The following is a 1,153,433-nucleotide window of genomic DNA, read 5'->3' on the forward strand; positions in this document are numbered from 1 at the left end:
GGTTTCATATCTGTTATCTAAATGTTTGTTATACACTATGACTTAAGGTTTGGAAAATGAAGAACCTCTTGTGAAAGGATAAATTCAACACCCTCTCAATTTTTTTCAGCACAGGGGTCACATCAGTCAACTTTACTGTCATTTCTCCCACTTAATGCCACAGGATAGAAGTTTTCCTTCATGCTTGGATTGGTAAAACTGGTCCACTTTGTAATAATGTCTTTCTGGGCCACAGCCAAACACACGAAGGTATCAGTGTCCTTTGATGGTGGTCAATATCTCTCCTTGCTAAGGTGCACTAACAGTATGTCATTTCCAGTCTCTCCAGGCTGCAGCGATCGAGACTTATCCCCCTATTCTCATTGCTCTGGACACCAAGCAAGCCAAAGAGTAAACATAGAACCCAGTTTGCTGCACAGCTTTCCAAAGACCCTAAAGTCACTGTTCTTCCCTCCACCCTCCCTGCCTAGTTTATTCATGAGTGTGGAAATTAACCAGCATTTCCTTCTCAAAATTCTAAATATGAAGTATTTTATTAAACCCTGTCTTTACCAAATGGGCTACTTGTCTTACTCTCTTCTAAACTAGAATTCTTCAATATTTTGGGGGATTATCAAAATAACTTTTTCTGAAGCAGAACAACAACAAAAAAAACCCGCCACAAATCAAATCTTTAGCTGAGCAATCGGTTGCATTATATTCATATTCTTTCTGTACCATTTTACTCATTCACTAATTTTCTTAAATTAATCTTTGGATTTCTATTTCTGCCTGAAATACAAAAAGCTGGGAAGAGTGTCACTTCCACACCAAAACTGAGAAGAAGTCAGATAAACTACAAAATCATAACTTTTATTGAGCCAATGAGAGAGCTGAGTTTGTAGGTCAACCAAATAGCTAAATGACCAGGAGGAACAGGAGTCTTAAGCAGAGATTATATCTGCAGACTGGTTCACCTGTGGCAGAATGTGGAAGGCAAGTGGGTAACAGGAAATTGTTATACATTTAACAAATTTTTAGAAGCCAGGTGTGGGCTGGCTTATCAATCTTTAACAGCTGGTGCCCCCATATGCAGGGTAGTCCATCCTCACTGTACGCTCTTTTCCACAGGTTTTCTTTTTTTTTTTTTTTTTTTGAGACGGAGTCTCACTCTGTCGCCCGGGCTGGAGTGCAGTGGCCAGATCTGAGCTCACTGCAAGCTCCGCCTCCCGGGTTCACGCCATTCTCCTGCCTCGGGCTCCGAGTAGCTGGGACTACAGGCGCCCGCCACCTCGCCCGGCTAGTTTTTTGTATTTTTTAGTAGAGATGGACTTTCACAGTGTTAGCCAGGATGGTCTCGATCTCCTGACCTCGTGATCCGCCCATCTCGGCCTCCCAAAGTGCTGGGATTACAGGGTTGAGCCACCGCGCCCGGCCTTTCCACAGGGTTTCAACAGGTGCTCATCAAAAAGATTTTGATTAGGGTGGAAGACTGGAAACAGCCCTCCTCAGCAGGGTAAATGCACAGAAGTGGATTGGTGGTTGCTACAGGAAACACACAAATACGTAACTTCTACCTGAGACCTTCTCTCCTACGGAGAAAAAGTACTAAACCCTTGGGAGAAGACAGAAAGCATTATCCTCAGAATAAAGCTAAAGGAAAATTTATTGCAGCTTGGGAAAGGGTGGAAGAGAAACTCATTAGCTCCCCAGGGAAGGAACAAGAAACCATACTGGATTTAGAATGCATACAGATGGAAAGAGTGTTGCTCACACGCTAAAATGAGAAGAAGCTATGTAAACTACAAAACCATTATTTTTTTTTACAACCTACCAATACCATTATAGGTCTGTTCCCATTTGGGGAGGGGCAGAAAACTGCCACTCAAGGCTAACTGCAAATATAAGGCAGAGTTAGTCTGTTATGGGGAGAAGCAGAAAATGGACAAAAATGCCAAGAAAGCTCCACCCCACAGCCAGGCAAACAGGGCCTTCCTAAGACTGAGACTGGACTAGGACATCAGAGAATCTCCCTGCCTGTGTGTGTCTGCGTGTGTATTTGTGTTAAGAAGGTCTACTCTTCCTCATGGTCATTACCACATTCTTGTACAATTTCTTTAATTGTCCTTTATAGAGATGTTGATGTTTAGAAGTTCAATCCATCTTGATTCTATTTGGGAGAAGGACAGCGAGATGGGATATATTATTTTTTTCAGATGGATAGTTTTCTCAATTGTCTCAAATGATTTTATTAAATATCTTGTCCTACTTTCCTAATTCAAGATGCTACCTTTACCATTTAATATATTATGATTGAGTTTTTATTATTCCTCAGAGACCATAGCAAAGTGGGGTGGCTGACGAGTGGTATGGAGATAGATAAAACATGCTGGAGAGTCTTACACTCCAGAAGCTTTTCTGTGCATTTAAGGGATATGACCATTCTTTTTAACTTCCTATTTTCAATTTTACTTAGCTTGTTTATAGTAATGCTGATGCTATGTTCCGTACACTTTCCTAAATACTTTCCATGAATTCTCTTAATTAGCCTCACTACATCTTTATAAGTTAAGGATTACTATCAACCCCTTTTCCGAGGTTAAATTTAGCAGGGTTGAATAACTTGCCAAGGTCACATAGTTGGAAACTGGCAGAACTAATGAAACCAGGTTTCTTTCACTCCAAAGCTCTTAGTAACTCAGTAAAGCCTTGTTAGTCAATGCAGATATATCCCATCTGATCTAATATGGGTCTTGATCTGCCTCAAGTCTGGACCCACCAAAGAAGAAAACAGTTGCTTCTGGTCCCTTACCTGGGTTTTCGTGAACTGAACTCCTATCACAGGAAGACTGAAGTCTGTCCACACACTTGGATAGACTTTCTTCACAAACCATTGTCTGATTTGTGGGCCCAGACTTTTTCCCAGGCCATTATATGTTCTCTAAGCCCATTGAATTCTCTAGAAAACATTTATTATCCTCCTAAAATTATGTACATCTCCCCTTTTTCCTTTCCCCTAAGAGGAAGAGTATATAAGCATCTGTACTCCACTGGGTTGGGGGTTAATCTCTCTGACATGTATGTCTTTTTTCCTATTAACCTGCCTTTTGTCAGTTAATTTTCAGCAAATCTTCAGAGGGTGAAGGAAAAGTTTTCCCTTTGCCCTTCAGTTTTGATGCTGTGAGCAGGCTGCCAAAGCCTCTCTGTTCTTCCGGAAGCTGCAGACAAGGGAGCCCCGTGTCTGAAAGTCTGGCAGAATGGCAAGCATTTCTTACCAGGCAGGCTTCCGGTCTCCGTGGAATTCCATTGAGCAGACAGTAAAAACCTCAACTTGTTACCTTTTCCTCTCCAAACTGTTGACTGATGGCATAAAAACGTTTGTATGACTAGTCTTAGGTGTAGTGACTCTCGTGTACTTTCGACATATTGATATTGTTCAATCCTTTTCCTTCCAAAAACAGTTCTTTCCTTTTTCTTTGTCTTCCTGTGTCATTTTATTCATAAGGGGGGTACCGTAGGGTACAACATGGGTCTAAAACCCTGAGAAATCCATTATTCGAACTAGCTCTGCAGACTAGTGAGTTCTGCAGTTTTGACCAGACAAGTGTCTATTTAGGAAAACTTTGCAATGGGTCCCCGAAATAAGAAACTGAATGACGTTTTCCTCTCACCTTATATCCTTGAGAGCTTAACTTAAAAAAAAAGCCTGGGAATCCAAGACATGCCAAATTTTAAGCAGCACATTCTGTTCTGAACATGGCAAGCTCTCGGGGGGTGGTTGTCTTAACAAGTTCCATCCATAAAGGGCTTATCATTTCAACTCTCGTTTCCTGGTTAGTCCTAGAAAAATCCAATCACAACGGGGTCTTCCCAGTGTCACAGATTAACAGGTCGGATACTGGCAGCATTCTACAAATTTGCGGGATACGGGATACGGGAGTACACACAGACACCCATCCTTAACTGTCTGAGGCAGCCAGAATCTTTTGCTTTCTTAGCCTGTTCCTGGCAGGGAAAGATTTTTGGCATCACTGCGACTGCCTCTTCTATGCCCTCTCCAGAAACACTTCTTGCTTGTATGGTAAAACTTACTCTAAACCTGGAAAATTACCTCCTGGGCTTTCCATGAAGAGGCTTATTGGATTGAGTCACTACTGGAACAAGGGCATCCTTGGAAACTCTAACTGTCAGGGGCCAAGAGATGAATCCTTTAAATTAGAAAGATCCCTAAATTAAAAAATGAAAGATGTGTAGAGGGCTTCCTCAACAATTACCTCATTTGTATTTATGGAAAGAGTAAATCAAAAGAAAGACACATGTTTATGTCATGGCTAGCCTTAGAAATTAACCCACTGACTAAATTAAAGAGCAAAAAGTCTGACCTGAAGCAAAGTCAAAATCCTTTAAATGCTCAAATACTGGCTTTGGATCCTCTGTGGGGTTTACTGCAAAGGCATTTGATCCTACAGCCTGGTGATTAGGATTCTTTGCTTTTACTGCCATGACCTGGGTTCAATACCCAGTCAGGAAATCAATCCCTTGGAGGTGTAAATCCTTTAACTCAAAAGAAGAATTGCTTTGATATTTGTGTGGCTCTTGCCTTTTTGGAGTACCCATTTGTTATTTATCCTTTCACCTTCCACGGACAGTTTTTGATTTCCTGTCTCACCGACTGTCTCTTTTAATCTTCTACCAATAGGGCACGATGGAAGGTCAGCTTCTGTGTGCAGTCAGCTGGGAAGAATGTGGCTTCTGGAAAATATGGCCAGACAAAAATGTGGGTTGTGCCCCACTGGTGGTGAGTGAAACTTTCCTTTCTCTGAGCTGTCTTTGGGGTGGCTTTGGATCTGGAGGGGAGTGCCTCGCATCTCTTTGGAGATACCTTACATGTTCTTGATTTAGTTGGCTCTGAGTCACTCAGAAGGTTCAAAAGTCAGGGATACTGGTTGTTTGTCCTATTTAAATCCTGGTAATAAGATATTTGAAAAAAAGACTTTTTAAAGAGCTCTACGATCAGAAATCAGCTTAATTAAAAGCTGATATTCAGGCTACATATATATATATTTTGTACAAAAAGTCTTTCTGCTTTTTCCTCTTTTGGATCCTGTAACTCCTCTGGAAATTTTTTTCAGGTGAATGAAACCCTCTTTTAATTATACGTTTGATCCTTCTGTTCACTTCCTTTCTTGTTGGCATGATTTGTGCTGAGAAAAAAAAAAATGTAAGATTTCATTGGTCTTTTGGAAAACTTAAAATCCTTCCAAATTGGTTCCGCCTAAGACCTATTCTTCCATTTCCTTTCACTTCTCCTCCTCCTTTCTTTATTGCCGTCTTTGATATCACATGGAGGAATCGAAAAGTGACCTCTAGAGACTCTGACTCCTCTTGAGGAACACAGTCAAGGTACCACCGACCACTTTTTGGGTCTTGTGTTTTCCTCACAGACACCCAAGGGTCATGAATGGGTTTCTTTCAGGTCTCGAACCTCTAGTCTCTTTCGCATTGAGTTCCCTGATCTCTTGGGCTTTTGAGGGTGCCAGGAATTACTTTTTGCTGTGAGACAGCACTGTCCTTTTGGTGTGCAATGGCTGACAAATCACTGGTGAGGGCTGCAGTTTTGGAGGTAGCTGACAGTGGTTAGAGTGAATGGTTATTACTGCAGGGGGGCTACTAGTTTCTTTGTATGTCTAGATTTAAAAGGTGCTGTTTGGATAATTGGAGGCTGTGGGAATACTTGGCATTAAGAGATTAGACTCCCATGGGGGATGGGCTGATCACAGAGTAGGCTGATTAACCTTGCACTGACCTTGAAGCAAGGTACACGGTGGAAGTCCTCCATCATCCCGCCCCATTACATTTCCCTCTTGGGCTTTTGCCTTAGCCCTGGACAAAGGAGTCAGTGTACACTCCTCAGTCTGTACGTAGGAGTCAGTGTAAAAACGGATCCTTGATTTCTGGGGATCCAGGTGCTCTGCCTTCCAGCTTTACCTGCTTTTCATATATGTAAGTGTTAGTCCCAGAAAAATGCAAGTGCTTTGCTGTCCCTATTCCTTGATGAACTCCACCCTGAGATTAGTGGTCTTGTTTAAAAATGAAGAGTAAACTGGAAACCACCTATGTAAATAAAATTAATCTCCTTATAAACTCCCATGGTGAATTACCATGATTTCATGCTACCTTAGCATCCACTTTTTAATCTTTCTCTAGCACACCAAAACCCCTTATGGAGGATTCTAGGCAAGAGATTCTCAAGGGTGGGAACCAGTACCCATCATTAATGCAGGGCTTGGAGGCCAAGGGAAGCACTGCATCTGTACTTCCTCCAGGCAGGAACTTCAGATACATTATACCAGTGTTTTACAAGCTTGGATGTGCATACAGATCAGCTGTAGAACTTGTTAAAATGCAGATTCTGATTCCTTAGATCTTAGATGAGGCCTGAAAGTCAATGCTTCTGGTCCACAGATGACACAGTTAAACACGAGACATTACGGCATATGTGGTGCAAGGTATATTAAAACAGCAAATTAAAAGAACCAAAAGGGAACTCCTAAAGTCAGACATAACAAAGACTACTAAAAATTCAAAACAAACACAACAGAGGCCCAAGGGACCACCAACACAGCTTTGCATCAATAGCTTCACTTCATTACAATTTTTATGTATTTGGTCACGATAATTTGCCTTTGCAAGATCACTGGAATACAACAGGAAAAGGAGAGTCACCCCCATTCTTCTACATGCACAAAAATAGCAGTAAAATGGAGAAGATGAGCTGATTGATTATACTCCAGAATAAGTCAGTTCCAAACAGCATCATCTAATACCATTCCCAGCTGCCCAAGACAACCATTTATGAAAACAGCACTTCAACCATTGCCCCTGTCTAGTTCTGAATTAGATGCAGGGAGTGCTAACATAGAAAATACTCTGGTCACCCTACCACCTACAAGAGAACAAATGGAAATGCTTTCTGTTCCGTCATTCATTAAGAACTGAAGCTCCAGGTTGTGTTCCCTGGGTTGTGGCTGAATTGGTCCTTTTTCTTTTCTTCAATGTACCACCCCCACTGTGCTTAGTCATATTTCCTTGTGCAAAATCAACTAATTCCTACGTTCTACATAAAATTGTTCTCCAAAAATCTTGCCTCTGTTTGACTTGTCACTTTTGCTTGCACCATTCTCTGTATATGAAATACTCATTGCCACCACCAGCATCTCACCTGTGTCCAGGTGTCCTAACAACCTAGCATTCCACGTCTGGGTTCAAGTGGAGTCTAGGAAGACACAATTCTTTAAAGCCACTGTAAATCTCATCATAGAAACGACTCCTCCCACTTTCGAACACTTGTAACCTTTTTCGTATATGTTAACTGCTCAGGGGATTTTTATTTTCAGTCTTTTAGTATTATATGCTCATGCCTTATCTTTCCAACTAGATGGACCATTCCCTAAGGCCAAGAATAAGAGTTTGTATTTACTTCTCGGTATCCCCTATGGTACCTGTTCATTGCGGAATCACTATCAATAAGTGCTATTTACTGTCTAATTGCATAGCTCAGGGACTGAGTGCCTTGTGAAACCTTTTCTCCAAAATGTAAGGCTTCTTCTCTGTCCCAGCTGGAACTCCAGCTCCCTGTAATGTCACTCCATCTTCTTCACTTAATTTTCACTCATTCTTCAAGCCTTGCTTCCATTCTCATTTCTCCAAAGCCTTCCCAGCCCATCCTAGCCATCACTTTGTTTTCAATTCCTTCCTCCATTTAAAGTTGTCTGCTTAATTTCTGTGGCACGTGAAACGCACTGCTGTACAGTTTGCCCAACTTTTCCTTCATCTTACATCTGACCAGCATCAACCAGTGCTATCACAGTACCCACAGAATGATGGGTGTGGTCCAGGGCTAACCCAAAAATCCAATACTGAAAAAGCAGAAACTCTGGCTCGGCAATTATGATACTTCAGTGAGTAGCAAGAAGTAGTGTTTCTTTCATTTTCCAGCTATTCTTCTATTGGTGGGTGTCTTAGTTCCTAAAATGAGGGCTAAAAATATAAAAGTTGGGGTTTTTTGGTCATCAAATGAAGGAAAGCTGTAAATTGAGGGTGGAAATATTAGTCTTACTTTAGTCTTCTCTGGTCAACATTCTTAGTTTATGAATGTTAATTTCTCTGCTTGTAAGTAATATTATATAGTAACTTCTCAATTTATTCTAGGAAGATGAGGAATTTCTCTTTTAAAATGAACCTATCCAATTCTAAGGGAAAGGGGCCCAAATCACGGCTTCTCCTTATAATAGGATTAGACTCTGGGGGGAATTAAGAGTAAATTTTGCATTTGGGAAGGATGCTGAACATTAGGCACCATAGGTTGGACTGCAGTAAGCAGACTTTTAAAATGTATTCCAGTGATCCCCACCTCTTGGTATCAATGCCGTTGTACAATCACCTCCTCTTGAATGTGGGATGGACCTGGTCTATTTCTTGTAATGAATAGAATACTAGCAAAAGTGATGTCGTTTCCAAGGTTAGATGATAAAAGACTGTGACTCTTCTGTTCTCTCACTTGCTCATGTTGATGAAGTCAGCTGTGATGTTGTAAGTTTCCCGATGCAGAGGCCTATATGGCAAGGAACTGAGGGAAGCTTCCCAACAAAGGCTGGAAACTGATTCCCTCTGTCCAATAACCTGTGAGGAATTCAGTTCTGCCAGTGACCACGCATGTGAGATTGGGAGGGGATCCTTCCGCAGTTGAGCCATGAGATAACTAGAGCCCCAGCCGGCCCTTTGGCTGCAGCTTGTAAGAGACTATGATGCAGGAGCTCCAGCTAAGCCACACCTGAATACCTGACTTACAGAAATTGCAAGGTAATAAATGTTATTTTAAGCCATTGAGTTATGGAGTAATTTGCTATGCTACAGAATATATCTAATATAACCACGAAGGAACCTTTCTTTTCATGCACAGGAATTCAGTAAGAAGCCTCTATTTTGCCATAACCTAATATTTTCACTTTAATCTTAAATAGTCTTACAAGTAAAATACATGATTTAGACACATTTTGAGGACGTTTTCCATAATCCCCTCTGAACTGCGCCTCAGGAAGGACCACAGCTCCCTCCCTGAACTCCTTGATGAAATAGTGTAAGGAAAGTCCATTTGCAGGATGACCAACGTTGCCTATGGTTTGACTTGAAAAGATAATTTTGATGTATTATGTTTTTAGCCTAAAAATTTGGGATTGTTAAACAGAAAAAAACAGGGTCAATTATATGTAGAAACTAACGTGAAGAGATCATGTGTGTATATGTATACATGTGTAGTGTAGTGTGTGTGAGACAGAAAAGAGAGTGAGAGAGAGAGGCTGTCAAACATCCATGTGCTTGCTAATGAGGAGACAATGAAATCTAAATGTAAGCAAAAGAAACTAGCTGGTACATACAGAGAGAAAAGAATGCAGGTGATAAACAAAAACAAGCATATGGTCCAAGAGATAGAAAGAGAGATGAAATAAACTGATACGCTCTCTTGGTTCCCGATGGCTATCCATAAGACTGGCTCTATAGTAGTTCCTGTCATTCATAATCTCACTTCTAAGCTTGCTTTAGTCAGTCTCTGTTGTTTGTGACTTGTAGAATATAAGCTCATAGTGTTAGGGATTTAGGATAAAGTATTGTGTTATTCAAAAGATCCTGGTTTAGGATCAAGTAGTATTCCTAAATGGCCCAAGGAATTATTTCCTCCCACTCACCCCTAGCTTCTCTGGTAAAGCCCTGAGGAAACTCTATGTAAGGAGTAACAGCCAAATGGGAACCAAGTATATTAACAGTTAGACAAAGGTTTGATATCGCAACAGTTTTCTAGCAAAAGTTGAATGAAAACACATAGTTAGGCTGAAGGTCTAGTAGAGATATTCTTCCCCTGAAGAATATGAATCATGGAATGAACTTAAAACAAGTAGATTGTTGGAAAGGAGGACGAAGGGGAGAAGGATAAATGGTCAGGCCCCCAAATAATCTGAGTTTTTTACTAAACTACTCATAGTGAAGATGAAGAAATGATCCACTTGCTCAAGGAAGTAGGTCTGGCCTGGGTGTACTGTGAGAGTAAGCTGGTGGGCAGTCATGAGTGAGCGGAATTAACTAGCAGGGCACAGCAGAATGATGGCCTGTTAAGGTCCCAAAACTGACCGCTTTGGTTCAACTGCCAGCTCTGCCACTTAATTGATTTCAGGCAAATTATCCAGCCCTTCTGAGCCTCCTTTCCCTAATCTGAAAATGGAGCAAATAATAGAGTGTCATTAGGAATGTTGTGAGGCTTAAATGAGTTAATACATGTACAATTCTTAAAGCAGTAATTGAGTAAATGCTTGTTAAATTGTAGCTGCTGTTAGAGGAGAGCACTTGAGTCACAGCTTGCACATTTTAATACAAAGAGACTCCCATTTGCCAGCAAAATCCCACGAATCTTACCAATCATAAAGGAAGTTTTTCCCTAAGAAAATTTGAGGGAGTTGAGAAAACACAGACAGATCTAGGCCTGGCAGGTGGGAGAGCCACGACCTCCATTGGCTAACACAGTGTGATATTTTGGGCTCTGAAGGCACTGAGTTGCAGGTGGAGTTAAGGTGAAGAAGATGAAGTTACAATACAGGATTCTACGGGAAATTTAAAATGTAGTATTTCCCTGTCCAGGACTCTGACTATCTTCACAATATCACCAAGAAATCAGGGTCCCTTTATAGTAGGTGAACAGGAAAAGGGACTGCTGGAAACTCAGATAAACATTCTAAAGCATAAATAACATTTTAGGAATTTCAGACAAATCTTGCCTCTCAAGAGAGCTTCCTTTATAAATAACAATTGTCCTTTCCAAGGCATCATTTCCATTGAAATAGCCTGCACATTAAAGAGAACACAATCTTCCCAAGTAAAAATACGCCTCTTCTCCCCACATTTCTCTTATTTGGGAGTGAGTGGGCAGCTCTGTTCTGAAAGAAAAACTAAAAAGGAAAACATACCCACTTCCCTTCTCAAACATCTTCTACCAAAACAGGCACAATTCCAATAGCCCCAATTTTACTACACTCTCGTGACTTGGTGCAAGTGTTAATCAAGAATTAGACAAGAGAAAAAGAAAGAAAGAAAGAAAGAAACCCAATCCCCTATAACACAAAAATTTGGCATAGTGACATTGGCTATGATGAAATTTCTAAGTCGAGGAACCAACAGCTTACTTTAACATTCTCCCTTTAAATGGCCACGATTCTTAATTATGTTTCACTAAGCAGAGTTTCAACCATGAGAGGTGTGTGTGTGTGTGTGTGTGTGTGTGTGTGTGTGTTCTTTCAGCTGAATCTACCTCTTCCTTTGAAAATCACAGCCTGGACTGCCACAGAGCCATCCTGCTATTGATTTTTTACAAGAATTGGGGATGTGGTATGGTGCAGACCAGTCTTTCCTAATAAACTGACACTGGAACATGTTTGCTTTTATTTTGATTATTTGTCATTGGTTCCCAAATTGAGTTGGATTAAGGTTCAGACCAAACAGCCAGTCCCATAAAGTCTCAATCTAATCTATAAGGTATACATTTTTAAATCACAAGAAATGTATTAGAAAGGAAGAAAACTACATTTCCCCAAACTCCTCTGAGGGAGAGTAGTATGTGCTTAGAAGGGATAACTTGATAATCTAGAAGCTGGTAGAGGGTAAATGATGAAAGCCCCGGAGGGAAAACCTTTTCTAAAAGTGAGGTGTGGGCAATTTAAAGGCAGAGCAGCTGCTTAGAGCAGAAACTGAGCCTTTCTCACCTTTCCCCATTTATCTTCAATATTAATTAAATATCTGAAGAAATTCCAAATTATCAACCTGCCCAAACACCTACGCCTCAACCTGTTCTGAAACTTCTCCATTGATCTCAAGTACTGCACTAAAATCCAAAAATTCAGCTTAAATTTACTAATTTAAGCATAAACGTTGTATGTGGGGTTTTTTTTTTGTTTTGTTTTTTATAGCACTTTTGGTAAAGAGGAGACGATCGTGGAATTCAACAAACAGTATCTGTCCTCAGGTAAGTGGGCTGGAGAATGCATCAGCCTTATTAAACTTTAACAACTGAAAGACCTATTTGCCTCCAACAAATCTGTTTAGTGAAGCATTTGGATTTCTCTTTCAATCAACAGTGACAAAGTGACATCAGCCAGCTGGTAGAATAGGACTACTGAGTGCTGCCCACATGTGAAACCACCTTCATAGAAAATAAGAAATCTAGGGTAGAGATCGCAGCACCTGGATGTAACCCAGGAACAAGAAAACACAGGTTGAAGAGGACAGGAAGAGCAGTTTCACATTAAACATGTCACCCCTCCCTCAGGCCTAAGCACGATCAGAACTCTCAACAAAATAGGTTAGGAGTAATATATTTTAACAAAGTAGGCTATACATGACATGTGTATAGTTGTCTTCGTAGTCAGTACTAAAGGCCAAAAGCCTTCCTCTAAGATCAGGAACAAGACAAGCATGCCCATTTTCAGTAGTCCTATTCAATGTAGTACTGCTCCAGACAGAACTATTAGGCAAGGAACAGAAATAAAAGGCAACCAAATTGGAAAGAAGAAGTAAAATTATCTTTGTTTGCACATGATGTGATATTATACATAGAAAATCCTAAAGACACCACCAAAAACTATCCAAACTAATAAATAAATTCCATAAAGTTGCAGAATAGAAAATCAACATATAAAGATCAGTTGCATTAAAAAAACGCAATGCATTAAAACTTTGCAGCATTGAGTTATATCAGAATTTAGTATTGGAAAATACATGAGGTCCTATTGTTAGAGGCACAGGCCCTTCAGTGACTATTTTATAAAATGTCAACTTATGTTTTACACTGGAAGTGAACCTGATTATCATTAACTTTCCATACATCTGACCAAAGCAATCCAGTCAATTCAGTTAGAGTTGCCAAATTCTATAGATTCTGTAACACCTTATTTAACTGTTTTATAACTTGCCCAGTGAAACAGGTACTTCCATTGCTGGATGTTTCTCCAGGAATGTCCCATGAGAAACACATGTTTCCTAATAATCTTTTAGCTGCTGTTGTATCAGCCCTCTTACATGGGAAAGCTTTTATGCAAACAGAAAACATGCATTGAAAATGACGAATGAAATCCTGCTGTAAATGTTTAAATGTCCCAACAGGTAGCAAAAATGTGCCTGAACTTTTTATTGTCTTCCCAGGAATAAGTGTTTGACAAATCAAACATTGGTCATAAACCATTTTAGCAATTCAGAACAGTTACCATACCAATATATATTTTTAATTTGGGTCACTTTATCTCTTCTATGACGACTTGTAGAATGCAGAGCTTTTAACAACCAGAGCTTTAAGGACTCAGGAAGAATGAGGCGGCCAGCCAGGTTCTTCATGAGTCCAGGCTTACCATTGAACTTATGTCCTCTTAAATATCTCTTAAAATTTTTGTTTCTCCAATTTAGATGCATAGCACTGATAACTGATGGGTTATCACAGGTAATTTGACTTCGACCCTGGAGTTTATTCAATTGCATATCTGAACAATTTAAATACTGACTGATTAAGTGTGAAAATCTGGTGAAGTATTTTCTTGCTATTCAACTAACTTTTGTTCTGCTTGGGTTAGCAGTATTATAAACCAACCAGTCTCTTCATTACAGTTCCAGGAATTCTTACCCAGTCCAAATGACATTATCCTACAGTTATCAGAAACCTGTATCTAAGAATGCTTGTCAGGGTCTTTTCCATCCATTTCATGAACCTCCTTAAAGACTCAATATTCTAGAATTTTGCATGCTTGTGAAGTTTTCAGAAACTGCATCAGAATAAAGAAATATACTGTGAAAATGACCTAAAATAGTCATGAAGACACAATTGTTAAGGAAATTTGGTTATTTCTGCAGCCTACAATTTACCATAGTAGCCATTATGTTATTATGTTGGTTGTTATATCAGTCGTAATTATGACTGACAACATATACCCGGATATATTAGAATTTTAGAAATCCCATACAATTTTGGAACCTATATTAATAACATATTCATTAAAATATAACTTGAAGGTTAAACCTTTCTCATTTGACAATACTTCCTATATAATTTAACATATCAAATAATCCTGTTTATCTCTCTTTTGGATGCTTTAGGCACCCTCTGTAGCATCCCAAAGTTAGAAGTCAAAAAAGACTTCTGAAGCTGAATTTTGATTTTGGGAAGCCTATCAAATATGTCAAAGGTTTAAAACACTTGACCCAAATAGGATCACAGGTTACCATAAAATATTAGTCATTCATTTAGCCAAAGGAGAGATGTTGGTCAAAGGATAAAAAGTTTTCATTAGACTAGAGGAATAATTTCTGGCAATCTATTGTATATCACTGTGACTATGGCTAATAGTAAGATACTGTAAACTTGAAACTTGCTAATAGATGTTAAATGTTCACCATAAAATAAAGGTAAGTTGAGGTGATGGATATATTAACTGGCTTGGTTTAATCGTTTCACTCTTTATAAATATATCAAATCATCACATTGTATGCCATAAATAAATTTGATTTTCATTCATCAATTATACTTTCATAATGCTGAGATGATAAAAAATACACAAAAATTTTTACTCCCACACACACACAAAAATCAACAGCATAGAATGTCAACTTTTCAAGCAGACACCCTTCAGAGAACTCAGCCATGCATGCATTGATGTTTAGCCAGCTCCTGCTAAAGCTCACTTGAGACATCTGATATTTTAGAGAGGCATTAGCAGATCTGTTAACCACCTATTTCTAAATGCTAACCTTTTCATTTGTTGTCAAAATATCACAAAGCAGCACATTGGACCACATTTTCTCAAACTCCTGTAGAAATGTCCTTAATGTGTTAAAGTTTAACATTTTTCTCTTACTCTCTTATTCCTTTTGTCCCCCTAAGGTTACATGGCAACATTTTTTTTTTTTTTTCCTAACAATAACATCCACTTCAGCTGTATTTTCTTTTTCCCTAGCCTTTAGTTTCTTCATTATAATTAATCCCATGTGAATGCTTCTCTATCTTCCACAAACTGGAGCTGAGAACATTACCTGATATGTTACTCAATGGCCTTTTTAGATAGGTCTTCATTCTAGATTCATCCCTGCAATCAATTACAAAAATAATTGTCTATAAATAATATTATTTTAGTTTAAAAGATGGAAACTATGTAATTCATTTAATTTTTGTCTTACCTATCAGGGCAATGAGAGCTAAATTCAGTGCATATTTTCTGAAATGACTCATTTCATATTGTGCTGAGAAAGATCATAGATTGGCTCCACTCCAAGCTCCACGAGACTTCCACATTGCCTGGCAACCCAACTATTTCCCTAATTTGCTCTCCCCAGTTCATAAAAATTGAATCAATTTCTTCAGTCTGCCTAGCTCAACATCATCTACCTGCTTGCCATAAGCCAAAAGTAAAATCCTAAGTCCCCCACCCCTGACCAACTGAATAGATTCCGTCTCGGCCAAGGGAACACCAGATAAACCTGAAAAACTGAATTCCCAGCCATTGTCAAGAGACGTGTGAACCAGCGCAACTCCATCTTGAATAGGAGCTGGGTAAAATGAGGCTGGGACCTACTGGGCTGCATTCCCAGAAAGTTAAGGCATTCTAAGTCACAGGAGGTCGGCACAAGATACAGGTCATAAAGACGTTACTGATAAAACAGGTTGCAGGCAAGAAGCCGACCAAAACCCACCAAAGCCAAGATGGCCATGGGAGTGATCTCTGGTTGTCCTTACTTGCTACACTCCCACTGTTACCGGAAGGTCTTTGTTCTTATAGCTCCCAAGATGGGGCAGGCCGCTCCCAAGATGGCAGCAAACCTTTTGCTCTCTGACCTGGGGTTCTTGGCCTCACGGATTCTAAGGAATGCAGTGAGTGTTACAGCTTTATTAGAAGGTGTGAGTCACGGAAGAGAACCGTGGGACGCAGCAACTAGTGTTCAGCTCGATTAGGACGAACCTGAGCACTTAGCCGTGCAGGAACAATGGCGAGCCTTTAGCCTGATCAGAAGCGGCAATGGGTGCCTCACTTGATCAGGAGGGCAGTGGACACCCTGCCAGATCCAGAGGGGTGGAAGTCAAGGGCAGTCTGGGATAGCAGCAAAAAGCAGTGGTGGATGGCGAGCAAAAGCTCAGTTCGAGCCATAAGAAACATGGACCGTGAGAGTGTGCAGTTGTAAGATGTAATAGAGTGAAAACTGAGCTCCCATATAATGGGAGGGGACCCAAAGGGGGTTGCCTCCACCAGCTTGAATGCCCTGGTTTCATATCCTAATCCTTGTCCCTCCCCCTGTGCTCTCAGGCAATATATGATTTGACTATTTCTTTACCTCCCGCTTTTAGCCTAATTTGTATTTTAGTGAGCCCTCTTTACTACTTGATTGGTCGGGTGTGAGCTGAGTTACAAGCCCTGTGTTTAAAGGTAGGTGCAGTCACCTTTCCCAGCTAGGTTTAGCAGTTCTTAGCCTAGGAAATCCAGCTAGTCCTGTCTCACCTCTAGCACCATGACAGTTGACAAATGCCATGGCAATGTCAGGAAGTTACCCTATTTCGTCCAAAAAGGGGAGGCATGAATAATCCACCCCTTGTTTAGCATGTAATCAAGAAATAACCATAAAAATGGGCAACCAGCAGCCCTTGATGCTGCTATGTCTATGGAGTAGCCATTCTTTTATTCCTTTATTAATGAACTTGCTTTTGCTTTGCACTGTGGACTTGCCCCGAATTCTTTCTCGCATGAGATCCAAGAAGCCTCTCTTAGGGTCTGAATTGGGACCCTTTCCAGTAAAATCTTCAATCATTAACATTTTTTAGTAGTGATTAAACATGCTCATATCTTCCATCCTAAAAAGTATCTTACATTCTAGAAAGTACACTAAATATCATCTTTACAACTTTCGTCCTTCTCGGGAAAGACAATCGTGTTGGAAAAGTCCTTTCCATTCAGCTCTACTTTCCGACATTCTGTTCGCTGCTCAAACTAACCTAATATGCTTTCTACTCTTACTACTCCACTGAAATAGTTTAAGTCAAAGATGGATAAATCTATCTTTAAATCCAGTGGGTATTTTTTCAAGTCTTATCTCACTTGATTTCTCTAGAGCATCTGACATTTTTCTTCACACATCTTGAAATCCTCTCCCTCTTCTAAGCTCCTCTGAGTGTCAGAGGTCTGCTAGCTCCCCTGGATCCACTCTCCACCCATCTCTACCCTGCTGTTGGCTCAGGAAGGTGTGCTGTATGGACTTCATTAACATGTTTCCTTGCCCTCTGTTTCGTTAGATTCAGTCGATCAGGAATCTAGCAAGAGATTAGAAGGAAGGAGAGCAAGGTAGTATGTGTTCTACTGTAGACTCTTGGAAAGACAAATAAAAACTAAAAATAAGGAACATATTTCTTCCTGATGAAAATAAGGAAGAAGAGCCAGTACACTCAGCCCTAGTAGCCTTTATTTTCTAAGGAATACAAAGGAGGAGCTCACTGAAATGCTGGAAAAGCTTATTCCCAAATGTATGTAAAGAAGTGCAATTGAGTGGTGCAAGGGGTGAGCTCTGGTGGACTGGGCATGTGCCAACGGATTCCACTTGAAGGAAGGACTTGTTGCCCAGCTCCTGGAAGCACTGTTAGCGGACAGCTTTTAAAGGTGGGTGCGGTGGCTCTTCTTCCCTTTCCTTGGAGCATTTACTTTAGAACACATGTAATGGTAAGTTCTTTTTGTGTATCTTTGAAATGTGTGCACATCTTTTTAGAAGCTAAATAAGCTGCTTGCCAGCTTTGTGACTCAAGAACATCTTTTTCAAGGACCCAGGAGCCATGTCTTTGAAACGTAAACATCAAGAAAAATATCACCCTTATTTTCCAGTGTCAGTGAGAGGGAGGAGCTAAACTTCAGTGATTGCTTTGTTCTAAGTTGCAAAAGATCTATCTTTTGTCATAAAGATATGAAGAATCTGTTGTTCCTCTGGATAAATCCAATTAGTGAACAAGATGGTTGCCTTATCAGGTGAATCTAGGATGAACTACGTGTGGTAAGTGGTGCTCTGAAGCCCTCTTACTGAAGGACCAGTTGTTTCTCTTGAAAACATATACTAGATTGCATGTTCTAGGCCTTATAAAAGGATGAGATTTCTACCTTTGTAATTTATTATCTGGGATGTACACTATATTCTGGCCGCATGCTTATTCAACAATAAAACTGTTTTCTTTTTCTATTACCCTTCTGGAGAGGTTTTCTATGTTGGGAGAAAATTTTGTTTTCAATACTGTTTCCCTAATACTCTTTGCAGAGTTATTTGCGTCTGGTTGAATCCCTCCACCTGGAAGCCCACTCCTCTTGAGCCTTAGTTCCATGCAACTCTCTTCTTCTGGGTTCCTGTATCCTCTTCTTCCTTTACGCCCTATAAGCCAAGGAGTAATAACAGTTCCTGTTAATATCCCTGGGCTAATGCGCTATCCCTTGTGTCTGCCTTTCATATTGTCTACACTTGGTAAAGAGTCCCTTTATTAAACCCTCCTCAAATTAGCCTAATTTGAATGTACATTGCAGATTTGGCTCTCTGGAAGCAGATGATGAGAAAGAGTTTGGTGTGTAGGATATTTTTAAGCATTCACACCTATAGAAGTGATGAGGCAGAAGTAGGATTAAAGAGAAGGAATGTAAAGCTTTGCTGCTCGTCTTAAAAAGCCTCGGACATTCGCAGAGGAGCATACGTGGCCCATCAGAATTGTCTTGCTGTGAAACTAAATGTCTGGACTTTTCTATACCTGCTATAGTGGGTCACTGACCCAAGAAGTGTTCTTGAATGATGAGACTCTTTGCTACCACGGCAAACCCTGAAGGAGCTCTCAGCTAAAAGCTGTCCACTAACAGTGCTTCCAGGAGCTGGGCAACAAGTCCTTCCTTCAAGTGGAATCTCTTGGCACATGCCCAGTCCACCAGAGCTCACCCCTTGCACCACTCAATTCCACTTCTTTACATATACTTGGGAATAAGCTTTTCCAGCATTTCAGTGAATTCCTCCTTTGTATCCCTCAGAAAATATAGGCTACTAGGGCCGGGTGTGGTGGTTCATGCTTGTAATCCCAGCACTTTGGGAGGTTGAGGTGGGTGGGTCACCTGAGGTCAGGAGTTCGAGACCAGCCTGGACAATACTGGGAAACCCCATCTCTACTAAAAATAGAAAAATTAGCTGGGCATGGTGGCGGGTGCCTGTAATCCCAGCTACTCAGGAGGCTGAGGCAGGAGAATCACCTGAACCCAGGAGGCGGAGGTTGCCGTGATCACACCACAGCATTCCAGCCTGGATGACAGAGTGAGACTCTGTCAAAAAAGAGAAAGAGAAAGAGAGAGACAAAGAGAGAGAGAAAGAGAGAGAAAGAAAGAGACAAAGAGAGAGAAAGAAAGAAAGAGAGAAAGAAAGAGAAAGAGAAAGAGAGAAAGAGAGTGAGAAAGAGAGAGAGAAGGAGAGAGAGAAGGAGAGGAGAAGGAGAGAAGGAGAGAGAGAGAGAGAGAAAGAGGGAAAGAGAGAAAGAGAAAGAAAGAGAAAGAAAAAAGAAAAGAAAGAAAGAAAAAAATTAATAAATAAAGGCTACTAGGACAAACTCCAGCTCCCACTGCAGCTGATCTTGGGGCCAGGAAACCTCTTGGTGATGCTAATCCTTTCACTCTTCACTATGCATTCTACAGTCCCTTCCTCTATAACTATCTCCTCTGCTGGTCAGAGCATCTTACTCAACAGCATGATCCAGTTTATCATCCCAAAGCGATCTAAGCCCTCATCACTATGCCCTTTTCAGAATTCCCTGGATTCACTTGTCTACTGACAATCATAGCTGGGCATGGGAACATGAATAAAGATGAAGGTGGAGGATTTGGGTGCCACATATACCCTGCCTGCCCCACTGTTAAACAGCAGGCCTACCTCTTTCTTAGGATTAGCCTCAAAAATACATGTGGTTTGCTGACAGTGTTTGTAGTTCAGTTAATTACTTGGCACCTGACAATTTAGAAAGGCCCATGTTTGAATTAGCCTTTTTGTTTTGTTTTTTGAGACGGAGTCTTGCTCTGTTGTCCAGGCTGGAGTATACAGTGATGTAATCTCAGCTCACTGCAACCTCTGCCCCTCGGGTTCAAGCAATTCTCCTGCCTCAGCTTCCCGAGTAGCTGGGACTACAGGTGCACATCACCACACCCAGCTACTTTTTCTATTTTTAGTACAGACAGGGTTTTGCCACGTTGGCCACTCTGGTCTCGAACTTCTGACCTCAGGTGATCCACCTGCCTTGGCCTCCCAAAGTGCTGGAAATACAGGCATGAGTGACTGCATGTGGCCTTCAAACCGTTTTTTTAAAAAATTAGATCTTAGGCAGCGTAACATTGAGAATGTCTCTGTTGTCAACGGCTTTTAGGAGCTTCCTGTCTTCATGTATTTTACAGAATGAAAAGTTTTAGCGAATATAAGATTTTTTCCCAGCTGTGTCTGCTTACACAAGGGCAGGACAACAGTTTTGTTTTCTGAAACTCTCTACTTAGTAGCCTAAGGCAAGGATTTAACCAATCAAGTTTGTTTAGCAATTTTCTTGCATGATATTATTTTAATGTAGACTAATACATAATGACATTCTTGCTGTATGGCTAACTAAAATAATACAATACTAAGGCTACAGAATTAATTTCTGTCTTGGGACCTAGTAATACCCCTAAGGTCATTTTTTTTTTTTATATCTTCAATCTTCCATAAATATTTTCATTGCTTTTCTCAGCTTGTGTGAATCCATGACCATCCAATTCACTTCTACCAGGTTTAAACTTCAATATCTAACTGTACAGGAATCCCTCTTTCTTCAAGATCTCCAGAGTTTGACAGTGTTCCTGGCCTATCAGGCTAGGATTTAATAAGCCATAGTTCACATATTAGGCCACATTTCTAGAATTTTGAGGCGGAATGTCCATATAGGAAGCATAATTCCTGTTCTTTGAAAGTGGGCAGTTCTTCATTAAGAAAAACCTTTAAATGTGACCTTTCTATCATGGTCTTGATTATCAATTTGGTTTATCAAATTACAGTCACGTGTCACTTAATGATGGGGATACATTCTGAGAAGTGCATCATAAGGCAATTTTGTCACTGTGCAAACATCACAGTATACTTACACAAACCTAGATGATATAGGCTACTACACACCTAGGCTATATGAGACAGCCTATTGCTCCCAGGCTACAAACCTGTACAGCACATTACTGTACTGAATACTGCAGGCTACTGTAACACAATAGTAAGTACACTTCTAAACATAGAAAAAGTACAGTAATAATACAGAATTATAATCTTACAGAACCACTGTCACATATGTGGTCCACCACATACAGCACATGACTGTATGTCCTAGTGATGAAGAACGATTCCTATTGAATCTTTGCAAATACTTACATGCCATTGAATTCAAGAGATTTTGTAAAGGCATCTTGTACAATGTTTTATTATAAGCAGTTTTGCAGATTTAGATAATCCAAATAGGTCATATATACCACTAAATCATCCTATTTTACACCAGCGGTACTATCTCCAAAAGGCTTATTTACCTATGAATAGTCGGTGAATAAGTAAAATTTAGCTTCATGACTGTCGACAAGAAGTAGCGGTAATTTTTCAAAGCCTTATCCATTTTAAAATCATTTTTCTGAATTTCATTACTAGAGTCATCATTGTTCAGTGATTTGCTTACAACCTATAGTTAGATTTATTATAGAATATTTTATCTGAATTCCAAGCATTCAGTTGAAATAAGATACTAAACAGTTCTATTCCAGTTTGCATAAGTATCGCTTGCTAAATTGAACGTTGGTATCAGTAAGAAGAAAGGCAAAGTGTTTCTTTGCCTAAGAGAAAACAGAATTATGTTTTTAAAATAAGTAACTACAATTCTTGTACTCTTGTTCCACTGACCTTAGAACGCAGTCGACTTTGCTTATTCAATTGCCTTGGGTGACTAAAGCAGTTCTGCGTATCTCGTCCCACAGGTACTTTAATGCAGTTTGTCAAGTGTCCGTTCACAGTGTCAGTCATCTTAGCTAATACTTGAAAGCCTGTGCCCATGAGTCTATTTCCTACAGTGTCAAAACTCAAGAATATCTGCTTCTCTCCTTTCATTAAGCATCTGAGATTATTCTTCTTTTGCTTTCTTCTAGAAGTTTCCATTTCTATTACATAGCTTATTGCAGGCACCTTTGAGTAGGTGTGAGGGAAGATTAGAAATCTGTTCATGACAAGACTGAAACTGGTTTTAGTTACGATTTTTATTAGATGACTAAGCAACAATATCAAATAGAAGAAAGCAGGCTACTCTAATAGGTTATAATTTTCACAAGTAGTTTAAGCCACTCAAATAGAGGCTGAAGCCTTCTTTTCAGCTAACGCACATCACAAAGCCCCTGAAGGCCAGATAACTGCCAGAGTCAAACAGGATTGGAATTTTATAGGGTGAGGAGAGAGGAGAAGTTAAGTGTCCTTGTAGTTTCGTTCAGGTTTTTGTCTGTAATTGCTATGAAACTTGTAGTTGGAACAGCTGGAAAATGTTCTAGTTTTTCATGCCTCTTACACTGGCACAGTCTCATTCCAATAGCTATTAGAACAGCGTTTTTCAACGGCTGTTTTTTCAAAGTCTTGTGGCTTGTTGATGTTGCAGGCAGAATTCTAAAACGGTCCATGACAATCCCACCCATAGGTGTGCACAGTCCTTTTTGAGGGTAAGATGGTGAATATGGTAGATGTCACTCCTGTGACTAGGTTATGTGATGTGGCAAAGGTGAAGGGATTTTGAAAATGTAATGAAAGCTCCTAATCTAGTCACTTTAATTTAATCGAAAGGAAATCATTCTGGGTGGGCTGGCCTCATCACATAAGCCCTTTAAAAGAGACTCAAAGCAGGAGTGATTGTCCTGGGGACTTGAAAAGCAAACTGATGTGTTGTGAAGGGAACAATGGAGGTAGCCATGTGGCAAGGATCTGAGCATGGCTTCTATGAGTTGTGAGCAGAACTCAGATGACAGCTAGCCAGAAAATGGGGACCTCAAAGACATGGTCTCAAGGAACCGAATTCTGCCAATAACCTTCATGAGCTTGGAAGTACAATCTCCCAGCCAAGCCTTCATCTGGCACTGCAGCCTCTCTGGCATTTTAACTGTAGCCTCATGAAACCCTAAGCAGATGACTCACTGAAGCTGTATCTTTCCTCCTGACCCAGGGACTATGACATAATAAGTGGGTGCTGTTTTAAGATGCTGAATTTGTAGTAATTTGTTATGGAGCAATAGAGAATTAATGTACTTGGTAAATCAAGATTTAAGGTGGAAGAGAGAGAAATGGGGAGGGAGAAAGAGGTAAAGGAAGTAAATGTCAAAGGGGAGGGTAACTGGAGATATCCTGTCATTGTGGTTCTAATCCTTTGGCGTAACTATTTCGTAAGAATTTGATCCAATATTACCCTGAGGGCAAGAACTTACTTGGATTAGTGAGGGCATTGACAAATTCCTGGAATGCTCTAATTCAGGGATATCCTATCTTTTGGCTTCCCTGGGTCACATGGAAAAAGAAGGATTCTCCTGGGCCACACATAAAATACATGAAACACAAGTGACAGCCAATGAGAAAACAAAACAACAACAAAAACAAAAAACTCAGTGTTTTAAGAAGCTTTACAAATTTGTGTTGGGTCACAATCAAAGCAATCCTGGGCCACATGCAGCTCACGGGCCTCAGGTTGCACAATCCTGCTCTAATTTATCTGTAAAGTATTTCTCACAATTGCCCCTAGCTGACAAAGGTATTTGAAATGTGGAAGCTAATATTCTTGGAAATCAACCTTTTGGCAGTCATTCTGTTAGTATTTCTCCACAAAAATGATGATGCATCTCCTATTCTAAAAGGTTAAAAGAGCTGAAATATATCCTTATTAATAATATTTAGGTATGTAATATTATCCAAGAATAGGTTGAGTTTTTCTGTTAGATTAAATGCATTCCCACTCTACAGGCTTGATATCTGGGTAATTTAAACACTACAGTCAGAGCTTATAAAAAACAAGGAACATAATAGACATGTCTATTTATTTATGGCATCTCTACTAGATTTTAAGTACCAAACCATCAAGACTTATAAGGTGACAGTATAAACCTTTGGTGCTATCCAAAAGTCTTCTGGAAAACATTTGTATAAAAGACACTTTAACATTATTCTAAGTTTGGTAACTGATCTCAGAGCAGGTAAATGTCTAAAAAATTTTCAGGTAAGAATACAAAAGGATCAGAAACAGTCATGGCCTTGGATGTGTTATTAACTAGAAGCACAATACCTTATAAAAAGCACCCATTAGAAATTTTACCTTCTCCAGAAGCTAATAATATTTGTGTGCTTATCACTGTCTACATTAGTTGTTGAAATTCACAAAAACATGAAAGATAGTTCCTTTTGGGAGTATATAGTTGAGTCACTTGAGGAAAGTAACTGTCTTTTTTTGGCAATATATGTGGAAAGTAAACAATAACTTTTCATTGTCTCACTTGAAAATAGATCGTTTTTCCTTTGAACTCGTTTCTTATCTCTAACATTCATGAACTGCTTGCTTTAATAATTTTAATGTGTATTTATACATGTGTTTGCATCCACTATGTAGTGTGTTGGTGCAGTAGATGGGGCTTGGCATTTCCAGCCTATAGTGAAGGGGGATCTCGGGAACACAGGTTTAGAGGAAGAGGACCTAAGATCCAAGTAGCATACAATTCTAAGCCATCTTATGAAACACGAGTTACCTCAAGAGCCAGTCCAGAGTAGACTTCATAAAATTTAAAATTATGTTAAGTAACTTCTACTTCTGTTCAAGATGGAGTAATAGGATTTGCCTTCCCACCTGAAAAGATACAAAATTGACCAAAAATGTAGAATAGTAGTTTTTAGGACATTGGCTATCAGACAACAAAGAAGAGAGATCCATGAAAGACATTTAAAAAATTAGGTGGTATCTACTAATGCCTTGCTTAATGCCTTGAAAGAGATTCCAGTGTGAAATGCAGGAATGGAAAACCCACGTGAAGACCAGAAGACTCACTGAGTTTAGGATACAAGATGGAGAGTGTGGGGAGATCAGAGTGGCCCAAGTTTTCAGACAAAGTACTAGAGAGATCTGCAAGAGGGTTGCCTTCAACTATTCAGCTAAGTACTAATCAGTGGGCACATGTGAGGAAAATATCTAAGGCTGAGGAAAGCATAACCCAGAAGGATTAGGAGAAACAATACTAATACCTCACACTGGCTGAGAGTAATGCTTATTTCCAACAACAAGGCTGGAAAAAGGAAATCTGTGTATCTGGCACCTTCCATAGTTTCTTTGGGTGTGTTAGGAGCACCTAAAATGTGTTCAACAACACAGCGGAATAGGAGGTCCTAGGCTTTACTACTGTATTAGTCTATTCTCACACTGCTATGAAGAACTACCTGAGACTGGGTCACTTATAAGGAAAAGAGATTTAATTGGCTCACAGTTCTGTGGGCTATATAGGCTTCTGCTTCCGGGGAGGCCTCAGGACACTTACAATTGTGGCAGAAGGTGAAGAAGAAGCGGGGACATCTTCACATGGCTGAGAGGAGAGAGAGAGTGCAAAGTGAGAGGTGCTACACGTCTTCAAACAACCAGATCTCATGAGAACTCAATCACAAGAACAGCAAGGGGGAAGTCGGCCCCCATGATTCAATCACTTCCCACCAGGCCCCTCCTCCAACACTGGGGATTACAATTAGACATGAGATTTGGGTGGGGACATAGAGCCAAACCATATCAACTACCCTACACAGAAAGTTCAACTAGCAACTAACCACAGAGAAAAACATGTTGGTGAAAATCCCGAAGTATGGGAAGAGGCTTGCGACACCTATGTAGATGAGAAAACCTGAATAAAGGTAGCATTGAAAAGGTAGAAGGAACTGTCTCACTTCGACCACATAACCCCTCCCCATGCACTAAGTCAGCACAACACTACACAAAGAAGATTCCGCAGGGCCCTTAGTTTCTGCAGTGGAAAGAGAGAGCTGGAGGTGGACATCAGCTTCCCTTACATTCTGAGACATTTCCCTGGAAGCCCACTTTGCGCTCAGCTCATGGGGAATTCTGGGGATAATGGCATGGCTAGTCCACCTGAGTTAAAGGAGAAACAAGCAAGGAGGCAGACCCTGCAGCAACCAAAATGCAAATATTGGTGGTAGCTTTATCTTCCTGCCAGCCATGGTGCCGAGTCAGAGGCATTAGCAAACAGCATAGGTCACCTGCAAAGTCAAACTGATCTCTCCCACCCAGAAGTGGTGGGAAATCCTACCTGGTTTGCCTCAGACCTCACCCAAATCCCCATCCAGGGAAATAGACACTCACCACTGTGCATTTTGGCGAAGAGCAGCGGATAGTTTTGCCACACTCAGTTTAAACAGTACTCAGTATGGCCTCAAAAGCCCACCCTAAACCTCCCCACTCAGGGAGGGAGATGACCACCATAGCACATCTCAGCACAGAGCAGAGGCTCATTCTATCACACCTGGAAGTTTAAACAGCACTCAGCCTCAAAGCCTATGACAAGGACTTACCTAGGCAGAGAGGAAAACCCCAACTGTGCATTTTTATTAAGCAAAACAGACAATCTCATCCAGCCCAAGCAGCTACTTGTCTTAACCTCAGGGTCCCTACAGTGATCCTGTTCAATTGCAGAACCCAAACAGCGTTATGCCCTGGCTGGGGACTATGTCCTGTTGCCCAGCCCAGTCAGAAGCCATTGCAGTGTCCATCTATCAGTTCTGCCTGATTGCAGCAGAGCCCAGCCAGCCGCCCCACTTGAACTCACATACCTTTCCATCTCTGTTATCCACGGCTTTCTTCCAACCATTCACCACGCCAGTCAGCGTGGTTCCTTTGCTCCAGCACTACTTTTTCTGGTCTGTTTGCTTCCTAAGAACTGCTACGTGCACCTGCCATGCCTCCCACCTTTCCCACGTGGAAAATCAACTCCTTCAAGGCTCTCTCATTGCAACTCTCATTTGAAATACCACCCGTGAAATCACGCCCGGTTGACTCAGGCCTCAAAGATTGTTGGCGGCTGTGAGGTGCCAGAGCTCTCACTTAGCACATGTCTTTGCTGCTTAAAGTGTGGCCAGCTGGAGCAGGCGCATCAACATCAGCTGGGAGCTGGTTAGAAAATCAATCTGAATTGTTAGTCAATCAAGCTGAATTCTAACAAAATACAGGTGATTTACATGCACATCTGCATTTGGGAAGCCCTGATCAGTGCCCCTTGCTTTTTTGATTATCTTTTCCAGGGAGGTGCTGTTTTAACCAAATTAGCTATGACTCTGTATATCTGAACAACCCACCATGATTATCTGCACTTGGGAGGGTTTGAAATAATTTTTACTGATACTAATGAAGTCTCATAAACACCAATGAAACTGACATCTTCCTAATGACGTTATTCTGACTTTGTTCTTGTCATCCCTCTGTCAGCAAAGGAATACGCCACGTTCCAGATTTCTGATATCAAGAGCACAATGAACAGCCTCTTCCTTCCAAGATCTAAGCCATTGAATCATCTTCCGTTCAACCTAAACAACCAATAGATAACACAACCTCATAGCTTGATAAAATAAATATGGGGTAGAGTTTGCAGTCATTTTCTAAGGATCCCCAAACAATGTACCACAGGCTGTGTGGCTTAAACCACAGAAACCTATTTTCTCACAGTTCTGGAGGCTAGAAGTCAGATTAAAGTGTTGTCAACTGTGCCATTCCTCTCCATACCTTCTGGTGACTTCGTGGCAATCTTTGGCACTCGTGGACTTGCAGAAGCATCGCTCTGATCTCTGCCTTCATCTTTACGTGACATTCTTCCTGTGGGCATGTCTATCTGCAAATTTCTCCTTTTTATAATATTGGATCAGGGTCTACCTAAGGACTTTGTTTTAACTTAATTACCTCTGTAAATATTCTGTTTTCAAGTAAAGTCATTCTGAAGGGTTGGGGATTAGGACTTCAACATTCTAAATGGGGGAAGAGAGCGTGCTTTAACCCATAACAGAGTCTAAAATCTTTCTGAACGTAGACTGTGTGTGTGTGTGTGTGTTTGTGTGTGTGTGTGTGTGTGTCTCGTGTGTTATATCTCTCAGGGTTTTTCAGAAGCTGGTGTAGAACACAGAGCAGCTGGTTTAAAATACTGGTTAGACAATACAGGGCAAAGCTAAGACATGATTCTAAAGACTTGAAGCAGCGAGAAATCTCAACACCTCTAGCCACATTAGCCTAAAAATATCCTTGGTCAAAGTTGACCACTGTCTAGAGCTTTGGCTTCTTTCACCTATAGGGAAGCTCAACCCTGTTCTTTCTGGACACTACCACCTGTTTTAATGGCCTGTCATTTACTTTAACTGGACTGCATGTTCGCAGCAGTGTAGATTGCCAGGGATGAATTGGGGAGTTCATAGTAAGATTCCAGATCCCCAAAGCCTCAATAGCTGCTCACTGTTATTATCTTCCCCCAAGGGTTACACCAACAGTGGCCTCAGTCATAGAATAAGGATGGAGGGTGAGGAAGCCAGGCTTTTTCATGCTGTCCTGATTGAATATACATTGAGTACTGATATGCCCACATTTAACTGGCACTACATTTGAGATGATATCTAGCTAATGGCCAGTTGTCACATAGAAAAAGACTGAGGAGAGGCTTATAATGAAAGGGACATGGGCAAAATCTGAAAAGACCGTATGCATCTTATTTTTGTATGATTGAAAAGGTAGATTGAACCCTATCAAATATGTCCTATGAAAAATAATGTTGTAAGCATGCTTTAGGAAGAAAAAGGATGGTGATCAGGAAAGAATTTTCAGAAATTACTTGGTTTTCTCCCAAGATTTATAAATACTAGAGCCCTGGAGGAAGAGAATGTTCAAGTAGTTTTTATTTCATTACTTTATTTTAAAATTTTATTTATTTATTTTTAAGATGGAGTCTCACTCTGTCACTCAGACTGGAGTTCAGTGGCATGACCTTGGCTCACTGCAACCTCCACCTCCCAGGTTTAATCGATTCTCCTGCCTCAGCCTCCAGAGCAGCTAGGATTACAAGTAAGTGCCACCATGCCCAGCTAATTTTTTTATTTTTAGTAGAGACGGGGTTTTACCATGTTGGCCAGGCTGGTCTCATATTCCTGACCTCAGGCGATCCACCGGCCTCAGCCTCCCAAAGTGCTGGGATTACAGGCATAAGCCACCGCGCCCAGCCCATTTCATCACTTGAAAGGTAGAGTTTCTCCCCTCTAGTTTAGGATTTTTTTAATTGTCGTTATTCTTTGGTAAAGATGTTGTGAGACAGTCTGCAGCCTTTCAAGTCACAGAAACAACTGTTCAGGATATTTTGTTGCATTTAGTATTGGCTAAGCTTCTTTTATTATGAAATTCCTTTTCCAATCCTTAAAAAAAAGACCTTAGGTCTCTTTCCCATCTGCTTCTGTGAAAGGAGGCAGAGTTTTAATGAGCACGTTGGCTGACTGCAGCTCAAGTGGAAGAAATTAAATGTTCCACGTTTCATTTGCTTTTGCAAGAGCAAAACTGTACATAGCAACCTGTGTTCAGTGCTGTGCTCCAGGATTCCACAGGAAAGAGTGGAATTACAGCAACCATTTAGTGCTTCGTAGAGTCAGAGGCACTCATAATCCAGATAAGACAAGATGACTGGACCTGCTGCTGGCCAATCTCGGGCTGCCACATTCCAACAGAAAAAGCAGTTCAACAAGATTTGTAAAATCAAATAGGAGAATTTTAGATTTATAAAGCGTGTGAGTTTCCTAGAATAATTCCGAAATGAAACTCTGTGGTTTCATTTCCTTTGTGAGTAAACAGGGAGAGTGTTACCTCCTAAATATCCACTTACAGATTAACTGCTTTCGGCATCATTCACACTGATCATTCCAGGAATTGTTTCCCAAGTGATCCTCCACAGACCACCTACATCAACATCTCCTGGGTGCTGATTAAAAGGGAAGATTTGGCAGAGCGCGGTGGCTCACACCTGTAATCCCGGCACTTTGGGAGGCTGAGGTGGGTGGATCACCTGAGGTCAGGAGTTCGCAGACCAGCCTGACCAACATGGTGAAACCTGATCTCTACTAAAAGTACAAAAATTAGCCAGGCATGGGGTCGCGTGCCTGTAATCCCAGATACCTGAGAGGCTGAGGCAGGAGAATCACTTGAACCAGGGAGGCAGAGGGTGCAGTGAGCCGAGTTCACACTACTGCACTCTAGCCTGGGCAATAGAGCAAGACTCCATCTCAAAAAATAAATAAATAAATAAATAAATTTTAAAACAAGGAAGATTTGGGGGTCCTCTTCCTACACTGTGGAATCAGGATTTCAGGGGGTGGGGCTTGGATATCTGGGGTTTTAACAGGAACTCCTATAGTTCTTATACACACTGAAGTTTGCAAACCACTGAGCCAGGGTCTCCCCTCTCACTGTCCAAGTCCTAGGATGAGATTTATTACTGAATCGCTTAAGGAAGGCTAAAGAAAGAGGACACTGCTGCTGCCGACCCTGGACCCAGGGCACACTAGCATCACTGCTACTACTTCCCTTGGAAAAAGGATGTCTCTGTTAAAATCTCAACCAGTAGCAGAGAGGGGTGGCTGGCTCCATTGCCCATGCTTCTTTGCCTAACCACCCCAGGCAGGGATATCTGATGGGCTGACCCTAGAGCAAATGGCATAGACCTGGGAAAATAAATGCTTAAGGTCTTCAGCATCCTAGAGCAAGAGGGAGATTCATATAATAAAGAATTGTCTAAACATAGGAAAAGAATTGTCAGAGTTTTTTTTTTTTTTTTTTTTTGAGACGGAGTCTCGCTCTGTCGCCCAGGCTGGAGTGCAGTGGCCGGATCTCAGCTCACTGCAAGCTCCACCTCCTGGGTTCACGCCATTCTCCTGCCTCAGCCTCCCGAGTAGCTGGGACTACAGGCGCCCGCCACCTCGCCCGGCTAGTTTTTTTGTTTTTTTGTTTTTTTTTTTGTATTTTTTAGTAGAGACGGGGTTTCACCATGTTAGCCACGATGGTCTCGATCTCCTGACCTCGTGATCTGCCCGTCTCGGCCTCCCAAAGTGCTGGGATTACAGGCTTGAGCCACCGCGCCTGGCCCAGAGTTTTAAAAATAATAACAAGAGGATAGAGAGCCTTAAATGAGAGGTTAGCCACACATGCTACAACCTTTGCAGCAGAAAATAAAGCCTGAGAGTTGGAGCTCTGAAACCAGAGAATCGTTCTTGGTGAATGCCGAGGGCTGGTTAGAAAATCCCTCCATAGAGGCTCACAGAACTCTTCCTTGCTAATCTGCCTTCAAAAAGCCACTACTTATATCATCTTTGTTCTCATGATTAAGTCCAAATCCTTGATGCTTTCAATGTATTAGTGGCCTTCTGTCTCCAGTCCTTTAACTTCTCATTCTAGGAGGAGTTTTAGGCTTCGTAGGTTATCTTTCTCCCCTGGGTTCTTTCTTCACTTTCTGTGATTCTTGTATAATTGAATATGGCCATGCTATTCACAAGTGAAGAGGAGCTCAGAAATGGTGCATAAAAATGAAGGTCATGTAGCTAACGATGACACAGGTGAAGGTAGGAGTGAGTCCTAGATGTTTTAGACTCCTATAAGCCCAGGGAGAAAACTTTCTTTTCTAGGCTTTTGACATCCTCAGTCATTTTTATACACCATCTCCACCCATCTGTATTTTGCATGCCCCATTATGCTTAGCTGGATTGATGACAGTCTTCCTAGAAGCTGTAACCCTTTCCACATTGATTACACTCTTTCTGTATCATTTCTCCCATGTAGAGTCAAGCTGGACATTCCCCCTAATAATTTCGATTCAGTGTTTTGTTCTAGGCATTTAACAACTTGTTATCACTTAATCTTATAAAGAAGAAAATCAAGATTCAGAGAAACAAGGTAAATTATCTAAGGCTACATATTTAATTAAATGACACAACAAAAATCCAACCAGGGTCTAACGTCTGTGATTTTCTGCTCCATCACACGGCTTCCTACACTATATTGGAATGAAAATATAACGGAATTTCTAATGACAGATAAAGATGAAAATGTTATAGACAAAGAGATCCCTAAAACAATACCATGATGGTGGTGATCTAGTCTGCATCTAGGAAATACAGCCTTACACACACACACACACACACACACACATCATCCCCTTTTTTGTCCCTCCAAGTCTTGGTGATTCCTCTACCTTTTCAACTGCAATAGGAATTAGGTATTACTGTTTATTAGGAGCTGGGATAGGCAGTTACATATATTATCTCTAATTTTTACAATAACCCTACAAGTTATCTTATCCCTACTTAAGAGAATTAAGCTGAACCACATGGAAATTGGCAGAGCTCCCAGTTTACCTGGTCTGACTCCCACATTCGGCTTCCTCTGCTCCTTGAGGCCATATTGTTTCACTCAAATAATTCATTGACATCACTCACGGAGGAAATGAAAAGTTAAAAAATAAATGTATTGGCCAGGTGCGGTGGCTCACACCTGTAATCCCAGTGCTTTGGGAGGACAAGGCTGGTGAATCACTTGAGGCCAGGAGTTTGAGACCAGCCTGGTCAACATGGAAAACTCCGTCCCTACAAAAAACACAAAATTTAGCTGGGTATAATGGTGTATGCCTATAATCCCAGCTACTCGGGAGGCCGAGGCACGAGAAGTGCTTGAACCCAGGAGACAGTGAGCAGAGATCGTGCCACTGCACTCCAGCTAGGGCACTGAAGTGAGACTCTGTCTCAACAATAAGAAAATAAATAAATAGATGTATTGTCCACCCCATTTGGTCCACCTGCGTTGTAAATGCTTGTTTGATCGTCACACTGTTCCTAACTCCCTCACATTTCATTCTATAGTGTCTAACTCTTAAGAAATGGTGGAGTTGGTGAACATAATTATGAACCAAGTTTAAAGATAGAAATCATCACAGCATTATTCTAGGAATGATGATCCACTGGTTGTTCAGAGGACTAGTTAATATATTAACTAGTAATATAAATATATGTATGTGTATGTGTACATAATATATACACATGTGTATACAATAGATACACATGTGTATCTATTATATACACATATGTGATTTGGATACCACAGGGCATGTGTATCTATTATATATACACATATGTATCTATTATATACATACACATATGTATCTATTATATACGCACATGTGTATATAATAGACACACATATGTACATATACATATATAATATATGTTATATAAATATAACAGTGAATATAAATATATGTATGTGTACATAATATATACACACATATATGTATATTATAGATGTATGTGTATATAATACATGCACATATATACACATATAATATATGCACATATGTATAGACATATATATAATATACGCATACAAGTATATATTATATATACATATGTATATAATTGTTGAGAGTATATACATATATATGTATATATACAAAGTTCAGGAACAACAGAAATCTGTTAGTGCAATGAATTTCATACAAATATTCGTATATATTCTTCATTTTACTTGTTTTTTTAAAGGAAAATTGCTTTTCAATGTGTACAAAGTAGAAACTTGATCCCAGTTGGGCGATCCAGTTGAATCAGAACTGAAACTTCCAGTGCAGAATAGTCAGTGCCTCCTGTTTGATCTGGAGTAGAACACTCAATGAGTGCTCACTCACTGCGAAGGCTGGTTTGTGAGGAATTTTCCTTCTTTTCTTTGGCAAACTGTTAAATGCAATGGTTTTCATTTGCTCAGCCTTTAAAAAAAAAAAAAAAAATCTTTACCTCTTACGATTTTTTTCCAATGTGTAATGTTGCAAATTTACTGGATTTTTTTGCTTACCATAACTTACTTCTCAGAAATTTATGTTAAAACTCCTATCAATGGCTAAGCAGCCAGCTGTTGAAGACAAGACAAAGATTCCTATACAAGCTGCTAACCAGCACTTAGCACATTTCTCAGAGGTTTTCTGCAATGATTCAACAGTCGGGGCACTCATGGCAAAGTTACTCAGTGTTTCAAACTCTTGGTAACCCTTCGAAGGCCACTGCCAAAGCTTATGCAGAGAGGAGAATATGATGTGGCAGTTGGTGTGACTGCCTATGATGAAGAAAGGCCTTAATGGGCACTGAAGCCAACTCTTGGAATACACTTTTAAAATATTCTTTATAAATCATGACAGCTAATATCAAGACTATTTATCAGCACTCTCAGTGTCCACTTATTTATATTTCCCCGAAGTCTTAGAAGGAAATAAAGATGTGGGTTGCTCTACAGTAATTCATGCTTTTGAGTACATTGTTCTACCAAAGTGTACACTTTTCTCTCGAGTCAGTTGTGAGCAACTCAAGGTCAAGGGCGGCATCAGTTTCCTGGGTGTCTTCACTAATACAGTAGAGAGTCCCTGGGAAAGCTGTTGACTACATAAAGAGAGCACGAAGGCGGGCTGGGACCAAGTACACTCTGTGATACAGTAAAACAGAAGGTTTTGGCATGGGAAATGCCTGCCTCTCCACAGGAACAAAACCAGTGGTGCACAGCAGATATTTTGATTTTCTCAGATAGACCTGACTAAGAAATGTCTATGTGGCATAAAGACACATTTAACATCTTTCCAAAACATTTGGGTTTTCTCCATGCAGAGTATCCGTGAAGTCTGGGGGACATGGCTTTAACTTCCTACACCCTCAGATTTGCCCTGTGGCATCCAAATCACATTATACTAACCTGCCTCATCAGGAAGCTGGGAGGGAGAGCTCAAGAAGGACTTTGGGCCAGGCACGGTGGTTCATACCTATAATCCTGGCTCTTTGGGAGGCCAAGGAAGGAGGATCACTTGAGCCCAGAAGTTGGAGACCACTCTGGGCAACACAGCGAGGCCTCCATTTCTATAAAAATAAAAAATAAAAATAAATGAGCCAGGCATGGTGGGCACCTATAGTCTCAGACACTCAGGAGGCTGAGGCAAGAGGGTTGCTTGAACCCAGGAGTTTGAGGTTACAGGGAGCTATGATCATGTCACTGCATTCCAGCCTGAGTGACAGAGCAAGACCCTATCTCTGAAAAAAACAAAAAAGTACTTTGAAGGTATAAATTCCAAATTCTTGACAGAGCCACGGAAAATTTATCACATTGAAATTGTGAATTGATTTACTCTCTTATTTTGGGCTAGTGATGGAATTAAGATCTCCCAGGCACAGCATGATGAATTTCCTCTGAGCAAGAAACATGTGCACAGTTCCTCCGAGAACTTGGCCAGGGCAGTGATTATTTTTGCTTTATTCTTCTATTGTGCCCTGGTTCACAGAATCCATTCTCCTTCTTGGTGTTAGAGTGTCATCAAACACATAACACCGTAATGTCTTAATTGCTATGGGATGGTTTCTCTCCTTTATTATTCATCACATGGGATCTGGTCAACCCTTGGGAATACAGAGAAATTGGCAAAGCTGTCTTTACAGTGTGGAGCCTTCCTATTTTCTTCCTTCAGTGAAGATAATATTAACTCATAAAGTAATCCAGGTTGCTCAGACATACCTGCCTTAGACTGAGTACCAAGAAAGGACCCAGTTCATTAATTTTACAGTAATTTTTACAGAGGGGCAAGTAAGCAGCTAGTGGAGATGGAAAAATCTTTGCTTGAGTCAGGAGGCCTATGTCTAAACCAACTCTGCACTTGTGAGCTGTGTCATTTGGGATACGTTACTAAGCTCTTTGAGCAAACTTGGAATGGGCTTCAATGTGAATCAATTCAGATGACAAATTATGATGCAGAAGAAAATGCATCAGACTTTAACTTTACATGACCTCTGTAGGTTCCGTGTATTGAACCTGGAAACATGTGTCGTGCTATGTGAAAAACATGTTACAGAATAACATGCGTAGTGCTATTCATTCTGTATAAAGAAAGAAGGAAGGAGGGACGAAAGAGGCAAATCAGGGCAGAATGAAACTTCAATGTTCTATTCTGTTTTTTAAAACATCCTAATAATACAGAAGTGTATAGATAGCATTATATTATTTTGTTTTCTAAATTACTGTATTAGTCTGTTCCACGTTGCCAATAAAGACATAACTGAGACTGGGTAATTTATAAAGAGAAAGAGGTTTAACGGACTCTCAGTTCCACATGGCTGGGGAGGCCTCACAATGATGGCAGAAGGTGAAGGAGGGGCAAAGGCACATCTTACATGGCAGCGGGCAAGACAGCATGTGTAGGGGAACGGCCCTTTGTAAAACTATCAGCTCTTGTGAGACTTACTCACTATCACAAGAACAGGATGGGAAAAACCCACTCTCATGATTCAGTTACCTCCCACAGCGCCTCTCCCATGACATGTGGGGACTATGGGAACCACTATTCAAGATGAGATTCGGGTGGGGACACAGCCAGATCATACCAATTACCAAACAATGATAAACTATTTCTTCCAGTTATGGGTCCCACTTTACACAGTGAATTGAACAGTGATCAGTATCTGTTTGATCCGAATACCTTTTTATTTACATGGCCATCACAAATATCGCTGCAGAGATGACATTCCCAGACCAACTATAGTTCTAGTACCATGTTGTTTTGTGCAAGAGTCTACGGCAGTTTCCTAACTTAATTTCTTGAGTCTAGTATTCCAGGCATTCAATCCACTACACTCTACATCTATCTAGCCTCAACTTTACCCTGTGGTTTCAGGGAAGATGGTCTTTGTTTTGCCGCACTATCCTGCTTCAGGAATAACCCCTTCTCAGGAAGAATCTCCTGCCACCTCTTCCAATCACACCTTTTTTTTCCTACTTCCTCATACATTTATATTATTCTTAAACATTAATTATAAAGGTAAAATATATTTATTGAGCAAATCCAGAAAGTAAAATCTAAAGAACAAAATTAAAATAACCTGTCACCACTTTCCACTAACATTTTAGTATATGGCCATCTAATCATTTTTCCATTTCTCTCATACTTTTTCATTAGCAAACTTTAGTAGATTGTAAGCTTTACAAACATTCTCTAACTTGGTTTAAAAGTTAAGATAACTTGGGAATTTTCCCAAGTCATTTTGTTTTCTCCAAATTATGATTCCATGAATGTATCTTAATTTATTTAACTGCCCTCTAAATCAGGATGCTTAATCTGTTGCAAGCGTTTTATTGTCATAAGTGCTACAGTAAACATCCTTGAAAATGTCTCTAATTATGTAATGAATCAAATTCTGAGAAATGAAATTACTAGATTATGAGAAAGAAATGTGTTCAAAGATTTTTCAACCATACTGACAAATGATTACCTAGAAATTCTGTAGAATAAAATTTCCACCAGCAGCCAATACATGTTGTTTCTATGCATTTTCATCAATGCTACTCCAACATTTCTTTTAGGACTGGGTCAAGGCTCATTGCCTTATAAATGATTAAACTTTCTAGTTTGAATGCAATCATCTCCTGCTCTCTCACATCTTTCCACCATCCCCAGTGTTGATATAAATTCTAGAATATTGTTTATTTGTTTGATTGTCTTGCAAGTTACTTGATTCTCTGCAATCATCCCACAAGTCTTTTAAAGGAGAACATTTTCTTTTTTGGGGGGAGGACATTTTCAATATCTTTTGTATACTACATAATTCTAGATGATTCCATTTCCCTCTAAACTCTACCAATAGTTTATCATGGATTACAGAATTATTCTCCCGGAGACTATATCTCAGTGCATAATTGTTTTTCACTATCTGACAAAATGTCTAGAAAAATTCATCCAAAGACATAATTCACTATCACTGGACGTCACATGATGAGATAAATCCAGGAGAAACTGTAGCCTTCTTTCTGATTTATACACCAGTTGTATGAATCATAAAATAGCTCCTCTTTTCACACAACCATATATAATTTTCAGTTGCATCTAAAAGGTCATTTCACCTTCAGCGTATCTCTCAGCGTATCTCTCAATCTCAATAGAGCTGAAACTGAACACAAGGAAATGTGAAGAACTCTAAATTGATGTGTAACATTTTCCAAATAGAAAAAAATCTTCATCTGTACCAACTGCCCAAAACCTTTTCTCCTCTTTCTTATTATCAAATTACTAACAGTCTTAAGCCAACCTTGTCTGCCGAATGTTGAGAAACATGTAACTAGTGCCTCAGTGTTCTTGGCTTGATAAGGATCTCCAGGAGCAACGACAAAATAAAGCTACTGTCGAAGGTAGCCAGGAAATACAAAGGTAGAATACAAACAAAACCACCCTAGGATTGATTCAATTTACTGGTAGAAATGTTATATGATTTTTTTAAAACCTTAAGTACAATAAAACCCAGTGGGAAACCATGGACTTGGCTGTTGAGATTATTAATGACAGCAGATTTGGGAACAAGCTGCTCTCAGCATGATTCTGACTTGAAATGTGACTGTGGCAAAGATTGCTCTTGATGTATGTGAGGGCAGATTTTCTACAATCTGTGGTCCTAGATCCCCTGCTTCTGAATTTGAACAACCTGTAGCTTACCTCAGCTAGAACTTGATAGGATCTCTGTCCACAACTATCTTGATTGTCACCTTAAGTTATATAAGACTAAGCTAAAGCCCTCTTGCCACCAGAATTTTCAAGTAAAATTCTCACTCTGGTAAATCTCAATTTTCACCAAATTATTAACTTCAATTTGACACTTTTAATATGATGCCCCATTGAAATGTTTAAAGAGTAGTCTACTCCCACCCCTTTTTAAGAGACATGGCCTACACCATTCAAATTATAATGCCATCGGTTTGCTGGATATTGCCCCAAAATGTGATGCCAAGTTCTTCTTTCAGCTGAAGATCTGGAGATCTCAACAGAGCACAGGCTGAAAGGATAGAGTGGGCTTAAAGCTGTTTTCTGCTGAAAATCCTGGATTCAAACACAGACCCTCTCAAGGCATACTGGTTAGACTCCTTAATTTTCTTATGTGTGTGTGTGGGGTGGGGGGTGTTTTTATAGAAATCATTTTATTTTTGATATTCAATGTGGGGGTACATGTGCAGGTTTGTTACATGGGTATATTGCATGATGCTAAAGTTTGGGGTATGGATGATTCCATCACCCAGAAGTGAGTATGCTACCCGATAGGCAGTTTTTCAGCCCACACTCCCCACTCCCTTGCCACTACTCTTCCCCAGTATCTACTGTTCCCATCTTTATGTTCATGTACACTCGGTGTTTAGTTCCTACTTATAAGTGAGAACATGTAGTGTTTGCTTTTCTGTTCCTGCGTTAATTCACAGAATAATGACCCCCAGCTGTGTCCATGTTGCTCAAAGGACACGATTTCATTCTTTGAATGGCTGCATAGTATTCCATGGTGTACAAGTAACACATTTTCTTTATCTAGTCCACCACTGATAGGTAACTAGGTTGCCACTAGGCTAATGCCAGGTCTCTGCTATTGTGAAGAGTGCTGTGACAAGCATATGAGTGTGCGCATCTTTTTGGTAGAACAATTTATTTTCCTTCGGATATATACCCAGTAATAGGACTGCTAGAACGAATGGTAGTTCTAAGTTCTTCAAGAAATCTCCAAGTGCTTTCCAGAGTGGCTGAACTAATTTGCATTCCACCAACACTATATATGCTATTTTCTCTGCAATCTCGCTAGCATCTGTCATTTTTTGACTCTTTAATAATTGCCATTCTGACTTATGTGAGATGGTATCTCACTGTGGTTTTGACTTGCATTTCTCTGATGATTAGTGATGATGAGCAGTTTTTCATGTGTGTTGGCTGCTTGTATGTCTTCTTTTGAGAGGTGCCTGTTCGTGTCCTTTGCCCACTTTTAAATTGGATTATTTATGTTTTGCTTGTTGATTTAAGTTCTCTATAGATTCTGGATATTAGACCTTTGTCAGATGGGTAGTTTGGGAATATTTTCTCTCTTTCTGTAGGTTGTTTAGTAATTTCTTTTGCTGTGCACACACCCTTTAGTTTAATTAGGTCCCACTTGTCAATTTTTGGTTTTGTTGCCATTGCTTTTGGGGGCTTAGCCATGAGTTCTTTGCCAAAGTCAATATCTAGAAGGGTATTTCCTAGGTTTTCTTGAGGATATTTATGGTCTGACTTCTTATAGTTAAATCTTTAGTCCATTTTGAGTTAATTTTTATACATGGTGATAGGTAGGGGCCCAGTTTCATTCTTCTGCATATGGCTAGCCAGTTATCTCAGCAACACTTATTGAATACGAAGTCCGTTCCCCACTGCTTATTTTTCTTAATCTTAACAAACATGAGATGGCTGTAGGTGTGCAGATTTCTAGGTTCTCTATTCTGTTGTATTGGTCTATGTGTGTGTTTTTGTATCAGTTCCATGCTGTTTTGGTTAGTGTAGCTGTATAGTATAGCTTGAAGGTGGGTAATGTGATACCCCCAGCTCTATGCTTTTTGCTTAGAGTTGCTTTGGCTATTGAGGATCTTTTTTGGTTTGTATGGATTTTAGAATAGTTTGTTTATTTCTGTGAAAAATGATGTTATTTGATAGGAGTAGCATTGAATCTGTAAATTGCTTTGAGCAGTATCATTTTAATGATATTGATTCTTCCAGTCCATGATCATGGAATATTTTTCCATTTGTTTGTGATGTCTCTGATTTCTTTCTGCAGTGTTTTGAAGTTCTCTTTGTAGAGGTCTTTCATCTCTTTGGTTAGATGTATTCCTAGGTATTTCATTTTTCTTGTGGCTATAATAAATGAGGTTATGTTCTTGATCTGGCTCTCAGCTATAAAGTTACTGATGTATAGAAATGGTACTGATTTTTGTGCTGATTTTGTACATCTATTTTGTACTCCTTAACTTGACTGAAGTTGTTTATCAGTTCTAGGAGTCTTTTGGTGAGACTTCTTAATTTTCACAACAAAACACTAACTTTGTCATCCGTTCCCTGGAACTAAAGTTAAGGAACTGACTTTAATCAGCAAAATAAGTTATCTACATGTCAAGCCTTCACCAAAGAGTAGAGACTCAAAACTTGGTTCTACAATGCACACCAAAGAGGCACAAGTGAGGAAATTTATCATTAAGGATATTACCATAAATAAATGCTATCTATTTTCTCTACACATATTCTTAGTTCCATTTAGGGGTAAGCTGCTAAAATATAAAAAGCTACACTCTAGAAGTAGATTGCATTTGAGCTTGGAAATTAGTCTTTATTGAATTATGTTTTAATGCTATACCTTCAAATTTTAAAACTAATCCCAACAAATGACAACTTCATAAGCCCCAGATCTTGAATTTGCTGGTAAATTGGGTTTGGGTTATTGTACTCTACATAGCCAAATATGCCATCTACACTGCATGGGTTGAAATGGACATAGCAGGTATAATTATGTCCATATTACAGATAATTACTCATCCCAGATTCACACAGCCAGAAAAAAAACAGGGTTGTATTCAAGATCTGAACCCCCCTCCAGTGGCATTCTATAATGCCATAATGCTTCTTCCTCTCTTATCCATTGGGCAGGCTCCTTCCCCTACTTTGTTCAATCCTGTCTGAGGACCAATTTAATATTTCACAAAATTTCTTGTGCTTTCTGTACAAATAAGAGATAATAGTCTCAGTTTCAGTTTAATTGAGGATGCTCTCATAGAATCACTTTATACAAATGTACACTTCCTATAATACTCTATACAGTTAACAAATCATTCCTTTATACAGTTAATTTACAAATCATTCCTTCTTGCTTCTCTCCATTCCCTTACCTGTCTTTCTAAACCTCATACATTAAGCTTGGTGAGGAGTCAACAAATGTTGCAACTGTTTATCGGAAGCTTTTTTCTGTTTGCTCACATAATCCCAGCAAAGAGTTGCAGGATCTGATCAGAGTTCTGGCTAACTCCCTTGGATAAAGCACAGTCTGTCAATGGCATGTCAGTCAGTAGCCAAGCAGATCTGGAGCACTGCAGCAGCTGTGGAGCATGCGTGGAGGGCCCTGCAACCCTAGCAAACATCATCACGTTACCAGCTCTGACTTCCCATTGTTTTTAATCAGCGTCTGACCCCCAAAGCAACAATTTACACAGCACGTGGGTGTATTCTCTTTCCCAGGTGAAACTGGGAAGCTGCTATTTTGTCAGTAAGTGCTGTTTCTCTGGATTGCAGCAACAAGCCATCACTAGAAGATGAAAGCAGAAGTGAGGCAGCAGACCTGTGGAAAACGTTCTTGCCTGTAGCCAGGCAGAGTATGCATGCCAGGATGAATGAGAACTGCATTAAAGAAATTCAGACACTTTTCAGGTAGTTAAATATTGCAAACATGTGTATATAATTTCATTTTTCTCTTTGAATAGTCTCTTCTTTGCAGAATCTGTTGTACAGTTGATTCTTGCTAAGAGATACAATAGAATCAGTTAAGTAATGTTTTAGAAGCATAAACTGAATTAGCATTGAATTACATGTTCTTTATGGTGCTTTTGATTCATGTAACAGAAAACTTCAATTCAACTGACTTAAATGATAAGGGAAATGTTTTATACAACAGGAAGTCCAAAGGTAAGCTTGCCTCAGGGTTGCTTAATTCAGTAAGACAACAAAGTCGGGAACCGATTTTCATTTTTTTGTTCTGCCTTCCTTGACAGGTTTGACCTAAACTTGCAGGCTAGGTTTGTCCTCAGGTGGTCCCTTTCATGGGACCACAAGATGATGTCACGGTTCCACATATCATAGCCAGCAAAACAGCAAGGGATTTCTTTCTCTTTTCCTTCCTTCCTTCCTTCCTTCCTTCCTTCCTTCCTTCCTTCCTTCCTTCCCTCCCTCCCTCCCTCCTCCCTCCTTTCCTTCCTTCCTCTTTTCTTTTTTTCTTTCTTTCTTTCTTTCTTTCTTTCAGACGGAGTCTGGCTCTGTCGCCAGGCTCGAGTGCAGTGGCGCGATCTCAGCTCACCGCAATCTTCACCTCCTGGGTTCAAGCGATTCTCCTACCTCAGCTTCCCAAGTAGCTGGGACTACAGGTGCACACCACCACGCCCGGCTAATTTTTTGTCCTTTAGTAGAGACGGGGTTTCACCATGTTGGCTAGGACGGTCTCCATCTCCTGATCTCGTGATCCGCCTACCTCGGCCTCTCAAAGTGCTGGGATAACAGGCGTGAGCCATCATGCCTGGCCGGGATTTCTTTATATGTGTGTATGTGCCTCTCCTTTTTGTATTTGTTCAATTTTTTTCTCAATATATAATTGTACATACTTATGGTGTACATGTGATATTTTGATACATGCACACAATGTGTAATGATCAAATCAGAGATTTCTTTATATGTGTGTCTCTCCTTTTTGTGTTTATATTTTTTCAATTTTTTATTGCTATATAATGGTACATATTTATAGTGTACATGATATTTTGATACATACACAGTATTTAGGACATCATCACTTCAAACACTTACTTCTTTGTGCTGGAAACATTCCAAATCTCTTTTAGCTATTTTGAAATATAAAATCAATTATAGTTTTTTTAATGCTTTTTAAAAATTTATTTTATAATCAACGCAGTAATTGTACATATTTATGGGGTACATAGTAATGTTTTGGTGTATATAATGTATAGTGATCAGACCAGGGTAACTAGTGCATTCATCTCAAACACTGATTTTTTTTTTTTTGTATTAGGAACATTCGGTATCCTAACTATTTGAAACTATATATTATTGTTAACTATAGTCACTCTAGTGTGCTATCAAAACTAGAACTTATTCTATCTAACTGTATTTTTGTACTCACCAGTCAACCTCTCTTCTCTGTTCACCTCTACCCATTCCAGCCTCTGGTAACCATCAGTCTACTTCCTACCTCCATGAAATCAACTTCTTAGCTCCCACATGTGAGTGAGAACATGAGATATCTGTCTTTCTATATCTGGTTTGTTTCACTTAATGTATGTCCTCCAGTTCCATCCATGTTACAGCAGATGACAGAATTTTATTGTTTTTATGGCTGCATAATATTCCATTGAGCATATATATATCACATTTTCTTTATCCATTTATCTGTTGATGGACACTTAGGTTGATTCTATATGCTAGCTGCTGTGAATAGCGCTGAAATAACAATGCAAGGTACAGATATCTCTTTGATATACTGATTTCTTTCTTCTTCTTTTTTTTTTCTTCCGACAATTTCCTTTCTTCTGGATATATACCCAGCAGAGGGATTGCTGGATCATATGGTAGATCTATTTTCAGTTTTTTGAGGAACCTCCCATGTGTTTTCCATAGTGACTGTATTAATTTACATTTCCACCAGCCATGTACTAAGATTTCTCTGTCTTCGCATTCTCACCAGAGTTTTTGTCTTTTAGATAATAGCCATTTTAACTGAGATGCAATGATATGTCCTTGTGGTTGTGATTTGTTATTTCCCTGATTATTAGTGTGATCTTCGGCATTTTTTCATATACCTGAATACCATCTTTTGACAAATGTCTATTCAGATCATTTGCCCATTTTAAGTAAATACTATTTTTGCTATTGTTTGAGTTCCTTTGTCCTTAATCCTTTGTTAAATGGATGATTTGCAAATAGTGTCCCCATTCTGAAGGTTGTCTCTTCACTTTGTTGACTGGCTTCTTTGCTGTGCAGAAGCTTTTTATCTTGATTTAATCCTATTTGTCTATTTTTGCTTTTGCTGCCTGTGCTTTTGAGGTCTTACTCAAACGTCTTTGCCGAGACTAAAGACTTGAAGCAGTCCCTCAATATTTTCTTCTAACAGTTTCATAGTTTCAGTTCTTACATTTAAATCTTTATTTTGATTTGATTTTTTATGGTGAGAGATAGAGGTGTAGTTTCATTCTTCTGCATATGAATATTCAGTTTGCCCAGCACCATTCATCTGTCCTTTCCCCAATGTACGCTTTTGGGGCTTTTGTCAAAAATTGATTGGCTGTAAATGTGCAAATTTATATCTGGGTTTGTATTCTGTTATATTGGTCTATGTGTCTGATTTTATGCCAGAATCATGCTGATTTGGTCACAATGACTTTGTAGTATATTTTGAAGTCAGGTAGTGTGATACTGCCACATTTGTTCTCTTTGCTCAGGATTGCTTTGGCTAGTTGGGGACTTCTGTATTTCTATAAAAGTAAAATTTTAGTAATGTTTTTACTATTTCTGTGAAGAGTGCAACTGGTATTTTGATGGAGATTTCATTGAATCTGTGGATCTCTTTGAGTACTATGAATATTTTAACAATAATACTTCTTCCAATCTATGACCATGGGCTATTTTTCTGTTTTTGTGTGTCCTCTTCAATTTCTTTCATCAGTGCTTCGTAGTTTTCTTTCACATTTTAATGGTATGTATGTGTGTATATATATATACATATATATATAAAATATTCTGTATTCTTACAATAAAGTAAGCTAGAGAAAAGAAAATGTTATTAAGAAATTCGTAAGCAAGAGAAAATATATTTACTCTTTATTAAGTGGATGTGGATCATCATCAAGTTCTTCATCCTTGTCGTCTTCATATTGAATATAGGCTAAGGAGGAGGAGGAGGAAAAGGAGGGGTTGGTCTTGCCTTCTAAGGAGTGGCAGAGGTGAAAGAAAATCTGCGTATAAGTGGATTCACGTGGGTCAAAGCCATGTTGTTCAAAAGGTCAACTGTACTTACTTTTACCAATGAGCTGCTGGGCAGGGAGACGGAGGAATGTGGAAAGGGGGACGTTGATGAAAGAGTACAGTTTCAGTTAGACTAGAGAAATGTATTTTTTGCCTGTTTATTGTTTATTATTTAAATTTTTCCTTCAATTTTTATTTTAGCATCAGGGGAACACGTGCAGGTTTGTTACAAAGGTATATTGTGTGATGCTGAGGTTTGGAATATGATTGAACCCATCACCGAGGTATTGAGTATAGTAACTAATAGGCAGTTTTTCACCCTTCTGCCACCCTCTCTCTCCCCGCTATAGTAGTCCCCAGGGTCTACTGTTTCCATCTTTATGTCCAAGCGTGCTCCATGTTTAGCTCCCAGTTATAAATGAGAATATGAAGTATTTGGTTTTCTGTTTCTACATTAATTCACTTAGGATAATGGCCTTCAGCTGCATTCATGTTGCTGCAAAGGACATTTCATTATTTTTTTATGGCTGTGTGGAAATAACCTTTTTGATATTGGTCTTGATGAATAATTTATAGCTAAGTCCTCAAACACAATGGCAACAAAAACAAAAATTGGTAAGTAGGACCTAATTAAACTCAACAGCTATTTCACAGCAAGAGGAACTGTCAAGGGAGTAAATAGACAACCTACAGAATGGGAAAAATATTCTCAAACTGTGCATCCAATAAAGGTCTAATATCCAGAATCTATAAAAAACTAAATTCAACTAGCAAAAAACAAACAACGCCATTAAAAAGTGGGCAGAAGACTGCACAGACACTTCTCAAAAGAAGACATACACGTGGCCAAGAAACATGTGAAAACAAATGCTCAGCATCCCTGATTATCAGAGTGATGAAGATCAAAACCACTATGAGATACCATCTTACACTAGTCAGAGTGGTTTTTATAAAAAAGTCAAAAAAATAACAGATATTGGTGATACTACAGAGAAAAGGAAACACTTACACACTGATGGTAGGAATACAAATTGTTCTGGCCACTGTGGAGAGATGTTTGGAGATTCCTCAAAGATATAAGAGTATTCGACCCAGCGATTCCATTACTGGGTATATGCCGAAGGAAAATAAATAGTTCTACCAAAAGGACGCATGCACCTGCATATTCATTGCAGTGCTATTCATAACACCAAAAACATGGAATCAACCCAGGTGCCCACCAGTGGTGGACTGGATAAAGAAAATTTGGAGAAAGAAGTGTAAAGTGATCTACTATACCGCATGGTGACCACAGTTAATAATAATGTATTACATATTTCAAAAATTGCTAAAATAATAGATTTTTTTTTTAACATTCTCACCACAGAAAAGATGGATATGTTAATTAGCTTGATCGCACCTTTTTACAACGTATGTATAACTCAAAATGTCACATTGTACCCCGTAAATATACACAATTATTATTTGTCAATGAGTATACATTAATATTTTAAAGAATTCTGCTTGAATCAAGTTTTAACTTGAATAATTTACAAACTGACTTTGTATTCCAAGTTAGCACATAAATTTCAGGTTTTTCTTAGAGACAGGGTGTCGCTTTGTCAACCAGGCTGGAGGGCAGTGGTACGATCACAACTCACTATAACCTCAAACTCCTGCACTGGGTACTCCAGCCTCAGCCTAAGCTGAGCTGCATTTTTGCTTTGGACATCAAAATCTTTCTTTACAGATAGGTTAAGTAAATGATATAAAATTATATTAAAAATTTAAATACAACAAATTATATTAATTAAATTATATAAAATCTTTCTTTACAGATAGGTTAAGTAAATGATATAAAAATGGTATTGAAACAAATAACTTATAAGAAACACAAAGAATGCTTAAGCAGCCTTAAGTAAATTAAATCCATTCATTTACATTAAATCATACTTATCTTTTATTAAAGTAGATTAGATTTCCTGAAGATAATTCAATCAACTACATTATCAGATGGACTTGATATTGGATTATAAATTTTTACTGAGCTTTATTTTGATTAGTCTAAAATAATGAAGCTTAGTGTTTTTCAATTCTGAAAAAATCCTCCTGCTGGCTATGAACCAAGAATTACATTTGGCATTTTCTCATATTTATTCTGAAGACTCAAATCTAGTTATTTTTTGAAGACATAATTCTAATAATTAAATTCAATTTGTGCTTTTACAGAATAATTCCCTCTGCTAGTGTAAAAAGAGTTACATATTCTGTGTTCCTGAAAATAAATGTATGTCTCTTAGAAATAGTAGAGTTTCTGGAAATGGAAATGTTCTGAAAAGTTGATTTACAAAACATCAGGAAAAAATTACTAAGAGAAATGCTGCCAAGCAAATGAAATGACAAGAAATCACTCCATAGCATGACAAAGTATGAGTTGGCAAATTAAAACCTATGGCCAAATCTGACTGGCCACTTGTTTTGGTACAACCTGCAAGCTGAGAACGGTTTTCACATTTTTAGATAGTTAAAAAAAATAAAGAATAATATTTCATGGCATAAGAAAATTATATAGGCCAGGCACGGTGGCTCATGCCTGTAATCTCAGCACTTTAGGAGGCCAAGGCAGGCGGATCACGAGGTCAGGAGATCGAGACCATCCTGGCTAACACGGTGAAACCCCATCTTTACTAAAAATACACAAAATTATCTGGGTGTGGTGGCATGCACCTGTAGTCCTAGCTATTCAGGAGGCTGAGGCAGGAGAATCTCTTGAACTCAGGAGGTGGAGCTTGTAGTGAGCTGAGTTTGCGCCACTGTACTCCAGCCTGGGCGACAGAGCAAGACTCCATCTCAAAAAAAAAAAAAAAAAAAAAAAAAAAAAAAAAGAAAATTATATAAAATTCAAATTTCAATGTTTGTAAATTATTACTGGAAGACAACGGTGCTCACTCACTTTTGGTTTGTCTACGGCTGTTTTTATTCTACAATAGCAGAATTAAGTTTTGTTGGCCATGTGCCTTCATGTGGCCAGCAAAACCTAAAGTGTTTACTATGTGGTCCTTTACAGAAAAGTTTGTCAATTCCTGTCATAGAACATAATGAGAAGGAAAATTTCTATTATATAATCCTACCACTAGCATAAGAACAGCTATGTAATCCAAAACTGCGTGATTTTAATGTGACATCTCTTTTAATAGTTTCTGACCCTCCAAAGTTAGTGAACACACTTTATGGCACTGAGGCAGGAAAATAAACACTTACAAAGATATTCTTCAAAATAAAATGTTAGAGGAAATGCTATGGCAATACATGTTTGTTGATATATATTTCCTTTATTATAAATATTAAAATGAAAATGCCGCATATAGGGTCAATACCTCGAGGAAAAAGGAAATGAAATTCTAGCTTTAAAAAGATCACTGGCAAAACTCTGTGCATTCTGGAAAAAAATATAGAGAAACTCAGATGTTCTGAAATTCTTCTTGCTCTTCTCTTTTAAATAATAAATAAATAAATGTATTTATTTATTTCCTTATCTCCATATTTATGAATCTCCTTTATACGTTTGTACTCTCCTCATGCAGTTGTCATAATTTGTTCTTTATCATACTCTTATAACCTCGTTTAAAAGAGGGGATGGCACGCTGTTCATTTTACTCTGTAACAGTCACTTCTACATTCTTGTTTTCGTGTTCTTTTTTAGTGTAAGTACTATCTACCCATTTCCATATTCCCTGGTGAGTTTCTCTTCCTTCACTTAGACTTCCTGCTTCCCAGGCTTTCCACTTATTCTCTTACACCCCTCTCCAGTGCCATCCCACCACCACAATTTCATTTTCTCTTGTGAATTTCCTTCTCCATGACTCAGTCCAATTTCCCATCTTTTCCTTTAGCTCTGCATCTCACCGGCACCTGCCTATCTAATTTCCAGTTTCCACCCTCAGATCCAGGCACCTATCCAAATGCAAATTCTTCTCCCACACCCAAACACACCTGCCAACTACTCAGCACCACTTCTCACAATCAGTACGCCTCTCTCCTGTCCCTTATCCAATTAAGTTCCCATCATGTCTGTGAGCATATGGCTTCTACACTGTGCCCTATCCCTGCTTCCGGGAAGAAATGTCCCGCCAGGAAAGGCTCACACATGAACACTTCTACTACATTTCCTTCCATGCAAACTACAGGTATTCGAGGTCATTGAAAGGGGTCCTTTTGCTTCTGATTTGATTTCAGTTTGCTCTAGAGCAGACAAACCTTTGCAAGGAAACCAGGCTAGTTATTGAGGACGGAAAGCAAAGAAAAAAAAGCAAGAAAGAGAATAAAAGAAAAAGTATACATATATGTATGTGTATATATGTATATATTATATACATATATATTATATTGTATATATTACACACGCACACACCTGTGTTTTATTAAGATTTCATTTAGTCTCATCATATATTTGGCACAGGCATCCTTCAGTAGTTACCTAAATCTCACTATTCTTAACTATACCTATCCATCTTCACTTCACAAAAATCAATTAAAAAGTGTGGTTGGTGTGTACTTCCAGTAGAACCAATATTATTCCATGCACATGTGATTATCATTTTATACTTTTCAAGGTTCTTTCATAGAAATAATCTCCTTTAGTTATATGCAGTACAGGGCCTGCCTCATCCAGTTCTTGTAGCCCCTTGGGAGCTGTCACCAAAATACACTTTTAAGTTGGAGATAAATCTGACATGCAAGATCTTAGGCAAATTCACTGAACTTGAAAAGTTTGTCAGAATTAGAGGAGAAAGGAGTGAGCCAAGTTCAAGGATATCAACCATTTCAAAGGTTATAGAGGCTAAACACTGTGCAAAAATTAACTCAAAATGGATCTAAATGTAAGACCTAAACTTAAAACCTAAAGCTGTAAAACTCTGAGAAGAGAAGTGGGGAAGCTTCATGACCCTGGATTTGGCACTGATTTCTTGGATGACACCAAAAGCACAGACAACGAAAGCAAAAATAGATAAATCAGACACCAAGATTTAAAACTTCTGTGCATCAAAGGGCAGAATCAAGAGAGTGAAAAGGCAACCTATGAAATGGGAGAAAGTATTTATAAGAGGTTAATATCCACAATATAAAATAACTCCTACAACTTAGCAACAACAACAAAACAAATAACTCAATTTTAAAATGGTCAAAGGACTTCAATAGACATTTCTCCAAAGATGATATGCATATGGCCAATAAGCACATGAAAAGATGTTCAAAATTGCCAATCACTAGGGAAATGCAAATCAAAACCATAATATCACCTCACACTCATTAGGATGACTACTACCAAAAACAAACAACAACAACAAGAAAATAACAAGCATTGGCAAGAATGTGGAGAAACTGGAACCCTTGTGCATTCTTGATGGGAATGCAAAATGGTACAGTCACTATGGAAAACAGTAAGATGGTTTCTCAAAAAATTAAAAATAGGATTTCCCTATGATCCAGTAATTCTATTTCTGAGTAAATACTTAAGAGAATCGAAAGCAGGGTCATGAGGAGATATTTGCACCCTCATATTTATAGCCACACTATTCTGAGAGTCTATCAATGGATGAATGGATAAACAAAATGTAGTATATCACACAATTAAATATTATTCAACTTTAAAAAGAAATGAAATTCTCATCCTACAACATGGGTGAACCTTGAGGACATTGTGCTAAATGGAATAACAGAATAAGGGAGTCAAAGAAAGACAAATACTATATGATTCCACTTATATGTCATACCTATAGTAGTCAAATCTATAGAGACAGAAGCCAGAATGGCAGGGCTAGGGGAGAAGGGAATGGAGAGCAGTTATTTTGCTTTTGCAAGATGGAAAGGTGCTGGAAGTGGTTGTGCAAAAATGTGAATATATGTAACACTACTGAACTGTACACTTAAAAATCATTAAGATGATAAATTTTGTTATATGTATTTTACTTGAATTTTTAAAAAAGTGTATAAAGGCTAAAACTGTCTCTTTTTTTTTTCTTTCTGTTTTTTTTTTTTTTTTGAGACAGCATCACTCTATCACTCAGGCTGGTGTGCAGTGGTGTGATCTTGGCTCACTGCAACCTCCACCTCCTGGGTTCAGGCAATCGTCCTACCTCAGTCTCCCAAGTAGCTGGAATTACAGGTGTCCACCACTACATCTGGCTAATTTTTGTATTTTTAGTAGAGATTTGATGTCACCATGTTGGCCAAGCTAGTCTCAAACTCCTGACCTCAAATTATCCACCTCCCTTGGCCTCCCAAAGTGCTGGGATTACAGGTGTGAGCCACTGTGCCCGGACCCCTCATTTTTTTTTTAATAACAAGTGGAGAACAATTTTCAGGAAAAAGAATATAGTTAGCATTGACATTTGCCTGTGATGAGCTTAGCCGGTGACCTCTTAGACCCTTATCTTGATGACGTATGCTGCAAGATCCACTTTTGATTGCTAACAGCCATAGAGTTCCCAAATACCATGATTACAAAAATCCTTTATGAGCATATTTGAAGAAGGTGTAATGGCCCAGTTCTAATTATATCCCCATGACAAAGGAAAACTGTGAAACATTCACAAGTTCAATCCAGAATACAGGCTGATAGCTGGTAGAGTATTAACATCCCCAAAGCACTGCACATCAGTGGAAAAGACTCGACAAGGAGGAGTAAATGCCATGTCTACTGCAAGACTTCTGCTCATAGAATTGCAAACTTTATACAAGCCCCACAATTCTGTCTGAGGATATCCAACCCTACCACAGTCTCTTTTAGTTATCGCAGCAGATAGCACTGAATCCAAAGTCATCTGTTTTCTGACAATGCCAGGACTTAAACCTGGGTCTTCTGACTTAGGAAGCATGAGTGACATCACTCTGTGGGCCTTAAATCAATTCCTTTAAGTTACTGCTCCAAGAAACAATGTGCAGTAGACTACCTGTCATCGGAAGCTACACAAGGGAATACGACATGAATTGTCCTCAGAGGAAAGCCTTGGTAGACAAGAGAACTGATACTTTGGATAAGGAAACCATACAGAATCAACATTCACTTTGAAGAATCAGGTTCTGACCATAACAACTATATTGGCTGCTGCAATGAACGTGCTAGAAACTGAACTCACATGTGGAGAAACTCCAGAGAGTCACTAGGAGGTATAAATAGAAGTGGGTCAAAGAGACAAAGAAACAAATTTTCTGAAGCCCCTATGCCTAACATTCCTACTCTGGAATAACTAATCATCCTTACATTTGGGAGAAAGTTTAATGTTGATTTTTTTTTGGTTTGATTTGTGGGGCAGGAGGTTTAATTGTTTTAGTTTTGTTTTGTTCGCACAGACCAAAACCTGGGGTTACATAGCAATACTGAAAACCAAAAACTTGGGATGGTATCTCAAAAATACCTGAGACCTTAGAATATATAAGTTGGTCTGAACTAACTGCAACCTACTTAATGAGGGAGTCAACCTATATATCAAGCATTACGGCAAATGGGAAATTTTGGTCAAACACACGGTTCAGTCACGGCCAAGAAGGGCTGTGAGAAATCTTGCCCCAGAGCACAGTGACTGTGAAAATTTCCAGGTATTTGTGCTAAATTTTAATCTAGTCAAATCACATCGCAGCAGGGAGTTCCTCGTCCAGGGATTCTGTAGAGATAAAGACAAGCTTGAACCCTGGCTTGGATAATGGTGGATGAACCATGAGCTTGGATGTACAGAGGCCTCTTAAGACTTCTCCACCTTCTCATAGTACCCTCGAGTCTTGCAGCAGAATGCAAAGAGCAAAGCTAGATGTTTGACCAAATAAAATACTTTCTCCACTCCTCTAGAGAAGTGATTCTCAATTCTGGCAGCACATTAAGACATTTGGGGATCTTTGAAATAATATTAATAGAACCTGAAAACAAAATGTTGGTAGCAGAGGCATCATTTTTTAATCTCCCTGAATCGCCTCACCCCGTGACCCAAAGAAAGAAAACCAGAAGCAGCAGCTAGAATATATTAGAATACACACACATGCGTGTGCTCACAAACACACACACCCATGTAGCACATCTTTAACAAAGTGACAAGATACCCAAATAATCCAAACTATGGCTAGGTAAGATGAAACCACTGACAGCAGCAATATCCACATTTTATAAGCAACTGTGCAGGAGGAATAAAAGAAACAGTAAAGGGGATTTAGATGACCCCGAGAATCTGGAAAACAATAAATTGCTAATAAGCAGTTACCCCTAAAAGAAGAGGTCAAACTCAGAGTATAAGCTTGGCAGCCCAATCTTATACAATAGCCAAAACTGGAAGGGAACCTAACAGGCTTGAATTATAAGGGACTGTAGGAAGGTTGGATGGAGTGGAAAACATCATTCTCTGGGAAGATCAGCCAGTCACCTAGTGGCTGATTGATTACACAGAACTACTTCCATCATACAAGAGGCAGCACTTTATTCTCACTGGAATAGACGTTGGGAGTACAGATTTGCCTTCCTCACCTGCAAAACCTCTGCAAAAATCATCATCCCTGACTGCCTTATTTACCTTTGTGCTAGCACAAAATTACTTCTCACCAGGAAACTCATTTTACAGTGAAGTAAGTGAGGCTATCGACTCATGCTTACAGAGTTCACTAGTCATCTCATACTGCTGTCTGTTGTTCTCTGTCATGTTGACCTGACAGATTTGTAGAACAGACCTTTGAAAATTACAATGTCACCTGAAGGAAGCTTGTGAGGCTGAAGTAATATCTTCTAGAATATGGTATATCCTCTAAATCGACAGTCAACAATTAGCGCTATTTCTTCCACCACCAGGATTTGTGAGTTCAAGAACCAAGGGGTGGCGCCCAAAAGATTGGCTCCCCTGAATACCACCTCTACATCTTTCCAATATCCATGACTTTGTGTTAAGCAAGTCTACAAGCCTTGGTTCACAAGGAAGACATGCTTTCAACAGGGGACACAGCAATGGTAGTTGAGACTATCACCTGAATACTTAAGGTTCCATATTCCCATGTATCCACAGACAAAGAAGGGATTAGTGTACTCACAGGATGATTAGTACTCTCAGGGGGAAAGTGGGCTGCCACTACTCAATGGTGGCAAGTAGGACTATATGGAATGTGGGAGATCCCCGAGAGTACCTTTGAGTACTATCATGTCCTGTGATTAAAGTCAGGGTCAGATTAAAACCAATACAGGCAGAACTGCTAATGGCCCAGACCCTTCATGAATCACGTTTGGGTCAAACTACCGGACAGGGAACCATGACCAGCTAATGTGTTTGCTGAAGGCAAAGGGAATACAGAATGGATCATGGAAGAGAAGAGTTATACATACCAGTGACAGGCACATGAACAGCTGCACAAAAAGGACTACAGCAATGATGAGTATTTTATACTTATTTTCATATGAATACATTTGTGTACATGCTAGCCAAATTTCTTTTCTTTTCTCCCATTTTCCTGCCACCTAATGCCAAATGTGTTAATACTCATTACCCTTATATTTCATAATTTAAATTCAGGATATTAAGTGGGAGAATGTGAGTTGACTAGATTTCTTTTAATCATCTTTTTGGGAGACAGTTATCATGCTTTTAGTTGTCTAAGGAATAGTTGCATCACGTTAGACAAATAAAAGATTTTGCTGTTGTCTTTATTTGGAAACAAAGTTTGGATAAAAAGGGTACATTTGGATGCCAAGTTTACAGTATCCATTCTCCTCTTCCTTACTAATGGGATACCTGGTTTTTAGCTGGGCACAAAGCTGTTCAGAGTATGGATTATTTTTCTCAGCTTCCCTTGTAGCTAAGCATGGCCATATTACTATGTTCTACCCATATTGAAAGTATCGTATATCGTTTAAAAAGTATTGTATTAGTCACTTCAAGCTGCTATAACAAAATACCATTGACTGGGTGGCTTAAACAACAGAAATTTATTACTCAGAGTTCTGAGGCCTGGGAAGTAAAATATCAAAGTGCCAGCAAGGTAGTTGCATTCTGAGGGCTCTTCTCTTGGCCTATAGGCAGCTGTCATCTCACTCTCATTTGTGTTCACATCACTTCTTCTTTGTGCACTTGAGGCTGGGGACACAGGGGAGAGAGGGGGAGAAAGAAAGAGGTGGGGGAGAGAGAGAGAGCACACATGTGAATAAGCCCTCTTGTGTCTCTTGTAAGGGTACTAACCATATCATGAGGGCCTCACCTTTATGACCTCATATAGCCTTATTACTTTCCAAATACCTCATCTCTAAATACCACATTGAGGATAAAGGCTTCAACATATGAATTCCGGGGGAAAACAATTTGATACATAGCAAATATCCTTAAAAAAAGAGTCATTCCTATCTTTAGCTTTGATATGGTTTGGTGGTTTTCCTATCCACCTCTCATGTTGAATTCTAGTTCCCATAATCCCTACATGTCGTGGGAAGGACCCGGTGAGAGGTAATTGAATCATGGGGGCGGTTACCTCCACGCTGTTCTCATGATAGTTACATCTCCCAAGAACTCAGGAGATCTGATGGTTTTACAAGGGGTTTTGCCCTGTCTTTGCTCTGCACTTCTCCTTGCTGCCAACATGTGAAGAAGGACATGTTTGTTTCCCCTTCCACCATGACTGTAAGTTTCCTGAGGCCTCCCAGTCACGCGGAAGTGTGAGTCAATAAAACCTCTTTCCTTTGTAAATTACCCAGTCTCAGGTATTTCTTCATAGCAGCATGAAAACTGACTAATACAAGGCCCCCCTTCCTTATAGCTGTAAGCAGACATGATAGCTGGAATTCACACTGCTATCTTGGACTATATGGCAGAAGTCACATACTGAGGGAGCAGAGCCACAAGATAGAAGGATTCAGGGTCCCTGAGAATTTAATAAAGCTACCCTACAGGCACAGACCACCTATTTCCATCATTTTTGATAAAAAAGAAATAAACTTTCATCTAAGCCACAGTTTTCTTAGATGTTGTCATCCATATACGAACCTAACCCTATTTCGTATAATGAATAACATATTATTGGTCCTTTGGATGAATTTAATTAATTCACTGTTGCAGCAGATATTATCATCAACCAGGTGTCAAGTATTTTGCCAGCTGCTGGGGTATAGTGGTGAACAACATAGTTGTTAATAAAGTTCAAGGTCCAGGATTCAAAACAGACAAAATACAATAATTACAAGAGGATTAAAAACAAAGTATTGAGTATTTAATTAGATCATTTAATTCTATATCTAACTGAGAGTAGTATCCTAAAGAAAAAGAAATATTGCTAGAGAGTGATGAAGAGCTCCTCTCTAGAGGACAGACCCTCAGAAGGCCATGCCCAGGAGTCCTGAGCACCCTGGGACCAGAGATTGAAGGGTGAGACACTGGGAACATGAAAAGGTGGAGGAAATTAAAATCACTAGAATCTCTCTCCATGAGAGAATTAAAAGGAATTATTTGATAAACTTCTTAGGATGGGAACTAGGGTTGAAATCCCCAAGGGGAACACTTACAAACACAAACTGTTCTCTAAGGAGGATGGCTCTGATTAATGGCGAGATGGTTATTTTGCTGAACAGGTGTTCATGTTTGAGGCAACAATGGATCTGTGCTGGACAGTAGAGGAGAGGTTCACGGGGCCCCTGATGGCTCCTCTCTCCTTCCCCATGGAGCACAGTCAGACTCTCTGCTAAATAAATACTGACTACACACACACACACACCAAATACACACACACACACGGTTTAAAGTACCCTAACTTACTGGTCTAGCATGGGTGTGAACATGCTTTGTTTTGATTTCTCTGGAGGAGAGGAACAACAAAAGAGAAAAGGCATGAAGAAGAGCATGAAAATGCTGCTAACATCAAGGACTTAGAGTACCCACATTATCGTATAATACAGTTACCTTTTGTCGAATTTTTAAAGAGCAATAAAAAAACTCCCCAATCAGTAAATGTATGAATGACTAAATAGTGGGAAGATCCTCACTGCAGAGACACAAATGGTAATGAAGTAAAATGTGTTGCAAATTTTAGAAATGTATTCCATTAATAGAAAAGAAAATTTAAAAGGAGCTTCTAACAAAGTATAAATTGCAGTTAGTTTGTATATATAGAAGGATACACAAAACATACGCCAAGTAACTGATGATGTTTTGCAATTACTTGACATAAAGAAATTAAGTTCTCTTAGCTATCTGACCGCGCACAAGTGACTTAACTGCCGGAGGCCCCCTGCTCACCAGTTAAATAAAGGGTTTGAATTGCGCAATTTCTGGGTCAACACTGACTGAAAAATCCATGGAGCTATGTTGGTTTCATTAGGTGAAGGTCAATTTTAAATTCACTGCCATATTCCTTTTTTTCTCTTTGATGTTGTCCAGGCTCTTTTCTATGTGGGTCATCTCAGCAATAACAGGAACTTTTTGTCCTCCAGATAAACAATCTTTCTTCTTTCATACATTCAAGAATTTCCTGCAAAACTGTCCCAGGCCTCCAATCTGGAGTTGCTTCTGCCCTGGGGCCCCTATCCTAGCCTCCCATACTCAGAAACCTGGGGTCATGCCTAACTTCCTCCCTTTCCTGGTCACCCAGCCAGTAAGAAAACTTTGTAGATGTTTTCAAAACAGATCTCTATATCAGGGTCACCACCAAGTGCAAAACATAATTATTCTCAAACAAAAATTATAAACAATTTTGGGGAAAACTTTAGTTGCATTGCAAGGGGGCCAGACTTTCAGAAGAAGTGACTTCCTGAATAAAGCAAGCAAGCAATATCTACAGCTCAATTTGTATATATTAGTCTATAATTCTGTTTACATAATGTGTGAAGTTTAATAAAATTAACATCAGGTCCAGACCAGCCTGGCCAACATGGTGAAACCCCTTCTCTACTAGAAATACAAAAAAAATTAGCCAGGCGTGATAGCACACGCCTGTAGTCCCAGCTACTCGGGAGGCTGAGGCAGGAGAATCTCTTGAACCCAGGAGGTGAAGGTTGCAGTGAGCTGACATCACAACACTGCACTCCAGCCTGGGCAACAGAGTGAGAATTTGTCTCAAACTAAAACTAAATAAATAAAATACAATTTACATCAGGTGCAAAACTTCTAAGCTATGACACATGATGCTCTGTTTTTGTTCCTCAAATTTTAGTTTAAGTTCATGGCCGGGCGCGGTGGCTCAAGCCTGTAATCCCAGCACTTTGGGAGGCCGAGACGGGCGGATCACAAGGTCAGGAGATCGAGACCATCCTGGCTAACACGGTGAAACCCCGTCTCTACTAAAAATACAAAAACTAGCCGGGCGAGGTGGCGGGCGCCTGTAGTCCCAGCTACTCGGGAGGCTGAGGCAGGAGAATGGCATAACCCGGGAGGCGGAGCTTGCAGTGAGCTGAGATCTGGCCACTGCACTCCAGTCCCGGCGACAGAGCGAGACTCCACCTCAAAAAAAAAAAAAAAAAAAAAGTTCATGAGTACATGTGTAGGACGTGCAGGTTTGTACACAGGCAAATATGTGCCATGGTGGTTTGCTGCACAAATCATGCCATCTCGTAGGTATTAAGCCAAGCATCCATTAGCTATTCTTCCTGAAGCTCTCCCTTCCCATCCCCATCCTCCGCCAGCCCACAGTGTGTGCTGTTCCCCCCAAGACACATGGTGTTCTTTATTACCAAAATGGGGGATACGGTTAGTCTGAAGGCAAGTTATCAGTTCTGCCTTTACAACCATCTTCCACTTGAGCAATTATAACAGTCTCCTGACTTGGTTTCCCACTCTGGTCCCATCTCATTTGTTCTCCATTCCTCAGGCAGAATAGATTGTAGGAAATTGTGCATCATGAAACAAAAGGAAAGCTTATACACTGTTGGTGAGAATGCAGATTAGAGCAGCCTCTATACAAAACAGTAATGAGATTTCTCACATAAGTAAAAACAGAACTACCATCAGTCCAGCAATTCCACTTCTGAGTTTCTACCCAAAGGGAAAGAAATCATTATACCGAAAAGATGTCTGTGCTAGTGTATTTACTGCAGCACTATTCACAATAGCAAGGATATGGGATCAACCTAAGTGTCCATCAATAGATGAGTGGATACAAAAATGTGATATATCCTGGCTAACACAGTGAAACCCCGTCTCTACTAAAAAATACAAAAAATTAGCCGGGCGTGGTGGCGGGTGCCTGTAGTCCCAGCTACTCGGGAGGCTGAGGCAGGAGAATGGCGTGAACCCAAGAGGTGGAGCTTGCAGTGAGCTGAGATCCGGCCACTGCACTCCAGCCTGGGCGACAGAGCGAGACTCTGTCTCAAAAAAAAAAAAAAAAAAAAAAAAAAAGTGATATAATGGAATACTACTCAACCATAAAAAATAATAAAATCATGTCTTTTTTAGTAACAGACATGATGGAACTTCTAGCAACACAGATGGAACTAGAGGCCATCATCTTAAGTGAAATATTTCAGAAACAGTCAAATGCCACATATTCTCACTTATAAGTGGAAGCTAAGTAATGCACACACTTGAACATACAGTGGAATGACAAATTTGGAGATTCAGAAGGGTAAAAGGATGGGGGGCAGTTAGAAACGAGAAATTACTTAATGGGTAAAAGGTACACTATTTGGGTGACGGCTACACTAAAGTCCTAGACTTTACCACTATGTAACATATCCATGTAACAAAATGGCACATGTGCCCCATAAACCTATAAAAAATAAAAATAAATAAAATTGTGCATCAGATCATACCACGGCCATAGACTTCCTTCTACTTGGAACACTGTCTTCATACTATTTCCTGCTTTCTGTTTATTCTTCAGGTTGCACCTTAGTCATTCCTTCCCGGGGCAGATTTCCCTGCCCATTACTGCCTTACCTTCTCCTCCCCACCCCATATACACTTGATTAGATACCCTCACCTCAGCCTCCACGTCATCTTAATAACCCTTTTGTAGTTCATCCTTGTTTACTTGATTTTGACGTGATTCCTTTTCTATCTTTCCCAGAATCCCAAGGGGGCAAGGTTAAAAACGAGAAATCACTTAATCCCAAGGGGGCAAGCACTGGGCCTATCTCATTCATCACTGACGATCACACTGTCAGCCCTTAGTGAGCACACAATAAACATTTCTGAGTGCCTGTATCTTAGACCCCCTTCCTGCAAGGGCCTCACCATTCTCTCCAGCAGAGATTCCGATGCCGAAAGTGATGAAAGGAGGAAGATGCTCAAGAGCTGTTCCCAATGTGGTAACAGCTGTCTTCCAACAGCTCCCCATTCATTCCACCCCAAGGGTGTCCAAGCATCCTGTCTGTTACCCCACAAGGCAGAGCCAACAGGAATTCTTGGCTTCCTGGTGCAAGCGTAGCAATATTAAAATACTGATTGTTCTTGCCTTAACAAAGGCTTCCCTTCCTTTGCCACCCACATGGTAATTTTAATCATTTCGCTAGCTGCATTCTCTCTGTGACAGGATGTCTCCATCCTCCAGTGCTGGGTTCACTGCCCTCCCACAAAACAATCAGGGACGGCTAAGCATGGTCACAAGAGCTTGGATTTCAGTGAAATGTGCTCTCTCTTTTCACGTGAGTGATCTTGCTGCTTCCTTTTTCCATTATTAATAGAGTCATTTCTACTCATCAATATTTCAGAGATTTTATTTACCTAGTGTCTGAAGACAGACATCAGGCAGGGGACCTTCCCGTAGGATAGTCATACATCCCTTGCAGAGAACAGCTTGTAAATTCATGGCTCAACTACAGACCCCAGAGCTGGGTTGCATGAGCAGAATTAAGGGACAAGAGGCTACAAAGCTGAAACTGTGTATAGACAGAAATATGCAACCCATTCCTATGATCCTGGTGTCAACCACCAGATACACGTTGGCTAAAAATCTACGTAGAAATTTGCCAATGCACTTCCTACAAATACTGAGGACCAGTCACCCACACAGCACTGAAAGAACCCAGATGAAAAGTAGCCACCTCCATGATGTATTTATTCCTTACTACTCCTTTAAGCAGAATTTTGCCTCTTTGTGAGATATACTTGGCACTTACTTTTGCCAATGGAATACGGAGTTTTTAATGCTCCTCCCTCTCCATCCCTTAGTGTTAATTTCAGGCAAGATCTCCAATGTCCAATATGGCCTGGCTCACCTGCCATCCTCCATCAGGCCCTCAGGGTCACTATAGACACAGTAGAGCTCCCTCTCCTGTCTTGTTCTTTAAAATCTGTGTCTTTATAGGGCTTTATTAGGGACTGGCTTGTACGAAATTACTTGTGTATGTAACCAGACTGCAAGTCCCCAGAGGACAGCTATCACTTCTTGCTTATCTGTGTGTCCACAACCATAAAGCATGGCACGTAGTGAGTGCTTCATAAATGTCAGTATGTTGAATTTGATGGAAATCTTTTGGTATTCAAAATGTATTCTGTACATGGTTTTGTGTTTCTTCAATTTTTATGATTCACCTGTCACCCTACCTTTCCCTGACAACTCAGAGTCTATAGGGGGCACATTTTTATTGTTGAATTGTTTTATTGTTGAAAATGAGATTATCAGGATTTTAATAAAAATTATTAAAGTCATATTAACTAAGGTTTCTGTGTGTGTGTGTGTGTGTGGTGTGTGTGTGTGTGTTTTCTTTTTTGATAGGGGCTTGCTCAGTCTGTCACCCCGGCTAGAGTGCAGTGGCATGGTCATAACTCTCTGTAACCTGGGCTCAAGTGATCCTCCCACCTCAGGCTTCCAAGTAGCTATGACCACAGGCACACGTCGTTGTACCTGGCTATAATTAAGTGTTCCTTACTGGTAGAATGGGGGGAAATGGAAAAGAAACATCTTTGTACAGAATGGTGCCCCATAATTACTACCAACTACAAGTATTCATGCATTTGCCGTTTGGGGGCTGTCTGGAGCTTTATCTCCCAATAATGGGAAAGGTATCCTGAAAATTTTAGGGAGAATATGGTATTCTGAGACCTGGAGATGGTTACAATAGCTATCTGAAAGACCAAGTGGCATTCATTCAATGAAGTAAATAATGCATTGCCTGCTACACAGGATAAATAATTCATTTGCCCTACCTGCCACCCTAGAGGATACGACAAATCTGGAATGCAGGACACTCTACAAGATTAGGCCTGGATATTTCAAAAAGATCAACTCAAAACAAAAACAATAAAAGGTAATAGAATGTTTTAGATTAAAAGAGATTGAGAAGCTATGATTAAATGAAAGCATAAATCAAAACCTAAATGGCTCTAAAGATATTTTAGTAACAATTAGGAAAATTTGAATAAGGGCTACATTTTAGTTTCTATTATAGGATTATTGTTAATTTTGTGCATATGCAAATTGTAATCGCTAAGTGAAATTGTGCCACTATTCTTAAGAAATACCCAAAGTATTTAGAAGTGAGGTGTCCTGATGTTGGTAATTTATTCTTAAATGATATTTGAGGCCGGGAGTGGTGGCTCACGCCTGTAATCCCAGCACTTTGGGAGGCCGAGGTGGGTGGGTCACCTGAGGTTAGGAGTTTGAGATCTGCCTGGTCAACATGGTGAAACCCCATTTCTACTATACAAAAATTAGCCAGGTCTGGTGGCAGGCACCTGTAATCCTAGCTACTCAGGAGGCTGAGGCACGAGAATCACTTGAACCAGGGAGTTGGAGCTTGCAGTGAGCCAAGATCGTGCCACTGCACTCCACCCTGGGGAACAGAGTGAGACTTTGTCTCAAAAAAAAAAAAAAAAAAAGATATTGGGAAAAATGAAGAGACAGATTAAATAAATGTGATAAAATGTTAGTAATCGGCAAATCTATGTGAAGTGTATACAGGTGTTCTTTTTACAGTTAAATTTATAAATTATATAAAGAATAAGTTTACTTATTAAATTTTTATTTTTTTAATTAGAAAATTGTTCTTGGGGAAGGAGTACAAGTAGAATTGCAGTGGAATGAGAAATACAAGTTGAGTACTAGGATAGCAGGAAGTTCTTTGGCTGCAAATTGTAAGGAGAGAGTGAATAAGGGCAAGAGACACAGAAGATACTGCAGCCATTTCAATATTGATGAGAATAAAGAAAGAGCAAATGAATATACAGGAGGGGAGGGAATTGATGGAGTTTTAAAACACTTATTAAATTTATCACTTTGCCTGGGGAAGAGAATAAAAATACAGAAGTAAAAATACAAATACGTTCTATAAAAAACATAAATCTGCCTGAGGAAGAATACATTGTTTTTTAATATGCAACCTTCTCTAAGGGTATTTTACTTAAGAAGAATAGCTGATGGGAGATAATATAGTCTCAAAGTCCACTTGAACGAGGGACAACTGACATTTACCATATTGCCCAGGGTGGTGATTGAAAACATACCTCCAGTCACAAATATATATTGAGTCAAAATGAAATCAGAGGGTTGGCTTAAGTGTGAAATACAGCAGAAAATAATGATAGGTAGAAAATAAAATTTGCTCTGTACAATTTACAAGTGTAGCTGGGAATATTTAAATATTTAGAGTTAGCAGCTTATTTCAAATGAATACATGAAGGTATATATTTAAATACATTTGCATTTAGAAGGATTAAATAGGTTTTATAAAGCCTTTTGGGGTCTGGGTTCTGATGATGTTACTAGCAGTTATTTTTTCTTCAAGGACAAATTCAGTTGCTTAATCAGGATTTTTAGGCCGGAAAACACACAACTATATTTTGCAAATGTATAATGCAGTGACAATAAGTAAAGTAATAAAGCAGGAACCCTTGATACAGAGCTCCTATGTCCTAGCTGTTGTGGTACCAGTCCCACACACAATTTATTTATTTACTTTAATTGACAAATAAAATTGTTTGACAAATAAAACTGTATGTTTTCATCACTTACAACATGATGTTTTGGAATTCATATACATTTGTGAAAAGCAGTATTAACATATTATTACTTCACAAAGTCATTTTTCTGGTAAGAACATTTAAAATCTACTCTTTTAGCATTTTTTGATGATGCAATATATCATTGCTAACTGTATCAGTCCGTTTTCACATTGCTATAAAGAATGCCCGAGACTGGGTAATTTGTAAAAGAAAGAGGTTTAATTGACTCACAGTTCTGTGTAGCTAGGGAGGCCTCAGGAAACTTACAAATGGCGGAAGGGGAAGGAGAAGCAAGTACCTTCTCTATAAGGTGGCGGGAGAGGGAGCACACAGAGGAAACTGCCACTTTTAAACCATCAGATCTCATGTGAACTCACTCACCATCATGAAAACAGCATGGGGGAAATTGCCCCCATGATCCAATCACCTCCCACCAGGTCCCTCCCTTGACACCTGGGGATTACAATCCCACCAAATTTGGATGGGTACACAGAGCCAAACCATATCACCAACGATAGTCACCAAGTTGTACAATGGATTTCTTGAACTTATTCCTCCTATCTATCTGAAATTTTGGATCCTTTGATCAGCATCTTCTCAACTCCCAACCACCATTGCCCAATTCTTTGGCAACCACCATTCTACTCCCTACTTCCACCAGATGAAAATTTTTAGATTCTACATGTGAGTGAGATGAAGCAGTATTTGTCCTTCTGTACATGGATGATGTCACTTAATATAATGTCTTCCAGGTTCACCCATGTTTTTGCAAGTCACAAATTTATTTTCCTTTTTATGGCAGAATAGTGTTCCACTGCATATATATACCACATTTTCTTTATCCATTCATCTGTTAATAGATACTTTTCATTTCATATCTTGGTTATTGTGAATAATGCTGCAATAAATATGAGTGCAGTGCAAATGTATCTTCAATGTATAGATTTCATTCCCTTTGAATATATACCCTGTAGTAAGAATGCTAGATCATATGTTAACTCTATTTTTAATTTTTTGAAGAATTTTCATGCTTTTTTCCACAAAGGATATAATAATTTAAATTCCCACCAACAGTGTGCAAGGGTTCCCTTCTCTCCACATCCTCACCAACACTTGTTATTATTTGTCCTAGTTTTTTTCTTTTTTTTTTCTTTTTTGATATGGTGTCACTCTGTTGCCAATGCTGGCGTGCAGTGGCATGATCACAGCTTACTGAAGCCTCAAATGCCTGGGCACAAGCAATCCTCCTGCCTCAGCCTCCTTTGTCTTTTTGATAATAGGCATTCTAACAGGTGCGAGGTGCTACCTCATTGTGTTTTTGACTGTATTTCTCTAATGATTAGTGACATTGAGCATATTTTCATATACCCGTTGGCCTTTTGTATGTCTTCTTCTAAGAAATATTTATTCAGGTCCTGTGCCCATCTTTAACTGGCTCATTTGGCTTTTTTTTTTTCTATTGAGTTGTTCAAGCTCTGTGTTTATTTTGAATGTTAACCCCTTATCAGATATAGATTTTGCAAAGATATTCTCCCAAGCCCCAAGAAGGAGAGTGTTGTAATTACTGGGAAGACAGTAATTACACTGTCCTGATTCAGGAGGACTTCCACTGCCACATGCTGTAATGTATCCCAGGTTGTTACAGCATTAATTGTGGTAATCATAACAAATTCTATAAATTTGGTATGCACAGTGTGATTACAGTAAAAACAGGCTGTTGTTCACTATCTTACTCTTTGTCTACTGATTACGATTTGAGAGAGGAGCTCCTTAGGCCCACTGTCAGCAAGAGCTATGAATCACCTGATTTCATGGCAGTATATATTTTACGGACTCTAGAAATCATGCCCTGGATTTTAACATTTGCTGCCAGCAGACTCAGAGCTGAACATGTGCTCCACTTCTCCCAAACATACTGGAGCTCATTATGCATTGTATACTAACCTCACACCTGACTTTCTCTTACCTTCCCTAGTCTCATTTTTCCTATCACCTTCCTTTCTCTTCCACTCATTTTTTATTTTATTTGTGTGTATTTATATAAGCCAAACTAAAACATTTCTGTAAGAAAACCATTGTATAAGTAAGTAAATAACTATAATATGATATGATCCCAGTTTTGTAATGGCATCGACAAAAAAGGATAATTCACATATATATTCATCAAATGTTGAAAGTAGCTGTCCTGAATAGTGAGATCATATGTAATTTTTATATTCTTCTTACATTTTTCTACATTTTCTATGATGAGAAAGATATTACTTTTATAATTTTAAAAGTGAGCTTAGAACTAGTTTAATAAGAAATTTAGACAGTTCTTTATGATGATATCTAAATAACGTTAACAAAGGCATTCTGTGTTCTGAGTAGACAAATCTTAAAAAAATTAAAACTACAATAATCACATCTTAGGAAAACTGGGAGCAGCCACACATTATAAGAAAAATTAAAGCACGTGGAACCCTTCATTGGTGTGTGATAATTTAAAAAGTGATTTATTTTTATTGGTGTAAATTTAAGGGGTACAGATGCAGTTTTGTTACATGGATATATTGCTACATAGTTCTGAAGTCTGGGCTTTTAGTGTTACCATCATCTGAATAATGTGCATTGGCTATATTAAGTAATTTCTCATCCCTTACCCCCTTTCCATCCCACCTTCTGAATCTATAATGTCTATTATTCCATACTCTATGTCTACATGTACTCATTATTGATTATAGCTTTCTTTATTATAGAAGCTAAATAAAAGTGATTTTTAAAAAATATTTGGCTGGGCACAGTGGCTCATGCCTGTAATTCCAGCACTTTGGGAGGCTGAGGCAAGCAGTTCACCTGAGGTCAGGAGTTTGAAACCAGCCTGGCCAACAAGACGAAACCCCATCTCTACTAAAAATACAAAAATTAGCCTGGAGCAGCAGTGGGCACCTGTAATCCCAGCTACTCAGGAGGCTGAGGCAGGAGAATCGCTTGAAACCCAGAAGGTGGAGGTTGCAGTGAGTTGAGATAGTGCCACTGAACTCCAGCCTGGGCAACAGAGCGAGACTCTGTCTCAAAAAAAATTGAACAAACAAACAAACAAAAAAACCCAAAAAAACCATATTTGTTTAATACTATACTTTGGGTCCTGATTCAGGAGGACTTCCACTGCCACATGCTGTAATGTATCCCAGGTTGTTACAGCATTAACTGTGGTAATCATAACAAATTCTATAAATTTGGTATGCATAGTGTGATATATAGTTATACTGTGGTGCCTATGTGCTAAATAGAACATTTTTCTTTCATTCCTTTTTCTTTCCTTGTTTCCCTACTGTCTGGACAGGTTCTTACACAGACACTTTGAAAATAGAGATACAAGACCAATGTCTGAACTTAGATCAGTGCACAGAGCTGTCATTCTTAAACTGCAACTAGACTCCTCCCAAAAGAGATGGAGAAAAGCTCAGTAAGCGCTAAAATGTCAAGCTATTATAAATCTCCCTCTTTGAAATTAACTATTGTTCATTTGTTCATTCTAAATGGCTGTGGTTTGTCCCTGTAAAATGTTAGCAATGAAATGCATGTTTTTTGTGTGTATATGCACATGTGTGTATATGTAGGCATGTATTTCAAACTTACATAAATGAATCTCATTCTATTTCATACTCTTTCACTTAACACAATAGTTTTAAACTTTAATCCATATGGCTTTGTGTACATCTAATCTGTTACTACTAACTCTATGGTATGCAAGCATCAATTTTCTCTACCTACTCTCCCTGATTGCCTGCAACTCTCTAACATTGCTATAAATGAACAGCTTCATGATCCCATATGGACTTGGTGGGAATTTATTTGTAATGTATCTTGGAAGCAGAATTGCTGTAATCCGTAATATATTATATATAATCATTCCAAGATACATTACAAATAAATTCTCACCCAGGTCCGTGTGTGTGTGTGTGTGTGTGTGTGTGTGTGTGTGTGTGTGTGTGTTTATTTGCCGCCGTACTTCTAGCTTACTCTGCAGAATGGATGCCAAGTCTACTTCCCACATTCCCACATGTAGTGGACAAATGGGTGAGGATGCCTATGGCCTTATCCAACTTTAAAATATTTTGCCACTGTTATGGGAGAAAAATAATACCTAACTGCTATTTGAATCAGCAATTCCATAATTACTAATGAACCAGAGCTTCTCTTCATATGCCTGTAACCATTTCTGTAATTTGTCTGCTTATATTCTTGCCTTTTTCTCCTAGGACTTCTGTCTTACTCTTGTTGATGGCAAGGAGTATCTTGCACATCACACAAACCAGTTTTTCATTAGTTTCGGACATTGTAGATAACATCACTGTCATCTTCTCTCTGTCACCTTTTTCCACGAGTCCTTAAACAGATATCTATATCTGATGTAGAGGATAAATAATGAGAAAGTGCAATTATAGAAGCTGAGAAGTCACATGATCTTCCATCTGTAAACTGGAGACTCGGGAAAGACTGTGGTGAGTTCAACCAAGTCCAAACGCATAAGAACTAGGGGAGCTGATGGTATAAATCTCAGTCTAAGGGCAAGTGAAGATGAGACGAGATGTCCTAGCTCAACTGGTAAGGCAGAACACAAGGCGGGGAGGGGGAAATTCCTCCTTCCTCCACCTTTTGTTCTATTCAGGCCCTCAATGGATTGAATCAATTAAACATGATTTCGCATCTGAGAACACCCTCGCAGACAAACTTAGAAATAATGTTTAATCTGGGCACCCAATGACCCAGTCAAGTTGACACATAAAATTAACCATCATGGCCTCTAAACAAGATACTTTAGTTTTTATTTTTATTATTATTTTTGAGACAAGGTCTTGCTCTGTCACCTAGGCTGGAGTACAGTGATGCATTCTCAGCTCACTGCAGACTCAACCTCCTGGGCTCAAGCAATCCTCCCAACTCAGCCTCCAAGAAGTTGGTATGACAGGCATGTAGCCACCATGCCCAGCTAATTTTTGTATTTTTTGTAGAGAGGGGGTTTTGCCACGTTGCTTAGGTTGGTCTTGAACTCCCAGACTCAAGTGATCTGCCCACTTCAGCCTCCCAAAATGCTAGGATTTACAAGCATGAGCCATCATGCCTGGCCTAAACAAGACACTTTAAACTATTACCCTTCTAAGCCCAAAAAGTGCACGTGGTTTTGTTTGCACAGAGGCCATATGGGAAAGCACAGTTTGGCAATCTTGAAAACTATAGTGGAATTTTATTATATATCTTCTAATGGGGGACATCCAGGGATTTTAAATGACACAGACCTTATGGAAACTTTCTATAAATCTATCTAGACATTGTTTCCTCTCTTGAATGTTTCACAACTCACGGTTTCTAAAGAAGAAATTTCATTGCTCTGTCATCTACTGAGGTCCTTTCCCGGCACTATGCTCTTCTCATTCGGCATCTTCTTCCCTCTCCACCTCCTACACCCTGTGCTGCAACCACATCATCTGCCTCCCAGGCAGAAGTGAGCACTGATTTCCACTCCTTTTCTCTTTTTTTTTTTTTTTTTTTTGAGACGGAGTCTGGCTCTGTCTCCCAGGCTGGAGTGCAGTGGCCGGATCTCAGCTCACTGCAAGCTCCGCCTCCCGGGTTTACGCCATTCTCCTGCCTCAGCCTCCGGAGTAGCTGGGACTACAGGCGCCCGCCACCTCGCCCGGCTAGTTTTTTTTTTGTATCTTTTAGTAGAGACGGGGTTTCACCTTGTTAGCCAGGATGGTCTCCATCTCCTGACCTTGTGATCCGCCCGTCTCGGCCTCCCAAAGTGCTGGGATTACAGGCTTGAGCCACCGCGCCCGGCTCCACTCCTTTTCTCACCCTGAAATTACCTATGGTGTGATGCTTTAGAAACCCGACCCCTCTGTCAGTGGAAGCACATTTTTCACATCTATTAAAAACTTTAAGAGTCCTACACTTGGCATGTAACACGATTATTTCTTAGTCTTTTGTAAAAGATGTTTAGAGAAACATGCATGCTGGTATTTCATAAGCCAATACAGACACCTTTTACATTAATAGCCACCAGTGTCTGTTGCTTCTTGGCAAATGGCATGGGAGCTGCTGTGCAGACACTCATTAACAAAACTGTAGAGGCTCTCAACCATCCAAATCTGGCAGAATAAGCTTATGAGTCACTTAATCTAAAGCATTTAACCATCAATGCTCTGAAATTTGGAGAGAAAAAATACGGAAAAAGACAACAATTTCTGCAGGTTGTGTGTGTACGTGTACATTTTTGATACCTCAGTGTTCTATGTCCTCCTCCTGACTGAAATATAATAATAAAAGTTGATTACTTACAATGAAGGTCACTTTACAATACCCCAAGTGTCTCCTATTATCTCTCATAATTTTCCCTATATAAATGTTAGTTTCTTCCCCTTAAAATATCTTTTAAATTTTCAGTGAAATACATTAATTTTGAGACCCCACTTTATGACAGTGTGCTAGGTGCTTTAGCTTTGTATATTTTAGGACACAGGATGAGCCTATAAACTGAAGGAAAAATTCAAAAAGGGATCCTGTATGGGTGATGTAATACTTAAGACTAACTTCCATGATATTTAGTTCTATCCAAACTCAAATTAGCCAAAAACAGATGATTCTGTTTGACGTTTTACATAAAACCAAGAAGCACCAAATATTTGGAAAACAGAACTATTTTAGAATCCACCAATTAATTCTTTTTGTTACTGAGAGCCTCACTGATCAAACATCCAGAAGAATCTCAAACACTGATCAATGTAAAGGAAGACCTTTGTTTTATAAAACCAGTGAATACAAACTACAACACAGAAACACCTATTTTAATGGATTTGAATAAGTACATGAAATAACTTTTTCCCTTTAAAATGATATATGCTGCCTAGGTGACCCACGGATTTCTTGAAATTCCTACTATTTAATCAGTCATTTTCAGACACTGTGGTTTCTGTAATGGATAACTATGTCCAAATATTTTGTAATTACTGTTGAAAGACATGGATGATTTAGTCATTATTGCTGATTAAAGAGTCAAAGGAGATACAAAATTATTGGTAAACTTTTAAAAATTATTTTTGAAAAATGGATTAGGGAAACAATGAAGTCTTCTTCAGCTCCATCCTCAAACCTGGCAATGACATTTTGCTCTTCACCATTTTAGTTTCTCAATTATGTTCCCTCAACACTCTGAGCTCTGAGCTACTAATCCAGACCTAAGAATTTTAAAAATGTATGGAATAAAACAAGAGGTTCATTTTTCACTTTAGAGGAAAAGGTAACCCTTGATGAAAATCAATTTTATAGTCTACTTCCTAAAATCTGAGCATGGACCAACGGTAACATCAGCAAGAAACTCACCCAGAAAGGAAAAGTAGGCTGACTCTGATGATACCTCTTACAATATGCCAGCACTTTTTCTCCCTGGAGGACATCTGCCTTCCCCTCCTCTTTACTAGGCAGCACTTGTGAAGGCCAGGATGTGAGATGTGTGTGAGATAATGTATATGTAAATAGAATTGCCTTACATCCTATGGATGAAACATCTTTCTCAATTTAAAAGGTAAAAAGGTGGCATTTTTAAATAACCTAATCCTCCAAAACCAGCAAACTTCAGTATACTTGAGGTTTTTCTTTTTTTTTTTTACAATAGCAGTCCCCATATATGAGGTCTGTCCTTGGGCTGATTTAGAATAATTAGTTATAGCAGCTCATTAATTCACAAGTGATCCACATGTTGTCAGTCTAAGCAAAGATAATTTAGATCTAAAACAGCTGGCAATGTCCACATTAAAGTTAAGATTATTACAACTACAGAAATTTGTCTCCTGCCTGTATGGTTCAATGAAATAAGATTATTGGCCTACTCTTGGGGAGCTTGGTGTATTTGATTATATTGTAACATTTATTGAGCATCTTTTTTGCTTTCAGGGTTCAAAAATTAACAAGATAGTTTCTGACCTCTAAGAGTTAAAATTAATGAAGAGCAAGATTAACCACCCCCCACACACGCTCACACCAAAATCAGCTTATCCATGCTATCACAGAGGTCACAATAAAACCTAAAAGTCATTGCTTTAAAGTTCTAAGTATGTAAGAGTCCTAACCTCTACTTAATATTCACTCATTTTCTGATTTTCAATCTAGATGAACATATTAGTATATTGTCTCTCCTGTTAGTAGACATTTTTAAAAGCAAAGAAATTTTAAGAATCAACAGACATTTGACAGAAATGCTTACATGCGTGGAAAAATTCTATTACATAGAAAGACTCCAAGTTTACATCTTCCTCAGAATTTCTCTCAATGAATTCTCATCCACTCTCATGGATTTTTCTATTACCTACAAACTGATGGCTCTCACTGTTGTATCTTACTCTGGATTTCTCTTCAAAGATTAAGACCCATTTTTCTGACTGCCTGCTAAATCTTCTGACTTCACCCTGCAAGTCTCATAGGATCCAAAATGCACTCCTGTCCAAACAGAACTTAAAAAAGGCCCTTCAGATATTAAAACTTGTTATAAAGCTAGGTAACTAAGAATACTTTGTGCTGGTACAAAAAGCAAAACGAATTTTTTTTAAGTACAAGAGAAATATATCAAAATATATGGAAGAATTTACAGTAGAATAAATATTACATTTCATATCAATGTGGGAAATACAGATGACTCAATAAATGGTATTGGGTAATTGGCTAGCTTTTGGGGAATGGAATGAGATGGAGTCCCAAAAAGTTTCAAAATAACTTTCCAGATAGATAAAAAAGATTACCTGTAAAAATGAAATCATAAAGGAATACAAATGAATGTGCTGAAAATAATGAGATAAAGAAAATTTTAAAACATGGTAAAAATTATATAAGAAAAGATTAATATCAACTTGAAAACTTAAAACTTCAACAATTTATGAACAGTATCAGAGCACACAACCTACAGAATGGGAGAAGATACTCGCAAATTATGTATCCAACAAAGGCCTAATATCTAAAATCCATAGGAAACTTCAACAAGTCGACAAGCAAAAACAAATAACCCCATTAAAAAAATGGGCAAAGGACATGAACAGACACTTCTCAAAAGAAGACATACAAGCAGCCAACAAGCATGAAAAATGGTCAGCATCATGAATCATCAGAGAAATGCAAATCGAAACCACAATGAGATATCAACACCAGTCAGAATTGTAATTATTAATAAGTTAAAAAAACAACAGATGCTGGTGAGGCTTCAGAGAAAAGGGAATGCTTATACACTGTTGGTGAAAATGTAAATTAGTTCAGCCACTGTGGAAAGCAGTCTGTAGATTTTTCAAAGAACTTAAAACAGGGCTATCATCAACCCAGCAATCCCATTACTGGTTATATAACCAAAAGAAAATAAATCATTCTACCAGAAAGCCACATGCACTCGTATAGTCAATACTATGCTATTCACAACAGTAAAGACACAGAATTAACCCAGGTGACCATCAATGGTGGATTGGATAGAGAAAATATGGGACCCATCTACCATAGGATACAACACAGCCATAAAAAATAAAATAAAATGCTGTCTTTTGCAGCAACATGGATGAAGCTGAAGGCCATAATCCTAAGCGAATTAATGCAGAAACAGAAAACCCATGTTCTCATTTACAAGTGGGAGTGAAACATTGAGCACACATGCATATAAATATGGGAACAATAGATACTGTAGACTACTAGATGGGAAAGGGAAGGGAGCAGGTTAAAAACTACCTGTTGGGTACTATGTTCACTACCTGGGTGACAGGATTCATACTCCTTAGCATCACACAATATTTCCATATAACAAACCTTTACATGTACTCCCTATATCTAAAACAAAAGTTGAACTTTTTAAAAACAAAGAAAAACATCACAAAAAATAGATTATCAAGAAATATCACTCATGAATACAGAAAGAAATTACAGTTAAAAAAAATGAAGAGATTCAAACTATAAATGAAAAGCTGGAAGTATATTTTCAACATATCTGATAGCAATTGATATGATAAAGGAATAATTTCCCTAATATGTAACTAACTTGTAAATTAATCAAAATGTCAAAAGTACGTAAATAAGTAGTTTAAAGAGAAAAAAACAGTACCAATATCCACTAAACATGAAGATTTTCAATGTTATTCATATTTATAGAAAAACAAATGAAAACAAGAGGAACAACTTTTACCCATCATATGGCAAAGAGTATGAAGTTGTACACAGTGTTACCAAGGATATGGAAAATAGGCACTCTCGTACACTTTTAGTTAGAGAATAAAATTGGTAAACTCTTTTATAGAGCAATCTGGCAATATCTATACAAACATGCAGACACTTTTTCTCAGCACCTTCACTTACTGGAATTCATTATGCGGAAGTAAATACATCTGTGAAATAATGTGTAAGTATAAAGATCACAGCATAATATGTAATGACAAAAATAGAAACTATCTAAATATTTTTAATAGAGAATTGTTCTTAAATTACAGTTTATGAAACAGAATAACCTGTGGTTGATAATAATAGATAACTCTCTATGTGCCAATGTGGAAAAAAATTGATGGTAATACTTACATACACATGAAAATGTTTTCAAATTGTAATAATGATTTCCTCCAAGAAAAGCATAAAAAACAGAAAATTTTTGCCTCTGTCAGTCCCACTTTCTATTGCCTTTCTCACATTTATGCATTATATTTATAATCCAAAATAAAACTCATTGATGATATCAGCAAGCTAGCAGAGTAAGAATACCAGTCTTTGTCCTTCAAAAAGAAAAAGAAAAAAAACACCACAACATCAATTAGACAATTATCCATGAAACAAATGGGCCATGGCAGGGTTTAACAGTCCAGTTAAGGGAAGATGTCAGCAAAATGGTGGAACAGGTGATCCCCTGGCATCACTCACCCAACAAAAGTATGACTAGAAACTATTCAAAGACAAGAGAACCACCCTGAATTTACCAGAATTCAGGGAAAAATGAAGAAACACCCTGGGCCCACAGAATCAAAAGAAATCATAACTGGTAAGAGTAAGAGTCATTTTAGACTGTGCCACCCTCTCTCCCAAGCCAGCATAATACCACTCACAGAAAATTTTCCTTAACCCACAGCTGCTGAATGACAGGAGAGAATTGGAGGTGGATATCCAATCTCCCCACAGATCTGGGAATCTCTGTGGGAAACCCACTTCAGTCCTGCCCTGCAAGAACCAGTGGGAGTGCCAAGAGGAGTGAACCTCCTGAGGTGAGTTAAGGCCAAAGTGCAGGGCACTGATTGCAGCAACTTGGCAGACATTCTATGTTCGGATCAGTGATAATGCCATACTAAAGAAATTGGCCAGCACCGTTGCACTGCAGGGGGCACAATTCATAGGAAGCCCCCAATCCCTAGTCCTATTTCCCATAAATCCCAGGTGCTTCTCTGAAGACATCCTCTGGCCTGAACAACTAAAAGGATGGCATGAGAGTTCTGGTGCTCACTGTAAGTTTTCACCAGACTGGAAAACAAAGGCAGGGCTGCGATTTAGTTCCAGTGTAGCATTTAAGTTCCAGTGTTCACTATAAGACCTTCCCAAACCAGGAAATAATGGTAGGGCACAAAGTTAGTTCTAGTGCAGTGTTCTGGTTCTGGTATGCACTATAAGCTCTTCTCAGAACAGGAACAACAACAAGCTAGAAATTAAGATTTGATACTAATTAGTAAAGATATAACAGAACCAAAGAACACCTGCAATAGCTGAAGAGGTGGCTGCCTCCTTAAATGCACAGGCATTACTGTAAAGGTTCAAGGATTGTGAAAACTCAGGGAAATATAACTCCAACAAAAGAAACTAACAAAAGGTCTAGAAAAATTAAAAATCTATGATATGTCTGGAAATATTTTAGGTTAGTCCTTTTAAAGATGTTCAGGGAATCACAAAAACAAATGAATAGAAAACTAAATATAATTTGGAAAATAATCCAGGAACAAAATTAGAAATTTTAAAATGAAATAGAAACAATTTTGAAATCCAAATAGAAATCCTAGAAATAAAGAATACAACAACCAAACTTGAAAAACTCATTAGAAAACATCAACAGATTTGCTCAAAGGAAAGAATCAATGAGGTTGAAGATGGAACATATGCAATTACTCAATCAGAGGATCAAAGAGTAAAAAAGAATAAAAAAGGGTGAAGAAGGCCTATGAGAATTATGGACCACCATCAAGCAAACTAACCTTCACATAATAGGAATTTCCAAAGGAGATGAGAGAGAAAAATATCCATAAAGGACACTTACAGAAGTAATGGCTGAAAATTTCCCAAATCTAAAGAAAGACTATACTGTATTCATGTACAGGAAGCTGAGTGGTCACAAATGAAATTCAACCCAAAGAAGATTTTCCCAAGGCACATTACAATCAAATTGTTGAAACTCAAACACAAAGAACAAATACTCAAAACATCAAGAGAGAAGAAACATATCACATTCAACAGAGCCCAAGTATGGCTTTCAGTGGATTTATCAGTAGAAACCCCACGGGACAAAAGAGAATGGGATAATACATTCAAAGTGCTGAAGAGAAAAAACTGTCAATCAAGAATACTCTATCTGGTAAAGCTTCCCATCAAACGTGAAGGAAAGATAAAGACTTTCCCAGTCAATCAAAAGCGTAAAGAATTCATCACCACCAAACCTGTCTTACAAGAAATGCTAAAGGGAGTTCTTCAGTCGGGAAGAAAAGGATGCTAATGGGTATATGTATAAAACTCACTGGCAAAAGAAAGAATACAGACAAATTAAGACTACTGTAATACTGTAATTGTGGGAAGTAAACCATTTATATCTCAAGTAGGAAGACTAAAAGATAAAACTAGCTGGGCACAGTTGCTCACACCTGTAATCCCAACACTCTGGGAGGCTGAGGCAGGCGGATCACCTGAGGTTGAGTTCAAGACCAGCCTGGTCAACACGGCAAAACACCACCTCTACTAAAAGTGTCCAAAATTAGCCACGTGTGGTGCCATGCACCTGTAATCCCAGCTACTTGGGAGGCTGAGGCAGGAGAAACACTTGAACCTGGGAGGCAAAGGTTGCAGTGAGCTGAGATTGTGCCATGCATTCCAGCCTGGGTGACAGAGCGAGACTCCATCTCAAAAAAATATTTTTTTTAAAGGCAAAACTATCAAAAAGAACAGTAACTACAACAATTGGTTAAGGGATAGGCAATATAAAAATGTTAAAGTGTATTTATTACTTTTTTTTTCTTTGTGGTCAAAATTAAGTTGTTATATATCCCTTAGAATTATTATAGGTAGTGTTATTTTTAATAGTTTTGTCTTTTAAAGTTTATTCAAGTATTTTATCCTTTTCCCCAGCATACAGAAAGCTCTTAAAATGGTAGTTATTATTAATATCAGGTGTTATTTTATATCTATTTTATATTACGCACACATACATTTAGGTCACTTATGTAATGGACATCAAAGTCACAGATCTATAGTAATGACAGATTAAATTTGGTGCCACTCAATCATTTCTATGACATCTCACTATGTTTCAGCTCTTGGTGTATCTTCTAAGATTTCTCACCAGCCAAAGGCTCTGTGTATGAGATTGAAGAAGTATATTCAATCTTGCTCATTATTTAAAAAATACAAACCATGTGTAACTTTTAGAGATCTTAATTATATCCCATTGGTGAAGAGTCACTGTTCTACATCTTGTGATCACATAGCTCAACCCTACTCTGTAACAGATGAGGAAATTGAGGCTCAGGGAGATTAAGTGGCTTATCTAAAGTGGCAGAGCTACTTTTATTATATTTCTTTTATCAGAACTTATATAGTGTTTATTTTTTAAAATTATAAGTCAAGCAGTATTGACATTAACAGCAATTTTATTTTATTTTAGACAGAATCTTGCTCTGTTGCCCAGGATGAAGTGCAGGAGCTTACTGCAGCCTCAACCTCCTGGGTTCAAGTGATCCTCTCACTTAAGCCTCCCAAGTAGCTGGGACTACAGGCATGTACTATCATGCCTAGTTAATTTTTTGTATTTTTTGTGGAGACAAGGTTTCGTCATGTTGCCTAGGCTAGTCTCGAACTTCTGGGCTCAAGCGATCTTTCTGCCTCAGCCTCTCAAAGTGCTGAGATTCCAGGCATGAGAAACCACATCGAGCCCAATAGTAATTTTAATAATAAGGAGTTTTTAATTATAGAAACCTGAAATTGTAGCCTGATATATTTTTCTGTATGCAAAGAAATAAATGGCAAAATAGTTAAAGAAGCATTCTTACTTTATTGAATACAGGGCCAGACTTTAGAAATCTATTTTGTCTTGGCAATACCTTCAATTAATAATTAGTTCATCCAACATATTCTAGAGGCTATCAGGGCACTTTCACTCTTCTTCCCAAGGACAGAGAAGGGCTCTGAGGATCTTCCTGAGGTGTCTGGGGTCACCTTTACCTCAGATGAAATATTTGAGTCAGCAGCCAAAGAAGTTAAACACAATGAAGATGGCAAGCAGAAACCATGGAAACTTAGCTTGCTTTCTGTCAAATTATGTGAATCATATTTCATTAAAAGACGTTTTGCAAAGTAGCCCACCTGTTTACTCTGGCTTTTTTAATTCCACAAATCCACATATTCTCTTGATCAGAAAAACATGCAACACTTCCTCGCTAAAAGGCCAGAGAGGAGGAAAGACTATCAATGTTTATTCTCTGAAACTTTTTCCCTGGATTATACTTTTCCCTGGGAAACAAATACATTATTTATATGTTATATGCATAAATATATTTTTACACACACACACAGCACAGAGAATGGCTTCTGTCTCATATATAAATAAAGGAAAAAGTCCTCAGGGTGATGTCAGCAGCAAAATGGTGGAATAGAAGGCTCTGGACTACTCTCCTCCCACAGACACACTGAGTAGACACCTACACACACATCAGTTCTCTCCAAGAGAAAGCCAAACTCTAGTTAAAAGACGCCTACACACTGGATGACTGAGAAAATATCCACATCAAAACGAGTGGAAAAAATGAAGAAAAACTTGAACACTAACCCCATCCTGAGCACAGTGCCTTACAACCTAGAAAGAATCCCCAATTCCTAGCTTCTTCCTGAAGGGTTAAGGGTTTGTACCACACACATAGTGCCCCAATTTTACAGTCCCTGCCAGAGAACCTGGTTATTAAATCACCTTGCTTGAGGAACATCAGGGACAGAGCATCAGAAGATTTACTGAAGAGCAAAGGGGGTTTTAAAACATGCGAGCACGTCCAGCAACCACAGCCACTAGGATCAGGCCAGCTTCCAACCTAAACCCTGGAAAGAGTTTGGCTTCACACTTTTCCAGCAGCTACCTGTGGCTCTGGTTCCTAAGAAGCCAGTATCTGGAAGCTTACACAGCAAATAGAAACGAAAGCTTCTTCAGCCTAAATGGGAGTGATGGCACTCCTTGTGTCTTCTTCTCTTACTTGCTCCAGCAATAAATCCCTTACAATCTCCCATTGTAATGAGGCGGAGGACATCTCCATGGCTAAAAGGAAAAGCGAGCGCATCTTGAGCTTTCTTCCTTGGTTTGCTTCAGTGATTACTTCAGAGGTATCTCCCTGCAAGGAGGATGTGAGATTTCTACTTGCTTGAATAGGAGAGTGGGCACTTACTGCACTTTCTTCCTCTGCTTGCTTCATGATGATTTCAGTCATGCAATCTCTCCCTGTTGGAGGCCTCTTCCAACAAGAACAGAAGAGACTGCACTCCATGCCTTCTTCCTCAACTTGCTCAAGACATAAATTTCTGAAATCTCTCCACAGAAGGAGCCTGGGAAACCCCTCTATGCCTGAAAATGAAAGTAGGAACTCCCGTAACTTATTTTCCAGTTTGCCTCAGTGATAACTCGAGAACAGAAGTCTCCCTCTGCAAGAAGGTCATGAGACTTCTTTTTGCTGAAGAAAGAGAGCAGGCAATTTCCAAAATGTTAAAAAAATGGATTTTTACTGTTTACACCACAAAAAATTAAGTTGATGTTCACTTTGTTGCTAAAGCGTTTCAATGGAATCAATTGAGACAGCCTAGTAAAACACAAAGAATGACAACCATAACAGAGTAGAAACTCAACACAAGGCAGTTCTTACTTCAGCATGTGGGCATAGTATAGCCTAAAATTAAATTACATCTTGCGAGATGTAGAACACACATTTTACTAATCACATTGGATCCACTTTGCTTAAAACTGAAAAAAATTTGAAAATACAAATGGAAAATATGAATTGGAGCCAGGTGGGATGATTTAAAGCCTGGACAGCAAGATCTAAGATGAAAAGCTGAGAGAAGACCAAAGCAATATTTTAGGACTAAATGTAAGTGCTAGCATATACTGTTGAAATATACTTCTGTGGGCCAGGAGCGGTGGCTCACACCTGTAATCCCAGCACTTTGGGAGGCTGAGGCAGGGGGATCACAAGGTCAGGAGATCGAGATCATCCTGGCTAACACGGTGAAACCCCGTCTCTACTAAAAATACAATAACTTAGCCAGGCATGTTGGCGGGCGCCTGTAGTCCCAGCTACTCAGGAGGCTGAGGCAGGAGAATGATGGCACGAACCCGGGAGGTGGAGCTTGCAGTGAGCCCAGATCGCGCCACTGCACTCCAGCCTGGGCGACAGCACGAAACTCCATCTCAAAAAAAAAACCAAAAAGAAAAAGAAATATACTTCTGTGTAGTATAAAAGGTATTTTCTACTTCTCAACATATAGCAATTCTTTTTTTATTATTCATTTGTTTTTTGTTTTTTCTTTTAGATATGGGTGCCACGTTACCCAGGCTGGACTCAAACTCCTGGCCTCAAGCGATCCTCCTGCCTCAGCCCTCCAAGATACCTAAGATACCTTCCAGGGACTATGGGAACTGACCATCATGACCAGCCTGACAATCCTTAATAACATATGTTTCTCATGTTCATAATAGTAAATTACCCTTGCTTTTGGACAGCAGATTTTCTGTGCTCAATGTGCTCAACGGGTTCTACAATATAAGTTGTAAATGTGACAAATCTTTTTTCCTATATCGTGCTTTTGAGAGCCGTTTTGACTCTCACTTGGCTGAAAAAAGATATGTGAGTAAACAAGATGGCAGATTAGAAAGCCCTGGGCCCTCCTTCCCTTTATGGGTATACCAATTCAGCAATACATGGATAAATTTTCATTGTGAGAACTACAGAAACTAGTTTAGAAACTACCACACCCTGGGAGAATGGAAAAACAGCCACACAGAAGCTGGTAAATAAAATTTGAGACACTCTCTCATAATCCACCCCAGCACAATGCTATGTTAATGCTAATACAACCTGTGTATTAGGCTATGTTATTGGGAGAAAACCCTAGCTTGATGCTTCCACCTGGAGAGGAAAATAGTGGAGCCATTTACCTAACCTTTCAATTTTTCCTGGGGCTGTCCAAGGAACGGGCTGCTGTCTCACCTGTCTTGGAGCACTAACAGGACACAGCATATGCTCAACGCCTGGAGAAGAGTGAAAACAGAAGGCAGTTCAAACTAGCACACAAGCACTCACCATAGCCCCTCCTCCTGGTTCAGCCAGAGCAAGTGGATTACAAATACTAAATTTTAGCATTTCCCTAGGAAGGAAAAAAGGTGAACTGTATGTCCGGCTTTCCAGTTTTTCAAGGAGCTACAGAAGGGAGTTTTTGTCTTCATTATGCTTGTCTTGGAGCGATGATGGTACACAGCATACACTTGAGATCTGGGAGCTGCTAAAAATAAAGACTGTGGATTGGATTACCACAAATATTTGAGAGGTCTTCACATTCTCTGGCTGAGCTGATTAATGAGGGTCTTCTGGGTAAGTTCAGTCTATGACAACTTAGAAAGATGGTGGTTTTCTCTAATTCAAAGACACCAATACAAAAATTCAAGAACAATGAAGAAATAAGGAATTATATTCCAAATGAAAGAACAAGATAAATCTCCACAAACTGACCTTAATGAAAGATAAATATATAATTACCTAACAACTCAAAATAATAACAAAGATGTTCAAAGAGGTCAGAACAATATATGAACAAAGTGAGATTTTAATAGAGACAGAATTTATTTTAAAAGAACCTAACAGAAATCTTGAAGCTTAAGAATACACTAACTGAATCGAAAAATTTACTAGAGGGGATTAACAACAAACTAGAGAGAGTAGAAGAAAGAATCAGCAAACTTAAAGACAAGTCCCTGGAAATTCTCCAGTCAGAAGAGCAAAATAATATCAAAAAAAAAGGAATGATGATAGCTTATGGGACTTATAAGATACCCTCAAGCAAGCCAACATACACATTATGGAAATCCTGGAGGAGAAGAGCAAGAGAAAAGGCTGGAGAGCTTATACAAACAAATAATGGCTGAAAACTTTCCAAATCAAGGGAAGGAAATGGACATCCATCTTTGGAAGGTTCAACAAATTCCAAGTAAGATAAACCCAGGGAATTCTGTTCTGAGACCCATTATAATTAAATTTTCAAAAGTCAAGAGAACACTTTGAAATTATCAAGAGAGAAGTGACATGTCACATGCAAGGGAATCTCCATAAGATGATTAGCAGATTTCCTAGCAGAAATCTTACAGGCCAAAAGGGATCAATGTGATATATTCAAAGCGCTAAAAGAAAAGAACTGCCAAACAAGAATAATATGCCCAGGAGAAACATCCTTCAAAAATGAAAGATAGATAAATACTTTCCAGATAAAGGCTGAGACAGGTCATTACAACTAGACTTGCCTCTGGAAAAATACATAGAGAATTATTTAAGTTGAAATTAAAAGATGCTAACAGCGATATGAAAGCATATGAAAGTACAAACCTCACTGGTAATGGTAAATATACAGGCAAATACAGAACACTGTAATACTGTAATAATGGTGGGTAAATCACTTTTAATTATACTATAATAATTAAAAGAGAAAAGTATTAAAATAATTGTAACACAAAACATGTTAATATAAAACATAAAAATGTGTAAATTGTGACATTAACAAAGTGGGTGGGAGAGAAGTAAAAGTGTTAAGTTTTGTATGCTATTGAAGATAAGTTGTTATCTGCCTAAAACAGACTATTACAACTATAAGATATTTTATATAAACCTCATAGTAACCACAAAGAAAATACAAAAGAGGCTATACAAAAGAAATGAAACACCAAGGAAGAAAACAGGAAATGAACAGAAAAACAAAAGAACTACAGTCAGACAGAAAATAATTATCAAAATGACAACAGTAAATTCTCTATAAATAATTACTTTAAAAGCAAATAAATTACATTCTCCAATAAAAAGATATAGAGTGGCTGATGGATTTTAAAAAAGCAAAATCTAACTATATGCTCTCTACAAGAAGCTCACTTTACATTTGAGACACAAAAGCTGAAAATGAGGGGATGGAAAAAGACATTTTATGCAAATGGTAACCAAAGTAGAGCAGGAGTGGTTATGCTTATATTTCACAAAATAGACATCATCGAAAACTCTCATGAGAGACAAAAAAGGACATTATATAATGATAAAAGTGTCATCAGAAAAATACAACAATAAATATATATGCATAAAGCATCAGAACACCTAATACATAAAGCAAATATTGACAGAACTAAAGGTAGAAATGGAGTGCAATACCCGACTTTCAATAACAGATCAAAGATTCAGATAGAAAATCAGTAAGGAAACAGTAGACTTGAGTAACACTACAGACTAAATGGACATACGACATTTACAGAATATTCTACCCAATGGCAGGAGAACACATGTGCTTGTCAAATTCATGGAGTGCCCTCCAGGATAGATCACATTAGGTCACAAACAAGCCTTAACAAATTTAAGAGGATTGAAATTATACCAAGTATCTTTTCTGACCACAACAGAATAAAACTAGAAATTAGTAGCAGAAAAAAACCTGGACATTTTACAATATGTGAATATGAATCAACATTCTTGATTGAGTCAAAGAAAAAAATAAAAAGAGAAATTAGAAAATATCTTGAGGCAAATGAAAAGGAAGAAACAACATTTCAAAACTTACAGTATGCAGCAAAAGTAGTGCTAAGAGGGAAGTTCATAGTGATAAATACCTGCATTGAAAAAAATATATGTTATATATAATATAATGTAATGTAATATATAATTACATTATATATTAGAATATTTATATGGTTTTGCTGTATCACCACTCAAATCTCATCTTGAATTGTAGTTCCCGTAATCCTCACATGTTGTGGGAGGGACCCGGTGGGAAGTAATGGAATCATGAAGGCAGTTGCCTCCATGCTATTCTCATGATAGTGAGTGAGTTCTCATGAGATCTGATGATTTTATAAGGGGTTTTCCCCACTTTGCTCTACACTTCTCCTCACTGCCACCATGTGAAGAAGGACATATTTGCCTCCCCTTCCATCATGATTGTAAGTTTTCTGAGGTCTCTCCAACCCTTGTAACTGTGAGTCAATTAAATATGTTTCCTGGAGGGCGGAGCAAGATGGCCTAATAGGAGCAGCTGCAGTCTCCAACTCCCGGCGCGAGTGACACAGAAGACCGGTGATTTCTGCATTTTCAACTGAGGTACTGGGGTCATCTCACTGGCGAGTGCTGGACAATCGGTGTCGGTGCTGGTCAGCTGCTGCAGCCTGACCAGCGAGAGCTGAAACAGGGCGAGGCATTGCTCCCCTGAGAAGCGCAAGGGGGAAGGGAATCCCTTTTCCTAGCCAGGGGAACTGAGACACACAACACCTGGAAAATCGGGTAATTCCCACCCCAATACTGTGCTTTAAGCAAACGGGCACACCACGAGATTATACCCACACCTGGCCAGGAGGGTCCCACAGCCATGGACCCTCCCTCATTGGTAGCACAGCAGTCTGCGATCTAACCGCAAGGCAGCAGCGAGGCTGGGGGAGGGGCGCCCGCCATTGCTGAGGCTTAAGTAGGTAAACAAAGCCGCTGGGAAGCTCGAACTGGGTGGAGCTCACAGCAGCTCAAGGAAACCTGCCTGTCTCTGTAGACTCCACCTCTGGGGACAGGGCACAGCTAAACAACAACAGGGGAAGCAGCAGAGGCCTGTGCAGACACGAATGACTCTGTCTGACAGCTTTGAAGAGAGCAGTGGATCTCCCAACATGGAGGTTGAGATCTGAGAAGGGACAGACTGCCTGCTCAAGTGGGTCCTTCACCCCTGAGTAGCCTAACTGGGAGACATCCCCCACTAGGGGCAGTCTGACACCCCACACCTCACAGGGTGGAGTACACCCCTGAGAGGAAGCTTCCAAAGGAAGAATCAGACAGGTACACTCGCTGTTCAGCAATATTCTATCTTCTGCAACCTCTGCTGCTGAGACCCAGGCAAACAGGGTCTGGAGTAGACCTCAAGCAATCTCCAACAGACCTACAGCTGAGGGACCTGACTATTAGAAGGAAAACTATCAAACAGGAAGAACACCTGTACCAAAACCCCATCAGTACGTCACCATGATCAAAGACCAGAGGCACATAAAACCACAAAGATGGGGAAGAAGCAGGGCAGAAAAGCTGGAAATTCAAACAATAAGAGCGCATCTCCCCCTGCAAAGGAGCACAGCTCATCGCCAGCAACGGATCAAAGCTGGTCAGAGAATGACTTTGACGAGATGAGAGAAGAAGGCTTCAGTCCATCAAACTTCTCAGAGCTAAAAGAGGAATTACGTACCCAGCGCAAAGAAACTAAAAATCTTGAAAAAAGAGTGGAAGAATTGATTCTAGAATAACTAATGCAGAGAAGGTCATAAATGAAATGACAGAGATGAAAACCATGACACGAGAAATACGAGACAAATCCACAAGCTTCAGTAACCGACTCGATCAACTGGAAGAAAGAGTATCAGCGATTGAGGATCAAATGAATGAAATGAAGCAAGAAGAGAAACCAAAAGAAAAAAGAAGAAAAAGAAATGAACAAGCCTGCAAGAAGTATGGGATTATGTAAAAAGACCAAATCTACGTCTGATTGGGGTGCCTGAAAGTGAGGGGGAAAATGGAACTAAGTTGGAAAACACTCTTCAGGATATCATCCAGGAGAACTTCCCCAACCTAGTAGGGCAGGCCAACATTCAAATTCAGGAAATACAGAGAACGCCACAGAGATACTCCTCGAGAAGAGCAACTCTAAGACACATAATTGCCAGATTCACCAAAGTTGAAATGAAGGAAAAAATCTTAAGGGCAGCCAGAGAGAAAGGTCGAGTTACCCACAAAGGGAAGCCCATCAGACTAACAGCAGACCTCTTGGCAGAAACTCTACAAGCCAGAAGAGAGTGGGGGCCAATATTCAACATTCTTAAAGAAAAGAATTTTCAACCTAGAATTTCATATCCAGCCAAACTAAGTTTCATAAGTGAAGGAGAAATAAAATCCTTTACAGATAAGCAAATGCTTAGAGATTTTGTCACCACCAGGCCTGCCTTACAAGAGACCCTGAAGGAAGCCCTAAACATGGAAAGGAACAACCGGTACCAGCCATTGCAAAAACATGCCAAAATGTAAAGACCATTGAGGCTAGGAAGAAACTGCATCAACTAACGAGCAAAATAACAGTTAATATCATAATGGCAGGATCAAGTTCACACATAACAATATAACCTTAAATGTTAATGGACTAAATGCTCCAATTAAAAGACACAGACTGGCAAACTGGATCAAGAGTCAAGACCCATCAGTCTGCTGTATTCAGGAGACCCATCTCACATGCAGAGACAGACATAGGCTCAAAATAAAGGGATGGAGGAAGATCTACCAAGCAAATGGAGAACAAAAAAAAGCAGGGGTTGCAATCCTAGTCTCTGATAAAATAGACTTTAAACCATCAAAGATCAAAAGAGACAAAGAAGGCCATTACATAATGGTAAAGGGATCAATTCAACAGGAAGAGCTAACTCTCCTAAATATATATGCACCAATACAGGAGCACCCAGATTCATAAAGCAAGTCCTTAGAGACTTACAAAGAGACTTAGACTCCCATACAATAATAATGGGAGACTTCAACACTGCACTGTCACATTAGACAGATCAAGAGACAGAAAGTAGGACAATCAATAACTACACTAACAAGGATATCCAGGAATTGAATCATCTCTGCACAAGCGGACCTAATAGACATCTATAGAACTCTCCACCCCAATCAACAGAATATACATTCTTCTCAGCACCACATCGCACTTATTCCAAAATTGACCACATAATTGGAAGTAAAGCACTCCTTAGCAAATGTAAAAGAACAGAAATTATAACAAACTATCTCTCAGACCACAGTGCAATCAAACTAGAACTCAGGACTAAGAAACCCAATCAAAACCGCTCAACTACATGGAAACTGAACACCTGCTCCTGAATGACTACTGGGTACATAACGAAATGAAGGCAGAAATAAAGATGTTCTTTGAAACCAATGAGAACAAAGATACAACATACCAGAATCTCGGGACACATTTAAAGCAGTGTGTAGAGGGAAATTTATAGCACTAAATGCCCACAAGAGAAAGCAGGAAAGATCTAAAATGGACACTCTAACATCACAATTAAAAGAACTGGAGAAACAAGAGCAAACACATTCAAAAGCTAGCAGAAAGCAAGAAATAACTAAGATCAGAGCAGAACTGAAGGAGATAGAGACACAAAAAACTCTCCAAAAAATCAATGAATCCAGGAGTTGGTTTTTTGAGAAAATCAACAAAATTGACAGACTGCTAGCAAGACTAATAAAGAAGAAAAGAGAGAAGAATCAAATAGACGCAATAAAAAATGATAAAGGGGATATCACCACGGACCCCACAGAAATACAAACTACCATCAGAGAATACTATAAACACCTCTACGCAAATCAACTAGAAAATCTAGAAGAAATGGATAATTTCCTGGACACTTACACTCTTCCAAGACTAAACCAGGAAGAAGTTGAATCCCTGAATAGACCAATAGCAGGCTCTGAAATTGAGGCAATAATTAATAGCCTACCAACCAAAAAAAGTCTAGGACCAGATGGATTCACAGCTGAATTCTACCAGAGGTACAAGGAGGAGCTGGTACCAGTTCTTCTGAAACTATTCCAATCAATTGAAAAAGAGGGAATCCTCCCTAACTCATTTTATGAGGCCGACATCATCCTGATACCAAAGCCTGGTAGAGACACAACAAAAAAAGAGAATTTTAGACCAATATCCCTGATAAACATCGATGCAAAAATCCTCAATAAAATACTGGCAAACGGATTCAGCAGCACATCAAAAAGCTTAACCATGATCAAGTGGGCTTCATCCCTGGGATGCAAGGCTGGTTCAACATTTGCAAATCAATAAATGTAATCCAGCATATAAACAGAACCAAAGACAAGAACCACATGATTATCTCAATAGATGCAGAAAAGGCTTTTGACAAAATTCAACCCTTCATGCTAAAAACGCTCAATAAATTCAGTATTGATGGAACGTACCTCAAAAGAATAAGAGCTATTTATGACAAACCCACAGCCAGTATCATACTGAATGGGCAAAAACTGGAAAAATTCCCTTTGAAAACTGGCACAAGACAGGGATGCCCTCTCTCACCACTCCTATTCAACATAGTCTTGGAAGTTCTGGCTAGGGCAATCAGGCAGAGAAAGAAATCAAGGTATCCAGTTAGGAAACGAAGAAGTCAAATTGTCCCTGTTTGCAGATGACATGATTGTATATTTAGAAAACCCCATTGTCTCAGCCCAAAATCTCCTTAAGCTGATAAGCAACTTCAGCAAAGTCTCAGGATACAAAATTAATGTGCAAAAATCACAAGCATTCTTATACACCAGTAACAGATAAACAGAGAGCCAAATCAGGAATGAACTTTCATTCACAATTGCTTCAAAGAGAATACAATACCTAGGAATCCAACTTACAAGGGATGTAAAGGACCTCTTCAAGGAGAACTACAAACCACTGCTCAGTGAAATCAAAGAGGACACAAACAAATGGAAGAACATACCATGCTCATGGATAGGAAGAATCAATATCGTGAAAATGGCCATACTGCCCAAGGTTATTTATAGATTCAATGCCATCCCCATCAAGCTACCAATGAGTTTCTTCACAGAATTGGAAAAAATTGCTTTAAAGTTCATATGGAACCAAAAAAGAGCTCGCATTGCCAAGACAATCCTAAGTCAAAAGAACAAAGCTGGAGGCATCACGCTACCTGACTTCAAACTATACTACAAGGCTACAGTAACCAAAACAGCATGGTACTGGTACCAAAACAGAGATATAGACCAATGGAACAGAACAGAGTCCTCAGAAATAATACCACACGTCTACAGCCATCTGATCTTTGACAAACCTGAGAGAAACAAGAAATGGGGAAAGGATTCCCTATTTAATAAATGGTGCTGGGAAAATTGGCTAGCCATAAGTAGAAAGCTGAAACTGGATCCTTTGCTTACTCCTTATACGAAAATTAATTCAAGATGGATTAGAGACTTAAATGTTAGACCTAATACCATAAAAACCCTAGAAGAAATCCTGGGTAGTACCATTCAGGACATAGGCATGGGCAAGGACTTCATGTCTAAAACACCAAAAGCAACGGCAGCAAAAGCCAAAATTGACCAATGGGATCTAATTAAACTAAAGAGCTTCTGCACAGCAAAAGAAACTACCATCAGAGTGAACAGGCAACCTACAGAATGGGAGAACATTTTTGCAATCTACTCATCTGACAAAGGGCTGATATCCAGAACCTACAAAGAACTCAAACAAATATACAAGAAAAAAAACAAACAACCCCATCAAAAAGTGGGCAAAGGATATGAACAGACATTTCTCAAAAGAAGACATTCATACAGCCAACAGACACATGAAAAAATGCTCATCATCACTCGCCATCAGAGAAATGCAAATCAAAACCACAATGAGATACCTTCTCACACCAGTTAGAATGGCAATCATTAAAAAGTCAGGAAACAACAGGTGCTGGAGAGGATGTGGAGAAATAGGAACACTTTTACACTGTTGGCGGGATTGTAAACTAGTTCAACCATTATGGAAAACAGTATGGCGATTCCTCAAGGATCTAGATCTAGATGTACCATATGACCCAGCCATCCCACTACTGGGTATATACCCAAAGGATTATAAATCATGCTGCTATAAAGACACATGCACACGTATGTTTATTGCGGCACTATTCACAATAGCAAAGACTTGGAATCAACCCAAATGTCCATCTGTGACAGACTGGATTAAGAAAATGTGGCACATATACACCATGGAATATTATGCAGCCACAAAAAAGGATGAGTTTGCGTCCTTTGTAGGGACGTGGATGCAGCTGGAAACCATCATTCTTAGCAAACTATCACAAGAACAGAAAACCAAACACCGCATGTTCTCACTCATAGGTGGGAACTGAACAATGAGATCACTTGGACTCGGGAAGGGGAACATCACACATCGGGGCCTATCATGGGGAGGGGGGAGGGGGCAGGGATTGCATTGGGAGTTATACCTGATATAAATGACGAATTGATGGGTGCTGACGAGTTGATGGGTACAGCACACCAACATGGCACAAGTATACATATGTAACAAACCTGCACGTTATGCACATGTACCCTAGAACTTAAAGTATAATAAAAAAATAAAAATAATAAAAATAATTTAAAAAAAAGACATCAATAAAAAAAATGTTTCCTTTAAAAATTACCCACTCTTCGCCGGGCGCGGTGGCTCAAGCTTGTAATCCCAGCACTTTGGGAGGCCGAGACGGGCGGATCACGAGGTCAGGAGATCCAGACCATCCTGGCTAACATGGTGAAACCCCGTCTCTACTAAAAATACAAAAAAAAAAAATTAGCTGGGCGAGGTGGCGGGCGCCTGTAGTCCCAGCTACTTGGGAGACTGAGGCAGGAGAATGGCGTGAACCCGGGAGGCGGAGCTTGCAGTGAGCTGAGATCCGGCCACTGCACTCCAGCCCGGGCGACAGAGCGAGACTCCGTCTCAAAAAAAAAAAAAAAAAAAATTACCCACTCTTGGGTATTTCTTCATAGCAGCATGAGAATGGACTAATACAAATATATAAAACATATAATATAATATGTATATTTTATAACTCCATATTTATAGTTATATATATTTTATACATATATATGCACAACCTAACTTTGTACTTCAACAGAATAGAAAAAGAACAAACTAAGCCCAAAATTGCCATAAGGAAAAAAATAATAAAGACTAGAGCACACAGTTAAAATATATATAGAATAAAAAAATAGAAAAAACATTCAACCAAAGGGTCGTTTTTTACAAAAACAACCAAAATTGACAAACCTTTAACTAGACTGAGATTAAAAGGAGAGAAGACTTAAATAAATAATATCAGAAATGAAGGAGAATGTACTGCAACCATTGACACAGAAATAAAAAGGATCATAAGATCATAATAAACAATTATACACCAACAAATTGAAAAATCTAGAAGAAATAAATAAATTACTAGAAACAGACAACCTACCAAGACTGAATCATAAAGAAATAGAAAATCTAAACAGACTTATGACTCATGAGGAGATTGAATCAATATCCAAAAATCTTCTAGCAAAGAAAAGCCCAGGATCACAGCTACGCAGGTGAATCTACTAAACACTTGAGAATTAATGCCAAGTCTTTCTAATTTTTCCCAAGAAAATGAAGAGGGAACACTTCCAAACACATTTTATGAGGCCAGCACTACCCTGATAGCTTAGACAAAGACAATGCAAAAACAGAAAACTGGCTGGGCGCAGTGGCTCACGCCTGTAATCCCAGCACTTTGGGAGGCCAAGGCAGGCAGATCATGAAGTCAGGAGATCGAGACCATCCTGGCCAACATGGTGAAACCTCATCTCTCTTAAAAATACAAAAAAATTAGTCAGGCATGAGGGCAGGTGCCTGTAATCCCAGCTACTCGGGAGGCTGAGGCACAAGAATAGCTTGAACCCAGGAGGCAGAGGTTGCAGTGAGCCAAGATTGTGCCACTGTACTCCAGCCTGGTGACAAAGCGAGACTCCATCTCAAAATAAACAAACAAACAAATAGAAAACTATAGGCCAATATTGCTGATAAATGCAAAAAGCTCTGAGGATACAAATATCCTCAACAAAATATTAGCAAACCAAATTTAACATCACATTAAAGGGATCGTACACCATGACCAAGTGCAATTCATCTAAGGGACACAAGTATAGTTCAACATATGAAAAGCAATTAATATAATACTCTACATGAACAGAATGAAGGGTAAAAATGTACAATTATCTCATTATGCAGAAAAGGCATCTGATAAAATTCAACAACCTATCATCATAAACCTCTCAACAAATTAAGTAAAAAAGAAATGTACACAGTAAGCGGAATGTATATGACAATCCAACAGCTTAAAAATGGAAAGGTTTTCCTCTAAGGTGTAAAAAGAACAAGACAAGGATGCTGTCTTAGTTCATCTTGCACTGCTCTAACAGAATGCCACAGACTGGGTATAATAAACAGAAGTTTGTTTTCTTCCAGTTCTGGAGGCTGAGAAGGCCAAGATCAAGGCACCAACTTCTGACAAAGCCCTTCTTCCTGTCCCATCACATGCTGCCACCACAGAAGGCAAAAGGGCAAAGAGGAATCCTGTGTCTTCACATGGCAAAAAAGTGGAAGAGAGCAAACTCACCCCTACAGGCCCTTTAATTTTGGCATTAATCCATTTATGAGGGCAGAGCCCTGATGACCTAAACACCTATTAAAAATACCACCTCTTAATACTGTTACAATGACAATTAAACTTCAGCATGAGTTTTGGAGAGCGCAAACATTCAAACCATAGGCTATGTTCACCATCACCATCTCCATGTTCGTCATACTGGAATTTCTAGCCAGAACAATTAGGCAAGTAAAAGAAATACAAGGCATCCAAGTTGGAAAGAAAGATTTAAAATTATCTCTGTTTGCAGATGCATGATCTTACATATAAAAACCCCTAAATGTTACACAACAAATTATATAACAAATAAATTAATTTAGTAAAAGGGCAGGATACAAAAAAAAGTCAGATTAACATAAAAAATACAAAAATCAGATACTACAACAAGAAGGAACTATACAAAAGGGAAATTAAGAAAAGACTGCATCTACAATAGCATCGAAAAGAATAAAATGGTTGGTAATTAAGGAGGTGAAAGACTTTTACACTGAAAGTTAATAAATATTGCTGGAAGAAATGAAAGAAGTCACAAATAAATGGAAAAAAATCCTATGTTAATGGACTGACACATTAATATTGTTAAGATTCAAGACTACCGGATATGCTTTGGATGTGTGGCCCTTCCAAATCTCATGTTGAAATGTGATCTCCATTGTTGGAAGTGGGGCCTAGTGGGAGGTATTGGATCATGGGGGTGAAACGGCTATCCCCTTGGTGATGAGTGAGTTCCCGTTCAGTTAGCTCACATGAGATCTGGTTATTTAAAAGAGTCTGGGACCTCCCCCTTCTCTCTCTTGCCATGTGACATCCTGGCCCCACTTTGCCTTCTACCACGAATGGAAGTTTCCTCAGGCCCTCAGAAGCAGATGCTGGTACCATGCTTCGTGTATAGCCTGCAGAACTATGAGCCAAAATAAACCTTTTCTCTTTACAAATTACCCAGTCTTAGGTATTCCTTTATAGCAACACAAAGGGTCTAACACATTCCCCAAAGCAATCTACAGATCCAATGCAATCCCTATCAAAGTCACACTGACTTTTTCATTGCAGAAATAGAAAAATTCATCCTAAGATTCATACAGAATCAAAAAGGACCCAAAGTAGCCAAAACAATCTTGAGAAAGAAGAAAATAGATGCTGGAGGGCTTACACTTCCTGATTTAAAAATGTATTACATGCCTATGTAAATATGGAACAGAATAAATATCCCCGAAATAAACCCCTATATATATGGTCAACTAATATTTGACAAGGATGCCAAGAATACACAATGGGGAAGGGACACTCTCTTCAACAAATGATGTGGGCAAAGTGGATATCTACATGCAAAATAATAAAATTGTTCCTTTATCTTACATCATACACAAAAATCAACTCAAAATGGCTTAAAGACTTAAATGCAAGGTCTGAAACTGTAGAACTCTAGAAGAAAACATATGGGGAAAGATTCGTAACACTGCTTTTGGGGATGACTTATAGGGTATGATACCAAAAGCACACACAATGAAAGAAAAAATCAGTCGGACCACATCAAAAAAGTTCTACATGTCAAATGAAAGAATTAGAGTTGAAAATACAACTTGTGGAATAGAAGATATTTGCAAACAATATACCTGATAATATCCAAAATATGTAAGGACAACTACAACTCAATAGCCAAAAATCTAATTTTAAAATGTCAAAAACGCTTGAATAGATACTACTTCAAAGAATATATAAAAATAGCCACAGATATATGAAAAAATGCTCAACATCACTAATCATCAGGGAAATGCAAATCAAGGTCACAATGAAATACCACCTCATGCCTGTTAGGATGGCTATAATAATAATAAAAAGAAACAAAATATAGTAAGTGTTGGCAAGGATGCGGAGAAACTGGAACACTTCCACATTGTTAGTTCAAATGTACAATGGTGCAGCCAGTATGGAAAACAGCACAGAAAATCATTAAAAAGTTAAAAACAGAATTACAATATGATTTAGCAATCCCACTTCTGGGTATTTTTCCAAAAGAATTGAAATCAAAATCTGGAAGAGATAGTCTTACTCCTATGTTCATTGCAGCATTGTTAACCGGAGTCAACCTAAATATTCATTGTTGAATAATGGATAAATAAAATGTGGTATGCAAACACAACTGAATATTATTAAGCCATAAAAAATAAGAGTTCCTACCATATGTGACAACATGAATAAACTTAAAGTATATTATGCTAAGTGAAGTAAGCCAGACATGGAAGGGCAAAGCCACATGATTCTAATTATATGAATATTTAAAATAATCAAACTCATAAAAAGCAGAGAGTAGAATGGTGATTGCTATGGGCAGGGGGACGCAGGCTATGTAGACTTGTTATTCGGCTAGTATAAAGTTTTAGTTATGCAAGATGAATACATTCTACAAATCTGCTATTTAGTATCATGCCTATAGTTAACAATACTGTATTGAACACTTCAAAATTTGTTAAGATGACAGATTTCATGTTACATATTCTTCCACAATGTTTTTTTTTTAAGTTATGTGAGTTACAGTACTGTATCTTGCAGGTGAAAAATAAAAGGAGAGATCTCAGTATGTTAAAGCTCAACTTTTATAGTGTATTGAAGGTCCCTCAAGGAAATGGTCAAAAAAAAAAAGAAGAAAAAGAAAAAAAGAAAAGAAAAAATTCAGCAGGAAAGAGAGACTTGTTGAAGTCTTTTAATAATATGAAGGTCATCATGAACTTTGGCTGTAGTCTGGGAGCAGTAACTCCCAGTAAATTAACAAAAGATAATTAAATGAAAATGAGCCAGAGGCATGCAGTAATTCAGAGACTTTTGAAGTGCCCTGAAGGGACTTTATCATGTGCATGTCCAGGAATCAGAGGCCATCTGGAGCACAATGAAAGGTCTATGGGATATGGGCTGATCATATCGTTTGCTGCAGCGACTTATTCAAAATACAAGTATGAACATGCCAATCCTCACCACAACCTAAAACTCAATGATTCCCATTGCACCTAGAAAAAAGGCTAACGCCTCCCCTGACTCTGAGGTCCCATATGATTTTGATTTTTCCCCCTTCAGCCAAGATGTCAGCAGTATAGCCATGCTGGCCTCTTTTCCATCTCTCCTTAGGACTTGTTTCATTGATCACAGGGTATTTGCTTATCCTGTCCTCTGAGTGAACAGCATTTTCCAATTTTCCTGTACAACTTGCAAACTTCATCTCAAAACACTAGAGACACATTCCCTGAGTTCCCTTCCTAAAATTAGGCCAGATTCCTTGTTTTCAGCTCTCATGTCACTCTGGACCTCTCATTTTAAGCTTCTGTATTGCTTATCATACTTGAAATATTTTATTTTCTGTGTGATGACTTTATTAGAACCATCTTACCTTCTTGATGGTCAACTCCATGAAAACAAAGACGGTCAGCTTTTACACATCATTGAAGATTTATTGTGACTGTCTGGCTACACTACTATGGGATTAATATGGTCCTAAACACACCAATAAATATTGGCTTTTATTAGGTATTTCTGTAATTTTTTAAAAGGAGTTTATTTTTTAAGTCATCTAGACAGCTTTATCAAAGCTTAGATCCCTAGGCCTTATCATAAGACATAATAATTCCATTGGTTTTAGTGTTGCCTGGGCAGCTAAATTTTGTTAAAGGACTGAAAATGATTCCAATATCATGAAAGTGTGAGGATCATTGAGCCAAATGGAAAGGTAAATATAAATAAATATTCATGCACTATCAGGAAAGCAATGGACTTTCTAAATATGACACCAAAGACAAGAATTGCAGAAGAAAGACTGATTTGACTACATAAAATATTAGCCTTTCATATTAAATTTTTAAAGAAAAGCATTAAAAGGTAAATAAAAATCTGTGAAAGTGTTTTCAACATATATGTTAATAGATTTTTATTCTTTATAAAGATCTTTTAGAGGAGGCAAAGCAAGATGAACAAATAGAGCCCTCCAAGATAGTCCCCACAGGAACACCAAATTGAAAAACTATCCATGCAAAAAAGCACCTGTACAAGGTTAAAAAATCAGGTGAGACATCACAGTAACTGCTTTTAGTATAATAACAAGAAAAGACACACTGAAGAAGATAGAAAGTCTTTCATTGCCTACACTGCTGTTCCTCAACCCCAGGCAGGGCAGCATGAAGAGAGGACTTGTGTGCAGGTGGAGGGGAGAGGGACATGAGCATGAGACTTAGCTTTGGAATTCAGTGCAGGCTCCACCACAAAGGAACACAGCACCTGCCAGAACACTGCAGCCTTTGATTCCAGGCCAGTTCCCACAGAGAGTGCATTTAAAACCTGCTCCGAGGCAGAGGAGAATCCATTCCCCTCTTGAGGGGATCTCAAGTCCCAGACTGCTTCACCATTGACTGACTAAAGTAGTCTCAGGGACCCAAATACATTTCAATGGCAGCCAGCCACATCGAACAAATGGGGTACTTGGGAAAGCCCTGGTGCTGCACTGGTTTAGGAGGTTGTAACTTCAGGGTGTGACCCAGTACAACACTAGCTATAGCAACCACAAGGGTGTCCAGGTTACTACACCCTCGACTCCAGAAAGTACAGCAGAGAGACCCCTTCTGCTTGGGGGAAGGAGAGGAGAGGGTACAGGGGCCTTGCAACCTAGCGCCAGCCCTGCTCCGATAAAACACAGAACAAGGCAGAATCCTGAAGCATCAGATTCCAGACCGTTACCCCCACATGGCACTTCCAGATCCATCCCAGATCTAGAGGTAGGAAATATGACAAAGATATAAATTGAGACAACACAAAATCAAAAAGTGGGAGGATAAAGTATACAGTTATTTAGTTTTTGTTTTGTCTTCTTTCTTTTCTTTCTTTTATAATCAAAGCCAAGGTGTTATAAATTTAAAATGATTTGTAACTATAAGATGGTTCTTTATAAGCCTTATGGTAACAGAAAGCAAAAACCTAGAATAGATACATTAAAAACAAAAAGCAAGGAATGAAAACATACTACCCAAGAGAATCACTTAGCCACCAAGGAAGACAGTCATAAAGGAAAAGTGGAGTTACAAAACAACAAGAAAAAGAATAACAGGCCAGGCGCGGTGGCTCAAGCCTGTAATCCCAGCACTTTGGGAGGCCGAGACGGGCAGATCACGAGGTCAGGAGATCCAGACCATCCTGGCTAATACGGTGAAACCCTGTCTCTACTTAAAAATACAAAAAACTAGCCGGGCGACGAGGCGGGCGCCTGTAGTCCCAGCTACTCGGGAGGCTGAGGCAGGAGAATGGCGTAAACCCGGGAGGCGGAGCTTGCAGTGAGCTGAGATCCGGCCACTGCACTCCAGCCTGGGTGGCAGAGCAAGACTTCGTCTCAAAAAAAAAAAAAAAAAAAAAAAAGAATAACAAAATGGCACTAGTAAGGACTTACCTATCAATAACATTGAAGGTAAATAGAATAAATTTCTAATTAAAAGACATCAAGTAACTGAATGGATTAAAAAAAAAAAAACCTAAAACACTCAGCCACATACTGCCTACAGGAAACTCACTTCACCTATAAGGAAACACATAGATTAAAAGTGAAGAGATGGAAAAAGATATTCCATGCAAATGGAAAACAAAAGAGAGCAGGAAGACTTATACAAGATAAAATATATTTTAAGTTAAAAACAGTAATAAAAGACAAATAAGGTCATTATGTAATGATAAATGGATAAAGAAGCAAAAGGATATAATAATTATAAATATATTTGCAGTTAACATTGGAGTACCCAAACATATAAAACAAATACTGAAAGATCTAAAGGGAGAGACAGACTGCAACACAATAATGTAGGATACTTCAACACCCCACTTTTATTGTCATCCAGACAGAAAATCAACAATGAAACACTGGAATTAAACTACACGGTATACAAATGGACCTAACTGACATTTACTGCACTTTTCATCCAACTGCTGCAGAATTCACATTCTTATCATCAGCACATAAAACATTCATCATTATAGACCACATGTTAGGTCACAAAACAAATCTCAGTAAATTCAAAAAACTGAAGTCCTATCAAATATCTTTTCTGACCACAATGGAATAAAACCAGAAATCAATAACAGGAAGAACTTTGGAAACTGCATAAATACATATTAATTAAACAAAGCACTCCTGAATGACCAATGAGTCAATGAGTAAATTTTTTTAATGTTCTAAAAATTTCTTAAAGCAAAAACAGAGACACAACATACTTTTAAGGTATAGCAAACACAGACTTAAGAGGGAAGCTTATAACAACAAATATTTACATAAAAAGTGGAAAGACTTTAAATAAATAACAAAACTATATACCTCAAAGAACTAGAAAAGCAGGAATAAACCAAACACAGAATAGAAACAAGTAATAAACATCAGAGAAGAAATAAATGACATTGAAAATAAATAACAATAGAAAGGGATCAACAAGTCTGAACAGACCAGTAACAGGGAACAAGATTAAAGCAGTAATTAAAAAGCCCTTTCCCCAAACGTCTTCCATCAAAAACAAAGCCCAGGACCTGATCATTTCACTGCTGAATTCTACTAAGTATCTAAAGAACTAATACCAATTTTCCAACTCTTTCACAAAACTGAAGAAAAAGGAATACTTTCAGGCACATTCTACAAGGCCAGTATTACTCTGATACCAAAGCCAGACAATGACACACTGAAAAAAACAAAACCACATGCCAATATTCCTGATGGACATATATACAAAAATGCTTAACAATGTACTAACAAACCAAACTCAGCAACGCATTCTAAAAAATTACTTCTCATTGATCAAGTGGGGTTCATCCCAGAGATGCAACAATGGTTCAACATGCACAAATCAATAAACATAATACATCACATTAGCAAAATGAAGGACAGAAAGCATATGATAATTTCAATAGGTGCCAAGGAAGCCTTCAATAAAATATGACATCCTTTCTCAACAAAAAATCCTAACAAACCATGTATAGAAAGAACATATCCCAAAACAATGAAGGCCACATACGACAAACCAACAACTAACATCGTACTGAACAATAAAAAACGTGACAATCTTTCCTTTAAGATCTGGAATGGGACAAGGATGCCTACTTGCATCATTTTTATTCAACATAGTACCAGAAATCCTACCCAGGGCAATTAGATAAGAGAAATAAATGAAAGGCATACAAATGGAAAAAAAGAAGTTAAATTGTTCTTGTTTGAAGATGAGATGTTCTTATACTTAGAAAACCCTAAAGACTCCACCAAAAAACTATTTGAAGTAATAAATTCAGTAAGTTTGCAGGATACAAAATCAATATAGAAAAATCAGTAGCATTTCTATATGACATAGGGAACAATTTGAAAAAGAAATCAAGAGAGCAAAAAAAAAAAAAAAATCCATTCACAATAGATTTAAAAAATACCTAGAAATAAATTTAACCAAAAAAGTGACAGAACTCTATAATTAAAATTAGAAAACATCAATAAAGAAAATTGAAAATGATACCTCAAAATGAAAAGATATACCATGTTCATAAATTGGAAGAATTGATATTGATATTGTTAAAATCAGTCCATACTACCCAAAATGATAGACAGATTCAATGCAATTTTTACCAAAATATCAATAATATTCTTTACAGAAATAGAAAAAAAATTCTAAAACTCTAATGGAACCACAAAAGATTCTGAATAGCCAAAGAAATGCTTAGAAAAAAGAACAAAGCTGTAGGCATCACACTGCTGGACTTCAAAGTATATTACAAAGCTGTAGTAACCAAAACACAGTGTTACTGCCATGAAAACAGACACACAGACCAACGGAACAGAATAAACTCAAAAATAAAATCACATATTTACAGCCAACTCATTTTTGACAAAGGTGCAAAAAATGTACTATGGGGAAAGGACAGTTTTTGCAGTCAATGGTGCTGGAAAAACAATATTTATATGCAGAAGAATGAAATCAAACGTGTATCTCTCATCATATACGAAAATTAAATAAAAAATTGATTAAAGGCTTAAATCTAAGACCAGAAACTATGAAACTACTATAGCAGGACAAGCCACAGACAAAACCCCTCAGACACCAAGTTAAAGAAGAAAGCCGTTTATTCGGCCGGGAGCATCAGCAAGACTCCTGTCTCAAGAGCCAAGCTCCCTGAGTGAGCAACTCCTGTCCCTTTTAAGGGCTCACAACTCTAAAGGGGTCCACTTGAGAGCATCGTCATTGATTGAGCAAGCAAGGGGTACGTGACTGGGGGCTGCATGCACCAGTAATTAGATCGGAACACAACAGGACAGGGATTTTCACAGTGCTTTTCTATACAATGTCTGTAATCTATAGATAACATAACCCAGTAGGTCAGGGGTTGACCTTTAACTACCAGGCTCAGGGTGCGGCACCAGGCTGTCTGCTTGTGGATTTCACTTCTGTCTTTTAGTTTTTACTTCTTATTTTGGTGGCAGAAATTGGGCATAAGATAATATGAGGGGCGGTCTCCTCCCTTACTGGTAGAAGAAACCTTTGAGGAAACACTTCAGAACATTGGTCTGAGCAAAGACTTTTTTAGTAAGGCCTCAAAAGCATAAACAGACACAAAAATAGATAAATGGAACTTAAACTAAAAAGTTTCTTCACAGCACAGAAAACAATCAACACAGTGAAGAGAAAACACACTGAATGAGAGAAAATGTTTTAAAACTATCCATCCAACAAGGGATTAATAACTAGAATATATAAGGAACTCAAACAACTCAATAGCAAAATAATAGTAATAATCTAATTTTAAAATTGTCAAAAGGCACTCTGGAAAACCACCCACCAAGGCTCTGTATCCTTCTCTGAGGATGCCACTGATGGCTGCTGTCCGCCAGGCTGCAGACTGATGGGGAGTCTGGGAGCTCTCATACACCCCCAGGACAGGTTCCACTGCCATTGCTGTGGTACCAAGGCACACTTAGATTACATATCCCATGTCCGCCAGTCTCCCCCCGAAGTTGCCTCCCAGCAGTTCCTATGGAGAGAGGTCCACCCTTCCCAGCGGCAGGCCCAAAACATATGCACCATTGTTCTGCAAGTGTTCTGCTGGCAAACAGGGTGCAATCCATCCTTCCCTATCACAACCAGTGCTAGTGTCAGAAGGCAGAGAAATCCACTGGCCTGATCCTGTGTATAGGACTTAAGCATACCATCCAGGGTCACAGAGATAAGATTTGTGATCTGATCTCTAGCAAGAGAAGAGCCTCTATTGCCAGGACTGAGAGAAGAGTGTGGTATGGGTTCATGCTGCAGAGTGGGAGCTGGAGGTCCTCCCCTTGGCAGGACCAAACTGGGAAGGGTATGGCCTTAGAGCCATAGTTTCTGTCCCAGGAAGGGTTTCACAGCCTGGGGTGGCTTCACCACTTGAATGAAGACTGCTTGAAACTAGCCTTGCCAACCTGGCCTGCTGTCAGTAACCAGATACTGGAGGGAGACCTACTGAGTTGTGGCTGTGGGAGCTGAGCTTGTCCTACTGCAGCCTGCTAGGTTACAGATTACAGGGTACCCCTCTATCCCCATGTGGGCCCCTTGGTGCAGAAGCTCCTCCACTCCTCCCTGGAGGGTTGCCCCAGCAATCTGACAGCTGTCCCTTGACCCTCACTAGGGTCAACACTTGACCTACCTTAGGGAGCCACGTCATGGGCTTTCCCAACCCATTCCTGCTCAGCTTTGTCCCCTCCAACTCCCTCAGTGGCACAGCATGGTAATGCTGACCCCTGGGAATTTTCCACATGTCTACTGCCTAGGACACCTGAGTACTTCTTCTGATTAATAAAGGTCTGCTGAGACCAGCTCAGTTGGAGAGACCCCAACCCAGTAGTGCTAGAGGAATTAAAGACACACACACAGAAATATGAGGTGTGAAGTGGGAAATCAGGGGTCTCACAGCCTTCAGAGCTGAAAGCCCCGAACAGAGATTTACCCAGATATTTATTAACAGCAAACCAGTCATTAGCATTGTTTCTATATATATTAACTTAACTAAAAGTATCCCTTATGGGAGACGAAGGGATGGGCTGAATTAAACGAATAGGTTGGGCTAGTTAACTGCAGCAGGAGCATGTCCTTAAGGCACAGATCACTCATGCTAATGTTCGTGGCTTAAGAATGCCTTTAAGCAGTTTTCCGTCCTGGGTGGGCCAGGTGTTCCTTGCCCTCATTCCGGTAAACTCACAACCTTCCAGCGTGGGCGTTAGGGACATTATGAACATGCTACAGTGCTGCAGAGATTTTGTTTATGGCCAGTTTTAGGACCAGTTTATGGCCAGATTTTGGGGAGGCCTGCTCCCAACAAAGGCCAAGCAAAAATTCCAGTGCCACCACGACAGCTGACCCTCTCCTGCAAGCATCACCTACTGGCTGTGAGGTCAAGCTGCATCACAATTTCTGCTAACACAACTGCACAGTGCTTAGCTGGCTCTTATCTGCAAGTACCATCTACTGGCCTGGAGATCAAACTATAAAGCCCAGTGTGTTACCTGCTGACAGAAGTGCACAGTACAGTGAAATGAGATAAAGTTCCTGAGACCTCCACCTCCTGTTTCTGAAGGATGTGGTGAACCTGCTCACATGTCCAGTATACTGCTACTACAACCTAGAGACAATCATCAGTTGAAGAAACCGCTACACTAAGGTTATCTATAACCAAGGAATTCATACAGAGTCTTGGCCCCCTACCAGCACTCAGAAGAAAACTAAAGGACCCTACTCAACATATACTACAATCAAAACCTCAAGGAGCAGAGTCCCATCCAAATGAAAGTACATTCAAAAGTAAGATGTGACAGCTTCTTCAGATGAGAAGGAACCAGCATAAGAACTCTTGAACCATGAAAAAAAGAGCATTGCTACACCCCGCCCCCCACCCCCACCAAAGGATCATACTAGTTCTCTAGCAATGGATCCTAACCAAAATGAAAATTTTGAAGTGACAGATAGAAAACTCAAAATATGGATTATAAAAATGCTCAGTGAGATCCAGGAGAAACTTGAAAATCAACTTAAAGAAACAAGAAAAATAACTTAGGATATGTAAGACAAAATAGCTATATTAAAAGAAAACACAACTAGCTGGGCTCGGTGGCTCACGCCTGTAATCCCAGCACTTTGGGAGGCCGAGGCAGGCGGATCACGAGGTCAGGAGAGCAAGACCATCCTGGTCAGCACGGTGAAACCCCGTCTCTACTAAAAATACAAAAAATTCACGAGGCGGGTGGCGGGCACCTGTAGTCCCAGCTACTTGGGAGGCTGAGGCAGGAGAATGGCGTGAACCCAGGAGATGGAGCTTACAATGAGCTGATATAGCACCACTGCACTCCAGCCTGGGCAACAGAATGAGACTCTGCCTCAAAAAACAAAACAAAAAACAAAACAAAACAAAACAAACAAACAAAAAACACAGAACTTCTGGAAATGAAAAATTCACTAAAGAAACTTTAAAATGCAGTCAAAAGCCTTAAGAAAGCCTTCAAAAAACATGAGAATATGTAATATGGCCAAGCCTATAATTTATGGACATTCCTGAAAGAGAAGAAAAAGTAAGAAATTTGGAAAGCATATTTGAGGGAATAATTCATGAAAATTTATCTGATCTTGCTCTAGAGGCAGACATCTATATATAAGAAATTCAGAGAAAACATGCAAGATACTATAAAAGATGAACATTGCCATGGCATATAGTCATTAGGCTATTGAAAGTCAATGCTAAAGAGAAGAATTTTAAAGACAGGTAGAGAGAAGGGTCAAATCACCAATAAAGGAAATCCCATCAGACTACCTGCAGATTTCTTAGCAGAAACCATATAAGCTGTAAAATACTGAGGGTCTATTTTTAGGCTCCTCAAAGAAAAAAAGCAATGCCAGCCAAGAATTCTGCATCCTGCAAAACTAAGCTTCATAAATGAAACAGAAATAAGTCTTTTCCAGACTTTTAGCAGAGGCAGGGTCTCACTATGCTGCCCGGGCTGGTCACGAGCTGCTAACCTCAAGTAATCCTGCCACCCTGGTCTTCCAATGTGCTGGGATTACAGGCATGAGTGTCCATACCCAGCTGAAAACAGTATATGGAAAAGGTATCTGTCTCACCTTGTTTATTGCATCACTATTCACAATAGCCAAGAGATGGAATCAACCTAAGTGTCTATCCACAGATTAATGGATAAAGAAAATATGATATACATATATATATACACACACACACAAATTGAATGTTTTTCAGTCATAAGGAAGAATTAAATCCTGTCATTTGCAGCAGTGTGAGTGTAATTGAATGACATTAAGTGAAATAGGCCAGGCACAGAAAGACAAATATTGCACATTCTCACTCATATGTGGAAGCTAAAAGATTAATCTCATAAAGGTAGAGAATAGAATGGTGGCCACCAGAGACTGGAAAGGGTAGGAAGGATGGGGGATGAAGAGAGGTCAGCTAATGGGTACAAAAGTGCAGCTAAAATAGAAAGAATAAGTTCTAGTGTTCAATGGCATAATAGAGTGACTACTGTTTACAAGAACTTATAGTATATTTCAAAATAGCTAGAAAGGAGACTTTGAATGTTCCCAACACAAAGAAATGATAAATGTTTGAGGTAATGAATATCCTAATTATTCTTATCTTTTGAAGAGTAATTTTGCTGGACACAGAATTGTAGATTGGTGTGCTTATGTTTTCAACATTTGAAATATTTCACTTCACTCTCTTGTTTCCATGCATTATAATAAGAAATTCAATGTAATTTCTATCACTTTTCCTACGTGTGTAAAATGGTTTCCACTCCCCTCAACTTCTTTTAAGATTTTCTCTTGGGACAGGCGCAGTGGCTCAAGCCTGTAATCCCAGCACTTTGGGAGGCTGAGACGGGCGGATCACGAGGTCAGGAGATCGAGACCATCCTGGCTAACATGGTGAAACCCCGTCTCTACTAAAAAAAAATACAAAATACTAGCCGGGCGTGGTGGCGGGTGCCTGTAGTCCCAGCTACTCGGGAGGCTGAGACGGGAGAACGGCGTAAACCCGGGAGGCGGAGGTTGCAGTGAGCTGAGATCCAGCCACTGCACTCCAGCCTGGGCGACAGAGCAAGACTCCGTCTAAAAAAAAAAAAAAAAAAAGATTTTCTCTTAGCTCAGGCATAATTGCTCATGCTATAATCCTAGAATTTTGAGAGGGTGAGGTGAGAGAATTTCTTGAGGCCAGGAGTTTGAGACCAGTCTGGTCAACATAACGAGCCCTCATCTCTATGAAAAATAAAAATAAAAAAAACATAAAATAGGATTTTCTCTTTGTCACTGAATTTCTGAAGTTTAATGTAATATTCTTCTGTGTAGATTATTATATACTTATCCTGTTTGCTGTTCTCTGAGATTGCTGGATCTGAGGTTTGGTGTTTTATTTTTTGAAAATAAGTTATCAATGATTATTTCAAATAGTTAGTCTGATCCATTGTCTCTTGTCTTCCTGGCATTCCCATTATATAGATATAGATAAAGACATAGATATAGATTTATAGATATAGATATCTATATATAATATATGCATGCACAAACACACACACAGACACACATATATATGTGAGACAGGCAAGTGCAAAGAGGTTCCCAGAAAAACTCCAATCAGCCTATACACTGGGGTGGTGCCTCAAAAAGTGGAGCTTTCTGCAGTGGGGAGGAGCCTGGCCCCTCCTCTTTCTATCTGGAAACTGGGATTTGAACTACGTGGCAGGAAGCACTCTGGTAGGGACTCTGGCCTTCTGGAGAGTCCCTGTTTCCCCCTTTTCTTCCCTTTCTACCAATAAAACCCTGCTTTGCTCACCCTTCAAATCATCTAGGAGCCTAAATTTTCATGGCCATGGAACAAGGACCCTGTCTTTAGTGAACTAAGGAACTAAGGAAAAGTCCCGCAACATGTGTGCGCACGCATGTGTGTGTGTGTGTATACACACACATATATACACATGCATATACACACATGTATATATGTATATATATACACACATACATGCATATACACATATACACACATATATATATGTATACATATTCACCTCTTAAAATCACTTCACAGTTCATGCATACTCTGGTTTTTTTCTCTCTCTTTGAATTTCAGTTTGGGAACTTTCTTTTTTTTTTTTTTTTTTTTGAGACGGAGTCTCGCTCTGTGGCCCAGGCTGGAGTGCAGTGGCCGGATCTCAGCTCACTGCAAGCTCCGCCTCCTGGGTTTACGCCATTCTCCTGACTCAGCCTCCCAAGTAGCTGGGACTACAGGCGCCTGCCACCTCGCCCGGCTAGTTTTTTGTATTTTTTAGTAGAGACGGGGTTTCACCGTGTTAGCCAGGATGGTCTTGATCTCCTGACCTCGTGATCCACCCGTCTCGGCCTCCCAAAGTGCTGGGATTACAGGCTTGAGCCACTGCGCCCGGCCAGGGAACTTTCTATTGACATATTTTCAATGTCACTGAATCTTTCCTTGTCCATGTATAATATGATGGTGAGCCCATCTAAAGCATTCTTTATTTCCATTACAGTGTTTTTTATTTCTAACACTGACTTTGGATTTCTTAAGTTTTAACATAAATGCTTATATTATTCATCTATTTTGCATGTTGTCCACTTTTCCACTAGAGACCTGGGCATATTAATCATTGTTATTTTAAACTCCTGGTAGGACAATCCTCAAATCTCTGCCATATCTGAATTAGATTATGATACTTAGTTTCAACTTGTCTTTTCTTATATTTTAGCATTTCATGTCATTTTATGTTAGAAGTTGGATATTACGTCTTGGGTTACATGTACTCACATAGGTAGGCGTTTAGTGTGACGGTTATGTTTACCTGGCTAGGAATTATACTGTGCTTACTGTTTCTTGTACCTATAGGTGTCTGAGGCTTCAATTTCGCTTAGTGTCTTTGTGTCATCCCTTGTGTTTTTAGGTTTCTCTAGGAACTCATTCTTAAATAAATTCTGAAACTTTCAATTTTTCAATTGTAATTCTCCATTATTTACAGTAGTCCTGTTGATGTGGCTGTAAGGTATGGGGGAAAAGAGCATTCTATAGTCGCTATCTATCTTGGGTCGCTATCTTCCACTGAGCCTGTGTCCTGGGCTATGACCTTTGAAAGTGCTTCTCAGCTTTTCCCCACTTAAGTGAAGCAGGAAAGCTAGAGGGGGATGGAGTTGAATGGATTGAATGTTTTTCTTACCTGACATTAGTTAGGCTCTTGTAATTTCCTTTGAAGGAGAGGGTAAGGGCAGGCTGCTCTGGGCTTACGTTACAGTGGTTATTTTTATCCTCCCTCTGCCAGAAGCATGAAGGGATTATACTCCAATTTTCACAGTGAGAACTTGGTGGGTCTCCTGGAGGTAAAACACAAAAGTGTAAAGACCCCCTGAGACTGAGCCCCTAAGAGTTTTAAACTCTGAAGCTTATCTACACTGAGACTCAAGTTTTCATGAATTGAGTTACGTGTTGCTAAAAATACTGGCTTCAGCTGTGGTCTTCTAATCCTGAGTTTTAGTCCCTAAGATTGAGGATAAACTGTCACTCTGTATTTTACCTGTCTGTCTCTCCTCTTCTCAGGCCAGCAGTTTTCCTGTGACATCAATTCTACGATGGAATTCAGAAGATTGTTTATTTCAGTTTATTCCGTTTTTCCCTTGGTAAGAAGATGGAAGGGATAACCCCAAATTTTACTTGTTGGAGTAGAAACCAGAAGTCCTGGTAAACAGATTTTAAAACAAATATATTAAACAAAAAAATTTCACTTTGGAGCCAGTGCTCTCATAGAATCCTTCTTCAGGGACATTCAGGAAAGGGAGAGGTTTTACTCCTTTCTTTGTGCCTTTGCACAAATAAAGGAGGTTTTTTGTTTTGTTTTCGTTTTTTAGTTGTATATACCTTTATTAATCATTTATGTTCAGAAATAAAAAGCAAAATCAGGAAATTCAATAACTTACAGTTAAGAGCAAAAAATGATAAAATTTTGGGAGTACGTCATCAGTGCCACTCTCTGCTCTTTGTGGACCAAGAATTAATTACTAAACACAGAATTTTGACATAAAAGTGAGTTAGCACATGTTAGAATCTTTAAACAAGACATAACTAGCTCTGACACTTTAAGTGTTTTAAAAACACAAATAGCACGCTTTCAACTTGCATGTGTCACAGTGAAGAGGGAGCCTTTCTTTTCGGTAACACTATTATTACCCCAGTTTATTGCTATATCTCTTACTTGTACGGTAAGGGAGTGCTCAGTGACAGTTCAAGTATTCCCCCGTATTGCTTTCCTTCCACATGTAAAACTTTGATGGGGTCAGACTTTGGCTTGAAAGTCTGGATGACCACCCTGCTGGAGGCTGTAGGGTATTCTCAACCCACTGACACCCCAACCCTACAATCTCAAGTGTTCTGGCCCTTGAACACCAGCATTCTGGACCCTGGTCTTACTCTCTTTTAGCCATTAGTCTCCTAATCTCATGGTTTTTCCATGACAGTGCTTACTAGACATCCACAAAGATCTCTGTCACTTTGGCAATAATAGTAGAGGCAATCTCAGAATTACACATGTGCTAATCTGTATTGTAACATCTTAATTACAGGCATCAAGTTTCCAATAATCAAGGAGAAAAATGACCATAATCCATTGAAAATCCCTCTCCCATACACTGGCAAAAATGGTCCAGATCACAATCCTATATGCTGGAATTATTTCCTCTGCCCCTGTCTCATCCCCACCTTGGCCAAAGGTTTTCTAGCAAGATCTGAAATTTAATCCACCTCTCTTCATCTGTGTGTCCTGACTAATTTGGCAGAAGGAGTTCTTTCTTAAAACCTTGCCATTTAACTCACAAATGGAAATGTGAAGGGTCAATAGGTATGTGAAGAACATATTCACCCGTATTCACTGGGAATCAGAGAAGTGAAAATGAAAAGAACCCTGAGCTATCATCTTAGATACTAAAACTGTCAAACATTTGAAGGTGACTAACACCAAGTATCAATCAGGATATCAGGAAAGTAGGAATTCTTCTGTACAAAAGGACAGAAATCTGGCAGTGCCAAAAGAATAATAAAGTACACCTATCTTCTGCCCCTCTGCAGATCCCATTCCTGATACATAAATCCCAGCAAGTTCTGCTAATCTATAGGGGATGTCTAGAAAGGTATTCATCACATCAGTGTTTATAATAACCAGGAGGAGGAGGGAATCAAACGTCCTTCACAAGTGGAACTGGTAAGTTAAAGAGACTTAGGTTGGGTTTCTTTAAAAGCAGGCCCAAGACAAGGATTTGTATTCCAGTGGCTTATTTTGATTTAGAAGATGATATAAAGAATCACCAGTGTGGGAGTGGAACAGTGAACCCAGGACACTTTGAGAATCAATAAAAAGTTGTGTTGTTGGCAGGCTGCCTGTGAAGAAAGGGAGCATAATTCCACTAGACAGCATAAGGAGGCAGTTTTGTACATGCCTAAGAGTAATCCCCCCTTAGCATGTAGAATACAAGGATATTTAGTCTCCAGTTCCCATCATCTGGGCTAAGTAGTGATCCCCAGTGGATTTAATTTGCAGATCCATCTACCTGCCCAAGCACAGGCCAAAAGAAAAAGAAAAGGCTTCCCACAGAGAGTGCCAAGTTTATGCAGGACACCAGAGGCATGTGCTGGAACAGTAGGTGCTGAAGGCACAGCACAAGGTAGCAATTATATCATGAAAACTGCCAAATTCACTTATATGTGGAATCAGAAGAAAACATATCATAGAAGTTAAGAGTAGAATAGTGATTACCACAGACTAGGGAGAAAAGGAGGTGGGGGAGATGGAGGGAGGCTGAGTAACAAGCACAATGTTACAGTCACATAGGAAGAATAAGTTCTGGTACTCCACTGCCCAATAGGGTGACTACAGCTAAAAATAATGTGTTGTGTATTGCCAAGAGCTGGAAGGAAGGATTTTGAATGTTCTTGCAACAAATGATAAATGTTTATGGTGCTAAATATGCTAATTACCATGATTTCATCATGACACAATGTATACACGTATTAGAACATCATATTGCACCCCATCAATATGTCCAATTATTATGTGTCCATTAAATATTATGTAATATTATAGATATGCTATTTATATATATTTACATTAGAGGGAAGTGCATACAAAACAGAAAGAGTTATGGATCAATGCCATTAATGTAAAAAAAAACACAAGCAGAAATGAAAATCATAAAACATGTCATACTCATATCATGCATGCAGTTATTTCAGACACATTACATGGTACCTTTGAGTAGAGAGGTGAGTGGGAGTAAGGAATAGAGATAAACGGAAGAAAAAAAACATAGAGGCCTTATAGAAATTGATTGAGAAAGTGTGCCATAAACCCGGAATGTGACTAAACCTTCCATCTTCCTCTTCTGCCTCCTCTAAGTTAATAGTTCTGCTTTTCCTGGACTTTTCCCAAGCTCTCACCTTCCACATCACACATGGGAAGTCTGGCATTGGGCTCCCAGAGAGCAGAAACCAGGTGAAATACAAGGGCACAGCCCTTCCAGCATATATCATGGAGATCATCACATGACAGAACTCTTCACACTTTTTCAACTAAAAAATTTGAATAAGAGATTCACAGCAGCAACCTGGGGCCCTGCAGCTACATTTCCCAGAGATTCCTGGGATGATTCTAATGAGAATCTGGAGATGGGACCAGTTGCAAATCTAAAGAGATCACTTCAATTTCAGACTTCACAAGTGGGAGCACTTCCTCTACAGACTTTGGAAGGGAGAGCATTTCTTCTGCAGGCCTAGGAAGTGAAAGGATTGCATTTATCCTGGTTCCACATTTCTGACTGAAGTCAGCAGAGCTTGGTAGGTAACTTGCAGTGTACTTTCAACTTGAGGTGTAAACCAAAAATACAATCCTAGGCCCCCCAACAGACTGAACGGATTCCCTCCTGGCCAAGGAGACCCCAGATAAACCTGAAAAGCGAAATTCCAGTACATAATGAGAAGGCAAGTTGGACAGGCCTCATTATACCCCCTCCCTTTTGGAATTTAGGCACAACTGTTCAATCATTAACATTGAAACAGAGATCATAAGACGGGCAAAAAGGACTCTTTGCGGCAATAATATACCAAATTCCAGTATCACTCTAGTATAGCATCACATGACAGGTAGCAGACCCTGAAAAATATCAACATATTTTTTTGTTGAAAACCAAAATATATTTCTTTGACATATTTTGAAATGGACTTCAGAGCTATCTTTAGTGGAAAAAATTGTATCTGTAGACAATCTCCTTCCCTTTCCAGGCCTTTTCCAAATCTGGGAGAGATTAAATAAGAGCCTGACACCTTTAAGATCTGAAAAGAGACATTTACCATCTTTTATTTTCTACTCTAAGGCTGCTACCTGGAGGTTTCATTTACATAAAAAGAAGCATGGCTTCCACAACCTACCTTATGTTAACACAAGCATTTCTTCCTTCTGACTGCAAGTCTTTAGACAAGGCTTAACTCTTTCAATGAATTTCCAATAAGAAAATCTCTGAATCTACCTATGATTTGTAGCTCCCCCACTTTGATATGTCCCACCATTTTGGGGCCAAACAATGTATAGCTTGTATGGGGGCCACACTTTAGGAGGCTCTAGGCATGATTAATAGGAGAAAAGGCATATTGATTTGTTAACTTATATACACAAGAAACTTCAGGATGAAGACCAACTTCTGAATGATTTACAGAAACTCATATATTCTCTGAGACCACAGTAAAGAATGCAGACTCAGTGCATGGTCAGAAACAGGTAAATTAGGTTTAGTTGCAACACGGGTTAAGAGAGACAGAAAGAAGAAGCTTGGCCAGCAAAGGTGGCCTCTTTATGTAAATGGAACACCCCTTAATGTGAATTGATAGTAAATGTTTCTTTTCACATCTTTAATGTTGTCAGATTCTCTATCTCTCCTGCATCTAAGGAAGGGCATATGTAGGGGAGTAGGGCATGGGTGCATTAATGGAGATTCTCCACTGATGCAAATTTTCCCCACTTAAGACAGCTTTGCAACGCCACTTCCGCCTACTGGCCAAGCAGCAGCCATTTTGAAATGTGTCAAAGAAATGTATTTAGTGGTAAAATATTTTGATTTTCTTCAGTCACCACTTTGAAACTTTAAACAAGTGTCACATACAAAAAGCCAAGCTGATAGCTTTGGAGAGATTTGGGTTAGAGGTATTGAAATACAGATAGAAAAAGGAATGGAAAAACAAATTGGGAATAATAGAAAAAAAGCACATTTAAGTAGATCCTCTTATATCTGTTTTCAGTAAGTTTTTCAGTACTGAGAAGAGATCAGTTCAGTTAAACAGTCATGTCCTATTCCAGGAGGTAGCACTGCAGATGCGCTAGGCCTCTATATATGATGTAGGTAATTAGCTTTCTAATAAGTGGCATTTCTATAGAAAGAGAACAGAAGCAAAGGTTACTGTCTGGAGTAATCCATCTACAGATTAGTTTTTCCCGTGTCTCTGGGGCATCTTCAGATTGCAGTGGCAATCTACAGATCCTTCTGGATTGTAGTTCAAGACAGGCCTTCAACAACCTTTGTGCCTGATGGCAAACAACCATCAGGGCCTATGCCTGTCAGAAAGTGACATTCTTTACTCAGAAACCTGCAAAGGAACCTGTAAATAAACTGTAAGAACAAGATATGGGGACAGTGTTATCCAAAAGGCTTCTGTCAGTTTCATAAACAAATCTCAGTTTTTTTAAATTATAACATTCCCGTCAAAGCCTTGACAAAATAACCAGTGTCTCCAATTGGGTCCTGTTACAAAAGAAAGTTTCAAAACAAAGCAATATTTCTCTCCATTATAACCTAATTCTGTACTCTTGGGTTTTCTTAATATGAGTAGGGTCTAGGGGCCCTCTGAAGGATCACTGAAAATTCAGCTCAAAAAAGACAGATTAGTTGAAGAGAAGGCATGGAGCTTCCAGAGAAAACTGACAGCCATTCTGCCACTGGCACTTCCCCTCAGACTGGGGAAGGAATAAAGACCCTAAGATCATTACTCATGCCTCCAGCACACCACAGTCACCACACAGAGAGAAGCCCAGTTTCTCTTACCTGTGAGACTCCAACACCTGCCCTTCAAATAGGACCCCTGGCTCGGGCTCACAATGCAGCCAACCCACTCTTGGCTCAGTGTTCCCTTTGGCAGCAGCTCTGCATTTCTTTGGGGTGAAGTTCCCAGAGGCAACTGAAAACCCCTCTGCCACTGCTACTGCAGTGGTACTACACTTGCTGCCCTCAAACTGGGGAAGGAACAAAGACCCCGAGTACTTTACTTACATCTCCTGCACACTGCAGGAGAGAAGAGGCCAGTCTGTCTTCCCTGTGAGCCCCCTGCCTCCTGCTCATCACAAGGGAGGGCCCCCCCAGCATGGTGTCACAACACACACTACAGCCCTGGCTGATCACTTCAACTAGTAGCGGCTCTGCGCTTCTCTGGGGTGAAGCCACAAGAGACAAGTAAAAGGCCCTTGCCCATTGCCACAACCAAGGTCCCTTCCTCTGCTGCCTCCAAGCTGGGGAGAGAACATAAAGCCTGAGCTTGCCCTAGGGCTGTGATATGCAGCTCAGGAGTGCCAAGCTCAGATCTCCATCCAGAACTTGAGTGGGAAAGGAGTCCACACTTGCAAAATACTGAGAAGGAACACGGCTGCAAATGTGAGGAAATAGACAGGAGCCATGAGGCTGAGAAAGAGCCTACCTACTGGACATTACACTTAAGCACCATCTACTGGATCACGGCCCAAACTTCAACATCAAAAAAACTTTGCTAATATACCATTCTGTATCTTGTCCAAGGACAAGAATTCAGCTACAAATAAAGACCCAGGACAAAGCTTTAGTCCTCTGAAAATGGGCAGAAAGGAAGTTAACGGACTATACTCAAGTTACACCAGAGTTAAAGCCACACAAATAGAAAGAACCAGCACAAGAACTCTGGCAACTAAAAAACACAGAGTGTCTTCTTTCCTCTAAATGACTGTACTACTTCTCCAGAAATGTTTCTTAACCAGCTGAAATGGCTGAAATTACCAAGGTAAAATTCAGAATATGAATAGGAACAAAGATTATCGAGATTCAGGAGAAAGTCAAATCCAATTTAAGGAATATAAGGATTACAACAAAAAATGATACAGGAGCTGAAGATAAAACAGGCATTTTAAGAAAAAAACAAACTATTCTGATAGAGCTGAAAAACACACTAGAAGAATTTCCTAATATAATTGCAATTATTAACAGCAGAATAGACCAAGCTGAGGAAAGAATCTCAGAGCTCAAAACTGGTTCTCCAAACTAACTCAGACAAAAATAAAGAAAAAGAAATGAAAAAAAAAAAAAAACCTTGGAGAAATATGGAATAATGTAGAGACCAAATCTATGACCCAATGGCATCTCTCAAAGAGAGGGAGGTAAAACAAGCTACTTGGGAAAACATATTTCACAATACTGGCCCCCAAAATTTCCCTAACCTCACTAGAGAGGCCAATATTCAAATTCAAAAAATGCAGAGAACCTTTGTGAGATACTGTACAAGACAACTATCCCCAAGACACATAGTCATCAGGTTCTCCAAGGTCAACAAAAAAAAAAATATTAAAGATAGCTAGACAGAAAGGACAGGTTGTCTACAAAGGGAACCCCATCAGGCTAAAAGCAGATCTTTTTACAGAAACCCTACAAGCCAGAAGAGATTGGGAGCCTATATTCACCATTCTTTAAAAAGAAGAAATTCCAACCAAGGATTTCATATGTGGCCAAACTAAGATTCATAAGCGAAGGAGAAATAAGATACTTTTCAGACAAGCAAATGCTAAGGGAATTCATTACCTTCAGACCCGCTTTACAAGAGGTCCTAAGGGGAGTGCTAAATATGGAAAGAAAAGACCATTAACAGCCACATAAAAACAGTTAAGCACATAGACCAATGACACTATAAAGCAAGCACACAATCAAGTCTCCATAATAACCAGCTAACAACACAACAGGATCAAATCCACACATGTCAATATTAACCTTGAATGTAAATGGGCTATTTCCCCCAATTAAAATGCACAGAATGGCAACCTGGATAAAAGAGCAAGACCTAACTGTATGCTGTCTTCAAAAGACCCTCTCATGTGCAATGACACCCATAAAGAAAACATACCAATATCCTTGATGAACATAGATGCAAAGATCCTCACTAAATCCTCACTAGCAAACCAAATCCAGCAACACATCAAAAAGCTAATCTACCATAATCAAGTAGGCTCTATTCCAGGGATGCAAGGTTGCTTCGACATATGCAAATCAATAAATGTGGTTAATCAGATAAAGAGAACTGAAAACAAAAACCACATGATTATCTCAGTAGATGCAGAAAAGGCTTTTGATAAAATTCAGCATCCATTCATGTTTAAAACCCTCAACAATCTAGGCATTGAAGGAACATACCTTTAAATAATAAGAACTATCTATGACAAACCCACAAGCAACATTATATGGGTTGGGCAAAAGCTGGAAGCATTCCCCTTGAAAATCAGAACAAGACAAGGATGCCCACTCTCACCACTCCTATTCAACATAGTACTGGAAGTCTTAGCCAGAGCACCCAGGCAAGAGAAAGAGATAAAAGGCATCCAAATAGAAAGAGAAAAAGTGCCTGTTTGCAGATGCCACAATTCCATATCTAGAAAACCCCACAGTCTCCGCCCAAAAACTTGTTAAGCTGATTTAAAAAAAACTTCAGCAAAGTCTCAGCATATAAAATCAATATACAAAAACTAGTAGCATTCCTATACACCAACAAAAAACAAGCCCAGAGCCAAATGAGGAACACAATCCCATTCACAATCACCACAAAAAGAAAAACATGCCTAGGAATACAACTAAGGAGAAAGGTAAAAGATCTCTGCAATAAGAATTACAGGCCAGGCATGGTGGCTCACATCTGTGATCCCAGCACTTTGGGAGGCTGAAGCAGGTGGATCACCTGAGGTCAGGAGTTCTGGGCCAGCCTGGCCAACATGGTGAAACCCCATTTCTACTAAAAATACAAAACTCAGCCAGGTGTGGTGGCAGGCGCCTGTAATCCCAGCTACTCAGGAGACTGAGGCATGAGAATTGCTTGAACCTGGGAGATGGAGGTTGCAGCAAGCCGAGATCACACCACTGCACTCCAGCCTGGGGGATAGATTGAGACTCTATCTCAAAAAAAGAAAAAAAAAATTACAAAACACTGCTTGAAGAAATCAGAGATGACACAAACAAATGGAAAAAAGCATTCCATACTCATGGATAGGAAAAATCAAGGTTGTTAAAATGGCATTACTGCCTAGAGCATTTTACAGATTCAGTGTTATTCCTATCAAACTACCAATGACATTCTCCACAGAACTGGAAAAAACGATTCTAAAATTCATAAGGAACCAAAAAAGAGCCCAAACAGCCAAAGCAATTCTAAGCATAAAGAACAAAACTGGAAGCATCACATTACCTGAGTTCAAACTATACTACAAGACCACAGTAACCAAAACATCATGGTACTGGTACAAATACAGACACATAGATGATGGAACAGAATACAGATTCCAGAAATGAAGCCACATATCTACAACCATCTGATGTTTGACAAAGTTGACAAAAACAAGCAATGGAGGAAAGGACTCTCAAGTCAACAAATGGTAATGAAATAACTAGCCATATGCAGAAGATTGAAAACTGGATCCCCTCCTATACCATATACAGAAATCCATTCGAGATGGGTTAAAGACTTAAATGTAAGACCTAAAACTACAAAAACCCTGAAAGAAACCCTAGGAAATACCATTCTAGACATAGACCTTTTCTGCTGAAGATGCCAAAAGCAACTGCAACAAAACAAAAAATTGATTAGTGGGACTCAATTGAACTAAAGTGCTTGTACACAGCAATAGAAACTATCAACAGAGTAAGCAGACAACCTACAGAATGGGAGAAAATATTTGCAAACTACGCATCCAGCAAGGGTCTAATATCCAAAATCTATAAGAAACTTAATTTTAAAAGAAAAAAGCAAGCAACCCCATGAAAAACTGGGCAAAGGGCATGAACACATGCTTTTCAAAAGAAGATATGCATGCAGCCAACAAATGTACAAAAAAAAACTGAACCTCACTGACCATTAGAGAAATACAAACCAAAATCACAGTAAGATACCATTTCACATGAGTTAGAATGGCTATTGTTAAAAAGTCAAAAAATAATGTGCTGTCAAGGATGCAGAGAAAAAGGAATACTTATACATTGTTGGTGGGAGACAGAAGGTACAATAGTACTTTTCTTACAGGGTTCTGAGACTATAAAGTGAACTTAGACATGTAAGAGAAATTCACACAATAAAAGTACTATCAAAATAATTATTATGACAGATACTTATAATCATTGTGTTTTTACATATTCAAAATATGTTATACCTATAATTAACCTACTCAAGGGAATCTAAGTGCAAAAGTATGTTATTTTTGTTTTGTTTTCTTTGTTTAAGGGATCATGGAAATTGCAGTATATTTTGAAAGAACAGGTTACAAGAACTCTAGGAACAAATTGGACTTGGAAATATTAACTACTATCTTCAACAACAGGTCTGAGCTGTTTCCTCTGAGAACTTTAGCATGCACTGTGGGGAACACATGGAGTAGGGCTTAAAGTCCAATTTTAAATCAAGTTATGAGAAGACACCAGGGTGGGTGGTGTCTCTGGGTTAATCAATTTCTGTAAAGGGCTCTGACAACTGGCTTTGAGACCACGATGTTGGGAGAGTACGTTTATATCCCTCCGGCCAAAAAATATAGCGCTGACATGGTTCACCTTCTTCTGCAGGTGACCATCAATAGCAAGTACCACATCACTGATGGTCAGTTTGGAAACTCCTTCCAGATGTGGCAGCTTCTGGGGTTTATTTCTGGGAAGGATCAGCCTCAGGTGTCACTCATCTTCTGCTTGAGAGAGTGGATTCTGCTACCTGGATCATCTTAGAAGTTGTCAGTACATTTCAAACTAAGAATTTCTTAATTCTGATCTCCAGGAAGACAAGAAATAACAACAAAAAAAACCTACTCCTTTACTCTTGAATCCTAAACAATTGAAGATTTTGAGTCTGTGAGTACATACCTATAGATATCTCCAACATCTCCATTTACAAGCACATCATTTTGTTCCTTGCAGAACCCAGAAGGGATTCACCATTTGGTGGGCTTCACTCTCAACTGTAGGAGATTCTACTATAAGGACAATATGCATCTGGTGGAGTTTTAAATTCTGAAATAGGAAGAAGTTGAAGAATTATCGAAGAATATGTTTAATATTTCCTTGGAGAGAAAACTCACGCCCAAACATGGTGATTCATCTTTCACTATTTAGAGTAAGAAACAAAATAAATCCTTGTGTATTTATTAGCCAGCTCACTAATTATCAACTGATGTCCTATCATATATCCTCTATACCCTCATATTATTTGGAAGAAAATTCTACACATCAAATCATTTCATTTCACCAATAAAAATGTCAGCCTATATAATTAAACATCATTTTAAAGAATGATAACCACACATTTTCAAATTTATGAAAATAAAAGCATTTTAAGGATGACCTGTGATTATCTTGGGAACCACAGTGATTTGTGCTAGAAAATATTTAATATTGGTTGTTAACTTTATAGAAAATTTTAACTGGTAAATGAATGAATAGAATATTATGGAAAAACTAACTGTCTATAAAGCATATGAAAAGGTTGTTGGATGACAATATAATGTGAATTCAAGTTTTTCTTTAGGAGACTTAGGCTATTGTGGGACTAGGTGTTTTTCCCTCAACAAAGTCTTCCCTCTCATCCTTTCTCTTGTATCCTGGTTATATTATTTTACTTCCTTCCAAACTTTGCCATAAGAGAAAGAACATGGTTTTGTTGTATAAATTCGATTTGAAATCCTGTGGACACTGGGTGAATTAGTATTTAAAACTGTAGCTCTGATTTCTCAAAGATAAAATGAGGATAATATTTATACAATTTGGTGCCAGACCTAGAGTAAACTTTCAAAACATGTTTGCTACATGGATGAATGAATAATGTCAGTAATGTCTTAGTACTAGAACAGCACTTGATCAAAGTTCTCCTTCCATCTTGCTTTATTTCCCTATAGTTTGAAATTCTGGCTCCAGTTTCATCTGCCTGCTTCTTCCTTGATTAAATATTGATAGAAAATCAGATGCCCTAGATCTATGTCTTGTGATTCAGAATCTGAATGTTTATTTATCCATAACTCAGATATTCTGTTTGTAGATTCCAGTATCAGGGCTATAGTTTAAACTTCAGGCTGATTCTTACATTACTCTCTCTCTTCAACTTGTGATCATTGTAATAAGCTTAAGAGAAAAGCAGGGAACAAAATGGAGAAATATTCATTCAGAAAATAAGATACATCGGAGCATCAGTATTTTAGACATCAATGTAATAGTTGGGAGATACTGGCAAGTGTGAATGATATGGTTTGACTGTGTCCCCACCCAAATCTCACTTTGAATTGTAACTCCCATAATCCCTACATGTTGTGGGAGGGACCCAGCGGGAGGTAACTGAATCATGGGTACAGGTTTCTCTCATGCTGCTCTCATGATAGTGAATAAGTCTCACAAGATCTAATGGTTTTATAAAGGGCAGTTCCCCTGAACACACTCTTTTGCCCGCCACCATGTAAGATGTACCTTTGCTCCTCCTTCACCTTCTGCCATGACTGTGAGGCCTCCCCAGCCATGTGGAACTGTGAGTCTATTAAATCTCTTTTTCTTTATAATTTACCCAGTCTCAGGTATGTCTTTATTAGCAGCATGAGAACAGACTAATACCGTGGATTTCCTAGGAAGAGGTGGGTATGAGACCTGGTCTCAGTCAGAAGAATAAAAGAGATATGTCAATATTTGAAAGCTTGCCATCTTCCTTACTGATTGGCCTTGTTCAGCTCTGTTGCTGTCTTGCAATAATGCCAGGTCACTTCTGGTACACTAGAGCAGAAAGAACTTTCTCACATTCCAACCAAGATCAGGCCAATGGAGGAAATGTTGGCAAAAAAACTCAAACCAGATCAAAATGTGGCTCAAAGAGAATGATGCAGTTTTATACAATGAGTCAAGTAAGTTATGTTGCACAATGAATATCCTGTAACCCAAATGAAATTTTTTTCTTGAATATATCAAATAGGGAGAAAAGCAAAAATACGTTCAAAAATACTCAGAAATACACAACTTGGCTTGCAGATTGAAGACTTCTGCCTTTACTATGCAATGTTAACCTTTTTCAAATAGAATCTAAATGACCGAAGGAAAAGACTCTCACCAATTGATTTGGCTGAAGATTTTGAGGTAGATGTGGCTTCTCTGTGTTTGTCCAAAACTTTGTCTCTCTTTTTGATGGCCCTCTGAAGAGTAGGATATGCCATGTCTTGTCAGAACCCTGAGACAAGTAAGGCAGAAGATATAGTTGGAAAGGTTGAGGTGTTAATTGTGTATTCTAGTTCCTCTACCTTCACAGTGAAGTTGAGTGTGTATGTGTTAATCTCCCACTCTCTCTGCATTAAGAAAGGCAGATGATCTGGGACAATCGCATATACTGGTATTCAGGTGGTAGCTTCTGACCCTAGGGAGGTACCTGCTGAAAGTGAGCCCACCTGTTTGTTTTCTGAGGCTTAGGGACATTCAGGAATGCAAAACCCCACTGACTCCAATAGCTAGGTCACTGGGAGAAAGTGTCTTTAGTGGGAGCTATAGAATTTGTGGCACTTGATGTGTGAGACAACTTCTTCAAGGAAACATGAATAGACCTAGATTTCTTACGGGGGTGAGCTGGAAGTAAGGCTCAGAAAGTATCATGCTGTGGCTCAGACTCTAGGAGGGTTACTGTTTGTCTACTCTATTAGCTCACTGATGCAAACTCATTAGAAGCAAGGCTTTCAAACAGTCAATCACTGGAAGAAAGCACAGAAAACCCCTCCTAGAAAGAAAAAGGGAACTGTGCATTCCAGCCTCGTTTCTTCATGGCACTCTGAGGATGGAGCCCCTGGAAGTGCTTAGACTCCCACTGAAAACCACCTATTTGTTCTGTAATCTAGAGAGACTCACGTGTGCCTTCTCCTGTTCCTTACAGTTGGAAGGTTTTTAGGATGCAGTCAATCAAGTGGTAGCTATGAGAGTTTAGGAACTCAATGCATGGCACAAACCCCATTTGGGAATGAACAGGGAACTGCATTTTAGAGCCCCTTCTCTACATTCCTCCACTGAATGAAGTCCCTGGAAGAGTGTGCAGGCTCATATAAAACTGCCACTGTTTTCTGTGGCCTAAAGAGTGTTGTATATGCCTAGTCCTCTCTACTCCCAGAGCTAGGAGGTTTAGGATGGAGCCCCTTGTGTTAAAACTGTAAAAGGTGGGGCACTCAACATGAGGACAAACTCATTCCAGGTGGGATTAATGGGCCTGCCTTTATCAGTAGTGTGAGCCAGGGAGAGAGCTCTGGAAAAGCCAATGTGTTTCTGAGGCTACCAGTGGGCTGTCTGTCTTCCCCCTTTCTCCCCAGTGCATATTAGAAACCAGATCACCAAACAGCCACTGGAACAGTGTGCCATAAACCCATTCCAGGAAGTAACAGGTTGCTGCATTTTTGAGTCCCTTCTATGCATTGCTCCTGGGGCAAGAGGTCCCTAGAAATGCTTACAAACTTGTATAAAATCACCACTTTTTCCTGTGGTCGAGGGAGACTTATGTATGTCTACTTCCCTCTACTCCAAGACCTAAGAGGTTTAGGATGTCATATCAGATGGAAGTTGAAATAGTGGAATGCTCGTCATTTGAACAAGCCCTTTCCAGGAGGGAGCAATAGACATAAGTTTTTGCTACAAAAAAAAAAAAAAAAAAAAAAAAAACTGGCAGAGGCAGTTATCTAATGTGTAGAAACCAACACAGAAGGTCAAAGAAAATGAGGAAACAGGGATATATATTCCCATTTAAGAACAAAATAAATCTCCCAAATTCAACCCAAGTGATGTGGAGATATGTGATTTACTTGAAAGGGAATTCAGAATAAAGGTAATAAAGATGCTCACTGAGGTCAGGAGAGCAATGTAAGAATAAACTAAGAATTTCAAAGAAGAGAGAGAAAATTTTAAAAAGTACCAAATAGAAATTATAGCACTGAAGAATACTATAACTGAAACTAAAAATCCAATAAAGTGGTTCAACAGCAGGCTAGATCAAGCAGAAGAAAGGATCAGTGAACTCAAAAGCAGGCCAGTTAAAGGCATTCAATCTAAGGGACAAAAATAGAAAAGAATGGAAAATACTGAAAGTAGCTTAAGAGACATATGGAACAGCATCAGGCTATATATCACATGTGTTACTGATGTACCAGAAGAGAGAAAGTCACATTAACCATATTAAAAGCGATAATGAAAGAAAACTTCCCACACCCGTGTAAGGAAATAGAAATCCTGACTTCAGGAGCTCAAAGCACCAAATGAGGTGACTCCAAAGAGGCATACATTGAGAAACATCATACTCAAATTGTCAAAAGTTAAAGACAAAGAGTTTTTCAAGCAGCTAGAGAAATGCAAATTGTTATATACAAGGAAATCCCAATGATATTATCAGCAGATTTTTTTCATCCAAAACCTTGTAGGCTAGAAAGGAGTAAGAGGATATATTCAAGACCTAGCAAGGGGAAGCCAACGAAGAATACTATACCCAGACATCATGTCTTTCAAGTATGAAGGATTGAAAAGACTTCATAAGACAAGCAAAAGTTGAGAGTTTATCACCACTATACTTGCATTTTAAATATTTCAAAGGTAGTTCTTCAAGGTGGAGAAAAATGGTAATTAGTAACATGAAAATATAAACCTTACTGCTAAAAGTAAGAATGTTTTAAAATTCAGTACGCTCTAACACTGTAATGGCAATGGGTAAGTTAATCATGTTTTTAGTATAAAAGTTAAAGGTCAAAACTATTAAAAATGACTAAAGCTACAATAATTTCTTTTTTACTATTATTATACTTTAAGTTCTAGGGTACATGTGCATAACGTGCAGGTTTGTTACATATGTATACTTGGGCCATGTTGGTGTGCTGCAAACATCAACTCGTCAGCACCCATCAATTCGTCATTTATATCAGGTATAACTCCCAATGCCATCCCTGCCCCCTCCCCGCCATGATAGGCCCCGGTGTGTGATGTTCCCCTTCCCGAGTCCAAGTGATCTCATTGTTCAGTTCCCACCTATGAGTGAGAACATGCGGTGTTTGGTTTTCTCTTCTTGTGATAGTTTGCTAAGAATGATGGTTTCCAGCTGCATCCATGTCCCTACAAAGGACGCAAACTCATCCTTTTTTATGGCTGCATAGTATTCCATGGTGTATATGTGCCACATTTTCTTAATCCAGTCTGTCACAGATGGACATTTGGGTTGATTCCAAGTCTTTGCTATTGTGAATAGTGCCGCAATAAACATACGTGTGTATGTGTCTTTATAGCAGCATGATTTATAATCCTTTGGGTATATACCCAGTAGTGGGATGGCTGGGTCATATGGTACATCTAGTTCTAGATCCTTGAGGAATCGCCATACTGTTTTCCATAATGGTTGAACTAGTTTACAATCCCGCCAACAGTGTAAAAGTGTTCCTATTTCTCCACATCCTCTCCAGCACCTGTTGTTTCCTGACTTTTGAATGATTGCCATTCTAACTGGTGTGAGATGGTATCTCATTGTGGTTTTGATTTGCATTTCTCTGATGGCGAGTGATGATGAGCATTTTTTCATGTGTCTGTTGGCTGTATGAATGTCTTCTTTTGAGACATGTCTGTTCATATCCTTTGCCCACTTTTTGATGGGGTTGTTTGTTTTTTTCTTGTATATTTGTTTGAGTTCTTTGTAGATTCTGGATATTACCCCTTGTCGGATGAGTAGATTGCAAAAATTTTCTCCCATTCTGTAGGTTGCCTGTTCACTCTGATGGTAGTTTCTTTTGCTGTGCAGAAGCTCTTTAGTTTAATTAGATCCCATTGGTCAATTTTGGCTTTTGCTGCCATTGCTTTTGGTGTTTTAGACATGAAGTCCTTGCCCATGCCTATGTCCTGAATGGTATTACCTAGGTTTTCTTCTAGGGTTTTTATGGTATTAGGTCTAACATTTAAGTCTCTAATCCATCTTGAATTAATCTTTGTATAAGGAGTAAGGAAAGGATCCAGTTTCAGCTTTCTACTTATGGCTAGCCAATTTTCCCAGCACCATTTATTAAATAGGGAATCCTTTCCCCATTTCTTGTTTCTCTCAGGTTTGTCAAAGATCAGATGGCTATAGACGTGTGGTATTATTTCTGAGGACTCTGTTCTGTTCCATTGGTCTATATCTCTGTTTTGGTACCAGTACCATGCTGTTTTGGTTACCGTAGCCTTGTAGTATAGTTTGAAGTCAGGTAGCGTGATGCCTCCAGCTTTGTCCTTTTGACTTAGGATTGTCTTGGCAATGCGGGCTCTTTTTTGGTTCCATATGAACTTTAAAGCCGTTTTTTCCAATTCTGTGAAGAAAGTCATTGGTAGCTTGATGGAGATGGCATTGAATCTATAAATAACCTTGGGCAGTATGGCCATTTTCACGATATTGATTCTTCCTATCCATGAGCATGGTATGTTCTTCCATTTGTTTGTGTCCTCTTTGATTTCACTGAGCAGTGGTTTGTAGTTCTCCTTGAAGAGGTCCTTTACATCCCTTGTAAGTTGGATTCCTAGGTATTTCATTCTCTTTGAAGCAATTGTGAATGGAAGTTCATTCCTGATTTGGCTCTCTGTTTGTCTGTTACTGGTGTATAAGAATGCTTGTGATTTTTGCACATTAATTTTGTATCCTGCGACTTTGCTGAAGTTGTTTATCAGCTTAAGGAGATTCTGGGCTGAGACAATGGGGTTTTCTAAATATACAATAACGTCATCTGCAAACAGGGACAATTTGACTTCTTCTTTTCCTAACTGAATACCCTTGATTTCTTTCTCTTGCCTGATTGCCCTAGCCAGAACTTCCAACACTATGTTGAATAGGAGTGGTGAGAGAGGGCATCCCTGTCTTGTGCCAGTTTTCAAAGGGAATTTTTCCAGTTTTTGCCCATTCAGTATGATATTGACTGTGGGTTTGTCATAAATAGCTCTTATTATTTTGAGGTACGTTCCATCAATACCGAATTTATTGAGTGTTTTTAGCATGAAGGGCTGTTGAATTTTGTCAAAAGCCTTTTCTGCATCTATTGAGATAATCATGTGGTTCTTGTCATTGGTTCTGTTTATATGCTTGATTACGTTTATTGATTTGCGAATGTTGAACCAGCCTTGCATCCCAGGGATGAAGCCCACTTGATCATGGTGGATAAGCTTTTTGATGTGCTGCTGAATCTGGTTTGCCAGTATTTTATTGAGGATTTTTGCATCGATGTTCATCAGGGATATTGGTCTGAAATTCTCTTTTTTTGTTGTGTCTCTGCCAGGCTTTGGTATCAGGATGATGTTGGCCTCATAAAATGAGTTAGGGAGGATTCCCTCTTTTTCTATTGATTGGAATAGTTTCAGAAGGAATGGTACCAGCTCCTCCTTGTACCTCTGATATAATTCAGCTGTGAATCCATCTGGTCCTAGACTTTTTTTGGTAGGTAGGCTATTAATTATTGCCTCAATTTCAGAGCCTGCTATTGGTCTATTCAGGGATTCAACTTCTTCCTGGTTTAGTCTTGGGAGAGTGTAAGTGTCCAGGAAATTATCCATTTCTTCTAGATTTTCTAGTTGATTTGCGTAGAGGTGTTTATAGTATTCTCTGATGGTAGTTTGTATTTCTGTGGGGTTGGTGGTGATATCCCCTTTATCATTTTTTATTGCGTCTATTTGATTCCTCTCTCTTTTCTTCTTTATTAGTCTTGCTAGCAGTCTGTCAATTTTGTTGATGTTTTCAAAAAACCAACTCCTGGATTCATTGATTTTTTGGAGGGTTTTTTTGTGTCTCTATCTCCTTCAGTTCTGCTCTGATCTTAGTTATTTCTTGCCTTCTGCTAGCTTTTGAATGTGTTTGCTCTTGCCTCTCTAGTTCTTTTAATTGTGATGTTAGAGTGTCCATTTTAGATCTTTCCTGCTTTCTCTTGTGGGCATTTAGTACTATAAATTTCCCTCTACACACTGCTTTAAATGTGTCCCAGAGATTCTGGTATGTTGTGTCTTTGTTCTCATTGGTTTCAAAGAACATCTTTATTTCTGCCTTCATTTCATTATGTACCCAGTAGTCATTCAGGAGCAGGTTGTTCAGTTCCATGTAGTTGAGCGGTTTTGATTGGGTTCTTAGTCCTGAGTTCTAGTTTGATTGCACTGTGGTCTGAGAGATAGTTTGTTATAATTTCTGTTCTTTGACATTTGCTGAGGAGTGCTTTACTTCCAATTATGTGGTCAATTTGGGATAAGTGCGATGTGGTGCTGAGAAGAATGTATATTCTGTTGATTTGGGGTGGAGAGTTCTATAGATGTCTATTAGGTCCGCTTGGTGCAGAGATGAGTTCAATTCCTGGATATCCTTGTTAACTTTCTGTCTCGTTGATCTGTCTAATGTTGACAGTGGAGTGTTGAAGTCTCCCATTATTATGTATGGGAGTCTAAGTCTCTTTGTAAGTCTCTAAGGACTTGCTTTATGAATCTGGGTGCTCCTGTATTGGGTGCATATATATTTAGGAGAGTTAGCTCTTCCTGTTGAATTGATCCCTTTACCATTATGTAATGGCCTTCTTTGTCTCTTTTGATCTTTGAGGGTTTAAAGTCTGTTTAATCAGAGACTAGGATTGCAACCCCTGCTTTTTTTTGTTCTCCATTTGCTTGGTAGATCTTCCTCCATCCCTTTATTTTGAGCCTATGTCTGTCTCTGCATGTGAGATGGGTCTCCTGAATACAGCAGACTGATGGGTCTTGAAACTTTATCCAGTTTGCTAGTCTGTCTTTTAATTGGCGCATTTAGTCCATTTACATTTAAGGTTAATATTGTTATGCGTGAACTTGATCCTGTCATTATGATATTAAGTGGTTATTTTGCTCGTTAGTTGATGCAGTTTCTTCCTAGCCTCCATGGTCTTTACATTTTGGCATGTTTTTGCAATGGCTGGTACCGGTTGTTCCTTTCCATGTTTAGGGCTTCCTTCAGGGTCTCTTGTAAGGCAGGCCTGGTGGTGACAAAATCTCTAGGCATTTGCTTATCTGTAAAGGATTTTATTTCTCCTTCACTTATGAAACTTAGTTTGGCTGGATATGAAATTCTAGGTTGAAAATTCTTTTCTTTAAGAATGTTGAATATTGGCCCCCACTCTCTTCTGGCTTGTAGAGTTTCTGCCGAGAGGTCTGCTGTTAGTCTGATGGGCTCCCCTTTGTGGGTAACCCAACCTTTCTCTCTGGCTGCCCTTAAGATTCTTTCCTTCATTTCAACTTTGGTGAATCTGGCAATTATGTGTCTTGGAGTTGCTCTTCGAGGAGTATCTTTGTGGCGTTCTCTATATTTCCTGAATTTGCATGCTGGCCTGCCTTACTAGTTTGGGGAAGTTCTCCTGGATGATATCCTGAAGAGTGTTTTCCAACTTGGTTCCATTTTCCCCCTCACTTTCAGGCACCCCAATCAGATGTAGATTTGGTCTTTTTACATAATCCCATAGTTCTTGCAGGCTTTGTTCATTTCTTTTTCTTCTTTTTTCTTTTGGTTTCTCGTCTCGCTTCATTTCATTCATTTGATCCTCAATCGCTGATACTCTTTCTTCCAGTTGATCGAGTCGGTTACTGAAGCTTGTGGATTTGTCTCGTATTTCTCGTGTCATCGTTTTCATCTCTCTCATTTCGTTTATGACCTTCTCTGCATTAATTAGTCTAGCTGTCAATTCTTCCACTCTTTTTTCAAGATTTTTAGTTTCGTTGCGCTGGGTACGTAATTCCTCCTTTAGCTCTGAGAAGTTTGATGGACTGAAGCCTTCTTCTCTCATCTCGTTAAAGTCATTCTCTGACCAGCTTTCATCCGTTGCTGGCGATGGGCTGCACTCCTTTGCAGGGGGAGATGCATTCTTATTTTTTGAATTTCCAGCTTTTCTGCCCTGCTTTTTCCCCATCTTGTGGTTTTATCTGCCTCTGGTCTTTGATGATGGTGACGTACTGATGGGGTTTTGGTATAGGTGTCCTTCCTGTTTGATAGTTTTCCTTCTAACAGTCAGGACCCTCAGCTGTAGGTCTGTTGGAGATTGCTTGAGGTCCACTCCAGACCCTGTTTGCCTGGGTCTCAGCAGCAGAGGTTGCAGAAGATAGAATATTGCTGAACAGCGAGTGTACCTGTCTGATTCTTCCTTTGGAAGCTTCCTCTCAGGGGTGTACTCCACCCTGTGAGGTGTGGGATGTCAGACAGCCCCTAGTGGGGGATGTCTCCCAGTTAGGCTACTCATGGGTCAGGGACCCACTTGTGCAGGCAGTCTGTCCCTTCTCAGATCTCAGCCTCCGTGTTGGGAGATTCACTGCTCTCTCCAAAGCTGTCAGACAGAGTCGTTTACGTCTGCAAAGGTTTCTGCTTCTTTTGTTGTTGTTGTTGTTAACTGTGCCCTGTCCCCAGAGGTGGAGTCTACAGAGACGGGCAGGTTTCCTTGAGCTGCTGTGGGCTGCGCCCAGTTCGAGCTTCCCAGTGGCTTTGTTTACCTACTTAAGCCTCAGCAATGGCGGGCGCTCCTCCCCCAGCCTCGCTGCTGCATTGTGGTTAGATCGCAGACTGCTGTTATAGCAATGAGGGAGGCTCCGTGGGCGTGGGACCCTCCTGGCCAGGTGTGGGATATATTCTCCTTGTGTGCCCGTTTGCTTAAAGTGTAGTATTGGGGTGGGAGTTACCCGATTTTCCAGGTGTTGTGTGTCTCAGTTCCCCTGGCTAGGAAAAGGGATTCCCTTCCCCCTTGCACTTCCCAGGTGAGGCGATGCCTCGCCCTCCTTCAGCTCTCGCTGGTCGGGCTGCAACAACTGACCAGCACCGATTGTCCGGCACTCCCTAGTGAGATGACCCCAGTACCTCAGTTGAAAATGCAGAAATCGGCCAGGCGCGGTGGCTCAAGCCTGTAATCCCAGCACTTTGGGAGGCCGAGACGGGCGGATCACAAGGTCAGGAGATCGAGACCATCCTGGCTAACACGGTGAAACCCCGTCTCTACTAAAAAATACAAAAAACTAGCCAGGCAAGGTGGCGGGCACCTGTAGTCCCAGCTACTCGGGAGGCTGAGGCAGGAGAATGGCGTGAACCCGGGAGGCGGAGCTTGCAGTGAGCTGAGATCTGGCCAGTGCACTCCAGCTTGGGAGACACAGCGAGACTCCGTCTCAAAAAAAAAAAAAAAGAAAATGCAGAAATCACCGGTCTTCTGTGTCGCTTGCGCTGGGAGTTGGAGACTGGAGCTGTTCCTATTCGGCCATCTTGCTCCGCCCTCCAGTAATTTCTTAAGGGATACAAATACTGAAAAGATGTCAATTGTGACATCAAAAACGTAAAACATAGGAGGAACAGGACCAAAACTGTACAGCTTATGTATGTGATTAAAATCACATTGTTATCAGTATTATTCACAATACCCAAATATGAAATCAGCCTAAATGTTCATCAACAGATGAATGGATAAAAAAGATGTTGTATATGTCCACAATGGAATATTATTCAGTCATAAAAAATAATGAAATCCAGTCCTTCCCAACAACAATGATGGAACCAGAGGGCATTATGTTCAGTGAAATAAGCCAAGAACTTAAATATAAGTATCACATATTAAGTAGATCCCATGAAAACAGTGAATAGAATTATGGTTACCAGAGGCTGGAAAGGGTAGGGAATGTGGGAGATGAAGAGAGGTTTTGTAACAGATATAAAAATACAGTTAGATATAATAAGTGAGTTCTGGTATTCAACAGCGCATGCAGTAGGTTGATCATGGTTAACAATAATTATATATTTCAAAACAGCTAGAAGAGATTTGGAATGTTCCTAACACAAAGAAATAATAAATGTTTAAGGTGGTGAATATCCTATTACCCTGACTTGAACATTAAACATTGTATCAAAATGTCACATGTTCCCTATAAATATGTACAATTATTATGCATCAATAAATAAATGACAATTTTAAAAAGCAATTCTCCATCCACCACAAAATTAAGTTGCTAACAACCTAAAATAGCCTGTTATATGTATAAGGTATTTTCTGTAAGCCTCAGCATAACAACAAAGCAAAGGTCTATAAAACATACACAAAACATCAAAAGAAAATATCCAACCCATATCATTACAGAAAGTCATCATACCACAAAGAAAGGAGGCAAGATAGGAAAAAACAAAGGATCTACAAAACAACCAGAAAACAATAAATAAAATGGCAGTAGTAAGTTCTTACCTAGCAGTAATTACGTGACTATAAATGGATTTAATTCTCCAATCAAGTCATAGAGTAGTTGAATGGATGAAAAAACAAGACCCAATTCTATGCTGCCTACAAGAGACACACTCTCTTTCCAGTAAGGACACACATGGACTGAAAGTGAAGGGACAGAAAAAGATATTCCATGCAAAGGGAATCCAGAAAACAGCAAGAGTAGCTATATCAGATAAAATAGACTTTATGTCAAAAACTATAAAAAGAAACCAAAAAAGACCATTACATAATAAAAAGGGGTCAACTTTGTAAGAGGACAGTTAATTGTAAACCTATATGCACCCAAGATCAGTGCACCAAAATATACGAAGCAAATATTAATAGATAAAGAGGAGATAGACTACAATACAGTAATAGTAGGCAACTTCAATACCCCATTTTCAGCAGTGCAGAGATATCCAGGTGGAAAAACAGAAAGGAAACATCAGACTTTGTGTTAGGCTCTTCTTGCACTGTTATAAAGGAATACCTGAGACTGAGTGATTTATAAACAAAAGAGCTTTAATTGGCTCACAGTTCTGCAGGCTACACAAGCATGGCACTGGGATCTGCTTGGCTTCTAGGGAGGTCTCAGAGAACTTTTATTTATGCTAGAAAGTGAATTGGGACCAGACACATCACATGACCACAATAGGAGCAAGAGAGAGATTGGAGGAAGTGTGACACACTTTTAAACAATCAGATCTTGCGAGAACTCACCCACTATTGCAAGGATACCACTACGGGATTGGTGCTAAACCATTAATGAGCAATCCACTCCCATGATCCAGTCATGTCCCATCAGGTCTCACCTCCAATGTTGGGGATTACAATTCAACATGAGATTTAGGGGGACAAACAACCAAATTATATCAGACTTAATTTGATACTCTAGACCAAATGGACCTACTAGACATACACAGAACATCCTACCCAACACAAACATACTCTTCTCAAGTTAACATAGAACATTCTCCAGCATAGATCATATGTTAGGCCGAAAAAACAAGTTTTAACAAATTTGAGAAGACCAAAATCATATCAATTATCTTTTCTGACTACACTGGTATGAAACTAGAAATCAGTAACAGGAGGAGTCATTGAAAATGAACAAATATGTGGATATTAAACAATATGCTCCTAAACAATGATTGGGTCAATGAAGAAGTTAAAGGAGAAACTAAAAAAATATCTTGAGATAAAAGTAGCCCTAAAAGGGAAGTTTATAGCATTAAACCTATATAAAAAAAGAAGAAAAGTTGTCAAATGAAAAAACTAATGTTACATCCCACAGAACTAAAAAAAGAACAACCTATGACTAAAGTTAGCAGAAGAAAAGAAACCACAAAGATCAGAGGAAATAGAAAGCAGAAAAACTACAGAAAATATCATCCAAAATAAGAGTTGAGTTTTTTTTGAAAAGCAAAATAAACTGACAAAATTTTAGCTAGAAAACAGAAAGAAGGCTCAAAATCAGAAATGTAAGAAGTGATATTACAATTGATAGCACAGAAATCAAGGACATTAAGAGATAACTATGAAAAACTATTTGTCAACAAATTGGACAACCTATTACTTCATTCTAACAGCAGGAAGGTGAGCTTCTTAATAGGAACCTATCCTATTTTTCAGAAATTTAAGGAATAGTGAGTTCAAATGCTGTTTTGGTGATGTGTATCACCATCCAGCTACTTTCTCTTTAAATAATTCTTAGGTTTTTTCTTATGTGTTTTTCAGAATAACTGCAATAGTTACAATTTAATCATTAGTACTAAACTTTCACTCTATCAGGCCACAGATTTGGGGGAATTGTTATGCAATACATTCTAACAGAACCTGAAAATGCTTTCAAATGAATCAACACTCTATGGAGCTTCATTAAAGGGGTAGAAGATATGAATCCTTGAATGGGCTAATAAGTGTGTGCTTCCTGTTCTCTTTTTTCTTGGCAAATGATCTAACTCCTTTAGCTTATCTCATTATTTTCCAGGGGTTTAGTTATCTTCTCCGACAAATAAGACATGAACCAAACCAATACTGTGGTGTTGTCTTATTTGTCAGAGAAGATTATTGGCCAGACTGTATAGAGACAGAGGTTTTGAAATCTCTCTTAAGCATGAAAACTTGGGGAGATGATCAAATGCCTAAAGACAATTTTTTTGTGTGTGGAAAAATCAGTGTGAAAAACTTCTGGGGTCAAAACTATGTCGCCCAAGGAGCACAGGCAGTCTTCAAGGGGGTTCAGTAAAGATATGCAGGTCCACATATGACTCAAGAATGAATAGAAATTTGGGCAAATTGTAAGCATGACGGGAGTTTCCCTTCTTCTCATGGAGGTTTAAACTAGGTTCACAGTAGGCAGGGACTTTGCCTCATTTTTCATTTATCCAGGAGGCATGCAGTAAATATTTGCTGGATCAATGAATGAATCGTTCCAAGCTCTGTTAGCACAGTGCCGGACAAAAGTAGTGTTCAAAACTTATTATTGAATGACGGCATGAGGTATAAATATATACTTTACTGTTGGAAGGGAACCTACATATAGCTATGCTATTGGGGTCAACTTTACCCCATTCCACACCCACATCAAGCAGCCTCCTGAATTGGTGGTAGCCACCTAGTGTAAGGTGGAAATGGACATGAACAGCACTGGCCCTGGGAGAGAGATTCAACCTCCCTGTGCCATTCCCTGCCTCCTGCTGTTCCCACCCAGCTAGTCAGCCCTGCAGATGAAGGAAGAAGTGGGCATATGCCTTTAGTGATGGCGGGGGGTGGGTGTCAGAGGAAGAGGGTGGAAATTAGTTTGGGGAAGGGAACCAGAAATAACAATGGATTTGAAAAGCACCAGTTATAAAGCAATGGCTTCACTGAATTCAACCTTTTAATGAGATAACCTAACAATGAATTTTTTCATTGTTTCCCTAGTACATGCTCTCTTTGTTGTATTCATAGAATCATAAAAAATATGACGGGGAAAGGAACTGTAGACATACTTGGTGCCAACACCCTCATTTTGCAAATTAAGAAAGAGCCCTTTACATCCAAGCATCCTCAAGTCACACACTCACTACCGATGGGTGGGGACATTGTCACTCTTCCTGCCCTTTCACCTAGTCTAGTCCATCCCCATGAAAGGAATTCTGTATTAGTTCATTTTCATACTGCCATAAAGAAATACCCAAGACTGGGTAATTCATAAAGGGAAGAGGTTTAATTGACTCACAGTTCTGAGTGGCTGGGGAGGCCTCAGGAAAGCTACAGTTATGGCAGAAGGCAAAAGAGAAGCAAGTACCTTTTTCACATGGTGGCAGGAAAGAGAGACAGTGTGAAGGAGGAACTGCTAAACACTTATAAAACCATCAGATCTCAGGAGAACTCACTCACTATCATGAGAACAGTGTGGGGGAACCACCCCATGATCCAATCACCTCCCAGGGGGTCTCTCCCTCAGCACGTGGGGATTATGGGGATTACAATTCAAGATGAGATTTGGGTGGGGACACTGAGATAAACCATATTAGATCTGTCTGTAAACAAGTTAAAGATTAAACAAACTGAGCTGACACTCCAGGCCACACCACCATGCTGGGTGTGGCTGGCTAGCCCTGAGGGATGGGAGAAGCAAAGCCTAGGAAAGAACAGCCAATGAGGGCTGTCCCTGCATTCCGTGGTGACCAGCCTCTAGCAGCCCAGCCCCAGAGTAGTGAACAAAGTCAGCTTCCTCCAGGAGTGTTGACCTCCTATGGGAGGAGCAGCTGCCAGGGTGACTGTTAAATACGATGAACCCAAAATTTCAAAGGGCAGGAACAGAGGGTTTGGTCAAGTGGCAGACACCAGTGTGGCAGGCTGGCAGGCTGAAGACTGCAGATTGCAGCATAAACAAACACTGAGGAAGTCAGGATAAAGGTCAAACTGAGCCATTAGGATTGCTCTGCTTCAGTCTCCGGTGCAGGAACTGTAAGCTTCCAGGAGACAGGGACACGGATGAAAATGGATGGACAGGAATGGAGGGATGGGTTTAGCTGCCATGACGGGGGAGGCTGTTCAGCTGGTGACTCTGAGTAGCAGCCAAACAACTCCAACTGAATCTCACTCCCTTGCAATGAAAAGCCAATCCCTGCATTTGTTCAATACCAAGGAAACATATGCCAAGCTCCTCAGTTAGGCACTGTGAGAAATGAGACAGACACAGTCTTGACTTCTCCTTCAAGGAGGAAACTGATATGAAAACAACTAATGTTGACCTCAAAACATGTTTCTTTTACTGCTTGTTTTAATGCACATTTAGGATTTGTATCCTGGCAAAGAGGAAACGGGATTAATTCTGACTGACACTTCTGAGAACGCATCATAGGGGGTGACATTTGAGCTCTCAGGATTTCTACAGGCCAAGAAATCTGAAAAGGGTAATCAATTCAAGCCCTAACCTACTTTTACATTTTTACTCCCATCACTCTCCTGGAAGACACCCCTGGTCTGAAGCCCTTCCATCCCTCTCTGTGGTCACCCCAGCTCATGTTTATTCCCGATCCTAATTTGTGCTTTTCATGCCCCCAAGAAAGGCAACATGGGCCTAGAGAAGCATAAACAAATTTGAATTCATTTTTAAATATCTGTTAAAATGCACCTTTTCTGTGAAACCTTTCTTCAGGTCACCCAGACACAAATAATAGCTTCTTCATTTGTGTTCCAATTATACCTAGTATGCCAGGCCATTTCAGAGTCTGTCACGGTGTGTTATTTATTTGTTTGCCTCAATCTCTGACTAGGTTGTGAATGCATTCAGTTAATCAGCACTTACTGGATACTAACCATGGACCTAGCATCTGCTTGATAAAAGTATACAGAGATAATACATTTTTGTTAAATGAACCTACAATACAATGTGCTGAGGCTACAGAATTCACTGCACTGAGACATACAGATAAGAAAAAATGGAGTTCAGGAAATGGCTACTTTGGTGTGGCTAATGCAAAGAATTACAGAATTATGCTGAGGGTTGTAAAATAACAGTCAAGAACCAAAAATCAAAAGGCAAGGTAACAAAATTGACTTATCTATCAATTTTATCATTGAGCTACTGTCATGGTTTTAGTTACATACTTATAGCAACTAGCTATACAAAGCATAAGCATTCTGTTAAAACCATTTAAGCTAAGTTTTGAGACTCCTGTTGTGCCACAATGCTTTTTGCAGCCTTTTTAGTAATTTGTTCTAAGGTGGCTGATTAAAGAAATTCTATATATCTATCTGCATAAATCTCATAACTTGGGGCAGTATACCTAGGAGGCTTTGTATCAAGGTATCTTGATATCATCCTAGTAATTGTCTTTTAATTTTGCGAAAAGTAGGAAATTCTTTATGGTTGGGATGGCTAAAAAGGGGTCATACAATGACCCAGGAAGCAAAGTCCCTTATTTTGCCAGTTTTTAGGCATCTCTGTGCCTTTGGTTTGGAGGATCTAACTTAATTAATTTTTCTTTCACCAACCAAGAAGCAGCATCGATAATTTTTATCCCTCAAACTTGGCCCTTACATTCTCACATTCCCATCTCTTCTGTGATAACGGCTGGGCCTAGAGGGAAGGTGCTTACACAGTTTTAGCAGTGGAGCATTAGCAATGAACATAGATCAGGCTCAGTGGATTCTGAATGGTTTTTAAGTTTCAGAGATATCAGATAGAGAGGAGAAAGGTAATGTTTGTTGTTTTACCCAATTTTGTAAGCCATGCATAGAATACCAATGTTTTAAACAAAAAGGACATAAGTGCTGCCCAGCTCTGACAATGAAAGGAAAAGGACACTCATAGGTATCTGGACAATTCAAAATTATCTAGCATTAAGGCATAAAACAAAGTATATTAATTCAGATGAAGGAAAAATTACTAAATCAATAGTTACGATTTAACTGGCCCAGTGTCATATGAAAGCAATTTTGACAGTCATCTTCTCCCAGGTCTGAAGATGAGGCTTTGGTTAACTTGAATTTAGTGCCAGATATCAGGGTTGACATTTAAGATTCAATAGAAGTCAAGTGCCCCCTTTTAGATGAGACAGGTGTACGCAAGGGTCAAAGCCTTGTAATTCAACAGTGCAAAGATTAGTTAACGGGATTTGATTTTTTTTTTTTTTTTTCCTGGTAGCATTAGAGTTCATTCTAATGTGCCTTAATATAGGTGCTGGGGCTTGCCCACAGTGCTTTTGATATATAAGGCCCAGACATTCTTCCAGTTTTTCTTGAGCAATGACACTAGGAAGTTGACAGCCAGGTGAATGTTTTACACAAACTCATCGTCTGTCATCTTCACATGGCCAACAGCTACAGCCAGCTATAACACTTTCTTCATATGGAACTTGATTGTGGGCTTGGTCTCATCCCCTTTGGCCATCATGTTTTCATTGTGTGTGAGCAGAGAAGGAAACTCTCCTGCTTTATTTAGGCTTGGGCCAAGGATTCGTGGGATCTGCTTGATCACAGACTCTGAAGCCAAAAATGCATCATACTTCTTGGCCAGCTTTTTGACCAGTTTATTCTCATTGAGTTTTTTCATCATCTTGATGTTCATGTAGGGAATACCCATGGCCTTGGCCTCATCACAGTGCTGCTGGTCCCCCAGGGAACACAGTGAGAACTTGGGGTGGGGAGTGAACTTAAGCCTGAGAAGCATTTGTCCTTCTGGGGGTCACAGTTCTTCAAGCTGATCTGCAACTCCACTGTCTCCAAAAACTTCCGACGCTTGTGCTGCTTCCTGTGCAGGACTTTCTGCACTGCCTGGTACAGTGTCGCCAGAGACTCCGCTGCTCATGGCTTCTCACGTGGCACTAACCAGAAAAGAGCAAGACCTCCTTTTAACAGAGGGAATCTCTCAAATGATATCTAATAATCCAGCTGAAGGTGGTGATATTGGAGTTTATGACTTATTTGGAAGCTGCAGAAAGATTTTATAACCTCAGGGTGATTCGTTTTTATAATTTTGGGGGTGCGGTCACTACAATCCTTGTCTCTTTGGAGAGTCAAAACACTTTTATGTACAGGTTTATTATTATTCACATGCCTCCAAAATTCATCTGAGTTTAATCAATTTGTGTTCATGTTGATTGCCTATAGATGTGGATTTAATTCTTCCATCATAGTTTGTATCTTCCATTCACCTCACTTAGTTCCTAGGTTTTATTCTTTCTCTCTGTCCTCCTGCAGGATTGAGATCTTTCCACCGCATTCCATGTGTTTCCCTTTTAGTTTATACCATTTCTCTCTTTTGGTGGTTATCTTAGAATATGCATATTTAATTCTGATTTTTACTCCTTACATATAAAAAACCTGAGAATAATTCAACTCCAGCCACTTCTATAACTTACGTATCATATTGTCCAATATTCTAGATATACCTTGATTTGTAAGCCTACAAATTACAAAATGTTTTCCACCAGCATTGACCAATAACCTTCTTTGATATATAAATGTTCTGTATCTGTGCTATCCAGTGTGTTAATCACTAGGGCCACTGAGCATTTAAAATGTGGCTAATATAACCCAGGAACTGAATACTCAATTTAATTAATTCAATTTATTGATAAATAATTTATTTGCTCTCTTGCTGTGGCTGGAGTGCAGTGGTATGATCTTGGCTCACTGCAACCTCTGCCTCCCAGGTTTGTGATTCTCCTGCCTCAGCCCCCCCAGTAGCTGTGATTACAGGTGGCCGGCTGTATTTTGCACATTTAGTGGAGATGAGTTTCACCATGTTTGCCAGGCTGGTCTCAAACTCCCGACTTCAAGTTGATCTCCCTGTCTTGGCCTCCCAAAGTGTTGAGATTACAGGCATGAGCCACTATGCCCGGCCAAGTTTATTTAATTTAAATAGCCACTGACGGATGCTGCCTACCAAAATGAAGACCAGTTTCATGCAATGGGCATGTTTAGATTCAAAACATCCCCCTTGTCTGTGCTTACCATTTCTTTGTAAAATCATCTTCCTTCTTAAGTTTCATTTTCTTAAGAGATAGGATGACATGAAGGGATTTTTTTCAGCAAGCAAAATTAATTAACAATTGACACTCAAAGTGAAAAATATTTACAGGGGTAGTGAATTCTAGACTTCTCGTTTCCTCAGCAGTTTTCGTTTTTCCAGCTTTCATTGTTGCTGTTGAGAAATCAGCTGTCAATCTGTCTTCCTTCTCAGGGCACCTGTTTTTCTTCTGTGGCTAAGGACTGTAAGATTGTTGGATCCTGTTTTTATGTTCTACAGTGACGTGTAGATACCTCAGGGTGTGTGTTGTTTCCAACAACTTACTTGGAAGTTGTTGGAAGTTATGCCACTTTCATTCCTCCAGCAAACAGATTCAGAGACTAAGTGAGGAGTGTAAAAGGGCTATTAAGGGCTAACACCTGTGAAAGACAAGGGCCGGAAGCAGAATGGTACCAGGAGAGCCTCACAACATGATGCAGAATGGACAGTCTCAAATAACTCACAGGGAACCCTGGAGCAGTCTGCCTATTAGAGGAGTGCTTAGTCACTGGCTGGAGGCCACCCACGCTGTGCATGTCCTTAGTTCAATGGCTGAGGCAGATGCAGAAGGCAATGGTCTGGACTGTCAACAGTCTACACTCCATGCAGCTGAACGGCCAGTTATTTCTCAAAAAAGATAAAGACGTGCATCTTCATGGCTGCCACAGGTTTCCCAAAACTCAAGACTGTACTCTTTCACCAAGCTGGGAAAATCTCAACCCAGTCATCTCTTCATTTCCCACCAACCCAGTCATTTGTTAAAAAAAATAACGAACCTATCAAGCATTCTCAGTTCAGCCACACCAGAGAGGCTTATGAGAACATCTAGCATGCTACATTATCAATGAGAAGTCTTTTTAAAATTGTGTACCATGGGAAAATTACCCATTTTATTAAATGTTTAGGGAGTGAGGGGCCTCATGTCTGAACAACTGCTCAATAAGCGTGATTTCCTCACTCCAAGACACTTAGAAAACACCAGCCACACTGGACCACTTCTGCAGCAAAGCACTCACCTGGGACAGAAGCCATCTGACATCTGCTATCTGTCCTCACCCCTACCCCTCCCATTAAGTAACAGCAAAGCTCCCTCTACCCCCACCCAGCTCCACCCTCTGTCAGGAAACTTTTCCTCCCTGACTCCAGGAGGGTAGTGAGGCATGTCAGTCACTACCCCACAATTGGAGCCAGCAACTGGTTCAGAGGTGGCCATGTGGCCCAACTCACATCCATGATCTGGAAAGGTACAGCTCCCTTCCACCCTTTGAATTCTGGGCTGTAAAATGCTTCCCCGGGCTACTAAGGAAAAGAAAGAGACTCAAACAGGCAGAAGCCAAGAGAGCAGAGAAGGCCATGGTGTTCCGTCCCGGACACACGGTGCCTGGATGGGCTCCAGGTTCTCCCGAATGCCAGGTGCCCATGCACCCCTGGGGTTTTCCTCCCTTCCAGTGAGTTTTGGACTAATGCGGATAATTGGCAAAATACATTCTCTTCCTGTCCTGTGGCCCCTGTAACATGGGCAGGGGAAGAAGGCCTGTGACTTTCTCACCACAAACTCCTCCCACCCACCCCTACCAACGTTCCTCTTCCCCGAGTCTGCAAACCTCTGGGAAGCTCTCAGGCCGCACCGAGAAGACTGGAGGGCTGGATCTGCTTCACTGTTTCCCTGGGGTCTGAAGGATCGGCGCCCTGCGTTCAAGGACAACGCTGAAACATTCTTTTCTGCGTGCCTGATCTGAGGCCTCACAACTCACGTGAACAAGACTGTGTCCCTTTCACATGGAGAAGCCGAGTTCCACAGAGGTTGCGGGAGGAGCCGGCATCACACAAGGACTCGGAGGCGCTCCTCGAGACTCCCAGGACAGAGACGGCAGCCCCAGGTGGGAAAGGCCCAGGCCAGGGACACGCTGGGCCTGAGGTGGGGGAAGGGAGGAGCCCTCAGGCGCCCCCACGAGGCCGGCGCGCTCAGGGTCGTCGACGGGAACGCACGCTCCTTGCGGGCTCCGTGCAGGGAGCGCGGGACGCTGGCCGCCTTCTTTCTGCGCAGGTTCTGGCGCCGCCGCTTCTCCACCTTGTCCGCCCAGCACTTCTCCTTGCGCCTTCTCCTTGCGCCTCAGGCTTCTATGGGAGGCGCTGGGCGTTCCGGATTGTCGCGCCGTCCGCCTGGTTCGGCAGGTCTCTCCGCTTCCGCTTCACGTTGGCCTCTAGCTCTCGCGCCTTCCGCTGGTCTCGCCCCCCGGAGTTCCTCCCTTTTGGCTGCGCAAGGCCCCCTTCACCTCCTGCCTCTTCATCCTCTTTGCGCCTTGCTGGCCGACTCCTGGTCACTCACTTCCACCTTGTGGACTACCAGCCCCGACGGCTCCTGCGGCTCCTTGCAGGCCACCTCGGGGGTGGGCTTGGTCGCCGCCCTGGCCCTCGCCCTCTCGACCTTGGCCTTTTCTGCATTCCCTTTTGCCGCAGTTACTTCGCTTCTTCCGGTCCCGCTCCTTCTCTCGTCGCCTTTTCTCCAAAGCGTTTGGCCACAGCTCCTTAGCATTGTTCTGGCCCCGGGCCTTCTGTGTTTTCTCCTGCAGTCGCAGTGTTTTTAATGTATGGGGCAAAGAGAAACATTCTATAGTCCTTTGAAGAGGTCGCTATCTTCTAATGAGCATTTGCCCAGGGATATGACCTTCGAAAGTGCTTCTCAGCATCCATTCCCCCGTCGCCTCCACTTAGGTGAAACAGGAATGCTAGAGGGGTTGGAGCTGAATGTTTCTCTTACCTCACTTCAGTTAAGCCTTGTAATTTCCCTTGAGGGAGGGAGGACCAGAATGTTCTGGACTTACATCACAATGGTTATTTTTCTCCGCCTTCTGCTAGGAGCATGAAGAGACTATTCTCCAGCATTCACAGTGAGAACTTGGTGGGGATCCTGGAGGTAAAACACAAAAGTGTAAAGACCGCATGAGACTGAGCACCCAAGAACTTGAAACTCTCAAGCTTGTCTGCACTGAGCCTCAACAATTCGTGAATTATTACATGTTTGTATGTTCCTAAAAATACTGGCTTCATCTGTGGTCTTCTAAACCTGGGCTTTAGTTCCTAGAATTGAGAATAAATTGCGATTATCTGTCTTTGTCTGTCTGTTTTCAGGACAGCACTTTGCTCTGTGACTTCAATGCTGTCACGGATCTCAGAAGATTTATTTTCAGTTTGTTTAGTTTTCTCATTGATGAGAAGATGGGAGGGATAATCCCAAACTTTACTTCTTAAAGTGAAAACCAGAAGTTATGCTAAATGTTAAAATAGATAATAAGCAAGAAACAAAACAAAACAAAATTAGCTTGGATATAGAGCCCTTCTTCAGAGAAGATCAGGAAAGGAAGAACATTTCTTTCTTTCTCTGCAAAAATGTAAGTTTTGTTGTTGCTATTAGCAAGGAAACAGAGTCAATTATCAAACTTTAGAATCTTGACACAGAAGTGAGTTAGCACTTGTTAGAATCTTTAAACTAGACATAACTAACTCTAATGCTTTTCTTTGAAGACGCAAACAACATGCTTTCTACTTGTATAAGTCACAGTGAAGAAGGAGCTTTTCTTTATGGTGTCACTGTTGTTATCCAGCCCATCTCTGTGTCTCTTACTTGTATGGTGAGGAAGTGCTCAGTGACAGCTCAGGTGTTCCCCGATTCTGCTCTTCCTCCACATGCAAAACTTTGATGAAGTCAAATTTTGGCTTGAGTCTTGATGACCACCGTGTGGGAGGCTGTAGGGTACTGTCAAGCTCTCTGACATCTCAAACCCCCAGCCTCAGGTGTTTCTGCCCTTGGACACCAGGATTATTGACTCTGGTCTTACTCTCCCTTAGTCACAAGTCTCCTTATCTCATAGTTTCCCATGACGGTTCTTGCTGGACATCCTCAAGAATTTCACAATGACAATAATTAGAGGCAATCCCAGAATTATACATGTGTCAATCTGGATGGTAACATTTTAATTCCAAGCATCAAGTTTTCAACAATCAAGGAGAAAAATGACCATAATCCATTGAAGATTCTTCTCCCATACTGTGTCAAAAATGGTCCAGATCACAATCCTACATGCTGGAATCATTTCCTCTGCCCCTGTCTCATCCCTACCTTGGCCAAAGGTTTTCTAGTAAGATCTGAATTTTAATCCATCTCTCTTCGCCTGTGTGTCCTGACTAATTTGGCAGAAGGAGTTCTTTCTTAAAACCTTGCCATTTAACGCACAAATGGAAATATGAAGGGTCAATAGGTATGTGAAGAACATACTCACCCATATTCACTGGGAATCAGAGAAGTGAAAATGAAAAGAAACCTGAGCTATCATCTTAGATACTAAAACTGTCAAACATTTGAAGGTGACTAACACCAAGTATCAATCAGGATATGAGGAAAGTAGGAATTCTTCTACACAAAAGGAAAGAAATCTGGCAGTGCCAAAAGAAAAATAAAGTACATCTATGATCTGCCCCTCCACAGATCCCTTTCCTAATACGTATATCCCAGTGATGCTCTGCTAATCTATAGGGGATGTCTATAAAGGTATTCATCACATCAGTGTTTATAATAACCAGGAGGAGGAGGCAATCAAATGTCCTTCACAAGTGGAACTGGTAAGTTAAAAAGACTTAGGTTGGGTTTCTCTAAAACCAGGCCCCAAGACAAAGATTTGTATTCTGGTGGCTTATTTTGATTTAGGAGATGATTTAAGGAATCACCAGTGCGGGAGTAGAACAGTGAACCCAGTACACCTTGAGAACCAATAAAAAGGTACATTGTTGGCAGGTTGCCTGTGAAGAAAGGGAGCATAATCCCAGTAGACAACACCAGGAGGCAGTTTTGTAAATGCCTGAGAGTAATCCCACCTTAGCATGTAGAAAACAAGGATATTTACTCTCCAATTCCCATCTTCTAGGCTGAGTGGTGGTCCCAGGTGCATTAATTTGCAGTTCATCTGCCCAAGCACAGGCCAAAAGAAAGCCTTCCCACAGAGAGTCCCGAGTTCATGTGGCAGGACACCAGAGGTATGTAGTAGAACAGTAGGTGCTGAAGGCAACAATTACATCATGAAAACTACAGATCTCACTCATGTGGAATATAAAATAATTGATCTCATAGAAGTTAAGAGTAGAATAGAGTAGTAGAAAGTTAAGACTTGTTACTGGAGGCTGGAGAGAAAAGGGTATGGAAGCTAGAAAAAAAGGAAGGATTTTGAATGTTCTCATGACAAAGCGATGATAAATGTTTGAGGTGATAGATATGCTAATTACCAGGATTTGATCGTTACACAATGTATGCATGAATCAGAACATCACACACTACCAAATAAATATATACAACTGTTATGTGTCAAAAAACATTATATGCAATGTTAATATTTTATATTAATGTAAATAAAAATTTACATTAGTATTAATGTAAATTAAAAAGCAGAAATAAAGCCATATGATACATGTGACACTTATACCACATGCATCGAGTTATTTCAGACGCATTGTGTGGTACCTTTGGGTAAAGAAGTGAATGAGAGTGAGGATGAGATATGAAAAGAGGCAGAAGAAAAAGAGAGACCTTATAGGAACTGATGAAGAAAGAGTGCCATAATCTGAGAGTGTGACTAAAACCTTTCATCTTCCTCTTCTGCCTCTTCTAAGTTACTGGTTCTGCTTTTCCCCTTGACCTGTTTCAAGCTCTCACCTTCCATTTCACACATGGGAAGTCTGCCATCAGACTTCCAGAGAGCAAGAACTAGGTGAAATACAAGGGCACAGCTCTCCTAGCCTGTGGCATGGGTGTCATCAGATAGTATAATTATCCACACCATTTTTAATGAAAAGATTTGCATAAGAGATTCACAGAGGCAACCTGAGGCCCTGCAACTACATTTCCCAGAGATCCCTGAGGTGATCCTAACTAGACTCTGGGGTCAAGGTGATACGGAATTCCAGTGAGATCACTTCCCTTGCAGATTTTGGAAGGGAGAGCACTTTATTACAGACCTTGGAAGCAAGAGGATTGCATTCAGCCTAGTTCCTGGTTGCTGGCCAAAGTAAGTAGAACTTTGAAAGTAATTTGCAGTGTACTTTGAAATTGGGGTATAAATCAAAAATAAAATCAAGTCCCCCTACTGACTGAATGGATCTCCTCTTGTCCTAGGTGACCCCAGAGAAACCTGGAAAACTAAATTCCAGGCCATAATGGAAAGGGAGGTCAGACACACCTCATTATACACACTCCCTTTTGGAGTTCAGGCACACCTGACCAGCATTAACATTGAAATAGTGATCACAAGACTGGCAAAATGGACTCTTTGTGGGAGTAAGATACCAAATTCCAATATGACTCTGGTTTGGCAACACATGACAATAGCAGACCCTGAAGGAAATCAATTTATTTAATCCTCAAATTATATTTCTTTGACATATATTGAAATGATCTTGCAAAATCATCTTTTGTGGGGGAAATTTGCCTGTTTCTGGCTCTGCTCTGATTGAGAGATTAAATGAGAATCTGCCACCTTAAAAATTTGAAAAGAGATATTTACCATCTGTTTTCTCTAAGGCTTCTGGCTGGAGGTTTCATCTACATAACATGAACCATGGTTCCCACAACCCCCTTTAACTCAAGCATTTCATTATACTTAAGGGAGGAGACTACCCCTCATATTGTCTTTTGCCCAATTTCTGCCTCCAAAGAAAGAATTAAAAACTAAAAGGCAGAAATGAAATCCACAAGCAGACAGCCTGGCGCCACACCCTGGGCCTGGTAGTTAAAGATTAATCCCTGACCTAATTGGTTATGTTATCTATAGATTACAGATTATAGGAAAGCACTGTGAAAATCCCTGCCCTGTTCTGTTCTGTTCTAATTACTGGTGCATGCAGCCCCCAGTCACTTACCCCTGCTTGCTCAATTGCTCATGACCCTCTCACACGGACCACCTTAGAGTTGTGAGCCGTTAAAAGGGACAGGAATTGCTCACTCAGGGAGCTGGGTTGTTGGAGACGTGAGTCTTGCCAAAGCTCCCAACTGAATAAAGCCCTTCCTTCTTTAACTCTGCATCTGAGGGGTTTTGTCTATGGCTTGTCCTGCCACATACTGATTGCAAGTCTTTAGGCAGAGCTTAACTCTTTCAACCAATTGCCAATCAGAAAATCTTTGAATCCACCTTTGTCCTATAAACTCTCCTACTTCAAGATGTATCAGATTTTCAGGCAGAGCCAATGTATACCTTATGTGGGGGCCATAGGCTGTAGGCCCCCTAAAGCTTCACTAAAAGTCACTCACATGTGACAGATTGATTAATAGGGGAAAGGGAATACAAATTTATTTAATGTATGTACATGGTCTATTAGCCAGGGCCCTTTAGAGGGCCAGAACTAATAGGATTGATGTATATATAAAGAGGAGTTTATTAAGTAGTGAGTCACATGATCACAAGGTGAAGTCCCACAGTAAGCCGTCTGCAAGCTGAGGACCAAGGAAGCCAGTTCAAGTCCCAAAACCTCAAAAGTAGGGAAACCGACAGTGCAGCCTTCTGTCTGTTGTCAAAGGTCCAGGAGTCAAAAAGCTGAAGAACTTGGAGTTTGATGTTCAAGGGCAGGAACCATCCAGCACAGGAGAAAGATGTAGGCTGAAAGACTAAGCCAGTCTAGTCTTTCCACATTCTTCTGCCTGCTTTCATTCCGGCTGTGCTGGCAGCTGATTAGATTGTGCCCACCCAGAATGAGGGTGGGTCTCCTTTTCCCAGTCCACTGACTCAAATGTTAATTGCCTTTGGCAACACCCTCACAGACACACCCAGGAACAGTACTTTGCATCCTTCAGTCCAATCAAGTTGACACTCAATATTAACCACCATACTCAGGAAACATGAGAATGAAGACCCAACTTCCCAATAAGTTACAGAAACTCATGTAGTATTGCGAGGCCACAGTAAAGAGTGGAGACTCAAAGCATGGCCAGAAACAGGTAAATTAGTTTTAGTGGCAACACAGGTTAAGAGAGAGAGGAAGGAAGAAACTTGGCTAGCAAAGGTGCCCTTGTTATGTAGACAAACCTTTTCTCATAAACAATAGATGGTAAATGTTTCTATCCAGATCTTTAAAGGTGTCAGACTCTCAATCTCTCTGGATCCTGGAAAAGGCTTAGAAAGAGGAGGGGGCGTGGCTGCATTAATGGACATTGTCCACAGATGCAAATTTTCCTCAGTTAAGACAGTTTTGCAATGCTACTTCTGCTTGTTGGCCAGTGGCAACCATTTGTAAATATGTCAAAGAAATATATTTGAGGGTAAAATATTTTGATTTTCTTCAGTCACCACTTTGAAATTTGAAACAAGTTTCACGTACTAAAAGCCAAGGTAATAGCTTTGGAGAGATTTGGGTTAGAGGTATTTAGATAGAGATAGTCACAGTAGTGGAAAAACAAATTCAGGATAAATATAAATGAGCAAATTTAAATATATCATTCCATATCTTCTTTAGGCAGTCTCTTGGTTTTGAGGTGAGATCATTTCAGTTAAATAGCTATGTCCCATTCCAGGAGGTGGCACTGCAAATGGTTTAGGCCTCTAGACATAATGTAGCAATCAGATTTCTAGTAGGAGGCATTTCTATAGAAACAGAAAAAAATAATAAAGGTTAATATCTGGAGTAGTCTATCTATAGACTAGCTTTTCTAGAATCTCTGAGGCATCTTCATATTGCAGTGGCAATCTTCCAGATTTTTCTGGAAGTTCAAACCAGGTGTTCAAGTGAACTTTCTGAGAAGACCTCACATCAGCAAGTGTACATGAAGGTTGTTTATAAGTTACTGTTATTTTCTCCAGATACCTTCAGTTTGCAAGACTTTTAAGAAAACCCCAGTTTTAATTTCTAGTGAATTCAAGTAAGAAAAATGGGAGAAAACATTGAAAATGTTACTTTGGAGACTTACAGCCAGGAAAAAATTCAGGATTTGGTCTAAATTGTAAAAAATAATAAAAACTGAAAAAACAATGGACAAGGCCAGAAGATAATAACAAATATACTACAGTTTTTGAAATATAATTTTTCTGCTTTCAATTCTTCAATTTTATGAAAGACATAGTAGAACTGATTTATTTGCAAAATAGGTTTTGTTACTGTACTTGGTCTGATTATTTGCATCAAGTGCAGCAAGAATAGATACTCACTGTATAGGCTCTTTTTTAAAAAATGGCTTTGCTGGAACATTCTTTTTTGTAAAGAATCTCAGATTAGACCTCTTAAAAGCATCCTGAGCCCAACTAAGGATTTATCTGTTTCTACGAGATACCTGTATGAATTGAGTGAATTCTCTCTCAAGGTTCCAAAATAATTTGGGGTTCCTAGGCCTGTCAGAATGTGACCTTCTTTTACCCATTACAGGCCAGAAACCTGTGAAGGACCCTGTAAGGAACTGCATAGACAGGTGTGAGGCCAGTTTTATCCACAGGCCTATTATCAGTTTTATAAAGTCAATGTCAGTTTCTTAAAAATATGGCATTCCAGTCAAATCCTTGACTTTTGTCTCCACTTGTGTCCTGTTAAAAAAGAAAACAGATTCTAATTGAATTTATGCAAATAATTATATTCCCATAAATTAGCAATAATCACTAAGAGCTTCCAAATTTCAGAGACATCAGGCAGATAGAAGGAAATATACTTCAAATTTTGCTCACAAGAGTATACTTTACACAAGTATTAAAAGCTGTAAATATCTAAAAAGAAAAAAATTTTCTTGACTCTGAAGAACAAACAAAAGTAGCAATGTTTCAACAAAACCCATAAAAAGATTATTTCAGTCTTCTATTAGTTCTGTCCATGCAGTTAACTCCTATTCTGTTAGATATTGGGTCAGCAATCCTCATGAACATATTAGTTCTCCATCAGAGTCCTGGGAGTTTTTTTTTTTTTTTCTCTGTACCAGTGGCACAGTCTCCAAAGTTATCATAAAGCTTCATTCAAGAGCACCCCTTAGAGTCCTAAGCTAATTGCAAACCACCTTTTTAAAAGGATCAAAGGAGAACAACTGTGAATGACAGAAGTCTTAGGACAGCCATGATCAAGGACACACTTGAGAAGGAAATTTGGTTATTTCTGTGGCATATAACAATTTAACATAATAATTATAAATACTTATAACATATATGAAGACATCAGAATGATAAGAATATCACATAATTTTGAAAAACATACTAGTAATAGGGTTAATATAAATGTAGCTGTAATAAAGTTGAACACCATTTCATATTTGAAAATGTTTCCTATATGATTTTAACATGCCAAATACACCAAATGTGTCTGTTTTTGGCTGCAGGGGACTTAATATCGAAAAAGATAATGAGGTCAACAAGACTGAATTTAGAATTGGAATTTGAAAAGTGTGATTTTCTTCAGTCCCCACTTTGAAACTTAAAACAAGTTTCACATATTAAAAGCCAAGGTAATCGCTTTGGAGAGATTTTGGTTAAAGTTATTTAGATAGAGACAGATATAGTGGTGGGAAAACAAATTACGTCACCAAACAGGTCATTGTAAAATAAGTCACTCATTTAAGCAAAGTGATAACTCAAAGACTTCAAAAAGTAAAAACCTTCACTCTTTGAGAGAGAAGACTCACTTTCACAAACAATAAGACCTAATAAAGACAGCATGAGGCCAACTAAATTTGTCTCTCTTCCTCAACCCCTCTTCTTTTTTTTTTTTGTTTTCTCAAAAGGTAAGCAAAAATCTTTCACTATCTCTTAATATTAAAAGAAAATCGTATTCAAGAGAAATCTAAATTTTACCATTGCATAGTTTATTATTAATGCTAAAGTTAACATTAATAAAATCTTACAAACAAATTACTTAATTTTAATTAGTTGTAACACAAAGTAAGATTTTTATAAATCTTTTATGACATTTTATAGTTTTCTATAAAAGAGCTGATTAGTACTCTAACAAAACCCTGATATTTTCACATAGGGGCCTAGATTCTGGCCCTGCATTAGTGTGCTTTTTATTTTAAGGTTTAATTTATACAAAAATTAAATAATTCCTTTCAAATTTTAGCCAGCTGGCTTACATATAGAATTCCTTTCACAAGAACAAGTTTTCATAAATATTTAGTTTTGTCCATATATTTAACTTAAAACAATCTTTAAAATCTAAAAACCTTTTTTTTTTTTTTTGAGATGGTGTCTCACTCTGTCACCCAGGATGGAGTGCAGTGGCATAATCTTGGCTCACTGCAACCTCTGCCTCCAGAGTTCAAGTGATTCTCCTGCCTCAGCCTCCTAAGTAGCTGGGATTACAGCTGCGCACCACCACACCTGGCTAATTTTTGTATTTTTATAGAGACGGGGTTTCACCATGTTGGTCAGGCTGGTCTCGAACTCCTGACCTCGTGTGATCTGCCCACCTCGGCCTCCCAAAGTGTTGAGATGACAGGCATGAGCCACTGCGCCCAACTTGTAATTTTTTTAATAGGTAAGATTAGCTTAATATTATTGGTTTCATAAAAACAGCTAAATCCTGAGCTATCTGGAAAAACAAATATGTTTAACATTAAGGCTTATACTTGGGTGAACACCTGATTTTCACAGGCTATAAAATGGTTAGCAAGGAAATAACTTTAAATGTGACTAGTTTTGTCTAATGTCTCAGTTCTCAAAGTAATCTAGGTAAACTGCTAACAATGAATAAACTGAATAAATATAAATGGTAGGGATAAATGCTTGTTGGCTAACTTTTATATAATTTAAAATCTTAAACTTTTTTTGGATTAAAGAATAAGTACTCATTAATAGTTTGGCTCATTTCCAATTAAGTAGAGATATGGAGAAACATGCCTAAACATTGTAGAGTGATTTCATCTATAAAGTGCTGATACCTGATATGCAGTGTAGGATTTTGTGTTTCCTAGGTTTAAGGTTACTAAAAATAAAACTTCCAATTAATATATAATTCTGTGTATAAAGTCTGTGAAAGACATGTTTTTGATGAAAAAAGAAAATATAAGACAAATAGAAAAATGTATTCTCATTAAAAAGAAAATAATTTTTGTCTAATTCAAAGGTTATTTATGCAACAAAGTAAAAAGGAACCAGTAAGTAGGGGAGAGAGATACAAAGAAAGTTATAGATATAAAGATGCATTTGTGATAAGAGAGATTAAAAAGAAAAGAGAATTATATTGTATGAAAAATAATTTTATATAGTAGATTTTTTTTTTCTGAAGATGACTGGTTATCTAAGAAAGAATGAAATTTAGGATACAACATAAAGTCCAGTCGTGTTGTAAGTGGCATGTGTATAATCAAATTCATAAAAGATATTTTGTCTGTGGTTATGTTGGCTTTAATGAAAATTGAATTATTTATAGTCGTCTTTCTGGAAACTGAGCTTTGACCAAAAAACCACAATACAAAACCAAAACATTGGTTAGAACTATAAGGGTTTCTTAAAGTATCTAATTGCTTTTCATTAAATTCCGAGAAATTTTAATGTTTAATGCTATTTTTTTCTTTTTGAAACTTCTCAGACTGTTATCTCAGAAGTCAACTTCTGGTGTATCCTGCTGCTTTCAGCCTTTTCTTCATTTGAGAACAGCTGGGATGTTAACTCTCTCTTTCAACTTTTTGCTGGCTCTGGCAACTTTTTTTTCTTCAGGTCTAAATCTGTTGCTATAGCCTGATGCTGAAGTGTTTCATCTTAAAGCTTCTAAAAAGCAATGTTTTCTTCCATTATAACTTAATTCTGTGCTGTTGGCTTTTCTTCCTATGAGTAAGGGCCAGAAACCCTCTGAAGGATTACGGAAAAATCAGCTCACAAAAGATAGATCAGTTGAAGAGAAGGCATGCAGATTTGTTTGGAGTGTGTATTCTGGAGTCTTCAGAATAAAGACCCAAACACACAAGGGAAATTGTCCTTTTTATGCTTAGGTGCAACAAAGTATGGGCACATAAAAAAATATGATTGAACCAAAGGCATAACCTAATGCTAATAGACTGGGGAAACCCAGCAAGGCCTGTCTCTCTAGATTCCTCTTGACCTCTCTGAGCATGTACTCCTTCTTTCTGGGTATAGGGATCTTATGATCTATGATCCAACAAGGTCGGTTGGATAATTTCTTTACGGCTAATTCATACACAGAAAGGGAGAGGGCAAATTAGAGTAGTATTTTTAGGCTTTATGGCTGGTTTTGAGAAAAAGGAGTTCTGATTTCTAGGTTCTGCCTTGGGGAAGGAGATTCTAGTGTGTATGGCCAGTGTTGAGGAATAATGGGACTGAGAGATAGAAGGCCAGGAGAAGGCCAAAGAAAAACTGACTTCTGAAGCTTTTACCTTGGGGCACTGTCTTCTGAGCTACACCGTATATTTCAAGTCTTCAACAAAACCATGAAACTTTGGTGCTATTACTAAGAGTCACATATTTCCCTGCTCAGGTTACTAGTAAATTCTTTGTTAGTGTTGTTCTTCAGTGGGTTCTCCCCAGTAACTTTGGGTTGATATCCTCCCAGCTTCTATCTTTGAAGCAGAATATTTGTGCTTAGATTTCAGCAAAAATGCCTCAATAGAGTTTCATTGAGCTACTTAGGTCATATGCCATCCATCAGCCAAGCTTTGGTCCTAGAGCCGTTGTGTTTGAATTGGTCCTACATAGTTCATGTGACTGCCCGTAGAGTTCAATATGGGCAGCCTATTGTCCACACAGTAGCTAGACAGATCACTTTGATTAGGCAAACATTGTTCCCCTTATAACCCTTTTCTCATCCTATCTCATTTTGATTTCTCATCTCGTTTAGAATAAAAGCCAAAATATAAGCATTGGCTCCAAGGCCTCTGTTACTTGTCAGATCTCATCTCAATTCAGTCTCCTTCTCACTGACTATACTCCATTCACCCTGGCTTCCTGGATGTTTCTTGAACACTCAAGACAGGTTCCATCTAAGGACCCTGGCACTTTCTCTTCCACCGCATGGAACAATCCTCCTCACACATATCCACAGCACTTATTCTCTAGCATCCTTAAAGTCTTAGTGAGCCTTTCTTGAACCACCTTATTTGAAATCAGTGCTCTCCCTGTGCACCCACTAACCCCTTTTATTGTTTTCACCAGGCACTTACCACAGTCTAACAGACTGCATGTTTTATTCATTTATTCAGTTTATTATTTGTGTCACCTCAACTCCCACTAAAATATAAGATTTTTGAGGGCAAGCAAGCACTAGATCAATAGGAAACACATCAAGAGTATTCTGTAAACTGTTTCTTGAGTGAATCAGTGAATGAATGAGTTAACCAATATAATTTTTTGAGTGAGAAGCTTCGTGTTAGGTACAGCTAAATGGGAAATCAAGTGGGTCATGTACCATGAATACCATGTCCTCTATTGTATAATTCTCCTGCTTATATAACTGTTTATAAACTTATTATAATTGATACCAATTGGAATCTCTTTTTTACTTATCACCAAGAAAACCACAAACAAGTTGTTTACCATTTGGCTCCTCATTTAATCTGGATTTCCAACTCCTCATGCTTGAAAGACAGAAGATACAATAATACTTTCCTTACAGGGTACTGATACTATTAAGTGAACTTATGCATGTAAAAGGAATTCATGCAATAAAAATACTAACAAAAGAATTATTATGACAGGTACTTACAACCATTGTGTTTTTATGTATTTTAAATACATTATACCTATAATTAGCCACTCAAGGAAATCCAAGTGCTAAAGTAGTGATATGTTCTTATGTTTTGTTTTTCTTGCTTAGGGGATCATGGACATTGAAGCATATTTTGAAAGAATTGGCTATAAGAACTCTAGGAACAAACTGGACTTGGAAACATTAACTGACATTCTTAAGCACCAAATCCGAGCTGTTCCCTTTGAGAACCTTAACATGCATTGTGGGGAAGCTATGGAGTTGGGCTTAGAGACTATTTTTGATCACATTGTAAGAAGAAACCGGGGTGGGTGGTGTCTCCAGGTCAATCAACTTCTGTACTGGGCTCTGACCACAATCGGTTTTCAGACCACAATGTTAGGAGGGTATGTTTATATCCCTGCAGCTAACAGATACAGCACGGGCATGGTTCACCTTCTCCTGCAGGTAACCATTGATGGCAGGAACTACATTGCTGATGCTGGGTTTGGAGGCCCCTCCCAGATGTGGCAGCCTCTGGAATTAATTTCTGGGAAGGATCAGCCTCAGATGCCTTGCATTTTCCGCTTGACAGAAGAGGAAGGAGTCTGGTACCTGGACCAAATCAGAAGAGAGCAGTATATTCCAAATGAAGAATTTCTTAATTCTGATCTCCTGCCAAAGAAGACACACCAAAAATTGTACTCTTTTACGCTTGAACCTCGAAAAATTGAAGATTTTGAGTCTATAAATACATACCTGCAAACATCTCCAACATCTGCATTTACAACCACATCATTTTGTTCCTTGCAGACCCCAGAAGGGGTTCGCTGTTTGGTGGGCTTCACCCTCACCTATAGAATATTCAATTATAAAGACAATACAGATCTGATCGAGTTTAAAACTCTGATTGAGGAAGAAGTTGAAGAAGTGCTGAAAATATATTTAAGATTTCCTTGGGGAGAAAGCTTGTGCCCAAACCTGGTGATGGATTCTTTACTATTTAGAATAAGGAACAAAATAAACCCTTGTGTATGTATCACCCAACTCACTAATTATCAACTAATGTACAATCACATATCCTCTCTACCCTCACATTATTTTGAAGAAAATCCTAGACATCAAATTCATACATAAAATACCAGCATTTATTGGAAAACAATAAACTTTTAAAGAAACATAAGGACACATTTTCAAATTGATAAAAATAAAGACATTTTAAGAATGGCATGTGATTATCTTGGGAAGCAGAGTGATTCATGCTAGAAAACATTTAATATTGATTTATTGTTGAATTCGTAGTAAATTTTTACTGGTAAATGAATAAAGAATATTGTGGAAAAACTCATCATCTCTAAAGTATATGAAAACATTGTTGGCTAATATATTGAGAATCAAAGTTTTTCTTTAGACAACTTAGGATATTATGGGGCTAGGCATGTTTTCCTCAATAGAGTCTTCCTCTTATCCTCTTTCTTGTCTCGTAGTTACCTTCTTTTACTTCCATCCATACTTTGCCATAAGAGAGGGAACATGAGCTTTATTGTATAGATCTGATTTGAAATCCTGCGGACACAGGGTGAATTACTTTTAAAATCTGTAGCTCTGATTCCTCAAAGATAAAATGCAAATAATATTTATATAATTCACTGACAGATATACATTTTCAAAACTATTTGTTATATGGATGAATAACAGCATTAATATTTTGGTTACTGGACCAACATTTACTGAAAGTTCTCCTTCCATCTTGCTTTATTTTCCTGTAACTTGAAATTCTCGTCCTACTGTCATCTGCCTGCTTCTTCCTTGATTAAATATTGATAGAATGTCAGATGTCCCAGATCTGAGAGTGTGCCTTGTGATTCAAAATCTGAATCTTTACTTATCCATAACTCAGAATTTCTGTTTGTAAATTTCAGTATCAGGGCTATAAACTGCAGATTCGTTCTTAACACCATCCTTCCTCTTTGACTTGCGATGACTATAATAATCTTAAGAGAAAAGCAGACATTGGAATGGATAAATATTCATTAAGAGAATAAATTACATTGAAGCATCAGTATTTTATGCAGCAGTGTAATAGCTGGGAGATACTGGTGAGTGTAGATATCCTAGGAAGAGGTGGATATGAGATCTGGTCTCAGTGGGAAGGACAAATGAAAGACATATATCAATATTTGAAAGCTTGTCATCTTTCTTCCCAATTGGGCTTGTTCAGCTCTGCTGCTATCTTGTTGCAATGCCAGGTCACCACTGGTGCTCCTAGGCAGAAGCAATTTTCTCACATTCTGACCAAGATCACCTCACTGGAGGATGTGGTGGCAAAAAACAAAAATGAAGACAAAACAAACAAAGAAACAGATAAAAATGTGGCTCAAGTATGATGATACAGTTGTATACAAATGAGTCAAGTAAATTATATTGCACAATGAGTAGCCTGAAACCCAATTCAGTTATTTTCTTCTTCATTATATATAGTACATAATGGAAAAAGGAAAAATATGTTCAGAGAGATTCAGAAATATACAATTTTGTTTCCAGGTTGAAGACTTCTGCCTTTATTATGCAATGTTACCTTTTCTCTAATTAAATCTAAATGAGTGAAGAATAAAATCGCCAATTGATCTGGCCAGAGATTTCAAGGTACCTCTTAATTCTTTGTGTTTGTCCAAACCCATGTCTCTGTTTTTGGTGGCCCCCTGGAGAGTAGGATGTGGCATGTCTTGTTAGAACTCTGGGAAAAGTAAGGTAGAAACCAAACCTTCTAGATGTAACTGGGGAGGTAGGGTGTCGTATGTATATTCCAATTCTTCTGTTTTCAAGATGAAGCTGAGTGTGCATGTTTATCTGCCACTCTCTCTGCTGTAAGGCAGGGAGATAATATGGGGTAAGTACCTATACTGGTGTACAGGCTGCAGCCTCTGGTCCTAGGGAGATACCTACTGGAAGTAAGCCTATGACATATCCACCTATTTGTTTTTTGTGGCCTAGGGACATTCAGGAATGGAAAGCCCCACCGATTCCCAGAACTAGGTCATGAAGAAGATAGTGCCTTTGGTGGGAGCTACATAAGTTGTGGCTCTTGGTGTGTGAACTAACTCCTTCAAGGAGAATGAATAGGCCTAGATTTATTACTGGGGTAAACTGGAAGAAAGGCTCAGGAAGTTCCAAGCTGTGGCTCAGATTACTGGAGGGCTACTATTTGCTCACCAATGCAAGTTTATTAGAAGCAAGCCTGTCAAATAGTCACGGAAAGAATGTGCAGGAAAATCCTTCTGGAGGGAAAATGGGAGCTGCGCATTCCAGTATTTTTTCTACACCACACCCAGAGGATGTAGCCCCTGGAAGTACTTAGATGCCCACTGAAAACCACCTCTTTGTCAGATAATCTGGAGAGACTCACATGTGTCTTCTTCTGTTCTTTGAGCTAGAAGGTATTTAGGATTCTGTTAATCATGGTTGCTATAAAAATTGCAGCACCCAATGCATGGCATAAATCCTTTCTGGGAAGAAACATGGAGCTGCATTTTTAGCACTCCTTCTCCACACTCCTCCCACAGTATGAAGTCCATGGAAGTGCATGCAGGCTCATATAAAACTGCTTTTTCTGTGGCCTAGAGAGACTTGTATATGCCTAGTCCCTTCTACCTCCAGAATTGGGAGGTTTAGGATGCAGTCATAAGAGTGGAAAGAGTGGACAAACTCTTTTCAGGTGGAATTAATAGACCTGGAGTTATCACTGGGGTTAGTTATGGGAGAAAGCATGGGAAGAGCCAACCTGCTTCTCAAGGTCTCCTTTCTGCCCAATGCATATTAGAAACCAGGGCACCAAGTAGCCCTGGAACAGTGTGCCATAAACTCATTCCAGGAAGTGACACACAGTTGCATTTTAAAGCCCCTTCTGTGCATTGCTCCTGGGGGATAAGGCTCCTGGAAATGCTTGTGCACCTGTATAAAATCGCCTTTTTCCTGTGGTCTAGAGAGACTTGCATATGTCTAATTCCCTCCACTCTGAGAGGTAGGAGGTTGAGAGTGTAGTCTTAGGTGGAAGCTGTAATAGTGGGATGCTCATCATGTGGACAAACTCTAGGAGGAATCAGTAGACACAAAATTATAGCTGACTAGAGTGAGAGAGGCAGTTGTCTCATCTAACATACAGAAACTAACACAGAAGATCAAAGAAAATGATGAAACAGAGATATACATTCCAATTTAAAGAACAATATAGATTTTAGGAAGGGGTGCCAAGATGGCTGAATAGGAACAGCTCCAGACTCCAGCTCCCAGTGTAAGCAACACAGAAGATGGTTAATTTCTGCATTTCCAACTGAGGTACCGGGTTCATCTCACTGGGGCATGTCAGACAGTTGGTGCTGGAGAATAGAACGAAGTTGGAAAACACTCTGCAGGATATTATCCAGGAGAACTTCACCAACCTAGTAAGGTAGGCCAACATTCAAATTCAGGAAGTACAGAGAATGCCACAAAGATACTCGTCGAGAAGAGCAACTCCAAGACAAATATTTGCCAGATTCACTGAAGTAGAAATGAAGGAAAAAATGTTAAGGACAGCCAGAGAGAAAGGTCAGGTTACCCACAAAGGGAAGCCCATCAGACTAACAGCAGATCTCTCGGCAGAAACTCTACAAGCCAGAAGAGAGTGGGGGACACTATTCAACATTTTTAAAGAAAAGAATTTTCAACCCAGAATTTCATATCCAGCGAAACTAAGTTTCATAAGTGAAGGAGAAATAAAATCCTTTACAGACAAGCAAATACTGAGAGATTTTGTCACCACCAGGCCTGCCCTACAAGAGACCCTGAAGTAAGGACTAAACATGGAAAGGAACAACCGGTACCAGCCACTGCAAAAACATGCCAAAATGTAAAAACCATCGATGCTAGGAAGAAACTGCATCAATTAATGAGTAAAATAACCAGCTAACATCATAATGACAGGCTCAAGTTCACACATAACAATATTAACCTTAAACGCAAATGGGCTAAATGGTCCAATTAAAAGACACAGACTGGCAAATTGGATAAAGAGTCAAGATCCATCAGTTTGCTGTATTTAGGAGACCCAACTCATGTGCAGAGACACACATAGGCTTAAAATAAAGGGATGGAGCAAGATATACCAAGCAAATGGAAGACAAAAAAAGGCAGGGGTTGCAATTCTAGTCTCTGATAAAATAGACTTTAAACCATCAAAGATCAAAAGAGACAAAGAAGGCCATTACATAATGGTAAAGGGATCAATTCAACAGGAAGAGCTAACTATCCTAAATATATATGCACCCAATACAGGAGCACCCAAATTCATAAAGCAAGTCCTTAGAGACTTACAAAGAGACTTAGACTCCCACACAATAATAATGGGAGACTTTAACACCCCACTGTCAACATTAGACACATCAATGTGACAGAAAGTTAACAAGGATATCCAGGAATTGAACTCAACTCTGCACCAAGCAGACCTAATAGACATCTACAGAACTCTCCATGCAAATCAACAGAATATACATTCTTCTCAGCACCACATCGCACTTAGTCCAAAATTGACCACATAGTTGGAAGTAAAGCACTCCTCAGCAAATGTAAAAGAACAGAAATTATAACAAACTGTCTCTCAGACCACAGTGCAATCTAACTAGAACTCAGGACTAAGAAACTCAATCAAAACCATGCAACTACATGGAAACTGAACAACCTGCTCCTGAATGACTACTGGATACATAACGAAATGAAGGCAGAAATAAAGATGTTCTTTGAAACCAATGAGAACAAAGATACAACATACCAGAATCTCTGGGACACATTTAAAGGAGTGTGTAGAGGGAAATTTATAGCACTAAATGCCCACAAGAGAAAGCAGGGAAGATCTAAAATTGACACCCTAACATCACAATTAAAAGAACTAGAGAAGTAAGAGCAAACACATTCAAAAGCTAGCAGAAGGCAAGAAATAACTAAGATCAGAGCAGAACTGAAGGAGAGAGACAGACACAAAAAACCCTTCAAAAAAATCAATGAATCCAGGAGCTTGTTTTTTGAAAAGATGAACAAAATTGGTAGACCACTAGCAAGACTAATACAGAAGAAAAGAGAGGAGAATCAAATAGATGCAATAAAAAATGATAAAAGGGATATCACCAACCCCACAGAAATACAAACTACCATCAGAGAATACTATATATACCTCTATGCAAATAAACTAGAAAACTTAGAAGAAATGGGTAAATTCCTGGACACATATACTCTCCCAAGACTAAATCAGGAAGAAATTGAATCCCTGAATAGACCAATAGCAGGCTCTGAAATTGAGGCAATAATTAATAGCCTACCAACCAAAAAAAGTCCAGATCCAGACAGATGCGCAGCTGAATTCTACCAGAGGTACAAGGAAGAGGCTGGTACCATTCCTTCTGAAACTATTCCAATCAATAGAAAAAGAGAGAATCCGCCGTAACTCATTTTATGAGGCTAACATCATCCTGATACCAAAGCCTGGCAGAGACACAACAAAAAAAGAGAATTTCAGACCAATATCCCTGATGAACATCAATGCTCAAATACTGGCAAACTGAATCCAGCAGCACATCAAAAAGCTTATCCACCATGATCAAGTGGGCTTCATCCCGGAGATGCAAGGCTGATTCAACATATACAAATCAATAAACATAATCCAGAATATAAACAGAACCAAAGACAAAAACCACATGATTATCTCAATAGATGCAGAAAAGGCCTTTGACAAAATTAAACAGCCCTTCATGCTAAAAACTCTCAATAAATTCGGTATTGATGGAACGAATCTCAAAAGAATAAGAGCTATTTATGACAAACCCACAGCCAATAGCATACTGAATGGGCACAAACTAGAAGCATTCCCCTTAAAAACTGGCACAAGACAGGGATGCCCTCTCTCACCACTCCTATTCAACATAATGTTGGAAGTTCTGGCCAGGGCAATCAGGCAAGAGAAAGAAATAAAGGGTATTCAGTTAGGAAAAGAAGAAGTCAAATTGTGCCTGTTTGCAGATGACATGACTGTGTATTTAGAAAACCCCATCGTCTCAGCCCAAAATCCCCTTAAGTTGATAAGCAACTTCAGCAAAGTCTCAGGATACAAAATTAATGTGCAAAAATCACAAGCAATCTTATACACCAATAACAGACAAACAGAGAGCCAAATCATGAATGAACTCCCATTCACAATAGCTTCAAAGAGAATAAAATACATAGGAATCCAACTTACAAGGGATGTAAAGGACCTCTTCAAGGAGAACTACAAACCACTGCTCAATGAAATAAAAGAGGACACAAACAAATGGAAGAACATACCATGCTCATGGATAGGAAGAATCAATATCGTGAAAGTGGCCATACTGCCCAAGGTAATTTATAGATTCAATGCCATCCCCATTAAGCTACCAATGACTTTCTTCACAGAATTGGAAAAAACTACTTTAAAGTTCACATGGAAGCAAAAAAGAGCCTGCATTGCCAAGACAATCCTAAGTCAAAAGAACAAAGCTGGAGGCATCACACTACCTGACTTCAAACTATACTACAAGGCTACAGTAACCAAAACAGCATGGTACTGGTACCAAAACAGAGATATAGACCAATGGAATAGAACAGAGCCCTCAGAAATAATACCGCACATCTAGAGCCATCTGATCTTTGACAAACCTGAGAGAAACAAGAAATGGGGAAAGGATTCCCTATTTAATAAATGGTGCTGGGAAAAATTGGCTAGCCATAAGTAGAAAGCTGAAGCTGGATCCCTTCCTTACTTCTTATATAAAAATTAATTCAAGATGGATTAGAGACTTAAATGTTAGACCTAAAACCATAAAAACCCTGGAAGAAAACCTAGGTAACACCCTTCAGGACATAGGCATAGGCAAGGACTTCATGTCTAAAACACCAAAAGCAATGGCAACAAAAGCCAAAATTGACAAATGGGATCTAGTGAAACTAAAGAGCTTCTGCACAGCGAAAGAAACTACCATCAGAGTCAATAGGCAACCTACAGAATGGGAGAAAATTTTTGCAATCTACTCATCTGACAAAGGGCTAATATCCAGAACCTACAAAGAACTCAAACAAACTTACAAGAAAAAATCAAACAACCCCATCAAAAAGTGGGCGAAGGATATGAAAAGACACTTCTCAAAAGAAGACATTCATACAGCCAACAGACACATGAAAAAATGCTCATCATCACTAACCATCAGAGAAATGCAAATCAAAATCACAATGAGATACCATCTCACACCAGTTAGAATGGCGATCATTAAAAAGTCAGGAAACAACAGGTGCTGGACAGGATGTGGAGAAATAGGAACACTTTTACACCATTGGTAGGACTGTAAACTAGTTCAACCATTGTGGAAGACAGTGTGGCAATTCCTCAAGGATCTAGAACTAGAAATACCATTTGACCCAGCCATCCCATTACTAGTTATATACCCAAAGGGTTATAAATCATGCTGCTATGAAGACGCATGCACACATGTGTTAATCGTGGTACTATGCACAATAGCAAAGACTTGGAACCAACTCAGATGTCCATCAATGACAGACTGGATTAAGAAAATGTGGCACATATACACCATGGAATACTATGCAGCCATAAAAAAGGATGAGTTTGTGTCCTTTGTAGGGACATGGATGCAGCTGGAAACCATCATTCTCAGCAAACTATCGCAAGAACAGAAAACCAAACACTGCATGTTCTCACTCATAGGTGGGAATTGAACAGTAAGATCACCTGGACACAGGAAGGGGAACATCACACACTGGGGCCTATTGTGGGGTGGGGGGAAGGGGAGAGGGATAGCATTAGGAGTTATACTTAATGTAAATGATGAGTTAATGGGTGCAGCACATCAACATGGCACATGTATACATATGTAACAAACCTGCACGTTGTGCACATGTACCCTAGAACATAAAGTATAATAATAATAAAAGAAAAATGTCTATTCAAAAAAAAAAAAGAACAATATAAATCTCCAAAACTGTACCCAAGTGATGTGGAGATATGCAATTTACCTGAAAGGGAATTTAGAATAAGGGTCATAAACATGCTCACTGATCAGGTGACCAATGCAGGAACAAAACTGAGAATTTCAACAAAGAGATTTAAAAAAAAAAGTTTTTAAAACACCAAACAGAAATCTTAGAATTGTAAAATACTCTGACTAAAAAATCTAATAGAGATGTTCAACAGCAGGCTACATCAAACAGAAGAAAGAATCAGGGAACTCAAAGACAGGTCATTGAAAGTTATCAAGTTTCTGTTTCAAGAACCAGAAATACCATTTGACCCAGCAATTCCATTACTGGGTATATATACAAAAGGAATATAAATCATTCTGTTCTAAAGACACATACATGTATATGTTCACTGCAGCACTATTCGCAATAGCAAAGACATAGAATCAACCTACATGCCCATCAGTAATAACACTGGATAAAGAAAATGTGGTATATATACACCATGGAATACTATGCAGCTATAGGAAAGAATGAGATCATGTCCTTTAAAGAAACATGGATGAAGCTGGTGGCCATTATCCTTAGCAAACTAATGTAGAAACAGAAAACTAAATACTACATGTTCTTACTTGTAAGTGGGAGCTAAATGATGAGAACACATGGACACATAGAGGGGAACAATTCACACTGGGGCCCACTGGAGGGTGAAGAGTAGGAGGAGGGAGAGAAGCAGAAAAAAAATAAATAATGGGTACTAGGCTTACTACCTACATGACAAAGTAATCTGCAAAATAAACCCCTATGACATGAGTTTATCTGTGTAACAAACCTCCACATGTACCCCTGAACTTAAAATAAAAGTTAAATTACAAAAATAAGATTTATATTCGCATATAAATCTTTGTTTACAGCTTGTTATGTACTGAATTATGTCCACTCCCCCAACCTTCATATGTTAAAGCCCAAAGTTACTGTGTTTGGAAATAGGGCTTTTAGAAGATACTTAAGGTTAAATAAGGTTATAAATGTGGAGTCTTAATCTGATAGGATTGGTGACTTTATAAGAAAAAGAACAGAGATTGCTCTGTCCCCCGTGCAGGTACCAAGGAAAGGTCATGTGAGAACATAGCAGGAAGGTAGGCATCTGAAACCTAAAGAGAGAGATCTGTCAAAGGACAAAATTACAACAAATGTAAAGATCTCAATTGGCTTTACTTGTGATTCTGGAATCAGGCAACACTTCATTTCACAAAATAGAATTAGTGCTCCAATGAGCTGAGGAAAAGGGGTTGTTAGTTTTATAGACAGAGAAGAACAGAAGAAAGCAGAAATAAAGAATGGAAAGTAGATTGGTCAAATTTACTTTCCTTTTAAAGCACAAAAATAGAACAGTAACTATTCCAGTTATCTTAAGCTTACTTCAGGTTAAGAGTTAAAACAGAAGGAACTTTATTATAATGCTGACTGAAGATTGAAACTGGCCTGTTTGAGAAATTGGCTGTTATCTCTTTTTATCTTTTAAGAGGCTTCCTCAGATACCATGCTGGTGGAAGAAGGGGAGTGCCACCTCTCTACTGCCAGATAGACATAAATATCCAAGTTCCCCATTCAATTCCTTGCCATTCAAGGCAAGCTGCCTTGTTACTACTCAGTGGAGATGAAAATTCTGATTTCTCAGAAGGTCAGGTAACAACTTAGTTTTAGTTTAGTGATGTTGAACCTCAGCCTGAGTGACTCCACTGTGATTTTTAGTCTGGTCTGTTGGGGTTTGGTGTAGCATCTTAATCCAAAACAACTGCCTCCTATAATTTTTAATTTAACAGCCCTCGCCAGGTACTGACTCTGCTGGCACACTGATTTGGACTTTTTAGCCTCCATAACAGGAGAAAATAAATCTCTGTTGTTTAAGTCAAAACAAAAAAAGTCACCCAGTTTGAGGAGCGAAAATAGAAAATAGTGAAGCCATTTTAAGAGACTAATGGAATAACATCAACTGACCATCATATGCATTATCAATGTTCCAGAAAAATACAGAAAGTAACATTAAGCCAGAAACTTCTCAAGCTTCTAGAAGGAAACAGAAATCCTGATTTAGTAAACTGAAAGATGCCAAGTAAGATTAATACACCGAGAAACATCATAATCAAATTGTCAAAAGTTAAAGAAAAACAGAGAGTTTTGAAAGCAGCAAGAAAAAAGCAAATTGTTATGCACAAAGGAATCCCAATGACATTATCAACAAATTTTTCAGCAGAAACCTTGTAGGCCAAAAAGGAGTAAGATGACATTTTCAAAACTTTGTGGGGACAGCGTGGAGGCTGGTAGGGGAGTGGGAATCCAATTAAGAATACTCTACCCAACAATCCTGTCTTTCAAAAATAAAGGATGAAAAAGACTGACAAACAAAGGCCTAGTTTATCACCACTAGACATGCATTGTAAAAATTCCAAAGGGAGTTCTTCAGGTTGGAGAAGGGGATGCTAATTAGTAGAATGAAAGTACAAAGGTTACTGATCAAAGTAAGAACATTTTCAAATCCAAGACACTTTAATACCCCCGTAAGGGCAATGGGTAGTTCAATTTGGTATACGTTAAAATGATTTAGTATATGCTATACCTTTAATCTTTATTGTTTTAACATATACCAAATTGACCTACTCATTGCCTAGTGTTAAAGGTTAAAGGTATAACCTTTAAACTTAGTATAAAGATTAAAACTCAAAACTATTAAAAATGACTAAAGCTACAAAAATGTAAGAGATACAAATTATGAAAAGATGTAAATTGTGACATCAAAAGTATAAAACATGGGTGGAAGAGGAGTAAAACTATAGAGTTTGTGTATTTGGAGAGATAGAATTAAAGACAATAATAGTAAGAGACCTTAACATACCTTATGGCTGAGCATGTGATCAATCTTAAAGAATGGTCCATGTGCACATGAGAAGAATGTATATTCTTTGTGTTTGTTGGCTGGGGTATTCTGTAGATATCGATTAAGTTCATTTAGTCAATTATATAGTTTAAGTCCAGAAGAAAGTTAAAACTGTCAAAAGTTAAAGATAAAAAAATAGTCTTGAAAGCAGCAAGAGAAATGCAAATTGTAATGTACAGTGGAACCCGAATGACATTATCAACAGATTTTTCAGCAGAACACTTATAGGCCAGAAAGGAGTAAGATGATATATCCAAGACCCTGTGGGAAAAGGAAAGCTAAGAATAATGTAACTGCATTAAATAAGAACCAAACAGAACTGCTGGAATTGAAATATTCACTACAGGAATTCCAAAATACAGTTGAAAGTTTTTTAAATAGACTAGACCAAGAGGAAGAAAAAGACTAAACCTATGACTTATTGGCATTTCTAGTAGAGAATAAGAAAATGCTACTTGGAAAACGTATTTGAGGGTGTAATTCGGAAAAATTTTTCCAATCTTGCTAGAGAGGTAGACATGCAGATACAAGAAATTAGAGAACTCCTATGAGATACGATACAAGATGACCATCCCCAAGGCACACAGTTATTAGAGTATCTGATATAGTGTTGGCTGTCCTCTCCAAATCTCATGTTGAAATGTATTCCCATCTGGAGATGTGAGGCTTGTTGGGAGGTGACTGGATCGTTGGGGCAGATTTTTTAAATGCTTTTGCACCATCCCTTTGGTGCTATCCTCATAACAATGAGTGAGTTCACACAGGAGCTGGTTTTGTAAAAGTGCGTAGCATCTTCCCCCTTGCTCTCTCTCGGCCCCACTTTCACTGTGTGACATGCCTGTTCCCATTTCCAACACAAGTAAATGCTCCCTGAGGCCTCCCCAGAAGGTGAGCAGATGTCAGCACCATGCTGTTTCAGCCTACAGAACTGTGAGACAATTAAACCTCTTTTCTTTATAAATTACTCCGTCTCAGATGCTTCTTTATAGCAATGTAAAACAACCTAATCCACTATACAAGGTAAATGAAAGAGAAAAGAAAACTTAAAGACAGCTGAAAAAAGGGTCAAATTACCTATAAAGGGAATCCCATCAGACTAACAGTGGACTACACGATGGAAGCCTTTCAAGCCAGAAGCAATTGGAAGTCAATTTTTAGCTCTCTTAAGGAAAAAAAACGCCAGCAAAGAAATTCATATCCCACCAAAGTAAGCTTCAGAAACAAAGGAGAAATAGTCTTTCACAGAGAGGAAAATGCTAAGAGAAGTTATTACCACCAGAATAACCCTACAATAAATGCTAAACATGCAAACAAAATAATGGTACTTGCTAACACAAATGCACATGTGAGTACAAAGCCCACAGACACTATAAAGCAACTATGCAATAGAGACTGCAAAGCAGCTAGCTAACAACACTATGACAGGAACGAAACCTCTGATATCAATATTAACTGTGAATGTAAACAGCCTAAATGCTCCACTTAAAATTCATAGAGTTGCAAGTTTGAAATACATGAGGTTGGAAAGGGAGCTGGAACTTAAAGTGGCAGTATTTGTCCAAGACGATGGTGGTCCTGCTCTGTCAGACAGATCATCAAGGCTAACAAATTCTGGACTTAAATGAGTCACTTGAAAAAATGGACCTAATAGACATCTACAGAATACTCCACTAGAAAACAACATCATATACATTCTTCTTATCTGTGTGTGAAAAATTCTATAAGATTGACCACATTCTCTGACATAAAACAAGTCTCAATAAATTTTTTAAAAATCGAAACTATTTCAAGCATCTTCACAGATCACAGTGGAATAAAATTAGAAATCAGTAACAAGAGGAACTCTGAGAAACACAAATACATAGAAACTAAACAACTTGCTGCTGAGTTTTGAGTAAACATCAAAATTAAAGCAAAAATCAAAAAATAATTAGAAACAAATGAAAATGGAGACATAACATACAAAAACCTCTGGGACACAGTAAAGGTAGTGTTAAGAGGAAAGCTTGTAGTACTAAATTCCTACAATGGAAAGATAGAATGATCTGAAATTAAAGCCTAATATTTCCCCTAATGGAACTAAAAAAATAATAACAACCCAAAGCTAGCAGAAGAAAAAGAAATAACTAAAATCAGAGTAGAACTAAATGAAATTGCGATTTTAAAAAGTACGCAAGGGATCAACAAAATGGAAACTTGGTTCTTTGAAAGAGTAAACAAGGTTAATAGACAGCTAGATAAAGGAAAAAAGAGAGAAAATCCAAATAAGCATAATCAGAAATTACAAAGGTGACATTACAATTGATACCACAGAAATACAAAAGATCCTCAGAGCCTACTATTAACATCTGTATGCAAACAACTAGAAAACCTAGAGGAAATGGAAGAATTCCTGGAAACACACAGTCTTCTAAGATTGAATCAGGAAGAATTTCCAAACCTGGACAGATCAATAATGAGTTACAAAGTCAAATCAGTAATTAAAAAACTGCCAACCAAAAAAAGCCATGGACCAGACAGATTCATGGCCAAGTTTCACCAGAGGTACAAAGGAGAGCTGATAGCAATTTCACTGAAACTATCCAAAAAATCAAGGAGGAATTCTTCCCTCATTCTATGAAACTTGTATTATCTGGTACTAAAATCTGCCAAGGACACAAAAAAAACTGCAGGCCCATATCACTCACGAATATAGATGCAAAAATCCTCAAAAAATACCAGCAAACTGAATCCTGAATTATATTTTTGTAGCATAACAATAATAAATATGTTTTTATTTATTAATAAAATAAATATGATTCACCACATAATCAGAATTGAAAACAAAAAACACGATCATCTCAATAGACGCAGAAAAATCGTTAGATAAAATCCAACATGCCTTCATGATAAAAAGCCTCAACAAAGTAGGCATTGAAAGAACACACCTAAATATCCTAAGAGCCGTCTATGACAAACCCATGGCTAACGTAACACTGAAAGGGGAAAAGTTGGAAGCATTACATCTAAGAACTAGAAAAAGACAAGGATGTCCACTCTCACCACTCCTATTCAACATAGTATTGGAAGTGCTAGCCAGATATCAATCAGGTAATCAAAAGAAATAAAAGGTGTCCAAATAGGAAAATAGGAAGTCAAATTATCTCTATTAACCACTGACATGATTCTATACCTAGAAAACACTAAAGATTCCTCCGAAAGACTTAGACCTGCTAAATGATGCCCAGAAAGTTTCAGAACACAAAATTAATACACAAAAATCAGTAGCATTTCTATATACCAATAATGTTCAAGCTGGAAACCAATTCAAGACTGCAATCTCATTTACAATAGCCACACAAAAATAAAATACCTAGGAATACATCTAACCAAGGAAGTAAATGATCTTTACAAGTACTGAAAAACACTGCTGAAAGTAATCATAGATGACACAAACAAATGGCAAAATATTCCATGCTCATGGATTGGAAGAATCAATATCATTAAAATGGCCATACTGCCTAAAGCAATCCTCAGATTCAGTGCAACTCCTATTAAATTGCCAGTGTCATTTTTTCACAGAATAAAAAAAAACTATTCTAAAATTCATGTGGAACGAAAAGAGAACCCAAATAGCCAAAGCAATCCTAAGCAAAGAGAACAAATCTAGAGGCGTAGCATTACCTGACTTCAAACTATATTATTATGCACTATAATTCAGTTGCACTGAAACCTCAGCTTCAGTGCAACTCCTATTAAATTGCCTATGTCATTTTTTCACAGAATAAAAAAGAAATCATTCTAAAATTTATGTGGAATCAAAAGAGAACCCAAATAGCCAAAGCATCCTAAGCAAAGAGAACAAATCTAGAGGCATAGCATTACCTGACTTCAAACGATAATATAAGGCTATTCTAACACAAATAGCATGGTACTGGTTAAACACACACACACACAACTCAGAAATAAAGCTGCATACTGATAACCAACAGATCTTCAACAAACTCAACAAAAATAAGCAATGGGGAAAGATTAAATAAGTAGTGCTGGGAAAACTGGTTGGCCATATGCAAAAGAATTTAACTAGACCTCTACCTTTCACCATATGCAAAAATTAACTCAAGAAGGTTTAAAGACTTAAACATAAACCTCCAACTGTAAAAATCCTAGAAGAAAATCTAGAAAAAACTCTTCTGGACATTGGCCCAGGTGAAGAATTTATGAGTAAGACCTCAAAGGCAAATGTGTCAAAAACAAAAATTGGCAAATGGTACTTAATCAAACCAAAGAGCTTCTGCATGGCAAAAGAAATAATCAACATTGTAAACAGACAACCTACAGAAGGGGAGAAGATATCTGCAAAATACGCATCTGACAAAAAACTAATATCCAGATTCTATAACGAAATGAAGTCAACAAGTAAGAAACAACCACATTAAAAAGTGGGTTACAGACACTTATCAAAACAATACATACATATGTTTGTTGGCATACAAGTGGCCAATAAACATATAAAAAATGTTCAACATTACTAATCACCAGAAATATTAAATTTAAAACCCCAATCAGATACCATCTGATATAGTTTGGATATGTGTCCCTGCCCAAATCTCATGTTAAACTGTAATCCGTAATGTTAGAGGTGGGGACTGGTAGGGGATGTCTGGGTAGCGGGGGCAGATCCTTCATAGATTCATGTTTTCTTACCATAGTGAGTTCTCATGAGAACTGGTGGTTTAAAAGTGTGTGGCATCCCCCTGACTTCCTCCTACTTTTGCTAAGTGACGTACTTGCTTCCACTTCGCCTTTCAACATTAGTTAAAAGCTTCCTGAGGCCTCCCCAGAAGCTGAGCGGATGCTGGCACCATGCTTCCTGTCCAGCCTGCAGAATTGTGTGCCAATTAAGCCTCTTTTCTTTATGTTACCCACCCTTGGGTTGTTTTTTTTTAAATAACAATGCAAAACAGTCTAACACACCATCTCACACCAGTTTGAATGGTAATTATTAGAAAGCTAAACAATAACAGATGTTGGAGAGGCTGCAGATAGAATGCTTATACACTATAGGTGAGAATGTAAATTAGATCAACCTGTAAACAGCAGTTTGGACATTTCTCAAATAACTAAAATTAGAACTACCATTTGGTCCAGCAATCCCATTACTAAGTATCAACCCAAAGGAAAAGAAATCATTCTCCCAAAAGGACACATGCACTCGTGTGTTCATCACAGCACTATTCACAATAGCAAAGTCATGGACTCGACCTAGGCACCCATCGAAGGTGGACTGAATAAAGGAAATGCTGTACATATACACCATGGAATACTACACAGTCATAAAAAAGAATGAAAGTACATCCTTTGTAACAACATGGATGCAGCTGAAGGTCATTGTCCTAAGCAAATTAATGCAGGAACAGACAACCAAATATTGCACGTTCTCACTTACAAATGAGAAGTAAGCATTGAGTAAACATTGACATAAATATGGAAACAGTAGACACTAGGGATACCTAAAGAGGAGAGAGAAGAAAGGGGATGAGGGCTGAAAAACTACCTATCAGGTACTGTATTCACTATTTGGGTGACGGATTCAACAGAAGCCTGAACTCCAGCATTATGCAGTATAACCATGTAACAAACCTGACTTGTACTCTCTGAGTCTAAAATAAAAATTTAATTTAATTTTTAAAAAGGAACAGAATAGAAAAAACCTGATTGGTCAACATCAGACTGCATCAGGTTACTTTTTTAGTAAGGGTTAGAGCAGAGGAGACTTTCTTATTATGATGGAATCTCCTGTTTCCAGGAGAAAAAAAGTCTGTTTTGGGATCACTCTGCTTGCTTAAAGCTTCAGGTTGATTACGTGGTATTTAGTATGAATGACTCCATTTTGGTTTGCTGCAGTCTGTTCGAGCCTAGTACATAAGCTCAGTCTAAATCAATGGCCTCCCATCATTTTGTTTAACACAAGTAAGGCCTTTAAATTACCTACTATGCCAGAGCCTCGCTGGACCTAATTAAAGACTCTTTCTTGACCAATGAACAGTGGAACTTGTTTTAACCAAGATGCAAAGTGACATAATTATTTGTCTCCAGGCAGTCAGAAAACATCAATGTTAATTCATAGGGCTACCACCAAACTCCCCTTCTAGCAGTAAAAACTTCTGACTTTTCCTCTCCAGGGAGCTACTTGGTAAATGTTTCACTCGTGTGAGTTCCCTTGTCTGGCAAGTAAATAAGCTCAGTGCCTGCTTGCTTTTTCAATCTTTGGCTTTAGTCTTCTTCCCGTTATAGAAAATAAAGAAATGTTGTATTGTATTCTTGCACGCTGGAGTCTGGGGACTACGATTCATTCAGCTCATTGCACAGCTCATCAGGCCATGAGGCACCTGCTGCTAAAATGACCAGATGCCGATCTGAAACCCGAATATCAGCGTGTATGAAATGCCTATTGATGGAAGGAACTGCTTGCATTCCTAAAGCAAACTCTTAGTTGTTGTTGTTCCTATCCCCGCCATCTCTCGAAATGCTGAGATTCTAGTACTCCCTTGGGTCAGCTTTATTGTTTTCACTGAGAGAAACCCCATATGAACCTTTCAGCTTTGCAAATGCGAGGCAAAGTTATCTTCCAGAAAGTAAATGTGGAACAGCAGTAGCCCAGCAGCTTTGGGATGACAATGAGAACATGGGAGACCCTCAGAGGAGCCTCTGTTAGGAGAGGAGCAAAAATCAAAAGCTGATGGATTATTTTCATAATAATGTGGGCATTCACAGTCACTTCAGGAGGGTCTAAGTGACCATGTGAGGCCCCGTATTAAAGAAGCAATGCTCCCTGCTCTCAAGAGCTTTGCTCTGACACCATAGAACTACTGGCTATTTTAAATGATAGTTTCCCATTATATTTTCTAACTGGTTGTATTCCTTTGCTAGGGAAGGATACCACAGACTGGAAGGCTTGAACAACAGAAATTTATTTTCTCACAGCTCTGGAGGCTAGAAGTCTAAGATCAAGGTGTTGGCAGGTTTGATTTCTCCTGAGGCCTCCCTCCATGGCTTACAGATGGCCACCTTCTCACTGTGCCTTCACAGGGCACCTCTCTGTCTCGGTATTGTCTGTGTCCCAGTCTCCTTTTCTTATAAGGACACAGTCAATTGGATTATAGTCCACCCACACATATTACCTCATTTTACCTTCATTATCTCTTTAAAAGCCTCATCTCCAAATACAGTAGCATTCTGAGTTAGTACAGGTTAGGACTTCAGCATATAAATTTGGGAAGGGGCACCATTCAATCCATAACATTCTGGTCCTTGGCCTCTTAAATTCATGTTTCTCTGTATGCAAAATGCATTCACCCCATCTTAACAGCACCAAAAGTAGCTAAGGCTTGCCAGCATCAACTCTTAAGTCCCAAATCTCACCTAAATGCCATCTAAATTAGGTATGGGTGAGATTGGAGATATGATTCATCCCCTGGCAAAACTCCCCTTCAGCTGTAAACCTGCAAAACCAGACAAGTTATCTGCTTCCAAAATACAATGGTGAGACAGGCATAGAATAAACATTTCCATTCCAAAAGGAAAAAATCAGAAAGAAAAAAGAGGTCCCAACCAGGTCTAAAACCAAGGCAAATTTTATTAAATGTTAAAACTCAAGGAGAATCCTCTTTGGCCACAATCTCAATCCTCCAGATCCACAAAGCTGGCACCCCCAGCCCTGGGCCCGCCAGAGTGATGGCCCCATCCTCTCAGCCTGGAGGCAGCAACCTGCCCCAATGAAACTGAGGAGGTAACCTGCCCTCTGCAACCAAGGAGGCGACAACTCTGCCCCCTAGCCTCTGCCCTCTGGGCTCACGGTGGCAGTGGTAGTCCTACTAATCTCTAAATGACCTTCATGGTTATTCTTCCCTTTCTTGAAAAATAATGCATGTTTGTAGCCAGATAGCTGTATTGGCCTGTCCTGTAGAAATCCCAGAAGTTAGACAGAATTATTTCATTTCATTCTGTCTTTGTTCCCTTCAGTTCAAGCTGATAGCATTTCTGCTGAGATTACTGACTGGATCCATGAGTCACACTCATAATTTCTATATCAAAGTGTGGTCCAGCCACACACTCGGTGTTCTCTCCAGAACACCCTTTCTCATCTTTTTCAATATGGATAAGCTGACATAAAAAAGAATGAAATCATGACCTTTGAAGCAACATGGATGCAGCTGGAGGCCATTATCCTAAGTGAGTTAATGCAGAAACCAAAACTCAAATACCTTGTGTTCTCACTTATGAGTGGAAGCTAAACCCTGAGCGCACATGGGCACAAACGTGGAAACAACAGACACTGGGGATTCCAAAACTGGGGAGGGAGAGGAGAGGAAAAAGGTTGAAAAACTGCCTATCAGGTACTATGTTTACTATTTGGGTAACAGGACCCACAGAAGCCCAAACCTCAGCATCATGCAAAGTAGCCTATGCAGCAAATCTTCACAAGTATCCCGAAAACTAAAATTTAAAAAAATACAGTAATTTTTTTTTAAGACAGGGTCTCACCGTATTGCCCAGGCTGGAGTGCAATCGTGTGATCTTGGCTCACTGTGCCCTCTGCCTCCCGGGTTCAAGCGATTCTCCTGCCTCGGCCTCCTGAGTAGCTGGGATTACAGGTGCACACCACCATGCCCAGCTAATTTTTGTATTTACAATAGAGACGGGATTTCGCCATGTTGGCTAGACTGGTCTTGAACTCTTGACCTCAGGTGATCGGCCGGCTTTGGCCTCCCAAAGTGCTGGGATTACAGGCGTAAGCCACTGCGCCTGACCAATAAATATTTTTAAATGTGAAAAACAATATGCACAGGCCGAGAACTCTAAATCTTCAAGCTCTGGTTCCTTTTTGCCTAACCATTTCTTTTTCTCAATTTATCTCTCTCCTTTCACATTTTACTATAAGCAGCAAGGAGAAATTAGGCCTCCCCTTTCCCCTTCAGCACTTTGTTTGAAATCTTCTCAGTTAAATATCCAGGTTCGTCACTTACAAGTTCTTCCTTCCACAAAATACTAGAATACAACTCAGCTGTCTTTTGCCACATGATAGCAAGGCTCGCCTTCCCTCCAGTGTTTGAGGCCTTGCCAGAAGCACCTTTAAGGTTCTTTTTTATTTATTTTTAAATTTTTATTATTTTTATTTGGAGACAGAGTCTCGCTCTGTTGCCCAGGCTGGAGTGCAGTGGTGTGATCTCAGCTCATGGCAACCTCCACCTCCTGGGTTCAAATGATTCTCCTGTCTCAGACTCCTGGGTAGCTGGAATTACAGGTGCCCACCACCACACCTGGATAATTTTTGTATTTTTAGTAAAGACATGATTTCACCATGTCAGCCAGGCTGGTCTCAAACTCCTGAGCTCAAGTGATCCACTTGCCTCCCAAAGTGCTGGGATTACAGGCATGAACCACTGCACCCAAACTAATGTCCATATTTCTACCAACAGCCTCTTCAAGGTAATGTAGGCTTTTTCTAAAGCGCATGTCAAAAATCTGCCAATCTCTACCCAGGACTCAATTCCAAAACCAACCACTTCTATATTTTTAGATACTGGGAGTTAGGATATCAACATATGAATTTAGAGGTGACATAATTCAGCTCATAAGAATGGTTATTGCTGAACTATTTTAAAAGCTTGATTTTTGTAGATTAATTTGAATTTAGTTGTTTTACTAAACTCATGTATCACTTCTAATGGTCTTTGAGTAAATTATTGGTACTTTAGGTATATGGCTATATCTGCAGTGTATATTCATACTTTTGTTCCTGTTTCAGTAATAATATATTCTGAGTACTACTCTAACTGCTTTATATATCATAACCCATTTAACCCTCACAAAAAACCCTATGAGAGAAGGTACAGGGTCCCTTGCCTGAAAAAAATTAAATTAAAAAAAAATCTATGAGGCCAGGCATGGTGGCTCATACCTGTAAACCCAGAACCTTGGGAGTTCAAGGCAGGAGGATTGCTTGAGACAAGGAGTTCAAGACTAGCCGGGGCAACACAGTGAGACCCCATCTGTACAAAAATAAAATTGGCTGGCCATGGTGGCATATGCCTGTAGTCCCAGCTTCTTGGGAGGCTGAAGTGGGAGAACTGCCTAAGCATAGGAGGTTGAGGCTGCAGTGAGCCATGACTGCTCCACTGTACTCCAGCCTGGGAGACACAGCAAGACCCAATCTCAAACACAAAACAAAACAAAAAAACCTGTGAGGTAAATACCTCTATTATCTTCACCTGCTATACGTGAGGAACCTGAGGCACTGAGAGGTTAATTGCCTTGCTCAAGCTCACAGTGAATAAGGGTAGAACTGGGATTGTAATGGAGTCAGTCTGCTGTATACACAATATACTCTTTCCTACCTCTTATTTCCATTTTTGCCTTTTCACATTAGTGCCAGTGTAGATTCTTTCCCAGTTGGAAAAATGAAAATAGTGCAGAGTTTGTGAAGAATTATAAGAAGGGCCAGGTGCGCTGGCTTGCACCTGTAATCCCAGCACTTTAGGAGGCTGAGGCAGGTGGATAATCTGAGGTCAGGTGTTCAAGACCGGCCTGGCCAAGATGGTGAAACCCCATCTGTACTAAAAATATAAAAATTAGCCGGGCGTGTTGGCAGGTGCCTGTAATCCCAGCTACTCCAGAGGCTGAGGCAGGAGAATCACTTGAACCTGGGTGGCGGAGGTTGCAGTGAGCTAAGATTGCGCCACTGCGCTCCAGTCTGGGGGATAGAGAGAGACTCTGTCTCAAAAAAAAAAAAAAAAAACCAAAAACAAAAAAAAAAAACGAATTATAAGAAAGATGAGACGGATTTAGAGAATTTTTTTTCTTACCACCCATTAGTTATTAAATTGCAATGTCTTACACTTCTGATTCAGGAATTTACAGAAATATTCTGTGAGCATTATATGTAAAATCATATAAATAGGAAATTATTTCATAAAATATATATTCAGATTAATTCCAATAAGCATATATTCTCACTGACACAAATTCCTTAACTTGGAAAGAGGGACAAGAGTTGAAAATTTCCATTCTGAAGTTGGAGCATACACTGGAGACTGAGATAACAGTACAGACCTGTGGGAAATTTCTACCATGGCAGGATTCTCAGAACACAAAGGAAGCCGGTGGAGGTCGCCACGGGGCAGGTAGAGTGGTGCGCAGAGTCACACGTGGTGCCAATAACCCAAGCCTCTAGTTATCATTACTTCACAACTACCTTCCCCGCAAAATGCTGAAACGAGCCACTTCAGAATCGAGCCTCTCCATGGAAAACTTACATTTCTTTTGTTTTTTCTTTTTTTTTTTTTTTTTTGAGATGGAGTCTCGCTCTGTCTCCCAGGCTGGAGTGCAGTGGCCGGATCTCAGCTCACTGCAAGCTCCACCTCCCAGGTTTACGCCATTCTCCTGCCTCAGCCTCCCCAGCAGCTGGGACTACAGGCGCCCGCCACCACGCCCGGCTAGTTTTTTGTATTTTTTAGTAGAGACGGGGTTTCACCGTATTAGCTAGGATGGTCTGGATCTCCTGACCTCGGGATCCGCCCGTCTCGGCCTCCCAAAGTGCTGGGATTACAGGCTTGAGCCACCGCGCCCGGCGGACAACTTGCATTTCTGAATGTCCCCACTCCCCTCCCTCCTGTCGGTAATGAACCGTGCAGGTGTGACTCTGCTAAAGCGAAGCAAGTGCTTGAGATTACAGGCATGCGCCACTGTGCCCAGCCACACTTTCGTATCTTATTTTCCCCATCCCTGGGAAGCAAGGTGGAACATAAAACAGTAAGCCTCCCCGAAGGCTTTGGCACTGGGGGTAATGTGATTAGATTCGGGAACAGGCGTCTGGCTGCGGGAAGATACTGGAGTCCACTCCAGTATCTATGTTGGTACCACTGGTACCAAGTAGGGAGCCCCCAAATCTTTATCCTCTTCCTTCTCTCCTGGTCAGAGGGGTGAAAGGAAAAGAACAAAGATGTGTAGAGTCTTCCAGTGACCAGCCACGTGAAGCCATGATTACAAGCTCAGATGCTGGAACCATGCTGTCTGTGCTCGAAGCCTAGGTCCTTAGTCCAAGTTGTGTGGGACTGGACAAGTCATTTCTGTGTCTCCGTTTTGTCACCTGTAAAATGGGAATGAAACAGAATATACCTCTCAAAGGTTTTAGTGTGTATTTGTGTGTGGTAGGGGATGTAAGTGAGTGTGCGTTTATAGAGTGTGGCATTTTGAGGATTCATCAGCTCCAGTGCCAACTCAAACATCAAACTGCTGGTGTTGTTCTCATTTCAATGGCGTCTTTTCTGAGTCTTCCTTAGGGGTTCACTTGAAGGAGCACTAACTCTTTCAATCCACTCAAGGATTACTAAATGGATCTCTACCTTCATGGCATCAAGGATAAGAGACTCTCAAAAAATATCATCTTGGGTGATCTCTCTGTTAATTAGCATTCCTCCAAATCCAAATGAACCTAAGATATGACTAAGTAGCGTGAAAGAGCCGTCGCATGTCTGAACTCTAATGGAACACTAAGTCAAATGAGGTTACTTTCTCCCAAGGAATCAGATGGCCCTTAGGCAAGCTTATTAGAAAAAGTTACTCTGCCCCCAGAATAATTTGCAGTGATCTAGACAGTACTGCTGGACGCCAAAATACGTAAACGTGGAGTCTTTGTAGAGGCCCTCAATTTTGGAGGGGTCCTGCTACTCAAAAACTTCAGAAGCATCCACAGAGAAGTAGAGAGAGAACCTTATCATGAATTTGTTTGGGGGCCCAGGTATATAACTTTGGTCAGAAACTAAGGAGGCTACATCTAAGCCACACTAAGAATTCAACTGACTTAAAGAGTTTCTCTTCTTTAGGGCAGAAGGGGAAACTACACAGGAAAACTGCCCTAAATAAATTGTGAATCTGGCAAAGCTGGACTCCTGCAGATATATCCCCTCTGTCATCACTTCAGCTTTGTCCTTCATGGAGACCCGTGAAGCAGCCCCAGTGACTCAGGGAAGAAATTTTCAATTTGCACTAGGTTTCAGTGACATAATGTTGGGCCCAGGAGAATCTGCAGACTCCTGTAATGGGGACATGTTTTCTGAAAAGGAGTAAGTTGCTGATAATAGTATTTCTAGCGCTGTACTAGGTTCCAGGGGAAATCGTTTGAGTGGACTATCTTTACTCCTCAAATTGTACCACCTTGTGATCCCTAAATTGCATTTTTTCGAAAAAGTCTATAACCAAGGATATCTACTTGTACAAGAACTTTATTTGACACCTGTCTGATTTTTTTGTATTTGAAATAATAGAATTCCCCCAGGCTTATTTGTACCTTGGGGAGACACGAATGTCATAGAAGAAATCAGAATGTACTTGTTCCTTATCAGAAGGTTTTATGTGTTATATAAATGGAGTTCAGGTCAATTTAATGAAGGCAAACTAATCCTCAAGGCTGTCTCATTTTTTACCCAAATATTGGCTTTCTTGTTACCAGATGATACATCTGTTCCCTTAGCAGAGCCCAAATTCTCTGAATTTATCCTGAGATTGTTTCAGGGAAGCCATTTAGTCCCTGCCTCATCCATCTAGTACACCTGAGTCAGGGTCGTGATGATGTTCCATGCTTCATTAGGAACCACAATGAACAACAAACCCATGAAGCTACAATAATAGTCAATGCTTACTATAGACACTGTTCAAAGGGCTTACATGTATTAAATCACTCAATCCTCACAATACCCTATGAAGTAGGTGTTATGAACTGAATGTATTCCCCCAGACTTATATGCTGTAGCCCTAAGCCCTGTGTGGCTGTATTTGAAGATAGGGGTCTCTAAGGAAGTAATTGAGGTTAAGTGAGGGCATAAGGGTGGGGCCCTGATCCCTTAGGATTAGTGTCTGTATTGTCCATTCTTGCATTGCTATAAAGAAATGCCTGAGACTGGGTAATTTTTAAGAAAAGAGGTTTAATTGGCTCACAGTTCACAGGCTGTACAGGAAGCATGGCTGGAAGGCCTCAGGGAGCTTTTACTCATGGTGGAATGCAAAGTTGAAGCAGGCATCTTCACATGGCTGGAGCAGGAGGAAGAGAGAGAGGTGGGAAGTGCCACATAGTTTTAAACAACCAGATCTCGTGAGAACTCCATCACAAGAACACCACCAAGGGATGCTGCTAAAGCATTTGATACGGTTTGGCTGTGTCCCCACCCACATCTCATCTTGAACTATAGCTCCCACAATTCCCACATGTTATGGAAGTGACCCTGTGGGAGGTAACTGACTCATGGAGGCGAGTCTTTCCTGTGCTGTTCTCATGATAATGAATAAGTCACACGAGATCTGATGGTTTTATAAGAGGAAGTTTCCCTGCACAAGCTCTCTTTTTGCCTGTTGCCATCCATGTAAGATGTGACTTGCCCTCCTTGCCTTCTACCATGATTGTGAGACCTCCCCAGCCATGTGGAACTGTGAGTCCATTCAAACTCTTTCCTGTATAAATTACCCAGTCTCAGGTATGTCTTTATTAGCAGTGTGAAAATGGACTAATACATAATTCATGAAGGATCCACTCCCATGATCCAGTCACCTCCCATGAGGCCCCATATTCAACATCAGGGATTACAATTGAACATGAGATCTGGGTGGGGGCAAAACTCCCAGCCATATCAGTGTCCATATAAAAAGAGACATCTGTTTGCTGTCTGTACATGCACACACCAAAGGCCATGTGAAGCAATAGCAAGAAGGCAGCCACCTACAAGCCTGGAAAGAGCCTGCCATAGTTTGGATGTTTGTCCCCTCCAAATCTCATATTGAAATTTGATCCCCAAAGTTGGAGGTGGGTCCTAATGGGAAGAGTTTAGGTCATGGGGATGGAACCCTCATGAATAGATTAATCACCTCCCTGGAGTTGGGGGAAGAGAGTGAGTTCTTCTATTAGTTCCAAAGACGGCTGATTGTTAAAGAATCCAGCACCTCCTCTACCCCTTCTCTTGCCATATGTAATCTGCACACACCAGCTCCCCTGTGCCTTCCACCATGAGTGGAAGCAGCCTGAGGTCCTCATCAGAAGCAGATGTTGGTGCCATACTTCTTGAACAGCCTGCAGAACCATGACCCAAATAAACCTCTTTTCTTTGTACATTACCCAGCTTCAAGTATTCCTTTATAGCAATGCAAATGGACTAAGAGAGTGCCTTCACCAGAAACAACCCTGCCGGACTTTGATCTAGGACTTTCAGTCTCCAGAACAGTGAGAAAATAAATGTCTGTTGTTTAAGCCACCCAGTCTGTGGTACTTGTTATGGCAGCTTGAGTTGACTTAGTACATATAATGGTTCTTCCATTTCACAGACAGTCAGGGAGACATAATTATTAAGTGGCATGGCTGGGATTTGAAACCCAGGCAGTGCAGTTCCAGTGATTGCAATTCTAACTTCATACTTCAGTGAATGCCACCCAAATGAGCCACAAAATTCCCACCGGTCCACCCAAAGCAAGCTAAGGTTGTGTAAAGGGAGCTCGTAACATCTGCCACACACAAAGCAGCACTGCCTATAAATATGTCGCAGGCAGCCCCAGCCAGCTCTGAGCCATATCACTGTAGGGTGGCAAGCTCCCCATACAGCACACATCCTTGGCAAAGTGTGTGCTCGTTCTCTTCTTATCTACAAGCATTCTGCACTTTCTCTTTATCACCTTCTCTGTGAGGTGCCTCTGTAAACTCTCCCTGGGTCTTGCTGTTCAGTCTTCCCTTCTCTTTAGCCAGACCAGCTCTCCCTGGTCCTTTCATCACAAAGAGACCGAATAATAGCCCACAGTGGCATTTATCTTGAAGGCAGCAGTTGTCAACCAGGGCTGATTTTACCTCCAAGGACACATTTGGCTATGTCTGAAGACGTTTTTGGTTATCACAACTTGGGAGTGGGGAAGTGCTACTGACATTCAGAGGGTAGAGGCCAGGGATGCTGCAGAACACCTCACAGTGCACAAGGTGGCCTCCTACAAAGAATTATCTGACCCGAAGTGTCCAAAGGGCCACGGTTAAGAGACTCTGCTGAAAAGGAGGGCATGTATGAAGCACACAGGAGCGTTTCGGGCATCAGGTAAGGAGAAGCAAGGTAGCAGGAGGGTCTCTCAGACCCTCAACTTTCTATTTCTCCCCAAGTGATGTTTTGCAGATGACCACAGCTATGTGCTTGGATCTCTGCCTGAGTAAAGTAATAAGACATAAATGCTGTCTTGATCCATATCTTCATTTGCTTTCCTTCTGAGTAAGTAGTTTTTGGATAGGATCCATCTAACTTTGTATAGACTCCAAACTCCTGTATATGCATAAAGGAGGAATGTTTATGATTTCTAAAAATATCACCGAACCATATAATTACTACTTTTGATGTCATCATGCAAAAATATTACCCATCTTTGCGTGGTTATTTTGTATAAAGTTAAGCGTGTAGAGCTCAAGTAATTATCTAGGTGTTATGATTATTTTTAAAATTGTTGAAGGCTAGGGAGAACAAATACATTTGTTCATTTTAATGTCAACAGTAAAACCAGCCGGCCATATGGTCCTAATTCTGTGTTGTACAGAAAAGTTTTCATGAGTACTTCCACCCGTGTACTCCTCCTAGAAATAACTGTTCTGTGCCCTGTAACAGACATTTTACCTGACCCTCTCATTCTTTCCCGGAACTTAAATAATTGCTTTGAGGCAGATAAACCCCAAATTTATGTCTCGAGCTTCAAAGCTTTCCCTAATTTCTGGTGCCTCATTTGTAACTGTCCTGTAGACCTCCACACCTGAGGGTGTCTTGCCAGATTTTGTCCAAAACCCAACTATTCATGCACCTGTCCCGCAAGCCAGCTGTCTGTTGTAATGGAACCTTTTTTACCCGTAGCATCATTGTCTCCTAGTCACCCACAGCCAGAAATTTTGCAGTTGCCTTTAAGTTCTACCTTTTTTCTTTACCTCAGTATCAAATCCATCACCAGGTCCTGACAATTCAATCAGTGCCACAGTGCTTCTGGCATTACTTTCCTCCTTCAGATTCCTGTTGCCACCACCCTACTTCAGGCAGTTTTCAACTTCCTAGACTGTCATGGGAGAGTCCCCACTGACCTTTCCCCTCCAGTATCTTCCTGCAACCAGATGCCTCTTCCCAGATCTAATTGCATTACCTTCAGCCCCGAAGCCTTCAGGGCTGCCACAATAGGGCATCCATCCCTAAAGGCTTCGGGGCAGGGGGTAATGTGCTCTACCTTCTTCCCAAGGATGGATAAAATAAGATATGAGAATGTGGCTGGGCACAGTGTCTCATGCCTGTAATCTCAACATTTTGGAAAACTGAGGCAGGAGGATTGCTTGAAGCCAGGAGTTCAAGACTAGCTTGGGCAACAGAGAGAGACCCCATCTCTACAAAAATGTAAAAAGTTAGCTGAACTTGGTTGCACATACCTGTAGTCCCAGCTACTTGGGAGGCTGGAGTGGGAGGATCACTTGGGCCCAGGAAGTCAAGGCTGCAGTGAGCTATGATTGTACCACTGCACTCCAGCCTGAGCCACAGAGAAAGACCCTGTCTCTAAAAAAGATAATAAATAAATAAATAAATAAAAATGTCCTTTGAAAAGTAAAGAACCTTATTTAAGTGTAATTTACAGACAACACTATTTATATTTTTAATAAAAATCCAGATATACCTATGGAGAAACAGTCCTCAGGTATCACTTCTTTGAGAAACTGTGAGCAACCCAAGGACACTCTGGAAGCCCTAGGCCTTGGGGATAGAGGATATCCCTCTATCTTGCTATAGGGGATAGCAGCCGCTGGGGAAAATGTGCAGAAAAGGAGGAAGAGGGTGAGAAAGGTAAAACCTATAATCATGACTAGGATGCAGATGGTTACAAGTGAAATCTTGGTGTTGGTTTTCTGACATTAATTGTATTTTATTCAAAAATTATTTTTTTTCAATGAGTCTTTTTGGAAAGTAATTTTGTAGCATGGGTTCTTGTTAGGGTGTCACTCACTGAGCCATCCCAGACTTTAGTTAGAATGTTTTCTGGGTAGTCTGGAGCCTGCCAAGGTTGCTATTCCAGCCCATGTTGCCTAAATGGACCCTTAAACTGGGAACTTAGAGGAATGCAATCATATTATTATTAAATTACACACAGCTTTACTAAACCATTATGGTCAATGTTTCAACCTATGCATGCTACTACAATGAGCATGTGTAGTACCTCCCCTCAGTAGGGGATTGCACTATTGACAATGTTAAATAATTAAATAAACCTGTGTGCCCACTCTTCTCCATTTCTGGCCCCTTCCCATCCAGCTGGAGAAGCGGAAACATTACAAAGGAGAAGATGAGATAACCCAGAGATTAGGCACCGCCCCTAGGGCTGGAGGAACCTGAGAGGGCCTCAGAAGCCAGGAGCTTGGAGGAGATGCTTCCAGAAAAAGAAGAAGACAGCAGTAGAAGGAAGAGACCAAGAGAGAGAACTACAGCTTCTCCCCATCTTCTATCTACTATTCCCCCCACCAGCACCTCTTACTGGTGAAACTAAATAAGAAATCAACTAATATTTCTTAAATGTCTGTTCAGTTTCTAAAGGTCGTTTTTCTGACTTCTGACCCGAAAGAACTCTGCTGGTTAAAAAGTTTTGTCATAATCAGGGTTTGGAATTCCAGTCTGTAATATACATGGAACAGGAAAATGAGGTGGGGGAGTAAAGGTTTCTGCCAAAAAAAAAAAAAAAAGAGGAGGAAATGGTCAGTAAATATGTCTGTACCTAAGGAAACAGGAAATCAAACAAATGTGAAGACGTTGGCTAAAAACTCATTATTAGGAAACATCCTTGGGTTGTTTTCAATCCATAATATTGTCTGGACTACTAGGACCTATAACGTTTTCAAACAGTGGGTGCAAGGTCAGGGCGAATTCTGCACTCATATAGCTGAGCAAAGTTAATGTGATGATGAGAAACCAGTATTTGTCTCATTAAATTTGCACCACCTTTTGAGCTAGTAAGGTACTTGGTACCATTCCACTGTCAAGATCAGATTTATTCTCCAAGCCAGGTTCACCTTCTCTGATCATGGGAAAGGATTTTATGGCATGAAATAGATTAGAACATTTGGCATTCTTTTCATCTAATTTCTGTATCCCACCATTTCTGCTTATATCATTTTTTCTGCCTACGATATCCTATTCCTCCAATACAAGAAAATATTTTTATAGATGTGATTCACCCTGAGAGATTTCATTCGATCATGTAAGACCTTTCTATTCTTTGTTTTGAATAAAGGCCAGAGAAAGTGAGAGGGCTCCCCAGGGACTTTTAATATAGTAACATTTCTTACATGTAATACATCACCTAAATCATTCAGTGATCAAAATTTTATCCTTTAATATGCCTTGGCATTTTCCCTTCAGAAAGCAATTATACTAGAACTAAAAAAATAAGATAAGATAAAGGAAAGAAAGGAATATATTAGAAATAAACCAACATTGTTTTCGCTTCAAAAACTCAGAAACACACATATGGGATATATGATCACATTCAAGTAGTAACTTGAATCATGGTGTGTTCTTCCTCCAGAAATTAAATCCTCACTCCTTGCCTCTTAACTACAGAATGAGGATTAAGTCTTTTTTCTGTCAAAGTCTCCTAAAATCTGACCTTACAATGATATCATGGAATAAGAAACAGACTGAGAGTGGGGAGACCATGATTTAGGTGAATGGCCCAGAGCTTGTCCAACTTTCCTGGATCTCAGTTTTCCCATGATCAGAGCCTAGCCTCTTCAGCTTTAATCTCCTTCTTGTTAAGTTCAACAAATGACTGTGAACCAAACAATGTCATTTATTCAGCTGAGTCTACCTTCTGCCTTCTACAGACAGAGACAACATCCTAAATCATTTAAAGACAGATGGAATATTAGAGCTAGGAGAAACCTTAAGACACCTGAATCAACTTCCTTATTTTAACAATGAAGAAATAGACACTTGATGTGGGGCTATGACTTCTTTGAGGTCCTGTGGCAGGTTATGGTCAGCTCTACTATACATTTATCTACCCAACCATATCCTCATCTTTCATTCCATGCCACCTCTCAGAAGTACCTATTTACTAGCTAGTGGTATGTCAACATCCTGCTCATATTTCAAGCGACATTTCTTTCAAGAAGTCTTCCTAGATTTCTCCACTTGGAATTAACCTAGCCTCTACTCTTTCTGACTGGCCCTAGCACTTCCATTCATTAGATACGTACTGCACACCAACCCTTGTTCCAAGTGTTGGGAATAAAATAATGAAAAGACACTCCTAGTTCCGACCTCATGGTGATATGTTTACACAATCCTAAGAGACCACCAATTCATCACCAAGACCTTCAGTAGCCTATAATTACAGCTCCAATCTGTTGTCTCTCTTCCATACCCATTGCCACTACTGTAGTTCAGGTCCATTTTATTTCACCTAGATGACTTCAACTACCTCCTTACCAGTGTTCCTCCCTTTAACTCTGCTTTCCATCCTTTGTACCACTCCCGAGGGATCTTGGTGAAATATCAGACTGAATACCCATTCTCTAAGTAGTGAACATCTATTTGGTTGCCCAGTTTTTTTTTTCTGGTAGCTTTCATCCTCAGGATATTTGGCTCTGTGGGGCTGACTCTAGCCCCAAGTCTGTAAGTACCTGATCCAGGCCTGGAAAATCACACTTATTCCTCCACCTAACACTGTGATTTCTGAGCCATTTGAAAGTAATCATTGTGACATTTTGCCCTTAAATACTTCAGTGTATATCAAGAACAAAGACATTCTCCTATGGATCAAACTCAAGAAATTATATGGTAATACAGTAATATTATAGTCTATGTTTAATTTTCCCTAACTATCCCAATAATGTCTACTATTGCTGAGGGTTTTTTTTTTTTATTATTTAATTTTTTTTTTTGAGATGGAATCTTGCTCTTGTTGACTAGGCTGGAGTGCAGTGGCACGATCTCGGCTCACTGCAACCTCCGCCTCCCAAGTTCAAGCGATTCTTCTGCCTCAGCCTTCTAAGTAATTGGGACTACAGGCGCAGCTAATTTTGTGCTTTTAGTAGAGATGGGGTTTCACCATGTTGGCCAGGCTGGTCTCGAACTCCTGACCTCAGGTGATTCACCCACCTCAGCCTCCCAAAGTGCTAGGATTGCAGGCATGAACCACTGTACCTGGCCATTAACCCAATGGTTTTAACATTTGTTAATGAAGTTGCCAGAGTTGATTATTACTGGCTGAAAAGGATAATTTTTCAACCAAATAATTATTGCACATTTATCAACCATCATTCTTCTGTCAATAAATGCTTACCCTCACTCCCCACCCCCACCCTTTTCTTTTAGTACTGCCATGAATTCATGGATTCTTCTTTATTGGATATTTAAAAACAATTATAATCATTATTGTCTGTGATGTCCAGATTGTCCCAGATTTGCAGCAACCTAGTGGGAGCTCTTGGAAACTGGCTCTGTGTCCTTCTGATACATTCCATTCATTCTTGAGTGCTTCTTCCTTCGGGAAAGCCACCAAATGTACCATGATCCCTTTGTAGTTTGCCTCAGATCTCCACTCAGGCATTTGTCCAAGGAACCCTGTTTTGTTTGTTTCCTTTTCTGCCATTGTTGTTGTTTTTTACTGAGAGTGCTATTTAGAAAAGAGAATCCGGGCAATAACTATGTTCATTGCTACTGGGATGTCATTGCTTTTAGACCCTTCAAGTGCACAGAGCTAGGAAATATTACATATTATATGTATATTTGGTTTTTAGATATGCAGGAGTATATTAGTCACTGGTGTTACCTTCACAGCTTAAACAATAGAAAACTGGAAAAAATATACAAATATATACAATATGGTTTCACTGTGTCCCCACTGAAATCTCATTTTGAATTGCAGCTCCCGTAATTTCCACGTGTTGTGGGAGGGAGCAGTGGGAGATAACTGAATCATGGGGGAGGTTCCCCCCATATTATCCTCATGCTAGTGAAAAAGTCTTGCTAGATCTGATGCTTTTATAAGGGGTTTCCCCTTTCACTTTGCTCTCATATTCTCTCTTGTCTGCCACCATGTAAGATGTGACTTTTGGCTGGGTGTAGTGGCTCATGCCTGTAATCCCAGCACTTTGGGAGGCCAAAGTGGGCGGATCACAAGGTCAGGAGTTCCAGGCCAGTCTGGCAAACCTGGTGAAACCCCGTCTCTACTAAAAATACAAAAATTAGCTGGGAGTGGTGGTACGCGCCTGTAATCCCAGCTACTCGGGAGGCTGAGACAGGAGAATCACTTGAACTAGGGAGGTGGAGGTGGAAGTGAGCTGAGATCGTGTCAATGCACGATCCAGCCTGGGTGACAGAGAAAGACTCTGTCTTGGAATAAAAAAAATAAATAAAAGATGTGCCTTTTGCATTCCACCATGATTGTGAGGCCTTCCCAGCCCCGTGGAACTATGAGTCCATTAAACCTCTTATTTTAAATAAATGGCCCAGTCTCAGACATGTCTTTATCAGCAGCATGAAAACAGACAAATACAATATAAAACTGTTTTCAGGTATTGAACTACAAGCAACACAGGACTGAGATCCCTGAGAGAAGTGAAACAAATAAGGTGAGTCCCATGATTACCTCTGCTCTCCACGGGGCATGTCGTAGACCACGAAACAGTACAGGGAATCCCAAATAGAGCGCTGTGGACTTGCCAAGCAGAGGTAGATTTCAGAATTCAGGGAGATGACTGGGAGTTACAGGGCAGATTTTCAGAGAAGAAAGAAACAGCCAGGAAAAGAGATTCGATCATCTTCACTGGAATCCTTTCTAATCTTTGGCTAATACCCTGATGTATATAAAAAGGGTAAAAGCCCACAAGGCAAAGAGTAACCCCAACTGGGTTGCTGTGAGTTCCATAGCTCCCAGAGGTTACAAGGGGCCGGGAATCATTTGAATTCCCACTGGCCATAATGGAGAGTCCTCATGATCTCTCCGATCATTCAGCAGAACAACCAGAGGACCATGCTTAAGTAATAGGACTAAACTATCACTTTGGATATGATCTACCAAAGCATAAAAACAAGCCTCAAAAAGGCTCAAACTGGGCAGGGCGCAGTGGCTCACGCCTGTAATCCCAGCACTTTGGGAGGCTGAGGCGGGTGGATCACTAGGTCAGCAGATCAAGACCATCCTGGTTAACACAGTGAAACTCCATCTCTACTAAAAATACAAAAACAACATTAGCCGGGTGTGGTAGCGGGCGCCTGTAGTCCCAGCTACTCAGGAGGCTGAGGCAGGAGAATGGCGGGAACCCGGGAGGCGGAGCTTGCAGTGAGCCGAGATAGCACCACTGCACTCCAGCCTGGGCAACAGAGGGAGACTCCATCTCAAAAAAAAAAAAAAAAAAGGCTCAAACTGGAAACTTAACTACCTAGCAACAAAACTAGCACTGTTTAAAGGAAGACAACAAAATTAGATGGTCAACCATGTAAGTTTCACAATGCCCAACTGAAAATTACTAGACATGCCAAGGAACAGGAAAATGACTCCAAGATGACAGAGATGATGGAACTATCAGAGAAAGTGATGGAAATGACCATTTTGTTTTCTTATAGCAAAGGTAAAATGCATGTGTAGCTTATTAGATAGAACCAATTTCCCCTCCATAAGGGCTACATCACTTTGCACTCCCAACAGCTTCTTATGGAAATGCCTGTTGCCCCACAGCCTTACCAACAAAGTGTGGGTTGAGCTTTTAAAATTTTGCTAACCTGAAGAAATGAGAAATTATACATCATACTCTAGTTTTAAAACTAGTAATTTATGCTTTAGTTTTAACTTGAATGCAACTCTGTTTCTGAACATACCATGAAGAAAAATCTAGAGTCCAATTAACTAATTTTGGGGATAAATATTTACCCTCCTTCATATGCATATCCTAGTTCAAGATTAGCTCTGCCAGCCAGGTGCGGTGGCTCACACCTGTAATCCCAACACTTTGGGAGGCTGAGGTGGGCAGATCACCTGAGGTCAGGAGTTCAAGACCAGCCTGACCAACATGGTGAAACCCCGTCTCTACTAAAAATACAAAAAAAAAAAAAAAAATTAGTCAGGCATGGTGGTGGGTACCTGTAATGCCAACGACACAAGAGGCTGAGGCAGGAGAATCACTTGAACCCTGGAGGTGGAGGTTGCAGTGAGGTGAGATCACACCATTGCACTCCAGCCCGGGTGACAAGAGCAAAACTCTGTCTCAAAAAATTAATTTTATATATGTATATATGTGTGTGTGTGTGTGTGTGTGTATATATATATATATATATATATGCCCTGCCCTGAAGAATATTTAACTAATGCTGGGTGTATGGTGCTCTACAACCTTTTCAGGCTATAGTTGTACTCCACAATGAGCATTGAGGTCTATTTTTTTGGTTCACATTCTCTTCCTCAGCCATAGTTCCCCAAAGCACAATCACTGTGTTAGAATGGGTGCACCCACACACAGGTGCTTTCCACAGCAGCCACATGCGTACCCGAACCATTCCTTTTGCAGGGACCCTCAGGCCTTGTGTGTGTGCTTGAATCACCAACTCAAACTCCTCATTGTTTCCTTCGAGTTCTTTGGGGTTCTTTTCTACCAGCTGTTGTTGACAAGACTCCCATCCAAGAAGGCTCCCATCACTGACTTTAAATTGCAGGGGAGGGATTTGTGTTCTATGCCCCTATTCTTTCAGAAGCCCCTCAAATGTGAGGTCACATTTCCACTGGAACTCCAGACCCCTGTGCCTCCCAAGAGGCTGTGTGTGTGTCCTTGTATGTGTGGGTAGCAGTGTTTGTCAAGTCACAATTACATGGCCATTATATTTTTTATCTAAGGCCTACTTGCCTGACACTTGCATGTCTAAGGAGGGTCACACAAACCTTCTCAGAACAGACCAGTGTTAGGGAACATTTCCTCATTATTAGATCTGAAGCAGCTTAACTCTTCTAAAAAATTTAATCTCTGCCTTATTAAATGTGTTTTTACTACCAGATTACTCTTGTTGAATATGAGCCCTGTGCAAAAAAAGATGATTAGAATTCTGAGGAGCACCCAGCATCCTCAGAACCAAGCACAGAATTTCTCCAGTAATCGGCTTTCAGTGAATGTTCATTGAATGAACTCACTCATTGATCAATAAACAAAATCCCCAAGCTCCTTAAACACCAGAACCATACTCACTGATGTTTTAAGATATTGCCCCAACTAAATTATAAGCCCCTTGAGGACAATAAATATGCCTTGTATTTTCTCTGTCTAATCTAGGAGCATTTGATAAAGAGCTGAACACACAAAAGAGTTTCAGGATTTCAGGTATTTCTTACTTATTCCCACTACTGAACTGTAAATTGACTGTGGGCAAGAACTAGGTCTTATTCATCTTATCCATGTCTTACCCAGCACATTCATTCATTCTCTCTCTCTCTCTGTCTCTGTGTGTGTGTGTGTGTGTGTGTGTGTGTGTCTTAATTTTCCTCTCCCAAGTCTTCTTCCCTTATTGAGTCATAATTTCTAAAAACTATGAATCTATTCATTGCTTTAGTTCACAGATATTTTGTGCCTATTTTGTGAATCAAAGATACACATAGAAATTTTCTTTTCATTGAGGGAGTGAGACAGGAAGATAGAATGTGGGGTCAATATCAGGAAAACTCATACAGTACAGTTTGGATATCTGTCCCTTCCAAATTTCATGTTGAAGTTTGATTCTCTAAAGAAAATGTGGTACATATACACCATGGAACATTATGCAGCCATAAAAAAGGATGAGATCACGTCCTCTGCAGGGACATGGATAAAGCTGGAAGCCATGATCCTCAGCAAATTAACACAGGAACAGAAAACCAAACACTGCATGTTCTCACTTATAAGTGGGAGTTGAATATTGAACCTACGTGGACACAGAGAGGGGAATAACATACAGCAGGGCCTGTTGAGTGTGTGGAGTGAGGGGAGGGAACTTACAGGATGGGTCAATAGGTGCAGCAAACCACCATGGCACGTGTATATCTATGTAACAGGTCTGCACGTTCTGCACATGTATCCCATTCTTTTTTATTAAGAAATAAAACAAAAACAAAATATTTTTTTAAAAAAGAAATTTGATCCTCAATGTGGGAGGAGGGGCCTGGTGGGAGGGATTTGGATTGCAAGGATAGATCCCTCATGAATGGATTAACACCCTCCTTTGGAGGTGAGTGAGTTCTCACTCTAATAGTTCCTCCAAGAGTAAGCTGTTTAAAAGGGGCTAGCATTTCTCCCCTCTCTCTGCTCTCTCTCTCACCATGTTACACCTTCTGCTTCCCCTTTGCTTCCTGCTATGACTACAAGCTTCCTGAGGCCTCACCAGAAGCAGCTGACACTTGCATGTCTAAGGAGGGTCACACAAACCTTCTCAGAACAGACCAGTGTTAGGGAACATTTCCTCACTATTAGATCTGAAGCAGCTTATAGCTTAACTCTTCTAAAAAATTTAATCTCTGCCTTATTAAATGTGTTTTTCCCACCATATTACTCTTGTTGAATATGAGCCCCATGCAAAGAAAAAAGACACCAGCAGAAGCATCTGCTGGTATCATGCTGCTTGGAGAGCTTGCAGAACAATGAGCCAAATAAACCTCTTTTCTTTATAAATGACCAAGTCTCAGGTAGTCTTTTATTGCAATCCAAAATGGGCTAAGACACCATACACACACAAAAAAAAAGTACAGGGGAAAAAGTGAACACAGAGACACATATAGTCATAGGGAGACACAATCCAAGGGAAGAAACTGAGAAGTGGAATTTAGTTGGTTACAAGTGAAACCTTGAAAAACCACAAGATGAACATACTACAAACTTAGACTTCATTTCACTTTTGCAAACCTGTGTTCATTGGCATTTACCTTTTTGGGTAGAGAAAATGATGTTTAATGCTGTCAGAGCTGATGGGTTTTCCTTCAGTGGCCCACGCTTGTATCCCAGTTAAAGAATTCAGAAGGAGAGAAATCATATTAATAAACCAAGACATCTGGGATGTCATATTATATCTGCTCCTGATTTTGTGACCTTGAGCACTGTATTTAACACTACCTGGCTAAGTTTCTTATCTCTACAAAAGGAATAGTGGAAGGTGATGCACCTAACTATAGCAATACTGTGAAGGTAAAGTGAGATAATGTATATGAATGTGCTTTGTGGAATATCAGTACTTTTCCTTGAGATCTGCTATGTCAGACGCTGTGCCAAGAACTTTGTAAGTGCACACTTATTCATCCTTCAAAACCATCCTGGGAGTTATCAGTACACCTACTGCAAAGATGAGAAGATTGAGGGCTAGAGAACCTGAAAGCTCGATCTTAAAGGTTACCGGGCTAGTAAACTATAGAACAAGGATTTGAACTGACCACGAGTTCCCTCACCTGCCCATTGTTCAGGAAGCCCCAGCAAGGTAAAAAGCAAAAGCTTTTTAAAAATCATGAAAACATCTTCTTTGAGTACTAAATTGCTCCCTGACAGAAAAGAAATGAGCTTATAAACAATCCATGGTATCCTTTATCTTAAAGGAGTGAAGGAAAATTTAATAGCTGAGCACATGCGATCTGGGTTAAGATATATTTCACCAAAATTTTAGGCAAAGCAGTGGGGGCAGGAAAAAAAACCCGATGAGCCCACAGGTAATGGATGGCCCTCAGCAACTTCCTTGAGGTCTCATGAACCTCATAAATATTTACCCAAAATGAGTTTCTTGCTGTTTCCTTAGTGTAGGCAATTTGTGATATTTGTGATCCCGTTCATCCATTTTTCTAACAAACCCAAAGCAATGGGGAAAGAGGTGATTTTCAAATTTTATATTTTTGCCTCCATATTCCAAAAATGGACCTGAAATTAAAAGCTTTTCGGTCAAATAGGTATCCTTTCCACAAAGGAGCACTGTTAGAAATTCCGAATGTTCCAGACATTGGCCTATATTCATCTAAATCCAAACTTAGGTAGAGATGATAATATTAAAATGGAAATTGGGCAAGTGTGCATGCTTTGGTAACTTGTTTTGTGAAATTAAATACATTTCCAGAAACAGTCAAGCACTGGGGATGTGGAGTTATTGTTTAAATCTGAGATAAAAAGACGCCCACTTTGAAAAGGAAAAGAACTATGAAAAACCTTGTATCTTGAAAGATGAATATGAATCAGAAGAATGAGACAATCTTACCCTTGAGGGGGAGGAAAGGGCTTTTCCTTTCAGGGCTGGAGATGAAGCATTTAAAAATAAGAATTCAGAGCTCCAATCCTCTTGCAGGGCTTTGTGACTCAAAATTGAATGTATTAGTCTGACAAATTGGCTTTTACAGATGCCTTGATTTGAAAACCAAATATATTGTTTGGCTGATAACCTCACAGAGGCCACAGATCTTGCTGAAATGCCTGAGAGTGGCTTCCACTGTTTGTTTATACAGGTGACAGAGGACACGGGGTTGGGGGGGAGGGTACTGCCTCTCAGGTAATACAGTCCATCACCACTCACAGTTCTTATCAATCAGGGAGGACTGAATCGTCCCTACTGCAGTGCACTGGGAACCTCCTTACTAAATGGGCACTTCCTCTATCTCCAAACAAAATGCAAGAAAAAAGGAACATGGTAGCAAGACATCATAGAGATCGTGAGATGGAGTCTAAGCCAGAGGTGGAAGCTAGAACACAAAGTCTGAACATATTAGCCATATAATTCTAGAGCTATCACTCTCTCATGCTTCAGCTTCTCATGAGGCCAAAGAGAAAAGTGAGTGAATGCTTAGGCTCTGAAGCCAGGCATATCTGGACTTGAACTTGGATCCTATTTCTCCCACATGCTGGCTGTGTGTCTTCTCTGAACCCCAGCTTCCCCATATGTATAAAGAGAATTGTGATAAGGAATTGGCTCACATGACTACAGAGGCTGGCAAGTCTGAAATTTGCGGGCTGGAGACTCAGAGAACCTAGTTTAAGTCCAAAGGCAGCTGCTGTAGAGCCAGGAAGAGTCCGCGTTTCAGATGAAGTCTGAAAGCAGTGTTTGAAAAATTCTCTCTTGCAGGAAAGAGGCCCATCTCCTTGTCCTATTCAGGCCTGATTGGATGAGGCCCACCCACATTATGGAGGGCAATCTGCTGTACTAAAAGTATTACAAGTCCACCAATTTAAATGTTAATCTCGTCTAAAATGTCCTCCCAGCAACACCCAGCCCAGCCTGCATACCTTACCCCTGGTATCAATTCCTGCAATTTGCCTAATAAAAAATCCCTTCCAATTGTTTTTAGCACGGTAGGGATAGCCAGGGAATTATGACTCTCTCATGCTGTCTCCCTTACGCACTCCAGTAAAGCCTTATCTGGGAAAACTCTCTTGGCCTCATGTCAATTTTTAATTTTTGTTGCATTGATAACCCAAGAACCTGTTGTCGGTAACAATCTCAAATATACACATTTGGTGAACAAAATCCAGGAGAGCACTCATATAACAGGTGGAGGAGGTTCCCTTTAGAGAAATAAATACAGAGATCTAAGATGTAGGTTATCTTAAAATGAAAAACTGTAATGAGGGACCCATGGGTGTGGTCAGAACATTCCCTTCATCTCATTGATGTGGTTGTCATTAAGGACTCTAGATTTCCCATTTTTAAAAAGATAGAGAAAAAAATGTTTTTGAAATGTTCAAATCTTGATTTTGGAAAATCTATTTATTATTTAAAATAAACCCTAAGTTCACACAGATATGTGTGAATCTTGGAAACTTTAAAGGAATCTAAACGTTTCTTTGTACCAGGCTGATTAGGCGTTAACTAACAGAGATCTAAAAGACTGTCTTCTGCCATCTAAACTGGAGCACTTTGACTGGCTCAGATGTAATCAGGCAGAAACAGTCACCACAGCAGGACATGGGAAATACCGGAAGGAAGAAACTAGGAAACACAGTCCATCACAGTCTTCACAAAGCTGGTATCCAAGCATCCTCTAAAGAAGTTTGTCTCCTAAGATCCTAAAATGACTGGTGAGACACAAAGAAATAAAGATGACACAACAAAATGAAAACAAAAGCTGTCATGATCAACCTCATTCAAAAGTAAACCTTCAACGTGTTTTGATCCCTAGATTTAAAAAGGTAAAAAGCTTCTAACATTCAATTACAAATGTCAGTTTTTAATGCTTTTTCCTTGAGATTAGAAATTTTATTGTCTCCAGTAGAACTCACATTCTTTTTATTACACAAATACAGGGAGAATCTTAACACAAAGACCAAGGAGTTAAGATAACTGTCATGAGAGATTCTTAATAGGAGAGGCAGGCCCTAGGGAGCTTAAACAAACACACATTTTAATTCAACTAATATTTTATGGGTAATATTTTAGATTTGTTTTCATCCAGGTTAAAAAATCAGTTTTACAAACACTGAATTTTTCAGCTACAACTTTGCTAAAGGACCAGTTTTAAAGAATAAAAAAACATAATCGGGGAAATGTTGCTTTTAACTTAATTTTAACTAAAAAAAAAAAAAAAAAAAAGAAGCATTGAGTTGAATAGAGAAAATGAAGATAAAGGGATCACAGAAAAATCTCATGTTAAATTAATTGTACTTGTTTCATGGCTTCCAAGCATCTTTGATTCATGCAAGGCCCCACACTTGGATACTGTTTTATTCTTTTTTGCAGTTGGTCTCTAATTCCATTCCCCTTCCCTACCTTTGCAGGGCACCACCCTAATGCTTTTAATATGCATAACTGAATCTTTAGTTAGCATTTTAATATGCTTAGTGTCATGTGTATGTATGTCATATTCGCGTAAGTTCCATTTTGCTATATAGAGACATAGAGACTGTGCATTCCATAACATGGTACTTTTTTATCTCTATTAACTCACAGTAATAGACAACTATCTTGCTTGCTTCCAATGCCTACTAAATACTGTAATGAGCATCCTCAGATAATTTTCTTTCAGTTTGAAAGTTTCTTTGGGGTATAGACCCATTAGTAAAACTCCCAAGGCACAGGGCATGCACATACTTGATTTGACCAGCTTTACTAGATTGTTCTTCAGAAGGTTGCTCCAGGCTACACACCCACCAGGCTGTGCATCCACCGGCAGTACATGGAAATTCCTGTTTCTTCTCACGTCCACAGAATAACTTTTTGTGTGTGGGTGGGGGTGGGCATTCTGATGGGTGTAAAGTGATGTTTTGTTGTTTTATTTTGCATTTCTCTGATTACTATGGGTAATGGTTTTGGATTTGAACATCTTCTAATAGAAGTGATGGTAATTAAAGTTTCTTCTTTTATAAATTGCCTGTTCAGATCTCTTGCCAATTTAGCTATGAATTTTCAATCTTTGATTTATAGGAGTTACTTGTATATTATTTTTAGTTTTAGACAGAGAAATTATCTTTCCTCAGATTCCTCAAAGACCTAAAGACAGAAATACCATTCAACCCAGCAATCCTATTACTGAGTATATACCCAAAGGAATAGAAATTGTTCTCTTATAAAGACACATGCATGCATATGTTCACTGCAGCACTATTCACAATAGCAAAGACATGAACTCAACCTAAATTCCCATCAATGACAGACTGGATAAAGAAAACGTGGTACATATACATCCTGGAATACTAGGCAGCTATAAAAAAGAATGAAATCACGTCCTTTGCAAGAACATGGAGGCCATTATCCTTAGCAAATTAACACAGGAACAGAAAACCAAATACCACATGTTCTCACTTATAAGTGGAAGCTACATGATGAGAACACATGGACACATAGAAGGGGACACCACACGCTGGGGCCTATCAGAGGGTGAAGGGTAGGAAAAGGGAGAAGATCAGGAAAAATAACAAATGGATACCTGGGTAATGGAATAATCTGTACAACAAACCCTCATGACACACATTTACCCGTGTAACAAACCTGCACATCCCGCACATGTATCCCTGACCTTCAATAAATAAATAAATAAATAAATAAATAAATAAGATGTTTTCCTTCTATAGCTTTTGGGCACACAGACAGTAAACAAACAAAATCACAATTGATAGGAATAAAGTATTTGTGATTCCCATTAGAGCTTAAGTATAATGTAACTAGAACTCTTCTGCCTTTTGCCACAACTTTCCGTTAAGTACAAATTTAAAAACAAAGAAATTATCTTTCCTCGATCGGCTGTTTCTTAACTTTGTCTATAGCATTGATCATTGAATACAAATCCTTAATTGTGGTGTAATCAAATCCATACATTTTTCACAGAACTTCCATTTTCTTTTTGGTTCTGTTTTTAAAAAAATCTGTGTATATCCTCATACTGTAAAATCTATTCTTCTGTGGTTGCTCTCATTATCTTTGTAAGTTTTCCTTTCACATCTATGGGTAAGGATCCAATTTTAGTTTTGTCTATTTAGTGAGTCTGTTTTGCCCCATTCTACCAATGAATAATCTACCCTTTCCTCATTGGTTTGTAGCATCTTATTTATTTATTTGAGACAGTTGCACTCTGTGACCTCGGCTGGAGTGCAGTGGCGTGATCTTGGCACACTCTAGCCTTCCCCAGGTTCAAGCAATTCTCATGCCTCAGCCTCCTGAGTCGCTGGGAATACAGGTACACGTGTGGCACCTTCTTTTACCATATAACAAGTTGCATTTATATGCAAGTCCTTTCATGTTCTATTTTGTTTCATTGATATTTTTTACTGTTTCTATACCAGTACCAAATTTATTTTCATTTCTATTCCTTTATAATATGTCTGAATCTATTGTAGGATAAATCCTCCTCCTTGTTTTTGTTATTTAAGTTAACTTATTCATACCTGGATATATGCGTTAGAATGATTTTACAAGTTGCTAACATGAAACTGGAGTTTTGATTGGGATTGCATTGAATTTATACATTATATTGGGAAGAACTGACAGCCTTACAATGTTGTCAACTCAACTATAAATGCAGACTTTCCACTTATTCAAATATTTCATATTAGTTAATAGGCTTTACTTTTTTATTAGGCATTCTTTGTTTAGAATGAATTATGTGTATTTATAGCTTTTATTACTATTGCAAATGATATCATATGTTATAATTTCTATTTTGTTATTGTTGGTGTTGAGAAATATTAATTTTGTAAGTTTATCTTCTATCAACAAACTTGAAAACCTCTCTTATTTGTCCTGAACGTTTTTCTGCTGATCCAGTTAATTTTTCTATCCAAATGATTACATCAAGTGCAAATATTCAAATTTAATCTCCTCTTTCAAGCCTTACAATCCATATACCTTTTCTTTATTTTTCTTGTGTTAGAGCATCATGTAAGTTTAATTTGGACCAATAAGGTCAGAAATACAGAAAAAATTTGAAGAAAAGCAAGCACTTTATCATAAAGTTTAAAAATAGACATATGTATTCCGGATTTTAGTTGTAACCAGATATAAGTTCAAAACACCCTGTACTTTGAGATTTATACATTATCCACTGAAACCTCTCTGCTTGTGGGAAATCCAATAGATTTTCCAAGATGTCTGTGAATTTTCAGGGGATTACACTCTCATGGCTTTCAGATCCTTCACCCCATGAACGTCACTCACATTTCATTTCCTGCCACTTTACTCTTCTTTCTATTAGCACCAACAATGACATGGAAGTTGGTTCCCATTCCTTGACTTCCTAAGGAAGTCATGCATGTAAGAGGTTTTACTCAAAGTGTGGAGGAATCAAAGATATTTGCATTAGAGTAAGACAATTAATTTAAAATAAAATATTAACATTCTTGTACTTAAAAGTACTTTAGTACATTTCTTGTAAGAATGTGGCCTGTAATCCCAGCACTTTGGGAGGCCGAGGCAGGCGGATCACGAGGTCAGGAGATCGAGACCATCCTGGCTAACATGGTGAAACCCTGTCTCTACTAAAAAATACAAAAAAAAAATTAGCCAGGCGTGGTGGCGGGTGCCTGTAGTCCCAGCTACTCGGGAGGCTGAGGCAGGAGAATGGCGTGAACCCAGGAGGCGGAGCTTGCAGTGAGTCGAGATCACCCCACTGCACTCCAGCCTGGGCGACAGAGCGAGACTCTGTCTCAAAAAAAAAAAAAAAAAGAATGTGAAATGATACAGCTACTCTGAAAAACAGAGTTGGGCAGTTTTTTAAATAAAACTAACTGTGCAAATACCATAAAGCCCAGCGATTTTAATCTTTGGCATTCATCCCAGAGAAATGAAACACACAAAAACTTGTACATAATGTTCATAACAGCTGTATTCATAACAGGCCAAACTGGAAAGAACCAGGTGTCCTAGATCAAAATATGAACAGGGGACATAGCAGAAAGGTGAGTGAAACGGTGAAGGCTTAAAGGGTGAATGATTTGAAAAATTGTGGGACATTTACGGCATGGAGTACTACTCAGAAATACAAAGGAACAAACCACTGATGCATGTGACAACTTGGTTGAATCTCCAAGTAATTAGATTGAGTGAAAAAAGGCTAGTCTCCAGTGGTTACACACTGTGTGACTCCATTTATATAAAATTATTGAACTAAGAAAAGCATAGAAATGGAGAATAGATTTACGGTTGCTGGAAGTTAGGGACAGTGAGATGTGGAGTGTGAGAGAGCTGTGTGTGGTTATAAAAAGAAAGATGAGGCATTCTTATGGTCTTGGAGCTGTTCTGTATCTTGACTGTGATGGTGGATCTATAAGCCCACCTGTATGATAAAATTGCATAGAACTAAATACATACACACACATATACACACACATATGAGCAACACACACACAAGAACACAAGAAGAACTATGGAGTCTGAATAAGATCTTTGGTGTCCATGTCCTGACTGTGAAATTGTACTGTGGTTTTGCAAGGTGTTACCACTGGGCAAACTGGTTAAGGGTACATATGATCTCTCTGTATTCTTTCTTTCTTTCTTTCTTAGATACAGGAGGCTTCACTGTGTTGCCCAAGCTGGTCTTGAACTCCTGGCCTCAAGTGATCCCCCTGGCTCGGCTTCCCAAAGTGCTGGGATTATAGGCATAAGCCACTGTGCCCAGCCTCTCCCCGCATTGTTTCTTACAACTGCACGTGAATCTTCAATTATTTCAAAATCAGAATTTAAAAAAGAAAGAATACTTGAACAATCTCGACACCAAGAAGTACTCATTAGCTGTCGTTCTCTACAGACTTCAGTCCAGCCTTTCCCTCGTCCTTTCTACTCCCTCATTTTCAAATCCTGGCTGGTACCCAAAGCAGCATATCAGACACTTTCCTAAGCAGTCACAACCTGTATGTTGGCCTCCACATGCAGTTTCTGTTTTCACTCTTGCATTTAACATAAAGAGATCACTTGTCCCAGAACATTGGCCAGCAACAAATATATCTGAATGAAAAATTAGGGGGAAGTATGGAGGATGATGCGCAGTATTCATTCCAATAATCCACACTGGACATCTCTTCCTAATTCTCTTTTCTCATTCTTAAAATGCTCAGGTCTCCTCTCTTTTCGCCTTCCACCCAAAGCTTGGCCTGCTCTCTCTCAGCTCCCGCCTCTCCCTTCCTGGTGAGTAATCCCATCTTTGCCTCTGTCCTCCCACCCCTTCTGCCTGATCTCTTCAACTTTCATCTGCAGCCCAATTTAACTTTCTTCCAGTTTCCAAAAGATGAAGCTGATGAGGGCACCAGATGTCAAAGAATTTAGGGACTGAAGATATGTATTCCCTTTTAAAGAAGGTTTAGGAGTGCTAAAGCTGTCATGAAGCTCACTTTGTATTGTTCCAGAGGGAAGAATTAAGTAGACAGCTAGATTTTGAGTTAGTAGAGGAAATATGTTCTAACAAAGATTACTGCCCAGGTGTAGCACTTGATGATAAACAAGATCTACCTCTGACATTGCGAGCATTCTGTCACTTAAAAATTTTAACCAAAGACTAAAAGAATAGTCGAGAGGGTGATGGAAGTATAAATCACTGCAATAGGAAATTGGTATAGATCCAATGAGATGATTCTAAATATAACCTTGAGTCACTGAATGAGAACAAGAAAAGGGGAATAGAATCATCAGCTAACACAGGAGTGTCCAATCTTTTGGCTTCCCTGGGCCACATTGGAAGAAAAAGAATTATCTTGGGCCACACATAAAATACACGAACACTAATGATAGCTGATGAGCTTTTAAAAATTACAAAAGAAAATCTCATAATGTTTTAAGAAAGTTTACAAATTTGTGTTGGACTGCATTCAAAGCTGTCCTGGGCTGCGTGTGGCCTACAGGCCACAGGTTAGGCAAGTTTCAGCTAACATTTATCCAGTCCTTCCAGTGTTCTGGTCACTATGTTGCTGTCATTATCATTCTTCTTATTGTTGTTATTAAGTAATTGCATGTTAAGTAAATTTTGCTGGTAAACTTGTGCCATATATAAGTAATGTCTTCTGCCAACTATCATATCACTTAGACTTCATTTTTCACCTTTTTAAGTGGTTACCCAGAATTTGCAATATAGATTTACAAGGAATCCAAGTATATTTTCAAGTAACACTATTTGACTTCAAATGATATGTCACCCTAAATGTGAGTATGTCATAATAATAAAATCATCCTAATTTCTTCTCCTATCTCTTGTATCATTGCTGTCATTCATTTCACTTAAATATATGTATTTTTCACAGACAGGAAGACTCAATATTTTTGAGATGTTTGTCTTTTCCAGCTTGGTCTACAGATTCAATGCAATTCCAATAAAAATCCCAGCAAGTTGTACACAGAGATAAACCAATTATAAAGTTCCTACAGAGAGGCAAAAGATCCACAATGCCAAATACAATATTGAAGAAGAACAAAGTCAGATGACTGGCATTATCCAACTTCAAAATTTACTATAAAAGTAGAGTAATCAAGACACGACATACTGGCAAAAGAAGAGACAAATAAATCAGTGGAACACAATAAAGGGCCCAGAAATAACCCACATTAAATAGTCACGCAGCACATAATGACATTTTGGTCTATAATGGATTGGATAAATGACAGTGGTCCCATAAGATTTTAATGGAGCTGAAAAATTCCTATCACCTAGTGACATCATAGCATAATGCATTTTCTGTGTTTATGGTGATGCTGATGTAAACAAATCTACTGTGCCGCCAGTTGTATAAAAATATAACATACAGTTTTGTATAGTACATTGTACTTGATAATGATCATAAGTGACTACATTACTGGTTTAAGTACTTACTATGCTATGTTTTTCATCATCATTTTAGAGTGTATTTCTTTTTCTTAAAAAAAAGAAAAAAGTTAACTGTAAAACAGCCTTAGGCAGATCCTTCAGGAATATTCCAGAAAAAGGCATTGCTATCATAGGAGATGACAGCTCCATGCATGTTACTGCCCCTGAAGACCTTCCAATGGGGCAAGATCTAGGAGATAGAAAACAGCGATATTGATGATCCTGACTCTGTGTAGGCCTAGGCTCATGTGTGTGTTTGTGTCTTCATTTTTAACAAAAAAGTTATAAAATTAAAAAATAAGCAAGCATATAGAATAAGAATATAAAGAAAAGAATTTGGACAGTTGTACCAAATAAAAACTTTATAAAGTAAAATATTAGAGTAAACTAAGATTAATTTACAATTAAAGAAAGAAAAAAATTTTAATAAATGTAGTGTAGCCCAAGTGTGCGATGTTTATAAAGTCTACAGGAGTGTATGGTAATGTCCTATACCTTTATGTTAATTCACCACTCATTCACTGACTAACCGAGAGTGACTTCCAGTCTTGCAAGCTCTATTCATGATAGGTGCCCTATTCAGAAATGCCATTTTAAATCTCTTAACACCATATTTTTACCGTACCTTTTCTCTGTTTAGATACGCAAATACTTACCATTGTGTTACAATTGTCTACAGTATTCAGTAGAGTAACATCGTGTATAGGCTGGTAGCTTAGGAGCAATAGGCTAGATCACATAGCCTAGGTGTGTAGCAGGCTGTACCATCTAGGTTTGTGTGAGATCACTCTATGGTGTTCACACAATGACAAAATCACCTAATAAAGCAATTACCTAATGATGCATTTTTCAGAATGTGTCCCCCTCATTAAGTGATGCATGACTATATAGTCTACTAATCGTTGACAAAGGAGCAATGGCAATACAACAGAAAAAAGATTTTCAACAAATAGTGCTGAACAATTGGACATCTACATGCGAAAAGAAGAGAACATCCTGATGAGTTTGTTTAGGCCTTAAAGTCACTCATCCATGGACTTTTCAGTCACATGAGCCAATACATTTCCACTTTTCTTTAGCTCAGTTGAATTAGGTTATTATGCTTTCTGTTACTGGCAATGGAAATAACCCTGACTAATACAATTCCTCAAGTGTCCACCTATATTAGTCAAAACTCTTAATTTATGTGGTCACAACTTTTCCCAGTGATGTTTGGACATGGCCTCTCAAATACATCACTGTCAACATAGGGTGTAGCTACACATGTCTCATTACTAATTTCATAATACATTGAATCATTCATTCAAAAAATATTGATTGAGTGACTGATACATGCCACATGCTCTGCCAGGCACTGGGAAATTGATATGTAAACAATAGAGATATTTTCCTTATTTTTTGGGGGCTTGTATCTTGTGGGGATTATGGAAAAGCAACCAGCCAATAACAGTACACGATGAATGTCATGCTGGGAGAGTCCTAGGTGTTCTTGGTAGCATACAAGTGGGACATCCACCCAGACTAAGGAGTGAGGGTGAGAGTGAGGTTGAACAAAAACTTCTCAGAGAAGATAATGTCTAAACTGAGACTATGAAGGTGCATTTTACTCCTTTAATAAACACTGATGTAGTCAGCACTACTCCAAGCACATTACAAGTATAAACTCACTCAAATCCTCATAACAACCTGTGAAAATAAAAGAAATCTTCGGGCTCCCAATTCACTAAGCTAAAGGGAAAAGTCAAGCTGAGAACTGCTTAGGGCCAACCTGCCTCCCAGTCTATTCAAAGTCACCCTCTGCTCACTGAGATAAATGTGTATCTGATTGCCTCCTTTGGAAAGGCTAATCAGAAACTCAAACCAACCATTTGTCTTTTATCTACCTATGACCTGGAAGCCCCCAACCTATTTCAAGTCTTCCTGCCTTTTCTTAGAGCTGTCCCACCTTTCCAGACTGAACCAATGTTCATCTTGGATATGTCGACTGACGTCTCATGTCTCTCTAGAATGTATAAAACCAAACTGTGCTCTGGCCACTTTGGGCATACGTTGTTAGGACTGCTTGAGGCTAGATCATGGGCATGTGTCTTCAACCTTGGCAAAATAAACTTTCTAAATTGTTAAATTAACTGAGACCTGTCTCAGATTTTTGTGATTCACAAATCCTATGAGGTAGATACTATTATGTTCATTTTACAGATGAGGAAACTGAGGCATGGAAAAATTAAGTGGCTTACCCTAGATTACACAGTCAGTAAGTGGCCAAGTCATGGTTCAAGCCAAGGAAGGGTGAACTCCAGAGCTCATGTTTTTCATCAATTCCCCATATTGCCCTTCAGAGAAGGATGAGAAGTATTTAATAAGGGGAAGAAAGAAGGAATAGTATGCATGTCATCCTGGTAAGTAAAGAGAGAATGACATGGCCAAGAAGTCAAAAGAAGGCCAACAAAACTGGACCTAGAGGTGGTGGGTAGCACAGGAAGGTAGTAAGAGGAGAAGGCAAATGATGCATAGCTTTGTAAGTAAGGTTAAGGAATTGTGGATGTTATCCTAAGAGTAAGGTGTCCTCCAAATGCTTAAAAAAGGGGAGCAGCATGATCAGATATATGTTTAAGATAACTCTGGCTAGTGTGAAAGGAAATGGGGATGTTCTATTAGGAAGCAATTCTGATAATCCAGGTACCTTAGACTGCCCAGGCTGCCACAGCAAAATACCATGGACTGGACGGCTTAATTTATTTTCTCATAGTTCTGGGGGCTGGGAAGTCCAAGACAAAGGTACCAGTAGATTCAGGTACTGGTAAGGGCTCTTTGCCTGACTTACAGGTGGCCACCTTCTTCCTGTGTCTTCATATGGCAGAGAGAGAGAGAGAGAGAGAGAGAGAGAGAAGAGAGAGAGAGAGAGAGAGAGAGAGAGAGAGAGAGAGGAGTGCACCCTGGTGTCTCTTCTTCTTTTTTTTTGTTTTTTTTTTTTTTTTTTTGAGACGGAGTCTCGCTCTGTCACCCAGGCTGGAGTGCAGTGGCCAGATCTCAGCTCACTGCAAGCTCTGCCTCCCGGGTTCACGCCATTCTCCTGCCTCAGCCTCCCGAGTAGCTGGGACTACAGGCGCCCGCCACCTCGCCCGGCTAGTTTTTTGTATTTTTTAGTAGAGACGGGGTTTCACTGTGTTAGCCAGGATGGTCTCGATCTCCTGACCTCGTGATCCGCGCGTCTCGGCCTCCCAAAGTGCTGGGATTACAGGCTTGAGCCACCGCGCCCGGCTGGTGTCTCTTCTTAAAAGGGGACTAATCCCATCATAAAGGCCCCAACCTCATAACCTCATCTAACTCTAATGACCTCCAAAAGGCCCATCTCCAAATACCATCACATTGGAGGTGAAAGCCTCAATATCTGAATTTGTGAAAGACATAAACATTTAGCCCTTAACACCAGGTAAGCAATTCCAATGGAGTCATTGAGAAGTGTCAGGCCACTGGGGATGAGATGACAGATTATGGATGCCCAGATTTGAGATATATTTAGGAAGTAAACTTGACAGAACATTGAAATGATTTGATGTATTCCTAAGGAAGAAAGAGAACAAGGATACCTAGATTGGCTTGGCACCATTCACTAAGGTAAGGAATAAAGAAAGATGAACATGTTAATGACTTCTGTCTTTGATCCACTGGACGTTGAGAGCACCTGGAGGAAATTCTAGTACGAAAATGAGCACAGGACTCTGAGGTTGAGGGTGTCTTGCATGGGAATAAAGATATGAGGCTCATAAGCAGATAGTAACTTTAGCAGTGAAGGAACAGGATGTCATTTGTAAAATTATTACTGAATAAAAAGAGAAAAAGGCCAAAGGCAATCATAAAAAATGCTTGCAAAATGGTCAAAGGGGAGCTCATTAAAGAGACTGAACAAGCAGGGATAGAGGTGGGAAGAAAGGGTATCAGTGAAGAAGGCAATGGGCAACAGTGTCAAATCCCACTGATAAACATACATTTAGGATTGAGCCTTGGAAAGTAATTTAGCCACAAGAAGTTCATTGTTGATGTCAACAAGGACAATTTCACTAAAGTGAGGTGAGTGGGATCCACATTACATTCATGCGAAGAGTGAACAGGAGTAAAAAAGTGGAAATAAGTTAACATTTTTCTTTTAAGAAATTTCCCGTGAAACAGAGGAAGAGGTAGCTGGGAAGACTTGAGTTTGAAGGGGACATATTTAAAATATGTGTTGGACATATTTAAAAGTTAGCAGGAAGAAGCCAGTTAATAGGGAAAGGCTGGATTTATAAGAGAAAAAGAAGACAATCAACTGATAAGATCAGTGAGAAGACAGAGCTAGATGGGGCCCAGAGCAGAGATAGAAGGATTAACCTGGAACAGGAGGTGGGACGTGCCCTTTGTGATAAGAGGAGGAAAAGGGAATGATGGGGTAAGGAAGATGTATGCAGTTTGGAGGATAAGAGATTGAATATATCTGAGGACTCCTATTTTCTTTGTGAAAATGGAGGCAAGCCCATCTACTACGTGATGGTAGAGGAGGTGTGAGGAGTGTACGGGAGTTTTAGGAGTGCAGGGAAGGCCTGAAGTAGTCCCTGAGGAAAATAAGCAAGAACTGATTAGAGAAACAACGGAAGGGCTGCACTGAGGACCCAATTGCAGTCAGGCCCACAGTTGTTGAGAGGCACAGGGAGCCTTAAGTCGAGGAATTTCCTCGAGCAGTCCTCGCCAGCCTCTGTGCAAATGCAAAAACAGGCAAAGCATGTTAGTGCCGTCTTTAGATTTCCTACTTTTTGGTCAATGTGATCATTTGTACTTTTCTAAAAACTCAATCATCCATTTCAGTGAGATTTTAAAACTTAATTAGCAGTAACTTTTTGTAGTTACTCTTTATGAATTTATAATTCTGTCTTTTGCAATAGTTTTTTTTTTTTTTTTTTCTTTGACAACATTTCTGAAAACCTGGGCTATCCTGTGGATTATTTCCCTATGGCTTTTATAACAAATCACCCCAAATGTCATGGCTTAAAACAACACAAACTGATACTCTCACAGTTACCTAGGTCAGAAACCCGGAAGTAGTTTCTTGGGTGTCAGCAGGGCCACACTCACTCCAGGGTCAGTAGGGAAGAATCTTGTTTTCTTGCCTTTTCTAGCTTCTTAGAGTCCCATCCCCTACATTCCTCAGTGCATGACCCCTTCCTCATTCTCTGAAGTCAGCAGCGTAGCGTGTTGCAGGAGTGGTCCTGTTGCCTTCTGTCAAATCAAATCTCCCTCTGCCTTCCTTTTGTGATTGTATTTAGGGCCCACCTCGAAATTCCAGTGCAATTTCCCTAACTCAACACTTAATTGGATCACATACGCAAAGTCTGTTTTATGACGTAAGAATCACAGGTTCCAGAAATTATGCCTGGGTGCCTTTGGGGGTCATTATTCAGTCTTCCACATCCCATGTCTGTGTAGGACCTGCCAGTCCTCCCCAGCACTAGAAGATGTCTGGAAATACTAAGGCCAATAGGAAACAGCTACTGATGGCAACCTGTCACCTTCTGAAGTCCTCCTGTGGGGACAAGGGACAGGTCATCAGGCTAGCATGCAGATTCCAAGAAGGGAGATGACTAGAAAGCTTGAATCCTATGAACTCATTTTGAGCTGTGTTAAAGCCAACTCAACAAGGCCTGAGAATGACTCCATACTTCTACATTTGAGACCTTGTATATGAACCGCAATCTAGCTGAATAGGTAGGCAAGGCTGAAAACCTAACTTAGGAGTATGTGTCTGTAACAATAGCTGAGTCTTGGCCAATCCCAGCAGGCGTACTTCAACCATTCATACACCGCGGACTGTTCAAACTGTGTTCAAACAAGGCAAAGGCAGAGCTGTAACCAATCCAGCTGTACTGTACCTCTCTTCCAATTTCTGTGTGTCATTTCCCTTTGTCTGTCTATAGATCTTCTTCCACCACGTGGCGTGCTACAGTCTCTCTGAATCTACTGTGATTCTATGGGCTGCCGGATTTGCGAATGGGTGATTGCTCAATTAAACTCCTTTAAATTTAATTCGGCTGAAATTTTTCTTTTTATCAGCTGCCTAACAGAAATTAAGATACATCTTTTGCGAGTGGAAGAGTGAGCTTGAGAGATGAAGAGACTGAGACATGAGAGGAAAATAGTCACCCACATCCAGTAAGGAAAATTACACCCCAAACTTTTTCTCTCAGTGCCTCTAAACAGTCATGGTATACCTGCACCTTAGCTAGTTATTATCTCACATGAGCCTAAGGGATTTGCTAACGTTAACAACAATAACAAAAAAACATGATTATACTTCTAACATTTCATCCTCTTGAAACCGCCTTTGCCAAATTATAACTGAGGAAATTACGATGCTGAAAGAAATCAGACCTAACAGACTCCATCTTGCTTCTAACCCTCAAGAGGTCCTTGTTCATTCCTGGGTGTAGGCCAAAACTAACTTTGGGAAGGAATTCAGTTTACGGTTTGACTCTGAAACAAAATTGATAACAGACCTTTCTGGAAAACACTCCCTTCTTGTCTGGGGTCAAGTCTGCCTTTGCAGGACTAACACATTAGCTTAGAAATCACAGTTTAGGGGTCACGCAGCCTCTGGCTCCAAAAGCCTGAACCTTCCCAAATTGGTCCTTGGGGTAACATCACTATCATAAAACCTAGCATCAGTGCTTGAGATATTTTGCACACCCTGCACTGGATGGATCCGTTGACACCACCCAGACCAGTAATGTGGTGCAACCAGTTCTGCCATCGCACCCAGTAACAGAACCAAGAAACACTCGCTTCCACCCCTTATGATTTCATCTCTAACCTGACCAATCAGCACTCCCCACTTCCCAAGCCCCTACCTGCCAAATTATCTTTAAAAACTCTGATCCCCGAATGGTCGGGGAGACTGACTGAGTAACAATAAAACTCCAGGCTCCCGCACAGCCAGCTCTGTCTTGATTACTGTTTCATTGCAATCCCCCTGTCCTGATACATCAGCTCTGTCTAGGCAGCAGGCAAGGTGAACCCATTGGACATTTACGCCCTTTCCACTTTCTCTCATGAAACTAGTAATTTTCTGGGACAAAGAAGGTACTTGACTGGCATTACCACACAGTGGCTCTGAACCAATTTCAGCTTCTCTTCCATGTCACAGTGCCCTTAAAGTCATGCATTTCAGCTCTGTGTAATCCTTTACTGAGGGCACAGGACAGCACAGCACAAACCCAGAGCATTACAGGAAACTCATCCTGGGCACAAGAAGGGCTGGAAATGAAAATTATTTTGATTGAGGAACTCTGACGTCATTCTTATAAAAGTATCTGCTTTCTGTTCAATGGTTTACAGAGCAGAGACGACTGGAGAATTGCCAGAACCACTGCTTCCTTCTGTTGTTCTTACTCCTAGACAACACGAATTAGGCGACCCCAACATCTTTGGTTTGTATCCAGAAATTTAGACAGAACAATCCAGGGACAGTAATGTTTATATCTCAATCAACAGCTTTCCAAAAATTATTAATGGCATAAGCTTATGTGTTATATAAACATAGATGTGGGCCATGCGAGGTGGCTCACACCTGTAATCCCAGCACTTGGGAGGCAGAGGTGGGCAAATCACCTGAGGTCAGCAGTTCGAGACCAGCCTGGCCAACATGGCGAAACCCTGTCTTTACTACAAATACAAAAGTTAGCTGGGTATGTTGGCGGGCACCTGTAATCCCAGCTATTCGGGAGGCTGAGGCACGAGAATCGCTTGAACCTGGGAGGTGGAGATTGTAATGAGCTGAGATCATGCCACTGCCCTCCAGCTTGGGTGACAGAGTGAGACACTGTCTCAAAATAAAATAAATAAAAATAAAAATAAAAATATACTAAACACAGATGCGTAAGGAGCTGGCTATTGACATAGAGGCAGGAGACCTGTATTCTAATCCAATTCCAGCCCTGGCCCTAGCACTATACTCTGCCATTTTGATAAAAATATTTTCTCCATCAGCACTTTACTTTTCTGGGTCGTAAAATAGATGAGTTGCACTAAATGATTTCAGTGGTCTATGTCTCATAGCCCACTATTGCATGATTTTGCCTATGTTTCAAAAGGCATTAGATTCAGGACAGTTTAAAGGTCTGTAAAACATTTAGCTGGAATTTTCATAGAAAAGGTAGCTATCACTCAGATACCTCCACACAGTGATTTGATTCTTGCTTTGTGTTTGTTTGCATTAGTGAATTTGAGCAAAACAGGCATTTCTGAAACCAAAATCTAAGCATATTCTTCTTATACAAGCTGTTTTATATTGAAAGTTTGTAAATCTTCCCAAGGTTTGTTTGCTACGAGGGCATTTTTTTGAAATGCTTTTGAAAATGCTTAAATACTTAAAAAATAAGGCATCATGTCCTATTAAAGCAAGGGCAATATTGTTTCTATAAAATACATTTCATCTCTTTAGAATTATAAAAGTTATCTTGAAGACACTAGCAAAAGAATATATATCATATATTTAGCTTGAAAAATATCTTACAGGATTTCACACCAATGGCTATTTAAACATTTGAATTATGACAAGGTTTTCAAGTTTGTCAAGGATGAGGAGATGGCTAAAATCAGAGGTTGGAAACTGCAGGTCAGATCCACCTGAGGATATTTCAGTTTGACCCACACAGAATCTTAAGAATTCAAAAATTTCACCAAAAAAAAAAATGCATTTGGGCTGCTCTTGAAAAATGGGAAAACCAGACCACCCTGGGGACGTTTTTCCCCACTTATGCCAATCAGCAGCCTGGGTAGTGGGTGTTCTTGTTATGAGAAGTAGAGAGACCAATGCCACATTCTGCAGTCCCAGCACTCCCAACTGGACCACCCAGTTTATTTCTTTTATTTATGTAACTTTCTATCCCTGGAGATATTCAGGTTCTCTCTCCATGCTTTGAACATACAAACAAGAAATAAACACTCAATTTTTTTTTTTTTTTTTTTTTTTTTTTTTTTTTTTTTGAGACGGAGTCTCGCTCTGTCACCCAGGCTGGAGTGCAGTGGCCGGATCTCAGCTCACTGCAAGCTCTGCCTCCTGGGTTTACGCCATTCTCCTGCCTCAGCCTCCCGAGTAGCTGGGACTACAGGCGCCCGCTACCACACCCGGCTAGTTTTTTGTATTTTTTAGTAGAGACGGGGTTTCACCGTGTTAGCCAGGATGGTCTCGATCTCCTGACCTCGTGATCCACCCGTCTCGGCCTCCCAAAGTGCTGGGATTACAGGCTTGAGCCACCGCGCCCGGCCCACTCAATTTTTATGAACGTGATCCATAGACGAGAACACAGGACTTCCTCCCCTTTCATCACTTGTGGCTAGCTCTTTTAAGCTGAGAAATGCTAAACCGCCAGGGACAAATTATAGCAAGACCTCCCAGAGGGCGTAAGGAGGAAGAGAAATGGCAGAACAGCCTCAGTATGGCCAAGTGTCAAGCACTGGCTGCATTCAGGGGAGGTAGCTTAACTAGCACCCCAACATAGGCATCTCTGAACCATGCATTGCAGAGGTGCTTATAAAGACTGCGGTGGGAGTTTGAAGAGCGCACGGAAGGCCTGAAAGAGTTCCTGAGGAAAATAAGCAAGAACTGATCAGAGAAACAATGGAAAAGCTGCACTGAGGATCCAACTGTGGTCAGACCTACGATGGTTGAGAGGCATAAGAGACTTAAGTTGAGGAGCCTTCTCCAGCAGCCCTCACCAGCCTCAGTGCAAGTGGAAAGAAAATAGGCAAAGTAAATTAGTGCTGCCTGGAGGGACCGCACTTGCAGAAATGATTCCATTTTATTTTATTTTATATTTTATTTTATTTTTGAGACAGAGTCTCATTCTGTCACCCAGGCTGGAGTGCAGTGGTGTAATCTCAGCTCACTGCAACCTCCGCCTCCTGGGTTCAAGCAATTCTCCCACCTCAGCCTCCCAAGTAGTTGGGACGACTGGCCCACACCACCACACCTGGCTAATTTTTTAATTTTTCGTAGATACGGGGTTTCGCCATGTTGGCCAGGGTGGTCTCGGACTCCTGACCTCAGGTGATCCGCCTGCCTCAGCCTCCCAAAGTGCTGGGATTACCAACGTGAGCCACCGCGCCTGTCCTCATTCCTTTAGTTGTCTCCAACTGGATGGGCCACATTCATGATGAAGTATTGATATCAGTTTCTCCTTCTGGAAAATTAAGAGGACATGTGCTACAGGGCGACAAAATGGATCTGTGAGTGGCTACATTTCCTAAGTAGGAGCTAAAATAATTCTGGAAAGATAGACTCTCATATGCTTGAAAATACATGGCTTAGAATGAAACAAGTCCAGAATGCAAATGCTAGGGCAAGGGTAAATTACATTTCCATATTTTTTTAATAGCTTTAGCACAATTGGGCATAGATATTTTACTTAATTTTTTGAATAGGTAATACAGTTATGTGATTCAAACACCAAAACAAATCAAATCCCCCAATCCCCTTTCTCCCACTGTACACACTTAGTTCTTGTTGGTTTGTGGTTTGTTTCAGAGAAACTTTATCCATATAGGAGCAAACAGAGATACATATTTTTTCTTTCCCCTCCTTTTAAAAATGATTGATACCATGATCTGTACTTTGCTGTACCTTGCTTCTTCTCCCCTAGCCATATGCTTTGGAAATTGTTCCCCGTTAACACACAAAGAACCTACTTACTCCTTTTTACACTTACATAAAGTAGCCATTGTATAAATGTATCATCATTTATTTACTTACTCCCTTTTGATGGACATTTGGATTGTTTCCTATCAATCTTCCGCTACTACAAATAACGTGGCAATAAAAAACATTAATATGCCTGGCACGGTGGCTCATGCCTGTAATCCCAGCACTATGGGAGGCCGAGGTGAGCGGACTACCTGAGGTCAGGAATTCGAGACCAGCCTGACCAACATGGAGAAACTCTGTCTCTACTAAAAATATAAAACATTAGCCGGTTCTAGCTATTTGGGAGGCTGAGGCAAGAGAATCGCTTGAATCCAGGAGGCAGAGGTTGCAGTGAGCCGAAATTGCACCATTGCACTCCAGCCTGGGCAACGAGCGGAAATCTGTTTCAAAAATAAATAAATAAATAAAACATCAATATATGCCATTATATTATATATAAATATACACATATGTGTGTATGTATATAATTGTGTATATAAATACACAGACATATCCACACACACTGGCATTACTATAGAATAAAATTCTAGAATAAAATTGTCAGGGAACAAGATACATGTATTTGCTGTGCTACATATACACCATGGAATACTACACAGCCATAAAAAAGAACAAGATCATGTCCTTTGCAGCACTATGGATGGAGCTGGAGGCCATTATCCTAAGCAAACTAATGCAGGAACAGAAAACCAAGTACTGCACATTCTCACTTATAAGTGGGAGCTAAAAACTGAGTACACACGGACACAAAGCAGAGCACGACAGACACCAGGGCCTACTTGAGGATGGAAGGCGGGAGGAGGGTGAAGATCGGAAAACTACTAGGCTTATTACTTGGGCAATGAATTATTCTTTGCATCAAACCCCAGTGACATGCAATTTACCTATATAACAAACCTGCACACACGTACCCCTGAACCTAAAAGTTGAAAAAAGACATATGTATTTGTGATTTTCATAGCACTGCCAAATGGCCCTTCTTAAGGCTGACAACTTATCCTCCCACTACTAGTGTTTGAGAGTGTCTGTTTCCCCACAGCCTCACCCAAACACATTAACAAACTTTTGAAACTATCATGCTCCAGCAGTCTGTTTCGACTAGTATTCATGCACTGTTCATTGGTGGTTTCAGTGGTCAAAAGTCAAGAGGTTTTCTTTTTGTTTTTGTGTTTTTGAGACAGCATTTTCGCTCTTGTTGCTTAGGCTGGAGTGTAGTGGCATGATCTCGGTTCACTGCAACCTCTGCCTCCCGGGTTCAAGTGATTCTCCTGCCTCAGCCTCCCAAGTAGCTGGGATGACAGGCACGCGCCACCATGTCTGGCTAATTTTTTTGTATTTTTAGTAGAGATGGGGTTTCACCATGTTGGCCAGGCTGATCTTGAACTCCTGACTTCAGGTGATCAGCCCACCTCAGCCTCCCAAACTGCTGAGATTACAGGCGTGAACCACTGGTTCTGCCTAGGAGTCAAGCGTTTACTGTTTGTGTATTTGGTAGGACTAGTCCCTACTCATTGCTCATCATTTACAGACCTTTTAGGAGAGTCTCAATTTTTTCTTTCTTCTATAGAAAGCTAGGCATCACCTTGACTGACGCTTCTGGTTGGATGGGTTCTTCACTTCATGCTAGTTGTGTTGAAATACAAACTCGGGTTGGCTCCTGAGGAACAAGGAGGCAGAGGAGAGCCACATCGACTAACCTGTGTCCTTGATCTTATAATGTTCTTCCACTGCTCGTTTATGAGTTTTGTACAAACTGAAGTAAAAGCAACCTGACACCAACTTCCAATCCCCACTCAGCCATGCTCTAAGGCGAAATTCCCAGGAGCCCACAAACCTTCCACAACCCAGAAGGTTAGGTTAGGTCTCTGTTCTAAGCTCCAATAACACGCTTGAATTCAGCACTTCTACCTGCAGTTACTTCCAACGTCTGCCATCCTCACTAGACCGTAAGCTTCTAGGTCCGTCCTGGTTACGACTGCATTCCCACAGGACTTCCCACACTATAGATGCTCAATAAATATTTGTTGACTGATGCCCCCCACCAAATCATAAAGCTACCAAATAGGAGAAATAGGGACTAGAACCCCAGAATTTCCATTCTGCATCAGCACTCTCCTCACTAAACCGCACTGCAACCCTACACCTCAAAAATCACCTCACATGTAATTAGGAGAGGTATGGAAAGTGGTTGCTCTGGAGATTCCTCAGAGCTCAAATTTGTTAACATTCAAAAAGCAGTATCTTATTAGATTTTCAATGAAAGAAAGTAAAGAAAGGATGGCAGAATCCATGCACCCTATATAGAATATCTTTTTTTTAAACTAGTGATTCTTTGCAAGAAATCTAGGAATTCGTCCAAAAGGCTTCAATGATGGGTTACCCAAAATTGGAGAATTAAGAAAAGCTCAAAAAGCTCTGAAATGAAATGAAACTACTGTGATGCTGTCCCCTTAAAAAAAAAAAAAAAAAAGAACTGCTTCAGCTACATTGATTTAAAGCAGTTGAATGCAGGTCTAATTATTAATTGATAAACTATGATTTTATAAGTTGTATCCACAGTGAATGAATCCTCAGGAATATAATGGTTTATATTATTGTCACATCACTAGAAAAGAATGACTGCATTGAAAGGGAAAGGGGAAGAAGTCTTCTGAGAAAAATGAAGCATCCTAATTAATTTCAGAGGCCAAGCGTGGTGGTTCACACCTGTAATCTCAGCACCTTGGGAGGCCAAGGCAGGTGGATCACAAGGTCAGCAGTTCGAGACCAGCCTGGCCATCATGGCAAAACCCTGTCTCTACTGAAAATATAAAAATTAGCCGGGCGTGTTGGCGCATGTCTGTAATCCTAGCTACTCAGGAGACTGAGGCAGGAGAATCACTTGAACCCAGGAGGTGGAGGTTGCAGTGAGCTGAGATCATGCCACTGCGCTCCAGCCTGGGTGACAGAGTGAGACTCCCTCTCGGAAAAAAAACAAAAACAAAAAAACGCTGCCTGGGTGGGATGGCTCACATCTGTAATCCCAGCACTTTGGGAGGCAGGCGGATCACCTGAGGTCAGGAGTTCGAGACCAGCCTGGTCAACATAGTGAAACCCTTCCTCTACTAAAAATACAAAAAAAAAAAAAAAAAAGTAGCCGGGGTGGTGGCGTAGACCTGTAATCCCAGCTACTTGGGAGGCTAAGGCAAAAGAATCACTTGAACCCAAGAGGCAGAGTTTGCAGTGGGCCAAGATCATGCCACTGTACTCCAGTCTGGGAGACAGAGCGTGACTCTATCTCAAAGAAAAAATAAACAAACAAAAAACACAGTGAAACTGTGTTGGCACTGAGAGACCTAGAAAGATTAATATTAATAAGTGATATTCTCTGCTGTCAGAGCTTGCAGCCTATAGGGAAGAAGGGTGTGCCCATGACTATTATAAATAGTAAAACATGGTAAGTTCTCATGGTAATAGTAAAACATTGCACTATTGGAGCATGCAAGGGAGAGATGAAATCTGAATAGGAGTCCCAGGAGACCCTGAGAAGAAAGAGGTGGCATCGGCTGGGCGCAGTGACTCACGCCTGTAATCTCAGCACTTTGGGAGGCCCAGGCAGGCAGATCACGAGGTCAGGAGATTGAGGCCATCCCGGTTAACACAGTGAAACCCCATCTCTACTAAAAATACAAAAAATTAGCCAGGCGTGGTGGCACATGCCTGTAGTCCCAGCTACTTGGGAGGCTGAGGCAGGAGAATCACTTCAACCTGGGAGGCGGAGGTTGCAGTGAGCGGAGATCGTGCCACTGCACTCCAGCCTGGGTGACAGAGTGAGACTCTAACTCAAAAAAAAATAAAAACAGGTGGCATCTAGGCTGGTGTTTTATAGTAAATAATTTGTCTGGTCTTTGTCTCAGGTTCCTGGAATGGAATTTCTAAAACCTCTTGGAGAGGCTGAGGTAGGAGGATCACTTGAGGCCAGGAGTTCAAGACTAGCCAGGGCAACATAGCAAGATCTTGTGTCTGCAAAAGAAATTTAAAAATTAACCAGGTGTGGTGGTGCATACCTGTAGTCCTAGCTACTCAGGAGGCTGAGACAAGAGGACTACTTGAGCCCAGGACTTTAAGGCTGCAATGAGCTATAATCATGCCACTGCACTTCGGCCTGAGCAACAGAGTGAGACCTTGTCTCTCTTCAAAAATGAAAATTCAAAAAAGAATTAAAAAGTAAATAAATAAAACCCTTGGCATACCATGAGTGATAGGAGTGTCTTGTCATCCACAAACCCAATGAAACGTGCCTGTATTTATGCTAACAAGATGATTCAAGAGGGAGCTAGTCATCAGAAAGACCAACTATGTGATTAGAAGGTTGAGGCTTCGAACCACATGACATCAACCCGACCTCCCAACCTCCAGGGTATGGGGGCTGGAGAGTGAATTGAGTCACTTGGCCAATGAATCAGTTTATTATAATATTAATTTTATTAATATAATATTATTTAATATGTTTACATAAGGAAATGAAAGCCTAAAGAAACAGTTCAACTTTAGTGTTTTTTTAATAGTAGGTTTGATGGAGAGTGGACAGTTGTGGAGACATACAATAGAACAAAAAGGATATGATCTAATGGTAATAAACTGGACAACGCGTTTTGTTTTTGTTGTTGTTTGTTTGTTTGTTTTGTTTTGTGATGGAGTCTTGCTCTGTCACCCAGACTGGAGTGCAGTAGCTCAGTCTTGGCTCACTGCAACCCAGGGTTTAAGCAATTCTTCTGCCTCAGCCTCTTAAGTGGCTGGGATTGCGGGTGTGCACCACCACACTCAACTAATTTTTGTAGTTTTAGTATAGATGACTGGATTTTGCCATGTTTGCCAGACTGGTCTCCAACTCCTGAGCTCAGGTGATCTGCCCACCTTGGCCTCCCAAAGTGCTGGGATTACAGGTGTGAGCCCCCACACCCGGCCTAATGGTAGTAAACTGGAGGAAACTGAACAAGGCCTGCTTGTTCAGAATCTTCTCTGTGACGCTTTGTCTTCAGAAATAAGACTGTTCCTTTCTTTTCTTACAGAAAGCAGATCAATGGTTGACTATGGATCAAGGCAGGTTGGGGGACTGAGAGGAAAAAATTAAAAAGGAGCACAAAAACTTTTAGATGTGATGAAAATGTTCGGATTGTTCTTTATCATGAATGTGTTTTTCAAACTGTGTACTTTAAATAAGTAGTTTATCTGTTGCAAATTATATTTCAATAAACCTGTAAAAATGAAAAATATTTTATTAATTTTTTAATTACAGAAGACATTCTTTGGAGGCAAAAGAACATTATAATACTGTAATAAATACTGTAGAAATTTAAAGTGTTTCTTTTCAGAGTATTTAAAATATTTTTATTGTGAAATAATTTTAAATTTACAGAGAAGTTGCAAAGAAAGTGTAACATTTCCATACACCATCTTCTTCAAGTTGTTCACATTTTCACCAGATTTTCTTAATCATTCTTTTTCTCTTCCCTCTTTATTATTTTTTATGAAAATTTTCAGTATAGAGTACATGTATCATGAATCATTACCCCACAGGGCTATGCCAGTACCATGCTGTTTTGGTTACTGTAGCCCTGTAGTATAGTTTGAAGTCAGGTAGGGAGATACCTCCAGCTTTGCTCTTTTTGGTTAGGATTGCCTTAGCCATGTGGGCTCTTTTTTTGGTTTTATATGAATTTTAAAATAGTTTTTTCTAATTCTGTGAAGAATGTCATTAGTAGTTTGATAGGAATAGCATTGAATCTATATGCTGTTTTGGGGGAGTGTGGCAATTTTATTTTAAGAATATTGATCCTTCCTATTCATGAGCATGGAACGTCTTTCCATTTGTTTGTGTTATCTCTGATGTCTTTGAGTGGTGTTTTGTAGTTCTCCTTGTCCAGGTCTTTCACCTCCCTAGTTAGCTGTATTCCTAGGTATTTTATTCTTTTTGTGGTGATTGTGAATAGGATTGCATTCCTCATTTGGTTCTCAGCTTGACTGTTGTTGGTGTATAGAAATGTTAGTGATTTTTGTATGTTGATTTTATATCCTGAGATGTTGCTGAAGTTTTTTATCTGCTTAAAGAGCTTTTGGGCTGAGACTGGGGTTTTCTAGATATAGAATCATGTTGTCTACAAATAGGGATAGTTTGACTTCCTCTTTTCCTATTTGGATGCCCTTTATCTCTTGCCCTTGCCTGATAGCTCTGGCTAGAACTTCCAATACTATGTTGAATAGGATTGGTGAGAGTGGGCATCCTTGTCATGTTCTGGTTCTCAGGGGGAATGCTTCCAGATTTTGTCATTCAGTATGATATTGGCTGTGGGTTTGTCATAGATTGGCCCTTATTATTTTGAGGTGTGTTCCTTCAATATCTAGTTTATTGAGAGTTATTAACCAGAAGAAGTGTTGAATTTTATTGAAAGCCATTTCTGCATCTATTTAGATGATCATGTGATTTCTGTCTTTAGTTCTGTTTATGTAATTCATCACATTTACTGATTTGTGTATGTTGAGCCAACCTTTCATTCCAGGGATAAAGCCTACTTGATCTGGTGGATTCGCTTTTTGATGTGCTCCTGGATCTAGTTTGCCCATATTTTGTTGAGGATTTTTGTATTAATGTTTATCAAGAATATTGGCTTGAAGTTTTTGTCTTTGTTGTTGTGTCTCTGCCACGTTTCGGTATCAGAATGATGCTGGCTTCATAGAATGAGTTAGAGAGGAGTCTCTCTCCCTCAATTTTTTTGAATAGTTTCAGTAGGAATGGTACCAGCTCTTCTTTGTACATCTAATAGAATTCAGCAGTTAATCTGTCTGGTCCTGGGCTTTTCTTGGGGGGGTACGGTTAGGCTATTTATTATTGATTCAATTTCAGAGCTCATTGTTGGTCTGTTCAGGGATTCCATTTCTTTCTGCTTCAGTCTTGAGAGGGTGTATATATCCAGAAATGTATCAATTTCTTCTGGATTTTCTGGTTTGTGTGTATAGGGGCGTTCATGATATTCTCTGATAGTTATTTGTATTTTTGTGGGGTCAGTGGCAATATCCCTTTGTCATTTCTAATTGGGTTTATTTGTATCTTTTCTCTTTTTTTCTTTATTAGTCTAGCTAGCAGTCTATCTATTTTATTAATTTTTTCAAGAAACCAACTTCTGGACTCATTGATCTTTTGAATTTTTTTTTGTGTGTCTCAATCTCCTTTAACGCAGTTCTGATTCTGATTATTTCTTGTCTTCTGCTAGCTTTGTGGCTGGTTTGTTCTTGGCTCTCTAGTTCTTTGAGTTGTGACTGAAGTTTATCATAACCCCAAAGATGACCTAATGGTCAGTTTGGTATATATTCCTTCATTCAGATTATTTTCTATGTATATACCAACTCACACATTGTTAAGGTTCTTATTATATTTCACTAACTATTCTATTTTATGATTCTATTGTGATTCTATTTTATGTCTTGTTTTGCATAATTTTACATTTAGCCAATAAAACTTAAATGTGTTTGAAAACATAGCACAGTAAAGTGTCCACTACTCTAAGCAATCAGATTTACTTCTTAAGATTTGGAGTTACTGAGCCAGAGTACTTGAGCCAACTAGGAAGACAGACAAAAGTTTAAATGGAGCCAAAAGTCGATTTGAAAATAAAACAGATTAAAAATGTTGATGTCAATCACAATAAAAGGTATAAAGTACAAAGAAATAAACCTAGCCACAAATGTAGAACACCCTTGTGGGGAAAACTGCAAAACTTTATTAAGGACAAAAGAAAACCTAAGTAAATGTGGACTATAATCATTTCATGGATGGCATGGCTCAATATTGCAAGGAGTTTATTTTCTGCAAAGTAATTCATAAATTTACTTGACTACAAGTCCAGGTCCTTACAAAGTGTTTCAAGGAGCTTAACAAGATGATTTTAAAATTCAAGTGGAAGAATAAACATGGAAAAACAGTCAAGATATCATTTTGAAAGAAAGAAAGAAGAGGGACTTAATCTACACAATATCAAGATACTGTGTAAAGATATAATAATTTAGCCGCATATTACTGTCCTGGGAACAAACAGATTAATGGAATAAAATAGAGTCCAGAGACTGACTCATGTATATATGAGAACTTAGTGGATAATGAAAGTTTACTCTCAAAGCATTGGAGGTATGGACAGAGTTTTCAACAAACAGGGTTGGAGCAACTTTCTAGACATTAGGAAAACAATAGGTTATATCCTCTCAACAAACTATTCAAACAATAAAATAATGTGTAGCTGATTAAAGATATATACAAAACCCAAACTATAAAAGGATGTTTAAAACTTCTAGGTATATTTATCACCTTTAAGTAGAAAGGACTTCTCATATAGCTCACAGAAATCAAACAAGTCATGAGCCTAAAGACTACATGACGAACGGAGAGTGGGAGAAAATATTTGCAGTGTATGCAACAGAGCCAAAGTTTTACCCAGATCATGTAAAAGGTTTCCATCAGAAAAGAAGACAAAAAATCTGATAAAAGTATGAACAAAAGAAAGGAAATTTACGGAATAAGTAACTACAGATGGCTACTAACGTGAAAAGACATGCAATATTGCTAGTAATTGGGAAAATGTTAATTACATGAATTAAACAATTGAATGAAATTAAAACAGTAGGATATTCTCACCCATCAGATCATCAAACTGGCAAAATTACAAGTTACTATATTACAAATAGCAAATTTGTAGCAAATTACGAATTTGTAATACATTACAAATTACTATAGTATTGGCAAGATTCAGTGCCGGAGAACATGCAAACTGGTACACGTTTCATTACACTGGTTGACAGTCCTTATGATCAAAATTCTATTTCCTGATTCATCTATATAGGTGCTTCTTGGTTGCACTCACATGTTCAAGGATTCAAAATGTTAAATTTAAAAAAAAGCAAGAGGCCATAAGCCTGAGGCTGTCTCTGTATTTTGAGTTCCTACATAAGAAACTGTAATGTAACTTCGTATGTAAAAAAAAATACACCTGAAACCTAACTTAGGAGTATCTATATATTTTTGTAACAAATAGCTAGATTTCAGTCAATCTCAAATAGTCAAGCTTCATTAAGCCAATTACCGGTAGCCAGCTGATAACACTGTGTCCAACTAAGGCGGATAACCAGTTGTAGCCAATCAGGCGGGATCTGTACTTTGCTACCATGTTTGGCCTCTAAAAGCTCACGCTGCTGGGTAGAGCTTTGTGAATCTCTTCTGGTTCTCAGCTGCCCTCGGTTCATTAACTAAATTGTCCTTTACTCATATAAACTCTGTTAAATTTAATCTGTGTAAAGTGTTCTCTTTTAACAATGGCTAAAGATGTTTATGACAAAAATTGAGCAAAAGTTTAAAAACTATACGAATATTTACCAGTAAAGGTAAATTATAATCTATCTACACCACGCAATAATAAGCAGCATTTTTTAATGGAGCTCTTCATAGACTCGCATGGAAACATGCCAAAATGTATTGTTCAGTAAAATGTACAATATGATACCTTTTATAGAAAAGAGTCAAAGATACTACATACTTCTGTAAGTGCACATACTAAATGCATTTAAATACATAGAAAAAAGTGTGGAAGACACTATGCCAAATTTATCATGACAGTTTTATCTGAGAAAGAAGGATTAGCAACTGAGGAAGATAGTTAAAGGTCAATTTAGCTTGATCTAAATGTCTTAATAGTCTACAAACAAAAATGACTTATTACATGTATGTAACTAAATATTAATTTTCAAACATTACCTACGAGTATAAGCCAAGAAACATATGACCACTATCATCACTCTAACTAGTCCCTGTAAGTGTATGAGGGGATACAAAAGCCCACCCAGAACTTTTTAGAGGGCTCCGAGAGATGTAGAAGGAAGGCATTAAAGCCACCCTCAAAACATGACATCTCTGTAAGGACTCATCTGGGGTCGGTTGTTATTTTCTATTAGAGCCTATAAGCCTCATATAGCCCAGGGAATGGGGATGAGTCGAAGGGCAAAGATATAGAGGAAAGGTATGCAGCAACAGATGGCATATTAGTTATCCATTATTGCGTAACAAGACAAACGGAGTAGCTTAAAACATATATTACCTCCCAGTTTCCATGGGTCAGGAATCCGAGTCTTCTCCAAGCCTGAAATAAAGGTGTTCCTTTGAGCTGAAGTATCATCTGAGGCTCAACGAGGGAAGGCTCTGCTTCCAAACTCAGGTGCTTGTGGGTAGAAATCAGCTTCTTACAGCTGAAGAACTGGAGACCTCATTTTCTTGCTGGCAGTCAGCTGGAGACCACTGCAGCTTTGAGGCTGCCCTCAGCTCCTAGAGGCCACCTGTAGTTCTTTGTCACTTGGGGGTTCCCTGACATGGCCACTTTCTTCCTCAAAGCCGTTGGGAGCGGGGAGAGAGACTCCATCAAGATGGGTGCTTTAAGCTTTTGTAATATAATTACAGAATCCCATACACCTTATCAGTTTTAGCATATTCTGTTGATTCGAGGTGAGTCGAAAGTCACATCCACACTCAGGGAGAGGGGATTATACAAAGGCATGGATACCAAGAAGAAGGATCATTAGGAGCCTTTTTTTTTTTTTTAAAGAAAAAATTATTGAGGATCTGTAAAGCAACTCCCAAAAGATCAAGTTTTCCAGAACACTCGTTACAACGATGCATTGTGTTTATTATGTTAAAATGTGCATTAGACACAAAAACCATGAAAGAAGCAATCATTCTTCAACAATGTAAGCAAAGATAAAATGCCTGAGGGACAACATGGATGCCTTGCAAAGGATGAACTCTTTAAGCACCACTTTTCAAAAAAGGATCACAAGGAGATGAGTGTGTTCAGTTACATACACTGAACTTTTGGCACTAAGAAGCAGAGCATTTTGTTATATCGCACTAATACATGTTACAAAAGTACATAGCATGGCTGGGCGCAGTGGCTCACACCTGTAATCCCAGGGCTTTGGGAGGCCAAGGCAGGCGAATCACTTGAGGTCATGAGTTCAAAACCAGCCTGGCCAACATGGCGAACTCCGTTTCTACTAAAAATACAAAAATTAGTTGGGCATGGTGGTGCTGTGCCTGTACTCCCAGTTACTTGGGAGGCTGAGGCAGGAGAATCACTTGAACCTAGGAGGCGGAGGCGGAGGTTGCAGCGAGCTGAGATATTGTACCCCTGCACTCCAGCCTGGGTGACAGAGCGAGACTCTGTCTCAGAAACAAACGAACAAAAAAGTGCATAGTGCATTGGGAGCCATTTTTAAAGCAACCTACAGCACATGTCTTCTCTTTTGCTCTGGCATAAACCTAGATATTAATCCTAACATTCAGAGCCATGTCCTATAAGAAAACTTCAGGATTGATGAGAGGGAGAACGAGTATGGGTCATTCAAGATGACTAAGTTTAGGAGAGGAAGGAGGCAATGGAGAGGAGTATCTTTTAAAAGAAATTGGGGCAGGTAATGTAGAGGACATCAGCTGTATTTGCCTGTTCTTCTCATTTTATCTTCAGTTATCAGCTCCCTGATCTTTTCCTTGGAAATCGCCCTTCCCTTTTCTCAGCCCATGTAGTTTAAGTGGGGAATACCCAAATCCACAGTCTTCCGACCAGAGTTACAGTGATGGCTTTAGAAATGGGAATGTTCTGGCAAGATCAGCATGTACTACAACCTGGGGCAGTCTGACTCAGGACTGGAACTTGGGTATTACTGAGAAAAAGGCTCTCAGTGTTCTGGGGTGGCTGAGCTGGTAGAATAAAAGACTGGACCTGCTGGCCACCATCTCTGCCACCAGCTGGTGTGAGGAAGACAAAAATAGCTATGGAGGTGGAGAGAGGAATATTTTCAGTTATATCATCTGAGTACCTGGTTCCACCTGTGTCTGAAGTTACCATAAGTTATGTAAGTCAGTCTCTCCATTACTACTTTGTTTCAGCTAATTTAATTTAGATTTCTGTTCTTGCAGTGGAGATGACTTTTTCTAAATAAAAAGAGTGATGTCAGGAGACAAGGAGAATGTCCTATTGGCAACATCCACTTCTCACCATTTTTATTTGCTCCTTGGAGTCTGAGTTGCCTTTTTGTTCGCTTAGGGTAGAATCTAAGTGGTTGGTCCAGGCTTAGTTGATCTTGATTCTAAGAGTTTATCACCATAGCTATTGGTACGAAGTACTAGCTCTTGTTTGGAATCCAGTCTATAAGTTAACAGAGTCAGAAAATGAAGTCGAAGAAGTAGGAGAAGATGTGAAAAACAGGAAGTCAAAGGAAAAGGGGATGTTTAACAGTGTGAAATGCTTCCTACAGAATAAATAAGAACTGCAAAAAAAAAAAAAAAAAAAATCACCTTATTTTGGCAGAGCAGGGTGGCTCGTGCCTGTAATCCCAGCACTTTGGGAAGCCAAGGCGGGTGGACCATATGAGGCCAGGAAGGAGCTCAAGACCAGCATGGCCAACATGGCAAAACACCGTCTCTACTAATACTATGAAAATTAGCTGGGCATGGTGGTGCAGGTCTGTAATCCCAGCTACTTGGGAGGCTGAGGCACGAAAATTGCTTGAGCCCAGGAGGCATGGTTGTAGTGAGTCGAGATCATGCCACTGCACTCCAGCCTGGGTGACTCACTGAAACTCCAACTCAAAAAAAAAAGTCACTTTATCAATGATGATTAAGAGGCTGTTTGGCAACTTTGAGGAAATAAGGACATGTTTTCACTAGAGTACTATGGAGTCTTTAGCAGAAATAAAAAATCTGATGTGTGGTAGCAAGCGTATACTTCTCTTTTGTTTTGGCAAAAAAAGAAATGACAGAGATGGAAAAGTGGCTCAAACAGAAGTATGAGAAGAAAAAGTGTTTTTGCTTGAGAGAAATATTTGTACAAGCTTATAATCTGAAGGAAGAAGAAGGATGGAAAAGCTAGGAAAATGGATGGAACAAGGTCATCTATGAGATGAGGTTCCAGGGAAAGAGTGAAACATTTCTCCTCAGTCTGGTGTTCTCAAACCTGTCTGCACTTAGAATCACCTGGGAGGTTGTGAAAAACAAACAAATAAAAACAATGTCCATGCCTCATTCCAGACAATGTAAGAAGATTCTCTGTGGGGTGGGACCCAGTCAGAGATGTTTTGATGAGTAGCCAAGGAAAGAGCACTCCTTACACAAGCACATTTCCTGGGTCAGTGGGAGTGAGTATGGTGCGAGACACTTAGAAACAAAGAGAGCTTAAGACAGATGGCATTGATCTCTTCAATAAAAAAAAAAAAAAAAACAAGGTCAACTGTTAAGAACAAGTGGAATAATGGCCAGTTTGGAGCCAAAAAAGGATAGCGTAAAAGGATTAGAATGGTCATTAGGTTAAAAACAAATGTCCATGGAAACAAATGCCTCTTTAGTGTTTCAAACTGATTATGTGCAATTAAGTCATGTAACGAATAGTTCTCAGAATGAAATACAGCTTCTGCAACTGGAAAACAATTCAATAACTCATCAGGCTTGCAGACTTTAAAACTTAAGAACAAGGAAAGTGAAATGGTTACATCAACTTTGGAAAATAAATCACACAGAGGGTAATATTAGCTGTGAGGATTAAACAGTAGAAATATGTAATATCCACTCAAGCAGTCATTTAAATATAATGCTTTTTTTTTCTTCTAAGGATCTCTGTGGATGAAATTACATTTCTATGTTACATTTTTATGAAGCGCTTTAATGATTTATTTTTTCATTTTTGAAGAGACTGTGGGAGTGGGTAGATGGATACAGAAAATATGAGTTAATTTGTCCAGGTTTAAAAGAAAGAAAACGTAATTCTATAAATTCAACTCAAAATTTTTCAGGTCTTTAAAAAAAAGAAGAGGACACAGTGTCTGACTGACCACAAAATGAATTTAATCTATAGAGGGCTTAAAATATAACTGTAGAACATAATGAAAGCCATGAAAAAGACACAAAGTTTTATGAAACCACAAAAACAACTCAAAAGACGTTGCTTGCATCTGCCCAGTTCACCAGATATATTTTCCTGTGCATGATGATAATTCAGATAGGCCTTGAAATGTATGGTGTGTAAATCAAGGAGAGTGAGGAAGCTAAGACTGCCAAGTATGCTATTGTGGGGTCAATTTAAGGAGTGTAGGCGCCAAGAAAAGCTTCCCCTCCAACCTCTAATGGTTCATTGAAAACTACTGACAATGGGCAGACTAATAGGATAAAAAGGCCTACAAATTTATTTAACATGCGTAAACATAGGGGAATAACATGAAGACAATTACCCAGTAATGCAACAAGGTTCAGATACTGATTTATCCTTCTTCATAGGGAAGGGGAGATGGGGGAAATGTGGCCATTTTGAGGGGTAGTAAATAACTTTTAGAGGAAATGAATAAGCCCAAAGAACAATGGCCTGGGACAAAGTTCCTCTGAGCTCTAAGGGAGATAGTGGAAAGGTGAGGGGTGGAACTTCACTGCGAGCAAATGTTGTCTTATTGTGGAGATAAAGTCTCCCAGGTGAATTCTCAAAAGCTGCCTTCAGAAGAAAAGACGAAAAGTCTTGGCATGGTACAATTTTTTGCCTCTTCTCTTCCGAGTGCTTAATCTTTCTGGATTACTTGATAAGAATCTTGGAAAGGGTGCAGGCAGATCTTAAGACAATTGTATTTCTTTTAAAAACAAGTTTCTTAGTCAGATAAAGGAATTTCAGAAAGAGTCCCTGCCTGCCCTTTGGAGGTTGGGGGAGAAACGAGAGAAGATTAGTAAGTTTTTGGTTCTGAGGCAGCTTCTAAGCCTTTCTGATTTCTTTTAAATCAAAGTGCTCAGCATGCCAAAGCACCATACTTTGGGGTATCACTCTTTGCTCCCCAACAGGAGAAACTAGAATGTCATGTCAAGGACTCTGTAAGCAACAGGGAACCATGAAGACAGGTGAACAGTGAAACCCTGACATTGGAATTATTACACTTGCAGGAATACTAATTGTGAGGCTATTGCAATGTTTGGGTGAGAGATGAAGAAGAGTTAAACTAGGTAGAAGACTGGGAAAAAAAGTCCTTCTGCATGACTGCAAGAGACATTGCAGGTATAAAATGAGTGAATGATTGGATATGGATAAGAAAGAAGAAGATGGAGTCATGGGTGATTCTGTGGTTTGAATGAAGGTTTACTTTGTTCCAATCTTCATTATCAAAATAATATTTACCCATTTTTTAAAAATTGGAAAATATAGGGAAGTATGTTTTAAAAAAAAAAAGGATAAGTCACCTGCAACAATCCTACTATCCAGAGATAGCCACTTTATTGTAGGGTATTTTCTTGTTTTTTTCATGCATATTTCTTTTTAATTTTTAAAACTTTTTATTGAAGTATAATAGATATACAGAAAAGTGAACAAATCCTAAGTGTACAGCTCAATGAATTATGACAAAATGAATGCAACTGTGTAATTACCACTTAGATTAAGAAATATAATATTAACAGCATTTCAGAAGTCCCTTCACCCCCTCTCCCTAAGCACCCTACCAATCACTACATCTCTTCTACTTCAAAAGTAACCGCTACTTGGACTTGTAACATTTGTGTGTTGTTTATATAAATAGGCTCAGAATATTATCATCACATCTTTGTCTTCTTTTACCAAATATTGTTGACATAAAATTATCAGTGGCTTTGTGTGTACTTGTAGTTTATTTTTCTTGCCATAATATTCCATTAGAAGTATGAATATAGCATAATTTATTCCTCCATTCTACTATTGATGAACATTTGAGTTGTTGCCAATCTGTGGCTATTATGAATAATGCTATCTGTCCCTGTGCAAGTCTGTTGGAGTGCAACTACATTCATTTCTCTAAATATAACCTAGAAGTAAAATTGCCAGTCATAGGGTATTTTTCACCTTCAGTACATACTAACAGTATTTCAGGGTGGTTGTACCACCTACATTCCCACCAGATGTAAGAGCTTTCCATAACCTCCATTCCATAACCTCATCAATACCTGGGCATGTCAGCCTTCTTAACTTTTGCTATACTGTGAATTCTGTAGTGGTATTTATTGTGGTTTTAATGATCATTTTATGTGTTTCTAAAAAAGTAAAGCATTTTTCATACATTTAATGACCATTCTGTTATTCTTCTTTGTGAAGTTTCCGTTCACATCTCTTGCCCATTGTTTTTCATTAGGCTATCTCTGACTCATTGATTTGGAGGGAATCTTTATAGATTCTGAATATGAGTATGTTATCAATTCTACCTGCTGCAAAAATTTTCTTCCACTCTGCAGCTTGCCCTTTTATTCTTCTCATGCTGTCCTTTGATGAAGAGTTTCTTGATTTTAAATACTGTCCAATGTGTTGATCTTTTCCTTTATGTTAAACATTTTTTGGTTCTTGCCCAAGAAATGTTTCCCCAGCCAAAGGTTAAATTACATTGTTCCAGCAAAGTCTGATGCTCTGAAGAATCAAATCACTACTCTTATTGATTAGTGATTCCTCTGGCAAAGCATCCCAAGCTGGTAGGTTCAGCTTTAACCAAATGTCAAAAAAAATGCATTAGTGCTGTAGCTTAGTGTTCAATATTTTAAATAATAACCAAATCTAAGAAAAAAATTCCAAATGAATCTAGGAGTAAAAATTATACATCAAGATATAAATTTACTTGTATTAAGAACATAGAACAGATAAAGCAAGCAAATAAACAAAACTCTGAAAGAAGCACCATAGGAGAATTTACCCTGAAAACATGATCCTCTGAATTTGAATTTGAACTCAGGAAGAAAAAAACAGTACATTTTCTAGGTGTGTGTGTTTTTTTCCCCCTTCTTGAGTCATTACTAAAGTGGTGTATGTCTCCAAGTATTTTTTTTTTTTTTCTGAGTTGTATTTTCTTAATGCCTTGCGTCTTGAGGATATTTTTCAATCGCCTTGACACATCACATGACTAAGTGATATATTCTTACTTCACTATTGTTTCTACTCAAACTCTATAGATAGCCCTATTTTGAAGATGCTAACTGTTGCAAAGTTGTCTGAAGTTAGTGTGATTTTTTTTTTTCATTTATTGGTAAGTTTATTTTTTCTGGATGTTTACAGGGTTTTCTAGTTGACATTATCATTGAAAAATTCCACCACACTGTGAATCTACATGAGTCATTTTTGGTTGATTTTTGCCTAGAACATAGTGAACATACTTCTGATCGATATACCAAATTACTTTATTCAAATCCGGAACATTTGCTTCAACTAAGCCTTAATTATTCCTGCTTTCCGTTTAGTTTGGCGTTTTCATCCTAAATACTCGTAGTTCTTTGACAGATCCTCTCTTACCTTTGCTGTTTGCTTATCATCATTTCTCTGATGATTTCAATTTTTGTATCTTTTTGTTCTGTGTTCTGATCTCCAGGTATGTGCTTAGCATCGACTCAAAGGTTCTCCAGTGTTAATTTTGTATTCTTGCCTCCATTGAGGGCTTTAATTCTGCTACACCTTTTTATATTTCTTTACAACCCTACTAAAATCTTACCAATCTTATATTTTGTCTCATCCTGTTGCTTTTTGTCCTAGCCTGATATCTGTTTCACAATGGCTATATATAAAATATATAATATTTATTTATATAAAAATATAAATATATAATGGCTCTATATAAAATACAAATTAAAAAATATATTTTTTAGTTTTTATTTTTAAATTTCCACAGGTTATTGTGGGACAGGTTGTGTTTGGTTACATGACTAACTTCTTCAGTGATGATTTGTGAGATTTTGGTGCACCCATCACCCAAGCAGTATATGGTGCACCCTATTTGTAGTCTTTTATCCCTCAGCCCCTTCCCACCCTTTCCCCGAGTCCCAAGGGTCCATTGTATCATTCTTATGCCTTTGCATCCTCATAGCTTAGCTCCCACGTATGAGTGAGAACATATGATGTTTGGTTTTTCCATTCCTGAATTACTTCACTTAAAATAATAGTCTCTAATCTCATCCAAGTCACTGTGAATGCCATTAATTCATTCCTTTTGTATGGCTGAGTAGTATTCCATCATGTATATATGTACACTACACTTTCTTTATCCACACGTTGACTGATGGGCATTTGGGCTGTTTCCACGTTTTTGCAACTGTGAATTGTACTGCTATAAACGTGTGTGCAAGTATGTTTTTCATATAATGACTTCTTTTCCTCTGTGTAGATACCCAGTAGTGGGCTTGCAGGATCAAATGGTAGTTCTACTTTTGGTTATTTAAGGAATCTCCACACTGTTTTCCATAGTGGTTGTACTAGTTTACATTCCCCCCAGCAGTGTAGAAGTGTTCCCTGTTCACCACATCCATGCCAACAACTACTATTTTTTAATTTTTTTATTATGGTCACAATGTCCATACATCTTTGTGTTCCACTCAGGATGCCAAAGAGTTTCCATGAGTTTCTTTTGGTTCTTGTAGTTAATCGTTTTAAGAGACTCATTATTTGTCAGAGTTTTCAAGATGCTCCTTCCTTTCCTTGTCCTGACTACCTTTTCATAAACTCCATGTTGTTCTTTTTCCTTATTGTTCTCATACTTGAACAAGGAGAGACTTTTCTCCTCCTTCAACAGTTTCAAGAGTCATAATTGAATAGAACGCAACTGTCCGACCTTATAAATCTAAAGAGCTATGGTTTTAGGTCACTAATAGAGAGAGCTTGTGCAAAATAATTTAGGCTCTTACACATAATAAAATTTTCCACAACAATATCATTATAACTAACTTTTGCATAAGGCAATGCATCTTCAACAAGTCTGAGGTACATATTAGCATTGGAATTTGATGAACAAGAGAACAAGCTCAAGGATATTTTCTGATTTGCTTAAGATCACACAGCCAGCAAGTCCTAGAACCAGGATTCAAACCCACCTCTTGGGAGTCCCCCAAACCCTTATCCTTTTGCATGGGATAAAGACATTCCCTTTTATATGAGACTTGCAAATTTTATAATTTTAGTAAAAACAGCTTATTTTTAAAATCACAGGTGGGTAGAAAGCCAGGTAGTAAGATCATGAGCCCATAACCTAGGCACTTTCTGGTGATGGTTACCTGAACAACGATCTCGGTGCCTGTAAGGCAGCTCTCAGAGCAGCAGCCCTGCAAACCCCAAAAACACGAAGACAGAAGGTTGCTGTCATAAAAATCAACCATTTAAATGGATCAGGGTTAAGAAATCATTCTTCATCTTGCAGGTTTGGGGTCATCAAACATGCCCAGCTCCCACCCCCAACACGGATTCCCAAAGTATCTGATCAAGCAAAACTAAGACAGATAGCAAATAAATAGATTTCCAATCCTGGAGTCTGTGTTTGATACAAACGGTGAGCATACAGAATGAGGCTGTGATATTTTCTAACAGTCCTCACAGATTCCTCCAGAATCCTCTCACTGGCTGTCTGCCTCCCATCCTATGCTGTATCTGAATGCCCCTGAACCAGGCGAAACGTGCCTCACAGTCTAAGCAGACCAGTCTGCACCATCCCAGTCAGCTTCTCCCTGGACTTGCTCTCATGCTTGCTGTACCACCTCCCACTTCTCCAGCCATTTTCTCCCTTTCTGATTTGTTTAAAAACAATGAGATTGATTTTAGGAAATAATATCCCTTTACACTTATCAAGTGTTCCACTGTTTACATATTGCTTTCATGCACATAATTCTCTGGGGACCTGGGTACATTCCTTTGTACATTAAAGAAAATTTGCTGACAATCAGAAATTGTGTGTTTAGAAAGAATGACATCATATGGTGGTGGTCAAATATTTTTGGAAACAAACAAACAAAAGACATCTCCTTAACAATGACCTCATTAATCCCAGAGTTGTCTGCCAGTCTTTCCCTGTCCTTCCAGCAGACATATTTTACTTTTAACAAGAACAAATGCGAAAAGGCTGAGATGATGTTTATTTGAAATTCCTTCCAGTACAAAGCCAAGAAGATGAAAAAGATTAATTTACACCTGAATTTTAATTTTTTTCTTGATGTCCAATGTCTGGACCTGTTTGTTGAGCAAATCTGCCATATTTTGTTCACCCCAATAGGATACATTTAAGACATGAATTGATTTCTTAAGCCAATACAAATCCAGAAAATAATCAGATTGCTCCTTTCTTCACAGAAAACAAGAAAAATCCAAAGGCTCGTAAAGTCTAAAGTGATGCTTCTCTTCCCATTAGGTACAAACTTTTCATTTCTGTGTTCATTTATAACATTAAAATTATTACAGGTCAATTTCAATATATAACAAAAAATATACCAGAATATTTAATATATGTCATTCCTGGTATATACAATACAAATTTTAGGGTGATAACAATTGGAAATTGTGTTTATAATGTTCCATGTTTATAAGAACATAACTTGTCAAGTTCTGTGTTACTGATTATTTTTCTTTAAATTCATATCCAACTGACTCCCAGTCTCTCCTACCACTTATGCATCAAAAGCATCTAATATTAACACAATGAATTGTTTGTAGCTTCCCACGTGTTCAAGAAGGTAGTAGAAAATAGGATGTTGCCTCCAGGTGGCAATTTCAAACAACAGAACTTCAACATACAAATGGTTGGGCTCTGACATCGTAGAAGTTTCGTTTTCAGGCAACATAGCTGTGGCCATAATATTTCACCCACAGTCCCAGCAGGGTCAGAGCGGAGCACTGGGTGTCTGGCTGAAGAGAATAGTCGCTCCTAAGTGGGGGCTGTAAAGGGGTTTCAGCACAGGCCAGGGTTAGAGTACCCAATGGTCAACACTGAAAATTGCCTTCAGTCCTGAGATTTTGTGATTCCAAGGACAGTGACGGAAGTGCCTTCACTGCATGTTGGATGTCTACTGGCTTCACCTATGCCTTCCCCTCATTCCTCTCAGGAATTTCCTGGAGTGAAGTAGAAGGCGCAGGATTGAACATTCCTTAGCTCCTCGCCTGGGCTTCTAGGGGAGCAGAATGAACAAAATGGGATTTACTTCTGTGCTGGCATAGGTATAGAAGAGATCTTGGAAGAGGCTCACGGAAGAAGGAAATTGAGGATGAGTGGTAGGAGCACTGGGGAATTTTGAAATGGCAAAATGAAGAGCTGGGTATTACAAAATAAGAAACCAAAATAAGGATGTGAATCACAGGAACTGGAAAAGTTCATGTCTGTGGGAGCACTCTGCCAGGCATTGCTCCCATGCAGGTTTAGAGGCATGCTGGAATGGAGCAGTTCTTCCTCCTCATCGTCATTGGCATCATCATCATCATTATCATCATCATGGTGAATGCTGATATGCACTGAGCATGTGCTGTGTGCCACCTTTCCCATCATGATTTCGCAGTCACCATAAGTAATGTTATGTCCTGTGCCCAATTCACACAAGAAGCAGTGGGGCAGGAATTCAGCGCAGGTGTGTCCAATTCCAGAACTGACACTCTTTGTTTATTGTTTTTTGTTTGTTTGTTTGCTTGTTTGTTTTGAGACAGAATCTCATTCTGTCGCCCAGACCGGAGTGCAGTGGCATGATCTCGGCTCACTGCAAGCTCCCCTTCCCGAGTTCATGCCATTCTCCTGCCTCAGCCTCCCAAGTAGCTGGGACTACAGGTGCCCACCACCATGCCCTGCTAATTTTTTTGTATTTTTAGTAGAGATGGGGTTTCACTGCGGTCTCAATCTCCTGATCTCGTGATCCACCTGCCTCGGCCTCCCAAAGTGCTGGGATAATAGGTGTGAGCCACTGTGCCAGCCCAGAACTGATGCTCTTCACTGGCTGTGCTTGGTGGTGCTCCATACTTTACCAGAGGTGCCCTTCCCCCAGGCTCCAAGCCAACACATCCCTCATGGTCCCTGAATATACACCTCTTCTTGCCATACTTGTCACAATTACAGAGCAGGGACCGTGCTCTGAGTCACTTCTGCGTCCCCATTGATAAGAAGAGTCTGGAAAGTGTTCAGTGACTATGCGAATGGAATTCAACTGTGATATGGTTTGACTGGGTCCCTACCGAAATTTCATCTTGAATCGTACTCCCACAATTCTCACGTGTTGTGGAAGAAACCCGGTGGGAGATAACTGAATCATGAGGACGGTTTCCCCAACACCGTTCCCATGGTAGTGAATAAGTCTCAGGAGATCTGATGGTTTACTAAGTAGTTTCCCCTTGACTTGGCTCTCATTTTATCTCTTGTCTGCCACCATGTAAGACGTGCCTTTTGCCTTTTGCCATGGTTTTGAGGCCTCTCCAGCCACACGGAACTGTGAGTCCATTAAACCTCTTTTTCTTTCTAAATTACCCAGTCTCAGGTATGTCTTTATCAGCAGTATGAAAACAATCTAATACAAATACAGAGGAAGAATTAAAAAGGACCTAGGAGACTGCCAGAACCAGGGCATAGGGACGGAGGGGGGAATATAAACGTTAGAAGGGGGAAGCAAGGCTGCTGCATACAAGCAAGCAAATCAGTGATTTTAAAATGTTGATTCTCACAGATAGAAACAGAACAAAAAAAAAAAATCTCTTTAGCAAAGAAGAAATACCAAGATTCCTCCAAACACTGCATATCCATTTCTCCTTTTGCTGTTGTTAATTTTTACTTTTAATTGCAAATTGACAAATTGTAGTTGTATATATTTAAGGAGTACAAAGTGATGTTATGATTTATGAATAAAATATAAATAATTAGATCAAACTAATTGCATATCCATCACTTTTTCAGAGAGCCACTGTGGAAGATGACATTCACAGTTGCATCTGCCTATTTCATGCTAGTCTCATTAACAGCAAATTTCAAGATCTATTTCAAATTGGTTTTGAAATTATATACTTCTGAAAGACGGATTAATAATAAGACTAATTTTAAATCTGTCCAGTTGTTTGAGATGGATTCTCCAAGATCCTGCGAGGAGAAAACTCACAAGTTTACTGGAGGTGAGAATCATGTTCCTTGACTGACAGCATCTCTGTCTAATGTGCTTCCAGGGCCATGGTTCTTCTGTTTTGATGATACCAGATGGCCTCACATCTATGAGAACGGCTATCACTAAGAAACAAAGGATAACAAGCATTGGAGAAGACGTGGGGAAATTGGAACCCTTGTACTCTATAGGTTGGAATGTAGGATGGTGCAGTCACTATGGCCAACAGTATTTGGGTTTCCAAAACATTAAAATTAGAATGGCCATATGTTTCAGAAATCCCATTTCTGGGTGTATATCTCCAGAAGAATAGAAATCAGGATCTCCAAAAAAAATCTGCACCCCCATGTTCATTGTAGCATTAATCACAATAACCAAGACATAGAAACAACCTCAATATCCATCAACAGATGACTGCATAAAGAAAATGTGATCTATATATATATATATGTGTGTGTGTGTATAATAGATGTGTGTATATGTTACACATCTATTACATATATATACACACCCATACATGCACAATGGAATATTATCCAGCTTTTTGAAAAGAAAGAAATCCTGCCATTTGTGACAACACAGCTGAACCTGAGGATATGATGCTAAGTGAAAGAAGCCAGTCACAGAAAAACACTGCATGATTCCACCCACAGAAAGTACCTAAAATAGTCAAAAAGAAAACTTCAGGTCAATATCCTCGATGAAAATAGACACAAAAGTCTTCAACAAAATACTAGCAAACTGAATCCAGCAGCACATCAAAAAACTAATCCATCACAATCAAGTAGGCTTTATTCTTGGGACAAAAGTTGGTTCAACATACACAAACCAAAAAATGTGATTCACTACATAAACAGAACTCAAAACAAAAACCACACGATCATCTCAAAAGAAGCAGAAAAGGCTTCTAATAAAATTCAACATCTTTTCATGTTAAAAACACTCAGCAAACTAGGCATAGAAAGTACATACCTTAAAATAATATGAACCATCTATGACAAATCCACAGCCACCATCATACTGAGAGAGCAAAATCCAAAAGCATTCCCCTTGAGCACTGGAACAAGACAAGGATGCAATATAAGTCTTCGTTGCAGTTTTAAATAAACCTAGATTAAATAATCCCTCATTCTATCCTATTTTCTTTCTATATGTATAAATATACATATATATAGCTACATGTATATGCTTGTGAGTATATATATGTATATGTGTATCACACACAAAAAGTATGCCACTCTCACCACTCCTATTCAACATAGTACTGGACGTTTTAGCCAAAGCAATCAGGCAAGAGAAAAAAAATAAAAGGCATCCAAATAGGAAGAGAGGAAGTCAAACTATCTATCTTGCTTCACAGATGATATGATTCTATACCTAGAAAACCTCATAGTCTCTACTCAAAGGCTCCTAGAGAGAAGAGAGAGGAAAGAGAGAGGGGAGAGAGAGAAGGAGAGATGGGGGAGCAGAAAGAGAGAGGAGAGGAGACAAGAGGAGAGGAGAGGGGAGGGGAGGAGGGGAGGGGAAGGGAGGAAGGGAGGGGAGGGGAGGGGGGACAGGAGTGAGAGAGAGGAGAGAGGAGAAGAGAGAGGAGAGGAGAGAGAGAAGGGAGAGAGACTAGAGAGAGAGAGAGGAGAGAAGGGAGAGACAGAAGGAGAGGAAAGAGAAGAGAGAGACAAAGAGAGGAGAGAGAGATGAACAAACAAGCAGGAAAGAATCAAAACAGTTAACATGAGTGAGGGCACCCATAACAATATCAGAATGATTAAAATTTCCCTACTAAAAAGACAAAGCCCCTCAAATTGGTGGGAAATTCCAAGAACCACCATAAATCAGAGACGGTGATTCAAAATAAAAGGATGGACAAACACAAATTGAACAAACAAGATTAAAAAGAGAGTGGGAATGCAACATATGTTAATACATTCATTTGTTCAAAACTATTTCCTATGTGGTTACTATGCGCCCAGCCCTATACCAGGTGCTGGTGACATAGACAGAACTTTGGCCCCGACAAAAATCATATAAACACGTTAACAATATAATTTCAAAAAAATAAAGCTTCAAATGTGAAGAAATATTACACATGGAAATAGGATTTAAGGCAAATAGCATTAAGTTAAGAAAAAGTATTATAGCTTCTTCGTGTATAGTATTTTAAAAGCAAAAGATCCTGCAGTAGCTGAATTTTAAAGAAAATTTTTTTTCTGTTTAGCATATGACCCAACAATTCTACTCCAAGATATTTAACCAAGTGAAATGAAAGCATATGTTTGCCCAAAAACCTGTACACAAATATTTATAGCATCTCTATCTGCAATAGCTCAGAAAAGAAAACAACCAACTATCTGTTAATTTGTGAATGGCTAAACAAATTGAGGAACATTCATAGACTGGAATACCGTTCAGCAGTAGAAATGAATGAAGCAGTTATAGGTGCAACAACTTGAATGAATCTCAAAGGTGTCATACTAAGTGAAGGAAGCCAGACTCAAAGGATTCCAAGCTGTATGATTCTATTTCCATGGCATTCTGGAAAAAGCAAAACTATAGGGATAAAAACCAGATCAGTGCTTGTCAGGGACCCAAGGAACCTTTTTTGGGTGACAGAAATCTTCTTCCTTGATTTCCATCAAAAAAAAAATGTTTACATGACTGGACACAAGGATTTGCAAATGATGGTATTTTCGTGACTGTACATGTTTTTTCAAACTGCATGATTCCATCCACAGAAAGTATCTAAAATAGTCAAAAAGAAAACTTCAGGTCAATATCCTTGACGAAAATAGACACAAAAATCTTCAACATAATACTAGCAAACTGAATCCAGCAGCACATCAAAAAACGAATCCACCACAATCAAGTAGGCTTTATTCTTGGGAGAAAAGTTGGTTTAATGTACACAAACCAAAAAATGTGATTCACCACATAAACAGAACTCAAAACAAAAACTACATGATCATCTCAAAAGATGCAGAAAAGGCTTCTAATAAAATTCAACATCCCTTCATGTTAAAACCACTCAGCAAACTAGACATACAAGGTACATACCTTAAAATAATATGAACCATCTAAGACAAATCCACAGCCACAAATATACATTAAACATACACTAAAAGGGTAAATTTGGCCAGGCGCAGTGGCTCCTGCCTATAATGCCAACACTTTGGAAGGCTGAGGTGGGAGGATCACTTAAGACCAGGAGTGCGAGACCAGTCTGGGCAACATAGTGAAACCCTGTCTCTACTAAAAATACAAAAAAATTAGCCATGTGTGGTGGTACACGTCTGTAGTCCCAGCTACTTTAGAGGGTGAGAGGTACAAGGATCGCTTGAGCCCGGGAAATCAAGGCTGAGGCTGACAGCATGCCCCTGCACTCCAGCCTGGGTAAGAGTGAGACCCTGTCTCAAAAAGTAAAAATAAAAAATAAAATAAATACAATAAAAATTTTTAAAGTGTAAATTTTAATAAACCTGCATTTTTTACAAACTTGAAAACTATATTACCCAAATTTAATGAAAAAGACCAAGTTGTGCAGGAGAAAGGCCTCAAGATAAATCAGAACATTTTGCATCTTCATCTTTCTTGACCACGAAGAGGCAGTTGGCAGCACTGACCACCACCCTCCTCTCGAAATGCACGTCTTCTGGCTGATGCCATTTTAGAGTCTCCAGGTTTCAGCTCCACAGTGAAGCTTACATTTCCTGCCCCAGGATTCGGCCGAGCGAAAGGTGTCTGGAATTCACACCTCTGCATGACATCCATTTATCTCCCACTGAATTTTCCACTGCTTGCCATTGTGCACATAAACTGTAGCTTGGCCTGAGAGTGGACCTTACCACTTCTCGAAAGGTACACGTCGCCATGAAAAAGAAATACACAGTTGCCCTTGCATGGAAATGTCCTGTCCCCAGAAACCATCAATTCTGCTTTGCTTTTTTGAGCCTTCATTTACACAATCCATTGATGCTATAAATTACTGGTAAGGCTTATATGTCTCCTCATCTCATCATTCAATAAGGAATTTGCATCCCAGAGGAAAGAAAATGGTAAGATAAAAGAATAGAAGAATGGTAATGAATTGCTGCATGCTTCTTAGCAGTGATAGGGAAGAATTGGGGAACTGAGAGATCCCCCAGACCATGCCGTTTGGATCATAGCAGAGGTAATATCCAAAATATTAAATGACATGTACATGATGGACATAAGCAATCAGAGAGATGCCATCTGTAACCTCCACTACAGCCTCATGAAATGCATCCTGGCTGCCTACGCCCTCTGGACATTGGCTGGAGCTGAGGAAGTTTAAGATGGCAATGTGCCCTCTGCTTACACTCACGCCAAACACTCTGCTCTCGGTAACAAATCATAACAGAGCTAATTGTTAGAAGTGGAATACTAATAATAAAGCATCCCGCTGTTAAAATCACAAGTAAACGATTCCAAACTCTACAAGTTATCAGCTACCAGGAATCATGAAAAGCAAATTGCATCACTCGTTTCTATTCAAAGTTTTTAGGTGTTTTAAGAAGCAGCACAGAGCCTGCGGGGGCCCTCAGTGACTATAAGCTACTACATTATTGTTAATCCAGGACTTGCAAAGAAGAGATTCCCAGGGGTAGAGTTCAAGAATTCTAAAAACTGGGGCTTGGGTGTGGTGGCTTTGCTTGTAATTCCAGCACTTTGGGAGGCCAAGGCAGGCAGATCTCTTGAGCCCAGGAATTTGAGACCAGCCTGGGCAACATGGTGAAACTTTGTCTCTACAAAAAATACGAAAATTAGCTGTATATGGTGGTGTTCACCTGCAGTCCCAGCTACTCAGGAGGCTGAGGTGGGAGGATCACCTGAGCCTGGGGAGGTCGAGGCTGCAATGAGCTGCAATTGTGCCACTGTTCTCCAGCTTGGGCAACAGAGCAAGAACCTGTGTCAATAACGTTTTTAACATTAAAAAAAAAATTCTAAAAACTGGAAGTTGGGAGTGGGCAGATCATTTGAAACTCAACGAGGAAGCACTGAAAGACACCCTGGCCTTTGCAATCAGACACCTTCGCTGCCTCCTTTCCTTCTAAGACTGGCTAGTGATGTGTCTACCCCCAGGACACAGGTCCAGCGCCAGGCTTCCAGAAACGTTCTACATCCTGAGATGTGGGTAAAAGGGAGAGGAAGGGCCAGTCCATTCCTGCTGCCACTTCCAACCAAGAACATTTGTAGTTCCTATCAAACACCAAATGGGAGGAGAATGCAAGGTCATGAGCCTCCTTTTGCAAGACATTTGTTGTACAGATTATTTCATCATCCAGGTAATAAGCCTAGTACCTAATCAGTGGGCTTTTGATCCTCACCCGCCTCCCACCCTCCACCCTCAAGTAGGCCCTGGTTTCTGTTGTTCCCATCTTTGTGTCCAGGTGTACTCATTGTTTAGCTCCCACTTATAAGTGAGAACATGTGATATTTGGTTTCTGTTCCTGTGTTAGTTCACGTAAAATAATGGCCTCCAGCTCCATCCATGTTGCTACAAAGACTGTGATCTCATTCTTTTTTATGGCTGTGTAGTATTCCATGATATATATGTACCACATTTTCTTTATCAAGTCCAGCATTAATAGGCATCTAGGTTTATTCTATGTCTTTGCTAGAGATTTAGAAGGTAGAATTGTCAGGACGTTGGATGTGGTAAGGAATAAAAGAGAAAGAACATTTTACATGGCTCAAAATTAGATGGTGGATTACTCAGCAAAAAATAAGAATGAATCACCAACACAATAACAAAGATGACTAAGCTACATAGTATATAATTCCATTTATAGAACATTCTGGCAAAGACAAAACTACAGGGACAAAAAACAGATCAGTTGTTTCCATGCACAGGGGCTTGGGACACAATTTGGGTACAAAGGGCATGAGGGAAGCTTTAGGGGTGGTGGAACTGTTCTGTACCCTGAGTATGGAAGTGGTTACATGACTGTAAGCTTTTATTAAAGCTCACAGAGCTGTGCACTAAAATGGTGAATGTTACTCTATGTCAATTATACCTCAATAAATCTGACCTCAATAAATTTCTGTCTTGGGCACATGGGTAGGAAATGATGTCACCTACTGATACAGAAAATACTAGGGGAGGAACACGTTTTAGCTGTAGAAAGGCAGAAGAGGTTTTCTATTCGGATTGTTTATTTAAAAATAGAGACAAGGTCTTGCTCTGTTGCTCAGGCTGGAGTGCAGCGGTGTGATCACAGCTCACTGTAGCCTCGACCTCCCAGGCTCAAGTGATCCTCCCACCTGTACTTCCCAAATAGATGGTACTGCAGGCGGGTGCCGCCATGCCTAGGTAGTGTTAGCTATGTTGAATTTGAACATCCAAGAGATTGGGAGCCATTGGCAGCTGGACACGTGGGTGTGGAAGAGCTCGTGAGAGAGGTCAGGTGCCATAATACAGAGTGGGCAGCCATCAGCTCACAGGGACAGAGCCGTGAGGGTGGAGAGCTGGACCTGGGAGAGAGGGTCATGCTTGGGGGCATTCAGCAGCCAGCTGAGAGGTATGATTTTAGCTGTTTTCCTTCCCCGAAATACCGCCATCCTATGCCTGTATATCCTTAAAATAATTTAACTTTAATTTTTCCATTAGCATCTTTAAAAGCAAACATTCCTGGGAGAGATAATGCAATAAAAAAAAGAAAAACCCTACTGTAATGATGCCTTAATGTACATTATTGAGGTCAGATCCTCTTATGAAAGTTGAGTTTGAATTTAGGGTGGTTGGCCAGGCACAGTGGCTCACACCTGTAATCCCAGCACTTTGGAAAGCTGAGGTGCAAGAATTGCTCGAGGCCAGGAGTTTGAGAGCAGCCTGGGCAATATGGCAAGACCTCATATTTACAAAAAATTATTTTAAAAAATTAGGGTGGTGCCCTTAAATACTTCAAAATGTAGAGCATATTTATCAAATGTGTCCAATGATTGTGATGTATTATCTTTCCAAACATACCTGAAAATGGAACGTCTCTTACCCTATATAATACCTTTTTTCTTTTTTGGAAACGGAGTCTCACTCTGTCTCCCAGGTTGGAGTGCAGTGGCACAGTCTCAGCTCACTGCAACCTCCACCTCCTGGGTTCAAGCGATTCTCCTGCCTCGGTCTCCTGAGTAGCTAGAATGACAGGTGCCCGCCACCGTACCTGGGTAATATTTTGTATTTTTAGTAGAGACGGGGTTTCACCATGTTGGCCAGTCTGGTCCCAAACTCCTGGCCTCAAGTGATCTGCCTACTTCAGCCTCTCAAAGTGCTGGGATTACAGGTGTGAGCCACTGTGGCCAGATATGCTATATAATATCTATCAACCTCCTAGAGAGTGTTCTTCTAAACGGTAGTTTGGGAAGTTCTGCCTTATCTGAAAGGATGATGATTGAGGCTGGGAGGCATTCCCCATGAAGTACTGAGTCCCGGGATAGACAAAAAAGCATGCATGCAAGACCTGGGCATCCCCTGGTCGTCAAACTGGGTATCAGACAGAAACCAGCTATGGTGGCAGAGCGGAGAGGGGAGCCAGCCCTCTCCCAGGTCCCCCAGCTAATCCTTGCTTAGCCATACATCAGCCCAAAGGGTAGTTAGCCCTGACTGCTGATTCTGGAATTCTAACCTCAAAGGTTTTGGGTTTCAGATTCAGATAAGGAAGAAAAAAATATATATATCATTAAATTCAACAGGAAAACGAGTAAAAAGAAATAGATACGTTTAAACTTTTATAGCATTTACATGATTAAACAAATGATATTCATTGCAGTGGGTGACATTTTCCATACATAATTTATCAGGTAATAATCCAGTAATCAATAATTTGATTTAAATGAATTATATATACATATATACATACATATAATATATACATATATATAGATATAGATAAAGTAAAAAGGTTTAATGTGAGAAATAAAGTAACAAAAGAGAATGTGCCTGTTGTTTCTTTCCCTCTTTTCTTAGTGGTTGTTCTCCCTGGGAGACCAAGTAACAACATGGGAGTGAGCTGATAGATGCTGACATGAAGAAGTTGTGACGGTGCCAGTTAGCAATTTGTAAACTCCAGGCAGTGGCACGTGCTTAATTATAATTGTACAAACTAACAATGTACATATTCCAGTTATTTTTAACTCAGTATTTTGAAATAATTGTAGACTCATAGGAAGTTGCAAAAATAATACTGAGAGGGTCCTGTATACCCTTCACCATCCTGATTCCTGCAACGCTAACTGTGCAGTGCAGAACACAGCACATCAGGAGGAAGCTGCTAACTGGTCTATAGACCTAATTACGATTTTACCACTCTAGGCCAGGTGTGGTGGCTGACGCCTGTGATCCCAGCACTTTGGGAGGCTGAGGCAGGCAGATGGCCTGAGGTCAGGAGTTCGAGACCAGCCTGGCAAACATGGTGAAACCCCATCTCTACTGAAAAATACAAAAACTAGTCAGGCATGGTGGCAGGTACCTGTAATCCCAGCTACTAGGGAGGTTGGGGCAGGAGAATCGCTTGAACCCGGGAGGCGGAGGTTGCAGTGAGCCGAGATCACACCACTGCACGACAGAGACTCCGTCTCAAAAAGAAAAAAAAAATTTTTTACCACTCTAAAGGGGAAATTGGAGTTTTCTTATTCTGATGTGCTTTGCTTTCTTTCTGCCTCCTCTTCAGAAATACTCACTTCGGGGACTACAGGTACAATGCCAGACAGACTTGCAACACTGCACTGTTACCTCAGTTTTGACCTTACATACACAAGGAGTATGGGGAGAGAATCCAGTTAACCCCACCCAAACTTGGCTCCAGACTCATTTATATCTAAACGCCTATCCGGCGATTTCTGATTATTCAGTGGGCTAATATCATTGTAATGACTTGGCTTTTAAGAGAGTTTCCCTGTATATGGGAACATGTGGAAGCTGGAAGGGAAAAAAGAGCCCAATTTTTTATCCTTCCCTGAATCACACCCTGTGCAATGTAACTTTCTCTTCCCACAAGGGGTAGCATCTATGTCCCATTTCTGGAATTTGCACTGGCCCTGCAACTTGGGTTGGTCAGTGATATGTGAAGAAGTAACAGGGTGCCAGGCAGTTCTGAGTCCAGACCTCAAGAGGCTATAACTTCTATACTTCTTATTGAAGCCCTGCAGTCCCCATATGAACCAGGCCAGGCCAGCCTGCTGGATAAGGACCATGAGGAGCAGGGCTGACACAACCCAACTGAGGCCACCTTTGATCACGCAGCCGACAGCAGATGGCAGCCCAGCCGAAAGCAGCCACGCCTAGCCCAGCAATAAGCACCTCGCCAGCCCATAGACTTGTGCAACTTATTCTGCTAAGTTACTGATTTTTCAATTTTAGGTAACTGGTACAGGCAAAGACTTACTTGAGTAGGGGGAAGCTGCACGGGCCCTTGGGGCTGGGGAAGTTTTCCTAGAGTGAGGGATTTCCAGCCCAAAGGCAATAAAGCTTTTACATCTCTTGTCTTGAGGTTTCACGCAAACAACAAATATTTCTTCAATGTCTACCTGAGTAGGGTACAGAAGTGTCCAGATGAAAGAGGAATGAGTTTTTAGCTAAGAGCTGGGCTAGCCAGGTTGCTCACTGGAGTTCAAGTGACTGTCATGAACACCCCGGAACAGCAAATCAGTTGTGAACTAAATGTTTACTGCAGGCTGAAAATAAGAATGAAGTGGGAGGACCCCAGTGGTCCCTAGAGGTAGCTGAATGGTTTTCTCCAGGGAAGAAGGAAAGTTCATTCAAGGGCTTTTACACTGGCCTCACGCTAGCCCCTGAGAGCCAGGAAGAAAAGAGCAAGCAGGAGACTGCTGAGCTATGAGCAGGGGGAAGCTGCACGGGCCCTTGGGGCTGGGGAAGTTTTCCTAGAGTGAAGGGATTTCCAGCCTAAAGGTAATAAAGCTTTTACCTCTCTTGTCTTGAGGTTTCATGCAAACAACAAATATTTGTTGAATGTCTACTGTGTTCATTGCACTCACCACTGCCCTCCCTCTTGTCGTGTGCAATGACTGACAAGCAGTTTCTGCCTCCAAGACTCAGTCTAGTGAGGTGACACCACAAGTCTAGACAGGGAGCCAGGCTGGCGTAAGGCCCTACTGGTAGTGGCACAGGCGGAGGGGATGCAGAGAAAAGGCAGGGCCCTCTGATTACTTTCTCTGAGTCTCACGGTCTGAGGGCTGTTGCTAAGGTTCCTATTGAACAGAGGATGCAAAATGCTATATCATATGGTCATGCAAATTATTATATCAATACAGAGCATTCAAACATGCATCAACAAGGCAAAGCTTCCATGAAATGAATCACGGGGAGGGACCGCCAGGTGTCTGACTGCAGGGCCCCGTGGGGGAGAGGCAAGCATCCAACACGGACACTGACACATGAATACAAGACGAGATCACACCTCCTAGGGAAAGTGAAGGTGCTCTGAGCACACTGAGGAGCAGAAAAGCCTAGTCAGAAAAGACTTCCCATGAAACCGGCATTCGAACACATATCTAAAGGGTGAGTTACTTGGCGAAGAGAGGCGATCCTCCAGGAAAGGCATAGAATGAGCAAGACTAAGAGGTGGAGACGTTGTTAGGAGAATAGCAGGATCAGGAAGTATAGCCATGAAGCTGGACAGACAGTTGGGGGAGCCGAGTGGGCTCAGTCAAGAATATTTGGTCTTAGGCCAATCACACCTGTAATCCCAGCACTTTGGGAGGCTGAGACAGGAGGATCACTTGAGCCCAGGAGTCTGAGAGCAGCCTGTACAATGTAGTAAGACGCTGTCTCTACAAAAAATAAAAAATTAGCCAGGCCTGATGGCATGCACTTGTAGTCCCAGCAACTCAGAAGACTGAGAAGATGATCTTTTGAGCTCTACAGTGAGCTATGATGGCACCAGTGCACTCCAGCCCGGGCAACAGAGTAAGACCTTGTCTCAAAAGAAAAAAATTAAATTAAAAAAATTGTCTTTATTCCAAATGCAGTGGGAAGACTTAGAAGGGGAATCATCATTATGTCAGTTTGAACCACGTGAAACTGACATTTTTGCTGGTCAAAAATGACCAACACTGGCAGTTTTATGTGGTTCAACCTAATACAGGTTTGAGCATCCCAAATCCAAAAATCCAAAATATTCCAAAAGGCAAAACTTTCTGAGGGTGGACATGATGCTCAAAGGAAACGCACATCAGAACATTTTGGATTTCAGATTTTCAGATCTAAGATGCTCAACCAGTAAATATCACGACAGTACTCCAAAATCTAAAAGTCCAAAACCCAAAACTTCTGGTCCCAAGCATTCTGAAAAAGGGATCCTCCATCTACATTTCCAAAAGAGTCTTCAGCCTGACCCTTCCAAGGTTGACTATTTGTTACTGGTCTTTTAATTCCAAGGTGATTTTCTCATTTCCTTTCACAGGCAAGTCAAGCCTTGGCACCAAGAGAGCAGGGAGAGAGAGGTGTGGGGGCCGAGGCCAGATGGGTCCCCACGTCCTACTCCCTGGAGCAGCAGCGACACTGTCATCTCGCTCACCTTTCTTCACAGCCTGCAGTGCCCCATATGGAGGTGTGGGCTCACCAGGGAGGACTCTCACCTCGGACAGCTGATCCCTGTGCCCCGTGCCCAGGGACATTCTTCTTGCCAGGAGTTGATGAGTTCCCAGTGGAGGTGGTGGACTCCTAAGCTTTTCAAGGGATGGGCTCAAGTAATACAATCTCCCTTCACACCTAGCCATTGGCGGCCCCTTGTTCTGAGCTTTCAGTTGCTTCTGTGTATGCGAGGACCAGAATCCAGGTCACAGCTCAACCGGACATCACGGCACTGACATTGTTCATTTTCATTTTGGCAGCTTGCTCAGAGCTGTTCAAGAGGAGGTCACAGCGAGATCATATAAACCAAATTTAGCCATCTGGGTACAAGGAGAGACTTAGGTAATTTGTGTCTGATAAGGAAAACCAGCCTTTCACAAAGCATCCTTTAGCAGGAGTCTTTTAGAAACCCCAGAGATGACACCTGTCAAACCTCACAGCGCACCTGGGCTTGAGGGGACCGGAGAGTGCACAGACTCCCTGTGTAGATGAGATCCCAAGGAGACGGTGGTAGTTTTCTCATCTTAGACTAACTCCTATATCCCAGAGTCCCAGAGCACTTTATGTTCCCTGGTCACACGTTGAGGGAGGCGGTTTTAAACTAACTGGAGCAGAGAGGCTGGGGCGGGGCTTAGTTCACCTCCATTCATGGTCTGTGCTCACCCTGAAGTCACATCTGGCACTAAACCATTTCCCTAGAATAGGTGCCTCACTCTGCTACACATTAATCATGAAACTAAACAAGAGATTTGACCGAGCATGGTGGCTCACGCCTGTAATCCCAGCACTTTGGGAGGCCAAGGCAAGCGGTTCACCTGAGGTCAGGAGTTCAAGACCCGCCTGGCCAACATGGTGAAACCCCATCTCTACTAAAAATGCAAAAATTAGCCAGGTGTGGTGGCAGGTACCTGTAATCCCAGCTACTTGGGAGGCTGAGGCAGGAGAATTGCTTGAACCTGGGAGGTGGAGCTTGTAGTGAGCCGATATCGCACCACCACACTCCAGCCTGGGCAACAGAGCAAAACTCCATCTCATAAATAAATAAATAAATAAATAAACAAGAGATTTGGCAGGGCTGGAGTGGGGTGGAAATCAGGAAATCACACACCGGATAGCAAAATCTCACAGAACTTTTCTTTCAACATCTCTCTTCATTTCCTGAAGACCTTTCCACCAAAACCTACCCCATATTTCTTCCCCCTCTCCCCTGATACAGTTCCTCAGATCAACTCCAATGGCCATAGCTCACTTAGCAAGACAGATGCCAGACATTTGGTCTTCTCATCCTCATTCTCCATCCTTGGAAGCCACTTAGTGAGGAATTGAGGGAGATGGGGTGGCCTGGGATGGGGACAGGGGAGACTCAAGTATTCACTCTCCAGCATTGGCCACTTCTTAGAGGAGAGAATTAAAACTGTCCTACATTACTATTATTTCCCATATTATAGTATTACTAGTAGTAGGCCAAGGAAAGCAGACTTGGGGAGACAAAAGGACAAAAATTTCAGTGTACAAACAGAATCAAATAGCCATTATGTGAGAGTTGTTCACGGTTCAGGGTGACTTTGAAAATGGCCTCTTCAATGACAGAGGAAAATGAAGTTATCGGGAAAGCTATCATGTGTCACACACCGAGATGCTGTGACTTAAATTTTAATACGTTTGGTGCAAGGAAAATTGAAATTTCTGAAGAAGAGAAAAGCCAAAGGGCAAAGAGAAGAGAAATGAAACCAGCCTGGGAGTGGGGGAGTGGAAGCTGGGGCTGTCATGAGGCCCTGGCACCATGCCCTCTTTCTTGTAAGGGAGATAGATGCACTCTCAATCACTGTGGGCCCAACCGGGGGGATGGTTATGCTTTTGAAAAATGACAAAAACTACTGAAACTAAGGGGAAAATACAGAGCGAAGGCAGTTAACTCTCAACTGTTCAGGGGCTGATGCTGAACTTGCGAATGATCTAGACTTTGCCTTTCTTCCCCTTCCTGTCCTGCATGTTGGCAAACTCATTGGTCACAAGCACTTTATGCTGATGGTGAACAATTGTGCACCTAGCACATTAGTTAAAGATTGGCATCTTTGATCAATGTTCCAGACAGCCGGGGAAGAGTGTTTACATTTTCAATACAGCCACGAATTTTGGACAGATTTGAGAACTGACTCCATAAGAGTGAATGGGCTATTCCCAGGAACCCACACCACAACAGCTGAAGACCAGCAACACAGCTATTACGTTCTGCCTTAAGGAATTCTCACCATCAATGTGGAAGGAGACGTCCAGAAAAAAAAGGGGGGGGATTAGAATCGTGTCAAGAATAAAAAGGAAAATGCAGACAACATCTAACTACTTCTGTAGAAGCCCTCCCTCCAAATGTTGTACCACTTTCCCCAATACGCAAAGAAAAAGATTTTACTTGGGGAAAAAAGTCAGCAGCAGCACATACAAAAATGACCATACCAAGAGGCTCTGAGTCCACAGGACTCTCACGGAGGGTAAGAAACTTGAGAGGATAACGGTGCTGGGGTGGCTAGTGTCTCTCTGGAATGGCCTTTGGGTCTTCCTCCCTTCCGGGACCACAGGAAGAGTGGCCTGCCAGGAATGGCCTTTGGGTCTTCCTCCCTTCCGGGACCACAGGAAGAGTGGCCTGCCAGGAATGGCCTTTGGGTCTTCCTCCCTTCCGGGACCACAGGAAGAGTGGCCTGCCAGGAAGGGTCACATGACTCAGGGGCTGCCTGAGGTGTGCAATGTGAGTATGGGTTTCTCCAACCAGAACCCAATGCACAGCTTTATCTTGGCAAATTCGTTGCTCATAAGCTCTTTGTCCCGATGGTGAACGATCCTGCACCAAGCACATCAGTCAAATATTAGCATCTTTGATCAAAGTTCCAGAGAGCTGGGGAAGAGGGTTTAAATTTTTATGACAGCCATGAATTTTTGACTATTTTGAGAACTGAGAACTGACTCCATCAGGAGTAAATGTGTTCTTCCCCAGATCACAGCCCCTCCACTCCCACGAGGCTGCCTGGGTGGGAAGCCCCAAAGTCCACAGAGAGTAGGCAAGGACCAGGGCTCTGTGGAAGACTACCTGGGTCTGCGTGGGACCCCAGGAGCCCTGGGCTGCGGGCTGACACAACCCAATCCTGGCCAGGTGAGGTCGCTCATGCCTGTAATCCCAGCACTTTGGTAGGCCAAGGTGGGAGAACTGCTTGGGCCTAAGAGTTTGAGACTAGCCTGGGCAACAAAGTGAGACACCATCTCTACAAAAAATAAAAAAAAAGTAGCCAGGTGTGATGGTGCATGCCTGCAATTTCAGCTACTTGGAAGGCTGAGGTGGGAGGATCGCCTGAGCCCAAAAGGTCAAGGCTGCAGTGAGCTATGGTTGCACCACTGCACTCCAGCCTAGGCAACAAAGCGAGACCCTGTCTCAAACAAACAAACAAACAAACAAACAAAAAATCCAATTCTCTCAATTTCCTTAGTCAGCAAGGAGATTAAAATGAAAACAACAGTCACAGTACTACACTTCCGCCAAATAGTTAAAGTGAAAAGATAGAAAATACTGTTAATGAGGATGTGGAGCAAACAGGAAGTTCACACACCACTGTGTATAACCGTTTCCATCCTAGGAAACTATTTGGCAGTATCTATTAAAGCTGAACAGGCCTAGGCCACATGGCCCTAGAAATTTGACTCTTAGGCACACACCCAACAAAAATGCATATATAGCTTCACCAAAAACTTCTATAAGAATGCTCATAGCAGCGCTACTTACAAAAAACCCAAACTGGAAATGCCCAGCAACAACAAAGTGGGTAAACCCTTCATGGCATTTTAAACAAAGAGATACCATGAAGTGAAAAGGGTGAAGAGTCTGCAACTACATGAAGCAACATGACTGAGTCTCAACAACATAATATTGAGCAAAGGAAGCCTGATCAGGTGTGGCGGCTCAGGTCTGGAATCTCAACACTTTGGGAGACCAAGATGGGAGGGATCGCTGAAGCCCAGGAGTTTGAAACCAGCCTGGGCAACATAGCGAGACCCTGACTCTACAAAAATATTTTTAAAAATTATCCGTGGCAGCCGGGTGTGGCGATTCATGCCTGTAATCCCAGCACTTTGGGAGGCCGAAGCGGGCGGATCCCAGGGTCAGGAGATCGAGACCATCCTGGCTAACATGGTGAAACCCCATCTCTACTAAAAATACAAAAAAATTAGCTGGGTGAGGTGGCGGGCACCTGTAGTCCCAGCTACTCGGGAGACTGAGGCAGGAGAATGGCGTGAACCCAGGAGGTGGAGCTTGCAGTGAGCTGAGATTGCACCACTGCACTCCAGCCTGGACAACACAGTGAGACTCTGTCTCAAAAAGAAAAAAAAAAAAAAAAATTAGCCGGGTGCAGCGGCATGCCCCTGTGGTCCCAGCTAGTTTGGAGGCTGAGGCAGGAGGATCGCTTAAGCTCAGAAAGTAGAGATTGCAGTGAGCCGAGATGGCACCACGGCTCTCCAGCCTGGGTGACAGAGCGAGAACCTGTCTCAAAAAAAGAAAAAAAGAAAAAGGAACCAGACACAGAAAGGTATTCACTGTGTGATTTCCCATTATGAAGCTTGAAACAGGCAAAACTAATCTATGGTATTTGAAGTCAGGATAATAGTTACCTTTGGAGGTGGGGGAATAGAAGGAAATACCAGGGTGGGGGTTAAGGGATGCTGGTAATATTCTGCCTCTCATTTTGGATGCTGGTTACATGGACGTGTTCAGTCCATAAAAATGTATGGAGCTGTACACTTACGATGTGGGTACTTTTTGTATATAGATTATACTTTAAAGGGTGCAGAAATAAGAGGCTGGGGAGTGGGTAGGACTATCATGCTTGTAATTGGCAGCAGCAAGGGGTGGGACGGAGGGTAAGGGGAGAGCTGATGAACCAAAGAAATAATTTAGGGTGGGCACAGCATTGCAGATGGTTAGGGCACAGGCTGACTGAGAGCAGGTTGGAACCTGTCTTACTGCAGAGCATGTGGCCTTGCATGCCAGCCACCCTGAACAGGAACAATAGGCATTTGTTGCCTGCTGCCCACCACCATCCCACCCAGTGACGGTGTAGCCGTAGTCTCCCTTGTCACTGTCATGTGCGCTCTTCTCTTTCTTCTGCTATCAGAGGAGGGATGAGACATGTTTATCAGGAACTGCATGTTTAGAGCAAAGTAGGAGAATGAAGCTCATGGGCCGGCAGATGATATATATCTCAGAGCTGCAAGGATAAGGCAGAGCATGTAGGTAAGGCCTGGTTCTAGAGGGACTCCAAAGTTAAACAGAGGTCTCCAGATTTCATCAATGGGGAAACTGATCCAATGGAGATGTGATTTGGGAATGCTAAACGGAAGTGCTGAAACCAAATATATTAGCTACTCTCAACTGAGTGGTCTCTCCAAGAACAGAGAAAACGCCCACAGGCCTGCCTCCTGGGATGTTATTAAAAAGCTACCACACACACATTAGGATTTCTAGGTTTTCAAATAAGTTCCAAAACGCCCCAGCTTATGACTTTAAACCATGGTACAAAAGTTTCTAAAGTTGATGGAGAAATTCTGTTTCAAAAACACTATATTATTTGAAAGAAAAATAGTGCTTTTTATAAACCAAGCTATACAATAAGCTTTTGAAATAAGCTTTTGGGAGGCTTGGCAAAATTGGAAAAGGAGGCCAGACGCCCTGCAGCTCAGGTCGACAGAAATCTATGACAAGGTTTAATGTCACAGAGGTGAACTCCATCCATACATACTTAAATGAAAGGCTTCAGTTGGGAGCTCTGGAAATTATTTTCATTTTACGTATATATATATATATAATGCATGTTCACATAGAACACACACACACACACACACACACACACACACACACTCTATACAGCTAGCACCAAACTTAGCCAAACTTAGAGCATCACCTATCTTTGTTGGCAATGATACATTTGACAACTGCTTAGATGTGCAAAAGCCCTCAGGGAAGGGTTTTAAAGAAGATACTTGGGTTACAGAGAGAAATGGCAAAACAAATTATTTATGGGTATTTATGGCCTAGCTGCCACGTGAACATGCCTGAGCAGGCCTCCTGGAGCCTGAGAGACCATGTGGAGTACAAACAAATCCTACTGGCTGAGGCCAATACAGGCCAGTTGACCCCCAGATGACCTGGTAGTTGACTGCAGATGCCTAGATGAACTCAGTCAACAGCAGATACACTATCCACGTGAGCCTAGCTCAAATTTATGATCCATCACATCATTAGCTAAATACATTTTTTATTGTTTTAAACTAGTAAGATTGAGGTTATTATGTATCAGAAGCTAACTGATACATATGGTCTCCCTAGTTCTAGTGACCACTTTGTCTCTAATCATCCCTGCAAACTTGAGCAAATCTCTTAACTCTGGAGTTAAATGTTAAGTGAAGGCTAGGCACAATGGCTCACACTTGTATTCCCCGCATTTTGGGAAACCAAGGTGGGAAGGTCGTTTGAGGCCTGATGCTCAAGATAAGCCTGGGCAACAGAGTGAGGCCCTGTCTCTATGAAAATAAAAGTTAAGTGAAGGGCAAATAAATCTTGTAAAGAGGTTAGTGCTGTTGCCTGTATTCGTTTCCTATTCCTATTGTTGCCGTAAAAAAATTACCACAAACACAGTGTAAAAACAACACAGATTTATTCTTTTCCGGTTCTGGAAACTAGAAGTCCTAAATGAGTTTCAATCAGTTTCAACAGCAGAATCTGTTTCATGCCTTTTCTGGCTTCTGGAGGCCACCTGCATTTCTTGGCTCTGACCCCTTCCTCATTCCAACCTCCGCTTTAATTATTGCATGTCCTACTTCCTCTCTGAGCTCCTGCTTCGGTCTCATAAGGATCCCTGAATTTATGTTCGGCCCACCCAACTAATCCAGTATTATCTTCCTGTCTCAGGATCCTTAATTTAGTCACAACGACAAAGCCCTTTTGCCATGTGAGATAACATTCACAGATTCCAGGGATTAGGACCCGAATATCTTTGGGGACCATTCGGCCTACCACATTGCCCAGCAACTCATATAGTAGGCACATTCTTAAAAAACTAGAGCAACAGAGATACAATGAACAGTTCCTGTGCAAAAGTAGGAAGTTGGACTGGAATGACTTTCATGTATTCTTGAGCAATAACACTTGAGTATTCTTCATCTTTGTGTTGCCACAGTTGCCCCTTGCATAGCATAGGCCATTGCTTGAGGGGTGATACAAGAATGAACATTGTTCATTAAAGACGTGAGATCTAAGGATCAGTTTTTTCCCAGTGCCTCATCCAAAGTGAGTCATATGGCCAGAATGCATTACATATATATATTACATTCTGTCGTATGTTATATAGTCTAGACCAGAGATGGTGATGGTTTAGTAAGTGCAGCTGGAAAAAAGAAGAAACTGAATGAGGGACATATATTAACTCCAATCTGGGAAGAGAGATGTTCTAAATGGAAGCTGTCCATTCAAATTATACACCCTAGAGTAATCACCTATTTGTGGTCAAGGGTGCAAGAGAGGGCAGATGGTAACAAAAGGGAGAGAGAGGGTGCAAGAGAAGAATGAGATGTCAGAAAAAGGGGAATGAAAAATGCAAAGTGGAAAAAGGAAAAGCAGCTCCATTTGGAAGAATGAATCTTATAAAATACCAAATGGCACAGCGACCACATGCCAGCAGCCCAGGCTGAGTGAGAGGCAGAGCCACCAGCCCAGCCCTCCTGCTGGGACCCATAAGGCATTTGTAACCATTACCGTGCCATCTGCTTCTATGATTAATTGCTTTTGAAGAAGCACCTATTCTCAGTGACAAAAGATCAGAATATGACAAAAAGGATTTCTAGCAATGATAAAAATGACTGCTTGTCAAACTTGAATTAGGAAGTAAAATAGGGCTGGTATATGTGCTACTAAGAGAGAATCTAGAACTGAAACTCAGAGGAGCTGCCCCTGCCAGGGAACTGTTGATGCATGAGGATCCTGTGACAGCATCCAATGTAGGGAAGACTCACAACATGAATCAGAATAACAATAACAACAAAATTTGCTGAACTCCTACCATGTGCTAGGAGTTCCATATGCATTAACTCCCTTGGTACTGAAAATGACACTGGGAGGTAAGTCCCGCACATCCTTGTCTTAAGACAAAAGTGGCTGGGTGAGGTGGTTCACGCCTGTAATTCCAGTACTTTGGGAGGCCAAGGTGGTGGATCACCGGAGGCCAGGAGTTTGAGACCAGCCAGATCTCAATAAAAAATTAGCCAGGTGGGAGGCCGAGACGGGCGGATCACGAGGTCAGGAGATCGAGACCATCCTGGCTAACACGGTGAAACCCCGTCTCTACTAAAAAAATACAAAAAAAACTAGCCGGGCGAGGTGCCGGGCGCCTGTAGTCCCAGCTACTTGGGAGGCCGAGGCAGGAGAATGGCGTAAACCCGGGAGGCGGAGCTTGCAGTGAGCTGAGATCTGGCCACTGCACTCCAGTCCGGGCCACAGAGCGAGACTCCGCCTCAAAAAAAAAAAAAAAAAAAAAATTAGCCAGGTGTGGTGGCACGTGCTTGTAATCCCAGCTACTTGGGGAGGCTGAGGCAGGAGAATTGCTTGAATCCGGGAGGCAGAGGTTGCAGTGAGCTGAGATTGCGCCATTGCACTCCAGCCTGGAGGACAAGAGCGAAACTCCATCTCAAAATAAATAAATAAATAAAAGCTCTGAGGTACAGAAACTTCCTCATTCTCATGGAATAACAGCAGCAGTCTAGACTGAAATATTTCCTACATTCCTACATCCTACGAAAACTACACAAATCAGCAAAAAAGCACAAGTTAAACTCCCCCAAATATGTTTACAGTGTGCTTTTCTCTACAAGAGAAAAAAAGTCCTAAAATTGTATTCAGATGTAAGTAGGAAGAGAAATAGCTGAAATGAGCCAAACCAATTCTAAAGTTCATGCAAAAGTAAAGACGAAAGTAGAGAGAAAAGAGACGAGAATAACTGGGTGGGGGTGGGGAACTAATTGTACAAAACGCTGAAGAAAATCACCTGCAGAGAGACGGAGTCCCACTCTGAAGAAATTCTGAAAACAGGCTGGGGGCTGGTAGAGCAGAGCACTGGCTAAAGGAGAGTTAGAAGGAAAGGAGTTGAAAGTGCTCAGAATTCATCATGGCAATTTTGGAAAAGCACCACTTCTGGAAGAGGGGGAGGCAACATGGAGCAGAATGCTTGTTGGTGAAAGAAAAGGAAGAACCATGCGGCAAAAATTAAGGGGGCTTTAGAAAAAAAAAAAATGACAGAATCAGTTAACATTCCCTTCCCAGAGGCACTATTTATTTTAAAAATTGTACCTTACTAGGCTGAGAAAAAAAGTGCTTGAATTAAGAAACCTAGTAAGCCCAGCCTGGCCAACACGGCAAAACCCCGTCTCTACTAAAAATACAAAAATCAGCCGCATGTGAGGGCACGCTCCTGTAATCCCACTTACTCAGGAGGCTGAGGCAGGAGAATTGCTTGAACCTGGGAGGCCGAGGTTGCAATGAGCCAAGATCATGCCAATGCACTCCAGCCTGGGAGACAGAGCAAGACTCCGTCACAATAAAAAATAAAAAATAAAAAATAAATAAAAATAGAAAAGAAAAAAAAAAGAAAAAGACACCTAGTAAGCCATGCAAACTCTTTACACTTACCTTTAAAATAATCACTTGTTATTACTGGTCTACAAAAATGGTGTAATGTATTTCAAATAACAGAAAATTACAGCTGATATACATACAAAGTTACTGTAAGAAGAAAACACAGTGTGAAAATTTGACTAAAGTTTTCTAGTCCTCCTCCTCCCTCTCCCCACAAAAAGCAGGGAAGACTCACCTTTCAACCAGCATCAAATATCATAAGTTGACTTGAACAAACATTTGAAGATATGAAAGACATCTCAAGATGTTCCAAGAAATTGGGAAGTACAAAAAAACACTTGTGAAACAGAAGTTGACCAAATTAAGGAGAAAAAAAGGAAAATCGTCTCAAAAATTTAGATTACAAGAAAAACTACCAACTAAAAATATAAGGAACACTGAATAGAGAAATAAAGATAGCCAAAACAAAGAAAATAAGAAAGAGGTGAAGGGATCCAAGAGAAATTAAGAGAGCTATATAGAAGGTCAGCAAAAGAGACTCAACATACATATAATTGAAGTTTCAGAAAATGGAAGAAGAACTGCACTAATATTTAAATATAATCCAAACAAATATTTCTGAAATTGAAGAACTAACTATACATATTGGAAGAATCTACTGTGGACCTGGAAATATTGAATCAGAATAGCCAACCATGAGATATCTCACTAAAATAATCAGACTTGATAAAGGGGAAAAAATACTTTAGTTCTCAAGGTTAAAACGCAAACTGTTATAAAAAAGGAAATCAGCTTGGCATTAGCCTGACAGCAACATCCAAAGCAAAACGAAAGTAAAGCATTTTTTTTAACCCAAGAAAATGTGAGCCAAGGATTTTATACTTAGCCAAACTGTCCTTCCAATATTAAAGGTATAGAAAACGTTTTGAAAGTGCAAGACATAAGTACAACATTCAGGAGTCCCACCTAAGAAATTTACTTGAACATGAGTTTCATCCAACCAAGAGAAAGTCATGGAAACGTTAACAAAACATCCTTAGTGAGCACTAAATTTATTAAAGACTAAGACAGCATAAAGACAAGAATGGAGGAATAATATGAAACTTACATATTCAAAGAAACAACAAAGCCGAAAACCTGGGAGGGGAGAGAGGAAAGTCAGTGTAAAACAAGTTTACTACTTGCCAAATAGAAAATAGAATTAAAAGATACGACTTACAACTGACAAATCACATGGAACATGTGCAAGTAAGGAAAGGGGAGGGGTGACTTATCTTTATAATGAACAGTAGTAGAATAAAATAAAAAATGCCATAAATAAAAAAATACACATTTTCCAGAGAGTGAAAAGACAATCCACTGAATAGGAGAATTTTTTTTTTTTTTTGCGAATTATGTATCTGATTAAGGGATAAAGGTTTAATACTCAGGATATATAAAGAATTCCTACAACTCAACAACAAAAACACAAACAACAAAATAAAAGATTTGAATAGAAATTTTTCCAAAGAGCTTATAGAAATGGCCAATCGGCACATGAAAAGATGCTCAACATTATTAGTTCTTAGAGAAATGCAAATCGAAACCATAATGAGATTGCACCTCACATCTACTAGGATGGCTGTAATCAAGAACACAGAAAATAACAAGTGTTGGCAAGGATGTGGAGAAACTGGAAGCCTCATACATTGCTGGGGGGAATGTAAAATGGTGCAGCCATTGTATAAAACAGTCTGGCAGTTCCTTAAAAAGTTAAACATAGAATGACCATATGATCCAACAATTCTACTTTTAGATATATACCCAAAATAATTGAAAACTGGGACTCAAACAGATACTTGTATGAGAATGTTCATAGCAGCAGCATTATTCACAATAGTCCCAAAGTGGAAAAAACTCAAGTATCCATCAACAGATGAATGCTGAACAACATATGGTGTATACATATGGTATATTTCACCATAAAAAGGAATGAAGTTCTGATACAGGCTACACATGGATCAACCTTGAAGACACTGTGCAAAATGAAATAAGCCAGACACAAAGGAACGAATATTGTATGATCCCACTTCTATGAAGTATCTAGAATTGGCAAATTAATAGAGAAGGAAAGTAGAATAGAAGTTACCAGGAACTGGTGGGAGGAGACAATGGGGAATTACTGCTTAATGGGTATAGAGTTTCTGTTTGGGATTATGAAAAAGATTTGGAAATAATAGTGATGGTTGCACAACATTGCAAATGTAATCAATGCCACTGAATTGTACACTTAGCAAGTTAAAACGGCACATTTGGCGTTATAAATATTTTACCACACACTCAGAAAAGCAATGGAAGATCTATACACACAGATTGCAGACTGGCGCTTGCCAGGGGCTGTGGGAAAGAAGAAAATGGGGGTCAACTGCTTAGGTACAGGGTTTTCTCTCTGGTTGATAAAAAACGTTTTGGAATGAGATAGAGGAGGTGGTTGCACAGCACGGTGAATGGAGGAAATACCGCTCAATCGTTCACTTTAAAATGGTTAGATTTTTTTTTTCCCAGTTTTGTTGATGAAGGTATAATTGACGAGTAAAATATATAAATATTTAACGTATACAAAGTGACGTTTCGATATACGTGTACACTGTGAAATGATTTCCATCAAGCTAATTAGCATTTCCATCACTTCACTACTATTTTTTTTTGTAGGGAGAATATGTCAGTTCTACTCTCTCTGCAAATTTTACATATACATTATTAACCACAGCCACCACATTGTACGTGAGATCTTCGGAATGTAATCATCTCATAACTCCAAGATTGTACCCTTTAACCAGCATCTCCCCGTTCTCGCTACCTCCCAGCCCCTGGAATGACTGCTGTGCTACTCTGCTTCCTTGAGTTCTACTTTACTACATTTCATATAAAAGTGAGATCATGTGTATTTGCCTTTCTGTATCTGGCTTAAGGTTTTCCCACGTTGTTGCAAATGGCAGGATTCCTTTTTTTTGGAGATGGAATCTCACTCTGGCGTCCAGGCTGGTGCGCAGTGGTGTGATCTCGTCTCACTGCAACCTCCACCTCCCGGGTTGAAGCGATTCCCTTGCCTCAGCCTCCCGAGTAGCTGGGATTACAGGCATGCGCCACCATGCCTGGCTAATGTTTGTATTTTTTGTAGAGACAGGGTTTCACTCCTGACCTCAAGTGATCCATCCGCCTCGGCCTCCCAAAGTGCTGGGATTACAGGCGTGAGCCACTGCACCTGGCAACCACACCGCTTTTTTTTAAAGTTGATTATTCCTGTGTGTGTGTGTGCGTGTGTGTGTGTGGTGTGTGTGTGTGTATAAACATCACAGTTTCTCTATTCAGGGACACCTAGGTTGATTCCATCTCTTGGCTATTGTGAATAATGCCACAGTGAACATGGGGGTACAGATAACTCTTTAACAGACTGGTTTCATTTCCTTTGGATAGATACCCTGTAGTGGGATTCCTGGATCAAATGGTAATTCTGTTTTCCATTTTTTGAGAAACTTCCATAGTGTTTCCCACAACAAGTTATAAAGGATCCCTATTCTCCGCATGCTCATCAACACTTGTTACCTTTTGACATTTTGGTAATGGCCATTATAACTAGAGTAAGGTTATATCTCATTGTGGTTGTGATTTGCATTTTCCTGATGATTACTAATATTGAGCACCTTTTCAGATACCTCTTGGCTATTTATATATATTCTTTGGAGGGATGTTTATTCAAGTCTTTTGCCCATTACTAAATTGTCCTATTTGCTTGCATGCTATTGAGTTGTATGAATTTTCAATATCGACTTTTTATCATATACATGGTTTGTGACTATTTTCTTCCATTCTATGGAAGAAATCTTGCCTTTTCATTTTGTTGACTGTTTCCTTTGCTGTGCATATATTTTTAGTTTGATGTAGTTTACATTCTTACACTGAAAATCTGTAATCCATTTTGAGTTAACTTTTGTGTGTCCTGTAAGGTAAGGATCCAGTTTGTTTCTTTCTTTTTTTCTTTTGCATTTGGATATCCAGTGTTCCCAGCACCAGCTGGAGAAAGACTATCCTTTCTCCATTGTGTCTTCTTAGTGCCTTTGTTAAGGATTAATTAAATGTGTGGGTTCACTTCTGGTGTTTCTGTTCTGTTCCAATGGTCTATGTGGCTGCTGTTATACCAAGTATCATACTGTTTTTATTACTCTTGCTTTGTAGTATAATTTGAAATCAGGAAATGTGATGCTTCCAGATTTGTTCTTCTTATTCAGAGTTGATATTTGTGGCCTCTTTGGAATTTTGGTGGGGATTGCATTGAATCTGCAGATTGCTTTGATATTATGGGCATTTTGATAATCTTGATTATTCTGATCCATGAACACAGGATGTAATTCCATTATTTGTGTCTTCTTCTATTCCTTTCACTAATGTTTTACAGGTTTTAGTGTACGAATCTTTCACTTCCTTGGTTTAATTTGCATTTTACTCTTTTTGTTGCTATTGTAAATTGCATAGTTTTTTAAAATTTCTTTTCCAGATAGTTTGTTTTTAGTGAATAGAAACACAACTGATTTTTTGTATGTTGCTTTTGCATCCTGTAAATTTACTGAATTTATTTATTCTAACAGTTTTATAATGGTCTTTAGGGTTTTCTATACCTAAGATTATATCATCTGCAAAAAAAAAAAAAAAAAAGTAAAAGAAAGAAAATTTAAATTCTTACTTTCCTATTTGGATCCCTTTTATTTCTTTATCTTGTCGATTTCCTCTGGTGGGGACTTCCACTACTTTGTTGAATGGGAGTGGTAAGAGTGGGCATCCTTGTCTTGTTCCTGCTCTTGGAGGAATATCTTTTTATGGCAGCAGCGGTGGCATTGGTGTCAATGAGTGGTACCTGTGGAATGGCCATGGAGCTGGAGTCTTGAGTGCAGGCATGTGTGGGGGGACCACAGCTCCAAACTTTGGGGTGGCAGTGGCACTAGCATCTGAGGTGCAGGAGCCCTCACTGCCACGTTGGCAATGGTATGCAAGGTGTGGGTACTCTTACAGGGGCTGTGGAGTTGGGCTTTGGAGTGCAGGCATGAGCAGGGCTACTGCTGTTTCAGGGACATGCCTTTTGGAGCGGTGGCTCCAGTGTCTGTGGTGCAGTTGTTCACAGAGCTGCCATGGGACCGGGGGCTCCAGGGACTGGTGCGTGCTTGCTGTGGCATTGTCTTTGACGTCTGAGGCACAGGAGTTCATGGTACAGTGGTGGAGGTGGGGTCTGGAGCATGGTGTGCACAGAGCAGCCACAGCTCTGCGGTCTGGGATGGGTAGAGACTTGGAGGGGTGGGTGGCAGTCCTGGTCCCCAGCGGTACAACAGTGTCTGATTTCTGTGGGAAGGTGAAGAGCAGCATCTCCCTCTCTGAGGAGTTCATGGCAGTGATGACTGTTGGTTACATCAGTGGTGGAAGCTTTGGCTGTCCTCTGCAAAGCAGGCCACTGGGGGCTGTGACGAACCCACTGCATGACTGAATGATGGCCCTTCCCAGTTTCTTTGTTCCTAGCCATCTCGATGTGCCACAGTTAGGCCGTCTCTCTACTCTCCAGTGACCCTTCAGTGAGGGTCTTTCTCCATTCATTGTTCCATTGTGTTGCTGGGCACATTCTAAATTGGATCCTTGAGCGCTCTGAAGGCTTTTATCATTGGTGGATGGCTGCTTAATTGTTGCCTTTTGTGAGAGGATGAAGGCTGGTATCTCCTACTATGTCACCTTGCTGACATCACCCGCCTAAGATGGTTAAGTTTATGGTATGTGAATTTCATCTCAATTTAACAAAGCAATTAAAGAATGTAAAAAGTCAGGTGTGGCAGTTCCAGGGAGGCTGAGGCGTGAGGATCCCAGCTACCAGGGAGGCTGATGTGGGAGGATCACTTGAGGCCAGGAGTTGGAGACCAGCCTGAGCAACACAGCAAGACCCATCTCTAAAAAAATGTATTTATTTTTTCATTTACCGGTACCACTTGTCAATTTTTTTTAGTTTTTTTTTTTTAATTTCTAAAAGGGATAGAAATAATCCAGTGAAACAGATCACATATAGAGAAAAACACAGTAAATACATAATGTCATATACATGCTAAAGATAACATTTGAAAATATTACAGATTTGAAGCCAAATATACCAGTCACATCAATGAGTATAAATAGAGTTGATTCATCTATTAAAAGAAAGTTTTCAAAAGTGCCTCACAAACCCAATTCTATGATGCATACAAGAGACATACCTATAACAAAGTTATTTAGAAAGGTTAAAAGTAAAGGTCTAGGCAAAGGTAACCCAGACAAATATAAACATTAAGGAAAAAATTGTTATTATTCCTATAGAAAACAGTAGGATCCAGGGGAAAACCATTAAACAATGAAAAATGGTAAAGTTCAAAGTCCAGAAAGAAGATTTAATAGTTATCATTATCTATACACCAGTAAAATAGCAATCCCCTTCATGAAGCAGAAACTATACTAATAATTGAGAGAAGCACACAAATAATAGGAGATTTGAATGTGCAACTCTCAGTCCAAGGCAGAACAAGCTAATGGAAAATACTTAAATATTTACAGACCTAAAAACCAAAACAAGCCTGCAATCACTAAGGTAGAATCTACGGATATATGTAAAACTTTAAACCTTAATATTATAGAACATACCTTCTCTTCAGGAGCACACAGAACACTCATGATTATCCATACCATGTTACAAAGGGACATCAATAATCTATGAAATAAACACAATATAAACAACCTTCTCTGATCACAACACATTCCAGTAAGACATTAATACTATGGAGGAAGAAAAGATAATTTTCTCTCTACCTTTAATAGTTTTAGTTGTAAGGGGTCCACATAACAAAAAAGACATGAAGAGGAGAAGAACACATTAATTAGCATGTATACTTCATGTAAACATGGGAATATGAAAGGAAAATAAATCTTGGGACCCCCAAATCACTAAGCCAAAGGGAAAAGTCAAGCTTGGAATTGTATCAGGCAAACCTGCCTCCCATTTTATTCCTAAATACGATAGCTACAAAGATAAGCTACATACCTCCCTCACAATTTGCCCACAAAGTAATTCCCCTAAAACAGTTCTTTTGAATTGCATTTTGGCAATGTAAATTGATAGCTTATTTTCACAGGTGCAGGACAAAGGACAGAACTCAAAATCATCCCTCTGCTCACCTAAGACAAATGCATATCTGATTGCTTCCTCTACCCTACTGTTCATGGAAAAATGCAGATTCACTGAGGCAGTGTAAGGCATAACTGACTATTCTTCTACAGTCCTCTCACATGTAAACTGTTTATTCAGAGAAAGGTTGATCAAAGACTCAAAAGAATGCAACTGTTTGTCTCTTATCTACCTATGACCGGAAGCCCCTGCTTCGAGTTGTCTTGCCTTTTGGGACCAAACCGATGTACATCTTACACATATTGATTGATGTCTCATGTCTCTCTAAAATGTATAAACCCAAGCTCTGCCCCGACCTTGAACACATGTCATCAGGACCTCCTGAGGCTGTGTCATGGGTGCATCCTTAATCTTGGCAAAATAAACTTTCTAAATTGATTAAGACCTGTCTCAGATACTTTTTGGGTTCACAGGAGATACCCAGAGAAATGAGTAAATCTCAAAGTGGTGGCTGTGTGTCTTAGTCTGTTCTCATGTTGCTAATAAAGACATACCTTAAACTGGGTAATTTCTAAAGCAAAGAGGTTTAATTGACTCACAGTTCCACATGTCTGGGGAGGCCTCAGGAAACTTACAATCATGGCTGAAGGGGAAGCAAACATGTCCTTCTTCACATGGCGACAGGAAAGAGAAGTGCTGGGCAAAGGGGGAAGCTCCTTATCAAATGATCAGATGTCATGAGAACTCACTCACTATCATGAGAACAGCATGAGGAGAAACTTCTCCCATGATTCAATTACTTCCCACCAGGTCCCTCCCATGACATGTGGGGATTATGGGATTACAATTCAAGATGAGATTTGAGTGGGTACACAAAGCCAAGTCATGTCACTGTGAATTCAGGTTTTACTATCTTAGTCTATTGAGTAAAAAAAAGAATGGAGTGGGAAAGGCCATTGTGGATAAGTGCCCAGGACAAGCTTGGCAAATGAGGGTAAGGTATGTATGTACATCAAATCAATGCTTTCTCCATTGAGAAGACTCTCTAGTGATTCTCCTCTTCCTGGTACAGAGGGAGACACTCTTACAAATAAAGGTTTCCTTTATACATGTAAATTTCCTCTACAAAAGGGTAACTTCTAGCCTGTTTTTGGAGCTTTTCCTCTGTCTGCAGTTTCTCAAAATAATCAGCTCAAAATAATCATCATGCTAAAGAGGCTTATTTTGGGGTGGCATATTCTGGTCTCCTAGAGTCATATTTTGGGGTGGTATATTCTGGTCTCCCACAGTAACATTTAACAAGGCCCTTCAAGTTAGAAATGAAAAATATCTCTAATAAACAAGCTTGCATTAAAGCAGAAATGGAAACCTTAACTGCGATTTTTTTTTCCAGTTAAAAGAATGAAAACATGATATAACCACTACATTTCACAATTAAAATGCAGTTGACTCACCTATTAAAAGAAATAAATTTTTAGAGAAAAAGTCAATAATGTTTATTACTAAATTATATAATAAAAGATTTAAATACTTAATACGTTATATAATAACCAATATTTATTATAAAATACTTAATAAATAATATTAAATGCCTGAGAATAAAAGTAAAGGAATTAAACTTCCAATTCAAAAAGCAAGAAAAAGAAAATCCTATATAAAGAAAGCATTAAAAAAAATACAGGTTAAAACAGAAATTAACATGAAAACCTTTATCAAAATGCAACTCCTTTCAGAAAAGCAGAGAAATATACAAACCAGAATCTAACTTAACTACGGAAAAACTGAAAAATCCACAAATACTCAAAATAAGAAATGTCATGGGGAAACTAGTGTAGGGGCAGAAAGGTGTGATACCTTTCCTCGCCCATTGTAAAGGTCATGGCCAACATTCCTATAACAAAAGACAGGTTAAAGGAAAAAAGCATAACAAATTTATGTAATTAAAATTTTAGGTGACGCAGGATACTTCAGAAACAAAGACCCAAAGACCCAGATAAAGCTGTCTGTCTATTTTTATATTTTGGTTCAATGGAAGCTAGCAGTGTGATTGGACAAAACGGGTATTATCTAAGAATAGTACACTGATGGGAAAAACGCAGCAAGCCCTGTTGGGATTCTTCTTTGACTCTCTGGGTAGCTTTTCTTCCTCCTGCATGTAGGGCAGGACCCCTTCTGGAATGAGGGTCTTAGGATCTACTGTCAGATAAGATAGGTCAGAGAATTGCTTTATGGAAAGGTGGGGGAAGGGTAGAGAAATATTTCTAGGATTTTTTGGCTGGCTTTGGGCAAGAGGGATTCTGGTTTTTATGACCCAACTTGGGGAAGAAGAATTCTGATTTCTATGGCTCAGTTTAGGGGAGAATGAGGGGAGAGAGTCAGGAGGGAAGGAGTTCAGAGAGACCTTGGTTCTGAGGCTGCTTCTAAGAGCCACACTTTGGCATATCATTTTCTGAGCCCCAATACTTGTCCTTGAAACACAGGGTAGTGAACAAAAACCATGAGAGCTTACTATGCACAACTTTATATAAAATAAATTTTAAAATGTAGATGGAGTATATAATTTCTTAGGAAAATACAATTAATCAAAATTGACCCTGGTAGACATTGACACACCATATTGGACCAATTTCCATAAAGGTAGAGGAAATTGGTTACTAAACATCAACTCTGTAAAGAACTACTGTACCCAGATAGTTCAAAGGGAGAGCTTTTCAAAGTCTAGGTAATTCTAAATTTCTGAAATATAAACTAGGAACTTCCAAGCTCTTCTTATGATGCAAGAATAACACTAACGAATAAATACATATAAAGAATCAAACCACTTTTACTCATGAATATTGATGCAAAATTTAAAAAAATTAACAAAGAGAATCTAACAGCACATTTTAAAATAATGAATAATGACCAGTTGGATTATTTTGTCTACGTGTTAAACAAAATTATGGGAAGTCAGTGTTTGGCACTGAGCTCTTGCTCTAGGTCCCAACAAACCGAACCAAAATGGAGTCACTCATCATAAGTGCCACAGAATCAAACTGAAACTTGAAGGAATCAGGTAGATCCACAAACAGAGCTGTTTTTCCTGAAAATAGCAGATTCACAGCAACCAATCAGAGAGGGCCCAGTCAACCTCAGACAGGAAGTTTCTTTTGCTTTAACCCTTACATGAAAAATAACCTGAAGTAACCTGTTGGTAACCAATCCACTTTTTTCTGTTTCCTTGTTCCCACCTTCCAAAAACCAACTGTTCTGTCATGCGCAGTTGAGCACTTATTCTATAGAAAGAAATGCTGCCTAATTCTAAAATGGCAACAAAAGCCAATTAGATTTTTAAACTACATTGGTTGTAATTATGTCTTTTGACATAGGTTTGATCTAGAAATATAAAATGGTTAAAAATTAGAAAATTTGCCCATTTAAAGCACCAAGTCAGTAAAGCTAGAGGGAAAAATCACATAATTATCTCCACTGGTATATAAAAAACTTTAACAAAATGTAATACCCCTTGCTGATATAAACTCTTTTTTTTTTTTTTTTTTTTTTTTGAGACAGAGTCTTGCTCTATCGCCCAGGCTGGAGTGCAGTGGCACGATCTCGGTTCACTGCAAGCTCCGCCTCCCAGGTTCATGCCATTCTCCTGCCTCAGCCTCCAGAATAGCTGGGACTACAGGCGCCCGCCACCATGCCCGGCTAATTTTTTCATCTTTTTAGTAGAGATGGGGTTTCACCATGTTAACCAGGATGGTCTCGATCTCCTGACCTCGTGATCCGCCCACCTCGGCCTCCCAAAGTGCTGGGATTACAGGCATGAGCCACCGTGCCTGGCTGATATAAACACTTAATAGGAGTTGCAGAAATTAAATTCACTGACTTGAATTTTAATTGTCACATGTGGTTAGTGGCCACCATACTAGACAATGATTTTCTAGAGGATCAAGATAATAACAAAAATAGATAATATAAATGATAAATAATAATGTTTACCTCTACGTGCAAGGTAAGGGTTAGCAAAGTAGCCTTCTCCAAAATTCTGCTGAGTTAAATTACAAAATCAGCACATAGTGCATGAACCCAGGTATGTGCTAAAGGCAAAGTTCTTTCTGGGCCAGAAGCAGGAGAAAACCAGCTGACAATGACCGTTAATGGAATGAATGATGTTAACAGGGTAATATGAGTTACTATCGTTTATCATTATTATAGCAAGGACTTGCTAAGGGCCACATGCTGGGCTGTTTTGTATGCACTGCCTCATTTAAGCCTCATAACAACCCTACGAGCTAGGTGTTCTCGTTTTTAAATGTGAAAACAGGTACAGATTAGATAATTTTCCTTAGTCCCTAAGTGGCAGAATGGGGAGTTATAGGCAGCTTCTCTGGACTCCAAAATCCCTGTTCTAATTCTAATTTGACTTCCACTGTGTATCTGCCTAAAGGAGAAAATGTTTGTTATCACAATACCTGTGTTCCGGGCCACATGATGGTTTTACATCCGTTACTGGCATGTAGCTTTACACTTCAATCCCTTCTGAGTTTGGTCAGCATGAAGCAGCTTCTTTAGGGGCGGAAATGGGGTGATCTGGAATTCTGGTTTCTATGGCGCAGTTTGGAGGAGAGTCAGGGTGAGAAACAGCAGGGCAGGAGGTAAGAGAGACTTGGGTTGAGGCTGCTTCTGAGGCCTTCCAATCTCCCTTAGTTCAAAGTACTCAGCCTGTCAAAGCGCCATGTTTTAGGGTATCATTTTCTGAGCTCCAACACCTCTGTAAATCTGAATAACCAAAGATATTGCCAGTATCCCCTTTCTGGCTGAGAAAGGGAGAATTCATGAGGAGATGCTACCCTAGGAGGCCTCCTGAGTAGAGCTGCCAGAGAAAATACAGGATGCTCAGTTACATTTCAATTCCAGATCAACAATGAGTACTTTTTTTTTTTTCATAAGGATGTTCCAAACATTGCATGGGGCATACTTCTGCTAAAAAAGTATTCTCTTTATCTGAAATTTAAGTGTGACTGGCCATGCTGTATTTGATCACAGCTGTATTCCCAGGAGACTACCAGGTAAGCGTTCCCTGGTTATACTCTTCCAGACCATGAGTGCCTCTTGCAAATTGTAGTGGTGTGGCCAGAATTCTGTAAAGGGTGTGCTTAGCAGAGAATTAACTCTAAATAGCCAGGGAAGGTTGCCTAGAAAGGCGGAACAGGTTGTCCTTAAAGCATGAGTGGGAACATGCATTACATTCCATTTCAGGAGGGCCAGGCCAGGCCAGGTGCCTCAAGGTGGGTCTGTGGGGATAAGCTGGGAGGGAGGCCTACTTCTAGAAGGGAAGAATGGGCCAGGGCTGAGTCTCCTTCACTCCTACATACAGGGAAGCCCTCTGGCCATCTAAGTAGCACTCTCCAGTTAACATTTCATTCCACAGTGGGGATATCCTGGTCTCCCTTCTTCACAAAGACAGTCAAGAGATCCAAGAGACAACGGGCAGCATTGCACCAAAAACAAAAATGGCAGAAAACTCCCTGTTGCCCTTTGTGAGCATGAAGGGCTTCCGTAGCCATGGAAGTTACTCTAAACAGTGTGTCTCAAACTTTATGGGCATCAGTATTACCTGGAAGGCTTGATCAAGCAGAGACGGCTGGGCCCCATCCCCAGAGTCTGTGGTTCAGTAGGTTGGGATAAGGTAGAGAAGTGCATTTCTTTGTTCTTAGTTTTTAAAACTTTTAGGTTCAGGGGTACAGGTGCAGGTTTGTTGCACAGGTGAACTCATGTCACAGGGATTTCTTGTACAGATTATTTCATCACCCAGGTACTAGGCCTAGTACTCAATATTTATTTTTTTGGATCCTCTCCCTCCTCCCACCCGCCACCCTCAAGTAGGCCCCAGAGTCAGTTGTTCCCTTCTTTGTGTCTGTGTGTTCTCATCATCTAGCTCCCGTTTATAGGTGAGAGCATGCCGTATTTGGTTTTCTACTCCTTTGTTAGTTTGCGAAGGATAATGGCCTCCAGCTCCACCCAGGTTCCTGCAAAGGACGTGATCTCATTCTTTTCTTTTTTTTTATATATAATATATACTATATTTATTTATGCGAAGTTCCTGAACAGGCTAAATTAATCAATGGTGATAAAAGAATGACCATTATCTCAGGATGAAGAAAACAGGACTTAAGGTAATTTCCAGTAATTATGATCTCTATGGTCTTCCAGAATCAGGTATAGGCTGTGGTTGAGTGATCTGAAAATGGTAAAAATTTGGGTAATAGCTCAATATACAACTAAAGATTTGTGTACAAGGTAGAAAGGAGGAATCCTATGAGTTAAAGAGGGTCATTTTGGCCACTGACTCCAGCTAAATTGTGAGGCAGACCTGTTTCTTGCTCCCCCAACTCCCTGATTTAACATGTTAATTCACCAAACATTTACTGAGCTCCTTTTGGGTATCAGTTCTTTTGTCTTTTTCTTCTTCATCTTTTCTTTAATTTTTATTCCCATTTGCTTTTATTATTATTATTATTATTATTATTATACTTTAAGTTCTAGGGTACATGTGCATAACGTGCAGGTTTGTTACATATGTATACTTATGCCACGTTGGTGCGCTGCACCCATCAACTCGTCAGCACCCATCAATTCGTCATTTATATCATGTATAACTCTATGGCTGCAAAGTATTTCTAACCAGTTCTCAGGAGATGCTGCTACTGTTGCTTCAGGGAGCACACCTTCGGAATGCTTTAAAGTGGGGTTTCTCACACTTTGTCCATACATATCACCTGGAGAGCAAGTTAAAATGCCATCTATCTGACTCCCTAGGTGTGGGAACGGCGGAAGATTCTTCTTTTCCCACATGCTCCCAGAGATTCAGCAGGTGCAGTGAGTTGCCAAGCTCTAGGGAAGTGGTTTTCAATGCTGGCTCCATGTTAGAATGACCTGGGGATCTTTTCACATTTCCTGTGATGAGGCTCACACATCATCCCAGGGCTTCGGGAGCTGAAGGTGGAAGGATCACTTGAGGTCAGGCGTTCAAGACCAGCCTGGGCAACCTAGTGAGATGTCATCTCTAAAAAAAATTTAAAAATTATCTGGGTGTGGCACACGCACCTGTAGTCCCAGCTACTTGGGAGGCTGAGGTGGGAGGATTTCTTGAGCCCAGGAGTTCAAGGCTGTGTGAGCTATGATCTATGATGTCACCATTACACCCCAGTCTGGGTGACAGAGCTCACCCCAGCCACAGTTCAGACCAGTTTAATCAGAATTTCTTGAGTTGGGACACAAGCATTTGCATTTTTAAGTCCATGGGATTCCAATGCAGAATGAAAGGGGCTATTTCATTGCCAGTTCTTCCTGGATGACACCCATACATCCTATCCCTGTGAGTGGAATCATTGGTTTTCCAATCTGAAACTGCCAAAGTTGGTGGGTCAGAGCTCTGACTTCTGTAGTTCAAAATAGAAGTTGTTGAGGTGTGTTAGAATGCTGCAGAACATCTGAAGAGGGGGAGCCTGATACAGGCTTTTCCTCTCTGTAAAATGGGGTAAATAATAGAGCTGCATCAGACTTACGCAAAGAGATTATGCCAAAAATTCATGCTAAGTGTTCAGCACAGTGCCAAGCTCAGAAAATACGTGTAATAATATTGTCTATCATCATCATAATCCAACTACTTACCCAAAGCCTCACTCAGTTCTCAGTATTTCTGCCCGAGGATGCCCAAGCACCCTTGAACTGCTCCGCTGGCTGACAACTTGTCACGGACAGCCTGGAATACTGGAAATGTTCCTTTCTGTTGAGATGCCACCTTATTTTTTGTAACTTCTAATAACTAATCTAGTTAAACCCTTTAGATTGCTATAGGACAGTTCTCATTTCCCTCCCACATAAGACTCATTTTGACATTGAAGACCAGTCTTCCCTGGTTCTGCAGAGGTTAACCATTTCCAGGTCATACGTTTTCCATATTCCTCCTAATCGCTCCCATTTTGGGGGAGCCCTGGCTGCTGCTTTTGCACATGCTCTGTTTTGTGTACGTGCCAAGTCTCACGCAATTTACTCAGGGTTAGTCTTGGTGTCAAGGGCACTGCGACTCACTTTCCTTGTTTTAGAAGCCATACATACATCGGTGTAAACTGAGATGGCACCAGTGTTTTTGGCGGCTATGTCATCTGTTGACTTTCATCGAGCTTGCTGTGGATTTTAATTGGAGGCTTTCTTTCCCACCTGCTTGCTATTCTGTGTGACACAATGTCCTATCCTGACCTTGTATAATTGTTTTTTTGTAACTGAAGTGTAAGACATTACACCCTCCTGCATTCTGCATTAATTTGCCCCATTTCTCTGCCTGAAGTTTTTTTTTCGAATCCTGATTCTGTCATTTAGCGTAATCATTTTCTCCCAGCTTTATGACATACCCATTTTTCATCAACTTGCCTTCTGTAGCTTCCATCAAGTTATTAATTAAAATGTTGAATGGATGGGGCCAAAAGGCAAGCTTTGCAGCAGGACAATAGAAATGCTCTTCCAAGTTGTTACATATCCTTTAATTAGTTTTGTTCAAGTGGTTTCACACCCACCAACTCTACTGATGTCCAGATAATATTTCTGCATTTTGCCCAGACATATTTCATTAAAGACTTTGCCAAATCGCTTGTTATGGCCCAGATGTTTTGTCTGGAATAGATGGAGTCTGAAATGGTTTCTTTTTGGGAACCCACACTGGCTTCCAATAATTGCTGCTGCCCTTCCAATTTACTCCAAAAATATGCCCAGAATTAATATCAGACTCACTAATCTACAGCATACTGAACTCACACTCTTCTCCACTAATATTAAAAAGAAGTGTGCCTGTCTGCAGTATTTCCTATTGCTTATAATTTATCAAAAAAAAAAATTGACAGTGAATGAGCAGTCTTATTGATGAATATCAGTTCTGTGGAATAGAATTGAACTAAAGATGAGACATTTAGAGTTGTTTGTTGTATCCTTATACTATTTATTCCTTATTCAATTTAATTTGCTCTAGGTTTTAATTTCCTCCTATGAGTTACTAAATATCTCTATAGTCCCACTGGTGCTAATGTTATTAACTGTGCAACACAGAGAATACAAGATACAAAACCCCCCACCTCCAGAGAACAGGCAGCTGACAAGGAGGGATTCATATTTGAGTCTGTGATCTGAGAGACTGAAATAGACACTCTTTTATCAACTAAGATGAACCCTGAGGTTAAGGGAACAAAAGTTATCCGTGGTGGAAGCTTCAGGGCTTGACTAGCATGGCCCTAAATTCCTATGGCTACAAGAAAAACCACATTCTTGATAAACTCCCCAACAGTAAGAGCTACAGACAAATTGACCCTTCCTAACTCTGAATTATTAATACAACCACTACAATGCTGATTGGAAAGAAGACTGGCCTTACGACTGGCCTTACCTTTCCTGGTAAGAAACTGCAGAGCTCAAACCAGTTTCAGCAGGTTATAGACTGTGCACAAACTTAGTATCCTATAGTTTACCTTTTAACATAAAGAGCTAAATTACACCTCATTTTCATGCTAACACCTTGCCCTAAAATGAACGTGGGGTGTATGCTATGTATATATGTACCTATTGCACATGCGCTCGGCTCCCCACATACATATGGATAGCTTTTCCTCCAAACCCGCTGCTGAATATGTATGACTCTATTATGTAATACAGGCCCTGTGAAGGGTAAAAACCAACCTTCCCTTCCCTCTTTGAAGACAGAGGACCTTCTGTACACATCAGAGACCGTCTCTCCCAGTTTGCAAACCGATATCACCAATAAAGCTCTCCTTTCTACTATTCAGCCATCCTGGTGATCTTTAGGCATGTTTCAAATTCCAAACAGGGCGCTGGAGTGAAAGCGAAGGGATGGTAAAGGATGTAGCTCTCCCAACTCCCACAATGTTTTGATTTCTTTGAGATTTACACCTTATAGCAATTTTGATCTCTGCCAGGCATCATGTTCATTTGTGTGGAAGAGGCTGAAACCAGTGACTTTGTTTCAAAAAGTCCAAATCCCCCAATGTAAGGCATCCTTTCTAATATTTAGAAGTGATTAGGATGTTTTATTTTTCAGTTTCCAAGTCAACAGATCTTACTTTTATCATTAGGTTTGATGAAAAGAGCACAAGAGTACACACCGGGCAGAATAAAGCAGTGATTTGGAGATCAGCATTTGCGTTTTAGGACAATAACTAGCTGCATGGTCTCTTTGCCTTGATGAGAAATAAATGGGAATGCAAACCGCTCCTGAAATTGCTTCAAAAAGTTTATTTCCTCCTCCCCTGCTCAAAGCCCCTTAATGAAGACAACAGATCTCTGAAGTATTCACACACAAATCTTTACAGAAATGCGCGGAGGTGAGTCGGCGTTAGTCTGATTTTCTCACCACTTTGTTCAACCACTCTGGCCACATCTTTCAACATGGGGCTTGTGGTTGTCCTTCTATGGAGGCAGGCAGAGTGTGATGTTATTTGATTTTTAAAGGTATTATTACAGCTGCTTAAATAAGCAAATAAAAACATTCCCCCAAATGATTGAAATTTGTTGGATTTATTTCCTTCTAAAGTTTGTACATTTACATATATCATATACATATTTTAAATCCTTCACTATTTTGCATGATTTCTATTACATAAAAACCATTTAAATGCAATAAATTTTGTTGTTGTCAAACAACAAAATATCCCCAACTTATAAAAACACAGGAACAATTATATTCATAAACATTTACACAATAAATGTACTCTATATGTCACAGCTTCTATACATATCAGGTGACTCACTTGTCTACAAGGTTTAGGTTTACTTGAACAACAGTGAAATAGGGTAATATTTATATACAACTATTTTAATAAAAAATAAAGCAATTGTAAAATGTAAACTTAATTGTCAAAATATTCTTTAAACACTTTAACAATATCCACACAAATTACTGTTCCATTCAAAAGAAGACCACCATAAATGCCACTGTTTTCTAGAAGATGGCATTTCCGGAATCTGGTAGGTGGTGATGAGGAACAGGTTTCCAGTACGTGTTATAGTACCACGAGCTTAACCAAATCTGCTAATGCTGACAGTTTGGCCATCGAAAAGGAGCAGGTTGCTATTTTGTCACTAATTGCTTTCACAATTTGCAGGGGACATATGGCACCAGGACTGCAATAGAACTGAAATGATTGGTGGAGAAAACTTTGAAGGTAAAGAAATGTTCCACAATGCCAATTAGTTTGAGTCACAGTGAATATAACCCAGTTATTATAATAGGCTGGAAAAGTTAAAAGCTTCTTTTATGTTAAAAGATAAAAATGACCACCTTTCTGCCTGTCCTATGGTAATCAAGGCTGACAATGTAAATTCTCCGCGAGTGTACATTTCTGTTCTAGAAAGGGGTTCCTAAAACTTGAGATAGAAGAGACTGCAGAGAGGTGCTTAGGCCTTTACCTTATAGCTCTGATCTGGACTGAGCAAAGCTGCTAAGCTAGCACTTGAGTGTTCCTCCACCCTTCCCCCAGAAAGGAAACGTTGGCCATTTCTAGGAATCTGGGTGTGGAGGCAAAGATATCACCCATCCGTGGTTAGAACTCAGTGTGCCAGTTTATGTTTTGCAAAGGTAAAATACGTGGCATTAGCCTCACTCAGAGAACCTTTGTCATGACGTTGATTCACGTGCCACGCTCAGTGACTCAGTCACTTTCGGAGTTGATACCTTGCCTCGGCACAGTCACGTTATCAGGACACCCGGATCCCTAAAGCAGGGGAAGCGGCGTTTGGAACCCAGGCTGTCCTTGCGGCTCAGTAGAAGCCTGAGTGAAGTGGCGGCCGGGGGAGAGGCTCCTCTTTGCAGAGATGATGCGTCATCACCACCCTCCGCAGGGCTCTGGTGTTCAGGGCTCAGAGCAGTGAGCCTCAGACCTGCAGAGCTGGGCTGGGACTCTTCTAGGAGTCTCTGCAGACTGATTTATGTCGACTGATGGGAAAATAATTACGTGAAACTCCAAAATTCTCTCCATTAACCAACATTTTCAGGAATTGAAGTTACGGTGCTTATTTCTACAACGCTATTCCTAAGAGCTTAGCTCTCTGCCCTGCAAAGGGAAATGCATTTTAGTTCAGTTCCTTTCCATTTCCATCCTCACTGTTGTTGCTGATGGAAAAGTGCTCAACTGCTCAGCATGTTCAGCCGGAGCTCTCTCAGCATGTTCAGTCAAGCTCAGAGGGGAGCGTGGACGAGGCACATCAGTGCTCCTAGAGGAAGTGCCTCCTTCTTTCTTCACTTGTACTCCTCTCTCAAAGGAATGATCTGCAGAGCAAGCAGCTCTACCACCTTGGAAAATGATGCACACCAGCTTCTGGGACTTCACCCAGGCCATGGAGAGCTGCTGGAGAGCTGCTGCTTGTGAATTACAAGAAAGCTTTCAATTTGGTGGTCCACAACAAAGAATGTCATATGGATCCCCTCTCATTTATGTGTTAAAAATACAACGCATCTCAAAGTCAGACACTCTGACTGAGCTCCAATTCCACCCTGGCCCTTGGAAAACATCTGTGATGCAGTTTCCATCCCCTTTGTTCATCACCTCTTTAGAATATTCTGGCTCTTTGCATCTTAAGGTCTTATGTTTGTATAACTTAAAATATTCACTGTGTGTGCATGTGTACAAGCGTGTGTACACATGTCAGAGGTCCCAGACCTGTCAACCTTTCTCCTTATACACCTAAGGGGACAGTCATCTGGTTCTGAATCTCAGGAGTAGAGGACTAACCACATGCATGGTTACCCTAAATGGAAAGCAACCAGTTTACTGTCCCCTAAGCTTCCATTTGGTCTAATTACTCTTGTTCCTACAGTTTTACAAAAGTATCTTAACGGCATTAAAAATCAATGTGCATATATACTCTCTCTAGAGTGGATATTATTATCCATGGCAAATGGTTACTTGGCTTTATAAACTCCATGGCTTTATGTTAAAGTCCAAACATTTCAAATGGTTAAGGCCCACAAATGAAACGTTTTGTTTCTCCTACTCCTTTTCTACATGATTTTTGAATCAAGTGGCTGTTTCTGCAGATCACAATAATTCTTAGAAGGAAATACTCTCGCAAAACTAAGACCCTGTCAATCATTCACAGAGCCAGTCCACTGCACGTCAAGAACCAATTAGGAAAAATGATATATTTGCAAAAATAGTTTGAGACTATAGAGTTAATTAAAAAAAAAAAACACCTCAAGTGTAACTACCAACACATTACTGCAGCCTAGAGCTGAAGCGAGTTTCCCATCGCACAATTCAAACTCTCTGAATCAGCTGTGAAGACATGAGGCAGTGTGTTTAAACAAAAGACACTGCCCCCAGCCGCTCACTCAAACACACTCAGTCACTGCTTTAAATATACCAAACATGCTAGTTAATAAAAGTTTAGTCTCTAGTTATCTATTTACACTCTATAATATAAGCAGTAAGCTCAAACAACTAAGGCCAGTGGCTCTTCTTTGGGGAGAGGCAGGAAAAAGAGACCTAAGTATAAAAATATTTAAAACAAAGTTTAAACCTGGTCCTGAAATTCTTTTACCTGTGACACTAGATGCTAATTTGTGCAACTGCAAACCTAGGATCCAGTACCCAATCCTGGGATGCCCTGATATACTTTAGTGCTTGTGATATTTCTTCCAAGTCCAGCGAGTACGGATGCGGCACCACGAGAGTGGTTTGATCTCCCGTAAAATATACACAAATACATAAATGATATGGTGGGTACTTAATTCTTCTGAAAGCTGTATTTTTTATGGACTAATTACAACAACAATAAAGAACGTGTGCTTTAAAGCATCACATTTTGTAATAAGCCCAAATTTGTCAGTTTGACTTTAAGTGCTCTTAATACTAAAGTTACTAAGACTGCACAGGCTGCCTTTTTTTTTTTTTTTTTCTTTTCTTTCTGTATTTCCCAAATTACAGGGAGCTATGCCCTTGGTATTGCACACAGTACACTGCAAAAGATTCACAAGGTTAGTTCAAAGTCATTTTTGCCCTGGTGATTCAAAGCTCAAAGACAGAATTTTCTAGCATAAAGTCTTATTAAAAATTTTAATCAAAATATTATTTGAATTTAAGTTTAATAAAACAATACCACTATATATACTCTCAACAACTTCATTATATAATCAGTCCTATGAGGTTGTACTTGCTTTTCATATCACACTGATTAAGGACAAAAATAATTTTGATGTACATGTACCATATACTGATACGCAATCTGCACACTAATGCATTTACATACATACAACTATAAATACCCACAAATACAACAATGGCAGGTGACAGCATTTTCTTTGATGACTGACGTACTATCTGTAAGAATATTCTCCAAAAGCCTGCAATACTACAGATACACACATAAATTACAAAGGATGAACCGAAGAGACTTAAGAAAACCTACTGTATATACAATTACGTAACTTGCAAAATTTTCCTGCTGTTGCATTCAAGTCAAACTGTCATGCAGATTCAAGTATTTAATGACATTCTCTCTATGAAGACATTCTCTCTGCATGCAATGGGCCAATTATTGTCATCAGCAGAAGGCTACCCACATTGGTTCTGGATACTGTAGGTACAAAAGGAGAATGCCTTTGGATTTCAGTCCTTCCTTTATGGGTGAGAGATGGAAAAGGAATCTGAGAGAAAAATCAGTGACAAAGCACCTCTCTATTGCTTCAATAATCTATCATGGGGCTATTCTGTGATGATTTGATCACGTAAGATGCTATCAGACTGGTGGAAAGAAATTTAACTGACCTGTGGCAGAGCAGTGGCATGGCCTGGGAGAAAAGATGGCCAGAAAGCTGTGGAGAAAGGTAGGAGGCCCAGAGGCACATGTGCCTGCAAGGCTGACTTCCCATTTACTGTTAGAGTAACTTACATGCTTTGAGACAGAAGCCAGATACTATTTAAACTGCAGCTTGGACAATGACTCATAAATTAGACTTTAGGTTTAAGGACTCTTAGGACGCCACCTTTGGTTCTTTGTTTTACAGTGTTAATTTTACAAACTGGAAAAAATTCTGTCATTTGAAAAGTGAAGGGATGACTCACTGCTGAAATTAAGAGATGTGGCTCCCAACCTGCTGAAAACTCGACCAAGTCCACAGGAGTTAAATTACAGAGATTCAAACCTGCAAAGCTAAACTTCCTGTGGATTCAGGATGCAACAAGCTTAACGGATGACTACAAGGAAAAATGCCGAAGGAACTCGAATTCAAGGACAATTAACAAAACCCAAGAAGGTTTTGATAGTAAGACAATGGAGAAACTTCTTTAAAGTCAATTTTCTTCCAATTGTCAATGATTAGTTAAAAAGAGAAGAGTGCAGCTCATGACAAGCAGTCCCTGCCTTTCATCCTTCCCAGATCTTTACATGATAGAGGGAACAACAGGCAAAGGACAGTAGAAAAGCTCAGTGTAACTTTGTGTTTAGGCAGTAAGAGGCCTCTTTCCCTGCTGGTTGCATAAATTCTTCCACAATCTCAGAATTTCTGTAGCTTGGCCATCGGGTGAAATACAAACCTATCTTAGCATTGGAAAGCCAGCCAGATTTTCCTCTTCCAGAGTTAATTCCTCATGCCACTTCTGCCTAGGGATCAGTCCTCATTTGCTAGATTAGGATAACAGTTGGAGAAGCATAGAGGGTCTTGTGTTTGGCACAAGACCGCTGCACCAAAAAATGCTTTCTATCCTCTACATCTAAGAGCAATAAAAAGGTTCCACATAATCCAGGGAGTACATTTCCATCAGAGGACTCTCTCCCAACATGGTTTTACTGAGATTAATTAAAATTCACAAAAGTATTGCTCAGTTTAATGAGACACTGCTGAGAGTTAGCAAAATGACGTTTCAAAAAAGTGCACTTCAGAAATGCCTATGGGCTGGCGATAAAGTAAGGACTCTGCATCCTAGTAGTTAAGTTTTGATTGCTAAAGAGGAATCCCAGACACCTCCCTGTAAAAGCCAGCATGCGAGGTGGGAACAACCTTTAAAATACAGATTTTATACATGGGCCACCTGTATGGTCAATTTTGCAAGAAGACTATGACCAAGGTATTCTGATGGCTATCAAGATTTTTTATACTAGAAATCAATATGAAGTGTATTGATGTGAAGAAGAATGATTTATCATATGGAAGGAAGTCGCAAGGCTCCTGGGTGCTGAGGTGGGGGACAGAGGTGGGTGGGGGACAGAGGTGGGTGGCGTACCTTCAGAAGAAAGGGAAGGGGTCCTCCCTTGTACCGTGAATTGAGCAACAGGCTTGGAGCAGCTACGAAAGGAAACATCCTCAATTTCTTCTGGCTGGATACCACAGAAAATAAATTATCCCAAAAGAAAATGTGATTGGCTATGGGCCAGACTCTCAGAATCTAGGCAAATCAGTGACTGTTTCCTCCCATAGCATAAACTCTTGGCCTCCTTCATGCACTCATGACAACATCCTTCCAGAAGCCTCAGCGAGGAGGTGTTCTCAGCTCATGTGCTAAAGATGGACAGCATCATGCTATGGCAGTCTGAGATCCTGGCTCACAAAAGAACCTTTAAAGTTGTTTTTAAAGATAAACTATGCAAACATGGTATACTGAAGCTTCAAAAGAGCCCTTTGTATCCAATGATTTATGAGCCTATCCAGCAGTCCCTGGAATTAATATTAGTGAGTCATATGTCACCGACAGTGCTATAGTGATGCTGATGCTAGCTGAGAATTTCAATACTCTAAATGTCAGAAATACTGTAGCAAGGTACCATTCAATGTATATTAAATAAGTAAAATACATAGACATTCTATATACATAGACATAGACTGTGGGCAAACACATTCAAGCCACTCAGGGAAGTTCCTTTTTCTTTAGTTACTGAAGCTCGTAGATGCCATGGTCTAGGTACCTCTCTCCCCTCTGCTTAGTGTAAATATTTAGGCAGAAAACAAATACCCTGATAATTTAGATTATCAGGTAGAAAGACAGACAACTTGCTTGTGGATATGTTGCATTCAGTGAGAAGCTACAAAAGTCAATGTGATACATGGGCCATATTGGTAACTATCCTGTTTGTTTTGTAGTTCTGAAACATAAACTTAGTTACTGCCTTTACCCAAATAAGGCAGAGAGTTAAAAGCGAGGTTTTTTTTTTTTTTTTTTAAAGGTGTGCAAAATACTTATTACAAAGAAAGCAACTGCAACCCTAGACAGGGGTAACCCTTCCCTGGGCAACAGCAAATATGGACATTTAGAGAGGGGAAGGAAGTAAACGTTAAATAAATAATTCTGTAAATAAATGCTAGTATATCATAATAACACATCACTTAGACACTACCATGGTTTTACAGCAGGTTTTCTCTAATTCACTGGAACCATGCTATTCACTTAGAGCAGCTGATTCTTTGGTCATAGTACCTTCACCAAATAAACTGCAGAACTACAGAACACTTCTAAGGGAGGTAAAAGAATCATCGGAGTGATTCTATTAGTTCTGCAGTTGTGCCACTTGTGGAGACTATAACTTTAGGGATTACAGAGTTTCAAGGTGAGGAAATCACAAAGTTCTAGGTCTCAGTGGGCGAAACTTTCATTCCTTTCTCTTCCTCTACAGGAGAATATTCTGTTGATCACCCTGAATTTCAAAGGGACTGTAACTGGAACAAGCTCATGACTGCAAAGTTAATAGAACCATTTTGAGTAGACAGAAAGAAAGGACTGAAAATAGATAAAGTATTTTTAGGAGAAAGTTGAGTAGTAGCAGAGTGAAGTGGCTATCAAGGAGACTGAGACAAAAATAAACAAAGTCACTTTGCACCTGCGACCAGCGGATCCCTCAGTTTTCCAACCACAATTCATTCTGACTATTACTTTCACATATATTTTAAAGAACCAATATCCATTGTGGACAACTGCAGCTACTTTTTCCTCCCTTATTTTGTCTTGACTTAAGGACAGAACAAAAGCGGTTTCATTTTAGTATTATTTCGTTAGGAAGGAGGACCCCAACATCATGACCGGGACACAACCCCATGCCCACACATGCACACACACGCACGCACACACACATGTGTAGAGTAAGAAAGAATCTATTCCTGTATGGAAGGATATCCACGATAGAGATGATGGATTTCTAGTCTAGACCCTGTGGGAGTGAGGTAACAATTTCCTGCAGACTGCGCACATGCCTACTGCTGCAGCTCCTCAAGGGCCGATTACAGCCCCCATCCTTTAGCAAACAAAATCAACTGGGTATCAATCTTTCCTCAACCTTCAAAGGCAAAATGACTCCACTTCCTCTTTCCCTTGCTTGGCTGAAATGGAATCAGCACTTCAAGCAAGCTAATGTGCTTCCCTACGTTCTCAATCCTATGATCTTCACGCTCCTTCTCCCTGCTTCCAGCAGGGTCTGATCTCAACAGGAAGTGCTAAGCTGCACACGCAGCTCCCTCATATTGGAGCATCTAGATTCCCAGCACTGCGATTCTTACTGGACCATCTGTGAGTGCTCAATTCTACCTCTGTGACTGGGCAAGATTTCACATATAAAGGCGTATATTAACTCCAGCTAGAATTTACTAAAACTACAGTTTGTCCAGTTAAGCGTTTCACAATGGATTAAATTCTTTAACCTTAAAAAAAATTTAACAGTTGATTTGAGAATACATAAAACAACTGAGCAGACTGCAAACAAGAGAAAACCAAAAGAGAAGGGATACATAATTCATTCTGAAATCACGATCCCCTCCTCCTCACAGAAAAGGTGCATTAGCTATCAAGTTGCAAAAATCATCAAAGCAAAAGAAATCAAGAGCAAAGACAATCTGTACAGAAACTAACAAAAATATACAATAGAAAAAATTACCAATGCACCATTTTGTCGCAGACTTTTTTTTTTAAAATATATTCACGGATTACCAGAAAGATCTTGAAAAACCCTATTTTGCTCCATGACCAGCACTTCCTGGCCGCAGATGGACTCTAAGTAACTTTTTGCTTAATGCTTGGTGTTTCAGGTCGGTGATCCTTCCTCTCTGACACGTTACGCTTGACCTTGGCAGTGATCGGAGATGTATCCGGGTTCAGCGAAGGACTCGAGTGCGACTTCTTCAGTCCTGCAGCATCGCTTTCATCGTTACTCAGGAGCTCTTTGCCTCCTTCCTTGAGAATGCTGACATACATCTCATAGCGGGTTTTCTGAAGGCAAAGCCAGAGAACAAGGGCAGTCAGAAAACTGTTCAAAATGCACGTGTGCAGCACACCTACTGTATGACCCACCTGGAGAACGTGAATGGCTGTTGAAGACTTCGCTTCATTTCCCAAACTGACAAATTACTTGGGCACTTACTGGGCACGTGAGAGGCAACTACAGAGACTGACTGATTGATTCAATTCTCTAGATAAGAAATTAAGTTAGAATTTTAGTTCTCATTTGTTCTAGATTCTGAGGGAATGCCAACTTGGAGTTACTGGCTACCAGGTGGAACACCATTAATCTAGAACACTCAAGCATGAGAAGGGTCTAAGTTGGAGGAGCTATCACCTCTGGTTTTCGGTGGCTACGTGGCTCTTGTGGCACTGTAGTAAAGTCACCTGAGCCTCCCTCCCCAGGTAATCCAGGCCTCATCTGAAACTGGCTTGGATATGGTTGTTTCCTCTTTTTCTGACTCCCCGTAACCCCAGAAAGGCTCATCTTGAGGGACCATTCCATGGCGAGCGACTCTCCTGTACAGTCCCCGATGAGACCATACCACTTTCTAGAAGCTGCTCTGGGTTTCCCTCTATTGCTTTTCTGCAAGGATTACTCACTTCTCTGGTTATCATGAACAGCTGCTGCTACGAACAGTATGAAGTTTGCAGAATTTCAAGTTATTTTCTGATGCTTTTCTCACTCAACAATATTTATCATCAACTATGTACTGAGTACCTACTATGTTTCAAAAAGTCCCTTGATTCCTCTGTCTCTTGAATTTCTAAGATTTTTTTCTTTTTCCATAGCTCTGGCACTTTTTTTTTCTCTCCAGTTTCTATCCCAATCAATATATAGAACTATCATATATGTTGCAAATTATAGACAGGTCTTAGATTCTTAATTTGATACATTCTGGTCAAAATAAGTATTCCACCACCCTGCCTCAACATATGAAGAATTTATAGAAAGCTTCAAGTGTTTTATTTCTAAACCAAAGAACATGTCAGTTATAAATTGTCCCAACAAAGGCAGGCAAATTCTGTTTTGACTATACATCCATCTTAGGGATTTTTCTAGTCAGATTGGGTTTTGTATGTGTCAGTTTTAAGTTAGTAATTTAGAAGTGCTACCTTTTCAAGCTGTTTGGTTTAACAATGGGAAAAAGCTGCTAGACATTCAGTATGTTCTGGGGTTGGCCAGTATTCAAGTGGGGTGTGAGCGTTGGTTGCCGATGACATTTATTGAGTGCCAACATGCTAAGAACAGGTCATTCACACAATATTCATACACAACTGATAACTTACCATCCCTGCTTTACAGTTAAGGTAACAAAGGCAAAGAGAAGTTCAAAGTCAAAGTAAGGAAGAAATGAAACTGGGATCTGAACCAAGGCAATCTGAGTTCAAAACCCATGGCTCTTAAGCTATATTACCTCCATTGATATGAAAATACAGATTATATGTATACAGATTTTAGGATGAGTACTCTGACAGACACTGTTGGTTGGCCAGTCAAAGGCCATTCTCAACTCCCTCTACTCTTACATGCCTTTCACTACAAAGGCTGATAAAACCAGAGATACTTACTTTTCCCGTTTCTCTTGTAGCTAAGTTGGGCCATGTGATATTGTGGTCAGTAAGAGGTAAGGAAGAGTCTTTTGGGGGGCTTCTGGGAAAGTGACTTTGCTTTCTGATAAAACGGACAAACTTTAAGGAGAAGTCACTGGGGTTAGCCTCTCATTCTTTTTTTTTTTTTTTTTTTTGAGACGGAGTCTCATTCTGTCGTCCAGACTGGAGCGCAGTGACGTGATCTCAGCTCACTGCAATCTCCGCCTCCCGGGTTCTAGCAATTCTCCTGCCTCAGCCTCCCAAGTAGCTGGGATTACAGGCACACACCACCACGTCCAACTAATTTTTGTATTTTTAGTACAGATGGGGTTTCGCCATGTTGGCCAGGCTGGCCTCGAACTCCTGACCTCAGGTGATTCACCCACCTCGGCCTCTGAAAGTGCTGGGATTACAGGTGTAAGCCACCACACCTGCCTAGCCTCTTATTCTTATTCCCTCCTTAACACGGACATGACTCCTAAAGCTGCTGCCCCATGACTTGGGCAGTAGATATGAGGAAATAGGACAAGATGCTACGTCTGAGGAAAAATGGAAAGACGGAGACAGCCATGTTGACATGATGCGCTGGATCCAACCCTAAGGCTACTCCCTCTGGAATCATGTTAAGTATGAGTAATAAATATCCTGTGGGTTAAACCACTGTTTATCAAGTATTGCTATTTGCAGTTTAAAGCATTACTAAATACACATTCTAATTTCAATAAAGAAGTAACAAAACAAAGAATGACATGCTAAGCATTATCTCGGAAGGCTCCATGACGGCTTCATCAGGGCATTTGCTAGCAAAAAATGTCATCAGTATCACACATCCCCACATGCACTGTGAAATTAGGGGACTGAACAAGATAATATTCACAGGACATAAATATTCTAAACTCCTTTTCATTTTATGAATTTATTCATTAATCTACTCCTAAACTGCCTGGTGGCAAGATTAAAATACAGAAAAGAACTACCCCCAATAGAAACAAAGTTTAATAAAGTCTGAAAGTAGTTTAAAAATAGATTCAGGAAACCAGTGTAAGGCATACAATTTCATGAAGCTGGAGCATTTACACAATGAAAAGAGAACGAAGAAAAAATTTTTAGATCACTTGAAAGGGGACAAAAGGAGAGAAGGTGATAGGGACAGTTTCCCATTAGTCTTTGAAGCAACTGATACTACTGGGAAAATCCACCTGAAAAATACATGAAGGAAAGCCACCTCATCCACTCATTTTACAGCTCCAGCTGCAAAGCTATTGTCTAAAATAAATTACATCGCTGTGTCAATCAACAAACAAAAGGCACAGCAGAGGTGGGGCAGTGCATGAGTCATCAGACCAGAAGAAAAGACAAAGCAGAAAAAAGGGGGTAAGGGGGGCCAGAAAACAAAGCCTGCCCTGTTGTTAAGGAAGCCTTCGAGGGTTGATGGGTTTGCAAATACTGTGTTCCATTTCTAACTTAAAACAGGCTTATAGGGGCAGAGGTTACAAAACCCAGTAATGTAGCTTTGCATTGTACCAGTCTCTGAGTCTACATTTTACTGAACCAAACCAAATATTCCTCTTCAAAACATTTTAGGAAAACATAACTTTAATCTCAGGACTATTCAGCAGGTATTAGTTTTAGCCAAGTCTCTAGAGGATTACACACTCAGCCATGTAAGTAAATGCCATCCAGAGGATCTGAGGACAAAATAAAATTGTCTCAGAGTAAAGAAAAATAACTCTGAATGATGCTCTGGAGAGCAGTGGCAAGAAACCTAACTTAAAATTTCTCTCTTCATTGATTTCTCCTTGTATTCTCTTTCTGGGCAGTACGAAGGTCATACTTCTTAATTACGCAACAACATCATCGGGAGGGTTTACTTCCTTTCTTCCTTTCAGAGAAGATGTGATTTGCATCTTTTTTCCTAAGACCAACAGTGAAATTTAAGTTTTAAATGAAAGCTGGTGTGTAGAAAAAGCAGCAGCAAGAAGTATATTACTAAATTACTTTTTTTTGAGACGGAGTCTTGCTCTGTCTCCAGGCTGGAGTGCAGTGGTGTGATCTTGGCAAACCATAACCTCTATCTACAGGGTGTTTGGAGGAACAGAGGTAAGATGGCGCACTTCCGGGTTCTTCATCACCAACTTTTCCCACGCGCCAAAATGCAGCCGGCACCCGGGAAGGTGCAGATCAACCCGGTGTGCGCCAGGTGACGTCAATCCGAAGAGAAGAAGATTTACCTGGTCGCACCTACGGAACGCCCCCTGACACGCCCGTGCCCCGCCTATTGCCCTCCCACTCCTAGAAAAGCGGCTCCCGGCAGACGCCCCGCGCGAACTTCCTTAGTCCCCACTCCTGTCGGGACTGCAGGAACTTCGTCCCAGAGCTTCACCGGGTGACTCCCTCGGCCTCCCCACTACCGGGGACCAATGGACCTCACCCCACACCTTCTTCCCTGAAGCTAGGTGACCAAAAATAAATTTGCAGTTTTGCTCCTACCCTTGCCTACTGGCTGGTTCTTTTGTGCCCGCTCTGGTGGTCTTTAGAAAAAACAAATCACCGGGTTCAAGTGATTCCCCTGCCTCAGCCACCCGAGCAGCTGGGACTACAGGCCCGCACCACTGAGCCCGACTAATTTTTTGTATTTTACTAGAGACGAGATTTCACCACGCTGGCCAGGATGGTCTCAATCTCCTGACCTCGTGATCTGCCTGCCTCGGCCTCCCGAACTGCTGGGATTACAGGCGTGAGGCACCGCGTCCAGCCAGTAAATTACTTTTTAAAGGTTTGACGCACCAGCTCAGAGACTGAAAACAATAATCAGTGTTCAAGTGGTCAACTTGGACCCAAGAAGCTCATCAATCATATTGTGGCAGGCAGTGTTTCCTGCTTCCTGAACAGCCTCTTCTTCCGTGCTAATGGAACTTTGATCTTTACTAAGAATGTCAATGTGCCCAGCCCCATGAGAGGAATTATAGTTTAAAGCAGGCGTGACCCTGTCTCTGTTAGTTTCTGTTGCTGCCCTGTGTTATAGATTTGGCCCTTAACGTGTAAGTAGAAGTCTGCTAGGACAGTTTATGAAACTAGCTTCTTTTGAAAATACCTTCTTTTGCTATCCTGATAGAAGGTGGTATGCAATAAGGTATTTAAAAATTAAGCTACATACTTTTTTTGTTAAAAAACATCAACATACTGTTCACTTAATGGATGACTGTACACTTAAACATAACTTTTATATACACTGGGAAACAAATCTGGGTGACTTGCTTGTGATATTCGCTTTACTGCAGTACTCTGGAACTGAATCTGCAGTATCTCAGGTATGCCCGTGTCTGTAACCACTTTCAGGTTCTAGGAAATGATTAGCTAGTACTTAGGAAGAAAACTTCAGGATAATTCTTAAGTGATGAAGAAGGAAATTCGACAATAAAAGCTTTGCTCCTTCATTCTTTCTTTTCTCTAATGCCTCATATCCTTTTGGTCAGCAAGTTTTGTCCATCTATCTTCAGAACTGCACCATTTCTCACCGCCTCTCCCATTTCCAGTCTGGACCGAGCTCATCACCTTGTGCCTGCGTTCCTCCCACAGTCGCCTGACTGCTCTCGCTGTTCCCTCCCTGCCCTCCACGTGCACTCCTCTCAAAACACACTGTCCTGTTGAAATGCAAGACAGAGCGTGTCAGCTCTGCCCAAAATACTCCAATGGCTTCTCATCCTTAAAATCCTTCTAAACCAAGAATCCTTAAAATGGCCTAGAAAACCCATGTGCCACCCCCTTCCCCTGTCCCAATCTCTGAGTTCTGTCCCTGGGCTTGGATCTGCCTCCATGGCACACACTCCTAATTCAAGGACCTTTGGAACTTGCTTTTCTCTGTCCAAAAAACCTCTTCTTCCGGAAGCCCACAGGACTTCTTCCCTCCCCTCCTTCACCTCTTTCAGGTGTTCACTCTAACATCGCCGTGACACTGAGGCCTTCCCTGGCCATCAAAATCTAAAACTGGAACACCTACTCTCACTGCTTTATTTTTTCCTTAGCACTTCTCCCCATCTGACAGCCTTATATTTTACTTGAAAAAAAAAAAAAAACCCTTTGATTTCCTCCTTTGCCCCCCAATACTAGATACCATCACATGAGGGCAAGGACTTTGCGTTTGTTTACTAATATATCCCCAGGGCCGAGAACACACAGTGGACAAAGAATAAGCACCACTGACTGCATGAACAGAAAGAGGAGGAACACATTTTTCCATATACGGTAGAAAATATATTTTGAACTCGTAATATGGCAAATCCAGAAAAAGAAAAATAACATGGATATATATGTTGATGGTAGAAGCCTGATGTATTCCTAATTCAGGATCCTCTGGGAACACACCTTTATCTTTAGTATCCCACCGTTCCAATGATATTTTTCACAAAAATGCTAAGGTCTGACCCTGTCAGTACTGAAGCTCGTAAGGCATCACATGGCAAAAGCTTGTCCACTTCCGCTCCACATCCTCTTGACCTCTGTTGTCAAGATACCACACATGGCAGATTCTCAACAGTGCACTGAGGTACAGCCTGCCTTGCTTAGGACTGGGGCTTTTTCTCTGTCTTTAAAGAGAAACTTAGGTTATACTATACTTTTGAGGTCCTTAAAACATAGACCTATTTTCTGAAAATCTTTTTTTGTTTTGTTTTGTTCTGTTTTGAGATGGAGTTTCACTGCTGTCGTCCAGGCTGGAGTGTAGTGGGGCGATCTCGGCTCACTGCAACCTCTGCCTCCCGGGTTCAAGCCATTCTCCTGCCTCAGACTCCCAAGTAGCTGAGACTACAGGCATGCGTCACCACGCCTGGCCAATTTTGTATTTTTATTGGAGATAGGGTTTCTCCATGTTGGTCAGGCTGGTCTCAAACTCCTGACTTCAGGTGATCTGCCTGCCTCGGCCTCCCAAAGTGCTGGGATTACAGGCGTGAGCCACCTCACCCAGCCCTGAGAATCTCTTACGTAGTAATATGTGAAGAATAGTTTTTATTGTCCACTTTGAGCTTCAAAATAAAGTGAGAAACTGGACCACTATATGTGGTCTGCAATGATTCCTCATTTGGATAATTACTAGGTCTCACTACAATTCATTATAACATGAAGCCTCTACATTTGTCTTCTAAAAGCATACATTAAAAACATAAGGATTTGTGAAGGATTATTTATATCTGGAATCTACTTGCCTGATCATTCTCACATGAAATTGACATGTAATGTATCAACAGCTCATTTACCTTTGGATACATAATTCCATACTAACCTAAGATTCTAAGTTCCCAGGGTCAGAGGATATTAGCCTCATCAATACGAATTCAGGAGGGAATCTGCTGTTAGTACTAAACAAATAATAACAATATTCAAGTATTATATCTTTGCTTTGATAATTTTTTTATAGACAGATGGTAGAAAAGGGAAGCTGAAACAACAAAAAGATGTTTTAACTAATATAATTTCAGGCCACAAAGTAATCACTACACAAGAATTAACATAGTTCCAGATATAGCACATTAAAAATGAGATGGGATGTGTAACAGTGAGTCCATGGAAAGCATGGTGGCAGTAAAAAGAAGAGTCTTGCAATCAGGTAGCCTGTTGTTGACAATGCCTCTAACTAATAAGAGTCGCCTTAATTCATTCTCCCAAATTGTTGTTCAGTCTTCGTAATGTAGCCCTTTCAGGTACGTGTCTTTCATTTACAAGGGCAAAGACAGTTCCAAAAAAATGGTGTGCCTCAGGGACAGTGTTGCTACCTTTGGTTATGTTATTAAAGATTTTATCTTTGTCTCTGCAGATTCATTCTCAGGTCATTTCTAAATAATTTCAGAGTTGCACACTCAGCTTCCTTCCTCAGGAGTGCTACAACAGGGTAAACAGAGTTCCAGCAGTATAAGCATAATATAATTCCACTATCAGAAAAACAACTTGGGATGGGATTTTACCAAATACAACCGCAACGGCAAATCTTTGCTGACAAGCATCTACGGACTGTTTTCTTGGACCTGGCCCATTCACTGAGCTCTCTGTTTTAATTACAATTTCCTGTTTTGATAAAGTCTTTTGTGAACACTAAGAACCAAAGGCAACTCAAGTGTTTAATGGCGTCTTTGTCTACTAAACTAAAATTCTTTCTTCGGTGTGTGACCCCTCCTTATAACATTTTTTTTTTTTTTTGCTGTATTTATTAAGCTGATCTTCAATTATCTGTAAAAATACTTCCCAAATATGGCCAGGTGCGGTGGCTCACACCTATAATCCCAGCACTTTGGGAGGCTGAGGTGGGCAGATCACGAGGTCAGGAGATGAAGACCATCCTGGCTAACACGGTGAAAACTCTGTCTCCACTAAAAAAAAAAAATACAAAAAAATTAGTTGGGAGTGGTGGTAGGCACCTGTAGTCCCGGCTATTCGGGAGGCTGACGCAGGAGAATGGCCTGAACCCAGGAGGCGGAGCTTGCAGTGAGCCAAGATCCTGCCACTGCACTCCAGCCTGGGTGACAGAGAGAAACTCCGTCCCCGCCACCAAAAAAAAAAAAAAAAAAAAAAAAAAAAAAAAAAAAATAAATAAAAAATAAATAAAAAATAAATAAAAATAAAAAATAAATAAATAAATAAATACTTCCCAAATATGTAGGGAAAAAAATCCCTTTTCACTAGCATCAATGCCTACCAGGGGTAAATAAAAATTGATGTGTCTAAGACCATGTAAGCTGCTACTTGGGTGAATCTTAATTGCGTTTTGAAAAAAATTACAACTATTGATATTGTTTGAAAAGTAGTTTAATCCTATCCACACATATATTTACATGGATCTCACTGAACAGTTTCTCTCCAGAGCCCTGCATATCATTTTATATCCCATTTAATAGCATAGTATCTTCTTTTGACCTCTGATACATGAATCCGATAGTAACAACCTGAAAGAAAACACAACTGGGCTGCAATTTTAACTTACTGCTCCTATTTGCATTCAGACCTCACTGCTCTAGCAATCAAATCCTGAATGCATTTCCTCCTGACATTTCATTTTCTCATGCAGACAGGGCAAAAGGTCATCTTAAGACAAAATGAGCAGAAAAGCAATCATGTCATAGACACAGCAATACAGTTTGCTCCTAGATCTCTACTATGGAAAACAAGGAAATAAACCAAAAAAAAATAAAAATAAAAATAAAAACCAAACAAAACAAGGAGCTTCTGAAGGAACTGCTTATTCAAGTAAGGACTGTTCATTTTCCTTCGGCGTACTACAGGATGATGGCAGAATTAAGTTGCAGAGACTTTCTCCTTGACCAGGTGGCCCACCCACCACTACCTACTGACTTAAGAAAGCAACTGCATGCAAAACAGAGTTCCTACATGAAAGTTATGCTGGAAATTACATTTTTTAAAAAGAAAATGTTCAGGTTTTTTTTTTTTCTCCCTATGCTACTCCCGTATCAGGCTTCAGAATACAGTAGTAACCTACTGCCTAAATATAGCAAATAACCACACATTTTTATTTATAAAGTTTGTGTTCATGGCTTTCTGGTAAATCCAAAGAAAGTGTGAATTCCATTCTTTTGATTCATTTTCCCTTTCTGCTCTATTGCTCTCTAAATGAACTCTGTGACTTTCATTTCTTTCAAAAATTACAAATTAAAAAGCTGACTGTTTAACATAATGATACAATCAGAAGAAGTCAAGAGCTCCACATTAGAACAGTCCAGGAGACCTGGGTCTGCAGAAAGTGTTCTGAGAGCTTCATTTGTCTGTGTTCTGTTCCCAGGCCCTGCCCCATGAAGCCCTCATAGGAACCTGCTCTTGACTGTGGACTCCGCTCTACTTTACTCTTCACTGCCCGTGTGGAGTTTCCTGGACAGGCCTTTCAGACAGGAAGGAGAGCTGAGTGACCACCAGTAGACGTTCCCCACCTCCAGGCCCTGCTATTCCTTTCCTCAGGGCCCAATCAGTCGCCAAGACTAGGAGTAGAAAGCAGGTGCTTTTACCCTTGAATAACAACACTGTCATCTTTGTGGAGAAGAAGGAGGAGAAGTGAGTTGCTAAGAAGAGTATGCAATTCCTGCTGAAAACTAATTTAAAAATACTATGACTTCTCTAATTCTTGACACCATTTCTCTAGCTCTCAAAATTCTTTCTTTAAACCCAGTCTGTGTAAGTATTCAGCTTTTCATCTCTTTTTCAAAACTAAAATCAACATTCTGTAAGTCTACAAAGCTTACTTAGAAATCATCACACGTTTTATTTTCTAGGTGGAAAATTCTAGAAACAAATTGCCTGGTTCCAACCCACAAACAGACCAACCTTATGAAGATCTGCCACCCACAAGGCCTCTGGCTCTGGCTATTCCCAAAGGTCCTACCCAGCTTGGCCTTGGGATGGTTTTGACTATAGCTGAGTATAAAATTAAAAAAGAAAACACACCCTGATTGGATTAACAGGATTACCAAGTCTGTTGTTCAGCAAAATGGAAAAAAAAAAAAGGTAGCCTCTGAAACACAAGGATAGAAGGTTAAGCTTCTAGTTACCCAAGGTAAGTAACCTGGGTTAAAGAGGTACTGCTATCTGGGTAAGAGACTGAATTTTGCCTAAGGATAAAAGTTTGTCACTCACTAAATTTTTCCCTATGTAACTTACATCTTCTAAAACAAAAAAGGGAGCTTGTTATGGCGACATTTTAATATGGGGCACATGCTTAATCTTTTGGTTTACACTTTGCTTTTCCTTCTCATTGTACCGGAATTCCCTGAAGTCATACTGGGTATCCCTTAGAAGCATGTTCCCAGAGTTTTCCATGACAGCTTCTGTGTCACACTCACAGGTCTAGAAGGGCTAACGCCAGGCTTAATGGGACAGGGTCAGTCCTTCCAGGAAATCCTTACAGTGTGATTTGAGGAGCAGCAGAAGGAACTATGACCTAAACTACCTTCCCCAGTGATCTCCTAAGACATTTCATCACCAAGATTTACTTATTCCTTTTGGACCTGAAGTAGTCTATTTATTTATTTATTTTTGAGATGGAGTCTCACCCTGTCACCCAAGCTAGGGTGCAATGGTGCGATCTTGGCTCACTGCAACCTCCACCTCCCGGGTTCAAGCAATTCTCCTGCCTCAGCAAGTAGCTGGGATTACAGGTGCCTGCCACCATGCCCGCCTAGTATTTTGTATTTTTAGTAGGGAAGTGACTTCGCCATGTTGGCCAGGCTGGTCTCGAACTCCTGACCTCAGGTGATCCACCCGTCTCAGCCTCCCAAAGTGCTGGTATTACAGGCGTGAGCCACCGTGCCCAGCCTTGAAGTAATTTTAAACTTTCGGAATTTCCAGTTTAAGTGATCCTTTAAATGGGAAGTACCATAAGTAGTCATCTTACGAGTCCGTGTCCAATTCTGAGCTTGTCTTGGTGAAGCACCTTCCAACCCAAGCAGCCAGTGAGTCACAAGTTATGTGTGGCTGTGAGACATGCCAAATGGGGCTAGACTGGATTGAGCTATGCTGTAGGTGTAAAACAAACACTAGATTTTGAAGATTCTGTATGGAAAAAATAATGTAAAATATTTTGGACATTTTATGTAAAATTTAAAAAAAATCTCACTATAATTAATTTTACCTGTTTCATCTATGTATTCATTATGTTGAGAATCTTTAAGATCTATTATCCTCAGGAAATTTCAAGTATATAATACGTTATTATTAAATACAATCACCATGTTGTATATTAGGTCTCCAGAACTTACGCATCTTACGACTGCACGTCTGCACCTTTTGATCAACATCTACTTATTTCCCTCCAACCCCCACCTTAACCCCTGGTGACCACCCTTCTACCCTCTGTTTCTTTGTGTTTGAGATTTTTAGATTCCACGTCTAAGTTACATAGGCTACAACTGCTCCATGTTTCGGGGATATGGATGCCAGGGACATATTTGCTGGCTTGTACCTCCAGCTGGAGGTGAGGGAACATGGTGGTTCTGCTGGATCAACAGCAGGTCTGCCTTTGGTGGGTCATCTGGGCTGTTTCTCTAGACAGGGGCATGAGCTTGCAGCAATTAAGCCAGCCTGGGATTAATCTGTCTCATGTGCAGGATCTGAGTCCGCAGTTGTTTCTGGGCCCTAGTGCTGGGCACCCATCCATGTAAGCTCGATGGAATGACAGTGGAGACCCAAGATTGGAGGTGCACAGAGGCCACTGGCCCTCAGAGCAGGACACACTCTAGCAGTGGATCTGGTTTTAAGGTGGTACCATACTGCAGCCGCTTACATAAAGAGGGTAAAGTGAGGGATGCACAACATGTGCTCCTAATCGGAAGCAACGTAGCTGTGTGAATTACAGGCAGCTCCCCAAACTAGGCTCAGGGCTTGCTATGGCTATGGTATACTCTTGTAGTAAGAACTGCAGGTGTCTTCAGTGGCAATGGAAGCTGATGGGGATCTTTTGCTCACCTTTTCCCCTCAAAGGGTAATCCCTCTTGACTCCAAGCTAATCTCAGCAGGGAACATGAGTTGGCAGAGGCAGGGTGCCCGATCACCCGCACTATGCTGCCTTCCTGGGCTTCTGAACACTAGAGGGATCTCACCACTCCCTTGCTGCACTCTAATGCTTTCCCTCTGACACTCTGGTTGAGTTTTGGTTGTTTTTGTGAGGGGCATAAGTGCCAGGTATGTCTAAGCCATCTTGCATACATCACTTCTCAACTCCTTTTCTTTCCTGCTTTCAAGACTCTCTGTGTTTAATTTCTGACAGTTTGATTATAGTATGTCTTGGTGAATTCCTCTTTGGGTTGAACCTGATTGGAGGTCTTTGAGATTCATGTACCTGGATATTCGTATCTTTCTCCAGATTTGGGAAGTATTCAGTCTTTAAATAAGTGTTCTTCAGATGCTTGCTGCCACATTCCCTCTCTTCCCCTTATTACCGTCTATGATGCAGTGATTAGCTCCCTTCATGGTGTTTTCCATGAATCCTGTAGATTTCTTTCTTCCTTTTCATTCTTTTTCCTTTCTTCCCCCCTCTGATTAGATATTTTTAACTGACATATGCTCAAGTTCACAGCTTCTTTCTTATGTATAATAAAATCTGCTGTTGACACTTTCTAATGCATTTTTAAAGTGTCATTCAGTATATGCTTCAGCTCCAGAATTTTTGTTTGGGTTGTTAAATAATTTCTCTTAATTGAACTTCTTCTTTTGTTCTTGTATTGTTTTCCTGATTTCATTGAGGAATCAATGAACTCTTGTATTCTTGTCTTTGTATTCTGTGGCCTACTGAGTTTTCTTAAAATAATTATTCTGAATTCTTTTTCAGGTAACTCACTCATAGATGTTCATGTCTTGGAAATTGGTTACTAGAATATTATTGTATTTTTTTGATTTTTACAGAATTGTGTTACTTAACGTCTCGCACTGCTGTTTTTGCATTAGAAGCAGCAGTTATCTTCAATCTTTACTGTCTTTGGGTGAGAAATACTTTCTCCAAATAGCTGAGCTAGGGATTTTGAGGCTCTCTCAGACCTTTTTCTATGGACATGTCTATAGACTCTATACTTCTCATTCCAATTAGTGGGTAATTCTTACATTGTATGTGTTCTCTTGATCCTGCAAGACTGAATGCTGAGAGCCTCCCATTTGCATGCCCTAGGCCAGTGTCCTGTAATGCTCAAATTTGTGTGCCCTCTCTGAATCCCATAGAGTTGAGCTCAATGACTGTATGAGAGATGATTTGTACATGCATTGGGAGCTGGCTTGGGGTGGGCATGCGGGTGTGAGGTTCATGGAGCATTTGGAGTGCCTGTGGACCAGCTCGGGGAAGGTGTCTGTAGGTGAGGCAACTCATGCAGCTTGGGGAGAACTTTCTGATGGAGGTCTACAGAGCAGTTAGAAGCCTTCATGGTCTCTCTTCCCTGCTTTCAATCTTTCTCAACCATTCAGCTGTGCTGACTGCCTTAATATTCTGAGTGGGGTGGGAGACAGTTTGGTCTTTTAGGCAGCAACCGGCATGTCTTGGGGAGTCAGACACTCACTCATTACACTCCCACTTTCTCCAGCGGAAGAAACTGAAGGTTGTGGTTGCAGGGGCTCTCCTGGCAGTGGCCTTTCTGCCTTGAGGTGGGGGGCATAGGTCAAGTGAAACTGTTCTTCTTCTACTTAGTATTCTGTCTATTCTTAGATTTTATTTTATTTTTTTTTTGAGACAGAGTTTCGCTCTTATTCTCCAGGCTCCAGTGCAATAGCATGATCTCAGCTCACTGCAACCTCCGCCTCCTGGGTTCAAGTGATTCTCCTGCCTCAGCCTCCAAAGTAGCTGGGATTACAGGCATATGCCACGACACCTGGCTAATTTTGTATTTTTAATACAGATGGGGTTTCTTTGTATTTTTAATAGAGATGGGGTTTCACCATGTTGGTCAGACTGGTCTTGAACTCCTGACCTCAGGTGATCCACTCACCTCGGCCTCCCAAAGTGCTGGGATGACAGGCGTGAGCCACTGTGCCTGGCCCTATTCTCAGATTTTATAATCTAATGGTGTGCTGAAACTTCTCCACTGGACTCATGGACTTCCACAAATGTACTCTTGTCTGTGGATATCTGTCTAAATCAATGCTTCTGCAGGAAGATGACAACGGAAAGCTCCTATTCTGCCATCTTGCTGAAGTCACTCTATTTACCTGTTTCTTTCCATTTTTAAATGTAGCTGCTAGAAAATTTAAATTCACATATAGGTGGTTTACATTTACTTCAAATGAAAGGAACTGGTCTATATCACCTGACATTCCTGAAGTGAAATATTTTTGTTCTATGTTTAACACTCTTAGAAATCTTTGTGAAGGTGACATAATCCAAAGCAAATTGGTGTTAATCTGTCATTCTCCTGAAAATATAGAGTTGGAACGGACCTCATCAGCTAATTCACCTAATCCCATCTCATTTCTATAACCAGGAAACTGAGGTTCACGAAGGATAACATCATGCCACATACACCAATGACAAGACTAACATGGATTCTCAATCTAGTCCTTTTTCAAATTTTATGATTTTATCTCTCAGCTTACTTGTCCTTTTCCTGCAGATAATACCTTAGCCCAAAAGAGTGACCCTTATCAGAGCAGGTGTTTCAGGCATCCAGTAAACGACGGATGAAGGAGGGATTTAAGGATAGGGAGTCATTTCAGATCACATGCTTATTATTCCTTCTCAGGTATGGCCCTAATTCTCTGCAATCATCTACTAAAACTGTGGCTCAAAGAATTCTGTTACTAGGCTCCGCTTCTCTTCAAACACAGCTGTTATCACTTAAAGATTAAAATTCAGAGCTCTTAGTCCTCTTTCATTATATAATACAAAATGCATCTCCAAATGACAAGGCAAGGATCACGTCTGTATTATTAACTGGACTCAGGGTATAGATAAACTGTTGATCTTACATCTCTAGCTTTTGATTCATGATTGTAATACAGAATCTCTTTGACTTGTGATAGGGTTATATCCCAATAAACCCATTCTAAGTTGAAAATATCCTAAGTCAAAAATACATTCACACCACCTAACCTATTGAACATTGTAACTTAGCCCAGCCTACCTTAAATGTGCTCAGAACATTTATGTTAACTTCCAGTCGGGCAAAATTATCTAATCCAAAGCCTATTTTATAATAAAATATTGAACACCTCATGTAATATACTAAATACTGTACTCAAAGCATACCACTTTTGTATGAGCATCAAGTCAAAAAATTGTAAGTCAAATCATCTTAATTTGGGAACCATCTGTACTTAGCATCCCACGAAAAAAAGAAAAGTCTTAAATTTCCCCAAGAAGCCTATTAACCTACACTATCTCAGTTCCTCAGATCCAGACACATAATCACCTTTGTCATGTCTTCTGTGAAGGAGACGGCATTTGATTCCAGGCTAGAGTGACTTACTAAGATTGAGACTTTTGCTATTGACCTTCTTTAAGTAGGTTAACAGAATTTCTCCCTTGCCTTCACTAGGAAGAACAAGGAAATAATGGTGATCTTTGCACTTTTATGATCCAGACCCCTTGTAGCTTAATAGCTAGAAAATTTTGTTTCGGAGGGTGGGTTTGCCTTGTGGCAGATGGCACTGTATTGAGATATGCCTCTGCATTGCTCCTGTGAAAGGAAAAGTGATCTAGATTATGGCCCCTAACGTGAAAAATGACTGCCCAATGTTGACAAATACAAATAAACAATCTGAGGAATAAGGCTAGGATCACAACCAGAAAATGTGCTCAAAAGGAAATAAATCACCCGCCACTACTCACTACGCAACATGACACCCAACAGTAAAACGAAAGGTTTACAACTTGAAATTTGTGTTATCCGTGCTTCCAGATATGAATGGTTTTGGGCTTTCCTAATGACTGTGAATGGAATTTTTTTTTTTTTTTGCAAAGATATCAATTTTGGAAGGAATCAGGCTGTTGTAAACATCACCAAGAATTAGAAATTCAGAAAAAGGTGCATCATGCTTCAAGAATGTCCTAGATTTTTAAGAAAATATTCTGTCCCGAGAAATTTATAAGTTTTGTTATAGTGGACATTTGTTGTTTCTAAAATTGAATTTCCAGCCATGTGGTTGGTGTGGGCCCTGACTGCCTTAAGCCATAAGCATGTGCTACTCTGGGTTGCAATTCAGGAGTGGGTATTCAGCTGAATTCAAGTCCATTAAGTCAAATGACCTTTATTCTAAGTCTTTGGTTTCAGTCATGAGGGAAGTGCACATTCTCTTTTTTTTCCTGCTGGATTGGAACCTGAAAACACATACACAGGAAGTATCTTCCTTCTGAGCCTGAAGGGACTATTAATTCCAAGCCCATGTTCAAAGATCTAACTAATACTTAATGCATATAAAACTGGCTGCAGCCTCTAGTACAGGGTTTGCAAACTCAAAAGCCTTCAGGGACCAGAGCAATGACCCAAACTGTAGAAAGCTATCAGATGTAATATATTAATAACAGGGAATGGTGGGAAGGACAAGCCTGTCTTTCCTAAACGTATTTAAATTACAATTAAAACAAATACAACATTAGCTTGGCCAAAGAAAACACGATGACATTAGGTGGGCTGGCAACATAAAATTCACTGGCATTGTGTCGGCTGGTTTTCTACCTTGTTTTACAACCACCTGAAAGCCAGCTACTAACCCGACCTTCTGCAATTCCTCTGTAGTAAATCCCTTGCAGCCCAGTCATGGTTTTAATAGACTTGGGATGTGGTATCTTCTTCCTCTCCCTAACTCAGGTCCAGCTCAACTTAAGGACTATGTTAACATCTGTAATCATCTTAAATGTTGCATCTGTAACATCTTAAATGTTGTAGGAAAAATATCTTGAAATAAACAGCATCATCTTCTTCTAGTTGTTGTTTCTAAAGCTGAAGAAACACAAAATCGAAACATGAGGGCCAACTGCATTGCTGTCAAGGGAATTTCTTTAATGGTTCTGTGTCTTAAGGGGCCCAGGTGTTTTCCAGAACAGCTCAACCAACTGTGCTTTGTTTGGAGCCTTGTAAATTTTTACATCTGACACAAAACATCCATCTGCCCCAGAACTTGATCTGTTTCCCAATATACCAGAAGCACAGGGATCAATTAAATATTTTTCAGTAAAATGGGAACTGAATAAAACAGAGAAAAGTTAATTTATAAGGAAATGTGGCTATTTCTGATACTTATTTCTTGAAATTGGGAAATGATGGTGAGTTTCTCAATGTAGACTTGTCATGCTTAAAGGCTCTTTCATAAGTAAGATTAGATTTCAAGCCACAGCTTGGAGGTTACCGATTCAGTCGAAAACAAGACATGTCTTCCCTTAGGGTGCAGTCAATGGCGAGAGCCCATTCTGAGTCAAATTTGCTGCTTTCACCTTAGAGTTCAGTCAATGGTGAGGGCCCATTCTGAGTCAAATTTGCTGCTTTCACCTTAGAGTTCAGTCAATGGTGAGGGCCCATCCTGAGTCAAGTTTGCTGCTTTCACCTTCGAGTTCAGTCAGTGGCGAGAGCCCACTTTGAGTCAAGTTTGCTGCTTTCACCTTAGAGTTCAGTCAATGGCGAGAGCCCATTCTGAGTCAAGTTTGCTGCTGTAAGTAAAAGTGAATCTTCTTTCGAACAGGCTAAGATGGACGCTTCCTTGCTCTCTGTAGATTTTTTCTTAAACCCTGAACCTATGCATTTACCAGAATTTCTAATTATTTACTGTCAGAGTTTGGACAGTTTCTAAGGCATAGAAAGAGTGGTAAATTTGGCTCACCATGAAGCACTGTTTGTACTCAAAGCAACCTGGGATTTAAACAACTGAAATGCATAAATTAGGAACACTCCTTGGTGTTATTACTAACAGCTTAATATTCTGCCAGAATAAAAGTGTTTTTTCCATACGAAGACTTGTGAAAATTGTTAAGAATTGCTCTGAAAGCAAGGGAGGCCCTGAGGAGGACCCACCGTAGGAGGAGGTGAGAGCACCCATTCATGCCTGCGACCTTCCCTGGTGATTTAAGTCCCTCTTCCTGTCACTGCCCATCTGTGGGCTCCCACTGAACTGCAGACACTGCTGTCTGCTCTCACCTGGGTGACAACACACACAAGGTTTGTGTTCATGGGCGCTTCTGGTGCTGTTAAAATAATGAATACTAAGGTTTCTCAGAGAATTACTTCCTCTGATGTTATCTTTTATATACAATAATAAAATTTCATGCATGTTGTCAACAAATGTGCATCAATTAGTCAGTGTCCTAGAAGCTGGGAAAAATGGTCAATAACTCTCATATTGCCTATTCAGGAAATACTGCTTATGAAGCAAAGGATGTTGTGCAAAGACTCTCTGCAAGCACTCACAAGAGACAAATTCTGGTGGCTGCAATAACAGCAAAGTGGACTCTATCTGATATACGACTTCAATGTTAATTTAAATTACTGAAAAACAATTGTTCACTTTTTAAAAAGCACTACTTTTACAAAACCCTTTTTAGATGACAGCTGAAATTTTCCCTATTTCATGACATAAATATCAGCTGTACCAAGTCAGGTATCCTTGCGCCTTTCTGATAGACACAGGTGAAGGAGCTTGACAGACAAGCCAACCTGCCTGACATATTAGCATATGGCTCTGATTTTAATGAGTCCTGGAATGCAGTCTGCAAGCTCGCTGAGGTGACGATTTGATGAAAGCAAGACTGAATCCCTGCAAAGCCTGGTCTAACTTCACGTAAGACATTGAAAATGCTGGCTCTTGGTGGGTTCCATTTTCAGAAAAGAGGTAGTGCTGTAGACTCAAAAGCAGGGAGGGCTCCTAGCTATGGCAAACTTTCCATGACCTTGTAGCCACCCCCCACCTCCCGGGGACACGCTCTTCCCCCTTTGGCATCAAGGGCTCCAGTGAGTTGCTGAGTGCTGGAAGCTGGGACTGAGGTGTTGGGAAATTTAATTAGCGTGTGTGAAACAAAAAGGGCCTATGGCTTAAAGCCACTCCAGAAGTGTGAAGAATAATAATGGCTTTTTGAGAATCCCCATTTCCCAAGAATGAACAAGCCTGGGGAAAGATGAGCTGCTTAGCTTTTTATTGTTGGTTTCTTCATTTATTTATTTTTTGAAATTTTTCAAGTCTTCTGCTGGTAAGACTTCTACAGTTTTTGCTAAGAAACTTTCACCTTGACCAAAATAAATATTTCTCTTAGTATAGTTCTCTGCCCAGAGCAAGGATTTGCTTCACCATGAAGAAAACTAGTACCTGGATCTGTAGTGGAAGTGCCATTTTTTGAATCAAATGCTACATTTGATAACAGAAATATTATAACTCAGAGACTTTTTAAGGCTTCTATGAAACTGTATCCAACTCAGCAAGCACACGTAGAGCAAGGGCTGGAAATGAACTCAGGATCATAGTTTTGGGTAGGGGGAGGTATTATGGAATCCACTACAGGTACAAAGACAGGTGAAAATCACTTCACCTTAAACAAACTGTGGCAAGTACTGTAACAGATGAATCCCAGGTAGTATATCTAGACCAGGTTTTTCATAGGAGGAATTTGGACTGTACCTCAAAAGACGAATAGGACTTTCAGAAAAGAAGATGACAGGAAGAGCATTCGAGGCGGAAGAAAGTAAGTGAACAAAGGTATAAAGGTGTGTTTGGGGAGAGTGGGCAGAAATGTGACTAACGTAGGGAGGCCCGTGCGGGAAAGGCAGAGGTCGTGGAAGGGTGGAGATGCCAAATCCTCCCCAATGAAAGAATCGAGACTTTCTTCAGGATGTAATTGGGGGAGGGGAATGGGGGAAGCTGGAGGCAGCTGTTGAGCAGAGGAATGCAGTCATCTGGGTTGAACCTCAGAAAAACAACTGGCCAAAGGATTCAGGATGAACTGAAGAAAGGAGGGCAGAGTGAGAGAGGAGAAAGCCAGGACTCAGGAGAGGAAGCAGTTATAAAGCAACGCAAGGAAGGGACAGGTGTGAGACGCCACAAAGACTGATCGCTAGGATGTGGACACTTAGCAGATTTTAAATTTCAAGCCTGAGGAGGAAATGAGATGGTAAGATGAAAACAAAGGAGAGGAATGATGAGAAGTAAAAGGGATCAGAGCTACGGTGAACAAGAACGGCTAAAGGCAGATTCAGCACATCCAACAGAAAAAACAAAAAACAAAAAACAAAAAACAAAAAAGGTCAAATTCGTCAAAATAATTAATTACTTTTATTTTGTATTGCATGCTACCCACATTTAAAAAAAAAAAAAAAACACTTTAAATGTCTGAAGGTAGAGGCTAAGGCGGTCTAACCCTGACATTAATTTGGAAGAAAAGTGAGGCACGGAAATATTTGGAAATACACTGTTTTCAATGTGTGTTTAAATTTTACGCTTTTCTTTTGTGTGTGTGTGTGTGTTTTTGACACGGAGTCTCGCTGTGTCGCCCAGGCTGGAGGGCAGTGGCTGGATCTCAGCTCACTGCAAGCTCCGCCTCCCGGGTTCAGGCCATTCTCCTGCCTCAGCCTCCCGAGTAGCTGGGACTACAGGCACCCGCCACCTCGCCAGCTAGGTTCTTGTATTTTTTAGTAGAGACGGGGTTTCACCGTGTTAGCCAGGATGCTCTCGATCTCCTGACCTCGTGATCCACCCGTCTCGGCCTCCCAAAGTGCTGGGATTACAAGCTTGAGCCACCGCGCCCGGCCAAATTTTATACTTTTCTATGCCAGAGCATATGGATCCTTACCCTTCTTTTTAATAAGCACACTCACTACATAGATGGATGGGCCACAACTTAATTTATCAGCCCCCTTCTGAAGGGCAGTGGGTGGCAAGAAGAAAAATGCATGTTGTTGCCGAACAGCAAGAATGTGCAGGGAAAAGCTGATGCCTCACATCCCTCTGCGGCTCATTTCCTCCCTTGTGCTTTTTTTGACTCCGATTCTGCCGGAAGAGACGCAGGGACACAGAAAGCAGCTGTCTACCCTGGCATGTCCCTCTACTGTGCTTTTTCTTCCCCTCACAGCGGGCGCACACTATTCCAACCAGGCAGGCTATTTGCTTTTAAGTGTATAAACTGGCAGTTACTCTTTGATGTTTGTTTGGCACTTAAACAGAATCACAAACAAGAGAGACCACTTTGACCTTGCCAGGAGCTCCCAAATTAGAGCCAGGGGCAAGGCACGCCTCTCTCAGTGACAGTAACTGCAAAGAAAGATACCGCCTCACGGACAGATCCTAAGATAACTCAGAAATCAGCATTTACTAACATTTGGGTGCAACACACCTCAAACTCCAGATAGTGGTCTTTCAGTTTGTACTCATCGACGTCCTTGGCTTTGACCTTCTTGTCGGGGGGATATGAGCGGTGCTCGGCCAGCTCGGTGGTGATCTGCTTCAGCTTACTTTCATGTGACTTCAGTTGCTCCTCCTGCAGGAAATCGTGATGCCATTTAGTGTTCAAAAAAGCAAGTCAGTAACAAAGCACAGCATTTTTTTTTTCTTTTTTCTTTTTTGAGACGGAGTCTTGCTCTGTCGCCCAGGCTGGAGTGCAGTGGCCGGATCTCAGCTCACTGCAAGCTCCGCCTCCCGGGTTCCCGCCATTCTCCTGCCTCAGCCTCCCGAGTAGCTGGGACTACAGGCGCCCGCCACCTCGCCCGGCTAGTTTTTTGTATTTTTTAGTAGAGATGGGGTTTCTTTGGGAGGCCGAGACGGGCGGATCACGAGGTCAGGAGATTGAGACTATCCTGGCTCACACGGTGAAGCACCGCATATTTAAAAAAAAAATCCCTTGTGCTGAATGACTTTAACTCACTAGAACAGCCCAATGTGCCTCTGCTGCCACATCCTTCCAGCTTTCTCCCACCAGTGTCCACATATTTCCTATATTCCTTCCCAGGATGGCAATCAAGGCCAACCTCTTTAACTAGGTCCCTTGTCATAAAACCAAATGGCTTCGGAGCTCTTTATCAGGTGTAATTGCCCCTGAGTGGGGACCAGGCCTTAAGAGATACCCTGACAGGCATGTCACCAGCTGAACAGTTAAGCACCTAGCATGGAAGCTGCACACCTTGGCTTCCCCATTTCATGCCCACTCAGCAATGCTGCCAGCTTTCCTATCCATCACAGGGAATGACTTGTATGTGGGCATAGTTTTTTTTTCCTCTTTGAAAGAAGCAGAGCTATGAAGAAATATTTCTTCTCTGAAGTTTATCAGATGATATTCTAAAAAATGCAGCTATCTTGCTTCACTCCAAAGCAGCAGAGTTCTTAGTTCCTTCAACTTTATTGACTCAAAGCAGCAAATCAATTAAACTGTATCTACCTATTTAGCAATTATTGCCTTAATAGCATTATTATAGGTACCACGTACCAATGCAATATGGTTGATCCTGCGTCAAAGGACTTCCACTCTAAGGGTACCAGTTATATCACCTTAGCAATAGGCTACCTAGAAAGATATGTCGCTGAACCTTCTGCCAGCATTTTAAAAACATTCTTGGAATTCTCTTGCATTCTTGAAAATGTATGACTCCTTACTGTTCTAGTTTCACATGCAAATTATCCAAATTTCACACGTACAATAAGATAAATGGGTGAAGGCAAATGAAACAAATCTCATTAAATTAGGTGATAAATGTATTTCATATAACACCAACGTAATTGCAGAATACAGAAATCTTGTAGAATGAGGGGAGTGATTTTTTACAAAACCAGAAAATGAATATGGACACCATATTAAGATTATATAACATTATCGTAAAGTAAAAAAAAGATGTCCAGAAATTATGAGTATCACATATAATATCTTAGTGACTTTTGTAATAACTAAAAGCCAAACAACAAAAACAAACTCCAAGTCAAAAACCACCAAAATAGAAGAAAACAATGACAAGTAAAAAGCAGAGTACACGAATGGAAAAATGAACAAGAAAGGTGGCGTGAACACGTGGAGTGATCTAAAAATGACAAGATTCATTTCTAAACGTCAGCTCTAACAAAACAAAAGGAAACACTCTGAGAAGTCCCAGAAAAGGAAGAAGGAGAAAAGAAACCTATTTTGAGATTTTAGAAAGGAGTCTACAACTCCAAACCTATTATTTGTGTACTGATAATGCTGAATGTCAAAAATGCTTCAGGTAGCTTTTATTTACAACTTCTTACTCAGCTATTACTTTCACCCAAGGGGACTATCAACTATGTTATGGATTGAATATGTCCACTCAAAATTAACCTTCAGTGTAGCTGTACTTGAAAATGGGATTCCTAAGTAAGTAATAATGGTTAAATGAGGTCATAAGAGTGGGGCATATATCCAACAGGATTAGTGCCCTTATAAGAGGAGACACTGTATGCAAGTACCAAGGGAAGGCCATCACAGCCATTCACAGCTCTAGGGGAGAGCCCTCACCAGACATCAACTCTGCTGGCACCCTGATCTTGGATTTCCAGCCTCTAGAACTGTGAGAAAATAGATGTCTGCTATTGAAGTCACCCAATCTATAGTATTTTGTTATGGTAGCCTGAGCTAAGACAAACTCTATCGAAAGTTTTTATTTCTTTCCAAGTTGTTTTCCTTTGTGTATTTACTGCAATATGTAAATTACCTAATAGACTTCCTGACAAATGCTATTTAGTGCCTAGACTACTTCAAAAAATAAAAGCATGAAGTATTTTCCTTCTTTTCTAAAAAAATTTCAGTTATATAAAAAGTCATATTGAATGATACATAAGAAACACATATCTAACATAGGAAGTTAAGAAAAATTTAAGAAATAAAATATAAATAAATTGAAATTATCTGCACATGTACGTGCTCATCTCATTCCTTTTCACTGTTATTCATATGTAAAGATATATAACCATAAAAATGCAGAAGTGTAGCCGGGTGCTCAGTGACTCATGCCTGTAATCCCAGCACTTTGGGAGGCTGAGGCAGGCGAATCACAAGGTTAGGAGTTCGAGATCAGCCTCACTAACATGGTGAAACCCCGTCTCTACTAAAAATACAAAAATCAGCCAGGCGTGGTAGCACATGCCTGTAATCCCACCTACTCAGGAGGCTGAGGCAGGAGAATCACTTGAACCTGGGAGGTGGAGGTTGCAGTGAGCCGAGATCACGCCACTGCACTCCAGCCTGGGTGACAGAGCAAGACTCCACGTCAAAAAAACAAAACAAAACCAGAAGTGTATTCTCGAGGTTTTACACTTTATATAAAAACTAATGAAAGGCTTTCTTTTTAAACTTTTTTTTCACAGAACATGTTTTTAAGATTTATCTACATGTATGCTCTAGTTCCTGTCTTTTAATCATTGTGTAGTACCCCATTGCAGGACACATTACAATTTTGTTTAAGGATATTTAGTTTGTTTTCAGGTTTCCTGTTTTGGGATTATTTTTTTCCCTGTTATAAATGATGTTGCAACAGACATTCTTACACGTCTCCTAGGGAATCTGAACAAGGGTTTTTCTATAGTGTGTCACCAGGAGTTGGCAGTTGTGGGTCTTAGAATATGCACATCTTTAAGATGACTGTTTTCTAAAGTGTTTTTATCTGTTTACATTTCCACAGCAGGTCTGAAATTTCTCTTTCTTTTACGTCCTTGTCAAAATGTCATGTTATTATACTTGTAAATTTTTGCTAATTTCATAGTTAAGAAATAAACCACCGTGATTTGAATTTACATTTCCCTGAATATGAGCAAGGATGAGGTTTTGTTCATAGGTTTACTGGATTTCCTCTTCTGTGAATTACTGGACCCATTTTCCTATTCGGTTGTTTGCCTTTGAAAAAATAGATTTGTATCACTACAACAGGTATTTATAATGTATGTTAAGAAACCAAACTCTTTATATTTTTGGTTAAGAAATAATTAGAATCCAATAATAGAATCCAGTTTATTTATTTATTTATTTATTTATTTATTTTTTGAGACAGAGTCTCGCTCTGTTGCCCAGGCTGGAGTGCAGTGGCCGGATCTCAGCTCACTGCAAGCTCCGCCTCCCGGGTTCACGCCATTCTCCTGCCTCAGCTTCCCGAGTAGCTGGGACTACAGGTGCCCGCCACCTCGCCCGGCTAGTTTTTTATATTTTTTAGTAGAGACGGGGTTTCACCGTGTTAGCCAGGATGGTCTCGATCTCCTGACCTCGCGATCCACCCATGTCGGCCTCCCAAAGTGCTGGGATTACAGGCTTGAGCCACCGCGCCTGGCCGAATCCAGTTTATTTTTTTAAAAAATAAGATTTTAGGTAATTTGGTAAAAGAATTTACAAACTTCTATTTTTTTACTTTGGATCTATGCAAATATGCTTTTAGATGTTTGCTACTTCTAAAAGCTTTAGATTTAGGCTTTCGAATCTTGAATATTCAAATGCCTCTTTTTCTGTTGAATAAATCCCAATTTCTACTTATTTTAATGAGGAATACAGGCTAGAATGACAATATGCACAACACCTTATGTTTTTCACTTTCCTCCCCCTACCAGTACTTGCCAGAGTTTGTTCATTGTTACCAAGCTATGTTTCATAAACTTGTTTCTACAGTAGCAGAAAGGGCTAGTCATTTAGGCTGTAGTTTTATGAAGGAACTGATTGAAGAAGTGCTGATGTTCAATGAGAAATGCTTCATGACTATTTCATTGCCTTCATAGGGCAGGAGTCAATAAAGTAAACCCAAAATAAAGCATTTTAAAATCACATTTCCTTAAATCTGTCCATTTTGAACAGTGAAATAAAAATGCCAAGTGGCTCTTATGGACATAGCTTGACCATGCAAATTATTCCAGTGCTAGAATCCCATGGCAAGAAAGATACAAATTTTACACACACACACACACGGTAAAAAACAAAGGGAGAGAGAGGATGCAGCCATGGAGCTATCATATTCTCAGACTCAGGACAATTACATCTGTCACAGACATGATGAAGAAAGATAAACTAGGAATTTGCTTCCCTCCCCTGCTTTTGTCTTTGCTTTTACAATTCTTTAGGGATGCATACATACTGTTTTTATAAGACAATACTAGCAAAAGAGATTTCAGAGATGGCAGAAAAATATTATATCTGACAAAGAAAAGGCAGGGAGATAGAAAATAGAACAAACTCATAAAATTGTTTTAAGCTAGGAAGTGACAATTAGAAAAAAATTAAATTGAAACTACTAGATACAAGAAAAGTTGTTGTTGTAGTTATATGCCAATAGATTTAAATCATTAAGACCTTTCATAATATACACAGTAACATTTTATCTAAAAGGCAAGTTTTTGAAGTCACTTAGGATTTCATTTACTCAGATTAGGGGCTAATAGCCAAAGTATATAAGGAACTCAAACAACACAATAGCAAGAAAACGGAGCGATTAAAAAATGGGCAAAGGACATTGCTACGGTTTTATCGTATCCCCTTCAAACTTCACATTGAAACCTAATCCTCATTGTGCAGTAGTAAGAGATGGTGCCTTTTGGAAAGTGATTGAGTCCCTCATGAAGGGATTAGTGTCTTCATCAAAGTGCTGGAGGGATATAGGTCAGGCCCTTTTTTGCTCCTCTGTCTTCTGTCATGTGAGGATACAACATTTGTTCTCACAAATGCTGTGAGGAAAATTTGGAAAACTGTATGAAAGCTCCTCAAAAAACTAAAAATGGAATTACCAAATAATCTAGCAGTCCCACTTCTGAGTATGTAGCCAAAGCAATGAAATCAGTATCTCAAAAAGATGTGGCATTCTCAAGGTGAGACCATGCCGTATCTTCTTCAAGAGGAGGGAACAGCTCTTGGCTGCAGCATCATTCACAATAGCTAAGATCTAGAAGAGAGCTAAGTGTCCTTTGACAGATGGATAAGGAAAATGTGGTATATATACACAATGGAATATTACTTATTCAGCCTTAAAAAAGAGGAAATTCTGTCATTTGCGACAACATGGACAAACCTGGATGACATTTTGCTAAGTGAAGTAAGTCAGGCACAGAAAGACAGATAGTGGATGATCTCATTTATAGAATCTCAAACAATCGAACTCATAGAAATAAGGAGAATGGTGGTTACCAGAGGCTGGGGGCGAAAGACTGGGGAGATGCTGGTCAAAGGACGAAAAACGTCAGACAGGAGGAGTAAGTTCTATTGTGTATCACGGCAGCTAGAGTTAATAATAATGCACTGTATATTTCAAACTTGCTCAAAGAGTAGAATTTAACTGTTCTTACCATAAAAAAGTGATATAGCAAAACACCTGGAAATACATATAATTATGATATGGTCAATTAAAATTGTTAAAAAGTATTTCATTTTTTCCTATTTATACAGTACTTGGATTTTGAGAAAAACTTCATAATTTCCTTTAACATATTAAGCTCTAATTTCATCTCTATGAAGACAGTATTGTTTAACTGATGAGGCAATGGGAACAGGCAACTTGGCTGTTGAAGATATTACAGTGTGAGTCAAGGGCTGACCTGGAGTTACAGTCCTTCTCCCCTGATGCAAAGCCCAGGATCAAGGGCCAGAAATCAGTTTTTTATCTTTTTATACCAAGTATAAGACTTACATAGTACTTATCATGGAGAGACGGATGAGAGAACAGCTGTGAAAACTGAAAGGAAACAATAAAATAGAAATGCAGATGGCTCCAAGAGGGAAAGGAGGAAGAATGAGAGAGAAGGCAGAAAGAACTGGGGAACAGAGAACACGTTTATCCATTTATCCATCCGTGAACCTCACCGAGCGCCCACCACAGCAAGCACTGTGCTGGGTGCTGGGAGTAAGAAGAGGGAACAGCCACAGTGGCTGCCACCAGTCTTTTCCTTCAAGCTGTGGGATACAGAATCCTCAATGCTCTATGGTGGAAGAGAACCTGGCCACTGTCCTTTCTACCCTCTTTGTCTTAGAGAAGATGGAGATCCAGAGAATTCAAGCAGTTGCTCCAGTTCAGACACAAGGACAGAGTGGCAGAAGTCACATTCTCCCAACTTCTATCATCAAGTCACCTCGGAACAGCCTTCTGAAATCCAAAGGGCTGCTAACAACATAGCTTCAGCACATTCTCTTACTTGACAGATCCATCCTGAACTCAGCTTTTCACAGCTCTTGGTGAACTCCACTGCTGCCGGGTCTCCTCTGCTATAGCTCTCAAACGTGCAGGCTAGACTAAGGGTTACTCACCTTGCTCCAAATTCCACTCAAAACCTGTGTTACAGGCTGGGCCTGGTGAGTCCTACCTGTAATCCCAGCACTTTGGGAGGCTGAGGCAGATCACTGAAGGTCAGGAGTTCGAGACCAGCCTGGCCAACATGGCAAAACCCTGTTTCCACTAAAAATACAAAAAGTAACTGGGTGTGGTGGCATGAGCCTGTAATTCCAGCTGCTCAGGAGGCTGAGGCAGGAGAACTGCCTGAACCCAGGAGGCAGAGGTTGCAGTGAGCCAAGATCACGCCACTGCACTCCACCCTGGGCGACAGAGTGAGACTCTGTCTACATAAAGAAAAAGAAAAAGAAAAACAAAACAAAACCTGTGTTATTCCACATTGCACCATCTCTTCCTCTTCTGCATTACTGCAGCACTTAAATGTCTATCTCATATGCTTAGCACAAAATACACCCTGACCTGTGTGTGAGTTTTATCTCCTTTCCCGATTACAAACTCTTAGAAAGGCAAAACAGGTCACTTTTTTCCTTGTCTTAAATCCTCCAGCATCCAGTGAAGTGTTGAGCAGAGAGACAGTATGTGGCAGCTTTTGGTTTATAGACATTACCTGCCTAACATTAACAAATACCTTAAGCTCTCAGAAGTTGAGGGCCAAGGTCATTGACTCACCTATTTTTATAATGCCCACAAAATCTAACATAGTAACATAGTACTTGCTATACAGGATCTTCCATAAACAGTAGCTGAACAAACAGGATTTTTTTTTTTTTTAAAGTGAAGGTATAGAGGGGAGGGTTTAGACTGTTTCCATTGTGCTGTCTTAAAGGAGACAGATGATTTTGAGGGTAATAATATATTTAGGGATCTCCAGGGCAACTTACAAGTCAAACTGCTAAACACTGGAACCTTCTCAAAATGAAGTGGTACAGAATTTAGAATACAGACCACCTGTCTTTCAGTCAGTTTGAGGGAGGCTCAATCCAAAAGACTGTTTCATAATTTCACGGTTAACACAGCTTTAGACCTTAAACAGTGTTTAACGAGTATAAGCAAAATAGCTTCCACAAGATTTAATTACTTGTTTTATTGGGTACTTAATATATATTAAATACAGACCTCTAAGAAATGAACTAAAAAAAAATTATCCATTCTGGAAAACTGTGGGTACCAATTAAGACCACATCAGAGAGTTTGAATGTGAAAAAATGAGTCAGTTAAGGGTAAGTGACATAATTAGAATCATATTTTAGTCAGAACTGTAAAGGATGGATCAGAAGGATATAATATCAGTGGAAGAGAGATCACAAGTGGTTATAGAAATCATCTGGGTCAGATTATTCCAAAGTGGGGAGTATGCAGCCCAGGCAAAATGACCCACTGGGGAGAATTTTAAAATCAGTATTGAGATATAATTAACATACCGTAAAAATGCCCTTGCATGTCTAACTGTGCTGAACTCATTTATGAGTTTTCAAAAATTTCAATAGATCCCTAGGCACTGGGAAAAAATTTACTTTTCTTTTATTTTTTTTAAATCTCAGCACTGTAAAATGTTAAGGCTTACTAATATTTCCTACTGGGATTGACAGTAGAAAATGTAGTTTATTTTATTTAAAAAGGCATCATATATTAGAAGGTATCTGCTGAAATATTTAGTATTGGGATGAGGTGAATAGTCAAAAAACTGAGGAGACCAATGATCTAGGTAGAATATGACGAAAATCTGAAGGAGTAGGTGTAGAATATGAAAGATATTGGCCAGGCACGGTGGCTCATGCCTGTAAATCCAGCACTTTCAGAGGCCGATGCAGGCGAATCACCTGAGATCAGGAGGTCAAGACCAGCCTGGCCAACATGGTGAAACCCCGGCTCTACTAAAAATATACACATTAGCCGGGCATGGTGGTGCACGCCTGTAATCCCAGCTACTTGGGAGGCTGAGGCAGGATAATCACTTGAACCCGGGAGGTGGAGGTTGCAGTGAGCCAAGATAGCACCACAGTACCCAGCCTGGGTGACAGAGTGACTTTGTCCCAAAAAAAAAAAAAAACAAGAAAAGAAAAAAGAAAAAAGATATTTAGGAGGTAGAAGTGACAGGACTTTATGACAGAAAGTGTGGAAATGGGTGGGTGGGGGTGCAGTGAAGAAAGCAACTACGAGAATGACCTCCCCTGAAATCCCACAGCCCCTAAGGTCAGTTCCACTCACTTGACTCTAAGCACACAGCCTTGTGGTCACACTACAGGACAAAAGGAGGGGTGGGGGTTACTTCAGTGTGAGAATCAAGCATAGGACTGCTTTGCTTCTCATCAGTGTCCATCACAAGTCTGACCAAAAGAGTATTTAGTACCCATGGATTCAAACTTATTTATATGAGAATAGTTGGAATTCAAACAAAACAGGCCTAGATATCAGGAAATGAAGACGTCCCGGGGCACCATTCTCTGAAGAAGCAAGGAAAGACCTAGGGGAGGCAGAGGTTCCTACAGTGTAGTGTCTAAGTGGGATATGGAGCCACCTGCCGGCCTGGAGTGGAAGAGAAACACACACGTGTCCCTGGGCCCCAGCCTGGACCTGAATGACCTGCTGGGGCTGGGAAAGGTGCATTTTATGCAAGTCCTCACACAGCTGTTGTGCACACTGAAGTTTGAAATGACTTCTCTGGTGGGCAGAAAGGGAGGTCGTGAGCAGACTGTGAACAAGGCCAGCCATGCAGTTCTGTGTGTGGAGAGCTACACCAGAAGGAGAAGCAAAACTTGTATTTTCAAGCTAGTCTTTCCACCCCCAACAGAAGAAAAATGTGCTCTGGCAACACTGTCATGAAAACCAAAGAAGGGACTCCTCCTACACAGCAGAGTTGTGCAGAAAGTACCACGCCGCACTGGCAATAATCAATTTCAATGATTAAGGCTAATGTGTTTTGCATAAAAGACGAGAACAAATTAGAGCAAAGCCCACAAATGACAGAGTGACACTATGTCTTGCAAAAGCACCAATCTTTTAATTGAATGTCTAATTTTTTCCCAACACTGTTTATCTTTATCAGTGTTTCCAGCAAGGCACTCACATTTTTATACCTGTATTTTGTAAAGTAAAATTACCCAAAAAGTTCTGGCATTTAGGGGAGTCAGAGCCACGTTGTGGGGGCATGGGGAAAAAAAAAGTAGCTAGTCTCATGGCTTCAGATCCACTGGCTAAAGCAGTGGTTCTCAACAGGAGTGGGTTGGATTTTGACCCCAGAAGGTACTTGGCAATGTCTGGAGACATTTTTGGTTGTTAGAATTAGGGGGTTCCTATTGGTATCTAGTGAGTAGAAGTTGGGGACATGGCTAAAAATCCTACAATTAATAGGGCAGCCCCCCACGACAAAGAATTATCCACACCAAAACGTTAATGCTGCTGCGGTCGAACACGCCTGGGTTAAAGGATGGGAGCTAGTCTTTGCGGTACTGGAGGAATCCTACGGGCAGCCAGACGTCTTCCAGGATTTGCTGGAGGCGCACTATGACCCCAGCATAGATATCCCCAAGAGCCTCAGGGGCTACTCCAAATACATGCTTAATTTTACATATATGTTTCTCAAAGGGAAAAATGTTATCTTTGGAAACAAACATTATGATTTGGCAAAGAAATTATACAGAGCTGTTGATAGAAAAATCCTTAAAAACATTCTAGAACCATCTCACTTTTCTGGATGGAAAACTGAGGCCCACAAAGCAAGTGCTGGGTGATGTAATTCAGTGGCGTGGCGGGATCGGCGGGGTGGGGATCATCTCATTTCTTTCCAAATAAGTTAAATCCCTGAAGTGATATGGTTACCTTGTGTTACATGATACTGGAGGATAGTTCTTTTTGGTTATTAGTTTCTTATTTAAAATCTTCAATCCATAACTCTGATGATACTACATAAGCATTTTTTGGAATCTCTGTGGATTTATGTCCAAAATGAAGGAAGATGTTTTAAAAAATTATGCATTCTATTTTTGGTTCCAGGGTAAGTCATCTGTTTGAAATAAGAGTGCTTACCCTGATAAATGTGTTTGCTTGCCTGTTCTGGTAAAAACACGCAAAAAGATGAACACATTCATTTTCATGTGCATATCACTTACTAGTATACAGTCCCTAGATAAATAGGAAAGCAGTGCATTTTTTAAAGTATAAAGTAAACCGAACTGTAGATTTTATAGTGAGCGAAAATCAAGGAAACACCCATATATTGTTCTAAGCTGCATACATCTTCCACGAATGACATGCTTATTAACAGCCCTCAACTCACCTTCTCCCCTGGATCTTTTATAGAACTGAATGTGAGAAAGACCCAATCTACTGAAAAAGAACAATGGGAAAGTCCATTGTAAAATTAATACAGCAAAACTCAATTTTGGGAGGTATTCTTTTGCATCTAGTTACTCAATGTTTTCCATCCCCTTACATCCGGTAGTGTGGTTTACCTTTTATAAGATATATGCTTTATGTGGTATGCTGTTTATGTTAAGTACCCACATTTAAAGCAGAGAAATGCATTTGCTTTAAGAGTTCATATTTTAGTTGGATAGATGGAGACATCCACCAACATATCTTCTGGTCATCAATAAGAGTATTCCCTTTCTCTTAAAGTCGTAGTGTACTTATTATCCTTAAAGATTAAATGCCATTGTGTCCTGTATGAACTGTACAGTAAAAGTAATGCTTACATGTAAGCATTCAATATATCCTAATGATAATTATGAATTAAAAACCAGAAGAATCTTTCCTGAAACCATGGATTCCTCCTTCTTACTACTAGTATTTCTGTTTTTTATAACGATGGCAAGACTTGAGCACATTCCCCTCCTCCACTTCCTTTTTACCTTCCATTCATTCCCCCATCAAAGAAGGCCAATGTGGTTTCTATTCGCATGACTCCACCAAAACTGGTCTTGCTAAGGGTATCCAGTGATATAGTTTGGATGCTTGTCCCCTCCGAATCTCATGTTGAAATCTGATCCCCAATGTTGGAGGTGGGACCTGGTAAGAGGTGTTTGGGTTATGGGGGTAGTTCCCTCATGAATGGCTTGATGCCACCCTTAGGATAATAAGGTAGTTCTTGCTCTATCAGCTCAAGTGAAAGTGGGTTGTTAAAAAGAGCCCGGCACTTTCCCTTCTTCTCTCTCTCTTGCCATGTGACACATCTGTTTCTCTTTCCCCTTCTACCACCTTTTGATGCTTCCTGAGATTCTTACCAGAAGCAGATGCTGATACCATGTTTCTTGCACAGCCTGCAGAACCGTAAGTCAAATAAACTTCTCTTCTTTATAAATGACCCAGGCTCTAGTACTCCTTTATAGAAACACAAAATGGACTGAGACACCCAACGACCTCCCAGCCACTAAATATGACCTATTTTTAATCTAAATTTTACTGGACCTTTCCCTCCTTTTCCTGGCACAACAGTCTCCCTGTTTGTATTAAATCTAAGTAACTTTTTGGAAAATTGCTTATCAAGTGCCTTAGTCTGCTTCTGAGCTCTGGTCACTGCAGCATTAGAGAGAAAGAAGAAAATGATCCAAGAAAGGTGTCTAAGAAGCAAGAGGGGAAATCAAGAGACGGCGAGGTGAGGCTCCAGAAGTAAGTCAGACACCACAGTCCCCAGCTGTCCAAGCCACAATGACAGCCTGTTTCCTCTACTTCCATGAGCCACCAGAACTGTCCATTCCATACTTTCAAGGTCTCTCAAGCATTTCCACTACTATCCATTTCTTCTACAGCTACCTTAGTTATCTCTCCTCTGGATTACTGAAAATTCCTTTAAAAAGGGCCTTTCTGCTTATACTAGTGTCTTCTTCTAACAGTTCCTCATGTTGTAATGAGAATAATTTTTAAAGCAAAATTGTGATCAAATTACTCCTGCGTAAAGTTATTATTATTATTTTGAGACAGAGTCGTGCTCTGTTGCCCAGGCTGGAGTGCAGTGGCGTGATCTCGGCTCACTACAACCTCCGCCTCCTGGGTTCAAGCAGTTCTCTTGTCTCAGCCTCCTGAGTAGCTGGGATTACAGGCATCCACCACCACTAATTTTTGTATTTTTACTAGAGACAGGGTTTCACCATGCTGGCCAGCTGGTCTCGAACTCCTGACCTCAGGTGATCTGTCCACCTCGGCCTCCCAAAGTGCTGGGATTACAGGCGTGAGCCACTGTGCCCGGCCTTAAAGCTATTATCTTGAGGATGCTGGGAACCACTGAAGCATCCTAAATCCTACACACGACAAACAAGGCCTTTCACGATTTGGCCTTTGCTGACCTCCGCAGAGGTGCATTTCTTGCTTTTTCTCAACACTGTGCTCATGTCACAGTTAAAAACTTGTGTGTGGTTCCTGCGTCCAGTGCTCCCTTCTCTAGGCCTTTGTTTCTCTGCTGGCTCATTCTCCTATCTTATCCCACATCTCACCTAACTGCCTCTCATCCTTTAAGCTTCCCATGAGGTACCACATTTCCTCCTTCACCTCCAAGGCCAGGCTAGATAATGTCCCTTCCTTGAACCTCCAGAGCCCGCTGGATTATCATTGATAATCGCTCCCTCTCTTGCCATGGGACACATCTTATGACATCAAAGATGTGTAGGGAGCTACTTAATACCAAGACTTGGTCGATCATAGTCAGATAAAACTATCTCTATATAATGAGAAATTCACAAAGGAATCAAAAGTAGCTTCCAAAATCTTTAGTCAATGGCAAGGGGGTACTGCAGACAGGTTTGTCTGGCTTGTAGGCAGTGTCCTTAGAAGAGTTTTAAGTGAAAAAGGACTTGATAAAACATGGCTTTTAGGCCGGGCGCGGTGGCTCAAGCCTGTAATCCCAGCACTTTGGGAGGCCGAGACGGCGGATCACGAGGTCAGGAGATCGAGACCATCCTGGCTAACACGGTGAAACCCCGTCTCTACTAAAAAATACAAAAAAACTAGCCGGGCGACGGTGGCGGGCGCTGTAGCAGCTACTGGGAGGCTAGGCAGAGAATGGCGTGAACCGGGAGGCGGAGCTTGCAGTGAGCTGAGATCCGGCCACTGCACTCCAGCCTGGGTGACAGAGCGAGACTCCGTCTAAAAAAAAAAAAAAAAAAAAAAAAAAAAAAAAAAAAAAAAAAAAAAAAAAAAAAAAAAAAAAAAAAAAACAGGCTTTAGTAAGACTAATCTGACAACAGAAGGAGGCTTATGTAAACACACTTGGAGCAGGGTTCTGGTACACTTTATCTTTATTAGCTTGGAAAATCCAAATGTTCCATTCAGCTCCGCTCCGAGGGGTAGGGCAGGCCCTTTCCCATTGTACTATGAACTGTGGATTCCTGAAAATATTTTTGTATTCCTAGCACTAAACACAACCTGGAAGGTGGTAAATGCTTGATAAAAATGAGCTAATAAATGAATGAAAGGAAAGCGTGTTACCAAGCCAGATTATGAGCTGGTAGTTAAAACAAACAAAACATCAAGCATGGCTAATAATGAACTAATACAAACTTTAGAAACTAAATCAAAGTGTATGTCCTACTCACTGAGACTCAATTACATCAGCTTCTCACATGAAGTGTAAAATCCAGCGTATTGCATTTCTGCCCCATTTATACAATATGCTATCACAGCGCAATATGCTATCATAAACTGCATTTCTGCCCCATTTATACAATATGCCGTTTATACAATATGCTATCACAGAATAAAATATTCTGCCCCATTTATACAATATGCTGTCTCATCCATCCCCAAAACATGGAGTACTATCCAAAGACAAATATTTATCACATTACTTTACAAAGTACTTTTTCCCAAGGTCAAAGCACTATCAAGATGATTACCTGAGACAGTTTTGTTGTGGTGGCAGGCAGAAGTGGGCGGCTAAACTTCTTCTGAGAGCCGATTGCTGCTGGAAATGGTGGTGCAGAAAATACAGCTGCCACACAATTAATTTTGTTTATCCACCCTTGCATTTCTTCTTGGCTCCTATGAGAAATAGATACATTTATATTAGGATATTGCGATGTCTAAGTGCATCACACTTTGCCTATTTCACGTTACTGACTTGCAATGGCATATGAAAATCATTTACTCCTTCTGGTACAACTAATCCCTGACGAAACTTCATTAGAGATGAACATTGTCATTAGGCGATCACCATAGAGGTGTGGAAGCTATGATCATCACAGTGCAAGACTGTGATTCTCTCCCTAGGAAACAGAAGGGAAAAACGAGTAACACTTGACAATAAATATTTATTAAACTCTTACTTTGTTTGATATGAGGCTAGGCCAAAAATTAATTATAAAATTTACTCCTCTCTTTTAATTGTACTGTTTAATTTTAAAATCTAACTGAGGAATGTATTGGTAGACGTAAGGTAAAAGGATTTATCTACTTTGGAAAACAGTTTGACAGGTTCCTCGAAAGTTAACTATGCATTTATCATACGACCCAGCAATTCTACTCCTAAGTAGCTATCCAAGACAAATAAAAACACATAGAAACATCGGACGTGGTGGCTCATGCCTGTAATCCCAGCACTTTGGGAAGCCGAGTGGGCAGATAACCTGAGGTCAGGAGTTCAAGACCAGCCTGGCCAACATGGTGAAAGTCCATCTCTAGTAAAAATACAAAAATTTGCTGGGCGTGGTGGTGGGCACTTTTAGTCCCAGCTACCTGAGAGGCTGAGGCAGGAGAATCGCTTGTACCTGGGAGGTGGAGGTTACAGTGAACAGAGATCACACCACTGCACTCCAGGCTAGGGTGGCAAAACGAGACTCCATCTCAAAAGAAAACATACAGATACGCAAAGATTTGTATATTAGTGTTTATAGCATCATCATTCCTAAGAGTCAGAAAAGGGAAACAATCCAAATTGTCCAGTAAATGCATAAGCAAAATGTGGTAAATGCACACAACTGAATAGTATTTAGCAATAAAGTACTGACACACACTACAATATGGATAAACTTTCAAAGTTTTATGTTACATAAAAGAAGCCAGACACAAAAGACCACATAATATATTAGTCTGTTTGTATGAATTGTCCCGTAAAGGCAATAGTATAGAGGCCAAAAGTAGATTAGTGGGTGCCTGGGGCTGGAGGTGAGAGTGGAAATGACTACAAAATGTACACGGGGATCTCTCTGGAGTGATGGAAATGTTTCAAAACTGGATTGTGGTGATGGCTAAGCCATTCTGTAAATATGCCAAGAAATCATTGAAATGCACGTTTCAAACTGGTGATATTTTACGGTATGTAAAGCATACCTCAATAAGACTGTTTAAAACACCAACCTGAGAGGAGGTGAAAATCATCTGATGTGATATTTTTAATTTATGTGTCATTATATCCAGAAAACCCATGATTCCCAGCAGTTAATAAATATTTGTAAACTCATAAATGAATGGTAGAAATGATCATGAATCAGGACAGATTATCTACCATACACATAATCAATAAATAAAAAGTAAAAAAAAATCCCAAAGTCATTTCCTTCATCAATTACTCTAAGAGAAATCACACTAACTAACCTGTGACCACACTAAATGTCAGCTCCTCACGGCACCCTCTCTAGGCTGATCTCTCTGGCTCCATTATTCTTTCAATGGACTGTTTTTTGCATCAATTCTGTCTAAAGTAATTAGATCTCCTGAGTTATTACATCTGGTATTTCTGATTTAAGAAATCAGGGAATAGAATAATTTGAAAGTTTCTTTATGCCTAATAGCTGCAATTTTACATCCAGCTATGGGTCCCTGCGTGACGTTAACTGTCCCATTCCTACACTCAAAAACTCAGGGTAATTTGTTTCCTTACAACTTCCTCCTAAAACTGGCAATTCATCCCATTTCCTTGCTCACAGTAGAATGACATCTTTTCCTTCTAGTATAATCATGGACTATTAGAGCTCAGAAGGGAAACAAAAAAATAAATTAAACATTTACATTTATTGAACAGTTCCTATGTACCAAGCACTGTGTGAGGTATTATATACACTTATCTCAAGGACTCCTCACTAGAACTCTGTAAGATAAACATTATCCCCTACACGAGTGATGAGCTGAGGTTCAGAGGTTAAACTATGTGGTAGGAGAAAGAGCTAGAGAAATGGTGTTATCCAGGTCTGTTTTACTCATTTTGCGATAGAACTTGTCTACTAAAACCCTCATATTTTATTGATGAGGACACTGAATTCTAGAGATGGTAAGCGGCTGACTAAAAGTCAAAGGGCTACTTTGTAACAGACAAAAATGTAAATCCTGGGTTTCTTTCTTTTTTTTTTTTTTTTAATTCTAATCTTCTTGGGCAGTTACCTCACTAATGAAAGCAGTTCATGATTTTGATTCCAACTCAAAAAATTTCCCATGCAGAGCTTGATTTTATTCCTTGGTATAAAGTGGTGCTAAGTGAACTAAAACACAAAATCAAATAAAAACCAACAAAACATACTGAGTTTGAAAAAGCAAGACCCTCCAGTCGGCAGTTTTAAGTTTAAACACGTTTGGTTTCTTCTCATAGTCCGTGGCCTTGGATGCCAATGCGTGGTGCACACTCACAGCGTTTTTCAAGTCCTCTTCAGACAAGGCCTTTTCTGGCTTGTATTCGTCCTATAGATGGATACAAAGAAAATAAACGCAAAAATCACGATCAGATTTCAACTTAAATTTTAAAAGCAAAAACTAAAAAAAGTTTTTAGAAAATTCAAGTAAGTGAATGAAAGAAATGAAATGAGTGGTGATTAAAAACAACCTTATAAATGCTATAGAACATCATGTTGTTTGAAAAATTTGCTGAGAATGAGAAAATACATCTACCCAAGAGGCATTTTTTAAAAACTGATATATAATAATTGAGGTAAATAGCTAAGTAAGGCCAAAGGCAGAAATATCTATTGTACACATTTTATAGTGAACAGAAATGAGACTTGGACCAACAGTGTGATTTGGTTTCAGGATTAAATGGATAAAAGCAACACCTTACAGATAACTGTCAACAGAATTATACAGAGGGTAAAAACAATGCCATTGTGTTCCTTGCTCTAAAGATACTACCTGTTACTTTCTGTTTAGACTAATTTTTTTTTTTTTTTTTTTTTTTTTTTGGTGAGATGGAGATTTACTCTTGTTGCCCAGGCTGGAGTGCAATGGTACGATCTCGGCTAACCGCATCGTCTGCCTCCCAGGTTTAAGTGATTCTCCTGCCACACCCTCCCAAGTAGCTGGAATTACAGGCATGTGTCACCACACCAGCTAATTTTGTACTTTTAGTAGAGACACGGTTTCACAATGTTGGCCACGCAGGTCTCAAACTCCTGACCTAGGTGATCCACCTGCCTGGGCCTCCCAAAGTGCTGGGATTACAGACGTGAGCCACTGTGACTGGCCTGTTTAGACTTATACTATCAAAAGAAAAATGAATAGTAAAGTAAAATGATTACTCCACCTCTTCTCCTGAAAGAAAAGAGGAAAATTTAATAATCAGGTGAAAGCTTAGCTTGTTATCATAAAATTGAAAAATAGGTAAACGCATATGCTACAAACTGTTAGATATTTTCTAGAGTTTAAGGACCCCCTTCCTCCTTCCCATATTTTATCAAAAACAAGATATGACGCTAAACTTGCATTTCTTCTGCAAAACACACACATGTACCCCCAAACACACACACCACATCATCTTCTAATTAGCAGTAAAAGCCTAAAGAAAGATATTGTCTGATTTCTTATCAGTCTGCTTTTACCAATTTTCAGAAAAACAATGATAGTCCTCCATAATTCCCCTCCTTTTCATTTATCCCCTCCACAAAACAAGTAGTTCAAACGTACTACTGCCATCAATTCAAACCGAGTCAAAAATAATCTTTAATGTGACAATGCTGTGAGGCAAAGGTTTTCCCTCTACAATAAGATGTAAATACCAGCTGTACTATAAAGATTATCCACATTTATAATATTAAATGACAAAACTGTTACTTTGGGATTGCAACAAGTCCTACTTTATTAAGCCTCCAAGGTTAAGAACTGCTATTGACAATGACAGTCTTCTAGAGTGGTATGATGAATAAAGGAGAATTTAAAAAATTAAATACAAGATATTTATAGGCACCTGTTACACAATTCCCAGTAATTCATAAAACTATAATCTAGTTACGTTTTAAGATCTGTCTTGTCGTCTTTTAAATGAGATTTTTCTCGGTAATTTAGCATTCCAAATAGTCACAAATCTCCTTCCAGGGAAATTTTCATTAGAGTAGGAATTTCAACTAGAGGTAGCATGACTACAAAACCCCTCCAGCCTTCTAATTATGCTATAACAGAACCCTGCATACCTGGCTCTCCATGTGGTATAACTTAGATTCCAGACAAAAACATGAGGTAGGTAAATAACTGGAATGAGGATGAATGATGAGGGCCAAAATCACTTTAGGGAATTTATATGCCACCTCCATTTCCATGCATTCTGATCCCCTAACACACAAATGATTGAGTTTGCACAAAGGTTAGCCTAGAAATTTGTGTGTACTGTTTTTTTATATTCTAGGTCCATGATTTAAGCTTTTATCTTAATTCCTCTTCCCTATTTTCTTTGCATTAATATTTTATTGTTGTTTGGATTTCTTAAGATGATTACCTAGTTCTTTTATTTTCCGTATTTCTCCTTTGGTTAAGAAAGAATTTAAGGTTACAATTTTTCCTCTGAGTATGGGTTACACTACATAGCAGAGTTTGGGAATTAAGAGTATTTTTTCAATGCTTTCTAGATAGTTTGTAGTTTTAATTTTTATCCCTTCTTTAACCTTAGCAACATCAAAGAATGTGTTTCTCAAATTTAAGGCAAAGTTTTAGTTATATATTATTATATATTCCTAATTTTATTGGTTTATGACCAGAGAATATGGTCTAGAAAATCTATTTTTCCCAAATTTGGTACGGTTTTTCTTGTGGCTAATCACGTTTGATTTTTGTTAATGTTGCAGAAGCATAGAAAACATTTATTCTTTGAGGGATGAATGTGTATTTATATTCAAGTTTACTGACTCAGTTCCTCTGCCCTTACAGCATTTTTGCTACTAGTTTATCCCCTTCAGACAAGTATATTAACCATTTCCACTTCAAGTTCTTGTTGCATTTCTGATAGCTTTTTAAATGTATATTTTAGTTGCTATGTTGTCTGGTGCATTTAGGTTTATAACTATCACCTTCCTTATAACCATGTGCCACTTATTACTTAAAATGTTCTTCTTTATCCTGTTAAATGCTTAGTCATATAAGATGGAAATTTTAAAAAGTCTTTCTTTTAAGAAAATGCTCTATTTATCTATTCCTCACCCACATCAACAAGACTTTGAAAAATGTTTTGTTCTGCAATCTTACTAAAATTATCGTGTTATGCATTTTCTGTTTCAAGAAACCTTATTTTGAATTTAGATTATACATTCTGAGTCTCCCCTCATATATTTAACTGCATCTGTGTTTCCTTGCTCACCTGCTTCTTTCTTTTTTCCATCTTGACCTCTCTCCTCTCATACCTTTGCTATTTTCTCTTCCCTCAAGTATTTTCTTTAGGTAGGTGGTATACGGTTTTATTCTTATCCTCAAGTATCTTTCATTTCTTTGATAGGTATAGAACTGGATATAGAACATAAGGTTGCAGCCTTCTTCACTTGTTTTACTTATCGTCTGGAGATGCTATTCTACCACCTTCTAGCTTCCGGTTTAGTACAAGTCCAATGCCAGTCCGATTATTTTCTCTTTTTCTTGTTTTTTCTCTTAGGAATCACATACAGGTTTTCCTTTAATCTTAGAATTCAGGATTTTTTGCTAGGCTATGCCTTACTTTTCCTATCCATCCAGTCTGAAACTAAAAAGTCCCACCCTTATTCTCCCTTATGTGATCATTACTTGGGTTGATAATTGCTGACAAAAGTAATAAACATACTTGAGCAAACTGTAGCTAAGACAGATTTAAGATTTCCAGCTATGGGCCGGGCGCGGTGGCTCAAGCCTGTAATCCCAGCACTTTGGGAGGCCGAGACGGGCGGATCACGAGGTCAGGAGATCGAGACCATCCTGGCTAACATGGCGAAACCCCGTCTCTACTAAAAATACAAAAAAACTAGCCGGGCGAGGTGGCGGGCGCCTGTAGTCCCAGCTACTAGGGAGGCTGAGGCAGGAGAATGGTGTAAACCCGGGAGGCGGAGCTTGCAGTGAGCCGAGATTGCGCCACTGCACTCCAGTCTGGGCGACAGAGCGAGACTCTGCCTCAAAAAAAAAAAAAAAAAAAGATTTCCAGCTATGGTTGCATCCAGTCAGTGCCAACCTACAATTCTTTTACATCTTCCTGATTTTTGAAATTCTTCCTTGGCTTTTTGCCACAATATTCTTCTGGTTTCTCTCCTACCTCTCTGGTCATTACTTCGCTATCCTCTGTTCTGCATGCCCTTCTATGTAACCGTTGGGATGGTTTCAACTCCACATGTATATCACAATGTCTAACAAACTGCTATAGGTGAATACGAAACACAAAACCAATTGGTAGCTATTACTATTGAATGACTTAGACTGTCTCATTTGGAGCCACTATAAATATTCTTCGAGTATATTATCTGCTGATATCTTCATTTAAAACCAAGCTCAAAGGATGACATTCTTAGACTGCTCTTAAAAATGCAAAAAAAAAATTTTTAATGCAACATTTATTACAGACCTAGGAAAAAGCTAACAGTAATTGTCACTTTGGAAGAACTGTACAATTATTTTAAAAGAGGACTCTATTCCAAGGTAGTTTCCAAAACTCTAATATACACTGCCAGATTACCTTACATTGGAAGGAAAATGCTACACAGGGCATCAGTGGAAGACAGGATCTATTCAATTAGGGCTAAACTGAAGTTGAAAAACTGTAAGTCTAAGAAGCTTCCACTTTTCTAGTTGATAATACAATTTTACCATTTTTTCTTAAAAAGGCAAAATACAAACTTTAAAATATTTTCAGCATATTGAATTCCTACTAGAAAAATAAAGCTCTAACTCCACACACACACACACACACACAGACACACACACACACACACACAGCAAAAACCAAGAGTAGAGTGGTAACATTACGGCTGACAGTTGGATTAAAAAAATGACTTTATCCTACCAAGTTCATTCTGACATCTTTACTTTTCACTGAAAGAGAAGACAGTGTTTAAATGGTAGAATTGGGAAGGAAGAAATAAGGGATAAATTACTGTAATCAAATCACTTCAAAACAAGGACTATTTGCTGTGCAAACTAAATGTGAAAGAGTGAGCAAGATAAATCCAATCAAGAAATTTTCTGTAAGAAAAGAAAATGCTCCACGACATCTAATTACTATCCATTTTCTCAAATAAATGAGGGGTGAAAATGATGACTAAAAACATGTTACTCTCTCGTGTTCCCTGCAATCTACATCATTTTATGTAATAGGATTCATTGGATCGCTCCACCGTCCCAATAAGCACCAAGAATGTGATTTCACAATGCTATTTATTTTAAATTTATTTAAAGCATGAAATAAAGTTTTTTTCCCTAAGAAGCTTGTTAATTAAATCTCTTGTGAAGTTGAATCTTAACACACTAACATAAAAATCATCTACATATGTACAAAAAAAATTGGCATCAAGTCTGAAAAACTGTACTTTCAGGTAATATAAACTACAATTTGGAAAATGACCAAATTGTAATTAAAATTCTTGTCAATTTAAAAAGCATATTCAAGACTCCAGTTTTCAATATATTATTTACTTCATGCCTCATTAAATAGGTAAAATAGCTACATGTAATTAAAACAATTTTCAACAAAGTTGAAATGGTCTTGATTTCCACTGAGAGAACATAAAAAGGGGAAAAGAGACCACATCGTTACTTGGAGCTACGTGGAAATAAATAAAAATGCTATTAATTAAAGGAAGCTGGGTCCTAAATTGTCTATTAATTCATGGTTTTGAAAATGGCATTAAAAACGTTTTTCATAATTTGATGACTATCTTTTTTAAAAAATGCTAAGTATGTCTGATTAAGTGTCTTCTAAAAATCATTCAGCTTCGTCCTAATAGCTATTTCAACACGTAAAAGAGCACAGAACCAGCAGTTTCACAAAAGGAAATAAAAACGCCATGAGCTCACAAGAAGCAGAAGGGGCAACAGGAGACCAGGACAGAGATGGGCCTGCTCTGAGTGCCACAGCCTTGGGCACATCAGCTCCGGACTGGTTGCTGTCATCACAGTCTGGGAGGCCTTGACTCTTCAGTGGCTTCCTTCTGTGCCTGAACCAAGCCCTACCCTGATGCGACCAACACTGCAGGAACTGCTTTTCCAATTAAACTTTTAAAAAACCTATTGGTTGAGCCTGGGAGGTCAAAGCTGCAGTGAACTGTGATCACACCACTGCATTCCAGCCTGGGTGAAAGAGTGTGAATCTGTGTCAAAAAACAAACAGGCCGGGCGCGGTGGCTCACGCCTGTAATCCCAGCACTTTGGGAGGCCGAGGCGGGCGGATCACGAGGTCAGGAGATTGAGACCATCCTGGCTAACATGGTGAAACCCCGTCTCTACTAAAAAATACAAAAAAATTAGCCGGGCGTGTTGGTGGGTGCCTGTATTCCCAGCTACTCGGGAGGCTGAGGCAGGAGAATGGCGTGAACCCGGGAGGCGGAGCTTGCAGTGAGCTGAGATTGCACCCCTGCACTCCAGCCTGGGCAACAGAGCGAGACTCCGTCTCAAAACAAACAACTCCCCAAAACAAAACACAAAAACCAAAAGCCACGTATAGGGAGCTGGAACAAAATCTCTCTTCCGAGTAAGCCAAAGAATAAAGATGATTCTGCACCAAGGACAAAGTTCCTAATCTGTGACAACAAATGTACATTTTAGATAATGAACTGATTTTTCACTTCTAAAGATATGGTAAAGGTAAAGAAATTCAGGTTTGAACAGTTGTTTCTGAGACTCTAAAGATAAAAAACATTAGAGATTCTTGAGAGCCTGGTCTGCAGACTGCAATCATCAAGAGGTGAACTCTAAGTAATTCACTGTCATGCACTAACCAGCCACCTACACCCATCGCTCTTAACCATTCCATCAGTCATCTCTAGGGCAGTTCAGTTTTGTAACAACCAGAACTGGAACAAGAATAACATCACAAGCCTTACAAAAATACCTTCAAGAGAGAAGTAGAGACTGGCAGGGACAGACACAAAGCCCATGACAGAAACTGAGAGAGAACTTCTGAAGCTATATCATAGCAAAGCCTTGTCAAAGCACTTGGCTAGCAGATGACTCACTCTGTAACAAAGTGAATAAGAAGTTACTATCCAAATGTCAACAATGATGGATCATCAGAACCAACAGGAATTTCATCACTTTAATGTCAATTAAAACGCACACTCAATGCATAGCAATTTCTAATTTTTAAAGCACATATGAACTATGAGTATTACATTAAAATAATATTTGTCTTTTCTTCCATGAACACTTTACATTCCTACAGTAATAATTAACTACCAATAGGGCATACATTTTTTAGGTACTCTTGGGCTCAGGGGCACGGAAAGTACGAGAGAAAACGCAGATAGGCGTGTGTTCTTACTTAGCTATAGAACAGACAAAAACACTGCACCATAAATGTTCTATTATGCCAGATCATGACTGATACCTAGACTCTGGAACAGTTTTGAAATGTGCAAATATTTAAATCATCCCCTATACTGGTGTTGTATATCACGAGCTCTATCTCAGAGAGTTACAGAAACTAGAAAGAATTATTCACCCAAATTTATTCCATTTACCCTGTGTTTTCTCGAACCCTCACCTGTACACTTGGTTTGTATCACGTTAACTGGTGATTTTTCACGACATGATTTTAAGAGTCCACTAGCCATTCATTGCATAACACTGGTCTTCTCATCCACACTGTCAGGACAAGTGTTTTCAGGGACTAGATGCTATGTTTATTTCTCACATAGCTCCCAACATGACATTTTGTAAAGGGATCTGACATTACTATCGTTATGCTCTGTGGATTTACTCTTTGCTTGAAAGTGAAAGGCAAACGTGACTAAGTAACATTAAGGAAGGGGCTAGAAAGGAAAATGAAGCAAATGGTGATGAGGCAGATTGTGTGTAACCTGGAGAAGCAAAACAAGCGTTCTGGATAATGTAAGAAACTGTCTGGGGGAAAGGAACAAAGACAAGGACTTATTTTACTTTAGAGTTCAATCAATAACAGGAAAGAAAAGAGATTCAACGGAAATGAGACAGACGCTGGGGACTTGTTACTTTCAAAAGTCACAGGAAGGGGAATATGAGAAAAAGAGGAGTGGAGTGGATCAAACTGGAAACTTCTGGGCGAGCTTCTCGAGAGTAGTTGTCTATGTCCTCTCTGCCTCTGCATCCTCAACTCTCCAATCGGCCTTCCACACTCACCACCACACTGAAACTGCTTTATCGACAACGTCCTACTTGCTGAATTCACACGACACTCTCCAATTCCCTATCTTACCTTTTCATGACAGGGCACATTTCAAACATTTCTTAACGTCTGTGGTACCAGTTTTCTCTCTGGCTTAGTTTTCTTCCTGTCTGGCCACATCACACAGGCTCCTCCCCTGTCTCTTCTTCCTAGGGCACATATGAGCATCTGGTCCATTGGCTCTGTCCTCCATCTTCTCCTCACTCTTGGAGTGACATCATCTACTTGCATGGCTTAAATTATCAACTCATTGTTACTGACTGTTCAGATCTGCATTTCTGGCCCCTTGATTGGCTCCCGATCAGAGTATGCATAATTGCTTACTGGACACATCCATTTATTATTTCACACACCCTGAATTCAACACCTCAAACTAAAGTCTCCAAGTAGAACTATGTTTCTCCCTCCATCTTATCCCTGTTCTCGTTCAAGTTAATCTGGTCTCTATGTCTTTGATAGAACCTGTTTCCAAGTCATTCTCCATCCTGCAGCCAGACTGATCTTTTTTTTCTTTTTCATTTTTTTTTTTTTTTTGAGACAGAGTTTCGCTCTGTCACCCAGGCTGGAGTGCAGCGGCGAGATCTCGGCTCACTGCAACCTCCACCTCCCAGGTTCAAGCAATTCTCCTGCCTCAGCCTCCTGAGAAGCTAGGACTATAGGCACATGCCACTGCACCTGACTAATTTTTGTATTTTTAGTAGAGATGGAGTTTCACCATGTTGGTCAGGCTGGTCTTGAACTCCTAACCTCACAATCCACCTGCCTCGGCCTCCCAAAATGCTGGGATTACAGGCATGAGCCACTGCATCCAGCCCAGACTGATCTTTTTAAAATATAAATATGGATGCTTTATATTTATATTTTATATATAATATATAAAATTATTATATATATATAATATAATATATATTGTATTGTGGGTGGTGACTCATGCCTATAATCCCTGCACTTTGGGAGGCCAAGGCAGGAGGATCGCTTAAGTTGAGGAATTCGAGACCAGCCTGGGTAACAAAGTGAGACCACATCTGTACAAACAATAGAAAAATTAGCCAGGTGTGGTGGTGCACACCTGTGGTCCCAGCTACTCAGGGGGCTGAAGTTGGAGGACTGCTTGATCCTGGGTGGGGTCAAGGCTGCAGTGAGCCGAGACCCTGCCATTGCACTCCAGCTTGGGTAACAGAGTGAGACCTAGCTTCAAAAAAAATAAGTAAAATAATCATGCCACTCCCCATTTAATACATGTGATAGCTCCAACTGCTCTAAGATAAAGTCTCAACTCTTTAACATGGTTTTCTAGGCTCTTCCACCCCAAACACCACTGAACCTGTACTTCCCCATACACGCTATATCACATCTAAGTATCCACACAGGTTTGTCTCTGAGTTCCCTTATATGACTAACATCTATTTGTGTTTTTAAGTGTGGGGTTAAATACTACTTTCTTCGTGAACTCTTTCACGATCTTCTCCTCTCTTGCTCATGTTAAGTGTCCTTCCAGATGTGTTTCCATAGCACCCTTCTCTCTTTGCAGTATTTCTCAAATTGCACTGAATTGGTCTTTTATTTGTTAATTTCTTCAGAATAAAGAAGAGAGCTCCTTTGGGCACTGCACCTTGCTCACAATCACATCTCTAGTGTATAACATTCTAAAAAGCGGGCAAAGTCCTAATCTTATACATGCACTCATGATTGACTTGCTTCCTACGTAAATGTATGGCCCTCTGTATCAGAAAGGTAGTTTACTAACCAAAGTTCAGCCGATATTGGATACTTAAGCCACACTTTAAGTGTCAATCTGAGAGATATAAAACAGGATGCCAACACTTCCACATATTTCATGGTTTCTGGGAACAACAGACCTGAGAAAGGTCTATGTTAGAAAATCTCAAAGTTTACTTACTCAAATAATAGAAGCTACAAGACATATTCCAGTGAAAGAGTGGAAAGTCTCACATTCCAGTGAAAGCGTGGAAAGTCTCATATTCCAGTGAAAGAGTGGCTGGAGTCAGTGAAGTGCAATCAGAGCGAGGGGCAAAACCATCAGTCTTTACTCAAGTCAGAAGCTGAAGGGAAGGTTAACGCACAGTTGCTGTGCAGTGGCCAAGTTAGTTGAATCTGGGCGAAGCCGTAACAGTTAGAGACCTCTCCCCACAAGAGCATTTTAAACTTTCAATAATTACAAGGGTCTCACACTAGAGCGTTCCTATTTACTCAAGAAGAGACTAACGGAAAAAACACTAGCTTGGCTAGCACCATCCTTACAATACTGAGTAGATTAATCAACTTTAGAATGCCAGGCTTTCAATTTAAAAAATGGGAACAGTATCCTCCTATAAGGTTGTGAAGCTCAGATGCAAGAATTAACCTACAAACGATTACACTAACAAACCGGTCTTATTTCTGGCTAAATGGCCAATGAAGCAAGCTGGTTCAGGCAATCTGCCAAGTCGTTTCCTACATTTGTGATGTATAATGCTCTGATCTTGGAGTGGTTATTCTTTTAGATATGAAATATACAGAAACGATCTGCAGGGCTATGTGGGCTTTCTTTAATACAGGAATATGGCTCTTAAATGTCTCTTCAACAAGGTGGGGGGCTCCTTGTATTTCTTTCATGTTTTTGCCATATGGAATGTGTATACAGAGTCTATGGCTTATTTCTTCATAAAGGGAGTATCAAAATCTCCAGGGTTAAGGTGGTGGGAGAGAGAGGGAGAGGAGGCATGTGCCTGATCTTTGGTAAAATTCCTCCAACTAGAAGCCAAGTATGCAGAAGTCATGTCATATATATAATTAATGTCTAAAGGAATGAGGAATAGGGGTGATAGGGTATTTTTGACCAGTGTTTACGCTGCACCTCTAGCTCCAGAACACAAAGCCCTCTGCCTTGCCTAGCACTAGTGCTAGGAGGATTTCTGGAGGCATTTGTCTCCAATCTGAAGTAGAAACAAAGGCAGAAGAAATTACTTATTTTTCATTAAAGGTATCAGGGAAACTACAGGCCCTTATTTGGATGGCTGAGACGGCTTAACTCTTAACCATTTCATGCACAAACTGTTGTAGAAAGAATGTGAAAAGGTAGGAAAATAAGTTCGGAATAAAGCCGGTCACTTTATTTTTATTTTATTTTTGAGACAAGGTCATACTCTGTCACCCAGGCTGGAGTGCAATGACGCAGTCTTGACTTACTGCAACCTCTGCCTCCCGGACTCAATCAATCCTCCTGCCTCAGCGTCCTAAGTAGGTGGGACCACAGGCAAGCACCACCATGTCTGGCTAATATTTGTATTTTTTGTAGAGATGGGGTTTTGCCATGTTGCCCAGACTGGTCTTGAACTCTTGGGCTTCAGCAATCTACCCACCTCAGCCTCCCAAAGTGCTAGGATGACAGGTGTGAGCCACTGTGCCCAGTCACACAAGACACTTTATTCCTTATGAGATGAGTAAGAATCAGGAAAGGACTAAAAGAAAAAACACTCTCATTTCTTGTAAGAGTCATCAGGAAGGGAACCAATATTTACTGTTAACCTACTGTGCAACAGGTGTTTTCCTGTATTTAATCAATTCTTTATATCAACCATGCAACATCATTTCCCCTCATTTTATAGATAAATGAGTTGAGGCTCGGAGAGGACAATTAACTGCTCCAAATCAGCAATTAGTTAAGTGACAGACTTGGAGTCTGACAAGGCATGTCTACTTCCTGGAGTATGACTCTTCATAGTCTTCAATGTGTGACTGTTCTTTTGGAAGAGCACTGAAGAGCCACTTTGGCTGGGATGGGAGTAGTGAAAGAGGAAAGAGGTTGAGCGAATGGAGACCATGAGGACTTGGCACTCCTGTGTAATTTCCGCTGTGCCTAATTTTCCTTCTGATGACTATTGTGACTTTTTTTATTTGTGTTTTGGACGGGGAAAGCCTTTACTATTACTCTCTACTTGTAATGAGGAAATGCGAATTGAATTATTCTTGAATTGTTCTATATGGGTAAAAATCATTATACGCTATTATATAGTTGAGAAGTCTTGGTGAAAGCCTTAAAGTAACTGATGAGCAATTGATAATGAAATGAGGCCCTAAAGAGAATGTTATTCCGGTGGCTGAGGGGGTGGTTTGTGTATGTGTGTGGTATATATGTGTTTACAGTCAAAGGAAAGTGGTCATTAAAGCCAGCCATTATGGACTTCTGGAATGGCTGGAATTGCCAGCCATTATGATTTCTTTCGAAGACCAATTTGATTCATTTAAACAGGGAAGCAGAGACCCTGTTTCCTTCTGTCTCAGGCAATGCTACCCCCTCATTTATCCCGAAGGCCAAGACACCGGCAGCCGCAAAGGGAAAATGGAGGGCATTCAGGAGGGAAGTCAACTGGAAGCCCTCGGTCAGGAATCCTTGATGCTGAGAAATGTATACGGAGTAGAAAAGTGTGGAGAAAGAGAGAATGGATGTAGAACCTGAGTGTGCTAGTGAAGCCCTTAAGGACAGAGGCTGGATCCTGGGATCTTTGCATCCCCATCTCTGGCAAAGCCCCTGTTACATAACAGGCTAAATGAGTGAGCCTTTGTCAAACTGAATTACAAGAACTTCGGGCCAGGGCTTTTTCTCCTCTCTCCTCACCCAAAGGGACTGGCTGAAGAAGGGAAGAAGAAGAAGGAGAGATATTTCTGCTATACCAGAATCCTAGGAGTGTAAATACTGGCATCCTAAGAGCACACAGGGGAGAACAATATGGCACTCGTAGGGCACATGCCCCACACAAGTTCCGTGAGGAGGGCTGCTTAGCATGGGGGACACTATGCCATCTAAGTCCTTTGAGTACCTGAGTATAGGTGGGAGTGGCAGTGACCTCTGACTCAAAGAGCTTGAAATTCCTTGAGGGAAGAAAACAGCTTCTTTTGTAAAAGGGAAAGTTTAAGACATTGTGATACCACCTCTTTAATTTTCCTGATATCTTCATCATTTGAAACATAATTTTTCATCATCTTTCTATTGCTTGCTACTCCCCCTCTAGCCTATAATGCAAACGTAAAAAGTAGTTTGCCATTCTTTGAATATGCCACATTCTCTCAAATCTGCTATTTTCACCCTTCTCTGGCTAAAATGTTTTTTCTCGCCTGCCTGCCTGGCAAACTCCCGCTCATCCTTCAGGCATCAGTTCAAGTCATGTTAATTCCTCAGGGATGCATCCTCTGACCTTTGTAAGTATGCTTAGGTGGCCTTCTTCAGTAAGATTTTTCCACACCTCTATTAATTCATCTCATTGCTTACTGAATGCTCAGTTTATCTGTTTTCCTCCTGTGTAGTGAGCTCTATGTAGGCAGGGATTGTATCTTAGTCATCTTCGGAAGCCTAGAATTTTGCACAGTACCTGATGTGATAAATAGCTTTGGCAGGATATAAAACCCAAACTGTGTAAACCCCAAACCAGCTTGCAATCATACAATTTACTTTTTGTGTAGCATCTGCTATCACGTGCTGGTAGGTTAGGCTTCCAGCTAGGGGGAAGGATTAACTAGCAGTGGGACATTAGTAACCCACTGTAGGATGCACACATCACCAGGATTAGCCCTTAACACATGCTACAATCTGGGCAAGGGGAAGAAGTTTAACTACCTCAAACTCTTGCTTGAGGTAGGTGGATGGCTCAATACTCCAAAGGACGCTCTGAGGCAAAGTTCTCCTCAGCAGTGGGCAGTACCCTATTAACCTAACAGGGAGTGGCATTTTCAGATGTTGATGTCCATAAGGTCTTCCTTCTTGTATAGTCTACCTACCTTTTTAATTTTTAGTTTTACAAATTAGGAAGAAACTACAGAATCAGGTAGAAACTACACAATCAGGTCGATACAGCTATACAAGACCCAGAACTGTGAAGTCGAAGTTTCCATTGATTGATGAATTAGTCTCTAGGATGTGTGCAAAGTTTCTAGGAACAGATATTAGTTCTGATTTTTAAAAAAGAGCATTAACAACAATAAGAAGAGAGTGGAGACTGGTTATCAAACATGGCCACCCTTTTGCAGGCTTATTCTCATCATAAATAGATAGTTTACAGCTCTGCTAGCAATCTTATGATTTAACTGAAATAGCAATCTGAACAACAGCCCATGATTCTACCTTTCACTCTTCATAAATGTATCATTTCCTTAGTGCCAGGCTTTTCTCTTTAGAAAAGCAATTTCACCCAACTTTCTCCACAGGCACATGTGCCACACTCCAGAGCTATCACACCTCTAGAGAAGCATCCTTCTTGGAGCTCTAATCCAAGCTGATGCTGAAGTTTCAAAGTTTACTAAGTCGTTCCCTTGTCAATACTAATCCATTCTCTATCTTGGTGACTCAGACTCCCAATACCTTTATCTGAGGAAGAGGACAGTGATGTAGAAAGAGCTGGTAACTTTGAAACAGCATCTTCCTTTGCGTCACTCCTCTCAAATGCTGAATGTGAGAACAGTCTTCTCTTCCCAGGCCCACCCTGAGACGGAGTGGGTGGAAATCTGGTGGCTAGGTATTCAGAGAAATGGTTTTGCCAAAGGCAGCTAGGCCCCTTACAGAGATTTTAGACAAAATAAAGAAGTGAGCCAAGAGGACGGAATTTATGCTGGGGTAACAGCTGTGATATGTGAAATTTAATTTCAAAGCGTTCTTCCTTGCAGAGACAAAGGCAGCTACAAGGACCGGTGTGGCCCCAGCATGCACACACATGCTGATCTGGCAGAGGTCAGAGTAGCTGACTTATAAACTAGAAGCTGTGCCGACTCCACAGGAAAATAAAGATAACACAAGATATCCAGCCACCTAAGAGCATGGATAATCTCCAAGTATCAACAACTGCCTCCATTTCTCCCTTGTCATGACCCTCAAAGTCATGTGAGAATTTTAGAAGGATGCGGCAAATCGTTTACTTTGTGATCTTTAGGTTTCAGATAACTCCATACTTCTTTCTACAAAGGCTATTTTCCCACAAGGAGATCGTGGTCCAAGGTGAAGCATTCCATGCTCCCATATTCCTCACCTGATGTATTACAAAAGGAAGGTGACAAAAGGGTTTGTGGTAGATACGGTCCTTCCTAATTTGGACACTTGAAAACAGTTCAGATAAAAAAAAAAAACAAAAACCAAAAATAATTATGAAAGTGTTGTTTACAAAGTTGCTCTGGTAATATGCAAAATGTTAATGAAAGATACGGGTTTCCAGTGGCAGGGTCTGGAGAAGGGGTGGGAGGCACCAGATCCAGCCATGAAAGTGGCAAGAAGCAGTCCTAAAATGAGCCAAGGAGATGAATGAGGAGGAAAAGGCTTCCAAGCAGAAACAAAAAGAAAAGACAAAGACATTCGAGGAGCTGAAAGCAAAGGCTGTGGGCAAGGGTCCCCTGCCCAAAAGGTTGATTTAAGAAATCCGGCCAAAAGTAAGTTGTTCTTTGTGTCTGAGGTCATGGCGACCCTTGCCTTCCATTCTTAAGCATCTGTATTCCCCGCCATAATATCTTTTGCCACCTACAGCTAAAATGAAGTGCTGTGTTGGAACCTGTTGAACATTTAAGAATAAACTTTTGTAAAGAACACAAACAAACAAGCAAACAAAACAACAACAACAACAAACAAAAGCAAAAAAGATATAGTATAGTTGAAGTATAGTTAAAGTCCTTTAAATAAAGATATGGGTAGACTAAGGAAGGCTAGTTTTAAAAAAGAGTAATTCTTTCTATCTTATGTATGGCATTATTGTAATATTTTGAAACATTTAAAATAACAGTAAATCAAATGTATTCCTTCCCAATCTTCATTCCAAAGCAGTTGACCATCTCAGCGGTGCAAGTGTGCATACTATGAGGGTCACCATCTGATTCAGTACTGTGGATGGTAAATCAAAGGGGAGGCCTCTTTTCCAGAGAAACACAGGTGTGGAAAGGCAACTACAGCAGTGTGTAAAGCGTGGAAGGACGTGTTTGTGGACAACACCAAAAAAGAAAAGTTCAAAATGAATCCTTTCAGATCCTTTCCTCTGAATATCCATATGTTAATAATATACTGAAAACAGACATGTTGTCACAAACTTCTGTAAGGAATGAAATTAGGTATAATCTTTCTAGAGGCAATATAGAAAAATGTTTTCAGAACTGTAAACAGTTCCTACCATGTGCCCCATGACACCCCTAGGAATCTTAAGAAAATAAAGAGATATGTGCACGTGTGTGTGTGTGTGTGTGTGTGTGTGTGTGTAGTGTTATTTATGAATGTAAAACTAAAAAAAAGTATGTCTGAAAGTGGGGAAAAGGTTAAATTATGACAAATCTATTTAACAAAAAATACTGCAAGCATTTAAAAATGAGTATGTTTATAAATGATCTAGGGACAGAAGAAACAAAACCATAATTACATATCATTTCACAGTCATAAAATATCAGATTGATGAAAACCAAAAATGTTTCTAAAAACCTTTTAATAAGAAACTGTTTATGATAATATACAGAATGAAAAGAATAAGATGCCAAAACTGTGTTATATTATGATTCCACATAGATTTAAACAATCCTTTCCTGGGAGTGATGTTAGCAAGACAGCAGAACAGGAAGTCCCAGCTCTCATCCGCCAATAAAAATACTGAGTAATCAATGATTTATGGACCAAAATACCTCCTAAGAGAATGCCAAAATCCAGTTAAGAGGTTGTAGTACCCCAGGAGAGCACAAAGCCAAGAAACCCACACCGAAACAGGTAACAAGAGCGATTTCATGTTACCCACATCAGCGCCTCCCTGAAGCTGGCATGCCTCAGCGCCAGAAGAGAACGTCCTGGCCCCTGACATCTCCCACAGGGGAAAGTAAAGAGATCTTTGATATTCTGGCTTTTCAGAGGGCTGCGTGGGGAATGGCTTTACCTTGGTTCACTTGGAACACTGACGGAACTGGAATAGTGTGGATACCTGGGCACCGCTAAGAACAAAGGAAAATGGTGGGTGGCTCGCTGTAGTCAGCACAGCTTGATGCAATTGGGAGAAAAGGGGATCAGCCTGAAGCTTCTACTTTGGGAGGGCTGAAGAAAGGTAGACTGGGTCACCCTCATTCTAGCTCTTCTTAGTCCCAAGGGAGTAATTTCTGTGTCACCCCATTCGGAGCACTAACAGAACTAGCATAGTTTGGATGCCTGAAGGACACTTAGAACAGCGTAGACAGACAGGTGGCTTGCTGTGGCTGGCACAGCTTAGCGTAATTGGGAGGTGCACACAACTGGAGATTTCTCCCTTGGGAGAGAGAGAGTGGAGCAGAGTATGCATCCAGCATTCTGGCTTTTTGGAGGGCTGTCTGAGGGAGTGGTATCTGACTCTCCTGATTCGGGGCACTGATGGCGTACACTGAGGGCTTGGTGGCTGCTTAGAACAGGGGACAGCTGGGTAGCTTCCGGCTCTAAAACCAGATAACTTGCAGTATTGAAGACAGACATCAGAGGGTGCAAGGATTATGGGCTCCTGAAAAAGGATTCAGAGTTCTCTAAAATCTCTAGCAAAGATGACTGGTGAGGGGCTTCTGCTCTAGCAAGTCAGCCTCTATACTGGAAGAGGTAGCTGATTCTTCAAACATGCAGATCCCAATATAGCTACAAGAGACAGGAAGAAACAGGAAAACATGGTTCAATGGAACAAAATGAATTTCCAGAAATCGACCCTAAAGAAACAAAGGTATACGAACTACCTGCATAACCGTTGTAAAGATGCTCAACAAGCTAAAAAAAAGATGAATAAACAAAATGAGAATACCAACACAGAGAAAATATTTAAGGGAACTAAACAGACATTTTCAAGCTGAAGAATACCATAACTCAACTGAAAAATTCAGATGAGAGCTCAAGAGCAGAAAACAAAGAAGAAAGAATGAGCAAACTTGAAGACAGGCCATTTGAAATTATCCACTCAGAGAACAAAGATAAATAAGAATGAAAAAGAGTTAAGAGAGCCTTAGACATGAATGGTACACACCCTCATGCAGACCAACACATTATGGAAATCCAAGAAACAGCAGGAAGAACAAAGAGGGCTCAAAGCTTATTTACAGAACACTTTTCAAATCTGAGGAAGGAAACAGACATCTAGATTCGAGAAGCCTAATGACAACCAGGATTAATGGAAATAAATTAAACTGGGACCAATGACAAAATTATAATAAGTCAAAGAAAAAAAAGACTTTGAAAGTAGCAAAAGAAAAGTGATTTGTCTGTGGATTTCTCAGCATAAATGATCCAGGGCCAGAAGTGACTGTGATGATATGTTCAAGGTGCTCAAACACACACACACACACACACAACACTTGCCACACAAGCATATTACATCCAGCAAAACTACCCTTTAAAAATGAAAGACAGTATTTTCTCAGGTAAACAAAAGTTGAGAGTTCATTACTGCTGGACTTGCCTTACAAGAAAGTCTAAAAGGAGTTCTTCAACTTGAAATGAAAGAATGCTGAACAGAAACATGAACGTATAAAGCTCAATGGCAAAAGTAAACAGAGACAGGGCTTGGTATCCATGGGAGATTTGTCCTAGGATCCCTGATAGATACCAAAATCCACGGATGCTCAAGTCGCTTACATAACATGACACAGTATTTGCATATATCCTATGTATATCCTTCTGTACGCTTTAAATCATCTCTAGATTACTCATGATACCTAATAAAAGGCCTACATATCACTACATTGGCATAGATTCAACATAGTACTCAGCATGTGGAAAATTCAAGTTTTGTTTTTTGAAACTTTGTGGAATTTTTTTTTCTGAACATTTCAATCTCAGGTTGGTTGAATTCAAATGCAGCGATCACTGATATGGAGTGCTGACCATATGTAGGAAAAATACACAATACTTTAATATTGTAATAGTGGTGTGTAAATGACTTTTAACTCTGGTATAGAAATTTTTCAAAAAGTATTACAATACTTTACCTATAAATATACATTAGTGGGAACACAATAAAAAAGGATATAATTTGTGAGGGAGTAAAAGTATAGTTTTGTCATATGACCTGAAATCATTATCAGCTTAAAACAGATCATTTTAACTGTTTTATGTAAACCCCATGGTAAGCAAACAAAAAAACCCCTAAAAGACACACAAAAGAAAATGAGAAATAAAGGTTATTACAAAAAAAAAAATCAGTAAAACAGAAAGGAATACTCATAAGAGTAAAGTAAAAAAGTGACAAGACAGAAAAGAAAATAAATAGCAAAATAGCAAGAGTAAGTCTTTCTGTATTGATAATTACTCTAAATACAAATGGATTAAACTCCCAATCAAAGCTGGGAATGTGGCTGAATGTATTGAGAGAGAGAGAGAGAGAGAGAGAGAGAGAGAGAGAGAGAGAGAGAGCGCGAGAGCGCACGCGCGCCACCCAAATATATGCTGTCTACAAGAGACTCACTTTAGATTTAAAGACACGTACACCTGAATGTGAAAGAATGGAAAAAATATTACATGCAATTGGTAATAAAAAGAGCAGAGGGGTAGTCATACTTATATTATACAAAATAAGTAAAAAACTGTCAAGAGAGAAAGAATGACACATAATGATGAGTCACTTCATCACAAAGGCATAACAATTATTAATACATATGCATCCATCATCACGGCACGCAAATATATAGAGTAAACAATGACAGGACTGAAGGTAGAAATTAACAAGAGTAGGATATTTCCTCACCCCACTCTCCATAATGTACAGAACTTCTAGGCAGAAGATCAATAAAGAAACAGAGAACTTCAAAAACACAGTGGACCAAATATCCTAGAAGCCATATACAGAACATTCCACTCAACAGCACGAGGATATATATTCTTCTGAAGTGCACACGGAACATTCTCTGGGACAGATAAAATTCTAAGTTACAAAACAAATCTTACCAAATTTAAGAAGACTGAAATAATGGCAAACACATTTTCCAATCACAAAGAAACCGAAGTAGAAATTAACAGCAGAAGGAAAATGGAGACTTCACATATATGTGGAAATTAAGCAACATGATCCTGAACAATCAATGGGTCAAAAAAAAAATCAAAAAGGCAACTGGACAATACTTTGAGACCAACAATAACGGACACACAATATGCCAAAACTTATGGAAGGAAACAAAAGCAGTACCAATAGGCAAGTTTATGGCAAGAAACACATTAGAAAAGAAGGAAGATTTAAATAAACAACTATTTTTACACCAGATAAAGAACAAAGTAATGCAAAGTTAGCACAGGAAAGACACAATAAAGATTAGAGTAGAAATACATGAAATAGAGAAATGAAAATCTAATTAAAGGTTAGAGCAGAAATAAATGAAATAGAGAAATGAAAAAAAACCTAAACATTTCTTTTCAAAAGATGAACAAAATTGACAATCCTTTAGCTAGATTAAGAAAAAAATAGAGAACACTCAAATAAAAGAAATCAGAAATGAAACAGGAGGCATTGCAATTGATGCCACATAAACTAAAAGGATTCTAAGAAACTATTATGAACAATTATACACCAACAAATTGGGAAACCTAGAAGAAAGGGATAAATTACTAGAAACCTATAATCTACCAAGACTGAAGTATGAACCTATAATCTACCAAGACTGAAGTATGGAGAGCTAGAAAATCTGAAAGGATCTATAATAATAAGTGCATTGAATCTGTAATGAAAACCCTTCCAACAAAGGAAAGTTTAGGACCAGATGGCTTCACCAGCGAATTCTACCTAACAGTTAAACAACTAAAGCCAGTCATTCTCAAACTCTTCCAAAAAATTGAAGAGAAGGGAACGCTTCCAAACTCATTTTACACAGCCAGCATGACCCTGATATCAAAACTAGAAAACAGCACTATGAGAAAACTATTTGCCAATATCCATTATGGACATAAAAGCAAAAACTCTAAACAAAATGATGGCAAACTGAATTCAACGGTACATTAAAAAGATCATATACAATGACTAAGTGAGATGTATCCTTGGGATGTAAAGGTGGTTCAACTATGAAAATCAGTCAAAGCAATAAAATACATTAACAGATCAAAGGATAAAAATTACACGAACATCTCAATAGATGCAGGAAAGCGATGAAATTCAATATCTTTTCACGATAAAAAACCCTCAAATGAGAAACAGTTTCAAATGATCTTATATGTAGAAAACCTAAAGATTCCCCAAAAGCCTATTAGAATAAACAAATTCAGCAAAGTTGCAGGATACAAAATCAACCATCAGTTCCACTTCTATACACTAACAATGAACAGTCTGAAAAGGAAATGAATACCATTTACAACAGCATCAAAAAGTAGTAGAAAAATACTTAAGAACAAACTTGATCAAGAAGGCAAAAGACATATACACTGAAAACTATAAAACACTGCTGAAAGAAATGAAAGAAGACACAAATAAATGAAAAGACATTCCATGTTCAGGGATTCAAAGATTAAACATTATTAAAATGTCCATACTGCCTACAGTGACCTACATATTCAATAAAATCCCTATGCACATCCCAGTGGGATTTTTTGCAGAAACAGAAAAAAAATTCTAAAATATATACATAATCACAAGACTCTGAATAAGCCATAAACGATACTGAAAAAGAAGACCAAAGCTGTAGGCCTCACATTCCTGATTTCAAAACATATTACCAAGCTACAATACCAAATCAATATGGTTCTGGCATAAAGACAGAAACATGCATAGACCAACAGAATGGAACACAGAGCTCAGATAAATTCAACACATATATGGGGGGAAGCTGGAACCCTTAAGTACTGTTGTTCAGATATAAAATGCTACATTGCTTTGGAAAACCATATGGAGTTTCTTTAAAAAATTGAAAACAGAACCATATGACCCCACAGTACCACTTCTGGGTATTTATCCACAAGAAATGAAATCAGGATCTTGAAGAGATATTTGCACTCCACTTGCACTTCACTATAGCATTACTCACAATAGCCAAAAGGTGGCAACAACCTAAGTGTTCACTGAAGGATGAATAAAGAATACGTACTACAGTAGGCTCCCCTTATCTCTCCATGCAGGATGCGTTCTAAGACCCCCAGTAGACGCCTGAAATTTTGAATAGTCCCGGACCCTATATATAGATGACCCTTAAACAAAATGGGCTTGAACTGTATAGATCCACTAAAAAGCGGATTGTTTTCCATCAAATGAGGACGGATAATACGGCACTTGTGGGGCATGAAACCCGAGTATGCAGAAGCCCGCTTTTCTTATACGTGGATTCTACAAGGCTGACTGCAGGACTTGAGTACGTGGGGACTTTGGTATATAAGGGAGGTCCTGGAGCCGATCCCCTGTGTGCATGGAGGGATGACTATATACTATGTTTTTCCTATACATATCTATATAAGATAAAATTTAATTTATAAATTAGTCACAGTAAGAGATTAACCATAATAACTAATAATAAAATAGAACAATGATAACAATATGCCACCACCATTGTTCTCTGGGGGCTATTATTCAGTAAAATAAGGGTTACTTGAACACAAACACCGCGATAATTGGACAGCTGATCTCATCACAGAGACGTCTATTAAGTGACTAAAGGATAGGCGAATATAGGATGGCTATGCCGGACAAAGGGGTGATTCACATCTGGTCAGGATGGAGCAGGACTGAGAAAGATTTCATTATGCTACTGAGAACAGCATGCAATTTAAAATTTAAAACAGTTTATTTCTGGAATTCTCCACTGAATATTTTTTAACATTAGCAAACAAACTGCAGAAAGTGAAACCACAGATAAGAGAGACTACTGTATATACATATACTGGACCTCGTTTAATTACTTCATCAAATTTAGTGGATTTATCCGCTTTGCTTTTACCTTTTGCAAGTAAAGAACTGTTCCCTTCAGTACAGCATAAAAGGTTTTCCATCCTCGTTTTCCTCTGGGAGCTAGAAAGGGGGAAAAATGTAAAATTTTATTTGACATCAGCATTTTAGAAAGAGAATCTAAATGATCAACATGGTGACAGCGTTTCAATACTCTACCTAGCTACCAAAACTAATAACAATAAGAACTAAACTTTTCTGAGCCTTATGGTATACCAGGCAGCATTCTAAAATGTTTTCCATATACACTCTTAACATTTACAAGGATCCTACCAAGTTGGTACGATTGCTTTCTTCTTCTTACACACCTGAAACACAGGGTAATAACTTGCTAATGGTCCCACAACTAGGAAGAAGAGAAGGCTGAAAAGCCAGGTAGCATGGCTGACTACAGACTGGGTAAGCACCGGAGGCATACTGGATACACATAGCAATCCAAGAGAAAGCTTAAAAAGGTCATGTACCAGAGTGCTTTATAGCTTCTTCAACGATTCTAGGAATCATAAAGTAGTCTCAGAATATGAAAGGACTGCTTTTGGCATTTCTCCCACACCTCCCTCAACCAGACTGCAAGTTTAATTATTATTACTCCTATTGCAACCTGTGCATATCTCTACTGAGAATCTTGCTGTAATGTACTATTTTTGTCTAAATGTCTCTTTCACTAGACTATGAATGTCTCGATAGGAGGTATCCTTCATCTTTAGAATTCATTAAACCTAGCACAGTGCAAGGCAGACATTAAACACAATCATACAAATTCTCCAAATTAATTAATTCTTTCAGAAATTCTTAAATTTCTTCTGTTTATATTTTCCTGGATATAAAGTAGATTTTCTCTATTGACTTACATAAACTCTTACAAATTGTCCTCAAGTAAAAAGCATTAGATTAGCAAGTCAGTATAGGATTTATTATCTTAATAAAATTAAAATCTGTAACTGGAAAATGTTATTGCTTGAACGTCATTTTTCTAAACATGTCTGCCGAAATAGACAGGGAGAGCCATTTACTCATGCTCTGTATCAAACACTTGGCTGTCTATAGTCCGTCTTTACCTTGGATACCTGATTACAACAGAAAGTACATTATTGTTAACCAAATCCTTTAAATCTCTTTTGACTGAATACTCAAGAATTCTTAGACTTGGAACTAGGTGAATAGCCACTTACAGAACACAGGCAATCCTGCCAACACCATACTGAGATATCCACCTGGCAAGAAAGGAGTCAAAATATCCGCCCTGCAGGTTTGCAAGGGAGATAATAAATATCATCCCTTCTGTCTTCACTAGGTGAGGCTTAAAGGTATACTAAAAATATATATAACCAACAAAAACAAAAGATAACCATACATCGTGTGTAATGTAAACATTCACTACATTGTTCAACAGATGTGAAATTCTGATACTGCTCACATGAGCACTGTGCACACAGAAGGGACCAGGGCCGAGAGGGCTGCTGCAGAGCAGGACCCCAGGCGGCAAGGTGTGCAGGAGGCACCTGACCTGAAAGCAGACCCACTGGTTTCCAGACCCTTCACAATCTTACCTGTTCTGAAACGTACCCTCCCCCTCCGCAGCCCCTAACAAGTCACTCTACTGCGCTGTACTTCAGCTGTACTTCCGCTTCGTTTTAAAATGTGGGTAATTCCTAGAACTTAAGGCAAAGCACTGGCTAATGCTGGTATGGAACCTAGAGAAAATCTTTTTGTTTTCAATAGAGGAGCCATAGGTCCTGAAGTATGAAGGCTTTCCCCAAGCCCTAAAGCTAATTTATTGGCACCTTGAGATCCCTTTAGTTTAAAAATCTATACATCTATGTTTCTACTTTTGCAGTAAATCTATGAATCCGAATCCACGTTTACAAAATTTTAAACAGTTCTTTCTCATTACTACACTAAGCCTACTAGAGACAGACTCCAAAGAGCTCTCCAAGTGAAATGTGATTTTAAAAGTCACTCATGAGTGACTAATACTCACTAAGTCAGTTACTTAGTAACGGACTTACTAATTGTACTCACTTCCTGTACTCTCTGCTTTTCTATTTCCCACAGAAGTATACAACTTAACCTTATCTTTGGCCAGTTACAATTTAGTTATCTAACACATGGATGAAACAACCTGTAATCCTCCCAAAAAGATAACTAGGGAGCAATGATTCACCAGTATTTAGCTGGTGTGGTATAAAAGCACTGCTCTAAGTGCTCTGACATGTATTAATCCATGTAACTCACATCATCATGATAAGAGTAAGGTACTACTGATACTTCCATCTTACATGAGACAGATGGGTGCCAACAAGCAGAATTCAGGGGAAGAAGGGACCACCGTGCACCGTGGGCTGGGAAGGCCCTCTAAAGCAGGTGCAACTGCTCTGACTTGACCAACAACCACACACACAGTGTCGCTGTTGCCATCAGACGCTCGGCGACTCTCTTCAGGTAAAACACAATGAGCTGGACATTAACGAATCACAAGCACTGGTCCTCATCATGAGGCCTGTAGAGAGAGTGAAAGTGATTTCACAGCATGTGTGTTATTAAACACATAGAGCTCCGTAAAGAGTTGTAATTTCATATAATGAACTTGATGAGAGGAAAAGTGAGAAGAGTGAGAAGATTAACGACAGGAAGCCTAATGTAGCAACTGAGAGGCTTTAATTACAAGAGCAGTGGGGAATCAATCAGCTGCCATCCTTTAATATCCAGGTATCTGATTAAAAGACACCATTTTACATGTGAGCCCATCTTTTCACTGCAGTTTTTACTATGCATGCTTAAGGTCCGAAGATAATCAACTGCTCTCCTTCTTGAAAATACAAGAACCTTGTAGGGTTTTGATTCCAATAATCTGCCTCTATCCTTAATTTAGCTTTTTTTTGGGTGTGTTTGTTTTAGTGCTACTGAAACAGACATCATTGTTTTTCTTTTTTTTTTTTCTGTTTTTGCGCTGTACCTTGTTTTTTATTTTTTTATTTTTTTTTTTTTTATTATTATACTTTAAGTTCTAGGGTACATGTGCATAACGTGCAGGTTTGTTACATATGTATACTTGGGCCATGTTGGTGTGCTGCACCCATCAACTCGTCAGCACCCATCAATCCGTCATTTATATCAGGTATAACTCCCAATGCACTCCCTTCCCCCTCCCCACTCCCCATGATAGGCCCCGATGTGTGATGTTCCCCTTCCTGAGTCCAAGTGATGTCATTGATCAGTTCCCACCTATGAGTGAGAACATGCGGTGTTTGGTTTTCTGTTCTTGTGATAGTTTGCTAAGAATGATGGTTTCCAGCTGCATCCACGTCCCTACAAAGGATGCAAACTCATCCTTTTTTATGGCTGCATAATATTCCATGGTGTATATGTGCCACATTTTCTTAATCCAGTCTGTCACAGATGGACATTTGGGTTGATTCCAAGTCTTTGCTATTGTGAATAGTGCCGCAATAAACATACGTGTGCATGTGTCTTTATAGCAGCATGATTTATAATCCTTTGGGTATATACCCAGTAGTGGGATGGCTGGGTCATATGGTACGTCTAGTTCTAGATCCTTGAGGAATCGCCATACTGTTTTCCACAATGGTTGAACTAGTTTACAATCCCACCAACAGTGTAAAAGTGTTCCTATTTCTCCACATCCTCTCCAGCACCTGTTGTTGCCTGACTTTTCAATGATTGCCATTCTAACTGGTGTGAGATGGTATCTCATTGTGGTTTTGATTTGCATTTCTCTGATGGCCAGTGATGATGAGCATTTTTTCATGTGTCTGTTGGCTGTATGAATGTCTTCTTTTGAGACATGTCTGTTCATATCCTTTGCCCACTTTTTGATGGGGTTGTTTGTTTTTTTCTTGTAAATTTGTTTGAGTTCTTTGTAGATTCTGGATATTAGCCCTTTGTCAGATGAGTAGATTGCAAACATTTTCTCCCATTCTGTAGGTTGCCTGTTCACTCTGATGGTAGTTTCTTTTGCTGTGCAGAAGCTCTTTAGTTTAATTAGATCCCATTGGTCAATTTTGGCTTTTGCTGCCGTTGCTTTTTGTGTTTTAGACATGAAGTCCTTGCCCATGCCTATGTCCTGAATGGTACTACCTAGGTTTTCTTCTAGGGTTTTTATGGTATTAGGTCTAACATTTAAGTCTCTAATCCATCTTGAATTAACCTTCATATAAGGAGTAAGGAAAGGATCCAGTTTCAGCTTTCTACTTATGGCTAGCCAATTTTCCCAGCACCATTTACTAAATAGGGAGTCCTTTCCCCATTTCTTGTTTCTCTCAGGTTTGTCAAAGATCAGATGGCTGTAGATATGTGGTATTATTTCTGAGGACTCTGTCCTGTTCCATTGGTCTATATCTCTGTTTTGGTACCAGTACCATGCTGTTTTGGTTACTGTAGCCTTGTAGTATAGTTTGAAGTCAGGTAGAGTGATGCCTCCAGCTTTGTTCTTTTGACTTAGGATTGTCTTGGCAATGCGGGATCTTTTTTGGTTCCATATGAACTTTAAAGCAGTTTTTTCCAATTCTGTGAAGAAAGTCATTGGTAGCTTGATGGGGATGGCATTGAATCTATAAATAACCTTGGGCAGTATGGCCATTTTCACGATATTGATTCTTCCTATCCATGAGCATGGTACGTTCTTCCATTTGTGTCCTCTTTGATTTCACTGAGCAGTGGTTTGTAGTTCTCCTTGAAGAGGTCCTTTACATCCCTTGTAAGTTGGATTCCTAGGTATTTTATTCTCTTTGAAGCAATTGTGAATGGAAGTTCATTCCTGATTTGGCTCTCTGTTTGTTACTGGTGTATAAGAATGCTTGTGATTTTTGCACATTAATTTCGTATCCTGAGACTTTGCTGAAGTTGCTTATCAGCTTAAGGAGATTTTGGGCTGAGACAATGGGGTTTTCTAAATATACAATCATGTCATCTGCAAACAGGGACAATTTGACTTCTTCTTTTCCTAACTGGATACCCTTGATTTCTTTCTCTTGCCTGATTGCCCTAGCCAGAACTTCCAACACTATGTTGAATAGGAGTGGTGAGAGAGGGCATCCCTGTCTTGTGCCAGTTTTCAAAGGGAATTTTTCCAGTTTTTGCCCATTCAGTATGATATTGGCTGTGGGTTTGTCATAAATAGCTCTTATTCTTTTGAGGTACGTTCCATCAATACCGAATTTATTGAGCGTTTTTAGCATGAGGGGCTGTTGAGTTTTGTCAAAAGCCTTTTCTGCATCTATTGAGATAATCATGTGGTTCTTGTCTTTGGTTCTGTTTATATGCTGGATTACATTGATTGATTTGCGAATGTTGAACCAGCCTTGCATCCCAGGGATGAAGCCCACTTGATCATGGTGGATAAGCTTTTTGATGTGCTGCTGAATCCGGTTTGCCAGTATTTTATTGAGGATTTTTGCATTGATGTTCATCAGGGATATTGGTCTAAAATTCTCTTCTTTTGTTGTGTCTCTGCCAGGCTTTGGTATCAGGATGATGTTGGCCTCATAAAATGAGTTAGGGAGGATTCCCTCTTTTTCTATTGATTGGAATAGTTTCAGAAGGAATGGTACCAGCTCCTCTTGTACCTCTGGTAGAATTCAGCTGTGAATCCATCTGGTCCTGGACTTTTTTTGGTGGGTAGGCTATTAATTATTGCCTCAATTTCAGAGCCTGCTATTGGTCTATTCAGGGATTCAACTTCTTCCTGGTTTAGTCTTGGAAGAGTGTAAGTGTCCAGGAAATGATCCATTTCTTCTAGATTTTCTAGTTGATTTGCGTAGAGGTGTTTATAGTATTCTCTGATGGTAGTTTGTATTTCTGTGGGGTCCGTGGTGATATCCCCTTTATCATTTTTTATTGCGTCTATTTGATTCCTCTCTCTTTTCTTCTTTATTAGTCTTGCTAGCAGTCTGTCAATTTTGTTGATGTTTTCAAAAAACCAACTCCTGGATTCATTGATTTTTTGGAGGGTTTTTTGTGTCTCTATCTCCTTCAGTTCTGCTCTGATCTTAGTTATTTCTTGCCTTCTGCTAGCTTTTGAATGTGTTTGCTCTTGCTTCTCCAGTTCTTTTAATTGTTATGTTAGAGTGTCCATTTTAGATCTTTCCAAGCTTTCTCTTGTGGGCATTTAGTGCTATAAATTTCCCTCTACACACTGCTTTAAATGTGTCCCAGAGATTCTGGTATGTTGTATCTTTGTTCTCATTGGTTTCAAAGAACATCTTTATTTGTGCCTTCATTTCGTTATGTACCCAGTAGTCATTCAGGAGCAGGTTGTTCAGTTTCCATGTAGTTGAGTGGTTTTGATTGAATTTCTTAGTCCTGAGTTCTAGTTTGATTGCACTGTGGTCTGAGAGACAGTTGGTTATATATTCTGTTTTTTACATTTGCTAAGGAGTGCTTTACTTTCAATTATGTGGTCAATTTTGGAATAAGTGCGACATGGTGCTGAGAAGAATGTATATTCTGTTGATTTGGGGTGGAGAGTTCTATAGATGTCTATTAGGTCCGCTTGGTGCAGAGATGAATTCAATTCCTGGATATCCTTGTTAACTTTCTGTCTCGTTGAGCTGTCTAATGTTGACAGTGGAGTGTTGAAGTCTCCCATTATTATTGTATGGGAGTCTAAGTCTCTTTGTAGTTCTCTAAGGACTTGCTTTACGAATTTGGGTGCTCCTGTATTGGGTGCATATATATTTAGGATAGTGAGCTCTTCCTGTTGAATTGATCCCTTTACCATTATGTAATGGCCGTCTTTGTCTCTTTTGATCTTTGATGGTTTAAAGTCTATTTTATCAGAGACTAGGATTGCAACCCCTGCTTTTTTTTGTTCTCCATTTGCTTGGTAGATCTTCCTCCATCCCTTTATTTTGAGCCTATGTATGTCTCTGCATGTGAGATGGGTCTCCTGAATACAGCAGACTGATGGGTCTTGACTCTTTATCCAGTTTGCCAGTCTGTGTCTTTTAATTGGAGCATTTAGTCCATTAACATTTAAGGTTAATATTGTTATGTGTGAACTTGATCCTGCCATTATGATACTAACTGGTTATTTTGCTCGTTAGCTGATGCAGTTTCTTCCTAACCTCGATGGTCTTTACATTTTGGCATGTTTTTGCAATGGCTGGTACCGGTTGTTCCTTTCCATGTTTAGGGCTTCCTTCAGGGTCTCTTGTAAGGCAGGCCTGGTGGTGACAAACTCTCTAAGCATTTGCTTATCTGTAAAGGATTTTATTTCTCCTTCACTTATGAAACTTAGTTTGGCTGGATATGAAATTCTGGGTTGAAAATTCTTTTCTTTAAGAACGTTGAATATTGGCCCCCACTCTCTCCTGGCTTGGAGAGTTTCTGCCGAGAGATCTGCTGTTAGTCTGATGGGCTTCCCTTTGTGGGTAACTCGACCTTTTTCTCTGGCTGCCCTTAAGATTTTTTCCTTCATTTCAACTTTGGCGAATCTGGCAATTATGTGTCTTGGAGTTGCTCTTCTGGAGGAGTATCTTTGTGGCGTTCTCTGTATTTCCTGAATTTGAATGTTGGCCTGCCCTACTAGGTTGGGGAAGTTCTCCTGGATGATATCCTGAAGAGTGTTTTCCAACTTGGTTCCATTTTCCCCCTCACTTTCAGGCACCCCAATCAGACGTAGATTTGGTCTTTTTACATAATCCCATACTTCTTGCAGGCTTTGTTCATTTCTTTTTCTTCTTTTTTCTTTTGGTTTCTCGTCTCGCTTCATTTCATTCATTTGATCCTCAATCGCTGATACTCTTTCTCCAGTTGATCGAGTGGGTTACTGAAGCTTGTGGATTTGTCACGTATTTCTCGTGTCATGGTTTTCATCTCTGTCATTTCGTTTATGACCTTCTCTGCATTAATTAGTCTAGCTATCAATTCTTCCACTCTTTTTTCAAGATTTTTAGTTTCTTTGCGCTGGGTACGTAATTCCTCCTTTAGCTCTGAGAAGTTTGATGGACTGAAGCCTTCTTCTCTCATCTCGTTAAAGTCATTCTCTGACCAGCTTTGATCCGTTGCTGGCGATGAGCTACGCTCCTTTGCAGGGGGAGATGCGCTCTTATTTTTTGAATTTCCAGCTTTTCTGCCCTGCTTCTTCCCCATCTTTGCGGTTTTATCTGCTTCTGGTCTTTGATGATGGTGACGTACTGATGGGGTTTTGGTATAGGTGTTCTTCCTGTTTGATAGTTTTCCTTCTAATAGTCAGGACCCTCAGCTGTAGGTCTGTTGGAGATTGCTTGAGGTCCACTCCAGACCCTGTTTGCCTGGGTATTAGCAGTAGAGGTTGCAGAAGATAGAATATTGCTGAACAGCAAGTGTACCTGCCTGATTCTTACTTTGGAAGCTTCCTCTCAGGGGTGTACTCCACCCTGTGAGGTGTGGGGTGTCAGACTGCCCCTAGTGGGGGATGTCTCCCAGTTAGGCTACTCAGGGGTCAGGGACCCACTTGAGCAGGCAGTCTGTCCATTCTCAGATCTCAACCTCCGTGTTGGGAGATCCACTGCTCTCTTCAAAGCTGTCAGACAGAGTCGTTCGCGTCTGCACAGGCCTCTGCTGCTTCCCCTGTTGTTTTTTAGTTGTGCCCTGTCCCCAGAGGTGGAGTCTACAGAGACAGGCAGGTTTCCTTGAGCTGCTGTGAGCTCCACCCAGTTCGAGCTTCCCAGCGGCTTTGTTTACCTACTTAAGCCTCAGCAATGGCGGGGGCCCCTCCCCCAGCCTCGCTGCTGCCTTGCGGTTAGATCACAGACTGCTGTGCTAGCAATGAGGGAGACTCCGTGGCCATGGGACCCTCCCAGCCAGGTGTGGGTATAATCTCCTGGTGTGCCCGTTTGCTTAAAGTGCAGTATTGGGGTGGGAATTACCTGATTTTCCAGGTGTTGTGTGTCTCAGTTCGCCTGGCTAGGAAAAGGGATTCCCTTCCCCCTTGCGCTTCCCAGGTGAGGCAATGCCTCGGCCTGCTTCAGCTCTCGCTGGTCGGGCTGCAGCAGCTGACCAGCACCGATTGTCCGGCACTCCCCAGTGAGATGACCCCAGTACCTCAGTTGAAAATGCAGAAATCACCGGTCTTCTGTGTCGCTTGCGCCGGGAGCTGGAGACTGAAGCTGTTCCTATTTGGCCATCTTGCTCCGCCCCCCCACCATCATTGTTTTTCTATAACATGCTACTGTCAGTTTGACGTTTACTTTTATCTTTACTGATCACTTCTTTCTGTACCTCAGATTGTTTTCTGGAGGCCGTTTTCAATTACTTCTTGAAGTCTACCCTTAGAAGTTCCTTTAGTGAGGAGGGTCTTCTGGTGGTCAATCTTCTTCTATTTTTGTTCGCATAATAAATGTCCTTATTTCATTAAAATTCTAAGTTGGTAATTGCTTTTTCTTATGAAGATATTATTTCACTATCTTTTGGCTAACACCACTGTTGCAGTATTGCTAGTGTTTAGATCTGTGTTCCCACCCAAATCTCAGATTCAACTGTAATCCCCAGTGTTGGAGGTGCAGCCTGGTGGGAGATAATTGGACCATGGGGGTGGTTTCTCATGAATGGTTTAGCACCATCCCCTTCTCGTGACAGTGAGTGAGTAAGTGCTCATGAGATCTGGTTGTTTAAAAGTGTGTAGCACCTCCCCCACTTTGCTTGCTCCTTCTCTGGCCATTTGAAGTGCTGTTCCCCCTTAACTTTCAGCCATGACTGTAAGTTTCCTGAGGCCTTCCCAGAAGCTGAACAGACGCCAACATCATGCTTCCTGTACAGCCTGCAGACCCATGAGCCAATTAAACCTCTTCTTATAAATTACCCAGTCTCAGGTTTTCTTTATAAAGCAGTTTGAAAATGGACTATTACAGAAAATTGGTACTGTGAAGTGAGGCATTGCTTATAAAGATACCTGAAAATATGAAAACAACTTTGCAACTGGATAACAATCAGAGGTTGGAAGAGTGTGGAGGGCTCAGAAGAATACAGGAAGATGAGTGAAAGTCTGGAACTTCCTAGAAACCAGATGAATGGTTATGACCAAAATGCTGGCAGTAATATGGGCAGCAAAGGCAAGGCTAACAAGGACTCAGATGGAAATGAGGAACTTATTGGGAACTGGAGTACAAGTCACTTTTGTTATGACTTACCAAAGAACATGGCTTGCATTGTGCCCTTGCCCTGAGGATCTGTGTAACTTTGAACTTGAGAGTGATGATTTAGCGTACCCGGCAGAAGAAATTTCTAAGTAGGAAAAGTGCTCAAGATGTGGCCTGGCTGTTCCTAACACCCTATGCTCATATCTGTGAGCAAAGAAATGACCTAAAACTGTAACTTATATTTAAAAGAGAAGCAGAGCATAAATGTTTGGAAAATTTGGAGCCTGGCCATGTGGTAGAAAAGAAAAGCCTATTTTCAGAAGAGGAATTCAAGCAGGTTGCAGAAATTTGCAGAAATTTGCACAAATTAAAAAGGGTCAAAGTGATAACAGCCAAGACAATGGGGACATGGCCTTGAAGGCATTTCAGAGACCTTCACAGCAGCCCCTCTTGAGGCCTAGAAGGGAAGAATGGTTTCATGGGCCAGAGCCAGGACATTGTTGCCCTGTGAAGGCTTGGAACACTGCTCCTTGCATCCCAGCCTCTCCAGGTTCAGCCACGGCTCAAAATGGCCTGGGTACAGCTTGGGCTGCTGCTACAGAACATGTAGGTCATAAACTTTAGTGGCTTCCACATGGCTTTGAGCCTGTGTCTACACAGAGTAGGCAAGAACTGAGGCCTGGGAGTCTCCACCTAGATTTCACAGGATATATGAAAAGTGTGGATGTACAGGCAGAAGACTGCTGTAGTGCTGGAGCCCTGATAGAGAACTTTCTACTAGGGCAGTGTAGGGGGCAAATGTAGGGTTAAAGCCCTCACAGAGTCCCCACTGGGGTGCTACCTAGTGGAGCTGTGAGAAAAGGGCCACCACCCTCCAGACCCCAGAATGGTAGAGCTACTGACAGCTTGCACCATATGTCTGGAAAAGCTGCAGGCACTCAATGCCATCCCGTGAAAGCAGCTGCAGGGGCTGAACCCTGCAAAGCCACAGAGGCAGAGCTGCCCAAGGTTGTGGGCGCCTACCCCTCATACCAGTGTGCCCTGGATGTCAGACATGGAGCCCAAGGACAATTTTTTGGAGCTTTAAAATTTAATGACTAACCTTCTGGGTTTCAGACTTGTGTGGGGCCTGTAGCCCCTTTCTTTAGGCCCATATATCCCTTTTGGAAGGCAAATATTTTCTCAATGTCTGTATCCCCATTGTATCTTGGGAGTAGTTAACTTGTTTTTCATTTTACAGGTTCATAGGTGGAAGGAACTAGCCTGGTCTCAAATGATACTTTGGACTTTGGATTTCTGACTTAATGGTGGAATAAGACTTTGGGGACTGTCGGGAAGGCATGATTGTATTTTGCAATGTGAGAAGGACATGACATTTGGGAGGGGCCTGGGGTGGAATGATACGGTTTAGGTCTATGTCCCCACCCAAATCTCATGTTAAAGTGTAATTTCCAGTATCGGGAGGTAATTGGATCATGACTCAACAACGGTTGAGCATCACCCGCTTGGTGCTGTTCTCATGATAGTGAATGAGTACTCACGAGATCTGGTTGTTTAAAAGTGTGGAGCACCCCCCTTCTCTTGCTCCTCTGGCCATGTGAAGTGATGCTCCCCCTTTACCTTCTACCATAATTGTGAGTTTCCTGAGGCCTTCCCAGAAGCTGAGCAGATGCCAGCATCATGCTTCCTGTACAGCCTGTGGATCTGTGAGCCAGTTAAACGACTTTACAAATTACCCAGTCTCAGGTATTTCTTTAGATCAATGTGTGAACGGACTAATACAGATTTCTACCCTGAGTATAAGTGTTATATCTAAGCAGGGGTTTCTTTTAATTTATACAGACTGGTGTTCTTTAAGCTTCCTGTATATTATTCTGAAAAACCTGTAGACATATCTTTGAATACTGTCTCTCCTCTATCGTCTTCATGATTGTAACTTAACACTCCATTCTAACTTCTCACTTCATTCCACTTGTGACTTATCCACTCTTTCATATTCTCCATCTCTCTGTACTTCTGTGCTAAATGCTGTGTAATTTTATTTCCGGTACTGGCAGGCCACCTAGATCCAAAAATGCCCTAAAGGCTTAGCATTCCCAGGGTTAGCCACCTCCCCACATTTGTACTCATGCTTTATTCCTGGCCTAACAGGATTTCCCTTTCATTGTTACAGGCTTATCCATTCAGATAAAAGTTATTTAAAAATATTTCATCTATCGTTTTTAGATGTTTTATTATGGGAGAGTTTCAGAATCTGTAGGTCATTGCATTGCAAAAAATAGATTCTCTATTGCATTTTTCTTTCCTTCGTTTTATAAAAAGGGAAGAATTTATTCACAAACTTTGTTATCTAGGAAGAATTCATTTGGAGCAGGATGCAGGAGGTATTGTGGGGTGAGAACAAGGAGAGAAACTGGAACAAGGAGTATCAGAAAGGAAATTATGGCAATAGGTGAGATAAGAGAAAAAGGCCAGAACATGAATAGAGGCATACAATAAATTAAGATAAAATGGAAGGAAAGGGGAAAGGCATTAACACTAACTAAGCACCTACACTGCAGCACTCTGGGTGCTGGGCTAGCATTACACATATACATTCTATGTGTTCCAAACAATCTTTTCAGGTAGGTATTATTGTCTCTTTACGTCCCCATTATTAACTATATTTGCAATTCTGAAAGGTAGAGTGTGCTCCCAAGGAAGCCAGCCATCTAAGGATTTCAAAGCTACTGTACAGGATAATTAAGGAAACATGTTCTAAGGATACATTAAGTAGAAAATATCCAGGTGACAATTCTTTGCCGTGGTCGGTCTGCTACTCCTGTTAGGTGGGTGCTGAAGGCAGGAAGGGAGATGATAAGATGAGAGGGAAATAGAACCAGGTACTTTCTCTAATCTCACTCAACTATAGGACCTTCAAAGGCATCCCTGCTCATGACTACAGATCTCAGAACAGAGGCACAGTCTCTGTGCCTGCCCTCTCAGGTGCTCCCAGCTCGACATTTCTGCAGAAAAATGATCTAATATTAATAATAATTACAGTAGTAGTAATAGCATGGCAAATGATTGCTGAACACATACTGTTTTAAGTAATGTTCCAATATTTGACCTGTATAAACAAAAGCCCATAAGTCTAGGAGGCATCCAAGGTTATAAGCTCCATCTCACAGATGTGGAATCTATGACCACCTTCCTCCCACGTTCTACGAACTGGCACCTCTTGTTTCCCCATAGCACTGGGCACTTTCACTCTGGTTGCCATACAGGGAAAGGCAAGCTAAACCAGATTTGGGAGGCAATGTCTTGGATAAATCTGGGATAGAGGAGTGATATTAAAATTATTTAAGAGCTGAGGCTGGGCATGGTGGCTCATGCCTGTAATCCCAGTTCCGTAATAAGACTCCGTTGCTACCCAAAAAAAAAAAAAAAAAAAAAAAAAAGCCAGGTGTATTAGTACATTCTCACATTGCTAATAAAGACATACCTCCAACTGGGTAATTTGTAAAGGGAAGAGGTTTAATTGACTCACAGTTCAGCATGGCTGGTGATGCCTCAGGAAATGTACAATCATGGCAGAAGGGGAAACAAATATGTCCTTCACATGGCAGCAGCAAGGAGAAGTGCTGAGCAAAAAGGTGAAAAGCCCCCTATAAAGCCATCAGACCTCAGGAGAACTCACTATCACGAGAACAGTATGGGGGTAATGGCCCCCACAATTCAATGACCTCCCACCAGGTGGGAACTACAATTCAGGATGAGATTTGAGTGGGGACACAACCAAACTGTATCACCAGGCATGCTGGGGCCTGCCTCTATTCCCAGCTACTTGGGAGGCTGAAGTAGGAGGACTGTTGCAGTCCAGGAGGTTGAGGTTGCTATGAGCCATGATCGTGCCACTGGATTCCATCCTGGGTGACAAAGTGAGACCCCGTCTCAAAAAAAAATAAATTATTTGAGTTGATTTAGGAGCGACCTTGAGCTATTGGGAAAAGCACTGTTCCAGTCAGATTAAAGGAACATCCACAGTAAACGGTCTGTGACAATACACAGTCTCTGAGTATCAGCTCTGGCTTAGGGGCTGCTTCCTGACCACGATGGGTGAAAATAAAAAATGAATAAAACCAACAAGCTGCTGTGATTGTTATTCTGAGTCACACTCACATACACATGAGGACCACATTTCTGTAACAAAATATTGGCAGTTCCTCCAAAGATGGGTGATATCGGAGCCATCACTGAATGTTCAGTATCACAAACCAGTTATTATTTTCTGTTTATTACCAATTTAAGAAACATATTTGGAAATATAAAGTACAGTGAATAATATTTTGGCTTCAATTATTACTACCGATACTTGTAAAACAGTGAAATGCTGAGCGGGGAATGAAAGGACAGTGCCACCCCTCCTTCATAAAGAGGAAGGTATAAAATATTTCTAAACAATAAAATTTTCAGTAAAGAGTAATGATAGATTTATGTCAGAAAAGTTTTTTTTTTTTAATCCATCAAAAGGTATAAGCTTCATGCAGAAGTTTATATTTGCAGGCTACACTCTCCAACTTTTCTACTCAACTGAACTGGAAATGGATTGTGTTTAATATTTTACTGTTCCAATTTTCTATTTCATTCAAATGGCAGAGTATTTGTTCCTGCATCAAAATCTTGTCCTGTTTTTGACCACTCATCTTTCTAGGTTCCCTAATCATCTATTTTTTTCCTTTTCCTCATATGTAATATCAGAGAGTCATAATACACACAGAAAAACGTAGTGTGCACAGTGCCTATTTTTTTCATTTAACACACTAATCTTTATTTCCTGTCTGCTGTCTTGAAAATATTCTCCCATTGTGCCACGTAAAATGACAAAAATACCATTTTATTCCCCTCAGAGGAGAGAGAGAGAGGTAGCCATATACACACTAACGAGAAGTAAATTCTTTTTCAGGGCCTCATGAAATGTCTTGGCAGGAAGGCCGACAACACAAATCCTGCCAGGCCAAGAAACACGTATGTGGGGTTGAGGTAGTTCTAATGCAAAATACCTTGAATTTCCTTAGGTTAATGGAGAGATATTCATAATATAAAGCAATCCCAATGATGGCATTCCAAAATAAATCCAGCACTTTGATGAACTTGAAAACAAAGGTATACTCAGCAGAAGTTCTGTACTAATGTAAATGAGACATCATCTATACTAGCTGTAAAAAGCACAAGGCATTTTTAGGCCGGGCGCGGTGGCTCAAGCCTGTAATCCCAGCACTTTGGGAGGCCGAGATGGGCGGATCACGAGGTCAGGAGATCGAGACCATCCTGGCTAACACGGTGAAACCCCGTCTCTACTGAAAAAATACAAAAAACTAGCCGGGCGAGGTGGCGGGAGCTTGTAGTCCCAGCTACTCGAGAGGCTGAGGCAGGAGAATGGCGTGAACCCGGGAGGCGGAGCTTGCAGTGAGCTGAGATCCGCCACTGCACTCCAGCCTGGGTGACAGAGCGAGACTCCGTCTCAACAAAAAAAAAAAAAAAAAAAAAAAAAAAAAAAGCACAAGGCATTTTTAAGACTGTTCTATTTTCCCAGTGATAGAACTAAACAACTTAAATCTTTAAAACAAAAATCCTTAAAGTATGTATCCTAAAGCATGAAGAAACAGGCTACCCTGGTAAGAAGGGAGTTCTGAAGTTCCAGTCAATGACACAGTTGAAGATACAACTCACGCAGGGAGGAGTCCGCTTTCGCAATTGATGTGCAAAGAATTTAAATCAGTTCATAGATGACAGACTCACAGATGACTAAGTGAAGTTAAGGGCAATCCTGTATATTAACCTCTAACTTTCTTTTACAAAATATCCTCAGGCATCACAAGACATTCTATTAAATCTTAATTAATAGAGCAGCTCAGGCACTTTTAGATTACGGCTTGAAGCAATCAAGTCCAAGCCGAGCACAGGAAAATTCGCCATTTGGCTATGAGTCACACAGTATTCAGCAAGAGATAGTATTAATTATCCCTGGTTTATAGCAGAGTGGTAGGAACTAAAACAGTACTATTACTACTATATATTCCTAATCACTTATCTCTGAAACATTTAAGGCAATTTACACATTACAAAAAATCACTTAATCCTTATAGTCTTTCTCTTTTATAAAAGGATGCTTTGTCAACTCTATTTTATAAAGGAAAAAAACTAGGGCAGCCTTATAGAGCCTGTTAAAGCAAACTAAACATGGCCTAAGAAGGACTCTGTACTTCTATATTTGAGTCCTTGTGGATGAACTGCAACCAAACTTAATAGGTAGACAAGACTGAAAACCTAACTTAGGAGTATGCATCTGTAACAACATCTGAGTCTTGGCCAATCCTAGCGGCTGTACTTCAACCACTCATACAGTGCTGAGCGTTTAAACTGTATTCAAATAAGGCACGTGCTGAACCGTAACCAACCGAGTTGTTTCTGTACCTCACTCCTGATTTCTATAGGTCACTTCCCTTTTTTTGTCTATAAATTTGTTCTGACCACGAGGCATCCTTGGAGTCTCTCTGAATCTGCTGTGGTTCTGGGGGCTGCCTGATTGATGAATCATTCATTGCTCAATTAAACTCCTTTAAATTTAATTGGGCTGAAGCTTTTAACAGACCCTACACCTATTTTTTTTCCAGAAAATTATTTCCTTTTTTATACACTAGGAACCAATGTGTATTTTGATAGAGAATAGAAAATGAAAACAAAGAGAATGTTAAGAATATTCTATCCAAAGTGTCCCCCAGTAGGGTGATCATCATTCTGGATACGGCTCTATTCCTATAAGAGGTCTCAAGACTTTTACACTAAAATGTCCTGAAATGGCAGAAAGTATCACAAACTGGGAGCTAGGCACTTAGATTTTCTTCACACCGTGATGCCGACCATTTCTCTGCTTTTGGACCAGTTATCTAAACATCTCTGGTTACAAATCTATATAAGGTGCCATAATTACTTTATAATGTTGTTGAGTTAATCTAGGCACATAAGATTATTAGGACACAGACCCAACCCCTAAAGAATTTACATACACAGGAAGTAACATTAACAATGAAAGTTAATTTAACATGATAAACTGTATAAACTAAATGGTAGCATGGCACTAACCTAAGACAATCATAGTGGGGACTCCAGGAGTTAAAATGAGGAGGAAGTCATTATTCTGCTCATGAATAGGACTCAGAGGTTAGAGAACACTTTAAATGAGGGTGTACTTCAATATAAGATTTTAAAAACAAACAGAAAATATAGGTTTTCCTTTTAACCTTCACCTTTTGTACAGTATGTTAGCAGCAAGACGTGGAATCAAAATGTGGATCCTAATTTTGGAAGTCTCATTAACATTACGAATTACCATCATTCTTTAGCAAGACAACCTGAGAACAACAGTCAACAGATGATTTTTTATTTTTTAAGAGGAAACATTTTAGAACCAGAGAACCTGGTTTGAGATACTGGCTTCACCTGAGTGACCTTCGGCAAGTCACTTAGCCAGTCCTATGCTTTACTTTCATCCTGTATAAAACACAGGTTTTCTGAGACTTATATGAGTTAATATATGCAAGTCCTTTGGATTTTTTTTAAATTAAAGATACTGTCTGCTAAAGAAAAAGATTTGTCTGCATCAAATTTTCATGCTAAAACTAAAGAAAATGCATCAAATTTTCATGCTAAAACACAAAGACATTTTTTCTCACTTCTGTGAAAATAAGCAATTTAAATCTAAGTTGCTGGAACTTAAAAATATTAGAGCCTTAAGGGAATGTGATTATGGGACCTGGATCATGTTAACAGGCAGCTGTAACCTAGGAAGCTGTAAGCTTTGTTTCTCTGATTGTTTGTCTGATTACAGATTAGTCTTTTTCCCTTATCTACACTGTTTTGTAAAAAGTTGCAAATGACTAAAAGGCACTAGGGAAGACCCCTTCTCGCTTAACTGTTCATCTTCATTACAGATTAATTTCCCTCTTACCTTTCTCACACACAGACTTGATGACTATCACATTATCTAAGGTGGAATGTTAAATGAACTCTTTTAAATTGGGAAAGAAATGATAACAAGCTGTAAAGAAGAAAAGCTGTAGAGAAAAGAAAAGTAACTAAATTATTAAAACTCATAAAGAAGTCTTACATAAAAAAAGTTATAATCCTACTAAATTTCCTTGTTTTCTGCCCATACATAAGGAAGACCTTAACTTTTTACTTCAGAGCACTGGCCTCATTTCTCTGGAGTCCATGTTTCCCAGATTCTTGCTTGAATAAACTCTTCAAAACTGGATTCTGATGCTTTCAATTACTTCAGGTTGACGTTTCATTCAAGTATTTGGAATTTTTTTTTTTTTGTTAGTCAATGTTTGAGAACACGCCTTTAACGTTACTGATGCATTCTTTTTTTTTTTTTTCCTTTTGAGATGGAGTCTTGCTCTGTTGCCAGACTGGAATGTAGCGGCACGATCTCAGCTCACTGCCACCTCCACCTCCTGGGTTCAAGCCATTCCCCTGCCTCAGCCTCCCCGGTAGCTGGGAGTACAGGCACCTGCCACCATGCCTGGTTAATGTTTTTGTATTTTAGGAGAGACAGGGTTTCACCATGTTGGCCAGGATGGTCTCGATCTCCTGACCTCGTGATCCGCCTGCCTCGGCCTCCCAAAGTGCTGGGATTACAGACATAAGCCATCACACACGGCCGACTGATGCATTTTTGACAGAAAGGGACTACTTAGCACACTTAGCACATACCACCCTTAACTGGGAAGAGAGCTAAGTGTGACATATTTATCAATATCAGTATTATTTATTGTTTCCATTTTGTCCCAAACCCTGTATTGACATTGGAGATATCAAACATGAATGCAAACAATAAAAGTAGATAATAGGAGAAGAGACAAAAGCTGTTGGAGAACTTTCTACCCAAATGATGAGCCACAGAGTCACTCAAATCTAACTCAAAAACAAGTATCTTTCCCCACTTGGCTAGGAGATGGTTTCACTGGCAGCCATTACTAGAAGTGCAGGAAGAATTTACATGGCTTGGGCTGAGGTTGGAAAAGAGGTCAGAACACAACAAGAGCAAGCATCATTACCTAAGGGTTATCGGAAACGTGTGTGGGAAGCAACAGATCCCAAAATGACTCTCACTGCATCATTTTTTTTCAGGAAAAATATAAACACCAGTGATAGAGACAGGAGGCAGCCAAGGACCCCCCCCCGCCCCCAACCCCTGACGAAATCCTGCCTTCAAGCCTAAAACAGCATGAGGGATACAAAACTGGACTGCCAGTCCGGATGAAGCCCACCCTTTTCCCCAAATGATCCTTTCTCAGTAACACCCGTCTTCACATTGGGAGGAGGGGGTGGGGCCTTGGGAAGTTTGCACTGTTTACGGTGGGGAGGAGCCTGGTCTCTCGTGTTTCTGTGTGGTACAGTGGGATTTAATCCGTGAGATGGAGAGCCTGTTAGCAGGACTCTATCTCACTTTGCTGATGTTTATTTCCTTTTTCCTTTTTGCCCAATAAATTCCGCTCCTTACCCTTCTGTGTGTCTGTGAGCCTGGTCACAGGCTGGTCTTTCCTGGTCATGTGACAAGAATCCCTTTTTTTTTTTTTTTTTTTCTTTTTTCCTGCAACACTACAGTCACAGAATTATGTTTTGGATCTTAATGAATGATATCTCACATTCTCTATGGCTAGAATGTTCCTCTCCCAGATACCATGACTTGGCCCCCTTCACTTCACTTAGGTCTCTGCTCAAATGTTATCTGTCAAACATATAAAATGGCATCACTATAGTTCAGTGCTCTAAAGCAGAATCCATTCTCAGGACTGCCTGCACCACTGGCAACCTAGCAGAATAATCTGGTACCTTGCCTTGAATCTTTGAAGGGCACCTCACCACCACAACCACGATATCCTGAGAAACAGCTGAATTTCGCCAGCGCTGCAACTCCTAAACAGCAACCATAAATGAACTATGGACTTGTGCTAAGCCGGCCGCCTCCATCCATGATATTTCCTTCAAAACAACGTGTGTAATCACCCTTAGCTTCCTCTGAAAAACCCTCACTTGGTTTGGAACACAATGTGGCTTACAGCCAAATCTGTCTCTCCTGAATCGTAATTCCTAAGAGCCCAATGTCTTGTCTCACAGCACTGCGGTATGGTTTGTCGCCCCCTCCTGGTTGACGTGCCACATCCAGGGGTTTCCTCTAATCACCCTCTGCAACATAGGACCTGCACACTTCCTTCAGTATTCCCTAAACTTGACTTTATTTTTCTTTGGGTCATTTAACACTTGTATGAATTATCACATAGTTTTATTAAACTTCCCCAACATTAGAATGAAACCTTGAAGGCAAGTACTTTGTTTGGTTTGTTGCTGCATCCACAGAGCAGATTAACCCCTTCTCCTCCCCCAACCAACCAAACAAACAAAAAAAGAAATCAGATGTCCTAAACAGGTATGTAGATGGCATGATTCAACAAATATTACCAGCAATATATTTTTTTAAGTGCTTCATCATTTAGGTAAAACTCAAGTTGCTTAAAGAGAAAAGGGGAGGTAGAATAAAATTTTGGTCAATTATTCTAATAAGACATTGAATATGGGAATAAGCTATCAGTAAACACCCAAGCTCAAAAGGAACAAATAAGGCTTAATAAGTTACTGTGGGTTTTCATGAGTTAATTGAAGAAAGAACATTTGTGACAAGTGACTTCAAGCTTCTAGCAAACAAATGACATTTCATATATATATATTTTTTTTCTTCTTAGACAGGATCTTGCTCCGTCACCCAGGCTGGAACGCATGGCATGATCACAGCTCATGGCAGCCTCCAACTGCCAGGCTCAAGCAATCCTCCCACCTCAGCTTCCCGAGAAGCTGGGACTACGTGCACCATCATGCCTGTCAAATTTTTTTTTTTTTTTTTGGTTTTCATAGACACAGGGTCTTGTAATGTTGCCCAGGCTGGTCTCGAACTGCTGGGCTCAAGCAATCCTCCTGCCTCAGCCTCCCAAAGTGTTGAGATTACAAGTGTGAACCACCGCACAGGCCTCATAATTCTTATGAAGTGTATCTGACTGAAGGAATATGCTGGAGAACTTGCTCTTTTTAATAATCACTTCAAAAAGTTAGGTATAACAAAAAGTTCCTGAAATTCAATGTTAGATATGAGTTCTAGATTTCTTTTCAAAGAATATGTCAGTATGTTCAATTCTTTGCCTTCTACTTTTAAACTTAACTTCCTCGTATAGCAACCTGTTTCCATTACCTAGTCCATCCTGACTCATTCTAATCACCTGCTCCACCCTAACTCATTCCAATTACCCGCTACCTGCTCTGCCCTGACTCCCACCAAAGCACTCAACCCGTCATTCTCTTTAAATTAGCCAGTCGGAATTAGTTTAGCCTGTGCGGTCTAACCCTAGCCAATAGAGGAACGACATGGAGGGGGGGCACGTGAGTCAGGGATAAGAACCCCTTTCCCTCCCTTGTCCAACTGTGCGCTCACCATTGTTCCATCTGTAAGGGTGCACCCTTCTATACAGAAGTAACTTGCCTTGCTGAGAATTAAAAAGAAAATTTTATATTCGAGTACTATTTCTTTCGTGGCACTGAAACTTTATATACAACATTTAATAACTTCGTTTATGTGAAAAGTGTGAACACTGATCAAGAAAATCAAGCATACTATGATCTTTTTTCATAATATCTAGAGCAATTTGTAGACCTCTTTATAAATCTTTTAAGAGCAGGGTGTTAAAATAAATGTAAGGTTAAATCATTGCAGTCTATCTGAGAAGGGAAGGTAAGTGCTGAATCAGACAAGCAGGCTTGTCAAGTGACACCAAATCAGGTTTCCTCCACTTTAGAAGCACCACAGAAACCAGGAAACGACAGAGCGAAGACCCTGCTGAGCACGCATTTCTACAACTAGCAATTCAAATCAGCTATTGTAATTGTAAAACAGCCCAAGGCCCACTGGCACCTTTAAAATGCCCCCGGGCAGAAGCAGCTGAAGGTCAATAAAAATAATTCAGAGTGGCTGATGAGCAGCCTCCAGACAGAATCTGTTCTCCAAGGAATATGACAACCGCCTGACTTGCTTCTCCCCAACCTAGGAGCTCCAAAAGTGACTTCAAGCTCTTCCTACCGATACGTGTTCCTGGCTCTCATTACAGGGCGAGGGCTCTGGCTTACCACTCACGCGCAGGAGCCAGAAAACAGTCTTCTGCCACAGACTGCACCTGAGGTGATGCCACCCCACCATGGCCTTTTAGCTTTTCCCAAGCCAGACCACGTTTCTTGCATTTATCAGATTCCAGTGCGTTCAAGTGCTCTCCACTGAAGAAAACCAAAATACACGATCCTGCAATACATTTCTTTGATCTATTTTGACACGGCCCTTCAGAAGCCCTGCAAACAGAAGTAGCTCTGCAAAGCTATCTTTTGTGGGGGAGATGTGCATCTGTAGAGAGAATCTGTATTGATGGCAGCCAGGCATTCTCTGAGGCCTTCCCTTGTCTAGGAAAGACTAACTGAGGGTCTGACATCTTTAAGGGTCTGAAAGAAACATTCGCCATCTATTCTCTCTCTCTCATCATGCCTAGGTTTTACCACCTACTTGTGAGGTTTCATTTACATAATAGGAACACCTTTGCTAGCCAGGCTCATCTTCCTCTCTTTTCATAACCTGTTTTGATCCAAGCCCCCACTCTTTTTGTAACTTCAATTATAAGGTAAAAGCTTCTCTACTCCATTGAGGGTCGTGTAATCAATCTATGATTATCCCTGGTGTGCATGTTAATAAATTTGTATACTTTTTCTCCAATTAATCTGCCTTTGGTGAGTTGATTTTTCAGTGAACCTTCAGAGGGCGATGGGGAAGTTTTTTTCTGGCTGGCCCCTACAGTATATACCCTTCTAAATGATTTTACTATGTACACAGAGGCAAAACAAACTGAGATATTATACTTGTTAATTTTAAACTTTTCTACTGGCTGGGAACGGTTGCTCACACCTGTAATCCCAGCACTTTGGGAGGCTGAGGTGGGTGAATCACCTGAGGTCAGGGATTCGAAACCAACCTGGCCAACATGGTGAAACCCTATCTCTACTAAAAATTCCAAAATTAGCTGGTCGTGATGGCGGATGCCTATAATCCCAGCTACTCGGGAGGCTGAGGAAGGTGAATCGCCTGAACCTGGCAGGCAGAGTTTGCAGTGAGCCGAGATCACATCATTGCACTCCAGCCTGGGTGACAAGAACGAAACTCTGTCTCAAAAACAAACAAACAAAAAACTTCTTCTACTTATGTATCATATGTTGTAAGCCCATAATAAAATTCTAAGCCCCAAACTGCCTGAATGAACCCCATTCTTGGTGAAGGGGATTTCAAAGGAACTTCAAAAACCAGTTTAGGACATGACAGAAAGGAGGTGTTGGACATGCCTCATTACGCCCTCCTCCCTTTGGAGTTTAGGCACAACTGACCAGCACTAACATTAAAATTGGGATCCTGAGACTGACAAAACAGACTCTTAGTAGCAATAAGATACCAATTTCAGCCTGACTCTAATATAGCATCACATGATAGATAGCAGGTCCTAAGGGAAATCAAAGTATTTCACCCCAAAATGCATTTTCTTTGACATATTTTGAAACGGTTCTGCAAAGTTGTCTCTAGTGGGGGCATCTGCATTTGATAGAGAATCTCCTTCCCTTGCTAAATCTTTTCTGGGGAGTCTGACATCTTTTAAGGTCCAATAAGAGACATTTGACATTTATTCTCTCTGAAGTCTATCATTTAGAGACTTCATCTATATAACAAGAACCTTAGCTTCCATCCCACCACCCCCTCAACTTAACTCAAATACTTATTTATGCTGACTATAACTCTTCAGGTAAAGCTTAACTCTTTCAACCAACTGACAATCAGGAAATCTTTGAATTCATCCATGACCTGGAAGCACCCCCTTCCAGGTGTCCTGCCTTTCCACGCTAAACCAATGTATGCCTTGTATGTGTTGATTTATGTCTTTACCTGTAACTCTGCTCTCCCAAAAATGTGTACAGACAGGTTATAACCCACCCACTTTGGGCACATGTTCTCAGGCCATCCTGAGGCTACGTCAGGGGCCATGGTCACTTGTATCTGGCTCAGAATAAGCCTCTTCAAATATTTTAGAGAGTGTGTTTTTTTTTGTCAACAAAAAAATGACTGCGAATGATGAAACTGTATTGCTGTATTTATCATATTTTACTTATTAAACATTTTATTGGCTATTAAACTATTTCTAAAATGATGTTATTTTGTAACTAAAATAACAACTGGGTTCCTTCTATGTACCAGGCAGTGTGCTACACACTACAACAGGTATTAGCCACATCTGATTGCTCTCACCTTAAGGTTTTTGCATTTTTTTTTCTCTAATGGAATGTTCTTTTCTTTTCTGGTAAGATGGAGTGCAGTTGTGCAATCATGGCTCACTGCAGACTTAACCTCCTGGGCTCAAGCAATCCTTCCACCTTAGCCCTCCAAGTAGTTGGGTCTAGAGGCATATGCTACCACGTTTGGCTAACTTTCTATTCTTTTACTTTGTACAGACGGGGTCCTACTATGTCGCTCAGGCTGTGGTGGAATACGCTTATCCATGACCTTTGTGTCCAAAGATATCACGGACCTTCCTTTTGTAATTCAGTTCTCAGCTGAGTAACAACTGTTCAGGCATATCCTCTATCTCCACTCCTCCTCAGCAGGAATATCACCGGCATACTGCTTGAGCTCAAAGTGTTTTTTAAAAAATAAATCAATGACCTGTCTTTTTTCAAAGCTCAAATTCTTAAGTCTATGTAGCGTAAAGAAACAAAAAATCCTAAGCCCTCCAACAAACTGAATGGACCCCCCCTTGGCCAAAAGAAACGTAAAAAACTGAATTCCTGCCATGATGGGATGGGAGGTCAGATGCACCTCCTCATATCCACTTCCTTTTCAAGTTCAGGCCGAACTGACCAGCATTAAGGTTAAAATGGAGATCATAAGACTGATCAAAACAGACTGTGTGGCAAGAAGATACCAGATTAGAAAGAAGACCTAAGGCCATTGGGGTATGGTGGCTCACGCCTGTAATCCCAGCATTTTGGGAGGCCGAGGCGGGTGCATCACCTGAGGTAAGGAGTTTGAGACCAGCCTGACCAACATGGTCTGACCTGCCTCTACTAAAAATACAAAATTAGCCGGGTGTGGTGGCCCATGCCTGTAATTCCAGCTACTTGGGAGGCTGAGGCAGGAGAATTGCTTGAACCCGGGAGGCGCAGGTTGCAGTGAGCCAAGAATGCACCACTACACCCCAGCCTGGGCAACAAGAGTGAAACTTCATCTAAAAATAAAAAATAAAAAAAGACCTAAGGCCATGTGACCATGTGAGGCAAGGGTGAAGTCACACCCTAACCATAAAATTTCATTAAATGGATTTGTATGAACCTGGTATAATGTAGCTTACTTCCCAACCTGACTCTGGTATAGCGTCACATGACAGATAGCAGACCCTGAAAGAAATCAAAATATTTTACCCCAAAATAAATTTCTTTGACGTATTTTGAAATGACCCTCCAAAGCCATGCTTTGTGGGGGAAATTTACATCTTTGGAGAATCACCATTAATGCAGCCAGGCCTTCCCTTTCTAGGCCTTTCCCAGATGTAGGAGAGATTAGCTGAGAGCCCAACACCTCGAAAGTCTGACAAGAGACATTTATAGTCTGTTTCTCATGAGGCTTCTACTATGTTACAAGGACCGTGACTCCCACAGCCTCAAGTCAAGCATTCCTGTCTGTTCTTCAAGTCTCCAGACAATAGCTTAACTCTCTTAACCAATTAACTCAACCATCCCTAAAACCCACCTATGACTTGTAAGCCCCCATTTCAAGATGCCCATCTTTTGGGGTTGAAAAAATGGATACCTTTCAGGTACTGATTCATGTCTTTACCTAAAACTCGTCTGCCTAAAATGTATAAAACCAAACTGTAACCTGTCTCAGGACCACTTACTCAACGGTTCTTGGGTTTGTGTTTTTTCTTTTCCCCCAGGCTGTGGTCGTTCACACTGGCTCAGAATAAACCTCTAAGATATTTTACGGAGTTTGGAGGGCCAGGCATGGTGGCTCACCGCTATAATCCCAGCATTTTGGGAGGCCAAGTCGGGTGGATCACTTGAGCCCAGTAGTTTGAGGTCAGCCTGGGCAACATGGCGCAATCCTATCTCTATAAAAAATACAAAAATTAGTGGGGTGTGATGGCACATTCCTGTGGTCCCAGCTAGTCAGGAGGCTGAGGTGGGGGGGAATGCTTGAGCCTGGGAGGCAGAGGTTGCAGTGAGCCCAGAACACATCACTGCACTACAGCCTGGGTGACAGAGCAAGGCCTTGTCTCAACAAAAGAAAAAAAGAGAACACATTTTGCAGAGTTTGATATTTCCATTAACATTAGTGATAACATCTTTTGTATATACATTCTTATCCCCATGATTAATTCCTTTAGGAAACTAGTACGACGGTACTTTTAATTTCAGATTTTCATTAGATTATTGAAGAATTTGACACACTGCATTAAATTACCATAACAGGGATGCAAGAATTATTTTGTTCATTCTCCTAAATGTTAATTAAACCAAACTGGTAAACAGAACAAGTCAGCCGTGAAAATAGAAAAACGTCTAAAAATCACAGGCACAGAGAAAACTGTACATTCCTCTTTCAGAAAAAATACTTCAGAGATTCTGAACACAGATTTTTTTGGTGCTGTAAGATTGGCAGTTTATATTCCATTGTTTCCAGACAACAGTACTGCTTCCGGTTGGGCGCGGTGGCTCACGCCTGTAATCCCAGCACTTTGGGAGGCTGAGATGGGCAGCTCACCTGAGGTCAGAAGTTTGAGACCCGCCTGGCCAACAGAGCAAAACCCCCTCTCTGCTAAAAATACAAAAATTAGCCGGGCATGGTGGTACACATCTGTAGTTCCCGCTACTCTGGTGCCGCAGTAGGAGAACTGCTTGAACCCAGGAGACAGAAGATGCAGTGAGCTGAGATTGCGCCACTGCACTCCAGCCTGGGCAACAGAGTGAGACACCATCTGAGAAAAAAGAGTATTGCTTCTGATGAGAAAGATGTGGGAGGACCTCTTTCAACCAACTTTATTGCCAGAAAGCATGGATTTTAAAGACATGAGCCATCATTACGGAATGTAAAAACCTTGAACTTAATCTGTTAGTCTAAATTTTGAATTGTGAATGGGGTATTTCCTATCTAAAACAGCTAATATTCCATTAAATCTAGAGTGTCACGTGACAAGGTGTTCCTGTGCGTCCGCATGGCTGCCCTCACAGTGCTGCTGTTCGGCCTTGTATTAACAACTTTAACTGCTCCATTACACATCCTGCTGCCAGAGAACAGCCAAGTGCCAAGGGAAGGGAAAACCTTAGCCTAGTTTTAAAATAATTACTTGACTTTGCCTGTACTTAAAGAGTCTTTCTCTAACAGAAGGAGACAACTGTCTTTTGGGAAAAAAAAAATTCACTTTCATTATCTCTTAATTATAGTGTCGCTGTTCCCAATGTTACACAATAGCAAAGAATTCTGCCTGCATTACCATTATAAACTATTTTCAGTATGGATGACTCAGAATAGCATCTACTTTCTCAAATTTGACATGTGGGACTAAATTTTCTAAATTTTTGATGACAGGCAGATGTGTAAATACCTCTAAAGTGAGTGAACCTCTCCAACCTTGTCAAGGTGCTCCACACCACTCTTTAAATCCACAGTATTAACAAGGAGATTGAAAAGATGAACCACACATAGTTCTCACCTCCTTAAAAAGCGATGAATTATTTTAATATTTCAAATTCAGAACTAATCCCAGGGCTGTACAATGACTAAAGAATCTGTAAAACTATGTGATTAAAATATTTTTAAATTATTAAAGTGATATGTCCACACAATTAGCCTCTTTTGATTCATTTCTTCTCAGCTCCTCTGTTCCCATTTTCCAAAAATCCTTTTGAAACAAATTACTTCCCACAGTCATGACGTGTCATTATATCCCTAAACAACGTGCTTCAACCACTGTGTCATAATAGGTTGTAAACACACTCGCAGTTTTGTGCTGTGCTAGATGAGAATTTAACAAACTTCACTATGCCATTCCATCTTCCCAATATACTTACATAGCTTTTATTTGTACCTGTATTGATTACCTGTGTAGCTTTATGGAGCATCACATTATTATTGTTTTAGTGAAAAATTTTTTCCTCAGCTTTAGTAAGGTGTTATTGACAAATAAAAATTGTACATAAGTGTACAGTTTGATGTTTTTATAAATGAATTGTGAAATAATTATCGCGATGAAACTAATTAACATACCTTTCATCTCACATAGTTGTCACTTTCTTAGGTATTTATTTGACGAATAATAAGTGACATTATTCTGACATGATTTCTTCTTTCCCCAGTACAGGCAGCATCTTCTAACTTCCTCTCTGTACGAGGAGCTTAACGGGTCTCTCTCCCTGCTCCCTCTTAGTTCTATCCAGTTTGACCTCCCACCTTCTATCATCTGTACTCTCAGGGGATCAAGCTGCACAGTATTTATATTTTAATGTGTGCCACAATTAAATCTTTCACATGTCTAAATGTGAGTAATAACCAAAATTCTATTATTATGGTAAGATTTTAAATTATTAATTATGGTATAATGATGGCGATCACAAAGACATTTTTTCTTTTCAATTTTCATTCAAAACATTTTTTTGTAGAGATGGCTATAATCATATGGTCCAGGCTGGTCTCAAACTCCTGGGCTCAAAGGGTCCTTCTGCCTTGGCCTTCCAAAGTACTGGGATTACAGGCATAAGTCACTGTGTCTGGTCAATGTTTTCTCTCACTACTAAGTTTTGTTTATTGAGTTTTCTAATTGTAATTTTTCCTGTGCAGATTTTAAGAAAAACATCCTTATATGTTTCCAAATTTTCCATGCAATCAGATGTTCTACTGAGTTTTAAAAATTTTATTTATAGGCCAGGAGCAGTGGCTTATGCCTGTAATCCCAGCATTCTGGGAAGCCAAGGCAGGAGGACTGTTTGAGGCCAAGAGTTCAAGACCAGTCTGGGCAACATAGTGAGACCCTGTCTCCACAAAAAAAAAAAAAAAAAGAAAGAAAGAAAGAAAAAGGAAAAAAAAATTAGCTGGGCATGGTGGTATATGACTGTAGTCCCAGCTACTTGGGTAGCTGAGGTGGGAAGACTGCCTGAGCCCAGATGTCTAAGGCTGCAGTGAGCTATGACTGCATGTACCACTGTACTCCAGCCTGGGTTACTGAGTGAGACTCCATCTCAAAAAAAAAAAAAAAAAAAAAAAGAAAAAGAGAAAGAAAAAAAATGTAAAACATGTAAGACTTCAAAAGGTTATCAAGAGTAATAAAGTAGGTATACATGTACTACCACCAAATGTAAAAAATATATATTATCAATATAGTGAAACCACTGAGTGCTTGTCACTGACTGCCTGTTATTTTCCTTTCCAGAAGTAACAACCATTCTATGTTAATGATTTCAATATATGAATGCATTCTTACTAAAAACAGTATTGGTCTGCATACTTTCAAATGTTATACACAGATTCTTCTGCAAGCTGCTTTTTTTCATTCAACATTACTACTGGTGAGATTCCTCCATGTTGATACGGGGAACTCTAGTTCCTTCCTTTTCAATTATATGGATATACAAAATCCATTCAATCACTTATTAATGGACATTGAAGTTTTTAAATTTTGAGCTATTATAATGTTGCTATAAACATGACTTCTGTAAAACTAAGAGTTTCTGTAGGTATATATACATTTATGACTAATTAACTGAGATATAAGAATAAACATTTCCAACTTTATTACTGCCAACTGCTTTCCAAAGTACAAATGATACCACTAATATTTTCGCAGTGTAGAAGAGGCCCATTGCTCCAAATCCTTGCCAACATTTGGTATTTTTAATTTTGGTCAAGGTAACATGTGAAATGACATTTCCCTATATGTTTAATGAATATCCTTGATTATCAATAAGGTTGAAAATGTCTTCATATATGTATTGATCTTCTGAGTTTCGTTTTCGGAGCATGGCCTATTCAATTGTGCCCATTTTTCTACTAAGTCGTCTTTTTTCTAATTAAAATTTCTTTATAAATATTACCAAGAATCCTAATCCTTTATTAGTAATATGCTACAAGTATCTTCTCTTAATCCATGAATTGTCTTTTGTTTTTAAATACATTTTAATATCAAGTCATTACTTTTGGTGTAATTTTAAGTATCAATATTTTCTTCTACTGTTTTTGAGAATATGTATGTATACATGGATGCATATATTTATGTAGAGATGAGGTCTTGCTATGTTGCCCCGGCTGGTCTTGAATTCCTGGGCTCAAGTGATCCTCCTGTCTTGGATTCCCAAAGTACTGGGATTACAGCTATGAGCCACTGTACCCAGCTGCTTTTGTAAATCTTAAGAATCCACTTTCTACCTCAAGGGCATGAAGTTATTGTCCCATATGTTCTTCTAAAAATCTGAGAACCTTGTTTCTCAAATTTTTATCTTTAATCTACGTGAAACTGGTTTTTGTGTTAGAACTGAGGTGGGGAATACATACACACACACACACTTCTCAACGTAAATTACGGAAGCATTTTTGATTCCAATTATGTGACGTACTTTATATATCATCTATCAAATTTTTATAAGCACTGGAGACAGCTGCTTCTGGGTTCTCTTTTCCAACCCATCATCCTATCTATGTATTATTACCTGGGAAAATGTCATCATGGCCCTTCTATTTTTCTCCCCCTTAATTAATGTAGGAGGAGGTTTGGTATAAGGCTACAGGGAGCTGTGAAAACTATGGTCAACCAGAAAATGCCTATATCCATGCAATTTAATGTTTAAACAGCACTGTGTTGGCCAAGTAAAACAAATGTTCAGGCTTCACTGTCCCTAGCTTGACACCTCTAGTTATCTAAGTACTTGCTACACAGTGACAGACTGTCCCAAACACACAAAAAATGCAGAATTTAAACATTTGGTAAACCTATGTTCTCATCGGAATTGCTTTTAACAATATGCTATTAGTTTGGTATAATCAGATTTTTGTTCTACCAGATACACTGCTATTCTTTACTACATCCTTGGTTAAGATGCTTAAGATCAGTGTCTTTATAAAATGGGGATAATAATAGTATCTGCTTTGTAGGACCAAGATTAAATGCATTAATGCATTAAATGCTTAGGATAAAGCTCTAATATTTAGCAATCATTGAATTATCACTATTATTATCGTGTACATCATTTATATTTTGGTTACATTGTTGCCAGTTTCTTTCTTGATTTCCACAAGTATGTTACATCAGATTGAGAAAACTAGGAGCTTATACTGAATATTGTTTTTTATTCTATCTGATAAAACTCAGAAGATGCATTTTGTTTTCCAAATTTGACTTTTCAAAGCTTTCCCTTAATGTCAGATTTAATAGGTCTTGGTAAAAATATATATTTCTCAGAGAGGTACAATAATTTGTCTCCTGGAGGCAGAATTTCTGAACTGAGCATAACTTTAAAAGGCAAAAAAATGAAGAAAACCTCCAAGGTTTAAAAACAAGGATGCAGTCTGACAAACTGAACATTTAAAGTTAATTAAAAAAAAGACACCAAATCTCGAGTGAAATAAATGGTCCATGTGAGACAAGTTTATCAGCATTGAAGAGAGAATAACCTTTCCATACAGCTTTGATTCAAATCTTCACTTATAAAACACTTTTTGTCATATTTGTCATCAGAGCACCTGGCCATGTTTGCATATATGTAAAAACGTAATACAGCTCTAGCTACAGTGAACATGCTTAATCAAAATAAGTATTTAGAAAATAAGTACTACTTTTTGTGTCCAAAAAGCAGCATGTAGGATTCTCAGAATTATTTGAAGCTCCTATTCCAGGAAAGCTCCACCGTTGTTTTCATTTTTTTCTATGTAACGTAAATAAAAACTGATGTGTTTCATAGCACGTTATATAAGACCTTACTATAAAACATTTTTCTAATTTGTTTATAGTGACCATCTCTCAAAGCGGCGGAAACATTCGGAAACAACTGAGGCATTCTAGTAGGTTTCCAAGAAGGAGCAGCAGCTAAACATTTGGATAAACCCGTTCAACCAGACACGACTGAAAATTCAACAAATGAGGTTGTGGGGGGAGAGGATTAGATGGGAAGGAAACAAAAGCTTTTCTACATCTCCAAATATATAACTAAACAGTTTGCTTTTACTTGAATGCTTAGAATTCCTTATTAATTTCATAGTTCAGTAAATACTAGGTCTTAAAGCAGCAACTGGAAAGACATTTTTTAACAAAAGGGATCATAAATCAGCTTAGTTCTGCTTAAGCCCATGAAACAGTAACTGCTATAGAAACTGCCCTACTATAATAACTTTAAAAAGTCTATGTATGTATATAAAACAAAAGTTTTTAGAAATTTCAAAATAGAAAACACTGGATTATAATTCTGAAGAGACAGAAACAAATGAATTAAGACTGGCTTACTGCTTCGAGAAAGCGTCTCACTTCCAATAGTGGAAGAGGGTACCTAAACAGAGCCTGTGAATCATGCTGAGTTGAGGAGATAAGAAAGGAGTTCAGTGATGTTGAGAGGGCTAGAATTTGTAGAGCCGCATAAAAGAGAGGGGAGAATTACAAAAACAGATAGCTCTGAAGACCTGCAGAGGATACTCTGATCTTGGCTGTAGCATCAATCTTAGCACAAGTGAAAGGGGGAAATAAGGTTGTGGGATGAACAATTTCAAGAGTTCACACAGGGATAAGAAGAGCTTATGTTTTCTTAAGCCAGAGTGGACATACTTTGTAATACATGGCGCATTGGAAAGAGGCTGAAGAATAAGAATGCCTCATTAATGGAAATAAACAAGTCCTAGAATAAAGACTGCTCTGGATCCACCAGAACAAAGGGTAAAGGCACGTCTCTAAAGAATTCAGTTAATCTACAAGTTACTTACCTGCACACCAGGAGAAAATTCAATGTGTGTTTTTTTTTTTTAATGAATACAACTAAAAGAAGCACCTGAAAGATGGAAAATTCACAATGTCTGGCACTCAAATAAAAATCACAAAGAAAGCAAAGAAAAAGGAAAAAAAAAAATAATGCAATAGTTCCAGAAATGACAGAAAGGAAGGGAATCAAAGAGAAGAACCTTAAAAAAGCAATTATAAACAGAATAAATATATTCAAGGACATGCAGAAAAACAACAACCTGATAAGGAGAGAAATGTAAGATATAAAATAGACCCATGTTGAACTTCAAAGATAAACATGCTGTTTATGAAATTAAAAATGAAGTAAATGAAGAATAGAAATTATCAAAATAGAGTACTGAAAGGACAAAGAGTTAAAAATATTGGAAAAAGCTTCAGTAAACCCTTGGGATAGCACTGAGTATCATAGAGCAACCAAATCCCATAACAGGAGTGGGTACTTTAAGAAATAATGGCTGAAAAAAATACGAACCTATGAAAGCGAGAACCCCAACAAACACCAAATAAGGAAAACATAAAGAAAATCACACTAAGACATCACATAACAAAATCGATGAAAACCAGAGATAGAAAAACCTTGCCAGCATTCGTAGTAGTGGAAAAAGCCATCTTGGATACAGAGGAACAAAGATAAGGATGATAGCAGACTTTTTTGTCTGAAATCCTGCAGGGTATGGAAAAATGAAACATAATCTTTAAGTATTGAAAGGAAAAACAACTTGCCAAAGAATTCTATACCCAGTAAATATAAATTCCTAAAATTAAGGTGAAAATAAAGATATTTTCACACCAATAAAACATGAGAAAAATTCCTGACAGCAGGGTATGTGGGGGTAAAAGTAAAAAAAGGTTTCTCTTTTGAGCAAAAATATTAACAATGAACTACTTTAAGTTTCAGAACATAGAATTAAAATACAGGACAACATCACAAAGGCTAGGAAGAGATAAGGGGAATTAACCTGCTATAAGGGTCTCAAACTATAAATGAAGCAGTACAATTCGAAGGTGAGCTGTGACAGGTTAAAGATGTATACTGTAAACCTTGCAGATAATGCTAAAATAATTAAAGAAATATAGCAAATAGGCCAACAGTGACAAAAAACAGAACTACACACAAAAAAAATCCTACACAAGAAAGGAAAAAAACAGATGGAATAAATAAGAGACCAACAGTAAGATGGCAGATTTAAAGTCAACTATAGCAATAACTACTATGAATGTAAATGGTATAAGTACTCTAATTAAAAGACAGGTATTGTGATTTAGAATCAAAAGCAAGACCCACCAATGTTCCATATAACAGAAAGCAATTTTAGAGACACAATTATAAATTAACAATAAAAAGCTAGAAACAAAATGTGTATAGCATGCAAAAACTAAAAGGAAACTAAAGTGGCTATATTAATGTTAGACAAAGTAGACTCCAAAATAAGAAATATAACCAGGGATGTGGAATGTCACTTCATGACAAAGGTGTCAAATCATCAGGAAGACATAATATATATATATAGTTTTAAGGGATGCAAAACGATATAGAAACTTTAGAAATTTCTTATAAAGATACATTTAGCACGTGGTGCAGCCATCTTACTCTTTTACTCCTAGGTAACTTCTAAAAAGATGAAATCATATGTACATGCAAAAACTTGTAAGTGAATGTCCACAGTGGCTTTATTTATTTATAATAGCTCAAAATTGGAAACAACCCAAATGCTCAGCTGGTAAATCAATACACTGTGGAATATCCAAATAATGGAATACTTATTAAGCAATAAGAAAAGAGAAACTATTAATTCACACAACACCTAACACTATACAAGAATCTGCAAAGAATAACACTAAGTGAATGAAGTCAGACACAAACCAGTCCTATGATTCCATTTATTGCAATTTTAGAAAGGGCAAAAGTATAGGACCCAAAGACAGATAATTGTCTGTCATAATTGTCACAGGATGGGAGTAAGAGGAGAAGCAATTACTGCAAAAAGTATAATTAAACTATTTCGGGTAAAGGAAATGTTATTTATCTTAATTGCGTTGATGGTTATATAACCGTATACATTTTTCAAAACTCAAACTATATACTCTAAATTGGTGAATTTTAGTTTCTGTAAACTATTAGAAGTCATGCACATTCTGTATTGTAAGGCTGAATTATCTGCTAACATTAATGTGATCTGGAAACCATGGGAAATTGAAATGGGGATATCCAGGAAGAGCCTGAGGAATTCAAGTCAGCTGAAACTTCCAGGTTCCTCCTGATAGCCCCATGAAAAACAGAGGTTAAAAGTCCTCCAGTGATAAAGCAATTGACAGGAAAGAAGCCTGGAGATGGGCACGTCTTAACCCACCCATACATTTTCCCTTTTGTTCTGAGGCAGGAACAGAGATAGAACCAAGCAGAGGCAGGTTCCTTTGGAAAACAGGAAGAACTTCCTAACTTGCTACAAAGACAAAAGCCCCATGACACTTACAACTGACTTGACCAACCAGAAATTCTCAAGACAGTTAACTAAGGCTTCGAAGGAGATATACTGGCAGGAAAACTTCTGGTCTGGTACAAGGTGTCTGTGATGTCTCAACTGCTAAGCAATCCTCAGGTTCTGTATCTACATTCATATGTACTAGGCTGCTGAGGGAGAAGAGCTTCCACCAGGAGAATCCTCCAATAGAGGAGGTTTCCTGGGCCACTCAGTCCAGGAAAACAGTGGACAAGGAAAATTTCATCAGTAGAATCTGGGTACTTTGGAATAAACTAACCAATTAAGTCAATCCATTGCTAGGAAATGAGTCAATGAAAAGATGCTCACATGGGTTAACTTTGCTATCTCTGACTAGCAGCATGTAATAAACACTCTAAATAAGTGACAGTTGTTATACTTCCCCTTTTTGTCTTTTCTCAAATTGAAATTATTCTTTCTTTTTCTCTAGTACTTTATGTGAGGTACGTCAGATACAGTCAACCCTCCATATCTGTGGGTTCCGCATCTGTGGATTCAACCAACAGTGGATGGAAAATATTCCCTGCAAAACTGTGTCTGTATGGAATATGTACAGACTTCCTTCCTTGTCATTATTCCCCAAAGAATACAACATAATAACTATTTACACAGTATTAGATATTATAAGTAATCTAGAGATAGTTTAAAGTATATGGGAGGATATGCATCAGTTACATGCAAATACTATGTGCCATTTTACATCAGGGACTTGAGTGTCCTTGGATTTTGGTACCTGTGAGAGGCCCTGGAATCAATCCTCTACAGATATTAAGGGACAATTGTATTTTCATATTTTTCGCTTAGCCTATAGATTTAAGTGCCATCCATACACGACTGAGAGGAATGAACACAATCAACAAATCTTAGCCTTGGAGACAGAAGCTGCAGCTGGACAGGCAAGTTACAGAGAGATGGTATATTTGTGGTTGTAAAAGGAAAGCTGCAGTGTTTGGCAAATGCATTATTCAAGGTATGAAGAAGGGTGGGTGTGCACACTGGAAAGAAAGAACTCCTATTCTGTGAGACCAGTATCTCATTCCTCTTGCCATTGCATGCAAGTGGGGGCTGACAATCATAATATTCCATCCTCTCAGTGATACAAGTCAGAATCTTGTCCTAGACCAGACTACAGTAGAAGTTAGGGAAGAAGAAGAATCCTCTTTGGTGTCAAAATTAAACAGACGATCTATAGCGCTGCTAATAACCATGTATAAAGGACCTCATTCCAAAGAATAATGCTGACACAAAAAATCACGCAGAGATAGAAATGCAGAGTATGTCCGGGTGACAACCCATCTTGAAGTGTGCCCTTTTTCTAAGATGGATTGACTTGCTGTCACTTACACCTATATGAACTCTGACATGATGTTGTGAGATAAAATTAAGTAGTCTAGTAACCCAGTACATAAGGTGCACAGAAAATATGGTGGATGTAGTCTTAAAGAACTTGGGAACATTAAGAAATTTGTTCAGCATTGCTAAGTCCATGTCAAAGCCACTCCACTGTAATGTTTCTCTCAACTGTAAGCTAATAGAATATGCTACACATTAAGAAAAAGGATCCAGCCACAGATAGAAACAGTGGTACTATGATTATTTTAACTATATAAGCATGCTCCATTCCTCTCAAATTCCAAACACCATCATTTATCAAGATAATCATGTCTCATACTTCATAGAGATATCAGAAACCATCCAATTGGGCTCCTTCAATTTCCCAAAGCTAATTATACTATGCTCTCCTACATCTCACCTGTCCACCTTCTCAAAGGCCAGTCGTTCCACATATGCACTGGATACGAATTCCCTCCCTCCATTCCTTGTCTCTGGGACCTTACACCATTAATTTTTCTATGCATTGCAAATTCAACCTTTCCCTCAACCACCAGAAATGTAAACTTCATGAAGACAGAAACCTTGTCCCTCTTGCTCACCACTGTATTCCTAGTGCCTGGCACAGCAGGTAGTCAGTATTTTTTGTTGAAACCATGACTAAATAAATGAATGAAAGGATACAGAATGAATAAATTGTAAGAAGTTTGCCATTTCTAAAGTTCTATAATTCTGTTTAGAGAAGAGCAGGTGCCATATTGGATTTTTAATTTAGGGTTAGAGGCCATATCAAATTTCAAGAATATGTCTAATAGATAAACATGATTTTTTTCATCCTTGACTTTCAGATAAATTCACTTTGAGCATAAAGATGAAATAAATGAAACAGAAAATGACAACACATGATACTTACTCTTCTTTCCATCCATATCTGCATGAATTTTCCGAGCCAAGAATCCACTTTTGTACACAGCAGCATTTGGATCATGAGGAATGTCCAAAAATGGGTTGGTGGTACTTCCAATACGACTGATGGTCTTTGGATGTGTTCCATTAACTTTCTCCTCAGTACTTTCTGAAGGGGACTTTTTTTTCTCTTCATCATCTCTAAAAGGGAGAAAGCACAAAGACTGAGTCAAACACGTACCATAATATTCAAAGAAAAAAACTACTTACTGTAAAAAACTACATTGTATGCCAATGGTCTATCACATTTTTTTTTTTTTTTTTTTTTTTTTTTTTTGAGACGGAGTCTCGCTCTGCCGCCCAGGCTGGAGTGCAGTGGCCGGATCTCAGCTCACTGCAAGCTCCGCCTCCCAGGTTCACGCCATTCTCCTGCCTCAGCCTCCCCAGTAGCTGCGACTACAGGCGCCCGCCACCTCGCCCGGCTAGTTTTTTTTTGTATTTTTTAGTAGAGATGGCGTTTCACTGTGTTAGCCAGGATGGTCTCAATCTTCTGACCTCATGATCCGCCCGCCTCGGCCTCCCAAAGTGCTGGGATTACAAGCTTGAGCCACCCTGCCCGGCCGGTCTATCACTTTTTACAGCCACCACCATGGTAATGACAGGCACGATTTGTTAAATGTATTCTATGTGCCAGGTGTTATGCTCATGGCAATATCTTGTAAGACTGATATTAATATCCTCTATTACAGATAAGGAAATAGATTCAGTGAGTCTAAATAAATATACAAGGTCACAGATTTAATGATGAAGAGACAATGTAGATATGATCACAAAATCTCTAAAGTCGCCAGTCTTTTCACCCTTTACAATGCTTTCATGTTTCTCTTCTTTCAAACAAATGGGAGTTTATTGGCAGGAATCATGATGTTGACTTACATATTTCTACAGGGTCTAGCATAGAACTAGGTGTACGGAAAACAGCAAAACTGTTAGAGTGAGCCCAATGGACAACAGTAAACAACATCTCCCAACCAACCATGCTAGTCCCTAATATTAAAACCCCAGGCAAAGCTACTATGGATTAGAATGGTGGTGTCATGCACAGTGCTTTGGCATGTGATAGCTGCTACTTTCTCAACCACCATAAAAATAGTCCTTGGCATCTATTGTTCCCATCTTTATGTCCATGTGTACTCAGTGTTTAGATTCCACTTATAAGTGAGAAGGGGTAGTATTTGGTTTTCTGTTCCTGTATTAATTCACTTAGAATAATAATCTTCAACTGCATCCATGTTGCTGCAAAGGACAAGATATCATTCTTTTTCTATGGATGCAGAGTATTCCACGGTGTGTTATGTACCACATTTTCTCTATCCAATTCACCATCGAAGGGCACCTAGGTTAATGCCATAATTTTGCTATTGTAAATAGGGCTGCAATAAACCAATGAGTGCATGTGCCTTTCTGGTGGAATGATTTATCTTTCTTTAGGTATATAACCAGTAATGGGATTGCTGGGTTGAATGGTAGTTCTTTTTTACGTACTCTAACAAAGTACTTAAAAACTGCTTTCCATAGTAGCTGAACTAATTCACATTCCCACCAATGATGTTTAAGTGTTCCCTTTTCTCTGCAGCCTCACTGACATCTTTTTTTTTTATTTTTATTTTTTCCTTTTTAATAACAGCCATTATGACTGGTATGTGATAGTATCTCACTGTGGTTTTGATTTGCATTTCTCTGATGATTAGTGATGAGCATTTTTTCATATGTTTGTTGGCCATTTGTGCATCTTCTTTTGAGAAGAATCTGTTCACGTCCTTTGCCCACTTTTTTAGTGAGGTTATTTGGTTCTTTGCTTGTTGAATTAAGTTCCTTATAGAAGCTGAATATTAGACCTTTGTCAGATTCATAGTTTGCAAATAACCAAAATGTATTTTAAATACGTCACAAAACCAGAAGTGTTTGATAATGATGGTGATCTGAGAAAAACAACCTTTTTTTTCTCTATTGGTATTTTATCAGTAATTTTGAGATATGTGAAAATAAAACTGGACTCTGAGAAAAAACTGATGTTTTACATTTTGAAAGAATTTCAGATTTGTGAAGGACAGAATTCCCCTATGCCAAGTTTCTCCTAATGTTAAAATCTTATATATTAGTAACGATAGCAAAAATTTCAAAACTAAAAAATTAACATGAGTTTAACACAATGAATTAAACTCGGCTTTATTTGGATTCCGCTAGTTTACGTTTTCTATTCTAGGATCCTATCCATGACCACACAGCACATTCTGAGGTCTCTTCAGCATCATCCAGTCTGTAACAGCTCCTCAGTCTCTCCCTGTCCTTTATGACCGTGACACTTTAAAGAGTATTGGTCAGTTATCTTGTAGAACATCCTCAGTTTAGGTTTTTCTTATGTTTTCTCATGACTGGATAGAGGTTATGCATTTTGTGGGAAAGATTCCATACAGCTGATGCACCTTTCTCAGTGCATTAGGTCCAGGGGATACAAGTTTTATTGCTGGTTATAATTAACCATGATCACTTGGGTAAGGTAGTGTCCCACAGGTTTCTCCACAGTAAAGTTACTATTTAACTTTGTAAGTGTTTTTGGGGAGATATCTTGTAACTATGCAAATATTCTCATTCTCCTTTACCCACTAACTTTAACATTCATTAGGGGATCTTGTAACAATTATTATTTATGGTATTTTAATGGTTCCCTCATATCTTCTACATTCATTAATTGAAATTCTTCTGTAAGTATGGACACACAGATATCTGTTTTATTCTTTAGGTTATAATCAAATACAAATACTATTGTTATTTAATTTGTTGCTTAAATTTTTCCATCTTTGGCCATTGGGAGTTATAATAAAGTGTGCTCCCACATCCTGTGAACATGTTTCATCTTCTAATGTACTTCTTTACTTTCAGGTACCACAAAACGCCTCCAAGCTCATCTTAAATTTCCCTTGTCCTGGCCCAGAAATCAACCACTTCTCCAAGGAGCCTTGGTTCTTTTTACTGGAGAATAGTATTTAGAAACGAAAACCAGGGGCTAGGTGTGCTCATTGCTTTGGGGTCCTCTCAATAGAGAAAGTTAGGCAGGCCGGGCGCGGTGGCTCAAGCCTGTAATCCCAGCACTTTGGGAGGCTGAGGCGGGCGGATCACGAGGTCAGGAGATCGAGACCCTCCTGGCTAACACGGTGAAACCCCGTCTCTACTAAAAATACAAAAAAACTAGCCGGCGCGGTGGCGGGCGCCTGTAGTCCCAGCAGGAGGCTGAGGCGGGAGAATGGCGGGAACCCGGGAGGCGGAGCTTGCAGTGAGCCGAGATCGCGCCACTGCACTTCAGCCTGGGCAACACAGCGAGACTCCGTCTCAAAAAAAAAAAAAAAAAAAAAAAAAAGAGAAAGTTAGGCCGACATAGTCAAGTATCATATAACAACATGTGGTCAACGATGGACAGCATACAATATACAATATGCTCCTGTAAAATTATATGTAGCCAAAAAATCCCATTGTCTAGTATTTACTATACTATGCTTTTCAGTGTTAGAGTATCCCACTTATTTATTTTAAAAAAGTTAACTGTAGAACAGCCTCAGGCAGGTCCTTCAGGAGGTGTTCCAAAAGAAGGCTTTGCACTATTTACAACACCAAAGACTTGGAACCTACCCGAATGCCCACCAATGACAGATTGGGTAAAGAAAATGTGGCACATATACACTATGAAATACTATGCAGTCATAAAAAAAGAACGAGTTCCTTTCCTTTGCAGGCACATGGATGAAGGTGGAAATCATCATTCTCAGTAAACTAACACAAGAACAGTAAACCAAACACCACATGTTCTCACTCATAAGTGAAAGTTGAACAATGAGAACATTTGGAAACGGGGAGGGGAACACTGGGGCGGTGGAGGGCAAGGGGAGAGAGAGCATTAGGAAAAATACCTAATGCATGCGGGCTTAAAACGTAGATGATCGGTTGATAGGTGCAGCAAACCACCGTGGCACATGTATACCTATGTAACAAACCTGCAGGTTCTGCACATGTATCCCAGAACTTAAAGTAAAATTAAAAAAAAAAAAAAGCGCCTTTGTTATCATAGGAGATGACAGCTTCATGCATGTTACTGCCCCCGAAGACCTTCTAGTGGAACAATATATGAGGTGAAAGACAGTGATATTGATGATCCTGACCTTGTGTGACCCTAAGCTAGTGTGTGTATTTGTGTTCTAATTATTTTTATTATTTGAACTCTTAGCCTATAAATCCAATGTGTTCTAATTTTTAACAAAAAAAAGTTTTTACAAGTAAAAAAAAGCAAAAATTTCAAAAATAGGAAACTACTTATAAAATAAAGATATAAAGAAAATGTTTTTGTACAGCTGTATAATGTGTTTTACGCTGTTATTACAAAAAAGTCAAAAAGTTAAAATGACAAGTTTATGAAGGAAAAAAGTTACAGTATGCTACAGTTAATTCATAATTGAAGAAAAGGTTTTTAAAAATACATTTACTGCAGCCTAAGCTTACAGTGCTTATAAAGTCTACAGTACTGTGTAGTAATGTCCTAGGCTTTCAAATCCATTCACCAGTCAGAGCAACTTCCTGTTTTCCAAGCTCCATTCATGGTAAAGTGCCCTAAACAGGATTACCATTTACAAAAAAATCTTTAATGTCATATTTGTTACTGTTCATTTTTTTGGGTACTGTTTATTTTCTGTTTAGATATACAAGTACCATTGTGTTACAACTGCCTACAGTATTTGCACAGTAAGAAGCTATACAGGATTATAGCCTAGGAGCAATAAGCTATGCCATATAGTACACATGATGTTCACACAATGATGAATTCACCTAATGACACAGTTCTCAGAACATATGACTGTTATGAAGTGATGTATGACTGTATATGTAAGTATACTCATATGTATACACACATCTATATTTGTGTATCCAGCCATCTATCCCAATTAATTCATATGAACATCACCAAACTGAAGCCAGCACAAGGTTCATTCCAGCCTTCCCCCACTTGCTTATCTGTACATCTTCAACAGTGAGAAACCTGGCTCTCATGATCTGCACTATATTGATTTGTTCAATCCTAGTAAACATATAAAAGAGTTCCAATATTGCTAGCCTATACCTATGCGAGGAACGAATTTATCTCCTAGAGTACAGTGTTTGTGTACATTTCTTTTGTCTTACACTGGTTTCCAAAGTTATGGGTCAGCTTTTTTTTTCTCACTCTTATTACAGTGTTTAGGTGGAAAACTTATTCCTTTGCTACAGTCTGAATGGGTGGATCACGAGGGCAGGAGTTCAAGACCAGCTTGGCCAAAATGGTGAAACTCCATCTCTAGTAAAAATACAAATATTAGCTGGGTGTGGTGGTGGGCGCCTGTAATCCCAGCTACTTGAGAGGCTGAGGCGGGAGAATCTCTTGAACCCGGCAGGTAGAGGTTGCAGTGAGCCGAGATTATACCACTGCACTCCAGCCTGGGTGATAGAGCAAGACTCCATCTCAAAAAAAAAAAAAAAAAAAAAAAAAAAAAAAAAAAAAAAAAAATCCAGTACTGTTACAGCCCACAGCTAACACCATATTCAACAGTCAAGGTGGAATGTTTTTCCTCTAAGACCAAAAACAAGGCAAGAATGCCTAGTCTCACCACTTTTGTTCAACATAGTTTTGGAAGTTTTAGAGCAATTAGGCAAGGAAAAAAAAAAGGAAGTGAAACTGTCTCTGATGCTAGCATAATCTTATATATAGAAAAATCGTAAAAACTACCCCTCCCCGACAACTGTTAGAACTGCTAAAGTCAGTAAAGTTTTAGATTATAAAATCAACACACAAAAATGAGTAGCATTTTTGTACCCTAACTACTCAAAGAATTAAGAAAACAATCCCACTTCCAAAAGCATTAAAAAAAAAAAAAAGTAGGAATAAATTCAAGCAAGGAGGTGAAGAACTGTACACTGAAAACCATAAAACATTGAAAAAGACACAAATAAATGGAAAAAAAATCCCATGTTAATGAACTGGAAGAATTAATATTGTTAAAATATACCTACTAACCAAATTCCAATGTCTTTTTTAATAGGGATAGAAAAAAATACTAAAATTTGTAGGAAACTAGAAACTACTCCAAATAGCCAAAGCAATCTTGAGCAAAAAATCAAGGCTGGAGGCATCATTTTTTGACTGCAGAATATAAAGCTACTGTAATCAAAACAGCATGACATTGGTATTAAAAAAAGAAAGCCAAGAAAAAACCCCAAGTAGCTAAGGTCAACTACTTGACCTTTCTGGGAAAGGTTCCAAGAACATACAATGGGGAAAGTACAGCATCAGGTGCCATGGCATCAACCACTGCCTTCTGTGGCTTATGCCAGTCTGAGATCCAAACTATGCCACCATTCCCTCTTAGATCCCTACTTTAGGCAAAATAGAAACCAGTCACGTGGGCAGTCCACAGACAGGCCAGAATATTGTAATCAAGTCCCACTCTCTTCCTTGCATCCCAAGAGAGGGAGTAAGCAATTGGGCTGCTTCTTTAGGACTATGCTATACCATGCTGCGGAGGGACTTGGGCAAGGACAAGTAACATTGCTTTGAATTTCCTACTGTTTTAAATGTTTTTTTTTTTTTTTTTTAAATTCAGAGTTTGCCTGGTTGCTGTACATCTTTGGTTTTCAGAGCACATTTGAAGTTCTTTCAGATAGTCTTACTTGTTTATGGAATGTTTCCCTAAGAAAACAAGGGCCTGGAGCTTCCTAGTCCACCATTTTGCCCCATTTCCCTTTTATTGCTCTAGTCTTAGTGTTACGGGTTTAATTCAGTCCCCATAAGAGAAATTAAAGTACTAACTTTCAGCACGTATGAACATGACCTTGTTTGGAAATAAGATGATTAAATTACAATGAAGTCATTAGAGTGGGCCCTTATCCAACAATACTGATGTCCTTATTAAAGGGAGACATCTGGACACAGATACACACATACAGAAGGAAGACCCTGAATCTACCACAGGAGAGGACAGAGGCATGGAGGAGACTCCCTCTCATGGTCTTCAGTAGGAACCAACCCTATTTTCACCTTGATCTCAGTGATCAAGAACCACGAGACAATAAATCTGTGTTTTTTAAGCCCATTTGTGGCATTTTGTTATGGCAGCCAAAGGAAACGGATATACTTAGATGCTACCTCACCATAGCTTCAGATTAATTTTATCACTTTTGCAGATGGGAGTGTGCCCTAGAGAAGAAAAACTGGGACAACTGTGAATCAGTACTTGCTCTTCCATAAACTTCACTGTGATCCTGAATAAGCTGCAGCATCTCCCTAGATCTTGGCCTCCTCATATGTAAAATTTGAAGCTTGCTCTAAGTCAGTAAATACAAGCCATGCAAAGCCTGTCCATGGAGTGGGAGCCCAGGATGAGTAGAGAGGTCTCTGAAATCCCCATTCACTTTCAAAAAACAGCTCTCGGAAGTAGACTGTAGTCTTGAATCCATTCTAGTTCTGGTAGTCCATGATTGTAGAACTCTGTTGATACAGACCAATAAATAACCACAAGAAAAGATCAGGAGATCCCGTGTGTCTCTATAGCACTGACCCTAAATGGAAACGTATGCTGATTAAGTTTAGGCTAAATGCTGCAAAAAAGCCTCTCCCCCACGAAATAGATCAGGTACCCCAAGTTTTACCATGCAAACCTTCCACAGCAACAGAACCGCATACATTGTTAACTGACATGGTTTGGCATGTCACCCAAATCTCATCTTGCATTGTAGTTCCTGTAATCCCCAAGTGTCATGGGAGGGGCCAGTGGGAGGGAACTGAACCATAGGGGCAGTTTCTCCCGGGCTATTCTCCTGATATTAAGTTCTCATGAGATCTGAGGATTTGATAAGGCCCTTCCCCTTCAACTCGGCTCTCATTCTTCTCCTTCCTGCCACCATGTGAAGAAGGACGTGTTTGCTTCCCCTTCTGCCATGACCGTAAGTTTCCTGAGGCCTTCCCACCTCTGCGGAACGGTAAGTCAATTAAACCTCTTTCCTTTATAAATTACCCAGTCTTGCGCAGTTCTTTATAGCGGCAGGAGAATGGACTAACACATTAGGAGACTGGAGGGAAGATGGCAGAATAAACCCCTGTTCTCTCCTATTTAGGAAGCAGAACTAATTAGCCCCACTGACCCACCTTTGAGTGTCTCAAAAGGGAAACTCGACACTTGCCCCCACTACTTCATTAACATCAGGCAAAGCACTCTATCCCTTCTGCCTTACTGTGTGGCAAACCCAGTGGGGCAGAGCTCACCTCTACTCCTTTAGTTCTGATTGCACAGCCTGTAATACGCTTAGGCTGGCAGGCTCAGCAGGCCTGGTGGCCATTCAGGTCCCAATCACATTCTCAATATAACTTTCTGCGGGTGCCTTACACTTTGCATTACAGAGCAAAGGCTTGACTTCATTTCACTCATCACTCTGCTCTGTGTATACACTCCTCTAGCCAGAACATTACAGAAGGGTAGGGGATATAAATCAGGTCCCAAACTCCACCTTGCACTGGCAACCATTACCATGATCCCTGTAACTTAATTTCCTGACCTTACAACCAGCCTAGAAGCTAGATGTTACCATATCCCTGCTCTCCTCCAGGAAGCAAAGCTTGGGAACTGGTATTCCTGGGCATCAGGGCCAGCTGAGTAGTGATGAAAAGGAGCTCTAAGTTGCCAGGCAGTGTGTGCTAGGCAGTGCCGATATCATGATGATTAAGACCCCTCGAGGGGTTCACCATCCAGTAGGGGAAAGAGATACACAAAACACTGGGTAACACATTTTTTATAAAATACTCTACGTCTCCACAGAGTTGTTTACAAAGCAATATAGGATCAGAGAGGAGGAAAGAGTCTGTATCAAATATGCTAAATTATAAATGCAAGAAATCCTTGTTGGATGATGGCAATGGGGTGATAAACTATGGTGGTTGTTACACAACTGTGCAAAGTTACAAACACTGGTGTACCATAAAATCGGTACACTTAAGTGGGTGAATTTGATGGTATAAAAATTATACCTCAATAATGCAGTTTAAAAAATAAAGGTGGTGGTTGAATGCAGGGGCAGAACACTAAGGTGGCTCACATCTCAATACTGTGATCAGATGATTGTAGGAAAATAAAGTGAAGAATGAACTTATAAAAAAATGTGCTGAGTTATCATGGGGTTTCTATCATACCACATCACATTATACCACGAGGCAGGATGAGTTTAAAATGGATCTCTGTCACTTACCAAAAATAAAAAAGAAAGCATGTAGTTAAACTTTAAAATTCTGCTGAAAATATGAATTACATTCTATTCTCTAAAAATACTTTATTTTGACACAGGAATCCTAAAAGTAAAAAAGAGACTATGCTTTTATTAAAGATGTTAGGCTTCATCACTAGCCTTTTAATACTAAGAAAAATGCTGCCAGATATGAGAAAGATGTAGGCTAGTAACTTGGCTTTCTAAATAAAGGATCTGACCATATGTACAATGATTGTAGTATGCTTTCCAAACCAAGACAAACTTAACCAATGGTTAACAAGTTTCTGAAAATACACTGGGGTCAAGCCAGATGTTAGGTATTTCCAAAAGATCTACTGGAAAATTTTTAACGGGCAACTAAAAATAGCTTCCGTCAGTCTTCTTGATCTGGCTAAATTTTCTCACCTTTAAAAAATATACATATATGTATATATTATAATGTATGAGTATGTAAATGTTCAATGAAACAACTACTGTCTAAAATGTTCCTCATATACATACTAAAAATCATTCAGAAACGATATTTATTATATTTCATCTTGTGTCACTCCTCATCAAACATCCAGCACTTAGCAATTGACATAGAGGATATAAAACTCTCTATCCTTCGCATACTAAGAAAAATCCTTTCTTTACATCCCAGCCTCCATAAATCTTTGCTCCTCAGTGATTCTAAAAATGCTTTAGGACAAGTAGGCTACTAACATAATCACATTCCATCTGCTCACCAACCTGTCTGCTCTGAATATTCTGAAGTTGAAGATAATGTGAAACGAAGATAACAATATTTGTAAAGTCCATCACTTTCATCATATTTAGAAATATTAAAACTTTCCACAATAAAACCCTTAAAATGTCTAAGTATCCATCTCAATCTCATCATCAAGAGAGATGCCACTTGACATGAAGCAAACAATGTATTGTCATTTTTTAAAAAATTTGGCCTTTAAAGCTAAGAACTGGGTGTCAAATCTTTCCAGTTTCCTATACACCTGAGTTCAGCTGAGAAAACACGTACTTAAATGTTAAGTGTGAGCTCAGATTAAATGTTAAGTATGAGATATGATTCAGGTTCTTGATCAAATTACATTTCACAGAGCTATATGAGAGAGCTGTCCTAGTCCACTGTGTGTTGCTAAAACAGAATTCCACTGGCCGAGTAGTTTATAACGAATGGAGACTTATTTCTTACAGTTTTGGAGACTGGGAAGTCCAAAGTCGAGGGTCCTGAATCTGATGAGGGACTCTCTTGCTGCATCATCCCATTGTGGAAGGTGCAAGGACAAGAAAGTGTGAGACAGCAAGAGGGCTATGAACTTGCTTTTATAAGAAACCGACTCCTGCAATAACAACATTAATCCATTCAAAGCCCTTATGACCTAATCACCTCTTATGAAGCCTTGTCTAACTGTTGGGGGACATATTCAAACCATAGTGTTCTGCCTGTGGTCTCTGAAATACATTCATTTCATCACAATGACCCTAGTTTTAACTCTTTCTAGCACCAACTCAGAAGTCCGAAGTCCAAACTCTCACCTAAATCAGATACAGGTCAATTTGAGGCATGATTCATCCTTAGGCAAATTCCCCACCAGCTGTGGGCCTGTGAAATCAAAACAAGTTATCTACTTCAAATACTATGGTGAGACAGATATAGATGCTCCCATTCCAAAAGGGAGATATAGGCAAGAAGAAAGAATTAACAAAACCCAACTCTAAAACCAAATAGGGAAAACAACATTAAGACTTAAAGCTGGAGAATAGTTTCCTTTGATGTCCCAAATCCTGGGAATACTGGAATTGGTGATGGGCCCCCAAGGCCTCAGGTAGCCCCAACCCTATGACTTCGCTGGGCTCAGACCACCCAGCAGCTCTCATGGAATACCCCATGACATCTTTTGAAATCTAGGTAAAGAAAGCCATGCCTCTACAACTTTTACATTCTGTGAGCCTGCAGAATTAGCACCACGTGGATGCTGCTAAGGTTTATGGCTTGTATTTCCTAGAACAGTGGGCTGAGCTGTAGCTAGACCTGCATACACCATGGCTGGGGTGGCCAAGGAATGCTGTGCCAGAATGCAGGGAACAGAGAACTGAGGGGGCTCTGGTGGAGGGCACCCTGGGCCCATCCCTTGAAACCATTCTGCCCTCCTAGACTTCTGGCACTGTGACAGAATGGGCACCCTCAAAGATCTCTGAAATGTATTTGGGGGTTATTCTCCCATTGTCTTGATCTCTTGTATCCACATCAATATCCTTTGCAAATGGTTGCTTGGTCACAACCGTGGTTTGCTTTCCCAAACATGCTTTATCATTCTTCGTAAGGCCAGGTTGAACATTTTCAAAATCTTTGTTCTGCTTCTCCTTTAATTATCATTCTATCTTTAAGTCATTCCTCTCATATCTTACTCTATGCGGTTAAAAGTAGCTACTTAACTCCATCAATATTTTGCTTTGAAATTTATTGCACCAGGTATCTTAGCTCCTTGCTCTGCATTCCATAAAGCCCTTGGGCAAGAATTCAATTCAGCCAAGTTCTCCGTGACATTATAACAAGGACTGTCTTTACTCCAGTTTCAAACACCTTGTTCTTCATTTCTACCTGAGACCTCATCAAAATGGACTTTACTGTCCACGGTTCTACTAACATTCCAATCATGATCACTTAAATAATGTAACTTAAGAAGTTCCAGATGGTCCTTAAATTTCTTGTTTTCTCCTGAGCCCTCACTGAACTGCCAGGGGTGCTCCATTTGCAGCAATCTAGGCTTTTTCTAGCATTCAGTTCACAACTGTTCCAGCTTCTATGCATTACCCAGTTCCAAGCTCCTTCCACATTTTCAGCTTATTGTTATAGCAACAGCCCTAGTTCTCAGTACCAATTTTCTGTCATAGTGTGTTTCGGGTTGTTATAACAGAATTCCAAGAACTGCATACTTTGAAATGAACAGAGATTTATTTCTTACAGTATTGGAGGCTGGAAGTTCCAAGTCAAGTAAGGGGCCTGCATCTGCTGAGGGCCTTCTTGCTGGGGTCTTCTCTGACCCCACCTGCTCTCATGTGCTTTGCTACCCTTCTCCTAGTGCGGCAGAAGGTCAAGAAAGCGCAAAAGAGCAAGTCGGGGATCACAGTTGCTTTTGTAACAAAACTACTCTCATGATAACTAACCCACTCCCATGATAACATTAATCCATTAATTACTGCAGAGCCCTTTTCCCTTATGACCTACCAGTCTCTAATTAGGTGCTACTTCCTAACACTTTTGCATTGGGGATTAAGTTTCCAGCACATGAACTCTGCAGACACGCTGAAACCATTGCAAGTCTTCCCTAATTTTAACCACTGAAAACCTTTTTTCTTTAAATACCAAAATCCAAAAGATCAATCCATGTTCAATATCATTTTTAGCTAACAATTTTTAATTAAAAATACTTTATTTTTAATATAATCAATATTTTTAATATAATCAATAGCTAACAAAATTAAGTGATCTCAATTCTTTAGTATTTCAAGTTAATGGTCAATTTTTCTTAACTATGGCATTTCTGTTTCTTTTCTTACAGTCAGGGTGTCTTCACTGAATATAAATAGAACAATCAAACTAATAATATCCTTTACATGATCACTATACATATACAGATTTAATCTTAGTTATTCTTCATATAGATTGTCTTGTAAGTTTGTTATGCCAGTATTAATATTAGCATTATTACCTTACCAAGAGTCCAGCATGATGCAGTATCAGGCATGTTAGGAATTTGAGTAGAGTGAAACAGATAGCAATGACAATAAGAACATTAAATCTCATTCTAGTATTTCAATGAGGTGTAATGAGTATCTAGAAAAGACATTTAATTGTATGAGCACCTCAAACGCAGAACTGAGTTTTATTCCTTCTGTTTCTCCCAACAATAAATGAATGCATTACTCCTTCTTTATAGTCAAGTATCTCACGCAAATAATTTTTCAAATTTTTCCATGGTGAGTTCTCTTTACTTATGACCCTAAATGCCAAGCTCCCTACCTCTCTCTGCACACACTCAAATTAAATTTTTGGTTATATATTTAAAATATCTGTTTTATCTATACCATTGTCCAGCTTATTAGTTTACCAAGAGTCCAGTATGCTGTAGTATCTGCCATATTAGGACTATGAGTATAGTCCCACAGATAGCAATGACACTGGGAATGTTATTCTAGTATTTCAAGAGGCACAGCAGCAACTCCTTCTTGCCTTAGTTTGCTTGTGAGTAATGATTGTCAACCTATAGATGGCTATTTTGAAGTTTAAAATGAAAATTACTTTCATTTTAAAGTTCCTTCATAAATGTCTTCATCCCAAATAACTTACTCAAGCAAGAAAGTTTTCCTTCATTTATCTACATCTACTATTGAGAAACACTACTCTGATTAACAATTTTATATATCTACATTCACTAGGGATTAAGGATAGTTATTTAACATGGTAAGCCATTGCAAAAAAGGAAATTACCATGAGTTATCTTTTTTCAAGAAAATCAAATAATTTTATATCAAGGTAAAAAACATTTTAACTAAAATTAGGAAGTATTCTTTTCATTAGCATGTAAGTTCAATTCTAAAAAGTACACACAAAGAATTTCTCCTTTTCTTCCTGGCTGATTCTAATGTTGGCAATTAAACAAAATGAAGCATTACAACAAAAAAAATGAAAAACTTAAGTGAAAGGCAACAAATTATATTAAAAAGTGTAAGGTGGTACAACTAAATCAGTCTAATAGAAAAACTCTTGGGTGAAAATAAAACTATTTGTCCTTATGAGATTACCATCTCCCACAGAGAAACAACTGAGATTACATTTTGATTAATACGTATTATTACCTAAAATGAAATGAGAATCAATGCTGAGTTAAGGGAAATACGATAAGGGAATCAAATAATCAAAGTAAAAGAGCCCTAGAAGGGTTCTTTTCTTGGAAAAAGAGTTTTCTTAAGAATTCACAGGGCAAAGAGATTTTGGAAGTAGTTACCAATTTCATATTTAGGCCCTTGGGTTGAATGAAGAATCAAGGTGCCCACATAAAAAAACAGGTACTAGTAATCCCATTGCCTCTATTATCCCCCAAGAATATACACAGAGACGTACATGCACACACTCACACCTTCATAGGCAGTGTTAAACATAACGGCAAAGAAGTGGGAGGACATCTTTGGAAAGTTTTCTCTACTTCCTAATTTCAGCAAATCAGCCAACAAACAGGCAGCACTGATTTCCTGAAAAGACCCGTCATGATTTAAATTTGCAACAAGGAAAAGAAAAGCCAGACTACAAAGTGTTGGTATTTAAAATCAAACTTTCTAAAGCTCATGGCTATCATAACCCATGACTGGAAGGACAGAAAGATACCAACGTGCTACCACCTCACCTAATTAGCCAGGGCAATTTAATATGTGAGGGCAGACAGGAAATAGTTTAACTTATTAGCAAATACAGCTAATGTTTTAAACTGTTCTTGTTATAAAATGAGTTGTAGGGCAATACGAAATGGCAGCAAAGGTTATTCCACGATGCAAAGTTAATGAGTTGTAGGGCAATACGAAATGGCAGCAAAGGTTATTCCATGATGCAAAGTTGTAAAATGCTTATCCAGAGTTAAAAAGAACAAATGTGCTAAATGACGAGCAAGGCCAATGCTGCTGTAACTAAAACACCGAGGGAGCACCAGCGTAGGGGGAACCCAGAAGTTCATTATTTAAAACTGTTTTCTTGCTGACTTTATTAAAATGGGGCAATACATGAATTTTTTTTTATTTTTTAAACCAGGATAAGACAGTGATATGGTTTGGATCTGTGTCCCTGCTCAAATCTCATGCCGAATTGTAATCCCCAATGCTGAAGGTGGGGCCTGGTGGGAGGTGGCTGGATCATAAAGGCATTACCCCCTTTGATGTTGTTCTCATGATAGTGAGTGAGTGAGTTAGCACGAGATCTGGTTGTTTAAAGGTGTGGGGCACCTGCCCCCTCTCTCTCTTCCTCTTGCTCTGACCATGTGAAATGCTGGCTCTCCCTTCACCTTCTACTGTGATTTAAAGTTTCCTGAGGCCTCTCCAGAAGCTGAGCAGATGCCAGCACGATGCTTCCTGTATAGCTTGCAGAACCAGGAGGCAATTAAACTTCTTTTTATATAAACTACCCAGTCTCAGGTATCCTTTATGGCAGTGCCCGAAGAAGCAAATTCAGAAAAATTGGTCCTGAGAAGTGAGGCACTGTTATAAAAATACCTGAAAATGTGGAAGCAACTTTGGGAACTGGATAATGGGCAGAAGCTGGAAGAGTATGGATGGCTCAGAAAATGACAGGAAGATGAGGGAAAGTTCGAAACTTCCTAGAGGCTTGTTGAACTGTTGTGACCAAAATGCTGATAGTGATGTGGACAATAAAGGCCAGGCTAAGGAGGTATCAGATGGATATGAGCAACTTATTGGGAACTAAAGCAAAGCTTATGTTTGTTATGTGTAAGCAAAGGACCTGGAGACACTGTGCCCCTGCCCCAGGGATCTGTGGAACTTTGAACTTTAGAGTGATGATTTAGGGTATCTGGCAGAAGAAGTTTCTAAGCAGCAAAGCATTAAAGAAGTAACCCGCCTGCTTCTAACAACCTAAGCTACTATGTGTGAGCAAATAAATGAAATAAAACTGGAACTTGTATCTAAAGTTTCCAGTTTGGAAAATTTGCAGCCTGGCCATGTGAAAATTTGCAGCAGGCTGAAGACATTTGCATAACTAAAAGGCAGGCAAGTGCTCACAGCAAGAAAATGGGGAAAATGCCTCAAAGGCATTTCAGAGACCTTTGCAGCAGCCCCTCCTATCACAGGCTTGGAGGCCTAGGAGAGAAGAATGGTTTCATGGGCCAGTCCCAATAAAGTTTCACTGACCTGCACTACTCCCTGCATCCCAGCCACTCTAGCAACAGCTGTGGCTAAAAGAGCCAAGGTACAGCTCAAGCTGCCACTCCAGAGAGTGCAAGCCATAAGCCTTAGTGGCTTCCACATGGTCTTAAGCCTATGGGTATGCAGACTACAACAGTTAAGGCTTGGGAGCCTCTGCCTAGATATCAGAATGTATGGAAAAACCTGGATGTCCAGGCAGACATCTGCTGCAGGGGTGGAACTCTCTTGGAGAACCTCTACTAAGGGAGTGCAGAAGGGAAATGTGGGGTTGGTACCCCCACAAAGAGTCCCCACTGGGTCACTCAGTGGTGCTGTGAGAAGAGGGCCACCATCCTCCAAACCCCAGAATGGTAGAGCCCCCAGCAGTTTGGACCCTGCCCCTGGAAAAGCCACAGGCACTCAACGCCAGCCCATGAGAGTAACGGTGGGTGCTGAACTCTGGAACAGCCAAAGAGGCAGAGCTGCCCAAGGCCTTGGGAGCCTATTCCTCACAACAGTGTGCCCTGAATATAAGAAATGGAGTCAAAGCAGGTTATTATGGAGCTTTAAGATTTAATGACCGCCGTGCTGGGGTTTTGGACTTGCACAGGGCCTGTAGCCCCTTTCTTTTGGCTGCTTTCTTCCTTTTGGAACAGGAGTATTTAGCCAATGCCCATACCCCCATTGTATCTTGGGAGTAACTAATTTGTTTTTAATTTTACAGGCTCATAGGCACAAGCGACTAGCCTTGTCTCAGATAAGACTTTGAGTTAATGCTGGAATAAGATTTTGAGGGAGTGTTGGAAAGGCATGATTGTATTTTGCAATGTGAGAAGGACATGAGATTTTGGAGGGGCCAGGGATGGAATGATATGGTTTGGATGTGTGCCCCCTACAAATCTGATGTTGAATTGTAATCCCCATGGCTGCAGGTGGGATCTGGCGGTTGGTGATTGGATCATGGGGGAGGATTTCCCTCTTTGGTGATATTCTCATGAAAGTGAGTAATTTATTGTGAGATATGGTTGTTTACAAGTGTGTGGCACTCCCAACGCACCCCGCTCTGGCCATGTGAAGTGCCGACTCCCCCTTCGCCTCCCGTCATGATTGAAAGTTTCCTGAAGCTTCCCCAGAAGCTGAGCAGATGCTAGCATCATACTTCCTGTACAGCCTGTAGACTGTGTACCAATTAAACCTCTTTTCTTCATAAATTACCCAGTCTTAGGTATTGCTTTATAGCAGTGCAAGAACAGACTAAAACAGGAGAGATTTCTTACAATTTGTAAACACTGTTGTAGAAAGCAGCAATAAACATGAAAGTCAAAGGATGGAAGAGAAGAACATTAATTTTCCTAATAGACAGTACTGAACTTATTTTATTTTCATATTTGTGTTAATTGTTGTAGTTTGTGAAGATCTTCATGCAGAAACATTTTAAACAATTCCAATATAAGATATAAACTCCCATATCCACCTCAATTCACCTCATCCTACACCATTCCCACCTTCAGAAAGAGTAATTACTTATTTTGTTTATCACTTAGACCGGAAATTTCTTAAAGCCAAAAAAAAAAAAAAAATGCCTCAATGCCTTGTATACTTTTGTTCTCCCCAAATTATCAGCAGGCTGCATGGTGCAAATAGTTCAACAAATACGTGCTTCATTAATAATAAACAATTGAGCAAAGGAACTTGGAAAGACAAATGGTCATGGTCCTGTATGAGGCAGCTGAGACCTTCCAAAGTCAATCTGACTCATTGCTCTCTTCATTCCAATTTCTGTATTTGCATCTTTGTACAGTCCTCCCTCTCCCCTCAATCTCATGTTGTGTTCTCATTAGGCAAGGATCTGTGTTTCATTCATATTTGTATCTAGGGCACAGCACTGGGCCAGGCACGGGAGAAGCTGGGTAGAGATTGTGGAATAGATGAATAAATAAATGATCCTTGCTACTAACTGGCTTAAGGGAAAAACTCTAGTAATTCTATGAGCATTTAATGAGACTAGCAAATTGATATAAAATTCTCTTAATGTGCACTGTATCAAAGGCTGGCATGGAAACATTCAGACTCAATCCCTGCTCTTCAAAGACTTTATAAGACTGTGTGGCTACAGAGATGCCAGGCAGCATGGTGGTGCCATAGGAGGCCATAACAGCGTGAACAATCCTGGCTTTCCCACTATACTGGACTTTGGACCCTATTGATGAACACTTCTTGACTTAATTTTCCTCATATATAAAGAACACTGGACTAGATAAGTACTTCTCAAAAAAATTTTTAAAGAACATATACCTTAAAAATATTAAACAGAACCCTGTACATGTATGCAAAAGAGATAAAAGCGGAGCTATTTTCATCAGTTGAACTAGGCATAATACTTATGGGAAGCAGAACTGGGTCCCCATCAATTTTCCTCTTCCCCTCACTCACACCCCCAGGCGAGGCCCCAAGACATCTCCCTGTAACCCAAGGTTACACTGAACCCAGTCAGAAAACCAATGATATAAAAACCTGTAAAGTTTATAACAGTTATAACATTCTCCGGTTCTAACATTCAATAATTCTACCGTGATTTCCTCTAAGGTTCTAACATCCACATCAAGATGCCTCCTGTGCAAGTCTTCTATGCATCATCCTATAGATTTTGCAGCATCACTACCTTTCCTGTAACTATTTTCTAAACTACACACTTGTAGGCTTACCTTTTAAGAAATGCGGTTCCTTCAATACCATTAACATCCTTTCTATAGCCTTTTACGGAGGCTTCATTACATAAAAACACTATGATCAGCAACAGAGGAGATGAAGGGACAAATCCAGACATGTATCATTTCCTTAAAGAGCTTACCATCTAACGGCACATTACCACAAACAACCATAATGGCGTGTAGAAACTGCTGGTGTCATCGGATAAAGTAAAATGGAAGCTTAAGGCTGAGATCATACTTCTGGTTAGCAAGATCAGAAGAAACTTCCAGAAAACAGATGGAATAGGAGCTGGACTGTGAAGGATGGCAGGCTTTGAACATAAAAAGATTATGGGACACAGGTTCCCAGCAGAGGTGACTTCACGAACACTGGTAAAAAGGCAGGCAGCGATGGGACTAGCAAGGGTAGCTATACCTACTAGGAGCCTAGTTGAAATGGGGGCTGTGTGAAGACAAGAATGGAGAACAAAATCAATAACTGGCAGAATGTGAAGCGCCTAATTAAAGTTTTACAGCACATGGGAACTTCACAGAGGTTGAAGTACAGGAAAGACTGGAGATGGAAGCCGTTGTTAAGGAGGCAAACTATAAATACTTGAATAACAAAAGAATGGCAGGAGTGAAGAGGAAAGATGCTGTTTGGAGCCATTTCTGCAGGGGTTGGAAGTGGTGGCGTGGGAGGGTGTCAAAGATGATGTAAAGGCTAAAATCCAGGTAAGCCGGAAATGCTGGTGTCATTAATAGAAATGGAGCACACATGACAAAGTTTGGAGACAGACATTGAGTGCTAAGTGCCAGCAGAAACATCCTGCAGGAAAATGCAAACACTGAACTGAAACTTGGGAAAGAGGTCAGAGCTGTATATATATAGGAAGACTTTTCAGAGAACGGCAGAAGAAGTTTTAAGAGTGAATTGCAATTGCTGAGGAGGAGGCTACACTGGAAGAAGACAATTCTAAGTGTCCATCTCACACTAAGGGATAATATGAGGAAAATGGGTCAGAGAAAAAGTGTAGTTAGAGAGGCATGAGAGAACCGGGAGAGCACAGTCTCATAAATAATTATATCCATGTACACACACATTTATGAAGGAAAAAGCTTGGTGGGTTTTTTTTTTTTTTTTTTTTTTTTTTTGAGACCAAGTCTCACTCTGTCACCCAGGCTGGAGTGTAGTGGCATGACCTCGGCTCACTGCAACCTCTGCCTCTTGGGTTCCACCAATACTCCTGCCTCAGCCTCCCGAGTAGTTGGGATTACAACCGCACGAAACCACGCCCAGCTAACTTTTGTATTTGTGGTAGAGATAAGGTTTCACCATTTTGGCCAGGCTGGTCTCGAACTCCTGACCTCAGGTGATCCGTGCTCCTCAGCCTCCCAAAGTGTTGGGATTACAGGTGTGAGCCACCGTGCTTGGCTGCTTAGTTCCTTTTCTAAAGGATCACATACGTTGTTATATGTCAGGGTTCTCTGAAGTGTGTTCTAAATAAAAAACACCAGTTTTAGATGTTAAAAGGTGCTTTAAGATAAAAATAAGACTCAGTGATTTAATAAATTGGGGTATTGGCCATTTATTTCCTACAGAAATTCAAGATGTACGTCAGATTTTTAAATGCAAATTTCTCCTGCAGGAATTCAAGATGGACACCGATTGAACAGGCTGGTTACAGATCTGTTTAATTTTGTTTGAGCTAGCATTTATTCCAAGACTTAGGTGTCCCATAATCCCTTTGTTTTATATCTGCTTCACAGAGTAGTACTTTTTCCACAGGAGGAAACATTGATATATGATAAAACTCAGAAATTTACAGAGTATTAGAAGTAGAAAAAATACTTATGATCATTTCATCCAATTCCTTCATTTTATAGGTGAAGACAGAAAGTTAATTACATGATAACCACTATACTGTCTTCTTCTAATTCTTGATAAAGTATAAAAATGTAGTATACGTATATGCATATGAACAAGAGAGATAAACAAAAAAAGAGAAAAAAAAAGAAATTGAGGCTTTGAAAGGTACAGCATCAGGAATCAACTGAAGAGCAACTTGCTTTATGTTCAGTGTTTTCGAACATTTCACAGTGTCATCCGGAAGGTTACACAAGGCTCAATTAATTGCTCAGTCTCGCAAAAGAGGAAACTGAGGGCTACAAGTTAACTTGGTCAGTGAACCAGCTACTACATGAAAAAGTTGTAATTCATGCCAGAATTTACGACTCTGAAATCCAGGCTTCTGAACAAGATGCTCTGCTAACTTCACAAGAGGGCCACGGAAGAAGCCAGTTACTGGGTAAACTCCCGCCCCTCCACCCTTGGATCACATGGAAGATACAGCTTTCTTGCATCCAACTCTGACTACCCATAAATGAATAAATAAAATCTGCTGTAACAAATTCAAAAAAAAGCTAGATTTACAAAAGAGGTCCTCAAGAGTGTATGTATTTGTTTTTTAAAATAACTTCATAAAGAATCTTCAATGTCTTCTCTTCCTCAGAGTGAATACAATGATGCCATTTTAATTTATTTTCTCTAGACTGCATATTCTGCATAGGTCAGGATGTCCTTTTTGCATTTCAGCAAGATTCTGACTATATCCTTCACAAAATTTTTCTATGAAACCCACTTTTGTTCGTGAGAAATAAGCCCAAAGAAGAATGATCACCTTTGATAGCAGACCATTAATTCTTAATAATCTGTTTTCCCTGAAATGGAACGCTGCCTTTAAATGAGTCTCATCATGCATATACATACAGACACATAAGTCATATATATATATGCAAATATTAAATTCTTAACTTTTGACTCCCTAACTTGCAATAGTACCATATGACTCTAGAGTGAGTGGAAGCAATTCAAGTGGTGCTGATACTTTAAAAATTAATACCCGCACATTGTATGTAATACATAGTCAACTACTAACCCATGTTCCTCCAATGTGCAGATGATAGAACAAGTTTTATCTCCCAAGTTATGATTCTGTAAACCTGAGTTCATTGCAGAATGCTGTGTTAGGTCATGTGGTAAAACAACACTTATGAATACTTAGTAAAAACAAAAAATAAAATCCATGAAGTTCTAATTACAAAAAACACATTTTGACCTAATTTCCTGGTAATGTGATTAAAAATTTCATATTCTTCCATAATTTTTTTAAAAATTAAAACTTTGAACTGCTATACTGATTAGTGGAATTTTCACAAGAGTGGTAGTGTTCTACGTAGACTTAGATGTAGCTCATCTTTAATAGCATATCCCAAAGTATGTACCCTGCAACACTACATTTTACTGTCAAAGAGAGTCAGGAAATATTACACGTTCTATTCCTCTCTTGGGGACTGATAACACACGTTGGCACTGGATAAGCTCCTAGAAGTTCTGCAGTTTAAATAAAATAGCTTTATTCAATCCATCATCTCCCAAGCTTATTCTATTCACAGAACCTTTTTTGTTGTTGCTGTTGTTGTTCTGTGCTTAGTATCTATCAATGTCCCAGTATGATTAGTATCATAGGAAATAAACCTGGAAAGCCATGATCTATGATGATAGGAAGGAGATAATTAAAATAAGTGGATGATACCAAAACCATTTGTATTAAATTTTGGAATACATGCTATTCATCAGCAGATTTTTCTTTTAGAATGTTACTTTTTAAAAGATAAATTTAAAAGATAATTAATTACCTACAGGTACAGTAACCATTTTAAAAGCAGAATAGGAACACACTGAGTACCAAAAAAACCACAGTATACTCTGGGTTTATTGTGTAAAACCAAAGTAGGTTTTACTTGTATCTGGGTTTACTTGTATAAAACCAAAGTAGGTAAGACACTTGGTGTAAAATGAGAATTGACAATGCATATTTAATCCTCTTTTAAGATCACTTCCAAGGCATAAAGACAGTAGGAAAAAAGTGAGTAGTTCATTATTAAAAGGCTGAAGTCCAGCACACTTACACTGCCCATTCAAGCTTCTCATTCTTGATTGAGTTGTACAGAGCCTGTAAAGAGAGAAAATGAGATCAAATTATTCTTTCCATTCTGTTCCACATTTTGAATTCGGCAAATGACCAAGTAATTCCTTCATAACAGGACAGGCACGAAGCCCCCCTTGTCAGTCATCTTGGGTTTAGAAAGGTGAAGAATACATGGGGAGGCAAATGAGCACTGGGTGAACGTTTCATGAAACAAAGAGACTTTCACAAAGTTAAAACTGTCTTTTATCAGTAAGGCACAGTACTGTACTACATTTCACTATCGTAACATATTAGGATGTGATTAAAATTACACTGTGTATGCTATTTCTCATATTGAAAATATGGTCTTGAAAATATGGTCACTCAGTTGGCCAGTGGAGTACTCATACTTTTTTCTTTTCTTCTTTTTGTCAGTCTGAGTCTCACTCTGTTGCCCAGGCTGGAGTGCAATGGCACAATCTTGGCTCACTGCAACCTCTGCCTCCTGGGTTCAAGTGATTCTCTTGCCTCAGTCTCCCAAGTAGCTGGGATTACAGGTGTGCACTGCCATCACACCTGGCTAATTTTTGTATTTTTAGTAGAGACGGAGTTTCACCATGTTCGCCAGACTGGTCTTGAACTCCTGTTCTCAGGTGATCCGCCCACCTCAGCCTCCCAAAGTGCTGGGATTACAGGTGTGAGCCATGATGCCTGGCTGCCTTTTTTTTTTTTTTTCCTTTTTCATTACTGAAAGAAATAGAACTGTTTTCATGGCAAATTAAAGAGTAAGATACATGGCAGGGGGACTGAAGCCAGACATGGAAAAGCATCTTAGAACTGTTTTAGAGTTTCCATACCACTGACTTAAGCAGTTTTTATTATCAGTGAAACATCCCAATTCTGCCTTATAGTTATTAAGTATTACATTGTGGTGTGTGTGCGGTTGTGGCAGATTAGACAGAAAGCTTTTTTAGACCCTTGGTAACAATAATAGTACAGTTAAGTCAGCACAAGACTGCCACCCTGATTCTCCCAGCTCTAGCATTACAAAGGTCCTGGTAGTCAGCTTGTTCCACTATACCAACTACCAAGAAACATTTTTTTAAGAGACAGGGTCTTGCTATGTTGCCCAGGCTGCAGTGGAGTGGCTATTCACAATCATGATGATAGTGCACAACAGCTTCAAACTCCAGGGCTCAAGTGATCCTCCTGCCTCAGCTTCCTGAACAGCTGGGACTACAGGCACGTATCACAGTGTCTGGCTTTACTTTTAAATTTTAAGTAAGATGTTATAAGGAACACACAAATGCATTTCTAAGATACAAAACCACAAGAGCAAATTATATTCAACAAAATAACTGTATGTATAACAATATTATGATGATGTTGGAACATTTTTCCTCAAAGAATGACTTGGATCAATTAGAACTTGAAGGCTTAGCCAAGACTTCATTTACTCTGAGACAGAAAAAAGGAGGATCATATGTCATCTAACCTCTTATCTTTCAAACAAGAAAAGGCAGGTTCAGAAAGTTGTCCAAGCAGCACAGCAGAGCAGAACTGCCTTGTATTTCTATCCTTTGGCTCTTAACATTGTCTCACTCAAGCGTTCACATGTGTGTAAGCAAACCCTGCACACCAATAGTGAATTCACTTTTCAGCAAAATACTTCCAAATTCAGTACAAATTTATTTAAGTTGCAGATTTTATATTATTTATGACTCAATACATGTATTCTTAGCCAGTATCTTGACAAACTTCATAAAAATCCTCCATTGTGGCTGCAAGGGTCAATTCAACTACTAAAAAATTACAGTAGCTAATAAAAACCAGGTCACATTTTTTATTTTTCAGGACATGGTGTATATTCTCAAACACAAAAGGGATAGAACATACAATTAAAATATGGCGTATACTGAGGCACAAAGACCATGCTATAAATTGGATATTCATTTTGAAGAACTCAGGTTTACTGAAGAGCTCCAATCTATGATACAGTTGATGTCTCAGCAGGCTGAACAACTATGGAAACGCAGAGAGAGTTGAAATCTAGCTCAAGTCTCAGTAGGGCTTTTGTTGGACAAATGCCTTTTAAATGAATTATATTACTTGCATGAGCCATTTTGAACCCACAAGTAACAGTGGGCTGAGAAACTACAAATGAAAAGAGACAGATCATTAACGTTTCTTTAGATACTACTATCATACTCAATATTATCCAGAGTAACTCACAATGTGGCAAGATTTTTTAAAAATCTGTTCATAAAAGTAGATGGTTTAAATGACAGCTAAACACCTAAAATTTTTCTAATACATTCATTTCTGTTCTAGCACAAATTTTTTTCCAATACTTTTGCCCTCAAGAATATTTTGCTTAAAGAGAAGTAGAATTCTAAATTTAAAAATTCTTGCTATTCAATCAGCCAGATATCTCATGAAGATAATCTATTACAAAGCACCTTGCCGAATTCCACAGACTTGCAGTACTGTAGATCAAGTCCTCTCATTGTGTAAATAACACAGAATAGATTTTTTTTTACTGTAGCATACCGAATCCAAACAGTGGATGTCATCCCTATTATTTTCAATTGCAAAATTGCAAAGGAATTTTCCTCTTTCTTTGTAGTGCTTTATCACGATTCACTATTTTTCTTAATAAAAGGAAGACACTTTACAAATGCATTCAAAACTTAAATACATTCTCTACACAACTTCCCATCTTTTTATCTACTCAGCCTAGTTAAGAAATGAATTCCCTTGATTCTTCTTTACCTCTAGCCTGACAGTCATTACTTCCTTTCCCATGTAGCCTAGACGTCATGGTCTCTCACTTCCACCAGTCTAGTTAATATCTTCAACTTCTTTGTTCTGCTGCTGTACATGAAAATATTAATAGATACTATATAATTTTTTTTTGAGACAGGGTCTTGCTTAGTTGCCCAGGCTGGAGTACAGTGGTACAGTCATAGCTCACTACAGCCTCAAAATCCTGGGCTCAAGGGATCCTCCTGCCTTAGCCTTCTGAGTAGCTGTGGTTACACCTATATAACTCTTGATTAATCCTGCTCTGATTTCTCCATATGAAAATCCTACAGATTAGTTAAGATTTCTTTTACTTTCAAATGTCAAGTACCTAAACACTGGCTTAATTAAGGGTCAGGAGGTCTAATAATTAAAGTAGTCAGATCACAAAAAAGTACGCATGTAGTAGCCTCAGGGGTCCAGGAATTTCTCTCTCATCTCAATTCTCCTCTTTCTACTCCAACCAACTCCAGTCCTTGTTTCTCCACTACACAAGAAACGCGTCCAAAACAAGTAACACCTTTTCACAGCTTGGCTTTCTCAATAGTACCAACAACAAACTAGTTATTTCTCCCAGCTCCAGTATGCAAGGCCCCAGGAGAGGTTTAGTTCACTCATCCTTCCCATGGACGGATCTGTGCGGCTAGGAGATAAAGTTCTATGACTTGGCCCATCTCTGAAGCCCAGTGGACTGGGGGATTGCAGGGAGGTGGGTATTAATGAGGGGTAGCACTGAACTTCGCAGTCTCCCCAATTTGTATGTGACTAATTCAGGACTACTAGAGAAAATTCAACAATAGAACAAATTAATGCCATTGAATATTCATCAACTCAAGCTTCAGCAGGGTCTTCATTCATGAGCTTCTTGCCATCTTCTCTAAAATGCATCTGTACTAGCACCTGTTTCTCCTTTCTGATGGTAAGGGAAGAACCAACAAAATGGGATTTCAGAACTGAACTCGGAGATCACGAAACAGAGGTTTCCTTACAAGGATGAGGAAATGAAATCCCAAGTTAATTAACTTCTTCTCTCCACGTCCCATAGCTGGTTGTCACAAACACTGACTCAGGTAAATAACACTTCATGTTTACACCAACTAACTACATTCTCTCCTCCTAAGACCAAACCTTATGGCATCAGATATGCCTGGCCAAAGTCAAAGCCCATTTGAAAAGATAATAAGACTTGTGCCTCTCTTAGAATATATTCAAATAATCTGGTAATGTTCTATTCTTAAAAGATGAGCTTTAAAGAGCCACCGTTGCTAGGACACATGCTTGAAGTGCCTTTGTCAGAGAGGATGATGGGCTGGCTGCACTGATCCTATACTCTCAGTCCATTTAGGACCAAAGGCATTTGTCATGAGAATGGTTAAAACTGGAGGCGTGGTCTACGGCTCAGAAAAACAATTTATCTGCAGCTCTGCCAGGGGTTATCTGGCCTAGCCCCAAGAGGGCAGGGTTTGTGAGGAAACACCGCTATGGACTGGTAGTCAGAGATAAGGGGGGCAAGTTACCACATGGACCTTAATGGGACAGGACAGCCCACATCAATACATACAGTGAAGCGATAACTCACTGTGGAAGGCTGAAGAATGCCCCCCACAAAGATGTCCAGGTCCCATTCTCTAGAACTTGTGAATGTTACCTTATATGGCAAAAACTTTAAAGATGTGATTAAGTTAAAGAACTTGAGATGGGGAACGTACGTGGGTGGGCTCTAAATGCAATCACAAGTGTCTTTATAGAAGAAGGCAGACGGAGATTTAAGAAAGACAGAAAAGAAGGCGACATGAAGAGGAATATGGAAATTAGAGTAATACACACATAACTCAAAGAATGCTGGCGACCACCAGAGGTTAGAAGAGGCGAGGAAGAGATTTTTCTCCTGGACCCTCCAGAGGGTGAAAAGCCTGTCGACCTCTTGATTTCAGACTTCTGGCCTCTGCAATTGTGAGCATGCATTTCTGTTTTTTAAGACACCAAGTTTGTGGTAATTTGTTATGGCAGCCCAAGGAAATCAACACTCCAGGGTGCAAGAGAAAAGCAGATACCTAGCAAAGAATGATGATATACCCCACAGATGGATTTTAAGAAATAGTTCCAGGGTCAGTTCCTAGGTCAAATAGTCTTTCATCACAGTGGTCTTATCTAAAGATGTGACAGTGCACATGAGAATCGACTGAGGAATTTTTTAAAACACTGATTACTGTGCCCTGTCCTAGATCTACCAAATCAGCAACTTGGATGAGGAAACTGCATGAATATGTCTAAATGCTCCACATATAACTCTGATTGGAAGCCTTGGTTTAAAAATCACTGCTTTGCAAGCTTACCAATCTTTTCTCTAACTGCAATTTCTGTAACTTAACCCCAGAGCCAGATAACAATCACACACCTCTCTTGACACTAACCAGGATAGAACGACTCTTTGAATTTGAAGATCATCATTTTTAAGAATGAAAAAGCAAAGGAAATTGCTTAAATTACAGAGGTAAACGTATTCTGGTCTAAATTTACTTTTAAGTCTTTGTTCCTTACTTTTGGTTGCTTCTCAGAGAAGATAAAATGCAATTTTATTCAAGGCTTTAGCGCCGTCATCGCCAGCCCACACAGGGTTCTCTGAAGCTTTTCTGCATTACCATGCATTGTGTAACCGTGAGTCTCTCTCTTTCTCTCTCCAACATATTTTGCACAGTTGATGGAATCCGTGTATTTTAGTTCAATAATCTCTAAACTCCAATTAATTTTTTTCTCTGTGGTCCCTGAATCATTATGAAAAGTATGGAGGATATCACAGCTTCCACTTTCAGTGAAACTGACAGTGACCGCAGTGGAATTTGTACTCAGAAAGAATTATGACACCATCCATACCACAATTCCCTCTTTCAAATGCTATGCTGGCTCTCATGCAGATACTCAGATCAAGCAGACTGTTCAGCATAGAATTAAATATGTACCACTCTGGCAGTGTTATCTGAGAAAGAGCATGTTTAAAAAAGACACTGGTCAAAAATTAATGATAAAACCAGTTAATAGATGAATATCAAAATGGTTAGAAAAGCTCAAAATACTTTGCAGCGGTCTTCAACTTTTATTGTCTTCTCTATGCCTTAAAATAATATTGAAAAACCGCACTATTTCTCACTATAGGAAGCTTCTCCAAAACTAGTATTTGGAATTGACTCTGTTTTTGCCCCCTCCCGACCAGTGGGGGTCTTACACCTTGCGATGTACCAAATAAGGTTATAGGTGAGGTTTTTTTTTTTTTTTTTTTTTTTCCTTAAGTGGCAAAGGGCAATTGTTAAGCAGAGGTGCAAAAGGAGAAATAGCCTGAAGGCTTGACCACAAGAGAATTCACAGGTAGATCCATTTTAGGGAGAAGTACATACAGAAGATGAGTTTCTGGAAATTGATTCCCTTTAAGCTATCTGTGTTCTCCCATACCCACTGGACAATTTTCATATACCCAACTGTAAAGAGCACCACATTAGAGAATGTATATTCATAAGCAACCTGGTTAACATTCATCTTTTCAGCTCCTATTTAGGGTGACAGAACATGCTTGATTTTGCTTTTCTGTTTTTTTTTTTTTTTTTTTTTTTACTTCTATGGTCAGACATAGTTTTGGAATCGAGTTAACATGTAAACAGAGCTGAAATCTGTGTCTTGGACAATCTTGTGTTGTGATACACTTCTAAACCCAGTCACAGTCGCAAAACCACCTCACTGTGAATACATGTCCCAGCACAAATTCATATTAATGAACACTAGAAAATTAATTTCAAAGCCCTTATCTTATTGAAAGAGAATCTGAAGTATAATTAACGTGTATAATTCATCATGTAATCATTTTTAAGTACATCCTAGAGGCTAGGGAGGATTATGCTAGGTACGGATTAATCTGTTCTGCCTTCAGAGGCCTCTTACATAAGGAATACAAAATGTGCTGTTAACCCTGACTGAACTTCACCTAGTGAAGAATTAGTCAGCTAATGGAGTCAACTAATTTTTTTCCTACTTACAATGTGCGAGACACTTTCACACAGAGTATCTAATATGCGATATTATGTTATACATATTTTCTTGAGAGAAAAATTTAATAAAAGAGAACAGATCCAACCTCATGAGCAAAGAATTTGAAACGGGTGGGTAGAGCACCTGTCATGGACTTGCACATTTAAGACAAATCAAGTGATCTGGCCCTCATTTTCTTTATATGCAATAGGAGAGGGCTGCATAAAGTTAGCGTTCTTTGCCCACTTCCAGGTCTACTATTTTACAATTCTACTTGAGAAAGACCTCAGCTATCACTCAGCTAAACTCCCAAACTAGTCCTTTCTTTAGTCTCTGCTTCCTTTTCCTGTGTTCCTCACTAAATATTTTTTTTTTTGCCATGGTTTTTGATCAATAACATCACTACCTGCTGTCAAATCCCAAGCACAGCTTTTATAGATTAATAAATGCATATCCTAAAATTGCAAGAACGAACAAGAATAGGAGAGGGAGTGGGAGCTATAGTAAGAAAGCCAGAGAAATGTTAAGAGGTGGGGAAGGGGAGCAGTGGGACTCCAACTACCTTTTGTCAAATGCACCTTTCTGAGCTACAACAGTTTGAACCTCCATTCCTTCATTATTACTGAAGAAAAATAAGGTAGCCAAAGACAATACTAACTAAACACTCCTGCCAAAGAATATGGCCAGCATCTCTGGAGATGCACGAAATCAAACCTGAAAGTGAAGGCTGGCTGCAGTGGCTCACAAATGTAATCCCAGCACTTTGGGAGCCGAGAAGGGCGGATCTCTTGAGCCCAGGAGTTCAAAACCAGCCTAGCCAACATGGGGAAACCCAGCCTTTACTAAAAACACAAAAATTTGCCAGGTGTGGTGACACGTGTCTATAGTCCCAGCTACTTGGAGGCTGAAGGAGGAGGATCGCTTGAACCGGGCACGTGGAGGTTGCAGTGAGCCAAGATCATGCCACTGCACACCAGCCTGGGCGAGAGAATGAGACTTTTGTCTCAAAAAAACAAAAAGCGAAAAAAGAAACTGAATAAAAATATAATTGCTAATTATCTTTTGTACTAACAGAATACTTCAAACTTTTACTAATGTGTGTACGTATTCACTCATTTATTTTTGGGGTGGACTTGATCAGTAAGATGTATTCAAACACAGCACATTCCTCCTAAACTACTTTTGCTTCACCTTGAGATTACCTTCTATTGAACTGGGCTGTTGTGTCTTAGAGAAAGGGTCTTAAATACGTTAGTATGAATATCACTATTCCAAATGTAAACAAAACATTAAGATGGCTGCTAAGTTCTTTGCAGAGTAAAGGTTTTAAGCACAGGGATACCTCACTGTATCGTGCTTTGCTTCACTGAGCTTCACGTATACTATATTGCTTTATAACTTGAAGGTTTGTTGCTACCCTGTTTTGAGCAAGTCTGTCGGTGCCATTTTTTTTCTAGCAGCATGGTTTCACTTCGTATCTCTGTCACATTTTGACAATTCTCACAATTCAAACATTTGCATTATTATATTTGCTATGGTGATCAGTGACCTTTGATGTTACTCCTGTAGTTGTTTTGGGGAGTCACGAATCATGTCCATATAAGATGGTAAACTTAATAAATGTCATGTGTTCTGAGCACTGCACTGACCAGTTGTTCACTGAGACACAACAATATTGAAGTTAGGCCAATCAGTAATCCTGCCATGGCCTCTAACTGTTCAAGTAAAAGGAAGAGTTGCATCTCTATCACTTGAAATCAAAAGCTAGAAATGATTAAGCTTAGTGAGGCTAAGGCTAGGCTGTAGGTGAGGTTTCTTGTACTCATTAACTAAGTTGTAAATAAAAAGAAAAAGTTCTTCAAGAAAATTAAAACTGTTACTCCAGTGAACACACAAAACACAAGAAAACAAAACAGCTTTATTGCTGATATGGAGAAAGTTTAAATGGTCTGGATAGAAGATCAAACCAGCCACAACATTCCCTTAAGGCCAAAGCCTAATTCAGAGCAAGGCCCTAACTCTCTTTCATTCTTCAAAAGCTGAGACAAGTGAGAAAGCTGCAGAAGAAAAGTTTGAAGGTAACAGAGGTTGGTTCATGAGGTTTAAGGAAAGACGCAGACCCCGTAATATAAAAGCAAACGGTAAAGCTGCAACTGGTGATGGAGAAGCTGCAGCAAGTGATCCAGAAGATCCAGCTAAGATCACCAATGAAGGTGGTTATACTAAACAGTAGATTTTCAATATATACAAAACAGCCTTTTATTGGAAGACAATGCTATCTAGGACTTTGATAGCTAGAGAGGAGAAGTCAATGCCTGGCTTCAAAGCTTGAAAAGTCAGGCTGATTCTCTGTTAAGGGCAATGCAGCTGGTGGCTTTAAGCTGAAGTCAGTGCTCATGTATCATTCTGAACATCCTGAGGCCCTCACTCTGCCTTTGCTCTTTAAATATCACAACAAAGCCAGGATGGCAGCGTATCTGTTGACAGGATGGTTTGCTAAATATTTTAAGTCCAATGTAGAGACACATTGTTCAGAAAAAAGGATTCCTTTAAAAATGTTACTGCTCATCAAGAGAGCACCTCATCACCCAAGAACTCTGACAGAGATGTATAAGGAGATGACTGTTGTTTTCATGCCTGTTAACACAACATCCATTCTGCATACCAAGGATCAAGATGTAATTTCTACTTCCAAGTCTTATTATTTAAATACATTTCACAAGGCTGTAACTGCCATAGATAGTGATTCCTCTGATGGATACGGGCAAAGTGAACTGAAAACCTTCTCGAAAGCATTCATCATTCTGGATGTCTTCAAGAACATCTGTGATTCCTAGGAGGTCAAAATATCAACATCCACAGGAGTTTGGAAGAAGTCGATTCCAACCCTCATGGAATGACACTGCGGGGTTTGAGACTTCAGCAGAGGACGTCACTGCAGATGTGGTGGAAACAGTGAGACAACTAGAGCTAGAAGTGGAGCCTACAGATATAACTGCATTGCTGCAATCTCAGCGTAAAACTTGAACAGTTGAGGACTTGTATGGATGAGCAAAGCAAGTCGTTTCTTGAGACGGAAACGACTGCTGGGGAAGATACTATGAGCACTGTTAAAATGACAAAAAAGGATTTAGAATATTAAATAAATATAGTTCATAAAGCAGCAGCAGGGTTTGAGAGGACTGACTGTATTTTTGAATGAAGTTCTACTGTGGGTAAAATGCTAACAAACAGCATCAAATGCTACACAGAAATCTTTCATAAAAGAAAAAGAGTCTACAGCTGGGCGTGTGTGGTGTGCATGCCAATGGTCCCAGCTATTTGAGAGGCTAAGGTGAGAAGATTGTTTGAGCCTGAGAGATCAAGGCTGCAGTGAGCTGTGATCGTGCCACTGCACTTCAGCCTGGGTGACACAGCAAGACCCAGTCTTAAAAAACAAACAAACAAATGATGCAGCAAGCTTAATTACTGTCTTATTTTCAGAAATTGCCACAGTCACATCAACCTTCAGCAGCCACTACCCTGATCAGTCAGCAGCCATTAACATCAAGGTGACACCGTCCATAAGCAAAACGATGACAACTTGCTGAAGGCTCCAATGACACACATAATAAACTACAGTATAGTGTAAACCGAACTTTTTTTTTGAGACAGTCTTTGTCACCCAGGTTGGAGAGCAGTAGCACGATCTCCACTTACTGCAACCTCCGCCTCCCGGGTTCAAGTGATTCTCCTGCCTTAGCCTCCTGAGTAGGTGGGATTATAGGTACATGCCACTGAGTCCTGTTTATTTTTGTATTTTTAGTAGAGACAGGGTTTCGCCATGTTGGCCAAGTGGTCTTGAACTCCTGACCTCAGGTGATCCGCCGGCCTTGGCCTCCCAAAGTGCTGGGATTAAAGGCGTGAGCTACCGCACCCAGCCATCTAAACATAACTTTTATATGCACAGGGACACCAAAAAATTCCTATGGCTTGCTTTATTGCGATATTTGTTTTATTGCTGTGGTCTAGAACTGAACCTGTAATATCTCCAAGGTCTGCCTGTTTAAAGATGTTTTCCCCTAGTTACAACCGTAAACATCTAATGAACTGGTTAGAACATTAAGTCCAAATGCTGGTTCATCATCAAAAAACAAACTAAGGGTTACAACCCAAACACCTATAGAAATAGGCAGCTAACAGATAAGTCAGGAAGGCCAGGGAGAGACTCCGGGGATTTAGAGAAAGCTCCATGTACAAGGAAAGCTAGTACTCAGCTGTAGCCTGATTTCAACCAACTGGGAATGCAGACTATTGCTTTTTTTTTTTTTTTTTTTTTTTTTTGAGAAGTAGCTAGAAGCACCCATTATCAAGGCTGGCAAATTTTCAAGTGTGGCAACAGAGAGAGCAAGGTAAGCTACCGTGGGTCAGACAAGCACATCCATTGTCGAAGAGGACACCAATTTTGAAACAGATTGGAATGATACGATTAGAAATTGTAGGGAGGAAACAGTAAGAATCGCTGAACAAACATGGCAAAATTTCCAATTTTTGATTTACAGACAAACTTCTGAATATTTGATGCTTTGCCTGGTATTTCTGAAGCTGTAATGATGTTCCAGCCTTTTCAAATAACTGATCTTCCTCTGATAATAATAAAACTATCAGTGAGGCCGCACTACGTGACACTGCTAAAAGCCTGACTTTCATTTGATCTCACTGAACTCTCACAGCAAATTTTATTTTGAACACTGTAATAGTATAGCATATGGTATAAGTATTAATACAGTAAAGTATTTTATAACAACTAGGAGACTAATTCATGTTTGTAACACTTACAATAGTATAAATAAATCTCTTAAAACCATTCATTTATTTATTCATATATTCAGTAACAGTTATTTAGGCATCGTGAATCCAGTGGTGAACAACAGACACAGAACTTAGACTTGAGTGGGGTGGAAGCAGATAATAAATAAGAAAAATAACAGATGATGATAATTCTGTCGCTTTCTGGTAGGCTACCAGATAATTATTATAAGGTGATTAAAATAAAGTCACTGGAAAGAGTAGCCGTAGCCTGGATGGTCACAGAAGGCCTCTTGGCAAGGAAACGTAAGACATGAGTGACCAGAAGCAGCTACACAAAGGTGTGGGGAGCGAGGTAAGCAGCTCCTGACCACCACTGAGCCGGGCAGGTCTGAGAAACCCAGCGAGACTGGTGCGGCTGGAGCACGTGGGCCCAGGTGTGGTGTGAGACAAGGGCAAATGGGGAAGCAGGTCCTGAAGGGCTTTTAAGCCAGAAAAGTTAGGGATTTATTCTGTGCTGGCCAGGTGACCACTAGAGGATTTTAAGCAGGAGGGTGACCTGCTGTAATTCATGTTTTTAAAGGGTGGCCCCGCTTCTGTGTGGAGAAAGGATTACAAGAGAGAAAGGGAAATAGCAGTGAGACAGGTGGAATCTGGGGGAGAGGTGAGGTGACTTGACTGGGGGTGATGGCAGGCAGAGGTGGATTTGGGACGGATCAGGCTGTTTCTCTAAATTACAGGAGAAGGCTGTACCATTTTCAAATACCTCAAGCACAAATAAAAAATTGGGTATGACGAACAGTTTCAACAGTGGCACCAGAAATAATACTGTTAGCCATGAATATTTAAACTTATTTAAGCTAAGAAGGAGGTAAATACATTAAGAGATAAAGGAAAAAAGGTGCAAAACACTGTTATGGTATGTTTCCATTCTGTGGGGGGAAAATGTGAGTGTCTGGGCACAAATAGAACATTTCTGAGGGGACACACACACCCACTGACAATGACTGACTCTGACACAGCAATTCAGTGGCAGGGTGGGGGGAATTTTCAATGTATAATCTGGACAATTTGAATGTTGACCACACAGTGTACACATTGCTTCTTCGATGAAAAATAGAGATGACACTAGATTTTATGCTCCTTGCAGATGAGATCAAGTCTTCCATCTCCCTTCAGTCTCCATAATGCTTCATAAGTTGTCTTGATCACAGCAAATGTTTCATGTGCTGAGAAGGCAAGGGTTTCAGTGAGGATGATGCTGTATAACACAATTATGATGGGCTGCAGCAAAGGCAGGAAAAAAAGAATAATGAGCTAGAAAGCAGCAGACCTGGATTCATGCCTCCTTCTACATCCTAGGAAGTAACTAGGATGACTCCACTTCGCTGATTTAGGAGCTGGAGGTTAGACAGATTGTTGCTTGGTGTAGCCTGAAAGTTACCAGATCAAATGCAAGATGCTCAGTTCAATTTGAACTTCAGATAAAGAGTAACACTTTGAGCATAAGCATGCCCTCCAATTTTACCTGAGACACACTAAACTTTGTCTAAAATTAAAATTTACCTGGGTGTTCTGTATTTTTATTTGTGAAATCTGGCAACCCTACGCCAGCCACAACTCAAATAGATGACTGACTGACTTTAGAGCCCATATTTTCATTCACGACTTTACACTCTTTTCATGTCCTTCCCAACATAGACTTGCCATGACTATGTCAAAATCCTCTCCAGAAGAGACTATGTATTCCACGTAGAAAAGGTATTCTCATTGAACTCACTGACGTACAGACAGGAAGATAGCAACATACATTATCAAAGCACCCTCCTCTTTCTTTAATCCCATGTAGACATTAAATACAACCATCTAAAAAACATTATAAGAATGTGCTTTAGGCCGGGCGCGGTGGCTCAAGCCTGTAATCCCAGCACTTTGGGAGGCCGAGACGGGCGGATCACGAGGTCAGGAGATCGAGACCATCCTGGCTAACACGGTGAAACCCCGTCTCTACTAAAAATACAAAAAACTAGCCGGGCGAGGTGGCGGGCGCCTGTAGTCCCAGCTACTCCGGAGGCTGAGACAGGAGAATGGCGTAAACCCGGGAGGCGGAGCTTGCAGTGAGCTGAGATCCGGCCACTGCACTCCAGCCTGGGTGGCAGAGCAAGACTCCGTCTCAAAAAAAAAAAAAAAAAAAAAAAAAAAAAAAAAAAAAAGGAATGTGCTTTAATGGAGAAATCCAAGAGTCTAATAGCTTGGAAAGAGGTTATGCAGTTATGGTCTGAGTGAATCACTTTCTTCCTTATAAAACGAATTAAAGGTTAATGCCCAAAGTATTCTTCAGCAGATGTAACTATTCTCCTGTGGGAGCACCATCATTCTAAAAGCCATTGTGTTCACAGTCATCTCCTGATTTTGTTTTTAACTTTTATACCCTGATCCTCTGAAACTGTAATTTATTAATTTATAAAAAAAACTTGGCTAATTTAGACAGCTAAGCCACACCAAAGAAAAACATAACCATCACCAGTATTTTCAACGAAGATTCTGGAATGTACTTGCTGAAATCTGTTATGTCCCTCTTGTTGGTAAGCCTTAACTATTGGAAAGTAGCAGGAATGTACCATAATAAAAAATGCAATATGAGAACATAAGGAAAACATAAATTTAAAGTGACCTTGTAAATATATGCAGTATTTTTTAAATACCCAAGAAAAATGATCAATTATATTTAATGACTATGGACATGATGAACTTAATGTGCACAGTTTATTAAAAAAAAATTTGCTGGGTAACAAGCAGAGCCCTTTCAAATAAATGGCCTGTAAAAAAAAAATCCCTGGGGGACTTTGACATTTAGAGAGAATGCCAGGCCTGGCATTTGTTCCCTGTCATTTCCATGCATTAGACAAAGCAACAAAGATAAATCAAATGGAAATAGGTTTTATTCAAAACGATCAATACGAACAAATTAAATAATCTCATCCAGTGGATAGCAGGCTTCAAATTTCATAAACAGGAAAATCTGCGAAAGAAATTTTAGGGAACTACACAGAAATGCCAGTTTTTCATTTTGCTAGTGAGAAAATAATTTTTTTAAAGAAACAAAGCACGAACTACTATCAGTATTGCTGTATAAAAATAAGTTGCATGGACAATCTCATAAAAATAAGTTGCACGGACAACTGTTTCTCAAGAAAGGACCAGTCTTTCATTGGTATTTTGCTATAGACCAAAACTCTGACAGCAACTAGCAGCAGAACATGGTCTAGTCTGATAACTGCTAGAGTATAAAGTCTTGGGAGAGATGAAACCTTTTGCTTTTCTTAAAAAGTAGTCTCTATTACCTGGCATTTGTTAAACACAAAGTTAATTAAGATAAACAAAAGTCGTTCTAGTCACTGGAAATTATTCCAGTCTCATATGTACCTATATATGCCGTCTATATTCCTTCTGATCCATTTAAAACTTTTTCTCAAGGCAATGTATGTATATCATTTATATAATCAAAAATTACTAAAAGGTATGTAATACAAATAATCTTTTAACTTAACCTCTGATTCTTGCGCTCAAAAGTAACCTCTTTCAATCTCTTTTTTTATTTTTATTTTTTTTTATTTTCATTATGAACTACTGACTTTCTATTGCTGAACTCTGGAACGAGAATATTTATTTAGTTCTCTTAACGCGCACACACTCCAACCCACCCGCCCACACCCACATACCCTGCCCTTCTCTTCCTTCCACTCCCATATTAAAATCATACCACAATCACAATTTGGAGGTCCATGAATTTTCAGTCCTCATATTATTATGACTACATAGACATTATTCATGGATAGGGTAGAACACTAGGCTATGTTTCCATTTTCTGTAAGATTTTTTATTTCCCTAGAGTTCATCATCATCTTATGTTGTTGTTGTTTACTCGGTTTTCTGCGAATCCATCTCTGTGTCAACTTCACACCCTCCAGCAGGCATTCCGTCAGTGCCATGGGAGGAAGCATGTCTCTTGGTATCGTCTCTGCCCCCACTCCTCTAACCCGGCTGGTTTCTATCTCTGGCACAGCTGTTGCCCCAGGGTTTCCCTTCGCCATCGCCCTGGGGATTTCCTCTCCCTCTCTGCTCTTAAATTTCCCGTCCACTGGACACCATGTCTTCTCTTTCACTTCTTCAAGTCACTGAGAAAAAGCACATGAGAAAGTAGAGAAGGAAGAGACTCCCTGCTGTGAAACGTTTATACCTTTCACTGAATCCTGCTTTTTTCAATGTGGGGATCTCCCTGTGGGCCTCAATTGAACCTAATTTCCTAAGTTCAAAACCTCTGGGTTAAACTCATCAGAGAGAAAGAACAGCAAATGATAGGGTAGGCAGTGGGGCATGCTGGCTCACACCTGTAATCCCAACAATCCGGGAGGCCAAGGCTGGAGGACTGCTTGAGCCCAGAAGTTCAAGACCAACCTGGGAAACAAAGCAAGACCCTATCTCTACAAAAAAATTAAAAAATTAGCCAGGCATGGTGGTGTGTGCCCGTAGCTCCTGCTACTCTGGAAGCTGAGTACTCGGGAGGATCCCCTGAGCCCAGGAAGTTGAGGGTGCGGTGAGCTGTGATCATGCCACTGCACTCCAGACTGGATGAAAGAGTCAAAGTTGTCTTAAAAAAAGAAAAGAAAATGGTGGGAGGAAGGGTATGTGGCTATCAAAGCAGGGGAGGGCATTCAGAAGGTCGATTTACTAATTTTAGAGGCTTCAAAGGGCTGTCCTCGTTCAACTCACTGCCCTCAGAGGTAGCCAGTGGCCCCCAGTTCCTGGGCCTTTCCTGCATTCTGTAGGGACAAACTGGTCTATTTCTTTCTTTGGTATGTGGGGTCCAGTTTTTTCTGTGGAACTAAAATAGTCAACACGTCTATCTGGTTTCCATCTTTCAAAGTTTGCTGACGTTTTGAGAAAATCCTCTCTCATTCTTTGCGTCCTTGAAGGTCTATGAGTCCCACTGCCATTTTAGTGGAGTTTAGGTGAGTGTAAAGATAAAAGTACATTGTTACCTTAAACTCTAACTTAAGAGTTAAGTTTTTTGCTGTATCCAAATACCACTTAATCACAGTCTAAGAGATCAATCACAGCAGGGGGTTGATGAGGCACAGAAAATCTCCTCAAAACACTGCCCAACCCTAGTAAAAGGACTGTGAATGGCCTTTCTATTTTACCTGTTTTTAAGAGAGTGTATTAAGAAAGAGAAGTGTGGCCAGATGTAGTGTCTCATGTCTATGTTCCCAGCGCTTTGGGGGGCCGAGGTGGGAGAAGCACCTGAGGTCGGGTGTTCAAGACCAGACTGGGCAACATTGTAAGTCCTCTGTCTCTATAAAAAACTAAAATATTAGCCAGGAGTGGTGACATTTGTCTGTAGTGCTAGTTACTCAGGAAGCTGAGGCGTGAGGATTATATGAGGCCAGGATTTCAGGGTTACATTGAGCTATGTTCTCACTACTGCACTCCATCTTGGGTGACACAGTTAGACCCTGCCTCCAATTAAAACAAAAATGAAACAGTAGGCCAGGTGCGGTGGCTCACGCCTGTAATCCCAGCACTTTGGGAGGCCAAGGCAGGAGGATCATGAGGTCAGGAGATCGAGACCATCCTGGCTAACACTGTGAAATACCGTCGCTACTAAAAATACAAAAAACTACCCGGGCGTGGTGGCAGGTGCCTGTAGTCCCAGCTACCAGGAGGCTGAGGCAGGAGAATGGCATGAACTTGGGAGGCAGAGCTTGCGGTGAGCCAAGATCACGCCGCTGCACTCCAGCCTGGGCGACAGAGCGAGACTGTCTCAAAAAAAAAAAAAATTAAAAAAAAGAAACGATAAAGAAAAGTGTCATAAATCTATACAAATCTGCTGGTACTTTATCTGTCCCTCTGAGTGACACTCAATCGCTGCTTCTCTCAAAGTACTTTCGTGTATCTGTATGTCTAGTTAGGTAGGATCCCAAGCCTTTAGATTTACTTATGCTGGGAGATCTTAGAAGAAAACTATAATGAAAAACTCAACAGGGATTCATTCCCCTGTCATGAGTCACTGAGGTACCAGGATCTAGAGAAGGTCTTACTGCTTCCTGTAAACACCTCAGCCTGCCCCAGTGGATTTCTGAGTAGTAGAGCTGACGCTGACACCGCTAAACTGTAGCTGAGTGCAAAGAAGGAGATTAGACTGTTTGAGATAGCTACATAATCTTATTTATTTACTGTAATCAAACACACACTTGGCTCACCCGATTTGAATGTGGCAATAATGAACACACTAATGTTCCCAGTGTCTTGGGTGGCATTTCATGTTGTTAAACTTAACTGCAGGCTACAAACAACGGCATGCCATACGGGGAGTCAGACTAGAGCTACAGCCTCAGCAAGCCCATTCGGAAAAATGGTGACACGAAGCATTTCAAAGAATCTACCCAGAAAAACAAATTCCACTGATATCAGGTGATCTACGTGCCCAAACAGGTACCATCAGAACACGGTACAGCGGATTTAAAAAATGAAATAAAATCTGCTTGAATGATAGTTAAGGCAGAGCTTAAGAATAATCTGAATTAAAATTAATGTTAGAAGAGTAACTTCCATCATAAATTAGTATCATAAATTAACAAGCAGGAAGCCATCTTGCTCAGCTACTCCTGGTCTCTGCATCACTATGGATGAGTAAATAAAAAATATTTTCCAAAAAACTCCTATTAGACTCTAAGCTGAACGCAATCCCTAAGCTCTAAACCAGGCATGATCTAACAACAGGTTGCAGAATATCTTGTCACCATACATACTCCCACACAGAAGCTCCTTATGGTTAACTTCAGGTTATCATGACGCTACGAAACTCCCTGATCTTTGGCAGTGACTATATTTAAAATGCAAGCATATGTATTTTTTTCTCTTTCAACTCCTATCATTATTGCATAGATTTTTCTTTTTCCTTTCCCTGGATTCTGAAAACGATATTACATTAAGCTTGCCAGGAATGACAGCATGGACCAGCATTTTATCTACAATGTTCAAATACTGCATGGAAATTCTCAAACACCTGCTTTCGTACACCTTCCCCAGAAGAATGTGTTCAAATACAGTCTACTCATAAATGGAGGGGAGCAAGAATGCAGTACAGCATTGGGAGTTAGAGATGACACAGAACAGGAGTGAGATGCGGCTTCTCCTTCATATATTTTTTTTGTGTTCTCTTCACAAAACCCACACCTCTACCTCACTGATGCTATACCCGCTAACCTTGAGGAATTTCGTCACACAAAGAAAATAGCCATTCTTCTCTGCTCTCATGTTTAAATATGTCTTTCACTTAGAGAATTCCAGAAACTGGTCTTAGGAGATTTAACGCGAAACCAAGATTGTGGAGTATCCCACCCTGAGTAGGAAATGCCGAACAGTTGATTTATAGCCTTATTGCTGCTGGCCAGAGCACCCAGAAACCGATCACCCCAGATAACTATTACACCCAGATATGCTGACCTGCACACCCTACCTCTCTTTGTGCTTTGCCCAGCCCAACCTGTACACTGTAGCCCTGATAACAGTATCTGTGCTCTGCCTAATGAAAAATTCTCTACCAGCTTCCCCCCGCCACTCCCTGCAGAGCCAGTCAGAGAACCCTGTGCCTCCCCTCCACTGTCTCCCTTGTGCTTGAGCACAAGCCCTGATTTAAAAGGCGTGTCTGGGAAATCGGCTTGGCTCCATGTTAATTTCCATTACATGGGAAGCCAAAGAGCCTGGGGTCTGTAATAGAGACACCCAAACCAAACACATCACCTACACTTCACTCAGGTGAAAATGGGTAATTAGTGATGGTGAAGATCTGCTGTTAATTATATTCAAGGGTCAAGAAATATTCTATCAGGACCATAGTTTGCTCAACATTTGCTCCTAAATAATCATTTGAGCAACCTTAAAAAACACATTTATTCATATGAAAGTACCAGCAGGATTTGAGAAATTCACAGATACAGAGGAACTGGAGGAAGGAGGGAAATTAAGAGGTGGGGGGCAAGGGGGAGCGCTAACAAACCAACCCAGTAACAAAAACCAGTGTCAGTTTGCTAGCTTTCCTAACAAAAATAAAACCAGGTTGGCGCAGTGGCTCACGCCTTCAATGACAGCATTTTTGGAGGCCAAGAAGGTCAAATCACATGAGGCCAGGAATTAAAGAGCAGCCTGGTCAACTCGGCAAAACCCTATCTCTATTAAAAATAAAAAAAATAGCTGGATGTGGTGGTGCATGAGAATAGCCTAAAGCCAGGAGGTGAAGGTTACCATGAGCCCAGGTCATGCCACTGCAATCTGGCCTAGGAGACAGAACAATATTGTGTAAGGAGTGAAAGATTTTATTTTGGGGCAAGTCTGACTCAAGTCATCCACTTAAGGGAATAAATAGCTATGGATGATGAAAACAATACAGATAATGATAATCTGTAGAACTACGTCCCTGAAGAAGCCAGGTCTCTTTTTAAGATCTTCTTTGGCTAAGGATCACATTAAAACATTAGAACACGTTGGCCAGTCTTGGTGGCTCACGCCTGTAATCTCAGCACTTTGGGAGGCCGAGGCGGGTGGATCACGAGGTCAGGAGATCGAGACCTTGCTGGCTAACATGGTGAAACACTGTCTCTACTAAAAATACAAAAAATTAGCTGGGCATGGCGCCGGGTGCCTGTAGTCCCAGCTACTCAGGAGGCTGAGGCAGGAGAATGGTGTGAACCCGGGAGGTGGAGCTTGCAGTGAGCCCAGATCAGGCCACTGCACTCCAGCCTGGGAGACAGAGCGAGACTCCATCTCAAAAACAAACAAACAAACAAACAAAAAACAAAAAAACCTCAAAGCATTAGAACATGTTAGTCTGGCAGAATAATACCTGGAGGAAAAGTATAACCTCCTGGAACACAAGAAGTACATGGTAAACATAGAAAAGCCAATACAAAAAATACACTTCTGGAGATAAAATTGTTTTTATCTTTGCACTACCACATTTACTTTGTTCAAGACACCGCCTCCCTAATTCCTTCATATGCCAGGATTAGAACTAGTGCAGGAAGATGTTGATATTTTGACCTAATACTTTAAGTTGTTTAAACAAAATTCTCCTTGGGAGCTCATTAGACTGAGGTAGCTCTGGCATTTTAAATTTTTACATGAACAAACCAAACGCCAATGTAAACACTAAATGGAAACTAGAAAATATACCAATCAGAAAGCGTCAACTTCTTTTAAAAAACGATTTTTCTTTCTCTCTGTGTATCATTCTTTCTACCAACTAACTTCCAGGCAATCAAAACTGTTCGCTTTGTCTTGCTTCTGCAAATACTATATAAAAGTTTTCCTGGCACGGCGCAGCTGCTCATGCCTATAATCCCAACACTTTGGGGGGCCTAGGTGGGCGGATCACCTGAGGTTGGGAGTTCAAGACCAGCCTGACCAACGTGGAGAAACTCCATCTCTACTAAAAATACAAAATTAGCCGGGTGTGGTGGCGCATGCCTGCAATCCCAGCTACTTGGGAGGCTGAGGCAGGAGAATCACTTGAATCTGGCAGGCAGAGGTTGCAGTGAGCTGCGATTGTGCCATTGCACTCTAGCCTGGGCAACAAGAGCGAAACTCTGTCTCCAAAACAAAACAAAAAAAAGTTTTCCTTCTTGCACCTCTCCTCAGAGTCCCAGCCCCTTGCAGTCTGGTACAATTCTAATTTATGCATCCCTGAATGCTCAAACTCTTGAAAATGTATATGTGGTTACGTTTTTCTTTTAACAAAGTCTATTCAGCTAAAGGATGAATTTATGAGGTTAAAAATGCTCTCCTTCAACTTAAGCATAACAAAAACATATAGAGACATTTGCAGAAAAATTTTCATATTATGACTAAGAATTTTCTCCATTTTAATTAAAATAAGCAGATATGAATGTCCTGTTTGACCAGAATCTCCTTCCCAGGCTCTCGCCTTAGTCTAAAGAACAAAAGTGATCTAGGAAGAAATGACAACAATCTGCAAGCCTGCCACCAAATCAGGTCGCAAAGGGCCACCATAATGATTTCTTCAGGTTTCTTTGTGTATAGCTTTAAGTCACAGAGGGAACAGTGATTAGCATTGATCTGACAATGTAAAGGAAACAGCAAGCAAAGCCTAAGCAGAATGGGGAGAACAGAGTTGATGGTGCCTTTCAACATTATTGCAACACATTTTCAAAAAGCAATGGATGAGGCACTTAGCAGAGCAGAGGTTGGGAGCAAGGACTTCCATTTTCCTTTAACACGTTTATGGTTAACATCTCCTAGTACAGGAAGAGATTTACTGAGAATACATATAAAATTCATCTTTGTTAAATCTAGCATCTAGCTCAGTCTTTAAGGTTCCTTCTACAGAGGAAATAATCCCACCCACTTCGGCAAGATTTCTAAAATTAACATTGTTCAGAACAAAGATATCATTTTATCAAACCCCTGCATTTTACGACGAGTCTTGGGGACATGAAGTAGCTTCTCTAGGTGCACATTGCTACCTAGGAAGCAAAAGAGGGTAGCCCGCCAGGATGCAGCATCCCGACCGAGAAACCAACAGGCCAGCGTTTCACTGTGCACCACCCAAAGTACCAGTAGTTTACTGGAAGTTCCTGAAATCTCGTTGTCACAGAAATTGCTTTCTTCGCTATATTACTGAATAAAAGCTTTAAATGCTTCACTTGAATCAACATTATTAACTAGAGAATTCTTGATCTAGTCTCTAGCATCATGCTTATTCCTCAAAAAATGCCTCAAGGATTCAGCCACGCATGTTATATTAATCCATTTATGTCACATTCACCTACAATAACATAAAGAAACAAAAACTGGTTGCGATTCCCCCTCACTTAAATGGTATCATGTAGTTTGGCAAGATATGGGGAAGAAAAAAGTGTTTATCAACATGAACTTTTATAGATTTGTGTTTTAAACTGTAAGTTAAAAATTAATACCAAAATAATGTATATTTGACAAATGTTTAGACTCAGAGGAAGACTGTGGAAACGTCTGGGAGAAGCGAGGCTTAAGTCAACATTTTCTAATACTGCACATCCCAAATTCTGGAGTACAGATGGCTCTCTATATCCACGGGTTTTGGAACCCCGCGGATACCCGAATACCCGGGGCTGATTGTATTCTACTTTTAAGAAACTGTTTCTAAATTAGAAATCAATTAGAATCTAATTGATTCTAAAACGTTACTTCTGTCAAAGGCAGAGCAACCAGCTGGATCTGACAGCAGGAAGGTCTGCACTGCCCCCTCATGGCCAAAAGCCTTGCTGGTAACTCTTCCAATACCAGACACCCGATGAACAGCTTAGCTCAGTCAGACTTCATTAATTTTAATAATGAATGCTGGTCTCCACAAAACACATACATATTCTTCCCAAACATATTCATATTTGCATCCTGCCCATATTATGTACTTCAGAGTTTGATACAAACATTATTATTGAGAAAAAGACAAAGCCACATTCTCTCTAGAGGAAATACTAATATTTAAACACAGAATAAAGAAAAAAAGTCAACACAGGGAAGGGGGTTTTAAAGAAAACCAACATCTATAAGCTGAATTTTAGTAGGTTAAATATTCTTTAGACGAGGTCAATATGATCCACAAAATATTAGAAAATTCAATTTTCTTACTTTAAAATAATTAGATCAAGAAAAGCCTTATAAGGTATTTCACTAAAATCAAAGGCAAAACTTCTAATCCTTTCAACAGTCCCTTAACACTTTTTTTTTTTCAAATGAATGTGAATAAATCAGAGAACAAGTGAGGACTACAGATAACCAATATTTGAATAAACATTATGTATTTAATGGCCAAGAAAACAAGGTGGAAACATCAAAGATGTAAGTTTCAAAGAACACAAAACATGTAATTCCAACTCAGACAAGGAGAAGCAATTGTTACACCTATTCTAGAAAGAGCCAGAGTTCTAGAAAGGTAACATTAAATCCCAGGAGCGAACCATGAGTTAATGGTATCTTATTTTCTACTGGTTGGGAAGATGAGGTGAGGGGGTGGAGAGAGGTGACAAGGGGAACTTCTAGTCATCAGATTAGACATCCTGCATTTTGGATGAAAGAGTCAGATAATCAAAAATGCTGTTTGCATGATTAGCAAGAAGAAACACCAGCCGGGTGCAGTGGCTCATGTCTGTTATCCCAGCACTTTGGGACGCAGAGGTGGAAGGAGTGCTTGAGCCCAGGAGTTGGAGACCAACCTGGGCAACACAGTGAGACGTTGTCTCTGTTTAAAAAAAAAAAAAGAAGAAACAATGATTTAAGGGCTAAAAAATACTACTAGATATAAGATCAATGAAAATTCTGATTAAAATTGGAGTAAAATGTGTAACTGTGGATAAAAATGGGAGAAGTGACACCTAAATCAACATTTTACACATGTCTATTATAGTATAATTAAGTTCAGTAATTTAGGGTACAAGCCTATCGTATTATTCAGTTTATTTCATTTAGGGAATATAAATTGCTAGTCAATGATTAGGGTCACTCTGATCGAATTTTCTATTCTACTGATTTTCTCTTAGCTCTAGTGTTCAATTTTAAGCAACCAGATAATCCTAAAAAAATCTCTTGTGAGATATTGAGAGCTTGGCTATATCCTTGAACACATATTCTGGAACTTACAGACCACATATGCCTCAAAAAAATACTAATGAGCTCTTAAAAACTGACTATTATCTTCAAGGTAACATGTGATGGTCTACTGACTACAATTCTTCCAGTGGCCTTTTATACTGTTAACTCCTGCACTGTTTGCAATATTAAAAAAAAAAAAAAAAAGTGCCTGGCCTTCTCTTGCACAGATATATATCAAGTAAGAGTACCTGTACTGTGTGACAAACACAGAGGATAGTAGAGAATCTTTTCATTTGCCATCTATGCTAGATTCCAACATTACACTACACAACCATCATTCCAGGTGAACCCACTAATATTACAACGTTTAAATTATCATGACGATAGGTAGTAGGACCACCACAGAGTTAAGGATGATGAGCTCTTAATTTCCCATAGCCTCTGACTGCATAGTATAGGTATGCTTCACATTAAAACATCCAAAACAAAACCCAGAGATGTCTCTTAGTGCTCTTTACAGAAGCCAGTTTTATAGCCGTGTTGAGAATCACATACATGCTCACATACATTTATTTATTTAAGAATATGATAAACCGTTCCGGTCTATTTCAGCGGGAGACCACAGTCATCACAGCACAGGCGGACTCATAACAGCTTCAGTAGAAGCCAACACATCCCTAGACAGGTCACATTAAAGGACTTTGAAGACATGTTTCTTTCTAAAGATAAAGCTTTTTAAAAAACAGTGAGGAGTAAAAAGCCACATCTGAAGACTTCCTGGAGCCAGGCAATTTGCTAATGATGAAGCGGGTCAGACTCCACTATGTCAAAATGTAAGGGGGTGAATAGGAAGCCCATATATTTCTTAAAGTCACACTAAGGTATTTTGCCACCTGTCCTCTTGCCATATTTTGAGGGGAACCTGTGAATGCCAAAGTCTTTCAATAATGTTATGTCACACAGGGGATGGGGAGGTAGCAGAGGAGGAGGGCAGTGGGGAATGGTGGGAGGGTGAAGAAAGCCTGATGTCACTCTCTGTGGGTCTAGATATAACCCCGAGAAGGCTGAAATGACACTGAGATCCGTCTCCTGACGCTCTTTCTGCACATTATCGAGCCCATGAATCTCCGTTATAATCATCTCCATCTCCAGTCCTGGAGTTCTGTGATCCTATGATTCTATTATTCCATTTTTAAACCTGTGGAGTGGGAGTGTTTCTGAGTACCCTGCTCACACAGATGGTGGTGGGAAGAATCTCAAGAATATGTTGCATGTAGTAAATGCCCACTTCACTACGTAATCACTCCCTTCACATTTCACACGAACAAAGATTATATTATCTTCAAGACAGCTGCAAAAACACGAGTGGTTTCATGGCAGCATAGCATCAGCACATATATGTGTAAGGAACATGAAAGACGAAATTTCTCTTCATTACATATTCCTGGGGCTAACAACTCTAAACCTGACATGAATGTAGTATAATGGGACCAGGGTCACACTTGTACATCAGCTCCACAGACTGGGGGTTGGGGGGACACCAGGGGAGGAAAGGCAAAAGGAACTAACTGAAAGATAAAATCATACACAGTATCTCTACATTCCTGATGTTCTAAAAATACCCTGCACTGAAAAATCATTTGTCAAGGCAACCTTTCTCAGACCAAAAACAAGATCGATGTGCCAAACCACAGTTTCCCACAGTCATCTCATTTTGAGCACAGCTTTCACCCATCTCTTCCACAAACTCGCTCTTTACAAAACTGACCCACGCCACAGCATCTTTGTATCTGGAGTTCAGGTCCCATCCCTCTCACCTGATAGCACCTGATTCTCTTAGAGCCATTTTATACTCCTCGTTACTTTCTCAGTCTGTCACCGCACATTAGACACTGCTACAGACTATCCAATTCTGTTGCCCTGCCACACAGCTGTCAATAAGGTTGAATGTGGTATCTCTTTACCTTGTTCTCCTTAGCAGAAAACTCTGAGGAGTTGGAAATTTTCATGGACTTTGACCTGTGAGACTGTCGCCGGATAGAATCCTCTCGGGAGTATTTCACGGAACCTGAGGTCCTCACCCGTACCTTGCTGGCACTCTGGACACTATTCACGCCAATCATTTTCGAAGGTCAACTAAGGAAGGGGTTTGGAGAAATAAAAAGGCACTTTCCAACCGTTCCAAGGCTCTCACGCTGGAGAAACTCTGCGGGGTTGTGCCTGAGCAGCTCCTGAGCGCCGTGATCCGCGTTAGCTTAAGAAGCACCAGGCTGCCTCCCCCAGCATCTTCAACTACCCTGTTTGCAGCGAGTCTGATTGTTCCAAGCACAGCTCACGTCACTGGCTGCAAAGAGGAAAAAAATGCAATCCACCCCTGCTACTCGTCTCTCTTTTCCACACACACACACACACACACACACACACACACACACACCATTATATTCACACACTGGAACAAATGGCAATTGGCCAGGCAAGCAATTCATTAACATTCCAAATAGCAACACTATTTCTCTTGTGATACTGTGCAGTAAGCTCATTAATGCCAACAACAAAATAGAGATACCACAAATAAAAGTCTCAAGTAATCTCTAAGGCATCATGTGGGGTGGGAACGCAGCTGAATTTCCAAAAGGCGGAAAAAAAAATATGGATGGACGTCAAAAGGCTCAATTAATTACAGGCTAGTGAAACGATGCTAGACACAAAGGCATCTCAATGATCAATAATTTTTCTTTCTTTCCCGTTTCAGGCCACACACTGTTTGACAGCAATTCAAATTGTGTTGCCATTCTGAAGAATTAAATGTTTCTTATGACCTTAGACTACGACAGCCAGATATTTAAACAGGAATTATGTCAGTGCGGATGGTAAATCCAGAATAAAGATGTTCTGCTACCTCTCTGGGAGACTTAGAAAATGACTAGGGGGTTAGCACAGGTTAACTTTCAATATGGCACAGAGTGAGACCAATAAAACTAACTCCGGGCAATAAGGAGCAAGCAGCTTTTCCAAAAGCCATCAACGTTCTGTCAGTGCACACAGCAACGTGCAAGCCTCTGAGTACGACTCACAAACTGGAGATTGCTAGAAAACAAGACCATTTTAGCTCCTGACACATGAAGTGAATTTTCAGCATACTACTTAGGATTGCAACGCCTCACTATCTGGCATCCCAGGGACAGAGGCTCAGCCACATAAGCGTGTTCTCCAGATAAAGGAGGCTTTCGTGTTAATATAAATAACAAAACCTAAACACTGTTTATAAAGACCACTCTGGGAAAAAAGGTTGGCCTCAATCCGTCCCACCCCTCACATTTAAACTTTTCCTTTACAACTCAAGAATTTATACACTTTGTTTCTACAATGTACCAATGTTCACATTTTGCAATGCACTGATGTTCCTGAGCATTATTTGTGGTAATTAATTTTTAAAAAATGTTTTAAAGTAATTCTTAAACTATAATTACTAAAGTTATGTTTTAGAGTCAGGAAACTGTTTCCCTCTACTGTCAACAGGCCCAGGAGAGGGTGATGTTTGAGCCTTGGGTTTTGTTGCATCCTCATGACAGGGGCTTTCTTCCCACCTCCTTTGTATTTTTTTACTTTTCATTTCCTATTTTTTTTTGAGACGGAGTCTCCCTCTGTCGCCCAGGCTGGAGTGCAGTGGCCGGATCTCAGCTCACTGCAAGCTCCGCCTCCCGGGTTTACGCCATTCTCCTGCCTTCAGCCTCCCAAGTGGCTGGGACTACAGGCGCCCGCCACATCACCCGGCTAGTTTTTTTGTATTTTTTAAAGTAGAGACGGGGTTTCACCGTGTTAGCCAGGATGGTCTCGATCTCCCGACCTCGTGATCCGCCCATCTCGGCCTCCCAAAGTGCTGGGATTACAGGCTTGAGCCACCGCGCCCGGCCTCATTTCCTATTTTTAAAGCACTTGGTGCTTCTACTGTGCTACAAAGCAGACAAAGACATTAATATTGGTAAAATGTTACCATCTAAAACAATAATAGATTACAGGTTTTGGAAGATCCTAGGGACTCTCCTGTCCTTTGAGGTATATTTTCCTCTCTTAGGAAACTGAAGCTATTAAATAACTGTTTCTTAGAATTAAGAAAAATCCTGTAAAGTTAGTATTTTACGAAGCATGTTCCAAAGACATAAAACGTGGTGTAGTGTAGCAGTAAAGTCCAATTGATCATTTGGAATAGACTTAGTTCTTTCTAACTTAAGCAGATGATGATTCTACAGGTAAAGATCTCCAGTCAACAAAAGTAAGCTTCAGGTGGAACCCAGTAAGAAATTAGTACCATAATCAAGAGAAAAATTCCAAAAGTCCGGTGTAAAAGACATGAGTGCCTGCCTGTGTGTGTGTGGGGATAAAGACAGAGCACAGGTTTAAAAGAAACAAGTCCTTCGGATATTTGTCAGTCATCATAATGAGGAGTTATAAAACATCTCCTGATAAACTTTATTTTCTGTTCTCCACCAAAACGGTTAGATTAAAAAACAAAAAAATAACAACAACAACAAAAACTAAAACCACATGCTAGCATGTACAGAAATGGAATCTGATATATGCCATTTCTGGGAGGTTTAGCAGAAGGACGCCATCTCTACCCAAAGACTGCGCAACTGACGTGACTCCTGTACTGTCTCCACTAATAACCACTTTCATCGATCTGTTTAACACCTAATACTTTACGGAAGCTACTTGTTCTCTTGTTTTGATTCTCAACTTGACAATTCTGCGAAGTGGGTTGAGGTAGTATTGCAACCCCTACTTTACAGACGAGGAAGGTGGGTTCAGGACGCTATCACAGAGCCAGCATTCACCTTCTTGCATGAAGTACACAAGTATACAAGATGAGGACATGCCATGTCCCTCACAGTACAGCTGTCCGCATTGCCCTGTCCTTTTTAAACCTGCCAGGAGCTTTTCTGCAAGTCAGGGACAGAAAGCTTTCTTCTGCTCCTGCCTTTTACTTTCTGTTCCAGAACACATTTTTCTACATGAACAGAGTGAAGAGAACCCCTACAATGCTGCTAGTAGTCTCACAGCAGATGACGCCTGTGACACATCTGAGTATGTCTCAGGAGGTACCTGAAAAAGTTGGCCACACCCCAGCATCCAGGGGCCCTTGGTGCTCAGGCCTCATCCTACTGACCTAAACTTAATCCCCACCACTTCTCACTCTTCCTATCTTTGTCAGTCAGGCCTGACTATTCCAGGTGAGTGCGTGGGACTTTAGCTTCCACTCAGCCGATGCATTGAACACAAGCTTGCCTCCTTTCTGAAGCTTTCCGGAATGACCCTCCATCTGCTGTCATCCTGTCTGGAACTCTGTTGCCCCATCCTGATTCCCTACTAAGCTGGCTTCTCCTCATTCAGCAGTCAGCTCAGCATCTTTTTCCCAAAAGGATCTTCTGTAACTATCCTTCGTTAAACAGCAGCCCTGCTCCACCCTAACCATTCATTCACCACCAAAACCCCTACTTCTGTGACTTCAGGGCACTCATAGCAGTTTGAAATCACCTGCATCTCAGAGCCCACAACAGAACCTGGTAAGGGGCAGGAGTTCAATGATCACCTGCCAAATAAAAGAAACTACTTTAAATATGCATCAAGTTTCCCTTCTCTATCGGCTCCCGTGTCATTCAACTTTCTTTTAAAGAAAATTTAGGGCGGGTGCAGTGGCTCACTCCTGTCATCCCAGCACTATGGGAGGCCAAGGCGGGCAGATCGCATGAGTCCAAGAGTTCAAGACCAGTCTGGACAACACAATGAAAAACCCATCTCTACAAATAATACAAAAATTAGCCAGGCATGATGGTGAGCACCTGTGGTCCTGACTGCTCCAGAGGCTGGGGTGGGAGGATCACCTGAGCCCAGGAGGTCGAGGTTGTAGTGAGCTGTGATCATACAACGGCACTCCAGCCTGGGTGACAGAGTGAGACTTTGTCGCAAAAAAAGAAAATTGAGCAGTTTTTTTTTTTTTCCTGAAAAAATGAGTACAGTAAATATAGAATGATTTTTCCCCTAACTATAGAAAAAAAGTATGCAGTGAAATTTGTTTCCTTCCCATACCAGTTTCCTGTTCAGTCCCTCTGCCCAGAAACAAGAACTGTTCCCCGTTTCCTATGCATTCTTCCAGAGATAATGATAATCCGTGTGTGTGTGTGTGTGTGTGCACGTGTGTGTATGGGTTTGCCTGTGTGCACTCGCCCATCCCATTTCTTCTCATGGACTATAAATGGAAGCATGATATATATTCTTGCTATTTTTTTTTTTTTGAGATGGAGTCTCGCTCCATCACCCAGGCTGGAAGGCAGTGGCATGATCTTGGCTCACTGTAACCTCTGCCTCCCGGGTTCAAGCAATTTTCCTTGCCTCAGCCTCCCAAGTAGCTGGGATTACAGGCACCCACCACCATGCCTGGATAATTTTTGTATTTTTTAGTAGGATGGGGTTTCAACATGTTGGCCAGGCTGGTCTCAAACTCCTAACCTCAGGTGATCCACCCTCCTCTGCCTCCCAAAGTGAGCCACTGCGCTTGGTCTATTTTTGCTATTTTTATTTTTATTTTAGAGATGGGGTCCTGTTCTGTTGCTCAGGCTGGAGTGCAGTGATGCAGCTATGAGCAAAGATCCTGGACTCAAGTGATCCTCGTGCCTGAGCCTCCCGAGTAGCTAGGACTACAGGCATGCACCTGGAACGATCATGTCAGGCTTTTTTTTTTTTTTTTTTTTTTTGGTAGAAATAGGGTCTTGCCATGCTGCCCAGGCCAGTCTCAAACTCCTAGTCTCAAAAGATACTACTGCCTTGGCCTCCCAAAGTGCTAGGATTATGAGCGTGAGCCACTGTACCTGGCCTTCTTGCTATTTCTTGCTCTTTTATCCCTTATCAAAATCCTGTTACATTATCACATACAAAGTCACCTTACTCTTGTTAATAGCAGCATAGTATTCCAGCATGTGGATGTATCATATTTTATCAGGGTCTTATTATTGGACATTTAGTCTGCAATCTTCTGCTACAATAATGATGCAGTGAATAATATGCCTGCAATGTATCACATCCTAACGTTTAAACAATATGGTTTTCCAATTGTTTTCTGAACAAGTCTTATTTTCTTCCTCCTACATTATTTCTTATCACCCACAATCATGGTGTTAGGTACATATGGGGTTCACAACTAGATTCAATATGAAATAATCACTTCAAAGACGTGTTGGATGACCGTGTCCTGCCCCATCTGGCTCTGAGGCCTTGACCACTGATAGACATGAGCCAGCCTGTACAGAGACAGCCGAGTCGGCTTGCTGTAAAATAAAAGCAGGCTTCCTGGAGAGAAGCAGCTGTTTAAATGTACAAAATAACTTTCCACAAAAGCTTTAGCAGAAAGTGAAGGTGACTTCCATAACACATCAAAATAGCAGGAGAAATTTAATGAAGCAAACTAATTAAGTGGAAGGCTGGAAACTGGTGCTTCACCTTCTGATGCTTTCTCTAAGGACACCCTTTGGTAGATAAGCCCTGAAAGGCTTCTAACAAGGGACCTGGTTATGGTCATCAGAAAAACTCTCTCAGCCTCTCAAAAGAGTACCAGAGAAATGAACTCAATACACTTTTTTGGTGTGTCTACTAGGTACCAGATGCTGGGGACACACAACGGTGATACCATCAGGCCCCCAGCTTTGAGCAGCCACATTCAATCAAGGGTGGGAAGTAGAAAGAACAAGAAATGCTGTTGCCGTCATTTTAATGATGAATATCTTCAGAGTATGAACCGAAAGGCTTTCAGATCCCAAGTGAAGTCAACAGCAGAGTATCAAACGGCACCCAGGCAGATGCCTCCCTCTTTGCTAAGAAAATGTCGTAGTACAATTAGGAGAAAGAGCTGAAGACTGAGGTATAAACTCTGCAGAGAAGCTAAAGTAGAAATGAACTATAAATACCAATACAATTAGCAGGATACCAAGAAGGACCGGGGAGGGAAGAGAGGCATGAGGTGTCAAGAGGAACTCATCCTCAGCTTATTTTCAGAACAGAATGGCGGTTGTCACACTCAGTTATTTCAAAAGGCTCTCATGACTTTCCCTAGGTTCCTCAGATTACATTTGGTTGTACTGAAACAGAGTAAAGTGACAGAAGGCTGATTTGGGAGTGAGAGGGCAGGGGTTCACCAAGATTTTCTGTCCATGTTTGTCATGTGGCCCAACATATTCAAGAGGCTAGTGCTGCTGTTATAAAGATGCTAATGATTAATTGTTTTCTAGACCATTCATTTGGACTTATGATTAGAGCTGCGAGAGGCCTCAGAAAGAATAATCTTCAATCTCTTCATTCTATAGATGACTCCTGAGACACAGAAACAAAGTGACTTGTGCAGGAGCGCTCATGACTATGAAGTGACCAAACTGAGATTTGTGTACAGGTTTCTTAATTACCAATACAGACGTTTTTTTCTTTTTTTCCTCCTATGCTATTTGTTTCTTGAAAGCTACATATTCCATGAACACACATCTTTACAGACTGCATTAAGGCCTGAAAGGTTATCTTGAAATGGAAAGTTCAAGGCTGGGAGACTGACTCTAGAAGTGAAATAGAGGCCAGCTACTCATAAGAACTACGAAAAGGAGACATGGAAAAAAAAAAAATCAACTGTACCAATAGCGTAGGAACTGGTCTTAGAGTCCTGAAAAGTATGTGACAGCTCCCCATCTTTGACTTAGCAGGAGTGAGGTACGCATCCTTCCATTCTCTCAGTGCTATCCCTTTCCATGCAGTAACATGACTACAAAGCAAGTTAATCTTACAGGGAATGATAGCTACTACTGTCAAGGATACATAAACACACAAATAATCATAAGGAAAACAGACACACTAGATCAAAACTTACTGCTTTATTTTTCCTGTCTCCTTCCAGGCCTTCCTAGCTAATACTTTTCTAGTCTAGGGATCTATTTTGAACCCCAGCAGATGGTAGCAGCCTAGCTGCTTCTAACACTCTATAACCCAGGACTAGATTCTTATTCCCCAGATGGTCCAGCCACATGAGGCCTGATACAGGCTCCACCGCCTGACATCTGAGTCTGCACCAGAACCCTGCTGCCATGTGTTACTAACCTACCACCTTGACGGACACACCACTGCTTTCCTAAACGGGACTCAGACCCTTTCTCCCAGAATAAACACTGGGCCTACAGTGCCAGGCTACCTCTTCCTCGCTGTCTGGCCCCTTATCCTTCAACCCCAGCTTGCTGAGCCAGCTTCATAGCCCCTTCCCTTTACTTCCCCTGCCCCTTTTCATAAAGGTCCAGTAAGGCTTGTCTTTCCCCATCTCGATTGGACACAAAACTGTAAAGTTTTTTCTAGCAGAGGGGTATGGATTTCCTTAGCCCGTAAGGCATCACTAGAATGTAACCTAAATCAATCTTAATGAATAATCACTAGAAGAATCGGCGGTTAGAAGTAAAAAAACAAAAACAAAAACAAATCCTGTGATTTGTACAACCTATAAGGACACATCACCTCACTCCAGCAGCCTTCAATCTTCCTGGAGCATCACATGCTTTTGGTTCCATCTGTTCCTCAAACATACAAAGCAACAGGATGGGGGAAAAATCTTTAAATAGAACCTTCTTACATTTCAAATGGAACAACATTCTTTAGGCAGGGGGAACACCCGTATAAGTGAAACAGTTTCAAACCTGAAAAAAAAAACCTCATTTTTTCCCCTCATAAACAAGACCAGTCATGTAAGATGTTTTAAACCAGAGTCATGCATGAGATTTGCTATTTAGAAGTACGGACAATGCAGAACAAAGACGGTCTCTGTGTGTTCATACACTTAACTCTGCATAGCTGACAATGCCACAGTCAGCTCAGACCTTTCCAACTATCATATGGAAAAGAAACACAAAACCATGAAGCTACAGGGCCTTCTGGAGAGTAGAAACACTTATCCTATATACCTGAGGCATTATAAACTCTTCTTTCTGTGCTATGAGAAGGTGGTCTTAATTCCAGCACAAAGTAAATACAAAATGCAAATACAGAAATGCTGTTTCACAGCTCCCCAAAGCTGTTCATCCAGATGAGTAAACCAATAATTGTATATGAGAGGGTGAGCGCTGAGAAAATACTCTGTTCCAAAAGCTAATCCAATAAGCCCGTCCGTAATTATCTCTAACATCTAGTGTCAACTCAACAAATATTCCCTAAGTGCCTAATACATGCCAATCATTGAATCTAGGAGGGAATTCAATGATCAGAGATCCCTGCCTTTGTGCTTCACATCAAAGACAAATTATCCTCTAAGTAAAAAACAATGCTGATCAAAGTACATGACCCTAGTTGCATTTTTTCCAAAAAAGATTATTTGAACAGAGACAGAAAGGGAGCCACTTTTTGCTGTCTCATTTTCATTTCTCAAAAGTCCTCTAAAATCACCAACATTTCACCTTCCATTTCTTGGATTAGTTTGCTTGGTAGTCTGGGGCACTTACGAATTTCTATCAGTCCTTAATAATGTCAAGCTATACTTCGTTTCACCAAAACAAGGTGACCATTTGGTACAATGTAAGAGTAACTTGTAAGCTCTATACTGCAAAAGACAAAACATCTGTGTAAGTTCTGTTCAATATTTTAATTTCCCTCATTCACTGTGCCAGGCATGAGGAATAAAATACGAAGCAAATCCAGAGAGATTCCTGTTCCCACTGAGCTGACATTGAGATGGACATTAATCAATCAGTAATGAATAATCAAATAATCCCCCAAATAAACGGAAAACAGTAACTGTGCCAATACAATAGAAGAGAATCACAAGGTACTGCAGCTCTGGAAGTCTCTGACAGTGAGTGGAATGGGCCTGGCCTTAAGGAAGTCTGGGAAAGCTTCCCTGAGGACTTTAGGAAGCGAGGCAGGATGTGAAGAATGAACAGGAGAAAACAGGGAACAGCAGTCTGTGCCATGGCCCCGACGGAGGGGTGAAAGGTAAAACCAGGAGCAACCAAAAGAAAACCAGTGAGGCCATAATGGAGTGGGAGCTGAGAAATATATTTAAGAAGGATGATGAGAGGCTTTCTTAAGGATGATGAAAAGCTATCAAAGGGCCTTTAAAAAGTAGTAACAGGGCGGGTGCGGTGGCTCATGCCTGTAATCCCAGCACTTTGGGAGGCTGAGGCAGGTGGATCATGAGGTCAGGAGATCGAGACTATCCTGGTTAACACAGTGAAACCCTATCTACACTAAAAATACAAAAAAACAAAAACAAAACAAAAAAAAAAGCCAGGTGTGGTGGTGGATGCCTGTAGTCCCAGCTACTCGGGAGGCTGAGGCAGGAGAATGGCATGAACCGGGGAGGGCTTGCAGTGAGCGGAGATCGCACCATTGCACTGCAGCCTGGGCAACAGAGCAAGACTCCGCCCCCCCAACCCCCCCAAAAAAGTAGTAACACAATCTGATTGGAATTTTGAGGGGACTATTCATTTTTTTTCTTCCCAGTAACTGATGTTTGCGCTAGCTGCAAGAATTGTTACTTTGGGCACATTTTCTGTAACCAAACGTATCTTTGGCCTTCATATTCAAAAGGGCCGTAAACCAAACTACTTATACTATATAGATGTTATTTTAACTCCTCACTGGGTAAGGTCTCTCTGGAATTAAAGGATGGAATATAGATAGTTGGGGAACAATTAAAATTCAAATTTTAATACCAAAGGTAAGCTCTGGGGTGGTAGAAATTCACTGCTGGGGGTAGAATGTCCAGGTGGGAGTTTGAACTGGTCTTAGCTCAGCCTCAAGTAAATTCCTGAAGTGTTTAGAAAAATCTGAAACAGATTCTGAAATATGTAAGGGCCAGGCTATATATATAAAACATGGAGATGATCAACTTCTCAATTAGAGCAGAACATGACAAAATTTGGAGGAGACAGGGCTATTTCAAACATATTTCCCCGAACTGCTGGTTATACTGCTGCTACCCCTCAATGAATAGGGATTCTATGAATCAGACCAGCTTGACACATACGACCTTAAATACAACAAACAAACCCAACAGATTTGCTACATAATACTGTGCCTCATTCAAATTTCAATGTGGCCAAGCCCCAGATCGTGGTTTCTACCAGGTCAACAGCATGTAAGGTGGCACCAAAGTGCAATGGCTATGAGCCAAACAGACCTGTGTTCATATCTTGGCTTCGTCATTGACTGGTCAGTGACATTGAGTATATTCCTTAAATTCTCTGTATTTCACTTAAAAACAGGGGGAAACACGCTGGCTTAAAATTTGTTGATTTTAGGCTACTCACCAAAACAATATCCTGCTTTAGCAGAAATCTTCAGATATTTCCTATCCCTGTAAGTTGGCAACAAAGGTATAAGCCATGTGACCTAAGCTTGGCCATTTGATGCTCTCAAAAAAGGGGCGTAAAGACTCAGAGTCAGTGACAGATTCCCCTGTTGCAGTTATGGTGCCAACTGCAGGCTACTAGCCCCGTACTTTTCCTACAGAAGCAAAGTGGCACTTTCCTCTGCAGTCAGCCTCCTTGGTTCGGGTCTATTTTTCTACTATGATCCTCAAAACAGCCGCCTCCTCCATTTTGCGAACTACCTGATGACTTTCAATAGATTCCTTTTTACTCTTTGGTTATTAAAGGCCAGTTTCCGTGTTTTTGGAGCCAGGAATCCTGGCTATTACCAATGACTTATATTAGATGGTGGAGGGCCAACAGAGATGAAGGGTTTAGCATGGCATCTGATAGGTAAGGAGCATATTTGTGATGACAGGTAGGAACACCAGACCATGAATGCTAGGAAAGATCTGTGAATTTGGGATCTGAAAATAGTCCTATCCAAGCGTCATCAAACAGTAAGGTAACTAAAGCACCTCAAGCCAGTGTTTTGTTTCAGTGACAAAGATTAAGAAGACACTGGTACCTACTCAAGCCTGAGGCACCAAATAGTAAATAATCATCAATAAAATGTTCCTGGTCCCTTAAACACCTGCCCACCACACCCACCTGAGCCCTAACCTGCCAGCCAACTCTCCTCATCTGCTACCACCACAGTGTTCCCTAAGCCTCTGGAGAAGACAGTCCACAGAACTAAGTTAAAAATGAAGTTCTGGCCAGGAATGGTGGCTCACATCTGTAATCCCAACACTTTGGGAGGTCGAGGCAGGTGGATCACGAGGTCAGGAGATGAGACCATCCTGGCTAACATGGTGAAACTTCATCTCTACTAAAAATACAAAAATTAGCCAGGTGTGGTGGCGGGTGCCTGTAGTCCCAGCTACTTGGGAGGCTGAGGCAGGAGAATGGCGTGGAGCCAGGAGGTGGATCTTACAGTGAGCAGAGATGGCACCACTGCACTCCAGCCTGGGCAACAAAAAAGAAAAAGTGAAGTTCCTTCTCTAGATGGAAACTTCTTTCACTTCTTAAATAAGAAATTAAAATTACTACCTTGATAGGCTGGGTGCAGTGGGTACACATGTGTAATCCCAGCACTTTGGGAAGCCAAGATAGGCAGATCACTTGAGCACTTGAGCTCAGGAGCTCAAGACCAGCCTGGGCAACATAGCAAAACCTATCTCTACTGAAGAAGAAGAAGAAAAAAATTAGTCTGATAAATGGAACTGTTTTCATGTGGTAGTATTGATTCAAGGGGTCCTTGGAGGTGGCCAAGGGTATGGAGGAAAATTATACCATAAAAATACTAACTCTTAGATATTTAAGAAAATGGAATATATTTTTATATAAGAAGGAAACAACAAATGGAAAGGAAAAAAAGAGACTCTAAGACAAAAAGAGACCAGAGTTAGGCTGTGCAATTCCCAAATTCTCTAGGGGTAAAACTACCCCTTCCACTTCTGCTAGGGATCTTTAGTCTTCTAGACTAAAGAAAGACTAGACTAGAGAAAGCTTCCTTGCAAAGAACAGCAATGACAAAGGCCTGATGAGAGCTAATATTACAGTAATACTGAGATCACAACTTGGGCTGGCTAGGTGAAGGCTGACAATCTAAATGAAATCTTAACCTCTCTTAGAGGAAACTGCAGACACAACGGTCACTGACACCTGTCAGCTCCAAATGAGCCTTGCAGACAGGAAAGTGCATGCATGAAGTAAAAAGATAACAGCATCTTTCGTGCCTTCTGTCATATGTCATAAACCAAACTGGGTAGTATATCAAATACTTTAGAAACAAGCTATTAGACTTCTTCCATGTATGTCAGAAGACCCCTGAACGATTCCATAGGACTATGGATAACTTTGATCTATTCCCCCTTAAGGGGCATTTTTATTATGTAATAACTGACACATAAAAAACAATATATATAATATTTACACAAGATATTAGAAATAATAAAAAACACCCTTAAACGTTCCTCCACATATGTGAAACAGAACATAACCATCACCATTAAAACTTCTTGAGGACACCAATCTCAACTGGTTTGCTCCTCCTGGGTATATACACATACCAGAAAATAATTTCACATTATCTTATAAAGTTGAATTTATCTATCTTGTACCCTCACAGTTCTTTTCCGAGGACTATAGTCTAGAAAGACTATACAGACCTAGTCTGTAATAGTCTAGAAAGACCACTACAGAAACTCGAAGGGACGAGTTAAAAAATACTGTTTGTAACAAGAACGAGTATGAAACAAGTCAAATGGATAAATTAACAATGGTAACTTCAAGTGACCAGAACAGTACCCTCGACTCATTTGTAATGAAGCTGGTAACAGGAGTGGGGGGAATGAACATTCTTGGGTAGGCTCTGTACTGAGCTGCCCAGACACCCCTTTGGGAATGAAGGGCACATCCAGCCTCATCTGGCAGCTGTCTCTGACAACTGCCCTGAGATGAAGAAAGCTGCCTGGCCCAGGGTCATGGGAGAGAGGACCTGCATCTGAGGATGTGTTGATGCCTCTCTTTCTCCACCCACCTCCGGTCTCGGAGCTCTGCAAGGATCACAGAGGCCTTGTTGAGACGGCATCACTGTCCGTTCCTCTGTGCCCAGTCGTGCTTCCTTTCTACCTCCTCCTCACCTCCATATGACTCAGTCTGTTCCCCAGGGAATTTCATATAGGCCAGAAACTTCACATTATCTCATTTAATACTTATGATCAGTCTCATTTTATAGATGGTTTTAGAGAAAGTAGTTAACTTGTCTAAAGCTTTTCAGCTAAGAGCTTGGATTCAATGTTGAATTTACTTGGATCCTCAAGACTAGGCTCTTTCGATTACTCTGCATGGCCTGTTTTACTAAGCAGCACGTTGCTCACCTTGTGTTAAGATACATTCCCAGGAGCAAATAAAAGTGCATTTCTTTTAAATTATTCTTTAATTCAGATATTACTAATTGCATTTTCCCCAGAATTATCAAGGTCTTACTACATTATAATAAGTATCACAGTGACTCATCAAGATACGATGAGCTTCCTAGCTCGTCAATACAAATAAGAAATACTCTATTTTTACTGTGCTAGTTCTAAGATTCTCATAGGATAAGGGAGCAGTAATGTGCCTCAAATCGGAACATCATTAGAGCTGGGGAAAAGTATAGAATAGTACTGTCCAATAGAAGTCTACAAAAGCCACATAATAACTTAAAATTTCTAGTAACCTCATTACAATGTGTAAGAAGAAAACAAATAAAATTAACTTTAACGATGTATCTTGTTTGCCCCATATATCCAAAATGTTACCATTTCAGGCCAGGCATGGTAGCTCATGTCTATAATCCCAGCACTTTGCAGGGCCAACGCGGAAGGATCACTTGAGCCCAGGGCTTTGAGCCCAGCCTAGGCAACAGAGTAAGACTTTATTTCTATTTTATCAAATTTAAAAAAAGTTATTTCAATATGTAATCAATAAAAACAATGAGATATTTTACCCTTTTTTTTTTTTTTTCTGTACGGAGTCTTTGAAATCTGATGTATATTTTATACTCCCAGAATATCTTAGTTTGGACTACCCGGTTATTAACTGCTCAATCGCCACATGGGGTGAGTGGTTACAATACTGGGTAGCACAGCAAGGGGGTGAGGGTAGGAAACAACGTGCTAAGAATGAGATAAGAGAATTTCCAGTACTTTTACCATCCACTCTCGACTAGCCAACAAAATGCTTGACAAGTGATAAGACTCAAAACATTTTCTCTTAAATATAGAGCCCATAGCCTGGGCGAGAGAGCGAGACTCCATGTCAGGAAAAAAAATATATATATATATATATATACACACACACACACACACACACACACACACACAGAGAGAGAGAGCACATCTCACTGACAGTCTATTTAAACAAGAGTGCTTTGCAGAACATTACAGAGAATTATTTATTTTATATACGATATTAAGGTCTGAGGTCCATGATTCACTAAAACATTTCCTTGCTATCAGAAGTCGACTTGGGAACATTTTGTATTCTAGAATATTAGTGTTACTTAAAGAAAAATATGCCTTAAATGGACTTCTAAGAAAAGAACACGGCACCTTCTCTCCAACTTTATCTTAAAATCCCCAGACGGTCCCAAAGCTCTGCCTGTGACTGGGTGAGTAACCTCTGGGCAAGAATCTATCAATTTTTAGGGGCCCTGGATTCCTCATCCAGGAAATGTGCGTCTTGGATGAAATAACCTCTAGAGTTCCTTATGGCATCAACATTTTGTCATTGCACAGCACAGTCTGATCAGCAAATTGTTTTCTGAAAAGCAACCAAAAATCCATTTCATCATTGCATCGCTTTTCTCTGAGAAAAAGTCTGTACATCATTTATCTACTGTGGAAAGTTGAATAACGGTCCCCCCAAAGATATCCATGTCCTGACTCCTGGATCACAAGATGTTTACATTACTCTGTGAATATTATATGTCAAAAGAGAATTTGCAGATGTGATTAAGTTAACGAACTTAAGGAGAGGAGATTACCCTGGGCTGTCTCAGTGGGCACACAGGATGTGTTTTTTTTGTTTTTTTTAGAGATAGGGTCTCACTCTGTTGCCCAGGCTCAAGTGCAGTGGTGCAATCATAGCTCACTGTAACCTCGAACTCCTAGGCTCAACTGAGCCTCCTGCTTCAACCTTTCAAGTAGCTAGGTCTATAGGCACACGCCACTGCGCCCACCTAGTTTTAACATTTTTTAAATTTTTAAAAAAATTTTTCTAGAGATGAGGTCTATTTACATTGCCCAGGTTGGTCTCTAACTCCTGGGCTCAAGTGATCCTCCTGTCTTGGCCTCCTGAAGTGCAAGATTACAGGTACAAGCCATCATACTCAGCCTTACAGGGTTCTAACAAGACAGGTTGGAGGTTCAGAGTCAGAGAAGATGGGATGACAGAAGCAGAAGGGAAGAAGAGATTTGAAGGTGGAGAAAGGGGGTGATGAGCCAAGGAATACAGACAGCTTTTAGAAGCTGGAAAAGACAAGCAAACAGATTCTCCCCTCAAGCCTCCAGAAGGAACACAGCCCTGCCAACCCATTTTGGACTTGAGATCTTCAGATCTATGAGCTAATATATTTGTGTTAAGACAACAAGTTTATGGTAATTTGATACAGCAGCAATAGCAAACAGACATACCTATAATCATACAAGTAACATCCAAGATGGTGCATCTATGTTGCTTCTTTGTCAGAAGTAGGTGTATTGATTTCAAACTAATCTATTTAATTAGGATTAAGGAGTTCTGTGTTAGCTTTTATATAAGGGAACAATAATAACATATAAGTTTCAATAAAAAAACTAGCTTTTTCTAGAAAATATGTAGAAACACTATCATTTAAAATTAACATTAATGAGAGATAGCAAATCCATATTAATATCAATCCATCTGAAGACCCAAAGATGAAACCCCACTCAACCAGGCTCATAAGGAAATGACTGAAAGGTTACCTGGTGCAGCAGTGATGCCTGTTTGTCCACCTAAATCCCTTCTTCCTCCCATGGTACAGGGTTGTTTCTGGGAACACCGAGACTGTTTCTCAGCATCCCTTGCAACTAGATTCCTACTAAGGAATGTGAGTGAAAGCAATGTGTGCCAATTCCAGGCCAAGCTTTTTAAGAACCAGTACTCATTTTACTTTTACAGGCCAAATACAGAAAAATTCGTAAGTCCCCAAAGATGATGATGCCACAAAATGGAAAGAGGCTGCTATATTCTTGCAAAAAGAAGCAGTGTGTTCACGAGGAATATCTAGCTTTGACAACCACGCAAACAAGAAACAAACTTACACTGTGTTTGAGCTAGCCAACAATTTGAGACCATTTACTACAGGAATGTAGCCTACCCAAATGAAGACACCTAGTCACAATGAGGCAAGATGACCCAACATTTCTTTCTTGAACTTATTTTCATGCTGATAAAAATTCATAGACTGTAGTGAAAACTGTAGACTTCTATTTAATGAGTTTGACTAATCTTCTACTCACTTGGTCGAATACTCTATATGAAGGACAGTGCCCTTAGAAAATATTTGCTGGAATGTCTGTCATTTCTGGTAAAAATTTCAGGTAGCATAAAGACTGCTGGGCAATACAGGATAAATAATTCAAATGATATAAAAATAAATTCATTGTAATCTTTAGGGTAGGCAAGGTAGGCTACAGAACGGGTGGGTGGTCAGACTGGGAGAATGAGCAGTTTTAGTTATTACCAGTATTTAAGCCAAAGTTCATTAGGGATTTTCCCAGTAACACATTGTACTAACAATAATGAGGCTCTTAAAAAAAAAGTCAAGCTACAGATTCTGCTCCTATAGTTTCCTTTCTTTACTAAGCCCACTGGTAAGTGACTTTTAGAAATTACTCTCAACTATAAATTCTCCCCCATCAGCAGTTAATCAACAATAAAATCCCTGGAAAAAACTGATAATGTGAGGTTTCCTCATTTGCAAGGACATTGGAACAGCATCTTATTTCAGTCAAACCTTGTTTTCATTTTCCTAGGCCAAGAACTAGAAAAATGGAACCTGAAATTAGCTATCACCTTTTGGGACTACTATATTAACATTAAAGATAATATACATTGTAAAAACCAAACCCAGACAATAATGCGGCAACTTTCCCTGCTTCCCTTTACAAACAGACCTCATAATCACTTAGATGTAATTTAAAAGGTACATAAAGCCCAGAATTTATCATATCGGTTTCTAAAAATAAGAATATTTTATTACAGATTCCTATGAATGAGTTATCACATACATTATTAGTAATAGGAAAAAATGATATACTTTCTAGAGTATGGTTATTTCTTCAGGATCAAGCTCTTAAAGATACAACATACTGCTGAAACAATGTGAACGCTGGTGAAAGGCTATCTCCCATGCTTAAACCTTTCTGCTCCACTTCTAATTAACCTGAAAACGGTATTTGAGAAAATCAACAATTTCCTTCTGGGGCTAAGAATAAGCATAAGCACAACTTGGTCTCTTAGCAGACATGCTGGGGGAAAACCAGGAACAGAAGCCAAGCCTCGAGACCTCTCAACTCAAAGACCAATGAGTTTCACACCATCACACTAAAGACCAATACATAGAATACTGCACCTTCCTTTTCTTCCTTTTGGTCTTTTCTTTCTTTCCTTCTGTCTAGGTGTTAGCAAATACTAGAGCAAAAGGATGCTGGACTGAGATTCAGAACACTGGAGTGAAGGTGACGCAATGTCACCATCCTGTGATCCAACCTGGTAAGAGTCACTTTACATCTCCAGCCCTCAGTTTATGTATCTGTACTGACGTTATAATCTCTAAGGTCTTTGGAAATTTAAAACTATGTAATTTCATAAAACAACATTTTATGTATTTATTTATTTTGAGACAGGGTCTTACTCTGTCACCCAGGTGGGAGTGCAGTGGTGTGATCATGGCTCATTGCAGCCTCAACCTCCTGGCTTAAGTGATCCTCTCACCTCAGCCTCCCAAGTAGCTGAGACCACAGGTGTGTTCCAACAAGCCTGGCTAATTGTAATTTTTTTTTTTTTCTGTAGAGACAGGATCACTCTATGTTGTCCAGCTTGGTCTCAAATTCCTGGGCTCAAGTGATCTTCCTGCCCTGACCTCCACAAATTCTGAGATTACAGGTGCAAGTCACTGTGCCTGGCCACATGAAACATTTTTATCGTGCCTATTGTAAGTAAAATAGTTTTTGGCCACAAGAAATGCTGTGTATCTTGAGTTGGTATAAATAATTTCAACGACAATACAAGTCTCATTCAGCTTGCTATAAATTTTAAGCTCATATACAGTAAAATATTTCAACAAGCCACTTTATGAAGCTTACACAATTTAAAACATACTATGTATCAAGAAACCTCTTATACAGCACAGAAAAATCACATTGATTATCAACAGGGTAAGCTGATCATTCATAGTGCAGTCCAGTTAAACCAAATGTGTATGTACTAGTCCCGTCATTTAAGTGAAGTCTTCCACTATTGAAGGAAACAAAAAAGTGGCTTCCTAGTAGTGCAGAGTAAGTTCCAAGATGTCTAAAGGATATACACATGTGTCTGTCAATGTGAACTTTCTTTCAGTGCACTGATTTATGCAGTAATATTTGGAGTATGACTGTAACTGAATATCTGCTTTAATATTTGCCAAATATAAGACCTTTACAATTGCATAGCCATCAGCTTTCCCGAGGGAGTAAAAACCTTACAAAGTAGAGATTTATGAACAATTATTTCATCTTAGCTTTTTTCAGTCTGACAAAAAAACACGAAAATGTCACTGGTGTGAAATACTATGTTCACAGGACCATTTATGGCTCTTGGGATTTTTGCCTACAAATTATGTGAAAATTATGTGAGATTACATGAAAGAAATGAAAACAAAATAGAGGCAAAAACAAAACTCCTTTAAGAGTCCATTAGTTTCAGCATTTTACTTCCCAAGGCAGAATGTTTCCCAGGAATCCTGGGACTGACTTCAGATACTCCGACTGGTATTTACGGCTGCCATGTATTTACACCAATAACTTGTCCATCTGTAGAGGAAGGCTGAAATAATCAATTTGTAACCGACAGGTCTTTCTACATGTTTAAGATCATCTGGAAATAGATTGGAAATGTCTCTCTCTCTCAGATCCACATTCTCCCGGATGACTTGAAAACATCAACTGATTTTGGTGATGGAGGAAATTTTTTGGTGTGCGTATATGTATGTAGGTAACCTACTGTATGGGTTGTTCTAAGAGTTATAAGATGGAAATCATATAGAATGTTAGCTTATTGGTAGCGTATCTTTACCTTAATTGGTACTCTTTTTTCCCTTTTTGTATTTTTATTTGGTGTATCATAGTTGTACATACTTTAGGGGTATGTGTGTTCATCTGACACATATATACAACAATGTGCAATGATCAACACAGGGTAATTGGGATATCCATCGCCTCAAACATTTATCTTTGGTTTGTGGTGGGTAGGAGCATTAACAATTTTTCTCTTCTAGCTATAGGTACTCTTTTTTTTTGTTTGTTTTTTTGAGACAGAATCTTGCTCTGTCGCCCAGGCTAGAGTGCAGTGGTGCAATCTCGGCTCCTGGGTTCACACCATTCTCCTGCCTCAGCCTCCCGAGTAGCTGGAACTACAGGTGCCCACCGCCACACCTGGTGAATTTTTGTATTTTTAGTAGAGAAGGTGTTTCACCACGTTGGCCAGGCTGGCCTCGAACTCCTGACCTCAAGTGATTCGCCTGCCTCAGCCTCCCAAAGTGCTGGGATTACACGCATGAGCCACCATGCCCGGACAGCTGTAGGTACTCTTTATAAGAGGCATTTTACTGTTTTGTGTAGTACTTGCTACAGTCATTTTCATGTTCTCCTAAAATGCCTTTCTCCATGTCTTTTCTGATATTATCTTGATTTTTGTGTTTTTGTGAGGCAAGAGCTGTGAGAAATCCTAACGGGAGGAACTCTCCTTATTTGAGAGTGTCGAGAGCTGGAGGAAATGTCTTAACTTCTTGGTTAAAAAAGGAATGCAAGAAAAAGAAGGCAACGACACCAGCAGATGCCACTGCCTTGTCACGAGGCTCTTCTCTCCGATGAATTAACAGTCTACCAAGGGCAGAAGTTTCCAGTGCATTCTGCAGCTGTAATAGACACTGAAGCTCAGGGACCAAGATGCAAATGAGCCTGCCGCTACTGAACCAATGGCTCAGCAAGGGCCTGCAGAGACTTACACCGAGAGGTCCCCTCAAAGGTATGAAACGGTGCTTATTAAGCACTTTCAAGAGGTCGAAACTGAAATAACTATCCTTCAGTTCTTCATTATTACTAGGTGGTTGGACTCTGAGGGGATTAAGCATTCACTTTTCAAGGAAAAGTTTGAACCAAACTCATAAGCACACAAACATCTAGAAACGTACCATTTTGCCAGTGGAAAGAAATCACCCACAGAAAAGAGATCCCATATAGAGAATTCCCTTGGACATGAAATTCTTTGTTAAAATAAATAACATGCAACTGACTTCCACAGAAGACTGGATGACTGCCGTACAATGGATGCTATTAATATTTCCGAGAAGATAGCTGCTAACCTTTAGTTGTTTACTGTTTCAAATAAGTAAAATAACATCAATATGTTTCTAATGAGAATATATAACACTAAGCCTGAAAATATTCATTAAGCCATGAATAAAAATGGATGCAGTGGAATCAATGCTGTCATTTTCATAATTTGTCCTGAAGTATATTTGACAATGAATTTCACATTAACCAAAGTGCTTTTAACCCTGAAAACACTGCAACATCACTGATTTGGTCCTAAAATTGTAGCATTTATTCCAAAAAGCAGCTGATCATCAAAAAGGAAAGAAAAGAAAAAGAAAAAAGTAACTTCCTGGCAGATAAGATCTTTAAAACAAATGCCAAAAAGATGAAAAAGCAAGAACCAAAGCAAAGCATAATGGACCAAAATGCTACTTCCCAACTGAAAACAGATACATTTCTTTCCTCTCCTTAAAACACTAGTACTTCTAGGCCATTTAGCAACTAAAGGGTAAGAAAAATGCCATAGCTTCATACAGCCCTTTACTTTACTGAAATAAAAATGTAAAGCTTTATCCTAGACATTTATTTTTCTTACTACACTCTAAATGAAGAATCTCCCTTTACTAGAGGACCAGGTCTAGCAAGATGAACTTAGACAATGGGGATCTTAAACTCTGTGTATAAAGGAAAAGAGAATCTTTTTTGTGAGACAAAGTCTCTGTCACACAGGCTGGAGTGCAGCTGCATGGCCTTGGCTCGCTGAAACTTCCGTCTCCTGAGTTCGAGTGATCCTCCTGTCTCAGCCTCCTCAGTCACTAGGATAACAGGCACGCGCCACCACACCCGGCTAATTTTTGTATTTTTAGTAGAGACAGAGTTTCACCATGTTGGTCAGGCTGGCTGGTCTCGAACTCCTGACTTCATGATCTGTCTGCCTCAGCCACCACGCCTGGCCCCGATAACAGAACCTTATTTTGAGTTTCCATCTCAGTTCTGCTAAGCTGCTGAGACATTTCCTATCTAGTTCTATGGCTTTGTTCTTTTCATTCTGCCTATCTACAACGTTCATGTCTTTGTCCAGCTTATGATTAAAAACTGGAAGTAGAAAAATATGTTAAAAGACAAACCAGCAAAAATATAAGCAGCATATATGACAAAGGTAATAATAATGTCCAAAATAAAAATAAAAAGGTTTTGGACATCAATTAAGAAAACGAATATCTCAATTTAAAAATTGGAAAAAATAAATGGGCAACCCCAAAATGAAGAAAGTAAGTTTTCCGTAAACATAATAAAAATAAAAATTAGTACTAAAAATGCAAATCGAGACAATGAGATACTATTTTCATCAGTCAAACTGGCCCAGAAATAGTATGGAACACCCTGCCTAAACAACAATTTAGTGTATTAACAATACAAATAAAAAGCACAAAAACATCTGCATTCATTCTTCAACTCAGGAATTCTTAGGAAATGAAAAAATGTTTAGTCTAAGCAGTTGTTGAAAATAACAAAAACTGCAAACAATAACAATGTCTACAAATGAGGGACTAGGCCAGGCGTGGTGGCTCATGCCTGTAATCCCAGCCCTTTGGGAGGCCAAGCCGGGTGGATTGCTCAAGCTCAGTAGTTCAAGATCAGCCAGAGCAACATGGCGTAAGGCCTTGCGTCCACAAAAAAGTAGAAAAATTAGCTGGGCGTGGTGTTGTGTGCCTGTAGTTTTAGCTACTTGGGAGGCTGAGGTGGGAGGATGACTTGAGCTTGGGGGGCAGAGGTTACAGTGAGCTGAGATCGTGCCACTATACTTCAGCCTGGGTGACAGAGCCAGACCCTGTCTCAAGCAAAAAAAAAATTGGTTAAATAATATAAGGCATATAAAATGAAATCTAGTGTAAATATTAAAATTTGTTGAAATCCATATTGATATGTAAAGATCTTTTTAATATATTACTAGGTAAAAAAGACCACCCTTAAATATATGTTCATCTATATCTATATAAATCTTAAAGAATCCAACATAGGCTATGTCTGGATAACTCTTCTTTGGGGAGGAGTTGAGTATATTCTGCCTTTGGAGGGGAATGAGTATTCGTCATCAAGAAAGTGGAATGGGGTTGTTGTATTGCTACATACAAATGTATTTTGTACGTGGAGAAAGAATATTTCGCATCAAGAGTATCAAAAATAATACTTTTCACAAATATCTACTGCACACCCTACTCCTAAGGCTTCCCAAGGAAAGCTTCCTACTCCATTGATGTTGACCATAGCCACGTAACTTACTTTGGCCAATGGACTATGAACAAATAGGGCCCATGTCCCATTCCAGCAGCTTTAAATTCACTGTGTGGGTTGGTTCAGTGTCCTGTTCTTCCCTTCCACCACAGGAAGGTCTTGTCACTGAGAAACTGTTATTTCAAAATGGATCTCCCAATGAGAGGATGCTTAGAGCAGAGCTCTGCCACGGCCATTCCATAGCCACCAAGAAGTGATTGAAAAGGGAAATAAATAACTGTTTCAACCCATTAAGATTTTAGGGTTCTTTGTTACTGAGAAAAGCTGTTTAGTAAATACACAATGCAGTATTATTCTGTAAATTGTCCTCATAAAAGAATTTTTTCTTGTTTTGCTTATTTATATTTTCTAATTGTTCTATTATAACTCTGTATTACACAAACACACATTGGTTAAAAAAAAAAAGAAAAAAAAAACCTCAAAACAACTGGATAGGTCAACAAACTAAAAGGAATTGATTCTAATTTGACTGAGTCATTTCAATATCCAAAGAAATACTTATTGTTCAGTATCTGTCAGCCAAAGAAGAACAGCAAAAAAGCCATACAGAAGAGCACTGGAGGTGCCTATCCATGCACAATCTGGGGGAGAAAAAGCCTTAGCTAATGGGCTTGGATATATTTTTCATCCAGCTGGCAATCACCTAGCAAGGAGATGGATATAGAAGCTGTATCTAACGAACTGTGAGGTTTGTGGTCCTTTGGCAAATGTATCCTCATTGGAAATGGCTATATCAAGCTGCCTAAACTTGATGACATTGAACAGTCACTACCTCTAGCTTCCTTTGTCCTGATGCCACACCAGCTAAGCAACCTTCTGAGTATACCATATTATATAGTTTCTCAGTTACCTATTAGGAAGGAATGTCCTGCTTAAATCAGCTTAGACAACATTTATTTAAATTAATAAATTTGTATTTAAATTTAATTTTTACAAGGGAATAAGGGAAGAAACAGGCAAAGATTCTTGACTATTAAGTCAAATTCTCATTTAGGAAATCAGGATTTTCCATACTGCATTTTCTCCAATGCAATCTTCACTACTTCTCATTTGCAATTCCATGTTCCTATTATGCTTATTCCCTTTCAGCCTCCACTCCACACACCTATACACATCATATACTCACTCTCTTGTTTTGTTGATTTTGTATATTCTTCTCTGCCTGTCCAAATCCTACTCATCCTTCAAAAACGCCTCAAAGCTCACCACCCTCCCCTTTCCAGAAAACCTACCCATCAATTCACAATGGCAGCACTACCCCTTTATACTGCTCCGCTCATGTGTCAAGTCTGAGAGTTTTCTAGATGACTATCAGCTCCTTGAAGTTTTCTATACATACCCCACAGCAACAGGTGAGTAGCCAATTCTCAAGAAATATTCATGAAATTGATTTCTGACCAAATTAATCCAACAGCTTCAGGGCAGGGCTTATCCTACTTATCTTGGCAGATTGGAGGATTGGGATTTACAGTTGACAGCCCCACAACACACACACTTACTACTACTGCCAGGCAGTTCTGAATACTTTGTAATCAATTATCTTATAAAAACAAAAAGTGCAAGACTATGAGATAGATACTATCATCACTCCTATGTTCCAGACGAGACGGCAAGGCTCAGATGACTGATAACATTCCTGAGGTCATAAGTGGTACAGCTGGGATTCAGAGCCCATGTTTGTTACCTCCTGCCAATTTTACCCATTATAATAAAATAAGACTCATTAGAAACGTAGTATGCTAGGAAAAAATTCTTATACTTCCCCAAAGAGTAGAGTGTGAGACTGAAAAGTTTGGGATGGGAAATAAAAGACCCAAAAAGGCAAGCTTGAATGAAAGAGACAGATACTAACGTCATCTACAGACGACAGGTCACCGTGACTGCAGTATGTGGCCAAGTAGGACATGAAAGTTTGGGGCTAATGTCTTCTATAGATGACAGGTCACAGTGACTGCAGTATGTGGCCAAGTAGGACATCAAAGTCTGGGGCTAGAGCTGAATTGCTCAGGGCAACAGGGGAAAGATTAGGCACTGCCACCTACATTCTCCTCCTCTGCTCTTGTATCAGGTAATAAACCACCTTGCTTTTAAATAAATGGTGGCTAATTATGTAAGGAATATTTATTCACAATCTTGGCAGAGGTGCCCAGTGTGATCCTGGAGACAGGGAAGAAAGGGAAAACAGAGAGAGGAATCCTGTCTAATTTACAGTTTTAATGGGGCTCACTTTAAACCTCAGACTTACTCTTTCTTCCTCCTTTACACATATGGCAAAGAGGATATGAGGATAAAGGTAACAGAAAAGGCTTCCTTTCTCTTATGATTTAGGGATGAGAGTAACAGTAATTCCTCTACATTGTATGGAAGGGCCTAAATAAGAGACTGTGGTAAAGCATCCGGCTCAACACAGGGGTGATTCACTGTTCTCTCTCCACTTTCCACCTATGTGAATACTGAATATAGCATCTCATGGCAGCTCTAGGCCTGGGATTAAAAAAAAAAAAAAATTAGGTAAATCTCTCCAAAGAAAAATTTCTAACTTTCAGTCTTAGCAGGACCTCTGAGTAGAGCCATCACTTATGAGTTACAGAACATACAACTGTCTCTCCGTGGTGTTCCAAAATTTTTTACTCTAACCTTGTGTAACAAATAACATTTTCATCATGACCCAGTACCTATAAGACGCAAATATGCATAATATCCTCTATTTTCTACTGCATTTTAATTAAAGAAATGCTAGTCAAGAAACGGGTGAAAATGGCCTACTAGAAGCAGCTCTCCTCTGTGGCTCCCACCCAGAAGAACAAAAACAGTGAGAGAATCCTGCATCTTCAGCTGAGGCATCCAGGTTATCTCACTGGGACCAAAGAGGTGGTTGACATGCCCCATGGAGAGCAAGAAAAAGTAGGGTGGAGCAATGGCCCACCTGAGAGCCACACGGGGTAAGGGGAACTCCCACCTCCAGTCAAAGGAGGTGAAGACTGATCGTACTACCCCACCAGGGAAACCACGCTTTTCCCAAGTATCTGCACAACCTGCGGATCAGGAGATCCCCTGGTGAACCCACATCACCAGGGCCTTGGGTCCCAAGCACGGAGCTGTGCGGAATCTCAGCAGCTGCTCGGGTTGTGGACAGCGGCAGCAGGCTGGAGACTAAAATGACTGAGTTCCTGGGGAAAGGGGCGGCTGCCATCACTGTGGCTCCACTTGGCCATTTTCTCCTGCTGGTGCCAGGGAGACTGGGCAGTTTAGACCAGGAGGAATTCCCCACAGTGAAGCACAGTGACTGTGGCAGATCGTGGGCTGACTTCTTCTTTAGGTGGGACCTGATCCATCCCTCCTCACTGGGCAGGGCCTCCCCACATGAATTCCAGCAACTCCAGCCAGGGGTTTATGGACAAAGCTCTTGATCCCTGGGATGGAGCCCCTGAGGGGAGGGGTGGCCACTGTCTCTGGTTCAGCAGACTTAATCTCTCCTGCCTGCTGGCTCTGAGAAGTCTGGTCAGCTCAGAAAAGTGGGAATCCCCCAGCCCAGTGCACCTACTCTGCCAAGGGGCAGCCAGGCTGCTTCTTCAAGTGGGTCCCTGATCCTGTGCCCCATGACTAGGTGAGACCTCCCAACAGAAGTCATCGGACACCTCATACAGCAGAGTTCTGGCTAGCATCAGGTCAGTGTCCCTCTAGGACAGAGTTCTCAGAGAAACTCTAGGACAGAGTCCTCTAGAACAGAGTTCTCAGAGAAAGAAACGGGCAACCATCTTTGCTGCTCTGAAGCCTCCCCTGGTGATACCTCCAGCTATGGGAGGGACTCAGGCAAACAGGGTGTGGAGTGGACCCCCAGCAAACCACAGCAGCCCTATGGAAGAGGGACCTGACTATTAAAAGAAAAACAGAAAGCAACAACAACATCAACAAAAAAGACCCACAAAAACCCCAGCCAAAGGTCAGCAGCCTCAAAGATCCAAGGTAAATAAGTTCACAAAGATTAGAAAGAATCAAAGATAAAACACTGAAAATTCAAAAACAAACAAAAAAATCGAGTGCCTCTTGTCCTCCAAATGACTGCAACACCTCTCCAGCAAGGGCACAGAACTGGACTGAACCTGAGATAGATGAAGTGCCAGAAGTAAGCTTCACAAGGCGGTAATAAGCTTTGCCGAGCTAAAGGAGTGCGTTCTAACCCAATTCAAAGCAGCTAAAAACCATGATGAAACACTACAGGAGATGTTAACCAGAATAACCAGTTTAGAGAGGAACATAAATGACCTGATGGAGCTGAAACACACAACATGAGAACTTCACAATGTAACCATGAGTATCACTAGCCGAATAGACAAGTGGAGGAGAGAATCTCAGAGCTTGACGACTATGTTGCTGAAGTAAGACAGGCAGGTAAGATTAGAGGGAAAAAAAATGAGAAGGAATAAACAAAATCTTCGAGAACTATGAGATTATGTAAAAAGACCAACCCTATGACTGATTGGGGTACCTGAAAGAGACATGGGGAATGGAACCAGGTTGGAAAACATACTCCAAGATGTCATCCAGGATAACTTCCCTAACCTAGCAAGACAGGCAAACATTCACATTCAGGACCCAGAGAACCAAAGAAAGATACTCCACGAGAAGATCAACTCTAAGATACCTTATCTTCAGCAAAGGTTGAAATGAAAGAAAAAATGTTAAAGGCAGCCGGTGAAAAAGGCCAGGTCACCTACAAAGGGAAGCCCATGAGACTAACAGTGGGCCTCTCAGCAGAAACCCTACAAGCCAGAAGAGATTGAGGCCAATATTCAACTTCATTTATTTATTCTTTTGAGATGGAGTCTCCTCTGTTGCCCAGGCTGGAGTGCGGTGGCGTGATTTAGGCTCACTGCAATCTCCAACTCCCAGGTTCAAGTGATTCTCCTGCCTCAGCCTCCTGAGTAGCCAGGATTACAGGTGTCCATCACCATACCCAGCTAATTTTTGTATTTTTAGTAGAGGTGGGGTTTCACCACGTTGGACCAGGCTGGTCTCGAACTCCTGGCCTCAGGTGATCTGTTCGACTCGGCCTCCCAAAGTTCTGGGATCAGAGGCATGAGCCATTGCACCAGGGCTCAACTTTCTTAAAAAAAAAAAAAAAAAAAAAAAAAGAATTTCCAACCTAGAATTTAGTATCTGGCCAAACTAAGCTTCATGAGTGAAGGGGAAATAAAATCTTTTTCAGACAAGCAAATGATGACAGAATTCATCACCACCAGACCTGCCTTGCAAGAGCTCCAGAAAGAAGCACTGAATGTGGAAAGGGAAAATGGTTACCAGCTACTACAAAAACATACTGAAGTACACAGACCAATGACACTATGAAGCAACTACATCAATAAGTCTGTAAAATAATTAGCCAGCATCATGATGACAGGATTCAATTCATACATAACAATATGAACCTTAAATGTAAATGGGCTAAATGCCTCAATTAAAAGACACAGAATGGCAAGCTGGAGAAAGAGTCAAAACCCATCGCTGTACTGTCTTCAAAAGACGCATCTCACGTGCAAAGACACACATAGACTCAAAATAAATGGAGGAAAAGCACATGGAAAACAGAAAAAAGCAGGGGTCACAATCCTAGTTTTGACAAAACAGACTTTAAACGAACAAATATAAAAAAAATAGAAGTGCCTCACATAATGGTAAAGGGCATGATTCTACAAGGTGAGCTAACTATCCCAAATATATATGCACCTAATACAGGAGCATCCAGATTCATAAAGCAAGTTCTTAGAGACCTACAAAGAAACTTAGACTCCCACACAATAATAATGGGAGACTTTAACACCCCACTGACAATATCAGACAGATCATCAAGACAGAAGATACTCAGAACCTGAACTCAGCTCTGGATCAAGCAGGCCTGACACTCCAAAACAATAGAATATATATTCTTTTTATCACCACATGGCACTTACTCTAAAATTGATGACATAATTGGAAGTAAAACACTCCCCAGCAAATGCAAAATAACTGAAATCACAACAGTCTCTCAGACCACAGAGTGATCCAATCAGAACTCAAGATTAAGAAACCCATACAAAACCACACAACTACATGGACATTGAACAACCTGCTTCTGAATGACTCCTGAGTAAAAAATGAAATTAAGGCAGAAATCAGGAAGTTCTTTGAAATTAATGAGAAAAAAGACACAGTGTACCAGAATCTCTGGGACAAATTTATAGAACTAAATGCCCACAGCAAAAAGCTAGAAAGACTTCACATCGACATCCTAACATCACAACTAAAAGAACTAGAGAACCAAGAGCAAACAAACTCCAAAGCCAGCAGAAGACAAGATATGACCAAGATCAGAGAAGAACTTAAGGAGAAAGAGACATGAAAAACCCTTCCAAAAAATATCAATGAAACCTGGAGCTGTTTTTTTGAAAAAATTAATAGATAAACCACTAGCTAGAACAATAAAGAAGAGAAAATAATCAAATAGACAAAAAAATGATAAAGGGGTATCACTACTGATCCCACAGAAATATAAACAGCCATCAGAGAATACCATAAATACCTGTATGCAAATAAACTAGAAAATCTAGAAGAAATGGATATATTCCTAGACACATACACACATACACCTTCCCAAGACTGAATCAGGAAGTGGTTGAATCCCTGTATAGACCAACACTGAGTTCTGATATTGAGGCAGTAATAAATAGCGTCCCAATCAAACAAGAAAAGAAAAAGCCCAGGACCAGATGCATTACAGCTGAATTCTACCACAGGTACAAAGAGGAGCTGGTACTATTTCATGTGAAACTATTCCAAACAATTGAAAAGGAAGAACTCCTCCCTAACTCATGTTATGAGGCTAGCATCATCCTGGTATCAAAACCTGGCAAAGATAAAACAAAAAAAGAAAACTTCAGACCAACATACGTGGTGAACATCAGTGCCAAAATCCTCAATAAATGCTGGCAAACAATCCAGCAGCACATTGAAAAGCTTATCCACCATGATGAAGTTGGCTTCATCCCTGGAATGCAAGGCTGGTTCAACATATGCAAATCAGTTAACGTAATTGATGACATACAGAGAACTACAGACAAAAACCACATGATTATCTCGATAGATGCCGAAAAGACCTTTGATAAAATTCAATATCCCTTCATGTTAAAAGTTCTGAATAAATTAGGTATCGAAGGAACATATCTCAAAATAATAAAAGTCATTCATGACAAACCCACAGCCAGCATCATATTAAATGGGAAAAAGCAGGAAGCACGCCCCTTGAAAACTGGCTCAAGACAAGGATGCCCTCTCTCACCACTCCTATTCAACACAGTATTGGACATTCTGGCCAAGGAAATTAGGCAAAAGAAGGAAATAAAGGGTATTCAAATAGGAAGAGAAGTCAAATTGTCTTTGCTTGCAGATGACATAATCCTACATCTAGAAAACACCATCATCTCACCCCAAAAGCTTCTTGACCTGGTAAGTCACTTCAGCAATGTCTCAGGATACAAAATCAATGTGCAAAAATGATAAGCATTCCTATACACCAACAACAGACAAGCAGAGAGCCAAATCATGAATGAACTCCCATTCACAATTGCTACAGAGAATAAAATACCTAGGAATGTGGCAAACAAGGGAAGTGAACAACCTCTTCAAAGAGAACTACAAACCACTGCCCAAGGAAATCAGAAGACATGAACAAATGAAAAAACATTCCATGCTCATGGATAGGAAGGATCAGTATCATGAAAATGGCCATACTGCCCAAAGTAATTTACAGATTCAAAGTTATTCCAATCAAACTACCACTGGCATTCTTCACAGAATTAGAAAATACTATTTTAAAATTCATATGGAACCAAAAGAGTCTATATGGCCAAGACAATCCTACGCAAAAAGAAGAAAGCTGGAGGCATCCCACTACCTGAATTCAAACTATACTACAAGTCTACAGTAACCAAAACAGTATGGTACTGGTACAAAAACAGACACGTAGACCAATGGAACAGAAAGAGAACTCAGAAATAAGACTGCACATTTACAACCATCTGATCTTCAACAAACCTGACAAAAGCAGGCAATGGGGAAAGGATTCCCTATTTAATAAATAGTGTGGCGAAAACTGGCTAGCCATATGCAGAAAATTGAAACTGTACTCCTTCCTTATACGTTATACAAAAATTAACTCAAGATGGATTAAAGACTTAAATGTAAAACCCCAAACTGGAAAAACTCTAGAAGAATATCTAGGCAATACCATTCAGGACAAAGGCATGGGCAAAGATTTCATGATGAAAATGTCAAAAGCAATTGCAACAAAAGTGAAGATTGACAAATGGGATCTAATTAAACTAAAGAGCTTCTGCACAGCAAAAGAAACTATCGTCACAGCAAATATTCGACCTATAGAATGGGAAAAAATGTTTCAAACTTACCCATCTGACAAAGGTCTAATACACAGAGACTACAAGGAACTTAACTTTACAAGGGAAACACACACACACACACACACACACACACACACAAAACCCCAAGCAACCACATCAAAAAGCCTGCAAAGGACATAAACAGACACTTCTCGAAAGACATACCTGCAGCCAAGAAACTTACGGGAAAAAAACCTCAATATCACTGGTCATTAGAGAAATGCAAATCAAAACCACAATGAGATACTATCTCACACCAGTTAGAATGGTGATTATTGAAAAGTCAAGAAACAAAAGATGCTGGTGAGGCTTTGGAAAAACAGGAACGCTTTTACACTGTTGGTGGGAATGTAAATTAGTTCAACCATTGTAGAAGACAGTGTGGTGATTCATCAAAGACCTAGAACCAGAAATACCATTTAACCTAGCAACCCCATTGCTGGGTATACACCCAAAGGAATATAAGTCATTCTATTATAAAGACACATGCACGTGTATGTTCACTGGAGCACTATTCACAATAACAAAGACATGGAATCAACCCAAATGTCTATCAGTGATAGACTGGATACAGAAAATGTGGTACATATACACCATGGAATACTATGCAGCCACAAAAAGGAATGAGATCATGTCCTTTGCAGGGACATGGATAGATCTGGATGCCATCACCCTCAGCAAACTAATGCAAGAAAAGAAAACCAAATACTGCATGTTCTCACTCATAAGTGGGAGATGAACAAGGAGAACATGTGGACACGGGGAGGGAAACAACACACGCCGGGGCTTGCAGGGGGTGGGAAGAGGGAGAAAACATCAGGGAAAAAAGCTAATGCAGGCTGGGCTTAATACCTAGGTGATGGGTTGATGCATGCAGCAAACTACCATGGCACATGTTTACCTATGTAACAAACCTGTACATCCTGCACATGTAAAATTAAAAGAAAGAAACGTGCTACTCACAAAGCACTAAATTAACATAATGACCCACTAATGGGTTACAATCTACAATTTGAAAAGCATTCACCTAGATTAAGCAGATCTAAAAACATATTATTAATGTATTCGTATGTATTTACTATCCATCTATAAATTCAACACTTTTAGGAAAGCCAATATTTTGCTATTCCTTGAATTATCCTCATTCAAATTATTCAAGAATAAGTGCTCTACAAACTCTAACTTAATAACTGATAAACTGACAGCACTTTTAAAATGGAATTTTTTTCCTACAGACTGGAAGGCTTTAGATTTCATCTCAGGAGCTAAATAAAACACAATTTTTAAAAAAGCACAATCACTTGGAAGTGTTTCCCAAACACAGGCATCGATGTCCTGCCTCAGTTGTTATAATCTATGGCAGGCATAGCAACAGGGCTCTGCTGCTCTAGAACCTATGACAAATACCACTTACTACTAATACTGTTCATTTATTGAACCCCGCTGCAGTCTGCAATTTCTTCTTACTCCAACCCTCCAGGCAGCTACCAAAAAACTGTAGCACGTAAGTACATCCAACACATATTTACTGAGTCCCTACTATGTGCTAGGCATTGTTCTAGGTAAAGACAGGCACGGCAGTAAAAATGCAAAGCATCTAACTTCATCGAACACAGATTTGAGTGAGGGAGGTGGCTAAGAAATGAATAAGCAAATACATTGGTCGTTTCAGGTTGCTCTGGATGCTTTAATGAACAAAAGTAGGGTGAGAGGACAGAACATAATGGCGGGAGTGGAGAGAGAGTAATGGCAGGAGTGAGTAGGTGCTTTTTCAAAGAGGATGGTCATGGCCCAAGTACTGGTCAGGGTGGGAGCACAGAGAAGAAAATCTACTTACCTAGCTTCAAACATGATTTATCAGGTATTAAACAGTCGATTGCTGGAAAGGCCAAAGAAAAACTTCAAGGCTGAATGTCTATGAAACATGCCCACATCCATACTTGCCACTGACGGTCCACGCTCACCTTACACACCTCATACGGCACCAAACCACAACCAGAACCTGAGCAGCAAGAGGAGAGGGAAATAGAGTTTTCACCTTTCCAGGCTCTGCAAGTGGAATAAATGGAAAAATGCCTCTGTGAAAACACAAGATTCTTGCAGGCCCCTGATTAATGAGGAGCCAATGAAAGAGGGGTTTCAGGTGTGCGAAACAAAAAGCTGAGCGTAGGAATGAGCTTGGGGTATTCCCACAGCAGCAAGATGGCCAGGGTGGCTGAAGCTTGGGGAGTGAGAGAGAAAATACTGAGAGATGAGGCAGGGAGGGTATTCAAGACCCAGATCAAGTCAGTCTTGCAAGCTTTGATAAGGAGTCTACATGTATTTTCCTAAGTGCAGAAGGATGTTATAGGATGAGGATTTAAGCAGAGGAATAATATGATCTGAGTAACCTTTTTAATAGACCATTCTAGTTCTATAAACTGTCCTCCATGCTTGATTTACATCAGTGGCTTAAAAATGTACAATTTTAAAGTGACTTCATTTGACCTCGTATGAAGTAACTTTTTCAATAAAAGAGGACCTATAAGGTAATATTTCTCAGTCTATAACTCTGTCACAGATACAGCACATGTGTAAGCACGATCATCTCTACCTTCTCTAAGACCAAGAGGAGTAGCCAAAGGCAGCAGGCCCAAGCCTGGACATCCACCTCTTGGGGCTCCAGGGAAGATGTGGTCAATCAAGGGTAAGTATTTTTCTAAAAAAAGCAAAAATCAGACCTCTGGACTTACAAAAACTGAGATTCTTCCTAGTTAGAAACGAAAACGAAATTAGCTTCCGGCACCGAAATCAGCCTATTTTAAATAGTCTTCGTGTTAAAGGATTTTTTGTTCCCTACCCCAATGTGCAACCAAAACCAAAACATTTCAAACCCAAACACGAGAATGAAATAAAAATAAAATTAACCAAATTACGTTTACTTTATTTTTTCAAACAGTAAGCACTTTATACTAACATCCATTTGCAGTGGGCCACTTTTTTAAGGAGTGGATCCGCTTAAAAGAAAACGTCAATTTAAAAATTGTTCCAGAATGGGAGTGAGGAGTTCCTGCCTTAAGTACCTGCCTAGTTTAACAACTATTATGCTTCTGCCAAGAGCATTTATTACTGTTATGAGGTCACCCATTATAACTGTGGTCTGAATGTTCTAATTTGCTTTTCTTTTTACAATGTTTACGTTTCAAGTTTTTGAGCCCAAACATATTTTGCTCCAATTAAAGAAAAAAAAAAAAAAAACCATGAAGCAAAATTGCAGAAAGGGAATCAATTTTAAACAAATTTGCTACATTACGTATTTTACAAGTTTGTATGTTAAATTTAATTTCTTTTACTTTTCAAATCAGCCACAATACTGGCTTTGATGAAGGGTCACGCTAAAACCACTTGAGTCAACTCCTGCCATTTTGACTCAGTCAGAAAGATAAAAAAGCAAAAGAAAATGTTTCCTTTGCCTTCTCTCCATACAGCCTGCCTTGTAATTCTTTTCACATATAAATCTGAATTCTTCATTTTCCTTGTATTTCACAAACTTTTGCCTGCTCTAGCTCCCTTACGAACATTAAATTCTCCGCGGTGAGACTTGGCAAATCGAAGAACACAAAAAATGCTTCCTAGGATTAGGCTAAATGCTGAAGCTGGCTCAGTGGGACTGGTGATGGCCAGCTTCCAAGGTGGCACCCAGCGGCCTGCCTCCGGGACTCACGTGCTTGTGTATTGCCTCCCACTTCTGTCCAAGGGTTTAACAGCCTTTCTTCAAGTGCATTTGGCAGAAAGGGGATTAGTTTCACCCTGCCCTAGTGAGCCCTTGATGCTTTGACTATATCTGACCTCCTGGAGCAGCTGCCACACCCCTACCCTGTTGCCATTTCCTAAAACAACACTCTCAACAAGGTTACCTTGTATGTAATAGTCTTTTACCCTCACAATCTTTTATTTTATTAATTCCTCCATTCATCTACATTCATCTAGAATCACAGCAATATTTACCTATTTTCCCATGTTATCCATTACATGCTCAAATTAACTTTACTTTTCCCCATAGGGAGTTAGAAAAGAAGATTTGTAGCTTTAGCATATTACTGTGTGTGTGCTTTGGTTTCTGTTTGTTCTTGCAATGAAGTAGGCAGAGACAGGGATTACAAAGAGGTTAGCTCATTTAGCTTCATAGACAGATACACAGGACTAGAAGGGAATATTCAAACACAGTTATCTCAGCTTTGGGAATACTGATGCATTTTTAAATACAGATTTGCTAAAACAAATGTTTAATACACTTTATAATCAGAAGAATATTAACAAAAAGTATCACATATATTCACGTATGAGCTATGCTTTTGAACGTAGTGCTCTCCTAAGACCCGAAATGTCATACCATCTGAAGAAAAACGCTAAAAACCTTTAGGAGATGACATATGGTACAAGAAAAACAGGAAATGATGACAGAAGAGAGTAGGAAGTCAAGGAAATTTTATAATTTAGAGATATAATGAGTTTGAAAGGGGTTTGGTGCAAAAAAACCCCACGTAAACTGAAATGGGAAAACCAGGTTTTACAAAAGAAGGCAATGGGGAGAGCAGAGTTCAGCACAAAGGCCAAGACAACGTGCAAAAACAGACATCACAGACCTTCGGTCTCCACGCGACTGCTACAAGCATCTGTGAAGCTGTCAACCAGGTGATGTAGAGATCTTGTGGGAAGAAAGGATTAAAGAATCTCAGTGATAACAGACTTATCCTAGATCAGGAGAATGAGGCTCAAAGGAAAGAGCTAAGACAGAGATCGAAAATGAGGTGGTGGTAACTTCTGACAGTCTTGCAGCCTGCTTCAGAAGCACTCTGCTCTGTTTGGCCAATAAACGAGTGTCTAGAAGGTACCCTGGAAGACGGGTATGAGCAGACGCCACTGAGATTGTCAAAGTGAAAAGTTTACTGGGTGCGATACACAAAGTTCCTCTAAACAAGGCTGCATTTTCACTTCGACCTTTTAACTGAAATTTTTAAAATCTGAAATTGAGTTTCTGGCTTGAACAAACTGCTAAATCCAGACATTTGCTTTATTCCATGTTTTAGAGAACTCCAGAGAAAAAGAATCTTCTCAAGGCACATACACAACCACGGCAGACGCAAAAGACAGGTCAAGGGCATTATCTTTATTATGTGCTACTACTCATATTGCTTTAAAACAATATTCATATACGTATAAAACTGTAACAAAATAGATACTATAGAATCTCACTTGAACAAAACTTTAAAAATCATTTAGTCCAAATACTCATTTAGCTGAGCCCCTTGTTCAACATTCTAATTGTACAACTATGCTTGAACATTTGCAGGTCAAGGAACCCATTATTTCCTGAGATAGTATGATCTATCCGTGGACACCTCCAACTTTGAGAAAGCCTGACTTGCTTGTTCTAGTTTATTTTATTTTTAATCTACAAGTTACCTAAATGTATTCTTTAGAGCTAGTTTCATTGTAACCAGAAAGCTCTGTAGGAATACAGCATATATCTACATAGCAAAACTCTGTATATTTTGCTTTGTCAAAGATTTTCCAGATAATAGGTATTTTGTATATCATGATCTTTAAACACAAAGTATTAAAGAATACAAACCAGACCTCTTCTGTTCATAGTGATAAATGCATGATATTTCTCATGTCGAAACCCAAAAAAGTAAAGATACGTAAGTTTTCTTGCCCTTAATGCCCCAAAATGTAAAATAGAATTCCATGGGCAGTTACGACTGCCCCATTCTGACCCAACTCATTAGGGACTGCTGCCATATCCAATGTATGGGACACTCATATATGCAGAGAAAATCCGCAGAGATATTCCCTTACAAGTCGAGAAGTTGGTTGTAAAACAAAAACAGAAAACAAAAAACTCTCAAAGCTTCTGCTTTGAATCCAAAATCGTAACCATATTTTGTTAAAATAGGCATTGAAGTACCAGGCACGTTCCAACCATTCCTAGCAACATGAACCACCAGATGTTTACTGGATTACACATTTTAGCACAATTGCATTCTCTGAGCCTCTTAAGGTGACTCTTTGGATTGACAACACATTTTAATAAAATATCTGAGAAAAGGGTATAATTTTATTAAGTAAAGGATGAGCAATGTAAGAAACAAGAGTTAAAAACAACAGCAGCCGCAAACCTCTATCCATACCCTCAGACTACCAGGAATTATACGTGTTCACAGCAATTAACAACTGGCAAGAATCAGAAGATCTTGAGTGGGATATAAATACAAAATACATGCAAAATGACCAAAAAGTGAAATGAAAATTGGTTCTTAAAGAAGTACATACTGAATATGCCAGTAAAATTAAAAGAAAAATCCAGTCTTTAGTACAAACCCCTCCTCCCTGCCTGGCCACCCCCACAGTGCTCTGCAGATGGCATACAACACCAGTCGCAGGAGCGAGCATGCACTTGCTCAGTGCATTTTAAACACACACATAATGACAACAATCCAAGTCCTCAGGAAAATAAAATGAGGTTAAAGGGTCACATTCCAAAGCAGTGATTTATTATTTGTAGTGATGTCTTAAAGGTTTTATTTTTTCCTATTTGATATCACTCTCTCCCAAACCCCAGAATCTGAGGGCAAAAATAGGCCTATATTTAAAAAGACAAGATGAAGAAAAAGAAAAAAACTTCATACTGAGGAGAAAGCTTCACCCGTCAATGTGAACAAGGAGTTTAAATCACCGGCATTCCACTTGTTTTCCTGGGAAAGACGTCTCCGCAGAAAAGCCCACAATTCACATCCCACTTAGAGCAAAGGCCCTTCTCACCCCAAGAGCCCTAGTGAATCATGTCACTGCCATCTGTCCCATTGGACGCCTCCTCAAAACTCACTTCTGGCTAGCAAAACAAGGTGTGTGCTATTTCCGGTACTGTTTTATCAAATACTGCTTTCTCTTTAAGGATTAACTATTTCTTTTTTTATAAAAAGAAAACCTGCCAATGTTCCAATACAGGCTCCAAAGGGGTGGGGAAGGCACCCTGGGGTGCTATATAAGACTCATTTTGAGACATGTGAACTAACTGTATCCCAAGGAACTAGGACCAAGTGCTTGAGCCACCCAAGACCAGGAACCACTGTATTTTTTCTTTTGTGTTTCTTTGAAGTTCTATAGCATAGCTGGGACCGTAAAAGCTTTAGAAGTTAAAAAGATTGACATTTACTGAGACAATAATGCAATGTCTCATTTTATCCATGAGGAAGGTGATATTGTATAAGGTTAGGTGACATGCCCAAGGCTATGAAGCTGTGTAAGAGCAAGACGAGAGATGGGCCTGGGTCTTTGGACTCCGGCTCCAGGAACCACTCTGCATAGACAGATGATCATTCTGGAATATGTATCCTATTAACACAGGGCAAGAGGGAGGCATTTGTTAGTTTAACTGTTTACTAAATTATTCCCTAGATAGACTCATCACACTTCTTTACCTAATAAAATCCAGCCTGTAAAGAATCACAGTCAGTATTTATTTAATGTGTTGATGTTCAAAATATGTTGCATTAAAAGACAGCTCTTTAAAAGGCCTACGAGTCACCCAATGGCTGCACACATACTGTTCCCACTGAAGGGACAACCATCTTTAAGTAGGTCACACATAGTTATGCCATATAATTTAAAGTGTGATGACTAACAACACATTTTAAAGCGGAAACCAATTTATTGTTACAATTTCTAAACTAGTGCAGACATACAGACTATGATTGTTGAGCCTTGTTTTTAACAGTAAAAATTGAATTTCAACTCCCCTTTCTCCCAGCTGCAGTATTGAACTTAAACGTCTACTAGATCAGTGGGTGGAAGATCAAAGAACATTTAAAACATTTTAACTTTACTACCCACAAGGATGTAGGAGTAATATGTCAGTGGGACTAAAATGTATGTGACAGAGTCTTAAGAGATTCCCTAACTCGACAAGAAGGTGGCTGTTCCCTTTTTTAAAGAAGCAACACTCACCCTTACCTTTGTTCAGTCTACTTTTTAGAGCTGGCAAATAGAATAAAAGAGTTAAACCAGAATCTAAAAATATCCATGTTCTTACATGTTCTGTTTCCAGAGCAGCTGAAAACACTAATCACAGCTGATAATCTGAGATTTCTCTTATCTAGCTGGCCTTGTAAAAGGCTTCCCTTCAAGTGAGTAACAGGTAATCCACACTAAGAATAAACTTAATCTTTAAAAACAAGAAAACATTAATTCTTTCTCTCCATTTCCTCCCCCTTCATTCCCACCCCAAGGAAGTACAGATGTGAATTAATGTATCTAAATATAATCACTAGAGAAAGATGTCAATCTCATTTCCAAGAGCATGAGGCCAAGTAGGAGGAGAAAGCAGCAGCAATAATGATGAGTGAGAAAACCATACTGACCTTTTTAGCCTGGGATGCCTGGCGGCTGCCTCTGACCAGCACCCCCTTCTTACAATAGATCCTCCAAACTCGAATTTTCTGAACTCTTTCAGCACCCATTATGTGAACCCCACAATGGGCAACAATTACAGAATACTTATGTCCCTTGCTAGCTCTTTTACATGTTATCAGTTTTGCTCCCCTATTTAAACCATTAGAAGACGAAGATTCTTAACTCAGGCTTTTAAAATGTTTTTCATAATACTGGCATGCAAATGGATAAACAGGTGCTTGAGAAAAACAAGCAAACAAACAAACCATGCTCCACTGAATTAACACAGCAAAACTCATGCCTCTTAAGAGTGACCCACAATGTTTCCTCCACGGGCAGTGCATGAACCCAGGAGCACAGGAAAGACATGTGGCTGCAGGTGACACGTGTGTTGCAGCATCCTTGAAAAGGCCAGGTATAATGATCAATATTCCTGTTGTTGTTACTCATCTGCACAGAAAGCTAAGTGCCATAAGCAGTACTTAGCAATGAGCTGTCATGCAAATTCTGCCAATGCCTTTGTGCATATATGGATTTAATTTTTCTTTCATTTTTGCATTCATCATCCACTGCACTTTCTCATTTTATAGAAAGTCATTAAAAAGATCTTCAGTAGCTATTTTAATATAATCTAAGTTAGTTCCATAGGCGTTTCTCTACTGAAGATCAATTAAATGCTTAGCACAGAGCGACATCCTGAAAGAAATACTAAAAGACATGACAGAATTCCCTTTCTATTTTGAGGGGGGAAAAAAACCCTGCTCCTTCTATATCTCCAATACCATCTCTCCTGAGGCCTTCTATACACTAATAGTTCAAAGAATATGTCGGTGGCACTGCACTGTTTATAGAATAATGACATTTTAAAGTATAAACACAGCAAAGTACAGTAGCCTTTTTAAAATAAACAATCATATGAAAGCCAAGTACATACAAATAAATACATTATAATAACACATTTTAAATTCTGACATAAATTTCTAGAAAAGTTGATTCTCCCAGACACTGTCACTGAAAAATCATTTATTGATTTTAAATCTCTCATGTTTCCTGAGGCAGAAATTAATTTAATGTGATTGGCAACTTCCGTATCTATACACATCAGAAGACCTAAGGAAGCTTCCTGAAGCCACAGCAGGAAAACACTATCACAGCCATATGAACTCAAGTAAAGATCCGTCAACTGACAAGTCTACAGTTATACAGGAAATTATTCTTTTGAGGGTTAATGATGATAGACATAAGAAGAATGAAAGTACTAAAAAGAAGAAGAAACTATGAGCCTACAGTTTGGGTTCTTTATAAGCAGGTAGGGGTGGAAGAATCATGTGGATAGAGATCTCAGCATCAGGACAAGCAGGGGGGTAATGCCTGTCACCAAAGCTATTACAGCAGTCTGTCAATGGAAGAAGAAAAATAAGGCAAAATCATATTGGGCAGCCAAAACAATAGCAGTAATATTAAAGCCAGAAATCTCTTTAGAGTTCTTACTGTTGGGCCACGTGTGGTGGTTCATGCTTGTAATCCCAGCATTTTGGTAGGTCAAGGCAGAAGCATCTCTCGAGGCCAGGAGTTCAAGGTCAGCCTGAGCAACACAGCGAGAATCCCATCTCAACAAAAAACAAAACATGAGCTGTGCCGTGGTGTGCACCTGTAATCCCAGCTACTTAAGAGGCTGAGGCAGGAGGATCACTTGAGCCCAGAGTCTGAGGCTGCAGTGAGTTATGATCATTCCACTGTACTCTAGCCTGGGTGACAGAGTAAGACTCTGTCTCTAAAAAAATAAAAAATAAAAAAACAAAATAATTATTTCTGCTGGTGGGGCCTGGTGGGGGATGTGTAGAGAGTCAATGTGGGCACGTAATTCCTCATTCGGGAAAGATAAATGGGCTTAACAAATGATTCAAGAACAAATGAGCTTATTAATAAATGAAGAAATAAATGAAGGCATGAATAAAAGCAGCAAGGAGATAACATATAACTAACAGCCTGCGTCCCTGGATATAAGGAGAAATACGTGAACAAAGAACAATTGTAACAACTAGATGGGAACATTGGGAGAGGTGGAATGGGCCGATGGGCTTAGGCAAAATTATTGGTTCAGAAAAGAAAGAAAAAGAAAACTCACGTAAAAGGATTTTAAGCACAAAGTGAACAGAATTCTCCCATGCTGGGAATCATTGAGCAAATCTAATTTCCTAGTTCTTTTCTGCCAAATAATCTTCCATTCAAGTTTTCAGTGCAGCAAACGGGTTCTACGTACTGGGGTTCCCCATCATATTTCCTACGTAACCCATGCCTGGAGTAAGTCTCCACTCCAGTCCACCCAAATTCTATCCATCCTTTAGGTCTAACTCAACCCAAGCCCCCAAGAACTCTTTTTTTCTTTAGGAAACTTAGAAAATAGTAATCTTTCTCTTTTTCTGCAGTCAGCTTTGGGAAGAGGGGCTACAAAGAGACAAGGGACAGAAATATCTAAAGGAGAAAATTTAAGTAGGATCAGATCTTCAAAGAAGCGAATATTATAGATTTCCTTGGTTGGGGTCAGAAGAAAGATGAAAAACAAACTATTCCAATCCCACTTTGTCCTCAAGGGGAGAAATCCATCATACTTCCTTCAAGCAGGCTAGCTTCTGATTTCTGGAATCACTGGAGACAATGGGCTTGGCATTCTTTCCTACTACCCTCCCACCTCATGTTCCGCTCTCCCCTCCTTTGAGAGACGGGGACATCTAGAATGGAGTCAGTACATGTCCCAAAGTAAAGGACAGCCAGGGAGAGGAAGAAGACCCACTGAGAGGAAGTTTTATTTTTCCTTTTTATTTTATTATTATTTTTAATGAATTCCTCCAGCATTAAACCTGTAAGACGAACAGGTATCATCTCCTAGGTTACTGGCCAAGAACACACTGCCACAATACCGAAGAAGATATAATGCGGAGACTCTAGGCAACTCCCAAAGAAACAAGTTATAAAAGAGAGGGGAAGCAAAATTAGTGGCACCAATGGCAATGACGCAAAGAAAAAGAAAAAGGAAAGAAATGCCAAGCTGTAGCCAGGCAATGCAATGTAAAACCATTGCTTCATGTCCCGCCCACTTCCACACCCACTGAGAGTGCTGTTCTTGAGGACTAGAAAACAGCTTGAGGTAACAACAGAAGAATCAATGCCAAGCCAGGCTTATCTCTGAGCCAAGGCACTAACCTCACAGTTCATGGACGTTACTGAAAGACAGAAGACAAACACAACAGGAGAAGCTGAATGTGGTTCTCTCCTGCCTTGTCCACCACTTCCCTAGACCCAGAAAGGCACTCCTGTGCCAAATCGGTTTAAAAATCATATGAATCACTGGCCTCTGTTTCTTTTATGCATTTGTGGTAGACCAGCCTACACTGACATCGATGAGCTAGTGAGATATTGCCAAGTAATAAGCAGCCAGAGACACTAAGTTACTGAACTTTAATGAAATGAGAGCTTAGAATTTAAAGACAAAGAAATGTCTTTTACTGTCTTCCACATACAGAAAAGGAACATAGCTGCTTAAAAGAACCACTGTAATTCCCCAATATGCTCTTGTAACCTTATTTTAATAACAACTGCTGTATAGCTGATTATAATCATTATGTTATGATATCAAAGCCTAGATATAAAGATTTAAATAAACTACAGGATTATCTGCTACCTAGAACTAGGCCCAAATCTCCATCCATTCCCATGACTTTAATTCATGCTCATGGCAAAAGATTTCCAAACAATTCTCTCTTCTCATCTTAGCATCCATTAGGACATGAACTCGATGCCTGTTCTGTTGCATCTTTATAACCCCTGGAGCATGCTTAATAGGTATCAATTGAACGAACCTAGGTCTAATGAAATCTCAGATTCAGTTTATGCAAAATACCTTCATTCCAACTAAACCACAACTACCGTCTTAACGTTCCAACCGCATCTCTGGGCTCTAACTTTAGATAGTCTTAACTCATCTCTGTCCTTTATTTCCACTATCCAGACAGTCCACCATCTAGGACATTTTCTTTAGAAAATAAATCGCTAGGCTGGGTGCAGTGGCTCATGCCTGTAATCCCAGCACTTTAGGAGGCTGAGGTGGGGGGATGACCTGAAGTCAGGAGTTCCAGACCAGCCTGGTCAACATGACAAAACCCCATCTCTACTAAAAATATAAAAATCATCTAGGCAGACCAGGTGCGGTGGCTCACACCTGTAAACCCAGAACTTTGGGAGGCTGAAGCAGGTGAACCATGAGGTCAGGAATTCAAGACTAGCTTGGCCAACATGGTGAAACCCCGTCTCTACTAAAAATACAAAAAAATTAGCTGGGTATAGTGGCAGGCACCTGTAATCCTAGCTACTCTAGACGCACAGGCAGGAGAATCGACTGAACTTGGGAGGTGGAGGGTGCAGTGAGCTGAGATCACACCACTGCACTCCAGCCCAGGAAACAGTATGAGACTCTGTCTCAAAAAAAAAAAAAAAAAAAAAATTAGCCAGGCAAAGTGGTGGTCGCCTGTAATCCCAGCTACTTGGGAGGCTGAGGCAGGAGAATTCCTTGAGCCTGGAAGGTGGAGGTTGCAGTGAGCCACGATGGTGCCACTGCACTGCAGCCTGGGTGACAGAGCAAGACTCCATCTCAATCAACCAATAGCTAAATTAAAAAAAAAAAAAATCTAAACACACACACACATACACCCCCACCCACGCTTCTTATTCATCTTTACCTCTCTGCCACAACCCTACTCCACTATTCCAGGCTGGCTATCATTACCCATATTTTGGCAGTCCTGTCTAAGCTGGCCTTTTTACTTTCAGTGTCTGTATACCAGTTACAGACTAAAAGTCTCTTTTGCTCAGAAGTTATTTATACTTTCCCATTACCCACCTACTCTCCCAAGTAAAATTATGCTCTTAAGGAAAACCATTCAAAGTCCAAGTTTGTAACATATCCCACCCATCAAGTTGGCCTCCTCATTGCCCTACTAGTCTACTAAGCTACTTTCTAGACTTATATTTAACCCATTTTTATACATTTAGTCCATTAGAACGCACATTACATGAGGGCAGGGATTTTTCACTGTTCTATCTTTACCACCTAGATTAATGCCTGAAGCATACTGGACCCTTCAATACTTGCTGAATGAATGAATGATTTTAAGAAAAAGAGAAAAAAAAAAAAAAAACAGAGAAAGGGAAGTAGAAGAGAGAGTGTTAAACTTCACAAAGGAGTTTATCATTATAGGTTCAGGTCAAGTCCCACTTCCACTCCTCATCACTTCAACCTTCACTGATTTCTCTCTTCTCTGATTTTCCACAGAATTTCTGCACCATACAATTGAGCACTGAAATACTCATTGCAAGATTTCAATGAAGAGCTGAGAAGCTCCTATCCACTGAACTCTGCCCAACAGATATGGTCTATGCCTTCTCCACACTTACAGTCTCATAGAAACGTTCAACAAAGTCAATTAAAAACCAATTACCACAGGTGCGCATAGAAAGAACACTTAATTTGGACTTTGACCACAGGGAAGTCTTCCCAGAGGAAGGGACAGCTAAGGGAAGACTTGAAGGGTGAGTATGAGTTAGCCAGACAAAACGGAGGGAGGAGTGTTTTAGGCAGAGGGAACAGCATGGATGGAGACTTAGAGGCAAGAGAGAGTGTTTAGGAAAAGTGTTTGGGAATTGAAGGAAGTTCAGTGGTGCTGGAGTACATGGGCAGGAAAGAGCCAAAGCTGCTGGGGTTGGCAAGGACCAGACTTCGAAGGGCCAAGCAGTCACCTTGAGTTATGAAGCATGAGCTAAAAATGTGAATTATGTGAAGTCATGCGTACGTTAATTAGCTTGATTTAGCCATTCCAAAACGTATACAGATTTCAAAACATGTTGTACATGATAAATATAATCTTTATATGTCAATTAAAACTTTTTTTTGAAAAAAACGCTATGAAAATGAATATGAAAGGGAAGCTGGGAAGGGGAAGGTGACAGAGAAGGGGTGGAAGCCTCACGTCAGTTCTGCTCAGTTATTCTGGATGATTTCTTGTAAGAAAAGCAGAGACCTGGTTTCAGGCTTTCTCTGTAACGCAAAATGTTCAAAAAATGTGATATTCATAAGAAAACCTGTTGATTTGAAAACTTTCATTCTTCCTGCACCTTTCCCAAAGAAAAAGAATAGCTGTAAAATTTAACAACTAACAGAGACTAATAAGCAATTTTAAACACTGGAGACTTCATCAACTCTAAGAACCGTACGTCCCTTTCAATTTTCTTCCCTTTGAGACTCTGAACTAGTTAGCAGAGATTTCTGAACCAGACGTCCCCCACAATCCACAATCCTATAAATTCTCATAATTATGCATTCTGTAAAAGCTTAAGCAATGAGCTAAGGAAACAGCTCTAAGTGGTTCTGATTTCAATTTCCCTCTTGCATCAGATTAAAGGACTCCTTTAATCCACGGCAGGGTCTAACATTAGTCCATACTCAGTAACAACTTCTAGTCCAATGTGGGACCTTGTGTAAGGCTCTCTTACTCAAAATTATTTCAAGATGAAGAGGGTTGTATCTAGACTTAGGCAGTTCTCCTAAGAACATGCCACCACACTAAATGAAAGTAGCGTGCAACAACTGTGAAAAGAGTAAACGAAGATCAAAGCTCCTAAGACAAAAAAAGGGTGAAAGTTGCTATGTTAGGTACAGATTTTAACTGGATAATGTTTAGTAATTGCATATCAAGGAAAGATACCCAACATCTGTCTCATGTATTACCTTCAAAAACTCTTCTTTCTCTAAATAGCTTGCAGTCTCTCTGGGTCATGAATGAAATGAGGCCACTATGAGAAATTACAAATGCCATTCTGGGGGAAAATCCTTCACATCCCTATCTCGAACCTACTACACAGGAGAAGGAAATAAATCCTCATGCTAAACCTTCCACTGAGGAAATTACCAATTCAATTTCTCTTAGCAATGTTGCTACAACGCACTAAACAGTTCCACCCAGTAAAATCTCTTATTTATCACAATCATTTATTTCCACTTTAATTAGAATAGCAAAGCCTGCAATCCATAGAGACTGGAAAAGCAAGCATCATAAAGCAAAAAAAGCTTCCCCGTTTTTGAAACAGGAGCATCATACGGCATACTAGCTATTGACTTTCAAAAATAAGAAATATGCTGAAGTATTACCTTTTTATAATGACAAGTAGTATGCTGTGTTTCTCCCAAGGCACCACTTCTTTTGAGATATTTTGAATACGAAATGTTTCCTTGGGACAGCTCGAACAAAAAATCCGCATTTATTCCACAACCACACAACAATAAAATGAGGACCTGACCTTCTAGGTATGAAGGTACCATCATGGCACAATCATCAGCATTGCCACCAATTCTCATCTGCTAACATATAAAATATCTTTCTCCAGCTGCCAAGCAGTATTGTCCAATATAAACAAACATATACACCCCACGTTATAACTAAAATATGATCTAGCTTTGACCTGTCATTGGGAAATACAAAAACCCTTTTATAAATATTAACGAGATGATCATGCATTATAGCTGAACTACCAATCTGATCTTTAACAAAGTCGACCCTTAATACCTCTGAGGAAAGATAAAGAAGAAAAGATACACTATATCCACTGTGACAATCACTGGCCTTTCATCCACTCAAAAAGTATTTATTGATCACTTTCTATGTGCCAGATACCGTACCCTGTACAATGTTTATCCATATTTTTGGCTTCTATCCATTGAAATACCAGTAGCACCTAATTGCCTCAGCTGTAACAACCAAATACATCTCCAAACATTGCCGGATGTCCCTTGGGAAGCACTGTCTTAGAATTTAAGATTCTGTAGTCACTGTTTTTCAAAAATTTAAGATATAACTGAAAGACAAGATGTGTGTACTTGAAACGCATGAAAACATTGAACAAATAAACAGCCTGTAATAAAATTTTAGGGTTGGCAAGATGGCTACCAAAAAAAAAAACAAACAAACAAACAAAAAAAAACACATGTACCTAGCTCAGTTCGAAAATAATGTTTATTTTTAAATAAAACTTTAAAAAGATAATTTCTTTCTAGAAGCCATTCCAATCTGTCCTGTCTAGAAAATCCACCCCTTTACCTTCCCCACAAAAAAGCACTCTTCACCAGCCTGGCCAACATGGTGAAACCCTGTCTCTAATAAAAATACAAAAATTATCTGGGCATGGGGGTGGGCACCTGAAATCCCAGCTACTCAGGAGGCTGAAGCAGGAGAATCGCTTGAACCTGGGAAGTGGAGGTTGCAGTGAGCTGAGATTGCACCATTGCATTCCTGTCTGGGTTGGAAGAGCAAAACTCCGTCTCAAACAAAAAACAAAAAACAACAACAACAAAAATTCTTCATCACAAGGCAAAACATTTATTCTGACTATGGACTAATGAACACAGAGTCAGTGTTAATAAATCAAGACTGGAAGGATGGAAACAGCAAACAAATCATTAAGGTGAGATTAGACGATTCTGCCAATTAAGAAAGGCAACTTAGATTCTCTATACCCTTCCTCTTTTATCTATTTGATACTTAAAATTTACTGCCCTGTATCAAACATGATCTCAGTAATTCTTTTTTAATCAACTGTTTAGGACAGTTTGAGGAAAGGAACTGCTAGGCAGAAAGACAACAGGAGATACAATAAATCTTTTAAGTACAAAAAACTGACAACAAAATGAGAAAAATACTACCTTGTGTGCTCAAAGGAAATTGCTTATAGAAACTGAAACCAGGACTCAGAACAGTCATGCATTCTACTCAGGAAATTAAAAGTTGTACTTTTAAAAAGGGTTTCAGATCCTTTCAGAAAATCAAAAATAAAACTAGGTAACTACCTTCTAGGTTTTCCTGGGAACACTTGCCATTTCAACAGAAGATATACATTGCAAACTCTCCTTGAATAGTCTGGGTCTTCGCTTTTAAATAAAAATGTTTAACCTAGATCCTTCTGCTGTGTTTTCTGCCCATCAGTGAGTAAGATGCACAGCTATTCGAGGAGTCTGAGAGGTCAGTATGGTTTAATCGGTAGTAGGAAATATTCTTTAGGGAAAATAAGTCATCTTTTTTCCACTGTTTTTCTTTTGAGAGAGAGAAGTAATTTTCTGTCTCTCATGTATAAGAAATTGGTATCACTGTGCCCCCCAGACAAATGTCCCCCTAGGAGCATTTCAGGAGAGTCACCTGCTCCAAGTGAGGACAAATATAAAGCTGGTAAACCACTCCCCCACCCCCACCAAAAAAACCCCCAGTAACTACAAAGCAAGAAATAGCGACTAAAGAATGCCTAACGAATTTGTACTAAAACAAAATACTGATTGTAGATGGACATATGGAGTCACAGAACTATCTGGATACACAGTAAACAGATATGAGAAAAGAAGGAAGATTCGGAAGCTACAAATCCTGTCTCAGTAATTTATTGCTCTGTAACAAGCTACCCCAAAAGTGAGGGGTTTTAAATCATCATAATTTCATTTGCTAGAGATTCTGCACATGTGCAGTTTGGGGCAGAACTCAGTGAGAACAGGATGTCTCAGCCCCATGTGCTACTGGCCGAGCTGACCTGGGGCTGGAGGATCCAAGATGCCCCAGTCCAGTGTATGAGCATGGTGCCAGCTGCAAGCTGGAGCGCCTTGATGCTCCTCTATGTGGCTTCTCTCTCCAGCAGGATATCTTGAGCTTCCTTCCATACATGGTGGCTCTGAAACTGCCAGGCCTCTTAAGGCCTGCAGTTAGAACAGCACCACTTCTGCCACATTCTGTCACACAAGCCAGCCCAGACTTCAGGGGGAGGGGAAACAGATTCTACACTCCTGATGAATGGAACAACATATTCATACAGGGATGGAAGAACTACAAGTGGTAATTTCTTTCTTTCTTTTTTTCTTTTTTTTCAGTTATTCTAACACAAACCCCACTATTGTGAACTATGATAATATAAAATGAAATCAGGAAAAAGAAAAGATGACCAGGACTAACTGCCTTTCCTATACACGCCCCCTCCCCATCACCACCATCTTCTGCCTGTGACTCTTCAACCAACGAAGGAGAGAAAAGAGAGAACAGAACGAAAGGTGCAATGCAGACTATAGAATCATAGATAGCAACCTTGCTTACAACATCTTATTAGGGTTCTTTAAAAACACAGCAAGAGAACAAATGAATGAGAACCTAGAACCAACACTTACCTACTGCTTTTTCTTACTACTTTTGGCTCAATGTATGTTTTACACAAAAAGAAATGCTATGAGGATTTGGTACCAGGTAAAAAATACATAAATTGTTGGGGAAAAAAAGAAAAGTTCTTTTTTAAAAAATGGGAGGTTCTACTTTTTAGGGTCATAATTGTATAGGTTCAGTGTTTCTAGCGTATCTTTCTGGAAGAAACACTAGAACAGCCACAGGTGAAAAAGAAAACTGAAAAATGGAGGTAGTAATAGAGTAGATCCTGTGGACAGACAGCATCCTTTTTCTTGCACTACAGTGCAGTGCTGCAGAAGGCCATCCCCCTCTTGAAATCCTGACTCTTTGGGAATAGAAAATGGTGGTATTACTCATGTAGGACCTTTGCCAAAAAGTGGCTAGCAGATGGGTTTACACAGCAAAGAGGGATGTGATGAGATTATTCTGAGTCCCCACGAAACTAGCCCAGTTGAGCCTGGACAAGAATTTCACTGGATAAGAGGCTTTTTACTTTCACAGAACGTAGACACATGTGCCATGTCACAATGGCTTCCACTCATGTCCTGGTTTATCATCATTTCTCCCTCCACTCCTTAACAGAAACCAAAAAAAAAAGGCAATTATCTTTCTTCCAGCTACAGATGTTGATCCTCAACTAAGTTTTAATAACATCCCATACTGGCAGTATCTGCAATGTAGTAGAAAGGCTTTGAAGCCTGCAAATCATTTAGGACCAAAAGGAGGAAATCCAAGTCCAATTATGGGAAAATGAAAAAATGAAAAAGAGCAGAAAAGCCCTTCAAATCAGACCACACAGAAGGCCAAAACCACAGATGAAAGGAACTGAGAGGCTGTGGGTTTTGCTGCCTTTTAAATACAGACCCCTAGGCAAAGGCAGCCCTTATTTAACACATCCGCAGGTATTAAAGTCTATAACATACAAGGTGTTACAAAAATAATTTCAGTGACTGTTACTTATGGGTCTGGATGATTGTTAATATTGACAAACATTGGTCCCCACGTAGAAGACAAAAGTAGAAAATATCACTAAACTTGGAGGCAGAAATCAGACTTAAATTTTGTCTCTATGTATAGCCTTTGGAAAATTACTTTTTGTTTCAAAGCCCAAGTTTCTTCATCTCTAAAAATATGGATAAAAATACCCTCAAAGAGTTGTACTATAACTTTTCAATGAAATTCGTTTATACGTCTGAAAAACAGTATCTAATAAATGTAAACTGTGTATGATTCTGATCTTTAATACAGATTAAGAATCCCAAGTAAAAGTCCTTTTTCTTTTTTTAAATCATGGAAAAGACACAAAATTTGTTGTCAGAAGATGACGGTTCTAGGTCACATTTTGTTCCTCCTGGCAAGATGATCTTGGTTAAGTCTTTTCTCTTCCCAAGTCCTAGGTTCTTCATTTCATTTATTTGCTTGCAAACCTGAGTATCGTTTGGGGCACTAATAGTAAACATGGCAAGTGGCAAATAAAGTCCTTGCCCTTATGGAACTTAGTAACTCATGGGGAGACCTAAAAGCAACAAATATAGTGTTGGCTAGTGTGTTCTATACGATGAGGTGACTGGGTTAGAATATCTTCAAGACCCTCTCCAGGTTTAAGCCTGTGAACCCAGAACTGTATGTATAAAAGTCAACAAAAAGAAGGAAGATCGCCGGGCGCGGTGGCTCAAGCCTGTAATCCCAGCACTTTGGGAGGCCGAGACGGGCGGATCACAAGGTCAGGAGATCGAGACCATCCTGGCTAACCCGGTGAAACCCTGTCTCTACCAAAAAATACAAAAAATTAGCCGGGCGAGGTGGCGGGCGCCTGTAGTCCCAGCTACTCGGGAGGCTGAGGCAGGAGAATGGCGTGAACCCGAAAGGCGCAGCTTGCAGTGAGCTGAGATCCGGCCACTGCACTCCAGTTTGGGAGACAGAGCGAGACTCCATCTCAAAAAAAAAAAAAAAAAAAAAAAAAAAAGAAGGAAGATCACAATTTCTCCTTCTGATGTTTTGTAAGGTGTTAAATCATTCTTTCTCAAGCTGAAATCAAAAGCTTCCAGAGTACAGCAATGTCATTACAAAGGCTTTCTGTACCAAAAACAAACGGTCCTCATCTAAGTTGAAAACTTAAAATTCTACTGTTAAAGGGAAAATCAAGTCTTCACATCAAAGACTGTGCCCTTTATCCCCTTGAAACCAATAATTCAGAGAGTAATATTGGCACATATGCAAAGGACCAGCCATGCCTTAGCATACAGAATCAGAAACTGTTTACTAAAACTAGGGTCTGTTTATTAACCCTACATTCAGTAAGAGTTTGCGAAGGGAATAATCACCCAAAATCCCTAAGTTCTCTCCTGATTATCAGTGGGGCTGTAGTTCAACTCCAGGAAAACATTTTATAGAGAGAAGAGGAGATTACTTACTCCCAGAGCAGAAGAGCATGTTGAGAAACGGAAATAACGGTGCACAAAAGCAAGAGGTGAAAAAAATTGGGAAATTTCACCTAAGAAGAGATAACTTTGTGGAATCATAGAAGTAATCTTTAATTATCAGAATGGTCATTGAAATACTCACAATCGGAAAAATACACGAAGGGCCAGTGGACGACAAACGTACGCAAGACGACACACTACTCCCTAGGATAAGATTCCCAGGGGATAGGAATGCTTTCTGTGCTGCCTTTATACTTCATACTCTTTATTCACCCTACAAACACAGCTAAGGCTATAGCAGTTAAATGGAGGGTAGCTTCTACAAGCACAGTTTTTCTCTGACACGTTTTTACTGGCAACCTCAAGTGGGTAAGCCTTACACAAAAAGCCTCAGTTTTCAGAATGAATCAGACAAGGACTAAGAAATAATGATCATAAACAGAATCAACACAAATTTATGAGGCTGATGAAACTCTGAGAAAACAAAGGATTATTGGATACCAACCACGGTTCTTCAAGTAATTTTTCAGTGATATAGCACCAGAAACTTTCTGTTCAAGCCAACTAAGAAACAGGCACCTGAATAGTAAAATTAGGTTTTAGGAAACTTATTTCGCAAATAGAGCAAAGATTGTCCAGCAGAACAGCAGAATTCATTAAAAACATAAAGAATAAATAAAAACAATTGATATGCTAACTATAAATGGTTTTTATGGAAAGCAGCTTCTGAGAAATTTCAAGTTTCTTAAAACAACGTAGAATTCCAACAAACTTGAGCACATCGCCTATACTACAGTTTACCTATTTAAGTATAAGCATAAACCTTACATACCTCACATAATTTCTATAACCCTCAACTTCCATACTTACAAACTCTGGAATAAGATGCCCTATATTATCCAATCAACATTCTAGCTCTGCCACTTCCTGTGAAATTGAAGACAAGACACTTAACTACTCTGCTCCTTAGTTTGTTTCTTCTTCATAACTAAAAAGTAAAGATAATAATGGTACCTACCCTCAAGGGTTACTGCAAGAATCAAATGTGTTAATATATTTAAACATTAGAATAATGCCTGGCACACCATGAAAATTTTTAAATTCTGGGAATTTTATCATCTACCGTGTTTATCAGTATACATATTTATAGACAAGTATGTGTTAGTAAACACCATTTACTAAACTGTTTACTAAAACTAGGGTCTATTTATTAATCCTACATTCACTAAGAGTTTGAGAAGGGAATAATCACCCCAAATCCCCAAGTTCCCTCCTTTGATCATCAAGGGGGCTGTAGTTCAACTCCAGGGAAATATTTTATAGAGAAAAGAGGTTATCCCCAGAGCAGAAGAGCATGTTGAGATACGGAAGTAATGGTGCACAAAAACAAGAGATGAAAAAAATTGGAAAGGTTTCACTTAAGAAGAGATAACTTTGCTGAATCATAGAAGTAATCTTCAAATACCAGAATGGTCATCAATTAAATCAGTAATTAGACTTATTATTTGTTTTTCCAAAGGTAAATTTGGCTGATGATCAGAAAAAACTTTTCAATCAAAGCTTTCTGATGGCAATGAGCATTCTTTCCAAATGAATGCTAACATTAAAAACAAAATGCTGCTTTTCAAATGTGGAGAGATGATTATGCTGAGTGTGAGGCTGGACTAGACAACACAAAAAATCTCACAATTGTAGAATATTAAAATTTGAAAAGGACTTCAAAGAGTCATCTGCTTTTGTGGTTTAGTTTCCATTGGAATCACCTGGTGAGCATCTGAAACAATACTATTCTCATCCCAGATCAATTAAAATTAGAACTTGCTGGGGGTAGACGCTGTGCACTATTTTGCTTGTTTGTTTTGTCTTTGTAATTGTCCCAGGTAATTCTAACATATAGCCACAGCTGAGAAACGCTGCATTAGTTCACAAATGAGAAAACTAGGGCCCACAGTCAGAAAATAATGGAATTATAATTTGAACCCAGGTGCTATGCTGTGTTATTTATTTATTTAGTGTGTGTATATGTGTGTGTGTGTGTGTGTGTGTGTGTGTGACGGGGTCTTACCCTGTAGCCCAGGTTGGAGTGCAGTGCATGCTCATGGTTCATGCAGCCTCGACTTCCTGGGCTCAAGTGATCCTCCCACCTCAGCCTCCGGAGAGGTGGGACTTACTTTTTTAAACATCTTTTTGTAGAGATGGAGTTTTGCCATGTTGCCTAAGCTGGTTTCAAACTCTTGACCTCAAGAAATCTGCTTGCCTTGGCCTCCCAGAGTGCTGGGATTACACATGTGAGTCACTACGCCTGGCCGCTACACTATTTTCAATAAACGAAATAATTCATAAAGTCTATGGCTTTATGATATGCATAAGGCTATGAATCAGTCTTGCAAATATAGGTTTTGGGGGGGAAAGTATATACTTCATTTTTTTCCCCAAGGGTACAGACTGTTCTCTAGTCTATTATCACTTTCTAACTTTAAAGACTTATTTCACTGAACTTCAGTAGAAAATACACACAAAACTAGTCTTGTATCATGGGATTTACTTTTAACTTTGATTTTGACCTACTTGAGCCTGATTTCCTATTGTTTGAGCAAGTATGTCCTTGCACAGATCCTTATCACACAGGCAAGAGGCACAGGCTCCTTCTACTCAATTTGTGATCAAGAGAAAATGGTTATAAATTATTTTCTGCTTGCAGGTGACACCAGCTAGAAGCTATCTTTGCTAGATTTTAAAAGTCTTAATCAGTGTGAAATTGGGAGAAGGGCAAAGGAATGGAAATCAGGCAATCTGAATGGCTAACATGGGGTCCCAGGGAAAGAGCAAGCTCAGAACTGAATGTTAATTCCACAGCTCAGCCTCTACATCACAAACTGTTACCAGGACTTTCTGGTGACCAATTTTGCATATCATTTCAAATTAGAAGCCTCCTGGCAGGTGGGAGAAGCACAGCAGTGGGAAGGAGAAGGAGCTGTCCTCTCTGTTCTGTCTTTACCCACACTCATTAGGGCCTTAAACAACTCACTATCTCCCTGAAACTCCTTTTTCTCATTTATAAAATGAGAAGGTTCATCAAGATCATCTCAAGAGTGACTTTGAATTACAATGTTCTATGATTAGATAACATCTGCATTGTCAAGATGGACAGGGCTGGCTTATGATGCTCACACTGTGAACAGTTGCTTTTCCTGTGGACAGAATCTACCAGATGCCAAAGAGAATCCACACAGTAACCATATCATAAAAGGGATCTACCATACATATCACATGTTAAATTTTTAACACGGTAATCATGATCACAAATGTGAATTCCATCACAGGTTAAACCTTAACACGAGTAGGCTGAATATCAAACTGGCATCTTATTCTCAGCACTGAAAACTCATACTAGCCACCTGGTAATTCCACGAGAGAGATATAAACATCATACACATTGTAAAGCTGACTATAGCTTGAATTGACTGATCACTTTAAAGAAATGCTATTCTTGGATTGCTAAAAAGTAAGCTATAACTCCCCCCTCCCCCCCCAAAAAAAGAAATCCCTTCATCTCAAAGAATATTCTAGAAAAAATTCTAGTCTTTTTTTGTTCTGAAATGTATCTTTTAATATATTTTAAAGACAAAAAAAATACCACAAGGATGATTTCTTTTCCTTTTAAGAAGAACCTTAGGCTCTTAGGTATCACAGATTGTTCAGAACAACTTGGACTAAAGGCTGATTCCTCCTAGTGATTTAATTAATAAACATGTTTGTGGTTCAAAAATCATTTTGGAAGGCACATATGGAAAACCAGGAAAAATTCGGATGGATGAAAATTTAGTAATAAATATATTTAAGGAAGAATATTAAGCAACTGAAAATTAATTTAAATGGAAAATGCTTCCCAGTTATAACCAGTAACAAGAAAGCAAATGATTCTCCCACAAAAAAATAGAATTGTAGGCAATAAACAGATCTTTGTGGAAGAAAAAGAGTAAGCTATTTAAGGGAAAAAATAGGTGTTCCCATGCTTAATTATTAGTTATAAACTCGCTGTTGAAATACCAAGAGTATTTAAAGAAACAAGGGGCTGGGCAAGCCTGGAAAACATCACATGTAAATACAGTGCCTTTGTCTGAACTCTATAGAGAACCAGAAAGTGTTTTAAAACATCTGTTTTATTATAGGGTTGAAAATAAAGAAGAAGATAATATGTACTTTGAAATCTATTTTCTAATTTCCATTTTTCATGTGTCTAATAGCTAAAGATAAGACATTCATTTTATAAATACAGCACCACTATTAACAAGCATGGTCACAGGAGTCTAATTTATCCTATTTATAGTAGCAAAAAAAAAAAACCCACTTTTTTTTATTATAAATCAACAACTTACAATTGTATATATTTATGAGGATACAAAGTGATAATACAATTTGAAAATTCTATGTGAAATAATCAAACCAAACAAATTAACATACCCATTACCTCAAATGCTTTTTTGCAGTGAGAACATTTGAAATTGACCTGGCTTTCTGGCTAAGATCAAGTATAGTATCTGTTTTTATCAGTCAGTCTAATCTTTTTAAAGAATATTCGAAATTAGATGAAAGCAACATTATCAGCTATCTTTACAAGGTAAGTTATTTCCAAAAGAAATGTCAAGAACTCACAAATAATATCAACTCTGGGATAACAGACTGTGTAGTAACTTTCTTGTGCATGGACCAGCTCACAGAAACAAAACTGCAAGATGTTCCTACCAGCCAGAGTGGAGGCCAGCCAGCCTCCAGCAGCAGGAGCTGCTGTCCATGGAGTTGCTCTGCACCTATTCCACATTCCCCTAGCATGGCGCTGCTTCCCTGTCTTCTGTTCCTGGGTCTCATCTCCGACTGGCCTGCAGAACTGGACACTGACAGTGGTTCCACACTGACAGCTCCTGCTGTGTTAACTCAGCCTGGATCACCCCCACACTGCTTTATGAGCACTAAATTTTGGCAACCTACTCTCTCTATCCTCCGAATCTGACCTCAACTCTACCCTTTTTGTTCCACTTCACTTCTCCTCCTCAGTTCTGACAGCTTGCAGTGACCTTCCCTAGCTACAAAGAGAAAACTGTGTTGGGTTTCCTTTGCAAAATTCTCAAGTAGAATCCATCACACCTTCAGTCCTGTTCTCTAAGGGCCTGTTCAGCCATCACATTATTGCCTCCGTTATTGGCACAGGGAGTCTGAGTGACCTTGGACGAATCTCAACTGCTTTTTGAGCTTAACACCTCGACAGTCCTTGTTTTCACTGTGTAAAAATTTAGGAATATCAGCCTGTCTAGAAAACCTTTTAAGATTATTTTCCTTTCTAATAACCCAATCATATTCCTAATCTCACTGAAATGACCCTATCAGGTACTTAAATCCCAGAAGTCACATGGAAATCCTCTCTCTCACTCATCCTCATATTCAAATGAACAAATGATTCCCTCTGTCCCACCACTTTGTCTCCTATTCCTCCTAATGTCCCTTGAATGTCAGCTCTGTGAGGCCGACTTCACTTCCCCTACCTTCCAGCTGCTTCCGGGTTCAGCACTTCCACTTGACTTCCCCAGTGACTTCTGGCTTTTCTGAGTGTGGATTAACTTACGTGCCTCCCTGAGGTCAGAGGGCTTATCTGACTATCAAGAAGTAAGTCCTGGTGCAAAGCCAACAACGAATGAAGAAATGAAAGGGAGAAAGGAAATATGTAAAGATTTTCAAATCCAAACATAAAAAGGGATTAAAATCATGTTTTCCAGTGTCTGTTTTTTAAATCTTAGACAAACACAAAACTGAGTAAGAGGGAGATGAGAATAAGTGGTGGGGAGAAAGGAAGGAAGGACACTTACTGGTACAAGTTACATTCCAGAGAACAAATGAAGCACGTAACACATGTAATCTCATTTCCTCCTATAACCACTGTTCACAAGATGCGATGTCATCTCCATTTTATGGTTACAGAAAGTGGCCTCAGAAAGCCTCCTTAATTTGCCCAATATCACAATGCCAGTAAGTGACAAGGTCAGAACTTTAACCAAGATGATGTGACTCCAAGAGTCCATTGATCTTTCCCTAGAGTTTGTTACCATGACGATCTCAACTTCACAACAGTGGTCCATGGGAGTAGCTTATGTCATATTAAAAATCTTACAATTTCAGTGTGCAGGAAGAGGAGTTTTAAAAAAATCCTAGAATTTAAGAAACCAAAGTATTTGGGAAATAGGAGGGAAAACTCCACCAACACTGCAGCTGTGCTGTTCATCTATAGACTCTACTCTTGTACTGGCACTAGCTACATATGTCGGCACCTCTGAAATGCAATATTTTAAAATCCAATCCTGTGCTAAGATTATCCGTCCTATCAGCGGCATGCTGCATTTTGGGATGCCCTCTCCCACCTACTTTAAGCTCTCCAGAGACTGTGATACAACAATATGGGCTTCAACACACTGCATCTAATTTTATTGTTAAAAAAAAAAAAAATGCTCTGCCATATGGTTACCAACAAATGAAATAGTGACTGTTGCAAACAGATAAAAAAGCAGGTGGAGGCCTGATGAAAAAAAGTACAACTGAAATGAGATCTAAAAGATTTAAAAATAGCTGGTCAACTAGTAATGTATACTTAAACAAAAGTATTTAAGAAACCAGGATGAAAAATGTATAAAAACATTACCAGGAGTAATATGAGGAAAATAATGCTTTCAACATTTTCATTTTATTCTTGGAAAGCTTTAGTGATTCAAATTTCAAAGGACTATAATAGGGAAGATATAAAAAGGAATCACAAGTCCAAGAGAACAGAAGAAAGTTTCACCTTTTATTCTAATTTCTCAGAATCATCTTCCTATTTCCTTGCAATATACTTCTTTAAGAAACCTAGTATACTTTGTTTTATGTATGATCTAGCAAAAAAAGAAGAGAAAGAACCAACCAACGAACCAACCTAGTATCACCAAAACCACAAAGACAGATGGGCCTTAAATTTGCTATGCAACCTGTATACATTTAAATTAGAATGGTCAGGCTTGGTTCCCTACTAAGCACTATAGAGAACTTCAGAATGACACAGGCATCAAACCAAGCATGGAAAACAAAATCTTTATAATCATGAAACAAACTGATGTTATATCCAAAATATAAATATAAGCATATTCTTTGAAAACACGTAGTTATTTCCATATATATTTTACCTACACTATACCTAAACATCGATGGCTTTTGTGAAGGTATTAGTGAATTCTGGATCCCCCTGTAACTCAGGTGGCCCACCACCATCTAAAGATTAAAAAGCAATTGATATCTCTCCTATTTTTCACTTTCGTCCTGGAGATTACATCACCATTTTGGTGCTCCACTCCAGGGTTTAATCATTCTAATAACAATGTCAAGAATTATTTATTACTGGCAAAATGCTACAGTTTAGGCCATTTGGTTTATTTTTCATAAAGACAAAGGGCTAGTCAAACCCATCCTTTCCTCGGTTATCCATAACCTTTCACAGCCTAGAATTATACAGTAAAGTAATTAGTTAATCTTCCAAGTTAAGATCCACATTTCAGAGAACTGTAGACATCGACTAGTTTTCAGTGGCTGAGAGCAGAGTCAGGTCTCTTATAATTTCCAATGTGAGGGACAAGTCATATGACCTTGGACACTATGCGATGCCTTTAGCTTCAGAAATACAGTTTTCATGGCTGGTTTTACTTAATAAATATTGATAGCAGGCTTCTCTTTAAAGTTGCTATGCATACTTCTTTAACTGCATTGAAGGAACAAAGGGCAAACCTCCCCTTTGCCCTTTTTCACTGAAAATCAACTGGCCAAAGGCAGAATAACAGCAAAAAAGGCATACAATTTATTAACATGTACAAGGGACAATCACAGAGTGATTCCCCAAATAGTCCAGTGGGGCCAACATATTCCTACAGCTTCTTTTCATAGAGAAGCGGGGAGATAGCGAAGGCAGGGAACTCTGTCAAAGGGCAATCAATGATTACCAAGGAGAATGAACAGATGGGAAAACAGAGATGAATTTGTAAATGGCCCTCTTTAGAAAATGTTCCAGCATGCTTACATACTTCAGTACTCTTTGTTGCAATAGATAATGAGATAACAAGGAGGCAAAGGAAAAACAATTGTTCTCCTTGGGGGGTCCAGTTTTTACCTGGATAGGGGAAAAGTCTCTTCCCACATTTGCTAATCTCTAAGAACCTTTCATTCAAAATACCTGTTATACCACGGAGTCATATTTTGGAGTGAAGTTCCCTGGGTACCTTCGAGAGGGAAGATTACTTGAGGCCAGGAATTTGAGACCAGCCTGGGCAACACAGAAAAACCCTGTCTCTACCAAGAAAAGTAAGAAAATTAGCCAGGCTTGGTGGCACATGCCTGTAGTCCCAGCTACTTGGAAGGGGGCTCAGGTGGGAGGATCGCTTGAGCCTAGGAATTTGTGGTTGCAGTGAGCTATGGTTGCATTGCTATAATGCACTCCAGCCTGGGTGAAAGTGCAGAACCTGTCTCTCAAAAACAAAACAAACAAACAAAAAAAAAACACCAGAAGTTCCCTAATATGCTGCTCTCCGACATCACCACTATTAACACATTAATCTTCAAGATTCTCACATATGAATTTTAACACAAATGGTATCCTTCCATACTTAATTTTGTATTGACATTTCCCACCATCAATACCTGGAAAATAATAATTAGGTACTCATTTTATGAAATATTTTTTATGTGTTAAGTATCCTCTTGTATGCTTTACATGGATTTTCACATTTAAACCTCATTCCTGGTTCATAAGCAGGTATATTCATTATTCCCCATTTCCAGATGAGGAAGCTGATAGAGGAATAATTTCCCCAAGGTCACAGAATTGGTGTTAAGTATCAAAGAATCCACGCAGCATAAATACAGAAGTTATACTCTTAACCCCTTCTCTTCACTTTGACATCCATACCACTACTCATAACTCTACACAGTCTTTTTAACAACTGCATTAATTACATGAATAAAGTATAACTGACCTAATTCTTCATTGATCGAGATTTGTATTATTCTCAATTTTTTGCTATTGCATACAATGCTGCAATTAATGTCCTTGTACACATACCTTTGTACGTTTAACTATCCAGCATCTTCTTTTTTTCTTTGGAAATAATTTTAGACTTATGAAAAGGTTGTACAAATAGTACAAAGAGTTCCTGTAAATCCTCCACCCAGCCTTCCCTTAATGTTAACACCTTACATAACTATCAGTGGAATGATCAAAACCAGGATGTCAGTGTTGGTATAGTATTAACTGAACTACAGACCTTATTCAAATTTCACCAGTTTCCCCATTACTGCCCTTGTCCTATTCCAGGATCCTCTCTAGAACCCACAATGCCTTCAGTTGTTATGGCTTCTCAGCCTCCTCCAATTGGTGATAGTTCTTCCGTGTTCCCTTGTCTTTTATGACTTTGACACTTCGAAAGAAGATGGACCAGTTATTCTACAGAATATCTTGCAATTTGGGTTTGGCTGCTGTTTTCTCATGTTGACAATGAAGTCAGGCATTCTGGGGAAGAGAAGTGATGTTATCTTCTCCTTAGAGCATCAGAGGTTTCATGATGTTGAGATGCCTTGTCACTGGTGATGTTAACCTTGATCACTTGGTTAAGATGGTATCTTGGGCTGTCTATATTGTAAAATTACTACTTTTCCCCTCAAAATGAATAAATATCCTGGGAGAGATACTTTGAGACTAGGCAGATATCCTGTTTCTTCCCTAACTTTCATCTACTAAATTTAGTCTCCTTCAATGGATCTACCTGCCACAATAATTAGCGTGATATCTGCCATTTCCTTCTTTCCTTTTACAGTTGTTCATTTTTTCTAACAGTAATAAAAAGCTGTCCCTTCTCCACAACTTAAAAAATGTATTCAATGGATATTCATTTTCTCCTGTGAATATAATCTAATACTACCACATTTTTGCTCAAATTGTTCCAGCTTTGGCCATTAGGAGCTACTCCAGGTTGGCCTTCTGGCACACCGCTCTCCTCTTTTAAGCACTTACTTACTTTCTGGCATCACAAGATGTTCCAGGCTCATCTTATATTTTCCCTGCCCCAGGACTAAAACCAACCACTTCTCCACAGAGCACTGATTCCTTTTACTGGTGAACAGTATTTAGAAACCAAGATCGGAAGCTACGCTGCTCATTGGTATTGAGATATCGGTGCTTCTAGATCCCCTCGGCAGGCAGAGCTAAGAAATATATGCAGGTGTATATTTACATGCATCAACCCATACATTAAAAATTATGGGTTCATACTAATAATGTCAACTGGAATCCAATACTACAGGGTTCCTTATTCATAATTTCTTTCTCCCATAGAGAGAAAACTGCCTCTTATCATCTGTAGTATGTTTGCTTATTTGCACATCCTAGTATATGCATCAAGTAATGATAGAGGCAGACAAACGCCTAGACAGACAGTGGCAGGTGCCCCACAAAACCCCACCTCCAAGCCAAAGACAGTTTAAAGCCTGAAAGCTGAGCTACAACTTAAGTCCTCGGACCGAACTGAGAACCTCTCTTCCTCTTTAGCGTACTTTCCTCTGATTGGCCCCCAGCCTTCACCTATTTTACATATACCCTTTCCTAATTGGTTTCCTATCCTTTCCCAGTTGGTTTTTCTACACTGTCCTGCCCACCTTTGAGTGGTGTTTTTGCTTTAATCTTTTTTGCATACTTACAAACCAATCAGCATGCACTCCCCATTCTGAGTCCATAAAAGGTGCCAGACCCAGCCACACAGGGGAACCCCCTCCCTCCCTTGCTGAAAGCCATTTTCATAACTCAGTAAAATTATTCTCTGCCCTCCTCACCCTTCCATGCCCCGCATGTCCTCATTCTTCTCGAGTGCAGTCTAAGAGCTCCGGAACCACCAAACAAGGGTACAAGCGATAACACAGGTAAGCTGGGGCACACCAGTGTGGCCAAGGGAGGCCCAGGTGAGATGTTGCTGGCCAGGCGTCCCCAGCTTGCAAAGTGACCGAGAAGAAAAATTCTGCATCAGTAATAGTTTCAGAATTAATAGCTCTTACCCCTGTAAAAAACAAATTTACTAACTGGAGTACAGTGTTTTTGTATTGCTCGTTTTGTCTTCAGCCACACGGCATCCAGTTAAAATACTGTTTTTCAAAAGTATTTATGTTAGTTCTTTCCTTTTCCATTCCCTTTAGTGTAAATTACAAAATACTTAATTTGTAATACAGTTAGGTTCATTTGTTACTGTTTATACTTTCCACTTTGAGTTTTCATGGACTGGTTGGTCTTAATTATTAATTTGTATCCTAAGAAGGCAAATGCCAGGGTTGTGATTTCACGTAGCAAATGAGTAGAAGGGCACATTCAGTGAGGCACTGAAAGAAATGCCTTTAGGCATGGATATTTTCTCACCGTGTTTGTGCTGGCATCCATCTGCCTGTTTGCGCTCTCTCTCTCTCTCTCTCTCTCTGTACCTGTGTATGGATAGCCTCAGTTTTTTTTTTTTTTCTTTTTTTTTTGAGACGGAGTCTTGCTCTGTCACCCGGGCTGGAGTGCAGTGGCCGGATCTCAGCTCACTGCAAGCTCCGCCTCCCAGGTTCACGCCATTCTCCTGCCTCAGCCTCCGGAGTATCTGGGACTACAGGCGCCCGCCACCTCGCCCGGCTGGTTTTTTGTATTTTTAGTAGAGATGGGGTTTCACCGTGTTAGCCAGGATGGTCTTGATCTCCTGACCTCGTGATCCGCCCGTCTCGGCCTCCCGAAGTGCTGAGATTACAGGCTTGAGCCACCGCGCCCGGCCAGCCTCAGTTTTTAAATGGCAGTGCCACCTTTGTTCATATGACATGATGTGAAGCTTAGAAACCTATAGATTTTAAGGTTGCATGGGGTTCTCAAATACAAATAATGCCCCCAAATCTTCAATTATTAATACAAATCTTCAATTAATAATATTAATGATTTAAAAACGTACCACAAATTCGAGCTTGCCCTTTTCATAAAAATGTATGTGGGTACCTGCAGGAGTACAGACATGGTTTACTTGAAGTTAACGACACTGGAAGGATCCTTAAAATCAGCTTTTAATTAGATATTACAAACAAGGAAAATATAAGAACATGAGAGCCGGAAGAAATTACCTGAGGGAGTTTCTAAAGGCTTGGTTTCATTTTTAAAAAATCAATCTTCCCTAGAGAAAAGAAACCAGAAGCAGACATAACTGACATAATAGATGGGCAAAGCAAAGTATTTTCAAAGTCAGACGCACTGTGGAAGCAGGAAGAGAAAGCTACAGGTGAAAGCGACAGCAATTTTTCTGAATTATCAGAAAATATACCTTAGCATATTAAAGTGGGAAAATGAATGGAAAAAGATGAAATCAGAAACAGTTCCCAGTGTCTCCGAGTGTGAAAGCACCAAACTTTAATCAGAACACCAGCAGAGAATATGGCTGGATGGTGACAAGCATGAGACTGCCACATGGTAAGCAAGGTAGTGCTTCCTTTCCAGCTGCGAAATGGTGCCAATTAACTATTATATGAATCACAGGTGTACCAATGTCTGCTCAGAATGCAGAGAGCAACTCCAAGAAAAAGCTATTTTTCTTCTCAAAGTGAGTAAAAAAAAAAAAAAAAAAAAAAAAAAGACACAGAAGACGACGAGTTTCCTTTTGCAGGCCTCTAATCATCATGACCAGCACTTCAGGTTTAGGTGGAAGGTGGGAAGAGAAGGAAGGAAAACAAACACTGGCAAGAGAGGGGAAGAAATGTTTGGAAAGACTATGGAAGGCTTAGTATGTACTAGAAGCTTTAAGGGCAAAATATGAGTCATCAAAGGCAAGTGAAATTGTTGATCTCTTGTAAAAGACCCCTTGGCTTTCTGCCACCGTAACTTCCCTTTTTAATCCTATTTCTCATATGCAGCACGCGAAAAAAGGACCAGCTAGCTGCACTGGTTTTGTTATTTTAGCCCTTAGGTATACACACTTTAGAAGGCTGAATAAAAGCAACTGTGGGCAGTTACATCCTTTGTATTTTTCCAAGGTTGGCAGCAAGTATTCTGTGACTCCTTTGTATAGATGAATGCTTTCAAAATAAAAAAGGTATACATAACTCTTTTTAAAGCTTATAAGTAAATTAGGTGAAAAGGAAGGGAAGTGGTAGAGAGTAATGCTAATAAAGATTTTCCTTTCTGTGGAATTGTTGTAAAAAATCAGTTATAATATGGCAGTAATGTTTAGCGACACCAAGGACCTGCCAACATGACCTCATCATCTCTCCACACAAGCTGCAACTGTGCTGATGTTATCATCTACCTAAAGTAGGGTATAAAGCCCACTAAAAATGGTCACAGAGGGAAGCTCTGTGGGGTAATACAAAAGGAGAGTGGGAGACTTTTCCCAAAGGCCACATTCTCTGGTTTGTATCAGTAGATAAGGAGCTTTTAAAAGTTTAGAAGTAAGAAAATCAGATTTTATGTTTTCATGTGTAACTCTACTCAGTTCTAACAGCCAAAGAGAAGGTGGTACAACAACCATACCACACAACTGCCTTAGTTCTTTTAAAAGAATGATTCTGCACGCTAAGTGTCGAATAACTTTCTTGACCTTCCTCTTATTTCCACTTCGATCTAGAAAAATCTGACGTTAGGAGCCTGAATACCTCCGTAAATAGTAACTAACACACATGGAGTACATTCAAGGGATATGGCTGCTCTAAGCGGACCACACATTGTCATCCTTCCTGTCTCCACACTGGCATTTAAGCTGTTACCCCCAACTAGAGTCCCTTCTACTCCAGCTCCACAGCCCCATCGCAACCACCTTTCAAAAGACCACGATGTGCTACCATCTCAGAGGGGCTTTTCCAGATGGTGCCCAGTCGAAAGTCATTTCTCCTTATTCTGAAATCCCACAGTAATTTTATATGTAATTCCACATTTATGCAGGATTTTAAAGATGCTGGCCCCCTAAGAGTCTCATCGCCTGATGATTTAATCAAATGTTCATCTAGCCACTGCTAAAAAGGGACTTGGCAGATGGAACTAAGGTTACTAATCAACTAACCTTAATATAGGGAGATTATTCTGGATTATCCGGGTGGACCCAGTGTAATCATACAAGACCTTCAAAGAGGAAGGGAGAACAGTCACTCACAAGATGCACCAGAAGAGGAAACCAGATAGAGATGAGGCGAAAAGAGGAGGACGAGGAGGACAGACAGTACCGGAGAGTGAGAAGAACTTGGGTCATCTCTGCTAGCTTTCAAAATGGAGGTAGCGGACCACAAGCAAAGGACTAAAGGTGACCGCTAGAAGCTGAGAAGGACCCCGGCCAACAGCCAACAAGGAAATAGGGACCGCAGTCCTGTGACCACATGGAACTTAATGCTGCCAACAAGCTTAATGAACTTGAAGCAGGTTCACCTTCAGAGCCTCCAGAAATAAACACAGTCTTGCCTAAATCTTGATTTGGGAATGGAAAAACCCGAAGTAGAAGAACCAGCCAAGCAAACCCAAACCTCTAACCCACAGAACAATGAGATAATAAATCTGTGTTGTTTCAAGCCACTAAGTTTGCGGCTATTTGTTACGACAGCAATATGAAACTAACACACTCTCCTTCATATTATATCCTATTTAATAGTTCCAATCTCACTGAGTATGAGAATCACCCGAGGGGCTTTGTAAAAACACATATGGTGTCATTCCCAGACATTTAAAATTGATGAGGGAGAAGGAAAAGCAGAGAGAAGACAGCAAGTTTTTGCTTTTATCTCCCCACATGATATTGTCCCCAACATTAACATTAGCATGACCCAGAGAGTTCCTGCATGTGTTTCCAGAGGATTCCCGTCCTCACATCCCTGAAGCGAACCTTCGCTTTCTGACCTTTTCTTACATTATTTTTGTCTATCCTAAAACTTCAAATAACAAAATCATGTAGTGCATACTCTTACTTTCATGTAAAGCTTCTTTCATTCATGATGCTGTGTGTATCCGCAGTTCATTCCTTTTCATCATTGAGTAATATTCTACTAAATGGATATTCCACAGCTTCTTAATCCATTCACCTGTTTGTGGATATTTGGGTTGTTTCCAGTTTGGTGCTATTAGCAATAAATCTGCTGTGATTATTCTTACAACATATGCTTTTGCTTCTCTTGAATGACTGGTTCATAGGGTAGGTATGTTTAGCTTTATAAGAACATGCCAGACCTTTCTCCAACATGTTTGTGCCATCTTAACAGTTTTCCATCTCAGTGAGAATATTTCAGCCTACTTTTTTTCCTCTGGCCCCAATTGATTATAATGTGTAACCAGATTAACAACTACTGTACCAGATTAAAATTCCTTCAGGGAAAAATTCATGACTTTTTTTTTTTTTTTTTTTTTGAGATGGAGTCTCTGTCATCCAGGTTGGAGTGCAGTGGTGCCATCTCGGCTCACTGCAACCTCCACCTCCCAGGTTCAAGTGATTCTCCTGCCTCAGCCTGTCAAGTAGCTGGGATTACAGGCGTGCAACACCACGCCCAGCTTATTTTTGTACTTTTAATAGAGACAGGGTTTCACCATGTTGGCCAGGCTGGTCTTCAACTCCTGAACTCAGGTGATGCGCCTGCCTGGACCTCCCAAAGTGCTGGGATTACAGGTGTGAGCCACCATACCCGGCCAAAATTCATGTCTTATTCATCCTTGCTCCCTGCAATATATTTAGTGCAGCCTTTACCAAAGCCAGAACTCGGGAATCCTATTAAGTTTTATATTGATACAGCTTCTGACTTTTGCCAAATATGGAAAATCTATTAAGCATGCCTTCTGTACCTACACATTTAATATATAATTTTGAGAAAAGCAGTTCATCATGTGTGTAGTTGTCCAATACCTGTTATCTACTAAATTCTGAAACAGATGAATGGCATGGCCTAAATAATAAGAGCCGCACCTGTAACCCAGCTATAGAGCCTGACACACAGCAAGGCCTTAATGAATAAAAGTGTGCTTTGGGGGGAAAAGTCTCCGTTCTCCTAATGTTTTTGTTTAGTATAATTAAAGCACTAGTGTAAAAATCTGCACACTTGGGAAATCCTAGCTTATGGCTCTTAATATTCTGGGAAACAAACATCCATCTGAATATGTGATTATAGGTATAACTCCTCTCAAAAAATAAAATACAAAATTATGTATATACTTAAACACGCTAACAATTCTACACACAATATCAAGTTGTTCGTGCAGAATCACTGCCACTGTGTTTTACAGAAAACTGAAATTATTTCTTTAACGAGTATGTGTTGAGTATCTGATCTGTTCTAAGAATTACACTAGGTATGAGGCATCCTGTGGCCAACAAGAGGATCTCTTGCCCTCCCAAGGCAGGAGAATGGCGTAAACCCAGGAGGCGGAGCTTGCAGTGAGCTGAGATCTGGCCATTGCACTGCAGCCTGGGTGACAGAGCGAGACTCCGTCTCAAAAAAAAATAAAAGAATACTGGAAGGAAGATCAAATGCAAGTGAAAAGCAATACCACCATCTAATCAGTATGTTCTCAAAATCCCTAACTTTCTTTTCAAATATATATTTATTTGTTTATTTTTGTCTAAGTCTGTACCATATGACAAACAACCTGAAATGCAAATAACCCTTCGAGATACTATTTTGAGTATACATATTTGCCTTTCATTTCTGTTTTTGGGAGTGAAAGAACATGGAAATGAGGCAAAAAGAGTAACAATGTACCTATCTTGCAATCTCAAGGAATAATTGCTTCTGACTGCTTTTAGAATAGGTAACCTCATGGTGAAATGATTTTCCCCAGGAGCAGAAACTGACTTCCCTTTGTGGTCTTTTACAAATGGCAGTGGTTTCCAAATGAACAGCGTAGTTCATATTTTCTGGGAGAAAGTGTGAAGGTATCAGGATTCTTCTCAACAGACAGTCTGGGGAGATGATGAGCAGAACTATAAGAATGTGTGGGCCGGGTGCAGCGGCTCACACCTGTAATCCCAGCACTTTGGGAGGCCAAGGCTGGTGGATCATGAGGGTCAGGAGTTCGAGACCAGCCTGGCCAATATAGTGAAATCCCATCTCTATTAAAAATACAAAAATTAGCCGGGAGTGGTGGTGCGCACCTATAGTTCTAGCTACTCCGGAGGTTAAGGCAGGAGAATCACTTGAACCCAGGAGGTGGAGGTTGCAGTGAGTTGAGATCACACCATGGTACTCCAGCCTGGGTGACAGTGCGAGACTAACTCCAAAAAAAAAAAAAAGAATGTGTGAACTCCCTCTGACGAGATGGTATGTTGTGAAGAGGAAGGTTCACATACCTGCATTATCCAGAAAATACTTCATTGCAAGATCTGGATAATGTGGCTTCTGGTGTTTCTGAGAAAACAACAATTTAGCACAAAAACTACGCTGCTATCTATGGAGAGTTTAAGGGAAGAGTAAACGTTAAAACAATTAAAACAAGTAAATAAAATGCTTAAAATAACAGTAAAAATCCAACATTGACAGGGAACAGAGTTCAAGAATGGTTTTGGATAGCAAAATGAATTATCCTACATTAGAGAATTTTCTGACTGAAGCTAATTTCTTTAAATGGCAAAAAAATCTTCAAAAAATACTTTTACTGGCAATCTTTCCACTCTATTTCACACTCTCTGTCTCCTTAATCAAACTAAGTAAACAAAATGTAACATTTCTGATGACTCATTAAGTACATCCATTACTTTGCAGAGCTGTAATACAGCCATTCTGAGAGGCTACTGACTACACAGATTTGAATGCCTCTCTTCAAAACAGCTCCAGCTGTTCCATTTGGAGACCTAGTGCCCTTTAAGGTTTCAACATTTTCTCTTTATCTCATTAGCAAATCACTTCTTGCTACTGCCCCTTTATCTAAGGGACATCAGTTTCTTGAACTCCATTCTTCTACTTCATGGCCAAACTGAGAAAACAATTGTTTCTTTAAAATAATTTCAATTTAGGCCAGGTGCGGTGGTTCATGCCTGTAATCCCAGCCCTTTGGGAAGCCGAGGTGGGTGGATTACTTGAGGTCAGGCGTTCCAGATCAGCCTGACCAATATGGTGAAACTCTGTTTCCACTAAAAATAACAAAAATTAGCAGGGCATGGTAGTGGGTGCCTGTAATCCCAACTACTCGGGAGGCTAAGACAGGAGAATCGCTTGAACCTGGGAGGCAGAGGTTGCAGTGAGCTGAAATCATGCCACTGCGTTCCAGCTTGGGTGACAGAGTGACACTGCATCTCAAAATTAATAAATAAATAATTTCAACTGAAAAGTTTATGTAATAATCTAAATGTTTGTGTTCTATTAAATTCATTTTATTAAAATCAGTTGGATGTGGCTATTAACTTGCCCCTGAAGAGCTGGCTCAGTGATGGTCAGCAGGGACTTGTATGCTGGTATTCACCTATGTCTACAGGCCCATGGGATTATGATATGCCAGGGGAGGATCAGGCCAAACATTTCAAAGTGAAAACTAATTGTGGGTATTATTAAAAAAGAGGATCTAAATTAAGGTCTGTGTGAAATTTGTGAGGTCAGTTATTAATACATGGACTCTAATTATTCTGGCTGTTGAGAGTTATTTTTATTTTTTTGCTTGTTTTCAACTTTTTGAGTCTTTTTCAAAAAACGATTGACCTTTAGCTAAGTGAAGCATTACTATAATAACAAATTGTTTTCCTTTATGGGATATTTTGACTGTATAACTACAAATGCCTTTAAAATAAAATTTGTTTTTCTGTATCCTTACTGGCTATGTAAATACCACGTTCAGGATAGAATATTTGCCATGGTAGTTCCAGTTATCCTTGCACTGCTGGTCTGCTGAAAGGAGGGCATCAACCGCAAGGAGCTCCTCAGTCTCCTGATATACCATAAGCAAAAAGAGGGTGGTTTTTATTCACAATGTGACCAGTTACATTCATATCAATAATACATGTTCATGTTAGCGAGAGGGGCAGCAACCCCAGACTGTTACGACACTTTAAACATGCTCTAAACAAGGCTGGGTGCAGCAGCTCAAGCCTGTAATCCCAGTACTTTGGGAGGCCAAGGTGGGCGGATCACTTGAGGTCAGGAGTTCGAGACAAGCCTGGCCAACATGGTGAAACCCCTGTCCCTACTACAAACATAAAAATTAGACAGGCGTGGTGGTGCATGGTTGTAATCCCAGCTACTCGGGAGGCTGAAGCAGGAGAATCGCTTGAACCTAGGAGGTAGAGGCTGCAGTGAGCTGAGATCGTGCCACTGCACTCCGGCCTGGGCAACAGGGTGAGACCTTGTCTCAAAATAAAATAGAATAAAATATGAAATAAAATAAAATAAATAAAAATAAAAATGCTCCAAACATACAAACATTTAAACATCTATGGATACATCTGAATAGGAAATTCTGTAGCACTTCTTCATGATCAATTGAAAATAAAATCCACTGGGAATCATTAATATTCCATTACAGTACCCTTAATGATTATAACCACTAACACTCAAACTTTTTTTCCTTTTTTCTTTTTTTGGGGGGTTAAAAATCTGTTTGTACTCTTAAGCAGTATCTGTTCTGTTGAGACGTTCTAACAGACTTCTTTTTGGTAAATCTGTTTTTTTTAAGAAAACGCATGAACATGATTTGTGGATCTTCAGTTACTTTAAAGTATTACCCTCATTATCATCACCGTTTTTCCGTCACGGTCTGAACCACACCAAAAGCAGCACCGTTATTCTGCCCATGATGAGCATGTGACTGAAAGTGAAAGCAAGCTGCCAGACCTGCACCGGGAGGGCAAAAGCGGAAACACGCCACCCACCCTTCATCACGGAACTCAGCTTGATTTGCTTTACTGAAGAAAGCAGCAATATTCCGTATTTTAAGCCAGAACCTTTAAAGCTTTTCTCTCAAAAAGCTTGCAAACCTAGCTTTTCTCTTAAAAGGCTCTCCGACGGACACAGGACACGCATCCAAGCCCTCTTCCTCCATGGATACTGTTGCTACCAGGTTTCCATGACCTTCTCTTGGAAAGAACTCACCTACTCCAGGCAACAGTTGATGCTCTTTTTTTAGCTACACTTAAATACCACCCATAAGTTGCTATTTTCAGCTACATACTCCGAATATAACTCAGATCAAGTATTTTTGAGAATTCAGTTCAGGCTTTTCCTTTATAAAAAGTTCAGACCTTTTTCCGACTGAGGTCTGCTTCTTCCTCTTGTATAGTACTTTGGGAATAACTTTTTGAAAATGCTGCGATGACAAAAGCAATTTTCTTGGATTTAAATCTGAACATTCTCTGGTTCCATTACTAAGTATGTACTTCCTTGTCTAAACCAGTAAATACAAGGTGAGAGTTAAAACTTAAGAAATGTGATTTGGATTCACAAAGAAAAAAAACAATGTTGAGAAAATGCCCAGCACTTAGACTGAAACGATCCTTACAAGATCGCCCTGTTAAGTTTCTCCAACTTCTTTTTTGCCGTGTAATATTTTGCTCAAAAGACATCACCTGAAGAAGTTAGAACACGACAGAAAAAGAGAACAACTTCTGCAGCAGAAGGGGAGTGGTGACAGGGAAGGGTGAACCCTGGACCCAGGCTCCAGGAGACTAAACCGAAAACCTGAAAACTATGGGCACAGGCCAAATATCTTCTTTCACAAATGACGAAACTCAGGCACAAAGTGAAATGATCACTCAGGGGCGCCGCCACTAGTCGCGAGCAACACTAAGACAGGCTTAGAGGGCAGGGACTTTCATAACCCAGTCAGAACAACTAGTGCATTCCACACGGGCACAATGGTAGCCACTTAACACACCTCACTGTATTTAATTCTAACCGCTCTTAGAGGAAGGTATTTTTATTCCATGCCATACCTGAGAAAACTGAAAAGGATTAAGTTGCCTGGCCAAGGTAACATATTGGGATTACTTTCCAGATCTGTAACTACTCATTTCACTCTGCCACACAGCCTTCCATGACATTCAGCCTAACAGGTCAACTAAACATTAACTGGGGTCTGGGGATGGTGGCTCACGCCTGTAATCCCAGCACTTTGGGAGGCCGAGGTGGGTGGATCATTTGAGGTCACGAGTTCAAGACCAGCCCTGTCAACATGGTAAAACCCTATTTCTACTAAAAATACAAAAAAATAACGAAATAAAAAAATTAGCTGGGCGTGGTGGTGGATGCCTGTAATCCCAGCTACTCGGGAGGCTGTCGCAGTAGGATTGCTTGAACCCGGGAGGCAGAGGTTGCAGTGAGCAGAGAGAGATCATGTCACTGCATTTCAGCCTGGGCAACAGAATGAGACTCTGTCGTAAAAACAAACAAACAAGCAAACAAACAAACAAACAATTAACTGGGAAGAGAAAATTTAGGTTCTACTTTTTGTTTCTTTTCTGCTTCATTCAGGTAAGGGCAATCAGGAACCAGTCTAGCAATAGAATCTCTAATAGTAAGCTCAAAATAATTCAATACTTTTTCCTTCAATACTGTCACGACCAGCATCTGAGTCACCATCCTTCTCACATAGACAATTGCAATTTTACTATCTTTCCACTTCCACTTTCCTAAACAATTCTTCAAACATCCAGAGTAAAACATGATAACAAACATAGGATCATGTTACTTTCCAGCTTTCAATTCTTCAAAACAATTCCCATTGTCTTTTTCTTAAAACATCAAGTGTTTTCAATTCTGTTATATAGTTATACCTGAACTGTTGGTCATTATACTATACTCAGTACTTTAAAAGAATGACCAAGAGTAGTAAAATTTCATTAAGCCAATTTTTATGATGCCTAAAACCTCTGGCTGAATAGACAAACTACCCCCTTTTTTTTTAAGAGTGGACGTGTTCATTATTTTTATCATTGTTTTACTGAGAGAATTACAGACTCACAGGCAGTTTTAAGAAAAGAACACAGTCCTTGTGCCATTTACCCAGTCTCCTCCAATGGTAACATCTGCAAAACTAGAGTATGATAGCACAAACTAGAACGCTGACATTAATAAAACCTAGTCTTATTCTGATGTCTCTAGTTATACTTGTACTCAGCGATAATCAGGAAGTAAAGATCAGAGAGGAGAGAGCAACAATGGGGATGGGAAGATGAAATACGGAAAAAAGACTTCCTGTTGCTTAGGTTAAGCCTTCTGATAGAAAATATTAAAAAGTAGGGCAATTGTCAGTGCTAAATTTCCAATCTTCTCCCTGGCTGAAAGGGGTTGATGGAACTCAGAAAGGAAGCTGGGTCAGTTTTGCTCTTGTATTTCTTTTTTTTCCTTCAAAGAAGAATCATTATAGCTCTTGCTGTCACTCTGTGTAAACAGATCCTTTTTGTGGTTTGAACTTACAAAAATTCCTTATCTCTAGATTTTTAATGGATGATTCATTTGTTGTTATTTACCCTTATATATGGCTGTAACTGATTAAAGAGCCTAAGGGTTACAAATCTGACAGCATCATATTATATTTCCTAATTATGTTTCTTCCTTGTCCAAAAAGATGCATTAATCTTTATTTAAAATGTGTTTTATCTTTGCTGATCTTTTGAATGTGTTTAAATTCTACCTTCTTGGCTAATTCCTCCATCACTTTCATAAATTATTTTCCCCTAAGAAAACCAAATGAGAAAATTATGCTTAAAACAAAAGATATAATCCTTTCAGCTGACAAGAGAGGTTAAAAATGGGATGGAGGTATCCTACATATTCTCGGAACCTTCTCCTAAAAGAACGTTGCCTGAACTCTGTCCTTTGAGAAAGCAAGGGAAAACAAATGCATTTGAATGACAACTTTTATTGGGATTCTAACCAATAGACTATGTAACAATTTAATTCATTGTTTTTTTTTTTAATCATTCCATTCATGGAATGAAGCTTATAAATCCTGCTCGGCCAAGCATACTGATTTACATCCTTTCAATTTAACTAACCCTTTCTTCACCCCCCCACCCCCACACACTCTTCTGCATTAAAACTTTTGGTCTTCCCTTAAGTGAAGATATGCTAATTTTAAAGTTCATAAATTCCCAAGGAAAGCAATTTCTATAAAAAAAATAAATATTTAAAGAATATTTTAATGTCAAACATCTAATAGTAAGCAATAACCTAAACACTGTCATATTCATTGGTCTCTATAAGATTTTCCTACCTTTTAAATTATTTCCAGTGACACTGCCTTGTAACTAGAATTATTCTTAGAGCTACTTATGTATTTAAATACATTCGAGGTATGTTTTTAAACATTCTGCAAATTGTGTTCAGTTTCATCACAAATATTTAGTTACTTTGCAAATATGTGGAACTTTTTGTTGCTTCTGTTTTCTCCATCAGTAAGTTGACATAAAAATTCTTTTTTTTTTTTTTTTTTTTTTTTTGAGACGGAGTCTCGCTCTGTCGCCCAGGCTGGAGTGCTGTGGCCGGATCTCGGCTCACTGCAAGCTCCGCCTCCCGGGTTCACGCCATTCTCCTGCCTCAGCCTCCCGAGCAGCTGGGACTACAGGCGCCCACCACCTCGCCCGGCTAGTTTTTTGTATTTTTTAGTAGAGACGGGGTTTCACCGTGTTAGCCAGGATGGTCTCGATCTCCTGACCTCGTGATCCACCCGACTCGGCCTCCCAAAGTGCTGGGATTACAGGCTTGAGCCACCGCGCCCGGCCGACATAAAAATTCTTAAACGAGAAACTGTTTCAGCTAATTTACTTCTACTCTCCGTTGGTACTTACTGAATTTAACTGCTTCCCCCCACCAAAAAATAAAAAAATAAAAAATCTAACAATGACTGGAATAAAAATACTAAGGAGAGCAGTATCACAGTATTAAATGGTAGGTGGCAATGGGAAAGTGAGATAGAAAACAACTGGGTTCATGTCATGTCAAAATCTACAGTCTAGATGTCTCTTCAGAATGAAATGATGGGACAGTCAATAACTGACCTTCCACCCTACGTGTTCCTACCCCATTTGCCAGGATCTCCTTGTCTTTTCTCAGTTTCTTCCCTTCTTTCATGTGAATACATTTTCAAACGGACATTTCATCTCTAAATATATAAATACCTGGTGACCATCACTGAAAGGCCCTGTGTCTTTTCTGTATATAATGACAAATGGAGGATTATCAACCACTAGAGTTACAAACGCAGAGCAGATTCGATAGAGGATAGAAACGCAGAGCAGCTTCGATACAGGACAGAGACGCAGAGCGGCTTCGACAGAGGACAGAGACGCAGAGCAGATTCCATAGAGGACAGAGATGCAGAGCGGCTTCGACAGAGGACAGAGATGCAGAGCGGCTTTGATACAGGACAGAGACGCAGAGCAGCTTCGATAGAGGAGAGAGACGCAGAGCAGCTTCGATAGAGGACAGAGACGCAGAGTGGATTCGATAGAAGATAGAAATGCAGCTTTTCTGTTACAATCAAGAACAAGGGTTTCCTATGAAACTCAGAAGAAATAAAATTCAGGGAACAGAAAGGCAGAGGAGCAAGACACTGCATTTTGAACACAAGATAGAGGAACTTTCAGGAAAATTATTATTTTTAAATGTTTTAATTGACAAATGAAAACTGTATATATTTATGGTATACAATGTGATATTCTGAGTATACATATATACTGTACAATGATTAAATAAAGCTAATTAACATATTTCTCACCACACATACTTAACTGTTTTGTGACGACAACATTCAATATCTATTCTAGTGATTTTCAAATAAACAATATAATGTTATTAACTATAGTCACCATGCCATACAACAAAGCTCCAAGATTTATTTATATTGTCTAAAGGAAATTGTACCCTTTGTTCAAATCCCCGCCATCCCCAGACCCTGGTAACCACCATTCTACTCCTTAAATCTGTGAGATCAACTTTTTTAGATTCCACTGTAAGCGAGATCATGCGGTATTTGTCTTTCTGTGCCTGGCTTATTTCATTTAGTGTAATGTCCTCCAGATTTATCGATGTCACAAATGACAGAATTCCTCCTTTTTAAGGCCAAATAGTATTCCACTGTGCATATCTACCACATTTTATCCATTCATCTGCTGATGAACATTTAGGTTGATTCCATATCTGGGCTGTTATGAATTTTCAAAGGTTAGTCTACAGAGTGAAGAGTTTCAGAAATACGCACATAATCAAAAGCTAACACTTCACTCGTTGTTATCAGCCGCCGATGAGACTGAGGGAAAGACATTTCCAGGCTGACAGTCCATAAAAATTGCAGCGAGACAAAGCAGAATCCCAACAACTCCTGGACCTGATCCTTCAGACCAAGGCCTCTCCATTTGGAAGGCAGATCTCTAGCAACCCTTGTTTCTCCCAGAGATATTTTAATCACTTCAAATAATTCAAATCTCCAATATCTTAGGATAATCTTGGGATCTTAGGAGAATATGAACTAGTTTGCTTCCTCAAAGGTTCTTCAAAATTCCAGGACCAGTCCAAGAGCCAATGTACCCTAAGTACTTCCCCTCTTGCAGCATCAAAGATGGAAGTCACTAAAAACGCAAACCAAATGTAAGGTATAAAAATGAGGGAAGAGGGATAGACCCAGGAGAAAGAAGCTGTTAACAAGGTAAAAAGGTAAGGGTTAAGCAAGGTTCATTTTCAGGTCATCACAGGTGGTTCCTTTACAAAGAGCAGAGGATATGTATCCTTGGAAAGCAGGAAGCTAACAAGGGATGGTGGGGAGAGGTTTTGACTACTGCCACTAATCTCGCTTGCCTCTAAAAAATCTTAAACCCAGGTACCTGCAGGAAGGGATAGGGTCCCATTCCAGCCCACTTTAGGCTAAGTAAAATAATATGAAAAATAAAAAGTTTTAAAAGCTAACAGACAATACTTACTACATGTGAGGACTCTAAAAGCTATACACATACACACACACACACACACACACACACACACACACACATATATTCAAGTATTGAAACAACCAAATGAAGTGGGTACTAATAAAATCTGCCGTTTTATAGATGAGGACATTGAAATACAGCATTTACTTGACATAGTCCCCTGACTATTAAGAGATAGAACCTGGTATTAGAACACAGTCAAGTACAGCTCTCAAATCATGAACTCAATCCTCATACTATACTGTCCTTCAAAACACAGCCTACAATACAGAGCTAGCCTGCATTCTCCATTCTTAACCCTCTTTATTCATGTCCTCAGCAGCTGTAATACTTATTAGAGCCTTAGGAACGTTTTACTAAATCTGTCAGACCCAAAGCAGAACCTCCCCTTTCTCTTCCATGTTGTCCCCAAGGATGCTTGAATACAAACCACATCCAACCACTGGGATGGGCGGGGCCCGCAGAAACATGATCACAGTGTTATTCAGAAACTTGTAAGACAATAACAGACTTTTCTGTGTTTATCTGTACTGTCAATCATACCAGATGATCTGGCCTATTTTGTTAAATGAATTACTGCCTTGATTTGATCATGTAGTTGAGAGGGGTACATATGAGAATGTCTTTGGGTGAAAGGGGCAGGAAATGCAATGGAATAATAACCAAGATAACAAGTCTTTTATCTATACTTCAAAAGGCCATTTGACATGGTTTGTGTCCCCACCAAATCTCACGGTGGTTAATAATCCACAGTACCGGATACGGGGTCTGGTGGGAAGTGATTGGATCAGGAAGGCAGAGTTCTCATGCATGGGTTAACACCATCCCCTTGGTGCTGTTCTCATGATGATGAGTGAGCTCTCCTGAGCTATGGTTATTTAATAGTGTGTAGCATCTCCCTCCTCCCTCTCTTCCTCCTGCTCTGGCCATGTAACATGTGCCTGCCTTCCCATACGCCATGATTTTAAGTTTCCTGAGGCCTCCCTAGAAGTCAAGCAGGTGCCAGCATCATGCTTTCTGTACAGCCCACAGAACCATGAGCAAAATAAACCTCTGTTCTTTATAAATTACTCAGTATGAGGTATTTCTTTACAGCGGTGGGAGAATGGACTAATACACCATCTCAAACATCACCTCCTTCCAGCTTTCTGCTTTGAAGAACGTAAGTAATATCCTATCACTGGTTGTCTTCTGATATCCAACTTATTTCACTTTTATTACAGATATCCATATCTTATACTCTAAGCACCTTGTAGGGGAAAAAAGTCATATATCGGTTTAGGTTAACTGACTAAACAACGAAAACTGCAATGGAATTTTAAACCAAAAAAAGGGCTCAACGTATCATCCATCCCTTCAATACAGTATAAGGCAAATTCAAAAGCAAAATACCAATTCTATTCTCTGAATTAAAGGACTTTACACAAGTTTCTCATTTCTCATACATTTAAATATGTCAAGGTCTATTTTTTAGAACTTTTAGACCTTAACCCTTTCTCTTTAGAAAACAAAACAGAATTTGGCTTATACTTTTATTTCAACATGGAATAACTGTCCATTTTATGGAGAAAGACCCCTCCAGTATTTCTCAGTAGTCTGTGATCTCTGAGGACAGGTGCCCATTTGGCTTCAGCATCTTTTCCAATCCCACAACACCTAGTAAACACACAGCAGACCTTCAATAATGTTCCCAGCTACAAAACAGCACAGAACAACAGCCATAAAAGTACAAATGTTACTTCTGGGCCAAAGAAATCTGAACAGACATAAATCCAAATGTTACTTTTGATCCAAATTAATCTAAAAGTATCAAGATCAATATGTAACAATGAAAAACTAAGTTTAATCTATGTAACTTTAAGCATGTTTGTGATATTGAATCTAGCAATTTCTATATATGATTATGAGGAAACCTAATAAAGGTCATAATTTTTCCTTTTATCTCACAAAAAATAAACTGAATGTCACACATGCCTGTCACGTGGAGATAGGAAAGGTGGCAAAGAAAGAGAGAAGGACCAGGATATTAAAAAACCTGTAAGATGACACCAAGGCTGGGCGCAGTGGCTCAAGCCTGTAATCCCAGCACTTTGGGAGGCCGAGACGGGCGGATCACAAGGTCAGGAGATCGAGACCATCCTGGCTAACACGGCGAAACCCCGTCTCTACTAAAAATACAAAAAACTAGCCGGGCGAGGTGGCAGGCGCCTGTAGTCCCAGCTACTCGGGAGGCTGAGGCAGGAGAATGGCGTGAACCGGGAGGCGGAGCTTGCAGTGAGCTGAGATCTGGCCACTGCACTCCAGCCTGGGTGACAGAGCGAGACTCCGTCTCAAAAAAAAAAAAAAAAAAAAAAAAAAAAAAGATGACACCAAACGCTGAAAAGTTTCTATGTATGTATGTATCTGTGTAACACATATATAACAGCATTTTCCCCCAAAATGCAAGTACGTATTCCACCTAATAGTTTATCTCAGCAGGAAATCCAGCAACAGCTATCCTAAGAGAAAGAGAATGAGAAAAAAAGATACCAAAAGAAAACTAGAAAGCCAAAGAGAAAGGAAAAGACAGAAATAAAAAGAAATCAGGACAAAAGGAAGTCAAAAAGAAAGGGAGGAAAGGGAAGGAAAAATGAAGAGCACACAGAATAGAGAAATGAAACAAACATGGTTTAAAGAAAACCTTTTCTTACTGAAATTTTCAATAAAACTCATTCCTATTGAAATGGAAAACTATCTTGGATGGGTGAGCAGCTGGGGTTTGTTATGGAAGAGAATCAGTATTTCACCTGACAATCTCCATGCTAAACACCTCCATTTTCAGTATCATTTCACTATCACCTCACAACAACAACAACAAAACAAATAATACATATGTTTCCTGAGGTTTACAAACATAATCCCATTGCACAACAGCAACAAATCATCTGGCAAATTCTTGGTAGATGAAGTCAAAGAACACATTCACTCAAGGTGAACAGTAGCCTCTGGACTGCATATTAACCATACACGGTTTAATACAGCTCCACCAACCATGTTCTGAATTAGCCAATAATTTGCCTGTAGTCATGCAGGTTACCATAAGCCTAGCACTAAATTCTAAAAACGTCACTATGAAAATTTTCCTGTCAACTTTCATTTCTGACATAAGTTGATAAAAGCCTCACAAATCCTCTCTGGGAGAGACTCCATAATTTTCCACGCAAATACCACTAGACTGAAAAAAGTCTTGTTAACACTGTGCGGATTCAATGGAAGATATAAAACATCTTTATCACGTCACAATCCTGCACCGTTTATCTCCCGCTCCCATTTGGAATTATATCTTTAGAAATGGCAGCATTTGCTTTACAAAGGACCTAAAAAAATGCCTTCTTTACTCCATAAATTAAAGCTCCTTTTCTTCATGCGTTTTTTTCATAATTTTTTTTTTTTTTTTTTGAGGCGGAGTCTCGCTCTGCCGCCCAGGCTGGAGTGCAGTGGCGCGATCTCAGCTCACTGCAAGCTCCGCCTCTCGGGTTCACGCCATTCTCCTGCCTCAGCCTCCGGAGTAGCTGGGACTACAGGCGCCCGCCACCGCGCTCGGCTAATTTTTTTGTATTTTTAGTAGAGACGGGGTTTCACCATGGTCTCGATCTCCTGACCTTGTGATCCGCCCGCCTCGGCCTCCAAAAGTGCTGGGATTACAGGCGTGAGCCACCGCGCCGGGCCATAATTTTTTGTAATGTGCTGCAAATAAAGTCAGTAAGACTAAGAATGTCGTATTACCGCATCGTAATGCCTTCTTTCATTTACCATAGTAGATACGTCTTTCCAAATCTGGCAGCACTCTATTCTATGTAGCTTAAAAGTTCCATAAAACGTAACAAAGGACATGTCTTTCAACATTTCCATATCATGTCACATATTTCCATACCACAGCTGATTCAAATGTCACCTTTCTCGAAAATTCATTTAAAGAAATTGATTCCAAAAGAAACCTATACGTGTACTAAGTTTTTAAAAAGGCTAGAATCAAATAGAGATCTATAAAAATCACATTCTCAATGGACACATCTTATCCTACAACACCCACAATATTGATATTATCATTATTTTGTACTCAATCGAATGCCCAGCTCATTTACCATGCTGGAGCATGCATGAATTCCAAAGTTGATTTTGTTGTCTCCTTGAAAACAATCTGATGATGGGGAAAAATATGCTGATTGTTACCAATAATAAGGCCGACTGCAAATAGTTCAGGCACTCTACAATTACTGAGAATTTAATTTAATCTATTTCCAGAGACAACCTGAGTGGCTCTGAGACTAGGGATTGAACACAGTTGGAGGTGGTTCCATTATAGCCTGCAAATGCTTCTCTGTTTCCATAGTGCATATACCCTTGCGACCTTTCTCAAATTCTGATAGTCTATTTACAAATAAATCAGACAAAAACTGCCACTCACTATTTGTATCACCAACCATTCCAAATTTACTTACCTCAGTATTATTGATTATAACGCAGACTTCTAGAAATTCTCAACTGAAGGTATTTTACAGCATGAAAAACCAAGGACAAGGCTTAAAAGAAACATCACGAGTAAAACCAAAAGCAAAAAGCAAAATAAAGTGATCCTTAGCCTACTTAGGATGAAGCCGTAAGCAGCAAATAGAAACAGAAGCGTACATTAAAAACCAATAGTTCCATGCTTACCTTCAGCAGATCCTTGGAGAAATCAACACCCTCATTTACCCCTTGCAGATTTGCAATGAACTCCTGACAGGTCATCTTCTTTCCAATATTCTGAAATAGAGGCAAACAGTACGTCACTATGACATTCATGGAATTAAAACTGATTCATCAATATGTGACAAGGCAGACCAATAATTTGTTTTTAAAAACATAACTAGGCCAGGTGCGGTGGCTCACGCCTGTAATCCCTGCACTTTGAGAGGCCGAGGTGGGTGGATCATGAGGTCAGGAGACAGAGACCATTCGGGCTCATATGGGGCTATGTTTAATAGAAACCCCGTCTACTACTAACATGTTTAATAGAAACCCTGTCTCTATTAAAAATACAAAAAATTAGCTGGGCATGGTGGCATGCAACTGTAGTCTCAGCTACAAGGGAGGCTGAGACAGGAGAATCACTTGAACCCGGGAGGTGGAGGTTGCAGTGAGCGGAGATGATGCCACTGTATTCCACCCAGGGTGACAGAGCGAGACTCTGTCTCAAAAAAAAAAAAAAAAAAAAAAACCCCCCAAAAAAAGCAAAAACATAACTAGATATGTATTTACAAACACACGGCTGGGCACAGTGGCTCGTAGCTCACGTTTGTAATCCCAGCATTTTGTGAGGTGGAGGTGCGTGGATTACTTGAGGTCAAGAGTTTGAGACCAGCCTGGCCAACACGGCAAAATCCTGTCTCTACTAAAAATACAAAATTTAGCCAGGCTTAGTGGCAGGTGACTGTAGTTCCAGCTACTCGGGAGGTTGAGGCATGAGAATTGCTTGAACCGGGGAGGCAGAGGTTGCAGTGAGCTGAGACTGCACTACTGTACTCCAGCCTGGATGACAGAATGCAACTGTATCTCAAAAAACAAAAACAAACCAAACACAAGTTTATATAAACATACATACAATTTTAGTGCGCTAAAAACATGGTTTATTATGCTTTTAAAATTCTCATTAAATATAAATAGCAAACTTATACCAAAAACTTACTATAATGTAGAAAAAAATCTGAAACACCAATGCTACATTTATACAATATATAATATAGTTTTTAATGAAAAACATGGGTAAAAACTGACATTTCTGAGCTGAACTCAGATAGCTGTTTATCCATTTATTTCTGTTACCTACATACTGTCAAGACCTGTGAAGGACCTGAGATTTACACTACTTTCAAGCCAACAAGTTAGCCTGTCACAACCTAACAAATGCTAGCAGAGGAAAGAAGTCTCCTGGGTGAGAGACAAGGTATTTGTTACTTACAATAATAGGGGTAGCCAGAATATCAACATTACCTTGTGACCACTGGGCTCTAGTTCCCTGAGCCCCAGTTGTCACAGAGCAACTTGAACAGGGCCACATGCCACCTGCACATGCAGTGTATTATAGGAGAGAAACCCTAAACTTCAGAAGCTGGAATCTTTAATCATGGGAAAGATGCCTATCCCTTTGCACTAGCGGGAGATACCAGCTCTACCTTCCAGGGAGATATGCAAACCTGACCGCTGCGATGAAGTCACTACAGCATCTTCCAAAGCTACTCACTGTATATAGAAATAATCTTGAAAAGATAGACAAGAACAAAGGCAGCCACAGCCTCTGTTCACAAAACAACAGGAAAGTGTGAGACCCATGGAAAATTATCTTCCAGCACGTCTCCAAAGCTGGTTTAAGGACAATAAAGTTTAACAAAAGGAAATCACATTAATAAAGTAATTAGAAAACCCAAACTACAAAAAGAGCAAAGATAACAAACTAAGAAAACTAACAAAATCGCTATCACAGAGAATCGCCTCTTATTCTACCTCCAAACAACTAGTAGAAGCTGCCAGCTGTGGAGGATTCCTAGGTTCCATATACACAGCAAGACACATCTGTCACAAGTGCAGGAGAGGAATGCAGAGCACAGACAAGTATCAGAGGTATCATCTCTAGCAAAATATAGTCCAAGCGAATACAAAGGGTACCAGCATCGAAATATACCTGTGGCCGGGCACAGTGGCTCAAGCCTGTAATCCCAGCACTTTGTGAGGCCGAGGCGGGCGGATCATGAGGTCAGGAGTTCAAGACCAGCCTGGCCAACATGGTGAAACCCTGTCTCTACTAAAAACACAAAAATTAGCTGGGTGTAGTGGCAGGCACCTGTAATCCCAGCTACTCAGGGGGCTGAGGCAGGAGAATCACGTGAACCCAAGAGGTCGAGGTTACAGTAAGGCAAGATTGTGCCACTGCACTCCAGGCTGAGCGACTGAGCGAGAGACCAGTTCAGAAAATAAATAAATATAAAGGAGGCCAGGCATGGTGGCTCATGCCTGTAATCCCAGCACTGCCTGGGAGGCCGAGGCAGGAGGATCACTTGAGCCCGGGAGATCAAGACTAGCCTGAGTAACACCCGTCTATACAAGCAATATGAAAATTAGCTGGGTGTGAAGGTGCATGCTTTGCAGTCCCAGCTACTCTGGAGGCTGAGGTGGAAGGATCACTTGAGCCCAGGATGTTGAAGTTACAGTGAGCCATAATTGTGCCCCTGCACTCCAGTCCGGGTGACACAGAAAGATCTTCAAGAAGATGCACAGGCATAGTTTTAAGGGAATATGTACGCACAACCTCAAATTCAAAGACAGATTTGCCTGAGAACATACACCTGTGTACCATGGGAGTAATCACTTCCCATCTCCCCTTTCCCGGCCACCCTTCTCCTATTTCACAAAATAAAACAATTTTTCCCACTCAAGCTATCTAAATATTTACAATGACAGTGCTGACATTTTTTGTTGTTGTTGTTGTTAAAAACCTTGACTCTTTCATCAGCAAAGAATGCAGTGTTTGTATGAAACACTGAAAAAAATGGTTTGATAGAAGCAGCTTTGTCAGCTAACTTATTTAATAGATATTTCTCATAAGTTAAAGAAATTAAATCTGCAGTTCAAATGTTTTGTTGATAATTAGTTTAGAGCACAGAAAGGAACTTCAGTGAAAAATATTGTTTTGCAACAGTATATTGAAGAAGACAGTAACTCAGTTTTCCCAATCCTTTTCAAGTGTATCCGGCCAAATAAGGTGTCTCAAGGGAAAAAAACAACATATACAATGAACAGTCATTATGATATAACTTGGCAATGCCTTTTAAGGTATGTTCTGGGGATTTGAGAAGATGAATAAATAATGACTAGGTAACAAATCCTTTTCCAAGTCAGGTGGTGTTTAATTCTTTTAATAAAATTAAGGAAAAGTCTAATTTAATTATCAATCACCAAAGCAATTTTTTTACATGTGATCTACAAAATACAACTGCTTGTAACATTATCTGCTTTAAATAGTTATTAATAAACTTCTTTGTAAAAGTACACTAAAATATGAGTATAAAAACGAAAATTTTTCTCTTACAAAGTGTTAATTTTGTAATATGATAAAGTATCAACTACTTTTAAGAAAGTATCAGCTTCATTAAAATACAATTCACAGTATATTCTTTTAAACCATATACTTCAGTGATTTTTAATAAAGTTGTGCAGTCACCACTACTATCTACACTCAGAACATTTACCCCCTAAAGAAACTCCACACCCACCAACAGTTATTCTCCAAATCTCTTCCACCACCCTCACTAGGGATCATCTGGCAACCACAAATCTGCATTTTCTTTACATAGATTTGCCTACTCAGGACATTTGAAATAAATGGAATCATATAAAATGTAGCCTTTTGGCCGGGCGCGGTGGCTCAAGCCTGTAATCCCAGCACTTTGGGAGGCCGAGACGGGCGGATCACGAGGTCAGGAGATCGAGACCATCCTGGCTAACACAGTGAAACCCCGTCTCTACTAAAAATACAAAAAACTAGCCGGGCGAGGTGGCGGGTGCCTGTAGTCCCAGCTACTCGGGAGGCTGAGGCAGGAGAATGGCGTGAACCTGGGAGGCGGAGCTTGCAGTGAGCTAAGATCCGGTCACTGCACTCCAGCCTGGGCGACAGAGCAAGACTCTTGTCTCAAATAAAAAAAAAAAAAAATGTAGCCTTTTATGACTAGCTTTTTACTTAACGTATTTTACAAGTTCATCCATGTTGACGCATAAATCAGTATTTAACATCATTTCTAAATAACAGTCCGTTGTATGGATATAACAATTGTGTTTCTTCATGTATAAATTGATGAATGTTTAGACTATTTTGTCTTTTTGGCTACTATCAATAATGCTGCTATAAATATTCATGTATAAGTTTTTGTATAAACATGCTTTCATTCCTCCTGTGTATATATTTAGGAGTGGGATTATTGAGTCCTATTGTAATCTTGTTTATTCTTTTAAGGAACTGCCAGACTCACTTCCAAAGTGGCTGCACCATTTCACATTCTCACTAGCAGTGCATGAGGGTTCCAATTTCCCTCTAACCTCACAAACACTAACATCTGTCCCTTTTACTTTAGGTATTGTTATGGGTATGAATGAGTATGCCATGGTTTTGATTTGCATTTGACCCTCAGCATTTTTTCATGTGCTAATTAGCCATTTGTATATCTTTTTTAGAGAAATGCCTGTTAAAATCCTATTTTCCTTTCTTATTGGGATATTTATATTTTTGTTATTCAGTTGTAAGACTTCTTTACATATTCTAGATATAATTTCCTTACCAGATATGTACTTTAAAAATATTTTCTCTCATTCTGTGGGTGTCTTTTCACTTTTTTCCTTTCATTTTCTTGATGATGTCCTTTTTAAGCAGGATATTTCCCTGACCCCTTCATGGGCAGAAACGGGAGTGTATGAGCACTGCAGTCAGCCACTCCACTCACTTAAACCTGCTGTGTTCCACTCCTTGCTGGAGGGAACACACAGGTGAGTGGGTACGGAAGCTAGGGTGAATGCCTTTGGGCACCAGCAGGAGTGAACTCTGTACTGGCCCCACAGCAACATCTGGGGAGGGGTGCCTGCGACCCCTGAAGTCCCAAAGGAAGTATCCAGGTGCTCTTTTAGCTTCGCTGCCTGCGTATGGCTTAAGTGTTAACAGCTCAGTGGATCCTCTGTCTTTTTGCATGAGGTGGCTGCCTTCTGCCAGCAAGGGCAAAGGGTCAGTGTGACAGCCTTTTGCAACCACACTTGTGGCACCTGAGGTCTCGTCCAGCATCCAGGAGAAATGAGGTTGTAAAAACAAATTGGAGGATGGTAAATTCAAGAAATTTTATTGCCAAAGGAAGTGGTTCTCAGCAGGAAGGGGAGCTGGAAACGGGAGAATGGGAAGGTAAACTCCACTGAAGTCTGGCTGTCTCTGGCCAGATTCTTCTTGGAAGTTATACTGTCAAACTGTCCCTCTGAAGTCAACCCACTTCTCTCTGACATCCAGCTGCAGTCTCTAATGTCCAGCTGCTTCTCCTCTCTCTGCTGGCTGAGCCTGGGGCTTTTATGGGCACAGGAATGGGGGACAGGGCAGGCCATGGGTGGCTTTGGAAAAGGCAACATTTGAGCAGGAAATCAGGGATGTAAGTTATCACTTTGGGCCACCGTATCAGGCTTTTCAGCTTGAGGGTGGAGCCCTCACTGGCGACCCATCCTCTTCAGGCCAGAATTTCCCTGCCTCCTGTCCCTATCACTTTGAAGCACAAAAGGTTTTAATTAGTAGGTGAAATCCAGTTCACCTATGTTTTATTTCATTACTTGTGCATTTTGTATGTAAGAAATCATTGCCTAATCCAACATCACAAAGATTTACTCCTAAGAATTTTGCAGCATTAGCTCTTGTATTTAGATATTTGATCCATTTTGAGTTCATTTTTTTGACAGAAAGCAGAGATTTGACTTTATTCTTTTACATGTGGATATTCAGTTGTTACAATACCATTTACTGGAAAGACTATTTTTCCCCACCAAATTGTTTTGAAACTCTTTTTGAAATCAACAGACCATAAATGTAAGGGATTATTTTTAGACACTTGATTATACAGCAATGATCTAGCTGTTGAGTTTTATACCAGCATAATTCGTGATTACTGAAGCTTTGCACTGAGTTTACCATGTTAACAGTTTTAAGCGTACCGTTCAGTATCATTTCACATTAGTATATTCACACTGTTGTGGAACAGAATTCCAAAACCATTTCATCTCACTAATCTCAAACTCTATACCCATTAAATAGCTTCTCTTTTCCCCTTCATGCCAACCACTTGTAACCAACATTCTACTTTATTTCTATGATTTTAACAACTTTACTTACCTCAAATAAATGGAATCATATTTTTTCTTTTTGTGACTGGCTTATTTCATTCACTTAGCATAATGTCCTCAAGGTTCATCCATGTTGTAGCATGTGGCAGGATTTCTTTCCTTTTTAAGGCTGAACGATTTTCCATTTTATGTAGAGACCACATTTTATTTATACATAAATCTGTGGATGAACATTTGGTCTGCTTCTACTTCTTGGTTAATGTGAAAAGTGTGCATATGAACATGGGTGGGCAAGTATCTCTTCAAAATCCAGCTTTAAATTTTATATATATACACATGCAGAAATGAGATTGCTGTATCATATCAGTTACATTTTTCATTTTTTTGTGGACCCTCCAAGCTATTTTCCATAGTGGTTGCACCATTTTACAATTCTACAATTGTAGAAATACAACAGTACATTTCTAATTTCTCTACATCCTTGCCAAAAATATTTTCTATTTTTTTGATAGCAACGATCATAGTGGGTATCAGGTGATATCCTACTGTAGTTTTTATTTGCATTTCTAGATTAGAGAGTGTGGAGTATGTTTTCATATGCTTGTGAACTCTTCTTTCTTTTTTTGAGATGGAGTTTTGCTCTCATGGCCCAGGCTGGAGCGCAATGGCACGATCTCTGCTCACTGTGACCTCCGCCTCCCAGGTTCAAGTGTTTCTCTTGACTCAGACTCCCAAGTAGCTGGGATTACAGGTGCCTGTCATCATGCCCAGCTAATTTTTTGTATTTTTAGTAGACATGGGATTTCACCATGTTGCACAGGCTGGTCTTGAACCCTTGACCTCAGGTGACCTGCCCACCTTGGCCTTCCAAAATGCTGGGATTACAGGCGTGAGCCACTGCGCCCGGCCCTTGTGAACACATCTAGACCATCTTTGGATAAATATCTATTACAGTATTTTTCCCCTTTTAAAATCAGGATATTTGATTTTTAGATGTGGAAATATAGGAGTTCTTTATACAGTCTGATATTAACTCCTTATAGCTATATGATTTGCAAACATTTTATTCTATTCTGTAGGTTGCCTTTACACATCCCTTTGTTTTAACGCACAAAAGTTTAAGTTTGATGTAGTCCCATTTTTGCTTTTGTTGTGTGTGCTTTTGGTGTCATAGTGAAGAAATTGCCAGCACATACAATAACGTGATGCTTTTCCCCTGTGTTTTTTTCTCAGGATTTTATAGTTTCAGGATTACATTTAGGTCTTAAAACATTGAGATAATTTTTGAACACTGTGTGATATAAGGGTCCTACTTCTCATTTTTGCATAAAGATACTGTATTCACACTACCATTTTTTTTAAAAGTCTGACATTTCCCCAATGAGTGGTCTTAGCACACTTGTTGAAGATTTGAAGATTTGCCCACTCTATTCTATTCCATTAGCCTGTCCTTACGCCAGTTCCACACTATTTTGACTACTGTAGCTTAGTAATATGTTTGAAATAACATACGAGTACTCCAACTCTGTTACTTTTCAAAATGTTCTGATTATTTGGGGTACCTTGAGCTCTCATATGATTTTTAGAATATTTTCCATCTCTGGGATAAATGTTACTGACATTTTGATAGTAATTGTGTTGAATCTGTAGATTACTTTGTACAATATAACATATAAAAAAATTAAGTCTTCTAGTCCATGAACATGAAATATTTTCCCATTTATTTGTATCTTATTATTCTGCAGCATGGTTTGATAAGTTTTGAAATGGAGAAATCAGGAGTCCTCCAATTTTTTGTCTCTTCTACATTTTGACTATTCTGAGTCCTTTGCATTTCCACATAAATTTCAGGATTTGTCTGTCAATTTCTTTACATACATACATAAAGTCAACTTGGATTTTCACAGTGATTATGTCGAATCTGAAGATCAGTTTGGAGAGTACTTCAGTCTTAACAATAAAGTTACAGCACATGACTACAAAATCTTTCCACTTTTACAGTTTCTTTTTTCAGTATTTTATAGTTTCACTTGAACTTATTTTGCTAAATTTATTCTCTAATATCTTGATCTTTTTGATGCTACTGTAAAATTAATTTCACTTTTAATGTTCGTTGCTAGTATATAGAAATAGAATTGTTTTGTAAATGCTCAACTTGTATTTTGCAGCCTTCCTGAACGTCTTTAGTTCTAATAGGTTTTTTCTTTTGTAGAGTCCTGAAGATCCTCTGCACACAAGATCAGTTCTCCCATACAGATTCTTTTAGTTATTCCTTTAATTTTGTTTTAAAGACACAACATATTTTATTATGCCACATATAAACAGAGTTTTTCAAAACTGAAACATAACAGCTATATATATTTTTAGAGTATATGTGATACCTGGATATATGCATATAATGTATAATGATCAGAACACGGCAAAAGGGACATCCATCACCCCAAAAATTCACCCCTTCTTTGTGCTGGGAACATTTCAATTGCTCTCCACCAGTTATTTTAAAATATACAAATTATTGCTAACTATAGTCACTCTACTGCAGTACTGAACAATACATCATGTTCCTTCTAACTGTATTTTTGTGCCCATTAACCTAACATCTTTTTTTTTTTTTTTCCAGTTTGAATTTTGACTCAGCAATGCTCATGCCTATATCTCTTACTTCTGTAGCTGGTACAGCTTGTTCTCGCTGCTGCTGCTTCTTGGTCTTCAGGTTCTCCCTATGCTTGTTGAGCCAGTGGCACATGATACAAGTATTCTTGGACCACAGATCTGGGGACTAGTATTTTTTGCTCTTGTAGAACTTCCTGAGGTTTGCTTTGTGAGTTGGCTAATGACCGTGAGAACACAGGCAACGGATTTGGAAATGACTATAATCTAAGATAACTGGAATGTCAGGCACCTGTCACTTTGGCGACATACATCTGAGACAGGTCTACCTTCAGGTTGTCCAGCTATCTTAGCAGCTCCTCCTCCTTCTTGCCTCAAAAATCCTGAGCCTTAATCTTGGCTATAGCTGCAAAAGCCACCACCACTGCCAAATGCCCCAAGGGAAAGAAAAATGTGCCCATTAATCAACCTTTCAAAATTCTTTCTAAATTCCCTGTGCCCCCTCCTCCCTCCTTCGAGCTTCTGGTAAGCACCAATCTACTCTCTACCTTCATGAAATCTACATTTTAAGCCCCCACATTTGAGAAAGAACATATGATATATGTCATTCTGTGTCGGTTTATCTCACTTAACATAATGACCTCTGTGTTCCGTCTACATTGCTGCAAATAACATAACTTCATCCTTTTCTATGGCTGAATAATATTTCACTTATATTTATGTACCACATTTTCTATATCCACTCATCCACAGATTAACATTTAGGTGAATTCCATATCTTGGCTAACGTGAATAGTACTATAATAAACATGGGAGTGCAGACATTTCTTTAACATACAGACTTCCTTTTTTAAAAATATATACCAAGCAGTGGGAATGCAGAGTCATACGGTAGTTTTATAGTTTTTCAATGAGCATTCACACTCTTTTTCATACTTTTTCAGACAGTGTACAAGTTTCCCTTTCTCTTCATCCTGGCCAGTACTCATTGTTTATTGACTTTTTGATAAAAACCATTTTAACTGTGGTAAAATGGTATCTCAATGTGGTTTCGATTTGCATTTCTCTGATGATTAGTAATGCTGAACATACATTCATATGCCTGTTAGCCATTTCTATGTCTTCTTTTGAGAAGTATCTATTCCATCAAAAATTTTGCCCATTTAAAAATTGAGTTATTTGACCATTTGTTGATATTTATATATTCTGGTTATTAATCCCTTTTCAAATGGATAGCTCAAAAATATCTTCTACCACTCTGTAGGTTGTATCTTCACTTTGTTGATTATGTCCTTTACTGGGCAGAAGTGTTTTAGGTTGATGGGACACCGTGTCTGAATATTTTAGCATTTGTTGCTCATAATTTAGAGGTCTTGCCCTCCCCCCGGCCCAACCCCCTGCAAAATCTTTACTTATCCCAACATCGCAAAGTGTTTCCTCAATCTTTTCTGCTAGTAGTTTCATATTTTTAGGTCTTACATTTAAGTCTTTAATCCAAGTTGAGGTGATTTTTGTAAATTGTGGAAGTTAAGAGTCTACTTTGATTCTTCTTCATAAGTATATCCAGTTTTCGGAGCACCATTTATTGAAGAAATGCCGCATTCCTCAAATTATGCTCTTGGAGACTTTGTCAAAAATAAGTTGGCCCTGTAATCCCAGGACTTTGGGAGGCTGAGACGGGTGGATCACGAGGTCAGGAGATCAAGACCATCCTGGCTAACACGGTGAAACCCCGTCTCCACTAAAAAAATACAAAAAACTAGCCGGGCGAGGTGGCGGGCGCCTGTATTCCCAGCTACTCGGGAGGCTGAGGCAGGAGAATGGCATGAATCCGGGAGGCGGAGCTTGCAGTGAGCTGAGATCCGGCCACTGCACTCCAGCCTGGGTGACAGAGTGAGACTCTGCCTCAAAAAAAAAAAAAAAAAAAAAAATGTTGGCTATAAATGCACAGATTTCTAGGTTTGTCTATTCTGTTCCACTGACCAATGTCTATGTCCATGCCAGTACCATACTATATTGGTTACCATAGCTTTATATACAATATATATAATAGGTAGTATAAATACATATACCATTATATTATATATATATTTTTTTCTTTTTTTTTTGAGAGGGAGTCTGGCTCTGTTGCCCAGGCTGCAGTGCAGTGGCGTAATCTCAGCTCACTGCAAGCTCCGCCTCCTGGGTTCACACCATTCTCCTTGCCTCAGCCTCCCGTGTAGCTGAGACTACAGGCGCCCGCCACCATGCCCGGCTAATTTTTTGTATTTCTTAGTACAGACGGGATTTCACCATGTTAGCCAGGATGGTCTTGATCTCCTGACCTCGTGATCTGCCCGCCTCGGCCTCCCAAAGTGCTGGGGTTACAGGCATGAGTCACTGCGCCTGGCCATTTTTTTTTTTTTTTTTTGAGTTGGAGTCTCGCTCTGTTGCCCAGGCTGGAGTGCAGTGGCGCGATCTCGGTTCACTGCAACCTCCACCTCCTCGGTTCAAGCGATTCTTCTGCTTCAGCCTCCCAAGTTGCTGGGACTACAGGCCACCACACCTGGCTAACTTTTGTATTTAGTAGAGACAGGGTTTCACCATATTGGCCGGGATGGTTTCGAACTCCTGACCTCGTGATCTGCTTGCTTGGGCCTCCCAAAGTGCTAGGATTACAGACCCGAGTTGCTGCATTTGGCCTGGTTCTTTAAATGTCTGCTAGAACTGAGCAGTGAAACTGTCAGGTCATGAGCTTTCCTTTGATGGGAGATCCTTTTATTAGTGCTTTGATCTCATAACTTATTATTGGTCTGTTGAAGTTTTTTCATTCTTTAGAGTTCCCAATGAACTTCTTGACCCTTCAAGTTCTTGACCCTTCTGGGTAGTTTGTATGTTTCCAAAAATATCTCCACTTCTTGTTTTTCTAAGTAATTGGGGAATACTTTTCCATAATAGTCTCTAATGATTTTGTATTTGTTTGTATTTCTGCAGTATCAGTAGTTCTGTCTCCTTGTTTCTGATTTTATTGATTTTGGTCTTTTTTCTTAGACTAGCAAAAAGTTTGTCAGTTTTGCCATTTTTGAGATGAAGTCTCATTCTGTTGCCCAGACTGGAGTGCGGCGGCATGATCTTGGCTCACTGCAACCTCTGCCTCCCGAGTTCAAGCGATTCTTCTGCCTCAGCCTCCCATGTAGCTGGGACTACAGGAATGCGCCACCACGCCCAACTAATTTTTGTATTTTTAGTAGAGACATGGTTTCACCATGTTGGCCAGGATGATCTTGATCTCCTGACCTCCTGATCCGCCCACCTCAGCCTCCCCAAGTGCTGGGATTACAGGTGTGAGCCACTGTGCCTTGCCAATTATGCCTGTTTTAAAAAACCCGACCTTTTTTTTGACCTCTTAAATTGTTTCTTAAAATCTGAACTTCACTTTTTATGCTCTGACCTTTATTCTTTCCTTCCACTAATGTTGAGTTTTTTTTACCTTGCTTTTCTAGTTCTTTACAGTGTTTCATTAGATTGTTTACCTGAAATCTAAGTTTAAGAAAACCCTAATACATAGTAACTATATTTATGGGGTACACGTGATATTTTGAAATATGCATGTAGTGTGTAATAATCAAATAAGGATATTTTGGGTACCCATCACTTCAAAAATTTACTATTTCTTTGTGTTGGGATTTCAAATCTTCTAGCTATTTTGAAATATTCAATAATTATAAACTATATTCATCCTGTGGTGATACGAAACAATAGGACTTATTCCTTCTATCTAACTATATGTTTCCATTAATCTCCCTTTATCCCACCACCGCCACTATCCACAGCCTCTGGTAACTATCATTATACGCTCTATGTCCATGATACCAACTTTTTAAACTCCCACATGAGGGAGAACATACAATATGTGTCTTTCAATGCCTGACTTATTTCACTTAATGTAATGACCTCTAGTTTTATCCACATTCCCGTAAATGCCAAGATTTCATTTTAATGGAAGTGTAATATTCTATTATGTATATGTGCCCCATTTTCTTTGTGTATTCATAAGTTGATGGATACAGATTAATTCCATATCATGGCTATCAAGAATAGTACGATAATAAATACAGGGATGCCCTATAACCCTGACAGGAATTTCCTTACATTTGGATAAAAATATAGTAGTGGGGTTGCTGGATCGAATGAAATTACTCCTGGGTTAAATTTATTCCTAGGTGTTTTCTTTTGTAGCTGTGATGAATGGGATTACTTTCCTGATTTTTTTCAAGTAGCTCATTATTAGAGAATAGACACTCTACTGAATTGTGTACACTGATTTTCTACCTTGAAACTTTACTGAGTTCATCTATCAGATGTAAGAGTTTTAGGTAGAGTCTTTAGGTGCTTCTAGATATAAGATTACGCTATCTGAAAAAGGGACAACTTGAATTCCCCTTTTCAAATGTGGATGCATTTCTTTTGCCTGGTTACTCTGGCTAGGACTTCCAGTAGTAAGCATCCTTATCTTGTTTTAGCTCTTAGAAGAAAGGATTTCAGTTCTGCCTGAGTATGTAGTTACCTGTGGCTTTGTCATACATGGCCTTTACTATGATGTGTTCTATGTCTAATTTGTTGATTTTTTTTTTAAATTATGAAGGGATGCTGGATTTTATAAAACCCTTTTGTTTACATTTGAGATGCAAAAATACATATTAAAAATGTAATTTTTGACCTTTTTGTGATGTATCATGTTTACTGATTTACATATAATGAACCATCTTGACATCCCTGGAATAAAACCCACTTGATCACAGTGAAAGATCTTTTTACTGATTTGTTAGATTTGGAGTGCTAGTATTTTGCTGTGGATTTTTCCATCTAAGTTCATCAGGAGTACTGGCCCATAGTGTTTTTTGTTGTAACCTTATCTGGTTTTGGCATCAGGGTAATTCTGGCCTCATGGAACAAGCTAGGAAAAAACCCCTCCTCTCCAATTTTTTGAAACAGTTTGAGGAGAATTGATGTCAGATAAGTTTGCAGCATTCAGCAGTAAAAATCTCCTGGGCTCAAGCTTTTCTCTGTTAGAAGACATTTTATTACTGACTCAGTTTCATTACTCGTTACTGGTCTGTTCAAGTTTTCTATTTCTTCATGGCCAAATACTGGTAGTTATCTCATGTCCAGTAATGTATCTGTTTCCTGTAGGTTCCAATTTGTCCAGATAGTTGTTCATGATAGTCCTCTAACAATCTTCTGTTTTTGTGGGATGTAAGTTTTATTGTCTCCTTTTTTGGTTGGGATTTTATTTGTGTCTTCTCTTCTAATCTTGGATAGTCTATACAGCAATTTATGAATTTTGTTTATTCTCTCAAAAAAAAAAACAACTCTTCATATTTCATCGATCCTTTGTATAGCTTTTTTTTTCACCTCTAATTTAGTTCTGCTCTGACTTTATTTCCTGCTGTTAATTTTGTATCTGGTTTGTTCTTGCTTTTCTAGCTCCTTGAGGTGCACCAACAGGTTATTTAAAATCTTTCTATGTTCTTCATGTATTTGTTACTCTTAAATATTCTTTTATCATGGCTTTTGCTGTATCCCACATATTTTGATATTTGTGTTTCCATTTTCATTTGTTTCAATAAACTTTTTGTTTCTTATTCTTCCTTAAATCCAATGATGGCTCATAATTTTGGCTTAATTTCTTCATATTTGTACAATTTCCAAATTTCTCATTGTTGATTTCTAGTTTTATTCCATCGTGGTCTGAGAAGATACATGATATTATTTCTATTTTTTTAATCGTTGAGACTGCTTTTGTTGTATAACAAATAGTCTAGCCTCAAGAATGTCCCATGTGATAATATGTATTCTGTAGCTGTTTGGACACTATGTTCTGTAAATGTCTATCAAGCGCATGTGATCTAAAATGAAGTTTAAATTCAATGTCTTTTTGTTGATGATTTGGCTACATAACCAGTCCAAGGATGAGAGTCAGTTGTCGAAGACACCTAATTTGATTTTACTGGAGTCGGTCTCTCCCTTTAGATTCAATAATGTTTGCTTTATATATCTGCATGTTCCAGTGTTGCGTGCACAAATATTTAGAATTGTTGTATCTTCTTACTGAATTGATCCCTTTACCATTATAGAATTGTCTTCTTTGCCACTTTTTGACTTAAAGTCTATTTTATCTGATATTAGTGTAGCTACTCATGCTTGCTTTTGGTTTCTGTTTGCATGGATTATCTTTTTCCATCCCTTCACTTTGAGTCTATGTGTCTTTACCACTAGAGTCAGTTTTTTATAGGCAGTATATAGTTAAGTCATTTATTTTTTGTTTTTCTATTCAGCCAATCTATATTTTTTAAGTGGAGAATTTAAACTGTTTACATTCAAGATTATTCAGTACTTAATTCCTGTCATGTTGGGAATTATTTTTTGGTTTTGTGTATCCTCTCATCCTGTTCTCTTATCATTGTGGTTTGCAGATTTTCTGTAGTAGTAACACTTGATTCCTTTATTTTATTCATTCATTCATTTATTCGTTTTTGTGAGACGGAGTCTTGCTCTGTCACCCAGGCTGGAGTGTGCAGTGGTGCAATCTCGGCTCATTGCAAGCTCTGCCTCTTGGGTTCATGCCACTCTCCTGCCTCACCCTCCTGAGTAGCTGGGACTACAGGCGCCTGCCACCAAGCCTGGCTAATTTTTTTTGGATTTTTAGTGGAGACGGGGTTTCACTGTGTTAGCCAGGATGGTCTCGATCTCCTGACTTCGTGATCCGCCTGCCTCAGCCTCCCAAAGTGCTGGGATTACAGGTGTGAGCCACCGTGCCCAGCCAAAAGTTTTATACTTTTATGTATTTTGATTATGACAGATATCGTCCTTTATCTTCTAAATGCAGGGCTCCCTTGAGCATTTCTTGTAGGGCCAGTAGAGTGGTGATGCACTTCAATTTTTCCTTGTTTTGGAAAGCATTCATTCTCCTTCATTTTTTTATATCTTCCCCAGGTATAATATTCTTGGCTGACAGTTGTGTTTGTTTGTTTGTTTTGCTTTCTACCACTTTGGATTTATCATTTCAGTTTCTCCTGGACTGTAGTGGCCAAAGTAATTCCATCGACCACGCTGATTTCTCATTAACCCCAGTTCCAAGAAGGCCTCTAAGATTTCCAGTTTATTTTTACTTGTTAGAGAGCACGTACTTACCATAAATCCCATTCCTAGGTCAAAACAATCTAAATGTTACTGTACTTGCTATAAACAATGCTCTTAAGTAGTTGTCCTACACAGCCCTTCTGATGCATGCACACCCTTTTTCTATGGCATACAAGCACTCAGTCTTGGGAATAAAGGCACAAGGATGCACCATCTTTGTCTCTTGACGTACCTCCCAAGACACAATCCCTATTAAATGTTCCTAAGTCCCTATTAAATGTTTCTAAGAAACTGAATTTGTCAGCCTCTTTCTTTGGCCTCTCATATTCCTTGAACTTTGAGGGTAGGATTGTATAGACCTTTCCACCGTGGAACACGGCCTGTAAGGTTTCTGCTAAGAAATTTGCCATTAGTGTGATAGGGATACTCTTCCATGTGACTTGACCCCTTTCCTGTATTTAGAATTCTTTTTCTTGGACTTCTAACAGTTCGACTCTAAAGTGGCATGGAGAAGACCTTTTTGGGTAGAATATATTTGAAGATCTTTGAGTTTCCTATATCTTGATGTCTGTATCTCTTCCAAGACTTGAGAAGTTTTTACCTATTATTTCGTTAAATAGGTTTTCTACACGTTTACCCATCTGTTCTCTCCCAGGAAAACTGCAAATTCCAGTATTTGGTCACTGTATGTGTTACATAAGCTTTCTTCGTTTTGATTTTTTTAAAAAATTTTATCTGCTCAGGTTATTTCAAAAGACCTGTCTTCAAGTTTACAAATTCTTCTGCTTGATCTAGAGTCTGTTGTTGAAACTCATGATTATATTTTTTATTTTACTCTTTAAATTCTTCAGCTTCAGGATTTCTATTTAATTTCTTTCTGACATCCTTGTTGAATTTTTCACACAGATTGTGAAATGTTTCTTTTCCTTGTTCATCTGTTTTCTGTAGTACCTGGGTTTTCAGAAATATTATTTTCAATTCATTATCAGGTATTTCATAGATTTTTTAAATGTCGGCATCTGTTGCTAGAGAATTGTGTTCCTTTGAATGTTTCATGCTTCCTTGATTTCTCATGTTTCTTGTGTCCTTACATTTATATCTATGCATCTGGTGTAACATTTGCTTCATCCAACTCTATGGATTGGGTTTTGAAGGGAAAGACATTTTTTTCTATAGAGCTATCTATAGTGTTGTTTGGGTAACGCGTTTTGGCTTTGATTCTGGGTGGGAGAAGCAGCGCAGTCTCCATATGACTTCTTTGTCTATCTTTAGCATCAGTGGTGTCTATGAGTTCCTCAGTGGATAAAGCTGTGGCTCTTAGTAAAGGCTGTAGTGAGACTTTGCTAGTGAAAGGGATACCAGGCAGGCCAGTTCTTAGGTAACAATCATGGCAACTGTGGGACGGTTATGTAGGACCTCGGTCAACACATGTGGATATTGGTAAAAGCAGGTCAGTCGGACCAATCCTTGGCCTTCAAGTGGATTGTCTGTGTGCTAGCAGTGCTAACAATGGGCTGAATGAATGGGTCCTCAGGCCCTCAGGTGGCATGCATAATGTCTGTGGCTGCAACAGCAACAGAGGGCTAACTTGGGGCCCCAAGTTACAGTTTTGGGTGCCAGCAGTGGGGGTACAAATGGCCTAGTGGTCATCACCAAGCCTCCAGGTGGCACGGAGGTGAGTGGCACATGGCTGTAGGCAGGGCAGTAGCAGTCTCACTTGGTCATGCTATATAATCCTTTTTATATTTTGTTGAATTAGGTTTGTTTTTGAATGCAAGAAATATTCATAAAGGATATTCTTATGACTTGTCTCATTTTGGTATCAGGGTAATAGTGCCTTCATAGAATTATTTGAGAAATGTTCCTCTTTTTTTTCTGAAGGGTGTAAAAAAACTGATGTTAAAACTTCTTTAAATGTTGATGCAATTCACAAGTAGAGCCATTTGATCTTAGGCTTTTCTTTGTAGGAAGTTTTTTGATTACTAAACTCCTCACTTGCTAAGGATCTATTCAGATTTCGTTTCCTCTTGAGTTTCTAAGAATTTGTTCATTTCATCTAGGTTATCTAATTTCTTGATATATAGCTGTCGACAATATTCACTTACAATACTTATTTCTATAAGGCCAATAGTAATGCCCTCTTTATTACTGATTTTAGTAATTTGAGGATTCTTTATTCATGGTCACTCTAAACTTTTGTCAGTTGTTGATCTTTTTAAAAAATAAACTTCTGACTTCATTGCTTTTTCTCTATTACTCTTACATTCTCTATTTCATTCATCTGTGCTCTGACTGTTCTTTCCTTTCTTTGGACTGAGTTTGCTTTTGTTTCTTTCATTAGGTTAGATTGTAAATTTGACGTTTTTCTAAAATACAGCAGTTTAGAGCAATAAATTTGCAATTCAGCAATTCATCAGCTATATACCCTAAGTTTTTTATGTCGTATTTTCATTTTGCTTTTTTTTTGTTGTTGTTGAGACGTAGTCTCACTCTGTTGCCCAGGCTGGAGTGCAATGGCACGATCTCAGCTCACTACAACCTCCACCTCCCGGGCTCAAGTGATTCTCCCTCATCAGCCACTCGAGTAACTGGGACCATAGGTGCATGCCACCAGGCCTGGCTAACTTTTTGTATTCTGAAGTAGAGACAGCATTTCACCATGTTGGCCAGGTTGGTCTCAAACTCCTGACCTCAAGTGATTTGCCAGCCTCGGCCTCCCAAACTGCTGGCGTGAGCCAATGCAACTGGCTAACATATTTTTATTTTCATCACTATCTTTTAGTTCCTCTTGTAAATTTTTTTCTGGAACCATTGGTTACTTAGGAGTATACTGTTTGACTACGATAAATGTCCTTTAAGTGATTTCTAATATCATTCTATTATGTCCAGAAACATGTTTTGTATGTTTTCAATCCCTTTTTGAGACTTCTGTCCTGTCCTTGAGCATTTTCCGTGTATACTTTAAAGATTAATCTCCTGTTGTTAGATATCTGTTACATCTAGTTGGTTTTTATGTTTTTCAAGTCTATTTCCTTGTTGATATCCTGTGTGGTGATTCTAAGCATTATTTAAAGTATGGTACTAATTTCTCAATAAAACTATTTCTCCCTCCAATTCTCTCCATTGGTCTTTCATGGCTTATTATGTGTTCAGAAAGAATAAAACCTTTTCCCTACACTCACACACCCCTCAACACAATAGTCACTGAAGTATGTGGGGTTTCTCCACATACACAACCAATTCTCCAGCAGACACCAGTTGGGTGTTTTATAATTCAATTATAACACTATGTATCTGCCGATACCATGAGATCACACAGGTTAAGGGCTCAGTCCTACAAGATCACCCCAAGTTTCAGATGTCAATTGGTAGCAGTGGCTTGTCAATTATACTTCTGACTAATCAGCTATAAATGGGAGTTTGCAGGATCATCTATCTGGGTTTAATTTACTAGGGGGCTCAAAGAACTCAGGGAAACATTTATCCCTTTAATATCAAAGATATTACAAAGGATATAAACAGTGAGATGAAAAGATACACGGAGTGAGGTCTGTCAAGATCCTTAGTGTTGGGACTTCTGTCCCTGTGATACTGGGATGCCTGCCTTCCAAGTACATAGATGTACTTGCCAACCTCAAAGCTCTCCAAACCTCATACTTGGGGTTTTTACAGAGGCTTTATAACACAGGCATTGCTGATTAAATCAATAGCCATTGGTATCAACTAAACCTTCAGCCGATTCTTGCTCACTGGAGGTGGGGTGTGTGAGGAAGGAGGGGAGGCTGAAAATTCCACCCCTCTAATCACACGGTTGTTTCCCCAGACAAGCTGTCCCCAGGCTGAGCTTATCTAGGAGCTCACCAAGGCTTGCCTCATTAGAATAAACGATGCTCCCATCATCATCCAAGGCATTTAGGAGCTCTGTGTCAGAACTCCTATCACTCGGGAGGTTCATTTGAAGAACCAGGAGCAGAGATCAAATCTGTATTTCTTATTTATCACAGTATCACAGAGGCTTATATTGATTAGAAGTGTTTTATCAACTTGATGAATTGACTATTATAAAATGTTCTTCCTTGTTTCTAGGAAAAAATATCTTACCTAGACCTTCTGGAGAGCTTGCCTCAGATTCTATATTAGCACTTGCTGCCTCACCAAGCATTTTATGTTATGAAGACAGTTTCTTTCCTAAAACTTCATAAACCAAGTTCTGCTAGCTTCCAACTTTTCTTCTGCAGCTTCCTCACCTCTCTCAACCTTCACAGAATTGAAGAGACTCAGAGCCTTGCTCTGGATTAGGTTTTGGTGTAAGGGAATACTGTGGCTGGTTGGATAACCTACCTACACCACGAAAACTTGCCCTTAATCAGTAATAAGGCTGGTTTGCTTTCTTATTTTTGTGATCACTGGAATGGTACTTTTAATTTCCTTCAAGAACTTTTCCTTTGCATTACAACTTTATTAACTGTTTGGTACAAGGGGCCTAGCTTCTGGCCTATCTCAGCCTCACTAAACTTAACCATTTCTTGATTTTGATTTAACGTGAGAGGTATGAAACTCCTCCTTTTACTTGAACACTTAGAGACCATTCTAGGGCTACTAATTGGTCTAATTTCAATACTGTTGTGTCTCAGGGAATAGGGAAGCCTGAGGAGAAAGAGATGGGGAATTGCCAGTCGTTGGCGCAGTTAAAACATATACATTTATCAATTAAGTCTGCCATCTTACATGGCGATGGTTCATTGAAAAATGGCACTGATAGACTCGCTTGACGCAGGGCTGCCATGAACCTTCACTTTCTTAGGAAAATGTTCAATAACTAAGGCATAATAAAGCAAAGGACAATAAAATGAGATACACCTATACTTAAACTTACAATAAAAAGTTTCCAACTTTAAACCTGAAGAAGAGATACTATCTTTAAAAAATTCTTTTGGGAGATTCAGGAACAAGATATTTAAAGGCTACAGAGTCAAACGGGTTTTTTCAGGACACGATTAATTTCTACTTCAAGGAATAAATGAAAACATTTAAGTAATAACTGTCATATTTCATAACATTTTAAAACAGTAAGTCCATGAAGCTGTTTTGGTCTATGAAATCATACTTCATCCTAAATTCAGATTTATTTTAACTGCTTAGTTGGCACTGCCTTCTGTCCAGTTTCAGCAGTGACCATACCTTATCTATGTCAGCATAAAGATACCAGTTTGACTCACGTGGACTTGGAAACAGCCATTAGGAAAAATGGCAGTTAGGTGGGCAAGATGGACATACAGATTCAGACCAACAAAAGCCGATTCAAATACTTGGAGTCCTACGCAGTAAGCAAGCATTAGTACAATCATCCAATAGACTGTGCCTTTTCTTACCGATGCAGAGAATAAAGATAACCAAGAGAGGTGGTTGTCTATGTGTTAAAAATGTCCAACAACTTCTTGAATGTTTGACTAGCTGAAGTTGCTTACATCTGTTTATTGCACTCTTTGACTCATTGATAATTCTTCTAGACAAAAATTATTAGGAACAAAAGGTGAGGAGTCAGATCAGTCCATTTTGCTGCTTCCTGGCACGTATTTAAACACCTTCCTTCCACTCAGGCCTTTATACCATTTCCACAGGGAGTAAAAGTAAAATGAAGTCTTTGTCATCAAGAAATACTCCTCATGATGTCTGGATTTTTTTCTCCTTGTCATGTACCAAGCTGTATCAATTATTTTAAAATACTATTATTCAGGCAAACACTACTCAATAAATACAGTGGATTCTAATCAGTGATTCTATGTCTCAAGAATTCATAAGTATCCAAGAGAAGCTCATACACTGACATAGTTCCATTCATTTTCTTCCCAAATTAGTTTTGGATAACTTTGCATAAAAGTAGCTCTGCTCTGAAACAAATGTTGACCAGCTGCATGCCAATGAAGTATTTTAATAGTACTTTCTCCTATTTAAATTTTTTTCCCATTAAATAAATAAAGCATGGAGATTTAAAAATGCCTCCTGATGCACTGAGAGGCACAGAAGTGGTACCCTGAAATCAATACACTTTCTATCAAAACAGATGCAACTAAAGATGAAGCTCTGGATCATTACCTTTAAAATCAGTAGGCATTTCAATCAAACTTAAAAAATATCAAATAATAAAATAGATGACAAAATGTAAAATAAAAAAAAAATTCTATTTGGAACCCCAAAATTCCAGGCAGGCCCAATTCTTAAATATTTAGCTAATCAAGGTATCGTCCTTAATGGGAGCAAATATTAATCAAAAGTCCAAATACTCTCTATATCAGGGGCTTATGTCATCCCACGATAATTTAAGGCTACTCTCTGTATCGACAATATTACCATTTTCAAATGTTTTCTCATGATAAAAAGATGTTTTCTCTGTATTCATTTAAAGATACATTAAATGCCCTTTAGAGGAAAGTTCCTTGATAAATTTATCATTTCTGGAAAAACTTATCCTCGATATGTTTAATACATTCCCATATACAATTTTTAGTAAAGACTTTGGGGAAACAAGTGTCCAAGTTCTAGCAGGTTTCGTGAACTAAGGGCAAGAGTACAAAACAGACAAATTCTGTAAATTTCTATAAAGGACCAGAGAGTAAATATTTTAGGCTTTCCAAGTCATATATTCTGTTACAGTTATTCAACACTGTAATTGGTGTGAAGATGTAAACAACTGGGTATGGCTATTTACAATAACAGTGATTTACAGAAACAAGCCCCAGACGGATTTCACCTGTAAGTCATAATTTGTCCACCCCTTGCCTTAAAGAAAACCAGAAGGAAGTGGTATTGGTATTGACGACAACACTGCGAGTGAGCAGGCAAACAGGTTAGGCACCCTGATGTATTCTATTCTCCAAACGCAGGTTTTTGCTTTGTTCTAACAAAGGGCATTTTCCCCCTACCATAACAGAAGCAGCTCCCAACTTCTGTGGCAATAATGAGATCAAAGGGGAAAGTGAAGTTGGAGAATTTCATTCATATCAGGAGCAGCCAGAAACCATATACAAGCTCCAGCACCACACTCAGCATACAGGTGACCAAGACTCTTTGAGCGTGCCTGAGCGTGCCATCCCTGGCAATGGAACTTCTACAAAGCTCTGACCATTGCCTAACTTAAAAATCAGCCCTAGGAAAGCTGTGAATAGGCCAGCTGTGTCAATTAGGTATTCACCAGGAAAGCAGACAACAGCATATACTCAGATCCAGAGGTTGAAGAATTAAGCATCATGATTCTAAAATTCTTCATTTTTAATAGTGTCAGGTCTGGAAGCTTTGTGGAAAACATGCTTTCAGAGAAACTAAAAGCCCTCCTCATCCATTGGTAAAATCTGGCTTCATAAATCTCAGGATATTAAAAACACAGCAGGCATCCTCTCCCATATGACAATTCCACCTCCTCCAACATGTTACAATAAATGGTGGAAAGGCATACTACTGATTTGGTAATTACTTCGGTTATGTGACTCTGCTGAAAGCTCCTGTTTCGCTTTTATTTTGTACGTTTTGCTATCAAGTAAGTTTGATTATGTCATGCTGCCCTCAGGTGTCCATTTCTTTTTAAATATATGATTGGTGGGCAAAGGAGGACCCCTTGTAAATTTTCAAACCAGGACTACAGCGGATATTCAATGTGCTCTTTCATAAACCCTAATCACAGAGCTCATTTAAGTGCTAAAAGCTGAACATTTAGGAGTATCTGATATGTCATTGGGACTTTTCCCACCTGTCCTATAATATCCTGCCTTTGAAAAAGGAGCCAGACGGCCGGGCGCGGTGGCTCAAGCCTGTAATCCCAGCACTTTGGGAGGCCGAGGCGGGCGGATCACGAGATCAGGAGATCGAGACCATCCTGGCTAACACGGTGAAACCCCGTCTCTACTAAAAAATACAAAAAACTAGCCGGGCGAGGTGGCGGGCGCCTGTAGTCCCAGCTACTCGGAGGCTGAGGCAGGAGAATGGCGTAAACCCGGGAGGCGGAGCTTGCAGTGAACTGAGATCCAGCCACTGCACTCCAGCCTGGGCGACAGAGCGAGACTCCGTCTCAAAAAAAAAAAAAAAAAAAAAAAAAAAAAGAAAAAGGAGCCAGAGTGGTAAAAAGAAAAAAAGGAACTAAAAATAGTACCTCAGCACAATGGCTCTCAAAGTGTTTCAGAGACACTGTTCCAGATGTCCATGAGGTCAACCCTATTTTTACAGTAACACTAAAAACATTGTTTTCATTCTCTCAAATATACAGTGCAGTTTTCTAGAAGATACATGACTTCTGATACACTGCAACCAACTATAAACAAGAACAGATATGAGAATCTAGCCATCTTTTACTAGGCCAAATATAAAAAGATGAGCAATAAACGTAAGCACTATTCTTTATTTCTCACATAGGAAAGTATAACTATTATTCATAAATGTGTTATTCACTTAATGGGTTTTTAATGATTTAATGCAACTTAAAAATCTTATCAGTTTTAGTTTCAGATGAATATTAATATATAAACAAAAGATTTTGGAGGTTCTCAAACATTTTAAGAGTATAAAGCTATCCTGGGACCAAAAAACTTGAGAACATTGAAATATCAGATTTCTATTGATATTTCCTAGAACGCACTTCCCCTAACATTTGAGAAGATAAACACACCTAACTCACCATCAAATTACAAAGACTAACCAAACAATTTTTAATTTGATTGCTGTAGCAGGACAGGCATTAAAGCAAGCAACAGGATTGGAAAGAAGAGTCAGGGGTTTCAGCCACCCTAATCCTCCCTCCTTCCTCCACAATCAATTTGCAAGAAGTAAGAAAGAGCAAAACTGACTTAGAATTTGACCTGCTTTCCCTTATCACGTTCTACAACAGAACTGTGCCAATGTAAAAAGCTTACAATGATAAGAAGACTGAATAATGTATAAGTTAGATAATATGAGGTCCCTCAATGAACCCCTGTGACACAACTGATTAAAGCTACCCTGAGGTATTTTGCATATATAAATCTGTTCTAAAAAAAGCAAAACTACCAAAAGTGGGAGGCTAGAGGGCGGGGAAAGGGGACAGGTGGCGGGGAAAGGGGACAGGTGAAGGAAGAGAGGATGGAAAAAAGGAAAGAAGGCTTTCATTCTGAGAGGTCATAGAATCCAACAAAATTGACCAGTGCAAAACTAACCTATGGCATACTTAGATAAGGATTCCTATTAAAGTCTAGACCTTTGGTAATATGATAGTAAATTATATTCTAAAGTTCATTTTACAATTCAACATTTTTAGATCATGACATTTTTCTATAAAAACATTTCAACAACTAATGGTTAGGTTCTCAGGCTATTATTCCCCATATCCTTGTTGTGGAGACAGAAAGAGTATTGGTGAAAATGAATGCCAGACCCCACTAGCAACCCTCTGAAACTGTGAGATCTAGCCCTGATTCTTCTCTTAGGACCACTGAGAAGCTCCAGGGATGACAGCCTTGGGGCCACTGTGTCTGGGAAGCTATAGTCAGGTAAAAGCATAGATCGAAAGCTTCTCCAGGTGGTAAGCAACCTCAGCGAAGTCTCAGGATACAAAGATCAATGTGTGCTAAAATTGCTAGCATTCCTACACACCAACAGTCAAGCCAACAGACAAATCATGAATGAACTCCCATTCATAACTGCTAACAAAAGAATAACATACCTAGGAATACAGCTAACAAGGGAAATGAAGGACCTCTTCAAGGAGAGCTACAAACTACTGCTCAAAAAAATCAGAGATGACACAAATGGAAAAAAATTCCATCCTCATAGAAGATTGGAAGAATCAGTATCATGAAAATGGCCGTACTATCCAAAGTCATTTACAGATTCAATGCTATTCCCATTAAACTACCATAGACATTCTTCACAGAATTAGAAAAAAACTATTTTAAAATTCATATGGAACCACAGAAGTATCCAGACAGCCAAAGCAATCCTAGGCAAAAAGAAGAAAGCTGGAGGCATCATGCTATCTGACTTCAAACTGTACTACAAGGCTACAGTAACCCAAACAACATGACTGGAACAAGAATGAACACACAGACCAATGGAACAGAATAGAGAACCCAGAAATAAGACCACATGCCTACAACCATCTGATCTTCAACAAACCTGACAAAAACAAGCAATGGGGAAAGGACTCCTTATTTAATAAATGGTGCTGGAAAAACTGGCTAGCCATATACAGAAAACTGAAACTGGATCCCTTCCGTACACCACATACAAAAATCGACTCAAGGTGGATTTAAGACTTAAATGTGAAACCCAAAAGCAATAAAACCCTAGCAGAAACTCTAGGCAATACCATTCTGGACACAGGCAAGGGCAAAAATTTCACGATTAAGATGTCAAAAGCAATCGGAATAAAAGCAAAAATTGACAAATGGGATCAAATTAAACTGTAGAGCTTCTGCATAGCAAAAGAAAGTATCAGAGTAAACAGCCTACAGAATGGGAGAAAAATTTTGTAATTTGTCCATCTGATAATGGTCTAATATCCAGCACCTACACGGAACTTAAATGTATAAGGAAAAAACAAAGAATCCCATTAAAAAGTGGGCAAAGGACATGGAGACACTTCTCAAAAGACATACATGCAGCCAAGAAGCATGAAAAAAACCTCAATATCACTGATCAATATCGCAAATCAAAACCACAATGAGATACCATCTCACACCAGTCAGAATGGCTGTATTATTAAAAAGTCAAAAAACAACAGATGCTGGTGAGGTGGTGGAGAAAAAGGAATGCTTTTACAGTGTTGGTGGGAGTGTAAATTAGTTCAACCATTGTGGAAGACAGTATGGCAATTCCTCAAAGACCCAGAACCAGAAATACCATTTGACCTAGCAATCCCATTCCTAGGTACATACCCAAAGGAACAGAAATCATTCTGTCATAAAGATACGCACATGCAAATGTTAATTGCAGCACTTTTTACAATAGCAAATACGTGGAATTAACCTAAATGCTCATCAATGACTGAATAAAGAAAATGTAGTACATATACAGAATGGAATGCTATGCAGCCACATAAAGGAATGAGATCATGTCCTTTACAGGGACATGATGGATTTAAGACTTAAATGTGAAACCCAAAACCAATAAAACCCTAGCAGCAAATCTAAGTAATACCATTCCGGACACTGGCAAGGGCAAAAATTTAATGATTAAAATGTCAAAAGCAATCAGAATAGAAGCAAAAATTGACAAATGGGATCCAATTAAACTGTAGAGCTTCTGCATAGCAAAAGCTATGCAGAACATTTAAGTTCCTTGTAGGTGCTGGATGTTAGACCATTGTCAGATGGAAAATTACACATTTCTTCTCCCATTCAGAGCCAGAGGTCATTATCCTTAGTAAACTAAGGCAGGAACAGAAAATCAATTACCATGTTTTCTCACTTGTAAGTGGGAGCTGAATGATGAGTACCCATGGACACATGGGGCAGAATAGCTCACACGGGTGCCTGTCAGAGGGTGGAGGGTGGGAGGAGTGAGAACACCAGGAAGAATAGCTAATGGATGCCAGGCTTAATACCTGCGTGATGGGATGATCTGTGCAGTAAACCACATTGGCATTTGTTTACCTATGTAACAAACCTGCATATCCTGCACATGTACCCCTGACCTTAAAAAGTTATAAATAAAAAGATCTTTGCAAATAATAATTTAGAGGGGAAAAATAGGCAAGACAAGACAGACACGGCACCAAGGAGGTAGGAGAGAGGACTCCAAAGGAGAAGGCAGTGCTGGCACAATAGAAATTATGACCATGGCTGGAATCTAAGCAGGGGAAAGCTCAGAGAGAAAACAGAATGCCAATGATAGCTTTCATGGCAGGGGGCATCACAGATACAGAGAAGCACAGACACAAGAGGTATCCACAGGGAAGATATTATCCTGCACGAAGATGAGAGGACAGCATGCAAATGTACTTAAGACAGCTGCCAGTTACAATAGTGATCATTACAGAGGCAGAGAGTTCTTGAGGATATTAACTCTATAAGGTTCATCAATTTCATGGAAGTCTGTGATGCTTTTGACAATGAAAATATAAAATAGCACAATGTGAAGCTTTAAATTTTTAAAATAATTTTTGTAATAGTCATTTTCCACTACTGACAATAAATCAAATATTTATCCAGTATTTAAGATTCTAGGCTCCTAGAAAGCCAATGCAATAATTAATTTTATAGATTGGAAAAGAAATAATGAAATCCTACAATCTATCTTACAGTGAACTCCACATGTATTTTTTTTAACACTGTTCTGTTACAAAACCTAAACATACTTTCTTCCTTGACTATATTCTTCTCCCTACCAGTAAGTTGTACTAGCTATGGTTTTCGCCCTTATCAAACTTAAAACCCAATACTAAAAACATTAGTAAGGTCCTGCCTCATACGTTAAACTCAGACCACAGGGGGCATGATACTCAACATGCTCTGAGTATGTCAAGGGCAAAGTACATGTAGGAGGCCTAGCCCAATACAGAGAGCCACCTTTAAGAACCACAACCAGGCTCTTATACCAATTGTACATGGTGTGCTGGCTCCTGCCAATACCAGAGAATAGAGGGACGCTGGATAAAACTGCTACTGAAAATCTCGAGCCTTGATGTTAAAAGGTACATTTTGTCAAAAAATCTTGATTAAAATAATGCCCTGGCTACTGCCTCTTACAATGGCCTGACCTTGGCCAGCCACTGACTTGTGTATCTCTTCTGACTTTCTAGTTGTGAAACTGGCCAACAGACTATGCTCCGATCTATCTCACTCCTCAGTGCTATGCAATTCTATATTTAACCCTCCTTCTACCCTAGAATGCCAGCCCTGGGTGATAATCCTGCCAGCATGGTAGAAACCTGACTAAACTACGACTGAAGTACAAGCAAGCTAGCTAGTGTTAACAAATAAAACACATTCGAAGATCTGTCCAGACAAGCAGTAAGTATCAACTTATTCTAACATATCACATCTTATTCATACCATTTCAAACAAGGTTTAAGAAAAAAGACTTTCAACTCTTTCCTTGTTAATTCAAGCAATATTCAATAAAACTTACTTCCAATACAGCAAAGAAAGAAACTCTAGAGTTTAAGAGAAATGTATCTGTACGTACAGAAGTTTAATTTACGTATGTATTTTGTAGATAAAGAGGCATTTTGAAAATAAAACAAATTATATAGCAAACTCGCCACATCACTACAATTACAAGGGAATAAACTACTTGCAGACAAGTCAAAGCAAGTAGATACTATTGCTAGGAAAATGATCAGTCACACATTTTTTTAAAAGCAGGTACTGAATTTCTCCCCCCAAATATTATATATACTTCAGATTGTTTTTTACCGAGCCTAATTAGACAGGTTTTATATAATCCAACATGAAATTAAAACACCTCCCCAGTGTTTTCCCATCATAGCACCTCAGCAACCTGCTACCATGATTCCAGTGAAATCTAATGAACTCAGCCTAGCCAGCACCATCAGAGAGGACACGTGGCTTCCACGAACATTGCCTTATTCACTTCTAATGCTTAACCAAATAGTAAAGAGTATGGAAAGGAGGAGGCACACACACACACTATATATGTATGTTTGTTGAAGGGGAAAATTAGAAAAAGAGAGGCATTTCAACATGTCACACTAGCTAAGTGTAAGTATAATATTAGTACACATTCCGTTATTGTATTAGTAAGGAAATTAGCAGGCCAAACCAAGGCCCATATCAATGCATTTTCAGTACATCATTCCTTAGAGTAAAGGAAAAAGGTTCACCAAGAGCAGCCAAAACAAGTTAACCTCCCAACAGGGGAGTCAGCCCTCCCCTATTGAAAGCATATGAGGACAGGCTGGTCTTGGCAATTCTTAGAGAGATCATGCTGCAGTACTGCTATCACAACACAACGGTAAGGAAAAAATGAAAAATGGTTTATGAGTGTACTCCCCATGAAGATTATGCTGGCACTGGATCAGGTAATGGGTGGTCATATTCTAGGTAGCATAGCATTAAGGAGAAGGTGGAAAGGAGCAGAACAGTAGAAATAATTCATTTTATCTCCCGTATGATTTGATTTCATAGAGGCCATGCTAATAAGTCAAACAGACACTAAAACAACAACAACAAAATCAGGCAATCATGATGCAAGAGAAGCTACATCCAGAACTACGGATTAAAAACTTACCACCTAGAAGAATAATTTATTTTTAAAATGAATCCAGAGGAGAAAGATAGAAGAAACACATTTACATGGTTAGTTCTTATGATAGTTACTGTGTATTCGACAGACTTGTAACAGCATGCATTATAGAAAACTAATACAGAAAACGTAAACAGACAATCCCAGGTATATCGCACACATTTTTATAACAGAGAACTACTCATCACCAAACACATGATCCTGAATATGAGAGATTCACTGTTATTGATAATTTTTCTCCCTCTTCTGTCAGTAATTTTGCTACTATTGCCAATTAATTATCTGTGATTGGCCTAATTCAAGATAATATTAAAATGTTAATTTATATAAACTCTCTTCCATCCCAGTTGCCAAGAAGAAGCAGGATGCTTCATCTAATCTCCTTAGAATTCCTTGTAAGTGTAAAGAAGGGCAAATGTCCTAGATTTGCAGCAATAAACCTCTAGCTATTGACACCAGGGTGTCCACAGCTAATCTAGCCATCAAGCATGCTGAGATATCTAGTAAAAAATAACATCTTTATTGGTTGCTACATTTCAAGTTATGAGTAAGATACATGCGTATGTAAAAGTATTACTAAAGCTATTAGCTTTTAAAAAACACAATCAAGGAGTTAGTAGAAACAAATCACCAAAAGTGTGACCAAAGCTCTAAGAGATCTGCAACCTTTAAACAGAAATTGCAATATTACTGATTTTTTTCCTCCCATCATTAAACATTTTCTCAGTTAACAGATGCTAAACATACAACTCTTACATGTTGATGGAACCTCTAAATATCTAATGTGAAGAGAATTCTTCATGTTGGTGATCAATGATTCGGATCAATGCTATATGTGGCCAAACACAGTCAACATTATCTCCTTTGGCCAGAAAGGTTAAGGGAAAGAAGGGTGCAAAGAGCAACTGCTGTCATCAAACAGGCAGATGAAGCAGTGAAAACTTGCTTGGCCAGTAACAGGCAAAGAGTGGTCAGGACAATCCACTGACTGGCAATCCCCTTAACAAGCTGTATGAATGTTACACTGTGGTACCCACGTCAATGTTCACACTGTAAAATGCCTGCATTTCCACATGATATATTAGCAGTGCTATTGCCCAAGAATGCTTCCTGAAAGGATTTATGTTCTCTTAATCTGTATTGTCCCTGGACATGCGCTACGTATGTTTACAAGTGATTCTAAATTCACCTCTTATAAATGGCAAAAGGAACTTTCTAGTTGAGTATTTTGAGATATGTTAAAATGATGTTAAAATTGGGATTCTATCACTCTATCTCCTCTTTGCTTTCTGGTGGTGGAACCCTTTCTCCCCTGAATCCCTTCCTCTTTTAACAGCTAGTCCAACTTAATGGTCCCATAGAGCTCCATGGTGCCTTTCTTAAAAGGTAACACTGTATTTTTGAAAAAAGGAAATTATGTGACTAGCAGAATACCTAAATATCAATTCTTTACATGTAATTTTTAAATTTTAAGATATATTACAGCAAATCAAGGGATAATATACTCTACGCGGACATCTGACTTTCTTCAAAATAAAATTAGAATTTGTTAAATATGGATTAATCTATATTTACTTAGAGCAAAAATTACTTCATAGTCCCAGTTTCATTTATTTTGAAGAGTATTATGAAGAGTTCGAGTAAATGCTAAAATTCTACTTCTACAAAACTTGCAAGTGTATGTACAATTATACATTTTAAAACTTTATCCTCTATCTTAAGTAGATGATGATAGGATGATTAGATTATTTTATTATTTCAACTAGTAAAAGACTAGGTAAACTGAGGAACATAAGAAAGCCTGAGTTATTTGACTAACTATGGTATGTAGTGAAAACACGATTCACATTTTCAGATCTAACTTATATTCTCTCCATTATTACCTATCAACTGCAATTCTCAACCAAAAAACAAAAACAAATAAAAGCTCTGTCTGCCATCTACTGGATAAAGAAGATACAGAACACACACATTACTGCTAAAACAACTCCAGGCACCAAGACAATGCATTTAAAATCATACTCTGTGCTAGCATGTGAAATAAAAAAATTCTTTCTTTTTTCAAAGATTTCTTTTTATTCATCTGCCATGGGAACCATGTAGAGAATGAGGAACAGGCAGGCAGAAAATAAACGTGTACAAACATAAAAGTAGAGATAAGCCCGACATGTTTTGGATCTAAGTTTCACAAATCCATACTTACATGGCCATGTAGATCTGTATTAAGAAGCATTATTGCACAGGTAAGGCAATGGACTCCATCTGAAGAAAGACACAAGAAAAGAAAGCATGAATTCCCTTTTTACTGTTGGACTCCACCTTGTTATCATTAATAGGATACATTCAGAACCTATGAAAACAGTACTGTGCTAGGTACAGGCTTATTTGTTTTAAGGAACAAAAAATGGATGAGAATAATTTCCATATAGAAAGAACGTCAATGCACAGAATTGGACTCCACTGTTGATAAACTGTTCTTACCTCTCTGGAGGACAATTTGGTAGTACACATGTAAAGCCTTGAAACAGTGTCTTTTGACACAACAAATCGTCTTCTAGGGTTTTGCGCTACAGCAATAATTAAGGATCTATACATAGTACAAGGATATCCAGACAAGCATTGCTTACAATGGAAGACAAGTAAATATGATCCTCTAAAGACACATTTCTGTTAGGTTGAAGTCATATAAAAATGTTCTCCAAGTAAAGATTCTCATTTCCAAACGTTAGAATTACTTGCTCTCCTTAGTCTCACTCTACTAATTCTCTATACAAGTACAGTAGATAATAGCAGTTTCAGATGCGATAAAAATCTTACCAATTTATGCTAAATTAGAAAGGCGTAATTACTGCATTCATAAATTAAAGGCAGGGTATTTTTAAAAGATAAGTTCTTTAGTATAGTAGGTGATTTCTGTTATCAGTGTCTCTAAGTAGATGCTACCAAATGGCTAACAGTGTATTTATTCTAGTAGCATTTTATTATCACAAGTTCTACATATATTTAAAACAAATTCTCCAAAGTATTTTAAGAACTCAGCAGCCAACTCTCAAATATCCTTATCAACAGCCAATTAAGTACATGAATCTGTATTTCTTTTTTTATCCAAGAATGTAAACATCTTCTTAGATTTGCAGAAGGTTCTCATAAAAACGGCCCGCTTTTATCTCTTTTCTTCTCTGGTCAGGGCTAACGGTGACAGAGATAGTGAATAACTGGTCCAAATAGCATCAGTTTACCCATAGGAATGTGGCCTTCATCAGGTGATGAATTAACTTTGACTACAGCCTGGGAGATGGAGAGAAGGTAGAGGCAAGCACCTTGACCAATACCAAGCACATGATCAAGGTTAATCGGCAATACTGAAGCTGAGAGGTAATTACTATTTCTTGTGAATCTAGTCTCAGTGATTTACTCCATAATCTGTAAGTTTATGAAAGATTTTCCAATTGAAGATCAAAGTGCTTCACTTCGAACACCGAAAAGTGTGCTTTATTGCAGGAATTGAAATGGAGGAAAGATGTCTCTTCAACAAGGTAGGTCCACAAATGAACAGTTTACAATTAAGTCGTTTACTTTGTAAAAATAGTATAATAAGCATAAATTCATAGTTTATGAAAATCATCAACAGAAGTTTGTGGTATCACTCTAATTAATATCAAGCAAAAGCACTAGAGACACAGCGCAACCACCAGTGAGATTTGTTCATGTTTCCAATACTAACCCCAAAACTCTGGGTACATGAGCTTTCAACAAGAAATGCAGAGACCAAATGTATAAGAAATAAGAAAACTGAAATTTCATTTAATTACATAACATCTTAGAGTGACAAATCACGAACAATTTAAAGTATGCTGTCATACTATAGAAGTGGAAAACAAAATAATTTAGAGTAAAGGACAGCGTACTGTCCTTAAATATTATCCTTTTACAGAATATTTAATGACATAAGAAAATGCTCCCAATGAAAGAAAATGCACATAAAAACAAAACTCTAATTCCAATTTGACATTAAGTATTAAATAGACTAGAATGAAGTAAATAGAAGTGTTAGTAGTTATCACGAGCTAACTGAAGTTACATAATTTCTCATAGTAAAACTTAACTTTCACAATAAGGAAAATAACCATTGATATAAAATAGAAATTCAAGGATTTGTATCAGATTACCTTGTGAAGCAATAGTATCTGGGTTACAGTAAAAATATCTATTGGAGAAGTGTATTAAAACTCTCTCTCGTTCTTGAGTTTCTCCCACGAGAGAAAATGCTTTAAAGAAATACCTACAAGAGAATTAGAAATTTAAGAAGTGAAATTTTAGAAAATGCTATCACACTGTTTGATAGTCAAAAGTCAATTTATACAAACCTAAGATATTAATAATACAAAGTAAGATATTATAAAGTGATTCTCTGCCTGCAAAAAAAAATCATTTACTAGATAGCCATTCAAGATAAATTTGTATTAGTACTTAAATTCTATAAAAACACTTTGGAAGGCCAAGGCAGGCATTCACTTGAGGTCAGGGGTTCAAAACCAGCCTGGCCAACATGGCGAAACCCCATCTCTAACAAAAATACAAAAATTAGCTGAGCGTGGTGGTGGGTGCCTGTAATCCCAGCTACTCAGGAGGCTGAGGTAGGAGTCGCTTGAATCCAGGAGGCAGAGGTTGCAGTGAGTCAAGATTATGCCACTGCACTCCAGCCTGGATGACAAAGGGAGGCTCTGTCTCAAAAGAAAAAAAAAAAAAAGTCAACTTAAAAGATGACAGGGTGATAAGAGAGTGGTCAATACATCAAGAAAGCCTTGGGAAGGTAGGTAATTTCCTCATTATGACCAAGTGTCAAGTAGCCAATTTTAAAAAGTCGGATAAAAAAAAAAAGACCACTTAAGACTCAATACATCATCATAAAGGCTAGATTTTAAAACTCTACACGCATCAGGGTGGTTCTGTAATTTTGTTACATGATTGTCATCTCTATTGAAGCCACTATAACTTACATTGCTTTGTACACAGGAGATTTCTATTAATTTTGTCTATTATCACACTTTAATATTAATTTGTTATGGGAGCAGGAAATCGGGAGATATAAGTAATTTATTCCTTACATAATGAAATCAGCTTATGTATAAAAACATCTTTAAGTTATAGGAAGTGTGCCAAAAACCACACACTAATCTACTCAGAGTCACTAAGAGCACTGTTTATTTGAGATTAATCCAGATGACCCTCCACTGACAATGTAGATCCGTTTTCCTAAACATGAGATAGGAAGTAAAAAAAAAAATTCAAAATGTCTAAGAAATCTTACTATTGTAAGAAACACACCATAAGCTTCATTTCTATGAAAATTTTGCCTTCTTTATTATAGATATAACTAAGGTTAACAAACTATATATTGACAAAACTTTAATTTTTCTTAACTTTGATAAACTACATCAGAATGCAAGGCAAAAATATAGATCTTTCATCCACTATTAACTGTTTTTGTCAGAAAGCCTGAGTACCTCTGATGTATGAAAAGAGTCCTACAATAAATCATGGAAGTACTACACTCCAGTCCAAACATCCTCCCGTCACCTCCCAGGCCTCAGTTTCTTCATTTGTAAAATTAAAGGGTTACGCTAGCTGATCTCAGAATTCTTCCAGACACTGACATTTTATGAGTAGTGTTTAAAATTAAATGATTACTAGGTGTTATCTTCAGCTACTCTTAGAAACGTGCAATACAATATAATGTAAAAAGTGAGAATCAGTGAGTTTTAGACATCTTCCTTTGAAAAGGTCAGAGAAAGAGGGTATTGTTGGAAACAGTTTTACAGATACTTTCTACTGATTATGTTGACATTCATTTTTATTCCACTGAAGAGTTAATTCCAAAGTATCACCTTAAAAGGCTATTGGGGCTGGGCAGGGTGGCTCATGCCTGTAATCCTAGCACTTTGGGAGGCCAAGGCAGGTGGATTGCCTGAGGTCAGGAGTTCGTGGCCAGCCTGGCCAATATGGCAAAACCCTGTCTCTACTAAAAATACAAAAAATTAGCCAGGTATGGTGGTGTGTACCTGTAGTCCCAGCTACTTGGGAGGCTGATTCAGGAGAATTGCTTGAACCTGTTAGATGAAGGTTGCAGTGAGCCAAGATGGTGCTACTGCACTCAAGCCTGGGTGACAGCGAGACTCTGTCTCAAAAAAAAAACGCTATTGGGCTATAGGAAAAAAATTCTACAGTCTATAAACTCTGTGTGTGTGTGTGTGTGTGTGTGTATGTGTGTTAAGCTGATCATTCAAACACTAAACTCCGTACTCAAAACAATTGAAAACAGAGTCTTGACGAAATATTTGTACACTCATGTTCATAGCAGCATTATTCACAATAGCAAAAGCATGGAACCAACCCAAGCGTCTCTTGAAGCTAACAGTGGTATTTATATATTCCCCATAATGAGCTATTACTCAGCCTTAGAACGGAAAGAAATTCTGACATATGCTACAGGAATGAACCTTGAAGACATTATGCTAAGTTAAATGAATTGCAAGAAGGCAAATAATGTATATATCCATTTACATTAGAGTAGTCAAAATCATCGAAAAGAGAAGTAGAATAGTGTTTGCCAGGGGCAGGAGGAAAGGAGGGGAAGGAAAAAAATCCTTCTTTAACGATTATGGAGCTTCAGTTTTACAAGAAGAGAATCATGGAGATGGATGGTGGTGATGGCTAGACAACATTATGAATGTTTTTAATGACATTCACTGTATACATGAAAATTGGTAAGATGATAGGTTTTATGCTATCTGTATTCTACCACAATAAAAAAATGAAAAACAGAAAAATTCCTACAGATGACATTTTTTATCAAGATTTGCTATGCTACCAATTGTTTACCATCTGAACTCAGGCTTCCCATTAGGTGCAGAATATCAGTTCATGTGTCATTTCATTCAATGCATACATTTTTCTCTTTGCTGTGTTTAAAATCTATAATACAATTTTAGCTAAGTTCACAAAGTACAGGTTAAACATCCCAAACCCAAAAATCAGAAATCCAAAATACTGCAAAGTCAGAGATGCTCCAAAATCTACAACACTTTTCACTGCTGAAATAAGACTCAAAGGAAATGCTCCTGAAGCATTTCAGATTTTCAGATTTGGGATATTCAACTGGATAAGTATAACACAAACATCCCTAAACCTGAAAAAATTCGAAATCCACAACACTTCTGGTCCCAAACATTTTGGAGAAGGAATACTCCACCTATAGCTGGAGGTTTAAGAATAAAAATAAGATTCTAGCTAGAAGGCATTACTTTCTCCTCTAAGAACTAATCATTTGAAGGTAATGAAGAGCAGCAGTGAGGCTTAGTCATACCTGAGTGACTGATCCAGCGTCATTCCTGTAAAATCAAAAAACTTCAGATATTCTTCGGCAACTAGTTTGCTAAATTCATTGCTATAAGGAAACAGAATAGACTTGGTTATTGAAAGGTAAACTATTTAAAACACACACAAAACAGGAGAGAATTCACATTCCGGCAATGGGTCAGAACGTACTTCTTGCCAAGGTGTTTTGCAACATCCGATCTTTTGAATCTGTCCAGATGGTAAAGGCGTTTGGCCAACCTTTTCGCTGCTTCCACATTGCTGCTGGTACCATTACTGAGATTTCCTGGGGTCTCCTTTTCCAAAATTTCAGTGCTCCCCATTTCGGAATGAGCTTCTAGCTGTGTTGTTTTCACCCCAGCATTGCTATGATAATTGATAAAGAGAGAAAATAATAGATATTTCTTACATGGCAAAAAGGAAAATATCTGATGAAATATTGATAGTTTCTTTTAGTTTGGCTACACTATCTTAGATGAGATCATTTTATGTTTAAATATTCATAAAAGTAGTTTCAGTTATCATATTTTTAAGAACTAAAGAAAAGATTGCCTAAATCTTAGGCAAGCAGTTCTCAAACTTTTTGGTCTCTAGACCTTTACATTCTTAGAAAGATTCCATAGAGCTTCCACTAATGTGGGCTATACCTACTGATATTTACCATAGTAGTAATGAAAACAAACATTTTTAACTCACTTAAAAATAAATCTGTTATATATAACAAATATTATAAAGATACAACTATGTTTTCCAAAAGAACATAAAATTTAGTGACACAAATCACAGTGTTTCCCTGTTTTTTTTAAACACAAATTTCTTTAATGGGAACCAGTAACAATATATTATTTTGGTTGAAGCACATTGAGAAAATCTGCCCTCACTCATCTTTCGTTAAAAAAAAGAAATATGTTAATATCCTTTTCAGATAACTGTGGATATTCTTTTTTGATATAACACCAAAATGAGGTAAGTGGTAGTTTCTTAAAGGATATTCTTACTTGCAATATGGAATCTAAATTTGTATCAATTAACTTTTTGTACTCTTATATTAAAATCTATCTTATACTTTGAATGGATCTTTTAACCAACACATGATTTTATAACACACACATTGGTTATTTGCAAAACATGTGTTGACACATTTCATTATATAACCTTAAAAAAAAAAATCACATTCACTAATGTCACGATTAATGAAAAGTCTAAGTATTGGGAAGCTGCCAAACCTTTGGTGGCAGATACAAGTTTTCCAAAATTATAACATTTGTTCGAAAGCTCAAATGTAATCATTTGCTACAAATATTATCAGCCGTTTTCCTTAGTGTAATAGACTTACTCCATTTTCAAGAAGATGTTTGCCAATAACCATAGTTTGTCATTCTCTCAAGGTAAAATGACATTCAATTAAAAAAGTGACTATTTTTTAATCTCAACTTAAATGACAGATGAATGTTTTTCCTGGAGACTATCAGGAACAGAAGCGCTTTAATCCCATTTCATCACACACAAAATTAAAAAGACATGAACTCAAGCGTTAAAATGAAATAAACAAACTGTACTGGTTTCATTAAGGGTTGTTTTTAAAGGTGAAACTGGCCTTTATTTTCATTTTGAGCACATGACAGTGGAGAATACAATGACTGGAAGAGTCTGGTGCCACTGCCTGAGATTCTGCTAAGACCCCCACTGCTGTTTTTGTACCATACGATATCAACGCAGTGAAAAAGAAAAATAATGTTGTAGTAATTAGTGTACAATAATTTTGATCTCACAAACCTACTGAAGGAAGAAAGATCCACAGCCAACACGTTGAGAACTTGGCCCTAGATAGGGCTTAAAGACTACAGCCTGTGGTCAGCTATAGATGGTTCTCATGTATTTGTAACACTGAAACTAATGAGGATACATTAATTTCCAAATCTTTATCTTAACTTGGAAGTAAGACATGCTCATGATAAAATGTGCGTAAACGGCCTTCGAACACACTTACCACAGATGCTAAACCAAGGGCGGTCAGAATTTTTCCATAATGGACCAAATCATAAATATCGTGGACTTGCAGGCCACATGTCGCCCCTGTCACACATGGTGCTTTGCTGTTGTTGTTTTGTCACAACCTTAAAAAACCTAACAGCCATTCCAGGCTGGGCAGAACTGGGCCCATGGATGGGAGTTTATCTGCCCTTGCTCTATCCCATAGTTCTTTAACTTGGCTTGCACTAAGCAGAATAACCATTTACTGTCTAAACCAGGACACTCTAAAGGGGAAACATGCTATTATAATCATTACAAAATAAAGAAAGCATTATCAATAAAAAAAAAGTAGTACTGCTAATGGACATTTTTTTATTTTGGGGTGATGAAGGAATCCTTAAGACAGTGGTAACGACTAAACAACTCTGAATATGCCCAAACCACCCATTTTATACTTTAATATAGTAAGTGATATAGTATTTCAATGATCTCAAAGGTGTTATGTTTTCAAAAATCTGAATCTAAAAAATAAGTTGTAAACTTGTATCACTAAATGACAAAAACCATTGTAGCAAAAATAAATGCATTTCTAAGCAGAACTGCTCTATCTTGTCACTTATTCTACCTCATTTACAAGTTCCCTTTTCCCACTGCTCTACCAAGGAAGCGCTGGCCTTATGCTTCAAGGTCACTGAGAAAGCAGCCAGGGCTCCTCGACAACCAGCTGGTATCACAAGCAACTGCAGAGTCTCATACTCCCTTCAACCACCACAGGATTAGAAGGAGTTAACTGTCCCTAGCAACTCTTCTCCAAGCACACTTTATCAGCAAGCACCAGACATCCTGCCCTTGAAATGAAGCTCTAAGAATAGGGAAAAGAGAGAGAGTCTTTTAAAGTCAACTGTGTAAAATCGTCAATAACACATTCCCAGATGACACCATGGGAGAAGCTGGGAATACAAAGTTAGGTCTACCAAACCCATGCCGACTTATTTCGCCATGGCTATTAATGGTAATAGTTCACTTACTAAAACTCTAAGTCAAATACCAAACCACAGTCAGTATCAATGGCAGAACAGCAGACAATCACTGGAACTGACCCAGGAAAACTAAGATGTATGGTAACCCTCAACACCCTGAACAGTTTCCCTACAGACACACCCACCAGTTAAATTAAACTGCTTCATTACGATAAAATCTCCATGAAAATGCATTTTTAAATGCATGATTTTTTTCATCCCACATCTTCCATTACAGACTTCACATTACATGGCCGGGTGTGCCGGCTCAAACCTGTAATCCCTGCACAGTGGGAAGCCAAGGCAGGAGGACCGCTTTAGCCCAGCAGTTTGAGACCAGCCTGGAATACACAGTGAGATCCCCCCAACTATGACGTAAAAAATTTTTTTAAAAAGAGACTTAACACTACCATTCAGTTTTGTGAAATCTATCCCATCAGGAAATTGAATAATCATTATCGACAGTATAACCTATGAGAAAACTCATAGTAGAAATTTCTTCATGGTTACTTTGTGTTTTCCCATACAAGTGAAAGAAATGTAAAATATTTATTCCAAGAACCATGTTAATTACAAACAAGTACTTTTTATAATTACACACAAAACAAAACCCTTGCAGTTGTGTCTCCATGCGTACTTTTCCTATCATGTAGTAAACACAAATGTCAAAGAAAGGATTTTCTTCTTAATTAAACCACTACTTACTGCTCACTTCCCAGGGAAAATTCATGGCATTTATTTAATCATTCTGTGCAAACAATGCACTTATACCACATATATAATACTGGCCCAATTTTGTTCAAATACAAGTTCTCATTCTAATAATAACACATTTTAAAAATTTACTGCTCAAAATCATTCCATTCCTCATGTCACTCATCCTCCATATTTGCCCCTTTTCTACTATGCTGCCCAGTCCAGGTGATTTCACCTAATTTTCTTCACATTCACCAAAACGATATAATTGCAATATCTGTGTGTGTCAGACTTTCTGGATCTTCTTCAAAAAGGCTTCAATAAAAGGAGAAAATAAAGAACAAAGGATTAATATCTCGGTCCCAAACGGCTTCATTCTATCCTTTTCACAACTTAGGAGATTATTTGAACAAGAACCAAAATTGCTCCTTTTAAATCAGAAAGCGTGACAACATGATGGCAATACAAACTTACCAGCAACCACACAGACACCAACAAGAGCCCATCACAACCCCTGGGGTGCGCCTGGACCATCCTTCCTCTCTGAAGCCCCGTCCAGTCTTCTTCAGCTCCCAAGCTCAGTGTTCGCCGAGCCTCACAGCCTTCCAAGAACCTGACTCCCTGTGAGGTCACACTGCTATGACCTCACATTCTCAGCTGAGTGTTCATTGTTGGGGTTTTTGTAATGTTTTTGCAGTTCTAATAAAAACAGGAGCCAGAACACAAGGGCCACTGTCTATCAAGAACATAAGAAGCAGTGAGCCCAGTCTCGCTCACACTTGATAAAGCCGACTCAGTGATCCCTCTCAGAGGGGATAACACCCCATTTTGTTTCCTTGAATACACAAGACATGGCAGCTCTAGTCTGCTGAGCATTAGATGCTTTCTACAGTTTGGATTTTCTCTTTTCTATAGTTCAGTATTATTTTCCCTATTTTTCTTGATCAAATCCCTTTACAACCTAGTAAGATTGTAAATAAATAAATCCCTACCAGTCACTTGAATGTGTAAGAGACTTCCCAAAAGCTTCTCCCTGTGTTCCAGAAAATGCTTCCCTGGGGCCTTTACTTCTGACCTCCAAGTGAACATGGTAATATTCTCTCATCAAAACACTCCATCATCAAATGAAGGACCAGATCATTGAGTCTGATCACCAGGCCTTCTCACAACCTTTTGAATCATACTAAGATTGGCAGATTTTCCAAATAAAAATAGGGTACCCAATTAAATTTGAATTTCACATCAAAAAACAGTGTCTACTATAAGTATGTCCCAAATACTGCACGGAACATACTTATACTAAAATATTATTCATTGTTTATCTGAAATTCAAGTTTAACTAGGCATCTTATATATTTATTTTTTTGAGACGGAGTCTCGCTCTGTCGCCCAGGCTGGAGTGCAGTGGCCAGATCTCAGCTCACTGCAAGCTCCGCCTCCCGGGTTTACGCCATTCTCCTGCCTCAGCCTCCCAGTAGCTGGGACTACAGGCGCCCGCCACCTCGCCCGGCTAGTTTTTTTTTATTTTTTAGTAAAGATGGGGTTTCACCGTGTTAGCCAGGATGGTCTCGATCTCCTGACCTCGTGATCCGCCCGTCTCGGCCTCCCAAAGTGCTGGGATTACAGGCTTGAGCCACCGCGCCTGGCCGACATCTTATATTTTATCTGGCAAAACTTCCTGAAATGTTTTTTTTCTAAACTTTAAAGAATTCCAATAATGGTGTTCCATGATTGTCAACTGGTAGCTTATTCACAATCAGAATCCTTCTCGATTTTTTCACTTGTTTCTGTGATTTATTCCTGCTATTTTTCTACAGTTTTATCAAGACTTTGTTGCCTATAATCTACTGATTCTTCTCTAATGTCCTCTAAATACAAAAAAATAAACAAAAAAACACCCTCTTCTGTGTTTTCATCCTTCTCTCTTGACCTGCATGGTACCACCACAAATGTGATAATGTGGCCACTTTACACAAATCCTACACAAGAACCATATTCTGTAGCATGTCCTAAGGCCCTTCCCAAGCTGACCCCAATTTCTTTTTTCAACTTGTCCTCTACTATTTCCCTCCTACTTGAGCCACACAAATACAAGCTGGCCTCCCATGCCTTTTACTTATGTTGTTCCCTTTGCCACTCTTCTTTTTTATTTTGAGACAGAGTCTCATTCTATCACCCAGGCTAGAGTGCACTGGCACGGTCTCGGCTCACTGCAACCTCCACCTCCCAGATTCAAGCAATTCTCCCAGCCTCAATCTCCCGAGTAGCTGGGATTACAGGCATCTGCCACCACATCCGGCTAATTTTTGTATTTTCGTAGAGACGGGGTTTCACCATGTTGGCCAGACAGGTGTTGAACTCCTGACCTCAGGTGATCCACCCGCCTCGGCCTCCCAAAGTGCTGGGATTACAGGCGTGAGCCACCACACCCGACCTCCCTTTGCCACTCTCACTACCCTCAACCCCACCATTCCAAATTCTGTGAACTCTTAGCGCTACCTTTTAAAAATCTCATCGCTTTCACCTACCACTGTCTTGAATTCCAGTTCGAATCCTCAACACAAGGGGCAGCTGAAGGTACTCAACAGCCACCTGCTAAGAGAATGCAAGAACACAGCCATCTGCCATGTCTACTTCTTCCACTGTCTTCCATGCTATGCTATCAGTAATGGTATGTGGCACTAATTTTCCAATTTACTGTAGCTAATCCTGGAAAGTTCTGGAATATAACTGACATCAGTAGTATGCTATTGACTGTATAAAACAATATACTCAATAGTATACTGTTTTACTGTCAGTTTTTCCCAGAACTTTAATAAATAGTATACTATTGCCCATTTCATACAGGCAATAGTATACTTTGAATTTAAATTTAAAAATTCTTTAAATTTTTATGTAATTGTGGTAATAAAACCAGGACCAAAAAACAAGTTAGGCTAAGGTGTCAAAGCTCCCTGCACCACCCTGTATTTATAAAGTATACCCCGAGGATTGTACATAGAAAACAACAACAGCCACCTAGTCAAGTTGACTTTTATACGTAAGTGAGGCAAAGGCAAATTAGAAGAATCTCAAGGAAAAGAAATGACTTCAGTTGCAAGTGGAATAAAAGGACCACTGGGAACAACATGACCCCTTTGCCATTCTTCATGCTGATGCACGGAAACACAGAGGGCTGGAACCAGCAGACAAGAGGGTCAGTACAAACGCGCAGCTTTCAGGGCTGAAAGACTAAGTACACCATAAGCAAAAAATAAGTAAAACCCCAAATCATAAATTGTCTCTGAAAAGGGAAAGGAAAATCATTTTGGCCATCATTATCTATGGCATTTATTTCCTAGGCATTGTGGAGAGGGCACATCATCTAATTCTCAAAGAAACGTAAATGAGAAGTTATTCAGAACAGCCATAGCACCTGCCGTGGTGCCGTAAACCTAATAGGTTAATAATGGTTAGACAGTTACTATGTGGCAGACTCTGGGCTGCTTTCTAGGGATTGAATTGTCAGTCTTATGAAACAGGCAATAGTTTAAGCCATTTTACAGACGGGAAAACTGAGGCAAGGAGCTGGACATGGTCAGTGAGACTCCAATGCTATACTACTTTTATAAGCTTTACTACTATCCATTTTGCTCCTGACAGTCATCTCCTGGTATGTCTGTCTTCATGGATTCAATGAATACGTATTTATTTCCCTATAATGTACCAAATATTTTAGGTGCTTGGTAGACTATAGTAAGCAAAACAGAATTAAAAACTACCCTGGGTGGGGAGGGGAGCTAAAAATAAATAATTATAATAAGTAAACTCTACATATTAGAAGATGACGTTTGCTCTGGAAAAAAAATAGAGCAAATAGGGAAGAGGAACCCTAAATTGGGGATGAAGGTGGAAACATTTTTCTACAAAGTGGTCACGGGAGGCCTCATGGAGAAGACACGAGTGGAGGAAGACGTAAAGGAGATTAGCCTTGGCACTATGATAAAATAACAGCATTCCAGGCCCAGAGGCTGGAGTATGTTAGATGTGTGAGAGCAAGCAAGAAAGCCAGCGTGGCTGGGGCAGAGGCAGTGAACAGACAATACCCACAGTGCCATGGGCTTGTGGGGTGGAGGTTCCCACATTTTCTCGATTCAGAGTCTTTAATGTGTAAGTTTTTTTTTTTTTTTGAGACGGAGTCTCGCTCTGTCACCCAGGATGGAGTGCAGTGGTGTGATCTCAGCTCACTGCAAGCTCCGCCTCCCAGGTTCACGCCATTCTCCTGCCTCAGCCTCCCCACTAGCTGGGACTACAGGCGCCCGCCACCATGCCCGGCACACTCCAAGGCCAAAGGAAATAGATTCCATTTAGTAACAGAATAATAGTGTACAAATACTTACTAAGTTTGGACCCAACAATTTAGTCATTTGAAAAAATACATATAAATTGAAAGAAATATTATTTTTATTATTAAATAACCATGATCACTTACTAATGGATGTGTGTACCTCTGGGCCATATGACTTCCTAAATCTCTGATCAGACTGGACACTGCCACTCATTTTCTCATAGCACTTAATATTTATCACAACAACTGGTGAAAATCCAGCTGAAAGCTATGTCATCAAAAGGAATACAGCACAATCTGATGTTGACACTGAACTTGTCATTCACATGGTGTTTGACAGATGATGAGAAGAGCTGTGTTTCCCTTGAAATTTTAGATATCCTAAGAAATACCTGTGAGCTCACTGCAATGCCCTAGGACACCTCTGCAGAGTTTGGGAATGACTTTGTGGTTCAAAGGCCTCGTGGGCCACTATGGAGACTGGGGTTTTTGCTCCTAGTGAAATGGTTAATATTGAAGGGTTCTGAGTGAAGATCTAAGATTAATTTATATTTTTAAAGGGTCACTCTAAGTATTGCTTTGAAAATAGACTGGAGGAATGCAAGCAGGGTGACCAGTCAAGGGGTACTGCATGTGTCAGGGAGGAGCTAGCTTGGGTGGGAGCAGGGGCTGTAGGTCCCGGAGGACCTGCCGACTGGTCCTTTGGGAGGCTGAGAGAAAAGTAGTTCAGTTTTAGGCCTGAGCAACTTCAAGGGTGGGGTTACCATCGATCAAGATACGAGAGACCAAAGTTAGCACAGGTTGTGAGGAAAAGAAGTTAGATTTTTGATGTGTTCACCTTGAGATATCCATTAGCTATCCAAGTAGGATGTGAGGACATGTGGAGATTTCAGCAAAGACACGTGCCAGGGTGCACTGCAGGGAATTCTTAGTCGCTGGCCTGCAGTGGGCCCTGGCATTCTTCTGTTTAAGGACCAAGATGATCTTGAGGCACTGTCAGAGCTTTGAGTTACCCATCTAACACACGGGAAGTCACTACAGATCTAAAGAGGGGAATAATAATCTGGCCTGGGTTTTGGTAAGATCAGTTTTGCTTCTAGTGTGGAGGGAAAACTGCAGGGAGACAAATCTGAAGACAGAAAAACCAGCTACAAAAGGTATCCGAGCAGTACGGTCAAGAGACGAGAAACCAAATTGCGAGTCTGTGTGAATATGAAGGAAAAGCCTGCTCTGAAAGCTATTTTGAAGTTAAAATGGAAGAACAGGGTGAGTGGCTTAAGAAGTGCATGGAGCTATGTTCACAGAGTGGGTGCAAGACTAATCCTGGTGGAAGGCGATGCCACCAAACAAGAGAATGAACACAAGAGGAAGAAGAGGGAATGGGTAACAGTGTGCGCACATGGAAAGAAACAAGCACTTGTGGAAGACCAGGAGTTTGGTTCAAGGGAACGGTAGGTACAAGGTGCCCACAGGTTAACCAGGTAGAGCTGTCTGGTAGCAACAGCAACCATCCCCTATCTGCAAGAATTCAGTAGAGATGAAGTAGTCACCCTTATGTTGGTGAAGGGAATCAGCTGGGAGAGGCTAGAGTTTGCTCAGTATGACCAAAAAGCACCGAAGTGTGCCAAAGAAATACGTCTAATAGCAGTGTATTCATTTGAATTCGACTACAGCAGAAGAATCCGGGGGTCTCTCTTCATTCGTTAAGGAAAGTCTACCTGCGAGTGTTCAGTTTGCCAGCAAGTAATGATTATTAATTTAGAAGATGCCAAAAGCACTCATCTGCTGGAGAACTCCAGTCAGACCGCCCAAGTTCAAACACTGGCTCCTGTGGTCACCAGCTGTGGGATGTTAGGTAGGTAAGGTCATTATTCTCTGTAAACCTTAAGGTTTTTAGCTATAAAACACATAACAGTATCATATTCACAAGCCGTTATGAAGATCAGATGAGAAGATTCATGTACGATGCTTGGCATGTAAGATGTCTGGCACACGGTGAACAATAAACGTCTGCTCCTATCACCAGATCCGTCTTCGTCACCACCACCACCAGCATCATTAAGGTTATGATGATGACATGAGATAATACATGACAGCACTTTATTAAATATAAATCTCCATACAAATGTTAGTTAGTGCCCGGTAGGAATACTTCAGGCAAATGCCTCAAATGAACCTGTTTTCAACATTTACATAGAATACATTCCCTGGAAGGGACAGCCTCTGATGATTTAAGACTCTTTATAAAGGAAACACACAAAACCTCATTATTGTAACTCCTAACAGCTATTTCTCTGTTCAGCACAGAAGACAAAATTCAGGCTTCACCAATAAAAAATTTTAGTAAAGCATCACATAAAGATTCTGCCCCCAGCCCCACCCACAGCATACCTTTCAAGTCTCACTCCTTTTTCTCAGTCTTGCCTTCAGTATTCCAGCAGAGGGCACCCACGTGCAAGGCAGTGCCATGGAAACTGACCCAAACTCACTGTATGAGTGTGGAGTCTGCATTCGCTCCTGAGGCACTGCCTTCCAACGTAACAACTGTACTTTTCACCCATGAAGGGGTTCAAACATTTCTAGGGGCATGATGTGGGTTTTCACTTTCTGTCGTTTTAGTTGTTTTGTTTTGTTTTTTCCTATGCTAAGGTGCTGCTCTTGTGGGATAGCTCTCACATGAGAATGTGATATGTGCGATATTATCAAGTCAAGGTGAATAAACCCATATTATAACCATTTCAAACGAATAATTTGCAAAGAAACTTACTGGATGTCCAACTTTAGAAATAAAAGTTTTAAAAATGATGCAAACACATGTGTACACTCATTATTTGCATAGAAGCTTCTTTGTGCAAAGTAGGATCAGTGAGCCCCAATTCCGGTGGACAAGAAAGGAAGAATGACTCACAGTCTGACCAACTCATTTTTCTAGAGTGTTCTTAAGATGCCATTGGACATTCTCTTCTGTCCGCATTTTTGTCAGGTTGAATTAGTATCAGTGTATACACAGTAGACATCGGAAGCTGGGCAGCAAAAAAAAGATACGAAGTAGCCGGCAGAAGGTGGTCCGGGACTGGTCAGGGAAGGAATGCAGGACCTCTGACTAACTGGCAACAGATAAGAAGTAGACACTCCTTATGTGGATAAGAACTACAATTTTCATATCTTAAAAACAGTTTGTTTAGTGTTTATGTTAAAGAGTTGGGTAACTATACCACTAGTCCTTAGAATACTCGCTTCCTGTCTAGCACACAGGTAAAATATACTTACAAATATGAATTTAATTTGATCCAATACTCTCCTTTGTTGATTAGGTAATAAATGCTACAATTTAGCCAGGGGACATGACAGAAGTTCTGGCCTCCCATTGCTCCCACTCCCTTTTCTCTTCTAACTCTTCCATCTTCTGGGATACAAGAGGCTGAACAAATATTTTCTACGGTTATTGGTTATGTTATGTCCAAATTTTACCATCTCTATGGGTACATTATACCCTTTCTTCAAATTCCTTTTTTGGGGGGGAGTGGGGGCGGGGGGGATAGAGTCTCGCTGTGTCACCCAGGCTGGAGTGCAGTGGCGTGATCTCGGCTCACTGCAATCCCACCTCCAGGGTTCAAGCGATCCTCCTGCCTCAGACTCCCGAGTAGCTGAGATTACAGGTGCGCACCACCATGCCTGGCTGATTTTTTTGTATTTTTAGTAGAGATACAGTTTCACCATGTTGGCCAGGTTGGTCTCGAACTCTGGGCTTCAAGTGATCCGTCCACCTCGGCCTCCCAAAGTGCTGGGATTACAAGAGGGAGCCACTGCGCCCAGCCCCTTTCTTCAAATTCTTACGACACCTTTTCCACTGTCCTATAGCACACGCATTGCTGTGTTTCTCTCTGGCGTGCTTGGAACTGCGTATCTGTTCTGCAGTGTCCCTCTCCTGCTGACACACTCACTGAAGACATGGCCGTACAGTCACACCTTGCACATACCTTCTGCTTTATTTTCATGCACACTACAAGCAGTTTCTACAACAGCAGCCTGACAACACATCCTCTCTACGCTGAGTTTCCCCTAAGTGTTACCTACTACAACTACACTGAAAGCTGCTCTATGCGATTTAGGGAAGGTTTCTTGGATTCACTTAACTTTGTGTGCAATTTTAAAAAGGAAAAAAATTAGCACCCTGCCAAGAATACAAGCAGTAAGACCCTTCCCTTAGGAAATAAAATGCTATCTCTGTCACTGCCTGCTTTCATCTCTTTAAAATATTCCAGCTCCTCTGAAGACAGATCCAAGGAGTCATCTTCATCGGTGGCTATGGGATTAAGAGGGGACTTTTCTACTCTTTACTACTCAATATGAATGAATTAGTAATAATATCAATAAATATTTTGTCTTAACTTATTTTTATGAAGAATTCCCGAATGTTTACTCTGCTTCATACACGATGTTAAGCACTTTATATTAACTCAGTTAATGCCCTTTATCCTATGATAGGTACTTCCATCATTCCCATCTTACAGAAAAGGAAACTGAGGTATGGTACAGTTAAATAACTTTCCCATGACCATCCTGCCAGTACGAGGTAAAGCTGGGACTGGAGTTCAGCACGGGCGGTTGCAGTTGTGCGTTCAGGCTCTTAACTAACATGCTATGTGGTTTTCTATGCTGTATTACTATAGGTTATACTGCACGCATAACTTCGGTGTATACAGGAACAAACATTTCTACCTTTTAGAGGACATCTGTATGATTATATGTGTTTAGTATGGTTGCATAATTAAGTATACACAACCAAACCTGCACAAATTTTCTCTCCAATTATTCATTAAAACACTGACTATGTGCCAGCACATTTCTAAGTGCTAGGGGTGCAGCCTTGCCCTTGTGGACTTTTACCTTCTAATAAGAGAGAGAAACAATAAAATAGATGAAAAGTTTTCCCTCTGTTCCTACCTTTCACCCTCCCACAAATATCTGAATATGTTACAACTCACACACTGTTCCAGGTAACTATTAGGTGTAATAAAGCATCAACAGACAAAAGTCCTTGCTTTCATGGCGTTTACATTCAGACAGTGACATTCTTAAGTGCCTTGGAGACAAATATAACCAGGTATGCAACAGGGGAAGGAGAGGTTGCTATTTTATTCACAGCACTCAGAAAGTACCATGTGAGTAGAAAATAGAAGTAAGTGAGGATACGGCTTTGCAAGGTATCTTCAGATCATTTCAAACAAATGGAGGCCTGGGCAGGAAGGCGTTTGGTAAGTTTCAGGGACAGCTCAGAGGAGCCTCCATGGCTGGAGAGGAATGAGCAAGGGGAAGAGGAGTTAAAGAGGTCCCAAAGGAAGGCCTGAATTCACTTGCAATTTCAAAGTAGTCAATCACTCGGAAGCTTCAAAATTAACTGCCAATTCTCCAACATCCACGATCGGAGAAGGTACAATTTACAAACGGTTATTAGTATCATACATATACTTTAGACACAAGTTAGCTTCCAAAGTTCGTGGGCTGTTTCTCAGTTCCTCCTCTAATTCTGCAGTACCTCTCCATGACCATCACATCATCCAAGGGTCCAGACTCCATCAATCACCTAATTCATCCTGTAGGTCATGGATTCAGAGTATCCTCTCCCCAGCACTGTGCCCCGAGGGCTAGTCTGTGATTTTTCTAAGGCTGAATCCTTATCTTAATGAAATTTGTAGTGCCACGCGCGGACTTCCCAGCTTCCCCACTGCGGTCGGGACTGTCGGAACTCCGTCCGAGGGCAGCATGGAGAACTCTGTGGGCCTCATTTGCCGGAGGCCAACAGACCTCTCCTTACCCACCTTCTTCCCCTGAAGCTAGGTGACCAAAATAAACTTGCAGTTTTGCTCCTAAAAAAAAAGAAATTTGTACCACAGCACCTTGGACAATGGCTGGGATTTAACATATGCTCAGTACAACTGTCCTAAATCAAACTGTAGGAAGCTTAAAGGAAAAGTCTAATGACTGTGTACTCATCTCAATGCAGCTATCAACTTGAGTGGAAGATGCCCAAAAGCAATAATTCAAATGCTTTCTTTCATGAATCTGTATACAAAGCTGAGAGTTTCTGAGTTGTATTGTAAGCAATTACCATATTATGGAATCTGGAGACTCTGATCAGTGGAAATCATTTGCCAATGAGCTCTCTTTAGGTTGCAGATCTTTTAATGGTTATCCCTTACTGTTCCCAAACGGGGAGCAAAGTGAAAAAGTGGCAAAATCAAAGTGGACAGAATGCAGGGATGAAGAGGGGAAGGTCTTCAGCTCTTAATATCTAACCTAAGAAAACGAAAGCCATGATTACTAAATAGATGATATGCATTAGGTTTTTCGTTTCTGTTTTTGATTTTTTTGAGACTGAGTCTCACTCTATTACCCAGGCTTGAGTGCAGTGGCATGATCTCGGCTCACTGCAAACTCCGCCTCCTGGGTTCAAGCGATTCTCCCACCTCAGCCTCCCTAGCACAGCTGGGACTACAGGCACCCGCCACCACGCTTCACCCTTTTTTTTAGTAGAGAAGGGGTTTTGCCATGTTGGCCAGTCTGGTCTCGAACTCCTGACCTCTGGTGATCCACCCACCTCGGCCTCCCAAAACGCTTGGATTACAGACGTGAGCCACTGCGTCCAGCCTACATTAGCTTTTTGAAAGAAAAGTATCATTGTCGGTTTTGAAGCTTTGCATGCGCCTTAGGCATTACTTTTTTTTTTTTTTTTTTGAGGCGGAGTCTCGCTCTGTCGCCCGGACTGGAGTGCAGTGGCCAGATCTCAGCTCACTGCAAGCTCCGCCTCCCGGGTTTACGCCATTCTCCTGCCTCAGCCTCCCGAGTAGCATTACTTTTAAACTAGTTTTTCCTTCTCTTCATTTATCACATTCTAAAATAGTTACCACATTTTTAGGGAGCTATACATGACCTTACTTTGCCATTTGATTTCACACTAGCACCTCCTAAAACCAAGCTACCTGTAAGGCGAGGAGGGTGAGCCCTGTGTTCTTTAATGTGAATTAGACGTTATCTGCCTTCTAACTCGACCTGAAAGTGTTTGGTTTTTTTTTTTTTTTTTTTTTTTTTTTTGAGGCGGAGTCTTGCTCTGTCGCCCGGACTGGAGCGCAGTGGCCGGATCTCAGCTCACTGCAAGCTCCGCCTCCCGGGTTTACGCCATTCCCCTGCCTCAGCCTCCCGAGTAGCTGGGACTACAGGCGCCCGCCACCTCGCCCGGCTAGTTTTTTTTTGTATTTTTAGTAGAGACGGGGTTTCACCGTGTTAGCCAAGATGGTCTCGATCTCCTGACCTCGTGATCCACTCGTCTCGGCCTCCCAAAGTGCTGGGATTACAGGCTTGAGCCACCGCGCCCGGCCGTGTTTGGTATTTTAAGACTGAAATCATAGCACTTTGGAGGTAAAAAGTTCAGTGACATAAGCTGGAACAGATTCAGTTATTGGGCACAAGACAGGACAACCTGCTCTGCAAATAAGATGAGAATTAAAGAGACCCAATAGACAGCAAATTTAGTGAACAATGTCCTCTCCCCCACCACCCCCAAAAAAGGAAAGAAAGAATGAAGAGTCTTTAAAATCAGATGGGAAGAAAAACATTGCATTTTCTGGCTTTCTAAAGTGTGACAAGGCCTTTACATTTATTATCTTACATTAGTGACAGTCAGAACCTCCCAGCAGATTGTTAGAGTAAATTTTAAAAAGGAATCCCCCGGACAGATGAATGGGGGCAGAGGGGTCGGGCATCCCTGTCAGGGCTCACAGGTAAACAAGCAGAATTCAGGGCATGTCAGCCTGTTACATCAAAGACCCCTGAAGTGCTCCAGAGGAATTGTGGAGTAAGCTGGACAAGCACCTACCTCTAGGCCACAAGGACTTTAGAAAGCGAGCTGCACTGAACTGAGATCATGCCACTGCACTCTAGCTGGGCGACACAGTGAGACTCTGTCTCAAAAAAAAAAAAAAAAAAATAGAAAGGAAAAGAAAGCGAGCTGCAGAACTTCCCAGCAATAGACCACCTAATGATTGTTCACATGAAAACAACTGGTATCCAGAGACAGAACTCCTGACTCCAAATCCAACACTTTTTGTCCACTGCACCATTGTCTAGAGCAGAGATGACAAGGTAAATAGCTGTTAACAAAGCTGGCCTTCCCAGAGGATAAGTTTGGTCAGCAAATACACCTTGACAAGTATTTTTCAAGCAAACTAAAAAAGACAGAGTCTAAGGGAGAGGACAAAGTGACAGGCAGCACAAACCAGCTTGAAGCACCAAAAAGAATCCTTCGGAACCAGATCATGAGCCTTCCTATGAAGGGAGGGGATGAGGCCAGAAGCAGACAGAGATGCTACTCAATAGAAACAAAAAAAGTCCTCCCCCAACTCTTCCCCTGAAACTTTCAAGAGGGATAAGGCAAAAGTGCTGTTTTTGGCAAAACTATGGAAATACAAATTCATATTATATTTCATTAGTTCCTAGACACACTTTTTTCATATTTTAAAGTCCCTAAAATTAGAATTTTTTTTTTTTTTTTTTTAGATGGAGTTTCACTCTGTCACCAAGGCCAGAGTGCAGTGGCGTGATCTCAGCTCACTGCAACCTCCACCTCCCGGGTTCAAGTGATTTTCCTACCTCAGCCTGCTGAGTAGCTGGGATTACAGGTATCCACCATGACCCCAGGCTAATTTTTGTATTTTCACTAGAGATGGGGTTCCACCATGTTGGCCAGGATGGTCTCGATCTCCTGACCTTGTGATTGACCCACCCCGGCCTCCCAAAGTACTGGGATTACAGGCATGAGCCACCGTGCCCAGCCAGAATGGTTTTCTTATGCATCAACCAGTGTGAACCCCGGCAGCCAGGTGGCTATCGGATGTTTATTACCTGTGCACAATGCAAAATTATACTGTTGGTTTAATTTTGATTTAACTGATGCTTACAGGGTCTTCAAAAAGATCACCCTATAAAAGATACTGAGACAAAAATATTATTTATGTAGACAAGCATTGAGAACATGCCAAAGTAATTTTTATGTAAACATCTGTAAGTTTAAGAATTACTAGAAACTCCAAGAAAATGCACTGTGCTATAGTTAATTGCTGGCATTTTTTTCCCTTTTTTTTTTTTTTTTTTTTTGGTTTTGTATTTAATGCCTTCATTTTCTCCAAGGGGAATGGCATATTCTTTTCTGATAGTACCAGAAAATATTTTAAAATATACTTTTAAATATGTAGAATATAAAATATAAAAAAATTAAGATATTGACTTATCTCCCAATCAATAGTATCTTAGATTCAGAAAGTTCTATGTTGTTTGTTTTCACTACTACTGTCATCCCTTGGTATCTGTGGGGTACTGGTTCCAGGACCTTCCCACACCAATACCAAAATCCACGGATGTTTAAGTCCCTGACATAAACTGGCACTTAATATTTAAATATAACCTATATACACCCTCCCGTATAGTTTAAGTTGTCTCTACGCTACTTTTGATAACTAGACAATGTAAATGCTATGTTGATAATTGTTATGCTGCATTGTTTAGGGAATGACAAGAAAAAAATATGCACATCCTCAGTATAGATGCAACCATTTTTTTTTTAAAGTATTATCGATTTCCAGTTGGTGGAATCCGCCAATGTGAAACCCGCAAATAAAAAGGTCTGGCTGTATCCAGTTGTCTTAAACTTCAGTGACATTTAGTTTTGTTTTTTTCTCTTTTGGGACAGCGTCTTGCTCTATCACCCAGGCTGCAGTGCAGTGGTGGAACTGTAGCTCACTATAGCCTCAGCCTCCTGGGCACAGCAGTCCTCCCTCTTCAGCCTCCTGAGTAGCTGGGACCCAGCTCATTTTTAAAATTTGTACAGAGACGGGGGCTCATTATGTTGCCCAAGCTAGTCTCGAACTTCTGGATTTAAGCAGTTCTCCCACCTCGGCCTCCCCAAATGCTGAGATTACAGGCGTGAAACCACTGCACCCAGCCTAACGTTCAATTTTTCAAAACAAGATTTTCTTCTGTTTCTTTTCATTTATAGGTCATGACATTCAAACAATGATGGCATAAAAGTTTTTGTTGTTCTCTTCCTTCTGTTTTGGGCAAAACAAGTTATTTTGAAATTCTTTTGACATTTAACTCTAAAGGTTTATGGCCAATTCTTCAAGCAAGAACATCCAAAAAGTTACAGAAATTGTCTCTACTCAATGCCTTTTAAAATGCTATTTTTCAATGTAGCCAAATGAGAATATTTTAAAGCACTGCTATTGTGAGTGCACTAAGAACACTTTTGAGATCATTATTAGAATTTTACTTCTCCATTTTCCAAAACACATAATACCAAGTTCCAAAAAGTTGCACCTTGAGATAGGTAACTATTCCTTATGAAAAACAATTACAAGTTGCATGAAATTTGCGTGAAGTAGTTAAGACCAGTGTTTATAATCAATGCCTAACAAAATTAAAAGCTGCTGAGTTTTTCCTAACAAAACTGAATAATATTGTTTCTCATTTGTGACCACTTTCTGTGGAAATGAACAATATTCCAAAACTTTGACCCCCACCACACACACACACACACACACACACACACACTACAACAACAAAGCTTCAATTCCAGGGAGCATTTAAACTTCTATACCCATGGCTTCAAATAATAATTTTGATTTTGAGAATTCATCTAGCCCCTCACTTCAAATGTTTTATTTCAAGAAGGGAATACCGACATGCATACACATACACACACACATACACACACACACACACACACACACATATACACACAGGGTTGCTTAAAGGACAACCTCCATCCTAAGAAAAAGTAAGACTGGCAAGGCATCGAGTTCTTTAACTTCTAAGCCCCCGACTGCAGAGTCACAAGGCACGTTAGTACCCATGGTAAAGACAATAAAGACGTAAAAGTCCTTCAGGAAAAAAAGGAAAAAAAAAGTTTCTTTGTTTCACTACCTTGATAATTTTTTGTTTACTTCCTGTTTACTTTCTATCTATTCTACATGCAACACACTCTTTGTGAAACAGGCATCGCAACTTTTGCTAAGCTATTAGATTTACACGATAAGGTTTTTTTCTACCACAGAAACTTTGGTTGAGAAGGGGCCACGGGAAGGTCTTCTACATGCTACAAAAAGAAATATCCTAAGAAGAAGTATGATGCATAGCCCTAAATAAAGTCTGTCTTGTGTCCTGTCCACTTCTGCAAAGGACACCCTTCAGGCATCACTTGCTAGCAGAACCAATCTGTGTTGTTCCTCCAGTAGTAGTACAGTCCATCCCCTGGAGTGTGTTCCAAGTACCCCCCTTCACCACCCTCTGAGCTGGACAAATATACTCTTAAGAGCAATACTCCACCTGGTACAATAATAAAGTAGAATCATCCTCAAATTCAACTCTTAAAATGGCAAGAGTCTGTGACCTGGGTGTGATGTCCTGGGTCAAACTGTCCCTCCTACACCAGTATCTCCCTAGTGAAAGTCTCTGCCTCCTGACCTAAGCTATCCGTGTGAACCACTAAGCAATTCCCAACTATCTGCTGCAAGAAGCTGCCTATCAGAGATGAACCCAGAAAACCAGCTTGCACTCACATTTTATGACTTTCAGAGAACACTGACATTTCAGAATGAAACTCATCATGGAAAAGTAATACGCTGACCTCCCTAGTATATTAACCCCATGTACATCCCATCTTCTCAAATAAAAAAATATGTCAGGTGAACAAGTTCAGATACTTTAAAGTTTACAGCGCAAGAGTATTTGCTTAACTGTGCTTCTCCTAGGTCCTGGCACTACTTCACTCCCATTTAGCATATGTGCTGACTCCAAAAATGGCAAGCCAATCCAATCAATCAGCTCTTGAAGTTTCCATTTAAGCTCCATTCTTAAATGTTATTTCTAAGGCATATAATAAATAATATTAATCTGGTTTTATAAAGAAGGAGGAAAAGGGAGAACGGAGAGAGAGAGGGGAAAAAAAAAAAATCTTATCACTTCAATAGCTAGAAAAGCAAACCTGAAGCCAAAATAGACCTATCAGTCTGGAACTTCCCCTCAGGGGATACACTGCTTTCTTCGGAGTCTGTAGAAAATAGAATGCACTTTGGCATCATTCTTTAAGTTCACTTTAAAATTTCTCCTTCAACTATAGTCAAGTCATCTAGAAAGTCTTAGTTTTACATTGTGAATTCCTATCAGTGGAACTAGGGCTGATAAAATAAAAACTAAACTTACTTTCAATCAGTTAAAAGATCTTTACCCTAGCCTCTCAAAATAAGAACAAAGTACAAGTTAAGTGGCAATAACAGCAAAGGTGTGAATTCTCCCCTACCCTTTATTCACTAGAGGTATGAAAAGTCCTGTTCTGTTGATAATCAAATTGGCTTCTGGGCCCTGTCACAAGAGATCCTGAATTCTACAACACATCATTGAATTCTGCAATATCACCAGCTCCAAGTCACCCAAAAGATGACGTTTCTACACCTTGTCACACAGTATTGTCACATGCTAGTCACTCCGTAGCAACTAGAATACTTGTAGAAGTAACTCTCAATGATACCATTTAAAACTTGCCTAAGTTTTTGGGAAAATGAGGATGTCATACCTCCTCTCTCCCCTTACAATTACACACCGTGCTTTATCTTAAACACATACACATACACACACACCGCCCCCCAATCCATGTTCACAAGTGTTTCCTAATACTCTGATAAGGTGGCCTAGGAAGCACTATAAACTAACTGGAGAAAAAGTGAGGTCAGGCATGGTAATTCAAGCCTGTAATCCCTGCACTTTGGGCGGCTGAGGCGGGAGGATTATTCAAGCCTAGGAGTTCAAGATCAGCCTGGACAACACAGTGAGACCCTGTCTAAATAAAACAAATTTCCAGGCATATCAGTACATGTCTGTAGCCCTGGTGGCTACTTGGGAGGCTGAGGCGGGAAGAAAATGTGAACCCAGGACTTTGAGGACACAATCAGCTATGATCATGCCACTACACTCTAGCCTGGGTGACAGAACATGACCCTGTCTCTAAAAGATAAATAACTTTTTAAAAGTGAGACCCAGGCTACATAACTTTTCCAAAGACATAAAGCTATTTGGATATGAAGTTAGAATTAACCACATGTATCTGCCTTCAGTCCTGGAGTACTTTCCACAGTCAACATTCCACTGCCCTAATATAGACCTTAAATACAGTTGAAAGGAAGGCAACATGGTGAAGAGAAAAGAAATTATAAATTTGGAGGCTCAAGCAGACCAAGGTTCAGGTCTCAGCTCCAAATTAGGTCACCTTCCTCACCCTTATTTTTCTCATCTGTAAGTAATGAGGATCAGAACACCTGCCTTACAGGGTTACTATGAGGATTAGACAAAATTGGTAGCTCGAAAATACCTATTAGTCTTCAGATGTTTAAGACTTCAATGGTTTCTGCTTCTCAGAATTCTTGATTTTACAACATAGAAATAGAAAAATTAAATTCTACCCAATTCCCAGAATAAATTCAGGGGCCATCTATCACTGGCTAAGGCATACATCTTATTATCTACGGTAAATGCTACAAAGAAATGTGTAGTGTTTGGGGGAAGCAGTGAATAAAAAGAGAGACCAGGATGGCTTTCTTCAATACCTGACTGCAATATGGATAACTAGAAGAGTCAAGTTAAATCTCTAGGCAGAGTATCAGTAATACACAGTACTTCAGCCGGCATGCCAGGGCATACACTAGTCCATCCAGCATCACCCTTTTAGTCAAGCATTTGAACAAACAAGAGGACAAGAATTGCCTTCTTTCCTTAAGTGCCCCAAAACAGTATTCTATAAAACTCTAGTGTGCTCTAGGCTCTGAAAAATCAGAGCTATAAAAAAATACACTCATACAATGTTTTAACCTTCTAGCATTTCTGAGATTTATTTGACTATGAATCATTTTGTACCTCAATAGAATTTGAAAAACCCTGCCTTTCTTCAATACTATACTAAGTGCAGACCCTCAAACTGATGTGTGTATTAGAACTACATGAGAAATTGTTACAGAGGCAACTTTTCCAGTCCCATCTCAGACCTAAAGTTTGAGAACTCAAAAGTTAGTAATATTTCAAAAAGCATCCTAAGTGCCAAACAAATTTAGAAAACTACTGCACCAGGTTTTAGAGTTGTCAGCTGTGAAGACCACCAGTCTCTCTTCATTTTCAATGCCTGTAAGAGTCACCTGGGAAGCTTGTTAAAAATGTACATTGCCTGGCACCACCCCCAACAGTCAGATTCACAGGTTCTGGGATGCAACCCAGTTTGAGAATCACAAATGGTCTAACTAGGAGTTCAGTGTCCACTGGCTATAAGCATCCTCACCGTAACTACCTTGTATTTTATTAGAGGATAAATAATAATTAAGGATATGAGTGTTGAGGGGAAGAGAATCCTGTTCATTGGTACAAATTAACTCAGAGGATTTCAATATTTTGAATGAAGATGATTTCTTTTTCCAGTTCCAGCTCAAAGGGGAGGATGATTTAAGAAACTGTGATTCATACATTGAACATTACTGTTTTAACTGACCAATATTTTAAAAGGACTGAGAACAACCTGTGAAAATCTGATCTCCTCCCTAACCTGCATATGCAACTCACTGCTGGCTTTAAAAGCATTAGCAAAATCCGTACATCCCACAGGGATCTGTGTAGTCGACTCACAGTCTCTTCATTTGATCAGAATCAAGTTCTTCCGTATTTCCCTCTACAGCAAAAAGGTCCTGGGATGGTTAATTTTATGGCGTCAACTTGACTGGGCCACAGGATACCTAGACACCTGGTTAAACATCGTTTCCGGGTGTGTTTGTGAGGATGCTTCTGGAAGAGATGAGCATCTGAGTGGGGGACTGAGTCAAGTGGATGGCCCTCCCCAATGTAGGTGGGTATCATCCAAAGCCCAAGGGCCTAAATGAACAAAAGGGTAGATAAAGTTTGAATTCAATCTCTTCCTGACTGCTAAACTGGGACATTGCTCTTTTCTGCCCTCAGAGCTCTTGGTTCTCAGGCCTTTATACTCAGACTACAATCTATATTATCAGCTCTCCGCCGCTCAGGCCTTCCAACACTAGAGGCTTCCCTGGGTCTCCAGCTCGCAGATGGCCCATAGTGGGACTTCCTGGCCTCCGTAATCACGTGAACCAATTCCCTATAATGAATCTCATGACAGATAGATAGCTCCTATTGATTCAGTTTCTCTGGAGAATCCTATTACAATTACACTACTCTCTTTACACGAACTAGTCCAATTCTTGGACCCAAAGAGAATTGTATCAGTAGCAATTTCCCTTGTAACTGGCCAAGTCCAATTTCCCATATGGCTCATCCAATAGCACGCCTTATTACATTATTACCTTATATTCCTTGTGATGTAAACAAGATTATTCCTCAACATCATTTGTACCTTTCCCTTGGGAAAATAAATAGAAATGTTACCATCAAAGAAGGAAAGAGTCATGTTACCTGCAGCTGATTGTGGAACATCTACTGTGTTATCTTTGAAGTTTGAAGAATTGCATGTCAGCCTCCGTAAGTTTGGCAAAGGCCCTTTGGAAATGTTTGCAGGTTTTGTTTTTGATTTTTAAAAATCTAATTATGGCTATACACACCGGCAATCAACTTTCATTTTGTACTCAACACTGAGGTGAATACTTCTATAGCCAGAGGCAGTGCACTTTCTACCTTTCAAATGTACTGTAAGTTCTGGGCCTGAAGTGCTATAGTATAATTAGCATCAGCTCATACCAAAGTGATATGAACGGTATGATGGTTCTCACATTGTTTCGTACCAATAGGAATGTCACAGTTAAGAGCAGCAGCTTAAGAGGAAAACAAAGTTCCCTCACTGATATCGGTTACCAAGCATGTATTCACAACTCCTGCTGGGCACCATATGAATAAAGAACAAAATACAGCTCTCCATACCAAGAACTTCATAGTCTAGGGAGGGAAGACAAACTCTGCACAGATAACTATAAGCAAGATAGAAATAACGGAGCAACTAGTGCTTCAGTTGGAAAAGTTACATCATACACAACCCTGAACCAAAACGTGGCATTTACCAGGTGGATAGTTCTCCCAGCACCCGGGATACGACATACAAGTCACAGACATGTAAGACTGCACGGCTTGTCCAAAGCAGTGCAAGAGCCAATGTCACTAGACTACAGGGTGCGAAGACAGGGCAGTCAGAGAGGAGCGTGGAATGCTTAGGCGAGGGAGCGAGGGAAAGACTTTAAGTGGATAAGAAAAATAATCAGATTTAAGGGCGATAACTAGGGTGGTATTATGGAAGGTGACTGGATTAGATAGATTAAGTGAATTGGAATTTATAAAGTGCTTAGAACAGTATCTGGCAAGTAAGTGCTATGAGAGTGTTTTTTAAGAGGGTGAGACTGAAGATGGGGGTGGTTCCGGTTAGTAGACTCCTGTAAAGGTCAAGGTGACAGATGACAAGGACCCCATGTTAAGGAATCAATACCGAGCAGATGGAGCAGAATTGTGAGTAAAAAAGTAAAACTGGTTGAATTTGAGGCCAATTATATATGAGAGATGAAGAAAATAGAGTACTCAAGGTAGACTTCAGACTTCTCACTCGAACACCTTGGTGAATCACAGTGCCTTTAGCCAACCTTTAACCAACATAAACATAGGCCAGACTTTTAGGAAGGAGGCAGATTTTTAAAAAAGAAGCAAAATCTAGTATTTCTCACACTTAAATCATTTGAGTCTCATAAACTCCATGTAAGGTAGACAATTTATATATATATATATATTTTTTTTTTTTTTTAACAACAGCAAAAAAAAATGACTGAGGTTAACGAGCTATCCCCTGAATTGTGTAATTAAAAGCTGCAGGCAGCAGAGCTAGAAGCTACGTCCTCTGACTCCTTGGCTCATGGTTATTTCCATGTCACAGATTTGCCAAAGGAAACATATCATCCTCATACCCCAGCTTTCTACTTTTTCTCCTAAGCCAACTATAGCAAGCAGCCAAAAATCCATCCAAAAAATGACTTTAGTCTTATAGTTGCTGGTTCTTCCATTGAAGGCTTTGTTGTACCTCCTTATCAGTAATGGGAAATGCCCACTAACACTCAAGACTCAAGTTCATTTATAAGTTACAGCAACAACAAAGTGACCACATTCAAGCTTCAATACAAGGAAGCCATCTTACTCACAATTTTTTTTTTTTAGTTCTCTTGACAAAAGGTATTTTTCTTTACAATGAAAAGTCAAACTATTGGCCAGGCATGGTGGTTCACGCCTGTAATCCCAGCACCTGGGGAGGCCAAGGCAGGCAGATTGCTCGAGCCCAGGAGTTCAAGTCCAGCCTGGGCAATATGGTGAAATCCCATCTCTACCAATCAATCAATCAATACAAAAAAATACAAAAATTAGCTGGGGCTGGGCATGGTGGCTCAAGCCTGAAATCCCAGCACTTTGGGAGGCTGAGGCAGGCAGATTACATGAGGCCAGAAGTTTGAGACCAGCCTGGCCAACATGGCATAACTCTCTCTCTACTATAAACAAACTGTAATCCCAGCACTTTGGGAGGCTGAGGCAGGTGGATCACATGAGGCCAGGAGTTTGAGATGAGGCTGGCCAACATGGTGAAACCCTGTCTTTACTAAAAATAAAAATACAAAATTTAGCCAGGCATGGTGGCACACACCTATAGTCCCAGTTACTCAGGAGGCTGAGGGGGGAGGATGGCTTAAGCCTGGGAGGCAGAGGTTACAGTGAACTGAGGTTGCTGCTACTGCACTCCAGCCTGGATGACAGAGTGAGACTCCGTTAAAAAAAAAAATACTAAAAATTTAAAAATTAGCCGGGCATGGTGGCATGTGCCTATGGTCTCAGCTACTAAGAAGACTGAGATAGGTGGATCAACTGAAGGTAGAGGCTGTAGTAAACTGTGATAATGCCACTGCACAGCCTGGGCAACAGTGAGAGACACACTGTCTCCAAGAAAATTTGTTTAAAAAGGGGCAAATTATCTAACATTTACACTTTGAAAAGCAGGTTCTCTATACCATAGAAAAACTAAAAACTCATTAAAAAACACACACAAAGGAGAAAGTTTTAAGGTTATCTAGTGACCCAAGAATCTTGAGATACACCCAAATTCTTCCATAGTTCCCCTGTAACTAGAATGGTTGTCATTCCCTTTATCTAAAACGTTCCAGTGCCTACAGAATCCCATCCATCAACGCCCTAGCATGGTGTTCCTAGATTTGCTGCATTTGGCTGACCAAGTCTGGAGCCTCATTTCCCACTAAATTTTTCCCTTGTACATTACATGGTCTTTGGCTCATCTTATTGTTTCCTTAGCTTCAGGTGTCCTCTCCCTTCTAGCACACACAAATCCACTCCTCCTGCAAGGCTCAAATCAATTGCCTCCATGAAGCCTATGGAAATCCTTGACTGACATGACTTCATAATCTTGTAGCACTTTTGTTAAGCCTCTAATAGGGCACTTCTTTGTCTTGAAATGAAATACGTGAGATGAATTAAAGGATACTCTACGGTTTGAGGGATTTTTATTACAACTTTGTAAAAAGACATTTTTAAAAGACAACCATTTCACAGGGCCTGATGGTTTAAAAAAAAAAAAAAAATCACATCCATACCTTTTTCCCCCCAAAAGCTCTGATAATGCCAAATCTTAGTAATTTTATTATTATTATTATTATTATTATTTTCAGATGGAGTCTTGCTCTGTCAGCCAGCCTGGAGTGCAGTGGTGCAATCTCAGCTCACTGTAACCTCTGTTTCCCGGGTTCAAGCAATTCTCCTGTGTCAGCCTCCCCAGTAGCTGGGTCTACAGGCATGTGCCACCACTCCCGGCTAATCTTTGAATTTTTAATAGAGACAAGGTTTCGCCATGTTGACCAGGATGGTCTCGAACTCCTGTCCTCAAGTGATCCACCCCCCTCGGTCTCCTAAAGTACTGGGGTTACAGGTGTGAGCCACCGCGCCCGGCCAGTAATTTTCTATTGAATGAAAGAGCCTCCAGATCCCACTGAGTCCTCGAGCTCCAAGGACCTTGCTACATTAAAGCCTTTAGATCCTCCAAGAGCTATTGCTGAAATGCGCTCAGGTTATATTTGGTGTTCCCAATTAAACTCCAATAGACCACACCTAAACCAGACTCACTGTGGGTGACTCTTGCTTTACAACAGGTTTTATACACCAAAACTTCTGGGCATCTCTTTTAGTCATTTCCCAGGAGGACACAGAACACATGCATAATGCAACTTGTTTAAAAGAACAACAGAAATTATCTTGTGTCATTCAAAGCAGAGGAACAGATATCAGGTATCAAAGTACACTTTGGTTATTCAATCAATCACTTTCATTTGCTGGCTTTTGGGCACACTTTTGTTAAGAATGAGTTACCTAAAGAATAACATGGTTTAGAAAGGAGATAAAAAGACTGCAGCATAACCCAAACTCCGCCCCCTTCAGGAGGTGCAGCTGTTCTTTGGGTGCACTGCTTCCACGGCAAGGTAGGCGTGCAGGTATCTGCTTCCTGCTTCAGGGTTCTCTAATCACAGACTGGATTCTTTCAACCTAAACCATCTCTGAGAACAGAGCATCTTGGGGAAAGGCTAATATCATTTTCAGCTATGGAAAATACCTACAATAGCCATTTACTGGGGAAGGCACTTCACTGAAACCATTCATTCTAGGTGGCAACACTGTTAAGGTCAGAGAATAATGGACTGCGAGTCCAGAAAGCGAGATGGAGGCAAAACAACTTAGAGGTTAAAAGCAAGGACTTGTGACACCGACCACCATAGTTCAAATCCTGACTCTGACATTTGTTAGCTGTGTGAATGCGGTCAAGTTACTTGAATTTTGTGCCTCAGTGTGCCCATCTATAAAATGGGGTAGGAGTCTGCATGACTCAAGCACATAAAATAGGGCAGCTATTAATCTGGCTCTAAAGCTCAACGCCTGTATGACCTCAAGCAAGTCACTTAAAATCTCAGCTTCCTCATCTGTAAAGTGAAAGTATTAAATACACACCCTTCCACAGCTCTAGAATGGCTCTAAACTTAAGTATAGTACTACATAAATCAATGTGCCAGGATTAGCAGTATCAACTTGCTTAGTTTTATTAGTCATATAGTAATTTCACATAAAATCAGTTTGATCACCACATCTTTAGTTCCAGTTCTCCAAGGTCAACCCTCAGTTCAACATGGCAACAGGCCAGGCACCGTGGCTCACGCCTGTAATTCCAGCACTTCGGGAGGCTGAGGCAGGTGGACCCGAGGTCTGGAGTTTGAGACCAGCATGGTGAAACCCCGTCTCTACTAAAAAATACAAAACTTACCCAGGCATGGTGGTACCTGCCTATAGTCCCAGCTAGTCGAGAGGCTGAGGAAGGAGAATTGCTTGAACCTGGGAGGCGGAAGCTGCAGTAAGCTGAGATCGCAACCACTGCACTCCAGCCTGGGCAACAAAGTGAGACTCCATCTCAAAATATAAATAAATGAAATAAAATAAACAACAAACATGACATCAAACAGGTTCCCTCATGAAGACATATTGCAAATAAATAAGCTATAGAAAATAGCCGAAAATGTATTTGGTCTTGCTATTCATATTCAGCTCTGAGTTTAGTAATTTATAGTAACAGAATTGACATAACAAAAAAATACAGAAAAAGTATGGGAAGAAAGGTAAGTTTACTGTCACTTGAGAAAAGTTGAATGGTGTCTTTGTATTCACTTCTGAAAACATTTTCGTAAACTGGAACCATCCAGGCTCACAAAAGCAAAAACCTTCCTCTCTGCTGCCAACAAAACAGCACCAAATACTTTCACATACATTCCTCTGTTTTCCTCCTACTGCCTTTTTCCCTCTAGCTCTTGAAATATGGTCTTTATTATAGGTGGAGTTCTCATACTTTATGAGGCAGCCTGCCATTTTAGATGCTGTAAAAGCCCAGTGGATGTATTACTGCAACCCTGAAGAGTAAGGAAATTAAAGGATAAAAGTATAAAGTATAGGGTTATATCTTGCTTCATGTCCAAGGTTGCACAGAGGTCATCTATGTATAAAACTGCTTTTTTTTTTTTTTCAAATTCCTCCAAACTGTGCACAACTCCAGTAACAGAAGATAGGCTTTCCCTTCAGTTCTGCATAGGTTCAGATCAGGATAAAACTCAGACGTTTCGGGTACAGGCTCACTGGCCATACTCCTTTCAACTCCAACTTCCCTACGCCACTACTTTTGCCAATCAGTACAGCTCACTGTGGTTGCTCAAGTTCACCAATAACACGTCAAACATTACCCTCCAACCCCCTTTTAATTATTAACTTAGGAAACACTGAGTGACTACTATGAGGCAGACATAATGGTCAACGCATTAGTCCATTCTCACAGTGCTAATAAAGACACACCCAAGACTGGGCAATTTATAAATAAAAGCCGTTTAGCCGGCTCACACTTCCACATGGCTGGAGATGCGTCATCATCATGGTGGAAGGCAGAGGAGGAGGAAAGGCATGTCTTACATGGTGGCAGGCAAAAGAGCGGGTGCAGGGGAACTGCCCTTTATAAAATCATCAGACCTGGTGAGATTTATTCATTATCATTAGAACAGCACAGCTCCTATGATTCAATTACCTCCTACCGAGTGCTTCTCATGACACATGGGGATTATGGGAACTACAGTTCAAGATGAGATTTGGGTAGTGACACAGCCAAACAATATCAGTCAACAAGGCAGATATGCTCTCTGGCATTGCAGTTTGAGGTTATAATTGAGCAGCCATGAGAGATGATTTTTAAAAAGCAATTATGTTGAAGCTTAAAGTGTTATTTTAAAGATTTCAAATGTTACTTTAAAGGAGTATGCAGTAGAACACATACCCTAGTCTAAGGATATCAGCCTTCCTAGAGAAAGTGACAGTGAAACTGACACTGAGGACCAGGAGCAGGGATGCCCCAGGCATGAGAACAAGACGTATTTTAAAAAGCAAGAGACGTTCACTCAGGTTGAAGCTTATGGGATGGAGGTGAGATGGAGTGAAGAACACAGAGCAGGCAGAAGATGAAGCTGGAGGTAGACAGCTGCTTCATTATGAAGGCTCACACTGACAGCACCATCAAAACACTTTTCTATTCACTTGAGGTCCATTTTGCAATTTCCCGTAATAGGCCAGTACCATTTATTAGAAAATAATCAGTTATGTGCCACCTTAGCAGGTGTTAACATGTTCAGGCATTTTAACAGGAACTTTGTGGAGGCAATGCTTTGATCAGAAAGAGTGATAAATGAGTGAAATTTTCAGGCTCCAAGACAAGCCAGTGGAGAAAATCTTTGGGGTTAAAATGAGTTTTCCACTACTTTCATTCCCGTAGTTGCTGTGTAACGTACCAGAGCATTCCAGTTATCTACTCAGCATTTAGTTATCTAGTCAGAATAATTATCACTAAAAAATACAACAATGTAAGACATGTACTACACGCCATTACGTTCATCCTCATTCTCAAAGATCTAGCACAATAAATTAAGAAAAAGAAAAAATAGAAAAAGGTGGAAATAAAATAATTACTCGCATATGTTATAAGTGTTTACATGTAAAGCCCAAAAATAATGAGCAAAAAATTACAACTAGTAAGGTAGTCAGTTATAAAAATACAAAAACAATAGCTTTAATAAATCATGAGGGACCGGTTAGAAAACCTAACTGAAAAAAATTCTGCCAAGAATAAAATTAACGAAGTAGCTAGGAATAAACTTAAGAAAACTAAAATAAGGAAAGTACAAAATTTTGCTGAGAGAAGTGAATTACAACTAAAGAAGCAATATGCTCCTGCAATAAACATTGTCAAGATATTTCTCTCACTAATCCCTCTAAAACGTAATCCAATTCAAGGAGCACATGAAAGATAAGAATGTAGAGAACTTGAAGAAAATATAGTTGAATGTATAATTTCCTCATAGAGAAGGTATTTCTAACCTACAAACTAGCAGAAATCATGATTTAATTGGTAACTTTGATTACATGGCACCACTACCAAGCAAAATTAAAATGATAAATGAATAGAAAAATACCCATTATACAAAACACAATACTATCCTTCAATTGGAAAGGACTTTCAGGTACCCGTAAGAGAAAGATTAATACAACAAATTGAAAAATGGGCAAAATACATTGTACTGAGCATTCTAACCACTGTGTCCTTGTGTCCTGGCTAGAGAAGCCAATTCATCCACAGCCCCTGGAAAGAACAGACCCCAAGAGCCTCAGCTCTCTATGCTGACCTTGGCTGATTGGACCAGGAGTGACCAGCTGATAAAACTGATCCAACAGACTGCTCGCTCTAGAAATCTGGGCCGCGGACACCCATGGCACTTATACTATGACTGGGTACCTGAACTGCAAGGTCACATAAAGTAGGGGCTGAACTAAGTGGCATGGCACACCAAAGCCAGGTAGGATGAGGAGTTATATAGGGGAACAAAGGCGCCATGAAAAAAGGGAGAAATCCAGCATGCAAAGCAAAGCAGGAGAGTAGAGATGGCAGAGAGACGGAGACCCTCCAGTTCTTGCGTCCGGGAGGTCTCACTGTCCCCTGCATCCTGTTCTTGGATATAAACCCGATGCCTGTGACATCCATCCAATACAGTTAGTTTAAGCAGGTTTTCAGTCCACTGCAACCAGAGTCTAGACCAAAACAGATGTGAGCAAGCAATTCATAAAAAAAGGATAAGCAGATAAGAATTGGACACATGGAAATAAAGCTTATCCATGCCAAAGACATACAAGCTAACGTACTCAGATAGTTTTTTCAGCCATTAAATTGGTTAAGATAAAAAAGCACTTAGACAAAGGACAGTGAAGCATGGGAAGAAATATAGGCACTCATACATTCAAGGCAGAAGTACAACCTGATATATATGGTCTAGGTCTAATAACTCTTAAAATATGCATATCCTAAGAACCAGCAATTATATTTCTAAGTATTCATTTTAAGAAAAGAATCATAAATATACCCAAAAATTACTTAAGGGTATTTACTGCAGTCATAATTACAACAAGACCACAAAAGAAACAGACTTAAAACCTATCAGTGTTTTTCAGGCATTATTTATCACCATTATGACTTTTACAGATCCTTACACCTCATGTATTCATTTACTATTATTAAGTCAGGTCATGATTTTTATTGAACTTAGTCTTCCAACAAGTATTTATTGAGTGCCTACTACCTTCCAGGAACTTTTCTAGATTCAGGAGTGACCAAAACAAGACAAAAATCCCTGCCCTCATGGAACCCACATTTTAGAGGACAGACGGATGATAAGCAAAATACATAGTATGTTGGTGATATAGCCAAAGGGCGGGGGGTAAGCAGGCAAGGAGAATATGAGATCTTGAGAGTTAAGGAGTTATAATTTTAGAAAAGGCAGCTAGGTAAGTGCCCAACAGAAGAGAATCATTAAAAAATGTGAAGTGGAAGAGCAGGGTTCTAGGGATGAACATTTCAAGAAGAAAGAAAAACAAAGGCAAAGGCCCTGAGGTGGAAGCACTCCCAGTGTGCTCAGAAACGGGCAAAGAGGCCCATACAACTGAAGCAGAGTGAGTGAGAAGAGTGGGAGGGGATGAGGCCACAGAGCAGTGTGTGGGGTGTAGATGGCAGGCGGATCGTGTAGGGACTTGCAGGTCATGGTAAAGACTCTGGCTTTGACTCTGAGATGAGAAGTCAACAAATTGAGAAACGACTAAAGCAAGGTGTTAGTTGCTAAGATACCGGAACAAACCGTGGTGGTCACTTGGATCACTTGGATGAGAGTGGCATTCGGAGTGCTAACACAATTAAGATATGAGTGTATTTTGAAGGTAGAGCTGACCAAATGGTGACATGCTGAATACTGGAGACCTAGCAAAATCACCTGAGTGAGATGCTGAAAAGATGCTGGAGACTCCCACATTTAAAGGGCTTTCAAAGTAACCGAAACCCGGAAATTATGTTAGATGTCGTAGTTAAAATTTCAAATACACATAGAATAAATACGTAATTATTAAAAATCAAACATGCTCAGGTGTTCCCTACAATTATCTCAAATATCATCAATGGTTTCTATAACATACTTTTGGAATCACTTACTTTAAATAAACCAGATACCTTTATACTATAGAATACCAAAAGGACATTAACTTACGTGGATTATCTGTGCACACGCAAACTCAAACTCAAAACACGCAAAGGTTAGACATGCATATATTAATACTAAAATGGTAACAATACTAATTTTTAAGTAATGGACTAATAGATTTATTTGCTTCTTTGTGCTTTTCAAGTTGTTTTCAATGAATATATACAGTCGTCCCACAGTATCCATGAGGGGTTAGTTCCAGGGCCCTTTCTGGATAACACAATTTATGGACACTCAAGACTCTTATATAAAATGCTGTAGTATTTACATATAGCCTACACACATCCTCTGGTTTTCTTTAAATCATCTCTAGATTACTTATAATAACTAATACAATGCAAATGCTCTGACAATAATTGTTTTTCTGCAGTGTTCAGGGAATAATGACAAGAAAAAAAAAAGCTTATGCATGTTCAGGACACAGTCAACCATCCTCCCCTGACTCCCCCAATATTTTTGATCCACAGTTGGTTTAATTGGATGTGGAACTCACAGATAGGAAGAGCTGACTGTACTTTGCTTCTTAAAAAAGTTCAAGTTTCTTAAGTGTTTTTTTTTTTTTTTTTAAATACACATGCAGATCTTGTCAAATCAAGTTGTGTTTCTGGTTTGATCTGATAGCAAGGCTTTTAACTAAACATCTAGAAGGAGAGAAAGGGACTGGGCTAGGGGTCTACAAGGTAGGAGTGAGGAGCTATGGTCAGAAACTAGAAACTGAATCCCAGATAGCAGCAACAGAGACAGCATATATATTACCAAAAAGTGGATGGTGTATCACATGCAAAAACTCAGCATCCAGACAGTATAGGATAGACAGCGAATGCGAGATGCTCTTGAACCAGCCATGACCCGCCTCTGGGTCACTCACTAGACCAGGCGCCAGCTCTCCACTGAGACTTCGCTGCTTTGTGGTAAACAAGTCTTCCTGACACAAGCCAATACTATGACACCATGTATTTATAAACTACTCAAATGCTTCCAAGTAAACATCACTTAAAACAGGTAAAATAAACATTCATATGCACACGCCAAGCTCAAGAGGAGGAGGAACAAGTTCAATAAAAATCAGAGAGGGCTCTAAAAGAAACTAATCATGCTTCTGCTCTCTGTTCTAATAGTGTAATCCTCATAGGCAACTGGGATTAAGTGGAGGTTTTAGGTCAAATCATTTAGTTCTTGATGTTTTAATACTAACTGGCAAAAGATGATAAATGTAGATAGTAATTAAAAAAAGACTAAACTCTAAACGTACTCTAGGCTAGGCATGGTGGCTCCATCTGTCATCTCAGCACTTTGGGAGGCTGAAACAGGAGAATCACTTGAGCCTAGGGGTTCTAAACCAGCCTGGGCAAGATGGCAAGACCTCATCCCTATATACTTACAATTTAAACACGTTAAAAAAAAAAAAAAAAAAAAGCACTAGTCATCTCTGAGATGTTCAAGTAATTCTCCACTTGAATTAAGAACAAGGATGGCTGTTCACTAACCTCAATCAGACCCATGATTTGTCTGATCTTGAAGATGCCATGTCGTCTATCAGGCAGATGGCCAGTAGGTAAGGGGCGAGTCACTCTGGGATGAAATGATAGAGGACTGTTTAAATACCTGTCGTGTACAGACACAGCGCTCTAATTTCTCTACTAAAGAGCATAATTATGAAAGGTTTTAAGTTATCTCAATCAAATGAATCATATGGCTTAACTCGTTAATAATTCGTGAAATTATATAATGCCATCTGACACAGCTCACACCTGTATTCACCTTATAACCCTGAGCGGTGCTTTTAATTTCTAAAACAATATTCTGCCAATGACAGTAGCACTTTAGTTCTGATTTCATGTAGAGTCATGGCTTTATGATGTGATCAAGAAACATTAAGTACAAAAAATTACCTAAAGGTCAGCAATGCCTCACCACGCTTGGCAAGGGAACAAAATGGGTTTCCATGAAAGGAAATCATCTGACCCTCCTTTCTTTGTGTCTTCCGCTTTACAGAGCATTTCTGTGCTTCACAAATCTAAATATTCTTCAGTAAATGTATCCTATCCTCTTTAAAAATAAATAAATGAAGTTGGGACAACTAAGTATGGGCAAACCAAAGTTCTGTTTTTAAAAATAATGTTCGGGCCGGGCGCAGTGGCTCACACCTGTAATCCCAACACGGGCGGGATCACGAGGTCAGGAGATCAAGACCATCCTGGATCACATGGTGAAACCCTGTCTCTACTACAAATACAAAAAATTAGCTGGGCGCGGTGGCAGGCGCCTATAGTCCCAGCTACCTTGTGAGGCTGAGGCAGGAGAATGGCGTGAATCCCGGAGGCGGAGCTTGCAGTGAGCCAAGATCGCACCACTGCACTCCAGCCTGGGCCACAGAGCCAGACTCGTCTCAAAGAAAATAATAATAATAATAATAATGTTCAAGAAAAAAGTAAGACTTCAGAGGCCGACAAGCTAGTTAACTGCATTTCAAAAGGTTTTCTCACTAGGTCTTATTTGTTTCTCAATCATCTTAATCATTCTCTGAATATTAAACAGATGAAAAGCCTGAGGAAAAGGCTTATCATACAAATGGAATGACAGACCCCTCAAAACCAACTTTAAAACAAGCAGAAGGGAGAGGCCTTTAAAAAAGGAACTAAAGCTCCAAACACCACTTCCTGCCCCCAGCTCTCTCCCAAACAGCCAGGCTGCTGTAGCTCATCTTACCCAGAAGAGCTGCAAATGTTTCCCAGGATCTAACTTGAGCACAGACACATCATTTACAAGCGTTAAGTGTGGTGAGTTCATCAGTTTCTGGCATTACCAACACAGAGCATGGACAGAAGAGACATTTCAAGTCCAAATTTTCTCCATTGAACTTTTAGACGCAAACTTAGCTGAGTGTTTCTATGTTTTTATAGGAAAATATTTTCTTAAGCATGAAAGAGGACAAACACCAAAAACACTAGGGCCAAGTTTGCCTTGTAAAAGATCTATTGTCAAAAGGTAATTGCCCTGGCACCTCTTGCGACATCAGAACACCTCCCATTTGCTTTTCCTCCCACAGCTCCTCAGCTCTTTAAAGGTGGAGTCTGTTTGCTGCAGCCAAGCCAAGGGGAACGATGGTTCCGGGCAGCCACAGAGGCGGCCTACTTTAAGGAAAAACACTTCTGCAGATGTAAGCAGGAACCAGGTTTACTCACCCCGCGAAAAACACATTTCCTCAGAAGGTTTTGCAGTTCCAGTAGTTCTAGGACACACCACTCACTATCAGCATCACCAGTGTAAGTCAACTCAACGCGGAGCTCAAGTAAAATCAGAGTTATCCTCCAAGTATCTTACTCATCACGCAAAGCGAGACTTGGGCTTGGCTGTAACTCTCCCATGACACAGGGATGACAAAAATGAGCTCCACACTCTCTTCCCTGCCTCCCACACAGTCGATGGCACTGGACTGACAAATGTAGTAGTTACTTAGCAATACTTTGTGGTTATCTCACCCACATCATTCACAGAGACAGACAGTGCCACCCTTCCATAAAAACTCCTCTCCTCCCACAAACTGTTGAATTGAACATAGTAACTTACGTTATTACATGGAGGAACAAAATACTGGCTTGTGCTTAGTAGAAAGCAGTCATTCCACAGACCTTTAAGAATGCTACAGCTGATAGTGTTGTTCTCTAGGTCTTGAGCAAAATCACTCCACAGGAAATCAAAGCAACGTGACTGCCAAGTGAATAAGCCACAAGTGCTTAGTGAGAACTACCACCCACCTGAAAATGTCCCCCCCACATCATTCTAAGCAGCTAAGCCTCAAGCCCTACATCACTCTGAGTAATATAGGTGGGGAGGTTGTGGGGAGTGCATTAAACCAAAATGTCTCAAACACTTGTGATTACCATGTTAGCCTCCCAAAGATGACCTGAGGGGGTTGGTAGGGTTGGTATAGACATTTTACTACCCTTAAATGAATCCTAGTTGATCTACTCAGGCTGAGGAAAACATTTCAGTGGAATCCATCAAGAGCTTTAATTTGTCTCCACTGCCATTCAAAGCATTCGGACAAAAATGATAGTCAGCGTTTACTAAGCACTGGCCATGTTGCAGGTTGGTCTGAGACATTTACAGGCATTAACACATTTAATCTTCACAATCCTGCGAAGTAGGTATTATTAGTATGTCTACCTGGCAGATGAGGAAAACAAGGCACAAGTGCGAGGTTTCCCATAACATGGTAGTCCAGCGGCAGAGCTGGAATGTGTATCCGGGCAGTCTGGCTTCAGAGACTACACCCTGAACCACAGCTTATCCTGCCTCTCTGGGACAGGTCTGTGAGGTCAGTGTGGGATAGCAGATTCGCAGACAGCGGTCAGATTGGAGAGGCACATGATGATAATATTCTGGAATATAGAATATATAAAGAGAATTCTAGTTTCAATTTCACTATTAACTGTGTGATATTGGGCAAGTTGCCACACTGCCTTGAGATCAGTACATTCATCTGCGTGTGTGTGTGTGTGTCTCTCTCTCTCTCTCTCTCGATAGATGAATGTACCTTGTACCTCTAAAATTCTACTACAGTCTACTATACCGTAGTATAGATTTCTGTTGGGTAAAAATCAAGTTTACAACCCAAACCACCTGCTAAGCCCGTGGCCAGCATTGACAACTGAGGCCTAAGACAGCTAGGTAGTATCCACACTAATTGGATGGCTTAGCAGACTGTTCTGTTTATTGTGGCTGGCTAGTGTGTATGCCAATATTCATGCATGCTCAGGCACTGCGTGGAAAAGAAGTCTGTTGTATCTTCTTAGGGAGGGCAGCCCACCAAAAATGACAACTTGGGAGTGCTGGGGAGGCCCAGAGTGGGGCTCAGCAGCTCCTCACTCAGGCTCTGACAAAGCAGCTATACTTTCAAACAGCTGGTACAACTGGAAGTTCTTAGTAATACTTTAAGAGTGTCTGCTATTTAAACACACACACACACACGCACACACACTGAATTTTAACACTCACTAGCATGGAGAGAGCAGACAGGGCTCTCTAGGTCCCATGTAGAAGAGCAGGCATTGTCTGAAGTGGGTAAGAGGCAGGACGCTGCTGAATGTGTGGGCTTTTCCAGGCTGTGCCCAGCTAGTATCAACCAGTCATGCCTAGGCGACTCCACTACAATGAAGATAGCCAAAATTCTTTGAGTTTTCAAGAGACCCTCATCTGGGGCTAACATGAAGGAACCATCTTCAGGAAGCCTCAGAAAGACAGGCATAGAAAGATTCTTCTACACCATCCCACCTGGGGGAGAAGCCCTGAACACATGAGGATGACAAAATCAATCTCAACACATTAGCTAGTAAAGGCGCCATAACTCCTTCAATCGAGTCTTTAAAAAAAAATTAGACCTTTGAAATAAAACCTACTCTATTTCTAAACAGAATACTTCAGACCAGTGAAGAGGCAGGGAAGGAAGAGCTGTCAGAAACCTTGCCCACGTGTCACAGGAGCAGAAAGGCAGTGGACAGCCCTGTTCTGCTGTTTCCAAGGCCAAAAACTCAGAAAGACCTCACCATCTTCCCACGTTAACCAGGATTTCCAGTCTTGGAATACCAAGAAGCAAAAGGTACCTGAAGCCTAATGCTGGGTCCATAATGAGCCTCCCGTCTGCTGACTGAGGATTACACCAACTAGCATCTGGCCCATAGCCAGAGCAGCTTAGACCAAAGCCACAGCTACTCTATGCGGCATCAATACGTTTATGTTCAGCTTGCCATAAACCCAAGGCAGCTGAACACTGCACAGTTCCAAAGTCTACATGCCTTTTTATAGCCCTTTTGTATTGTAGAGACTACTTAGTAAGACATAAAAAATGCTCTCATAAGGGGTTTACATGGGAAAAACATTTCTGGTTCTCTTTGACAGCAATCCGGATAATTTAAGATAAATAGCTCTCACAAAATTCTATGGCTTTGGCCGGGCGCGGTGGTTCACACCTGTAATCCCAGCACTTTGGGAGGCTGAGGCAGGCAGATCACAAGGTCAGGAGATCGAGACCATCCTGGCTAACACAGTGAAACCCCATTTCTACTAAAAATACAAAAAATTAGCCGGGTGTGATGGCAGTTGCCTGTAGTCCCAGCTACTCCGGAGGCTGAGGCAGGAGAATGGCGTCAACCCAGGATGCAGAGCTTCCAGTGAGCCTAGATAGCACCACTGCACTCCAGACTGGGCGACAGAGTGAGACCTCATCTCAAAAAAAAAAAAAAATCATATGACTTTACTAGTATATAGACTATTAATATTCAGTGAAGAAGAGCTCCTTAGCAAAGGTTTTAGGTAAGTATCTAATCAGAGTTGAATGCACTGATTAAACAGAGTCTCACGCAACATTAAGGTACAGAAGAAGCCTTTCTCAGAAGTTCCCTCTTGCTAGAACACATAGAATCAGGGATGGACTTTCCTTGAGCAAAAACCCATGTATTTTCGTATTATTTTAACTTTCTAAAGAGAAATTCAGTTTCCATGTTATTTTTTCCACAGTCAATGTACCACTCTAAAAGGCTGTCTTTGCTATAGCTGTTAATAAAAAAATAAAACCATCAGTAGTATGAGAGGAACCCAGTAGCAAAAGTTATTGCTCTAGGTAGACAAGTTCCAGCATGAGGAATTAGAATCACCATACCTACAAATCTGAGCAATATTCAAAGAATATTTTAATTTTTCCATTTTCTTCCCTTTCCCTTCATATAACGAAGTAATATAACAGGTATTAGGAAAACCCCTCCTCCATGGAAAGATACTTCAGAGCACTCTGTATTCTGGGTTTATAACACGTTTTCCTCTTCTAATAACAGCTTTGAGATACAATTTCAGTCCTTACCTAACACACCTGACCCAAGGGCATCAAAAAATAGTACAAAGAACAGAGAAGTAGAAAAGTAATGAGTGTGCCATACTGTTATCTGTTGCTAATCTGGGCTTTGTGATTAAGGGAAATAATATAAAAAGCATGGTAAAATAGAGGTATATTCAAGTACTGATGATGATGGTGGTGGTGGTGATGATGATTGACAGATGACATTTCTTATGTACTTACTAGTTCCAGGCACCATGTTAAGCACTTCATAAGCATTATATCAATTGACCCTGACAATATTTCTAGGAAGTAGGTATTACTATAAACACTTTATAAGACTGACTTTTTTTTTCTTTTTTTTTTTTTTTTAACCCAAGGCAGTATTGTCAGGAAATGGGCAAGCTGGGCTATGTAGACAAATATCCTGATTTAAAAAAACAAGGTTAACCCTACACAAGGTTCTGCCCATTGGGTTTTGAGTTCTGGTCCTGTAAGACAGATGTCCAGCAGCTAGCTCTATAGAGTTCCAAATTTTAGCATAATTATGGAAAGACTCCCATCAATACCCTTTAACTCATAAATTACCTATAATTATCTAAGAGCTGTATCTCCCCAGGATTAAAAACTACAGCAGTTCTGATCACTAGTCTTCAAATATGAAGGTACCACGGAAAGAAAGAAAATAAAGTTTGCCTTCTCCCTGGGGTCCCCTGATAATTTTAAAGAGGGTGAAATTTTTTTTTTTTTGATGGAGTCTTGCTCTGTGGCCCAGGCTGGAGGGCAGTGGCATGATCTAGGCTCACTGCATCCTCCGCCTCCCAGGTTCACGCCATTCTCCTGCCTCAGCCTCCCAAGTAGCTGGGACTACAGGTGCCTGCCACCATGCCCGGCTAATTTTTTATATTTTTAGTAAAGTCGGGGTTTCACTGTGTTAGCCAGGATGGTCTTGATCTCTTGACCTCGTGATCCACCTGCCTCGGCCTCCCAGAGTGCTAGGATTACAGGCGTGAGCCACCACACCCGGCCTTGGAGGGTGAAATTTTTTACAAATTCATCTTTTCCCTGTTGTATTTCATTAATATATAAATAATATGAGATAGACACTTATACCTTCCATCAGAAACTCAAAAACTCCATTAAAGATTCCTAGGAGATCTAACACCTTTCCTCTTTTTAGTTCAAGGTCTTACATGGAAACAACTTTATCTTGACTAAACATGATCCCCCTCCTACCTACTATATTTATAACTCTTATCATTCTGTACCCTTGAGCCCAAACCACATTAAGATTGAATCACATCTACTGAAAACATACTGATGCTAAAAAAGAAAAAAAAAATCAGAATAGAACATATTCGATTTGTTTTCAATTCCAACCCCTACTCCACATTAAATAGGATGGACTGCTTTCTTAGGGAAAAATAAGATTATTAGAAAACTTAGTTAGAAGCACAAAAACCAATGTATAAAGGAGACTATTCACTTAGCAGGGCTCCTCTGCTATGGCAGATTTTAACCAAGAGAAGAATGGTACGGTCCAATTCCAGAATAAGCTAGTCTGCACAGCATTTACCTTGGGTATAAAGAAAATGACATCACCACAGTGTTGGGATCTAAAACAACTGTTTCATACAAAGCTGGTTACAATGATCAGTTCATTCCAAATTGGTGGGAAAGGCTTTGCACTAATTCTGGGAATGTACAGCCACGGATGGCTCAAAGCGCGTCACAGGAGTTCACACTGGCCTAGATTTTCTAAAATCTTGTTATGTAAAGAGGGTAAAATTTTAACTTGAGGGTAAGTATATTCTAAAGGAAAAAACATGAGGTAAAAATATGGTATCTTGCCTATTAGAATATTGCTTCGGAAGTAAAAAGCGTATTTCATTATTACCATTCTGATTTGAGATTCTGTTACTCCTAGAAGCTGGGAGCATAAATTATAGGTAATTTATGAGTTACAGGGTATTGATCATAGATATGATTTTGAAGAGGCAGCGAGAGGAATGGCTGTCATCTCAGTAGTGAGCCAAAGAAACCCTGCATTTCCTGGAGTGGATGGGGTCCCCTGAGCCTTTGGCGGCTGCATCGTCCCACTCACGTGGTCCTGTCAGCATTCTCAGACTTAGTGACATAAACAGGGTGGCAACTCCCTCATCAGTCCATCAGTCGTCACTTCCAGGTGCACAGTGGGGCATTCGGAAGACAGGTGCGTCCACACTCAAGAGTGCTCTGAGGCTACCCCCACCGAAACCTTGTTCGGCAGTGTCAGCCACACCCATGTGGGCTGCTGCAGCTCCTTCACTCCTTCTTCTCCCTCCCTGCTGCCCACAGCAGGAGTTTCACAGGCCCACCACAGCATCAGTTAGAAATAGCAGAAGAGGGTGGGTGTGGTGGCTCACACCTGTAATCCCAGCACTTTGGAGGACAAAGCAGGAGGATCATTCGAGCCCAGTCATTGGAGACCAGCCACAGCAACATAGCAAGATCCCACCTCTACAAAAAAACTTCAAATAAATGGCAGAAGAAGGGAACTCAAACTAGTCACTTAGTCTCAGGGTTTAATGGGAAAGAATACTGAAGTTACTGTTTGGAAGAAAATAAACACATCTAAAAGAAATCCTTTGTATCTCTTAACCAGTAACATGAATAATTAAATGCATTTGTAATAATCTCCACTCGATACTGTTCACCTAAGTCAACGGTATGAGACTAGCAAAAGCATTCTATTCTCTAGAGTGACTAGAGCGGTATTCTTTGTGGAGATGGGATGTATTTTAAACGCTTATCAATTTGACTGCACAGTCACCCTGTGGAAGCGAAAGAAAGAGATAGAAGAAAGATTTTCAGATTCCCTCATGATCAAAAAACATTCTCAATAAGCCATTTAACGCATGTGTTTGACCATATCGGTAGCAATACAAATGTTTTGATTGGGATAGATATCATCACCAGGAAGGCAAAGGTAATATTTCTCTAGAGAAACAGTGATGTTCCCTGCTAAACCGCACTCCAAGGCTCAAGCGCACAAGCAGGCCCTTCAACCTGAATGCCAACATTTAATAGAGGCTGTGGGGCTATGAATGTCTTTGAGGCTTTTGAAGAAAAATCAAATGAAGAGAAACGTAAGGGGCAGAAACTATCGGTACAAGTTTCTACCGTGCCCTGGAGGGAGACATGTTCCTTGGGAAGGTACAGGGAAGTCTGAGGTTCTACTGCTACTCCTGGGGAAACTCACACTGGCAAGTCATGAACGTCTCTGGGAGGTTGTGTTCCTGGCAGAGAGGGACACAGACTGCTGACAAACGATCAAAAAATGCCAACACATCAGTACACTGACCAAAAGTAACAATCGATTTTCAAATATTGAGTGGTAACCTGGACTTAGTGCTGTGCAAAAATTAAAAGACAGCCTCTGCCTACAGAGAAGCTGCAGGACACACAGGACACATCAGCAAAACTGACTGGTCTCAACTCCCTTTCCCCTCACTTGCCGCATCTCCAGGGGTCTTGCTCATGAAGACGGAAATTACAGGATTATGGCAGGTTGGTGCTGGAAAAACCCCTCAATTGTTTGGCTTGGCCCAACAACCTCATTTTGAAGATGAGGCCAGCTCAGAAATGGGTGGGTGACACAGCCAAAGACAGAGCTAATGTGAAGTCCCAGGAAAACCCCAGGTCCCACACTGCCAATCCCATGCTCCTTTAACTCTAAAGGGAAAAAAGTTCTCCTCCATTTGAGCCTACAATATCCATGCCCTGGATGAGCAAGAATCAAGAAACTCCCGATTTGGCCTCGACACTGCCTTTCACCTCCTGCGTGGTTTCACTTCGGCTGCCGAGGCGCACACTTCTGCTTTCATGCGAGAAACCAGGCCCTTCTGAAAAGGGAGGGAGAAGATGCACCATCAGCCAGTCACTCGAGCCAAGGAAAAGAGACTGGAATATCATCTCCTACTGTCCTGGTGCTTCCCTCCCTGGAAAAGGTGCAATTGGGGTTTCAAAGTAAGTCTCTCCAATCAGTCAGCTCAGACTGAAGATAACCAGTGGATGTTACTTCCATGAAAGAACAAGGCAAAACGTCACGCCGCGGAGGCAGCCCAAGAAGACTGCAAACCAGCCGAAAGCGCTCTCTCCCTCCTTCCCCTTGCTCCGCCTTAATCCCTGGGCAAGCTATGCGCACTGTTGCTACCTTTTTGGTATTCTCTACCTGCTCCAATCCCAGTCTCCTCATTGTTTTCAATTTGTTTTGAATACAAGACCCTAATTGATCACAAAGAACTCATCTAAGGAGCCAGAATTCATATGATTTCGTACAGTCAAGTAATGAGTTTTTGGAGGTGGTATACACCATGTGAATTATTTAATCAAATTTAATTTTTCAGGTAAGTAAATGAAAGCTTCCGAGAGAGATGAAGAACTCAGGTATAAACACAGCGGGGCCAGAGCCAAAGTCTCCTGACTCCCAGCACAATGTTCTTCTGGTGACCCTCTGTGGCACCCACAGACACAAGGCTACTACGGACATCAACACTGGGATCAGAATCATGCTGCCCTTGGATGTGCAATGGCCATAGCAACCTAACAACGTAAAGTCCTCCTCCATGAATGGCTAGTGACAGGCAGCAAGATAGGACGTGGGCTGCAGAAACAACAGGGGAGACATGAGCCTGGTTAAATATTCAGGGAAGAAAAAGAACCATGATAACCCAAAGAATGTTGAAGATAAAGCAGACTGTAAAAGCAGGGAAGAGAAAGAAAAGAGGTGAAGGAACACGTGCCATCAAGAAAGCAGGCGAAAAGAAGAGCGTCAGACCACAGAAAAGCTAGCTACTGCTCACATGATACACAAGCTTTCGAGAGTCAAAAAAAAAAAATTCCTAAATCCTGTTACTTCCTATACAATGAAGTAACTTTCTCTAAAAGAAGGCATTCGGTGTTTAACCACGTTGGTGTACAGTTACATCAGACCGTCTTCAGATGTGTTTTCATAAAAGTGAATGCAACACAAGATAAATACAACTTCTACCCTAGCCAACGAAATGTGGATTTTGATACTTAATATATACTGGGTAGGGCAACCCCACCCTTGGCCAGCAACCTAGCATCTGCAGATGAATCTCTCAGCCTCTTGCCAGAGCTGGTCCCCTGGTTGCATGGCCCTGAGACCTCCCAAGAAGAACTGGGTGCCACGGGAAGAGATACTGCTGACTCAGCAGATGGCCACCTCCCATGGAGAGGCAGCCAAGTCAGGCATGCAACTGAGAAGCAGCATGTAGCAGTGGTGATTAAGTTTTAAACACTTAATAGACTGCAGCTCAGATTTAAGTGCTGTATGTTCTCTCTCATGTAGGGATGCTTCTAGAAATAGTCTTCAATGTGTGTGTAGTGGTGGGTACCTGTTTTTGTTCAACCTAAATTTCCCAATAAGATCGTTGTTACTAAAAATGTTTTTCTCCTTTAAAGAAAGGAATTACTATGAAAAAACTGGGTTGTAAAATCCATGTTGCTCACTCACAGAGGAGTCCCAGAATGACGAGTAAACTCACCCCAGGTTGGGGAGGAATGCAGAGACGGTGGAGATTATGGCCTAGGTTGTTTATTGTCCCATAAAAATGTAGCAACTACCATTCTTTGGCTATATTTCAAGTGGATACTTCTTAGTTCCCTCATGTTTAAGCTTTTAAGAAATGCTCAGCTATGCAATTTCCACGAAGTCAATCAATGATGCATTCAAAGCCATAACGCAAGATGAGACACATTTGTTTCTCAAGGTCAAGATGTCAGAAAATCCAAGGCCAAAATCACCTTACATCACCCTTAGGTTTATCTTCTACACCTGTTGGCCATATCCCACCTGGAGTCCCAAAGCAGCAATTACACAATTGACATCTACACAGGTATTCATCTACTTGTTAGTAAATTATGCAAGGTAAAGAGATTTAGTCAAAAGTGACAAATCCTAAATCAACAGAATTTTCACTTGCATTCCAAATGAAAGGGTATAAAACAGAGAATCCCAATCACAGACAATTACTCATTCATTGATCTTCCCACACCATCTATCATTTCTACACGAAGAAACTTCGGCTCACTTCTTGGTGCCTGTCTAACCCTCCTGATTATTACAGTACTACTTTTGGTCATGCGCTATGCATCAGACACCTCCAACTGCCTTCTCGTCAGTGGCTCATATCAACTGAGATGTAAACTACGGTTGAATGGTCCACTATTTTCATGCTAATGGCGCTTTCATATTTTTCATCTGCCTCTTCTTACACGTTGGCCGAGGTTTATACTATGGATCATTTACATTTCTAGAAACCTGAAATATCAGCATTGTCCTCCTAACTCACAACTATGGCAACAGCATTCATAGGCTACGTCCTCACATGAGGCCAGGTATCATTCGGAGGCACTACACTAATTACAAACCTACTATCAGCCATGCCATCTATTGGAACTGACCTTATGCAATGAATCTCTGAGGTGGACTCTTGCCTCTTACTGACCTTGTCTTTTGAAACTATGATTCCCCTCATGTCTAAGGTAAACTTTTCTCCTTTTATCTAAGGTAAACCGTTTCATCCAGAAGGACGTCTTCCATGGGTCTCCAACACTTGGCCCAGCCATTGAGTTCCCCAGGGAACTTGCTAGATGCATAAGTTCTAGCAGCCAGTGACTGTCTCCCACTACTAGGGCTATTAATAAGCCTTCTGGTTAGTCAGCTGCAGAGACAGATTTAACTCTTCTTGTTTATCTTTTCAGCAGCAAAACACTCAAGAACTACAAATGTTATCCTATTATTGTCATCTAGGAATTCAGTCTTGCCATGGGAAAGCCAGACTAAAATGTCCACACAGGATATATGTACTCCTCTGTTCAACAAGAGATAGATAATAAAGAGCTTGAGGAAACCAGGATGGATGAAAACCATTGAAAACCAGAACCACAGCAATGCAAACATCTCCCACATAGCCTGGCAAAGGCCCCTTCCCTGTCCCAAAGGCATTATTGCCTCATGCTGAAAGAATTATTCATTTTCCATGTCTTCTCATGGTGGCATCTCTATTTCAGCCACCAGCTGTCATGACATCTTTTCTCCCTGGCTCCCTTCAGGTACTCACAGCTCCTGTAACAATGGATCTGAGACCCAGAAGCCCTGATCGAAGATGGTCAGCTTTGGATGATTACAAAAAAAGCCAGATCAAGGTCAGCAGATTATAGGCAAGACAATTCGATACTCATCCTTCATACCCTGTCACCCTTCAGAGATTTTCATTTATTTAGTTCTCAGAAGTCAACATGGCATCTCAGCTTGACGTTCAGCTTCATTACTCACTTGCCCTATCTTTTCTAAGACAACTGTCCTAAGTTATTTAAAAGGAAGCAAAAATTGCCCGGTAAGACGATGAATACAGCAAGGTAGAGGAGAAGTACAAAAGGAAAGATAGTCACTATCTCTCCTCCCCATGCACAAAAAGGTCTTGTAGCCCAATCCGTTCTGTAGATGGGCAAACTGAGCAGTCATGAGAGGACGCGACTCTTCCCAAGTCTCACCATCAATAGCAGAGTTGGACCAACCGAGGTTCCCCTGCTGAAAAGCAGGGCCTCAATAAAGGACCAGCTGAATCAACAAAAGGGAGTGGCTTCCTTAAGAACATGCTGGGCACAGAAACTATTGCTCCCCTCCCTTCTGTATACAGGTGCTTATACATACCAGGAGCATCCAAGAACAGAGGGGACACAAGATCTCCATAAAAGAGAGACAAACTGCAAGGACACCAGAACACCAGACAGCTACAACTGTTCTTGGCCTCCAAAGCATCAACGATTCAGTCTACCTCGACAGGTTAAGAGGAATAAGCCGCTGTCCTTTGAATATCCAGTAAGAGAAACAAGCCACAAAATCCACAGAGCACTCTGCAGTCCATCTAGCATTTTCCCATCGTTATTTTATTTCATCCTCACAATCGTCTCACCTTGCAAATAAAGAAACTGAGGACCAAAGAAGTCTTACCCAAAGTCACAGCTGGTAAACAATAAGGCGAGAAGTTGAGCCTACATCTTCCAACTCCATATTCAGCACCTTCTATTCTATCTCCACCCAAGGGTATTCATGACAAAAAGCCAAATATAACAGTAGACCGAAGGGCCGACTGAACCACAGCCTCCAGCCAGCTAAACAATGACTAAAATCCCAGCTGGAACCCAACGCAGGCTCTGCCTCCCCAGGACTTCAGGACAGGATTCCACAGCGGGTTCAGATCAGCCCTTGGCTGAGAGGCAAGTTCTTCGAGCTCCTACAGGAACTGTAGGTTAATCACACGCCCCACAACAGCATGGCTGGAGCTGGACCTGTCAAGCACATTCGGCTCTTGGTGACACAACCCAGCTGTGCAGGCGGTTCCCATCAAGGGAGCTCCAGACATTCTGAACACTGTGCCACGGAACTGCAGGGAGGGACCGAGCTGCACAGGGAGCTGGCAAGCCTGACAGAACTTTCCCTGCCACATCTGTACTTCTGCACTGACAAGGCAGTTTCAAATCAGATCCCAAAGAGCTACGCAGATTCTGCCTTGCAAGGATAGACTAGAAACTGACAGCGGAGATTCCTTCTGGGGAGTGGGACCGAAGGAACTTCCAATTGAACTTTTACCATCGGATCATATTCCTTTCATAGTATTTTTGAAAACTAGATCAAAATTCAGTGTAAAAGCCATAAGGATGATAGCCTACACCGCAAAGTGGTGAAGGCAAAAAAGAAACTGACACCAGATGATGTAAACTAATCACACAAGAAAACTGTTTTCAACAAGAGCTTTAGAAACACTGAATTAAATGTAAGAACTTTATAAAGTAGAACAAAGATTCTTATTTGTAAATTTTACAAAAATTTCTCTGGGCTGTAACAGAAGAAACTGAGCCATCTTTCAGGCAGGAAAAAAAAAAGGTTTCAGTACTTATTCTGTTAGGCATTTTCACATATTTTATCTCATTTAATCCCAATAACCACGGAATAAAAATAATATCCACAAGTGACAGACCAGGAAACTCAGACCAGGCACTCAGAGAAGCTAAGAAGCTTTCACACAGCTGCAGAGCTACTAACTCTAAAGTGTAAAGACAGAAAGGGACAATCTTGGAACACAGGCATGTCCTTAAAAAGCTGCCAGCACTGCTGGGCAAAGGCAACCTGCACCTACGAAAGAACCCAGACACCACGGCCAGTTCCTGACAGTCCTTTCTCGAGTGGGTCACGTGCTGCCTGTGGGGTACATGTGTACACAATGCTGCTCCCCATGTTTGTGATGAAACTGACACGCCCTCCCCACTACAGATGTTTTCACGAAGTGCTGATGGACTTGCACTAATCCACCCATTTTCCTCTCCCAGCCCCCAGTGCCACTGAAGCCTGCATTTGAGAGATGCCCAGCTGAGATGAGAACAGAGGTGCTACCCTAGAACCTGGTCACAAGGAAGCCCTGATGTGTTTACAGTATGAGTTTGCCCACAGCTTCAAATTCATCACCATCATGCTCTAACATCTAAGTCCTCACGTGCCTGACATAAGGAAGCACAATTTAAACATCCCAATAGCCAATGATCATTAACGCTGACTGAGCTCTTTTAGAGCAGAAGAAATTATGGTAATTGCTTCCCAGGCACTATACACTAGTTAATCCTTACAGCCACCACCCCTCATGCTAGATACTACCATCATTCCTATTTCATTTAGGAGGAAGCTGAACTTCAGGGATGGTAAAGTAACTCGCTAGAGGCCAAACTGTAAGGAGTAAAACTTAAGCCTATGGGCCTATGACTCCTAAATCAGACTCACAGCCACCCTGCTTAGGCCTCTCATAAAATATGTTTAATGGCCTTTTTTCCCTCAAGTATTGTCATTTCGTATTAAAGTTATAAAACAAAATGTCCAAACAGAAGAGGCAAAATTGTTATACTGATGGGCTAGCCAGACAAACGGCATTATAAAATACTGGAAATAGGAACTTACAATCCGTAGTCAAGGCGGCTAGAAAAGCCAGTTTTAGCAATGCATACCCACAAATATGCCTGTTACAATCATTGACTACCCTGGAAGTTCAAGCCCTGGAGTTCTTGCTGGGTTCTGGATGGTCATGAATGACTCTTCAATTCCAGGCATCTTGAAAATGGACATAGTGTCAGTGGGCTAGGCTCACTTCCCCTTCTTTAGCATCCTTGACCTCACTTATCCCCTGCCTGTTGAACATGACAACAGAAACTTTTCCACAAAGAAACCCTGAGGCTGAAATTCCCTCAACTCCAGCGAGGGGCGAAAAAGAAAACAAAAAAACTCCCTATGCCCTTTTCATTTGATAACTGGTTAGTCTTTGAAGTTTCAGGCGTAACATTGAATTCTAAGATGAATCATCTTTCCATACTAACAGCACAGCTAACTTTCCCTTCAGAGCAGTGATACACCAAAATAAGAACGATAGCCTTCTGCAGTAGTCATTACGGACCTCACTACATGACCAAGCTCAAATGAGTGACATTCCACAGCGCGGATGAAGTTTCACAAAGGGTAGCTGGAGTCCACAGGCAGTCTAGGTAGACCAAGCGATGTCTAAGCACCTCAAAGAGGAGCACAACTCCATTAGGGAAAAATCTCATTTTGCCCAAACATTGTAGACACTGTAATAAACATACTCTTCATTTGTCATCCTTATGTAGAAATTAACATATGATCACGTTCCTAAGTCTTTCTCCTAGGATCTCCTTACAATGCTTTTCATTTGAAACAATTTATTTTCAAATCCAAGGAAGTCTCTACAATTACAATTATACATAATCCAGCACTGCCTAGGACCAGATAAAGGCAATAAACCAAATTCCAGTTACCTCCGTCAGCAAACAGTCTGCCCATAATTCTGTCACGAATTGAAGAGCATTCTCCCATTCCATCTGCTCAGCAAACTTTCATCTTCCGCACGGGCTCTTTTAATGTACTTCTAAAGCTGCTTCTGTTGCCAGTACAAACTGCTACACACTGACTCCGCAGTGACATTCTCCCAGAATGCCACTGGATCCCTCAGGGGCTCAGGGATACGAACTTGAAAGAAGTTGAAGGAGGACGTCCCCCTCTTCCCAGCCTCCTCTCTCAACAGAGCTTCCCTCCAAGAGACCTGCTACAAAAGTCCAGACCCAGTGAAGTCACTCATGACCTCACAAACCTCCAGTTTAACTCTTTAAGAGCCAGAGAGCAAGCTGACAGCAGGCAGAAAAGGCAACTGTCTCCGCCTATTTGGAGTGGTTGCTGTTTAAGGGAAGTGAGACATTTGTTCAGCATCGTTCAAAACAAAGTAACTTCGGCACTGATTTGGTTTAACAGCACTGAAGTTTTTTGAACAACTATTTTATAGAGTGCAGTTTCCTACAGCACACACAGCCTGGTCCTAAAGAAATGACTGAAATAGACAACAAAATAGATTTAAGTCGTTTATATTATACACAATTCAGCTCCGTCAAATTCACACTTAATCTTATGTAATTTGTGTTTTTCTATTTTCATTTCTAGTTTTGGTTTTCCTGCTCGTGGATGTGAAAATATGTATTGTCCTGTTGTCCAAAGCCTGCTTCAGACACGTAGGTGGCCAGGCGACACTCACAGCTGTCAGACACAGGCAACAACTGCCACAGAAGCATCCGAGAAACGAGGGACAGCAGGAGCTGAGAGCCACTGGAAGCCGTGGTCGCCAGACCTAACCAATGGATGGCAGAGTGTGTGTCAGCCCCTAACAGGGAAAAGACCAGCCTCACTTCAGTCCCTTTTCCATGATTTTCCTTGGGCTCCTGCTATTTCTGTTGGGATATGAGGATTATCAGGACCTGGACATTTAAAAGACTCAAAATTATTTTCTAAACAGAAGTTTAGGGTGTGGTCTAAACAATTCCCGGCCCCACCCTGACCTACTACATTAGAATCTGCATTTTAACAGGAGGTCCAAGTGGTTTACATTCACGTGGAAGTTTGCAAAGCACTGGTCTACAACAGTGGTCCATGCAGCAAACCTGGAGGAGTAAAGCTACAGTGTTCTCAAACTTGATTGCACATTAGAATCACACAGGGAGCTCTGTAAGCTTCTCATCTCTAGGCTTCACCGTCAGAGATTCTATTTGTTAGAGGGGCATCTGGACATGGATAGCGTTAAAAACTTCCCAGGCGATTCTGATGTACAGCCTAAGTTGTCAACCCCTTGCTGCTCCCAGGTGTGGGCCTCAGACTCACAGACATCACTTCTAAACAGAAGTGGATAAAAATTATACACTCGAAGACCATGTAATATGCCCTTTCAAGAATGTTCTGGTTCACCAGAAAATGATTATACTTACCATGCAGTAATTTTATTCCTAAATATATACCCAGCCTAGAGAAGTTCTTCCATGTGTGCCCAAAAAGCCACGTGAAGGCTCTGCACATCGCCACGCTGTCTGACATAACAACACAGTCAAAATGCCCATAAATAGAAAAATGAAAAAAACAGGTTATAGTATTTTCACTTAATGAATATTATACAGCAATTAAACTGATCGAACTAGGGCCAAGTCAGTAAGAATGAATTTCGAATACTGAGAAAAACGGACAATCTAGAAACACAGGTATGTCCTCAAAAAGCAGGCACCACTGCCAGGCAAAGGCAACCTGCACCCATCAAAGAACTGAGACACAATGGCCAGTTTCACAAAAGGAAACAAGAGAGCATGTGTATGAAGTTGAAAAGCGTGTGAAACAACACTGTGTCACGATTACAGATGCACATCTCTAAAGGAATGATAAACATCAACAGCTCAGTGAGGTTCACAGCTCATGGTTACTTCACTACCTAGGGAAGGAAACAGAGGAATCGGACCTGGCGGCATAAAGAGGAGAGGAGTCTGCAATTCAACTGAAATGCTTTTATGTCCTAAGTGGGATGATGAGATCACAGGGGTTTATTATTGTGTACAGTTTTTGGTATGCCTCAAATGTTACGGAAGCTTTAGAAAGCCAACTGCATAAAGGCTACAACCTCTTTGAGTGTAGCAACACCTGTTCAGTCTGGACGATTAACAGAACAGGAGGCAGAGGTTAACAATTCCCTTCACTCTCAAATCCCCAAATCCAAGCAGCTGCTACTCCTTCTGCCATAGTTTAGCTCCTTCTATCTGGCACGTCACCCTGCTCCATGCCACCCACAACCCTGTACACATAGCCAACTCATCCTTCACAGCACCCCCACAAGGGCCTCCATGGCATCCCACGATGCAAGTAGCCCCCCACCTCGGAACCGTACAGCCTGGCTCTCTGCGCTCGGCACTAGAATCATTTCTGAAGTTATGTGATCTGCCTGTTTGGGAGACACCTTGATATCTACCATAGAGCAGCTGCTCATTAAGTTCTTCATTCCACAAAAACTCAGTGCCCAATATGTGCTTGCCACTATGCCAGGGATTCTCCAAGTCCCAAAACGTAGAACTTGAGAAGACCACGGCCTAACAGAAAGGACAGGCCTGTAGCTAATACTTTCAATACTATGTGCTGAATCCTCAAACAGTTGCTAAATGAATGTCAACTGTGAATAATGAACTTTTAGGATTGTTTCACAATCGTAACTATTCAGTACATCTTATTGTCTCTGTACTAAAGACTTCATAATATTCCTCTGACAAGAAAATATCCCCTTGTTTGCACTGAGGTGGGCTTCTAAATAGGGTAATTATAAAGACAATAAAAGAATCTATCATTAAACTTCCTCAGTCAAGGAACTGAAGGCTCTTAGAATTATTATTACAGAAAAACAACATCTCAAGTCGATTGGAATTTACCACAGTCCCTTCATACTAAGTGACTCTGAAGAGGTTTTAAAGACAACGTTTCAAGCACTGTTATTACTGATAATAGCCAACATTTATTGAGTTCTCATGAAGTGCCAGTAAATGATTTAGAGAGAGAATTGACTAAAATTTGAACCAAACCACTCCGACTTAAGAACCCACACTCTTCACCACCAAACCATACTGTTTCCTAGGCAGGAAAATCAACCAACCTCGGCTGGTGTCGTTTGGATGGACTCCCTATCACCACCACACCAAAGACAACAGAAGAAATCATTTCCAGGTTCACAGCCACGAGCACTCACTCTTACAAACCTCCGTCAGGAGAATCCTCCTCTCCAAAAGCAGTTACCTTTAACAGGCTCACTCCCGCTGAGAAGAGAGACTGGCTCGACTCTGTATTCTGCCTCTGAGCAACTTCCAGTAAATGCCTCTCAAACTTTAATGTGCTCATGGATCACCTGGGAATGTGTTAAAATGCAAATTTTGCTCGAGTGGGTCTAGGATGATGTCTGAGACACATTTCTAACCAGGCGCAGGTGATGTCTGTTAATCTGAGGCCCACACCTGGGAGCAGCAAAGGGTTGAGAACCTAGGCTGCACATCAGAATCACCTGGGAAGCTTTTAAAGCTATCCATGTCCAGGTGCTACTCTAACAAGTAGAATCTCTGACGGTGAAGCCCTGAGATGAGAAGCTTACAGAGCTCCCTGTCTGATTTCAATGTGCAATCAAGTTTGAGAACACGGTACTACAGCTTTACTCCTCCAGGTTTGCTGCATGGACCACTGTTGTAGACCAGTGCTTTGCAAACTTCCACGTGAATGGGAACCACGTGGACCTCTTGTTAAACTGCAGATTCTAATGTAGTAGGTCAAGGGTGGGGCCTGAGTTTCTACAATTCTAATAAGCTCCCAAGTGAATGCTGCTGGGTGGCAAGATGGTGAGTAAAAACATCAGAAAATCGCAGGAGTTCAGGGTGTGTGATTTGTAAGGCTTTCCTTTCTTTTAATTTTAGATTCAGAGACCAGTAGAATACCTGCAAACACAGCGTCAGGCACAAGCATAAGAAACAGCATATGAGGTATGGGGATTACAAAATGGAAGCATTTATGTAACATTAGACAGGATAGTTTAATATCAATCCTCATTAGCATTCATGAGAAACATATTTATCTTCCCTTGCACCATGGCCACTGTCTGTCTCAAGTGCTAAAAAATGAAGGCTCTGCTAATAGCTTCAGCCAATTCAATAGACAGACATACTTTGGATATATTGCTGGTTCAATTCCAGAATGCTGCAATAAAGCAAATAGCACAATAGAGCAAGTGATACAAATTTCTGGATTTTCTGGTGCCAATAAGAGTTAGGTTTACGCTGTAGTTTCTCAGTGTGCAGCAGCATTATGTCTGAAAACAACAGTGTACATACTTTCATCTAAAAACAAACTTAATTGCTAAAAAAGGGTAATGATCATCTGAGTATTCAGCAAGTCCTAATCTTTGCTGATGGAGGGACTTGCCTCAGTGTTGATGGCTGCTGACTGATCAGGGTGGTGGTTGCAGAAGGTGGGGGTGGCTGTGGCAATTTCTGAAAACAAGACAAAAATGAAGTTTGCTGCATTGATGGACTCTTCTTTCCATAAAATATTTCTCTGTAGCCCGTGAGGCTACTTGAGAGTCTCTCACCCACCACAAAACTTTTTTTTTTTTTTCAAAATTAAAGTCAATCCTCTCAAACCCTGCCATTGTTTTATTAACTAAGTTTAAGAAATATTCCAAATCCTTTGTAGTCATCTCAATGAGGTTCACAGCATTTTCATCAAGAGTAGACTTATCTCAAGAAACCATTTTCTTTATTCACCCCTAAGAAGCAACTCTTCATTTATGAACGTTTTATCACGACACTGCAGCAATTCAGTCACATCTTAAGGCTCCACTTCTCGTTCACTTGCTATTTCCACCACATCTGCAGTTGCTTGATCTACTGGAAGTTTCAAACCACTCAGTCATTCATGAAGGTTGGAATCAACATCTTCCAAATTCCTATTCATGTTGCTATTTTGACCTCCTTCTCCCACAAATCACATATGTTCTTAATGGCATCTAGAATGGTGACTGCTTTCCAGAAGGTTTTCAACTGACTTTGCCCAGATCCATCAGAGGAATCACCATCTACAGTGGCTACAGCTTTACACAATACATTCCTTCCAGAAAAGTTCAAAGTCAAAATTACTCCTTGATCCACGGCTTGCAGAATGGATATTGTGTGGGCAGGCAAGAGAACAGCATCAGTCTTCTTGTACAGCTCCATCAGAGCTCCCGGGTGACCAGGCATCTTGTCAATGAGTAGCAGTAGTATATTGAAAAATCTTGTTTCCGTTTTTTCCCCCTAAGCAGTAGGTCTTAACAGTGGGCTTAAAATAGTCAGTAAACCATGCTGTCAGCAGATGTGCTGTTATCTAGCCTTTGTAGTTCCATTTCTAGAGTACAGGTACAGTAGTTTTTTTTTTTTTTTTTTTTTTTTAGACGGAGTTTTGCTCTTGCTGTCCAGGCTGGAGAGCAATGGCACCATCTCGGCTCACTGCAACCTCCGCCTCCTGGGTTCTAGTGATTCTCCTGCCTCAGCCTCCTGAGTAGCTGGGATTACAGGCACCCACCACCACGCCCAGCTAATTTTTGTATTTTTAGTAGAGAAGGGGTTTCACCATGTTGGTCAGGCTGGTCTACTGACCTTAGGTGATCTGCCCGCCTCGGCCTCCCAAAGTGCTGGGATTACAAGTGTTAGCCACCACGCCAGGCCAGAGTAGATTTAAATATAATTCTGAAGGGCTGTGGGATTTTCAGCACGGAAAATAAGCACTAACTTCAACTTAGTGTCACCAGCTCTATTAGCTCCTAACAAGGGTCAGCTTGTCCTTTTAAGCTTTAAGAAAAGGCAATGCCTTGTACTCTGTAGCTAAGAAAGTCCTAGACAGCATCTTTTTCCAATAGACGGCTATTTGGTTTACAATGAAAATGTGTTGTTTAGTGTAGCTCCCTCTATCAATTATCCCAGTAGATCTGGATAAGTCGCTGCAGCTTCTACATCAGTACCTGCTGCTTCGCCTAGTACTTTTATGTTATGGAGATGGCTTCTTTCCTTAAACCTCATAAACCAATCTCTGCTGGCTTCCAGCTTTTTGGCTGCAGTTCCCTCACCTCTCAGCTTTCAGAGAATTGAAGAGAATTAGAGCCTTGCTCTGGCTTTAGCTTAAGGAGACATTGTGACTGATTTGATCTTCTATCCAGACCATTAAAACTTTCTCTATCCAGAAATAAGGCGTTTCTCTTTCTTATGATTCATGGGTTCAATGAAGCAGCACTTTTAATTTCCTTCAAGAACTTTTCATTGCATTCACCACTTGGCTGATTGGTGCAAGAGGTCTAGCTTTCAGCGTATTTTGGCTTTCAACACGCCTTCCTTACCAAGTTTAATCCTTTCTAGAATTTTATTTAAAGTGAGAGACGTGAAACTCTTCCTTTCATTTGAACATTTAGAGGCACTGCAGGGTTATTAACTGTCCTAATCTCAATATTGTGTGTCTCAGGCAACAGGCCTGAGGAGGGGGGGGGGGCGGGAACAGTTGATTTCAGGGAGCAATCAGAACACACAAAACCAACTGATAAGGTTTGCCATGTTATATGGGCATGGTTTGTGGTGCTCCAAAACGATGACAATAGTAACATCAACGATCTCTGACCACAGGTCACCATAACAGATTTAACAGTCACGAAAAAGGCCGAAACACTGAGATAATTACTAAAATGTGACACAGAGACACAAAGTGAGCACCTGTCATCAGAAAAAATGGCACCAAAAGACTTGTGTGAGGCAGGGCTGCCACAAATCTGTAATTTGAATAAAAAAAAAAAAGAGTATCTTCAAAGAGCAATAAAGCTAAGTGCAATAAAATGAGGTTTGCCTGTAGGTCTGTATTTCAGTTTACAGCGAGCCTATAAAGTGAAAAACAAGATTAAAGTACTGTAAACCAGCCCCTTTGGAGTTCAGGCGAATTTGTACTCCTGTGTAAAACACCTTCAGAGAACGATTTACTCAGGAAAGTTGGTGTCTTTTTTTCCTCCCCAAACCAAGGTTCGATGGATAGCATCCAGTATTGCAAATATGGTGCTAAGAGACCTCTGCTAACATGAACATCACTTCCTTTAAAAGTTAAATAGCATACTGATACAGGAATAAAAATACTGCTGTATCATCTCGATCAATTAAAGTATTAACCACCATTCCAGTTTTTATTTAGACCCATGATTCTCCTTGTCATCACTCATACTTCCAATGTCCGTTATCATTGGATGCCATTCTTTGATCAAAGCTCATCCAAGTAACAGGCGCCCCACCATGCTCTTCACATCAGTAGCCACCAATATCCAGGGAATAACTTCGGTTTGTTTTAAGGTTTAAACCACAGAATCAGAATGTCTCCAGGAATAGCTATCTCAAATCCAGGACCATTTCCTGAGGTCATCGCTAATTTATAAAAGAGGGACCAAACAGGGAGGGCACAAGACCAACAGGGCGAGGGCTGTCTGAAGGGCACTGAAAGAACAACCAAGGACCCACAGTGCACTTAGCTTCCATCCTGGGCTCCCTGACAATCGACCCACTGTTGGAGAAGGGACAAAGCACAGAAGAGCTGCCAGGAAACTGACCTTACACGGCACATTTTCTACAGAGATGGCATTAGAAGGACACATAAGTAAAACCTAAGGGCTCCTGTGTGAGCCCCTCACAGTCCCACCCTCAGCCCACTCCTCACCCTTCAGAGCTTTCTCATGCCCACAGCTGCAAGTGTCACGTCTACACGGGTGACTCCAAAGTCTCTCCAGTGGCCTTCAGTCCCATATTCCCACCAGCCCTACACAAGTAACCCTCTCTGTCCTCCAATTCGACCTCTTTGTATCTGATCCCACGAGGTGTCCTCCTACCAACCCTGCTGCTTCCCCCAACTCCGGTGGAGGGTCTCTTGCTCCAGCCAGTCACCCATGCTTGAACTCTCACAATCACTTTGACTCAGCCCCACGTATCCTAGAGTCAAACATTCATCAAATCCTTGCATCTTTCTTTTCTGTTTCCAGGCTGTTTCTTATCTATTTTCTCATTATTCCCTAGACTCTTAGACTACTACAAAACCCATAATAGGTTTAAAATAAGTATCCACAAACTAGAACTTAGCAAAGTCTTACCACAAAACTGTAAATTGGTTGATAAGGCTATTTCCATCTTACCAATGAGCAATCAGAAGTTCCACGAATGAAAAGACCTGCCCGAGATCAAGCTGCCAAGAAAGAGGATGGCTTCGCCTCCTGTCTTCTGTGTCAACTCTCCAGGTTTATTCCACCTACCACAGTGCACTACGCTTCACAGAAAGAAAGTAATTTCTAGGGAAGCCCCGTAGGAAGTGTCTGGTGCAGGGCTTCTGTCTATGGCCAAGTGGCAGGATAACTTTTCTCTGGGTTACTACTGTCGTTGGTATGCATTTGTATTTAATGAGCTCCTACTGTGTACCAGACATCGTTAGGCCACGTGACTTTCTTTTCTTCATTTTTGTTCCATCTGATTAATCTCATATGCTCCTCCTTCCTTTACAACATAGGTATTGTCAATTTCATTTTACACTTGGAAAGGGTCTCGGATTTTATGTATTTATTCATAAATACACACCTAGAAAGTGAAACAATTCAAAACCAGGAATAACTGGCTCTGAGACCTGGAAGAGCCCCTAACCCACATCATTGATCTGGAACTCCTTTGTGGTTTAAAAAAAAAAAAAAAAATCAATCACCATTATACTACTTTGGAAAGAACCCAGAGAGAGAAAAATGAGAACCTCTTTTTTGACCAAACAAAGTTAAAATGTGGAAGAAAAGGATTAAAGAGATTACTGAAGCAACAGCAACCAGCTCATGACGTCACGAGGCGGCAGAGCTTCCCACCACGAATGGCAGAAGAGAAGCTGGGAGCTCCGTGGGCAGCCAGATCTCTCCAATTTCACAACATCAAAATGTTCTCTGTCACCAGCTTCACTAATGTCACATTATTTTTAATTTATTCTCTTATATTTATGTATTATATTAAAGTGGCTTCAAGTTTAAACTGGGATGCTGAAACAATTTTTCAAATCGCATTTCAACAAATTTCTACTTCTTATTTCACATGAATTCTTCCTAAGCGGACAAACAATATGGATAGAGAAAAACTGAGGAAGAAAGAGAGTAATTTCCAAACACTGCATTCCATTTGAGAAAAGAGAGAAAAAAATAAGAGCAAGGCAAAAAAGTCCCCACAAATATTAAATTCAGAGTGAGCTGAAGACAGACTGAAGTGGTTCCCTCAGGCAGATCAGCTGCACGCAGATGTAATTCACCTGTTCCGCTGTACCGCTGGTATCCTGAGCAAGATCTGAAAGGAAAACTAGGAAGCTAAGACATAAAATAGATCTATCACACTACAAAGGTTATCTCAAAAACCAGCTTCATATATTTCAGGGAACCAAAAAACAAGTTTCTGCCATGTCACTGTATTTACTATTTCTTTTTCTCCTGTCCAAACCCAAGCTCAATGGAAATGGACAATATTCAGCTCTGTTGATGGTCACAGTGACAACACTTGTGCCTTAAGAACTTACTGATTGGAGTTGCGGTCATCCGCTGATAAGCCGGCCAGAGAGAAGCACCCAGACACAACGGAACCCATTGAAACGGGTGTAACTGTAAGTCTCTAATTATCCTTTCTAATTTTGGAGCCATGTGACAGGACTTCACACAGCACCACTGACCCCTGGTCAGCCTGAGTGCCATGTAGCTGGACCACACAGGGAGGGGATGCTTCTCTTTGCTTCTTCATTAAACTATTGTGTTCCATGCGTAGGGTGAGCTGTTTCTGGCTGACATGTGGCTCACTGATCAACAGGAAGGCAGAGCACCTGGGAGAATGTATTAGGTTGGTGCAAAAGTAACTGCAGTTTGCCATTGAAAGTAATGACAAAAACCTTAATTACGTTTGTGGCAACCTAATAGTCCGTCCAGATTTATTCCAGGATTTTAAGAGGCTTTTTCACCTTACACAGAGTGAGCTGCTTGATGTCACAAAGGCATTTAATACTTTTAACGACAAATAGACAGGCACTGAAAAAAAAAAAAAAAGTCTTTCCCAACTGGATACTAGAATATTATAGATTTGGAATATTTTCTTCTTTGACTTGAGTAGAGAGAGTAACAGGGATGAACAACGTCCCTCTGGCCACCAAAGGATGGCTGAGCCCAAGCCTGGAAGGCATTTCTGAGGGAAAGAACTAAGTGCTACAACACCCCAGTCAGCTTTCCCCACCTCTCTCACCTTTCTCTAAAAGAGCAATTCAGCCAAGAACAATGTCATCCTGTGTTCAGAAAAAATTACTGTCCAATACTGCCAATGAAATAATCTTTAATGACAAAGTAAAGACAGATGTTGAAACAGAAAAGGATTTAAAAGGAAATCTAGGTAATACCAAAGCAAATACATTTTTGTTTTGTTGAAGATATCTGGTCTTGTTCTAGATCTACCATGAAATCATTATCCCTTGGTCCAGTTCAGCACAGTCCAGTAAGAGCACGGGCTCTGGAGGCTGACTGCCTGTGTTCGAGGGCTGAGTATGCCACTTACCATCTGTGTGACCTTGAGCAAGTTACTCAGCCTCTCTGCATCTCGGTTTCCTTATTTGGAAAATTAGAACACTAATAGTTCCTTCCTTCCTCCTAGCTCATGATGAGAACCAAACATCATGTGCTTACTAAATAAATAAAACCTATGGGCTACATATGACACACAATTATATTCAGAGACTAGCTAAAGTAATAATATTTTTTACAAGCTAACGACTAACACTTTATACATTAAAATCAATACTTAATTTCCTTGGTTCACGTCTACCAAATATCAAGGAGGCGTGATCAGGGGAGAATTCATTAGTCTTATTCCTTGTCTTCTGTGCCTTCCTCAGAGCTCACTTTATCCAATGTGCTCAGACCCCCACCTCTAGCAAGGAAGCAGGAGAGGCAGGTGAACACAGATGGAATGGAGGCATGGGCACTGCTTTTACTTACCACTTTTCTTTTGTAAATATATTAATACAATTGAATTTTTTTTTTCCTTTAATTCTAACACTTGGGCCCTCAGTGCTTGGCTGAAGGACAGGCTTAATACCTCAATGTCCACTTCCTTACCTCAGCACTTCGACCTTTAACCTAGTCGAAATTTTAAAAGGCCAGCTCACTGATTGCTTTAAAAATATGTGAAAACATGTTTATTATTGACCTGGTAAATTTTCCGTCAAATTGAACGCATACACTGCCACCACCACCACTAATAAGCAGCTCTACATTGAGAACTTAGTTTCTTGAAAACAGATAATCTCAGACTTCCGGCTTTATCGACACACGGCATGAGAGAAATCAGATCAAAAGAAGAATAACAATATGAGAGAACCAACACCCAGCACAGTGAATGAATCTGGCCTAGGAATCAGACAACTTGAATTCTAGTACAGTATCTATCACAAGACAGCCATGTGGCTTTGGGTAATATATCCCACCAAACTGGAATACAGATTCTATATTATTTTAAAAAAAATTTTTAAAAGCTATCTGAGGCCCATTCAAGTAGTAAAATGTCCTAATTATCTAACCCACAATACTAACACATTCTTTTGTGGTTGCAGCTTCTCCAAATCACCAAGGAAGGCAGAAGGGAGTAAAGAAAAATATGAGTTTTCCAGTTTTCTTAAAATTTCTTAGGATCATTAAACTTGCCCTACCTTTTAACCTTGAATAGAGGCGTACATCAGAAAATAAAGCTTCCTCCACCTATAACTACTTATTATCATATGCCAACCTCAAATAACACAAAATGGGGGGTCCCGCCAAGCTTGTCTGTCCAAGCCACTGGCAGTGCTCAGCGCACGGCAGGATGACCACCGTCAGGAATTGTACAGGAGGAGTGCCCGGGCTTGGGGAGAGATGAGCTGGCATGTCTCCAAGGTGCTTGTCACTCAGCACTAGAATGTGGTCCTTTACTACTAGACAAGATCTCCTAGTTTGACAATGAAGGGACACAGCTGAAACTTTATCTCACCACAGCCTGAAGGATACCACTGTTTAAATCTGAGACGCTAAAACACTATAACCTACTCCAATACTCTCTCTCAACTATTTAACTCTGTCCATCCTCGTGACTGGCACCCATGCTGGCCCAAACGATGACAACCTCCCGTTCTAAGTGCACAAGCCGTACATTTAACAAACCTTTCACCCAATTCCTTCACTGATATTCATCTCTTGGCTTCACTTACAACCACTCCCTGTGGCTTCTGCAGTGAAGCCTCTCGGCCCAAAATGCTTCAGTTCCCCAAACCATGTTTGGTCTGTAATAGAAACAACTTCCACTCACCCTAGAAAACTGAGGTGGGATTTCCATGAAATTATCTGCAAACCTTTCCTACAGCATTTTATCACAATTTGCAGTCCTCAGAGATGATGGTGAAAGGGGAGGACTAAGGTGGCACCCTCTGCCGAGGAGCACCCCCTTGCAGGGACACTGTTTTCAGGGATGCTTCCTCTCCAGGACTCTTCCACTGACAGACATTCTGATCTCAGAGATACAGGAAGTCTAGATGTGGACTAACCAGGCAACCAGTTCATATGCACACACTTACCCAGGCTCTGCTTTGTACCATGTCCTGTGTGAGGTGCTTTAGTCTCTATTAACCCTTTAAATCTCACGGCCTCACAACACACTGGATCGTTCACCCCATTTCGTAAATAAATAAATCAACTTTCAGAGAAAATAAGTGGCTCGCCCAAGTAATTCAGACCAAAATCTTGTGGTTTTGACACCTTGTTCTTTTTATTCTCACTGTGACCCAATAAGACAACCGATATCCACAATCCATTTTCAGAAGGAAATGCATCGCTACAGTGTCACAAGGTGCCAATCCTGAATTTGCTCATCCAATGAACTATTAACCTTCAAATTGGTTATAGAAAATGCTCAGCACAGGACAGACTGCCCAAAAAGAGAGGTGCATTGAAAACCTGTATTACTAGCTTTTTGTTTTTTTAAACAAAAAGCACTGGTATTATTTCATACAGCTTTAAACAGTTTTAAAATAGCTGATCACCATTTAACACCCCCCACCAGCTCCATACAAACATACACACACACACACACACACACACACATATACACACACAAATGTATCAAAACAAAATTCATAAAATTGTCGCAGGTAGATAACCTGAGGATGACGAGCATGAAGAAATGAAATGCTGGGTAATCCATAAATAGATGTGGAATCCCCAGATGACAGGCAAGGTGCATACAACGTACAAAATGTGTCATTTTATCTCCCAGATAGACTAAAATCCTAAAGTAGAGAGAGAAAATAAATACGCAGCCTAGACCAAGATATCAGCTCTCTCAAGCATCTGTCTAATTGGATCCTTCCTTCAACATGTCTAGAACAGGAGGACAGAATAGGACCTCTCAGACCAAAAGACTGGAAGAGACTTTGCTGACTGTATAGTCCACCACTTTAGTTTCCAATGAAGGAATCTCTGAACTAATCAAATAACCTTCTTGAAGTCATCAACCACCCTCAGTGCCAAACTAAAGCGACGATCTCTCAGTGTTCTTTTCACAGCACCACGTCACTGCCATTGTCGGAGCTGATACCTCACTCATCATCCCCAAATATTTGTTTGGTATCCAATTTATATATAATCATCCAGGAAATACCACAGACTAAAATGATCACAGTTTGCCAATTTGACAAACCCCTAAGGTGTGTCCTCCCTGCCCTAAAACTCAAATTACTTTTACTCACATCATTGGCTTATATCCACAGAAATTGGCCAAATGATTTAAAAACATATCCCACACTCAGATTCCCAAAGAAGAAATCCTACAAAAACCACCAGTATGAAATGTATGAGAATGGGACGAGTACCTTCCCCAGAAAGCAATCTCCGGGGTGCCTTTCGTGTAGATGGAGTCGTTGGCATCATTCAGGCCATTGGTGACCCCACTAGAATAGCCCATCACGATTCCACCATCTGCTGACACACTCAGGATATCCTGAAGTCCTCCCCTTGATGTCCTCTCCAAGAACTGACCACCTTCTTTAATGCGCTGTTGTATCATTGGAGTGAGGGGCATTTCAAAGCTAAAATAGCTATCAGGCTCTGAGTATAATGTCTCCAGGGACTCCGCACTGTAGTATAAAGAAGTGTTGTCCAAAATGGTTTCAAACTGGGAGCTGTACACATCAGTGGAGTCCTCCGTATATCCAGGCCCGAGGATGTCTTCATCTTCCCCCTTAACGTGCTCCTCTTGTTCAGTGATCCTGGAAAGTAAGTAAGAGTGAGGAATTCCAAGATTAGGTTAATGTCTTTATTTTTCCCCCTTCAATCATATAAAAAGGACAACATTCTGAAGATCTAACTCTTCTATTCATTGACTTATATCTTAACATATTTGGGAAGGAAGCTATGAAACATAATCAGGTTGAAAAATTCTCACCATATATGTGGCTAGGGCACTATAAATAATTTAATAAAGTTTCAAACTAGTTTCCTAATGTGTGAATACATCTGGTCCAGTGAATGTATGAATAAAATATTCAATTCTCATTTTAGCCAACTATACCGTGCACATTCAGATTATTTGCAACTACCAGCATTCCTAATTATAACAGAATCAGATAAATATACCATGTAAACTTGATACGGCAAAATTTCGGTAAAAATACACCAAACTTTCATCAGTTGATTAATACTTTCTGATTTAAATAAGGCCAAATGCTCTCAAGCAGATGACTACATCAGAAGCCAAGAGCTGCCCCCTGCTGACAACAGAGCAGCACTGCAGAGAGATTTCAGGTCCAAAATTAGATAGCCAAGGAACAGCCTAACAGAAGCCAACAGAAGCCAAGGCTAACCAAAGCCTTGAGAGATTAGAAACAGCTCAAAAGTCAATATACAGGGTGGGGCATTCACTTCGGCACACAAATGTGAACAATTAATATGCAGCATGTTCTTCAAATATTAAAAATGAACATTAGGATAACTAAGTAAAAAAACTTGGGAGATAGATAACTAGGAAGAGCAAGAGGTCAAGAGTTAGAAAAACCGGAAGCTGAACTTTGGCTGTCTCAATTACTAGCTATATCACTTGAAGTAACTTTACTTAACCTCTCTGAGCCTCAGATTCCTACAAATAGGAATAAAATAGAAATAGGAATTATCTATTAAGCATCTCATAAGTCATCCACATTCCCAGGTATTACTGGAATCCACATTCAACATTGCAATTGGTTTGTTGTTTTTAAATACTGAAGGTCAGCCATGGACCAAATGCTATGTTCTTAGTGGCTTCCCACTGCACTTGGCATAAACTGGACCGTTCCTAAGACGATGCTCCTCCCCACCTCTCCACACTCACTGCACCCCATTCTCCCCTCCTCTTTTTTTTTGAGATGCAGTCTAACTCTGTCACCCAGGCTGGGGTGCATTGGTACAATCTCAGTTCACTGCAGCTTCCGCCTCCCAGGTTCAAGTGACTCTCCTGCCTCAGCCTCTCAAGTAGCTGGGATTACAGGCACGTAACATAACGCCGGGCTAATTTTTGTATTTTTAGCAGAGACGGGGTTTCACCATGTTGGCCAGGCTGGTCTCGAACTCTCGACCTCGGGTGATCCACCCGCCTCGGCCTCCGAAAGTGCTGAGATTACAGGTGCGAGCCCCCATGCCCAGCCTCCCCTGCTCTTCAGGCACCAGCCACACAGGTGGAGTTTCAAATCTTCAAGCCTGGCACAGGCCTTGACTTCACACATCTACAGGAAGCACACACTAGTCAGGGAGCTCAGCAGCCTCCTGTGAACATGCTGTTCCCTCTGCCTGGAATATTCTTCCTAACCCTTTTCTGCCTGGCAAACTTATTCCTTCCTCACGTCTCAGTTTAATTTCCATTTCCACAGAAAAGCTTTGTCCAAGCCATCAACTGAACTGGCCTCTCCCCTCCATCCAAATTATTCTTTCTCGTAGGTCTCTGTTCTTTTCCTTCACAGAACCTAGCACACTTTGTGATCCTATACCTATTAGCATGTTTATGTGATCAATGTTTATCTTCAGCCATAAATTCCATGAGGACAGTAACCGTGAGCCGCATCTATTTTGAACATTCTTTTATGCCCAGAATCTTACAGTGTCAGGACATAGGATACAGCCGAAAAATATTTGTGGGAAGAAAAGAGGAATGAATTATTAATCTGAACAACAGTAAAAGTATATATTCCAGTGGGAATATAAACACTGGGCCACATGCCACATATCAAGGCCGCTTTGGAGGGAAGTCTGGAGAGCTGATGGGTTGGGGAGGGGAGTGGGAAGGATCCTGCCAGTGATCCCAAAGGAGCAACACTCTCAGTGGGTTTGTTAACTGCAGAGGAAAAGGCATTTCCTTACACTGAACAAGAAAACAAGAAACAACCCTCAGCTTTGACACTGATGCTCTCCTGTATAAACTATAAAACATGGTGTCATGAGGACTGACAGAAGAAAAGATGGTACCAATTAGAGGTACAGTACATAACACATGACTACGATCGAAGGGAGTGGAGAAAGATGGGTCATGTCTGCCATTTATCCAGGGTCTGAGCCAGTGTAGATGTCAGAAATGCAGAGAAAGACCAGAAAATACCACTTGACGCCAAGTTTCACTCATAAAGGCCATAAATCTCATAAGTGAGAGTTAAACAATGAGAACATACGGGCACAGGGAGGAGAACAACACCCACCGGGCCCTGTCGGGATCGGGGGCAAGGGCAGGGATAGCATTAGGAGAAATACCTAATGTAGATGACGGGTTGATGGGTGCAGCAGACCACCAGAGCACATGTATACCTATGTAACAAACCTGCACGTCCTGCACATGTAGCCCAGAACTTAAAGTATAATTAAAAAATAATAATAAAAGCCATAAATCAAAATATATGCTACTTGTGAGAAGAAGAAATTCCCATGTGAATACCAGGGATAAACTGAATTATAAAATCCACTCTGACCCCCTGAGATGTCATTTCTAAACATAGGAAGGGGCCAGCACAGTGGCTCACGCCTGTAATCCCACCATTTAGGGAGGCCAAGGTGGGAGGATCATTTCATGCCAGGAGTTTGAAACAGCCTGGGCAACACAGTGGGACCCCATCTCTACAAAGAAGACAACAGTAGGCCAGGCGTGGAGGCGCACATCTGTAGTCCCAGCTACTCAGAGGGCTGAGATGGGAGGATCTCTTGAGCCTGGAAGGTCAAGGCTGCAGTGAGCCATAATCGCACCACCGTACTCCAGCCGACAGAACGAGACCCTGTCTCTGTATAAATAAACAAACAAACAAAGGAAACTGAGTGGGCCCAGAACCTCTGTGCACATACATGTATGTAGGCTGGACTGAAGGCACTGGTGTTATGCCCAGAAGAAATGCCAGGGTTGGAAGTACCGGCTACATAGGGTGTGTCAAAAGAGTCCAAACCTTTTCATATTCTTAAAGATTACGGTGGAGTATGTTAGTTACCTTGATGTTGGAAAACTTGAAATCTGTCAAATGTTAAGAAAATGTCAGAAAAGAATTCACAGTTTAGTGTTCACAGTCTGTTCAGAACTCTGTTTCCCTGGTCCATGCCTAATGGATGACTTTATAACGAGATCACTTTAATATCTGAGAAGCTTAGGAGGAATCTTAGCTTAGAAGGACCTAGCTTATAGTAGCTCCTCTTATATTCTATGATAACAAGGACCCAACATTCTGTGACTGTGTTCTCATATCAAGCACAGGATAATGGTTTTCTATGATAAGTACCAGGCATCTCAGACAGCTACTCTGGGAGCTCACCTTTCCTTGTCTCTCTCTGGTTCAGGTGTCTTCTCAAGATGCTGTTTGTTTTCCTTTAGGAAGACTTCATCCTCTCCACTCTCATCAAGACGCACAGGGGAAAATGTCCCCGAGCTAGTGCCAGGCCTCTCTGAAGGAGCTTTCCAGGACTCATCCCAAACATTGTCAGTTAAACGACTTGAATTACACAAACCAGCTGATGAGATGAGACGGCCTGGCACTTTGGAAAACTCTTTGCTTTCAGGAGAGGCTGTTCTTTGCAGTGATGTCTCAAAATCTACAGGATGCTGGGTCTCTCTCTTATCTCCTCCTGTCCACAGTACCTCCACTCCTTGAAATTCCACATGTTTGACCCGGCCTGGGCGTCCCATGGAGCTGCTTTGATCACATCCCCCTGGGTGCTCTCTCCCAAGAGCAGACCTCTGCTCTTTTAAGAAACCAACACTGCCTGCCGAGTGGCAGGTCACTGCTGAGCTCCCGAGGGAGGCCACAGGACAAGATGGCTCCTGCACACAGAGAGCCCCCTTTCTCCCATTATTCATTATCTGGGAAAGCTCTGCCTGAGTATCTCCAGTTAACAGCGCGGTCAGATCCTTCTGGATGCTCAAATAAAAACTTTCCTCCGTCGTTACTTCAGCTGAAAGAGGTATTTCTGGTGATTTTTTTTGGCCAGCAGGGAGCAGTTTGTTGACTCTCTGTGTTTTATGACTGGCAATGTCCAGCTCTTTTTCCACCTGCTGAACTGAAAAACTAGAAACAGCATCTTGGTCCAGTACCTTTGTAGCCTGTAATGTTCCGGAAATGATTCTGGCTTCTGTGGCTTTCAGAGCTGAAATCAAAGAGTCAATGGGCTGTAAACTTTGTTCCTTGAGGTGACTTTGAGAGGGGGCCTCTCTGACATCTTTTGGTCCTTCTGTAACACTGTCGAGCCCAGAGTGGCAGCCAGTAAGAGCAGCATGGACACCATGTTGCTCTTGTGGGTGGCATGGCAGAGTCTCACCATCGAACTCCAGAGAAGCCCTTAAGCCATCTCCACCTTCCTCCATGGTCCCATATTCTGGAAATTCATTTGTGACATTTGGTGGGAGTAAAGTGCTTCCTCCATGATCACCTGTGAAAAGAACACAATAGACGCATGATTTGTTGTAGAAAGACAGGGCCCAGGAGGTAACAATGCATATTCACACAGATTAGGCACTCAGTAATACTTATTCACTTGATTACTGCATTATATCTGTCCTCCCACCACCCTGTAACACATACTTCTCATGACACTGCAGTGACCCCTTCTACTCAGCCTACATGAGTATAACCACAAAACTTTCAGCATAGAGGGCAATCTAATGACACCTGCCATATTTAACTTTGCTTCTGATGTCCCATGCGTGAGGATTCAGTAACTCAGTTGCTTCATTTGCAAAAAGGGATTACAATAAGGATATGTACCACCTTCCAAATACCACTCATAAAACAGCAACTAAAATATTTACATTGGGCATAGCACTAAAGAGCCCTATGACCCAGCCAGCAATATCTGTGCAGTGCAATCTCTGAGACAGCCTCTGCAAAACACTTATCATCTATTTAAACTCAGTCAGTAATTTTTTCTGCCAGAAGTCTCCCCTTTACTGTTGGGTTTCTGTGGAGGGAAAAAATGCTTTCAAAACATCCCTGAAAAATAAGAATGAAGCCAATATGGAATGAGACACTTACTGCGTTGATAAAGATTTCCAGGATCCCAACTACAGAAAATTCATTGTTCTCATTTCATTTATTTTCTCCATTGACAATAGTTTTATATATATACACACGTATGTTTACATATATAAAGTTTATATCTATATTATACAACATGAGTGTATATGTATGCATTTAATATATGCATACACTTGTAGAGTAGCTAAATCAAGCTAATTAACAACATACCAGTACTTTACCTCAAATATTTGGTGTGTAGTAAAAACATTTGAAACCTACTTACTCTTTCAGCAATTTTCAAGTTTATAATACGTTGTTATTAACTACAGTCACCATGTTCTACAACAGACCTCCTGAATTTATTCCTCCTATCTATCTACAATTTTGTATCCTTTGACCAACACCTCCCCAATCCCACCACCTGCCAGTCCCTGGTAACTATCATTCTAGTTTCTGCTTCCAAGAGTTCAACATTTTAGATTCTACATATTAGTAAGATCACCACCTGCATAAAATTTTAGTGGCACCTTATGAAGAACCACAATATATGAAGTAAACAGCATTTAACTAGTATATCTTCACTGTATTGAACCAAATTTATAATATTTTCTTGTTAAAATGATAGCCAGTGAGAACTGAAGATGGGGACATTCTGACAAACCAAAACTTTAAATTGGGGGTTTACGGAGAGCAGTTATAGTCCTATCAGTCCCAGTATCCAGTCTTCTTCTGAACTTAGTTTTGGTTACTTTTTATCATGAAAACCCTCATCTATGCTGGAAAAACAGTGTACTCACTTCTACTTTATGAAAGAGGACATTCGTTGTTACCATTTTTATTTATTTTATTTTATTTTATTTATTGAGATGGAGTCTCACTCTGTTTCCAGGCTGGAGTGCAGTGTTACGATCTCAGTTCACTGCAACCTCTACCTCCTGGGTTCAAGCGATTCTTCTACCCCAGTCTCCAGAGTAGCTGGGACTACAGGTGTATGCCACCATACCTAGCTAATTTTTGTGTGTGTGTTTTTTTTTTTTAGTAGAGATGGGGTTTCATCATGTTGGCCAGGATGGTCTCGATCTCTTGACCTCATGATCCACCCGCCTCTGACTCCCAAAGTGCTGGCATTACAGCCATGAGCCATCGTGCCTGGCCATTGTGACCATTTTTAAACTACTGCAGAGTTACAACCTTCCTATTTTGTGAAATATTTGATAAATGTCTGTAATATATACACTGAAATGGCTGAAAAAAGACTTGATTCTGCCTGTAATCCCAGCTACTTGGGAGGCTGAGGCATGAGAATCATTTGAACCTGGGAGGCAGAGGTTGCAGTGAGCCAAGACTGCACCACTGTAGTCCAACCTGGATGACAGAGTGAGACTCCATCTCCAAAAAAAAAAAAAATTTGATTTCCAAGGCATGCACTAAATGAGGTAACTTGGAAACATCAGTTATCCTAATAACTGACAATTATTAATTACTGATACAATTACTAATAATAGATGTATCGCTATTTAACACACGGTATCCCCCAGTGTGTTAAACAGCAATACATCTGAGAGTATATGTTGTGTCATATTCCATGTTGTAAAATAATTTGAAATATATACACGTTTTATTCTTTTTTAAAGACAGGGTCTTACTCTGTCATCCAGACTGCAGTGCAGTAGTGCGATCATAGTTCACTGCAAACTCAAACTCCTCCGCTCAAGTGGTCCTCCCACTCCAGCCTCTCAGGGAGCTGGGACCACAGGTGTGCACCATCATGCCCTGCTAACGTTTTTATTTTTTTGCAGAGATGGGGTCTCACTATGTTGCCCAGGCTGGTTTCAAACTCCTGGCCTCAGATGATCCTCCTGCCTTGGCCTTGGGATTACACACATGAGCCACCATGCCTCACCTGAAATATATTTTTAAAATTACATTCGAATCAAGTATTGATGGAATCTAACAAGCACTTCTCTGTGATAGTATTTATAATACCTTCTACGGAAGACAGAACTAATAAACTGTAGCTTGCTTACATCTGAAAAGGAAGCGACTTTTCAAACAATGAATTGAAAAAGATGATAGCTAAAAACAATCAAGAGCCGTCTTCCTAGGGTGGAATATTGACATTTTATTTCTTTCAGTATGGAATGCAGTAGGTCTTTTCATGGTTCCACCTTTTAAGATTCAGTCATTTTTAGTATATTCACAAAACTGTACAACTATCACCACTATCTAATTCCAGAACATTTTTATCACTCCCCCCAAAAAACTCTGTATCCATAAGCAGCCACTCCCCAGTTCAGCTTTTCTCAGCCCCTGGTAACTACCAATACACTTTCTGTCTCTGTGGAATTGTCTAGTGTGGACACTTGATATAAATGCAATCATACAATACACGGCATTATGAGTCTGACTTCTTTCACCTAGGACAAGGTTATCAGGTGTGCTCATGTTGTATCATGTATCAGAACTTCCTTCCTTTTTTTTATTATTTTGTATCTATAAAGAGAAACAGAGTCTCTCTATGGTTCCCAGGCTGGTCTCAAACTCCTGGTCTCAAGCAAACCTCCCACTTCAGCCTCCCAAGTAGCTGCACTACACGTATGCACCACTGAGCCTGGCTGAGAACTTCATTCCTTATTATTGCCACATAATGTCCTCACAAGCGAACAGTCTTTACTTTGGCCATTCATCAATTGATGAGATATTGGAGCTGTTTCCACTTGTTGGCTGCTATGAATAAAAAATGTGTACATAAGTTTCAGGGTCTAAATATATTTTTTCTTTTCTTTCTTTTCTTTGAGACAGGGTCTCACTCTGTTACCCAGGCTGGAGTGCAGTGGCACGATCACGGCTCAACCCTGACCTCCTGGGCTCAAGCCATTCTCCCACCTCAGCCTCATGAGTAGCTGGGACTACAGGCACAGGCATGCACCACCATGTCCAGCTAATTTTCTTTTTTTTTTTTTGGCAGAGATGGGGTTCCACCACATTGCCCAGGCTGGTCTCAAACTCCTGGGCTCAAAGGATACGCCTGCCTCGGTCTCCTAAAGTGCTGGCATTACAGACATGAACCACCGCATCTGGTCTACATATATTTTTGATTCTCTTCTGTATACACCTAGGAGTGAAATTTCTGGATCATATAGTAAATCTATGTCTAATATTTTAAGAAACTGCTGAACAATTTTCCAAAGCAACTGCACTATTTTACATTCCTACAAGCAATGTCTAAGAGTCTATGATTGTCTGTTCATTGTTACAGACATCCTAGAAGTGGTATCTCACTATGATTCTCATTTGCATTTCCCTAATGACTAATTATGTTGAGCACTTTGTCATGTGTTTTTTGGCCATTCGTGCATCTTTTTTAGAGACATGCCCATTTGATGGCTGAATTATTTGTCTTTTTATTACTGAGTTGTAGGAGTTCTTTATCTATTCTGGATATAAGTTCTTTATTAGATACATACTTTGCAAATGTTCTCTCCCATTCTGTGAGTGGTCATTTTTCACTTAATTGATAGTGTCTTTTGAAGCACCAAAGTTTTTAATTTTGCTGAAATCCAAATTATCTGTTTTTCCTTTGGTCTCTTATGCTTTTTGTATCATATGTAGCAAATCATTGTCTAAACCAAGGTCACAAAGATTACTTTTACATTGTCTTCTAAGAGTTTTGCAGTATTTGCTATTACATTTAGCTCTCTCATCCAATTTGAATTAATTTTTGTATATGATGTGAAGTAGAAATCCAACTTCATTATTTTGTATGTGGATATCCAGTTCTCCCAGCGCTATCTGTTGAAAAGACTATTCTTTCCCCATTGAAAAGTCTTGGTGCCCATGTCAAAAATCAATCATATACATATATTAATATATATGCAAAGGTTGACTTCTGGACTCTCGATTCCATTGAGCTAGATGCCTATCTTTTTTTTTTTTTTTTTTGGACAGGATCTCACTCTGCCACCCTGGCTGGAGTACGATGGTGCAATCACAGCTCACTGCAGTCTTGACCTCTGAACTCAAGTGATCCTCCCACCTCAGCCTTCCGAGTAGCTGGAGCTATAGGTGTGCACCACCATACCTGGACAATTTTTCATTCTTTTAAGAGACATTGCCCTGGCTGGTCTTGAACTCCTAGGCTCAAGTGATCATCCCTCCCACCTCAGCCTTCCAGTGTCGGGATTACAGGCATGAAGCACCCTACCTGGCTAGATGCCTATCTTTACGCCAGAATAACACTGTCTTCACTACTGTAGCTTTGCAGTAAGTGAAATCTGGAAGTGTGAGTCTCCTCCAACCTTGTTCTTCCTTTTCCAGGTTGTTTTGGTCACTCTGGGCCCCCTGAATTTCCCATGACTTTTAGAATCAACTCTATCAGACAGCTGTGATTTTGATAGGGGCTGCAATTAATATATACAGTATCGGCTTCTTAATAGTATTACTATTACATCTTTTGTTCCATGACCATGGGCTGTCTTTTCATTTATTTAATCTTCTTTAATTTCTTTTAGCCATGCTTTTTTTTATAATTTTAAATGTACAGATTTTCAATGTATTCCCCTAAGATTCTATTTCTTTTGATACTGCTTTTCAAATTTCTTTAGATCATTCATTAGCCGTGTACAGAAATTCAATTTGTTGCTGTATGTGAATCTTACATCCTACAATCTTGCTTAACTTGGAGCATATAATAACATATTTACAGATTCCTCAGGATTCTACATACCAGATCATGTTGTCTGTGGATAAAAGCTTTACTTCTTCCTTTACAATCCCAATCCATCTTTCCTAATCTAGTCTCTCTCAACTCCTTTTCACATGTTATACCACTGCCTCGAAACTGAAGGAGGGGGCAGCCCATGAATACCCTGAAAAGATTTCTTCTAATCCTAAGACACACTGGAAATAAGCTTAAGCATACATCCATTCTGAATGAGTAGATATACACATGCTCCTTTGCCTTTGTTCAACTTCTTTTCTCTACCTGACATACTTTTTCTTCCCATTTCAACATAAATCAGATTATTTTCACATTTCAAGACCTAAGCCAAATCCCCTGCCCTTAATTAAGCCTTCTCTTGCTCACCAACTCTTGAAAAAAGTCCTCTCCTCTGTATACCTAAATGTCAAAAAGACTTTCGCTGTATGGTATATACAGTGTAAATATACAAAACAAATGAGCATAATGTTACTCACACCTTAAAGCTTCCAAAGGCAATAATGTTTAACCCATCACGAAGTGTTTTAAGAAAAGTGACCAGAGTGGCCACTGAAGCTATATTTATCAACAGCACCAATACATATTACAGTGAAATCCATTCAACAAAGGGAAGAAAAGTGAAACTTAGTCACTTGGGAGCCCACTTTGCTTTAACAGTTTCAATTGCCCTCTGAAAAAAAAACACAACTGAATAGTGGCCCCAAGAGAAGTGACCAAAAGATATCAAGGGGCCTCAGAGAAATCTGATCATTCCTTCACCCCGTTTTTAGCAGTTTTCATTGAAATGTCCCTCAGAAAGGGGCAGCAAATGCAACAATTGTGGGCAAGTGCTTGTGATGTCTGATCTAACAACTTGGCAACCGGTCAAAGAAAATGAGGTCAGATAAGAGGGAGAAAGGGCGAGGCAAAGCCCTGCATGGCAGACTGCTTGCTTTATTATTAAATATTTGAGTTGTTTCTCCTGGTCTATGTTTACCGTTCTAAGAACTGGAATAGACAAGGGAAGACAAATGTTCTGAGAAGCGAAATGACCTAACCAAGGTCAATAAAATGATGTTCAGTAAAGTACTGTTCTGGAACTGTAAGTCAGGACTAAATTTCTAGTCTTCTGTCTCTCAGGAGCAAAAGCCTGGGAGCGACTCAGGGACACTGAACTGTGAGAGACCATCATTCATCATTGCGTTTTTGCTTTTTTGAGATAGGGTGTCACTCTGTTGCCCAGCTGGGGTGCAGTGGCATGATCATAGCTCACTGCAGCCTCAACTTCCATCTGTGCTCAAGTGATGCTCCAGCCTCAGCCTCCGGAGCAGCTGGAACCACAGGCATGTGCCACCTCGCCCAGCTAATTTTTATTTTTTTATTTTTTTGAGGAGACAGGGTTTCTCTATGTTGCCCAGACTGGTCTTGAACACCTGGGCTCAAGTGATCCTCCCACCTTGGCCTCCCAAAGTGCTGGGATTACGGGCGTGAACTAATGCATTCAGCCAAGACCATCATTTCTAAGAGCAGTAATGTTAACAAATATAATGAAGAATAAAACCAGAAATGTTTTAGTTGTAGCTTCTGGGTAGAAACAGCCTTAATCATCATGTCCCTAAGGATTCAGCATAAGAGCAAGAATTGCCTTTCAAATAAGGCACCCTCTGTCACACCCCACAAGCAGTTTATTTTTGCTGTTTGTATTGGTTATCGCAACTTGACTATCTTTAACAACACACAAAATATGGCAGAGTATCAATCCTGACCTTTTACTTAGAATTTCTGATTTATTCCTTATGTTTAAAAATTGGGACTATATGCTAAGATAATTATTTTTTTTAAAAAGGCCAAATTCTTCTTTTAAGATTTTTTTAAGCTACTCCCTTTTAAAATAGGGCCATAGATACTTCCTATTAAATGCCCATTGTTTCTAAAATTCATTCACGCATTTAGCAAATATTGATTACCTGCTATGTACTAAACACAGGGGATTCAAAAGTGAGTATTTTCAGAACTTGAGAAGTCTGTTTGGCATGTTAGAAAGCTCGCCCTGGTAGAATGTGAAGGAGGTGTAGTAGAGAGGGTATAAGCATAGACTCAGGAATAACCACGCTGGCTTCTGGCAATAGTACAGGTGAGAGATGGTGAGTGCTAGAGCCAGAACACAGGCAGAATAGACAGGAACAAAGATGCGAGGGGTGCTGCATCTCCCACGACACTCTACCTGGACCAGCATCCATGCCCATCATCTCCTCATCTCCTCTGCCCCAGTCCCCTCTAGTTTCAACATGGCCTCTTCCAACTGCTGTGAGCATTTACACCAAACGTGTTAACACTTTCCCTTTCAGTCTACATCTATTACCAATGTAACAATCCACCAAAAACATTTCCCCTCCAGCGAGCCTTCCTGAATTAGTCCTACCCGAATTTGGTCTCGTATGTGTGACAAAGGGACTTAGGGACTTGCTAAATATAAAAAAAGAACTTTAGCACTTACCTAAATATAAACCACACACTAGTAGAATGTGAATTATTAAGAGTTCATACTTTTTTTCCCCTTAAAAAAAATGAAAAATGTAGTGTAGAGTGTGGAAGAGCGAAGAGAGAAGAAGAGTTTTCACATTCATGTGAAATACATGTACTTTTTGGAGGTATCTATTTATACTCCATTAGAAGCCACACTTTTCTGTCAGAGACTCTATCTGCTGCTTTGTGTATCTGGTCAGATTCCTAACAAATCATGTTTCGTGTTGTTTAGCAAAGATGCTTTTCCTGCAATGACATATAAATCCACTGATTTTTTTTAAGACCTTTTTTCTTTTGATTTAAATAATGAGAAAGAAATGAGATACATTTGAATGTTAACAGGATGAATTTTAGGAGTGCTTTGGGTTATATATTAAGTAGTCATCTGTTTCTGGAACACAGGGACAGAGCCGTAATAAAATGGAATGGGATAGAAAGAAATTTCTTCAAATTGTGAGAAAATAAGCCTGTTCTGTAAGACTGACTGCAGAAAAACCATGGCCTTTCTGAGAATTATCCTGTTTGAGAAGCAGTAAATCAAACAGGTTTTCTTCCACTCTGGCTAACAAACTCCTTAAAAGACAATAGTTCAAGAAAAACAAAATACAAGAACTATTTGCCCCATCTACTGTAGACTCGGTCACTGTAAGCTGAAATTTGAACTAGATAAAACCGTTTTCATGAGGGATTCTCAGCAATAGGACATACATTTCCCAAGACTCTATGACAGTCACATCTATGCCTAGGTTCTTCAGGAGAGCCACAATTACGGATTCTACACACATATATTTTCTAGAACCTGGGACCAGTCATGCCATTTTTTAGAAAAAGGTTTTTGTTTTGTCTTGTATTGCTTTGTTGCCACAAAAATATAAACTCTAAAAGGTAAGAACTTTATTTGCTTTCTTTACAACTATATCTCCAGAGCCTATAACAATATTACCTAGCAAAATGGATATTTTTGTTGAATCAATCAATTATGAATGTCCCAGAACCCATAGGATACCAATTAATAGCAGCTAAAAGCCAGATGAGGTGGCTCACGCCTGTAATCCCAACACTTTGGGAGCTTGAGGCAGGAGGTTCACTTGAGCTCAGGAGTTCAAGACCATCCTGGGCAAACAGGGAGACCTCATCTCTACGAAAAATTTAAAAACTTAGCCAGGCGTGGTGATGTGTGCCTGTGCTCCCAGCTACTTAGGAGGCTGAGGTTAGAGGATTGCTTTAGCCTGGGAGGTTGAGGCAGGAATGAACTGTGATTGTGCCCCTGCCCTCCAGCCTGGACAACACAGCAAGACCCTGTCTCAACAAACAAACAAACAAAAAACTTCAAGACAGAAGCAAAAAAACAGCCTCCTTAAACACAAGCAAAATACTACATGTTACTGTCACCCAAGTCCTACCCGCTGCTTCTAAGTCCAGGCTTGAAAAGGATTCGGGAAACAGTAGGGTGCTTCCTGATGTGAGAGCCAGCTCTTTCTCTCATTTACTCAGCAGACATTTCTTGTGGACCATGAATGCACCAAGCGGCAGAGAGAAGAGCAACAAACAAGAGCAACTTGGCCTCTGTCATCAAGGAGCTTACAATCCAGCACCTCCATCTATATATACTGTTTGCTTGCAAACAAAGTTCAGGCAGTGGTAAATTTCAGTGGAGATAATCTCGGCCTATTCTAGAATTCAGTATGATCCTACATGAGCTATCACCATTAAGTATAAATTTCTCAATGGATTTCTAACACTGTGTTGTCCAATTTGGTAGCTATATCCACATAAGCCTATTTCCATTTACATTTAAGTTACTTAAAATTTAATAAAATTGAAAATGTAGTTCCTTAGTGTTCCACACCATATGTAGCTAATACCTACCATACTCCACTATACAGAGATATAGATATCTATATGTCTATCTATATACAGAGAACATTTCCATCACCACAGAAAGCTCTATTTGAAAGTGCTGTCCTAGAGCCTTTCTACTCAGTGTAGCCTTGAGAAAGCAGCATAGATACCACCAAAGAGGCTTGTTAGAAATTCAGACTCTCAGGCACCACCTCAGACATTCCCAATCAGAATCCTGTTGGTTTCTAACAAGAATCCCAGAGGATTCATATGTATGTTACAGGATAAGAAACACTGCTCCAGAAAACAACAACAATATCTACAAGTCATTCTGACTACATTTACTGCCTACTTTTTTATCTTAAAAGAGATCACAACTGCCTGCTTCCTAACTCAGAGGTCCAACTGTTCAATCAAATAGATGTCAACTAAAGTAAGTTCCAAGAAAACAATCTCATTCCTGCAAAGAGAAACACTTGATCATTCTGGTCTGGGTTTACCCTCAAATTAGCAACTGCCCCCGGACCCTTTCCAAGAGAGGAAGAGAACTGCCTCTGCTGTAATATGACTCCTTCTTGTTTTATAGCTCATAATAAATTTCTCTCACAATGAATGGCCAATGACTCTCTTCTTACACAAAAAGATCATAAAATAACTGCAAATGTGAACTTGACCATTAGTCAAAACCTATATATTACTATTTGTACACAGGCTTAAAAAAATTACATTGGAGCTTAAAGAAATGGGCTCAGGGAAGCGCAAGGACTTTTCAAGTTTTAAAAACCAGAATACTTTCCCAAGGTTTTAATGTTCATATCTTTGGATGCATTGCTTGCAAAATAGAAATGTATGGGGAAATTCAGTTTGATAAGGTACTATGGAGAATGCACTAAGGGTCTTATAATGTATTTCCTATGAGTATAGTTCATCGGATTTTCAATCCTTTATAAATGATGGCTAACCCAGCCACTAATAATCTGTTTTCCCTCCTTTCTACATATGATATTCATAAATGCAATAACACCTTTGGTGTTCTCTGTTCCCTAATGAATATCAGTTAGTAAACACCTTAAAACTTATGTTAATATTATGTGAATATAAGAAAACTATAAATTAGTAAGCTATTTTAACACTTGAACATTTATAAAAGCAAGCTTAAAAACACACTCCCCTGACTTGTCAGAAAGGAATTCAGTTCCAAAGACAAGGGCAGGAAAAACAGTGACCACTCTGATCCCTTAATGTGAAATTTCATAAATCTGTAAGATTGGAAGATAAATGCTTAATTTACAAAACAAATATAAAGAGCAACCCTTGCAGAGTTAAAAAAAAAAAAAGAAATCTCAAATGCATTTCATCTATAAGTAATTATAATCCTTAACTGTAATAACGATCAATGTTTTTATGTTTAATAATCAATAAACTTCACCAGCAACACAGTGATATATGACTCAAATTTGCAATGCAATAGTAAAATTTGTATTAACATAAAACAAGAGGACAATCTAACCCATTTTGCCCAGCAATAGAAAATAAATGTGGTATGATAAAAACTGAAAAATGAGTATGAGTAATGAGAATTACTAAATGAGTAATCTAAGTACATTACGTTTTGAGACATGCTCTTCGCCCTAAGAAAAGTCACGTTTTGAAGAAAGCTACGATATGTAATCCAGGATGCTGGCTATTGTCTGGATGCTGATAATGCTAAAGGCACAGATATTTGAGTTGTTTATGTGTTGCGGGGGGGAAACAGGAAAAGGCCTGCCAACCACTACACAAGCTTCTAACTTGTGCACACAAACAGAAACTATCCCATTAACTGGACACTCTTTCCCCAGTGATTAATAGTTACAGCTGTGCTTATGGCAAACTAAATTTCACATACTAATGATTCAGAACCCAATTTTTCTTAATCAGCTCTAATCCCTAGAGAAATGATACTAGTTTACCATTCAGTCAATTTCAGAGGCAGCTCTGTGAGCTCAGGAGTGGCACCACATACAGCAGACCAAAGGGAAGCTTGAGTGAGACAGGGAACAGCCCATTAATTTTAAACCCAAGCCTCTGCAACTGTGCAGAGCACTGTTCCTCGTTACAGAGAAGCAGCACTAAGCTGTGCGGGCTGAATTTGAGCTCATCTTTAAAATCGATGTTTTTCAAAGCTGGTTTCCTTTTTTCAACCAGTGGAGTTCTCCACTCTTGTCTGCCTCTCTTTGTCATAACTTCTGGTTTTTGTATCTACATCTTGTGCTTCTCCTTTCAGCCTTTTACCTTCTGATCAGAGATGCCCCTCCAATTTCATCCATTCTGTCCATTTTCTACTCTCTGTTGGGGAATCCATGCTTTTAAAAATCCAACTGTAAAATTTCTCTCTCTTTACTGACTCTTTAAATTTTATTTTTAAAAGCCAAAAAAAAAAGTTTAAACTAAACTTTTAAATAACCCTGCAGTCTGGCTCACAGCAAGCTTTCTTCTGCTAAAATTAACACAGATACGGTAAGATTAATACAAACTGTTTCTTATATATGGAGAAAATATTGTGACATTTAAGAATTTGATGTTTAAAAAAATGATACAATTCTTTAAAAACTAATTACGAATGCCAAGCAGCTGCAGTTCTTAGCAGTGATGATCAACTGCAGCTGTGGACTTCTTTCAACTGCTGTCTATGAAGACAGATGTTAGGTGCAGTGGTAAACATGCTACCTCACTCAGCCTCCAGTGTGTAGCCGACTCAGGACTCAGCTGATCCACATTTGCAGCCAGCAGTTTTCATGCTCAATAGGAGACCCACAGTTTCACTAAGGATTCAGGCTACAATCTGACATAAACAATTATCCCAAGTATATCTCGAAATGCAAATTTTACAGAGAGTTGAAAGTCAGTTTCCATGGTGAGAGAGAAATAAATTACTTGAATTACTATAAAAGCCACACTTTCAACAAACAGGAAAAACACATCCCTGTGTGTAAACTGAGATACCTGTTACAAACTTCCAGTAAAGATTCTATCTCAGTCTCAACTACCGTGTTTCCAGCACATTTTTGGTGCTACCTTTGAGCTAACCTTATTCCCTTCAAGGCTATTCAGATACTAAGCTGTACTTCAGGCACACAGATGGAAAGCAGTTTGAGCTCTTTAAGAGAAACTCCTCCCCTATTCCCATCCAGCACTACATTATGTCTTTCTAAAACTGGAGGGGTAGCCTGTTTTCTCTCTTTCTGTCTATATAATATATCACAAACAGGGAGCAGAAATAGGGTGACAGAATTGTGTGTTCCCAGGAAAGCTGGTGGGGGAAAAAAAAAAGAAAGGAAGTAAGATTACAGGTAAGAATATTCTGCTTTCTATATAAAAATAAAAATTTTGAAAAATTCAATGTCACATGCTGAAATCAACATTCCAGGTACAGCCAGGTGAGGTGCTGGGCATAGGCATTCAGAGGGCAGGTGGCATCTCTCTGATGACTGGGAATTAAAGAATGGTTGGCATGGGCATCCCTGAATAAATGCAAAATGCTCTCCTCTATGTCTGGATTCAGCAGAACCTGGTCTAGCCCCAGGGGTCTCCTACTGGGACGCTCGAAAGACAAGACTAGTAAGCAAAAGCACTCAATAATACAGACGGATACTTTCACAGCAGCATTTAAAAGAAATAGATATATAAAAATATATTTGCCTGCATAGACCTACAAATAGAGGTTACTCACAGAGATTACTGTAGCTCCAGCAGTTACCCATTGATCATAGAAAATGCCCAGTTCATCAGTTTAACGCTTGAGAAAAGTTAGCTTAAAAAGAAGCAAGCTAATTCAAAATATGCTGTTCTAGTCAACTGGAAGCAAATTAGTTTCAGATTTCCTGGCAGCCCCTTTTGCCCTGCACTGCACACGGTGATGTAAATGGAAGCACTTTGAGCACTTGGAACCCGAGCCGAGAGGAGCTGCTGCCTCAGTCCCTCTCACAAAGGCGGAAGCAGCCTGTTCTCCCGTTTGCTCTCCCTCTGTCTGCCTCTGCCGCTCTCTACCTTGGTAGCTTACCGAAAACAGCCACCGTAGGGCGTTTTTATATTTGTGAAAACTACTTCCAAGGAGATAATTGAGATGCCGGGAGTTAGCTTTAATGTAACCATGTCCCCCAGTGCAGCAGCAGGAAGCCCAGCAAAGGCTTGGAGAGGATTGTACCATCCTGGGTGACATCAGAGGTGGGACTGTCATCTTAGTATTATGCAGCATTTTCTCTGATGCAGGAATGACACACGGGAAAGAGATGGGTAGGTTCTCTTTAAAAGGGTTTAATTCTTGTATTATTTTAACCGACAAGGGAAATGCAAATACATTGTTTAAAAGCTGCGGCAGAATGACACAAATCCTGCTTTGCCAGTCCTTATCTCACTGCTAAGTGATGCTGCCATTTAAAGTCATTTTAGTGACGATTGTATCTTGTTCCTGTGATTAAATTAATATTTAATGGGTGATTGCCATTACTTGGAAATGTGACATGAAAAGATTCAAAACCAGTAACATCCATTTTTAAATATGAAGCCATAAACTTTCGTATCACTTATAATACCTTGGATGTATACAATGCCTTTCAACACAATCTCAGTAAAAGCACCAAACGTAAAAACTAATAGTTTTATACATGAGAAAAGTGAAGTGAGGTGGAAAGTAGCACAAGATGAGTAAGATGCTGTAATATCATCGATCCTTAATAGTGACAATGGCTATTAATACAAATATTAAAAACAACATGAAAATTCCAATCTTCTGCAATCCTAATATTTCCAACCAGTATGAGACGCATGGGCTGACAATACAAACCACTTCACAGTTGCTTTCATTCATTCCATTTACATTTACTGAGTGCCAAACAGGGTGCTGGAAAACGTGTTAGGTTTAACTCGGAGAATGTTTCTGACAAGTAATAACATAATCAGGATAGAAAGTATTTACTTATGTGTCAGACACTACACTAAGCAGTTTTATTGTATTAATTCATCTATTTCTACTAGCAGCCCTGTGGGATGGCTACTATGATTAACCCATTTTATAGATGAGACTACTAAAACTCAAGAGAGGTATGTGAGTTGTCCAAGATCACACGGCTAACGCTGGCACAACCAGGATTCAAACACAGGCAATGTGCCTCTGAAGTCCACCCTCCCTACCCCTAAGTTAAAGTGCCTCTGGGGGGATTCCTTGCCAAGTAAAAGAAGTCTAAAGAAAGAATATAATGTTCAGGATTCAGAACCATAGCAAGCCAAAAATAGCCACCTCTCAAGAAGGCTGGCCCAAATATAAGAGGATACAGATGAGAGTGTGCACCTAGAGAAAGCACACCAGGGTAGTGGAAATAAACTCAGAAGCAGAAGCTCAGTGCCGACTACCGGGGTGACCTTGGGCCAATGCCTTCAAACTTTCCAGCTTTGGCTTGCTTATCTCTGAGCTAGAGGTGTTTCAATTACAGATCGGTATAACCACGTGGTCAAAGCACACAATCTCGGCTATTAATCTGGATTCCGTCACTTTCCAATTATGTTACCTTGAGCAAGTTATGTGACCTCTGTGAGCCTCAATTTCCATCTGAAAAAAAACGAGAATAATAATGGGGTTTTCTGAGGACTAAACGGACTATACACACAAATCTGTAAAGCACTCAGAGTAGCAGCCAGTATAGAATAAAAGCTCAAGGTTTTATTACTGTTACTATAATCACCATGACTTTCACTATGATTACATCTCTTATAAAACTACCCACTTCTGACCGGGCGCGGTGGCTCACACCTGTAATCCCAGCACTTTGGGAGGCTGAGGTGGGCAGATCACGAGGTCAGGAGATCAAGACCACCTTGGCAAACATGGTGAAACCCCGTCTCTACTAAAAATAAAAAAAATAAAAATAAATTAGCCGGGTGTGGTGGCGGGTGCCTGTAGTCCCAGCTTCTCGGGAGGCTGAGGCAGGAAAATGGCGTGAACCCGGGAGGCAGAGCTTGCAGTGAGCCGAAATAGTGCCACTGCACTCCAGCCTGGGCGACAGAGCGAGACTCCGTCTCAAAAAAAAAAAAAACCTACCCACTTCTCTTTTCAAACTCCTCTCAAAGAAGAGCTATGTTTTGAGTTGGTTTGAACAACAGAAAGGACAACCTTTGTTGGCTTCATACAAACACTAACCAATCTGTAAATCACCAATTCCCTATGAGATGTAAGCTGAATTTGTTGGGCAAGCCTTCTAAGACCGCTCCTCCTAAGGGGAGGAAAGACGGGTAAGCACCCTTTTGCTCTTCCTCTTCCTTATGCCTGGAATTCAGAAGACGGAGCTAGAAGTGAAGCAGCCCTGCAAAATTGTGGGCATCCCATAAGCTGGGGGGGCTAAGCAGAAAGCACTTCATATGCACCACAGACCTCCTACCCCTGCCCACCATCTTCACATGGGAGAGAAATTTACATGGGTCAAGTTACTGAATTCAAGTTTTCCAAATGTCTAGCATATCGCGTTAGGTTTTAGTTAACACTTTCTTTGACTAACCCCCTAAAACACCATTTCAAAATGTAAAACTCAGAAATAAATTACTTACATGTTCTCTAGTCTTTTACAGCACCATTCTTAAAAACATGCACAGAAACAGCACCTGCTTAGCAGTGCCATCTTCAACTCCTCAATTGTTTTGTTTTGTTTGTATTGATTATATTCTCTCATTCTCTGTGCTCTTGATACTCTGGCATTTGGGGCCTTGACTGTGGAGAGACTGTTCCTCCCAGGGCTGGCTAATTCCTAGAGATAGAAAAGACCCCTGTGCGAGCGTGCCTGTGATTCAAACCAACCAATCCAGAGCCACAGCAAGGTAATATTCCCCCTGTCCTAAATCACCCAGGCCCAGGACCTGGACAACCAGGGACCACCCCTATAGCCCAAAGCCTGCCAAAATTACTCAAACTAGCCAATCTTAAACTTACTCAGCTTGGCTACCCTGTCTTGCCCATTCCCTTCTGCAAAAAAACCAATAAAGGCTCTGGGCTATGCTCCCCTATCTTCCATCTCTGGCTCCCATCCGAACCTGGTGCTTCCCTGTGTGGCCCTGCGCAATGTACTGTTTCCTGCGTGGCCCTGCGCGATGTACTGTTTCCTGCGTGGCTCTGCGCAATGTACTGGGCCTCCTGTGTCTAGGGATCTGTGAGTGTAAACCTCTTTCCTAACAGTCATTTCCATGTCTGGATGTCTCACCATAACTGAATTTTTTAAAACCCCATGTACAAATTTTAGAACAAAATTTAAAGAGGAACAAATGATTACTCACTAACAAAATTTCAGGAACAAAATTATCAGGAACAAAATTTCAAATGTACAATGTATTTCCAGACTCTAAAGTCACTAGCACTTTGGCTGTTTAGTTTGGAAATGACAAACTATAGGAAACAAATTTTCATTTGATATAATGTGTTATTTCTCAAAAATTTCAAGTAAAGTAGTACAAGCAGGAAAGCAAGCTAGCTATTATCACCCAACCTGATTATAAGACTTTCAGAAATACAACTTTTTCACAAATCTAGACTGACTGCATGATACCCAGTTTTATTACCATAACATCCTCTGTTTTATTGTTATCTTTTTAAACCACGGGATCCAGGCAGGAGACAATAAGATTATTGGAGGAACTGGTAACAATGATTCCTAATGTGAAATAACTTTTCCTTCACTGAGCAAGTTCCAGTAAACAAGAAATCGGTTTTCCTAGCTCACATTTATTTACTTTTTCAGTCTGGTTCATAGATCTTAAAAAAAAATTCAATGCCAATGTAAGGCTTATAAAAATTGAGTGTTTGTATTTTAGTCTGTTGTCTCCATTACAAGGTACATCTAAATGTTCAAGCTTAATCTAGAGAGACAATCAGAATGCCAAGAAGATATTATGTGAAATAAATCCAAGTGAGGAGAGAGGAGAGAGGTGAAAAACCAAAACCTGTCAATAATGATAGTCACGCCAGAGCTCTGTACCCTAATACGCTGTTTCGAAAAGAAAAGAAAACCTCAAAAGTGAAATTTAACTTATAAAGGGTATACATACAACCCTCCTGGTACGCTCATTGGGAAACATACAGTATAAAACGTTTGCATGCTGGAAACATTACATGTAATAAAGAGGTCATTACAAGTCACCTGCAAAGTTCTACAACTGTCCTAGAGCTACTTGACAGATGCACAAAGTTAGCTAAGCTCATTGTCTTGAGTTACTGAGTGTGATCCCTCTCAGAACAGAAGAGATGTGTGTTCCCTGCACTGCAAACTGCACTGGGAGTAAGGGTGGGAGGGGAGAACAAAGAGAAAAAGGGTCGACTGTCAGAAAGTCACAATGAACATTTTGAGATTCCTGTCTTCCAGGCACCAAGCAAGATGCTCTTCACCTCTCAAGCCTCCCCTGTCACTTTCTAAGAAACTCTCAACTACCAGTTTCTATGCCCTAACCCAGCCTGTGATAGAAAGGAAAGATCAAAGAAGAGCAGGAAGCAGATCTCATAGCAGGACTCTGTCAGTCCCTGTTAACCCAGAGCTTACTATAGATAATGCTTGCTACATTGTAGACACCCAATTAATTGTTTCATTTAATCCTTAAAAACCCCCCTACCAGGTAGGTATCGGGTATACCTAAATATAAGACAACTCTAAATAACTATTAGGTAGTCCATAAATTCCAATGGGGCAAAAAGTTATTGGCCATATTGCATATTTAAATTTTTAGGATGGATGAAATAATCAAATGGCTCTTTATAATATTTTATTACCTTAATTTGCTTATATAAAAATCACGTAATACATTAAAACAATAAATAAATGCCTGTTTTTGTTCACTTCCACTTCAGGAAATGATTTTGTTCAAGCTTTTCATGTGTAATTTGTCGTAAGGATCTTTGCTACCACTAGAGTCTCCTTATCTTGTATCTTCAGTTCTGTCTAAGTTATTTCAGATACAGCAATTTTTTAAATGTGTGATGGAAATTCTATCCTAACCTACGGTATCCATTCACTAGCAGTGATCTGAACATCACTTACCACATGTATGACCTAGAAAAGTCATCTTTAAGAAGCTAGTTTATCCCACATCCGACACCTGCACCTCTCAGAGCATTTCCTCAGAAATAAATACTAAACATGTGTTCAATCTGTTTTCTCCCTCTTTTTACCCTGTTCTAGTGATCTCCATAAGCATTCCAAACTGACATTATCTGTAGTTATTTCAACCTCATACGTTTTCTCCAAAGAATTCTTTGTTAATCAAAATAATCAAAAGAGGATCCCTAATACAGAACACTTTAAGAAATTAATGTAAGACCACTCCCTCTTTTCTGATATCTTTTTGAGAAAAACATCCTCACCCTAACTTTGGAATATATTGAGTATTAATTCCTTTTTACAAACCAAGAATATAGAGAAAGTTTAGCAACCTTAAGAATATACAGAAAGTTGCCGGGCGCGGTGGCTCAAGCCTGTAATCCCAGCACTTTGGGAGGCTGAGACGGGCGGATCACGAGGTCAGGAGATCGAGACCATCCTGGCTAACACGGTGAAACCCCGTCTCTACTAAAAAATAGAAAAAACTAGCCGGGCGAGATGGCGGGCGCCTGTAGTCCCAGCTACTCGGGAGGCTGAGGCAGGAGAATGGCGGGAACCCAGGAGGCGGAGCTTGCAGTGAGCTGAGATCCGGCCACTGCACTCCAGCCCGGGCGACAGAGCGAGACTCTGTCTCCAAAAAAAAAAAAAAAAAGAATATACAGAAAGTTAACCTAACACACAGGGAAAAGAATAAGAAGCATCCCTCAGACCAAAGTTTAGGAAAGGGGCCTTTAGTTGGCAGCCCACATGTGAATATACAGAAGAGCAGAAGAGAATAAATAAAGCCACTCTTTTACATTATGTTGCACTATCTTTTTTTCTCGCACAGTTGGATAATTTTAATCTTTCTCTCCCTATTGATTATTTGCAGTCACTTATTTACAATCATATACACATACAACTTTATTTTCTATTAATATAAACCAAATAAACATTTTTAATGAACATACAATGTATCATTAGTAATACAATTTAGTCATTGTTGAGTAGTCTGGATATTTCTAGTTATTTCCAATATTATCCTAAGTAAATTCTTTTTTTTTGAGACAGGGCCTCACTCTGTCGCCCAGCCTGGAGTGCCATAGCGTGATCTCGGCTCACTGCAATCTCCACCTCCCAGGTTCAAGCGATTCTTGCACCTCAGCCTCCCAAGAAGCTGGGATTACAGGCATGTACCACCATATCTGGCTAATTTTTGTATTTTTAGTGGAGACGAGTTTTCACCATGTTGGCCAGGCTGGTTTCAAACTCCCGGCCTCAAATAATCCGTCCACTTCAGCCTCCCACAGTGCTGGGATTACAGGCGTGAGCCACCGTGCCCAGCCCCTAAGTAAACTCTTACACTGACAACTGGATAATACGGTTCAGAATGTAATCAAAATATAAGTCCCACTGATGCAAATGAAATAAATGTCCAAGAAGTCAGTGATATGTATCTGTTTTGTGCACTGTTGTATCCTCATGTCAATGAGAACCCCGGAAAGTACAAACACCAAATTGCAAGGTCAAGATGGCATAAAACACTGTCGCACATACTGGACAAGAAGAACTTTGATGGTGAGCTGAGAAACTGCTTTTGCCATGTACTGAGCCTGGGATGGAATCAGAACCCAAGGGCACGGGGACAGCATGGGAGCAGGAAGCAAACAGAGCTCAGGTTTAAGGGGCTGATCTGAGGGAGTTTATACGATATACCTCCAAAGAAAAAGCAAGAGCAAGTTCTGGGGGTAACTGAATCCCCCTAAAAGTAGAAAAGTCACTAAGCATCTAAATGGCATCTAAGTGGGCAGCAGGAACCAGCCAGAAGGGCTCAATAAAGTGTACTTACGGAGTCGATTTCCAGCTAGCCTTTGGTTAAATTAGGTTTGTAACTCTACACCGTTTCTTTTTCTTTTTTCTTTCTTTCAGTATAAGATTTTCTTCAAACACTCTAGTTTTGTCTCAAGTATCAACTAAGTGAAATGGATCATTCCACCTCTACATAGGGATGAATGAGGGTATGAGTGTGCTACAGGGCAGGGAAGCAGGATCAGAATTCCAGGCCCAGGCACAGGCACAGGAGCAGAGCACATCGATGTGCTCAAGGGCAGGGAAGCAGGATCGGAACTCCAGGCCCAGTGAACGAGGGTACTGATGTGCTCGAGGGCAGGGAAGCAGGATTGGAATTCCAGGCCCAGTGAATGAGGGTACTGATGTGCTAGAGGGCAGCGAAGCAGGATCGGAACTCCAGGCCCAGTGAACGAGGGTACTGATGTGCTAGAGGGCAGGGAAGCAGGATCGGAACTCCAGGCCCAGTGAACGAGGGTACTGATGTGCTCGAGGGCAGGGAAGCAGGATCGGAACTCCAGGCCCAGTGAACGAGGGTACTGATGTGCTAGAGGGCAGGGAAGCAGGATCGGAACTCCAGGCCCAGTGAACGAGGGTACTGATGTGCTCGAGGGCAGGGAAGCAGGATTGGAATTCCAGGCCCAGTGAATGAGGGTACTGATGTGCTAGAGGGCAGCGAAGCAGGATCGGAACTCCAGGCCCAGTGAACGAGGGTACTGATGTGCTAGAGGGCAGGGAAGCAGGATCGGAACTCCAGGCCCAGTGAACGAGGGTACTGATGTGCTCGAGGGCAGGGAAGCAGGATCGGAACTCCAGCCCAGTGAACGAGGGTACTGATGTGCTAGAGGGCAGGGAAGCAGGATCGGAACTCCAGGCCCAGTGAACGAGGGTACTGATGTGCTAGAGGGCAGCGAAGCAGGATCGGAACTCCAGGCCCAGGCTCGGGAGCGGGGCACAGTCTGGCCAACTAATGGAAAGGCAGGGTAAAGGATTTCTTTTAGAATCCCTCTCTCTCACTGGTTCACAGGCAACATGCCCTCCCAGCTGCAGTTCTGCCACGGCTGTCATTCTGCTCCATTTCCTTGGCCTGTTGTACTTTTTCCACTCCCCTTTAGTTATAGGTGGAATCCCAGGGATTCGTTTTTCACCTGCTGTTCTTCTTACTTCACATTCTTCGCCTTTCAAAATGCAAGAGCTTGGAAGCAATCTCTATCATCCAATCAACAAACTGGCGTGGTGGCAAAGGTACCCTAGGTCAGTCAATAGAAATTGCTTAAAACAGTGTCTAGCACATAGGAAATACTCAGTAAGAATTAGCTGTTATTACTATTAGTGCTGGGACTCGGCCTTTGCTACATTACCATGTGATTTGGGCCAGTAATGCTGCCTTTCTTTTCCAGCCTTTTGTATTCACTACAAAGTACTTTTGTACTTCCAGGCTTTGGTACAATTAATTTTGAACTTAATTCAAGCAATCACTGTAGGCAAACAAGATGCTTACTTCACAGGATTGTTGTAAGATTAAAATGACAGAAGTCACACGAAACGGCACATGAAAACCTCGAAATGACTAAATATAAGGCTCTACATCGATCATTCCACAGCTCTATGATGATAATTTCAGGTGTCCAGACCTGACGTCTCCCCTAGGCTTCAGGCTACCTCACAGTTCTGTTGTGTGAGAAGGAATCACCAAATAGAAACTATCACATAGGAAAAGCCAAAGATGTCAGTCATTTAATCCATTCGGAAGCAACTATGTCAATCAGCCAGAATAGACCTCTGAGGCAGGGGTCTAAACTTGAACTGGGATAACAGAACAAGGAGAGATGAAAGCAAGATAACTGTAGATCAGCTTGTATTCTTTTAACTCCAAGAGTAAAGAAAGGCAAATACAAAAGAAATCTTATCAAGCAGAGTTAACCATCTCAAAGCTACATTCCCATCTGTCTTGACAATTGGAACTCCCACCCTGTGATAATAGCATAATGAGAAAAAAATACAAAGCTCACTTGTGAGGTCTGAGGAGACATCTGGAAGGGACGAGTATCTCATGTTTTGAATAAAAGGGAAGGATCTGAGTTCTGTATGGAGTGTTAAAGCTCTCAAGAGAGCTTTTGGGTACTCTGTCCTGTGCTTTTCTCACAGACAGTGGTCAAGTCATTGCCAGTGACAGGCCATGCTGTTACATACCTACATTATCTCAGAAGGCCACCCCACCCTTTGAAAGACACCAGTGGAAAACAGGAATCCTGCACTGAGGACACAGTCTCACTTTCCTGAGATCCTGTATGGGCTCTTGGCAATCAAGGAAGCCTGCTCTCTGAACTGTGCCCCTGCACCTATCATCCCCTGCAAAGCTGGGCACGTCCAGAGAAGCAGAATAAAGCAAAAAGTCAACAATTCCTAACTGTCTGGCAGATACCCCATGTCACACATTTAACATGTCAAAACCCAAGTGATTGCCTTCCCTGAAAAACTAGCTCATGGTGGAGAAATCCTATTTCAGATGCATCATTAACATCTCCTGTCACTTTACTGCCAAACTTCAGAGTCATCACATCTCCCCATATCTACAGTCACCAAGACTATGATGACGTTCTGAAAGTCTCATGCATTTATGCATTTATATTCCTACCAGCGTCTCTTCTCTACAGTGCATACGATTAGTTTCGGAATTAACTGCCAATCCTAACAAGTTTCCGCTCCTCAGCACTAGTTCATATCTTCCAATGCACTCTAAGCAATTTTGCCAGATTAATTTTCCTATAGCATTTTTCCTTTTTTAAATATCTGACAAAAGCACGAAAGAAATGTGTGTGTTGGGAGCTTTTATTATTACTCTTAGTTTACAAACAATAACTGTACATGTTTATAAGATACAGTGTATTTCCACATATGTATATGATGTGTAATGATCAAGGAACAGTAATTAGCATATCCAACACCTTCAACATGTATCATTTCTTTGTGTTGAAAACATTCAAAGTCCATTCTTTTGGCTATTTTAAAATATACAATAAATGGTTGTAAATTATACTCACCCAATCCTGCTATAGAACACTAGAACTTATTCATCCTAGCTAGCTGTACCTTTGTATCCTGTATCCATTAACTAACCTTTGGCTATAACCTACTCCCCTCCACACTTGCTTGCCTCTAGTAACCACTATTCTATGCTACTTCTATGAGATCAACTTTTTTAGCTTCCACATATGGGTGAGAACATGCGGTATTTATCGTTCCATGCCTGGCTTATTTTACTTAACATAATGTCCCCAAGCTAGCTCATCCATGTTGCCATGAATAACAGAATTTCATTCTTTGTTACTGCAAAAGAGTGTTCTATTGTGTGTATATACCACATTTTCTTTACCCTTTCATCTGCTGATGGACATGTAGGTAGATTCCTCGTCTTGGTTATTGTGAATAGTGCTGCAATAAACATAGGCGAGCACATAGATCTTCAACATATTGATTTCCTTTTTTCTGGATATATACCAAGTGGTAGGATTGCTGCATAATATGAGAGCTCTATTTTTAGTTTTTGAGCAACTTCCATACTGTTTTCCCTTAGTGGCTATACTTTTATTTTATTTTTGAGACAGGGTCTCGCTCTGTCGCTCAGGTTGGAGTGCAGTTGTGCAATCTTGGCTTGCTGCAGCCTTAACCCCCTGGAATCAAGAAATTCTCCCACCTCAGTCTCCCAAGTAGCAGGAATTACAGGCACACACCACCACACTCAGCTAATTTTTGTATTTTTTGTAGAGATGAGGTTTCAACAGATTGTCCAGGCTGGTCTTGAACTCCTGAGTTCAAGCCATCTGCCCACCTTGGCCTCCCAAAGTGCTGGAATTACAGGCATGTACCACCATGCCCAGACTCCTTAATGGGTTTACTAATTTACATTCTCACCAACAGTGTGTAAGAGTTCCCTTTTTCTCCTAATCCCACTAGTAATTTTTTATGTTTTGTCTTTTTGACAACAGCCATTCTAACTTGGTTGATAAATATCTTATTATGGTTTTGATTTGAATTTCCCTGATGAATACTGATGTTCAGTATTTTTTCACATACCTGTTGGCCATCTATAGGTCTTCTTTTGAGACATGAGGTGTCTACTTACTGAAGAAACTGTCCTTTTCACAGTGAATGTTCTTGGTGCCTTTGTTGAAAATGAGTTGGTTATAAATATGAGATTGATTTTTCTGGGTTCTATATTCTATTTCCATTGGTCTACATATCTGTTTTTATGACAGTACCATACTATTTGGTTACTATGGCTTTGCAGTATGTTTTGGAGTCCGGTAGTGTGATGTCTCAAGCTTTGTTCTTCTTGCTTTGGCTATCCAGGGTATTGTGTGGTTCTGTGCAAATTTTAGCACTGTTTTTTCTATTTTTGTGATGAATGACACTGGTATTTTGATAGGGAATGCACTGAACGTAGATGCCGCTTTTGTAGTACGTCCATTTTTACAACATTAATTCTTCCAATTCATGAAAATGCAATGTGTTTTTGTTTGCGCATCTGCCCTCTTCAATTTCTTACATTAGTGTTTTATAGTTTTCCTTGTAGAGATATTTCATTTCCTTGGTTACATTTTTCCCTCGGTATTTTACTTTTTGTAGCTACTGTACCTGCAATTGCTTTCTTACTTTCTCCTTCTGCTATTCGAATGTTGGTATATAGAAACACCCCTGATTTTTCTAAGTTGATTTTGTATCCTGCAACTTTACTGAATTAGATTGTCAGTTCAAAGGTTTTTATTTTTTATTTTTATTTTTTGAAGTTTTCACAGTTTTATTTATGTAAGATCATTTATCTGGCTAAAACTTCTAGTACTTTTGAAAAAAAATGGAGAAAGTGGTCATTCTCGTCTTGTTCCAGAGCTAGAGGAAAGGTTTGCAACTTTGCCCAGTTCAGCATAATGCTGGCTATGGTTTTCTCATATATGGCTTTGACTGTGTCAAAGTATGTTCCTTCTTACCTAACTTGCTGAGAGTCTGACTAAAGTGCAGTTTAAATCTAATGTTTCTTTGTTTATTTTCTGTCTAGATGATCTATCTGATGCTTAGAGGGGTGTTTAACTGCCCAACTATTATTCTACCGTTTAAGTGCAATTTAAATCTAATAATATTTGCTTTGACTATCTGGGTGCTCCAGTATTAGGTACATATATGTTTATAACTGTTACATCCGCTTGCTGAATATGATCCCATTATCAATGTATAATGACCTTGTCTCTTTTTACATGTGTTTACTTAAAGTCTGTTTTATCTGATATAAGAATGGCTACATTTGCTTGCTTTTGGGTTCGGTTTGCATGGAATATCTTTTCCCATACTTTCACATTCAGTCTACAGTTGACTTTTGAATGGGATTTAGGGGCCACCACCTCCATGCAGTTGAAAATCCACATAACTTCTGACTCTCCAAAAACGTAGCTACTAATATGTTAGCCTACTATTGACTAGCAGTCTTACTGACAACATAAATAGAGAATTGACACATATTTTGTATCATGTATGTATTATATACTTTATTTTTATAATAAACTAGAGAAAAGAAAATGTTACTAAGAAAATGATAAAGAAGAGAAAATGTATGTACTATTCATTAAGTGGAAATGAATCATCATAAAGGTCTTCATCCTCAACTTCTCATCGAATAAGCTAAAGAGGAGAAAGGAGTTGTCCTCGTCTCAAGGATAAGAGAGGCAGAAAAGGTAGAGGAAAAAGAACACGAAGCAAGAGAGGCAGGCACATTCAATGGAAATTTACAGAAATAATCATAGTTTCTGTCTGACTTTTTAACTTTTTCATTTCTCCAAAAATGATTCTTCTATACAGTATCCATCCTTCTTCCACTGTTTGCTTTAGTTTCAGTGCCTGGGGTCCACATCATAAAAGAAGTCAAAAACAGTCTTGAATCACTGGAACCCTTCTGCCAGACTGTCTCATGTCAATTTATTTTCTAGAACAACTGCTTCTTCCACGTCTTTTTCCTCATCATCTGGCAATAATTTTGAAGCACTCATCTCCAGCAATTCATCTTCTGTGAATTTTTCTGGTGTGATACATATTTGCTCTTGAATTTCTCTGATATCTATATCTTGAAATGCTTCCTCATCGCCACCACCCACACCTTTTTTCCCAGATCTACAATCTCTTGTCATGATTTTCATGATTCGCTCGATTATAAATCATGTGAAGTCATGCACAACATCTGGATAAAGTTTTCTTGCGCAAAAACTTATTGTTTCAGACTTCAAGGCTTTCCTTTAACAAGCTTTTCCTTCAACAATGGAATCTTCAATAATGTGATCTTCCAGAATTTCATTATGTTCTATCAGGGTTCTCTTCCATAGGCACTAACCATTCTTTCCAAAAAACACTGTGTGTAGTGAGCCTTAATGGTCCTTAAGACCCCCTGATGTAGAAGCTGAGTTAGAGATACTGTGTTTGGGTCCTTATGACCCCCCATGTAGAAGCTGAATTAAAGATACCGTGTTTGGGGGCAAGCAGATGACTTCGATGCCTTCACTGTTGAACTCACAGAGTTCCGGGTGGCTAAAGGTATTGTCCTATATCAAAAGAACTTTAAAAGGCAGTCCCTTACTAACAAGGTACTTCCTGACCTTAGGGACAAAGCATTGATGGAACCAATCCAGCAGAAGAGTTCTTGTTGTCCAGGACTTCTTGTTATACAACCCAAAGACTGGTATCTGTGTTTATCTTTTCTATTCAAGGCTCAGGGGTTAGAAATTTATAGACAAGGGCAGTCCTCATCATAAATCCAACTGTATTTGCACAAAACAGTACAGTTGGCCTATCCCTTCCTTCCTTAAATCCTGGTCTCACTTCCCTTCCTTACTAATAAATGTCCTTTGTGGAAATGTTTTCCAGAAAAGGGGCACTTGTTCTCTACCAAAAAAAAAAAAAAAAAAAAAAAAAACCTGCCAGGCAGATACCCATTCTTCTCAATGATTTTCTGAATGACGTCTGGGAACTTGTCTGCAGCTTCTTGGCTGTCTGCTGCTTCTCCGGTTATCTTGACATTTTTTAAGGCAAATCTCTTTCTAAAATTATGGAACCATCTTTTGCTGGCATTACATTCTCCAAGTTTAGATCTAACACCTTCCTTTTGCTTTAAGTTGTCATACACTAACTTCATTTTTTCTTAAATCATTGTAGAGTCTCTAGGCGTGCCTTTCTTATAGGTATCCTGCATCCACATAACAGGTATATTTTCAATATTAAAAAGTTCAAGGTTTTGTGCCTACTGAGGGAGCTGCAGTGACAACAAATTTCCTTTTCTTTTCTTACAACAGTACTTACATTGCTGGATTCTTTTATCTTGAAATGGCAGGTGACCACAGCTACAGATCTCAATCCATATGGTACGTATCAAGCAATGCACCCTTCTTATAACATCATGAATTTTCTCTGCTTCTTGGGAGCACTTCCAGCATCACTAGCGGTACTTTGTATGGATCCCATGGTGTTATTAAAGGTTTATAGTATTGAACTAAACATGATGAAAAATACACGAAAACCATGAGACAAAAACTCTTTTTTGGGGTTGGAGGGGGAGACAGGGTCTTGCTCTGTCACTCAAGCTGTAATGCAGTGACACAATCATAGCTCAAACTCCTGGGCTCAAGATATCCTGACACCTCAGCCTCCCAAGTAGCTGAGACTACAGGTGTGCACCACCACGGAGATCACTTTTTAATACAATACATAATTTACTGGACAGATGAATTGCTCATATGGAGCTGGTTAGCATCACACAACGTTTTAAGTAGATACAACACTTGAGCTCACTGCAATAGCAAAAACGTGGTTTCAGCATTATTCTATAGTACAGTATGTACTACAGTTAATTTTATGCAGTTATGATTTAATACTGCATCTTTATATTTCTTTACATTTCTCGGGACTGCAAATGGCACCATGTGCACTCTGGTGTATATAAGTTTTGATAAATTTTAACTTTTTACACTAGATGTGTATCTATTTCATGGTAGTAAATGATTAAATAAACTAGTGTCTACATATATTTAATGAATTCATGTCATAACTCTTGTTTATTTTTCCAGTATTTCTAGTCTACATGGTTTGTCTGCAAGTTTTCTCAAATTGTTGAAAATCTACCAAAAAATTAAACAACATATTTATTGATTAAAGTATCTGCATATAAGTGGACCTGCGTAGATCAAAATCTGTGTTGTTCAATAATCAACAGGTAAAGTGAGTTTCTTGTAGGCAGCGTAGAGCTGGATCATGTTTTCTCATCTATTTAGGCAGTCTATATCTTTCAAGTGGAGAATTTAATCCATTGACATTCAAGGGTATTATTGATAGGCGAGAACATACTCTTGTTATTTTGTTAATTGCTTTTTAAGTTGTTCGTATATCTTTTGTTCCTTTCTTCCTCTCTTCATTCCTTTCCTCTTCTTTTTTGTCTATCATTACAGTTTGGTGGTTTTCTGTAGTGTAAGTCTTGATTCTTTTCTCTTTCTCCTTTGTGTATCTGCTCTGCCAGTGAGTTTTATAATTTTGCCTGTTTTCATGATAGTGATTTTCATCCTTTCACTTCCAGATGCAGGACTCCCTTGAGTATTTTTTGTAAGGTTGGCCTAGTGGTAATGAATTCTCTCAGTTTTTGTTTCTCTGGGAAATACTTTATTTCTCCCTCATCTCTAAAGGATAGCTTTGCTAGGCATAGTACTCCTGGCTGGCAGTATTTTTCTTTCAGCTCTTTGACTATATATCAGCCCATTCTCTCCTAGCCTGTAAAGTTTCTGCAGAGAAATGTGGTATTAGTCTAATGGTGATTCCCTTATATGTGACTTGATTCTCTTGCTGTTTTTAGAATTTCCTCATTGTCCTCGACTTTTGTCAATTTGACATAAATATGTCTCAGAAGGAAAAAAACAAAAACAAAAACAAAAACCTTTTCGGGTGGAATTTATTTGGGAACTTTTGAGATTCCCGGCTCTAGATGTCCATATCTCTCCCCAAACTTGGGAAGTTTTCAGTTATTATTTCATTAAATATGTTTTCTATGCCTCTATCTTTCTCTTTTCCTTCTGTAAATCCCATAATACAAATATTTATTTACTTAATGGTGTCCCACAAGTCTTACAGGCTTTCTTCACTTTTTAAATTCTTATTTCTTTTCTTTTTTTCCTCAGATCATAATTTCAAGTGAGCTTAAGTTCAGAGATTCTTCTGCTTGATCAAGTCTTCTATTGAAGGTCTCTGTTGTGTTTTTTATTTCACTGATTGAATTCTTCAAATACAGGATTTTTATTTAATTCTTTTTTATAATTTCTTTCTCTTTGCTGAATTTCTCATTCAATGGTGAACTGTTTTCCTGACTTCATTAAATTGTCTCTCTTTTCTGTATTTCACTGAATTATCATAAAATTATTATTTTGAATTCATATTCCAGCAAGTCATTGAATTCTTTTTCACCGAGGTCTGTTATTAGAGAGTTATTATGTTTCTTTAGTGGTGTCATATTTCCTTGCCTCTTCATGTCTTGTCTCCCTGTGTTGATGCCTGTGTGGTAGGTATCTGTATGTTGATGTCTGGTGGAACGGTTGCCTCTTCCAAACTTACTAGACAGGCTTTTGTACAGGAAGACTTTCACCTTCAGTTGGGTTTTACTGTGCTGGTTGGAAAGAGTGTGGTGACTGTTTCCAGACAGGTGCAATAGTATAGCCTCTGTGCAGACTCTTCATCTGCATTCAATGTCAGCAATAACTGTGGGTGCCTCAGTGGCATGTGCTGCAGATGTTTGTGGCAGTGGTGGCAGTGGCATAGGCTGTTAATGTCTTCAGTCTCAAGAGTTTTGGGGGTCCTCCTATTCTCATTTTCCACACAATGGAGAGACTTAGATGAGGGGATTTCTCTTCTCTCGGTGTCAGGTCTGACGTGGCCTACAAGTGGCTGCAACAGCACTGAGTTCTAGATGTAACTGCTTGGAGTGGCTAGGGGGCCAGGGTCCTAGGCTCAGAGTCTTGTGAACCTACTGTGGCACCTGCATGTGGGGTGCAAACTTACTGTCTGTGAAAGGATTGGATATAATTTGCCCCCAGAACCAGGATCTGTGACTCAGAGCTACTCCCTAGCAGCTCAGGCTCGGGGGCCAGGTTGTAGCTATGATTCTACCTTTGGGGGATACAGTAAAACACTCACCCAACTCCAGGGAAGTGATACTCTGAAGGTTTAGGCTCAAGGAACAAGGTATGACTGCGATTTGGGAACCTGACCAGAAGGGCAACTCGGGTCCCAGGGCATGAGTCACCTTGCGGGAGTGACTCTAGATCCTGGGTTGGTGGTGATCGTCAGCATCTGAGCCTCTGCAAGGCCAGGTGCAGTGGCAGCAAGTACCTGAGAATGGCAAAGAATAGCTGTTTTTTGCAGCATGGTCGGGTGAAGAGTGTGGGGGACAGGGAATAGAAGAGTGATGATTCCATTCCTCAAGAACAGATGTGTCCCAACAGCTCAGACTCTAGGGCCTAGACCGGCTCCATAGAAGGAGGATATAAGAGCTGTTTGGTCTATATGGTGGTGTGTCTCAGCTAAGCCACTGTTCTGCTTCCCTGGTATATGGGATACTAAGTCAGTTCAGCCCAGGGATGTGTAGCTACTTACCTCAGCCAGGACACTGATACCCCAGGGACCAATGTGCTCCTTCAGCTCAGGCCTGGGGGCCTTGACTGTTCTGGATGGCCCAGGCACAGTTTCCCTACGATGCAGACTGCTGCTTCAGCTTAGGTACTAGGATAACGGGACCTTTTTGGGGGGCCAATGCACCGTTTTGGGGACATGTGGCACTCCTCCAACTTAGGCTCAGGGAAGATGTGACTTCTCTGAGTGGCCAAACTACTGTTTCCCCAGGAGAAAGGGTACCACTTCAGCTCTGCCCAAGAAGGCAGGGAGAGGGATAGGTGATGTGGCTCTACTTCTGCTTGGCCCCATAAGGAAGTGTATTCTTCTGTCTTGCAATGCTATAAAGGAATACCTGAAACTGGGTAGTTTATAAAGAAAAGAGGTTTATTTGGTTCACCGTTCTGCAGGCTGTACAGGAAGCATGGTGCTAGCATCTGCTTCTGGTCAGGACCTCAGGAAGCTTTTACTCATGGTACATGGCAAAGGGGTAGCAGGCATGTCACAAGGTGAGAGAGGGAACAAGAGAGAGAGAAGGAAGTGCTAGGCTCTTTTAAACAACTAGCTCTTATATAAACTAACAGCCTGAGAACTACTCATGACCTCAGGGAGAGCACCAAGCCACTCATGAGGGATGTACCTTGTAGACCCCAGGATTGTACAGTCAGTGGCAGTGTGCCCTGTGAACTTCAGAAAAGCTGCAGGCATTGCACTCCAACCCAGGCTGCGCCCAAGAAAGCCATGAAGACGGGGCTGCCCAAGGCTTCAGGGGATCACCCTTTGTACCAGTGTACCCAGGATACAAGACATGGAGCCAAGGATTATGTTGGAACTTTAAGGTTTAATGTCTTCCCTGCTGGGTTTCAGACTTGTGTGGGGCCTACTACTCCTTTCTTTTGGCTGATATCTCCCTTTTGAAATGGGAATGTGTACCCAATACCTGTACTACCATTGTATCTTGGAAGTAAATAACAAAACAAAATAAAAATGTTAAGTAGATCTTCTGTAATTATGTTACAACTGTAACTGTTTACTCAAGGTCAGCAAATTTTTTTCTGTAAAGGACCAGGTAGTAAATACCTTAAGCTTTCTGGGCCATAGGTCTCTACACAAATAGGCAACTTTGCCATTGCAACCAAAACAACCACAGACAATAGTAAATTAACACAAGGCTGTTTTCCAATAAAATGTGATCTACAAAGACAAGAGAGGAATAGGATTTAGCCCAAGGGCCACAGTTTGCCAAACTTTGCTTTAACTTATCATTCAAGAACTTTTGCAATCTGGCTATTAACTCCCCACCTTATTTCCCTACTGTTATCTTGCTGGCACTGTGTATTAGGTTTTTCTTTTTAAATATAGCAACCACATATCATATAAAATTACAAGAAAGGTACTAGTTTTGTAAATTAAAAAACTGAGGCATAGAGTACTTTGTTTGTTCACTTGTTTGTTTTTTGAGATGGAGTCTCGTTCTGTTGCCCAGTCTGTCGCCCAGGCTGGAGTGCATTGGTGCCATCTCAGTTCACTGCAACCTCTGTCTCCTGGGTTCAAGCGATTCTCCTGTTTCAGCCTCCTGAGTAGCTGGGACTACAGGCACCTGCCACCATGCACAGCTAATTTTTTGTATTTTTAGTAGAGATGGGATTTCACCGTGTTAGCCAGGATGGTCTCGATCTCCTGACCTCGTGATCCACCCGCCTCGGCCTCCCAAAGTGCTGGGATTACAGGCGTGAGCCACCGCGCCTGGCCCTGCATAGAGTGTTTTAAGCAGCTTGTAGCCAGGACTAGAAGCTGGACGAAGAATCCAAGCTGTTAACCGTTACAAAAAGCTGCTGCTCCATTGGTCAACTCAGCATGCCCCCTAAGTTACATGATCACCTCTGTACTTTCGCTCATTAAATTATTTCCTCCTCTAACTATGTCCTACTCATCTTTCATATCTTTAGCTCAAGTCTCACTTCTCACTGAATCTCTCCATGCCTCACCAACTCTCAGTGACATCTCCTTCCTTTTTCTTCTTTTTTTTAGATGAAGTCTTGCTCTGTCACCCAGGCTGGGGCACAATGGCGAGATCTCAACTCACTGCAACCTCCACTTCCCAGGTTCAAGCAATTCTCCTGTCTCAGCCTCCTGAGTAGCTGGGACTACAGGTGCATGCCACCATGCCGGGATAACTTTTGTATTTTTAGTAGATGGGGATTCACCATATTGGTCAGGCTAGTCTCAAACTCCTGACCTCAGGTGACCCACCTCGGCCTCCCAAAGTGCTGCGATTACAGGCATGAGCCACCACACCTGGCCTCTCTTTTTATTCTTAAAACATATATTGCCTATATTTTTCTATGGGTCCTTATATTTTCATAATTTCATATCGTCTTCTCCACTTACTTTTTATCTTACATCTTCTAGATCCTAGATACCTATCATAGTGTTCTGAAGTTAAAAGGTATTCCTTATTTTTGACTAGATGATATTAACATACAAGATAATCCACGAATATAGGCCTAAAATAATATTTGCTGCTACCCATACTTACTAAGAGTAAAACAAGTGCTCTCTCTCTCGCTCTCTTTTTTTTTTTTTTTTTTTTTTTGAGACGGAGTCTCGCTCTGTCGCCCGGGCTAGAGTGCAGTGCCCGGTTCTCAGCTCACTGCAAGCTCTGCCTCCCGGGTTTACGCCATTCTCCTGCCTCAGCCTCCGAGTACAAGTGCTCTCTTTACAGTAAATATATCATCTTTCAAGATGAAAAAGGAAACAAAATATAAATTGGTCTCTTTGATCTTTCTAGAATGAGATACGCCTTGCAAAAACGATTATAACAATATATATTCAGTAATTGAACTACTTAGATTATTTTATAGTGAACATCATGTTAGTGTGATTGAATTAGGTTAACAGTTGTATCTGAAGGACTAGGAAAAATATAACACGCTGATTTTTCTGCTCTTCAAGTCTCAGAAAAGTGGTTCTCATTGAGAAAGACATCCTTGAGAAAGCTATAGACCCTCTCCTGACAAAAAAAAATCAGATATTTATATGAATTTTTCATCAAATATCTCGGTGCTCCAGACGCCCTAAAGTTAAGAAACCCCGCCTGAGAGGGTCTCATATTAGCTACTCACAGCTGTAACTCACCTAATAAGTTTTCCTTTTAACTCAAAACATTCAAAGAAATTTCAATGCACTAACAAGATATGGTCGTATTTTTAAAATTCATACCCAAATTAGAAGGTGTCGAAGATCACAAACAATGGAAATGGGGAAATTCATAGTTAAGAGCAAATGGGTGAGGGGGAGGGTAGGAATATTACCAAAGACTGAAAGATTTCAATGTCATGTCACTGCTTGCTAGGAAGGCTCTGATGGCCTAGTGACCCTGCCATGTGTATATGGAGCACCAACACAGGTTTTGTAGGGGCAACATATATGATCCTATTGCTAAACTTCATACTTTCAAATCAGAAGAGGTAGTATTATATCCTAAAACAATAAATCGAACTAAGAAAAATTAGCATAAGAAAGTAATTATAATATCTGTTTAAAACTCAGATTTAGAAATAAAAACAAATAAGTGCCAAATAAAAACAAATACAGTCATGCACCATCTGTGAATATTTCAGTCAATGACTAACTGCATATACAAAAGATTATATACCTAATTAGATACATACGCGTAAGATTACAGTGGAGGCAAAAAACTCACACTGCCTAGTGACATCGTGAAGATCCTGACCCTGTGTAGGTCCAGGCTAATGTGTGTTTTTGTGCCTTCTTTTTTTTTTTTTTTTTTTTTTTTTTGAGACAGAGTCTCGCTCTGTCCCCCAGGCTGGAGTGCAGTGGTGCGATTTCCGCTCACTGAAAGCTCCGCTGCCGGCTTAACGCCATTCTCCTGCCTCAGCCTCCCCAGAAGCTGGGACTACAGGCGCCCGCCACCGCGCCCGGCTAATTTTTTTGTATTTTTAGTAGAGACGGGGTTTCACTGTGTTAGCCAGGATGGTCTTGATCTCCTGACCTCGTGATCCGCCCGCCTCGGCCTCCCAAAGTGCTGGGATTACAGGTGTGAGCCACCGCGCCGGCCTGTATCTTCATTTTGAACAAAAAGCTTAAAAATAAAAAATAAAACATAAAAAATAATTAAAAGCTTATAGAATAAGAAAATAAGGAAAATATTTTAGTATAGTTGTACAATGTATATGCATTTTAAGTATCATTACAAAATAGTCCAAAAGTTTTTAAAAGTTAAAAGTTTACAAAGTAAAATAGTTACAGTAATCTAAGGTTGTTACTGAAAGAAAAACGTTTTTGATAAATTGAGTGTAGCCTTAGTGTTGATTGTTTATACAATAGTGGACAGTGATGTCCTAGGCCTTCACATTCACTCACCGACTCACTCAGAGCAACTTCCAGTCCTGTAAACTCCATGCATGGTAAATGCCCTATACGATGGTACAATTTTTTGTCTTTTCATTACTTTATTTTATGTATTTTATTTGGTAGAGATGGGGGTCTCACTGTGTTGCCAAGGCTGGTCTTTGAAATCTGGGCCTCAAGCAATCCTCCCACCTCAGCCTCCCAAAGTTCGTAGATTACAGACATGAACCACTGCACCTGGCCTTTTATCTCTCATATTGCATTTTTACTGTACCTTTTCTATGTTTAGATATGTTTTGACATATAATTACTTACCACTGTGTTACAACCATCTACTGTATTAAGGACAGTAACATGTTGCATAGGATGAGAGCCTAGGAGCAATAGGCTATATCATATAGCTTAGGTGTGTATCATATACCATATAATCTAGGTTTCTGCAAGTACTCTCTGATAGTCACACAAGGACGAAATTGCCTAATGACCCATTTCTCAGAACATATGCCCATCATTAAGGAGCACATGACTGTATCAACAGAGTAACAACCCCGTGAATACAACAACAGACAAATAACAAACAATAACATTAATGATAATAGTTGCTACATTTTAATTTCCTTTCATTTAAGCTTTTCTCGATAAGTTGAATTTATTACATGTATTGCTAAGTTGGATTTAATTTTTATAATCTTTTGCACTTGGCACACAAGAATGAGAGCAATATATCAGAAAACCCTAAATTTTAAGTATTCAACGTGAAATGCTTAAAATCAAACTATCTGTAGAATGTACATATATTGATGGATATAGGTAAACTGATGCAGAATTGATAACAGGTAAATTAATGTAGAATTTCAAAACTAGCCAAATACCAATCAAGATAACCAGATGTAGTTTCATCTCTGTTGGCAAAAGAAAAATCTATAAATTTGTGCCTTTCAGAATGAATGACTGGTTCAACAATAGAGGCAAACGTTAAGGTACAGTGGAGGCTCCCCAGAAAGAGGGCAGTCACCCAAGTTAAGCAATTAAGACTTTTGGAAACATATACTTTAAATCGCCATTTTTTTGGACTAATATTTAAGGTTTTCCATGATCATATCTTAATTTATTTCTCCATCCGAGTCAATATTCTACTGTCCTGCACAACATCCTGTACTCAGTCTCACGTTTTTCTAGAACCAAATTCTCCCCATGCTTTCCATCTATTCAAATACTACTTACCCTTCGAGGCAAAGAACAAATGAGCATCCCTGTAAAAAGCCTCTGATGACCCCTTTCACCCTGTGCTGCTTCTCCCCTCCTGTCCACATGATAACCACACACCCTCACATCTCATTCTGGTCCTCATCATCTCAGTCTGCCTCCTTGTTAATGTGCATGTCTGTCTCTGTGCAGGATCTTTAGCACGAAATGAGTCATCTGTTCATGAGATTTGTACTATTCATTTGGCATTTAATTACATATCATCTTCTATTTAATGGTTCGTCGTATGAATGTTGTCTTGCACGTTCATTATCTCCTTATAAGCAAGGATTAGCAGTACTGGGTACACAGCTAATACTCCATAAATATGTGTAGAAATTAAACGTCATTTTTCCTGCCCTCCCCTTTTTAAAACGATCTAAATATTAAAATAAAAACTATACAAATCTCAGTTCCCGACAAATTCTAGGAAACCTGGAGCCATACACAAAAAAAGAGTCTCTAGTCATTTTCACTTTAAATAGAAAACTAAGACAGGGTCTCAATCTACTTTAATTCTATTCATTTCAACCAACTCAAAGTTTACTATGTTTACTATCTCAAAGTTCACTGTGATAGTTGTTCCAAGGGTAACTAAAGGAGCTACATTTCAGATATTAACAATCCATCATCAAAAGGGCATACACACTACGTTGCTTTTTCCTAGTGTATTTGGGTATCGCATTGTGCATCCTTATTAATTTGCTTGGGTTTCCCTAAAACCAACAAAAATATTTCTGTAAAATAGCTTGCAAAGCTCCTGATGCACAGAAATGAAGGTTATCTCTCCCTTAAGGTTTGACCGAGGCCCCATTAACACCACTGTCTTATCAAAGGAACAAACTCTGACTGGAGGCTTCAATATATGAACGGTATAAGCACACACACCTCCAGATTAAATTAAGGAGAAAGAACAAAAGAGTATTAACTCCGAAACAAATCTGAAGGAAATCTGCTAGCAGGAACTCCAACAGCACTTCACAATGTTAACTGCTACTGAAAAGTATTGCAGGCTCAGTCCACGAGGGGGCAGTGTTGTCCAACTAGTAACAGAACTGAGCTCTTAAAAGGAATAAAACTTTCTAAAAATTTCTTTGTAAGCTTTCAGAAGGAAAAAAAAAATTACACTCTTTGAAGGAAAACGCAGAAATCTTTAATTCAGATATCTTTAATAAGGCAAAAACCTAAAAGATGGTCCACTTCTCAAAATCATTTTGTGCCTGTTAAATGTATCATATCTCTATGGCTAGGATTCTCCTAAAAAAAAATGAAGACACTCACCACACCTAGTTTCACAACCTGACCAGGGCTGCTTCAGTCCCGACCAGAACCCTCCTCCTCATTGGCAGCCCGATGTTGAAGTTCAGAGAAAGTGGTGATCAGTGACAGGTGGGACCCTAATGCTTCCTCACAAATTTCAAGCTAGTTCATGATGGCCATTGTATTAAATATCTACCCACTATTCCCAAAAAACATTTTCATGCAGCAGGAAATACACCCTAAATTTTAGCATGAGAGAAACAGTTACGAAGCTGTCACAGTAACAAAAGCCCCAGGTGGGCTGCTGAGGGGCAAGGCACCCAGAGGATGTAGAGTACACTCCTAGAGATACTTAAGAAACAGCCACCATCTACCCTGAGTAATTCCAACAATCGTGTGATCGTTTTTTAAAAAATGGTTTAATCTAAATAACTTTATACACACACACACACACACACACACACACACACACACACTCCGTCTCCTATTTAAATGCATTCAATTACCTCCTAAATGCTAGATGCTCCAGTCTTTATCGGACTGGACTCATCTATGGCATGTCTCTGCAATTACTGCCTCCTTTTGAAAATCTTCTCTCTCATTTTCCAAATATCTTCCTGTTAAAATTTCCCTTCTCTGTCTCCGGTTGATCCTTCTAAATTTCTTCTAAATACTACTTTGTCAGCCTGTTCTTCAATTTTTTTCTTTAGAGTGCAAACTTCATATTTCTTGTCATTTTCCACATGATTCTCAGGCAGTCATATTCACTTCTAAAATGTCTTCTAAGCCCCAATGGCCAAAGGCTTCAGACCTGTACCCACAGACCCAGAAACCAGTCTGGCCCTTGCAGATAGAGACTCCAGGCCTCCCAGGAGCCACAGGCCAGCCTTAGGGGCTTCATGCTCTACAGAACCCAGGATCCAGGCCTGCTCCAGCAGACCCTGCGGCCATACAAGCTGCCACGAACCCAGGACCCAGGCCCACCCCTAGGGACCCAGTCCCCAGGCAGGACCAGTGCCAGTGGACTAAGGATCTAGGCCTGCCCCCAGTGAACTCAGGGTCTAAACACCAGGCTGGCCTTCATGGACCCAGGCTCCAGAACCGCCCGTACAGGCCCAGGTACCAGGATGGTCCCCAGAAACTAAGGACCCTACCTCTACCACTACAGACTCAGCACACCCCAGTGTCAGGTCAGCCACTGTGAACTCAGGCTCCTAGCCCATTCCTATGGATCCAGGTACCAAGCCCATCTCAGCACCAGGCTGGCCCCTGCAAATCCAGGCTTTGGGCCTGTCCTCACAAACTCAGGCTCTAGGCCCAACTCAACAGACACAAACTCCAGGCCCACCACAGAAAACCCAGGCTCCAGACTTGACCCTGAAAATCTAGGCTCTAAGCAAACCCCAGTGGAGCCAGGAACCAGCCTGCCCAAAGGCTCCCATAGCAAGCCCACACACATTCCCTTCCAGATGGGGGATTATAAGATCATCTCAATAGACTCACAAACAGCATTTCAGAAAATTCAACACCTTTACATGATAAAAAAAAAACAAATAAACAAACAAAAAACCTCTCAACAAATTAGGTAAAGAGGGAATATACCTCAACATAATAAAGACCCTATGTGACAAGCCCACAACTAACATCACACTCTTAAGAAACAAGGCAAGGAAGCCCACTCTCACCACTTCTGTCAGCATAGTACTAGAATTCCTAGCCACAGTAATTAAGCAAGAAAAAGAAACAAAAGGCAGCCAAATTGAAAAGGAGTAAGTAAAATGGTCTCTTTTTGCAATTGACATGATTTTATATATAGAAATCCTAAAGATACCACCAAAAAACTGTTCGAACTAATAAATTCAGTAAGGTTGCAGGATACAAAATCAACATAGAAAAACCAGCAGCAATTCTATAAAGTAATAACTATACAAAAAAGATATCAAAAAATAATCTCATTTGTAATATTTACAAAAAGCAAAATACTTCAGAATAAACCTGACCAAGAGGGTGAATGAACTGTACACTGAAAACTATAAAACACGAATGAAAAAAGTTGAAGTGACAAAAATAAATGGAAAGATATCCCATGTTCAAAGATTGAAGGAATTGTTAAAATGTCCCTATTACCTGAAGCAATCTACAGATTCAATGTAACACTTATAAATATTCTAAAGGCATTTTTCACAGAGATGGAAAAACAATTCTAAAATTCATATGGAACCAAAAAACACCCTCAATAACCAAACCAATCTGGTGCAAAACAAAGCTGGAGGCATCACATTACTTGATTGCAAAATGTACTACAAAACTATGGTAACCAAAACAGTGTGGCACTAGCATAAAAACAGACCTAAACCAATGGAACAGAATAGGGAGCCCATAAATAAACCCTTAAGTTTATAGTCAATTGATCTTTGACAAACGTATCAAGGACACACAATGGGGAAAGAACATCAACGAATAGTGCTGGGAAAGCTGAATATCCACATGCAGAAGAATGAAATCAAACCTTATTTTACAACACATACAAAAATCAACTCAAAATGGAGTAAAGACTTAAATGTATGACCTGAAACTACAAAACTACTAGAATAAAACATAGGAAAAAAAGGCTTCTTGACATTGGTCTAGGTCATGATTTTTTTGTATATAACACCAAAAACACGGGCAACAAAAGGAAAAACAGACAAATGGGATTGCGTCAAACTAAAAAGCTAACACACAGCAAAGGAAACAATTGTCAGGGTGAAAAGACAACCAACAGAAGTGAGTAAATATGTGGCAAATCATGTATCTTATAAGCAGTTAATATCCAAAATATCCAACATATAAATATATACACATTTTATTTGTCAAGCAACTCAATAGCAAGAAAACAAATAATTTAAAAATGGGCAAAGGACTGAAACAGATATGTCTAAAAGAAAACATACAAATGGCCAACAGATACATTTTAAAATGCTGAACATCACTGATCATCATCCAGATAAAGCAAATGAAAACCACAATAAGGTATCACCTCGAACCTGTTAGAATGGCTAGTATCAAAAAGATAAAGTACCAGATGCTGGAGCTATGTGGGAAGAAGGGGAACTCTGTACACTGTTGGTGGAAAAGTATGGAAGTTCCTTTAAAAAAGCAAAAATAGGGCCGGCCACGGTGGCTCCCGCCTGTAATCCCAGCACTCTGGGAGGCCGAGGCAGGAGGAATCACCTGAGGTTGGGAGTTAGAGACCAGCTCAACCAACATAGAGAAACCCTGTCTCTACTAAAAATACAAAATTAGCCGGGCATGGGTGGCACATGCCTGTATTTGCAGCTACTTGGGAGGCTAAGGCAGGAGAATCGCTTGAACCCAGGAGGCAGAGGTTGCAGGGAGCCGAGATCGCGCCATTGCACTCCAGCCTGGGTAACAAGAGCGAAACTCCGACTCAAAAAATAAACAAAAAACAAGTAAAAATAGAACTACCATACGATCGAGCAACTCCATTTCTTTGTATTTAGCCAAAGGAAATGAAGTCAGTATATCAAAGAGATACCTGCATTCCCATAGTCTTTGCAGCTTTATTCACAAGAGCCAAGATATGAAATTGACCTCAGTGTCTAAGGACTGATGAATGTATAAAAAAAAGTGGCATACATACATACACAGCAGAATACTATACAGCCTTAAAAATAAAGAAGAAAATCCCATGATTTGTGACAAAACAGATGAACCTGGAGGACATTATGCTAAGTGAAATAAGTCAGGCACAGAATAACAAATATTGCATGATCTTATTTATATGCAGAATCTTAAAATGTTGAGCTCATAGTAACAAAGAGTACAATGGTGGTTACCAGGGGCTACAGCAAGGAGAGGGATGAGGAGATGTTGGTCAAATGGAACAAAATTTCAGTTAGATGGGATGAATAAATTCTACAGATCTGTCAGACAGCACAGTGCCTATAATTAATAATGCATTACACACTTGAAAATTGCTAAAGGAGTAGATCTTAAATGTTCTCACCACACACAAAAAAATAAGTATGTAAGGTAAAGAATATGTTAACTGGTTTAATTTAATCATATCACAGTGAATACATGTAGGAAGATATAATATTTTATGACATAAATCTATATAATTTTTATTTGTCAATTATATCTTAATAAATAAAATTTTTAAAAAAAGAAAATAAGGGAGATAATTCTTTAACATTTCTTTTTGAATAAAAAAAAATCTCTTCCCTCTAGCCCAGACTTGAATACCCACCGGCCCACTGAATATCTGCATCTGAATGTGCCATCGGAATCTCCAATGCAACATGTCCCAAAACGTCAGCATTCTTCCACCTCATCCCCAAATCCACTCCTCCCTCAAAGCACTACATGTGTTTTTTGTTTTTTTTGTTGTTGTTGTTGAGACGGAGTCTCGCTCTGTCGCCCAGGCTGGAGTGCAGTGGCCAGATCTCAGCTCACTGCAAGCTCCGCCTCCCGGGTTTACGCCATTCTCCTGCCTCAGCCTCCCGAGTAGCTGGGACTACAGGCGCCCGCCACCTCGCCCGGCTAGTTTTTTTTTTTTTTTGTATTTTTAGTAGAGACGGGGTTTCACCGTGTTAGCCAGGATGGTCTCGATCTCCTGACCTCGTGATCTGCGCGTCTCGGCCTCCAAAGTGCTGGGATTACAGGCTTGAGCCACCGCGCCCGGCCAGCACTACATGTTGAAAGGCACTTCCGTCCACCCAGCGGCCCAAAGCAGAAACCACCCTCAATGCCTTCACCCTCCTTTCTTCCCGTATCTAATCAGTTCCCAATGTCAGCTATCCCTGCAGTATGTCTCGTCTTCCAAATCTCCACTGCCTCAGTTCAGGTCTTCCTTATGTGTCCCTTGCATTCCTGCACTACTTTCAGGCAGAGATGGAGATGGTTTACCCCACTATCCATTTGTCCTCTTCCCTTACTGATAGAACCCCTCCATTTTTAGCAAGGCACACAGCCGCTGAATAAATATTGTATTTTCAGCCTTTCTCTTACAGCTAAAAGTGATCATGGCACGACACAGAGGCAATGAGCTCTAACTAGAAGTCTTCCGTGACAATTTCTCCAACATAAAAGCAAGTCCTCACTTGACGTTGCAGATTAGTTCTTGGAAACCAAGACTTTAAGCAAAACGACCTACAGCAAGTCCTCAAATAGCGCTGTTTTGTTACATTGATAACATAATCGGTTCTGTTACACATCCTATACGTTTCGCTTGAAGTCGCAGTTTCCAAGAACTTATCAAGGATGTTAAGGACTTACTGTATCCTTATATTACAGCCAGTGCATGCCCCTTTGCTCTTGAGATTCCCATCCCCAACCCCGCCCCCTGCATTCCTGCTCTCAGGAACTTGGAGCTCATGCAACCACACCAGAAGATGAGAGAATCTCCAAGGATGGCAGACCAACTAGCCCAAAGCAGCCAGGACCTGGGACACTGTGGAACCAACATACAAGCTCTGATTCATCTATCTGGATTCCTTCCATGGTGGAGAACGTTTATTTTGTCTAAACCACTGGTGTGTGGGTGTGGGCGGGCGGGCGTATGTGTGTGTGTGTATTCATGTATCCTAACAAGGTTCACTGCCTCCAATCTCACCTCTCCAAAACCACAATCTACCTCTACATTGCTTCCAGACTGATTTCCTAAACCCTACATGTGGAGAATCAACCCATTATTTTTTAAAAAAATTAATAAAATACACACTTACAGCATGCTTTAGCATGGCATGTAAGACCATTCATAACCTAGTCTCTGCCCACCTGAAGTCTTCTCGTTCATTGCTCCCTCTTGACACCAGCTGCTCTGACCAAGCCATTGTCTACACAACACCACAGCTTTATATGTGCTTCTGCCACTGTCAAAATATCTTGCTTCCCAGCACCCATTCTAAATTATCTTTAAAAACTCTGCTCAGATGTCACCTCTTCCAAGAAGCCTTCTCTCCATCCTGACTGGGGTACAAATTCATAGCCTCCCAAAGCCTCTGTTCTTACCTCTACTGTAGCAGGTATCATCCTGTGCTAAACCATATTACTTGCCTGTTTCTCCAACCAGACTTCAGTCAGGCTGTAGGCTTCATCTCTCTGTCTCTGGCCCAGTAACTATAGGTATTCACTGAATGCATGCTGAAAAAGTAAATACTTCCAGGAATGTACTAAAGCAAGGTTTTGGCACCTGGTACCTGACATATTAACAAATGAAAACCTAGGCCTCTTGATTCTTTGCCCAGGCCTGTTTCCAGCACATCAGCATTTCCCCAACTATGTTCCAATAACATCCATTCAGAAAATGTGAATAATGTGTGGGTTTCCAGCCATGCAACACAGCTTTTAGTTCCACTAACCTGTCAAACTCCCACCACCCTCAAAGCCTCTGACCTCACCCTTTTGGTCTTCTACCTGGAGGCAGGGCACTCTACCTGCATGGTGCCCCTTTCCCTGGTTCCCACCATTCAGCCATCATTCATGCCAGTTCAGACCCGGGGAAGACTATCTGGTCTTGCAACATTTTTAATAATCCTCTAGTTTGGCTAACGACTGCCCTGAAACTCACCAGGCTCTACAATTTCCTTCATTCTCCTTTCTACAGATTAAGGTTTTGCCTCTTGGATGTCTTTAGCACTAGTCCCTGTCTTCATGATTTTCAAAGAATATCTAGAGTGGATATATAATTTACCGGCAAATATGTTCAGCTTCTTAGGATATTATCCCTCAGAGGTTAAATTCATACAAAAGGAGCCAAGTGATCTCTTCCTGGGCTTCAGTTTCTTCTAGCAGTGTTTGTTCTACCCCTTCAAACAAGGTGACTGTGCTCCTGGAGAGAGAAACGCCAGCCACGACGGAGTTTCCTATCTCTGCTTTATCTCAGAAATCTGTTGGCATTATCTCACATACCCTTAGAAAGGAGCCCAACCTTTCCTAGTTCTCTTTCTTTTCCAGGCACCACACAGTCATTGCCCTTGACCTGTGAGAACAGGATTGCTCAAGGTGCCATCCAAGAGCTACCCGAATCGGAACCATCTGAGGAGCCCATTCAATACTAGATTTCTGAGTCAAACAGAATCAGAATCACTGGAGTGAAGTTCAAAAATCTGAATTTTTAATAAGCCTGGAAATCATCCAAGGTGGCAATAAATCCTTTGCTTGCAAGGTGGGGCGGGGCAGGACTGGGGCGACCAGGATCCCTAGAAACTGTCACCCGCAGCCCAAGACCACTGCTTTCCTTCACTTCCCTGCGCAATACAAAGACTGTAATTTTCTGTATGCACCTTGAAGTAAAAAAGTTTCATGGAGTTTCTAGAATTTCCTAGAGAACTACTAAATTAGTATTTCTAGGGCAGGTTCACAATGATCCTTTCCAAAACTTCTATAGGACAATCTAATATGCCCTGATGCTTAAGCACCATCACTTTAAAACAGAACTCTTTAAGGGCAAAAATACCTTTTCATAACATTTTGCAATGCCTCCTTCATTATCCTAAAGTGAAATTCATAAACAATATAACTGCCTAAATATAAAATTCAAAGTAATCCATATAATGCCCTAAATAACACAAAGGGGAAACAAAATTAAAATGATTTTCATTACATAAATGCTCAGGTTAGTCAGATACCTGCTTGTATCTAAAGGAGAATCATGCTGAAAGCAAGGTTCGAGTATAGACAGATACAGAGGCACTGAAATGGTGACTCAGGAGCATGAGCACTGCTTTCTTGGATGTGATACTCTGAAAATAGTAAACAACTTTTAGTAAATTTACAAAGAAAACAAAGTATAGTCTTCTCTTGATTTACATGGTTGTTACAGTCCGAGAAAACTCACTGATATTTAAAACCACGTAAAAAACATTGTACGAACATATTCTAATGTCAGATAATTAGAAACATTTTTATCCTACATAAATGTTCAACAGGACATTCGAGGCCATGAAGAATGTAGAATAGTTCTTCCTGCTGTGGTACTATCCCAGGGACTAACAGTTGTCTAGCATCCCCGGTCACCACCGATTAAAGGCTAGTAGCCACCCACCCCTCCATCCCCAATCACTGTGATAATTAAGAATATACCCAACCATTCAACCTCTCCAAACAATATGAACAGAGGTACCTGTGTCAGCCTATATTATTATTTTCCCTTGTGACACTATCATACATTATAGTGACTCTAGAATCTCTGTGTGATTCTACCTATACTTACAGTATTTTCAAAAGCAACTATTTGCATAAATTCTACCATAACAGAAATTGCTGGTGAAATTCTACATGAATGGAATGAAAATTTCACAGATATGAGAAACCTTCTTCAGAAATTCTTGAAAAAACAAATGCAAACTACATTTTTTTAAACAATCAAATCGCGTTTTCCTGTTGACATATTTCAATTTCAGAGCTATCTTCTCACTATTAATATTCAATTGGCAGTGGTTCCTAAGTAGTTCAGCTCTGTATGTCAGTAAAATATATCAAACTACAGTTTAAATGTATTAAATGATTCCAAAATGCATCCTTTTAGTGTTAAAATGGTTTATAAACAGCTCAAGTAAATTACCTTTGACAACACAATGGCTCTCAAGCCTGTATGTGCGTCATAACAATTACCAGGGGAGATGTTTAAAATTTCGAGATGCTTGGGCCATCCCTTGCCCACAGATTCTAACTGCATAGGCGTGGGTTAGGTATAGCCTAAGAACCTTTATTATTTTTTAAAAGGTCTACAGGTGATCCTCATGCTGGCAGAGGCAGATCTGGTTTTGTGGGTCCTGAAACCTACACAGCTGGGCAGGGAGTGGCGGGGAGTCTCTTTAAGAAAAAGAACAAAAAAATGGCAGGTCTCTTGGAGCCCTGGGAAAGCTTCCTGCACTGGCTTCATAGTAAATCCCTCTCTGGATGCTACTTGCGGTTGCAAAGTGTGACAGAATGAAACTCACAACTGGAACACCTGGGCAAAAGTATAAAGTCATACACCATGTATGCAGAGGCCATAAGCCCAACGTCCATGGGTTTCAGGAGATAATATAAATGAGTAAGGCAGGCAAGGTATGAGACAACACAGGAGGGAGTGGTGACCGAGTACCTGTGCTCTGAATGCACCAGCACTATGTCGTGTCAATGCTAATGCACACTCAGTGTTGCGTTTCTCAAATTCAAGAGAAGCTTCAAGTCTGGATTTTTACAGGAAATCTCCCAGTTCTTAGAAGTTTGCTCAATTTTTTAATGAAACATTGGCTAGACCAAATAAATCATGAGTTAAAAATGCCAGTATGTCACTTCTGCTTTATAGAAGAGAAAAGACACTTGCTACCTAAAAATAAAACTGAAGAGTAGATAGTTTATTCAAGGATCCATGAAGGGAGACTGCTGAAAACATAGTTTGTGAGGCAGTTCATACACCTGACAATGAAAAAATGGGTTGTTCAGGGATTCTGCAACATCTCAAGGACCTAAGTTTACTCTAACACATCCTAACTGCACCCAAAGAGTTCTATAAGTCAATAAAAGACAAGCTCTCCAATACAAAACTTGTGAACAGGAAAATCTTTCAAAATGAATCATAAATGGCTAATAAGCATGTGAAAAGAAGTCTGACCTCAATTACATCTGGTGCAGCAAGTCTGTGGAGATTAAAGCTCTCAGTTCTAATTGTGACGTTCTGAGAATACAAGAATAGACTAAACGAAAGTGCTTTTCCTATGCTCCCACTCAGCCTACACAGAAGACTTCTGTGACCAAATGTTTTCCCCACAAACTGAGCAAACCATCAGTTCTGCAGGAGACACCACCTGGGTGTCCTGGAATTCAATTCAACTGCAACACCATCTAACTGGAGATAGTATTAGATCCCACAGGTTGGGGGCTCAGTCCCCAAGACTGCCCCTTCCCTTCAGATGCCCATCTATAGCTGCAGGTAGTTTCATGTGTGCTTCTGACTGGCTATAAATCAGGGTTCTCACAATCCCTTCCTTGGGTTCGATTACTCTGCTGAATCAGCTCACAGAACACTGGGAACCACTTTTGTTTACCAGCTTATGATAAAGGCTATTACAAAGGATAGCAATAAAGGGATGTATGGAGCAAGGCATGTGGGAAGGGGCAGAGAGTTCCACGCCCTCTCTGGACACCCCACCCTCCCGGAACCTCCATCTGCAAACCCTGTCCTTTTGGGTTTTTACGGAGGCCTCATTAGTAGGCACGATTCACTCAATCACTGGCTACTGGTGATCCCCCTAACCTTCACCCCTCTCCCCTCCCCAGAGGTTAGGGGATGGAACTCAAAGTTCAAACCCTCTAATCCAGGGGTGTCCAATCTTTTGGGTTCCCTGAGCCACACCAGAGGAATTGTCTTAGGCCACAGATAAAATACACTAACAACAGCTGATGAGCTTAAAAAAAAAAAAAAAATCTCATAATGTTTAAGAAAGTTTACAAATTTGTGCTGTGCCACATTCAAAGCCGTCCTGTGCTGCACGTGGCCCATGGGCTGTGGGCTGCATAAGCTTGCTCTAAGCTTGGACAAGGTAGCCCCATTCTAAAGCCACCTAAGGGTTGCCAGGCACCAGTTAATTCATTCGCACACAAAAAGACATGCCACTTTGAAAACCCTAGAAATTTTAACAGGAAACTCAGACGGAAGACTAAATATAGTCATGTGCCACATAATGACATGTGGCTCACCGGGACCAACCGGTGACCACATACAGGATGGTGAGCCATAAGATTATAATGCCATATTTTTACTGTACCTTTTCTATGTTTAGATACACAAAGACCACTGTGTTACAATTGCCCACAGTATTCAATACAGTAACATGCTGTGTAGGTTCGTGGCCTAGAAAAAAACAGGCTAAGCCATATGGTCTAGGTGTGCAGTAGGTATACTATCTAGGTTTGCATAAGTACCTTCTATGATGTTTGCACAAAGATGAAATCACTTCACGACGAATGTGTCCCTTTCTTTGACACATGGCTGTATATATTTCACAGTGTTAGGTGTGACGTCCACTGCTGTTCCAAAGCTGATCTGATCCTACTCTCAAAAAAGTCAAATCCTTCAGCTTTTCGACAGCTACTTTATATATATATAAGTGTGTGTGTGTGTATAATATATATATATAAAACATCAATCTAAAAAACAATGGATCTTGTAGACAAAAATAAAATGTTGCACTGAAAAGACAGTAGAAATAAGCTTTTCAATATGCTCTCCTGGTTGATTTCTGCAACACTTCTTAGTTATCTTAGTATATAAAACACCAACCAACTCCAATAAAGTAGTTAAGGCTACCAGTATACAGCCCATTCTACAGATATGCGGGCCAGTGTGGAATAAGATGGAACTCTGACTTACTATACCAAAAACCCTAGCCAAAGAGAAAGTTATAGTCACTTCCCGGTCCACTTTGTCAAGCCAAAACAGACCAGTGAAAACTACTGCCTCTCAAGCAGAGACTGTGGTATAGCTAAAATAATGGAGAACATATGGTCAATTTAATAAGGGCCAAGGAATAGTGAGCAAGTCTAACACATACTTGTTATTAGACTGTAAAATCATTTTTCTGCTTTCCATAATGGGTGGGAAGGAGGCTGGGGAGTGGAAAGGAAGGAGCAAAAGAAATAAAAATTGCCAAACAAAGAAGATTTACTAAAGGACTAGCCACAAAATTATAAACCAACTTCTATCCGTGGTGAAAACAAGAAAATAACTCAACAGAAAACCTTAGAATTAGTGGAATTGTCATTTCTTCCTTTGTTTATTTGTGGTTTTCTATCCCAGCCCACATTTTTCCTAAAGAAATGACTAGTAGGTTTCCTGGGTCCTGCAGCCAGATGCGAAGATCTGAATAGGCATGAGTAGGGGCTGAGCTGCCATGCTATTTTTTTTGGCACCTTGCTCTCCAGGAATTCTGTGTGTACGGTGAGGTGTCTACCCAAAGCAGACACTCAACATTCACCCAACACATTCTATCTGTTATTCAGAATTATTCAGCTTCTTCCTCGCACTAAAAACAAAAAATAACTAACTCAATATGGACCACAGACATAAAGGTAAGAGTTACAACTATAAAACATAGAAGAACATACAGGAGTAAATCTTCTTCACTTAAGTTAGGCAATGGTTTCTTAGACATGTCATGGAAAGTACAAGCAACAAAATAAGAGAGAGATAACTGGACTTCACCAAAATTAAAACCTTTTGTACTATAAATGATGACTATTAAGAACGTGAAAACATAACGAATACAATAGAAGACAGTATCTGCAGTCATATAATTAATATATAATTAATAAGGGGTTTGCATACAGATTATAGAAAGAGCTCTTTTAACTCAATCATAAACAGACAAATAAGCCAATTAAAAAACACAGCTGGGCGCTGTGGCCAGGAGTTTGATACCTGCCGAGGCAGCACAGCCAAACCCCATCTCTACAAAACATTTAAAAATACAAAAGTCGGCCAGGCATGGTGGTGCACACCTGTGGTCTCAGCTACTCAAGAGGCTGAGGTGGGAGGATCACTTGGGTCCAGGAATTCAAGGCTGTAGTGAGCTATGCTATGATTGTGCTACCACACTTCTGGGCAACTGTCTCTAAAAGTATATATATATATATATATATATGTGTGTGTGTGTGTGTGTGTGTGTGTACTTTTTTACATATATACACACACACACACAAATTCTGTACTTTTTTTTGAAAAATGTTAAAGAATGGGCAAAGAATTTGTATACACATTTCTCTAAAGATACACAGGTTGAGCTTCCCTAACCGAAAATCTAAAAATCCAAAATGCTCCCAAATCTGAAACGTTTGAGTGCCAATGTAACACAAGTGGACGATGACATTAATTAACACTGCAAAAAAGTGCCCATAGACGACAAGATGAAAAATGTGTGATGGGTTTATTCAAGGACTACAGCAGGGTACAATCATAACAGAACAAGAAATCACGCCAGTTTATAAAATTCAAGAGAGAAGTCGAAGTCAAAAACCACCGTTAACAAGGAAGGTGACTGGAGAACACATTTAAAAAGCCATCAAGCAGAATGTCTCCTCATCCTTAGAGGACTCACTTTCAGGTCCCTCAACTGCTACTGGTGTTTCTTCTCAACTCAAAAAACAAAACCACGTACAGTGAATTCTTATCTTTTTCACTTTTCTTTCTTTTCTATAACCTCATTTTAGAATTGATAGAGTGAGTTTTTAATCAAAACACAGCATGGCAGACGAGGACGGAAAGCCTACCGTTGTTTGTTCCTGCCGTTGTCCAGGTATTCTGGTGATGCTACTGTACTGCCTGGTTATCTTGAACACATTTATTTTTTCACCGTATTAAGGGTATGTTCTATTTTTTTACAGTTAAATACGTATGTGTGAATTAGTATTAGAAAATGATGGCTTCTCAGAAGTATATAAATTCAGAGGCAGGAATGAGGGTGATGCCACATAACCACAGATTGTCCACATGGGTGGCTGAGATAGTGACCTTTGCGTTCTGATGACTCAGCGTACATGAACTTTGTTTCATGCATAAAATTATTTATAATTATAATTATATATTTATAATTATAAAACATAAATGAATTTCATGTTTAGACTTGGGTCTCATCCTCAAGGTATCTCATGATGCATATGAAAATATTCCAAAATTCAACAAAATCCAAAAAAATCCCAAATCTGAACACCTTCTGGTCCTAACATGATAGGATACTTAACCTGTACGATAAGCCATAAGCACAGGAAAAGATGCTCCATGTCATTAGTCATTACAAAAATGCAAAGCAAAACCACAATGAGATACTACTTTGTATCTCCTAGGATACTTATAATTAAAAAAGACAGAGAATAACAAGTATTGGCGAGAGTGTGGAAAAACACACAGACAAGCAATTTTTCCTCTGCCCTCACACCACAAGGAGTAGGTGATTTTCTCCACACATGAAGCAAGCAATCAGTCCTGCAGAGGACACCAGCCAGGTGTTCTCTAATGCAATTCAGTTACAACACTATCTACCCGGATTCTGCACCAGGTCCTACAGGCTGAGGGCCTGGTCCCTCCACCCCACCCCTAACCCTATGCCCTAACCCCACCTCACCCTTGCCACTTTAGATGCTAGTTTAAAGTCCCAGGTTGTTTTATTTGTGCTTCTGACAGGCTCTAGATCAAGTATTCCACAACCCCTTCTTTGGGCTCAGTTTGCTACAGTGCCTCAGAGAACTCAGGGAAACATTTACTTACATTTACTGGTTTATTATAAAGGGTATTACAAAGGATGCTGAAGAAGAGATGCATAGGGTGTGTATGGGAAAAGAGGCACGTAACTTCCAAGTCCTCCCCAGCCACGACACCCTCCAGAAACCTCCATGTGTTCAGCTATCCGAAAGCTCTCCAACTCTGTCCTTTCGGGTTTTGTTGTTGTTGTTTTTTGTTTTGTTTTTTCTAAGACGGAGTGTCACTCTGTTGCCCAGGCTGGGGTGCAATGGCGTGACCTTGGCACACTGCAACCTCTGCCTCCAGGGTTCAAGCAGTTCTCCTGCCTCAGCCTCCCAAGTAGCTGGGATTACAGGTTCACGCCACCACTCCTGGCTAATTTTTGTATTCTTAGTAGAGACGGGGTTTCACCATGTTGGCCAGGTTGGTCTCGAGGTCTTACCTCGTGATCCGCCCTCCTCAGCTTCCCAAAGTACTGGGATTACAGGCAAGAACCACCACACCCACCCCTTTTCGGTTTTTATGGAGGCTTCATCACACAGGAATGAATGACTAAATCACTGGCCAACTTAACCTTCAGCTCTCCTCCCAGGATGCTGCTTGGTGCTGCTGTGTAGCCACTGACCCAGGGGCTCTGGGCTGCTACCATGCTGCTTAGTTTCCCTGAACACACTTAGGAGAAAGTCCCAAGCCTCCAATCCTGCTGTGTCCTTCTGGTGCCCAGCCCCGTCCTGAGGCTACCTAGGGGCTGACAGCCATCAGTCAACACATGAGCACACAAGAAGACATCACTGCGGACATTCTAAGGATTTTAGGAGGTGTATGCCAGGAAATGGGGACAAAAACCAAATACATATTTCACAATATTGCATCCTCATACACTACTGGTGGGAATGTAAAACTGTACAACTGTTGTGGAAAACAATTTAGAAGTTCCTCAAAAGGTTTAATGTAGAATCACCATTTGACTTGGCAATTCTACTTCTAGCTATGTACCCAAGAGAAATGAAAACATACATCCACTCAAAAACTTCTACAGCAGTTCTCCTTACAGCATTACTCACACAAGCCAAAAAGGAAAAGCAACCCAAAAGATATGGTTTGGCTGTGTCCTCACCCAAATCTCACCTGGAATTGTAATAACACCCACATGTCAAGGGTGGGGCCAGGTGGAGATCATGGAATCATGTGAGCAGTTTCCCCCATACTGTTCTCATGATAGCAAAGAAGCCTCACAAGAGCTGATGGTTTTATAAATGGGAATTCCTCTGTACAAGTTCCCTCTTGCCTGGTGCCATGTAAGACATCCCTTTGCTCTTCCTTCGTCTTCCAGCATGATTGTGAGGCCTCTCCAGCCATGTGGAACCGTGAGTCCATTAAACCTCTGTCCTTTATAAATTACCCAGTCTCAGGTGTGTCTTTATTAGCAGTGGGAGAACGGACTAATTTACTAAATTTCCTTCAAATGGTGAACAGACAAAATGTGTCCTATCCATATAACTGACTATTATTCCACACGAAAAAAGTAGAGATAAATATTACAGCAAAACTAGTCATAACAATGATTCTGTTTATATGAAGTGTCCAGTATAAGAAAATTTCTAGAGACAAAAAGCAAATTAGAGGTTGTCTGAAGTGACAGCCAGTGGGTGTCCTTCCTCCCTCCCTTCCTCTCTCTCTCTTTCCTTCCTTCCTTCTTCTTGTCTTTTTCTTTCCTTCTCTTTCTCTTTTTCTTTCTTTCCTTCCTTCCTTCCCTCTTTCTTTCTCTTTCTCTTTCTCTCTTTCTCTCTCCCTTCCTCTCCTCTCCTCTGCTTTTCTTTTTTCCTTTCCTTTCCTTTCTTTTCCTTTCCCTTCCCTTCCCTTCCTCTTCCTCTTCCTCATCCTCTTCCTCTTGCTCAAGACAAGGTCTCAATATGTTGCCCAGACTGGACTTGAACTCCTGAGCTCAAACAATCCTCCCAACTTTAGCCTCCCAAGCAGCTGGGACTACAGGCAGGAGCCACCAGCAAGTCTTTTCTTTTTAAGATGATGAAAATGTGCTAAAGTGGCCTGTGGTGATGGATGATGCACAATTCTATGAACGCACTAAATAGCCACTGAATTTTACACATTAAATGGATGAATTGTATGGTTTACAAATTGTATCTCAATAAAGTTATTTTTTAAAGTATTCAGCCTTCTGGGTCACTATGGCAGACAAGGATACAAATTTGTTTAATCTTCTCCAAGCCCTATGAAAACAGCAACAACCAATTTCAAAAGAAAACAAATTGATAACAGTGCTGAGAAAAAAAAAAAAAAGAGTATAACCATAGACAAAATAACCATAGACAGAAGTCACAACCCCAAACAAGCCCAGAGGGCCACAGTTGTCCTAACAGTAGAGCCACAGAGAAGCTAGAAACCCAGCGTTGGCAGGTCTCCAGCCTTGGAATGGGAAGCAGAACATAGGTCACCATGATTAACTGAAAAATTACCTGCAGAACAGCTTCCCATCCTAGCCCCCTCCCACCCTGTTCCCCTACTCAGAGGCTTGCCTGCAGCAAGGCACTCAGCATGGGTCTAATCCCACCTGCACTTGTGCCAGTCCATACACCCCACCTCATAGAAACCCATTCCAGCCCTATATGAAGGGAAGAGACCTGCTAAGGACACACACTCCACACAACCAGAGAAACTCTACCTGTCTATATTTGGGAACTCAAACTTTCATTCATGCATACGAGCAAACTCCAACATTTGAGGACTAACAGTGGCTTTCAAAAGAAGTTCCAAGATTTAATGAAACAGAACCGACCCTGGATGAAGCAGAAATCCAGGAAACAGAAGGTAATCACAGGGAGAAAAAAAAAAATCTAATTTTTTATTTAGAGAGATTCAAAATAATGCATCCATAAAAAGCAGACTGCAATAAAACTGAGTGACCAGAGACTGGGAAATAACTCTTGAAATCATAAATAAAACTATAAAAATGTTGTTAGAAAGAATGGAAGATCATACTTTAAAATAGGAAAGAAAAATGAAAAGACACAGAAGATTGATCTAATCCAGGAGAACCAACATCCATCTAACAGGAACTGCAGAAGTAAAAATCATTCTTAAAAAGTAGAGAGGACAAATATTTTCAGAGCTAAGGAAAGACACGACTGAAAGGGTTCCACATGCACCATATAGCAAGAACACAAGACTCACACTTCCAGAAATGTGAGTGGGGAGGGATCAAGAGAGCCCTGAAAGCTATCCATAGAGAAAGAGCCAATTGCCCACAGGTGAGATCTCAAAGGTCTTTGCATTTAAAACAAGAGACTCCAGTGCATACTGCGATTAAAGCCAATTAAGCCAATAAATTAAAGCCAATTAAGGCAAAAGAAGGGATTAAATATTTTGAAACGCACCATGCAAAGTCTACCACTTGTTATTCATTTCCTCATTTCGTTACCTAATTTTTTTTTTAAAGAAGCATAAACTTAGATTCCAAATCTGCTTGATTTCCCAAACAGTGAAACCTGAGACGGGCCATAAACTTTCACATACAAGTCTTTGCATGCACATACGCTTTCATATCTCTTGGGTAAATATCAAGAAATGGAATGGCCTAGTGGTACAAAAGGTATATCTTTAACTTCTTAACTGTTTCAACTGCTTTTTTTTTTTCTGAAACGGAGTCTCACTCTGTCACCAGGCTGGAGTGCAGTGGTGCGATGTCAGCTCACGGCAACCTCCGCCTCCCAGGTTCAAGCGATTCTCCTGCCTCTCCTGAGTACCTGGGATGACAGGCATGTGCAACCACACCTAGCTAATTTTTGTATTTTTAGTAGAGACGGTGTTTCACCATGTTGGCCAGGATGGTCTCCATCTCTTGATCTCGTGATCTGCCCGCCTTGGTCTCCCAAAGTGCGGGGATTACAGGCATGAGCCACCGCGCCCGGCCTTCAGCTGTTTTTAAACAATTGGACGTTTTACATTCCCACCACCAGTGTGTAAGAGCTCAGCAGCTCCACTTTCTTACCAATCACAATGTGGCCAGTCTTTTTAATTTCAGCCATTCTAGTAGATTTTATTAGTATCTCATTGTGGTGTTCATTTCCATTTCCCTAATGACTAAGAATGTTGAGCACCTTTTCATGTGCTTACCTGCCATCCATATCTGTTAAAATATTTTGCCCATTTTTTTTTTTCCCATTGGGGGTTTGCCTTCTTCTCATTGAGACATAAGAGCTCTCTATGTATTCTAGATACCAGGCCTTTGTTGGATCTCCAACACAAAATGTCAATAGTCAAACTGTTGAGAAACATTCATCTAGTTAATTTTGCTGAAAAGAACCATATTACACTGCAAGGAGTCATGTATCTACACATGATTCACTTTACCTTTAAAAACAAAACAGGTAATTTTTTAAAAACTGACATGAGATACTTCTTAAAATCATATGCTACAGAATCCATTTACATCTAAGTCCAGCAAGTACCTTACCTATTCATACTTCTGACCATAAATCACCATAAAGAGAAAATTTGCTTAGACAATATGATTTAGAATGAGTTCCAACTAAAAGAAAACTAATATTTTAATAAAATTTTTTTATTTCTTTCAGAGGCTTCCAAGCAGCTGAGTGAGCTCTCACTACACAATCACTCTAGAACCTTAAAAGTACAACACATTTCCTATGGCTTCCCTACTAGCCCTACCCAACTCTTTTCTTTTAATGATGGGCTCGGAACAGTTCAGGTGATGGCAGCAGGGAGGCAATGTAAAAACAGTTCTCCTCCTTCCTCCACTAGTCATCAAGTACCTTCCCCATCAGAACAGTCCCCGAAGGCCTCCCTCAGAGCCTGTTTATTCTGATCCTGGTTGCCATTCTAACACAGCACATTTATAGCATATTTCAGGAGAGTGGGGTGAGGTGACTTTTACATCTTTCCAACCTGAGAGTTGGTTTTTCCACAGGAACAGATGATGTCACATTTCAAACATGATGCAGAACCGAGGAACCTGGATCATGGTCTCAAACCTACCAACAAGTTTGGGGCTAATTAATTCATTCTCTTGAGTTCTCAGTTTCCTCATCTATAAAATGCAAAAGAACTTCTACTATTTCTTCCAACATAAAGATTCTGCTACTTTAATATATAAACTAGTTTCCTAACAGCTAAACACTGACTGGGTACCATGTGCCAAACCTTGAGCTGTGTATTCACAATCTCATTCAATTTCCACTACAACTCTATGAAGAAGTTACTACCACTATCCCTATTTTTCAGATGAAGAAACTGAGGAGGCTCAGTGACCTGTCCACAGGCACCTGTCATAGGCTGGGACCCAGGCTCCACTGCTGCTGCCACAGGCGCCCTGCATTCAGTAAAGTGGGAGGAACAAGATACAGCTTTATTCCAGCCACAGACAGCTGTGAGGAGTAATTACCGTCAGAGAGTTCCAAAAACCCACACAAACTCTAAAAAGCAAGTTTAGGACCATTTATGAAGTTCTACAAAACTCTCCAAACAACTGAGTAACCCATGAAGGTGCCTATCTTACCTCATTACATCAAATAACTTCCAATTACTGGCATGCTGTACCTAATAAGAGGGCTGCACTGAAGCTGAGACTCCTCACAGGCCATCAGAGAGACTGGATTCTTAACCGGATTCTAAAGCATCTCAGCTATGTGCCTGTAGGCATGTTCTTTAATACCTCTGAAGCTCATTTTCCTCACCTACTTATTTTAAAAAGTCTGTAAAGTCTTCACCTTGCCTAAGGAGGCACTACATGATATGGCCCTATTCTAAACGGTAATCTTTCTGAATTCATCTCTCAATGATGATGTCCGCAGACTAACCGGGCTACTCTCCCCCAGCCCCTCAAACAATTTCTGTTTCCTACTTATGCCATTTCTTCCATTTGAAATGCTCTTCCTGCAAAATTCTACTATTCAGAATTATAGTCATCCTTCAAGACCGAGTTCAACTTCCACCTCCTCCATGGAGTCATCACCAGACGAACTGAAAGTGATCATTCTTTCTTGCTAGTCGTTTGGAGACATATTGTTTCTCCTTAGCTAAAGAATAAGAAACTTATGAGTGAGAACCGCATCTTCCACATCTTTGCACCTTCAATGTGCCAAACACAAGTAGCCTGTGCATAGGTGCTCATTAAATGTATTTGTTCAATAATGCATGCATCCTTTCACACCTACAGAATAACATCACACCAGCAGCAACTACCACCGACTATTTTTACCAAGGCAAATAAGAAACAAAAGGTTTAAAGTGTCATTTTGATTTGCCTCGGCTATGATATATCTGAGCTGCTGATACAGGGAAAACTACTCAAAACCCACGAGTAAGGAAGAACCAAACTCACTCACCAATAAGGCAGAGAACTATGCAGACATTTGGTATTATCTCTATATAGTTAAGTAAAAGTCAGTTTTATTATAGTCAAAAAAAAAAAAAAGCTTCATTAGCAAAAAAATCACAATGTCACATTCGAAGCTAAGTCTTTGCCAAAGAGTTTTATTTTATTTTTTAAATTGTTTGTTTACTTTTTGAGACAGAATCTCACTCAGTCATCCAGGCCCAAGTGCAGTGGCGTGATCTCGGCTCACTGCAACTTCTGCCTCCTGGGCTCAAACAATTCTCGTGCCTTAGTCTCCTGAGTAGCTAGAATTACAGGCACACGTCACCACGCCCAGCTAATTTTTATATTTTTAGTAGAGACAGGCTTTCACCATGTTGGCCAGGCTGGTCTCAACCTCCTGACCTCAGGTGATCCACCTGTCTCGGCCTCCCAAAGTGTTGGGATTGGAGGTGTGAGTAACCATGCCAGGCCAATGCCAGAGTTTTTAAAAGCCTTGGGATAACTATAATCAGTACCCCCATCAGGGAACGAGTAAACAGATGATTAGGTACCTCAAACTTCAAGCCTAGAACAGTTAGGTATTTATGATACAAGACAAACAGCATAAACGGCTACAATACATGTAAAGTATAAGAGATATACTATGAGACACATTCTCCTCTAAATTAGGACACTGTGAAAAAAGCCAAATGATTTTTAAAAATAATTTAGCTGGTTTTTTTACTGTATCTAAGAGTCCCCAACGATTAAGATATCTAATAAATATTCACTTTTTAAGCTAAAAGAAGTTATTACATGGCTGTATATCCACTGCCTTCCTGGCATCCTCAAATACTGTGGAGTTATTAAATAATCCCATCTAACATGTGAGTCAAAAATGTGTAGTTGATAGTTGGCTTTCTTCAACTGAGCAACAGCTGTATTAAGTCGGATGCTTGGTCTTCCCAAAACAAAAATCAGTGTCAGATAATAATAGAGCTGAAAAAAGTAAGGATTGCACTTATAATATCAGCCTCAAAGGTCAGGGATATGATGATCATGGTGATGGTTATCACAACAATTAATAGCAGCAAACACTTTTATAGCACTTATTACATATCAAGCATAACTCTAAGATCTTTTTTTTTTTTTTTTGAGATGGAGTCTCACTCTGTTGCCCAGGCTGAAGTGCAGTGGCATGATCTCGGCTCACCGCAAGCTCCACCTCCCGGGTTCACGCCATTCTCCTGCCTCAGCCTCCTGAGTAGCTGGGACCACAGGCGCCCACCACCACGCCTGGCTAATTTTTTGTATTTTTAGTAGAGATGGGACATGACTCTAAGATCTTTATAAATGAAAACTTAATTCATCCTCAAAAGAATCTAAGACATATGTCACTACAATCTCATTTTAAAGATGACAAAACTGAGCCACAAATAAGTTGGATAATTTTGCAAGGTCACACAGTTTGTAAGTTACAAGGCCAGGGTTCAAATTCAAGAAGTCTAGATCCAGAACTCAGAGAATATTAACCACATGCAATAGCCTTTTCCAATCTAACTCTCAAGATATGCTAATATCCCCTTTATCATCTGTTTTCCATAGATAAAGTTAAATGTTTTGAAATTCTATACAAAGCTATTTGCATTTTTATCTTGTATCTCCTTCTAGGAAAATGTCTTCAAAAAAGTATTGCCTTAACAGGATGAGCTCTGCAGTGAGACAAACTTGCATTAAACTCCTGGCTCTGCTGTGCGAGTGATTGTGATCGGGGAGGAGATTACTTCAGATCACCCATCTGGAAAATGGGGATAAGAGTACCAACTTTTATATATGGTTATTGTGATGATTAGCATAGTGCCTTAACACATGGTAAGTAATCTAGTAGGTTAGCTAATATTGTTACTAGTAATAGTTCTATTTATTCTAAATTTACCTGTTTCAAATCGAAGAATGTTGCTTCTAGTTCCAGAATACTAAGTTTGCTGACTAGATTAGGCCAATACTAAAAAGTATTAAAAATAAGCAAGAGCTACAATAACCTCCAAAGTAAAGATTGCAGTGTCTGAAAATCATTGTGGAAATGTTTCCTAATAATATATTTTGTTAGTGAAAAACAAGCACCGAGGGCTGGGCACGGTGGCTCACATCTGTAAACTCAATGCTTTGTGGGGCTGAGGCAGAAGGACAGCTTGAGGCCAGGATTTTGAGACCAGCCTGGGCAGCATAGCCAGACCCTGTATCTTAAAAAAAAAAAAAAGTTTTTTTTTAATTAGTCGGGTGTGGTGGCATGTGCCTGTAGTCCCAGCTACTTGGGAGGTTGAGGCAGAAGGATCATTTGAGCCTGGAGGTTAAGGGTGCAGTAAGCTAGGATGATGCCACTGCATGCCAGCCTGGATGACAGAGCACTACTTTGTCTCAAAAAAAAAAAAAAAAACAAAACCACCAAAAACACATTAGTTAATATATATAACAATGGTAACTATGGAAAACTCTTATGAAAATTGGTTAATTCTTGGAATTTCAAATATCAGAAGCTGAGAATTCTTCAAACCAAGAACCTGACTTGAAATTACCAAGAAGAGGCCACAAGAATTACATGAAATATTTGTGGATTCTACATCCTGGGAAGATTGTTTTGATGAATAATTAGAGCAAGCAGGTTTCACAAAGGTAAGAAGAAAGTAATGCAGGTGGAGAAAAATCACTCTGAAATCACAGCTCTTCTTATCTTTTACCTGGGAGAGGGATATCAGGAAATACTTACTAGTATCTGGAGTTTTCCCTTCAGCTCTGCCAAATAAAAATTCATATTTGGCCTTAGCAACACTCTGGGAATGTGCAGATGCATTGTTCACCCAAACAAACGTCTCTGCCTGCAAAATTAGAACAAAACAAAGACACATTTAAAATACACCATAAAAAAATACATCATAAAACAAATTATCCAACATGAGATTGGTAAAGTAATTATGACATATGTACTTGATGCTATCTAACCATTCAAAATGAAACATGAAAAATACAACATGACAAGAATCAGAATACAAACTATCACTGCATTATTACAACTATATAAAAATGTATACATATAAACATCTATAGGGAAGTCAGCGGAAAATAAAAAGGATGGCTTGAATGGGAGGTTGAATTATGGTCGGTTTTTTAAAAATTAATGTTACTTTTCTGCAATTACAAAACTATATTTTGGCTGGGCGTGGTAGCTCACACTTGTAATCTCAGCACTTTGAGAGGTCAAAGTGGGTGGATCACTATGTCAGGATTTCAAGACCAGCCTGACCAACATGGTGAAACCCCAACTCTACTAAAAATACAAAACTTAGTTGGGCCTTGTGGTTCCTGTAATATTAGCTACTCAGGAGGCTGAGGCAAGAGAATCGCTTGAACCGGGGAGGCAGAGGCTGTAGTGAGCCGAGATCGCGCCACTGCACTCCAGCCTGGCTGACAGAGCAAAAATCCATCTCAAAAAAAAAATGAAAGAAAACTGTATTTTGTTTTTAAACACATCATTTTCCAAGTGATTATCATTACCCACAGTCCATAACAAGAATATTTCTTTGTGTGGCTTCTGTTAAAGTACACCAACAACAACAACAAAAAAACAGTCTTTCCTCAAAATAGATCACATTTTTAAATAATCAGGAACACCATTCAGCCAAACAGGGCATGGAACAGAACTGCCAGGCATCCCATTTATACTGATTGTCCTACATTTCAACATCTGTCCCAGGGTCCTATGTAATTCCTAAAGTCCCTTATTTGAAATAAGAACTACAAAGGTGATGGTGAAAATGGTACATCCTAACTCTGAACTCCTAAGACCTCCTTCCTCACTGTTTCAGACAACTATCAAAAACCAGGAGTGTCTCTGTTCTCTGGCTGAGGACTAATTAAAAATAAGTTGCAAGGAAAAAAAATTCAAGACACAAAGAAATTTGACCTAGCCCAGTCAGGGAGACCTTCTTTTGCCTCTTTACTCTGAACCTAAACATTAACCAGGATACAGATATCACCCATACTGGTTTCTACCCACTGGTTATGAGACATCATCTTTTCTCATGTCTGAACAGTGACTGACCATTCACTTTGGGGGAGAGAAGAGTGAATGGTTTTTATCAGCAACCAAGTAACTATTTCAAAGAGGGAAATGTTAGTATTTCTATTCTATGTTTTGGAGCAGAAATGACTGACAATAGTAGGAAGACCCTATCACAACTCCTTCACCCCACTGGAGACAGGTTCAGGGGGCAGACTCCACTTTGTTCTTCAACACCAATAGCAAAGAGCTAGGGTGCGCAACATTCAGATAGTAATTTCTTAAAAGAGCTCCACTATCGCTTAATGTTCATAATGTGTCAATTGTATCAGTCTGAAAAGGTACATACTCCTCTTGGTGTTATGTGTTTGATAATCACAGGTTGTTAATTATCCTTTTCCCCAGTAGAGAGGAAATATTAATTTTGTGATGTGTTTGGGGAGCTTCAGGCTACTAAAAGAGAAACCTAGCCAAGGGGCTGCCACCTAAGGTGCCCTAATTTAGGCAGGTGGTCAGGGAAAGCTCTCTGAGAAGCTAACACCTGCAGAGATGAGAAATACGACAGGCTGGGGAAGGTCAGCGACATATTGGTGGGAAGGCCATACGCATGGCCTTAAGGAATGGAAGGACGGATGAGGTTACTCAGATAACTAAGAGAAGGCCAATGGTGGCCAACAGAAGAGAGGATGAGCAGGCAAGTTTAAAGACTTGCAAGATGAAGAGTGTAGGTCAAGGAAAAGATGAAGCAGTTTGATGGGTTTGATGGGAAGCTACTGAAGGGTTTTATGGGATACAGTGATTCATTTGCATTTTAAAAGATGATTCATTTACACTTTTAAAAGATCATATGGGTGTTATATGGAAAATGAAATGGAGTGAGACAATTAGAAGCAGAGATAACAGCTAGAAATCCAAATGAGAACAGGGAAGCTTGGAGGAAACAGGCAAAAGTGGATGAATTAAAATATATTTTGTAGGAAGAATTACACAGTTTTCTGATAAACTGGATTTAAAGAATGAGGGAAAGGGGCCGGGCACAGTGGCTCATGCCTTTAATCTTAGCACTTTGGGAGGCCAAAGTGGGTGGATCACTTGAGGTCAGGAGTTCAAGACCAGCCTGGCCAACATGGCGAAACTCCGTGTCTACTAAAAAATACAAAAATTGGCCAGGCGTGGTGCCATGCACCTGTGATCCCAGCTACTCAGGAGGCTAAGGCAGGAGCATCACTTGAACCTGGGAGGTGGAGGTTGCAGTGAGCCGAGATGGCATCACTGCACTCCAGCCTGGGTGACAAGAGTAAAACTCCGTCTCAGAAAACTGAAAAGAAAAAAAAAAACAAAGAGGGAAAGGGAGAGATTAAGGATAACTATAATAGATACTAACCACTTACACCGTGCCAGGCACTGTTCTAACGTAATATATGGAATATCTCATTTAATGCTCAGAACAATTCTATGAGGTGAGGGCTACTGTCATCCCCATCTCATAGGTGGGAAAAAGGAGGCAATGAGAGGCTAAACAATTTTTCCAAAGATACATGAATCCCAGATTCACATCCAAGTAGTCCAAATCTAGAACTCTTGGCGCTGGGGATGACTCCCAGGGATCTGGCTTGAACAACCAGGGGCATGTATTGAGAATGGAGAGACTACAGAAGAAACAGTATCAATAGGCTGCATTTGGGCTTCCAAGTGATCCCCCAAGGACTCGCTAAAACATCAGAAAAGAACATTTTAATAAAGGAATCCATTACAAGGGTGCTAGAAAACAAGAAAAGATATATAAAGCAAAAGATCGATAAAGCAAAAGTTTCAAGAAATTCCAAGAAGATACATTTTTGCTTAGAATCTCAACTTTAAGGCCAAGAACTATTCTCTAAAGCAAGGTTCCCCTTGAGCAAGGATTCTTAACCTCAGGTCCACCGGGAAGGAAGTGCCCATCAACAGAATTCTGGAAGTACGAAGCTGGGGAGGGGGTGATTTACATCTTTACTTGCATTTACCTTGAGATGAAATTTGGCATGTTTTCAAATACAAATGTAAGCAACAAATCAGAGTATCGGTAGCAATAACTATAACTTGTCATCAATAGAAATTAATCATTTTCACACCATGTAATAGTTACTGCAGATATCTTGAAATACTTATACTCATCCCTAGTTTGAAATGATAATAGTTACTAGACTCACCATTAAATCTTGTTATCAATAAAGAAACTTGGCATTTTTGGTTTTTTTACAGATGGGATCTAGATATATTGCCCCAACTGGACTCAAACTCTTGGCCTCAAGCAATCCTCCTGCCTAAGCCTCCTGAGAAGCTGGGATACATATATTATACCACAAGTGTAATATTTTGGTAGCCAAATTGGTTTCTTTGGCAATTCTATCTATATTATTGTATGCATTTGAAATGCATTATTGTGACAAAAGATCTAGAATTTTATCAGACTATCAAGAGGGGCCTGCTCAAGACTATTGTTTCTCAAACTGCAGCTCATGACCCATCAGTGGCTGTAAAATCACTTCAGCGGCTCATGACCATATTTTCATATAAATAAGTTTATACACAGATATCTATTTAATAGAATAAAAGTAAAAATACCAGAGCAGAAAACACATTGTAAGATAAGCATTGTTTCATGGAACGTCTAAGTCACACATGCATGTGAGTGTGTGTACTGAGTCAAGATTAAAAGTGTATTTCTCAAGGTTGTGCATGACCTAAACTGTTTGAAACACATTACCCTAGAGTGGTTCTCAAAATTTATCATGAATTAGCATCACCTACAGCACCAATTAAAACACGTACTGCTGGGGCCCATCCCAGAGTTTCTGATTCCGTAGGTCTGAGGTGGGACCTGAGAATCTGCATTTTCTAACAATTTTTCAGGTGATGCTGATGTTGCTGGTCCAGGAACCATCTTTTTTGTGAACCACTGCTCTAGACCAATGGTTTTCATACTTTGTTGTATATATGAATCACCTGGAATCTTGTTAAAACATAAACCGAGCAGAATAAGGCGGGGCCTGGGACTCTGCGTTCCTAGAAGTTCCCAGGTAACCCTGATCCACAGACCAGCTTTGAGGAGCAAGGCTTGAAGACGCTAAGGTTTCAGAATGAAGCAGTGTTCAAAGCACACTCAGACTATCACAAAAGCGAAACTTTGTTTTAAAAGGGCTGCTCTACCTAGAAGTAAAATTCACTAAAGGGCTCTGCTTAATAAAGTGCTCCATTAACATACTCCACCTTGCTAAATAATATAAAATTCATTCTGCCTGCATTTGTGTGGAGGCTAAAGTAACTCTCTCTTGGAAGCTAATATGCCATGTTGACTTCTGATTAACCCCAGTTCTGGGAATGCCTCTGAGATTTCCAATTTATCTACTGCTTCTTGCGTAATAGCACATACTTACAGTAAATCCTGCCCTTAGATCAAATTCCTGCCTATTCCCTCTGAAGCATGTGTGCCCCTTCCCTATGGGATATAATCCCTGGGTCTGGGGCATAAGGGCATGGAGATTCACCTGTCTTGTAGTTGCCCAAAACCACGCTTCTGTCTGTCAGCTCCCCAATAAAATCACCCTATAACAACAGCCTGAACCTGTCTGCCTTCTGCTTTGGTTTCTCAGCTCCACCTGCGCTGGTGGGTTATTCTTACCAAACAATTAGTTATTCTTGAAGCTGTGAGCCCCTACCGATATATCCTCTTCCCATGGCAACGCTGATAAATCTTGACTGATCTCTCCAATAATTTATGCAGGTCTTTGAAAACTGTATTGTTAAAACAATCAGATGAATGAAAGACCCACATAATTCAGACTATCATTTCCTTTGGCATTACTAACTGAATAAAATATATTCTTTTGTTTCATCACAGTTGTTTTTAGGAACATAAATCTCCTTAAGAAGCACGGCATATGAAACATTAGCAGATGGACTGATGGTCAGGTGACTGAACTTAAATCTCGGCTCTGATAGTATCCCTCAGTCTCACACAAATGCTTCATGTTTGATCGGCTTCCCCATTGATAAAAAGTGTTACCCAAATTTATCTCTCAGGTCTCTCTGAATTCTGAAGCACAATGATTCCTCACACTTCTGAACCAGCTTCACAGACACTTCACTACGGAGCAGTAACATCTTTTCCTTGTGATAAAATTACAATGGCATGATCCCCAAAACAGACCCCCTATTTAAAGGTGCAAGCCCACCATTAAACGGATGAGACAAACGAAATCTCAGCCTTACATGTGGTACGGCTTTTCACATTTACAAAGAAGTATACTCACATTACCCAACCGGCAACATGTTACCAATTAGAATTACCAATTTTAGACACAAGATAAGCACTACTGCTACAGAATAACTTTTTTTTTTTTTTTTTTTTTTTTTGAGATGGAGTCTCACTCTGTCACCCAGGCGGGAGTGCAATGGTGCAATCTTGGCTCACTGCAACCTCTGCCTCCCGGGTTCAAGAGTTTCTCCTGCCTCAGCCTCCAGAGTAGCTGGGATTACAGGCATGCTTCACCAGGCCCAGCTAATTTTTGTATTTTTGGTAGAGACACTACCGATGTAGAATGACTTTTTTTTTTTTTTTTTTTTTTCCAGACAGAGTTTTGCTCTGTCACTCAGGCTGGAGTGCAGTGGTGCAATCTTGGCTCACTGCAACCTCCGCCTCCTGGGTTCAGGTGATTCTCCTGCCTCAGCCTCCTGAGTTGCTGGGATTACAGGCACACATCACCACGCCCAGCTAATTTTTGTATTTTTAGTAGAGACAGGGTTTCACCATGTTGGCCAAGTTGGTCTCGAACTTCTGACCTCAGGTGATCCGCCCACCTCCGCCTCCCAAAGTGCTGGGATTACAAAAGGCATGAGCCGCCACACCCAGCCTAGAATTATTCTTTTAATTAATTGTTTAGCTGTAAAAAAAAAAAAATCAAAAAGACAAAGCAGAAAGCTACAGGCAAATTTTAGAAGTACAAGTGGTTTTCAGTTGATTTGGGAAGGGAATGATGGGACCAGAGGAGGCAGGAAGGAGAAAAGGTTAAGAGTAGAGTTTGAGAAAGGTGGCATGCTCCTTCGTTTCCTTAATTATTTCAACTTCAGTATGATTTTGAGAGAATCCGAAAGCCTCCAAGTCAGCCAGTGAGTATTATAAAGAAAAAATTAAACACTAAAGACTATAAAATATTATTTCATGACTCACTCAAAACTAACACTTGATTCCAACAGTCACATTCTGCACTTCATCCTGTTCAATCCCATCTGCTCCCATCGCCCGGCAGAAGCCAGGCCCAGGCAAGCAGGGTGCCACGCACAACTCAAGTGCAGGCAGGGACAAGAAGCTCAAGGCTAATGCTGCAAAGGGCAACAGTTAGGTGTTACGGGCTGAATTGTGTTCCCCCAAAATTCGTATGTTGAAGTCCTAACTCCCAGGACCTCAAATGTAACTGTATTTGGGGATAAGGTCTTTTAAGAGATAATTTGGTTAAAATGAAATCAGTAGAGTGTCCTAACTGAACATGACTGATGTCCTCATATGAAAAGATGAGGGCAGACACACACAGAGAAAAGACCATGTGAAGACACAGGGAGAAGGTGGCCATCTGCAAGACAAAGAGAGAGGCCTCAGAATAAAGCAACCCTTCCAATGCTTTGATCTCAAATTTCTACTCTCTAGAACTGTAACAATATTAATTTCTGTTGTTTCAGCCACTCTGTTTATGTTACTTTATTACAGCAGCCTAGTTAACTATTACTTTAGAAAAAGCTAAAGATTGGAGGGCAAAAGGAAAATTCTCCAGGGTGACAGGTAACAAACCCCTGCTATTCCTTTTTTTTTGAGATGGAGTCTCGCTGTGTCGCCCAGGCTGGAGTGCAGTGGCATGATCTCGGCTCACTGCAAGCTCTGCCTCCCAGGTTCATACCATTCTCCTGCCTCAGCCTCCCGCTATTCCCTTTTAATAAGCAAAAGGGTCTGGATGAGAAGGTATACCCTTGCACCAGCCCACACAGGGGGAATGTGAGTTTGAAGACACGTAAAGTTGTAAAAGGAGGTGAATCATTCATTCTAGCCAAAAATAACGAAGTATAATACTCTGATCCAGTGGTTCTCCCAGCTGTGTACATGAGAATCCTAAGATTCAAAGAAGCTGCCTGGGTATAGAGACAGGGTGGCTGCAAAGATCAACAAAGGGAGGCATGGTGAAAAAGACTCTTGTTTACTCAACCCCACACCACTTTTGCAACCACAGTAGCTCCATTTCTGTTTTAAAGATTCAGGTTCTCTATCAGGTTTATGGGGAAGGGAGACATCCATTGTAAAAAGAAAAAAAAAAGTTAAAAAAATCACTGTTGTTTATTTCTGGATAAGATGGCAAAATAAATCTACACCTCTGCATTTGCTCTCATCCAAAACTACTAAAAGCACAGTAAAGAGATTCTTCTTATAAAAGCACAAACCCACAGGAAATAGAATAAGAAAAACAACAACATTTTTGAAGCAAATAATCTAGTGATAACTGACATAGGAGACCACAGGAAAACCTGGGGAAAGCAAAGAACCAATTCAATACACCCCACAAGACATTCAAAGGACAAGGTAATAAGGGAGCCTGGTAAACGCTTGAAGTGAAGGAAAAGGGAGTGGCTTAGATACAGAGCACTATTCATAAGGAATGGTCATCAAGCACTTAAGTCCTCAGATCCCTGCCCCGACTGCACTGGGCGACAGCCCCTACCCTACTCGGGTAAAACAACAGTTTTATTGACTAGAGAGCTTTTTCAGAGAGCACTCTGGCCTGGGGGACGCCAGAAACTACTGAAGTTAAAGATACCACAGTGGAAACTGGGATTTGTATGCTGGATGTTAAGATGCTTAACTTTCTTCACTTACCAAGCTAATGAAATTATGGCACCCTATACTTCACCCTGCAAGCAGGAGACCTGAAGAGTTTTCACTGGGGAAAGTAGCCAGACCAAGAAGAAAAACCCGCAAAATTAAGTCAGGACTCTCCTAGTAAATAACTCAACCAGATCCTCCTACAGTGAGGCTATAGAGCTGCCACTTGGCTCTAACACCCCAATACTGTATCACATTGTACTCCTTAACCTTCATGACTGGTGGTTTTGAAAGCCACAGGCGGCCAGGCGCGGTGGCTCAAGCCTGTAATCCCAGCACTTTGGGAGGCCGAGACGGGCAGATCACGAGGTCAGGAGATCGAGACCATCCTGGCTAACACGGTGAAACCCCGTCTCTACTAAAAATACAAAAACTAGCCGGGCGAGGTGGCGGGCGCCTGTAGTCCCAGCTGCTCGGGAGGCTGAGGCAGGAGAATGGCCTAAACCCGGGAGGCGGAGCTTGCAGTGAGCTGAGATCCGGCCACTGCACTCCAGTCCGGGCGACAGAGCGAGACTCCGCCTCAAAAAAAAAAAAAAAAAGAAAGCCACAGGCCAGTTATTTTACAGAATGTTCTCCAACTTGGGCTTATCGTCACGTTTCACGATGCTGTTCTTCTCTTTGTACCCTATCAGTGGCACATGATTTCAATTTGTCCAATTACAGATCACATTCGCTTTCATCTGCCAGGTTCCTCCACTGAGAAACCTTTTTAAGTTGACTTAAAAAGTTTAACTCGGCCAGGAGTGGTGGCTCACGTCTGTAATCCCAGCACTCTGGGAGGCCAAGGCGGGCAGATGACCTGAGGTCAGGTGTTTTTGAGAGTAGCCTGGCCAACATGGTGAAACCCCCATCTCTACTAAAAATACAAAAATTAGCCAGGTGTTGTGGCGCATTCCCGTAATCCCAGCTACTTGGGAGGTTGAGGCAGGAGAATCACTTGATCCCAGGAGGTGGAGGTTGCAGTGAGACAAGATTGAGCCACTGCACTCCAGTCTGGGCGACAGAGTGAGACTCCGTCTCAAAATAAATAAATAAACAAAGTTTAAGTCAGCTTAAACTTTTTCTCTTAGTAACTAATTATTATGCTGTGGAAAGGCACTTAGGAACTACATAAATATCTTGTTTCACATCAAACTTTCAATTTATAATTTTATTTATTTTTATCAGAACAGGCTGAATTTATTGCTTTTTTATTTCAGTGTTCCAATTGCCCAGTTGGGACCGACAGAAGCCTCTTAAAGTTGGCTTCTGTGTCTTTTGACATGTCCCCATTATTCTCTGAGCATTTCTTTACTTTCTTACGCCACAGATGCTTCATGCTTCTCTTATGTTTTCCATCTGCCCTAAAATGAGCCATTTTATTTTAAAACAAAACCAGTTCCTTTCAATAAAAAATATTCTCTAGATCCAAGACCTCAACATTAGCTGTGCTTACTGTTATCGGAGTGTAGCTGCTCACAGGTCAGCTAGGGCATTTCAGACACACACACACACACACACACAGACACACACACAGACACACACACAAACACACACACACAGACACACACACACAGACACACAGAAACACACACAGACACACATACATAACAGACACACACAGACACACATACATACACACACACACACACACAGACACAGAAACACACACAGACACATGCCCACACAGACACACACACATAGACACACACACACATACATGCACACACACATGCATACACATACACACACATACACATACACACACATACACATACACAGACACAGACACAGACACAGACACAGACACAGACACAGACACAGACACAGACACAGACACAGACACAGACACAGACACAGACACAGACACAGACACAGACACAGACACAGACACATACACAGACACAGACACAGACACAAACACATTCACTGTGGTATACTGAAATAAAGGCCCTCGCCGACAAAATGTCTACATTCTAAACCCTGGAGCCTGTGAATGTCACCTTACATGGCATAGCCTTTGAAGATGTGATTAAATTTCTGGGCATGGGAGGGCTATATTGGAGTAGCCAGAACCCTAAATGCCATCACATGTATCCTTATAAAAGGGAAGAAAAGGAAGATCTGAGGCAGAAGAGAAAAAAGTCATCAGACAGAAGCATAGAAAAGTAGAGCCAGAGATAAGATACTACAACACTGGCTTTGAACATGGAGGAAGGGGCTGTGAGCCAAGGAATGCAAGAAATGCAGCTCTAGAGTCTAGAAATGGTGAAGAAACAGATTATCCTCTGGCAGCTTGATTTTAGCCCCTAAGACTTTCTGAATTCTGCTCTCCAGAACTTCAAGAGAATAAATCTCTGTTGCTTTAAGCCACCAAGTTTGTGGTACTTTGTTCCAGCAGCTACAGAAAACCAATACAGATCAACAGAAATATACATAAATACACACTTTATATCTACATTATCTCTATATCTACCTTATCTAATAAAAAACCATAAGTCGACTGGGCATGGTGACTCACGCTTATAATCCCAGCACTTTGGGAGGCCCAGGTGGGCGGTTTACCTGAGGTCAGGAGTTTGAGACCAGCCTGGTCAACATGGTGAAACCCCATCTCTACAAAAATATACAAAGAAGCCACGCGCAGTGGCGCAGGTCTGTAACCCCAGCTGCTCAGGAGGCTGAGACGGGAGAATCGCTTGAACCCAGGAAGCAGAGGTTGCAGTGAGCCGAGATTGCGCCATGCACTCCAGCCTGGGTGACACAGCGAGACACCATCTTCAAAAAAAACCATGAATCTACATTCACATTTTTCCATAAATGTATTTCTGCTGCTTTCAAGTACAAATGAGTCATTAATGAGACAATCACAAGACTAATATGTAACTTGTTACTCCACCCGTACTGTTCCTTGTTAGCACAGTTCATCCAAATACACTTTGCTCTCCCTCTATAATTAAGACTTTCCACTATAAATAAAAATTTTGTATTGCTGAAAAACAAAGAAAACTATCCATTCCCTCAGTTTGTCTGGCAATAAAGAGGAAGATTCAAGTCCTAGCACATGTAGCATTTTTTTCCTTTAAAAATGTATTTGAGGCCAGGTGCGGTGTCTCATGCTGTCATCTCAATGGTTTGGGAGGTCAAACTGAGAGGATTGCCTAAGGCCGGGAGTTCGAGACCAGCCTGTGCAATATAGCCAGACCCCTGTCCAAATAAACAAACAAACAAACAAACAAACCAGGCATAGTGTCATGCAACTATGGGCCCCGCTACTCAGGAGGGTAGAGAAGGAGGATCACCTGAGCCCAGGAGGTTGAGGCTGCAAGTGAACTATGATTGTGCCGCTGCACTCCAGCCTGGGCACAGAACAAGACCTTGTCTCAACAAATAATAATAATAACGTTAAATAATAGAATAAATAAAATTTGCCAGGCATGGTGACTCACGTCTACAATCCCAGCACTTTGGGAGGCCGAGGTGGGTGGATCACCTGAGGTCAGGAGTTTGAGACCAGCCCAACCAATATGGTGAAACCCTGTCTCTACAGAAAAAAAAAAAAAAAATTAGCTGGGTGTGGTGGGGAGCACCTGTAATCCCAGATACTTGGGAGGTTGGTACAGGAGAACTGCTTAAACCTGGGAGATGGAGGTTGCAGCGAGCTGAGACTGTGCCACTGCACTCCAGGTCTAGGTGACAGAGCAAGACTCCATCTCAAAAAATAAAATAAATAAAATGTATAAAATAAAATCAAATAATAAAATATAAATACATATATGACATACACCTGCACATAAACAAATGGGGAAGACACTCGTGCTTGGGCCAAAGGGGATGGCCCACGTATTCCCTACAACCAGTCCCTCGTCCCCTCACAGACTAACTGGACAGATATTCCAAAAGTCAATAACTACACCAAGTAAAAAAGTAAAACTGGGACAGAAAGCCTCTCAAGAGTAGAGAGAAGCCCAAAACAGCCAGGAGGCAAACCAGGAAGCTGAAAGGCCCACTCTTTAATTTGTGAAGGTTAGAAACAGCATGGAAACCAAAGGGTAAAGCAGGAAATGGACCACCAGCCTAAGGAGAAAGACGTGGGCAAAAAGCAAGCCTCGCTGCCAGCTTGTTTTTAATTGTGTGAGCACAAGACCAAGAGCTGAATTCATGGTCTTTTTAAAAGCCTTTGGAGATCCATTCTCATTTTCCCACCAGCTGCTCTCTTCACTCTGTCCATTTCCAGTATGAAAGCACGCTCCCCTGGGACAAGAGTAAGCCAGGGTTCTGCTGCTCCTCCAGACATGGAGTCAGGACACAGCAGCCATATGGGGTGGCGGGGGGCCCAGAGAAGAGCCTCAGTGGCACGAGCTGGCTTCCATCGACACACATGTGAAGACAGAGGAAAGACAAGAAAGCATGCCTTTAACAGGGTCAAACGAATCTTCCTTTAGCAAACGTCATGTGGGACCCATTTTAGTTGTCTTCTAACCAAATGGGAAGATTCTATTCCCCTTCTAGGAACATGCCTGTCCTGGACAAGGCTCTGAATTCATAATACCCCAGGGCTTCTTACCAATGGTGAGAGCTGCTTTATTTTTATTTTTATTTTTATTATTTTTTTTTTGAAGTGTGATGTAGAAAGCTGGAAGCTGGAAAGCTAGGATGGTAAACACTCATTTGTAATAAAGCCTCCCATAAAACCAAAGTAGGATAGAAGGATCAAGTCTTCTTCACACTCCTTCACCAAGACAGCAGTAACTAAAGAGCTAGAGACCTTCAATGACAGACTCTGAAAGAAAATTAACAACCTACTATTATGAGTTCACAGCATATCCTCCGCCTTTCCCACCATCTCACAATCAGTAATGACACACTGAGAAGACGGGAGGCCTTGGACAGCAAACAATAAACCCAGGGATTCAAGACTTCATCTCGCCTTTCCCCCTACCTGTTCCTGATGTTTTTTGCCTTCCTCAGATTCTGGACCTATGTGCTTCTGATAATGTTTAAAATTCACAAATGAAGCAGACAGTATAAATATTTGCATTTAAAAAATAAAAACCTTGTTAATCCTTTGAATACATCTTACTGGCTACAGACTCCAGATTCTTAACAGGAGGATGGAGCTCTCCACATTGGGAGAGCACTTGGGGATTTAAGTCGGGTCACATGAGGAAAAGCTGAAGACTACAGAGAACTTTAAAAGTCAGCCCAGTATAATAGGGATCCCTATGAGGAAATCCACCAGACTGAATAAATAACATTCATAAATGCTTCTCTATTTCTTTCTTAAAAAAATGGAGGCGGGTCGGATACAGAAAACAATCAAAACAAGTACTATGCAAAGCAGAGACTACAGGCGCCCACAAAATGTTCAATAAATATTTTTCCTGAATGCTTACAAACTTGGAAACTTCAAAAAAAAAAAAAACCTGAAATCTTGGAAAAGGTTAGGAAGAAGTCCTACAAAGAAATTACATAAGCATCAACCTCAGTCACCTAAATCTGCTTTGAAAACATCACAGTATCTTTGGTCATTTCAGAAGTTCCACTAACTTCTGAAACAAGATGAAACCCACTCTATATTTTTAGAAAATGTAATTTGTCACTTTGACAAAGAGAAAAACAGGTGCTAAATGTGATTTTAAGGTGGGAATCATGAGAAATAAGTGTCTTCTCACCTTAGTTTACTGTATCTCTATTTCCCTTAACTTGAAAGTGATCTCTTGGCGGCTACTGTGTATTTCAGTGAAACATGTAATACCTAGAACTGCACCTTACAAATAAGACAGGCAAAAGATTGCTTTTGATTAAGATAAGAATATAGTTCTAGTTTTCTTCTCTTCCAAGGAGTTATATGAGTGATCAAACAAATCAAACCAATATTATTTTCTACTTACACAGTATTAATCATTTACCCAACCTACATGTATGCAGAAAAAAAAAATAATCTCCTAGGCAAAATATAAACATTCTGAAACTCATGAAATCCATGTTGTGATTTACACTAAAATAGCACATGAAATATTGAAAATAATATAATCATCGCATTCATTTCTGTAAGAAAATACATGGCCCACCTAAATTTCATCAAAGCTAAATGTCTCCAAACAAATGATCATGCGTTTCATATCACAAAGAAAATCAGAAGCCAGATCACCCTGTGGAAAGCTCTTGGTTCTGTGTGTAGGACATAAATTATGACCAGATGACACCAAGCATTTCATCCCTGGCGGTTAACAGATGAACATTATGAAGAACTGTCCATAAACCGAGCTAAGAGCATCTACAAAACACATGTGTGTAAGATCAAGGTAAAGAGGGGCACCAAAGTGAACATAAGATCCTGAAAATATAAATTTAGCAAAAAATTTCACATCACTTCTCAGACAACACTATCTCTGGTCTTGATAAATTTTTTTCATCATATTTTAAATTTTAATTTAAAATGAGATAGGAAAGTAAAATGCATTATATGGTGCTTAATACTCCTGTCAATTACCAGTAAAGTCATTCTTCAAAATGTCCTGACAAGACAAGATGCATTAACTGCCTGACTTTCCACTGAGAAATTCTTACATCCCAGCTTCAGGGAGGTCCTGAGGGCAGTCAATAGGTGAAGAAACACTAGAGAAACTGACAAAGTACCTGGATTTTTATTTCAGAAGATCTCCATTATTTAAACTAAAGCATTGTCAGGATACTCATACTACCTGCAATATGAAAAAGTTCCCATTATACCTTTTTAGCTTTTACAAAGAAACAAACTATTTTTAATGAATATTCAAAGACACAAACTATTCGTTGAAAGGTGAAAGGAATAAACTTCTCAGAAAGGAAGTGTTTACAGAAGCATATTACAAGTGGTTATTTTATTAGTTTTTTTGAGGAACTCTGTTATTTTTCCATTTAACACATCCATCACCTCAAATACTTTTTGTATTCTGTGGTAGCAACATTCGAAATTTACTCTCAGTGATTTTGAAATATATAATACACTATTATTAAAATTATATTCACGGTGCTCTGCAATAGCACTCAAAAAAGAAAAAAAAAGAAAGACAGAAACAACTTATTCCTCTTGTCCACCTGAGGCTTTGTACCCTCTGACCATCATCTCCCCATTTCCCCCCCTCCAGTCTCTGGTAACCACTATTCTGCTTTCTGCTTCTATAAGTTCCATTGTTTCAGAGCCCACATACACGTGAGAACATGCAGTATCTGCCCTTCTATGCTTATTTCCTTATTTCACTTCCTAACATCACTTTGTATCCCATAAATATATACAACTATCACTTGTCAATGTATGATTCATATATGTAAATATATGTAATATGAAATATTATATCTATATCTGTATCTATATTATACCTATCTATATCTGTATCTATATTTTTTTAAGGAAATAATTCTTCCAGACTTCCAGGACCCATTTGGTCAACGACCTCTTGGGGAACACCAGGTTGTTCCCTGGTGCCCTGACAGAGTTTATCGGCCTCACCACAGACACAAGTGATCCAAGAATTGCCCTGTGTCATGCACTTGAGAAAGACAACATAGGAGACACAGTATTTCTGTTGGTCTAGGGCCAAGCTGCAATGGGTTACCTGGGGTGTTTGTGGATCAACTGCTGATTGCTAGATTGAATCAGATGCTTAGGAATGGAGCTGCAGAAGCTGCATTTTGACTTGACTCCTCCAGGTGATTCTTAGGCATGCTGAAGTTTGAGTATTCATTCTGGAGCTATGTGAGTATACAACAGAGTCTTCAAAAAGAGAAGGGCATGGTGGCTCACACCTATAATCCCAGCACTTTGGGAGGTCGTGGTGGGAGGATTGTTTGAGCCTAGGAGTTAAAGAAAAGCCTGGGCAATATGGTGAGACCCCATCTCTTAAAAAATTTTTAAAATAGCCAGGTGTGGTGGCACATGCCTGTAACCTGCAGTTTACCCAGCTACTCAGGAGGCTGAGCAGGGAGAATCACTTGAGTCCAGGAATTAAAGGCTACAATGAGGTATGATCACACCACCGCACTTCAGCCTGGGGGACAGAGCAAGACCCTGTCTCAAGGAAACAAAACACAAACTAAAAAGGACCAAGGAGCAGCAGGGCAGTGGAAAGTAAGGAACAAAACGCAATCCTCTTGGGCCACATCCACCATCCCTACAACACAAACCACAACCATGAAGTACCTGGAAAAATGCACTGACAGGTTAGGATTTCTGGCTTCTTGAGGGTATTTTACAATGGTTGTTAACATTGTTAGTTGCTTTTATCAATGGCTTCAAATTTGTGCAATTAGTGAAAATAATGCCATTAGCCATGAAGTTGCTTTTGGACCCAAGCAATCAAGGAATATACTACTAGGAAATGGGCCAGGCGGAGTGGCTCATGCCTGTAATCCTAGCACTTTGGGAGGTCAAGCAGGGTGGATCACCTGAGGTCAGGAGTTTGAGACCAGCCTGGCCAACATAGTGAAACCCCTGCTCTACTAAAAACACAAAAAATTAGCCGGTGTGGTGGTGGGCACCTGTAATCCTGAGGCGGAGAATCATCTGAACCTGGGAGGCGGAGGTTGCAGTGAGCCCAGATTGCACCATTGCACCCCAGCCTGGGCAATAAGAATGAAACTCTATCTCAAAAAAAAAAAAAAAAAAAAAAAAAAAAAATACTGGGAAACGTTCCTTGCTACAAAACACAAATCAGTCTCACAAATACTGTATTTTCAACAGACAATGCATGAACTAAAGAATAATGGGTCAGTGCCAGTTACCTTCGTTCTTAAATATAGAACACTGGAGAATAAATGATTCACCAAGAGGTGTCTTCAATTTCACAGTTTTAAAGAGGTCTACATCCTACTGCTCCCCTACCCACACGCCCATCCCAGCTCTGATCTCCAGAGCTTCTGAAGATGATAGGCTTATTCTTTCTATCTTTACATCCGTAACTGGAACATAAAAATCATGTGATAAACTGTTAATTTTAAGAATGCTTGTTTGAGCTTGCCAGGGACCTAAAACGGACTCGCTTCTGTGGAAATATAAGAGATCCAAATAATTGAATTATAAGTAAACTTTTGGAATTCACGTGTGAAAGGCAGAGATCACCTATACAATTTATTGATACACAAGAGAGTAAAATCTGGTTCAATGCGGTTAACAGCTTACATCAATTTACAAACAAAGACTATTGATGTGACTCTGATGACAAATCCCTAATTGTGCTGTGAGGAGCTGAGAACAAATCATCTCCTAACAAGAACAAATGAATTAAATACCAAAGTGGGATTATTAGAGTAATACTTCCATTATTTGGAGCACAATAATCCAGCAAACGTATTTGGAATATAGAAAGCAGATTTTCAGAGTGACCAAGGCATACATGTTTAAAAGTCCATGCAATTAAATACACTTTATTCAGGAGAGCCCTTCAAAGCTCTTACATATGGACAATCTGGAGAAAGTTAGTTATTTTTCTAATTCTTGTAAGAATCCAAACAACTTATTGAGGAGAAGGGCTAATGGCCAGCAGGTACTATATAAAATCGAGAATGACCACCACAAGTCTGACAGTAAAAACAAATGATGAAAGACAACATAAGCAAAGATAAAAGACATGTATCAACTGTGAGTAAACATCTGCAACATAGATTTAAATATCTAATATATAACAAATTCCAACACATCAATAACCCAGCAGAAAAACAGGCAGAAGACAAAAACAGACCGTTTAAGAAATAGAAATACAAATGGCAACTGCACATAAATGATGTTCAATCTTGCTAATGATCAGTGAAACACAAGTTAAAACAAAAGTCACCAGTTTTTACCCACAATACTGGCAATGATTAAAAAGACTGACCATCAATTTTGAAAGGCTATGAGGAAACTGATAAACTCCCAGTTGGAGTATAAATTAATGGTGACCTGGCATGTTCATATATATCTCTCTCTGCATATGTGTGTGTGTATGTTGTATGTGTGTGTGTGTACATACATATGGTTTAAAACATGTGAACAGATACTCAAGGCAACATGTATGTCAATGGCAGCACTGTTTGTAATAGCAAAAACTAGAAACAATCTGTCCATCAATCTAGAAATGGCTAAATAGGCCAGGTGTGGTGACTCACGACTGTAATCCCAGCACTTTGGGAGGCCAAGGCGGGCGGATCATCTAAGGTCAGGAGTTCGAGATCAGCCTGGCCAACATGTTAAAACCCTGTCTCTACTAAAATTACAAAAATTAGCTGGGCATGGTGGCAGGCACCTGTAATCCCAGCTACTCGGGAGGCTAAGGCAGGAGACTCGCTTGAACCCGGGAGGCAGAAGCTGCAGCGAGCTAGATCGCACCACTGCACTCCAGCCTGGGTGACAGCAACACTTCATTTCAAAAAAAAAAGAAAAAAGAAAAAGAAATGGCTAAATAAACTATAGGATGGAATACAATGGAGCAATTTTTTAACATGAAGTAAACTTGCATATATTGACATGGATGTATGCCAACATGTATTTTAAAAAACTGAAAAAAAGTGTAGTATGGCAGTTAAGACACACACATATATGTATGTATACACTCCATACACACATACATAGTACAAGTACAAACTGCAAGGTTGATACTCAAAATACCAAACAACCAGTGACACAGGGCTCTGAATAGTTTCAGCAGATGCTTGCTCAATCAGAATGAATACCAGCTGTATTGGTACAGGCCATGTAATGCATACACTTGCTCCTCAACTTATGACGTGGCTACATCCCCATCATAAGTTGAAACATATTTTAAGTCAAACCATCTTAAGGACAATCTGTATTGGCCATAAATATTAACAATGCACATAAATATACATAGAAAAAAATCTGGAAAAAATAAAAAATCAAAAGATACCTGTGGCACAGTTGATGTGAGGGGCCCAAGATTTGGGGAGGGGTACAATGCTGAATTTGACCTCATCAGTAATGCTTTAAATTTCTATGAAAATGTATTCACGAATTAATTATGTAACTAAAATTTAATTTTTATAAGAAAAAAAAGAGTAGTATGGAGAAAGTATGTCACTTGAGATACTCATTCATTTTACTTACCAAGTGTTATACAGTTCTTGAATCAAATCTGGCTAAAACTTTCTCATAAAGATGAGCAATGTTTAGTTCCCTAACCCGGAAGCAATCAATCAACCATCCATCCATCCATCCATCCATCACAAAAAAGGGTTCTGGTCTGAGAAGAACTGCAAGGGACAGTGTCTATCATACTCCAATTTCAGTGGTGGAAGGGATTCACAAAGTAACATCCCGATGAAGTATTTGTCTAGCTTCAAGTCCAGTGGTTCCCAAACTTGGGTGTAACTGAGAATACCTTGAAACCTCACCCCAATTATTCTGTTTTCTTAGGCCTGCAGAGGGCGCTCAAGATTCTGTATCCCTGCCAAACCCCACAAAGTGTCTGATATAGATGGTTCAAGGACCACACACTGAGAAACACTTCTCTAATCCAAGGGAATTACAACATCAATCTTTCCAACCTCATCCCAAGTTCAATGAACTGCGTCAACGTTGTAAGTGACGACAGGTTAGGATGGACAGACGCCACAAAAACAGATAACATTAAGGTGCATGCAGATAACGAGGGAGTCAAATAAGCAGAGTACACAATGTGCTAGTCAGCTTTCACTAGACTAGTTGCAGCACTAGCAAATTACCTTCAAATGTTAGTGGTTTACAGTGAAGGCTTATTTCTTGCTCAGACGCTGTCGCTGCTGAGGGCCAACTGTGGCTGTGTTCTAGGTGTGGATAGGCTGAAGAAAAGCTCCCAGCATCTCCTTCATTCTGGAATCTAGGCTGAAGGGGCAGCACTACACTAGATACTTTATATACATTATCTCTTTTTTGTCTTTTTAGAGACAGAGTCTCACTCTGTAACCCAGCTGGAGTGCAGTGGCACGATCATAGCTCACGCAGCCTTGAACTCTAGGGCTCAAAGGATCCTCTCTCCTCAGCTTCCTGAGTAGCTGGGACTATAAGCGCACCACAGGGCCTGCCTTTGTCTATTTTAATAATATAATTGTTATTGTTGATATATTTTCACTTCAGTTACATATATTTCTTGACTGTATAAAAGTTTATGCATAGGCCGGGCGCGGTGGCTCAAGCCTGTAATCCCAGCACTTTGGGAGGCCGAGACGGGCGGATCACGAGGTCAGGAGATCGAGACCATCCTGGCTAACACGGTGAAACCCCGTCTCTACTAAAAAATACAAAAAACTAGCCGGGCGAGGTGGCGGGCGCCTGTGGTCCCAGCTACTCGGGAGGCTGAGGCAGGAGAATGGCGGGAACCCGGGAGGCGGAGCTTGCAGTGAGCTGAGATCCGGCCACTGTACTCCAGCCTGGGCGACAGAGCGAGACTCTGTCTCAAAAAAAAAAAAAAAAAAAAAGTTTATGCATAACATAATTTATTCATTTATCAATTGTTTACTATTATAGTGTTGCAACAATCAACCCTCTACACATTTCTTTACATCCTTTTCTGATTATTCGTTTATGAAAATCTCCTAGAAGAGAAAACATTGAGATCAAAGGAAATGCATATTCAATACTCTTGATACTTGTTGCTGAGCTATCCTCCACAGAGCCTGTCCCAGGAGTGGACAGGGACTGTGTTTTCAGTCATGTCTGAATCTCAAGCCAAATCATCGCTCTTAGCATATTTTTTTTTTATATTTTTTTTTATTTTTAAGACGGAGTCTCGTTCTGTCGCCCAGGCTGGAGTGCAGCGGCGAGATCTTGGCTCACTTCAATCTCTGCCTTCTGGGTTCAAGCAATTCTCTAGCCTCAGCATCCCAAGGAGCAAGGACTACAGGTGCATGACACCACCTCGGCTAATTTTTGTATTTACAGTAGAGAACGAGTTTCACCATGTTGGCCAGGCTGGTCTTGAACCCCTGACCTCAGGTGATCCACCTGCCTCAGCCTCCCAAAGTGCTGGGATTACAGGGATGAGCCACCATGCCTGGCCTATATTTTAGACACCTAATCAACTGAATGAATGGAAGGAAGAAGGAAGCTGAAAGAAAATGACACTTCTGAGGAAGCCGTATGATCTGAGGAAAGGCAGACCGCTGGAGAAGTGAAAACATGCTTAGAAAATGAGAGGTAGGCCCGTTCAGCAGATTGCATCCCGTGAACGAAGGCTGATAATGAAGTATAAGAGATCAGGGCTTCTCAAACTGGGGTGGGCACGCACAACACCGGGACGCTGCTAAAACTCTGGTTCTGATCCAGCAGGTCTGGGGTGGGGCCTGACAGTCTGCATTTCTAACAAGATCCTAGGTGATGGTGACGTTGCTGGTCCATGAACTACACCCCCAATCGTTAAGAAAGTAGATGATTACACACTGGATAGGCAGATTCTCTCTAAAAGATTTCCAATGTCAGGCCCAAAGAGTTTAGAATATATTTATTTGGTAGTCAATTTAAGGAAAGGGGTGTGATGAAGGTTTCTGAGCAAGGGAGACCTAATCACCTTAAAAAAATCAGATTAATAAAAATCTCCATATACATTACCAACCAAGTCTTGCTTAGAAGATCACTTATTTTGTTTCGTTTTTGTCACTTTAATGTTTTCTCAGTTTTGGTTAATACAGCACAAAAACTTGAGGCTATTTTAGCGAAGTTTCAGTGCTTTACATATATCCCTCTCTACCCTAAAAATGATTGTCTCCAGCTGTTGTGGGGTGGGGGGAGGGGGAGGGATAGCATTAGGAGATATACCTAATGTAAATGATCAGTTCATGGCTGCAGCACACCAACACGGCACATGTATACATACGTAACAAACCTGCACGTTGTGCACATGTACCCTAGAACATAAAGTATAATTTTTAAAAAATGATTGTCAATAACAGAAGAGACAATTAACAGACAAAGGATCCAGGGTTTGCCTTTTCCCCTGCCTCCCTATCCCTAATCTCCTCTGACCTAATCAGCTGAGGCCACACCCCAAGGCTCCTGGGTGTTGCCTTCTCACTGTATCTGGTGGCAACCAGGACTCCAGTTGGGGGTCCTGTTTATAAAAATAACATAGGGGCCGGGCGCGGTGGCTCAAGCCTGTAATCCCAGCACTTTGGGAGGCCGAGACGGGCGGATCGCGAGGTCAGGAGATCGAGACCATCCTGGCTAACACGGTGAAACCCCGTCTCTACTAAAAATACAAAAACTAGCTGGGCGAGGTGGCGGGCGCCTGTAGTCCCAGCTACTCGGGAGGCTGAGGCAGGAGAATGGCGTAAACCCGGGAGGTGGAGCTTGCAGTGAGCTGAGATCCGGCCACTGCACTCCAGTCCGGGCGACAGAGCGAGACTCCGCCTCAAAAAAAAAAAAAAAAAAAAAAAAAATAACATAGGGATAACCAAGACTTACATGCCCCTACTACTTCTCCTCTCCCAAGATGAAATCTTAACTTCTTCTTATTCAGTAAGCAGTGACTGCCAATTCTTGGGGCATCTATCACCTCGACACACCTGGGTTTAAGAGTAAACAATTGGCTGGGTGCGGTGGCTCTGGCCTGTAATCCCAACACTTTGGGAGGCCAAGGTGGGCAGATCACGAGGTCAAGAGATCTAGACCATCCTGGCCAACGTGGTGAAACCCCGTCTCTACTAAAAATACAAAAATTAGCTGGGCGTGGCAGTGCACACCTGTAGTTCCAGCTACTTGGGAGGCTGAGGCAGGAGAATCACTTGAACCCGGGAGGCGGAGGTTATGGTGAGCAGAGATCACGTCACTGCACTCCAGCCTAGTGACAGAACAAGACTCTGACTCAAAAAAAAAAAAAAGGAAACAATTACACAGGAAACAACAGTGACTGTACAATGTGAGCAATGACTTCAACTCAGGCAAAGAGTGAAAGGTAAAAACACCCTAGATAGAATCTACAGGCCTAACAGCTAATTCCACATCTTCTCATCCATCTCTGTTCCCTCCAGTCATTATTAGCAGTGGAAAGATGACAGAAGATGGCCAGCATTTGCTACAATTCTTTCATCTATTCCATTATGGCCTAGAAAGGGAGGGCTGTAAGAAAAGACTCAGGAATGAGGTAGGCAGAACAGCCTGAATACCTTGTGTCTGGGCATTTTGCCGACATCCTCTCATTCCTGCTCATCTAGAACACAGCAGTTTCCGAGGTTCTTATGAGGCTCTCTAGCAGGAAGCCACTGCTTGCCAAAGCTCATGAGATCACCAAGTTAATAATGAATGCACTTGTGGGTGGGGTGAAGTGTGGTGCAGCTAGCATGACTGAGACTTCAAATGACCTGGGCTGTGGGAAATGAGTCTTGGCCAGAACACTTCAGACCGTTGCCATAGCATGCTTATACACTGTTAGAGTGTAAGGAGGTATAACTTTATTGGAAGATAATTGAGCTATTTCTACCACAGTTTGAAATGCATATGCCCTTTTATCCAGCAACTCAACTCATAAGAATTTATTCCACAGACACACGTCAAAGAGGAAGGTACCATGATGTTCATTTCAGCAAAATGTAAGAACTTAAATGTCATCAAGGACCTGGCTAATATATGAAAATATAATAAAATATAAGGTAGATATTTTAAAAGAATGAGAAAAACCTTGTGTGCTACACTGAAACTACCTCCAAGATATATTATTACATATAATAATAATGTATGCATATAATATACCATCTATATAATTATGTAGGCACACCAACACACAGGCTATCCTCTGGTAACAGAGATTGCCTTAGGGGAACTGGGTTTCTGAGGTAAGAGAAAGGCCTTTGGTTTTATAACTCCTTCCCTTTCATTTTATTTATTTATCATACATATGTATTACTATTTCCCTTTTCTGTTTACTTTCTTTTGGAGGAATATCTGTGTATTTACTTTGGGGTTCCCAGGGCATAGATTCTTTCTGAGCACTCAAGGAATTACAGAAAACATTTATAATGAAAAACGCAGGTCAACCTAGCAACATTAAATGCAAAAATCTTAAATAAGACACTAGCAAAGTTAATTCAAGAACAAAAAGATAATCCATCATGACCAAGTTGACTTTATCCTAAGAATGCCAAGCTGTTTTAATTTTAGAACTCAATCAATAGAATTTACCATAGTGACAGATGAAAGGAGAAAACCCACAGGATTGTCAGAATACATGCAGAAAATTATATGCAATAAATCTGAATGTCGATTTATTATTTTGAAAATAACCTTAGCAAACAAGGTATACAAAGAACTTCTACAAATCGGTTTAAAGCACTATTTAAAAAATCCAGAATAAACATCATACTTAACAGAGAAATTTTGTTCCAATAAGTCCTATAGACAAACAGGACACAGAGGAGTTAAGTGGTGTTTTGTTTTGTTTTGTTTTGTTTCTTTTGAGACAGAGTCTTGCTCTGTTGCCCAGGGTGGAGTGCAGTGTAGTGGTGTGATCTTGGCTTACTGCAACCTCCGCCTCTTGGATTCAAGTGATTTTTCTGCCTTAGCCTACCGGGTATCTGGGAATACAGGCACACACCATCACGCCCAGCTAATTTTTGTATTTTTAGTAGAGATGGCGTTTCACCATGTTGGCCAGGCTGGTCTCGAACTCCTGACCTCAAGAGATGTGCCCAACTTGGCCTCCCAAAGTGCTGGAATTACAGGCATGAGCCACTGTGCCCAGCCTAAGTAGAGGTTCTTCATCCCTTTCTGAAAGATGATCCCTTTAAAACATCTTACATATCATTTCAGGGTGTTTCATATCCACCTCCCTTCCAAACTTCCAAAGCCAGAAGACCCATGAATTCCAAATGAAGAAGCCCTGGAGAATCCATTCTCCAGCACTACTGGATTCCTACTACCAAAACAACCCGGTGTACACTTTACAGCATTTTAAAACCTTCAATGGGTCCTCAGCCTACAAAATAAAGTTCACACTCTAGCTCTGCACATCTGACTCCAGTCTCCTATTCCAACTTTCTCTCTCATTGCTCACAACACTAAGCAACAGTGCTCATCTCCTTGCCGTTCATGTCCTCAGTATTTAATGCCTTATGACTCCACCCAACTTGCCTTTCTACCCACAGTCACATCCAACTAAGAGAACTGGGAATCAGGACATCACCTTTATTACTGACAGAAACTGACTAGAGAAAATGGCTAAAGATCAGTGACAAGAATTAGCTAAACCTCCCCAGCCAGTGACTGGCACAGCTAGACAACCTCAGGCCACCCCAGCAAGGCCAGGTCTGTTAATACAAGGCAGAAAATGCTGTAGTACAGAACCAATTCCGAACAGAGAGGCCCTGCAGGTGCTGAGCTGAGGATCTCCTTCTTACAAATTCACCAATCAGATAAGCCACTCTTCCCACTGTGGTCCCTCAGGCTGGAAACATGAGGCCAGGGAAATGTAGGTTCCTTCACTAATATTCAATCCTTGTTTTCAAAGCACAGTACAAGTCCCACTCCAACCTGAAAAATCATTCCATCCCCAGCAAAATTACACATTATCGATTCCTTGGAATTCCTATGCAACCGAATGCCTGGGCACTTTTTGATTCAACATCTATAATAATGTCTCATATACTGATAGCAGCTTCTCTATCAAGATAAAACCGAGTCCTTGCCTAGCTCTCTGAATTTTCATCATTTAGATGCATGCTCGGAACAAAGATGATGCTCAACTATATTAATTTTGAAAAATTATGAATGTCAGAATACAGAGTGTGGTCTTATAGCTAAGAAGGAATCTTAATAAAGAGAATGCTTGATCAAAGAAGTGTCTTCTGAAGGTTAGTAATCAATGGCATGTCTGATTAGAATACAAGACACAGACACAAGACAAGAGAAACAGCAATAAAGAAAACGAGTTATTTAGATGTGATTTAGAAAAGGGTTCTTAATATCAGAGTAATAAAGCAGAAAACATAAAATAATGGAACAACAAGAAACTGAATAGAAACAAATCAAGTAAAGAAATGAGGAAATGCATAAATGTACTAAAGCGTCACAATAGATCACCAGCTGACAGCAAACTGCTGCTTAGTGACATTGCTCACACAACAGGGCTGTTAAGAGACGGGAAGTAGTAAGTCATTTTTATACCTTCCATGTATAACCAACAGATCCCAGTTAGATCCTAACTGAAAAGAATAACGAAGACAATTTAAAGAGCTGGAAATGAGGCTTCTAGAAGGAGGAAAACAGCAATTTATTTATTTCTTTATTCAATTCTGAAGGGTACTCATACTCTTAAGACAGGCTGGGAACAGTGGCTCATATCTGTAATCCCAGCACTTTAAGAGGTCAAGGGGGCAGATCACTTGAGTCCAGGAGTTTGAGCAACAAGGTAAAACCCCGTCTCTACAAAAAAATACAAAAATTAGGCTGGTGTGGCAGTGAGCACCTGTAGTCCCGGCTACACAGGAGGCTGAGGTGGGAGGATCTACAAGAACCCAGGGAGGTCGATGCTGCAGTGGCCGTGAGTAACAGAGTCACTGCCCTCCAGCTTGGGTGACAGGGTGAGACCTTGTCTCCAAACACAAAACAAAACAAAACAAAACAAAAAAAAGACTAGTGATGAAAGAAAAAGGTACAATTAGCTTACTACTCTACTGAAAACCAGAGACATTGAGTAACAGAAATTTTAGCTACATACGAAGAACTCCCTAAGCAGAATCATTGTTAATGAAGTGATGGTGGAAACAATACTCTTTTTCACTTTGACAACTCAATACTTAGGAGTCCACAGTTACTAACACAATGACACAGCAATATAGTACACAGAGAAGGTTACAAGCTAAGCTACTTAAGACAAGGAGGACAAAAAAAAAAACAGAAGAGCCGTAAAAAAATAAATACATGCAGGCTGGGCGCGGTCGCTCATGCCTATAATCCCAGCACTCTGGGAGGCTGAGGTGGGTGGATCGCCTAAGGTCAGGAGTTCAAGACCAGCCTGGCCAACATGGTGAAACCCCATCTCTACTAAAAAATACAAAAATTAGCTGAGCATAGTGGCACATGCTTGTAATCCCAGCTACTCAGGAGGCTGAGGCAGGCAGAATTGCTTGAACCCAGGAGGCGGAGGTTGCAGTGAGCTGAGATCACGCTACTGCACTCTAGCATGGGCGACAGAGCGAGACTCTATAATAAATAAATAAATAAACACACAAATAAATACATAAATAAACGCAGACGGTATTTGTAGATATAAATATTCCTCTAAAGAGATATTTAAAATTACCATAAAGATATTTTATTTGTCCTGAGTCAAGAAATGATAAATCAGATATACTGCCTAACAAAACTATTCCTAAATCCTGGTCAACAGAGTACGTGCTTCCTTCACTACACAGCACTCACTCCCTCCAGCCCATAAAGGACATCAGTAATCGATGGCTTGCTTTCCTGCAAAAACCATGTAAAATCTATGGCATCGACTTTCACTTTGCAAAAATTTTATATTTAAAAAGAATGTATCCCAGCACTTTGGGAGACCAAGGCATGCGGATCACTTGAGGTCAGGCGTTTGTCACCCGCCTGGCCAAAGTGGTAAAACCCCATTTCTACTAAAAATACAAAAATTAGCAGGGCGTGGTGGCAGGCACCTGTAATCCCAGCTACTTGGGAGGCTGATGCAGGAGAATCTCTTAAATCTGGGAGGCGGAGGTTGCAGTGAGCCGAGATGGTACCACTGCACTCCGGCATGGGTGACAAGAGCGAGACTCCATCTCCAAAAAAAAAAAAAAAAAAAGAAAAGAAAAGAAGATAGGTCCATCGCAATTCTTAAAATCTTGTTGTAGGCCAAAGTTACAACAGAGAAGAAAAGGAAAATAATTGATGAAATAAATTTAATAGCTTGTTGTAAATACCACGAATTGCCTTTAAAAATTTCTTCAACATTAAAAAACTTAGAAATCTTTGGCTTGCATTAAAGTTGGGGAATATATGACCACACATACACACAGCAAAAGGTATTTTTGGTGGGAGGAGCTGGTAATATTTTGGGGAAAAAATGGCATACTATATTGCTAATGCATCTTCAGTGAAATGACTTTTTTTACAAGGTAAAAAGATCAGTCTTAGGTTGAAAAGGGGCTTGAAGTTATTCCAATTCACTATCAAACTCTAATTCCCTCCACAGCATCCTGCCCAGAAGTTTTAACACCTTCTCCCACTGTGAAGAATTAACTCTGCCTAGAGAGCTTTTGTTGTTTTAAATTTTTTTTTCTTAAAAAAAAGTCATGCATGACTACATAGTATGAGCCAGGCACTGGGCTAAGAACTTTATCTCGCCACATTAATCTTTAAAACCACTTGAAGATCTAGGTTCTCTTGTCACTCCTATCTTGCAGATAAGGAGACACAGAAAGGTTAACGGTCACAGCGGGCCATTGGTGGAACCAAGATACGCCATGGTCCTTGGCAGAGTTATTTCAACCTACACAGCATATGTATTAGTCCGTTTTCACACTGCTGATAAAGACATACCTGAGACTGGGGAGAAAAAGAGGTTTAATTGGACTTAAAGTTCCACATGGCTGACGAGGCCTCAGAATCATGGTGGGAGGTGAAAGGCACTTTTTACATGGCAGCGGCAAGAGAAAATGAGGAAGATGCAAAAGTGGAAACCCCTGATAAAACCATCAGGTCTCGTGAGATTTATTCACTACCATGAGAACAGTATAGGGGAAATGACCCCATGATTCAATGATCTCCCACGGGTCCCTCCCACAACACATGGGAATTATGGGCGTACAATTCAAGACGAGATTTGGGTGGGGACACAGGGCCAAACCACATCACCATATCTATATCCATTTACTACAAACCACAGAATTTGACCTCCTGAATTTCTGTTTCTAAACTAAAAATTTCCTTCAAAACTTTTCTCATGCAAATACCAGAGCCTCTGAGGTTTCTGTGGACTATGGATTCCCACTCAAGAATCTTAGCATTTTTTCTTTTTTTCTTATTTTATCCATACCCGGCTTGCCAACTAAAATGCAAAGCATCAATAAGACAAATCCAATTTTCTTTTCTCGAAATGATTCAGAGGGGTAAGCAGGGACCATCACAATGTTTAAAAATTAGAACCACTGACTAGTTCCTTACATTTGTCTTGTGCAAGAATTTCTGCTATATAACACTAACTGGGAGAAAATAAGAAATGGGGGCAGAGAATGAATGGCCAACTGCCATGTTTCAGGTATAAACAGTTTATTAATAGGACTCCAAATTTAATGAAATAGCAATATTTTAAGACTTTGTTCATAGTTAAAATATAGATGCCACATTATCGAAACATGAAGCAAAGATGTCATTGAAGAGTGAGAGGGATAATACTTGCCCCAGCAGATCAGGTGGGTCACTCACCCTATGTATTCTATGCTTATCTTGCTTACTTGTTGTCTCTCTGTGAATAACGGTGCTTGTATCAGGTAAATTAGTCCTAGTAGGCTGGCTTTCTTCATGAAGAGAAGAAATAATGTAAATCTTAGTAAGAAGACAGCACACACATGCATAGTTTCTGCATGTACTTGCCTATATTTACAGGCAAAACACCTCAATTAAAGTAAGAGTTATAAGAAATATCATTCTCTAAATCTAATTACTAATTCGGTTTTTTGTTTGTTTGTTTTTGAGAGTGTTGCTCTGTAACCAAGGCTAGAGTACAATGGTGTGATCATGGCTCAGTGCAGCCTGGAGTTCCCAGACTCATGTGATCCTCCCACCTCACCCATCGCAGTAGCTGGGACTACATGTGCCACCATGACTGGCTAATTGTTTCAACTTTTTTGTGTAGAGGTGGGGTCTCACTATGTTGCCCAAACCGGTCTCAAACTCCTGGGCTTGAATGATCCTCCCACCTAGGCCTCCCAAAGTGCTGGGATTACAGGTGTGAGCTACCTTGCCTGGCCATTAATAACTCGTGTTACACAACACTAATAACCTTAATGACTCTTTTTGCACAAAACTAATGCTTTACTCCTTAAAACCTTGAGCACTTATTTTTTGACTTCAAAGATGGCATTGTCTCAGAACCAATTCATAAGACAGGCAATGATTATCTCCTGAAAGTGTGACCTCAGGAACAACCAGCTACTCTTAACTTCTTTATGGAGAGGGCTTCCTTGATCTCCAAAGCTGCTGGAATGTCCTGAGTGGTTCTGAACTGTCTAATTTTCCCCAGAGAGGCACAAAAGACTCCTGTGTCTACCACTGCTCTCAACTCACTCAAAGCCAGTGGCCTCCATTGTACATCCAAGCCACCCTTTTACTTATTCTGAAACTCACAGGAAGTACATTATAAACAAGGTGACATAGATTTGTTCACAGGGCTATATTTCATGAACTACAATTATTTGTGTTGCTTTCAGGTCAGACTTTTTGCTTTTACAGCTCTAAAATGTTATTTGTTTAAATCCCAGCCCTAAAATATTTAATACAAACTATTAAAACATCATTTGCAATACCAACTTATTCTTCATTGAATCTCAGCTCATAAAAATGTTCATTCATATTAAAAAGCTATTTTTAAATGCGGCTAACTTATTGCTTAGAATACGCTAACAATTAAGCATTATACTTCACTGGATTTTTTACAGTTTAAAATTCTATTTCTCCCATCTCATTTCCTCCCCCACCAATTCTGCCATCCAAAATATCAACATTATTTTAAACTTTGCTGTTTTCTTGACAATAACCTCATTCACTGGTCACTCAGAAATAATGTCCTTCTGAAGATTCTGGCAACTGACTTTCATACTCAGTTATACAAGTCAGGTTTTGGCTTCCTAAAGATGTATGAGCACATCATGCCAAGGCCCAACAGAAGTTTCTCCAGCTGAAATCAAGGGGAGATCTACCTATGGGGAGCAGGTTGTGCCCTTCAGGAACCAGCGTCCCCACTGTTGAGCCATTCACAGGCTGTGCTGGTAAGGCCTTGTTCTCTCATCCCATTACCTGGTGCAGCAGGGGTGACAGTCACAGCAAGCATCACACACACTAGTGAGAAAGCACGCATGCCCGGTTGCCAAGATGACCATTTACTACTCAAGTAGAGCACAAGGTTTAAACAATGCTCTCAAAAATTACAGCCTAGAGTTGCTGAAAAAGCTGAGTCCCCACAGATAGACTCGAAGCTGCAAAATCCAGTAATTGGTGTACCTAAAAAGTGTCCAATTCAACAAGCTGTAGGTCAAGCTTGCAAGATTCTGGAGATGGATGGCAAGCGAAAACGTGAAGCCAAGAGGCCCACTCTTCATTTTGACACATGGATATTTTCACACCCGTGAGATGGATCTGAAGCTTAATACAGAGCTGTAATGCAAAAAGCAACACATGAACAAAATACATGGACACATAACAGCAGAGTGAATGCCAGGCCTGAGTTAAGCTCCTGGTAATATAACACCTGGGGTTTCCCGTGCCCATTTCCTCCTGCAAGTTTAAGGCACATTACTAAAATGATCTCATTAATCCTCACAACACCTGATGAGGGGAGTAGGCAACAAATATTTTAATCTCCCATATAAGATGGAGAAAGAAAATCACCAATGTGCTGTATAACTTTTCCCAGGATTACAGCTGGCACTCAGGGAAACAGTCGACTTGAATCTCAGTAAAGAGTTGACTACACCAGGCTATTTTAAAGAAAAAGCTGCTCACTAAGACGGGTTTCTTAATTAGGCAGCTGTATACCACATACGTTCCAGGTGGATTGCCATTCCGCTTCTCACAGAGTTTTCACACCTGTACTAGACTGCCAAAGAGAGTCATTTTTAAGGCCAGGTGCGGTGGCTCAGGCCTGTAATCCCAGCACTTTGGGAGGCCGAGGCGGGCGAATCACTTGAGGTCAGGAGTGCGAGATCAGCCTGGTCAACATAGTGAAACCCCAATCTCTACTAAAAATACAAAAATTAGCTGGGTGTAGTGGTGCACGCCTGTAATCCCAGCTACTCGCAAGGCTGAGGTAGGAGAATTGCTTGAACCTGGGAGGTGGACATTGCAGTGAGCTGAGATTACACCACTGCGCTCCAGCCTAGGCAAGAGACAGACTCTGTCTCTAAAAAAAAAAAAAAAACCACAAACACACACAAATAGAGTCGTTTTAAAAAATACTTCCCTAGACCTCCCGGCTTCCAGTTACGCCCTTCAACTGTAAGATTATGCCCTCCAACTTCTCAAATGGGACGCCTCAGATCCCCAAGTTTACAAACCAGTGTGCCCCAGGAGGACACATTTCCGGACCAACGGGTACATCGTCTTGGGGCTCACTTTGAACAGATGGTCATTTAAAATCTGATTTTGATATTTAAATATGTTTTTTAAATGAAATGCAAAATTGGCATAACATTTTCAAATTAGTCTTAAAATAAACGATACCCTAAAGCATGCTGCTTTAGGACACACCCACAAGCAGGGCTAGGATAGAAGAAAAAGGATGTTAGCTGCACTTTGCTATTAGGTGTAGTTCAGGGAAAACATGTCCAAAAACAGAACAAAGCAACTTAAGAGGAAAAACAATTCCAATGTGCTTGCCTGGTCCAAACCATTTCAGAGAGACAGGAACATAACTTTCCAGAAAAGCTTTTACCTGGCTCTCTCTTCACATGGGCTTTAAGACCTATCAGTGTGGAATCCCACTTAGGATTTTCTTTTTTTCTTTTCTTTTCTTTTTTTTGTGAGACAGAGTTTCACTCTTGTTGCCTAGGCTGGAGTGCAATGGCACGATCTCAGCTCACTGCAACCTCCGCCTCCCAGGTTCAAGCGATTCCCCAGCTTCAGCCTCCCAAATAGCTGGGATTACAGGCATGCACCACCATGCTCAGCTAATTTTGTGTTTTTAGTAGAGATGGGGTTTCTCCATGCTGGTCAGGCTGGTCTCAAACTCCCAACCTCAGGTGATCTGCTCCCAAAGTGCTGGGATTACAGGCGTGAGCCACCACACCCGGCCAGGATTTTCTGTAAAAGAACCTTAAGATTACTAGTAGTAAAATGCTTTTTGCATATTAAACCCTGACAACATCAAAGCTACCTATTGATTCACTTAAGTATGTTTAGAAAGCCCAGCAGATACCAGATTTGCCCTGCTGAAGGCCTTTATGAGCTGCTCCACAAAACATCTTAGCACCTTTGACCACGAGGGCAGGGTTCTCTTTACTATTCCAACCAGAAAATTAGAAAATTAAGGAAAGGCAAATGACTTCAGATGTTGGTAGGAGGAATTCCTTTATATTTACTAAAAATATCCACTAGCTGCCAAAAGAGTCACATGATAAAGTTGGAAACCAGAAATGGAGGCGTGTAGAAGGTACCCCCGGGTTACCAGGAAAATCAGTTGATGGCAGATACAGGCTTCTCCCAACAAGGACTTTTTCCAAATGCTCAGAATTAGAATTAGGTATTGAGGGCCCATTCATATATTCCTGGGAGCTGCGAGGAGAATTGCTTCCAACATCCAAGTTCCACAAAAGGCTAGCAAAAGATCCAAACCTAAACCACCGAAACCAAACTGAGTAACTGCTTTGAGGAACTCATTGAGCACTCTGACCACGGGAGACATTCATTTCAAGCTCCTCAGGGTGGCTCCAGATTTATAAACGGAAATTTATGTCCACATTTCTATAGCTCCTGAAATTGCCAGAGAAGGAAATTCTGCACACACACACAAAACTATGCACCACTTCAGGGCAGCCACTGGCCTCAATCAAGAACACCTTATGTTTCTACCCAGTAACTGAGATTCTCCAACTCAGAAAACCTCCCAGCAAGTCCAATTCTGACTCATCAGGATTCTCTGACAGTGAGGCAAAGTTTACAAGGAGACCATAAACTTTACAAGAGGACTTTAAACTTTATGTGAAAAGCAGAATGTGTATATCTAAATCAATTGTCCTCGTTCAAACGGTCACCTTAGAAAACCACACACGTTATTTCCAGGAATCCTGAGCAAATCATTTGGAATTCCTATCCTGAAAGAACCTTCGAAGCCAGTTTTCACATCACACAATGCAAGCTTCTTTATAGACATCTCATGACGAAAGAAAAACTATTTCCCAGCTTGCTATCACCTAGCTTGCAGAGCACACTTTAAAATGTTGTGGCCTGGGCCAGGCACAGTGGCTCACGCCCGTAATCTCAGCACTTTGGGAGACGGAGGCGGGTGGATCACAAAGTCTGGAGTTTGAGACCAGTCTGACCTATCGGGGGAAACCCCACCCCCAATATTTAATGTGGGTTCTTTTCTATTTCCCTAAGCATCTCGGCTGGTTTAAGAAATAAAGGGAAAGAGTACAAGAGAGAGAAATTTTAAAGCTGGGTGTCCGGGGGAGACATCACATGTCAGCAGGTTCTGTGATGCTCCCCCGAGCCGTAAAACCAGCAAGTTTTTATTAGCAATTTTCAAAAGGGGAGGAGTACACGAATAGGGTGTGGGCCACAGAGATCACATGCTTCACAAGGTAATAAAATATCACAAAGCAAGTGGAGGCAGGGCCAGATCACAGGACCACAAGATGGGGCGAAATTAAAATTGCTAATGAAGTTTCAGGAATGCATTGTCACTGATAACATCTTATCAGGAGACAGGGTTTGAGAGCAGACAACCTGTCTGACCAAAATTTATTAGGTGGGAATTTCCTCATCCTAACAAGCCTGGGAGCACTACAGGAGACCGGGGCTTATTTCATCTCTTCAGCTTTGACCGTAAAAGATGGCCGCCTCCAAGGGGGGCCATTCACAGACCTACCCTCAGGGTGCATTCTCTTTCTCAAGGATGTTCCTTGCTGAGAAAAAGAATGCAGGGATATTTCTCTCGTTTGCTTTTGAAAGAAGAGAAATATGGCTCTGTTCCATCCGGCTCACCGGCAGTCAGAGTCCAAGGCTGCTCGAGGCTATCTCCCTTGTTCCCTGAAAATTGCTGTTATCCTGTTCTTTCTTCAAGGTGCCCAGATTTCACATTATTCAAACACACATGCTCTACAAACAATTTGTGCAGTTAACACAATCACCACAGGGTCCTGAGGCGACATTCATCCTCCTCAGCTTATGAAGAACATGGGATTAAGAGACTAAAGTAAAGACAGGCATAGGAAATCACAAGGGTATTGATTGGGGAAGTGATAAGTGTCCATGAAATCTTCACAATTTATGTTCAGAGATTGCAGTAAAGACGGGCATAAGAAACTATAAAAGTATTAATTTGGGGAACTAATAAATGTCCATGAAATCTTCACAATTTATGTTCTTCTGCAGCGGCTTCAGCCGGTCCCTCCGTTCGGGGTCCCTGACTTCCCGCAACACTGACCAACATGGTGAAACCCCATCTCTACTAAAAATACAAAAAATTAGCTGGGTGTGGTGGCGCGCCTGTAACCCCAGCTACTGGGGAGGCTGAGGCAGGAGAATCGCTTGAACCCGGGAGGTGGAGGTTGCAGTGAGCCGAGATCACACCACTGCACTCCTGGGCGACAGAGCAAGATTCTGTCTCCAAAAAAAAAAAAAAAAAATCCACCCACAAAAATTTAAAGGCCCAACACCATTGGGGATATGTTCTTAAAATGCACTGGGGGATATGAAGACAATTCCAAAGAAAAAAGATTCAGAGCATGTATTGAGTTATTGCAACATCACAGAAATAAGTATATAGTCTTCCAAAGTGTCTACTATGAAAAGGAAAATATTCCTTTAAATCTTTAAATTACAACATAAAATACATTAACTTAATAAACATTTCTTGAGGGGAAGGAGGTAATATTCAGCAATGCCTTCCAGAATGGCTTACCTTACTGGAATCTACTCTAATAACAGCAGTAAAGTGCAAAGCAGTCACATTATAACCATACATTCTCTTAAAAACCCCTCTCCCACAAATATTCATTGACTGTTAAAGTGTCCTACAAAGCACATTGTCCTAATTCAATCCTGAAAATAAGACATCTAAATTTCAATGCAACAGCAGCCAGCAATAAAATGACTATAATATTAGCTTCACATTCAATTGCACAGAAATCCACAGTACACTATAAATTTGTGGTAATAACCAGAAAATTTCTGGGTAACAGGGAACTCTGTAGTGATAGACAATGTATGCATGTTTTAGTTCTTGTTAAAAAAAATTACGTTATACCAACAGCTTTTTATTAGTGGCCATTTCTAAAGAGAGGTCACTATACCTTATTTGTTTAGCAAAATAATTTAAGACCACATTAATGAAATGCCCTTGATCTTTTGAATGTTCATCTTTAGGTAAATTCAGTATTCAAATTATTACATGGGATCTCTCATAACTATTAGCCCTGGCTATCATACTCCACAGACCTGAATTCCTATAAACATACCTGTAAGTTAAAGTAAACCCAAGGATTGTTCAAAGTCCAAAAATTCTAGTCACAAGGAGCAAATATTCGGGGGCAAATGATGATTCCATCATTATGGGTCTGTAGACACAACAGATAAATGGTCTCCATAAAAATATGTTTTAAAAAATCTCCCCAGAAGGGATTTTTTAAAACAGTGCCCAAAATACCTACAGCTTTAAGAATTTTGAAGTTTATGTATATTCCTGCTTGCACAGTAAAATTAATAACCACTAGCTAGTATTTTGCAGAAAGAAAGAAAATGCTAGGTAAAAGGAAAAACAAGAAACGACCTCATTTCCCCCAATATATCTAATCCCTGGCAAACCAACATTCCTTATTTTCTTTTATTTACCATTTGATGAATACCCTAAAGGTCTGGAAAAACTTCAGCATTTCTAATTAGACTGTAATTTTTCTACCAATCAGACATAGTTTCACCTTTATACAACTTCCCATGTCCTAAATGCCAACATCCCGGCATGCTCCCCATCCATCTTCCTTCTCTTAACAGCACCTGTTTTGAAAAATCGAAAACATTAAATCTTTCCAAGAATAGTCCTCTGAATATCAATCAGTTAAAGATGAGAGGCCTGGACGCGGTGGCTCACGCCTATAATCCCAGCACTTTGGGAGGCTGAGGTAGGAGGAACACATGAGGTCAGGAGCTCGAGACCAGCCTGACCAACATAGTGAAACCTTGTCTCTACCAAAAATACAAAAATTATCTGGGTGTGGTGGTGTGCACCTGTAGTCCCAACTACTCGGGAGGCTGAGACAGGAGAATCACTTGAACCCGGGAGGCGGACATTACAGTGAGCTGAGATCACGCCACTGCACTCCAGCCTAGGCAACAGAGCGAGACTCTGTCTCAAAAAAAAAAAAAAAAGACAAAAAAATTCCTAACTGCCACATAACCAGCAATTATCCACGCCAGGGAGTGCCTTCCTTAATGAGACCATGCAGACCTCACATGTGCTTAGGCAGGAATGAATAAACCCCAGAGTCCTAGGCCACGAGTTGAAAACAGTCAAATAAGGACCTTCCTATGTAGATTACAAGTTAAAAACAAAACGGACTCAAGTTAGTCTAGGTAGAAAAGGTGTGTGTTTACTGGTAAGGTTTGGTGAAGCTCCCTGTCTCCGGGAGGGCCGGATACCCAGGCTCAAGTAGGAGCAAGTAGGGCAAAGTTCAGCCAAGGTCCTGCCATACCACAGGCTGCCCGAGCCACTGTGGCCACCACGGCCTCCCCTCAGTGGACAGCCCCCTCCCATGGACCTGGGCTCTGGACCCTGCACACTGTCATCAGGACAATGCCCCATCAACCGGCTTAGCTGGCTCCAAGAGTCTTCACAAACAGAACTACTTTCCTGAGAAAATACCAGAATGGGTGGGGTTGACTAAGCTCAGATCACGTGCCCAATCTGATGGCCAGAGGTCGGGGAGGGAGGCTGAAGCCCCCTGGCTTCAGCACAAGGAGGTTGAGTCCCAAGCCTCACATCTGCCTTTGAGTCCCTCAAAGAGGAAGGGGACCTGGCACAGAAAAAGGTAATTCTGCCACGGAGGGATGTGGAACATAGGATTCGGAGAGTCCTTTCCAGTTCTAAAATACTATAAAGAGGCCAGGCGCAGTGGCTCACACCTGTAATCTCAACATTTTGGGAGGCCAAGGCAGGTGGATCACTTGAGGTCAGGAGTTCAAGACCAGCCTAGCCAACACAGTGGAACTCTATCTCTACCAAAAATATAAAAAATAGCTGGGCATGGTGGTGGGTGCCTGTAATGCCAGTTACTCAGGAGGTTGAGGTAGGAGAATTGCTTGAGCCCAGCAGGTGGAAGTTGCAGTGAGCCGAGATCACACCACCGCATGCCAGCCTAGGCGACAGAGCAAGACTCTGTCGCAAAAAAATAAAAATAAATAAAATACTATAAAGAGTTCAGATGAAGATTTAATGCCTCTCATCCTAAACAGAAAAGAAAGGTATTAATCTTACTAATTCTAATAATAAGGAATGAATAGCCTATTTCCTCAATCTATTTTCATAGAGTATGATCTGATGAAAGCTATTTATTAAAAGAAACCAAATAGAGTGTCTCTCTGTCAATTAGGCTCCTACTTTATTTATGTAATTCTAGATCCATTTGTCTAATTTCGGCTTGTGAAAAGAAAATGGAACTGATTTTCCGCAATGATGCTAAATACAACGCTGTTATAATGTTCAGAGCAGATAACAGGAGGGGAGCAGGGAGTCTATAAGAGACTGCCAGGTGCAGGAATAACAAACATACAGATGTGATCAAAGAGCAGCAGTTATCACAGGGTCAGATTTTGACTCAACATAGCTAATTCCTCCGAACATTTGAAAGAATCCAACCCCGGAACAAGTTTCACAACCAAACAGTACCTCTACCAATGGGGGCAGCCACTGCTAGGAAGAGAGCAATGGGCTGAACATGTTCCCCCCAAATTCATATATGAAAACCCTAATCCCAGTCGATGGTATCTGGAGGTAGGGTCTTTGTAAGGTAATTAGGCCATAAGAGTGGAGCCCTCATGAACAGGATCAGTGCCTTCATACGAATAGGCCAGAAAACTAGGTAGCTCTGTTTACACCATGTAAGGACACATGTAAACCAGAAAGAGGACACTCACCAAGGATCCTAATCTCAAACTTCCAGCCTCCAGGACTGTGAGACATAAGTGTTTGTTGTTTAAGCCACCCTGTGTATGACAATTTGCTACAGCAGCTCAAACTAAGACACACAGCATGGAAAGCATCACTGGGCAAGTGGGTAGGCTGGCTGGGCCACCCTTCTAAGGTCCTGTCCAACTAGATTTCTAAAAAAAAATGGTTTTCTAGAGTCTGAAACAAATAAAAGCTGAAATTAACAAGATAAAACTTTGCATTTGGACAAAAATAATAGACTCAATATAGGATAAAGTAGACCTGAGTTTTTGGGGTTTATTAAACGGACTACCTCACACAATCTGTGATTCCACTGTAAGGGCAGTGTCCACCACCCAAACTGCTCAGGCCACCTGGGGGCTCTGAGTTCATCTCTGGGTTTCCCATTTTAAAAAGAACACTGACATGTTAAAGTACTGAGACAAGGGTGACCATGATGCAGAGGCATCTGAAAACCCCCTCAAAATGGAGATTGATGACATAAGAAAAGGATCTAGATTTGTCTGATAAGGTTGCCATAACGAGACAGTAGACTGAGTGGCATAAGCCCCAGACATTTTCCCCAAAGTTCTAAGGGCTGGAAGTCCAAGAGCACGGTGCCATCTGGGTTGGTTTCTGGCGGCGGCCCTCTTACTGGCTTGGACCTTCTTGCTCTTGTCCTCAGATGGTCTTTCCTGTGTGTATACACTCTGGTGTCTCTTCCTCTTCTTGGAAGAACACCAGTCCTACTGGATTAGGGCCCACCCTTATGACCCCATTTAACCTTAACTACCTCCTCGAAGGCCCTGCTTCCAAATAGTCAGCACACTACAGATTAGGACTTGAACATGTGAATTTTAGGGAGACACAAGTCAGTTCATAACAGGACTCAATCCTAAATGTATGAGAGTCGGTATGTGAAAAGGATACCCATTTGATCTTTATTGCTCTAGATGGCAGAATTAGACATGAAGTGGGAGTACTAGAGTTGGACTAGATGAAGTTTAAGCTTCTTTCATTCTGCTGGTATTATTAAACTATAGAATATGAGTTACTAAGGACTTACTATGAACCAAACTTTGTGCTGATCAAATCTTTCTGTCCTGAGGTAGATACTACTATTATGACCGTTTATTGTTCTTTACAGACAGAGGCTTGCTCTTGCACAGTGTCACATTGCTGTTAGGTGGCAGAAGGACAGGATCCCAGACCATCAAACTCCAAAGCCACCCAATCTAGCTTTTCACCATTGAGTAGCCTACAATACAAACGAGGAAACAACTCCATTTATCAGTATAAAATCACACAGAAGAAAACTAAAATACTAACAACCATATTACCACCATTGTTTACTTTTCTATGTACCAGTTGTTTCCATAGATTGTCAGAGCTAATCTTCATTTCAAGCCAAGGTAGGCATTATTATGCCCATGTTACAGATAAAGAAAAAGGCTCAAAAAGCCTTCCTCAAACTCAGACTGAGACTAAAAACACGTGGGGAACCAACCTCTGAGTTATTTCAAATGTAAATCTTTTATGTCAGTTACAATCCACTCCAACTAGGCTCTGACTTGGCTCAGGCCCTGGGATCTGATAGACTTCAAAATCCTCTGAAGCCGACCACATTTCCCAGGAAGGGCCACATACAATCCAGACACTGCCTTTAAGAGAGAAAAAGATGCAAGGAGAGCAAATCCTACGAAATGAAATCAGGCTTTCCACTACCAAGTCCTGTGGCCATTCGGCAAGAACTTACGGAGCCCCACTACACACTAGTCCCAGGGAACACACAGAGCAACCTGCAAAAGGACACCCCCCTCCCCTGGACCCTACATTCTAGTGGAGGGAGACTGAAGGAACCTACCTCCAATATAACACATCAAGCCAAAAAAAAAAAAAAAACAGAGTGAAGGGGCAGAGGAACAGGGATACAGGGTTGAGTGCTGTTTCAGAATCAATGATCAGGGTGGGCTCGGGTTTAAACTGCTACGAAGGAACACAGAAGACCCCCTAGCTATACATTCAGCAGGTCCCGCAGTGTTGACTACAGCCTGTTACTTCCTTGCTTTTCACTGGAGGAAAGGGTGGACCGCAGTGCTAATTACAAACAGGTCAAAGGGAAAGAAAAATACAAAATCTTTTTCCTTGACCAGAAGGGAAGCAGTTACCATGTACTGTTGCCACGGCATTGGAGAAATAGAAAAAGCAACATTCTAGGTACCAGAATATGAAGAGAAACATAACAGTGAGGAGAGGACAAGAGGCGGGCAGAGGTTTCACGCCCTGCAGTGCTGAGGCCTGCTGGGTGGCAGGTGGGAAGCAAAGCTTTCAAAAAGGACAAGGGTTGGAAGGGTGGGGAAGAGGAAAAGCTCAGTGCTATTAAAGAAAAGGTCTCTGCCTAGCCGTTCTCTACATCCCTAATATATCAGGTTACTTAATAAAATAGTTGCAGAAAAATCAAAATAAAAGAACACCAAGTTTCTGAAATGCACAGAATATTTCTAGATAAACATTTTCTGAAATTTTCTTTTTTCTTTTTTTTTTTCTTTTTGCCAATATGTACCATAGGCTTCAACCAGCTAACTTACTACTATTATGATTATGTATGGCTCAGGCGTAGAAGGCTATACTTGGTGGGATGGAAGGAATATGCTAAACGTCAGGCAGAAGAGGGTTTGTAGCCAATTTCTGCCATTTACAACTATGGAACTATAGATAAGTCACTTGGCTTACCCAAGTCCCTTATTCTTTAACATTAAAATAGAAAGAGCAAAAGAGATAACAAGTATAAAGGTTGGCTTATGATAGTAAATTAATAAACATGCCTTTTCTTAAACAGTTCCAGTATCTTTTGCTCTAACACAATCAGCGTTGGGAAGATTCATTCCACTGTTAGATAACTGATTTTATAAAATTTTAAAAATTGCACATATAGTCAAAACCCTTCTTAAGGCATGAACATGCAATTCACAAAGGCAGAAATACTAACTGCAAATAAACATATGGAAAATGTCTCAATCTTAACTCATAATCAAAAAAATATACATTGGCCAAGAGTTTTTAAAATGATATTATGTAATATCATTGGTTACTGAGAAACAGGCAACCTGTCATACCCTGATGGTCAACGTATTTTTATCATTCTTCTAGAGAGACCGAAAATATGAGTCAATGCCTTAAAAATGGATATTCCCTTCCATTCACCATTTACACTTCTAAGAAATTTCCTAAGAAAATAATAAGTGGATGTTCTTGACAGCAATGGAATGAAAAACTGGAAGGAACAAAATTCCCACCATGCACATAAACTATAATATCGCCATAAAACGTAAAATATAGTCATTAAAATGGTTATATTACAAAGACATAGCAACGCATATGAGAATTCAAAATCTAATTTCTTTATTTTACAGAGAGCTCATAAAAATCATTAAAAATAAAACTATCCAATAAAACTATGGACAAAGACAGTTTACAAAAAAAGAAATACAAACGCCCATAAATTACAAATTACATTGAAACACTATTTTTCACCAATTAAAAACTGTAGCATCTGTGATACCCAGGACTACAAAGGTATAGAGACACAGGCAATTTCATACCCTTGTGGTAGGAGTGTATGTGGACATTACTAATGTTTACCAATACCAGGGCCTCCTCCATCTCTGATCCCCTTGAAGCTGGGCATATGTAAATAGGAGTAGTCAAGACTACAAGCTCCAAAAGCATTCGAATCACAGATTTCACTTACTACATGACACAAGAACTGTTTAACCTTGTCACATCTTAATGTCTTCAAACGTAAACAGGGATAATAACACTATCTACCTCATAGAGATATTTTGAGAATTAAATTCAACCATAGTGCATGGCACATAGTATTAAAAATAATAATAGAAATCACTGATCTTACTATGTAGCAGGCACTGTTCTATGCATTTACCCATAGTAGCTGATTTTATCACTCAATAAACAGCACCATTTGTATAAGAATATTACCACATTGCTTGTAATTGCAAATATCTGAAAACAACCAAATTGTCCACCAGTAGTGAAGGGGACAGTTAAACCAAAGTATTCAAAGAACGTCTATGTGGCTGTTATGGGGAATGAAGTAGTTCGATACACGCTGATAGACAAAGATTTCTTTTTTTTTTTTTTTTTTGTATTTTTTAGTAGAGACGGGGTTTCACCATGTTAGCCAGGACGGTCTCGATCTCCTGACCTTGTGATCCGCCCGTCTCGGCCTCCCAAAGTGCTGGGATGACAGGCTTGAGCCACCGCGTCCGGCCGAGAAAGATTTCTTAAAAAATAGAGAAAGACTATTGTTTGACTTTGTTTTTAAAGTCTAACCGTATGTGTGTGGTTAAGAAATGGTGGGTAGATCACTTGAGGTCAGGAGTTCGAGACCAGGCTGGCCAACACGGTGAAACCACATTTCTACTAAAAATACAAAAATTAGCCAGGTGTGGTGGTACACACCTGTAATCCCAGCTACTCGGGAGGCTGAGGCAGGAGACTCACTTGAACTCGGAAGGCAGCGGTTGCAGTGAGCCTAGACTGCACTGCACTCTAGCCTGGGCAACAGAGCAACACCCCGTCTCAAAAAAAAAAATGGGTTCTTGAGCCAGACTATCTGAGCTCATTTCCTACTGGCTGTATGGCTTTGGGAATTGTCTAAACACTTAGCCTCAGTATCCTCATCTGTAAAACAGGATTAATAATAGCAACTACTTCTGATGGCTTTTGTGGGGGTTAAAGGAGCTAATATATAAAACAGTCCCTGGCATAGAGTCAGCAACCAAATAATGTTACTTGCTTTATTACTAATCACTTTAACATGTCACATGGATTGAGAGATAATGGGCCTTTTTATTTTCTTTATATGTATCTGTATCTAAAAAGATAGAGAGATTTGTCTTTTGAAAATACAAAATAGTATTTACTGATAGGAGAGATGTATAGAACATGTCATATGAGAAATGTTGGTACAAAATCATATATACAGCCCAAAGTCATTTTTATTAAAATATATTTAATGTTATGTAAATAAGTGTACATTAAAAATTTAGACATGCACCACCAAAATGTTACCAGTGGTCTCTCTGGCAGATGGATTATAAATTATTCATATTTTTTTCTTTTTACTTATCCCTATTTTCTGATTTTCCTAAAATCAACACATATTACTCATGCAGTAAGATTTTAACTGTCGCAATCTATTTCCAACCATAGAAGCTACAAAGGAAGAGGTTAAACTGAGAGGCTTCCAATGATGTAACCAGAGATGGACTTTTGAGCAAAAACAAGTAAACAATACATGATTTACTGAGAACCCGTACGTTTGATATCATGACGCTAGCAAGGAAAACAGCAATTGATCATCGGTGCCTAAGACTGCCATTCTCCATTGGGCCAGGCTCCCACCTGACTTCAGGAGAGATTTCAAAGCCAGAATCTGGCCCCAGGTAAATGCAATAGGAGCCAAAGCAGGTAACTCGGGTCATAGCTGAAGTTTGCTGCAAAGTCCAGAGGGCACTGCCTGCAGGGCTAAAAGCAACACTGCACATCCACACGCTGGGTTTCAACACTTTTTTTGACAGCAGCAAATCCATAACGGACTCTGAGTGAACTAGGAAAGAATAACTAAAACATTCAAAATACTTTCAGAAAATCAGTTTGCATTATGACTTCTCTTACAATGTCCAGCTCTGAGTAAGCAAGGAAGGTCACAGGATTTCATTCAGATTTGCAAGCAGAAAGGGAAACGTGAGCTTATACTCAGGAAATCCTTTTGCTAAGATTCAAAAAATCTGAAAATGAACAAAGTCTAAAACATGCACATTTCAATTTGCCCCTTCTCTCCTTAACATCTCTCCATAACCTGAGACAGCTACGTGCATGGTTGGACTGGATTAGAGGCAACAAGCACAGACACAGTAACTTCACGATGGGGTTTACAGCACAGGAATGAGGAGGAGCCAGTGGCAGGTATAGAATGTTCCCACACCCCAACCACCGCCAGGCTCCGCAGCTCACTTAACGCACCAGACATTGCCTCGGAGCACTGCTTTATTGGTACCACTTCTGAGAAGCAGCAAAGCAGACATACTTCTTTCTTAATCATCTCTCTCAATCCCTCTCAATGACAATGACTCATTCTCTCTTTCAACCTCTCTCCCTTCCTCCTCCTACCCTCTACCCTCATAGCTACCACCTTACCACTACACTAAAGCCAGCAAGAGGCCACAACTACAGAAGAGCTTCCAGGCAGCAGCGAGGAAGCTCAGTCTCAAAAAAAGCCAGACAGGGGTCCAGATGCCTGCGTTCCTTCCGGAGTTTGCTATACGACCTCAGTAAAATCCCTTCACCGCTGTGGGCTTTTCTCATGTGGAGAACAAATGGGTAAGAAGAGACTTCTGAGATCTTTTTCCTGCTTTAAAATTCTGTGATTTCACAATAACTGAATACAGTCACTAAACGTGAAACCACCAGGACACTGGGGGGCGGCCAGCACATAGCCATCTTTGTTGTATTTTTCACTGTGTGCTTCCAAAATATCTACTGCAAAGAAGTATATCCAACTAGACCCTGGGCCCATGTTTTAAAGTTTATACACTGTAATTAAAAGCAGAATGACTTGCTTTTACTTTGGATTATGTAATTTCTTTCTATTCATAATAAGCAGCTCTTACATGACGCCAAGTGAGTTTTCTCTTAGGCAGCACATTCTTACTCAACCAGAGAACTGTTGGCATTTGGATTAATAGAATCAATAGCATCTTTCATTCCAGAAACAGAAATTGCTGTTTTGATACGGTCTGCCCAGCAGTTCTTCCAAGGAAAATATTTTTATTATTTTACTATTAATATCTCATTACAGCTTCTATATGAGTGAAGCATTTATTTTTGTACTAAATAAATCATGCTCTTTAAAATTAAAAAAGAATATATTCTTCTTGTTAGAGCTTGGAGTTGAAGCCACTGACTGGCCAATGAACTCACAAGTGTAGACAGGGTGCTACGCAAGGGATAAGTTTTTCACAAACACCACAAGCGTCTCTGACCCAATGAATGGAGTTTAATAGAAATTCTTGCTACAACTAAAAGAAAGAAAAGGATAAATAAAAGAATATACTCTCCAACTGTAAAATCTACTTAAGCAAAAGTAGGTTATCAGGTCCTTATTGCAGAAAGTGGTTTTCATTTCTTCTCTGCTGTGGAAACAAACCTCCAAATCGCTGAAAGGTAGAACAGTATCCTTCTACAGAAATCAGATTTCATCTTGACAGAATTAAGTAAGAATCACTCACTATACACTGATCTATGTTGTAGTAGATATTAGGAAAACTCAAAGGTATAACAGGTTCTCTGTCCTGCAAAGAGTTTACAATCTCATTTGGAAATCAAATGTACACACATGATAAATACTACTTAAAGGGCTACCGCCTGCCAAACACTATGGAAGGCACGAGGGATGTGAGTGAGACACTCCACCTCTGCCAAAAAGTTCCTCACAAGCTGCTGGGAAAGCCAGACCTGAGTAACCCAGACACTGCTAACCTCCCAGGACCACCTCCGTTGCACTTACAGTGGGAAACCCGGTGGCCTTCCTAAGAATGTGGTGGCTTCCAGGGTAGACAGACAGGGAAGGAGATGGAGGTAGCTTATCTTATGGTCACCTGTTGTCATTTCTCATTTCCTGGAGGTATTCCCTCTCTGTCAGGTGAAAGTAGCACCTAGTTGGGTTAGTTGGTTGGATGGCTGGTTGGGTTAGTTGACTGGTTGGTTGGGTTTTATCAGTCTGACAATCTTTATCTTTTAATTGGTACATTTAGAACATACACATTTAATATAATTACAAATACATTAGGGTTTACATCTACCATCTTATTTGTGCTATTCACCTCATCTATTTTGTCTTTCTCTCCTTTCTTGCCTCCTTTCGATTGAGTCTTGTTTTTATTTTTCCCTCTCTCCCTCCACACACACACAAGTTTAGATGCTATACACTCTGCTTTAAGGCTTTTATTATCCTAGAAATTTACAATAAATATATCCAACTGATCAAAGTGTAAAGTTAATCCGTTATTTGACCCTTCTGCCTGATCTTAGAACACTTTAATACTATTTACACCCTTCACCATCCCCACTCCTAATTCAGAACACTGAGTGCTTCAGCCACAGTGAAGCTCTTTCAGTTCTCTGAACTCTTTTCACAGCTTCTGATCTCTGGTCTTTGCACTTGGCTACTCCCTCTAAGTGGAATACCACCCTCTTCTCCTCACACCCCCTTCCCAACCTGGCTAAATCTTTTACACCTCTCAGGGCCTAGTTTCAGAGAGTTCTTTGCACCCTGGCTCCCCTGTCCCTGCCCCCTCCCCAGTGAGTTTCCCTTTGTTATGCCTGTCTTCCCTCCTAGACATTAAGCTACAACAGTCAGTGAGTGTTGGGCACAGAGGCTGTAACACATCAGGGTCCACCTGGATACCGCTAGCCCTCAGCACCACATAATGGATACTCAATAAATATTTGTTGAATGAAGAGATGAATGAAACATAGTGGTTTCAAGACATATAGAAATCAGGAAAGAAGCAAGGAAAGCCACAGGTCACCCCCCACCCCCCGCAAAAAAAGGTCCACTTTATTGAAGCAGAAAGACTCCTATGGTGATTTAAACAGTGCAGGCTCCAGTGCCACACTAAATGAACTTAAGTCTAGATTGTATCACTTACTAGTGGGTGACCTTGGACAAGGTACTTAACGACCCTGTGTCTTTGGAAAATAGAGATAACCATAAAACAAACTCGTCAGGTTATAACAACCTGAGGAATAAGTAAGCTAGCACTTGAAAAGTATTTAGAATACTTCCTGTTAAGATTCTGGATATACAGGCATACTCTGGAGATTGTGTGGGTTCAAATCCATACCACAACAATAAAGCGAATATCACAATAAAGCAAACATCACAACAAAGTGAATCACTCCAGTGATTCACAGTGAATATAAAAAGTTGTTGACACTATACTGCAGTCTATTAACTGTGGAAGAGCATTATGTCTAAAAAGAAAACAATGTCAATGTACACATCTTGATTTAAAAAATACTTTATGGCTAAAAAAAATACTGACAATCATCTGAGGCTTCAGTAAGTTGTAATCTTTGTGCTGATGAAGGGACTTGCCTCAATACTGATGGCTGCTGACTGTTCAGGGTAGTAGCTGCTGAAGGCTGGGGTGGCTGTGGCAATTTAAAAAATAAGACACAAATGAAGTTTGTCACATCAACGGTCTCTTAAGACAAAAGATTTCTCTGTAGCATACAATGTTGTTTGACAGCATTTTATCTACAGTAGAGCTTCTTTCACATCTGAAGTCAGTCTTCTCAAACCCTACCACTACTTTATCAACTAAGTTTACGGAATATTCTAAATCCTTTGTTGTCATCTGAACAATGTTCACAGCATCTTCACCAAGAGTAAATCCCATCTCATGAAACCACTTTCTTTGTTCATTCATAAGAAGCTATTCCTCATCCATTAATGTTTCATCATGGAATTGTAGTAATTCAATCGTGTCATCAGGCTCCATTTCTAATTCTAGTTCTCTTGCTATTTCTATCAAATCTGTAGCTACTTTCTCCACTGCAGTCTTGAACTCACCCCTAAAGTCATCCAGGAGGGTTGGAATCAACTTCTTCCAAACTCCTGTTCGTGTTAGTATTTTGACATCCTCCCATGAATCACAAATGTTCTTAATGGCATCTAGAATGGTGAATTCTTTTCAGAAGGCTTTCAATTGACTTTGCCCACATCCATCGGAGAAATTACTATCTATAGCAGCTACAGACTTATGAAATATATTTCTTAAATAATAAGACTTAAAAGTCAAAATGACTCCTTGATCCACTGGCTGCAGAATGGATGCTGTGTTAACAGGCATGAAAACAACATCCATCTCCTTGTAGATTTCCATCAGCTCTCTTGGGTGACTAGGTGCACTGTTGAAAAGCAGGGATATTTCAAAATAGTCTTCTAAGCAGTAGGCCTCAAGTTGGCTTAAAATATTCAGTAAACCATGCTGCTAACAGACGTACTGTCATCCAGGCTTGGTAGTTACATTTATAGAGCACAAGTAGAGTAGATCTAGCATAATTCTGAAGGGTCCCAGGATTTTTAGAATAGTAAATGAGCAATGGCTTCAACTTCAAGTCACCAGCTGCATTAGCCCCTATCAAGAGTCAACCTGTCTTTGGAAGCTTTGAAGCCAGGCATTGACTTCTCTGTAGCTATGTAAGTTCTAGATGCCATCTTCTCCCAATGGAAGGCTGTTCTGTCTACACTGAAACTCTCATTCATCAATGGTCTTAGCTAGATCTTCTGAATAACTTGATGCAGCTTGTACATCAGCAATTGCTGCTTCACCTTTATATTATAAAGATGGCCTCCTTCCTTAAACCTTATGAACCGATGTCTGCTAGCTTCCAACTTTTCTTCTCCAGCTTTCTTACCTCTACCTCTCTCGGCCTTCACAGAATTGGAGGCTTGCTCTGGATGAGGTTTTGTTTTAAGTGAACGTTGTAGCTATTTGTTCTTCCATTCAGATGACTCAAGTTTGTTCCATATCAGCAATAAGGCTTCTACTTTCTTGTCATTCACGTATTCACTGAAGTAGCACTTTGAATTTCCTTCAAGAACTTTTCCTTTACATTCACAACTTGGCTAACTGTTGGTGCAAGAGACCAGCTTTTCACCTGGCTTCAACATGCTCTTCTCACTAAGCTTAATCATTTCTTTGATTTCAAGTGAAAAACATGCAACTGTTCCTTCCACTTGAACACTTAGAGGCCATTATAGAGTTATGAACTGGATTACTTTCACATTGTGTGTCTCAGGGAATAGCGGGACAGGGGAAGGACCAGTCATGGAGAGTCAAAACATATGACATTTATTCAGTTCTCCATCTTACATAGACACAGTTCTTGGGGTACCAAGCCAATTACAAGAGTAACATCAAAAATCACTGACTGGCCAGGTGCAGTGGCTCATGCCTGTAATCCTACCATTTTGGGAGGCCAAGGCAAGAGGATTGCTTGAGTCCAGGAGTTGGAGACCAGCCAGGGCAACATAGCCAAACACTGTCTCTACAAAAAAAACAAAAAGTTTTAACTAGCTGGGTATTGTGGCACGCACTGTAGTCCCAGCTGCTCAGGAGGCTGAGACAGGAGGATCATCTGAGCCCAGGAGTTCAAGGTTGCAGTGAAATACAATTGTGCTACCATACTCCAGCCTGGGTGACAGAGCAAGACACTATCTCATTATTAAAAAAAAAAATCACTGATCTCAGATCATAATAGATATAATAATAATAATGAGAAACTTTAAAATATAGCAAGAATTACAAAAAGGTGACAGAGAGACACAAAGTGAGCACAGTAGGAAAATGACGCTGAAAGACTTGCTCAACACAGAGGTGCCACAAACCTTCAATTAAAATAACAATAATAACAATCTGCAAAGCACAATAAAACAAGCTATGCCTATATGTTTACAATAGAGCTGATTCTCTAGTTGTTAAACCATATAACTGAACTACACAACTCTCAACAGATCCTTACTTAAAGCCCAGATATTCATACATTAAAATGATCCTAACATGTCTTTACATTATGGTACAAATTTATAGCCTATGAAGACAGCATCACTGCATTAAAATATTTGAAAACAATCAACCAGAATTATTTTAAAAAGTTAAACAGGATTAAGTGCATGCATTAAAAATATCCAAAAAATGGGGTAGTAATACATTTTTTAAAGAATGCTCTCGAAAAATGTTATCAAAGAAACCATTTGAGCATTGGAAAGAACAACTTTCAGTTTTTAAAATGAGGCCATACTATAATTTTGTGAATTTTGTAGTCTTACCAAATTGTATTATAATTCCTTAATTATAGCTATAAAAAGTGTTGAGGTTTTTAAATTTTTCACATTATTTGAAACTATTATCCAAATAATAAAATTAAATATTCATTATTATCTCATAAGACAGACAAAAAAGATTACACTCCTGTCACCCTGACTGTGGGGTAGTACTGCCAAGCCCCAGTGCACAAGGCAAAGACCTTGGAGGCCTTGAAGGCAGCCGACGCTTCCAAGTTTGCCCTCATAGATCCACCAATTTAACCAGCTCATCGTCACCAGGAAACGGTCCTAACCCCGACCCATCACCCTTCGCTTTTTTTTTTTCTTCTTCTTCTTCTTTCTTTTTTTGAGACAGAGTCTCACTCTGTTGCCCAGGCTGGAGTATGGTAGTGCCATCTTGGCTCACTGCAACCTCTGCCCTCCAGGTTCAAGTGATTCTCGTGTCTCAGGCTCCAGGGTAGCTGGGACTGCAGGTGCCCCCCACCACGTCTGGCTAATGTTTATATTTTTAGTAGGGATGGGGTTTCACCATGTTGGCCAGGCTGGTCTCAAACTCCTGACCTCAAATGATCTGCCCGCCTTGACCTCCCAAAGTGCTGGGATTACAGGCATGAGTCACCACATTCGGTCATCCTTCGCTTATTTTTTTATTTTATTATTATACTTTAAGTTCTAGGGTACATGTGCACAATGTGCAGATTTGTCACATGTGTATACATGTGCCATGTTGGTGAGATGCACCCATTAATTCATCATTTACATCTCCTAATGAGGTATATCTCATTAGGTATATCTCCTAATGCTACCCCTCCCCGCTTCCGCCACCCCACAACAGGCCCCGGTGTGTGATGTTCCCCTTCCTGTGTCCAAGTGTTCTCATTGTTCAATTCCCACCTATGAGTGAGAACATCGCTTTTATAGAACGGAGGGCTGCCCTGTCTTTACCTGGTTCTGGAACTGAAACACTATAGCCCCTATAAGATTGTGAGCCTTTGGAGTCTCATTAAAATGAACAAACATAAGCACAGAGGTCTGCATATAGAATATCTGGGGCTCTAAACTCCCTAATACTTAAGAATACAATCACTGTCCTATCGTGTTTCTTGCTTATTTATCCTAATAGGAAGGCATCGGGAATTCCCTAGTAAATAGATGATATAAAACATATTTTGAATGAAAGCTACAAGTTATGATTTGGGGTCTTTGCTTAAATCTGAGATAGTTGGGGACTTTATCATGAAACATTAGTTTACTTGTCTTGTCAAGAGGAATTGCCTAAACTTGAATAGAAATATGAGCTTTTTCAGTTAAACATATTCCTAAAAACAGCATTTTCTTCTGGGATTTGACTATTAAAAGCAGACATTTAAATGAAGTCAATGGTACTTATCAGAAAAAAAATCATTTTTTAAGCTGTAATGAGATCTTTCTAAATATTGAAATATTAGAATGATGTATTTCATTTTCCTAGAAGTCAATTAAATATTTCCTATTTAGTTTGGACATTGATGGATACTTTTTTTAATGGATACTTTCATTTAGTTTGGACATTGATGGATACTTTTTTTAATGGATACTTTCTAACTCTAAATTAATAGTATTATATTATAATGACATTTTATTATCAAAGTTTGCTGTCAATATTCTACCTCATTTTGTTACTCAAAGTTCTATTTAAAGACCAAGATTACAGTTGTATCTAAAATTTCAAGGTCACAAAATGTAGGGTAGCACAGCAATAGAACCTTAAAATACACATTGGATAACAACGTAACAAAACCTCATTAATTTAGATTAATTGTGCAGGTTCAAAATGAATTTAGGACTTTTATCTTAAAAAGAAAATAATTTTGATGCTTTCACATACAGAGAATAACTGAAATTGGATTAACAGTAGAGGTCCCTGGAGAAACTGCATTAATGAATAGATATAAATGACTGTAATTAGAATTTCAGTTATCAAGTTTTCAAAGGCACCTAGATTGTTTTCACCCCTTGGTGTTAAGTTTTTTTACTTGTTTTTGCTTGTGTTTTTATTTTGTCTTTACTATCAAATACTGAGTACCTCATATGAGTTGCACTGTTTCCGATTTAATTCCCAGAACACACTTGCAAGGTTGGTATTGTTACCCCATTTTGTATCAGAAAAATACACTCAAGGATCAGAGAATTCAATAAGGTCTCTCTGACTTTTTCTGCTTCACTACACATTCTCATGAAGTCCATAAGCTCTTTCTGGAAATAAAATGGTCTCAGGGAAAAAAAAAAAAAAAGAAGTTCAATGTTTGAAAAAAAAATCTCACAAGCATTTTTTTAATGGTGCTGTACTTCTTTATCTGGTTAGCACATATATTACTATGGCTGTTTTTGAAGAGTTAGACACTTCGCTTAGCGCTAAATGCCTTTAAAGGATTCTTTAAACCCAATGGGCTAATGTAGCCACTTGCAAACTTGGGTACAAAAGAGAGTCCTCCATTAAGGGAACACCAACATGAGGTAGAACAAAGGCAGCAGTGGGCAGATGAGGAACTTGTTCCTATGGCTAATCCATGAGGACTTAAGGAAAATCAACTCACTTTTCTAGACCTCACACCGTGGGCCTACTTTAACCCATTTATGCCTACTGTTCCATTATTGGAACGCTAAGCTTGTGGAAGTTATGTATATCCTACTGCTCAAGGTCATTGCCAAGGTCTGATTTTTTTTACAAAAAAAATTTGCAACCTCCAGCACAAATAGGTTAATGGTATTGTCACAGAGAGACGAATGACATACTATGTATAATAGTGCTTTCCAAACTATACCTGATAATTTGGCAAAACATTTTCACTCCACACTTTTATTTTTAAAAGATATACAACACTCTTGGTATTATTTATTATGTTTTAGAAGAAAATTGTTTAAGGTTTAGCTTAAATTCTAAAACTACCAGAAAATAAATGAGATTTATTTTACAGAAATTTTTTTACTTTTTTTTTTTTTTTTGAGACGGAGTCTCGCTCTGTCGCCCAGGCTGGAGTGCAGTGGCCGGATCTCAGCTCACTGCAAGCTCTGCCTCCCGGGTTTACGCCATTCTCCTGCCTCAGCCTCCAGTGTAGCTGGGACTACAGGCGCCCGCCACCTCGCCCGGCTAGTTTTTTGTATTTTTTAGTAGAGACGGGGTTTCACCATGTTAGCCAGGATGGTCTCGATCTCCTGACCTCGTGATCCACCCATCGTGGCCTCCCAAAGTGCTGGGATTACAGGCTTGAGCCACCGCGCCCGGCCTTTTTTTTTGAGACAGAGTCTCGCACTTTTGCCCAGGCTGGAGTGCAGGGGCGCAATCTCAGCTCACTGCAAGCTCCATCTCCCGGGTTCACGCCATTCTCCTGCCTCACCCTCCTGAGTAGCTGGGACTACAGGCGCCCGCCACCACGCCCGGCTAATTTTTTGTGTTTTTAATAGAGACGGGGTGTCACCGTGTTAGCCAGGATGGTCTCGATCTTCTGACCTCGTGATCCACCCACCTCAGCCTCCCAAAAATCTCTGCCTGTAATCCCAGCACTTTGAAAGGGGAAAGCAGAGGATCACTGGAAGTCAGGAGTTCAACACCACCCTGGACAACACAGTGAAACCTCATCTCTACAGACAATTTTTAAAAACTAGGCAGGTATGGTGGCATGTGCCTATAGTCCTAGCTACGTGGGAGGCTGAGGTGAGAGAATCACCTGAACCCAAGAGGTTGAGGCAGCAGCGAGCCATGATTGTGCCACTGCACTCCAGCCTGGGCAACAGAGCAAGACCTTGTTTCAAAAAAAAAGAAAAAATAATAAATTCGTTGTGCAAAATGAGCTGCAATTACATAAGCTAAATCTGAGTGTACACACAAAATACAAAACAAGGGCCTAGCCTTTAATTTGCTCATTCTTTCAACAAATATTTACATAGCACCTACCATAAGCCAAGCACCATGCTAGCAACTGGGGCAATAACACTGAACAAAACAAAGCCCTTAACAGCTACATAGCTTTGAATCCCTTGTATTTAACAGTGCTTGGAACACAGTAAGCACCAATGAATGTTAAAGTGTATATATATATATATATATATATATATGAAAAAGTTACGTGTATAAAGGCGACCAGAAAGCAGCCTGTCACTAGAAAAGCTGCTTGGATTGAATTCTGACTAAATAAAACATGCGAGTCCTTTGCAAAGATTTGACTAAAAGTGCCCTGATAAACCCGCTCCCCTAGAATCATGTAGTAAAGGGAATGAAAGCAAAAGCATGAAAGCCCTGTGTCCAAACCGCGAATAAGACACTTTTGCCTCTCTGTTGTCTTGGAAATGAAACTGTAACAGATGAAAATGAGGCAAACAAATCTCTAATTTAAAAAATAAATAAGCCCACAAGTGGAAAACCTGCTTTTCATCAATCAAATAAATCAGGGAAGGCGGCATTTCTAGGCCATTGCCCTTGGGTCTACCACAGCACTTATGAAATGGCTTTCCTAATTAGTCTAATCATCACTTCTGTTCTACATGGTTGTAGCTGCCTAATTACCCAACTCAACAATGCTCACCCAACCCCCATGCCAAGCTCCTCCAGAGCTCTATTTCCAATCACTCTACTTAAGCCATTATTCACAAGAACATTAATGACACTATCACATGTTTAAAAAGTGTTGAAGGTGTGGAAGACAGTCCCCAAACTCTGAGGACTTCTTTACCTTAGAAACTTCTAAGGAACAGAAATATGCAAATAAGAGCAGGGAAAATAACTTCGGTTTCTGAAATTCTCTTAATCATTGTTTCACAAGTCTACAGCAATGGAAAAATGACAGAGAATAAAAAGCATGTGTTTGCCCGGGAATGTGAGCACTTGTAGGAATGGAGCTTGCCAGGGGGTTTCAAAGCTGACTGTGAGCCAGGGCCGAGCCCACCATGTGACTGACTGTCTGTGTTCTAATCAACAGCAATCTGCATGGTCGGGACTCAGGTAAAGATAACTTGGGTTCTGTAGGCATTCTTTTTCAGACAGCCTGTATTCAATTCCTCCGGTTTTAAAATTCTCTTAGGAAGAAATAAAGAGCATGCCAGAGATGACAAAGGCCATGGATGTAAAAACAAAAGGTAGCGGGGCTGAGTCTCAGTAACCAGTGAGCACCTCCTGTGCACTGGAGCTAGATACTGCACAATGTTCTAGAAGCCATTTTTTGTTTTAGAACAATTTTTGAAGCGGTTTCATTGGCCCTGTTACCTCAGGTGAGTGTTGCTGAGTGACTGGACAGATTTCTTCTGCTTTCACTCTCTTTTCACGGGTCCTTCAGAATCCGTTTTGGAAAGGAGAAAAAAAAAAAGAGACCAGAAGGAACTGAGAAGCTCAAAGCATCAAAGGTGAAGAAATTTGGTATTTTGTTTTATTGTTAACATGTAGAAGAGCAAAGAAAAAAGAAACACAGATTTTAGTCAGAAAACAAAAATTACCCAAAATAACAAGTATAGGTTAGATGATTTAATGAGAATACTAGGGATTAGAGAATGTCCTAGCTCTATCAAAAAATTATCTTGGGCAAATCTCCTTAGCTCTGAGGTCTGATTACATTTTCTATGCTCATGGTTACTTCTTCTTACATAACTTGCATCATCTTAAACAAATCTAAAAACCAACAACAATAAATATCCTAACAAATGCCACTTGTTTTTAGTCCTTTAAGCCGTCTCTCAAGAGCCACCCTGCAAGTGAGGTTTGGATCAACTACCCACCTGATATATGTACAACACAGTGGCTGTTCCAATGCCTCAGCACTGTGCTAGAATCAATGGTGAAGAAAGATGAAATGGTGCCTTATCTTTGATCTAAGAAGCTTACCGTCCAGGTGGAAGGATGTGAGTAACACAAAGCAATATCCAACAAGAGTGCTACATCTCAATAAATGGCAACTCCATGAATCCCCATTAATCGAGGCAGAAATCTATGTCATTCTTCCTTTCCTTACAGCCTATCAATCGTCAGGTTCTGTTGATCTACACAAAATGTGGCTCATTTATCTTTCCACTTGTCTGTATCACAGCTGCCACCATCCCCGTCCAAGAAACCTTCATCTCTCACCTAGAAAAGCTCCCTGATTAATCCCTCTGCTTCCTTTCTTGCCCTCTTCAATCCATTCTCCACACGGCATCCAGAGTGATCTTTTTAAAAGGCTAAACTGCTTAAACCCCTTCAATGACCTTCCATTTTCACAGGATAAAATCCAGGCACCCTCCTTTAGCCATAAGGCCCTGCATGATCTAGCCCCATCTTATCTTTGCAATCCTGTTCCTTCATTCCTACAGCCCCACCCACTCTTCCTGACTTGGCTCTGCAGCCTGGCCTTCTTTCAGTTCTTCATATGCGACGCTCTTTTCTGCCCATGGCCTTTGTGCTCGATATTCCTCTGTACGGCATATGCTTCCTCTGGCCAGCACCATTTCATCTGCCAGGGACATCTGCTGTTCCTGCCCGGCCAGCGCTCCTTCTTCTGGTAACAGAAAACCTCTTTTCTTCTTGAAGTCACCTTTCCCTCATTCTCACTCCATGTGGTTTGGCTTAAACTGGCAACTTCTCCTCCTCCCCACCCAGGCAATCTACAATTACCAGGATATTTTTGGTAATAAGGAAACAAATTTTAATTAAAAATTTTTAAACAGAATATTTTAAAGTAATTACACAATCTGAAAAAGGTTGCCTGTGCCTATGAACACCTTCTCCAGAGGCCTGTCCTCCACTTACCTTTCCATGATCTGTAATTTCCCCGATGATCACGTTCACTAACAGATCAACGAAGCTGCAATGTTACACTAACAGTAATGCAGTGATCTAGGTTTTGCCAAAGTGCTTTCAAATAACTGAGGAGTGGGGGAAGCAAAATCCTGCCTCCAAAGACAGTTAAAAGGACCACATGATCCTCTAACTCTCTCCTATGAATCCAAATAAATTTATCAGCTCAGCTAGCTGACACTTCAGCCCCAGGAAAGTGAAATACATAACTGGGGTAGAAGAAGCTGCCAGCCATAGCCCGAGGAAAATGGGGCACCAGAAACACGGGTTTTACATGAGCCCAATTCAGTTTTACATAGGGTTTCCCCCTCATCTCGCATGACGGTTAGCAAGTCAAATTTAACACTTTTGACCAGACACTGGTCTAGATACAGGATTGAACTAAGTCAGACTAAATTTCCAGTGGTAAAAATATGCAAATAAAAAAATATTACAGGAGTGAACTTGGCTACAGAGTCATAAGGTTGTGTTTACTCTCTGGGAGGACAATAATCTTGGGCAACAGAAAACATAAACACACACGACACACACACACTCAACACACACACGACACACAGACTCCTGACACTCCCTGGGAGGTTTCACAGTGCACCACTTCCCTGAGTGTCCTGTGGCTAGGGTCAACTGTGACCTACAGGCAGGGCCTTCTCTGACTGCTTTAATTGATAGCTGAACCACCAGAATTGGTCCAAAATTGGTAATACCTGTGGAATGAGGGAGGGAGCATTTGTCGAGTTGTGACACCACCAAAACAGCTAGTGACATTTAAAAGGATTAAATCATACACATGCAAAACAAACAGTGTTAATTAAGATAGAGGTGTCATTTTAATATTTGTTTCAATGTCAGGACCTTTAGACAAAGGCATTAAAGACATTTTGTCTGAGCTCTAAACTAAAAATAAATTTAGGCTCTGAATTAGCACCCTCAATCTAGCTTCAGAACAACTCTTACCCATGTTTAACATCCCCTTGACTAAATTATCATAATAATGGCTGTACTTTTATTGAATATTTACAATGCGCCAGACATGGGTCTGCGCATTTCACAATCATGGTTTCCCTTAAATCATTCAACCCTCAAAAACACTCCTGTGCAACAAGTTTTACCCTCATTGTACTAATAAAGAAACTGGGGCTCAGAAAAATTAATACATTTGTCCAAAATCGAAACACCAGTGAAACTGTCCATCAAACCTAGGTCGGTCAAATTCCATCATGAATTCATAATGGTTTTCAAACCAGTATATGGTAGAACATTTTTAACAAGTTTATACTCTGTTTTTATGAGAAAGTTGCAGGCTTTATTGTGAATTTAGTTATATAACTAATAAAGATCAGACCTCAAACTGCAGTTAATCCCAATTGTGTGCTGAGATCAAAAAGTGTGTCTCATTAAATCAAGGCAAGTGGGACTATAGCTTGCTGAAACTCCCAGGGAATCCTTTTAACTTGTTAGTGATACTTGGAAAAAAAAAAAATCTTATAATCTTCTGTTCAAAACAATTTGATGGTTTTTCATCTCACAGTAAAAGCTAATGACCCTATAATTGTGCTTAGAAGTGTCTGGCACACACCTCAGTAAATACTTGTTGAATGAATGGATAAATTCAGAGAGCCACTATATCCTTTCTTATCCTTTCAATAAAAAGATGCAGTTTTCAGGGAAATAAAACACTAACAATAAAAGAAGTTGATGAATTGAAAGCTTTTCTTTAGGAAAATCACTGAACTCCAAGTTCAGATAAGATAACCAAAAAGGACTCAAGTGTGCCCCAATTAGAACAAATGAACTTCAGGCTACTTCATTCTGTTAACTCTAGAGAAGATTCAACAGGACCTTTAAGAATGTACTAGAAATGATGTCATCTTCTTCATCTACACATTAGAAACCATAATTTTTTTTTAAGTAGTGGACTTGAAGTCAACACCTAAGTACTTGTCCAGTTCTGTCCTTAATTCACTTTCTTTCTGTTTCCTGATTTGTAAAATGACATTAGACTTCAAGATTTCTCAGGTCTGTCTGAGCTCTGATATTATATTACTGTATTATTAATCACAGTCTCCAACTTAATTTACAAAACTACTCAATAATTATTTCTATCGTAAAAATAATCTGATTAAAGGACACAATTTATTACAAAATCAGACATGCACAACTCATCCAATGGTCAATTCCTAATTCCTTGCATAATCCAAATCTTCCAAATGCAATCATTTAATCCAGAATATCCAGGGAGTGACCTAGTCTCTGCATGAAGATAGGAAGTTGGTTTAGTTTCTCAAACAATTGTTCGAAAATTCTTTCTGATTTTGGATTAAAATCCAAAATAAGAAAATTTTGTAAATGTCTTTTCTGTATTCCTCAGAGAAAGACAGAGTAAGTGTACTCCTTTTGCCAGAGTCAGTTTTCTCTTTAGATCATATTCTTTATTCCAAATACTTACTGATAACGATTACGTCCACTAAGTCTTCTCCCCTTAGGTTAAAGATCACAATTCTATGACCTCTCCTAACATCATATGATTTTTCTGACCACTCACCTACCTGTTCACTGTTAATATCCCCCTTTAAATGTGACACCCAGAATCTAATAAAATAATTCTCAGAGTCTCATTGTTTCAGAGTATAGTGGCACTGTCTCTGGCACTTATTTATTGAAGAAGATAAAATCACCTTTATAGCATTGTTTTAACAGTTAAATCAGATAATGAATGTAAAGTCTTAACACAAGCTTTGGCAGATAGTAACTGCTCAATAAATGGTTACTGCTGCTGCGACTGCTAGTAACAGTAAATTGTAATACTATTTCATGAGTATTACAGCTTATCTCCCCAATTCAGTTGTAAACTTTAGCTCTCAATAACACTGAAAGCTTGCCTTATACATTATTAGCTGTTTTTCCCCACATCAAGGATAGGCAGAAAAAATGCTGAGGCTCAGTTTAAATTGAAGATCAATCAGAAACCAAGATAAAGTAACTCTGAAATTAAGACTTAAATGACAAACTGGATATGATTTATTTAAGGAGTTAATTTATCCTCAGTTTTCCAGAACAATTTGATTATATCAATCAAACAATTTGATTATATCAATATAATTTGATTATATCAATCACTTTTTTCAACTAAAGAGCACTATCCCTCAATCATACCATTTAAAAGATGAAGCAAATGTATATATCACTGATATGTGCTGAGAAGGCAGTCTGGCACAGAGTTGAACGAAGTGAGCTCTGGAACCAGACTGACTAGCATTCCGATCCTAGATCTACCACTTACCCACTGTGTGATCTAAGGCAAATTACGTAACTTCTCTGGTCTCAGGCATGACATCTATAAAATGTGTCATGACAGGACCTACCTGCCCTATGGGAGCAGTAAATTATCTTAAATAATGTTGCCAAAAATGTATTATCTGGAAGTCTCAGATATTTTCAATTTTTATAGGTCCTCACCTCTGTTAGCCATTGCTGAAGTCAGTCAACATATTAGTATTCTCTGCATATTTATAATTATCTATTTTTTCAAATATCCATTTGTTTTTAGAGTAGATTTTAAGATTACATCTTTATTTTAATACTTCACTAAACATATATGCCTCACTATAGCAAATCATGTGTTGGTATTAACAGAGAATTATGAGATAAAGAAATAAATAAAACTGCGCTTGTCATACCTGCAGCTGCTCTGCATATGCACCTGTGCTGTCTAATATGACAGACACATGGGGCCATTTAGCACCTGAAAGATGGCAGATGTGCTCTGAGTGTAAAATATAGGCCAGATTTCTTTTTTTTTTTTTTTTTCTTTGAGACGGAGTCTCGCTCTGTCGCCCAGGCTGGAGTGCAGTGGCCGGATCTCAGCTCACTGCAAGCTCCGCCTCCCAGGTGCACGCCATTCTCCTGCCTCAGCCTCCCGAGTAGCTGGGACTACAGGCGCCCGCCACCTCGCCCGGCTAGTTTTTTGTATTTTTTAGTAGAGACGGGCTTTCACCGTGTTCGCCAGGATGATCTCGATCTCCTGACCTCGTGATCCGCCCGTCTCGGCCTCCCAAAGTGCTGGGATTACAGGCTTGAGCCACCGCGCCCGGCCTATAGGCCAGATTTCTAAGTACAAGCAAAGAATATAAATTATCACTAAGCTTTTGTCAAAATGACTATATTTTGGACACAGGAGGTTAAAGAAAATATATTACCTATACTAATTCCATTAATTTCTTTTTACTTTTTTTAAATGTGGCAACTACAAAATTTAAATTTACATGTGAAATTCTCATCGTATTTCTATTGAATAGCACCGATACAGAAGATCCGGAAAATCATGCATCATTAAATTCAGGACAAGATATATGGTCTAAAGTATAGCAGAAAGTAAATGTAGAATTTACAGGAATTTTCAGAGTTCATATAATTAATTTCAAACTCTTCTCCAACCCCCACCAAAATATATCTTTTTATAGGTAGTTTTTAAGTACCTCTTGCCATCTAGAGCCATCTAAGAAGCTTTTATTAGCCAGTGGTGACTTTCAAAGGTTTATTCTATTTTCCACAAGCTGACAAAACGTATTTATAACAAAGCCAAAGGACTGCCCTCCAGCAAGGGAGCTGTTTACTGACGAGATTTAGCCTTAGCAAGTAGGAATCCAGAGAATTTAAAAGCTGACAACTGAACTGGCAAATTGGCCCCAGTACTGGGACTTTGCCTACAGCTCCAAAGCATGTACTCAGAGGTCTAGGACAAACATGGCCTTGGGATGTAAATGAGACCCAGAAGTCTGGCCTTCCCTACATAATGCAAATGAAACTTGGCCTAGAGTCTCTTCAGCTATCTAATTACTAAACAAAACTCCCAGACGCCAGTAGCTTTTTTGCAAAGATCAATAAAAATGCAAAGAGTGGAAAGCAAAGATACTGAAATCCTATCAACAAATGCTACAATATATTGCTGTTCTGAGTCTGAAAGTTCCTGCTGGAAAAGGCCCACTGTGGCAATAATAGAGAAGTAGAGGAAGAGCAGAAGCAAAATCTAAGGAGAAAAAATAAGCCAGGAAGTCTTACCCTAAGATCCCTTTCTACTCAAAATGAGGTGTGCCAGTGTATTAGTCTGTTCTCACGCTGCCACTAAAGACACGCCAGGGATTCAGTAATTTATAAAGGCAAGAGGTTTAATGATTCACAGCTCAGCTTGACTGGGAAGGCCTCACAACCATGGAGGAAAGCAAAGGGCCAAAGGCACATCTTACATAGTGGCAGGCAAGAGAGTATGTGCAGGGGAACTGCCTTTTATAAAACCATCAGATCTCGTGAGACTGACTCACTATCACAAAAGCAGCAGGAGAAAAACCCACCCCCACCATCCAATTACCTCCCACGAGGTCCCTCCCACAACATATGGGGATTACGGGAGCTACAACTCAACATGAGATTTGGGTGGGGACACAGCCAAACTGTATCAGCCAGCATTGCTAGCATCACCTAGGAGCTTGTTAAAGATGCAGATCTCAGACCCCACTCCAGAACTAAAGAATCAGAATCTTCATTTCAACAATGTCACCAGGTGATTTCCATAGTAATATCTGGGAAACAACTGGTCATCCACACAAGATCCAAGGACACTGGTCTCTTTAAATTCTTACTCTTATTACCCATCTGTTGCCCTGTGGTTGCTACCTGGAAACACAGGGCCTTTTATGTTTAATGCATGCAATGAACATTTAGTTGACTGAATAAATTCTTGGAAAACGCGATCTTATACATGCTTAATGGACGGTAGGGAATCTGTGCCTCAGATGAGATCTAAAGAAGTCATCAGTTACTGAAAACATGTGGACAGAGTGTACCTCAGATCCATGCATATTGCAGAACTATTTTTTTTTTTTTCCTCAAGACTACTGTCACCCAGGCTGGAGTGCAGTGGTGTGATCTCGGCTCACTGCAAGCTCCGCCTCCTGAGTTCACACCATTCTCCTGCCTCAGTCTCCTAAGTAGCTGGGACTACAGGCGCCCGCCACCACGTCCGGCTAATTTTTTGTACTTTTTTAGTAGAGACGGGGTTTCACCGTGTTAGCCAGGATGGTATCGATCTCCTGACCTCATGATCCACCCGCCTTGGCCTCCCAAAGTGCTGGGATTACAGGCGTGAGCCATCGCGCCCAGCCTATATTGCATAACTATTAACAGAACTAGGGACTCCCTTAGGTTGAACAAGATGAGCAAACACAATTCATACCCAAAAGACATTTATTTAAAGGCTCAGACAAAAGAAAAAGTTTTTATTTTTGATGGAGATGGGAAGATAAGGACTTTGTGTTGAAAAAATCAACAGCATTAACAAAGATTAGTGTTTATAACAGTAAGCTAGATGATTTGAGCTGTTTTAAACTACACCAAAGGTCCTTTGGGAATTATGTTATTACATGAAGGATCGTATTTTTTTACTCTTTACTGTCTTTCCCATTGGTATTCGAACATGCTGTTACTTCCTGCATTTTTAAAACATCTCTTGATCCCATTTCTCCCTGCAGCTACATTTCTCACATTCTCTTTACAGCAAAAATCTTTGCAATATTTTTCTACGTTTTATGTTTCCGTTTCTCTACTTCTGCTCTCTCTTACATCCTCACTGATGAACATTTCATCCCCACAACTCCACCATAACCCCAGTTGGTTATCAACCTTACCAATGACATCTCCATTGCTAAATCCCTGGGTCAAATCTCATTTGCCCCTCATTTTACTTTACTTCCTGGGAACATCTGACTCATCTTGCTTGAAGCGATTTTTTCACTTGGCTCGCAAGACATTGCACTCTCTTGATTTCCCTCATTCACTGCTTTCCTTCATTCTCCTTTATTGGTTCCTTCTCATCTCTTCAATCTCAGTGCTGAAGTAGCCCAAGTTTTGGCCCTCAACTTCTTTTCCTTTCTGTTGACACTCACTCTCTATGGATTTCATCCAGTCTGTATATTCTGGCAACTCTCAAATGTTTACCTCTAACCCAGTCCCCTCCTCTATAATCCAGATAAATATATCCAGCTGCCTACCAGACAGCTCCATGACTGAGCTCCTGATCCTTCCTCCAAAATCAGCCTCTCCCTATCTTAGTTAATGCACGTCCATACTTCAAGATGCACAGGTCAATATTTTGCAAGTTACCCATGCTTTCTCCCACTCACATCCCACATTCAGACAATGAGAAAATCCATCCCACTCAACCTTCAAAACATACCACGGTGGTCCAAGCCACCATCCTCGCTCACCTAGGTTACAAGAGCCTCCCAACTGGTTTCTCTGCTTCCACCCTTCCCCGCTTCAGTCTATTCTCATGAGACATAGCAGCAGCATGTCCTCCAAGAACATAAGCCAGATCATGTCCCATCTTTACTCGAAACTCTCTAACAGGCTTCTCTGCTCACTCTCAGTCCAAACCGAAGCCCTTGCAATAGCAACAAGGCCCCACAGGATCTGGCGACGGTGTCCGACCCCACAGCTCACTCTACTCCAGTCACACTGGTCTCCCTATTCCTGTAAGGGAGGAAGCAAGGCTTTGCCTCAGGGCCCTGCACCTGCTGTGCCCTCTTCCCGGTGCACTTACCTTCCTTCTTCAGGTCTTTCCTCATGCAACACATCAACAGGGTCATCCTTGGCCACCCATTTATAACTGCAACTGCACCCCTCCCAAACTCCCTCCTCCGCCTTATTTTTCCCTGAAGGGCTTCACACCATCAACACACTACACACACACACACACACACACACACACAACTCATACACAGTCTGTCTTACCTTGTAAGAACAAGGATTTGTTTTTCTTTTCTTTTCTTTTTTTTTTTTGTCTGTTTTGTTGACCACTGTATCCCTGGAACCTAAAATAATGTCTGGTTCATAGAAGACACTCAAAAACTATTTGTTTTTTTTTTTTTTTTTTTTTTTTTTGAGACGGAGTCTCGCTCTGCCGCCCAGGCTGGAGTGCAGTGGCCGGATCTCGGCTCACTGCAAGCTCCGCCTCCCGGGTTCACGCCATTCTCCTGCCTCAGCCTCCCGAGTAGCTGGGACTACAGGCGCCCGCCACGTCGCCCGGCTAGTTTTTTTTTTTTTGTATTTTTAGTAGAGACGGGGTTTCACCATGTTAGCCAGGATGGTCTCGATCTCCTGACCTCGTGATCCGCCCGTCTCGGCCTCCCAAAAAACTATTTGTTGAATGGATGTATGAATGAAGGAAAAGTGACTGTGACACAGAACTGCATATGAGCTATTACAGTATGCCCTGCAGCCTTTTAAAAGAGTTGTATTTTAAATAAGTCACTTGCTATGCAGATATATTCAGATATCGTGGAAAGGGCAAAGCTGATCCAATTTGATAACTAAATTAACCTCATACAACATCTGGCCCATTGTAAAGAAAAAGCTCTCTCAACTGAGAGATGCCCTGAAACACTCCAAGGGTACTAGGCTTTCTCAAAACCCTGGACCCTGCTTCACCAGAGCTCATTTAAAAGATGGGTCCTGGGCCAGGCACAGTGGCTCATGCCTGTAATCCCAGCACTTTGGGAGGCCGAGGCAGGTGGATCACAAGGTCGGGAGATTGAGATCATCCTGACTAACATGGTGAAACCCCGTCTCTACTAAAAACACAAAAAATTAGCTGGGTGTGGTGGCACGCACCTATAGTCCCAGCTACTCGGGAGGCTGAGGCAGAAGAATCGCTTGAATGTGGGAGGCGGAGGTTGCAGTGAGCCAAGGTCGCGCCACTGCACCCTAACCTGGGCGACAGACCGAGATTCCGTCTCAAAAAAAAAAAAGAGTCCCAAAACATCTACCCTTTCTGCAAGCAGGTGAAAGCAGCCAGGCTAATATAATGGACTTTGATTTCCTTAGATGAAAGAGAAATTATGATGCAAAGTACAAAGCACTTCATAGTTGTAATGATACATTAATTCCAGGTGTAACCCATTTTCAGTGAACTTCTGGACTCAAGTACAAGACAGAAAAAAATGTTTGTGTTACACTTTAGTAATTCACTCACTCAGTACATGGACATGGTGGATCCTATTTTTATAAACCATATTTCTTAAAAACCTAAAATTATCTTCCAGGTGAAAGGAAAGCAAAATAATTTCAGCAAACATTTTAGATGTAGAAATAAATTATTTAGGAAGGAAGTAACTTTGTACACAACCTAAGTGATGTGAAGCAGATAAATGCCACAAGTGATTTCAGAACAAAATGGAAAGAATGTCCTAATGTCTCTACCTTATAACATCCCTTCTTATTTCTTAGACCATAACAGCTTTGCTTTCGTTTCTGAAGTTATGTATATAGCAGAAATTCTTAACCACCCTCCAATTAACCAACTCCAGGATGTCTCACAGGGTGACACAAGTTACCCTGTAAGACATTCTGGCTGATGCCTATTCATGTCTGCTGCTCGCCGCTGGTAACACATAAAGAAACAGAATTTAAAAATCAGTACCTGGTGCTCAAGTCTTAAGACTACAGCAAGCTCATGAAATTTTGCCCACACGATTGAGGTGCTGATTACCAAGAATCAGTTGTGTTTGCACCCGAATGGATTTGTGCTGGTTGTACTTGCTACCAAAATTATGTAACTTACATATTATGTAAAACAAACATAGGCATAATGAGAGACAGGTGTATTGCTAAACGGAATGCTTTAGAAAGAAGCCATTAAATGGTCACAAGAGAATTCTACTCACAAATTTTTTATTTTAAAATTATTTTTTACTAAATAGAGGCAAAATAAAACTTTACAAAGTATTTATAAAATACAAATATTCACAAAGGAAATACCTCTGTATACTACACCACCCAAGTTTTTTTAAAAAATGGAATTACCATTATCTTTCTAACTCCCATCTGAATCTTACTGAACTTTCCTCTAAATCATTACTTAATGATTTTATAAATGATAAAATTTTCTCACTGACTAATCACAGATATATTTATTTTAGTAATGCTTCTAAAATTTTGACTTTAATTCCTGTAGGCCTATCAAGTTCTTTTAAATCTATAAACTATATTATCTTTATATAAGCTCCAATTTTAGAATATATTATATCTCATTAGACTTTTTTTCCCAAGCAGGATATAGCAATATGAGAGGCCATCAACTGATATACAAGCCACACCAAGAAGGCAGGAAGAACTGCACCCAAAATGAAAAAATATGACCTGGCACAGTGGCTCACACCTGTAATCCCAGCACTTTGGGAGGCCAAGATGAGAGGATCCCTTCAAGCCAGTGGTTTGAGACCAGCCTGGGCAAGATGTTGGGACCCCATCTCTACAGGAAATTAAAATACAAAAACAGCTAAGCATGTTAGTGTGTGCCTGTGGTCCCAGCTACCTGGGCTAAGGTGGGAGGATAACTTGAACCCAGGAGTTTGAGGCTGCAGTAAGCTAGAATCACGCCCCTGCATTCTAGCCTTTCTAGTCTTGCTGACAGAGCAAGGCTCTGTCTCAAAAAAAAAAAAAAAAGAGTAATTAAAAAAAGCCCTGATAAAATCAAAAGAATGAATGAAACATCTCTGAGACCGTTACATCACACCAGGTGAATACAGCCCACACCTTTATCTACTTCTATCAGAAGTCTCTGCCAGAAGGGAAAAAGTTGGAGGAGGAAATCCACAGTAACAACATATTACTCTTATTTTTTATGCCCTAGATTACCATTTGCAAGGGAGCTATTAATGAAAGTCACAGACCTAAAGCTCTAAAAGTAGCCCAGGGAATGGCGAAAATTCTGTGCCTCCAAAATAGGAGATGAAGCCACCGTGAAGCCAGTAGCAAAAAATGTGATCAGGCCAGAAATCCTGCTGACTCAGGAAATTCTATTTTGCCATCAGACGAGGCTAAAAGTCAGAGCACCTATTCTGCCCGTATATTCTTAATAGGGTTCCTGTACTTAGCTATGTAACAGCCTGTGGAGTTTAACTCATTCACTAAAGAAACATATTGAATGAGTACCCTGGGCCAAAGCACCACATATAGTCATCCCTCGGTAAAGTGGGGAAGAAGTGGGGATTGGTCATAGATTTGGGGATTCAAAGGTGCTCAAATCTCTTATACAAAGTGGTGTAATGAGGAAGAAGGAACTAAGTGCACACATTCTGAGTACCTGCTGCACACAAACACAGGGCTAAATGCTTCCACATGTATAATCTTTTTAAAATGACTCTTTTTTTTTTTTTAGATAAGATCTTGCTCTGTCACCCAGACTGGAATGCAGTGATGTGATCACAACTCACAAGAGCCTTGACCTCCTAGGCTCAAGCAATCCTCCCTCCTCAGTCTTCCAAGTAGCTGGGCCTACAGGCTCGTGCCACCACATCTGGCTAAATTTTTTCTTTTTTGTAGAGGTGGGGTCTCACTATATTGCCCAGGCCCATAGACTATTTATTAGAGTAGTTCTAGGTTCATACTAAAATCAAGCTGAAGGTGAGGAAATTTTCAATACACCTCCTGTCCCCACACATGCATGGCTTCCCCCATTATTATCAATCTCCACCAGAGAGGTACATTTGTTACAGTCCATGCGCCTACGTTGACACATTGATCTTATTTAGACCGTAGTTACAGTGTCTCTGGAAGAGTGGCAGTTGTCTCATTGCCTGACCCTATTGCCTGGTCTTGCTGCTTGGTACAAAGGCCTTTAGCAATTCTCTGCTTTGAATGATTGGCTAACAAGTAGAGATGTCTGAACCCAAAGCATCAAATCTGTATAGGAAGAATCGAGCACATGGAAAAATCTTTGATTGCTCCAGTGTCTTGGATCTCAATGAAAGCTCCAGCCTCAGCCTTGGTGGAGGCAGCCGCCCTGGGCTCAGAGAAGGAAGGTATTCAGATGACAGGATCCAGACATCTCAGGATGACCAAAGAGTATCTAACCATTCACCAAGAAGCAGAAGCCTCCCTATCGCTGACAGGCAGTACTTCCTGCAGTGTCCCCAGCATCCCCCGGAAACTGTGGATAAGGCACAATAAGACGTCTGAATATGTGAGAGCCACCAACACTGCCTTTCAGGCCAACTAACAGTGACCCTCCCTGGGTACCCTGCACTGGCTGAGGTTCACTAGACAAAGGGAGAAAGGTGAGGATTGGAGCTGAGCCACACTCACTTCCGCTAGCAGCTTGGTGCAAACACATCATCCTCTCTCACTAACTGATCACCCTGCCTTAGGACACAGAAAAGGAACACCCCTTGAAAGCAAAATGAAACTGTTCCTTCTTAGAACTGCTAAAGCTGTTGGCCAGAAAGTGACTTTGGGAACTCATAAAGTTTATATCTCTATCTTCAAGCAAACCACACCTACAGGGAACTTTTCCAGCCTAAAGACCTCCAAGGAAGGAAGGTGACAACTCCCCCATCTTCCTTGTGAGTTGCTGGTGTTCCAGGGTGTGTAACTTTCTGGTCTAAATGTAAGAGCTTGACCTGAGGCACTTACAAACACATGGTTCTAACTGTTCCTTATTGCATTTATTTCACCTTGACGAGGTGTAATTTTTAAGGAATAAGCATTTATCAACTTAGTAGTTCCAGTATCTACTGAAGAGTACCATCAAGATTGACTGTGATGGTCATGTGGCATGACTGCATGAATTCTTTACTCTTTTATGTGCAGTTTTTCTATAGAAAAACACTGAAAGTTAAAAGTTGAAAACAATAAATGGTGTAGCATTTGCACATAACATATGTACATCTTCCCATATACTTTACATCATCTCTAGATTTCATATAATACCTAATATAATGTAAATGCTATGTAAATAGTTGTTATACTATATGAATAAATAATGACAAGAAACAAATGTCCATACATGTTCAGACACAATATTTTTCTGCATATTTTGATCTGAGGTTGACCGAATGCATGATGCAGAACCCACAGAAACAGAGAGCTGAGTGTATTAGAATTTTTCTCTTGGCTTCCATAAAGCACACCTGTAGGCAATCACAGTCTAGGGTACAAGAAAGTCCAGTTATGCCATTTAATAGGTGTGTGACTTTAAGAAGGGCAATAATAATTCCACTTCCCACTCAGGTAAGTACAACCTACCATCCAGGTCACATTTACTGCCTACTTACTGTCTTTCCGAAACTGTCTAAGCCCCTTCCAACCACTAAATGTTAGTGAGGTATTCCATGGGACAATGATGCAGTGAGGCACAGAGATGTTAAAATAACTTGCCCAAGGTGACACAGATAGAAGCAAATCAGACTATCCAGTTCAAGGGCACACGCCAACCGCTATGCTGCACTGCCTCCTGGTAACACAGAATATCCTTGAAGAGAAGAACAGGGCCAAGTACAATGGCACCCCTGTAGTTTCAGCTAATTGAGAGGCTGAGGAAGGAGGATTGTTTGAGGCCAGGAGTTGAAGGCTGCAGTGAGCTATGATGGTGCCTGGGAGTAGTCACTGCACTCCAGCCTAGGCAACACAGCAAGATACCGTCTTTAAAAAAATAAAAATAAAGAAGTCAGCTAAGTGAGTCTCCCCCTCCCAACTCCACACTTTTCACTCTCCTAAAATTCTTCAGGAGACCCTAATCAACCACATAAAACAAGCAAAGTGTAGAGATTATGTAAGATGTCTATTTTTCTTTCCATGCCCTTTTCTCCCCATTGAGTTTCATGGAGATCTGTGTGGCTACGGGAGGCCTCCAGAGATTCAGCAATGGTAAGAAAATATGAACACATTTTAAAAGAGGAGGGAAGAAGGAGGGGAGGATTCCTCCCAAGAGAGTGGTGGCAACCTTAAAACTTGAAAATGTCTGTGAGCTTGGTTTAAATTTTTATGAACCATCTCTACCACACTGGCAGGGGGTGGCAGGGTGGGGGACTTGGGTTGTCTTGGATCAAGAGCCAGTGATGATGTAAGCAACGTAGCCAGACTGGCTTGATCAGCTCCTTGTAATCTCCCTGATGAGGGATGTTTGTCAACTGGAGACTACACCCACTAAAGAGAACTAATTAAGTTCTAGGGGCAACCACTAAGGTCATAATTATTACCAGGTGAGATCAGTTTCCCAAACATTCCGATCTTAAACTCGCACGGGGTGATTATGAAGACTGCTCCTTCAAAACCACTGTACCGGAATCTTCAGGCAGCCCTAGAAATCTGAAACCAGGTAATTCTTGATAGACAAGTTTGGGAAACAAACTTGACATTACAGTGCCTAAAAAGATCAAGAAGGGTCTTCTAGGTAGGGTGTCCTCCTTTCAAGCAATTTGCTGTCTAATCCAGGAAGAGAACACTATTTTCTATATATAAAAGTCTTCAGAGGACTGGCTTCCAAAATTTCCTTTCAGTATACATAAGAGGAGTCTCAAGTCCTCAGAGCTTTCTGGTCCCTCTCAAATAGCTCAGGCAAAGGTTAAATCTCCATCCTTCTTCCAACCAGATATTTAAAAAACAGTATTTGTTACACAAGTCATCATACTTCAAGTTTTGTTAACTCACTTTGGAAAATACATGAGCGCCCAGAACTGTGCTAAGCCCTCTGGTGCTCTGTTTAAGACAAAGAACCTCACTTATTTCGAAGGTCAGGAAGAAGAAAGAGAAAAGACAACCCACAGAAGGAGAGAAGCTATTTGCAAAGCATATATCTGATAAGAGACTTGAACCCAGAATATAAAAACAATGCTTAAAATTTAACAGTACATAGACAAATAACATAATTTAAAAATGCTCGAACAATCTGAATAGACACTTCTCCAGAGAAAATATACAGATGGCCAACGACACAGTTTGGCTGTGTCCCCACCCAAAACTCATCTTGAATTGTAACTTCCACAATTCCCATGTGTCGTGGGAGGAAGCCAGTGGAAGGTAATTGAATTATGGGGATGAGTCTTTCCAATGCTGTTCTCTGGATTGTAATGAATCTCATGAGATCTGATGGCTTTAAAAATGGGAGTTTGCCCGCACAAGCTCTCTCTTTGCCTGCTGCCATACATGTAAGACATGACTTGCTCCTTCTTGCTTTCCACCGTGATTGTGAGGCCTCCCCAGCCATGTGGAACTGTAATTCCATTAAACCTCTTTCTTTTGTAAATTGCCCAGTCTCAGCAATGTCTTTATCAGCAGTGTGAAAATGGACGAATACAGCCAATGAGCATGTGAAATTATATTCATCATCATTAGTCATTAGAGAAGTGAAGAAGCAAAACCACAATAGATGCCACCTCACACCCACTAGCATGGCTACAAAACTTGTACGCTTGTGTTCAGAATGGCATGATTTCCAACTGTCAAAAGTGGAAACAACCCATCAACTGATGAATGGATAAATAAAGTGTGACCCACCTAGTCAATGGCGTACCATTCAGCAGTAACAAGCAATGAAGTGCTAACACTTGCTACTTCGTGGATGAGCACTGAAAACATGAGGAAAAACGCCAGCTACAAAAGGCCATATTTTGGGCCGGGCGCGGTGGCTCAAGCCTGTAATCCCAGCACTTTGGGAGGCCGAGACGGGCGGATCATGAGGTCAGGAGATCCAGACCATCCTGGCTAATACGGTGAAACCCTGTCTCTACTTAAAAATACAAAAAACTAGCCGGGCGACGAGGCGGGCGCCTGTAGTCCCAGCTACTCGGGAGGCTGAGGCAGGAGAATGGCGTAAACCCGGGAGGCGGAGCTTGCAGTGAGCTGAGATCCGGCCACTGCACTCCAGCCTGGGTGGCAGAGCAAGACTCCGTCTCAAAAAAAAAAAAAAAAAAAAAAAAAAAAAAAAGGCCATATTTTGTATTATTTCATTTACATGATATGCGTAGAACAGCAAAATCCAGACTCAGAAAACAGGTTAGTAGTTGCTTGTTATAAGGGACAGGAGCAACAGGGAGAGGTGGCAACTTATGAGTCCGGCATTTTTGGGGGGTTTTGTTTTGAGACAGGGTCTCACTCTGTCACTCAGACTAGAGCACAGTGATGCAATCACGACACACGGCAGCCTCAACCTCCTGGGCGCAAGCAATCCTCCCGCCTCAGACTCCAACTCAGCTGCAATTACAGGCACGCATCACCATGCTCAGCTAATCTGTAAATTTTTTTGCTATCAAAGGTGTCTCACTATGTTGCCCAGACTGGTCTCAAACTCCTGCGCTCAAGAGATCCTCCTACCTTGGCTTCCCAAAGTACTGAGATAACAGGTGTGAGCCACTGTGCCTGGCCTGGGCTTTGTTTTTGAAGTGATGAATATGCTCTAAAATTAACTATGGTGACGGGTGCACAACTCAATGAACATACTAAAAATCAATGAATCTATACTTTAAAGGGGTGAATGGTATAGTATGTGAATACCTCAATAAAGTTGTTTGAAAAAAGGATCCCATTTTATCTCCATGAGCCTCAATTTCATCCTCTGAAAATGGCGACACCACCTACCTTTCAATACTATAAAGGATATATAGGCCAGGCACGGTGGCTCACGCCTGTAATCCCAGCACTCTGGGAGGCCGAGGCAGGCAGATCATGAGGTCAAGAGACTGAGACCATCCTGGCCAACATGGGGAAACCCCGTCTCTACTGAAAATACAAAAATGAGCTGGGTGTGGTGGCACATGCCTGTAATGTCAGCTACTCGGGAAGCTGAGGGAGGAGAATCACTTGAACCCGGGAGGCGGAGGTCGTAGTGAGCCGAGATTGCACCATTGCACTCCAGCCTGGGTGACAAGAGTGAAACTCCATCTCAAAAAAATAAAAAAAGAATATATAAATACAAAAAGATGCACGCATACGCACACTCACACATACTATGTTTCACACAGTACCTAGCCCATAATAAATACTCAATAGATGTCATTCTTTCTCCTCTTCCTGTCCCCACGCTTTTGCATTGTTATGCCTTGACATTGTTGTGTTTCCACCACAAATTACAAAACTCAAAATTAAAAGGTATTTCAACAGAGGTCTAACCATGAGAATTTCACATTGCTATCCTCAAGATTACTCCTACATGGCTGACTCTGAAGAAATCCTGGAGCCTGCGAATGTGACTGTCTACCTTCCAGACTCGTCACTACAAAGTATTTGGGGATAAAGAGTACGACCTTTGTCTCTGTTCCACTGCCTTATTAGAGTGTACCTTATTTCTAACCACCGGACACAGGCACCTTCACTTACCTTTCTTTAAAACAGCACAATCCTTGCCAATATAGATGTTATTCAGGCATTTTTCCTGTCAATTTCATCTACAGTGAAAATCAACTGGGCCTCCCAGACAGCCCTGCAGGTGTCCCTAAAACACCCTTAGCTTTGATATGCAGCACTGCCCACCTGAATATTCACTGTGATGCTAGGCAGATTCAAAGAGGGCTAGAAATTAGGGAACCATCCACAGCTTGCAACAAAAAGTCAACTGCAACTGGCCGGGCCCAGCGGCTCACGCCTGTAATTCCAGCACTTTGGGAGGCTGACGGGGACAGATCAACTGAGGTCAGGAGTTCGAGACCAGCCTGGCTAACATGGCGAAACCCTGTATCCACTAAAAATACAAAACAGCCAGGTGTGGTGGTGCGCACCTGTAGTCCCAGCTACTCTGGAGGCTGACGCAGGAGAATCGCTTGAGCCCATGGTGGAGGTTGCAGTGAGCCGAGATCTTGCCACTGCACTCCAGCCTTGGCGACAGAGTGAGACCCCGTCTCAAAAAAAATAAATAAATAACGAGAGGGAGAGGAATGACAGCCCAGGACAGATAATGCTGTCTATTAAAAAAGCACTTTTGCTGTAAAGTAGCATTGTCTAATATAGTAGTTACTAGTTGCCTGAAACTATTTAAATTATTGAAATTTAATACAATTTAAAATTCAGTTCTTAAATCTCACTAGCCACATTTCACATGCTTAGTGGCCACATGTAGCTACTGACCATCTTATTGGACAGGGCAAATATGGGACATTTCCATCACAGTAAAAGCTCTATTGAACAATGCTGATTCAGGCAGTAACTGCATTGATTCTATCAAGTTCACAAGTTCTGAGTTCCTAGGTACTGTAGTTTCAGTATTTGCTGATTGTGAAGTTTGACTCACACTAGCACAATCCAAGTGAGGTTTGCCAAGGTCAGTGGACAAGGTTTTTTGGAGCGTACACTGAGCTCAGCACATGGTAAGCATTTAATATTTGCTGAATGAACAAATGAATGGCATAATAATATCTGTACTTCAGTCTCTGCCTTGATACTTTCAGATATTAGCTCATGGAAAGCAATGGTTAACTTTTCTTCAAGGGAGATTTTTTACTTTTATTTTTATTTTTGAGAGGGAGTCTCACTCTGTTGCCCAGGCTGGAGTGCAATGGCACAATTTCAGCTTACTGCAACCTCCGCCTCCTGGGTTCAAGCGATTCTCCTGCCTCAGCTTCCCAAGTAGCTGGGATTACAGGCACCTGCCACCATGCCCAGCTAATTTTTGTATTTTTAGTAAAGACAGGGCTTCACCGTGATAGCCAGGCTGGTCTCGAACTCCACTGACCTCAGGTGATCCGCCTGCCTCAGCCTCCCAAAGTGCTGGGATTACAGGCGTGAGCCAGGGCACCCGGCCAAGGGACATTTTTATAGAGAGAAATAAGCATCAGTAGGTGGGGAAGGCGGCTCTCAGACCTTTTGTAGCCACTAGAAATGAATCGGCAAAACATCAAAATCTGCCCAAAAGGAACTCTGATATTCAAACAAAGTTTCAGACTCAAGAAATATCTTGCCTCTTGAAACACTCACTACTTGCACCTTGTAGGGACACGAAGGCAGAGCCAGAGGAGACACTCTGGAAGATCACAAAGCCTGCTGTCAATTTCTCAGCGTTTTTCCAATATAACTTTGCCAGAAAATAATACAGTCACAAAGACGGCAGCCATCTAATGGCATCGTCTGTGCCATCACTCTTACACCTAAATTTCCCCTCTCCCAGTGTCCTATGACTCAATCTAAAACTATGCCTATCAAATAACTTCTTGGAAAGTACAAGTTGTTGAAAATCTACATTCAAAAAAGCATGCAAGTTTCCATATACAGAGAAAAGCAGTTCCATTGGCCCTTAACCGGTAATCTCCTAGAGGCCAAACAAAAGAAGCTATAGCTGCTTCCATTTAAATTTTCTACTTCTCTTGTCCACAGACCAAATAGGCATAAGAAAACCAAGCTGCTCCATTTCTATAATTCACTTTTTCTTAGCAAAGGTCTGAGAACAGAAGGCCAGGGAAACAGGGAGCAGCTGCCGCCTGATCTTATGAATGCCCTGGGCTCATTCCCCATCCTCCTCCTTATTGTTTCAAGCTCCTTTTCTCAACAACCTCTAAGCCCCAGCTCATGGGAAGAAATAACAAGCAAAAGCAGCCTTCTCTATGTCAACACCCACTGTGGTTGAAGCATCTAGATCACTTCTCTAAGGTGATGCAATTAGAAATTAAAATAGGTGAGCCTTACATTCCATATTAATTTGTTAATCTGCTTTATTGTGAATTCCAGTTAAGGACATATAACTACGTGGAACTCCTCACATGTAGTCCTATAGCAATCCTTTTAGACACCCCAGGGGTTTTGTTGTTGTTGTTGTTTAATTACACCATTTCTATCTCTTGAGCCAAACAACAAATCTGGTCCCACTATTAAGCCAACAAATGTATAAAATAATGGTTGATGATGAATTAGTCATCCAATATTCAGATTCCAACACTCAAATAATCTAAATATTAGAGCCAAAGAGCTCAGTTTCTGCAAGACACAGTGCTAACTTTCAGACACAAAAACAGAACGGTGGTTAAGAAAATTGGACGACCTGAGTTTAAAGTCGCAGCTCTGCCAGTTACTCACTGTGGGATCTTGACTAGGTTAACTTCTGCCAACTTCAGAATGGAGATAATGACAGTACTGACCTCATGGGCTGTCATGGGGACTAAGGGAGACAATCCAAGTAAGAACTCAATAAATATTAGCTGTGATTGTAAAAATGCCTCATGCCTGGCAAATATCACTTAAAACAAGCGTTTTCCAAAGTTAGGACTTGGCCGGGCATGGTGGCTCATGCCTGTAATCCCAGCACTTTGGGAGGCCAAGGAAGGCAGATCGATCTACCTGAGCTCAGGAGTTCGAGACCAGCCTGGGCAACATGATGAAACCCCCGTCTCTACTAAAAATACAAAAATTAAGCTGGGCACGGTAGCGTGTATCTGTGGTCCCAGACACTCGGGAGGCTGAGACCGGAGAAGCGTTTGAGCCTGAGAGGCAGAGGTTGCAGTGAGCTGAGATCGCACCATTGCACTCCAGCCTGGGTGACAGAGTGAGATCTTGTGTCAACAACAACAACAAAAAATCAGGACTTAACAGGAAACTTAAAAGAAAAGGCTGCTTTCTCAGAAGATCCACATGAAAATACTATGTAAGAAAAGAACACCAGCCTAGGTCAAAATGTTAATTTTCCCAGTTATCCTAAATCCCTAACTCCAATAATAATCTTTTAAAAATGTCCTTCAACATGTATAAATGATTCTGATTCATCTCACTGATGTATACTCACAGGAAAGGGAATTTCAAACCATATGGCTGTTTGCTGCAAAGTAAGCCTCAAGGAGTGAATGGTCTTCCATGGCCACAGCCTGGCTCGGACATGCAGGAAGGGGAGAAGAGCGGGCGGATCCCTCACACTACGGGTGTCACCAAGAGAGAAAATGTTCTGCCACCTCTGTGCCCTGAAGTGTCAACAAAGTCCCTGCCCACTAGGCACCAACTGGGCCCAAGTTTGTTGACTTTCTGGGTGCAGTGAAAAACCTTTCTTTTGGTAGGGCAAACAGGCAGTGCAGGGACATGTGCTATTTTTATATAAATAAGATAGCACAAGCAAAGATTCATTATTAATGTTATGAGTTATGCCTTATTTTCAAAAGAGGCATGGACATTTGGTAATTTGGATTTAAGAATAACTTGTTATCTACATGCTGCAAATTATCCTTTTTCTCCATTGTCAATTGCAAGTCACTACAACACTACTTAATTTGGAGCTTGTGAAAAATGTCCTTGAAAGATGGTCAAAGTAACTCAGAAACACTCTTTGAAAAAATAATGCCACCACTTAAATTCTTTGCAGCAAATCTCTAAGTCTGCATACAATATCACAAACAACACAAGCTGTCAAGATATAAGCACTCCGAACAAACGCTCTGGAGAATTTCACATGGATCCTGTACTCTCCTAAATGAAAGCCAGGCTGGTTTAACTGTAAAAGAACTAGGAAGAACTGAGAGGCAATATTCAAAGTGAAAACATCTCCACCCTTAGCAAAGGGAAGTCAGGGACCTCTGTGCTTGGCCCAGATGGTCCAGGAAGAACCCCTAAATGGTGAGAATCACAACAGCAGTAATTCAAGGTCAGACTAGACCCCCAGCCTCCTATAAGCCTGAGTCACATACTAAACTCCACAGATTTTGGTCACCAGATGATTTTTTTACAGTCTGACTCAACCTCAGTCATGTCAGAATTCATTTCCAAAAAATTGGAAACGATCACTATCCATAACTCACCTCTCAATCCAACCCAAACCCAATGACACACTCTTTTCGTAATGTCCAAATGACATTACCCCATGTAAACCTCAAACGAACCAGTCTTGAAGTCAAAGCAGATACACATTTTAATATTCACATGGTTTTGCCTCAGCATTTCTTAACCAAGACTGCAATTACCCATCACCACATTGGTGTCTTAGTTTTTGAATAATGCATGACAAATCACTCCTGAATTTCTATAAAAGAAAAAAAAAAATCACCTCCGAAAGTAGTAGTACCATGGACATGTTTTTTCAATGTAATGCCACGCTAAATTCCACTCAAATAATTTTCCATCAGCGTTGGCAAACAAGTATGTAAATATCAAGGTTTTAGAAAGCGGGCAGAGCCATTGATAGAAAGTACCTCTAAATTTTTCTTTTTCAATGAGCTAATTTCATCTTATTTCATTTTCTTTTTTCCAAATCCCCAAGATTTACTAGCCTTTAAGAATTTCCAAGATTACCAAATTTTTTAAATTGCTAGCATCTAATTAAAAGCAGAATTCAATTGCTTAAGTGCAATGTACATAATAAGGTATATATTATTCTTTGGTCACAAATGAAATGAACAGTGTCAACAAAACTTTTTTTTTTAAAGAAAACACACATTAAGATTGGCAAATCAAGTTTCTTACGCTCACATTTAAAAAAAAAAATTCAACCATGGAAATTTGTCTTAATAAGGTTATTTTAGCTTTGTAGTTGTAATCACTCTCTCTCACATTCAACGGCCAGGATAAGAGCGCTGATCCATTCACAGAACACACAAACAGATATTTAGAATGTGAAATTGAGAGTACGTCACTGAATAAGTAATATATAAAACGTGTCTAGGCGTAGAAACATCAAATGGTAGGGCTAGAAGGCTCTGAAAGAGCATCTACCTAATTCCCTCACTCTTCCAGGAAACTGTAACGACAGAGGTTAAATAATTTGCCCAAGACAGTGGCAAAAACTCACCCAGTCAGTGGCAAAGCCTCTAAGCTAGGTGTCCTACCTACTGATCCAAGTCTCTTCCTTGATACCACTCTACTCCTGTTGGTACAAACAGCTTCTATTAATGAAATATCTAACAAGACAAATCACTTGTGGATGGATATAAAAAAGTTGTGGAAGGACATCCAGTTAGCCACTAAAAACTGGTTGAAAAGGTGCTAATTTATTCTGCATTTGCTTTACTGGTGATGTTAAGCATGTTGCACTTTCAACTGCTGAAGAGGAATTTCATGACTTTTTTAAAAGAAAATCTCTTGGGTTGTAAATACTCTCAGAAAAGAAAGGATCATTTCTTGGAAAAGAATAGAAAGTGAATTTCCTTTCCTTCAGCAGAGAACATCCTTTCCCTCACATCTCACAAAAACCCAATCAACCCCTCCCTTTCAAGGTCCAGCATAACTGCCAGCTCCTCTCTGAGAACTTCCAAGCCCGGAGGCCAGAAGCTTCCTCTAAGATCCTCCCCTGGTAGCCTACGCATAAGTCTCTCCTAGGCAAGCTCTCAAGCACGCTCCTTGAAAGCAGAAATCCTATCCTGCTCACCTGGTTACCGGGCTTTGCAAAATCCTTTGCACATACTCAATTACAACGAATGCATTGAGGCATTCGTCGCCAGAATCCCACTTAAAACTAATTTTCCAGATCTCCGTCTTCCCTACACCAACACCTGGACCCACTCAAGAGTTATTCTGGAGCGGAAATCCTGGATCCCACTGTCGGGAGAACCAGTGTCTAGAAAATGAAATCGTGGTGCCCATTCCATTCTCTGCCTAGTGGGCGTTTAACATCCTTTGACATAGAGGGGAATGGCAAAACGAAACATTTATTATTTAGATCACCAACAACATTCTAAACCCACGTTCTCTAATAGGTGTTAATGTGTTTAAAAAAAAAAAAAAATCAGAACATCTTTCGCCAGAACGGAAAGCTGAAAACAGCGGATAAAGTTAAATGCATGTAAAACAGAATGACTTAAACATCTGTAAAAGCTCCTGGGAATTGCACCGAATAATCTTCTCTTGTCTATTTGCTCGCTCAATTCAAGTTTGTTTAGTTTAGGTTTTGTTTTTTCGTGTTTGTTTTCGTTTTTTGTTTTTGTTTTTGTTTTTTTTCTGACAGAAACGTGATAGTCCCTAAATACAAGCTGACTGGTCAGAGGAAGATCGACATATGAGGTCCTCTTTCATGTTGCCTTCTTTTGATAGTTTTTCTCCCACGTCTGAGGTTTTCAAAGCAGAGGGATGAACTAAAACCCCTAAACCTTAAGACCACAAAGTTGACCTTGCTGGGCTCCCAACAAACACAAAGCAAGCAAGCGCGAAGAGGAAAATCGTACCCAGCACCTATCGAGACAGCAGAAAACCAGGTGGCCCCGGGATCCTGGGGGACAGAGCGGCGACAAAGCAACACAAACCCCACGTCGGACAGCGGCGCCGCGTGCGACCCCCGCGCCCGCGCCCCGGCCCGGGAGCTCACCGCGGCGCTCCTTCCTTCCATCTTCCATCGCCCACCCGGCCGCGCGCCGAAACCGCCGCCGGGCGCTCCGGGGCCGCAGCCTCAGGGCGCGAGTGCCGGCGGCCAGCGCCGCGTGCTCTTTGTTGGGCTCCCGGGACGGCCGAGCGGCGGCGGCCCGCGCGCACCCTGGCGGAGGCTGGCGAGGCTGCGAGCCCGCAGCCGTCTCCTGCCCGGCCCCCAGTAACGTCAAAGCGAAGGCGGCGCAGGCGGGGCCGGTGGTGGCGGGCCCGGGGGGGCGGAGGGCGGAGAGGCGGGGCCGGCGCCTCGGGGAGGGGGAGGGAGAGGGGGGCAGGGCCTCCGAGGCGGAGGCGCGGTCTCCAGGGCAGGGCGGGGCCTCCGGGGGAGGCTGGAGGCGACCCCGACCCTCGCAGTGCAGCCCACGGTCGGCCTGGACCCTCCGCTGCCTCCCGCAGCCGCGCGCCCGCCCTGGGCCCGGCCTCCAGCCCGCGAGCGGAAACCTGCCTGTTGCTTTGTCTTCTTCCTTCACAGTTTTCCCACCCTGAGAAAAGTGAGAGGTGCTTTCCCTGTTGTTTCCTCTCAGGAAGGGCCGTGTGACTGGAGCCGCGAGTTGGGCGCCGTCTCGCCGGGGCCCTGGAGGTACGCGAGCTTCGGGACACGCACCTAGGCGTCCCTCGGGGTCCCGGCCTCTCTGACTCTCTGACCCGGCTCCCCCGGCACCGAGCCGCGGCCGGAGCCTTTAGTCTCCGGGACCTGTCTAGCCCTGAAAGGTCCATTTCCCCCTGAGATGAGTCCCCCCAGGCGCCCCGCAGCCTGGCCTCGGGACTGTCCCCACCGACAGTGCGTGAGCGGGGAGAGATCACTTAAAACTGCATTTTCGATCATTAGTGCCGTGCACCCGCACCTTTTTTCCTCCGTCCTTTGATCTGTGCCGCAGAGGCAAGGGCTGGAACGGCGCCCTCCCCTGGTAGAGGGACGGAGAGACCTCAAATCCGCCCTCTTTACCTCCTGGAAGGTCCCTTAAGTGGATCCAAGCACCTGGAGGGGGAAACTGTGTGGCCGGCTACAGGGTGGTCCCGTGTATGTATTACCGCCGTATTGTTCCAAAGAACAGTGTTTTTCAAGTGACAGGTAGAAGATGCCCCAATAACAAGAAGTGACTGACTTGGCCAAGCTTAGAGATGGGAGTGGAGTCAGGTTCCCTGGTGACCCCACGATCCCGCCCACCATGTCAGCATGGGCTGTCAGTGAGCATAGCTGAGTTGCACCAAGGCCACGTGTCACCCACTTTGCCTTGGCTGCCCCATCTGAATCTATCAAAGGCAGCCTTGGACACCCACCAGAGGAGCCAGCATAAGGGAGTATATGCATTTATACAGATTCACTCCAACTTCAGAAAAACGTCCACAGCTCGTGCTCCCCCTGCCAGAGCAGCAGTGTGTGAGCAGATGTGTAGGTTTGGAAGCACCCCAGTCACTTGGGCACTGATATGGTTTGGCCGTGTCCCCACCCAAATCTCACCTTGAATTGTAACTCCCACAGTCGCCAGTTGTGTGGGAGGAACCCTGTGGGAGGTGATTGGATTATGGGGGTGAGTCTTTCCTGGGCTCTTCTCGTGATAGTGAATGAGTCTCACAAGATCTGAAGATTTAAAAAATGGGAGAGGTTGCTCCACAAGCTCTCTCTTTGCCTACTGCCATCCCTGTAGGATGTGACTTGCTCCTCCTTGCCTTACGCCATGATTGTGAGACCTCCCAACTATATGGAACTGTAAGTCCAATAAACCTCTTTCATTTGAAGATTGCCCAGCCTCTGGTATGTCTTTATCAGCAGTGTGAAAATGGACTAATACAGGCATATTTCTCGTTTGTGATCTCCCTTTACCCTTGCGTACATGCCCTACAGACAGTCCCGGTGTGCCTATTCCCAATGAATTCCTGCCTTCCTTGAACCTTGGGGTCTGATGGTTTTGTTGGCAAAGCATCAAAAGTAAGACCGAGTACAGAATGTAGTTGCTACCCTGAGGCTTGACCACTGGCCTACTGGCCTTTACCTGGGAAATTAATCAACTCATAAGCAAAAAAAATAACTAATCATATAGGAGGCAGGGTGGACATAGATTTACGTGATATTTCTAGTTAAGGGACTTGGGCATAGACATCTATAATCTGAGCCTCCGTTTCCTCATTTATAAAATTGGGTTAATAATGCCTTACAGAAGTGTTATTAGCATGATAAATTATGGAAAGCTCCTGGCTTATAGTGAATGTTCAATAAAGGAGCATTTCAAAAGTTAAGCCACAGAAATGTGTTTCCCATTTTCATTGCAAAGGGAATTTTTAATTGGTTTTATCACTGAAGCCAAAATATTTTAAAATTGTACTTATAAAGCTGATCACATGTATTAATCATTCATTCGTCCTGTTATAAATAAAGGTAAAATGGCTAGAGGTTCTGATCATCATAAATTAGCCAGTGTTACCACTACTAAGGCAATGAAGCCTAAAGCAAATCAAATAAACATTGACATTTCGTTTTGCCAGCATGTATTTTGTGTATAAATATTTTGTTAGGCTTTTGGAAATATTAAAAATGAAGTAAGAATCCCCATTTCTGCTACCATAGCCCCCAGTGCTCAAGTTCAGTGTGAGAATACACAAGCACCCACCTCGGTAAAGAGAGAAAGGAGGCACGCAGACCACCTAGGCATGGGCTAGTGTATGTTTATCCAATAACATATTCCTCCCCCACCTCTTCCCATAAGCCCTAATGTATGTGGTGTGGAAAGAAAGACTACATAGTAGGCAAGACATTATATACTGCAGGTCAAAAGAAGAAATGAAAAGGAAGATGAAATTCCATCATATATTATTCATGCATACAGTTAATCCTTCCTATTTCTGAAGGTCACTGAAAAGCCCAGATTATGGAATATTTATTTTTTTAGCACAACGTGAATGTTTATTTAGAATGACAAAAATCTCAAATACAAATTTCTAAGAGTTGACAAATCCCACAAACATTACCAAATCCAGAAAAATCACACAATAGTTTTATCTACTGCCCTCATAATATTTTCTATTAATAAACTTCCTAAAACACTTCAGTAATATTTGTCTTTACCTGTTTTCTGCTGCTATAAGAGAATACCACAGACTAGGTAATTAATAAAGAAAAGAAATGAATCTCTCACAGTTCTGGAGGCTGGAAGTCCAAGAGCACAGCAACAGCACATGGCAAGGGTGGTTCCATGGTGGACAGCATCACATAGCAACCGAGCACAAGAGATGGGAAGCAAATGGGGTCCAAACTTATCCTTTTGTCAAAAGCCCGTTCTCTGGATAACTAACTTACTCTCTCAATAACAGCATTCATGAGAGCAGAGCCCTTATGACCCAATCACCTCTTACTCCTGTTACAATGGCAATTAAATTTCAACATGAATGTTGGCAGGGACATTCAAGCTATAGCTATACTTTTTCTTCAAGTGTTTTGGCTACATACTCTTTATTTATTTATTTATTTATTTTTTGAGATAGTATCTCACTCCATTGCCCAGGCTGGAGTACAGTGGTGCAATCACAGCTCACTGCAACCTCTATCTCCCAGACTCAAGTAATTCGCCCACCTCAGCCACCCAAGTAGCTGGGACTACAAGCACACACCACCAGGCCTGGCTAACTTTTCATTTATTTATTGTAGAGATGGGGTCTCCCTATATGGCTAGACTAGTGTCCAACTCCTGGGCTCAAACAGTCCTTCTGCCTCAGCCTCCCAAAGTGCTGGGATTACAGGCATGAGCCACCATGCCCAGCTTAGCTACATCCTCTTGATCATCTCATTGGAAAGATTTTTTTTAAACAGCTTTATCAAGATCCAATTCACATACTACACAACTCACCCATTTAAAGGGTACAAATCAATGTGTTTTAGCACATTCATATCACAGAGTTGTGCAATCATCACCAGAGTCAATTCTGGAAATTTTTCATCATCCCCTAAAAAAACCCTATCCCCACTGGCATTCGCTCCTCTTTTCCCTCCAAACCCTTCAGTCCCTGGCAAACACTACTTTACTTTCTGTTTCTAACAGATTTGCCTATTCTGGACATTTCATATAAATGGAATCATAAAATATGTGGTCTTTGTGGCTGACTTCTTGCACTTATCATGTTTTCAATGCTTATCCATATTGTAGCGTATATCATTTTTTTATTGCTAAATAATATTCCATTGTGTGGATAGGCCACATTTTATTGATCCATTTATGAGTTGATGGACATTTCAGTTGTTTCTACATTTTGGCTGTTAGGAATAACAGTACTACAAAAATTTATATACAAGTTTTCATGTAGATGGTATGTTTCCATTTCTCTTTTCAATTCTACGTAGAGTAGAATTTGTGGGTTATATCAAACTGTATGTTTAACTTTACTTCCAAACTGTTTTCCACAGTGGCTGCACCACCGCACATTCCTACCAGCAATGTATGAAGGTTCTAATTTCTCCACATCCTCACCCACACTGATTATTGTTTTTGTGTTTGATTACAGCCAGCTTAGTGGGTGTGAAGTGGTAGATTGATTTTGTAACATTTTCTATGGGTTGAATAAATAGCCCAGTCTTTTCTCTAGCATGGTTGATCACAAGTTTGTTATTGACATTTCAGAAAAGTCCCGTCCTCACATTTATTACTGATAATAACATCTGCACTTTTAATATGTTTTCAAATTTTGGAAAACCTCCCAAGTTTCTTTCATATGTAACTGTAGGATTTCAGGGCATTTCAAGTTTCTTCATGCAATGATTAATATTAAATGCTCTTTTTAAAAAAAAAAAAATGAGGCATAAGGGATCTTTCTAAGATGATACAAGTGTTCTATTTGGGTGATGTTACATTTGTCAAAACTCATAGAATTTTACACTTAAAACCTGTGCATTGCTCGTATATAAATTTTACCTCAATAAAAGAAAAAAACCTATAGTTGTGAATCAAGAGAAATGTTCCAATAATCAATTCATTGTTTTAGACTGAAAGCTTAAGAGATATGTAAATGTGTGTGTGTGCATGAAAGCACGCAGGCACTAATAAATCTGAAGCTGAGAACATCTTGCAAGAGGTAGAGGTGGAGAGCCACTTGGAATTTGGGGATTAAAGATAGAGGTGTTTATCCAAAACCAGAGAAAATACTTTTTCTTGAATCAAGTGTGTCTGAACATCTAAAACTTGACTACCCAAGTCTATCCTCATGAGAGTCAGAAGATAAGTTTCTTTTCTCTTTTGAGAGAGAATCTTGCTCTGTTGCCCAGACTGGAGTTCAGTGGCTCAATCTCGGCTCACTGCAGCCTCCGCCCCCCAGGTTCAAGCAGTTCTCCTGCCTCAGCCTCCTGAGTAGCTGGGACTACAGGCGCACACCGCCACACCAGGCTAACTTTGGTATTTTTAGTAGAGATGGGGTTTCACCATGTTGGCCAGGATAGTCTTGATCTCCTGACCTCATGATCTGCCCACTCCGGCCTCCCAAAACACTGAGATTACAAGCATGAGCCACTGCGCCCAGCCAGAAGATAAGTTTCTTATTCCTGGTGAAAGCCTAGGGAATTCACTTAGCTCTAGAAATAAATGCCCAGCAAAAAAAACAGAGATGGAAGGAATCATGAAAACAGATGAGTTCCCCAGACTTCAGGTTAATGCTTTTAACTTAAAACTCATCAACTCACTTTTTTTCAAATCTCTTTTATGAGTTTTGCCATTTCACAGATGTGAGTCATTTCACGTCAAAAAAGAAAAAAAACTAAGTATTTTTCCATTGTGATCTATGGCTCACTCCTCTTTATTATCAATTCCCAAACAATCCAAGAGTCTTAAAATATGCATTTAAAGAAAAGGGTTTTTATTTTAAATACATAAGCAACTCTAACCTCTACAGTGTTTTCAATAAGCGGGCTGCCTACAACTGCTTAAGTGCACAGATAGGATGCCTTGTAAATCATATAATAACTGCATACAAACCACTGATATATTAGAATAGAGAACATAAGTGCTGGTCTTATTTATTTGTTGTTGTATTCCTAGCTTCCAGAACTGTGCCTGGTCTGTAGTCGAGACTCAACAAATAATTTTTGGAATAAAATTAGCCCCTACCCAAGGCAGAAGTAGTCAACATACCTAAAATCATGATGTGCTTGGATTTCAAAAGCTCGAGGTGAAGCTGAGAGAATATGTCTGACACAAAATTCACCATGGCATTTGCCTGGTGGGACTCGACTGAATACAGCCATAGAGTATATGCTGGGTGGATGAGAGGGATGGGAGACAAGAAGGAAAGAGAAGAAAGGTGGTTCATGTGCTTAGCAGATGGAAGAGAATGGAGAAAAGAGGAAAACTAAGGAGGGAGCGTAGTTAGCGCACAAGAAATGTTAGACCAGAGGGTGGTCCAAGGCATAGCGTAGACTCAGCTCGCCTTACCCCCAAGACCCAAATAACTTATGTTAAGTCTCTATAATAAAGGTTCAGTTTATTTTTTATTATCCTTCTTATGGGTAGTTATTCTTTCATTCATTCATGTGACAAATATTTTTCCAACATCTACCATGTGCTAGGAATAGTTTACTGACTCTAGTGGAACACAAAGCATCCCTTCCCTCATGGAGCTTGGGCAGACAGAAAATAAGCAAGATAAGTAAGTGTATATGATGTTATATGGTGCTGAGTGTCTTGGAGAAAAACAAAACAAGGAAAGGGATAAGCCATAAGGAGTATAGCATCAGGAGAGTAGATGGTTGCAAAGGATATTGAGAGAAGGCTTCACTGAGAGGTGAAATTTGAGTAAACACCTAAAGGAGGTTAGGGGGAAAGCCATGCAAATATGTAACTATAAGTGCAAAGGCCCTGGGGTCTTGCCTAGTGTGTTTTGAGCATAGCAAGGGGTCAGTGTGCTTAGGGCTGAGTGAGCCAGGTGAAAGGTAGTCAGAGATGTCATAAGTGGGACCTTATAGGTTGTCGTAAGGATCCTTAACTGACCTTGGTAGATTTTGAGCAGAGGAGTAGGGTGATTGACTTACGTTTTGCCAGAATCACCCCATATTATGTGTTGGAAGCAAGGAGGTGAATAAGGAGGCTACTACAATCCAAGCAGGACATGATGGTGGCTTGGGCCAGGGTGGTGGCAAAGAAGGAGGTAAGAAATGTTGAGATTCTGGTCATAATTTGAAGACTGAGCTGACAGAATTTGCTGAAGGGAGAATGTACATTATAAAAGAGAGTCAAATATGACTCAAGGGTTTGGAACTGAACTACCAGAAAAATGGAGTTGCATTAACTAACTGGGGAAGACTGTGGAAGTAACAAGATTTAGGATGGGAGATCAGGCTCTAATTTTTGCACATGTTAAGTTAGAGTTAACTTTTCGACATTCAGCAGAGGAGTGCCAGGCAAGCCACTGGATATACAAAACCAGACTTCAGGGGACAGGTAGGAGTGGGAGCTGTAACAGAGAAGATATTTACATCCGTGACACTGAATGAGATCACCAAAGGAGTGGATGACAAAGAGAAAAGAGGAGAGCCTAATGCACTCCAGTGCTAAGAAATTAGGGAGATGAGTAAGAACATGCAGAGGAATCTGAAACGAGCAGTCAGTGAAGTAGGAGGAAAACGAAAGAATGTTCCTTAATGGAATATTTTCAGATTATTTTTACATGAAACCTTTTCCTTTCTACAGTTTTCTTTTTTTTTTTTTTTTTGAGACGGAGTCTCGCTCTGCCGCCCAGGCTGGAGTGCAGTGGCCGGGTCTCAGCTCACTGCAAGCTCCGCCTCCTGGGTTTACGCCATTCTCCTGCCTCAGCCTCCCAAGCAGCTGGGACTACAGGCGCCCGCCACGTCGCCCGGCTAGTTTTTTGTATTTTTTAGTAGAGACGGGGTTTCACCATGTTAGCCAGGATGGTCTCGATCTCCTGACCTCGTGATCCGCCCGTCTCGGCCTCCCAAAGTGCTGGGATTACAGGCTTGAGCCACCGCGCCCGGCCCTTTCTACAGTTTTCAGTCAGCAGTGTCTGCATTCTGCTCTCTCCCGACCTCCTGCAATCATCACTTCTCTTTTTATCAAAACTGTTCTATTATTTTCAGGAAGAATGAAAGAGATAGTGCTATATGCCTGTAATTCTAGCAATTTCAGTGCGTCTCAAGCTATGTTTTATGCCCAACCCAGTGTTACTAATACTCCCGATTTTTTTTTTTTCATAAATAGTTACTTCTGGAATTAACTAAAAAGACAGATTTGGTTAATATACAGGTTTCCAAGCTGACAGAAATTAATTTATATTTTATTTGGGTTTTTTTGTTACAAAAAACAAAAACATAGCTTCTTGGAATTGTAAAGAGAAAATCTAATGAAATCCACGTAAGTATCATAACCAGGATTTTGAATAAGTTCCATTCCTGGTTGACCAAAAATGTCTGCTGTGATCCTTTTATTCAGTGGGAGAAACTTTCCCCTGACATTATGTGAAAACTTTGCAGGCCCAGTTATTCAGATCACTTGTAGGTTCTCTGAGTATACTGTCAACTCAGTAATTAAACTATGCAGTCCTTAGTCTAAACTTGACTTAGCATTAAATCTTCTCTTCTGCTTCAACTGGAAGAGTGCAGTGTGAAAGAGAGGGTGGGTAATACATTAATCTATTTTTGTTACTATAAAGGAATACCTGAGACTAGTTACTTTATAAAGAAAAGAGGTTTAATTGGCTCAAGGTTCTGCAAGCTATACAAGCAAGGCACCAACATCTGCTCAGCTTCTGGTGAGACTCAGGAAGCTTATAATTATGGCAGAAGGTGAAGCGGGGGCAGGCATGTCACATTGTGAGAGCAAGAGAAGGAGAAGGGTGGGGGGGGAGGTGCCACACTTTTTAAAACAACCAGATCTCATGTGAACTCAGAGCGAGAACTCACTTATCACGAAGAGGATAGTGCTAAGCCATCCATGAGGGATCTGCCCCCATGGTTCAGTCACCTGCCACCAGGCCACACCTCTGACACTAGGAATCACATTTCAACATGAGATTTGGAGGGGACAAACATTCAAACCATATTAAGTGGGGGTCCTCTATTCCTGTTCCTCAGTCCTGTGTACCCACTGGAACATTTCTTCCTGCCGAACCTTTCCCTCTCCCACCCACCCTACTGGGTGGACCCCAAGAAGATAGACTCCATGCCGACTCTATTGCATGTGGCCCACATCTGGTCCACAAGAAACACTCACACATGCCCCTTGCCTCAGCCACTCTGGGAGCGTGGGCTGATCCCAACCACAGAGCAAGGGCTTCCCTAGTCCCTCTTCCAAAGTGGTTGTCCAACCCTCTCTCACTCTAGGTTTCATGGGAAGAAGCAGTCTCCATTGGCTTTCTGGAGCATGAATGAGGCTACCATCTTCAGTGTTTTCCAGTTACCAGGAATCAGTTGGGATTTTTCCAAAAGGTCTCTTCAAACTCCTTTTACTAGGCTTGGGGCTAGAGAGTAGCACCCAGCTCTCCTCCAATGGAGAGCAGAGTCAGGCAACAGCTCTCATCACCATCTCCTCATGTTCTCCTCTTATTAGCACTTATTTTTATAGTTTTGATCTGATTGACAAGGGATCCAAAATTGTGGAACAAAGTCTCAGGACCATTTTTTTTTTAATCTGTACGTGGAGTAGATGTTGTCCGAAATCCACTTGGACATACTTTGCTGTGTATTATATTGTCACCTCAGTAGCACCCAAGACAGAAGGGGTCCCACTCTACCATCTTCTCATACTTCTTAGCTTGAAAGACTCCCAGCATTTTGTTTACTCACTATAGATATATGTGCACATAGGATATCAAGTTAATCACCTCCATCATAGAGTCTTATATTTGAAGGTAATGATTCTGAAAGAGATGTCCTTTGTGGATAGATATTGCTGAAAACAGTCCTCCATCCACATCTAGCTCAATCATTTACAAACACATTGTGAATACTGAGGCACTTTGTATTTCCTACTTCTCACAGCTGTGCTGTCCAATTCCATAGCTAGTAGACTAGGTGGCCATTTAAATTTAAAGGGATTAAAAGAAAATCAAACTTAAAATTCATTTCTCAGTGTCACTAGCCATATTTCAAGTGTTCAGTAGCCATAAGTGGTTAGTGGTGGCTTTATTTATTTATTTATTTATTTATTATTTCTTTAGAGACAAGGTCTTGCTCTGTCACCCAGGCTGTAGTGCAGTGGTGCAGTCATAGCTCACTACAGCCTCAACTTCCTATGGACTCAAGCGATCCTCCCACCTCAGCCTCCTGAGTAGCTGGAGACTACCAACATGCATTACCACACTCCACTGAATTTTTTTTAAATTTTTTTGTAGATAAAGGTCTCACTATATAGCCCAGGCTGGTCCGGAACTTCTGGCCTCAAGTGATCCTCCGGTCTCAGCCTCCCAAAGTGTTAGGATTCCGGGCATGAGCCATTGAGAATGGCTACTATATTTAGACAGTTTCCATGAACACAAAGAATTCTATTGACAGCACTGCTTCACAGTTTTTGGCACATGCGATACACCGGATAAAAGACAAATGGAAGTTTGATCCCAAGGTATCACATGATTGCACTGATTTATTTTTCTGTGAGTGTAAAGCTTTTTACAGCACTATGTACTGTACTGTACTGATTCGACCATTAAAAACAAAAACCAAACCTTTTCCTAAGTACATAGCTGCAGCTGCTTTTCTGGTTCCTGCTTGAAAACTTATCATCTTCCTACTCTATCAGAAAATGCCTTACTATCAAAATAATTCCTGTAAACATTTGAGAAGAAAGTCCCTATTTCCCTCAGAGCACAAATAAATCACTTTTTCAGAATTATTCCAAATGAAAAGAAATGTTTTCAAAATCAATATTTCTATCGAAGGGGGTTTCCACAGAAAACATTCCTTTGCTGAACTAAGCATTTCACTTAAAATCTTTTTTCCCCAGGATACGTTATTTCACGTATAACCTGTGGAAATTACCTATGCTTGCATGTTTTTATATTGTTAAAGTACCCTGGAATGTCTCCAAGAGGACAGCAGGGCTTAGAGACACCGCTGCTCTGCAGGGAGTGATGAAGGGAGATAATGAAGACCATCCCAGGGGCCTCTGGAATGTTGAATTAGAGTCAGAAGACAGAAAGGGTCCCACTAACTCATTGTCTAACTGTGTGGGATAATACAAAATATATTTGGTGTTTGTCCTGGTTTCTAAAACCCTTGGAATTTCCTGAGCCCTTTGTTATTCATAAAGAAGCCACTTATGATGACACCTGAGCTTATGTTAATAAGGTGACTTAGGATGGAGCCTGTAGACAGCCTGAGGATGGAGTTGGTTATCAGAAAGACTACATGATTAGAGAGGTGGAACTTTCAGCCCTACAACCGACCTCCAGGAATGGGAGAGAGGGTCTGGAGATTAAGCTCTATAGAAGGTCTTGAACCGGGAGACTTATGGGCTTAGGAGTTGATGAATTCACTGAAGTGCTGAGAGAGTGGTGTGCCCAGAGAGGGCATGAAAACTCTGAACTATCCCCAATTCCCTGTCCTATGCATTCGTTTCATTTGGCTGTTCCCAAGTTGTAGCTTTTGTAATAAACCAGTAAACATAAGTAAAGTGTCTGAACCTGAGTTCTGTGAGCTATTCTAGTAAATTATCAATCCTGAGAAAGGGGTCACAGTGAGACAGGATGGTCGTAGGAGAACAGAAAATTCCAAGCAACAGTCTCATCACTAGCAAAAAGGATCTGTTGAAAGAGCTGCATATGCTAGGGACCAATAAGACCGTGAAAACCAGCATGAGGGCCAAGCTGACTAAGACCAACCAGACTCAACATGGTGCTGGATTTGACGTAGGTTTCACCTAGGAACTCATTACACACTCATTAACACCCTAAATCACACACCCACTAATTCCATAATAGTTCATGGAACACCCATGTTTGATGTAAACATGGATGACGCCACAGTTCTGAGAAATCTTTACCTTTTTCTAGAAATCTTCATGAATATTCCACCCCTTGGTGAAAGAAACCCATAAAGGTAGAAACTCCAAACCCCACTGGGCGTGACTCACTCTCTTAAGTACACACATTCACACTCCCCTTTCTCGAGTGTGTCTTTTCACTTTGCCACAAAGCTCCAGACTTTCACTATTTTCTGACTCATCCTTGAGTTTCTTGACGGTGTCCTTGAATTTCTTGACAGTGAATTCCTTGACTTGTCCAGGTCAATGGGAACCTCTGATTTATGGCCACTTGGTCAGAAGTATTGGTGGCAACCCCAGACTTACTGTTGGCATCTGAATGGAGGAAAGTCTTGTGGGATTTTAACTTGTGGGTATGACGCAAACTTCAGGTAGTGTCATAATTTTAGGATTCCCAGTTGGCATCTGCAGAGAATTGGCCAATACTTGGTGTGGAAAAAACCCACACATTTAGTGTCAGAAGTGTAATGTGAATAGAGAAACCGTTTTCTTTTACCATGGTGTATTAGTCTGTTCTCACACTACTAATAAAGACATACCTGAGACTGGGTCATTTATAAAGGAAAGAGGTTTAATGGACTCACAGTTCCACATGGCTGGGGAGACCTCACAATCATGGCAGAAGGTGAAGGAGAAACAAAGTCACGTCTTACATGGCAGTAGGCAAGAGGGCCTGTGCAGGGGAACTACCCTTTATAAAATCACCAGATATTGTGAGGTTTATTCATTATCATGCAAACTGCAAGGGAAAGACCTGCCCCCATGATTCAATTACCTCCTACCAGGTCCCTCCTATGAAACACGGGAATTATGGGAGCTACAATTCAAGATGAGGTTTGAGTGGGGACACAGCCAAACTATATCCCATAGGATCGTCATATTCTTAGGCTTTCATTTCTTTTCTCTGAATGGGAAGGAGGGCCTTTTTGACTGCCAAATTCCAACATTCTAGGATTAAAGAGCTTTATTAAAAGCAGTCTTTATCTCCATGATTCTCAGAGGTTTTTTTTTTTTTTTTTTGGTAAGTTTTCAGTGACAAGGACAAATCGCAGAAGCTGACTCTCAATGTTCTGAATTGTGACCCAAAAAAACTCAGAGAAGTTAGAGCTTTCCAGAAGACAGAGACCACATCTTATTTATATATGTACTTTTAGTTTCCAGCACTGGGTATATTACCTATCATGTAGGAGGTGATTAATAAATATCCACCAAAGAAGACCAGGTGTGGTGGCTCACGCCTATAATCCCAGCACTCTGGGACGCTGAGGTGGGAAGATAACTTGAGGCCAGGAGTTTGAGACTAGCCTGAACAATATAGTGAGACCACATCTCTACAAAAAAAATTAAAAAGCCAGGTGTGGTGACACACACCTATAGTTGCAGTTACTTGGGAGGCTGAGGTGTGAGGATCGCTTGAGTCCAGGAGTTTGAAGCTGCAGTGAGCCATGATCATATCACTGCACTCTAGCCTCGGCGATAGGGCGAGAGCCTGTCTCAAAGAAAACAAAAACAAACAAACAAAAAAAAAAACAAAGAAAGAAAGGAAAATGTTTACTGAATGAATGAGTGAGTGAATGAATTCTGTCTTCTTATTTTGGGCAAGAATAGTATGTTGTTTAAGAATTCCTTTGATTTCAGTGGCTCTAAAGAGAGAAATGTTATATTGTCAACAAAGTTGGTAAGAGGACTTCAAATAGAATTCTCATCGCACAATACACGCATTATGAACCCTTACATTGGAAAATCTCTGTACATTTGTTTCTGAAAGGAAGGAAATCTATCAGATCTCTCTCAATTTCCCTATTAAAGACTCTCATTCTGTCAGAACAGAGCTCTCCAAGGAAAAAAAAAGAAAAAGAAAAAGACTATCATTCTGGACATAACTGCTGAGTTATCTGCAAGAGGTAACAAATTTCTAGGGCTGAATTCTGACAGAGCAGACCTTTTTGAGCCACTTCACTTTTAAGTTCTGGGAACCCAGCTGTTTGGTTTTTTGGTTTGTATTAATCCACAGTCAGAAACCCCAGAGAAAAATTTTCACCTTCAAAATCAGCTTTATTGAAATATAATTTCCATATTTTAAAACTCATTAATTTTGTGTACAGTTCAATGAGGGTTGGCAAATATATAGAGCTGTGTGAGTTCCACCACAATTAGGATATTTCAACCCCTCCTCACGCTCCCTGCAAAGTTCCACACCCCTATGCCAGCAATCCCATCCCTGTGGATGCTGGAATCACAGCAATGCTGACAGAGTTTTGGCTCTCTTTAGTTTTGTCTTTTTTATAATTCTGTATTAATAGATTCCCATTATATGAGTTCTTTTGTTTCTGCCCTCTTTCATATAGCATAATGGTTTTGAGATTCATCCATGTTTTCATATGGATCTTTAGTTCATTCCTCTTTATTGGGCAGTGTTCCATTGTATGGATACATAATTTGTTTTTCCACTCACCAGTTTATGGACAATTGAGTACTGTCCAGTTTTGGCTGTTGCAAATAAAATGCTATGAACATCTATGTTTAATTTTTCGTGTGCACGTGTTTGTTCTTGGATAAATACCTTGGAGCGATATTGCTGATATTCTCACTGAACATCTATGTTTAATTTTTTGTATGTACATGTTTGTTCTTGGATAAATACCCTGGAGTGATATTACTGGGACATATGGTTAATGCATGTTTAACTCTACTTTTTTAAAAATCTGCCAGTTTTCCAAAGTGGCTATGCTATTAATACTGTGTTGCATTCCCATCTGCAATGTATGAGAGTTCCAGCATTCTATATTGTGGCCAACATTTGGTATTGTCAACTTTTAAAAAAACATTTAGCTTTTTGAGTATTTCATTGTAGTTTCTCTGGCATATCTTAATCATAAATGAGCATCCATCCTTTCATGTACTTATTTTCAATTTGTGTGTCTTCTTTCGTAAAGTGCCTGTTTCAATCGTATGCCCCCTCCCACCCTTCCCTGCCTTTTTTTTTTTTTTTTTTTCTGGAGTTGGAAGATTGTGAAGATTGTGTAGATTGTGAAGCCAATCTACCTTTTTTGGAGTTGGAGTCTCTCTCTGTTGTCCAGGCTGGAGTGCAGTGGCATGATCATAGCTCACTGCAGCCTCAAGCTATCACTGGGCTGAAGCAATCTTTCTGCCTTGGCTTCCCGAAGCGCTGGGATTATGGATGTGAGCCATTGTGCTCAACTCCCATTTTTTAAGATGCATTTTTTGTACTATTACTGAACTGTAAGAATTCTTTATACATCCTGGATACAATTTATGTATCAGATATATATTTTGTAAATGTTTTCTCTCTGGCTTTGGCTTGCCTTTTAGTTTCTTGAGTGTCTTTGAAGAACAAATGTTTTAAATTTAAATGAGGCCAATCTACTATTTTTGTTTATGGTTTGTGCTATGTTGTGTCCTGAGATATCTTTACTTAATGTCATGCCGCAAAGATTTTCTCCTATGTTTGCTTCTAGAATTGTTATAGTTTTAGCTCTTATGTTTACATTTATGAGCCATTATGTGTTAATCTTCACATGTACTATGAGTTAAGGATGGAGGTTCCTTTCTTCCCAGATAGATATCCAGTTGTTCTAATTCCATTCTTGAAAAGATTATCCTTTTGCATTTACCTTATTGAAAATCAATTGACCATTATATATGTGAACTACTTTTGAACTCTCTCTTCTATTTCTTTGATCTATGTCTCTATACTTACATTAATGCAAAGTCTTCACTAATAGCTTTATAGTAATATTGAGATCAAGTAGTGTAAGTATTCTAAATTTGTTCTCCCATTAAAAAATTGTTTTGACTCCTCTAGGTTCTTTGTATATCCAAATAAATTGAGAAACAATGTATTAGTTTCATTAAATGTCACTAAATTTTAAAAAAATGTCCAGTACGATGTCAATTGGGATGGCACTGAATCTATAGGTTAGCTTGGAGGGAACTGAAAATCTCAACAATTTGTCTTCTAAAACATGAACACTCTATATCCATTTATTTATATTTGCTTTGATTTATTTAAACAATATTCTACAGTTTTCATTTTATAGTCCTTGCACATTGTATTTGTCCATTCTCATGCTGCTAATGAAGATATACCCAAGACTGGGTGATGTATAAAGGAAAGAGTTTAATTGAATCACAGTTCAGCATGACTGGAGAGGCCTCAGGAAACTTACAATCATGGCAGAAGGGGAAGCAAACATGTCCTTCTTCACATGATGACAGCAAGGAGAAGTGTGAAGCAAAAGTGGGAAAAGCCCCTTATAAAACCATCAAATCTCATGAGAACTCACTCACTCTCATGAGAACAGCATGAGGGTAAACACTTCCATGACTAAATTGCCTCCCACTGGGTTCCTCCCACCACAGGGAACTACAATTCAAGATGAGATTTGGGTGGGGACACTGCCAAACCATATCACACATATTTTAAGTTTATACCCAAGTATTTCATGCTTTTTGATGCTACTGTAAATAGCATTATTTTCTTATTTCAAAATTTTCACTAATAAACAAATTTTATTTTTGTATGTCGATCTTGCATTCTGTGACCTTGCTAAACTCACTTATTATTTCTACTAGTTTTTACATTAAAATCTTAATAACGATTTTCTACATAGCTGATCATGACATTTGTGAATAAGGAGTTTTATTCTCTATAAAGAGCCTTTTTGCACTAGTCAAGAATTTTAATGTAATATGGAACAGTAGTGATAAGAATGGACATCCTTGCTTAGTTTCTGATCTTAAGGGAAAAGCATTTAGTCTTTCTCTATTAAGCAGAATGTTAGCTTTAGTACATGCCTTTTGTCAAGTTGAAGAAGTTCCTGTTCATGCCTAGTTTGCTGAAAGTTATTCATCATGAATGGGTATTGAATTTCGTCAAATCCTGTTTCTGCATCTTTTGATATACTCATATGATTTTTCTTTTTTATGCTGCAATTTTGGTGAATTACACTGATTAGTTTTCAAATGTTAAACCAAATTTACATCTTGAGATAAACCCTATTTGATCATAATGTACTATTGTGTTAGTCTGCTGATACAGTTCGGATATTTGTCCCCACCCAAATCTCATGTTGAATTGTAATCCCCAGCATTGGAGGTGGAGCCTAGTGGGAGGTGTTTGGATCATGGGGTGAATGATCCACGGCTTGGTGCTATCTTTCTGATAGTGAGTTCTCATGAGATCTGGTTACTTAAAAGTGTGTGGCACCTCTGCCCACCACCCTTTCTCTCTTGCTCTTGCTTTCACTATATGACATGTCCTCTCGCCCTTCACCTTCCACCATGATTGTAAGCTTCCTGAGGCCTCCAGAAGCCAAGCAGCTGCCAGCACCAGCTTCCTGTAAAGTCTATAGAACTGTGAACCAATTAAACCTCTTTTTAATTATCATTTATCATTTATGAATTATCATTTATCCTCTCCATCCCCATATCAACTTAATTTCTAACTTTCTACCACTCCATTTCTAGATCATCCAAGGAATTCAACATGGTCTTTGTCACAGCCTTTGAGAGTGATCCTAATTTTGGTTATGAAAAATACACCTGGATAAGCTGCTTTCTCTTTCATGTCCCTCTCCTTCAACTCATTTCTAAACATAACTCCTTGCTATAGAAGATCATAGCAGAAACAGTCCTGTATGTTTCCCAAACCATCTCAATTTCCTCCTAGGCACAAAGGAAGACTACATTTCCTAGTCTGATTGTATCTATGTAGGGCTATGCTGGCATATGCCAGTTTTGGCAAATGGACTGTATATCAGAAGCACTATATACCACTTCATGCCTAGCACCTACAATCTGCAAGAGAGCCTCTGCGTTCTCTTCTCTGTCTACTCTAGGATTGTCAGTGTCCAGCAAAACCAGGACATTCACCAACATATTCTGTGAAGTAAGCAAGAAATAAATTTCTTTTTTTTATTTTTTATTATACTTTAAGTTCTAGGGTACATGTGCATAACGTTTATATCATGTATAACTCCCCAATGCAATCCCTCCCTCCTCCCCCCTCCCCATGATAGGCCCCAGTGTGTGATGTTCCCCTTCCCGAGTCCAAGTGATCTCATTGTTCAGTTCCCACCTATGAGTGAGAACATGCGGTGTTTGGTTTTCTCTTCTTGTGATAGTTTGCTAAGAATGATGGTTTCCAGCTGCATCCATGTCCCTACAAAGGACGCAAACTCATCCTTTTTGATGGCTGCATAGTATTCCATGGTGTATATGTGCCACATTTTCTTAATCCAGTCTGTCACAGATGGACATTTGGGTTGATTCCAAGTCTTTGCTATTGTGAATAGTGCCGCAATAAACATACGTGTGCATGTGTCTTTGTAGTAGAGTAATTTATAATCCTTTGGGTATATACCCAGTAGTGGGATGGCTGGGTCATATGGTACATCTAGTTCTAGATCCTTTTCTACTGCATTCAGGTACTGAAATTTAAGAGTTTCTATTAAAGTGGGACCATTACTTCCATTGACTAATACCTAGCCCAAACTATACTCAATCAAGTATCAATAATAAGCATATTGTTTATTATCCATTTGAAAGCTAGAAGAGAATTCTTTTGTTCAAAGAAATGCAGATCAAGTATCTTGAAAGCATTTATCAGTTTAATAATATTTGGCATACTACTTTGCAGCGAAAAATCACACAGGAAACAGAGTACTAATATGGTAAATGCAAAGTCCTCCTATAATCTTTTCTGCTGAGTTGACCTCTGCTTTTTGATATGACAAAGTCAAGAACAATCTGAAAAAGTATCAAACACATATGTAGGTGAGGGTGTTCCCTTCCCTCCCAACAAATGGACTAACAGGCTCTCTAATAAGGAGACTTAGGATGAAAATCCATTAACAAGAGCTATATTTGACTCATCATAGGGCTGCTGGCTGCTACTTGGGAGGAAAATGGGTGACATTCTAATGATCAATTTGTTTATGTATGTTAACTAAATAGGGACAGAAAAATAAATCCACGAGCAAAACACTCAGACTCATAGAACTGAACTGAAACAGAACTAAAAGAGACACTAGACATTATCTAACTCAATCTCTTTATTTTATAGATGAGAAAACCCTTTTAAAGACTCTCCATGATATAGTTGTTTGGATAGAAACATCATAATATTTTACTTTAAAAATTTCCTATTTAGACGCATCCCACGATCTCTTCTATTTGGAGAAATGATGGCCTGCTTAGGGAAATCCTTTCTATACACTGAACATGACTTGGGAATGGGGTGCTCAGGCCTCTGAATGCCTGGAGGGAGGGGACCAACACAGGATGCTAATGTGAAACCGATGGGCCCTGCCTGGTCATTTTACTCTAAACACTGTCTTCATTTGTCAAACATTAAAAAATAATTTCCTTTTATTTTATATGAAAGACATAAAGTTTGTTGAGGAATTTTTATTTCTAAAAGTTTAACAGTTCATCCACTTGCACAACCCCCCAACACACACACACACGGTGAGATGTGGTTTATCTGCCTATCCCTCATGTTCATGTGTTAAATACAATATTTAGAAACAAATTAAAATTGAAAGCAGCTGGGTGTGGTGGCTCACTCCTGTAATCCCAGCACTTTGGAAGGCCAAAGTGGGAGGACTGCTTGAGCTCAGTAGTTCAAGGTCAGCCTGGGTCTTGAACTGGTAGTGAGACCCCATCTCTACAGAAAATAAACAAAATTAGCCAGGCATAGTGGCACATGCCTGTAGTCCCAGCTACTCAGAAGGCTGAGGTGGGAGTATTGCTTGAGCCCGGAAGGCCAAGGCTACAGTGAACTGAGATCACACCTCTGCGCTCTAGCCTGAGTGACACAGCAAGACTCTGTCTCAAAAAAAGAAAAAAAAAAAGAAAGAAAGACAGAAATCCAAGTTGATTTATTTTATAATGTAAGCTATATTGATCTGCTATTAAAGTTTTTTGGGTAGGAAAATATTTTCAAAGAAAATATTAGTAACTTATAGCTGATGAACATTCAAGATCAATGTTAGAGTGTAGAAATTCTATCTCATTTTTTGTGAATAGAAGTTGAATATGCTCATATTATTGTTAAATAACTTCTGAAACTATTAACATTAAGAGGGCTAGTTTAATGGTCAAAAATGTTTTATTTGAGGAAAATTCCACATAAATGTCACCAGTAAAAATCAAAACAAAAAACTAACTAGGCATGGTGGTACCTGCCTGTAATCCCTATGTGGGAAGCTGAGGTGGGAGGATCCCTTGAGCTAAGGAGTTCAAGATCAGCCTGGGGTAGGCCAGGCGCGGTGGCTCACGCTTGTAATCCCAGCACTTTGGGAGGCCGAGGCGGGCGGATCACAAGATCAGGAGATCGAGACCACAGTGAAACCCCGTCTCTACTAAAAATACAAAAAATTAGCCGGGCGCAGTGGCGGGCGCCTGTAGTCCCAGCTATTCAGGAGGCTGAGGCAGGAGAATGGCGTGAACCCGGGAGGCAGAGCTTGCAGTGAGCTGAGATCCAGCCACTGCACTCCAGCCTGGGCGACACAGTGAGACTCTGTCTCAAAAAAAAAAAAAAAAAAAGATCAGCCTGGGCAAGCCCAACATAGCAAGACCCTATCTCAAAACAAACAAACAAAAAAACAGAACAAAACCACATACACAGAGACAAACCCAGGGGCCTATTTTGAATCCATTTGGTTCAGAAAAAAAGACGTTATGTGATTTTTTAAAAAGTTATTTCATAGAGAAAGGTACACAACCAAGATTTTTTTTATGTGAGGTTTTCTACTTTAATTTTTTTCACATGGAAAGTGCCCATACCGGACATACTAGTTTATTCTGCCTCTACTGTTACAGTTCTTCTAGTAAATGATTGATTGTAGAACAGCTAACAGCAAACTGGTATTTTTCTTTTGTCTATTACTACCTATTTTATTTTTCAAAGTGTAATTTTTATTCTAAGAATAGTGTTTCTATCAAGAACTATGTAGATATAATGTGAAAATCAGGACAGTTTAAAACCTCTCTTCCTTCTCTGCTGTGAGCTCTTTTTCTTCTTTTATTAAAGAAGTTTTTTTTCCTCCCCTTGTACCGTTTATAGTTAGCCCTTTTACCCTTGCATTGATTGCCTCCCTAGTACTCATTTTCTCATTTCCTTTTCCCTTGGCTCACTCTCAGCTTTGCTTTAAGGTTTCTAGTGGGTTCCTTGCCATTAGGAGCCAATTATCACAGTGACTGCAGCACTCCCAGGAATTGAAGTCTCATGAGTGCTTGGGATGGAAATGACGCGACAGCCCCACAAACAAGTCTATAACTGTATGGATTTCAGTGGTTTCTGTACAAACATTCAGCAACTGGGCAGAACCTGGTCATCATACCATGTTGTTAAAGAAAAAGAAAGAAACCTGAGAAGGAAGGTCATGTTGTTTAAATCTGGATTGGTTCATTGCCCTCTCACTGACAGAGGGGTTAAGCGACAAGGTAAAGATAAATAAATATCTAGGGAAGTGTGATTATATACAGAGAACATTCTGAATATGAAAGGAAATCGTTTGTAATGTTCAAACACAATGAGCCACAGACTTAGGAAAGCTAATTGAGAAAAAAATCTCTATCTGTAAAGGATCTAAGGGATCTCAGAGGAAAACCTGGCAGAGACGGGCGAGTCATAATTAGTGAATCTTTTTCCCAGAGTTAAGGCTAGTTCAGGACATAAGTTTACAAGAGAAAAGTTTGCTGTCTATAATACCACTTCACCAATAACATGGTGTTACAGCCTAGATCCCCCAGCTATCACATTATAGCAAGAATACAATATAGAAAAGGTTAAAGGATTAAAATAGAAGTCCTTTCTCCCTTCCTTCTGCAAAATTCATGGAATCATATGGACCTGGAAATCATTGATTTCAACCTCACCCTCAAAGCAGGAAACCCTTAGACAATATTTTTAACAGGTGGTCATCCAGTTTCTGCTTCATTACTTCCTGTGCCAGAGAAGTGAGTCACTGCCTTGCAAAGCAGTCATTCTACATTTAACATCCCTTTAAAGACAAATACTATCGCATAAACTGCTGACAGTCATGCATCACTCACTAGGTACCAGGTGTAGGCCTCAGTGCTTTACTGGGTGTGTTATTTTGGTAGTTCCCAGACGACCCCCTGCAGCAGGCTTGCGGCTTAGAGCGGTTAGGTAGCCAGACTTGCAGAAGGGACGGAGTCTGGATTTGGGCCCAGTCTTTTTGACTCCAGGTGAGGCCTTCACATCACGCTGAATCACACTTGCCTGCCTGTAGCTTCTACATGTTCACTCTGGTCTGGAAACCAGAGGACAAACCACAACTCCGTTCTTCCACTCCAAAGCCCTCCAGAAACTTGAAGATAGTGACTGTGTCTTCTCTCTGCCCTCCCTCTGCAACCACTCTCCTCCCAGGCTAACCATGAACGGATCCCTCTATTAATTCAGAGGCAAATCTTTTTGAGGACTCTTTCATTGTAATGCCCCTCTTCTAGAGATGGATGCCCAGGAGCAAACATAATAGATATGAATGGAGTAATGATTGCAGATGAACTGTTTATTTTTGACTATCAGATTCAGTAAGGGGAAATCTTTTCTGGGTAACAAATATAAAAATTATCATCCATAAATATTTGATATTGCACGTGTCTATGTATACTTGCAAATCTTTTCATTATGAACATAATAATTATCATCCTAAACACATTATAGAACTACATAATAATGATTTATTGCCCAGACTGAATTATGTTTCAGGAATTAAGAACAAATTTGATGGATACAGCCATTACTATGTATCTCTATTTACTGCCATGGCAACAAATTAAAATAGGCTTGTTTAATTAGTTGTTGGTAAAGCACTATGAACATGAAAACTGCTATTAATGGATGCACAGTGTTTAGTGTTAATGCTAGTGTTATCATAAATGGCACAGTGTTTATGGACAAAATAAACCAATTTATTTTCCATTAATAGTAATAATTTCATCTTCAAATTAGGAAAAGGATTTGTTAAAAACTTTTGCCTTAAAAAAAAAATTTTTTTTCTAGTCTCCCTTTTATGTTTTTTGTGTTTAAAGGTGGGTTCTCGTTATGTTCCCCAGGCTGGTATCAAACTCTGGGCCTCAATCAATCTACCACCTCAGCCTCCCAAAGTTGTGGATTTTTTGGCCAAATTTTAACCAACATTATATACACTCAGGCAGAAGAGAATACAAGTGTATAGGGTGATGACCAAAATATCCCAATGAAAACAGGTATACTTTCTTTCTTTCTTCCTTTTTCTTTTTTTTTTTTGAGACTGAGTCTTACTCTGTTGCCCAGACTGGAGTGCTATGGCCCGATCTCAGCTCACTGCAATTTCCACTTTCCAAGTTCAAGCCATTCTTCTGCCTCAGCCTCTCAAGTAGCTGGGATTACAGGTGCACACCACGACACCTGGCTAATTTTTGTATTTTTAGTAGAGACAGGGTTTCACCATGTTGCTCAGGTTAGTCTTGAACTCCTGGACTCTAGTAGAGACAGGGTTTCACGATGTTGCCCAGGCTAGTCTTGAACTCCTGAACTCAAGTGATCTGCCTGCCTGAGTGCTGAGATTACAAGCATGAGCCACCATGCCCGGCCGAAAAAGATACATTTTCTAGTGGCTGTTGCAATGTTTAAATTACCACTGCTGAGCCTTTTAGTTTCCTAATACAGAAAGGAGGACGGAGATTGTCAGCAATGCAGCGATGAAGGAATTTAACCACATCACCCACCAGGAACTATTTTCAGAATGGCTCAAGGAGTTGCTTGTGGAGAGCTTTAGATCTCCCCAAATCTTGTCAACATCCCCAGCGGCCCCCAATGCTTACGCAAGCTCAGTAAAAACAGCTGCTTGCAAGGAAGACGCAATTCCATGCCCGGTCCCCTGCCTTCCCCTCCAGCCATAAGTCTGTCCTAGGTTGAAATTTTGAAGCTCCTTCAGACCTGCCTCCTGTCATTGACCTCTCAAGTCTTGGAGGTCCCATAGCTCATATCATACACTTTAGAAGTGGAAAAACCTACCAGAGATCCTCTAATCCGGCTCTCTGCATTCTAATAGATAAGGTCTTTTTACAGATAAGGAAACGCAAAGTACTAAACACGAAGATAAGCAAACCAGCTGAGCTCAGAGAGTGCAGCAGATGGAGTGAACTGTGCTGGACTCCATCTGGATTGTGGTAGGGTTATGTGGCTTGAGTTGGAAATCTTATCCATGGGTAGACTGAGAATGCCTTCAGCTATCCTCACTTAGACCAGATTCAAGAACCCCAGGCTGGGTACTCTGTAATGAATTAAATGGATTATCTCATTGCCAGTCATTGAAATGTCCTCTTGAACGTGGTAGTATTGAATCAGACCAACCAGGGCTCTTCTTCTTCTTCTTCTTCTTCTTCTTCTTCTTCTTCTTCTTCTTCTTTTTTTTTTTGAGACAGAGTGTCGCTCTGTCGCCCAGGCTGGAGTGCAGTGGCATGATCTCGGCTCACTGCAAGCTCCGCCTCCCGGGTTCACGCCATTCTCCTGTCTCAGCCTCCCGAGTAGCTGGGACTACAGGCGCCCGCCATCATGCCCGGCTAATTTTTTGGTAGTTTTTAGTAGAGACGGGTTTTCACCGTGTTAGCCAGGATGGTCTCCATCTCCTGACCTCGTGATCCACCTGCCTCGGCCTCCCAAAGTGCTGGGATTACAGGCGTGAGCCACCGCACCCGGCCCAGGGCTCTTCTTTAGATGCTAGTTCACCTCAATACTCATCTAGGGCGGGAAGAGGCCAAAGATGTGAAGAAAGATGAAATTGACTTCAACATTAATCTTCCGTTGAATATCGTGTGTATGCATGTTGCAACTCTCCGGGATTGACACTTTCGGCCGTGTCTTATTGTCTTCATCATCCCCTGTGTCCTAGCCCCTACTCCTACCACTAATTAGAATTTACCTATCCTTGGAGTCATCCCGTATGACGGCCAGAGGACTCTCTTACAGCCCTTACTCTATTGCCAGGTAACATATTTGTGGTTTAAAGGGATATTTCGATCCCTTACGCCTGAGGAATGATTGAAAATGGCAATTTCAGGTCCTATGGCAGATCAATGCTAGAACCTTCTGTGCTGAAGAATCTGACCTGAGAAAGAAAGGTCTGCTTGCAAGATGCCGACTGCCACCAGTCAGGGGCACTGTCCAAATACAGCTGATACAAAACTGGCTGCTGGAGATGCTGTCCAAGGAATTTGGGTGACATTGGGCCACATGGTCTTTCAGACGTCTTCCAACCCTGGGATTCTAAACTGTGAAATGATAGAGCCGTGGCAACTTATAGGGGCTCTCTTACAGTTGCTGGAAGGATTTGTGATGGTTGATGGCATGTATTAAACTGACTGGACTAAGGGATGCCAGATAGCTGGTAAAAAATTATTTCTGGGTATCTGCGAGGGTGTTTCCAGAAGAGATTCATATTCAGATTGGTAGACTGAGTACAGAAAATCATCCTCACCAATATGAGTGGCCATTATCCAATCTGATGAGGGCCTGAATAGAACAAAAAGGCAAAGGATGGGTGAGTTCAATCTCTGTTTAGGCTGGGACATCCTCTTCTGCTGCATTTGGACATCAGTGCTTCTGGTTCCTGGGCCTTCACGCTTGGAACAGAACTTGCCCCATGGGTTCCTGATTCTCAGGCCTTTGGACTTGGACTGAATTGTACCACCAGCTTTCTTGGTTCTCCAGTTTGCAGATAGTGGATCGTGGGACTTTTTGGCCTCTATAATCACATAAGACAATTCCCACAATCTCTGTATATATGTTTAATATATAATCACATAGATTATAAAAGTTAATATATATTAAAGTTTAAATATATATTATAATATATGTATTATAAAAGTTTAATATACATTAAAGTTATATACATATTAAAAGTATATATATAATTTTAGGAGAAAATTTTATATTATAGATTATATATATATAATCTCCTATTGATTCTGTTGGTTCTGTTTCTCTTAGAAATCCTAACTAATCCTTGAATCCTGATCTATCCTTAGCCCTGTGCAGTGCTTATCAAACCATATCACCTTAGACTGTTGGAATTATCAGCCATTATGTGGCATGTCAGAAAGAGGCACTCAAAAGCTCTTAATAAGCTGGGCTATGAACGCATCTAACAAGGTGACTTTAGAATACATTTCTCTTTATCATACTTTCCAGAGCTCCTCTCATCCCTATCATCTGTTTTATGTCCCTCTCTTACCGTCTGATTTCTTTTCCTTAAAACTAACCACTTTGCCTGAATTTGGGGTCCCTCTTTCTTTCTTTACAGGACTTTTATCACTCAAGAGAAGTCTTCCCTTGACCCTGTTAATCTTTCAAATTTATATCTTACCTTTCTATTCCCCCAGGCCCCACATTTATTTATCTATCTATTTATTTATTTAAGACAAGGTATCTTTTTGTTGCCCAGGCTGCAGTGCAGTCGTGCAAAGGGCTCACTGCAGTTTTAACCTCCTGGGCTCAAGCGATCCCCCTGTCTCAGCCTCCTGAATAGCTAAAACCACAAGCATGTACCACCATGCGCAGCTAATTTTTTTTTTTTTTTTTTTTTTTTTGTAGAGAGAGGGTCTCGCCATGTTGCCCAGGCTGGTGTCAAACTTCTGGCCCAAGTGAAACTCCCATTTTGGCTTCCTAAGGTGCTGTGAAGGTGTGAGCCTGGCCCTTAGATCCCACACTTCTATCAAGAGAAATAATGCATAAATCTATTGAGTAGTTACTATGTGTTAGACAACGGGCTAAGCAATTAAAATAGATTATCTCATTTATTTATCATAACACTTTTATGTGATGGGTATTAGTTTTATTCCTATTTAGTATATGAGGCAATCAGGTAGAGATAGATTTAAAATCTTGCCCAAGGACAGACAGTGAATGCTGAAGTCTGGCTCCAAATCCAGGCACTTCAACTCCAGAGGTCTTAACCACTAAGCCCCCTCATCTTCATTATCTTAATCCCCAGCAATTTGACCTTTAACTCCACACTGCTGAAACTGCTTTCCTCCTGCTAGTCCTTGTCTTACTTGACTTTTCCTCGACTGACCTTTTTTTCCTTGGCTTTGTGAGACCATGGGAGTCCTTTTTTCTCTGCAAACATCTTTCATATGCAAAGGTTAGAGCCTTTGCATTCTTTTTCCCCCCTCTCCTTTTTCTTACTTTTTCCTATTTATCTACCCTTGAAAATCTTTTTCCATAGTTTCAATTACAAAATCAGTGCATGTATCTGTGTTCATTTCTGGGCTTCAGTTTTTCATTCTAACAGCACATGATATCTGAATCTGCATGTCACAGTGACACCTCAAGCTCAGCATGTCCTAAGCTGAATTTACCATCTTCTGTTAACTACTTTTCTGTATTCTGACTTCATCTCCTCCTCCTGACTCTTAGAGATGCTATGATGTCATGGAAAGAACACCAGCCAGGGAACTCAGAAGACATGGACTCCAGTCCCTGATATGCTGGCTATGTGACCTAGAGGTCTTCATCAAATCCTCTCTCTAGGCTAAGGGGGGTCTACTGGACAACATCATGTGCTTCCCAACCCTTCAGTCCTGTGGCTCCTGATGTCCCATTTCCATCATTCTTTCAATTACCCAGGGATGGAGCTTTACAGTCATCTCTCACCCCACATAAACTCAGCCTTCAAATGGAAAGAGAATTTTTCTAATAATTAATGTATTCCTCTCATCAATATATATTTACAGAGTACCTACTATGCGACAACACTGGGAAATAGTAGAGAACAAAGGAGAAAATTTCCCTCCATCATGGGGCTTACAGTCTAGTCAGGGAGGCTGACAGTAAACATCTGCACAAATAAGCATCTATGGTATCAAGGAACAATAAGAACTGTGAAGAAAAATGAAGCAGGTCAAGGGTTTATGACTGACTCAAGGGTTGGGGGGTATTTATTTTAGTTAGGATGGTATAAGAAGATGATACCTGGGCACTGACCTAAATGAATGAGCGAATGCACCACACAAACATGAATGGAAACAGCCTTTCAGGCAGAAGGAACAGACGGCATGGGTTGTGAAATGGGAACAAGCTTGGTACATTGGAAGGACAGCGAGAACATCCACATGGTCAGTGCAGAGTACTTAAGGTTAAAGACAGGCAAGAGCCAGGGCCCTGGGCCTTAGATGCCATGGTACGGCGTCTGCAGTTAAATTTTATTTTATTTATTTTATTTTTTGAGACAGGGTCTCGCTTGGTTGCTCGGGTTGGAGTGCAGCAGCATGATCTTGGCTCACTGCAGCCTTAACCTCTTGGGCTCAAGTGATCCTCCCACCTCAGCCTTCCAAGCAGCTGGGGCCACCACAGGTATGCGGAACCACACCTGGCTGATTTTTGTATATTTTGTAGAGACGGGGTCTTGCCATGTTGCCCAGGCTGGTCTCAAACTCCTGAGCTCAAGTGATGCACCTGCCTCTGCCTCCCAAGTGTTGGGATTATAGGTATGAGCCACCGTGTTTGGCCTGGAGTTAGATTTTAACTGTGATGGGATACCTTAGAGGATTTTAAGCCCATGAGTAATGTGGCCTGATTACATTTTAAAAGATCACTTTCTGCCCTGTGGAGAATAAAGCATGGGTATTGGGGCAGGATAAGAGTGAGAGCAGGAAGACTGCTTATGATTCAGAATCTACTGCAATCAGCCAGGTGAGAGATCACAGTGGCTTGAACCAGAATATATTGGTGCCAGTGATGAGCTTACTGAATAAGCTAACTGATGAGCTGTAATATCCCTTTAGAAAAGGGGAGAAATCAGGAATATTGTCCATGAGTTGTTCTTGGACCACAGGTTATCCAAGGTCTCTTACTCTGAGATTCCACGCACTGTGAAGCTTGATCCCATTTTTTATTTTATTTTATTTATTTATTTGAGACAGGGTCTCACTCTGTCACCCAGGCTGGAGTGCAGATACACGATCATAGCACATTGCAGCCTTGAACTCCCAGGCTCAAGTGATCCTCTTGCCTCAGCCTCTCAAATAGCTGGGATTATAGGTGCACCACATCCAGCTAATTTTTAAATATGTTTTTAATAGAGACATGGTCTCACTATGTTGCCCAGACTGGTCTCTGACTCCTGGGCTCAAGTGATCCTCCTGCCTCAGCCTCCCAAAGTGCTGATACTACAGTTGTAAGACACCACATCCAACCTTGATCCCATTTTATATAGAATCTTCTTAATCTAGTTTTATGGCCCACTACCTCCTGTAAACCAGAGGCAAACTGGGAAATGAATTAACTCAGAGAAGAACAAAGCTAATTGGAGCTGGCCTAGCTCATATCCTAAAGTTTTCTGATGCATTATTTATCCTTGTTAAAAAGAAACCAGAAACCTTGATTGCTAATATTATTTCAAAATTGTGCCTTTCCTATGTGGCTTTACAGAGGATTAAAAGAATGAAGGAACACATTTGAAAAGGGGAGACAAGACAAAAGACACAATCAGAACTGTATTTTGTTTTAAATTCTATTTTGGATTTTTAAAAACTTTTTCATAATTCAGAGCTTTACATGAATTCCACCATCAAAGAAACTTTAAGAGAAAAAAGAATTTCTCTTAATTAAAATTGTTATTTTGTGTGTATGTGTTTATATGGGAACAAAACAAAACTGATGAGAAACAGCTGAATGAACACGTGGCTTTTAAAACATTACACAATAAAAGGGAAGGGAAAGGTCTGGAGTCCTACATTGCACATATGACATTTTGTCCCTGTAGGCTCCTTTTTTTTCCTTAAGGATATCAAATTCCAATGTGATTTCACAGGTTACCCAGCTTCTAGAATTACATTCTGCAAAATCGTTTCCCTTCCAGAGGCTCAGTGAAATGTGGGATGATGGCTTCCATATGAGGATAAGTCCCCAACATGTTCTCCAAGCAAAGCCAGGCACATGTTTAAAAGCAAAGTGACAGATACACTAAATCTAGGTCCATTATATAGAAAGTAAAGAAAATGATATGTAACCGAAGAATATTAGTGATTGAAATATCAAAAACCTTACATTTTGTGCTAGCAAAGTAGGGTTTTTGTTTTTTGTTTTTGTTTTTGTTTTTTCAATAAAGTTGACCATGTCTGGATATCAATGAAATTTGTGCAGTTTTCTTTTTAAATAAAATCCTGGGATATAAACAAAAAGCATCTCAGAAAAATGCTTTTTTCATGGTCACTGAAACACAACTGAATTCAAAATAACTGAATTCATGAAGAGCTTGAAGGCATATCATAAATCCATACAACAATCTTGAGCACAGACTTGGGCATCTTAATTTTACTTATAATGTTTGAGTTTGCTGCCAACAGTTCAATTCATTCTCCCTTTTTAAACTGAACTACTCATGAAAAAATTGTACTTCCTAAAAAGAAAGCACTTTATATGAAAAAATTAATTGCTCTCATCTCCAGTTAAACATAACTTCCATCATTATAAGATCAAAAAGATTAATTGTACCAGTGAGCTGGCCAACAATACAAATAGGCTGAAGGTACTGAGAAATGTTCCTCAATTCAACCTACCTCCTTTCCCCAGTAATCTGTTTCTTATCCATAAACCACTTTGACCTTACAGAAAGAAGAGGTTTATAAAAAATGGGCGGAACAGAAAAGAGTAGAATTCCTGTAAAGACCCAAGACTTGAAGCACACTAACCAAGAGATCAATTCCATGTTTATCATCAGACCACACATTTTGCCAAATATGATAGACTGGAAAATAGGATATTTGGCCAAAATGGCTGTGGTAAAAATTTGTACATGCAGTATCATACTATATAAACAGATTTTTGAAACAGTTTTAGTGGTAGTTCAAGGTCAAAAACCTTTCCATACATACTATGATATTCAGCTGAACAGCGCTCACGAACAACCCTCTCACCTGTTAGTGTTTTCGGAGGGCTGATGTGCCAATATCCCCTGTGAACTTGACGAATTCTGGCTGGGAAAGAAACTGGTAGATTGGGGTCCAATCTATTACTTTTGCAGGTCACCTTTAGGTTTAGAGTTGTTGGGGGAAATACCATGACCACATATTGTATGAAAGCGTGAATAGGCATTTCTATGGTTTGAGTGTTTGTCTTCTCCAAAACTTATGCTGAAGTTTAATTGCCAATGGTATTGGGAGATGGGGTCTTTAAGAGGTGGTTAAGCAATAAGAGTTCCACACTCATAAGTGGATTTAATGCCTTAATAAAAGGGCTTTTGAGAGTAGGCTCCTTCTTTTGCTGCAGATGACACAGCAAGAAGGCCCTTACAAGATGCCAGTCCCTTGGTCTTGGACTTCCCAGCCTCCAGAATGGTGAGCCAATACATTTCTGTTCCACATAAATTACCTAGTCTGTAGTATTTTGTTATAGCAGCACAAAATAGACGAAGGCAGGCTTTAACTGCTGTATGATATTTTCTGCAGGATCTGAGTCTTTGTTTTCTGCTCAAAAAGCTGCTGGGCAGCAATCCCAGCCCTGGGGTCCAGAGCACCTTCCTCTGGGAGTCCAGCCTTAGGACTGTGCTCTGCCTGCCCCTACTGCACAGGCCTCAGAGCCACCCACCTCAACTCTGGTTCAGCCACAGCCAGAAGCAAGTAAGATGCTGTGCTACACTGATGAGCTCTATGAATCTGCTCTTCATTTGCATGGCCTTTCCATTTGGCTCCTCCTTATCAATATCTATCACTTTCATTGATTGTTCTCTATTTATTAATCTTATTTAGGCCCTCATTGTCTTACAATTGAATTACTGCTCCAGTCTCCTAGCTGCTTTTTCACCCCAATCCACACTGTTTACTAATGCCAGCCTACATCTTTGATTATATAATTGCCCTTTCCTGAGGCAGCCTGGTATAATGGAAGAGCCTGAGCTTTGCAGCACCAGATAGGATTCAATTCTAGGCGCTTCCTTAATTAGTCTAAATAAATCACTGTATCTTTAAGCCCATTGACTAATCTGTAAATGCGTTAATCCCTGCATGATTGTTGAATAGATTAAATAAGATTATATCAATTATATCCTAGAGAGCATCTACTACAGATATTAAATGAAAGTAAATTATCTTTTGTTCTTTTTCACTATAAGTCATTCCACAGTCCTTAATCTAGTCACCAAGACTTTTAACGCCAGGTAATTGTTTCTTGGAGTTTGTCTTCTAATGAGAACAAAGACACACAAATATAATTAAAACACAAACGTACTGTGAGATTGAAAGAACTACAGAGTGCTATGAGAACTTTGCTTGATGGTACCATAAAGCTTTTACAGAAGAGATTCTTCAAGGATGAATAGGAGTTTGGTGGAGAGACAGGAAAGATTATATAGAAAAATGTGAAGACTTAAGCATGTTCCAAGGTGGGATGGAGATGAGACTTTTTTTTTTTCTTTTTTTTTGAGACGTAGTCTCGCTCTGTCGCCCAGGCTGGAGTGCAGTGGCGCGATCTCGGCTCACTGCAAGCTCCGCCTCCTGGGTTCACACCATTCTCCTGCCTCAGCCTCCCCAGTAGCTGGGACTACAGGGGCCTGCCACCGTGCCCGGCTAATTTTTTGTATTTTTAGTAGAGACGGGGTTTCACTGTGGTCTCGATGTCCTGACCTTGTGATCCGCCCGCCTTGGCCTCCCAAAGTGCTGGGATTACAGGGGTGAGCCACCGCGCCCGGCGAGATGAGACTTTTAAGAAAAGTAATGTCCAGACTGGGCATGGCAGATCATACCTGTAATCCCAGCACTTTGAGAGGCCAAGATGGGTGGACCACCTGAGGTCAGGAGTTCAAGACCAGCCAGTCCAACATGGTGAAACTCTGTCTGTACTAAAAATATAAAAATTAGCTGGGTGTAGTGGTACATGCCTGTAGTCCCAGCTACTCAGGAGGCTAAGGCAGGAGAATTGCTTGAACCCCAGAGGCAGAGATTGCAGTGAACCAAAGTCACGCCATTGCACTCCAGCTGTGGTGACAGAGCAAGACTCCATCTAAAAAAACAGAAACAAAAACAAAAACCCAGAAAGAAAAAAAAAAGAAAAAGAAATTGTGAAAGCCTTGAATGTTTGGACTTTATTTCTTACGGTTAATAAAGGGAAAATTTTAAGGAGAATGTGATATGAAACCAAGAGATTCACAACACAATAGAAGAAGTTGCCAAGGGACCTGTATATCCCTCTCATATGTCTCTCATTTTGAATTTAACAAAAGTGTTAAGGGAGATGAAACTGACAGTAGCCGACCTCTCTTGAACATAGCCAATCTTCTTTCCTGGACAAACAATAAGCATTTCTAAGCAACAGCACAGACCTCATGAAAGCAGCAGTTCTCAGTAGCTGGTTTCTAGGACTGATTCTACAGAAGTTTACCCAAGTGATTAGGAAATTCTTTGCTCTGGCAAAGATTAGATCTCTTTATAGAATGACAGTAAGTAATTATCCCTTACTTCAGGGACACCTTCTCCATTTAAAGGGGAAGGAAATCCTAGAAATGGAAGGAAGTAAAAGAATCCAGCCACCTGATTTAGCCAAAAGTCAACACCCTCTCTAGTGTTGGGAGGGTGGAGAAGATGCTGTTAACATCTGTGGGTCACTTCCTAGGTCCTAGCATTCCACTAGATGCTTTATAAACACTCTCATTTAATCCTCACAATAACCTGTCAGGTAAGTGTTTTTATTCCCAGTTGAATTCAGTGCTTGCATTATGTCTAATCATTACTAGATTCTCAAGTTATTTCTTTTAAATCTCCTTTCTGGCTATGACCATCATCTGTTATCCTCTGCCCCAACAGATAATTACCAAGGATGGTTGAAATTAATTTCAAGTTAAGTTTGGGCAACTCTTATAGGGATTACACAATAGGAAACAAGAAAACATTGTATAGAACAAAGGTGAAATAACTAGATATTGTGTTGTTGGTGTGTTTTGAGATGGAGTCTCACGCTGTTGCCCAGGACAGAGTGCTGTGGCCAGATCTCAGCTCACTGCAACCTCCGCCTCTTGGGTTCAAGCGACTCTTCTGCCTCAGCCTCCCGAGTAGCTGGGACTACAAGCACACACCACCACACCCGGCTAAATTTTGTATTTTTAGTAGAGATGGGGTTTCACCATATTGGCCAGGCTGGTCTCAAACTCCTGACCTCATGATCTGCCCTCCTCAGCCTCCCAAAGTGCTGGGATTACAGGCTGAGCCACCGTGCCCGGCCGGTAACTAGATATTATACTTCTGACCTTTTCATCATTTTAGCACCCGATTTCCTTTATTGCGTCATTACTTATTCATTCAACAAATGAGTTAAGTTCCCAGCATCATGCATCTGGCTGAGGTCAGGCTCAACAAAGGGCCATGCCTACTTCTTACTCAATCTTGGCACTGTATTCCTTACCATTCTTTTCTTCCTTTTGAAATGCCCAAGTATAACTTTGCCTTGAGTTTCCAAGACAAGTTCAAGCTCCTTTGTCTTCCGAGTTGATGCAATGTTGGATTACCAAATAAAGCTCCAGATGCCAATCCTTTCAGTAGGATCCGATGAGATTTTGTTAAAGCTGACAAAAGAAGTTTCCAAGAAATACTGTCGACACTGCTAAACAGTATTTAATAATGAAGCTTACATCACTCAAGTCTTAGCAAGTGAAATGGTTAGTTTGTACTGCAGTGGAAGAAAAGGCCTTAAAATGGGTAGTGAGAGCAGCAAAATTCTCAAGTTTGCATCTCAGGTGAACACTTGTCTCGCATCAAGAGCGGGTTGTACCATACACTACCTGGAGAGTTAGGGGTTAAATCTTAGGGCTGGCAGCCCTGGGACCAACAGCTTCCAGCAATTACATTTGTCAGTGTATCCTCTGCAAACCCCGCTCCCTCTCTGGGGCTCACTGCCAGCAGGCCTCTTATTCCTCTGTTACACAGGGATATAAATCTCTTTGCAGGAAGCAGGAACTAAGCTAGGTGCTTAAGAGCCTCGCCAGAGAAAGTCAGTGCCACTCCGCTGTTGACTTGCTAATGAAAAAATGTACTGCTGATTTGCAAGCCTGGAGGTCCCTCTCTAACTCTGCAGTTCTCTGTGCCCTGGGACAGCCTTCATGTGGCCTCCATGGGCCGCCAGGGTAAAGTAATGCATTGCATAGATTTCACCGCAAGCAAATGATTCAGAATCCCTGCCTTGGAGAGGCCACAAGATGCTCATTTATTATAAAATATCTTCTAGTCAGATGATAAAATTCCACCATTAAGGATTCATGCCCTAGGATAAATGTCACTCTCTTCCTGCAGCCCTCTTTCTAGGATGCAAACCTCTGGGAAGTAGGAGTGTGTAGGGGATAAATGAATGGAGGAAAGGACAAAGAAGAGGGAGTTACAGAGTTTTGAGTTTTTGAGGAGGGAAACACAACCTTTGCTTCCTTTACAACTACACTGTCAAGCCCCAGGGTCAGGGACCAAGTTTGTTCATTGCTGTTCTGCCACACCGTATGTCATACCTGGCACAACATGAGCACTCAGTAGGGATGTGTTGAATGATGTGAATGAACGAAGCAGACACCCATCCCTCTCCTCCCTAAGAATGGGTGTTCATTAGAACAAGGACGACGAGATGTCTGCGCCCCAGGCAGAAGCTAGCATCTCACACTGCGTGGGAGCCTGATGCAGTGGCCAGGCGGGCCTCTTAGTCAGAAGCCCCTGCTGTCAGGTGATGTCTCCTCACAGCTAGGTGTGACTATTGAGTGTCTCCAGGCTAGATTTTTTTTTTGTTAATGAAGCAGCATGAAAATTCACCTTTTACCTTTGCATCTTCAGCGGCTCCACTGACCAACCTGTCGTAATTCCTGGCTTGTCCAAACCTAGAAACAAGGAGTATGTGCACATCCAAAGACTTCAGAGAGCCAGGGCAGACAGTTTTGAACTCATCTTCCTGAAACCTCTGCCACAGTTGGCAGCCATGGTGAGGCCAAGCTTCACGGCTGCCCCTGGGGCTGAAAGAAATCTGAATGCCAGGGAGCCTGGTAGGACAATGGAACCAACCTCTTTGGCTCTTTAAAGAGAGGTGGCCCCGCCCTCTCCTACAGGCTGCAGAGTCCTGGCCAACATATCAACTTGGTGGTTAAGAGCACCTAGAGATGTTTTTTATGGGATCCTTTTACAAGGGCAATTCTCATTTAAAGCTTGCACCTTTGATAGTCAGATTCCTGGAGAAATGGTTTACAGCCTTGAGCATGGTAAATGGTAAAAACCATTAAGCTTGCAAAAATAAATGGATAAAATAATGAAAGGAGGCTCAGCTGCTGAATTAATACTTTATGTACTCAGTGCAGTTTAAGTGCCAAAGTGCTAGCTTGCATATCCGTGGAAGAGAAATGAGAGAGAAGAAAGGGAGAAGGAGATTCCAGATGATCAAGATGGCCAATAAACATGAGAACTGTGAAATGCTGAGTCGAAAGCCGTAGAGATACACTTTGCTTATGAAGCAGTAAAAGGCCTCATTCACAAAACAGAGAGAACTGTCACTGTCAGAATCCAATGGATTCTATATGAGCAGGGAAGCAAGGAATCTTAATCAAGCTTCCTCATTTTACACGGATTTGGTAGAGCTCCTTAGGCTCTGTATTTGTTTGCTAGGGCTGCCATAACAAAACACCACAGACTGGGTGACTTAAGCAACAGAAGTTGATTTTCTCACAGCTCTGGAGACAAGAAGGCCAAGATCAAGGCATTGGCAGGTTTGGTTTCTTCTGAAGCCTCTCTCCTTGGCTTGCTACCTTCTTGCTCTATGCTCACAGGGTCACCCCTCAGTCTCTGTGTTGCCTGTGTCCTAATCTCTTTATAAGGACACCAGTCATGCTGGATTAGGGTCCAATATGACCTCATTTTACCTTAATTACCTGTTTAAAGCCCTAATTTTACCTAATGACCTCATTTTACCTTAATTACTTCCTTAAACGACCTATCGCCAAATACAGTCACATTTGGAGGTACTGGATGTTAGGAATGTAACACATGAATTTTGAGGAGGACACAAGTCATCCCATAATAGGCTCCAAAAGGAGGTGTTATCTTGCAAGTTGGTGAGGGGAGACTATCTCCCATCATCGTAGTCCTACACACAAGGAAGAGGTCAGAAATCCCTTAAATCTAAGCCATATGTTTGAATGAGCTCCCTGTGCTTCTAAGACCTTCATGTACCTTTACAATCTATGAGAAGGGATGATATGCCAGGCACAGTGGCCCACACCTGTAATCCCAGTGCTCTGGGAGGCCACGGCAGGAGGATTGCTTGAGGCCAGAAGTTCAGGACCGTCCCAGACAACATAGCAAGATTTTTTTACAACATAGCAAAAATTTTTAAAAATTAGCCAGACATAGTGGTGCATGCCTGTAGTCCAAGCTACTTGGGAGGCCAAGGCAGGAGGATCGCTTGAGTGCAGGAGTTTGAGGCTGCTGTGAGCTACAACTGCTCCACTGTAGTCTAACCTGGGTGACAGACTAAGACTCTGTCTCAAAAAAAAAAAAAAAAAAAAAAAGACAAGAGTGAAGATGTCTTTATTTTCTCCTCTAATGAAAAGGTGAAAACATAGGTTATTTTCTCTCCTCGGCCTCCTGAGCCTGCATTGATTAGTGAGACACAGAGCATGCATGGTAAAGTCGAGTCTGAAGCCAGATTCCCTGACTGGAACCCCATCCCTGCCACTTACAGTGTAACCTGTTAATTGACAAACCCATTAATAAAAACCAATCGTGGCAAGGGAAGGAATGGAGCAATTAAAATTCTTAGTTCCAACCACTTTTCAACAGAAAGTTGAAAGTCTTGAATAAGCCAGAGCTTTGAAAACGTAACACTTCTGTTCAAACACGCCAATCACCTCATGATGGAGACTGCATTAATTCTTAGATCAAGAGCTCATTACTTATAATGTAGGTCAAGGAGGCCATGGCAGCTCTGCTGAGCTGGTCTTTGAGGACTGCAATTTGCAAATTAGAAAAAAGAAAGTGTTCTAATTAAAATGACTTTGTCATTTCTGGGCCTTGGAAGTATGCCAGAATGTCCTTTTTGAGCAGAAAAAGAACGAGCCACAAAAATGCAGTGGGCTTCACAATCTATACCCATGCCCATATCCCCACCTGTCAAGGAAATAATGGCTAAGAGGCTTGGAAAATACGAAAAAAGATAAGGAATTAAACAAGTCGTCTGAAGACCTCCCGTGAGCCAGGAGCTAGTCACTCATATTCTCTCCCAACTGTCATGGTGTCCTGAGGCAGAAACACAGCCTCAGAAAGGAAAGAGAGTTTGCTTAAGATCTTTGGGCTCATAGGATTTGATGTTAGGACATGCAACTCCAGATTCCAACTCTAGTGCTCTTTCAGTTTCCCCAGAGTCTATCCAAACCTCTCCACACTGCAGCTAGGGTGCACATCTGATCATGTCTCACCTCTGCATAAAGACCTTCAGCAGCTCCATGGCCCTTAGAATAAACACACAGCTTCTTAAGCTGGTCCAAGAGACCCTCCTCCCTCTGGTCCCACTCGGGGGATGCTCACTCCTTCCCATCATTGCCTGAATAACCAACGCTCATCCTTCAGTTCTCAGTTTCAGTCCATTATCCCAGGGTCTGAGAAGGCTTTCCTGCTTTCTGGAAACAGACTACACTCTCTGTTACACACTCTCATATGCCTCAGTGTTGCCCCTTTTTAGCTTATACTTATTTGTGGTATCAAAACTTGTCATCTTCAGTTATCTATAAACTCCATGAGTGCAGTTTCTTAGGGTGTCTCCATCACCCCACATAGTGCTGGCCCGTAGTAGGTACTCATTATTTTCTGAATGGGTGAATGTTTTAATGAGCGTGTTGGCGTGAATTTTCTTTCTTTCTATTCTTCCTGCTGCTGGAATGCGGAAATTGGCTCAGAGGCGGTAGAGGAAATAAAAATCCCCAATCAGAATAATTGCTCCTTCCAGTAACTACCTGCAGAACGATTTGTCATTGTGTCATGCTGATTTATAACATAGTAGGGGGATCAGCATGTTACCATCTCCCCTACTAGATTGCTGGCAGGGGTTATATTTGGTTCATCATTGTATCCACCATACCTAGCACAGTGCAAGAACTCACACATTTGTTTTAGGGAGAAAAACACAAAGAACTAATGAAAAATGACAGGCTACAGGAGGAAGATCTCTTAGCTCAGGTGTGAAGAAATTCAGAGCACAGGTAGATTAATTAACTCCAAGAAGGAATAGGAAAATCTCTTTCTCTGATACTACAAGACAGAGAGAACAGATGTAGAAATAAAAATAGATCAAGGTGATGGGGAATAAGGAAGGGGGCATCTGTGCCAGGGCCCACAATTTGCCCAATTTCAGGCTTTCCACGGCAAGGTCTGCAGGGAGGAGTGAGGTTGGATGGAAGCAAAAATGGAGGCTGGAAGAGAGCAAGGATGGTCCAGAAAAGCCACTGTGATGAGAAAGTCACAAAGAAAATTGGCCTGGCGCGGTGGCTCACGCCTGTAATCCTAGCACTTTGTGAGGCTGAGGTGGACGGACCACAAGGTCAAGAGATCGAGATCATCCTGGCTAACATAGTGAAACCCCATCTCTACTAAAAATACAAAAATTAGCCAGGTGTGGTGGCATGCGCCTGTAGTCCCAGCTACTCGGAAGGCTGAGGAAGGAGAATCCCTTGAACCCAGGAGGCAGAGGTTTCATTGAGCCGAGATCGTGCCACTGCACTCCAGCCTGGTGACAGAGCACAACTCTGTCTAAAAAAAAAAAAAAAGAAAAAGGAAAAAAGAGAAATACAGAAAATGAGCAAAGCAAAGTGTGAAGAGCTGAGAACCAGTTTAGTCTAGAAACTGTTTCTTGTAGTTTCTCTAGCTGTGCTTCATTACCTAAATTCAGAGCTTGAGGAATGGGGTGGAGGCTTGTTTGTTAATTCAGCTAATTCAGAAGTTCAAGTTCAGAAAGGAGTTCGGTAACATCAGAATGGGCCAGATTGTCTACGCAAAGTGGGAAGGCGTCTAGTTGCTGCCAATCTCATGGTGATAGCTGAGGGTCAGGACTTGAGCCCCCTAAGCTGTGGGTGGGTGGCTCCATCGGGTGCTCCAGGACTTGAAAATCAGGCACACTGGGGAGGGGCAGGGGCTTGGGTGCAGCTTTGAATGTGAGTGGGTAGAAGTCCAGCCAAGCTGCCCAGGCTTACTTGTAGAGGTCCTGCTTGAGGGTCTTCCTACTGAGAATGACAAATTCCCCAACTCTTCACATTATGGAAGGTCAGGCAGGAGATGAGCATCCTGGAGCCAGGGCTTCGGCCACACAGGTGAATTTAAGGACAGTCCCTAGGAGGGTGAGCGGCTAGGAGGTTGTAGTCTTGGAGTGACAAGATGACTTAATGGGCAGGCTTTCACCACAGTGGTTCATTATAAATTCAAGCAGAAAGAAATCCCAAGGGTTAAAGTCATCTTAGGAAGGTGAAAGTGGGTCTATGGCGCACAGGGGATGATTGGAGTAATGTGTTAAAGGCAGGTGGTGGGAACAAATGGGGATGCGTAGTGGCTCTGGAACAAGTGCTGAGGACAGAATCATCCCTCCCCACTGTGTCCCCTGTCCCCTGCTGCACACACACACTCCTCTCTTCTTGAAAGAGAAAAAGAATAAAGTGAAATCTCATGGGAGAGAACACTGGGACAGAGTGATTTACAGAAAGCCTCATTTCTTATCAAATGAGGAGATGAATAAGGAAACAAAGAGACTTAGGATGAACTTGGATAAACACCTAAAGCATAATCAAGAGGGAACATAGGCCGGGTGTGGTGGCTCACACCTGTAATCCCAGCACTTTTGGAGGCCAAGGCAGGCGGATCACTTGAGGTCAGGAGTTTGAGACCAACATGGCAAAACCCCGTCCCTACTAAAAATACAAAAATTAGCTGGATATGGTGGTGGGCGCCTGTAGTCCCAGCTACTCAGAAGGCTCAGGCAGGAGAATTGCTTGAACCTAGGCAGCAGAGTTTGTACTGAGCCGAGACTGCACCACTGCACTCCAGCCTGGGCGACTGAGCGAGACTTTGTCTCAAAAAAAAAAAAAAAAAAGGAGAGAGAGAATATAACCTACAGGCTATGCTACTGAGAGGCATCTTGGACCAAAAATCACCTTGGTCTATCCTAGTTTAGGTATACATGCCTGGAACTGGAGATGGAGCTGGTAGAAAGGACATTTGCCCACACAATTAACTCAGCTCCCTTGCTTGCGCTTCTGATGTCTTCAGCTCAAGGAGATTTAGCACTAGCAGTGACTAGTTATATGATAGGGATCAGGAAGTCAAACTTGTGCCATTGAAAGTGCTTCGCTGTTATAAGAATTAGCCTGCTCGGCCAAGGTGACCTACAGAGTCTGGCATCTTCCAAAGAAAAGTTAGACAGCACATGCATCGCTACTCTTAGCCACAAAAGTTTGAGTTTGTTGAATTCCTGTCAAAATAACAAAAGCAATGGGGGTCCTTTCCCACTGGAAGAGCTATAGAAGGGTCCTGGGAGTTGGGTTCTGCATGACACATGCACCAAAGACCTGCTTGGTAGCAGTCTTTGCCAAAAGAGACAGGTGAGTTAAGCTGTCCTGAACCTGTCTCTACCTACCACTCCTTCTCCACTTGGGAGTCTGATGCCCATGCTCTGCTCCCATCTCTCCCACTACAGCCTTTACTCACCACCTCAGGTGCATCACCTAAGAGACAAGGAGGGAGAATGTCTCCCCTTGGCAGGACCAGCAATTGAAGTATTAGTAAAGAAATATGCAGGATGTCTGTTGGGGCAGAGAGGTATGGGAAGATGTATTACTCCATTCTCATGCTGCTAATAAAAGCATACCTGAGACTGGGTAATTTATAAAGGAAAGAGGTTTAATGGACTCACAAAAGTTCCACTTGGCTGGGGAGGCCTCACAATCACGGTGGAAGATGAAGGAGGAGCAAAGGGACGTCTTACATGGTGGCAGGCAAGAGAGTGTGCTCAGGGGAAATTCCCTTTATAAAACCAAACCATCAGATCTCGTGAGACTTACTCACTATCACAAGAATAGCATGGGAAAGACCTGCCCCCATAATTTAGTTACCTCCCACTGGGCCCCTCCCATGACCTGTGAGAATTATGGGAGCTACAACTCAAGATGAGATTTGAGTGAGAACTCAGCCAAACCATGTCAGAAGAGCATAGGAAGAAACGTGTCTAGTTAAAGAAGGTACCAATAACATCTCAAATACAATAACAAAAATAGAGTATGATATTCTGAACAAGTATATGCTTAGTCCAAATTTATCCAATCAAACTTTATTTGCTTCGATTTTTTTTTTTCTTTTTTTTCTGAGACAGAGTCTCACTCTGTCGCTCGGCCTGGAGTACAGTGGCACAATCTTGATTCACTGCAGCCTCCACCTCCTGGGTTCAAGTGATTCTCCTGCCTGAGTCTCCTGAGTAGCTAGGATTATAGGTGCCTGCCACCACACCTGGCTAATTTTTCTATTTTTTAGTAGAGATGGGGTTTCACCATGTTGGCCAGGCTGGGCTCAAACTCCTGACCTCAAGTGATCCACCCGACTCGGCCTCCCAAAGTGCTGGGATTACAGGTGTGAACCACTGTTCCTGGCCATACTTCAAAATTTTCTAAGAGAAATTATATTTTATACATCCACCTAAGACCCCCTGTAGATCTGATTTCCCTATATTGCTTCCTTCTTAGAGATTAATAACCACTATTCTGAATTGTATGTTTATCATCCCCATGCGTGTTTTTAACTTTTTTTTGTTGGTGTGTTGTTTTTTGAGACAAGGTCTCTTTTTGTCGCCCAGACTGGAATACAGTAGCACAATCATGGCTCACTGCAGCCTCAAACCGCTGGGCTGAAGCCATCCTCTTACCTCAGCCTCCAAAGTAGCTTGGACAACAGGTATGTGCCACTACGTCTTGTTAATTTTGTTTTCTTTTTGTAGACATAAAATCTCACCATGTTGTCCAGATTGGTCTCAAACTCCTGGGCTAAAGCAGTCCTCCTGCCATGGTCTCCCAAAGTGCTGGGATTATAGGTGTGAACTGCCGAGATTGGCCATGTCAACTTTTGATATATTAGCATTTGCATCCATGAAGAATGCATAGTGTTGTTTTTCAAGTTTTTAAAACTTACTTAAATGTAGCTCTGGTGTAGCAGTAATCATTCTGAAATTTGCTTTTTCATGTAATATTATGTTTTTGAGATTTATTCATGTTGATAATTTTAGCTCGTTTATTCAGTTTATTTGCTTGAGAGTAGTCTATTGAATGAATATGCTCTATCCATTTTTCCTATTGATGGACACTTGTTTCCAATGTTTTTGCTTTTACAAACAATAATGTAATAAACATTTTGTACAAAGTTCCTTATGTACAAGTATACAAATGCAATATTTTCTTAAGGTCCTGGGCCTGTAAGTAGAATTTTTGGTATGTACTACTAAAATACTGGCCAGGCGCAGTGGCTCATGCCTGTAATCCAGCACTTTGGGAGGTGCAGGTGCCTTTTGGAGACCCGAGGCTGGTGGATCACCTGAAGTCAGGATCTCCAGAAAAGCCTGGCCAACATGGTGAAACCCTGTCTCTACTAAAAATACAACAATTAGCCAGGCCTGGTGGTGCACACCTGTAATCCCAGCTATTCAACAGGCTGCGGCAGGAGAATCGCTTGATCCTGGGAGGTTAAGGCTGCACTGAACTGAGATCACGCCACTGCACTGCAGCCTGGGCAACAGAGTGAGACCCCATCTCAAGAAAAAAAAAAAGTAACATATTAACGGTATTTTAAACGTTATCAGTAGATCTATGATGGAAGGTTTTTTTTTCTGTTTTGTTCACTGCAGTATCCTGTATACCTAGAAAAGTGCCCGGAAGAGAAGGCACTCAGTACTTATTTGTACAAATGAATGAAAGAAATTTTGATTTTTGTTCACCTAAGGAAGGTTGCAGTCTTGGACTTACAAGACTGCTTACTTGGTAGGCTTTCACCATAGTGGTTAGGTAAGCCGAAAAAGGATTCCTTTAGCTTACTTCTCCCTGTTCTTTAAGTCTCTTGCGCTCTGACCCTAACCTGTATTGGGACTTGGGCCTGATGTACAGCACTGCCAGACCAGGCCCATGAAACGCTCCTTCATGGGATCCTCTAGGGGCTTTCTCCTGCCGTGGGCTTGCTGCCATCCAGTGCTTTGGAAGCTACATGTTGAATTGATGAAGTCATGTAAGTGAGGGAGTCTAACCCCTGAATCACTGATTGAAAACATCCTCCCACAGCTCAGAAACACACATTTTGGACTGTACAGGAATTAAAAGGAAACAGCCATTGTGTTAAGCCCTTGAGATTTAGGAGTTTATCTGTGACAGTATCCAGTGTTACCCTAACTAATACAGGGACAATGGTCACCCTGTTGATGATGATCTTTTTGGTGCCTGGAAGAACTTGTAGCATATGTCAGAGACTGAATAACGTTTGTTGAGGGAAGGAAAGAACAAAGAAAGGAAAGGAGGAAGGGAATGAGAAAATGATATTCCCAGAGCTCTATAATCATCCTGTCATGGATTCAACTTATTTACTTATTTTTACCATCTCCATTGTCTTCCCCACATCTCCCCTAATTTTTTATATGCCGAAAATGCAGTAAGAAATCTTCCTTTGAGTATCTGCCAGATTTGTTCCAAGGAATTCATATTTTTGGTAAACTTCATTTTGATAATACCTGTGAGCTAAAACTAGTTTGTGAAACTGAGATTAAAGCAACTATTCTCAAACAGAATCATAACAACAAATTTATCCCTTGATAACATCTAATAGCACAAACAATATTTAATCCTGATAGACCTGCAATTCTAAGCTTGGAGAACCCTTAAACTAAGTCAATTAGAAAATTAGAATTTCATATACATTATATACTATAGACATACATGTTATTATATATTACCAGCAGAAAGAAAATTTGTGATAGAAACTTCTAGTGCTCACCTGGGCACAGGGAAGACTACTTGTTCGCCCCTGTACAGGTCGACAGTGCACTGTGACTCATCCTAGACAATGTGAGATGCATTTGTCACTTCTGGGCAGAGGCAGTGAAAAGCTCTGCATCTCCTTCTTGATCTCTCATCTCTTTACTTGAGTTGCACGAGCAAGAAATAACCCTTTGTTGTGTTAATCCACTGAGAGTCAAGTGTTGCTATGTTGCCATAGAATAGTCTCGCCTACCTTAATTTAGGATGGTTACCAAATAGGCAGTTCATACAAAACTAATGACACATTTACATCCTAGATGATTTGTACTTTTTTTTTGGACAGAGTTTCACTCTTTTTGCCCAGGCTGGAGTGCAATGCCATGGTCTCGGCTCACTGCAGTCTCCACCTCCCGGGTTCAAGTGATTTTCCTGCCTCCCTCCCAAGTAGCTGGGGTTACAGGTGCCCGCCACCACGCCCAGCTAATTTTGTATTTTTTGTAGAGATGGCATTCCACCAGGTCTCGAACTCCTGACCTCAGGTGATCCACCTGCCTCAGCCTCCCAAAGTGCTGGGATTACAGGCATGAGCCACCGCGCCTGGCCAATTTGTAGACTTTTTTTCCACTGGTCTACATCATTAGTCCTGGGGAGAAAGGACTACGCTGCGGTTTTTAAGGTCAAGATATCAAGAACAGGCAAAAGGTTTAGAAAGGGTAAGTATAGTTGGTGCTCATGATACAGAGTGCTGACAAAGCAAAGTTACACAATTAAGACGGGTGCATCGAAATCTCAAACCTCACTGAATTCACACCTCCTGCTGTGACCTGTGGCGACAGAGATTTCATCTTGGCAGTGATTCCTTTTCCTGTATTCAGATTACATTAAACTCGACTGGAAAGCTCTTCCACCAAAGGTAGACACAGAAATCAATGCAATTCAACACTCAGCCTTGCTGACGCATATGTCAAGAGAATATACCGCTTCCCCAGATTATCTGCTCTCTTACTAAAAGTGCTGCTACACGCCTCCTTAAAGACATATTCTGCTGTAATGTAACTCTATTATCTTGAAAAATCTTTACGTCAGTTTGATTTCTTTTCTTCTCCTTAGTATTAAATACTTTACCTCTTGTTGCTGTTCTTTGAGTTTTAATCTCATTTAAATGCGATCACTTGCAGTAACTTCTTTGTGGGATAACTTCTTTTCTTTGATTGTTTTCAAATACAGGCAGACAAAATATATTATTTCAATGTAGTATCTATAACTTAAAAAAAAATCCATAAAAGAACCCTGTCATGGCCTCCAGGCAGTTAGCAGTTGCAGCTTTGCAAATAAAACTGACCCTCCTATAACATAATTGGGTCTGAATATGTGGATTTAATCTAAAAAAGTTTCTTGGAACTGTTCCTTTCGGTAGAAGAGAAGTCAGAGTTTTGACACGTTGTACAATTATAAAGAAAAAAGAAGGCTTCTGATGGAAAGCATGGACAAATTCCATGTACACAAGCTAATTAGCATGAAAAAATGCATGGGCAAATGAAGATATGTCTAAGTAGAAATCATATTAGCAAAGCAGTTGCTATCATTTCCAAATTTCAACGGGCAGCAAACATTCCATTAAGGCTCCAAACTACATATTATGTCTGTGCACTTTTTCCATTATCAGTCTGGCTCCCTCATCAACTATTCCAAACTCCGTCACTGGTTTTCTAGGTTCCATATTGGAAAGCTAAGCAAACCCTGATTATATGTCTGGTGCAAATACATCCAAATATCCTTTGCTGACCCCTTCCTCAGTGGCATGAATTCAAAATAAGTGAACAGAGAGAAAAGTGAAAAGAAATAGAGATAAAAAGAATACAATAAAAGGATTCACTGTGTAAGAATTCACAAGAGGTTGGGTAGAAGCTTGTTCCGCTCTAAAAATTCCCCCTAATCTCCCAGGCTGTGGGTGATGAGCTCAGCTTACACTTTATTAAGAAAATAGAAGCTGTCTGATAAGGGTATGAACTTTCAACCTGCTATCACCAAACCTATATGCCAGCTTGCCTCTAGCTAACTTTTGATGAGCTCTTGATGCTACTTCATCTCTTTCCTTCTCAAAACTGGGTCGCCTTCGTTAACCCCTCAATCCTGCATGATCAGCACATACTCCCTGTACGGCTCTCGCTGGCATATGAACATGTTTTACTATCTCTTTATGCCTTCTTCCACCCACTGCCTCATTTCTCTGCTCTTTGTTCATAACCAAATTTCTCCAAGAGTGGTATACACATACTGCTCTTCAACCTACTAGAATTTGGTTTCACCCCCATCTTTCCATGGAAGTTTCTCCCGACCTCTTGTCAAGGTCTCCACATGGCCTCATCTCAGCAGCATGAAACACAATTAACCCTTCGGGTTTCTATGACACGAAAACCTCTGCATACCACTCTAGTCACACCTTCTGTGTTCCTTTGCAAGATCCAGGACTTATATTCAACGGGTCTCTACTAGTTTGGCTATACTGGTTGTTAAAATACTGAGATACTTGATATTGGTTGTAAATAGTTAGCATCCTGAGCCACCTTACCCCACCTCTCCTCCCATCTTGGCCCCTTCTCTAGGACCCTGCTAAACATTTGCTCCACCTAGAAACTCAAGAGTTATGCCCCCAAAGCAGAGGGCCTCCAGGACCCCAACTAGGTTATAAGGACAGCTATTAGTGAAGTAAATTCCAAAACCATGACAAGATACCCCTACATATTTACTAGAATGACAAAAAAGAAAAAAGAAAACATCAAATACTGCCAAGGATGTGGAGAAACTAGATCTCTCATACATTGCTGGTGGGAGTGCAAAATGGCAGGGCCATTCTAGAAAACAGCTTGGCAGCTTTTTATAAAAGTTAAACATACACTCATCATATGACCCCGCAATCCTCCTCCTATTTTCCCTAGAGAACTGAAAACTTCTATTCACACGAAAACCTGTACATGACTACTTACAGCAGCTCTATTCATGATCGCCAAAACTTGAAAACAACTAAAATATCTTTCTAAGGATGCATGAGTAAACAAACTCAGGGTCACCTGTAAGTGGAATATTCAGTAGTAGAAAGGAATAAACTGTTGATACATGAAATAACTTGGTCGAATCTCAAAATCATCAAAATTTGCTGAGTGAAAGAAACAAGTCTCAGTGGGTTATGTGCTTTATAGTTTCGTTTGTTTTGATATTCTTGAAAAGACAAAGCTATGGTGATGAGGAACAGATCAGTGGTTTCCAGGGATTATGGGTGAGGAGAAATTATAAGTATAAAGGGATAGCATTAATGAGTTGTTCTGGGTGATATAACAGTTCTGTTTCCTGATTTTGGTGGTAGTTGTACAAATTTATGTAAATATATTTATAATATAATCTATAATGTAAAATTATATGATATACTACATTACAATACATAACATATAATAGCATATACAAGTATATATAATGTATATACATTTATATTATATATGTTAAAATTCATAGAACTGTACATACACACAGACACAAGTCAATTTTACCATATGGTAATTTTTTAAAAAAGTGTTGTCTACCCTACCAGCTAGGCCCAACTTAAATTCTACCTGTATCCCTTCCTTTTCCCTGAATTGGGTGATTAAGCACATTGTACAAAAGTTCCTTGAAATTTGGAGATGTTTCTGGAAATTAGAAAACAGTGCCAGCTCCTTATCTAGATATTTTTGATTGTTAGTGGCTCATCAGTACCTAGGCCTGTAGGGTGAGAGAGAGCCATCACGTGGAGCACCTTGGAAACAGAAGTGAGGATGTTGCCATTGTTCTCCGTGGCTTTGGAAATCAAGGCAAATATTCAGCTGGTTTCTGTGACCCAGGTGAGGTTAACTGAAGGATGGGCACCCATAGCTGGCCCTCATGTTCACTCTGCAAAGCAGGGCTGCCCAACCTGAAGAGATATAGCATATATGGCTAGCAAGAGCCACAGGAAAGTCTGACTGTCCCCCAGTGATCTTTTGGGCTGGTTAGCTGTGTTGAGGCTGAATGCTGCCCGTGGAAATTCCATATGCCATCTACAGTGAAATCTACAGTTTAGCAGAGACATGAAAAGCAGAATAACCAGAATCTAAGTCATGGGAAAGCCTCTCCATCCAAATAACACCCAGGTGTGGGTGAGTCTGGTTCACAGTGCCAGGAATCAGACCAGGAAATGGTGCCACAACAAGGGCCAGCAAAGGAGTGACCACACCCAGGCTTCTCAATTCCTTAGACCTCCTTTACCTGCGTAGGAAGATGTCCCTCTAGCCTCCAGCTCTGTTGCTACTTCTGCAGATGATGCAACCCAAAGGAAAAAAATGAGAGCTCATGAGAAGCACAAGGAAAGCAGGGCATACCAAGCTCTGCAACACGCTATTTCTAGCAGCACCAGTAGCAGCTGGTGCAGAACAAAACACTAGCCCGAGCAATCTAAACTTTTAGAAAAGTCTCAGATTTAAACCAGTATCAGGTGGGACTGAAGTACTTTACTGGGTAAGATCAGATTCCTCCTTCTCCTACCCCTGTGCCTAGACAGGGAGATTATGAGAACAAAAGTTTGCTATCAGTTATTCAAGAAATTTTTTTAAAAAGTATATGTGTTTGTAAAGCACTGATAAAGATAAAGGAGACAGGAAACAAACAATTCACAGAAAGTTCGAGACCGTTCTCTTGGATCATTTTCTTTTTTCCCAACCTGCCAGGATGCCCTTCAGCTCTATCTGCCCAGCCTCCTCTCCAGGCATCTACCAGGCTCTGTCTCCTATAACCACGGGAACTTCCAGCTTTGCTCTGTGCAGACAGCTGCATCCCCAGCAATGGGGCAGGAGCTGGGAATCGATGGATTAGCAAGCCTGCATGGGCTGCTATCAAATCTGGCCTTGAAATAAGTGCTTTTGACAAAAGTCCACCCTTAAATGCCTTTCAAATGACCTTTCAAATGACAGCCTTTATGTTGTATTATGTAGGAAGGGCTCCAACTCTGAAAATCCAGTTTTTTTGTTGAGATGCAGTTTCTCCTCTTCCTTGCTTGTGAATAACATCAGCCGAAGGAAATGAATACATTTCAAAGTTTTGAAATTTAGGGATTATGTGGTTTCAGGTAACTGGAGGAAAATTGAAAAAGAGATAAACCTTTAAAAATGAAATGAGTTTACAAGAAACAGTTTTAGGAACATTTGTGGAGAGATTTTGCTATCAATACCTCCTGTTTACCAATATATAAGTATCTATAGTTTACTTTTAGGATTACTGATTTCCTTATATCTGTAACCACAGAGGTCTATAGATCTTATATATAGCTCTATTCTAACATATTAATGTCTCAGTCTGGGCAACATAGCAAGACCCCAACTCTTCAAAAAATAAACAGCTAGCCAGATGTGGTGGCATACACTTATAGTCCCAGCTACTCAGGAGGCTGAGACTAGAGGATTGCTTGAGCCCAGGAGTTCAAGGCTGCAGTGAGCCATGATTGTACCGCTGCACTCCAGCCTGGGCAACAGAGTGAGACCCCATCTTAAACCACAACAACAGCAATAAATGTCAGTAGATCTTGGCAGTGTGAAATATGCTTCCATGCCAAAGTCTAATCAATAGTTCTTCCACTGTTCTACCTGTTTTCCACTGACAGGATGGAATTCTTCTCTATGATTCCCTCAATTATAAAGTTAGCTGGAGAGGGAAAGAAGGAACTGAAAGATGAGACATGGAAGCAACCAGTCATGCAAGAGCACGAGGTTTAAAAATGGCAAGTGGCTTCGACGGTGCCCATCCCTGGTTATCTAGGCATCTTCTCTGGCAGGGTAACAACAGCCCGCTTGTTGAAGGCTCCTGGCTTCTACCTTCTCTGACTGGCCCTTTCTCTGGTTTCTTTCAGCCAGCCACAAAACACAGTGGGGCACATTCATTAGCCAGGGTTTCCTTCACAGCCTTGGCATGCTCCATGGGCATCAGCCAGGTGCCAGCCTCCACCAGCAGCATCTGCTTGTGCCTCATTTATCCTCACTCCTTCCCATTTTCCTATAACGACGGAGACTGTTTAAAAAGAAATATTAAAAAATCGTAGTTGACAAATCTTGAAAATAAGCACAGACACTCATGCACATGCACACACAGCCACACCACATTTAGAAAACAAACAAGCAAAAAAGATGAAGTCATTCACTTGGTCAAGATTCTTACAGTTAGGAATAAAAATAAAAATATTTTGGAAAATAAAAAAGGACATGGTGAAAAATTTAATCATTGGCGACAAGACAAAACAAAATACACTATTATCAACAAAATGACTCAACCCACAAGTATGTCGATTGTCAATACTGTGCTTGAATCAGGAGCAGACAGGTATTACTATCTTGTTTGTTTGCTGGTGAACTTGTTAAATCATGCATTTAAAAAAAAAATCACATCCTGGCCAGGCGCAGCGGCTCACGTCTGTAATCCCAGCATTTTGGGAGGCCGAGGCCGGGGGGGATCACGAGGTCAGGAGTTCAAGACCAGCCTGACCAACATGGTGAAACCCTGACTCTCTAAAAATACAAGAATTAGCTGGGCGTGGTGGCGTACACCTGTAATCCCAGCTACTCAGGAGGCTGAGGCAGGAGAATCACCTGAACCCAGAGAGCCGAGGCTGCAGTGAGCCGAGATCGTACCACAGCACTCCAGCCTGGGCAACAGAGTGAGACTCTGTCTAAAAAAAAAAAAAAACAATCACTTCCCAGACTTTACACACATGATGAACCTGGCTTAGAATGTTCTCCTTCTTCTTCTTATCCTTATTTTAGGTCATCTTCCTTCAAGGTCAGGTCCTATCTTCTACCCAAACTTCCTGACAACTTTCCCTCCCCCATCTGGGTCAAATTTATTGCACCCAATTGTATTGATTATCTATCTGGCAAAATTGTCCTCCAAGTGCCTTCGCAATGAAACTGTGAACTCTTTGAGGCCATTCTTCATTGCCTAGACTTCTCTTACTTCCTTTATGGCACCTAGTTCATCCAGGACACAAGTAAACTCAATCAATGGTTTAAATATTCAAACTGGTGGCTACACAATGTATTCCTCCCAATAAGCAACTGAACAAAAATGCTAACTAAGGATGTAGAATTAGAGGGATGCTTGAATAGCAGAAGTGGAGGGATCTCAGTTAATTTATGGAATCCTGGCAGTCATACATTGAGCCAGACTGGTGTTCCTCTCAATGTGTTTTGCAGTTGGAATAGAAACATGAATAAAATGCTGTCTGTTCCCTTAGAATGCTTGCAGCTGATGGGGTGATCGTCAAGTCCAAACTCCATTTTGCAGATGAGGAAACTGAAACTCAGAAGAATAGAGACTTTTTCAACACATGCAGTTAAGACCAGCAAGAGACCACTGTTTCCCCAGTTAACTCCACGACACACCATCTACACAATTTTTGTCATAGATGAATAACAACCATTCAATTCCTAATGCTTTTTCTACTTAAATCATTTAAAAAGGAATCTTTAGATTTATTATTAATGAATGGAAAGCCAGTATTATTTTCTATAAGTAAAAGATGCATACTAATATGCTTTAGATGCACAACTTCTAAAATAAAAATAATAGAAGTTGTGTTATCACTTTAAATCCACATTTTTTGGGAAACACTCCACTACATCAAAATCCATACTGACCCAAATCAGGTAAATTAGCACGCATATCATGTCAGATGTTACTACACACGTGTGATCACTCACATATGAAAAATTAATCTTTTTGCAGAAGTCATATCTATATAATATGATCTGTTTCACCTCAAATGCAAAACAAAAGAAAACTCAGGACTGTTAAAAACTAGTCAAGAAAAAAACGTCTCTTCAAAAGTGAAGGTGCCGACAGGTATTTGGTAATAAACAAAACGAAGAAATTAATTACAAGGCACGTGTAAGACAGTTGGACTTGAAGAATACAGATTTAATTAGTGTAGAAAAGCAGAGAAAAACAGCACTAGTTTCTAACTGTTATTTCAAATTTGCTAAAATCAGAGTTGACAGTTCCATTGAGTCTGAAAGATGCACCTATTTCTCTGTAGAGAAAACATTGTAGTTTCTGAATACAGGACTATCAAGCTTTTATTAATCTGAATATTTTCTAAATTGGGCACTCTAGTTAGCTGATTTTAATTGTAGCTTACCAAGAGCTAACCAATTTATTAGCTAACCAAAATATTTCCATTTTAACTATCATTGTTAAAAACATCTTTTGAAAATACAAAGCATAATTTTCTGCCAGAGGTAGTATAGAATAGCACATGTAATGTCACATTTCTTTGGATATTTGTGATGTTGTGGTAGCTCAGGCTAAATCTAGATTTTTAAATGCTTTTGATTTCCTGAGCGCCTATCATGGACTGGCCCTCTGTTTTCCTTACACAACCCCATCTGATTCTCACTACATTATGGTGAGTCAGGTATGACCATCCCTGTTGTGCAGATGAATGAATGTAGCTATCAAGAAATTAAATATTAATAGCATGTCTGGAGATCAATAGCGAGTGTAGTTTCCAAGTTCATACCCTTCTTCCTGAAGTGTGGTAGTGCAGCAGAATTGGAGGATACAGAATCCTGGCCTGAAGGTGTGCAGTCAGAATGGCATTCGTTAGTATTAAAATAAGAGTTGTTTCTTAATTTTTTATTTTTTTACTATTAACATTTTATAATCTGGCAATTTCCCTGAAGCCTTAGATATAGCACAAAAAGAAATTCAAGGCCGGGCACAGTGGCTCAGACCTGTAATCCCAGTGCTTTGGGAGGCCGAAGTGGGTGGATCACTTGAGGTCAGGAGTTCGAGACCAGCCTGACCAACATGGTGAAGCCCTATCTCTACCAAAAATACAAAAATTAGCCAGGCGTGGTGGTGCACACCTGTAATCCCAGCTACTCAGGAGGCTGAGTCTGGAGACTCACATGAACCTGGGAGGTGGAGGTTGCAGGGAGCCAAGATCGTGCCACTACTCTCCAGCCTGGGTGACGAAGTGAGACTGTCTCAAAAAAAGAAAAAACAACAACAAAAAAAGAAATTCAAGTAAACTGAGAACTGCAGGTAGCTGAATTCTAGTTAATTAAGCTTTAACAGCATGTAATTCCTAACAATTAAAGATGCCTCTAGCATGTATCTAAATAGAGTAATATTAGACATGAGAATGCTTAAATGGCTTCTTTTTTCCCCTTTTTTGATTTGTTTCTTAAAAAATATTTTTAATTATTATTTTAACTATGTTATTTTAATTATTTATTTGTAACTGTTATTTACATAACAGTCATACCTATTTATGGGGTAAATGCAACATTTTGATACAAGCATACAGTGCATAATGATCAAATGTGGGTCACTGGAATATTCATCATCTCAAGCATTTATCATTTCTTTGAGTTAGGGACATGCCAATGGCTTCTTTTGAAGTAAAGGTAGAAACATTCTAATAATACCGAGAGAATCTAAACACTGCTCAGCAAATTAATCTCCTGAATGTTATGAGGTCCCCTCTAGCAAAAAATATTCAAGATAAACCTTTCAGAGTTATGCTTTAAAAATATTAGGAATAAAATTCTTCCCACTCAACATTTTAGTATTGCCTCATTATTTGCTCTAAACATGAAATTCCAGGAATTAAAAACAAGAACTTGCTAGAATCAATGCTCTTGTAATTTTATCTTGAAGTAAAGCAGTGAACATTTACTTTCATTGTATTAAATAAACTTTATAGGAGGCCATTGTTTTGGACTGAGCTCCTGCACTAGGTCCCAACACAACAGACAAAACTAAAATGGAGTCATTCATGCTAAGCGCCACATAACTAAACTAAACTTTAAAATGGGCTAGTTTTCCAAAAAATAGGAAATTCACAGCAACCACTAGGAAGGGGTCCAGTTTACCTGAGCCAGCATAAGGAAGTCCCCTCTGTTTTAACCCTATAAGGAAAGGAACTTTGTAACGATCAGTCTACTTTTTGTTCCTTGTGTCTGCTTTCTTCCATCTTTTTCTGCCTATAAAACTCGGAGGGGAAAAAACACAAATTAGGGTTTTTTTCCTGCTCTTAGCATAACAATAATAATCCATACAGAAGATTTCTGTGCACCAAACGTGTGTGTGTTGGGAAGTTTCTCCTCTTTCTCCCCATCACCAAGCAAGCAATCAGCTCTGCTGTGGATATCAGCTGGGTGTCCTCCAATTAAATTCTGATACTATCTACCTGGAGATAGCATCGGATCCCATAGCTTGAGGGCTCCGTCTGACAAGACTGCACCCCCTGACCCTTGTCACCAGACACAAGTTTTATGTCCAGGCCTCCAGAATTTCTGACAGATCAGCTTCAAGTTGGCGTTCCCAGGATCCCCTCTTTGGGTTTGATTGATTTGCTGGAACAGTTCACAGAATTCAGGGAAACACTTACGTTCATTGGTTTATTACAAAGGGTATTACAACTGATACATAGGAAGAGATGCACAGGGCAAGGCGCATGGTAAGGGGCATGGATCTCCCATCCCTTACCCAGGCATGCCACCCTCCAGGAACCATGTGTTCAGCTATCCAGAAGTTGCCCAAGCACTATCCTTTTGAGTTTTTATGAAGGCTTCATTACATTGGCATAATTGATTAAATCACTGGTCATTGATGATCACTTTAACCCTCAGCCCCTCTCTCATCCCCAGAGGTTGAGGGGTGGGGCTGAAAGTCTCAACCCACTAACCCTGTGTTGATCTTTCTGGTGACCGCCTCCAGTCTGAAGCTACCAGCCATGAGTCAACTTGTTAGCATACAAAAAGACCACTTTGGACATTCTAAAGATTTTCGGAGTTGTATGCTGGGAAATGGGCTTGAAGACCAAACAAAGATTTCACGATAACACAAAAACCCACCTCCTTTGGTCAAGTCATGGCAGCACCTTCCTAAATCCTTAGATGGGATGCTGCCCAGTTCATGAATTGCTAATAAAAACCAACTGGATCTTTAAACTAAATTTGTTGAATTTTTAAAAACAGTTCCCACCTGGTAGATACTAGATAGAATATCATTAAAACCATTACAGAGTTTTATAACTTAGGACTTATTAGAAAATTTGGTTACACAATCCATCTCAGTTCTGAGAAAATTTTTCTTTAAAGAAATTTTAATTCTAACAAACACTTATACCTCTGGCTGGATATAAGCCATTTTGTCTCCCTCTTTTTTTAATTAGAAGGTAGCTTGTTTTTTCTTTCACCAATACACTAGTATCTTAAGGAGCAGAGGATCAACCAAGAAATGCCCTCCCAAATTCACACAAGCAGTTGACACTTTCTTTCAGGGTGCTTTTGCACAGTACATCAGGTACTGCAGAGTCTGACTCAGTCTTTCTCTCCAGACTCATCCATCTTCTCTTCTACTCCACAGTCAATACAGAGCCTGGTGGGCAGCTACCTGTACTAATATTCAGAGGTTATCTCCAACTAGCTGTGAGCCTTGGGGATGTTTTTACTTTGTATGCCTTGATTTCTTTTGTCTATAAAGTAGAAACAATAATAGACTCTATCTGATGTTGTTCTTTCAAAGATTAAATGAAATAATGCACATAACATGCCTGCCCACCCATAATAAATGCTCAATAAATGTTAGCTTATACTATTAGCCTGGAAGTCGCTTCTAGCAGGAAGCTTTTCCTAACCATTAAAACCAGGCTGGACCAGGTACAGTGTCTCACGCCTGGAATCCCAGCACTTTGGGAGGCCAAGACGGGTGGATCACAAGGTCAGGAGATCGAGACCATCCTGCTTAACACGGTGAAACCCCATCTCTACTAAAAATACAAAAAAATTAGCCGGGCATGGTGGTGGGTGCCTGTAGTCCCAGCTACTCGGGAGGCTGAGGCAGGAGAATAGTGGGAACCCAGGAGGCAGAGTTTGCAGTAAGCTGAGATCGTGCCTCTGCACTCCAGCTTGGGCGTCGGAGCGAGACTCTGTGTCAAAAAAAAAAAAAAGAAAAAGAAAAAAGAAAAACCAGGCTGGGTGCCCCAATTATTCCTTTCCATAGAGTCTTGACATTCTTGGGACACTCATCCTTTTTTTAATTATTTATCCAATGACCGTCTTTTCAGCCAGATTATAAACACCTCAAAGAAAAGCCTTATGACTATTATTATTATTTATAATCCTAGGGTCTAGCACAGAACCTAACAATGAATATCTATCAAATGCTGAAAGCTAATTACCAAAGATGTAAGACTGATGAGTTCTTTGGGCAGACTCTCATTTAAAAAAATTAGTCAGTTTGCAGGAACTGTAAATTGAGAGAAATCAGTACTGTGCTGTGCCTTCGTTTGTGAGGTAAGTCAGAGTAAAATATGATAGTAATAGTAACTTATAGTAACTACGGTAGTGCAACCTGAAATTTCCATGCCCTCTTGCACTGTACAGTATGTTCACATCCATCATTCCAGCTCAGGCTCACAGAATCTGAGAGCTGGGAAGAAATTCAAGAGTCACCTCCTCCAAGGCTTCATTTGAGGGATAAGGAAATGGAAAGACATCATTGCACCAACAGTCATTGCATTCTCTAAGACGCCTCCCACAGAAGGCACCAGAACAGCCCTTGGACTCTGACCACGTGTTCTCTGAACAAAAAAAGTCTGAATCATAACTCTCTGAGTATAACTCGAACAGCTTGTGAAAGGATGGGCAATCCAACATAAGTGGGCTGGTAGAACCAGAAGGTGGAACCACGATTGGGTGGTCCAGGCACAGAGGCTTCCCAGGCTGTCACAAGCCAGCAGCAAGGGGTGTCATTCAAGGCTCAGGATGGGAGTTGTTGTCTTATGAACTGCAGTGAGCCACAGAGAGGGCTAACGAAGCAGGCAGGAGCTGTTCTCCAGAGACCCACAGCAGTTGCCTCTGCATGACTCATATCCTCCCGCTGGAGCCAACTGGGTGACTACTGGGCTTATCAAACCCAGCCCTCTGGGCCTTTTTCTGGCCACCTTGGAGGAATGTTCCTGGCGTATCTCCCCATGCGCTCTATCTTTTCAGGTGACCGCAGCTCTCTCCTTTTAGCTTTCCAAAGTGGGACCCTTGGGGGTACAAAGGAAAATCCTTCCATCAGTCAGGCACATGGGAAGTGATTTCTGATCATGACTTGGGAGAGAATGATTTTCTATATGCCCGAAAGTTCAACCCAGTTCATCCGTTCACAGCTCAGGTCTGTGTGCTGGGAATACAGGACTGGCTACACAATCCCTTGGTTTTGGCTACCCTGCAGCCTGCATAGAGGTGATGTCTGCCAGAGCCTCCAGAGCACATGAGAAGAGGACACAGCCCCATGAGATCCTTAGTGATGGTGGAATTGACATGGGGGATGCTAAGGCTGGGGACTTAACAAAAACAGTCAGACTCAGATGGCCTTTCTTCTTACTTTACTCTTCCTCCTCTTTTTTTTTTTTTTTTTTTTTTTGAGACAGGGTTCACTCTGTTGCCCAGGCTGGAGTGCAATAGCATAATCCTGGATCACTGTAGCCTCGACCTTCTGGGCTTGAGAGATCCTCCTGCTCCAGCCTCCTGATGAACTGGGACTACGGGCGTGCACCACAACGTCTGGATAATTTTGTTTGTTTTTTGTGGAGACAAGGTTTCACTACGTTGTCTAAGCTGGTCTTGAAGTCCTCACCTCAAGTAATCCTTCCACCTCGGCCTCCAAAGGTGCTGAGATTACATGTGTGGGCCATGACAATCAGCCTCTTCTTCCCTTTTGATAGCAAAGGGTGGCAGGACAAAGAACTGACACGTTAGACCAGGGATGTGCTTGGTGCTGTGAGGCACAGGCCATCTGCAGCTGGGCTGGCTCTGACTGTGTGAAAAATGGAGGTGCTCTTTGTCACCCACATCTGCTTCCTTTCAAGGGGTGGCCTGGAAACGTGAACAGTCCAGCAAGTCCCTTCTACCATTCCCTGTCACTGTCTTTGGGCTCCCCTCCCCCAAATCCTTATTATGCTTCACAATTCTATAGAAATACCTCAGCATCCATCACACCCAACTCACAGTTCTGATGAGGCTATTCAAAGTTAATGTCAAGCTCACACAGGGCAAGTTGTTTTAAACTGTCTAAATTCAGCAGAAGAATAGCCACCCAGTGCGATAATTATTTACTTTCAGCAGCTTGAAGGCAAATGTCATTACATCTTTACAATGGTTCTCATAAATGCCATTCATTTTCATCTGCAGTTTCAAAGAATTACACAGGGGAGTTTTAAAATTTAATATAACAATAAATCTTATTCGTGTTGTGGGATCCGCTGGCCTATAAAAGCTGAGTAAGGCAGTTTCCACAAGGGCTTAGCTTGCTTGAAAAAACTTCAGAACAAAACACCATTCTTCCAGTGGGGGAAGGGAAAGGAAAAGGAACAGAATTGGAAGAGGGGCCAGCCAAGTAGCCAGTCAACCAGACTCTCTAAAGGTTCTTGGGCAGAAGCTGAATTTATGCAAAATTTAGCAGATTATGCACCCGTTACATGTACATCTGTGCAAACATGGAGCTTCCTTTCTAGTAAAGGAGATAAGATTTGTACATAAATACCTCAAATCGTGTTGAAAGTGATAGGGTCATCATCATGATAATACCAACGATTTAGTGAGAATGTTTTCTACAACGTGCAGGAAGCATGCTAAGGGCTTCAGATCTTTTATAAAAAGAATATTCACAACAACTAAAGAGTATAAAGAAAGTGAGGCTCAGAGAAGTCAAGGAATTTGCCCTGAATCACTCAGCTAGCTTGACTTTAAAACCAGAACTGACTATAAACTAAGGCTGTCAGATAAAATAGAGGACACCAGTTACATGTGAATTTCAGATAAACAACAAATCATTTGTGAGCATAAGTATCCCCCCAATATTGCTATTTTTATTGTGAAATCTGTCAGTTATACACAAACTCTCATCTTAAAAAAGCCATATATATATATATACACACACACACTTTTTTAAAAATTTTTTTGAGACAGAGTCTCCCTCTGTCGCCAGGCTGGAGTGCAGTGGCATAATCTTGGCTCACTGCAACCTCTGCCTTCAGAATTTCAGCGATTGTCCTGCCTCAGCCTCCTGAGTAGCTGGGATTAGGAGTGGTTTCTTCTGGTTAGCAGTGTCACAAAATAGACTGTTGCCCATAGTTCTGGATACTCAATCCTTATTTCAGATGAATTGCTACGGCTACGAGAAGCATAAGACTTAGAGAAAAATGTCCTGTAGATAGAATTTGTTTTTAATGTGATATGCCTAGCAAGGTTTAAACCTTTTATTTTCCTACACTCCATCAGCAAAAAATTTGGAGCATGCACTTTCAAAATATACATATTTATTTATGACTGATATATTTATACTATTGTATTAGTAGGTCATATGCAACAAAACTCCACAAAAATAAAGCTAGAGAGGCAAGATATAAAAATATAAACAGTTGGGAGGCCGAGGTGGGCAGATCACCTGAGGTCTGGAGTTCAAGACCAGCCTGACCAACATGGTGAAATGCCATCTCTACTAAAAATACAAGAAAATTAGCCAGGCATGGCGGCACATGCCTATAAACCCAGCTACACGGTAGGCTGAGGCAGGAGAATCACTTAAATGTGGGAGGTGGAGGTTGCAGTGAGCCAAGATCTCACCACGGCACTATGGCATGGGAGACAAAGTGAGACTCTGTCTCAAAAAATAAGATATATATACATATATATGTATATATATAAACAGAAGCACTATTTTCTTTCAGTACCTAGTACATTGTCTTGTACACCTCACTTTCCACACTGCTGACCCACGGCGTTCTGGTTGATTCTTTAAGTCACTGGAACTCAGCACTAACCAAGAAAAGTTGAATCCAGGACATTGAATGCAGAGCATCAATCTAGGTGTATTCATCCATTTGTGTAAAATTCAAATTTTCTTTAACTCTTTCCTTTAGTTAGGCTAGGCAGACCTGGCTTAGTGTTTTATTTTTATTTTTAAACCCTCTTCAAACAGTTCTTGAGTGTCAGGATAACTTGCAAACTTGTGGATTTTCTCCTGATCATTTTTGTCTGCTGTCCTCTCTCTCTTTTTTTTTCTGGAAGGGGGTAAAGCGGGGGACGGAGTCTTGCACTGTTGCCCAGAATGGAGTGCAGTGGTGCAATCTCGGCTCACTGCAACCTCCACCTCCTGGATTTAAGTGATTCTCATGCCTCAACCTCCCATTTAGCTGGGATTACAGGTGTGCACCACCATGCCCGGTTAATTTTTTATTTATTTATTTATTTTTAGTAGAGATGGGGTTTCGCCGTGTTGGCCAGGCTGGTGTTGAACCTCAAGTGATCCTCCCATCTCGGCCTCCTAATCTTTTTTTATTCTTTATTTCTTAATGAATTACTGTGGGTACATAATAATTGTATATGTTTATGGGGTACCAGCTCCCCTCTCTTCAAGCCTAACCCTCTTCTGCCCTGTTTATGGCTCAAGATGCTTCCCTTCTGCAGAAGACATTGAAGAGGTTAGAAATGTTCTGGGTAGAAGAAGAGAAGTGGGAAGGCTGTTGAGAAGCCTGAGGCGGGAGAGGGCCTTGACTTGAGCCTGGAAAGAGGGGAGAAAGACAACCCTGATGAACCCGGGGAGCTGCCCAGAGGCAGCACCCTGAAATAAAAGAAGGGTGGGTGCATTTATGAGATGACTTTTACAGAATTAGTCAGAATTTTACAGGCTTTCACATGTCTACCTCCTACTTCTTCTTCTTCTTTTTTTTTTTTTTTTTGAGATGGAGTTTCACTCTTGTTGCCCAAGAACACAGTGACTCACTGCAGCCTCCACCTCCCAGGTTCAAGAGATTATCCTGCCTCACCTTCCCGAGTATCTAGGATTACAGGTGCCTGCACCACACTCAGCTCATTTTTGTATTTTTAGTAGAAACGGGATTTCACCATGTTGGCCAGGCTGGTCTTGAACTCCTGACCTCAGGCGATCCACCTGCCTTGGTCTCCCAAAGTGCTGGGATTGCAGGCGTGAGCCACCGTGCCCGGTCTGCCTCCTACTTCTTAACCTTGTTAGAGGACCCTGATGCATATAACTTCACTCTTCCAACTCTACAGAGCTCTCTTGGTTTCCTGAATATTTCTTCTTCTTCTTTTTTTTTTTTTTTTGAGACGGAATCTCCCTCTGTTGCTCAGGCTGGAGTGCAGCGGCACAATCTCTGCTCACTGCAGCCTTCACCTCCCAGGTTCAAGCAATTCTCCTCCCTCGGCCTCCCCAGTAGCTGGGGTTACAGGCGCCCACCACCACGCCCAGTTAACTTTCTAGTGATTTCACCATGTTGGCCAGGCTGGTCTGGAACTCCTGAGCTCTAGTGATCCACTGGCCTTGGCCTCCCAGAGCACTGGGATTACAGGCCTGAGCCACCGTGCTCAGACAGTTTTCTGAACATTTCTAAGCCTCAATAATATTCTTGTTTTCAGAGTCTCATTTGTTCTGAACTGCAGTGGATGATTAATTTATGGAGAATTAAGATATCAGGTATACAGAACACAGAATTATGATTAGTTGAAAATAATGTATTTTGTCTTTCTATTTCAAGATGGGAGAGGTGGGTAAGAAAACTCATTTCTATTCAGACATGGAGAAAAGAGAGAAAACTCAGGCCATGGGCTGCCAGCTGCTCAAATACAACCAGGACACAGAAGCAGTGGAGCTGTTGAACCTGAAAGCATGCAGCCTAGGGTGAGAGGCAGTTGAGCCAAAATTAGGGTGGATGGAGGACTGGCAATCAAAGCAGGGAGGCTCTCCAGGGTCTGCATATTCTGTGCCAGGCTCAATTCCAAGTTCTTTACATATTATAACTCACGTAATCCTTATTTTCCATCTGGCTCTGAAGTCTGTACTATGCTGAGTTCATGCGGAAGGACCCAAGTGAATGCAAAATTGCTTGAATGCTTTTGTATCGTAGAAATTTCCTGGCCCTTGGCCCAACTTTAGAGGACAGGGAACGCTGAGACTATCCAAGACTGAATTCCTTGCTGGTCCAGTAGAATGAGGATTTGGGACTAGATTTTATTAAAGATATTAAAATACTTAATTATCTGAAAATGTTGATTTGTATACCTGCTATGCTTGTAATTCGTGAATAACTTAGTTTGTTCTTTTTCTTGCCTCATAACTGAATGATAACCCAGGTTTTTTTTCATAAGGTACAGACTGTTCCACCTGCAGCAAAGGCCAAGCAAACCTGAAAAGAGATGAGGTGGGGAATTCATGCTATACAGTATTTGGTCAGGCTTCATGATTAAGACAGGCCTGGCAGGGCATGGTGGCTCACATCTGTAATCCCAGTACTCTGGGAGGCCAAGGCGGGTGGATCACTTGAGGTTGGGAGTTTGATACCAGCTTGGCCAACATGGCAACACCCCATCTCTACCAATAATACAAAAATTAGCCCAGCATGGTCGCACATCCATGTAATCCCAGCTACTTGGGAAGCTGAGGCACAAGAATCGCCTGAACTCAGGAGGCGGAGGTTGCAGTGAGCCGAGATCATGCCACTGCACTCCAGCCTGGACAACAGAGTGAAACTGTCTCTCAAAAAAAAAAAAAAAGATAGGCCTAAGAGGTCTTAATAATTGTCTTGTCTGAGAGGGAAAAAGGCAAAAAAGTCAATCTGTACATGACTGTTGTGAACTGACATATTGTAAGAGGGGTCACAAATTTCCAAATCGTATTTTTGTTCGGGGATCATGGCCTACTTATTCTCAATTGAATCACCTGCTCTGATTTGCTATTCAAACATCAGAATTGTTTATGTGCTGCATCAAGATTGCAGTCCTTGCACTGGGAGCCTCATCCAAAGCAGCATCCTCAAACCAACCTCAGCTCCCCAACTCCCAACACGGTTTGACCAGCAAACAGCTTTGGAGTCACTGGCTTGGATCGAGTTTACAGAGCCCATTGCTGTGTTTCTGCTGTCTCTTAGCAACGTCTTGCAGGGTGGCCTTATTCGGTTGCCATCACTGTCTGGCACCTGGGAAGGGAAATCTTCCAGGATGAGGAAAAATCTCCCAGGTCCAGGGGATGCCACCACTCTCTCATGTACAGACACACAATCTAGAAAATCCAGATTTTCTAATCTGGATTTCAAATTCTCCAATGTTGTCTTAAATGATGCATATTTTTTGTGCTGAAATATGTACTTCATTTTATGACATTGTATTGTTTTCCATACATGTAGTTTACTATTTTTAGTTTATTCTTATGCCTTTGAATAAAAGGTATAATTTTATAACTCAGAAATATTTCTGAAAATTAATTACTATTATTATTATTAGTTTTTGAGATGGAGTCTTGCCCTTTTGCCCAGGCTGGAGTACAGTGGTGTGATCTTATCTCACTAGAAACTTCACCTCCCAGGTTCAAGCAGTTTTGCTGCCTCATTCTCCCAAGTAGCTAGGATTACAGGCGTGGGCCACCATGCCTGGCTAATATTTTTGTATTTTTAGTAGAGAGAGGATTTCACCATGTGGGCCAGGCTGGCCTTGAACTCCTGACCTCAAGTGATATGCCTGCCTCGGCTTCCCAAAATGCTGGGATTACAGGCATGAGCCACCATGCCTGACCATTAATTACTAATTTTTAAAATAGATTCATTTTCGTTGTAGAGATAATCTCTCACTATGTTGCCCAGGCTGGTCTCAAACTCCTGGCCTCAATGATCCTCCCACCTTGGCCTCCCAAATTGTTGGGATTACAGGCATGAACCACTGCACACAGCCTACAAACCTTAATCTTGATTTTCAGGTTTCAGACCAATTCACTCCTTGTGTCTATGATCACATCGCTGCTATATTCTTTCCTAATGAATTATGAAATTCACACATGAACTCAGGAGAAGTCAAAAATGCAAATCCTCTTTACATTCTTTCAATTCGGCAAGGTTTCACCTCTTTCAATCTGATGGCCCCTGAAGTGCATCTCTACTGAGACTCTTCTCTGACTCAATGCAATACAAATGGTGACTTTTTCCCTCAATTATGATGTGCAGATAGTAACTTGGACAGTAATTACCCCATTATAGGCTTGCACTGATTAAAGTATTAAACCTTTGTAAATATACTACCAGTGTTTCTTGCTGTATGTTTTAAAATGCCTCTTTGCATGTATGTTTATCTGCCCTAAAAGCTTATAGAAAGCAGAAAAAGAATCTTCTATATGTATTATAAAGGACTCAGAGAAACATTTAATAAGTAATTTAATAATGCATACGTTAACTTACACGTAATCAACAATTTAATTCCTGCATTCACTTTGAATACATAGCTTCTAATTGGATTTATGTAATACTTTTTCTCCAAAGAGCTTCACAGGCTATAAACACAAGGCAACCTAATAAATGAAGAAAAGGCAGGCGCCAGCCAGAAGCGGTTCACAAAACAATATAAGAAGATAGGTTGTTATGGAGGATGCTCTCAATAAAAAAGAGGGTGGAAGGGCAATTTGCAGAGTATGCTAAGAAAAAGTTCACTTACAAAAAAAGAGTGAGGATGAGAAAAGAAAGAATTTTTCTATGAGCTTTCTCAAATGGCATGAAAAGAAAAGTAGGAATGATTTATTTCAGGTGAAAATATTTATTTTATAGGTTGTTTAAAGCCTAGAGTAGAGCTGGATCTACTTGCCTTACAATGGAAACAAATGTGTTTTCTAGTTTCCTGGCCTGTAGTAGATTTAGAAAAGGATGTTAGAGGTAGGCATAGGAATAATAGTGTGAGGAGATAGGCCAGAACAGAGGAAACTGAAAAACTGCTAAAAAGCAAAAAGAACTTGGAGAACAGAGTACTAGCGGGACAGGGGCAAATATAAAATTTTATTAAATATAAGGGCAAATAGTCTTAAAGACCTAAGGGTACCAAGCAATACTTGGGTACCAGCAGCAAGACTAGAGTGATTACTTACATTATCAGATTAAATTATGTTGTGTGTATGATGTTTAATGAAACAGAAACACAGTGAATATTAAATGCTCATTAGAAAAGTTTTTATCCAAAATGTTTTTAAATTGTTACTTTAAAGGTCAAGCAAAATTTGTTTTTTAAAGAGAATTTCTGTGGGACATTTTAAAAGAACCCCCATCCTTACTCCTTTCTTTCCTCCCTCCCTTCCTTCTCTCCCCACCCTTCTGACAATTAGCGCTATATACCTACCCATGCAACTCTGTGACCTTGGGTAGCTAGGAAGCACAGAGCTAAGTCTGAATGTCAAACATATCAGTTCTGTAGGACTTTATGGGACGGACTTTCTGGTTGTTTTTCTAATCTCAACCTCGTCTTTCCTTGACCTTGACTTTTATTTATATATTTCCTAGACTTGATTGTTTATTACCATTTTCCTTTCACCATTGTTTTTATTTATTATTTGTGCTATTGTCGTAGGATATTGGAAATGCTTTATGGAGAAGATTGAGTCTATCTAAACAAAGTCTCCTGAGACTTCTCTGAGATATCTGTGACATGAGATAAATGGTTTAACATTTTCATTGATACTGCATCCTACAATCAGTGAGAACTCAATGAAGAGCAGCCAGGCTCCTTGCAGATAAAATGAGATTTTTCAATGATATAACATTTTAAGCGCTTGAATAACTCCCTGGGGCTTTTAAACCTCGTAATCTGCTGTAACTGGTTATTGAAAGGTTAATGCAAAGTCACACATCCTGAAAATTGAAAGTTTAATTCCAAAAAGTTAAAATTGACTAAATATAATCACAGGAAATAAGCACAACATGAAGGGCAGCCAAAAAAGAGTCACAGCTGCTGATGACTTTAGAAGGAAGGAAGGTGGACGTCCTAAAAAAAAAAAAATGCAGCCCTGCCATTATCCGACAATGTCAACTCCATATAGCCACATTTTGTCATTTGCCCACCTTTTTCATTTGCCTAGAAACATTCGCAGAGAGTTGTCAGCTAAGAGTGTAAACTGATTGCTTTGTATAAATGTTCTATCAGAGCTCTCTCAGACTTTAGGGAAGCTAATATACATTGTATAGCTTTTGGGAGATTTTTAAAAACAACATCCTTGAACTTTGTAATATATTGGAATCAAATCATTGTGTGATGTGATTTATAAATAGATTTGCTTATTTATGCTTATTTAATAGACACGCTAAATCATATGGTACAGTTCAAGGCTCAGTATAACCCAATTCAGGGAATGTGGCTTATCTCCAACTTTTTGGTGTTCTGACTTCTGGAATACTGGCTCAGGAATCCCAGAGAACTGATGTAAAGTTGAAGAGACCACAAGCAAAATCCATAATAGTCATTTGATCACCACACAACCTGCTTGCACTAAGTCTTTTGTAAGTCTCATAGCATCCTATAGTCTCTATAAATCTACAAGAAAAAAAAAATTTGTTGTTTTTGAGACAGAGCCTTGCTCTGTTGCCCAGGCTGGAGTGCAATGCCACAGTCACAACTCACTGCAGCCTCGAACTCCCAGGCTCAACTGAGATTCATTCCTCAGCCTCCCAAAGCTCTGGGATTACAGATATGAGCCACCGAGCCAAGCCAGGGAAAAAAAAGTCTTTCAAGAGAAAATTTTTTACCATATCATAACCAGTAGCAGATTGTGGAAGCAAATCTATTTATAAATTACATCAGGTAATGATTTTATTCTACTATATTACAAAGTTCAAGGATGCTGTTTTTAAAAATCTCCCCAAAGGCTATAAAATGTATAATTTTATAGTACATTTATAGATTCTATATTAATTATACATTAACCTATAATTTAATCTCAAAATGTAAAATTGGAGACAGCTCAGATAGAACATTTATACAAAGCAATCGGTTTACACTCTCAGCTGACAATTCTGGGCATTGATTGGGTTGACTGTCTGTATTTCCTCCTTTGCTCTCTGTTCCCTGTCAACTTTTATGAGTCGTCCCTCTCCCAGACCTCCATGGCATAACCACCTTCAGGATCTCAACACCCCTGTTAGCACAATGCGAGCCGCACCTACCTCTGTGCCCACCATAGTAGACTGTGTGGGTACCAGCCCACATCAGACCAAAAAGTCTCTTCCCAGGGATGCAGGCCTAAGAGATTTCAGTCTTAGCCTGGATTGTCTTCTAGGGAGAAGACATGTAAACCTGGGAGTGGTGTGGGTCAAATTCCTCCCTGTGGAGTAGGGAGATGAGTAAGCAGATGGGCAGAAAGACAAAGAGGGATTCAGAGAAGACTGAAGAACAGGCAAGCAGAAGATAGCAGAGGAGAGATGAAAACAAGACAACTGACATATTGAAGTTGCATTGAGTCCCTGTGTCCCAGCTCCCAATCCAATTGCTTTTCAACATGTTGCAGGGACACAGCTGCAAAGGTGTCCTTGCACTCTTGGCCCTCTGCTTCCTATAGGTAGATCCAGATGCTGAACTTCCAGGAGGATTGCCCCTATACAGCGATCCACAGGACTCCTGTGTGTGAACATTGAAGGATGGGGTAAGGAGAGAAAAAGAGCAAGAGAACGTTGTCATGGGAACACCAAGGCAAATCACAAGATGAAAAAGGATTGAAACCCATTCTACTATCTCAGGCTTTATTTATTCAAGTAATAAATCAAGACATCTGTGTCAAAACCAATGAAGCATAAAATGAACTAAAGATAAGCTTTTCAATCCCATCAATACTGCCTCCTAAATACCAGAATCTTTTAAAATGGATGTTTCACTGCACATTTAATCTATATTTCTGTTAAAATTACTATATGAGCATTTGTGCATGCTCGTTCTTTGTTCTAGTGTCTTTTATAAAATTCTAAATAACTCACCAAGTAGAATTAATATAAAGACAGAATTGTCTAGAATACTATTTTATGAGAAAAACAACTTCTAAACTTATGACAGACCAGAAAAGTCGAATAGGCTTGAGTAATGAAGGGTTTACCTTTAATGAGGTAAGTGACTGCTTCCTGGGGGTTAAGTAGACCAGGGAGTCAATGTTCAACTTGTAGAAAGGGACTTTATTTAACTAGAACCATTACAGGACAGACAGTTTGCAAATTCTGTGGTGGGAATTTGCATTACTGTTCAAAGAAAGCACTGACTCTTTCATATCTGTGAATGTCTGGCTCCTCATAGATCCCAGTTTTCCTTAAGAAAGGTAAGCTCACTCTATATGTAAGTTTTCTGTAGTGAAGTCATTTGACAAAATAATGAATCTTTATAGAGAAGCTGAGATAGATGAAAATACCTTTTCCTTTTCTTTTTTTTTTTTTTTTGAGACAGAGTCTAGCTCTGTTATCCAGGTTGGAGTGCAGTGGTGCAATCTTAGCTCATTACAACCTCCACCTCCTGGGTTCAAATGATTCTCCTGCCTTAGCCTCCCTAATAGCTGAGATTACAAGTGCCCGGCACCATGCCTGGCTAATTTTTATATTTTTAGTAGAAACGGGGTTTCATCATGTTGGCCAGGCTGGTCTCAAACTCCTGACTTCAAATGATTTGCCAGCCTCAGTCTCCCAAAGTGCTGGGATTACAGGCGTAAGCCACTGCACCTGGCCAAAATAAATTGTTTTAATACTTATCTTTCCTTAAAGAGTTTTGTTCCCTTTCTGTATTCATAGATGCACAGGTATTATAGAATTCTTAAGGTAGAAAGATTTCCTGGAGAAAATGAGAGAAGCTAGCTTTGTTCAGTGAGTTGTCAGAGCCCACAGAGCTAGTTTGCCAGCAAAACCAGAGCTTCTTTTTCATCTTGTAAATTAAACAAAAACTTTCTACCCAAAATGTAATGTACTTTATAGATTTACATTTCAGACATTAGTTTGATTTTAAGGAAGAGCAATCAAAGACAGAGAGTTCACACTATTTTTCCTAGTCTGCTAGACAGTGTCTGCAAACAAGAAAATAGACCTCCACTGCATTTCCATTGATTAGATAAACGAATGATGTCCCAATGCCTGTCTCACTCTCACACAAACCCCTGCTGGCTCCTTGCCTGGTATGCTCATTTCCTCACTGTCTCCTAAACCCTGAACACTCTTACAAGCTAGTGATCAAAGCTCAAAAAGTGGATTGGTTTTGAGGACCGATGGTGAGGGAGGAAGGGAGAAAGGAAGACCAAAATAGAGCAGTCAATTTTTTTGGATATTTAAAGCCATAGATAAAATTGAGGTCAGTAAAAATGAGCAACATTAAAAAACATATTTACCACTAATTTTCTAAGGCTGTTTATACACCAAAAGTCACTGCTATTTTAAGACATAAAATATGTAAAATATGAAGACCTAGCAAAAAAAATTTAAGATGTGGAAATGTCCTGAAACAATGAGAGACAAAGCTTTTCCCCCTTCTCTTTTGAGTTGGGTCTGCTTTCCGTATCTTCTTACCTTTAGCCCCAAGTTCAAATCAAATGTGAACAGTTCCCTGGGTTCCCACAGAGGGGCAGCAGCACACGAGGCCCAGGAGATGGTTTGGGCAGACTCTGGCCCCCACCCATAGAACATTCTCTGATTTACACTGACAGACTCACCATGCGAATGTTAGAGCCCTCCGTTGGCACCACCCTGAGCTGAGTCTCCACGTCCCCCACACCTAGGCCTTCACTGCTTCTAGAAAGCTGGCTGGACTCATTCGCATAAGGTTAGGTCACTAGACCTAAAGTCCTGAGGGTCTTTCTCCCACCCTCTCCACCAGAGGAATTAGGAGCACAGTACAGACCACCAGGCCTCAGGAAATGTAGGGTTACTTCCAAGGAAATCTTGCTAGCTAGAAAGACAGTGAAACACAGCAGAGAGAGCCCTGGCCTCGGAGCAGACAACTTGAGGGCTACTTCGTCCTAGTCCCATGGAGTTGCTGACCATCCGCAAGCATCTGTCCCTTCACCAGTGAAGTGGGTTGATAATAACATACATCCTTGCAGAATTTTGAGATTTTCATAAGAGGAAGTAGCGCAATGGAAGCTGTCCAGGTCACAGAACGCTCTGATTATTTTTACTAAAGCCTAGTCATAGAATAAACTAAGAACCAACCAATGAAGATTTGTTCTTCGTTCCTTAGAATACTTGGAAAGACGCAAGCCAACAGTTTTTACTCTGGAGCCTGCGATGTTTCATCATGGAGAGAATACATTGAGCCATTTCGAATCCTGCAAAGAAGAAAGTTTACTCTTCAGATCCAGGATTTTCCAAGTTGATACTAGGACCTCAAGTCTACTGTACATGTGTAGGAATGGAGTTTCCCTCCCTGCAACTGACGTTCCCCTTTAATAAACATAACTGAGCACATTTTCCCTGAGTTCATTGACTGAAAGCTTCCACTGTGGGGGATGGATGGTGTTAGCATCCACAGTGGTCAAGAAGATATTATATTTTCATCAATCAGCTTTTGGATACTTTGCTACAACTCATATAGCTACATTCCAAAACATGAAAGGATTGAGTAATTTTCACACACTCATCTTTCAAGTCTAGATAGCACCTTAATCTGTCCAGGGCTGGACAGATGGAAAAACTATTGTGTTGCTTTGTCTACCACCCAACCCTGGGCGGGGGTTCCCTGGTGAGTGATAGCCATAGCGCACCCACAGCATCCGAGGGGGCTAATTTCCCAACTCCCCTCTCTCCCCACGGCAGAGGGAATCATACAGTCTGACCACCTCTGACTCCATGGGTTCTCTGGTCCTCCCTGGTGTCTCATTGATTTGGCTTCTCCTCTTTTCTCCCTTAGGACTACTGAGGGCCCCTTTCGCTTTACCCCACAAATCTCCACCACGGTGTGAAGCAGGGGACGTCATCAATGTTTTCATGATGGAAAAACTGAGCCTCAGAGAGCTCTGGCGGCTTGCTCTGAACAAGGACTCGGACTTGGGGCTTCTAACTTTTTAGCCAGGAATCCTGCAACCTTTAACTCAGACCGAGCAGATGTCGGGGGCCCATTTGCAGAGGGGTCTGAATAAGGTGGACAAGGATGAGATCCACACACTTGGACCAATTCCCAAAGTGCCTCTCCCCAGAGAAATGGCAACAGCTCTGAGGCTTCAGCTTATGCCCCAAAGGCGGGAGGGAAGAGTGGGAAAAGATAAGGTTTTCAAGTCATCAGGCCAGCACTGAAGTACACAAACAATGACTGTGTGACCCCACGTACAGAGATGGGCTCTGACGCAGCGGTTTGTCATTCCTCCTAAATCCCGGTAGGAAATAAGAGATGCAAGAATTAGGATGGAATGTAAACTATTTCTTAAGGAAGCATGCTAGCATCTCTTCCTCCAAGAGTGCTACTCTGGAGAGAACTTTCTCCCCGATTCTTAACTGTGGTTATGCAAGCCCTTGTTAGAAAAGGGAAGGAAGGGTGCCGTGAGAAGCCTGCAGGAGAGGGCATGGTGTTCAGATGAAGCGGCACCCCCTCCAAGCCCATGAGAGGCCCCTGCCAGATGCTGTGAATTTCATTCATTTCTTCTGTGACTTCCCTGAGATTCCTCTCCATGCTAACCCTCAACAGTCCAATGACCCCCCTCTTCCTTCCATCTCATCCCACCACCCTCCACACCCTTCCTCCCCTCTACCGTCATGCTCACACACATGCAAAGGATAGCAAGATGTCCACACTGTGAGAAAAGAAAGCTGAATGCATACTTTTAATTTTTGTCCACCCATTTTGAGAACAGTGCACCTGAGCTGGGGGGAGAGGGTGGGTTGCAGACACCAGCACGATGGGAAGGCTGGGCCAGAAGTAAGGAATGTGAGATGCTAACAAGGGCAGGCAAGGCCGTGATCAGAGGCAGAGCCCATAGAGCTGGAAACAGGAGCCCACAAAGCTGGAAAAGACCCTGGAGGCCACACAGGGCTGCCCTCCTCTTCCAGATGGGGAACGGAGGCTCCTATCCTAGGCTGCACATCCATTTGGTGGTGGTGGTCTAGGTGTGTTTGGGAGATGGGAGGTAGATAAGAGCCCTGCAAAGTCAGGTGTTCCTGGATGACAGTAGGGTGTGGCTGAGTTCCAAGGCTGTGCTCCAGTTCTGGAAACCTCCACAGCTCCCTGGAGCCTCCCCCATTGTTCCTAATGCCCATTCTGGAGAACAGACTTTGCTTTCGCCCTTGTCTTTCTGCAAGGGTGGGGAGGATATTTGCCCAGTCACATCTCCATCCCCTCCTCTGAAACTGGAGCTGTGGAGCTCTATTTCTCAAAGTGGTTAAGAGGAGTAACAGGATGTGAGAAAATGCCGAGCACATCACAGGGCCCAATAAATGTCTGGGTACCTCCTTTGTCCTTCCTTCTGGTGTTCCCCCATAAAGTATGCCTGACTTTTCTACTCCCATCTTTGGCAGAAATCTTGGGAAACAGTTGATCCTTGCCTCCTTCCAAACAAATGTTTCTGGCCTGGAAGGTGGCAGAGGACAGAGCCAACGCCAGGCCTGGGAAGGCTGCGGCTCGTGGGTATCTCTGCTGTCAAGGTGTGGCCCATTCAAGCAGAGGAGAGAACCAATGCCAGAAACTGGGGGCCAGGGTAGCATGTCTGTCCCCTGGCCCCCTTTCTTCTGCTGGGTTTCAGGCCATGCGAGTTCTTACCTTGAGAGGCAGAGTGGCAGGCGGGGCTGGGCAGCCCTTGCTGGTGTGCACAGCTGGACAGTACCTGTAGAGCCGTGCCCTTGTCGCCTGCACTGTGGGACCTGTGGCCTCCTTACAGCTCCCGGGGAGTATTTGGCAGGTCTCAGCACCTCTCCTCAGCACATTCTTTTCCTCTCCATCTGCAGTGTGGACCAGGACAGCCCTTGGAGGGAAGCATCCCAAGTTATCCCTGCATCGGGGGTCCATGCCCCACAGGTCCTGGGTGGCAGAAGTGACTGGCCAGTGCTTCCAGCCCATGGAGGGACTGCTGCTTTCATCAGTCATGACGGGAGCTGGGCTAGGAAGCCTCCATGCCCGGGGCTGTAGCCAGCCCAGTGTCTTGGAGGCAGGGGCCTGGCAATGCCTGTAATGTGGGGATCTGTAATCGCCACCCCTGCTTACATCGGGATCCTGGGATTTTTTCCTCCCTTCCTTCTTTTCCCTTGGAGCAGAGCAAGTGAAAGCAGCTGGTTCCTCCGTCTCAGGGCCTGCCTTCTGCAGCAGCCTCAAAGGAGGGGCAGCTGAGCCCTGTGTGCGCCTGAGGTCTGGGCCTGCCAAGAAGCCTGTCCTGGGACTTGGGAAACTGTGTCCCTCCTCCAGGCCCCCTGGGGTTGCGGCTGGAGACAGGGCGGGGAGAGCGCAGGCTGGAGGAGCCCGCAGCTGGATGAAGAGGAAGGAAGTTTTCATCTGCTGCTGCTGAAACTGCCCAGCCATTTCCTCCAGGGGGGTCGGGCTGGTCCCTGCCAGGGTGGAGTTTCAGGCCTCAGTGCCCAGGGATGCGAACAGCAGCAGCTGTGGGCAGACGTGACTCAGCCCCATGGTTCCACCGACAGCCTGAGGAAGCAAACAACAAGTCTTCAGCTCCGGGGTAGTTTTAAACTAGGGGATCAGATAATGATCGTGGCCATGGAACTGGACTCTGCACTTACATCACAGAATCAGCAAAAGATATTAGTGGAGAATAATCTACAAGTGAGGGGTGGCAGTGAGGACAGTCAAGACAACCCCTCTCACCTTTGTTTTCGTTTTTGTTGAGACAGAGTCGGGCTCTGTTGTTCAGGCTGCAGTGCAGTGGCATGATCTCAGCTCAGTGCAACCTCTGCCTCCCGGGTTCTAGTGATTCTTCTGCCTCAGCCTCCCGAAGAGCTGGGATTACAGGCACCCGCCACCACGCCCAACCAATTTTTGTATTTTTTTTTTAGTAGAGACGGGGTTTTGTCATGTTGGCCAGGCTGGTCTTGAACTCCTGACCTCAGGTGATCCATCCGCCCCACCTTGGCCTCCCAAAGTGCTGGGATTACAGGTGTGAGCCATCACAGTTGGCTGCCTCTCGCCTTTGTGTATCTAAACGAAATCACTTTTTCTTCACTGTCTCCTTCCTCCTATTTGAAATGAAAACACTATTCATTTCAGAGTTTAATCCTAAATTCTGTGTTAGCTATTCTTGTGATTTGGTGACTGACCTGTGAGACACTGCTTTATAAATGAAGCCTCCAATAAACTTTGACGTGTACTTTTCATCTACTTTGTTTGCATTATTTTTACTAAATACTTTTAAGCCTCTAGGATAAAGTGTACAACAGACAGTTGTAACCAACTTTAATGTTGTCATGAATTTGCGCTTTAAATCCTGCGGTCATTTATGGATTCTCTAGGAGGGGTCCCACATCAAAATATTTGGTGTCATGATTTGTGTCCCCTCCAAAATTCTGGTGCTGCCAATGTGATAGTAGGAAGAGGGGGGTGGCATTTCAGAGGCAATCGAATCCTGAATGTGCTCCCTTCATTAATGGGATTAAGACCCTTATAAAAGAAGCTTCACACAGCTGTTGAGCAGTAGGTTGTCCTTCTGCTTTCCACCCAGTGAGGACACAGTATTCCTCCCCTCCAGAGTACATAGTCCTCACCAAACAAGGCACCAGGTACCTTGATCTTGTACTTTCCAATCCCCAGAACTGTGAGAAACCAAATTTCACTTCTTTATAAATTACCCAGTCTATGGTATTTTCTTAGAGCAGTATGAAAGAAACTTGGTATTAACTCACCCTCCAAAATGAAAAGAAAGTGGTATTTTGTTGCAGCTCTGCAGAAGACACTTAGCATCAAAGAAAGAAAGAGAGAGAGAGAAAAGAAGAAGGAAGGAAGGAAGGAGGGAAGAAAGAAAGAAGGAAAGAAGGAAGGAAAAAAGAAAGAGGAAGGAAGAAAGAAAAAGAAAGAGACAAAAATACAAAGAAAGAAGGAAAGAAAGGAAGAAAAAGAAAGAATTAAGAAAAAAGAAAAACATAAGAGAGAAAGAAGAAATAAGATTAAAAAAAAAATAAAAATAAAAAACAAACCCAGGTAACAAATCAGGCTGGAAGGGTTTTTTGTTGTTGTTGTTGTTTTTAAATATAATTTAGCCCATCCTAATTAGAGGGAAGAAAAAAATAATCTAACCTTCTAACTTGTGACAACTTGGCAGTGCTTTTTAAAAACGGAGATCATTTCTTTCTAGCAAATTGTAACAGGTAATTGAAAACTATAACAAATAAAAAATGAGACAAAAGGAAGAAGAAAAGAAATCACCTTAAAATTCAGTTGAGTCACTCACATTCAGAGTATTTCTATAGCCTCAGTACCTCTCAGAGGGAAAGGAACTTTTCTGAGTCATGCTGACCTTGTACCTGAGGTGGAAAGAAGGCAGGTTTGAGAAAGCTCCAGTCTTCATCAATGTGAAATAACTTGACTAAAAGGGAACCAGGAAATCATCCTCCAAAACAAAGTGAGCATGTGGTCTAGAACTTCCTTGCTCTGCATGCAGCATCGTGTCAAGTCTGGGTGAATTCTCTCTTCCTGACTCCTCAGCATCCCTGCACGTGGGCAGCACCCCTGGGGCATCAGGGGCCACTGACCCTGGCTGACCATGGCAGGCCAGGCTTCATGAATCCTTGGAAATTCTCAGGATGCCAGGATGCCCGGTCAGAGTCTTATGATAGTTTTCCTTGTTAAACATCTTTACACAGTTTTTTCACCAAAGGTTAAGGAGGTTTTGCTCACATTTCCAGATAGCTGGCAAGCGACTCAATCTACATCTCATTTAGAAATGTGCTCAAATCTGTTTAGGCCAGGCACAGGCTGCTATAATCCTTTTTATCGCAAATACCAGTACAGAGAATATATATATATATATATTTTTTGAGACGGAGTTTTGCTCTGTCGCCCAGGCTGGAGTGCAGTGGCCAGATCTCCGCTCACTGCAAGCTCCGCCTCCCGGGTTTATGCCATTCTCCTGTCTCAGCCTCCCGAGTAGCTGGGACTACAGGCGCCTGCCATCTCGCCCGGCTAGTTTTTTTTGTACTTTTTGGTAGAGATGGGGTTTCACCATGTTAGCCAGGATGGTCTCGATCTCCTGACCTCGTGATCCGCCCGTCTGGGCCTCCCAAAGTGCTGGGATTACAGGCTTGAGCCACCGCACCCGGCCCAGAGAATATTTTGACAAAATCATATATGTCCAAGTGTAATTGTATGTTGATCTCATTACATTAATGTTCATAAAATATTTTACATAAGTGATGTCTAGTCCTCTATAGGTAATTTTCACACTCTCTTATACAAGAACTTGTCTGAACATTGCAGTCACTCTACAAACAGTACTGTGTGTTGACTGATTAACTGCCAACAACATAGGAAGCTATGTCTTCATATGCAACAGGAATTTGGGTGAGAAGAAACCATCATTCTGTTTTAGCTTCTGAAGGTGCCAACCATGATGCCAGGTGCTTTGCACAGTGTATTTCATTCAAGACACAGCACCATCCTGTGAAGTAGGTGGCATCATTTCTATGTTGCAGTTAAGGAACGTGAAGCTCAGGGAAGGCACAACTGCCCCAAGTAGGCAGGGGCTTTAACGAGCCGTCAGATGAGAAGTTTCACTCCTTGACCTCTTTCCATTTCAAACATCCAACTTCTAAACCAAATGAAGTAAAGTACCAAAGAAACCATGGTGGTGCAGGTAGCATGTCCAGGGCACTTCTCTCTTCTTTTTATTTGGAAGCTCACCACAGTGGGGATTACTGTCCAATATTTCATTTCTGGGTTGTGCAGGCTGAAATAGGAGAAGGGTAAAGAAATGGTGGATGACACTTGAGAGCTGACAGGAGTGCTGACTTGGAGGATTCATGTAAGACATTTCCTTGGGACACCCTTAAGTATTAGGAGGCACATTTAGGGGATGGGAGTTCTGTATGAGAAGTTGGGGAAAGTGCCAGAGAAACACGAGTAAACAGCAGAGTGATTTGAGAGCACAGACTTTGGTGCGACGCAGACATTTCTCAGCCCTACTTCCACTGTGTGGCCATGTGACCTCAGGCAAGTGTATCAGTCTGTTCTCACGCTAAAGACATACTAGAGACTGAGTAATTTATAAAGGAAAGAGGTTTAATTGACTCACAGTTCTGGAGGACTGGGGAGGCCTCATGAAACTTACAATCATGGCAGAAGGGGAAGCAAACATGTCCTTCACGTGGTGGCAGCAAGGAGAAGTGCAGAGCAAAGAAGGGAAAAGCCTCTTATAAAACTATCAGGTCTTGTGAGAACTCACTCAACACCATGAGAACAGCACGGAGGTAACCCCACCCCCCATGATTCAGTTACTTCCCATTGGGTCCCTCCTGTGACCCATGGGGGATTATGGGAACTACAATTCAAGATGAGATTTGGGTGGGGACATAGCCAAACCATATCAACAATTTACTTGGCCTTTTTGACAATCAGGTCCTCTTCTCTAAGATGAAGTAACAATAACTACTTCATTTTTAATAATAGCCATTCTGACTTGTGTGTGATGGTATCTTATTGTGGCTTTGATTTGCATTTCTTTAATGATCTGTGATGTTGAGCTTTTTTCATATCGTTGTTGACCACATGTGTGTCTTCTTTTGAAATGTGTTCATATACTAACATAAGAACAGAAAATCAAATACTGCATGTTCTCGCTCGTAAGTAGAAGCTAAGTGACGAGAACACATGAGCACATAGAGGGGAACAACACACACTGGGGCCTATTGGAGAGTGGAGAGTGGGAGGAGGGAGAGGATCAGGGAGAATAACTATTGAGTATAGGCTTAATACTGGGTGACAAAATAATCCATACAACAAATCCCTAGGACACAAGTTTACCTATATAACAAACCTGTATGTGTACTCCTGAACTTAAAACTTAAAAAAAAGTAGCTACTTTCAAGGGCTGTTGTGAAAATTAAGTGTAGGTGCAAAAGGCTTCCTTAGCATAGTGCCTGCTACCTAATCAGTTCTCTATAATAAATGTCAGTTACTTTTAGAATTGAGACCCACATGTTATCCTGGAGAAAATGTGTTCACCCAACAGAACAATTTGAGTTGTTTCATGAAATATATAATTTTTTTAACCAGCAACAGGTAATTCCATGCATGATTTTATGCTTCCTGTCTGATGGGAAAGCACCTAAGAGCTGAGGAATTAATTGGGATGTGGGAGGGTCAGCAATGGATTTGGGGTCAGGGGAAATGGGTTTGAGTTCTGGAGTAACTAATCATTAGCTGTGACTCACAGCAGGTTTGAACCTCAGTGGACATTGTTTTAACACAACGAAGTAAATTTCTGCCCTTCCTACTTTATGGAATTGTTTTGCAGGTCAAATGGGATAATCTATGTAGGAATACTTTATACACATAAAACTGATATAAGCTCACACACCACATGACATTTCGGCTAGTGATAGGTGGTTCCATAAGAGTATAATGGAGCTGAAAAATTCCTATCACCTAGTGATGTCATCACTGTCATAATGTCATAGCACAGTGCATCACTGATGATGCTGGTGTCAACAAATCACTATGCTGCCAGGCACATACAATTATGTATAGTACGTAATACTTGGTAATAAATGACTATGTTACTGGTTTATGTATTTACTATTTTATCATGATTTTAGAGTGTACCCCTTCTACCTATAAAAAAGTTGGCCAGGCATGGTGGCTCATGCCTGTAATCTCAGCACTTTGGGAGGCCAAGGTGGGCGGATCATTTGAGGTCAAGAGTTTGAGGCCAGCCTGGCCAACATGGTGAAACCCCATCTCTACTAAAAATACAAAACTTAGCCAGGCATGGTGGCAGGCGCCTGTAATTCCAGCTACTCAGGAGGCTGAGGCCAGAGAATCGTTTGAACCCAGGTGGCGGAGGCTGCAGTGAGCCGAGATTGCACCACTGCACTCCAACCTGGGTGACAGTGAGATTTCATCTCAAAAAAAAAAAAAAAAGTTAACTGTAAAACAGCCTCAGGCAGGTCCTTCAGGAGGTATTCCACAAGAAGGCATTGCTATCCTAGGAGAGGACCGCTCCACGCTTCTTTTTAGCCCCGAAGACCCTCCAGTAGGACAGGATTTGGAGCCGGGAGACAGTGACACTGATGATCCTGACCCTGTGTAGGCCTAGGCAGTTGTATGTATTTGTGCCATTGTCTTTGACAAAAAAGTTTTAAAAGTAAGAAAAAAATGTTAACAGAAAAAAGCTTATGTTATAGAATAAGGATATAAGAAAGAAAATATTTTTCTACGGCTGGAAACTGTGTTTTAAGCTAAGTGCTACTACAAAAGAGACAAAAGTTTAAAAGAATAAAACAGTTTATAAAGTAAACCTGTTACAGTTAGCTAAGGTAAATTTATTATTGAGAAAGAAAAAATATTTTAAAAATAAATTTGTTGGAGCATAGCGAACTATGTTGATGAAGCCTAGAGTAGTGTCATGTCCTAGGCCTTCACAGTCACTCACCACTTACTCACTCACTCACCCAGAGAACTTCCAGACCTTTAAGCTCCATTCATGGTAAGTGCCCTATATAGGTGGACCTTTTCTTCTTTTCTTAATTTTTTTTTTTTTGGAGACTGAGTTTCGCTCTTGTTGCCCGGGTTGGAGTGCAATGGCGTGATCTCAGCTCACTACAATCTCTGCCTCCCAGGTGCAAGTGATTCTCCTGCCTCAGCTTCCCAAGTAGCTGGGATTACAGGCGTGCGACACCACGCCTGGCTAATTTTGTATTTTTAGTAGAGACGAGGTTTTACCATATTGGTCAGGCTGGTCTCAAACTTCTGACCTCAAGTGATCCACCTCCTTTGGCCTCCCAAAGTGCCGAGATTACAGGCACGAGCCACCAAACCTGGCCAGGTGGACCATATTTTATCTTTTACACTGTATGTTTACAGTACTTTTTTCATGTTTAGATATGCTTAGATACACAAATGCTGACCATTGTATTATCATGCCAACAGTATTCAGTAGAGCAGTATGGTGCACAGGGTTGTACTCTGGGAGCAGTAAGCTAGACCAGAAAGCCTAGGTGTAGGTTATACCATCCAGGTGTCCAAAAGTGCACTCTGTGATGTTCGACAGTGACAAAATTACCCAAGGATGCATTTCTCAGAACATATACCTGTTGCGAAGCAACATATGACTGTGTATATTAGATCCTTGAATTGTGATGTTGTTATAATACTAATATTATTACTAATAGTAATTCTAAACTCTTCATTGTTTGCAATTTCTCTGAAGTCTCAAGGTTTCTTGCTCTGAAATAGTGCTAAGGTGAGGCCCTATCTTTTTGTTAGCACCACAGACCTTCAAGATTCATAAACGATGGGTGCAAACAACAGATCATTAAAACTATACTTTATTGGTGCTAGTGATTTCTTCTCATCTCTTCTACAGAGACAAAGAACATTCTAGAATCCTAACAATGGTGACAAGGGATGTGGGCACAGCGTTATTAGGAGGAGGAGACACCAGAGCACCAACTTCTCTCACTTAAACCTTATGACAACCTTAAGAAGTAGGCAGCACGATCCCCCACTTGGAAATGCAGAAAGAGAGAATGGGGGAGATTGAGAAGGTTGTAGAAGTCATTAGGGAGAACAATGGTTGAGGTGTGTATACAGGTCTGGCTCTTCCCTCTCCTCTCTACGACCAGTGGACTTAATGTAAACAGCATGTCCAGCCTGACTGTACTTCCTGTCCCCAAAGCCCAGGCTCCCAAGAAAAATCCACCCACCACACACGAGCTCCCTTTGCTCATCAGGGAGCTTTACCATCTCTAATGTTGTTTCCCTAACGTTTTTAAGAACTTATGTGATTCAAGATTGCATAAAGATGGTACCTTATCAACACCATTGATTGAATTGAAGAAAACAAATTATCTCAAAGGAATGATGATTCCGGAGAACAAGTGTTAGAGGCTTAAGACCCAGGAAATCCCAAGGATTCCTGGAAATATTCTATTCAGAGTTTTAGGTGAAAGGAGGCACAACCTGCCTCCCAATTCTCATTCATTCTGCCAGATGGTGGAGTCCACCACTCTCTGTCCTTGGCATTTATTTGCAGAGCTCTTTGGGGTCACTGTGCCCAATTTGGTTGTGACCTGGTGGGCATTCACAGCCTGATAGGAAGAAAAAAATGTGGTAATCTTAGCTGTTTCTGGCTGTAAGAATTGTGTTTGGAAAATGACCTGCATTCTTAAGTCAAGAAAAAATGAGAGACAAGGTACAGCTGGAATGGGACATGGGACTGAGGGAGAGTTTCGCAGAACTGAAACCTGAATAGCTAGCGAGGCATGAGCATGTTAAGGGAGTGTGTGTTAAGGGCATAGATGAGGGGACTGAGCTGAGAGATGACCTAGGAGAATCAGAGCAATGGTAAGAACTAGCACTGACCATCCCTATTCATGCCTCAACAAATAAAGCTTCAAAATGTTCTAGGATATTCTATCTACTGGTTAGAAATACATTTTCAGAGTCAGAGCTTTAGTTTTTCTTCACTATTATAAGGAAATTTCTGTCAGGTGAGCTTCATGTAATATTGGTATTGGCAATGATGATGATGATTATAGCTACTGTCTTAGTCCATTCAGGTTGCTACATAACAAAATAATATAGACTTGGTGACTTACAAACAACAGAAATTGATTTCTCACAGTTCTAGGGGCTGGGAAGTCCAAGATTAGGGTCTCAGCAGATTTGGGGTCTGGTGAGGGCTGCTTCCTCATAGACAGTGGTATTCTTACTCCAACCTCACCAGTGGAAGGGGTGGGAGGTTTCTCTGGAGTCTCTTTTATAAGGGAACTAATCTCATTCATGAGTGCTCTGCCCTCGTGACCCATCACCTCCCAAAGGCTCCATATCCTAATATCCCCCGGAGAGGTGAAGATTTCAACATTTTACATACATCACTTCTAATCTTTACAACAAAGTAAATATTAGAATCTCTGTCTCAAAGACATGGACACAAGTCTGCAGAAGTGAAACCTTTTCCCTAAAGTGACAGCAATGGAGTGCATGCGGGCCCAGGTCGTTCGGGCTCTAAAGTCCATGCTGTTTCCATAACGCCAGGCTGCTTCCTAATTAGTATATTTAGGAGATAACTCTATTTTATAGATAGAGACCTGAGATTTGGAGATGGGAAGAAAAGAAGAAAACATTTTCACCTCCTCTCCAGGAACCAGGGCCCGTCATCCTCTCAACTCCTTAAACTCGTACTTTTTCCAAACTGAGTCCCTGGTGACCATTTTTTGCCTCTCCCTGAAAAGCAAGCCCAGTTCATTTCTTCAGGAGGTGACACCATGTCAGATATTTCCCCTTGTGATTATTATTTCTGGAAGAACCAGATGGGAAAGCTTGGGAAACGTTCTAATTAGAAGGAGTCTTTCATTTCCATCCTGTTTCTATTTCCCTTCCAGCCCCCACCCCCATCCCATGCACACATTGGCACATTCTGAGCACCTCTTTGTATTTTAGGTTGATATGTGCCTACCTTGGCAGCTGATCACACAGGCAGACTGCTTTTGAAGTAAATGGAAAAAGCGCCCAAACAGACAAGAGTACTGAGCCACAGGGAGTTTGAATGTCCTGTTCTGTGTCAAGCCCAGACGGCCAGTTCTCTTATTCACGGTTTCTGAAGCCCTTTATACTAAAGAGTGCTGGACAGTGAGAGACAGGGTCTTTTAGCCAGGTAGGGCTCAGGTTCCACACTGTGAAGTCAGTGGGAAGCTGTGGTGGAAGCCATTTGAGTGTGAGGAGTGAGGGGCTGTACCTCCTCCCCTTAACCTCTCATTGCTCCTCAGTGAGGTCATCCTCACAGTGTTGTGCATTTACTGGAAGCAGCCTTCACAAAACCTTGATTAGATGAATACGAATGACTTCTAAGAGCGCATTTTCTAAGTAGTCAGCTCATGTCTGTTGACCTTGGTAAAGGCTGTGGTTGTATTGAGTGTCCCTGTGAGACAAGCAGTTCCCATTGGCTACTCAATTTAATCCTCCCTGGGCTACAGCGGTGAAGTAACTGAGGCCTGAGAGTTGAAGCAACTTGCCCAAGGTTGCTAACAAGAGGCAAAGCCAGCACTTCAGCCTTTTTTGTCCTAACTCCAACCTGGGGCTCTGAAGTCCTGCCGCTCCACTGGAAGGCCCCTCAGTACCATCCACGCCCAGGGTGAGGCACTCAGGTTGGGTGGAAATGCAGTCACACTGAGTGGGACCATGATCTAGTTCACCTCTGCCTGGCAGACCTGGAGGTATGGACAACCTTGGCCGGGTATGAGTGGGATAGGAGCACGTGGTGTGCTCAGCTCACATGCTCTATGCCTTTCAGAAGCAAATCTCGCAATAGTGGAAGAATGTCCTTATTTATCTTAAAAAGTCATACCAAGTGGATGAAGTATGACACGTAGAAGGGAGGAAAGCAACACTGAAAAGTACAACCATGGCCGTGCACGGTGGTTCATATCTATCGTCCCCACACTCTGGGAGGCCAACATAGATGGATCACTTGAGTCCAGGAATTTGAGACCAGCCTGGCCAACATGATAAAGCCCCATCTCAAAAAAAAAAAAAAAAAAAATTAGCATTAGCCAGGTGTGGTGGAGCATGCCTACTGAGGTGAGAGGATTGCTTGAGCCTGGAAGTTCCAGGCTGCACTGAGCTGTAATTGCACCACTGCAATCCAGCCTGGGTGACAGAGGAGACCCCGTCTCAAAACACACACACAAAAGTAAAAAAGCAACTGTTTGAAGCATAAGGCTTTTCTTAGGTCTTCATGATGGCAAATGACTGCTCATTCCCTTGAGCACATACATGCAGTTGAGTTTGTTTTTCAACCTGTCTTCTTTCCCCTCTAGTGAAAAAGCCGTGTAAGTGGGAGAGGAAAGGGTTCTTCCATATGAAGCAAATGCACCCATCAGAGTGCTGTAGAACCAAGAGTTCTACCCTTACCGGTTAACTTCTCTGGGTTAAGCATTGTCTTGAGGGGTAAGAGTGGATTCTCCTTTAAAATATCAGCTACTCTGGGAGAAGAAAACCCTCTATCCCTAATATCTTGCTTCAAGTGGTTTTCTGAGGCTGCTTCCTTCTACATTGTCGGGTCCAGCAGCTTCTGAAGATGGGTGGTGGTGGAAGGAGGAGAGAATGGGCCAAGGGCAGGCCAAGAGTGAGCTGAGCAGTGCTCAACATCCTCCATGAACTCAACGGAAGTCAAGAATGCAGGCAGCTCATGACGAAGTCCTGTGGTGGCCCAGGTTTACCGAGCTCACTCACAATTCCAGTTGGAGAAGTCTTCTCTGGTCATTTTCTACTTTAGAAATGCAGTAAATGAGGTAGCAATGTTTTTAAAAACAAGCTTCATCGCTTCCAGCTCCTTGTGATAGCAAATACTTGCATCTAAAGGAAATATACTTGTGTGTGTACACACAGGTGGCTGTGCTGTTTGTTTTCCATTCCGCAATAGGAAAAAAACAGTTAACAGGCTTTAAAAAAGTCATCCAAGCAGAAAATTGGGAAGAGCAGCAGCTGTGAGAAGAAATGTGTGTAGGGGTTACAAACGATTTCTCATTCACTCCAGACGCTCTCCTTCCTGGTCACCAGAGCCCCATCTGAGAGGCAGATGTGACGGTGCTGGTAGTGACGATGACAGAGAGAGAAATGGTTAGCTTATTTGTTTTAAAAGAAGCTGCTCAAATGTTTTGAGTCCTTCTATGCTTCGTGAGTCACATACCCACTGAATGGGCAGGGCTTGGCTTGAAAGTGGGGACGGCCTGTCTCTGCCATTTCCTGAGCGGATGATCTTAGGCAAGTCACTTGGGCTCTATAATGCTCATTTTCTCACTTATAAAACAATGATGATAATACAGCCTGTTTTACAGAACTGAAGGAAGAACTAAGCAAGACAGTATGTAAGAAAGCAATTTATAGAATGGAGATTACTATGCACAAGGGAGTTATTTTTCTGAACAAACAGCTTGACTCAAGCTCACAAAATATCCATGACAACATGCCCTTTAGGGTAATTGTGAGTAACATGAATCTTAAAGGATAATTAGGAATTGGACAGTTAAAGCAGAAGACAGAGAGCACTGAGGTTTTGCAGGAGCAAAACACACACACAAAGAAACCATGAAGCATGCAATCTGCAGGGCAGGCTGGGGCATGCAGACTTGAGGGGTGGCGGGTGAGCAGGAGTGGGCAGAGATGAGCTCCCAGGGGGTCTGGCTCCATAGCAACTAATCATAAAGTTTGAAGCAGGCAGTGGCAGGAGCCTGATCCTAGAGGCATTATATACCTTCTCAGGGAGCTTGAATTTTATACCCTAGAATGATGTTGTATCTATCATGTTCAGTGAAATTTTAACAAACATCTTTTTAAAAAGTTTCTTTAGTCAAGCAGGTTCTAGAATGGTGACATAAATAGTTAACTCTGCTTCTCTACTGCAGGACTTGTTATCTACTGCAGGACTTGTCAGAGCCTTTAGTATGCTAACATGAACCACAAATCTTCAAGAAGGAAGTACTCTGGGATGTTTCTTCAAGACCTTTGACCACAGGACTTTTTTTTTTTTTTTTTGAGACAGCATCTCACTCTGTTGCCCAGGCTGGAGTGCGTGGAGCAATCACCACTCACTGCAGCCTCAATTTCCTGGGCTCAAGCGACCGCCCCACCTCCTGAGGAGTTGAGACCACAGACATGTGCCAGCACACCCAGTTCACTCTTTAAAAGACATTTCTTTGTAGAGACAGAGTCTCTCTCTATTGCCTAGGCTGCTCTTGAACTCCTGGGCTCAAGCAATGCCCCTGCCTGCGCCTCCCTCACTCCTTCACTCCCTCTTGCCCTCCCACTGCTCCAGGATTTCCATGTTCTCACTTCACACACTGGGAAATGCTAGGACCATGAGGGGCCATCAGTGAGCTCACTACAAGTCCGTGCTTGTAAGCGTCACTGTGGCTTCACCAGCTTTTCCTGATGTCCTGTGCACTTGCCAAAGACATCCTTCCCCAGCTCCTCTTCACACAGGCTATTGCTTCTTCCCCTCCACGGATGAACTCACCACCTCCCCTGTAGAAAGGGAGACATCCAAGCTGGGGACCAGCCTTCTGCTCCACTCCTATATCTACAGACTCTGTTCTTGCCAGTCCCTGAGATGTTGGTCCTGATTTCTAAAGTGAAAGCCACATTCTAGTCTAAGATGAGAATAATTGTCAGAGAAGTGAAGCTACCTGTTCAAGGTTGGAGAGTTAGTAAGAGGCAGAGCTTTGGCTAGCATTCAAATCCCCTGATAACTGGATGAGCACCCCTTTCCTTGGTGCATCACTATCTGTATCTTCCATTCTGTAGTCTTAATCCAAGAGGTTCAAGTACATGACAGATGTATGTCATTAATACATTTTAAAAATAGTGGCATAAAATCACTGAAATTCACATTGTGAATGCCTATTGGCTTTAATCTGTCAAGTTTCTTTTACTTGAATTATTTATCTCCTTTCTTTTCATTACACTCTTTCTGTTTGTTTGTTTGTTTTGTTTTGAGGCAGGGTCTTGCTCTGTTGTCCAGGCTGGGGTGCAGTGGCATGATCATGGCTCACTGTAGCCTCAACCTGCCAGGCTCAAGCAATCCTTCTACCTCAGTCTCCCAAGTAGCTAGGACCATGAGTATGTGCCACTACATCCAGCTAATTTTTTTTTTTTTAATTTCTTGGTAGAGGAGTCTTTCTGTGTTGCCCAGGCTAGCCTGGAACTCCTGGGCTCAAGCAATCCTGCTTCAGCCTCTCAAAGTGCTGAGATTACAGGCATGAACCATCACACCCAGCCCACACTGTTTCTTCAAGACAAACCATTCCAGTCCCAGAACTACCTACGGATTCATATAAAACCTTCTACACTAACAGTGAAAACGGAAGTTACTGAAATTCAGCTGCCTTTCATAGTAGTTTCCATTTTGTTTCCCTACATTTTCTCTGGGTTTCTACTGTGCTGGGGATGCCAGCTGAGGGTAGGTGACAGTTGTGCTGGGTGACAATCAGGGAGGCTCCCTCCCCCTGCAGAGCCCCTGAAGTAGGTACCTGAGTTGCAAGGGCATTTCAGCAGGTAGCAGACCCACTTTCACCCCTGTTACCTCTTCATGCATTACTGACATGGAACCACATCCACTGTGTTTGCGCCTCTGAAAATGTTTGGATTTAAAGACAGCATCCGAAAAAACGTCTCGCTAAAGCCCCTTGCTTTAAAGAAGGTCTTCTTGGCACTAAGTCAACACCTTTCTTTCTCCATTGCCTATTTCTCCTGGTGTTTAGAGTAAAATTGTTATTTGCCTCTTTCTTTTTTTCCCCAAGTACTTTGGGAAAGATTCGTTTTTGTTTGGTTCGTGTTAAACCCATCTTTAAAATCTGTATGGCTATTTTCTAAGTTTTCAAAACTCATCGCCTACTTTAATCACATTTTCCAGGCACTATTTCAATCCAGATAATTTGAAGGCACCACGCTTCAAAACTCAGAGCTGGCACACACACGACCTGAGAAGACGGCTTGCTCACCAAGTTTACAGCAATCAGATTTGGAAAGAGTGAATGGTTGTTTGTGTTTAAAAATAGTCAGTTGAATATGGGAGGCTTTTTCCAGTTACTGTGGAGAGATGCTTTTAGGCCTGATTAGCCCCCAAACCACAAACTATAAATGCTTTATAGCTTGTGGGAAGAAATATATCCTGAGATAACCTGGGACATTCATTCCAAAGCTATAATAATCTGGACACAACAAACCCAAGGCTGAACTATTAGATGAAGTCTAATAATGTTCATTCTTAATAAAAAATTATTATATATAACTTAGTGCAACTATACTTTTATACAATCCTTTTTCCTTCTCAAAATATACACATCTGCTGAATCATTTTATCTTTCCAGAAGCTTTGCCTCCAATTTTTGTTGTTGTTTGCTTGTTTGTTTTTGAGACAGTCTCACTCTGTCACCCAAACTGGAGTGCAGTGGTGCGATCTTGGCTCACTGGAACCTCCTCCTCCCGGGCTCAAGCGACTCTTTTGCCTCAGCCTCCTAAGTGGCTGGGATTACAGGTCTGTACCACCACACTCAGTTATTTTTTGTATTTTTAGTAGAGACAAGGTTTCACCATGTTGGCCAGGGTGGTCTCAAACTCCTGACCTCAAGTGATCCGCCCGCCTTGGCCTCCCAAAGTGCTGAGATTACAGGTGTGAGCCACCGTGCCCAGCACCTCCAATTTCTTTCTAATGTAATCTATCCCTTGTATTGTTGCTAGAGATATTTGTCCATAACATGGATCCAAACAATTTGTTTTTATGGGGTCAAAATATTTCATGTTTCTCTATTATCCATAAAGTCTGAACTCTCCACTATGACATTCAGTACTCCTCACAATCTGGCCTCTAATTTTCTAGCTTTGTGTGCCTCTAATAACACTTTACCATTTCAGCTACTTTCCTCTCAATAATGAACACTCAGCAAATATTTATTAAGCATCTATATTACATGCCTTGAACTTTGCTAAGTGTCAGATTAATGTTGGTGAATAAAAGAGTTATGTCTCCAGGTCTTGTGTAGCTTTCCATCGAGTCACTAAAGGAGAAGATAATAGAATTAAAAAACAAACCAATTCATACCAATTCATTGTGAGAAGTGTCACGAAGCACATGCCGTAACAGAGAATCACAGGGGAAAGGCACTTCACTAGAGATCAAGGAGGACTTCCCTAAAAAGATGATATGATGGAACATGGACTGTGCATTCCAGGCAGAAGGACGAGCATGTGTGAAGTCTCTGAATCAGACCTATTTGCAAGGTGGGCTATGTAAAGTGAATATTCACAGCAGAGGACAGTGTGACGGGAACATCTCAGGGCAAGGGGCGTTATGCAGCCTACCACAGTCACTGACTAGAAAACTCACCATTGGATTTGACATCCTGGAGTACATTGGGATGAGAAATACAATTTTGGCAGAAAACAGTTTGGAGTTGGTGGAGGAGTGAATGAGAAACCAAGGAATAGAAGGATTGTAGACAGACAATCCTTTAGAGAAGTTCTGCTTTGATAGATGGTAGCTTAAGGGGTTTGAGGAGGGAGACACTAGAATGTGTGTCTATGCCAACAGATTGAGTAAAGAGAGGGAGATTGATTCTGCAGGAGAGCTGGAAGTTGAGCTTACCAGAGAAATAGAAGAGCACCGACAAGCAATTGAGAGCTCACTTGAAGTCTAAAGTCATGAATTTGGAATGAAAGAAATAATGTAACTTTCTGCAGTTGTGCTCATGCACAGAGAAAGCAGAAGGCTGAGTTTATCCTGGAAGCTATGGAAGATAAAGTAATTTATGGTCTCTGTAAAAAGTAACTAGAATGGTGGAATATGGAATTGAAACTAGGCAAGAAAGGAGGCATTTATGAGGATATCAATGAATAGTGAGAAAGTGAGAGAATGGATGGAGTGGAGGCCATGAAGAAATTGAAGGACTTCTAGTAGGGATACTTGAACAAATAAACTAGAAGGTTATGGAATGGCCCAAGACCTTGATGTTAGCCTTCAAGATTTTAGAGATGGTGCAATGGCCCAGGGGGCAACTATTGGAGTGGGTGACTGAAGTAGACAGAAATAAAAGATCACTTGAGATAAGCAGGTGAAGAAACTGAGATGCCAGGGGACTGAAATGGACTTTCCTCGGAATGCTGAGGTTACAAAGAGTGATGACAGAATTTGGGGTGGAAAGGAAGACAGGGAACCAGAAACTGAAATCTTTAGTGAATGAAGAGGAGTGGTGGGGAGATGGTGGTAACAAAGGAGATGGTCTATCCAAGTCACATGAACCCCAAAGGGCAAAGTTTCTGCAGGAATAGGGGAACAATGGTGTGGTGGTGACCGAGGAAAGGAAGGAAAACACCCACCTTACATGGTTACATGGAGTATGGGAAATAAAACAGCCTCTGGTGGCCATGGGAGAAGTGATTTCAGAAAACAACCACATTTCAAAATGCAGATGAAGAGAATGTTACAAGGGGAGGCTGTGAGACGGAAACATTTTATAGTGGAATAGAAGGAGAACTTGGTCAAAGAGGAGTAAACAGAGATGTGTGAGCATGAGAGCTCTGGTGACAGCAGATGATGGGATTTTGGGACCTCTTCTGTGGTTGAGGCAAAGGGAGATGTGCACAATTAGATTTTATGGCCTCTTACAGGAGGCTTGGCTCTGGTGGTCTGGGACCACAGTCCCGCCCATGTGGTCCAGGGTGGCAGCTCCCCTGGGACACCCTGCATGAATGTCTTCCTGCTGGATCCGTGTCCTCGCATTCCTCCAACACATTGTACATTTTCCCCTTTCTGAGCTTGGTCCCCAGTGCTCCTCCACGTAAGATGCTCTTACCTGCTAGTGCTACCTAATTTAGTCCCATCTGTCTTTAATACCTGACACGAACGTCACTCTTTCTGCAACATCCTGCAAGATCCTTTCAATCAGAGACCACTACTCCCGCTTCTGAATTTATGTAAGTGGAGTGGGATATGCAATTCAAAATGGGATGTTTTAAGACAATTTTTCCCCTCTTTAGCAGAAAACTTTTTTTATGTGCATTTTTGAGGCAGCGGGTATATGCTGAAGGGAGGTCCCTGCAGTTCTAAGGACCCCAAACCCCCCTTCCAGGAAGGCTAAACAGAGTTTGTGTTGCGTTGCCAAGGGTTAGAGCTCTAATTTTTGTCTTTCTTTCCTTCCTTCCTTCCTTCCTTCCTTCCTTCCTTCTTCCTTCCTTCCTTCCTTCCTCTCTTCTCTCTTTCTTTCTTTCCTTCCTTCCTCTTTCCTTTCTTTCTTTCTCTCTCTCTCTCTTTCTTTCTTCCTTTTTTTTTTTTTTTTTTGAGACAAGGTCTTGCTCTATTGCCCAGGGCTGAAGTACAGTGATGCAATCACAGCTCACTGCAACCTTGAACTCCTGGGCTCACGTGATCCTCCTGCCTCAGCCTCCCAAAGCAGGAGACTGTAGTTTGAGGGACCCCTGAATTCCTGATTAGGAAAGAGACAGAGAATGAGGCTTTGGTGAAGGAAGCCTAAACAGAGTGTGGGTGGAAGCTATTTGCAGGGAATCTGAGAAGCCAACAGGAAATGGGCAGAGGGTATCTGAGCTTGGAGTGTTCGGATGCCAGGGGTCATCCAGGGGGGCCATAGAAGCCCATTCTTAGAAAGTTCTAGGGTGAGGGAAAAGAAGCAGGGACTGTACAAAACCAGAACCCAGATCCGAGGCCTGACTTTAATCTTCTCCTGAGTGAACATCACTCATTGGTACCAGAACCCTCACCTATCCACAGATGGTGCCTTACAAGAGCTGCAGTTGCTGGCTCAGTTGCTTTCCAGTTCCCGGCAAGGAGCCTTGTGCATATGTGGTAGATGCTCAAATAAGGTTATTGAGTTAGTAGACTATCCTCTGAGATAGGCAGATGTGTTAGTCCATCCTTGTATTGCTATAAAGAGATACCTGAGACTGGGTAATTTACAAAGAAAAGAGGTTTGATTGGCTCATGGTTCTGTGGTCTGTATAGGAAGCATAGTGGCTTTTGCTTGGCTTCTGGGGAGGCCTCAGGAGACTTACAATTATGTTGGAAGGTGAAGCGGGAGCAGGCACCTCACACGGTGAAAGCAGGAGCCAGGCAGGGGGAGGTGCCACACACTTTTAAACAACCAGATCTCACAAAGACTCACTATCCTGAGAACAGCACCAAGGGGAGTGGCGCTAAACCATTCGTGAGAAATCTGCCCTTGAGATTCAATCACTTCCCACCAGGCCTCACCTCCAACATTAGGGATAACATTTCAATAGGAGATTTGGGCGGGGACACACATCCAGACTATATTAGTAGTCAATTACCTCAACCTTAACTTCACACATTACTCTTGGAGATTCTGAGGTATAACAAGGTTAAGGTGATTTCTTTATATTTACTTAAATAGCAACTGACAGAGGAAGCAAGAATTCAGGCTACTTCATGAATGGGTATCTTTGCCATTTGTTTTAGCCTAGGCTCCCCTGAAGGAACAGAATGAGAGTCTGCCACTAAGGTGACAACTTGCAGAAAAGAAAGGCAAGATTTTATGAATCCATAGCAACATTTTCCCTTTGCAAAGAGCTTGTATAAACAAGGCCATTTAAAAATACTCTTCTGATATGAACTCTACAATAACCATAGTGTAAAAATTGGAGTCCATATGGACACAACCCGGGAGAAAATATGCAAAAATTAAAGTCGTTGCAGAGTTAGGTTGAGATGATGAGTAATGGCCCCTGCCTTTTCTTCAAACACTAGTTTACTTTTTTGTATGTTACCTTTTCAGTACAAATGCTTCAGGAAATTCTCCACTTTAGAATAAGGCACCTTGTTATACAAAGCCAACATAAGAACTTTATAATAGGCCAGGCGCGGTGGCTCAAGCCTGTAATCCCAGCACTTTGGGAGGCCGAGACAGGCGGATCACGAGGTCAGGAGATTGAGACCATCCTGGCTAACACGGTGAAAGCCCATCTCTACTAAAAAATACAAAAAACTAGCCAGGCGAGGTGGCGGGCGCCTGTAGTCCCAGCTACTGGGGAGGCTGAGGCAGGAGAATGGTGTAAACCCAGGAGGTGGAGCTTGCAGTGAGCCGAGATCCGGCCACTGCACTTCAGCCTGGGCGACAGAGCGAGATTCCGTCTCAAAAAAAAAAAAAAGAAAAGAACTTTATAATAATAGCATTCATTTAATTGCTGTTAAAAAGAATCACAGATAAAAAGTGTTTTCTCAGCTCTGCCCCTGGAACACAGAAAGAATGCTCTTTAGGGCAGAGCAGCACCAGAAGCCCTCCCACATTGGGGACATTCCAGTTGGCATCCAAAAGGCCCTGAGTATTAATTGGGGACTTTAGGGTTGAACGCCACACCTGCAGGTGCCTTTTATCAAAATGTAGTGAGTAGGAAGCTGAAGACATGGCCAAGGAGTGGAGCTGTGGAAAATGGGAGGGAGGCGAAGTCTGTGATATCAGCTTCAGATCATCATCATCAAACCCTACCCACTGTCAGTCTCCCCCTGCCCAATGCTCATCAGCTGTCACCCTGATACTTCTAGCTGGCAGTTCCTGAGTAAATTCTGACTACAGCAGATGAGATCTCAGGACACTCAGATCCATCAGCTGTATGCACTCAAATTAGACTTGCTACCATAGGCTGCAAGGTTTGGAGGGCCCGAGGCATCATGTCCCCCATGTCAGAGCCTTCTCTTGAGTCTGGCATGTAGGAGAAGCTTATTCAAAGTTAAGCCTGATCAAATTAACTTCTGCTGTTAGAAGTCAGGTTAGTGGTTTCCTTGAGGGTGAATGGGTGGCAGAAGAAAGAAAGAATTCCTGAAGTGTTAGTAAGGTTCTCTTTCTTGATCTGGGCATTACTTGGGTATGTTCACTTTGTGCAAATTCATTAAGGTGTTGTACCTTTATTCTATGTACACTTTTTCTTATATGTCTTATAATTTAATAAAAAATAAGGAAGAAGAGAGGAAAGAGGGAGAAAACAGTAAAGGAGGAAAAGAAGGAAGAGAAGCTTGATAACAACACTAGATCGAGGAGCTTGAGTCTGATTCTATAGGCAATTTGAGTGCCACTCTAGTTTGTTTAGTTGAGTATGACATGATAGTTGCATTATTATAGGAAGATTAATTTAACTGTGGAGAGCAGTTTAACTGGGATGAAACTGAAGGCAAGAAAATGAGGGAAGAGTTACAGTGACCTAAGTCTGCATGATGAGGGCTGAGACTAGACTGGGAGGATGGTGATGATAGTTGAAAGGGTAGTGAGGTCCATTCACCACATACAGAGCCAGTTTTAAGATGAACTATTACATAAGTGAGCCAACATTCAGCACACACTACAGGCTGTTTATATACGTAATACTTAATATCGTGTTGCACACTCACTTTGCTTAAATTGTAATAAGAAATCTTGCTGTTATCAGTTGGCATAGGACAACTCACATAGACTCAGGTCCATGGCTGAGGGCTACAGCTCTGGGTCTAACCAGTCTCTATTCTCAGATATGGACCATTTGTCAGGAGCCAAGAGCAAGGGACTAGGAGTGACTCTAGCACAGACTAACCAACTGATTGGCAACATGAGCCTTGCTTTTTTGCTTTGTTATGGTTTGGTTTGGTTTTTAATACATCATGATAACACTGGTGTCACATGCTTAGCTTGCCAGATAAAGCTACTACACTTTCTGGGAGCTGTTCAAAAGATTAATATACTGGCTATATGTTTGAGATTAAAGAGGTAGTTGCTTCCTGCAGCCTATAAAGAAGATTTTAAAAGATGAGATCGAACAGATTGATGCGTATCTTTGTGCAAAACAATATGAAAAATGTATTGGCACAGGGCCGTTAGTACAACTTAGATTTATGCAAAACTTCCATTTTTCACCATCCAAAATTAACAAACTCAGAATGACACAAATGTGTTGAAATGCAATGCAAACTAAACATTTTAGTACATCGTCCTACAGTTCAACAGAATGTTGATATTTAATTTCACATTAGGCACCTCATTTAATTTCTGCATGATGATCCAATGGGCAGAAAAAAAAGATGAATTGCTGACACACTGACTTTTTTTCAACTCCCAAAAGGGAAACAAAAGTTTGCAGTCAGAGACGAGTGAGGAGTTCATGTGTTTCATTAGTTTGCATAAATCTGTAATTATGTACAAAAATAATTTGTATGTACTGTACTAACTGTGTGATGATTACTATTTAGCTTTGCTCTGATGCCAATCATTGAAACATAATCCAATTTTATTAAGTTCCTCAGAGCCTGGGAGAATGTTAGCTACAAGCCTATTCTCCGCTCATTAGCATTGACCTTTATGGTTTGTTTATTCGGAATTTTAAAAATTTTTTTGGCCTCCTGCCCCTAAGTTAACTTGCCTTTGTTTAATAATCTATACTGTCATTATGCCCTCTTGACCCAGAAGAAAGGCAGATGAATGGGAGTACCGCTGCCAACTTTACAGCTTCTGCACACAGGCAATGCGCCCAAATTCCTAGCATTTGACTCTGATTTCTTTTGAAACAAAGGGAGCGAAGAGAAAGAGAAGAACAGGTATTCAAGGTTCTTGTGGACTCATAATTAAGCACTGTTATATAATGTGATTAAATAGCACAGGGCATATAGTAAGTCCAATGTCAATATCATGTATTATCATTATTGTTGATGGTGTTGGCTCTTCATATTTTTGAGCACCTCCACTTCAGTCTTGTGCCCCATCTTGAGGCTTTGTTCAAAGGTCTTGTACCCCTCAAATCTAAGTTCTACCTAACAGAGCAGCTGTTTTCTTTCTACCCTCTTCAAAAGGAACAAGAAAATGATCAGATAAAATGATCAGCCAGATAGGTGAAGATATGTGAAGACATGCTAAAAGAGAAGAACACTTGAGCCTGCAAGAAGACCAAACAGCGTCATGTTCAAAATCTATCAAATCTGAATGGCATACGTAAGACAAACATGGGAAGACCCTAAATCTACAAGTATTCAGACGACAAGTGGACTCTGAAGTTTAATTATTGAGAGCTCGGCCGGGCGCGGTGGCTCAAGCCGGTAATCCCAGCACTTTGGGAGGCCGAGGCGGCAGATCACGAGGTCAGGAGATCGAGATCATCCTGGCTAACACCGTGAAACCCCGTCTCTACTAAAAATACAAAAAATTAGCCGGGAGTGGTGGTGGGCATCTGTAGTCCCAGCTACTCGGAGGCTGAGGCAGGAGAATGGCGTGAACCCGGGAGGCGGAGCTTGCAGTGAGCCGAGATCATGCTACTGCACTCCAGCCTGGGCGACACAGCGAGACTCCATCTCAAAAAAAAAAAAAAAAAAATGATTGAGAGCTTAAGACAAAATGAATTTTTTACTTCAGATAGTAGGTAATAAACTTAAAAATTAATTACTGAAATGGTCAGGTAGGAAATATACTTTTTTTAATTAAAAAAATTTTAGAGATAGGGTCTTGCTGTGTTGCTAAGGTTGGAGTGCAGTGGCATGATCATAGTTCACTGCAGCCTCAAGCTTCTGGGCTCAAGCAATCCTCCTGCCTCAGCCTCTCGAGTAGCCGGGACTACAAGCATGCACTACCACACCTGGCTAATTTTTTTTTTTTTTTTTTTTTTTTTTGTAGAAACAGGGTCTTGCTATGTTGCCAAGACTGGTCCTCGAACTCCTGGCCTCAAGCAGTCCTCCTGCCTCAGCCTCCCAAAGTGTTGGGATTACAGGCATGAGCCACAGTGCCCATAGGATATATAATTGAATTACAAAATGTCAGAAATATTTAACAATCATTCTTGAAGTATCTATTATGAAATGATGCAAACTACTAGCCAGGGATGGTGGCATGTGCCTATGGTTTCAGCTACTCAGGAGGCTGAGGCTGGAGGATCACTTGAAGCCAGGAGTTCGAAACCAGCCTGGGCAACACAGCAAGATCCCATCTCTACAAAAAATACAAAAATCAACCAGGCACGGTAGTGTGAGCCTACAGGATCAGTTACTTGGGAAGTTGAGGTGGGAGGATTGCTTGAGCCCAGGAGGTTGAGGCTGCAGTGAGCTACAATTGTACCACTGTACTCCAACCTGGGCAACAAAGCAAGAAAGCAAGACATTATCTCAAATTAAAAAACAAAAACTGCCTAAAAATTTGGGAAATGATTATATTTTAAATAATTATATTTAAAAGAAAATACATTTTAAAAGAAAAAACAATTAAAATTAAATGTATATCACAAATACAGTAATACAAAAATATGGAAGCTTGTGACAAAAGATGATTTATTAAATTGAAAGTAATTCTGGTAGGATTGGAGGCAGTTTTCTCCATTCAGAGAGCTATTTAATGTGATTTTGCTTTAAATTAACATTTTTCCATTTTACCTTTTTCTATTCTTTTATTTCGACTTTTCGATGTTACGTTTTAGGTGTGTCTCATAAATAGTGTATAGCTGGAATTTTTTCCTCAGTGGTAACAATCTCCCTCTGTCATGGTTTACTTTGCTTTTAACTTGTAAAACGATATAATTTACATTCATTGTGCATATTGATATAGACTTGTTTATAAAACATTAACTGATTATTTTCATTTTTCCTACTTTTTCCATGCCTCTTTCGTCATCTTCCTTGCATTTAAAAAAAAATTAACAAGGTTTTTATTCATTTTTTAAAATTCTCTGGCTCTTTTTTCTTTTGGTTTGGAAGCTAAATATTCTATTGTTATTTTTCTGTTACTTTCCTTGAAACCTAAGTAAACAAAGCCCAAGTGTAACCAATATCTTAGCCTTCTTCTCAAACTAAAATAACCTTGGAATACTTTATTCCACAAATAGACATTATAGTTTTTATTATAAACAACATGCTTTCTTTTTTCATTTTTTAAGAGATGAGGTCTCACTCTGTTGCCCAGGTTAGAGTGCAGTGGTGGAGGGTCTTGCAGGTGCGGTTGGCCCCTGCAACTTCAGCCTCCAACTCCTGGGCCAAAACACTCCTCCAGCCTCAGCCTCCTGAGTAGCTAGAACTACAGGCATGTATCACCAAACCTGGCTAATTGTTTTAATTCTGTAGAGATGGGGTCTCCCTACGTTGCCCACACTGGTCTTGAACTCTTGGGCCCAAGCAATTCTGCCACCTTTGCCTCCTAAATTGCTGGGACTTACAGGCATGAGCCACCATGCCTAGCCAATAAACTACATATTTTCTAATATATTTGCTCACCATTCCTACTTGCGTATCATACGATCCTTCTAAAATCATTTCCTTTTATCTTGAAGTCGAGTCTTCAGAAGTTTCTTTAGTCAAGGTCTGCTGGTGGCAACTTCCCCAGCCTTTCATTATCTAAAATAGTTGTTGTTTTACTCTCATTCTTGAGTTTTTTCTGGGTTTTCATTCAGCTGTTGATGATATTGTTCCACAATATCTGACTTTGTCTTTTATTTTATAATATTTTATTGACGCATAACAGGCACACATCATTCTGGCTTCCTTTCTGTGTGTGCTGACATGTCTTCCACGTTTCATTGTCATACTTCTATAAGTGCTCCACCTTTTTCCTTTGTCTGCTTTTAAGATCTTCTCTTTGCTTTTGATATTTTGCAATTTCACTAGGGCCTATCTAGGTACAGTTTTATTTTTATTGATCTTGTTTGCTAAGCTTTCTGCACATATAAGTTTTTCATCAGAAACTCATTTTGCTCTTCAGTTACCACCTCTCCTCTGTTCTTTCTATTCTCTACCTCTGTGACTCTGATTGACTATATGTACGGTAGGCCTCATCATTGCATCCTCCATATTCCTTCCACATATTTCGTATGTCTAGGCTGATACACTCTCTTCAGTTGCTATTAATTCACTATTGAATCTGTTCATTGAGTTTTTATTTTAACAATTATATTTCTCACTTTTTTCCTACTCTGTGCTTGTCCAATCTCTCCCTCCCTCCCTTCCTTCCCTCCCTCCTTCTCTCCCTCTCTCCCTACTTTCCTCCCTCCCGCCCCCGCTTCCTCCCTCTCTCCTCTCCCCCTTCCCTTCCCTCCCCCTTCCTCCCTCCTCTCCCTCCCTCCCCTCCCTTCCCCCTCCCTTCCTCTCTCCCTCCCTCCCCTCCCTTCCTTCCTTCCTTCCTTCCTTCCTTCCCTCCCTCCCTCCCTCTTTCCCTCCCTCTCTCTCTCTCTTTCTCTCTTTTTCTTGTTCTTGTTTTTTGGTTGCTGTTTTAGCTTTGGGTTTTTGTTTGTTTGTTTTGTTTTGAGACGGGGTCTCCCTCTGTCACCCAGGCTGAAGTGCAGTGGCATGATCATGACTCACTGCAGCCTCAACATCCCAGACTCAAGGGGTCCTCTCACCTCAGCCTCCTGGGTAGCTGGCACTACAGGTGCAAGTCACCACACCTGGCTAATTTTTGTATTTTTTGTAGAGATAAGGGTCTTGCCATGTTGCTCAGGCTGGTCTGAAACTCCTGGCCTCAAGTGATCTGCCTGCCTCAGCCTCCTAAAGTGCTGGGATTACAAGCATAATCCACTGTGCCTGGCTATAATTTTCATTTTTGAAAGTTCCATTAGGCTGTTTTGTAAATCTACCTATCATTTGGTTTCTTGATCAAGTTTATGATCCCATTCTTTATTTCTACAAATACTTGCCACTTAATTATTTTATGTCCTTTAATAATTTTAAAATCTGAACACCTTGGGGTCTAAATCAGTTTATTTCCTTCTTATTCATCAATCTGACTTGTTTCTTTGTTTTTGCTGATCTTTGACTGTGAACTCATATTTGCTTGATATTAATCCATGCAAATGATGCCGACTTCTAAAAAGAGAACTTGTGCCTGTTTTTGCTGCTACTGAAATGGGCAAATTTTAAAGTCCCCTTTGGAGTTCCCTGGTTTGCACCAGAAATAGGGACTAGAAGCTGTAGGGGTAAGAAAGTCCTTGAAGATTTCCTTTACTTCTCCCGAGTCCTACAGTATATTAAAAGCTGTCATTTGTCTCAAAGGAGATTTAAAAAAAAATTTAAACTTCTTAAGCAATTAACATGGTGTTTGATACTGTAGTTATTTAACAAATAAGTAATTTTAAAAATGTATAAAAATAATGGCAATAACATTCATGGGGCATAGCCTTATGCCAGCCCCTTTGCCAGTTTTAGTCTTCCCAACAACCTTACAAGGTGAATACAATTATTGTGATTTGTTTATTTTACAAATAGGAAATGGCTGTTGTGACTTTAACCCAAGTCTGTCTTGCTCCAAAGCCCATGCACATAATTGCTATGTATGTTGTTTTGGCATAAATGAATAAATATAAAATTTCTCTCATGACATTAGTATTTCTTGAGGATTTATAATAGTAATACATTTATTATAAACAAATAGTAAAAGATCTAAGCATTGTTTTGTAAGTAATGGGACCTAACAATGAACAAAAAAGAAAAATATTTCACCCACCTATGTGGCGCTTATATTATAGTGGAAGGAAAAAGACAAAGCACAAGTACTTAAGCACATTTAAAATATGAAATATGTAAGGAAGATTGAGTTTACCAAGAGCCGGGCAAGATTATTACTATTTTACTTTAAGTGACCAGGAAAAACCTCACTGACAGGTGATATTTGAGCAGAATATATGAAGGAATAAGTTTAAATTTTAGCTGTCTTGATACAACATGAGACACACTATATATCATTTAAACATGAAACAAAATTGGATTTTCTTTGATAAAAGTCATGTTCTCAAACAGTTATTTTTTTTTATTTTTTGACATGGCGTGTTGCTCCATCGCCCAGGCTGGAATGCAGTGGTGGGATCTTGGTTCACTGAAACCTCCGCCTCCTGCTTTCAAGCGATTCTCCAGCCTCAGCCTCCTGAGCAGCTGGGATTACACGCATGCACCACCACGCCCAGCTAAGTTTTGTATTTTCAGTAGAGATGGGGTTTCACAGTGTTGCCCAGGCTGGTCTCAAACTTCTGAGCTCAAACTGATCTACCCGCCTCGACCTCCCAAAGTGCTAGAATTACAGGTGTGAGCCACCACTCCCAGCCTCTAAGAGTTTTGTGTTGTTCTTGCTGTTGCTTTTTGAGATGGATTCTCACTCTGTTACCTAGGCTGGAGTACAATGGCGCAATCTTGGCTCACTGCAATCTCCGCCACCCGGGTTCAAGCGATTCTCCTGCCTCAGTCTCCCTAGTAGCTGGGATTACAGGCATCTGCCACCACGCCTTGCTAATTTTTCTATTTTTAGTAGAGACAGGGTTTCACCATGTTGACCAGGCTGGTCTCGAACTACTGGCCTCAGGTGATCCACCTGCCTTGGCCTCCCAAAGTGTTTAGATTAGACACATGAACCACTGTGCCCAGCCAAGAGTTATTTTTAATATTAATAATGTATTATACTATGCTTTCTATTTAAAATAATCAAATATCATTGTATTATTTTTTTTTTGACCTCATTCTGGAAAGCTAATGGGTGAAACATCAGAGTGAAATGGTTATTAACGTGTTTGAATTCAGATGCATTTATACCTCCCTGTGCGATCTTGGGTGAGTTACCGTACCTTTTTGGTCTTAGTTTCTTAAAGTGGGAATAAAATACAATGTCTTCTTCATATGGTTATTGTGAGGATTAAACAAATCAACAAATGTAATACACTGAGAACAATGCCTATAATAAGTGCCAGCTGTTATTATTCTTCTCATTTTCTAGTTGAGTAATTCTAGATGCAGAATGATTGCTGAAAAACAAGATTGTAACATGTAAATTCCCAGGTTTCAGCAGGGAAGCAGTCTAATTGCCTAAACAAGCTTGAAGTCTATTTTTGAATCATTTCAACATTCACTTCCTAGCATCTCTTTTCATGCATTGCGCTTTGGTTAGAGCAATTTAAGTTGCTACTAACAGGATTTCAGGGTTAAAGTCAACAGAATATATATGATTCTGCAAATGTCTTTTCAAAAAGATAGATGGGCAAACCCTTTCTGATTGCAGTTTTCTCCCATTTTCTTGTTTGTTTTTCAATTTTTAATTATATTTTTAAAAATTTTTGTGGGTACATAGTAGGCATATATATTTATGGGGTACATAAGATATTTTGATACAGGCATGTAATGTGAAATAAGCACATCATGGAGAATGGGGTATCCATCTCCTCAAGCATTTATCCTTTGAATTACAAACAGTTCAATTACATTCTTTATTTTACAATATACAATTATTATTGACTCTAGTCACGCTATTATGCTGGCAAATCATCTCATTTATTCTTTCTATTTTTTTGTACCCATTAACCATCCCACCTCCCCCCGCCCAACTCTCCAGTACCCTTCCCAGCCTATGGTAACCATCCGTCTACTCTCTTTGTCCATGAGTTCAATTGATTTGATTTTAGATCCCACAGATAAGTGAGAACATGTGATGTTTGTCTTTCTGTGCCTGGCTTATTTCACTTAACATAATGATCTCCAGTTCCATCCATGTTGTTGCAAATGACTGGATCCCATTCTTTTTTATGGCTGAATAGTATTCCATTGTGTATATGTACCACATTTTCTTTATCCATTCATCTATCGATGGACACTTAGGTTGCTTCCAAATCTTAGCTACTGTAAACAGTGTTGCAACAAACATAGGAGTGCAGACATCTTTTCTATATACCGATTTCCTTTCTTTTGGATTTATACCCAACAGCAGGGTTGCTGGATTACATAGTAGCTCAATTTTTAGTTTTTTTGAGGAACCTCCAAACTGTTCTCCATAGTGGTTGCACTAATTTACATTTCCACTAACAGTGTACAAGGGTGCCCTTTTCTCCATATTCTTGTCAGCATTTCTTATTGCCTGTCTTTTGTAGTAAGCCATTTTAACTGGGAAGAGATGATATCTCACTGTGGTTTTGATTTGCATTTCTCTGGTGATCTCAGTGATGTTGAACACCATTTCATAATGCCTGTTTGCCATTTGTATTTCTTATTTTGAGAAATGTCTATTCAACATCTTTTGCCCATTTTTAAATTGAATTATTAGATTTTTTTCCTATAGAGTTGTCTGAACTCTGTATATGTTCTGGTTATTAATCCCTTGTCAGATGGGTCGTTTGCAAACATTTTCTCCCATTCTATGGGTTGTGTCTTCACTTTGTTAATTGTATCCTTTGCTGGATATTTGATGTGATCCCACTTGTCCATGTTTGCCTGTGCTTGTGGGGTATTGCTCAGGAAGAATTTGTCCAGACCAATGACCTGGAGATGTTTCCTGATGGTTTCTTGTAGTAGTTTCATAGTTTGAGGTCTTAGATTCATGTCTTTAATCCGTTTTGATTTGATTTTTGTATATGGTGAGACCTAGGGGTCTAGTTTCATTCTTTTGCACATGGATATCCAGTTTTCCCAGCATCATTTATTGAACACACTGTCTTTTCCCAGTGTTTGTTCTTGGCATCTGTCAAAACTGACTTCATTGTAGGTGTGTGGATTTGTTTCTTGGTTTTCTGTTCTGTTCTATTAGTCTATTTGTCTGTTTTTAGTTTCCTCAAATTTTGGATTCAAATTGTGACTCCTATTTAAGGAATGATGTACAATTCTCAGCATGAATCCAGTACATTTTACTGATATACTGAAAGTACTAAAAATAAAATTATTTTTACTAATGGATGGTCTTTATTTCAGCTTATTATATATAGTAGAATAAATATGAAAAAAATTTCAAAGTAGAGGCCATTCTTTTCCCAGAAAAATCACAAATTGCTGAGGATTTGGGTGCCAGCTCTGCTTTCTAAACTTTCACATTCCATGAACATTCCGGTAAGGTAGCTAACAGTTATACGTAGCTATTGAGCACGTGGAATGGACCTAGTACAAATTGAGATTATCTCTAAGTGTAAAACACACATTAGATTTCAAAGTCTTTGTATAAAAAATGAATATGTAAAATATTAATTTTTACATTAATTATATATTGGGATCTTAACGGTTTGGATATATATTGGTTTAAAATATATTATTAAAATTAATTTTACCTGTTTCTTTTTACTTTTGTAAATGTAGCTATTAAAAACTTTTAAATGATAAATGTGGCTCATATTATATTTCTATGTAATGGCACTGGTCCACACAGCCTTAGTAAATCCTTTCTTCTTTTATTTTCTTTTCTTCTCTTTTCTTTTCTTTTCTTTTCTTTTCTTCTCTTTTCTTTTCTTTTCTTTTCTTTCATATAGAGACAAGGTTTCCCTCTGTTGTCCAGGCTGGTCTCAAACTCCTGCCCTCAAGCGATCCTCCTGCCTGGCCTCGCAAAGTGTTGGAATTACAGGCATGAGCCACTGCACCTGCCCAGTAAATCCTTTCTGATACAGCACTTAGTGCTTCCAACTAAGTACCAGTCATCATTTTCCTTCATTTCATGGGTATGGGGACAAAGAACTGCCAGTTCTGCCAGTCTTACCTTAAAAATCGGTCCATAGCCAAAAAGATGGTCTTACTTCTTTTTTTTTTTTTTTTTTCTCTTTTTCGAGACGGAGTCTGGCTCTGTCGCCCAGGCTGGAGTGCAGTGGCCAGATCTTGGCTCACTGTAAGCTCCGCCTCCCGGGTTCACGCCATTCTCCTGCCTCAGCCTCCCGAGTATCTGGGACTACAAGCGCCCGCCACCTCGCCTGGCTAGTTTTTTGTATTTTTTAGTAGAGACAGTGTTTCACCGTGTTAGCCAGGACGGTCTCAATCTCCTGACCTCGTGATCCACCCGTCTCGGCCTCCCAAAGTGCTGGGATTACAGGCTTGAGCCACCGCGCCCGGCCGGTCTTACTTCATTTTCACTACCTTTACTATGCTTAGGACAAGGTGTTAGTTATTTCAGTACCCAAAATAAGGCTTTTCAGAATTTGTTCATACCTTTTTTTTTTGAGATGGAGTCTTACTCTGTCGCCCAGGCTGGAGTGCAGTGGTGCAATCTTGGCTCGCTGCAAGCTCTGCCTCCCGGGTTCAAGTGATTCTCCTGCCTCAGCCTCCTGAGTAGCTGGGACTACAGGTGCCCACCACCACGCCTGGCTAATTTTTTATACTTTTAGTGGAGACGGGGTTTCACTGTGTTAGCCAGGATGGTCTTGATCTCACCTTGTTAGTCAGGATGGTCTTGATCTCCTGACCTCGTGATCCACCTGCCTCCTCCTCCCAAAGTGCTGGGATTACAGGCCTGAGGCACCACGCCCGGCCAATTTTTTTTTTTTTTTAAGAGATGCAATCTAGCTCTGTCACCCAGGCTGGAGGGTAGTGGTGCTATCTCGGCTCACTGCAACTTCTCTGTCTCCCAGGCTCAAACAATTCTCTCCTGCCTCACCCTCCCGAGTAGCTGGGATTACAGGCGTACACCACCATGCCTGGCTGATTTTTGCATTTTAGTAGAGACAGGGTTTCACCATGTTGCCCAGGCTATCTTGAACTTCTGACCTCAGGTGATTTGCCCGCCTAGGCCTCCCAAAGTCCTGGGTTTACAGGCATGAGCCACTGCACCCGGCCTTGTTCATACTTTTAGTTTCATTTAACTTGATTTGGGGGCACAAAGTTCAGTGGGATGGGAAAGGGAATAGAGAAGGAGAAAAGACAGGGATACCTCACCCATTTAAATACACTAGGAAATTAAACAATTTTAAATCATCAGATTACCGAGGACTACTTAGATGCTAACATATAATTTAGGTAAAGGTGGATGATAGAGGAAAAGATTCCCCAGGGTAATTACTTGGTTACTCACATATTCACCATGATTCACCAAATTGCACAGTAATTACACTCCTTCTCTCGGGCGTGTTCCTAACAAGAATCTATTAATTTGACTAAACATCAGATCCACGTCTTACAGGGCACACTGTCGGGGGCACCACACAGAGGTAGCGGCCTCCTGTTTGGCGCTGCTGTCTCTTGCCAAGATGCTCTATTGTGAAGGGTTGTGGGGGAGACAGAGGACAAAGAAGACACTGGATTTTCCAATGACAGCCTAGGAAGGGATTTCCCTCTCTGCAGGAGGAAGAGGGCAGAGTCTCTTAAGAAATCATCTTCATGAAGTCTGAAATCCCTGGGAGTTTGAAACACACTTGACCCCGTGAGTTTCAGATACAGGGTTGGAACCTTGCCTGTGGGCTGCCACAGTTTGGGAGGAGGCAAGGAACTGAGCTCTTCACCTACTCACTTACGCTGCTCTGAGCCACTTTCCCAAAGGTTGCCTTTTCCCTTCTGTGCTTTATTTGCTTATTCACACAGTCATGCCCTAACTCGAAGACAACTCAGTGGGTGCTGTAATGGTTGTCAGATATGTTTCCGATATACTGGGATAACGCATGCTATCTCTCTGTGATGTGGGCCAGTCTTGGCAAGTCTATGTACAATTATAGTAATTAGATTTACCTTCTCTAAATCTAGAAAGAAGATATGTAGAATCTTTTTAGTGTAACTGTAAGTAGAAAATTCCATGAATTATGAAAAGAGAGTAGTATGTGTGAAGATGTTTCTGTTAAGATTATAACTTATTTTGAGAAACTGTGCAACATTCTAATGTATTAAGAAAGTTTGATTGTCCTCAAATTTCCTACTTAGCATTATCGTTTTAATTCATTTTCCTGAAAGATTTCAAGGATCTGGGTAGAAAATGGCAACTAAAAATGTAATTAGACGTGGTTTACCATAACTAGGACTTAAAAAAAAAAAAAACTACACTATTTCTTTAACACTTCTAATTATCTGGCTCTGGTGACAGCATTTATGATTTCTTTCTTGGAAACCTTTCCTTAGTAACTATTCACATACCACTCCAGATGGGTGTTTCATATTTGTTACTGCTTACTGCCCTTTGGACCTAAATTTCATTTTGCATAAAGCTAGCACATGAGAAAACTAATGAAAAGGATGTATAATTTCCTGTCTCTTAGAAAAATCCCATTCCTTTTCTTCTGAGAGTGAGTGAAATATGTAACTCTATATATAGTTTTCAATATGCAGTAATTATATTCAAATGTCTTTCAAGTTAGTATTTTCTTCTGAGGACTACTGCTCTAGTATAAGTTCAGAATTCTAGTGTAGCCAGCCTACGTGATACACAGCCGTAACGTACTTTCCAAATCTTGCATACCACACAGAATTTCTATATGCCAGTCTGTTTGGGACACCCTCATTCCTTATGTCCCCATGGGACCATCTGAGTCATGACTTGAAAATCCAGATGAGGTTCCCTCATGCTCAGGATCCCTTGAAAATGCCACATTCCCCAAAGAAGGTGACACCTGAAGCTACTGCTCCACTTTCAATGGCCAATGACTGTATCCCATTGCTTGATGTGTTGAGAGTCACTTTTCTGAAAGTTCCTTGACTTTGTGACAGGTCTGTCTCACTTTCCCCTTTGAGCTTCCACCTGCAGCCTGAGTTTTCCACTGCTTCCCTGTCTCAATCAGGGGTTCTTCCTCCAGCAGTAGATCTGGGACCAGCTTCAAGAAAAGGTTCATCAGACATTCTCTCCTAACACTTAAACCATCTCACACCATTAGATGGGTTTCTGGATAATGAGCTTTTAATTGGCTCATATGTTTTTGAAAATGTCATCTTTTTGCCGTTAAATTTGATTCTCTTACCATTACATTCTTCTTTTGGGAGTGAATTCAAATGAGGGCTGGTTTAATTGGGTCATCTATCCTAAACCTTCATGAATGACCAGAGAAAAGGTACTCCATGCATAAATAATTTGTTCATGGTGTATGAGACCCACGTGCTTTTTGTTTTGTTATTGTAATACTGTTGTTTTGGTTTTCTTTCTTTTTCTTTTTTTTTTTTTTGAGACAGAGTCTCACTCTGTTGTCCAGGCTGGAGTACAGTGGCATGATCTTCACTCATTGTAACCTCCACCTCCTGCGTTCAAGTGATTCTCCTGCCTCAGCCTCCCAAGTAGCTGGGATTACAGGCATGGGCCACCACACCTGGCTAATTTTTGTATTTTTTGTAGAGACGGGGGTTTTGCCATGTTGCCAGGCTGGTCTTGAACTCCCGATCTTAGGTGATCCACCCGCCTCGACCTCCCAAAGTGCTGGGATTACAGGAGTGAGCCACCGCATCCAGCCTGTTTCCTTCTTTCTATTAGCTAGTTTTATTTGTGGCTGAGCTTTACAAGAACATATGAAAAAAGTTCCGCCTTAACACAGGCACCCTTAAACTGGCCTATCTATACTTTCTTGTGGGTTTTCTTCTGCCACAACAACATTGTGTTCATTCAGCTTGAACAATTGCAATTGCAAACATGGAGCATGTCAGCCGTCGCCCGAGGAGCGCAAGGTCCCAAGAACTCAGCTCGACTCTGCTTATCTGAGAGGCCCACTCAGTCTGGCAACAGGAATCCTCTGCGCATTCCTCCTCGACAGAAATCAGCAGTACAGGTTCCTTTATCCATTTATTTTTCTGGATCACAAAGTTGTCTCTAAAGCTCCAAATAACAATTTCTGGAGGATACCTTTTTATGTGATAATGTTTAATCGGGATATAATTCATATAACATGAAATTCACCATTTTAAAGTGGTTTTTAGTACAGTCAGTTGTTTTTAGTATATTTGCAGTGTTGTACAATCATCACCACTATATGATTCCAGAACATTTCCACCATTCCAAAAAGTACCTCTGCATACCTGTGAGCAGTCATTTTCCATTCCCTGCTTCCCCCATCCCTTGGAAGCCTCTAGTTTACTGTCTATGTGGATTACATATTCTGGATATTTCATATAAATAGAATCATGCAATACGTCATCTTTTGTGTCTTTTTTTCCACTTAGGTAATGTTTTCAAAATTTATCTCCGTTGTAGCATGAATCAGTACTTCAATTCCATTTATGGCTGGATAGTATTTCATTTACACATATACCATATTTTATTCATCCATTTCCAAGTTGATAGCCATTTGAATTGTTTCGGGTTTTTTTGTTTGTTTGTTTTTTGTTTTTTGGCTAGTTTGAACTAATGCTGCTATGAACATTTGTGTACAAGTTTCTGTGTGAACATGTTTTCAATTCTCTCATCTATGTGCCTAGAAGTGGGATTGCTGGGTCACATGGTAACTCTAGTTTCACTTTTTGGGCAAATGTCAGTCTGTTTTCCACAGCACTACCATTTTAAAATCCCAGCAAGAATGTACGAGCGTTTCAACTTCACGGCACCACTTGTCATTATTCTCTTTTTAATCATAAGTGTGCAGCAGAATTTTCCATGATGTCATTGTTGTATCAGCTCATGGAACGTGTACTTGTAAATTCGTACGTTTCACAACATTCTCAGACTTAATTTATAACATATCTACATCTAATATACATACGTATCTCATATATCTAGCTAACTTGCTAGCTGTCACATAAACAAAAGCCAGAATCTCTTAGGGATTCTCAGCAATTTTGGTTTTTGGAGTATAAAGGGGTCCTTAGGCCAAGAAGTAAAAAAATATGCTGGTCTAAAGAGATTAAGCAACATAACTATGTTTTCTACGACGTGTTTTATTTCTACTATCCTGGAAAGAAGACAAAAGATTTTTTTAAGAGATGGGGTCTCACTATGTTGTCCAGGCTGAACTTAAACTCCTGGGCTCAAATGATCCTACCACCTTAGCCTCCCAAGGAGCTGAGACTATAGGCATACACCACCGTTCGTGGCCGTATATATATATGTAAATATATATATAAATTATAAATATATTATAAATTTTGGGGTATGCAGCTGCATACTTGTTTAAAATTCATTAACTTATAAGAATTGCTCAGTTCTTAAAATTGTGTGAACCTTTTGTAAGATTTGATACCTTACCGTATCCATGTTACACTTCAATTTACAAGTAGTTTCAAAACATGGACATTAAATAATTCTGGGGAGGAAAGGAATTAGAAAATAAATAGTTCTGCACTAACCCCAGATAATTGTCCAGGTTAAGATTTTCATAAAAGCATAAGTGATTTTACAAAACCAAATTTTACCTCCCTGCAATTATTATCTGATTCCTAGAGAATCTCTACCTTAGAAATTCGCTCTCAGAAACTAAAGGAGAGAGTATCTGAAGAATGACGGGAAGGTTCTCAAAAATGAAATTCTGCCAGTGTACTGATAAATAAGCTGGATTGCTATAAAGAAATGGAAATAGGTTCATGTACAGAATAGAGAAGATGGGACCTACAGTAAGAAACAAATGAATGAAAATACATTTTTGGTTTTAACCAGCTTGTTCTATTTGTCTCCTACTCTAACCCAACTTGGACTATGTGACACAGAGCAGCGCTTTCCCTGGGAAAAGTAGTTTTTAGAAACAAAGCAAGTTTTTTTTTTTTTTTTTTTTTTTTGAGACGAGGTCTCTCTCTGTCCCTAGGCTGGAGTGCAGTGTCAGGATCTCGGCTCACTGCAACCTCTGCCTCCCAGGTTCAAGCGATTCTCCTGCCTCGGCCCCTCGAGTAGCTGGGACTACAGGCATGCGCCACCACACCCAGTTAATTTTTGTATTTTTAGTAGAGACAGGGTTTCACCATGTTGGCCAGGATGGTCTCGATCTGACCTCGTGATCCGCCCGCCTCAGCCTCGCAAAGTGCTGGGATTACGGGAGTGAGCCACCGCACCCAGTCACAGAAATAAAGCAAGTTTTAAGTTTTATTTCAGTGACAGTCTGGCACAAAGTGACGGTGACTATGTAGAACAGGCCCCTTCCCACCCCTCTGACTTATTAAATAGTTCTAAGATTGGAGGAGAGAGAGACTAGGAGGAGGAATAAAATTAGAAGTAGTGGCTGGGCGCGGTGGCTCACGCCTGTAATCCCAGCAGTTTGGGAGGCCAAGGCCAGTGGATAACCTGAGGTCTGGAGTTCGAGAGCAGCCTGACCGACATGGAGAAACCCCATTTCTACTAAAAATACAGAATTACCCAGGCATAGTGGTGCACGCCTGTAATCCCAGCTACTCGGGAGGCTAAGGCAGGAGAATTGCTTGAACCCGGCAGGTGGAGGTTGCAGTGAGCCAAGATCATGCCACTGTACTACTGCACTCCAGCCTGGCGACAGAGCCAGACTCTGTCTTAAAAAAAAAAAAAAAAGAGGTAGTGTATGGACCATGTGCTCTGCTCCCATCTCCATCCTCCAGAAGAAGTTGGGAGTGCCCAGTGAAATCTTTCTTAAAATTTGAGGATCTGAAGGAGAGAAGACCTGGGTTATAGCCTAGGGTGACAAATAGGCAGCCTTGAGAGAATGCTTACCCCTGTTCCATGCCATTCTGGTGTAGAAATGATGACAATGTATATACTCCTCAAGACGTCACCTCATTCAGCCCCATAGCTCCAAACTGTGTCTGATATACCAGCAACTACCAAATGCTATCTTGCTGCAGGCCAGACTTCCCTTCACAGTTTTAGACTAAGATATCCAACTGCCCACTCAACATGTCCATTCAGGTCTTTCACAAGCATCTCAATTTCAACATGTTGAAAACCCAATTTATAATTTTCCCCATGCAAATAGCTCCCTTGTTACTGTTTGCTATATAAGTTAGTAATATCATTTCCTAGCTCAGTAAAATTGACCTCTCCACCTAGATGTTTAATAGGCATCTCAAACTTAACAAGGACAAAAATAACTCTTTACTTTTAGTACTTATTGTTTATTATATCTGTTAATAGTACTACAAGACACCCAATTGCTTAGGCAAAACTTTCATTGCTGTATTGGACCTTTCCTCTCCTCTCCCCTCCTCTCCTCTCCTCTCCTCTCCTTTCCTTCCCCCTTCCCTTCCCTTCCCTTCTCTTCCCTTCCCTTCCCTTCCCTTCCCTTCCTTTTCTTTTCTTTCTTTTTGAGACAGAGTTTCGCTCTTGTTGCCCAGGCTGGAGTGGAATGGCACAATCTTAGCTCACTGCAACTTCCGCCTCCCAGGTTGAAGTGATTCTCCTGCCTCAGCCTCCCGAGCAGCTGGGATTACAGGCGCCTGCCACCATGTCCAGCTCAGTTTTGTATTTTTAGTGAAGACAGAGTTTCATCATGTTGGCCAGGCTGGTCTCGAACTCCTGACCTCAGGTGATCCATTTGCCTAGGCCTCCCAAAGTGCTGGGATTACAGGCCTGAGCCACCGCACCTGGCTGGATTCTTCTCTTTTATTCACTCTTCATGCCCAGTTCCAACATAAAACTGTAGCTTTTGTCTTCACTTTGGAGATCTGACCACTGCTTTCTACTTCCTCTGCCACCAACTAGCTCACATTAGCTTTTGCTTGGGCTGAACCAATCACCTTGTAAATGTCTCTGGACTTCCACTTTAGGACCATCTATTCTCCCTACAGCAGCTAGAAAGAATTTTTAAAATACTGACCTTTTCAGAGGCATTTCATTACACATAGAAGGAAATAAAAACCTTCCTCTGGCTTTCAACGTTCCTATAATGTGCCCTGTCCCGACTTCTTTAAACTCATTCCACTTTCCATTCACCCACTAAATACAGCCACAGTGGCCTCTCTGTTCCTGGGGTTGCCAGAAAAGGATTCCCGTTAAATTTTTTTTCAGTTAATTGATTTTTATTTTTACAGCAGTCTTTGGTTTACAGAAAAACTGAGCAGAAAGTACAGACAGTTCCTATTTACCCTCCCCAATCCATATACAGCTTCTCTTACTGTTAGCATTTGGTATTAGTGTGGTACATTTGTTACAACCAATGAACCAATACTGACATGATATTATTAACTCAAGTCCATAATTTACATCAGGATTCACTCTTTATGTTGTACAATTCTAAGAGCTTTGGCAAATGTGTAATGACATTTGCTTATCAGCAGTTTGTTTATCTTCTTTGGAGATTATAGTATTATGCAGCCTAGTTTCACTGCCCTAAAAATTCCCCACTCATTCAACTCCCTTCCCACACTCCATCAATCTCTGGCAACCACTGATCATTTTACTGTCTCTATAGTTTTGCCTTTTCCAGAATATCTTGTAGTTGGAATCATACAGTATGTAGCCTTTCCAAACTGGCTTATTTTGCTTAACAATATGCTTTGAAGGTTTCTCTATGTCTTTTTGTGACTTGCTTGACAGCTCATTTCTTGTTGAATAATATTCCATTGTATGAACAAACCACAGTTTGTTTATCCATTCACCTATCGAAAGACATCTTTCTGCTTCCACGTTTTGGCAATTATGAATAAAGCTGCTATAAACATTCATGAGCAGGCGTCTTAGTCTGCTTTTGCTGCTGTAACAGAATACCTGAGACTGTGTAATTTATAACAAACAAGTGTATTGGCTCACAGCTCTGGAGGCTGGAAAGTCCAATATCAAGGTGACAGTATCTTGCAAGGACCTTCTTGCTGCATCATTATATGGTGGAAGACATCAGATGGTGGAAGGGCAAAGAGAGGGCAAGAGAGAGAGAGACAAAGGGGGGTGAACTCATCCTTCTATAAAGAACCCACTTCTGTAAGAACAAACCCATTCCAAACATAACCACATTAATCCATTCATGAGGCCCTCATGGCCTAATGACCTCTTACAGGTCCCACCTGTTAATACTGTTACAATGGCAATTACATTTCAACATGAGTTTGGGAAGGAACAAACATTCAAACCATAGCAGCAGGTTTTTGTATGGACATAAGTTTTCAGCTCATTTGGATAAATAGCAAAGAGTGTGATTGCCAGATCATATGGTAAGACTATGTTTAGCTTTGTAAAAAACTGTCAAAATATCTTGCAAAGTGGCTATACCATTTTGTATTCCCACCAGCAATGAATGAGAGTTCCTATTGCTACACATCCTCACCAGCATTTGGTGTTGTCAGTATTTTGGATTTTAACCATTCTAATAGGCATATAGTTTGTTTTAATTTGCAATTCCCTGATGACATGACATTGAGCATCTTTTCATATGCCATGTGCTATCTGTAAATCTTCCTTAATGAGTGGCTGTTTAGATCATTTACTCATTTTTAATTAAATAGTTTGGTTTCTTATTGTTAAGTTTTAAGGCTTTTTTAAAATTTTGGATACAAGTTCTTTATTAGATATGTGTTTTACAAATGCTTTCTTTCAGTATGTGGCTTGTCTTTTCATTTCCTTAACAGTATCTTTCACAGAAAACAAGTTTTAATTTTAATCACCAATGCAAGGCTACTTAGTTTTTCTCGTATGTTATCTTCTAGAAGTTTTATAATTTTATGGTTTAGGTTCTGTGGTTTCATAGTTAGGCCTATGATCAATTTTGAGTTAATTTTTATAAAGAGGGTAAGGTCTTTGTCTAGATTTGCTTTTTGTTTTTTCTTTGTGCATGTGAATGTCCAATTATTTTAGCAAGATTTGTTGAAAAACTATACTCTTTTCATTGAATTGCCTTTGCTCCTTTGTCAAAGATCAGTTAAACATATTTATGTGGGTCTATTTCTGGGCTCTCCATTGTGTCCTATTGATCTGTTCATCTACTCATTTGCCAACACCACATTGTCTTGATTAATGTAGTTTTATAATCAATTTGGGCTGTGTCAGTCCTCCAACTTTGATTTTCTTCTTCAATACCGAGTTGGCTATTCTGGGTCTTTTGCCCCTCCATATAAACTTTAGAATTAGTTTGTCAATATCTTCAAAATAACTTTCTGAGATTATGATTGAGATTGCATTGAATCTGTAGAACATATTGGAAATAAATTATATCTTAACAACGTTGAGTCTTACTATCCAGGAACATGGACTATCTCTCTATTTATTTAGATACTTTTTATTTCTTTAATCAGAATTTTGTTGCCTTCCCCATATAGATCTTGTACATATTTTGTTAGATTTACATATGCCTAAGTATTTCCTTTTTTGGTGCTAAGGTAAATGGTGGTGTGTTTTAAATTTCAAGTTCCAATTGCTCATTGCTAGTATATAGAAAGGCAACTAATTTTTGTATATTAGCCTTATATCTTGTACTCTTGATGTAATTACTTATTAGTTCTAAGAGGTTTTATTTTTTCTTTGGAATTTTCTGCATATTCTTAGTTAAATTTGTATTTCAGATAAGCAACAAAGTTTTCTTTTCTTAGTATAGCATGTACCAAATAGTGCATCATACATACTCATATTTTAAAACAATGTTGCTTCTTTGAAATTCAAAATTAACTGGGTCCCTTGATTTTTACTCATTAATATGGCAACTCTATTTCTCATCTCACCAAGCTCATTTCTGCCTCAAATAGTTTCATCAATTAGTACCTCTTCCTGGAACATTCTTTTTCCTATTTTGCATGGTTGGCTGCTTCTTGTTGTTCAAAATTAAATTTAAATGTTATCTCCTCAGACAAGCTTCCCTAACCCAATCCAAAGTGACCTCCCAGTCCTTCTTTCTTATATCTGCCTATTTTAATGCTTTGCAACGACAGTCGTCACTTAACAATTTAGTGACTGATTGATCGATCAATTGTTTGATGATCTGCCCCCTCCTCTCCCCAGTCCGTCTCACTAACATGCATTTTCGTGCTTGGCACTCTCAACACTTAGAACACCTGGCACATAGTAGGTACTGAACAAACACTTGTTGAATTGATGATTGAATGAACTTAAACCACGAGGCTTAGTAATCCTTTAACCCTTCCTCTTCTCCGTATTTTTTTTTGTTTGTTTGTTTTTTTGAGACAGAGTCTCGCTCTGTCGCCCAGGCTGGAGTGCAGTGGGGCGATCTTGGCTCCGCCACAACGCCGGGCTAATTTTTTGTATTTTTAGTGGAGACGGGGTTTCACCGTGTTAGGCAGGATGGTCTCCATCTCCTGACCTCGTGATCCACCCGCCTGGGCCTCCCGAAGTGCTGGGATTAGAGGCTTGAGTCACCACGCCCGGCCCTTAATGTTTATGTCTAATTAATCACAAGTCTTGTCCCCAAATCCCACCAAATATATCTTAAACCCATCCACTTCTCAGGTTTCCAGTGTCAGTCCTCGGATCAGGGAGGAACTACGACATCTTCTAGCATCCTGAAGACAGTACTGACTCATACTCCCACCCAGTAGATTCTCATTGTCTGTCTTTTCCATTACTCTAAGCTCCACCAAGCAGGGACAGTGTCTGAATGCTGCTGTATCCTCCCTGTCACGCACAGAGACTGATGCAGAGTCAATATTTACTAGGTGTCAGCTATGATTATTTTACAATAGTTACAACAAGCATTTATTAGAAACTCATTTGATTTCACTGAAAGGTGCATACTGATTAGAAAGAAATGTAATCTTACCAATGACAAAACACTACAGATATTCCTGAAATCCTCTGTTTCCTTGCAAACTCAGTTACCTAAAATGAGCAGTTCTCAAATGTTTTGGTTTCGGGACCCATTAACGCTCTTAAAAATCATTGAGGGTGCCAAAGAACTTGTTTATGTAGATTATAACTACCAATATTTACTGTATTAGCAATTAAAACTGGGCCAGGCGTGGTGGCTCATGCCTGTAATTCCAGCACAGGCGAATCACCTGAGGTCAAGATTTCGAGACCAGCCTGGCCAACATGGTAAAACCCCGTCTCTACTAAAATTATAAAAATTAGCCAGACGTGGTGGTGGGTGCCTATAATCTCAGCTACTCGGAAGGCTGAGGCAAAAGAATTGTTTGAACCCGGGGGGTGGTGGTTGCAGTGAGCTGAGACCATGCCATTGCACTCCAGCCCGGATGACAAGAGCAAAACTCCATCTGAAAAAAAGAAAAAAAGAAAAGAAAAAAGAAATTAAAACTGAAAAAATTTTACAATATTAGTTTATTGAAAAGCTATAATACTGAACCTATTACATGTTAACACAGGCAACGTATTTCATAAAGAATAACTGTATTTTGCAAAACAAAAAATGTACTGAGAAGATAGGCATTGTTTTGCATATTAGCAAATTTCTTTAGTGTCTTGCTTAATAGAGGAATAGCTGAATTATGATATCAACTTCTGCACACATTCTGTTATGTACAACACACTGTTTTTGCTAAGGTATGTTTTTAAAAAATTGAGCCTCACACTCATATGAATAGCCTTTTCAGATAATTGGGAATATTCTTTTCTAATTTTATACCAAAGCTGAACAAGTGGTACTTTTGTAAAGTAACTTGCAAAATCTGAAACCATATCAATAAACTTTCTAAATCTTTCTCTTTTTTCTTTTTTTTTTGAGCAGCAGCAATATTTATTGTGAAGAGCGAAAGAACAAAGCTTCCACAGCGTGAAAGGGGATCTGAGCGGGTTGCCTCTAAATCTCTTTACAGTGAAACCCATCGGTACATCTTGTACCTTGAGTAGTTCTTTTATCCATTCATGATTTTGTTTCATCATTTGCCATTTGGAAAATATTTGTTTGCTACATTACAGAAACATTTCTAAATGTTGACACATTTCATTACATAACATTGAAAAATCTCATTAGTCAACATCACTGCTGATCCCATCTGAAAAGTTTCATGTATGGAAACTATCAAACCCATAGCGGCAGATACTAGTTCCTAACATGTTAATTTTTACTTGAAACCTCAAATATTATTATTGGCAACAAATATTGTCCATTGGTGGGCGCTAAGTGATCTGCTTGACTCACTTTGCTCATTTTTGAGAAACTATCTGTGAAATATTCAAGTCTAAATAACCATAATTTGTAAGTGAGTCATTGGTTTCAAGTAAAAATAGTGCTCCATTTTCAGAAGTGGCATGTTTACCTTGCAACCTAAATAATCATACAGGTACTTCTCCTTGAGAATCAAACAAGTACATTTTTGGTAGGCAGGAGAACTTCATGTGTATTTTCCCCTTTGTCCCACAGCATGTTAAAGATGTGTGCTCAAGGGGCTGATTTAATAAAATTAATAATTCTTACTACTTTATTAAGTAAATTTTATTTTTTGAGATGGAGTTTCACCCTTGTTGCCCAGGCTGGAGTGCAATGGTGCAATCTCTGCCTCCTGGGTTCAAGTGATTCTCCTGCTCAGCCTCCTAAGTAGCTGGGATTACAGGCATGTGACACCATGCCTGGCTAATTTATTTTTTGCATTTAGTAGACAGAGTTTCATCATGTTGGCCAGGCTGGTCTCGAACTTTTGACCTCAGATGATCCACCCACTTCGGCCTCCCAAAGTGCTGGGATTACAGGCATGAGCCACCGTGCCTGGCCAAGTACATTCTTAAGTAAAATTAGCATTTCTTTTGTTAAAAGTGCATGGTAGTGAGGAACAGTACAACAACTAATACAGTTTGGTGCCATATCTTAGTTCAATGTGCCAGTAGTTTAACACCATTATTGCTTTTGCACCATTAGTGCCATGATCAACACAGCAAAAAAAGGCAAATAATGTCTTAGTATTATTATGAAAATAGTTCTGATCTTACAGGATCCTCTGAAAGGATCTTGGAGATTTCAGAGAAGTCTATAAACTGTGTTTTGAGAACCACTGAACTGAAAGTCTATACACTGATAGACTTTTGATGCACATTCAATTCCTTCAGAGGCTCTAGATAACTCCATCACACTTTGGAAGTAAGAAGTGAGCTTTGTACATTCTTTTTTTCATGGCCAAAAACTCTAGCCTAGTGCTTAACACACTGTTTAAACTCTCCCACAGTATTCAAAACAAGAAAGATTTGATTTTCCATTCTGAGTCACTGATCAAATTTGGCAACAGGATTGAGTTCCAGATCCTATACATTGAAAGGGGTCGTAGCAAACCAGAAACCATGATGCACAAGAAATGAGTAAAGATACAGAAAGAGTTTGTTCCAGGGAAGAGAAAATGAATGAAAATGCATAACTATTTTCAACTAATATATGAGTTGTCATATGTAAGAGACAATGAACTCAGCCTGTGTGGCTTCAGAGGGCAAGATATCATACTGACTAATAAGTTGATGTTATAAGGAGGTACATTCTTACTCAATCAAATAACTTCCTAATAATTAGGGTTACTATAGAAGTACAAGCTAGTTCATGAGGTCACTGGTTCCTGTCATTACAAGGCTATAAGCTGAACTCAAGTGACTGCCACACACCAAACAGGACATCCTTGGGTAGGCACCAAGTGTAAGCTTGGGAGTGGTGAGTGAGCTTCCAGTAAGCAGTTATCAACAAGGCTGACCACTCACACTCTGAGGTCACTATCTCAAGGTGAAATCAATGCCTAACTAAAGGCATTTATGCAATTATTGGGATAATTCGTGTACCACACAGCAGACATATTGGATGAAAGGCCTGCCATAATCCAGTATGACCTCATCTTAACTAATTGCACGATCTCCAATAAGGCCACATAACAGAGGCTAGGACTTGAAAACATCTTTTGTAGGGGACACAATTCAACCTGTAACAGGTACTAATGAAGAATAGGTTCTAGTGAGATTCCTTATTATATCTTACTTAATGAAATCTGTTTCTCTTTTATTTAAATTACAGAAAAGCCTAGGCAACATTGCCTATATTCCCTTTCCCTTTTATCCTTCCCCATTCAATATGATTTTTAGAGTATGGATGTAATCATTGCACAGTAACTGGATTCCTAATACTACCTGATGGCAAAGTGCTTCCAATGTGGACACTAGAATTGAGGTAGTGTATAGGCTCTGTGACCAGATGCATCTATATTCAAATTCTAGATCAAAATTTGAGTTGGGAGACTTAGATTGGAGAAGACTTGGGTTTATGAAATTCGGGTAAGCCTTTCATTCTCTCTGAGATCCCTACAATATTAGAAAGGGAAGATGGTAAGAGTGGCTATGTCACTGGGTTGTTAGGAAGTCAAGCGAGAGAATGGACTTGAGGCTCAAGTTTTGCGAACTCAAAAACAGGTTCCAACTTAGACTCAAGCCCACACATGTGTTTAGTTTTTGTGTCTATTCTTAGCCCACACAGAGCTTTAACCTGTTTTACTTGCTTGTTAACCTTTTCAAAAGAGAGATTTTGTAGGAAAACCTGGATTTCCAGCTTCTTACTTGCCTGTTAACCTTTTCAAAAGCGAGATTTTGTCGGAAAACCTGGATTTCCAGCTTCTCTTGGTAGGCCTGTACTGACATTCCTGGAAGCACAACCAGCAGGCCTATGATCTGCGGTGGAGACCAGGAGACAGCTGCCATTGATCATTGGACCTGCTCCTCCATTTTATTACGCTGGAATTTTTCTTGTGATGGGACCAAGAAAAGAGTGAAACATTTCTTGGGTTCAGGATTCTATCAAAAGTTAAAAAACGAAAGCTATACTGAGAGGATCACATGACTCAGAATAAACAAGAGGAAGCGTATTTCTTTACAGAAGCTAAGAATATTCTTACATTAGGAATCAAATAAAGTCTATCTGTGTTCAAAGCATATGTCCTAGGATGCTTTTATAGAACAAATTCAGCCTGAATAATTGTGATTCTTACTCTAATATGTTATACAACGTTCGCAAGCATTATGTCAGCATCTCCTTAGCTGTTATTTATTTCTCTTCCTCTCTTCTGTTTAGCAGTGTATGAATTGCTTTTATGTTCATTAAATTTCTCTGTGATCTTAGAGCACTCTATCCTATAATTTTGCAGTATTATCTAATAAGTTCCAAGTATCTCCAATCTAAGTATGAATTGCTTATTTTTATATCCTCGTATTTCCAGGCTTATATTTAAATCTATATTAAAATGCTTAACACTTGTAGTGGTTTTTAAAATTTCATAAGTGGAACCTCATCAATGAGCCCAATGCAACATTTCCCAAACATCAAACGCCCTGACAGAAACCAAAAGATATGGTCGCTCTCAAGATGCATGGTGTCACGTAAACACACGAAAGACGTGTTGGGTGCTTCATTTTCATCCAGATGTCTTGGCATCATGCAGACAGAGCCTTTAAGGAACTGAATGTTGGGTCACAGCTAGTATGTCCACCATCTGCTGCGGGACACCACTCGTGCAAGATTTTAAAATAGACGCACAGCATAAGATCAATTATAATGTCTGGAAGCCAGTCTGTTCGCATTTCCTCCTGGAAGACACCACCGTTGGCTTTTATAGCTTCCTCTGAGGTCAAAAACATTCTAACTTCATTTAATGGCATCCATATGTGTCCAAACACCTAGGCTACAAACTGACAGTTACCTTTGGGTTGCTATTCTCCTTCACCTTCCTCATTAATTTAGCTACTAAGTTTCATGAATTCTACTCTATGACGTCTGTAGAATTTGCATCATTTTCTCCATCCTCACAGTCAAACATCAATGCAAATAATTTTTTAACTTTGCATCTTTCTGCCTCTCCTCACACCATGCGGTATTTATGATGTGTATATATTTTTATATTGTACGTATGTATGTATATTATATCTATATTTTCCCCACAGTTTCCTATTGTCTGATAAGGTCCAAAGTTCTTACCACGACAACTTCAGGAGCTGGGCCCTTGTGTAGCCCTTTAATCTCAACTTCCGTCATTTCAGATCCCATTCAGACGTCTCTCATTCATTCATGAATTTCACAAATACTTCTTGAACACCTACAATATTCCGAGTGCTACTCTAGGTTCTGTTGATGCAGCAGTGAACGAAACGGACACAAATCCCTACCTTTCTGGAGTTTATATTCCAGGGATGGGTTATATGTGGCAGATAATAAGATACACACATAGAATATAGAATGTACATGATAGCAATATGTGATATGACAAAAATAATAGAGAAGAGGATAGGGTGTAAGGGGGAGACTTCCATTTTACGGAGGAGGGTCAGGGACACGTACCAGGAAGGATCATTGCTTAGAGACTGTAGGGGCTAGAAAAAGTGAGTTGGGGAGGCTGGATGAAAAGCTAGGCCATTGTGGATGCAGAGGTAGGCAAAAGGGAGGTGTAGAGGGAGAAAGGTGAATTAGGGAGGGGAGCGCTAGGTCAGGCAAGACCTTGCTGGCCATAGTGTGGACTGGTTTTTACTCAGAGTAGAATGAGGGCTGCTGGAGGGGTGGTTTGAGCTGCAGAATTGCATGATCTGTCTTGCAGTATAAATGGATCACTCTATCCGCTATGCAAACAGATCACACTGTCTGCTACATCAAGGACAGATTGAAGTGGGGTAACCCTACAAGAGATGAGGGGGACTTGGACCACAGTGGAAGCTTCTGAGCTGGTGAGATGTGCTGGGTTCTGGATCCATTCAGTGGAACCAAAAGGATTTACTGACACCTTGACACCTTGGCTGTCGCTATAGACGGGAGTCAATAGAAACTCCTAAGCATTTGGTCTGAAGGATGCACTTGCCGTGAACAGAGATGAGGAAGGCCATGGGAGGCACCAATAGGGGCGGGGCATGGAGGAATAAGAAGCTCAATTTGGTATGCACTGAGTGTGAGATACGTATTAGGTATCCACATAGAGATGTTAAATAGGCAGTTTGAGATATGTATCCTCCACACCTAGGATTTGCAACATTCTTACTAAATATCTCATTCTTTCATGTCTATATGCCAGTTTATACACTGTCCTTTTAAGCCGCTTCCTTTTCTTTACGTGCTGAAATGCGTTTTCTTATTGGCCTCTACCACTTACTGAAGTGCATTGCAATGATATTGTGTGTGTGTGTGTGTGTGCATTTGCATTTTGAGACAGGGTCTCACTCTGTCTCCCAGGCTGGAGTGCAGTACACAACCATAGCTCCCTATAGACTCAAACTCCTAGGCTCAAGCAATCCTTCTGCCTTAGCCTCCTGAGTAGTTGAGGCTACAAGCACGTGCCACCAAGCCCTGCTAACTTTTTCAATTTTTTGTGAAAAGTCTCACTATGTTGCCTAGGCTGGTCTCGAACTCCTGGCCTCAAGTGATCCTCTTGCCTTGACCTCCCAAAGTGTTGGGATTACAGGCATGAGCCACCATGCTCGGCCTGTAATGGTTATTTACACTTATGTTTTCTGTTACCATACTGTCCTGCTAGTAATTCTCAACAAGATGCCTGATACAAATACATAATCAAGAAAAGCTCACTAATAGTTGAAACCTATGGGGGCCATAATCTCCTTCATTCAGTGGTTAGATTTCTTGACATACATTGCTATTTCTCCTCTTCCATAAAAAGAACTGTTTGGCACATATTGTTTTTATCAATGAGAATTAAATTCTATTTTTGTTGATGTGCTTTTTTTGTATTCCCTTGGGCATGCAATTTATCAAGCATGAGTAATATCTGGCACGCAGAGTCTCTAATAGCTTCCTTTTTATTATTAGATCAATGATTGTCTGAATTTCTGAGAAAGGAAATATCTAGGAAGAAAATGCCCCCAAATTCCTTGAAATTGTGCTAAAGAGAAAATATGGAAGTATAGAAACACTAACGATGAAATTGCTTTGGGGCACTTGAATCCTTATTTATGGAAACTTGGAACAAGTTTAAAAGTGTATTTTTAGCAGCCAGTGACTTAGTAATGATAGTTGGGTTTCTGAATATTGAATGCACTTATTGTGTCTTTAATGTCTGACATATGTTAAAAGATGCATTTAGAAGAAAACTAATTTTAACCAATGAATTCTTTCTTCTACCACTCTATTTCTACCAGACCACCAGTCCCTCTCCTGAGACTAATACAGTTAATAGCTATTTCTCCATTTTCCAGAGACTAGGCCTTAATATAGACTTATATTTATGTCTTATTTTTACATAAATGGGATTCTACTACATATTTTTCTACTACATTTTTTTCACTTAAAATATCTTAAGATGTTTAAAAATAATAGTATTTTATAATGGCATGCATGCTCATATACATATCAATATACCTTTTTCTTGTCAACAGCTTCATAATATCCCATCATACAGGCATATCATAATCTAATTAAACAATATCCTACAGTTAGGCACTTATTATTGGACATTTATTGTTGCAACGAAAATGTTTCCATGGGCCAGGCATGGTGGCTTATGCTTATAATCCCAGCACTTTTGAGGCTAAGGCAAAAGGATTGCTTGAATCCAGCAGTTCAGGTAAGTCTGGGCACTATTTCTTAAAAAAATGAAAAAAATTAGCAGGCATAGTGGTGCATACCTGTAGTCCCAGCTACCTGAGAGGCTGAGGTAGGAGGACTCCTTGACCCTAGAAGATGAGGCTTCAGTGAGCTATGATCATGCCACTGTACTCCAGCCTGGGTGACATAGCAAGACTCTGTCTAAAAAATAGAAAAGCATATATGCAGTTTTAACAATTTTGTGCATTAAGCACTTTGTAATCACACACACACACACACACACGTATGTACTTAATGCTAATATAGCTAGACTTAGACAGGCTCATGCTCTGCATGCTCTGTTGCCCATGCTGGGTACAGTGGTGTGATCTCGGCTCACTGCAACCTCTGCCTCCTGGATTCAAGCGATTCTCCTGTCTCAGCCTCCCGAGTAGCTGGGACTACAGGCACCTGCCACCACACTCAGTTATTTATTTATTTATTTTGTACTTTTAGCAGAGACAGGGTTTCGCCATGTTGACCATGCTGGTCTCAAACTCCTGACCTCAAGTGATCCACCTGCATCGGTCTCTCAAAGTGCTGGGATTATAAGCATGAGCCACCACGCTCAGCCAGTTCAGACTTTTTAAAAATACATTTCCTATTATAATTCCCTACACACAACTAACTCTGAGAAACCCAGTAAAATACACTGGAGTCCACAAACATACGCTGCACACAATCTAATCAGGACCCAGATTTCTATTATCAAACCTCATTAATGAAGCCATCCACACTCATTGTCAAGATTGCTGCCTGGCCAAAAAGCAAGGAGCAGATGTTGAGTTTGCAAAGGTTAACTTAATAGAGTTGAATTTGATTTAAATCCAATCACCACTTCCACAGCCGCTCTGTGGGCCCAGAAGGAGACTGTAGGAGTGATGTCACGATGTCGCATGGCATGGCTTGATGCTCTGGCATGACTCACACCCATGCTCTGAAAGACTCCATTGTCATTTTGCTCCTGGGTGGAGTGGGATTTGACTCACACACTGACTCAGTTCCCTAGCACACCCTATAGCTGCTGTTGGAGATTTTCATTTGGGTCATTAGCTCCATCACACCCTCCTCCCTGGCAAGTAGGTAAAGGTACAGAGACGCCTAATCTACAATGGTCTTTTGCTATGAGAGCCCCACTGCAAAATCCAGCTAATTCTTGGGGTCCCCTATCCTTTCCTCCTCTCTTCCCCAGCCTCCAATCCCATCAAAATTTAGCCATGTTTGTTATTCAGCTCCCTAATGATACTTTAAACGCAAATGGGCCACGTAAGAATAAATCATCAAGCATGGTAGGGGCAGTTTTGTGAGTAAACACTTCTGTTAAATTGATGTGCTTAATTATGGATGTATAATTTATTTGTAAATAAATTATGCCAGGGTGGGTACAATTTAAGCTCTAATCCCTCCTCACTAGGGAGATGAGAGTTTTACAACTTGGGAAGCAGTCTTCAGATTTTGGTTGGGTTCTTCATCATCTGTTAAAGCTTCATGTTTTTTGAGATGGAGTCTCACTCTATCACCAAGGCTAGAGTGCAGTGGCACTGTTTTGGCTCACTGCAACCTCTGTCTCCTGGGTTCAAGCAATTCTCCTGCCTCAGCCAAGTAGCTGGGATTACAGGTGCCCACCTCCACGCCCGGCTAGTTTTTATATTTTTAGTAGAGACAGGGTTTCACCATGTTGGCCAGGCTGGTCTTGAACTCCTGACCTCAGATGATCCACTCACCTCAGCCTCCCAAAATGCTGGGATTACAGGTGTGAAACACCGTGCCTGGCCTTTGCTTACAGAGTCGTTTCTTTACATATTTAGGTTGACATGGTTATGCCTGTTATAAGACAAATTCCTTGCTGCCAATTCTTGGTCTTTTCATGTATTTCTTTGCTTTCTCCTTCCTTTCAAGAGATGCTCCTATTTCTCCCCAAACATTGCCTTTTATTCCTTGTTTCCTGGGTGGTGCCAGCATCTGCATTAAATCAATGCCCATTGTATGTTTGTTCAGATCTTCCTGTCTTACTAGAGATTTTTCTGCAATTGGCTCTTTTCATTGTGGGAGGGGTGATTTCTCTGCCCTTCAGGAAACTCATTAGTGGGTCAGGAATTACTGCTCTCAGGTGCAGTCATAACGAAGAAAGTGCTCCCTGACAACAAACACACACACACACACGCACACCCACACGTGCACACACACGCACACATGCACGCACACACGCGCACACACACTCATGCACACACATGCTCACACGCACACACATACACGCACACACATTCACACACGCATGCACACATGCAAGCAAACACATGCACACACATGCACACACACGAACATGCACACATGTGCGCACACACCAGAACACACACACATACACGCATGTATGCATTCACAAACACGCACATGCACGCACGCACACACACACACAACTAAGCCTCTGTGCTAATTGTCACTTCTGCATTTTAACAATGACTGGAGCCTGGCAGAAAGGTCCCCTCAGGGCTGGGAGTGGTGGCTCATGCCTGTAATCCCAGAACTTTGGGAGTCTGAGGCGGGTGGATCACCTGAGATCAGGAGTTCGAGACCAGCCTGATCAACATGGTGAAACCCTGTCCCTACTAAAAATGCAAAAATTAGTCAGGCATGGTGGTGCATGCCTGTAATCCCAGGTACTTGGGAGGCTGAGGCAGGAGAATTGCTTGAACCCGAGAGGCAGAGGCTGCAGTGAGCTGAGATTGCACCACTGCATTCCAGCCTGGGCAACAGAGCAAGACTCTGTTTAAAAAGAAAAAAGTCCCCTCAGCATCTTCCCTCTTTTAAATCCTGTATTGCACACTGGAGTTAAACTAAGCTGAGGTTTGGGATGTTGGCAGGTAGAAAGGATGGAGCAGTCGTGCTCCCAGCAGGAGATGTGAGGCAGGAGGAAGGCATGTGGATCTCATCATCTGGGTAAAATGTTGTTATAAGGCTGTGATCCTTTTCCTTGGAGTGATGCTTATTTATTCTGAGCCTCGGTTTTTGGTTTTTGGTTTTGGTTTTAGCTAAATTCTTCACAAATTGGCCAGTTAGAAGCACAATATGCCATTCACAGGAAGCATGTTTTATTCCCCCTCACCCTTTCATTCTATGCCTTGAAGGTACAACCGGTCAGGGAGAACCAATGGCAGACATGTGCTATATTCCAGCATACCTTGACTCTTGCTCTCACCTGAAGCTCAGCTTAGGGAAAGATCTTAATAGGAGACAGAAGACCAGGACGCTGGTTTTCATTGTGCCCTTCTCCAGCTGTGTGTCCTTGAGCAAGTGACTTCACCAGTCACATCTTTCTATTTGTGAACAGACAGCCCCAGTTGTCTGAAGGCTGAAGCCTGGTTCACGCCTCTCAAGGTCCTTACTCACTACGATATTTATGAACCAAGTAATTATTAAGTCGGTAACAAAAGTAACTGTGGTCTTTGCCATTTACTTTTAATGGCAAAGACCGCAGTTTCTTTTGCTAACAACCTAAATTAGTTAATGTATTACTGCCCTCATTGTAGCAAGGAAAAAAAAAAAAAGGAAGTTCAAATAAGTGATTTCTCAAGTCTTATGAAGTGAAGAAGATACACTAACGGAAAATTTGCTGTAAGTCAAATGATATAAGTCAGACCAGATGACCCCCCCACAAGCCCGGAGATTTGTTGAGTACATTACTCTTACTTAGAAACAATGGCGTAATAGAAGGGAAATGAGATCATGTAAAATTTGCTCAGCATAGTGCCTAGGACACAGTAAGACTGTGGTCCCCAACCCCTGCGTCACAGACTAGTACTATTCTGTAGTCTGTTAGGAATTGGACCACACAGCAGGAGGTAAGTGGCGTTGGTGAAGTGAGTAAAGCTTCACTTGTATTTACAGCCACACCCCATTGCTTACATTACAGCCCGAGCTCCGCCTCCTGTCTGATCAGCAGCGGCATTCGATTCTCATAGGAGCACAAACTCCATTGTGAACTGCACACACGAGGGAACTAGGGTGCATGCTCCTTATGAGACTCTAATGCCTGATGATCTGTCACTGTCTCCCATCACCCCCAGATGGGACTGCCTAGTTGCAGGGAAACAAACTCAAGGCTCCCACTGATTTTCCACTATGGTGGGTGTATAATGATTTCATTATGTATTACAATGTAATAATGGAAATAAAGTACACAACACATGTAATGCAATTGATCATTCTGAAACCACCCCCTCCCAACCCGCCCCAGTCCATGGAAAATCTTTCTTCCATGAAACCAATCTTTGGTGCCAAAAAGGTTGGGGACCGTTGCAACAAGGCATGAAGAAATGAATGCCTCTAGTGGAAAATAATGATGGCTTCATTGTTATCTTTTTATAGAAAGCACTCCATGGCCAAGCGTGGTGGCTCACCCCTGCAATCCTAGCACTTTGGAAGGCCGAGGTGAGCAGATCACAAGGTCAGGAGATCGAGACCATCCTGGCCAACATGGTGAAACCCTGTCTCTACAAAAATACAAAAATTAGCTGGGCATGGTGGCACTTGCCTGTAGTCCCAGCTACCTTGGAGGCTGAGGCAGGAGAATTACTTGAACCAGGGAGTCGGAGGTTGCAGTGAGCTGAGATTGTGCCACTGCACTCCAGCCTGACAGTAAGAGTGAGACTCTGTCTAAAAAGAAAGAAAGAAAGAAAAAAGCACTCCATATGCTGTATCTAGTCAGGTGTATTATCTATCTATATGGCTTCAATTCAGCAAACAGGCACACCTACATTTGAATTTAACATTATGTAGTACATCTCCATGAATGATGCCTCATTTTAATTCCACATAATTGTGGTCTAATTCGACTACAATAGACAAAAACTTAGAAAATATGCTTACTAGGAGACAGGATAGTCTAATTATAAGAGTACGGACTTTGGGGCCATGTGAAGCTTTTCCTTGCCACAACAAACGAGAGACTACGGTTTGACACGGTGCATCTTTAGAAACAGGGACACTTTCTGCTATCCTGAGATGTTACTTGTCACACAAAGCTTCAATTTGTACCTAACCTAATCCAGGGTATATCTGTCTTTGGAATGCAAAATCAAGTCTTATCCACAGTGAACTTTCACCTCCATTCCTTCATCAGTTGGTTGCTTTACAATGTAGAAAAAAAAATGTTAAAGATTTGGCTTGAGGGGTGCCCAAACTCAAAGACACAGAGCTCCATATTTGATCCTAAACCATCAAAAGCAAGATTCTTTACATTTGGTTGTCTCTCTCAGTGCTTGCAAAATGACCTGCTATCTTTACGCTCACCCAGGTGAGTATTTAAGCCAAGAGAAGTCTGATCTTTTAATACATTGGAGCTCCCATTCTATGAGCAAGTGGGCTCTGGAGATGTTTGCGGTCCCAAGTCCATGGTATGGATCCCAGGGGCTGAACTGAGTCCCAGATGCCTGCATGAGTGAAGACCTGCAGTATCCCTACTCAGCCTTCACCAGAAGCATGCCTCTCTGTTCTGTCTTGTTAGGGGATTTCACTGCATTCAGCAGAGACCTTCACCAACTCATATACCCACTAGGCTATTCTTCCAGGGCTGGACCCTGTTTTTTTTTAATGGCTCCTCCCTCCTCAATGTCTGCCCTCCACCACCAAACACTGGTCCTTGAGCCAACCCAGATGAACTCCCTGAATCTGACAGTCACCTGATTCTGAAAGTCACAGCTTCCTCAGTGCCCCAGATGCCCCAAGCAGGGGATCTCTGTCTGGGCTAAACCCTTGGACTTGTGATTCCTGATCCAAACCCCACCTGACAGAGCTGTGTGATCCAGGGTCAGCCACTTCTCCACACATGCCTCCTTGCCTTTTGCCCTCACCCGCCCCACTCTAGGCCCACTGGCCTTCTTCCTAGCTCCACTGGGACCTTTTAAACTTGGTCCTACTTTTGGTCCTGCATGTTAGTTGAGGCCTCTGCTCAATGCACTCTGGCCTCCTAACTACCATGATTTGCTACTTCTTATCATACAGGTCTCAACTTATGTCTTAGTTCACACTGCTATACCAAAAAGACCATAGAGAATTATAAACAAGAGAAATTTATTTCCCATAGTTCTAGAGGCTGGAAGTCCAAGATCAAGGTGCCGGCAGATTTTCTGTCTGGTGAGGGTCCTCTTCCTGGTTCATAGATGGCTGTCTTCTTGCTGAGTCCTCACAAGGTGCAAGGAGTAAGGGAGCTTTCCGGAGTTTCTTCTAGAAGGACATTAATCCCATTCATGAAGGCTCCACCCTCATGACCTATTTACCTCCCAAAGGCTCCATCTCCTAACATCCTCCCATTGGGGGTTAGGATTTCAATATATGAATTTGTGTGTGGGGGGGGGGTGGGTGCTATAGATCATAAACATCATAAACATTTGATCTATAGCAGCTTATATGTTATTTTTTTCAGAAAGATATTCTTTAATGATCTCAGTTGCTTTCACATCACTTTTTAAAAATCATTACACGGTGCTATGGTTTAAAGGTATTCCCTAAAGTTCATGTGTAGTAAACTTAATCCCCAGTGCCAGAGTGTTGGGAAGTGGGGTTGAGCAAGAGATGATGAGGTCATGAAGGGAGAGCCCTCAGGGATTAATGTCATGATCACAGGAGTGTGTTAGTTATCTCAAGAGTGGGCTTGTTATCAAAGCGAGTTTGGATCCCTCTCACTCACTTGCACTCTCATATTCTCTGACCTTTTCACCTTCTGCCATGAGATGATGTAGCAGGAAGGCCCTCACCAGATATCCCTACCTTCAGAACTGTGAAGAATAAATTTACTTTATAAATAAATTATCATCTATTGTCTTCTGTTATAGCAACACAAAGTGGACTATAACACTTAGTATTTACCAGTAACTGACATGTAACTATTTACTTATTTTAATTATCATGTGTCTTTCTGTTTCTGGCCATTAACCTCCTCCATGCCCTACCAACCCAATTTAAGTTCTATGAAAGCAGTAAAATCCCAGACATAAAAGATTTAACCTCATCTGTTTCAGCCTCTGCTACATCCCAGCATGGAGGATAACTCTTGGTATATAGAAGTTGCTAAATAAATGTTTATGAACTGAGTCACTGCTAATCCCTTCCTGGGTAGGAGGGAGGACACAGACCCTACCTCTGCTAATTTCCCGACCTTGACCACCACATAGTCGCCTCAGTTCACTTCCTCTTCCTCACGGGGGTATTCCTAACACCTCCAGGGTTGGGCTACACAGCACAAAATAATTCTCCTGCATTTTGATGCAAGAGCACGACTGTCCTTATTTTTAAAATTAAATTCAAGTATGTCAGTAAAATTATGAAGCTTTTCCTATATTCCCTTTAAATAATTCCCTTCTTCAACATGTTGCTAAAATTCTCCTTTCTAACTTTTTACAGTTGGTTTATTATCAATAAAGTAAAAATGACACCCCAGGGCATTCCTGTTTTTCTCTTTCTCTGTCTCTATCAGCCCTCTTTTTCCTCTGCCAAGCCTGAGGCTCCCCATGAAGGGCGGTGTTGGTGCAGAGATGCTGGGGAAAGGCACTGACGAATAGGGCTGAGCCAGGGAGCAGCCACTTAGTACTGCCCACTCGACAGGCTGTCACTGGGTGTGACAGGCAGGATAAGACATTGCAGGAAACTGAGAACTGCCGGGGGAAGGCAGAGATGCATGTCAAGCTGGGGTGGCCTGAAACAGCAATAGAAATTTTTTTTTTTTTTTTTTTTTTGAGACAGAGTCTCGCTCCGTCGTCCAGGCTGGAGTGCAGTGGCGTGATCTCGGCTCACTGCAAGCTCTGCCTCCTGGGTTGCCGCCATTCTCCTGCCTCAGCCTCCCGAGTAGCTGGGACTACAGGCGTCCGCTGCCACACCCAGCTAATATTTTGCATTTTTAGTAGAGACGAGGTTTCACCGTGTTAGCAAGGATGGTCTCAATCTCCTGACCTCGTGATCCGCCCGCCTCGGCCTCCCAAAGTGCTGGGATTACAGGCGTGAGCCACCGTGCCCAGCCAGCAATAGAAATTCTGAGGCATACCTTGCAGTGATGTGGCTTAGCTGAGCACTGCTTGAAAATAGGCTGGAAAGCCAGCCTCCCAGGTTGCCATTAGGAACAGAGCTGCTCAAAATAAAGGCAGCTCTCAGGAGAGTTTTGACTCACACAGATGTGGATGGCCACATGGCTGTTATTCCAACCACACACACACACACACACATACACGCACACACCCAGAGATGGTAGTGACTGCCAAAGATCACCCCCTGATACAGAGTATGGAATATCTGTGTAAATGGTATATAGAATGTAACAGTAAAACTGGAAACAAGACTTAGGACATTTCAAATGAAATCTTCTGCATGCTATTGAAATACTATTTGTAATTCTAATTCGTAACACTTAAAAATTTTGCATTCCACAGAGCATTTTATCTGCATTATCTTGCTTGATCCTTATAACAATATCATGTAGCAGGCAGAGCAAATAATAGCATACTTACAGTTGAGCAAATTGAAATTCAGAGTGGTCAAAAAAATTACCAGTGTCATACAGATTGTCAGATATTCTTGGAGGGTTCAATAGTATCGAGGAAACCACATTTTTTTTTTTTCTGTTTTAACTTTGAACAGCTTACGTTAGCCTAAAGAAATTTTCATAAAACTATAATTTTGATTAAGTTGGTAGGTAAAATTATATTTCCAGAAAAGAGAAAATTGGGATGGGGGTAATTTTGTTCACTTTACAAAAGAAATATTAATTTATCTAAAGAATATGATATGGCTTATTTAAATCACAAATGAGAATATTTTAAAATAGCTTTACTGAGGTATATATACTGGTATATTTAAACAATCAAAATTATTGTATAAATAAATGATCAAATCTAGAGCATATGAAGGCTTCCTATGAAACAATAAGGAAAAAAGCAAAATTAAAATGGGCACAATGTATTAGCAGCTGAGTCATGGAAGAAGAAATCCAAAAAGTCAACAAACATCTGCTTGGGAAGGAATGCTAGCACTTTCTCCATTCCTTCCTTCTTCTTGGACATGGCTGCCCAGCCAGACACATATATTTCCTATTCATGAGACTAAATTATTGCCAATGAAATGTGAGTGGAAGAAATGTGTGCACTTCTGCCTTACTTGTCTGCAAGGAAATTGCTTTCCCTGAGCTTGTCTTTTTTTCCGAAAGCGGGTATGTGGCAACAACCTGACTTTAACTACGAAGACAAGGTTGATGACCTAAGGGATATCATGGTAGCAAATGGAAGGATCCCCGAGTGACTGTGTAGAGTCGAGTCCTCTTACCAGCCTGGACTGGCCAACATAAGATTAAGTAAGAAAAACATCTTTTTTATTGAAATTCTTACCTACATTACTAAGTCTGGAGGTCTCTTTGTTACAGCTGCTTAGCTTTTACATTAATGAATACAATGGCCAATCTAACTAGTAGTCTGGGAAATGAAAGTTAAAACAAAACATCATTTCATACCCGAAGTGTGGCCACACTTTAAAAGCCTGGTGATATTGAGAATTGACAAGGATACAGGACATGAGAAGCTCTCATGTATTTCTGGAAGGAGTGTAAATTGGAACAACTACTTGGAGAATAATTTGTCAGTGTTACTAAAGTAGAAAATAAGTATTCCCTGCAACCTATTCATTTCAATCCTAGGTCTAGTAACTTTACATACTCAGACATACCTTGAAGGTCATTACAACACCATTTGTATTAGCAAGAAATTAGAAACTATATGAATGTTCATTGTAAGAGGATGGATGAATACTTTGTCATATTTTCATACAATAGAGTACAGTCAACAGTTGAAATAGATGAACTGCATCTGTATGTATTAACATGAACAGATTTTTAAAACATGATATTGAAGGGGACAGGAAGTTGAAGAACATGTACAACATGAAAGCATTAGATAAAAATTTAAAATATGTAAAGCACAACTATGTACTCTTTTGCATACATATACATGTAGGAAAAGTGCAAAAACATGGTCTAAACGAATACATACCGGATTCTTAATAATGGTTGTTGCTGGGGAAGGAAGGTGAGGAAATGAATCTGTGGAGAGAAACAGAGTACTTCAGTATTATTACTGTTTTATTTGTTTTGCAAAAAAAATCATGCAAAACTGCTAAATTATTAACATTTATTATTTGTGGTTATTGAGTATAACCAGAAATGTCCAGCCGGGCATGGTGGCTCACACCCGTAATTCCAGCACTTTGAGAGGCTGAGGCGAGTGGATCATCTAGGTCAGGAGTTTGGGACCAGCCTGACCAACATGGTGAAACCCCATCTCTACTAAAATACAAAGATAGCCAGGCGCGGTGGTGCGTGCCTGTAATCCCAGCTACTCAGGAGGCTGAGGCAGAAGAATCCCTTGAACCCGGGAGGCAAAAGTTTCATTGTAGCATTGTTCATAAAAGTGAAAATGGCAAACATTTCCCAATTTTCCAAATGTCTTCAATAGAATGCACATATATAAATATGGCATATTCATGGGATAATGCTGTACAATAATTAAATGAGTAAACTAGAATTACATGTATTGACATGGTTACATCTCAAAATACAAAGTTGCATGAGCAAAGCAAGTTATAGAATGATACATTTGGCATGATTCATTTACATAAGCCTAAAAACATGCAAAGTAATATTATCTACTGTTTATATTACTTTCATACACAGTATGAAAAAACAACTCGGCCGGGCGCGGTGGCTCAAGCCTGTAATCCCAGCACTTTGGGAGGCTGAGACGGGCGGATCACGAAGTCAGGAGATAGAGACCTGGCTAACACAGTGAAACCCCGTCTCTACTAAAAAATACAGAAAACTAGCCGGGCGAGGTGGCGGGCGCCTGTAGTCCCAGCTACTCGGGAGGCTGAGGCAGGAGAATGGCGTAAACCCGGGAGGCAGAGCTTGCAGTGAGCTGAGATCCGGCCACTGCACTCCAGCCTGGGCGACAGAGCCAGACTCCATCTCAAAACAAAAAAAAAAAGAAAAAAAAAAAAGAAAAAACAAGTCATGGGAATGATAAACAACAAATTTATGGTACTACTTCTTTCTGTAAGAAAGGGAGGAAGCAAGGTTCAGAACAATGTAAAAAGAGGTCTATTTATTAAGTTTTTTTTTTTCCTTTTTAATGAAAGTATCTGAAGCAAATTCAACAAAATACCAAGACTTGTTAGAGTCGGGTGGTGAGCACTTGGGTATTACTTAAATTATTCTCCAAAGTTTTATGTATGTTTAAGATTTTCATAATTTTTTGTTGGGCATAGTGGCTCACACCTGTAATCTCAGCACTTTGGAAGGCCGAGGCAGGAGGACTCCTTAAGGTCAAGAGTTTGAGACCAGCTTGGGCAACATAGCAAGATCTCATCTCTATTTTTAAAACAAAAATAAACAAAACAAAAATTTAAAAATGTTGTAAGTTTTAAAAATGAGAAAAATAAAAACCGTTAACGAAACAGATATTCATGTCCATAGCTGGTAACTTTGGGCAAGCCAGTTAACTTTTCCAGAATATTAGTTAATTTTTTTTCTAAAATAACATCATTAATTTCAAATTCAGAGGGAGATAGCTGTTTTGTTTTCTAACTCTACAAAGGCTTCTCTGCTATATATTCCACATTGTTGTTACTGAACGACTCCTGACTGACGTTTGTGGGCTTAATTATTGGCTAGTGGAGCCCCAAATGGGTCCTGTGTCATGAGATTTAGAATGTGGAATGTCTACAGTGCTCACCGAAAAATAATCTCACCTTCACCCCATTGGCCTCATCTCTGTGTTTTAAGTCCTCGTGTTGGACATGGTGACATGCCACCCAGATCCCCATCAAGGAAGGACTTCTTGCCTATTTCTGGAAGGACTATTAGCAGACAACCTTCCTCTGTCAGTGCCTTCAGGGATTACCCCATCTGCAAAGAGCCACCTGGTACAAGGTCAAGCCCTTCCCAGGGCATCCCATATCTGGTGACTGATAGATATGAGTGAATAAACATCCAACCATTTTGGTCCAACACAGGTCAGTTCTAACCAGCGATTTTAGCTCCAAAGCTCCCTCTGGGGTTGCCTGAGGTGGCTGCAGCTTCTCTTCTCCCACTGCCCAATTTAGCATCTCCCCCTGGCCTTCCACAGGTATTGATGCAGGAAGCATTTCCTAATAAACCATCTGCAGGCTCAACAGTCTCAGGGTCTCCTTCCTGGAGAGACCAACTGATACATCTGGGGAGTTGAAAAGGTAACGTGAGGCTTGGGAACTGGGTCACTTACCACCTCGCTGGCAATAAGGGTCTCATCACTGGTGGTAAGTTGAGCTCAAATAGCTCCTGACATAAAGTGACCATCTATATCGGGTTGAATAGTATCCCTCCAAAATTCACGTCCACCTGGAAACTCAGAATATAACTTGTTTGGAAATAGTGTCTTTGTAGATGTCATTAGTTAAGGTTGTTGAGATAAAATCATCCTGGATTTAGAGTGGGCTTTAAATCCAGTGACTGGTATCCTTATAAGACGAGGGGAAGACGTACAGACAGAGAGACATGGGGAAGGCTCTATGAAGACACAGACAGGGATTTGAGTGATACAACCACAATCCACGGAATGCTACGAGCGACCAGAGTCAGGAAGGAGTAAGGAAGGATTCTCCCCTCACACGTTTAGAGGGACCATGGCCCGGCCAATATCTTGATTTGAGATTTATAGCCTCCAGAACTATGAGAGATTAAATGTCTATTGTTTAATCCACTTAAATTTGTGGTAATTTCTTATGAACAGACTGTGCAAGGAAATTAATATACAACCTAGTTCTTAAAGCTTTCACCAGTGGCAAACGGAGATAGCATAGTACCAGAAGGAAATGCAGTAGCGGGTATAAAGTATTAGATATTTGAAAACTTTGGAAGAATCAGTGCCCATAATGACAATGGAATCCAATCCTACTGCCTTACCGTAGTCTGACACTTTAGAAAATACAATGAAAACCCAACAGCAATTTACAGGCCATGGGGAATCAAATGTGGAGAAGCCAGTGGGCCTTCTTGCAGCATAGAAAGAGGCTCTCCTCTCCTAGGTGAAGGCAGAGAAAACTGACCACTAGCCTTAGGACCTAATTGTTAGAACAGCAGGGCTCCAAGGAAAGCTAAACTCCCAGCCAAGATAGATCTGCTATGGCAAGGTCAGAACCCTGGTGTGAAAGAACAGTACCCTGATACTAGGATGGGGACATCCAGGTTGATTTCAGCACCTTCATTCCCTCAATCTGGGAACTCCTAACTCTCTGAATCCTCTGGGCCTGCAGAGGTGGGCCACTCCTCCCTAGAAAGAAGGCAAGAATACTTCATCCCCATTGCTGGAAGACAGTGCGGGGAGCCTCTACCCATAAGACAAAATGTGTACCCTACCTCCTCTCTTGGCCCTTAGGCCTATAAATACAGTTACGTTGCTGCCTAACCTAGCCCCTAGTCGAGGATATGCTGGGCCTGATAAAGAGAGAAAGGGATTATACACCAGCGGACAGTCAGGACTTCCTGGCCCATGTACCAGCCACAGCCTGAGGACCAAGCAAGAGACTCAATGCTGAAAGTGATGATCAAGGGGCCAGAACACAAGACTGGATGAAGCAAAGGTTGTAAGTTTGAGAGTGCTCTCTCGAGACTGAGAATTGAGCATCTTGGAAAGGTCTCCTAGAGATGGTGTGAGCTGGCTGCTAAAATAGCTTCTAGAAGCACAGAAGAGGTGATGGCCCGGGCTAATGAGGCTGACATGCAAGAACCGCCAGGGCAGATGGTGGAGAAAGAGATGGAGAGACTTAGGGAAGCAGAAACACTGGATTGCATATACTATAACACCAGAAGACCTACAGGTGATCAGTTTCTGCAGGAGACCCAGCTGCAACCTTACCAAGGTCATCAGGAGTGTGCTGACGGAAGTGTACCAGGTTCTCTATGAAGTTCAACGATGGCGTCATCTGTGGGCCAAGGCTGAGGTAGTGGGGGCTGTCACAGACAAGGTTCGTGTGCAGCAATGGGGAGGAAATGAGGCACAACAAAACATTAAAGAGCAAATTGAACTACACGGTTACCCACAGTAGATGCCTGTGTGCGATGTGGGTTTGTTGAATGAATGTCAATCATCATGAAAGAGAACTTCTGAGAATAAATGTTGGACCCTAAAACAAAAACAATAGATGCTTGCATTTACAAGTTATTAATGTGGTTTTGAGAACCATCTCTTTCACCAGCTGCCATTGGCCCTTTCCTCTGGGCCGTTGAAAGAAGAACTTTAGACTAACTAAACTGAACAGAGTGCAAATGAGCGAAGAATGATTTATGAATTGAGCAGTCCTCCAAAGCAGAATAGGCTCAGAGCCACTGCAGTGCTGCCACGGGATTGGAGAGGATTTATGGGCAAAAAAGAGGAAAGTAAGGTACAGAAAACAGAAGTGAGGTACAGAAATAGCTGGATTGGTTACAACTTGGTGTTTGCCTTATTTGAACACGATTTGAACAGTTAGCCACCTGTGATTGGCTGAAACTCTGTGATTGGCACAAGAGTAGGTTACAGGCTGTTCAAACATTCAATTAGGCTACAGCACACCATGTACTACACGTGGAAAAACTTTTAGCCTGAACTTAAAATATATAAGGAGGCAGCTTTAGGCTAAAATTAATTTATCTTTAAATCAAACAAAATTTTTTTGGAGACAGGGTCTTTCTCTTTTGCTCAAACTGGAGGGCAGCAATGCTATCATAGCTCACTGCAGCCTTCACCTCCTGAGCTCAAGTGATCCTCCCATCGCAGCCTCCCGAGTAGCTGGGGATACAGGTGTAGACCACCACGCATGGCTTAAATATAACAGGTCAAAATCCAGTGCTTTTGTTTAGGGAATATTCTTACCTTGCTATGAACAACTAAAAAAAAGGAAAAAAAAAAAAAAACATGGCAGATGACAGAGGAGAGAATGAAGAGGCTTGGGAAATAGACATGCTGCAGTGGGAATCCTGCACATCATCAACAGCATGGCAGCCTACCACATGAGGCAGACGCAGTGTGTGGCGGAGAGTGGTGTGCGGTCCATGTGTCCCTGTGGGGACCAAGGTACCCATGGTCCCAGCTGCCAGAAGTGTTAGTGGCAGCTTCCATTTGAGTCTCTCTGCAGGAACTGCCTAGCTGCTGCCTAGCTCAAGGTCAAGCGTCTACCACAGGGCCAGCCCACATTCAATGAATGGCATATGCTAGGTACAAAGATTCAGCTCTCTTTCCTGATGAAGGATAACCAGAAGGGCTTTTCCAGCTGCACACTCCCTGTGGGGTTGACTGAGGCCTCTGAACAACTACATCGCAGCTCATCTTCCTTCTGTGCCCAGGCCTGGAACCTGCACACCTTTACAGATGTGGTTCCTCAGAACACTGTTAAAAAAGAGGTCTCAGGACCTGTTCCAGAAACCTACCTAAGACAGTAGGTGGTGTCATCATCCATGGAGTCCGCCCGACTGCACAGTTTCGAGAGTGGTGAAACTAATATTTATAAGTCTGTCCATGGCAGGCTTGACAGCTCTGAGAACTCCATAAATGGCTCCCAATTTCTGTGTGCCTTGAGTCAGTTTTAGTAATGAAGTTAAGAACATTTGACCTTTAATAGCTCCCTACACACTTATATTTGCTAATTGAGAGACTGCCTGAAACTGAACAGGTTTTCACACCAAAGCCCTCTCATATATTGAAAACAAAGGGATCTCCAGAGATTTTAGGTCTACAAAGGCATGTTCACGCTTGGGAATTCATGGGTTTAGCATTTTCAATTAGGTCATTTCGTATAGAGGGAGGACTGAGAACGTGCAGATATGGTCATGGAACGTTAAATGGAAATGATGGAGCTTTCTGGGGTACATCTGAAACCACTCCAAGAGAGACAACTGATTTAAAGTCGGTGCAGTATAGTGTGCACGGTGCCTGACAACCCTTTTCTAATTGGATTATCTGAGACTAAATGTGAAGAGTTAAATAATTTCTTAGTACAACACAAAACAAATACTCATGGTGATGTGACCCAGAGAAGAAGGAGCACTCGTGCTTCTACTTTAATGTGAAAGGCTTTGGCAACCTTGGCTCCAGCTGGGATACAAAGGGGTCCATCAAAGTGAAGCAGAAATTGCCCCAAAGGCTGCCGGCCAGGCCACAGCTGGGCTGACTCATTGCTTGGTGACTTGTCCAGGACTATAGCTGCTATACAAACAGAGAAAGTGGGATTGCTTTTGCTTTTTATGGAGGTACAGTCACAGTCAGGGCTAATTTAATTCCTTAATGCTGACAAACTGAACACAGAAGTCAAGATTTGGGGACAAAGGCATGTGAGGCCATAACTTTCAACAGCCCCAGTCCCAGCACCTTAGTGCAGCAAAAGCAGCACAGAGGCAGTGCCATGAAAAAGTCAATTTCAAGAGTTAAGACAGGCCGGGTTTGGTGCCTCATGCCTGTAATCTCAGCACTCTGGAAAGCCAAGACAGCAGGATTAACTGAGCGCAGCGTTCAAGAGCAGTCTGGGCAACAAAAATGAGACCCTGTCTTTACAAAAAAATTTTAAAAATTAACCAAGCGTGGCAGTACACACCTGTGGTACCAGCTACATGGGAGGCTGAGGCAGGAATATTGCTTCAGCACAGGAATTCAAGACTGCGGTGAACTCTATGACCATACCAGCACCAGCACACTTTAATCTGGGCAACAGAATGAGACCCTGTCTCAAAAAAAAAAAAAAAAAAAAAAAAAAAGTAACACAACAGAAGAACTTCATTCTATGAGACCATCAAGAAAATGAAAAAACAGCCCACAGAATGGGACATGCTGGGGTGGGTATCCTCCATGCCATTTATGACACTGCAAACATTTGCAAATCACTTATTTGATGAGTGGCTGGTATTCGGAATACATAAAGAACCCTTACAACTCAATAATAAAGAAACAAATAACCTAACTGAAAATGAGCAGTCTTTGAGTAGAAACTTCTGTAAAGAAGATATACAAACAGTAAATAAGCAAATGAAATGACGCCCAACATTAATCATTAGGGAAATGCAAATCATAACCACTATGATGAAGCACTAGCAAAATTGCCTTTGCAAAATTTTAAGTGAGGCAATTATGACAGTGAAAGAAATCAGACCTAACCAACTCCACCTTGCTTCTAAGGTTTACGCTGTTCTTGTTCATTCCTGGGTGTAGTCAGAACTAACTTTGGGAAGGAATTCAGTTCATGGTTTGACTCTGAAAACTGATAATAACCCTTCCCAAAAAGACCCCCTTCTTGCCTGGGGACCAGTCTGCTTTTGCAAGACTAACAAATTAGCTACAAGATTAGAAATTATGGTTTAGGGGTCACGCAGTCTCTGGCTCTAAGAGTCTGAACCTCTCCAAATTGCTCCCGGGGATAACATCACTATTGTAAAACCAAAGATCATTGCTTGAGATATTTTGCAGATCCTGCACTGGATGGATCAGCTGACACCACCTAGAATGTAATCTGGCTCAACCAGTTCTACCATGGCACCCAGAAACAGAAGCAGGAAGAAAAACTTACTTTGACCTCCTATGATTCCATCTCCAACCTGACCAATCAGCACTCCCCAATTCCCAAGCCCCACCCACCAAATTATCTTTAAAAACTCTGATCCCCAAACGTTCTGGGAGACTGATTTGAGTAATAATAAATCTCTGGTCTCCCGCACAGCCAGCTCTGCTTGGATTACTCTTCCTCCATTGCAATTCCCCTGTCTTGATAAACCCACTCCCAGTAGGCAGCAGGCAAGGTGAGCGCCTTGGGCAGTTACACTAGGGTGGCTGGAATCAAGAAGACAGATAATAACAAATGTGGGTGAGGATGTGGAGACATTCAGAACCCTGCACATTGCTAATGAGACTATAAGATGGTGCCATTGCTATGGAAAACAGTTTGGCAGTCCTTGAAAAGGCTAAACATAGAGTTAGCATATAACCCAGTAATTCCACACCTTGGTGTATACCCAAGAAAAATGAAAACATGTTCACACGAAATCTTGTACACAAATGCTCATAGCAACAGGATTCATAATTGCCAAAAAGTGAAAACAACTCTAATGTCCATCAACAGATGAATGGATAAGCAAAATGTGGTACAGCCAAACAATGGAATACTATTCAGCCATAAAAATATATGAAGTACTGGCTGGGCATTGTGGCTCATGCCTGTAATCCCAGCACTTTGGGAGGCTGAGGCAGGTGGATCACGAGGTTAGGAGATCGAGACCATCCTGGCCAAAATGGTGAAACCCTGTCTCTACTAAAAACACAAAAATCAGCCAGGAATGGTGGTATGAGCCTGTAATCCCAGCTACTCAGGAGGGTGATGAGGAGAATTACTTGAACTCGGGAGGTGGAGGTTGCAGTGAGCCGAGATCGCACCACCGCACTTCAGCCTGGGTGAGAGAGTGAGACTCCGTCTCAAAAAAAAAAAAAAAAAAAGTATGAGGTACCGACACACGCTATGACATGGATGAGTCTTGTAAACACAGGCTAGGGGAAAGAGAAGTTGGAAAAGACCACATATTCCATGATTTTATTTTTATGCAAAGCTCATGATAGGCAAATCTATAGTGACAGAAGTAGATTAGTGATTGCCTAGGGTTAGTTAATAGGGAAAGGTTGCTGGTGGGTACAGAATTTTTTTTTTCTTTGAGTTGATGAAGATGTTATAAATTTAGATGGTGGTGATGGCTGCACAACTCTGAATATGTTAAAGCCACTGACTGGTACCCTTTAAATGTGTTGGGAATAGGCCCCCAAATCTGGCCATAAACTGGCCATAAACAAAATCTCTGTAGCACTGTGACATGTTCATGATGGCCATGATGCCCATGCTGGAAGGTTGTGGGTTTACCTGAATGACGCAAGGAACACCTGGCCCACCCAGGGGTGAAAACCGTTTAAAGGCGTTCTTAAATCACAAACAATAGCATGAGTGATCTGTGCCTTAAGGACATGCTCCTCCTGCAGATAACTAGCCAGACCCATCCCTTTATTTATTTCCCATAAGGAATACTTTTAGATAATCTATAATCTATGGAAACAATGCTTATCACTGGTTTGCTGTCAACAAATATGTAGGTAAATCTCTGTTCGAGGCTGTCAGCTCTGAGGGCTGTGAGCCCCTGATTTCCTACTCCATACTCTGTATTTGTGTGTGTGTGTGTCTTTAATTCCTCTAGACCTGCTGGGTTAGGGTCTCCCGAACTGAGCCGGTCTCGGCAAAATGAGCAAATTTTCTGACGTGTGAATTATATCCCAATAAAGCTGTTTAAAAAATTTTAAGAAGAAACTTTTATTCCATTAAGATTGCCCCCTCCATTTCTTCCCTAAGCCTGGGTCAGCTGGGGAAAAGAGCTGCCCATTCTGAGTCCCCTGGGGAAAAGCCTGCATGTTATTCTCTTTTTTGTTATCAACCCCAACCAACATCCTGAAATGTAGTTTTTATTTTCCATTTATTAATAATGTATCAAGCCATATAGCATGTTTAACACCACCTCTTAACGGTGCAGCAACTCACAGAAGAAAAAGAAAGCCCAGAGAAGGGGCAGGAAATAGATAAAGCAAGAGCAGGAAGGAAAAACACACAATGAAGTATGATAAGGGGCAAAAGATTTGGAAAACCACTACCAACGACCCTGACAAGTATGTGCATGCTATTTGCTTTTGATTGGAAACTGTCAGCGGGAGAAATTGTTGATGTCATCTCTGAGTTACTTTGTCTTTATCTTTCAAGAAACATGGATCCCAAATAGATTAGCCTTCTTTTTCATTTCTCCAGGATCACTTCACTAAAGGATACCAACTCCATTTTTATTTTTATTTTATTTTATATATTTTTTTACATGTGTATACCTATTTACTTTAAGTTCTGGGATACATGTGCAGAATGTGCAGGTTTGTTACATAGGTATAATGTGCCATGGTGGTTTGCTGCACCTGTCAACCCATCATCTAGGTTTTAAGCCCTACATGCATTAGGTATTTGTCCTAATGCTCTCCCTCCCATCCCTGTGTCCATTTGTTCTCTTTGTTCAACTCCTACTTATTAGTGAGTTTGGTTTTCTGTTCCTGTGTTTGTTTGCTGAGAATGATGGCTTCCAGCTTCATCCATGTCCCTGCAAAGGACATGAACTCATTCTTTTTTATGGTTGCATAGTATCCCATGGTGTATATGTACCACATTTTATTTGTCTAGTCTATCATTGATGGGCATTTGGGTTGGTTCCAAGTCTTTGCTATTGTAAATAGTGCTGCAATAAACATATGTGTGCATGCGTCTTTATAGTAAAAGGATTTATAATCCTTTGGGTATATACCCAGTAATGGGATGGCTGGGTCAAATGGTATTTCTGGTTCTAGATCCTTGAGGAATTGCCACATTGTCTTCCACAGTGGTCGAACTAATTTACACTCCCACCAACAGTGTAAAAGTGTTCCTATTTCTCAACAGCCTCGCCAGCATGTTGTTTCCTGACTTTTTAATCATCACCACTCTGACTGGGGTGAGATGGTATCTCATTGCGGTTTTGATTTGCATTTCTCTAATAACCAGTGATGATGAGCTTTTATTCATATGTTTGTTGACCTCATAAATGTCTTCTTTTGAGAAGTGTCTGTGCATATCCTTCACCCACTTTTTGACAGGGTTGTTTGTTTCTTGTAAATTTGTTTAAGTTCCTAGTAGATTCTGGATATTAAACCTTTGCCAGATGGACAGACTGACAGAGGGGGCAAGCAGTTTGTCAGCAGTACTTGTGGGACAAGAATTTTCTCCCATTCTATAGGTTGCCTCTTCACTCTGATGATACTTTCTTTTGCTGTGCAGAAACTCTTTAGTTTAATTAGATTCCATTTGTCAATTTTTGCTTTTCTTGCAATTGCTTTTGGAGTTTTAGTCACGAAGCCTTTGCCCATGCCTATGTCCTGAATGGTATTGCCTAGGTTTTCTTCTAGGGTTTTAAGCCTGCATGTTTTTCTATAGCTGATCTGTATTTTCCTCCACCTGTGTCTATTTTTCAAGCAGGCTGAAGCTACATGTATGACGACAAATCTCCAGTTAGAGCATTTATAAGGATGGAAATTTAATGTGAACACTTTTTTGGAGGGCAGCCACTTAGCTTGGTGGCACCTTTGCTACAGCACTGAGTCTCCTCTCTGCTTCTGGTTCTTTTCCACTCCAAATTCTTCATTATCTTTGGAGTGAATTGTATTATTTTTCTGCAAGTAATTTCCTCTCCCCTCTGAGCCTGTCCTGCCCCCACTCCCACGAGGAATGTACTTTCAAGCGAAGTTGCGTGAGGCTGGCTGACTTGCTGTGGCTAATGGAATGAAGGAAGTAGTGACTACTGCTACTTGCAGGCTTAAAGAATCTTGGAGGCTGGGTGCGGGGGCTCACGCCTGTAATCCCAGCACTTTGGGAGGCTGAGGCAGGCAGATCACGAGGTTAGGAGATCAAGACCATCTTGGCCAACATGGTGAAACCCTGTTTCTACTAAAAATACAAAAATTAGCTGGGCATGGTGGTGTATGCCTGTAATCCCAGCTACTCGGGAGGCTGAGGCGGGAACATCGCTTGAACCAGAGAGTTGGAGGTTGCAGTGAGCTAAGATCACGTCAGTGTACTCCAGGTGACAGAATGAGACTCCTTCTCAAAAAATAAAGAAAAAGATTCTTGGAGATTTTCCACAGACCTTCCATCCACTATGGAAAGTGCACATTCCAGATAGAGGTATCTCTGTCAGCCTGAGTCCCAGACTAAAGACACAGGAAGCATATGTGAAGCCAAAGGCAGCCTGGAGCAGCGCTACTGCAGACTGCTCGTGACCTTCAAGGGAGAAATAAATGCTGATTGCTGCAAGCCACTGAACTTTCTCTTAAAACACAACATTATCATAGTGAAAGCTGATTAACACAATCATTGTGTTCATTCAGAAAACATATTCCGAGCATTCATACACTCAAATCCTATTGCTGTTCTTTAATAAATAAGACTGAATGTCTTCTGTTCTCAGGCAACTTGCAGTCTAGAAAGTAAGACATAAAAGGACACAAGTAACCCAAATACAAAATATGTGGTGAGTGATATGAGAGAATCAAGTACACTAAGAGGTTTGGCACAGAAACAGATTATTTCTGGCTTGGAGGAATCACAGAGCTTCTTGGAAGAGGTGACATTTGAGGTGGAGTCTTAAAGATTTATACATATATATAGAGAAAGACATGGATAAACAGTATATATATATATTACTCCTGAACTGTTCATTCTATAATCAGCTACTTTAGATGAGGAAAATGCAGTCGTATATAGATAGAAAGCAAAATAATACACTTTAACACAACATATCTAGTTATTAAGGTACACAGGTATAAGGGTACAAACAATATATTAGAATAAGATGAAGATAACTTTTTTTTTTTTTTTTTGAGACGGAGTCTCGCTCTGTCACCCAGGCTAGAGTGCAATGGCACGATCTCAGCTCACTGCAAGCTCCGCCTCCCGGGTTCACACCACTCTCCTGCCTCAGCCTCCCAAGTAGCTGGGACTACAGGTGCCCGCCACCACGCCCGGCTAGTTTTTTGTATTTTTTCAGTAGAGATGGGGTTTCACCATGTTAGCCAGAATGGTCTCGATCTCCTGACCTCATGATCCGCCCGCCTCAGCCTCCCAACGTGCTGGGATTACACGCTTGAGCCACTGCGCCCAGCCAAGATGAAGGTAACTTTTTAAAAATTGTTGTCACTTTATTTAATGACATTAAATAGTTTAAGTTTCAACTACTAAACAGCACTTTGAATGGTGAAAACACAGATAGTATATCGTCAAACTTGAATGTTTTTCTTTAAAAACACAATTCCAGTCCTCATATATATTACAAAACACCCTTAAAGGAAGAGGTGGGCTGGGCGCTGTGGCTCCCACCTGTAACCCCAGCACTTTGGGAGCCGAGGTGGGCAGATCACAAGGTCAGGAGATCAAGACCATTCTGGCTAACATGGTGAAACCTGTCTCTACTAAAAATACAAAAAATTAGCTGGCTGTGGTGGCGAGTGCCTGTAGTCCCAGCTACTAGGGAGGCTGAGGCAGGAGAATCACTTGAACCCGGGAGGCAGAGCTTGCAGTGAGCCAAGACCATACCACTGCACTCCAGGCTCAGGGACAGAGCAAGACTCCATCTCAAAAAAAAAAAAAAAGAAAAAAAGGAAAAAGTGACATATTTCCTACAGTACTTAACATACTCAATATAGAACTGAAAAGCAGTCTAACAGAAACAAAGGCAAGTCTTCACAGCTATATGATTTCAGCAGCCAAAGCTGGATGATGGACTGAAACATTACTATACAACTAGCACAAAATATGTACAATGTCACAATACTAAGCAAAAACCCTTTACACCCAAAGAAATAAAACAGGTTACAAAATGTGGAGAATTTAGCAGGCAAAACTGTATTACAAGCAACATTTTAAATCATCATTTTTAATCCACTGCAACTGTTTAAAACATCTAAAACAAATATAAAATGAGCCTTTTAGTATTTTATTGATGTGGTTTCTTTGTCTTTAAATATTTGTTAAAGGTTGATGTTATACTTAAAGTGCATATTATGTAGCTAAAATGTCAAGTTAGAAGAGTGTACGCAAAGTGGTCCAAGTTTTATTTCAAACTCTGATTTCCAATTAATCCTTCTAAGTATTATTCTCTAAGTTATAGTTTCATCCATGGTGAAAAAGGTTTAGAAGTTTGCCTAAAATTTTCACATCTATGTCTTTGAGTAAATAATTAGACCACGTTGAAAATTCCCAGGTCTAGTAAATCAGGTTTAAAATATTTAGAACTTGTAGAAATACCAACTCATAAGAGTTGGTCAGAGTGTACTGCCTTCAAATGTTTCTCATAAGTCTTGTCTTTTTCATTTTTTCTAAAGTAAATACACACCTGCCTGGCCCAATTAAATAAATCTGATTACATGGCTGGCATAACATCTAAATATCCAGAATTTCTTAGTGATATGTCATCATGGGAAGGTGGGGGCGGGGTGGCTGTGGACCCACCAACTCTCACAAATTCTTTATCACAATCCTAGTGCTCTTGGACGTTTTACCACTATTCTTTCAAGATAAAAATGGCAATCTCTTAATTATCCAAATCACTCAAAGCAGTTTTAGCTAATGTTAAACTCATTCTAATTCAGTGATATCTAGAGCAAAGTCTACACCCAGTTTTCTTTTCTTTCCTTTTCTTTTTTTTCTGGAATTCTTAGGCCGTTTCACTACATGTTATGTCATCACCTCAAAAATGGTTTTGCCATGTTGAGTTGACTCCCATAGTCAAAAACAATGTTTTCTTTAAAAATTCAAGCAACCACAATTTTACATGAATAAAATATAAGACATTTTTTATAGAACTGGATTAAGAAAAACTAAAATATAATATATTTACTAGTAAAACTTCTAGTAAAAGAGTATTGGATGAATTAATTTTGACTTAATAATTGTCTCGCAATCTAAACTAAAATAAAACAACTCAAACAAGTTTTTAAAAATGTAAGGAAACTGGGGTAAAAGAACATGATGAGGAGAGAAAAGAAGCGCATAGAAGCCAGTGATTCTTATCTTTCAGAGGAATTATCTCACAATACCGATAGTACTGGGATTTGTTAAAGCACATTCTTCACATGAACTTAAAGTCAGTAACGGTTCTACCATTTTGATGTTGTTTATACAACAGGGTGTGGGCCGGGCACGGTGGCTCATACTTGTAATTCCAGCACTTTGGGAGGCTGAGGCGGGTGGATCACAAGGTCAAGAGACCAAAACCATCCTGGCCAACATGGTGAAACCCAGTCTCTATGAAAAATACAAAATTAGCCAGATGTGGTGGCACACCCCTGTAGTCCCAGCTACTGAGGAGGCTGAGGCAGGAGAATCACTTGAATCCGGGAGGTGGAGGTTGCAGTGAGCTGAGATCGCACCACTGCACTCCAGCCTGGCGACACAGCGAGATTCCCTCTCAAAACAAAACAAAACCAAGAATCAGGTGGTGAACCTAACAACCACAACTTCAGCGCTAAGCTCCTAAAATGCTAGAACTTGGTTTTTTAAGTCCGCATCCCACCGCCAGGAACGGTGTGAAGCACCATGCAGTTAAAAGATGTGCTTTATACTCATGCCAGGAGAGAGAAAATTCATGTGTGGAAGATAATCCACAAGCTGATTCATCTCACAAGTTGAACTCTAATGTTTAGTTATTGGTACCATACATTTCCAGTTGTTTAGAAGTCTTTTCATCTTAATTATCTGTGGATAAACTAGTTTCGTTTTGTTTTTAAGGTAAGCTCACACCAGCCGCGCTTGCAGGGGTGAGGGAATGACTTTACCCTCAGCACAGAGGTGCTTCATGGCAAGTAGATCCATCAAGTCCACATCCACGAAAACAACCGTGTCTGAGGGCAGAGTTCAGAGGGGAGGCTGGCCCATCAGCAGGCTGTCTCACCCGATTTCAGCACGGAAAGAGGGCTTCACATACCCTGATCCCACCCCATCATTATATTGGCGAAGAATAGAGGCTTGGGGAAGCTGAGGGACTCTCTGAAAGTCACACAGGCTGTTCGTGGCAGCCGTGGGGATTGTAGGCAGGCCTCTTAATTCTCTATCCTGTTCTTACTTTTATTTCTAACAATTATAATGAGAGAGAGAGAGAGAGAGAGAGCGCCCAAGTTAGATAGATATCTACTTACCTATCAGTCTATCCCTCACTATATATTTGCGCCTTGCCTTGTGCTAACTTCAGTTTAAAAATAGAATGTAAAACTGAGGAGTTTAGGGCCCATGTCACAAGTGTCTACAGGGTCTAGACAGTTCTATAAGCCTAGACCAAAGACAGCAGCGGTGGGTCTACTTGGACAGACTGTGGCTGGAGGGGCAGAAGGGCCGCCTGTGACCAGAACTTAGGATACTTTTCAATGCAGATATTGTTTCAAGATAAGATTATTGGGGTGGGGAGGACCTTTACCAATAGAGGGAAGAGTGTAGATTAAAAAAAAAAAAATGGCTGGGCATGGTGGCTCATGCCTGTAATCCCAGCACTTTGGGAGGCTGAGACAAGTGGATCACGAGGTCAGGAGATCAAGACCATCCTGGCTAACACGGTGAAATCCTGTCTCTACTAAAAATACAAAAAATTAGCCAGGCGTGGTGGCAGACACCTGTATTCCCAGCTACTTGGGAGGCTGAGGCAAAAGAATAGCTTGAACCTGGGAGGCAGCGGTTGCAGTGAGCCGAGATCGCACCAGTGCACTCCAGCTTGGTGATAGAGTGAGACTCTGTCTCAAAAAAAAAAAAAAGGAAAGAAAAAAAGATAGATAGATAGATAGAGAAAATGGGGAAATGTGCTTAGAGAAAAGCCAGGGTTCTGATTTAGAGACATACGAAGTATCTCTTGGTCAAGATAAGGGTATGCATCTGGCAGCCCATGGAGAGAAAGAGATGAATTTACCCCTAGTAGGTGCAGAGAGAACCACAGTCAGGGACCAGATAGGACTGTTCTCACTGGATACCACAGCACGAAAGGGAGCAACTGGAGCATACACACTTTCATCATCCATGCCGCCCCTGCCCCAGCCATGGTGCTAGACAAGCCCCTGGAATGTGTATCAGTTTTCAGGGAAAAGAAAAAGGGGGCAAGGAAAATCCTAAAATGACTGGAAAGCCCTTGCAGTGATAGGTATGCTTCGAACTGGATAGACTTTCTATCTTCTGGAAGAATGGAGGTTTAAGACAGGCTTTAGGTTTCATTATAGAAAAATATAGGCAGATTTCTGCATACTTACGTCTGTGCCTATAAAAGTCATATTGCACACACAGGAAGGGAGCGGCGATTCCAAATGAGGCTATGTATCTTAGAAAGCCAGGTGCTTGGGTTCCTGCCTGAACGTCTTGTTTCTTTAGATAACTATTCTATTGCATTCCCTTTGCTAAAATAACGTCCTATGAGTTTTCCATATATTGTGCTATGACTAAGACCCAGGCAGAAACATCAAGCCCAAAGGAAAAATCAACACATTTGTTTTTTTCCATGTTGATGGTATGCTTTGCAAATGTGGAATTTCCTCCCAAATGTTTCTATTAAAACAGCCCTACCACAAACTCCTTCTTATTTTAAAAATACATGTAAAATAAGCGGAAACGGAATGTACCTATATCAAAATCCACAGAAAGCAGTCCACAAACACAAGAAAAGGCTCAAAACCATGGTGTAGCTTTGACAGTCTGAATTTAACTTTTACTTAAGTAAATCTTTATGAAAGCAAAACACTAGGCAAATATATCCTCCAATTTCTTTAGGTTTTAGCATAACTGTTAGATCTCTAGAAGGCTGCAGTACATTTCATTGCAGCAATGGATTTAAGGAGACATTGGCATCTCCAACAAACTCCAGTGAGGGCATTGCAGCGAGCCAGGTGCTACTTCTGGTCCTACCAGTCACTCCCAGTGAGGCTTAGGAAATGAGGGGCAGCCCTTCTGGCTGTTGAACCTTATTTAATCATCTTTAAAACAAGAGGACCCCGTGCCAGGCACGGTGGCTCACGCCTGTAATCCCAGCACTTTGGGAGGCCAAGGCGGGCAGATCACCGGAGGCTGGCAGTTCAAGACCAGCCTGACCAACATGGAGAACCCTGTCTCTACTAAAAATACAAAATTAGCCAGGCGTGGTGGCGCATGCCTGTAATCTCAGCTTCTCAGGAGGCTGAGGCAGGAGAATCGCTTGCACCCAGGAAGCAGAGGTTGCAGTGAACCAAGATGGCACCATTGCACTCCAGCCTAGGCAAAAAGAGCAAAACTCTGTCTCAAAAAAAAAAAAAAAAGAGAGAGAGAGAGAACTCCTAGATGATTCTAGGCCCTTTCCAGCTTTCACACCATTTGATTCTACTTTTTATTCATGAAACTTCTAGATATACAGCTTGGCAAATCCTTTAGAATTTAACATTTTTTTTTCTTCCTAATAGTGCGTGTTTTGACCGAAGTCCATCAGAGCTCATTTTGTTCATCTTCCTAAGATTGATTCAGAATTGATCTTTATACTTACATGCACAAAGAGGGTGTCAATGCTGCAGGAATTCTACCATCCTATGCAGCCTTTAGATCAAGTAACTCTACCTTGGGGACGGCAAGGGACTACAGATTACTCAGAAAAGAAAAGTATTATCCCATGGAAGGAGAAAGCATGATTTTCCATTTGAAAGAGAACAGGCATATTCCAGGAGAGACTGCTCACTATAAACCATTGTCTAATTTATTTATTTCCATACCACTTTATTGACAGACACATAAGCATTTGAGGGCAGTTTACAGCATTGATAGTTTTCTTTCAAACACAGTATTGCTAAATATAGAGCTCAGAAAACAATCACAATCAGTAAAATCCTATAAAAGCATGACATGCCATATGGTATATGGAGGGAATACCATAACATTACAGAGAAGAAAGAGAGAACCAGAAAGAAAAATAAAACGATTTTTAAAAGATCCATGAAAGGAAATTTCACAGCCTCTAAAGTCTGAATGGAGAAAGGCATTCAACTAGCAGTAGAATATGATCTAAAATTAAAAGTAAATAGAAAATAAGAAGAAAGGGACCGGGTGCAGTGGCTCACGCTGGTAATCCCAGCATTTTGGGAGGCTGAAGCAGGCAGATCACCTGAGGTCAGGAGTTCAAGATCAGCCTAACCAACCTGGCAAAACCCCATCTCTACTAAAAATACCAAAATTAGCCAGGCATAGTAGTGCACACCTGTTATCCCAGCTACTCAGAAGGCTAAGGCAGGAGACCCACTTGAACCCAGGAAGTGGAGGTTGCAGTGAGCTGAGAATGTGCCACTGCATTCCAGCCTGGGCAACAGAGGGAGACTCCATCTCAAAAAATATATATAATAATAATAATAAATAAATAAATAAAAAAGAAAAAGAAAAGAAGAATAAGAAGAAAGGGATGAATTTGCAGAACTGAAAGTAAACAATGGAAAATGAGAAATTACCAGTCCGAACAAAGGATTGTACTCAAGAAAAATAAAGTGAAAAAATTTCATGTGTGAATATCGTTTTCATCAGCATTGTTGGCTGAAACCTATGTCACTATATTTATTCTCGTCTTGGCCATTTATTTAGCCCAGGACTATATGGTTGCAGTATTTAAATAATTTGTTAATATACTCTCAAAGGGAAGACAGTTAAATTAACACATGAACAGTTGTTAAGCAACATATACATATATAAATTAATTAACATAATAATATAAAATGGAATAAAGATGATTCTTGAACTTTTCTTCACAACAATATTTTTCCTAGGTCCATCCACTTAGAATATGCACATTATAAACAAACTTCTGAACATTAAAGATTAGCTACTACCACTTATAAATCTCAGATATTTAAAAAATGATAGTTAAACAATTATGCCAAGATTCTTAAGCATTAAAATCTGGGTCATATTGAATACTTTGAAGAAAATTTGAGAAGTTTCACTAGAAACATCTACATTATGATGAGTAAACACAGTAACAAAAATAAATGTAATATGAATGTAATGTTTTAAGGTTTTATTTTTTAAGAAAGTGCTTTCTCAAAGAGTGCTTAAACATTTGCTGCTGGTTTATTCGTACAGGATTTCACATTTAAATTCATCAATATCTTTAAACAAAATAACTTGAGGTAAAGAGTTCAAAGTGTATGCATTGAGACAACTCCGATTTTTCTTTTTCTTTCTTTCTATTTTTTTCAGAGACAGAGTCTCACTCAGTCACCCAGGCCGGAGGGCAGTGACTCAAACTCCTGGGCTGAAGCTATCCTCCTGAGTAGTTGGGACTACAGGTATATTTAATTTGCATACTCCATTTGAACGGATCTAAGAAAAATACTGTTTTGTGGAAAGTTCAAGAAAAATTGGCTTGAATTTTTCTTGTTGTACAAGAGATCCATTTAAAACAGGACTCAATCATCCAAGGGGGTTTTGGGTGGATGCTACTCCACAAATGTAAGTCAAACAGCTACATGCTCTTTCTTCAGAGACGTAAGGAATACAACTGTTTACTAAAAGAAACCTAGACGGCCGGACGCGGTGGCTCAAGCCTGTAATCCCAGCACTTTGGGAGGCTGAGGCGGGTGGATCACGAGGTCAGGAGATGGAGACCATCCTGGCTAACACGGTGAAACCCCGTCTCTACTAAAAAAAAATACAGGCCGGGCGCGGTGGCTCAAGCCTGTAATCCCAGCACTTTGGGAGGCCGAGACGGGTGGATCACGAGGTCAGGAGATCGAGACCATCCTGGCTAACACGGTGAAACCCCGTCTCTACTAAAAAAAAATACAGGCCGGGCGCGGTGGCTCAAGCCTGTAATCCCAGCACTTTGGGAGGCCGAGACGGGTGGATCACGAGGTCAGGAGATCGAGACCATCCTGGCTAACACGGTGAAACCCCGTCTCTACTAAAAAAATACAAAAAACTAGCCGGGCGAGGTGGCGGGCGCCTGTCGTCCCAGCTACTCGGGAGGCTGAGGCAGGAGAATGGCGTAAACCCGGGAGGCGGAGCTTGCAGTGAGCTGATATCCGGCCACTGCACTCCAGCCTGGGCGGCAGAGCAAGACTCCGTCTCAAAAAAAAATAAAAAAAATAAAATAAAAAAAAAAATAAAAAATAAAAAAAAATACAAAAAAACTAGCCGGGCGAGGTGGCGGGCACCTGTAGTCCCAGCTACTCAGGAGGCTGAGGCAGGAGAATGGCGTGAACCCAGGAGGCGGAGCTTGTAGTGAGCTTAGATCCGGCCACGGCACTCCAGCCTGGACGACAGAGCCAGACTCCGTCTCAAAAAAAAAAAAAAAGAAAGCAAGAAAGAAACCTAGACATCTCATGAAACCGTGGGAGAAAGATTGGAAGAGTGACATGGCTTATCCAGGGTCACGTGGCTCATCTGAACACACCTGCAAGTGAGATGGGCCTTACCCTTTTCACCTCCCTAAGCTACTATTATTATTGCAATTTCACTTATGATTGCAATAGGCAGGGAGTGTTGCTCTTACAAGTGATCTCTTTTTTAGGAAATGATGCAATTAAACTCATATTTCTATGCTGATCCTCAGACCTCCTGATCTATACCCTCACTGTGTGATCTTTCAACCAACATTTATTGAGTAAAATACAAGGGTTGAGCTCATAAGAATCGTCGTTCTTATTTGTTGAGCACTTACTATATGCCAGGCACTGTTCTGAAAATTTTCCATGCAGTAAGTCATTTAACTCTCCAATCACATGAGGTATTATTTTTGTTTGCATTTTACACATAAAAAAGAAGAAAGAAAAAGAGGCACAGACAGGCTAAGCAACTTGTGTAAGATCACAGAGTAAGTGGTAGAGCCAGGATTCAAATCTAAACGGGAGAAAGTCCCACCCCTGCTGAGTGCAAAGGCTGAGTGGGAGACAAACTCAAACAACAGGGCTAATATTTTGTATTTTGTGTGTAGGTGCATTGGGGAGTTCACCGTATCTAACCTTCTTTCTTCATCTGCCTTGAGGGAATTTGCATTGTTGCCAAAGAAATGAATGCCAAAAACAAGAAAACATTAGCAGTCAAATTCTAACATTCAAAATAGAACTTTTCATTACAAAATCAGCTTGAGAGCCAGGCATTATTAAGATGTGATGTGAAGGAAAGAACGGGCCGGGCTTGGCTGTCCAGACCACAGAGCTTCACAGTACAGCCAATCAGGGAGAAGAGGAGGAAAGCCCCTTTCTCCTCCAAGGGATTGTGGGAATAAGATGGCTGGCAGAGATGGTTGTATGTGTGATGGACTTGGGAAATACCGGGGGATGGAAGACTTAGGAGTTTGGCAGGGGTTCCTGGGACAACCTAGGTATCCCAGGATAAAACAAAGGGCAGAGCAGCCAGTTCGGGCAGAGGAAGGTTCCAGTTTGCCCTCCCAGACTTCCCATACAGAAGTCATACAGCAGGGATGCTAAGTGAGGGCCAGCATCATTGCAGGAGAGCTGGGAGTAGATCACCTGGAATAGGGGGCAGAATGGAAAACATACAGTGTCATGGAGGAGTCTACACCGTGGGGGACTAAATCAGCAAGAACATGTTTCCTGAGTTGAGAAAGAGCTAAGTGTGAGTCAGTGGTCGTAGGCCCCACTAGAATGCAGGCACATCCCCATCAGCTGGGCAAACAGAGAATCAGAGTGCGGCATGGATCAAAGGACCCTGCGATCCTCCAGCAGAGGTAGGCCATCCTCCCTCCCTGTCTCTGTAAATGCCAGAGGGTAGAATTGGGGACATGCAAGTAAGCAAACATCCCAAAGACTGGACGTTGTCAATGAGATGCTTAAATTTTTGGAACAAACTCAGTTTGCAAAGCCAAAGCAAGTTTGATTACTTTATCTCTCAGAGAAAGAGGGATGGAGGTGGTAGTTTGTCCATTCATGAGGAAGCCCAGAACAACTACTAACAAGTTAAAGGAACTACACTTTTCCTACATGACTGAGTTATGGTAGTACTTTAAAAAAAAAAAGTCTTGCTGTATATAAAAACTGTTAACAATTATCAGAGGAGTGTGAACCAGAGCAACTCCATCTTGAATAGGGGCTGGGTAAAATAAGGCTGAGACTTACTAGGTTGCATTCCCAGACAGTTAAGGCACTCTGAGTCACAGGATGAGATCGGAGGTTGGCACAAGATACAGGTCATAAAGACCTTGCTGATAAAACAGGTTGCAGTAAAGAGGCCGGTCAAAACCCACCAAAACCAAGATGGCAATAAAAGTAACCTCTGGTTGTCCTCACTGCTACACTCCCATCAGCACCATGACAGTTTACAAATGCCATGGCAAAGTCAGGAAGTTACCCTATATGGTCTAAAAAGGGGAGGTGCTAATCCACCCCTTGTTTAGCATATAATCAAGAAATAACCATAAAAATGGGCAACCAGCAACCCTCAGGGCTGCTCTGTCTATGGAATAGCCATTCTTCTATTCGTCTGCTTTCACTTTACCCTATGGACTTTCCCTGAATTCCTTCTTGCACGAGATCCAAGAACCCTCTCTTGGGGTATGGATTGAGACCCCTTTCCGGTAACATAAGGAAGCATGGGAAGGTTTGTAGTAGAATAACAAAACACTGCTTCCTATGTGTCAGACACTGTCCTCAGCACATTATAGCTATTAATTTATTTAAGGCTTATAACATCCCTATGACAGGTGCTATTATCATCACAATTTAGCAGATGAGGAAACTGAGACACAGAGAGGTTACGTAACCAGGCTCCAGATCACATAGCTGATAAATAACAGAGGTGGGATTGAACCTAGGCAGTCCGGCTCTCATGTTCATGCTCTTAACCTCCGTGTTACACATTGCACAGACAAAGCATGGAGGCAATACCAAGATGACAAGACCCACTCTGCCATTTGCAGAGGAAGCACTGTTAGGGGTTTGGCCTCAGAGATGAGGAAGAGAAGCAAAAGGGTGAGAAACAGGAGCAAAAGCACAAACCCTCAAGGAACACGCATGCAGGGAAGAGCAAGGCAGTAGACTCCTAACAAGCAAAGGGATTCATCTGCAGGGCTGCTAGCATATTCTATTCGTGAATACCACTACGGCTGCTGCAGCATAGCACATTTGATACCTAAGATTTCTTTCTTTTGGCTGAGAACCAAAACTTTCTAACACTTCCATGCTTTGACTTAACTTCCACTTCATGGCCATTTTGCAAAAAGAAATACTTTTTATTACTTTATGAGAATGCTCTAATGATGAATATGAAACAATAAGGTTCAGTCCATTGGGAAGGCTTGAAGCCAGTTAGGCTCACTCACTAGCTGGATGACTCACAGCTCATACCCCTCACATGTCTGTGACATGAACTCAAGCCTCAGCAGAGCGGCTCACAGATAGCCAACACCAGGAAAGTGAAATCTGGGAAAGTGAGGAGCCTACCATGTCCTGCGGGCTGGACCACGCGGTATGGAGGAGAAGAGAAGGAAAGGAGGCTGGCAGGTCAGCAGAGGCTGGGTTCTGACAGGCCTCGCATGCCCAGCTCAGGAAGACATGGGAGTCGGAGGAAAAAGGGAGCCAAAGAAGGACCCTTACAGCATGGCCATTCTCTCGATCTAATGATTCCGATTCATTTTTCTTTCTTTGAATATTTTCCTCACTTTTATTGGCTTCACATTTGTATTTCTTATTTTCTGAATTTTCAATTTTGTCTTTTTTCATTGAATATTCATATTTTAAAACACCTTTAAAGATGTTTTTGTATTAAAATATTAACTGATATATCATGAAAGTTGTTGGAATAAAAATGGAGTGACGAATGTTAAGAAAATCCTGAGAAAGTCCGGGCACGGTGGCTCATGCCTGTAATCCCCACACTTTGGGAAGCTGAGGTGGGTGGATCACCTGGGGTCAGGAGTTTAAGACCAGCCTGGACAACATGGTGAAATCCCATCTCTACTAAAAATACAAAATGAGCTGGGCATAATGGTGCACACCTGTAATCCCAGCTACTCGGGAGGCTGAGGCAGGAGAATCAATTGAACCTGGGAGGAGGAGGTTGCAGTGAGCCGAGACTGCACCATTGCACTCCAGCCTGGGCAACAAGAGCAAAACTCCATCTAAAAAAAACAAAACAACAACAACAACAAAAAACAAAGGAAAGAAAAGAAAATCCTAAGAAACAGAGCCAGGGGTGGCCCTGGAGAGTGGGTTCTCACACTTGAGTGTGTGATAACAAAAAAGACTATAAAACCACAACCTTGCACAAAGGCCATCACAACCTTACACACACACACACAAAATACTTCTGCAAGAACATCTGCCCAGCAACTGGCCTCTCCAGCCTCAGACTGGCGTCACCCTTGTTATTGATTTTTGTAGCCAAGGATAATGATTTCAAAACAATTATGTAATCCTCCTCATTTTTCCCTTTGGAAACCTTTGTCTTTCTTTACCTCCCTGAATACGCACATAGTTTACTATGACATGCCTATTCCCATTGCAGAGCTCTATTCTTAAGTAACAACTCCTCTTTTAGAGAGTCTATGCGATTTAGGTTGACAATACTTTGTGAATATTTTGCTCAATGTGGTGTGCTATTTACTTCTGAAATTTATTTAAACTGCTTTTTATATGAAAAGTTTTAAAAAATTATGTGGCCAAGTCTATACACTTTCTTTCCTTCATGGTTTCCTTCTAGTTTCTTCATTTGCTTATATTATTATGTAATATAAGGACTGTGCAGAAAAGCAATACTACGGTTTTCTGTATCTGCCTCATGTTCCATTACAGCTTAGAGGTTAAGAACTCAGGTTCTGAGTCCAATGAAGGTGAGGTTGAATCCTGGTTCTATTCTTCACTGACTGCGAGCAATTTTTTTTCCTATAGTTTCCTCTCTGATTTTGAACCAGGCACTCAACAAACCAATGAGAGACATAGTCTCTCCATTGTGCAGATGGCAAAATTAATATTTAGAGAGGTTAAGTTAGTTGTGCAGTAAGTGGGAGTTAAAATTGGACATGAGTTTGCCTTTTTTAGAGGCTGGGCTCTTACCAGTTATACTTATTCTATACTCCCTCACGTGGGACATGACTGTTAACAGTCCTTTACTATCTTGTAGAATAAGTTTTGCTAGCATTTTACTTGGGATGTTTGCACTTATGGTCAGAAGTGAGAATGTAGTACAGTTTGTAGGAAGTCTGCAGGTAGTTTGAAGAGTTTGTAGGTAGTTTGAACAACTTCTGGGCTCTGGCTAATATTCAGAACCTGGTGATGTCATCTGAGGCCTTAGTTATCATATTTGGCCCATGTCAAACACCAGACTGGACTGAATGCCCTGGCTTGGCACAGTCCCTCTAACGAGACTACAAAGGACGGGGGCTGGAGAGAGAAGAGAGCATATTGACTTAATTAACAGTATTTGGTAGTTACCCTCTCTATGAGGAACAAAATTTGCACTGTAAACAGGCACCAAGAAGATTCTGCTCCCCTGGGCTGCTTAAAGCACGAACAATGATGTCAGGCGATGGTGTGAGTTCAGTTCAGAGCATGTTTTTAAACTTGCATTTAGCTTGATTAGAAACAGCTGGAAAATCAGAACGCTTGAGTAACTCTGCAGTGATGCAGAGGGAAAGAATGCCCACTGCACAACCACAAGTTACCATCTTGAGCTGTTTTAGACAGAGAAATAATTCACGGTCATTGCAAATCATTTTGCAAGCCCCAAACTTCTGGTGCTTTCAGTGTTCATCTTTATGTCTGTTCAGATAATGTTGCTGCTCGCTGCTGACTAGAGTCACAGTGCTAAATACTACAAAATTAACATCCATTTTGTCTTTATGAAGTGTTTTTTAAAAGTATTTAAATCAGTATGAGATTCTTAACAATCAAATACAATTCTTTTCATTATTAAGTCATGGGCAGATGAAATAGAATATTCTCCAGAGAGTTGAGGAGTCAGATGTAGATCTCAGCCCTGAACATACACGAAGAAATGAAAACCTGGGAGAGCGGCAGTGGTCCTGGTTCTGCTGCATCCTGATTTTGCCTCCATCCTGGTGGCAGTGATGGTGGCCTGTGCTCAGCCACCAAGCTCCACCCCAAGGCCAAGCTCCACCCCCACAAAGGCCAAGCTCCACCCCCAAGGCCAAGCTCCACTTCCAAGGCCAGGCTCCACCCTCAAGGCCAAGCTCCACTTCCCAAGCCAAGCTCCACCCCCAAGGCCAGACTCCACCCCCAAAACCAAGCTCCACTCCCAAAGCCGAGTGTCACCCCCATTCCCTGGAGCCCTGCTTCCCCGGCCTGCCTGGACAGTTGTCCAACTTGTAGCCTCAGATCGTTGATTGAGTCTAGTGTTAGTTTCACTGAGAAATTGGAATATTTTGCTGGTATTTTCTGTTCTTCATTTGTGTAGTACAAAACATTAAGTAATTAAAATGCTAGATGTCAACCCCACAGAGCCGCTGCCAGAATAAACAGAGGAACCTCTGATTTGTTTCAAATAAAACAAGTTGCCTTTAAATGAAAATGATTATTTCTTAAGTTTAAAATGAGAGAATACAGAAGAAAGGAGGTTAAAAAAAAAAAAACCCAGGCATGGTGGCTCACACCTGTAATCCCAGCACTTTGGGAGGCTGAGGCAGGTGGATCAACTGAGGTCAGGAGTTTGAGATCAGCCTGGCCAACAGGTTGAAACTCTGTCTCTACCAAAAATACAAAAAGAAAAAATTATCTGGGCATGGTGGCGATTGCTTGCAGTCCCAGCTACTCAGGAGACTGAGGCAGGAGAATCGCTTGAACCTGGGCAGCAGAGGTTGCAGTGACCTGTGATTAGGCCATTGCACTCCAGCCTTGGCCAACATGGGAGCCTCCTGCTTGGAGAAGGGAAGGGGGAGGGGAGGAGAAGGGGAGGGGTGAGGAAGGGAAGGGGGAGGGGCATGGGAGGGAAAGGGGAGGGGAGGGCGAGGAAGAAAGGGAAGGGGAGGGAAAGGGATGAAGGAGGGAAGGGGGAGGGGTGGGGGAGGGAAAGGGGAGGGCAGGGGAAGCAGAAGCGGTTCTCTGCTTGGCATAGTCTCACATATCCTACAAAACTCAGCTCACATATGATATCTATGAAGTGGTACGCAACTCCACAAGACATTGTCAGCTCCCTCTCCCGTGTCGCCACAATGCTTGGCAGGGTCTTTCCATCAGAAAGTCTCCTACCACACGAGGCATTTACATGTCCATAATTCCAGCTAAATGGTCAGGTTCTTAAAGGTGGCGTCATATCCTATTATTTACTAGCACAATGCCAGGTACATAGACATGTATATGCGTTCCCTGTTAACCTCTACAGCTGTGGCCACAAGGGATGGATTAAGAGGAGCATTAGCCCCTCCATGGTTTCCATCAGTCTACCCTCACAAGTCTTTGGTATATTCAACTGATGTTTCTCAAACAGAATGTTATATAGACCAGCTTTAAGACAAGTCTTCTGCCTCCTCTTCTCCCTAAACCCAGACCACCACCTCAAACATCTCCTGCATCATACTGAGTAGCACTAGCAATGCCTGACATAATAGGTGCTCAACAAAAATGTGCTGATCATAAAAAGAATACTAGTTAATGGATATAGAGTATTTACTATGTGCTAGGTAATAAACTAAACACTTATATCGATTGTTTTATCCAGTCCTTAAGAAAACCCTATGAGGTGGGACATTATTACAATCCTCATGTTACATCTGAATAAACTCAAACTGGTTAAGTATGCCCGGGTTGACATCGTGGGTAAATGGCAGATGTGAACCCAGGCTCTCCACCTTTAGACCCTTTGTGTTAATTAAAGAATGAATGCTCAGAGTTTATATTTTTCTGTTTTGAGACAGAGTCTCACTCTTTCACCCAGGCTGGAGCACAACGGCACAATCTCGGCTCACTGCAACTTCCACCTCCCAGGTTCAAGCGATTCTTATGCCTCACCCTCCCAGGCAGCTAGGATTAGAGGTGCCTGCCACCATGCATGGCTAATTTCTGTATTTTTAGTAGACATGTGGTTGCACCATGTTGGCCAGGCTGGTCTTGAACTCCTGAGAGCTCAAGTGATTCACCCTCCTTGGCCTCCCAAAGTGCTGGGATTACAGGTATGAGTCATCACGCCCAGTCCAGAGTTGATTCTTATGATCCCAAACAGTAACATTCAAGTATGAAAATGACCTCCTGGGGAAAAAAAAATTGACTCAAGAGTCAGGTCTCTAAAGACGGTGAGATGGACCTGAAATAAACCTTTTGTTAATAGGAATGTTTGCCATTTTATACTAAAGGGCCGGTGTGATGTTAGGATGTTGCACGTCCAGCCTGTAGCTCCCAGTGGTAAAAGCTCTTTTTGTCTACAAAACTGGATCTAGTCCCAGTTCTGCTACTCACTACTTGAGTGAACTTGAACCAAGTTATTTAACCTCTCTCTTTCCCCATTTCCCCAAGAGAAAAGTGGGGAAACACTAGCCCTATCTCATAGCGTGTGAGGATTGTGTGGGCTGATGCATACAAGACACTTAACAGAGGCCTGGTACATCTTTACTGCTTAAGAAATGTTAACTTTATTTATCACATAATCATTACAACACTCCTTGTCAGTATCAGCTGCCATCTCTGATATATCGGTGAACTAAGATTTCCCTCCATGCACTGAGAACCAAGCCATGCTCGATGGAGGAAACTCACATTAGAAGTCCGGACCTAACTCAGTTCTTGGCTGTGCTATTAATTTATAAGAGGGCTCGAGCAAAATAGCGTGATCTTTCAGGGCCTGTATCTCTGTCTCTGGGCAATGCAGATAATGATGTACCAGTCACTAGCAGTGAGCGGTACAATCAGAGAATGTCTTAAAACTGCTCTATATGGCCACGCCAGCAGCGGCCACATAGAACAGTGACTAATGGTCACGCTAAAAATTTCTGACTTTATTTTGAAGTCATCTATGTAAACTAATGAAGGCTACATGGAATGGATTTAGTTTTGGGTTTTGTTTTTTCGTGTTTTTTGTTGTTGTTGTTGTTTTGAGGCAGAGTTTTACTATATCACCCAGGTGAGAGTGCAGTGGTGCAATCTGGGCTCACTGTAACTTCAGCCTCCCGGGTTCAAGTGATTCTAGTGCCTCAGCCTCCTGAGTAGCTGGGTCTACAGGTGCGTACCTCCATGCTCAGCTAATTTTTGTATTTTTAGTAGAGATGGGGTTTCGCTTTGTTGGCCAGGCTGATCTTGAACTCCTGGCTTCAGGTGATCCACCCACCTTGGCCTCCCAAAGTGCTGGGATTATAGGCATGAGCCACTGTACTCGGCCAGATTAATTATTTTTAATGATAAATTGACATAACATTTAGAGAAAAATCAACGTTTAAGTGATAAGAAAAAACGTTTAAAATGCTCAGAAATGGAAGGACTCAGGAGGAGATAATCAGCTTTTAATTACTTACGTACTGTTCACTCCAATTGAGATAATTACCTGGGCTTTCAGTTACATTAAGAAGCATTTTCCTGCTTAAGAAGCCTATCTACCAGAGAGAGAGAAAAGGTAAGATTCATAAACTCCACCTACTTAATTTTTTAGGAGAGCTCTTGGAAACAAAAAGTCAGCGGGAAGTAAGAGTTGTGCTGCTTCAAATGGAATTTAGGAATACTGAACAATGTAGGTGGACCCCGCTGGTATGACGCAACGCATTTCTAGAAACCAGAGCATGACAGGAATCCTTCTAAGGCCCGCCAAGCAGCTGCTCTCGCCTTTGTTTGCACCCGGCCACAAGGTAATCCTTAATTCCCCAGGCCATTCTTGATCCAAAGCACGGTGGTAACAAGAAAACCCTCTATGTTTCAGGCAATGCCAGAAGTGAGCAAGTGCTTATCAAAGTGTGGGAGTCATTTTCGTGTTTTTGATTCCTGACACCCCCAGTGGAACACCACACTCTCTGAAACGGGTGTTGTGGCACAGGGTGGAGTGTAGAGGCTTTGAAGCAACGCAGATCTGGGCTTCAATTCAGATTGCACTCCTTGCTGTGTGATGTCAGGCAAATTACTCAGCTGTCCTGCGCTTTTCTGGAGTTGTCTGTAAATTCAGGGTAATGATACCTAATGGGGTTTGTTCTGAGGCTCGGTGAGTTGTCACACCTATACAGAGCATCAAGAGGGTGCTGGGACACACTCGCTGGCATTTAATGAAGCTAGTTATGTCCTCAGTGGCCCTTCTTTTCCCTCATGAGCTTTGGACGTCTCCTCTACAGTCTTGTAACCTTTGCTCAGGGTGCTCCCTTTAAGAGCCTGCAGCTCAGCAGCTTGGTCACCAGCTCTCACTGCTGCCCGTGTTGCTACTCTTGCCTGGCTACCCCTCTGAGGGCACCAAAAGATCTACACTTTTCTGATCATCTTCATCACGTGTGGCTCTTCAAGTGACACAAGAGAGGTGCAGGTCCAGAAGTCAGCCTGGGCCCTGCAGTGAACTGAGCTCATTATTCGCTTGGACCCCTGCGGCAAGGTTTGAACAACTTTATAATGGGCAAACTGTTTCACCACATTTGCGTCCATTAAAGAAAAATCCAAGTTGGTATATATGTTTAAAACACACAAACTACTATACCTGCACTGTCCAATGTGGTAACCACAAGCCACATGTGGCTACTGAACATCTGAAAATTGATCCGACGAACTGGGCCACTCTGGGCATATCCAAGGAAAGCAGAGTTGAGATGTCAAGGGGAGTAAGCACTCAGGGCACATCACATGGCTCCAAGGATGTAATTCCCTGCAAGCTGGGCTGCTGAAACTGCCTGCTGTAACTGGAAACCAGTTTTATCTGACAGCTACTGAAACAACCTGCTACAACTCTAAGATTACTTTTACCCGCCACCGTAGTACTCTCACTGGTCAGGACTTGACAGCTTCCCAGAACTTGCCTGGTGCCAATGAACTTTTTTTCAAAACAACACACAGCATTTCTCCTTTCTATAAAATCTCCAACCCTCTCTTTGTTCTTCAGACAGAATGAGGACCACTGGTCTGTATATATGCCCTGAATTGCAATTCTTGCGTCCCAAGTAAAATGGTTTAAATTTAGAGATTCATCTCTATATTTTATTTGACTTCAGCAGATACTAAAATGTGGCTGGTGAGAAGTGATGTGCCGTGAAGTAAAATACACACTGAATTTTGTGCAAAATACAATTAAATATAATAATTAAATATACTTTATTTAAATGTATTTTTCTTGATGATATAAAATGTATCATTAAAATTAAACTGTTTCTTTTCATTTTATTTTACTTTTTTTTTTAGATGGAGTCTCACTGTCTCCAAGACTGGAGTGCAGTGGCGCAATCTTGGTTTACTGCAACCTCTGCCACATGGTTCAAATGATTCTCCTACCTCGGCCTCCTGAGTAGCTGGGATTACAGGCATGCAGCACCATGCCCACTAATTTTTGTATTTTCAGTAAAGAGGGGTTTCGTCATGTTGGCCAGGCTGGTCTTGAACTCCTGACCTCAGGTGATCTGCCTGCTTCGACCTCCAAGAGTTCTAGGATTATGGGCGTGAGCCACTGTGCTTGGCCCTATTTCTTTCTTTAATTCTTTTTATTTGTCTCAGTGTGACTAGTAGAAAGTGGCGGCTCATATTAAATTTCTATTATACTAGACAAGTCTGAAAAGCAAACATATTAACTATTTTAGAAATACTACAGTAATCAACAGCCTCAGTGCTGTGGAGACAGGTTTTTCTTGGAAGAGATTAGGGAATGTAATTATTCATGTTTTGAAAGAGTGCTTGCAGCCTTTTGTATTCACCTTTCATAATGGCTGTGTCATCGTATGATTGACCACTTGTTTAACTTTATTGAATAAATTCACACATAGATGATTTTCAATTGGCAAAAAAAGTTAAAAACCATGCATAGATAGGGTTTTCTGTTACAAAAGTAATGCACAATCATCACCAACGTACAAGTATTTGTCATATCCAATGTAGATTTACAATAATGGAGTAATATCTGGTTTACTGATTGGATTGTCTAACTCATTTTGTATACAATTCCCAGTTACTTGGTCACTATTTTATAAGCTGTTTTGGATACATACATAACTTTGTTTTAAAATGCCTAATTGCTCACTCAAGAATGAATTGCATTCAGTAGCCAGCCAGCTAAATGATTCCTACGAAATTTCTATTTGAAGAAAGCCAGTCTTCCTTGTGACATCAGAAAGACAAAGCTCCCACTAAAAAAGATTAATAAACACAACTCTTTTTAGCAATCAAAATGATACTATATTTGTTTGTCTGATCTTTAACACTTTGGCCTAGTACATTTTTATTTGTTCAATATGTGATCCAAGTAAACATAGCCATCTTACGCTTTATGATTTTTGAAGGTTCTTGACATACTCACCCAATCTAAAAACTGACCTCATATAGACATCTGGCTCATTGAAAACCACTTACAAACAAAAATAATACAGGCTGTCTTGGAATAGGCCAGCCAGAATATCACCACAGTTTGATCAGTTTTAGTTTTTTTTTTTTTCCCCAGAATACCTATTTTTAAAACTTCTTTTCAAAAATATGCCTGTATGTTGTTTAATTTTCTGTATTATTGGGATAAATAATTTTGGAGGGAAAAACCTACTATATTTTCATTAAATGGTGTAACAAGCTGTAAAGAGAGATCACAGTATTTATCAAGGTATGTGAATTCGTCAAATGAAGCTGCTATTGGCTTCTGCGTATTGTTTGTACAAACTGTGTCTTACTTCACTTTTATTTTAATATTTAATATTCTGGTATTTTTCTTTCCCATTTAAGAGTGTCCTGACCATCATCATCTTTTTAAATTCTTCTGTGTCATTTCGATTACCTATATATTCTTGCCATTCTTCACTTTCTTCCGTATCCTCATGAGTTTTAACCAGCAGTTTTTATTTGTTTGTTTTGGCTTTTCAAGTTTCTACTATGACATATAGGAGAGTCTGGGACATTTTCAGTTCTGCCAGTCTTATCCCTTTCAGTTTACAGTTTGAGTTTCCACTAGGCTGCTTCCTTCTTCTTATTTGAATTTTAACATGAACATAGATCTGAAGAAATATCCCAAATTCATCTGAGATTAAGGCATACAGAAGAGCAATTCAAATGCATTTAAATGGTTACAATGTTGCATTGCTGTATGAAGCTGCATTACTGTTTAATCAAATCTTCTGCTATACACCTTGACTAATTATGAATGACTGAGCTCAGGAGTTTTTATCACAGGATCATTTGTGCAGTAACTATTTTGTACATTGTTTCCTCTGGAACCACCAGACTTTGTTAAGACAAGATGAATTAAGATATTCTGAGATACAAGGCAATGTGCTAAGTTGTGTATGGCATATGACTTTTTTTTTGGAGACAGAGTCTCACTGTGTCACCCAGGCAAGAGTGCAGTGGCGTGAGATTTTGGCTCACTGCAATCTCCACCTCCTGGGTTCAAGCAATTCTCCTGCTGCAGTGTCCCTAGTAGTAGGGATTATAGGCACGTGTCACGTGTCACCATTCCAGGCTAATTTTTTTGTATTTTTAGTAGAGACGGAGTTTCATCATGTCAGCCAGGCTGGTCTCAAACTCCTGGCTTTAAGTGATCCATTCACCTTGGCCTCCCAAAGTGCTGGGATTACAGGCATGAGCCACCACGCCCCGCCATAAGGCACATAACTTTGCACACAGACTCACTCCCTGTTTGTAGTACTGGCATAGGTCTGTGCTCTACACACATGAGAAGCCTGAACAAGTCATTTCACTGATGTCCATTAACAAAGAAAAATATTGTATGGGACTTTTATTGTTTTAGACAGTGGATGATGGAGTCTACTGACAGGAGAGCTCTTCCGTTTTGAGCAGGTGTTGTTGAAAATAGAATCCTCTACTTAGCTTTGTACATGTCTGATGATAGGGAGAATTGTCCACAGACCAGTTTTGGTCTCCACGTGTTGTATACTAGCTTCTCTTCCACTATCCAGCCATACAGTGCCAGTACACAGGCCACGTCCTGATCACAATATGACCTGGCCCTGCACAATCACATCACTGCAGGGCAGGTCAGCATGGGGGCCACAGTATGGAATCTACTCCATACTGGGACAGCTTGGAGTAACTTAACCCTACACAACAGTGACTGTGAATCTCACAAATACATCCCACAAAACCCAGTTAACTGGATCCTTCATTTAACTTCCTCTTAGAGGGAGCCTCAAAACGCCTGTGATCTCCAAACACACTCAAGGCAAGAAGAAGGATGGAGGGAAGGCAGAAGTGGACAGAGACAGAGGTGTTGAACAATCATGCTTAAGATATCTCTAAAAAAATTGTTTGCATTTAAGAACATCAGACCATGTGAGCACATTGCTAAGCCCTTTCCTGGGGTCTTGGGAAAGGCCCATGCAACCGAAGGGCCCTGAAATAGAAGCTTTATCAGCTGCACAGCAAGTCAGCTTCTAATTTATTTCAACACCAAGCCAGGGTTCCAGGACATGGCCCCCATATCTCCATTCTCTTCTGTGTCAAGGTCTGTTCCATGCCCACCAACTGGGCTCCTCATCCAGATGTGGGCACTTGTGGCCTCCCCTTTATTCAAGAGTGTTCAGCAGAACTGGATGCCCTCTTATCAAGTCCTTCCTCATTCTCAGTTTCTCCCAGATGACCTGCTGCGTCCTCATGAAAACCTGTCTCCTCCTGAGACAAGACTTCCTCACCTGTACTCCCCACTTCTCGTTGTCTCGGTTCCTTGCTGTGAATTATAGAAGAAACTATCTTTGAGTGAGTAAAGAATATGAAAAGTTAAACAAGTTTTATTAGGCAAAAATCAAAGTGGCAGTGAATGGGAATCAAGAATATACACAAACTTTGTATGTTGACAGTGATAGAAAAACGTCCTAGTGTAGGATGCTATGCTAATTATAGCATGGATAACTTGGAACTGATTCCGGAAAGAGTATCAAAACATCAGAGTCGATGACGTAAGACAAACCCAGGAGAATTTTTAACCCAGTTGTGACTTACAAACCCAGAAGAATTTTTAGCTCAGTTTGGGTGTGGATGTGACAGCTGCCTTTCAACAACTGTTACGTGTACCTACAAGGACGGAGTGAATAAGGTAGCTGGGCGCAAAGCAATCTAAATTAAACCAACTAAGTCAAATTAAGTAAAAGATAATGAGAGCCAGATGTTGTGAAACTCCATTAGGCTATGGAAATCTCCCAGAAGAGATGCAAGTAACATCATTACTCAGAACCAAGAAAATAGTATTATCACTGAACGTGTTATGAGTAACTTCAGGATGCTTCTTCCAGGGAACTAACCGGAGGCCCACACATGTTTCCTGTTTCTCTGTGGTCCTTGTTTACCCAATGCGAAATTATGAGCACAAATTTCTTCATTAATATAATACTTAAAAACAAAGACTATTGCCTAAAGAGTTCAATCACTTAAAGCCCTACTTTTTGTTTTTTTAAAAAAAGTGTCATCTTATAGAATAACTGAATTTCCCATAAAAGCCAATTCATTTTGATGCTGTACAATGAAGCCTGTCAAACTGGAAAGAAAGAGACAAGAGCAGGGAAGACACGTTTCATCTAGAAAGCTTACTCTAATTAGTTAATAGCATTTGCTCGGGGCTGTGAGGGGAGAAGGGTTTTGAGGAAAATAATATCATGATGCATCAGTGATGTTTGCCACGGTGTGGGATAAGCCAGCAACAACTTGTCTGCCATTTGCAAAACTCTCTTAGACCAGAGCTAGAGGTCAGCTAACCACAGACTCATCAGAATCCAAGGGGCCCCAGGCAGCATAGACACAGCCCTGGAGCTGAGGCTTTCTGCTCCTCCCTTAAAAGATTCCACCAGCATCAAAGAAACTAGGAAGCCATGTTTAAGGGCCCACTCTCTTAGTCTGTGAAGGTCATGACTGTACCCTCTGGCTTTTGGGAATGCTCTTGGAGGCCACGTGGCACAACCGTGTCATTTTAATTATGAGGAAGCTGAGGCCAGAGAAGCTATTTCACCCATCTGTGGCCATAAGACAACTTAGAGGGAGACTCGGGACTAGAACCAAGGTCCCCTGGCTCCCAGACCTGTGACCTGAAGTTCTATGGGAACAGCTGGTCCCTTTCTCTCCTGTTCTGCAGCACTGCTCCCAGGTCCTGGGTAGCCATATGATACTAGTCTTAAAGCTGTGTGGGTACCTGTCAATCTCTGACCTGTTGTTGGCCACCAACTTCAAAGGTTGTATTCTTGCTTCCTTTTGGGGTCTGTGGTCAGTCTTGTCTTGTTCTTCAGGATCAGTGGCTCACTGGACACCTTAATTCAGGAGATAACAACAATGGTGGCTCCTGACATGAGCCATCAAAGCCCACGTGGGCTATAGTGTTCTTCATGATGTAAAAGCCATAAAACAAAACGTGCTTGACTGGGGTCTAGAGAGCCCTGAACAAGCCTCAATATTCCTTTCTGGTCTGTTGGTGACAAGAGCCAGCCAAGGGCAGATATGACTCAGACTCTGGTGTCAGGTACCTCCCAGGCTGACCTTGAACTTGCTCTGCCTGTTAGAGGCCCAGGGACAGCAAAGAGAAGCTTCCCCTGCCTTGCTCTGGGCATGATCACTTTGCAGAGGACAATCTAATCCCTTTCAACTTGACTTGTTTTCATTTGTGCTTTTTTTTTTCCCTCTTCCTATCAAGGCTCCTAAGGACATCTGACAGCCTGATGACAACCACTTTAAGGTTCATCAAGACCCAGACAAAACAGAATTTCACATCAGCAGAAAGCCGAGCAAATCCTGTCTTCTTTCCGGGACTGAAATGTTTAGTCACACACCCTTCTACATTTTCTTCTTGGTTTTGCTTACTTGTGTGCCATGGCCAGGGTCCAAGGCCAGGGAGATGCTCAGCAGGCTGCTCCAGTGGGAGGAGTTTGATGCTGCCCGGCTTTTCCCCTCTTGCAAGGACATACACCATTCCTGGTGCAAAGCTTCAGACATTGTTTTCTTAATACATGAAGTAGCTTTGGCTTGACTGCAAAGACAGTGTTGCTCTGGCAATAACTGGTATTGTACCAAATGAACATGAAACTCAATATAGCAGCATGGTCTTCTCCATCCTTGGACCATTTAAGCATAGTGTTCCATTATTGGAACACTAAACATGTGGGAGTTATTTATATCCTACTGCTCAAGGTCATCGCCAAGGTCTGATTGCAAAAATTCAAAAAATTGCAACCTCAGGCATAAATGGGTTAGAGCCTCTTACTTTCAGAGTACCTGAGCAAAACGGCAACTATTCTTCCAAGGCTTGCTGGATTTGCACGTATATACCTAGGCCTCTGTGAAGGGGTCTGTGTTACTGCGTCGTTATCCAATAGTCAAAAAGGATACATCCAGCTTCTCATGTAAAGCACTTATCATAGTATCTGGCACATGGTAAGCGTTCAGTACAGTATTCATATAATTATTATAACTTTTATTGCATAAGTAGCACCATGCTATAGTGTGCAGTACTATATGGCTTAGTCTTAATAAGAGCTGGCATACTATAGAAGTTTATAGCTATTAAATAATTTTCAATCATAGTTCCACTTAATCCTCAGAAAAATAGCTTAAACTGCACCTCTACATACAATTTTCTCCATTGATTCCCATCTATTCCTTCTCTGAACTACCACAGTGCTGAATTTGCCTCTGTTTGTTCCCTCTCCCCCACTTAACACACACAGCCCTGGGAACTACACCCTCTCCTCCTCTGCTCTGCTCTGGGTCCCAGGAAGTGGCATCCCCCAGGCTCCCCTGCTGGCTGGGAGGCACTAGCCGGAGATGAGAGATGTAGCAGTCAGGGTTGTCCAGGGAAACAAAACTAGTATGAAGAGATGTCTTAAAAGGAATTGGTTCATTTGATTATGGAGGCTGACAGGTCCCAAGATCTGCACAGTAAGTCAGCAAGCTGGAACCCCAGGAGAGCTGATCGTGAATTTCCAGGCTAAGGGCTGGCAGCTTAGAGACCCAGGAAGAGCCAATATCCCAGTTCAAGTCCAAAGGTATTAGAAATGTTGATGTTTCAGCTCAAAGGTCATCAGGCAGGAAGAATATTTTTTTACTTGGAGGAGGGTCCAACTTTTTGTTCTTTTCAGGCTTTTGACTGATTGGATGAGGCCTGCTCACATAAGGAAAGGCAACCTTCTAGGGCCGGTGCGGTGGCTCACGCCTGTAATCCAGCACTTTGGGAGGCCGACGTGGGCAGATCATGAGGTCAGGAGATTGAGACCATCCTGCCTAACACGGTGAAACCCCATCTCTACTAAAAAAATAAAAAATCAGCCAGGTGTGGGGGCGGGTGCCTGTAGTCCCAGCTACTCGGGAGGCTGAGGCAGGAGAATGGCATGAACCTGGGAGGTGGAGCTTGCAGCGAGCAGAGATCACGCCACTGTACTCCAGCCTGGGCAACAGAGCAAGACTCTGTCTCAAAAAAAAACAAAAGAGGGGGGGCAACCTTCTTTGTTCAGTTACCAATATAAATGTTAATTGCGTCCAAAAACACCCTCCCAGAAATACTGACAATAATGTTTAACCAAATATCTGGGCACCTTATGGCCCAATCAGGTTAGTGCATAAAATTAGTCATCACAGAGGGTAAAAATACCTCCTGGAAATACTCAGAATAATGTTTGACCAAATATCTGGGCACCTTATGACCCAATCAGGTTACTACATAAAATTAGTCATCACAGAGGGTAAAGGACAGAAAGGTCTCAGCATTTCTTTCCTTCTGCCTCCCTGCTTTGGGTGCAGCATCTCCGAAAGCGGCCGTGTTTCTCTAGGATGACAGATCCAGTGGAACAGCCCCCACTGCAGGCTCCAGCTCTATTTATTCATTTCCTACCATGGTAATAGTTCCCTTTCTTATTAATCTTTGGGCACCTGAGCAACCTTTGTTGATCTTTAACCCAGCACACACCTGAATGATCCCATCTTTCAAGCCTCTTCATTTGAATCTTTCGGGTGAATGTTTCCTCCTGAGACTCAGAGACACAGCAATATTCATCCTTCTCTCCATTTTAGAATTATAATAGAAATACATGTTTGTTGTGGAAACTTTCGAAAATAAAGAATACATTTTTAAAAATCAACCCAAATCCTACTAAAAGGAGGTCACCATTATTGACCCATTATCTCCTATTGGTGTGTGTGTGTGATGGAGGACCCTTATAGAAACAGCTTGCTGTTGTCGTCTGTCTCATTTCTTTAAACATTCTTCAAGAGCAATTTTTAATGGCTGCTTGTTATTCTATGATATTTATAACTCTCTTATGGCACTTGGATTATAAATTGTTTTGTGCCCCTAGAAGATACTCATAGAAGCCAATTTGCCATTCAGCTAGCTTCATACTTTGCACATTAATGTCATTTATGTAAAGCCACATCACTCACCACACCCTGTCAAAGACATTAAATGGTTTACAGAGATAAATAAAATATAGCAAGAGAACATACACTTAAAGTATATGAGAGTAAAAGAGAAAATAAGCATAAGCATAGTAAAATGAGATGAAGCCAAGACTGGGGTTAAAATCCACTAACGCATGCCAAGAATCTTATACTCTTATTAGAAGTTGGCCACAAACTTGGCTGTAAGTCCATTCAAAGAGGAAAACATCAGTAGTTACTCAATCAGAGTTTCCATAAAATAAAAACAATCCAGTTACTTGGGAGTAGTCTTGACAAATGGCATAACGTCGTCTTCAATATCCCTACTGCCAAGGCCAAGAGGGGATTTTTATGGAGTTGTTTCTTATAAAATCTGCCTATATAAGCCGAGGTTATTGTGCCAAACTGCAAGTCAGGAAAAGCAATTCTACCAGAGCCCTGGGGAGATGCATTCCTGGTATAGAGCTCTTCATCTGGCTTAAGCTAGGAGTGGAATTCAGAGACTGTAGACAAAAGGATGGTTTGCATATTCTTCAGGAAAATATCCAGGCTGGGTCTCTGTACAATATCTATAGATCTATACCTATTATATTAAGTAGCAGAGTTCTGGCTCCAGCAACATGGTTATTTGAACTAAACTGGACTCCATCCCTTCTAGAAACATTTAAAATACCACAGAAAATTAAAACACATAGTCAAAATCGAAAGAACAGATGAACAGTCTCTAGGTATCAGCAACAGCAAGAAAGATCTCAGGCAGAGGGATTAGGCTTACCAGCCACCTCTCATGGCCCAGGGAGACATGAAACCACAATACAGATCCAAAAGGGTGAGGTTTTAATATGTCAAGAGGGGAATGTGGTGTGATCTCAGGCCTCTGCAAAGTAGGGAACTGAGACTGGAAAGTTCTGTAGGCAGCTAAGTCCCTGGAAAGGACTAGAAAAGCTATTATTAGCCCATCACTGATTAGGGCTCTGATTGAAAGGTAAAACATCAGATAAACAAACAAACAAAAATTATCCTACAGAAATGAAATACCAGTTTCAAGACACTTGCAACTGTAGAGTCTTGATTTACCCAATCATCGCTGCCAAGTTCACATAAATACGGTTCCCAAACCAGTGAAACCCGCAGAACATTTGGCAAAAGAAAATGCAAAACAAATCTGCAGGGACATCTTCCCTGCCCGGGCTCCTGGGACACCCACAGGAACAGACGACTTCAGTTGAGGATGAGCTCACAGTAAAAAACATATAAACCACAAGACAAACAAAAAACTGAACCACATAAGGGAAGTCAGCAGATATAAAAATACAGAAAAAACAGCTGCTCCCCACCAAACTGAACTATTTGGGCTGTTGGGGATGTTGGAGGTGGTGGGATTCTCTTGCATCTTTGTAGATCTCAAGATCTCAGAGATCTTGGGCTGTTTAGGTGAAGATGGTGGCACAGGTTCAGGAAGAAAGAAGAAACTCCTCAAAAGCCCTTTATTTCAGAGTTTCCACTTTCACTATTTTAAAATAATGTTACAAAGTGAACTGAGCCATGAACCCAAGTCAGAAAGCTAGAGAGCCCTGAAGTTCTCACCAAATGTATGGACATAGGCAAGTTTCTTCACTTCCTCAGTCTAAACCACCTGTTTACCATCTATTTACCAACCCCAAAACGTAGGCAGTTACTAGACCCCTTCCAGAATCACAGAAAGCAGGGCAGATGGGGCTGTGCCGATTGACAAGAGATGAGCTCTGAGGTTCTGCAGTGAGCAGGTCTATGCAAATCTACCCCCAAATTCTGAGGAAGCTGGGAGGCCAAAGAAAAAGCTGACACATCCAGTTTCTTAGAAACTATTAAAAGGGGCCTACATAACAACTATGTTTAAATGATTAAAAATTCTGAGAGAGAATACAAACAAGGCTGACAGATCTAGTTTCTTAGAAACTATTAAAAGGGGCCTACATAACAACTATGTTTAAATGATTAAAAGTTCTGAGAGAGAATAGAAACAAGGGCCTACATAACAACTATGTTTAAATGATTAAAAGTTCTGAGAGAGAATACAAACAAGGGCCTACATAACAACTATGTTTAAATGATTAAAAATTCTGAGAGAGAATAGAAACAAGGCTGATAGATCCAGTTTCTTAGAAACTATTAAAAGGGGCCTACATAACAACTATGTTTAAATGATTAAAAGTTCTGAGAGAGAATACAAACAAGGCTGACAGATCTAGTTTCTTAGAAACTATTAAAAGGGGCCTACATAATAACTATGTTTAAATGATTAAAAGTTCTGAGAGAGAATAGAATCAATATGAAAAATCAGGCCAGTAAAGAAAGGAGAATCTGTACAGAATTAGAAATAGAAATATAGCTATTGAAGTTAAAAACTCAGAAGATAGGTTAAATGACAGACCTACATCCAATGAAAGAGAAGAAAGACCCGAGGAAATCTCCCAGAATTCAGTTCAAAGAGACAAAAGGATTCTAAGATACTAAACGACAGGGAGCTCAAGATCATATTTAACTTTACATTTACACAGCACTTATGTGGGCAGCCTCTGTCCTGTTCTTTACAAAGGTCGTCTAACTTAATCCTCTTGACAGTCCTCTTTTTCAAATGTAGCTGAGGTACAAAGAGTTTTATTGACTTACCAAAGACACACAGGTAACCTTGGAGGTGGCAGAGCTTGGGTTGGACGCCAATAATCCACCCTGACTACAGTGCAATGAGCCTCAGACACCCTACTGCTTCTGTGCTTCTCTCTCTGCTGCCCTAGCCACCTCCTCCTCTCCACAGGACCATTCCTATCAGCATATCATAATGCTCTTGTATTTCCCAACATTAAAAGAAATGCTTTCTTGACCTTATACCCTCTGTCAGCTACTAATCCCATTATTCTGCTGTTTATCACAACCTAAATTTATAAATTTTTACAAAGGCTGTCTTGACTTCCTTACCTACTATTTTCTCCTCAACTCACTCAATTTGTCATCTATCGTATAGCATACTATCTTAGAGAATCTCTCTCTCAGCTTCAAATTGATATATCTGATTGCCTATTGAATTCTAAATTTAACTTGTATAAAACTTAACTCTTGACCTCCACCTTCCCCATTATATAAATCCAAAAACATATGAAAGTAAATTATCTCCCCACAAGATGCTTATTTTTTATTTATTTTGAGACAGAGTCTAGCTCTGTTGCCGAGGCTGGAGTGCGGTGGTGCCATCTCAGCTCACTGCAACCTCTGCCTCCTGGGTTCAAGTGATTCTCCTGCTTCAGCCTCCTGAGTAGCTAGGACTACAGGCACCCACCACCACACTTGGCTAATTTCTGTATTTTTAGTAGAGATGGGTTTTTGTCATGTTGACCAGGCTGAGATGCTTATTGATAACAAAGATAAAATATTACTTTCCTGGCATAAATAACTTTAGTCAAGTAAAGTTAATCACCAATAATGTGACAAACAGATCTTCTATGACTCTTGATAAGATGCACTGGGAAGGACACAACATCACTCAGTGTTCCTCCCAAAAATATATAACCTGAGTTGAATAAAAAGAAACATCAGGCAAACCTAAATTGAAGAACATTTAAAACAAACGAATGGTCTATAGGATTTTTTACTTTTTATTTTTATTTTTTTGAGATAGAGTCTCACTCTGTCACCCAGGCTGAAGTATAGTGGCACGATCTTGGCTCACTGCAGCCTCCACCTGCCGGGTTCAAGTGATTCTCATGCCTCAGCCTCCTGAGTACCTAGGACTACAGGCATGCACCACCACACCCAGTTAATTATTTTTGTAGAGAAGGGGTTTCACCATGCTAATTTTTGTATTTTTAGTAGAGACAAGGTTTCACCATGGTGGCCAGGCTGGTCTCGAACTCCTAACCTCAAGTGATCTACCCACCTCAGCCTCCCAAAATATTGGGATTATAGGCATGAGCCACCATGCCTGGCCTTTATTCCAGTTTTACCTATACCTGATGCTCCACACCGATATGGGGCTGTAGTCCTGCGACATTTTCACAAACGCGATTTCATTCTGAGCCTCAAAGCCCTCCTACAAGAGGAAGGGTAAGAATTATCCTCTCCATTTGGTAGATGAGGTGATTTAGACTGAGGTGATGAGGAAACTTGCCTATGTCTGTATATTTGGTGAGAACTTCAGGGCTCTCTAGCTTTCTGACTTGGGCTCACGGCTCAGTTCATTTTGTAACATTATTTTAAAACAGTAAAAGTGGGAACTCCAACATAAAGGGTTTTCGAGGAGTTTCTTCTTTCTTCCTGAACCTGTGCCACCATCTTCACCTAAACAGCCCAAGATCTCTGAGGTCTTGAGATCTACAAAGATGCAAGAGAATCCCACCACCTCCAACATCCCCAATAGCCCAAACACCACCTTCTAGGTGGAGGTTACTGTGTCCCTTGTCACCGCTACCTTTCCAAGGACATCTTCATTATTCTTTCCTTGGTGCTCCGACACCTTTTTGCACAGGCCTTTACTGTAAAGTTTTCACTTTGTATTACAGTTGGTTCTTCGTATGGCTGTCTCTTTCAGCTAGAAATTGATTTCCTGGATGCTGAGTTCATATCATCTCCATGTCTTCTTCATCTGTCAGTGTCCTGGCACCCACACATTAGTAATTTGGAGAGAGTTTAATAAAGGGACTATTTACAAAGATGTGAGCTGGGATTAGGAAAATGAAAGCAATCATAGAGTGTTCTCCCTTCCCTTCTCTCACCTGCTCCTCAGCCTCACTGACCCTCACCTATTTACCAACCCCAAGACCTAGGCAGTTACTGGAACCCTTCCACAATCACAAAAAGCAGGGTGGATGGGGCTCTGCTAACCAACAGGAGATGAGCCCTGATGTTCTGCAGTGAGCAGGTCTATGCAAATCTATTCCTACAGTCCAAGGAAGCTAAGAGGCCAAAAAAAAAAAAAAAAAAAAAAAAAGGCTGACAAATCATTCTTAGATAGTAATATTTACTAGGAACTTACAGACAGAAGCCATGTTTGTGTGTCAGGTGGCAGTGAGACAAGATGGTGGATTCCTGTGCTATCAACCCTCAGACCCAGGGCTTATATACCATAGGGAAAGGGTGATTCAGAAGGGATGCATGGGACAACTGAAGTACAATAACATCAAGGTTGTCTCACCTAAGGGCAGGATTTACAGTGAGTCCCTGCTCTTACACAAGGAACAGATAAACTGGAAATCTCAGAAGATCCCCAGAACTGGGGTTAACCAGAAGTCAACAGGGTGGATTAACATCCAAGACAGAGTTACTTTGGCCCTCACACCTGTCTACAGGGTGCAGCCAGGCCATAAGATCCCCAGCGAGGAGCTCCTGTCTGCTGGCCCATCCTGACTGGAAACCAGAAGGCAAGAGAGTCATCAGTGGCGTCATCCCCCTTGGGTGCAGAGCAGGGAGAGGCAGAAATGGGACAGACGGAGAATGTGCCCACATCTTTGCATCCCAGCATGCAGCAGAATGTCACCCACATCATTGGTGCACAGAAATATTTTTAATTGCTGAATCTTAGCTATTGCTCATTGATATCCCTTAGAAATAAAGCTTTTTTTTTTCATTGCTACATATTTAGCACAGTTCAAACCAGAGAAATACCAGACATATTATCAAAGTTTCCAGCTTTGCACTGTCGTGATGAACTCAGATTTCTATACCAAAACATAAAGCTAACTGCTCTATTTAGGAATGTCACAGCCAAAATATAGACTACTGTATGATTATGAAGTTATAATTCTTTCCTACTTCATTCAAAGATCTTGTGTACACCTCAATATGAGAAAAATGTATTTTTGTTCTACTTTTCTTACTCAAATGCGAAGGCTCTTCAGCCTGTTTAATAATTAAAACAACATGAGACTTAAGAGTGAATGGCAAATATTGCAGCTAATGATAAATGTGGACGTGTGTGTTAGTTATGCCATCTCTGAAGAAACTGGCGAGTTGGCTTCCTGATTATGAACAGTGACAGCCAAAGTTCCAAAACAGACACTGCCGCTCCTCCAGGTTTCCATAGCTCTCTTTCCCCAGCAGTCAGATTCACTGCTTTTATTAATATCTCAGCAAGGTGATGAGTGTAACACAAAATCCTTGCTTCAAAGGCCACTCAGTATTCAATTTTCGAATTGATTCTTTTAATGAAACACCCTGAAAAGTCTGCATCATACACTCAAACTCCTTCAACATCTATGATTAATAAGCTGAGATTGTGGCTCCAATACTAACTCCCAGTGGTGACTAATTTGCTGAAAATTTATGGCTTTTGCTGTTAATCACACAGGGCAGCCGGCCTAGAAGAGGCATGGTTTGTGCAGGGGGTCCAGGTGTATTCATTGGTACTCCCTGCTTCTTTTCTCAAAAGTGTGCTGATTCGGTCAGTAAAATATATGGTAACTCTACGTAAGGCCCAGCCTCGGTCTCATCTTCAGGACTTTTGGAATACGGAGATGACAACACTTCTGCAGCAGTACCATCACTAACATCAGAGTTACAATATCCATGCTATCATTTGCCAATTCATTGCCATATTTTGTTAGTTTCCCGTGGATTCCATAACAGATGATCACAAACTTGTTGGCTGAACACAGCCGACATTTAATAATATTTGCTCACAGTTCTGAAAGCCAGAAGCCTAAAATCAAGGCATGGCCTTCCCGTAGAGGCTCTGGGGGAGAATCTATGCACTCCTCTTCTGGTGGCCACTGGGGTTCCTTGGCTTGCTGGAGTCTCATCTTAATCTCCATGTTCTAGGTCATGTTGCCACCGCCTCTTCGGTCTGTGTAACTTCCCTTTGCCTCAGCCTTATCAGGATATTTGTCAGTGTATTTAGATCCCACCTAGACGCTATAGCAGGGGTCCCCAACTCCTGGGCTGAGGACTCGTACTGGTCCATGGCCTGTTAGGAACCAGGCCGCACAGCAGGAGGTGAGAGCAGCAGACGAGCGAGCATGACCGCCTAAGCTCCACCGCCTGTTGGATCAGCAGCGACATTAGATTCTCCTAGGAGTGTGAAACCTATTGTGAACTGTCCATGCGAGGGATCGAGGTTATGTGTTCTTTATGAGACTCTAATGCCTGATCTGAGGTGGAACAGTTTCATCCCAAACCATCCCTTCATCTCCCTCCCCTGTCCAAGGAAAACTGTATTCCAGGAAACCAGTCTCTGTGCCAAAAAGGTTGGAGACCACTGCCCTACAGGATGATCTCCTCATCTCAAGATCCTTAGCTCAATCACACCAGCAAAGAGTATTTTTTTAAAAATATGATCACATTCATAGGTTCCAGGAATTAGGACACGGACGTACCTTTTTGGAGGCCACCCTTCCACCCACTACCCACATTAAAGACAAGCTTATGTTTCCTAGCCATATTTTCGAATGTATAAAATTTCTGTTTTACATTTTCAAAGATCCTGTGACTCACTTATACTTGACATAATTATACCTCAGATATTCCCAGTACAAATTAAAAACCAGTTCAGGACAGCCTCTCTGGCCCCTCTCTCAGGACTCTGCTTATTTTATTATTTTATTTTATTTTAGTTTAGTTTAGTTTAGTTTAGTTTTTAATTGAGACAAAGTCTTGCTCTGTTGCCCAGGCTGGAGGGCAGTGGTGCAATCTCAGATCAGTGCAGCCTCCACCTCCCAAGCGCAAGAGATTCTCCCACCTCAGCCTCCAGAGTAGCTGGGACCACATGTACACACCACTGCACCTGGCTAATTTTTGTATTTCTTTGTAGAGACAGAGTTTCGCTGTGTTGTCCAGGCTGGTCTCAAACTCCTGGCCTCAAGCAATCCGCCTACCTCGGGCTTTTGTGCTGGGATTATAAGTGTGAGCCACTGTGCCCAGTCTGAGAATGCTGCTTTCTATAATCCTCTTCACAGTAGATTAATTCTCTTCTTCTCATGAGTCCAATCCACGTAGAGAGTCCATCCATGGGACTAGGAAGAGGAAATGGAGTTATCTGCCTTGGACACAGAATTTAAGGGCATGCCAGAAATTTTAGTGTGTATGTGTGTCTATATGTATCTGTGTGTATATATATATACACACTGATAGGTATATATAGGTGTGTGTGTATATATATATACCTGAGTGTGTGTGTGTATGTGTGTGTGTACATAGCTGATGGGTATATATAGGTTTACATATAGCTTATAGGGGTGTGTGTGTGTATATAGTTGATAGTTATAGATGTGTGTACACACACACACATGCATATACTTATATAGAGAGAGCCTGTTTCCTTAAAATATATTTTCTATAAAATTCCAACCTATTCCTACATTGCCCTCCATCAACTTTCAGAGCTCTCAGGAGCCCCTTTTCTACAAATGTGGGAAGGATGCCCTTACCACGTGGGAGGGTGTGACATGAGTCTTAACTGGCCACGGAGGATAGCACCACCTGCACCTCCCACAGTGTGTTTTGGGAGAAGCATCTGCCCAACAGTGATTGTTCAGAGTGATTTTCAGAACAGGATAGAATGCCATGGCGGGTCTCCTTCCTGAGTCATGACTTCTACACATTTGCTGTTTAGGTCTGACGTCAAGCCGGAACAAAACTGTAGATTATGTGGCGACAAGCTGAATTTGTTATGGGATGTGTATATAATTCCACATATAAATGCTTACAAAAGAAAGAGAATTCCTTGCCTTGTCTTTCCTACTTCAAGCCCATATGTATGAGCTGGTGGTTATTTTCTATTTGTTAATAGCGTATTAATAAATCAAATCCATCTTATTTCAATTTTCGACTGGGTTTGTTTACTAGTTTTTAGTCTGAGCACATTCAAAGGATGTTGTTTTAAAATAATTGTAAAACTGTAGCCTTAGAGCTTGTAAGGAAAAATAATTTATCCTTTTGTCAAGCTCAATAAATATTGTTATAATGTGGTTTACTAAATAAAGCATTGGGTTAAGAACAAATGTACAGATACACTCAAAATCTTTCAGTTTTTACATTAAACTAGAAGGAGGGCTGGGTGTGGTGGCTCCCGCCTATAATCCCAGAACTTTGGGAGGCTGAGGCAGGAGGATTGCTTAAGGCCAAGAGCTTGAGACCAGCCTGGGCAACATAGTGAGAACCTATCTCTAAAAAGAAAATTTTTTAAAAATAAAAGCAGGGCATGGTAGTGCATGCCTGTAGTCTCAGCTACTCAGGAGGCTAGGGCAGGAGGATCACTTGAGCACAGGAGTTGGACATTACAGTGAGCTATGATTGTGCCACTGTGCTCCAACCTGGTAACAGAGCAAAAACTCTGTCTCTAAGAAAAAAGAAAAGAAAATCATCCATACTTATTGGCTTTTGTTTGCCATGTTTGCAGATAATTTAACTTTTAAATTATGTTTTGGAGAGGCTAGCTTTAAGAGTCTCATTATTTGAGCATACACAGTTGTGTAACAAAGAAAGTAACCTGGGAGTCTGTTGGAAAACTGGAGAACAGTCCAGTTTGAAACAGAAGAGAAAGAAAAGAGAAAGAAAAGAAAAAAGATAGAGACTAAGCCTGGAAAATATTAATTGAGAACACATCCATTCTAACGATAGCTATAAAACAGAAGGATTGTTTCTTTTTTTTTTTTTTTTGAGACGGAGTCTGGCTCTGTAGCCCAGGCTGGAGTGCGGTGGCCGGATCTCAGCTCACTGCAAGCTCCGCCTCCCGGGTTTACGCCATTCTCCTGCCTCCGCCTCCCAAGTAGCTGGGACTATAGGCGCCCGCCTCGTCGCCCGGCTAGTTTTTTGTATTCTTTAGTAGAGACGGGGTTCCACCGTATTAGCTAGGGTGGTCTCGATCTCCTGACCTTGTGATCCGCCCGTCTCGGCCTCCCAAAGTGCTGGGATTACAGGCTTGAGCCACCTCGCCCGGCCAGGACTGTTTCTTATTTGTGGTTTGAGCAGTGTATGACTTTGTAGTCATGTTATATGTTAGAAGAGGAAGCGGGTGGTGAAAGGAAGAGTTAGCAGAGCAAAAGAGATTTAAAAGATGAAGAAAAGAGAATAATATTAGGATGACTTCCTTTGCGTTGTTTTTTCTTGAGGACAGTTGTTACCTTGCACTCAATTCCCACTTGAAAACTAAAAGAAAACCATCCAGATGGGGCAGGTCAAAGAAGGAAAATGCTTGACAGTCATAACCCCATGTAATAACATTGAATTGTTTCCCAAGTTTTACCTCAGGTTACTCTGCTACCATAGACCCAGGAACTACGCCGCTCTTTTAAACTCTTGTTACAGATTATGTGACAGAAAATGATCGGAAAAAGCTATATTTAAGCACATCTGCTGCTGTGTGCGTTTCATATTCAAACCAGCTCCACTATTGTCCATCAGCCCAGTTAGTCAAGTGCCAGAGGTGACACTGTCATTCCTTAAGTTGCTTAATCAACATGCGACAGGTGTGACACATCTTCCTACTGCTGCATGCTGCTACCAGACTGATTGATGGGCAATCCACAGCCACACCCTTTGGCTCAATTACACTGATGCTGTCTTTGCTTTTTCTTTTTTTTTTCAATTATACTTTATGTTCTAGGGTACATGTGCACAACGTGCAGGTTCGTCACATATGTATACATGTGCCAATTTGGTGTGCTGCACCCAATAACTCGTCATTTACATTAGGTGTTCCTCCTATTGCTATTCCTCCCCCCTTCCCCAACCCCATGACAGGCCCCAGTGTGTGATGTTCCCCTTCCTGTGTCCAAGTGTTCTCATTGTTCAATTCCCACCTATGAGTAAGAACATGCGGTGTTTGGTTTTCTGTCCTTGCAATAGTTTGCTCAGAATGATGGTTTCCAGCTTCATCCATATCCCTACAAAGAATATGAACTCATCCTTTTTTATGGCTGCATAGTATTCCATGGTGTATATGTGCCACATTTTCTTAATCCAGTCAATCACTGATGGACGTTTGTGTTGGTTCTCAAAGATCTAGAACTAGAAATACCATTTGACCCAGCAATCCCATTACTGGGTATATACCCAAAGGATTATAAATCACGCTACTATAAAGACACATGCACATATATGTTTATTGCGGCACTGTTTGCTTTCTCTTTTTATTGTGTTTGAGCTTGCACTTGGGACAGCTCCTAAATCTCTAACCTCTTTTAAGAAAAAGCTGAAACATTGTTTGGAGTTAACATTCTCCCAACAAAGAGAAGACTGGCACTTTTAAGCTACTTTGAAAGTCATAAATACTTAACATTTTTTTAAAAAGTGAAGTCAAACCAACCAACCAACCAACCAAGAACACATTCTGGGTCACTCTTGCACTGCTTCTTTAAATAGTGACACAGGGGATCCTAGTTGTGTTTGAATTCCAAAGGTAACACGTCCAGAGAAAGACACATACTGTCCTGTACTTTAGCTGGAGCAGAATGTACTGATGCAAGCCTTTCATCGGGGGAGATGATGGTTCATTAAATATAGTGATGTTAAATAGACCCATCAGACTGAAGATGCAACTGGACTCCTGATTGTATATCAATGCCTCCAGCCTCAGCAATAGCCATCTCTTGGTCCATTAGCAAAGGTGAAACCAGGAATATATCCTCTAGCAGCATGTCAGTGAGCGAAAGATGATTTGGTTTCTTAGCCTCAGGTGTATTGGATATACTGAAGTCATAGGAGATACCAGGTTTTTAAAAATCTGATTTTTCTCAGTACATATTCTTTATCAAAATTGTAAATTTCCACATTAATCTTTCAGTTTCTCTTGCAGAAGTAGAGAATGAAAACAGAAAATGATTTAAAGCACCTTGCATAATTATCACACTGTAACACTGTAATTAGAATAGTGGGTTCTCAAAATGCAATCTCTGTACTCACAGCATCAGCACCACCTGGGAACTTGTTACAAATGCAAATTATCAGGCTTCCCTAGAACCACTAAGAAGCTCTGGCAAGGCCCAGCAACCCGTGTTTTAACAAGCCCTCCAGGCAATGCTGATGCAAGGCCAAGTTTAAGAAAAACACTGTCATTATTTATGACTGATTACAGTAACATCATTATAAATTAAGTAAATGAAAACCACCAAATTTTACATTTTTTTTATCTGTTCTCAGATCTGCTATTCAGCAAGATAGCTAATTTTGAAATTGCTGTGTCCACAGGTATTTAAAACATAAATCTTAAATTAATTCCACCGAAAACAGGACTCAGAAAGGATAAATTCTCTGCTGTCTGCCACTCAATTTCTGAAGAAATGTTTGATTCTGGAAAAAAAAAGACATTGTGTCTATGTTGTTGACATTGTAAATTATTCTAAAGGATGGATGTGATGTGGCTTCAGACTCTCAGGGGCATTTGATTAGACTGGGCAGGTTAAATTCCCATAGCAATTAGTGAGTGCTCTGACCAAAAAAAGGGATGTGAAACAAAACTAAACACAAAGAAATAAACAACAACTTTATGTTTGGATATAAACGGGTAGAAATATTTGGAAGATTGATGGAAAGAATAAACAATATACAATATCATTAACATGACCCACCCCTTCCCACCCAAGGCACTTCCATTTTAAATTAGAGCTATGTTTTTTTCTATTGTAAACCCTTGAAATCATCTCCAATACACAAAGTAGAAAATAAGGCGAAGCAAGGGAAGAGTCTTCAGATGAATCTCTTAGAACCTAAAAGCATGACTAAGTAAATGCTCCTTGGAAAGTTATCAAGGGTTCACATTTTTCTAAAAATTAAGTCTACAAAAAGGAAAACCAAAGAGCCTTGAGCCTTATATAATTCAAATATTTACTTCTGCTAAAAAAAAAAAAAGAAACCACTAAACTGGGCTTTTAATAAGTACTAGAAATAAACTTTACTAAGACATGTGATCAGCACATTAAATTAATTTTAAGACTGTCAACTCTCAACTACCTATCTGGGGTTGCTACGTTTCTTTCTTTACAGATAACATGGGGACCACAAAGGACTTTGGAGCCACCAGGGCTTCTCTGATGCATTTTCTGCTTTTCTTCTCCCTCAGGGTCTGACATGAGCACAGTCTGACTTCCAGTTTTTATGCTGCTTTTCAAGAAGTTTTTCCTCTTCAGTCCAGTATTTGTACAACTGCCTTTTCTTCTTTAGAAGAAAGTTGAATGTATAATTTTTCAAGAGTTATTAATGGTTTCCCATAAATAGTCACATGAGGAGGAAGGAGGAAAGGAAAAGGAAAGAAGAAGTAGAAGTAGGAGGAGGAGAAGAAGAAGGGGAGAAGGAGGAAGGAAGAAAGACTTGGCTAAAATGAGAAGTAGGCAAGTAACTATGGTCCCCACACACAAATCTGTAGCATAAATGAGTCATCTGACTTTGAGAAGCCTCAAAGGGAATATGCTCAGAGAATACAGGAAAGCTTCTCTGAGTGATTTCCTGGATGTTTCTCAATGACACACTAAAGATATATTGTGTACCTTGTAATGAGAGTTGTACTTCAAATATATTTTATACAATGACCCACTGGAGTGGAATATGCTGCCCTGTCCTCTAGTGAGAGACGGGACACCAGGGGGTCATGGACTCTAATAGCACAGTGTAGCTCAAATTCTCATTGTGGACGAATCTAACAGGCCTAGTAACAAGCACTTTTCCAAGCATTCCTTTCCTCAGAAAAACCCTTTTATGTTCTGACCCATTTCAACAGGCAGCAGACAACAAAGGGGAAACCAAGGCCTTTATTCCCACAAGTAACTTCCTTCCTTTATTAGGTCAAGGCAAAAAGAGAAATGATAATAGTTTGGATATTTGTCTCCTTCAAGTCTCACGTTGAAATGTGATCCTGAATGTTGGAGATGGGTCCTGGTGGGAGGTATGTGGGCATGGAGGAGGATCCCTCATGAATGGCTTGGTGTCATCCCATTGGTAATTAGTGAGTTCTTGCTCTATTAGTTCATGCGAGGGCGGGTTGTTTAAAGTAACAAGACACCCCTACTTTTCTCTTCCTCCCTTTCTCACCATGTGATGTCTGCTCTCCTCGCCTTCTGCCAGGAGTGGAAGCTTCCTGAGGCCTCACCAGAAGCAGATGCTGGTGCTATGCTTCTTGTACAGCTTGCAGGACCATGAGCCAAATAAACTTATTTTTTTATCTTTTTTTAAATTTATTTATTTTTTTTATTATACTTTAAGTTCTAGGGTACATGTGCATAACGTGCAGGTTTGTTACATACGTATATTTGTGCCATGTTGGTGTGCTGCACCCATCAACTCGTCAGCACCCATCAATTCATCATTTATATCTTGTATAACTCCCCAATGCAATCCCTCCCCCCTCCCCCCTCCCCCCTCCCCATGATAGGCCCCAGTGTGTGATGTTCCCCTTCCCGAGTCCAAGTGATCTCATTGTTCAGTTCCCACCTATGAGTGAGAACATGCGGTGTTTGGTTTTCTCTTCTTGTGATAGTTTGCTAAGAATGATGGTTTCCAGCTCCATCCATGTCCCTAAACTTCTTATTTTTATAAATTACCCAACCTTAGGTATTTTTATAGCAACAAAAAATGGACTAAGACAGGAAACAAAAATGGCAATTTCTGGACTTGAATTTCAGATATTTTGAAGCATTTTAATTTCTCTAATGCTCTTGGGAAGAGGGGAAGATGAAAACCAAGTGATGACCCATGTCTACATGTGTCACCAAAGAGAATATAATGGAGCCATCGCCCACCCCACCTCCCCAGCCCTGCTTAACATCAACCCCAGGAAGGAACCTCGGGTTACATTTAAAAAGATGAGGGTGAGACTAGGAAGAGTGGGAGAACAACGAGAAGAGGGCTGTCCCACAAACCCAAGGGAGGAACCCCAGAAGAGAGGCCTATAATGAGGTTCTGTGAGATGACCACCCAAATATAATGAATTCAGCAGTTAGGACATGGATGACCTCTTCTATCCAATTTCAACCAACTCGTGAGGGCTAAAATCAGGTTTCCCAGGATTGAGAACTAAGTGAGAGATGAAATAGTTCTTCCAAAAAGCTTGTCAATGACAGAGGAGAAGAAAAGGGAAGTAACCTGGTGGAGAGTGTGACATTAGAGAAGGTTTTTATACAATAGTAATATTTGTGCATGATTACAGGAAGGAAGAAAGGAATAAAGAGAAGAGAGAAATATGGTAGAAAAATTAACGAAATAAACCCCCAGAGAAGGTGGAAAAGAAGGAAGATCATTAGCAAAGTTGAAAAAAAATGGATTTTTGAAGAAAGTAGATTCCTTCTCCCTCAGATAGGAGGGAGAAAACGATGAATGAATATATGGTAACTCTGAAAGTGGACAACAGGGAAATGGAGGCATTAAGATACTTCATAGATTTTTCTTCTGAATAACCCGGGAAGCCAGGCTCTCCGCCAAAACCAGACATAACTAACGGAGATGTGAATTAGAGTGGACTGATTTTACATGGAGAGTTCAAGAGATGTTATGCAAATTGGTCTGTAAGGACAGAAGCATAGAAAAGGGAATAATTCCTACTTATTTGCAGTCACTTCTCTAACCATTACACTTCCAGGAAAAATAGCACTTTAAAATAAGGAGATAAGGAGTGATACTAGGGCAGTGGTAGAAACATTGGCACCACTTTTGTCTGAAAGAGAAAGTGCAGCTGACTGGTACCTGAGATCTGAACATGGAGCATGTCAGTTGCTCTCATAAAGGAGAAAGGGAGCAGCAGCCCAAGGCAAGGTAACTATTACTTTCATTCTTGGGTTCTCAGGCAGAACTGCTGAGAGATGCCTTCATAACCTCAGGTGTCCCTGACTTGCCTGTTTGGCACAAAAGGGGGAAGCAGAGTGTTACCCCAAATGCTGCATTTATATTGCTTCCTCACTTCTAGTTGCCAGCATCTGTCAAGGCAAGAGAAAAGCAATGCCAAACAACACTGGGAGCTGAAGGAAATAAAAAAGCATCAGCAGAGCACCAAGTAACATAGACTGCTTTCTGGTGGCTTCCCAAGTTTAGAAAACAGTAAGTTCTAAGAAACTAGAGTTTTATTAGAAATGGGAAAATATTTAGCTTACACTGACCCAATATGTAACAATTCTTCGTAAAAGTGTTGGCCAAAAATGGGGGATACTCCAAAATGTTTAAATTAACAAATATCAGTCTGAAACACTAATTATGTTTCCAACAGAGTGATGCTTTGAAGACTGGATACACAAGTGAACTGTGTATACTCTCCAGCTAAGAAGGCAAGCACCTAATAATAAAAATTTAGCCAATTATTCTTTACTAGCGATATATTAACACAGGAAAATCATAACCATGAAATTCTGATTATATGAAAGCATTGGCTAAATATAAATCCTGTCAACAGAAGTGCACAGGGCTATAGAAGCAAAACCAGAAGACGTTATCCAGCATTCTCTACAGTCACATTCCCTACATGGGTGAGGGGAGGGAGGGGTAAAAGAAAGGAAAAGAAGAAAATGTATATAGGGAAATAAAAAAACAAAAAATTAGTTCTCACATGAGAACAATTGCAAAGACTAGAAATGCCAGCATCTCTAGATGAGAAGGAGCCAGTGCAAGAATTCTGGCACCATGAAAAATCTGAATGTGGCACCACCACCAAAGGATGGCACTAGCTCCCCAGCAATGGTCTGTAATCAAAATGGAAACTCAGAAATGACAGATAAAGAATTCAGAGCATGGATGACAAGGAAGTTGAACAAGATCCAAGACAAGGTTGAAAATCAACACAAAGAAACTTCTAAAGCAATCCAGGAAATGAAGGAAGAGATAAACATCTCAGAAAATTTTTTTTTTTTTTTTTTTTGAGACGGAGTCTCACTTTGTTGCCCAGGCTGGAGGGCAGTGGCGCGATCTCAGCTCACTGCAAGCCCTGCCTCCCGGGTTCACGCCATTCTCCTGCCTCAGCCTCCCGAGTAGCCAGGACTCCAGGCGCCCACCACCATGCCTGGCTTATTTTTTGTATTTTTAGTAGAGACGGGGTTTCACCATGTTAGCCAGGATGGTCTCCATCTCCTGACCTCGTGATCCACCTGCCTTAGCCTCCCAAAGTGCTAGGATTACAGGCGTGAGCCACCATGCCCTGGCGGAAAAAAAAAATTTAATGGGAGTATGTAAAGCAACCAATGAATGGATTACTGGCATTCCTGAGAGAGATGGAGACAAAAAGAACAACCTTAGAAAACATATTTGAGGGGATAATTCAAGAAAATTTCCCTAATCTTGCTAGAGAGGTAGACATCCAGATATGAGAAATCTAAAGAACACTTACAAGATACTATACAAAACGAACATTACCAAGACATACACTCATCAGACTGTCCAAGGTCAACACTAAAGAAAAAAATTGTAAAGACACCTAGAGAAAAAGGTCTGATCACACCAAGGGCCTACCAGGCTAATAGTGGACTTCTCAGCAGAAATCTTACAAGCCAGGAGAGATTGGGGGACTATTTTCAGCATTCTTAAAGAAAAGAAATTCCAAGTAAGAGTCTCACATCCCTCCAAACTAAGCTTCATGAGCAAAGGACAAATAATTTTTTCCATTGAAGCAAGCGCTAAGGAAATTTGTTACCACTAGACCAACCTTATAAGAGATCCTTAAGGGAGGTCTAAACATGGAAATGAAAGAATGATACCTGTTACCACAAAAACACACTTAAGTACATAGCCCACAAACCCTATAAAGCAACAATGCAATAAGAAGTACAAAGCAAACAGTTAAAAACTTCTATCTCATTCTATGAAGCCAGCATCACTCTAATGCCAAAACCTGGTAAAGACACAAAAAAGAAAACTGCATGTTAAAATATCTGATGAACAAAGATGCAAAAGTCCTCAACAAAATGCTAGTAAACCAAATCCAACAGCACATCAAAAAGTTAGGCTTTATTTCTGGGATGCAACTTTGGTTCAACATAGGCAAATAAATAAATGTGATTCAACACATAAACAGAATTAAAAACAAAAACTGTATGATCCTCTCCATAGGTGAGGAAAAAGCTTTTGATAAAAATTCAACATCCCTTCATGATAAGTTTTTTTCAGGAAACTTGGCATCAAAGGAACATACCTCAAAATAATAAGAGTCACTATGACAAGCCCATAGCCAACATCATGCTGAATGAGTAAAAATGGAAGCATTCTCCTTGAGAACTTTAACAAGACAACGATGCCCACTCTCACTACTCCTTTTCAACCCAATACTGGAAGTCATTGCCTAAGGAATCAGGCAAGAGAAAGGAAGAAAATGTATCCAAACAGAAAAAGAAGTCAAACTCTCTCTCTTTGCTGACAACATGATTCTATGCCTAGAAAACCCAAAAGACTCTGCCAAAAGCCTCCTGGAACTGATAAATGGCTTCAATAATGTTTCAGAACACAAAATCAATGTACAAAAATTTTAGCATTTCTATACACTAACAATGTTCAATATGAAAGCCAAGTCAAGAATGGAATCCCATTTATAATAGCTGCAATAAAATAAAATACCTAGGAATACATCAAATAAAGAAAGTGAAAGATCTCTACAAGGAACTATAGAACACTGCTAAAAGAAATTACAGATGACACAAACAAATGGAAAAATATTCCATGCTCACGGATAGGAAGAATCAGTATTGTTAAAATGGTCATACTACCCAAAGCAATTTACAGATTCAATGCTATTCCTATCAAGCTAACAATGTCATTTTTCACAGAACTAGGAAAAAACTATTCTAAAATTCATATGGAACAAAAAAGAGCTTGAACTGCCAAAGCCATCCTAAGCAAAAACAACAAGGCTGGAAGCACCACATAGCCCAGCTTTAAACTGTACTATAAAGCTATGGTGACTAAAACAGCATGGCACTAGTACAAAATCAAACACATAGACCAATGGAACAGAATAGAGAACCCAGAAATAAAGCCACACAGCTATAGCCATCTGATCTCCTATGAAGTCAACAAAAATAAGCAATGGGAAAAGGTCTCACTATTCAACAAATGGTGCTGGGATAGCTGGCTAGCCAGATGCAGAAGATTGAAACTGGACCCCTAAGTTTCACCACATACAAAAATTAACTCAAGATGGATTAAATATTTAAATTTAAGACCTAAAACTGTAAGAACCATAGAAGAAAATCTAGAAATCTAAGAAAAACCATTCTCGACATCAGCCTTGGGAAAGAATTTATTACTAAGTCCTTAAAAGCAATTGCAACAAAACAAAAATGGACAAATCAGATCTAATTACACTAAAGAGCTCCTGCACAGCAACATAAACTATAATCAAAATAAACAAATAATCTACAGAATGAAAGAAAATATTCACGGATTATGGATCTGGCAGAGGTCTAACATTCAGAATTTATCAGTAAACTGAACAAGTGAAAAACATATAACCTCATTAAAAATGGGCAAAAGATATGAACACATTTCTCAAAAGAACACAGACAAGTAGCCAACAAACATATGAAAAAATGCTCAACATCACTAAATGCAAAGCAAAACCACAATGAGATACTATCTCATACCAGTCAGAGTAGCTAACATTAAAAAGTCAAAAAACAACAGATGCTAGTGAGGCTACAGAGAAAAGGGAATGTTTATGCACTGATGGTGGGTGTAAATCAGTTTAGCCACTGTGGAAAGCAGTTTCAGGTGTCTCAAAGACCTTAAAACAGAACTGCCATTAGACTCCATAATCTTATCACTGGATATGATAGATACATCCAAAAGAAAAGAAATCATTCTACCAAAAAGACACATACACTCATATGTTTACTGCAGCACTATTCACAACAGCAAAGACATGGAATCAACTTACGCCCCCATCAGTGGTGCATTCGATAAAGAAGATATGGTATGTATGCACCATGGAATATTATGCAGCCATAAAAAAGAACGAAATCATGTCCTTTGTAGCAACATGGATGCAGCGGATTATCCTAAGCAAATTAATGCAGGAACACAAACCAAGTACTGCATGTTTCATTTATAAGTGGGAACTAAACAATGATACTCACGGACATAAAGATGACAATATAGACACCGAGGACTACTAGATAGGAGAGGGGAGGAACATGGCAACGATTGAATAACTAATTATTGGATAATATGCTTAGTAGCTAGGCGACAGTATTAGTTGTACTCCAAACTCAGTATCACCCAGGTAACACTCAGTATCACCCAGATATACCCAGGTAACAAACCTGCACATGTACCCCCTGAATCTAAAATAAAAATTGTAATTATTTTTTTAAAAAAGAAAGCATTGTTATATGAAAGCATAACTAAAAATCTGATATAGAGCAAGCTTTGAAGAAACTCAAACACCCAGGTTATATTTTGGTAGAATTCATGTTTATTATTTCTGACTTTTAAGAAAAGACTCACTAAGCCTACAGATCAGAAATTATCTCAGACATATACATTATTTATACAAAACAATCTGACTTGACAGGAAACATTATATATATACATTACATATACAAAATAACCTGGCTTGCTTTAGCTGTCAGACCTTTCATTACCTCCTTACTCTAATGACTAGGACTTCCTCTTTCTCTGTCTTCTCATTACCCCAGGACTCTGAATTCCCTGAATCTTCTGCTGTAGGAGGAAGCTACTTTTCTTCCTCTGTGCTCCAAAACTTTAAGTGCTCTCTTCCTTATGGCTAGCAGAAAAAAAGAAAAAGGATAGAAACCATGGCACGCACTGTATTTTCCCATGTCTTCCTTTCGTTCTATCATGAAAGAAAGTTACTTCCTTTGAATGCTTTCTCTCTTTAACTTCAATTTTTATATGGCATCAAATAACTTGTTTGCTTAACATTGTAAATTTTAGTCCTAAGAGACTTCTTAAATGGCTGAAACCATTTATTCCTGAATATTTTGAGATCCTGTCACACCCAAAATGTGTTTTTAGCCAAGCAATACAGTAGCTTCTTAAAATATCTGTTTGGATACTACAGGAACAGAAAACCAAACACCGCATGTTCTCACTGGTAAGTGGGAGCTGAACAATGAGAACACATGGATGTGGGGAGGGGAACAACACACACTGCGGCCTGTCGTAGGGGGAGGGAGAGCATCAGGAAAAATAGCTAATGCCTGCTAGGCTTAGTACTTAGGTGATGGGTTGACAGGGGCAGCAAACCACCATGGTACACATTTACCTATGTAACACGCTTACCTATCTATGCAAACCCACGTGTTTTGCGCATGTACCCCGGAACTGAAAATAAAAAAGAAAAGATACCCAGTGAAACCCCGTCTTTACTAAAAATAGAAAAAAATTAGCCGGGCGTGGTTGAGGGCACCTGGAGTCCCAGCTACTCGGGAGCCTGAGGCAGGAGAACGGCAGGAACCAGGGAGGCAGAGGTTGCAGTGGGCCGAGGTAGTGCCCCTGCACTCCAGCCTGGGCGACAGAGGGAGACTCCATCTCAAAAAAGAAAAGAAAAGAAAAAGGCACAAATAGAAGGTTATGAAAAGCCAGTTTAGGAAATACATCCACCCTGAGATTTTAATGGGCAGGAAATCTTGTGATCTCAGCTTTTGATGACACGTGCTGTTAAAAAAGCACACGTAGATTCATAAACATGGCAGTGGCCAAATAATTAATGAATCAGAATCGAAGCACCTATCTCGGCCACTCGGAGCTTACAGTGAGTTATATAACCATAGCAAGCTTTAGTTTCTTCATTCAAAAAATAAACGACATGGAAAAAAAATCTGTTCAGAAAAAAAATTTAAGGTATTTTGTTATGTCTTCCATTATTGTCTCACCATCAAATTAGCTGAAATACTCATTTTACACATGAGCATATTAAGGCAAGTTTATTTCTCTCCAAATTTGTCTATTTTTATCTCCGATAATTAGAGTCTCTACCTCAAAAGATAGTTGTGAAAGTTACATGATTAACGTCAATTAAATTACATGTAATATAAAACACTTAGGAAAGTGTGTATGAGAAAGCCAGTAGTGTAGAAATGTTAGCTGCTGCTATTATCATTTTAGGAGTGATTAAGAAAATAATGATTGATTACTCTGATAGTTGGCTTATATCTTCTGCCTAAGAGAACTGTAGGATGTCATTTTATTTTTCAGAGAAGTCATGTGAAAGCCAACATTGTAAAGATATTAAACTCCTTGTTTAAATGTGCGTAGGGATTACTATTAACCAAAAATTTCCCATTAAAACTTCAGACATCTGAACGTATATTGGAAAAGAACAAACTGCAAAAGCTGAACATGAGATGGAAACTGTAGGGGAACTTTATGTTTGCTTTCATTTCCTAAATAGATCTCTTGAACTTAAGAAGCTTCTGTTGAGGTTTCATATGTCAAAATGTTGCTTCGTTCCTGTTATTCATAAATTCCGCTGAAGTAAGGCTCCAGTAAAAACGGTGAGTCATGGTCCACTCTTTTGTAACTGTCACAAAATATAAATTTCTGTAACAATTGTAAAGTAGTGCCACATTTTACCATAGTGTGCTGGGTTATACAGTCTTCAGGATGTGGGGAATGAGGAATGCAACTGTTCATAAGTGGGAGTTGCATGGTTTATCGTAAAAGTTCATGTTTCCAGCAAACGACAAGCTATCACCAGGACTACATATGTGTAAGAAACCAGAAACCTTACAGAAGCCCACAAATGGGGTCTGTCATGTTGATGGTGGGGATATTTTTTTTCTGTAAAAATCTACTGATCATACCTCGTGTTTAAAAAGACCATCTAAAAGCTTTACATAAATTCAAATTAATTTCAAGAGAAGAAAAATAAAATACCCCAATCACTTTGTAAACTAAGAACAGATGATGTAAAACCTGACTCACAAATGTAATAAAATATATATTTAGAAAGGCAGAAAGGATGGTGTAAAAGATTAAGCACCTACAAAGGGGATGTCAATCAAAGAGAAGGAGGCTTGGCGTGGGGCTGATACGTGTAATCCCAGCACCTTGGGAGGCCAAGGTGGGAGGATCGCTTGAGGCCATTTCTACCCTGGGGAACATAACAATACTCTTTCTACAAAATAAAAATAAAAATAAAAATAAGCTGGTTGTAGTGGTGCATGCTTGTAAACCCAGCCACTTGGGAGACTAGGGCAGGAGGATTTCTTGAGGCTAGGTGTTTGAGACCAGCAAGGGCAACATAGCAAGACCCTGTCTCTAAAAAAATTTTTCTTTCAATTAGCCAGGTGTGGTGGTATGCACCTGTGGTCACAGCTACTTGGGAAGCTGAGGCAGGAGGATCCCTTGAGCCCAGGAGGTAGAAGCTACAGTAAGCCATGATTGCACCGCTGAGTTCCAGCCTGAGCAACAGAATGAGAATCTGTCTCTAAAAGTTAAAAAAAAAAATTGTGAGGAAGAAGAGGAGGGAAGAGGTCTAGGAACAGAAATACTGCCCAGAATAGGGAAGAGAATGTAACTTCAGGAAAGTTATAACAGAGGCATAGTGGTTCCAGGGAACAATTAAAAGAGCTCCGTCTACACTAAATAAGAAGTTGGAGAGGAAAAGCTTTTGTATATTAATTTTCAAATTTCAACATCTATTTTAAAATATAGATTCACCCTCTGATCGCATTCTATAGATTTTTCATCGCATTGCGTCAAAATGGTGTATGCATAATTATTACATTTGGATCATGGACAATAATATTTAGGGTAAATTTTTTATGTTTCGTTTTTATTGGCTTTCACTGCAGTGGAAGTATAAATAAGATTCTTACAGAAATAAATAAAACTTACTCTGTTTACTCCGTTCTAACCAAAGGGATTAAGGGAATATATGAGCTCTCATTTGAGTTGGACCTCAACCCCCTGAATTGAAAAAATAAAGCAAAAAAATTTATTATTAAGAAAAATTTCAAATAAACACAAAGGTAAAAAGAATAGTAAAATAATGTCATGTACAGCTGCCTCCCAGAACGAGGGGAAGAGCAGCTCCAGGACAGTCCATGGATATCAAAATCCAGGGATGCTCAAGACGTTCATATGAAATAGCATAGTATTAGCATGTAACTTACGAACACCTGTATACTTTACATCATCTCCTAGATTACTTATAACACCAATACAATGTAAATGGTTCTTACGTTGTATTTTTAATTGTATTATTTTTGTTGTGATATTGTTATTTTTTAACTTTTCTGAATATTTCCCATCTGCTGTTGGTTGAATCTGCAGATGTGGAACCTGCAGAAATGGAGCGCTGACTGCACTCACCATTCAAATTCAAAATTGATCAATGCCTTGTCAGTCTCATTGCAGCTATTCCCTTATTTAAACACACGCACACAGACACACGTACACACACACACACACACAGATGGAGGCAGAGAGCTGACCATATGTGTCCATGTATGTTTGCATGTTTGCGTACATATATACATATGTGTAGTTGTATATGGGGGCATACACACATAGATTTGAAGTGCAGTGTTTTAAAATAGTGCTACTCAAGGTCAGTCTGAAACCCAGCAACATCAGCAGCAGCAGGAACCCTTTGGAAATGCAAACCCTCATTTCCACTACAGACCTCCTGAATCAGAACCTCTGGGGGTATGACTCGGTATTCTGTGTTTTAACAGGCTCTCCAAGTGATTCTGATGCATGCACAAGTTTAAGAAGCAAAGTTTGAAAGCAAATTCCACACAAGATGTCATGTCATCTGTGAAAACTCCATCATGCCTCTATAACTGATACTACTACGTCCAACAAAATTATGAGTAATTCCTTAATAACATCCAACCTAGGGTAGTCACAGGTCCTGGCTGGCCCAGGTCCAACCAGTTTACACCTGCTGTCCTGGAGTACTTATTAACATCACTCCTTTCACATTCAGAAGTGTCCCAGTTAGAATGACAAGTGTTATGATCACTGTTTTCATATTTCTGAAAATTATAAAACAAGATTCACCTTTGTCCTCTTTACCCCATTCCTTCCCCTCCCTTTGGTAACCATTTTTTACTGGTTTTATTTATTCTTCATCCGTTTATTTTTGAAACTGTGAATTAATTCATCTGAGTTTCACTTGCTTCCTCTTTTAACACAATTCCACAGCTTGCAGTTTTAAACTGTGCAATATCCAGGAGAGAGAACTCTATGGCAGTGTACAGGATCTTTCTCTTTCCTTTCCTCTTATGGCTACATAATAATCCTTGTTGTGAAAGTTGTAGTCATTAGACTGCTATTGATAGACACTGGGTTGTTTACAGTCCTTTGCTATTTCAAATAGTGCAGCAGTGAGTAGCACTGGGCACGTGGTCATTTCATAATTTTGCCCACGTGTCTGGGAGAGATTTCTAGAAGTGGGGCTGCTGGGCCAAAGGATGGACGTATATATAATTTTGCTAGATATTGTAAAATGCCACTGTATGGGGCTGTGCAAATTGGATATTTGAGTTCCTGTTTCCACACTGCCTCCTCTAGAGGATATGTTATCTAACTTTGGGATGTCTGCCTATCTGATAAGCAGAGATATGGTATCTCAGTGTAGTTTGCTTTTTTAACTTCTTACGGAAGTAATATCCATATAGAAAAGTATATATATATATACATGCACAGATAGAAACTTCACAAACCAAACACACCTGTGTAACCAGCACACTGATGAAGAAACAGAAAACGATCAGACGTCTAGAACCTCCCACGGGCTCTCTTAGTAAATTGTAACGTGTCTTTCTCTTGCTTCGAGCAAAGGTAAGCTCCTTTTCATATGTGTCAGAACTTTTTTGCATTTCCATACTGAGTATCCCAGTATGGTTTATTAGACAGTCACAGAGTTTTTAGATGAATTGTGCTAGCAGAAACATCAACTGGGACAGAAAAGGATGGAAACATTATAAACTAAAATGAGACCTTTGGGCCAGCAGACTTCTGCAGACCTCAGCCTCCCATGTAGCTAGGACTACATGTGCATGCCACCACATCTGGCTAATTTTTAGATTTTCTGTAGAGATGGAGTCTTGCTATGTTGCCCAGGCTGGTCTCAAATTCCTGGTCTCAAGCGATCCTCCTGCCTTCCCAAGTGCTTGGATTACAGATGTGAACCACCACTCCTGGCTGACTGCCTTTTGGAATGGCGGCATCTATAGCAGTTATCCTATGCCATCCCCCCTATTGTAGGTTGCACGTGGAGAGCAGATAAATTGTCTCTTTAGCTGGCAAGTCTTTAGATTGAGAAGAAGTAGCCTCTGGAGCTCTGAACCACCATGTAAGAAGCTGAGGCTGTCCTGCTCGTGAGGAAACAGAAACTAATCAGGAAGATAGACCACACCAAGAGAGAGATGTCTCACCCATGCCTGCATGCGTCAGCACACCGCTGATCCCACGGCAGCCACCATCACACTGCAACCTCAAGAGCGAAGGTGAGGCAGAAATACTCCACTGAGCCATTTCCAAATTCCTGCTCACAAAAACCAAGAGGAATACTGCACGATAGTCATGGCTTTGAAACACCATTTGGAGGTCGTTATGCAACAACAGATAATTGAGACTGATTTCGATCCTTACTCATGAAGTGAAAAAACAATCCAATTTCCTACCGAATGTAACTCAAAAAGAAACTCAGCAATGGCAGTTGAAAAACAGTTTAAGTTTTGGAAGTGAATTCTAGAACTCAAGAGATGTTGTTTAGTTTAATACAAATCATTTGTAATTTCAAGTTACCTGGCTGCCTCTTTATACTCTTATTTGTAACAATGAGACACAGTGCCTGCCTTTTTAGCCAACAATTATTTAACTGACACGAGAGTTTCCATAAAATTAATCTAGGTTTTAAAAAATCTAGTCGCTACAAGTGAAGATAATCCATAATTTAAAAAAAAAAAACCATACTACCAAAAGCAAACACACTCTGGGAATAAAAACGGAACTGTGATTCTCAGTTCTTCATCAGTTGTTGTAGCTTGGCTCTAAATGGAAATGTCAAAGAAGTCATTGGATAGAAATTACCCTGTGAGTCAAAACAGTGCTCCTTTTAAGAACAACTGACCAATCAAATTTATCTAAAGAAAATTGGGACTTGAAAGACATTGGAAAACCCTAATTTTATCATTTGATATTGCCAAGGCCCAAAGCATCACCATTGGATACGATTTCCAATAAATAACAACCAAACTCTCGCCTTGATTGAAGTAGTAACCAATAATAAAAATATTGAGCTATAAACTTTTGATACAGAAGAGCTATCTAAGCTGATTGGTGAGTGTAGGTGTGGCACTGAATTACTGAGCCAATGAGGCATAACTGCTGCTGTAACTTGATTACTGAAAAATTAGTGTTTGATTTGCCTTTTAGATGGTAAATGTGGCTTTCCTCTGAAAGCTTGTGGAATCTCAGCACATTTCATCATATTTAATGGCTGTTTCCCTTTCTCTTTAGTGGTTTTTATTTTTAATTGTCACAGGATATCAGGATGTGACCTGTTTTGTTTCAGTATTGCCTCAAAGACTGAGAAATAAGGGGTTCCAGGGACTGTCAAATTCCAAAGAGCACCTACACAAGGCATGTAAGAGCCAGAAGCAGCTTTTACAAAGTTTAACCCTTCAGCCAGCTGGAGCCGCAAAAGGATTGAATGCAAAGAGGAAGAGAGTAAGGATTTCTATGGACCGTGTGGGGATGTACGGGGCTTCCCCTTCCACCTTTGTCCCACGTGTGGGTTGGCGGCGGGGAGCTTCACCCCACCACAGTGGGAAGGGGACTGCAGTAGAGCTGAGGCAGGAGGTGGGATTTGACTCCAGAGGTGGGGCTCAGACACCGGACCAAATTGAGGACTAGCTAAAACAGAGAGGGGACAGAAGTCCCTTTCCATAGCACTCCTACCAGGATGCCATTTCAGTTTACCATTGCCATGGCAACACCTGGAAGTTCCGATCCCTTTCCACAGCAACAACCTGATGACCTGGAAGTGACCACCCTTTTTGGAGACATTTCTGCATAATTCACCCCTTAATTTACATGTCATTGAAAGTGGGTATAAGTATGACTGCAGAACCGCCTCTGAGGTGCTCCTCTGGAGAAACTGCCCATGCAGCAGCCCTGCTTTGCAAGGAGCAGGACCTCTGCTGCTGCTGCACACTGCCACTTCAATAAACTTTGCTGTCTAACACCACTGGTTCACCCTTGAATTCTTTCCAGGGTGAAGCCTCCCAAGTTTGGGGCTCTCCTGCTCTGCATCAGAACCAGGTGGAGAGCTTGGCACAAGCATAAGGGGTGGGTCCCAATGGCAGGGCCAGGTCAGCCTGACATGGTGCCTTGGTGTATAGCCCCTTCCACCAGTGGCGGGCTCAGGAGCACATTCTTCCCTTGGGCCAAGGGGACAGCCCACAGCTGGACATCGTCATTTACAAAGAAGGATGCTTTTCAAAGGCCTTCATCCAGGGCAAGCCTAACACTCCCCACAGAAAGGACTGGAGGTAGACCTTTGTCCAAGGAATTCAGGGTTAAAAGAGGTTGAAACTGGCCATCCAGGAAAGTCAAGATCGACCTCATCTGGTAGGAATTCAGTTGCAGGTTCCCAAAAGGGATTCCTTAAAAACTCATAAAAGCCTCCCTACCTCCCAGAAAAGGAGTGGGTTGTGGGGATCCACCACACTCAGAGAGTGCTCACACGGATGAGCTTGGGGCTGGGCCACCAGGAGCTGTGCTGTGCCTCATCTCCCCTTCCTGGGGCCACACTGATGAGCTGTCTAGGGTCGGGGGAGTCAGGGGTCTGGGTAGGGATCAAGCAGGAGAGCAAGATGGGAACAGAGAACAGAAGTGCATTCATCTAGATTTCTAATGTTTTGATACCAGGGGTCTTGCTGACTGCCCCTTCCAGGGTTAGCCAATTCCTAAAAATAGTAAATGAGACCGGGTGCGGTGTCTCATGCCAGTCATCATAGCACTTTGGGAAGCCAAGGGGTTTGAGGCCAGCCTGGGCAACATGATGAAACCCCATCTCTATAAAAAATACAAAAATTAGCTGGGCATGGTGGCACAAGCCTGTATTCCCAGCTACCCAAGAGGCTGAGATGGGAGAATCGCTTCAGCCCAGGAGGTTGAGGCTGCAGTGAGCCATGATCTCTCCACTGCACTCCCGCCTAGGTGACAGAGCCAGATTGTCTAACAACAACAACAAAAAAAGATAGTAAATGACTCATATGGGAACGTGCCTTTCATGGGCAAACTAACCAATCCAAAGCCCTCTGCCCATCACCTCCTCTGTCAGACTTTCACACTCCGAGCCACTAGCCCTTGCCCTAATCATGCCGGGCCTGGGTCCAGAAAACTAGAGACAGCCTTCATCACCCCAGAGCCTTCAGAAATTGCTCAAACCAGCCAGCCTAAGCCTGCCCACCCTGCCTTGCCCATTTCCACAGAAACTAGAACAAAGGTGCTTGTCCACATTCTCCCTTCGCTCCCTCTGCCTTTGGACCAACCCTGGTGCTTCCTGGCATGGCCTGTCCTGACTCCTGCCTTTGGGGAACTGTGAGTAAACACTTCCTCTTGCCTGACAGTCATGTCTGCATCTGCACATCTTATCATACCCGAGTAAATCAAAATCCTGGTACCCTACTAACAGGAAGCCACCCCATTGTAGGCTTTCCAGATGAAGCAAGCTCAGGAGAATAAGAAGCTTTCCCCCCAACTCAGACTCAGCCCCCCTTTTTCTGAGTCAGAGTCTTGCTTTGTCACGGAGGCTGGAGTGCAGTGGCACGATCTTGGTGGAGCTACCCCTTTGAATGAGGCTTCGGATTTGATTGTCTCACTAGATTAGACAATCAATTACTGACATGAGACTGTCCTAGAAACTAATAGTTTTAGAAGACTTTTTGTTCTTGAAAAATAGGAGGGCATGGAAAAGCTATAGGATCCATCTGAGTCTGCAAGTTTCTGGGAAGAAACAGTAAGTTTGAAGGATACAGTGGGTGGAAAGAATCAAGTTGTTTTCAGCTTGAATCATTTTGAGTTCAGCTTACTGAAGGCTCTGGTTACATAACAAAAACGCACAAATATATCACCATCAGGTTATGTGACACAGGAAGTTCTTCTTATTGATAATGCAATATTTTAAGTGACGATATATTTCAGAACACTCCAGAGAAAAGCATTTTGATAAACAGTTGTTTGTAGTGGCATTTTAAAGTACAATCTCACACTAGTAGTGAATTTATTAACCTTGGTTGTATGAAAAAATGTCTTCTCTTTTCTCTAGTTGTAGGTATAACTAGAATTGAAAATTTCTCTGAAAAATGCCTGAATTAGAGGCCTGACTACATATTGGAAGCCTTGAAACATCCTTCAACCTTCAATTCCTCTTTTGGCAATTGCTCTTAATGAAATAATTGAAAAGATGCAAAAAATATTTACTGTAAGGATATTTATTGAAGTATTGTTTACAGTGCTATAAATTGGCATCATGCTCAATTTTCAATAACAGAATTTCAGATAAATAAATCATGGTGTATTCATCCCAAAGGAATGCCGACCTGTTATGTAAAATGATGTTGTTGATCAGTGTTTTTCAAAATTTTTAAAATTATTATCTCTCTAAAGAGCCTGGTTTAGTCTGTTCTCATGCTGCTAATAAAGACTTACCCAAGACTGGGTAATTTATAAAGGAAAGAGGTTTAATTGACTCACAGTTCCACACGGCTGGGGATGCCTCATAATCATGGTGGAAGACCAATGAGGAACAAAGTCACATCTTACATGGAGGCAAGCAAAGAGAGCTCGTGCAGGGCAACTCCCCTTTATAAAACCATCAGATCTTGTGAGACTTATTCACTATCAGGAGTCAGCACAGGAAAGACCCACCCCCGTGATTCAATTACCTCCTACCAGGCCCCTCCCATAACATGTGGGAATTATGGGAGCCACAATTCAAGATAAATTTGAGTAAGGACATAGCTAAACCGTATCTGAGCCTTTTTAGATTCTTTTTTTCCTAATTGTCACCCACCAACCCCTTCATCCCCATGAAATTTTAAGACCACAAATATGTATCTGTTATGTACTATGGCCCTTCGGAGGAGCCACAGATCATTGTAATATCTAAGTTTTTCCACCCCAAAGAACACATTTTTGCCAACTTGGGGATGATATGAAACCTACTAAGAATGCATGTTGTTGATGAATATTGACATGGAAAAACATTCATGGTATTTTGGGAAGTAAAAAAAACTAGAACAGGGCCGGGCGTGGTGGCTCAAGCCTGTAATCCCAGCACTTTGGGAGGCCGAGACAGGCGGATCACGAGGTCAGGAGATTGAGACCATCCTGGCTAACATGGTGAAACCCTGTCTCTACTAAAAAAAAAATACAAAAAACTAGCCGGGCGAGGTGGCGGGTGCCTGTAGTCCCAGCTACTCAGGAGGCTGAGGCAGGAGAATGGCATAAACCTGGGAGGCGGAGCTTGCAGTGAGCTGAGATCCGGCCACTGCACTCCAGCCCGGGCGACAGAGCGAGACTCCATCTCAAAAAAAAAAAAAAAAAAAAAAAAAAAAACTAGAACATACAAAATAATCTATTTTCACTTATTTGCAAATAGGTATAGAAAAACTTATAGAAGTTTCTATAAAAACATATTAATACTGGTTATCTCTGGGTGGAAATCAGACCTAGTATATATTAATCTCCTGTTATATGTGGGTACTTTTCATGCCATTTAACGCTTATAATCATGCTGTGAGAAACTGGAGACCTACTGGGAGACCAGTGTGTGGTAGTGAGCACCGTGTTTGGCCTAAGTTGACATTTAGTAAATGGTAGCTATTTTTGTTATTATCTTAGAGGCTATCTTTAAGAGACAGAATATGTTTTTAATTAATACGGCATAGATGAAATGGAGCCAGATTGCCCAGGTTCAAATCTTTGCTCTGTTGGCTAGGTGGCCTTGGAGAGTCCCTTAATCTCTGGCATTCAGCTCCCTCACTCATTAAGTGACTATAATGACAGTAATTATAGCTAGTCACAGGGTTGCTGCGAAAATTAAATACATTAGTCCTTATAAATGCTTGGAATAGCATCTGGTATATAACTAGCACTCAATAGATGTTAGCTTTTTATTCTTACTTAGTCTTTACAATGAATCTGTGAGGGGAATATAATTATTTTCATTTTCCAGATGAGAAAATTAAAGCTCAGAGAAGCTAAATAATGGAATGATTGCTGAGGGTGAGGACATCAGAAAAGGATGAGACACCAGGTGTCCAGAAGTAAGGTGAAGGACCCAGGAGTTGGGTCATAAGAAGTGAAAAGGTACCAGAGATGAGTTTTTGCATTTCCTTTCCATGTCTATTGTGAATATTGCCTACATGTATGTATAATATATATTTCACATATCCACATACACATCTGCCATGTGCTCCCCATGGTGCCTTCTGGAGACCACAGAGGAGCAACAGGATTGGGGAAAGTACGTGACCTTAGGGTTGAATTCTGTCTCTGATGCTCCCTGGTTAAGCGGCCCTAAACGATACATCCTTTCTCTGAGCCAATATTTCCTTACTTGTCAAAAAGGAGATATAACATCCACCTCTTGAAGTTAGTAAAAATTAAATAAGAAAATAAAAACAGCCACCATGTAAAGAATTCCAGGAATGCAAAAGGTACCATGCAAGCTATTTTACATGAATAACACAATAGACCCTCAAAAAATACTATTTTCCCTTTCCAGCATCCTTCCTTGTCCTAGTTAAATCAATCACGTTGCATGACAATGAATAATTCTTGCCTAATGCTAACCAAGGAGACACTTTATTTGCTGTTCACCCAATAGGTCCCTGCTGAGTTGCCTCCAATTGCCGGTACTTGGCCAGGCTTGGGGAGGGTAAGAGGAAAAACATCTCATCTCAGCTTTGGAGAGTATTTGGTCTAGTGAAATGAACAGTCACGTAAGTCACTGGAGTATAATGTGATACAACACACCATGTGATAGTCATATGATATATTTAAGTGGCTTTAATAACATTTGATTTCAGCTACAAACTCTCCTGAATAAGCCTGTCCTCATTCTGCCTTCCACTGACAAAGGATATTATATTAGTCCATTTTCACATTGCTATAAAGATACTACTAGAGACTGGGTAATTTATAAAGAAAAGAGGTTTAAGTGACTCACAGTTCCGCATAGCTGAGGAGACCTCAGGAAACTTACAATCACGGTGGAAGGGAAGCAGGGATGTCTTACGTGGTGGCAGCCAAGACAGCATGTGAAGGAGGAACTGTTAAATACTTATAAAATCATCAGATCTCATGAGAACTCACTATCACAAGAACAGAATGGAGGAAACCACGCCCGTGATCCAATCACCTCCCACCAGGTTGACACATGGAGATTATGGGGATTACAATTTGAGATGAGATTTGGGTGGGGACACAGAGCCAACCATATCAGATACTGTCTCTGGGATTTGCAACTATTGCTAGGGATCATTAGCACTTGCTTGTCTCACTTTCTAGGAAGCTCTTGTTCCAATAAATTGCAGTTGTTCTCTTTCCTCCAACCTCTCTGTTACAGAGACAGAAAACAGTGTCGTATTTCTCCTGCAAGTGATTGCCTTTCCCTTCTTCACAACCTTTCTCAAGGGCTAGAAACTCTAGAAACTGTAAATTAGGTTAAACAAATCCAGAACACAGCACTTCAAAGGCTGAGAAAGTGGACCAATAAATCTCTTTAGATTTACGATACATATGTGCCCCCAGGGTGACTAAAAAGAATGAAAAACTTGCAGCTAAAATGTAGTTAGGTAAAAAGAAGACATGCTATGACCAAAGGCTTTAAATAATGGAGACGGTTATCTTCCTTACAGAAATTCCCTGGAATGATGAAGAAATGTACAACATAACTTTTTCAATACCTCCTTTCTCCAACTTAATGGGGAGGCAAAAAATAACACTCAGTTCATACAAGTTTTTATTGAGCATCTACTCTGCCAGGGTCTGGCAATTGAAATACATCAGTGAAACAAAATCTTCAAAACCCCTGCCCTTGTTGGGCTTAACATTTCTAGTTGGAGGAAGCAGACATAAACATAATAATAGGTAAAGCATATCTTAAAATTTAGTAATTGCTACTGAAAAAATATGCAGCTTGTTAGGAAATAGGGCTAGCTGGGGCGTGGGGAAATAGGGAAACTGTAATTTTAAATGGAGTAGTCAGAGTAGGTTTTACTGAGGTGCTATTTAAGCAAAGTCCTCAATTAAGTGATAGACAAAGTTTTGTTAGCAGCTGAGGTAATGAGTTCCAGACAGATAGAACAGCCTTATGAAAGCTCTAAGGTTGGAATGTCCCCAGTGAGTTTGACAGGTCATCCATGTTCTTGAAGATGGATGCAGAGGGAGACAGATGTGGTTTCAGTTTATCATTTATCATTGTGGGTTCCAGTTTATCCTGCTTTCTTCCACTTCAGGTCCAGTCCTCCCTCTCAATCAGCTGTCCAGGTGACCTACAACAACTTCAGGTCCACCACCAGATGCCAAGCCAATAGCTTCTCATAAACTTCTCCAGCACCCCTGACACCTAGATAGGTTCTAATTCTTGCAATAATTCCTTCACTTCCTATCACTCATAGTGGTTCTGATCTTCTGATTGAACCCTAAGCAATACAACATCAAAGTGAGATGTCAGGTAGGTAGCTAGATAAAAGAGTCTTAAGTTCAAGGGAAAGTTTCCAGCTGGATGTATAAATTTGAGAGTTATCAACATATAACTGGTATTTAACGACATGAGGCTGGATTATGTCACCCAAAGAGAGAGCATGTAAGTAGAAGAAGAAGAAGTATAAGAACCAGGCCCTGGGGCACCTGTAGTAAAGAAGTCAGGGAGGAAACAGCCAAGAAAACTGAGAAAGAACAGCCAATGAGATAGAAGGAAAACTGGAAGAGTACAGAAAACGTAAAGGGAAGAAAGTGTATCAAGGAGGATGCAGTGATCACTTGGGTCAAATGCTGCCAACTGTTGAGTAAGACTGAGAATTGATCACTGTGTTTGGTAATAGCAAGGTTATTACTGATATTTTCAAGAATGGTGTGCTGAAGTGGTATGGATAAAAGTCTGATTGCAGTAGACTTCAAGAGGACATAGGGTAAGGATTGGAAAAGATAATTATTTTGAGAAGTTTGTAAAGAAAATCAGAGAACTGGTGAGGAAAAAATGAGGTCAATTAAGAATTGATGTTTTAAAACAAGAGAAATAAAGCCTGTTTTCTCATGGGAAGGATTCAGTAAAGAAGGAGGATAGTGGTGAAATTGGAGAGGAGGAGGATAATTTCTGCGGAAATACCTTTAAATGGTGGTAGGTAATGGGATCTACTTCACATGGACGGGTGTTAGCCTTAGAAAGAAGCATGGGGACCTCATGGAGCAAGGAGTGTGGGTTCACATGCTTACCGGTTAGATGAGTAGAAGGATTTCAGAAGGTCTCTGCTAATGGCCTCAGTTTTCCAGCAATACAGAAAACAAAGCCATCAACTGAGAGACAGCTTAGGGGGAAAAAATGAAGGTTTTAAGAGAAAAGGCAGGAAATAGTTCTCTAGGAGAGTAGGAGAATATGTGAACTAGGGAAATACAGTATAATGACCGGTAGTATTAAAGGCCTGCTTGAGGATGGTGGTCATGAATTTAAAGTGAGACCGTGTAATGTATGTGTGAGTCAGGCTCAGCTGCACAAATGCAGGAGCCGAGTAGAATGATGGGAGTGTTTAGCCAGACTTATGATTTTCCTAAATAAGATGAATAAAGAGAAAAATATGCAAGTGAAGAGGAGGCTTTATGCAAAGGAGTCATTGTAACAACTAGCCATATAATTTTAATTGGTAAGTTGGTAGGGAAGACGAGATGGGAATAAATAAAGAAGAGAATAGGTGACAAAATCAATGGAATGGAGGTCTCACTGGGGGGGTCTTCCCTTTGGAATGAAGGTGCTAGAAGGAATGAACTAGAAACACAGGAGGTGGAGGTTGGAGAATGGGATGTGTGAGATGCATGGAGGTCTGGATTTGTTGGTAACAATATGGAAGCGAATGGCTGAGACAGGGCTGAGGACAAGACCAGTAACTAAAGGTACTGACACACCAGGACATTGCAAGAATCACCTATGCATATATTGACATCAACAAGAAGTAATGTAGGGAAACTGTTCAAAAGAGTGATAGTGATTCAGGAACTAAAAGTGATCCAAAAATAGAGGAGCTTGACTGTTCTGATAACCTCCTATTCACCCCACTGATGAAAGAGGGCTCTCCTGCCTTAAATAGTGTGAGGTGACTGAACACCAGATACCCAGCACTGGACAGATGGAATTGGTAGCACTTTATCTGTCACATATACTCACAGCACCGGACACTGCATGCCTTCCAGAACAGGGCCACACAGGGGTCGCACTCAGGAATTGACTGAACCAGTAGAGACTGTGGGAGACAGGCTTTGTCATAACAGAAGGATGAGGTACCCCTTCATTCTCATGGGAGGACATAACTGGCTTATTTGAATCACTTCACAGGCTAGCAGGCAAATGAAACTTCTAAGGTCGAACAGGTAGAGTGCAGCTGTCTGGCTGGTAAGGGAACTAGATGGATGGGGAACCTTTCCTACTGGGGAAGGGTTATATCTGGTGAAAGTAAGTTCATTCATGGTCAGGCCTTTGCGGCCCTGTGAGACTCAGAGATATCAAGGCAGCACTTGAAATTTTACACCTTACAATATACTTGACAGAGGTTGATGACTTCAGCAACGAAAGGTAGTGGGTGACACAGTCTGATGGCATGGGATTTAAAGCAGTCTGATGGCATGGACTTCAAAAGTGGGAGATCTTAGGGTAAGGGAGAAAGTGTGCAAGGAGTAATGAGGGCACAGAGGACACCTTCCCCACCCACAACGTGAGACAGGTGCAGGAGAAGCAGAGCCCTCAAAAGAGATGCAGACTTGAATTAAGCAGTGAAAGGAGCGTTCGGAAAAACACTGTGAGTATATGGAGAAGTCAGCTGATGATGAATTGTGAGTTCCAAGGGCACACAGTAGAAGGATTTTAGGAGTTGGGAGGAGTGAAAGATGAGGGGAAAGAGAGATGTGCAAAACTATACGGTGAGCAGTTACAGGAGATAACTGGTGACCCAGGGGTCTGGGGCTTCTCGTGATGACAGACACAAACAAGGATGAAAGATCCAGTGAGGCTGGGCATGAAGGTTTCAAGGTGGATACTGGATACTGGTGGCAAAGCTGACTACTTAATGGATAGGGAGAAAGACATAGTCTGGTCGGCTTTGTCCCTTATTATTTATTAAATATTGAATTAATACCTGGGTTTCACTCTCTATGTGTGTGAAATGAGGGAGTCGGAATAGAAGATTTTGTAGATACCTTTTAGCCCATAATACAAGATTTTAGGTCGGGTGCGGTGGCTCACACCTATGATCTCAGCATTTTGGGAGGCTGAGGCAGGTGGATCACCTGAGGTCAGGAGTTCAAGACCAGCCTGGCCAACATGGTAAAACCTAATCTCTACTAAAAATACAAAAATTAGCTGGGCGTGATGGCACTTGCTTGTAATCCCAGCTACTTGGGAGGCTGAGATATAAGAATCGTTTGAACCCAGGAGGCGGAGGTGCAGGTTGCAGTGAGCCAAGATTGTGCCACTGCACTCCAGCCTGGGGGACAGAGTGAGGTGTCTCCAAAAAATAAAAAGACTTTAGGCAGAGTTTGCACAGCCACGGTATCAGGAGAATAACTTGCCCAATTTGGTGCAGCAGCACCGTTAAGCCAACATAGCTATGCTTAGCCCCCCCAGTAAGTACTGTACACACTTTCTGTAAGCAAAGCCAAGTCAGAGTCATTCAAGACCATTCCTTCAACTTGCCCCATTTTGCTTCTGACTCTTTTAGTACCAACTTTACTTCTGGCTTCCAACTTCTCTCCTTGCCTTGATTGTTGGGTTTTCTGCACCCATCTCTCTTCCCTACTATGATTGTCATGCTCCAGGGTTCTGATTCTCCACTTGAGTCTTCATCTCACCCCTGTTGGATCCAACCAGAGTCACCCCAGAAAACCTCAGTTTCTCCACAGCCAAGACACTCCCTACCCCAGCTTGGGCAAGACTAACCCAGTTACCACATTCTTAAATCTCCCTGGCTGACCTGTATTTGTTTACTAAGGGAGGGGAGTCTCTCTCTCTCCAAACACAGACACTCTTTACAAAGCACAAGCAGAAAGGTTCTGTTCACGAATATCCTGAGACACAGGGTGTAAGTCCTGGAACAGAAGCAGCCCTAGTTTCAAAGACAGTCTTAGTTCAAAGACTGTTCTCTCCTTCTCTTGAGTCAACGCTTTTCCTTCCAACAGCCTGCTGATGCAAGAAGTGGTTCCTCAGCAAGCAAGTCTGCCTAATATTGCAGGAAGTTCACAGGCTTTCTTAGACCCATCCAAAGATGGATCTTTTAAAATCCCATAGACATCTTACAGTTTCTCTGATTTGGCCAGAATTTCCTCATGGGGATTTCATGTTCTCCTTTTTGGAGAGAAGATGAGCACCCAGAAGAGGATGGAAAGGCTCCATTCCTTTCCCCATCTCAGGAAAATGAAATTCCAAGGACAGAGATCAGGGGGAAAATCACATCTTGATCCTTGGCAAAATTGAAACGATTAGGCTTAGCATATCCTGTTTTGAGTAAGGAAAAAAAATAAAATTCTCTATTCCACACCCCACCTCCCCCTCACCCCCCCAAAAAAAATCCCATCCTCATGACTGAAGGAGTTATTCTGAGACACTTATCTCTTCATATCTACAAAAGTACATAAAATATTCCCCAGACAGTCCTATGACCTCGTCACCTCCACCCTTGCCAGCCCGCATTCATTTTTAAAATCTCACTCCTAGCTTATATCCTGCCCATTAACAGAATTGTGATTATGGAATTAGGCTGAAACCGTGTCTACATTCCACACAATCTCTAACACACTGATATTTGGTCATTGTTATTAATGACACTAACTATAACGTTTATTCTCCTTAAGAATATATAGCATGACATGAGGTTGCACGCTTTCTAATCTTTTTTTTTTCCAATTATTTATAAACTTTCACATTCTGTGTGGTCCTCATTTGCCTTCAAAGGGAACACTGACATTTTCTGTTAGCAACTGCTCTGCATGGAATTGGTTATCTAATACGTCTGCTTAACAAATCTCTCTTTCACATTTAATAAACTGCAATGATTTCACATTCAGGTAGTTCCCTACTTACTTGAGGGCAAAGGGCTCTACAGAAGCTAAGTTAGTAGATTTGATTACAAAAACAAAGGAGATTTTTATAAGTGGAAAGTAAAAGGTCTTTTTTTCTAACTCTGTCTTTTGAAGTTTCAATGTCCAGCCTTTCTTTGGAAACACATGGCATCTTAATGTTTTTACTGGTCACAATTTTCTTTGAAATCCGTTTGTCATCAACTCAATGCTTTTGCCATGATTCCATCTCTGTAACCATGAGATATTAAATAAAGGGCAAAAATCAAAGTTTCTATTCCATTTTATTAAACCAGAACTAGATCTTCTGAATCAAGATAAACTTGAGTTTTCTATTTCAAAAAAATCATCCCTCAATGTATGTTCATGAAAACTGTGTATTCAACCAGCCAGTATTTCAGAATGTATGGAAAGAAAGCATAATTCACAGGTCATTAACCTGCCTAAGTCCTCAAATACTGGGCCACTGGTCACGTGATTTTATGCTAGCGTAGGTTTAGATGGTGAAACAAAAAAATGTTTTCCTGATTCTCCCGCCTCCACAGGAAAACACGCCGCAAAGCCGCCTAGCAAAATACCCCAAATTACCTCTGCTATTATGCAAGAATTTCCTTTGCACAGTTATGGATATAACAAAGACAGAATTTTGAAGGACCCAAACACTTTTTCCTAAAATATATTCTTGCTAGTATTCCGCTTCAGATGAAAGTTTAAATCCTAAGCAGTGACTTACCAGGCTTGCATCTGTCAGCTCCTTGAAGAGGTTCCGCTTTGGTTTTGAGGGGTTATGTCTGAAACTTAAAACATAAAATACTTTCAGTTAAGCTGTCTGGCATGATTGACTTTGTTTATTCCAGTCATTCCATTCCAGTGAAAATTTCAATCCCTTTTCTCTGTAAAATCTTCAAGTTATTTTCTTCCTCATCCTCCTTCTCTCCTAGACTCCAAGCCATGGATGAAAAAACACACGATCTTGGCTCACTTGTTAAGGAAAAGGTGTAAAATGTACATGTAATCAAGCAAACAAGGAATTGACAGTTGCAAAATGATTTAAAATTTTTCAAATAGACATAGCTACCCCTATTAGCTCTCTGCTTATATATATTTGGCAAGAGAATAAGCTTTTTCAGTGCAGGAATGATGTAAGTACAGGAAGGGACATTTCTGCAAGTCAAACAGAGAGAGAGAAGAGGACAGGATTCGAAAAGGTGCCAGAGGGTAATTGGACTCTGGCTCTGACAGTTGATCCAAAGCACGCCACAGGAAGTGCACTGGTTAGCTAAAGTTAGAGAAACTGTGGCCTCTGATGGAGCCCCAGATGTCACACCAATTACTTATGGCACAGAAACTTACAGTTTATTTTGACAGTCATTCAAGTTAAAACACGAGATGACAAGGTTGCAAGAGAAAAGCCATTTTGGGCCTAATTATTTCATTTCTATAAACAAGGTCAAAAGGTCTCATTTTATTATTATCCTCTGTCCTTGCTTCCCAGCACGGTTTATTTTTCGCCTCCTATTTTAAAGATGCAAACATATTTTAACAAGGTTCATCTTTAACAATTCTGTATCAAAATGGAAATTTTTGTTTTCTGGCTTCTTCTATGTTGATATAAGCAAACAATCTTACAGTATTTATTTTCATAATCAGTATTGAACAAATATCTTACAACTGGGAAAAATCCTCCTGCTCTGCAGGGAGCAGTTTTGCCCGCTGGGCACATGCAATATAGGCTAGAGTTACAGACACTGGGTAGTGAGAAGCTCAAATTCTTCCTCTAAGTACTATGTTCATTTATTTTCTTTTATGCCGTTTTTACAAATATAAGTACAGCCAAGGAAATTAGCACATGTGGGTATACCCAGACTAATGACAAGCTGATCCTCAAGAAAACCAGACAGAAAGACTGAACCCTTGATACAGGATTTTTCTTGGCCCCTTCGTCAGACTTGCAGCAGGGGGAGCCTCATCTACTTGGCCTACCTGCTCAGCCCCTGGAGGTAGGGAGCATGTGAGTAATTGAATGCAGGGCCCAGTTGGCTGCTTTGAGTGCTGATACAGGAGCAAACTCCATGCAGGGCCCGCGGCCAGACCAGGCATGTCACCCTGAGGGGAACACAGCGGCTCCCAGGCAGGGGTGCCCCGTGACTCCAAAGCCCCAGAGGAGGTTTTAGTTTGCTAATTAGCTATTTTAGTTCTGCCACCCGAAGCCCAACAGACTGCGGTGTGTGAGCAAGCTCAGTCGGCCCCCTGACTCGTTCTGGCCCATGGCTCTGGGATTGTCTTGGCCCTGACACTGCTTCTGTTGTGTGGGGTGGCTGCCCTCCACCAGCGAGGGCAAAGGGCAAGTGTTACAGCCCTTCTGGGTACCCATGCTTGGTGGGTCCCGAGTTCTTGTCCAGTGTCCACAAAGAATGAGGTCACACTGACTATTGAAGGGTGATGAGGGCAGAGAATTTTATTGAGTGACAGATCAGCTCTCAGCAGAGAGGGGAAATGGAGAGGGGACGGGAAGGTCACGTTGTCTTTGCCAAAGTCAGGTCATCTCTTCTTGATGTGGCTGAATCTGGGGCTAGGAGCGTGCATGCTGATTGGTTTGTGAGTATGAAAAAACGGTTAAAAACAAAAGCACCAGTAAAAGTTGGGCACAGTGTAAAAACAATTAGGGAAGGGTAGTATATGTAAAATAGTTTAAGGGCGGGGCTCATTCAAAGGAAAGTATGCCAAACGGACGACAGGTTCTCAACCCAGTCCGTGGATTGGTTTTGTAGCTTGGCCTTCAGGCTTTTTTTTTTTTTTTTTTTGAGACGCAGTCTCGCTCTGTCGCCCGGGCTGGAGTGCAGTGGCCGGATCTCAGCTCACTGCAAGCTCCGCCTCCCGGGTTCACGCCATTCTCCTGCCTCAGCCTCCCAAGTAGCTGGGACTACAGGCACCCGCCACCTCGCCCGGCTAGTTTTTTGTACTTTTTAGTAGAGACGGGGTTTCACAGTGTTAGCCAGGATGGTCTTGATCTCCTGACCTCGTGATCCGCCCGTCTCGGCCTCCCAAAGTGCTGGGATTACAGGCTTGAGCCACCGCGCCCGGCCTTCAGGCTTTAAATCATTTTTGACTTGAAGTTGGGGTTTCACTGGGGACCTGACCACTCCTGTCTGCCTAGGATTTCTCTGCTTTCCGCCTCTATCACCCTGATTTTTTCCAGTTTTGCTATTTATTGGGTTTGCAGAGACCTCTATTGTGCTTCATCTAGTGATAAGGTGGGGTAACACCCAGAACAGATGGTGATGGTGAACTTGGGCAAGGTCAATGCAAATTGAAGGGAGGACAAAGAAAACATTTGGGGGGAGTTTCCTGAACTTTGAGTAGCATATATTTGGTGGAATAACAACAATAACATACAGATAAAAGTTGAATAAAATCAAAGATAATTAAAGTGGAAGGCTCCATTTGCCAGAAACTACCTGTTAAAGATAGTTCCCATGGTTTTCATTTTAAGTAATAGTACAAAAATCATGTGAAAAATACATTTAGCAAGAAACTGCGTCAAAGGCAGTTTTACTATTCCGTATTTCCTCAAATGAGTAGGCCTGTTGTGTTATATTATCTGCTAAGCACAAAAACAAATTACCATGAATCAGTATCAAGATATTAAGATAATTATTCTATTGAGTTTTTATTATTATTCCCTCAAGCACACATTTGTGGTCTCATTTCCTAGCTATATTTTACGTAGTTTTATATAAACTCATGAAAATTTCTCAAAACATGGATGTTTCATAATGTCACTAGATGGTGGATTTTCATTTATGCCTCAATACATATTCATTGAAAACATTTTGCAATCCTAATGGAAAACCAAGAGGAATCCTAGCAAAGGTCTCCTTGAAGTTAGCAAACCTAATGAAATATTTTGTACAATAAAACATTGTTTTCATTTGTGACATAAATTCATTCTTATCTACTTCCTGAGTTGATTTTGTATTTATCGGAGCTATAAACAGCTCCCAAAAGTCAGCCTACTTCACTGACAAGGACTCTGATTTCCGTTCAGTTAAGGCAGCTATCTCTGCTTTGTTATTGCAGTATTTTATCCTCTTCTCTCTTTTCTGCTCTCTCTCTTCGATGAAGGTCACCTCTTTCTCTTAACCATGTCTCAGAATCTATTCCACTTCTCCGATATTTTCTAAGTCAGATAGAGAAGGATGCTACGTCTCTATTCATTGTGATATTTTATTTTGCAACAGTTATAAGGGACACATCTAAAGATTTTAAGTAGTAGTAGATAATCTCATGTCTTTTTCTTTCTCCCTAATTTTTTTCATGATAAAGACTTATTGTACAAAATTTGGAAATTCCAGAAATGTACAAAGTACAAAAATGGTAATACAGATCACATTACCAGCAGCCAGAGATAATCTCCCTCAACCAGTTCTTTTTTTCCTATTCACATATTTATTTTTAGTAATATTTGGATAGCATTTTGTCCTGTTCCACCTACCACTATATTATAAGCATTTATGTCTCCATATTCTTAAATGTGATTTTAAATTCTACATAATACTTATAATTTGTTTCATTCTTCCCCCATCATAGAGCATTTAGATATTTTCCAGTTGTTCATTATTTTAAATAATGTTATTGAGAGCATCTTTCTTGTCATTTTCAAGTTATCCTTCTACATTAAGAGAAACTGATTATTCCAATAATTCTATACACATAATTTCAGTGACCTAGGGGGAATGAGGGGCCCAGAGAGACTCCCATGACTTGCCTGAGGCCATAGAACTACTTACTGGAAGTGTGGAATTCTTTGATATTTTCAGTTTCTTTGTCTATCATGATCAAACCCTAGGCTTTTTAATTGTCTTTTTTTAAACCAGTTTCATTCCATTTTATAACAACTCCTGCCACTGTATTCCCATCCTTTCCTTGCAGCCCCACCCAGAAGCCACCTGCCTGGTCCCTAGGGCTTCCCTCTTCCCATTTGCCCTGCATACCACTATCAGGTGATTCAGATTATCCTCCTTATATCACTATCAGGTTCAAAAATTTCATTGACTTCTTAGTGAAACCCTGCATGAAATATAAACAACTTGCCTTACTCCCAAAGCTCCACTTTTCCCTTCAGTCTTTCCTCATCCACTCCCACTTGTCTGCTGTTCCCTATCCCATTCCCAGCTTCCTACCTTCTTCTTATATTTCTTTCTTTTCTTTTTGCTTTTTTTTTTTAGACTTGCTCTATTGCCCAGGCTGGAGTGTAGTGGCACAGTCTTGGCTCACTGCAACCTCCACCTCCCGGGTTCAAGCGATCCTCCTGCTTCAGCCCCCCAAGGAGCTGGGATTACAGGTGCATGCCACCACTCCCAGCTAATTTTTGTATTTTTAGTAGAGACGGGGTTTCACCATGTTGGCCATGCTGGTCTCGAACTCTTGACCTCAAGAGATCTGCCCACTTGGGCCTCCCAAAGTGCTGGAGTTACAGGTGTGAGCCACTGCACCCAGCCTTCTCCTTAGATTTCTTAACCAATCAGAATACTCCTTCATTTCTCCTCATCTCTTCAACTTCATGCAGTCCTCCAAGGCCCAGTGTGAGTCTGATATATTCCATGAAATAGAACGAACTTCCCACTAGTCTGAAATTGTTCAACTTGAGTTCTAGTCTGTAATGAACCATTTTCACTGGAAAATGTGGGGGCAAATAATTAACTCTGCTGAGCCTATTTCTGCATATGAAAAATAAGAATAATTACAGTAATACCTGTCCCATCAACCTCCCAAGATCCTAGGAAGGATTGGATATGCGTTACCAAGTTTTGGTGAGCTACTAACTGGTATACAAATGAGGGACAATATTCTCCACTGTGTCCACTCATAGCTATCACTTTAAACCATTTCAGTATCCAAGTCTGTACAACATATAACACAGCACTGAGTTATCTTCCATCCCATCACATTCTCTCATTGTCTTATGGATGTTAGTCATTTTTCCTCAGCTTCGTTGTGAAGTCTCTCAATGTAAAATACAGTATCTAATACTACCTCTCTAACCCGGGCATGGCTGTAATGACTACTAGTCTAATCTAGATAAGTCTTAGCTGGTAAGGTCTGGATGAGGTCACAACGGGATTTAGATATAAGTGGATGAGTTAGTGAGGCATCAGTGTTCCAGAATTTTTCTGAAGTAGAAAAGTGTTACACGTCAGTAGTCCAAGAAGACTGGGATTAGGGTTAGCATACACCTTGTGAAGTCTATGTACTCTCAATTTAGATTGTGTTTCTTGGATATATTCATTGAACTTTTATAGCAACCCATATTAGGCATGCTTACTGTTGGAAAGCAGAAGCAAGAATATCCTTCAGACATCTAACCCAGCCTTTGGTTACCCCAATCAGAAGGGTCAGACTACCCAATCTTTTTTTTTTTTTTTTGAGACGGAGTCTTGCTCTGTCTCCCGGGCTGGAGTGCAGTGGCCGGATCTCAGCTCACTGCAAGCTCCGCCTCCCGGGTTCACGCCATTCTCCTGCCTCAGCCTCCCGAGTAGCTGGGACTACAGGCGCCCGCCACCTCGCCCGGCTAGTTTTTTGTATTTTTTAGTAGAGACGGGGTTTCACCGTGTTAGCCAGGATGGTCTCGATCTCCTGACCTCGTGATCCGCCCGTCTCGGCCTCCCAAAGTGCTGGGATTACAGGCTTGAGCCACCGCGCCCGGCCCCCAATCTTGATATGTTGTTAAACATGGTCTCCTGATGATCTGCTTATAGATTATTCATTTAATCTGAAATTTACTTCTCAGCTTTAATTATCTGGTTTCTAGAGTCCTAAAGAATATTTTTTCCTAACAGGACTACCCTGAAAAAAGTTCTATGGTAAAGATTAGGACTAATGACAAGAGACAGGGACAAGGCTAGAGTTAGGGTTAGCAATACCTTTAGGTTCAGAGTGAAGGTTATGATTAGGTTTATGGTTAGTGTTGGGTTAGGGTTCAGTTTAGGATAATTGTGAGATTTAGGTTGAGGCTTAGGGTTAGCATTTATGCTAGGGTTAGTGTTTGTGTTAACTCTACCCTCAAGGATACCAGTTAGGGTTAGTGTTAAGGTTAGGGTTAAGTTAGATTCCAGGACACAAAGGACACTTTTATAAAAGATATTCTTGCAAATTTTACTTTGTATGGTAAAAGAACACATCGTCCACATTTTTACCTATTTCCTTGGAACTAGCAAAAACACCATTGCAGTAGAATGCCTATTTTACAGTATTCCACAATTAGAAACAACTATACAGTTTTCCATAGTTGATCAGAGTATCTTTTAAATCTCTAGTACAGAAAAGGCAAGCAATACCTTTAATGTCAACGTTAACTCCCAAGAGGTCAATTTGTCAATGGTATTCAATTTATACCACCTTCTTCCCCTGACATTCCCGGTCACCAATATAAAAGCTGATACCATTAAAGTAAAATGCTGTGATCTGAAATGCACTAATATTTTACCTGAAAAACATGTATCTATCTCTATCTATCTATCTATCTATCTATACACTTTTGGAGCACCAGTCACTTGTCAAGCACCATAAACCAAAACACAATCTGTTTAATAAGGTTTCCAAATCATTAGATGTCACTCAAGTAGGTATTTTCAGCCAGACCTCACTCTCCAACAACTTGAAAGTCTATTGACTGAACGATGTCCTCACATAGCACCTGAACTTCACTAGGTTCAAACAAGGTCTCCACAGCCCTCACCCAACACACCTGCTTCTCCTTCTTTTCTTCCATTTGATTTAATGGCAGCACCATTTACCAAGTGCTCCAAACCAGAAGCTTTTCATCAACTCATTTTCCTCACCTCCCCTGTCCCATCCTGTTGTGAAAATTACCTCAAACCTTCTTTCTGCCCCTCTCTTCGGTTCTATTATTTCTTGCCTAAACCATTTGCAACAGCCTCTTAAATAACCTTCAAATAACTCTCCTACCTCCAGCCTCTTCATTGTCCAATCTGTCCTCCCCACACTGTCACCAAAATGTGCCATGTTTGCTATACCACCCACCAGTTGAAAATCTATGCTAGGTTCTGTTCTAGAGTCTCTTTCATGAAAACCTTCTCACTCCTCTGTTGGCCTGGAATTTTCCACTTCCTTCTTTGCACCCTCCCATACCTTGTACATCTATGGTTGTGCTTACCATAGTTTATTACACGTGTTTCCCTTGAGTAGATGATAAACTTCTCAAAATTAAGATGATCTCATTCACTCCTGTACAACCAGTTCACAGAACAGTGCCTGGCATATGGTAGGTGCTCACAACATTTTGCTGGAAAAAAAAAAAAAATAGCTTACAAGACCAAGTAATGCTCACAGATCCTCTTTATATAATAGTGTGTCCGGTCCCAAAATAAAACTTATGCTGTGTAAGGCTTCTTAAAAAAGCATACACCCTGCATCTTAACAGGAAGTTACAGATTAATAAACAGCTGGTGGAACAAACTAAACAGCATCCAGTGAATCACCAGGGGACCGTTCAATTGCTAACTAAAGTCAGGGAGAGCGAAGATGGGGCCAAACCATCATTCCCCATTGATGGGAAGATTTTGCAAAGATGCTTGAAAGCCCTGGGTATCAGGGTGATGCCTATTTTCCTACACTGTAGTGGAAACTCAGGAAGAGAGAAAGGCCATAGCAAAAATGAATTTGGAGGGCTATGTGAATACAGACACCAGATAAATACCAAATTTGTGGCTACAGAATGTCTACCACACCCTGCTTCATCCGTTGTGTAACATATAGCCTTGCAAGAGGTATATACTCAGTTTTTAAGTTACTCTTCATGAGAATATGTGGTGAATACATAGACGAGGCATGGATTTACCCTGGATTTTCTTCTGCCTTTGCCACCTCTGCAACACCAAGACCAACCCCTTATCTTCCTCCTCCTCCTCGCCCTACTCAACATGAAGATGAAGAGAATGAAGGCCTTTGTGATGATCCACTTCCACTTAATAAATAGTAAACATATTTTCTCATCTTATGATTTTCTTAATAGTTTTTCTCTAGCTTACATTACTATAAAAATAGAGTATACAATACTCTATTCTTTTTTTTTGAGACGGAGTCTCGCTGTGTCCCCTAGGCTGCAGTGCAGTGGCGCTATCTCAGCTCACTGCAAGCTCCGCCTCCCAGGTTCACTCCATTCTCCTGCCTCAGCCTCCCAAGTAGCTGGGACTACAGGCACCCACCACCGCGCCCGGCTAATTTTTTGTACAATATTCTATTCTTGTAATACAAAACGTGTGTTGTTTATGTTTTCATAAGGCTGTCAGTCAACAGCAGGCTATTAGTAGTTAGGTTTTCGGGGAGTCAAAAGTTATACTCGGGTTTTCCACTTCAAGGAGGGTGGGAGGATGTGGGGGTAGGAGGGGCTGCCTCTAACCTCCTGGGCATTCAAGGCCCAACTCTATATGGTTTTCTGTAACTACTAGCTGTCCGCACTGTGTGGAACTAACACGAGGTTGAGGAAGCTGGTTTCACAATTTTAAAATCCGAGAGCTCAGCTGCCGTCTTCATTACAGAGCTGAGGGCCCAAAAGGCGCAGCCTTGGGCTCAGGCTGCCCAGAGCAGATGCCCCCCACCTGAAGCACTTCTCGCAAACATAATGTTAAAACCCAGCACCTTGGAAGGTTAGATCTGATTGAGAACTCCCATTGGCAGCTGTCTCCTGGAAAGGTGTATGTGTCCAGAGGTAATAGGAAAGGTGGACCGGCCCGTGACAATATACAAACCCATCATGGCCAGACCATATATAAAAATAGAACTCTGACCCTGACCCCTGCAGCAGCAACCTGACCCAGAGTGTCAGGACTTGATCAATAAGCACAAGCTTCCCTAAGGTTTGCCCTTCCCCTTTCCCCTTCCAACTCAGGACCAACCCGAGAAAGCCAAATACGTTTACCAACCTAATCACATGGGATATCTGCCTCCAGGTCCCAGACGCCAGCAGCCTTCAGTTGGGGCACACCTTGAAGCCTTCCTTTTTCCACGGTGAAGAGTCCCCACTCCGCGGCCTGCCTCTGAGTCTTGCCACAGCAAGCTCTGAATAAACAGCCTCCCAATACGGTGGCCCTGGTGGATTTCCACCTGGGTGTCTTTGGAGCACACCGGGGGCTTGCCTACTGTGATGGAAGGCGGCCTCGCCCTTGGTGGGGCTGGGTAGGTGGGAACTGGAATTGGAAGGGGGCACCTTCCAGTTCGGTGGGAGGAGTTGGGTGCAAGTAGAAAGCCCAGGGTGACGCCTCAGGCCAGGAGGTGGAAGTAGCTGGAGAAAGGAGGAAGGAAGCAAAGAAATCCTCCCTGCAGCGGTCCCCTGCGCCGGCCGCGGGAACAAGGGATGTGCTCGGCTTGTGGGTCCTCCCCCGGCCCGGCCGCTGAGATGGCGGTGACTGTGGAGGCAGCCGGGCGGTGCCCGCCTGGAGAGCGCTGGGGCGCTGGCTGCGGCTGTCCCCGGGAGCCGAACCGCGGGAGGGCGCTGTGCGGAGCCGGTGGTGGCCTGCTCGACGGAGGTGGCCGCCGTCACCCTACTGGTTCTGTGCTATGTGCCCGAGGACTGCCCGGGAGCCAGACCTGCCAGCTGGTGCAGGACACCAAGGACAAGACTGCAGCAGGGAGAAATAGTGCTGCGGCCTGGAGAAGCGCATCAGCCAGAACCAGAGGACATCTGCGAGCTGCCGGGCGGCCAAGGGGAGGAAGTCCGGCTGGTGAACCTCGTGGTGGCGATGTGGCGCTGATCCCCCATGGTGCCATGCTGCCTGCTACCACAGCATTTTCACGGAGGGTCAGAGAAGAGGAGGAAGGCGCTGACCCCAGATCCCAGCCTGCTGTCCGCATCCTAGGCAAGGGAGGGCTCTGGTTATAACTCACAAGCAGGCCTCATGGTGTCTCTGCTGATTTTTTTTTGAAACTAAGAACAAAGGGAGTTAAAACAAAACAAAAACAGGTTCTCATGGGACCAGCGCGGACACAACAGCCTGAGAGGGTGAAAGCAAAATGCGGCTGATTCAAACATACACCAAAAAATATAGTAATTCTATAAGACAAACTTATAAAATTATCCATAATGATTGGCAAGTGTGGTTGTCTCATGGCTATTATCCTCACTTTGTCTCCTTAATGACAAATTTGGCAATACAGACTTTTGGGACTTGGTACAACCAATGAACTTTAGATTGCATTACAGTTTATACAGAATATATTATTGAGTTTTTCATTATCAGAATAACAATCTTGGTGGTGGCTGTTCCTGAAAGCCTTTCTTTTGCAGTTCCCCTTTCCTTGGCTTATTCTGTAAAGAAAAGGAAAGATAATCACTCCGTGAGACATTTGGGTGCTTGTAAAACTAGGGGAAATGCAACAGTCTTTTGTTCTGATAAAGCAAGCACATTACTATTCTAGGAGTCCAGGCTTCCATTGGTGAAGCTCACTGTGTAAGTCCCATACCCATTTTGAAATACCTTTTTGACAGGTCTTGCTGTTCATTGTTCTTATAATTATAACAATGTTTTAGTTGTTGAGGGTCCACCTCAACAGATTGGCAATGTAATAGAATGTGCCTTTTTGGGATTTCTTCATCATTTAAGAATAGATTTTGAGAAAGGAAAGAAAAAGGAAGGGAGGGAGGGAAGGAGGGAAGGAAGAAGGAAAGGAGGGAGGGAGGGAGGAAGGGAAAGAGAGAGAAGGAAGAGAAAGAGCATACCACAGGCTCATGCCTGTAACCCCAGCACTTTGGGAGGCCGAGGTGGGCAGATCACTTGAGGTCAGGAGTTCGAGACCAGCCTGGCCAATATAGTGAAACTCCGTCTCTACTAAAAATACAAAAATTAGCTGGGCATGTTTGCGGTTGCCTGTAATTCCAGCTACTTGGGAGGCTGAGGCATGAGGATCACTTGAACCTGGGAGGCAGAATTTGCAGGGAACAAAGATCATGCCATTGCACTCCAGCCTGGCTGGCAGAGTGAGACTCCATCTCAATATAAAAAAATAAAAGGATACCATATAAGAGTGTATACCAAGCATTAGCATATATCTTCAACTCAGAGAGAAAAATCTATGTCTACTGTCTTCAAACTGCCTGATGAGGTTTTCTGGTTGTTCAAAGAGGGAGTCTCAGAACTATCACTTAACAGGGGTGTCAAATCCTGGATGAAGAGGGAATACCTGTATTTTTGAAAGTGTTGTGAAACCAATGACTTGTGCAGGGCTAAGAATACCGTGCCTGGCATTCAGCAATTCTGCAGATACTGACAATAAATCCGGCTGAGAATGTGTAAGATATTACTGCAGATCTTGCATGAATTGCTTTTGTAGGCATTGAAGATGCTCTGAGACCCAAGGCATAAGTTTCCTGTGGCTGCTTCAACAAAACTCTACAACCTGAGTAGCTTGAAACAACAGGAATGTATTTTTATCCAGTTCTAGAGCCCAGAGGTCCCAGAGGCCATTTTCCCTCTGAAGGCTCTAGGAAAAAAATTCTTCCTTGCTTTTCTCAGAGATTCTCGTGGTTGCTGGTAAACTTTGGCATTCCTGGACTTGGAACTTCTGTCTTCATATGGCCGTCTTTCTTCTGTATGTCTGTGTTGTCCAAATTTCTCTCTTTTTTTAAGGACAGCAGTTTACTGGATAAGGGCCCCCCAGTCTGATGTGACTTCATCTTGATTACATTTACAAAGACCTTACTCCAAAAAAGGTCATGGTCACAGGAACCAGAGTTTGGACTTGAACACATCTTTTTGGGAGACGTATTTCAACCCTCAACACCTGAGGTACCAAATGCAGTTTCGTAATGCCGGCATATTAGATTCACTGCGTGTGTGAGTCTAGTGACAATCTCCACATTGTAAGCGCTGTTGCCCTGAAATACAGCATTGTAAAGGTTCCGAAGGTTACCCATGTTTAGAGGGTAAAGATTTCAAGAAACTAACGCATAAAAATGAAAATCGAGAAATTAAAAAAAAAAACAAAGGCTCAAAAACAAGGGTTGATCAAAATGTCATGTACTTGCAGATCCAGCTGGTGATGGTGACTTTTCTGTGTTAATTTGACTGGGCTGAGGGATGCCCAGCTAACTGGTAGAAACGTTGTTTCTGGGTGTGTCTTTGGGACTGTTTCTGGAGGGACTGTTAGCATTTAAATCAGTAGACTAAAGAAGATTGCCCCCACTCAATCTTTTGAGGGCCCAAATAGACATAAGGGGCAGAGGAAGGGTGAATACATTCTCCCTGTTGCATCCGGGACATCTGTATTCTAATTCCCCTAGACATCAGCACTCCTTGGGCCTTCTTGGACTAGGAATTATATCAGCAGCTCTCCTGGTTCTCAGATCTTCAGACCCACACTGAATTACACCACCAGCTCTTGTGGTTCTCCAACATGCGGAAGGCCAGTTGTGGGACTTAGCACCCTCCATGATCACGTGAGCCAATTCCTATAATAAATCTCCTCCTATATAACCTGTTGCTTCTATTTCTCTAGAGAACCCTGGCTGGTACACTGGTCTTACTGTTAAATATAATATTACTTAGTAAAAATGTGTAATGAATAACATTTCAAGACAGAGGCACATTGTAACAGTTACTGGTGATGGTCCTAATGATGGCCCAGTGTTAAAGAGAGCAGACGTTGGATCTGCAATGGGATTAACAGAAACAAATATAGCTAAAGAAGTTTCCGATATCATTCTTACCAATGAAAACCTTGAAAGTATTGTTAAAGCTGTCATATGAGGTAGAAATGTTTATGACAGCATCTTCACATTCCTTCCATTTCCCTTGGCTTTTGATGTCACACTTGTGGCCTTCACAGCTGCGTGTGTTGTTGTCCAGGATTCTCCTTCTAAAGCTGGTCATACCCTTCTGGTGAATCTCATAATGGATACTTTTGCTTCCTTCGCTCTGGCAACTGAAAAGACCATGGTGTCACTTTTGCTTTGTAAACCTCATGGTAGAAAAAAAATCTTTCCTGTTCATTTATAAAATTGGTATATAACAATTTTATATACAGTGTATGGTTACTTTTGGTCTTATGTTTGTTAATAAACTCCTTTTGGACAGTGGAAGAAATACCATCCTACATGCTCTTCCTTCTCTCCTTCTACCTATTGTGTAATGATATATTTATAATTTAGTACTTCTGTTAGATGCAACTTTTTTTTAACTTTTTTTTTTTTTTTTTTAGACAGAGTTTCACTCTTGTCGCCCAGGCTGGAGGGCAGGTGGCATGATCTTGGCTCATTGCAACCTTGCCTTCCAGGTTCAAGCGATTCTCCTGCCTCAGCCTCCTGAGTAGCTGGGATTACAGGTGCCCACCACCATGACTGGCTAATTTTTTGTATTTTTAATTGAGACAGGGTGTTGCCATGTTGGGCAGGCTGGTCTCGAACTCCAGACCTCAGGTCATCCACCTGTCTTGGCCTCCCAAAGTGCTGGGATTACAGGCATGAGCCACTACACCCGGCCAACTTTTTAATGAAATTAATGCCAGGAAGCTTCATTGCAAAACAAACATATTTGAGAGACTTTTCAGTAGTATCTTTTGTCTAATGGTCAGGGGAACATTTGCTGTATCATGTGGTATGGTGCATATTGGAGACAAGTGTTCCACTGTACAAATCTTAGTCCAGACATGTGGCCAGGGTGCATTTTGCAAGGAGTATGAGTGTTACTGGGGGTTCACCTCTTAACTACAGTTCCCAATAACTGTGTGGACCCCTTCGTAATACTTTCACTGGGGGAAAGATTTTCTAAGATTTTTACTGAATTTACTAAAGATATGTGAGAGTCAGAATTAAAAATGCAAAGCAAAGTTCCTTTTTGGGTGCTGTGCTGAGGTAGAATCAGAGATCGAGTTAGAAAGATACAAGCAGCCGGGCGCGGTGGCTCAAGCCTGTAATCCCAGCACTTTGGGAGGCCGAGACGGGCGGATCACGAGGTCAGGAGATTGAGACCATCCTGGCTAACATGGTGAAACCCCGTCTATACTAAAAAATACAAAAAACTAGCCGGGCGACGTGGCGGGCACCTGTAGTCCCAGCTATTTGGGAGGCTGAGGCAGGAGAATGGCGTAAACCCAGGAGGCGGAGCTTGCAGTGAGCTGAGATCCGGCCACCGCACTCCAGCCTGGGCGGCAGAGCGAGACTCCGTCTCAACAACAACAACAACAAAAAAGAAAGATAGAAGCATGGCCGGGCATGGTGGCTCACACCTGTACTCTCAGCTACTCTGGAGGCCGAGGCAGGAGAATCGCTTGAACCCGGGCAGCAGAGGTTGTGGGGAGCTGAGATCACACCACTGCACTTTAGCCTGGGCAACAGAGCGAGTCTGCATTTCAAAAGAAAAAAAAAAAGAAAGATAAAAGCATGTTATTTCTCCCATTCATTCACTGTCTTTATCAGGTCACCCAGTATAAGGAAAGGAACCCTTTCCAAATTTATACACATTTTATCTTAAATACTTAAAATATCCTAATACCCCCTAAATAACTTCATTTTATCCTTTTCCCAAAATCTTAGATTTTGTTTTTATAATAAATGCATGAACTGAGTTGTCATCACTGCTACTTTTAAAAGCTGTTTTTTGGAAGTGAGGGATACACAGAGAGCTGTATTTAGATAGAAGGGTAATGTGAGAATTCCTTATAACTAAAGCATGGACAAGAGAAAAACATTCTGTTGTATTTCCTTTCATCTTTTAGCAGAAGTGCAAGAACAAAATTATGAATAAGTTAATATATTAATATTTGCTATTAATAAAAATCAACTATCTACATCACATGAGACAAAGGCATGTTTAAAAGGCCAAGTATCTTATTGAAACTGTTGATATTATATAGTGTAGATAAAGGATACATGTTATTATAAAAACACAGGCAAGTTAGGTGCTTTCCAAAAAATACAGGCAGCAATGGTCCAATGTAATGGCTTTTCAATTAAATTGTTCTTTAAGTACAGATATCCTTCATGATTACTAAAAAGAAAAGGAGAGAAAATCCGAACCATATTTTCTCTGTTGCCTGGCCAAGCTACCATTGTAACTGGGTCCTTGCAGTGCATCTGAAACATACCAAGGATTCCATTAGCCAGGCGTGTTGGGGTCGCCTGTAATTCCAGCTACTTGGGAGGCTGAGGCATGAGGATCACTTGAACCCAGGAGGCAGAGTTTGCAGGGAACAAAGATCATGCCATTGCACTCCAGCCTGGGTGGCAGAGTGAGACTCCATCTCAATATATAAAAAAAAAAAAAAAAAAAAAAAAACAGAAAAAAAAAAGCATACCACATAAGAGTGTATACCAAGTATTAGCATATATCTTCAACTCAGAGGGAAAAATCTATGTCTACTGTCCTCAAAATGCCTGATGAGGGTTTCTAGTTGTTCAAAGAGGGAGTCTCAGAACTATCACTTAACAGAGGTGTCAAATCCTGAATGAAGAGGGAATACCTGTATTTCCCAAGGAAATACAGGAACTCCTAGTCTTAGTCTTCCTAAGACTAGGAAGACTTCCTAGTCTTAAGGAAAATGAACCATAAGACGAGGGAAAAGTGAGGTAAACAATGGACTTTTTGCTTGTGTGACAATTTCTTTTTTTTGCGGGGGGGGAGGAGGAAGCAGAGTCTTGCTCTGTTGCCTAGTCTGGAGTGCATTAGCATGATCTTGGCTCACTGCAACCTTGGCCTCCCAGGTTCAAGTGATTCTCATGCCTCAGCCTCCCGAGTACCTGGGATTACAGGTGTGCACCACTGTGCCCATTCCATTTTTGTTTTTTACTTTTGTTTTTTTTTTTTAAGTAGAGACGAGGTTTCACCATGTTGGCCAGGCTGGTCTTGAACTCCTGGCCTCAAGTGATCCACCTGCCTCAGCCTCCCAAAGTGCTGGGATTACAGGCGTGAGCCACCACACCTGGTCTTGTGTGACAAATTTAATAATTGGAATGTGAGTCATCTTCTGTTTGGACACTTTTGCCTTAAAGATTTAATTTTAAGGTTACATTTGGGAGATTTCACGTTTGGGTTTGTCACCAAACTCTAGAAATTTTGCTCTTAATTATCCATTATGGGGAACAATAGACTCTATCCTTTTCCGTATTTCTGTTTAATTGTTCTGCATACCAAGCTTGAAATGATTTCACAATATAAGGTCTACTACACATACACAATGAGCCAGGGAATTTGGCCCTGTAGTATGTTTACCTCTTTGTCTGTGTAGATTCTTTCAATAAATCAGGCATTTGTTTGAAGGCTCCAGTGTGAACAGCACTGTTTGGAGTATTTTAGAGTGGTAGGGAGAACCGAGACATGCTCTCCATCTCAGAGCAAATTTTTGAGCAGTAAACGTCATAAAGCATGAATATACTTAAATAGATGCTTATTTTACTTACTGGAGAACCCACTACTTCCGAATTTACGGTTAGTGACTTCACATGCACCAGAGAACCCCACGAGAATTCAGGCTTCTCAAAGTTTAAAAAGCTTCTTATTCACTTCTGATTTTTTTTCTTTTGTGTGTCAGTTACAACAAGCCTCAGACTTTTACTAATGGATATTGCTATTTTCTAACAAGGAGGGAATGTCTTCTCATTACCACAGTTGCAATTTGTATTTATGAGAACATAATGACAAGAACCATCTAAACATGTCTAGTAATCTGACGAGCCAAAACCCAAAGATTCTTAAGAAAATGCTTACTTTTATTCTAACATAAAAGTTAGAAACACTTTTTTTCCTGAATTATTTGAATGCCTGCTAAAAGAATCAATGGATTAAAAAAATTCATTTGCTGCTTTCTTTGATTAATACATTTAAAATAGTCAGTGATTTTTTAAAAACCAATGCTGTAATAGAGCTTATATTTGAAAGTTTTGGAGAATTGTTATCTCTCAGATATCATACAATGGGATATGCTTTAATTTATGGGAAAATTATATCCAAGAGTGATTATTATTTATTTCTGGTTTCTAAACAACCATGTTTGCTACTTTTTTTGAATTATGATGCAATAATTGACTTATGAATGCATTTTTATCAAACTTTGCATAATATCAGGGCTGTTAACATTCTGGAAAAGAAAGTGATATTAACAGTAATGATGCTTCTTAATTTCTTCCTTGTGTCCAAAGAGGTTGCTAACAGGACATCCTCCTGAAAAGGAAGGAAGGACTTCTCAGTCTGACTCAATTATTATTCATTTCTTTCTCTAAACAATTCAGAGTCAGCTTTGAAAGGGGAGAATTCCTCTCTGGCCATAGCCCTGTGGAGGTGGGATGTTAGCCTGTTAAGTTCATAGCTCATTTGTCCATACGCTTTCCTCACCTTCCAGGTGCAGGAATTAAATCTCCAGGCCTGGGAATAACTCAGAGGAACTAGTTCCAGGGCAGAAGAATCTCAGCTGGTGCTAAAAGGAGTCATGTGGCTCCCATCCACATGGCAGCAGTCTTCGTGGTCACAAAGAGAATGGGGCTGTCCTCTTTTCCTCCCTTTTTTCTAGGACTGCTTTTCTCTTTCAGGATTGCCTCAGGTGATGATTTAAATCTAATTTATTTCACTAGTATGTGTCTGTCTTGGGGAGAGGACTTGGTTCAACAGGCCTTGATGCAGAATCTGTTAATCCTTCCTTGCCCCTGACTCATCCCCTCCAATCTTCTGGGGAAGCTCTGCTGGTTGCCACTGGCAAAAGAACTTGCTTGCATCACAATTAGTACTCTATAGCCAAGTCTTTGCCAATAGAGTTAAGGGAACAAAAAAAGTGAACTCCAGAAACACCAAGGATAGTACTAGTGGGTTTTTTGACAAATGGGATACAACTTGCTTAGTGACCTCATCCCCCCTCATTTATTTTATGTTCCCCGTTATTAGAACAATCGTCCTCCATAGTGTTTTTCCATACCTGTTTTCCAGAAACTATCAGTGGATCATATTTGCTATGACATTAAATGTAACTGTGACTTGGCTTTTAAAGCCTTTCAAAATCCAGCTCCACCATGTCTTTCTAAATTCACTTCCTAAAGCTCCACAATCCTGAGTAAATTCTCATTTCAATTGGAATCATTTCCATAAATATTCATTGAGCACCTAGTTGATCCCAGACACTGCTATGTACGAGGAATAAATAAAACAAAGTCCCTGCACTATAGGAGTTCAGGACATATCAGGAGAATTAACACAAATGTAGCTATAATATAATAATAATAATAACAATCATTAACTTTTTTAGATCATTCGTATAGTCCAGGCACCGTTCTAAGCATTTCATATCAATGCATTTAATCCTCACAACACACCTATGAGGTGGTATCATCAGTATCCTCATTTTATAGCTGAACCACAGAGGTTGTTTTCTAAGATCACACAGTTAATAAATCAGTAACGGAATCCAGACAATCTGGCTACAGAACCTACTTCCTTAACCACCATTTTATATAGATGTTGTGAAGAGAGCTCTACTGGAAATGGAACAAAGTCTACAGGAACAGAAAGGATGCAATTCATTCAGCTTGGGGACATGGGAAACGGTGTCACAGAGACAATCTTGCTCTATTCCTTATTTATGTCTACTCCTACCTCTTGGAAAGGAATCAGGACAGCTCACACTCGGAAAAGTATGCATTAAAGTAACGATAAAATAGGAATAAGGAGTCAGGCCCAGGGAAAATGTAAATATTGTAAGAAAATCAAAACCAGAGGAAAAGTAAATTTCTTCTTAAAGGAATAGCTTAGTTGACCAGGCGCGGTGGCGCATGTCTGTAATCCCAGCACTTTGGGAGGCTGAAGTGGATGGATCACAAGGTCAGGAGCTCAAGACCAGCCTGGCCAAAACGGTGAAACCCCCTCTCTATTAAAAATACAAAAATTAGCTGGGCATGGTGGTGGGTGCCTGTAATCCCAGCTACTCAGGAGGCTGAGGCAGAGAATTGCTTGAACCTGGGAAGCGGAGGTTGCAGTGAGCCAAGATCACACCACTGCACTCCAGGCTGGGCAACTGAGCAAGACTGCAACTCAAAAAGAATAGCTTAGTTACACCATTATACCAGGCTTTAGCATCTAATTTTGCTATGAACTTTCTGGTAGTCAAAGAGAAAAGCAAGTCAAGCTCAATTGCATGTTTATTGTCATAAAGGAAAAAGTAAACCAGTTTATCACAGGAGAAAACAAGCCTTCCTTAGAAGTATGTTCTAAAATAAAATTTTCAAGAGGGAGTTGTATTACTGTTACCGAGAACTGTAGTAGAAACCATGTCCCCTACAATGCTCCTGTAACAAAATAATAGAAAAATTGATATGGCAGTTTCTTAAAACATTTGTTGATAAAAGCCAAGTATATCACATTAATGTAATTTAGTAAAGATGATTCCATTAAAGATACTACTGTCTGAATTCAGAATCTTCCGGTGGTAGGATTTGGAGCTAAGTTTAGAAAAATCAGGATTTTTCTAGGCTTAGAAGCAGGATGAAGGCATGCAAGGAGGAAAAACAATATGATGTACAGTTTAGTGCGATTTCCCTGGTACATATTTGTGAGGAGGGAGGAATGGAGGGAAAGTCAGTCGGTGAGCAAATCTTTATTGAGTGCCTCCTCTGTGTCAGGTCCTGTGCAAGCTTCTGGGATATGAGAATGACTAGGACAAAGTCCCTACCCTCAAAGAAATTACATTCTAGTGTGTAGGTATAGTGAAGGGATGGAATCTAGAATACTAAACCTGGGAACAAATAAGTAAGTAATTTCACATGAGTGTTGATCACTATGATGAAGAAAACAGGGTAAAGAACCTGGGGTGGAGGACTGCTTAAGCTGGGACCTTCAGGAGAAAGCCTCATAAATACTTGCTGAAGAAGCACTTTTTCAGATAGAAAAGGTAGCAAGTTTTAAAGGCAGAAAACAAGACAGATTTTCTTCTAAGAATAATGAAAGCCAAAGGAGGATTTTAAGCAGGAAGTTGACAATGTGATTTACATTTTTTAAAATCTTTTTTATTTTTGGGGGGACAGAGTCTCGCTCTGTCACCCAGGCTGGAGTGCAGTGGTGCAATCTCGGTTCACTGCAACCTTCACCTCCTGGGTTCAAGTGATTCTCCCGCCTCAGCCTCCCGAGTAACTGGGTTTACAGACACCTGCCAACAGACCCAGCTAATTATTTGGTATTTTAAGTAGAGACTGGATTTCATGTTGGCCAGCCTGGTCTCGAACTCCTGACCTCAGGTGATCCACCCACCTCAGCCTCCCAAAGTGCTGGCATGAGCCACCACGTAAATTTTTAAAAGCTCAGTCTGGCTGAGATGTGGAAGATGGAGCAGATGCATATTGAGAGAGAAAAATGGTGGCAGAAATACCAGTTGGGAGGCTGCTTGGAGAGTCCAGGGGACATAACGGCAGCTTGGACTAGGGTTGTACATATTTTGGAAATAAAACAAATGTGGGGTATGAATGAGAGACTTTCGTATCAGGAAAGAAACAAGAGTAAGTGGATCAAGTTACAAGTAGGTTATTGGGTTTGGTGATAAGGAAATTGATTAGTTATCATTTGTGTCTATTTTTAATGTAATGCATGAGGCAAGACTATCACCTAATAATGATGGAAAGAGTAGATGATAGAGATTTAATCAAGGATGATGCATAGTTGTGTTGCCAAAGCAAGTAGGTGAATGATGTGCCCTTTTCTTTCTCTTTTTTTTTAAATTATACTTTAAGTTCTAAGGTACATGTGCACAATGTGCAGGTTTGTTACATATGTATACACATGCCATGTTGGTGTGCTGCACCCATTAACTCGCCATTTACATTAGGTATATCTCCTAATGCTATCCCTCCCCTCTCCCCACACCCCACAACAGGCCCCGGTGTGTGAGGTTCCCCGCCCTGTGTCCAAGCGTTCTCATTGTTCAATTCCCACCTATGAGTGAGAACATGCAGTGTTTGGTTTTTTTGTCCTTGTGATAGTTTGCTGAGAATGATGGTTTCCAGCTTCATTCATGTCCCTATAAAGGACATGAACTCATCCTTTTTTATGGCTGCATAGTATTCCCTGGTGTATATGTGCCACATTTTCTTAATCCAGTCTATCATTGACAGACATTTGGGTTGGTTCCAAGTCTTTGCTATTGTGAATAGTGCCACAATAAACATATGTGCGCGTGTGTCTTTATAGCAGCATGATTTATAATCCTTTGGGTATATACCCAGTAATGGGATGGCTGGGTCAAATGGTATTTCTAGTTCTAGATCCTTGAGGAATCGCCACACTGTCTTCCACAATGGTTGAACTAGTTTACAGTCCCACCAACAGTGTAAAAGTGTTCCTATTTCTCCACATCCTCTCCAGTACCCATTTTTTCCTGACTTTTTAATGATCACCATTCTAACTGGTGTGAGATGGTATCTCATTGTGGTCTTGATTTAGATTTCTCTGATGGCCAGAGATGATGAGCTTTTTTCATGTGTCTGTTGCCTGCATAAAAGCCTTCTTTTGAGAAGTGTCTGTTCATATCCTTTGCCAACTTTTTGATGGGGTTTTTTTTTTTGTAAATTTGTTTGAGTTCTTTGTAGATTCTGGATATTAGCTCTTTGTCAGATGAGTAGATTGCAAACATTTTCTCCCATTCTGTAGGTTGATTGTTCATTATGATGGTAGTTTCTTTTGCTGTGCTGAAACTCTTTAGTATAATTAGATCCCATTTGTCAATTTTGGCTTTTGTTGCCATTGCTTTTGGTGTTTTAGACATGAAGTCCTTGCCCATGCCTATGTCCTGAATGGTATTGCCTAGGTTTTCTTCTAGGATTTTTATGGTTTTAAGTCTAACATTTAAGTTTTTAATCCATCTTGAATTAATTTTTGTATAAGGTATAAGGAAGGGGTTCAGTTTCAGCTTTCTACATATAGCTAGCCAGTTTTCCCAGCACCATTTATTAAATAGGGAATCCTTTCCCCATTTTTTGTTTTTGTTAGCTTTGTCAAAGATCAGATGGTTGTAGATGTGTGGTATTATTTCTGAGGGCTCTGTTCTGTTCCATTGGTCTATATCTCTGTTTTAGTACCAGTACCATGCTGTTTTGGTTACTGTAGCCTTGTAGTATAGTTTGAAGTCAGGTAGCATGATGCCTCCAGCTTTGTTCTTTCGGCTTAGGATTGTCTTGGCAATGCAGGCTCCTTTTTGGTTCCATATGAACTTTAAAGTAGATTTTTCCAATTCTGTGAAGAAAGTCATTCCTAGCTTGACGGAGATGGCATTGAATCTATAAATTAACCTTGGGCAGTATGGCCATTTTCATGATATTGATTCTTCCTATCCATGAACATGGAATGTTTTTCCATTTGTTTGTGTCCTTTTTTATTTCGTTGAGCAGTGGTTTGTAGTTCTTCTTGAAGAGGTCCTTCACATCCCTTGTAAGTTGGATTCCTAGGTATTTTATTCTCTTTGTAGTAATTGTGAATGGGAGTTCACTCATGATTTGGCTCTCTGTTTGTCTGTTATTGGTGTATAAGAATGCTTGTGATTTTTGCACATCGATTTTGTATCCTAAAATTTTGCTGAGGTTGCTTATCAGCTTAAGGAGATTTTGGGCTGAGACAATGGGATTTTCTAAATATACAATCATGTCATCTGCAAACAGGGACAATTTGACTTTCTCTTTTCCTAATTGAATACTCTTTATTTCTTTCTCCTGCCTGATTGCCCTGGCCAGAACTCCAACATTATGTTGAATAGAAGTGGTGAGAGAGGGCATCCCTGTCTTGTGCCAGTTTTCAAAGGGAATTTTTCCAGTTTTTGCTCATTCAGTATGATATTGGCTGTGGGTTTGTCAAAAATAGCTCTTATTACTTTGAGATACATCCCATCAATTCCTAATTTATTGAGAGTTTTTAGCATGAAGGGCTGTTGAATTTTGTCAAAGGCCTTTTCTGCATCTATTGAGATAATCACGTGGTTTTTGTCTGTTGTTCGTTTATATGCTGGATTACGTTTATTGATTTGCATATGTTGAATCAGCCTTGCATTCCAGGGATGAAGCCCACTTGATCATGGTGGATAAGCTTTTTGATGTGCTGCTGGATTTGGTTTGCCAGTATTTTATTGAGGATTTTTGTATCGATGTTCATCAGGGATATTGGTCTAAAATTCTCTTTTTTTGTTGTGTCTCTGCCAGGCTTTGGTATCAGGATGATGCTGGCCTCATAAAATGGGTTAGGGAGGATTCCTTCTTTTTCTATTGATTGGAATAGTTTCAGAAGGAATAGTACCAGCTCCTCCTTGCACCTCTGGTAGAATTCAGCTGTGAGTCCGTCTGATCCGGGACTTTTTTTGGTTGGTAGGCTATTAATTATTGCCTCAATTTCAGAGCCTGTTATTGGTCTATTCAGGGATTCAACTTCTTCCTAGTTTAGTCTTGGGAGGGTGTATGTGTCCAGGAATTTATCCATTTCTTCTAGATTTTCTAGTTTATTTGTGTAGAGGTGTTTATAGTATTCTCTGATGGTAGTTTGTATTTCTGTGGGGTCGGTGGTGATATCCCCTTTATCATTTTTTATTGTGTCTATTTGATTCTTCTCTCTTTTCTTCTTTATTAGTCTTGTTAGTGGTCTATCAATTTTGTTGATCTTTTCAAAAAAACCAGCTCCTGGATTCATTGATTTTTTTAAGGGTTCTCTCTCTCCTTCAGTTCTGCTCTGATCTTAGTTATTTCTTGCCTTCTGCTAGCTTTTGAATGTGTTTGCTCTTGCTTCTCTTGTTCTTTTAATTGTGATGTTAGGGTGTCAATTTTAGATCTTTCCTGCTTTCTTTTGTGGGCATTTAGTGCCATTAATTTCCTTCTACACACTGCTTTAAATGTGTCCCACAGATTCTGGTATGTTGTGTCTTTATTCTCATTGGTTTCAGAGAACATCTTTATTTCTGCCTTCATGTCATTATGTACCCAGTAGTTATTCAGGAGCAGGTTGTTCAGTTTCCATGTAGTTGAGTGGTTTTGAGTGAGTTTCTTAATCCTGAGTTCTAGTTTGATTGCACTGTGGTCTGAGAGACAGTTTGTTGTAATTTCTGTTCTTGTACATTTGCTGAGGAGTGCTTTACTTCCAATTATGTGGTCAATTTTGGAATAAGTGCGATGTGGTGCTGAGAAGAATGTATATTCTGTTGATTTGGGTTGGAGAGTTCTGTAGATGTCTATTAGGTCCACTTGGTGCAGAGTTGAGTTCAATTCCTGGATATCGTTGTTAACTTTGTCTCGTTGATCTGTCTAATGTTGACAGTGGGGTGTTAAAGTCTCCCATTATTATTGTGTGGGAGTCTAAGTCTCTTTGTAGGTCTCTAAGGACTTGCTTTGTGAATCTGGGTGCTCCTGTATTGGGTACATATATATTTAGGATAGTTAGCTCTTCTCATTGAATTGATCCCTTTACCATTATGTTGTGGCCTTCTCTGTCTCTTTTGATCTTTGTTGGTTTAAAGTCTGTTTTATCAGAGACTAGTATTGCAACCCCTGCATTTTTTTGCTTTCCACTTGCTTGGTAGATCTTCCTCCATCCCTTTATTTTAAGCCTATATGTGTCTCTGCATGTGAGATGGGTCTCCTGAATAAAGCATACTGATGGGTCTTGACTCTTTATCCACTTTGCCAGTCTGTGTCTTTTAATTGAAGCATTTAGCCCACTTACGTTTAAGGTTAATATTGTTATGTGTGAATTTGATCCTGTCATTATGATGTTAGCTGGTCATTTTGCTCGTTAATTGATGCAGTTTCTTCCTAGCATCCATGGTCTTTACAATTTGGCAACTTTTTTCAGTGACTGGTACCGGTTGTTCCTTTCCATGTTTAGTACTTTCTTCAAGAGCTCTTGTAGGGCAGGCCTGGTGGTGAGAAAATCTCTCAGCATTTGCTTGTCTGTAAAGGATTTTATTTCTCCTTCACTTATGAAGCTTGGTTTGGCTGGATTTGAAACTCTGGGTTGAAAATTCTTTTCTTTAAGAATGTTGAATGTTGGCCCCCACTCTCTTCTGGCTTGGAGAGTTTCTACTGAGAGATCTGCTGTTAGGTTGATGGGCTTCCCTTTGTGGGTAACCGGACCTTTCTCTCTGGCTGCCCTTAACATTTTTTCCTTCATTTCAACTTTGGTGAATCTGACAATTATGTGTCTTGGAGTTGCTCTTCTCAAGGAGTGTCTTTGTGGTGTTCTCTGTATTTCCCGAATTTGAATGTTGGCCTGCCTTGCTAGGTTGGGGAAGTTCTCCTGGATAATATCCTGCAGAGTGTTTTCCAACTTGGTTCCATTCTCCCCATCACTTTCAGGCACACCAATCAGACATAGATTTGGTCTTTTCACATAGTCCCATATTTCCTGGAGGTTTTGTTCGTTTCTTTTTACTCTTTTTTTCACTAAACTTCTCTTCTCACTTCATTTCATTCATTTGATCTTCAATCACTGATACCCTTTCTTCCAGTTGATCGAATCAGTTACTGAAGCTTGTGCATTCGTCACATAGTTCTTGTGCCATGTTTTTCAGCTCCATCAGGTCATTTAAGGACTTCTCTACACTGATTATTCTAGTTAGCCATTTGTCTAATCTTTTTTTCAAGTTTTTTAGCTTCTTTGCAATGAGTTCAAACTTCCTCCTTTAGCTCAGAGAAGTTTGATCGTCTGAAGCCTTCTTCTCTCAACTTGTCAAAGTCATTCTCTGTCCAGCTTTGTTCCGTTGCTGGCGAGGAGCTGCGTTCCTTTGGGGGGGAGAGGCGCTCTGATTTTTATAATTTTCAGCTTTTCCACTCTGTTTTTTCCCCATCTTTGTGGTTTTATCTACCTTTGTTCTTTGATGATGGTGACGTACAGATGGGGTTTTGGTGTGGATGTCCTTTCTGTTTGTTAGTTTTCCTTCTAACATTCAGGACCCTCAGCTGCAGGTCTGTTGGAGTTTGCTGGAGGTCCACTCCAGACTCTCTTTGCCTGGGTATCAGCAGCAAAGGCTGCAGAACAGCAAATATTGCTGAACAGCAAATTGTTCCTGATTGTTCCTCTGGAAGCTTTGTCTCAGGGGGTACCCAGCTGTGTGAGGTGTCAGTCTGCTCCTACTGGTAATACCTTCCAGTTAGGCTACTTGGGGGTCAGGGACCCACTTGAAGAGGCAGTCTGTCTGTTCTCAGATCTAAAACTCCATGCTGGGAGGACCATTGCTCTCTTCAAAGCTCAGCTGGAAATGCAGAAGTCACCCATCTTCTGCATCAGTCACGTTGGGAGCTGGAGACTGGAGCTGTTCCCATTTGGCCATCTTGGAACCGGTTCTTATTTTTCTTGTGCCCTTTTCTTAAATAGGCACATTTAAACTTAAAAAGACATGGAAATGGGGGATTAGGGAAATAAGTAGGTCTGTTTTGACCAAGTTAAGTTTGAAATGACTACTGGACATCCAAGTGGCAGTGGCGATAGAAGTCAGGAGCTCAGGGCATAAGGTAAGAATAAACTGAAAATTAATGGGTATCTAAAAGATTTTAAATATCTTAAATACAGAGAATGTATTTTTAAAATATGCTAATAACATTTTCAAATGTAACTCTTGTTTTCTTTTATCTTTACAGACAAAGGCTCTCTTTAAAACCCTGAGTCCCCAGGCCAGGCGCGGTGGCTCACGCCTGTAATCCCAGCACTTTGGGAGGCCGAGATGGGCGGATCATGATATCAGGAGATTGAGACCATCCTGGCTAACATGGTGAAACCCTGTCTCTACTAAAAATACAAAAAATTAGCCGGGCATCGTGGTGGGCGCCTGTAGTCCCAGCTACTTGGGAGGGTGATGCAGGAGAATGGCGTGAATCCGGGAGACGGAGCTTGCAGTGAGCCAAGATTGTGCCATTTGCACTCCAGCCCAGGTGACAGAGTGAGACTCCGTCTAAAAAAAATAAAATAAAACCCTGAGTCCATTCATTAATCTGGGCAAAAAAGTACAATAAATAAATATTTTCCCTGTTTCCTCTTTTTCCAAGATTCAGAGCATACATACAGAAGCCTTCAGACTAGAAAGATTATTTGGAAGATGGGAAGAAGAGCAGGTCACAAACAGACACAAAGAAAGGAAGCCAGGTTAACAGGAGGAATACTAGAAAAGATGGAGGGCTTCCAGATTTATTGATGTGATAAATGTAAAACCAGTGTCACAGAGTCTGGAGAAGAAAGTCTTTCAAGAAGAAGGGGATGGTCAATCATGCAAAATGCTGCTGAGAGGGTGAGTGAAATAGGAAGACAGCACTGACCATTGGCTTTGGAGAAATGTAAGTCACTGGTGATCTTGCCTAGGATTTTAGAGAAGTGGTAGGAATAAAAGCCCAGTTGGTGTGGGTGGAGTGGAAAATAAGAGGCAAAGAAGTGGAGACAGCCAGGAACACAAGTCTTTTAGGGAGTTCTGTTGTGAAAAGAAATAGAGACATATGGTGGTAGCTGAAGGGAGACGAGATCATGGAGGATTTTTTCCAATGATGGGCGATATTGAGGTATGTGTATACATAGATAGGAATGACCCAGTGAATGGAAACTGATGATGCAAGAGAAAAATGATATACTTGTAGAAGCATGGTCCTTAGGAAGGGAGAGAGAATAGAACAGAGAATTCTGTATAAATTGAATGATGAAGAGATGAGATGAGAGAATTTTAAGGAGAAAATGTCAAATAATCATCTTAAAGAGTAAAAAGGCAAATTTACTACAGCAAAGGAGGAAGGTTACCTAAGAGTGTTGAAGGCCAGTTTGATATTTGTGGATTTAAATAAAAAACAATTGAAGGGGCTGGGCGCATTGGCTTGTGCCTGTAATCCTAGTCCTGTGGGAGGCCACCAGACAAATCACTTGAGGTCAGGAGTTTGAGACCAGTCTGGCCAACATGGTGAAACCCCATCTCTACTAAAAATCCAAAAAATTAGCCGGGCATAGTGGCACATGCTTGTAATCCCAGCTAGTTGGGAGGCTGAGGCAGGAGAATCACTTGAACCTGGGAGGCAGAGGTTGCAGTGAGTGGAGATCTCACTCCAGCCTGGGTGACAGAGTGAGACTACATCTCAAAAATAAATAAATAAATAAATTTAATGAAATAAAAAACAATTGAGGTATTATGAAGGAGGGCTCAAGAAGTGCCTTCTTCTTCACTTCAGTCACTCACTTCCTAAACTCGTATCTTGACTTCTCCACATCTATTCGACCTATGAAATTTAAACTCCAATATCCTACTCTCTAACCATAGTCCTTTATCATTCAAGTTGTCATCCACTTGGTACCACTATACCATGTATCTATTTAATGTCACAATGACCTTGGCATCTTCATTTCTCTTGGGCTGTTAGGTCTCATTCAGGCTTTATTTCTTTTTATGTATTGCCTGGATTCCACAGCTTATTATTTCAGTTATTTTCTCTGTAATATCTTAACTCTAATTTCCTTAACCTATTGTCCATTCGTTGTGCACATTCTGTAAAATTCAAGATGAGCCAAGTGATCTGTCTTTTCTATTCTTACACCTGTGCTGTAGGGCAAAGCAAGGGGAAGAAAGAAAAAAAAAAAAAACATGAATGCTGCCACATACACCCATGGTTTCTCAATGCCCGGCCATTCTTGGTGTGCATTCTTAGTGAGTTTCTACTCCTCTTCCTCCTGAGTGACTACATTTTTCTCACATTTCTGAAGGTTTTGCCACTTTTGCCATCACGATTTGAAGGTAACATAGCCTTATTTATGATAGAGAAGTAATCAGAGGAGAACCATTTTAAATTGTTGTTCCCTTCCATCGACTTTACTCTACTCTCCTTCACTGTTTCCTTTCTGCCTCAATAGAAGTGACATCTCAACTCCCATCCTATTTTAATTCCCTCCTTGCATGTTTTGCCTCCCCTACATTATCCTTGATAGTTTGGGTTGTGATAAACACCTAATTCAAACTAACGTAGGCAAATAACCCCAAGGATGAGACTGGTTTTAACCACAACCAGTTTCAAGAGTTCAAATTCGTTTTTCAGGACTTTGCCTTTTTATTGTTCCCTCTGAGCTTTTCTTTCCTCCATGCCTCAGCACAAGGAAGGTCACCTCCAGGTGGGTGGTGAAGATTGCCGCCAGCAATTCTAGTTTTTGTTGTCTTTACAAATAATGACACCACAGGAAATAAAATTTCATTTTCTTAGTAACTGAAACAAAAGTATCAGGAAGTACTCTGATTGCCAAACCTGAGTCACACATCCATCTCATCACCAAGAAAATGGTCAGCTACCCTGGGTCAAGTGCTCATCCCAGGATTCAGAGAGTGGAGAGGGAAGTGGAGACATGTAAGTGACAGCCTTACCAGGTGGGAAAATGGCATTTCTTGAGCAAAACTCTGCTCAACAGACAAAGCCTTATCATACTTACACTGCATATCCCTTCCTGGCCTTCCTAAGAGTTGAACTCATGAGGCAGCCCTTCTCATTCCTGTATCTTCAAACCCTTCTACTGACATTGCCATATGTTATATAATAATAACAATGCTTAACACAAATGCCTGGCACATAAGTATTCAATAAGTGTCAATAGTAGGAATAGTAATGATGATAATAACACCAACTGCTGTCCCAGCTTAAGCAAATTCTTAGCATCATCCTCTGCCTTCCCTCTGTCTCCTTTCTCCTGTGAGAGGAAAGTAAATCTCCAGACTCCAAAATCACCAAGCCCAAGGGAAAAGTCATAGTGGGAACTGCATTGGGCAAAACTGCCTCCCATTCTGTTCCTGAATAAGACAGCAAGCAAGCAAGCAAGCGGGAGGGAGGGAGGGAGGGAGGAAGAAAGGAAGGAAGGAAGGAGGGAAGGAGGGAAGGAAGGAAGGAAGGAAGGAGGGAAGGAGGGAAGGAGGGAAGGAAGGAAGGAAGGAAGGAAGGAGGGAAGGAAGGAAGGAGGGAAGGAAGGAAGGAGGGAAGGAGGGAAGGAAGGAAGGAAGGAAGGAGGAAGGAAGGAAGGAAGGAAGAAGGAAGGAAGGAAGGCAGGCAGGCTACATACCTCTCTCACAACTCACCCACAAGGAAGTTCCTTGTGGACCAAAGACAGACAGAAGTCCAAGTCATCCCTCTGCTCACATGAGACAAATGCATATGTGATGGCTTCCTGTGCCTTATTGTTTCGCTAAGCCAGACTGAGGCATAAGTGACTATTCTTGTAAATTATGTATTCAGTGAAAGGCTAATCAGAAACTCAAAAGAATGTCTTTTGTCTACCTGTGACCTGGAAGCCCCCTCTCCACTTCAAGTTGTCCCGCCTTTCCAGACCGAACCAACGTACATCTCACAAACATTAATGTCTCATGTCTCCCTAAAAGGTATAAAATCAAGCTGTGCCCTGACCACGTTGGGCTCATGTCATCAGGACCTCCTGAGGCTGTGTCACAGGCATGTCCTTAACTTTGGCAAAATAAACCTTCAAAATTGACTGAGACCCATCCCAGATACTTTGAGTTCACACCCCTCTTCCCTGCGTATCATCTGTCTAGGTGTATTAATGCTGCTATAACAGAATGCCACAAACTGAGTGAGTTCACACCCCTCTTCCCTGCGAATCATCTGTCTGGGTGTATTAATGCTGCTATAACAGAATACCACAAACTGAGTGAGTTCACACCCCTCTTCCCTGCGAATCATCTGTCTGGGTGTATTAATGCTGCTATAACAGAATACCACAAACTGAGTGAGTTCACACCCCTCTTCCCTGCAAATCATCTGTCTGGGTGTATTAATGCTGCTATAACAAAATACCACAAACTGAGTAATTTATAAACAACAGAAATATGTTTCTCACAGTTCTGGAGTTTGGTAAGTCCAAGATTAAGGCACTGGCAGGTTTGATGTCCAGTGAGGGTCTGAGTTTTAGTTCCAAGAAAGTGCCTTGTTGTTGTGTTCTCTGGAGGGGACAAACATTGTGTCCTCACCTGGTGGCAGGGATGGAAGGCAAAAAGGTGGACCAAACTCACTCCCTTTTATAAGAGTGTTAAACCAACCCATGAGGGTGAAGCCCTCATGGCCGAGTCACTTTCTAGGAGGCCCCTCCTCTTAATACTGTTGTACTGGGGATTAAGTTTCAACATGAATTTGAGAAGAGACACAAGTATTGAAACCATAGCAGCATGACTCTCTGTCCTTCCCTCCCATCCACTTCCTCAACTTACTACAATCTGTCTTGCCCCCGTACCACTCCCCTGACACACCACCAACAGTCTTCACCATCCCAAGTCAGATACTTTCCCAATTTGATTTCACTGAACACCTTCAATATTTGATACTATTGACCATTATATTCTTGTGACTTTCCTCCCTTCGTTTTGTAATTCTTTTCAAACAGCTTTCCTCCTTAGCATTATTCTCGTCTACCTTAATGGCTGCTTCCTGATTTCCACTGTGAATCGGACTGTAACGATTTCCAACATCAGCCCTATCTCTTTATTGAGATGGAGTTCTCTGTAATACAACCTCCTATTGAAGACTTCCATTTGGATGTCCCACAGGCATCTAAAGCAAAGCATTTGAAAAACTGAATTTATCTTTCCCACAGCCTATAACAAAAAATAAGTTCCCTTAATTATAGTTCCTAATTCTATGGAATGGCTCCTTTAAACCCCTGTAACTGCTAAAGCCACGTGATTGGGAGTTATCCTATACTTTTTTCTCTCTGAATCCCAATATCCAGAATCAAATTTAGTAAACGCTTTCTTCTAAGTATCAAATCTACTCACTGCAAATGCCACTGCTCTAATTCAGCCCACATCATCTCCTGCCTGCATTATTGCCAACGACTCATAACCGACTCCTCTACCTCTCCTGCCAATCACTCGCTGTATCTTTACTAAAGCAATTTTTTTCATTAAAAGCAAATCTGGTCGTATTGTTCTTTAGTGACTTCCTATGACATCAGACAGCTCTAGTCTTCTTGTATAGGAGACCAAAATTTCTCGCTGACCAAATTAAGGGACAGCTTATTTAAAGCCTGGAGCCTCTAGAACAAAGACAATATTGTCTTTAACCTCTTCACTTTTCCAGTGCCCAAGAGAACCTCATAAAGTTGACATGAACAGGCTTAGCAATAAGCCATATTCATGAATAGGCAGGGAAAGTCACCACTCTTTCTAAAGGGGTGGGAGGGTTCTCAGTAATTTAGGGGAGGAAAGTCTTTACCTTCTGGTATTCATATCTTTATGTAATTCCCTCCCCTTGAGTATGGGTTATCACTTCTGAAGTAGTTATAAATTGACTGTAGCTCTCCCTTAGGTATTTTTTCTTACACTCTTTTGGGTCCTCATTCTGGGGGAAGCCAGCTGCCAGATTCTGAGGCAGTCCTGAGGAGAAGGCCACGCGAGTGAGCTTGGATATAGATCCTCCCATAGTTTTGAGATGACTACAGCCCTGGCCAGCATCTTGATTGTAGCCTGTAAGAGATCTTAAACCAGAACCACCCAGCTAAGCCACTCTCAGGTTCCTGACCCACAGAAACTGTACGATAAGAAATTCTTGTATTTCCAACTGTTATATTTTGGGGTACTTGATTATGCAGTGATAGAAAATTAATGCAAAGTCTAAGGGGGAGGGCATCTTACTGCAAAAATACTGAAAAAGACAAAAGAAAATTTAATAAAAATTATAATCTTAAATAGATGCAATTAGATTTTTTTTTTAAAGATTCACTGTAAGTATGAAATATAATTTTGGATTCAAAAGTTCACAAGAAACTAGAAACTATTATGGTTGTGGTAAGAACTAAATTGATGGCACGGGACTGCAGGGGATAAATAATTCTCAACATACAACACAGAGTAAAAACAAACAGAATTATAAATCATGAGAGAAATTGTAAAAGACTTGAAAGGCAAACCTAAGAAACCTATTACGCAAATAAAATTTTCAGGAAACAATAGAACAAACAGAGAAGTAACAATAAAGGAAAACATAGGAAAAAATGTTCTCAAGTCTAAAAATACAAAAACTTATATTGAATGGGAGCAGAGTCTCAAGTAGGATTGGGGGCAGGAGGGAAAGAAACATACAAGATTTCTGAACCTCATTGATTTTAAAAGCACTGTAAAGCTTCCAGCCAAAAAGAGCAGAATCCTCTGAAGAAAAGTGGATTCAACTTCTCCTCTGTAGTATCAGAAGCTAATAGTGAACAATGATTTTAGGCTGCCAAGGGAATGGGGCTTAGTCCAAAAGTCCTATACATTGTGAAGACATAATTCTTGACATTTACACATTTTCAAGCTCTCAGAAAGCATACTGTCCACATATTCTATCCAACTAAAACACTTCAGGAAGTAACCTAACCACAAACACACAAAAAAATCAGAATAAAAGACCTTAAATCAGAAAATAGAGAAGCTAAAGAGTAAAAGAAACACGAGTGAGAATTGAATTTTATAGTACCTGTGGCTACATCTAAAGAAATGACTGTAAAATTTCTTGATGTTACATGTGATGCTAAACACATGTATTAGGAGAGTAAGAACAGGAGACTTCCAGTTTCCAGTTGGGCATGTAAGTAGTATAGAAATCATTTCTCCATCACAACAACACGTATAAAGCCAAACAAACTGGAAAACCAACATTTTTTTTAGATTCATTACAAAAGTGAGCTCTCAGGGCGAACCACTATCCTCAAAATTAGAGAGACAGACAGGCTAGATACAGAGAATCACAACTTACTGAGGCGGAAACCCATGACCAGAAACCCTCACTGGAACCAGTACTGGGGTAGGAAAACCTGAACTGTAATTTATGAATTATAGGAAGCTTAATGTGGACAAGTCTGAAAGTTAAAAACTCCAGTGGTCAGTCATGGGACGGCTTCTCACGCTCTTGTGTGTTTTACATCAGGAGATCTATCAGGTGTTCAGAGTAAAGATTAAAGAAAAATCCCTCATACTTCCCTTAGGAAGGGAGGGCAGGTCGCCATTTTGCAATCCAACAGAGCTTTGTTGTTAACAAGGCCGCCTGCCCTCAAGAGAAGCTGTTTTACCAGAGCCTAGCCTAATGATAGCATTGCAAGGGGAAATCGATAAATTCATACTTATAGCTGAGGATTTTGACGTTCTTCAATCATAAATGGACAGATCCAGCAGACAGAAAATCAGTAAGGACAGAGTCAAACCCAACAGCACCATCAATCACCTGGATATAATTGACATCTATCAACTACTTTATCCAACAAGAGCAGAGTACGCATTCCTCTCAAGCTCACATAGAACATCCACTAATGTAAACCACATACTGAGCTATAAAACACAAATTATCAATGTAAACACATAAATCTTACAATATATTCTCCTTGTGACCACAATGGAATTAAACTGAAAATCAGTAACAGAAAGATAGCTGAAAAATTTCAAAATACTTAGAAATTAAACAGCATACTTCTAAATAACACATGAGTCAAGAACAAATTCTCAAGAAAAAATTTAAAATACTTTTAACTAAATGAAAATGAAATACAACTTATCAAAATTTGCAGGGTACAGTGAAAGCAGTGCTTAGTGAAATTTATAATATTGAATGCATATATTAGAAAAAACAAAAAGCTTTCACCTTAGGATACTAACAAAAGAAGATATAAAGGTAAATAAGCACATAAAAAGATGCTTAACATCATATGTTATTAGGAAATCACAAATTAAAACAAGTTACCACTACATTGAAAACTATGTCCACCAAAAAACCTGCAGATAAGTGTTTACAGCAGCTTTATTTATAATTGCTAAAAGTTGGAAACAATGAATAAGACCTTCAGTAGGTGAATGGATAAATACACATTGGTACATCCACACAATGGAATATTACTTGGCAGTGAAAAGGAATGAGCTATTAAGCCATGAAAAGACATGGAGGAACCTTAAATACATATTGCTAAGTAAAAGGTGTCAGTCTGGAAAGGGTGCGTACTGTATGAATCCAACCATATGACATTCTTGAAAAAGCAAAACTGTGGAAACAGTACTATAAATGGTTCAGTGGTTTCCATGGGTTAAAGGGGATAGAGGGATAAGTAAGCAGAATCCAAGGGATTTTTAGGAAGCGAAACCCCTCTGTACAATGTTGTAATGGCAGATGCATGCCATTGTTAATTTGTCACAACTCATACAATGTCTTTAAAACAATACCAAGAGTGAACCCTACTGTAAACTACAAACTTTGGATGAGAATAATGTGTCCATACAGGCTCATTGATTGTAACATAATGACCACTCTTGTGCTGGATTTTGATAGTCAGGCAGGCTGGGCATACATGGGGGCACGATTTCTATAGGAAATCTCTGTACCTTCTGCTCAATTTTGCTGTGAATCTACAAATCATTCTAAAAAATACTATTGATACTATTGACAATTATATTCTTGTGACTTTCCTCCCTTCGTTTTGTAATTCTTTTCAAACAGCTTTCCTCCTTAGCATTATTCTCATCTACCTTAATGGCTACTTCCTGATTTCCACTGTGAATCGGACTCTAACAATTTCCAACATCAGCCCTATCTCTTTATTGAGATGGAGTTCTCTGTAATACAACTTCCTATTGAAGAGTTGAATTCTTCAACTCTTAGGTTCAGTAGGTTTAAAAAATAAAGTCTATTTTTGAAAATGAGTCCTAAGCCATGAAAAGATAAAGAGGAATCTTAAATATGTGTTAACTACTAAGTGAAAGAAGTCAATCTGAAAAGGCTGCATACTGTATAATTGCAACTATATGGTCCTCTGGAAAAGGAAATAGTAAAAAGATCAAAGGTTTCCAGGAGTTGTTGAGGGGATGAAGGAATGAACAGGCAGAACATGGATTTTTAGGGCAATGAAAATATTCTGTATGATACTTTAGTGGTCAATACATGTCATCATACATTTGTCAAAACCCATAAAATATACAACACCAAGAGTGAACTTTAAAGTAAACTATGAACTTTGAGTAATAAGAAAAACACAGACTAAATAAACAAACAAAAATATCTTTAGTAAAACTCTTGGCTGGGTGTGGGAGTTCATGCCTGTAATCCCAGCACTTTGGGAGGCCAAGGTGGGCACCCATTGTAGGTCAGGAGTTTGAGACCAGCCTGGCTAACATGGTGAAACCCTGTCTCTACTAAAAAGCAAAAATAAACTGAGCATGGTGGCACACGTCTATGATCCCAGCTACTCTGGAGGCTGAGGCAGGAAATTTGCTTGAACCCAGGAGACAGAGGTTGCAGTGAGACAAGATTGTGCCAGCTGGGTGACAGAGTGAGACTCCATTTAAAAAAAAAAAACCTCTCAGAAAATCCTGGAATGGGGTGGGTAGATAGGGGTGGTATGGTGCATCAGTCTGTTCTGACACTGCCAATAAAGACATACCCAAGACTGGGTAATTTAGGTTGCACTGATTCACAGTTCCACATGACTGGGGAGGCCTCACAATCATGGTGGAAGGCAAATGAAGAGCAAAGTCACATCTTACATGGCGGCAGTCAAAGAGCTTGTGTAGGGGAATCCTCTTTATAAAACCATGAGATCTCGTGAAACTTAGTCACTATCACGAGAACAGCATGGGAAAGACACACCCCCATGATTCAATTACCTCCCACTGGGCTCCTCCCATGACAGGTGGGAATTATGGGAGCTACAATTCAAGATGAGATTTGGGTGGGGACACAGCCAACCATATCAGGTGGGTACAGCAGAGAGAGCTGGATGGAAGTTGAGAATACGAACACCCAAAGGTCTTGTACAGATGTGGGGGAAATGGCACTGTAGATGAGTAAAACATATTGGCAAAAGAGCACAGTTAATACTTATTATTAGTTTTTATGCTAGTAGCAAGTTTGAGGTTTAAACATAGATTCAAGATGATAACATAACCACTACGGTTGATGAGGCATGATAGAAATTATAACTGGTGGAAGGCAGAACGGAATAAAAAGAAAAAATATCAAGCTAGCAAAAATAAGGAAAACAGTCAAGAGGAAACAATTATACACTTTAGGCAATAAACATTAAATATAACCAAACTGAACTCGTTTCACCAAAAAAATGTGAATGGGGTAAATTCTCTATTAAAACCTGAAGTCTCACATTAGGAAGGAAAATAAACAAAATCTAGTTATATATTGTTTACAAGAGTCAGAAAAAACTAAAGGGATGGGTGAGATTTCTATTTCTGATATTTATGATGGACTGAATTCCCAGAAAAACCCTTCTGATGAAAATAACAACAAACATGTTTTTAAATGAATCTCACAATTTGAAAATAAGGACTCCACAGAGGCCTAAAACAAGAGGAAAACAACAGCCTTAGGCAGTGGGGCTGAACCCTGGAGAGCTTAAAGAACCATCTGAGGGATCCTGCAAGCCAACAACCCCAGAGCCTTCCTGAGATCAGAAGTCCTAAAGGAGATTCCTGTACAAAGCAGGGGCCAGGGACCCTAAAAGGTTACATTCTCCACATAATGGTGAAGAATAAAACTATTATGTAGTAGGCAAGAGGAAGAATCTTGCTTGTCTTGGTCTTGGTTCTCATTAGAAGCAAACAAACAAACAAAATCTTTCTGGTAATTCAGAACTGCAAGCCAGCCTTCCATGGTTTGAGACCTGAATTCACAGTCTCCAATATGCTGAAATGAAATAAGAGTAAGCCTGAAATTCTACATCCAGTGATGACTGCAGGGTGAGATTCCACTGAGAACCACACAACTGTCAACTTAATGATGTAAGAGTTCTAGGCCGGGCATGGTGGCTCACGCCTGTAATCCCAGCACTTTGGGAGGCCGAGGTGGGTGGATCGCGAGGTCAGGAGATGGAGACCATCCTGGCTAACACAGTGAAACCCCGTCTCTACTAAAAAATACAAAAAACTAGCCGGGTGAGGTGGTGGGTGTCTATAGTCCCAGCTACTCGGGAGGCTGAGGCAGGACAATGGCATGAACCTGGGAGGCAGAGCTTGCAGTGAGCCGAGATCACGCCACTGCACTCCAGCCTGGGCAACAGAGCAAGACTCCGACTCCAAAAAAAAAAAATAAATAAAGAGTTCTAAAAGAGTTCTAAAACTCAGACAACCCTGGGAAGAGAAAGACTCCAAATTAACAAAGATTAAGATTCTGCTCCTTGGTAGAAAGGAGGCTTGGTATGGAAATTAAGTTGACTTATTTTTAAAATCATTATATTTCTCACATGCCTGAGTTGTGGACTCAGATTTATATCTATCTGCTGCTTTATTTAAAAAGGAAAACTAAAAATACATTAAGTATACCCCTGGCGACAACTGGAAATAAACACTGAAAATAAACATTAAGACAGTACGTACAGGAAATTAAAAGGATAAAAGGCAGAAGTGATTAAAAATAAACAAAACAAAACTGGTAAAAGGGGTAATAGAACCAAAATCTTTTTTATCTGCATAAATAGATAATTCCCATTACATCTCATTAATGAAAAATGTGAAAAAGCAAATACAAATATATCAACTTTGAGAAAGAGAAAAGATATGCCCGCAAATTCAAACAAGATTAGAAAAATGATGAGAAACTATCAGCCAGGTGCGGTGGCTCACACCTGTAATCCCAGCACTTTGGGAGGCTGTGGCGGGTGGATCACTTGAGGTCAGGAGTTTGGGACCAGCCTGACCAACATGGTGAAACCCCATCTCCACTAAAAACACAAAAATTAGCCAGGCATGTGGCGCATGCCTGTAATTCCAGCTACTCAGGAAGCTGAGGCAGGAGAATCCCTTGAACCCGGGAGGTGGAGGCTGCAGTGAGCCAAGATTGCGCCACTGCACTCCAGCTGGGGCAACAGACTGAGACTCCATCTCAAAAAAAAAAAAAAAAATTGTTAGAAACTATTACATCAACTCTCCAGAAATATAAAGAGAAACCAATAAGAAATGGAACATTTTGTAATAATAAATAAATTAACAAAATTTTCTCAAAAGGACACAGAAAAGTTGAACAAATAACTGGAGAAAAATGAAGGCAACTTCTGTTAGTTTTGCAATAATAATTTCAACATTGTTTGAACTCTTTCAGCTCATAAAAAAAGAAAGCTCTATGGGCTGCCAAAGATGAATCACACCTGTAATCCCAACATTTTGGGAGGCTGAGGCGGGAAGATCCCTTGAATCTAGGAGTTCGAGACCAGCCTGGCCATCATAGGGAGACCCTGCCTCTACAAAAAATTTGAAAATTTACTGGGCATGGTGTTTCATGGCTGGTAATTTCAGTTACTTGGGAGGCTGAGGCAGACAGTTGGCTTTGAGCCTGGGAGTTTGAGGCTGCAGTGAGCTATGATCACACCGTTATATTCCAGCCTGAATGACAGAGTGAGACTATGTTTCAAAAAGAGAAAAGAAAAAAGTAAGAAAGTTCTTAATTCATTTTAAAAGTCAACAATTCTAATATCATAACCTGACAAATAGAGGGAAAAAAAACCTACCATAACTTAAATTTACTCAAGGATATACATGTAAAGATTATAAATAAAATATTAGACAAGCAAACCCTATAGTATATTAAAATAATAAAACATCATGATGAGAAAAGGTTTATTCCAGGGTGTTAATATTAGGAAATCATTGACAAAAATGTATTACATCAATGAATTACATCAACAGAAACAATGTTGACATGGTCAAAAGGCTTTTGATAAAATCCAGTGGTAATTTCAAATAAAAACTCTAAGTAGGAAAAAAAAGAAATATATAAAAGTGATATAGATTAACAAAAAAGAAGAGCAAACATCCTATAAAAGGGTAACATATTAAAGCCCTTAAAATTAAAATGAAAATTAAGAAATATTTTCCTCACTTGACTTCCAGGAAGTGGTGTACTTTCCTCTGAGTCCACTGGTCTGCCTTTCTGTTTTTTTGTTTTTGTTTTGTTTTGTTTTTTGAGACAGAGTCTCACTCTGTCACCCAGGCTGGAGTGCAGTGGTGTGATCTTGGCTCACTGCAACCTCTGCCTTGCTACCTTAAGCAAGTCTCCTTCCTCAGCCTCCTGAGTAGCTGGGATTACAGGTGCACACCACCACACCTGGCTAATTTTTGTATTTTTAATAGAAACGGGTTTCACCATGTTGGCCAGGCTGGTCTCCAACTCCTGACCTCAGTGACCTGCCCACCTCGGCCTCCCAAAGTGTTGGGATTACAGGCGTGAGCCACCGTGCCCGGCCCCCACTGGCCTGCCTTTCTTGGTCATCTTTACTGGCTTCTTCATTTCTACCTGGTATTCTTAACATTGGAGGTCATTTAGGCTCAGCCCTTGACCTTGCTTCTTCTCTCTCTGTGTATTTACTTGATACCGTACTCACAGTAGTCTCATAGCTTTACACACCACCTGTTTGCCCTTTCCTGCCACATTGACATCTCCAGCCTAGACCTCGCCCTTGAGCTCCAAGCTGTGATGTCCTCCTGCCCGTGGAAATCACTGCTTGGATGCCTAATATTGACACATCTCACACACCAGACCCCTGCTCTTTTCCTCCTTCCAAGCCTGCTCTTCGCGGAGTCCTTCCCGTTTTTTTGTTTTCTTGTTTGTTTGTTTGTTTTTGAGATCCAGACTGGAGTGCAATGGCGCAATCTCGGCTCACTGTAAGCTCCGCCTCCCCGGTTCAGGCGATTCCCCTGCCTCAGCCTCCAGAGTAGCTGGGAATACAGGCTCGCACCACCAAGCCCAGATAATTTTTTGTATTTTAGTAGAGACAGTGTTTCACCATGTTGGCCAGGATGATCTCGATCTCCTGACCTCGTGATCTACCCGCTTCGGCCTCCCAAAGTGCTGGGATTACAGGTGTAAGTCACTGCACCCAGCCTCTTTCCCATCTTAGTAAATGGCAATTTATCCTTCTGGTTGTTGTGACACAAAGCTTTAGAGACACCCTGACTGTTCACTTCTATCCTCGCTCTCTTAGAGGCGAATATCAACACAGTAGCCAGAGTGATTCATGCAAAATATGAGTCAAAACCCTTCAGTGGCTACACATCACTGGGACTAAAAGCCGTTTCCTTTTAATGGCCTATGTACTCCTGCAGAATCTGGTCCTTGGCGGACAGAGCCCTCTTACATCCTTGACTTCACCTACTCCTCCTCCATTCTGCATCTTCTACTCTGCTCCAGCCATGCGGGCCTTCCTTCCCCAGGACCTTTGCACTGGCCATTCTTCCTTCTGGCTGCTTCTGTTGCTCTTTTTCCAAACCCTTGAGTAAAACTTGTCATTTCTGACATCTAAAAATTTTCTGTTAAATATATTTAAAGTTATAATTTTACCTAACATTACTTTTTATATGATTCCACACATTTTGACATATAATGTTATCATTATCCTTTAATTATAAGCATCTATTAATTTACTTGATTTTCCCCTTAAAACCAAGACTTACTTAATCTTCCCACATGGAGGATTTTTTAAATTTTTATTTCCATAGGTTTTTGGGGAACAGGCGGTGTTTGGTTACATGAGTAAGTTCTTCAGTGGTGATTTGTAAGATTTTGGTGCACCCATCCCCCCGACAGTATACACTGAATCCAATTTGTAGTCTTTTATCCCTCATCCCCTTCCCACCCTCTCCCTTGAGTCCCCAAAGTCCATTGTGTCACTCTTACACCTTTGCATCCTCATAGCTTAGCTCCCACTTATGAGTGAGAACATAGGATATCCAACATATGGGATTTTTTAAAAAGTTACACCTTTGTGACTAACGTCTAATTTTACTGAGTAAACTACAATTTCTACTTGAATAAATTACAAGTTGCAAGTTCTCAGGGAGAGTTTTTCTCCCCCACTCTCCAGAGCCTCAGCAGAAACCATGTATGTCCTTGATCTCTTCCTGGGTGAATTCGGCCCTCCCCAAACCTGGCTTGTGCGAGGCAGCTCACTTATTCTCCAACCCTCTGACCCCAAGGCAGCTGTGGCAACAGGCAAAACCACTCTGGTTTTCAGCACCCCTGTAATTCTTAGCACCTGATTACTTCCCCCTTTTATTCCTGCAACCTCAGCTCAGCATTGAAAGGGATGTTTGGAATATACCAAACAGCATTGTAAAGGTCTTGAAGTGGGGGGATTTTCAGGTAATCCTGCCTTCTGTGTTGCATGTAACTGGAACAAATTCCAGCTACACAGATGGACATAAAAGAAAAGTCTACTCCTTCCCAGGGCGGTCATCCCAGTCTCCGGCGCTAACCAGTGGGAACAGTGTGGTCTTTTTCCCCATCAGCCTTTTCCTTCATATTTTGCAGACCCGTGTGTTTCAGGGAGTGGTGATAGAAAGACCAGATTCAGTCCCAGCTCTGCCGCAAATGACCTATGTGACTCTGAGAAAAATCCTGACTTCTGTAGGTCTAGTTTACTCCTTCAAGGGTCATGAACAATAAGATGTAGCATTAGTAAGCTTATTTTTTCTTATATAGTCTGGTTTTTTGTTTTTGTTTTTATTCTCTTTTTTTGGCTTCTGTACTTATTTCAGAAAGTAGAGTGTGGTTAGTTATGTATAACTTTGCTGGAATTAAAAAGGAAGAAAATATGAGGATTCAGACTATATCTAAGGTCTTTTTTATTTAGCACTAAAATCCCTCTATGCTTATCTATATGAACAACCTTGATAACCTACACAGGTACTTCCCAAACCTGCCTATGCATCAGAATCACCTTCAAACACTTGAGAAAAATGCAGGTTTGTGTTCAAAATACAGTCCATTTGTTTTGAAAAAAAGACTTCTTGAGGATTTTGACATGCCGCCAGCTGAGTGCTGCGCGCAGCTCTGGCTTCGGGGAATGTAGCCTTGACAATTGCACAGAGGAGTACACAAGGGCATTGTTTATGTCACTACTGAAACCATTTTGTATTCGGATTATGAAGTCCCCACATTGACCTTGGCCAAGAACCTTTCCCGCCCCGGCCTCTGCCACTGCTTCTACAAAAGGAAGGGTTGGATTTTCTTCCAACTTGGACATTCTACTAGTTCATAACCCAGTACTCCCTTCTACCCCTTCTACCCAAACCTGTCCTATTTAGTAGAACCTTTTTGCCTAGGGGTCATCCTCTGCAGAATTGTGAGGTGACACTGTCTTTTACACCCTGAGTTCCCAGGGCATGGTTCATAGAGCCATTCTGACTCCTTCCTGCCCAGGAAGAAAATATTTGGCTATCACACTTATTTTAAGGGGACTGGTCCACCCTGCTTAGGGATGTTTATATTGTCAAAGAGGCCCTTAGGCATGGACAATATTTAAGCTGATGAAATAAATTATTGGTAAAATTAAATATCTGCTTGAGTGATCTATGGGATGTGGCGGAGGTCTGGTGTGTTGCAACACATACTCCTTAAGTGACCACCCATATTCCGTGCAGATAAGGAAAATTCTATTTGTATATTAATCTTGCATCACTAACTAGTTCATTCAGATACTCAAACTACTTCGAGTGAGCCAGAGTCACCACTCCAGGGAGCTCACACTTTAGGGAAAGACAGATACTTACAGCATAAGTGAACCTGAAAGGCAGTATCAAAATGTGGAGGAGGTGGAGGCATGGAGGCACCACAGAGAAGCCAACGTTTGATTTCCTCTTGAAGGGCGTGGAGGAGGATGTCAGGTAAGGAGAGTTAAGGGAAGGCAGGGAACTATTAGAGCTTAACAGAGGTGCCCAGTTTCAGTGGAAGGATGGGCTGTCATGTTTGAGAAGATGTCAGTTTTAGTGGAAGGATGGGCTGTCATGTTTGAGAAGATGTCAGTTGGGTGTTCCCTAAGAGACTGTCTACCCTGAGTGTTCAGAGGCTCAATGTCTTTGTGGGGAGTCTTTCTTCTAGTAGTCTCTTTTCTTAATAAAAGTAAATGAAATCACTAATATCCATATATTACTTTTCTCCTAAACAGATTTAATTATTCCTTTGAGAAGTCTCTGATTCCCAAATCATTAAATAATAGTGACCAGATTGAGCACTGTTTTTTTTTTTTTTTTTTTTTTTTTTTTGAGACGGAGTCTGGCTCTGTCGCCCAGGCTGGAGTGCGATGGCCGGATCTCAGCTCACTGCAAGCTCCACCTCCCGGGTTCACGCCATTCTCCTGCCTCAGCCTCCCGAGTAGCTGGGACTACAGGCGCCCGCCTCGTCGCCTGGCTAGTTTTTTGTATTCTTTAGTAGAGATGGGGTTTCACCGTATTAGCCAGGGTGGTCTCGATCTCCTGACCTTGTGATCCGCCCGTCTCGGCCTCCCAAAGTGCTGGGATTACAGGCTTGAGCCACCGCGCCCAGCCTTGAGCACTGTTTTAAGACTCATTTGCTACTTCTTAGACTACAAAATGAATGAGGCTCAATTTCCTAACACTTATAAACCTTAGGGAAAGGACCAAGTTCATCCTGGCAAGGACCTGACTATATTATAAGTGATTACTGAGGAGAGGCAAAGATCTGAAGAATACTGATGTCTCTCCACTCAGCATACTCACAATGCACTTTTTTGGAGGGCTAGGGAGGGAATGCATGGATGTAGGGAGACTGGGCATCTGGTCATAGCCAATGTTCGGACACTGGATTAGGAAAACTAGTCCATTTCTGCAACTTGGCCCATTTTACAGATGAGCAAACTGATTCAGAAACATGATAGCTCACATAAATATGACCTGTTCTTCCCATTACATCACATAGACTGGAGGGTAGAGTAATACAAAGCTCTACACTAGATGCTAAGACAATGCATCAGATTCGTCTATGGAACTTCAGAAAATACAGACTCCCAGATCCTACTCGGACTTAACCAACCCAAACATTGAGAAGTGGGACCGAGGAATGTTTTCCTGTTTTGAGCCAGGGTGATTCTAACGAGTATCTCTGATTAAGAACCACTCTATTGAGTAAAACTCTATTGAGTACAGAATGGGAGAAAATTATTGCAAACTATGCATCTGACAAAGGTCTAATATCCAGTATCTACAAGAAATTTAAATTTACAAGAATAAAAAACACAACCCCATTTAAAAGTGGGCAAAGGGCATGAACAGATACTTCTCAAAAGAAGACATACGCATGGTTAACAGTTACGTGAAAAGAAAGCTCAACATCACTGATCATTAGAGAAATGCAAATCAAAACCACAATGAGACACCATCTCACACCAGTCAGAGTGGCCATTATTAAAAAGTCAAACAATAACAGATGCTGGCGAGGTTGTGGAGAAAAAGGAATGCTTTACACTGTTGGTAGGATTGTAAATCCCACCATTCAACCATTCAACCATTGTGGAAGACAGTGTGGCGATTCCTCAAAGACCTAAAGACAGAAATGCTATTCAATCCAACAATCCCATTATTGGGTATATACCCAATGGAATGTAAATCCTCCTATTATAAAGACACACACACATGTGTATGTTCATTGCAGCACTATTCACAATACCAAAGACATGGAATCAACTTAAATGTCCACCAATGATAGACTAGATAAAGAAAATACGATACATATACACCATGGATACTATGCCACCATAAAAAAGAATGAGATCATGTCCTTTGCAGAAACGTGGATGGAGCCAGAGGCCATTATACTTAGCAAACTAACGCAGGGACAGGAAACCAAATACTACATGTTCTCACTTATAAGTGGAAGCTGAATGATGAGAGCACATGGACACATAGAATGGAACAATACACACTGGGACCTACCAAAGGGAGAAGGGTGGGAGGAGGGATAGGATCAGAAAAAAGAATGAATGGATACTAGCTTTACTACCTGGGTATGAAATAATCTGTACAACAAACCAACATGCATGGCACATGTTTACCTATGTAACAAACGTGCACATCCCACCCATGAAGTCCTGAACTTAAAAGTTTTTTTTTAAAAAAAGAATTTCACTGTATCATCAAATGCTCTATTTATACTTAAATTGTTTGGTTTACTTGGTTCATTGGTTTGTTTTCTCCCCTTTAGTCAGCCCAGTTTCTGCTAACACAGCATATCTGAAACCACCAACATTTGGAGTTTTGCCAGATTTATTCTCAATGCATGCATTTGGCGAACTCATTCTTACTTCTTCAGGATTGCAGTGCTTAAGAAGTTGTATTCACCAATTTCCTGCATGGCCTCAATTGAGTCTTGTCTGTAAAATGATCATATGACAATGCTGTTGGATTCCAGGATAAAATCCTGGGCATGCCCCTCTGTCCTTGAACAAACTGAGAAAGCGGGTCTCCTTTCTGACTGTAGTCCTCCGAGGACTTCTGCGTATTCCCGGAGCCAGTGGCTTCCAGAGCCTCCAGAAGTCTCCAGTGCCGCCTGCTGGAAAAACGTTTTATTTCAGGCAACTTTACTAGGTAGAAAGCGGGGAACCCGGGAAACTTGGAAATTCCCATAAAAAGGCAAAAGTTGTAAGCCATCCAATTCATGTTCCCTTATTGTCAGCAGATAGAGGCCCACCCCAAAGGGAGATTCTGCAAAAGGGAGAGAGGGAGGAGAGGGCTGGAGAGAAGGAAGTAGGAAGGAAGAAAAAATAAGTTGCTGTTCTTCGGCTAGGCAGTCACCTGGTTAGCTGCCCTACACACTCTATCTCTAAGCCAATGCACAGCGGGGTAGCTTTATGGGATGCCTAGAAATAGCAATATCAATATTATATGGAAAACATACACCCCAAAACAGCAAAAGCAAGATATTAGAACCCATGGACCTGATCCACAATGAATAAATACTACGTTGTATGCCAACACGGGCTCTAAGCCAATCAAAACAACTCTCAACTCAATAGGTCTTCCATCAAATAACTACAAGGAAGTTATAGGATCCTAGGAACTACTCCAGCTAGAAGCAAATATGAAGGGCTCTGGCAAGTTTTGACAAGGAAGATAGAAAGACACTATTTCAGGAGAGTGGCCTGGTAACACAGCTACTTTATACCCAGGAGAATTTTAATCTCGGGATCCATCAGAAACCATAAATAACATACAAATGAAGATCCTGGATATTTTAAGCTGTAGTTTTTCAGTTCTCTGAACGTAAGTAAAAGTTGGTATCAGTCCCCGTGTGGGGCCCGGGGTCACTAAGCCTCTTTGTCACCACCATTGCCACCCACAGCAGTGATTTTTTGGCAAAGATGATTCTGTGTATAGGTATAGATATAGGAAGGTTCAAACCTAGCTTTCAAAACTGAAAACGTGTGACTCTCTCATCCTACATCTCATAAAGTCACTCATTCTGTTTATTCTTCTCAGTAGCAGAGATTTTCTAAGTACAACAACAATAACAAAATTGCTACAGATAAGACTGATCATGCCATTGAGAATGGAGTGGCTTAGGGAAGGGAATATTGTAATAGATGTTTCCTTAACAAAGGATTTTTGGCTCTCAGTGGCACACCAGGAAAGTCTAAAGTCCTTCAATGGTCCTTTAAAGGTTCCTCACGTAGGAGCTGGACACAGTGATTCACACCTGTAATCCCAGCGTTTTGGGAAGCCGAGATGGGCAGATCACATGAGGCCAGGAGTTCAAGACCAGCCTGGCCAACATGGCGAAACCTCTTCTGTACTAAAAATACAAAAATTAGCCGGCTGTGGTGGCACAGGCCTCTAATCCCAGTTACTTGGGAGGCTGAGGCACAAGAATCACTTGAACCTGGGAGGCAGAGATTGCAGTGAGCCGAGATTGCGCCACTACACTCCAGCCTAGGTGATAGAGCAAGACTCAGTCTCGAAATAAATAAATAAATAAATTAATTAATTAATTAAAAGCTCCTCAGGTGAAGTGTTATTTAGAAAAAGGGTCAGAGACTGAGACTCCTCTAAAGTTTCTGTTGTCTCTGTAATGTCCCCTGCCTCACAGAGTAATCCATCTGGTTTGTTTAGAAGGATCTGGAATCTCCTTTGGGTTCTTCAGCATCGTGCAACATCTGAGGACATTTAGTCGTGTTGCGAGAGCAACTGCAGCCTTGAAAGAAAAGACCAGGGCAGATGGCTGAAAACAACTTTAAAAGTTGACTCCATGTATAATTGTATTTATTTCCTTCCTCTGCCACTCTCAGCCTAATTGGTTCTAAGAGTCAGTTTGGGGCAATATACAGAACATGAGCTTTGAAGTCAGGGAGACCTCAGTTCCAATCCCAGCTCTGCCGTGTATCAGTTGAGCAGCATAGGCCAACTTAGTTAACCCCTTTTTTTTTTTTTTTTTTTTGAGATGGAGTCTCACTCTGTCACCCAGGCTGGAGTGCAGTGGCACAATCTCACCTTAGCAACCTCCGCCTCCCAGATTCAAGGGATTCTCCTGCCTCAGCCTCCTGAGTAGCTAGGACTACAAGCACGTACCACCACACCCGGCTAATTTTTGTATTTTTAGTGGAGATGGGGTTTCACCGTGTTAGCCAGGATGGTCTCGATCTCCTGACCTCATGATCCGGCCGCCTCGGCCTCCCAAAGTGCTGGGATTATAGGCGTGAGCCACCACGCCTGGCCCTTACTTAACCTTTCTGAACATTGGTTGCTTCATGAATAAAATGGGAATACAATGGGCCTATCTCATAAGCTCTTCCTCAGAGGTTGTGGAAAGGAAATGAGAAAGTGTGTGATCCCCTTAGCTTGGTGCCAGCCTCCTCGGAGGAGCCCAGAGAATGAGCATGACCATGGTGCTGAGGATGAGATGTTCATGTGGGAAGAGGGAAGAATTTGGCAGTGCTCTTCTCCCACCTTCTAGGGTGGAAATGACCTAAATGCTCTAAAACCCGGCCTCTGCCCTGCATGGGTTAACCGGCCAGCCACTAGGAGGTGGAGGGAAAGACTGAGGCTCCAAAAGAAAAATGTTTGAAAGGCCCAGCACGCTGATGAAGGATGGTACCTCACAACCTGCACCATACCACCTGCTTCCTCAGTGTCATTTCCAGCACCTCGCACGATGCGTGGGACATGGTAGGCATTGCATGAATATTTATCGAATGGATCCTCTGGCCCCAGGCATGTGGATGAGCAGAGAGAGCTAGGCCCTGGGCAACTCTGTTGCTTACTTTGGCCACTCAGGGTGGCAGTAGCTTCTGTGCTATCTGTGCCCTGGCCCAGCCCTGGGATCCCGGGCAGATTAGTAACCCCCCTGAGCCTCAGTTTGCTAATCTGCAAAATGGGGATAACAATTTCACATAGCCGTTTATAGGATTAAACTGTAAGCTGTAAAAGGCACATCTTACAGTACCTAATACACAGTAAAAACCTAAAGCCAGCTGTTTAAATTGCCATCTTCATTATCACGGTGTTATTACTAGCGTTATTATTCTGGCTTCATGCTGATTGTTACGTTATTCTAGAGCCTGGCTTCTGGCCCCAGGGTCACCAATTTCAGGCCACTCCCAAACATAGTAATCAATCTTGTTGAGGGCAGTGGCGTCTATCACTGTTCTGAGCTTCCTCCATTGCCAATAAGTGGTTTTGTGGGATTCTCCATAGAAAGCATATGGCCGAATGTGGTGGCTCATGCCTGTAATCCCAGCACTTTGGGAGGCCAAAGCAGGCGGATCACCTGAGGTCAGGAGTTCATAACCAGCCTGGCCAACATGGTAAAACCCCATCTCTAGGAAAAATACAAAAGTTAGCTGGGCATGTTGGCAGGCGCCTGTAATCCCAGCTACTAGGGAAGCTGAGGCAGGAGAATCGCTTGAACCTGGGATATGGAGGTTGCAGTGAGCTGAGATCATGCCATTGCACTCCAGCCTGGGGGACAAGAGCAAAACTCCATCTCAAAATCAATCAATCAATCAATCAATCAATCATATAAAGAGAATCCTGTGGTTAGAGGATGCCCTCTTCAGGTAGTGACCCTGTCCTACAACGTCATGTTGATTCAAGGTTGCTCCATGTGTGGAATGTCTCTTGGACAGACTGGGAGTTTGAGGGCTGAAATGGAACTGAAGCTACTATGTGTGCAGTCAGGGGTGGCTGACAAGGGGCTGGGAATTAAATACACCTTCTGAAAAGGGGCTTCCATGTGTAGAAATTTTCTATCATGCCTAAAATTCAGCCCTCAGTCATTCCTTCTGCATCTGGAGAACATGGTCTTCCAGGCAGCATTATTACATAGCACTGCTCCTAGAGAAACCACTCCTGAAGGTGCCATTACAATAGCAACAGCATAAGAAGAGAAGTTAATATCATTTGCATGTTAATATCATTATCTTATGCCAGGCACAGTGTTGAGCCCTTTGTGTGCATTATCTCATTATATTCCAACAGCTTTTGAGGTGGGCATGGTTAGCCCCACTTTTATCCATAAGGAAACTGTACTTCAGGGAGATTCGGAAGCAAAGGCAAAGTCATACAATTAGTAGATGGTGGACCTGGGCACAGTGCCAAAAACTGCGTGGGTGAAAACAATAGAAACTGATTTTCTGACAGTTCTGGAGATCAGACGTCCCAAATCAAAGTGTCAGCAGGGGAAACCCACCTGGGAGAAACCTTCTGAAACCTGGAGGAGAGAATCCTTCCTTGCCTTTCCCTAGTTTCCCGTAAGGGTCACTAATCCTTGGTGTTCCTTGGCTTGCAGCTGCCTCGCTCCAATCTCTGTCTCTGCTGTCACATGGCCTTGTCTCTGCGTGCCTGTGTCTTCACCTGGCGTTCATCTACCTGTGGGGCTCTCTCCTCCTTTAAGAACACCAGCTGTATTGGATTAAGGACCCACTCTTCTCCAGTATCAGCTCATCTTAATGTAGCTAATTACATTTGCAATTATCCTCTTTCCAAATGAAGTCACATTGGAAGGTACTGGGGGTTAGGACTTCAATATATCTTTTTGGGGAACCACAATTGAACCCATAGCATTCCGTAAAATATGTCATGTGTCACGTGAACTAAAACATGCTCTTACCAAACAAAAAATATGATACCTTGCAGCTCATATTCTGTTTCACTCTGAAATTTTTTAAAAAACCATATAAAAACTTCAGGTAGCCACTTGAAGAATGACAAAACTGAAGGACACATTCTGTTTCTTTGTCCTTATAATTCCTATGTCAGCTTTATTTTGAATCTACTGTTTAAATTCAAATAAGTGTATTACTAACAAGGTTGTTGACACAAACTGCGCCTCAAGTCAGTTCAAATCACTCACAACTGTGATAAACTTGTTCCCTGAATGAAAGCATGTGGCTGTATTCTCAGGTATAATTAGTAGACTTGCCAGATGAAATACAAGACACCTGTTAAATTTAAATTTCAAGCAAACTACAATGTTTCTTTTGGTATAAGTATGTCCCAAATAAACATGAGGCATATATATACTAAAAATCACTTGCAGTTTACCTGGAATTCGAATTTAACTGGGCATCTCATCTTGATTGTTAAATCTGGTATCTCTAGCTGGGAGATCTCGGAATTAACTTTCATGTGGAATACAAAGCTTATTAGAGGTTAAGTAACAAAAATGTGCTAAGCTGAAGCTTTCACACATATCATTAAAATTCAATAGTAACCATGACAATTGTTTGCAATGGTGACCTACAAAATAATTTTTCAGGAAAGAGTATTTTATCACTGACATGATTTAAAACTGCCAAACACAACAATAACAAAAAGCAACCTAATTTTTAGTCGGTTTTATAACTGTTTTTACATTTTCAACAGATAATACAGCCTCTTATTGTTTGCACAGGAAGCTGGCGGTATCCACTGTCCCATCCTTAGTCCATTACTGACTGTGAATATTAAACATCTAACATGAGCAGAACACAGTCTCGAAAGCCCTCTTTCTCATCCATTTTTCAATTTAATCCTTGCAGTGGCCCTTTGGATAGGCCGATGTGGTTTAAAAAAGTATGAAAATGAGAAAGCTTGTGTGACTGACTTATCCAAATCTACGCACTTCCCACAAGGTAGATAAGGGCCATTGGCCCTGTCTTTTAACCGTTTGCCGGTAACACCTTGGTTCTAGTGCTAGTTTTACCACAAACTAACCTGAGTTAGCCACTTTACTTGTCTTGGCCTCACTTCCCTCGTGTATAGAAAAAGAAAGGGTTGGGTCAGGTGACTTTCGGGATGTCTTCCAGCTCTGAGATTCTACAGTTCAGATCTTGAGACCAGTTCAGACCCAGGCGTTTAGCCTCTACCATTGGCTGGGAGCAAGAGAGGAGAGCCAGGACACAGCACAGGGACATGGGAGCAGCGTCGAAGCATCTCTAACTTTACCTCTGTCATCATTTGGCCCTGGAGCAGTGAAGTGCCACTGTGCAAACAGCAAACAGTACACACTGCACTCGCCCCTAAAACTAGAGAATGGTGTCGAGGAATCGTGCTGGGAACGCCCCTCTCAGCAGCTCACACTCACACACACACACACACACACGCAAACAGGCACGCACGCACACGTACACACGAAGTGAAAGGACTGAGAGTCTTTTCAGGTTCTATGTGACAGCCTCATTAAGGACGCTTCAAAATTCTCACCATCGGCCAGTGGACAGGGGGTCAGCAACCCCATTAATCTACTTCCGGGGTAGGTGTGATCTCACCGACACCCATGTGAATCCAGTGACTTGGTCTCTAGCACAGAGTTTTATTCCAGCCTGGGTGTGCTTGCTATCTCTGCCACTCAGTTTCTGTGTTTTATGATTACCTTTGTGAACTTTTAAGATATTATGTGGGTGTACATGCAGATGAGGGCTGGAGGGTATGCCGGGCTGGGAGAAGACAGAAAAGCAGGTAAGGGAGAACACAAAAAGCAAAGAGAAAAGAAAGGGTGCTGTGGCCTAAAGAATCCTCTTATTGCTTGCATCTAACTTATATATGTAGATATGTATAATACCTGTAATTCATATACGTATATATCAAAATAATAACTACAGTAGTAACAAATAGAACAATAGATACATTTAACTGCAAGACTGAATAGAGTAACATATATTTTCCTTCCAATTCAATTTACAGATTCAACACAATCCCAGAGCTGGAAAAGGCTCTATGAAGCAGACTATCTGCTACGTCAGGGGTGGCCTCATAAATCAGCATAACACTTGGGAAGCCAAGTTGGAAATATGTGTAAAGAATAATAAAAATATGAAAACTCATTGGCCATAATTTACCTCTGGGAATCTGTCCTAAAGAAATAATTCAAAATATTTAAAAAACCATATGTTCATAGATGCTCAGTACAGTACTTATAATAATGAAAAATTGGAAGGAATTGAAATGCTAACTAATGGAGAATGGTTATGGAAAAACATAAAAGGGATATTATGCAGATATTACAATTACTGCACGGAAAATAATGTTGAGGAACAAAGTACAACGTAAGTATCTATTGTTATAACTGGCAAAAAGCTTAGAAGTAAATGTTTTTAAAAGTTGCCTCTTTGATTTGGATAGTAAGTAACTTTCATTTCTAAATATTCTGTAATTTTCCTCTCATATTAAGAGACGAGTAAAATCTAGGCTAAAATTGAGTTAGAAAAGTGTACTTTATTCTTTGTGACGCAACTAACCACATCCCATATTTGACCTGCCAAATATCACTCACCTGGTAGCCTTTTTCCTTAAACTGTGGACACAGTCCCTAAGAAGAAAAGAATTAATCCTGCAAACCAAACCAATTACACAACAGTAAATAATTTAGCTCAAAGTGGCCCCTGCATAGAGCAGGCCAGGGTGCACACTTGACTGGCAGTTAGTCAAGCTGCTGGGCCAACCTGGCTTCCTCCTGGAGTGGGCTCAGTGGAGGGCAGTGTCTATAATGAGACCTGGCCCATGTAATGTGTGATTTTGTTGTATCACAAGAGGACACAGTATAGGAAGAACCCAAGAAGGAAACATAAATGGGATAAAGGCCATTGTTTTTAATCTCCCTGTTTTAGTCTGTTCTCATGCTGCTAATAAAGACATACTCACTCAAGACTGGGTAATTCAAAAAGGAAAGAGGTTTACTTGACTTCGTTCCACATGACTGGAGAGGTCTCACAATTGAGGCTGAAGGCAAAGGAGGAGCAAAGTCACATCTTATACGGCGGCAGGCAAGAGAGGACGTGTGCAGGGGAACTCTCCATTATAAAACCATCAGCACTCACGAGACTTACTCTCACCAGAACAGCACAGAAAAAACCCTCCCTCAGGATTCAATTACCTCCCACTGAGACACTCCCACGACACCTCAAAATTATAAGAGCTACAATTCGAGATGAGATTTGGGTGGGGAAACAGCCAAACCATATCACCCTTTCCCTATAATTTCTCCATTAGGACATTGGTTTAATATCCTACTGAACTATGTGTATTTCTATAAGCCATCTGAAATTTATGTTGGAACGAGATGATTATCTACATAAATAAAACAGTCAGATTAAAACAACATGAGAATCAACTCTATGTGCAGCACTATTGAAGGCATATGGGATGAGGGGTGAGTGGTTAGAATTCTCAGACATGGTGCCTCTCACACAAGAGCCAAGCATTTAGTCGGGGAGTTATGGGGGGAAATGGGGCCATGAGATATGAAGGTAAATTAAGAGATGAAGGAGGCCAGGCACAGTGGTTCATGCCTGTAATCCCAGCACTTTGGGAGGCTGAGGCGAGTGGATCACCTGAGGTCAGGAGTTCCAGACCCTCCTGGCCAACATGGCGAAACCCCGTCTCTACTAAAAATACAAAGATTATCTGAGCATGGTGGTGGGTGCGTGTAATCCCAGCTACTTGGGAGGCTGAGGCAGAAGAATCACTTGAACCGGAAGGCAGAGGTTGCAGTGAGCAGAGATCACACCACTGCACTCCAGCCTGGGCGACAATAGTGAAACTGCATCTCAAAAAAAAAAAAAAAAAAAAAAGGTCGTAGGGAAGAAGGGGAAAAAAAAGGAACAGTGAACTGTAGGTCTGGGAGAGATACCAAAATAAAAAAGACATCCCAAGGAAGACAGGCTGCCTTGTGGACCACAGAACACGTAAGACATAATAGCACCACTGTGAAATAAATTGAGTTTTGGTTTGGCTTCATATTTCTGCTTTCTGGTTGAGGTACTGGGGAACCTCATTTTGATTCAAGTGCAACACATCTTGTTCATTTTGATTTATCTCAGAAATTTCAATCAAGTCTCTTAGTACAGCACAGTACACAGGCTGTCATTCCTTTAAAAGAGACAGGTGATGTATGGGTGCAACTGACGCAGGGTCTTCCGCATGCTGGGCTTTGCGGCTGCCCTGGCAGCTACTAAGCTTATCAATCTTGGTCCTTGTCTGGCACATTCAGCCTCTATTGTTAGAGGCTGCTGAATATGGCTTACATACTGGTCAAAAGATTTTTTGAAAGCTTAAACAGACACTGAAATTATTCTGTTTTTCATTGCTTGAATGATGAGCTGAGCTATTATTCCTGACGGGTATGGCCTGGGGTTTTATTATTATGCAGATGAGCTAAGGTTATTTCACTCTGCTGTCAAATTAGAAAGCTGTGCCTTCTTTTTTTTTATCAGCTCACACGATGCTGGGACAGGGACATCACTGAATTTTTTTGCAGCAAATTGAAGACCCAGATGGGAATTTCTGCATCAATCAATCAGCATCCATTGGGAATCAACTTGATGTGAGGTCTTTATGCTAAATAAGGCAAGTTAAAGAGATATATACAGATGACATGAGCCCTGCTTCCAGGATGCTGACAATGAGCACCTCACAGAGATCAAACAGAACGTTTACATAAGAACAAAATAGTTCAATAATGGCGTAAGGAGGCAATGTGAATAATTTCAAGCTGGAGAGTAGGAAAGTCATTAAAATATATTGATCGCAAGCCCCACCTGATCTGCCACCCAGCCCCCACCATCAGCTCTGCTTTAATCTCCTCCAGTTCTGCCTTCCCTTCCCTCTGCTCCAGTCACTCTGGTCACCTCCCTGTTCCTGGAGCATGTCAAGAAGGCTCACATCCAAGCGCCTCTGTTCAGGCTCTCCCCTTTCTAAAAGCTCTTCCCCAGATGTCCATATGACTTCTCTCTCACTTCCTGTAGGCCTTTATGCACATTTCACACTCTGAGAAAAGCCTTCCCTGACCACCCTATCTATACTTGCAACTCCCCTTCCAAGTCCCACTCTCTACTTTATTTTTGTCAGCACTTACTACTGTCTAAGATAAGGCATGATTTACTTAGCCATATTGCTTTTTATCCTGGTTCCTCTCTTAACTATAAGCTTCATGAAGGCAGGAAATTTTGTCTGCTTTGTTACTGCTACATCTCCACAGCCTGGAGCAGTGACCAACACGTGGTGGGCATTCCTGAATATTTCTCAAATGAATGAACTAATTGTCTCTTGCTTCTCTTGCACTGTACGAAGTGCTTTATGTAAGATGTGTGCTTGAACGCTCTTGGCAATTCCATGAGGCAGATGCTATTTGTAGGAATTACCATGTGTGTCCTTGGGCCCATAGCAATGTTTTAGAGTCCTCATCAGAGCAAGGTCGGTTGGATGTTTCCCAGAAGGTTTCACAGGGTAGTGCTCCTCACTTTGGTAAATTTACTCTGGGCCATGGTATGTGGTCTTTGGCCTTGCTGGCTCATAAACACTTTTCAGATTGCCAACGTATTCATTAACAGTGAGAGAGAAAACTGCCCATTGAACAGGCATGGACACCACGTGCTGAGTATATTCCTTTCTGTGAGGTCAGACCCACACGGGAAGCCAACCCAACAACAGAACCACCACAAGCCTCCAGCATTCATCTCTACGTTAGGACTGTCCCACCGAAAGCTCAGCCCAGGTCAAAGCTCCCTCTGCTTTGGGTAGAGCTTGGAAAGAGAGCTGATTCATCTCCTTTGCTCCTGTTTTCATTCTCCGTGCTTCTCTCTCCTGCTCTGTGCCCCAAGACAGCTTGCTTCCTGGGTTCCTTTCTTTTGACTTCTGGTCAGACACCAGTGGGAGGCACCAGCAGGACAGCCGATGAACAGTAAGAGAAGGAATTGGGATATTTCCCCAACTTCCCACTGCAGGCTCATCAATTTGGCGGTGGTTATTGTCATGTACAGCCAAGCTCTCTCTAGCCAGGTCCAGCAATGTCATTTATCCTTCCAAGCTTGGGGCAGCGGCAGAGGAGGTGATAGCTCCCAACTGTGCAAAAGCCATCGAGGTTCCACCATCTCTTGTTGGTTCTCTTAGCCCTATCCACACCTTTGTTAATAGCCTCCTTATGAAACTCTTCAATTCATCTTTAAGTGTGCTATCTGTTTTCTACCAGCACCCAGACTGATGCAATGTCACTGCCAGGGATTGACTTGAGGACTTTCCATTGTTTGTGCTTCAAAGATTAATCAACTCACCAGCTTGTCTATGAATTAACTAGTGCTTTCCTTGAGCAGTGTTGTCCAACAGAGCTTTCTGTGATGATGAAAATGTCCTCGATCTACGTTGTCTCACTAGCCACATTTTTAGTGGACACTTAAAATGCGACCAGTGAGACTGGGGAACTGAATTTTCAACTTTGTTTAAATTTACTCAATTTTACTTTAAATAGCTACATGTGGCCACCATACTAGATGATGCAGGTCTGGCCATGTCATCAGTCAAGTACTGTTGACCTGGTAGTTATTTTTCCTTCAAATGACATATCTGTGTCTCGTCATTTATGGGAACAGTCTTCCTAATTTCCAAGATTTTGGTGGAAAACTCACTGTAGCCCCCAGGAATTACAACAATATTGTCTAGAGACATTAAGCAACTTGCCAGCATGGGCTGCATGACAATACTTAAGACAGTGTTAGTTAAACAAGAGAACAGTGTTACACAGGAAACTGTTTCATGGGGTCCCTGTTTCTGTAGGAGAAGTGGAACAAAACTTTCCCCCTTCATCCTAATAGCAAAGAATTGAGTAGCAAGCTAACAATATCACAGTAGCCTGTAAGTTCGTGGGGGCTAGTGACCTGCCGATAGTGAATTAGGAAGAGGAATTGAACATGCACAGGACGGGCTTTCTCCTCCTCCTAGGAACCAGCTGTCTGTAGGAAGCCTGCAATCAGCTCTGCTCCTCCATCAGGAAACAGTATAAGGAAGGCTGCCACGTGGAGAGCCTGAACTGAACTGAGGTGTAGGTGTGTCTGATCCGGGGGCTCAGTGCCCAAATGCCTTCTGGTCAGCAGATACAAACTGTGCCCTAGCATTTATCAGTAATAAAAGAGTCATCTAGGTGTTCCATCTGTCTTCCTCTTGTCTAATTTTTTAAAATTTTACTTTAGTAACTTTAAGGGTACAAGTAGTTTTTGGTTACATGAATGAATTATACAGTGGAGAAGTCTGATGTGTTAGTGTACCTGTTGCAAGAGTAGTGTACGTTGTACCCAGTAGGTAGTTTTATATCTCTCACTTCTCCACCCTTCCCACTTCTGAGTCTCCAAAGTCCATTATTCCATTCTATACGCCTTTGCATACCCATAGCTTAGCTCCCGCTTGTAAGTGACAACACATGGTGTTTGGTTTTTCATTCCTGAGTTACTCTACTTAAGATAATGATTAACTCTTTCCAACTTGCTGCAAAAGACATTATTTCATTCTTTTTTTATGTCTGAATAGTATTCCATAGTGTATATATACATTTTCTTTATTCACTCATCAGTCAATGTGCGCATAGGTTGGTTCCATATCTTTGCAATTGTGAATTGTGCTGTGATAAACTTACATGTATAGGTGTCTTTTTTAATGTAATGATTTACTTATTTTCCTTTGGGTAGATATCCAAGTAGTGAGATAGCTGGATAGAATGGTAGATCTACTTTTAATTCTTTGAGAAATCTCCATGCTGTTTTCCACTGAGGTTGTACTAATTTACATTCCCACCAGCAGTGTATAAGTATTCACTTTCACCACATCCATACCAACATCGATTATTTTTTGACTTTTTAAGAATGGCCATTCTGGCTGGAGTAAGGTGGTATCCCATTGTGGTTTTAATTTGCATTTCCCTGTAGGTTAGTGATGTTGAGCATTTTTTATATGTTTGTTAGCCATTTGTATATCTTCTAGAAATGTCTATTCATGTCATTTTCCCACTTTTAATGGGATTATTTGGTTTTTTCTTGCTTATTTGTTTGAGTTCACTGTAGATTCTGGATATTAGTAGTTTGTCAGATGCATAGTTTACAAATATTTTCGCCCAGTTTGTGGGTTGTCTATTTACTCTGATGACTGTTTTGCTGTGCAGAAGCTTTTTAGCTTGATTAAGCCCCATTTATTTATTTTGATTGTTGTTGCATTTGATTTTGGAGTCTTAGTCCTAAGTTATTTGCATAGGCCAATGTCTAGAAGAGTTTTTCCTAGGTTTCCTTCTAGAATTTTTATATTTTCAGGTCTTAGACTTAAGTTTTTATCCATCTTGAGTTGATTTTGTACATGGTGAGAGATAGGCATCAGGTTTCATTCTTATACATGTGGCTATTAAGTTTTCCCAGAATCATTTATTGAATAGAGTGTCCTTCCCTCGATTTATATTTTTGTGTGCTTTGTAAAAGATCAGCTGGTTTTAAGTATTTGGCTTTATTTCTGGGTTCTTTATTCTGTTTCATTGGTCTACGTATCTACTCTTATATCAGTACCATGCTGTTTTGGTTACTATAGCCTTGTAGTGTAATTTAAAGTTGGGTAATGTGATGCTTCCAGATTTGTTCTTTTTACTTAGGATTGCTTTGGCTATTCAGGCTCTTTTTTGATTCCATATGAATTTTAGTATCGTTTTTCTAGTTCTGTGAAAAATGATGTTGTTATTATGATAGGAATTGCATTGAATCTATAGATTGCTTTGGGCAGTATGGTCATTTTCACAATGTTGATTCTTCTAATCCATGAGCATGGGATATATTTCCATTTGCTTGTGTCATCTATGATTTATCTCAGCAGTATTTCGTAGTTTTTCTTGTAGAGATCTTTCATCTCCTTAGTTAAGTATATTCCTAAGCTTGTTTTTTTGTTTTTGTTTTTGTTTGTATCTAATATAAAAGAGACTGAATTCTCAATTTGATTATCTGCTTGGTAATTGTTGGTGTATAGCAACGCTAATGATTTGCATACATTGATTTTGTAGCCTGAGACTTCACTGAATTCATTTATCAAATCTAAGAGTCTTTTGGAGGAGTCTTTAGGGTTTTCTAGGTATATGATCATATCATCACCAAACAGAGATAATTTGACTTCCTGTTTTCCAATTTGGATGCCGTTTATTTCTTTTTGTCTGACTGCTCTAAGACTTTCAGTACTATGTTGAATAGAAATGGTTAAAATGGGCATCCTTGTCTCATTCCAGTTCTTAAGAGGAAGGCTTTCAGTTCTTCTTCATTCAGTATGATGTTGGCTGTGCATTTGTCAAACACTGCTTTTATTATTTTGAGGCATGTTCCTTCCATGTCTAGTGTTTTGAGGGCTTTTATCATAAAGTGATGCTTGATTTTATTGAATGCTTTTTCTGTGTCTGTTGAGATAATCAGATGGATTTTGTTTTTAATTCTGTTTATGTGGTGGACCATATTTATTGTATAGTGTATATTGAACCATCCCTTCTTTCCTAAGATGAAATCCACTTGATTATGGTAAATTATCTCTTTAATGTGTCATTGGATTTACTGTGCTAGTATTTTGTTGAGGATTTTCGCACCATGGTCATCAGGGATATTGGTCTGTAGTTTTCTGTTTTTGTTATATTATTTCCTAGCTTTGGTATCAGGGTGATACTGGCTTCATAGAATGAATTAGGGAGGATTCTCTCTTTCTCAGTCTTTTGGATTCATTTCAGTAGGATTGGTACCAATTCTTCTTTGAATGTTTGGTAGAATTTGGCTGTTAATCCATCTGGTCCTGGGCCTTTTTTTGTTATTGGCAAATTTTTTATTACTGATTCAGTCGCACTACTTGTTATCGATCTACTCAGGATTTTATTTTTCCTTGATTCAAGCTATGAGGATTTTATGTTTCCAGAAATGTATTCACTTCTTCTAGATTTTCTAGTTTATATGCCTAAAGGTGTTCATATTTGTCTCAAAGGATCTTTTACATTTCTATGGTTTTAGTTGCAATGTTTCCATTTTCATTTCTAATTGAGCTTATTTACATCTTGTTTCTACTTGGTTAATCTAGTTAATAATCTATCAGTTTTGTTTATTTTTTCAAAAAACCAATGTTTCATTTCATTGATCTTTTGTATTTTTTGGTTTCAATTTCATTTGGTTCTGCTGTGATCTTTGTTATTTCCTCCCTCCTGCTGCTTTTGCGTTTGGATTGTTTTTGTTTCTCTGGTTCCTTGAGGTATGACATTAGGTTGTTAATTTGTGATCCTTCAGACTTTTCAATGTAGACATTTATAACTACATGTTACGAGGTTTTGATAACTTGCCTCACTGTTATTTTTAAAATTTCCATCTTGATTTCATACACCAAAGTCATTTAGGAGCATATTGTTTAATTTCCATATGTTTGTATAGTTTTGAGGGTTTCCTTTAGAACTGGTTTCTAGTTTTAGTCTGCTGTGGACTGAGAAGATACTTAATATAATTTTGATTTTTAAAAATTTACTGACCCTTGTTTTGTGGCCTATCATCTGGCCTACCTTAGAGAATGTTCCATGTGCTGATGAGAAAAATGTATATTCTGCAGTTCTTGGGTAAAATGTTCTGTAAATACCTGTTGGGTCTATTTGTCCCAGAGTACAGGTTAAGTCCAGTGTCTCCATGTTGACTTTCCTCCTTGATGATCTGTCTAGTGCCATCAGTAGAGTGTTGAAGCCCCGCACTGTTATTGCATTGTTTAATCGATCCTTTTATCATTATATCTTCTCATATAATTGATCCTTTTATCATTACGTAATGTCAATTTTTGTCTTTTTCTCACCATTGTTGTTTTAAAGTCTCTTTTATTTGATGTAAGAATAGCAACTCCTGCTCATTTTTATTTCCATTTGCATAGAATTTTTTTTTTACTCTTTTACCTTGAATCTGTAAGAATTCTTATGTGTTAGATGTGTCTCTTGAAGAGAGCACATATTACGTTTGTGATTTTTAAAATCCATTCTGCCATCCGTATCTTTTAAGTGGAGCATTTAGACTACTTACATTTAATGCTGTTAATATTGAGATGTGATGTACTGTTCCCAAAATCATGTGGATTTTTGTCTAGTTACTTTGTTTTCTTCATTTGTTACTGTTTTATAGGCCCTGTAAATTTTAGGCTTTCAAGAGTTTATACTCCAGCACATGTGAACCTTTTTTTCAAGATTTAGAACTCTTTTTAGCACTTTTTTTTTGTAAGACTAGTCTGGTAGTGACAAATTCTCTCACTATTTGCTCATCTGAGAAAAACTTTATTTCTCCTTCATTTGTGAAACTTAGTTTTGCTGGATACAAAATTCTTGGCTGAGAATTATTCTGTTTAAGGAGACTAAAGATAGGAGCCCAATCCTTTATAGCTTATACAATTCCCACTGAGAAGTCTGCTGTCAGTCTGATAGGTTTTCCTTTATAGGTTACCTGATGCTTTTGTCTCACTGCTCTCAGAATTTTTTCCTTCAAGTCGACATTAGGTAATCTGATGACTATAGGCCTTGGTGATGTCCTTTTGCATAACTCTCTCAGTAGTTCTTTGAGCTTCTTATATTTAGGTGTCTAAATCTCCAGCAAGGCAAGGGAAGGTTTCCTCAATTATTCCTTCAAATATGTTTTCCAAACCTTTTGCTTTTTCTTCTCCTTCCGGAACACCAGTGATACTTAGAATTGGCCATATCACATAATCCTGTATTTCTTGAAGACTTTATTTCTTTCTTTAAATTCTTCTTTCTTTTGTCTGATTGGGTTTATTCAAAAGCCTTGTCTTCAAGCTCTAAAATTATTTCTTCTACTTGGTCTAGTCTACTGTTAAAACTCAACTACATTTTGTAATTCTCTAACTGTATTTTTCATTTCCAGAAGTTCTGATTGGTTTTTCTTTAAAATGTCTATCTCTTTAGAACATTTTTCATTCATATCCTGAATTCTTTTAATTTCTTTATGTTGGTTTACACCTTTATTTTCTATCTCCTTGGATAACTTAATAATCAACCTTTTCAACTTTTTATCTAATATTTCAAAGGTTTCATCTTGGTTTGGATTCATTGCTGATCTTTTGGGGAGTGTTATAGAACCCTACCTTTTCATATTGCCAGAATTAATTTTCTAGTTTCTTCTCATTTGAGTAGACTATTTCTTCTAATCATTTTGGAATTTATTTTTCATTTGACTGTGCTTTAAAAAAAATTCAGGTTTTTTTTCCCTTAAGAATGTGGCTTTAATATTTATAGTTTATTGTAACCTAATTTGGCTCTGGGTGTTTTCAGTGGCGAAGGTTCTGTATGAGTTCCTTGGCTATAGAGAGTCACTGTGTGATCACATTCTCAGGTGCCAGTTGTAGTAACAATGTATGCTCTGTGTGAGTGAGTTAACTGTCTCCTGTGAGGCTGGAATGGCAGGAGTCTCATGAAGTTTATCTCATTCCCCAGTGGTGCACACTTATTTATTAATTTTTCCCCATTTATTTCTTCACTGGGTTGAATAGTTTAGGCTTCGGGCCAGTAGGAGATTTCCATGGGTAAAAACCAGTTGTGGCTAAAGCAAGTGGGTAAACATAACACCCAATGGTGGGCAGAGGCCCCAGCCTTGACAGAGGCAGCTGGGGAAGCTCTCAGTGACATGTGTTGAGACCTTTCTGGGGGAAGGATGGGAGCCACTTTAATTCCCCTACCAGGCGAGCAGGAAGGTGATCCACCTCTCAGTCACACCTCTTACCCAGTGTTCTAGCCATTCCAATCAAAGAGGCACTTCTTTTTATCTGCAGGAATGCCAATGTTCCATTTAGAGGGGGCTTATCCTCTACCCCTCATGCAAGCTTAAACCTGGATGGCACTCCTCTTATGGCGATGCAGTCAGCCTGAAGTGTTACGGAAAGGCTGTCTACAAGTGCACCCATGCTGAGCTCACATGGGCAAAGCCTCCGCTGTGTCTGCAGTGGTGGGTGAGGGGAAGGAGAAGTCTCCTTTTCCAAGATGCTTCATGAGCCTTGGGCCTGCCTTAATGTTGGGGTAGAGCTGCAGACTTTCCCCACTGAGCCCAGCATTCCACTTGTGCCTCTGCTGAAACATTTTGTGAACAGAAAGCTCCAGGACTCAAGGCCTACAGTCTGGATTCTGTTATCCACAGGGTGCTCCCTTATGCAGTACATTCTCCCTTCCCCTAGAAGTAGGAATCTCTGAGAGCCAGACTACTGTGAATTATGCTGCTTCTCTGGGTCTACCTACACAATGGGTCTGCCACACTTCAGGCTGGTGCTAGGGGATGTCCACAAAAGATCCAGTGATGTGACCTCTCTTCTAGCCAGCATCAGGTACCAGCAACAGATCTGATGGTGTTGGAATGGGAATGATGTAGACTCTGTGAGATTTCCTTCCTTATAAATCACCTTAGTGTGTTGGCCTTCTCAAATGCCAGCTGTAGTAGTAATGCACAGGTCATGTAGACAGAGTCAAGACTTCCTGGTTAGGCACGGTGATGCAGGCTTGGGTAATAGCTAAGGTTGTGCAAAAGTCTTCTCCTTCATAGGCATTGTGTTACTGTGCCTGCATTGTAATAGAATGTGTTGGTTGGCCTCCAGCTAGGAGGTGCTTCGTGTTTACAAAGAATGCCAGTTGCAGTGGTACTGGTGGGATTTGTGTTTGCCTTATGTTATCCAGGGGAGGTATTCTGGTGTCTCAGACAATGGGTGGTAACATGGAGCTCTCAAAAGTAACTGTCCTTTATATAAAGCTACCAGGGTAGGTGGAGGGACAAAGTCAGGTGGCACTGGGTCAGGCAAGGCTGTACCCTAGTTTCCCATGTACAGCTGCAAGCAGAGGCCCCAGTGGAGATTGGAAGGCAGTTCCCTGGCCACTGGGGTAATAATCCAGGAGGACCAAAGCTGCCTCTGCTGCACAGAAGAATCTGCACAGGGAGTGGGGAGTAGCAGGCAGCAGTAAGCACCACCCAGCTCCCATGCACTTGGCAAGACAGGTCTTGCACATGCAGTGTTCCAAAAGCAGCAGCTAGCTGGGTTCCAGTTAGCCTGTACTCTGAACTCAAAACTGCCCCAGGCTGTCAACCTTCCCTATCCAGACAGAAACTGAGGTTTTCCAACTACACTTCTCCTGGTCTGCCTGTGAATCAGCGCACCCAGCTCCTGCATCTGTGGCTATAGCACACATACTGCTTGTGCCTCAGTTCTGGCCAAGGGGGTTTCGTCACCACTCAAGATCATATCACAAATGTCAGTTGGGAGCTTCTCCCAACCTGTGACCAGCACCTGAGTTAGCTGGCGATTTCTGCAACATCCCCTGTGAGGTAGGATCAGGAATGGCTTCCTTCTGTCCCTGCTGGAGTCTGGGAATGCACAAAAAGCACATCCCAATGCTGTACCTTCTCATACACTCCCTATCGCTTACAAAATCAGCACTGGGCAGGGTCAAGGCCTCCCCCCATGGCCTGGATTTCCAAGCCCCCCAGTAGGAGTGAATACCATGGAGGCAGCGACTCCCGCCTCACATTGTGGGGACTCACAGTTTTCTGCCTGGCTCATTCATGGTGTAGGCTGCTGCCTGCTGCTGCTTTCAGAGGGTCTGTAGTTTATTTCAGTTTTTCTGTTAAGCTCTTGTGTTGCTTCTTGGAAAAAAGTTCGCAGCATAAATCTCTACACACTATTTTGTCTTTCCAAGGGGAGAGGCAGGCTAACAATGTCTCCAATCCGCCATCTTGGAAACAAAATGTTTTCCTCTTGTCTTAGTTTTCAGTTTGTTCAGAACTTGAGGGAACAAAAAGAGTGGCACTTTTTGGGGGACACCTCAAGCACTCCAATTTAAGATTTTGGCAAATATTTTGTGATGAGAAAACTACCATCTGATAGAGCAGGGAGAGAGAGCTATCTAAAGAATCATGTAGCCCCAAGGGGAGGCTCTGGAAAGGAAGTGTATGCAGGAAATGCAGGAAAAAGAAAATAAGGCAAGACTCATGATCATCATGTGTCTGAATTAATCATTGTTATGATCAGTACCTTACTGATTAGGTATCAATAAAGTTTCAAGAGGGAAAGCAGTTTGTTTTGTTTCACTGCTGAATTTTTTCTGCTTGGCACATAGTAGTTTGTCAAAGAACATTTTTTAAATAAACAAATAGAATGCAATTGACAGTGGTGGAATTACAGATTTCTTTTACAAGTGACCACACTGAAGCAAAGGGAACTTGATTACCCAAACAGAAACTGCTAATTCATGGCAGAATCTAGGCCTCCTTAATGTTATTAAAATGCTTTTTCCATTATAACATGCTGCTCCTCTGAGTTGTCTCCCAACTGTAAGACCTTGCAAATTATCTTACCTCTAATCTAATTAACTTTAAAGCTCTTTGTTCTCTGACTTTAATGTTTTGGGTTACTCAAGCAAAGTGGTTGCTCTCCCCAAAAAATGACTCTCTGAGTCTATATGCATTTTTTCCCCCTCTACCTGGAATAGACAGTGACTCATCAAAACTTTAAGTTTCCATTCATAAACCCTCTTGCTTCCACGAACCCCTTCCTGATCAACCGTATTCAGCTTTAGTCATACATTAAAGTATTTCTTTTACCTACTTATAAACACTTTCATAACTACATTATTTTTACTTAAACTTCAGGTAGAACTGAAAACATATAGGTATGGCCACCTGGATCTCATCTATTTGCTTTTCTCTGGAAATTGTCACCTAGCTCCATTCCTACCCAAAACACAGGGTGAGCCAACAGCTATGGCTGTACTTGAAGATCCAATCTGCCTGCTCATAGTGATGAATCCAGGTGTGAACAGCAGATCCACCCTGGGCTGATCATGGTACCTGTTGCAGAAATTGAAAATTCCAAGTTGAAAGACTCAGAGGGAAGGAAAAGGATTGGAGGGAGGGAAGGGGATTGGAGGGAAGGAAGGTGATTGGAGGGAGGGAAGGGGATTGGAGGTAGGGAAGGGGATTGGAGGGAAGGAAGGGGATTGGAGGGAGGGAAGGGGATTGGAGGGAGGGAAGGGGATTGGAGGGAGAGAAGGGGATTGGAGGTGGGGGAAGGTGATTGGAGGGAGGGAAGGTGATTGGAGGGAGGGAAGGGGATTGGAGGGAGGGAAGGGGATTGCAGCGGAGGAAGGGGATTGGAGGAAGGGAAGGGGATTGGAGGGAGGGAAGGGGATGGAGGGAGGGAAGGGGATTGGAGGGAAGGAAGGGGATTGGAGGGGGGGAAGGGGATTGGAGGGAGGGAAGGGGATTGCAGCGGAGGAAGGGGTTTGGAGGAAGGGAAGGGGATTGGAGGGAAGGAAGGGGATTGGAGGGAGGGAAGGGGATTGGAGGGAGGAAAGGAGATTGTGGCTGAATCTTGTGCACACCAAGATGCTCTAAAGAAACCCCACAAATTTAGCTGCTGAACTTTCTGGAGCTTCCTGGTCTCTGTTGCTTCTGAGGCCTGGTTTTCCACTTCTCTTTGGATTCCACATACTCCAGAATCTTTCTAGTACATTCTTGCTTTTGCAATGGCCAGCTAGAGTTAGTTTCTATGGGTTGCTATAAAACTGAGAAATAATCCAGTCTTCTCATTTTGAAGCTGAGGAAACTGAGGCCTGGAGATGACTTGCCCAGAGTAGCCTTCTTTAGGTTACATTGGGAGTATATGTCCTTCCTCTCCTGCTAGCTTGTCATGCGCCTCTTTTCTGTCTCTCTCCGTGCCTGTGTCCTCAGCACCTTGCTTGCACACTGGTGAGAATGTGCCTCTTAGCACCCAGCCTGAACTCGCTAATAGCATTTATGTTTCATCTCAAGCCTCTCTTCACCTGTTTTGAGAGAGTCATTGTTGAAAACATTCATTGCCTTTTTGGCTTTTTTGCCCTTATCTTTTCACAGCCATCCAGTCCAGTTATGTTAAAAGCACTGTTTAGGAACATGATACTGGCTGGGCACAGTGGCTCATGCCTGAATCACAGCACTTTGGAAGGCCGAGGTGGGTGGATTGCTTGAGCCCAGGAGTTCAAGACCAGCCTGGGCAACACAGCCAGACTCTGTCTCTACAACAACAACAACAAATACAAAAACTAACCAGGCATGGCAGCACATGCCGGTGGTCCCAACTACTTGGGAGGCTGAGATGGGAGGATCACTCGAGTCCCGGAGGCAGAGGTTGCAGTGAGCCATGACAGTGCCATTGCATTCCAGTCTGGGTGACAGATCAAGACTCTCTCTTTCAAAGCAAACAAACAACAACAAAAAAAAAACCACTAATACTAAAACATAAAACTGTTTATCATCTGTGTTAATATTGCCAGACATCACACCAAAATCCCCTAAATTAAAACCCTTGATCTGGATTCAGTAACAATAGAAGGTGATCACCAATGCTTCTGGCTCAAAGATTTAGATTTTATTTGCAGGTCTGCCCCTTTGTACGGCTGTGGACAGGAACTGGATTGGATATAGACACTCCTCCTGTAAAGGCCACTCTCAAAGACTTCCAGGTCCACAGAGGTTGGGAAGCGAGGCTGCAACACGGGTGGGGATAGAAATGGCCTTCTTTGTAAAAATAATCTAAAAAATGCAAACATAGAGGCTGAGTATTTTATTTTAAATTCTGCTGTAAGAAAGACTAGTATATTTGTTTATGGAATTGAACGTCTTTCAGAAACTCATGTTATACTTTTTTTAATGCCCTTCAAATATAACTATTCCATTATAGTAATGAAGATGTGTCATTTAATTTTAACTACAACAGAAATAAAAAGGAGGCTGCACTCACTTGGGGATTAAAGAGTTTTTTTCCAAAATAAATTCTGAAACGTTATTCATCATTTAAAACTTAATTTTTAGGCCGGGCATGGAGGGTCGTACCTAAAATCCCAGCACCTTGAATGGCCGAGGCAGGTGGATCACCTGAGGTCATGAGTTCGAGACCAGCCTGGCCAACGTGGTGAAACCCTGTCCCTACTAAAAATACAAAAATTAGCAGGACATGGGGGTACACACCTGTAGTCCCAGTTACTCTGGAGGCTGAGGCAGGAGAATCACTTCAGCCCAGGAGGCAGAGGTTGCAGTGAGTCAAGATCCTGTCACTGTACTCAAGCCTGGGCAACAAAGTGAAACCCTGTCTCAAAACAAAACAAAACAATAAACACCAAATTCAATTTTTAGCACCTAGTGATAATTTGGTATCTGTGTATTTTCCATTTAGTTTAGCAACGATGTTTATTAGGTTTTACACTTATTGTGTGCCTAGCTGTCTGGATATGTCCTTCAGGAATTTAAAATCTAGATGTACAGGCAAGATTTACACATGTGAAACAATCAAACAACCTAAGACAGCATAGATTTACGTTCCATGAAGGTCAAGAAGCAGGAAACGATTACTATTAATAAGTATGCTTATGATTTTCAAAGAATGGTTTCCCTTTCAAAAGCATTATGCTGATTGACCATTCAACAATCCAAATTATGAAGTACACTTGACGAAGGCAAAACATTTTGCAATGACTAAAAATAGATATGCTTCGTTCGCTACATCTCTAAGTGTTTAAATCAAAGAATACTTTTCAAGTTGTGTTTCATAAGCACTCAAACAAGACCACTATCCAAGGAAGTTATAAAAGTAAAGAGTCGCCTTGAAAAGTTATTTCCCCATGCGATGTCAGTTGAAAATCCAGTTAGACAGCTTCACTTTCAGACAGGCATGCTGGCTTGAAGACAGTAAGTGCTAGCCAGATGCTCACGCCAACAGTGACTCAGAGATATGCTGTTACTTCATAGCAGGGAGGCCAGCTTTGCAGATAGATTAGATTCTGTGGACGCCGAGCATACTTCAAGATTGCAACTTGGCTGACACATATTCAAGAGGAATGTGAAATGTGACAAAGAAGACTCCTAATCCATTTTTCATTCCAGGGAGGCAGAATGCTTAATGGTTAAGGACACAAACATGTGAATCTAACAACCTGGATTGATATCCAAGTGCTTCCAAGCTTAAACTGTGTAATCTTGGGCAATTAACTGCTCTGCCTCAGTTTCCTCATCTGCAACACAGAGATAACAAAAGGTTTACTTTGATAGTTAAGTGAATTAAAACATCTAAGATACTCAGTGTCCAACACGTTGTAAGTGTTCATTTAATGTAAGCTTTTTTCGTTTCACGGAAGGCTACTTGAATTGTTTCTTTGCCCCACTCCCAACCTAAAAAGGAGGCTCATTCTGTTGCCCAGGCTGGAGTCCAGTACGAGATCTCAGCTCACTGCAACCTCTGCCTCCTGGGTTCAAGCGATTCTCCTGCCTCAGCCTCCCGAGTAGCTGAGACTACAGGCATGCACCACCATGTCTGGCTAATTTTTGTATTCTTGGTAGAGACAAGGTTTCGTCTTGTTGGCCAGGCTAGTCTCAAACTCCTGACCTCAGGTAACGCACCTGCCTTGGCCTCCCAAAGTGCTGGGATTCCAGGTGTGAGCCGCCGCACCTGGTCTTGAATTGTTTCTTAAAGGATACACCAATTCACATAGAGCAGCGGTCTCTGAACTCTTTTCCTCAATCCCATGTCCAGTTGTATGAAGTAGCTGGAGAGAAAAAAAAGGGTGAGGAATGAGAAAGTCCATATGGATATGTGCTGCACACCAGTTACATGTCACTTACGCCTGCATCTAAGCCAACATTGTGTTGTCTATTTCATGGAATCTAGAACCACCCACACCTCAAGGCAGACAGAGGTAATAAACTGTGGATGGAGGTAATAAACTGTGATCATTCTGTGCATTGTCTTTTTTTTTTTCTTTTTAAGATGGAGTCTCACTCTGTTGCCCAGGCTGGAATGCAGTGGTGAAATCTCCGCTCACTGCAAGCTCTGCCTCCCAGGTTCACGTCATTCTCCTGCCTCAGCCTCCCAAGTACCTGAGACTACAGGTGCCTGCCACCACGCCCAGGTAATTTTTTTTTTTTTTTTGTATTTTCAGTAGGGACAGGGTTCCACTGTGTTAGCCAGGATGATCTCAGTCTCTTGACCTTGTGATCCGCCTGCCTCAGCATCCCGAAGTGCTGGAAGTACAGGTGTGAGCTACTGCGCCTGGCCAATTCTGTCCATTTTCTTAATTTCAAAGTATACAATAGTCAGAGGACAAAATTAGAGCCAGGCAAAGAGAGAAGAGGGAGCAGACTCCCAGGGAGATAAGGGAAGAGGATACCTCATTCGTGTTTTGAGTGTTTAAATCCACCCTGTTATGTGTGGGATTTCAGGTAACCACTTTGGGGAGAGAAGGTGATGGGCAGGATGCTTAACGTCTGAGTGATATTTTTGCCCTGATAATCCTGGTCTTCTGCAGTAGGAGCCTGGGAGAAACCTATTAAAATCTTTGCTTGATCAATTGATTTTTAGTCCCTTACCCACTGGACTAAAAATTTGAGGGCAGAAGCTTCTCTGTCTTGCTTTTTTACATATTCCCCAACCAAGCACTGTGCTTAGAACATACTACCACTTCACTTTTTTTTTTTTTTTTTTTTTTTACTGTTGAATTTGATGTTAGAAACTTGTCACTGAAAAAATTCAAACATTTCAGCTCCATGTGGGTGCCCATGCATTTGTAGCACTTATTTCGAGAGTGCTGAACAACAAGCTGGGAATGTAGGAAGGACTTGGGAAGGCTGCACAGGTGTTGACTCCCATCACCGTGTCTAATCTCCAAAGCCTCCTCCGCATCAGCTCTCACTAATCACCACTGGCCGATGGGCAGTGGGTCAGACCTCATTTGACCTTTGGTAGATGGCAAGGCAGTTTCGAAGTTCGTCTAGATGCTGCATCATGAGAAACACAGGAGGGCATTTATATCCTTCCAGACCCTTGATGTGTGTGTGTGTGTGTGTGTGTGTGTGTGTGTGTGTGTGTGTTTCTGAGACAGAGTCTTGCTCTGTCACTCACGCTGGACTGCAGTGGTGCAATCATAACTCACTGAAGCCTTAAACTCCTGGGCTTAAGTGATCCTCCTTCATCAGTTTCCCCAGTAGCTGGGACTACAGGCACGATCCACCTCACCTGGTTATTAAGAACATTTTTTGTAGGGATGGGGTCTCACTACATTGCCCGGGCTAGATAGATCCTTATTCCTGTGAGGCTCCAGCAAACTACCATCACCGTGACACGTCAATGCTACATATAACTGGCCTGCCTGTGGATTTCAGATTGATCTTTAAGAATGAAAATTAAAAGTTAAGCGATTATAGGAAAATGCCTGTAGTCCAACTGACAGAACCAGAATTTTTAGTCTTGAGTCATCTCTCCCTTAAACCTCAAACCATTAGGTGCCTAATTTGTGAGAGATTAAAATACATAGATTGATGACCGGATCAACCTTTTCACGAGCTGGAAAAACCAGAGTGTTGGCATTGTTAAAATCTTTCTCATTTATTGCTCTTTTTCATTTCTCATTTGTTCTTTATTATAAATGTAAATATTTGCTGGAATTTAGAAATGTATAGAATATGATTTTAATCACACTTAACTGAGATTCTCAGGCTAATTTTTTGTCTGATTCTCAAGCTTCATGGAAGGGTAGAATTTTGGACTTTTAGGTGCCTTTCCTTGCAAGTTTTTCATTGTGTAGATGAGGACATTGGGGCTGGAGAGGAGTGACTGAGCCATGGTCCCCTTGTTTGTTCTGTTAGAGCCAAGATAGCCTCCAGGTATCCTCACTCCTCTTCCCTTTCCTCAAGTATTCTTTGTTCTGTTCCAAACAGCCACCCATCTTTCAATTCCAGGCCATCTCTACAAGATAATTGTGTTTAGCTTACAGGGACTCAACTTCCAGAACCATCGGTGTTTTAGTTAATGACTAATTCACCACCTCCAAAAACGGAGCTGCGAAAAAGTTTCTTCTGTTCTCTAATGAAGTTAGTTCCCTGCCAAAAACACAGCCACCCCCTAAATGTGGGAGAACAGAAACCAATCCTGATGCTGCCTGTTGTCACACTGAGTCCCACATAGGGAAGGGAGGATCCCTGGCCAGGAAGAATACAGGGTTACATCTCCTGACAGTGCAGGCAGGAGAGGACGGTGGCCTCAGGCAAACAGGTGGCATGACCCAGGACAGCAGTTGCCAGGACAGGGGTTCCAATAAAGTTAAAAGAACAGCAGGAACCAGTCCATACGCTGCCCTAGAAAGACCACAGGATTCCCTCAGTTGTGGGCTCGTGGGTAGAGCCTTGGCTGTCATTGAGAGTGACCAGTTTATCATGAACTACACAACTCAAAAATAAAAATAGCCCACCAAATCTTTCTATCTTAATGAAAGTCAATTATATGCTTGTAATTCAAACCTAGCATTTGTGCCTACAAAAATGTATGCTACTGCACTGTAACACATTTTTGTCATCTTCGTTACACTGTAATGTCTATAGCCTGCAGCCTGTGGAAGGGGACAGTTTATTAAATAAAGAGGAAAAAAATATTTTTGCTTGGTGGCATTTGCTCTGAGAACCCATATTCCACCTTTGGGAGAAGTTTCCCTGGGGACTCACATGAATACAGACAATTAATGAACATGAACTCAAAACTTCCCTTTATTAAAATAAATACACAAATAACTTCCCAAGGTTTCTGGCTATTTGGCCCTTTCGGGGGTCTGACAGTACTTTGTTTAGCAGCTGATAAAGTGGTCTTCACTGTTCCATTTTCACTTCACAGAAGGAAGGAACACGTGGGTCCCTGTGAATCCTACTTGGTATACTGGCATCCCGGTAACTTACATAGTGACCTTCAGCTCTGCGTAGCAATTGCCTACAAGTGGATTTCAAAATAACCCCTTAACTAAGGGTTAGTTCATTTAAGGGCTGAGCATGTCAGTTACGTGAACTTACAAGCCTTTAAATGTTGTGCCATTGTCATTGCATGCAATAAGAGCTTCTTTCTTTTTTGGGTGTCTAAAGAAAATATATTTACTTCACCATACTATTTATTCCGCTTCCCCTTCCTAATGATTCATTTGTCTTGTAGTTTAATAAATGATCTTTTAAACTCTCACTAGCTCAAATTTCAGCCCAAAGATTGCAAACGCGCTGGATATTTGACTTTCTCTTGGTGTAGTCTTTCTTCTTATTTTGCCTTCCAACCTTGGACATGCTCTGATCTTCCATCCAGTGGGGCTCATGGGTCAGTGTTAGGGCTGCGTCTTAATTTTAGACAAAGGATAGTCTTTACTGTGCTAGGCTTCTGATACTAATGATACAACTGTGTAAACACCTTTTAAAGTGCTATTAGGAATGTGTTTTGATGGCCTTGTAAGTCTTAAATATATACAAGATTATTAAATGACACAGCCATTTTCATACAAGAGACCCTGACAGGATTAGCATCTAGGTACCAAAATTAGACTCCAGGGTTTGTAAAGCTAATCTATTATTTTATTGATTTGTCAGTCATGTGTAAAGTGTCTACTGGATGCCAAGTACTTTACCGAGTTCTGGGGTTACAACCAGGAATGAAACAAAATTTGCCCATAAGAAATTTAGTCTTAATTCAAGTGTTTCTAATATAAAGAAAAGACAAATACTTAAGGTGATGAATAATCTAACTACACTGATTTGATCTTTATAAATTACATATGAATGTATTGAATTATCACAGATACCTGGAAAATATGTAAATCTATTATGTATCAATTTTTAAAATAATATAATAAAATCACTCCATTAAAAAGACATTTACAGTCTAATAGGGCATACAGGCCTATTATAACTTGATGTTATACAGTATTGAGTAAGTACTTTGAAGAGTATGTAATAGGTACTATAGGAGCTCTCAGAAGCGGGCATATCTCTACAGGGGAGAAGAAAAGAGGTCAGAAAAGGCTTTGTGGAGGAGCTGATGACTGAGCTGAGTATTAAAGGATGAGAAGGAGTTAGCTCGTGTTTTGTTTTTGCTTTATGGAGTGAGGGTGGCAGCATAGAAAGGAAAAAGGAAAGAGGATTCAAGGCAAAACAGTATGTACAAAGACAGAGAAGCCAAAAATAGCATGGAGGTGCAAGAAACTGGATACATTATTTAGTGTTTTGAAGCCAAAAGTGAGAGACAGATTAAAGGATGAAGCTCGAGAGAGCGACAAGAGCTTGCCTTGGGGCTATAGAGCTTTGACTTTACTCTCTCAGTGATGGGTTTTGAGGTGCTGTAAACACAGTTGGCTTAACATTTTTTTAAAGCATATTTCTTTTGTGGCTCTGAAGAAGATGGATTTGGAGAGGATAAGATGAGAAAAGGGAGACCAGTTGGGAGACCATGCAAGTTAGAAATTCAGAAATAGATAATGAGACCTTGGTCCAATGACAGCAAAGCTAAGGAGGCTGGGAAGAGTTCAAGAAATATTTGGCCGTTAGAATTCACATCACCCGGTCAGAATTGACATGTGATGGCAGGTAGTGAAGGGGAGGGGAAGCCAAGAATAGCTTGAGGGGCTGGTTAGTATAACCAACTAAAAGAGATTAGAGTGAAAGAGAAAATATGAATTCTGTTTGTGCTGTGTTGAATTGACACTCATATGGGATGCTTGTGTGGACATATCCATCAGGTATTCATTATCCAAGTCACAATTTCATGGAAGAGATCTGGACTAAAGGTAAAGACTTATGAGGCATTGACATGTGGATTTTAAAAAGGTGTGCAGATGAAGTCACCCAAGCAGAGTTCGTAGAGTCATTACAATCAGAGGAATCAGAAGGGAGGGTAGGTAGTACTCTTAGGAAATCCAGTTTTTAAAGGTAAAGAGGCAGATGAGCATTCCAGGAAGAAGCATTAAAGACTGATTAGAAAATTCAGAAGACCAGGAGAGTGGGCACTCACAGGAGCTAAAGGAGAAGTAAGTTTCAAGAAACAGGCATCATCTCTAGGGTCAAAACAAGCAAAAGGTGCTGTGAGTTAGAGGAATTAATCCACGCTCATTAGATGTGACAAGCTGATGGTCATTTGTTTGCCAGAGTAAGAGCAGTTTCAGTAGAGAACAGGTTTGGGACACTGAATCATGGGTCAGAATCTGATAACAATGGGTTGGTGGTGAATTATAGATGAAGACGTGGACAGTGTTAGTTCAATCTATTATTTTAAGAAGTTCACTTGAGAAGCAAATGAGAGTGTACCGAGGAAGTCCAGGGAGGGATTTCTAGGAGAGGAGAAGTTTGAATATATTCATAAACTAAGAAATGTCAAAATGGGGAAAGATTCAGAATATAGTAGTGAGAGGATAGAGGGCACAAAAGCCAAAAGGGATGAAGTTAAGCATAGAAATTAAGAGGATGAACTTCAAAGTAGAAGGCATTGCGATGAGAGGAAAGGAGGCAGGAATGGGTATGCAGGAGATGAAGTTTTTGGCTGAAGAATGAGCAGCTAAGACATTACGGGGGACGTTTATCATATTTGTAGCTCTGAAACATCTCTTGAACACTCCTTCTATATTTGAAGAGTTTTCCACACTATAAATCCTGATTCCCCAAGGTAGAAACCAGAACTCATTCTCCTGGCATCATTTGCCACTAAAGTGCAGGCATGTGAGCTCACTTCCATCAGTCAGATGCTTCTGCATGAGATGCTGACTTGGAACGGAGCAATGTGAGGAGGTAGGCACATGGAGACTCCGTATTCTGTTCAGACACAATAGGGACAGAACTTCTGGTTTCCAGTTCTAAGCATCAGCAATGCATGGTTCTAGCGAAGGTTTGGATTCTGGCAGTGGTGCTCACCACAACAGCCCTCTTGGCATAGTTGGGGCTGGGTAGCTCCCAAGCTGGTTTTCTGGCTTTCCTGGAGATTCCTTTAACAACTGTGGCATTCGACCAGCAGACTGGGTTCATTATGAAGAATGCTGACTGATACAGCAACCATGTGTAAAGGCATCAATTTTCTCAAGAAGGGAGGCAAGGTCATCTGCTGAAATTGAGAGGGAAAGGGCATAAAGAGAATGATAATGGGTTGGAGTCACTGATGAAATCACTGGGAGGGGAATCTGACCCAGAGATAACTGAAGAATTAATGGGAAACCCAAGGGTCTGGTACTGAAGGTCAAGTTGAAGTTAGACACATGAATCTGCAGTAAACATTATCTTCATGGATTGCTTGATTTTCTTTTCCTAGAATAATTAGGTAGGGGAGGAAGGGAAGTGAAAATGTCAGTAAGAAATCAACCAGGGAGGCCGGGCACGGTGGCTCAAGCCTGTAATCCCAGCACTTTGGGAGGCCGAGATGGGCTGATCACGAGGTCAGGAGATCGAGACCATCCTGGCTAACACGGTGAAACCCCGTCTCTACTAAAAAACACAAAAAACTAGCCAGGCGAGGTGGCGGCGCCTGTAGTCCCAGCTACCCGGGAGGCTGAGGCAGGAGAATGGCGTGAACCCGGGAGGCGGAGCTTGCAGTGAGCTCAGATCCGGCCACTGCACTCCAGCCTAGGTGACAGAGCGAGACTCCGTCTCAAAAAAAAAAAAAAAAAAAAAAAAAAGGAAGAAATCAACCAGGGAGGCCTATTCTGGGGAGAAAAAAAGGAAAGGCCGGAAGTGAGCTGATAAGCCAATAAAATGGGAAGAATCAAGGGATTAAAAATTCATTTGCATTAAAAGAGCAAGTGTAGTATGAGTGAGTTCATGAGAAAGCTGAGAGCATAAGAGACTGTCTCCAGAAGTTGCAATCTTCAAATATTATATTTTAGAGGTAGAGAAGATCCTGGTCTTGAAGAGATTCAAGGGGGTAAATAATGTCTGTGGCATTAAATAAACTCAGGAACCTCTAAGCTAAGATGTAGGATTAGTTGTCCATCAACACGGATGGTGAAATTTCTTAGGATGATGGTAGGAGTTGGAGAGAAGAAGATTTAGTATCAGGTGCCAAAGTTTATGAGTGAGGGACAGTGCTCGGAAGCTGAGCAGATGGCAGTGGGTGAAGGAAATGAATGACAAAGCCTGCTGGTCTCAAATGCATCACGGAATGAGCTTTAGTACAACAGTTCAATAGTAATAGACTAGAAGCAGCAGTAGTTCATAGAGGGTGAAAAGATCTAGAAAGAAGGCACACTCATAGCTAAGGATGGTAAAACTCAGTGCAGGGCCAGGAGAGGGTGAAGGTGGCAGTGTGGTCATCATTTGTCCTTCATTTGCTAGGTAATGACTGCCTCAAAGTGAGAAGACAGGCTTGGTGAGCAATAACTGTTCTCAAATCTCCAATGTCCTAACTTTGTCCGAGGAATTTGTAGAGTAAAAATGAAGTAAGGCCGGGCGCGGTGGCTCAAGCCTGTAATCCCAGCACTTTGGGAGGCCGAGACGGGCGGATCACGAGGTCAGGAGATCGAGACCATCCTGGCTAACATGGTGAAACCCCGTCTCTACTAAAAAACACAAAAAACTAGCTGGGCAAGGTGGCGGGCGCCTGTAGTCCCAGCTACTCGGGAGGATGAGGCAGGAGAATGGCGTAAACCCGGGAGGCGGAGCTTGCAGTGAGCTGAGATCCGGCCACAGCACTCCAGCCTGGGTGACAGAGCGAGACTCCGTCTCAAAAAAAAAAAAAAAAAAAAAATGAAGTAAGTCACATCCACATGAGACTCCTTAAGATACTTGGAGATGTCCCCACATACCCACAAGACTTATTTCGTCCATGCTAGACACTCTCAGTTCCTCTAACTATCCCCCACTTCACTCATTCATTCTTCTCTGGAAAAAAAAATTGCCACTTGATTGTTTTTTCTTGAGCTTTTACTCATGGCAGAAGGCGAAGCAGAAGCTTGCACATCACATGGTGGGAGCAGTAGCAAGAGAGAGGTGTTGGCAGAGGGAGCTGCCACACACTTTCAACCAACCAGGTCTCATAAGAAGTCATTATGGTCAATGTCATCTTAAAATGTGGCACTCAAAATCAAACACAATTTTCCAAAGACAATCAGATATAAGGAGAACATGGTAAAATAGCTAACCTTTATTTCTTATGAGTTGAAATTGACTCATGCGAGCCAAGAAAACACCCTGACATCACTCTGAGTGTAGCCCCCTTTCTTCTCTTCATTCCCTTCAAATGTACTTGTGCCTGAACACAAATTTTGTTATTGATGACAAGGAGAATTCTATGTCTAATAATGAGTATGATGATTGCCTTAGGCCATTCTTGCATTGCTATAAAGAAATACCTGAGACTGGGCAATTTAAAAGGAAAAGAGATTTAATTGGCTCACAGTTCTGTCTGCAGGCCAGACAGGAAGCATGGCAAAAGCTTCTACTGCTTGGCTTCTGGGGAGGCCTCAGGGAGCTTTTACACATGGCGGAAGGTGAAGCAGAAAGTTGCATGTCACATGATGAGATCAGTAGCAAGAGAGAGATGTTGGCGGTGGGAGGTACCACACATTTTCAAACAACCAGATCTCTTTAGAACCCAGGATTGCAAAGATAGCACCAAGCCATGAGGGATCACCTCCATGACCCAAACACCTCCCACCAGGCCCCACATCCAACACTGGGTAAATTTCAATGTGAGATTGGAGGGGACAAATATTCAAACTATATCAATGATGATGTTGATCATGATGAAACTCAAAGCAAACTGTGGGTGACAGGCCCCTCATGGAACTAGCATTAGCACTCAGGAGGTAGGTAATAAGTAGGGTTTTTTGTTTTGTTTTGTTTTCAACCTGAACCATATGTATATGTGTATATATATGTATATAAATATATGACTTATTCAGGGACCTGCTGTTCTAATGCCCAGGTTACTTCCTGCTTTAAATTTGGTAGCAGAAGCTAAGGGTGTTGATGTGGTTACCAAAGATGACTAACCTATTCCCACATAATGTCTTATGTACTGGGAAATTCTGACTCATAGAAAAGACACAGCAGAAAGAAGAACTTAAAAGTCTAGCTCCTATATGGCATTCCATTGTTGGTTGAATTATACCTTTGGCTTGATGAAAAATAAAATCAATAAAAAATGCTACTTTGAATTTACTTACAGTTCCAAGTTGAGGTTTGGTTGATGCAAACTGATAACTTTTTTCCTGGAAAAAAAAAAACAAAAACCTAAATTATCAAGTATTAGACCATAGTCTTGCAGCCAGAATAGCAGTTAAAACAAGGTAAATAAAAGTTAATAATAAACAGGAGGGTACATAGTTTTGGGAACACAACTGGTTCAGTGCTACAAGATCAGGTTTGGGGCCATTTCCCTTTAGTGTCTCCACTAGTTAATTTAATGTTAGAAGTGATAAAAATGAAATTATTTCAAAATTATGAACTAACAAAGGATCATTCTCAGTATTGAGAAGTAGAGGAAATGCCAAATAAAATAATTGGAAACATGGAAAACTAAATGAAACATTAGATAGGAAGTCCTCAGATGTATAATTTAACATAAACAAAGATAACTGGAGATCAGGTATGCACAGGATGTACAGAGGGAGGTAATTTACTTGTGCAAAGTTCATTAGAGTGATGCTTGAAAGACCTGAATTCTAGTCGTTAATGTCCCCTAAATTAGCCCGGCAAGTCATGGCTTTCTTGGTCCTCATTTTGTATATTTGTCAAATAAAGGGTTTGAGGGATTAAGCCTAATAAGTTGGCTCAAATATTCAAATGATTCCATGAAGAAAAAAACAACAGGAAGAAAAGAAGGAAGGAAGGAAGGAAGAAAGAAAGGGTGGGGTGGGGGGAGAAAGGAAGAGAGAAAGAAAGGGAGTAAGGAAGAAAGGAAGAAGGGAAGGAAGTGAGGGAGGAAGGAAGAAAGGAAGGGAATGATGAAGGAAAGAAGGAAGGAAGGAAGGCAGGAAGGAAGGGTGGGTGGGAGGGAGAAAGAAAGAGGAAAGGAGGGAGTAAGGAAAGAAGGAAGGAAAAAACAAAGGAAGGAAGGAAGAGAGGAAGGGAATGAGGAAGGAAAGAAGGAAGGAAGGGAGAGAGGGTAGGAGGTAGAAAGGAAGAGAGGAAAGAAGGGAGGAAGGAAAGAAGAGAGGAAGGAAAGGAAGGAAAGAAGGGAAGGAAGGAAGAGAGGAAAGGAATGAGGAAGGAAAGAAGAAAGGGAGAGAGAGGGTAGAAGTTAGAAAGGAAGAGAGGAAGGGAGGGAGGAAGGAAAGAAGGAAGGAAAGGAAGGAAAGGAGGAATAAAAGGAAGGAAAGAAGAAAGGGAAGAGAGAGGGAGGGAGGGAGGGAAGGGAGGAGAAGAATAGGCAAATCCCTGCAGAAAGCCCCACAGTAGTTTGTCTAATTTATGAGTTGATCAGACACTCCACATCTGCAGGAAAAAATCATCCCAGGACACAGGAGAATAAATTCTTATAAAAATTGAGCATCCCAGGGCATGTTGTTCAAATGCTGGGGAGTTCTATATTAGACTGTGTGGCAGACTGTTACACCAACAGGCCTCAATAAATCACACCTTTCAGCATCTATGTCATAATATGGTCCTCTCCTAACTGACTCTAGACTTGGCCACGTGGCTTGCCTCAGTCAAGAGGACGTTAGTACATGTGTTGCTTTGGGGCTTGTCCCCTTGAAATGCTGCCACTACAATGTGAAAATATGAAGAAGCCAGTCTGGACTCTGAGAATGAAAGACCACTTGGAGGGAATGGCCCAATAATTCCAGCCTGTCCTGGCTTCTAGCGGAGCTACGGGACTGAGCCCAGACAAGACCAGCAGAATAACCACTCAGATGACCCACAGACTCATGAGAAATAGTGCAGTGTTACCATTTAAAGCCACTATGTTTTGAGTGTTTGTAATGCAGCAAACGATGACTTGTCCAAGTTGGAAAGATCAGGCAGACTACTAAAAACTTCTAATTAAGAGAAAGTTCCCCAGATCCTAGAGCCTTAAAATGGTATGTCTTCAGCCTCATGCACAACCCCAACTGTCTCTGTGACTCTGTGACTCTGCCCCATGAATTTCTCCCATTCCCATAAGAAGGTATGTGAAGAAGGGGAATTTAAAATACATTTTATGATAACCATTTGAGTTTACCATTTACAAGACGAAGAGGCCATAAAATATAATGTCAGGACAACTTTTGGTGCACAGATTAGATTTCCTTCCAGAACATTCTGTGTTTGGAGAGTTGAAGTGGAGGTTTCAGTCATAGACTCAAAGGTGAGCACAAGCAGATACATAAAATGGCCTTCTAATTGAGGCTCCATTTTCCTCCATTGGTCTCTCCCATGCCAGCCTCTGTGATGTTTGACTCAATTGACCTTGGGATTTTCTAGGACCCCTGAGGCTATTCTGCGCTTGCGTAAGTGAGATGGCTGAGTTGGATAACAGCGGTCATAGGATTATATAAAAAATTTAGCAGTAGCGTTGATACAGGATCGAGTAGCTTCCTAAGAGGCCCCTAATGTTCTGGAGGGAGATGGTTTCACCAGCCAACAAGGAAATTAGAAATTCAGGCAAAAGAAGGAGACATAATTGCAGTTGGTCACAGGCCAGCTCACCTGTGTTTTGATTCCCGTAAGCCCAAATGACAAGATAATGCAGCGGCTGTTTGATATTGTAGTAGAGTTCTCCACCAAATTAACTTAAAGCATGGGAGCTGAAACTAATTCTGTGGTCTTCCTAGCACTGGCCCTCGCTCACCATTCCTCACTAGTATGGAAGCATTGCAGTTCTATTTATCGATCTATTTTGTATCCTTGTATTAGACCGCTCTTGTATGGCTACAAAGAAATACCTGAGACTGGGCAATTTATAACAAAAAGAAGTTTAATTGACTCAGGGTTCTGCAGGCTTTGCAGGAAGCATGGTGCCAACATCGCTCGGCTTCTGGGGAGGCCTCAGGGAGCCTTTTACTCATGGTGGAGGTGAAGTAGGACCACAGGCACGTCACATGGCAGTGAAAGCAGGAGGAAGAGAGAGTGGGGTGATGGGGGAGGTGCCATGTACTTTTAAATGACCAGATCATGCAAGAATTCACTCATTATCATGAAGATAGCACGAAGTCATGAGGGATCCACTCCCATGATCCAAACCAGCCCCCACCTCCAGTATTGGGAATTACAATTCAACATAAAATTTGGGTGGGGACAAATATCTAAATTAATCAATTTTCTTCCTCGTTTTTACTATGGTCACTGGAATTTAAGCCCTTGTTTTGAACTTGTTCACCTTGCCTTCAATCTCTCCTTGTTCAGATACTGCCAGATTAATCTTCCTAAAATACAGTACTCCCCTCTAAAAGCTCACCGACAGTCAATGAGAAAAGTGTATAATTTTGGTCCTGCATTCCTGGCTCCCTTCAGTCTAATCTTAAAGGATTCCACCGGTCACATCATTCCTAACTCCTCTTTATCACCCTAGAATCACAGTTCTCCATATAAGGCCGTCTTTCTTACCTCCAAGCCTTTGCTCTTAGAATATCTCTGCCTGGAATGCCTTTGTGTCTCATTTCTGCTTGTCTCTGTCCGATTCCTCCTTGAAGACCCACCTGAAATACCACATCCTCCATGAAAACACTACCGATCCCTCCATGTTGATGTAATCTCTGCTCTTCTGAATTCCCACAACTTTGTCTCTGTGGCCTTTGTGGCACTTATACTTTCTACTCCTTTATTTAAAGCATTATAATTATTTTCATTCATGACATTTTACCCTTTTAGATATTATGCTCGTTGCCATCAGGGGCTGTTTCCTTTCTTTTTCCCCCCGGCACTGACACAGGCTTACCGCATGTTTGATGAACAAGCAGAAGCACTCATTCATTTTCCTTTCACATTATCCATGGAAACTACACCCCTGTGTGTTCCAAGCATATCATGTGAGTAGGAAGATATGAAAAGCTAGAAGAGAAGAAATGCAGGAAGGGAAGGAAGAGGAGCGCCACGTGTGACTTTTTAACTCACAGATCCTAGAAGTAGCACCCTCACTTCTATCGATATTGTTTGCCCTAGGAAAAAAAAAAGTTTTGTTATAAAAATATGTAACTATTGGCCAGGCACAGCAGCTCATGCCTGTAATCCCAGTACTTTGGGAGGCCAAAGCGGGCAGATCCATTGAGCCTCAAGAGTTCCAGAGCAGCTTGGGCAATACGGCGAAACCCCGTCTCTACAAAAAGTACAAAAATTAGCTGGGCCTATTGGTACATGCCTGTGGTCCCAGCTACTTGGGAGGCTGAGGTGGGAGGATCATCTGAGCTTGGGAAGTTGAGACCACAGTGAGCCCAGGTTGTGCCGCTGCACTCCAGTGGGGAAATGGGAGTGAGACTCTGTCTCAAACAAAGCAAAACAAAACAAAACTCTCTCTCTCTCTCTCTATATATATATTTATATACACACACACATATACATATATATGTGTATGTATATATATTACTCTTATGAAAGACTGAAGAATTTAATAAAACATTTCATTCTAACTATAGTATTTGTTAAGTTGGATCAATATAAATGGAAAAGAAAATTCTTACGAACATTTTCAAACTACTCTAAAGCGTCGAGAGAATTCTGCATTTTTTGATTTAGACACTCAGAAATTCATCTTTGTGCAGTCAGTCCTTCATTAGGCATGAGGTGAATATACAATAAATAAAATAAATACATCAGTCTTGGTCTAAAATAACTTATAATCTAGTTGGGGAATCAAGAATAATGAAATGATCGAATAATAATTCAAGATGGTATATTACTAAAATTGTAAGATGAATCATGTAAACACTAATCACTCTGTGTCAGAGTTCTAGAAATGCTATATTTCAACACAATGGTTACTCAAATCAGTATCACTCACGTTTTAGGTATAAAAGATACATATATCACTGCATGTAATGAATGATAACTTGAAAAATAATGAAACTTCAAGAGAAAATAAAAATAGGTAGGACGTGGTGGCTGACGCTGGCCACGGTGGCTCACGCCTGTAATCCCAGCACTTTGGCAGGCAGATCACCTGGGGTCAGGAGTTTGAGACCAGCCTAGCCAATATAGTGAAACCCTGTCTCTACCAAAAATACAAAAAGTAGCCAGGTGTGGTGGCACACACCTGTAGTTCCAGCTACTTGGGAGGCTGAGGCATTAGAATTGCTTGAACCCAGGAGGCAAAAGTTGCAGTGAGCCAAGATTGTGCCACTGCACATCAGCCTGGGTGACAGAGTGAGACTCAGTCTCAAAAAAAAGAAAAATAAATAAAATAAAATAAAAGCGTATGATTCTGTGACAGGATAATAACCTGATCTCCATGAAATCACCTCCTCCTTTTATACAGAATAGCATCTCATCTCAGAACACTCAAGCTACAGGAACCATGCCTGAAGTTAAGGTATTAGATGGAACATACTGATAGCTATTAAGTTACAAAGCCACTTAGGCTTAATTTCCAAAAATGAGCTTACTCAAGTTAATCAGGAAGGCTCTGGCTCTCTCTGGGCTAACCCAAATTTAGATGCATTCATTTGTTCAACAAACGTATATTAAGTACTTACTGTATACCAAGCACCGAGCTAGGCTCTGGGAACAGAAATATAATGAGGTTAAGTTCCAGTCTTCCTGATACAAGCAATGTAACTGGGGAGATGAGGGTGTGCTGGGGACAGCATGATATAGCAGAAAGAGCCTTGGACTGCACGTCAGAGGTCTTGAGTCCCAACCTTGGTTCCCTCGCTGCCCAAGTTACTATGTAAACCTAGGCAAGTCACTGATATTCCCTGTACTCAAGTGTCCTTGTGTGTCAACTGATGATAACAAGGGCCCACCTCACCAAACATATTATGAAGACAGAAGGAAGTAATAGCCTGAAAGTTCTTCGCGAAGTTAATCTGCACAGATTTATGGTGTCATTATCATTTATAGCTCACTTAGAGGACCAGAAACAGTATCGGAGCATTAAGTGTCGTCTAAATCTTTAGTGACATGTTTCTTCCTTGGAATCTGACTAGGAAATACTGACTTAAAAAAAAAAAAAAGTAAGATTGGAGTCTTTTGTTCCTGGGCATTTAATGAGACTCTGTATTCAAACAATTTGAAAACGCTGCTTGCCACATAGCAAAACTAACAATGAAATTTATGCTTTTAAGTTCAGTATTGGGCAGGAATTCTTTCACTAAAGACTCTCAAGACAATTTCTGAAGCCCAGAGGCATTCTTCCTTTCTCTCTTGTGTGAACCATTTCTCCATTAAAAAGAAGTGTGGATTTGAGACTCCACAGGAACGTACCAAAGTGAAGCTCACTTATAAAATCAACTATATTACACATTTCTTTTTTAACATCTCCTCCATTCTTTTTATCCTACTGGTATTGATTCCTCTGTCTCTTCTCATTTTCTTCTTCCTTTTTTCTTTATGTTTCCTCTCTGGGTCAGAATTTGATCTAAAAAAAACCACTTGGAATTGTTTGATTGTTCCATCAATACCTTCTTATTGTACTTAAGATGACTCATACACTGTGTGTGCTGGTTCACACCAGTAATCCAGTACTCTGGGAGGCTGAGGTGGGAGGATCGCTTGAGGCCAGGAGTTCAAGACTAGGCTGGCCAACATGGCAAAACTCCATCTTTACAAAAAATAAAAGATTGGCCAGGCCTGGTGGCACATGCCTGTGGTCCTAGCTACTTGGGAGGAACCCTTGAGCCTGGGAGGTTGAGGCTACAGTGAGCAGTTATCAAGCCACTGCACTCCAGCCTGGGCAATAGAGCAAAACCTTGTCTTAAAAAAAAAAAAGAAGAGGAGTTGCTTTATTTAGGCTCAAAACCTTGTGTGTGACTTGCAGGTCTTCAACTCTGAGCCCAGGACTGAGAGTAGAAACTGGAGCTGAGTCCTGTACACCAGCCGGCCACGAACCAGTGCAGCCTTGGAGGTAGGTCCCATCTGCTCTCCATCAAGAGACATAGGTGCTGTCTGTTAGGGGAGAGATCTGATGGTGGCTTGCTTCGCTTTCATTCCCGAATTCAGTAAGGTAAATGAGCTAGTTAACTGAATGCAGTGTAGTAACTATGTAAAGATTATGCATCAGAAAGTCTTTATTTTGATTCTGTATGCCACTGACTAGTTCTGTGATGTTTAAATTGGTGATTGTGGCTATATAATTTCTATGAATCTAGAACCCTCTCTCCAAAGAGTCCAGGGAGCTACTCTCTTTCATATTTCTTTCTCTATTTGTATAGAATGATCAGTCACCTATGGGCCATGCCCTTCCACTAGAAACTATACTGGGGGTTGTACACATTTAATTATCCTTAAAATACCAACACACCAGTCAAAACCAACTCTTTCAAACTTAAACAATGGCACTTATCAAAGAGGCCATAAGCTGGCTCTTATTCAAACATATGCTTAGGAGAAGAGGCAAAGTGTCTTACTTTACCCAAGGGCAGAATGAACTTCAACTTCCAGTTAGAGAAATCTGGAGGACACTTGGAGCCATGCATGGGGTATGTGTGGGAGTGGGCGAGACTTTGGTGCCAAAGAGGGAAATGCCTTCCTCAACTAAAGGGCCAGAGGGAATGTTGGGGGTTTCAAAACCAGGAAAAAGTGAAAGGAAGGAAAGAAGCAAAACTTACGTATGTTGGGCCTCCAGTAATAAGCCAGACACTGTCATCTTATGCATCTCATTTCATTCCCATCCTATTAAATGACAGGCTGGGTTTGGTGGAAAGTCCATCTCAGACTAACTTTAGGAACTCACTCAAAGACCAGAATCAAGAAGATGACTATCTAGTCTTATGTATGTTTCAGTAAAGTCCAGGAAGTGCCATTACTACTTTTTCAACATTTCTCATAGCCAAATAGCTTTATTTCCATATATTTTAGTGGCTCTCAATCTTAGCCACACATTAGTATCCCCTTGGATGCTTTGAAAAAATGCTGATATCTGCACTCCATCCCATCCCAATCAAATAACTCCTTGGAGGAGCGGACAAAGAGGCAAATGTTACAAAGAAAATCTCCCTGGATTATTTTAATATGTACTTGAGAACCCCTGTACTCATTTGCAGAAAATCCTTATAAAACTAAAAGGGATTTGTGCACTTTTTGCAAATATTTCATGTAAGAGAGAAGCTAGGAAATGGAAACCCATTTCTGAATCTGGTCCAAGAAAGAGATGAGATTTGATTTTATGAGTCTAGTAGACCTTCTGAAAACTGCCTGGGAAGATCCAAGGAACACCAGAATACTAGAAAAAGTTTGCTGCCGCTCTTTCTCAGAGCTTTGACCCGTCAAAAAGCACTGGTTACCATAGGCCACTGCAGATGTCCCATATCATTTGGATAGTGACTGTCCAATTTCACCTGTAAGTTTTAAGTCAGCAGTTCTCTGAGCCACAGGCTGCTTGTCACTGTATTACAGAAATGTAAGAAACTGCTGGGCATGGTGACTCACACCTGTAATCCCAGCACTTTGGGAGGCTGAGGTGGGCGGAACACGAGGTCAGGAGATCAAGACCAGCCTGACCAACATGGAGAAATCCCATCTCTACTAAAAATACAAAAAAATTAGCCAGGCGTAGTGGCATGCGCCTGTAGTCCCAGCTACTCGGGAGACTGAGGCAGGAGAATCACTCGAATCCGGTAGGTGGAGGTTGCAGTGAGGCGAGATCGTGCCACCACACTCCAGCCTGGTGACAGAGCAAGACTCCGTCTAAAATAAATAAATATATATATATATATATGAAACCAGAAATGTCTAATTAGCAACTCCGAGTGTGGATTTTAAAGAAAGAACTCCATAAAGGTAACTCTTGGAAAATCATTAAAAATTACAGTAATGTAATTGATTCAAAGATGAATGTAAAGACCAATAATTTATCTTGGTGTTTATGAAGATGAAGAAATAAAGGCCCACACAGAACCATACACAAATGAAAATAGTTCAAAATCAAATCTAACTGCTCACAGAGAGCTGAAAACATAGCAGACCCTCAATATACTTTTAATGGCTGATGAACTGATTGAGATTTATTTTGAGATTTGATCAGTTTTTAGTAAAGTTTAAATGTTTTTGTATTTTTCTTTCATAAGTACATTACATTCATTGCGAAACAAGTAAATAACTGCTTTAACAGTTAAAAAGTGGTTGAGGTTTCTGATGCTGATCATAAAATATGACAGGAAAAATATTCTATTTTATAAAGAAAACGTATGAAGGTAATTTTCATTGTCTGTAGAAATTAAAGATTAATCTTTCACTTAGAAAAAGTGCAAAGTGGATTATCCTGTCTTTCTGGCAACAATAGGGCTGGCAGTGTTACACAGCTCTGGGGGCGCCTTACACATAGTGATATCCCGCTTGTCCTCTGCCCACCCATAGTTGTACAAGTGCCATGCTATGCCATTTTACTTGACAGTACTGGGCAGCAGGGCTCCTAAGCAACATTCTAAAACGAAGGCCAAGGAACACATCCATTAAAATGTAGGCTATTTGCTTCATGGTATTCATTACTATGAATAAATGACAAATTAAAAATATTAGTAACCGATAAATAGATATTTAGCTTTTCTCTTTGAGTTCTGGCAGTGAACACTGCACCAGGGCATTCCTGAACACATGTGTTGGTGCCACCATGTTCCATGTCTGTGAGTAGTGAGTAGTTAGCCCCTGTCAGCATTCCTCCCCACATTCCTCCCTATGACACATCCTACATCATGGAGGCGGAAATGTTTTCTTCTGAGAGTACTGGCCCAAAGCGGGGGAAAAAGTAATTGACGATCCCACAAGTAATAGGCCACCCGATTCTTTTTAGAGCATTATAAAACATTCTTGGCTGGGTGCAGTGACTCATGCATGTAACCCAGCATTTTGCGGGGACCAAGGTGGGCAGATCACTTGAGGTAAGGAGTTCGAGATGAGCCTGGCTAACATGGTGAAACCTTGTCTCTACTGAAAAAAAAAAAAAAAAAATTAGCCAGGAGTGGTGGCAGGCACCTATAATCCTAGCTACTCAGGAGGCTGAGGCAGGAGAATCACTTGAACCCAGGAGGCGGAGGTTGCAGTGAGCCAAGATCACACCACTGCACTCCAAGCCTGGGCAAAAAGAGTGAAACTCTATCTCAAAAAAAAAAAAAAAGTTCGTATTGTCTACTTTTGAAATTAAGGGAAAAACATCTACCTTTTCTCTTCCAGACCATGCCAATTAAAAGAGGAAATTCCAGGAGTCAGGAGAAAGAGAACAAAAAGAGGATGTGGTAGAGGTGAGGGGAGACCAAGTGAAGAGGATGGAGAAGAAACTATAGAAATAAGAGAAGAAGAGATCATGGCACATACAGGAAAGAGGCATGAGACAAGAAGGATGGAAAGGAGCAGAGAGAAAAGGGAAGAGTCTGAGTTCTGAGTTGATTGTGCTATTTGTGTGTAGTGTGTGTTCCTTTGGGCTGCTAACATTCTTTCAAGATAGAAGCTCCAAGGTGTTTCGTTACCTAATCTCTGAAGTGGCATACCATCGTCACTTCTGCCGGGTTCTATTGGTCATGCAAACCAACCTTTACAAAGTGGCAGGGAGCTATGCAAGGGTGTGAATACCAGGAAGACGGGATCCCTGGGAATGACTTGGAATGTAGGTGGCATGGTGGGCAGAACCCATAGCCTAGGGTGAGATAGCAGGAACCTGGAATTATAGTACCTTAATGTGATATGAACTGATCTGAGCAAATGTGTTTGAACACTCACCACATGCCAAGAGCTGTTCTAATCCTTTTGCATGTGGTATCTCATTTAACCCTCTTAACAACTTACGGAGGCAGACACTCTATCCAGAGGAAGAAATTGAGGTACAGAGGTTAGTAGCACAGTGACAGAGCTATTATAAGGAAGGACTTGTCAGGACCTGGAGAGAGACTGGGTATGAGAAAGGTAACTGGCTGTCACAGTGTCCTGTGGGAGTTTTCCAGATAAACCACCCTGTATAGTTAACCGATCCATCCATGCAGGGCTAGGATTCATTTTGACCTCGCCATAGTAGCTTTCCAGGGGCCAATCCCACTCCAGCCTAAAGCACCCCATAGGCTATCATTTAAACTGCAGTAGGAACTAAGCCTTAGACCAGAAATTCCTCCCTGATGGGATACCTGGAATGGTTCCTAAATAGCTGGGTCTTGTTTCCTGATAATGCCGCCTACCCCGAGGCTTGATGTGACTTTGCATAGCTTCTGCAGTTTGTAAAGGCGGGGAATGAAGTTTTATGTTTGAACCCAGCAGGTCAGGCTCCTGAAGAGGTCAGGTAGTCTGTGGAGAGGACTACTGGTGTTTACTGTTTATTACATTTCTCCCAACACATAAAATCTGGGGTTCACCAAAGCAGGCGGTTTTCTTCCACATACTCCTCTAGGATGGAAAATGCCCTCCAGTGGAAATGCCTTTCCACTCTGCTTCCGCTGAATTTTCCTCCAAGATTTCCTCTAACTGTGGACTGTCAGCTCCTCCCTGATGTCTCCAGGCCCCAATCCAACCTATTCTTGTTGCAATCCACAAGACTCCTTTCAGCATCTTAATTTTTCCCCCAGTTTTCTTTCATTTTCTCCCCGTCTGTGTTGACTGCGGTCTCCTTCCCAGCCTTTTCCGTCCTTCATCTTGTCCTACAAAGCCACACCTGTACCGACAAGCGCCAAAGAGTTTGATCATTTACTTAATGTCAACAAAAGAAAGAAAGAAAGAAAAAAGCACTAGAGCCGCCTTGGCCTGCGGCACCCAAGCCGAGTGAACAAGTGGGGCCTGCGCACCCTCCTACCCTCCACCTCGCATGGAACCCCGAGCTCTGAAACGTGGAAAGGCCCAGACCTGCTGATTTAATCTAAGTCCTGCAGTCTCCAAGAGATCATAGACTGCAGATCCCAGTCCCACGAACTAAGAGAGGAGAGGAGCAAGGCTACCCCGGACTACCGCAGCTCGGGGACAGCGCGCAGACCAGGCGGCCCGAGATGCGCAGGCCACGCAGCCTCGCCGACGATTGTCCCTGGAGAGCCTCCAGGCGCCCGGGTGGGGCCGCGATCGCGCCCCGCCAGTCACCCCGGCATGTGGGCGCGGCGGGGCGGCGCGGGCGGGCCGGCTGCAGGAGCTGTTTGGCGTCCGGGTCAGAGTATTTGCTCAGCCCGCCTGCGCCGCTTGGGACGCCTCTGCCTTTCCCTCCCTCTCTTCCCCGACGGCTTCTGGCGGCCAAGTGGAAGTGGCGGGTGATCGGGCCACCCTGCCCAGGGGCGCCCAGCACTGGTAGGTGCTGGGGTTGGGGAGAGGCTTTGGCGAGAGTGTGCATGGAGTGGGAGTAGGGGGAAGGGAATTTCCTCGGGGGTTGCAGGGGTGCATGGGAGGCGCAGGGGCCGGAGCGGGCGGGCGGAAGCCTGACCCCCGCCTCCACCCCTTCGCGGCGCTCGGGGCGGGCTCAGGTGCGGGGTTGGGCGGCGAGAGCGGCTGCGGCGGGTATCCGGTGTCCGGTGTCCGGTGACTGGAGCCGCTGGCTAGGTGAGCGGCGGTCCCCGGGGTCTGGGGGCTTGCAAGGGGTGGCGGGGGGATCTTCGAGGGAGAGGGTCTGCCGGAGCTGAGGACCTTCGGGGAAGTTCTGGGATCCGGCGGGGACACGCGGCCCGTGCTTCCAACCGCGGGGAGTGCAGGCCCCGGGAGGGTCCGGGCTGGCCTGGAGTTTCCAGACTCCTAGCAGGAGCACGTCCTCGACCTGCGCCTGGAGATCTTCCAAGAGGGAAGTCCCGGGAAACGGTGGCAGCCGGCGCAGCACCCCGGCAGCGCGTTCCCCGCGCGCCGGCACCCAGGGGCGCCCCCAAGTGGGGTCAGGGCGCGCGCGGAGGCCCGTGCAGCGCCGCCTCCCTGGGGCTGCAGCGGCGGGGCTGGCCCAGACCCAGACCGGGTGCCCAGTGGTCTCAACCAAGCGGTGCCCCTGCCCGCTCCTGGACTCGGGGGTTACGCGGGCACCGGAAGGAGCGACAGTTTGTAGGTTTTCTGAGTTGTCTTTCCCTTCCCAGGGAGCTTAGAGAAACAGCAAGCGTGGCACCTCCCCCTTTCAAACAGATGCTCCTCATCGCCCAAAAGGCTTTTATTTGTTTGCTGGTTTAATAGAAACAACGACTTGGGTACCATTATTTTAAAATAGTGAATAAATAAGTGGAAAGCATACAGGGGCATAGATCTGGCATATGAGTGGAATTTTCTATGTATACTAAGTCTGTGTGTACAGTAGCCTCACATTTCTGAAGAATAGTATATATTTACAAAACTTGCCAAATTGCTGTCATCTCTGCTAATGTGTTTCATCCTCAAAAACGGCTCAGTTGCTGGTAGATGAATAAGATAAAGTGTGAATAAGAAAACAAAGCTGGACCACAGAGCTGGCTGTTTTAAAAGAATTAGAATTCAAGCTGTATTGTTAATGTTATAGTTACACCGTCCATACCACGATACTTTTATTTTTTATTTTATTAGGTGAGTGCAAAAGTAGTTGTGGTTTTTACAGCAAAAACCGCAGTTATTTATTTATTTATTTATTTATTTTGGCCATAAAAAAACACTAACTTTTGCACCGACCTAATGTTTTTCATTTTTGAGGCAGGGTCTCCTTCTGTCACCCAGGCTGTAGTGCAGTGGTGCGATCTTGGCCCACTGCAGCCTCAAACTCTCCAGCTCAAGTGATCCTCCCACCTCAGCCTCCCAGGTAGGTGGGACTATAGGTGTGGATCACCACACCTGGCTAATTTTTATATTTTGTGTAGATATGGAGTTTTGCCATGTTGCCCAAGCTGGTCTTGAACTCCTGAGCTCAAGCAATCTACCCACATCCACCTCCCAAAGTATTGGGATTATATTTTGAACCACTGTGCCTGGCCTACTATTTTTATGATTTAGGCTGTATTTTAGGCCTTTTAAATTTTTTATTTTGTTTAGGTATCAGAGTTATCCAAAAGACAGTTGTATTGTAGAACACTGTGAAGGTGTGAGAATCAGGTCAAATCTATGATATTATGGAAAACAACAGATTCTCTGATCCTTTAGCAATTGGCGTTCAGAATAAATGGCAAGTGTGGGCTTGCTGCTTCTCATTTCTCTCTTTTAAGAAAGGTGCTGTGTTAGCTGAGCTATTCCTTTGTTGGATCTTGAATAATTGGAGGTTTGCTGCCCTTGATATAGTATGGGAAAGTCCTGTGCGTTTGAATCCGTATCAGCAATGATTATTTGTCCTCGTCAGGGAGTGAAAGTGGGAAAACCCTGGTTAGTTAATTTCCTCATTTCTATTTCTTCTATCGTGGCTCCACCAGGCTCCTTCACTTCACAGTAGATTATGTCACATACCCACACATTAGGAGTCGCAGACTGAACCAGCCCTCATTTCACAGATGAGGAAACTGAGTCCCGAGGAGGCGAGGTGACAGCCACACTGCTCATTAGAGGCGGAGCTGGGAGTTGAGGCTGGAGTGCCTCTGGGTGTCTTGGGTGCACTATGCTGAGCTTGAGTTGGAGTCTGAGAAAGCCTTGGGGTGGGGGTTAGGGGATGGGAGTTGGGGGTGAGGGGACAGGTGATTTACATCAGTACCATTCAGCAGCCGCAGAATGGTCACATCTTCAACGACCTGACCACAGATGGTTGTTGGCTGGGCCTCCCAAATATTCTTGGAGGCACAAGGAAACCAGTGTCTTTCCTTCAAGATGAACTAGTTAATTTTAATGTTAGAAATCGACGTTTGCTATAAAAAGCAAAACAAAACAACATAAAAATGGAAACAGTATGAGCATTTCATCACAGAGGTGCCGTGAACCTCCTTGCACATGTGAGAGGCTGTGCTGTTTGCACTGTTCTTAGTGTTTGTTTGGAAGGGGAAATTGTGGAGATGAAGTGGATGACTAAGTGCAAGGGGAAGTGGAGGGGACTAGGTGTCTGGTGAATACGTGGGTAAACAATGTCCACACCTGGGCCAGTGTGGCAGTCGGTTCTTTTCTGTCCTTCCTGGCTGGGGTGTGTTCACCTGGCGTCCCCTAAGCTTAGCTACAGTGGACCAGGATGAGGCTTCTGCCCTCTGTCAAGCACCATCAGTTCAGCATTTCTGTTGCTGCAGGAATTTGCTGGCTTCCATTCTGAAATTTCATACATGGTACCACATCCTGCTGTTCTGATTCTGGGCACACAAATAAACTCACAAAAAGGCCTCTGTGCTGTGGATTACAGTGAAGCTGACTTAGAGCTGGACTGCCCGGCTCTGCCGCTTACCAGCTGCTGACCTGTGCTCTGTCTTCCTAATCTGAGAAATGAGCGTAGTGATGGGCTGGACTCGAAGGGTTATTATGAAGATTAAGCGAGTTAACACAGGTAAAGTGCTTAATTAAGATGGTGCCTGGTACAAGAAGTATTAGCTGTGTTATCAGCTAACACTTATCAGGAATATGCAGGGTGGGGGAGACAGTAGGAATGTGACTTTGGCGCTTTAAGGGTTTTAGATTTTAGGCTCTACCCACGCCTTGAATAGAACTCACCACATTCAAAATGGGGAACAGAGCAGAAGTCTCAACCCTAACTGAACTGTTCATTTTCTGCCATGTGTGATTTCTGGGAAAGCCAACCACAGAACATAAAGACATTTACTGGAATGTCAAGGAGTCATTCCATGTTGTTTCTTACCACTTTATCTTGGAGCTTGTGGATTTCATTGGCTCCACCCTTTCAGAAGCTGCTAGAAACAAAAAGTCAAGAAATCATTACAAGACATCAATTTTTTTGACTGTTCAAGCCTTTAAGGGTATCTCCATGCAAAATACAAAGTTAGCAAGGGGACCTGGGAGGGGGTGTGACGTTACTTTTAGTCCTTTAAAAGTTTTCTCTTAATATTTGGTTCCATTTGAATTCAGGTAGTTGAATGCTGCCGAGATGATAGGTTGCAGTCAGTAGGGATAGGTGTAGTTTCATCAAGGGCCTGGCTTTGCAATGAACAGTCAGCGAATCTGAGTGCTGCGTATGCACACCACTCTGTGGTAGCCTAGCTATTGAGTGTGCTCGTCTCAAAAGACAGATGTACGTCAGGGAACAACTTTGCAAGGAAGAGGAGGAAGACAGGAAGCTGAAGGAGGCCCCCAGGTGGTGAGAGGAGCATTACAAATCTAGCTGTATCAATGACAAGGTGAACAAAGAGAAACCAACACTACGATGGCCATTATATAGCTAAGTGACTTGTCTAAAGTTTAAGAGTGTTTGAACATAGTATGGAGAAACAAGATATTTGAGAGCACATGGCAAGGTAGTAACATTATTGAGGTGTTACTATAAACAACAAATTATTGGTCAATTTCTTATTTTTTCTTTTCTTTTCTTTTCTTTTCTTTTTTTTTTTTTTTTGAGATAGAGTCTCTCTCTGTCACCCAGGCTGGAATGCAGTGGCGTGATCTCAGCTCACTGCAATCTCTGCCTCCCGGGTTCAAGCGATCCGGTTTCACCCTCCCGAGTAGCTGGGATTACAGGTGCCCACCACCACGCCTGGCTAATTTCTGTATTTTTTGTTTTTTTTAGTAGAGATGGGGTTTTACTATGTTGGTCAGACTGGTCTCGAACTCCTGACCTCGTGATCCACCCACCTCGGCCTCCTAAAGTGCTGGGATTACAGGCGTGAGCCACCATGCCTAGTCTATTGGTCAGTTTCTTAGGACACATGTGATTCTGAAAAGTTGTAGTAAGTTTTTTTCCTTACATCTTATTACATCGAATCCAAAGTCTTGTTTTCCAGAATAGAAATATTTACATAGTTTCCTTCTGATTACAAAAGTATGATGGTTTATGAGACTTAGAAATTGTTTAAAAATAGAGAGAAAAAGTATGACAGTGTGGTGATATTTTTAAGCCAACCAAATAGAGATGTAGGAAGTAGAATGAAACCTCAGTGGGATTTCCAACCCCAGGAGAACCTCTAGGAGGCCACTGTGCACGCTCGATTTATGGTTTCTCTTTCAAGGAGCCATGCAGTCAACTCATATAAATCAAGGATCCTTTGTTATGAACCTAATGACCTCTTCATCCCGCTAGTTTATCTGGTCTGTCCGTTTAGATTTTATTAAACTGGGTTATCTGGAAAAAGCACACCTAAAACTCGGTGACCTTCCAGAATGTAGACAGATGTTCTCTCTTGCACCTGCCCTGATTTTCATGGCTCTAGTAGGTTGCCTGGAAATTACATTATCCTTTTGTGAAGAGTAAAGTACATAATTATGTTTATTTAATGCTACTTTTTAGGGAAATGGCAGAAATTGCATGGTGATCTAGTTTTTATTTCTTCCTTTTTCTTCCTTGAACATGGCTCTATTTTGGTTTGGTTTGGGGTGAGTTACTCTGTGACATCTCAAAAATGGTGTTTTCTTTTGAAATAGGTACTTTGCAGAGAGCCTTTTAATTTCTTCCTGTGACCTTTTTTTTCCTTTCTTTTTTCAGCCACACAGTTGGTGGTTTGTTAGGCTCTGGGGTAATAATGTGTTTGCTTGGTTGGGAGCAGGACAAACCTCTGTGAACTTTTTTTTGTTTCCCTGAGATTGACCTGTATAAAGTTAGGGTTTGTTTTCTTTTTTTTGACAAAGTATCTTTAGAAATTATAGGATAGAAGTTACACAAACTCTTAAGAAAGCGTGCCTCAGGTTTTCTTCTTCTGTTTTCTCTCTGAAATGAAAAGTGATACTGTATTTCCTCCTGGCTTTTTTTTTTTTTAACCTGTCCTAGCCAGCGTCCACACATTTTAACACGCCGCCTGAATGCGGGCTCTTTCTCTCTGCAGGTTCAGTGAACAGCATTTTGGACAGGACATTTGGTGCCAGGTCTCAGGAGCCAGTTTGCAGAATTATTGTGCCAGTCAGCCAGGATTGTGAGCTGTTCGGGAAGTTTTTTGGACACGCCCAAGTGCCAGCACAGGTGGAGGGACACCTGAAGGCCAGTTTCAGGAACTTTTGCCACAGGTATAAAAAACTCCAGAACTGCAAAGATGCTGAAACAGATACTGTCGGAGATGTACATAGATCCTGATCTACTGGCAGAGCTCAGCGAAGAACAGAAACAGATCCTGTTCTTCAAGATGAGAGAGGAACAGATCCGACGATGGAAAGAAAGAGAAGCAGCTATGGAAAGAAAGGAGTCCCTGCCAGTGAAACCCAGACCAAAGAAAGGTAAACTTAGCCACGTTTCTTCCGTGAATGTGTTGGTAGAATAACTCCTGGCTTGTTTTGACAATTTCAAACTAGTCACAAGCAAAGCAGGTGCAAGTTCCAGTTTGGTAGATGAATCCTAAATGTTTTTGAGAATCCAGTAGTGTAGTATATCTGCTTGAAGTCTACGCACACACACAACATTACCATGGAGTTGCATAACTGTGAGGAAATCTCTTACTCGAAATGAGACTAACCTGAAGCTGTAGTAAAAAGTCACCTATGGGGTTTGATTTGAGGGGTATTAAGAAAGGTTTCTATCTCCTTTATTGTTACTGGTTCCTCATATTCTACTACCACAACACAAAGTTCTTATATCAATATATTTATAGCAATTGTGTTTACATTTCTTAGACCTCAGAGATTTTTCTTTGAGGTATCTTTTTAGGGAACACCCTCTCTTAAAATATAAGGAACTGCTGTATGGAAAAGAATCATAATACTATCATTTTTGGGTGTGAATGAGTTTTTCAGATGTAAACTTTTCCTCATTACCAAAGGACTCTCTGGTAGTTTGAGAGGGTTCTTTTGAGACCATGAGGGAGGAAATCTTTGTACATTAAGACTTAAAACAGATAAGGTGCAGTGGCTCATCCCTGCCATTGCAGTACTTAGGGTGGCCGAGGTGGCAGGATCACTTGAGCCCGGGAGTTCTGACCAACCTGGGCAATATAGTGAGACCTTGTCTCTAGGAAAAATAAAAAATTAGCTGGGCATGGTGGTACATGCCTATAGTCCCAACTACTTGGGGGGCTGAGGTTGGATAATTGCTTGAGCTCAGGAGGTCGAGGCCATACTGAACTGAAGTCACACCTCTGGGCTCCACCCTACAGAGTGAGACTGTGTCTCAAAAAAAAAAAAAATACTTAAAGCATATACACATATAGACACAGAAAAACACACATCGTCCACCCCCACTCACTCCATTCTCACTAACCTCCACATCCCACCCTCTGTTCACATGCCAAATCTGTCATGGGTGAATACCGAAGTTGTGAAAACACAGCCTACTTTTCAAGGTCACTTGCAGAGGCATCCAAGACCAATCTCTTTTCATGTTTCATTAAACTAGGAAAATAAAACTTTTTAAATTCACATATGGTTTCAAAGATTGAGAAAATGAATCTCATTTGCATGCCTGGTATATGCCCAGGTTCAAAAAGGAAGTCAGTGTAATGTCCTTTACTTTTTACTGTCTTTTATTAAAACTTTTTTCCAATGATGCCTTTATCGTGACAAGAAAATAAACATAAAGGTATCATTTCCTCTTGTTATGATCAATACAACTATTTATGAAACATCTCCTGTTTCAGACACTATGTGAAGGACGTTTATGTACATAGTACCTAACCGTCACAAAACTTCTGCAAAGTCAACATTGACAGTCCTGTTTGATAGATGATGAAACTTCGAGAAGTTTGTTTTTGTTTGTTTGTTTGTTTGTTTGAGATGGAGTCTCACTCTGTCGCTCTCGCTAGAGTGCAGTGGTACAGTCTTGGCTCAATGCAACCTCCGTCTCCTAGGTTCAAGCAGTTCTCCTGCCTCAGCCTCCCGAGTAGCTGGGATTCCAGGCATGTGCTACCACACCCAGCTAATTTTTGTATTTTTGGTAGAGATGGGGTTTCACCATGTTGGCCAGACAGGTCTTTAACTCCAGACCTCAAACGATTCACCCACCTGGGCCTCCCAAAGTGCTGGGATTACAGGCCTAAGCCACTGTGCCTGGCCGTGAAACTTAGGCAAGTTGAGTAATATATGCAAGGTTACACCACCAATAGATGCCCAGTTCTGTTGGAGTTTATATTACTCTTCACTCTCCAAAATATAACTTTTTCTCCAACAAATAACATGGCCAAACTGAAACATAACTCTTTTTGTCTTTCTGAACTGGTTTATGCACTTTCTTGGATTCTCTAGTCAGAGTATTTCAGATATAATTGGGTGTCTTCTGGGCACCATGATCATTGTGAACATAACATATATTAGTGTGATGGGGTGACCTTGGGGACTGGCAGCCAAAGGGTTCTTGCCACTAGAGTCAATGACTCAGACTCTGTTAGACTTTGGGTTTCTCGTGTTTGCTGAATTGGTCTCCTTGTGATGACTTAAAATAATCATTTCAGTTTCTTTGTTTAAATTTCTCAATTGTAGAGTTTTGAATCTACCTCTCAGAAACCCTATATTAATTTTGTTTGTCAAATGATCATGAGAAAAGTATGTTAATATATGCGGTAAAAGTTCTATCAATATCTCATGTCAAAAGTATATTACCCCCTTAAATTGAAAACTTGGAAAAATATATTTTGCATTAAATTAGTTCCTCTTCTGACTACAGAAAATGAGGAAGTTTCTCTCATTTCCCCTAAAATCACATCACTTCTCTTTCATCTTGTGCTGTCTTTGAACATAAAGCCGTAGACCGTCCAAAGCAATGCTGTCATGGCTGGTGCTGCCAGAGGTGCTTATCTGTGCTGCAGACCTGCTAAGCCTGTGACCCTTGTGGGTTGAGAGGTCATTGGGCATCTGTTCCCTGAAGGCTTGTGTTCCCTGCCTCCCCTTCTTCTGCCTTTCTGGCTAGTACTGGGCTAAGTGCTGCTTTTCCTTAGCAGTTCTTAGCCACACGGTGATTTTGAAGGTTGTTCATTTCATTAAAAGCATCATATGCCACCCCTGTCATTCCTTGACACCCTCTAGCTTATCACTTAGAAGTTCTTTCATTGCCATCTGGTCATTTTTCACTATAAATACACAGACCTCTGTGCTTAGTGTTTAGGGATCCTCACTAAAATGGTCGTGTATTGTGCATCACAGGAACTTGTCTATATTCTTTTTTTTTTTTTTTTTAAAAGACAGAGTCTCGCTCTGTCACCCAGGCTGCAGTGCAGTGCTGCGAGATTTCACCTCACTGCAACCTCTGCCTCCTGGATTCTAAGCGATTCTCCTGCCTCAGCCTCCTGAGTGACTTGCTGGGATTATAAGCACCTGCTACCATGCCCAGCTAATTTTTGTATTTTTAGTAGAGACAGGGTTTCACCATGTTGGCCAACCTGATCTCGAACTCCTGACCTCAAGTGATCTGCCCACCTTTGCCTCCCAAAATGCTGGGATTACAGGCATGAGCCACTACGCCCAGCTTGTCTACTTTTTAGTAATCTGAAGACTGAAGTAGAAGGGGCTGAAAAACTCTCAGCAAGTGAATTTAACTTAGTTCTATATGAGAAGATCACTTCTGATTTCTGTAGTGGGAGAATGTGATACTTAGGGAGAGAACTATGGACCTCCTCTGCTTGCTGGGGTAGCTAGAGGTCTACAGCCGCACTATCCAGTGCAGTAACTACCAGCCACATGTGGCTCTTGAGCACAGGAAATGAGGCTAGTCTGGATCAAGGTGTGCTATACGTGTAAACTACCAGATTTCAAAGATTTGGTAGAAGGAAAAGAAAATGCCACATTAATAATTGTATATTCCTTATATATGGAATAGATAATATTTTGTATATCTTGGGTAAAGTAAAATATTTAAATTAATTTCATCTATTCCTTTTGATTTTTTTTTTTTTTTGAGACAAGAGTCTCTTGCTGTCGCCCAGGTTGGAGTACAGAGGCACAATCTCAGCTCACTGCAACCTCTGCCTCCTGAATTCTAGCAATTCTCCTTTCTCAGCCTCCTGAGTACCTGGAATTACAGGTGTGCACCACCATGCCCAGCTAATTTTTGTATTATGAGTAGAGATGGGGTTTCACCATGTTGGCTAGGCTGGTCTCAAACTCCTGACCTCAGGTGATCCATCTGCCTCGGCCTCCCGAAGTGCTGGGATTACACGTGTGAGCCACTGCATCCGGCCTCCTTTTGATTTTCTAATGTGGCTACTAGAAAAGTGATAGTTATGGATATGGTACACGTTTCTACAGTGCTGTAATGGTAGCATCAGCCAGCATTCAATACGCTTAACTGAGTATCAGACCCTGAGCATTGAGCTTAAGGATATGATCTCATGAAATAATCACAGCCCAGCCTGAAGTGTGTGTTGCTATTCACATTTCACAGATGAGGAAAGTCAAGCTCAGGGACATTCATTAACTTGGCCAGGGCAAACAGTAAGTGACAGAACTGGAATAGATTCTCCCAAAGCCTGCACTGTTAACAAATCAGCTACACGTAGAGCTTAACTGGAGCTTACTGACAGTGACTTTTGTCTGAAGGTGACTTCACTGGAGCTTAGTGACGGTGACTTGATCTGAAGGTGCCTTGCACACATCTAAAACATGCTCGCATCGGGAATCTGCCACAGACCCTTCTTTTTGGGTGATTTGATTGCGTAGCACAAAGAGAAGATGCCTTCGCTTAGCAGCGTGTTTCCCAGCACTTGCTTCATGGGGTCTGTGTCAAGTTGATGGAAACCTAATGCAATGGGCTGGGATCTGGTTGCCATGCATGGTGCTGAAGCGGCTCCTCTGTGTGCCCTTGAAACAGACTTGGATTCGTACAACTTTGTTTGCTGCGTTCTCATTGTTCCCAAGGGGCAGATCCTTTATGCAAAGTCTTCCTTCCATTTTTGTGAAATAATGTTAAAGCCACTGGTTCGTGCCATTGACAGTGTCTGCCTCCTTGCCTTTCCCTCTTGAGCTCACTGCTTGCAGTAGGGCTGGCAGTGCAGGGGCGTCAGCTGCCGGATTCCGTCCTTATCTTGATCAGTTCCTCCGCCGCCTCTGATCTAGATGATATCTCTTGGTGTCTTTCTCTTGGAGTTGCTGCTCAGTCATGAGCCTCTTGCTCTCTCCCTGTGTTTTTCCTTTTTCTTCTCTGCCTGCTCCTTGAATATCTGTATTCCCCAGGGGTGCCTCACACTGCACTGGTGGTTTGTGATTTTGAGATGAGGCTGGGGGCTCATAGACTCCTTTGAAAATTTACTGAAAGCTTAGAGCTAGGAAAATGCAGAGACACCATTCTGTATATAATCTCACGATGTTCACAGATTCCCCGAAGCTCATTGATAGACTCTCAGGGGTTCACAGATCCTAGGGTAAGATGAAAGTTCTTATTATCTCCCTAGGGCAACTCTTCTAACCTTTAAAGGTGAAACATCACCTTTATGCCAGTGACTCTCAAACCTAGATTGCCAAGCTGGACCTCTCACCAAGAGTGTCGGTTGCCTGGTGAGCACCTCCGTTCAGAAGACCTGTAAGCCGCACAGGCTTGATGCAAAACCCAGTTCAGCAGCATCACTCCAGCTCTCTCCAGCATCTGCTGATCCTGCCTTTTACTCTGTATGATGATGAGTGGTACTGCTCTGTTCCCAATCACCAAAACCAGAACTCCAGGAGCCACGCTGGCTCCTCCCTGACCCTCACCCACCCGCCGAGTCACTGATGCCTTGAATTTTGCTTTATCTGTCCCATTCCACAGAGATTTCCCACTACCGAGATACTGGTCTGTCAGGATGTGCCAAGCATAAGTTTTGTATTCATATGATTTCATTGAATCCTCACAAGAATCTGGTCGGGTAAATTTTGCCCCCTTTATTGTTACAAATAAGGAAACATACTTAGAGACGTAATTTGCATGAGTCGGTGGCGGAGTTAGGATTTGAACTCAGGTCCACTTCAACTCCAAGTCTGTCCGAACTATTGGCCCTGCGCCTCACTTCTCTGCTCTCCCAACTCTGGGCTTTATAATTTAACTTGGATTGACTTCCTAGCTACGTGGTGAACATCTTTTTTGGGTAACACTGTCAGGACCCTTTCACCTTCCCTGAGCCGCAGGTTTCACTGATCTCCTCTCTGTTTTCTAGTTCTTCCATCTGCTTTTCCAGTGGAGGTTCTCTGATTTCTATACCACCCCCGGCTTCCTTGGGCTGTAGTGCCGTGCAAGTTCCCCAACTTTCTTTCTGTCCTCGTCTCTGAGCATAAACATTGATTAAAATGTTTAAACATTGAGTTTGATATTAATAGCTTCAGGATGGTTACCTATGCGAACAAATGTAGGAAATAATGGGGAAAGCAACAGTTTGAATTGTTTCAGGACGTTCTGATAGGAATCGGCCTCAGCCTTCATTAAAATGAATACAGGGCTAGACCTAGCGTTTTCATCACCCCGCTGCTCTGTGGCGCCAGGAAAGTACATGATGACGACTTCCCATCCCCGCTTGCCCAGTGGGTCCTGTGTGTGGTTACCACCCCAGCGTCCCTTTTCAGTTGCTCCATTTTCACCCTCCAAAGCATTTCATTTTGGGCTGTATTAGGTAAGCTGGCCTAAACAGGTCTTGCCATCACTCATGCAGAACGGTTTTGAATTCTGGTCTCAGTGTTTCCTGGCTCTGAGATCTTGGGCAAGTTATTTAACTTCCTAGAGCCTCAACTTCCTCATTGTAAAATAGGTGAGTAATCACCTCAGCTGATATTAGTGACAGATAGGGCTTGGGCATTAACCAGTTGGAAGGGATGTGGCTCCTGCCAGTCAGGCATTTGTCTTCTGGTTTCTGGGTCAGCTGAGGGGAACTGGGGTGTTCCAAAGGAGAGGCCAGAGGGAAGGAAGATCCACTTGGGACAATGTGGCCGTGGTTTCTGGGAGTCTGCCAGCATGGTAGCAACCTTGGTATGGGTGGGCACCTTGTTTCCATCAGCCCTGATGAGACGCCGCTGTAGTTGATATGGAACATTGCTCCCACTGTCCCCTCTACCTCATCGGAGGACCTGGTGTTGATTCTCTTTTTTTTCTTTTTTTTAGTTGAGATGGAGTCTCGCTCTGTCCCCCGGGCTGGAGTGCAGTGGCCGGATCTCAGCTCACTGCAAGCTCCGCCTCCCGGGTTCACGCCATTCTCCTGCCTCAGCCTCCGAAGCAGCTGGGACTACAGGCGCCCGCCACCCTGCCCGGCTAGTTTTTTGCATTTTTTTTTTTAGTAGAGATGGGGTTTCACTGTGTCAGCCAGGATGGTCTCGATCTCCTGACCTCGTGATCCGCCCGTCTCGGCCTCCCAAAGTGCTGGGATTACAGGCTTGAGCCACCGTGCCCGACCGACGGTGTTGATTCACTTTTGTAGCTGTTGGCTCAGTCCTTGCTCTTCTCTTTGTGGGGATAAAGTACATGATTCTCCTTCGCTTTCTCTCTGTTTTCTCTCCCCCCATCGTGTGTGTGTGTGTGTGTGTGTGTGTGTGTGTAGTGTGTGTGACAATGTGTGTGCGTGCCTCTCCCCCTCTCGCACATACATCTTTTACTATGATTGCCCTTCAGGTTGTATCCAGTGGGGGTGGAGACCAAGGGCTGACCCCGCAAAGGTGAGTCTTAGCCCTTGATCTCCACCTTAGCTGAGTCTGAGGCTGGCATTCACCACCCCTGAGGAGCTAATCCACACTGATGCCCACGTCTCCCCCTCAGGCGCCCCTGTCGTACCCATCACCTGGGAATTAATCCAACACAACAGTGTAGTGAGTGGCATCACACTGCAACCTAGGACTGGACCAAGCCCGGCCATCTCCTTGCCGGGGACATGTGTCACCCCACTTTTATCTGATGTTTTTCAACACTGCCTAGTTATAGGAGGCCCCAGGGGGAAATGTCTCTCAGATCTTAGAGATTTATCTGCAGAATGAAGTTGGATATATCTCTACTTGGCAGTCCCTTTGTGGTGTGGTTCCGAGCAGGACTGACCCGCCTTTCTAGAAAAGTTGGTTTTAGAAAAACTCTTCAAGAAACCCCCAAGATAGCAAACATGAAGAGTCCTGCAGTGTATAAACATGATTCAAGGACTGGGAAGAAAAACTCTCTAATTAAACGGAAGTGCTATAAAAAGCTCCCTCCTTCACTCACCTCTGATTAAAGAGTGCGTGTAATTTTAAGGTGAAGCAGACAGAAAATCCAGAATGCCTGGGCAGTATTCAAGTAGGAAAAGACACGCGTGTGTCCCATGAGGCTCCCTGAAATGTCCCTTAAGGAAGCACACTTAAGGAGGTACACTGCGTGCAGAAATGTGCTTCTGGGTATCCATTTTCAACTTCTCTTACCAGACTGGAGCTTCCCTCACCTCCTTGTCAACACTTTCTTCTTCGCCGGCACCTCCTTCTGTCCAGCATTCCCTGGGCATCATCCTTGACATCCTTTCTCTCACCTCTTCCCACACCCCAAGTATATACTCCCTGCCTGTGTTTCCCCCACTTAAAGAAATCGTTCAGTCATCTGTGCTCTTCAAGTGCTCTTTCTGTCCCTCAGGTCTATGGAGCAGTGCCAGGAATGTAGCAGACACTCTGTAAATACTTGCTGAGCCAATAACGGAATCCTCCTTTTCCTCTTCACAATGAACTCCAGAGCACACGCTGACTGCCGGCACCAGTTCTCACCATCCCTTCCATCCCGCCTTTGTAGCCTGTCCCCACTGGTGTCACTAGAATGAGTCTCTCTGAAGTCCGAGGCTGCCTGAGACTTTTCTCAGTGTACATCATCCTCCCCTTCATCTCAGCAGAGCTTGACACTGCCCTGTCCCTTTCCTGTCTCAGCGACATGGCAGGACGTTCTCCCTGGTTTCCTCCACTGTTTGGTTATTTGGGGCATCAGAAGCCTCCATGTTTTCATTTGTTTATTGTCAGTCAGGACTGTCTTTTCCTTCCTCTTTCTTCCGCCCTCTGAATAAAGCACCTGCTTTTCCAAGGTTCTCTTCTTGGCTTCATTCTCTCTGTGAGCTCATCTGTATCATCGGCTTCGATGATGCCATCTATAGAGTCATTCCCATGTCTACATGGCTAATCTCGGTCTCACTTCTGGACTCCAGTTCTGGATTCCAGATGCCGATTGAATGTCCTCATATGGATTTCTAGTAAAAGTAAAAATGACATAGTCTATGCTTCAAAAACAGCTCATTTTTTTTTTAAAACTCCTTAAGCAAATTAATTTTCTTGTCACTACTTCTGCCTGTCCCCTGCTGTGTTCCCAGTTAGTGAGTTTCAGGACTCTGGCATCACCTTTGAGACCTTCCTTAAATCCAGTGGCCTGAACATTCCTATATTCTTGAACACTGTCCTTTCCTATGCCTGCCCTGTTTAGGACCTGACTGCCTCACTCCTGGTCTTCTCACCCCTAGTCTCTCCCCATTCTCTCTCCAAATGCTGACTGAACACCTACCACATGCCACCCTGGTCTGTCCTATATATACTGACATGCGGAGCAGAGCTTCCTCAATCACTTTCTGATCCTGGCACCATCTGCTCAGAAATATTCATGCATTCTTTATTGGCCACTCAGATAAAGAATGTGGAAATGATACATTCTGAGCATTTGTTACCCAGCAGGCATGTGAGGTAGGGCTTTCTTACCTCTGTTTATTATAGAAGGACTCAGGCTTGAAGACATAAATTGATGTATGCATGGTCTCATAACTTGTCAAGGGTAAAACTGGGATTTTGCTATAGCTTTCTGGCTCAACTGCAGTACAGGGCCTAAATTTCAGTCTCTTAGCCAGGTGTGTGGGACCCTGTGCCATGTGGCCCTCTGCTCCCCTGTGTGATGGTCAGCCCATGCCACACACGTGCAGGTGACCTCTGGTGCCCCTCTCAGCCCTGGTGGAGACCCTCATTTCCTATTGCCCATGGCTGCCTGCTGATTCCCTTCTCTGTTCTTTCGTCACGCTGTTCTTTGCATCCAGTGTCAAACACACCCTCGCTTTCTGTCTAAATTCCATATCCATCCTCCCATACTCAGTACAAAGAACTTGTCTTATTTCTCCTCTGTCTTTCCAGAGCAATCTCTCCATCCCCTGAATCCTCACTGGACTTAGTAGAAAATCCCCTGTGGTTATAATGTATGCTGCCCTGGCCCTCCAGGGACTTAGTTCCTTTTTTTTAAGCATTCCCACAGCATCCTTTAGCACTGCACCCTACCACCTTTTGAAGTTCTAATAATTTTATAATTAGTTAAGTATCCATGTCTGCTTCCCATAACTAGAATGTTAGTTTTCTGAGGACAGGGACTGGGCTGTCTTGTCCTAAGTGTTCACCTGCGTGACACCTGTTTGGCTCTGTGTTCCCACCCAAATCTCATCTTTAACTGTACTCCCCTAATTCCCACATGTTGTGGGAGGAACCTGGTGGGAGACAATTGAATCATGGGGGCAGTTTCCTCCATACTGTTCTCATGGTAGTGAGTAAGTCTCATGAGATCTGATGGTTTTATCAGGGGTTTCCGCTTTTGCATCTTCCTCACTCTCTCTTTGCCTGCTGCCATCCATGTAAGACGTGACTTGCTCCTCCTGGCCTTCTGCCATGATTGTGAAGCTTCCCTAGTCATGAAACTTTAAGTCCAATTAAACCTCTTTCTTTTGTAAATTGCCCAGTCTTGGATATGTCTTTATCAGCAATGTGAAAATGGACGAATACACTGTGTCTACCTCAGTGCCTGACATGTATTAGATCTGTGATGAAAATTCATCAAATGAATCACCTAATGTCTTGCTCCTTCTCTTGGAGACTCTAGGTTACTTGCAGGGGAATGGGCACATCTATTTCATCCCTTTCCTTCCTGTATCACCTGCAGCATCTAGCTCTACATCTTGCTAATAGCAAAAACTCATTTTCTGCCTTGTAGAATGAACTACATTGAAGGCCTTGAGAGTCATCTCCTCATCTGGTGTGAAGCCAAGGGTATCCCAGCTAACACTCATTATACTAGAACAAGTTCCCCCTCCTCCTACAGCTTCAGGGAGTTCCATGGAACCACTTGAAGCTCCTCCAGTATCCCTGCTCTCTGAGCTCATTGAAGAGCTCTTAGAGGTGAGGAGTCAGCACAGAGACCATTGTCAGTGCCACACTGTCAAGAGCCCATTTTTCAACATCTCGCTAACTCTGACATTTCACATCTCATTCTCTTTTTTCTTGCCAAGAGCCACTATTTCTTTATGGTCACCGTGTTCCCTCTGTTCCCTCCTTTAAAGCTTTCTTGACTCTGCTCCTCTCCTTTGCTCTCTTCTTGGTGTTTGGCTTTGAAGCCCCAACTGTTCACATGCAGTTCTAGGATATCTCTCCCCACCTGCAGCAATGCCCCGTTTCCCTAAGAGTTCCTGCCCTGCCTGTAGCCTGTGGCTTCTCTGGAGGCTGTTCTGGGCTGTCCTAGCTGAGCTGCTGGAATCCCTCTGCTCATCCTTTTTCTTCCTCTGCCATCCTTTCTGGGCATCTTCCTCTTGCTGTCAAAAAAAAAATACCACAGAGAACCACTTAGCTGAAGGCTGAGAGGCTGACACCATAAAAATATTATTAGTTGGCCTGAGAGAGTGTAATAAAGGGAGTTTTATGAGGTATGACAGCTTTCTAAAGTTAATGAACCATCTGGCATTACGTCAAACAGACAACGAGCTTGCCAGGAGCTGGCACTGGTGCCCAGCCCCATTCGGGCATGGAGGGATTGACCTTCCCCTCCTTACCTGGCGGCCACATCCGCTGTTTCTCCACAGCGAACTCAGTAAATGGGAATTCTTGGGTAGTGCAGAGTCTGAGTCTGTTCCCTCTGCCCAGTATCTCTGTTTAGAACATACTGCAGGAGTATCCATTGTACCAAGAAGGGTAGAAAGGGTCAAAAGAAAGCACGAGCCTGGCTTCGAGCAGCCTGCTTTGGTAATGTATCCTGAGGCCACAGTACAAAAGTCAACAATACATTGGACAGAAGACACCTTAATTGGAAACTTCCTTTGACTTAGTGTGAGAGGACAAGACACAATCCCAGTGTGGATGTTTCGCTTATCAAACAGGGCCCAGCGCACGCACCAGCCAGGTGCCGTCTTCCATGCAGTCAGCACCACTGCTAGTTTGGGGTCTTGACTAGTGGTCCACGTTTGGCCCACAGTTGCCCTGGGTAGGCCTGACAGACTCAGGGATGATCTCTGTTGGCCTCTCCTAGGTATGCTCCACCTGCCTCCGGTTTAAGGGAGCATGACCCATGTGGCCGCATTTTAAGAGCACTAGGATGTAATCTAACCTGTGAGGCCAGTTGTAAACAAGGGTTATTTAAGTAGCTTCACCAAGTATCACACTACCTGGTCGTATTATCTTCTCACAGGCTGGTGTGAATCTCTGAGGCAGCCATATAAGTAAATAATAGGCTAGCAATGATAGCAGTTAACCTCTGTTGAACTCCTATTATGTGGCAGGCACTAGGGGAAGAACTTGGCACAGGTAGCCTGCCTACCCACAGCAACCCTAGGTAGTAGATACTGGTATTCCCATTTTGCAGATGAGGAACTTGAGCCTAAAGAGTTTAAATAAGTTGTCCAAGTCACATAGCTCATAGGTGGCTGGGCTAGGATTTGAACTCAAGCTGGTCTAAATCTAAAATGCCTCTTTATCTGAGGCAAGAGGATTGCTTGAAGCCAAAAGTTTGAGACCAGCCTGGGCAACAAAGCAAAGCCCTGTCTCTGCAAAAAATTTTAAAAATTAGCTGGGCATGGTAGTGCATGCCTGTAGTCCTAACTACTATGATCTCACCTCTGCACTCCAGCCTGAGTGACAGAGCAAGACACTATTTCTAAAATAAAATAATAAATACAAATAAAATACAATAAAAATAAAAGTAAAATAAAATGATAAAACCTGCTTTTTACCCACCAGTGAAGCTTGTGAACATAGTACAAATGCCACACCCTTCAGCTATGGAATTCTGGGCTACAGGGAGAGTGTTAGGTTTAAGAGATTATGATGTGAAGTGCTAGCTCTGTTACCCTAAAGGATAATGCAAACAATGAATGCTTTCTTCCCATTTCAGTTTCTTCATTTATAAAATAGGCACGTGCCACCGGGCGCAGTGGCTCACACCTGTAATCCCAGCACTTTGGGAGGCTGAGGTGGGTGGATCACAAGGTCAGGAGTTCAAGACCAGCCTGGCCAAGATGATGAAACCCTACCTCTACCAAAAATACAAAAATTAGCCAGGTGTGGTGGCAGGTACCTGTAATCTCAGCTGCTTGGGAGGCTGAGGTGGGGAATTGCTTGAACCCAGAAGGCAGAGGTTGCAATGAGCCAAGATCATGCCACTGGACTCCAGCCTGGGCAACAGAGCGAGACTGTGTCAAAAAAAATAATAATAATAAAACGTACAAAAAACATACCCCTAATATTTTTAAAACAAATATTTTCACTGAAGCTGTCTGTCACTGTGACCACTGCCATTGCCACCTACAGATGTTCCTGAGCAGTTGGAAATTCCTTGTCTCATCTAGTATATATACATATATTTTTTCAAAGATCCTAAATACTTCAGTGTTTAGGGTCTTTGAAAAAAATATATATATATATTAGATGAGAATATAGGGAAATAGTAATCTATGACTAAAGATATTTGTCCAATCTGAATTTTTTGTTTGTGTGTTTATTTGCAGAGAATGGCAAATCCGTTCATTGGAAGCTGGGAGCCGATAAGGAAGTCTGGGTGTGGGTGATGGGCGAACACCATCTAGATAAACCCTATGATGTACTCTGTGATGAAATTATTGCTGAGAGGGCCCGGCTGAAAGCAGAACAGGAGGCAGAAGAGCTCAGGTATGCAATCTGCAAACCAACCAGAGACTTAAAGACCCTCCAGATGTTAGAAAACGTTGCAAATACGCCCCTTGTTCACAGTATCAGGTGGGAGAATGGGGTTGGGTTGGAGGGTCACGAAAGTCATTTTGGATCTCTTTGGAAGGTTGACTTAGGCTTTTGGTCTAAAGACCTTTTGGATCTCTTTAGAAGGTTGATTTAGACTTTTGGTCTCAAGTCTTTGATAGCACTAAAGACCTCATGGAAGTCTTTAGTGCTGTGAAATCTGCTGCTTCCTCTCCCTGCTTGTCATTCCAGTTTTGATCTGTATGAGTGTGTGAGTTCCCCAGTGATCACCCGTGGCTGCACTAGAGTCATGTTAGAGCAGTGCAGGCCGACGCAGCTGAGTATCTGGAACGTATGTGAGAAATGCAGTGACTGTGCGAGCTTCAGGCCTTCCAGGGAGATCACTCAGATACAGGCGGCTGGATAATCAGGCTCTTTAGGTGCCTACACAGTGCAACGTACTGGGAATTCAAAGAGAAACAGGGAGCTTCCAGTCTAGGAGGAGAAGTGGACAGATGCACAGCTCACTGTGGCCAGTGCAGGCTGTGATTTGGTTATAATGAAGGTATAAACAGAGTTTACCAAGCATAGGTGGGACCTATCGTTCCAATCCACAGACGAGGTGAAATCTGAACCAAACCTTGAAAGGAGTGGTTTTCCAGCTACAGAAGGCCGAGAAGGAAAGTGCAGGCAGAGGGCTTAACCAAGGCCCCTAGACTTGACTACGGATGGTTCTTTGGGGAGTGATGAGGTCTTCCAAGCATTTGGAATACACTTGGGCAATTGCTTCAGAGGCCAGATTTGGGAGTTTGTACCTTATTCTGTGGACAGTGGGGTTTTTCAAGAGAGAAGTGATATCAACTGCAGATGTAGGAAGGTAACTCGGAGGGAAACTGAGGCAGGTGATGGCACTCCTCTGCTGGGTAGCTGGGGTGCTCTGGGTGTCCTCCTCTGGCTCTGGGCAGTGATTTTGACAGCATTACTCTGAGATGCTGAAGTGGAAATTGGGACAGACATGAGGACCACAGTTTAGTTCCCAAGGGCTAGGGATGCAAAGCAGACTCTGTGGCACAATCTATGGTGCATTGGACTTTCAAGGGCTAGGATGCTGCCCACTAGTGCCTGTAACTTTAAAACTATCAATGGACATATGAAGATAAAGGAATTATTTAATGATCGATTGGAAGGAGATGGTATGTTCTAATCGGTTGTAAACCAGGAGTTGGGCAGACCAGGATTCAGATTTTGGCTGTACCACTATGTGGTCTTGGATGAATTACAAAATTTCTTGGAGCTCTTATAACAAAGTGAGGATGACAATGCCTTCCTCATAGGGTTGTGATGAGGATGAAGTTAATGTCTTTACACTGAGGGAAACTGAGGCAGGTGATGGCACAGGGCCCAGCATGTTAGAAGCACTCAGTAAGTGGTGTCTGTTACTGTTTTTCACGTAATTTGAATGTCGACATCTGCTTTGGAAAAGCTCTTCCTGTTGAAGAATGGTTTTTCAGAATGTCCTTTTGCCTCTCTTCAGAAAAACTCACTCTGAAGAATTCACCAATAGCTTGAAAACAAAATCACAGTACAATGATCTGCAGCCTCCAGATAATCAGCAGACTAAAGACATCTGCAAGACAGTGGCAGAAAAGGAGGAATTGGAGCAAGGATCTAGCCCAGCACCAACCCTGGAAGACGAGAAAATCCGAGTGAGTCCTTCCTATCTGTAGGTGTGCGGAATTTCATCACGGGGAGAAAAAAAGCTATTGAGGCCACTGAGACCACTGTGGCTGAGTGTCAGGATCCTCCACTGGCTTTCTTGGGAGAAATTCCTCCTAACTTTAAGATCCTCTTGCTCATGTCACTTGGGGGATTTACCTTCCCTGCTACTTCGTGAAAAATAAAGCACCCCTATTTCATGAGACTGAAAGTACCAGGCGAGAACACTAGGAATGCAATTTGGCATTTTAAGATATTTTCAGGTTCTCCCCATTGCTGCCCCATTATATGTCTTCTGTTACAGCAGAGGTTGGCAGACATTTTCTGTCAGGTGCAACATAATAAATGGTTTAGGCTTTATGGGCCATGCCGTCTTTCTCATAGCTATACACAAATTAATGATCATGGCTGTGTTCCAATTAAACTTTATTTTCAAGGACAGGCAGAGGGGCAGATTTGGCCTGTTCATGATGTAGATTACTTTCTACCGAGTCTCCACCTTTTTGTTGCGGACTCTAAACATCAGTGCTCGCTGGGCTTCTTTGGCTCTGCCTGTGACTGTGGGGACAGTTACTTCCCCAACATAATAGAAATTTTATACTCAGAATTGGTATGAATTCTCTTATGGTTCAGGTGGTTAAAAAAACTCAAACATAATTTGCTGGCTGGATTATAGTTTGGGAGAACAATAAAACTATATTATGAAGTACCTTATTCTGCCAGGAATTTAATTACAACTGAGAGTTAACAGGGATTTATAGTTGTTTGATTTCCATTCATGTCTCCAGCCCTGCAGCACTGGTTGTGTGTGCTTTCGACTTCTTTGAGGCTATCAAATGGGAGTACAGATATCTCTTGCTTCCTTCTAGGGCCTAGTGAGACTCTGATAACTAACATGGTCAGGGGGTTATTCCACAGCAAAGCACACTGCTGAGTGTCTCATGTGATCCTTACAATAACATGAACTAGAGACATGAGTCCATTTTACAGCTGGGGAAACTGAGGCCAGGTGTGGTTAAGCAACCTGCCCAAGGTCTTATTCCAACCCAGGTCTGCAGGACCCCCAGGCTATTCCTTAAATATTAACTATTAACTCCTTAACTCTCGTATTTGGTTGTGTTGTTAATATGAGGGCTATGAAGAAGCTTTTTATGAAGGGCTACAACTATGAGGCTCAAAATATTTAAGAAGAAAAATTTCTAAATTTGGTTTTTCTACTCAGGATCAGCCCTGGGCATGCTTCCCACATCCTCAGCGAGGCCTCCATGCCTCCCCAGGTGTGCTTTGCACTCAGCATGCGTAACACCAGATTCCCCCAACACGGCTCCCTTTCCCACACCCATAAAACCAAGAACAATAGCAACAACAAGAAAGCTCCTTCCAGAGTATTAATTATGGAGCTGAGTGTGGTTGCTCACATTTGTAATCTCAGTGCTTTTGGAGGCCGAGGCAGGAGGATCCCTTCTGAGGCCAGGAGTTCCAGACAAGCCTGGGCACAATCCTGTAGAGAGAGTGACACCCTCATCTCCACAAAAAATAAAATTAAAATAGCCAAGCATGGTGGTTCATGCCTGTAGTCCTAGCAACTCAGGAGGCTGAGGCAGGAGGATTGACTGAGCCCAGGAATTTGAGGCTGCAGTGAGCTCTGATTATACCACTGTACTGTAGCCTGGGCGAGCGAGTGATACCCTGACTCTTAAGAAAAAAAGAAAGTTTTAAGTATGTATGCTTATCTCTGTACTTGAATTACAGTACTTTTTTAGATCTTTTTTTTCAAAAGTAGGACAGAAGATTAAAATGGAAATTAAAATAGGTACCACAGTTATTATTCTTTAACCATCTCATAAATATTATATTGAGAGTGGCACTGTCCATTCCTTAGATGCCTGCTAAACTGTCATATGGAAAGAGATGGGGGCCGTGGAGAAAGAAACAATTAGATACAAGGAATACAGAAATAGATGGGTGACAGGTTTTCATATTTCTGCTTTTTATCTTTCCCTGTGTCAGAGAAGATGCTGTCAGGGGCTCCTGTGATCTTTGCTGAAGTTCACTCTGACAGCGGGCCACACAGCGAGGAGGCTGATCTTCACAGCTAGTGTGAGCATTTAAAGAGGTGTCTGCTACCTCTTAGGCAATTGACTCGATGGTACATTTACATTTTTATTGTAAGTTCTGTATATGTCAGTATAGTGGCCTGAATATGTATCCCCCAAAATTCATGTCCACCTAGAACCTCAGAATGTGAGCTTATTTGTAAATAGATCTTTCCAGATGTCATTAAAGTCAAGGATCTCAAGAGGAGATCGCCCTGGCTTTAGGGTGGACCCTAAATCCCACAACAGGTGTCCTTATAAGAGGAGAGCCAAGGGAAATGTGAGCAAGAGTGTCCTAGTCTGTTTTCACGCTGCTGAGAAAGACATACCCAAGATTGGGCAGTTGACAAAAGAAAGAGGCTTAATGGACTTACAGTTGCATGTAGCTGGGGAGGCCTCACAGTCACTGTGGAAGGTGAAAGGCACGTCTAACATGGCAGCAGACAAGAGAAAAGAGCTTGTGCGGGGAAATTCCCCTTTATAAAACCATCAGATCTCATGAGACCCACTCACTATCACAAGAACACCGTGGGAAAGACCCGCCCCCATGATTCAACCGCCTCCCACCAGGTTCCTTCCACAATACATGGGAATTGTGGGAGTTGCAATCCAAGAGGAGATTTGGGTGGGGACACAACCAAACCCTATCAGACGGAAACATTGGGAAGAAGGCCGAGTGAAGAAAGAGGCAGAAAGTGGAGTTATGCTGCCACAAGATGGGAGCCACCAGAAGCTGGAAGAGGGAGTACAGCCCTGCACAGCCTTGATTTCTGACGCTAGCCTCCAGAACTGTGAGAGAGTCAATATCTGTTGTTTTAAGCCACCAAGTTTATGGCCATTCCTTGCAGCAGCCCTGGGTAGTGAATGCAGTTACTTCTCATTGACTTTCTCAGAGATGTTTCATTATGCTACCCTAATTATTAAATAGTTATTAAAAATGGAGAAGCGGCCGGGCGCGGTGGCTCAAGCCTGTAATCCCAGCACTTTGGGAGGCCGAGACGGGCGGATCACGAGGTCAGGAGATCGAGACCATCCTGGCTAACATGGTGAAACCCCGTCTCTACTAAAAATACAAAAAAAAAAACTAGCCGGGCGAGGTGGCGGGTGCCTGTAGTCCCAGCTACTCCGGAGGCTGAGGCAGGAGAATGGCCTAAACCCGGGAGGCGGAGCTTGCAGTGAGCTGAGATCCGGCCACTGCACTCCAGCCTGGGCGACAGAGCGAGACTCCGTCTCAACAAAAAAAAAAAAAAAAAAAAAAAAGGAGAAGCAACCATTTTAGAGAGACAGACCTGCTTTCTGGAAAACCAAAAATAAGTTGAATCCTGCATCCCTCACCTCCTCATGCTGTAGCTTTTAGCTCTTGAGTTTCTCCCGCTATAAAAAGGGGACAAACCATCTATTTGTTAGGCAGAGTAATGGCAAATATATCCACATTTAGATCTCTAGGACCCGTGAACACGTTACTTTACGTGGAACAGGGGACTCTGCCTCTGGGACCACGGTTAAGGACCTTGAGATGGAAGATTATCCTCGAATATCCAGGCAGGCCCAGCTTAATCGCATGAGTCCTTAAAGCAGAGACTCTTTCCTGGTTGAGGTCAGAGGGAGATGTGGGTATAGGATAATGACAAGAGACATGTGATGTTCCTGGCTTTGATGATGGAGGAAGAGACCATGCGTGAAACAGGGAACCGAAGCAGCTTCTAGAAGCTGGAAGAGGCAAGGAATCGGATTCTCCTTGAGTCTATGGAAGGCACGCAGCTCTGTTGACACCTTGATGTTGGCCTAGGGTTGGGTCTCTGACCTACCGAAATGTATCCTAATTTGTGTTGTTCAAAAGCACTGAGTTTATTGTAATTTGTTCAGCAATGGAAAACCAATACAATCTGGTAGGATTTTGTGATGAGTAAGTGAGGTATTGTATTAGTCAGGGTTCTGTAGAGGGAGAAGACTAATAGGATTGACGTATATATGAAAGGGAGTTTATTAAGGAGTATTGACTCACACGATCACAAGGTAAGGTCCCACAAGAGACCATCTGCAAGCTGAGGAGCCAGGAAGCTGGTCCAAGTCCCAAACCTCGAAAGTAGGGAAGCCAACAGTGCAGCCTTCAGTCTGTGGCTGAAGGCCTTAGAGCCCCTGGCAAACCACCGGCATACATCCAAGAGTCCAAAAGCTGAAGAACTTGGAGTTCGATGTTTAAGGTCAGGAAGCATCTAGCACAGGAGAAGGATGGAGGCTGGAAGACTCAGCAGGTCTAGTCCTTCCATGTTCCTCTTCCTGCTTTTATCCTAGCCATGCTGGCAGCTAATTAGATGGTGCCCACCCAGATTGAGGGTGGGTCTGCCTTTCCCAGTCCACTGACTCAAATGTGAATCTCCTTTGGCAACACCCTCGCGGAGACACCCAGGAACAATACTTTGCATCCTTCAATCCATCAAGTGGACACTCACTATTAACCATCACAGATATTAAATACTGAGCACTTATTTCAGTGCCTCCAAACGCATATCAGATATTTCGTTAGCTCACTTTCCTCTTCCCTGTACCTTTTTAAATTTTTTTTTCTTTTTGAGGCAGGGTCTCACTCCCCCAGGGTGGAGTGTAGTGGTGCAATCATAGCTCACTGCTGCCTTGAACTCCAGGGCTCAAGCAATACTCCCTCAGCCTCTCTCGTAGCTAGAACTACAGGCACAGGCCACCACCCCAAGCTAATTTTAACAGTTATTTATAGTGATGGGATCTTGCTGCGTTGCCCAGGCTGGTCTTAAACTCCTGATCTCTGGTGATCCTCCCACCTCAGCTGCCCAAAGTTCTGGGAGTACAGGTGTAAGCCACTGTGGCCGGCCCCTATACATTTTTCTTAGCTTAAATATATCAACAGTGAGGAGAGGATCCCAAGGTTGATTGATTTACTCATAACATAATTTGAGTACCCAATAGGTGCTAAATAGTGAGGTTATGATACTGGAGTAAAACAGAATCACTGCTCTCATGACATTTTAGTTGGGGAGGGAGAGAGAGACATCACATATACATAATTTCAAACAGTAACAAGTGCTGTGACATGAGGGATAGGTTTCTGTTCACCCCAATTACATTAGCACTTGGGCAGCTCCATGAAGCCAAGGATGGCTTTGCAGAGGGCATGGCCCCTAGGGCTGGCAGTTCCAGCTGAGGAACAGTGTGGCAAAGGCTCCATAGCTGGCGAGAAAGCGGGCTTTGGAGGAGCCAAAGGGGCCAGTGTGACTGGAGTGCAGAAGCAGGGAAAACATTGTAGGGGGTGGGGCAGGGCCAGACAAGACAGGGTCTTGGGGGCGACTTACGTGCTTTGACTCTTTTCAAGAACAATTGGAAATTGTCAGTGATTATCGGGCAAGGGGTTGAGCTGATCAGGTTTATATTTTGAAAAAGAGGGATCATTCTTGCATCAGAGAGGGTGGAGGAACAAGGCAGCATGACCAGGTTTCTAAGCTTGGATGCCTGGGAGAATGAGGTGTCGTCAGAATGGACAGGCATGTCTGGAGGAAGAGCTGATGTTAAAGGAGAAGATGATTCTAGTTGAGATGCATCAGGATTTCCCAGGCTACTGCAGCAGTAGTAGTGATGGATACACGGTGATTTTTTTCTTTTTCTTTTTCTTTTTCTTGTTTTTGAGACAGGGTCTTGTTCTATCACCCAGGCTGGAATACAGTGGCACAATCATAAGCTCTCTGTAGCCTCCAACTCCTGGGCTCAGGTTATCCTTCAGCCTCAGCCTCCTGAGTAGCTAGGACTACAGGCACATGCGTGGCTAGTTTTTAAATTTTTTCTAGAGACAGGGTTTCACTGTGTTGCCCAGGCTGGTCTTGAACTCCTGGGCTCGAGTGATCCTCCTGTCTCAGCCTCCCAGAGTGCTGGAATTACAGGTGTGAGCCACTGCACCCAGCCAGGCTGATCTTATACATGTGATTTAGAGTTCACAACACTTTTTCTCATCGAGTTACGTCTTTTCAGAACACTCCTGTGAAACAGACAATACATTACCATTTCTTTTGTACAGATGAAGAAAGAAATGTTCGAAGAGATTAAGTGATTAACCCCAAAATTAGTTAGAATGCCCTCATTTTTGTATGTCTACTTTAATCCCCACTCTCATTGTAACTTTGACATATTTATAACAGAATTCATCACTGCCCCCAGGCCTTCTCCTTTAGAACGGAACTCTGGCTTCTGGTGAGAAACCAAGACTGGAGCTTTAGGACGCATCCCACGTGTTTCCAAAATGCAATTCAGACTTGCACAGTAAGGATTAAAGATTTCCAAATTTCTGCCATAATTTATTTTAACTCTAATATCTAAAAGTATATTATCATGTCTTCAAAATTGCATTGTATACACAAGGCCCAACATCTGCTATAAAAAAATCTTCAAGCAGTTTTTATTGAAGTTAGTGACCATAATCCTTATCTGAGCAGCTCTGGGGGGATTTAAAGAGCAATCAGTCTTCCAGGATTATCAACAATATTCAAGGGAAATCAGCTATACATTTATTAGAGTAAAGCTGTCTTGTTAGATTTGTAGTACATTTCCAATGAAAGATCATCACTAGAGTCCAGGTGCTGTGACTCACGCCTGTAATCTCTGCACTTTGGGAGGCCAAGGCAGATGGATCACTTGAAACCAGGCGTTCAACACCATCCTGGGCAACATGGCAAAACCCTGTCTCCACAAAAAACACAAAAATTAGTCAGGCATGGTGGCGTGCACTTATAGTCCCAGCTGCTTGGGAAGCTGAGGTGGGAGATCACTTTAGCTGGGCAGGCGGAAGTTGCAGTGAGCTATGATCACGCCACTCTACTCCAGCCTGGGTGACAGAGCAAAACCCTGTCTTAAAAAAAAAAAAAAAGATCGTCACTAGAAACTGTGCCCCATTTTCTAATAAAATACTCCAGACCTGAATCAGTATGCACTTCTTACCAGTCTGATCTAAAATCTCCCCAGGGCTGTGTAGAATGGGTGAAAATTAAATTCAACCAAAATATTGGTGTGTATTCAGCATTGTAGAATCTCTTGTGGAGGAGTCAGTGTCTTTTAGGAGGTAGTGCTTCTGGTTAACAGGGACCCTTTTTATTTGTACTGATTTATCAGTTGCTGCCTGAAGAAGTCCAAATAATGGAAAAATATCAGGGTTGGGCTTGGGCATGAGAGTGTTCAGTCTTATGCACGTCAGGGTACACTGGATTTCTGCATTTGTATCAGTAGTGTTTTTTCAACTCTGCTGTGATTATCTCATGGAAGGAAGGATTGAAGCAAACACATAGTCAGAGTCCCCTTTGAGCTTATGTAGAACTTGGGGTAAATCCTACAGTTACTTCTTCATTATCCTTCCTCTTTACTCACTAGTATTTTGAATAGGATGAAATCAGGTTAATAGGATGCCGAGGCCAGCCTCGAGGGAAGAAAGCAACACATGGTAAGAGGATAGCTGGGAACTTGGATGCTATTTGGTGAAACAGGCAGATTTGCCTTAGTGCTGGTCATTGGGATGATAGTGGTTAGATATAGGTAGCCCCATACACATTTGGAAAGATGTACATTCACGATGTTACTTCATCCTCACAACTGTAGGAGGTGTGAAACAGGTATTTTTATTCCTGTTCCGAGCGGGGAGATCAGGGCAATGGTTTCATTTCCAGGTGGAGCTGGGTCTTCTACCTTATTCAGGTCCTTCTTGTTATGTGCCCCAGGGAAGGTAGTCACGTCTTCATCTTAATGATCACACTGCTGGGATTAGAGTTTTTGGGCTTTTCTTTTTTTTTTTTTTTGAGACGGAGTCTCGCTCTGTCGCCCGGGCTGGAGTGCAGTGGCCGGTTCTCAGCTCACTGCAAGCTCCGCCGCCCGGGTTTATGCCATTCTCCTGCCTCAGCCTCCGAGTAGCTGGGACTACAGGCGCCCGCCACCTCGCCCAGCTAGTTTTTTGTATTTTTAGTAGAGACGGGGTTTCACCGTGTTAGCCAGGATGGTCTTGATCTCCTGACCTCGTGATCCACCCGTCTCGGCCTCCCAAAGTGCTGGGATTACAGACTTGAGCCACCGCGCCCGGCCCGTTTTTGGACTTTTCTCCTCCACTAGCAGTGATACTTTAGACCAGATATTCTTGGCTTTAAATTAAAGAGAAAAGCTTTTTCCGTAGGAAAACATGGAGAAGGGGAAAGAGGAGGGAGTTGGGTTTGGAGAAACAGACAGGATTAAATCTACCTTCCTGACACCTTGAGCCAGTCTCATTCACCTGGGTGGTGTTTTTGCAGAGCTTACAGCTCTAGCACGCTGCTCCTGTCTCTGTGTGCCTTGGATTTTTAGAGCAGCCTCTCTGCCCTGCACTGCGAGAGGGTTGCGTCTGTACTGCTGGGTTTGTTACCTATGCTGACTGTGCAAATCTCATAACCCTCTGGAACCTCTGTTTTCTCATCTATCAAAACGGGGAATTAAAACCAGGTGTGGTGGCTCATGCCTGCAATCCCAGCACTTTCAGAGGCCAAGGCGGGTGGATTACTTGTGCCCAGGATGTCGAGACCAGCCCTGGCAACATAGCAAGACATTGTCCCTACAGAAATAAAAATTAAAAAAATAGCAGGACATGGTGGTGCACACCTGTAGTCCCAGCTACTCCAGTGGCCAAGGAAAGGACCGCTTGATCCTGGGAGGTTGAGGCTTCAGTGAGCTGTGGTCACACCATTGCACTCTAGGCTTGGCGACACAGAGAGACTCTGTCTCAAACAAGCAAAAACTGGGAATTTAAAAAGACTTGCTTTGTTTATGTCATGGGTTTTTGGTGAAAAAAAAGTTGACACAGTAAAAAATGACATGAGGGCCAGGCGCGGTGGCTCAAGCCTGTAATCCCAGCACTTTGGGAGACCGAGACGGGTGGATCACGAGGTCAGGAGATCGAGACCATCCTGGCTAACATGGTGAAACCCCGTCTCTACTAAAAAATACAAAAAACTAGCCGGGCGAGGTGGCGGGCGCCTGTAGTCCCAGCTACTCGGGAGGCTGAGGCAGGAGAATGGCCTAAACCCGGGCGGCGGAGCTTGCAGTGAGTTGAGATCTGGCGACTGCACTCCAGCCCGGGCAACCGAGCGAGACTCCGTCTTAAAAAAAAAAAAAAAAGACATGAGATAATATATTTGGAAATTCTTTGAAAACTGCAAATCCCAGTACAAATCTAAGGGGTTATTTTCACTAGGAGCACTAGAGACTGCCCCTCCCCTGTGTGACCATCTCCTACCCAGGGGCTGCACACTTCAGTGTCCAGCACTGTTGGGCTGCATCAGTCATTCTCTGGGCAAATATCCATCAAGGTTTAATCTGTGTAATGACGGGCATTATGGCGCCACGAGGGAGGCATAAGACGAGGTTTTCATCTTTCAAGAGTTTTAGGCCCTGAAAAGAGCAGCAGTGAGTGCTCTGTAGGGCAGGATTTAATCACATTCCAGGAGGCCAGTGGCCTGTTCACTGGTTTGCGGAAGGCAGGGATGGAGGGGGTGGCAGAGAAAGGCAGAGAGGCCTGGGGGAAAGGACTCTGCAGTCCTGGCCGGTGAAATGTCATTGCTAAGAAAGTGCAAAGCCTCGTGTGTCCGGGAGGGAGAATGCAAGGGAGCAGTCTGATGGGGGTAAAGTGCTTTGGCTGGGACGCAGAAAGGTAAGTCTGAGTAGATGCTAACAGGACACCTTATGGAAGAAGAGTCAGGCTTGTTCCATGTATTAGTTTTCTTCATGACTTACCCTAGTACCCATGTATTATCTCCCAGCTCCTCAGGTGGGAAATCTGACAAAGCAGGACTGGGTTCTCTAATTAGGGTCTTATGAGGCTGAAATCAAGATGTCAGCCATGATGGTCTCTTATCTGGAGGCCCTGGAGAAGAATCTGCTTCCAGGTATATTCACGTCGCTGGCCAAATGAACCAGCGGAAGGCCCTGATTCCTTACTGGGCATCAACCAGGGGCCAATCTTTGTACCTGGAGCTGCCTGCATTCCTTATGCTTTCCAGGTGGTCCCTCAAGCAATGGCAGATTGAGTCCTTCTCCTGCTTAAAAGCTCTCTATGACTTCCTCTTCTGCTGTCTCTCTCTGACTCTAGCTGGAGAAAGTTCTCTACTTTTGAAGAGCACTTGTGATTAGATTGGGCCCACAGTTAATCCTGGATAATCTCATTTTAAGGTCCATAGCTAGTAATTAATGTCTGAGGAATAACAGATTTACAAGTTCCAGATTAGGGCGTGGGTATCTTTTAAGGCCATGACACCTACCACACCCCTGTAGGCTGACGGGTCAGTGGTACAGGCCTGCCACCCCTTATCCAATATATCTGGACCCAGAAGTGCTTCAGATTTCAGCTTTTTTCCAGATTTTATAAAAGAAATACTGAGCATGTACTATGTAATATATAATGCCTCCCAGCAAGGTCTGGGGCAACACTCTGTAAACAAATGCTATAAATATTGTAAATAGCCTCATGTTCAAGTTAGGGTCCTCCCTGATATGACTTACATATTTTCAGAGCTTTTTGGATTTTAGAATTGTTGATAAAGGATGGTGGGCCTCCAGTCCATTTTTGAGCTATGGTAATATAATGAGAGCAAGTGGTCAAAAGAACTGGATTTTCATTTTGACTTGGTCTCTGCAGGACTTTTGTTTTCATAATCTGTAAAATGAGAGACTTTTAAATTGTTTAGTGACCATAGAGCCCAGGTGCAGGCACTTCCTATGCTGCCCCTGGGAGAGACATCACTAATCAATCGCAGCACTCTCTCCTGATGAGCCAGAACAGGACCTCACATCCTTGTCAACAGGGCTGCAGGCAGCCAAATGGAGCCCTAGGAGTTAACGGTACAGATGGACTCTGTTTGCTGAGGTGATTTCTCAGAAGTTTCACTCTAGCTCTAAACATGCAGATCTTAAAGCAACAGTTGATGCCTGTACGACAGGAAGAATGTTTTTTCCTATCACTACAGGCTGTTAAGGAGGGTTGCCATCCTGTTTCAATGAATAAGCCACACCACAAGGTCTAGGCTTTTCTATTTGAGCAGCAGTTAGGCAGGGGTGTGAAGGCAAACCCGGTGGTATGTGGCAAGGTCAACTCAATTTTATTTCTGTAAATAAGGCACAAACGATGTATTATTTGGACAAGTGGCATTCCTCTCCTGAGCTGGTTTTCACCGCAGCCCTCCCCTCCAAGACTCAAAACATATCTTTTGGTCCACCTGGGTAACAGCTAATCTTCTCACATACAAAAATGTAGAGAGCTGTACCTTCCTGCCATGCAACAGTTTCTGTAGTTTTAACCAGAACACCAAACCACCCAATCTGTAGGTTTGCATTTGGATATGATTTTATACCAACGTAACCCAAGTTATATCTTCATTAGTAAATGGCTTCATTCAAGGAGATCCCTTACAGAACAAGGGAAGACTTGCCCCAGTTCTAAGAGTGAAGAATTTCTGCTTCACCCTTATAGCCACGAGAAGCAAATCTTGGGAATCTGAGAATTGTTTGATGGCTGCTACAGGCTTTGGAAACCTTAAGGTCCAGGCTCAGAGTATCTTTCTACACATGCATGACAGTCTTTACAAAAGATTTTCTAAGGATACATTTTTGTTGGCTTAAAATTTTTATTATACCAAATAAATATCCAAAAGTAAGACGGCCTAAATAAGTACCAGATACCTGGAAACCATAGCACCAACAGAGTAGAAGATCTCTAGTTAGGGAATGGAAGTTTCAGTCCTTACAGGCAGCTCTGAGACTTGGGGCAGTATCCTGTAAGGCAGGAGCCCCTATCCCTGGGGTACCATTGGTCTGTGATCTGTTAGGAACTGGGCCACATGGCAGGAGGTGAGCAGCAGGCAAGCAAGTGAGCATTACTCCCTGGGCTCTGCCTCCTGTCAGATCATCAGTAGCGTTAGATTCTCATAGGAGCACGAACACTATTGTGAACTGCGCACATGAGGGATCTAGGCTGTGTGCTCCTTATGAGAATCTAATGCCTGATGATCTGTCACTGCCTCCCATTACCCTCAGATGGGACTTTATAGTTGAAGGAAGGAAGCCACCGATTCTGCATTATGAATTATGATGAGTATGTAATAATAATAGAAATAAAGTACACAATAAATGTAATGCACCTGAATCATCCCGAAGCCATCCATCTGGCGCCCCCTATCTGTGGAAAATTTGTCTTCCACAAAATCGGTCCCCGATGCCAAAAAGAGGGGGACTGGGGATCAGTTTCTTCTGTAGATGTTAAATTTAGCAACACTGACCCTTTACAAAGGAAGCTGATAAAATGTGTAAATAGGAGAAAGCAGCTTGCCCAGTATTGTCTGATGGAAGCAGCAACAATTGCCTCCTGAAGTCCTTGAATTACAGGATGCCGTTCTCTCACCCCCAACCCACATCCTCTGGCAGGTACGTGGAGCAATAAAAGATGTTGTTCTTATCAGGAGCCCAGGCTTGGTCCTTCGCATTCTTCAGATGAAGAGTTGGAGGCAAAAGAAGTCTGTCTGGCTGCATTTTCCAAGCTGAGGAGGCTGAAATAACATCTAGATTAGAACTGAGTATATGGTTTTTATTCTGCAAAGCTGTTGCCGTCTGCAAAATCGCTGGCTTGTCCTTATTTTTTGGCAGTGGTGATGCAGCTGAGGAACCTCTGAAGTGATGCTCTGCTTAATACCAAGTCAGTGTTGTGGTTCTCCATGGATCACAGCGAACACGCAGGGTTACTGGGTGCCTACACTGAACTGGAGGTGCTGGGGAATAGTTGAGTTTTTCTGTCCTTCTGCCACGTTTTGAGACATGCAGGTTCAGAGCAGATGCCATTCCCAGTTAACAATGAATGTAATGGGGAGTTAATGGGACTCAGAGAAAAAGACAGTGGCATGCTGTGTGAACAGACTCACCCTACCTTGGGGAGTTTGGGTATGAACTGCGAGTCCCCTGCAGCTGAAGAGACCCTTAGGGACCCTCTATGTGGACAGCCATCTGAATGCAGTGATGTCCCCCGCCCCCACTCAGAGTCATTCTGCACCTGGTTGGGAGGATGGCAGATTCTGCCAACTCAAAGATAAGCCCCTCTGTGTTTCTCCGCTTATATGTAATTTGTAGGCTTGGAACTCATTAATCAGTACCGACTGTCCTTGCCCCTGAAGAGGACCTTGAATGAAACTATATCTGCTCACTTTTAGATTCTATCTCCAGAGAATTCTTCATTATTTTTACAGAAATGGCCTTCAGAGTGGGACACACTGCAAAACAGGAGCTAATAAAAAAAAAAAATTAGAACCAAACATCTAGGATTCAAAGCATTACACACACAGAAAAAGAAGACCTTGTAGCTGGCAGATTAAAGAGCCTCGAGCAAAAGTCTTCCTTGTGATATATTCTTTAACCAAGTGGAGTTACAGATGAGGCCTCTTACTCTCCACCTCCACCACACAGGCACACACATGCATGCGCACACAACACACATATGCATGCTTTCCACACTGCCCCAAGGCTCTGATACCTGCTTTTAAGTCTGTCATTTTTCTATAACAACTAATGATCACAAAAACAAGCCACTAAAACGTCCATTTTAGTTGTAAACTTGACACTAAAACTATGGTGGTTTTTAGTTGTTTGTGTGTGTGTTTTTTTAGAAACAGGATCTTGCTGTGTCACCCAGGCTCGAGTACAGTGGTGCAATAATGACTCACTACAGCCTCAAACTCCTGGGCTCAGGTGATCCTCCTGCCTCAGCCTCCCAAGAAGCTGGGACTACAGATGCATGCTCCCAAGCCCAGCTAATTTTTTTATTTGTTGTAGAGACAGTAGTCTCACCATGTTGCACACGCTGGTCTTGAACTTCTGGCCTCAAGTGATCCTCTTGCCCCTGCCTCCCAAACTGCTGAGATTACAGTTCACTTCTATTTTTAAGTGTTATTGTAACTCATAGTGTTATGTTTCCATGAGTAGAGAGCAGTTAAGTAGCTACCTGTAAAATGATTTTAAGATATTATATGAAGCTTCCACTTAGATTTTCCTTCTTCTATACCTTTCTTTCAAACTAAAATTAAGGGTGCTGTCCACTCTGAAATGATCAGTTCTCTAAAACTGGACTTCAGTGGTTTGCCTTGATAAAGGAGAGATTCGGAAGAGAGTTACTGAGATCCAAACAAGTCTTTGAAAGAATAGAAAAGAATATGCTGAATTATTTCTGGGATTCTCATTCATCTCAAAGTGCTATTGCATAGCAACAAAAGTTCTGGGTTTTCTGTCACTTGTGCCTCAGGTTAAGGGGGAAAAGCAGTATTAGCAGGATAATGCTTTCGTGTGATGTAAGCAGAGGTGAGTACTGAGCTTGGCGAGTAGGCTGGGTGGCGAAGCATGCACCCCACCCCAGAGTAGATACCTCGTGCCTGGGGTTAGTGGAACCAGCGTGGCATAGCCTGGTTCCTGGCTGCAGACAGCCATATCACCAGTCTCTGGGAGGCAAGGGGGTTTACACCTTAGAACAAGGACCACCATGGTAAGTAGAGAACATGTGCTTCTGAAACACAAGCTAGAATTTTGAGGCTTAAATTGGATATAGAGACAAAAGAGGAATAATCCTATTCCAAGCTAGGAGTCATCTGCCTTGACGTATATTCCATTCTAGTACACATAAAGGAAGCATTTCAATGTAATTTTTATGAGAGATAAAGCATTGGACATGCCAGGTAAAAACAGATAATGAATTAATTGTGCATATCTTATTAATTCAAGAGTGGAGCCCTAATCAGAGGGCTACGCAATCCCCCAAGTAGTTTCTGCATAACTGTAATAGAATTTCATGGTAGGTAATTTGTAGAATAAAATCTTATATAAGATAGAATCACAAAATACTAGCACCTTAAAATTCACTTAAGCTGTTGTGCTTCTTAAAAGCAAACAGATAATCAAAATTTCTAAAATAAAAAGCTTAATATAAATTAGAAAAGAGAAAAACAGATTTCTAGTCTTAAGAGTTTATTCAACTTAATTTTGTTACCAACTTCATAGTGTATAACTTCATTGCAGGACATATTTGCATTGATTCACTTATTGAACTCATTAAAAGTAGTATGCTAGAATCCTGAGTCAGGAGACGTGTTGACCACTTCAAGGTCAGTCGTTCAACTTCTCTAAGGCTAAGTTTCCCAATCTATAAAACAGACGTTAAAGTAGCTACATGTCATTGGGTTAATGTGAGAATCAAATGAAATAATACACATAAAAGTGTTTTGTAAAAGATGCATGATATGAATATTATTTTCTATTATTGTTATTATTATTTATTGAGACAGAGTCTCACTCTCTACCTGCAACATTCAAGTGATTCTCCTGCCTCAGACTCCTGAGTAGTTGGGATTACAGGTGCCTATCACCATGCCCGGCTAACTTTTGTATTTTTAGTAGAGACGGGGCTTCACCATGTTGGCCAGGCTGGTCTCGAACTCATGACCCCAAGTGATATGCCCACCTTGGCCTCCCAAAGTGTTGGGATTACAGGCGTGAGACACTGCCCCCTGCCTATTATTTTTCTATTATTATTTGTAGTTAAGTTCTGTGTTCCATTTCGTCAGGACTTCCTGTATCAATCATTTTTTTAATCATGTTTTTAAGACTCTTTGAATATTTTCTAAACAATCCTTTATTATTTTATGCTTACACTTTATATTTCACAATTCCTTTATTTCGCTTTCTTGTCTTTTACTTCTTCATGGATCCTATTTCAGTCGTCTCCCTGGGTGAGAATGTAAGAGTGGCCTTTGAAACTCTCTCACATGTGAATGCTTTGCGCTAGCAACCTACACCAGCTCTGCATCACTGCATTTTCCAAAGATGTTAATGCCCAGTTCTGTTGTTTGTGCGTTGCTTAATGGTGTTTTAGGGGATGGTGCAATAAGAGTGAGCATGTTGTTCATCTAATATGACTGACGTTCTGTGTTCTAACATGCTCAAAATAAACTCGGACACCAAAGACAGTGTTTTTAGTTTTTGTTGTTCTTTATTGTTTCATTTTGTTTTTGAGATAGAGTCTTACTCTGTCCCCCAGGCTGGATTGCAGTGGCGAGATAATGGCTCACTGCAGTCCTGACCTCCCCAGGCTCGGGTGATTCTCCCACCTTAGCCTCCCGAGTAGCTGGAACTACAGGCACACACCACCACGTCCAGGTAACTTTTGTATTTTCTGTAAAGACAGGGTTTCACCGTGTTGCCCAGGCTGGTCTCAAACTCCTGGGTGCAAACGATCTTCCTGACTTGGCCTCCCCAAGTGCTGGGATTACAGGTCTGAGCCACCGCAGCAGCTGACAATGTTTAGTGAAAGATGTGCCGTAAAATCTCACATCGTATTAGAGTCTGCTGTACTTTCAAGTCGGGGCATTCAGTAGTCTCTGCATGGATTTTGCTTGGAACAATATTAGAAAAATAAGGAAAAGATTTGCTCGGGTCTCCATTGTCCTTATTCATGTGTCAGTAAAATCACTCTACAAGGAGTTTGTACCATATTTTTAGCAATAAAATTTATTGTCCCGCTTTTCATCTTGTTAGTCTACTTGGCCTTAGGAAAATCTCTCCTCTCTCTATTATTATTCTTTTTAACTTTATTGAAGCAGAGTTCCATTATTTTGCCTCTCCCGTTATTTTAGAAACAAAAAGCTAAATCCCTGTATGCTCGGAAACTTAATGTTATAGTCATCATTGGGAAATTGCCGTTTTGTTTAAAATGGCTGAAAAGAGGATGATCTGATTATTTCAATGACCTGGTTGGCAAAATGGGTGAGTTATAGACCATTGATTCTCAGAGTATTTGAATTCAGTCTCTCTTGATTAATAATGAAACTAGATCTCGACTGGGCGCAGTGGCTCACGCCTGTAATCCCAGCAGTTTGGGAGGCCGAGGCGGGCAGATCACAAGGTCAGGAGATTGTGACCATCCTGGCTGACATAGTGAAACCCCATCTCTGCTAAAAATACAAAAAATTAGCCAGGCGTGGTGGCGGGTACCTGTAGTCCCAGCTACTCAGGAAGCTGAGGCAAGAGAAGGCCGTGAACCCAGGAGGCAGAGCTTGCAGTGAGCCAAGACAGCAGCACTGCACTCCAGGCTGGGTGACAGAGCAAGACTCTGTCTCAAAAAAAAAAAAAAAAAAATAGTGAAACTAGATTGAGTATCTTTTAATGATTTAGAATGTATTTCATGAATTTGTTGTGTGTTCATTCATTCACCAAATAAGTGTGAAGCCTACTGGCTGGGTGCAGTGGCTCATACCTGTAATCCTAGCACTCTAGGAGGCCAAGGTGGGTGGCTCACTTGAGGCCAGGAGTTTGAAACCAGCCTTGACAACATGGTGAAATACCATGTCTACCCAAAATACAAAAATTAGCTGGGTGTGGTGGCAGGTGCCTATAATCCCAGCTACTCGGGAGACTGAGGCAGGAGAAATCGCTTGAACCCGGGAGGCAGAGATTGCAGTGAGCAGAGATCACGCCACTGCACTCCAGCCTGGGCGGCAGAGCGAGACTCTGTCTGAAAAACAAAAGCAAATATTTAGGAAGCCTATTAAGTGCCAGTGACTGTTTTGTTTGCTGCAGATGGTGGTGAATTTGCTGGCATGGTCTTTGCCCTCATTGAGGTTATTATTCTGTCATTTTATTCAGGAATACCATGGGTTTAAGAGGTATAAGATAACAGGATGAGTCAATACTTAGTAGTTTCTTTTAAAAAATAAACTCTTGGCTGGGCATGGTGGCTGACGTCTGTAATCCCAGCACTTTGGGAGGCCGAGGCAGGCGGATCACAAGATCAGGAGATCGGGACCATCCTGGCTAACATGGTGAAATCCTGTCTCTACTAAAAATACAAAAAAAATTAGCCAGGCATGGTGGCAGGCACCTGTAGTCCCAGCTACTCGGGAGGCTGAGGCAGGAGAATGGTGTGAACCCGGGAGGTGGAGCTTGCACTGAGCTCATATCATGCCACTGTACTCCAGTCTGGGCGACAGAGCAAGCTCTGTCAAAAAAACCCAAAAACCAAAAACCAAAAAACAAACAAACAAAAAACAACTCTTGATTTTATGCTGTTAATTCTTCATTTTCATCTTTACCATAAAAATTGAGTCCTGACAATGTTCTGTTTGTTGGAGCTTTCTGGTTCATTGGGAATGAAAGACACTTGGCATTTGTTTGACTGTACAAACCTACTTTTATTATTATTATTATCATTATTATTATTTTGAGATGGAGTCTTGCTCTGTCAACCAGGCTGGAGTACAGTGGTGAGATCTTGGCTCACTGCAACCTCTGCCTTCCGGGTTTGAGCGATTCGTCTGCCTCAGCCTCCTGTGTAGCTGGGATTACAGGCACTCACCATCATGCCTGGCTAATTTTTGTATTTTTGTAAAGTCGGGGTTTCACCATGTTGGCCAGGCTGGTCTTGAACTCCTGACCTCAGGTGATCTGCCCACCTCAGCTTTCCACAGTGCTGGGATTACAGGCCTGAGCCACCGCGTTTGGCCTATAACCCTACTTATAAACAAAGGGAATATTAAGTTAGAAGCTAGAATCAACTGTTTCTCAAACCAGTTTAAAAAGTGAACATAATTAGAATAATTTTTCTCGTATGACAGATAGACTTTGGAGGAAGCATATTTTGCAACCATGTAATTAATACTGATGTTATCAGCAGCATCTTTTCATAACCCAGTTGCTTATGTAGATTTGAACTGCCATACTTCTACGTTTAACTGTAGCTATTATTTTTCATACTGTCCTTTGGCCAATCAGATATGCTACACCCCCAGATGTATTTGGGATCTTCACTGATTAGAGAGGGTTATTCTGACTCGATGTCTGTAGGAAGTCCACTAGCTTCTGATGTTATTAGCATTCAGTTTTTCTTTTTTGGAAACTTTTGCATAAATATTCATGGCAGTTTTTATGTTTAAATAGAGCAGATATGAGGCAGATAAGATTGCTTTAACTCTGCTCATAGAGCTCCAGCAGCTGCAAGAATTTCTGTAATGTGGCAGATGGATGATGACCGCAGTGGCTGTTACACGTAAGAGCATACATATATATGTTCTCTCAGGCAGACCCTGAGGAAGGAGCAAGCTTCAGACATGCAAATGACATGCGTTTGAGTCCCTGTCCTCCTACCTATTAACAGGTCGACTTAGGCCGGTTGTGGCGGCTCACACCTATAATCTCAGCACTTTGGAAGGCTGAGGTAGGGGCATCGCTTGAACTCAGGAGTTTGAAATGAGCCTGGGCAACATAGTGAGACCTCGTCTCTACTAAAATTAAAAAAAAATTTAGCCAGGTGTGGTAGTGCACACTTGTTGTCCCAGCTACTTTGAGGGGACTGAGGCGGGAGGATCACTTGAGCCCAGGAAGTTGAGGCTGCAGTGAGCCCTGTTCATGCCACCACACTCCAGCCTGGGCAACAGAGCGAGACTCTGTCTCAAGAACAAAAACACAATGACCAGTAAAACAGGTCAAGTTATCTCTTTGGTAAAGGGATAAGACCTATTTTGACACCTGATATGAAGGTCAAATGATGTATTAGACTTCAAAGTGCTTTATAAGCAAAAATTATACAGGTAGGAGGGTCATTTTTTCCCTTTTTTGGTATAGAGATAACTAAAGAGTGTATTTCCTGGGTCCTAGCAACATATGGAAGCTTCAGAGAGGGCGTGGTACCCTCTTTGAAAAGCCTCTTCATCCTTCCTCTAGGAGTGCTTCAAAGAGGCAGTGGTGTTGCTGAGGTATTCCCCTCTGATACTGCCATCATAAATCATCACTTTTGAGCCCATTCATCATCTAGCTTTTCTTTTTTTTTTTTTTTTTGAGACAGAGTCTCACTCTGTCACCTAGGCTGGAGTACAGTGGCGCCATCTTGGCTCACTACATCCTCTGCCTCCTGGGTTCAAGCAATTTTCTTGCCTCAGCCTCCCAAGTAGCTGGGACTACAGGTGCATATCAGCACGCCCGGCCAATTTTTGTATTTTTAGTAGAGATGGGGTTTCACCATGTTGGCCAGGATAGTCTGGATCTCATAACCTTGTGATTTGCCTGCCTCAGCATCCCAGAGTGCTGGGATTACAGGTATGAGCCACCACGCCTGGCCTCTAGCTGTTTTTTGTTTTGTTTTGTTTAAATAAGGAAAATACCTTTTGGATCCCACTGTTTTCAGTCTATTACTTTCTACTTGTCGTGCATTTCATGGTTTGTAGAACGTGTAAATGTATCTAAATGAGCCTGCTTTCTGCAAGTTTTAAGTTTTTCATATTATTTTAACATGTTAGAATAATGGCAAGATCTTGGTTCACCATGAAAAGTAGAATTTTTATAAATGTGGTTCTTAGTGTGTGTGAATAGCTTTAGAGTGTACAGTATGTTTTAGACACGTTGACTAGAAATGTTTAAATAGAAGGATTCATCTCTGGAGTGGTTGTTCAGCTAAATTTTTTTTTTTTTTTTGACATGGAGTTTCACAGTCACCCAGGCTGGAGTGCAGTGGCACAGTTTCGGATCACTATAACCTCTGCCTCCCAGGTCCAAGCAATTCTCCTGTCTCAGCCTCCTGAGTAAATGGGATTATAGGCATGCGCCACCACGCACCACCATGCCAGCTAATTTTTGTAGTTTCAGCAGAGATGGGGTTTCACCACGTTGGCCAGGCTGGTCTCGAACTCCTGACCTCAGGTGATCCGCCTGACTTGGCCTCTCAAAGTGCTGGGATTACAGGCATGAGCCATCACGTGTGGCCCTAATGAGTTTTTATGCTAAAATTCTACTCCAGAACAAGCTTGTGAGTTTTGGTATACTAAAGACAAAACCTAGAATTTCAAAGAAAAGAAAGATCATCAACTCCAACTACCATGAGTGGATGGTGCTGGCAGCCACCACAGTCACTTTAGTACCCAGTGGCATCGCTTCCATGCGCACTGTCTGAAGCACGTGTCTGTGCGTCTTATTATTTTAACATAATTCATAACCACGTCAGATGCGACAAATGCAAAAGCAGTGAGCATGATGAGAGTACTAGTAAGAAAAGGCATACAATGATGATAGGAAAAAATATAAGATCGTTTAAAGAAAGCAAGTAGTAAAAAAAATTGTTCATGTGTACATGAGATGAACTGTTCGGTGGAAGGAATAACTGACAGATGGAGGGTAACTCACGCATTATGTTCAAAGCACTGTACCCATGTAGATGATAGTAACTGGGGGGAGATTGAGGGGAAACTGACAAAATAGACAACACTTTTGAATACATGGATTAGAGGATAACCATCAGATGCCTATTAGCCTAATGCTAATTCAGGAAACAAGTAAGAGTGTGTTTAAAAGCTCAAAGTCTAAGAACAGCAAATGTGCTGCCGACAAGACCTTGGTCCAGAACTCTAGTTTCAGATCTGTCTGACAGGTCCAGATCTGTCTGATTCTGGAACAGCTGCTCTGCGTCTGTTCTGTTTTAGATGCAGAGCAGCAAAGTGTCCTTTTATAATATTGAAATGAGAAAACAATGAAAGTATGATAAGTAGCAGTTGTGAAACCTACAGGATTCATTAGTTTGCCCAGTAATAAACATAGCATATTTGAAACATTCTCCACAATACTTGAGGAAGTATTAAGAAAGAAGGGCTACCTGCCTCCTAATTTTCAAATATAAGAAACTGATCCTTTTTGGAAAATGGTGCCCCAAAGATCTTATATCATCAAAGAAAGGGAGAGTGGGCCTGTTTTTAAAGCTCTCATTCCTGGTAGTGGAAATGCACTCAGGGACTTTCAAAGTCATCTTGGACTTTTGAGCAGACACGCTTACATGAAACCTGGGGGAACAGTTCACCCTGTTCCCAAATAGAGGAACTGGTTCCTGTTCTAAGTTTACATGCAGAGCGGCAAAGTATACTTTTATAATATTAAAATGAGAAAAAAAATGAGAATATGGTCAGTAGCAATTGTGAAACCTACAGGATTCATTAGTTTGCCAAGTAATAACTATTAGGTATCTGTTGACCCGCATCTCGTTTTCTTATCACTACAATGTCGACATAGTGGAAAAAGCAGAAACTCTGGCACAAACCAGCTGGCTGGTCGTGAGCAAGCTCCACAACTCATCTGAGACTTGGTTTCTTCATCTGAAAATTGCCCATTATGTTTCCCATCCATCACAGGTGTTGTGTGGAGTAAAAATAATACTGAGACACTAACATAGTGCCGGGTCGTAATATGTCTTCGGTATTCAGGAGTGCTCATCAGTGGAATTAGCATTAATCTCACCACCTGTGATTCATTACAAACCCTCAGCAGAGAGCTTGAAACATGCCACCAGCAACCGTTGTGCCCAGTTTTATCAGCTGATAGGCTAAGCTTTTGAAACAAAGAGACCCCAAATGCCATGGCCAAAACTACAACAAAAGTTAATGTATGTGTCTTCTGACAGCCCCTGTGCTCCTTCTGAATGGTGGCACCAACCTTTTGCTGAAATTCTGCTGACAATTTCTGATCTATGCCAAAATTAAGAACTCAGACACGAGGCATACACTTTGTGGGAATATGGGTGGTAGGTGGGTATATCCTGCTACTCAGGGCATGTGGCTACCCATGTTGGCACTTAGCTTAGGCTCTGCACTCCAGCCGGGGACTGATGGGGCATATGTCTTAAGAAGCACCCATTGTGATTTGCTGCCGTACTTGCAATGCCAGAGGGTTGGCCTGTGGCAGGCAGGAATGACACCAGGGAATCTAGGCAACAAATCTGGGAACCCCACTGAGGAAGCTGTCTCGTGGGAAATCCATCTAGAGCAGCAGAAACATAGATACCGGGTGACAAGGGTGGGAAGAGAGGAGAAGTGTAGCCCAGGCAGGGAAACTGAGCGGGGCTCCCAGGCACCAAACTGGTGCTCCAGGTATGTCTGCAAGACATCATTTAGTTAAATCTGGAGACTAAGGCATTTCTTTGGCCTGCACTAAAACAGGGTATACAGAGATTAAGCAAGAAGAGAATTTAAATAGGGGGTAATGTTGATGTCTAGAAGTGATCCCAGGGCTCTCCAGGGCCAACCAGATGGGAGCAAAATACACCAAACCACCAGCTCCTGGCTCTTGGGCAACAATTCCTTTTTAAACCCTACTGAGTGGGAATACTGAGGATTCACATGCCTGTTGCTGTAGTCAGGATCAGCCCAGGAACTCAGGTGCCAGTGGGAGCCTTGGGTGGATCCAGCTGTGGGGGTGGGAGCAGCATTAGGGAACGTTGAAACCAGGGAAACATTGACAGATTATCTTATGAAACTGCACTGTAGGTCCAAATGCCATAAATGTGTTTCGTTTAATTTTTAGTCACCCTCCAGTTCTTCAAGAAATATTCAACAAATGTTGGCAGATTCAATCAATCGTATGAAGGCATATGGATTTCACCAGGTAAAAGACTTCCCTTCTGTCCTCCAGGGGCTGCATACCTAGGCATTTCCATTAACGTTTCACAGATTAGTTAATTAATCTCATGCAGAAATGAAATTAAGCAGCAGAATGGGAAATCTGTCCTAAAAGCTGCAAACACAGTTCTTCATCTTTACCCATTTATCTGGAGTTCGGGAAGTGTTGAATGTCATGGAAAGAACAGATGCCAACATGTATCAGCTAAACTCCTCCCAGAAGATCTAACATAGAGGCAGCACCCCAGGCTGCTGCAGACATGGAGGGAAGACTGATTCAGACAGCGATAAATGGAGCATTAAACTTGGCAGAAAGAGTGAACTCAGATCGAGTTACTTCTGTGCTCATTGTTTCTGAACCTGTCCCTTGAGGGTGAGCAGCTGCTGTGTCCTCCACATCCACCACTCCTGGAACCCCTTCTGGCACTCAGCCCTCTCTTACGTCCATCCAGATATGACATTGTCCCTCCAGGCCAAGCCCTGCTTCCTCCATCATGTGAGCTTGCTATCATGTCATAAATTGCTCAAAATAAATGAGGCATAGACTGGTACTTGGAAGCTGTAGTAGGATTTGACCTACAGAGAGTCTGAAACAGCATTGTAAGATGTGAGCCTGTGAAGAGAAGGTTCCTGAGATTGGGCTACAGCGGAGGTCAGCCCAGGGACCTGTTTACCTGTGGACCATGTCATGAATTCCGTGATTCCTCTGCAGGGACATGCATGAACTTGCTTTTTTGAGACTTCAAGAAATCAGGATGAAGTTGTGGAACTGTAGTCCTGTATGCATACTGCTGATATAATATGTACTTCTTTCTCAAACAGCAGCAATAGGCGATCTAAAGGACATTTTCATTAATTCTGCTTAGATCTCACTATGTCATTTTACATGGGAACAGCTGAGGAAGACAAAGGATCGTATATTGATCCAAGCAACATTTATGGAGGATCTACTACACACTAAGCACTGTTATGGGAGTTGGAGACACATTTTATGAAAAAATTAGATAAAATTCCTGCCCTCAGGGAGCTTATATTCTTCATGGGAGAGAGAGAGAGATGATAAACATATCTGTGAGGTCAGGTGATCATGAGCGCTGCAGAGGAAAATAAAGCAGTAGGAATCCCTGGAGGATGGAATTGGGATGGGACAGGTAGTCAGAGAAGGCCACTCTGGGAAGGCAGTATTGGAGCAGAGACCTGAAGGAAAGAGGGAAGGAGCAATGTGGATGTCTAAGCCATGTGGACGTCTCTTCCAGGCAGAGGGAACAGCAAGTCGAAGACACAGAGGCAGGAACTCACTTGGCATGGTCAGGAAAGGGCTGATCATTTGAGAGAATGAATGAGCCACCTTGCTTCTCTGTAGAACAAAGGTGATAAAACAGAGCCATCCTGCTTTGGGGTCAGTTGTGAGGCTCTGATGAAGGAATTGGTAGGGAGTCACTCTAAGTGCTTCCATCAACAGGCTGGACAAGAGGCTTTGTGTATGGGCCCCGTGGCTTTCTGTATGGGCCCGGCATGGCCTCATTTTCTGGTCCTGTTAGCTGAGCACATTTTCATAGCTCACACCACACAGCTGGGTCTCCACACCTTCCACCCTGGGTATCTGGATTAGCATCCAGCCTTGGCCCCTCTACCCCTCCACTCCAAGCCATCACCTGGATTTCCCCATGCCTGGCTCAGAGTCCCGAGTCCTGGACCAGCATGCTTCCAGCAAAACACTGCTGAAAAGGAAATGATGGTCTTCTGAATAGAGAAAGTAAAGCATTACAGATTTTGCTAAAAGTCAAATTATTTGAGGGACTCAGGACAAGTTCCTTACCTTTTCTGGCTTTCTTGAATAAATACGGTGGTCAGGGCCGTATGTAGATGAGGAATAGCAGATCTCATCTGTTATTACTCTGAAACTCGTGAATTTTTCTTCTTTTCCACTGTGCCTGTACATAATTACATGCAGATTAAAGGAGTAGATTTATTAAATATAGCACTGTTATATATTTGAGTAACATCAACCAAGTACTACATCTGTTATTAATATTTTTTCTTAGTAGAATCATGTTCCAAACTTCTTGCTGATCCTCAGCAACAATATCTATGATGATCATAGCTTGATGTTTTCACTATATGTTTCCTAATCATTTAAAAATAAACACGTACGCATGTGGAAGGATGAACAAAGCTCCACTTTTAAGCTTCTTCTGTTTAAGCTTAGAAATTGCTAGCAGCACATTTATGTATCTTGGGCTTGCAAACAGCTTCAATCAAAGGATGACAAATCTTAACAGTCCTTTCAAACATCAAAGCTGTTCTTTGGATTTTAAAATGTTGGCAAACGAAAGGAGCTAGCTCCAGGCAGGAAAACAACGTAAGGAAAAATATAAAAACAGTAAATGCACAGAGGTTTAGTTACATCTGCAGTGAAGCACAATTTACGAATGATGATTACTTAAACTGTGGTTTATGACTGCTCACAGCGATCAGAAACAAGTTTCACAACATTAACGTTTATATTTTACGTTGTGGTGACATTATAGCAAGGAAGTCTTTATATTTCTATGGGAAAGCACAAAAGAAAAAAACCTGTCATTCGTGATAGAGAGGTGGGCACAGGCAGCAGTTCCTGGCCGTTTCAGTTTGTTTTATTACTTAGCTAACCAAGCTTTTATTAGTTCTCCAAGTTGTAAATCCAGTCTTCTTGTGAGCACTCAGAAAGTTGCGTCCAAATAAACAGAGTACTTTTCAGGTCTAAGTGATTTGGTTTGTTCATTTCTCTTTCGTTTAAAATGATTTCCCTTGAATGCTCTTAATGCCAGAAAACAGTACACTTAAAAATGGTTAAGGTGGTATAATTTTGTTATGTGGAATTTTACTGCAATTCTGCAATTTTTTTAAAAAACCTAATTCTCCTTTTAAAGGAATAGTCACATTTTAAAAATATTTTCCCCTTTCTCAAAAGATGCTTTTGAAAAATATTTTTTTTTTGTTTGTTTGTTTTTTGAAACAAAAAATACATATTCTGGCAGGGTGTGGTGGCTCATGCCTGTAATCCCAGCACTTTGGGAGGTTGAAGTGGTGGATCACTTGAGGTCAGAAGTTTGCGACCAGCCTGGCCAACGTGGTGAAACTCCACCTCTTCAAAAAATACAAAAATTACCCAAGTGTGGTGGCATGTGCCTGTAATCCCAGCTACTCGGGTGGCTGAGGCAGGAGAATCACTTGAACCTGGGAGGAGGAGGTTACAGTGAGCCGAGATTGTACCACTGTACTGGGTGACGGAGTGAGACTCCATCTTTAAAAAATAATAATATATATTTCTTTTAAACCACGTAAAATCATGTAGTAAGTACCACATTTTGGGACACATGATTCGAGGGGAGAGATTCAGCTGAGCTGAGATTGCTCTGGAAATGTGCGTTTCTTCTGTGGGGCCTGTCAGCTACTGTAAAGTAGGTTGATGCTGGTTCTGTGTAATGGTGTGTTTACATGCTTCTTCAGGGAGTCAATTTGAAGCAGCTAAGTACTGTGAGGAAAAGGAATATTTTTTCTTACTATATGTTATACACTGTGCCAGGGACTTCTTAAGTTATCTAATCCTCAATATAACCCTAAGAAATATTTTCTTCTCATCTTTCTTATGGGGAAACAGCCCAAGAGCGGTTCAGTTGTTGCTCCTGGAGTTACACACTAGTTAGCAATGATCAATCCAGCTTCAGGTCTTACTGACTCCAAAGTCCATACTTGATCCTCCCTAGTGGGCCAGAGAGTTAGACAGAAATCAGCTGTGCTGGGTACCCCCCCTCCCCCGCCACCGCTCCCCGTCCTTCAGGAAACTGCTGGATTTGTTCACCAAGGGTTCGTTTTTGTTTGTTTGGTTTTTGTTTTTGTTTTTAAACAGAAGAAAGAATCCATGAAGAAAAAACAAGAAGAAGAAATAAATCAAATAGACGAAGAGAGAACGAAGCAGATTTGTAAGAACTGGAAAGAAGACTCGGAATGGCAGGCATCTCGTGAGTACCCAGAGGTCTCCGTAGCACCTTCCAGGGTCTCAGCTGATTCTCTCACTTAATAATGTGATCAATCTAGAAAGCACTTAATGTGGGTTGTTGAGAGATATCGTCACAGTAAGTGACCACTCAAATGTTATTACTAACTTATTACTCAAATGCTTACAAGTTACTTTTGAACAGTGGACTGGTTCTCCATTTCTGTATCACCCAAATTATGATGTAATTTATCAAATAGCGTGATATATAGCTATGGAAAATAGGTTTTGGAAGAGTGTTTAATGATCTTAGACTATGTTTACATGTCATTAGCTTGGGGAAGAAAAAACACCATGAAATAGAATGAAAAGCTTCGCTATTTAGAAATGTCTAAGTATCTGAAGGAAAAGAACTGGAAGGTTATAATAACATGTAAACATTAGTTTTCTTGGAGAGGAGATTCAAGATTATTTATTTAAATGCTTTTCTTATAATTTAATGCTGTGTTTTGGATTTTTTCCCCTAAGTTTTTGATAGTGAATACATTTTAACTTTGTAATCAGAAGCACACAGGATTACCAGGCCAGATGTGTTAGCATCCCGCTTGTGCCTGTGACCCAGCCCTGACTCCTATTTGAGTTAGCAGAGCTGGAGAGAAAGCTCATAGGGGAAGAATAAGCCCATGCAACTGAAGGCAGAGGAGAGGATGCTCCAGAATGCTAGAAGAATTAGGTTTGAGAAAGAATTCGTGTTTCCATCTGACTCAGAGAAGTCTGAACTGCTAGATCATCCTGAGGTAGCTTGAGGAAGACAGCAGGTATGGCTATATTTGCAGGATGTTGAGATTGTACATTGATCTGACGTTACATTATAACCAATGCTATTTAAATGGCAACTACTATGAAATGAAAATATTTGCAAGATCCAGTGGCCTCTTTGTACTATGCAGTGAAATCCTGGTATAAGGGAGTATTTTGGGTATCTCTTTGAAGTCAAGTATAACAGGATTTGAGCAATAATGCCTGAAGTGTAAATATACTCAATAAAAATCATTTTTACATTCTGCATTAGAGTCTCATTGCTACAATGAAAAATTCTCTTTTACAAAGTAGTTATGCACTGTATAATGATGTTTTGGTCAATGATGAGTCGCATATATTTTTTAGGCCAGGCACTGTGGCTCACTCCTGTAATCAGCCTTTTGGGAGGCCAAGGTGGGTGGATCACTTCACGTCATGAGTTCGAGACCAGCCTGGCCAACATGGTGAAACTCCATCTCTACTAAAAATACACAAGTTAGCTGGTTGTGGTGGTGTGCACTTGTAGTCCCAGCTACTCAGGAGACTGAAGCAGGAGAATCACTTGAACCAGGCAGGCGGAGGCTGCGGTGAGCCAAGATCATACCACTGCACTCCAGCCTGGGCAACATAGCAAGACTCAGTCTCAAAAAACAAAATACACATACACAAAACCAAAAAAAAAAAAGACAAAAACAAAACCAAAAAAACCCCCAAAATAATGGGTCGCATACATTTTTAAAATATAGTGTAGCGTAAGTGTAAAGTGTTTATAAAGTCAACGTTACTGTGTAGTAACGTCCAAGGCCATAACATTCATTGAGCGCTCATTCACTGACTCATCCCAGAGCAACTTCCAGTCCTGCAAGCTCCATTCATGGTAAGTGCCCTATGTAGAGGCACCATTTTTTTGGTCCTCTATACCATATTTTTACTATACGTTTGCTATGTTGGGGGTATTATTACTTTTTCTGAGATGGAGTTTCCCTCTTGTCACCCAGGCTGGAGTGCAATGCCATGATCTTGGCTCACTGCAACCTCCACCTCCTGGTTTCAAGAGATTCTCCCTCCTCAGCCTCCTTAGTAGCTAGGATTACAGGCGCCCACCACCATACTCAGCTAATTTTTTTGTATTTTTAGTAGAGTTGGGGTTTTGCCATGTTGGCCAGGCTAGTCTCAAGCTCCTGACCTCAGGTGACCCACCTACCCTGGCCTCCCAAAGTGCTGGGATTACAGGAATGAGCCACTGTGCCCGGCCTTCTGTTGGGGGTATTTAGATACACAAATACTATTGTGTTACAGTTGCCTCATGATGCATTTCTCAGAACATACTCCTCTCATTACGTGACTGTAATATTAAAAGGCAGGCTTGGGGTACTTTTTCATGTACCTCTGTGTTCTGTAATTACCTGTGGTTAAGCATCCCTTTAATTTTTTGCCTGTCGGGCTGATTCTCATTTCGTCCTGCTCCCTGCTCCTTAACCCTGTGCACAGGCCCGTGCCACTGAGTAGTCCTGATCTGTGCTAGTGAGCCAGGCACACTGCATCTGCACATGAGTCTACGCAGGATGTGACAATTGTCTCTTATTACTCAGCACCCCTGCCAGCTTGAACCCATGCCCAGGCGGGGACGCCTCACTTGGTCTTGCCAACTGCAGGAAATTCTTGCACACTTTCTCTACTTCTCTCTCATCCCTTCTTCCTCCTCTTCCTTTTCTCTCCCTCAGAAAATCCCCACTCCTGTATGAAGAGAGGAATCCTGCAGCCAACGCTGGGCACGCCCTGATGACCTGGATCCTAGGTGTTGATAATGATTGTTCCTTATTATAAGCAGATAACAAACTGCTGAGAACCTGCGCTGCTGCCCTTTGTGCAATGCTGAGCCTTCTCAGCTGCTCTGTGGGCTGATGAGGGTTTTGTCCAACCCCATTGCTTTTCTAGTGCGAAAATCCAAAGCAGCTGATGAGAAGAGACGTTCCTTGGCTAAACAAGCGCGAGAAGACTACAAGAGGTTATCCCTTGGGGCCCAGAAAGGACGAGGTGGTGAGAGGCTGCAAAGCCCGCTGCGTGTTCCACAGAAACCAAAAAGACCTCCCCTTCCACCCAAGCCTCAGTTCCTAAACCCAGCGGCGTATCCTCAAAAATCTCTTAGGTAAGAAGCCACACAGATGGGTTTAGGCATAAGTATTGCAATGGGCTTTGAATAAGTGTTGAAATTAAAGGCAAATTGTATGAGCTGCCATGGGGTGTGGAGGGCCAACTGGCGGCCTGTGTAAGCAGCTCAGGCTCATGTCTAAGCCTTCTTCCTGGATTATCTGGTCGGGCATTCCTCCCCTTCTTAGCTGTCAAATGTCCATAGCTGCTATACTTAGTATACACAGTGAAATAGTAAAGCTGTGCATGGAGTGAGAGAATTTCCCATGCCCCTACCCACCACTTCCCTTTCACCCCCCAGAGGCGGCCGGTGAGCCAGTGAGGGGACAACAGGAAACAAGTGGGGTTTCGCTAATGCCCAAGATCACCCCTTAGTCAAAGATTATCAAAGTAGGAATGCAAAGGATTGCTGACTTTCACATGATCAGTAGGACATTTTCACTGCCAAGGATTGAAGGTTTGATGGTAATTCTCATTCTGGGATACATAGCCCAGTTCATCTTTTGAGAATTCGGAAAGGCTCCTTTTTTTAATGAATTGTCTATTTGGTGGTGGTGATACCATTGTCTCCTAGGCTATGGAAGAATTAGGAAGAACCATTTGTTCTGGAAAAACTCTGCAGAAAAGTGCAATGATGCTATTACAGAAACCCCCATCCCTGCTGTTTGCTGATTATAATTTTTTTTTCTGGTATTGATCTTATTTTTAACATCCTAGTATTTAGAAAGAAGTATTAAAATCAAATTGTGATTGAAAGAAACAGAATTGTCTAAACCTTTGCCTTCTGAAATAAAAACTAAAAAAAAAAACTGGAAATACTTCTCTATTTAAGATTATGGAGAAATGAAAAACAAGACTCTGCCCCTGCTTGGAGTCATAGTTATCTTCAAGGTTTTCTTTAAACAGGAATGATCACCTCAGGAGAAACACAGAGGCAGACCTTCTTCTTTACTGTAATTATTTCTACTTACCCTACTGGAAAGTTCCGTTTTGGGAAATGGGGACCAACATGGAACTCAGTGGAGTAAGTGGAAATAATTACAGTAAAGACCATGATCTCCAAAGTGATGGTTTGGGTAATGATTCTTTTCTTACTGACAACAAAGCAAGAAATGTAGTCAGGAAATAGGAGTCTCCTTAATTGTGTGAACAGGTGACAAAGGTGCACACGGCCCTCTAAGTGCTGGTGCTTGTCTGTGTGCACGTTGGCGACAGAGCCTCAGCAGGGATGTTTTTGCAGCTAACTCCTGTTCTCCATCTCTTCCAAGGGTAGCATGGAAACGACTTGTAGAGAGATGTCCCTTTCCCACAGCATTCTGAAGCACAGTGTATTTGATTGACAGCAATGAAGGTGGTCTTTAAAAAAGAGCAATTCCTGGCCAGGCGCGGTGGCTCGCGCCTGCAATCCCAGCACTTTGGGAGGCTGAGGCAGGTGGATCAGGAGGTCAGGAGATGGAGACCATCCTGCTAACATGGTGAAACCCCCGTCTCTACTAAAAAACACAAAAAATTAGCCGGGCGTGGTGTTGGGTGCCTGTAGTCCCAGCTACTCGGGAGGCTGAGGCAGGAGAATGGTGGGAACCTGGGAGGCGGAGCTTGCAATGAGCCCAGATCGCGCCACTGCACTCCAGCCTGGGCGACGGAGCGAGACTCCGTCTCAAAAAATAAAAATAAAAATAAAAAACGGCAATTCCTGTTTTTAGCTGTGCTCAGCTCATTTTTTCCAACTTAAGACAATGCATGAAGTGCTTTTTGTGAATCAGACTGGGTGGTTTTAGGGCTGGAACTTGACACAGGGATGGCAGAGGTCACCTCGGAGCCACCCCAGGAAAAGACAAGAGACCAGCCCCTCCAGTGTCTGTGGAGTTTTGCTCGATCTCCAAGGACTTCCCAAAAAAGAGCCTAATTTGGAAGCTAGTAAGAGAATGTATAATATAACTTCATATGTGTGCAGTGTCTGCCTCCCAGGGAAGTCAAATATTATAGGATATTTTCTCCAAAAGGCTCTGAAAATCATTAGGGATAATATATGCACATACATGCATATGTACATCTATATATGTATATCTGACAGTATGTCACACATAACTCAGAAGCACATGTTATAAAAAGCATAAAGAACCGTTAAGTTAGTTAATTACAAGAAATTCTAGTAGTTCATCCAAACTTGATTGTGGTGGTTGTGTTTCATAAATTGTATTTTGTTTTTAATTGACACACAATAATTGTACATATTTATGGGATTCAGTGTGATGTTTTGATACATATATACATTGTGTAATGATCAAATCAGGATAACTTCCATAGCCATCATCTCAAACACTTGTCATTTCTTTGTGGTGAGAACATTCAAAATCCTATCTTTTGGCTGTTTTGAAGTATGTAGTACATTACTGTTGACTGTGTTCACCTTGCTGTGCAGTAGAGCTGCAGAACTTATTTCTGCTGTATCACTGTAACTTTGCGCCAGTTGACCAACCTCTCCTCATTTACCATCCCCCCTGCTCTCTCCAGCCTCTGCTAACCACTGTTCTATTCTATAAGATCAACCTGGCCAGGTGTGGTGGCTTAAGCCTGTAATCCCAGCACTTAGGGAGGCCAAGGTGGGTGGATCATGAGGTCAGGAGTTCGAGACCAGCCTGACCAACATGGTGAAACCCCGTATTTACTAAAAATACAAAAATTAGCCTGGTGCGGCGTGCACCTGTAATCCTAGCTACCCTGGAGGCTGAGGCAGGAAAATCACTTGAACCCAGGAGGCAAAGGCTGCCTTGATGACAGAGCGAGACTGTCTCAACAACAACAAAAAAGATCAACCTTTTTGATTCCACATATGAGTGAGGTCATGCAGTGTTTGTCCTTCTGTGTTTGGCTTATTTCACTTAACATCATGTCCTCTAGGTTCATCCATTTTGTTGCAAATGACAGGACATTATTCTTTTTATGGATCTTTTGTTCCCTTTAATTTTTTGAGAAACTTCATACTGTTGTTTATAATGGTATGCTAACTTATATTCCTACCATCAGGCAATGAGAGTTCTCCTTTCTGCAGATTCTCACCAGCATTTTTTTATTGCAAATGACAGGATATTATACTTTTTATGTCTGAATAATATTCCATTGTGTATATACACCACATTTTCTTGATTCATTCATTATTGGACACTTAGGTTGATTCCGTATCTTGGCTATTGTGAATAGTGCTGCAATAAACATGGGAGTGCAAATGTCTCTTTGACATACTGATTTCATTTCCATTTGACATATACCCAGTAGTGGGATTATTGGAGCTTTTGTTCTACTTTGAATTTTTTTGAGAAACTTCATCCTGTTGTCTATAATAGTATACTAATTTATATTTCTACCAACAGGCTATGAGAGTTCTCCCTTCTCTGGATTCTCACCAGTATTTGTTTTTTGTTTGTCTTTTTGATAACCAAAAATACAAAACTGGGCAAGGTGATATTGTGGTTTTGATGTGCATTTCCCTGATTAGTGGTATTGAGCATTTTTTTCATATACTTGTTGGTCATTCTTATGTCTTCTTTTGAGGCGTGCCTATTGAGGTTTTTTCTTATTTGGATTATTTCTTCTTTTGCTATTGAGTTTGAGTTCCTATATTGATGCTTTGTCAGATACAGTTTATGAATATTTTCTCCCTTTCTGTAACTTGTCTCTTTACTCTGTTGTTTCCTTTGCTGCAAGAGAATCTTTTTTAGCTTGATATAATCCCATTTGTTTGTTTTTCTTTGGTTGCCTGTGCTTTTGAGGTGTTATTTTTTAAAAATCTGGGGCTAGGCATGGTGGCTTACACCTATAATCCCAGTACTTTGGGAGGCTGGGGTGGGAGGATTGCTTGAGGCCAGGAGTTTGAGATAAGCCTGAGCAACATAGGGAGACACTCATCTCTATGAACAAATAAAAAACAAAAATCCTTGCTCAGACTCATGTCCTGAAGTGTTTCCCCGATATTTTCTTCTGGTAGCTTCATGGTCTCATACATTCAAGTCTTTAATCCATTTTGAGCTGATTTTTACCTAGCGAGAGTAGGTAGTTTCATTCTTATACATGTCACTATCTAGTTTTCTCAATACAATTTATTGAAGAGACTGTCCTTCCTCCAGTATGTGTTCTTGGTGCTTTTGTTGAAAATCAGTTGACTGTAAATGCATGGATTTATTTCTATATTCTGTTTCATTGTTTATGTGTGTGTTTTTATGCCAGTACCATGCTGTTTTGATTACTATAGATTTGTAGTATATTTTAAAGTCATTTACTATGATGCCTCCCAGCTTTGTTCCTTATGCTACAAATTGCTCTGGCAATTTGTAGTAGTCTTTTCTGGTTGCATACAAATTTTTAAAGTTTTTTTTTATTTCTGTGAAAAGTATCATTGGTATTTTGAAAGGAATCACATTGAATCAGATCTTTTTGGGTAGTACATCCATTTTGACGATATTAATTTTTCTAATCCATGGACATGGGATGTCTATTTCTTTGTTTCCTTTCATTACTGTTTTGTAGTTTTTCTTATAAAGACATTTCACCTCCTTGGTTAAATTTATTCCTAGTTATTTTATTTTATTATAAATAAAATTGCTTTTTTTGTTTGTTTGTTTTGCTAGTCCATTGTTGATGTATAGAGATGCTACTGATTTTTGTAAGTTTATTTTATGTACTACAATTTCGCTGAATTTTATCAGGACTGAGTTTTTTGGTGGAGGTTTTCGGGTTTTCTGTATGTAAGATCAGGTCGTCTGCAAACAGACAATTTGAGTTCCTCTTTTCCAATTTGGATGTGTTCAGTGCTTTCTCTTGACTCATTCCTGTGACTAGGACTTTCACTACTATGTTGAATAAAAGTGATGAAAGTGGACATTCTTGTTTTGTTCCAGGTTTTAAAGGAAAAACTTTCCATTTTTCCTCTTTCAGCATGTAAACTGTGATTTTGTCATATATGACCTGTATTGGGTTGAGGTACATTCCTTCTTTTTTTTTTTTGAGACAGAGTCTTGCTCTGTCTCCCAGGCTGGAGTGCAGTGGCACGATCTCGGCTCACTGCAAGCTCCGCCTCCCGAGTTCATGCCATTCTCCTGCCTCAGCCTCTGGAGTAGCTGGGACTACAGGCGCCCGCCACCTCGCCTGGCTAGTTTTTTGTATTTTTTTTAGTACAGACGGGGTTTCACCGTGTTAGCCAGGATGGTCTCGATCTCCTGACCTCGTGATCCGCCCGTCTCGGCCTCCCAAAGTGCTGGGATTACAGGCTTGAGCCACCGCGCCCGGCCTGAGGTACATTCCTTCTATACCTAATGTGTTTAAAGGTTTTTATCATGAAAGGATATTGAATTTTAGTAAATGCTTTACCTGTTTCTATTGAGATGATCTTGTGGTCTTTGTCTTTTATTCTGTTAATGTGATGTGTCATGTTCATTGATTTGTTTATGTTGAACCATCCTTGCATCCCTGAGATGAATTTCCCTTGATCATGGTGAATGATGTTTTTGACATGCTGTTGGATTTGGTTTGCTGGTATTTTGTTGTGGATTTTTGTATTTGTGTTCATCACCATCAGGAATATTGGCCTCTAGATTTCTTTTTTGTTGTCTCTGTCTGGTTTTGATATCAAGGTAATGCTGACTTCATAGAATGAGTTTGGAAGAATTCCTCCAACTTCAGTTTTTTGGAATAGTTTGAGAAGAATTGGTATTAGTATTTCCTTAAATGATTGATAGGATTTGGTAGCGAAATCTATCAGGTCCTGGGGTTTTTTTGATAGGATACTTTATTAATGATTCAATCTCGTTAGTCATTATAGGTGTGTTGTCTTTTTCTTCATGATTGATTTTGCTAGGTTGTATGTGTCCAGGAATTTATTTACTTCCAAGTTTTCCATTTTGTTCACATATAGTTGTTTATGATAGTCTCTAGTGATCTTTTTATTTCTGTGGTATCAGTTGTGATGTGTCCTTTTTCATCTCTGATTTTGAGTCATCTCTTTTTCTTTTTTTTTTTTTTTTTTGAGACAGAGTCTCGCTCTGTTGCCCAGGCTGGAGTGCAGTGGCCGGATCTCAGCTCACTGCAAGCTCTGCCTCCCGGGTTTAGGCCATTCTCCTGCCTCAGCCTCCAGAGTAGCTGGGACTACAGGCGCCCACCACCTCGCCTGGCTAGTTTTTTGGATTTTTTAGTAGAGACGGGGTTTCACCGTGTTAGCCAGGATGGTCTCGATCTCCTGACCTTGTGATCCGCCTGTCTTGGCCTCCCAAAGTGCTGGGATTACAGGCTTGAGCCACCGCACCCGGCCGAGTCATCTCTTTCTTTGTGTAGCTAAATGTTTGTCGATTAAAACCAACTCTTCATTTCATTTGTATTTCTTATGGTTCTTTAGTCTCTATTTTATCTATTTTTGCTCTGACCTTTATTATATTTCCTTCAACCAATGTTGTGTCAAGTTTGTTCTTGTTTTTCTAGTTCTTGTGGTTCGACAATAAATACTTATTTGAGATCTGCTTTTTTGATATATGTGTTTATTGGAATAAACATCACTCGTAGAACTGCTTTTGCTGTATCCCATAGGATTTGGTATGTTGTTTCCATTTTCATTCGTTTCAAGAAAATTTTTGGTTTTTGAAATTTATTTATTGACCCATTGGTTGTTCAGGAGCATGTTTAATTTCCACATATTTGTTTCTAGTTTTCCTCCTATTACTGATTTCTTTGTAAGTTTTAACTTAAAACAATTTAAGAATTGTTTTATGGCCTAACATATTCCTGGAGAGTATTCTATTTGCTGTTGAGATACTGTGTATTCTGCAGCTGGTTGACAGAATAGTCTGTAAACGTCTGTTAGGCACCTTCTAGAGTGTGGTTTAATTGTTGATTTTCTGTTGGTATGATCTGTTCATTGTTAAAAGTGGGGTGTTGAAGTCCTCTACTATTGTTGTATTGCAGTCTTTCTCCCAATTTAGGTCTATTAATATCTACTTTCTAAATTTAAGTGCTTCTATGTTAATTGAGTACATATATATTTATAACTGTTCTTGCTGTATTGAACTCTTTATCATTGTATACTGGCCTTCTTTGTCTCTTCTTACAGTTTTCAGCTTCAGGTCTATTTTATATGATATAAATATAGCTACCCCTGTTGTCTTTTGGTTTCCATTTGCATACAACCTTTTTTTCCCCATTCTTTCCCTTTCGGACTATGCATGTCCTTACAGGTGAAGTTAACCCCTTGTAGGCAACATATAATTTGGTCTTGTTTTATTTTTATCTAGCCACTCTATGCCTTTTAATTGGATAATTTATCCATTGATATTCAAGGTAATTATTGATGCGTAAGGGTTTACTATTGCTATTTTCTTTCTTATTTTCTAGTTATTCTGTAGATCCTTTCTTCTTTTATGGTCTTTGCTGTTAGGCACTTTTCTCTAGTAGTACGTTTTGGTCCCTTGCTTTTTATTTCTGGTGTATCTGTTACAGGTTTTTGCTTTGTGGTTACTATAAGACTTACAGAAAACATCCTATAGTTATAACAAGTTATTTTAGAGACTTACAAACTTAACTTTGTGAAGGAAAGAAACAAAAACACTGTATACTTTACCTCCATTCTCTCCTTGCATTTTGTATTTTTGATGTGATGATTTACATTTTTATATTATGTATCTGAAATTATTGAAGTTATTTTTGGTAGTTCACTTTTTAGTCTCATATTGAAGCTATAAGTGGTTTACACATCATGATGATAGTATTAGAACAAAAATCATGGTAGCATCCTGTTTATGTTTGAAGAACTATTTTTTAGCATTTCTTATAGGACATGTCTGATAGTGGTAAATTCCCTAAGCTTCTGTTTGTCTGGAACAATCTTTATCTCTCTTTTTCTGAAGGAATACTTTGCTGTGTGCAGTATTCTTGGTTGCATTTTTTTTTCCTTCAGTGCTCAGCATGTATCATCTCGCTTCTTTCTGGCCTGTAAGGTTTCTTCTGAGAAGTCTGCTATCGAGTATGTTGGATCTGTCTTATATGTTATTTGTTTCTTTAGCTGCTTTTAGGATCCTGTATTTGTCTTTGCACTCTGAGGGTTTTATTATAGCATGTCTTGGGGTATTCCTATGTAGGTTGAATCTGATTGGTGACCTTTGACCTTCTTATGCTTGGCTATTAATTTTTTTCCAGGTTTGGGAAGTTTTCTGTTGTTTCTTTGCATAAGCTTTTAACGCCTTTGTCTTCCTGAATTCCCTCTTTAGTAACTCCAATATTTGCTCTTTTGATGTTGTCCCACAGACCCCAGAAGCTTTCTTCATGTCATTCTTTTCTATGATCTGTGTATTTTCAAATAGCCTGTCTTCTGCCTCATTAATTATTTCTTCCATTTGATCAGGTGTGCTGTTGAAACCCTCTGTTGCATTTTTCATTTTATTTATTGCCTTTTTCAGCTCCAGGATTTGATTTTTTAAAATTACTTCAGTCTTTCTGCTAAATTTCCCTGATACATTTTTGAATTGACTCTCTGTTCCTTCTTGAAGTTTGTTAAGCTTCCTTAAAACAGCTATTTTGAATTGTTTCAGAGATCACACATCTCTATGACTTTAGGCTCAACCTCTTGGTATCTTATTTTCTGCACTGGGTGAGGTCATATTTTCTTGAATCTTCTTGATGCTTGTGTATGTGTGACAATATCTGCACATTTAAGGATTAGGCTTTTATTCCACTCTCCACAGCCTGGCTTTATTTGTGCCTGTCTTACAGAGGCCCTTCCAGAAATTCTAAGCCGACTGATGTTTGCTGAGCCTGTGACCAATGCAGCCATCTCAGCACTAGAGGGCGCTCGAAGCCCAGGCTTGCTGCCAGTCTCCCAAGGGCTCTATGATTTACACAGCTCTCCCTCCTTGATGGACCTGAGGAAGAACTCAAGGAGGGTACAAGGGCTGTGTAGGGAAGCTGGTCAGGGACTCCAGTACAGAAGACTGTTTTAATGACCCAGACAAGTGTGTCTCCTAGTGGATCCCTGCAGGGAATGGGTAGTTCCTTGACTTCAGTGAGAGGGGATGGAGCTGATACTGGACCCCCTCAGTATCTGTTTATGGAAGGTGTCTGGAGAGCCCATCTCATTGGCTCAAAGAGATGCTTGTCTCCCAGCAGGTGCTTCTACAGACAGGATAGTTCACTGACTGCAGTGGTGGTTGTGTTGTGTTTAAATTGAATTCTGCTCAAAATTAGTAGGCTGTTGAGTAGGACTTGGAAGTCTGTTTATTACGTTGCAAGGTTACTCTTTGTAGTAGAAATTGACTTACATCCTAGAAATTAAGTTCTGCTACTGAATCTGTTTCAGAATGATTCTGCTACCTGTATCTTTGTCTTACCAAACTTCAAATACTCTTCTTCCTTTTACTTTATATTTCTTTCTTTTTTTTTTTTTTTTTTTAGCAGAACTAAATGTCATCAAAGGGTGGAAAAGGAGAAAGCAAGTCAGGGAGGTTAGTGGAAAGAGAAAGAAGAGTAAACAAAATAATGCAAACATTAGGAAAGAAATCTGTCTTACTGCATTTGATTTCTTTTGTTTGCAAATACATGCTTTCCAGCAAAATGTGCTGGGGTAAAAGTGTATTTTACTTTTTAGTGCTTATTTTTTCAGATGTTAATTGAAAGTTAGTGAAGCTTCTAACTCCTATACAAATGAATTTAAATCTATGTGTTAACACAGCAGTGGATCATTCCCATAACTAGCCCTTTAAGACTGGAAGGACAAGTGACACAGATTTATATTCCTTCCTCTTCTGCCCTTGAGGAGGTGTATAATGGTGGTGTGTAGGGGGTCCAGCCTCCTGTTAGCTGAGGTCATTGAATTAGATCTTGAAATGTATGTAATTATCTCTCCCTCCCATTCTCTCTCCCTCCCATTCTCTCTCTCACACACACACACACACACACACGCACACATATATATATTTGCATGTATATATATTTGTATGTATAAAGCACCTCTGGTGTCTGTAGACATGCATGTATATATATGCATATCTATGTGTGTGTGTGTATGTATATATGACTTTTGAGGGCATTATTTTCAAATTAGTTAAATCTAACTTGAAAAACTTTTATAAATAACAGAAATCAGGGAGTGGTGAGGACAGTGTCCAGCTCTGCCCAAGAGGACATCATCCGGTGGTTTAAAGAGGAGCAGCTACCACTTCGAGCAGGCTACCAGAAAGCTTCAGACACCATAGCCCCCTGGTTCCATGGTGAGTGCAGAGATTTCCTCAATGGTGTTTCGTCTCAGGGCGGATGAAGCTGTGCTAATCCACCAGGAAGACAGAATAAAAGCTTCCATTTATCGGTGCTGCCCAAAAAGAGTCTTTCAGATTATTTTCACAAAGCAGTGTTTCAAAGACGCCTCAGTAAGCTGCATTCTCATGCCTTTTTAGAAGGCAGTCAGCATTCATGGGCACTGGATTCACTGTGGGATAGATTTATCGCCACAAATAAAACCCGTAGGGCGGGAGGGAGAAGTGGTATTCCTGGTGACTTACCACTCGGTGGTTTGATTGCAACTTCCATCATATGGCCACATTTTCCTTCCATCGAGGGAGACACAGTTATGGGGGTGGGAAGGTGTTGGACAGGACAGTGGCTGAGCAACCTTGAACAAATCATTGTTTTTTTCTGGAGGAAACCAATTTATCTAAGTCTCATTTTCCCCGTCTGTTAAATGAAGGAGTTGAACTTTGTGATCTTGTAAGTGAAAACTGGCTTTGATCCCTTGTTTCCAGTATGTAGTTGAGTGTGCAACATAGGTGGTTGGATCCTGAGCAGATACCAGTTAGTAAACATTTTCTGTATTTGACTAAAGAAACTTGATTCAAGCCCCTCTTCCACCCAGCGGATACTTCACAGACCTCTCTGTTTCCTGGATCTCAAGAGAAGTGAGTGGCTTCTTGCCTCAGTTGACTTCCATAAGGTCCATGGTTGAATTGGACTGATTGGCTATGTAGACAACAAAAGGTGCTTTAAAACAAAAATACGGTCCCCTCCCAGAGTCTGTTTGTCCTCAGGATGTCTTGGTTTGAATTATGTTTAAGACATCTTTCCTTGAAGTAGCATCATCTCACACATAAATATACCACAAAAAGTAAACTCCCAAACACATAGCATGGGAAACTTTCTAAAAGGAATAGTTATTTGTGATAGGCTTTCTCCGAAAGTGCTGCTTGTGTGGTCAGAATGTCACAGCGGAACTGTCTGTCTGGCGTCACTGAGGAACTGTCTGTCTGCCGTCACAGCAGAACTGTCTGGCTTCTCTTGGAAGTATTTGTTCTTTGGCGATTCAGAGTTCGTTAAGTGTCCATCCCAGAGGAGTCCCTTCTCCTTCCCAGGATGAAGTTGCAAGCCTCCTTCCTTTCTGCTTGAAGACACTGGGGAAGAGATGATGGTGTCAGAGATGAACAGAAAGAACGTGGGGCAATTATGCATTAGCCGTGGCTGTCTCAGCTGTCTGATAATGCCTTGCTTTCCTTTTTAAAATAAGCACTGAGGAAATCAGCCACTTTGTAGTTTCTGTGTCTTTGGACAGAAGAGGCTGTCATCTCTGATTATAAGATTGGTAGTTTTTTTAACAGCAGGGAGTAAGAAATGGAAAATGTCAGTTGTTATTAAAAATCCTGGGACTTTAACAGGCCGTTCTATTTGAAAGGCTGAAAGCGGCCGGGCGCGGTGGCTCAAGCCTGTAATCCCAGCACTTTGGGAGGCCGAGACGGGCGGATCACGAGGTCAGGAGATCGAGACCATCCTGGCTAACACGGTGAAACCCCGTCTCTACTAAAAATACAAAAAACTAGCCGGGCGACATGGCGGGCGCCTGTAGTCCCAGCTACTCGGGAGGCTGAGGCAGGAGAATGGCGTGAACCCGGGAGGCGGAGCTTGCAGTGAGCTGAGATCCAGCCACTGCACTCCAGCCTGGGCGACAGAGCGAGACTCTGTCTCAAAAAAAAAAAAAAAAGAAAGGCTGAAAGCTAGGAAGACACAGACTAAAAATCGAGTTGGAGCTTTGGTTAAAAAATATGACTCTTGAGTTTTACATAAAGTAACTCACTCAGGTGTGCTTATTTTCAATTTATTTTCACTTATACACATATTTTTCAGACTCATAAGCAAAATTTAAAAAAAAAGCTGTATAGTTAATAACCAGGACATAGTCACATAGTCAGTATACATCTCTATTTTCAGTTTCAAGAAGATACAATTTCACATTTTCAGGATAAAGAGAATATGCATCACATCTTATCTTCTTGAAATATAATTATCACTAGGAAACCTATTCTGAAATATTAAAATGGTAGCCCTTTGTAGGTTTATTATCTTCTTTCCTTTGTCACATCCACCATGAATTACCCTTCGTAAGATGCTATTTTGGTTGCCTAATTTTTCATCCCACCAAGTTTTATACTTTCATCTTTTTCTCTCAATTAAGCTTGAGGTGAGGATGTGGGAGTGAGTAGGAGAGGACAAAGGGATTGAAGAAGACTATTGGATTTCTGGCTTTTGTGGCTGGGAGGAAGGTGGCTGGGCTATCAATGGAGAGAAGGAACATCGGGGATGGGGAGGGTTAGGGAAGCAGAGAAGAGAACAGAGCGTTGTATTTCACAGCATGATAAATGTAGTTAATAGAGTATTGTATGTTTCAAAAGTGCCAAAAGAGTAAATTTCCAATGTTCTTACCAGAAAAAAAAAAACGCTAAGTATTTTAGGTGATGGATGTGTTAATTAGTTTGATTTAATTATTCCACATTGGGTTCATAAATCATAACATCACCTGGTATCCCATAAACTTACACAATTGTAAATTGAAGAATTACAATGAAAATGTTCCAAACTCCTCCCTGTGATCCACAATGCCTACTTGATCTTCCCCTGTCTGTTGCTCCAGACCCATCTCAAGCCACTGTCCCTGCCTTGGTCACCTCTCCAGGCCTGCCTTCCATCCCTCAGACACACCACACTTGTCTCTACCTTAGGGTTCTTGCAGTTGCTCTTCCTGCATGCCTTCCTTTGGCTGACTTCTTAAGGAATTGACTGGCGTGATTATAGAGGCTTGGTAAGTCCCAAATCTGACAGGGTAGAAGGGAAGGCTGGACATGTGGGGAGGAATAGCCTTTTCCATCCAAATGCCTCCTGCTGGCAGCGTCCCTTCCCGCTCAGGGGAGGTCAGCCTTTGTCATAGTAAGGCCTTCAACTGACTGGACAAAACCCACACACATTATGGAGGGTAATCTGCTTTACTCCAAGTCCTCCCATTTAAATCTCATCCAAGGCCAGGTGCAGTGGCTCATGCCTATAATCACAGCACTTTGGGAGGCCGCGGCGGGTGGCTCACTTGAGGTCAGGAGTTTGAGACCAGCCTGACCAACAGGGCAAAACCCCATCTCTACTAAAAATACAAAAATTAGGTGGACATGGTGGTGCACACTTGTAATTGCAGCTACTCGGGTGGCTGAGGCAGGAGAATTGCTTGAATCCAGGAGGCAGAGGTTACAGTGAGCTGAGATCACGCCATTGTACTCCAGCCTGGGCAACAGAGTGATACTCTGTCTCAATAATAATAATAATAATAATAATAATAATAATAAAACAAATCTCATCCAAAAAATTCTTCCCAGAGACATCCAGAATAATTTTTGACCAAATATCTGGGACCATGGCCCAGTCAAGTTGACCCATAAAATTAACCATGGAGGCAACTTTCTTGGTGAGACTGTGCTGGTCTGCTTGCAATAGACACCGTTGAGTTGAGCAGTTAGTTGTCTCCTTAATGAAGCTAGATTTAAGTTCTCAGTGTAATCAGGCAAAATAATCTCAGAAATCCTCAAAACCACAGGCATGAAAGAGATCATACAAATTTTAATTTTTTCCCTTTTCATTAAAAAATGATTTTTCTTATGAAATATTTTAAACACAAAGAAAGTACCAAGAAAAATACAACACCAGTGATATAACAAATGTTATATCTATTCTCCAGGTACAGTGAATATTAACAGCCATATTTACTTCATATCTGTTTTTCTTAAGAAATAAAACTTGCCAGGGCAGGCGTGGTGGCTCATACCTGTAATCCCAGTGCTTTTGAGAGGCTGAGGCAGGCAGATCACTTGAGGTCAGGAGTTTGAGACCAGCCTGGCTAACAAGGCAAAACCCTGTCTCTACTAAAAATATAAAAATTATCTGGATGTGCTGGCAGGCACCTGTAGTTCCAGCTACTTGGGAGACTGAGGCAGGAAAATCGCTTGAACGCTGGAGACAGAGCTGGCAATCAGCCTAGATGGCACTACTGTACTCCAGCCTGGGCTGGGCAGCAGAGTAAGACTCCATCTCAAAAAAAAAAAAAAAAAAAGGAAAAGAAAATCCTGCCATATAGAATTAAGGGGCCCTTTGTTACTTTTTGATCCCATTTCCTTTCCTTGTCTCCTTCTCCAAGGGTGAACTGCTCTTCTGAAGCTGTGATTTCCATCTTGATGTTATGCTGTAAACATATGTATTGTAATGAAAATATACAGTGTTGTGCTTAACATTTAAATGGGATCATGTTACATGTAATGTTTTCTTCCAACATTGTTATTGGGATTTGTCCTTGCTTATACGTATAGACAGGCTCATTCATTTTACCTATCATGTGGTGTTTTATTTTATATATATATATATATATATATAAAATATATGTATACACACATGATACACATGTATCATTATTCATCTCTTCTACATTTGCTGTAACATTTTTGCTATTACAGAAAATGATGTGGTGTACACCCTTGAACATGTCTCGCTGTAAACATGATCATTTCTTCAGAGTATATATTTAGAGGCAGAATTACTAGGAGGTAGGATATGTGCATCTTTAATTATACTGCATATTGCTAAATGCCCATGAAACTGATTATACCAGTATATACTCCTACCAGCTGTACTTGAGAATTTTTGTTTCCCTGTGTACTTGCCAGTTCTTGATACTGCCAGATTTTGATTTTCCATTCCTCTTACGGGTGCACAGTGGAATCTTATTTTAATTTGTACTAATTTATAGTGAGATTGAGCTCATATTTTACTGGCTGGATAAGTAGGTCTTCTGTAATTACTTACACAGATCTTTTGACCATTTTTCTAGTGAATTGATTTTTTTTTTTTTTTTTTTTTTGAGACGGAGTCTCGCTCTGTCGCCCAGGCTGGAGTGCAGTGGCCGGATCTCAGCTCACTACAAGCTCCGCCTCCCGGGTTCACGCCATTCTCCCGCCTCAGCCTCCGAGTAGCTGGGACTACAGGCGCCCGCCACCGCGCCCGGCTAGTTTTTTGTATTTTTAGTAGAGACGGGGTTTCACCGTGTTAGCCAGGAGGGTCTCGATCTCCTGAACTCGTGATCCGCCCACCTTGGCCTCCCAAAGTGCTGGGATTACAGGCTTGAGCCACCGCGCCCGGCCGTGAATTGATTTTTTATATTGACCTGTAGGATTTTATATATTGTAGATACTGATCCTTTGTCAATCATATGAATTACATATATATCCTCCTAGTTTGTGACTTGTCTTTTGACACATTTTAAGGGAGAGGAGTTTTTCATTTCAATGAGGTTAAATTTAGCTATTTTTCCTTTATGATTTTTGCTTGTTGTGTCACGCACAATCCACCCATAATTTATTTTTGCATATAATATGAGACATGGCGACTTTATTATGTAAAAGTATGTACTATATAAAATTTACCACCTTAACCATTTTGTTGTTATTGTTTTGAGACAGAGTCTCACTCTCGTTGCCCAGGCTGGAGTGCAGTGGCATGATCTTGGGCATACCATAACCTCTGCCTCCCGGATTCAAGCAATTCTCCTGCCTCAGCCTCCTGAGTAGCTGGGATTACAGGCACTTGTTACCAAGACTGGCTAATTTTCGTATTTTTAGTAGAGATGGAGTTTCATCATGTTGGCCAGGCTGGTCCTGAACTCCTGACCTCAGGTGATCCACCCGCCTCGGCCTCCCAAAGTGCTGGGACAACCATTTTTAAGTGTACTATTCAGTGTTAAATACATCCATAATATTGTACAATTGGCCACTTGTGGTGGCTCCCACCTATAATCCCAGCACATTGGGTGGCCAAGGCAGATAGATCCCTGAGCCCAGGAGTTTGAGACTAACAACTCAAACTGGCAAACTCCATCTCTACAAAAAAAAAAAAAAAAAAAAACACAAAAAAAATTTGCCAGGCATGGTGGTGCATGCCTATAGTCCTAGCTGCCTGGGAGGCTAATGCAGGAGGATAGCTTGAGTCTAGGAGGCAGAGGTTGCAGTGAGCCAAGATCACACCATGCACTCTAGCCTGGAAGATAGTGCCAGACCCTGCCTCAAACAAAACAAAACAAAACAAAAGTTGTGCAGCTATTACCACCATCCATCTGCAGAAGTCTTTGCACCTTGTAAAACTGAAACTACCCATTTAATAATGTTCCATTCACCACCAACCCCCAGTCCCTGGCAACTACCACGTGCTTTCTTTCTCTATGATTTTTTTTTTTAATTTTTTTAATTTTTTTTTTATTATACTTTAAGTTCTAGGGTACATGTGCATAACGTGCAGGTTTGTTACATATGTATACTTGGGCCATGTTGGTGTGCTGCACCCATCAACTCGTCAGCACCATAATTCATCATTCATATCAGGTATAACTCCAATGCAATCCCTCCCCCCTCCCCCCCATGATAGGCCCAGTGTGTGATGTTCCCCTTCCCGAGTCCAAGTGATCTCATTGTTCAGTTCCACCTATGAATGAGAACATGCGGTGTTTGGTTTCTGTTCTTGTGATAGTTTGCTAAGAATGATGGTTTCCAGCTGCATCCATGTCCCTACAAAGGACACAAACTCATCCTTTTTTATGGCTGCATAGTATTCCATGGTGTATATGTGTCACATTTTCTTAATCCAGTCTGTCACAGATGGACATTGGGTTGATTCCAAGTCTTTGCTATTGTGAATAGTGCCGCAATAAACATACGTGTGCATGTGTCTTTATAGCAGCATGATTTATAATACTTTGGGTATATACCCAGTAGTGGGATGGCTGGGTCATATGGTACATCTAGTTCTAGATCCTTGAGGAATGCCATACTGTTTTCCATAATGGTTGAACTAGTTTACAATCCCACCAACAGTGTAAAAGTGTTCCTATTTCTCCACATCCTCTCCAAGACCTGTTGTTTCCTGACTTTTTAATGATTGCCATTCTAACTGGTGTGAGATGGTATCTCATTGTGGTTTTGATTTGCATTCTCTGATGGCGAGTGATGATGAGCATTTTTCATGTGTCTGTTGGCTGTATGAATGTCTTCTTTTGAGAAATGTCTGTTCATATCCTTTGCCCACTTTTTGATGGGGTGTTGTTTTTTCTTGTAAATTTGTTTGAGTTCTTTGTAGATTCTGGATATTAGCCCTTTGTCAGAGAGAGTAGATTGCAAAAATTTTCTCCCATTCTGTAGGTGCCTGTTCACTCTGATGGTAGTTCTTTTGCTGTGCAGAAGCTCTTTAGTTTAATTAGATCCCATTTGTCAATTTTGGTTTTGCTGCCATTGCTTTGGTGTTTTTTAGACATGAAGTCCTTGCCCATGCCTATGTCCTGAATGGTACTACCTAGGTTTCTTCTAGGGTTTTTATGGTATTAGGTCTAACATTTAAGTCTCTAATCCATCTTGAATTAATCTTTGTATAAGGAGTAAGGAAAGGATCCAGTTTCAGCTTTCTACTTATGGCTAGCCAATTTTCCCAGCACCATTTATTAAATAGGGAATCCTTTCCCCATTTCTGTTTCTCTCAGGTTTGTCAAAGATCAGATGGTGTAGATGTGTGGTATTATTTCGAGGACTCTGTTCTGTTCCATTGGTCTATATCTCTGTTGTGGTACCAGTACCATGCTGTTTTGGTTACTGTAGCCTTGTAGTATAGTTTGAAGTCAGGTAGCGTGACGCCTCCAGCTTTGTCCTTTTGACTTAGGATTGTCTTGGCAATGCGGGCTCTTTTTGGTTCCATATGAACTTTAAAGCCGTTTTTTCCAATTCTGTGAAGAAGTCAAGTTGGTAGCTTGATGGGGATGGCATTGAATCTATAAATCACCTTGGGCAGTATGGCCATTTTCACGATATTGATTCTTCTATCCATGAGCATGGTATGTTCTTCCATTGTTTGTGTCCTCTTTGATTTCACTGAGCAGTGGTTTGTAGTTCTCCTTGAAGAGGTCCTTTACATCCCTTGTAAGTTGGATTCCTAGGTATTTATTCTCTTTGAAGCAATTGTGAATGGAAGTTCATTCATGATTTGGCTCTCTGTTTGTCTGTTACTGGTGTATAAGAATGCTTGTGATTTTTGCACATTAATTTGTATCCTGAGACTTTGCTGAAGTTGCTTATCAGCTTAGGAGATTTGGGCTGAGACAATGGGGTTTTCTAAATATACAATCATGTCATCTGCAAACAGGGACAATTTGACTTCTTCTTTTCCTAACTGGATACCCTTGATTTCTTTCTCTTGCCTGATTGCCCTAGCCAGAACTTCTAAGACTATGTTGAATAGGAGTGGTGAGAGAGGGCATCCCTGTCTTGTGCCAGTTTTCAAAGGGAATTTTCCGTTTTTGCCCATTCAGTATGATATTGGCTGTGGGTTTGTCATAAATAGCTCTTATTATTTTGAGGTACGTTCCATCAATACCGATTTATTGAGCGTTTTTAGCATGAAGGGCTGTTGAATTTTGTCAAAAGCCTTTTCTGCATTTGAGATCATCATGTGGTTCTTGTCTTTGGTTCTGTTTATATGCTGGATTACGTTTATTGATTTGCAAATGTTGAACCAGCCTTGCATCCCAGGGATGAAGCCCACTTGATCATGGTGGATAAGCTTTTTGATGTGCTGCTGAATCCGGTTTGCCAGTATTTATTGAGGATTTTTGCATCGATGTTCATCAGGGATATTGGTCTAAAATTCTCTTTTTTTGTTGTGTCTCTGCCAGGCTTTGGTATCAGGATGATGTTGGCCTCATAAAATGAGTTAGGGAGGATTCCCTCTTTTTCAATTGATTGGAATAGTTTCAGAAGGAATGGTACCAGCTCCTCCTTGTACCTCTGGTAGAATCAGCTGTGAATCCATCTGGTCCTGGACTTTTTTTGGTTGGTAGGCTATTAATTATTGCTCAATTTGAGAGCCTGCTATGGTCTATTCAGGGATTCAACTTCTTCCTGGTTTAGTCTTGGAAGAGTGTAAGTGTCCAGGAAATTATCCATTTCTTCTAGATTCTCGTGATTTGCGTAGAGGTGTTTATAGTATTCTCTGATGGTAGTTTGTATTTCTGTGGGGTCCGTGGTGATATCCCCTTTATCATTTTTATTGTGTCTATTTGATTCTTCTCTCTTTTCTTCTTTATTAGTCTTGCTAGCAGTCTGTCAATTTTGTTGATCTTTTCAGAAAAACAACTCCTGGATTCATTGATTTTTTGGAGGGTTTTTTGTGTCTCTATCTCCTTCAGTTCTGCTCTGATCATAGTTATTTTTGTCTTCTGCTAGCTTTTGAATGTGTTTGCTCTTGCCTCTCTAGTTCTTTTAATTGTGATGTTAGAGTGTCAATTTTAGATCTTTCCTGCTTTCTCTTGTGGGCATTTAGTGCTATAAATTTCCCTCTACACACTGCTTTAAATGTGTCCCAGAGATTCTGGTATGTTGTATCTTTGTTTCATTGGTTTCAAAGAACATCTTTATTTCTGCCTTCATTTCGTTATGTACCCAGTAGTCATTCAGGAGCAGGTTGTTCAGTTTCCATGTAGTTGAGCGGTTTTGATTGAGTTTCTTAGTCCTGAGTTCTAGTTTGATTGCACTGTGGTCCGAGAGACAGTTTGTTGTAATTTCTGTTCTTTTACATTTGCTGAGGAGTGCTTTACTTCCAATTATGTGGTCAATTTTGGAATAAGTGTGATGTGGTGCTGAGAAGAATGTATATTCTGTTGATTTGGGGTGGAGAGTTCTATAGATGTCTATTAGGTCCGCTTGGTGCAGAGATGAGTTCAGTTCCTGGATATCCTTGTTAACTTTCTGTCTCGTTGATCTGTCTAATGTTGACAGTGGAGTGTTGAAGTCTCCCATTATTATTGTATGGGAGTCTAAGTCTCTTTGTAAGTCTGTAAGTACTTGCTTTATGAATCTGGGTGCTCCTGTATTGGGTGCATATATTTAGGATAGTTAGCTCTTCCTGTTGAATTGATCCCTTTACCATTATGTAATGGCCTTCTTTGTCTCTTTTGATCTTGATGGTTTAAAGTCTGTTTTATCAGAGACGAGGATTGCAACCCTGCTTTTTCTTGTTTTCCATTTGCTTGGTAGATCTTCCTCCATCCCTTTATTTTGAGCCTATGTATGTCTCTGCATGTGAGATGGGTCTCCTGAATACAGCAGACTGATGGGTCTTGACTCTTTATCCAGTTTGCCAGTCTGTGTCTTTAATTGGATCATTTAGTCCATTAACATTAAGGTTAATATTGTTATGTGTGAACTTGATCCTGCCATTATGATATTAACTGGTTATTTTGCTCGTTAGTTGATGCAGTTTCTTCCTAGCCTCGATGGTCTTTACATTTTGACTATTCTAAATATCTCGTCTAAGTAGAATTGTACAGTATTTGTCTTTTTGTGACTGGTTTATTTCATTTAGTATCATGTCCTCAAGATTTATTCATGTTGTCATGTATGTCAGAATTTCCTTCGTTTTTGAAGTAGAATAATATTCCATTCTATGGATGGACCACATTTTGCTTACCCATTATCTGTTGCTTCCATGTTTCAGGTATTGTGAATAGCGCTGCTGAGAACACAGGTGTAGAAATATCTCTCAGAGAGTCTGCTTTCAGTTCTTTTGGGTATTTACCCAATGGAATTGGAATTTCAGGATCATAGGGTAATTCTGTGGTTTAACTTTGTAGAAACCGGCCATACTGTTTTCCATAGTGGCTATGCTATACTATTTTACCTTCCCACCAACAGTGGCTATGCTATACTATTTTACCTTTCCACCAACAGTGCACAAGAATTTCAGTTCCTCCACATCCTTGCCAGCACTTGTTATTTTTCTTTTTCTTTTCTTTTTTTTTTTTCTTTTAAGAGACAAGGTCTTTGTCTGTTGCCTAGGCTGGAGCACAGTGGCACAATTATAGCTCACTGCAGTCTCAAACTCCTAGGCTCAAGTGATCTTCCCATCTCAGCCTCTTGAGCAGCTGGAACTATAAGCCTGCAATACCATGTCTGGCTAATTTTTAAATTTTTGGTAGAGCCAGGACCTCACTGTTGCTCAGGCTGGTCTGAAATGCCTGGCCTCAAGCAGTCCTCCCTCCTCAGCCTCCCAAAGAACTGAAATTACAGGCATGAGTCACTATGACTGTTTTCTTTTTTTTTTCTCTATTTCATAGCACCTATCCTAGAGGATGGGAGGTCATATGTCATTATGGTTTTGATTTATATTTCCCTAATGACTAGTAATGTTAAGCACCTTTTCATTTGCTTATTGGCCATTTGTATATCTTCTTTGAAAAATGTTTACTTGAACTCTTTGCCCAGTTTTGGATTGGGTTCTTGTTGAATTATAAGAGTTCTCTATACAGTATATTTTGGGTATCAATCCTTCATTAGATATCTAATTTAAAAATATTTTTGCCTGTTTTATGGGTTGCCTTTTTAATCTGTTGTCTTTTGATGTATAAAATGCTTTAATTTTTATGAAGTTCAATGTGCCTATTTTTTTCTTGTGTTGCTGGTGCTTTTGGTGTTGTATCTAAGAAATCACTGCCAAATCCAATGTTGTGAAGATTTGACCCTCTGTCTTCTTCTGAAAGTGTTCCAGGTTTAGGTCCTACATTTAAGTCTTTGATCCCTTTTGAGTTAATTTTTACATATGGTGTTAGATAAGGGTCCAACTTCATTCTTTCACACATGGTTATCCAATTTTACCAGCACCATTTATTGAAATGACTGCCCCTTCCCTATTGAATGGTGTTGGCCCCTTTGTCAAAATTCATTTGACCACATCTAAGCATTTTTACTTCTGGGTTTTTTATTATAATCTATTGGTCTTTAAGTCTGTGTATAGGCTGGTACCACATTGTTTTGATTACTATAGCATTGCATTAAGTTTTGAAATGACTATGTGTGAGTCTTCTAGTTTTTTCTTCTATTTTCAAGATTGTTTTGATTATTTGGGGTCTCAAGATTCCACATTAATTTTTAGATAGGTTTTTCTACTTCTACAAAAAGTGTCGTTGAGATTTTGGTAGAGATTACATTGAATCTGTATATCATTTTGAATAGTATTGTTATCTTTATTAAGTCTCTGATCCATGAACATGGGATGTGTTTTCATTTACTTATGTCTTCTTTATCTCAGCAATGTTTTGTAGTTGGTTTTGTTGTTGTTGTTTGTTTGTTTTTGTTTTTTTTTTTAGACAGAGTCTTGCTCTGGTGCCTGGGCTGGAATGCTGAAGTGCAGTGGTGTGATCTGTGCTCACTGCAACCTCTGCCTCTCAGATTCAAGCAATTCTCCCATCTCAGCCTCCCAAGTAGCTGGGATTACAGGCACCCACTACCATGTCTGGCTAATTTTTGTATTTTTAGTTGAGACAGGGTTTCACTATGTTGGCCAGGCTGTTATCAAACTCCTGACCTCAAGTGATCCACCTGCTTCAGCCTCCCAAACTTCTGGGATTACAAGCATGAGCCACTGTGCCTAGTCATCAGTGTTTTGTAGTTTCCATTGTATAAGTCTTTCACTTCCTTGGTTAATTCTAAGTATTCTTTTTCCTTTTTTTTTTTTTTTTTTGAGACAGAGCCTCCCTCTGTCACCCAGGCTAGAGTGCGGTGGCGCGATCTCCACTCATTGCAAGCTCCGCCTCCCAGGTTCACGCCATTCTCCTGCCTCAGCCTCCCATGTAGCTGGGACTACAGGTGCCCGCCACCACACCCGGCTAATTTTTTGTATTTTTAGTAGAGATGGGATTTCACCGTGTTAGCCAGAATGGTCTCGATCTTCTGACCTCGTGATCCGCCTGTCTTGGCCTACCGAAGTGCTGGGATTATAGGCTTGAGCCACCGTGCCCGGCCCTAAGTAGTCTTTTTGATGATAGTGTAAATGGAATTTGATTTGTAATTTCCTTCTGAGAGTGTTCATTGTCAAGTGTATAGAAATGCAACTGATTTTTTGTGTATTGACTGTGTATCCTGCCACCTTATTTAATTCATTTATTAGTTTTAACAGTTTTTTGTGGAATCTTTCTGGTTTTCTACATAGACGATTGTATGATCTGACAACAGAGATAATTTTACTTCTTCTTTTCTAATTTGGATACCTTTTATTTATTTTATCTAACTGCTGTAGCTAGAACTTCCAAGAATAGTTGAATAGAAATGGCGAAAGTGGGCATCCCTGCCTTATTCCTGATCTTAGAAGAAATGTCATTCAGTACTAACTATGATGTTTGCTGTGAGTTTTTCATACATGGCCTTTACTATGTTGAGGTAGTTTCCTTCTCTTCCTAGTTTGTTGAGTTTTTATCATGATAGGGTATTGCATGTTGTTGGATGTTTTTTCTGCACTGAGATGAGCATGTATTTTTTTCGTTTATTCTGTTAATACGGTGTATTACACTGATCAGTTTTCATATATTGTACCATCTTGCATTCCAGGAATAAATCCTACTTGGTATGGTATATGATCCTGTTGATATGCTGCTGGATTAATTTTGATAATAACCATGTTACTGTAATACTATCTTTTATAATTGCCTATGTGTTTACCTTTATTGAGTTACTTGTTTCTTCATTTGGCTTTGAGTTACCCGTCTGCATCCTTTCATTTCACCATGTAGCATCCTTGGACACTTCTTGCATGGCAGGTTTACTGGTAACAAACTTCCTTAGCTTTTGTTTACCCAGGAATGTCTTAATTTGTCTCCCACTTTTAAAGGACAGTTTTTCCAGGATTGGCCAAAAGAATCAAGAATCAGTAGGATTCTTGATTGACAGTTGTTTTTTCTTTTAGTATTTTGAATATGCAGATAGTCCTAAAATTCCAATGGTTTGACTTATGATTTTTTTACCTTATGATGGTGTGAACGTGATACACATTCAGTAAACACCATACTTCAAGTACCTGTTCAACCATTCTGGTTTTCACTTTCAGTACAATATTCAATAAATTGCATGGGATATTCACTTTAAAAATGGTTTTTGTGTTAGATGATTTTGCCAAACTGTAGGGTAATGTAAATATTCTGACCATGTTTAAGGTAGGCTAGGCTAAGTTATGATGTTCAGTAAGTTAGATGTATTAAGTGAATTTTTGACTGACAGTATTCTCAACTTATGCTGGGTGTATAAGGATGTAACCCCCCCATCATAAGGTAAGTTGAGGAGCGTCTTTATTGGCTCACTGCTTTCTGTTCTCCAAAACTAGTGATGAGAAATTTGGGGATAATCTTATTGACCATCCCTTGTATGTGATGAGTTGCTTCTCTCTTGCTGCTTTGAAGATTCTTTTTTTTTTTTTTTTTTTGAGACAGAGTCTCACTCTGTAACCCTGGCTATAGTACAGTGGTGTGATCTCGGCTCACTACAGCCTCGACCTCCCAGGTTCAAGCAGTCTTCCTGCCTCAGTCCTGTCAAGTAGCTGGGACTATAGGCACATGCCACCACATCTGGCCAATCTTTGTCTTTTGACAGTTTGATTGTACCATATGTCAGTGTGGGTCTCTTTTAAGTTCATCTCACTTGGATTTCATTGAATTTCTTGGATGTTTATATTAATGTCTTTCATCAAATTTGGGGAGTTTTCATTATTTCTTCAAATATTCTCTCTGCCTCCTTCTCCTTTTGATAGTTCCACAAAACATATATTGGGTCATTTGATGCCGTTCCATAGGTGCCTTAGGCTATGTTCACTTTTCATTTTATTCTTTCTGTTCCTCAAACTCGATAATGTCCATTGTCCTGTCTTCAAGTTCAGTGATTCTTTCATCTGCCCACTTAAATCTGCCTGTGAATTCCTCTAGCGAATTTTTGATTTTAGTTATACTTTCAGCTCTAGGATTTCTTCCTTATATATTTTTTTTTTAGGTTTTCTCTTTATATTTACATTTTGTGCATGCATAGTCTTTGAGTAGATCTGTCATCGAGTCTTTTTCATTCCAGGACAGTTTCTGATTTGTTTTCCTTTGAATGGGCCATATTTTTCTTTGGATTTTCATGCATTGTGATTTTTTGCTGAAAACTGGGTATTTGAATGTAATAATGTGGTAACTCTGGGAATCTGATTCTTCCTCTTCCCCAAGGCTTACTATTTTTTTTGTTTCTATTGTTACAGGCTTTCTCTATGTCAAGGATCAGCCTGAGGTACAAACTTAAGGTCTTCACAGCTCCTTTTTGAGCCTGTACCTTTCCACGGCCATGAATAGTCATGTTACGATTTTCTCCCTATATGAAATTATTTTTGAATGTCCCAGTCTTTAGTGTCTGGCTCCCAAAAGGGGGAAAAAATTAAGGGGGAGGGATTTTAAAATGTAATGACTAGATTACCTAGTTTTGAGTTGAGTTTTCTTCTCTGTAAAATGAGGATAATACTAATCTATCTATGTCATAGGGTTGTTCTTATAAAGTAAATCAGCTAATATTATGTAAAGTGCTTGGAATAGTACCTAATACATGGTGTTTGTTATTTTGATTTATCAGAATTGTGCAGTTTAAGTCCATCTTTCCTGTTCCCCTACCTTTCTTTTCCTATTGTTTTGAGTAACAGTGTAAGTAAGCAGCACTTCAATAGAATAGATTGTAATTACTGCAAAAACTGCGCTATGTTATTTCTACAAGTGTTTATTTGGAGCCTGTCTTTAAAAGCTAGGAGGCCACCTCAGAAGCAAACAGTAATCTGGAAGGACAGAGGGTCAACACCTTCACCAACAGAGAATGAAGGTTTTTGGGCAAGTTTGGCAGGACATTGCAGGTTAAGGTTGAGCTTGGGTTTGGGAGGGATGGCGCAAAGAGATGGGGGTGAGTCTTAGTGTTTCTAAAGTTAATAGCTCCCATTTTCTGGATTTATGATCTTCTAAATATTGTTATTGCTTAAGTCTGCCTGATTTTGTCATCCTTTATCTCTTCTTATCCCATTGTCCTTGAACGACCATTTTTTCAGGTCGGGACTGTCTCGACCTTCAAATGCCATGCTTGTTTTATTCATTTGGTTCTTGCATCTGATAGCCAGATTCCAGCATTCTTTAAGAAAGACCTTATAGTCTGTAATATCTGTAAACTAAGTAAATAATGTAGGAAAGTCCTTCTGGCCAAACTTAACATCCTGCTGACTGAAGAGTCATCCCAGTTATTCTGGCTTCAGATGATGAGTCTCCAAAGTATGCAGATACATCATTCATTTTACCCACTAACATGCTTTTAAAGTTCCCCAAGACAGGGCCAAAGAATAAATAAAATTGAGATCTGAAGTTCTGTCTGGAACACCACAGGTTTATTTCTTCATTCTATCAACATTTTCCTCCTTCTGCTAAAAATAAAGCAATATATTGGAGCTTAGAAACTGGCAGGGACTGGGAGTGGGAAGATGGGCAGAAAGATAGAAATCTGTGTATAGACAAGTTTAGGATTTAGAAATTTTCCAATTATAAACAATTTTTAAACAAAATTGCACACATTTGCTTTATGTATCAATAGTTGATCATTAATCCTCTGAAATTTAATGAACACTCTTATTCAAATGTAGATGTAATTAGATTTTTGATGAAATCTCTCCATCTTGAGTTGTTTCTTTTAGCTGTCTTTTGCTGTCATGGCATACAACTGAACCTGCCCTTCCGGTGATTTGGTCCAACCAGTACTTTATATATATTTTAAGCTACTTAGCAAGCACATCCTCTTTACTTTGGTGGGATAGCAATCTAGTTCACCCTTCAGCGT

General features: G+C 40.7%; 3 protein-coding genes, 4 long non-coding RNA genes, 1 other non-coding gene and 1 pseudogene across 14 annotated transcripts in view; 4 read left to right on the top strand and 5 right to left on the bottom strand.

Moving 5' to 3' along the window:
* Positions 1–105,038: 105,038 nt before the first annotated feature.
* LOC117092131 lies at positions 105,039–108,981 on the bottom strand. Its single transcript, XR_004440632.1, has 3 exons — positions 108,970–108,981; positions 106,652–106,656; positions 105,039–105,246 (listed from the first exon to the last, which is right to left on the bottom strand). It is a non-coding gene; the product is annotated as an uncharacterized LOC117092131 (long non-coding RNA).
* Positions 108,982–138,053: 29,072 nt separating this feature from the next.
* LOC117095925 lies at positions 138,054–141,010 on the bottom strand (annotated as a pseudogene).
* A 4,936-nt stretch (positions 141,011–145,946) lies between these two features.
* Positions 145,947–155,760, top strand: LOC117092749 (arylamine N-acetyltransferase 2-like). The gene is given in 3 exon segments (XM_033226827.1): positions 145,947–146,034; positions 154,751–155,555; positions 155,558–155,760. Coding segments are annotated over 2 exon segments (870 nt in total). The 5' UTR covers positions 145,947–146,034; positions 154,751–154,756; the 3' UTR covers positions 155,629–155,760.
* Positions 155,761–276,471: 120,711 nt separating this feature from the next.
* On the bottom strand, positions 276,472–842,305 carry PSD3 (pleckstrin and Sec7 domain containing 3). 3 transcript variants are annotated; one of them, XM_033226836.1, is made up of 16 exons: positions 841,471–842,305; positions 685,895–686,003; positions 623,300–624,410; positions 619,361–619,756; positions 554,548–554,742; positions 554,366–554,446; positions 551,169–551,281; positions 549,203–549,261; positions 516,859–516,948; positions 407,627–407,670; positions 384,727–384,920; positions 346,735–346,805; positions 323,833–323,990; positions 321,218–321,362; positions 306,536–306,679; positions 276,472–285,159 (listed from the first exon to the last, which is right to left on the bottom strand). In XM_033226836.1, the coding sequence occupies exons 1-16, from the start codon at positions 842,221–842,223 to the stop codon at positions 284,944–284,946; spliced, it is 3,879 nt and encodes a 1,292-aa protein (XP_033082727.1). In that variant the 5' UTR covers positions 842,224–842,305; the 3' UTR covers positions 276,472–284,943. The 3 variants fall into 3 exon arrangements, with proteins under 3 accessions (XP_033082727.1, XP_033082746.1, XP_033082736.1); XM_033226845.1 differs by lacking the exon at positions 841,471–842,305 and adding an exon at positions 767,840–768,042 and having other exon boundaries at positions 280,039–285,159; XM_033226855.1 differs by lacking the exons at positions 619,361–619,756; positions 623,300–624,410; positions 685,895–686,003; positions 841,471–842,305 and adding an exon at positions 558,540–558,706.
* LOC117092771 lies at positions 694,957–712,604 on the top strand. The gene is made up of 2 exons (XR_004440911.1): positions 694,957–695,006; positions 712,498–712,604. It is a non-coding gene; the product is annotated as an uncharacterized LOC117092771 (long non-coding RNA).
* LOC117096054 lies at positions 732,047–732,200 on the top strand. The gene has a single exon (XR_004442330.1). It is a non-coding gene; the product is annotated as a small nucleolar RNA SNORA62/SNORA6 family (small nucleolar RNA).
* A 60,014-nt stretch (positions 842,306–902,319) lies between the features above and the next one.
* On the bottom strand, positions 902,320–989,905 carry LOC117092779. 2 transcript variants are annotated; one of them, XR_004440915.1, is made up of 3 exons: positions 989,776–989,905; positions 982,333–982,396; positions 902,320–902,395 (listed from the first exon to the last, which is right to left on the bottom strand). It is a non-coding gene; the product is annotated as an uncharacterized LOC117092779 (long non-coding RNA). The 2 variants fall into 2 exon arrangements; XR_004440914.1 differs by lacking the exon at positions 902,320–902,395 and adding an exon at positions 980,063–980,983.
* Positions 953,210–967,628, bottom strand: LOC117092774. The gene is made up of 3 exons (XR_004440913.1): positions 967,596–967,628; positions 955,893–955,895; positions 953,210–953,360 (listed from the first exon to the last, which is right to left on the bottom strand). It is a non-coding gene; the product is annotated as an uncharacterized LOC117092774 (long non-coding RNA).
* An 84,296-nt stretch (positions 989,906–1,074,201) lies between the features above and the next one.
* Positions 1,074,202–1,153,433, top strand: part of SH2D4A (SH2 domain containing 4A) — an 89,426-nt gene continuing 10,194 nt past the window's right edge. Inside the window, exons 1-8 of one of the 4 annotated variants that reach the window (XM_033226974.1) lie at positions 1,074,202–1,074,685; positions 1,080,223–1,080,607; positions 1,093,996–1,094,155; positions 1,095,735–1,095,906; positions 1,119,397–1,119,477; positions 1,123,384–1,123,495; positions 1,126,210–1,126,420; positions 1,136,533–1,136,663. In XM_033226974.1, the coding sequence (XP_033082865.1) occupies positions 1,080,427–1,080,607; positions 1,093,996–1,094,155; positions 1,095,735–1,095,906; positions 1,119,397–1,119,477; positions 1,123,384–1,123,495; positions 1,126,210–1,126,420; positions 1,136,533–1,136,663 (1,048 nt within the window). In that variant the 5' untranslated portion in view covers positions 1,074,202–1,074,685; positions 1,080,223–1,080,426. Of the gene's footprint in view, positions 1,074,686–1,074,837; positions 1,074,935–1,080,222; positions 1,080,608–1,093,995; positions 1,094,156–1,095,734; positions 1,095,907–1,119,396; positions 1,119,478–1,123,383; positions 1,123,496–1,126,209; positions 1,126,421–1,136,532; positions 1,136,664–1,153,433 lie in introns of those variants that run through there. The other 3 variants (XM_033226983.1, XM_033226991.1, XM_033227002.1) reach the window with 3 other exon arrangements.

The sequence above is a fragment of the Trachypithecus francoisi genome, unplaced genomic scaffold, assembly GCF_009764315.1.
Source record: "Trachypithecus francoisi isolate TF-2019V2 unplaced genomic scaffold, Tfra_2.0 Contig01440, whole genome shotgun sequence".
NCBI lineage: Eukaryota > Metazoa > Chordata > Mammalia > Primates > Cercopithecidae > Trachypithecus > Trachypithecus francoisi.

Excerpts from the sequence above, each read along its gene's own strand:
- PSD3 (XM_033226836.1), bottom strand. The coding sequence starts at position 842,223 with ATGGCTGGGCAGTTTCAGCAGCAGCAGATGAAAACTTCCTTCCTCTTC. Across the intron at positions 554,743-619,360 it reads GAGATTGCTTTCTGGGGAAG|CAATGCTGGGGTGAAAACAA; the intron begins GTACTCGTCCCA and ends CAATTATCATAG. Across the intron at positions 549,262-551,168 it reads AGATACTATTGCTTCACAAG|ATGGAGTCCATTGCCTTACC; the intron begins GTAATCTGATAC and ends GTCTTTCTTCAG.